We start from the raw sequence: 1,132,562 nt of genomic DNA, 5'->3' as shown, positions 1-1,132,562 counted from the left end.
AAAAAGGACATAATGCAGCATGAAAACTGAATAACAAAATTAAAAAAAAACTTTATTGCAAAATACAAAATATTTGAATACCTCTAAAATGTGTGTAGATTCATGGCAATCCTGCACAAATAACTGATTTTGTGTGTTGTACCTAAGCACTTGTCTTCCAGGTCTTTCATTCTTAGTATTGTATACTTTTTTTTTTTGCTTGTTGATTCATCTCCTCATTCAGCATTGTTCTTTTTCTTTTTGCTTAAATTTCTTCCTTCATTAAGAGAGGTATCAGTTTCCAAATACCAGGATGCATATTTGTAGCCAAGCTTTGTATTGCATCGTGAAAGCCTCTGCACTGTTGTTTGTTCTTGGCATTTTGTCATATGTCCATTCATAGACTTTCCAAAGTTCTGTGGGAAATGTGGATTCAACTCTGCACCTTTGAGGCTTTTGGCCTCTTTATCCTCCAATGTAGTGTTTCAAAATAAGAAACCAACTCTTGGGGCAAATCATCATTATCTGTCAGCTCAATAAAGGCATCAGTAATGTTGCTAACTGGGAGAAATGCCAGTCGAAACCAAACTATCAAACCAAAAACTCATCCAGTTATTTTATCTTTTGGGGCAAAAACTGTCTTATGACCAATTAGTTATGCTGTGAAAATGTTTGCAGCAAAGATGCTTATAGTGAAAATACTGGACACTTGAAAAATATTTGATAATCTAAGAAGATGCCACTCATTCGGTTTCTTACAGCTCTTTGGGCCCTCCTCTAGATTCTCTGTGACTCTTAAATTTGAAATCATCTGGTGGTTGCACGAAAACTAAGTATAGTTGTTTCTTGAACAATGTGGGAATTAGGGTGCCGACCTCTGCAAGTGGAAAATCCCCCTATAACTTATAGTTGGCCTCCGTTTCTGTGGTTCCTCTGCATCCAGGGATTCAACCAACCACTGATGGTGTAGTACTGTAGTATTTACTATTGAAAAAAACCTGGCTATAAATGGATCCATGCAGTTCAAACCCATGTCGGTCAAGGGTCAACTGTACTGTGGTCTCAAATTGAAAAAGAGAACAAAGTCAGAAGGGAACCTGCAGACTGACAAAATACTTATTCTTTCTTTTCAGCATCACAAGTCTAAACCATTTAATAACCACATCCTGAGAAATTCCTTAAGGTTTAGATTTCTGCTTTTAGCATATCTTGTGGCAGATGTTTTGACATTTTTGAAGGTGATCTACTGAGTTTCCTATAAATAGAATCCTAACTACAGTGGTTCTTAAAGAACCACTGCAAAAACAGAATTACAACACAGGGAACAAAGCTTAAAATGTGTTTCCTCTGGAAGCCCAAGATGCTAAATCAGGAGTCACTACATGTGGCTGGAATCCACCTCTAGAATGGCTATCAGCCAGATAGCAAAGATATTTAGAATCTATATGGTATTTGATATTTTTACAAAAATGATTTTAAATCATGTAACTTGAAGTTTTAAAAAATGAGCCTGTTTTCTTTTTGGAAAAGTGGGCCAATAAAAATAACACTAATATAATTCAATTGTATATGCATGTGCATTGAACACAGAGTGGTATACTAAAGATAGTTCATGCAAATAACTTTTGTGGGAAGTTTGGCTATTTTCTTAATACCTTTTTTTCATAAATGTATGTTTATAAATATATTTACTCATCCACTATGACCTTGGTAGCTTTAGAAGCATTTTGTTAGCTGTATCATTGATTATAAAAATCAAATTCTTGGCATAGTAGGCTATGAGAGCTTTTAGTTGCTTTGTTTGTATTTTGGCTAAGAAAATTGTTTCTTGCACTTTCTATTTATAAAGATGTTATAACACTTTGCACCCACTTAGTGCAGCTGTTCTTCAGCGACATAAGATGTAGGCGTTAAAGTGAAATGTATGTTTAGAAGCCTGGCAAAAGGAGGGATCTCAAAAGAACAAATTTGGCTTGCATCTACCTGAGAAAAGCTGAGGATAATATAAAATTTAGATTGAAAGTGTCTGTTGGGCTAGGTGTACAGTTGCTGCAAGTTGCAATATCATTGTGAGTTGCCAGCTATGTGTATGTGATTTTATGTATGTATGTGAGAAAAAGGTGTCTGATGAAGGCAGATAAGTCAGTGTAGAAAATTCTACCTCCCATTAAAGACTGAGAATATTCCAAGATTGCCCTGTAGCCCCTTAGGCAGGAGGCTGGATTCCTCAGCCACCATCCACCCCATTCTCTTGTACTCACTTCAGCTCCTCTACCTCTGAGCACTTGGCTGAAGATAGAGTGTAGCTTTCTGTAGCAAGCAAAGGAAAGCCAGACCCAAAATATAGAGACTGCAGTATCTCACTTCTTGTCATGTTCAGATGTCAATGTTTGGTTTCATTGCCCAAATCAAACAGAACACTTGGGTTTAGTGCTTTTATCCACTGGCTTCTATTTGGCAAGAGTAGCCCGTGGAAGTGGAGTCTTTCTGTTGTTTTTAAAGGTGCACTCAACTCCTTTTAATGATGTGAAAATTTTGTTTGAATCCTGAGGGTTTTTTTTTTTTTTAATTGCCATTTGCAGTCCATTTTGGGGGACTGGAATATCAACCATATTTTCCTGATAATGAGCCTTCTGCCAATATCTTAACTTGCAGTTTTGCATGCAGTTTTTTGGATGACCTGTTTTGCTTTTAGACACTCCGAAGAGAGATTTTTCTGGTTTTAATGCCAATACTGTTAAAATAGTCAGGATGGCCTGTTGTGGGTGTCAGGAAATTCAGTTTTGGAAGTAAAATGCCACTAGGCAGGCCACCTAATCTTTAAATGCAGTTGTAGCACTCAACTGATTTGCTGTTTGGGGTACAAGTACACTGAGCCAAGTCAGGATACCTACCGTGTGAACATTTGTTACAGCTGAGGAAGGACTACTGGCCTTTTCAGAAATATCCCAGAATGCTTTCCACCTTTTCATTTCTAATGCACTGGCTGGTTGTAATTCCACACAGGGATTCTCTGATTAGGAGTGAAAATGAGAGAGTGATCCATTTTCAGATTTTTAGAGGTTGGCATCTGTGTTTTAGGTACTAGCTGATAAGTATTTACTTTCCTGGTGACTGGGTAGGGCAAGTGACAATACAGTGTGAAATTCCAAATGAGACAAGCAGTACTCATTGGTGACAACTGATATAGTAACGTTCGCCTAAATACAGTATGAATGCTATAGGGAGATAGGCAGTAAAATCATGTGAATCTATTCACCACAGCTATTTTTTTTCTAACTATAGAATCATTGTCAACCTATAAGCCATGCTCCTAATATCCTAGACTCAGGAATTAACTCCTGCTGGCTTATCTTTTGTTTGTGCGCAGAGTTTTGGCCTAGGCCTGTCCCGAGCTGTTTTGCTACAAACACATACTTAAGGTGCAGTCTTACTAAGTCAATAATATACTGTCAGCAGTGCAGCCTGTTTTACAGCCACAGTGATTTATTGAAATACAAAACAAACAAAAAAGTGAGAAATGCCTAGGTAATTTGTTTGAGGCATGTTAAATCTGTTAATCTGGGAGGAAGCATAGAGTCTTATCTTTCTTCTATCTGGCTTAGGTGAACAGTGACCTTAGTGCTTTCTGTTACAGAGCCAGTTGACCTAGGCAAGTAGTTCTCCATCTTGGCTGCACATTAGAATCACCTGGGGCATTTAAAAAAGTACTGATGCCTGGGGCCTCCTCTAGACCTTCACGTTTAAGTGGCCTGCTGTGCAACCTGGGCTTTAAAAGCTCCTCAGATGATTTTAATGGGCAGCCAAGGTTGAGAATCATTTTCTAGGTAGTCCTGAATGGTCTTTGGCAGGATAACCTCTACCTGGTTCTCTTTTGTCATAAGATACCTTTATTGGTATCCCAGGCATGGCTCTGAGTTTAAAACTTAGAGTGGGCCAAGGCTCAAGTGGTAAAATGGATCATTTATTTGTCCTCAGAGTAATTCAGTAGAGAGATGTTGCCATCCACCCAGTTTCCTCTCTATACCAAAGTATGCATAAGTCAGCAAAACAGATTTTCAAAGTCTGCTCCCTAGAATCCTCTTTCCCTTGCATATGTGATTTAAGTGGAGATTTTTTTTAACTCTGCTAGCTGAAATGGAGCGCTTGAACTTATTAAGAGAGCCAAGCCCAAGCCACCTAGGGTGATTTTTATTTGTAAAGTAAGCAGGTGGCATTGTTAAGAAAAAGGAGGGCCCTTTCTGGGGTGATGGTGATGTATTTGATTGTTTCTTAGCCTGTCTTCTAAGTGGGATTTCGATGTAAAGCGACTTTCACTTTTCCGTGTTTCTTTGTGAATTAAATGCACTAGCTAAGGCGTAAATATTTCTGAGTTTTACATGAAATGTGAAGTGAGTCATTTCAGCATATTTGTTCCAGGATATCAAAGACTTAACCCAGTAATTCCCAAATGAGTTTTCATATCTTTCATTCTCCCACCCAGGTATAAAGATACCTGCCCATGGCAACCTCACACGTGATAATGGGGAGGGGAGAAGTGTTTGATTATCCTTAAAAAAGTGAGAATCACCATTCAAACTAATTAGCTACCAAGTGATTTCTAATTCATGAAAGAAATTTGTGTTTAAGAGCAAGTTCAAATATAGCAGTCTCTCATCTGAGAGACTGCTGGCACTGTAGAAATTTTCATTCATATATTGCCTACAAATAATTGATAATTTCAATTTCAAATAGGTGGTGTGTTTGAGAAGAAAAAGTGGGTGGAAGGAAAAATTGCTAGTGCAGAGGACTGAATTAGCATCAGGCTATGAAATTTCATTAAAATAACATTAAGGCCTGGCTGTTTGCTTAGCATGTATATGCTGCAATGTCAGAGAAAAACGCCTCCTATGCCTTAGAAGATTTGTGAAGGCTTCCTTATATTGTGTGGAATAGAAAAGCAATAGCCTTTGAGACTTGTTTGCATCCGGAGAGTAGCCCATTAGGGTTTTCATACTGAGGAACATGGTGGAGTACTGTGAAACACTGTTGAACTTTATGCAGATCACACCGCACTGGATTTTAAGATTTAGGGAAGGAGAGTAGAGGAGGAGAAGGGGGAAGTAATGGTAAAAATATACAGAGAGAAACTTGTACTATATTTTACACCAGTAATGAAAGAAATTCCCTATCCGGAGTTCTTTATCAGGACTGTGAAGCTCTGCCAAGTTCTTCTGTCCTACTGACTGGCTTGCTGATTCCTCTTAAACCTTTAAGAAATCCTTTCTGAAAGAGCTAAACAAAAGCTGGTCTGACTGCAGTTTCACCACCCTGTCCCATCCCCCTATTCACAACAAAAGAAAAACATTCCCAAACTATAGGCAAAAGAAATGTCTCAGTCCGTTAACTTTTCATCCTCTATGATCTATGTTCACTGTTTTAGCCTGTTGAATTATTTTGTGATCTAATGGCAGAACTTAAATAGATCTGCCAGATCAGTCAGGAATCAATGGCTTCTCCTTTAAGAAATCTTAAAATCAGAACTCTCAATTTTTGGCACGTCAGCATAAGTGAGTAAAGGGAGAAGTAGGTTGAAAGAGCACTTAGGGAATTCCCTGGCGGTCCAGTGGTTAGTGGGTCCTTGGCGCTTCCACTGCCAAAGGCCTGGGTTCAATCCCTGGTCAGAGAACTAATAAGATCCCGCAAAGCCACTTAGATTTCCCTTAGATATCCTGGCTTCTCATAATTTCAGGTGGGACCCACTTATGCTCTGTCTCTGAGAAGAAAAGACAAGACAGAGGGTTCTAAGGTAGAAAAGTCAATGTAGCCGAAATATCGTTTCCTTCAGATGGATATAGTCGGAAAGAAATCTGTCCACCTGTTCTCAATGGTGCTTATATGGTGGGTGACAGCTGTCTCCCATCTACCTGTCCCTGGCACTGTGCCTTCCCACTGGTCACTGTGAAAAGCAGATCACACTGGACTCAGAGGCCAGAATCCAGGACAATTTCCCCCTTCTCATCACTTCTTCATACAGCTAATAATGTAGCATTTACTTCTCTTTGGAAAATTCTTGGGTTTGTCCCCCAAGAAATAGTAAAGCATTTATAGGAAAACAGAAAGTAAGATTCTGGTGGTAGCTATCAAATAAAGAGATTACAGGAAAATTTTAACTTCCCCTCAGCTGATATTTATTGATAGCAAGGACCAACTATGCCTCCTCATCCTGAGTTTCTAAAGGCTACCATAATATTTCTAAGCAACAAACTTATCTAACATTTTTTCACTTGTTAATCAAGGATTCATATTAAAACAGACAATCAATTTCTAAAATGTTGTTATCCCTGAAAGGGAATGAGATAGAGTTTTTAACTAGAAGAACCTACCGGTCTGTTTTTTCCCTTTGAAAAAACTAACATTTGAGGTTTGTGTCTTTCATCTGAAGCGATTACTCCATTAATAAAGATGCCTCAGAAAAGTCGGTGAGCCAGGCTAGCACTCTTGCACCTCTGAGGGTGCTGGACTGGGTTTGTACATCTTATTTCCTTAGAGAATATCTGTTTTTATTATGACCTTAACTATAAATACCTATATATAGGAATAGGATTTTCTCTCACCCCACCCTCTTTTAATCATTATCACTTAAGTGTAAACCACACCTCCCCCCACCCCACTTTTACTGAAAAAAATGCACTTTAATTCCTAAGGAGAGTGGCTGTTCCTTGCCCTGAAGCCAGATTACTTCAGGAGGAGAGTTGAGGAGGGAGAACTCTTGGTGATCTCGTAAAATTAACTAAATTCCGTAATGTAAACACAGAAATCAACCATTTTTAAGCTGCCCCCCACCCCCAGCCAAAGGGAAAAAGAAACAACCAAATGAAAAAGTTCAAAATGCCTACCTTGATTTTGGAAGTTTCACTGGGGAAAATACCCAATGTTAAATTGTTTTCTCAGCTACCAAATTATCAGAAACTTGTGGGTGGTTTCGTGGGAGGCTGAGACTTTTTTTTTTAATAAAAGGCAAGTGAATCACAGGCTACCAAATATCCTGATTTGTGTCGTTTCTAAGTATCAGATTTGTTCTCTCCCTTAATTTGACAGGCGTTCTCAGTCTCTCCTCCTGTAGATTCTGTCCTTCCCCTGATGACAAGCCAATAGTTCTTGGTGGGGTTGCATGCCTCCTAGAGCCCCAGGAGCCCTGTTGTGTCGGGGGAGGGGGGAGGGCAGGAGGGTGGGCAGAGACTGGGGTTGGGGGAGGGAGATTCAGAGAAAGTGAAAATATATGGGTTTATATAAACATATTTAAAGCAGTTTAGCAAAAGCTTTCTCGTTGAACAGCTTTAAGAACAATGTGAATGAAATCTTAGCAACTTGGTTAGTAATTTGAAAAGTCTATTAATGTATACTTGAAATTCTGTTTGTATAAAAATACATTTTCCTCTTTATTTTAACACTGTGTAAAAGAACATTATGCATGTTGAGTGGTTTGAGAATTAAATGATTTAATATTCAGATTTGAATCTCTGTCTTTTCTGTATAGAGATTAATTTGTTTTAAATTTTTGGATTTTTTTAGTATGAGGGGATTACGTAGATTTCAAGCTCCCCCTGCCCTCTCAGGATGCCTACCATCTTTCAAGATGAAGCAGTGACATATCTCCCTTCTTCACTTTCTTGACCCAGATGTGTTCGCTGGTAGAGAACAATTGAAAGCCTCATTTTACCAAATGCCCAACAGCATCTCTATCCATTTCTCCTTTCCTTGTCTTCGTTTCAGGTGGCAAAGTCCATTCGTAATTGTGAGATATGGGAGTAGTTGTATTTATTTTTACTTCTATTCACAAACCAAAATAGGAAGAACTATAAAGGATAACATTTTAGTTAACACAAGGGTTGGCTACTCTGCCCATGAAGATAATAGTGTTCAGAGCAACTTCCCTGATAAGAACCAGGAAGGGCCTGTTGGCCTTGAAGGTCACTCTGCTGGGGTTCAGCGAACGGCCAGCAATGCCAATGACGGTACTTGCTGCTGCTTCACTGCCTTCCTCGTTTACCTGCAGGTCAAATAGGAAACAAACTGCTACATTAGCTACTCTGCAGCTCATTACAGGCAGGTGAATCATCCATCGACACAGCAATTCCTCAAAATGCCATTTGTTTTCCATGTGAAAGTACACTTGGGTCAGGTTGGGTTCCCTCTGGAACCCTACTTTTAGTCTTTCTTTCATCCACTGAATATTGATGTAAGCACTTGTATTCATCCAAGCCTTGTGCTGAATAATAAGTGCCAGGGTCCATCCAGATAATCTCTAAACCAGAAATCTGGATGTATACGAGGTTGTCACATTTCTGGCTGGCACCATTGTATATGGTATTGTACTAGATACTAAAAGACATTTTGACTCCAGATTAGAGCACTATAGTTGAGGTAGTTTCACTCCTGGAGCATCAAGATCCCAGATACAACTACTGTAAGCAGCCACTCAGGAACTAGGGCCTATGAAAAGAGGAGGGTCCTCTGGCGGGATGAGATGAGTACTTCTTGGAGTAACAGACTGAAGTGATGGTATTTGAACTTGCTGATAAGTAGAACTGCACAGGTCTGGAGGGAGATATCTTTCGAAAACTTTGTTTGGGGACCCAGAATGTCACTAAAACTCTGTCCCTGCCTCTAATGAAAGCACTTCAGATTCCTGAGTCTTGAGGAGCTGGTTGATGCTGTTCTCTCCCTCCCTCCTTCCTTACCACCTCCCTTCTGGCCATACTACCTATTTCATGATCATTCTAGTACTAAATTTATGAGCAGACTGGAGCTTTTGTAAGACCAGGATCCTTTTATTCGAATCAGATTCTGGTTTATTTAATGGCTTCTCAGGAGATCTGCAATCAGTTGGGGTGTATGTATTGGGTTCCCAAGAGCCATGGAGGAGCCTTGCATCATTGTTTAGTTGGCTCAAGTAGACAAAATGAATGTAAACTTCCGCTTCTTCTTAATAGTTATTCAAGGCCCTCAAGGAGGTCTGAGCTGACCACTTCTATTTGGGGTCCTTGGAAGAAGATTCTCAATCACAGTTAAAACCCTGAGGACTCATCTTCCCTTGCAGCCTTTCTAAGTGCTCTTTCTTCCATAATCCATATGGTATCAGTGTTGTTTTTACTTCCAAAACCATGAATCCAGTACTCATGTAAAATCCCCTGTTCTGACCTCAGTATCTTTAAGATATATCCCTCTACTCTTGCTATTGTCCTACAGGTCACTAATATCTATTGTCCTATGGATTATATTCCCACATTGAGGATTTTGTTGCCTAGCCCGTAGCCTTTCTGTCTATCCTAACTCCTGATATCATGTGACCTAGACAATTAAAATATCGTGGTAGGAGACCCATTCAATACTCTAACCTCCCATGTCTTTCATCTCATCAAACCCAATGAGCATTACCTTCACTTAAGGAAACCAGTCCATGGCTACACCTTGAACTTGCCATCTCTCAGAACATCTGGACTTTTGAGATTATAATTACATTATCCTTCTCTCAGACTATATAACCTTCGGTTTTTTTAAGCTATCACACTTCCTCACTCCATTACAATTACTCTGACCTCCTCCTGCCCCTTGATCCCTCCGCTTTCCTCCTAACTACATATTTCCCACTGAGCTTGGACTCTGCAACTATATTTACTAGCATGATGCCCTGAAACCTTCCTCGCTGACCACAATCTTCTTTCTTTGCAATTTCCTCAATCCTGTGACCTTCTCTAACATTGCCCCATCACATTTCCCTCATAGCCTGGTTCTCCCAAAGAATAATCTGTATAAATGGTTCCCAGACCTGGTTGTGCATCAAAATTCCTTGAGGAACTTTGTAAATATACAGATTCTCAGACCCAATCCTGAGTCAAGCTCCCCAGAAAGCTAATGCCATTGATCTATATAGCTCAGTGTTTGAGAACCAGAAGTTCTAAAGGCTTTATACAACTCTTACTCTAGTAAAGGTTTCCATGGGCATCTTAGTTGGGGCAACACTAGGTGAAGCAATACTGAACCATTTTCTTCACTATGGAACTGCTCAGACGTCGGCACTCCAATGTGCATTATTTCTTGTTAATTTCCCAAGAAGAGGATGTACATTTATTTGACCATCTAACTTTCTGTTACCTGCAGTATAGTCTAGAGCTCTGGTTTTCTGGAACACACTCTAGGACACAATCTACACTCACCAGCTCCCCTTCCTTACTTTCCATTTGCTCTTCAGCCATTACAACTAGGCATGTGCCCCTACTGCTCTGTCCAAATTCCTCAGGGAAAAGTCACCTCGGTCACTTTTCAAAAAATCTTCTTACTAAATGCTTTCCATTGTCTTAACACTCCTTCCTGGGTTTCCATTAGCTCATCCTCTCCTGGTTCTCCTCCTCTGAATGCCTTTGCTGCCTGCTTTTCCTGTGTCACCTTCCCCTTAATGTCTATGTTCCCAGGAGAGGTAGAGGATGGAGGGTGGAACAATTAGACCATGAGGGCTTCAGGTCAGGGCTATATTGTAGCAGTCCTCGTGGAGGAGGGCACTACAGATTTGGGGTTTGAGGGACACTGCAATCATGCCTTTTTCCACAGCTGTCTCCTAGTGTTCACACATCTGCTGTCTACACTGTAAGAGCCAGTGGAGGAACAACTCCAAAGTTACTAATCACATGAGATATTGATGTATTGAATAAAAAAAGCAGCAGAAGAATAGAGAGCGAAGAGAGGTGTACTCACCTCAAGAAATGCCTTGTGGAATGCATCTGAGACATAGAGGTCCCTCGGGCCTTCTGCAACAATACCTAGAAGGAAGACCAGAGAAAGCTCTGTGAAATGGGAGAAGGTTGGCTTCAACCCACAGAAAGGAATTTAGTTTAAATTAAGAGGTCCTTTGGGGCTTTTTTGAAAAATAGAAAGAAATCCTGGACCCTCACTTAATGATACCCTGAAAAATAAATACATGTTAAAAATAATAAAGTACTTTGGGTTTATTCAGCCTGGCTCCCGTGAATTTAATCTCCTGCTTCAGCTCATGGGGGGGGTTGGGGTGGGGGGGTGAGGACTCTGTTCTTAAAGAAAAACTCACTCCATCTGGTAGGAATGTCTTCCCTTCCAGTGTGGCAACACTTTGGGAGTGGTTTTCAGACTTAGTTTAAAGACAGACCATTAAAGGTAAATCCAATTAACTAACGTTGTAAACTCCTTTTTAAAAAAGAGATATTTTAGGGAATTCCCTGGCAGTCCAGTGGTTAGGACTCCGTGCTCTCACTGCCAAGGGTTCAATCCCTGGTCGGGAACTAAGGTCCCACAAGCCACACAGTGCGGCCAAAAAAAAAAAAGAGAGAGATTTTAATGCATATTTTTTAAAGGATGGTGGGTTGGAAGAACCAAACCAACTTAACACCGTTATCAAAGTATCAAAACTGGGAAGGGGGTGACTGTATCTGTCCATGTGACCTTAGAAATCACATGAGCCCTTTGGAATATCAGGTGAAGAAGGGCTATTACATGTCAGCTATGCCTATTTTGTGGGACCCGGATGTCCCTGGCTCTTAATCATATCTGTCTCCTTGCTCTGAATTTTCTGATGCTTTTCAAGTTCTTTTCTACCTGGTCCCATCTTTTCTATCAGTTACAGACTCAAAAGGTTCCAGTGCCATATGGGCCTGTGGAGATCCAAGAGCCAACGTCCCATTTTACAGAAGAGAAAACTGACACCTTGAGAGGGAAGGGATTTCCCTGAGTTAGCAGTAGAACTGGGATTAGAATCCAGGTGTCCTGATTTGCCCTTTTCTACTCTTTCCCCATCTCTTCCACCTTTGGTCAGACTTCTTTGGGGACAGAGAGAGGAGGAAAGTCCTTCCTGCACTCACCTGGGAGCTTGGACTTCTCAGGGCTGAAGAGGTCCTCAAGGCCCATGTCTTGCAGCCGCTCTTTCACGCTGAAGCTGTCCTCAATGCGGAAGCGGGGCATGTGGACCACAAGCAGTGTCTCTGTCAGCTCATCTAGCCACTCCTGCAGCACCTCTGGGGTGAGTTCCTGTTCCACCTTGGTCAGGCTCTTCTCAAGCTTGGGCAGGATGAGCACCATGGTGATGTCATCACCCTTGAAGGGCAACTCAAGCACCTGGGTGCCCTCTGCCACGCGCCGATAGCGGAACTTGCCTTCCTGGTACATCATGAATACCGAACACGACTCCCCATCGGCCTTGTAGAAAAGTTCCTTCCTTGTGTTCTCAGGGCTGAACTTTGACTTCCACAGGCCCTGGAAGAAGACGCCAGGTGGGAGAATCACAAAGCAAGAAGACCAAAAACATCCGTAGGAGAATATTGACATGGGAAGTAGTCACAATATTTTATTATATTAATATGTAAGTGTAATTGTTAAGAACAAAGGCTAGAGGGATATGCATGCAAACGTCTTAACACTGACTGTGTCAGAGTGATAGAATCATGAGTCATTTTTTTTCTGTGAACTTTTCTGTATTTCCTAGATTTTCCTAGGTTTTCAGCAGTGACTATCTGCTTTTATAACAAGAAAAATAAAAACAAGAACAACCTACTGGCCTCTTTGCAAGTCTCTTCTGGAGTTTAAATCTAACTGCCTTTTGCTTTCTGCCTCCCACCAGCCTCTTTCTCAAAGGACATCCTCCAAAATGCTGGGCTCTGTTCCTGATGAATAAAGCCAGACAGAGGTAATAACCCCAGGGGGGTCATCTGGGAGTCCTGCTGGGCAGAGAGTGAGGCCTGGCCAACTTTCTGTTCAAAGAAGGAGGGGATACAAGACACTCCTTTGACATTTCTGAGTTGTAATTATCATTCCCTGTCATCTTCTGGCTCTTTGATTTTGGGACAAGTCATTTAACTCTTTGAGTGGTGGCTCTTCATCTGTAAGATTAGGAGCTGGTTATCACTAATATTTGTAGGATGCTTGCTGTGTGCCAGGCACTGCTCCAAGCATTTTATGTGCATTAACTTAATCCCTTCAGTAACCGTGTAAGGTAGATGTATCATTATTACCATTTTATAGATGCAGAAGTCGGGGCATAGAAGAGTCTCAAGTAACTTACTCAAGTTTGCAGTCAGAAATGGAAGAGTCAGAATTTACATTAAGTAATCTGTCTGAGCAGCCCAAGTTCACATTTGTGATGTTATGAAGGTCAGGAGGACTAATAAAAGGCAAAGTGTTCCATAAATTGTAAAGGGCAGTACACATTGTAGAAATGCAACCTACTCCATTCTTAGGGTGAGGGACCCCCTAAGCAACAGAGTAATTGCCAACAGCAGTGACTGGCTAACCCCCTGGGCCCAGTCGGGGAGAAGAGTGTATCTGGAGCATGACCCGGGAAGGGCACAATTCAACCTGCGTTAAGCTGAAGGCCCTCCTGAGTATCAATGGTCTGTTTATTCCCAGGACCTTCTCCCTCAACCTTCCTAAATGTAATAAAGTTGGAACAGTCTTTAGAACTCTTGACTCTCTGAGAAAGACAAAGCCGTCTGCATGATCATGTAACAAGGCTTCTGCAAAGTTTGAGGTTAGTCTGGCATCAGGAGGTTCAGAAGCTTCAGGCAAGAGGAATTTTGAGTCACTGCAGAAGCTGCTCTAGATGATGGAGAAAATCTCATCACTGAGGATTGTCTATAGACTCTGTCATTTTGTTCCAGATTTCAAAATGGAGTTAATTAGGGACAGGAGAAATCGTCACATATATATGAGAATTTATTACCACGCACACCTTGCTGCTGAGCGTGCTGGGTCTGTGAGTGTGTACACTTTGCCTTGGGCCCAGAGACACTACCAGGCCCCCTTTGGACCTCAGCCCAGTAGCCACAGCCCTAGACATGACTCTAGACTCAGCAAATTTGTATTTTACCCAGACCATGCATGTACCATTTCTCAAAAAGATCTACTGACACATGCCCAATGGTATGAAAGAAGGTAAGCTGGAGGGAAAACAAGTCATCCCTGAGGTCTCCCCAGGGACATTTTGAGTACCTTGAAGTAAATGGTGTTGACCAGCACCAAGACAGTGAACTCATTGATGGCTTCTGGGGGAATGACATCAGTGATACGCCCATCAGTCTTGTTGGATATCCATTGGTTGATGGTCACTCTGGACTGCTCTGCATTTCCCTGAGGAGAACAGGAAACAAACCTACGCAACTGTGCTATTCAATTGGCTTCTCCATTTCCCTGTGAAGCACTTTATTTCGTCCATCATCCCTCTGCTCTTTCCCACCATTTGGTTAAGCCATCTCTCTAACCCAGATTGGGGAAACCTCACATATCTAGTGTAGTGTTGTGAATCTTTCATATCGTTAATAAATGGTAACAGAAGAAAGAGAAAGAAAGGAAAGAAAAAGAGGAAGAAATAAAGAAACAGAAGAGGAGAAATATAGTCTGAGAAAAGAAAACAAAATATTATCTTCTCTGACTCTGGAAATTTGAACTCTTATGAGTATTCATGAGATATGTTCTATGGGAAGCTAATGAGTGACACAGGAGTTGGGAGGTGGGCAGGAGAGATGCCCATGTGGTCCAAAAAGTTTGAGAAATACTGATTGAATAAAGTCAGTAGATTTCTTTGTTGCAGGACTTTTATATAACTTTTTCAGAGCAGCTTCTACAATCCAGAGATTACATTGATTTCTCAGGTTTCAAGCAAGAATACATATCCCAGGGGCTCTGACTTATAGTATTATAACACCTCCACCTGCCTTCAACTACCACAGCAGTGTTAATTTGGATCCTGCTTCTCTATCTCTTTAATTTCTGAGTGGAGAAGAAGAACTCTGAGGTCAGGGATGACATCTGCAACTCACCTTGAAGTCCAGGGGCTGGAGCTTGGCTCCATATACCATCTCACTGATGTCCTGGTAGGTCTCATTGAAGGTAAGGGATTTGTCTCCAAAAAGACGGTTGGCTGATACCAACTCAGAGGATTTATTGGCTTTTCGATAGAGTCGGCAGTTCAGTTTGGCAAAGAAAAAGTGGATCTGATCAGATGTCTTCTCAGAGATGGTATCAAACTTAAAAACCTGTAGAAGCCAAAAGAAAATAGCGGTGGGTCTGGTAAAGCAGCCTGGCTAACATGGGTGGTGAGCACAGTGCCCCTCAGCCCCTGACCAATAGTTGTGAGTCCCTTCAAACACAGTGCCTGGCACAGCATAAATGCTCAGCTCATGCTTTCCAGATGAATAAATGGATAAAAGAAGAATAAAGGGTAGGAAGGAGAAAGAGAAAAAGAAACACAAAGAGACTGGGATACCACCCAAAGTCTCTAAAGGGCTCTAGACCAACACATAGATGTTCTCCTGGGTGTTCCAGCAAGGAGGTTAGGCAGAAGGGCTTTGGGTTGTACCTCCATCAGCTGCTTGAGGGTGTTGTCACAGGCACCCAGCTTGGTCATAGCAAAAGCTGTGGAGATACTCAGAGGTGACAGGAAAATGTTGTCCTTGTCATTCTTCTTGTCTGCCAGATGCTGATAGAAGGTGGCGGCAAAGTGGGAATTGGCCTTGGACAGTTCCCAAACCCGCCGGTTGGTGGCCCCGGGGATCTTCTGCTCTGAGCCCTCGCCCTCGGTTGCTTTCTTCTCTGGGGCACGGTAAATACACATGGGATTCATGGGAATGTCCCGAGGCTTGGCTGTGCAGATGTCCTCCCCAGGGCTCCAATGACAGGTCACACAGCTCCAAAGGCCAATAAGCAGCAAGGAGAGAAGACATACACTCCTATAGGGGGACAGAAAGCCGAGTTAAGCTAGGCTGAGAAATCACCTGTCCCACTGCCCACCACAGATTTGCCCCAGTAAAGCATAGATTACCATCCCACCTGCTGTGGCCAGGAGGAGGGCCAAAATCTTTGAAAAGTACAAGGGCCCGGGACAAGTCCAGTCCTGGACTCCTTACAAGTGGATAGTTTCACTTGCCTGGCCATAGTCATGTTGAAATTAGAATCAACTATTGAAGTAACTGAGGTTATTAGAAGTATTGTGTGCCCAAGGCCTCATGCTGGAAGATATAAAGAATGCAAAGTTTCCAATTGGTGAGATGGGACATGCACACAAGAAAAATGGCAGAGAACTTTAGTGCCCAATGAAAACTTAGGTCAGTTGGAGGAGACATTAACAGAAGCTGATTAGGGAAGGACTCAGAAATAGATGGATTTTTAACCTGGATGTTAAAGGATTGGGAGGATTTTGATTGATTCAGCAGATGGATTTCAGCAACATGAGAGGGCTAAGAAGGAATGAATTCTCCTAATTTGTCAATTTCATGATCTCATTTTTTAAAAAGTGAAATTAGTTTTATTTACTTTAGCCACAATCAATGTGCTGAAAACACCGGAAGTCTCTAGCTCCAGCCGAATCCTTCCACTGAGTTCCAGACCAGTTGTTTGCTGGACAATTCCACCTGGATGTCCTGCAGATTCCTTAGTGAAATACGAACAAACTGAACTCATAACTCTCACCCACACACATGTTTCTCCTTCTGTGTCCTTCAACTCAGCAAATGGGACCCACAGTTACCTGAGAGCCACGCTGGATTTCTCCCTCTTACCCTTCTTATTAGTCACACCCTAGATTCTATGCATTCTGTTTCCTTGTTCTCTCGCTGCCTTAGTTCAGGCCCTCAGCATTTTCTGATTCCTAGAAGTTTTAGTAACTTCCAACGTGTATTCGCTAAAGTAAATAAAACTAATTTCACTTTTTAAAAAATGAGATCATGAAATTGGCAAATTAGGAGAATTGGGACACCCAATTAAGTAAACCAAGAGATAAACGCTCTTGTAATGTTTTTGTAGATAAGACATGAGGGGCCAGGAACTTCCTGTGGCTGACTTGGGGCCCTTAGGTCTAGAGAGGGGAGTCTGCATGAGGGTACTGAGTCTTCTCAATCTTCCCCCAGCAGAAAAGCAGGTTATGCACGCAGTGAAGAAAGGACTCACCAAAGTGGTCTGCTGGGCAAGCGTGGGGCTGGCTGGAAGCTGGGGGCAGCTGAGGGGTACTTGGCTTCTTGCATGATCTGAAGTGAACCCTGCAGTCCTTTTAAGAACAGAGGCACAGAATGGGAGAGCAGAGGCACTGAGGGAGCCATGGAAGGCAGGGTGAGGAAGCAGAGAGAATCTTGCCATTCTTCTCCTCAGCTTACTTGCCTCTGTTTCCCATTTTGTCCCTCAGCTACATTTGGAAATACAAGTGGAGGCTGAGGGGGCCCTAGGAGTTCTGTTAAGCACAAAGAAAAACCAAGGTGGTCAAGCCACAGCCTCACTTCTAGCTTCCTGTAAAAAACCAGATCAAGAAGGGAATGTGTGTGATGTTGAGGGCTGCAGTCCTTTGTCAAAGGTCACTGAGACCTTGGGTGGGGGGATGGGGGATGTGATGGGGGTGGGGCAGGGGGGAATTGAGTGGAAGGAGGAGCAAAAAGGGAGTTAGGAGGTCCTCATAGATTAAATTTGTCCTCTTTTCAGATGTATGGAAGGCCCAGCAATTCCCCTTGGAGCATCTCCTGGACTGCTGTGAGGGCTGACACTGATGCAGCATCTCTGTACAAGGGAAGACATCCCCTGTTTCTTGGGTTAAGAATCCAAGGTGTGGCTTAGGGTAAGGCCTTACCCCTAGAAGGGAGTGGGAGGGAGGGCACTTGGAATGACGTCTTCCAAATGAGTCTGATTAAAACTACCACGGAGAGGGCCTGGTCTTCTCGAAGGTGTCGAGGTCATCCTGGTGAGTCCCTCAGAGGTCAGAAAACCCAGTGAGGGCATGCAAAGGGAAAGCTCACCCCTCTTACCTTTTTCCAGCAGCTACAGTTCCTATCCCATTGGAAAGCATGGTTGCTAATCTTCCACAGGTCTGGGCGAGTGGAGATAGTGTGGTTTGAGGCAATCCCTCTGAACTGGTTCTTTCCTCTAAATCTGGATGAGGTTCCAGAGGCTAGGATGGGGGATGGAGCTGGTGAGGAGGGGAGGCCTGAGGTCAAAGGCTGATGACCTGCTCCCAGGGTTAAGCAAAGTGTAGAGCCCAGTGCTGGTTAATTAGTAGAGAAGTTTTAAAGTTCAGTCAGGTCCAGAGAAAGAAGGTCCACCTTTCCTACCCATACTCCCTCACTTTCTTCTTCATCTTTATAGAAAAGGAAAAGGAGAACATGTTCACAAATTCAAACTTAGAAAATACCTAGCTGATGAGAACTTTGCAGGAATTTTTTTTCTTTTTTCCTGGTTAACTAAACCAGGAGGTAGAAGATAGTCTATTTTCGACATAAATAAAATAGTATATAACTAGCCAAGTTGACTGTCCAGAATGAGAGGTAGTCTTCTACCTCTCAGTGCAATATCCTCTTTCTCACAGGTTTTTAGGGAAAGAGAGAGAAAAAGAGCCCACGTTATCTAATCATAGGGGAGAGAAGAGAAATATTCTGAAACAGGTGCTACTTTCAGGCCTCTAAGAGCTGATGTGTCAGTGACCCAGTCAAGGACACACAATGGTTACACCTGTGTGTACAGTGGACTCATTCCCCATTCAGCCTTGAAGTGGTGGGAGGGGGCACAGGAGCAGGGGCCTCAGGGTGCTGCCAAGGACATTTCTAGGGTGGATGAGCTGGGTGGGAAATACTTGGAAAAATTCTCTTGGGGAATCAGGAGTCAGGGTGGGGCAGGTGAAAAACATACATGCAACTACTGACATACTTCTAAGAAGCAAACAGAATGAATTATTTTTATTTATTCATATTGTTATTTTTACTTATTTTAGTTATTGGGGAAATGGAGTCAAACTAATGGAGAAAAGGGCAGGTTTATGTTTATTTCCCTCTTCCTAAATAGCCAAAAACAGTATCATAAGGATTGCTGCAACTGTATTCACAGGATACAAGTATGCCACCTTCTGTGTGACTGAAGACTTCTTGAAGTTGGTACAGTCACAGGCATTCTAAAGAGTTCTTTATTCATTAGACAGGAAATCTCTACCTAGACTGAAGCTGCGTCTAAGTTCTTGACTGATTTAGACCCTGGACATCTCGAGGGCCCGTGTACAGTATGAAATTACAAGGAACTGTCCTTAAAAACCCCAGAATGGTTGGAGGCTCCTTGTCTCTCCAAATTAAAGACAAGTGGAACCACTTGTGTTCAGCAAACACAGGAGCACTACCTGAGTCAGCAGGCACTGTTCTAGGGGCTGGGAGCTCCAGACAGGAAGACATGCAGTGATCACATAAAGGAATCAGTATATAAAAAATAGATCTATAACATGTCAGTCAGGTGTTAATAAGGGTTACAGAGGAAAATACAACAGGGCAAGGGGATAGAAAGTGATGGGAGGAGGTAAGGAGGCTACTGTTGTAGAAAGGAGGTGGGAAAGGCCTCCCTAATAAACTGACACTAAGGGCCCAGAGTAAAATGAGGGAGGGAGTCAAATATCTTTGGGAAGAGCTTTTCGCACAGAAGAAACAGGAGATACAAAGATCCTGAGGTGGGAATATGCTGTTCAGACCTATTGTTCCAGCTTGTAGGAGTTGTGAGACTTGTGCCTTGTAAAGAAGGTCCTTGGAGGAAGGCAGGTGAGGGGACCCTGCCCAAGGGGTAAAGGGGGTCTGGTGAACATCTGTGGGAAAAGAGATAAGGGTGCAGATACCACCTGGCCAGGTAGTGAAGAACTATACATCAGGGGTTGTGTTTAATTTCTTCATCCATTCATTGAGTCATATGATCATTTAATTAACAAATGTTTAATAAATGCCAATACGTACCGGGCATGGTTGGTGCTGGGCCCGGGGTTATAAAGATGACTTTGTCCTCAAGGAGCACCGTGCTTCACAGCAGACCCCAGACATGAAGATAAACATCCCAATCAATGCTACTGGCCATCTGACTAAAGTGTGTATAGGGGAAGGGGAAGGGCAGACAGGTGGGTGTCCATGGAACTGGGGTCAGGAGAGGGAAAGATCAGGAGGTGATAATGTAAAAATTTCTTTATTTGCAAGACTAAGACACAAAGTCTTTTTATTTTAAAATAATTTTAAAGTAATAAAAAAGTTGCAAAAATAGTACAAAATATTCTTGTATACTCTTCACCCAGATTCCCCAAATGCTCACATTGTTAACATTTTACCACATTTGCTTTTTGCTTTGCTTTTGGTATTCTTCTTTCTCTCTCCCTCTCCCTCTCTCTGTTTCTCTCTGACTCCCTCTCCCTATTATTTTTCTGTACTGTTTGAGAATAATTTGCAGATATAATGCCCTTTTACCCTTATGAAGACTGAGGTTCCTAAAAACCAGGATATTCCCTTATATGACCACAGTATAAGATCAAAGATAGGAAATTGACAGTAATATAGTACCATTTTCAAATCCATAAATCTTATTCTAAATTTGCCAAGTGTCCCACTAATGTTCTTTATAGCAGTTGTTCTCAAAATTTTTGGTCTCAGGATCTCTTTATAGTCTTGCTAAATTACATCTAATTATTTAAATAGTTTATATAAAATAGTTTTGCCTTCATGAATACACTGTAAGGTTTTGTGGACCTCCTTGGATCCCTGGATCACACACTGGGAAACATTTCATAGCCCCCAAAAGTCCACTCCCCCCCACCCCCCATTTCCTGGTCCAGGGTCACATTGCATTTGTCATGTCTCTTTGGTCTCCTCTAGTTTGGAAGATTTGCTCTCTTTTGTCTTTCATGACTGTGTAATTTTTTAAGAGTATGGGCCAGTTATTTTTATTTTTAAAATAAATTTATTAAATAATTTATGGCTCCGTTGGGTCTTCGTTGCTGCGTGCAGGCTTTCTCTAGTTGCGGCGAGCGCGGGCTACTCTTCAATGTGGTGTGCGGGCTTCTCATTGCGGTGGCTTCTCTTTGTTACAGAGCGCTGGCTCTAGGCGCGCGGGCTTCAGTAGTTGTGGCACGCAGACTCAGTAGTTGTGGCTCTGGGCTCTAGAGCGCAGGCTCAGTAGTTGTGGTGCACGGGCTTAGTTGCTCCACGGCATGTGGGATCTTCCTGGACCAGGGCTCGAACCTGTGTCCCCCACATTGGCAGGCGGATTCTTAACCACTGCACCACCAGGGAAGTCCCCGGGCCAGTTATTTTTGAAGAACGTCTCTCAATTTGAGTACATCTGAGGTTTCCTCAGGATTAGATTCAAGTTATACTTTTTCTGGTAGGAATACTAAAGAAATAATATTGTACCCTTCTTAGTGCATCGTATCAGGAGGCACATGATATCAATTTGCCCCATTACTAGTGATGTTAATTTTGATCACTTGGTTAAGATCAGGACTGCCGAGTTTCTTTCTCTGCTGTAAAATTACGATATTTCCCTTTTTATTAAACAAGTATCCTGAAAGAAGATACTTTGAGAATATAAGATACGTCGTTTTTCATCAGACTTTCACCTGCTAATTTTAGCATTCCTCAGTGGTTCTTTGCAGACTTTTTAAGCACTGTTCTTTTCCTAGTTCCCACCTGATTCCCTAAAAAGGATTACCACTGAAACCATTAGAATTCAAAGACATCAACTAAGTTAGACAACACACTCTTGCTAGGGTGTGAGGAAAATGCCCTTTCACTCATTGCTGATGGGAGTGCAGAATGCTATAACCCTTTGAAGGAAATCTGGCAATACCAGCATTACAAATGAGTTTACCCTTTGAGCTGGAAATCCCACTTCAGAAAGTGTATCCTACAGACATATCTGCATAGGTATAAATTAAGTTACCAATTGTAACTTGATTTGCAATGGCAAAAGACTAGAAACAACTTCCATCTATAGCAGACTAGTTAAACCAAGGTACATCCCCACAATGGAAAACTATGCCACTGTCAAAAAGAATGAGGCTGTTCTCTTTGTACTGATATGGAAGGATCTCTAGGCTCACTAAGTAGAAAAAAGCGAGCTGCAGAGCAGTGTTTATAGTATGCTAACTTTTGTATCACAAAGTGGGGATGATGGAGCAGGTGCAGACAGACAGGGGTGGAAGTGATATTTGTCAATATGAACCTTCTTATTTTTCTATTTTTCAATGTCAATATTATTATCACCTAGTCAAGAAGGCCTGGACTTTGTGAGCAACAAGGGCATCAGGGTTGTGTCCTACAGAGGCTTGGGGAGAGAGGAGTACCAGGGCATGACACAAAGGTGGTGGCAGCACCAAAGAGGAACTAGAAACAGCCTGAGCCCCTGGCTGGTGACAAAGAAGGAAAGGAGACTGAGAGAAGCCCAGTTCAGGTGGAACTGATGGAACAGAGGTGTTGAGGTGCGCCCTGACTGGCAAAATTATTTCTAATGACTGTATAATATTTCATTGTCTAGAATTTAACCATTACTTCACACTAGCTTAGGTCAAAATCTTTAAATCTTTTCTTGTTTTGTTTTTTTTGGTCGCACCTCGCAGCACGCGATCCCTGACCAGGGATCAAACCTGTGCCCCCTGCAGTGGAAGTGCAGAGTCTTAACCACTGGACCGCCAGGGAAGTCCAAAATCTTTAAATCTTTGAATATGAAAATGATAGGTTCCAGTTACTACATTCCAGGATCTATGCTAAGTGCTTTGCAGGCATTAGCTTATATAATTCTCGTCAGCTCTACCAGGAAGATAATAATATGCCCAGTCTACAGACGAAACAACTGCTATTTACAAGGGTTAGGAACTTGTCCCAAATCACAAAGCTGGCAAAGGTGAGATTCAAAGCCTTGTCTGGATAGCTATCAAGAAAATGTCCCTGCCTTCCCAGGTTAAAACTTACAGTGTCCAACTGTTTTTCTTGGGGCAGTGTTTATGATATGTCACCATCTGGTTCGTCTCCTCTGGGTAGTCTCTATCAAGTTTGCCCAGGTGTCCTTCAAAATCCAGGACCCAGAAGCAAACTCAGGGACTGCCACCTTTTCCTTTGGTTGCCCATATTTAATTAGAAAGCATTTGTCTCTGACGCACATTCCAAATGAGACTTTCAATTGGTCTTTTGGAGTCTTTAATACCAGCCCAGTCTTTGGTTCTCTTGCACACAGCTCCCCTTGGCTTTCATTGTCTAGATTTTGATGACCCCAAATTCCTTTCCTTTTGGTTCATCTTAGACTGATTTGATGAGGAAAGGAAAAAACAGCTTGTACACTGGGCGAACTAATCTGGGTCTCTATCTCTCCCCTCCCCTCCACTGTCACTGGTATTCTGTAAAGTGTTGTAATAATTGTATATTTTTAAATCAAACTCTTCATGGAAACTTCTAACCATTTCTGGAGCTGGAGGTAAACTTAAGAACTTTTATCAGATAAAAATTACCATTACTTCTCTCTATTCTGAGCAAAAACAAGGTTGGAAGGATCTCAGAGGCCTCTGTGCTTTGCTGTGTTAGGGGTAGATTTGAGGAGCCATGGAGAGGAAAGAATGTAACATTCAATCACCCTCTCTTTTCTTTTTAATACTTCCTTCAACATCAGTAATAAAATAAAAAATTCCTCTTTCCCTAGCCTTGCCTCTGGTCTCAGTAGTAACTCCTGTGAGCAGGTAATTGAGCTGATCCCCACCACTGCCTCACTTCCTGGGCTGTTCTGTTCTTTTCTTTGGATCCAAGAGTAAGACCTTGGCAGAGAACAAACAGTAGAGCTGAGCCCCTGCTGTGGTTACTGAGTAACTCAAAGCTTAACTCTTCCACAGAAATTCAGCAAAACATCTAGCACAAAAAACAGAGTTGTCTTCAGCTCTCTTAGGTTTCTAGTTTACTTGGTGGTTACGACATTTTAATTAAGGTGAAATAAAGTTTATCGAAGTAAATCCTGCATTATCATTTGGCAGCTTTCAGGTGAGATTCTCAAAGCATCTCATTGGAATTTGTCCAAATTCTCACAACTGTTAGAAAGTTCAGTTTTGGTTTCAGGGAAACCAAATGGAAACCAAATCAAAACAACAAATATTTATTGAACATGTCCAGTGCACATGCCACTGGGTCTTGAATGTACCAGGTACTCAATAAATATTTGTGTTTGAAGATACCCAGGTTCAGAGTAGTTTTGCTGACTTATTAACAGGAAAATAACTTTAAATTCCTCCCAAGTGGAAAGTTAAGATTATCAAGTAAAGTAAAAATGCTTACTTATACAGAGGAATTGACACCATGTATGAACAGAAACACCAGACAAGGGTATTCTTGGGAGGTTGAGCAAGAGAGAGTTGCATGGAGTCAAAGCTCATTGCTTCTACGTTAGTTCAGGAAGTTGTAGGTGGTAAGAGAGAAATTGGGAAGACAGCAGAGGCAGAGGCAGAGGTAGAGGTAGTGGGAGAAAGTTCCCTGGAGAGATAGGGGTTGCTTGGACAGACCAAGAAGCAACGGGAAGAAACTCACAGTAAAGCTAAGGCCAAGGGTGTGTGTTTTGATAAGTACAGGTCAATTGTGTGACTGGTGTCTCTTACCTACCTCTGCGGAGGGCTGCTCTAGCAAATCTGACCAAGTCCATTTGAGGGTTGAGGAGGAAATGAGGGGCTAGAAATGAAGGTAGTTTGGCAGCTTTTATCCCATCAGGACATCGTTGGTTTCAGGCCCTTCCCAAATGGCCAGTGCTGTAAACCAACAGATACTGCTTGGGCACAGGCTGTTCTAACTTTGAACAGAAACAAGTTTCAGGAATCACATCTTGGTATGGCTACAGAGGTTCAGCTAACCAGGGAATGCTGCTAGAGACAAAAACCCTGGAGATGCTCAGAGAGAAACGGGCCAGCCCACTCTGGAAAGGCAGCCTGCGTCATGCCCTAAGGCCAGGATTTCATCAGGCTGCCTGGCTTGCTGTCATGATAACAAAATGCCCAGTTAGATGATAATGGTTAAGCATAGGGACTGAAGAAAATTAGCATGTTTTAGTTCATAATAACCTGAACACTTTCGGACCTGGGAAGATAGCAAGGTGATGATAAACTAAGGTTACTGTAGGTTTTCCATAAAACTGTATTTTTTAAGGGCTTTGACACTGCAAAGGTAATTTTTTCCCTTTAACTTGATAATATGGGATCAGGTCTTGCGCTTGGTCAAGGGAATTACGGGAAGCACCTGATTTTGGTGGCATCCGTTTGATGGCGCCCATTTGGGTGTTCAGAAATGCCAGTTATGCTCGTGCTGTTCTCAGAAATTCCTCCCCTCCTCTTCATTCCCATTGTCCTGGTGCAAGCCCTCATCATTTCTTGTAAGTCTACTGCAACAGATTCATAACTGAGCTCTCAGCCTTAGGCCCTATTCCACTTCAAATCACAATCATCACATCACTCTCGGGCTTAAAATCTATACTGGTTTTTAATTGCTAAAGGATAAAATCACAACTCAGAAGGGTACATAAAGCTTTTCAAGACCTGGCCCTCCTCAAATGCAAAAACTTCCCTGAATTACCTTGTTTCTCCCAGCCTTAGACACTTGCCTTTAAGTGGTCTCCAAGCAGTGCTAATTATGCCTTACAATCTCACTCATTTCACTAAAAGGTTTAAGTCTGATAGGCAGAAAACTGGATCCTTCTGCTTCTAAAATTGTCTATCACGTAGAAAGAACCCTACTATTCGAAAGTGTGGTCTTCTGACAAACAGCACTGGTATCACCTGGGAGCCTGTTAGATCATCTCAGGCCCCACTCCAGACCCGCTGAAACAGTAACTGCACTTTAACAAGAGCCCCAGGTGAACTGCATTCATGTTAGGTTTGAGAAGCACCGACACAGAAGCTTCTCAATGAATGAACGTGAATGAAGAGGCACAAACCTGATCCCTTTAATTCCCCTGCTTACAACCCTTCCTTGGACTCCTTTTAAGAATAAAACGCAACTTTGTGATCTGGCTCTGCATCCAAAGCCACTAGCTCACTCTCTCTACTCTAACTTCAATGACCTTCTTCGTTTCCATAAGAGTCTTTCTTCTTTCGCAGAGTTCACCCATCGTTTTTTCTCTGACTAGGAGTCTCCTGCCCCGCCCCTGTGCAGTCCCCCCAAGCTGTTTCTTACCTTCAATGCCACTTCCTCAAGAAAGCCTTTGCTGGCTAGCCAAGCAAGGCTAAATCTTCCTTGTGTATAGCCTCACAGCTCCTTGCTCTTCTCTTTTGAGGACAGCTATGGTTGCATAATCCTTTGGTAATTCTGTCTAGTGCTTTGTAGATGATTTATGTTATGTATCCTTAAACTGTATACATGTCAAGTTCGTAAGTGGAGTCTGAGATCCTTAAGGGTAGAGAGTATTTTCCTCTTTGTCCCCTACAGTGTTGTGCCATATAGGGAGTACTCAGTAAATTACTTTAGTAAATACTGTACTAAGTGTTCAGTGAGTAGTTGAAAGTTTACTTTTGATGTGCTAGGTGTTCCAAATAAGGGTGGCAGCCATTAACTAAATGAGCCACAATGTTGGAAAGCAGAGTGATTTACAAATTGATCATTGCAGATTAGCTGATTACTGGGATTGAGATGCTAATATACACAAAAAAATCAAACTCATGTTTTTTAAAAACTAAATTTATTTATTTTTGGCCGCATTGGGTCTTTGTTGCTGCACACGGGCTTTCTCTAGCTGTGGTGAGCAGGTGCTACTCTTCGTTGCGGTGCGTGGGCTTCTCTTTGCGGTGGCTTCTTTTGTTGTGGAGCACAGGCTCTAGGCGCACGAGCTTCAGTAGTTGTGGTGTGGGGGCTTCAGTAGTTGTGGCTTGCAGGCTCTAGAGCGCAGGCTCAGTAGTTGTGGCACACGGGGTTAGTTGCTCTGTGGCATGTGGTATCTTCCCAGACCAGGGCTCGAACCTGTGTCCCCTGCATTGGCAGTTGGATTCTTAACCACTGCACCACCAAGGAAGCCCTCAAACTCATATTAATCAATGAGTCTCAGTGTAAGGGATCACAAAGTACCCTGTTGCTTGTAAGCAGGGTAGGCCTAGGTAAGTGGTAAAGACAGCAAGTGTGGTTTTGGAATTCCCATTCTAGCTTTTATGACATTCAAGAATGGTTGGAATAGTTACCATCCTTCATACCCTCTGAACTTTTTCTTACTGTGGCCCCTTCTCTTGAGGTCAGATATGGTACTAATGGACAACTAATTGCTGACTGATGGTACAAGGAGTGATGTTTGTTCACTGGTAATGTATATTATTTTTCTTTTAAAAATATTCAGTTATTTTAAAGGAAACTCTAGCCATTGTCAGTCATTGTCTTTTAAAAACATGGACATTTTATTATATAACAATGTTGCTATTATCACACTGAACAAAAGTGTCATTCCTTGGTTTTATCTAATACTCAATACTTAAGTCAAATTCTCCTAACTATATTATATAAAAGAATGTTTGGTTTGTTGGAATTAGGATCCAAAGTCCACACGTTGCATGTGATTTCTGTATCTCTAAAGTTCCTTTTAATCTAGAATATTCCCCTCTTCTGCCCTTTTTTCTTCTTCATGCCATTGAGTTCTTGAATAGGGTATATTTTACAGTGGTCTCTAAGAGTAAATCCTCTAAATGCCAGGAATGACTAACTGGTGGGGATTTCAGGACAATCAGGAAAAGTGAGTAAGAACGGAAAGACAAAAAAATTTGCATCAGGAAGGTATTCAGAGCAAGGCCATGTTGCTTAAGCATAAAAAGGTTCTGATTTTAAGAGAAGGCATAAAAACTAGAACTTTGAATGTTAACCATGGAGTCTCACTGAACACTGACTCTAGGATTTCAGAACCATTACCTTTACTCCTAATGTGCAATCACTGTATAACAAATGAAGTATTCTGAACTGTGGTGTTGGACTAATTCCTGTGATATCTATAAAGTTGACACTACAAGTATGTGTGTTTGTATATATTACCTACTTCTCTTTTTTTCACCTAAAAATGAACAAACAAACAAACTCCATAAAAAAGGTGTAAGAAAACAATCCCAAGGTTAGAATAAGAGGGCACAGGCTCATTTACAAAAAAAGACTACGCGTTTCTCATCAATTTATCATTTAATATAAATGCTGACAGAAAGCAGATAAAGACCTTGTAGACACTTGCATATATTTACAAACCAAAAGGCGAATCACCTCCTTCTACTTGTCCTTTTATCTGCAACTTGTGGGAGCCTTAAACACTAATTTGGAGCAACATGAGGCTGAGTCAGTTTCCAAGAGAATAAAGAAAGGAATAGCATTTTAACAAAATGTGGCATCTTTGATATAGACACCATGCACACAGATAATACAAATTAAAAAGATGGCCCTCATCCTCTCAAAACTCTGCAACAAGGAGAGTATGTACTTATTCAGACCCAGCATTTTGCTGTCCTAAACATCTTCCTACTACTATTTTTCTTCCACTTCACTTTTTTGAAGTCTGTTTAAAAATTCAAAATATAAACAGATTTTTAAAAAGAGAGGGAAATGGTCTATTTCAAAAACAGGGTTCTTTTTTCCTATTCCAAAAGAACTTCCAGGAGATAAAGTCTTCAAATAAGATTTCACAGTTTGCCAAGTGCTAATTTCACAGCTTGTGAAATTCCAACTCATTATGTCTTCACTTTTTAAAGAAAAGTTGGAAACACTTGGAAAAAGTAAAATTTCACAAACTTCAGCAACTTAGAAATGAGCTGTCTCTTTAAGGCTCAATATTTTTATTTCTGAACAGGAGGCAGGCAAGAAAGAACAAGGGAGCTAAAAGGCAAGGGGAGAAAAATAGGAATGCAAGAAAACTTAAAAAAAAATGGTATTTTGTCTAGCACTAATTTAAGAACAGGAGATATAAATTCTCACTATTCAAACTGTAAATGATTTCATGAAGTCATTTATAACCTGACTCAAATCTCATGGGCTCCTTTATTATCCTAGATTATTTTTGACTTGTTAAATATACCTCTGCAGGGCACAATCACATACAATCAATACGATTGGTAAATTACACAAGCTCTATCCCAAGCAAATATGCATCAATGTTAAAAAGTTACTTAAAAAAACAGAAACAAAATAAAACAAAATAAAATCCACCCAAAAAGGTGATAATGACTGCAGAATGTCTCGGGGAGACTGGTATGAGCCAAATTGACCATAGTCAGGGAAAAAGGGTAAGAAGGGTAACAAGGGGAAGAGACCACACACAAGAAGAGGAATCTCACAACTGGAAAATGTTTTAAGTGGGTGAAAGGTTTTGTTCATTATCTTGATTCACTTTTTCCATTTCTGTTGTTCTAAAAACTCACAGATTCATCATCAAGTAAGATAATGAAGCCTATGGATCAATGAATAAAACAAAAAAAAAAAAGAAGAAAAAAAGAAAAACTTTTTTCCCCCCAGTTCCTTTCATTCCCAGAAGGTGGGAAGAAGAGAAAGGATGAAAGGGGGAATAAAGGAAATTTAGGCAACAATACACCTGGAAAAAGTAGCTCTCAGAACAGTGTCTTAGTTGAACAGAGGATGTAAACATGATAAGCAAAAGCTTAAATGCTTTGAAATCAGAGGAGTATTTTACAGGGTGGTTCAGATATTATTGTGAGAATGGCAGCCTATCAGTGGAGAGATTACACTAATAAATGGTGATTTTAAAAATCAGGTTAAAAAAAAAGGCTACCAATTATCCACCCAATAGTTTGTTTCCATTCTTTTCTTGACCCTTTCATACACCATCTGGAGTTGGGGTAGGGGCCCACCTGACAGTTTCCAGTTATAAGATGACTCTGAGTGCACAACCTAGAATGGATGCCAAAGACCTGTGAGCTCTGTCTACTTAGAGTTTAAATTAAAAACAAAACAACACACACAAAAAAACCCAACTAGAAATAATGAGACCTCAATACAAGAAAATAAGTCACCTTATCTAGTATACAACATACATTAGGATAACAAACTCCACAGGATTTTATTTTTCTAAATACATATTTTTGGACACAATTTGTTGTGAGGCTTAAGTTCTCTCTCTTGGGTTACTGTGCCTTATTTTCTTTTGAAAATAATGGTTATTACTCTAGGGATGTTCTGCTCAGGAATAAAGTTTAGGGGAAGTTCAGTGTTTGGCTGAAAATTCAGAAGCTCTGAAAACAAGGATTCCAGTGGTGAGGTTAGTCCCTTTATCACAATAGGATTTCAAAGGGCTCTTTACCCACTTTGTTCAGTGCAGTATTGAGAATCTACCCACTGGGAACATATTTATTATTAAAAGGCGTTACTTCTTCTTGGTGGTGGCAGTTTCCTATTCTTCATTAACATTATAGCTAGCGTTACAATCTAATGCGAGTGAAAACACCTTTAGCAGTCAAAGAAATAAAATCTTAAGAACCAAACGGTAAGCTGGCATTTACTACAATTAACAGTATCTTTCGACAAAAACAACTTTCTTTTTCTAAGTGGCTCAGGAAAGTTGAAATAAGAATTTTAAAAAATATTAACTGCAATCCACCTGTAATTCCCAATAAGTAATTTCAGCAGGAAAATTTCATAAAGCTGAGCTGAAACAACAAATAAATATAAAAATCATAGCTGTCCAAGGTAGAAAGGTATGAATGTGGGCCAGCAAAATGGGCAGTCAGGTAAAATGATGACAGTAGTAGACTGCTTGCCTGTTCAATCCCTAACGTTGAACGTAAAATCTGCTTAGTTTAGTAACTCTAATTTTTATCTAAAAGGATAGGCAGACTTTTCAGGGAAGAGATCACCTTGCAAACATTATAACCATGTATCGGCAATAAAAAATAAACACAATTGGACTCTTTCAGGGTAAAAATCTAAGTAAACACTGCAGTTAATTTCCAGACAGGTTATTAATTTCCCCTAAAAAGTAACTGAGCCTTTCCTTTTAATGATATATAAGACATTACAAGTGCTTTTTACAGATAGATTTTATACATGAAACCTTTACTCAATTCTTTAAAATGAGCAAAAAAAAAAAAAAAGTAGAAAAAGATGGTTAGATCTCCATCTATAACCATTTGTACATAAGCAATAACAACCGAGTACTCTTTAGTGAAAAGAATCTATTTTTCTCTGAATCTGAATATAATCTAACATGTACTGACTATAGTTACTTGACCATAGTGATAGGAGATTGTCCTTTAGGCACAAGTAAAATAACAAAAATACAACATGCTATCATGACAAGATAATCTCAACAAAAGGGAGGAGGAACTGCTTACACACAATACTGTAAAAGATGACATTCATGGTTTAGAAAAACTGAAGAATTTTCATTACTTTTACATTTTATAAGGCCAGCTAACTTTAACAGTTAACTTTAGATACATCTCCCTACACAGTATAATCAACTCACAACTACTAAGAGGTTTCACAATCGAAATGGCTACTATTTCCTCCCAAACCAGAACAGAGTAAAGCACAAGTCTTTGGCTCTCCTTTAAAGAAAACAGCAGGTTACCGTTCCTAACCAGACCTTTGTTTGCCTACCAGTAGGGCAAATACCACATTTGTGCATCACTGAGTAATAACACCATTAGAAAAGGCAACTTCACAGAAGTTATTGGCTAAGCGAATTCATTTGAATGCTCTGTTTTGAGGCAGCAAACTGTCACTGTTGCAGATTGGGGAGGGCAGTGGGTAAATCAAGGGGAATTTGCAAGATACAGAAGGGACAGAGAAAAAAAGAAAATCAAAAACTTTGAGCTCCAACCCTAAAGACCAATGGAAAGTCTGATGGAGTTACATATTCAAGGTAGCAAATGAGAATCATACCAATTTTATGTCTTTTAGGCAAAAAAAATATATATAAATAAATAAATACATGGGAAAGACTAGGAGAAGGGAAGGGAAATAAAATGGGAGAAGGGAATCAACCACATTAATGCTGTATGAAATAAATTTTTATACATTCTGAGTAGTTGAGTATTTTGTAGCTGGCATTAGAAATAGTGTCTTATTATTTGAATATTACTAGAAACCTATGTTATAACTAACTTTTCTTTTGATTAGAAAAGTAACAAGGAATGGATCTTTGGTCACTTCAGCCTCTGTAAATTACTCAAGTCATGGCACCTACTGAACTTATGACAATATCTATAAGTAAGGCAAAAGAACTACATATAAGTCAGAAAATTGAGTCTAGATATCTTATTCTCGGTTCTTCTACCCTCTTCCAGAGACTCACTGAAGAAAGAAAAAGTCCAAGTACTTTTATATTCCTAGCTGGAATAAAATTCTGGTGTTGTTATCCAGACTGAACACAATGCTTATTACTCCTACCTTAACCTTCTCAGAATTGTTCATTTTCATCTGAGATGTCTGAGTCTTGTCTTTTAATTCAGTGAAAAGCAAACAGTCATCTTCAGAAGAAATTAACATTTGAATAAGTAGAAAGCATAAAAACTGTACTTCCTATCTGACTGGTTTCATCTTCTACCTGTCTCTAAAGGAATAAATTTAAAAAGCTAGAAAAGTCAATTATTTTTCATAGATTTTAACAAAAAAGCAGTTAGAAAGTCAAGCAGTTTTGCCTGAACAGGCCATCAACCCTTATTAGCTCATCATATCACAAGGTATACAACAGAGAAAAGGAAAAGAAAGAGAAAAAAACAATGGAGGTTTTATTGAATTCCTAAAACTGCTTGTGAGCACTGCGAAAGTTGTAAGAATTTCTATGAGGTAAGGCAGAGTAACCAATTTAAAATAGGTAAATTACAGGCACAATGGGACAGTATACCTTTCTCTTGTTGTTCTACCCACTCAGATTTCCTCTAGAGTGTGAGGCCTTAGAGAGGTACAGCTAGGGTTAAGGCTACAATTTGAGATTCCCCCCATCTTCACTCCATGAAAATACCTTAAAAAGAGAAAGAGAGTATTTTAAGTCAGTTCAAAACAGTGGCTTCTCTGGTTTTATTCAGAATAGGAATACTGTGTAAATTAATCCCTGTTTCTGCCTAGCTTACAAAATCAAAATGGTGAAAGGAAGAATGAGTATATTTGAAGAAAATGAACAAGAACAACAGAAGTTGAGTTATTAGGGGTTTCAACAGATACCCAAAATGGAATTTTACTTTTACTCCAAATTTCAACAAAATCAATACCCATAAATTCCTTTTCAGTACCAGAATCATTCTGAGTTCCAAATTGAACCAACTGCTCTTAAAATTTAGGAATTAAACATGTCCAAAGGAGAAATAACATCTGCCCAAATCTGCCTACAGAAGGTTAGAGGCCAAGAATGTTGTCTTTTATGGCTATAGAGAGAAATGAAAAATCTCGGGACTCTGTCAGACATAAAAGTTTCTCTCCTTCTCCCAAAAAAACAGTAAGTACTTAAAGAGTAAATGTAAGAGGGTTTTAAGCAAAATAAAACAAATAAAAAAAGCAAAAAAGCAAGTGTATTTTAAAAAAAAAAGGAAAATATGGATATCAACTGATAAAATGCCTCATCTTCATTCAGTGCTTCTACCTCCCAATCAGTCATTTTATCGCAACAGCTGCGCTCATGCGAAAAAATCCATAAAACATACCCAATATATATACAGATATAGCTATGTATATATGTATATATATAATATATATATAAATTTTTATTTAAATAAAAAAGAAAGCTCGAATCCCAAGCCAATATGTGTATATCAAATCCTTGACCAGCCAGGTCTGTAGGGCATAATCAAATTCAATGTGAAATAGTATATAAACACGGTGCCTTGACTGGGCAAATTAAATAATTGCTACTCAAAAGAGTGTTCTGTTTGGACTCTCCTACTGGTAGGCAATGGCAGGACTGTATTACCCTCCCCCCACCCTCACCCCCCCCCATTTGTTTCATTTAACAATATGATGGACACAGAGCTTAGACTGAGGTTGTTATGACCTCAGCAGGAGTTAAGGGTTAAGAAAATAAGAAACAAGAAAAATACAAACTCTTGCTTTTACCCAACCAAAGCAATGCAGTAACTTATTACATAACCAGTGCTTTCTGTTTTAGTAGTATAATCCAGAAAGGGAAATTTTTAGAAAATCAGGCAAACACAGGGATAGGGTGGGTGACTATATCAAATAACCCCCACTAAACATGTTTTATATGGTCTTAGTTCAGTACAGACATGTGGCATCAGAATATGTGCAGCAGAACTAAGTAATAAAAATCCTTCCTTATTCTTTTCAACATTTTCATGAAGAATCTTTTCAATATTGTAAAGCCAAGACTACAAAAATTGACTTCTAGGTACTTACTATCTACTTGTGCTAATGATTCTGAAAAGCTGCAACTGATTAATTCATGAACTATCCTTAAGATTCAGGCAGTTCGTATTTGCCAATCTCTGAAAGCCAAGAGCTCCAGTATACGGGAATTTTATACTTTTGGTTTTTGAGAGTAAAACATAATACATCCATTGAACTAATGTGGCTCTGTTCATTTTAAGTTCAAATCAAGTGTTGCAGTTTTACAACATGGTTGATTGTCCTGGTTTTTGAACATTCTATGATTTCAGCAGAGGTTCAATTTGGAAAAGCACAGCTCTAAATTTCCAACCATCACCTCAATACAGGTAATAAACCAAGTATGTATTTTCAGTGCTAATAAACTACAGTTTATCCTGAAAGTAATCTCCATTTAAATCTACTCAAGCAATCTAAAATTGACTCAGGTTTCTGATTACATTAAGAGAATGAAAGGGGTCCATCCATAATATCGGAAATGAGGGCTTCAAAAATTAATTGGTAATTATCTCTCTGAAAAGCTGAAATAAACACAAAAACAAGAAATAAAGCCCTCCTGAACAATAACTACAAAAAGTTTTAATGCCATATGAAAAACCTACCTACACATGAAGCTAGTGACCCAGAAAGAGAAAGCAGATTATGGTTTCTAAATAACAGCTCTTAGAAAGTTGGTGTGCTGCACATTTTCTAATAACTAGTCTATTACTGTCTATTTCTCAAGCACCACAGAATTCTCAGAAAGGCCAGTGCTTTTTGTCTGTTGTAATTTATGGGGTTGTGAGAGTTGGAAAGGATTGGGGGTAAGGAATTATACACACTGGGTATGTAATAATACCAAAATACAAGAAAAACCTACTTCATTAAGATCATACAATTAATCAAACAGAGTGTATATATAATATCTTCTTCTTTTTTTTAAAGCCCTGGATCCAAGGCGTCCAAAGTTATTAAAATAAAGTTCATTCACAGAACAAAAACAAATTTAATCTGAATTGCTTGCAGATACTGCTAATTTTCTTTTTCTTTTTCTTTTAAATTAAAAAATGCATTATTGTGAACTATGTGCAGGGTTTGTTTTTAGTAGTGGTGTTTGTGCACATTGCCTCCGGTGCTTTTCCTGGATTTCTCTGACCACTCTCAGAGAAAATGTTTAGAAGCTATCTGTTCTCCTACCCCTATGCCCCACAAATTGGTTAGGAACAGAAGATAAAAGTAGGACTCCTCATGTTTTAGGGAGCAGAACTGGATGTAACTCCTGATCTCTGGGAGTCATTACTGTCCCCTCCTCCCTCAGGGTCCTCTGACAGGTTCAGAGAGTTGGTCTTGTTTGATAGGAGGCCGATGTTCTCTTGTGTCAAGGCTGATCCATTCGGCACATCACTGTTAACGTTTTTTTTAAAAAAAAAAGAGTTTGGATTTTAAAAAAGGAGAGAGATAAAAATGATTATTTAGTAGAATAAAGTCAACAGGGCCTTTCTTTTTAGCAGTATGGAATGGCATACATGAATGGCATTCAAACTTTAATTTACAGCTCTATATCCACGCTTTATTTTAGCATAGGGGTTGGCAAACCAAGGCTAGCTAGCTGCCTTTTTTTTTTTTTTAACTTTGTTTTTTTAGCTGCCTGTTTTTGTAAACAAATTTTTATTGGAACACGGCCTGCCCATTTGCTTGCATATTGTCTATGGCTGCTTTCACATTACAATGGCAGAACTGAGAGTTTTCACAGAAATAGTAAAACTCATAATTTTAAATATTCACTATCTGGCCTTTAAGAAAAAGTGCTGACCCCTGCTTTTAGCAGGCTTACTAGTACAAGAAATTGATCTGAACCCAGGATAACGCATGGATTTAAACAGCCAAAAACCTAAGCCTGAAAGCAACAGGGCATTAGATATTGTTGTATATCATCAGGAGGGCAACTTGGGACTATGCATCAAAAGCCTCAAAATACCCTAAGTTGCAAAATACTCTAAGATGCAAGATATGCAAACAAAGAATTAACTATAATATTGTTTATTGCAGGGTTGTTCACAATAGCTGATGTGTATCCTTCCCTACCTGTAGAAGAATAATGGATGACATGGGACAGACCAAATTAAAAACCAGGAGGATGGGTGGGGGCGGGGCGGATAGGTGGGTGGGAGTGGCTAAATGCCTACACACTTCAAAAAACCAGAAGAGGGCTTCCCTGGTGGCGCAGTGGTTAAGAGTCCGCATGCTGATGCAGGGGACACTGGTTTGTGCCCCGGTCCGGGAAGATCCCACATGCCGCAGAGCGGCTGGGCCCGTGAGCCATGGCCACTGAGCCTGCGCGTCCGGAGCCTGTGCTCCGCAACGGGAGAGGCCACAGAAGTGAGAGGCCCGTGTACTGCAAAAACAAAAAAACAAAAAAACAAAAAAAAAAAACCAGAAGAAAAAAAAAAAGACCAGAAGGGTATACATCAAAATGTTAACACTAGTTTTAAATAAATTAAAAAACAAGGGGAAAAAGGAGATGGAAGCAGAAAATTTTATTTCTTAGGTATTAACAGATAATTCAACCTTGGGTCTGACCTAAAATAAGTTTTAACTCCTAAACTCATGCAAAAATATTCTTTTCTCAATGTATACAAAATAATATTTTAAAAATCAAATTATAGGGCTTCCCTGGTGGCGCAGTGGTTGGGGGTCCGCCTGCCGATGCAGGGGACGCGGGTTCGTGCCCCGGTCCGGGAGGATCCCACATGCCGCGGAGCGGCTGGGCCCGTGGGCCATGGCCGCTGGGCCTGCGCGTCCGGAGCCTGTGCTCCGTGACGGGAGGGGCCGCAGCGGTGAAAGGCCCGCGTACCGCAAAAAAAAAAAAAAAAAAAAAAAAAAATCAAATTATATGTATGAGGGTACTTCTGTCATGACTGTATAAGACTATGAAAATGTCCCTTTCTTTACCTGAATGTCAATGTAAGGTCCTCAGCTGGAACCTTATTTTGTGGTTCTGGTTGTCCATTTTCTGCTTGCTTACTTGTATTCAATTTGCTTTTCATATCCAGAGAACACTGGTTCTCCTTTGAAAGAAAAGGAAATAAATTCAATTATCTTTTATTTAATGGTGCTAATGGAAGAGAGAACAGATATAGATAATACAAAATGATGATCAGAAATCATATTTAGTTCTGTAAAATGACCAAAGAAACAGGCAGATTAAAAGAGATACATAGGGACTTCCCTGGTGGCACAGTGGTTAAGAATCTGCCTGCCAATGCAGGGGACACGGGTTCGATCCCTGGTCCAGGAAGATCTCACATGCCGCAGAGCCACTAAGCCAGTGCGTCACAACTACTGAGCCTGCGTGCCCGAAGAGCCCATGCACTGCAACTACTGAGCCCATGCACCGCAACTACTGAAGCCTGTGTGCTCTAGGGCCCGCGTGCCGCACTACTGAGCCCATGTGCTGCAACTATTGAAGCCTGTGCACCTAGAGCCCATGCTCCACAACAAGAGAAGCTACCACAATGAGAAGCCTGCGCAGCAACGAAGAGTAGCCCCTGCGTGAAGCAATTAGAGAAAGCCTGCGCACACAGCAACGAAAACCCAATGCAGCCAAAGAGAGAGAGAGAGAGAGAGAGAGAGAGAGAGAGAGAGATACACAAAAACATAATGGAGTACGGCCCACTTGCTCACTATCCAAGCTGGATAGCAAGGGGACAAATGCCTCAAGTTAACATGGAAAAATCTCACAGAAAAACTGATGACTCAGAAAAAGCAAGTCAAAATATAATAAGTATCTATGATACACTTACTGAAAACAGAAAAATGAAATATCCCATCTATTTGCTTACAAAGAATGTGAAAACTATGCAAAAAAAAAAACCAAAAACCAATTACCATGCAATCTGAGGGAATGGTTCAATCTCCTAAGACTAAAAATTTACTGAAATGAGTGTTCATGCACTATGAAACAAACTCTAAGCATATCTATGGATATAATTCCACAAGAAATAATACATAGATGGCATCTCACTCATGACAAAAAAATAGGTCATCAATAACAGAAGGGCTGTGAAACCTAGAAATGTTATTTGGTAATACATCTTTGTTTAACATGAGGGCACTGCAAAAAACACCATCCCCTCTGCTTCCTTAATCAATACGCTTAACAGAAATTTAGTAACTTCCAGATAACCCCCTTGTTTTCCCGGAAAGTTTTTTGTAATGCAGAAAACTAAGACAAAGAACACACTCAAACCAAAAGAGAATGAGGAGAAGAATGATAAAACAGGGAGGCAGACCATCTTCAGGACACTCACTGTCAGTATTAATCACTCAGTGCAGTGCCTTGGGGTGATGATTCTACAGCTCTAGATGATTCTAGAACTCCAGAACCACGAGTTCAGCGACACAACTACACAGAGGCTTTCCTTTCAGCTTTCCTCTCTTTTCCCACCATAGCACTTACCATGCTCAGTTCCCGGGTTCTCTTCCCGATTTCCCTTTCCACCTGGTGCAGTTCCAAGCTCAGCTGCTCACTTGAGGGCGCTCCAGGCCACTTCGGTGGGGGCGGCGGCGGCGGTGGGGGCTGTGATTGGCCTACCAAAGCGCTCGCCTCCCTCTGCAGCGCCAGCCTGCTACCGACAGCCTAGTGCAAAAGCCAAGCGCACAGCTCAACACACGCCACGCCGCGCACAGAGTGACCAGGCCCGAAGCCAGACCCGCCCAAGCAACTTACTACTCATGGATTGGCAATAAAAATGATGCAAACGTAAGGCACTGCTTCTTTCTCTGAGTACCATTTGAATACAAAAGGGAAAATATGGGGCATTTAAACTTAGTGAATAGTAATTTAATCTTTGGTATAAGTTGCTCTTTTTATCTTCTTAGTGGAAAGAGAAGTCAACTATAAATGTGCTTCTTTCCTTTTCTATTTTTTTCCTTTTGTTTTTTAATTGAATTTTCTCTGATGTAAATTCTATCATTTCTTTCATGATACCTCAGTAATGGCAGGGACTTTTAACCACAGTGAGTTAAATAGTGCTGAAATTCTTTTGGAACAGAAAATCAGTCTAGAAATTTCAACAAAGACAAAAAGCCATGAAATAGCAAGGTAAGGAATAATGCTTTATGGAGTTAAAGGTCCAAATCTTCAACAAGTTAATAAACTAAAGGTGAACATAATAAACACAGCATTCTTTTTTCTTACGACAGGAATCAGCAAGAAGTTTTGGACCAATGTTAATAAAGCAATGGGAAAAAGGAGACAAACATGCATACTATACAGGTTTTTATTTCTAAACCTTCTTGCTTACATAAGAGCACAAGCCAGACACATGTTCAAAAACAAACACACACACACACACACACACACACACACACACACACAAATCCCTCCTACTGGTCTTGCTAATAAGAAAGTCTAAGATTGAATCAGTTAGAAATTTATTTCCAAAGCAATAGCTTACTTATTATTATAGATCTTTGTAGAAAGATATACATCTAGAAAGAAACGTTCTAAGAGCATCTTTTTCTCTAGAAGGGAGCAATGCATTTATCATTAGAATGTCTTTAGCTTTCCATATTCAAAGTCTATGTTCCAATACAAAGGATAATATAAACAAAACCTAGTCTTCCTGATGTGGCACTTAAAGGACTTTAAGAATTCTTTGCCTTCTGACATTTTGTTTCTCGTAAGTATCAGGTAGCATGGTGGAAAGAACACTGAATTTGGAGTATGAAGAACTGGGTTCATGTTTCAACCTCTGTGAAACTAATATCCTTCAACCAAAAAGGGTGGGGGACAATACCACCTGCCTAATCTAATTGTTAGGGACATGTATGGGTCAAATAAGATATGTGATAGTAATTTATAAACTGAAAGAACTATAGTAATGAAAGGTGGTATTATTATACAGAGACTATATTTTTTAGGTCAAAGTTCTAAGCTACTAAAGATGCTGACGAGTAAAAGAAGTGAGAGAAATTTTTAAAAATTAAAGAAAATATAAGAAATTAAAAACAAATCTTAAGCTAAAAGCATCTGTTGATTAAAAAACTATATACTATATACCTTCAACTTAAATGTGCCATCAAGGAATATAAACTCCTTTTATATTTTTTATTTTATATAATATTTTAGATAATCTACAAATTTTAGATTATCTAAAATATTATACAGTATAAAAATATAAAAGGAGCTTATATATATATGTAATATATAATGTATAACATATAAAACATATAAAATATGTTTTCTATTCTCACGTAATAGAAATTCTAAATTTCCTATTGTCTCAGAACTTCGAAGTACTTAAATTCTTTGAAAAATGGACAACTGTACTAACTCTTAGGAAACAAACCTTAAAGTTTTATGTTCATTTTACCTCAAAAGTACCTCCTTTTAAAATCTTTTTGAGAACTCTTCAAAAACTGGAATGAAAAAATATCTCTAGGCTGGTACCTCTAGTCCACGTAGCTGGGTCTGTTGGCTAATTTGTTGGTTTAATTGCTGCAATTCTAGTCGTAGCTGTTCCCTCTCAGCAGATGGAAGGGGTTTTCCATGACTGGCCACTTCTGACATAGATATTCTCTCCCTTTTGTGGGAAAGAAAGTATGGAATAAATTTAAAATTTTATTTTAAAAAAATGTTATGACCAGAAAAAGTAAGTTGAGTAATTTTAAAGGCTTGTAAAAGTAAAAAGAATGACTTATACCTCTCACTGAAGTGTCCCTGAGAAGGTATGTTTTGATGAGGTGAATATGGAGAACCTCCCCAGCCACTGTGGGCTCCATACGGACCATAATCTGTAAGAGAGTAATTTACAGTGGAATGATGCAATTCATAGATTTGATTCTTTTTTTTAGGTAGCCATAATCTAAAAGGCGTAGGCATATTATGTACACAGTTATCTTGAAAGATGGAGGGGTACTGATGTTTGTTTTTCTCCCAATAAAAAGTCAATCTTTGTAATTTTTTCTTTTGTTTGATTTTTAAAAAAAATGAGATGTATTATTTTAACAAAAGCAATGAAACTATTAAAAATAACACATAGGTTACCTTCACATACAGATATTTAATTTTAGTTTGTACCCCTACAATTCCCTGGGTTATAATTACCTTTCTACAGGGATAATTCCACAGAAAAGTTTGAAGACTACTGCCCTGCAAGGTTATGAAAAGCACTGACGGTAAATGGGGAGTAGGTGGTGCTGGGAGTTGTGACTATGAACACTCCAAATCAGCTTACCTCTGAGATTCTTACCTGAAATGTTAATAGATTTTGTGGGAGCTCCCTGAGGTGCCATAGCCTGCATTGGGCCAGCACCCTGATATATTGTTTTGGAAGTTCGAGAAATGGCACCAAATCGAGATACTGTTGGTCGGTCTCCAAATGGGATGAGGTCATCATCACTGGTTTCTGCTGCTCTTCTCTGAAGGTCCAATCGCTGGTCTCTCATTCCTTTACTCTCCACATTCTGGTAAAAAGTAAAATGAGAAGGTAAAAAGTAAAATGAGAAATCCACCCCACACTTAGATCTCTAACATAATTTCCTCTAGCTCTGTAATAAGGTTAAAATAGAGTATAATGTTCTTACTGATAAGATTAAAATCATTAGTTGCCTTTAGTTGTCATATAAAACATTGCTTTTCAAACCTCTGATCACTTCCTATAATATTTTTTACATCATGACCCAGTACATATATACATTCAAATATATATATTTGAATGTATATATGTATATATATATTTTTTCATGACAAACATTTATCCTTACTATATGTAATGTATTCTTGTATTTAGTTATTCTAATTCATTTCTTTAAAAAAAGGCCCATTATGACCAATAAATTAATTTTCAACAATCAATAGTTAGAAAAAGACTGTTTAAAAATATAAGTGCCAACATAGGCTTTTTTTTTTTTTTTTTTTTTGCGCGGTACGTGGGCCTCTCACTGTTGTGGCCTCTCCCGCTGCGGAGCACAGGCTCCGGACACGCAGGCTCAGCGGCCATGGCTCACGGGCCCAGCTGCTCCGTGGCATGTGGGATCTTCCCGGACCAGGGCACGAACCCGCGTCCCCTGCATCGGCAGGCGGACTCCCAACCACTGCGCCACCAGGGAAGCCCCCAACATAGGCTTTTAAAAGGCATTCCAGTCAGAAAGATAAATGGAAATCTAATTGCTAGACCTTTGCTACTCAAAGAATAGTCCACAGACCAGCAGCATCAGCATCAGCATCACTAGAGAACTCATTAGAAATGCAGAATTTCAGGTCTCATCCCAGCCTTACTGAATTAGAACTTGAATTTTAACAGATTCCCCAGGTAATTTACATGCACATTCATGTTTGAGAAACACTGGGGTAGACTTTTATCCATTTGGGAAATGTTCGATTACATCTAGGTTAGGCTGGAAAACACTTTTATTCTTTGTTAATTTAAGTAAATGAGTTTTATTTTGCTAATGTTTATGTTACTTTATTATAATAACTCTTTCTGAAAGTCAGGTACAAAGCAAAGGTTCCTATCTACCTCTACCTCCTCATCTCATTCCTATTCTCTCAGAAAGACTGTTTTTTATGGCCTAAAAACAATGTTTTCTTAATCCTACCACAGAAAAACAAAAGGTTCATTTTCTCTTTTTTCTCCTCTATATTCCTTTTTTTCTCTTTCTTCTTTTTTTAATTGTCTGGCATCTAATCATATTTATGCTATAGATATCACCTCACTCATCTAAGTCTTCCTTTTCTATTACCAAGAATTGGTCTTCTCTCAACCAGCTGGGCAAATCTGTCTTTGAAAATCTATATAACAACCTAGGGAACCTCTGTTAGAATTAACAAGGGCAAATGAATAATAGTCAAAAAAAAAAAAAAGAATAGTCAAGGCATACCTTTAACCCACCAATACTACTCCTAAGTATAACTTTCATGCAATGTGCACAAGGAAACATATGCAAGAATGTTTACTGTAGCACTGTACATAATAATAAAAAAATTAAAAACAGCCTAAATGTTCATCAACATGAAAATCAATAAACAATTATATATATATTTATTTATTTATTGTATGATATTAGTTATCATACAATGGTACCTGATAAAAGCAGTGAAAATGAATGAATTTGAACTATAGGTATAAATTTGGATACATCTCAAAAACAATGCTGAATGAAAATGCAAGTTGAGGTTTATAATATGTATAAGGTCTATAAACATTCAAAACAAAATTGTTTAGAAGTAGTATAAAATTATTCATGAAATGATAAACTCTCAATTCAGGATAGAGGTTATCTCCAGGGAAGGAGGGAGGGAGAAAATGAGATTAGGGAGGTAAAGCGAGGAGGATTTAATTACTTATGTAAAGTTTTATTTCTTTAAAGGATAAAGAAGCAATTAAGATAAAATAGTGATATATTTTAAGCTTGAGTATTAGATACAATGGTGTTACATTATTTTTTGTTAAAAAATAAAATGGCATAAGTGTAATACATTTCAGGATACCACAGCTCATCTGAAGCTAAGTAACTGTAATTCTGACTCACACACTAGTATTGTTCACTAGATTCAACTTTACTGTTTAAACTTAAGAGTTGTAAAAGAGTTATAATTTATTTGGACAAGAAATTCAAGATCTTAGTTATGCAAAATAATTTACTTTCAATTCTAAACAGCTGTTGGGTTAATTGCTAGCTTCACAGAAAAATAAGAAACGCTCTTCTTTGTCTAGACAAGTTTGAAAAGATTTTTATATATACTTGAAAGAAATAAAAAAACATATAGTTTAAATATAATTCAATCACATAGTACAGAATATGGTCTGAAACTTAAGCAAAGCTCAGTTACTTGTGTCTACACTATAACTGGGGATAATTTATTTGGTTTATCTTGATTTGTATTAATTATGGCTTAGTTATTACACATACCATCATTTCCACACTCCCTGCTGCCACAACATCTTTGGGTTTTGCATCTTTGGTTCCAATGTAGGAGCCGATGGTGTCACATGACCAGGGTGAGTACTGGCTATAATCATTTCCTTTGTATTTCCCAGCTACCTTCAAGTCTTCATCCAAAAACTGCAGATGGAAAAAGGAAAAAAGAAACAAAATAGGAAATGGGTCTATGAGTAACAGCACAGAGAGAGCAGGAATTTCTTTAGAACATCATGCTGAAGCAACATAGTAACAGTTATTTGATTTGTGTCACTAGAAGATTTTTGTAGACTATGAAAAATATAAAACAAATGAAAAATGATATTCAGCCTTTACACTTTGTTAACAGAGGGTCAAAAAAGTATCTCAATATCCTTCAAAGAATCAAAGTAGGATTTTTGAAGAGATTTGCCCATCCTCTTTCTCATCAGATTCAGTTAAAACTTAAGCAAGTATGTATTATGCCCTAGTTTTGCTAGACCCTCCTTAATGTTTCTTTCAATAACATTCCAGGTAAACAAGAGCATTAGAAATTCTTTAAAATGTAATCTTAAATGTTCTATATAGTACGTGATGACATAATAACATTTTTACCTAAATCTCTTTAATAGCAATAATTCATATCTTGAATAAATTCTGGTCCTTAGGGTTGAGTCAATGAAGTGAAAAGGATAAGATTCCTAATTTTCTTTTCTCAGGATGAGCTCTGAAATTATGTAATAACTAAATAGGCATTCTAGGTCTAATGCATTTTTACTTACATTCACATTTGTGTAATGTTTTACAGTTTTCTAAGTACTTTTATGTATACACTATCTCATATGTTCTTCAAGTCCATGAGAGACAATGTGGGTGATCAGACCAAGGTTATACCAGTATAGGGAGTGCTAGAACACTAATAAATTGCTCTCACTTTATCACAGATGTATATACTGACATACTAATAATTCAGGGAGTACTGGTACATTTAAATGGCTCTATGCTTCCGCCTATACTAAAACAACCTTCTATTTTCTGAGTCATCACTTTGGTCTTCTGCACTGGCAGAGGGATATGCTGTTCACAGTACCACTCATTTTCAACCACAACTCCTGTTTCCATTGTTTATAACCTCTTTCCTTTTTTTTTGTCCTACTTCTATTTTAAAAATTCCAGCTCCTTTTTACATTTTTCCTCTGCTTACAAATTTTGTGTAGAACAGCTAGCTTTTTAAAGACATGACCTACTAACAAGAGTGCTTTTTCCCCTGCAATCAATGTATTATACAGCAATTAAAAAAAGAATGAGATAGGACTTCCCTGGTGGTGCAGTGGTTAAGAATCAGACTGCCAATGCAGGGGACATGGGTTTGAGCCCTGGTCCGGGAAGATCCCACACGCCGCAGAGCAACTAAGCCTGCAAGCTACAACTACTGAAGCCCGCGCGCCTAGAGCCCGTGCTCCGCAACAAGATAAGATGTGAAGCCCGTGTGATGAGAAGCCCGTGCCGTGCAATGAAGAGTAGCCCCCCTCGCTGCAACTAGAGAAACCCCCTGTGCAGCAGCGAAGACCCAACGCAGCCAAAAGTAAAATATAAATAAATAAATTTATTAAGAGAAAAAAGAATGAGATAAATTTATATACTGATACAGAAAGACATCCAGGATAACTGGTTAAATAAAAACAAAAAAAATGCAAAACGTAAAATCTGAATATATTATTACTAAATGATCTGATTAAAAATTAAAATGATGTGTTTCATGCACAGAAAAGTTGAAATATATATTAAAAGTTAAAATATATAATAAACTTACAGTGATATAGAAAATGAGATCTTGGAGAAATTTCTTTCTATATTATGTATTTTTATAATGTATGAATTTAGTATAATTATATGTAGGTTGTTTATAATCAGAACTGAAGTTTAATTATATAGCTTTGTATGTCAGTAACTAAAATAATTCTGTCAACAGATAAAGTTCCGTAACAGCCAGGCATTATTATAATTTTTATTACAAGTAAAAAAGTAATAAATACACACAGTTATTATTTACTGAATGCCTGCTTTGTGCCAGATGCCTTATGTCTCATTTAATCTTCACCACACCACTGTGAGGTAGGTTTTATTATGCTTGATTTACAAATAGAGAAACCTGAGCCTCAGGGTTAATGAAGGCTAAATAACTTACAAAAGATCACACACTGAGCCACAAAGCTGAACCTCACAGATAATTATATTTCATTCCAAAATTAGCTCACTTTTCACAGTGTCATACTGCTTTCCATATTTCTCAAAAAATGGTATGGCATAACAAGGCTCTGGGATGTCTCTAACAGTAAGTTTTTGAAAAAATATCATGTAGTGTTGATACTTTACACGTAAAATTATATTAATAGAAGATGTTATAGCTTTACTAATTAACCTACATTATTGTGGAAAATTCATCCAAAGTGTTTAGAGAGGAAAGCCAGATACTATGAACAATCTTTATTTAGTAGATTACTTTTGTAGACCCCAAAGTTTACTGTTTATTATATGCAATGTGATATATTTCAATTTTCATTGCTTATTATTCATAATTTATCAGCTAGAAATATTGTTTAGAATCATAATTCTACACATAAAGGATGTAAGACATTTTCCTTACATAATATCAACTGCAACTCTACTGAAAAAACCTACTTGACATAAATACACACACACACACACACACATTGAGCTGAGGCAGTTATGTAAAATCAACAAACCAAAATAATTAAATAAATAAGATCAACAAAGCAAAAGGCTGGCTTTCTTTAAAGATAAAACTGATGGTAAATCTCTAGCAAGACTGACGAAGGAAAAAAATTATCAGAAGTGGAAAAATGTCTTCGGGGTCGCTATAGACCCTGAAGACATTAGAAAGATAATAAGACAACACTCATTCATGTTAACTATTAGTACTGCCTTGTGGAAATACTGATAACCCTCAAATTATGGTTTATTACCCTCTAGTACATTAACCAGTTTATTCTAGCAACTCTATTTCAGTGTTTTTTTCCTGCCTTTCACTACCTATATTAGCCTGTCTCTCTTACTCTTTGAATTAACTTTATCATCCTGCTGTTTTCCTCACTACTGAGTTAAATAAACCTTTGACAGTCTCAATTATAAAAACTAGGAATATAGGGAAATTTCATTCATCTGATAAAGATTACCTACAAAAAGGATGACAGCAAACATCACAATGGTAAATTATTAGAAGCTCCATTTGCTCAAAGACTAGAAATAAGAAAACCTATCATCACTTTTATTTTTACTGGAGGATCTAGCTCACACAACCAAGACAAAAAAAAGAAAAGACTTAAAAAGGAGAAAGTAAAATGGTCATTATTCACAAAGGACATGACTGTGTGCACAGAAAATCCAAAAGAATCCACTAACAAATACTAGAATTAATAGGGAAATTTACCAAGGCTGCTGAACACAGGTGTCAAAATACGCAAAAATCTACTTAATTTCTCTTTAATAATAACAAATAGAAAATGAAATTTCAAAAAGGATTCCATTTAAATAGCTTCAAAAACATTAGTTTTCTAGGAATAAGTTTAATGAAAGATGTGCAAGACACTGAAAACTATATGAGATATGACATTATTAATAAAAATTAAAGAAGATCCAAGGAAGTGGAGGGTATACCATGTTCTTGGAGACTCAATATTGGAAAGATGTCACTTCTCCTCAAACGGATCTAAAGCAACACTGTCCAATGAAAATATAATTGACCCACATATGTAATCTAAAACATTTTAGTAGCCATATTAAAAAATAAAAACAGGTAAAATTAATTTTAACAATACATTTTATTTAATCTAATACACCCAAAGTAGTATTTTAACATGTAATTAATATAAATATATTGATATTTTGGTGGGGGTACTAAACCTTCAGATCCAATGTATGTTTTGTGCTTACAGCACACATGAATTCGAACTAGCCACATTTTAAGCATCATTATCCACATGTGGCTAGTGGTTACCATACTGGGCTGCCCAGATCCAGAGATTCAATGTAATCCTAATAAAAACTGCAACAGAGGGCTTCCCTGGTGGCGCAGTGGTTGAGAGTCCACCTGCCAGTGCAGGGGACATGGACTCGTGCCCCGGTCCGGGAGGATCCCACGTGCCACGTAGTGGCTGGGCCCGTGAGCCATGGCCACTGGGCCTGCGCATCCGGAGCCTGTGCTCCGCGGCAGGAGAGGCCACAACAGTGAGAGGCCCAGGTAACACACACACACACACACACACACACACACACACAAAAACTGCAGCAGATATTTCTGTGGACATCCACATGCTGATTCTAAAATGTGTCTGGAATTTCCAAGGACCAGGAACAGCAAAGATAATCCTGAAGACCAAAACTGGAAAACATACACCACCACATTAAGATGTACAATACTACTACATTAAGACAATGTGGTGTTGGTACAAGGATAGAGAAATAGATCAATGAAACAGAATAGAGTTCAGAAACATATAGTCACCTGACTATGACAAAGGTGACCAGATTATGATAAAGGTGACTGCAGGGTACTGGGGAAAGGATGGTCTTTTCATTAAATGATGCTTCATCAACGAGATACCCTTTAGGGAAAAAATGGGTCTTAACTCCTAAGACACTATATACAAAAATCAATTCTAGATGGACTGTAGATCTAAACATGAAATAATACACCTTTTAGAGGAAAATATCCTCATGACCTTGGGAATAGGTGAAGATGACTTAAATAGGACACAATAAATCACTGATTAAGGAAAAACTGATAAAGAGACTAAAAAAGATGTGCTTACTTCCTCTTGTTGGAAGGCAGGAGGCAATGTTGGTGAAGGTGCAAAAGGAGGTGGAGAGATAACCTTCCTTTCCTCTAGTTGTGCCATTATTTCCTTCCGTCTTCGATGTAGCTCATCTAGACTAGGATGGGGCTGGGGAGGGGGAGGAAGCCGGCTGTAAGGAGGCTCCTGAAAATGCAAAGATGAGTAAAAATTGAAAAAGAATTTCAGGACACATTGATTCACTTAGCACATATTTTAAATAAGCAGCTTGTATACTCATCTTAACATCCGAAATAGCAAGACTTAATAAAACAAAGCAAAACAAAACAAACAAAACCCCCAAAAAGTCTCAGGATTTCCCAAAGAGCTAAATTTAAGTTTCTTTTTCTTTGTCAGAGACCATAATTTCTAAATAAATCTAGAAATGTTAATAAAACCATCTAATGTTCAGAAACTAAGATGGGTTAGCGGGGGTGGGGTATTAATTTTTTTCCCCTTTAAAAGTTAAAAAAAAAAACAACCTATGCAGATTATGAAAAGGTGAAAAAAGAGAAGATGCTTTCTTTTAAAAAAGAACTGATTGATCAAAGAGTTATTACCATGGCAAAAGGTTAAAAAAAAAATCACTGCAAGCAATAATCAAGTAAATCTATATAATAAGAAAAAACCCCAAAAACCCAGCATACTCTGTTGTACGAAGGTCTGATCTGAGTTGGGTGGGGAGCCACTGGATAGTAACCCTCCATCTGTTGGTATCTTTCTCTGGATTCTGGTACATAGGATGGTACTGCTGCAGGTGGAATCTCAATGGGTATAGGACTTTCTCGGAAAATCTCCTCTCTTGTATAAGACTGAGCAGGGTATACTCGACGGCCATCATAGTGTGGTGGGTACATAGGTGGGTACTGTTGTGGCTGTGTGCCATATTGAGAGTTTACTACACGATCTTGGAGGTACGGTGGATAATGATCCAAGTAGGGAGGACCAGGTTCAGGAGCAGATGGTGGAGGTCGGACAAAGCGGGACACACATTGTGGTGGTGGAGGATAGTACATACCTGTACAATACAAAAGAGGAACCAAAAGCAACAATGAACCAATCTATTTTTCTATTTAAGACTTTTCCTTTTAAAATATTTCAACACTAAAGAATTAAAAATCCACTCCTTTCTTTAGATGTTTTCCCTCTGCTTATGTAGTCAGGCTAGCTTTGCGAAAAATAACAAGCAAAAATTATCCTTAAAAGTTACTGAAAACACCAATCTACTTATAGTCTACAACAGTAAATTGGCTCTCTCAATTGTTTGACCATCTTTCTGGTGTGCCTTAACATACTGCAAACACTGAAAAGCAAAAAAACTATATTTCCCTGAAGCTTAGGTTCTACAAATCACTCATTTGCATAAGTTTTGAATGTGAAATTGAGTTAACTGGAAAGAGATCCATTCTGCTCGTACAGATCTAGTAGCTAACTGCATAGCTCTAGAGTTCTTTGTTTTTTGGCTGTGCCGTGTGGTATGTGGGATCTTATTTCCTTCCCCACCAGGGATTGAACCCGTGCCCTCTGCAGTGGAAGTGCAGAGTCTTAACCACTGGTCCGCCAGGGAAGTCCCCTAGAGTTCTTGAAACAACAGTCGTGGCAGTAGCTTCCCAATTTGAAGACGTTTGCCTCAACTGATGAGCTCCTCAAGTTGGCGATTAGGGCAGAAGTTTCCTATTTCTACAGCTTCATTGTAACAGGTTCTTTCAGCAACCAGCTCTGGGACTCATTCCTGGAGGCCTAGCTTAAGTCTGCTTTTCCAATGTTTCTACTGATTTTGTAGGACTCTCTGTATTAAACCTCTTTCTGCTAATATAGCCAGAATGATTTCTGCTATCTGCAATTGAACCCTTACTGATTCAGCATATTTAAGGTTAACTCAACAAAAGCAGTTGGGTTTTTCCTGCAATGAATGGTCAAAAGGAAGACAGATCAACTTTTATCCTATTCTTACATGTATTAATGACACCATGACAACTTAAAACTACTTTTTTTGAAATGAAAGCAATTAAAGACATTGCTGATTCAAAATTAATATAGCCTTGGGAAAAGGAAATGGAGAACACCTTGAATCTATCCCAGTTTAAAAAACAATAGAGGGGCTTCCCTGGTGGCGCAGTGGTTGAGAGTCTGCCTGCCGATGCAGGGGACACGGGATCGTGCCCCGGTCTGGGAAGATCCCACATGCCGTGGAGCGGCTGGGCCCGTGAGCCATGGCCGCTGGACCTGCGCGTCCGGAGCCTGTGCTCCGCAACGGGAGAGGCCACAACAGTGAGAGGCCCACGTACCGCAAAAACCCCAAAAAACAAAAAAAAACAATAGCACTATACTGTTTCTGACAAAGAGAGTCAACACTTTAGTTTAAAAATCGTTGCTTATTTTTTCACATGAATTACATTATGTGAAACCTCAATCAAGTCCTCTCCTTCATTCTCCATACCTGGTTATTATCATTAAAACTGGCTAATTTTCCACATTTGTTTATTTTCTCAAATACTTTCTTTTTTCCCATCACACTAATCCAGACCTCAGTAGTCACATCTGGATTAACAACAAGTCTCCTTACTCCTCCTTGACTCTAGACCCTCATCTTTACAATCCATTTGTAAATTTTCCTTTCTATTCCCAATACCTCTATTTAGGGCATCCTTCCACAAAGTCTTTTGATCCCTCAAGTTCTCAATGATCTTCCTTGAGTCCTGCAGTTAATTCCTACCACACTAATATTAACTACCACAACTGAACACTTCATTTTAAACACATATATAGATATATATACTCTCACACATATAGTTTTCTATTCTTTACTTATACTGATTCTATACTATAAACTCTCTAAAAGTATGTATTTGCATTTTTTCATATATATTACAAGGCCTAGAAAAAATATTAGGTGACAACTGAAAGCAAAAAAATGTACTGTGTTTAATTTATATCCACTGTAATATTAAATTCTTTTTTCGTACTTGAAGAAAATTTTGGTCAGGAAAATATATACAGCCTCAGCAAATTTCCATTGTCTACTTGGATGATTTACTTCTATAAATATGTAAACATATTTAATATACAACTGCTTTTAGTAGTCAGGGCGAATTACTCTTCATAGCTTTGCTACTTCATTTATTTCATACTATTTAGTTGGTCATGTAACCTCAGTTTTTTCCAAGTATTAAAAAAAGCATTTATTTATTTTGAGATTACTGAAAATATGATCACTCTTGAAATCATTCTCATAACTTCTAAGAAAAGTGAGTGACATAAATGAAAGATCATTACCCTGCTGATAAGGTGCTGGTTCAAATGGTGGAGCAGCTCCTCGAGGATCCTGGTAATAAACATCTGCCTGTTGTGCTGGATATAACTGAGAACCTCGTGGTACCATCTGAAGTGATTTGGTGACAGGCATAGGGGGCAGGTCTGTTGGCCCTCTTGGAGGTACAGGATGTGGATTAACAGGCAAGGCAGAAATACTCTTAGGGACAGATTCTAGCCTACGGGAACAAGATTCTGCAAGTCAAGTTTAAGGTCTTGAAAATACTTCTAATGTACACAAACTGTTAAATGTAAAAAAAACTGCCACAATTTGGGAAACTGTTTTTTTCCAATAGCCATTTCTTCTACATTTGCAAACTTTGATCTTATGTCACCTATGTTAATTGTTTCTCAAAAATCACTGGCACAGGAAATAGAAATAAAAAACAACAAAATAAGCCCCCCAAACAAAGCACCGATTATTCTTTCTTCCTTCTACTTTATGTCTATAAAGAAACTTTAAATAAATGTTAGGAAAAACAACGTACAGGTCGGGAGGGGATCCAGGGGCACTACTGCTCAGGTGATCTATCTTTCCTGGTTTCAGACTAGAATCGTAGCTGGGGTCTGTCCCTCGTGGAATCAGCTGTGTTACTGTATTCCCTGCTGATACAATTCCATTTGGCAGAGCAGGGGTTTTTCTGCTAGGCAGATCCACTGCACCTTCATCCGGAAGGATAGCTGTTGAAGGCAGGCCCACCTCATTAAGTTGACCCAAAGAGGCACTCAGGGGTCTTCTGGGAACCAGACGTTTGTTCATTTTACGAAACCTATATAAAAAGCAAAGGCACACACCAAAAACCAAAACTGTAAAAGGAAAAGCTTTTAAAAATCAAGAACTAAAATGTATTTAAGAAGCGGATACAAAAGGAAAGGATTCCAAGCACATCATTTTCTAGAAATTCTCTTGAAACATTGACTCTAGCTATCAACTTGAAAACTTGTGTATACACACACACACACACTTTAGGGTAGGGGGCGGCGGGCGGACTACCCATCAGGTATAACCACTGTTAACAGCTTGGTATATAATACAGATTTTTCCACTCCATACACTGGCTTAATATTCTTACATTTGTAAGATTATAAATTACAGAAATAGGGTCATATACGGCTGCATAGTAAATATTTTCCTCTACTTCATAATCTTAAATATTTATGTCAGTACATTTTAGGTTGTCCCTAATTTTCTGCTATTAAAACAATGCAATAACAGAAAATTATGTACATGTACTTTGCACTTGTGTGAATAACCAAAAGCAGAATTATTAAGTCTAATGTATGCACGTTAGAAACTCTTATAATGCTCCAAAGCTATTATAACTACTACCAATTAACAAAAAAAGGCTTTTTTCAATATTTCATTAAACACTGGCTAGCCTCAGCCTCTGACAATTTGACAGTTCAAAAATATCAAGTTTTATTTTACTTTATATTTCTTTAACAATTCATGATATTGAACACAGTTTCACATGTTTGCTGGCCATTAGTGTTTTTTCTGTGAACTGCTTATTTACATGATCCATATATCGACTGGTTCTTCTCTTTCTTACAGATTTGTAGGAGCTCATTTTATGTTATGGATATCAGCCTTTTCTATGTCATTTCTCCACTTTTTTTTTTTTAAGTTTGTGGTGTTTGGGCCATTATCTTAGTTTTTCATTTTCACGTCATCAAATTTATTGATCTCCTTTATAGATGCTAGGTGTCATTCTTTAAAAATCCTTCCTACTGTAAAATTATATAACAACCACAAATATTTCTAAGTACTCTACAGTTTCTTTTTTAAATATTTAAATCTCTGATAAATTTATAACTTGTTTTGGTGTAAAGGTAATAATCCAGCCCTATTTTTCAAATGGATAGTTGTTTCATCATCATGTTTTTTTGTTATTGATGTGAAATGCCACCTTTTGCACATATGCTGAGTTCCTATATGTATCTGGAACTCTTTCTAGATTTTCTATTGTATTTCATTGGGCTATCTATTCCTATGCTAATACCACAGTCTTTATACTTACTTCAGCTCATAAAACAGGTTAATAGTTATTAGTCTAGTCCCTGTTGAAGACCTTTTTTTCCAAAAATTTTCCTGGCTATTGGCATATTTTTTCTCCCAAATGAATGATTTTGTTAGGTTCCAAAATCATCACGTTAAGATTCTAACTGGGATTTCACTGAACTTGCTGTTTAAGAGGAAATAAAACCTTTATAATGCCAAGTCTTATCCAAGAACACAGTATGCTTCTTCATTTATTCAACTCTTCGCTTATGTTCCTATGTAGTTTACTAATTCAATTCAAGAGATCCTGGATATTTCTTATTAGCTTATTATTTGGTGTTTATCTTTTTTGTTTTTGTTGTTAATGCAAAGGGGATTTTAATGTCACCTTACTTTTTAACTGGTTATGTTTCCCTTTCTAGTTTATATGAGAGTACTTCATTTTTGTAAACTAATTTTTTGATTTGCTACCTTACTAAATTCTTGTTTCTTTTGTTTCTAGTATTTCTCTTGAGTTTTCCCATTTAATGATTTTGGCTATTTTGTTCTCTTGGTTACATACATTAGCTACAACTTCCAGAATGTTAAATAACATTTTTTACTAGTAGAAAATTTTCCCTTACTCTTGTCTGTAACAAGACTGAATCTAATAAACTAATACCAATTAAGCATCATGCTATCATGCTGGCTTTTGATTTGAAATATAATTATCATGTTGGGAAAACATCTATGATGTTTTTGTTCTACTAAGGGATCTTGATCTATCACGGACATTGGATACTATTCAAATGTCTTTTGGCATCTTCGGATATGATCACGTGGTTATCATACCCATTCTTCTCTAACCCAGAGTAATTATATTATGCTACCTTTGTACTTACTAATGGTGTCTATTTTAATGTATTACTGAATTCTAAGTTTTAATATTTGGGATTTAAAAAATATTAATGTGTGAGATGAATTTGTAGTTTTCTTTAATTGTGCTTTGTCAAATCTACTGTCAGCGTTATACTGGTTTTATAAAACAATTAAGAAGCTTTTCCTTTCTTTCTACTATGTGCTGGCAATTTAACATCACTGAAATTATCTGGTCCTTGAAATAATCTGTGAAAATGAGCCAGGCAATAAATAATTTCTTGAATAGAGCAAAGGGCAAATTTTTCCATTGGAAATGCATTATTCAATTAGTTAAAATCAATCAGTTAAAGCTGATGAAAATTCTCAGACTTTTAATTGGGGGGGTGGGGGGGATAGCGAAAATGACTCACTTTTAGATTCATTTAACCACAAGTAGCTTCCTACTTGTAGGCACAATGTAATGAAAGGTGAAGAAACTGCTTTGGTTTTCTTTTCTAAAATTCTGTATTACTTTCTAAACATTTCCTATTCATCAAAGGGAATGCAACTACACCTTTTCATATTTCTCAATGGCAGCAAATTATTCTACCTAATAATTCTATCTTATTCTCTAACAAATTACTGGAAGGTTGAGTCTGATGACTTTCACACTTACTTTTCCAGTTCCTCCTGTGAGTGTGCAAATGTACAGCTGGCCCCACGAGGGCATCCTCCTCTCTGCTTCATGTCTCGACACATGTATGTTTTATATTTGCTATGCTGTGGAGGCTACGACCAAAATTAAAACATTAGCCATTAAAAAAAAATGTAAATCTTGCATTGCCATTTTAGGATCTTAATAATCTAGATGAATAATTCAGACTAACTCATACACTTATCTAGACTGCCCAGACAAAAGTCCTGGAAAGTGTACAAAATAAATTACTTAAAAAAAAAAGTAGTCCTGATTTTTCTGATATGCTGATATTAACTATCAAACATGTAACATCACATAAATTCTTGATTCAATCTCATGAGAGCTCTAAGATCTTCTTTCCAACGTTTTACAGTGGACAAGCACACCACTGGAGATTAGGACTTTCAAATATTTAAACTGTCTCCTAATATTTGTTGTGGACAATGTTCAATATAGCTACACTTACAATTATGTTTCCTTATGTTTCCTTATAACACACTACAAATCTACAAGAGGCAGAACTTAAAAGTTAATATCATTTTTGATGATGAGCATTCTTCATGATGTCTAATGGAACAAGGAGTTAAATGTAAGTTTTTAATTTTCTAAATTTAATCATAAAATAAAGCCCTGATCTGTGCTTAGATTAGGAAAAGCATATCCATATTATTCTACTTTTAATATTTCTTACTTTTAAAGAAAAAAGGAATACTGAATAATCTATTGTTAATATTTACTGAGCCAGATAAATTAATAACAAAGTTTTAATTTCTCAAGCTTACTACTACAAAATAAAAGATGTACTGAACCTAACATAAATTCTGAGGGCAAAATGAAATAATTGGGAGTAAAATTTAAAACTCTAGCCATAACACAGGCTATTATATTTTACCGCCATATATTTCATCTAAAAATACTTGAGGAAAATTTGGCCCACTGTCATAACCGACATTATGAATGAAAAATATCTGAATGCTAATGCAGAAAAAGCATTTACAAAATATGTGAACAGTACTGGAGAGATACAGCATTAGCACTAAAAAGTGATATCTATTGTCACACTGAAATGCAAGAGTAACCAAAGAGAATAATTTTATACAAATGGAATAACCTTTAGCAAGAATCAAATGCTGCTATATCCAATGTGAAAACTGACTCCAGCACATTAGACCAACAAGGATTATTTAATTTCAATGTTGTCAGATAAAATTACTAGGCTAATCCAATAAACTGGCTGCTAACCATTCTAAACTATAAATCTTATAATTTTTGTTACATTCTTCATGATGTCTAATGGAACAGGGAGTTAAAAATAGCTTTTTATTTTAGTTTAATTTCTAGTTTTTACAGAGTCTAAAAATATTCATGTCATCCTGTTGGCTTTGTTTTTATCTGTAAGGATAGACACAGTGGCTTACTTCTAAGTTTCAAACATCTCCTTTACCTGCTGTTGATCTGCTCCTTTTTTGCTGTGATTCTGGATATAATCAACCAACCCGTGTACCACTGTACGCACAGCAACCAGCCCATTTTCTAGCTGTTCCCAAGTAGGAGGAGGAGCATCTACACAACAAATTTTAAAAAATTTCAGACTATGTTATTCAATGTTCTGCCCAGTATTAAATTAGTAAAGGAGTGTCAGCACTTCAGTGAAATCAAGTTAAGCTTCATACAGCTATTCATGAAATAGCTTATTCACCTAAACATCATCTTAAAGGAATAAATATATCCTTTTAAAGCAGGGGTTACAATCTAAAATAACTTCAGGGACAGTGAAGGTAACATAAAGGAATTTTATATGACAGATAATAAATGGCAACCGTAATCAGACCCTTAGTGTTGGAAATAGCAATAAAGAGTGACAGGGATTGTGTTAAAGAGTATGTCTCACATCTAAGATTATCGTTACTACTCAACTTTAGCTGACTGTTGTTATGTGAAGATGCAAGGCTGACACTGGCAGATACACCACTGTTTCCTAGGGAAAACTGAAATTTGAGATTTTTATGTAAAAATTTCTAGTTTTTGAGTGTTTGCACCTAAAAAATTTAGAGTATAGTGCAGACCAACACTTTGTGGATCAAACAAACTTGACTGTGGACTGCCTACAGTCAGCCAATTTGTAATGTCTATTTTGAAATTATTTGTAAAGCAAGTATTGCTAAACAGAAAGCTTAAAAAATTTAGTAGAAGAGCTATTATATAAAGCAGCTGTGCTATACACACTCTTCGTTTAGTTAAGTACTGTGACTTTATAAAGGAAAAATTAACTGTAAGGCTAAATATGAAATGTTCTCTAAAAGAAATATAAAATGAAGCGAGAACACATATGTAGAAATGATTTCCTGTTGGAACACTCTAAAAAACTTCTGGATGATGGCATTTGAACTAGGCTTTGAAAGACAGGTGGAATTTCAACAGTAAAAAAGGATAAAGATGCAGAGAAAGTAAAGAGATCAGTCATACAACAAAGTATTTTAATGAACACCTACTAAGTTCCAGGTATTATTCTAGTTGGGAGGGAAGCAGTAGCAATCAAAACAAAAATCTCTATTCTATTCAAGGAGAAAAGCCAGATAATCAATAAGATAAACAACCAAAATACAAAGTATTTAGATACTGAGTTGAATAAATAGAGCAAGGAAAGGGAGTGGGACAGGTATGTGTAAAATTTCAGACAGGGTAGCCTGAAAAGGCCTCCTTGAGAAGGTTACATTTGATTAAAGACCTGAAAGTAGGGTTTGAGTGTGCCTTGTAGATATATTAGGATATAGAGGAGAAAAACATGCTAGGAAAACGAAAGAATAAGTGCAAAGGACCTAATATGGGAGTATGCCTGACATGTTCATGGAGGTGAAATCTGGAATGAATGAGGTGGGAAAAGAGTAAAAGAAGTTGGAGACAGGTAAAGGAAGACCAGATCATGTGAGGCCTGGTAGGTCATAGAAAAGACTGGCTTTTACTGAGTGATGGAAAGCACTGGAGAGTTTTTGAGCAGAGGGGTAATAGGATCACTCTGGCTCCTATGTTAGAACCAGAGAGAAAACAGAAGGCTATTCCATAATCTATGAAGAGGGATGAGGGGGGTAGCAGTGAAGATGGTAAGTAGATGGATTCCTAATGGATTTTAAAGGTAAGGCCTACACGATATACTGATAGATCCAATGTACCTTATGAGAGAAAGACGAGTTGATGGTATCTCCAAGGTGTCTGGACTGAGGAAATGGAAGGATGGAGCTGCCACTAACAGGAATGGTGGGTGGGCGGGGGACAGGGGATGGAACTCACTTTTGGACAGACTATTTTTGAAATTCTTATTAGATATTCAAGTAGAACTACTGGATATTGAGCAGGCAGGTGGATATAAAAAAGAATTCAGGAAGAAGGTCTAGGCTGTATACACTATGTTATACAGATTCTAAAACACCATGAACTATAACACATACCATTATTTTATGTGCTACCAAAATGGAAAAGATTGCTAATTATCACCTGTCATTGATTATACAAATGCAGCCCAGTTTCGGAAATGCTAAAATCTGAAAAAAAAAATGTGAGCTTCAGAATTGACAAAATATAGTAAATGTGTGAGTCATATTTTATTTAAAGCCATGAAACTTTGAAGACACTACGTGAGATTACCTGGGGAATGAGTATAAATAGAAAAGAGACACAAGGATTAAATTCTGGAAGCACTTCAAGGGTTAGAGGCTATGGGGAAAAAAAGGTGAGACGCTATGGGAAAAAAACAAAAAAAAGTTTAGAGGCTATGGAGATGAGAAGAAATCAGCAGAAGAGGCTAAGTAGGAGGGTTCAATAAAGTAAGAAGAAAACTAGGAGGGTGTGGTGGCCTGGAAGTTAAAAGAGTGGTACAAGGAGTAGAGAGTAAACAACGTTAAATGTTGCTAACAGGTCAAACACAAAAAGAACCAAGAATTGACATTTGGAATTAGCTGCATGGAAATCACTTGTGACTTTGACAAAAGCAATTTTGATTGAGTGGTAGAGATAAACGCCTGATTGGACTGCATTCAAGAGAGTGCTATAAAAAGGAGAGAACTGGAATCGTAGGTAGATGACAAATGGTGTCAAAAGTGGGTTTTGGGCTTCCCTGGTGGTTAAGAATCCGCCTGCCAATGCAGGGCACATGGGTTCGAGCCCTGGTCCGGGAAGATCCCACATGCCTCGCAGCAACTAAGCCTGTGCGCCACAACTACTGAGCACGTGTGCCACAACTACTGAAGCCTGCACGCCTAGACCCCGTGCTGCGCAACAAGAGAAGCCCCGCTTGCTGCAACTAGAGAAAGCCTATGCACAGCAACGAAGATCCAACACAGCCAAAAATAATACATAAATAAATTAATTTTTAAAAAAGTGGGTTTTGATGACAGGAACAATAAAATGTATGTTGATAGAGCTACTGTAGTAGAGAAAGAAAACTGATGACATAAGAAACAGATGATACTGGAAGGATATATTTGACAAGATGGTATTGGTACATGAGGAGAGAGGGTGGCCTTAGCTAGAAGTTTATCCACTGTTACATGGTTTATCCACTATTACACAAGGAGAGTAGAATATATTGGCACAGAATTAGGTAGACAGATCGGTGCTGATGAGGTAGTGAGCTTGTGAAGTGCTCTTTTGATTGCTCAGAATGATCAAAGCACAGAAGTGGGGGGAAAAAAATCACTGTGATCTAAAAATAGATCTTAGGGCAATTCCCTGGCAGTCCAGTGGTTAAGACTCTGCCCTTCCACTGCCCTGGGCCTGGGTTTGACCCCTGGTTGGTGAACTAAGATCCCATATGCCATGTGGCACAGCCAAAAAAATAAATAATTTTTAAAAAGTAATAAAATAAAAACATAAAAAAAGATTTTACCTGGTTTGATTAAGCGATTTTGGCAATAAATTTACTACTCTGAATGTCATGGTCAAGAGTTCCAAACCTTCTTCTATAAGCAAAGGGGTGTCACTTAAAAGTTTATGAGTGTAAAATAAGATCTGAGATGTGATTCATTTTGCAGCAGTAAGTAGACTAGAAGGAAGAATTAAAAGAGTAGAGAAAAATGAAAGGCTAAGTTTAGTCAGGAAAAGGAATGAGGCCCTCAATTGAGGCAGTATTAATAGGCATGGGATAGAGGGATATTGTGAAAGAACAGATAAATCCTGTTGTCTAGGGCTTCTCTGGTGGCACAGTGGTTAAGAATCCATCTGCCAATGCAGGGGACAAGGGTTCGAGTCCTGGTCTGGGAAGATTCCACATGCTGCAGAGCAACTAAGCCCATGCACCACAACTACTGAGTCTGCACTCTAGGGCCTGTGTGCCACAACTACTGAGCCCACGTGCCACAGCTACTGAAGCCCATGTGCCTAGAGCCCGTGCTCCGCAACATGAGAAGCCACTGCAATGAGAAGCCCACGCACTGCAACGAAGAGTAGCTCCCACTCGCCACAACTAGAGAAAGCCCGTGTGCAGCAATGAAGATCCAATGCAGCTAAAAAAAAAAAAAAAAATCCTGTTGTCTGAAATGGTATGTAGAGCAAGTGAAAGGAAAAGATATAAAGTAAGACAAAAGGCTCAAGTTTTAAGCTTACATACCTCAGAGAATGAGGTCATTTACAGAGAAAGGGAAGACAGAAGGAAGAGCAGGTATCAAGGGAAGATGAGTTTGTTTTGAAACACACTGAGGAGAGGAGAGGATACAGAATCTCAGAAAGCATTTGGGAAAGTAGGTCTGGAGTGATGAAGAGATAACAGTGATAGAGATATTTGGGAGTCTATTATCTATAAAGGAATAATACCTGGTGCTGAGAATGAATGACCATCATCATCAACAGAAGAGTGCAGAAAAAACAAAATTCCAAGAACACAACCAGTCTACTCCTTAGGAGGCAGAAGAGGAAAGAGTGGTCAAAATACAACAGAACCAGCATTCAGACAGGCCAGAAGAGAATCATAAGACTACAGAAAGATAAGGTTATCAGGAGAGTTTCTATATCAAGGAAGTGGTCAACAACATTATCAAACGCTAAAGACAAATCAAGTTATTTAAGGACCGAGAAGAAATCTTTGGAATTAGAAAATAGGAAATTACTAGTGAATGTTAAGAATTTTAGTTCAGGGCTTCCCTGGTGGTGCAGTGGTTGGCAGTCCGCCTGCTGATGCAGGGGACACGGGTTTGTGCCCTGGTCCGGGAAGGTCCCACATGCAGCAGAGCGGCTGGGCCCGTGAACCACGGCCGTTGAGCCTGCGCGTCCGGAGCCTGTGCTCCACAACGGGAGAGGCCACAACAGTGAGAGGCCCGCGTACCGCAAAAAAAAAAAGAATTTTAGTTCAGTAGAAGGAATAAACACAGGGACAGCAATCGGATATAAGCTAACACACCCTAGATGTAATATTAAGTGAAAAATGAAGGTTGGGTGACTTTCAGGTCAAGGAGAAGGAACAGGAAATGGCTGGACAAAGTAGACACACAAGGGAGGATATGTGATGGAACAAGATTATCGTAGAGAAAGTAAAGTTGGGACCAAAAAAATGCAACTAAGGACATATGATACAGAAAAAATGAGAAAACTTGAGTTTTGTCAAAAGAGATGAAAATGATAAAAATAGAGCACAATTTGTGATGAGAGAGGGAGGAAACATAAAGGATCCCAGAGGGATCCTATTTTGCTGGTAAAGTGAGCAGCACAGTAAAAAGTATTAAATAAATATTAGTTGAAGTAATAAAGAGACAGAAAAGATTGGGGCCAGAAACTTAAATACTATAGAAAAGATTTGGAATTACTACACCAGGAAATTCTAGAGAAATGTAACAAAAGATAATTAAAAGACTCACTGAATAGCACTAAGGCACATATAGGATAGTCCGTTAATTTTCCCTGGGCTTACCTGGACTAGGGTCAATGTTTGCTAATAGCTCCAAATGGGGTCTTAGTCGATTCAAGTTTGCTGGATCTCCAGTCCTCTGGAGAGCAATTGTTAGTTCCTGAACACTTTGTGCAAAAGAGGCTGGGGTCTGCAACTTAAAAGAAGATAAATATTAACTTCCCTCAAAGACCAGATAAATCCTTTTAAAATAAAGATTATTTACAATATCACAACCATTTTTGCAATTAATTATATTTAATTTTTATCCTCCCACACATCCCATGCTCTGGCCAGACTGGATCACTTGTTACTTGAACAAACCCTGCACTTCTCTGCATCCACAGGTTGATATATTGTATACTCTCTCTTCCTTCTGTCATCACATTCCTCAAATGTGAGATCTTTCTCACATCCTCAATTTGGAAATACTCTTTACATCTCCAGTTCTTACAGTATTGTGTTAGTTTGGCTCTTGGGGTCTTTCCAAATAACTGAAGTTTGGAAATACTGTCTAGAGATAATGCTATACAACAGCACGAACAATGAAACTGTACTCAAACTGTGTTTGAATTCAAGTTCTGTTACGGACCAAAGATTATGACATCAGATATAACCTTTACAGACTCTATCTGAACTCCATCTGTTGTATGGACTAAATAATTTGAGAAGTTCATTCCAGTTCAAAAAATCCTATATTGGTTTGGGATTCTTGGAAGCTATCAGGTTGTGTATTTTCTTAAGGCTTAATGACACACATACTTGCACTAACTCCCCTAAGCTGGTCAGTACATATGACCTGTAAAGTAAAAAAACTGGTTATGTGATACTAACTAAGGGTTCTTACTTGGAAACATTTAGCTCTCTATGTAGTTTATTAATATAGATGAGGGCTGCTCTCACTTCTGAGACTGACAGCATTCTGCCTATGGAATGTGTATCTCTCTAAATAAACTCACTTTCACTTAAAATATGTATATATATATGTATATATACATGTGGAACTTTTTCTCCCCCAAAGGTCATTCTAAAAGGTAAATTTTTAAAAAGCATACATTTTAAAAAACATGGAATGACACAACTAATCATTAAAATGCTGGCATGTCTTTATTCAATTTTTCATCTTTGCATGTTTTTCATATACTTATAATCAGCTATTTATAAACTTATGGATTTGCCTACCATTAATATTATAACAAAGGTTTTTGTTTGTTTGTTTTGCGGTACGCGGGCCTCTCACTGTTGTGGCCTCTCCCGTTGCGGAGCACAGGCTCCGGACGCGCAGGCTCAGTCAGCGGCCATGGCTCACGGGCCCAGCCGCTCCAAGGCATGTGGGATCTTCCCGGACCAGGGCATGAACCCGTGTCCCCTGCATCGGCAGGCGGACTCTCAACCACTGCACCACCAGGGAAGCCCAACAAAGGTATTTTTAAAATACCTAACCATTTTTATTATGAAATACTTCAAAGTAACTGTCTAAAATAATAATACCCATGTATCTACCACTGAGACTTAACAAAAATATTTCACTAACATTTTTTTTAAAAGAAATCAAGTGCTACTTAATAGCTGAAGAGAGTATCTGTCCTGATATGACCACAATTTTAATGGCCATGTAACAGTGTTCTGAGCAGATGTATCTTAACTTCTTTAACCATCCCTTTATTTTATCCTTTGTAAGTAATTTGGCAATTAACACCTTTGCATTCATAACCTTTTTGAAAGTTTGGATTATTCCCTTAAAATAAATTCCTGGAAATAGCAGGTTTGGTAAAGTACACAAATATTTTGAGGCTTCACTGACAAACTGTTTCTCAAAAGACCTGTAATGCATTTTACAAACCATCAGCAATGAATGAGAGTATATGTTTCTTTATAGTTTAACAGGCAATATTTGGCATGTCACTGCTTTAAATGTATTTATTATTGGCATCGAATTCTAGTCCATCAATTAGATATACTTCCTGTTTGTGAACTGTTACTTCATATTTCTTTGCCTATTAACTTACTAGGGTTATTGTTTTTCTTATCACTTTTAATAAATTCTCCATTTGCACTGTCCAATACAGTAGCCATTAGCAACATATGGCTATTAAAAATTTTAAGTATGTAAAATAAAAATTTCAGTTCATCAGTTACACAAGTTACACATCAAGTGTTTAATAGCCAAGTGTGGCTCGTGATCACCATACTGGACAATGCATGTATACCGAACATTTTCATTATCACACGAAGTTCTATTGCTCTATATAATAATAAGATGTCACACTACTAACTTCATTTACCAGATTGTTGTAAGAAGGTTTAGGATATTAAATTCAAATTACTGCTCATGGTGTGAGAAAATTATTGCAAGATATACATCTAGTTATATAGTCCAGTTCAGACAAGAAGGTTAATTTAACCTCCTTGTAGAATTTTCATAAAAGCAAGTCAAGTTTCTCTTCAGAGGTAGAAAGCCACTCCTTTAAAAGATCATGATTAAGGTTATAATCAGTCCACTGCATAATTTCAGGCCTAGGAGCTGCACGTGAAGTTTTGATAAAGGTATCTATAGGACAGAACAAATAATACACATTATACTGACAATTACACACCATGCAGTTATAAAACATTTCCTAATTCTCCTTTGACATCAACCTTCTACTTATTTCAAGAATTCTACCTTTAGGAATAGCAAAAAAAAAAAAAAAAAAAAAAAAAAGGGTGGCGTGGGGTGGGGGGAGAATAGTCTGGAAAGAGGTTTAGTAGTTAAGAGCAGGGATTCTAGAGTCAGAATGTTCAAGTTCAAATCCAGCTTTGTCAGTTATTACCTACGTGATCCTGGAGAAATGTATTTAATCTCCCTCTGTCTCTGTATAAAAGGAATAATACAGGGCTGTTGAGAAGATTAAATGAATTATTTAAAACCACCAGATAGGAAGCTCTCCCTGGCAGTCCAGTGGATAGGACTTGGCACTTGCATTGCTCTGGCCAGGATTCAATTCCTAGTCAGGGAACTAAGATTCTGCAAGCCACGTGGTGAGGCCAAAAACTGAACTGAACGAAACTAAACTAAACTAACATAAACTAAACTAAAATATTCTGAGCAAAGTATTAATGCACTAAAATCAAAAAATAAAATAAAACCACCAGACACACACTAAGCTCTCAGTAAGTGTTAAATATTATTTTATTTAGGCTACTCTTACATACTAACATTATTTCTTTTTTTTTTAAATTTATTTATTTAATGTATTTATTTTTGGCTGCGCTGGGTCTTCGCAGCTGCGTGTGGGCCCCTCTCCAGTTGCAGCGAGTGGGGGATACTCTTCACCATGGTGTGCGGGCTTCTCACTGTGGTGGCCTCCCCCATTGTGGAGCACGGGCTCTAGGTGCACAGGCCCCAGCAGTTGTGGCAACGGGCCCAGCTGCTCCGCAGCATGTAGGATCTTCCCAGACCAGGGCCCAAACCTGTGTCCCCTGCATTGGCAGGTGGACTCGCAATCACTGTGCCACCAGGGAAGTCCCGTCATTATTTCTTTAAATTAAATGTAAGGTGGATTCTAATGTATAATCATCTCTATGGTTATAAGGACTTAAGATAAAATAGTAAAAATTAAGGTAAATAGTAAAAATTTTAAAAAATTATTGAACATCATATATTTACATGGCACTTTTAAGATTTTTATACAGCACTTTCACATATTTCATGTTGAACTGCAACAAAACCAGTTTAAGTATTATTCTATAGTTTTAAAAGAATTAAATATAACTCTTAGAGTCAGAAATAGTGGGGCCTGACCTAAAATTCATGTGTACTCAAGTGATCTTTTCATCATAACAGACAACAAATAAAGTAGAAATAAGTTTACTGAAAATTTGATCAAATATAGAATGGTTGGTAACTTATAATGTGAAATTTTTCTGGCTAAGAACCACAAGAAACCTCAATGTATACATCTTCCAGGTCATTAAATGGCTGTTCCAGGAGGACAATAAAGGCGTTTAGAAAATGAATTCAACTAATACAGTGATCAAAACTCAGAAAACAATAAAAGAAGGAAGAAAGGCAATGAAAAAATAGAGATAGGAGACTGTCACAGGAATGTGAGACAGCACTGGATAAAGCATTAAAACTAATTAAATCAAACCTTATATGAACAATGTCAATTATACCTCAATTTAAAAAACCTTTACATGAACAAACTGCTACTATGATGTGACTAGTTATGACATGACACTCAGCTACAGAGAATATAATTTATAAGAGCCTGACATACAGGATTCACTTAAATATACACTTGTTAAATAAATGAATTACCAAAACTCCATGATTAGTCCAGAAGTAAGGAACAAAAAAGGGTCTACCTTGTCAATAATGGACTGCATATGAGATTTGTGAGACTGGTCCCCATAAAGCAAAGAGGACCACTGGTCTGGCGCAATTCGTAAGCCTGCTTCCATAGCAATCTGCACTATCTGGGAGTCATGTTCTCGCCGCAGAGCTTCATACGTTCTAAATTCTTCTTTCAGCTGCATCAAAGAAGAGTCTTCATCACGCTTGGTGACCTAGGAAGACACACGTAATCTCATGAGTCAGGTAAGAAACAAACTGGGCTTATACTTTATATGACCAAAGAGAGATATGAAAATACTTTGAAGAGAAGAGAGGGAGTCAAGATGGCGGACTAGAAGGATGTGGAATTCGCTTCTTGGTACAAAGAGGGCACCTACCAGGCACCAGTCCCCTGAGGGGACAGGAGGAACCCCCAGCAACTGGGCCGGAGGTCGGGCCTGAGCTCCTGTGGTGGGAGCACCGAGTCCAAACTGCTGGACTAACAGAGAACCTCAGACCCCAGGGAATATTAATCGGGGTGAAGCCTCCTAGAGATCCTCATCTAGGCACTGAGACCCGCTCTACCCAACGGCCTGCAAACACCAGTGCTGGACCCCTCAGGAAAAACAACCCGTAAGACAGGAATACAGCCTTAGTCATCAAAAAAAACAAACAAAAAATTGAAACGACAAAAAAATACATTACAAACAAAGGAGCAAGGTAAAAACCTACAAGACCAAATAAATGAAGACGAAATAGGCAACCCCTGAAAAAGAATTCAGAATAATGACAGTAAAGATGATCCAAAATCTCGGAAATACAATGGAGAAAATACAAGAAATGTTTAACAAGGATCTAGAAGAACTAAAGAGCAAACAAACGATGATGAACAACACAATAACTGAAATTAAAAATACTCTAGAAGGGGCTTCCGTGGTGGCGCGGTGGTTCAGAGTCCGCCTGCCAATGCAGGGGACACGGGTTCGTGCCCTGGTGTGGGAAGATCCCACGTGCCGCGGAGCGGCTGGGCTCGTGAGCCATGGCCGCTGAGCCTGCGTGTCCAGAGCCTGTGCTCCACAACGGGAGAGGCCACAACAGTGAGAGGCCCATGTACCGCCAAAAAAAAAACCAAAAAAAAACCCCCCAAAACTCTAGAAGGAATAAATGGCAGAAAAACGAATACGTGTACCAGAAGATAAAATGGGGGAAATAACTGCCGGGGACCAGAATAAAGAAAAGAGAATGAAAAGAATTGAGGACAGTCTCAGAGACCTCTGGGACAACATTACACGCACCAAGACTAGAATTATAGAAGTCCCAGAAAGAGAAGAGAAAAAGGAAACGTCTGAACAAATATTTGAAGAAATTATAGTCAAAAACTTCCGTAACATGGGAAAGGAAATAGTCAATCAAATCCAGGAAGGGCAGAGAATCCCATACAGGATAAACCCAAAGAGACACACACAGAGACACATATTAATCAAACTATCAAAAATTAAATACAAAGAAAAAATATTAAAAGCAGCAAGGGAAAAGCAACAAATAACATACAAGGGAATCCCAATAAGGTTAACAGCTGATCTTTCAGCAGAAACTCTGCAAGCCAGAAAGGAGTGGCAGGACATATTTGAAGTGATGAAAGGGAAAAACCTACAACCAAAATTACTCTACCCAGCAAGGGTCTCATTCATATTTGACATAGAAATCAAAAGCTTTACTGACAAAACAAAAGCTGTGAGAATTCGAAACCACCGACCAGGTTTACAACAAACGCTAAAGGAACTTCTCTAAGCAGGAAACACAAGAGATGACAAAGACCCACAAAAACAAACTCAAATGAATTAAGAAAATGGTAGTAGGAACATACATATCGATAATCACCTTCAGTGTAAATGGATTAAAAGCTCCAACCAAAAGACACAGACTGGCTGAAAGGATACAAAAACAAGACCCTTATATATGGTGTCTACAAGAAACCCACTTCAGACCTAGGGACACATACAGACTGAAAATGAGGTGATGGAAAAAGATATTCCATGCAAACGGAGATCACCAGAAAGATGGAGTAGCAATACTCATATCAGATAAAATAGACTTTAAAATAAAGACTGTTACAAGAGATAAGAAAGGACACTACATAATGATCAAGGGATCAATCCAAGAAGAACACATAACAATTATAAATATTTATGCACCCAACATAGGAGCACCTCAATACATAAGGCAAATACTAACAGCCACAAAAGGAGAAATCGACAGTAACACAATAAAAGTGGGGGACTTTAACACCCTACTTACACCAATACACAGATCACCCAGACAGAAAATAAATAAGGAAACAGAAGCTTTAAATGACACACACCAGAAAGACTTAATTGATATTTTTAGGACATTCTACCTGAAAGCGAAAGACTACACTTTTTTCTCAAGTGCACACAGAACGTTTCCAGAATAGATCACATCTTGGGTCACAAATCAAGCCTTGGAAAATTTAAGAAAACTGAAATCATATCAATCATCTTTTCTGACCACAACACTATGAGATTAGAAATCAACTGCAGGAAAAAAACAATAAAAAACACAAACACATGGAGGCTAAACAGTGTGCTGCTAAATAACCAAAAGATCACTGAAGAAATCAAAGAAGAAATAAAAAAAATACCTAGAAACAAGTGACAATGCAAATAATGATCCAAAACCTATGGGACAAAGCAAAAGCAGTTCCAAGAGGGAAGTTCATAGCAATTCAAGCTCACCTCAAGAAACAAGAAAAATCTTCAATAAACAACTTAACCTTACACCTAAAGCAACTAGAAAAAGAAGAACAAAGAAAATGCAAAGTTGGTAGAAAGAAGAAATCATAAAGAGCAGAGATAAATGAAACGGAAACGAAGAAAACTAGAGCAAAGATCAATAAAACTAAGAGTTGGTTCTTTGAGAAGATAAACAAAATTGATAAACCTTTAGCCAGTATCATCAAGAAAAAAAGGGAGGAATGAAATCAATAAAATTAGAAATGAAAAAGGAGAGATTACAACTGACACCACAGAAATATAAAAGATCGTAAGAGACTACTACAAGCAGCTATATGCCAATAACATGGACGACCCGGAAGAAACGGACAAATTCTTGGAAAAGTACAACTTTCCAAGATTGAAACAGGAGGAATTAGAAAATATAAACAGATTAATCACAGATAATGAAATTGAAACTGTAATTAAAAATTTTCCAACAAACAAAAGTCCAGGACCAGATGGCTTCACAGGTGAATTCTATCAAACATTTAGAGAAGAGTTAACACTTATCCTTCTCAAACTCTTCCAAAAAATTGCAGAGGGAGGAACACTCCCAAACTCACTCTATGAGACCACCATCATCACCCTGATACCAAAACCAGACAAATATATCACAAAAAAAGAAAATTATAGACCAACATCATTGATGAATATAGACACAAAAATCCTCAACAAAATACTAGCAAACAGAATCCAACAGCACATTAAAAGAACCATACATCATGATCAAGCGGGATTTATCCCAGGGATGCGAGGATTCTTCAATATATGCAAATCAATCAATGTGATACACCATGTTAACAACTTGAAGAATAAAAACCATATGACCAAATGTATCACACTAATCCAAGATGTTAATGAAAGGGAAAAAACAAACATATGATCATCTCAATAGATGCAGAAAAAGCTTTTGACACAATTCAATACCCATTTATGATAAAAACTCTCCAGAAAGTGAGCACAGAGGGAACCTATTTCAACATAGTAAAGCCCACATACGACAAACCCACAGCAAACATCATTCTCAATGGTGAAAAACTGAAAGCATTTCCTCTAGGATCAAGAACAAGACAAGGATGTCCACTCTCACCACTATTATTCAACATAGTTTTGGAAGTCCAAGCCAGGACAATCAGAGAAGGAAAAGAAACAAAAGGAATACAAATTGGAAAAGAAGAAGTAAAACTGTCACTGTTTGCAGATGACATGATACTATACATAGAGAATCCTAAAGATGCCACCAGAAAACTACTAGAGCTAATCAATGAATTTGGTAAACTTGCAGGATAAAAAATTAATGCACAGAAATCTCTTGCATTCCTATACACTAATGATGAAAAATCTGAACGTGAAATTAAGGAAACACTTGCATTTACCATTGCAACAAAAAGAATAAAATACCTAGGAATAAACCTACCTAAGGAGACAAAAGACCAGTATGCAGAAAACTATAAGACACTGATGAAAAAAATTAAAGATGATACCAACAGATGGAGAGATATACCATGTTCTTGGATTGGAAGAATCAATATTGTGAAAATGACTATACTACCCAAAGCAATCTACAGATTCAATGCAATCCCTATCAAATTACCAATGGCATTTTTTACGGAACTAGAACAAAAAATCTTAAAATTTGTATGGAGACACAAAAGACCGTGAATAGCCAAAGCAGTCTTGAGAGAAAAAAACGGAGCTGGAGGAATCAGACTCCCTGACTTCAGACTATACTACAAAGCTACAGTAATCAAGACAATATGGTACTGGCATAAAAACAGAAATATAGATCAATGGAACAGGATAGAAAGCCCAGTGATAAACCCACACACACATAGTCAACTAATCTATGACAAAGGAGGCAAGGATATACAATGGAGAAAAGAAAGCCCCTTCAATAAGTGGTGCTGGGAAAACTGGACAGCTACATGTAAAAGAATGAAATTAGAACACTCCCTAACACCATACACAAAAATAAACTCAAAATGGATTAGAGACCTAAATGTAAGACTGGACACTATGAAACTCTTAGAGGAAAACATAGGAAGAACACTCTTTGACATAAATCACAGCAAGATTGTTTTTGATCCACCTCCTAGAGTAATGGAAATAAAAATAAACAAATGGGACCTAATGAATCTTCAAAGCTTTTGCACAGCAAAGGAAACCATAAACAAGACGAAAAGACAACCCTACAAATGGGAGAAAATACTTGCAAATGAATCATCAGACAAAGGATTAATCTCCAGAATATATAAACAGCTCATGCAGCTCAATATCAAAAAAAACAAACAACCCAATTAAAAAATGGGAAGAAGACCTAAATAGACGTTTCTCCAAAGAAGACATGCAGATCACCAAGAAGCACATGAAAAGCTGCTCAATGTCACTAATTATTAAAGAAATGCAAATCAAAACTACAATGAGGTATCAGCTCACACCAGTTAGAATGGGCATCATCAGAAAATCTACAAACAACAAATGCTGGAGAGGGTGTGGAGAAAAGGGACCCCTCTTGCACTGTTGGTGGGAATGTAAATTGATACAGCCACTATGGAGAACAGTATGGAGGTTCCTTAAAACACTAAAAATAGAATTACCATATGACCCAGCAATCCCACTACTGGGCATATACCCTGAGAAAACCATAATTCAAAAAGACCCACACACCCGAATGTTCACTGCAGCACTATTTACAACAGTCAGGTCATGGAAGCAACCTAAATGCCCATTGACAGACGAATGGATAAAGAAGATGTGGTACATATATACAATGGAATATTACTCAGCCATAAAAAGGAACGAAATTGGATCATTCGTAGAGACGTGGATGCATCTAGAGACTGTCATACAGAGTGAAGTAAGTGAGAAAGAGAAAAACAAATATCGTATATTAAAGCATATATGTGGAACCTAGAAAATGGTACAGATGAACTGGTCTGCAGAGCAGAATTTAGACACAGAAGGAGAGAAAAAACGTATGGACACCAAGGGGGGAAAGCAGCAAGGGGTGGGGGTGGTGGTGTGATGAATTGGACAATTGGGATTGACATGTATACACTGATATGTATAAAATGGCTGACCAATAAGAAAAAAAATTAAAAGAAACAGAAAAATAACGGATTTTTGAATGAATATAAGGATTATATATGGACTGATATGTGTAATACAAAAAATGTTAACTGGAGAATCTAGGTGGTGGGTATATGGGTGTTCTCCATATAATTATTTAAACTTTTATGTATGTTTTAAAATTTTTATAATAAGATGTTGAGAAGAGAGCATTTAGGCGTTTCCTTCCTATAGACTTCGCATTTAAAAAATTAATTCCAAAACACCTGTGTTGCTGCTATTGTGATGTAATCTTTTCTTCTGTATGTCTTCTAACGAGATGCAGCTTGCATAAACGTGAGTGCTATTGGTTTCTGTATTTTAACTTTTGTATCCAGCCACCTTATTGAATTTTATTTTTGCTTATAATAGTTTTTCATCTGATTAATGATCTCCCCAAGTAAGATTACCTTTCTCATTTCTTTCCCATCTATATAAGCTTTTTTTTTTTCTCTTGTCTAACTGCATTGGGCAGTACCTCCAAGATAATGTTAAATTATGGAACTCATAGAGGACATCTTTGCCTTGCTTTTTAGCAAGAAATTCTTCTGTAAATTCTTCTCATGCTTCCAATGCTGCCTTCTGAATATACGTCTGGAGTCTCCTGTGAATGATTTAGGAGACTCAAGTGTTACTGATGAGACACCTGAACACTTCAATGTGAACGTCCATTTCAAGTTGGCACCATCCAAGCCAGGTTCCAGGAATATGCCCACCCCACTCCTTAAAAAAAAAAAAGGGAAAAAATGACTGGACCATCTGTACAGCTCTGCAAACCAACACGTATGGCATTTAAAGAATGGACTTTGGGGTCTGATAGACATGGGTTCAAATCTCAGCTCTGCCATTTCTGAGGTATGCGGTGTGAGGGCCACCTCCCCTGCCTGAACTTCAAGTGTCTTTGGGGAATCGAAGGGGACACTGTGAGTTTAGCATCTAGCACAGTGAGGCTGTTCTCATTCACCAGCATGGGGGAGGGCGGGGCCTGGTACTCTGCATTGCCAACACAAGAAAGTTTGTAAGCTGGTGGGATTTCACATGTGCATAGCAAGTAGTCTGAAAAGACATCCATTAAGCTGAGAGCTGTGGTCACTTCTAAGGAGTGGGATAGAAGGGATATATTCCAGTAGGCTGAATATTTGTAAAGGGCAAGTTTTATATCTGTACCTTGAAATATATACAGATGTTTAAAGAAAACCAACTAAGAAACAAAAGTAAATAAAACGGGGGGGGGGTATGTAAGATGCCAAGGTTGGCAGGAATCCTAGTATGTCTGAGTCCCCTTGACAAGGTCTGTTCCTCCAGTGATGAGAAGTGTTCTCCCTCTGAAGGAAGCCCTTGCTGACCCTACATGGAGCAGACCCTGGAGTCAAGATCACTCCACTCCTCCTCTACCCTACTCTCCCACCCTCTTACTTCTTTTTTTGCTTGAGTTAGTCCTGATTTAGTTTAGATATCCACACTCCTTTGAAGCCACTTGTCTCAGTGAAGACATGCCCACTCCCAGACTCAATATGTGAATCTTAATTAATCTAAGCTAGGGGCTTCTAATGTAGTCCACAGACCACCCCTACCAAGGGTCCGTGCATGGAATGCATGGGATTCACAATCTTGCGTTGGGAAAAAAGAAAAAAAAAAAACTTTTCATTAAACTCCAACTGAAATGTAACATTTCCTTCTATTATGAATATAAGCAACAAACCACAGTATTAGCCGTAACTTGTGACTTTGTCACCAATGGAAATCACAAATATTTTCATATCACAAAACAGTTATTACAGGTATCTCAGAACACTGTTTACCTTCATCACTACTTAAAAATTATGGTTGTTATTAGATCAGCTGCTAGATTTTGTTATTTAGTGCACTAATAAAGAAGCAAGTTTATTCCTGTACCACTTAAAAAGTATATTTTTTGATATAGTTGGTTTCTTTTGTAATCCGGTCATTTCATTCTATGCAATTAAATAGAGTATTCTGGGAAGGGGTCCCTAGGTTTCACCAGACTGCCAAAGGGGCCCATGGCACAGAAAAGGTGAATAAACCCCGGTCTAAGCCAATGCTGGCAATTCCATTATCCGAGTTGGAGACTACTTAGGAAGTGTCATGTGACCTAGTGTGTCACATTCACAATGAGATGCAATGGGACATCTGTTGGAGGGAGAGTGGAGTCCCTCTTGGGAAAGGTTTCTTAAGAGGAGACACAAGGAAGTCAAACTTTCTTCCTCTGCTTCTTAGAGTCTGATCATGTGAGCTGGGAATTTCTTCCACCATTGGGCAGCCATGTGAAGAGAAACTGATCCACCTAAGATGCAGAAAAGACTGATGGGAGAGGCCTGGTTTTTTGTGGATGTGGTTGATCTGGTGAATTAGCCACACAGGAACGTCCCTACTTCTAGACTCCTGTTATCAATCAATAAATTCCTTAAGATTAAAAAAAAAAAAAAGATACAGGTACCACAATGTTCATTCCAGCACTATTCACAATAGCCAGGACATGGAAGCAACCTAAGTGTCCATCGACAGATGAATGGATAAAAAAGATGTGGCACATATATACAATGGAATATTACTCAGCCATAAAAAGGAACAAGATTGAGTTGTTTGTATTGAGGTGGATGGACCTAGAATCTGTCATACAGTGTGAAGTTAAGTCAGAAAAAGAAAAACAAATACCATATGCTAACACATACATATGGAATTTTAAAAAGCGGTACTGACGAACCTAGTGGCAGGGCAGGAATAAAGACACAGACATAGAGAACAGATCTGAGGGCACAGTGGGGGAAGGGGAAGCTGGGATGAAGTGAGAGAGTAGCAATGACATATATACACTACCAAATGTAAAATGGCTAGTGGGAAGCTACTGCATAGCACAAGGAGATCAACTTGATGCTTTGTGACGACCTAGAGGGTTGGGATAGGGAGGGTGGGAGGGAGGCTCAAGAGGGAGGGGATATGGGGATATATGTATACAAACAGCTGATTAACTTTGTTGTACAGCAGGAAGTAACACAACATTGTAAAGCATTTATACTCCAGTAAAGATGTGAAAAAAAAAAGAAGAAAATACTCATACAAGTATTCTGAAAAACACCATGCTGCTTCTTCATATCTATGGATTATTACTCTTGGGCTTGCCTGGTATTGAGATAGCTGGTACTCAATAACTGAAAGAGCTTCAGATGCTGGTGTGATTCTAAAGATGACTAATTTGTACTTGGTTTAATTCTCCCTGCAGTTTTGTAGGTTAGGTCACCACCTGAAAGTGAAAATTCTAAGATGCTGTATGACGATGATATTTTTTAGCAATAAAAATAACTAACATTTATTGAGCACATAGTATGTGCCAGTGTGTTAAGTTACCTTATTAACTGTTATAGTGACATATTAACTCATTTAATTCTTTAAAGTTGTTGAGGTAGGTGCTAGTGGTATCACCCCTAATAATTCACATTTTAAGTCAAGCTGGATTCAGGCCAAAGGCCTAATGAATCAAAGTAAAACAATTAATTCTAGTCTAGGATCACCTATATGCTAACATATTTTACAACGTTTTTTGCCTTGCTAATCTTTTATTCCCATAAGGACTCAAATTCCTCTATAGAAAATTCCCATTTTTTTTCCCCTCCCATCAAAGAAACAATAGACTATCCTAGTCAGGACTTCCAGGTCATACTGATATATTTTTACTTGTATTCCATTCTTATTATAAGAAGGTCTAACTTAAATTTTGTTAGGTAAGTCCATAGAGAGACCAAACATAAAAAAATCAAGAACTATAGTCACAAAAACTAAATATATTTTGCCCCTATTCAAAGGCAAGTCAAAAGACCAAATGTATATGTATATGTATGAAACACCCTCTCAATATACATTAAATCTCATTAAAATGTAGTATATGCTTTCTATATGATGTACTGTTTCCATGGACTTGGCTCTCAAAACTCTCTTTAACTAAAAACACTCAAAGATTTCCAAGAAATGCAATGTCTGAAGTCCTGGAACTGTACTGTACTAAAATGCCTAGAATTATCCTGCAGCTTGAAAAGGCTTTTCCAATGGAAAAAAAAGAGATGCTAAAAAGACTCAGCTAGAACACAGCTATACGGACACAAACACCTGCAAAGAAAGGAAAATGCTGATTTGAGTTCCATGAAGAAGATGAAATGGGTATTGGCAGACACTTAATAGAAACTCTGCAATAGTGAATACAGTTTAGGGTATGGACCTATTGTGATGAGAGAAAATGAATCTTTTCATGATTGAGAGTATAGTACAAACTGCCACCAAAAGAAGAAAGCAGGTGGACAATGAAATAAAGCGACATAATCATGACTCAAGTGAAAAATAACTGGATTTTTACATATTCCAATCTTTTTTAAATTACTATTAACACTTTTAATTAGGATTGAGAAAGTTTCACTTGGGGTATTCTGGCGTTTTTGAGCCCCTTATTCTTCACAGAGGAAGGCTGGATTTCTTTCCCTTTATTTCTTAAACTTCCTATACTGTATCTATCTGGAGCTGTTAATGGAGAAGTAACACTGGAAGCAGACAGACATTCTGAAATGTATTCCGGATTACACTGTACAGTCAGGTTATTAGAACCATTACAACAAATGTGAGTTATTCAGGGACAATCTGGACCAGTTGAGGTTCTGAGAGCTCTAGAGGGACGTATGAAAAACAAGAGGGGTGGGTACAGATGTGGAATCCACACCCCATTTTCAGTATATAATCTGAGTCTAGAAAGAAACAGAATAATATTGGCATTTAGCTAGAACTTAAAATAACGAGATTAGAATATAGCAGGATGGCTAATGTGGGAGTTTTTTAGTTTCAGTGTCAGATGAGGGAATGTGGTGACCTCCTTATAGCTTGTATGAATTAACAATTTTTTAGAGACATACTTCCCTGGCCCATGAAGTACTTGTTATGTGTTGTGTCAAAAGCAAGAAGCCCTGACATTAAGAAGTTAGGAAAACAGGATGAACAATAAGTGATACATAGTGGGCACCAGTGTTTGAAGTAGTGCTGATTCAACTTGGCATACAAAGGACATGTCCAGCATTACTGTATATACGAAAACCAAAATGGCACATGGAGCTCCAGTACTGTATATATGGAATTATATCAGGAGCAAATAGCCAAATAAAATGTACTCCTGCTTCAATGACTCTCTCTCTTTAGACCAATTCTGTTTGCAGTCTTGGTGGAAAACTGCCATGGCTTTTTAGTTTCTTCAAATACAAAAATCTATAAGCCATGATTTAATCTATGTTGTACAATATCTAACATACAAAATTCAATACAAGATTTAACTTTAACAGGACACCATCTATATTCTTTAAAAGAGAAAAGAAAAACTGCTAAAATTTTATGGAAAGATACAGGCAACTTTATTAAACTCAAAGTCTTACTACCTAAGTTTGGGGAAAGGACGTTTCCTTTTAAGCTGAAAGTTACCATAGGTTCATACCTTGAAGCAGGAGGCTCTATAAAGGAGCTGGACAACATGCCCAATGCTAGTTTTAGAGGCTTGAGGAAACCGTGGCTCCAACCTTTGCACCACAAAGAGAACCAATACTTTTCTTGACAAAGCAGAACCATCTTCTAAGGCCAGGAGAACCAGCTTTAGAGCTTCCTCCTGCATTGCTAGGAAAAGTTGAGCAAAACCAAAATTTATCATGTACAGAGATAAGATAAAGCCATTTTTTAGAAGGGAAACATTTAATAATTTCTACAGGTACCACTTCATTAATGGGCAACACAACAACAACCAATATTCAGTTATACTTTTGAACCATTTGGGGGCAATTTTTTATTACATTCCATATACTTTATTTAAGAAAGCAGATAAAAGATTAATACAGTTAGGGAAAACCTCTATCAAAATGAATAAACTTTTGGCAGTAAAAGTTTTAAGTATCCTGAAAAACTGACATGGAATTACCCAAGCCATGACTGTGGGATACCAAGTGGGATATTACTTGATAACAACAGAATATTGCAAAGAACTAGCCTTTGTATATCACTTATAGTTCCTATACTATAAATACTTTTAGAATTACTAGTATAGTAAATATCAAACTTTAATTATATACCTGGTCCAAGGAACTGGCAGCCTCTAGCTCTGACTGCTGCCCAAAGATTGGAAGAGAGTTGCTGAGGATTCTGGTGCTGGAGAATGAGCTCTGTAACTGTTCGTTCACCTAAAGATCGAGCTGCCCTCATGGCACGAATCCTGCCTTCTTCCTCTACTAGTTGGCAGTGGACCAGAGTCACCAGCTTCCTCTGCATTGGGCGACTCAGAACACTCTGAGTAGTGCTATTCAGACCCACTCCTTTAAAACAGAAAATATAGTTATTTCTAGGTTTCCAATGTAATTTTAGAGTCCAGAAAAACTTCCTCTGATGGGCTGATTGACTTATGGCTATGTGGAATAGTTCTGGGTTCTATCAGAATATTTAAAATAAACAATACAAATTACACAAGTGAAGCCTAGTTTGCATTTTAAAAGTATACGAAAGTTGTTATTGCATGCAAATGTAACACTCATGACATTAAATATATTATTCATTTTAATCATGGAGAAATAAAGAAAAAAAGGCCAGTCAATATTAATAATTAAAAACCCAAATTTTGACAAAGTGAGAGTGTGGCATGGACTTAATATATACTACCAAATGTAAAACAGATAGCTAGTGGGAAGCAGCCGCATAGCACAGGGAGATCAGCGTGGTGCTTTGTGACCAACTAGAGGGGTGGGATAGGGAGGGTGGGAGGGAGACGCAAGAGGGAGGAGATATGGGGATATATATATATGTGTATAGCTGATTCACTTTGTTATAAAGCAGAAACTAACACACAACTGTAAAGCAATTATACTCTAATAAAGATGTTAAAAAAAAAAACAAAAAAAACACCCAAATCTTGAGGTCCTAACAGGTCTGGTATATTTCCTAGTGGTTAAGCTCACCTTCCTAATAAAAACAAGCCATAATGAAGATAGTAATGGCAACTTCCAATTTTATTGTACTCCCAACAGCATACCACACAAAACTGGATAGAAGGCTGACAATTTGGAGTTGTCAAATGATAGAGAGCCCTTCTGAAACCACTAGTGTGTTTATACTTACTTTTGCAACTCATTCAAAAAACGTTTCCAATAAATAGTACATAAACTTTAAACTCACTACTTTATTTGATGTGGTTTGTAATATTATTTAGCACCGGTGGGTTTGGCTTACAATAAATAAATGAATTTCGTTAACATTCACTTACAGCTCACAGTTTTTATGGTAACAAAAGCATCTTTAATGAACACGTGCTTAGCATGGATAATTTCATCTGATTTACCTCTAGCACTGCTGAGTGGTTTCAGGTACAGTGCTAATTCTTCTACACACTTCTTGGCTTCCTCATAATGCTTTGTATCTTCAACCCCACTACACAAAGTAATGGGCTGCTGTTCAGGAACCTAGAGGTAAAAAAAAGGTGTGTTTGAGTGCTCACTAATTAATTATAATCAAATGTTTTATTGAGTATGTTTTATGCACTCCTATTCTAACACTGGTAACATCAAAACTCCCATTAAATTTACTGAATTCTTTCAAAAGATCTTTTATATACATACACACAAAATTACTGCATTTTCAAATTTTTGTTTTGTTTCTGTAACAGCTTTATTGAGATATAACTTGCATATCATGTAATTGACCCATTTAAGGTATATAATTCAATGACTTTAAATATATTCTCAGTTATACAACCATCACAATTTTAGAACATTTTCATAGCCCCCCCAAAAGAACCCCAGAGTCACCCCTGCCATATTTCCTCCCAAACCCCTCCAGCCATAGGAAAAAACTAATCTATTTTCTGTCTCTACGGATTTGCCTATTTTGGACATTTCATATAAACAGAATCATATAATAACTTCCAAAGTAGCTGTACCATTTTGCATTCCCACCAGCAATAAATGAGAGTCTCTCTTGCTTCCCATCCTCCCCAGTATTTCGTGCTGTCAATGTTTTGAATTTTAGCTATTCTAATTTATGTGTAGTGGTAGCTCACTGTTGCTGTTGTTTTCACAATTTTTAAAGATTATATTCTATTTATAGTTACTATAAAATGTTGGCTATATTCCCCTTGTTGTACAATATATCCTTGTAGCATTTATTTTATACATAGTAGTTTGTACCTCTGATTGTTGTTTTAATCTGCAATTCTTTAATGACAAACAATGCTGAGCAAGCTTTTATTTGCTCATTTGCCACCTGCATATCTTCTTTGGTGAAGTGTCCAGATCTTTGCCCATTTAAAAACCATGTTCTTTTAATAATTGAGTTGTAAGGGTTCTTAGATACAAGTTTCTTACAGATACATGATTTACAATTATTTTCTCCCATTCTGTCGGTTGTTCTCTCACTCTCTTGACAGTGTCTTTTGAAGCACTAAGTTTTTTGTTTTGTTTTGGCCGTACCACGTGGCTTGTGGGATCTTAGTTCCGCAACCAGAAACTGAACCCAGGCCCTCAGCAATGAAAGCGCGGAGTCCTAACCAATGGACTGCCAGGAAATTCCCTGAAACACTAAGTTTTAAATTTTGATTTAGTTTGATTTATCTTTTGTTCCTTGTGCTTCTGGTGTCATAGCTAAAAAATACTGCCTAGGGACTTCCCTGGTGGTTCAGTGGTTAAGACTCCATGCTCCCAAAGTAGGGGTCCCGGGTTCAATCCCTGGACAGGGAACTAGATCCTACATGCATGCCACAACTAAGGAGCCCACGTGCCACAACTAAGGAGCCTGTGTGCCGCAACAAAGGAGCCAGTGAGCTGCAATTAAGGAGCCCTCGAGCTGCAACTAAAGAAACCCTCTTGCCGCAACTAAGACCTGGCACAACCAAATAAATAAACAAACAAAAAAACCACTGCCTACTCCAAGGTCACAAAGATTTATGCAAATATTTTGTTTTAAGAGTTCTGCAGTTTTAGCTCTTACTTTTAGCCTTTGATCTATTTTGATTTAATTTCTGTATATGGTGTGAGGTAGTGGTCCAAATTCAATCTTTTGCATTTGGATATCCAGTTTGCTCAGCGCCATTAGTTGGAAAGACTGTCCTTTCCCCATTGAATGGTTTCGGCAATCTTGTAAAAAGTCATTTGACCATATATATGGGTTTATTTCTGGACTCTCTATTCTATTCCATTGATCTAAATGCCAATCTTTATGCCAGCAGCACACTGTCTTGATCACTAGAGTTTTGCAGTTTCAAAATCAGGAAGTGTGATTCCTTCAAATTTGTTCTGCTTTTAAGACTGTTTTGGCTATTTAGGGTCCCCTGTGAGTCCATATAAATTTTAGGATGGGTTTTTCTATTTCTTCAAAAAACATCACTGGGATTTTGAAAAAGTTTACATTGAATCTGTTGATTGCTTTGGGTAGTACTGTCATCTTAGTAATATTAAGTCTGTGAACAGGTGATGTCTTTCCATTTATTTATGTCTTCTTTAACTTCTTTAAGCAATGTTTTATTTTCAATGTACAAGTCTTTCACCTCCTTCGCTAAATTTATTCCTAAGTCTTTTATTCTTTTTGATGCTACTGTAAGTGAAATTATTTTCTTAATTTCCTTTTGGATTGTTCATTGTTAGTGTACAGAAATGAAACCGATTTTTGCATGTTAACTTTGTATCCTGCAACTTTGTTTAATTCATTTATTACTTCTAACAGTTTTTTAATGGAGATCTGTGGGGTTAAAATAATGGCTATTATGGATTAAAATGTCCTATCCTCAAATTTCATAAACATTAGTTGTTACAGTTAAGACATGACAAGGTCTTACTCATTTTGTAGAAAAAGAATTAGTTCATCCTTAGACAACTTTATGAGGAAAAGTAAGTCTTGGTTATTTGTTATTAAAATATTATATTACTAAAATTGTTACCCCCAATAAGTCTATTTTAAAAACATTTCCAAAATGTCATAATGGAATTTTCAAAACAAAAAGAGAAATGATTATCAAATGAAAACTTAAGTACAGGAAGAGAAGAAAAACAATCAAATGCAATTTCCCTCTGACAAATATTAATATTTTGTAGTATTGGCGACATCATCAAGATAGATTTGTAAATAAAGTAAGTTTTCCTTTGTTTTTGGCTGCACCATGTGCATGCAGGATCCTAGTTTCCCAACCAAGGACTGAACTACTCCCCCCGCAGTAGAAGCACAGAGTCCCAACCACGGGACCACCAGGGAAGTCCCAGTAAGTTTTCCTTTTGAATAAGCTGTTCTAAAACTGCTCTCTTTATCTCCTACATACATAATATCAACTTTCCCTACTTTTTATCAACTTATAGGAAGACTAATCTAGCAAATATTAGTGGTATTAATATAAATATTAATTTATTTATTTAGAAAATGATTTATGGTAAACATATGATACTTTAGACTCACACTATGCAAATTAACAGTGAGGGGTTGTTTAAGTGAATCATACCTAACTCTGAAAAGCCTACTTCCCTTGGCTTTGTGAAACCTTCTGAAGATACTATTGATCTCTACCTTGAGAATACTGACACAAAACTTTCAGAGTATTACCTTCAGAATTACTAGAGTAACTTTTATATTTAGATACTTAGAGGTATTTGCTTCCACTCTAGACAAATGGTTCCCAAAGGCTGTGTTCTATAGTTTTCGTCACTTTCTCGATCTTTCATTTCAGTTAGTGTCTACTAAGTAAAATAGTCTGAAGCAGCTTCACTTTTCCTATTAAGTAAAATGCAATTATTTTGTGAATAATATTTTCTTCACTATTAAGAAGTTTTTGTGACTCACCTCTTAGGTTTCTCTAATGATCTGATAGCTAAGGCTGTTGAGAAAGTCTGACCACCAGACTGGACGAATGTTACTGTACAGTGACTGAGAAACACTGCACCACCATAACAAATCTCCTTAACGTACTGAGATAAAGGATCTGCACAGTACTGAACAAAATTTTATCTATTTAAATAGAAGACAGGAGGAGCTTCAAGATGGCAGAAGAGTAAGACGTGGACATCACCTTCCTCCCCACAAATACATTGGAAATACATCTACATGTGGAACAACTCCTACAGAACACTTACTGAACAATGGCAGAAGAATTCAGACCTCTCAAAAGGCAATAAACTCCCCACGTACCTGGGTAGGCCAAAAGAAAAAACAGAGACAAAAGAATAGGGACTGGGACCTGCATCAGTGGGAGGGACCCGTGAAGGAGGAAAGGTTTCCACACACTAGGAAGGCCCTTCACGGGCAGAGACTGCAGGAGGCGGAGTGGGGAAGCTTCGGAGCCGCGGAGGAGAGCACAGCAACAGGGGTGCGGCGGGCAAAGTGGAGAGATTCCCGCACACAGAATCAGTGCCAACCAGCACTCACCAGCCCAAGAGGCTTGTCTGCTCACCCGCGGGATGGGCGGGGGCTGGGAGCTGAGGCTCCGGCTTCCGAGGACGGATCCCAGGGAGAGGACTGGGGTTGGCTGCGTGAACACAGCCTGAAGGGGGCTAGGGCACCACAGCAAGCCGGGAGTGTGTCTGGGAAACGGTCTGGAGCTGCTGAAGAGGCAAGAGACGTTTTCTTGCCTCTTTGTTTCCTGGTGCGCGAGGAGAGGGGATTAAGAGTACTGCCTAAACGAGCTCCAGAGATGGGCGCAAGCCACGGCTATCAGCGCGGACCCCAGAGATGAGCATGAGACTCTAAGCTTGTGTGCAAGCACAGGTCACTACCCACACCTCCCCTCCCTGGAGCCTGTGCAGCAGGTCACTGCCAGGGACAACTTCCCCCGGAGAACACATGGTGCACCTCAGCATAGTGAAACATCACGCCAGCCTCTGTCACCGCAGGCTCACCCAGCATTCCGTAACCCTGCCCCTGCAGTGAGCCAGAGCCCCCTAATCAGCTGCTACTTTAACCCCATCCTGTCTGGGCGGGGATCAGATGCCCTCAGGCGACCTACACGCAGAGGCGGGGCCACATTCAAAGCTGAATCCCAGGAGCTGTGAGAACAAGAAGAGAAAGGGAAATCTCTCCCAGCAGCCTCAGGAGCAGCGGATTAAATCTCCACAATCAACTTGATGTACCCTGCATCTGTGGAATACCTGAATGAACAACGAATCATACCAACTTGAGGTGGTGGACTTTGGGAGCAACGATATATATATTTTTTTCCCTTTTTCTCTTTTTGTGACTGTGTATGTGTATGCTTCTGTGTGTGATTCTGTCTGTATAACTTTGCTTTTACCATTTGTCCTAGGGTTCTGTATCTCCATTTATTTAGTTTTTTTTAAGATGTTGGGGGTAGGAGTTTATTAATTTATTTATTTTTGCTGTTTGGGTCTTCGTTTCTGTGCGAGGGCTTTCTCTAGTTGTGGCAAGCGGGGGCTACTCTTCATCGTGGTGCGCGGGCCTCTCACTATCGCGGCCTCTCTTTTTGCGGAGCACAGGCTCCAAACGCGCAGGCTCAGTAGTTGTGGCTCACGGGCCAAGTTGCTCCGCGGCATGTGGGATCCTCCCAGACCAGGGCTCGAACCCGTGTACCCTGCATTAGCAGGCAGATTCTCAACCACTGTGCCACCAGGGAAGCCCCATTTTTTTTTTTTTTAAGTATAATTTTTAGTGCTTGTTATCATTGGTGGATTTGTTTTGGGTTTGGTTGCTCTTTTTTTTTTCTATTACTTAAAATTTTTTTTTTAATAATTATTTTCTATTTTAATAACTTTATTTTCCTCCCTCTATCTCTCCCTTCTTCCCTCCCTCCCCCCCTTTCTTTCTCCCTTTTACTCTGAGTCATGTGGATGACAGGGTCTTGGTGCTCCGGCCGGGCGTCAGGCCTGTACCTCTGAGGTGGGAGAGCTGAGTTCAGGACATTGGTCCACCAGAGACCTCCCAGCTCCACGTAATATCAAATGGCAAAAATCTCCCAGAGATCTCCAACTCAACGCCAAGACCCAGCTCCACTCAATGACCAGCAAGCTACAGTGCTGAACACCCTATGCCAAACAACTAGCAAGACAGGAACACAACCCCACCCATCAGCAAAGAGGCTGCCTAAAATCATAATAAGGTCACAGACACCACAAAACACACCACCAGACGCAGACCTGACCACCAGAAAGACAAAATCCAGCCTCATCCACCAGAACACAGGCACTAGTCCCCTCCACCAGGAAGCCTACACAACCCACTGAACAAATCATAGCCACTGGGGGTAGACACCAAAAACAACGGGAACTACAAACCTGGGGCCTGCGAAAAAGAGACCCCAAACACAGTAAGTGAAGCAAAAGGAGAAGACAGAGAAACACACAGCAGATGAAGGAGCAAGGTAAAAACCGATCAGACCAAACAAATGAAGAGGAAATAGGCAGTCTACCTGAAAAAGAATTCAGAGTAATGACAGTAAAGATGATCCAAAATCTTGGAAATAGAATGGAGAAAATACAAGAAACATTTAACAAGAACCTAGAAGAACTAAGGAGCAAACAAACAATGATGAACACCACAATAAATGAAATTAAAAATTCTCTGGAAGGAATCAATAGAATAACTGAGGCAGAAGAACAGATAACTAACTTGGAAGAGAAAATAGTGGAAATAACTACTGCAGAACAGAATAAAGAAAAAAGAATGAAAATGATTGAGAACAGTCTCAGAGACATCTGGGACAACATTAAAGGCACCAACATTCGAATTCTAGGGGTCCCAGAAGGAGAAGAGAAAAAGAAAAGGACTGAAAAAATATTTGAAGAGATTACAGTTGAAAACTTCCGTAATATGGGAAAGGAAATAGTTAATCAAGTCCAGGAGGCGCAGAGAGTCCCATAAAGGATAAATCCAAGGAGAGACAGGCCAAGACACACATTAATCAAACTACCAAAAACTAAATACAAAGAAAAAATATTAAAAGCAGGAAGGGAAAAACAACAAATAACATACAATGGAATCCCAATAAAGTTAGCTAATACTTCAGCAGAAACTGCAAGCCAGAGGGACTAGAAGGACATATTTAAAGTGATGAAAGGGAAAAACCTACAACAAAGATTACTCTACCCAGCAAGATCCTCGTTCAGATTCGACGGAGAAATTAAAACCTTTACAGACAAGCAAAAGCTAAGAGAGTTCAGCACCACCAAACCAGCTTTAAAACAAATGCTAAAGGAACTTCTCTAGGCAGGAAACACAAGAAAAGGAAAAGATCCACGAAAACAAACCCAAAACAATTAAGAAAATGGTAATAGGAACACACATATTGATAATTACCTTCAATGTAAATGGATTAAATGCTCCAACCAAAAGACATAGACTGGCTGAATGGATACAAAAACAAGACCCATATATATGTGTCTACAAGAGACCCATTTCAGACCTAGGGACACATACAGACTGAAAGTGAGGGGACGGAAAAAGATATTCCATGCAAATGGAAATCAAAAGAAAGCTGGGGCTTCCCTGGTGGCGCAGTGGTTGAGAGTCCGCCTGCAGATGCAGGGGACATGGGTTCATGCCCCGGTCCAGGAAGATCCCACATGCCGTGGAGCGGCTGGGCCCGTGAGCCATGGCCACTGAGCCTGTGCATCCGGAGCCTGTGCTCTGCAATGCGAGAGGCCACAACAGTGAGAGGCCCACGTACCACAAAAAACAAACCAAAAAAAGCTGGAGTAGCAATTCTCATATCAGACAAAATAGACTTTAAAACAAAGACTATTACAAGAGACAAAGAAGAACACTACATAATGATCAAGGGATCGATCCAAGAAGAAGATAGAACAACTGTATATATATATGCACCCAACATAGGAGCACCTCAATACATAAGGCAAATACTAACAGCCATAAATGGGGAAATCGACAGTAACACAATCATAGTAGGGGACTTTACCACTCCTGTTTCACCGATGGACACATCATCCAAAATGAAAATAAATAAGGAAACACAAGTTTTAAATGAGACTTTAAACAAGATGGACTTAATTGATATTTACAGGACATTCCATCCAAAAACAACAGAATACACTTTCTTCTCAAGCGCTCATGGAACATTCTCCAGGATAGATCATATCTTGGGTCACAAACCAAGTCTTGGTAAATTTAACAAAACTGAAATCGTATCAAGTATCTTTTCTGACCACAACGCTATGAGACTAGATATCAATTACAGGAAAAAAATCTGTAAAAAAATACAAACCCATGGAGGCTAAACAGTACACTACCTAATAACCAAGAGATCACTGAAGAAATCAAAGAGGAAACAAAAAAATACCTAGAAACAAATGACAATGAAAACACGATGACCCAAAACCTGTGAGAGGCAGCAAAAGCAGCTCTAAGAGGGAAGTTTATAGCAATACAATCCTGCCTTAAGAAACAAGAAACATCTCAAATAAACAACCTGACCTTACACCTAAAGCAATTAGAGAAAGAAGAACAAAAAACCCCAGAGTTAGCAAAAGGAAAGAAATCATAAAGATCAGATCAGCAATAAATGAAAAAGGAATGAAAGAAACAAGAGCAAACATCAATAAAACTAAAAGCTCGTTCTCTGAGAAGATAAACAAAATTGATAAACCATTAGCCAGACTTACCAAGAAAAAAATGGAGAACACTCAAATCAATAGAATTAGAAATGAAAAAGAAGTAACAACTGACACTGAAGAAATACAAAGGATCATGAGAGATTACTACAAGCAACTATACGTCAATAAAATGGATAACCTGGAAGAAATGGACAAATTGTTAGAAAAGCATAACCTCCTGAGACTGAACCAGGAAGAAATAGAAAATATAAACAGACCAATCACAAGCACTGGAATTGAAACTGTGACTAAAAATCTTCCAACAAACAGAAGCCCAGGACCAGATGGCTTTTTAGGTGAATTATATCAAACATTTAGAGACGAGCTAACACCTATCCTTCTCAAACTCTTCCAAAGTATAGCAGAGGGAGGAACACTCCCAAACTCATTCTAAGAGGCCACCATCACTCTGATACCAAAACAAGACAAATATGTCACAAAGAAAGAAAACTACAGGCCAATATCACTGATGAACATAGATGCAAAAATCCTCAACAAAATAGTAGTAAGCAGAATCCAACAGCACATTAAAAGGATCACACACCATGATCAAGTGGGGTTTATCCCAGGAATGCAAGGATTCTTCAATATATGCAAATCAATCAATGTGATACACCATATTAACAAATTGAAGAATAAGAACCATATGACCATCTCAAAAGATGCAGAAAAAGCTATTGACAAAATTCAACACCCATTTATGAAAAAACCCTCCAGAAAGTAGGCATAGAGGGAACTTACCTAAACATAATAAAGGCCATATATGACAAACCCACAGCCAACATCGTCCTCAATGGTGAAAATCTGAAACCATTTCCACTAAGATCAGGAACAAGACAAGGTTGCCCACTCTCACGAGTATTAATCAACATAGTTTTGGAAGTTTTAGCCACAGCAATCAGAGAAGAAAAGGAAATAAAAGGAATCCAAATCGGAAAAGAAGAAGTAAAGCTGTCACTGTGTGCAGATAACATGATACTATACATAGAGAATCCTAAAGATGCCACCAGGAAACTACTAGAGGTAATCAATGAATTTGGTAAAGTAGCAGGATACAAAATTAATGCACAGAAATCTCTTGCATTCCTATACACTAATGATGAAAAATCTGAAAGTGAAATTAAGGAAACTCCCATTTACCACTGCAACAAAAAGAATAAAATACCTAGGAATAAACCTACCTAGGGAGACAAAAGACCTGTATGCAGAAAACTATAAGACACTGATGAAAGAAATTAAAGATGATACCAATAGATGGAGAGATATTCCATGTTCTTGGATTGGAAGAATCAATATTGTGAAAATGACTATACTACCCAAAGCAATCTACAGATTCAATGCAATTCCTATCAAACTACTACTGGCATTTTTCACAGAACTAGAACAAAAAATTTCACAATTTGTATGGAAAAACAAAAGACCCTGAATAGCCAAAGCAATATTGAGAACAAAAAACGGAGCTGGAGGAATCAGGCTCCCTGCCTTCAGACAATACTACAAAGCTACAGTAATCAAGACAGTATGGTACTGGCATAAAAACAGAAATACAGATCAGTGGAACAGGACAGAAAGTCCAGAGATAAACCCATGCACATATGTTCGCCTTCTTTTTGATAAAGGAGAAAAGAATATACAATGGAGAAAAGACTGCCTCTTCAATAAGTGGTGCTGGGAAAACTGGACAGCTACATGTGAAAGAATGAACACTCCCTAACACCATACACAAAAACAAACTCAAAATGGATTAAAGACCTAAATGTAAGGCCAGACACTATAAAACTCTTAGAGGAAAACAAAGGCAGAACACTTTATAACATAAATCACAGCAAGATCCTTTTTGACCTACCTCCTAGAAAAATGGAAATAAAAACAAAAATAAACAAATGGGACCTAATGAAACTTCAAAGCTTTTGCACAGCAAAGGAAACCATAAACAGGACGAAAAAACAACCCTCAGAATGGGAGAAGATATTTGCAAATGAAGCAACTGACAAAGGATTAATCTCCAAAACTTACAAGCAGCTCACGAAGCTCAACATCAAAAAGTCAAACAACCCAATCCAAAAATGGGCAGAAGACCTAAATAGACATTTCTCCAAAGAAGATATACAGATTGCCAACAAACACATGAAAGAATGCTCAACATCATTAATCATTAGAGAAATGCAAATCAAAACTACCATTGAGATATCATCTCACACCAGTCAGAATGGCCATGATCAAAAAATCTACAAACAGTAAATGCTGGAGAGGGTGTGCAGAAAAGGGAACCCTCTTGCACTGTTGGTGGGAATGTAAATTGATACAGCCACTACAGAGAACAGTATGGAAGTTCCTTAAAAAACTAAAAATAAAACTACCATACGAGCTAGCAATTCCACTACTGGGCACATACCCTGAGAAAACCATAATTCAAAAAGATACATGTACCACAATGTTCATTGCAGCGTTATTTACAATAGCCAGGACATGGAACCAACCTAAGTGTCCTTCGAAAGATGAATGGATAAAGAAGATGTGGCACATATATACAATGGAATATTACTCAGCCATAAAAAGAAACGAAACTGAGTTATTTGTAGTGAGGTGGATGTACCTAGAGTCTGTCATACACAGTGAAGTAAGTCCGAAAGAGAAAAACAAATACCGTATGCACATATATATGAAATGTAAGAAAATTTGTTTAAAAACATTGTCAGGAAGAACCTAGGGGCAGGACAGGAATAAAGATGGAGACCTACTACAGAATGAACTTGAGGGGGGACAGGGAAGGGTAAGCTGGGACAAAGTGAGAGAGTGGCATGGACATATATACACTACCATATGTAAAACCAATAGCTAGCGGGAAGCAGCCGCATAGCACAGGGAGATCAGCTCAGTGCTTTGTGACCACCTGGGGGGGCGGATAGGGAGGGTGGGAGGGAGGGAGATGCAAGAGGGAAGAGATATGTTGATATATGTATATGTATAGCTGATTCACTTTGTTATAAAGCAGAAACTAACACACCACTGTAAAGCAATTATACTCCAATAAAGATGTTAAAAAAAAAAACAAAACAGAATGCAATATTACCAGATCTTAACAAGTTTCCCTCGGGAGGAAAAAACACACATACAGAAATTTAAAAGGATAACAAATTACTCAACTTACCTGAGCACCCACTAGCTGCAGCAATGCTGAGTTTACTGGGAGGAGTTCAATGTCTGTATTGATGGTGGTCTGGTCAAACGGGCAAGCCTTGCGGTGGAGTTTGTTCAGGCACATCTTGCAGACAGTATGGCCACAACCCAAACTGATGGGCTTTCGAATTGTTTCGTCGAAAGTCTGAGTGCAAATTGGGCAGGAAAGGAAATCCGTCCACTGTGGAGCTTGTACAGGCATTGTTTCTGGAGTTACAATTCACTCACACACACAAAATCTAAAGCAAAGATTCCACTGGAATCAAAATCTTTGAAAAAAGTTTATCTTTTCTTTTTTTTTAAATATCTTCTGTAAATACAGTCAGCACATAGTGTGAAATATTACCTGAAAAACAAAGAAAAAAAAAATGAGCACCTTCCTTTTCAATTAAACTGTACATTCTCACCTTACTACCTATAAGATTTTATACCACATTTATATCAACATAGTCCACCTCTTTGCATTTTTACAAAGTGAGAGCCATAATAAAACATCTAGTCTTATCCCCTTATTTTAGAGATGGGGAGTAGACCCCAAAAAAAGGAGATAACTTGCTGAGGGTGACAAGTTAGTAATAAAGTTAGATCCAAGATGTAAGTCTCTCAAGTTTATCTAAGTCTATGATTGTTTTATATTTTAAAATTAGCCTTTTTAAGATAGCTAATAATATTCTGATCTGAACATGTTAATATGTTCAGCTGTGAAAATTTATCAAGCTTTACACTTAGGCGTATGCATTTCGGTGTATGTTACACCCTAATAAAGAGTCTTAAAAAAATTGGCCTAAAATAAAATCTACCTTAATACTTTATCATCAAATTTAGTGTGGGTAATGAGATAAAAAGAAACCGTGGGATTCTTTTTAAGGTTTATTTATTTATTTGCAGTACGTGGGCCTCTCACTGTTGTAGCCTCTCCCGTCGCGGAGCACAGGCTCCAGACGCGCAGGTTCAACAGCCATGGCTCACGGGCCTGGCCGCTCAGCATGTGGGATCTTCCCGGACCGGGGCACCAACCCGCGTCCCCTGCATCGGCAGGCGGACACTCAACCACTGTGCCACCAGGGAAGCCCTAAGGTTTATTTTTAAGAGTTTTATTTACTGGTAAAGATCTTTTAAGCCTCTGTTACAGCTTATACTTGTTGCTACAGTATGTTGTTTTAGAACACAGTGAAAAGTATTTACTTCAAAAGATTTTTTAAATTCCCAAATTTAAGAATGATAGGTCAATACAGTTAACCAGAACACATATACAGTCAAATTTCACTGTCTACCCTCTCCTTTTGGTAGGGGATAAAAACCAAATCACAAAACTTATCACCTGCATCTAACAGAAATTTTCTTTACATACAAAACCTAATCTGAAGTTTCTAGCACACATCTTAAACAATACCTGCAGTACTTACTCTAACTGTAGCTTCTAAAAATGAGAACTGGTGTACAGAATAAAGTAACATAGTGTTACAAGTTCTTAACGATTTGATTATGCTCAGCAGAGACTGCTTACAAAGATGGAAACAAAAATGTCACTTAAGCTGTAATTATTAGAAAAGTAAATTATCTACACATTTTACTCTTCGAGCATTACATTTAATTAATGTTTTATTGAAGTAACTCAACCTTAAATGCAAGCCCATTATTGAGAGAATAATTTCTATTAGGTATGCTAAAAATTTTATCCATTCATTCAACAAATATTTACTAAGCACTACTACTACTGTGTGCCAGACTCTGAATTGTTAGGGAAATAGTGAAACAGCATACTCATAGTATCTGCCTTCTGAGTAACCTCAGCTTTGTCTGGGTTTCTGCGAAGTGTGCTACCAGATAAATGGACAGTGGAAAAAAAATTTAAGAACCTAAACAGTTACCAAGTTAATTTCACATTTAGGATCTAAAATTAAAGTTATCTGAGTATATGTCCAAATCACCCTTGCAATAATAAAAAAGTGAATAAAGAAATTGCCCACATTTTGATTTCTATAATGTTTTAATTATAAATAATTTAAATAAAATGCATCTGCAAACAGAATGAGTAGCTACAAGTATGTTTATATCAAATTATTACTTAATGAGACTATCATCCAGAGTGCTAAAAAAGAAAATACAGTATCTAATCACTCAACTGTACAGTCAAATGCTACAATTACAATTGTACATGGGGTTGCAGAATGTTCCAAAATAAAGGAAAAAAAGTGTTTGAAAGACAATATTCAGAACGAGGACTGGATATTAGTCAGAAATGTTTGCTGAAGTTGATTAAGTTGATAAAGTGTCATCCATACGAACTTTTCTATAGATTAGCATGGCAGTTTAAAATAATGCTTACAGGGGGCGTCCCTGGTGGCGCAGTGGTGGAGAGTCCGCCTGCCGATGCGGGGGACACGGGTTCGTGCCCCGGTCCGGGAGGCTCCCACATGCCGCGGAGCGGCTGGGCCCGTGAGCCATGGACGCTGAGCCTGCGCGTCGGGAGCCTGCGCGTCCGGAGCCTGTGCTCCGCAAGGGGAGAGGCCACAGCAGCGAGAGGCCCGCGTACCGCAAAGAAAAACAAAAAAAAGCCTACAAAGAATCTGATCTTAAGTTAACCTTTACTTGAGTTGAGTTAATGGTTCTTTCCTTTTTACCAGTATGGCCTTGTAGAGCACTTAAAATTTGTTAATTAATCATAAAACAAAGTTAAAACACAGCACTTTATTTCCTTAAACACTATAAAATTACAGAAACCCCAAAGAGCAGAAAATATAAACGTTTTATTGCACAATCATTATAATTTTTACTATTTATACAACTCACTGCTTTACATAGAACAAAATTATAAAAGGTAGGTAACTACTGTTATCCCATTTTACAGATACAGTCGACCCCTGAACAACATGGGTTTTAATAGCAAGGGTCCACTTATGCACGAATTTTTTTTTCAATAGTAAATACTACAGTACTACATGATCTGCAGTTGGCTGAATCCTTGGATGTGGAAGTGCAGATGAGGAGGAACCGCATATACGGAGAACCGATTATAAATTATACACAGATTCTCAACTGAGCGGAGGGCCAGCACCCCTAACCCCCGTGTTCAACTGTCAACTCCATGAGAAATGGACGTTTAGTGAGGCTGAATAAGCTAAAAAGAAATAGAGATGCAATATTAACCCAGACAGTCTGGCTCAAAACCCGAACGCTTAACCATATCACCACCCACAGATTAAAGGTTAAAAAAGGAAGAATTACTTGCAGGTTCATTCAAAAACCAATGTCACAAAAATGAAATTTTAAAAAATTTTAAATTTTTTTGAAAGTTAAAAAGGAAAAGACCAGTGTCACAAAGCTGCTAATAGCTATTTTTTTAAAAATATTTATTTATTTATTTATTTGGCTGTGTTGGATCTTAGTTGCAGCACACGGGATCTTCGCTGTGGCATGCAGGATCTTTCGTTGTGGTACACGGGCTACAGAGTGTGCAAGCTCAGTAGTTGTGGCACGTGGGCTCCTAAGATGTGGTATGTGGGTTTAACTGCCCCGCAGCATGTGGGATCTTAGTTCCCGACCAGGGATCGAACCTGCATCTCTTGCATTCTAAGGTGGATTCTTAACCACTGGACCATCAAGGAAGTCCCCTAATAGCTATTTATTGACTTCACAGTAATTTCGTTCTTCTGGCAGACAACGCTGTTGACAAATCTAATGATTAGGTCATTGTTCTAATCTTACTTGTCTTCTCAACAAGATATGAAACATGACTATTCCCTCCTTCTTGAAAGTGTGGATGAACCACACTCCCCTCATCCTTGCCAACTCACTGGCTTATTGTTTTTGATCTCTTAAACTCCTAAATGCTGAAGTGAGTTATCAGGGTTCTATCTTGAGTTTCCTTTTCTCATCATTCTCCAGTTAAAAATCTTGAAATGGCTTCCTATTACACTGAGAATAAAATTTGGATATTATATTCTGGTTTACAAAGCCGTAAATGATAAGACCTGTAATTCTCTCTCCAACTTCAGGTTCTAACACTTGTCTCCATCACTCCACTATCCTTCAGCTACTCACGTGAAACTTGTTCCTATCTTAGGATATTAGTACTAGCTAGTCTCTCTGTCTAATCTTTGAATTCAAGGCCATTCTTTATCATTTAGATGTCACCAAAAATTTCAACTCCTCAGAACTCCCTGACCACTTAAAACGCTAAAATAATCTCTTAAGTCACTCTCTAGTCCATCACTGTACTTAAATTCTCTACAAAATAGTTCTACCATCTATAAATTATACTTTCTTATATTTTTATTTGTTTACTCAATGTCTATCTTATATTAGAATGTAGACTTCATGAGGACAGAGACCTAATCTGCCTTGTTCACTATGAAAGCTATAGCTTGTTTCTCACTACAATTTAGGCACAGTAAAAATTTTGCATTTCAAAGAGTTCAGAGACCTGTGAAAATCTATTCATAGATCTCTTGGGTATTTAAAGACTCCAGGTTAAGAAAGTCTAACCTACATTAGTGTTTCATGAATCTTAGAATTACAGCAAGTATTTGGAGATTTACTACATATCCAGCACAGTAGAATACAGAAAACAGGCAGAAAATATGGTCAACATCAGTTTTACAGACTTAAAATACCTCACTGCTCTCCCACGTGATTTCAGATCAGTGCTGTTATAACAAATTTTCCAAATTATTCTGTCATAACAAGAACTATTTAAAACAGAATCCTAAATCATTGATAAAAGATACCTTAGAGAACATCTAGTTCTAGCCTAATTTTTCAAGATGAGGTAACTAACATTTATTTTTATCTCTATCAGTAATAAGTGTTATTAAGCTTTTTCAAACACCTCTTTTCATTTAATCTTTAAAACCCAAAGAAGTTGGAATCATTTTCCTTCTTCTCACAGAGAAATAAAATAACATTCAGAGAATTTGTCCACGGTCATACAGGTAGTAAGTGGCAAAGTCAAAACACATCAACTTCAGTCCAGTACTTGACATTCAAGTGTATGCACTTTCCACTATACCAACTTGACATGGAGGATACCAAAGACAAGTAAAAGAGCTTCACTCAAAGTCATACAGCTTAATAATGGCAGAGCCAGGATCAGAAAGTTTCCTGAATCCTACTTTTAGTATCCCCTGCTCCCCCACTGGATTACGTTGAACATAAAGCCATCACTGAATATCTGAAAGATTAAAAAATATCATTGCATATTAAAACTACAGTTAACAATATCTGGCACAGATTAAGGTATCCATCAACCTTGGAAATACTACATAAAGCTGTTTATATACAACATGCTCATTCTTCTAGGAATAAGATCCATGACTTATCAGATTCTTAAAGATGTGTTTAGTTTGGAGAGGGAGGGGAAGGGAAGATAAGAATCACTGATCCAGGCATATTGAAATAAAATAACTGTTGAAAACTTAAGAATATAGAAAAAATAAAAGCAATAATTTATAAGAACATATATTTTCTCTGTATTTACACCACAATCTCATCAGACTCTTAAAAAAAGGTTAAGTAATATATGATCACGTGGGTCAAAAATAATTTTAATAATTACAGTGAAATATCTCCCTCCCAGGGCTGTCTCCCACCTCTCTAGTCCTCATTCCCACCCCACCTCCACAGATAAGCCATTATACTTTCCTTTTAGTTTCTTTATCCAAATTGGTTTATTTACAAATATATATTAAGTGGCAAAAAAGGATTTTAATGCTACTATTTACAACTCTTCTCTTTCTTCATTAAACCAGTTTTTCTGAGAAATTATACCCAGAAATCTTTTTTCCATTCCCAGTAAAAATTAAACATTAGCTACTTGCAAAAAAATTTTTATTGGTCTTTATTACATGCCCAGTATTGGAGATAAAAAATAGTTAGCAAATCATTCCAAGTCTGCATGGGGCTAACATTATTTCCTTCATTAGCTACACAAACAATAATGATACAACTAAATAACATGACTGCAAGTTATGGTAAATGATATGCAGGTAAGGGACAGGGAGATATAAGCACATTTAACTGAGATAACCTAACCAAATGGGGGTGAGGTTGTGGGTAGGGTATTGCTTCCCTGCAGAAGTGATATTTATGTTAAGATTTGAAGACAAAGGCTGAATAAAAGTTATGGAAAGAATAATACGTAATATGTGTATGTAGATTTTAGGTAAAGGAAAAGCATAACCACAGGTTCTGAGACTAGACAGAATATAATACAATTGGGGAGCTTGAAAAAAACCAAAGCAACAGGGAAGCCAGAAACAAAACAAAACAAAATAAACAGAGAGCAAAAGAGAAAGATATGAGATGAGACTAAAGAATTAGAAGGAACCAAAAACTACAGGATCTTTTAACTCATAGTTTGGTATTTGGTCATAATGTGAAGAGTAATGTGAAGGCACTGAAGAGGCAGGAGGTGACCCACTTTACTGTTTCTAATACAGGGTATGCCTATACTATGAAAACATATGGAATAATTAAAAAAAGAATTAGTTAAGCATGTAGAAACGTTAAGTAAAAGCAAAACTTTAAGACCAATAAATACGATGTCATTTGTGTTAGGGAAAAAAATCCTATGTATTAGTCTTGGTATTAATGAATATAAATGGATGAAGAAAAAGGTCTGGAAAGATACCTAACAAACTTAACAGCAGTTACACAGTTGGGCAACTTACAAAATGTATATAATCACGAATTACTTATATAAGTGCAAAAAATTTGAAAGAATGAAAATAAGAGAAGAGCACATTTAGAACACAATTTAGGCTCTAAGATAAATTACTATAAGGCTATTCAAAATATTTTTCCTTATAAAATTGACCTTTTACAAATTTGGACAGCCAAATCATCAAAACTTATTTCTTTTTAAAATTAATTAAAAACGCTTTAATAACTTTTCTAGAATTTATGTTTCAAAGAACTAGTATAATTTATTACTTTTATGTATCATTTCCATCTGTATTAACCTAGTAAAATGAAGTATAGAGTTCTAACCTCTTAAATTTTCCAGTAAAATAGTTCTTAGAGATATATAACAAACTTGATAGAGTTAACATTCAGAATCAGCACCCATATCGTCACTAAAAATATAAGCATTTGTCTAACCATAAAGATAGGTTTGAGAGACTAAGGGGAAAATAGTATTTTAAAAGTTTGATTTCGCCTAGGAAAGTTGATGGTTAAGAACAGTAAGTCGCTCTTTGATGATTCTATTTCAATCATCAAAGTCATAAACCAAAGATTTTTTAAAGGCTACAAAGTGTCATCAATTGTAGTTATTAGGTCTAAGAAGAATTTCCACTTCCTCATTCTTTAAACATCTTTCTCCAAAGTCATCTTTCCAAACATTCTCCAAGCTTCTCAAAGACAGTTGTTCAACCACAAAACATATCTAAACCACACAGGACATATGGCTTTGTGGATGTAATAAACAAACATTCTTTCAGTCAAGAGTAAACATATGAGATAAAATTACTAAATACCAACATTCAGATTCTTTAAACTTCTTCAGAGTAAGGTTTTGTCAAAAAAAAAAATTTTATTAATTAATGCACATGTGCTCAACGTCTGCAGATAAATAGTTATGTGTTAGGGGTCAGCCCAAATCTAGCTCATTAGGAATAATGCTACTGGAACCTTCCTAATCATAAACAGAGCATGAATGATGAATCCTCTTTATGTCTTAAAAAATCCAAGACTGACTCTGCTGTTCAGTGTTCAGAGCAATGGTTAACTTTCCCATTAGTTTACCATAAGGTCTACTCTCCTATGTAAATGACAACAATTAGTGATCTTACTGTTCATAATTCATAATAGATAATTCAGAATACACACAAATTAAATAGCAATCAGTCCAACCTTGAAGAAAGCCCAAATTAAAAAAATATAACTTCCCCCCAAAAATATACATTTTTACACCAGTAGGTGGGTGCATAGACAGCATTTAAAAGGTTGTTTTATTTGCCTTCTTCATGTCATTGATAGGAGCTACAATACAGAATCTGACATTTGACATTTTACTACGTCATCCCAACTTCTAAGTTCTGATTAAAACTCAAAAGAAAAATCTCTATACTTTTATGTTAATAAAATTAATCAATATGATCATTAGACTTTTTTCAGAGCTTATTTCTTTTTTAAAAAGAAATAAGATCTTATCAGAGTAAGAAAATTATTTCCATGAACAGTAAACAATAAGACCAGTGACTCATTCCACCAGCTAAGTGACTAGTTTGCAGACATCAAACTCTAAGTCTCGTAGCTGCCTTGTAGTTACTCAATTCAAATCCATGCCTCTGCAAAATAACAAACAACTACATGTTGTGAGCCTTAAGGTTTAAGCGTGATTAAACCAATTCCCAAAGAGCTACTACAGACAAAATTATGATGACACGATGCATAACAGAGCTTGGGTTTCTGAAAGTAAATCATGTGTCAGGCCTTATGCTAGGTGTTTTCAGGTGCTTCTCTCATTTAAATGTCTACCACAAATCTAAACCACAATACAAATCACCACCAGTAACCAGTTATTTGTTAAGCACCAACTAGGTGTCAGCACTTTCAGTGCTCTATATACTGTATCTAATTAAGTAAATGTTCACCACAATATTGTAATGTAATTATTATCTCCATTTTAAAGATAAAGAATCCAAAATTCAGAGAATTACCCAAAGACATAAAGCTAGTAAGTGGCAGGACTATGATTCAAACTCAGTCCAGCCTAACTCACAAGCTGGTACTTTTAAATTCTGTAATCTGTGCCACTTACAGGTGAAAGTTAATACTCATTAAGGCAAGGGAGCTTTTAGGGGTGATGGAAATGTTCTAAAATTGAATTGTGTTGATGGTTGCACAATTCTGAAAATTTTCTAAGCATCACTGAACTGTGCACTTAAAATAAGTAAATTTTACAGTATGTAAATTATACTTTAATAAAACTGTTAAATAGTCATTAAACGCTTTTTATAAACTCTTAGTTTTCAAATTTTTAATGTAATTTTTGCGGTGCGCGGGCCTCTCACTGTTGCGGCCCCTCCCGCTGCGGAGCACAGGCTGTGGATGCGCAGGCTCAGCAGCCATGGCTCACGGGCCCAGACACTCCGCAGCACGCGGTATCCTCCTTGGACCGGGGCACAAACCCGCGTCCCCTGCATCGGCAGGCGGACTCTCAACCACTGTGCCACCAGGGAAGCCCTAATGTAATAATTTAAAAATATAAAGACACCTTTCAGATTGTTCTATGAGCACAGCAATAACCCTACTAAATAAATTATACTTGCTTTGAAGATTTCATTTAAATGTTACAAACTGACATTTTAAAAATTGTTAAAAAGTTATTACTTACCATCTCCTCTATTAAGGTTCATTTTATGTGTCTCTGATTTAGAGGAAGAAATATGAAAATTGAAATGCATCAAGTATCTACTCTGGCCTAGTCACTCCTCTGAGGCATTTTTATACCAATTTTATACCTGTTTTGAGCTTCAGCAGCATTAAATAATTTGCCCAAAGCTAATAAATTTTTGAGCTGAAACTAAAACTCAGTTCTTATGTGAATTTAAAGTGTAAGTTGCCCTGAGTAAGATATTACATCAAACAAACAAAACCTTATTGTCTCTACGAAGAAAATCTTGGATCTCCTTTGATCCCATCCTACCCCATGAGATGCGTTTAACTATTATTTTTGGCCTTAACTTAATTTGCCATTTCTCTGGGACACTTCCATAGCAACCAACAAGCAGGGAAACATCAGAGAAGAGAAAAATGTTAACTATCTTGAAAAATAAAGTTAAAGCAGAAAATAAAAACAAAAAGAATAAAAATAAATGAAGGCTTATTATAACACTACTCAGTGTTATAATTCTCAGCAGAGTATTAATTAATTTACAGATGAAACAGTGTGATTTTTGGATGTTCAAGGTTTTTCCAGCAATAATACCCTGTGAAGACCCAATTTTGATTGTAAAAATACTTCTTCCTAAAATAAACGGATTGAATTGTAACCCTATATTGTACACATCATCCTAGATATAAATAACTTAATACACGAATGTCAGTACAAATATTGACAAATACTTGGGACAAGTATAAAGAGAAGGGCTTCTGATTTAGAGGAGGAAACACCTGGAAAATAGAACTTGCTAAAGAAGGGTTGAGAAAGCTACAAAGGGCTAATTTAGGTGGCTTACTTTCCTAGTGTTCAGAAAGACAAAAAGAAACACATCTACCTCCAACCTAATGCCAAATTTAGAAGAAGAAACAGTAAGGAAGAATAAAACCATTCACAGAGAAAATTCCTGATCTGAAGTTGAAACACTGCAAGTGAAGGACAGTTTCTAACTTTGTGTACATAGTTTGAAGCTCCAGGTTTCTCTTCTACGTATAGCAAAGTTCCACACTGTGTGTAAAATGTACTCCACTGAATAGGACATCAGAGTTATTAAAGAGGTAGTAGAACGAAAAGGCCAGACTCAAAAGCATCATCTTCAAAGGAACTGTGAGGCAGTAGGCAGGGAAAGTGACCTGTTATAGCAAAACATGAAAAGGTTATTTTTTCAGTTTTTGCATTAATATTCTGCTGAATATTACATACACTGTATGTAAATATGTCCTCACCATTTAGTGGCAGTCCAAACATCAAGGACGTTATAAGAACTAATAACCAAAATCAGACATTTTGGAATACGCTAAGCATTTTAGTTGATCTGTTATCATGTCAACTGCTTTCAAATTAAATGCAAGTGTCTGAAAATTGTTTTCTTTGTGAAAATTGATCTCTTCTTAATAATAACACTTGCTAAAAAACAATAACAACACCAATAACAATGCATAGGAACTGTTTTGAGCTCTTTCTATGTATTAATTCATTTTACTCTAAAAATTAAATATCCTAAAAAAAAGAAAAAGAAAATAAGCTTAAAAAAAAAGAAAGAAAACTGATGCCTGCTTAATTAAGGCTCTTTTCTAAACCATAAAGATAACTCACTCCCAATACAAGATACATGAATAAAATTTGAAGGCTAGGCCAAATATTTAAACAAGACTTTAAATAGTTTCTCAGGTCACATTTTGAAATCCATCCTCCTGCTAGAATAACGGCTCCTTTTTAAGGAGGAAGTTTGCTCCACCTATCCCCAGAAGTTATCTTGAAACACAATGACAAATCTGATTGGCAAGTCCTCAGTAATCTTGAATGTAGGGGAAAATGGTCACAATGAAAAGAAAACTTAACTTGTCTCATAAATTTATATTTCAGATTGTTAAATACTAATCTATAAAGCTCCTGAGAAATCCAGTGAAACTGAGACATTTTAAGACAGAGGTCCCCAACCCCCAGGCCACAGACTGGTGCTGGTCTGTGGCCTGTTAGGAACTGGGCCACACAGCAGGAGGTGAGTGGCAAGCAAGCGAGTGAAGCTTCATCTGTATTTACAGCCACTCTCCATTGCTTGCATTACCACCTGAGCTCCACCTCCTGTCAGATCAGCAGCAACATTAGATTCTCATAGGAGCACAAACCCTACTGTGAACTGCACACGCGAGAGATCTAGGTTGCACGCTCCTTATGAGAATCTAATGCCTGATGATCTGAGGTGGAGTTGAGATGGTGATGCTAGCGCCGGGGAGCGGCTGCAAATATAGATTATCATTAGCAGAGAGGTCTGACTGTACAGAAACCATAATAAATCAACTGCTTTCAGATTCATATCAAAACAATATCAGAGACTTCCCTGGTGGCGCAGTGGTTAAGGATCTGCCTGCCAATGCAGGGGACACAGGTTCAAGCCCCGGTCCAGGAAGATCCCACATCCCGTGGAACAAGCAAGCCAGTGCGCCACAACTACCGAGCCTGCACTCTAGAGCCTGCGAGTCACAACTACTGAGCCCACGCACCACAACTATTGAAGCCCAGGCACTCTAGGGCCTGTGCTCCGCAACAAGAGAAGCCACCGCAATAAGAAGCCCGTGCACCACAATGAAGAGTAGCCCCCGCTTGCTGCAACTAGAGAAAGCCCACATGCAACATCGAAGATGCAATGCAGCCAAAAAATAAAAATAAATAAATTAAAAAAAATATAAAACCCTATCAGTGAGTGGCAAGTGAAAACGAGCTCGGGGCTCCCACTGATTCTGCATTATGGTGAGTTGTAAAATTATTTCATTATATATTATAATATAATGATAATAGAAATAAAGTGCACAGTAAATGTAATGTGATTGAACCATCCCAAACCCACCCCCCCCACCCGGTTTGTGGAAAAATTGTCTTCCACGAAACTGGTCCCTGGTGCCAAAAAGGTTGGGGACTGCTGTTTTAAGGGACAACACTAATATTCTGTTTTTTCAATGTATCCCAATTTACTAGTTCTTTCCTCACCAGCATGCTTAAATGTTTCTGCAGAGGAGCTAAAAAAACCCAAAAACTAGAAACAAAACCAAAAACATACCACATTTCTATCTCCACCCTGTCTTATTTAATCAAAAAAAAAAAAAAGTCACTCAATCCCTGTCCCTGTTCCTGTCTTCTTCTAGTCTCTATTCTCTTCTCCCACACCTTTCAGTTTGCAAACTATCACTTTATTCCAACCACGATTTTGAAACTATTCTTAACAAGTATATCAACAACCTTCTTATGAAATACAACAGTCACATCTCAGTCCTTATCTCCTTTCTTTCTATACAGCATTTAATAATGCTGACCAGTTACTCCTGCAAATGCTGTCCCTCTGGGGCTTCTATAACAGCACACTGTCCAGGTATTCCACTAATTAACAGGCCACTCCTTACGTGTCCCTGTTGAAGGCTTCTCCTTCTCTGCCCATCCTTGGAATATATGTGGCTCTTCAGAATTCCTTCCTCAATTCTCTTCTCTACAAAATTTCCCTCAGTGACTTCAACTATTTTCAACTTTCGACTACCAACTAGATACTGATGACTTCCAAAAGTTCAAGCCTCTCTTCTGAGTGCCAGGGTCACATAACCAGTTGGCTACTAGTCATCCATGTCCAACTGGGGTCTCAAACCATCTCAACTTTACCAAACTTTTTGTTCCCTATGTTAATGATTGAGCGACTTACTTGTTGACAGAAGCATAGGGAACATCCTTCACTATTCACTTTTCCTCAAACCTGCTCCCCCCCTCAACTAATCAGTCATCATGTCCCATTCATTTTATTTCTTTTATGTTTCTTGAAACCTTCCCATCCATTCCTAAATCCTTACATTAGGCTGCCAATCTCTCTTACCTGGATTACTGTGACAATTTCTTATGTGGTATCCATGTTAAAGGTATCCTCAACAGAGAAAGCCACTACTTGCTAGACTGTAAGTTCCTTAAAATCAGAGAATGTCTTGGGTTTTCTTCCTCTCTTGCTGTTTTCTCTATGGTTCTAATACAGAAGAAGCCAGACAATATACATTAGCAAAGCTATCAAACTGGAATATTTATGTTTTTGCCAATAGAAAGTCAACTGGGCTAACAGAAAGCTGCTAGGGAAGGAACCTAGGGCCTTTCCAAAAGTAACATGCACAGATAAACAAAAATATATAACACAAGAATAACACTATAAACCAACTAGACTTGAAAGACATCCACAGAATGCTCAGTACAACAACAGGGGAATTATTTTCAAGTGCTTACAGAACATTCTCCAAGATAGATCATATGCTAGACCGTAAAACAAGTCTCAATAAATTTAAAAGGATTGAAATCATAAACATTATAGTCTCTGCATACAATGGAATGAAATTACAAACAGAAAATAACTTTAACTCACAAATACAGGGAAATTAAACAACATACTGCTAAATAACCAGTAAGTCAAAGAAGAAATCAAAAGGGAAATTAGAAAATACTTTGAAATGAATGAAAATGAAGACACACCATACCAAAACTCATGGGATGCAACCAAAGCAAGGCTTAGATGGATATTTATAGCTTTAACTGTTTATATTAAAAAAGAAGAAAGTCTCAAATCAATAGTCTTACTTTCCACCTTAAGCACTGGGGAAAAAAGATACCTAACATCAGCAACATGATGACAAATTCTCTGTGGCCAAAATATAAACTCTGAATTTAATATTATTAGCAAGTGATGCCAATTTTAGATGATTTCTTCCCTAAACACTACAAAACAGAAACTTATAAACAAAAGACATTAAAAGCTTAAAAACCCAAGTATTCTTATATCCCAAACAGTTTAATATTAATTAGTTTATGAGGTGTAAATGCAATTTTTAAAAATCTTGACAGTTCCTTTTTACAATGAACACACACATTTCCACTTTGGAAGAGGGAGGTGGGGAGATAACTCAAGGCTTAGGTACCCAAATATAAAACCTAGGTTTTCGTTTTATATTTTAAGCAGACAACTTCTAATATGAGCAAATGAGTCTTAATACATCAAAGCTGGCAAACAGAGGAAAAACTTCTCAATTTTCGTTATCTTTCAGAGGGCCTCTGGGACACCACTTATTAGTAGCAAACTATGCTGGCATTCCTATCTTTGAAGGAGATTATCACAGGTTCAGGTAATAAGTGAGCAATACAAGCAAATGGAGATTTAAAGGAATGGCAAATTCTAAAATAACAATAGAATTTACTATGGGTCAAAACATTCTAAAAACTTAAAGTGCATTATCTTTTTTTTTTGCATTAACTTTTAATACTCATAATAACCTTGCAAAATATTATCACACCCTTGAGAAAATCAGGGCCCAGAAAAGTTAAGCAATGTTCTTAAGGTCTCACAGCCAGTAAGGGGTAGAGTTGAGATTCCAACCCAGGTTTGTCTAACTTTACTATTTTAAGACCTTCTCTTTAGGTTTCTTAATCATTTGTTGTGGTAGTCTGCAAGGATGGCCACAATTCCCCCCATCCCTGTAGCTATGCCCCTTTGTAATTTGACTTTGCTGCTCTTTCTATCAAGAGATAGAATCTTTTCCCCCACACTTTGAATCTGGGTGGCCTTGACTTATTTTGAATACTGTAGTTGAATATAGCATTAGTGATGTTTGGAGAGCTTCACAGCATAGGCCTCAAGAAACCTTGCAACTTCCACTCTTGGAACATGGTGCCACTATGTGAGAAGGCTTGAGCTAGACCTGAGCTGAGACCAACAGAACAGAGAAAAACTGTCCCAGCTCAGACCCCTAGAACAATCAGCCCCAATTTTAGCTGCCAGATGAATGAAGCTGCATGAGTGACCTCAGTGTAGACCAGCAGCAGAACCACCTGTGGCTAACTTAGCCCCATGCACTAACTCAGAATTGTAAGCAAATAAAATGGTTGTTGTTTTAAGCCACTAAGTTTTGGGGTGGTTTGTTAATCAATAATAGATATCTGATTGTTTATATAATCAAGACACAATTTTACATTTATAAATTTCATCATAGCCTTTTGAGAAAAGAGTAATACTGAATGAAAAACTGACACTGGAATGTGAAAGGTTCCCTCAGTTGAATTACAAAGTTTTCATAGAATGAATCTATTCTCTTTTTTTAAGGCCTAAAAATTACTAATATATATAAGTACCTTCACAAACACAACATGCCTAAATTTAGCTCCTTATTCTTGCAGCATAAATTATCAGCAACTACAGGGAAGAGCATTCAAATGTACCAAAACGGTAATATTTTCAAAGCACAGCATGGATAACAAATCCTTTAGACTTAAAAATACGTACTACTGGGCTTCCCTGGTGGCGCAGTGGTTGAGAGTCCGCCTGCCGATGCAGGGACACGGGTTCATGCCCCGGTCTGGGAGGCTCCCACATGCCACGGAGCGGCTGGGCCCGTGAGCCATGGCCTCTGAGCCTGCGCGTCTGGAGCCTGTGCTCCGCAGCGGGAGAGGCCACAACAGTGAGAGGCCCGCGTACCGCAAAAAAAAAAAAAAAAAAAAAAAAAAGTACTACTTAGGCTCAATTTAAATCTATCTGAAACTTCGTATTACATTCTAACCGAATATAAATTGTCATCTGTGTAACAGTCCTCCATGTCGACGTGCCAGGGCAGCACTATTAACTCTTAATATTGAAAATGATTCAAATACTCCCAAGTTGTTGGTCTTTACTGGTTACGATATAAAGAAAAACTTAACCTCCCTTACCAGTATCACCTTAGTCATCTTCAGCAAGTTATAATTGTTTTCACCTACCTACAACTTCTTTATATACTCCTCAAATCTTTCCCCCTCTATCCCAAAACTGTGGGAGGGGGGAGTGGGATTTGAGTGCTAAGCACTTACAAATCATCTCATTCAATCCTCAAACAACCTTCTGAGATATCTCCTCTACTTTATCGATGAAGGAAAGAAAGAAAACTGAAAACAGTTACTTGGATAATTTAGTGATCTAGTCGTAATTTGAACCTACACTTGTCCAACTCCAAATCCTGTACTTTTCCCACTGTCTTCCAACTTTCAGCAGCTGTAATTTTTTTTTTTTTTTTTTTTTTTTCCCAGTACGCGGGCCTCTCACTGTTGTGGCCTCTCCAGTTGCAGAGCACAGGCTCCAGATGCGCAGGCTCAGCGGCCATGGCTCACGGGCCCAGCCTCTCCGCGGCATGTGGGATCTTCCCAGACTGGGGCACAAACCCATGTCCCCTGCATCGGCAGGCGGACTCTCAACGACTGCGCCACCAGGGAAGCCCTAATCTTAATCTTATAAATATTTTAAGATACTTAATGTATTGAAATATAACATACACACATAAAAAGTATACAGATCAAGAGTGTTCAGCTCAATGAACATAGTAAGCAAAGTGAGCATACTTGTATACTCAAGATATAGAACATTACCAGCACCCCAGAAAGTCCCCTCACCATCCCTCCCAATCATTATCTCTTTATTCTTCCTCAAAGGCCACTACTATCCTAACTTCTAATGCTATAGATTACTTTTACCTGTTTTAAAATTCTATGTAATGAATCATCAGTATGTGTTTTGTATTTTGGCTTCTTTCACTCAACATATTTGTTAGATTGTTCTACATTTATATCACTAAGCTGTTACAAAACACTCCAGTTCAATCTACCACAGTTAGAAAGCTACCCTTCATGAACTCAATTTTGGAGTAGTGATGACACTTGGATTTGGAATGTAGCAGATTTCTGGTGCTGAACTGGAAGAAAAAAAACAAGTATCAATAACAAAAACTGGGAACAAAGAATTCCCTCTTTACTCAAGAAAACAAAGCAGCACATGTGTCACACTAATAGCCCCTACTGCTTTACTTTTACTTGTTTCTGCTTTTTTTCTGAGGGAGCTTGTGTCCTAGACTTCCTTGTGGCACTTGGTAGATACCATAGGGCTCTGACTGATTCTAGAACAGGACAGCAAAGAGAAAACATGCAGATTATTCAGAATAGGCAAGCTGCATATGGAGCATACTTCTTTTGCAATGGTTGGGTGATAATGTAGTGTATACTATGACCTAGGGAATTTTTGTGTTAAAGATATAATCTAACATATTTAATAATAGTAAAATAACAATAATGTTAGTATTATTAAACTGTCCCCATAATCTACTGGCCAAGGTTTAAGGACATTTTTTTATCACTGTTTATTTTTATGGAATATGCCTGAAAGAATTCCAACTATTTCCAATGATTTTCAATTGCGCATACTTGAAAAATAATGCTTAAAAAGAAAAAAAAAAGGATAGACTCATTTTCCATTTTAGAACTACTTCTAGACTGTCATCCCAGACAATATTTCATTTTGATTTTAAAAGAATGAACGAATTGCTACATGGAGTCCAAACACAGAAGCCTATAATAATGTATGTCATTTACACATATCAAGTGGTTTGAAACAGTTATATAAATTGTAGGAAGATATTTTGCTGTTCCCAAGTAGTAGCTACTGTTAGAGAACCTATTGATTTGTTGCTACAATGTCAGAATTAAACATAAAACACTTCCTCCAATATATGTAACGAAGATCTTTTAAGGTATAAATTCGTCCTTAGGTTTATGTAGTGTATTACAGGGAAGAGAGGATAAAAGAATGGGACAAGCCTAACTGCTGTGGGTTTCCACAATAAACAAATAAATCTACTATTATTACACTCTATTCTTTGGTAAAATAGGGAGCCTTGCTTTCTTATCTTAAATTACGAACAATTTGTCCCGCTCTTCTCCTAACCCTGAACCTTTTTCCCATTTCCCTACACATATTACTATGTGAATTCCCTTAGGGAAGGCCTTACTTGATCACCTTATTTAAAATTGATCCCTCAACCCTAATCACACTACCACCACAATCTGTGCTTCCCATCTCTTTCCTGATTAATTTTTCTCCACAATACTTCTCACCATCCAATATGCTTTATTTTAGTTATTTTGTTACAGTGTGGACCCACCACTACTAAAATGTAAGCTCCATGAAGACAGGGATTTTCAACTGTTTCTATCTCTAATCTTTTTTGAGTATATTTTATATGACAGGCACTATTCTAAATTTTGCATGCATTATCTCAGTCCTCACTATGACCCTATTATTAGATATTACATATCATTATATCTTAATTTTAGAGTTGAAGAAACTGAGCACAAACCTTAGGTAATATGTGCAAGGTCACATGGTAATTAACTTGTCCCTATTTTTTTTAACTTGTAATTCCTTCTGTAGCCTTCGTTTCTTTAGTTACATCACTATACAACTTGACACTCAATGTACACACCTGGTAATCTGGTAATCATCCTAGATTACGTCCTCTTCTACCTCTATTAAAATTTTCTATTATCTCTTAAATCTATATCTTCCTTTCCATCTCTACTTCCCTGATTGAAGTTTGTGTTCATTCATTCAAAAATTACTTACTGAACACCTACCATGTGCCAGACAGTGTCTTAGGATCTAAAGATGTAGCCCTGAATGAAACAAAGTCCCTGCTCTCATACAGCATACAGTCTCTCTCACCTGGATCACACAGGAACCTTTTAACTGATCTCTGTCTCTAGCTTTGTTCTTGCCTTCATCCACACTCCTCACAGCTGCTGGTCATTCACTTATGGTTTTCTTCTATGACAAAAAACTCAATAAAAAAAAGGACAATAGGGCTTCTCTGGTGGCGCAGTCGTTAAGAATCCACCTGCTGATGCAGGGGCCACGAGTTCGAGCCCTGGCCCGGAAAGATCCCACATGCCATGGAGCAACTAAGCCCATGAGCCACAACTACTGAGCCCACGCACCACAACTACTGAAGTCCACGTGCCTAGAGCCCGTGCTCCACAACAAGAGAAGCCACCATGATGAGAAGCCCGCACATCGCAAGGAAGAGTAGCCCCTACCCACTGCAACTAGAGAAAGCCTGCACGCAGCAACGAAGACCCAACGCAGCCAAAAATAAAATTAAAATAAAATAAGTAAATTTTAAAAAAAGGACAATAGACTTGAAAGATCCTCTTTCACAAAAGAGGGTATCAAAATGGCCAATAAGTGTATAATACGCTTATTTAAGAGTCATAAGATGTCATTACTCACAAGGGAAATTTAAATTACGATGACAATGGGAATCTACTACATGCCTACCAGAATGGCTAAAAAAAAGTTTACTGACCATACCAAGTATTAAAGATGATATGAGCATACGAAATTCTCATACAATGCTGACAGCAGTGTGAATTGGTACATTCACTTTGGAAAACTGGGAGTATCTCCTTAGGCTAAACCAAAGTCTACTAATGACCCATAAATTCCACTGCTATGTATTTATATGAGAGGAATGACTAAGTATGTCCACCAAAAATCTTATGCAGTAATGTTCATAACAACTTTATTCATAAAAAGCCAAAAATAAACTGCAAACAACCCAAATGTCCATCAACAAAATGCATAAACTGTGATAAGTTCATATAATGGAATACTATACAGCAATGATAAAAATAAAACAATTGGTCCACTGTTACATATAACAGGGACACATTTCACAGATATTACAATGTACAAAGCCAGATACAAAATAGCACCTACTGTAGAATTTAATTTATAGAGGAAGCATAAAGAAGACATGATGCATGATTTCATTTAAGAAGAGGCAAAACAGACTACAGTGCTAGAAGTCAGAATTAACTCTTAGGAAAGCTAAGAGGCAGTAGAGAGTGTACTGTCTGGGAAAGAGTAGAAAGAATTCTTGGGTGTTAGAAACATTGCATATCTTGATCTGGGTGGTGGTTACACAAGTGTATATATGTAAAAAGTAATCAAGATCTACCGCTATGATTTTTGCCCTTTAGTGCATGTATTTTGTTATCTCAAGTTAAAAAACAAACAATATCAACAAAAACTCTTAGGGACTTCCCTGGTGGTACAGTGGTTAAGAATCCACCTGCCAATGCAGGGGACACAGGTTCGAGCCCTGGTCTGGGAAGATCTCACATGCCGTGGAGTAACTAAGTCCGTGCACTACAACTACTGAGGCTGCACTCTAGAGCCTGCAAGCCACAACCACTGAGCTCATGTGCCACAACTACTGAAGCCCGCATGCCTAGAGCCCATGCTCCGCAACGAGAAGCCTATGCACCGCAACAAAGAGTAGCCCATGCTCGCCACAACTAGAGAAAGCCCGCGTGTGGCAATGAAGACCCAACGCAGCCAAAACTAACTAACTAACTAAATAAATAAATAAATAAAAATTTTAAAAACCCCTTAGATGTTGCCTTAGCAGAGTCAATCCCAAGTGCTTGAACATGCCATACAAGATCCCCGGGATGTGGCCCCCACCTACTTCTCCAGCTTTATTTTTCACCACCATCTGCCTCGTATTTTATACTCTAGCAACAAAAGTATGAAGGTTTCCCTGTATACAAGATATTCTTTTTCACTCTAGGTCTTCTTTGGCTCAAGTATTCCCCTAAATCTGGGATGTTAAACCCCTATTCATCCTTTAAGTCACATTCAACTCAGGAAGCTCTTTCAAGAAATCTTTTTATAGCCCAGTGTATATTAGGTTGCCCCTCTGATGTTCCCAATACATTCTAAACTCTTTCTATAAGAGGAAGTCCATACTGTTGTATGCTGTTGTATGGCATATATTTGTTCAACAATTTTAAATGACTGAAAAATATCACTACTTGATTGTAGCAAGTTTCATATTTCTAAAGATAGTGTTGGACAATTCACATAAAAGGTAAGAGAGCTGAATCTATCATCACAAGACGAGTTCAATCTTTTTTTTTTTTTGCGGTACGCGGGCCTCTCACTGTTGTGGCCTCTCCCGTTGCAGAGCACAGGCTCCGGATGCTCAGGCCCAGCAGCCCTGGCTTGGACCCAGACACTCTGTGGCATGTAGGATCTTCCCGGACTGGGGCACGAATCCGTGTCCCCTGCATCGGCAGGCGGATTCTCAACCACTACGCCACCAGGGAAGCCCGAGTTCAATTTTTTAATGCAGGTACTTAATCTTCAGAAGATAGTATACCTCCAAAATTAACCACATTCTTAAAACTACCTATAAGCGAGGTAAAGCTAAAAGTGAAGTGACAGATTAAAAAGATAAGGATAAAGAAACTAATCTGAAAAGGCTACATATTGCATGAGTCCAACTATACAATATTATATATTCCACATAAACATATAAAAAGACGTTCTACATCATATGTTATCAGGGACATGCAAATTAAAACAATGTGATACCACCACACACTATTAGAATGGCCAAAATTTGGAACACGGACAACACCAAATGTTGACCAAGATGTGGCGCCAACAGGAACTCTCATTCATTGCAGATAGGAATGCAAAATCGGGCAACCACTTTGAAAAAGTTTGACATTGTCTTACAAAACTAAACATACTCTTACCATACGATCCAGCAATCACTCTCCTTGATATTTACTCAAAGGAGCTGAAAACTTGTATCTACACAAAAACCTGCACATGGATATTTATAGCAGCTTTATTCATAATTGTAAAACTTGTAAGCAACCAACCAAGATGTCCACCAGTGGTACAACCAGACAATGGAATATTATTCAGTACTAAAAAAGAAATGAGCTATCAAATCACGAAGAGACATGTAAGAAACTTAAATGCATATTGTATGATTCCAACTATAGGACACTTTGGAAAAGGCAAAACTATGGAGACAATAAAAAGATCAGTGGATGCTAGAAGCTGGGGTGAGGAAGGATGAATATGCAGAGCAAAGAGGATTTTTAAACCAATGAAAATATTCTGTATGGTACTATAATAATGGATACCTGTCATTATACATTTGTGCAAATCCACAGAATGTATAACACCGAGAGTGAACCCTAACATAAACTATGGACTTTAAGCATCAATGTAAGTTCATCAATTGTAATTAACGTACCACTCTGGCAGTGGATGTTGATAATAAGGGTGGCTATGCATGTGTGGAGGCAGCTGAGTATGCAGGAAATCTTTGTACCTTCTTCTCAATTTTACTGTGAACCCAAGACTGCTCTAAAACAAACAAATCAACCAACCAACCAACCAAGTCTTTTAAAAACAAAAAAGAATACTAAAAAAAAAAATCAACAAGTGAACCTGAAATCTCTCTCAAAAATGGAGATTCTATTGACAGGATTTTGCTCCCCACCCATTCTTTCCCCTCTGCCCCTCACCATTTTGTCATGATACACTTAAGATGCTTAAAGTTTTAACACTCTGAGAACAATGAATTAAATAATGCACGTCAATCACTATGGGAATAGGTACTACAACTTCAATATTCAAAGATGCTTTCATGACATTATCTGTTCTAAGCTTTGTGATATTCCAAGTTACTCTTACATGCTTTTAAAGAGTTTTAAATATTACATTTTCTATTCTAAGGATTTTATTATTTCAAAAAACCCTCTCTCTCTCCTGCCCTCATTTTTTCTAACGCAGTAGAAAGAGAATATATTGGAAGGGACTTTTGTGCCCTTATGAGATTTTGTCAACTGCAAACCTACATAATAAAATGGCATTTCTGAAAAAACTGACTCAGATAACTCATAACTCAGCTTTTCTAAATATATGGAGAGCCTTATGTTTTAAAAAAGTTTTTAATAAATTTAAAGAGAGGACAGATTCGAGCAAAGAGTGACAGTTTTAATCAAAACAGTAATTAATGTAAAAGCTGACATATAAAACATGGGTTTTAAGAGCAGTAATTATAGGGAAAGCATTTCAAAATGAAGTTTAAAATTCTGGCTTTTTTTTTTTTTTAAATACAGTACTTAAACATGGAAGACAACTACTCTTTAACAGAATGTCTCCACAAAAATGAACTTTTGAGCAAGCATAACCAGTATACAGAGAAGATCAAATCAAGACCTTACACAGTATAGCTATTTTCAGCAAAAGTAGAGGTAAAGCTTACCCCAAAATAAAGGCAAAAGAGCTCTGGAAACTTTAACATGATAATTTAAATAATGTTTAAGAAAGTACAAGTTCATGTGGTAACCAAATTGGATTTTACAAAGTATTTGAATAGAATACAAATGTAAATCAGTACCAATAGAGAATTTTGGATGGCAACAATGTTCAGTTAAATTCTATTCACCCTTACCAGGCAATTCATATTAGTACAGGCAATTAATTTTTATTATGTAAAGTGGGTCACACACAGAAGAAAAAATATTTTTCCATAATAACTGAATTAGAGAAATAAGATAAATTTCTTATTTAAGATAAGAAATAAGATAAACTTCTTCATTTCAAGTTCTACTTTTTTAAAGAATGAGTACATTAGTATTTATTAAATCTATAGCTATAGCCTCTATAGTTTTGATTTATAGTATTTTAAATTACATAGTACATAATCAAACAGTCCCCAATAATCTCTTCAAAAGTGACCGCAACTTTAAAATTAATTGTAAAAGCATCCCAACTAGTGGAGATCCCAAGAGAACTAGAAAAAGGAGTTCTAGATTCTAATCTCAACTCTGCCAGTTATTAGCTCTGAGACCTGTTCATCTCTGATAAATATTCAAAAGGTTTAGAGAAAAAATAAGAAAGAAAAAGATGACTCCAGATTTTAGGGACAAGAAGCGTGGAGTAAAAGATGATGCCCTGAGAAGAAACCATATTATAATGGACAGTATCTGGAAAGGCTGATTCTTTGGAGGGAGTAAAGGATTTTAAATTATGTCAAGTTTAGGATTGCTGGCAGCACAAGCAAAAACATTGAAAAGGTAGGCTTAGGACAAATTGAGGCCATGTAAATGGTAAGTTCTCTGTGAGAGTGAATATAAATGGAGAACGGGACTTTGGTTTATATCAGCATTCTTCAATAGAACTTCCTGAGATGATGGAAATGTGCTATATCTGCATTTTCCAATATGGTAGCCACTAGCCACATGTGGCTATTGAGCCCCTGAAATGTGGCTGGTGCAACTGAGGAATTTAAAATTTTGATTTTAATTAATTAAAACTTAAGTTTATCCATACAACAGAGTACTATTTAGCAATAAAAAGAAATGAGCTATCAAGTCACAGAGAGACATGGAAGAACCTTAAATGTACATTGCTAAGTGAAAGAAGACAATCTCACCCATAGAACTGTACAACACAAAGAGTGAACTGTAATGTAAACTATGGACTTTAGTTAATAATTTGTCAATATTGGTTTATCAATTATAACAAATGTAAGATGTTAACAGAAATAACTGTGGGGGAAGGTATATATGGAAATTATACCTTCAGTGCAATTTTTCTATAAACCTAAAACTGCTCTAAAAAAAATCCATTAAAAATTTTAAATTTAAGTAGTCACATGTAGCTAGTGGCTGATATTAAACAGCACAGGTCCATATTAATGAAAGACTGATGTGGAAAGAAAATGAGAACGGTATTTCATTTCTGACCACCAACTCCATAAATACACAAAGTTTAATTGTATCTTGAATACTAACAATTGACAGCAGAAAATTTTCAAATATTCTAGATGAATATCTTTCTAAAGTGATTTTTGTTAAACAAAATTTAAGGAAGAAAACAACATTTATTGAATGGGTACTATACTATAGATATATGTTAACTCATTTAAATTGCAAAACAATCCTTTCAAAGAAGATATTACCATTTCTGGTTTTAGAGATGAAGAATCATAAAGCTTATGTGATAAAAGATGGGAACTTAGATACATCTGACTCCAAAGTGTATGTTCTAATATATTCTTTATATAGTTTTATGATTCCCAAAATCAAAAACATAAGTGAATTTTCCCTCAATGAATCTATCATCAGGAACAACAGGTTATATAGCAGAATACATTAATTAATGATATACTCAGAGTCTAAAAAAATGTCCCTGTATTAAACTGTCCCATGCTAATGTGATTTTTACCTCATTACCCTTCTTGCTGTCCATATTACCTAGAGTACCTTTACTCCCACATCTAATTTGCATGTTTTAATCTGCTGTGAAATTAGAAAACAGATTAAATTCTGCTGTGAAAATATCAAGCTTCTTTGAATTATGTACAGAGCAAGAGAGGTTCTAAGCCAGTGCCTTAGTGTAGATGATTTAGTTCATTAACTTTGTGATAAAGGTCTTTTTGTCTACTTCTTATTCTAAATTGGTATCAGGTTAGATGACATACTGTTCTATAATAAAGCTAAGAATATAATGATCCTGTTTCATTCACATATGTTCCACTAAACCATACTTTCAAGCATAGATCTCTAAACTTAACCTCATTTAAAGATGTTATTTTATGATTAAATGTATTAATTTAGTACACTAGCTTTCTAATAAATTACTGTTAAAGATTAATCAGATGTATATAAACATAGAAATATTAATATTTACAGAGTTGATATTTCCTGAAAAAAGTCAGTATTAAAGAAAAGCAGGAATTTTACTGCACTGAGTTCTAAATATTTGTTATAATTCTTTCCATCACTTTTTAAGTTGTTCTTATAACTAAATTTAATAGTTAAATAAAATTTTCCTAAAAGGGGGGAAATTAGTATCAAAATTTAAATTCTTCCCGACTTAGAGCTTCTGTATCTGTAAAATATTACAAATCTTTAATAGTAACATAAAATCTGTATTTCACTTCTCACCATAAATGTTAAGATTTAAATTTAATTAGGGGAAGTACCTAATTTTGAATTTAAGTCAAAGATGAAAGAAAAAAAGCCTGTTTATTTTCTCCCTCAATCAAACAAACAATTTAAAAAAGCTACAAACCAACTGCTTCTGTTAACAGTGTCTATGTTTTGGAGGGAGTCAGGTATAGACCCAAGACCAAGGATTCAAAGATTTATTCAACAAGCAGAGTGTCAGGCAAATCATAACTCTAAACAGGCTCAAAGATTAGCTGAATAAAAGTAATAAAGTTAGGGGACTTTCCTGGTGGTCCAGTGGTTAAGTATCCGTCTTCCAATGCAGGGGATGCAGGTTCGACCTCTGGTCGGGGCACTAAGATCCCACATGACAAGAGGCAAATAACCCCACGCGCTGCAACTACAGAGCCCACGCGCCACAACTAGAGAGCCCATGCACTCTGGAGCCCATGTGCCACGACTACTGAGCCTGTGTGCTCTGGAGCCCGCGTGCCACAGCTAGAGAGAAACCCATGTGCCATAGCTAGAGAGAAGCCTGTGCGCCACAACAAAAGATTCCTGCGTGCCGCAACTAAGACCCGACGGAGCCAAAAACAAAAAAAAAAACAAAAAAAAACAAAAAAAGTAATACAGTTAGATTCATACAGATTAAAGAGTTTCAATCTAACAATCATTTTCTAATATAACCTCATATAAGTCCTTGTCTATTAATATTCCAAGTTTCTTCTATATATTAAGAAAAAACAAAAGCCAAACAAGCTATAGATAAGACTATTCATTGCTCACATTTGTATAGAACATTAAAACTTAGTTAATTCTCACAACTCAACGAGGAAATACTAATGAGTCTGAGAGCTTAAGTACAACTTCTTTGGAGTGATCAAGATGAAAAGTTCGAACTGCTGTGACTTTCAACTTTTCTTCCATAAAGAATCCCTGGCAGCATGCCTACTGTAATTAGAGAATAATGTAAAGAATGAGGTGGTTTTTGATTCCTAACAATCATATCCCAAAGTTTTTTCCTGCAATTTCAATTATACATAGCACTCTTGCTCAATCTTGGCTCAAAATCATTTTAGGTAATATTCATAAAGACAGAAAGTAGAATGGTGGTTGCCAGGGACTGGGGGAGAGGGGGATGGGGAGTAACTGCTCAATGGGCACAAGAGTTTCCTTTTGGGGTGATAAAATGTTTTGGAACTTGATAAAGGTAGTGGTTGCACAACATTGTGAATGTACTGCCAATGAACTGTTCACTTTAAAATGGTTAATTTTATGTTATGCAATTTAAACCTCCATTTAAAAAAAAATTTATGTTAAGATTTATAGACCACTGTAGAACTCTTCTTCAAAAACACTGCTACCACATTCAAATGCTATTTAGATCTTGGAGATATTTAGAAAAAAATGCATTACAAACTAAATTATTACCTTATATGCACAGTAATGGGTGTGTACTGATATCAGTGCTAAAATGCTTGACAAACATCAAACATACATTTATAAACAATCTCAAATAAATATAAATGAACCTTAAGACATTTATTCCTCTAGGGCAGAACATAATTTGAGTCAGTTCAACTGTGCATGTAAGATGAACTCAAATTTTTTACTAGAATTCTTTTCTCAAACCTCAATCAGGAAAATATTGTGAACTGATAAGAAATGTCTAACATTACATAAAGAATAAATAAGAATATAAGAAGTAAACAGACACAAATCTGACCAATAATGGATATAAATAAATATGCTAAAGCTAACTGTCTTGGAGATGTAGCACAACATCACTTCAGATTAAGTAAACTTCACACTTGAAAATGTATAGAATCGGGACTTCCCTGGCGGTGCAGTGGTTAAGACTCCATGCTCCCAATGCAGGGGGCTGGAGTTCGATCCCTGCTCAGGGAACTAGATCCCACATGCATGCAGCAACTAAGAGTTCGCACGCCACAACTAAGACCTGGCGCAACCAAATAAAAATAAATAAATAAATAAATATTTAAAAAAAGAGAAAACGTATAGAATCAACATTAAAAAACTTTGGAGTAAGAAAAATTCCTTTATATAAATGGCTGAAAAATTAATATTATGCTATAACCTCCAAGGCTAGTCCAAATCCAGTATAGACTCCAGGATTAAACAAAAAAGAAGGTGATCTTAAAGAAGATCCTAACCAACAGGCTGATTTTGAAATCTGTGACTGTTCTGATGCAGGTCAATTTGAGAATTTAAATCCACTTGAATCCAATCCCAAAGAATACCTCAACTCCTGAGCATGGACATAGCCAAAACTAAACCAGGTCAGTATACCCTGCCAAGGAACATCCTGCTCCGAAGTGTCCACCAAACAAGGATCACTTATCAGTTTATTCTTCACTTTACTGGGTGCCAACCATTGGCAAGATATATGTTAGAGTGGACTGATTAGACTCCACCAAACTCCATTTCAAGCTCTAAAATCTGGAGATAGAAAATACTGCATAATTCTAAATGGTCTAAGGCTTTAAAAAATTATAAATGAAGAATTCCAAATGTTAGCTGACCTGACTTAACACTACCGAATGCTACTAAAGTCATTTTAAAACTTCCCTAAGGGCCTTCCCTGGTGGCAAAGTGGTTAAACTCTGCTTGCCAATGTAGGGGACGCGGGTTCAAGCCCTGGTCCAGGAAGATCCCACATGCCATGGAGCAACTAAGCCCATGAGCCACAACTACTGAGCCTGTGCTCTAGAGCTCGTGAGCCACAACTACTGAGCCCGCATGCCACAACTACTGGAGCCCACGCTCCACAACAAGAGAAGCCACTGCAATGAGAAGTCCACGCACCGCAACGAAGAGTAGCCCCCGCTCGCCGCAACTAGAGAAGTCCTGCGTGCAGCAATGAAGACCAAATGCAGCCAAAAATAAATAAATAATTAAAAAAATAAAATAAAAAAATAAAACTTTCCTAAGTATTTATTTCAAAGGTACAACTTAGCTAACTGCTTATATAACAAATTAAAGCCATGAAACAATTACAGCAATACCACAAATCTGCCCTATGTAAACGGTATGAGTTTCTATATTTACGGCATTCAGATCTGCTAAAAGCAAATATAAGTGCTTCTTTTGTTAATTCACAAGAGTAAATACGTTCTCAAACTTATAAGTGAATAATTTGGCAGTGTAAAAATAATGATAATAGAAAAGATATTAGAGCTGAAGGCAAGCACAGTATTACAAAACACAGTTCATGGTTTTTTAAAAAAAAGGAATCCGTAAATACAGGAGATGCTTCAAAGTTTAACCTTGGGACATATGGCAGCAGTAGCAATAGTAAAGCATCTAATTTGTGTCACAAGACTTCGGTTTGAGTAAGCTTTTTTGCCTATTAATTAAGCGGCCTTTTTGCTAGTTATAGCTACTTAGCTTCTCCTAAGCCTCAGATTCTTCCTATATTACAGACTAATTAGGAGGAATAAATGAGAATATTTTTACTCATTTAACAAATGTACTTTGAAAAATTGTTATTTAAAATTTTTTATGTACAAAAAAAACCCTTTCAAATTTCTCCAAATGAAACAAACATATATTAACTTTTAATATTACCGAGAAAATACAAATCTAATTTTTAAGCTATGGTCCCAAAACTTCTTGGAAGGAAATTCTTAAATATTACTTGAGAAAATCTGAACTGACATAATCGGAATAAACACTGATATTGAAGACATAACAATTGAGGGATCACATCTTAAAACAGTCTGACACAAATAAAAACAGAATTCAATATCAAGCATAAATTGGGACCCAGACTCAATGACTGCTGGGTCAGCATCTAATTTCAAACACAAAACCTTAACACTTAAAAATCTTTGTTTTTAGGAAAATGATGAGGTAAATTAGTCCTTGACACAACATAAGATTTGTTTTCACAACAAAGCACACTGACCACTTACAAATTCATACATTACTACAATTATTCTAATAGGCTTAGAGTCACAGATAAATTTAAGTTATCATTATGAGATAGAGTTTACTTGCATTCTGTACCAACTAACAAAATTCAGCCAAAAAAATTGATTGATTAAATCATGACTTTGAATACTTAAAAAAAAGTCCCTTTTGAAATTTATTTCCAGAAAATTCACATCAGCAGAAGCCATGTGAAAGTTGTTCTTTCCCCACTACCTAAAAAGTCAAAACATCCACATTATTTATACTAGGCTTAAAATGAAAGTCATTCATATTCATCCATTATACTTCAATCCTAAGGAACAATAAAACAGTCCAACCTCCACGTTTATCCAATTTCTAGTCTACTTACTGTCAACTTTTGTGGAAGAACCAAGGCCCAGTGCCTCCCATTAAACTTCATATAACCTTAAAACGCTCTGAATTACAACAGATAGGGACAATTCTAATTAGAAATTCACCTTAAAAATGGGTGAAAGATATTAACTGGCATTTTATCTGCCCAGCACAGGTCCTTTTAAGAACACAAACTAAACGGACCACGCAATTTAATATTAAACAGTGGAAAGCAGTCTTTTGGAGACATCCAAACAATCTTAATATAAATTCTCCATACGTATAGAAACTGACATAGAAATAACTTGGATAATTTTCCCCTTCACTTGGAAAGGTACATGGTAGATGTCTTGAGAAATTAAGTTTAGGAGAAATAGTAGTTAACTGTTGAAGTTTCAGAAATCACTATGCAGGGCAACTATAATGAGGAGCTGTCTCTTTTTCAGCCTAAACATTCAATACAGAACAGTTGTTCCTAGTTTTGAAAATTGTAAAAAAGGACAAGAAGTTCTAGCCTGGAGACGAAGCTCTTCTGTCTCCTGAAAAAATGCTTCATTAGGTCCATTTTATGCTAGTTAACATTGTTTCTTATGCGGCACATTAATAATTCACAACGGTTCCTTTGAAGAAAAAAGTTCTATTCAAACATTACAATTTGTCTTCGCGTTGCCAGCAAGCGGCTTTGTTTCCAGTTTCAGGGACTATTCTGGGATGTCAAGAGTTACATTATCTACTGTTCCAAAAGAGCCCTAGTTCCACTCTCACCGGGACGTGGGCAAAACTGATGTTTAGAGAGAACTGATGCCTAGAAATGTTTAAAGAGGAACATCCTTCAGCCCTCTATCTCTCTCCATCCCTTGATAATCACATTTTACCTGGCAGAATTGTTGGTGTTGCTGCACTTAAATTTTTTTGAAAAACACCTGCAAACACAACCTCCCTAGCGCCGCCAGGAAGAAAAAAAGACTATCGGGCTCGATCTGCAGTAGCTCCAGGGAAACAGACATCGTAAAACCCACTTGGCCGAAGAACCGGAGTGCTTAAGGGGGGAGGAGGAGGGAGCAGCCTTGAGGTGCAGGCGGCGCCTGTTTACAGACGCCCTCACTTCCCCCACCCCCACAGACTGGGGGTCCAAAAAGCATTTCCCGAGCGCACTCTGCTCCCGCCAAGGTCCTCGGACGAACAGCGGGGCTGGGCAGCCCTGTGGCCCCCTCCCTCTGGCCGAAGCCTCCCTCGCCCTCCCCTCGACCAGGGCGGCGTCTGCACCTCCCCACGGCCTACCCACCCCGGCAGGCCCTCCAGGCGGCACGCGGAGGCCCGAGGCCTAAAGGACGCCGGGCACTGACAAGCCCCTCGGCCGCCGGCGGGGCCTGAGGCCGGGCGGGCGGACGCTACGGCCGAGGAGCCGAGGGCGGCCGAGGACAGCCCCTGCCCCGCCGCGGCTGCCTATTGTTTCCGACGGAGGCCGGGCCGCAGCCGCCCGGCTCCCCACGCCGCTGCCGCCGCCGCCGCCTGCCGCTCGCTCACCGCGCTGGTCCGAGCAGCAGCTCCTCTCAGCTCCGAGTCCCCGCGGCCGTCGCCACCGCCGCGGCAGCCACCGCCGCCGCCAATGCCACCGTCGACTCTGACTCTGTCCCAGGCCGCCGGACAACGGCCGCCGCTGCCACCGCCAGCGCCGCCTCCGGCCTCCCACCTGCTGCTGAGGCTGCTCCTGCAGCAGGGGCCATCTTGTTGGTCTGCCTCCTCTTCCTCCTCCTCCTCCTCCTCCGCCCCGTCGCTCGTTGTCCTCGTCCCCTTCCTCTTCCTCGGGCTCCGGCCCGCCCCAGAGACTGGGGCGGACACCAGAGTGAGGCCCCTCCTTCCAGGGGCGGGGCAAGCAGACGGGCGGGGCGGGCGCGGGAGCAAACCTCTGAGTCACCGGCCACCAACGCCCGGGAGGGAGGGTGGTGTCGCTTACCGCCTGGACCCGGAGCGCACCACCCCCTGAGCAGAAGAACTGGTCCACCAGCGCCTCGGCGCCCAGCGGGCAAGTGGCCAGATGGTGAATTGGAAAATTTCTGACGTTTCCATCCAATCCCGCGCTTACCTCTCCCCCTTGGCTTTCTCTTAGCCTCGTCCCTCTGCTCTTGTTTCTTTTTCACATCTCTCCTCCTCCACCCCAGAAGAATTTGTTCTTATCCTGTTTTATCCTGGTTCTTGATCACACCAGCTTTGCCCTAGTCATTTCCCTCACAGACTACCCCAAAGAGTTCAGCTTCCCAGCAGGGGTAAACAGCCCAAAGGCCTGGACACTCACTGCCCCAAAACGTCTCTCCAGGCCTATGAGACCAATTAAGAGCTGTCTGGGGCAGGACAGAAAAAGATTCAGCCCTTAGAAGAGCTATTGGATCTAAAGCTAACCTTATGATTATTTGAAGTTTCTTCTCCATTATGGAAAAGAAGCCATTTTCATTTTGGGTAAAATGGGAGTCCCCTTTCAAGACAATTCGGTTTAGCCAAACCCTTGCTTTTAAGAAAGGAGAGAAATGGAATTCTTTTCATACCATACAGTCCTAATTTCAAAATAAATCGTTTAGAATAGAGGAGAGAGATGGTCCTCAAGTAAGCACCCAGCTAATACTCTTGTTCATTATCACCCTCCCCCTGCTTTTTTTTTTGTTTTTTCTTCAGGTCTGGCCAAGTGAGCAGAGATTTCGCTTTCCTGTCCTTTCTTCATTGCATACATCCCCAATACCAAGAGAAGTACTATATTTAGAGAAGCTTCTGCTTTTAAGGTGATAAATTCAATTACTGTAACAGCTAGTGTTCCTATATTATTTGTAAATAATATATCACACACCTTCCTAAACTCTAAGCAGGGAAGAGTTCTTTTTAGTTGCTAACACCCTCCTGCTACTCAGATTTCAGCTTCTTTTAGAAGACCTATTGATGTTTTTCTGCTGATTGGAATTTACTCTCTTTGAAGTGGGCTAAATCTGTAACCATCTCTTCAACCCGCTAAATAGTAACCCCAGTCCTACAAAGAGCAAATTTCTAGCTACCATGGAGGGATTAGGTTAGTGTGTGCTAATCTAAAGGCTATCCCTCAGCCAGGCCTCAGTCCCCTGCTGGGAAAAAAACAGATTAATCTGTTCCTCCAGTTTTTCCTCCTCCTCCCTTCTCACTCCTAGGGAACCTTCCACAACAGAAGGTTTTAGCGGCTGTTGCTAGGCAAACATGCCAACTTCCCTGTTTAGGTGAGGAAACTTTCAATAGAATCAACCTAGATAATATAATTTCTTTGAACTATTAGTAGTTACACCTCAACAGGTAGACCCCCTTCAATGTTCCCTTAAAAAAATATGATTTTTAAGTTAAATTTGTTTTTATTTCATAAATATTTCAGTTAAAAATAAGGTTAAAATGGAGGGGCTTCCCAAAATTCATTTTAATGGTATAATTAAACAAAAATTTGGCAAAAAAAGGAGAAGAGCAGCTCTGAAGAAAACACTTAAGTGTTTGCAATAAAAACTAATCTACAAAAAGTCATTTCTATGCTTTGAACTCCCCAGATAAGGTAGACATATAAGTTACAGTGAATAATTTATCCCTTGAGACTGAGTCTATTTAGAAGAAAGATAATATGGTTATTCAGTGAAAAAAAAAAGATATTCTGGGTTTTATTCCCAAATTAACTCTGTAAAAATTTTAGGTGGTGAATTAAGCTCTTTTTTCCTGATTTTGCTGTTTAAAATTTTTGCTATGTTATTGTTAAATAATAGTGACAGTTTTTAGGATGTTGAGAGTTAATATGAATATTAAATAATTATGTTAAAATTTAAATTATATTTAGCTTCTAAAGTCTTAAAATTGTATAATTTGTTTTCATCCAGTGAAATTTGTATTAATACAGCAAAATAGTGCCTGAGAAGTACCTTAAGCTAAGCTAACTAAGAATGAATTACTAAAGACAAACAGCTTAAATGTCTCATAGTCATTTGTGCTTAGAAATCACTATTTTGTAGCTTTAACACAATTTAAACAATTTGGTTTTATTTTATATTTTATTATCTAGTTCTAGAAATTTAGACTCTGCCTCGGCCTCCACCACTGATATACTATGAAAATTAAATGCATCATTTCATGTAAAGGATTTAGAACAGCACATGGCACATAGTAAGTACTCAAATGTTTTTTAAAAACCCATTTTAGGTATGTCATTACAGTCTTTAGTTTCTTTTTTTTTTTTTTTTTCCTACTTAAAGATGTATTTTTGTTTTTGTTTTTGTTTCTTGCGGTATGCGGGCCTCTCACTGTTGTGGCCTACTCCCGTTGTGGAGCACAGGCTCCGGACGCACAGGCTCAGCGGCCATGGCTCACGGGCCCAGCCGCTCCGCGGCATGTGGGATCTTCCCGGACTGGGGCAGGAACCTGTGTCCCCTGCATCGGCAGGCGGACTATCAACCACTGCGCCACCAGGGAAGCCCAGTCTTTAGTTTCTTGATCAGTCAATTAAGGATGACAAGTAACCAAATACAGTTTTGCTCTTAGCATGAACCCTAAAAAAAAATTAATGCTAATAAGGCCTTATGAATCTTTTAAATGTATTTTCTGATATACCTGTACTATAATGTTCTTCCTTTGATTATTTATTTATTTAGAATAGCCTATGCTTTTTCGTTTATGCTAAGTGATTTTTTAACTTACCACATGCTTTCAAATTGCTCTGGAATGTGTAATTATCAACCTAAAGCATTAGTTGTCGTATAGGACTAGAAAAGACCTAAGATACCAACCCACTTACTGCGACAGCTGAAACAGAGACTAAGAAAAGTTAGATCATGTATCTGCACAACTCTTTGTTATAGATAAACGCCATGTTATTGAGGAGGGGGTCAGAGAGTGGGAAGGAGTGGAATAGGAGGAAAAAATTCAAAAATGAATGAGTCACGTGTCCCTGCCTTGAAGAAATGTTAACAATCTAGTACAAGGAATACAATGAGAAGTACATGTCAACTACTAGAGTACAAAATAGCTTGGTGATTATTGCATTAAAAAGTATAAAGTTCTATGAAAGTTAAAAGGAAAAGCTAGTAGGAATCTTTATTCTAATATCATAGAACATACCTTTTAACAGATGTCAATACAATGTATTAGATCTGTACCCGGAGGCATACAAGTACAATCAGCTTTTAATACAGGGCTAATTGGAGGATATGAGAATAGAGTTTGGATTAACTCTATTAAAGTACAGCTAGGCCCTGAGACTTCTCCAGTGTGAATCATTTATGTATGGGGAGGGAATGACATCCTCAAACAGGAACACATGCACAAAATAGGGGGTACTGGAGCTGAGTCATTTGGATTTTCTCAATTGCTTTAGGTAAAGTAAGTGTGGGAGGCCAATTTAGTCCTCCCCTTCCCACCCTCCTCTTTTCCTATACATAGATTCTCCATAATCTACTTTCTCCCCCAGTCTACACTCTTCTTACCAGTGTTCATTAAGATAAATCTGTAGAGTAAGAAATAAAGATGTCCCAAGGAAATATGAGGAAGTCAATAGTTTCTGACCTACCTTTAATCTTTAGAGTCCAGTCCCAAAACAGGCCCAAGTCAGTAACTGCAAACTAAACCTAAGGGACTGCCTTAGATTCAGGGAAACAATCCAAAGTGATCATGGCAGATGTAGCCCAAGTTAGTTCTGGGATTTCTGGAACTAGGTCCCTGTAGACTTGATTCTAAAAGAGCTAAAGAAAATGTTTCCGAGTCCTGCCTGAAATTGCTTTTGAACTGGCCTACCTTCTATGAATTGAGAATATCTGAATTTTAACCGATCTCCTGAGACGTATTCCAGGGTGATAGTAAACAGCACCCCTTTATGAAAGAGACATCAGACAACTTTCAGCAGAGAGGGGCATTCTAGGCATTACTTTAAACAGTGTCATAGGAGAAAGCAGCTCCACTTTTCACTTGGGCAAAACTCACTGGAATATTGTTGGTTTTCATTATTGTATTAGTTTGTTAGGGCTGTTGTAACAAATACCACAGACTGGATAACTTAAACATCAGAAATTTTCTCAAAATTCTGGAGGCTAGAAGTCCAAAATCAAAGAGTAGACAGGCTTGGTTTCTTCCAAGACCTCTCTTTTTGTCTCGTCGATGGCCATCTTCTCCTTCTGTCTTCACATGGTCTTCACTGTGTCTGTGTACTAATCGCTTCTTATAGAGACACCAGGCATGTTGGATTAAGCCCTACCCATATGACCTTATTTTACCTTAATTATCTCCTTAAAGGCCCTATCTCCAAATCCAGTCACATTCCGAGGTACTGGGGGTTAGGACTATAACATATGACTTTGGTGGTGGGAGCGTGTGGGATGAATGGACACAATTCAGCCCATAACAATAATAAACGCTCATTTTTAGAGTATCATACTTATGAATAAAAGGCACCCTTATGAGGGTACAATTTTAAATCTACCCAATGAAATCTGAAGCTTTTCTTTTTCTGATTACTCCTTGCATCATAAAATATCAATGCTTTTGGGGGTATAAATTAGCAACAATAAATAGGATACTAGAATTTTTAAAAAAAACTGATTATCAAAATTATCTGAGTCACATCACAATGAGAATTAGCAGAAAACAAGTACCAGAACTTGAACAGACCCAAGATTAGTATGAAAGGATTAAACTTTGTTTATAGGGTTAATGATTTGAAGATCATTTAGAGCTCTGCCTAAATAAGCAATTATAGATACACTGAGGTCAAATACATATTGTAACCAAATGATATCATCTAGCAAAAATGGACGTTCAATATTTCTTAGAAATTATTAGATTTGTCATGTCATGAGTAACCAGTTAAGAAAAAGTTGAACATTGGTGTATAAATCATTCAGGAAACCAGAATTTGAAAGTTGTGCTTTAGGCAAGATGGAAAGGAAACTTCCTTTTGCTCTATGCCTTAATTTCTAGAATCTGGACGTGGGGAAGTCTTCAGAGTTCTTTACGATGTTCCAAGAGGTTAGGGATTAAAGATGAGCTCTACAAATTGGAGGCAGGTCACGAACCAGAAAGAAAGATGTTCCTATGGTGCGCTCCTCATTGAAGATGAATACTTAGCTTCATGTTACTCCATGAGTTTATTTCCCTTTTGATACCCTCTAGGTTTGAGTAACATCTTATTTGAATGTTCCAGTCTTTTCTCAGCTGTGCTACCTTCTATCAACAGGAGAGTTCTACAGCCATACTGAGGCCAATCATTCTTTTTTTTTTTTTTTTTAATGTGGACCATTTTTAAAGTCTTTATTGAATTTGTTACAATATTGCTTCTATTTTATGTTTTGGCTTTTTGGCCACCAGGCATGTGGGATCCTAGCTCCCCAACCAGGGATTGAACCCTCACCCCCTGCATTGGAAGGCGAAGTCTTAACCACTGGACCGCCAGGGAAGTCCCCAGCCACTCATTCTTATGCAGGTCAGTGTAGCATCAGTAATGGGAAATACCTACAGCTCTCCCAGAGAAAAAGCACATCTCAGGGGATAAGAGTCAGAGTCTCTTTCCACCTGGATATTTTTCTTCTGTTGTCAATCTTGGATAGGTAGAAAAACCTAGTGCGAACTCTTGTTCCACTTACTGGCTGTGTTAGCTTGTACAAGTTAACCTTAGAATACTTCCATTTCCTTTACTATAAAATAAGGATTGTAAAATGTATCTAAGATGGTTTTTATGGAGATAAATGAGAAAATACATGTAGAGTGTCTAGAGCAATGCCTGACATCTAATAGCCAATGAATGAAAATTATTAAAATTATACTAGGTACTGTGTATTGCATTAGGCTGATGATTCTCAATTTTGTGTGAACTTTTAAAAGCTGTCTATCTCCAGCTCTGACCATAGACATTTTGTTTTTTTTAAGAAATTTATTTATTTATTTTTGGCTGCGTTGGGTCTTCGTTGCTGCGCACGGGCTTTCTCTAGTTGCGGCGAGCGGGGGCAATTCATTGCGGTGGCTTCTCTTGTCGTGGAGCACGGTCTCTAGGCGTGCAGACTTCAGTACTTGTGGCTCGCGGGCTCTAGAGCGCAGGCTCAGCAGTTGTGGTGCACGGGCTTAGTTGTTCCGCGGCATGTGGGATCTTCCCGAACCAGAGACCGAACCCGTGTCGCCTGCATTGGCAGGCAGATTCTTAACCACTGCGCCACCAAGGAAGTCCCACCATAGACCTTTTGACCCCTTTTGGGGTGTTGGTGTGGGGCCAGGGATTTTTTTCTTTTTTGGGATTTTACAGAGGATCCCATCCTGTTATATGAGGTGAGAACCACTGAAGTAGATCCATGGTCAGCAAGGTTTTTTGGTAAATGGCCAGATAGTAAATATTTTAGGCTTTACAGTCTTTTCAGTCTGTCACAACTACTCAACTCTGTCATTATAGCACGAGATCAGATATAGACAGTATGTAAACTAACTAACGAGCATGACTGTGTTCCAATACAACTTTATTTACAGGAACAGAGATAAAGAGATGGTGGTGGGCTCTTTTTGGCCCCCACACTGTTGTTTGTCAGACCTGTCTTATGTGAAGAGAGATTTGATTTGCTGTAGCCAGCGAAAGTCTTTTATTATTATAATGTCCAACAGCAGCTTTAAAAACCTTACATGTAATGACCAATGTTTGGTGTTAAACGCAATTAATTAAACAGACAGAGCTCCTGCCTTTCCAAGGAATTAGTAATCTAAAACAACAACAGCACCGACATAATGTTTATAAGTAATCCCGTGTGAGTAATTGTCATGTATACAGATGACTCTACAAGACTAAATGGGAAACTGAGTTCAGAGGTGGGCAGATTTTCCTAATGCTTTTGATTTACAAATATGAGATAAAATCAAAGGAGCACAAGGGCTCATTCAGGAACCAATGTGAAGAGGAGAGCAATGCCCCAGATTAGATCTTCCTTTTCAGCAAGAAGCTGTATAAGGGAACATCTTCTTTTGTTTGTTTTTTTCCACTGTTGTTGAGACTTTATTTCCATTTTTATTTGAGATATATCACACCACTGAAATTATTCACAACTAAAAGTTTGCTAAATCTTTCAACATATGTTTCATTTTTAGGATAAATTTGTAGAAGTGGAATTGTTAGATAATAGTTATGCATATATTTGAAGATTTTATAATAGTGCCTAATTGTCCTCCAGAAATCTTGGAATAGTTTTAAGCATAACTTTAATTAATTAATTAATTATAAACAGCTTAACTGAGGTATCATTGGTATATTAAAAAACTGCACATATTTAATGCATACAATTTGATGAGGTTGCACATATGCGTACACCCATGAGGCTATCACCACAATCAAGGTAATAGACATACCACCACATATTTCCTTAGGCTCTTTTGTTTTTTTGATTTTTGTTTTTGTGTTAAGGACATTTCATATGAGATCTACCCTTTTAACACATTTTTTTTAAACATCTTTATTGGAGTATAATTGCTTTACAATGGTCTGTTAGTTTCTGCTTTATAACAAAGTGAATCAGTTATACATATACATATGTCCCCATATCTCTTCCCTCTTGTGTCTCCCTCCCTCCCACCCTCCCTATCCCACCCCTCTCGGTGGTCACAAAGCACCGAGCTGATCAGGGAGCATCTTTTAAAGGAGTCCTTTAAATGGGACCTCATGACTCTCCACATGGCTGAATTTGCCTTCTCTCAATGTAATTTCATCAGAATACATTATTGTCAAATTTATCCTCTGAGGTTAGGGGCTATGATATATTCCCTTTATTTGACCTGGAAAAAAGAAAAAGCTTTCCCTTTCTCTATATGAATAGTAAACTTAGAAAAAAAAGTCAATCGATCAATTTGTATGCTTGTGTGTACATGTATATATGGATATGTTTAAATCAAGTTATTGGTGATTTAGTAACCTACTGCCTACAATTGTAGAAATGACACAATAGTAGCTGTCAGATAGAGCAAGATTCTCTTATATCTCCTCATACCCCTGAAAGATAGACATATATAATGGATATTTATAATTTTGTGGCTGCTCATCATCTTACCCTCCCCTCCTTACACTGTTTGGGAATTTTCCATTTGGGAATTTTTGTGGGTGGCAGAATCTTTTCTCCCACTACAGGCCAGAAAGTCCAGATATTTGTCTTCTGCCCTCCACCCACCACCTCCTCCCACCTCTGCCCCACAGCAATCCTAGGGTGAGGGAAAATGATCTAAGCTTGGTAGACTGGATGCTCTTACTTGGAACTTTGAATCTGGACTGAGTTACACAGAAGTAAGTAGAATTCATCCCACTCACACCTGTGATACCCAGAATCTGATGGGACAATGGCAGCAATCCCTGGGGTTATGTCCAGCATCTACTGGTCATGGCAGTAGTACCCTTACCAGGCCATTTCAGGATTGACTTTAGCTCTGGTTCTGGCCATCTATCTTCCCTCAATTCCCTTCCTTACAATCAAAACTATGAGCCACTCAGTGTTCTTCCAGAAAATTCCCTTTCTGCTTAAGTTAGCCACTGAGATAGTTTAACATACAAGAGGAAGGGTACAGAAATCAAGGGTTTGCAGAAATAATCCATTTTCTCATTTCTCATATAGTTGACCTTTACTCAGTTTAATGGAGTTATCCATGTTTTTTCTTTCTTTGGGCCCTGATTTCATGACTCTAGTCATTACAGTCTCAAAACTTAAGAGTACATCTGTATCCATTTCACTTAAACTGAAGTGAAGCTATATTAAGTTACGTTTCCTTCTGTTACTCAGTTCATTGATTATACTCAAATAATCAGCACTCCTCTCAAGCTTTCAATTTGATTTTTTTTCTCATTCTGCCAAGAATGTTTAGTGTCTACATTAAAAACTAATATTTCACAGATTTCTGAAGGGGAAAGCCTCCATATAAATATCTCTCTTAGCTAAAAATTATGACAAATGCAAAGTGCTTTTTGTTTTTTCTTGAATTCCTTTTGCTAACAGGCATCTTCCTAATCAAGCATTTCCTCTTTGGTAAAATTACATGGAAAAAGAATTATTTTTAAATTTTTTGCAAAAGTATTTCAACTCCTGTACTTGAAGTGTTCATTTGTGGTTCTTTTCTGCAGAGATTTGTAACCTCGTTTCTGCAGCATCTAATTGAGCATCAAATGTTCTCAACTGATGATATAAAAGTCACAAAACAAAATTAATTTGCATCCACTTTATCACAAGCAATCACAACAAATATTTGATAACCTGTTTTATGCCAGTCACTATGCTATGGTGATACAGCAATGAACAAGACAGGCAGTGTCTTCCTTGGAGGCCTATGGCCTAGCAGGGAAGATAAAATACATATAAATAATTAAATAACCACAAGCTGGAAGGCCAAAGGGCATATATAACAATGAGAATTGACCTAGCCTGAGATGAATAGAGAAGTCCTAGTGACAGTTAGGGAATTCCCTGTTGGTCCAGTGATTAGGACTCTGCCTTTCCACTGCAGGGGGCATGGGTTCTTTTTCTGGTCGGGGAACTAAGATCCTTCATGCCGCTTCGTGGCCAAGGGGAAAAACAAAAGTGACAGTTAAGTTGAAAGCTACATGAATAGAATTTAGCTAGGCAAAGAGAGAAAGCAAAATGTTTCTGCCAGAGAAAACAGCATATGCAAGTGCACTGAGGCAGAAGAAGCCTGTGAGAAAGTTTGTAGAATTTTCTTGTTTGACTACGAGAAAGTGTAGAGATTCAGAAGCAGTCTAGCAAAGAAGATGCTGCAGAGGTAGGCAGGTAGGCATTGGAGGCCAAAGTAGGAGTTTTTGAACTTTATTTTGATAGATTTGCTAGATAAAATACAGGATGTTGAATTAAATGTATATTTCAGATATATACCTGAAATTTATATTTCAGATAAACAATATTTTAGCATAAGTCCCAAATATTACACTGAACATACTTTACACTAAAAAAATTATCTGTTATTTATATGAAATTTAAATTTAACTGGACATCCTGCTTGCAAAACCTGGCAACTCCATTTTAATAGCAATGTGAGGTCTAAAAGGCAAAGGAGGGAAATGATAAAATTTGCTTGCTGAAAAATTACTAATTATAGAGTGGAAGATGTATTTGAGGCAGAGCAAAAGTACATGAGAAGATCTTGATCAGTCCCTCTTTCTTAAACCTTCTCTTCCTTTGCCTTCTTATGTAATCACACCTGGTTTCTCTCCCATCTCTCTACTACTCCATAGTCTCCTTTAGTCGGTCCACCTTTTTTTTTTTTTTTGCGGTACGCTGGCCTGTCACTGCTGTGGCCTCTCCCCTTGCGGAGCACGGGCTCCGAACGTGCAGGCTCAGCGGCCATGTCTCACGGGCCCAGCCACTCGGCAGCATGTGGAATCTTCCTGGACTGGGGCACGAACCCGCGTCCCCTGCATCGGCAGGCGGACTCTCAACCACTGCGCCACCAGGGAAGCCCCAGTGTACCTATTTTATTAGACATTTAAATGTTGGTGTTCTAAGACTGACCACAGAGTTTGCAAGGATATGGAGCAACTAGTTTTTTCATGTGTTGTTAGTAAGAGTGTGAAATGCTTTGGAAAAAGGTTTGGAAGTTTCTTATAAAAACAAAACATCTATGATCTAGCCATCCCACTTGTGGGTATATATTCAAAAGAATTGAAAGCAGGATCTCAAAGAGATATTTGCACACCCATGTTCACTGCAGTCTTTTTAAAAAAATTTATTTATCATTGCAGTCTTATTCACATTAGACAAGGGGTAGAAGTAGTCCAATGTTCCTCTACTGATGACTGGATAAAGGAAGTGTGGTATATACACAGATGGAATATTAGTTAGCCTTAAGAAAGAAGGAGGGCTTCCCTGGTGGCACAGTGGTTAAGAATCCGCCTGCCAATACAGGGGACACGGGTTTGATCCCTGGTCCGGGAAGATCCCACATGCCGCAGAGCAACTAAGCCCGTGCACCACAACTACTGAGCCTGCGCTCTAGAGCCCGCAAGCCACAACTTCTGAGCCTGTGTGCCACAGCTACTGAAGCCCGCGCCTAGAGCCCGTGCTCTGCAACAAGAGAAGCCACCTCAACGAGAAGCCTGTGCACCGCAACGAAGAATAGCCCCCACTCGCCGCAAATAAGAAAGCCGGTGTGCAGCAACGAAGACCCAACGCAGCCAAAAGTAAATTAAAAAAAGAAAGAAAGAAAGAAAGAAAAATCCTGTCACATGCTGCAACATGGATGGACCTTGAGGATATTATGTGAAGTGAAATAAACCAGTCATGAAAAGACAAATACCGTATGGTTCCATGGTATCTAGATTAGGTCAAATTCATGGAAACATAGAGTGGAGTAGTGGTTGCCGGGGAGGGAAGAGGGGAAAGTTGGGAGTTGCTTAACGGGTATAGAGTTTCAGTTTTGCAAGATGAAAAAGTTCTAGAGATCTGTTACACAACAACGTGAGTATAGTTAACACCACTGAACTGAACACTTAAAAATGGTTATGGGGGTATATTAATTTGTGTTTTTTCTCATAATTTAAAAAATTATTTAAAAAATACTATTATAGAAGGATCCAAAAATCCTGTCCATGCAAGGGAGTTTCTTGACTCCTTGAGTAGCTTTTGCAGACTGTAAATTGGATTTTCCTCGTCATGTGACCTCAAAAGAATTCAGACATATTTAATCCAGAAACAAATTTCAATTAGGGGAAGGATTGCAAGTCTATAAACATCATTTTGCTTCTAGATTAGCTGGATATACAGAAGGAGTTTTCTATATTTACATATATTTAACACAAATGATCATGGAACAGTACTTGTGTAAATATAATGGGTGGGGGTTCAGATCAGGACAATACCTGGGATGGATTCTTGTGCTATGATACTAACATGTAAAATAAAGATTCTATCACAAAAGAACAAAAACGAAACTAAACTAAACCAGAGCAACCATCTATCGACCTTCTGACTCACGAGCAATTCCACTTCTAGATATTTACTCAAGAGAAGTGAAAACATACGTCCACAAAGATTTATACAGAAATGCTCATAGCAGCTTCATTCATGATGGTATCACACTGGAAATAGCATTTAAGTGTCCATCAATAGAAGAAAAGCTAAACAAACCATGGTGTAGCCATACAATAAAATAAGACTCATCAAGAAAAAGGAACAAACTAATCATACATGCAACAACAGGAATGAATCTCAAAAATAATATGCTGAATAAAAGAAACCTTACATACAAGAAAGAGTATATACTGTATGATTCCATTTATATGAAGTTCCAGAAGGCAATCTTTGGTGGAAAAATATCAGAATTATGGTTGCTTCTATGGAAGAGGGGATAGAGACTGACTGGAAAGGGACTTGCGGGGATTTTCTAGGGTAATCATAATGGCTAAATATTGATAGGAATTTGCATTAAATAGGCAAGTATGCATTTGTTGAAATTCAGCAAATAGTGCATTTAGGGTTGGCACATTTCATTATATGTAAATTTCAACTTAAAAGAGAACCATATCCTTAAAAAACTAAAAATAGAACTACCGTATGACCCAGCAATCCCAGTACTGGCCGTATACCCCGAGAAAACCATAATTCAAAAAGAGTCATGTACCACAATATTCATTGCAGCACTATTTACAATAGCCAGGATATGGAAGCAACCTAAGTGTCCATCAAAAGATGAATGGATAAAAAGGATGTGGCACACGTATACAGTGGAATATTACTCAGCCATAGAAAGAAATGAAATTGAGTTATTTGTAGTGAGGGGGATGGACCTAGAGTCTGTAATACAGAATGAAGTAAGTCAGAAAGAGAAAAACAAATACTGTATGCTAACACATATATATGGAATCTAAAAAAAAAAAAATGGTTCTGAAGAACCTAGGGGCAGGACAGGAATAAAGACACAGATGTAGAGAATGGACTTGAGGACACGGGGATGGGGAAGGGTAAGCTGGGATGAAGTGAGAGAGTAGCATTGTCATATATACATTACCAAATGTAAAATAGATAGCTAGTGGGAAGCAACTGCATAGCACCGGGAGATCAGCTCGGTGCTTTGCGACCACCTAGAGGGGTGGGATAAGGAGTGGGGATGGAGATGCAAGAGAGAGGGGATATGGAGATATATGTATGCATATAGCTGATTCACTTTGTTATACAGCAGAAACTAACACATTGTAAAGCAATTATACTCCAATAAAGATGTTTAAAAAAATAAAAATAAAAAAGAACCTTAAATAACTTTTGAACTCTAGTTGATGTGCTTGCTGAAGTGTTTAGGAGTGAGAGGTACAAATATCTACAGCTTACTTTGAAATGCATCAAAAAATAAGATGCCTTGATAGATGGATAGAAGAACAGACAGATAAATAGATATGGGATAAAGCAAATATAGTAAAATGCTAATCGTAGAATCTTGGTGGTAGGTATATGGATGCTCACAGTGTGACTCCTTATGTTTAAAAATTTTCATCATAGAGTGTTGTGAGGAAATTATGTTCTTCAAAGCTTAGTTTTAGGCCCCCTGTTCTTCTCTATTCTGTTCCCTCTTCCTGTCCAATCTCATCCACTCCTATGACTTCAAATACCAGCTTGCACATTTGTATCATTATCCCAGATCTATCTGCTACTTGACATCTCACTTAGACGTCTAGTAGACATCTCAAACTCAGCATTTCAAAACAGACTTACTTACATTTATCTTCTTTCTGCTCCAAACCTGCAATTCTAGTGTTTCTCACCTCAGTAAATTATGCCACCATCCAGTCATGTGCCCATGCCATAAATCTAGACACCTCCTCAATATTTAGGTCTTCCTTACATCCAAACAATCACTAAATGGTGACAATTATTTGATTATTCCTAAATTTGTATTAGAATGCATTGAATCCTCTCTACTCCTTACACCAAAGAGGTCCCAGCTGCCATATTTTATCTTGGCTTTTACAATTGTCTCCTAACTGATCTCTCCTCTTCTGTCTTCAATTCAAGAAGCACACTGATTCTCTCAAAACATAAACTGATCATGTCATTTCCTGGCACAAAACTCTTCAATGGCTTCTCATCACACTTGAAATAAACATCCATGGCATATGCTATGGGCTGAATTGTGTACCCCCCCCCCGCCCCAAATTCATATGCTGAAGCTCTAACCTCCCATGGATTGTATTGGAGATAGTGCCTTTAAGGAGGTAATTAGGATTAAGGGTGGACCCCTGATCTGACAGAACTGGTGCCCTAATAAGAAGAGGAAGAGATACCAGAGCTCTCTCCCTACCACATAGGGACACAGCAAGAAGGCAGCTGTCTGCAAGCCAGTAAGAGAAGTCACACCAGAACCTGCCCATGCTGGAACTTGGATCTTGGACTTGCATACTCCAGAACTGGGAGAAAATAAGTTTCTCTTGGGCTTCCCTGGTGGCGTAGTGGTTGAGAGTCCACCTGCCGATGCAGGGGACACGGGTTTGTGCCCCAGTCTGGGAAGATCCCTCATGCTGCGGAGCGGCTGGGCCCGTGAGCTGTGGCCGCTGGGCCTGCGCGTCCGGAGCCTGTGCTCCACAACGGGAGAGGCCACAACAGTGAGAGGTCCGCGTACCGCAAAAAAATAAAAAAAATAAGTTTCTCTTGCTTCAGCCACCCAGGCTTTTGTGGCATCCAGAGCTGACGAATGCAGAAATAAGGCCATGTATGCTCTGGCCCCAGCCAATTTCTCCAGCTCATGTCTCACTCTTTTCCCCTTTGATCTCTACTACAGCTTCTCTTGCTTTATTTCATCTCCAAAACATGGCATGCTCCCTCTTGTCTCAGGGCCTTCATACCTGCTGTTCCTTCTGCCTGGAAATTCTTCCCCTCACTCTTCATCTGGCTAATTCCTGTTCATCCTTTAGTTTCTAATGTCTCTTGTTCAGGGTGGCCTTCCCTGATTTCTCAGTCTAAATTGAGTGGCTCTCTCAAAGTAGCCTCTAATTTTTCTTGATAAGAAAAGTTTGTAACTATATAGCTTATTGTGCAATAATAGGTTTAATATTTCCCTTCCCTTAGAATTTAAGTTTAGTACATGTAGCAACTGTGTGTCTTATTCATTGTTGTATCATTGGGGACAAAAAAATGTCTGTATATTAGGGCCTCGGGAAATATTTGTTGAATGAATAAATAATTAAATAATGATTGCAGACACATATTCCTTAAGTTAGGTAAGTGTTCTTTTTACATTATGAATATTAAAAAGCAGGTTATGAAACCATGCATATAATATGATTCTTTTTAATCATATAAACAGAGAACAATACTATTAGTGACTTAGACCCTCCTGCTGAAAGCAACAAAATACGTTGGTTAAATATTTTCTTAAAAATGATCTTGTATATATACATGAGCTGGCAAGAAAGTGAAGAATATTCAGACCAAGTTCTGAATAAAGCCAGGAGCTCTGAGCTTTACAAGAAACTCTGAGAGTTTTCTCCTTGAGAACATTTGCTGAATTTTCCTCTCTTCGTAAACTCAGTTTCCATGGCCCAGAAGGACTAGGGGCACAAAAGACAAAGCAAGAGTCAAAATATAAAGTCTAACATGAGAGTTTTCCCTCCTAAAGCCAGGATCCAGAGGGCTGTACCCTCAGTATTAGGATGAACTATAAATGAATGCTTCTTCCCTCCTTGGGACTGCAAAAAATTACATATTTTAAACTTTGGTGATGAATGGAGGGGAGAAATTTTCCTCTGAAAATTGATTACCACCAGCCAACCCTTTTGCAGGTTTATAGTTTGAATTCTCACTTCTTGAGTAGGCCAAAAATATCTCAAGCCAATCATTTCATTTAAAGTGGCTCTTGACTGGTTTGCTCTAGACACCTGACAGAAGTAAAGGCAATTTTTTTTCTGGAGGAATCTACCTGCATCCCAGGCCTCAAGAATTTCATTGAGAGTTCAAATAAAAAAGTATAATTCACAGTAAAAACAAGAAAAATAATAATAATGTCAATAAGCAATAATCACCCAAGATAATAAGGCATCATGAACAGAAATGGCAGAGTCAGATCCATGGAATTTTCAGTTGTTGAATTATTCAACACAGAAAATCTGTAAGTAATTTTAATGTTTCTAGGGAGAAATAAAACTTTAAAGCATGAATCAAGAGTAGGCAGATTCAAAATAGAATGAAACATCTATTTCTGATACTGATGGACTAGGGAGCTCAAATCAACCCTCTTTTGAGAACTAGAAAAGCTGGTCAAAATATTTTTGAAATCTTGAAGACATGAGAGCACTTAAAAGATGGTGAAGAATTACAACAGCCATATGTAATAAATTTGAAAATCTAAATTAAATACAAAAATATCTAAAACTATAAAATTTCAAAATTGACATGAGAACTTGAATAAACATTAAGTTTAAAGAAATTAAAATGGTAGTTAAGACCTCCCCCCAACAAAAATAAAAACAAAACGGGTCAAAATATTCTTATGGGTGAGTTTACTAAACATTTGAGGAGCAACTAATTCTTGCTTCGTAGAAGTTTTTTCCAGAAACCAAGAAAGAACAAAAGATTCCCAGCTCATTTTAAAAGAAAGCTATAGTCTTGATTTCAAAACACAATAAAGGCAATACAATAAAAGAACATTGTAGGTCAACTTACGATATAGATGCAAAATTGAACTAGAGCTGTGTTCACATGAGTGACTCACAATGTCGAGTGAAAGGGGCAAATCTTAGAAGAATGTAATCACTATGATTCCACTTAAAGTTCAAAAGCATTCAAAACTAAATAATATGCTATTTAAGGATATATACACAAATGATTAAGAATATAAAGAAAACAGGAACTATTAATACATTAATTAAAATTGAGGACAGTGTTCACTTTGGTAGTAATAAGGGAGTTCCTGAGTGGAAATATTCTGCTTCTTGCCCTGGGTAGTGAATACATACATGTCATTGTATCATTATTCTTTAACTGTACAATTTCGTTCATTATTTTATGTACATTATATATTACACAATTTTTAAAATTTGAAAAATTTAGAAGTCATAGAAACATCAGAATAGAGAACCGAAAGCACTGTCTTCTCCTCTCAGGGAATTTGCTAATAAAAGGAGGTTTAAGTTAAAATAAATAAATAAATAAATAAACCCTATGATATTTTGAACTTGACATTCCAGATAATGACAAAGAAATTAGTGTGAGTACTTTTCCAAAATTTGGTTAAATCACCAAAATACAATTAGACTATCCACTAACTTCCTATCCATCACAATGGATGAATCACTTGTTCACAATCACAGTCACATAATTCCCCTGAAATTGCTTGCTTGGTCTACTCAAATATATTTGCATTTTCAAAGATACAGTCCCTTAGCTACATATGCTTTGTACTTTTTCTTTTTTTTTAATTAATTAATTTATTTATTTTTGGCTGTGTTGGGTCTTCGTTGCTGTGCGCGGGCTTTCTCTAGTTGCTGTGAGCGGGGACCACTCTTTGTTGTGGTGCGCGGGCTTCTCATTGTCGTGGCTTCTCTTGTTGCGGAGCATGGGCTCTAGGTGCACAGGCTTCGGTAGTTGTGGCATGTGGGTTCAGCAGTTGTGGCTCGCGGGCTCTAGAGCTCAGGATCAGTAGTTGTGGTGCATGGGCTTAGTTGCTCCTCAGCATGTGGGATCTTCTCGGGCCAGGGCTTGAACCTGTGTCCCTTGCATTGGCAGACAGATTTTTAACCACTGCGCCACCAGGGAAGCCCCTGTACTTTATCTTAAATGGTTAATATTGTGGTATGACTGTTACCATGTACATAGGCAAGCATTTTATATGTGTAAAGCACCTCATAATTTTTTTTTTGATGAGATGCAGAAACCTCCATGGCATTTTTCCAATTTAGACTCTTTAACCGCAGGTAACCTTGATATTGATAAAGTTACTCAGAGGTCCAGTGATGCCTATATTTTTAATCAGCTTAAAAACTTCTAAGACATGCTATTGGAGATGCAAAAATTAAACATATCCTAGTGGCAGGGACAACCACTATCACCATCACCACCACTACCACTGTCACTATCATCATTGTAACAATAAAGCATTCCCCATGTCTAGATGTTGTGCTGAAAGTTTTATGTTCATTATGTTGAATCTTTATAATCCTGGAAGATGGGTATTGTTATCACAATTTTACAGAATGAGACACAGGTTTGGAAGGGTTAAGTAACTCAACCCAAATAAAAGAGAATAAATAGCAGAGCTAAGATTCAAAGCCAGTTCTGCTCATTCCAACGTACTAGGTCTACACTATAACAGTGTTGACTCTCTTGGCCATCCCCAAGTAAACTGAAGATTTGACTCAGTTAATGATAAGATACAGAGCTGGTCCTGAACCTCTCTGCCCTCAGATCCATTTCTTGCCCTTCTCTGATTTTCTCTGTATCGCAGGGAAGACTTACTTTCCTGTGTCAGCTGGATTCCTGGTATGTTTGCCTAAGGGGAGGAGTTTGGAGAGCAGGAAGGAAAAGAAGCCAGGTTATTTCTCATCAAACCCCCTTCTAACTGCTTCAGGTGGCATCTTAGGCATCAGCCATTTCTTTCATGGTTCCAGCTGCTTTCTGGGCAGGCTTCCACCGGGTAACCCCTAGTCCTTGGGCTCCTTTAACACTCCTTTCTCCCTTTGACCCTTTAGCCTAATCCTACTGTGACATCCTACTGTGGCTAATCTAAAGCAAGAGCCTTGGGTACATAAATGAGTGTGTTTGTTCTTCTTGGCTCTATCACCCACGGCCACCACTAACTGGACCAGGGGAGTGCTTCTGACCCAAGAACAGCCAACTGTTGGCTGGCTGGCTTCCTATGAGAGAACCTGGAGCAGAGAGCTTTGCCATTAGGACCTTAGCAACAATCTATCTGTTGTTTGATTTATAGACTTAGGGGGTCAGTTAGTTGGTAGGATCAAAGGCAGAAAGTCACCGGGAAAGAAAAAGAGACAGAGAGAAAAGACATCATGTCAATTGCAGAGCACTCAGGAGAGATTAGCAAGCTCTTGCTTTATCTGTGCCAGACCCTGAAGAAACTTCCAGTTCAGAAACCACATTACAGTCTCTGTCCACTTCAGCTATACTCGGGTTCCCTTTACTCTTGTGTGACCCCATGATTGTGCCACTTTCCACTTCCCTGGTTGGCTGAAACTAGTGGCTGAGATTTCTGCTTTATTTTGTTTTTAAAAATTTCCCCAGGTATCCTTTCAATAAACCATTTACTACCTGACATAATCTGAGTGTGTTTATATTTTCTGCAACCAATGTAACAACATAAAACAGTTTTTAAAGCATTTTCGTATTTCTTCCATCTTATCTACACTTCAGCTCTATGAGGTAGGCAGGCTAGAAATTTTAATTATCATTTTAAAAATTCAAGCTTCAGATTAAATAACTTGTCCAAGATCACTGGGCTAAGTCATAGAGCCAAGACTAGCAATCAGGTGTTTTGATTTTTGTGTCAGGTACTAAAAGCCTACTTTTCTCTAATTTCCTGTAAACACACAAGTACACACACATCACCAGTGATTTATTTAGCAGGAAAACAGATATTCAGACTTACTAGGTATGGGATGCTCATTATTGGGTATCCAAGTGTCCTTTGAGTTATTAGGTAATTTATATCTCCAGGCATCTTTATGATAATGTAATGTCTCTCCTGTTTTACAGAAAAAAAGGCCAAGTTGAGTCATAATAGGCAGATATTCCACAATTGAAAACCAGACAAGCCCATTCATTCATTCAGAAACATTTACTGGGAATCCACTCCATGGTGAAAACTTGCTAAGTGCTGGGGTACAGATAAGAATAAAACATCATCCCTTGTAGGAATTTTCAACCCAAAGCAGGAGAGATATAAGTAGCAAGTAAAATAACAATACAGCACAAGAGGGGCAACAGATACATACCAGATGAAGGTTTGGTGAACTCTATGGGTGTAGGTGACAGGGAAGCCTCTCTGGAGGAAATAACACTGACCTGAATTTAAAAAGTTGAATAGGATTATCAGTATTTAATGGTAAAAAGGAAAAGGATGTTACAAAGAGATTGAAAAGAACAGCCAGCATGGAAGAAGAGAATGAGGAGAGGTGGTGGCCCAAACACCAAGGGAGAGGATGCCAAGGAAGGCTAGAGAAACGGGTTAAAAAAACAGAAGTATCTATCAAGCAACATATCTACTAAGACGTGCTCAACGGACCTGGTGAGCAGGAAGCTCTTGGCACCCTTTTCCAGGGCTGTTTCATAAGGAAGAGGGTATGGCAATTAAGCCAAAATGCAGTGGGTTTCAGAGTAAAAGGGAGGTAAAATAGTAGAGGTATCAAGTGTTTCAGGAATCCCAGAAATGAATGAAAATTGTGCCAGACTTCTCTAAAATTGGAAAAGGGTTAGAGAACATAAAATGGCATGAGGAATGAATGGAATATGGGAGAAGAATATCTAAGGAACGTATCTATTTGGAAAATCATTGATAACTAATTTTCTGGCATGCTTTCCATTTAGTAGCTATAGAAGTGTCATTGGCCTATGTGTCCTTCCCTCTTCCCCATTCTCAAATTAGTATACATGTATCATATGGGCCACTCCCTATCTTCTTCTTAGGGTACACTACAGAGAGTTTAATTCCTACCAACATCTATATGATCAGTGGCCATTTGACACACCATGAGGCACAGAAAGCATGAACTCGGGATTCATACTACCTTGATCTGAATCCTATCTCCACTTTCTATCTATGTGGTCTTGTGCAAATTACTTAATCTCTTTGTTTCTCACTTTCCTTATCTGTAAGGTAAGGATAATAATAATACCACTTCATAGCATAGTTGGGAGGTTTAAATGAGTTACAACATATGAAATGCTTAGAACAGTGCTTAGAACATACAAAGCAGTATACACTGTAGCTGTTTAGTAGTAGTGGTAGTATTTGTGGGAACAATAAAACAGAATGTTTGAAATTGAAATTATGCTGGAAAATCTAGGATTTTTGTGTGCACGTGTGGGTGATAGAAGTCCAAATCACTAAATGGGTAACTTTATTGGCTCATGTAACTGTGTTGGATTATTTAGGCAGGGGGAGATTTATTCTCTCTGCATCTCTTAGGACTGTTACTTTTTGTCTCGTGGCATCATTCTCTTCTGTAGCAGAAAGGGGAGGGAGGATGTGGTTAGTAGTCCAGGGCTACATTCTGATAGTCCATAGTGCAAAAGCAAGAGAAGCTCCCCCCTCTCAATCCCATTCTCAGCACAGTATGCAGGAAAGTCCAGGAGAGGAAGGGTATGGCCCAACCTGCGGCATGTACCCACCCTTGTGGTTGGGAAAATGGGGACCTTGATTAATAACTCCAAGACCACATGGAACCAGAAGAAGGGGGCTAGGCAGATAAATCTATGTTATAATATTCAATATCTTTAAAAATCACATGCTGAGAATTCCCTGCAGTCCAGTGGTTAGGACTCCGCACTTCCACCGCAGGGGGCACAGGTTCGATCCCTGGTTGGGAAACTAAGATCCCACATGCCATATGGAGTGGCCAAAAAAATAGAAATTAATTAATTAATTTAAAAAAAGTAAAATAAAATTACATGCTCACCATACTTTGACTTTTTTTTTTTTTGCGGTACGCGGGCCTCTCACTGTTGTGGCCTCTCCCGTTGCGGAGCACAGGCTCCAGACGTGCAGGCTCAACGGCCATAGCTCACGGGCCCAGCCGCTCTGCGGCATGTGGGATCCTCCCGGACCAGGGCACGAACCCGTGTCCCCTGCATCGACAGGCAGACTCTCAACCACTGCGCCACCAGGGAAGCCATCGAATTCTTATAAGAGACTTATAAATCGGTATTATTATTATTATCTCCATTTTACAAATGAGGAAATGGAAGAAAGAGAAAGATTAAGTTGCTTGCCCAAAGGTCACTCATCAAAAAGTGGTAGATCTGGGAACTGAGCCCTGACAGTCCAACCCAAAATCTGGACTCTTAGGCTGTGCTGCCGAAGAGTAGGAGGAAAAAAACCCACCCAATATAGTTGGATAAGAGAAAACAACTTTTCAAGTATGCTTAGTGGAGATTTTGAAATCAAAGCAAGAGATCAACTTGGTTTTGAACCTTCATAAGATGCTGAAGACCCAGAAATGTTTGTTGGAATTTGGAGTGAATTTTCAAAAATTCTATCAGTGTTCTAAATCATCCAAAAAATATATCAGATACAATGGGTTTCAATCTCCTAAGAGAACGTCCTTGAAAAAGCATATCTTGCACATTCTTGGGTATTAACTAAGAGCTTATTTGTATTACAAACAACTTTAGCTACTGAAGGATTGACGACTATCTCTTTGCAGAGCTGAGAGCAAGCATCAAGCCGACCTTTAGTTAAGTCAGAAGCTCTGGTTCATAAGATCTTGAGATCCAGTAACACCTCTGAACACCTTTCTTCCCTCAGCTTTATGGGATTCCTCCTATATTCCTTTCTTCTTCACAGTTGCCACTACCCCATCTATTTTTCTCCTTACAAAGCTATCTGAGAAACTACCTCTTCAGCTTTCTTTAACCATGCTTAATGACCTCAAGAAATAAAGCCCAGAAGCCCTTTTTGTTTTCATGGAATGACTGTTAATTGCTATGTGGAAACAAATTTGTGGCCAAAAGAAACTGACAAAAATGGAGAAGTAAGAAATATTTACAAAATCTTGACAAATTCTTTAAATTATTCCTCATATTTTACCAAAATGAGTCAGGAGACTGGGACTAAACTAATTTTATCATAGTCCTACCTAGAACTTGCTTTTTTCATAATTATTATTTATTGAGCAATTAGATGCTGGGCACTGTTTGAAGTATTTTATTGTATGTTAGCATCTCATGACATCCTTGTGAGGTAGATGCAGTTAGCATCTTACTTCATATGAAGAAACAGGCACATAAGCCTTGGCTATTTGCTCAAGGTGATTTAGTACATAATAGGGTCATGTTTCAAACTGAGGCCACTGCAATATATGGCTACTCTGGTGTAACCAAAATTGGGACAGGTGATTTGACAAGCAGAAGTGTGTAACAGTGTGGGGACCGAGTGGAAGTATGGCTTAGAAGCTAGCTGCTCTGGCAGGCCTTCCTTGGTAGAGTACCTGGTGGATCATCAATGCCCAGTGACTGTTTTTCAGCCCTTTTCATAAACTGGAATTTCTCAATTTCCCAAAGATGATGAGTGTCTTGATGACAGTTCACACTGACCAAACTTGTAGGACACTAACGTAACAGCCATAATGTTAGGTGATATATTCCTTTCTAGTGTCTGGAAACTCTGACTCTCTGTCTGGGAGTCCCTCTTCTGGTATCATGGAACCTGGAAAACCAGAAAGTTTATTAGTGAGAGTAGAATTGTAGAGAGGGAAGTAAAAAAAATTTCCTCTAGGCTCTGGACATGGCTAGTGAAATACTCCTTCCCCCATGCCAGAAGACACAAGCTGATGGCTCTTGTTGCCAGATCTGATGTCCTTCATGGGTCAGGGGCTGGATGAACACGTCTTGGTAGCTCTCTGGATGTTAGAAAAGAAAAATCTTCCCCACGTTCATGCAACAGAGATGGAATGGCAACCGTGGAATTATCATTCAGCTCTGACTCCAAAGCCAGTGTTTTTCACAGCACCCCCACCCCCCCACCCCCGCCAATCCTGTTTTGAAAGGGAGACAACAATAGACCACAGTTAGGATCAGCCAATCAGACAAATGTTTACTCAGTTCCTCTGAAGCCCTCACTCTGTGACCTGCAAAATGTATATCAAGAACAGTCTTTGAAATTGGCAAATTTAAGAGGCAGGTTTACTTAAGTGTGAAATTAAATTGAATGGAATCGCTAAAAATAAAACCAAAAAACAGTCTTTGCCCTCAAAGAGGTTACAGTCTCATCCTGTAGTTAAGAGCAACAAACACAGAAGTCTGTGGCACAAACTCTAGATGCCTAGATGTCAAAAAGGTCAGAAAAGGGCTTCCCTGGTGGTGCAGGGGTTAAGAATCCACCTGCCAATGCAGGGGACACGGGTTCGATCCCTGGTCCGGGAAGACCCCACATGCCACGGAGCACCTAAGCCCGTGCACCACAACTACTGAGCCTGCGCTCTAGATCCCATGAGCCACAACTACTGAGCCCACGTGCCACAACTACTGAAGCCCGAGCACCTAGAGCCCATGCTCTGCAGAGAAGCCACTGCAATGAGAAGCCTGCGCACCGGGATGAAGAGTAGCCCCCGCTCGCCATAACTAGAGAAAGCCCGCGCACAGCAACCAAGACCCAACGCAGCCAAAAATAAATAAATTCATATTTTAAAAAAAGGTCAGAAAAGAGAAAGTATTATTGAGAGCTGGCATGGTTAGGGAAGGCTTTAAAATTGACCAGAAACTTTGAGAATGGTTTTAGTTTAGCTTGGTGGAGGGGAAGGATAGTACATCTCAGTGGTTTAAAGATTATGAAGGAGGGAATAACTTCCAAGAACAATGTAGCTGAATAGAGAGTTATGCAGGGTAGGTAGAGTGGGACCTGATAATAACAGGCCTTCAAAGGCACGAAAGGAGTTTGGATAGGATGAGTTTGGCACACAGGGTGAGAGTGTTCAGGAATGTCAGCCAGGTGGCTACTGTGGCAATCCGGATCTGAGCTGCTGCGGGATCCAACTGGGGTGAGGCAGGTGGGAATGGGACAGGAGGAACTGATATTTGGAAGGCAATATTATTAGGCCTTCATTATCAAGAGGAGGGAAATAAAGGGCAGGTTCAAAAACAACTCTCAGGCGTCTCCTGTGTTCACTGATGTTTATGCTTAGCCAGTTTTTCCTCCCTCCATCTTTTTCTTTGAACTGTCTTCCATCAACTACATGTAAAACTATGCAGAGTAAAATAAGATCAAATATTTCTGGTAAACTCTTTTGGGGCCAGTTTATAGTTGTTTTATCTCAATGGGAAAAGAATCTTGAGAATCAAGAATCTTCATTATTATTTTTAGTCTGCCTTCTTTGAACATTGAGTATGCACTTTTTTCTTTTCTTTTCTTTCTTTGTTTCTTTCTTTTGATATTTAGGTATGCTTAGTCTGTATTTCCTTAGTCTACCACAGAATTGTGTCTGCTTTTGTCAGTTACATGTTCACCTGAAAACCTCTTCAGTTTCATCGTGTTCTTCTGCAAACACTAATAAAAATAATCTGAAGTTAATATTCCACCTTACATTCAGAAAGATCCCACTATTCTTTACAATGTGTACTGATATTACTTTATGTAGACACAGTGCACTTCCTTAGTGCCTTTCATCTGAGGATCATACAGCACACAGCAAACATTAACTAATTCTAACAGCAACCTTGTGAACTGTAATTTTTATGTGTGTATAGTAGATGAATCACCTGAAGGATCAGCAGGACACAGGCTTTGTGGGGAAGACCAGGCCTGGCACAACTTAATGTATACACAACCCAGTCAAATCGTTCAGAGCAAGAAAGGCAGCATCATTTTTTATTTAACTAAAACCACTAATGGAGTTTCAGTGAGAGACTAATTATCCAGGTAACAACTTGTCTAGGTTTCCACAAGCAACACTTGGGCTTTTGCAACAAACAGTGCCAAAAAAAAAAGGGAGTGTTAGAGTCTATTAATAGCTACACCCTCAGTGTTACTGTCCCTCCGGGGACCAGTGTTCAGCAACAAAGCAACCCTACTCATTAACTGAAGCTTTGATTTAGTATCAAGGCAGAGAAAGTGTGCCACAGGCTGACTCATCAACACAGTTTCCTACTGAGATTTCCCTGGAGGGTCTCTCCTTCAGGTGTGTGGCAGACCAAGGCCTATTTCGCTGAAGAGGATGAAAGCTTCATATTGTTATGTGGGCTGCTCTTTATATTAAAAATAAAAACAAAAATAGAATCTATAATGGAAAAAATTGCAAAGAAAATGGACTCTTGCCTTTCTAAGTTGACTCACTGAACGATCAAGGCTAGATACCAACAAATGCTTTCCATTTTGGGGAGCCCACCTTTATTTTAGCTTTTTAGTACAGAAAATTTCAAATACAAACAAAAGTAGATAGAATGTTATAATCAAGACTCTAGGTACCCATCACTTAACTAGCAATTTTCACTTACTTTGTTTTACCAACTATAGTCAAAGGATCTACTAAAGCTCAATTCAAAAGACATGTCACTAACGTTGGAAGGGGAAGGTGGTAAACATTCTCATTTGGTGGGAGGGTGGGAAAAGAAACCCATAAGAATTGTTAAAGTTTAACACCAAAGTTAAGGCAAGGGAATTAGTCGAGTCTACCTGGCATTTGCTCCATTTGAAAGAACCCTAGATTTCGTAACATAACCAAATGAATAAATATATCATTTGTTCAGCAATACAATAATTAGCCATAATTGCATAATAAAGTGTAATTTAACCTTCCTGCGGACATAATGCTAAGTTAAATCAGAAGCCATGCAAAATAAGTCACCGTCAATGCATGCTCTAAATCCATTATAAGCTCATGCCATTCAAGGGCAGTGCATTGAACCTTGAATTTTACTGGCTCAGTCATCCTTACCTTTTGTAGCAAATTGATTGTCAAGGGGCCAAAAGAGCAAGTGGGAGTTTGTTTGGCATATTTTTTGTAATTAAGGACCAGTGATCATTTTGTGTTCAGCTTCTATTGTTCAGTACTTTCCTTTAAAAAATATTTTATGAGAAAATTGTTTTATTTTAACCTTTTTAATCAATTTTACTTCATTAAAATTTTAATCAAAGTATTTATGTACATAATTTTTTAAAAATCATATTGCACCAAATAAGTTATAAAGACAAACAGTAGTTTCTTGCCACACCCCTTCATATTACCTCCTAATGCTTGCCTCAGAAACTATTCCTTTTTTTTTTTTTTTTGGCCACGTCGCTTGGCTTGTGAAATCTTAGTTCAGGGATTGAACCCAGGCCCTCATCAGTGAAAGCATGGAGTCTTAACTACTGGACCACCAGGGAATTCCCAGAAATTATTACTTAAAAAAAAAAATCATATTAACTGTTTCTTTGTGTGTGTATAAACATATCTCTATATTCCTAGATGTGGAAGCCTATGTCTTGTTTCAATCTGTATTGATTGCTCTCTGGGCCTGCTTCTTCCATGTTGCCTTGCAATGTTTCCCAGATTCCATGTCTTTCTCTGTCTTGATCTATATCTCTCTTTTGTTGGAGAGCATCTTTAATAAAATCCAGAGAAGGATGGACAGAAAATAAATTTTCTGAAACCCGCTCCCCAAAAAACCCCCCAAAACAACAACAACAACAAAAGCTTGGGAATTCCCTGATGGCCCAGTGGTTAGGGCTCTGCGCTTTCACTGCAGGGTGCAAGGGTGATCCCTGGTTGGGGAACTAAGATCCTGCTGTGCAGGCAAAAAAAAAAAAAAATTCTGTGTCCTTGAAGCAATGAAAATATCTTACGGCTTGAATGGTACTTTTTCCTCAGAATTCTGAAAGCATTGCTTCATTATCTTCTAGCATTCTTATTGATAACAGAATTCCGAAGCCATTCTCTTTCTTGCTTCTTTGCATATGACCTGTTTTTCCTCTCTGGAAGCTTTTAGAATCTTTATCTCTGGTATTAAAAAATTTCACAGTGTCAGACTTTTGTGTGAGTGTTTCTTCAGCCACTGCTCAGAATATCTGGGCTTTTTCAATTCATAGACTCCTGTCATTTGGGTCTGGGGAATTTTCTAGTATTATTTCTTTGATAATTTACTCATCTCTATTTTCTCTTTTTGCAGAAATTTTATACTTGGTTTTTGGCCTTGCTGGATTCATCCTCTATATCTCTTTTATTTTCTCTTTTCTATCCTTCTCTGCTTTCTGGGAGATTAATTAACTTTCTCTTCCAACCCTCCTAACCACATTGTTATTTTGGCTATTATGTTTTTAATTTCTAAGATAGCTTTTACATTTCCTGTTTATTTTTTGATAGAAGTCCATTTGGGTTTTTTAATTGGTTGTCATATAATCTCTTACTTCCTTGAAGGTTTTAGAGTTTTAAAAAGAGTTTTCTTCTTATGTTGGCTCTGTCGTCTCTGGGCCCCTTTGTTCTGTTTACTTAGTTTAGGATGATTAGGCAGGAGCCAGCTGTTTCACTGGCGGGTTAGAGAATGTATTTTCTATTCAGTTTCTGCTCTGCAGAATCACTTAGCTGCTACTTCATCTGATTTCAGTTTTCAAAAACTGTTGACGTCTTTTATCTGCTGCTGTTTCTTCTCTGTCTTAATTTTAGGGAGTTCTTAGGCAGGAGAAGAGAAATTCATATGATCAATCTGTCATCTTCAACTAGAATCTATTAGAGAAGTGTAAAAGCTCTCAGAAAGACAACTTTTGGATTACTCTTGCTGGTTGTCATTAACGGAGGTAGCAAGATTTATAGAAGCAGTCTTTAAATCTCACTTTTAAGCTTTCTGTCTGAACCTATTAGCTTAGCTGAGCAGAGCATGGTAAAATAATGCCAAGGTCATGAGTTTGATCTCCATGAAGGTCAATAGCCTTACTTAATTTCGCAGGCTCCATCTTCTCCCTCAACTCACAGAGAAAGTCAAGAATGTTGTTTTATGGGAAAGAAATCCAAAAAAGTGGGGAATACATGTACACATATAGCTGATTCATTTTGCTGTACAATAGAAACTAATACAACATTGTAAAGCAACTATACTCCAATAAAAGTTAATTTTAAAAAAAAGAGAATGTTGTTTTGGGTAGCTATAAAATAGGTAAGAAATAATACAGCTTTCATTTTACTGCTGTTGTTAAGATTCTGTGTCCTATGCTGCTACAAGAACTTAAAGGGAACAAAAGTTTTCTGCTGGTGGAAAATCAAATATGCCTTAGATTGTCTCCCCAGAAGCAGACTCTTAGAGGGTGATTTGTGGAGAAAGTTTTATTGAGAAGTAATCTAGGAACAACACCTGTAAAGAGTGAGGGCAGTGGGAAAAATTGATCTTTGATGCAGTCACAACAGAGGCCTCAGCTGATCCCACAAGAAGTTTTGGATCTGGGAGTCCCTTTAGAGATGTTCTACCTTGAGACAAGAGATCAGACATTTATAACCTCACGTTGACCAGTTGTTGGATGAGAACTATCCTTAGGAAAGAAGCATAAACTCCTGGGGAAGAGGCTCTCATTAGCTGATGGCAATTTCCAGAGTGTTTTGAAGTTTTGGTCACCAGTCAGTTGGGGTAGCAGACCATAATATCGCCTATACTATATAAAGTACTGACCTCTTGAAAGTTTAAGAGCTAAAATATTTATTCTTCCTTTCACTTCTCCTAGATTCTTATGGGGAGAAGAAAATGAGTGGTTAAATGGCAGAAGTGCAACTATATTTGGAGTGAGAAGTAACAAAGGATCTGTTCAGTCCGTAAACCAGATAATTAGCCTCCAAGAAACAAAATGAATGGAATAAACTCTCCAGGGGCTTGAGAATTTTTATTCCACATTATTTCCTATATTTGTACATTTTAAGTATATTTACTTTGGTCAACAATCAGTCTTAGGTTTTATTTTTATTTATTTTTTTGGCCATGCCCCGCAGCTCACAGCATCTTAGTTACCCAACCAGGGATCAAACCTGTGTCCCCCGCAGTGGAAGCATGGAGTCCTAACCACTGGACAGCCAGGGAATTCCCCATTCCTAGGTTTTAAACATGAAGCCAAAGTTGTTATGTTTATGGTGTTAAATTTGGGATAAGTTCAAAGACAATACCTTCAGGAGAAAGAAAACACTCAATGTATTTCAACTTCAGTTAACAGAGCACAGAAAAATAATAGTCAAAAATTCTCACTAAATTTTCACTCTTTATTTATGGGGAAAGCATAAACTAGTGACTTGTTACTAAAATAGATGTCTTTAAGCATATATACAAAAAAAGTTTTATTAGTACATTATTTTAATGTTCATAGCAGTGATATATAATACTGCCTATAGGGACTTCCCTGGTAGCGCAGGGTTAAGAATCTGCCTGCCACAAGAATATACAATGGAGAAAAGACAGCCTCTTCAATAAGTGGTGCTGGGAAAACTGGACAGCTACAGGTAAAAGAATGAAATTAGAACACTCCCTCACACCATACACAAAAACAAACTCCAAATGGATTAAAGACCTAAATGTAAGGCCAGCTTTTGACCCACCTCCTACAGAAATGGAAATGCAAACAAAAATAAACAAATGGGACCTAATGAAACTTCAAAGCTTTTGCACAGCAAAGGAAACCATAAACAAGACAAAAAGACAACCCACAGAATGGGAGAAAATATTTGCAAACGAAGCAACTGACAAAGGATAAATCTCCAAAATATACAAGTAGCTCATGCAGCTCAATATCAGAAAAACAAACAGCCCAATCCAAAAATGGGCAGAAGACCTAAATAGACATTTCTCCAAAGAAGATATACAGATTGCCAACAAACACATGAAAGGATACTCAACATCACTAATCATTAGAGAAATCCAAATCAAAACTACAATGAGGTATCCCCTCACACCAGTCAGAATGGCCATCATCAAAAAATCTACAAACAATAAATGCTGGAGAGGGTGTGGAGCAAAGGGAACCCTCTTGCACTGTTGGTGGGAATGTAAATTGATACAGCCACTATGGAGAACAGTATGAAGGTTCCTCAAAAAACTAAAAATAAAACTACCATACGACCCAGCAATCCCACTACTGGGCATATACTCTGAGAAAACCATAATTCAAAAAGAGTCATGTGGGGCTTCCCTGGTGGTGCAGTGGTTGAGAGTCCGCCTGCTGATGCAGGGGACATGGGTTTGTGCCCCGGTCTGGGAAGATCCCACATACCGCGGAGCGGCTGGGCCCGTGAGCCATGGCCGCTGGGCCTGTGCTCCGCAACGGGAGAGATCACAACAGTGAGAAGCCCACATACTGCAAAAAAAAAAAAAAAAAAAAAAAAAAAAAGAGTCATGTACCACAACGTTCATTGCAGCTCTATTTACAACAGCCAGGACCTGGAAGTAACCTAAATGTCCATCGAAAGATGAATGGATAAAGAAGATGTGGCATATATACAATGGAATATTACTCAGCCATAAAAAGAAATGAAATTGAGTTATTTGTAGTGAAGTGGATGGACCTGGAGACTGTCATACAGAGTGAAGTAAGTCAGAAAGAGAAAAACAAATACTGTATGCTAACACATATATATGGAATCTAAAAAAAAAAAAAAAAAGAAAATGGCTCTGAAGAACCTAGGGGCAGGACAGGAATAAAGACGCAGATGTAGAGAATGGACTTGAGGACACGGGGAGCGGGAAGGGTAGGCTGGGATGAAGTGAGAGAGTGGCATGGACATATATACACTACCAAATGTAAAATAGATAGCTAGTGGGAAGCAGCCGCATAGCACAGGGAGATCAGCTTGGTGCTTTGTGACCACCTAGAGGGGTGGGATAGGGAGGGTGAGAGGGAGATGCAAGAGAGAGGAGATGTATGTATATGTATAGCTGATTCACTTTGTTATACAGCAGGAATTAACACACCATTGTAAAGCAATTATACTCCAATAAAGATGTTAAAAAAAAAAAAAGGAATCCACCTCCCAATGCAGTGGACATGGGTTTGATCCCTGGTCCGGGAAGATCCCACATGCTGTGGAGCAACTAAGTCCATGTGCCACAACCACTGAGCCTGCGTGCTGCAACTACTGAAGCCCGTGCGCCTAGAGCCCATGCTCCACAACAAGAGAAGCCACCACAATAAGCCCACGCACCACAACGAAGACCCAACACAGCCAAAAATAAATAAATAATTGATTAATTAAAAAAAAATACTGCCTATACTGTATGCTCTAAAATTGTGTTTTGTTGTTGTCAGTAAAAATATTTTTAATGCTTTAGAAAAAGTGATCGAGGAAAATAGGATATCAGTTAGAGTACTTCCATTTCCAGCCTTCCTGCCCTACCACTGAGTCCGTCTCAATCACTGTTCCCCTCTCCTGGACTAGGGTTTATGTATGCTATTTTATCTCTAATAATTACATTTTACTCCTTGGAAAGGGTGGAGAATTTTAATAACATCTTTTGACGCATTTTGTTGTTGCTAAAAAGTCAGAAATTCAGTATTTTCTAAGCAAAGATATATCAAAATCATTCAAAACATAGCTAAATAAAACAATGGTTTGAAACTTTAATTCTGTTTTCTCAAGCTTCAAGTCTGTGGAAAACCAAAGGTAAAGAACAATAAGGGAACTTCACAGCTTAAAAGCCTATTTCTCATTGTTGCTGGGAAACTGAAGAACATTAGTCAACTAACCTGAAACTTTAAAAGAGGGAGGGAGCAAATTTTTGTTAGGTGGTGACTTAATGGGTTCAACATGACAAGATGCAGGTGAAGAGAAGCGGTGGCTGAGTCATGTGTAGGGAACAACTGAGCTTCAACGGCAGCTGAATTCAGCATCTTGTGGTAATTGAGAACAACTTAAGTTGGTTTCTCTGTGTCACAATAAAGGCTGGGAGGATGGTTTCAGCATCATCTCAGAGAATCTTCAGGAAACTCTGGAGTTAGGCTCATTTGGTTGGATTTTGTTCCATATGCTCAATGGCTCCTGCCTTTGTGTCAGCAAGGGCTCCATCACCCATGAAATGTTAGAGCTGTAAAATTCAAAAGGTACTTTAGATAGACTGAAATATAAGTCTTCCTCCCTCCTCTGTTCTCCAGCCTTCTCGTTCCCTTGCCAGAGGCAAGCATTGTTTCCATTCCATTCCATTGTGTATTTTCCCCTAAGATATTCTAAAATGTAGGTTTTAAAAAGCCACACTTCCTATTTTTGCTGCCACTACCTCCTTGTCACTTAGAATCAATGTAATAATTTTGTCTTATGATTTTATAGTAAACCTCTGTTGGCTCTTAATGATCAATTACTATTTCTAAAAGTGATCCTAAACAATGTGTGTGTGTCCTTGAATTTCTGCTGGGACAGATTTCTGTGGTTTCTGGTTACATATTGAAATTTCTTTGGGGGCCAGACAGGAAATCAAAATATATAAAATGGCTGGGAGAAGACAGCAGGAAGTGGAGGGCAGGGTACAAACTGAAGTGCCCAGTCTAAAGGTATTTCAAATACCAAGACTGTTATATACATAGTACTACTAAACTATCTAGTTTTGTGGTCCTTTATTGTACAATTTACTCTTCTTAAAAATCATAAACATACATACCCACCACCAGTCTTCTAGCACTTAGTCCATTTTTCCTAATTCATAATTACAAAAAGCAATTTAATAATTTTAGGATCCTGATAGATAATTTGGTTGGATCCCAAGGGATTTAAATATGGTATGGAAATGTCTTACTTTCATTAGGCAGAATCACAGCATGCTTAAGGATGCGGGGTCTGAAGTCAGAGAGACCTGAGTTTGAACTTTGGCTTGGACATTGGCCAGATGGGGCAAATTCCTTAAGCCTTTGGGCACTTACCTTCTTTATCTACAAAAGGGGTTAACAATCCCTTGTCTTTGAAGATTGTATTAGATAACGTAGGTTAAGGGCTTAGCACAGTGCCTGGCACCTACTTGGTGATCAGTAAGTGATTGCAGTTATCATTACAGTACTTTGAAGACCTTGGTACAAGCTTATGCTGCTTTAGACTTGAATTCCCTCTTTTTTTTAAAGGTTTTTTAAAATTAATTAATTAATTAATTAACTTTTTGGCTGCGTTGGCCCTTTGTTGCTGTGCGCTGGCTTTTCTCTAGTTGTGGCGAGCTGGAGCTGCTCTTCGTTGTGCTACTCGGGCTTCTCATTGCGGTGGCTTCTCTTGTTGCCGAGCACGGGCTCTAGGCACGCGGGCTTCAGTAGTTGCAGCACACAGGCTCAGTAGTTGTGGCTCATGGTCTCTAGAGGGCAGGCTCAGTAGTTGTGGCGCACAGGCTTAGTTGCTCTGTGGCATGCGGGATCTTCCCAGACCAGGGCTTGAACCCGTGTCCCCTGCATTGGCAGGCAGATTCTTAACCACTGCACCACCAGGGAAATCCCTTAAATTCCCTCTTAACCAATTGTTTCCTACTTGTTTTAATCCAGAGGTCATTTCTGACAAAAGGCAGAAACAAGACAGGAATTGATTCATTCGATAATAAATATTTATTGAATATCTTTTGCATGACAGGTACGATTCCGGACAGAGTATTGAAGACAAAACTCCTCTTCTCACACAACTTACCTTAGAGTGAGGGAGACAGACAACAAACAAATTAACAATATATAATACAGTTTCAGGTATTGATAGGTGCTAGGATATAAAGTAAAATAGAGTTAAGAGCCTAGGGTGTGAAGGTGGTGGGGCAGAAAGGGACTAAAATATTGGTGAATCATAGTTGATGGGCTCCTTGTTGACACAGAGGCAGAAACCAATGAATTAACATTGCCATTGGACTCAAGAAGTAGGTTAGTCCGTTTTTCTTCACACCCTTCTTAGCATTTATTCACAAGGCTTAGTTCACCTGGTTTCAGCCTTCCTGATAACTTTATGTTGGAGCCAATCTCTTATATTTGTTCTTGGCTACGGACCCTACTTTCTGTCTTTTGCATTTTTTGTTAAGAATTGAGATTACAATATGTTGCATACTTGAAACTAATATGTTATATGTCAATTATATCTCAGTTTAAAAAAATACAAAAAGGTGGGCTTCCTTGGTGGCACAGTGGTTAAGAATCCACCTGCCAATGCAGGGGACACGGGTTCGAGCCCTGGTCCAGGAAGATCCCACATGCCGTGGAGCAACTAAGCCCGCGAGCCACAACTACTGAAGCCCGCGCGCCTAGAGCCCGTGCTCGGCAACAAGAGAAGCCACCGCGATGAGAAGCCGGCGGGCGGCAATGAAGAGAGGCCCCTGCTCGCAGCAAATAGAGAAAGCCTGCACGCCGCAACGAAGACCCAACGCAGCCAAAAATTAAAAAAAAAGAAAAAGGCAGTAATGGAACAACAACAAGCCGTTAAAAAAAGAATTGAGATTATCAGAGACCTTCCTGTGTAACCACAGTGACTTCCCTGACTCCCTCTTGGTTTTAGTCTTCACCGGAGTTGTTTGCAAATGCTTCCCCTAACACTTTACTGGTGATACCTATAGTCATGTAGCCATCCTTCCACAGACCGTGTCTGCCTTCTTCTTGTATAAACATTGAGATACAATTCATTTTTTTGTCACATTCTTTGAAAACAAATATGCTCCACAAAATATTGAGAAGGAAAGCCAGTTTTTACTAATGATTTCCTGGGAAGAAAAAGGTGTAGAGTTGCAAGGCATATCACACAACATATAACTTTCAATTCCCAGTTGGACATTTTTGTCCCCTTCCCCAAATACTGCCAGCCACAGGGTCTCTCACTGTCTTCTAACCCTTTGTATACCCTCCCCTTAGAGTAATTGAGCACTTTTCAACTTCTCCAAGTTATAATTTTCAACCTTCTCATAGACTTTTATTTTTTTTAGTGTTTTTGTTGAAGTATAGTTGATTTATAGTGTTGTGTTAGTTTTTGGTGTACAGCGAAGTGATATTTATATATATATGTATATACATATATATATATTCTTTTTCAGATTCTTTTCCATTATAGGTTATTACAAGATATTGAATATAGTTCCCTGTGCTGTACAGTAGGACCTTGGTGTTTATTTTATATACAGTAGTGTGCATCTGTTAATCCCAAACTCCTAATTTATCCGTCTCCCTGCCTTTCCCCTTTGGTAACTATAAATTTGTTTTCTATGTCTGTGAGTCTGTTTTTGTTTTGTAAGTAAGTTCATTTGCATCTTTTTCTTTAGATTCCAAATATATGATATCACTCAACCTTCCCATAGACTTTTGAAGCCTAGCCTTCTCTAACTTGGTTTAGCAAAGTAGGTCTGACCCTGGGGAAGGATTCTCCTGCTCCCTTCCCCCCAGTCATCTTATTTATCTTGTTACATTTCCAGTTCTCTTTTTCGAGGCCAAATCTCTCCTGCGAACTCCTGTTCTCTATATATAGTTGCCACTTGTCTTCTCTGCCTGGATATCCTGTAGGTACTTTATTTGATCATGCCTCAAATCAAACTTGCATTCTTCCCTGTCTTTCCAATTCTATTTCTCTTCTATATTTTCTATTTCAGAAAATGATACCACCATCTACCCAGGTACTCCACGGCAGAAACCTGGGAACCATCCTTGACTCTTCCCTCCTTTCTCATACCTTATGTGTTATCACTGCTCCCATCCATTTAGCAATCAATTACCAGGTTCTGTTGAGTCTATTTCCCAAGATTTTTTAATCTACTTCTTTCCATCCTCACTAGCCATAATGAATGGGTTGCTTCTGCTGAAAAATGTACAACAGTGCTCATTGTTTTACAAATAAAATAAAAACTTCTTTGCTTTTTAAAATGGATATTAACATGAAAACACTTTATTATGATCAGAGGGTTGTCAGGAGTTTCCCTCTCAAAAAGCCATTTACACATTAATTTGTAAAGATCCCTTTCACTACCTCCTTCTCTTTTTAGTGTTTATTTTCATGAAAGATATATACGCCTCTAAAGAGAAAAATAATTTTATAAGGTTTGAAACTAAAATGAGCAGTCCCCTCACATCTCACCCATTCTTTCTCTGTAGAGGCAGCACTTATCAACTCTTTAATTAATTCATTTGGTATTCTAGATCTGTAAGTGTGCTATCTTGCTACTTCTGAATTTTTTTTTATTGAGGTATAGTTGGTTTACAATATTTTATTAGTTTCAGATGTATAACATAGTGATTCAAATTTTTTTATAGATTATACTCCATTTAAGTTATTAAAAAATGTTGGCTATATTCCCTGTGTTATACAATATATCCTTATTTATTTGATTTTATTTATTATTTTTAATACATCTTTATTGGAGTATAATTGCTTCACATTACTGTGTTAGTTCTGTTGTGCAGCAAAGTGAATCAGCCATATGCATACATATATCACCATATCTCTTCCCTCTTGAGTCTCCCTCCTGCCCTCCCTATCCCACCTCTCTAATTCATCACAAAGCAGCGAGCTGATCTCCCTGTGCTATGCTGCTGCTTCCCACTAGCTAATTATTTTACATTTGGTAGTGTATATATGTTGATGCTACTCTCCCTTCGCCCCAGCTTCCCCCTCCACCTCCTGTGTCCTCAAGTACATTCTCTATGTCTATGTCTTTATTCCTGCCCTGCCACTAGGTTCATCAGTACCATTTTTTTTTTTTTTTTAGATTCCATATATATGTGTTAGCATATGGTATTTGTTTTCTCTTTCTGACTTACTTCACTCTGTATGACAGACTCTAGGTCCATCCACCTCACTACAAATAATTTTGTTTCTTTTTATGGCCAAGTAATATTCCATTCTATATATATGCCACATCTTCTTTATCCATTAATCTGTCGATGGACATTTAGGTTAGTTCCATGTCCTGGCTATTGCAAATAATGCTGCAATGAACATTGTGGTACATGACTCTTTTTGAATTATGGATTTCACAGGATATATGCCCAGTAGTGGGATTGCTGGGTCATATGGTAGTTCTATTTTTAGTTTTTTAAGGAAACTCCATACTATTTTCCATAGTGGCTGTATCAATTTACATTCCCACCAACAATGCAGGAGGGCTCCTTTTTCACCACACCTTTTCCAGCATTTATTGTTTCTAGATTTTTTGATAATGGCCATTCTGACTGGTGAGGTGATACCTCATGTAGTTTTGATTTTCATTTCTCTAATAATTAGTGATGTTGAGCATCTTTTCATGTGCCTCTTGGCCATCTGTATGTCTTCTTTGGTGAAATGTTTGTTTAGGTCTTCCACCCATTTTTTAATTGAATTATTTGTTTTTTTGATATTGAGCTTCATGGGCTGTTGTATATTCTGGAGATTAATCCTTTGTCTGTTGTTTCATTTGCAAATATCTTCTCCCATTCTGAGGGTTGTCTTTTTGTCTTGTTTATGGTTTCCTTTGCTGTGCAAAAGCTTTTAATTTACATTAGGTACCATTTGTTTATTTTTGTTTTTATTTCCATTACTCTATTAGGTGGGTCAAAAAAGATCTTGCTGTAGTTTATCTCAAAGAGTATTTTTCCTATGTTTTCCTCTAAGAGTTTTGTAGTGTCTGGTCTATGTAGTGATTTAGGTCTTTAATCCATTTGGAGTTTATTTTTGTATATGGTGTTAGGTAGTGTTCTAATTTCATTCTTTAACATGTAGCTGTCCAGTTTTCCCAGCACCACCTATTGAATAAGCTGTCTTTTCTCCATTGTATATTCTTGCCTCCTTTGTGAAAGATAAGGTGACCATATGTGCATGGGTTTATCTCTGGGCTTTCTATCCTGTTCCATTGATCTATATTTCTGTTTTTGTGCCAGTACCATACTATCTTGATTACTGTAGTTTTGTAGTATAGTCTGAAGTCAGGGAGCCTGATTCCTCCAGCTCCATTTTTGTTTCTCAAGATTGCTTTGGCTATTCGGAGTCTTTTGTGTTTCCATACGAATTGTAAAATTTTTGGTTCTAATTCTGTGAAGAATGCCATTGGTAGTTTGATAGGGATTACATTGAATCTGTAGATTGCTTTAGGTAGTATAGTCATTTTTACAATATTGATTCTTCCAATCCAAGAACATGTTGTATTTCTCCGTCTGTCATCTTTGATTTCTTTCATCAGTGTTTTATAGTTTTCTGAGTACAAGTCTTTCACCTCCTTAGGTAGGTTTATTCCTAGGTATTTTATTCTTTTTGTTGCGATGGTAAATGGGATTGTTTGCTTCATCTCTCTTTCTGATTTTTTGTTGTTAGTATAGGAATGCCAGAGATTTCTGTGCATTAATTTTGTATCCTGTAACCTTACCTAATTCATTGATTAGTTCTAGTAGTTTTCTGCTGGCATCTTAGTTTTTTCTTTTTTTGAAATTATTTAATTAATTAAGTATATATTTATTTTTGGCTGCGTTGGGTCTTTGTTGCTGTGCGCGGGCTTTCCCTAGTTGCATCGAGCGGGAGCTATTCTTGGTTACTGTACGCGGGCTTCTTATTACGGTGGCTTCTCTTGTTGCAGAGCCGGGCTCTAGGCACACAGGCTTCAGTAGTTGTGGCTCGCGGGCTCTAGAGCGCAGGCATAGTAGTTGTGGTGCACGAGCTTTGTTGCTCTGCAGCATGTGGGATCTTCCTGGATCAGGGATAGAACCTGTGTTCCCTGCATTGGCAGGCGGATTCTTAACCACTGTGCCATGAGGGAAATCCTGGTGGCATCTTTAGGATTTTCTATGTATAGTATCATGTCATCTGCAAACAGTGACAGTTTTACTTCTTCTTTTCCAATTTGGATTCCTTTTATTTCTTTTTCTTCTCTGACTGCCGTGGCTAGGTCTTCCAAAACTATGTTGAATAAGAGCGGTGAGAGTGGACATCCTTGTCATGTTCCTGATCTTAGTGGAAATGCTTTCAGTATTTCACCATTGAGAATGATGTTTGCTGTGGGTTTGTCATATATGGCCTTTATTATGTTGAAGTAGTTTCCCTCTATGCCCACTTTCTGGAGAGTTTTTATCATAAATGGAATTTATAAAAGTTGAATTTTATCAGAAGCTTTCTCTGCATCTGTTGAGATGACCATATTGTTTTTATTCTTCAATTTGTTAATATGGTGTATCACATTGATTGATTTGCATATATTGAAGAATCCTTGCATCCCTGGGATAAATCTCACTTGATCATGGTGTATGATCCTTTTAATATGTTGTTGGATTCTGTTTGCTAGCATATTGTTCAGGATTTTTGCATCTATATTCATCAGTGATATTGGTCTGTAGTTTTCTTTTTTGTGATATCTTTTTCTGGTTTTGGTATCAGGGTGATTGTGGCTTTGTAGAGTGAATTTGGGAGTGTTCCTCCCTCTGCAGTTTTTGGAAGAGTTTGAGAAGGATCGGTGTTAGCTCTTCTGTAAACATTTGATAAAATTTGCCTGTGAAGCCATTTGGTCCCAGACTTTTGTTTGCTGGAATATTTTTAATTACCGTTTCAATTTCATTATTTGTGACAGGTCTGTTTATATTTTCTAATTCTTCCTGGTTCAGTCTTGGAAAATTGTTCCTTTGCAAAAATTTGTCCATTTCTTCGTGGCTGTCCATTTGATTGGCATATAGTTGTTTGTAGTTGTCTCTTATAATCCTTTGTATTTCTGCGATGTCATTTGTGGCTTCTCCTTTTTCATTTCTAATTTTATTGATTTGAGTCCTCTCCCTTTTTTCCTGATGAGTCTGGCTAAGGGTTTATCAATTTTGTTTATCTTCTCAAAGAACCAGCTTTTAGTTTTATTCAGCTTTGCTACTGTTTTCTTAGTTTCTATTTCATTTATTTCTGCTCTGATCTTTATGATTTCTTTCCTTCTACTGACTGGGTTTTTTGTTCTTCTTTCTCTAGTTGCTTTAGGTGTAGGATTAGATTGTTTATTTGAGATTTTTCTTGTTTCTTGAGGTGAGATTGAATGCTATAGACATCCCTCTTAGAACTGCTTTTGCTGCGTCCCATAGGTTTTGGGTCATTGTGTTTTCATTGTCATTTGTTTCTATGTATTTTTCTTTGATTTCTTCAGTGATCTCTTGGTTATTTAGTAGCACACTGTTTAGCCTCCATGTATTTGTGTTTTTTACAGTTTTTTTCCTGTAATTGATTTCCAGTCTCATAGTGTTGTGGTCAGAAAAGATGCTTGATACGATTTCAATTTTCTTAAATTTTCTGAGGCCTGATTTGTGACCCAAGATGTGATCTATCCTGGAGAATGTTCCATGTGCACTTGAGAAGAAAGTGTATTCTGCCACTTTCGGGTGGAATGTTCTGTAAATATCAATTAAATCTATCTGGTCTATTGTGTCATTTAAAGCTTGTGTTTCCTTATTTATTTTCTGTTTGGATGATCTGTCCATTGGTGTAAGTGGGGTGTTAAAGTCCCCTACCATTATTGTGTTACTGTCGATTTCTCCTTTCATGGTTGTTAGCATTTGCCTTATGTATTGAGGTGCTCCTATGTTGGGTGAATAAATATTTATAACTGTTATGTCATCTTCTTGGATTGATCCCTTGATCATTATGTAGTGTCCTTTCTTATCTCTTGTAACAATCTTTATTTTAAAGTCTATTTTATCTAATAGGAGTATTGCTACTCCAGCTTTCTTTTGATTTCCATTTGCATGGAATATTTTTTCCATCACTTCACTTTCAGTCTGTATGTATCCCTAGGTCTGAAGTGCATCTCTTGTAAACAGGGTATATATGGGTCTTTTTTTTGTATCCATTCAGCCAGTCTGTGTCTTTTGGTTGGGGCATTTAATCCATTTACATTCAAGGCTATTATCAATAAGTGTGTTCCTGTTACCATTTTCTTAATTTTTTGGGTTTGTTTTTGTGGGTCTTTTTCTTCTCTTGTGTTTCCTTCCTAGGGAAGTTTCTTTAGCATTTGTTGTAAAGCTGGTTTGGTGGTGCAGAATTCTCTTAGCTGTTGCTTGTCTGAAAAGCTTTTGATTTCTCCATCGAATCTTAATGAGATCCTTGCTGGGTAGAGTAATCTTGGTTGTAGGTTTTTCCCTTTCATCACTTTAAGTATATCCCTCCACTCCCTTCTGGCCTGTAGAATTTCTGCTGAAAAATCAGCTGATAACCTCATGGGGATTTCTTTGTATGTTATTTTTTGTGTTTCCCTTGCTTCTCTTAATATTTTTTCTTTGAATTTAATTTTTGTTAGTTTCATTAATATGTGTCTTGGTGTGTTTTTCCTAGGGTTTATCCTGTATGGGACTCTCTGTGCTTCCTGGACTTGGGTGACTATTTCCACTGTAGTTTTCCACTATAATCTCTTCAAATATTTTCTCAGACCTTTCCTTTTCCTCTTCTTCTTCTGGGACCCCTATAATTCGAATATTGGTGCATTTAGTGTTGTCTCAGAGGTCTCTGAGATTGTTCAATCCTTTTCATTCTTTTTTCTTTACTCTGCTCCTCAGCAGTTATTTCCACCATTTTGTCTTCCAGCTCACTTATTCATTCTTCTGCCTCAGTTATTCTGTTATTGATTCCTTCTAGTGTACTTTTCATTTCATTTATTGTGTTGTTCATCTCTGTTTGTTTGTTCTTTAGTTCTTCTAGATCTTTTTTAAACGTTCCTTGTATTTTCTCAATCCATGCCTCCATTCTATATCCGAGATTCTGGATCATCTTTACTATCATTACTCTGAATTCTTTTTCAGGTCGATTGCCTATTTCCTCTTTTATTTGGTCTTGTAGGTTTTTACCTTGCTCCTTCATTTGTGACTTTTTTTTAGTCTCATTTTTTTTTTTTACCTTTTTTTTTTTTTTTTTTGCGATACGCAGGCCTCTCACTGTTGTGGCCTCTCCTGTTGCAGAGCACAGGCTCCGGATGCGCAGGCTCAGTGGCCATGGCTCACGGGCCCAGCCGCTCTGCGGCATGTGGGATCTTCCCGGACCGGGGCACGAACCCGTGTCCCCTGTATCGGCAGGCGGACTCTCAACCACTGAGCCACCAGGGAAACCCTTACCTTTTTTTTATGAGTGAGATTGTGTTCCTGTCTTACTGGGTGTTTAGCCTGAGGCTCTACCACTGAAGTTTGTAGGCTATTGGGTAGAGCTGGATCTTGGTGCTGAGATGACAACCTCTGGAAGACCTCACTCTGATGAATATTCCCTGGGGTCTGAGGTTCTCTCTTAGTCCAGTGGTTTGGACTTGGAGTTCCCACCACAGGAGCTTCAGCCTGACCCCTGGCTCGTGAACCAAGATCCCGCAAGCCGTGCAGAAGGAAAAAATGAAAATAAAAAAGGAAAACAATAGCAAAGTAAAAATAAAATTGGACAAGGAAACTAACAGATATGTTAGAAAAAAAATAAAAATATAGATGAAACAACAACCAGAAGGTAAAACAGAACCACAGTAGTAAAAAAGAGGAGGAGAAAAAAAAAAAATTTGGAAGAGGCCTTGGCTGTGGAGGGTTGGACCTAGGCAGGGGTGAGATTTGGGTGGTGGGCGGGACCTATGCTTAGGACCCACAGGGCCGTAAATGGCAGTGGGTGGTGTGTGGGGGGGGTGGAGCTTAGGCTCAGCAGAACAGAAGACACCCAGGCCTGTTCTCAGAGAGCAGGGAACCCCACCTGTGAGCCCAGCAGCCTTCCTGGGCTCGAGCAGGCTCTTCTGCTCCTCCCGTTCTGGAGGGCCCCTCCTGCCTGCCTCTCCTGATCTCCCTGGCCTCCCTCCTATGTCCCCAGGACTAACCTGGCCCGGAGGGGACCTCTGAGGCCATAGGACCCAGTCTGAGAGCCAGACAGACTTCCCCAGCTGATTGGACAAGGGAAACTCTGGGCCCAATCCCCTGCTCTGAGCCCTTGAGGGTCCCTTCAGATGTGGGAACCCCTCCCTCCTCTCAACCACCCCTCAGGGGTGCCAGTCCTGTCCAGCTTCCACTTCTCTTCCTCCCTCAATCCCCCCATGTCCTAACCGTTTGTTTGGGGATTCTTCCCATCTCCTTGGGCATCAGGGTGCCCCACCAGTGTGTGGCAGGTGCCCTAGTTGTGGGGAGATTCGAGCTCTGCATCTTCCCACACCGGCATCTTGACTCTGCCCCCCTTATTTATTTTCTACATAGTAGTTTTTACCTCTAAATCCTCTACCTCTATCTTGCTTCCCCTCCCTACTTCCCTCTCCTTGCTGGTAACCACTAGTTTGTTCTCTATGTCTACTAAGTCTGTTTCTGTTTTGTTGTATCATTGGTTTGTTTTGCTTGTTAGATTCCACAACTATTTCTTAATTTTGAGCTTTAGGTCTTCCTGCAATTTCACTGTGGTGAAATGTTCTATTATGACCACATAAAAACTGTTAACAGTTAAGTCAAGTAATAAACTATGACAACAATTCCTGTACAACTTTTTGTTTCCTCTAGAATTAAGTAAGTGTCTTTCTTGAGGCTGTTGTTATACAGTTAGCTTTCTATATACTTATCAATAATTCAACCCCAACTCTCCACCAAATATCTAAATCTCCTCTCTATTCCTTCAGCTATATTAGGTATTCTTTTAACTTAATCTTCATGGCAAAAATGTCTCCAGAGCATTCTGAACTGCTCCAACATGGACTAGCTCTGTGGTGCATGTCATCCTGGGATCTCCCTTCACCAATATCCTGGGAATTTTCACACCTCTTCCTGTATACCACATATTCCTCTTTCTTGTTTTATTTTCCCCCCTAATTTTAATGAAGCACCCACCAGTAGCTTGCTAAGACAGGATACATGGGAGGTAAATTGTTGAGATCTTGTATGTCTGAAAATATCCTTAGTTTACTCTAACAGCTAATTGGCAGTTTTGGTGAGGTATATAATTCTAGGTTAGAAATAACTTTTCTTCAGAATGTTGAGGGTGTCTCCATTGTTGTCTAGCTTCCATTGTTGCTGAGAAGCTGTATTCATTTTCTCTTGCTGTTAACAAATCACTACGAATCTAGAGACTTAAGCAATACCCATTTATTAGCTCATAATTCCATAGTTCAGAAATCTGAGCACAGCGCGGCTGGATTCTCTGCGTAGGATATCACAAGGCTGAAATCACCTCCAGGCTCATTCAGGAGGTTGGCAGAATTCAGCTCTTTGTGGTCATAAGACTGAGACCCCTATTTCCTTGCTGGCTGGCAGCCAGGGACCCCTCTCAGCTACTACAGGCATTTCTTACCATGTGGCCTCCTTGTCTTCAAAGCCAGCTATGGAGAATCTCCTTTGTCAGGAAGAGCCCCATCACTTTTAGGCATCCTTTTCATGCTGAATAGGTCAAGCCTTTCTTAAAGTCAGCTGTGCCATATAACACAATCTAGTTATGGGAGTGATATCCATCATATTCATAGTAAATATTTTCATAGTACACATGTACACAAGAGATGGGGAACCTTGAGGTTAGAATTCTGCCTACCACAGAAGTCCAGATTTATTCTAACTCATGATCCATATTATATGTCCTGTTTTTACCTGTGGAAGCTTGTAGAATTTTTCATTGTCTTCAGCTTTCTGAAATTTCATGATGTGCCTTCATATGGGTTTATTTTTATCTGTTGTGTTGCACACTACATGTCTTTTCAATCTGGAAACACACATCTTTCAATCCAGTTTGAAGATGTTCATTGATTATTTCCTCCCTTTCATTTTCTCTGTTCTTGTTTTCTGGGACCCTAATTATTTGAATGTTGGTCCATCTGGATGAGTCTTCTTCTTATTTTTCCCACTACCCTTCCCATTTTCTATCTCTGTGTTTTTTACTCTTTGTTGTACTTGTTTTTCTGCAGCACCATCTTCCAGATATTGAATTTTTATTTGGGTTGTTTAAGTCTTAATTTACAAGGGCTGATTTTGTTTTTTGTTTTGTTTTGTTTGTTTGTATTATGAATATTCTTTTTATTTGGCATCATGTTCTTGTTTTGTGGATGCAGTGTTTTCTCTTATTTCTCTGAGACTAATGAGGATTTTTTTAAAAAGAGTATTCTTCTCTCCACATGGTCTTTTTCCCCTCCAGTTACTTTTACATATTTGTTAGAGGCTTTTCTGAGATAACTGTGATCTTTACTCATCTGTTTTAAATGACTGAAGAGCTGATTGTAAGCTTTAGCCCATGAGGAAGTCTCGCCTATTGTGAAGTTTACTGTAGAGTGAGCTGCTTTGGCCACTATGTTAAAGAACCTCCAATGCTAGTATTTTTACATCTTTCCTCTTGGAAACCTCAAATAGTCCTGGAAATATATCTCAAAACTTTTAAAATCTCCTGCCTGGAGGCTGTTGGCCTAGTTTTCAGCTTATTGGAGCTAAATAGGGGAAAAGAACTGAAGGAGTATATTCCTGGCAATGTGTCTGGAATTCAAAATTCTCTGGGTGTGGTATCAACATTAACATATGCCATGGTTTTCTATATTCACACCTGGTAGAGTGCTTAGAATGCACTCTTTGCCCCTCATCTTTGTCTATTGAATTTCCACCATTCTTCAGAGATCAGTTCAATTGACTTGCCTAGAAACAATACTTCCCACTTTTGTGATGATTTAAAATATGGTTCATACCACTCATAGCACATTAAGCTTGCTTGCTTTGAATCATATATAATAATTGTTTACCTATCTCTTTACTAGAGACAAACTCTTTGAGGGCAGTGACTGTGTCTACACAATGGAGGTTCATATCATAGTTATCCTGCCCTTTATAGGCTTTTAGCAAATACCTGTAGAATGACCAGTGATCACAAAATTACATTAATATTCTCCAAAACATATCTCTACTGATTCTTTAGGGCTTTCTGGAGAGACAGTTTTGATCTTATTCATCTGGTTATAGAGACATCATTCAGAAAAGTGCATTGTGTGGTTGGAAATGTAACAGGAATAGAGATGTAATGGCCCACCATCTTCTTATATCAGGTAACTCCCACGTGGAACAGTAAGTGTCAAATATATAAATATTAAGATAAAACTCTTTTTCCATTTCCTTTTCTGAACTGCTGCCAAATTATTGTCAGAGACTTCCATGGCAGCAGGTACTACCAATTCTTAAATAGTTTGAAACCAACTACCAACATTAGCTATTTTATGAATGGTTGACAATGCTTATGATAAGATATCTAGTCATTCTCATTCATTCTACATTTATAAAGCTCTGTTCAAATACAGTTCAATGTGATCATCCTAATGCTATTCTCCAACAGAGATGCTCTAAAAACTCATTTTTAATCCTAGATAAACATTTCCCCCAATATTATTAGCAATGTAGACAAGTGCCTGGAGTATCAGAAGAGCTTTTTTTTTTTTTCTAGCTCCATCATTAATTTTTGTGGACATGTAACCTTCCTTCTCTTGGGCTCAGTTTCATTTTGTAAAAAATGACAAATAAAATGCCCTAAATGTCAATCACCAAATCTCTTTTTAAAAAATATCTTGGAGGAAGCAACTTACAGAAACTCAATTTTCCTCTGCTTTCTTTTCTTTGTTTTTTTTTTTACATTTATTTTATTGAAGTATAGTTGATTTACAATGTTGTATTAATTTCTGCTGTACAGCAAAGTGATTCAGTTATACATATATATTCTTTTTCATATTCTTTTCCATTATGATTTATCACAGGATATTGAATACAGTTCCTTGTGCTATATAGTAGGACCTTGTTGTTTATCAATCCTATGTATAATTGTTTGCATCTTCTAATCTGAAACTCCCGGTCCATCACCCCCCAACACCCGCCCCCCCACCCCGGGCAACCACAAGTCTGTTCTCTATATCTGTGTATCTGTTTCATAGATAAGTTCATTTCTGTCATATTTCAGATTCAACATATAAATGATTCCCCTGCTTTCTGATTCACTACAGGGATTATGGTAGCAAACATAAAACCTCCTCCCACTTACTTTTCTGCCAGTTTTTACTTAATTTCCTTTCATTTGTCAAGCCTCAGCACAATTTTTACCCCCTTTAATACGTAATCTCTCTTAACTGAAAAACAGTTTTGGAAATATAAAACAGAGAGGAGAATAAAAATGTGTAATTCTACCATTCAGAGAAAATAGTTTATAATATTTTGGAATATCTTCTAATGCTTTTTTAGAGCATAAATATACTGTTTACATAATTTAATTAAAAACTATATATAAAGTTATATCAATATCTTGCATTTTTTAGCTTAAAAATTATAGTATGGGTGTTTTCCCATGTTAGAATGCTTTTCTGGAGATGGTATAGTTAAGAGCACAGGCTCTACAGTCAAATTTGTCTTTGGGTTTAAATCTCTTCTCTCCCACTTACTCCCTGTATGACTTTGGGTAAGTTACTTAACCTCTCTGGGCCAGTTTTCTTATCCCATAAAATGGAGATGGTAATGAAATACCTACTTCAGGATTTCTGTGTTTATTAAACAAATTACTATATATAAAACACTAGAAGAATACCTTGCAAATAGTAAGCACTAAATAAACATTAGCTATTACTATTTTAAAATATTTTTGAAATGTAATATAATACTGCATAATTTGGATATACTATAATTTATGTAATCAATCCCTTATTATTGGACATTTAGGTTGTTTCTAATTTTTTAATATTTTAACATTGTAATGTGTCTATATCCTTGTGCTCACATCTATGTCCATTTATCTAATTATTTACTTTGTTAAGTTCTTAGAAATTATGAACCATATTAATTCATTTATTATTCATTATTTCTTCCTCAACTCCCTGCCCCTGTAAGAGTATGTTCCAGGAGGGCAGAAAATTTGTCTTTCTTGTTTAGTACTTAATTTCTAGTATCTGGAAGAGTTCCTGACACATAGTAAGGACTTGATAAATACTGTTTGTCATACTGTTTGTTGAAAACAGTATGTCCAGTTTAAGAATCTCGCCAAATTAATCTCCATAAATTAACACTTTCTCCTGAGTGTGTGAATGCCTGACTCATGCCTCCCTTTCTTGTCGGACAATGTAGTTTACATTCTTTGATAGTTACATATCTTTGATAGCATCCATGAGAGATTGCTCTTTTGGTATGCTGTTTATCATATTCCACTAGCTGTATGCTTGTTAAAGAGGGTGCCTAGCCTTATCCTTTTTCTGTCCTACTAAATGTTCTGTGTATAAAATGATCTTCTGCTTTAGTCAGTCCTGTTCATCATGATCATTCCCATTTTCATGACTGTGCTGGGCTCAGATAAGGCATATTCGTTCCAAGCAACTAACAAGGTGATTTAAGCAAACAGGGTAATTATTTTAAGGATATGGAGTTTTCTTACAGAATTCAAGGATAATGCAGTGAGAGACTCTGGAAGGGTGTAGTAGGATCTTGAACCAAAAAAATCAGGACTTTTCCCTTGCTCCTTCTTTTTACAGATCAGTCTTCCCACTTCTCTGCCCTCTACAGCTCCTGACGTTACATGTCACAGTTCCAGCCATGCTTAAAGACTAACCTACCTATTTTGAGTTCTAATTCAGAATTTCTGAGATAGAAATTTGATTGGCCTGACTTGGTTTGGGTCCAGCATCCAGTGTGGTCTAGTCAGTCTTGCCGTAAGAGTAGGTAGGAATCATATAGTAAAACATGGCTGTCAGGTACTCATTCCTGTGAAGGGAGGGTCAGTTCTGAGAGAAAAGGGGAGAATTATTTTGAGCTGAGAAGAAATCCCCCAAAATATCTGCCACAATGGTCTTACGCAAATCCTTTCCTTGTCTGAATTTGTTGGTTTACCTAAACTTTATGTATCCTTAAAATTCCAGAAAGAATCTCCTGTTTTAGACCATAAAGATACAAATTATTATTATTTTTAAAATTTCTGTCCGTCTTGAGAACTTACTTTCTACCCTTGGTATTTACTATTATGTTAAACAATAGGTTATTTTCTAATTGTTTAATTCAGGGAGTTTCCAATTTCCAAACTGGTACATGTTTTGAAGGGGAGCAAATTTTCTCAAATTTAATTTCTACACAGTTAGAAGATGTTCAATTAATATTTGGTGAATTGATTACAGTGCTTGATAACAGCCTTGATTTCTTTGAAAGAGTTAAAAGAACTCATTCTGTGAAGTGAAAAGTTTGTATCTTGTGTACTATGCATAGAAACACTTCACTAATGAGCAGTAGAACTATACACTTCAAGTTCGTGAACAACTTTTCATCTCCGTCACCACCTTCATTGAGTTCTTTGTCATCTATCTGAGAGGATATTATTGCATTTCACTCTCATTCCATCTCCCTGTTGCCCCTCTTGCTCCTTTCCAACCCATTCTTCTCACAGTAGCAGAATCTTCTTAAAAATACAACTCTAGTCTTGTCATTCCTCTCCTTAAAATCCTTCAGAGACTTCATATTGTACTTAGAATAAAATCCAAACTTTTCCATGGCCTGTAAAATTCAGTGTGATCTGACCCCACCATATGTCTTTTTTTTTGCTGTGTCGTGTCTTAGTTTTGGTGCACGGGATATTTGCTGAGGCACGCGGGATCTTTCATTGCGGTACACTGGCTTCTCTCTAGCTGTGACGTGTGGGTTTGCTCTTCTCTATTTGTGGCCTGCAGGCTCCAGGGCGTGTGGGCTCTGTAGTTTGCAGTACACAGGATCTTCAGTTGAGGGGCGCGAGCTCGGTAGTTGTGGTGCGCGGGCTTAGTTTCCCTGGCATGCGGGATCTTAATTCCCTAACCAGGGATCGAACCCGCATCCCCTGGGGAAGTCCTGCCACCATATGTCTTAAATCTCATTTTTCAAGTCTCCCCTTGCTCGCCATGCTCTATCCAGTTTTCTTTCAGCTCCTCGGGCACATCTTTCTCTCCTCAGGGTCTTTGCACATGCTATTTATTGCCTCTGTCAAGAGAGCTGCAACCCTCACAACGTTGCTGCTCTTTCAGGTCTCGGCTTAAATGTCACCATCTTTTCCTGACCTGACTCTTCCTCAGCACTATCTCTAAGATCACATTGCTCTGTTTGTTTCTATTTTAACATAATGAATTCATGTTTATTTCTTTTCTTCATGGAATGTTCACAACTCACAGCTATTTTACTTTTCTCCTCACATTTTTTTTGGGTCTGTTTCCCCCCTCCAGATTATAAACTTCATGAGTGTGTAGGGACTGTGCTAGTTTTTTCCCTCCTTATTGTAGCTCTAGCACCTTCCGCAGGGCCTAGCATATAGTAGCTGTTCAAAATATATTTGTTAATTTCATAACCAAATGAATAATAAGATAAATAGAATGGAACTTAGAATGCTAATTTTCCAATAGTCTTATATGATCCCAGTAGTTTCCAGTGGTTCTAGGATGATTAGAATGCAAAAGTCCATGATTGATACTATGTCATTTTAAGTAAACCATTTGATCTTTCTGTTCCTCAGTTTTCCCATGCATATGTAAACTATAATCATACCCTATTAATTTGTTAATGGAAACATTACTCATCAAGGCATTTGGAAGTGATGTTGAGTGATCATACTGCTAATTAGGCATGCAAACGGGGTGTGTATGTGTGTGCGTGTGTGTTTCATGAAAAGTGTACAGCTGGATGTGCTTTCTTCCTGAAAACTGGAGAATTTGTCTATGCAAATTAATGAAAGTTTGTTGATAGAGATGATTACATCATAAAAAGATCTTTTAGCAAATCTTCATTAATTTGTACTTCAATACAGGGGGGTAGAAAAGAGACTTGCAAAATCTTAAGAGGGGAGAAAGTACCCTGAAGTTGTGACAGTAGATTTCTGCCTTTTATCTTTGTCTACACTAGCAAGATGTACACTATTATCAGAAGGTTCTAAAGCCAATCTCCATAGGCCTGGAATCAAAAGGGTATATGGCATTTAGTTTCTGGAATTTCTTTTTCTAACAGCTTGAATTTTCACACTTTATAGTACCTTACGTATTTACAACATTTTGCAATACAGTTTTACATTCATAAACAGGGGAGAAATTATCAATATTTTAGAGGTCTGGAACCTGAAATTACATAATTTGCCCTCAGGCCACATAATTAGTAAATGCCAATGGGGAGGAGGATGGAGGTGGGTAAGTGCTCTCAAACTCTAGCCTTTTGACTTTTGACCCATAGTTCATTCCACTACCCTAGGCTATTTCTCTCACAAGTGCTAGGTGCTAAACTGACATTTCCTGGTGGCCCTAATAGAGACTTGCAAATAAGTCATGAAAATCATTTTATAAATAGAATCACTCAAAAGAAATCTATAATTATGCAAGCATCTAGAATATTAACCTTAGTGATCTCACCAATATTCATATATTAATAACCTTTTTTCTTTGGTTCGTGACTTACTTCAGTTTCGGAACCCTTGATAATGCTTTTTAAAATAATGACTACGCAGTTCTAAAAAGATGCTTCTATTAACTATTTGCCACCTGATGTTCAAAACTATCTTGATCGCCTAGTGCCCTCTACTGAAAGAGCCATAGTATAACAATTAATTTCTAAGAAACGTTATCGTTTGTTCTCAGGATAGCAAAGGGCCTCCAATTTTGTAGTGGCTCTTCAACAAATTCTTCATTTCTAAGTATATTATATTATATACGTGAAGAAATTGTATTGCCAGGACCCAGCTCAGTGACCAATTCAGTGGTCACTCAATAAGTGTTTGGTGAATTAGTTAACATTTTTTTTGGTTTATTCTAGTAGTGCTCATGTGACAGTCTGCAGTGGCATTCTTTTGTAAAGTAATATCATTCTTTTGCAGTGTTAATTGGTCCCCAGTAACTTTCTGTTCTACTTCTATAGTCCTGCCTTGAGACTTGACAGCCAGAGTGAATTCTTATCTTTCCCCATTCCCACCCCCAGCCCCTTGACTGTCAGTTTTGGTTTCATTCAAAATACACTGGAAGTTTATAAGAGCTTGGGCTTCTGAGTAAGATCTGAGTTTAAATCCAGACTGCTACTTCCTTGAATAAGTTACTCATCCTTTAAAAGATTTTCCCATATGTAGAATGGGGAAATAGTCAAATCTAACTCCTAGGATTATTGTGAAGTTTCAAATGACATAATGCAATAAAGTGCTCAGTGCAGTGCTCATCACTTAGCAACTGCTCAGTTACTGTTAGCTTTTACTATTATTTAATTATTTTTTATTATATTTTAGCTTAAGCATTAGGTTTGTCTTGAATATTGAATTCACTGGCTGAGTGAATGCACTGAACGACTAGTTGTTGCTATACTTGACAGCATTTGCAGAAAGTATTTGTTTAATAAAAATCTCTCTCAAGGGAGGAAACTTCTGAAGAAGATCCCCACATTCTATAATTCTTTTTCATATCTCATGTTATAAGAATTTTTAGCCAGAAAGACTTGCCCCAGATTCCTATCCCTTTGGACCTCTTTATACTCATCAAACATTTTTTATTAATTCTTCCCCATTCTTTGTGAAGGTGCTAAATAATCTTCATTTACTAAAATGTGAGGGTCTAGAGCACAGAGAAGAGGAAACCTGGAAACCATGGAAGAAGATAGGACAAACAAGATTTTGTGTATTTTACTATACTGGTGTAAAGGAGTTGGCCACATTTTAATTTTGTTTTAATGAAAGAAAAATCTTCAGTTTGTTAGGGTTTTTATTTAATTTAAATTTTTGTCACATTAATGCACGTACATAGTCTAAAAAGCCAAACTGTACTATAAGGCTTGTAATGAAGAATGCAATCTCTGGACCCATCTCTCCCCCAAGACTACCCCCTCTACCTCCATTTCCCACGAGTCACTGCTTTCAAGTCTTTTAGCTGGCTGTTCTGGTATTTACACTCATATTTCTAAATAACATGCCTATACTGCTATTTCTTAATATTTCAGTTTTAAATATTAACTATTTGTTGCTATTTATCACCCCCACATTCATAGACACAAATATATTTCCCTCTTTCCATCTCCTCATCTGGTCATATCGTTAGATGAATACTCAATATTTGTTATTATGACCTTTATATACACATTATACTCATGGTTGAGTTAACTATGCAGACTCTTATTTTTCCTCCCTGGTACTACTTTTTATTTTTCTTCAGTTAATAGTTGCCTAGTTCCTTTGCTTAGTTTGCTGTACAACTATGACAAATTACTCTCCCAACTTTTAGGAAGAATTGTAAATATCCTTTCATAATATTAAACATATCAGGTAACCTACTGTTTTCTTTTTCACTTTCTTTCTTTATTTAAAATTTAAGATACTCATCCTGTAATTCTCCAATGTCTTGTTCCAATCTGGATTATGGTACATAGGAGTCATCCAGGTATTTCCTTCATCTTCAGGTTGAGAAATCCTTTTGCCATGGTGCTGTATTGGATCCCATTTCCTGGATCCTGTATCTCCCTCTGTACTAGATATATTCCAATATTCCAGTTGCCTCACTCTCTTCCCTCAACTCCTCTGCTCCCTTTGCCACTCTGCTATGTACAGGCATACGTTGTTTTATTGCACTTTGTAGATAACACATTTTTTACAAATTAAACGTTTGCAGCAACCCTGCATTGAGCAAGTCTTTCAGCACCATTTTTCCAACAGCATTTGCTCACTTTGTATCTTGATGTTATATTTTGGTAATTCTTGCACTATTTCAAGCCCTCCTCCAGCAAAAAGATTAATACTCACTGAAGGCTCAGATGATGGTTAGCATTTTTAAACAATAAAGTATTTTTAAATTGAGGTACATACATTTTTTGTTTGTTTTGTTGTTGTGTAAGACATAATGCTACTGCTCACTTAATAGACTACAGTATAGTTTAAACATAACATTTATATGCACTGGGAAACCAAAAAACATGTGTGACTTGCTGCAATGTTTGTTTTATTGTGGTGGTCTGGAACCGAATCCTCAATAACCCTGAGATATGCCATTCTCTTTGGCTTTTGATTGGGTTTGGCCAATAGGAGACTCAGCATTCGATGTTAGGGAGAGAAGTGAGGATGGGGTATTTATTCTCCTGACTTCTTCCCTCTGTCTGAAGCCACAGCTCCTGCCTGGTAGTCCTCTTCAGATAGCATTGTCTCTGGCTTCCAGTAACCACTCTCTCCCCTTGCCCCTTCAGGCCTACAGCTGTAACTAGGCCCAGAGTGCTGTACTATTCCTTACTGCTTTCCCTAAGCCCTGTCCACACCCTTCTAAACAGTCCCTTTATTAAACTGTCTTCAGTTACCCAGTTTGAGTGTGTCATCTGGTTTGTTCCTTCTTTTTTTTTTTGCGGTACGCGGGCCTCTCACCGCTGTGGCCTCTCCCGCCGCGGAGCACAGGCTCCGGACGCGCAGGCTCAGCGGCCACGGCCCACGGGCCCAGGCACTCCGCGGCATGTGGGATCCTCCCAGACCGGGGCACGAACCCGTGTCCCCTGCACCGGCAGGCGGACTCCCAACCACTGCACCACCAGGGAAGCCCTGTTCCTTCTTTTTGGTGATAGGTTCTCCAGCAGCTTCCTGAGAAAGGGTATGTGGGAAGTAAGTTGTTTAAAAAAAATCTTGTTTGTCCAAAAATATCTTAATCCTATCCTTACACATGGCCAATAGTTTGGCAGGGATGGATATCTAGGTGAGAAATAATATTCCCTTACGCTGTTCTTGCTTCATTGCTTTCTAGCTTCAACTGTTGCTGTTGAAAAGTGTGAAGATATTCTGGTTTTTAACTCTTTGCATGTGACTTATTTTTTCTCTAACAGCTCTTACAATCTTTTCCTAATCCCAGACCTGAAATTCAACAATGATGTGCCTTGATGTGGGTCTTTTTCATTTGTTGTGCTGGATACTCAATGACTTTCATTCAGTCCTAAAACTTGTCCTTCTTGTGTTTTTTCTTCAGTGATGTCTTTTATGCTTTTTTCTTTTTCATTTCTTTCCAAATTTGGATGTTGGAGCTCAATTGACCCTTAAATTTTCTTTCTTTCTTTTTTTTTCATCACTCATTTTCCTTCAGTTTATGGTTTTGTTTTATTTTCTGGGAGGTTTCCTCAGTTTTATCTTTGAACTCTTCTATTGGGTGGGCCAAAAAGTTCCTTTGGTTTTTAAGTAAAAGACACATTTTTTTTTTTCTTGCGGTACACGGGCCTCTCACTGTTGTGGCCTCTCCCGTTGCGGAGCACAGGCTCTGGACATGCAGGCCCAGCGGCCATGGCCCACGGGCCCAGCCGCTCTACGGCATATGTGATCCTCCCGGACCGGGGCACGAACCTGCGTCCCCTGCGTCGGCAGGCGTACTCTCAACCACTGCACAACCAGGGAAGCCCCAAAAGACACATTTTTCATTTTCACCAAGGACTTTGTTGAACAGCGTATTCACCCTTTTGTTCCATTACCTTCTGCCACTTTTCAGGCAACTTCATAATTCCATCTTCCCCAAAATTTTTATCTCTTTGAACCAAGAACTGTTCCAGGTACCTTTTACAGTCTTCCAGGGAATTGAAATTTTTTCCATTAAGAGAATTTTGTAAAGATCGAAATAAATGGAAATCTGAAGGCGCAATGTTTGGTGAATATGGCGGATGAATCAGAACTTCTCAGCCAAGCTGTAGCAGTTTTTGCCTGGTCATCCAAAAACATGTGGTCTTGCGTTGTCCTGATTGAAGATTATGCGTTTTCTGTTGACTAATTCCAGACACTTTTCATCGAGTGCTGCTTTCAGTTGGTCTGACTGGGAGCAGTACCTGTTGGAATTAATTGTTTTGTTTTCTGGAAGGAGCTCTTAATAGAGGACTCCCTTCCAATCCCACCATATACACAACATCACCTTCTTTGGATGAAGACCAGCCTTTGGTGTGGTTGGTGGTGGTTCATTTCCCTTGCCCCACGATCTCTTCTGTTCCACATTATTGTACAATATCCACTTTTCATCGCCTGTCACAATTTATTTTAAAAACAGAACGTTTTTGTTACGTTTACGTAAAGAATCGCATGTGGAAATATGGTCAAGAGGTTTTTTCCGCTTAACTTACGTGGAACCCAAACATCAAAGTGATTAACATAACCAAGCTGGGGCAAGTAATTTTCAATGCTTGATTTGGATATTTTGAGTGTGTCACGTGGTATAAGGTTGATTGTTTTCAATTAATCTCTCAATTTGATCACTATCAACTTCAACTGGTCTACCTGACTGTGGAGCGTCGTCCAGTGAGAAACCTGCAGCACGAAACTCTGCAAACCACTTTTGACACGTTTAATCGGTCACAGCACCTTCTCCATACACTGCACAAATGTTTTTGTGCATTTCAGTTGCGTTTTTACCTTTCTTGAAATAATAAAGCATAATATGCCAAAAATGTTGCTTTTTTTCCTCCCATCTTTAATATTAAAATGGCTACACAAAAATTCACCAATGTTTGGGAGTCCGCCTACTGATGCAGGGGACACAGGTTCGTGCCCCGGTCCGGGAGGATCCCGCATGCCGCAGAGCGGCTGGGCCCGTGGGCCATGGCCGCTGGGCCTGCGCGTCCGGAGCCTGTGCTCCGCAATGGGAGAGGCCACAACAGTGAGAAGCCCGCATTCAACAACAACAACAACAACAACAACAACAACAAAATTCACCAATGTTCGGAACTTCCCTGGTGGTCCAGTGGGTAAGACTCCATGCTCCCAATGCAGGGGGCTCGGGTTCGATCCCTAGTCGGGGAACTAGATCCCGCATGCATGCTGCAACTAAAAAATATCCTGCATGTTGCAACTAAAGATTCTGTATGCTGCAATGAAGATCCCGTGTGCCACACTAAGACCCGACACAGCCAAAATAAATAAATAAACAAAACTTTCTTTAAAAAAAGATTCACCAATTTTGATTTTTAAAATTTATTTATTTATTTATATTTTTGGCTGCGTGGGGTCTTAGCTGCGGCATGCAGGATCTTTTGTTGTGGCGTGTGGGCTTCTCTCTAGTTGTGGTATGTGGGCTCCAGAGCACGTGGGCTCTGTAGTTGTGGCCCACGGACTTAGTTGCTCTGCAGCATGTGGGATCTTATTTCCCCAACCAGGGTTTGAACCTGGGTCCCCTGCATTGGAAGGTGGATTCTTAACCACTGGACCACCAGGGAAGTCCCAGTAAGTTTTTTTTTTAACGCAAGCTGATATGACAGCTGTCACAATACAATCTAACAAAATTGTTTGGAATGAAGTTAAAGACGACTAAGCACTACTAGAGCCATCTTACGGAAAAAACCAAACGAACCTTTTGGCCAAACTAATACTTAATTTTTATTATAATTGTTGTTATATTTTCCATTTCCAAAAGTATTTTGTTGTTCTCTAAGTGTCATCCTTTTTAAAAATAGATTTATCATCTTATTTCATGGATGCTATCTCTTCTTTTTTCTCTTTGAGGATACTTTACATTGTTGTTCTTTTTAATAGGATTCTTTTTCCTGTTACCTACTTTTCTTCAAGTTCCTTTTGACTATTTCTATTGATCTCTTCCATGTTAGAGACTATCCTCAAGTGTCTGATGATTCTTGATGTTCATTCACATTTAAAGTTAAATCTCCTTCAGGAATTCCAGTTATATATATCTTAAGCTGCTTACAATTGTCTCACAACTGATTTTCTATTCATTTTTTCCCATCTTTTGTTTTGTTTTTAATCTGGACATATACATAGAAAAATTATATTGGATAGTTTCTATCATTATCCCTACAAATTCACAAAAATTTTCTTCTGCAGTGTCTAAACTGCTGTTATTTCCATCCTCATTAAAAGTTCAGTTTGCGCCTTTTTACTATTTTCCATGTTTCTATTTATTATTCAGTCTTTCCTCTACCCTGTAGAACATATGGAATATAGTTATAATAACTTTTAATATTCTTGTCTAGTAATTATATCACCTGTCTCATTTCTCAGTATGTTTCTATTTATTAATTTTTTTCTACTTATAATGGGTTGTATTTTCCTGCTTTCTTTATTTCTGGTAACTTTTTATTAGATGCTAGACATTGTTGTTTTACCTTGCTAGGTGCTGTATATTTTTGCACTCCTATAATTATTCCTGAGCTTTGTTTTGGACATAGTTAATTAGAAATATTTTGATCCTTTGAAGCTTGCTTTTAACTTCATTAGGTGCGACCAGAGTAACCTTTAATCCAGAGCTAATTTTTATTCCACTGCTGAGGCAATGCCTATGAAGTACAATTTTCCACCTTTTTATTTCACTATTTTCTTCTTTTTTTTCAGCCATGCCATGAGGCATGCAGGATCTTAGTTCCCCAACCAGGGATTGAACCCATGTTCCTGCATTGGAAGCACAGAGTCCTAACGACTGCACCACCAGGGAATTCCCTCCACTATTTTCTATCCTTATAATTTTTCACTATCCCCAGCTCTGAGTCCCAGGGCTTGTACCTTCTGCTCTTTTCAGTTGGTTATTTCCCTAGCCTTAAGTAGTTTCTTCATAAACATGCTCTGATCAGTACTTAACTGAAAACTCAAAGGGTGACATTCTGCAGATCTCCAGAACTTTCTACTATGTATCTCTCTCCTCTCCTGTACTGTGCCCAGCATATCATACCTGCCTTGGCTTATCTGGACATCCTGCTCTGTCTCCTCAACTAAGGCATATCACTGGGCTCAACCTAAGTTCTCTTTTCCTGTGCTCTGGCCTGAAAATTCTGTCCAGACAGTAGGTGGAGGCAATTGTTTGTTTCCTCTTTCTAAGGAATCACTGTTCTGTATAGCTTGATGGCCAATGTCTAAAAAATGTTGTTTTATATATTTTATTTAATTGTTCAGCTGTTTTAGGTGGGAAGGTGAATCAGGCTTGGCTGAAATCAGAAGTCGCTTCTAGTCTTTTTTTAAAATAACACATACACACACATACATACATACATACACACACATACACACATATGTGTATTTAATAGGCTCTTTATCATATCGCTTATACTCTTATGTTTTGCTTTTTTCAATAATGGTATATTCTGGTCATCTTCAGATATTAATTTTTTTTTTTTTTTTTTGCGGTACGCGGGCCTCTAACCGTTGTGGCCTCTCCCGTTGCGGAGCACAGGCTCCAGACGCGCAAGCTCAGCAGCCATGGCCCATGGGCCCAGCCGCTCCGCGGCATGCGGGATCCTCCCGGACCGGGGCACGAACCCGCGTCCCCTGCATCGGCAGGTGGACTCTCAACCACTGCGCCACCAGGGAAGCCCTAAAAATATTTTTGAAGAACAAATTCAAAATTAAAAATGTAAAACCCGTAAAATGCCTAATATTGCACATAATTAAATATCAAGTTTTATGTTTGTAAATTCATACATTTTAATGACTGATAAATTCTTTCTTACTTATTAATTTATTCATATCTTGGTGAATGGAATACCATCTAGGCCCCAAATAGGTATGGTTAGTGTGTGGCTGGGAATATCTGCTCCACCATATCCATTTCCCTAGGCCTTAGGTTTCATTCTTACAGAATCCCAAAGAGGTTTTGGCATCTCAGTTTCATTCGCTATAGGCCATCATTGAAGCCAGGCCCACTAGCAACCAAGCAAATTGTTAGAGTCATACACAGAGACTCAACAAACATGTTAAATCTCCAATCCTAGGTAAGAGCACCTGTGTTAATAAATTTGGCCAGATCCTATCTTATTTTTTCTAATTTTTTAATTGAATGAGTCTTTAAATTCTATAGTGCTTTACAGTTTTCAAAAGTTTCACACACATGATTTCATATAATCCCATAATAATCTCTTTTTCCTTTTCCCCTACCCCTATATTGCCCCTCCCCTCTTCCCTCTCCCCACTGGTAACCCCTAGTTTGTTCTCTTATATCGGTGATCCTGTTTCTTTTTTCTTTTATTCACTGTTTGTGTTTAGATTCCACATTCCACATATGAGTGATATCATACAGTATTTGTCTGTCTCTGTCTGACTTATTTCACTTAGCATAATACCTTCCAAGTCCATCCATGTTGCTGCAAATGGCAAAATTTCATTCTTTTTTATGGCTGAGTAGTATCCCACATCTTCTTTATACATTCATATGTAATGGACACTTAGGTTGTTTCCATACATATCCTTCCTTACTTTTTTCCTTGGACTGACCCCTGTAGAATATACTCTAAACATGCTTCCCAGGTTTCTGACAATGCAAGTTGTCCTTTAACTGCTGTGTTTTCTGTGTATATGGTAATTCCTCCTCTTCAGTATATCGTGCAACTTTCCTTCTGAGCTCTACTGGGAGCTAGTTATTGTTGTGGGCTTGGTAGGATCCTTGATGTGGGTCTTGAGGAGATATATATTTTTTTAATTTGGGTATTATCAGCATATAAATTATATTTAAGCCATAAGATTGGTTGTGGCCGCTTACTCACCAAGAAAGTGAGTTTAGACATGAAGAAAAGAGGTGGAAGGGCCAAACCCAACATTTAGAGATCAGGTTGAGGAAGATGAACCAACAAAGGAGGAACGGCCAATGAGGTAAAAGGAAAACTGATACCTAAAAGCAAATGAGGAGTATGATTCAGGGAGAAAGGAGAGATCAATGAACTGAGAATTGACCATTGGATTTGGCCACATAAAGCCTATTGTTGATGTTGGCAGGCAGTTTGAGTTGAGTATTGGTGGCAAAACTCTGATTGGAGTAGGTTTAAGAGAATACATGGAAAGAACTTATAAAACAGAATACAGTCAACATTTTTGAAGAGTTTTTTTATAAAAAGAGTGGAGAACTAGAGTGGGAGCTGGAGGAAAGTGTCAACTCAAGGAACAACTCCTCTCTCTCTGTTTTAGGGTGGGATGTTTTAGAGCATGTTTCTATGCTTGTGTGAATGATCCAGTAGAGACAGAAGAGTTAATGTGCAGGAGGGCATGGGGAGAATTACTAGAGTTATGTCCTTGATGAGTTGAGATGAGAAAGAATGGGATCTAGTGCTCAAATGGAGGGGTTGGCTTTAGGAGCACAGATAATTCATTTTTACAAACAGGAGGAAAGGCAGTATCTGGGCACATATATACAGTGGGTAGATGTGATAATAGTAGGAACTTGTGGAAATTCTCTTTTGAGTGATTTTAATTTCTCAGTGCATTAGTAAATAAGGTCAATTTGGAAACAATATTTTTGAAAAATTCACGAAAATTTTACAAAACCTAGTTTTCATTAATTAATTTTATTGAGATATAATTGACATACAGTAAAATGTGCAGATCTTATGTGTATAGTTTGATCATTTAAGACAATTGTACACCCTCATGTAATAAACACCCCAGTCAAGACAAACACAGGACATTTCCATCAACACAGCAAGGTGCCTCCAGCCGCTTTCTATTCAAGTCCCTCATGTCTCTCCCTTCCACCTCCTGCTGCCCAGCAATGCCAGGCAGCAACTGTTCTAATTTTTATCAGTATAGATGCATTTTTCATCTTTTAAATCTTCATATAGATGGAATAATAAAGTAGGCAGTGTTTTGTGTCTAGCTTCTTTTCTCAATACGTTTTTGAAATCATCTATTTTATTATGTGTATCAATAGTTCATTATTTGTTATTGCTCAGTAGTATTCCATTGCATGAATATACCACAGTGTGTATTTATTCCCTTATTGATGAACATTTGGGTTGTTTCTGGTTTGCGGCTACAATGAATAAGCTGCTATGAACATTCTTGTGCTAATCTTTTTTTTTTTAATAGACCTTTTTCTTAAAAAAAGTTTATTTATATTTTTGGCTGCATTGGGTCTTCATTGCTGTGTGCAGGCTTTCTCTAGTTGCGGCGAGCAGGGGTTACTCTTCGTTGTGGTGTGCGGGCTTCTCATTGCAGTGGCTTCTCTTGTTGTGGAGAACGGGTTCTAGGCCATCAGTAGTTGTGGCACATGGGCTTAGTTGCTCTGCGGCATGTGGGATCTTCACGGACCAGGGCTCGAACCTGTGTCCCCTGCATTGGCAGGTGGATTCTTAACCACTGTGCCACTAGGAGAGTCCCTTTAATAGATCTTTATTGGAGTATAATTGCTTCACAATACTGTGTTACTTTCTGTTGCACAACAAAGTGAATCAGCCGTATGCATAGACATGTCCCCATATTCCCTTCCTCTTGAGAGTCCCTCCCATCCTCCCTATCCCACCCCTTTAGGTCATTGCAAAGCACTGAACCAATCTCCCTGTGCTATGCTGCTGCTTCCCACCAGCCAACTATTTTTTTTTTTTGCGGTACGCGGGCCTCTCACTGTTGTGGCCTCTCCTGTTGCGGAGCACAGGCTCCGGACGCACAGGCCCAGCGGCCATGGCTCACGGGCCCAGCCGCTCCGTGGCATGTGGGATCCTCCCGGACCGGGCACGAACCTGTGTCCCCTGCATCGGCAGGCGGACTCTCAACCACTGTGCCACCAGGGAAGCCCCCAGACAACTATTTTACATTCCGTAGTATATATATATGTCAATGCTACTCTCACTTCACACCAGCTTTGCCCTCCCACCCCATGTCATCAAGTCCATTCTCTATGTTTACCTCTTAATTCCTGCCCTGCAACTAGTTTCATCAGTAACATTTTTTTTTTTAGATTCCATATATATGTGTTAGCATATGGTATTTGTTTTTCTCTTTCTGACTTACTTCACTCTGTATGACAGACTCTAGGACCATCCACCTCATGACAGATAACTCAATTTCATTTCTTTTTATGGCTGAGTAATATTCCATTGTATATATGTGCCACATCTCCTTTATCCAATCATCTGTTGATAGACACTTAGGTTGCTTCCATGTCCTGGCTATTGTAAATAGTGCTGCAATGAATATTGTGGTGCATGACTCTTTTTGAATTATGGCTTTCTCAGGGTGTGTGTCCAGTAGTGGGATTGCTGGGTCATATGGTAGTTCAATTTTTAGTTTTTGAAGGAATCACCATACTATTTTCCATAGTGGCTGTATCAATTTACCTTCCCACCAACAGTGCAAGAGGGTTCCCTTTTCTCCACACCCTCTGCAGTATTTATTGTTTGTAGATTTTTCAATAATGACCATTCTGACAGGTGTGAGGTGATACCTCATTGTAGTTTTGATTTGCATTTCTCTAATAATTAGTGATGTTGAGCACCCCTTTATGTGTTTGCTGGCAATCTGTATATCTTCTTCGGAGAAATGTCTATTTAGGTCTTCTGCCCATTTTTGGATTGGATTGTTTGTTTTTTTATATTGAGCTCCATGAACTGTTTGTATATTTTGGAGATTAATCCTTTGTCAGTTGCTTTGTCAGTTTGCAAATATATTCTGCCATTCTGAGGGTTGTCTTTTCATCTTCTTTATGGTTTACTTTGCTCTGCAGAAGCTTTTAAGTTTCATTAGGTCCCATTTGTTTATTTTTGTTTTTATTTCCACTTCTCTAGGAGGTGGGTCAAAAAGAAACTTGCTGTGATATATGTCATAGAGTGTTCTGCCTATGTTTTCCTCTAAGAGATTTATAGTATCTGGCCACACATTTCAGTCTTTAATCCATTTGGAGTTTATTTTTGTGTATGGTGTTAGGGAGTGTTCTAATTTCATTCTTTTACATGTAGCTGTCCAGTTTTCTCAGCACCACTTATTGAAGAGGCTGTCTTTTCTCCAGTGTATACTCTTACCTCCTTTATCAAAGATAAGGGGAACATATGTCTGTGGGTTTATCTCTGGGCTTTCTGTCCTGTTCCATTGATCTATATTTCTGTTTTTGTGCCAGTATCATACTGTCTTGATTACTGTAGCTTTGTAGTATAGTCTGAAGTCAGGGAGGCTGATTCCTGTAGCTCCTTTCTTCTTTCTGAAGATTGCTTTGGCTATTTGGGGTCTTTTGTGTTTCCATACAAATTGTGAAATTTTTTGTTCTAGTTTTGTGAAAAATGCCATTGGTAGTTTGATAGGTATTGTGTTGAATCTGTAGATTGCTTTGGGTAGTATAGTTATTTTCACAAGATTGATTCTTCCAATCCAAGAACATGGTATATCTCTCCATCTGTTTGTATCATCTTTACTTTCTTTCATCAGTATCTTATAGTTTTCTGCATACAGGTCTTTTGTCTCCTTAGATAGGTTTATTCCTAGGTATTTTATTCTTTTTGTTGCAGTGGTAAATGGAAAGTGTTTCCGTAATTTGTCTTTCAGATTTTTCATCATTAATATATAGGAATGCAAGAGATTTCTGTGCATTAATTTTGTATCCTGCTACTTTACCAAATTCATTGATTAGCTCTAGTAGTTTTCTGGAAGCATCTTTAGGATTCTCTTTGTATAGTATCATGTCATCTGCAAACAGTGACAGTTTTACTTCTTCTTTTCTGATTTGGATTCCTTTTCTTTCTTTTTTTTCTCTGATTGCTGTAGTTAAAACTTCCAAAACCATGTTGAATAATAGCGGTGAGAGTGGGCAACCTTATCTTGTTCCTGATGTTAGTGGAAATGGTTTCAGTTTTTCACCACTGAGAATGATGTTGGCTGTGGGTTTGTCATATATGGCCTTTATTATGTTTAGGAAAGTTCCCTCTATGCCTACTTTCTGGAGAGTTTTTATCATAAATGGGTGTTGAATTTTGTCAAGAGCTTTCTCTGCATCTGTTGAGATGATCATATGGTTTTTATTCTTCAATTTGTTAATAAGTTTTATCACATTGATTGATTTGCATATATTGAAGAATCCTTGCATTCCTGGGGTAAACCCCACTTGATCATGGTGTATGATCGTTTTATTGTGCTGTTGGATTCTGTTTGCTAGTATTTTGTTGAGGATTTTTGCATCTATGTTCATCAGTGATACTGGCCTGTAGTTTCCTTTCTTTGTGACATCTTTGTCTGGTTTTGGTATCAAGGTGATGGTGACCTCTTAGAAAGAGTTTGGGAGTGTTCCTCTCTCTGCTATATTTTGGTAGAGTTTGAGAAGGATAGGTGTTAGCTCTTCTCTAAATGTTTGATAGAATTCACCTGTGAAGCCATCTGGTCCTGGGCTTTTGTTTGTTGGAAGATTTTAAATCACAGTTTCAATTTCAGTGCTTGTGATTGGTCTGTTTAAATTTTCTCTTTCTTTCTGATTCAGTCTCAGGAGGTTGTGCTTTTCTAAGAATTTGTCCATTTCTTCCACGTGGTCTATTGTATTGGCATAGAGTTGCTTGTAGTAATCTCTCATGATCCTTTGTATTTCTGCAGTGTCAGTTGTTACTTCTCCTTTTACATTTCTAATTTGTTGATTTGAGTCTTCTCCCTTTTTTTCTTGATGAGTCTGGCTAATGGTTTATCAATTTTGTTTATCTTCTCAAAGAACCAGCTTTTTGTTTTATTGATCTTTGCTATCATTTCCTTCACTTCTTTTTCATTTATTTCTGATCTGATCTTTATGATTTCTTTCCTTCTGCTAACTCTGGAATTTTTTTGTTCTTTGTTCTCTAATTGCTTTAGTTGTAAGGTTAGGTTGTTTATTTGAGATTTTTCTTGTTTCTTGAGATAGGATTGTATTGTTGTAAACTTCCCCTTAGAACTGCTTTTGCTGCATCCCATAGATTTTGGGTCGTTATTTTTTCATTGTGATTTGTTTCTAGGTATTTTTTGATTTCCTCTTTGATTTCTTCAGTGATTTCTTGGTTATTTAGTAGCATATTGTTTAGCCTCCATGTGTTTGTATTTTTTATAGTTTTTTTTTCCTGTAATTGATATCTAGTTTCATAGCATTGTGGTCAGAAAAGGCACTTGATAGGATTTCAATTTTCTTATATTTACCAAGGCTTGGTTTGTGACCCAAGATATGATCTATCCTGGAGAATGTTCCATGAGCACTTGAGAAGGAAGTGTATTCTGTTGTTTTTGTATGGAATGTCTTATAAATATCAATTGATTTTCTTCTCATCTGTGCTGAAGTTGTGTGTGGAGTCTGTTTTGACACCCGGACTCCCTAAAAGACGTTGATGTTGGGCACCAAAGGTGGCGCGGGATTCATGGTGAAGGTCTGGGGCTTGTCTTGGTCTTGCTCGGCCAACGAAGTGCAGCAGTTTTTTTCTGACTGCAAAATTCAAGATGGGGCTCAAGGTGTTCATTTCATCTACACCAGAGAAGGCAGACCGAGTGGCGAGGATATAGTTGAACTTGAATCAGAAGATGAAGTCAAATTGGCCGTTAAAAAAAGACAAAGAAACTATGGGACACAGATATGTTGAAGTATTCAAGTCAAACAACATTGAAATGGATTGGGTGTTGAAGCATACTGGTCCAAATAGTCTTGACACGGCCAATGATGGTTTTGTATGGGTTAGAGGACTCCCCTTTGGATGTAGCAAGGAAGAAATTGTTCACTTCTTCTCAGGGTTGGAAATCGTGCCAAATGGGATAACATTGCTGGTGGACTTCCAGGGGAAGAGTACGGGGGAGGCCTTCGTGCAGTTTGCTTCACAGGAAATAGCTGAAAAGGCTCTAAAGAAACACAAGGAAAGAATAGGGCACAGGTATATTGAAATCTTTAAAAGCAGTCGAGCTGAAGTTAGAACTCACTATGATCCACCACGAAAACTTATGCCCATGCAGTGGCCAGGTCCCTATGGCAGAGGGTATAACAGCATTGGAAGAGGAGCTGGCTTTGAAAGGATGAGGCGTGGTGCTTATGGTGGGGGTTATGGAGGCTATGATGATTATATGTCTATAATGATGGCTATGGATTTGGGTCAGATAGATTTGTTGTTCAGGAATGTGAGATCACAGATATGGGGATGGTGGCTCTACTTTCCAGAGCACAACAGGACACTGTGTACACATGCAGGGATTACCTTACAGAACTACTGAGAATGACATTTATAATTTTTTTCACCACTCAACCCTGTGAGAGTACATTTTGAAATTGGTCCTGATGGCAGAGCAACTGGTGAAGCAGATGTCAAGTTTGCAACTCATGAAGATGCTGTGACAGCTATAGCAAAAGACAAAGCAAATATGCAACACAGATATGTAGAACTCTTCTTGAATTCTACAGCAGGAGCAAGTGGTGGTGCTTACAAACACAGATATGTAGAGCTCTCCTTGAATTCTACAGCAGGAGCAAGCAGTGGTGCTTATGGTAGCCAAATGATGGGAGGCATGGGCTTGTCAAACCAGTCTAGTTATGGTGGCCCAGCCAGCCAGCAGCTGAGTGGTCATTATGGAGGTGGCTATGGTGGCCAGAGCAGCATGAGTGGATATGACCAAGTTTTACAGGAAAACTCCAGTGATTTTCAATCAAACACTGCATAGACAGCCAAGGAGCACTGAACAGCAGCTGCTTCAGTAGTGGAAGCTGAGCATCTATGGGAGTGAATGGAATGGGAGGGATGTCTAGCATGTCCAGTATGAGTGGTGGATGGGGAATGTAATTGATTCTGATCACTGACTCTTGGTCAACATTTTTTAAAAGAAAAATAAAACTTAAGTTTTAACAGTTTTGCAATACAAGCTTGTGATTTATGCTTACTCTAAGTGGAAATCAGGATTGTGTTAAAGACTTAAGTTTCAGTATTTTTGAACACAAACATTCATTTAGGATGTAACTAGGTTGAGTAATCTATTACTGTTAAATAATTTTCAGCTTTTCTCAAGTTAGTTATATTGTAGGATGTATTTAAACAGTAGGTTTATTTAGGTTAAAGCAGCTGAATTATGTTAAATGTTGCTTGCACCACATTACGTTTAACACTGGATGCATTGTTGAGAGACATGCTTTTTTGTAGAACTCAATATAGGAGCTGTGTCTACAATTAAAAGTGAACATTTGGCATGTTTATTAATTCTAGTTTCATTTAATAACCTCTATGGTTCGTAAGTTTAAGCTTTTTTTTTTAAGTTAATGGGGAAAATTTGAGACGCAATACCAATACTTTAGGATTTTGGTCTTGGTGTTTGTATGAAATTCTGAGGCCTTGATTTAAATCTTTTCATTGTATTGTGATTTTCCTTTTAGGTGTATTGTGCTAAGTGAAACTTGTCGAATAAGTCTTCCTTTTAAAAACTGAAAAAAAAATCAATTAAGTCCATCTTGTTTAATGTATTATTTAAAACTTGTGTGTCCTTAGTTATTTTCATTTTGGATGATCTGTCCATTGGTGAAAGTGAGGTGTTAAAGTCCCCTACTATGATTGTGTTACTGTCGATTTCCCCTTTTATGGCTGTTAGCATTTGCCTAATGTATTGAGGTGCTCCTATGCTGGGTGCATAAATATTTACCATTGTTATATCTTCTTCTTGGATTGATCCCTTCATCATTATGTAATGTCCTTCTTTGTCTCTTGTAATAGTTTTTATTTTAAAGTCTAGTTTGTCTGATATGAGAATTGCTACTCCAGCTTTCTTTTGATTTCCATTTGTATGGAACATCTTTTTCCATCCCTTCACTTTCAGTCTGTATGTGTCTCTAGGTCTGAATTGGGTCTCTTGTAGACAGCCTATATATGGGTCTTGTTTCTGTATCCATTCAGCCAGTCCATGTCTTTTGGTTGGAGCATTTAATCCATTTACATTTAAGGTAGTTATCGATATGTATGTTCCTATTACCATTTTCTTAATTGTTTTGGGTTTGTTTTTGTAGTTCTTTTCCCTCTCTTTTGTTTCCTGCCTAGAGAAGTTCCTTTAGCATTTGTTGTAAAGCTGGTTTGGTGGTGCTGAATTCTCTTAGCTTTGCTTGTCTGTAAGCGTTTTAATTTCTCATCTGAATGAGATCCTTACTGGGTAGAGTAATCTTGGTTGTAGATTTTTCCCTTTCATCACCTAAATTTGTCCTGCCACTCCCTTCTGGCTTGCAGAGTTTCTGCTGAAAGACCAGCTGTTAACCTTATGGGGATTCCCTTATGTGTTATTTGTTGCTTTTCCCTTGCTGCTTTTAATATTTTTTCTTTGTATTTAATTTTTGATAGTTTGATTAATATGTGTCTTGGTGTGTTTCTCCCTGGATTTATTCTGTATGGGACCCTCTGTGCTTTCTGGACTTGATTGACTATTTCCTTTCCCATATTAGGGAAGTTTTCAACTATAATCTCTTCAAATATTTTTCAGTCCCTTTCTTTTTCTCTTCTTCTGGGACCCCTATAATTCAAATGTTGGTGCGTTTAATGTTGTCCCAGAGGTCTCTGAGGCTCTCCTCAATTCTTTTCATTCTTTTTCTTTTTTTATTCTTTTTTTTTTTTGCGGTACGCGGGCCTCTCGCCGCCGTGGACTCTCCCGCCGCGGAGCACAGGCTCCGGACGCGCAGGCCCAGCGGCCATGGCCCACGGGCCCAGCCGCTCCGCAGCATGTGGGATCCTCCCGGACCGGGGCACGAACCCGCGTCCCCTGCATCGGCAGGCGGACTCTCAACCACTGCGCCACCAGGGAAGCCCCATTCTTTTTCTTTATTCTGCTCTGTGGTGGTTATTTCCACTATTTTATCTTCCAGGTCACTTATCTGTTCTTCTGCCTCAGTTATTCTGCTATTGATTCCTTCTAGAGAATTTTTAATTTCATTTATTGTGTTGTTCATCTTGTTTGCTCTTTAGTTCGCCTAGGTCATTCTTAAACATTTCTTGTATTTTCTCCATTCTATTTCCAACATTTTGGATCATCTTTACTGTCATTACTTTGAATTCTTTTTCAGGTAAACTGCCTATTTCCTCTTCATTTGTTTGTGCTGGTGGGTTTTTACTTTGCTCCTTCATCTGCTGCGTATTTCTCTGTCTTCTCATTTTGCTTAACTTACTGTGTTTGGGGTCTCCTTTTCGCAGTTTGCACATTCGTAGTTCCCATTGTTTTTGCTGTCTGCCCCCAGTGGGTAAGGTTGGTTCAGTGTGTTGTGTAGGCTTCCTGGTGGAAGGGACTAGTGCCTGTGTTCTGGTGGATGAGGCTGGATCTTGTCTTTCTGGTGGGCAAGACCACGTTCAGTCGTGTGTTTTGGGTTGTCTGTGAACTTATTATGATTTTAGGCAGCCTCTCTGCTAATGGGTGGGATTGTGTTCCCGTCTTGATAGTTATTTGGCATGGGGTGTCCAGCACTGGAGCTTGCTAGTCATTGAGTGGAGCTGGGTCTTAGCACTGAGATGGAGACCTCAGGGAGAGCTCTTGCCAATTGATATTATGTGGGGCCAGGAGTTCTCTGGTGGTCCAATGTCCTGAACTCGGCTCTCCCACCTTAGAGACACAGGCCTGACACCCGGCTGGAGCCCCAAGACCCTGTCATTTACATGGTGAATGTCAAGACCACTAATCTTCTCCCCGCCAACAACTCCAGAATGTCAGCAGCCAGAGTTTGATTGTTCCAGTTAGGAGATTGAATGGGTCATCTCACCATTGCTGCTTCTCCAACAGGCTCAAGGATTCTCCTCTAAACACTTTGAAGAAGCAGTGCTGTAGTCCAATGGGTTGGCAGCGGGGCAGCAGAGATCCCCCCAAGAGATCCTGAGAGAACTGCAGTAATTTTCACCTGTTCCTCATCCTCCACCAGTGCTATGGTGCTGCCATAATACTTCCATACAAAGGCCCTGTGTTTCTCTTTTTGAATTATGGTTTTCTCTGGGTATATGCCCAGTAGTAGGATTGCTGGGTCATATGGTAGTTCTATTTTTAGTTTTTTAAGGAACCTCCATACTTTTTCCATAGTGGTTGTGTCAATTTACATTCCCACCAACAGTGTAGGAGGGTTCCCTTTTCACCACACCCTTTGCAGCATTTATTGTTTCTAGATTTTTTTGATAATGGCCATTCTGACAGGTGTGAGGTGATACCTCATTGTAGTTTTGATTTGCATTTCTCTAATAATTAGTGATGTTGAGCATCCTTTTATGTGCCTCTTGGCCATCTGCATGTCTTGCTTGGTGAAATGCCTATTTAGGTCTTCTGCGCATTTTTACCTGGATTGTTTGTTTTTTTTGACGTTGAGCTCCATGAGCTGTTTGTATATTTTGGAGATTAATCCTTTGTCTGTTGTTTCAGTTGCAAATATATCCTCCCATTTTGAGGGTTATCTTTTCATCTTGTTTATGGTTTCCTTTGCTGTGCAAAAGCTTTTAAGTTTCATTAAGGTCCATTTGTTTATTTTTGTTTTTATTTCTGTTACTCTAGGAGGTGGGTCAAAAAATATCTTGCTGTGGCTTATGTCAGAGTGTTTTTCCTATGTTTTCCTCTAAAAGTTCTATAGTGTCTGGACTTACATTTGAGTCTTTAATCCATTTGGAGTTTATTTTTGTGTATGGTGTTGGGTCGTGTTCTAATTTCATTCTTTTACATGTAGCTGTCCAGTTTTCCCAGCATCACTTATTGAAGAGGCTATCTTTTCTCCATTGTATGCTCCCGCCTCCTTTGTCATAAATTAGGTGCCCATATGTGCGTGTGATTATCTCTGGGCATTCTATCCTGTACGATTGATCTGTATTTCTGTTTCTGTGCCAGTACCATACTGTCTTGATTACTGTAGTTTCAAGTATAGTAGGTAGGTATAGTTTGAAGTCAGGGAGCCTGATTCCTCCAACTTCGTTTTTCTTTCTCAAGATTACTTTGGCTATTCGGGGTCTTTTGTGTTTCCATATGAATTGTAAGATTATTTTGTCCTAAATCTGTGAATAATGCCATTGGTAGTTTGATAGGGATTGCATTGAATCTGTAGATTGCTTTGGGTAGTATAATTATTTTCACAAAATTGATTCTTACAATCCAAGAACATGGTATATTTCTCCATCTGTTTATGTCATCTTTTATTTCTTTTATAAAAAATAAATTTATTTATTTATTTATTTATGGCTGTGTTGGGTCTTTGTTGCTGCATGCGGGCTTTCTCAAGTTGTGGTGAGCAGGGGCTACTCTTTGTTGTGGTGCGTGGGCTTCTCAATGCGGTGGCTTCTCTTGTTGTGGAGCACAGGCTCTAGGCATATGGGCTTCAGTAGTTGCGGTGCGCGGGCTCAGTAGTTTTGGCTCGTGGGCTCTAGAGCTCAAGCTCAGTAGTTGTGGCACATGGACTTAGTTGCTCCGTGACATGTGGGATCTTCCCAGACAAGAGCTTGGACCTGTGTCCCCTGCATTGACAGGCGGATTCTTAACCACTGCGCCACCAGAGAAGTCCTCTTTGATTTCTTTCATAAGTCTTTTATAGTTTTCTGAGTACAAGTCTTTCACCTCCTTAGGTAGGTTTATTTCTAGGTATTTCATACTTTTTGTTACAGTGGTAAATGGGAGTCTTTCCTTAATTTCTCTTTCTGATTTTTCATTGTTTGTGCATAGGAATGCCAGAGATTTCTGTGTGTTAATTTTGTATCCTGCAACCTTGCCAAATTCATTGATTAGTTCTAGTCATTTTTTGGTGGCATCTTTAGGAATTTCTGTTTACAGTATCATGTGATCGGCAAATAGTGACAGCTTTACTTCTTCTTTTTCAATTTGTATTCCTTTTATTTCTTTTTCTTCTCTGATTGCTGTGGCTAGGACCTCAAAAACTATGTTGAATAAGAGTGGTGAGAGTGGGGACTTCCCTGGTGGCACAGTGGTTAAGAATCCACCTGCCAATGCAGGGGACATGGGTTCAAACCCTGGTCTGGGAAGATCCTGCATGCCAGGGACAACTAAGCCCTTGTGCCACAACTACTGAGCCTGTGCTCTTGAGCCACAACTACCGAGCCCACATGCCACAACTACCAAAGCCCATGGCCCTAGAGCCTGTGCTCTGCAACAAGATAAGCCACCGAAATGAGAAGCCTGTGTACCGCAACAAACAGTAGCCCCTGCTCGCCGCAACTAGAGAAAGCCTGCACACAGCAACAAAGACCTAGTGCAACCAAAATTAAAAATAAATAAATAAATAAATTTACTAAAAACAAAAAAATTGTGGCGAGAGTGGACATCCTTGTCTTGTTCCTGATCCTAGCGGAAATGCTTTCAGTTTTTCACTACTGAGTATGATGCTTGCTGTGGGTTTGTCATATATGGCCTTTATTATGTTGAGGAGGTTCCCTCTATGCCCATTGTTGGGAGAATTTTTAACAAAAAGCAGTGTTGAGTTTTGGCAAAACTTTTTCTGCATGTATTGAGATGATCATATGGTTTTTATTCCTTAATTTGTTGATGTGGTGTATCACATTGATTGATTTGCGTATATTGAAGAATCCTTGCATCCCTGCGATAAATCACACTTGATGGTGGTGTATGATCCTTTTAATGTGCTGTTGTATTCTGTTGCTAGTATTTTGTTCAGGATTTTTGCATCTATGTTCATCGGTGATATTGGTGTCCAATTTTCTTTTTTTGTGATATCTTTTTCTGGTTTTGGTATCAGGGTGATGGTGCCTTCATAGAATGAATTTGGGAGTGTTTCTTCCTCTGAAATTTTTTGGAAGAGTTTGAGAAGGGTGGGTGTTAGCTCTTCTCTAAATGTTTGATAGAATTCACCTGTGAAGCCATCTGGTTCTGGACTTTTGTTGGTTGGAAGATTTTTAATTGTGGTTTCAATTTCATTACTTGTGATAGGTCTGTTTATATTTTCTAATTCTTCCTGGTTCAGTATTGGAAAATTGTACCTTTCCAAGAATTCGTTCATTTCTTCATGGTTGTCCATTTTAATGGCATATAGGTGTTTGTAGTAGTCTCTTATAATCCTTTGTATTTCTGCAGTGTAAGTTGTGCTTTCTCCTTTTTCACTTCTAATTTTATTGATTTGCATCCTCTCTTTTTTTTTTCTTGATGAGTCTGGCTAAGGGTTTATCAATTTTGTTTATCTTCTCAAAGAACCAGCTTTTAGTTTTACTGAGCTTTGCTACTGTTTTCTTAGTTTCTATTTCATTTATTTCTTCTCTGTTCTTTATGATTTCTTTCCTTCACCTGACTTTGGGTTTTCTTTGTTATTCTTTCTCTAGTTGTTTTAAGTGTAGTGTTAGATTGTTTATTTGAGTTTTTTTTGTTTCTTGAGGTGAGATTGAATAGCTATAGACTTCCCTCTTAGAACTGCTTTTGCTGTGTCCAATAAGTTTTGGGTCATTGTGTTTTCATTGTCATTTGTTTCTATGTATTTTTCTTTGATTTCTTCAGTGATCTCTTGGTTATTTACTAGCACACTGTTTAACTTCCATGTATTTGTGTTTTTTACAGTTTTTTTTTCCTGTAATTGATTTCCAGTCTCATAGTGTTGTGGTCAGAAAAGATGCTTGATATGATTTCAATTTTCTCAAATTTTTCAAGTCTTGATTTGTGTCGTAAGATATGATCTACCCTGGAGAATGTTCCATGTGCACTTGAGAAGAAAGTGTATTCTGCCACTTTTGGGTGGAGTGTTCTACAAATATCAATTACATTTATCTGGTCTATTGTGTCATTTAAAGCTTGTGTTTCCTTATTATTTTCTGTTTGGATGATCTTTCCATTGGTGTAAGTGGGGTGTTAAAGTCCCCTACTATTATTGTGTTACTGTCAATTTCTCCTTTTCTGGTTGTTAGCATTTTCCTTATATATTGAGGTGCTCCTATGCTGGATGCATAAACATTTATAACTGTTATATCTTCTTCTTGGATTGATCCTTTGATCATTATGTAGTGTCCCTCCTTATCTCTTGTAACAGTCTTTATTTTAAAGTCTATTTTATCTGGTACGAGTATTGCTACCCCAGCTTTCTTTTGATTTGCATTTGCATGGAATATCTTTTTTAAACCATTCACTTTTGGTCTGTATGTGTCCCTAGGTCTGAAGTGGGTCTCTTGTAGACAGCGTATATACGGGTCTTGTTTTCGTATCCATTCAGCCAGTCTGTGTGTTTTGGTTGGGGCATTTAATCTATTTGCATTCAAGGTTATTATCGATATGTATGTTCCTGTTACCATTTTCTTAATCGTTTGGGTTTGCTTTTGTGGGTCTTTTTTGTTTCTTGTGTTTCCCACTTAGAGAAGTTTCTTTAGCATTTGTTGTAAAGCTGGTTTGGTGGTGCTGAATTCTCTTATCTTTGGTTGTCTGAAAAGGTTTTGAATTCTCCATTGAATCTGAATGAGATCCTTGCTGGGTAGAGTAATCTTGGTTGTAGGTTTTTCCCTTTCATCACTTTAAGTATATCCTGCAACTCCTTTCTGGTCTGCAGAGTTTCTGCTGAGAAATCAGCTGATAATCTTATGGGGATTCCTTTGTATGTTATTTTTTGTTTTTCCTTTGCTGCTTTTAATATTTTTTCTTTGAATTTAATTTTTGTTAGTTTGAGTAATATGTGTCTTGGTGTATTTTTCCTAGGGTTTATCCTGTATGGGACTCTCTGTGCTTCCTGGATTTGGATGACTATTTCCTTTCCCATGTGAGGGAAGTTTTCAACTATAACCTCTTTGAATATTTTCTCAGACCCTTTCATTTTCCTCTTCTTCTTCTAGGACCCCTATAATTTGAATGTTGGTGCATTTAGTGTTGTCCCAGAGGTCTCTGAGATTGTCTTCAATTCTTTTCATTTTTTTTTTCTTTATTCTGCTCCTTGGCGGTTATTTGCACCATTTTGTCTTCCACCTCACTTATTCGTTCTTCTGCCTCAGTTATTCTGTCATTGATTCCTTCTAGTGTATTTTTCATTTCAGTTATTGTATTTTTCATCTCTGTTTGTTTGTTTCTTCATTCTTCTAGATTTTGTTAAACATTTCTTGTATTTTCTCAATCCATGCCTCCATTCTATCCGAGATCCTGCATCATCTTTACTACCATTACTCTGAATACTTTTTCAGGTAGATTGCCTGTTTCCTCTTCTGTTATTTGGTCTTGTGGGTTTTTACCTTTCTCCTCATCTGTGACATATTTTTTTACCATCCCTTTTTTTTTTGAGCGGAATTGTTTTCCTGTTTTACTAGTTGTTTGGCCTGAGGCTTCCAGCGCTGGAGTTTGTAGGCTATTATGTGGAGCTGGGTCTTGGTGCTGAGAAAAGGAGCTCTGTGAGACCTCAGTCCGATGAATATTTCCTGGGGTCTGAGGTTCTCTGTTAATCCAGTGGTTCAGACTCAGAGCTCCCACCACAGGAGTTTCGGCCTGACCCCAGGCTTGTGAACCAAGATCCCGCAAGCTGCATGGAGTGGCAAAAAAAAAAAAAGAGGAGAGAGAAGAGTAACAAAATAAAAAATAAAATAAGACCAGGAAACTAACAGATATGTTAGAAAGAATGTAAAAATAAAAATATAGATGAATCAACAACTGGCAGGTACATCAGTACCACAATAGTAAAAAATTGGAAGAGGGAAAAGAAAAAAAAAATAGAGAGCGGGTAAGGCCTTGGCTGTGGAGAGTGGGGCCTAAGCAAGGGTGAGGTTTGGGCGGTGGGTGGGGCCTATGCTTAGGACCCACAGGGCTGGAAAAGGCCCTGGGGGCTGTGGTGGGTGGGCCTTAGGCTCAAGGAACAGAAGGGGCCCAGGTGTGCCCCCCACCCCTGGTCTCAGAGGGCAGGGCACCTCACCTGGGAGCTCAGCAGGCTACCCGGGCCTGAGTGGGTGGAGCAATCGCCCTCTGCTCCTCTCCCACTCCTCCTGGAGGGCCCCTCCCACCTGCCTCTCCTGATGTCTGCCCATCTTTTTGACAACTGCTTTTTAACTCAAAAATCTCTACATTGGGACAGATCTTTTCCCTGAGCGGCAGATTCATATACCCAGTTGCCTACTTGAATGATTTCTAGATTCCTCAAATCGAAATGTCCCCAACTGAACTATCCCCCTAACCTGATCCTTCTCCAATATCTCCCCTCTCAGCAGCAGCATGACTATCCACCCAATGGCCCCTGCTAGAAACTACTAGTCAGTCTTAACTCCTCCTCTCCCTTTTCTGCAGTGTCTAATCATTCATCATGTCCTATTTTTAAAAAATTATTTATTTATTTATTTATGGCTGCATTGGGGGGGCTACTCTTCGTTGTGGTGCGCTGGCTTCTCATTGCGGTGGCTTTTCTTGTTGCGGAGTATGCGCTCTAGGTGCGCAGGCTTCAGTAGTTGTGGCACACGGGCTCCGTAGTTGTGGCTCGTGGGCTCTCGAGAGCAGGCTCAGTAGTTGTGGAGCACAGGCTTAGTTGCTCTGCGGCATGTGGGATATTCCTGGACCAGGGCTCGAACCCGTGTCCCCTGAATTGGCCGGTGGATTTTTAACCACTGCACCACCAGGGAAGTCCCACCATATCCTATTGATTGTCTCCTAAATATCTTTTTTTTGTAAATATTTTGAATCTACCCACTTACCTATGCTACAGTACAATCCATTATCTACATACAAGAAATTTTTTCCTGAATTTTTTCAAATCAGATTTTCTCAAATCTGGTCATCTATTTCCTGTTAAACTTTTCTATAATATTTTGACTTACCTTTAGGATAAAAGCCAACCCCCTTAGCATGGTTTACAGTCATTATCCAGGCCCAGACTATCTTTCTAGCCTGGTCTCCAAGTTCCAGCTACAGTGAACTTTTTTTTTTCTCATGCTGCACGGCTTGTGGGATCTTAGTTCCCTGACTAGGGATTGAACCCATGGCCTTGGCAGTGAAAGCGCAGTGTCTTAACCACTGGACTGCCAGGGAATTCCCAAACATATTTCTATTCTTCAAATGTCCTGTATTGCTTCTGAGGCTTATAAGAGCTCTTCAGTTTGTCTAGAACACTCTCTCCCCTCCTTTTGTTTGCTTGGCTAATTCTCAGCAACCTTTTAGGTCTCAGTTAAGAATTTCATTTCTGGTTTATCCTCTTTGACCCCTAAAATAGGCTAGTTCCCTCTACTATATGCTTCATAGCACACATTGATGATTATAATTACTTGTTGAATTTTCTTTGTTTCCCACTAACTCATGGACAACAGTTTTGTTCACTGTTGCATTTCTAACACTTATCACGTAGTAATGGCTCAATAAATACTTGTTAAATGAATGAATGAATGAATGAATGAATGAATGATGTTTAATGGGCTTTAATGTCCACTGCCCATATTTTATAGCACAACTTCCTCATTTGGAACTCTTATTTTGATTTCTTTCTTAATTAGCTGAATATATACTTAAGATTTCCTTAAAGAAGCGAACACGAATGGTATGCTTATTCTGAAGTCTCTCATTTTTCTCTTGCCGTTACACATGAACACATTGGCTCACACTTGCTTCATACTTACACAATAGCTTGGATTTCAAATTGTATCCCTGCAAATATGTTACAAAGTCTGTTATAGTGGAAGCTCTACATGAGGACTACCAGATTTTTGGTCATTTATAAGTAATCTGTTTTAGTCTGCCTAATGCCTATAAGATCCTTGTTATCTAATTTTTTTCCCAAGGTATGTCTAGATGTGAGTCTTCTTCCATTAATCTCATTAATTTATGTTTAAGTCTTCTGTTAGGTCTGGACATTTTTATTCAATTTGTCTTTGATTTACTATTACTTCTGTCCAAATTCTTTTGGGTTACTCTTCAGACATACTCATAATTCTCAGTTTGGATTTTATCTCATCTTCTCTTCTTTTGTCCTTCTGAATATGTTTTGGACAGGCCATAACTTCTTGCTTTCTTATTGAGGGTGTCAAACAGTTTTCTAAATGAAAATCACTTTCAGAGATAAGTAAAACTGTGAATCTTCTGGACTATGTTCATTTTCCTTTTTCTATATTATTTTTTATATCTCTCTTGGGTGAGAAAAGGGCTTGGGTATCTGATATGGACCAGGGTTCCCAGGATTTGAGGCAAGTTGTATGCCAGTAGGCAGGGCTGGCCACTAGCTATGGGTAGGGAGCAAAAGGTAACCCAAGTCTAAGAGTTTTGCAGTCTTGAGAAGCAGACAATAATCTGAAACATGAAATCTGTGGGGTAAGGTGAACCCAGAACTGGATCTTTTTCAAAGATTGTCAGGCAAGATTGACCTTAGTTAGTAGGTGCTGGAGACAAAGCCATGAATGCTAACCTGAGGAAATAAAACACATGAACATGTGATAGCTTTTCATAGTGCTAGATTTGGTGGAAATTATTAAAACCTTAAGTCAGTTTGGACAGTTTTCTCCGCTCTTTGTTTTCTCATCTACAGGCAGTATACTCTTCATATGCCCAGGTGGAAGCATGGATTTCCTTTGGCTCTACTGTTAGATCTTTAGCTAGAGACCAGATTAGTATGCCCATGTCCAGGGTAGCCCCAGTGTTTCTTCTTACCTTGCTCTGCTATACTTCGATGGGACATTGTGGTCCTAATGTTACTGCCTGAGGGATAGGAACTAACTGATTCTCTGACAAAACAAACCAATGGAATTCATGATTTGCTATCAGCTCAGAAAACACTGTGACCAGCACTCTGTCTGTAGACTTTGTTCATAGGGACAAATCTGCCAGGCCACAATGGACCACTACCTGCTTCTCTATTCCCACTCCATCCTTTCCTAATGAACTTTGGAAGTCGCAGTCTTCAGAAATACACAGAAAGATGCTAGCCTCTAACAGTACTACACCCAAAAAGCATGATTTGGGATTTTGCAGGCAAAAGAGGGCTGATTGCTCAGTTTGCAGCTCTGTATGGATCCTGGCTTTCTGAGTCACCAAGCCAACGATGGGGGAAGGATGCCCAGACATCCTACCTTTTTTCAGAGGGTTGGATCTGCTCTGACTCATGAAGAAGACTACGGGTGGGCCACCAAATGTTTTTCTGAATTCAACTCCATTGGCCGCATAAATCAGGATAATTCCTCTTGGCAGTCAGCAACCTGTCAGTCTTCATGTTCTGCACTGGTATACATTTTATCATTTTTCTTTGTCTTTTAATGTAGGCAGCAGTTGGGAGAGGCTGAGTCAGGGGCTGCCAAATAACACTTAAAACTAGAAATGTCTCATTGATTTTTATTACAATTGCATCAGTCTGTTCTCATTCCATCGAGCCTCTGCTTGCGGGATTTCCCAGGGCACAGTCTTTGGCTGGCTGTTCAGTCTGCATTCTCCTTCAGAGGATTAATCCTCTCTTACACCTTTACATCTGATACCTGATGACTCTCAAACTGCTGCCTCTAGTCCTGTCTTCTCACCTAAATTGTGATTCTTTATTTTCTGATTAAAAGACATTTCTACTTGTCCACTTCACAAAATTCTTATGTCCCTGAAGGATGTACTTCTACCCTAATTATTAAAACTGCTAAACTAGCAGGACCCAAAGTCATGGCGACAGGAAAGAAACACTTTGTGAAAGGGTCATTGGTTAAACTGTGGGCGGCATAACCACCATTTCTACTATTTTGGTTCCTGGAGAGGAGAAGGGACATTACACACACACACACACACACACACACACACACACACACACACACGTGTGTGTGTGTGTGTGTATATTTTTTTTTTTGCCACACTGCGCGGCTTGTGGGATCTTAGTTCCCCAACCAGGGTTCAAATCCAAGCCCTTGGCAGTGAAAGCACAACATCCTAACCATTGGACTACCAGGGAATTCCCAGGGCATCATATATTAATCAAAGGTTTAGAGAATTTATTTCATCCTGCAGGACCACACCATCTTCACATCTCAATATAGCATGATCCCCCAGTTGGCCAGGAAACTGAGTTTTTAGTAGCCATGTCACTGTTCTATAAGATCAGTACCAACTGCTTCTGAGTGATGGGATGCAAGACAAGACCTGTAAATCCAATGGATATCATACTATTGACTTACAGAGCTCTTTTGTCTGCAGCAGTGTTATATGGAAAATTCATATCATATAAAATGTTTTCAGTTGCACGAAGCAGAGTATCCACTAAGTTATAGTTCTTGAAGTTTTCTCACAGGGAGATACTTCTTTCACGCTGCTCTTCAGGGTTCACCTAAGTGAAGCTGAATGTCACAGAAGTCCTTTTAGGGCAAGAGCTACCATATCGTACAGAACTTTATAAACTTTGTTAGATTTTTTTTTCCCCTCTGCAGGCAAATGATCAGAAGCAAATAACCATGAGGCCACAGAAGTGGGATGTGGGAGGTATGACAGTGAAGTCAGAAACATCATGCTGGGAGTGTGAACCACCTATTCGTATAACTTCCTTGTGACTTTGGGATCTGCTTGGGTATAGTTCTGTTTACATTGTTTTCACTTGATGATGGTGTGCTGACGTTTGACTTTATGTCTAGTTAGATAATATTAAGTTTATGATGAATACAGGTGTCTCATGGGCATGCATTCAGTACCCACCAGGGATCAATATCTACTAAGGCTCAGTATAGAAAGCCACAGGCTGTTTCTTTAAAAAGTGACATATATATGTATATACATGTATTTTTTATTATATTTTATACAATATATTATAATTTATATAATATATTATATAATTTTTAATAAGAGAGCATAGATTTGTTTTGCTTTAAAGTCCTGGTATGATTCTCCTAAAAAACTTTGGCACATTCTCTATATAACGTAATCAAATGCACTTTGAGCACCACTGGCGCAGAGCTACTTGCACTTTAGCGTCAATAAGTTGGGATATTTCCTCTAAAATGAATATCAGGTTGCTACTCTACCTACCACTAAGAAAGAGACACTGGTTGGTGAGCCCCCTCGGATTTTAGAGGCAACATATGCCACGTGAGTATGCTGCTCTGACCCATTTTCAGGTTAACGCAAAAGGTTCTCAGCTTTGAGAGGGCTTCCAAGCAAGAGGAGTTTCTCTAGCTGATCAAGGCAGGTCGGGAGCTGTATGGAGATGATGGAAAGTTCTAATAGGGGGATCAAAATGGAGGCATCCTATATTTTGGGAGAAAAACTACACTCTTTTTGGCAAGTAGCTACTCTATTTTTGATAAGCAACTCTTGTTTTGATACCGGTCTCTTATAGAGACTGAATATCTGACCATAAGATACCAGGGGGCCATGAATTCTGAGGAGCCCTCCATAAACCAAGCCATAAAGTCTGATGTTCCCAGCAGCATTCCATCATCAAGAGAAGGTGGTTTATGTATGTCCATGAACAAGCAAAGTAAGTGACATTTACAGCATTTTCTGCTGCTTTTTCCTTAGCCCATACCTAGGGCTTCATGTGGAATTCTCTATGATCATTCACTGAGGAGAAAAAAAAATCCCATCCTGGCTTACATATATTCAGGTTTTACAACCAGAAGGCTTACAGTTCTATTCAGCCAGAAGAACAGATCAGAGGCTTAATTTTGAACAAATTGAGTTTGAGACATGTATTGTTCATCCAAGTGGTGATGTCTTCAGTTGGATACATGACTGGATTTTAGGGAGTAAGATCAGGCTACAGCTCCATTTAGAGGTGGTCCTGAAAGGCAGTGGAAGAGAGAACCCCTCCTACCCCCATCAATTAAATTTTAAGCAGGTCATTGCATTGTTCACTTTGCTTAGAAAAATAGGTGACAAGGTAAATATGTACACTGATTCATGGACAATAACTAAGAGTTGTGATGAACGGTCAGAGACTTGGAAGTAAAATAATTGAAGAGTGGCTTACAAAGAGTTTTAGAAAAGCAGAATGAGGGCACATTTCTCAGAATGGGCCCAGAATGTTAGAATATTTATGTCCCATGAGAATGCTCACTGAAGATGCCCACTTCAGAGGAAGATCTCAATAATCAGGTAGACAAAACGTCCAATACTATAGATGAAACTCAGCCTCTTTTCCCATCCAACCAAGTATTTGTTGAGTGAGCTCATAAACACCTAAATTCAGTAATTGTCAACATTGTGTTACCTTTGCTTTATTTCTCTTTCAGTTCCACTATTCATATACACATACACATGCTTTTTTTTTTTTTTTTTTTTGCTGTTCCTTTGAGGGTTAGTTGGAGACATTAGACTTCCTAAATAATTCAACATGCATCAGTTATGATACATACACTATGTAACCACAATGCAATTTTCACACTCAGGATAATTCACATTGCTGTATATATCCAGTGTATTTTTAAATTTCCTCAATTGTCCCAATAATGTTTTTATAGCTGTTTTAAAAAATTTGAAACAGCAACCAATCTAGGAATTTGCATCGCACTTAGTAGTCATGTCTCTTAACATTTTGAAGTCTAGAACATTTCCCCAGCTTCTTTGTTTTTACTTTATAGCATTGATAGTTTTAAAGAGTCCATGTCAGTTGTTGATAAATATCTTCTAAATGAATGCATAATAGTCTCCTCAAAATATTTTTGCTTCCTGTACCTACAGCTCTGAGCTCTGATTATTTATTAGTCTGAGAAAGCAAGAGAAGAATGCTTCTACCAGGGAATACAACAGTAAATAAATCAAATCTGAAACTCAGACGCTTATCTGGTCATTTCAGGTCACTTTTAACACTGGTCCAAATGACAAAAAAAAAAAAAGCGGGGGGGGAATTATGATGGCTTATTGAGGTAATTGATTTGGGATATCGGGGAAAAAAGGATTGCTACTCCAAAATAGGGGCAGGAGTAGTATAGATGGAGACCAGGTGGTCATTTGGAGCTCCTTCTGTTATTGACATATTCAGAGGTATAAGCTCCTTCTGTTATTGACATATTCAGAGGTATAAGGTAATGGAAGACTACAGCAAATTATACAGGCAGGACCACCAAAGATTCAGATCTTTCAGGTATGAAGGATGAGTATCTGGTGAATATCTGGCTAAAGGCAGTGAGAATGTGCAGTCTTCCTTTAAGAAGGAAGTTCATAAATATCTCCTATGCTCTCATGACCATTTTCAGGAAGAAGAACTGTAGCATAGATCTGTATTTTCTCCCCTGCTGTGTCACATCAGAGAAAGAGTCAAAGGTTTCATAATGACTTTTTTTTAAAGAAAATTTATTTATTTATTTATTTTTGCCTGTGTTGGGTCTTCGTTGCTGTGCACAGGCTTTCTCTAGTTGCGGCGAGTGGGGGGCTACTCTTCATTGTGGTGCAAGGGTTTCTCACTGCGGTGGCTCCTCTTGTTGCAGAGCACGGGCTGCCGGTGCGCAGGCTTCGGTAGTTGTGGCTCGTGGGCTCTAGAGCGCAGGCTCAATAGTTCTGGTGCATGGGCTTAGTTGCTCCACGGCATGTGGGATCTTCCCGGACCAGGGATCGAACCCATGTCTCCTGCATTGGCAGGTGGATTCTGAACCACTGCGCCCCAGGGAAGTCCTTCATAATGACTTTTTGACTCTACATCATCTAGCTCCTTCTGATCTCATCATCTATTACTCTCACCATCACCGCTTTTCTTCCTCAGGGCTTCAGTGCTTGCTGTTCCCCTTGTCTCAATTTTTCTTCCCCATATACCTGCATAACTCATATCTTATCTCATCTCATCATCTCTTTTAGATCTTTATTCAATGTCAACTTCTCAACAAGGCCATCTTTGGTTACCCTGTCTAAATCTGCAACTCTATTGCTCTTCCATGTATTTCCTTCCCCCACCCATTTTATTTTTCTTCTCATCACTATCTAAACGATATTTATTGCCTGTCACTCCTAATAGAAAGTTTGTTCACAGCTGTAACTCCAGTGTATAGAAGAGTTCACATGGTAAGTATTCAATAAACAGTTGTTGGGACTTCTCTGGTGGTCCAGTGGTTAAGACTTCACCTTCCAATGCAGGGGGTGCAGGTTTGATCCCTGGTTCGGGAGCTAAGATCCCACATGCCTCGGGGCCAAAAAACCAAAACATAAAACAGAAGCAATATTGTAACAAATTCAATAAAGGCTTTAAAAATGGTCCACATCAAAAAAAATTTTTTTTAGAAAAATGAACAATTGTTGAGTTAAGTAATAAAGTATACATTTATCTTTAAAAATTATTTTAAAATATTTTCTATTTCCCCACTATTTTATATTGGATGTGTAGTTGGTGTCTGTCTTTATAAGTTAGTCTAGAGGTTACAGAATATTGTGATGGAATAATGATAGGATTAAAGGAACAATAGACATTGCTCAGGAACTGTGGACTTGAAGTTGGATGAACTAATTCAATGGTTGGTAAACTTTTTCTGTAAACGGTCAGATAGGAAATATTTTTGACTTTGTGAGACATGCAGTCTCTTGCCACTGTTCAACTCTGACATTGCAGAACATAAGCAGCCATAGATTATGTGTAACAAATGGGAATGGCTGTGTTCCAATACAACTTTACTTACAAGAACAACTTACAAAAAATTGTTTACCACCCCCTGCACCAACTGATGATGTCCCCACTTTGGGGAGATGGAGAACATGTTTTCAGTTGTTGAAGGATATATTGCAGTATATTGAGCAGAAGTAGTTAGTGGAATAAGAATAGGAAGAAATATGTTTGCGTCTGTTGGGCAGTTACAAGAGTGAATTGCAGTGACATTTGCCTTTTTCTTTTTGGCTGCCTAGTATTTGAAGCTCTTTTGTATATATACAGGGCTTCCATCTTATATTAAAGAAGCTGACTATTCCAGATACTTGCTCTTTCAGCACGCTTTGCATTTATGGCACCAATCAGAGGCACTCTCCTAGAACATTTAGCAGGTGCTAGTGGTAATGAGGCTATGAGAAACTCAGGGGAAATTGCTGAAAGATCAACTCCCTGGAGCAGAGTGGTAGACACAGTGTCTGGTGTTAATGGTATTGGTGGTGCAGGTTGTTGCAAATATTGCTTTGTGTAAGCAGGAATAGTGCCCTCACTATACCAATCCGAGTTGTTGTGAGCATCACTTAAGGCTAGGTATCCCAGTGTCTGGTTCTCCAGTTCTCCAGTAGATTCTATAAGTTATCCAACATCTTTTCAATAAATTCCTTTTCTATTTGAATCAGCCAGAGTTGATTTCTATTGCCTAGAACTAATAACTCAGATTAAAATACATTCTTTCTACATTTACCACATAATCCTTTGACACAGTCATGAAGCTCTTTTTATAAATGAGTATAAGCTAGATTAAGTAATTTTCCCTTGGGTTTTTCATTTCAATTAAGGTATTTTTTAGTTTCTAAAAGATCTAGTTGGTTTTCTTAATCTGCCTTAAAAAATAATATCTTATGCCCCTTTCCTACTATAGTTCCTTCCTGCATTTCTTTAAATAGCGCTAGATTTATGGTATCTAGAGTTTATGAATAGTACAACTCTGCTTCGCATCACTACTTTTCTTCAAAATGTCAACATGATAGCTCCAGTTTAACTTGAGAGGTGCTATTTTAATTTGAGTACTTCAAAGATATTCTCATTACTTTACTACCAAGACACACACACACACACACACACAATCTGCCCTGTCATTAAACCAAATCTCTTCCGATACTTATTAAAAAATTCAGCTCCCTTTTTCTAATTCCTTTTGTGCTTAATTTCTAAACTGCATAAATTATCAGGTTATTTTGTACTTCCACAATACCATTTGGGTAATATGGTCTTTTAAAGCAATTGTTTAATATATTGATTGATTGACTATATTGACAGCTTTTGTACCCAAGGACAATATACTCAAGGACCTACATTGAGGTTGCTCAAAAATTATTTGTTGATGGACTTTTTCTGCCATCCACTAGGTAGTTCCTCCCACTGAGGACTCTATTTATTTATTTATTTTTTGAGGACTCTATTTAATATTCAAACTAGTAACAAGAAGGAGGCCCTGAATGGGAAAGAAATGTTGTGACCTAGTTCTAAACATAAACTATTAGATCATCTAAATATCTAGGGGTATTCCTGTGGTCTGAAGCAGGTTATTGCTACATTTGGCTCCTCAAAGCATAGAAATTTTCTCAAAGACCAGTAAAGGACTTCTAAATTCAGAGGGACTTTCCAGGCAGGGTGAAAGTGAGCAGGGAAATATGAGGTAATCTAGTTTAAAAGCCATTTGATAGCTTAAAATGCCTCTGACAGCTATTTGAGCAACAATGGCTATAGCATGTCTGATTTCAGGAAGCCCTGTTATTAATGCATGTATGAATGTTTAACCAAACTGTATGACCTCTTTCTCTTCTTTTTAAGAATAGGGACTCTTGTAGCCTACATGAGTAAGCATAGGGTTTTCTGGAGAACTCTCTGAGCATATGGGGTCTTTCTTCACTGTTTTCACTTCCCCTGTAAGTAGAGTGACCATATAGTTTATCTCCCAAATTGAGACAATTTTGATAATGAAGGGGACACTATTAATAATTACACTCAGACAATAGGCAAAAACTACCTCAGGCAAACTGGTTTGTATGGTCACATTATCTATGTCATCTCCTGCCAGTTTCATGCTATTCTAAGGCACAGTCCACTAAATGGGATGTTGTTTACTTGTCTCTATGTGGAGAAACCTCCTACTCACAGAGATTTAAGTTACTGGATAAATCTTCCATAACCGCTCCCCCCCTCCGATAAAATGCCCCAAGCTTGAGCCATTTATTTTGTAGTAGCATGCTTGAGGCCTCACCTAGATATTGTATGTTGCTTGATGCCACATAAATCATGCTGGGAAGTTTGGGAGTGGTGGTGAAAGGGAGTGAGAGTCTTTTGCTTCCATGACAATAGTGCATGTGCAGTCTACAGTTCAGATTGCTTTTTTTATATTTCCACAGTATGAGTTGTAGGCATGCTGGTTTCATTAGTTCAGGGACTGATTAAATTACTCATGGAACCTCTCCCCAGATCAGATTCCTCTCCCCGTTCTTATTCAACATCATAAAGAAGTCCTAACAAGTGTAATAAGACAAGAAAAAGAATTAAAAGGTATACAGATTGGGAAGGAAAATAAAACCATCTTTGTTCACAGATGACATGATTGTTTATGTACAAAAATCCCAAAGAATCAAAAACCAAAAAATGCTTCTGAAACTAGTAAGCAACTATAGCAAGGTTGCAGGATACAGGGTTAATATACAAAAGCCAATTGTTTTCCTATATATTATCAAGGAATAATTGGATTTTGAACTTAAAAGCAAAACATCATTTATTTTGGCACAAATTGAGGGAGAGGTTGGAGAGGGAGAGAGAGAAATACTTAGGTGTAATCTAACTAAATATGTGTAAGATCTATAAGAGGAAAGCTACATGTTCATGAATCAATATCATTAAGATGTCACTTCTTCTCAACTTTATCTATAGATTTAATGCAATCCCAATAAAAATCCCAGAAAGTTGCTCTCTGGATATTGACAAACTTCCTCTAAAATTTATATGGGGAGTCAGAAGACTCAATAGCCAACCCAATACTGAAGAAGAAAAAAGTTTGAGGACTGACACTACCTGACTTTAAGACTTACTATAAAGCTACAGTAATCAAGACAGTGTGGTATTGATGAAAGAATAGACATGTAGATCAACAGAAATGTGTAGAGGTCCCAGAAACAGACCCACATATAGCCGATCTTTGATAAAGGAGCAGAGGCAATCCAAAAGAAAAAAAGATAGTCTTTTCAATAAATGGTACAGGAAAAACTGGACATTTACATGTAAAAATATGAATCTAGACACAGACATTACACCATTCACAAAAATTAACTCAAAATGGATCACAGGCTTAAATTTAAAATGTAAAACTATAAAACTTCTAGAAGATAACATAGGAGAAAATCTAGATGACCTTGGGTTTGGTGATGACTTTTTAGATATAACGCCTAAAGCAGGATCCATGAAAGAAAAAACTGATAAGTTGGACTTCACTACAATTCAAGACTGTTCTGTGAAAGACACTGTTAAGAGAATAAAAAGACAAGCCATCTGTTGGGAGAAAATATTTTCTTTTTTTTTTTTTTTAAACATCTTTATTGGAGCATAATTGCTTTACAATGGTATGTTAGTTTCAGCTTCACAACAAAATGAATCAGTTATATATATACATATGTTCCCATATCTCTTCCCGCTTGCGTCACCCTCCCTATCCCACCCCTCCAGGCGGTCACACAGCACCGAGTTGATCTCCCTGTGCTATGCGGCTGCTTCCCACTAGCTATCTACCTTACGTTTGGTAGTGTATACATGTCCATGCCTCTTTATTGCTTTGTCACCGTTTACCCTTCCCCCTCCCCATAGCCTCAAGTCCATTCTCTAGTAAGTCTGTGTCTTTATTCCTGTTTCACCCCTAGGTTTTTCATGACATTTTTTTTTTCTTAAATTCCATATATATGTGTTAGCATACGGTATTTGTCTCTCTCTTTCTGACTTACTTCACTCTGTATGACAGACTCTAGGTCTATCCACCTCATTACAAATAGCTCAATTTCGTCTCTTTTTATGGCTGAGTAATACTCCATTGTATATATGTGCCACATCTTCTTTATCCATTCATCCGATGATGGACACTTAGGTTGTTTCCATCTCTGGGCTATTGTAAATAGAGCTGCAATGAACATTTTGGTACATGACTCTTTTTGAATTATGGTTTTCTCAGGGTATATGCCCAGTAGTGGGATTGCTGGGTCATATGGTAGTTCTATTTGTAGCTTTTTAAGAAACCTCCATACTGTTCTCCACAGTGGCTGTATCAATTTACATTCCCACAAACAGTGTAAGAGTGTTCCCTTTTCTCCACACCCTCTCCAGCATTTATTGTTTCTAGATTTTTTGATGATGGCCATTCTGACTGGTGTGAGATGATATCTCATTGTAGTTTTGATTTGCATTTCTCTAATGATTAATGATGTTGAGCATTCTTTCATGTGTTTGTTGGCACTCTGTATATCTTCTTTGGAGAAATGTCTATTTAGGTCTACTGCCCATTTTTGGATTGGGTTGTTTGTTCTTTTGTTATTAAGCTGCATGAGCTGCTTATAAATTTTGGAGATTAATCCTTTGTCAGTTGCTTCATTTGCAAATATTTTCTCCCATTCTGATGGTTGTCTTTTGGTCTTCTTTATGGTTTCCTTTGCTGCGCAAAAGCTTTTAAGTTTCATTAGGTCCCATTTGTTTACTTTTGTTTTTATTTCCATTTCTCTAGGAGGTGGGTCAAAAAGGATCTTGCTGTGATTTATGTCATAGAGTGTTCTGCCTATGTTTTCCTCTAAGAGTTTGATAGTTTCTGGCCTTACATTTAGGTCTTTAATCCATTTTGAGCTTATTTTTATGTATGGTGTTAGGGAGTGATCTAATCTCATACTTTTACATGTAGCTGTCCAGTTTTCCCAGCACCACTTATTGAATAGGCTGTCCTTTCTCCACTGTACATTTCTGCCTCCTTTGTCAAAGATAAGGTGACCATATGTGCGTGGGTTTATCTCTGGGCTTTCTATCCTGTTCCATTGATCTATCTTTCTGTTTTTGTGCCAGTACCATACTGTCTTGATTACTGTAGCTTTGTAGTATAGTCTGAAGTCAGGAAGCCTGATTCCTCCAGCTCCATTTTTCGTTCCAAAATTGCTTTGGCTATTCGGGGTCTTTTGTGTTTCCATACAAATTGTGAGATTTTTTGTTCTAGTTCTGTGAAAAATGCCAGTGGTAGTTTCATAGGGATTGCATTGAATCTGTAGATTGCTTTGGGTAGTAGAGTCATTTTCACAATGTTGATTCTTCCAATCCAAGAACATGGTATATCTCTCCATCTATTTGTATCATTTTTAATTTCTTTCATCAGTGTCTTATAATTTTCTGCATACAGGTCTTTTGTCTCCTTAGGTAGGTTTATTCCTAGGTATTTTATTCTTTTTGTTGCAATGGTAAATGGGAGTGTTTTCTTGATTTCACTTTCAGATTTTTCATCCTTAGTGTATAGGAATGCCAGAGATTTCTGTGCATTAATTTTGTATCCTGCTACTTTACCAAATTCATTGATTAGCTCTAGTAGTTTTCTGGTAGCATCTTTAGGGTTCTGTATGTATAGTATCATGTCATCTGCAAACAGTGACAGCTTTACTTCTTCTTTTCCGATTTGGATTCCTTTTATTTCCTTTTCTTCTCTGATTGCTGTGGCTAAAACTTCCAAAACTATGTTGAATAAGAGTGGTGAGAGTGGGCAACCTTGTCTTGTTCCTGATCTTAGTGGAAATGCTTTCAGTTTTTCACCATTGAGGACGATGTTGGCTGTGGGTTTGTCATATATGGCCTTTATTATGTTGAGGAAAGTTCCCTCTATGCCTACTTTCTGCAGGGTTTTTATCATAAGTGGGTGTTGAATTTTGTCGAAAGCTTTCTCTGCATCTATTGAGATGATCATGTGGTTTTTCTCCTTCAATTTGTTAATATGGTGTATCACGTTGATTGATTTGCGTATATTGAACAATCCTTGCAGTCCTGGAATAAACCCCACTTGATCATGGTGTATGATCCTTTTAATGTGCTGTTGGATTCTGTTTGCTAGTATTTTGTTGAGGATCTTTGCATCTATGTTCATCAGTGATATTGGCCTGTAGTTTTCTTTCTTTGTGACATCCTTGTCTGGTTTTGGTATCAGGGTGATGGTGGCCTCGTAGAATGAGTTGGGGAGTGTTCCTCCCTCTGCTATATTTTGGAAGAGTCTGAGAAGGATAGGTGATAGCTCTTCTCTAAATGTTTGATAGAATTTGCCTGTGAAGCCATCTGGTCCTGGGCTTTTGCTTGTTGGAAGATTTTTAATCACAGTTTCAATTTCAGTGCTTGTGATTGGTCTGTTCATATTTTCTATTTCTTCCTGATTCAGTCTTGGCAGGTTGTGCCTTTCTAAGAATTTGTCCATTTCTTCCAGGTTGTCCATTTTATTGGCATAGAGTTGCTTGTAGTAATCTCTCATGATCTTTTGTATTTCTGCAGTGTCAGTCGTTACTTCTCCTTTTTCATTTCTAATTCTATTGATTTGAGTCTTCTCCCTTTTTTTCTTGATGAGTCTGGCTAATGGTTTATCAATTTTGTTTATCCTTTCAAAGAACCAGCTTTTAGTTTTATTGATCTTTGCTATCGTTTCCTTCATTTCTTTTTCATTTATTTCTGATCTGATTTTTATGATTTCCTTCCTCCTGCTAACTTTGGGGTTTTTTTGTTCTTCTTTCTCTAATTGCTTTAGGTGCAAGGTTAGGTTGTTTATTCGAGATGTTTCCTGTTTCTTAAGGTAAGATTGTATTGCTATAAACTTCCCTCTTAGAACTGCTTTTGCTGCATCCCATAGATTTTGAGTCGTCGTGTCTCCATTGTCATTTGTTTCTAGGTATTTTTTGATTTCCCCTTTGATTTCTTCAGTGATCACTTCGTTATTAAGTAGTGTATTGTTTAGCCTCCATGTGTTTGTATTTTTTACAGATCTTCTCCTGTGATTGATATCGAGTCTCATAGCGTTGTGGTCGGAAAAGATACTTGATACAATTTCAATTTTCTTAAATTTACCAAGGCTTGATTTGTGACCCAAGATATGATCTATCCTGGAGAATGTTCCATGAGCACTTGAGAAAAATGTGTATTCTGTTGTTTTTGGATGGAATGTCCTATAAATATCAATTAACTCCATCTCATTTAATGTATCATTTAAAGCTTGTGTTTCCTTATTTATTTTCATTTTGGATGATCTGTCCATTGGTGAAAGTGGGGTGTTAAAGTCCCCTACTATGAATGTGTTACTGTCGATTTCCCCTTTTATGGTTGTCAGTATTTGCCTTATGTATTGAGGTGCACCTATGTTGGGTGCATAAATATTTACAATTGTTATATCTTCCTCTTGGATCGATCCCTTGATCATTATGTAGTGTCCTTCTTTGTCTCTTCTAATAGTCTTTGTTTTAAAGTCTATTTTGTCTGATATGAGAATTGCTACTCCAGCTTTCTTTTGGTTTCCATTTGCATGAAATACCTTTTTCCATCCCCTTACTTTCAGTCTGTATGTGTCTCTAGGTCTGTAGTGGGTCTCTTGTAGACAGCAAATATATGGGTCTTGTTTTTGTATCCATTCAGCCAATCTGTGTCTTTTGGTGGGAGCATTTAGTCCATTTACATTTAAGGTAATTATCGATATGTGTGTTCCCATTCCCATTTTCTTAATTGTTTTGGGTTTGTTATTGTAGGTCTTTTCCTTCTTTTGTGTTTCTTGCCTAGAGAAGTTCCTTTAGCAGTTGTTGTAGAGCTGGTTTGGTGGTGCTGAACTCTCTCAGCTTTTGCTTGTCTCTAAAGGTTTTAATTTCTCCATCAAATCTGAATGAGATCCTTGCTGGGTAGAGTAATCTTGGTTGCAGGTTTTTCTCCTTCAACACTTTCAATATGTCCTGCCACTCCCTTCTGGCTTGCAGAGTTTCTGCTGAAAGATCAGCTGTTAACCTTATGGGGATTCCCTTGTGTGTTATTTGTTGTTTTTCCCTTGCTGCTTTTAATATGTTTTCTTTGTATTTAATTTTTGACAGTTTGATTAATATGTGTCTTGGCGTATTTCTCCTTGGATTTATCCTGTATGGGACTCTCTGTGCTTCCTGGACTTGATTAACTATTTCCTTTCCCATATTAGGGAAGTTTTCAACTATAATCTCTTCAAATATTTTCTCAGTCCCTTTCTCTTTCTCTTCTTCTTCTGGAACCCCTATAATTCGAATGTTGGTACGTTTAATGTTGTCCCAGAGGTCTCTGAGACTGTCCTCAGTTCTTTTCATTCTTTTTTCTTTATTCTGCTCTGCAGTAGTTATTTCCACTATTTTATCTTCCAGGTCACTTATCCGTTCTTCTGCCTCAGTTATTCTGCTATTGATCCCATCTAGAGTACTTTTAATTTCATTTATTGTGTTGTTCATCGTTGCTTGTTTCATCTTTAGTTCTTCTAGGTCCTTGTTAACTGATTCTTGCATTTTGTCCATTCTATTGTCCATTCTATCTCCAAGATTTCGGATCAACCTTACTATCATTATTCTGAATTCTTTTTCAGGTAGACTGCCTATTTCCTCTTCATTTGTTAGGTCTGATGGGTTTTTATCTTGCTCCTTCATCTGCGGTGTGTTTTTCTGTCTTTTCATTTTGCTTATCTTACTGTGTTTGGGGTCTCCTTTTTTGCAGGCTGAAGGTTCGTAGTTCCTGTTGTTTTTTGTGTCTGTCCCCAGTGGCTAAGGTTGGTTCAGTGGGTTGTGTAGGCTTCCTGGTGGAGGGTACTAGTGCCTGTGTTCTGGTGGATGAGGCTAGATCTTGTCTTTCTGGTGTGCAGGTCCACGTCTGGTGGTGTGTTTTGGGGTGTCTGTAGACTTATTATGATTTTGGGCCGCCTCTCTGCTAATGGGTGGGGTTGTGTTCCTGTCTTGCTAGTTGTTTGGCATAGGATGTCCAGCACTGTAGCTTGCTGGTCGTTGAGTGAAGCTGGGTGCTGGCGTTGAGATGGAGATCTCTCGGAAATTTTTGCTGTTTGATATTATGTGCAGCTGGGAGGTCTCTTGTGGATCAGTGTCCTGAAGTTGGCTCTCCCACCTCAGAGGCACAGCACTGACTCCTGGCTGCAGCCCCAAGAGCCTTTCATCCACAGGGCTCCTTAATTTGGGATGATTGGTTGTCTATTCAGGTATTCCACAGATGCAGGGTATATCAAGTTGATTGTGGAGCTTTAATCCGCTGCTTCTGAGGCTGCTGGGAGAGATTTCCCTTTCTCTTCTTTGTTCTCACAGCTCCCAGGGGCTCAGCTTTGGATTTAGCCCCGCCTGTGCGTGTAGGTCGCCGGAGGGCGTCTGTTCTTTGCTCAGACAGGACGGGGTTAAAGGAGCTGCTGATTCGGAGGCTCTGGCTCACTCAGGCCCGGGGGGTAGGGAGGGGCACGGAGTGTGGGGCGGGCCTGCGACGGCAGAGGCCGGCGAGACGTTGCAGCCTGAGGCGCGCCTGTGCGTTCTCCCGGGGGAGTTGTCCCTGGATCCCGGGACCCTGGCAGTGGCGGGCTGCACAGGCTCCCCGGAAGGGCGTGTGGCTAGTGACCTGTGTTCGCACACAGGCCTCCCGGTGGCGGCAGCAGCGGCCCTAGCGTCTCATGTCTGTCTCTGGGCTCCGCACTTTTAGCCGCGGCTCGCGCCCGTCCCTGGAGCTCTCTCAAGCAGCGTTCTTAATCCCCTCTCCTCGTGCACCAGGAAACAAAGAGGGACGTAAAAGTCTCTTGCCTCTTCGGCAGTTCCAGACTTCTCCCCGGACTCTCTCCCGGGCAGCCACGGTGCACTAACGCCCTGCAGGCTGTGTTCACGCCGCCAACCTCAGTCCTCTCCCGGCGCTCCGACAAAAGCCGGAGCCTCAGCTCCCAGTCCCGCCCGCCCCGGCGGGCGAGCAGACAAGCCTCTCGGCTGGCGAGTTCCGGTCGGCCGGATCCTCTGCGCTGGAATCTGTCCGCTTTGCCCTCCGCACCCCTGTTGCTGTGCTCTCCTCCGCGGCTCCCAAGCTCCCCCACTCCGCCTCCCGAAGCCTCCACCCGCGAAGGGGCTTCCTAGTGTGTGGACATTTTTCCTCCTTCACAGCTCTCTCCCGCTGGTGCAGGACCCGTCCCTATCCTTTTGTCTCTGTTTAGTTTTTTCTGTTGCCCTAACCAGGTACGTGGGGGGTTTCTTGCCTTTTGGGAGGTCTGAGGTCTTCTGCCAGCGTTCAGTAGATGCTCTGTAGGAGTTGTTCCACGCGTAGATGTATTTCTGGTGTATCTGTGGGGAGGAACGTAATCTCCGCGTCTTACTCTTCCACCATCTTCCCGGAAGTCTCCGGGAGAAAATATTTTCAAAACACATACCTGGTAAAGAACTTGTACCCACACAAAGAACACTTAGGATTCAACAATAAGAAAACAAACAACCCAATTTAAATATGGGCAAAAGATCTGAACAGACATCTCACCAAAGAAGATATACATATGAGAAGCATGTGTGAAGAGATTCTCAACATCCTATGTCACTAGGGAATTGCAAATTAAAACAACAATGAGGTCCTACTACATATCTATTGGAATGGCTAAAATTCCAAACACTGACAACACCAAATGCTGACGAGGATGAGGAACAGCAGGAAGTCTAATTTATTTCTGATGGGAATGCAAAATGGTATAGCGACTTTGGAAGACAGTTCCTCAGTTTGTTAAAAAGCTAAACATAATCTTACCATCTAATCCAGCAATAATGCCCTAGGTATTTACCCAGATAACCTGAAAATTCATGCCCACACAAGAACATATACACAAATGTTTACAGCAGTTTTATTCATAATGGCTAAAACTTGGGAGCAACCAAGATGTTCTTTGATAGGTGAGTAGATAAACAAACTGGTACATCCATACAGTGGGTTGTTATGCAACGATAAAAAGAAATAAGCTATCAATCCACAAAAAGATATGAAAAACCTTAAATGTGCATTGTTAAGTGAAAGAAGCCAGTGTGAAAAGGCTGCATACTGTATAATATCAACAATATGACATTCTAGAAAAGGCAAAACTGTAGAGATAGTAAAAAGATCAGTGGTTGCCAGTGATTTGGAGAGGGGAAAAAGGAAGGATTGAATAGTTGGTGCAAAGGGGATTTTTATGGTGATGAAATTATTTGGTATGATACTGTAGTGCTGGATATATGAGGCTATGCATTTTTCAAAACCAAAAAAAAAAAAAAAAAGCCCAACTGTACAACACAAAGAATGAACCCTAAAGGAAACCACAGACTTTAATAGTGCATCAATATTGGTTCATCAATTGTAACAATGTACTCCACTAATGCAAGATGTTAATATTAGGAGAAACTGTATGGGGGTAGAGAGGGGTGTATTTGGGAACTCTCTGTATTTTCTGTACAATTTTTCTGTAAACTTAAAACTGTTCTAAAAATAAAGATTTTAATAAAAAAGCAGGCATTAATTTTTACTAATAGTACTAAATAAATGTTGTGGGAGGAAATATGTCATTGGTTAGTAATGCTTCACCCTACTCATATATATATATTTTTTTGTGGTATGCGGGCCTCTCACTGTTGTGGCCTCTCCCGTTGCGGAGCACAGGCTCTGGACACGCAGGCTCAGCGGCCATGGCTTACAGGCCCAGCTGCTTCACGGCATGTGGGATCTTCCTGGACCGGGGCATGAACCCGTGTCCCCTGCATTGGCAGGCGGACTCTCAACCACTGTGCCACCAGGGAAGCCCACCCTACCCATATTTTAAAGGGCTTTCATTTTTTTGTGTGGAGCAACATGCCATTTTTTTCTCTTCATAATGGCCTACTGGAACAAGAGGAGAGCTATGTTAGCCTTTGATGGTGTCTCTCTCACGATTTTGGTTTGGATTAAATTCCTTTGATTCACTAGTCTCCCAAAAAAAAATAAATGGGGGGTTCTCAGTAAAAGGGAGAACCCTTTTGCATATGCGTCTAATTTTGCTCCCTCCTGAAACTTCACTAAAACTTAGTTAAAAAAAATTTAAGGCCATAAACTGACAAGCTAGAAAACAGGAGAATAAACAAAATTAATGACATTTCGTATGCTATGAAGCGGATAGATTGGTGGTTACTGAGAGGAGTCCAGTGAAAACGGATTCCTAAACTAGCAGGGGGAAAGCCAAGAACTAAACTGATTTGCACTGCAGAAATGCTTAAAAAGCCAGGAATTAGCAGGACCAGGTTCCTCTGGAAATAGAAATAAAAGTAGGGGGAATGTTAAAAAAGGAATATTAGTTGAAAGATAATGAAGAAACAGATAGCTAAATTTTATCTCTCACTCTATGCTGCTGATTGATTATCTACTCCCTGCCTCCCACAAAAGACTAGAGCCTTTTTCTTTGTAGAGGGTAAAACAGAGGGTCTCTGATCTGAGGGTCATCAGTCACAGTTGAATGTGGAGTACTGTACCAAACATGGGAGAATGTGAGTGTGTGAGGCCTAAGTCCTCTTACCACAGTTGACTCCAAAATACTGGCAGTGAGGCCTAGACCTTCTAGGCAGGAGACCTGAAGATCCTTCTCTGGGGATCAGACCAGTCCATAAATAAAGCTAAAGATAAAAATTCAGGGATTCCTTAACAAACAAATCAGCCATATCATTTCACACTAGAACTCAGAGTTGACATGCTCAAAGCTCTCAATCAGCTTTTAGTGTCCTACTCTTAAATATGAGCAAAAAAGCAATTGAGTACCAGAAAGTTGAAGAAATCATATAATAGAAAGATAAAAACCAAAATGAATAAATACAAGAAAGAAAGTTTGAGGAGATAGCAACTAGGCAAGGAGAAAAAAACTTAAATACAAGAGAAGATATTACATTTATGAAACAAGATGCTACATAAAAATAATATTCAGATAGCAAAAATTATTCTTTGGAATGAAAATCGTGGTAGCATAAATGAAAATCTCAACAGAAACCTTGGAAGATCCAGTTGAGGAAACCTTTCAGAGAGTAGAGCAAAAAGAGCAAGAGCTAGGAAATTAGAGAGAAGGAAAAAAAAAAAATCCAGAGAACAAGTCCAAGAGGTCCAACAACTGAATAATAGGAGTTCCAGACAGAGGGAAATAAGAAAACAATTGAGAAGGAATTAACAAGATGATTTATAAAAATTTCCCAGAACTGAAGTTCATGAGTTTTCAGATTGAAAGATCTCACTGAGTATATATGACCAGGGATGGAAAAAGATCATACCCAGGCACATGACCATGAATTTACACTGGAGACAAAGAGAAGATCCTATAAACTTCCAAAAAAAAAAAAAGGGAGGTCTCATACAAATGATCAAGAATCAGAATGTCTTTTGCTTTTTCAGAAGCAATACTAGAAGGCAGAAAGCAATGGTGAAATGGCCTCACAATCATGAAGGAAAATTATTTCCAACCTAGAATTCTATACTCAGTATGCATGTAGAGGGGGGAAAAAGACGTTTTCAGACATGCAATGTCTCAAAAAATTTGTTTCCCTTATATATATCCTTTCTCAGAACTTAATGAATGTTGTGTTCCATCAAAACAGGACATCTGTTGTAGGAGAGAAGTGAAAGGAATCTCCAAGATGTTCGTCAAGGGAGATCCTAGGTTGCTAGTTATGCAACAAGTCCAAGCTGGAGTAGGTCAGAGGCCCTCAGACAGAAATATTTAGGAAAATGAAATTAATAGTATACATTAATAAATTTAAATACCTGACAGTTTGACTGAATTAAGGATTAGAAAATTAACTAAACTTAAATGGAAATTATTAACTCCAGAGAAAGCAAAACATTTTGCAAAAATGATCATAGTTGACTACTGTTCTGAAAACATATATACTCATAATAATATAAACATTATACACTTACCTAGTCAATATATTGTGTTGATGAGGAATGGGAACTGACTGTGTATGTATGTGTTTAATTGTGATGGAGTGAGGGAAGACAACAGAGAATACCTACAACTGAAAGAACATGATATAGCGATACAAGCATGTTATGTAAAGTATGGAGGTACATATGAAGAAAATCACCTACAGTTGAAAGTCATTTTCTTTGGAAACAGTGGAAGGACTGAGGACTCTTCTTTGTTTTAAATATCTTGTAAAACTTGTTGATTTTTTTTAAAAACAAGGACAAAAAATTAATTGATAATCACAACATTTCAGAGATATTATTTAGGATACTGCAATAGTAATTTTTTTTTTTTACCGTGCCTTCTACATAGTGAGTACTCTCAATTGTACTGAATCTTTTAAAATGTGTCAGAAGTTGTTGTAACAAGTCATTACTAGGCTGTAATATCCTTGAGATCAGGGATTATTTCTTATACATTTTTATAGTTCCTTCAGGACATAGTGTGGGATCATTTGCATTTTACTTGTATTAATGTGTAGGAGTTTGCATGTTTTAGTCTCATGAAGAACTAAGTCAAATTCCTTCATATTCTTAGTTATAAACAATCCTGAGTTGAATGTTTAACTTTACAAATAGATCTATTATTTTCAGTACTGTGAATCTAAGCTCTGCATTGCAATCAAGAAATCAACCAACAAAAAAATTATTATGGGCAAGACAGATCACATAGTTCTTTATTAACAATCTCACATTCTCTAGGAAAAGAATCTGAGAGGTTGCTCAGGGTCACCCAGAGAAATAGGCAGTACTATCTCTGCAAATCAAACTATTTGCCTAAGCCAAACTTCTGTGATAAACACACTTAGAGTAGGTGTGAGGGAAAAGTCAGAAGGGTTTATCCCACTCGAGATTAACAGGCAGTGTAGTTTCTCTTCAGCTAAAGTGTTGATGGATAAAAGACAAAAACTGGTGTGTAAATTCAGCTTTCATTTTGTTGAAAGGGGATTAAAAATAGAAAGGAATTCTATTTAGGTTTAGACAGTGAAGACTGAGATATAGAAAGAACTTTCATAAAGGAGTGGGATTGAGATATTTTTTCCTACCGAAGAGTCCCAATTATGAAGCTGCCAGAATAAGTATCTTGCCTCCTTGCTTGTATTTCTGGTATCTTGATTAATCACATGGCTGTCCTACATCAGCAGTTTTTAATCTATAAATTAACAGCTCCAGAGTGTTAATATGAGATTATCCAGACACTATTTAAAGGGCCGGAGATAAAGGAAACAAAGGAGCCTCTTCATAGAGGGTATGTGAGTACTTTTCTAGTCCTTAGGTGCTTGGTAATTTCACAAAGTAGATATGGTATATTTGTCAAGCAAATCTCTTTCAACAGATTCTCCTCCCCTCCATTTGTTCCCTCTCATTATAAATGGAGCTTATACTCTATACCTCCATTAGGGGGCAGTTATTTTAAGTAGAATAATTCTACTACTTTCTGTTTCCTATATTAATGGTTGTTTCCTGTATACAGTCTTATACCTTGGACATCTTAGGTTAAAAAAAAAAAAAAAACCCACAGAAGAGCATCCCCAGGACTTCAGGGACTATAAATATAATTCAGAAAACTTTTGAAAAAATGGCATTTAGGAAAGAGTAAATGTAAGAAAACTGCATTAATAATTACCACTTAAAAATCTGCCAGGCAGGGAGCTTCCCTGGTGGTGCAGTGGTTGAGAGTCCGCCTGCCGATGCAGGGGACACGGGTTCCTGCCCCGGTCCGGGAAGATCCCACATGCCGCGGAGCGGCTAGGCCCGTGAGCCATGGCCGCTGAGCCTGCGCATCCGGAGCCTGTGCTCCACAACTGGAGAGGCCACAACAGTGACAGGCCCGTGTACCGCAAAAAAAAAAAAAAAAAAAAAAAAAAAAAAAAAAAAATCTGCCATGCAGGGCTTCTCAGCAGTGGTTGAGAATCCACCTGCCAATGCGGAGGACACGAGTTCAAGCCCTGGTCCGGGAAGATCCCACATGCCACAGAGCAACTAAACCCATGCACCACAACTAGTGAAGCCCACGTGCCTAGAGCCCATGCTCTGCAACAAGAGAAGCCACTGCAATGAGAAGCCCGCGCAACGCCATGAAGAGTAGACCCCACTCACTGCAACTACAGAAAGCCCACGAGCAGGGACGAAGACCCAAAGCAGCCAAAAATAAATAAATAAAATAAATACATTTATATATTAAAAAAATCTGCCATGCAGAAGATAACCACAAACTAAAAAGGACTCATCTATTAGCTTCTATAATTTTAAATTGATTTTCAGAGATATATCTCCTAGATAAAATCAAAGGAAGCACTCTGCATTTTTAGCACTAAATGCTGCAAGAGTAATTCAATAATAACACTTTGCTATACTTAATACTGTTCTATACTTTAAAAAATGCTTTTTCTCATATATATTTTGAAATAGATAGTGCAGGTATTATTATCATTTATAGATTGGGGAAACTGACACAGAATTTAAGTGATACCCTCAAGACTGCACAATTACACCTTGAAAGGCAGGACCAGAATTCTTCGTCCATTGTTTTGTTGTTTACTATCAGTAAAAACTGTATCTTTGATTAACTACAGGCATTCCCATTTTATAGTTCAGTATATGAAGACAAGACAAAAAATCTCAATGGGTTTGTTCCAGGTCATTCTGTAAGAGAAATGAAAAGCTACAAAAAATACATGAGCACTGACTTGAAATCCTTTGCTCAAATCACTTGATCACAATAAACGTTAAGAGTGAAGGCCAAAGGGTTATACAGAACTCATTGTCCATTAGTCTTCTTAAGGTTTGTCCTCGATAAGAGGTTTCCATCCAAATCCATTTCTTCTTGGCAAACACTTGTCTCCTCTAGAAATATTAAAAACAAAAGAGAGAAAAAAATTTCCTGGGTAAATAATGGAAAGGGAACAGTCCATTGTGGTGGACAAAAGTCAGAAGAATTAAATTTTTTACAACCTAAATATAGGATTATGTTTGTCACATAGTTGTAAAAGTTATAACAGGCATAAACTATTTTGTGGCCAAGTAATTAAGGTGGTATTACAGTAACATGCTGTTAATCTGACTTTTAAAACTTAATTTTAAATCAAAGAAACTACTATATACCAGACAAACGGTTGCCTTAGTGTTCTTAAATAAATAATATTAGAGAATTAAAACTAATTTGGATTCTGTAGTGGAAATTGGTCATTATTTGGGCCACCTGAACTGCTTTCCTATATTTAGAGAATTCCTCACCGTGTTAATCTTGGTGGTGAGCAAAGATACCTCCCATAATGGAAATGGAAGATGTCAGATAGTCACTTTCTCTCCCTCCCTTGCAGCTAAGGTGAAGGCATGTGACCTAGGCTTTTCAATCAGACATCTACTGGACTTTTGACTCAGCCCTGAAGATACAAGCAACAGTCTCTCTCTCTCCCTCCCTCTCTCTCTCTCTCTCTCTCTCTCTCTCTCTTAACCTACTGACAGGAAACATTTCTGCAATCTACAGTTTCCAATGTAGAGGTGGTCAAAGGGCAGACTGTGTGGTCTAGTGCCTGATGTCCATGGCGCTGGCTGCGGTGGCGGGTGGGGGGCTTGGGTAGGGGGAGACCATCTTCTCACAGTTTGCCTAGCACTTACCCAGTTTTAGCATGGAAAACTCTGAATCTCTGGAAACCATTCGGCCCCAGGAAAACCAGGACGGTTGGTTATTCTAGCCAGCTTCCTCATCAGATCAGTTCTGTGGGTGGTTTATTCCTCCTGCTTAGCTTCAAGCCTAGTTTTTCAAGCCCTCCCAGCAATTCTGTAAGCCACCCAATATCATTTTTAAAGATTATGGAAGTATAACCCAATGTCCTTTTAATCCACTATTGATCTGCTTAAATCGGTGAGAGCTGGTCTCTATTACTGCTACCAAGATCCTTGACCGAAACAGATACTTCTGTGTGTCAGCAGTTTGGAAACCTGCATTTCATGATGACCCTATGATTTGATTTGGCTCATAGGTTTATTACAGACACTATTTGATGTTAGTGAATTTTTTTTAACATTTTGAAAAGTGCTGCAAAAGCATCAATAATGATTATTCTTACTGTATTTTTGAAATCCTGAGATGTTTCTGATGGTCGAGACTATTGTGAACCATTTTCCCTTGGTGATGAGATAAACAAACATTGACAGAAGTAAAGTTGCTGCCAGAAAATGTTTGAATTTCCCTACTCTATCTCATCCCGTACCCCCAAATTTATGAATGCTTATTTCTCCAGATGAAGAATTTTTAAAGCCCCCCAAAATAGAAGCAAATGGTGACCTAAAAATATCTCTGCTCATTTATTCATTTTTGGAGCATATATAAGAGTTCTTTGTCATTTCTCCTGATAGACATCCCTCCTGAACATATGCACTTCTCATTCAGCTTCACCTTCAGGACATCTTCATACTCCTGCACTCATCCTTTGGAGAGAAAACCTTCAGTGAGGATACTCCTGTTCATAAAATGGTCATTAAGATGTTAGGGCTTCCCTGGTGGTGCAGTGGTTGAGAGTCCGCCTGCTGATGCAGGGGACACGGGGTCGTGCCCCGGTCCGGGAGGATCCCACATGCCGCGGAGCGGCTGGGCCTGCGCGTCTGGAGCCTGTGCTCCCCAACAGGAGGGGCCACAGCAGTGAGAGGCCCGCGTACCACACACACACAAAAAAATGTTATTATAGTGCTTACTTTGACAGCATATATACTAAAATGGGAACGATACAGAGAAGATTAGCATGGCCCCTGCGTGAGGATGACATGCAAATTTGTGAAGCATTCCATAATTTTTAGACCTATCATAGTGACCATTTCAATATATATGAATATATATAATTACTATGTTGTACACCTGAAAGTAATATGATATTGTATATCAATTATACTTCAATTAAAATGTTATTACATAAACAGTACATCTTTATTAAAGAAAAATAGAAGATACAAGAAGACAAATAGAATAAGCATCCATAATTCTGTCACTGAGAACATTTTGGTATTTTTCTTTTTTTTGTAAGCATTCATGTCTACAGCTATAGAATTTTTAAAATTTGAGAGGTCAAACTAGACATACTATTTCAGAACTTACTTTATTATTAGTATTATGAATTTCTTCCCATGTATATGCATATAGATATTTTAAATGACTGCACATTTTACAATGTATAGAAGTATCATCACATTCATTAATTAACTCTGGGACATTTTCAGCTTTGTAAACAATACTATTGAAATTATATATCTATCCTTGAGCATTTTTCTGATTATTTCCCCAAAATAAATATTAGAAGTAGAATTTTTACATCAGTTGCTCTGCTCATTTTTGAGATTTTTCTTATATTTTTCCAAAGTGCGTCCCAGAAAAGTCATGGCTTTTATGCTCCCACTTGTCATCTGTGAGACTACATTCTTCTACCCTCAACAACACTGAGCATTATCATTTTTAAAAAAAATTATTTATTTATTTTTGGCTGTGTTGGGTCTTCATTGCTGTGTGCAGGCTTTCTCTAGTTGCGGCGAGCGGGGGCTACTCTTTGTTGCAGTGCACGGGCTTCTCATTGCAGTGGCTCCTCTTGTTGCTGAGCACAGGCTCTAGGCTCGCGGGCTCAGTAGTTGTAGCGCATGGGCTTAGTTGCTCCGCCGGCACGTGGGATCTTCCCAGACCAGGGCTCGAACCTGTGTCCCCTGCATTGGCAGGCTGATTCTTAACCACTGCATCACCAGGGATGTCCCTGAGCACTATCATTTTTAAAAATTTTTGTTAATTTGATAAAGAGATTATCTCATTTCTTCTTTTTAAAACTATCTGCTCCTATCAAGATGCCCATTTTCCTCAACGTGAATGTATGATATTAATCACTTCATTCTGTCATGAAATGCAAAGAAGTAAACTAAAATTCTGAAAATGTATCATCCCCTCCAAGAACTGTCATTATTTCTTTTGTCACCATCACCCAGTTATTTAATTTTCACAAATTACTTCCTCCCTGAAATAGCTTTTTAGTTGACTTTCACTCTTTGATTCCCTTCTCAAGTCCTTAGATTTTTAAAATTTATTTTCTCTTATCCTATGAAGTACACTATTTTAAATACAGGCACTTAGGAGTTTATACCTTGTACAGGAAGAAGTCAAGCATGTAGTACCAAAATGCAATTAACCTAATCCATTTTCTCTTTAGGTTAAAAGTATTGTCTCCCTTTCAAAAAGAAAGAACATCTTTTGTCTTTTTCTTCTATTTGAGGACCATATAAACTATTAAGTAAAATAGTTACAATGCTGGTATTTGTCATAAGGTGGGAGTTTAGAGGAAGTATAATCAGTATCTTTGGGCCTCCCTGGTGGCGCAGTGGTTGGGAGTCCACCTGCCGATGCAGGGGACACGGGTTTGTGCCCCGGTCCGGGAGAATCCCACATGCTGCGGAGCGGCTGGGCCCGTGGGCCGTGGCCGCTGAGTCTGCGCGTCCAGAGCCTGTGCTCCGCAGCGGGAGGGTCCCCAACAGTGAGAGGACCGCGTACCGCAAAAAAAAAAAAAAAAAAAAAAAAAATCAGTATCTTTGCAGCAGTATTTGCTGGCTGTTTCTCAACTACTTCACTGATTTTGCTGACCCTCACATCCACTATTGCCTCAAAATCTATCATCACCCACTTCTAAAGCCTACCTGGTAGGCGTTGCTGGCTGCTGTTAATATCTGTCACACCAGAGAGAGGAGAATGGGCGAGAAACTCTTCAGGGGATCTTAGTTGGCTTCTATATGTTAGCTCTATTTTTAACTCTCTGCAATCAACGTTGATGACATTAGACATTTGCTTAATCTCAGTGCTGTCAGGCACCTTTTCTTTGGCTTATTCCTCTCACACCTTAGAGCCTTCCCCCAAACTACACCCTACGCTCAGAGTGACCATATGCTCTCTTTTTCTGGAGAGTCCCAATTTCAAATATTCTGTCGTATTGCCAAATCAGATGTCAGACCATATGCTTCATATTTTCTTTGGGGAAATATATTCACCTATCTATGCATCAGTTCCCTAAAAACTCTGCTCATCAGGATTTCTATTGGTTTTGCCAGACAGTTTATGGGAAATGTTATTAATCCAAAATGCAGCTCAGATGTCTTCTCCTATGGGAAGCATTCCTTCAGAGCCTTCCTTCCTTAGATGTCGCTCATATGTGCTCCCAGAGCTGTCTAGTCTTCCCTCTGTAGGGCACACCCCAAACCTCAGATTTCCCTCACCCACTCATTAGAATCGCCTTCCTTGGTATATTTGGGAAAATGAAGGGTAAGAGGTGTTGCATCACATGTATTACGGATTTACCCACATGCTCTCTGCTGCTCAGAAAGGCATTCTCTGTCCTATTAGAAAACACTCTTCATTTTTCTGCTGCTAATGGATTGTTTTAATCATAGATTAGAGCCCACAGCCTCCTTCCCCCTCCTGATAGTCTGTGGATCTGAGCATCTCCTAGCAGCACATTTCCCCACCTTGCGTGTTTCAATCTAGAATAACACCATGGAAAAGGCCTGGGGGTTTCGGGTACACTTTCTACTCTAAGTCCAGCTGCATAGTCTAGGATCTAGAAAGAACTTTGGTATTCTAAGGAGTTAGGAGACAATCATCAGTTAAAGCACACATACACACATTGATCTCCCAAGGACAAACGTCAATTTCCAGAGCAGAATTAAATAAAATTCTAGAAAATGCAAACTAATCCTATATGACCGAAAGCAAATTAGAGGTTGATTAGGGCAGAGGTGGACAGGGAGAGGCAGGAGGGAGGGCTTAAAAAGCGGCAATGAGAAAATTTAGGGTGGGGCTTCCCTGGTGGCGCAGTGGTTTAGAATCCACCTGCCAATGCCGGGGACACGAGTTCAAGCCCTGGTCCAGGAAGATCCCACATACCGCGGAGCAACCAAGCCTGTGCGCCACAACTACTGAGCCTGCCCTCTAGAGACTGTGAGCCACAACTACTGAGCCCACAACTACTGAAGGCTGCTCACCTGGAGCCTGTGCTCCGCAACAAGAGAAGCCACTGCAATGAGAAGCCCGTGCATCTCAAAGAAGGGTAGCCTAGCCCCTGCTTGCCACAACTAGAGAAAGCCTGTGCACAGCAACGAAGACCCAACACAGCCAAAAATAAATAAATAAAATAAATACATTTATTAAAAATATATATATTAAAAAAAGAAAATTTGGGGTGATGGATATGTTCATTATTTTGATCATGGTAATAGTTTAACAGGTAATAGTTTCATATATACATATGTCAAGAGGTATCAAATTGTACACTTTAAACATGTACAATTCATTCTACATCATTTCAATCTTAATAAAGCTGTTAAATTTTGGAGGAAAAAGAGTTAAAGGAGGCTGTCTCCCTGTCCTCACAAAGGCCTAAAAGTCTTTCTTCCCCATAGGTGAAGGGTAAGGCATGTGGCTTTCAATTCAGGTAGCCAGGCTTGGGCCAGGTACCTGGCCTAGCCTTCTGATGATGCCCTGGATCTCTTCAGAGGAACTTTTTTGGGGCCAGCTGAAATTCTTCACTGTGTCTTTAAGTGGAGTTGCCTCTTACTCCTCCTTCCTAGATCCTCATTTGCTATTCTGAAAGCAAAGATAAGAATGGATGGGTTGAGGCTTCTGGCCCCGGGCAGATGAGGAAAAAAATTTATCAATTGATTACACTGAATGGAGTCTATATACTTTAAGATTGAAATTGTTATTTTCATTTGTTTGATAAGCATTTACTGAGCACCCACTAAATGCAAGATGTTGTGGACATATTTATTGAGCAAGTTCCCCACACCTTGAATGTGGGCCTTGTGATTTACTGTGACCATTACAATGTGGTAGAAGTAATATTGTGTGCCAGTTCTTAGCCTAGGCCTTAAGAGCCCTTGTATGCCTCTACTTTCATTCTTACAATCTTGACAGTCCATGGGCTGAGCCCAGGCTAGTCTGCCAGAGGATGAGAGACATATGGCTCAGTCCCGCCACCCGCCCAGCTGACAGCTTGCTAAGCCCCAGAAGCAGGACCTTTTAGCTGCCAGGCTCTTGACTGCAGATGCGTGAATGAGTCAGACTGAACCAGAAGAGCTACACATGTAATCCCAGCCCAGATTGCTGACCCATAAAACCGTGAGTTAAAGAAATGGTTGTTTTAAGTCTTACACATGCACACACACACACACAAACACACACACTTCCTATTCTTACCGTTAGTGCTTGAGTGACTTAGTCAAATTATTTAACCTGATTGCGCCTCCGTTTCTTCATTTTTAAAATGACTATAAAACATACCTGGCTCATGGGGTTGTCGTATTATTAAATGAGATAGCATTTGTAAAGTGCCTTACCTAGTGCTGGGCACGTAGTATGTATTCAGAATATGGTAGTAGTGATTTTTTTTCCTTTTTTTTTTTTTTGGCAATGATTTTCCAAGTCAGGACCCATATCTTACTCATCTCAGGGTCTTCTTCATAAAAGGAACTCAGTAAATGTGACTATTTGGGGGAACTATAGTAGATTCAATGAGTATTCTGACTATAATCTTCTTAAGATAGTACCATATATTTACCTAAAAGGCAGGAAGAAATCATCACCTCTATCACTGTGATTTTAAAAGCAAACAAACACAAAAAAAATCTTAGTTGTCTTCATTTCCTTGAAACTCAGGATTGATACTGTATTGCTCACTCCTTATCTTCTTGACCCTATCAGCAGCATTCAGTTCCAGCTGATAATTCCTTCTCCTTGAAACACTATCTTCATTTGGCTCCCTGTACACCCACACTTAATCTGATTTCCCTTCTACTCCACCAGCCACTCATCTGCAGTTTCCTTTGAGAGTTTGTCCTTATCTCTTAAGCCTCTAAATGTTGAGCTGCTCTAGGGATCAGTCCTTGATTCTTTTCTCCATTTCTATTCCCTCTTGTGATGATCTCTTTTAGCCTATGGCTTTAAATATTGTCCCTCTATACTGGCGATCCCAAATTTATATATCTGTTTCAGGCTTCTCTCCTGAACTTCAGTCTCATAAATCCAACTTTGTATATCTAAGTGCCTACTTGACATCTGTATTTGGTTATTTAATAGGCACCTGGAACTTTATGCATCCAAAAATTAACTCCTGATTCTGTCCCCTTCTATTTCCTCCTAAAATTTTTCCTATCTCAGTATGCAACAACTCCATCTTTCTAGTCTTCTCTACTGTTAGAAGAACATAAAATGCAATTCTCCTGGGGTATTTCCCAATGTTCTGCTTCATATTACGCATAGCAGCCAGGGGTGAAGAAGGGGAGATGAATTGTGACAGTTACAACAATTCTCAGAAGTTGTCAATCTCAGCTTGAGCCCATTCGTGATCCTCTGCCTCTACAGCAAAATTCCCCAGTCCTGGGCTTCCCTGGTGGCGCAGTGGTTGAGAGTCTGCCTGCTGATGCAGGGGACACCGGTTCGTGCCCCGGTCCAGGAAGATCCCACATGCCGCGGAGCGGCTGGGCCCGTGAACCATGGCCGCAGACCCTGCGCTTCCGGAGCCTGTGCTCTGCAACGGGAGAGGCCACAACAATGAGAAGCCCATATACCGCAAAAAAAAAAAAAAAAAAAAGAAATTCCCCAGTCCTACTTTGCTTTTCCTTCTGGTCATTCTAGGTGTCAGGACAGATACTATGATAAACTGATTAGTTTTAAGGTGATATTTTTCAACAAGGTTTGTGTCATTAAAAATCTTCCTCTTTATTAGTGGGTTTCCCTGCTGGTACCTTATAACAAGCCACTTTTCCTTGCTGAATTATTCCAAGATAATATGTACATATTAACAGAAACCTTCAGTGTCTTTAATTCAAAGTATAAACATTAGCCACCATAGCATGACCAGTTGAGAATATATTATCGGGCAAGATAGTTTTTGGTACCAGTCAAAAATATTGTACTTGGCCATCTACTTATATTTCTCATAAACAAATTCCCCCTCTACATGGAGGCTAGTTCTGGCTCAAAAGTATCATTTTAACATTATTCTATCTTCTTTCCTTCTTAAGAGTTTCATATGCAAGGAGCCTAATTCTTTTTCTGGAAGAGTATTCCTGAATGAAATGTAGTCTCTTCGCTTTTTCATAGATTTATCTAGAGTCTGGAAGATTACTCAAAAGAGGGGTTAATCTGCATGGGTTGGCTTACATTACATAAAATTTCAAAATTACTTTCCATCCACTTTCTTATTAATTCCATTACTATCCTAATTCTAATACTATTTTATCCCAATTCTATTACTATTATTACCACCACTGCCTTTCATCCCTGCCATGAGCTGGGACCACATCCTTCCAAACCGATTATTGGTATAGCTTCCTAACAGATTCTCTGACTCCCTATTCTTTGCTCTGATTCATTATGCATTCCTCTATTAAAAGAAACAAACCCTGATTATCGAATCTGGACTACTTTTTCTTCCTTTAATCCTTTCTCTTTTGCTTTGTATAAGACTTTACAATTTTCAAGGAGTTTTCATATTTATTATATTGCTTAATTCTTATAATAGCCCTGTAAAGTATTATTAATCCTCCTTTAACAGACAAGGCAGCAACACATGTAGAGAGTAACTATTAGCTAAGAAAATCACATGGGCAATGTATATGAGATCCACAATTCAAACCCAGATCTTTTTTTAAATTATAGTTGATGTACAATATCTTATAAGTTACAGGTGTATTATATAATGATTCACAATTTTTAAAGGTTATACTTCATTTATAGTTATTATAAAATATTGACTATATTCCCTGCACTGTACACATACTCCCGGATCTCCTTGTTCCAACTTGAGCATTTTTAAAAATAGAGACGCTTTTTTATTTGACCCAAACTGAATCATTCAAATTCTCCATACCGGGAAATTGGAAATGGTTTACAGAGACTCTGATAAGTTATTGGAAACTAGTGCTAGGAGCTAGGGTGGGCTTTTTCCTATATACATATTCTGGCGTTTACTTCTTGGAGGATCCAAACTGACACACCAGGGTGCAGAGAAAGAGAAAAGAAATAGACAATGAAATATAGGAATGAAGGAAAGAATAACCTTGGTTCTTAACTTCCTGCTTCCTGGTTCCACACACTTGTGTGGCCCAGATACATTTGCTACCCATTCTTAAATCTGTGAGAAATTTCTTTTTAAGCAAATTCTGATTTAAACATTATCAAGTGGATTTTTGCTCTTGCTGCCAAATGATATCTAAAACATGTTATTCTTGGGAGTTTCCTGGTGGTCTAAGTGGTTAGGATTTGGTGCTTTCACTCTCGAGGCCCGGGTTCAATCCCTGGTCAGGGAACTGAGAACCTGCAAGCCACGTGGTGTGGTCAAAAAGAAAACAAATAAACAAAAAACAATAAACCACTAAATCTTAAAAAAAAAAAGTTATTCTTTCCACCCATTTTTTCCCTTCTTACCTCCATGTCTTTGTTCATGACATGCCTTCTGCCTGGAAACTTTCTTATTCTATTCTCTTTCTTTCAAAATTCTGCCATCCTTCAAGTCCCAGTTGAAATACCATGTCTCTATGTCTTCCTTAATGACTTCTTTGTTCATTCCTGGAAGGAACAATTACTCTGTGTAACTATAGATTCAATTAATATCAACAGTATAATACTCATCATAAACTGCTTTATAGAATTATTTGTGTGTATGTCTCATCTGGCCTACTGATGAGGAAACCTCTTGAGCGTAGAAAGCATAGCGTATTAATTTTTTTGTCCCCCCACTGAGCCAACACAAGGCAGTTATTCAAGTATTTGTAAGAGGATATACAATGAATGGATATACAAAGACCTTGACCCATGCAGTTCTAAAAGGGACTGAGGCCTAAGGTACATCTGGATGTCAAAAGTGGAGCCATCTGTGATATACACCTAACTATTCTCACAAAGTCAGTACCAATGGATTTTCCTATTGGCTTATACTATGTTTGGAGTGAGATAATAAAATTACTGACCTAATAGCTATTTAAACTGTTGGTGCCTCAAGACAGAACAGAGGTGAGATGAGTCAAAACGGTTAATAGCCTCCTAGATGCAAAGGGAAAAATTTAGCCCAGAATTTCCTAAACTGCGTTCAGTTCTGAGATAAGAAACAATAGCCATTTATTATAGAGCTTATGGTTGTATAGTGAAAATATTGATGATGACAGTAATATTGATTTCTGAATTTATTTAGTATTTGTGTCAATAATTCCTGCACACAGGGGCTTCCCTGGTGGCGCAGTGGTTGAGAGTCCGCCTGCCAATGCAGGGGACACTGGTTTGTGCCCCGGTCCGGGAGGATCCCACATGCCGCGGGGCGGCTGGGCCTGTGAGCCATGGCCGCTGGGCCTGCGCGTCCGGAGCCTGTGCTCCACAACGGGAGAGGCCACAACAGTGAGAGGCCCGCGTACTGCAAAAAAAAAAAATAATAATAATAATAATAATTCCTGCACACAGAAACAATATTAACTCCAAATGTGACTGGCAATTATGGTTAAGAAGATAATATTTTATCTATCTATCACTACACATATACATATGTCACTATGGTGAAACTACTTTATAACTATTAAATTTTTATTACAATGCATTTTTAATTAAAAATTTATTTTTTATTTTTTGGTCTTGCCACACAGCATGCAGGATCTCAGTTCCCCGACCAGGGATCGAACCTGCTCCCCCGCATTGGAATTGCGGAGTCTTAACCATTGGACTGCTGGGGAAGTCCCTAAAATGCATTTTTAAACATTATATGGCTAATATATATATATATATATATGTTTATTTTTTTTTTTTGCGGTACGCGGGCCTCTCACTGTTGCGGCCTCTCCCGTTGCGGAGCACAGGCTCCGGGCCCAGCCGCTCCGCGGCATATGGGATCTTCCTGGACCAGGGCACGAACCCGTGTCCCCTGCATCGGCAGGCGGACTCTCAACCACTGCGCCACCAGGGAAGCCCTATATGGCTAATACTTTTTAAACTCTTTCATGAGATGGTTTGTACTGTGAGCAGTCATAGCTCACACCCTCAACACGCTTGCCCTTCTCTCCTTTGGTATTTACTTGGCAAAACTCTAAGCCTGCTGTAATACAACTTCCCACCTCCTCAGTGCCTGCACCTAATCAGCTAGAGAAAAAAAAGTCATCATGCTGACTGGACTCACTTTAAAATTATGACCTCAAGTTTCAAGTGGATTCTCAGTGTTACCCAGCCATTCTTTACATTTCCCTAGTCATTTGTTTCTCCCATTCTTCCAGATGACGCCATTCCCCTCAAGAATCTTCCTCCCTTCTCCCTCTCAGCTGATGACCTTGCTTTTTATTTCTGAGAAAAAAGCAGCAGTCAGAAGGGAGCTTCTGACTGCTTTCACAGCTTCTCACCACTAATTCCACCCACCTACTTGCATTTCACCTTCCCTCCTATTATGAAGGCTGAACTGTTCCTGTTTCTGTTTGAATCCAAACTCTCCTCTTGTGCTCTGGGTCCTACCTCCTTTTGCCCATTCAAGACCTTTGCTCTTAAAATTATCCCATCTCTTTCCTGTATCAATTTTTCCCTCCCTGTAGGATCATTAACACTAACATACAACTATATTTAATATCTCTTAATTAATAAAAGAAACCCTCTCGATCTCACACCCCTCTTTAGACACTCCCCCATTTCTTTACTCCTCTTTACAGAAAAACTCAGAAGAATTTTTCATATGTGCTGTCCCATATCATTAACTCTCATTCTATCTTGAATTTACTCCAATTACATTTTTTCCCCTCACCATTTCACTGGTAGTACTCTCATCAAATATACCTTTGCTCTCCATATCACTAAACCCAATGATAAAATCTTCTTCATTATGCTTCACCTTTTAGTAGTATTCAATGCAGTTGACCTTTTTGGAACATATTCTACTTTGGCTTCCAAGAAACTTCTCTCTCCTGGTTTTACCCCATCTCTGGATCCTTCTTCGCACTGTACTTTTTTTGTTCCTCCTCATTATTTTGACAAGTAAATGTCAAAGTTGGAGTTTCCCCAAGGCTCAGTTCTCCTCTATCCTCATTTCCTAGGAGATCTAACCAGTTTTGCGGCTTTGCAAACTATATATATGACTTTTCCTCTTTCTTTTACTTCCTTTTCCTTCCCAAAGCCATTAGGTAGGATAGAGCAAGGCTGGCATTGGGCCTGAGTTGGGAAGAATCAGAGAGCTCAGAGAGGAGTTTGGGGGCCATATGTGAAAGGAGGTGCCTATATAAGAGGACTGTCTAGTATGGATAGTCATAGACTGATTGAAGTGAGGAGGGCACCCATGCAGAGGGGCAGCCTGAAATGGGCTATTAGGGATCCACACAGAAAACTGGCCATGCATGAGGAGTCAAAGCCTCAGCAGTATGAGGAGGACATTCATATCGTAGGGGCAGACAAGAGTTGTTGTCAGAGCCTGAATGGGTGAGGAGGATATCTATGTGGAAAAGGGAGTGGTGGTGACTCTGGAAGATGTGTTACTTAACAGGGAGTTGATTACATAAGTAAATACATTAAAAAGTTGGAATCAGGTTTCCCACTATCAGGTGGAAAAAGAGAAAACTAGAATAAACATTGTGGTGTTGGATTATTATTGGAGGTATTTGTGTGAATTCATGATTCTATATCCAGATAGATGATAGACAGATACATAGACAGATATAAATAGATATAAAATAAATATAGATCTAAAAGTGTATATGTGTTTTTGTACCTCTATAGCTCCTAGCTCTGTCCACTGAAAGGGCCTGAGAGTAACAACACCCCAATACAATTGAGCACATCTATTCCCCAGATTTTGGCTTCTAAATACCATTCTCCACAACTGTAACCAGGCTTCTTGGAGAATTGGCTGATTCCAGTACTGGTGCAGCAAAAGTGCAAGATAAGCTTGGAACATCTTGCTGAGCCAGAAAGCAAAGTGCTCCAGGAATGATGGTGGTGGTGGGGGGTGTATATCACAGAATCCAGCCTGAAAGGTCTCCATGGGCAAATCTGGTCCATTTTGAGCATTAAATTAAATATTGATGGAAATAGATTACAATCCATTACATAAAATAAGAAACCACGAGTCAATATATGGAAAGCTTTGACTAAGAAAGAAGGGGAGGACTTTGAAGTAATATCCCTCAAAAGGCAGAGTTTTAGGGGTGAGTAAAGGTGATTATATTTTATGCTGGTTAGAGAAAAAAGTAATAAGGTAATCATGCCAGAGATACAAGTCTATTATATGCCTGCATGTTTTCTTTTCTTCTTTCTGTTTATCCACTTAGAAAAAAAGAAAAATCTTTAGACAAGAGAAAGTTAAAATATGTAGAAGCAGCAACACATATATCAAGAAGGGCTTTTGATTCTTAAAGAGGTGCTTGATTTTAAAGAGGGCCACCCATGGACATATATACACTACCAAACATAAAATAGATAGCTAGTGGGAAGCAGCCGCATAGCACAGGGAGATCAGCTCGGTGCTTTGTGACCACCTAGAGGGGTGGGATAGGGAGGGTGGGAGGGAGGGAGACGCAAGAGGGAAGAGATATGGGAACCTATGTATATGTATAACTGATTCACTTTGTTATAAAGCAGAAACTAACACACCATTGTAAAGCAATTATACTCCAATAAAGATGTAAAAAAATAATAAAATAAAGAGGGCCACCAAATATGTATTCTGAAAGATTTTTTTACTCTGAGAGGAAGAATTTAGGATTTGTTAGAGGAAGGTTTCTTAGTTCTGAAAGTATTCATGGTGGAGTGGGGAAGAGGATGTAGGAATTCAAAGAAACTACTGATAAGTTACTGATCAGAGAGAAAAATACCAAATTTTACTTTGAATATAAGTGACCACTTTGTGATTGTTATCACCAGCTTATATTCCTGTGCTTCTAATAAAGGATTTTATTTTTTAAAACATAATTTTTTTGGAAAATATGCTAGTTTTCTCTTGGTTAAACAAGTATCTGAAAAACCTGGTTCTTTGAATCCTGAAGCTGTAACAAATGTAACAGGAAGTTGCATAGGAAATTGTGACTGAAGCACTCCAACGCAACAGGTGTGATTTTTCAGAGTGAAGTACCAGACCACCAAGTAGAAATTTCAAAGAAATTTCCACTGATTAGATGGTTCTTAAAAACCACGAGGGTCAGACAGCTGGATACTGAGACTGCATTTGCAAAGAGGCGTTCTTTAGAGAAGGCCATGCTGTGCATCCTAAGCCCTCTCACAAAGGTAAAGGAGGAGAGGGTGCTTGCCCTTTCACTTCCAGCCTAGTGAGTGTGGAATCTTACAGGATTATTCAGAGAACCGTGGTGGGAAGGAAGGAGAATAAAGGACTGAGGTCTGACTACCCCCCACCCCGCCCCGGGAAAATCTAGATGGCCAGAAAGAGATGGCCTGGTAGGTTCTTTGTTATTGGAGAAGATATACCCAATAGTACTGGGACCAGTAAGCTCTCTTAGAGTTTGTCAGGACAAAGGATGCATAAAGCTTCCCACAGAGCAGATGTGGGCCACGCAAGGGAGAAAGAATCAGTCCAGAGATCTTTTTGACTACTGTCCAAGAAGAACTGACTAAAACGTCAGTTGGGCTCTAACAGAAAGAACAGAATGGTGTGGATGTCCAAGAAATCTGAGGATAAGGGAAAAGTGGCAGCAAGAAGAATAGAATATATGCCCGTGTCAGGAGTTATTGGAGGAGCTGTGGCTTGATTGGTCAAGCATGTGAACCCCTGAAGATAAATAATCAGTTTTGAACATCTGTGAGTCCCAAAGAATACAAAGTCATCATACTATAATGCCAGCCAATTAAGACATTTCTGCTCCCTTTTCCCTATTCGTTTCCTGTACTCCAACCCAGAGAGTCAGTAACAGCAGCTACTGAGTAGGGAAGAAAGCAAGTAGGAAAGAGAGAAGCAGCTGACCACATTCTGTTTCTCTAAGGCTTTCCTTTCTAAATGTCAAATTGAGGCTGAATTTTGTGATTTAAAGTGATTGTAAGGTAAGTGAGCAGAAAAGTCATGAGACTTGCTGGAATTTTCTTCTTAGTGGCAGAGGGTAAAAATCACCCCTCTGAATTAATTTCAAGAGAACAGTTATGTTTTGACTATATCTCACAAGTCACACTAGCTCAATGTAATGAGTACACAGATTTTCCACTGTACGGTTAGTGGAAACGTTTCAGAACTTGCAGGTTCAGGTTTTAGGAGGAAATAAGCACTGCAAACCCAAATTTATAAAATAAAAAATTTACAATTCCTGTATTAGTTTTATTCACCAGTCACTACAGTAGAATCCTGAAATAAATGAATATAGAATATTCAAACCTTATGGAAAAATAAATGTAAAATTTGAATGAGAAAATTCAACCTCCCTAAGGCAGAGAGAAAATTCAGTGTACTTTCAGTAAAAAGAATATCAAACTCAAATCGACATAAAACATGCATTTTAGCCATGGTTATTAAGACAAAATCATTACTGAAATTCTCATCCAACCTTCCTGTATCAGCTATCCTAGGTATAATGGGTCTAAATAAAGAATTTCAATTTTAAAGGAATTACAGTATTATGAAACTATTTTAACTATTCTAAAATCATGTGAATCAATGAAGGAGTATGACCTTAAGATAAGGTTTAAGTATTGTAGCAGTGGTTAGATTTAGGTTCAGATGCAGTGAGTAAAACCAAAAATAAAAAAAATAATAATGGATTTAAAATACAAGGTTTCATTCTGTATAAATGAAGTTTGGAAGTTGTTGTTCCAGGTGGGCTGGAGGTTCTACAAAGTCATCAGTTCATCACTCCTTCCAGTTCATCTAAACTGTTCCCAGTTCATTACTTCACCATTCCTATGGTGTGCATTTGTACTCTCGTTCAAGATGATTGCTAGATTCAACCACCACATCTATGTTCAAGGGAGCAGGAGGGATGAAAGGAGAGGAGCCCATTCCTTTTCTTTGAAGATAATTTCTCAGTTACTTCTCTTTTGCCAGAGTACATAGCTGCAAGGGAGTCCAGGAATTGTAATCTTTTAACTATGCACATTCTAATCTTGAATAAATTTGGGATTTTGTTATTAAGGTGGAAAGAGAAAATGAATGTCAAGGCAAGAAGTTAGGAGTCACTGGCATAGAGACAAATATATTTCTTCTAATAAAGTAGCTAGGTCAAGCATTGATTGCTGATAAATTAGAATTATTAATAGAGATCCTTAATTGTATTGTTGATACAATTTTTAAAAAACGCTTGCTTTCTCTATGCAGAGAACATTTCTGTCACTTGCAACCAAAGAAAGTAATTTATGATAGATTATCAGGAAACTCAGTAACTTGTTATATTACTTAAGTTCTCTGTTTCATTGAGAAGAGAAGCATTTCCAAGACAAATGTATGAATGCATTTTCAATTTTTCATACAATAAACATCTACTAAATGTTTGGGTACTAGGGAAAAAAAGACATGATTTTTGTCTTCAAAGAGATAAAATCTAGTGGAGATAGATAGTCATGAAAAAATTTAAAGGTAAGAAAGTGTTATAGGTGCTGTAAGGAAGTATGTACCAGGTGTTGTGGGGATACAGAAGAGAGAGATATTAGTTCCACAAAAGAGATTGAAGGGTATGTATCCAAAGTAAAGCACAAAGTGACAGTGAAATTAAATTAAAAATTATTATGCAATTTTAAATATACCAAACGGCATAGAGAATAACATAATGAACATCACTCACTCTCCATTTATCTTATGAAATAAGATATTATGAATATGATCACAGGATATACTTTTTATGAAAAATACTCAACTTTGTTATGAAGTTTGAAATTATTAGCAATGATGTATATAGGTATAAATATCATAAACAAATGATCTTCCACTAGAGGTTGTTATTGTCATCAAATCAAAGTATAAAGAGTAGTGAGAATCTTCCTGAAATTGGAGAAGTATTAGAGAAAGTATTGGGAATCTTTTAATATATTCTAAAACAACAGTGTCATTTGATAATTCTCAATTACTTTAATGTTAGACTCTCATAGAACTTTGACATAAATCTTTTTTTCAAATTTGCAGCTTATTTTTTAACGTGGCAAAGGGAAAGGGACTAAAATAATGTCGTGGGGGAGGGCTGGGAGGTGGTGGAGAGGGTGGATTTCCCATGAAAGTATTTGTAATTTTTGAAGTTGCTTAGGACATATGTATGTAAGGAATAAATACAAAACACATGTATTTAAGGAATATTTCTGGGACTTCCCTGGCAGTCCAGTGGTTAGGACTCCATGCTTCCACTGCCGGGGGCACAGTTTCAATCCCTGGTTGGGGAACTAGGATCCCATGTGCCACATGGCCAAAAAAAAAAAAAAAAAAGAATATTTCTTATATGTCCAAAATCTAAATTCTAGTCCTCTGGCAAGTACTTCAAGGGAACTTGGGGTCACTGCCAAAGCTATGTTTGCATGCCTGGGGTCAGGAGTTCATCAGGGAGCAAGAACTCTGCTAAAATGGCTGACATCACATCAACACAGAGGCAGGCTCCCCTCTTTGTATAGTTTCTTTACACTGTTAAAAAATAGAGTTCCTTTTCAATAGTTTCTTTATATTGTTAAAAAGGAGTTTTTAAAAAAATTGTTAAAAATTAATCAAATTCAGAATAAAATGGCAAAGTCAAAAGTTGGCTGACGAAGACTCTCTACCTTTCCAAAAATATAAACATGCTAGATAATAATGTAAAAAAGTGAAAAAGGGCTTCCCTGGTGGCGCAGTGGTTGAGAGTCTGCCTGCCGATGCAGGGGACGCGGGTTCGTGCCCCGGTCCAGGAAGATCCCACATGCCGCGGAGCAGCTAGGCCCGTGAGCCATGGCTGCTGAGCCTGCGCGTCCGGAGCCTGTGTTCTGCAACGGGAGAGGCCACAACAGTGAGAGGCCCACGTACCGCAAAAAAAAAAAAAAAACAAAAACTTGTCAAATTGTATACTTTATATATGTAGAGTTCATTGTATGGCAGTTATACTGCATGAAGCTGTTAAAAAACAAACAAACAAAATGAAGATTCAAGCAATTGAAGCATATCCTCCTTCCTATTTTTATTTATGCAATATATTTGGTGAAGGAACTTGGTGGTTTGTCCCGTAGAGTTTCCCACATTCTGGATTTTATTGATTGCAAAAAAAAAATAATCCTTACCTTTTAGAACTATATAATGAAATATATATTTATCTTTTTTTTATAGGTGAAATCCATGTGAGGGGTAGGGAAGAGGAGATTGGCCATATGGTGATAATTGTTCAAGCTGAATGATTGGCACATAAAGACATTATACTATTCTCTCTACTTTTTATGAGCTTAAACATTTTTTGTAATAAAAAGTTAAAATAAAACAAGTCCCAAGTCTCATCCCAGAGTTACTGAATCTCTTCGGGGTTAAGTATAGAAGTCTGCATTTAAAAAATAAACTCCCAAGGTGATTTTGTTATACATTAATGAGGATCACTGCCCCAGACCAAGAAAAGGACTCTGATAGTGAAGTGAATTTCAGACTCCTGCCACAAGGTATGGGAATAGTTTTTGGTAGATGTCCTTTTCATTTCTTATTGAATCACAAAAGTAGTACATCAGCTCTTCTTCTTCAGAGAGATATTTATGGCTCTGCTTGCCTCTTCTACTGCTGAGGAAATTTTCTGATCCTTATATACATATTGTTTGATTTTGTTCTTATTCAGTCTTAAAAGGGTGATTATAATATTGGTTTGATTTATCATATAGGCTTAGTATGATTTGCCTGAATTACTCTGAATTTCAGCCCTGCATAGAACTGTGAAATATAAGAATTTATCTTCTATGTCTATAGTTTCTTCTATTACATCTTTGCTCTCTCTGTGATTCCTTCCTTCCTCAGGTTCCCATTGTCTCTTTTTCTATCTTCCCACTAGTAAAAAAACCACTCAAAAACCGTATGATAAACACATTTATACAAGATTACTGATTAGAATCATGAAGTGCTCTTCTCAGGGTAAGTTGATTTAAATAGGGCATAGGACTGAAGTCAAAGTTTTAAAAAAAGTATAGTGAAGGATTCTAAGGCATAAGGTAACCTAGTCAGGGAAGGATTTTGGGGTGATGGTGGTGAAGTTCCTCTCAAGACCCTGTAAAATTTTATCATGTAGGTTGTTACCTATTCATCCCATTGGAAGTGTATCCTTAGAAGAGTCAAATAATGCAACTACAGCCTTTTCTTCTGTAACATGCATGGAAAATTTAGCTTTGGCTGCAAGTAATAAAAAGCCAAATTTGAACTTTCTTAAGTAGCTAAGAAAATTTATTGGCTCAGGGAAGTTACTAAATCCAGAGGAAGGTGGTAGGTTTCAATCTGGGTTTGAGCTCTTGCACCATGTGTCAGCTTTATCCGCAGGCTGGCTGCCATTATGGTAGCAAAGTGCCTACAATAACTATGGGACTCACATGCATCCATCACACCAGGCAGAGAGAGACAGAGAGAGAGAGAGAGAGAGAGAGACAAAGAGAGACAAAGAGAGAGACAGAGAGAGACAGAGAGACAGAGAGAGAGACAGAGAGAGAGAGAGAGAGACAAAGAGAGACAAAGAGAGAGACAGAGAGAGACAGAGAGAGAGACAGAGAGAGAGAGAGAGGGAGCGAGAGAGAGAGAGAGGACTTTTCTTCTCCCAACAAACACAAGATCTGGCCTTCCTTATGACTGGACCAATTTAGACTTGTGTTAGTGTCTATCACTGACAGTCAGTTGAGGACCTGATTAGGCTGATTACGTACCTCAGTTAGGGTCTACACTTGGAGCTGGAGCTGGGCCTGTTCCCATTCAAATCATTAGCTAACTTACAATTGCAGAGGGGTGGAAATGCACACTTGGGTGGGAGTCAACCAATAGTGCTCATTATAAACACAATATAATAATATTCTACTCCATTAAATACCATAGTTCAAACTCTAACATTTTTGTTCAAAGTTGAACTTGTTTCCAGTTTTTGATACAGTATTATATTTTAAATTGGGAATTGCAGACCCACATGAAGGAAACAGAGCAGTGTAAGGTACAATAAGGAATGTAAAGACTTTGTAAAAGAGACAAAGCATGTCCTGTAGCTTACTGTCCTCATGTGAAAATGTAAGCCCACTGTTTCCAAATCTTCCACTTTTTAAAAAGAACCCCAAAAAGCATGTGAAATCTTCTGGCTTTTAACTTTGGCTAATTTTTTAAGCACCATGCAGGCCAAACAAAATGCATTTGTGGGTTAGATCTGGACCTAGGACACCAGTTTCTGTCATGTTATGAATCATGTTAGAACATTTCATAACACCTCCCCTCAAAGTAAGAGCTTCAGTCCTTTCATGGACGAGGGCTGCTAGTGTATGCTTAATACTAAGAAAGCCATAGTGGGGAGAGAAGTGAGCATCACACATTATAGGAAGAATGCTTTGTTATTAGTTCTTTGCAATGTACTTAGAACTGTTTTTCTGGTAGTGAGGATGAGTTTGTACCAAATCACCTTCACTGTCTGTTATCTAGGTTCTCTTGTGACTTGTCTCTTATCTAGGTTCTCTTGTGACATCTCCTATCCAAGTTCTATTGTGAGGAACAGCTCGGTTTTACAGAATGACCCCTGGTGATTAGAGGTGTAACATGTGGCCATGGGACAGAGTTCTTTGCCTTGTAGCAAACTGGCACATCAATGATCCTATAATAGTGACTTGGCTGTTATGCTCCACTTTAATAGGAGAATTAACTGGCAACAGCCAATGGTGGACACTGTTATTGCTGCCGAAGGCATGTAGTAATGAATTTGGGAACACTAAACTTATTTTGGACTTGTGATTTAAAAATTTTATTTCCTTTTTCAGGGGCTGTTTCTTATTGAATGCAGATAGTTATCACAGTGTTGCCATTTTTCTCAGAAAGCTTTTTTCTGGTTAGCAGATATCAGAAGGCAGAAACTGTCTTTTTCATCTATTGACTTCCTTATGGTGTCCAGTGTAACTTTAGTAGTATTTCGTTTAGTAGAGGCTAATTACATAGTTGTTGGCTTATTTATTAATAGATACAGATGTTTTGAGTTATATTTAACTTTATTAAATATTAAAAGACCAGCATTTATTGGGTCAGGCCCAGAGCTAGGTAGTCTCTTGGGTTACAGAGCTTAAAGAAGCCCAGCAGGCAGGGGAAACACAGAACAGTTGCAACACTTAATATGTCCCAACATCTATAAACATTTAAATTAGGAAAAAGGCGTGGTGGAGGGCACAGTGTGTGTGTGTGTGTGTGTGTGTGTGTGTGTGTGTGTAGAACTTGAGAGGGCTCTTTGGACACATGTCATATTTCTCAGGTAGCTTTTGGATCTAGGTGGGGAAATGAGTGCAGGGGAATTGAGGTAGGACAGAGGGAGAATTTTAAACTAAAGAAGTCACTCTAGATCAGAAATCATTGGACATACACTTAACTCTTGCTGCAATATATTCACTTATTGATACAATAACGTTTATAGAGTACTTTCTATGAGTCAGACACTATGCTAGGCATGGTGGAAGATAAACATGAATGAAGCAGGGCCTCAAAGATTCTCTAGTGGGATAAAGTATTGCACAGATTTACCCAGGTAAGGGTGAATATATTCGGCGCCACAAACCTATAGAAACAACGTGCTAAGGAAATTCAGAAAATTTCCTGGTCATTTTTGCCTGCACTATCTGGGAAGGAGGATATCCACAGTTGACGGATCAGTACAATATTAGTAGATGAAAAAGAGTTAGCTTATTTTATCTCTAGTAGTTTGTGCCCCCAAATTTATGACCCCAAAGGATAAAAAGGTGCAAATGAGGGTACGTTTTCTTCATAAATACATAATAGTGCTTCCTGTTCATTCCACGCAGGTTATTTTCCTCTTCAATCTCCCCTGAGTCTCACAGAACGAACCGGCAAGGGAGCACTTCGTAAGTACACAAGACACCTTGAAAGAGGCACAGAAAAGAGTAACTGGCGAGGAAAGTTAGTATTCTTTAAAAGGTGACCTCCCTGAGGATTACTGGGCATTATTAAGAATGAAAATATATGTAAGCCAGGTTTATGAGCAAGAACACAATCGCCCCAAACTCAGAATTATCTAAGAGCTCGGTAACCGCCGGGCAGGGCTTCAGCCCGACTCGCTCGGGGCTCGGGGATGGCCTCAGCTAACCCGCGCGGGCTGGCTCACGGCGCGGTTACCCTCCGGGAGGTTCTGAAGCGCCCCGAGCGCATCCCGCCCCTTCGCCGGTTCCTACTCGTAACAAGCCGGGTCGGCCGGGTCTTCACTCGCGGGCCCTAACCCTACCACGGCCACGCGGGGACGTGTACGCGCGTGCGCGCCCGCCGCCCAGGGCAGAGAAGGCGCCTCCACCCTGAGGAGCGCGCACGCCGCGCCGAGGGGCCCAGACGCGCGCGCTCCCGACTCGCCACCGCCTCCTCCTCCTCCTCCCCGGCCCGCCCCCTCCCTCGCTTCTTCCTGCCGGGCGGTCCTCCTCCCCTCCGCTCTCCGCTCACTCCGCCCTGCTCCCTCCGCCCTCCCAGGGCTCTGGCGGCGGCGGAGTGAACGGGACGGGCCCGGTCGCAGAGCGCGGGGCGGCGGGTGGGACCCGGGTGCCTGGCAGAGTTGTTCCGGCCCTGCCCGCGGAGACGTGAGGAGGTGAGGTGAGGGCGGCCTCCTAGGGGCCGGCGGGCAGACAAGAGACCCGGAGCCGGGCTGGGGGTGTTGGCGCCGGGGCGAGCCGGGGAGGGTAGCGGTGGGGGCCAGGCCCGGGACGGGATGCGAGAGGACCTCGGGAGGAAGACTCGGGGAGGGTTCGGGACTGTCGGTGGCTTCCCGGACATCGCGGTTCTCCCGGGCGGCGGCTCTTCGCGGCCCGGGCGGGCCGGCTGTCGGGGTCGGCGCCCCTCACCTGGGGGCGGGGTTGGTGACTTGGGAGCTCGTTTCCAGCTGTGCCGTCCTGACATCGCCGCCGCCTCCGCCGCTGCCGCCCGCTGCTGCGCCGTGCCTGCTGCCGGGTTCTCAGTCCCAGCAGCCCCACGTCCGGGGGGCGTGTGGTTAGGTTATTTTCTTACCCACATTCAGGCATCTGTTCGTGACCGCGTCTTGCCCTCGCGCTCCCCCTGTCTCCGCCCGGGTCTTTGCTCCTCTCCTGCTGTTGATGCTTGTGGTTTTGCTGGATGGGTTAGGCTACGTCCTGGGCAGATCTCTACTTGCAAGAAATGCCCCGCTTCAAAGTTGACCGCCTGGCCATGCCAAACAACCCCCGTCCAGGTTGTGGGTGCTCAGTGTACTGATAACTGAGTCAAAGTTTCTGAGACTGGGCTAGTAGTTTGCACTGGTCGCCAACGGTGCAGGACTGGGCAGTGCGTCAGCATGTGGAAAGGGGCCACTGGCCAGCGGGAGGTGTCCGGGTGCTAGGGGACTGGACCGACAGGGTTTGTTTCTGATCCCAGGGCAGTGTGTCCAGGTGCTTGTGTATTCTTATACTTCTCAGGATCATCTTAGAAAATGTACCAAAATTCACCTGGTCACTTGCAGAACTGAGGGTTTCATGTAAGTGATAAGAATTGTCAACCTCATTATGCTAACGGTAAGGAGAACTTTTGCTTGCCTGACAGATTTCAGCGCTGACTGGAAACTGATTTCAGGGTCTGCATTTTTGGTACGGGAAGGTTTAGGGATTTTTAAAAATACATTTAAATTATCTTGTACATGGTGGGAGGTAAGTAGTTGCTTCTTAACGATTCTGACAACACGATATCGTGAAAACCTTCTGACTTTTCTCATAATAGTGTTTATATGTGGCTTCTGCTGCACTTTTGTAGAATATCCAGTAGTATGATGTCAGAAGATACAAACATGAAGTTTGCTTGTGGTCAAATTTGAAGTGGATTTTGTGCATGGAAAATATTGGTCCACAAGTTGCTCCTACTGGAAAACTGGCCTGTGATTCGTTATCTCAACAAAGTTCCATGTGAAACTGACAATGAAATTACAAAGGAGAAAGGCCAGATGAATTTAATGTATGCATTATCTTCAAATTGTATTAAATGCTCGCTTGGTAGGGGAGTTAGTTGAGACTGAGTTAGACTGATGTCTCTATTAAATCAGGTCAAAATGTGCCCTGGTATTATGTATTAACAGGTCATCTGGAGAGAAGTGGATGTAGTCTTTATAGGACCACCAGGGAAGTCCCAAAACATACTCAGTTTTTAAGGAGAGGTTTAATATTGTGAGCATGGAAAAAGACATTGCTTGACCTGACTCTTGGTTTTTCAGAGTGGTTAATAATTTTCACTTTATGGTCAATATTTGAAATTAGGTATAAGTACCTGACTATCAGTGGACCCTAATAAGGAATAGTTAATGGAATTAAGCAGAACTTGTATCTCAGCATTCTCTTTTTCATACTTCATTTACTTTCCATATTGCACTCATTCAACAGATAGGATGCCATACCTGAGTATTGCAAGTTTGTGCTCTTGCTGACCTCTTTTTGTCATCTTTTGGTGTTTTTTGGTGTAATTTTTGGGATTTTCCTGGGAAACTTATAGGCATATATTCAGTTGATTTGGAGTTAGATTTGGGCTAAGATTATTAGCCCACTTGAAATTCTGAGCCTTCTTGTTTTCTAAATAACCTTAAAAATAGAAAACACAATTCTTTATAAACACTCATGAAAAATCTGGCTACAGACTGTGTTGTTGTGATAGACATAGTACAGCCAAAAATATATTCAAGAAACTTCCCTTCTCACCCAGTTTAGTAAGCTTAAATAAGAAGAAAATAAAGTATTCTTTTCAATAAAAGCCTGGTTTTCCCAGAATATCAAGTCTAACAACTGTTTGCTGTACTATTTTCCCCCTTGCCTCTTCTAAGTTCAACAAGTACTACATGTCTCTAGTCCATGGCAAAAACTTAATTTTAGTAGTAGGGGATTCTCAGTGCAGGCTTGTGCTGGAGAATTTGACAGGGAAACACCAGGTATGGAAATTTCCTTTTTTTTACAGCACTGGTTTTCTCTGTACCCAGGTTCTTAGTGGAGTGGGGGAATGGGCACATATCACAATTACATGGCCCTTTTTTCATACTATATTTCCTTTTCCTCTCCTCCTCTTTCTCCTAACCCTTTGCTAAATGGGCCATTGCTACTAGTAGGGTGTTGTAGCCCTCGGTTGTAACTGAACAAAGGCTGAGAACCTTGGCCTTTTGCTAATACTTCCTAAGACAAATTTCCACTCCCTGTAATTTGCCTTCTGGCGGTATCAATAGGCACCTCTGTTACTCTCATTTTTGAAGAGACATATCAATTTTGGTGGTGAATAGATTACATATGTAACTAAGAGTGAGATGTATTGCATTGTGTAGCATACATGGAAGAGAGACTAGGAGATTGCTTAGCTGAACATTTATGAACTGTTTTGACTGTGGCTCACAGTAAGAAATACATCTTATACCCTGATTCAACACACACACACACACACACACACACACACACACACACACACACAGTTGAAAGAAAAGTTTGGTGAAACAATACTTATCTTTTCAGGACCTTGCTGGAGCTGTCTCATCAGTTGGCTTGTAAGCGCAATCCTGCCTCTCTTCCCACGGAACTCCATGTGTAGCTTGAAATTGGCCCTGGTGGGAGTATTTACACCAGGGACACCTGCAAATGTTACAGTTCAGAGCTTTTCTCTCTCCTTTGGATAGCCAGTTAAACATTTACAGCATACCACAGCACTGCCTACAACACATTTTGGTATTTTCTATTCTATTTCATTTTATTAAAAAATGCTGGGTTTTGGCACCCAAATTGATTTTACAGCCAGATAATGGATAACAGTTTATAGTTAAAAACTGGTTTAGTTCCCCCTCGTCACTTTGTGGATGAACACACTAAAAGATTGAAGTTCAAGGTCACATAGCTAGTCATTAGCAAAGCCAGGTCTGGGGACTCCTAATCTGGAGTTGTTTCTAGTGGACTTATCTCTTTTCCTAACCCAACCCATTCATGTAGCTCAATTAGAGTGTTTAATATATGTAAGACATTGTGTTAAGCAGTTTGAATAGAGATGAATAAGGCATGAACCTTGACCGTGAGGCATTATGCTTGCGTGGGGGATTAAATATGGAAACAAAGATAATGTAAGGCAGAAAGTAATGTGTACTAAAGAGATAAAGGTAAGGCAGTACAAGTTAGAGAGAGGAGGGAGAGATTACTTTTAGTTGTAAGGATATGGGAAGAGGTGACATTTAAACCATGCTTTGAAGAATGGGTAGGATTTGGACATGTGGAAATAGGACAAATAGTATATAGAGAAAGGCCTTTCTGGGCCAGAGGCCGGGGCAGTCAAAGGAATGGAGGAAAAGAGCTAGGCAAGAAAGAGTCAGTACCAGATGGTGAAGAGCCTTGAAGGCCAGTTTTCCTTTCTGCTTTTCAACTCGTCTTTCATTTTTGTCTCTGGAGTCATCTAGTACTTCTTAATGTTAAGTAAGCTTTGTATGCTGTGCTCCTGATCAGACTATGACCCAGAGAACACTTAAGTATCCTTAGAGTAAAAGCTGAGGGAAAAATTATTAGTGTAAGAGAAACAACCTTGCGTTTATCAATCCTAAAACTGTTGGAAAGAAAGGGAAAATATTTTCTTTGTAAGGAGATGCCATTATTTTTTGTTTGGCCAAATAGACAGCATCAAATTGGCTGTAGCAGTACAGGAAGCAGTTTTGAAAGTCTTTAAAAATGTGCTTTCTAAATGACTGGATCTTAATTTTTGGAGGCAGGTTTGGTTTAGGCAGAAAGGCAGTTTATACAGATCCACAGCTGAGCTGACTGCTTTTCAGAATTTAGGGCAGCAAAGTAGAGTATTTCATACTATAGCCAGTTGTGAAGGATAGATTCTTTACTCAAAGAAGTTCCTTTGATTTCAGCATTTATGTCTTTGACAGCCTGTATGACTGGAGATGTTTTGAAGTCTTGGATGGAGCTTGCTTTGTTCCACAGGGGAATTAGGTGGCTAGAAATGAAGACAAATGACAGTAAGTTGTGTCTGTTAATCAAATTGAAGCTCTGGTGGTAGTTCTCAAGGTTTTCTGTCTGTTGATGATTTCATACTCACTGCTTCTAATTAAAATGATGCACAGTCAATTTGAAGAAGCTTTACTTCTCTTTGACCTACCAGTTCTATAAAGCTAAAAGCCCTTTTTGAATGTTGCCCAGGTAACAACACATACAGACTGTTAGAAGTGTGTGGAAAATTTCGGTAATCTTGGTAATGAAGTTGCTATAGTAAAAAGCTGCTTGGTTGGTAAAAAGCTGGGCTACTTCTGGATGGTTGACAAAGAATTTTTGGGATGAGCTTTGGTTCCAAAATAAATGTGAATTATGTCTTTGCCATACTGTTTTCCTCATTTATTTCAACTTCTGATATGTAAAGTATATTGTCCTGTTACTTTAGGTTTTAGCAGTTTCATGTGAACCTCTCCACAAAATAGCACACCCCAAATAGCATGATAAGAGTTTAGATGCAGCATGCTTCAGATACCTCGCACCATTTGAATGGTGTAGCTAATCATGTCAGCGCAGAGGTGGGGTTTTTTTTTTTTTAAAGACATGTTAGGTTTTACAAGTTGAGTTTATTAAAATTCTTCCAAATTTTCTAACATCATTTTTTTGTGATACAAAGTGTGATGTTGATGTCCTTAATTTAAACTATGCAAACATTTTTCTAAAGATATACACATGCACATGGATGTGTGTGTTTATATGTACGTATAACACACACCCCACCCACTAGCTGTTGGAATTTATGGCGAAAACACAGTCTACCTGGTAAATGACTAAAAATAAGTGGTCTGGCTCTTTGAAGACTATCTTTCAAGTCACAAATATGAAAATAATGCAAACCCAAAGGGATTTTTTGAATGTCACATTTCCAGAAAACTAGCACATTTTAAAAGGGAAGTGTAGAATTCATTCATGTACCAGTGAAGGATTTCTCAACCTCTCCCTTACCCTGTGTATTATGTACACCCATATTCTTCCCTCATTATCAGCAGTAGGCAAAATTACAGGACTTTAAAAATCAAACTTCACCAGAGGGGATGCAAATAACAAACACTATTTTTAGTAAAAATACAAACTTGTGGTTTTCAGTTTTGAAGGTTTAAGAGACATGTAACACTAGTTTTTGATAAACAATGTAGAGTATTTATTCTGTACTTCAAGATGTACTTTGTCATTTTTGAGTCCCCTTGCTAGGAGCATTGTATAAATGCAAATGGTTGTTACAGGGGATATTAGGTATTTCCTTGAATAGTTTCTCTTTAGTAAATTTATCTTGGTATGACACTTTGAATAAATTATAGTTTAGTTTAGTGAAAAGTCAACCACTGATGGGAGACTATACATATACTGGCAGACAGTATGGTTTCTTAGGTTGTTTTATAGTGATTTTGTTGTCTCAGCAGCTAATAGCCATCAGACCGTATTCATTTATTATTTTATTTCCACAAAGATCTTCTCTCATGGACTGTATTCTTTCATTTAAAATCTTTGTCTCATATTTTGCCCTGCTGTTAGTGGAACAATATTTTGATTTGACTTTGTCCTAGTCTTCCTATGCAAAGATGTATTACTGCCTATCAAGTTGGTACTAAATTGTAATTCAGTTAATGTCTTCTTTCCTCCATCTATTTTTTCCTCTCAATATTCTAGAATTGATTCTAACACTAACCCAAGCTTCCTGGTTAACATTAATGGGAAAAATGAGATTAGATGTTACTATTTAAATCCTAGGACCACCTGTTTGCCAATAGTAGTGAACCTATAAAATTTTTATGCATGAGTTAGGCAGCTTAATTTTTCACTAATGAGTCTAGGCTTCTAATTATGTATTTATTTTATTTGGCTGCGTTGGGTCTTAGTTGCGGCATGTGGGATCTTTTGTTGTGGTGCGCGGGCTCAGTAGTTGTGGCACACGGGCTTAGTTGCCCTGCGGCACGTGAGATCTTAGTTCCCCAACCAGGGATTGAACCCACGACCCCTGCATTGGAAGGTGGATTCTTAACCATTGGACCACCAGGGAAGTCCCCTATTTTATTTAATTTTCAAATTGAAGTATAGTTGATTTAAAAAGTGTTAGTTTCAGGTATACAGCAAAGTGGTTCAGTTATACATATGTATATATATATTCTTTTCCAGATTCTTTTCATTATAGATTATTACAAGATACTGAATATAGTTCCCTGTGCTATATAGTAGGTCCTTGTTGTTTATCTATTTTATATATAGTAGTGTGTATATGTTAATCCCAAACTTCCAATTTATCCCTCCTTCCCCCCTCCCTTTTCCCCTTTGTAACCAAAAGTTCGTTTTCCATGTCTGTGAGTCTATTTCTGTTTTGTAAATAAGTTCATTTTTATCACTTTTTAGATTCCACATATTAGTGATATCATATGATATTTGTCTTTGTCTGGTTTACTTCACTTAGTATGATAATCTTCAGGTCCATCCATGTTGGTGCAAATGGCATTATTTCATTCTTTTTTATGGCTGAGTAATATTCCATTGTGTATATATACCACATTTTCTTTATCCATTCATCTGTCAATGGACATTTAGTTTGCTTCCATGTCTTGGCTATTGTAAATAGTGCTGCTATGAACAATGGGGTGTTCTAATTTTTAAAAATTCTGACATGTGTTTTATATTTCTTGTCAATAGTTTTTTTTTTTTTTTTTTTTTGAGGTACGTGGGCCTCTCACTGCTGTGGCCTCTCCCATTGCAGAGCACAGGCTCTGGACGCACAGGCTCAGCAGCCATGGCTCACGGGCCTAGCCACTCCACGGCATGTGGGATCTTCACGGACTGGGGCACGAACCCGTGTCCCCTGCATCGGCAGGTGGACTCTCAACCACTGCGCCACCAGGGAAGCCCTTGTCAATAGTTTCGATAGATGAAACAGGTTTCTCCTGTTGCACTTGGTTTCACAAACAATAAAATAGCAATCTCTACCATTTGAAAATATCAGATAAAAGTTTTAAAAGATAATCTAACAATAGTAGGTTGGAGAAACCAGTTCGTTTAGCAATTAATATGATACTTCTCATTTTGCTTGTAAATTTCATTATGTTTGCATGCTAGATGTAGTAGAACTTTATTATGCTCCACTGAGAATTTACTTTTCTAGATAGAGAACTCTAGCAATTTTTGTACTTGTGAGAATTTCATTTGGAAGAGGAGAATGATAATAGTAGATTTTAGAAACTTTGGTTGGCCAAAGGGAATGGAAAAAAAAATCATCTTTAAGCTGCAAATATAACTAAAAACATTTTTTGGTTTTGTGGAAGACAAGGTGGATAGAACGTAAGACCTTAGTTCCTGATCTAGTGCTGCTATGAGATTCTGAGAGCGTAAGTGACTTGCCACAGTTTTTTTCTCTTTGCATAATAATAATAAACTAACATTATTGAGTTTTGAATGTGTCAGTTATTATATAAGATAATATGCATTATCTAGTTAATTTTTGCAAAAACTATCTAAGGTGGGAACTATTATAATGTCATTCCCAGTTTGCAGATGAGGGAACAGGCGTAGAGAAAGTAACTTATGATAACACAGCTCATAAGAGGCAGGTCTCTTGCTTCTAAATTTGCCTCATAGTGACTCTCAACTACTACTCTGTATTGATGATTCATTAAATGGGGTTGATGATACTTGCCTTGCCTATTTCATAGGGTGGTTATGAGGACCAAAAAGGTAAGGTTTACAAAGGAACACCTATAAACGTGCCTGGTGTTTTCATTTTACTGGATAATTTTTGAGAAGCCAAAGAAGTCATTGAAATAGATAAGCATGTATATTTCTTTTAATCACTAAAATAAGTCAAACCGTAAAATAAAATGAGCAAAATAAAATGGATTTTGAAAGGCTGCTATCTGCAAGGCAGAAGACATGTTTTGCGTGGGTCCAGAGGATCCGTGAGGGAAAGACAAACGGAGGCAAAAATGTAGGGTGTATTGAATGAAAAGTGGATTGGATGCTCTCTACCAACCTGAACTCTTTCTGCAATGAGGAGGAGTATATAAATGGCATTAGATGACCTCTGAGAGCCTTCCAACATCAAGATCTATGGCTGTTTGTAATGGGTGACTTTTATTTTATTTTAACACCTCAAAATAGCTAGATACACCCAAAAAACTTCTATTTTAGCTTGGACAATTAACAATCACCATTCCTTAAATGTCAGGTTTTTTTGAACTTAGGGTGGAAAAAAGTATATGGTTGCCTGGGAAAAATATAGTTATGTATTTTGCTTTCTTCCCCCCAAAATAAACAGATTTTTTTTGAGGGTGCAGTGGGTAAAACAGCTTAATAGTATGTTGTCACATGCTTGTGCTTAATACTTTTCTTGTGATTTTCCCTCAAGTTTATGTTTCCTAAGTGTGTATTTTCAGAAGAAAGTTAATATCATTGTGAGTATGAAAGTTCGTTTTTACTGTATGGAGTGTTATGGTTTTATGGCTCTTTATACCGTTGGTTTCATTCTCTGACATTGTTTTATTCAGCAAGCATTTATAAGGCAGAGAATGGGTTCAGTGCTAGAGAAGGAGAGATAAGAGACTGTTAAGGAGCTGACAGTCATACTGGAGAAACATGCAAATGCAGTGGTGTGTAGCAAGGATGGGGCAGCTTAGGATATGTCTTACAGAAAGCTTCAGAAGGTTATGTAACCTGGTCTGGGGTTTCAGGTAAGGTTGCTTGGAATATCTGAGTTGAGTTTAAAGAAGGCAAGAGAGACATCTTAAATAGAGGTATGAAAATTTGAAGTTATAACTCTTAACTTATATAGACCCAGTGGCAGCTCCTCATCTCTCTGAAACATGCAAAAACCCCAAAGTAGATATCATTTTTATAAGTAGTTACTTATAAATAAAGCTCTCACTGAGAACTTATTTTTATTTTATACATGATGCTTGTGGTTTCTAAGGTAATAGATTAAAAGGAATAATTTAGAATTGAAATGTTGTCATAAATATACATATTGATAATAACAGCAAGATTGCTGACATGATAGCAGCAAAGAAATAGGAAAAACTAAAAAATGTAGATAGTAAAGGAAAACAGCCTTGTGCACCTACTTAGCTTTGGGTATCAATTGTGTTTCTAATAGTATTAGAATAATAATGAAAGTTTGTCATGTTCTCTCTTACAAGAAAAGGTTAAATGTATGGTCTGTATACATTTACAGGGGCATTAAAGTTTTTTCTTAAAAAGATTTTTTAATATGAAATAGTATGAAAACCAGAGGGTAAACTGTTAGTTCAGTTATCAAATTGTTTATCCTGAATGATTGATTTCCAAAGGGCGTTGAATAACCTTAATTTTCTTCGTATATATGATACATAGACCTGTGTATTTTATGGGATACTAGACATATTTCAGCACAGTCTTTGCTATATAACATTGGCTAGAAATTATTTGCTTATATAAAATATCAAAGTTAGGGCTCTTGACCATTTGGATATCAGGTATTTTTAGAGAGTGTGGACCAGATTGTCTTTCTGTTCTGGATGGCTCATAGTTGTGGTCTCTCTCAGCCTAGATGTCATCATCTTGAAAACCTTCACTGAGACTATAGACTCTGTTAGTAATCTCTCATCTGTGCTTTTGGAGCATTCTATTTTCCTCCCTGTTGTGATACTAATAAACATTGCATTGTAGCTTGTCTGTTTCTGCTTTAGACTATAGGCTTTTCGAGAAATGCAAAAAAACAAAAAATACTTCGTTTAGGGCTCTGGAATTGGTCTCTCCTTGGTTTGAATCTTGGCTTTGTGTGGCATTGGGGATGATATCTGTAAAGTGGGGATAATCTTACTGCAGAGGGTTATTTATCTTGAATAAGTTAATGAATGTAGAGGAGACATAACAGTTCCTGGCACATTGTTTAGTTCTCATAAATGTTTCCCCCTCCTTCCTTTCTTTCTTGTTGTGTCTGGCACTCAGTAGGACTTTCAATAATACTTTTAAAATGGTTTTGTAAGCTATGTTAGAGCTGAATTGGATCTATCTATGTATCATTAACCTTATTAAATGAAAATTTCTTAAAATGAATAATAATGAGTATATAAAAATTCAGTCTTTGCGCTAGATGTCAGCAAGTCATGTAGTCTCCAAATTAGATTATCAGCGTGAAAAAACATTCTCCAGGCCTTCTCAAGCTTATGATTGTTGTGAGGCAGTGGGTTTAAAGTAGGTGGAAAAGATTGTGGAGTTCCTTTTTCTGGATTTGCTGCTTTCTGACCTTGTTCACTTGTATTGGTGGCTCTGCCTCTTATTGTCATTATCTTGGCCTTTTTTTGATGGGATGGTCGTTGATCTGTTTCTTGGGAAGGAAGGAACCCTGAACCTGACAGACTAATTAACTGTGTGACCTTGGGTAAGTAACCTTATTTCTGGGTTTATATATCTGTATAATGAAAGTAATAATACCCCAAGACTCTGTAAAAGTTAAGAAATAGGTGCCTGGTTATAGAAGGTGCTCCATAGATGGTAGGTATTCTTAGGACTTTTACCAAGCCAGAATCCTCAGTATTCCTTCTGTATTAGTAACTTTATTTGACAGCAGCAAACCAAAAAATGGGGTGAGGGAGAACTGGATGACCTGGGGAATGATGGCAGAGATTTTGCACCAGCACTCGTGACCTCAGATGGGAGACACAGATGCGGAGGGCCTGTAGCTTTATGTGAAGGAGGACGGGTGGAACCAGATTGGATCAGATATGGCATAACATCTATAGTCTGGCTTAAAACCTCATAAACTGGTTGGGTGGTTTTTAATTTAATTAAATTTAAAAAGTTTTATTTATTTTTTAGTTATTAAAATGCTGACAGTACTAAACTACTTACTTGATTACAGAATGATTTTTCAGTGAGCTGGGTGCAACTTATTCAAGGTTTATGAGCTGTAGAATTGTTCCTTTGTGATAATGTGTTAAGACATTTCTAGGAATGAAGTATTTTTCCCCCTTTATTTTCCCCTTTAGTGCACAAGCTGTTGAGATCTATATTGCTGCTACTCCTATTGGGATTTGCCCTTTCATTACATCTCTGTTAAGTGCTGTGGAGGAACGTAAAGAAGTATAAGGCATAAACCATGTATTTCAGTGATTGCAGTGGGGAAAGTAAAATATACATGTATTAAAAATAACTGATCTGGGCTTCCCTGGTGGTGCAGTGGTTGACAGTCCGCCTGCCGATGTAGGAGACATGGGTTCCTGCCCTGGTCTGGGAAGATCCCACATGCCGTGGAGCGGCTAGGCCCATGAGCCGTGGCCGCTGGGCCTGCGCGTCCAGAGCCTTTGCTGCGCAAGGGGAGAGGCCACAACAGTGAAAGGCCCGCGTACTACAAAAAAAAAAAAACAAAACCAAAAACCCTGATCTTTTAAAAAAGCAGAATTATTGACTGAAACATCTTATTCTCTTAGCCCAATATTCCTAGTGTCATTTAATATAAATAGTTTTCCTGGAAAAAAAGTCTTAGGCTGTTGTATATGCAGGTGTCAAAAATGGATTAGAAAAGTTGGAAACTGAAGTTTCTGACTAATGTTAATTTTCCATCGTATTTGAAAATCTTTATTAGCATTATCTTGTCCTGATTCCTTCTGATATCTTCTAAGAATTTAAAAAATTATCTATAAATCTTAAAGTGCCTTTACTTTGTCACCTTCAAATGCGATCATTGAAAAGTTGGTTAATTATTCTATGTATCTTTTCAAAGTAGATTAAGTTAAATCATCATCATTTAGATATTTTCCTTTCACAGTATTTTATCTTAGTTTGTGTATCATTTGAAAAAAATCATCATGTTAGTGCCATATTTATTATTGAATCTGTAGTATCTTTTATACTTAAATGGTACACATTTTGTTCAAAAGAAGCATTGCCACCCTCCCTTTCACCCCCTGCTGTACCTTGACTAACATTTGGATATAAGAGAATCTCTAATCAGAATGCTCTCTCCTTTGATTTTCCTGTTGGTGACTTCTTGTTGTCATTCAGATCTCAGCTTTTAAAAAAATTTTCTCTGAGTCTTTCCCACACCACCCCATCTGAAGTGGTCCTTGATGCTCTAGGCTTGCTCTGCCATGTTGCCCTATGTATTTTAATTCAGAATACTTATCCCTATCAGAAACTTCCTTCCTTCCTTCCTTTCCTCCTTTCTGTCTTCCTTCCTCCCTCCCTCCCTCGTTTGTTCCTTCCTTCACTCCCTCCTTCCTTTCTTCCGTTCCCCAGTAGCATGTAAGCTCCTTGAGAGCAAGGACTTAACCGGTTTTTTCACTTCTCTTATCTGTAGAGCTTCAAATAATGCACTCAATAAAATTTTGTTATTACAGGGTGAAGCAGATATTCTTTCCCCGAAGTAGCTTTATGACTATCTTGAAAGTTTATTTCACTTCATTATGCCTTGGTTTCTTCCCCTGCAAAATGGGTGGGGGATGGGAGAGGAAAGAGATTGAATTAGGTTACTTCTAAAATCTCTGCCATTTAAAGTCTTGCTATTAGCTTGATGTGAGCTTTGAATTCTGCTCTAATGGTGTGGATGAAGTTTTGCTGAGCTACTTACTTTCTTAATCTGTCTTCTCTTGAAACCAGTAGTGCATATTTATGTTTGTAAGATTACTGACAGCATTGGAGAGTTAACTCTGTTTGCAGAATCAGAGTTTTTTGGTGTCTCTAGATTATTAAAGAGATTAGATCTGCAACATGATTTCTGTTTTGATGATCAAGTTTAGTTCTGTGGCATATCCAAGTACTAGGTTGAACTTATTTTAATATCAGGAAATTTCAGTCATCTCAACTTTTTAATTAATTTTAATTATGAGAGTTATGATTTCCATGAAATGAACCTTGAGATAATATACATATAAATAAAATGAAAGTTTACATTACAAGTATTTTTGTAGTAATTTCTGGAAGGCACTGGGAATTGTAGATATAAACTAGTTTTTCATTTGGTCCATGTGACTAGAATTTTAGACAGTTGGCTGTTTTAGTCTTCACTTCAGAAAGCTTTATTATTATAATGAACAAAAACATTTTTTGAAATGGGTAAAGGAAATGAGCAGACAGTTGATAGCAGAGGAAATACAACCTATAAGCAATTGTCAGAAGAATGTTAGATCTTCTCAGTAATCAAAGAAATGCTTATTAAAGCATTTATTAAAGCAAAATGGAATACTATTTTATACTTATTTCAGATTTTTTGAAAATAGTAATATGTAATGTTAGATTTTAGTAAAGCAGGCATATTCAAATATTGCTAGTGGATTGTAATTTGGCAGAATGTATCCAGAATTGTTAGACTATTCATAATCTTTTCATAAACTTTTGATTCAGTAATTTCACTTTTGAGAATATCCTAAAGAAATAACTACAGGAAAAAGAAAGAAAAAGATAAGAAACAGGTGTATGCAGGAGAATATTCAGAGCAATGTTATTTATAGTAGCAGCATATTGGAAGCAACTTAAATTTTCAACAATAGGAGACTAAATTATGATACATCTATTCCAAGAACCATTATTTGGCATGAAAATAATTACAGAGAATGTATCATTTTAAGGAAGGGTGAATATAACCATTTAAAATACATAAGAGGGCTTCCCTGGTGGCGCAGTGGTTGAGAGTCTGCCTGCTGATGCAGGGGACACGGGTTTGTGCCCTGGTCCGGGAAGATCCCACATGCCGCGGAGCGGCTGGTCCCGTGAGCCATGGCCGCTGAGCCTGCGTGTCTGGAGCCTGTGATCTGCAACGGGAGAGGCCACAACAGTGAGAGTCCCGCGTACTGCAAAAAAAAAAAAAAAAAAGAAAAAGATCAGGAATGCACTAAAATGCCAATTGTGTTAGCTTAGTAGGATTATGGACATTTTTGTTTGTTTGTTTTCTAAATTTGTATAACTTTTATAATGAAAAAGGTATAAGTAAAGTCAGATTTTGCTAGGTGTGATAATTTTGTTAATATAACTAGGGTTGCCAGATTTAGCAAATAAAAATACATGCAATATTTGGGATGTACTTAGACTAAAAATTAATTGTCTTTCTGAAATTCAAGGTTAAACTGAGTGTCTTATGTTTTATCTGACAACCCCAAGTATAACACATTTTGGTTATAGTTGAATGTTGTTGAGAAATGTTGGGACACTCTATCTCCCAAATAATTCTAAATATTGTTTTAAATTCAGTTGACTTTTTAAAATAAAACAACTAGGATTATTTAGCTAGGAAAATTACTCTTATAGTCTAATTTTATTTTCTAGACTTGTTTTTGAGTGATGCTTGAAGGAAATATGCTTCAATGTTTGGCAAGAGTAATTAAAAAGTCTTGTTATTTAACAAAAACATAATATTGGATGCTGCCTGTTTACCTTAGATAGAAGGATGATTTGTTAAGCTAACAATTTTTTAGTCTTAAAAATAATGGCATTTCTGGAATTCCCTGGTGGTCCAGTGGTTAGGACTCCACCCTTTCACTGCGAGGAATCCTGTAAACCGTTTGGCACGGTCAAAAAAAAAAAAAGGCATTTCTGCAGTGAAATGTCTTTATACATATATCTGGGAAGGTGCTTTCCCTATAGCAGACTTATTAATATAATGTTTGAGGGGTCAAGGAAATTAGAATAAGGGGGAAGGGGGAAATAGTGTTGTAACTACTCTGCTTTGAAAACTGGAACTTTTTGTTTGCAAGTTTCATATTTGAAGTGAAAATAAAATGACACTTGTAAGAAGTTCTAACAATTTTCTAAATCTTAAAATAGATAATCTTCCCACAGGATAACATGTCAGGACTTTTTGGATTGAAAAAATATCATGAAATTTTTGGGCCCAACTGAAGATAAATAATATGAAGATGAAGATCAATTTAGTAATCATCATTGACAGAGTTAATGTATTCAATCAAGGCCTTTGATATAGCAGGTACTAAGTGAACAGATAGAGACCCTGCCCTTGTGGAATTTATAGTTTAATGAGGATGTAGGCAGTTACTGTGCTCTGTGATAAGTACAATGATAGGCCATATGAGCTGCAGTGGTAGCTCAGAGGAGGGGCACCTTACCCAGAAGAGAGATTCTAAGATGAGAAGGAGTAGGAGTTAGCCAGGGAAATAGATGTGGGAGTACTAGAGATTGAGAGTAGATATGAAGGCCCAGAGGCAGGGAAGAACATAGCAAATTTGAAGAGTGAAAAAAGGAAGTTCAGTATGGATTGGACAGCAGTGTGTATGAAGGAAGAGGGAGAGCCTTACAATGAGGCTGTAAAGGTAAGCAGGGGCCTGGTGATGCTGGGTCCTACAGATCATTTAAGAAGTCTGGACTTTATTCTAAGAATAATACAGCATCAGATTTTGTTCTAGAGAGATTATTTTGGCCTGTGTAGAGTGAATTTGGAGAGAAGTAAGGCTGGAGTCAGGAAGACAATTTAGAAAATTATTGCAATAATCCAGGTAAGTGAACTAGGAGAGGAGTAGACAGATTTAAGAAGTTTTCGGGCTTCCCTGGTGGTGCAGTGGTTGAGAGTCCGCCTGCCGATGCAGGGGACACGGGTTCGTGCCCCGGTCCGGGAAGATCCCACATGCTGCGGAGCAGCTGGGCCTGTGAGCCATGGCCGCTGAGCCTGCGCGTCCGGAGCCTGTGCTCCTCAATGGGAGAGGCCACAGCAGTGAGAGGCCCGCGTACCGCCAAAAAAAAAAACACAAAAAACAAAAAAGTTTTCATGAGATGAAATCATTAGGACTTTGTGATATGTTTGATTAGGGGTGAAAGAGAAGGAGTCATAATTCTTGGTCAGCTTTACCAAGAGGGATTAAAGGAGGAACAGAGTTTTGGGGGAAGAAAATATGAGTTCAAGGTTTGATGTCTTTGAGGTAAACACTTGTAGATGTCTGTAGGCAACTTGAAGAATGGTTATAAAACATGAGAAAGATGTCTCGGTTTGAAATATGCTAATTGAGATTAAGTGGGTAGAGTAGAAGAGACCCAGAATAGAACCCTGAGGAACTCCCTTTTAGAGATGGAAGAGGAACTTATTTTAAAAAAATGATTGTTTCAAAAATCTTACATATTTGTATATTTTTCTTGTTTATTTGTGCTTACTGTGTTTACTTTGTTTTGTTACATGTCTTTCCTCTATTAGATTATAAGCCCCTTAAGAGCAGGACCACGTCTCCTTTGTTCACCTCTGTATGCACAGTACTGGCACATAGGATACACTCGACAGATACTTGTGAAATGAATAGTTACAGTTTTCTGAATAGTTACAGTTTTCTCTGTTATTTTTTTCATCATTTGAGTCTTTTAGTTGTGTCGTTCCTGTCATTTATTTCAGGGATCTCTGTTCTGTTGTATGATCAGTTTTTCCTCTTTAAATCAGTATAATATGGGTATGTTTTCTTTTCACTTTTCATTGTGGAAAATTTCAAATTTATAAGAAGAGAAAACTGTTTACTTAATATCCACATAACAATCTAAATTGAAAAATTCTTATATTTCTCATTTTTGCTTCATCTCTTTTTTCGGTGTAGCACTGCAAATTACAGAAATTGTTTTATTTTTATCCCTAAATACTTGAATGTATCTCTCAAAAGTAAGAACATTTTCTTATATAACCATAATCACATTCTCACATTCTCACACCTAACTAAATTAACAATTTCTTAATATCATCAGAAACCCAGCCCATATTAAAATTTTGCCCTTTATACCCCAAATGTCTGTGTTAGTTTACTAGGACTGCTATAACAAAATACCACACACTGGGTGGCTTTAACGACAGAAATTAATTTTCTCGCAGTTCTGGAGACTGTTAAGTCCAAGATCAAGGTGTTGGAAGGTTTTATTTCTCCTGAGGATCTCTCCCTGGCTTGCACATGGCTGTCTTCTTTTTGTGTCCTCACATGGTCTTTCCTCTGTGTGTGCACATCCTTGGCGTTTCTGTGTGTCCAAATTTCCTTCTTATAAGGGCGCCAGTCAGATTGGATTAAGGTCCACCCTAATGGCCTCATTTTAATTTACCTTTTTAAAAGCCCTAACTCCAAATCTGAGGTACTGGGGATTAGGGCTTCAACATATGAATTTTTTGGGGCGGGGCACAGTTCAGCCCACAACAATGTCATTTATACTGCTGGTTTGTTCAAAGCAAGATTTACTTAAAGACTGTGCAATTGCATTTAGTTGTAGATTTCTAATGTACATTTTAATCTACATGCATCTACCCACATTTTCCTTTTTCTTCTCATGACTGTTCAGGTACCTAGACAGTTGTCTTGTAAAATGTTTCATGTTTTGAATTTGTCTGATCTAATTCATTGTTTTCTATTTCCTATAAGCTGAAAGCTAGATCTAAAGGTTTAAAACATTTTGGGCACCAGTATTTATAGTTTGTGCTGTGTGTATCATAATGCATTGTATCTAGAGGCACATATTTCATTGTCCTACTCTTAGTGATGCTGATATTGATCACTGGGTAAAGTGGTGACAAAATCTAATTGTTCTATTATAAAGTTTATATTTTCCCTTATTACCAACAAGTTATCTGTGGCACAGTGCTTTGAGTATCATATAGTTTTGATAATTGCTATTTAGGGTAATGTGGTTGCCTGAATGCCATCAATAAGGGTTGTTATGAATAGTGAACATTTCTCATTTTTGGCTTTTCAGCACTTGAACCCGTTTCCTGTATTTGGCAAATTTCCCCAATTTATGAGGCAGAGCCTTCTTTTCATTAGAAAAGCTGAAGATGTTCGATGCTTTATTCCCAGCCCCCTTTTCATCTAGAGCATGGATACATGCCTGGGTTCCATCAATCAAATACCTATCTCCAATTTTGGACTGGAAGCTAGTATTATAAAGATGACACTGGAAAAAATCCATTCCAGTGAGAGTTGGTAGCAGTAGACACGATCTCATTTAGTTTAGGAAGCAGCAGGGGCAGTGGTTCTAAGTGTGGCATCCACCCAGTGTCTAGACTGTTAGTAGTGCGGGCGGTGCAAACTCTGACATCTGTGCCAGCAGCACAGGCATGCTTTTGGGCATAGTCTTGGCTGTGTGGCCTTTTATAAGTCCAGTTCCTTGCTTTTCTGGAGATATCTTTTTAATAAATTCCATTTGGCTTAGGTAGCTATAATTTATTTTTCTTCTTAATAACTAAGAACTCTTACTGGGAGAAACACTGAACTGATAATTTAGATCAGAAGTTGGACCCAGTGTCATCTTAGGTCCTCTTTAAATCTGTAGTTATATTTGTCTACCCATTCTTAATTTTTAAAAGTCATTTTATATTTATATTCTTGTTTCTTGTTCTTTGAGATATAATTTGTCATCAGTTGTTAAGTTTTAGAAGTATTCATTGCAAAAGCATTCATTTTATGCCCACTGTGAGCTGAGCTGGAGATACAAGATGAATAATAATCTGCCCTCGAGGAAGATAAATCACATAGAGATGTTAATCTTGAGAGAGGTTCAGATAAAGTACACTGGCAACTCAAGTAGGAAGAAATCATTTGCAGTAGGAGGGGTAGGGGATGATGAAAGAGGTACAATTTGAGCTGAGTTTTGAAGGCTTGGTAGTGTCTAGTTATAGCCAGATGAGAGAGGAAAGGGGCTTTAAGTAAAGGGAGTAGTATAACCAAAGGTAAGATGTTGAATATGTATATAGGGATATTTGCTCCATTAGAAAATAAAATTGATAATTTAGAATGCTTATTTATTCATTAACAGTAATGGTAATAAATCCATTGCATGTTAACATAAATGACATATTTTAAAACAAAAAGTAACTATTTCTAAAACAAACAATTTAGTGAGAAGACAGCATGATTTTACATTTTGCAAATCCCTTTAATGTCTGCCTTAGTAGAAGACAGATTCTCATATCTGCTACTGCATTCACCCTATTGTAGTATGTTGTTTGTGTTGAAGTATATGAAGAGAATCTGGCCATTTTCCTTTACCTTTAACCACCACTCATCTTGGTGCGAGGAGAGGGGAGCTGAGAGTGTAGGTATTTGAAGGTCTCCTATGCATACTATTTAACCAGAATTAATAAGATAAACAGATTTGAGATGAGGCTTGTAGGCATTAGATAAACAGGAGGAAATAGAAAGGCTTTATTGTTGGGGCAAAATAGTATAAACAAAGTTGTGGAAAATTAAATGTCTCAAGATCAAAAGATTGAAACAGTTGCCTTGAGTTCAAGAGGTAGAACAAAAGTAAAAATGATTGCCACATACTGGGATCTGATAAAGTCTAGAGGATAATTTAAAGGCCATGGTACAATTAGTTGGCTGGTTATGATGGGAAGTAATAGTTGCTTGCCATTTATTGAGTGCTTTCTGTGTGTCAGTTACTGATCTAAGTATACTACATGTATTCATTCATTTAATCTGCAAAAACCCTAGAAAGTTGGTATTGTCATCATCATCATCATCATCATTTTACACATGAGAAACTTGAGGCACAGAGAAATTATGTTACTCACCTGAGATCACACTCTCAGTAAGTTGCAGAATTGGGATTTAAACTCAGGCAGCTGGGTTCCAAGGCCTGTGCTTTTCTGGAGCATACTAAATCGCCTCTTAAATATTAAGAAATAAGATTATATAAGGAGGATGGTACTAACTTATGAAGGAATCTTAAAACAGAGGAATTTGAACTTGATACAGGAGACTCTCAATAAATGTTTGATTTTTTTAAGTTGAATTGACTTGAAATATTTATTGCAAAAATGTTTATTGAGTGCCAGCTATGTATGTGTCAGCCATTGCAGTGAGGATATAAGGACGGGTGTGGCAGAGCCTGCAGGTTGTCCCTCCACAGCTGCCTGTCCTTTCTTCTGAAGTAATAGCATTTTAGGCTGGGCTCATGTTCATCTAATAAAGACTACATCTCCCAGCCCTTCCTGAAAGCTGGAGTGGCTGTATAACTAAGTTCAGGCCCTTGGGATGTAAGTAGAAGTATCTTTGTAGCGACTTGTTGGAACTGGGCTTAAGTGATAGGTGGTATATAACCTTTGTTCTCTCTCTCTTTTTTTCTTTTCTCTTTTGATTTGGTCCTTTCCTCAGTCTTACAGGCTGTGAAATGCCAAAGGGAAAGGTGTTAAAAGGAAGAGAATAGAATCTTTGTGAATGGAAATTCTTATAAAGGATTAGGTAGAAGCCTGCTACAATGGCAGATGAAGGAGAAAACTGTCATAGGAATTAAAATTTGGTGGGGGCCGTAAGAATATCAAAGATGTGTGGAAAGCTGTTTTTTAGATTAGTAGTGCTTAGTTGGTGAATGTGAATCTGTTGATCCTGGAGCAGCAAACACCCCCCACTCCCAACCTGGCATTCTCAGGAATTTCAAACTCCTAAAGTTGATTGGCCAGAAAGGGCCATGATTATCTATTTGAAATATAAGCAAAGCTTGGGAGGAAGGTGGCAACATGGCTTTCAAGTTACACAGGAGCCCTCTTTTATCTTCTTGCTTTTAACCCCATGATGCTATTATTTTTATTTCTTTTAAAATTTTGAATAGACAATTTTCCAGAGAAGTTTTAGGTTCATAGTTTTAGGTTCACAGCCTCCCCCACTATCAACATCAGACATCAAAGTGGTACATTTGTTACAATTGATGAACTTACATTGATACATAGTAATCACCAAAGTCCATAGTGTACATTGGAATCCACTCTTAGTTTTGTACCTATTATGAGTGTGGATGTATAACAGCATGTATCCACCACTGTAGTATCATACAAAATAGTTTAACTGCCCTAAGAATCCTACATGCTCTGCCTTTTCATCCTTCCCTCCACCCCCCGCCCCCCGACCCCGACAACCATTGATCTTTCTTCTGCCTCCATAATTTTGCATTTTCTAGAATATTGACGTAGTTGGACTCATATAGTATGTAGCCTTTTCAGATTGGCTTCTTTCACTTAGTATTATGAATTTGAAGTACTTCCATGTGTTTTCATTTCTTGATAGCTCATTTCTTTTTAGCACTGAATAATAGTCCACTGTCTGGATTATTTATTTATTTATTTATTTAAATTGGTATATAATTGATTTACAATGTTGTGATAGTTTCTGCTGTACAAAGAAGTGAATCAGCTATATGTATACATATATTTATTATTTATCCATTCACCTACTGAAGGACATCTTGGTTGCTTCCACATTTCTGTAATTATGAATAAAGCTGTTGTAAACATACATGTGCAGGTTTTGTGTGGACATAATTTTTCATCTCCTTTGAGTAAATAACAAGGAGTGTGATCACCAGATCATATGGTTAGGAGAATGTTTAGTTTTGTGAGAAACCACCAAATTGTCTTCCAAAGTGGCCATGTCATTTTGCATTCCTGCCAGAAGTGACTGAAAATTCCTGTTGCTCCACGTTTTTGTCAGCAGTTGGTGTTGTCAGTATTCTGGATTTTAGTCATTCTACTAGGTGTGTAGTGGTGTCTCGTTTTAATTTGCATTTCCCTGGTGATTTATGATGTGGAGCATCTTTTCATATACTTATTTGCTATCTGTATATCTTCTTTGTTGAGGTATGTGTTTAGGTCTTTTGCCCATTTTTAAAATTGGGTTGTTCATTTCCCTATCATGCTATTATTTTGATACCTTTTTCTTAGTCCCTTAGAATCAGATTGACTGTTAGAATCCTGTCTCCATCATTTAATAACTGTGACTTTGTGAAAGTTAAATAAGCTCTTTGTGCCTCAGGTTCCTTCTTGGTAAAAGAAGGGTTAATAATGTGTGGTGGTTAAATGAATTGATACATATAAAGGGCTTGGAGTAGGGCCTGACCTGTAGTAAGTACTTAATAAATGTTAGTAAATGGTATTTATTATTACATCATTTCATATAGTCATCATCAATCGCTGCTTTTTACTGAATTCCCTCTAGAAAGCTTCTGCTAAACTTAGTCACACTAATTTGTGTATGATTTTTAGGGATATTTATATTTTCAGTCTTTATTGAATTTTAAAAATCACATTGGTACATGAGCATATTCTCTTGGTAAAATATTCAATAAATACACCAGTATATCTAGTTAAAAATGAAAGTTCCCCTGCATGTAACACCCCCTCCCCCTACTTCCTCTTCTCTTTACAGATGTTAAATACTGTTAACAGTTAATAGTAGGTTGAGGCTGAGCAGATAGGCCTGAGATGTTCCACATCAAAACTATTTTAAAATCTGAAATCTCCTGGCAGCTGTTCTCATCTAGAGTCTGTTTTAGTAGAGAAGTTTCATGAAGCTCTCTGCAGTGTTAATCTCTTGTACTCTCCTCAGGACTTCTTTATCGGTCAGATTCCCAGACTAAGACCTACTGCTCTTTAACTACTTCTTCAGTTTGTGGTAGTCAAGGTATTTAGGTTTTGATTTTAGCACTTGTATGCTAAGAATGTCCACCTTATTTAAGAAGATGCTCAGCTTAAGTGGTGTGGAAGGTGATCCCATAGATCACTCAAGGTTGGGGTGGAGTTGTGGTGGCAACCCTAACCTGCCCATATTGACATTTTCTATATAGGGCATTGATTCTTGACCTCTTAGGGTTTGTGGGCTCCACTGAAACATGATTGTAGGGATAGGAGAGATCTATCAGTGCTCTCTGCCATCCTCCTGTTTCTGATAACAGGATCTGGGAAATGTAAGGAGACCTGGAGATGCCTTACAACCTTTCAGCTCTAACTCAGAGCCTACTGGCTAGGTACTGTTCAGTAAGGATCCCAGTTGAGATGCAGAAAATTGTATGCAGCTTGCTTTGAGAACGATAGAGCTAAAGTACTTTGAAGGGTAATTTAAAATTTTATTTCTCTTAGGTTTTACTTAAAATTGAAATTATTTTTAAATTTTATTTAAAGAAATGTAAAATCATATATTCAAATAATTATTTCTTGAAAATTTCCACCTTTATATTAAAATCCTGGGTAGTATATAATAATCATTGTAACATATTCAAAAGAAGAATACAGGTAAAAAGTGAAATCTCCTTCTCCTCATACATTGTTTACTAATTCACACATTTGAAAAAAAGAAATGAGCTTACAACAGACTTAGTATATTTTGGATATCTTTCTGTGACAATTCTGTGGCAGCATAATACCACATAACTTATTGAACTTTTTCCTTATTGTTAGATGTTTGGATTTCCGCCCCCCGCCCCCGAAAGCAAATCCAATGTGTGTGTTCTTGTATTTTCATATATTGGTGGGTATTTATCTGGGACACATTTTTGCAGGTGGATCACTGGATCATTGTGTACCTTTACTTTAAAATTCGGTTAAAATTTTTAAAGTTCTAATAGAGTTAAATGTCAATTTCTAGATTTTTGGGCGGGTCACTAATGCTCAAACTTGTTTTGTTAGAGATGAAAAATGTTTCATTGAACAATGAAAGATGTTTATCAAATAGAATATTGTAGGTAGAAACTCCCAAGGAATTTCTGCATAGTTGAGTGTCAGGTAGATGAAGATGTAAGGATAGTTAATCTCACAAAATAATAGCTAATACTTACGTTTTCATTTTAATTAAAAATTAAGTAGAAATAATTTCTGAAAGACTTGGTGATGTTTTGGTAATCAGCTACATCATTTTAAGCTGCTTCCTAGTGAGAAATGTAATATAGTTAATGTTCTGATTTAAAAAATAGTGAATGCACATGGTTAAAATTTACAGTTTCAGAAGGTCTGTATCTTCTGCATAGAGCCCTGCTCCCATTCCACCCCAACCTGCAGAAGAACTACTCAGCTTAGTTATTCAGAGGGTGGTTTCCCAATTTGTCATTACATACCATGTACTTTTTTTTGTCTTTTTTCTTTTTTTTAAATTTATTTTTATTTTTGGCTGCATTGGGTCTTCATTGCTGCACGCGGGCTTTCTCTAGTTGCGGCGAGCAGGAACTACTCTTTGTTGTGGTGCGTGGGCTCTAGGCGTGCAGGCTTCAGTAGTTGTGGCATGTGGGCTCAGTAGATGTGGCTCACAGGCTCTAGAGCGCAGGCTCAGTAGTTGTGGTGCACGGGCTTAGTTGCTCTGCAGCATGTGGGATCTTCTTGGACCAGGGCTCGAATCCACGTCTCCTGCATTCTCAGGCAATTCCCAATGACTGTGCCACCAGGAAAGCCCCTCTTTTTTCTTGAGGTATAGTTGATTTATGATATTAAAATCAGAGGTACAACATAGTGGTTCACAATTTTTAAATGTTCTACTCCATTTATAGTTATTATAAAATATTGGCTATATTCCCTATGCTGTGCAATATATCCTTGTACCTTATTTATTTTATACATAGTAGTTTGTACTTCTTAATCCCCTACCCCTATCTTGCCTCTCTCCTCTTCCCTTCCACTATTGGTAAGCACTGGTTTGTTCTCTGTATCTGTGAGTCTTTTTTTTTTTTTTTTTTTGTATATTCACTAATTTGTTTTATTCCTTAGATTCCACTTATAAGTGGTATCATACAGTGTTTGTCTTTCTCTGTCTGACTTATTTCACTTAGCATAATGCTCTCCAAGTCCATCCATGTTGCTGCAAATGGTAAAATTTCATTCCTTTTCATGGCTGAGTAGTAGTTACCACATCTTTATCCATTCATCTGTTGATGGACCCTTAGGTTGTATCCATATCTTGGCAATTGTAAATGATGCTGCTATGAACAAAGGGGTGCAGGTATCTTTTCGAATTAGTGGGGTTTTTTTTAACATCTTTATTGGAGTATAATTGCTTTACAATGGGGTGTTAGTTTCTGCTTTATAACAAAGTGAATCAGCTATACATATATCCCCATTTCTCTTCCCTATTGCGTCTCCCTCCCTCCCACCCTCCCTATCCCACCTCTCTAGGTGGCCACAAAGCGCCGAGCCGATCTCCCGTGCTATGCGGCTGCTTCCCGCTAGCTATCGGTTTTACATTTGGTAGTGTATATATGTCCATGCCACTCTCTCACGTCGTCCCAGTGTTTTTTTTTTTTTTTTTCCGGATGTATGCCCAGAAATGGAATTTCTGGGTCATATGGTAGTTCTATTTTTAGTTTTTTGAGGAGCCTCCATATTCTTTTCCACAGTGGCTGTACCAATTTACATTCCCACCAACAGTGTAGGAGGGTTTCCTTTTCTCTGCATCTCACTAAGATTTGTTATTTATGGTCTTTTTGCATATCCATGTACTTTTATTCTTCTTGTATTTAACCATTTTACTGCTCACTTTTATCTCTGCTAATGTGAACATATAAAGGGAAAGGGAAGATCCTGATCATGTCTGGTAGATGATGAGTTAATTGAAAAAGTTGTTTAAAGTAGGGAATCATGAAAACGTAACACAAATACACCTTTTAACATGTTAACTTGAAATCTATGTGCACCTTTATTTACCAAGCTTTTGATGTAGGGCCAAGGCCTTCTGGCATTCTATATATTGGTCTTTCTTGCATACACCTTACCTATAATGCTTCATTTTAGATTTTTTACTACACTTAGAATAACACCTTAAATCTTTTGCTTTTTAACCTCTTTATTGGAGTATAATTGCTTTACAATGGTGTATTAGTTTCTGCTTTATAACAAAGCGAATCAGCTATACATATACGTATGTCCCCATATCTCCTCTCTCTTGCCTCTCCCTCCCACCTGCCCTATCCCACCCCTCTGATGGTCACAGAACACTGAGCTGATCTCTCTGTGCTATGTGGCTGCTTCCCACTAGCAATCTGTTTTACATTTGATAATGTATATATGTCCACTCTCTCACTTCGTCCCAGCTTACCCTTCGCCCTCACCGTGTCCTCAAGTACATTCTCTATGTCTGCGTCTTTATTCCTGTCCTGCCGCTAGGTTCTTCAGAACCATTATTTATTTATTTTTTTTAGATTCCATGTATATGTGTGAGCATACGGTATTTGTTTTTCTCTTTCTGACTTACTTCACTCTATATGACAGTCTCTAGGTCCATCCACCTCGCTACAAATAACTCAATTTCGTTTCATTTTACGGCTGAGTAATATTCCATTGTCTATATGTGCCACATTTTCTTAATACATTCATCTGTCGATGGACACTTAGGTTGCTTCCATGTCCTGGCTATTGTAAATAGAGCTGCAGTGAACATTTTGGTACATGACTGTTTTTGAATTATGGTTTTCTCAGGGTATATGCCCAGTAGTGGGATTGCTGGGTCGTATGGTAGTTCTATTTTTAGTTTTTTAAGGCACTTCCATACTGTTCTCCATAGTGGCTGTATCAATTTACATTCCCGCTAACAGTGTAGGAGGGTTCCCTTTTCTCCACACCCTCTCCAGCATTTATAGTTTTTAGATTTTTTGATGATGGCCATTTTGACGGGTGTGAGGTGATAACTCATTTTGGCTTTGACTTGCATTTCTCTAATAGTGATGTTGAGCATCCTTTCATGTGTTTGTTGGCAATCAGTATTATCTTCTTAGGAGAAATGTCTATTTAGGTTTTCAGAACATTTTTGGATTAGGTTGTTTCTTTTTTTGATATTGAGCTGCATGAGCTCCTTGAAAATTTTGGAGATTAATGCTTTGTCAGTTGCTTCATTGGCAAATATTTCCTCCCATTCCGAGGGTTGTCTTTTCGTCTTGTTTATGGTTTCCTTTGCTGTGCAGAAACTTTTTAAGTTTCATTAGGTCCCATTTGTTTCTTTTTGTTTTTATTCCCATTTCTCTAGGAGGTGGGTCAAAAAGGATCTTGCTGTGATTTATGTTATAGAGTGTTCTGCCTATGTTTTCCTCTAAGAGATTTATAGTGCCTGGCCACAGATTTCAGTCTTTAATCCATTTGGAGTTTATTTTTGTGTGTGGTGTGAGGGAGTGTTCTAATTTCATTCTTTTACATGTAGCTGTCCAGTTTTCTGAGCACCACTTATTGAAGAGGCTGTCTTTTCTCCATTGTATATTCTTGCCTCCTTTATCAAAAATAAGGTGACCATATGTGCATGGGTTTATCTCTGGGCTTTCTATCCGGTTCCATTGATCTATATTTCTGTTTCTGTGTCAGTATCGTACTGTTTTTTTGTTTGGTTTTTTTTTTACATCTTTATTGGAATATAATTGCTTTACAGTGGTGTGTTAGTTTCTGCTTTATAACAAAGTGAATCAGTTATACATATACATATGCTCCCATATCTCTTCCCTCTTGCGTCTCCCTCCCTCCCACCCTCCCTATCCCACCCCTCTAGGTGGTCACAAAGCACCGAACTGATCTCCCTGTGCTATGCGGCTGCTTCCCACTAGCTATCTATTTTATGTTTGGTAGTGTATATATGTCCATGCCACTCTCTCGCTTTGTCACAGCTTATCCTTCCCCCTCCCCACATCTTCAAGTCCATTCTTTAGTAGGTCTGTGTCTTTATTCCCGTCTTACCCCTAGGTTCTTCATGACATTTTTTTTTAATTCCATATATATGTGTTAGCATACGGTATTTGTCTTTCTCTTTCTGACTTACTTCACTCTGTATGACAGACTCTAGGTCCATCCACCTCGTTACAAATAGCTCAATTTCGTTTCTTTTTATGGCTGAGTAATATTCCATTGTATATATATGCCACATCTTTATCCATTCATCCGATGATGGACACTTAGGTTGTTTCCATCTCTGGGCTATTGTAAATAGAGCTGCAATGAACATTTTGGTACATGACTGTTTTTGAATTATGGTTTTCTCAGGGTATATGCCCAGTAGTGGAATTGCTGGGTCATATAGCATTTCTATTTGTAGTTTTTTAAGGAACCTCCATACTGTTCTCCATAGTGGCTGTACCAATTCACATTCCCACCAGCACTGCAAGAGTGTTCCCTTTTCTCCACATCCTCTCCAGTATTTATTGTTTCTAGATTTTTTGATGATGGCCATTCTGACTGGTGTGAGATGATATCTCATTGTAGTTTTGATTTGCATTTCTCTAATGATTAATGATGTTGAGCATTCTTTCATGTGTTTGTTAGCAGTCTGTATATCTTCTTTGGAGAAATGTCTATTTAGGTCTACTGCCCATTTTTGGATTGGGTTGTTTATTTTTTTCTTATTGAGCTGCATGAGCTGCTTATAAATTTTGGAAATTAATCCTTTGTCGGTTGCTTCATTTGCAGATATTTTCTCCCATTCTGAAGGTTGTCTTTTGGTCTTGTTTATGGTTTCCTTTGCTATGCAAAAGCTTTGAAGTTTCATTAGGTCCTATTTGTTTATTTTTGTTTTTATTTCCATTTCTCTAGGAGGTGGGTCAAAAAGGATCTTGCTGTGATTTATGTCATAGAGCGTTCTGCCTATGTTTTCCTCTAAGAGTTTGATAGTTTCTGGCCTTACATTTAGGTCTTTAATCCATTCTGAGCTTATTTTTGTGTATGGTGTTAGGGAGTGATCTAATCTCATACTTTTACATGTACCTGTCCAGTTTTCTGAGCACCACTTATTGAAGAGGCTGTCCTTTCTCCACTGGACATTCCTGCCTCCTTTTTCAAAGATAAGATGATCATATGTGCGTGGGTTTATCTCTGGGCTTTCTATCCGGTTCCATTGATCTAGCTTTCTGTTTTTGTGCCAGTACCATACTATCTTGATTACTGTAGCTTTGTAGTATAGTCTGAAGTCAAGGAGCCTGATTCCTCCAGCTCCATTTTTCGTTCTCAAGATTGCTTTGGCTATTTGGGGTCTTTTGTGTTTCCATACAAATTGTGAAATTTTTTGTTCTAGTTTTGGGAAAAATGCCAGTGGTAGTTTGATAGGGATTGCATTGAATTTGTAGATTGCTTTGGGTAGTGGAGTCATTTTCACAATGTTGATTCTTCCAATCCAAGAACATGGTATATCTCTCCATCTATTTGTATCATCTTTAATTTCTTTCATCAGTGTCTTATAATTTTCTGCATACAGGTCTTTTGTCTCCTTAGGTAGGTTTATTCCTAGATATTTTATTCTTTTTGTTGCAGTGGTAAATGGGAGTGTTTTCTTGATTTCACTTTCAGATTTTTCATCATTAGTGTACAGGAATGCCAGAGATTTCTGTGCATTAATTTTGTATCCTGCTAGTTTACCAGATTCATTGATTAGCTCTAGTAGTTTTCTGGTAACATCTTTAGGGTTCTCTATGTGTAGTATCATGTCATCTGCAAACAGTGACAGCTTTACTTCTTCTTTTGCGATTTGGATTCCTTTTATTTCTTTTTCTTCTCTGATTGCTGTGGCTAAAACTTCCAAAACTATGTTGAATATGAGTGGTGAGAGTGGGCAACCTTGTCTTGTTCCTGATCTTAGTGGAAATGGTTTCAGTTTTCCACCATTGAGGACGATGTTGGCTGTGGGTTTGTCATATATGGCCTTTATTATGTTTAGGTAAGTTCCCTCTATGCCTACTTTCTGCAGGGTTTTTATCATAAGTGGGTGTTGAATTTTGTCGAAAGCTTTCTCTGCATCTATTGAGATGATCATGTGGTTTTTCTCCTTCAATTTGTTAATATGGTGTATCACGTTGATTGATTTGCGTATATTGAACAATCCTTGCAGTCCTGGAATAAACCCCAGTTGATCATGGTGTGTGATCCTTTTAATGTGCTGTTGGATTCTGTTTCCTAGTATTTTGTTGAGGATTTTTGCATCTATGTTCATCAGTGATACTGGCCTGTAGTTTTCTTTCTTTGTGACATCCTTGTCTGGTTTTGGTATCATGGTGATGGTGGCCTCATAGAATGAGTTTGGGAGTGTTCCTCCCTCTGCTATATTTTGGAAGCGTTTGAGAAGGATCGGTGTTAGGTCTTCTCTAAATGTTTGATAGAATTCGCCTGTGAAGCCATCTGGTCCTGGGCTTTTGTTTGTTGGAAGATTTTTAATCACAGTTTCCATTTCAGTGCTTGTGATTTTTCTGTTCATATTTTCTATTTCTTCCTGATTCAGTCTTGGCAGGTTGTGCATTTCTAAGAATTTGTCCATTTCTTCCAAGTTGTCCATTTTATTGGCATAGAGTTGCTTGTAGTAATCTCTCATGACCTTTTGTATTTCTGCAGTGTTAGTTGTTACTTCTCCTTTTTCATTTTTAATTCTATTGATTTGAGTCTTCTCCCTTTTTTTCTTGATGAGTCTGGCTAATGGTTTATCAATTTTGTTTATCCTTTCAAAGAACCAGCTTTTAGTTTTCTTGATCTTTGCTATCATTTCCTTCATTTCTTTTTCATTTATTTCTGATCTGATTTTTATGATTTCTTTCCTTCTGCTAACTTTGGGGTTTTTTTGTTCTTCTTTCTCTAATTGCTTTAGGTGCAAGGTTAGGTTGTTTATTCGAGATGTTTCCTGTTTCTTAAGGTAGGATTGTATTGCTATAAACTTCCCTCTTAGAACTGCTTTTGCTGCATCCCATAGGTTTTGGGTCATCGTATCTCCTTTGTCATTTGTTTCTAGGTATTTTTTATTTCCTCTTTTGATTTCTTCAGTGATCACTTTGTTATTAAGTAGTGTATTGTTTAGCCTCCATGTGTTTGTATTTTTTACAGATCTTTTCCTCTAATTGATATCTAGTCTCATAGCGTTGTGGTCGGAAAAGATACTTGATACAATTTCAATCTTCTTAAATTTACCAAGGCTTGATTTGTGACCCAAGATATGATCTATCCTGGAGAATGTTCCATAAGCACTTGAAAAAAATGTGTATTCTGTTGTTTTTGGATGGAATTTCCTATAAAGGTCAATTAAGTCCATCTTGTTTAATGTATCATTTAAAGCTTGTGTTTCTTTATTTATTTTCATTTTGGATTATCTATGCATTGGTGAAAGTGGGGTGTTAAAGTCCCCTACTATGAATGTGTTACTCTCGATTTCCCCTTTTATGGCTGTTAGTATTTGCCTTATGTACTGAGGTGCTCCTATGTTGGGTGCATAAATATTTACAATTGTTATATCTTCTTCTTGGCTCGATTCCTTGATCATTATGTAGTGTCCTTCTTTGTCTCTTCTAATAGTCTTTATTTTAAAGTGTATCTTGTCTGATATGAGAATTGCTACTCCATCTTTCTTTTGATTTCCATTTGCATGGAATATCTTTTTCCATCCCCTTACTTTCAGTCTGTATGTGTCTCTAGGTCTGAAGTGGGTCTCTTGTAGACAGCATTTATATGGGTCTTGTTTTTGTATCCATTCAGCCAATCTGTGTCTTTTGGTGGGAGCATTTAGTCCATTTACATTTAAGGTAATTATCGATATGTATGTTCCTATTCCCATTTTCTTAATTGTTTTTGGTTCCTTATTGTAGGTCTTTTCCTTCTCTTGTGTTTTTTGCCTAGAGAAGTTCCTTTAGCATTTGTTGTAAAGCCGGTTTGGTGGTGCTGAACTCTCTCAGCTTTTGCTTGTCTGTAAAGATTTTAATTTCTCCATCAAATCTGAATGAGATCCTTGCTGGGTAGAGTAATCTTGGTTGCAGGTTTTTCTCCTTCATCACTTTCAATATGTCCTGCCAGTCCCTTCTGGCTTGCAGAGTTTCTGCTGAAAGATCAGCTTTTAACCTTATGGGCATTCCCTTGTGTGTTATTTGTTGTTTTTCCCTTGCTGCTTTTAATATATTTTCTTCGTATTTAATTTTTGACAGTTTGATTAGTATGTGTCTTGGCGTAATTCTCCTTGGATTTATCCTGTATGGGACTCTCTGTGCTTTCTGGACTTGATTAACTATTCCCTTTCCCATATTAAGGAAGTTTTCAACTATAATCTCTTCAAATATTTTCTCAGCCCCTTTGTTTTTCTCTTCTTCTACTGCAACCCCTATAATTCGAATGTTGGTGCGTTTAGTGTTGTCCCATAGGTCTCTGAGACTGTCCTCAGTTCTTTTCATTCTTTTTTCTTTATTCTGCTCTGCAGTAGTTATTTCCACTATTTTATCTTCCAGGTCGCTTATCCGTTCTTCTGCCTCAGTTATTCTGCTATTGATCTCTTCTAGAGTATTTTTAATTTCATTTATTGTTTTGTTCATTGTTGCTTGTTTCCTCTTTAGTTCTTCTAGGTCCTTGTTAAATGTTTCTTGCATTTTCTCTATTCTATTTCCAAGATTTTGGATCATCTTTACTATCATTATTCTGAATTGTTTTTCAGGTAGACTGCCTATTTCCTCTTCATTTGTTAGGTCTGGTGGGTTTTTATCTTGCTCCTTCATCTGCTTTGTGTTTTTCTGTCTTCTCATTTTGCTTATCTTACTGTGTTTGGGGTCTCATTTTTGCAGGCTGCATGTTCGTAGTTCCCGTTGTTTTTGGTGTCTGCCCCCAGTGGGTAAGGTTGGTTCAGTGTGTTGTGTAGGCTTCCTGGTCGAGGGGACTGGTGCCTGTGTTCTGGTGGATGAGGCTGGATCTTGTCTTTCTGGTGGGCAGGACTGCATCCGGTGGTGTGTTTTGGGGTGTCATTGACCTTATTATGATTTTAAGCAGCCTCTCTGCTAATAGGTGGGGTTGTGTTCCTGTCTTGCTAGTTGTTTGGCATGGGGCGTCCACCACAGGAGCTTGCTGGCCATTGGGTGGAGCTGGTACTTAGCGTTGAGGTGGAGATCTCTGGGAGAGCTTTCACCATTTGATGTTACATGGAGCCGGGAGGTCTCTGGTGGACCAGTGTCCTGAACTCGGCTCTCCCACTTTAGAGGCACAGGCCTGACACGCAGCTGGAGCACCAAGGCCCTGTCAACCACACAGCTCAGAAGAAAAGGGAGAAAAAAAGAAAGAAAGAAAAAACAGTTATTAAATAAAAAATTTAAAAATTATTAAAAACAAAAAAAATGTAGGGCTCACCTGGTGGCGCAGTAGTTGAGAGTCTGCCTGCCGATGCAGGGGACACGGGTTCGTGCCCCAGTCCAGGAGGATCCCACATCCCTTGGAGCGGCTGGGCCTGTGAGCCATGGCCGCTGAGCCTGCGCTCCGCAACGGGAGAGGCCACAAAAGTGACAGGGGCCCGCGTACCACACACACACAAAAAAATTTAAAAGTAATAGAAAGAAAGAAAGAGGAGAGCAAACAAACCAAAAAAGAAATCCACCAATGATAACACGCCCTAAAAACTATACTAAAGAAGCAAATAAAAACCAACAAAAAATGGACAGAACAGTAGGACAAATGGTAAAAGTAAAGCTATACAGACAAAATCAACAAAGCAGCATACACATACACAGTCACAAAAAGATAAAAAGTAAAAAAAAAATATCTATTTTAAAAATAAAAAAGGAAGAGAGCAACGAAATCAATAAAGAAATCTACCAATGATAATAAACTAAATACTAAACTATGTTAAACATAAAAGCAGAAACAAATTAGATGCAGAAAGCAAACCCCAAGTCTACAGTTGCTCCCAAGGTCCACCACCTCAATTTTGGGATGATTCGTTGTCTATTCAGGTATTCCACAGATGCAGGGTACATCAAGTTGATTGTGGAGCTTTAATCCGCTGCTCCTGAGGCTGCTGGGAGAGATTTCCCTTTCTCTTCTTTGTTTGCACAGCTCCTGGGGTTCAGCTTTGGATTGGCCCCGCCTCTGTGTGTAGGTCGCCTTGGGGTGTCTGTTCTTTGCTGTGACAGGACGGGGTTAAAGCAGCAGCTGATCAGGGGGCTCTGGCTCACTCAGGCCAGGGGGAGGGAGGGGTACGGATGCGGGGCGAGCCTGCGGCGGCAGAGGCTGGCGGGACGTTGCACCAGCCTGAGGTGGTGCCGTGTGTTCTCCCGTGGAAGTTGTCCGTGGATCACGGGACCCTGGCAGTGGTGGGCTTCACAGGCTCCCAGGGGGACAGGTGGGGATAGTGACCTGTGCTTGCACACAGGCTTCTTGGTGGCTGCAGCAGCAGCCTTAGCGTTTCATGCCCATCTCTGGTGTTTGTGCTGCTAGCCTCGGCTCGCGCCTGTCTCTGGAGCTCGTTTAGGCGGTGCTCTGAATCCCCTCTCCTCGCACACCCCAAAACAATGGTCTGTTGCCTCTTAGGCAGGTCCAGACTTTTTCCCGGACTCCCTCCCAGCTAGCTGTGGCTCACTAGCCCCCTTCAGGCTGTGTTCACGCTGCCAACCCCAGTCCTCTCCCTGGGATCTGACCTCCAAAGCCCAAGCCTCAGCTCCCAGCCCTGCCCTGCCCTGGTGGGTGAGCAGACAAGCCTCTTGGGCTGGTGAGTGCTGGTTTGCACCGATGCTCTGTGCGGGGATCTCTCCGCTTTGCCCTTTGCACCCTTGTTGCTGTGCTCTCTTCCGTGGCTCCGAAGCTCCCCCCCTCCGCCACCCGCAGTCTCCGCTCGCGAAGGGGCTTCTAGTGTGGGAAACTTTTCCTGCTTCACAGCTCCCTCCCAGATGTGCATGTCCCGTCCCTATTCTTTTGTCCCTGTTTTTCCTTTTTTCTTTTGCCCTACCCAGGTATGTGGGGAGTTTCTTGCCTTTTGGGAATTCTGATGTCTTCTGCCAGCATTCAGTAGGTATTCTGTAGGAGTTGTTCCACATGTAGATGTATTTCTGATGTATTTGTGGGGAGGAAGGTGATCTCCATGTTTTACTCCTTCGCCATCTTGAAGGTCTCCCAACACCTTAAATCTTTAAATGTGGCACAGAACTGTATACAGTCTTGCCCCTTGCCAGTTTCTAAGGAATCGACTCTTCCTCTGGTTTTCTGTCATCAAGTTATGCTGACTTTTCAGTTTCTGAAACTTGCCTTAGAGCTTTTCCACATGCTGTTCCCACGACCCGAAATGATCTTTTCTTCAAATCTTTGAATGGAGAATCTTATCTCAAATGCCTTATTCTTAGAGAGGCATCCTTAATATTCCCTTAATATTCCAGTTTAAAGCAGGATTACCCCCCTCCCCCCTCCTACTAATATCACCTTATTGTTTTCCTTCATTCTACTTGCCACATTTGATAGGTATATATTAGTATGTTTGTTGAATTTCTGCCTTTTCATAAGACTGAAGGTGGTATGAAGGCAAGGGTCATATCTGTTAGGTTTATCATGTTATAATAGCGTGTGCTTAGAGCAGTGCCTGTATAAAATAAACTTAAATATTTGTTGACTTAATCAAATGTTTATTAATTGCATATGTGTCAGGTACTGTGGGGGCATTAATTAATAAAATGCCACTTAGTCACCTTATTGGTAGCCTATAGTATATTTTTTAATGGAAATGTGTACATTCAAGTATGCATCATATTTAATAAAATATAGGACCTTAAAATTTTTCAGATGATAATATTAGAGAGAATATGCAAATTTTATACTGAAATAAATAGAACCCTTTTTAAAACATGGGAGAAAATGTTGCTTATCCTTTGAAAAGTAGTCATTTTTTATTGACACTGTCTTGAGAATTCTGATCATTTTGTAGAAAGTTTTGAAAAGCTGGGAACATTGTAGCCTTTTCTCCCCCTGAAGTAATTAAGATTTTCTTTGTGACTCTGCATAATGTAGTTATACTTGCCCTCTGGAGAACCAAACAGGTTTAAAGTATAGTACTAGAAGTAGAGCATGGATAATTAAAGCTAAACTAATACACTGCAATTCTGATTTGTTGTATCTTAAGATCTGTTGTCCTTAATAAGATGTACTGGGATAAACAGAATGGCAGGCATCATTTGTAAAGGTTTTTAATCATAGTTTTGGTTTTGAATGACCAGAAATTCTCAGATTTGAAAGGGTATGCTTCATATAAGAGAACTGTGTGCAGTAAGTGTTCAGCTTTTGTCTTTATATTAAGTTTATGGAATGTGGTTTCTTGACTGTGGGTGAGTGAATTAGCCTTTCAAATCCCATTATAGTTGTAAAGTGGATTTGGGTTTGGTATTTGTATGGGTTGTCTAATGTAATTAACGTATTAACATTTCTTCTGTGTTGACATGATCTGGCTAGAGAGAAATTATTTTCGTCTTTGAAATGTGTAAGTTTAACCCATTCGTTCATTCATTCATTCAACAAATGTGATATTGTCAGGTGGTGTACTATGTTCTTGACATTTTCCTAGGAGCTGGAAATAAAAGATGAATAGATGTATAGTTGCTGTCTGGGAGGAATTAGTTGTAATTGATGAGATAGACAAATAATTATGTGGTATGATAAATGCTAAAATAGGAATATAAATTAATGTAGAATGTTGTAGAAGCACTGTAGAGGGAGTGATCTGCTCTTTCTGGAAGTGTTGGAGAAAATTTTCAGATTTGTTAGCCAGAAAAATCCAACTGTTGGGATTTTACCCTCCCAAATTTGTATAAAATAGGGCTTCTTAAGCTACCTGCAAAGAGCGTGAAAGGCAGAGGAGAGTAGGTTGGAAGTTTAGAATATGCCTCTGAGCAGCTTGAAAATTTCTTAAATTCTCTGTTTTATCTTAATAATTCGTGTGAATGTTGCATTCTTTTGCATACTGATTATGTAAATATACTAATATTTTACTACCAGAAAAGAAAAAAACAATTCCTGCTGGTCTATTAATTTTGGAAAACTGCGGTGAATTAAGAGAGCTGACACTGCGTTTGAGACACCTTCATTGTCTTGGTGTATCCCCAGCATGTCTCAGTTTGTGCCTGGGGGTATATGTATACTGGTTGAGAAAAAACTGATCAGTCTAATCATGGAACATTGCAGACTTCTTCCTCCTTTCCCTCCCACATTCCTGTTGCTTTCTTTCTCCTTTTCTTTACTCTGGTCTTGTAATTGCTTGGTATGCTATGATCATTTTGCTTACTGCCCTGCAGGTCTTTATGAGCCAGTGAATAGTGTACAATACTACAAGATGTTTGGGGCATAAGCAGGGATGTTCCTGGAATAGCAGAGAAAAGCCAAGTCAGGAGCATTCAATATACAAGGAAAGGATCAGATTTGGCACATCAAAGTTAGCAAAAGTCTAGGAAGGCAGGTATATTAATAAAGGGAAAGAAGATGGGCCAGACTATAAAGTTTGGGTTTAGAATGTAGGACTGAGTGCATTGATAAAAGTCCAATTTCACAGCAGCAACAAAGCTAGTGGTGTCGACTTAACTTTTTTCCAAAGTGGTCAGGGTATTAGACCAAATGGTCTGAAGATTTCATAGATTGAGTAGTGCATATTCAAAACCAGATTATCTTTGAAACTTTGTAGTTAAACATCAAAAGGAATTATGTTACTGGCTTATTATGTAGATGATAATACTCCTCCCTCTGGATCTCTTGATGTTGTTAGTGTGTTTCATTAATGATAGCTGCTTGATCTCTCACCTCCTCTATTTCTCTAACTCTGCGTACATGTCAGTTGGAGTTTCAGAAGGGTCTGATGAAGTCACTTCTCCACCTTTCCAGGTTCTTAACTCATTGAGAACAGAAAAAAGGAGCCAAATGTGGGACAAAATACACGTGTTGAGCTTTAGTACTAGTAAGGATGGGTTGGGAAATGTAGTAAGGATTCCAGTATTTCATTCTTCCTAGCAAGGGAAAGCCCCCTCACAGAAGTAAGAGAACAGAAGAGTAGGGTTTTTTTGTTTCTGTTTTTTCAGTGCAGTGAAAACCTGCCACAGCTGGAGTTCATTCAGATGGAAACTTTGGTCAGGGAACTAGGCAGGCGTGTTTTCAGCCATTTAACTTGGTCCCTTCCCTGATCACCTCCAGGCACCCAACCAGTGGGCAGTCCTTGTAGGAAACAGACTGCTGTAAAGTGAGATTGATTTGGTTGCTCTGAATCTGGACTCTGTATTTAATTAGCTGTATTAACTAGAACAAATTATTAAATCTTTTGAATGTATTCCTTCATTTGTAAGGTGGGAATACAGTTAGTTCAGTGATTGTTGTGAACGTAAATACAAAAAGATGACTAAAATACCCAATACTGTTTGGTTCATAGTAAGCATTTAGTAAATAACAGTAATAAAATGATAACTGTTATTTATTCTCAACAAAATAGACCTTGAATGTTTAAATCTTTAAAAATGACAACTGCCACATTAAACACATAGTATGTGATACTTGTTACATTCCAAATTGTATTATTAATAGAAAACATGTATGCCTTCAAATTAATGTTGCTGCTTTGACCTATTCATTTCATGAAAGCAAAGGCTACAGTTGCTTTTATGCTGATGTGCCCTTATATTGCAAACTTGACTGTATGAATATTATACAGACCGCCAGGTATAAGTTTTCGTTTTCTTGTCAGAATGAAATCTCAATAATATTCTCCACATTTTGGGGGAAGGGAGCATATGGGTCAACCATGCATTCGTGAACATCTGTTTATCTTAACTGTCTTGTGTCATTTGAAACAGGAGCTTTAATTTGTTTGAACCAACATGTTGATATTTTGAAAGAAAGGTATTATTTATATCAGCGAGTGACAACACACCCCCAAAGCACTGACCTGCTTTAAACTTTATGTGAATGCCTTGCACATAATTATTGTTTACTAAATATTTCTTGACTGGCCTCTTGCTGTACATTTGTTTACTCAGATACTCAGATTAAGGGAGATCCTAAAGTACTTCATTAAGATTTGAATATGTGTAACAGGGTAAATAGTCCCTTTATCTATGGAATGAAATAAGGTTAAAACATAGGTTTAGGTGTATACAATCTGTTTGATGTTAGAAACTGTAACAAGGGTTGGGATTCCGGGTACTAAATTATGTTGTTCTTTGGGTAAAGAAGTCTGGAGCTCTTCTGAGACCAGTTACTATTTACTGATTTGGTTTAAAAAATGTACATGAAGAAAGCCATTTAAGACATGGCTTTGCTGAGTTTTCTAAATTGTCTGCATTAAACCTTTCCCTTCCCCCCTTCCTCCCTTCTTCCTTCCCTCCTTCCCTCCCTTTCCCTCTCTCTCTTTATTTCTTTCACTGGTTAAGACATTTTATTTAAAGAATTTATTTTGCAGAAGTTACTCTGCATTGTGAAGTATGCTAATCTAAAATTTTGCCATTTGAGAGGTAGAAAATACTTCATAATGGAACTGAACTGAAAGGGCAGCAGTTCCCCCAGGGGATTTCTAAGCGTTACTGGTTAGAAGCCACAAAGTGAAGAGATAGGTACCAGAAGTTAGTATTTAGGCTGTGGGAACATGCCTTTAACTGCATTTAGATGAAGATATTTTCATAGAAGCCAGCCTTGGTCTACTGTGATGCTCGTGGATATTGTCACTGCACAGATAGCCTTGCTCTCTGGCCACTCCTTTTCTTATTGTTAGGGCACACGTGAACTTTGTACAACATGTGTAAATACATCTCTTTGTGACCTGGGGTTTGGAATACTATTGTACTTTTGTGAAGCAAGGAGGATATTGAGAATTTTTTTCTCCCAAAGCACAATGTACTGTTACTAGGTAGCTATATCTAAAGCATAATAAATAGATTAGAATTTACTTCAGATGTAGTATTTGAGTTTTATTTCTGGATATATCAAATATGAGTTTCATTTCTGTGTTTCTCCAACTGTTTATTTTCATCATTCTCTTGATAGAACACATTGAAATATGTTCTTGGCTTACAGAAGTTTGACGTATTTTGACAAGACTATGACAAGTTGTAAAAGGTCCCATCCTTTCATTTTTTAAACTTTCATCTTCTGGTTTGTCATAGTATCAAGTGTTATTCAAGTTGTGTGCTGGGGCTATTATGAAAGACTAGTGATATTTAGCATATTAAGAAACTATTACTTAAATGACATATATAAATAAAAAATACAGTCAGGGACAGAGAATTTAAGCCCTGAGGCGGGCTTTGACTAGTGGGAGGAAAGTTATTTGCTGATATTTGGGGGAGGGGGGAAGTGAAGTTCAGATGTCAAGCTAACTACTCTGGTTTCTTTGCTGCTTTTTCTTGGAAACAATTTTCCATTTGTAGAACTTGGTTTAGAGGTGGTAATTTTGTTATCATATATGTGAGTTTTTATTGGAATTCCTTTGTTCAGAAGCAGGAAAGAATTCCTGCCTAATTTTTTTTTTTTTACCTTTAGGGAAAAAGTACAACAAATAACATTTAGCTGTATGTTAAAAAGATAAGCTGGAGAATTTAAGTGGGGTTGGGGGGACCTTTGACTTCTTACTTTGTGCTTGGGTATTGGTTTACAGTTGTTAAATTCCCAAGTGTAAACTTTGGGAATCAAGAAGGGATTGCTTGTATAAAGTAGCATTACTGTGTTTATGACTATATATTTACTGTCTGGGCCTATTCATACCCTTTAGGAATAGTCAATTTTTATTTTGTATTTATAACTAGGCTATGTTTTTTATGGTAGAAATACTTGTTTATTTCACTGTTATCTCAGCTGTGTCTTAACTAGGTTAAAAGAAAATACCTTTGGTTAAACTGAGCTCAAATTTCCCAACAATGTAGTAAAATAAAAATCCTTGGAACAGCCAGAGTTTATCTTTACAACTTTACTAAATAAGTGAGACTGTCATGTTGGAGGATCTATACCAGCTTTTAACTTATTAATTGATAGAATTAGGCTGAACATTTTGTACATTTGTATTTGCTCCAAGCTTTTAGAATAAATGCTTTTTAAAAAATTTTTATTTATTTATTAATTTATTTATTGGCTGCGTTTATTGGGTCTCCGTTGCTGGGCGCAGGTTTTCTCTAGTTGCGGTAAGCGGAGGCTACTCTTCGTTGCGGTGCACGGGAGGCTACTCTTCGTTGCGGTGCACGGGCTTCTCATTCCGGTGGCGGGCTTCAGTAGGTGCAGCACGTGGACTCAGTAGTTGTGGCACACAGGCTTAGTTGCTCCGAGGCATGTGGGATCTTCCTGGACCAGGGATCGAACCCCTGCCCCCTTCATTGGCAGGTGGTTTCTTAACCACTGTGCCACCAGGGAAGTCCTGGATTGCTTTTTTATATTTGAAGTTTTGACCATGGCTTTAAAATGTAACAATAGTCAGACTTTGGGAACCAGTTAGATCACTTTACTCACCAGCTTTAACCTATAACCTAAAGTATTTTATAACTTCTTGGTGAGATTTGGTTTTGGCATAGAAATATAGCTCAGTATAATTAACTAGAACTTTCTTTTATGTCTTTGTTCCATCTTATGTTTGTAAAAATCAGTACAGAGTTAAAAATTGTTATCCTGATAATTGAAGTTGTGAAAGCCTGGAGTATTTGAATTCAGATAAGACTGATTTTTGTTTTGTTTATCTTAAGTTTACATAGAAGCTGTGGGCTTTGTGACTTGCAATGTGATTTAAGGAGCCAGTATTAAGAGAGGCTGTTTAAACTCCACTAGATGAATGCTTCCATTTGTGAACCTGTTACATGGGACTAGTGCTGTCTCTTTAATTCTTATGCTTTGAAATATTCTCATTTTGATTTTGTGTCAAGTTCAATAACTGGCTTAGATAAATAGTTTGCTCTAAGAGTCTAAGTAATATTTTGGGAGAGTAGGGGAGAATTGTTTGGAAGTGCTGAAAGTTTTGTTTTCTTTTATTTTTAAAGAGATAAAATAATCCCCAAAGCATATGTGGCAACTGGAGAAGCTTCAGTGACCCTCTATGCTGTTATAGGTATTAGGGCCTAAAAGAGCCCACAGGTTTGATTCATCCTCCAGCTTATAGTATTAAGTATATAATGGACTTCCAGTAAATGTTTGAATTAATGAATCCATGTCATGCACATTAAAAAAAGATTCTTTGGCATCTTTTAGGCAAGTACTTAATTATTTTCTTCCATTTTTAGGGGTGGTTTTCGGAAATTATGACACATTCTGGTTGTTCCATTTTCTCAAAGTTGGATAGACATGACCATTTATAGAAATTTTTAATTTTTATCCAGTGTTGCATGTTCTTGTACTTTTTCGTTGTTAACCAATTGATCATTTAAATGTTTCTTAAATAATTCAAAGATGGAGTGACTAGTTTCTGATTTCCAAGGTTATTCCTACTGTAAAATATAGGATCACTCTGCCCTGCTCCCCCATTTCGTCAACCTAAATACATCTCTTTTAATAAACTCCCTAGATTTTAAGGTATGGCATAATATGAGAGTGGCATTTTGGATTAGACCTGAGTTTACATCTCGTTTCCATTGCTAACTGGTTGTGTAGTTCCTGGGTGAACTACTTAATTCCTTTTTAATCCCAATTAACAATTAAATTAATTAACAAATATAAAGCTCCTGGCAAAGCAACTGACCTATAGTAAAATGGTAAATGCTAATAATAACTATCAGCTTCTGACTGTATGTTAACTAAAGAAAAAGCAGAGTTAATCATGCAGATTTAGAATGTTTGTAGTTGAGGATGAAGGAAGACTGTACAATAGATAAAATTGTGGCAGCATAGTAAAAATTTATTTTTAATGTATTGAGGACTTTCTAAATTTGTCTTCTGGATTTAGGCTACTTTTTTTCTTAAACTTACCACTTAAAATTCACTGAAATGGCAAAGTAAAAGGCTGTTTTAGTTGAGGAATAATAGTTGCTGAACTTTTAAAAATCTAGAGTTTGTTTAGTTGTCCTTGGAGGGATTATGTGAGAAAGAGAAAGTGTATAGCACAGTGCCTGCTAGGTAATGAGTTTAATGAGCGGCAGTGTGCGCATGCCTCTGTGTGTGTGTGTGTGTGTAGTGGTTAAGAATGTGGTCTCTCTGTTCAACTGCCATACTAGTCTTGTGACCTTGGGTAAATCATTTAGCATTCTGTTGTTTCTTCATTTATAAAAATGGATTAATGTTAGCTCTATCTTATATTGTGAGGGTTACATGAAATGGAATGTAAAGTGCATAATACAAAATAAGCACTCAAATGTTAGATGTTATTATTGTATCTGTTTCTTTTGAGAGGTGTCATTTTATACTGGAAAACACAGAATCTTTGGGGTCGGGTTGAGTTGGTTTTGAGTTTTGCCTCAGCTGTATACTAACACTGTGTCCTCAGGCAAATTACTTAACAGCTATTCTTTTCCTGTTTTCATATCTATAAAGCGAGGATAATAGCTACCTTGTAGAGTTTTTGGAAGTATTATAAATACACAGATACTCAGTAAATGGTAATTATCATAGGCATGATGCCTGTAATTCAGGTCAGTTGTATTTTCCTGGGTTGGAAACGTGAGCCAGCTGGCTAGATTTTTCCCTGACACTGATGGCTGTCTGAATTGAGTACTTAGTCTACAGGGAAGTCAATTATACTTTTTTATATAAAAATGGAAAAATAAACCTTTATAATGAACAGTTTAATATTTACTTATTTATAATATTTTCATATGAAATACAAATTAGGTATATTAGATTATACTTTTGGGGGGTTCTCTTATTTATTTTTGTAGAACAGAGGTAAAAGCAGCATCACTTTGGAGTCAGGATAAAGAGATGCCATTCTGACTTCCCCTAGCTTCCTTCTGCCCTTTGTGTCCTGGAAAAGAGAAATCCTACGCATGTGGGGTTCTAGGCTCTAGAGGCTTTAGAGAAGTGACAGTTACCTGTCTGAGGTAGACAACCTAGAACTTGTCTTGCTTAGAACATAGAGCTCCTAATCAGAAGTGGCAGGTGTCACATTCTTTATTGTATGAACATAGCTGTAGCTGTCAGTGGGATCAGGCAGCCCAACTCCCAGCTTAGGTCTGCAAAGACATGATCATTTTTCCCACAATAGAGGATCCGGCTATTAGAATTAACTGAGCGTCAGTGACTAATGTGAAAAAAAAAACTAGTGACCAACCACTCTAAACTGAAACTCTAGCAAGCTCTGACAAGGTTCTGTCACATAGAGACTGTTTATGGAGAATGTTAACAAAGGATTTACACGTCCATTCAGATACTCAAATCTTGTAGCTTATTAGGGAGACAAAATATGTACTTGTGCCCTTCCCCCCCCCGTTTTTTTTGAGAAGAGAAATCTTGGAACATATAGAAGCTACAGCTTAATAGTAGATTCTTGCTAAACGCAAAATTTCTGATGAGTAACATTATTTACATATATTTTCCATATCTTGTTGGAAGGTTTTGCATATAAATGTCAGTTAGACACTGATTTTTTGTTTTTGAGATATAGTTCACCATTTGAAAGTGTACAGTTGAGTGGTTTTTAGTATATTTACAAGGTTGTGCACCATTATCTAATCCCAGGTAGAGTATACATTTTAAAGAAAGACATCTTTTATCATATTTTGATGAACTTACCTTTGATTTTCTTTTCTACCTTAAGGAAAACCTGTTTTGTCTTATCTCTGACCATTAAGTTCTTTGGAGTTGTGCTTTGTTTCAGTTTAGAGTGGTTGATCATCTGTTTTTTTCACAGTAGTCACTGGTAGTCAGTAAATTCTAATAGCTGGATCTTCTTGAGGGAAAACTTTTATCAGTTTCAAGAAGTCCTCAAACATTTATTCCTGTATTAATTTCATTTTTATTCTATTTCAGAATAAGAGAAGATGAAAACAATGTCATTTTGGATGACTTTGCCGCAAAGCTGAATGATTGTTATTTTTTGACATGGAGCATTTGTTTCATAAGTTAATTCTTCACTCCTTCCTCCTGCATGAGTAGTTAAGTTTTAATATAAACATTTTTTATAGACCAGCTAAAGATGATCATTTTTCTTCCTAGAGAAGCTTTACCTCTCTCTCTATCTGAACAATTTCAGTAAGATTTGTACAGGGCAATATAATTTTCTAGCACATTTACTTTCCCTAGACAATGAAAATATGTGTTTACGTAACTTTTTTTTTTTTTTTTTTTGCGGTATGCGGGCCTCTCACTGTTGTGACCTCTCCCGTTGCGGAGCGCAGGCTCCGGACGCGCAGGCTCAGTGGCCATGGCTCACGGGCGCAGCCGCTCCGCGGTATGTGGGATATTCCCGGACCGGGGCACAAACCCGTGTCCCCTGCATCGGCAGGCGGACTCTCAACCACTGCGCCACCAGGGAAGCCCGAACCAAAATCTTTTAAATATTTATTTGGAGTTTGGTTTTAGGTAGGGATCAAATTTAATTTTTTCCCTAGTAGTTGTCCCATCACCTTTTATTGAATAATTCCTCTTTCCGCTAATGTTTTGAATAAACTTGTCCTTTCACCAATGGTTTGTAACATGTCACTTTAATCCTATACCAGATTCTTATACTGGTAGACTCTTGAATTCTCTGTTCTGTTTCTTTGATTTACCTGTGATTTCTTATACCAGTATTACATAACTTTAATTTATCTATCTTCTACTATGTAGTAATATACCTTCCCTGCTTACCCACATTTTCTTGATTATTTCCCCCCATATTTCCTTCCAAATATTTTTTTAAAATTAATTTTTATTGGAGTATAGTTGATATACAATGTTGTGTTAGATTCTGCTGTACAGCAAAGTGAATCAGTTGATTCCACTTTATATTTACTGAGTGCATAATGTGGGCCAAGTTTTGTTTGTTTGTTTTTTAATGCATGTATTGGCACATTCAGTCTTCATAACAGCCCAGTGTTGTTGGTGTTATACCACGATTTTAGAGACACAAAAGTTGAGATGCTGAAAGGTTTAGTACTTAGTTTGAGATCACATTAAGCTGAGGGACCAGAATTCAAACCCAGGCAGTCTTCTGGTTTTAGAGCTCATGCCCTTAACCGCCATCCTAAAGTTTAGTTTATTTTAAGTTTCACAAGAACTTCTTTTTAAAATTTTGATGTAATTTGACTGAACCTGTAAATCAACTTGGAGAAACTGGCATCTTTACACTGTGTAAAGTGTTACCTTTGGTTTACCTAACGGTTTGTTTTCTGAATTTTACTATCCTGCACCATTGTCTCTATTTGTCAGAGTTTTTTGGCTTCAGTAGAGTTTACTAGTATTTTTTGTTAAGTCTGTATATTTAAGTCTGTATATTATTCTTAGACACTTATTTTATTGACTCTCATGAATGGGTTCCTCCCACCTCCTTTTGGACTTAGAGTAATGAGATACAGCTGGCCTAAAAGAAAGCTATTGAATTAATGTATTTTATTTCTGTCAGGCTTGCTTAATAATAAAAACAATACTGATTATCTCCTATCTTCACAGAGAATATATTTCAGAAAAAGTTTAAAGATTAAATGTCTAATAGTAGCATGATTGATTTATGTGTGTGTGTGGGGTGAATATATTCTATTTATACATAGCTAAGAAAGTGTGAAATCTCTAGATAACAGCCAGATACTGCTTTTAGGCTGAGGAAAATCCGGAGGCTGGTTGAAATTCTTTCCAGAGACTCAGGGTCCCTGGCGAGGGAGGCTCACTCACTTTCCCACTACCTGGTCGGCCAAGGAAGCCTTTGGATGGGACCATACACCTGTCCTTGGTAGTGGTGAGGGTAGGGATTTTACTTGATGGGCACTGCTGCAGAGGAAATCTGACCTTTTTCCTCTGGGGCAGATGATGTCACCATAGAAGAATAGGAAATAATCTTTGCCCTGTGGATATAAATTACTGCATTTGGCACTTATTATTAAAAGGTAGGCTGAGAGTGTCAATATATAAAGTAAAAAATTATGAAATGTGTGAAAGTAGAGAAATATCATAATAATAATGACGAGCACTATTTTGTGTACTTAGTGTCCTAAAAGATGTTATTTTTTTGAAATCTATTTTTTAAATTTTTAAAAAATTTTTATAATTTTATTTTTTACATTTAGAACTTCTGATGCATTTGGAAGTTAGTCTTGTGTATGATTTGAGGTATAATCCAATTTGATCTTTTTTGGAATGGTTATCTGGTTGTCCTCCCATCATATATTTATTTGCCCGAGAAATTTTAATTTTTTATTATTTTAAATTTTATTTATTTTTGGCTGCGTTGGGTCTTCGTTGCTGTGCGTGGGCTTTCTCTAGTTGCTGTGAGCGGGGGCTACTCTTTGTTGCGGTGCGTGGACTTCTCATTGCGGACTTCTTGTGGACTTCTTGTTGAGGAGCATGGGTTCTAGGCTCATGGGCTTCAGTAGTTGTGGCACACGGGCTCAGTAGTTGTAGCTCGTGGGCTCTAGAGTGCAGGCTCAGTAGTTGTGGCGCGTGGGCTTAGTTGCCACAAGGCATCTGGGATCTTCCCGGACCAGGGCTCGAACCCGTGTCACCTGCATTGGCAGGCAGATTCTTATCCACTGCGCCACCATTATTAGTTTTAATAGTTTTTCAGTTGACACTTTCAGATTGTGGCCGTTTGCACAATAATATTACTGTAAAGGTATTACGGAACAAAACTAGCAAGATTTTGATATGTAGTATTCTCATTTTTACATTTTAAATAATCTGTGATTGTAGCTCTGATGTGTTTATTGCCCCAAGTGTTCGGTGATTTTTAATTTTGTTAATTCAGTACATATTTGGTGTTTACCATGTGGCAGACACTCAGGTACTTGAGATGTTTTTATATAAACTCTTATGTAGGTGGTAGCTAACAATCTGGTATTCCTAGAATGTGAAACACATATATCACATCTTACTCTTTGGCAAATTAGCAGAGTAAGTTAGCATAAATAACAGTTTCTCTTCCTGATGGGAAAGTTTTATACCTTTTTGTACTTAGTCCATTAGATTTTTATCTCCAGTTACTTGAATGTGAATTAAAAAACCAACAAACATTTATCTGTACATGAGCTAATGGGTAGCTCTCAATTAGGCTAATATCATTTTACTAGAGTAGATTTAATCAGCTGGGGAGATTGTTGAAACTGCTTCCAGTGGTACAAGTTATGTTTTGAAGAATAAAAATTTTATTATATCTAGTTTATATTACCTTAATAGTTCAAAGATTTAAATTTTCTATTTCTTTAAAATTTTTTTGTTTACTTGATCTTTCTGGGATTGAGATAGTGTTTGTTTCCTACTATATTTGTTTTCTACTCAATTTGATCCTTGTATTCTTTTTTTTGGCTGCGCCTTATGGCATCTGGGTTCTTGGTTCCCCAGACCAGGGATTGATCCCATGCCCCCTGCAGTGGAAGCACGGAATCTTAACCACTGGACTGCCAGGGAAGTCCTGATCCTTGTATTTCTAATAATTATGCTGCAGTGTTATTTGGTACATAAAATTTCAGCCATGTTCTCTTGCCCTTGTTGATTATATTTTGCATTTATATAAATGGCCTTTTTGGAATATAGTACAATGCCTTTTATCTTGAAAAAAGATGAAAAATCTTTTCATTGTGTTCCCTATTCTGTCCCAGTCATCCATACAGATCTGAAGTCACTGTGACCATCACAGTGAATGGCATTTTTTTTTGACTCTGAAGGAGGGCCTCAGTTTGGTCACTAATTTTTGTTTTAATCTGCTCATCCTTATGGTAGTTTACAGAAACTATTGTTTAGTTTTGACCTGTACTTTAGCCTTTCATCATTTATTTGTTATTTAGGGCCATGTAATGTGCTAAATGCTAAAGGAAATATAAGCTTTTGTTTTTTTATTTTTTTTAACTTACTTTCCATATTATTATTACTTTGCTTTTTTGTTACTTTTATTTTGGCAATTTCCAAACATATGCAAAATCAGGGCAAATGATATGTGTTCCTATGACCTTTTACCAATGATGGCAATCTAGTTTCCCCTGTGCTTACCCAAGATTATATGAAACAAATCTCAGATATCATATCATTTAATTTGTAAATATTTCACTATGTATTGCTAAAAGACAAGGACTCCCTTGGAACAATACCACTATACTCACCCTCTCAAAAATACAACAACATCTTAATATGACTGACTCTCTAGTCGGTGTTCTCATTATTGTTGCATAAATGGGAAATTCGGTGAGGAGGTCTCTAACATTTTAACTTACACTGTCTTCTACTTACCTCATTATAAACCCCTGGGAGTTCTATATAATGTCAGAATGTATGCTGGTTAGTTACCCAATGAAAGAAACCATCAATGTTCTCATCATGTCGCTTTAGAGACAAAGTCCTGATCAGGCTGGAGGGTACTAGATGGCTGTTTGGGTTTTAGGAACTTTAAGTTTATTCATCTTGGACAGTCATTCATTCATTCATTCAGCAAATATTTACCTCTTTGCTACACGCCAGACATTCTTATAGGTGCTTGGGTTACATCAAAGAATAAAACAAAGATCCTTGCCTTTGAAGATGCTGCATTCTAGTGGGAGAGAAAGACAATAAACGGTAAATATAATACAAAAGTGAAGTAGATTGTATGTTAGAAAATAAGTGTTCTGGAAAAAGAGAGTAAGTGGAGCAGGATAAAGGGGAATTGGAAGTTGGTGCTGGGGAAGCAGTGTTAAATAAAGTAATCAGGGTTAAGTCAGGAAAATGAGATTTGAGTGAAGATATGAACAGGGGACTGAAAGTGTTAGCCAAGCAGACATCTGGGAGAAGAGTGTTCTGTTTTTGAACAACCAGAGCATGTGTGCCAGGGTTGTTTGAGAGAAAGTAAGATCATTTTAGGTAGAGTTGAGTCAACAAGGTGGAGAATTGTAGGGAATAAGTCATAAAGGTAAGGTGGGGTGAGGAAAGTAATGAGAAGGGGTAAGTTTGTAGTACAGGTGGGTAATGACTTTCAAGATCGTTTGGCTTTTATATGAATGAAATGGGGGAGTGATTGGAGGGTTCTGATTGGAGGGTTCAGAGGACTGGTAAGAATTAAATTAAAAGGATCATTCTGGCTGCTTTTGAAAATAGACCATAGAGGAGCAAGTAAAGAAGCAGGGAGATTAGTTAGGAGGCTTTTAGAATAATCTAGGTAGGAGATGATGGTGGCTAAAACTGGGTAGTAGTGGGGGAAGTGATGAGAAATGGACGATTCTGGATGTGATTTAAATGTAGAGCCAAAGGAATTTGCTGACAGTATAGCTGTGAAATCAGAGGGAGGGAGGAAGAGAGAAAGATTGATGAAGGAGAGAAAGAGAAAGGAGTAGCATGACTCTAATATTTTTGGCTGGAGTAACTAGAAGGATGGAGTTGCCATCAATCAAGATGAGAAAGTCTACAGGAGGGTGGTGTGGGTTGACTGGTAGGTTGGTGGGGGAAAGATTGGAAGTATGATTTTTGAATGTGTTGAGTTTGAAATGTCTCTTGGATATACAGTTGGAGAAGACCATCTTATAACTATGCCTATCAAATAATAAGTGTTCAACATCAGAAACAACAATGAAAGTTTGTTAAAAAATTAACTGGGAGACTTCCCTTGTGGCACAGTGGTTATGAATCCTCCTGCCAGTGCAGGGGACATAAGTTCAAGCCTTGGTCTGGGAAGATCCTGCATGCCACAGAGCAACTAAGCCTGCGTACCACAACTACTGAGCCTGTGCTCTAGAGCCTGCGAGCCACAGCTACTGAGCCTGCGTGCCACAGCTACTGAAGCCTGCGTGCCTAGAGCCTGTGCTCCACAACAAGAGAAGCCACTGCAATGAGAAGCCCGCGCACCACAAAGAAGAGTAGCCCCCGCTCGCCACAACTAGAGAAAGCCTGCGCGCATCAACGAAGACCCAACGTAGCCAAAAAGTAAATAAATTAATTAAAAAAAATTAACTGGATTCTGTGTGAATGGCATTGGAGACCCTGAGGCTCTAATATTCCATTCTTTGCCTTCAGTATGGCAGCAAGTCTATTGTGGCTTTTAACCCAGGATTCAAAGGCATGACAGATATCAAGATGGACATCGACATGCAGATTTAGTCAAATATTGGATTTCTGATGGTTTGTATTTTATCACACTTTTCCTGTTTAAAATATCAGAAAGCATTTTAAAAACATCCTTTAGGTAGGGTATTCAACAGAAATCGTTATGAAGCCATTGAATAATTTGCTCTTCTAATGATATAAAGTATCCTTGAGTTTTGTTTGCCTTGTGAGAGTGAAAACTTGTAAAGTAGAAACCAGTACTAGAACAGGTTTTACTGTGAATTATTTTTCCATTGATTAGTGACTCAGTTTGTAGTTTACAGTTTCAACTCAGCAAGACCCTCTTCCCCTTTGCTTTAGTAGACACATGACATTATGTAATTTCATAGAAACTATGTACTTATGAAATTTTAATATTTAAGAAGTATTAGCTTCTTCAAATTATTCTCGGTATTTTATTTTTGTTTTTGTGCAACAGATTTCAAAGTCCTTTTCTTAGTATTTCAAAACTTTTTTTCACATTTCTTAACTTTTCCCATAAGCATCCTACTGAATCATTTTACTGAAAAAATTAAGAAGTAGTATGAAATGTATACTATTCCTTGTTAGAAATTCTACCAAATCAGGGAAACGTTTCTTGAAACCTAGTTAATTTGAGGGATTTTCATGAATTCTCACTCTTTTATATGGATCACTAATTCTGTAGAACTAGGCAGATATAAATACCTACACACATACAAACGTACATTCACACTATATGCCAAGAAGCTTTTGGGTACTGTACATTTAAATTTCTTCTCATGAGCTAGAAGGTGTTAAGTCAAGCGTATCTTAAAACTACTCAGTGTCCTAGTATACGCAGAAAGCTCTGTACTTCCAAGACAGAGGTCAGGTCTTTGCTTGTAAGCTTTAATAGAAAAAACCCACAAATCATTTGACTTAATTTCCTGAGTTGTGTTGTTGCTTGGGCAGCGTCTTCTTGGGCAATGACTGAGTCTCCCCTGACTGCTGAGCTTGTGCGGATCAAATAGTCGAAGAGGGCAATAGGGAAACCCTTATTCTTTCCCTTAGCTTCAGGAACCATGTCTGGTTGCCAGGTTCATGAAGTTTTGGTTACTACTTTGAGTGTATACTAGAGGCAACAAATTGGTACTTCTTTTGTTAACTTAGTGCCAGTTATGTGGGAAATACACAGTAAACATTAATTCACTCCTTTTCCGTCTTAATTCTGCTTGGTGTTATATTTTGGTATACTTTCATAGAATATATTATGTGAAGGCGGAAGAGATAATTGGATGAAAATGTTTGTAATAGTGTTATAGTTTCCAGCCCTTGGAAATATAATATGCTAGTAAATAGATTTCTTAACTGAGGATTTCTAAATTCTACTTCTGACTCTGTAAATTTAGAGAAATTATTTAATTTCTCTGTGCCTCAGCCTTTTCATCTATATTTGATTTATTCTTCATCTACAGATATATACAGAAAACATGGACTTCCCTGGCGATACACTGGTTAAGACTTCGCCTTCCAATGCAGGGGGTACCGGTTCGATACCTGGTTGGGGAGCTAAGATCCCAAATGTCTGTGGTCAAAAAACTAAAACATAAAACAGAAGCAATACTGTAACAAATTCAATAAAGAGTTTAAAATGGTCCACATCAAAAAAATCTTAAAAAAAAAAGAAAAGAAATTATGTATAAATTTTTTAGAGCTTAAGAGATTTTGGAGATCAACTAGTCAAACCTCTTATTTTTCAGATAAAGAAACCAGTGTGTTCATAGAATTGAGATGCCTTTCCCATGGCAAGAAAGAGCTCAAGATTTTTGACTGCTACGTGCTTTGTGCAGCAGCACACAACATACGAAGTATTAGGTGGTTTTACTAGACCAGCAGAAGAAGGGGGGCTATGGTTAAGTGGACTCTTTAGTGTAGTTTATCATGCGATGGATTTTTTTCCTCTTGACCATATGTCTGTACCTGCTGGGCATAAAGCTGTTTATTAGTCTTAAGCCAAGTTTATGGAACACTGAACTGCTTAGCTGATAATCCTTGGTTTTCTAGGCAAAAAGTGACTATATAGTGTATATAACTTTATCAACCTTACTCTTGAATAAATGACATATGTAGTTATGGCAGAAAAACCAAGAGAAAAATCTAAAGTCAATCTTCATTAGAATTTTTGATTTTATTTATTTTCAAAATATTTTTCATTTATATTACTGCCTAGGAGATTTTGCTGAGTAGACTTTTCTAAACTACAATAGAATGCATGGGTCAAAGTTTTACACAGCTGAGTATACCTAGAGTTGAATATTAGTATTAGAAGGGTAGCCTCTTGAAGTACATTTTAATTCAGTGGAATATAAATGATAATTATAGAAACAACTAGATTTTTTAGGTAATAGTTGAAGAAGTATATTAAACTCTCCTTGGAGATTGATTTGTTAGTTGCAGTGTTAGCTTTTTCTGATTTTTATTTGAAAATAGTATAATAATGCTGAAGAAATTTAAAAATAGTAGGTCACTGAATTAGCTATTACGATGCTATGGAACAATGCTGGAATGTTTGATGGTTTACGAAAACAAACATTTAGTTTTTAACTCATGGTTCTGTGCGTCTGACAGGGAGACTCTTCTGGCTGTAGATTGGATCCAGGTCTTTTTCTCATGTTGCATTTTGGGGCTATTGGCTTCCTAGTACATGTTCTTCTCATGATAGATGGCAGAAACTCAGGGGACCAAGCCAAAAAACTCAAGTACGTTTAAAGTCCTGCTCAGATTTTGTTTACCGATATTCATTGACCAAAGCAGATTACATGGCTAAGCCCAAACTTATTTGGGCAGGGAAATATTTTGCTTCACTTACTCTAACTGGAGATAGTACCAAGTAAACATGGCAAGAGGCATAAATGTACAATTCTGTAATAGGGAGGAAGTAAAAAATTGGTAACAGTAATCTGATCTACCACAGACACCCACACATCTCACCTTCCTAATATAAATTCTTTTTTTTTTTTTTTTTTTTTTTTTGCGTTATGCGGGCCTCTCACTGTTGTGGCCTCTTCCGTTGCGGAGCACAGGCTCCGGATGCGCAGGCTCAGCGGCCATGGCTCACGGGCCTAGCCTCTCCGCGGCATGTGGGATCTTCCCGGACCGGGGCACGAACCCATGTCCCCTGCATCGGCAGGTGGACGCTCAACCACTGTGCCACCAGGGAAGCCCAATATAAATTCTTAAATAAAAATTTTTTCCTGTATTGCAGTCTGTTTTTATGACATAGGAATATTATGTAGCAATAATCATAATGTGCCTACCATTTAAAGTTATTCTTTGTCCTATGATGGCTTCCTATTTTGGTTATAAAACATTTTTCTATTGCCTTTTAAACCATGCTTTGACTGTAAGTACTTGTATTATCCTTTTTTTTTCCTATAATTATTTCAAGCAAGTGTTTTATCTATTTTTTTTCTTTCTTTCATCACATTCACTGTACTGTTGATCTGGGAAATTATTGTCAGCTTTTCACATTCTCTTGTCTTCTTCACCTATATTTCTGTTTTCACAAATACTATATGAAACCATATGGCCATCTGCAACCTATTAAAATATATCTTGTACATCTTTTTGCTAGCATATAATTATGTTAGGACTTATTAGACTTCACATGACAGAAACGCAATTTAAGCATGCTTATTCAAAAAGAATTTATAGGAAGGGATATGGGTTAATTGGTCTAGTTTGGATTCAGTGCCCACCTTTGGATCTGTTTAGCCAAAGGGTTGAGGTTTCTATAAAAGCCATGTGATTTGAGTAGAGGGAAAGCATATTCTCAGAAAAAAAGGTTTGGAGAGTATTGCTGGACAAATAGAAACAGGTATCCACCAAAGTAAAGTGAGCTAATGAGGTCCTTCTGTGCCTTGAATCGGGGCAGGGACACACTTGAATATATACATACATATTGGTGTGGCTCTTGCCTGAGAACTAGAATAGTGGATGGACTGTTCAGTAAAAAGAGGTCGTGGTAGTATTTTCTAGGACTGACTCAATTCTTCAAAGCACAGAAGAATTATGGTTGGTAAATGATGTTTTAAATTATTCATGTCTGTTTTCTTTTTGTAAATTAAGCATATTTCCTGTTTCCACTTTTGTAATGGGCCTACTATAGTCATTCTAATTTCCATGCCCTGGTTATCCTCCCAGCTTATCCAATTTTGACTCACACTCATATTTTCAGTTTTCTATTTTAGTTTGAGTCACTTGAAAATGAATAGGTACAAGCACATAATCTAAAAGCAAGGAGTAGGCTAACCACGTTCGGCACAGAAAGAAATTGGACCATGTACACAATGATTTTATAGTTTTGAATGTGTTTGGTTATTTTGGGAAGAAGATAGCTTCCAGTTAGACTTTGCTGAATGTTGTTATACTGTTTCTTGTACATGTGAAAATTGTAGTTTTAGGCCTCCAAGTGAGGTGTTAATTTAGATATCATATTGTTCATTTGACAAAAATGACATGGCATTGAATTAAGAAATAAAAGCTATTTTAATAGAATTAGTACAATTACTATAGGTGTGGGAGATAAGTGTGTGTTTAAGTGATTTAAGTCAGTTAATTTATTGAGTTCCTTTGGGTTTGGAGCTGGGGAGAAGGAAGATGGATAGAAGAAACATTTATCAGATTTTCTGTAGCACTGCTTAGTTTCCTTTTTCTCATATACTGTTAAAATGCTGTAAAAATTAAAATGTTTATGCCTAGACTATAGTTCCCAGTATTGGTGTCTTTTTTTCTTCTTCTGTGCCTGAAGAAACATCAAAATGCTTTGTCAGATTTCACATTATAATTTTTGGGTTATAATAGGGCAGACCTTGAACAAAATGCTTTTAAAAACAGCTTTGCTTTTGTGCGCTGCTCTGTTTTACATGCTGAGTTGAAATGGATGTATTAGTCTTGAGTTCACAGAACAGTGAGCTCCATATTATTTAAAATACTCCTGAAAATTTTCCAACTGCTCTTTCTTTTGATTTGATGTAATAGCAGATCCCCATATATAAAGAGAAAGTAACATTTTGCTTAGCATTCTGCTGCATAATCATAGACTTAGGTTATATTTTGAATTGACTTGTTGGAATGGAATTCTTCTACACATCACATAGAATGAGAATCTTAAGATTAAGTGCCTTTAGAATCCATTCAGTACCAACTTCCTACCTGATGCAGGAGTCCAGCCTGCTATGTCCAAAATAATTGACTTGTTTTTTAAACAGATTATTTATTGAGCCCATACTGTGTGTTGGCACTGTGCTGGGGATGTGTTGGTGAATAAAATAAAAATAGACATGGTCCCTGTTCTTGTGTAGATAGTTTAGCTTGTAGTTGAGTGCTCAGTCTGTTTATTCAGTCTCAGCAAGTTATTTTTTGAATCTAAGTACTCAAATTGGAAAGAATTGACATTCTTAGCAATATTGAGTTTTCCAATCTGTGAATGTTGAGTATCTCTCCGTCTATTTAGATCTTCTTTAATTTCTTTCATTAGTGTTTTGTAGATTTCTACTTACCAATAGATCCTATAGATATTTTGTTAGATTTTTACATAAGTATTTCATTTTTTGGTGCTATTGTAAATGCTGTTGCTTTTTAAAAAAACTAAAATTTCCCATTGTTTATTGTTCGTATGTGGGGAAGAGATTGGCTTTTGTGTATTGCCCTTGTATCCTGTGACTTTTCTGTACTCACTCATTCTAAGGTTTTTTTTGGTAGATTCTTTGGGATTTTCTGCATAGATAATTATGTAATCTGTGAATAAAGACAGTTTTATTTCTTCCTTTTCAATCTTTATAACTTTTATTTCTTATGATATTGAATCACAGGTGAGAGAGGGGCATCATTGCGTGGTTCCCAGTCTTAAAGGAAAGTGTCCAGTCTCTTCAGTCTCTCACAATTAAGTATAATGTTAGCTATAGGTTTTTTTTGTAGATATTCTTTACCAAGTTGAGGAAGTTCCATCCATTGCTAGTTTACTGAGAGTTTTTATAATGAATGGGTGTTGCATTTTGTCAAATGCATTTTCTGCATCAATTGATATGATCATGATTTTACTTTAGCTTATTGATGTTTGATTACATTGATTTTTGTGTCAGTCTTGCATCCCTGGGGTATAATTTTTTTATACCTTGTTGGAGATGATTTTATAATATCTTGTCTATAGTTTTCTTGTAATCTGGTTTTGGTATTAGGGTAATGTTGGCCTCATAGAATGAGTTTGGAAGTATTTCCTCTCCTGTTTTCTGGAAGAGATTACTGAGAATTGATACTATTTCTTCCTTAAATGTTTGGTCAAATTAACCAGTGAAGCCATCGGTGTCTGGTACTTTCTTTTTTGGAAGCTTAATAATTATTGTTGGTTAAATTTATTTAAAAGTATAGAGCTATTCAGGTTATCTATTTTTCCTGGTGTGAAGTTTGGTACTTTATGTCTTTCAAGGGACTGGTCCCGTTCATCTAAGTCACCAAATTTGTGGGCATAGAATTGCTTGTAGTATTCATTTATTATCCTGTTAATGTCCAGGGCGTTGGTAGTGATGACCTTCTTTCATTTTTTATATTGGTAATTTGTGTATTCTCTTTTTCTTGTTTAGCCTGGCTAGACTATTTATCAATTTTATTTATCTTTTTAAATAACTATCTTTTGGTTTTGATTTTTTAATTTTTTTGTATTGTTTCTTGTTTCAATTTCATTGATTTCTGTTATATTTTTTATTTCTTTTAATCTGCTCTCTCTTTTTTTAGTTTCCTAAGGTTCCTAAGGAAGCATAAGTTTTTTTATAATTTTAGGTGTTTTTTTCTTTCCTAGTATATGCATTCAGTGCAACATATTTCTAAGTACTGCTTTCACTGCGTCCCACAACCTTTGATAAACTGTATTTTCATTTTTGTTTAGTTCAAAGTATTTTAAAATTTCTCTTGAGTCATCTTCTTTGACTCATGATTACTTAGAAGTGTGTCATTTAATTTCCAAATATTTGGGAATTTCCAAGCTATCTGTTACAGATTTCTAGCTTAATTCTATTATGGTTTGACAACATTTATACAGTTTTAATTTTTTAAAATTTGCCAAGGTATGTTTTATGGCCCAGAATATGGTCTCCCTTGGTGACTGTTCTCTGTGAGAAAGTATATTCTTTTCTTGTTAGATTAGTATTTTGTAAACGTCAATTAGATCAAGTCGACTGATAGTGCTATTCAGGTCAGGTCATCTATATCTTTGTTAATTTTCTGCTTGCTTGATCTGTCATCTCAGATAGGGGTGTTGAAGTCTCCAAGTATAATAGTGGATTTGTCTGTTTCTCCTTTCAGTTCTATCAGTTTTTGCCTCAAGTACTTTAATTCTCTGTTCTTAGGTGCATACTCATTTCAGTTTCTTGTGTTTTCTTGGATAATTGACCCTCTTATTATTATATAATACCCCTCTTTATCTCTGATAATCTTTCTAGTTCTGAAGTCTGCTTTGTCTAAAATCAATATAGATAACTATATATTTTTTGAATGTTATAAATTTCTTTATTATTACTTATTATTAAGTACCAACTAAATATGCAAAAAATTTGAAGCCACCCTTCCACAACCCACTCTCCCCTCTCACACCCAAATTCCACACTTAGCTTCCAGCAATTTGTCAAAATTATCATTTAAGTGTTTCTTCCAGTTTATGGCTCCAGCAGCTTCTGCTGCAGGTAAACAGATCTCAGTCGCTGTCTCTCTTTTGCTTGCCCCCCGATTTGGAATGCAGTTGGTCCTGTGACCTCAGTTCTCTGATGGATCCAAGAAAAGCTATTGATTTTCAGTTTGTTCAACCTTTTCTTGTTATAGGGAAGGGAGTGATGACTTCCAGGCTCTTTAGCTGATACCAGAAGTTGAATTATTTGTCTTTTTATTACTGACTTGTAAGAGTTCCTCATATAATCTGGATATTAGACCCTTATCAGATATATGACTTGCAAATATTTTCTCATCCTGTGGATTTTATTTTTACTTTCTTCATGGTATCATTTTCAGCACATTTTAAATTTTGATGTAGTCCAGTTTAACTATTTTTTTCTTTTGCCACTTGTGCTTTTGATGTCATATCAGAAACCATTCTTAACCCAAGGACATGAAGATTTATTCCTATGTTTTCTTCTAACAGTTTTATAGTTTTAGTTGTTATATTTAGGTCTGTGATCCATTTTGAATTAAGTTTTGTGTATGGTGTGAGGTTGGGGTCCAACTTCATTCTTTTACATGTGGATATCTAATTGTCCCAACAGCATTTATTGAAAAGACTATTCTTTCCATATTTAAATCTTATTACTTGCCTGTGGAAATATTTTAAAGTGTTGACTTTGCATTCTCAGATTTTGTGTTTGTGTGCAAATTTGATAAGCATGTCATCTCTATATTGAGGTTCAAAGCAATCTTCAGTCCAATAAAGTAGCATTAGGTAAACTTCTAAAAGTATCCATAACGCCCTTCAAGGCAGAGTGTTTATGGTTGTAATGAGAGCTGTCTTAATTTTGAGTAGAATGAGAAGTGGTGAGCTGTGTTCTGGAGAGGTCACAAAATTACATATGGTAAACTAATAGTTTTCTTGTTAGCATGGCAGAATATCTGACATTCTCTTGGGCTAAAGAAAACCTCTATTATAAATGGACATCTTATTTGAATTGAGCAACCATTAGTATTCATTCACATGCTAATTCAGAATTAACTATTAGTGTAAATATCACTTATCTAAGAAGAATGTTTTGGTGGAAGAGACAGATAAGTTTTGAAGGAGGAGAGGTGTGGGGAAAGTTCAGTACACATAGTGATGTTCCATTGATACCAACCTTGGATCTCAAGAACAGATGAGGAGACTTTAAGAGACAGTATAATGTAGTGTTTTAGAGCATGTACTCTGAAGTCAGACTACCTAGTTCGAATACTGGCTCCACATTTGGTAGTTGTGAGAACTTTAGCCTGATTGGGGCTTTTAACATTTTTTTCAACACATTTATTAAATACCTACTATGTACTAGACACTAAAGTAGGAATGGAATATTCCCTGGTGAACAAAACAGAGTTGGGATTGCGGGATAGCCTTAACATCAGGGGTGGCCTCAGGCTTCTCTGCCTTTCCTGTCTATATTTCATCTCATACTAACTATAGTTGACCTTTGAACAACATGGGTTTGAACCGTCTGGGTCTGCTTATACACAGATTTTTTTCAATAAATACTATAATACTACACAATCTGTGGTTGGTTGAAGCCACAGATGAGGAATCAAGGATATAGAGGGCCAGCTATGGTACTTGAGCATCTGTGGATTTTGGTGTCTGTGGTGGTTCCTAGAACCAATTCTCCATGGATACTGAGGGACACCTGTATTCTTACCCCCATACTCATTATTATGTAGCTATTGTGGCCTCCTTTCTGTTCCTCAGTAAGCCTTTTCTTACATCAAGGCTTTTGTATTTGCTATTTCTTCTACTTGAAGTTCTTTCTCCCTAGTTCTTGCCATGGTTTGCTTATTCTTATTAAATCCAAATGTCAACTGAATCCATATTGCTCCCTGCCCCTTCTCATCATCTTTTCTAGTACTTTTTCCAGTATGTGATCCTAGTTAATTTTCTTCTGTATTATTTATCACATCCATAAGAATGTTAGTTCTAAGAAGACTGGGCCTTCGTTCATCTCACTAATCATTTAGTCTCCAGTTTCCATTACAGTTTCTATCACATAGTAGGGACTCATTAAATATTTGTTGAGTGGACGAAACAAAGCTGATACCTGTAGGAGTCAGCCATATGAAGGTAGGAGATAAGAGCTAAGACCCTAAAGTGGGAAAAAACTTTCTATGACTAAAGAGCCGTAATGATAAAGTGACAGAGGCAAGGGTGTGTCAGGCCTTTAAGTCCTGGCAAGGAGTTTGTATTTTATTTGAATTTTAATGAAAAGATTTTAGTCTGGAGTTTTAATGTAATCCAACGTACTTTCCAAAAGATTTCTTTGGCTGTTCTGTGAAGAGTAGATTAGGGAGAAGACTGGAGGTAGGAGATGGGTTAGGAGACTTTTATAGTAGATGAGATCATAGCTTGGATTAGATTGGTAAAATGGATGTGGAGAAAGATGGGGATAGATGTGGGATTTATTTTGGAAGTGGGGCTGACATGACTTGGCAATGAGAGGAATGAAGAAGTATAGATGCATCAAGGATGATAACCAGATTTTTTGTTTGAGCAACTTGGTGGAAGGTGGTGTTCTTTACTGAAATGGGAAATCTGAATAAGGAACAGCTTTGGATGGGACATTAGGAATTCCATGTGGGTCACATTTTAAGATACTGATAAGAATTCCACATGGAAATATCAAATAAAGAGTTGGATTCCAAATCAGGAGTTTAGAGGAGACATTTGGGTTAGGATAGAAATTTGGGAGTCTTTCAGCATATAGATGCTATTTAAATCCATGGCAATGAGAGATATTACTTAGAGTGTGTGGCAAGGAATCAGAAAAAAAAGCTCGGGACTTGAACTTGGGGGAATTTCCAACATTTAGAGGTCAAGTAGAGGAGTGGCAACTGAAAAAGATTTGGAGAAGGATAGGCCACAGAAAGAACACCTGGAATGTGTGATGTCTTGGCAATCAAGGATTCATGGGGCAGCCTGAAGGGTAAAAACATGGCTTCTAACACATACTGCATTTTCAGAAACATATAATGTGCAAAATGAGAAAAACCTTTAGAGGACAGATGAATGTGCTTGAAGGGTTTTAAAAAGGAAGGATATTTATATGCCTAACAAATAAATGAGGGCTAGCTAATTACACCGGCCTTGGAGTTTGCAGTAATTATCCTTTGTTTTGATATTATTAGAAACTTTGATTTTTGATAATGTTAGGAGGTAGTTTTTTAAAGTGTAACTTGAAGGGGGAAGTTATTATTAATTTTTTTTTTCTGAGACTAATGGTGTTAGTGTCACCTAATGGCAAAATGAGATATTGCAGCCGTATTTATATGAGGCAGTGAACAAAATAACCTCATTAGAAAGAGAAAAAGAACATTTATGGGGGAATTTTTGGCATGGAGCAGACTTACCATGGTTACAAGGTCCTGCGTTCTTTAGCACTGGTCTACTTGTCCTACCTCTCTGTCACATTACCCCTTTGGTTACTGAGCAGATTGGTTAATATGCAGTTCTTTTTTATCTTCCAGGTTTCAGCTCAAATATTTCCCTTTCATAGAGTCCTTTCCTACCACCTTACTTAAAGTTGTCCGTGTATTCCTTACAGCTACTCTTTGTTACATTAGGCTGTTGTATTTTCTTCATAGCCTGAGAATGATTTGGGATTACCTTACTTGCTTGTTTCCTCACTAGATGTAAGCTCCACGAGATGAGGCAACTTGTTTGCCTTATTCGCTCATGTAACCGCAGTTGAGTATACTGACTGTTATATAGTGTACATGTTCAGTTAAAATTAGTTGTGTGAATATTTGAATTTCTGGAAGTGATAGAGAATGTTGAGTTTCTATGGTGTAAAGTAGAGATCTATCCAGAAAACAGAATCACACTGTATTTGATTACTGCTGCATGAATGCAATGTGAAAGCTTTGCTCCCCTCACCTCCCCTGCTTTTTTTGCCTCCTGTAGATAAGTGGCTACATGTCTGGAAAAGAAAAGATACATGGCTTAAGGTGTTGAATTCTATGTTAATCAGTCAATTTAAGTGACACAGAAAAAATATTTTAAGGTACAGTACTTAGTCTTGAGGAGATAAGTTTTTGCAGACATTTAGGTTTAGTTATAAAGTAATTTCAGTGAATGTATTTTTGTTTGTGTATGAATTTGTAGATACTTCTAGCTTATTTATTTATTACTTAGTTTTCTATTTATTAAAAAGAACAAAAAGTATTTCTAGGAGAAATGTGTAGAGTGCCAAATAGTAGTAAATCCTTTTAGTTGAGATATGGTCAGGTTTGTGTTGTTTTTCAGGGAACAATATGGTTCTTTTAGCGTGGAAACTCAGGGTACATTTCCATTATGTGTCCCAGCCCAAGAAGGTAGCCTCCCTAGTTTTGAGATAATTATCTAGCCAGCAGAATTCTTCCTTGCATGAACCAATTTTAAAGGCCAAAGATTGATCAGGTACTTAATAGTTCATGTTTTTATTCACTAATTTTTGTTCTTACTCCTTGTGGTTTTGACCAGGTGGATGTGGGAAGAGAGGTTTGCAGCACTGAAATGGAGGTCAGAGCTTCATTACAGAAGATTAGTGGGTCATCGGATTCTGTGACTACACTGAACAGTGAAGAATTTGTTTTGGTTCCTCAGCATGCAGATGATACTTCTACAAAAGATGATGAAAAACCTGAACTGAAGGTATTTTTCCCTTTTCTACAAATGATATTATTTTAAATTACTATTATTATTTTTAACTAGGTGAAACTTATCTCAGGAGATATATAAAATCCAAAGGTTTTTCTTGAGTACTGACCTCGAGACTAGAATCAGTGTTTGATTTATCCAGATGCTAATTATTTGGTTTGTGTATTTTTAAAGTTTTTGCTTTCGGTTTTTTATCTTTTACTTTAGAATTCAGAAAGAAAGAATAGGAGGGAAAAAAGAAGAGAAAGGATAATTGGCAAGTTAGACTTAATGGTTAAATCTTACATAAATTTAATTTATCTGGATATTTTTGTCTCTCTTACTGCTGCTGGGTTTTAAAAATTAATTATATAAGTATGTAGTTATGTATTATTTTCACTTGACTTTTCTTTATGATTTTTATGTTTTAAGTCAGCTGGTAACATTCAAGTATGTGATTTAACACTTGTCTGAATCTTTTTGAAGTATATGTTTTATAATTTTAGCAGTTGAGTTTTTATTTGGATGTGGTCCTTTTTCTTTTTCATTTTTATGTTGCCTTTCCTAACTTGGACAAAAAAAAAAAAAAAGAACCAAATAAACCCAGGTATACATGTATGGGAAGTACATAACCACCCTCTAGAAATAGGAAGAGAGAAATTAGCCAAAAATGCTGTATATTATTTATAACTTTTATTTAATATTAATTATATCAAAGGTATGTTAGTATGTTAATCTAATAAAATCAATCTAATAAAATTTTATAAAAATCAGATTATTAAGTACTCATTTTACATTATGTTGAGGATATATATTTTTATAATTTCATTAATCAATGGATTTCTTTAAATTTATTCAAATATCTGTATTTAAATAAACAGCTCTTTAAATTCATTTAACTCTGTATTTTCATATTAATGTGTTTAAGGCATTTATTTACTTAGGCTTTGTGTCTCACTTGCTTTTAAGAAGAAGATGAGTCAACTTAAGAGTAAGGAAATTAGCAGTACTCCTTGACAGCTCAAGCAAAATTTGTAAAGGAGTCAGAAATATGTTTATGCTATGATAACAAAAAATATGACCTTTTAAATGATATCAGTGCTACATATTATCTATTTAAATGTATCCATTTTCCTCTTTAAAACACATAAATTAAAAAAAAAACCCATAAATTTAGGATTACCCAGTTTTTAGAATACGTTTCTAAAAGAGAAAAAGAAAAAAATAAGAAAAGAAAATATCTGTAAATAAGATCTTAGATCAGATATAGTTGGAAAATGCATGGTATGTTTCTGAAGAATCCTTTTCTGGTACTAGTAATCCTCTAATTTAGTTGAGTTTATAACTCAGGATTTTATATATATCTAATGAAATTAGGTACAGCTGTATAAATTCTTGGTATTCAGTAACTATATTTAAATTTAAATATTTAGATTGTTTAAATTTCTTCTAGAAATGAAATATTTTCATTAAGTTCCAGAACCATGTTATGATTGAAACGAATTGTCTTGCTTTGTCTGTAGATAGTTTCTAATGGTGATGAACAACTGGAAAAAGCCATGGAAGAGATTTTGAGAGATTCTGAGAAAGGGCAAAGCAGCCTTCTTGTTGATTGTCCGAGTTCCAGTGAGATTTCAGACCATTCATTTGGAGATGTTTCGGCCAGCCAAATAAATAAGCCGTCTCTTCAATTAATTTTGGATCCATCGAATACAGGTACTGTATTGAACTCTTAGAAACTATAATAGAAATGGGATAAAGTGATAATGAAAATTTTAAGATGAATATTAGAAAATTTTATTAGCTTCATTTTCTAAGATCAAGGCCAGCAGCTTTTCAGTTCCCGCATTGGTTCTTATGTTTCTGTTTGTATCTCCACCTGTAAAATCAGTCTCAGTGTTCTTTGAGAACTGGCTCTATGTCTGGGCATTCATTTTACCCCTAGTACTTGGCATATAGTAGGCCCTCAATAAATACTTATTGAACAAATGAATAAATACTTATTGAACAAATGAATAAATTCTTGGGTATCAAAGAACAGTGTAATGGACACATTCTTCCATATAATGTGACTTCTTACTCAGTTTGACTACAGTTATTTCAATTACAATTTGTGAAAATTCTAAGTAAAATAACATGTCAACTCCATCAGTGTAATAATACTGTAAAAGTATTTATTACAGTGTAATAAATAATATGTACGTGCATGAATGAGTAGGATTTATAGTAGGAATACCAGTTTGTAAGTCAGAATGGTTTTGGATGAAGGAAAAGCCAAACCAAACCCAACCCAACTCCTACTTCAGCTGGTTTAAACACTGGAGGTGTGGTTTGATCTGGCCTCTGGTAGTATTTCTTTGTAAACTACTCAGCTTTGATCTTCTCCATGTCATCTTTCTCCTTAACTGGCAACCTTTGTGGTCACAAAGTAGGTAGCTGCAGAAATTGATAAGTAAGGCTAGGTGATTTGTTCATGTCTGGTGACCGAGAGAAAGGCTCTGATCTTTTACCCATCGAACAAAAGTTGTGAGTTTTACTCTGATTGGACCAACTGAATCATTTTCTAGTAGTCAGGGGAATGATATGAGCCAATAGTTGTAGGCCTTGGTTATATTCAAACTCCTCAGTAAGTCATTCTGACAGAGGAGATGAGATCATCCTGACTGATTTAAGGCACTCATGATCCATTTCTGAATGTTCGTGTAGGGTAGGTGTAGATATAGGCCAGAGTGCTACACAGTGGAAACACGGTGGCCCTACCTTAAACACTGTACCCCAAATTTATTCCTAGTGAATCAAATATTTAAATGGGAAAAATGAACCTTTAAGAAGAAAATAATGAGAATATTTTTGTGATTGTCAGGGTAGGAAAAGCCAAATCATAAAGGAAAAGCTACTTGCATTTTAATACATAAAAGCTTAAATCTGAATGAGAAAAGTACCATAATAAATATGGCTAAATGAGGCTCAGAGAAGATATTTGCCATGTGTTGGGGGTCCCCAAAAGTGCCCCTAGTTTAATGATTCATTATAAAGACTTGTAGGTTTCAGTGTATATTCATATTCATGGCTAGATTTAAGTTCAAGGGGACTTTATATGTGTGTGTGTGTGTGTGTGTGTGTGTGTACACACAAGATTGGAAATAAGCCTTACAAAATATTAATTTTGTTAGTTCTTGATTGAGGGAACATGAGAGATTATATTTTTCATTGTGCTTTTCTTTATCTTTTGAATTTCTTAAATCCCTAGCATTCGCCCCAAACCCAGAGCATACTGACATCAACATTCCTATAGTTATTTTTTTGGTTAATAGATTAATCAAAAGGAAGAAATACCTTTATCTTCTCATGTATTGAAAGCTCTGATGGGTTATTGGAATCAGTTGTCCTTTGCAATGGCCTAGATAATATTCTTATTTCTGAGCATATTTGATAGGGACCATGTATAATGTACTTTTGTGTTTTCAACACCCATTATATTAAATACATTTTAAAAAAATGTATCTTTCCCTGAAGATCTCAGTGGATAAGAATTTCCACTTTGCTTTACAAGTAAGTTTTTAAAAAGCATTCTTTTCTTGTTATATATTGTTTCTTTTCATTTTCAATGAAAAGACATATGTTTTGTGTTCTCCCCAAAATTAATATATTGAAATCCTAGTGATGGTATTAGGACGTCGGGCCTTTGGGAGGTGATTAGGTCATGAGGGCAAAGCCCTCATAATTGGGATTATGTCCTTCTAAAACAGACTCCAGAGAGCTAGCTTGTGCCTTCTGCAGTGTGAGGACACAGTGAAAAGATGCTCTCTAGAAAGTGAGCTCTCATGAGGCACCAAATCTGCCAGAGCCTCAGTCTTGGACTTCCTAGCATTCAGAGCTGTGAGAAATAAATGTCTGTTGTTACAAGCCACCCATGTGGTATTTTGTTATATAGCAGCCTGAAAGAGCTATGAGAAGACATTTCAGCTGCCTCTTCATAGTTGCAGGTTTTGTTTACAGAATTGTTGTGGTCGATTAAAATGACACATAACTTCAAAGGTAAGGGACTGTCTGGAAAGTATCTAGATTTAAATGGACTAAAGTGAATATTAAAGATATGTAATTTGCCAGTGATAAATTTAGATAGATAAGGGCTTTTGTTTAAACATCATGATAACTTGTTGGTTTTTATGTCCTGGCTACTTGGATTCACCTCTACAGGGAATCTACTAATTTACTGTAATGTACTAAAATACTGTGTGGATACATAGATGAGTCTTCTCTCTCATGCTCTTTGTTATTCTTTGCATCTTTCTGCTAAGGAAGGGATGATGGAATTCAAAAGTATGACTTGAACAGGACTGAATTTATATTTAGGAGGATATGAATTTCTTACATTGATGTGTGATTTTACGAGATCTAGAAGTGTTGCCTTGCTAAAAATATTTTGCTATTTGTTTGCTTAACTTCAGATTTCCACTAGTCATGAGTTTTGTCTACATGAAAGCTGCAGTTATGATACATTTAGTTGTGGATGAGATAGGATCTAAGTGGTACCCAGAGATGATGTGTGTTTGCCATTAATTGGTTGCTAAAAGGACCACTAGCTCTAAAAAATTTCATTTATTTACTGATTAATTCATTTGGCATATATTGAGTGCCTAGTCTTTTAGATACTTGTTATAAGTGCTGGGAATAAAAAGAGGATAGAACAGTTCCTTCCCTTGAAGAGCTGGTACTCTATAATTAAGGGCAGAATAAACTTCATTTTGATTTTAATTCATTCTGTTTTAGACCTTTCATAGAGGCTAAGACATGATATCTGCAGTTCAGACCTAGATTTGAATCCAGGCTCTGCCTGCAGCTTGGACAAGTTATTCAACTTCTCTAATGATCAGTTATCTCATCTGTAAAATAGAGATAAGATAGAACCCGTTTCATAGGGATTTAGAAGTTCAAATGATACCATCCACATAAAGTATTTTGTAAAATGCCTGGCACAAAGTAAGTACCAAATAAAATGTTTGTCATCATCAATAGTTTTGGAAATCTTGAACCTCAGAATAAAATCACATACAGTTTTAGGTCAAAGCCCAGTAATTATAACATATTACTTTAAATGGGCATGGGGGGACTTCTCTGGTGGTCCAGTGGTTAAGAGTCCGTGCTTCCACTGCAGGGGGCACGGTTTGATCCCTGGTCAGGGAACCAAGATCCTGCATAGCGTGTGGCTCGGCCAAAAAAAACCAAAAAAAAACCAAAGGGCATGGGGCAGGGTGTAGGCCCTTTACCTCCATTGACATACCTAACCCCTGGATTTCTATGGAGCAATGTTCTTTGAATACTCTAAAGATGTTGTCCTGCTGTCTTCTCTATCATTTCTGATGAGAAATCTGCAGTCATTTGAATCACTTATTTGTTCCCTTATTTGTAACATGCTGTTTGTCTACTTTCAATATTTTTTTCAATATTTTTGTTTTCCAGCAGTTTGGTTATATGGGTGTGGTTTTCTTTGAATTTATCTTTGTTGGTGTTCACTGAGATTCTTGAATCTGTAAATTTATATCTTTTATGAAATTTAAGAAGTTTTCAGACTTTTTTTTTTTTTTTTTTTTTGCGGTATGTGGGCCTCTCACTTGTGGCCTCTCCCGTTGCGGAGCACAGGCTCTGGACGCGCAGGCTCAGCGGCCATGGCTCACGGGCCCAGCCGCTCTGCGGCATGTGGGATCTTCCCGGACCAGAGCACGAACCTGTGTCCCCTGCATCAGCAGGCGGACTTTCAACCACTGCGCCACCAGGGAAGCCCTCAGACATTTTTTAGAAAATTTTTTTGTGCATAGTCTTTTTCTTTTCCCGTGACTCAGACAACAAAACTATTAGATATTTTCATATTGTCCTGCAATTCCTAAGGCTCTTTTCATTGTTTTCCAATCTTTTTCTTTTCTCCTTTCTTTAGTTTAGAAAATTTCTGTTGATCTGTATTCCAGTTTACTGGCTCACTATTCTGTTATCTCCTTTCTTTTGAGCCCATCCAGTGAATTTTTAATTTTAGATATTCTATTTTTCTGGTCTAAAATTCACCTTTTTACATTTTCTGTTCCTCTGCCATGGATTTTAATATTTTCACTCATTCCAGGTTTGTTCACCTTTATGTCATAGAGCATGGTTATAATACCAATTTTAAAGTCTTTGATAATTCCAGCAACTGCATCATTTTGGGATTGGTATCTGTTGATTGCTTTTCCCTTGACAATTGGTCACCTTTTTCTATTTTTGTTTTTTGTTTTTTTTGTTAGTTGAGTAACTGAATTGTTTTCCAGACTTTCTGAAACTTACGTTTTGAGATTCTGTTTCCAGATAAAATCCTCTGAAGAATGTTGATTTTGTTTTATTTTAGCAGGCAGTCCACTTGGTTACATCCAGACTGCAAGTTCGATCTTGCTTTCTGGTTCCAAAGTCAGTCAATTCCAAAACCTTTGCTATGCTTCTTTGGTCTGTTCCACACATGTATAGCATGGTGGTGAACCCAAGACTTGTGTTAGTTCTTACACAAAATTAGGGGATTACCTTCTCCAACTCTCCTCCTCAGAATTTCCCCCATACTCTCTGGCTTCTTGGGGCCCATTTTCCTTCTTCTCTTGCGTAGAAAGACAGATTTCTCACGTCAGGACAGAGTGGTGAGGGAAAAGAAAGAAAAAAAATAACAGAGGTTTCCTTTTCCTTTTTGAACCACAAGAGCCAAGCCCGTTTGTTTGGGTGTTCTAACCACTGAGAGGTTCCTTTTCTTCGAGTTGCATATGCTACGGCACTCCATCCTTTCCCCCCAGCCCCACTTCCCACATAGTGGTGCAGCTCCAACACTGGGGCTGGCCTTGTGGTAGAACTGGGAGAGAAAAAAGAGAGGGAGAGAAAAAAGAGAGGGAGAGAAAAAAAAGTTATAATTCCCCAAACGTTCTCTGGTTTACAGGGACTCTTTTTTTCTGTCCTTTGGCCAGAAAAATAGGATTTCTCTCACAGTTTTGTTGCTCACTGCACAGTTCTGCAACTTGGGCGGCCCGTAGGTCAAATGTGGGATATAAAGGATGAAAAAATGTAAAAAGGAATTCAGTACTACACTGGTAGTTCTTCAAGTTTTGACCTCTCTCCAATCTGTCTGTTGTTACTTGCTTTAAAAAAAAAAAAAATATCCTGGGCTTCCCTGGTGGCGCAGTGGTTAAGAATCCACCTGCCAATGCAGGGGACACGGGTTCGAGCCCTGGTCCTGGAAGATCCCACATGCCGCGGAGCGACTAAGCCCATGCACCACAACTACTGAGCCTGTGCTCTAGAGCCTGTGAACCACAACTACTGAGCCTGTGAGCCACAACTACTGAACCCCGCAGGTCTAGAGCCGGTGTTCTGCAACAAGAGAAGCCACCGCCATGAGAAGCCAGTACACCACAACGAAGAGCAGCCCCCGCTCACTGCAACTAGAGAAAGCCTCCGTGCAGCAACGAAGACCCAACACAGTGAAAAAATTAATTTATTTATGTATAAAAATAAATAACTAAATAAAATAAAATGCCAAAAAAAAAGATGAAAGAAAGAGAGAGGGAGGGAGAGAGGGAGGGAGGGAGGAAGGGAAGTTCTTCTTTCTTTTATCTTTATGGAAGATCTTGGTGGCTGCAGTGTGGAGAATAAATTGGAGGAAAGAAAGACTGGAGGTTACTGCTGTAGTAATTTGGGTAATGACTATGGGGCCAAAGAAAAGTGGGATGGATTCAAGAGTTATTCAAGGCATGGATAGTTCAGTGTACATCTAATGAATTCAATTTTGGACATAATGATTAATAAGATTTCCAAATGGGGATGACCAGCAGTCTGCTGTATTTTAAAGAAATTAAACAACAAGGAAAAAGTCGTTCCCTCATATTTATAACTTTTGGTGCTCTTCAGTTTCCCTCTAGTATCATTTTCCTTTATCCCAAGGATCTTCTTTAATATTCTTGTTTTCTTATGCAAATTAGAATTAGTTGTTATATCCACCCAGGGAATATTTCATTTCAGATCTTGCATTTTTTTAGCTCTAGAATTTCTTTTGGTTCTTTTTTCTGTCTTCCATTTTTCTCCTTTTGTTAGGTGTTTTTCTTTAATTCCTCTATCATAGTTATAATAGTTACTTTAACGGTCTTGTCTACAATTTTGTCATCTGTCTTTTTTGGATCAATTTATGTATTGTTTTTGTATTTGGGGTATACAGAGTTTCATGAATCTGTGAGCTACACAGATTTTGTAAAACATTTATTTCTTCAGAAAGCTTTTTCCCCACCTTTTCCTCTTTTGTAGAATTCCAGTTACACATACGTTAGACAATTTGAACTACTTGATCTACCGTGTTCATCAGTCACCAAAGCACAGTTTTACCATACGATCTTGCAAATAATTGTTTTTGCAAAAGTACTTGCTAAATTAACAAAAATGCATATATGTATATATGTATATTCTAAACATGTTTGTATTCAGCCTTAAAATGTATTTGTAGTTTTTTATATGTCCCTTTTGAAATATATACATTGAACTGATTCAAAAGTGGAAAAAACATGTTTCAGTGATTGAAGAACATGGTAGATGAAGTACTTCATTTGAATAGCTTTAGTTTTTCAATAGAAAAAAAGTGGTGAAGGGTGCATGATTTAGTATAATATTTGGGAGCTGGAGTGGGGAGGTTGGGAATGGCTTTTGTGAATTATTTATTAATATCCTGTAAGTGTAATCCTGTTAATGAGAGTTAGAGCATGTCACAAGGATCTAGTTTGGGTGAGACAGGCTGCTTAATTTTGTACAGCGTGGATGTGGGTAGCGGGAAGAGTTGGAGATTAGCTGAATGTGGATTTTTAGGTGGGGATGGGGAGAGTGGCAGAGGGGAAGCTTTATACTACCTGATATATGCAGATAAATACTCTCTAACCACAGCTGGGACTTTGCTACATGCATGCTGTGTTTAGAATTAAAGTGGATTTTTTTTTTTTTAAAGAATTTGGGGAAGCAATCATAGGATAATTCATCAAAATAATTATTTTGAGGAAAAATTTTTCATTGAAATACTTACATATTTTATAGAAGCCAGCAAGCTAGGAAGGAGAAAAATAAGGAGCTTGACTTCGTTGGTATTAGTATGAGATTGAACATTTTAACATTGTTGACTTTTGCTGAGGAATTTAGGCTGATTAATAAATTTGGTGCTATGCAGGATCTTTACCAGAGACACTTTTAACTGATTTTAGTTTTGTTTAATTCTCATTCGTTTTAGGATAATTCACACTGGCTTTAGTGTAGTCTTTTCTCCTTATTGTTTTATATCATTTGAACTCCGTATTTTTGATTTTTTAAAATATAAAGCTTAGAATTTTTTTTTTCTTTTCCTCTAAAGAAGTCATAGATAATACTTTGAGAGATCTGAAGTACAAAATGGCCAGTTCCAAAACTCTAAGTTAAGATGTAGGATAAACATTAAAAGAAATGAAAACACAGAGAGACCTAAATTTTATTTGCAATTTTTCATTTGTTTTTGGGCAATAGATGAAATTATACTGTGAAGTTTTATATTAACTTTTGAGTGTTTCTTTTTTTTTTTTTCTTCAGAAATTTCTACACCCAGACCATCTTCTCCAAGTGGAATACCTGAAGAAGATAGTGTTTTATTTAACAAACTGACCTACTTAGGATGTATGAAGGTTTCTTCCCCACGTAATGAAGTGGAGGCTTTACGGGCAATGGCAACTATGAAATCTTCCAGTCAGCACCCCTTTCCTGTTACTCTGTATGTGCCAAATGTTCCGGAAGGTTCTGTGAGGTAAGCTCTAATCCCTTATTACCCCCTTAGACATGTGTGAAGGTTTTTTGGGTAGTGGTGATGATATTTTATCATAAGTGAGGCCTTGGACTTACTCTGAATTCACTTTTACTCTGTAGCCCTGCAAAGTAAACATGTTTAGGTTTAGACTGTATTCCTTATTTGCAAGGGGCATTTGTAAAATTTGCTTAGAATACTATAAATGCAACTATAACTGTCAAAATACCTATGATTTGTGTTTCACCTTGTCATGTAACAGTGGTTCAGAAAACTAGAGTGATCCCTAGATTTCAAGCTCTTTACGTCAGACTGGAAAGAAGCAAAATGGCTTTTTCTCACATGTTTCACTAGGAATAATACTTAATGTCATCTGAACCTTGAATTTCTTTAAATGTAAATTAGATAACTGTTATTTTCCTACATTCAGCCCTCCAGTAGCCTCCAATCACACTTGTGATTATATTTGAAATTCTTACCATGTCTGGCCCTGATGATCTGCTTTGACCTGATCTTCTGCCCTTCTCCCCTCTCTTCCCTCCCTCCTTCGCCCTCTCACTTCTTTCACTACATTTACTTCATTCATTCATTCACTTCATTCATTTGCTACATTCCAGTCATAGTAGCCTCTTTGCTCTTTCTCAAACACAGTCATGAATCCTGCCTCAGGGCCTATCAGTCAGGATTCCTACCTCAGGGCTTTTGTGTAGTCTTTTTACTCTGCCTAAACAAGCTTTCCTTGGTTTTCCAGTGGCTTTTTCACTTCTCTCCGGTTTCACCTCAAGAAACCTTTTTATCAAAAGAAGGCTTCTTTTTCTTCCTTCCTGTTTTTCTTAAAAGGGTTTATTTTTTAGATCACTTTTAGGTTCACAGCAAAATTGAGCACAAAGTACAGAGATTTCCCATATCCCAGATGTGCATCCCTCCACCTCCCCCAAACACACCTCTCACCATCAACATCCTCTTCCACATGGTACATTTGTTACAATTTTTAATTTATTTTAAAATTGTTTGTTTATTTTTGGCTGCGTTGGATCTTAGTTGCGGCACATGGGATCTTTCGTTGAGGCGCGTGGGCTCTTTGTTGCGGCGCGCGGGCTCTCTAGTTGTGGTGCACGGACTCCAGAGCGTGTGGGCTCTGTAGTTGTGGTGCGCGGACTCCAGAGTGCACATGTGGGCTTTGTAGTTGTGGCACGCTGGCTTAGTTGCCCCACGGCATGTGGGATCTTAGTTTCTGGACCAGGGATCGAACCCATGTCCCCTGCATTGGAAGGCGGATTCTTAACCACTGGAGTACCAGGGAAGTACCCACATTTGTTACAGTTGATGAACCTACATTGACATAATTTTCCAAAGTCCATAGTTTACCTTAGGGTTCACTCTTGGTGTTGTACATTCTATGGGTTTGGACAAATATATAATGACATGTATCCACCAGTAGAATATCATACAGAGTACTTTCACTGTTTGAAAATTCCTGCCTTCTGCCTGATCATCTGTCCCTCCCTGCAACCGCTGGCAACCACTGATCTTTTTACTGTCTCCATAGTTTTGCCTTTTCCAGTAAATTATGTAGTTAGAATCATGTAATAAGTAGCCCTTTCAGATTGGCTTCTTTTACTTAATAATAGGCATTTAAGGTTCCTACACGTCTTTTTCTGGCTTGATAGCTCATTTCTTTTTAGTGCTGAATAATATGCTATTGTCTGGGTGTACCACAGTTTATTTTTCCATTTGCCTATGGAAGGACATTCTGATTGCATCCAAGTTTTGGCGATTATGAATAAAGCTTCTGTAAACGTCTGTGTGCGGGGTTTTGTGTAGACGTAAGTTTTTAACTCATTTGAATAAACACCAAGGAGTGTAATTGCTAGATCCTATAGTATGGGTATATTTAGTTTTGTAAGAAACTGCCAAATTGTCAAAAGAATCCTCCTTTGATCATATCATAACTGTCCCTCTTTCTTTTTACTGGGCCTTTTTTCCTTCATAGAACTTTTCTTTGACTTGATATTATATATTTATTTGCTTATTTGTTTATTGTCTGTCTTCCTCACTAGAATATAAGTTCCATGGGGGCAGGTTATTGGTATTTTTTCCTGCTACAGCTTCTGTCTGATAGTACTGTCTAGAGCAGTATTGGTCCATAGCAGGTTTTTACTAAACATTTGCTGAATGAACAAATAAATGAACCAGGTCTGGGAAATTAGGTTGAATGTGTTGAACCTATACTATTCTCTGAAGACTGATTTAATCTTTTCCAAACCCTTTCTGATTTGCCTCATTCTCTGAAGTTTAGAATGTGAGAAAAGTTCTAAGCACCAAAATAATAGCAATATAAATTTACAAGGTTTTGGTAAAAATGCTTTGACTTTTTCAGGAAAGCGTTTTGTAGGTATATTGTTTGTATGATATCTCTTAACAGTAAAAGGCATTTTGATGTTTGTACCTATTGAGTTTCAAAGTGCCAAACATACCTTAACAAAGACTTAGTGTTTTGATTTGCCTCTCTATTCCTAGTAGGTCCCCCTCAGTTCTACAATTTGAGATCCTGAGGTGGTCTTGAGGTTTTGGATCAAACTAGGGCTTAGGATTTGTACAGGGAAAGTCAGAGAAATATTTGCTCCTAAGTCCCACAAACTCCTTTTACCTCTTAAATTCCATTGTTAAGTTTATCTTTGGAACCACTCTGACCTTTTTTAGGGTAAGAGAAGTCTTTGTTGAACGATGAATGACCTGGACTTGGATAAACTTACAGGTGCTGCTTTAAATAGAAATGAACTCTCCAGAGATGGTCTGTGCTATTTTTTACTGGCATTCCTCTTGCCATAACAGAACAAGACTAGCATTTAGGGATGCGTGACATCGATTTTACCAGGTAGTGTATACTTGGCTTTGAAAGTAAATGAATTCGATCATAGGACACAAAAATGAAGTAATTGTCAAAAGAAGTTGAAGAATTTGTGTGTTTGTGGGTGTGTATAGCAAAAATATGAAGATAACTGTTTTCTTGCTTTATTAGTACCAGTTTATTTTTGTGATTTTAAGATAGTTATTTTGTATGTTATTGGCATAGTAAAAGTGTTTGCCTTTGTTCTTTGACAGTTAATATTTTATCTCATTTTTCATCACTGTTCTGCAGAATCATAGACCAATCCAACAACATGGAGATAGCATCTTTTCCAATTTATAAGGTGTTATTCTGTGCACGTGGACATGATGGGACAGTAGAGAGCAATTGCTTTGCATTTACAGAGAGTTCCCATGGCTCAGAAGAATTCCAGATACATGTTTTCTCCTGTGAAATTAAAGAGGCAGTAAGTATAATATGTTGTAGCAATTTGCTATTGAGATGAATTAGGGTAATATTTTCAAACTCTAATTTCACTGTCATATAATTTAGTATGTATGACCATATACCATATTACATGAATTTGGAGTATCTTTCTGAAGAGAAAGTTAATATTTATAATGGCATAGAGCCGCATATGGAAAGCTAAATCTGATAACTGTGCACTAAAGTGGTTCTCTCAGTTTAACATATGTAACAGAAAAATCCCCCTTGATAAGCTTTCCTCCCACCCCACCATGGTAGTAATTGCTCAGACTTAGAAAGGAAGAATATTTTTGCCCCTCTTTTATTGTTTTGCCTAAGTTGGTTGGTCTATGTGACTTTAAAAAATGTCTGTAACAATACCTGTTTCTCTGCTGGGCCTTTCACTTAGATACTGCAGTAAGATTGTTTCATAGATGTCTGTGATTTTCACTGGTGATCATTTATTATGTGCATTCATTCAGAGGCTGGCTTTTGCTCTATAGAACTGGTATTAATTATAAATACAAATGCTCCCATACAGCAGGGTTGTCAACTTGTAGTCCTTTGAAGATGCCAGTGAGTTCCTCTTACCAATTATTAAATGGTAGTTTATTCTTAGACTCAGAATCAAATGGCTGTTACATACATGGAGAAATTGCCTTCTTTTCTGTATCTATTGATTTCTCCCCAAATTAAAAATAATTTGCACTTTTAGAACTTTAGTACTTATACAACCATTTCAAAGGCATTATTAAATGGATTTGGATGGGCAAGGTCTCAGGTGTGTTTGCTTTTGGAAATATAAATTGTCAGCAGAAAATGCTGAAAGTAGCAGTTGTGCTATTTTCTCTTTACTATGAAACATAAATAAACCATTATATTAACAGGAGTTCTGAGAGTTTATTTCTGGCCACAACATGGGAACTCATAGAAATGTAGATTTCTGTGCGTCTGATACTAAGCGTGAGGGGTATGTCAGTTGTTATTATGCCCTGGTGATTAATTTTTTTACACTAAAATGAACATGTACAGACATAGAAGTTCTCTGTCAGAACCATGCCTGTTTAAGAAGTTCAAATTTGTTTCTTTTTGTTTGTTTTTTATATAGTTCTGAATCTATTTCATCCCAATGTGTGTATGTATATATACCTACACACACATACATAATACCTATACATATACCTATACTGACTATTTGGCCAAGTGTGTGATAGGTAGAGTGAATGAGTACAAGTATGCCTGGCACGTAGGAGGCAGTGGATATAAATATGTTGAAAGAATGTGTGTGTGTGTTTGTAAATTGGGGGGTCTATTTCTGATCCTTACAACTCCACTACAGAGGTGGGGAAGCAGATGGTAGAGACCTGGCATTTCATGTTGGCAACCGTCATTTAGCATACCTGTGTGGATTCTGGATAACTGGTGCTCAACAGTAAGAAAGAGAACTTTGAAGAATTGGAGAACCTGCTGCTTGGAGAGGCAGAAACACTGCTGTAGAAGGAAATTGAAAGGCACCTGGTTACAAGCATTTTTCATAACTGTGATGGTATGAAACTCTCTTTTTGGATTATAGCATCTACTTGTTTATGGGGGGGATATTTGTCATTTTTGAGAGCTTTAACAGTGGGTAAGCAGTGGATAAAACTGGGGGGGAATTCTTGGCCTGACCATTTTGGATATAGTATTAAATAGGATTAATTGTATTTCTGGAGAGGATATTTGGTACATTGTAGGTTGTAATAAAGTGATATCCATTTATTATTTAATTTTTTTGAGTAAATTTTTCGAAGTGTTACATTCTGGGACATTGGTGGTAAAATTCATTGTTTGAAGGAGAAATAAATGACAGTTTTCATTGAACTTTATTATGAGAGAGCATTTCTATAACAACCCGGTATAAATATAGGGCTTATGCCTGGCACTGCGCTAAGCATTTACTTGATACTCATGACATTTCCATAACATAGATGGTATTTATTTAGACTAGTGACCTTATGCTCCTCTTTGCCTGGATCAGTCCTAGTTTATGCCTGTTGTCCAAGTATATTATTAAAGCACTTCATTTTATTCTCAAAAGTGCTCTGGTTTGGCTGACAGATTTTATGGTTACCCTTTCCTTATCCAAAGGCTGAGAGAACAGATGATGAAGCTGGTTTCCTAAGGAAGTTTATGACTCTGAAGACCCATTTAATTTTCAGTCACAGCTTTCCTGTTGCTTTATTATAAAAAGTAAATATAGATTTTTACCTTTCAATTATGCTTTATAAAGGCATTTCTCGGTCATATAGCTTGCATTCCAGCAACCTTTGGGTTTTACTCATGCCTTTTATAGAATGTCTGACATCTTCCTCTCTCCCCTCAAAAAATAATTACTTGTCTTTTTGTTGCATTTACTGGTTGTCTAGTTATCTGGTTCCTGGAACTTTCTTGTTATGTGGTGAAGGGACAACATTAGTCCTTAGTATTTGGGTCCCTCTTAATGGACACAGACAATTGGCAAAGATAGCTCAGGAACAGATGACTGACATTCTTATTGCTTAAATATGTACCATGCAGCAGTGGCATTAATTTGTTTTCCATTGTTTGCAGAGTCCCTGGATGAGATTTGAAGAAGTTTGTCAGTTAAAGGCAAGAAGACATCTTCTCAAGAGGGAGTAGCAGCATGGCTGCCACTACCAGTTATCACTTTGATGTGCTCTTATTTCACCATAATATGCCACAAGCAGCAGACACCAGCAGTGGTAGAGGGGAAGCCCAGTGAGGGTGATGGCTTTGTTGGACCTGTGACACAAGGATTAGGGGTTCCCACAGAAGGGTTAGGACACGTTTGACTTATTGCCTTGGCTGTTCTTCTGTGGGACTCTGCTGGAGTGGATCTCAATTATCTATGGCAAAAGAGTTGGGGAATCCAGCCAGAAGTATCTTGATGCTGATGATCTTTGTACAGGGAGAATGATGTGCTAGAGTTCTGCTGAAGAATTACAGACAGAGCAGAGTATCAGAAAGCACAGTGCAAAAAGCCAGAGAGGCATCTATTCTTGTTGCATCTTTATGAATATATTACACAAAACTGCTTTTAAAGATAATTAGTTGACTTTCTTTAAGAATTTATTTCTACTACTCAGTGTAACCATTTTCTTCAAAACAGATTTTGCTGTTTGTATGTTATGACATACTTACCATTATTATCAATTCTCAGTGTTGTGTTTTAGAAGCAGGTTTTTATCAGCTGGTGTTACAGGCATTCAGAGGTATTTCATAATACCAAGGGTATCATTAGGAACATCTTTACTCTTAATGCATTGGTTTTTCTTAGGGTTGCTGGTACACTACTATATAAAAGAAAACCTAATTCCTTGTATGAGAAAATATTATTGCTAAACATATATTTATTGAGATGGTATTTTAGCAAAATGCCTTATTTTGGAAATTAATTTAGAAGTTATATTGTTTTTCTCAAATAAATTGATTTTTGTAATTAAAAAAGTTCTTGTATGATTGCCTCTTGTTTTAGCTCCTTTCAATTAGTAATATATTTGAGCAAGTTGTTTTTAAAATTTTAACACATATTTTTCTGGGTATCTTTTATAGGGTAACTTTTCTACATTTACTTTTTTGGGTGAACATTTTCTTGATAAATGTTTTTAAAAGAGTTGCTCCTTTTTCACCAATATTAGTGAAAAGGCTTTATCTTAGAAGAGTTTGCTATGTTATTTTATTTTTTATTTATTTTTTAATATTTCATTTATTTATTTATTTGGCTGGGTCGGGTCTTAGTTGCGGCACATGGGATTTTTTTTTTTTTTTAATGTGGGGGTCACTTCCCAGATACTTTAATTTTTTTACATCTTTATTGGAGTATAATTGCTTTACAATGGTGTGTTAGTTTCTGCTTTATAACAAAGTGAATCAGTTATACATATACTATGTCCCCATATCTCTTCCCTCTTGCGTCTCCCTCCCTCCCACCCTCCCTATCCCACCCCTCCAGGCGATCACAAAGCACTGAGCTGATCTCCCTGTGCTATGCGGTTTGGTAGTGTATATATGTCCATGCCTCTCTCGTGCTTTGTCACAGCTTACCCTTCCCCCTCCCCATATCCTCAAGTCCATTCTCTAGTAGGTCTGTGTCTTTATTCCTGTCTTACCGCTAGGTTCTTCGTGACATTTTTTTTGCTTAAATTCCATATATATGTGTTAGCATATGGTATTTGTCTTTCTCTTTCTGACTTACTTCGCTCTGTATGACAGACTCTAGGTCTATCCACCTCATAACAAATAGCTCAATTGCATTTCTTTTTATGGCTGAGTAATATTCCATTGTATATATGTGCCACATCTTCTTTATCCATTCATCCAGTGATGGACACTTAGGTTGTTTCCATCTCCGGGCTATTGTAAATAGAGCTGCAATAAACATTTTGGTACATGACTGTTTTTGAATTATGGTTTTCTCAGGGTATATGCCCAGTAGTGGGATTGCTGGGTCATATGGTAGTTCTATTTGTAGTTTTTTAAGGAACCTCCATACTGTTCTCCACAGTGGCTGTATCAATTTACATTCCCACCAACAGGCGGCACATGGGATCTTTTGTTGTGGTGTGCGGGCTCTTTGTTTTGGCGTGCGGGCTTCTCTCTAGTTGCGACACGCAGGCTCAGTAGTTGTGGCATGCAGGCTGTCTAGTTGTGGTGCAGGCTCTAGAGTGCACAGGCTTAGTTGCCCCTCTGCATGTGGGATCTTAGTTCCCTGACCAGGGGTCAAACCTGCGTCCCCTGCATTGGAAGGTGGATTCTTAACCACTGGACCACCAGGGAAGTCCCCCTGTACTACTTATTTTAAGTAAACATTTCATTTAATAGCATTTCTTGGACTGTTAATGTGTAATAATTGAGAATTTGGAATATACTGAAATACAAAAGAAAATAAAAGTTACTCAGAATTCCATCAGAATTAAGATTTTGGTTTGTCTCCTTTCCACATATCTACACGTGTCCTCCTGCCCACCTCTTCAAAAACAACAACAACTCCAAGAGATAGTTTTGTGTTTAACTAATGCTTTCTGTAGGTAGGTACTGCCTCTGGGGAAAAATTGTACTGTATTATTTGTCAATAAACCTTTGACTTCTGCAAAGAAGATGCCTGTTCTAGATTATTGTGTGTGCGTGTGTGTTTGTGTGTGTATTTAATATTGTGACGTGTATAGAAATGTTTTCCATGGTATTATGTTTTAAATTTTTTCATGATGAAATTGGTTACCCAATTTGTTCCAATAACTATAGACATTGATAATCATCGTTTTTGAAGCTACTCTACCTTACCAATTCTTGGATCATCATTCCAGCTTATTCACAGACTTTAGAAGTCACAAATGATTTTAACCTTGTTGTTGGAAATAGCAACTTCTAAGACTGGTCAGGATTAAATGCAGTTTGATTGCTGTTAAGGTACTGTTGTGTCCTTCCTCCAAGAAGAGAGAAAGGTGTAGGCTGATTTCCCCCCCATCATTCTCTACCACTCTGGCTCAGCCCCATATGCTTAGCCTTTTTCAAAAGACATTCCTGAGCCTTGCCCATCTACTTTAGAATTCGCCAAGTTCTTTGACTTTTTTTTTTGGTGTGGCATGATGTGTAGGCTTGTGGACAGCTCTGATACAAAGAAAATGAAATAGAAGAATATAGGAGAGAAGAAAAAATAATAAATAGGGTTGGGGTTTAACTTTACTAATGTATCAAAAACTAAGTACAGGTATTCTGTTTTCACATATAATGTTTTCTTAAAAATATGCTTAAAAATGTTTTCTTAAATACACATAAAATGTAAATAAGAGACGTCACATTTTATTTGGAGTTAGGAAGTAGGCAGTACTCAAAGTACTGAAAATAGTTTAAAGTCCCTGTTTACACTTTACCTTGTAGGCATAATCTTCAGTGACTTATTTCTAGCATGTTCTTTGATTCTGTTTTCCTCTATAACATTTAAATTATTGAGCTAAGTCCAATAAGGGTCCAGTTGAGGCTAAACATATCTGTTTTTGCCTTACCTAATGATTCCTCCCATTCACCCCAAGCACATTCAACTTACATATGTGAAATGAAAACTCCATGTACACAGCTGTATCCCTCTCTCCTAGAATAATACTTAGTACACAGAAGGCACTCAAAAAGTATTGGTTGAATGAATGAGTGAACTTATAATTGTCTTAATTGTATAAGATTTGAGGTCTACAGTTATTATTAATATGAATCCTTTGCTGCTTTGTTGTTACTCATTTATGTAAAATTATAATGAGATAACTTTAACATTAAAAAATTTTACGAATGCAGTGATACAAATATGATGCTATTGATTGAAGTTGAACTTTAGGCTGGCAGGCAGCATTCTTATACAGTTAACCTGTGTAAGTCAGTTAATTTAGAAAACTATTGATTTGGCACTGAAAAGGCAGTTTAGGGTAATCATTGATTACTGGATGTAAGTGTGGCCATTGGAAGTTTGAGGACCATTGAATGTGTTAGAGTATGTATGTGTGAGAAAAGGTAGAATGTATGAATATAATAAAATAGAATATTGAGGAAAGACCCCCATACTTGAAGAAATTCTACTGTTAATGAGAGTGCTCTTATTTCAAGCAAATTATAAAATATTATAATCCTAGATTAATACAAAGAATAATTTGAATTCACTTTATCTAAAGTGAAGGATTTCATATTCAGAGAAGTTTCTTTACTAGTACCTCCCAGTGTGAGATTTTGAAAATATGAACTTTGTTCAAACCCTTCTTATTTCATCTTGTTTTTATTTGTTCAACCCATGAGGGGCCTGAGAGATTTGGAAGTTCTTTTGTGTTTGAAGCAGACAAGTTTGAGATGGTATATGATGCTTCTTTTGGAACCAAGGAAGATAATACCGTCTGGAAGAGTGTGGGATGTAGAGTACTCCTCCACTTTAGGGGAGGAGTAAAAGCCATCCATATATATACACACATACATATATTTATGTATGTGTGTGTATATAAAGTCACCAGGGTGGCTTAATACTAATAAATTAGATAAGAACAGTTCAGGATTCATTCATTCTACGACACATTTATACAACAACAACATTGAGTAACAATACTGGAAGCTCTTTAAATCATGCTACCATGTTTTCTTTTTGCAAAAAACAGTATTTATTCTATGCCTCAGGATCTAGCCCACTGAAGCTGAGAGAAGTGAAAAGAGAAATTGACACCTTGGGCTAAAACCTTGTTTGTGTGTGTTCATTGGGAAGGTTTAGATGCCAGTATCATTCTAGTAATTATCTTAGGCTTCATTCATTGCAATATAGTATCTTAGGGGTCATAGAAACATCTATACATACATACAGCTTCTTTTGTGACTTTAAATTAAATGTCTTTATTTTGGTGTTTAAATGCCAGATTGAAAGAAGCAAACTACAGTTAACCCTTGAACAGTGTGCTGGGGCTGGGGGGTGGCATGTCGTAGGGGCGCTGACCCTCTGTGCAGTCAAAAATTCATGTATAATTTATAGTTGGCCTTCCATATGAGCGGTTCCTCCTTATCCACTCTTCTGCATCTGCCACTTCAACCAACCATGGCTTGTATACTACTGTAGTATTTACTGTTGAAAAAAATCTGCATATAAGGGGACCCGTGCAGTTCAAACCCATGTTGTTTAGGGGTCAACTGTGTGTGTGTATATATGCTTATACTATGTATATATACACACTGTATATTACAAACTCTGTGTGTGTGTGTGTATATGCTTAGACTATATCTACTTTATCTGCTAAAGAGCATTGTGACCATGGGAAATTATAGATTCAAGAATTAGGAAAGAATTTTATCAAAATGCAGTTAAATCTTTGTCTAATATTGTTTCCATTTTTATTCTTTTAGGTAAGCAGAATTTTGTATAGTTTCTGTACAGCTTTCAAACGGTCTTCTAGACAAGTATCTGATGTTAAAGACTCAGTTATTCCTACCCCTGACAGTGATGTATTTACCTTCAGTGTCTCCTTGGAGGTAAAAGAAGATGATGGAAAAGGAAACTTTAGGTGAGGTTGTTTGGAAAGATTAAAAATTGGTATTGTGTCTGAAATATAATATTGGCTAATTTAAAGTTTCCAGAATATGCAATGTTGGTATAAAGCTTTAGGATGATAAAGAAATATTTCACTGGTGAATGCATGGTTCACTTTTGTCATGCTTTTCAGATATTTTATGTAAATTATTTTCTTAATACTTTAAAATACTGATATTTACTGTAGAAAATTTAGTAAAATAATAAAATTGGAATAAAAAGCTATGGTTTTGTCAGCCACAATCACTTTTAATATTTGATTTCTAGGGTGTATTTTTATACAGTTGTGTGTATATATATATAGTTTTTTTAACTTCATGATATAAGAATTTTTCAATTAAAATATTCTTAAAATCATTTTTAATGTTTACCAGTAGTATATTGTATGGTTTGACCATCATTTAATTAACCATTTCCTTCTGCTGTGTATTTGGAATGTTCTTCTTTAGTTCAAAAATAGGCAGATAATAGGAAACAGTTATACTCTTTAATGATCAGTTATGGGCCTTTACTTTGCCTTTGTTTCTAACCATAATTGTTAGGTAGGTATTTTACCTGTTTTTTACAGATACAGAAATTGAGTCTTAGGTCAAATAAGTTGCTAAAGGTATTTTTCCTTTTCAGATAAGGCAACCTATATTTTAGACACTAAACTGTTTTTGTTTTGTTTCTTTTAGACACTTACTGTTTTAATGAACTAATTCTTGAGAATTGTCAGTCTGGCCCAGGCTAGAATTTAACTTGCCCTGATCTGTACCTCTTTGTTCATCTTTTATTTATATTTACTTGGATTTGTCACAGTCATCTCAAACTCTAGATGTTTAAAAGTAAGCTCTTCTTCTCAACTTTTGCCTTGGGTTTCACTGTGTTAAAGGCATTCATGCAACCAGCTAAACCAGAAATGTGACAGTCTTAAAAGTAATTAAATAAACCATGTTCCTAAATGTGTTAAAATTTAAAAACTAAAATTTGAAATGATGTCATTTAAAAAGTTTTGTTTTTAATCTCGTTAGGGATAAATTATAAGGCTCTTGTAAACCCAGTTTAAAAATTAATAACAACTCTGTTTTGCTGACTGTAAAGTTTGTAGTTACTCTGTGGCAAGATGAGAGTTAGGATATCTTAAGAATAAGGGTGTTGTTGCTTAAATAGTTTGTTGGCTCATTCTAACCTTGAAAGAGAGATCTTTTTTATTGTTTTTAATTATTGTTAATTCCTCTTCTTTTTGCATATTTCAGTCCTGTGCCTAAGGATAGAGATAAATTTTATTTCAAATTAAAACAAGGAATAGAGAAGAAGGTTGTGATTACAGTGCAGCAACTTTCTAACAAAGAATTAGCTATTGAAAGGTAAGCAGCTTGCTTCTAAATGCTACCAAAACTTGTATTGACATTGTTACTGTGTTTCAAGAGACATACTATTGAATCTCAGCTGTATTACTTACTGTGGCTTTTCACCATGCTTCAGTTTCTCCATTTAAAAATGAGAATGAGAAACCTAATGCTTTCCCCACTTAAATAAGTTAGATATAACTGGTTCATTGAAAATGTCAATTGATGGGGGAAATAAACATGAAATGGCTTTGTTTTATCAGTAATAACTGCTTCTACCCTATTTGGGCTTTTTCCGTCTCTCCCGTATTTACATATAGGACAAATACCTTAACTTCTCATTCATTTTGATTATTAAAAAGTCCATTAAGTTACTGAGATATCAGAATTTTTAAGAGATACATCTTTAAAATATATAAACACACATGCACATATATACACACACGTGTGTCTGCATGCGTTTATATATTTATGTCTATATTTTAATTTTTCTGTTAGCAGTAGACAGAGCAATATTTTAATCTTTTTATTTAGAGGTAATTTCAAACTTACAGAAGACTTAAAAAAAAAGAAAAAAAAACCTAGTACAGAGAATACCTGCATGCTCTTTACTCAGAATCACTTATTAATAACATTTTACCCCATTTGCTTTGCACCCACTTTCTCAATCTCTCTCTCTCTCTCTCTGTGTCTCAGTCTTTCTCTCCCTCCCTCCACCCCGGCACACACGCGCACACACGTGCTTGTTTTTCTAAACAATTTAAGAGTAAGTTACATACATCATGGTGTTTTATCCCTATCTACTTCCTTAGGAAATGTATATTTCCTAAAAATAGGGATACGAATATCTCTTATTTAACCACATTATTTGTATCAACCTCAGTAAACTTAGCTTTCATACAATACTTTTTATCTAACCTACTATTTGTCTCTAATTTTGTCAGTTAACCCAATACCATCCTTCCCCCCCATCCAATTTAGGATTTACATTAGGGTCAGATATTGCATTTAGCTGCCATATGTCTTTAGGTTTCTTTAATTTGGAAAGATTTCCACAGTCTTTCTCTCTCTTTTAAAACATGGACTTTTTTAAAAAAAATAAATTTATTTATCTATTATTTTTGGCTGCATTGGATCTTTGTTGCTGCATGCGGGCTTTATCTAGTTGTGGTGAGCAGGGACTACTCTCTGTTGTGGTGTGCAGGATTCTCATTGCGGTGGCTTCTCTAGTTGTGGAGCACGGGCTCTAGGTGCGCGGGCTTCAGTAATTGTGGCTTGTGGGCTCTAGAGTGCAGGCTTAGTAGTTGTGGTGCACGGGCTTAGTTTCTCCGCAGCATGTGGGCTCTTCCCAGACCACAGATCAAACCTGTGTCCCCTGCATTGGCAGGCAGATTCTTTAACTACTGTGCCACCAGGAAGTCCCATCAAAATGGACATTTTTCAAGAATACATCCCTTTCCCTCTTTTTATTTTTCTTATTTATTTTTTATACTATATTTTTATTTATTTTTTGCATCTTTATTGGAGTATAATTGCTTTATAATGTTGTGTTAGTTTCTGCTGTACAACAAAGTGAATCAGCTATATATATATATATATACACATACATCCCCATATCCCCTTCCTCTTGAGCCTCCCTCCCATCCTCCCTATCCCACCCCTCTAGGTTGTCACAAAGCGTCGAGCTGATCTCCCCGTGCTATGCAGCAGCTTCCCACTAGCCATCCATTTTACATTTGGTAGTGTATATATGTCAATGCTACTCTCTCACTTAGTCCCAGCTTCCCCTTCCCCCGCTGTGTCCTCAAGTCTGTCCTATACATCTGCATCTTTATTCCTGCCCTGCCACTAGGTTCATCAGTACCATTTTCATAGATTCCAGATATATGCGTTATTATACGGTATTTGTTTTTCTGACTTACTTCACTCTTATGACAGTCTCTAGGTCCATCCACGTCTCTACAAATGACCCAATTTCGTTCCTTTTAATGGTTGAGTAATATTCCATTGTATATATGTGCCACATCTTCTTTATCCATTCATCTGTCAGTAGACATTTAGGTTGCTTCCATGTCCTGGCTGTTGTAAATAGTGCTGCAATGAACATTGTGGTACATGACTCTTTTTGAATTATGCTTTTCTCAGGGTATATGCCCAGTAGTGGGATTGCTGGGTCATATAGTAGTTCTAGTTTTAGTTTAAGGAAACTCCATGCTGTTCTCCATAGTGGCTATATCAATTTACATTCCCACCAACAGTGAAGGAGGGTTCTCTTTTCTCCATACCCTCTCCAGCATTTATTGTTTGTAGATTTTCTGATGATGACCATTCTGACCAGTGTGAGGTGATACCTCATTTTGGTTTTGACTTGCATTTCTCTAATGATTAGTGATGTTGAGCATCTTTTCATGTGTTTGTTGGCAATGTGTAAGTCTTCTTTGGAGAAATGTCTGTTTAGGTCTTCCGTCCATTTTCGGATTGGGTTGTTTATTTTTTTGAAATTGAGCTGCATGAGCTGCTTGTGGATTTTGGAGATTAATCCTTTGTCAGCCGCTTCATTTGCAAATATTTTCTCCTATTCTGAGGGTTGTCTTTTCGTCTTGTTTATGGTTTCCTTTGCTGTGCAAAAGCTTTTAAGTTTCATTAGGTCCCATTTGTTTATTTTTGTTTTTAATTCTATTACTATAGGAGGTGGATCAAAAAAGATCTTGCTATGATTTATGTCAAAGAGTGTTCTTCCTATGTTTTCCTCTAAGAGTTATATAGTATCCGGTCTTACATTTAGGTCTCTAATCCATTTTGAGTTTATTTTTGTGTATGGTGTTAGGGAGTGTTCTAATTTCATTCTTTTACATGTAGCTGTCCAGTTTTCCTGGCACCACTTATTGAAGAGGCTGTCTTTTCTCCATTGTATATTCTTGCCTCCTTTGTCAAAGATAATGTGACCAGAGTTGCGTGGGTTTATCTCTGGCCTTTCTATCCTGTTCCATTGATCTGTGTTTCTGTTTTTGTGCCAGAACCGTACTGTCTTGATTACTGTAGCTGTGTAGTATAGTCTGAAGTCTGGGAGCCTTAATTTTGAGCATTAATTTTGTATTCTGCTACTTTACAAAATTCATTGATTAGCTCTGGTAGTTTTCTGGTGTCATCTTTAGGATTTTCTGTGTATAGTATCATGTCATCTGCAAACAGTGAGAGTTTTATTTCTTCTTTTCTAACTTGGATTCCTTTTATTTCTTTTTCTTCTCTGATTGCTGTGGCTAAAACTTCCAAAACTATTTTGAATAATAGTGGTGAGAGTGGACAACCGTGTCTTGTTCCTGATCTTAGAGGAAATGGTTTCAGTTTTTCAGCATTGAGAATGATGTTCGCTGTGGGTTTGTCATATATGGCTTTTATTATGTCATGTAGGTTCCCTCTGTGCCCACTTTCTATAGAGTTTTTATCATAAATGTGTGTTGAATTTTGTTGAAAGCTTTTTCTACATCTATTGAGATTATCATATGGTTTTTACCCTTCAGTTTGTTAATATTGTGTATCACATTGATTGATTTGTGTATATTGAAGAATCCTTGCATTCCTGGGATAAACCCCAGTTGTTCATGGTGTATGATCCTTTTAATGTGCTGTTGGATTCTGTTTGCTAGTATTTTGTTGAGGATTTTTGCATCTATGTTCATCATAGATATTGGCCTGTAGTTTTCTTTTTTTGTGACATCTTTGTCTGGTTTTGGTATCAAGGTGATGGTGGCCTCATAGAATGAGTTTGGGAGTGTTCCTCCCTCTGCTATATTTTGGAAGAGTTTGCGAAGGATAGGTGTTAGCTCTTCTCTAAATGCTTGGTAGAATTTGCCTGTGAAGCGATCTGGTCCTGGGCTTTTGTTTGTTGGAAGATTTTTAATTACAGTTTCAGTTTCAGTGCTTGTGATTGGTGTGTTTGTATTTTCTTTTTCTTCCTGGTTCAGTCTCAGAAGGTTTTACTTTTCTAAGAATTTGTCCATTTCTTCCAGGTTGTCCATTTTATTGGCATATAGTAGCTTGTAGTAGTCTGTCATGATCCTTTGTATTTCTGAGGTGTCAGTTGTTACTTCTTTTTCATTTCTAATTCTGTTGATTTGAGTCGTCTTTTTTTTTCCTGATGAGTCTGGCTAATGGTTTATCAATTTTGTTTATTTTTTCAAAGAACCAGCTTTTAGTTTTATTGATCTTTGCTGTTGTTTCTGTTATTTATTTTTTCATTTATTTCTGGTCTGATCTTTATGATTTCTTTCCTTCTGCTAACTTTGGGGTTTTTTGTTCTTCTTTCTCTAATTGGTTTAGGTGTAAGGTTAGGTTGTTTACTTGAGGTGTTTCTTGTTTCTTGAGGTAGGATTGTATTGCTGTAAACTTCCCTCTTAAAACTGCTTTTGCTGCATCCCATATGTTTTGCGTCATCGTGTTTTCATTGTCATTTGTTTCTAGGTATTTTTTGATTTCCTCTTTGATTTCTTCAGTGATCTCTTGGTTGTTTAACAGCATATTGTTTAACCTCCATGTGTTTGTATTTTTTTACACTTTTTTTCCTGTAATTGATATCTAGTCTCATAGTGTTATGGTTGGAAAAGATGCTTGATATGATTTCAGTTTTCTTAAATTTACCAAGGCTTGATTTGTGACCCAAGATGCGATCTGTCCTGGAGAATGTTACATGTGCACTTGAGAAGAAAGTGTATTCTGCTTTTTTTAAAAAAATAAATGCATTTATTTATTTTTGGCTGCATTGGGTCTTTGTTGCTGTGCGTGGGCTTTTGTAGTTGTGGCGAGCAATGGCTACTCTTCCTTGTGGGGCATGGTTTTCTCATTGTGGTGGCTTCTCCTTGTTGTTGAGCATGGGCTCTAGGCTTGCGGGCTTCAGTAGTTGTGGCAAGTGGGCTGTAGAATGCAGGCCCAGTAGTTGCAGTGCATGGGTTTAGTTGCTCCGCAGCATGTGGGATCTTCCCAGACCAGGGCTTGAACCCATGTCTCCTGCACTGGCAGGTAGATTCTTAACCAGTGTGCCACCAGGGAAGTCCTATTCTGTTGTTTTTGGATGGAATGTCCTATAAATATCAATTAAGTCTATCTGGTCTAATATGTCATTTAAAGCTTGTGTTTTCTTATTTATTTTCTGCTTGGGTGATCTATCCATTGGTGTAAGTGGGGTGTTAAAGTCCCCTACTATTATTGTGTTACTGTTGATTTCCCCTCTTATAGCATTTGTCTTATGTATTGAGGTGCTCCTATGTTGGGTGCATAGATATTTACAGTTGTTATATCTTCTTCTTCGATTGATCCCTCGATCGTTATGTTGTGTCCTTCTTTGTCTCTTGTAATAGTCTTTATTTTAAAGGCTATTTTGTTTGATATGAATATTGCTACTCCAGATTTGTTTTGATTTCCATTTTTATGGACTATCTTTTTCCATCCCCTCACTTTCAGTCTGTATGTGTCCCTAGGTCTGAAGTGGGTCTCTTGTAGACAGCATATGTATAGGTCTTGTTTTTGTATCCATTCAGCCAGTCTGTGTCTTTTGGTTGGAGCATTTAATCCATTTACATTTAAAGTAATTATTGATGTGTATGTTCCTATTACCATTTTCTTAATTGTTTTGGGTTTATTTCTGTAGGTTTTTCCTTTCGCTTGTGTTTCCTGTCTAGAGAAGTTCCTTTAGCATTTGTTGTAAAGCTGGTTTGCTGGTGCTGAATTCTCTTAACTTTTACTTGTATGTAAACCTTTGATTTCTCTGTCAAATCTGAATGAGATCCCTGCTGGGTAGAGTAATCTTGGTTGTAGGTTTTTCCCTTTCATCACTTTAAATATATCTTGCCCCTCCCTTCTGGGCTGTAGAACTTCTGCTGAAAGATCAGCTGTTTACCTTATGGGGATTCCCTTGTATGTTATTTGTTGCTTTTCCCTTGCTGCTTTTAATATTTTTTCTTTGTGTTTAATTTTTGTTAGTTTGATTAATATGTGTCTTGGCGTATTTCTCCTTGGGTTTATCCTGTATGGTACTCTCTGCACTTCCACAACTTGATTGACTATTTCCTTTCCCATGTTGGAGAAGTTTTTGACTATAATCTCTTCAAATATTTCCTCAGACCCTTTCTTTTTTTCTTCTTCTTCTGGGACCCCTATAATTCAAATGTTGGTGCGCTTAATGTTGTCCCAGAGGTCTCTGAGACTGTCCTCCATTATTTTCATTCCTTTTCTTTACTCTGCTTTGCGGCAGTTATTTCCACCATTCTATCTTCCTGCTCACTTATCTGTTCTTCAGCGTCAGTTGTTCTGCTATTGATTCCTTTTGGCGTATTTTTAATTTCAGTTATTGTATTGTCCATTACTGTTTGTTTGCTCTTTAGTTCTTCTAGGTCCTTGTTAACATTTCCTGTATTTTCTCTATTTTATTTCTGAGATTTTGTGTCATCTTTACTGTCATTACTCTGAATTCTTTTTCAGGTAGTTTGCCTATTTCCTCTTCATTTATTCAGTCTTGTGTGTTTTTATCTTGCTCCTTTGCCTGAAAGATATTTCTCTGTCTTCTCATTTTGTCTCATTTACAGTATTTGAGGTTTCCTTTCCCTAGGCTGCAGGGTCATAGTTCCTCTTGCTTCTGTTAGCTCTGCTCCCAGTGGTGAGGCTGGTCCAGTGGCTTGCGTAGGCTTCGTGTTGGGAGGGACTTGTGCCTGCGTTCTGGTGGGTGGAGTTGAGTCTTCCCCCTGTTGAACAGGGCCGTGTCAGGTGGTGTGTTTTGGGGTGTCTGTGAGCTTAGTATGACTTTAGGTAGTCTGTGTACTGATGGGTGTGTTTGTATTCCTGTCTTTGTTGTTTTATGTGAGGCATCCAGTGCTAGAGGCTGCTGGCAGTTCAGTGGAGCTGGGTCTTGGATTCAGATAGAGGCCTCTGTGAGAGGTCTTGGTGGTTAATCTTCCCTGCAGCCAGGAATTCTCTAGTGGTCCAGTGTCCTGGACTTGGTGCTCCCACCTCAGAGCCTGAGGCCCAAGTGCCAGTCAAGGAACCAAGCCCCCACAAGTTGTTCGTACCAGTTATGCAGGGATCTTTACAGTCCTTTCCGGTGTCCAAGGTCTTCTGCTAGTGTTCAGCCAGTGTTCTATGAGAGTTGTTGCATCTATAAATATATTCCTGATGCATCCGTGGAGAGAGATGAACTCCACGTCCTCCTGCTCCTCCTTTCCCCGCATCCGTGGAGAGAGATGAACTCCATGTCCTCCTACTCCTCCTTTCCCCTCTTTTTAATATAACATTGCTCAGTTTGGGTTTATCTAATATTTCCTCATGATTAAATTCGGATAGTTTATTTGCATAGGTGATGTTCTCTCCTTCACAGTGTATCACATTTGGAGGTGCTTGATAACCCTCTGTCCCTTTCTGGTGATGTTAAATTTGATTACCAGTCAAGATGTCTGGTTTCTCCATTGTAATTCCTTTTTCCCCCTGCCTCCCTTGCAGCTAGTAAGCAGTTTGTGGGGAGACCCATGAAAATATCTTGCTTCTCATCAAAATTTCCTCCTTGGTTTAGCTTTCATTCATAATTCTTGTCTGATCCAGTCTTCGATTAACTTAAATATAGAAACCTTGGTGAATATAGGTGAAATAGTCAGATACCTAATTATGTTTTCTTTGTTAACTTAGATAAACATTTATGCATACATTTAAAATATATTATACATAATAACTTAGAAATGTTGCTTTTTTCCCCCTCATGTTCATAAGACAAATTTATTCAGACTCTCCACAATAATCTTCGACATTAGTGTCTTCATCATCACTTAAGCTACTTTTTGAATAATTTTAAGGCATTTTTCCAGAGCACATTATCTCAAGTTGTTTGAGTTAAAGCACTTTTTGAATCAGTTTATATCATTATCATTAGAAATTCTACCTAAGCCAGAATTTTACCTACCATTTGTATACCATTAAGATAGCTAAAAAAATTCATTCCATATATAACCACTTAACATATTGCTTTTATTTTAATATAATTAATGTCGATGATGATATTTAACAACTATGGGTTCATATGCTCAGCAGTAATTACCAAATCTGTTAAGTGTTTTTGCCTCCTTCTTCACACATTCTGTCAGATGACCTCTAAACATCCAAACTAAAATTAACTTGAGATTGCTTCAGGCTAATGGGTCTTCCCCAAAGAATACTTTGTTCAACATAGCAGACAGAATTTCCTGTGATATGAGGTATTTTTTAAATACTTCGATTTATCTTTGTTTTTTCAAAAAAGAAACTCTTGCCTTTTATTGGATTATATGTGGTACTTAATGTGTTTAAATCACAAAATGTATGTAGTGGAATTTAAGGTAATCCAGTAGGTGGCAGTCTTGTCATGAGAATTCTTAACCTCTGTTTTTTTTTTTTTTTTTTTAAACCATTGCTGCTGACAAAGTTCATTTATAGTATAAAGATATCGGTGTGAAAGTAAATCCTTCAAATTACATAATTTTGTCTTACTTTATGAGAAAATGATTTTAAAAAACAACTTCCCATTTATGTGAAATTTCCAACGTACACACAAGTAGAAAGAATAATATATTGAACGGCAGTGTACCCATCAGCCATTCTGAATGCTAATTTTCAGTATTTTGGTTTTTAAAAATATTAGTTTTTATCATGAAAAAATCTATTTCTCTGTGCATTCAAGGGTTCAAGCATTCCTCATGTGTAGATATTTGACAAATTATACTGTGATTATTGGTCTCAACCCCTTTGAAGGCAAGTACTGTGTCATTTATCTCAGAATCTCCAATATCTAGCCCTGTGCTAGGAACCAGAGCTTTGTAGTTACTTAGTCCTTACTTAGCACTTTCTCTGTGCTGAGCACTGTTCTAGGTGCTACTTATGAGGTATAGGTACTATTATCTTCATTGTACAGTCAAGGAAACGGAGGCACAGAGAGGTTAGATAGCTTTCTCAAGGTTATACAATTAAATACCAAGTCTATCTGGTCTAGAATAAATATTCTTACTCTCTACTTTGTTTTAAAAACTTGTTGAGTAAATGAATAAAAAGTATATAGAAATTTTATAAAGTTAAGAGTATTGACTACATTCACTGTAATGTGCAGAGAGTAATAGAACATTGCACCTAATAGAATCCTAACCTGTTTAGAGGGTATGTGAAAAATGCTCTCACATTTTGAAAATTTCTAATGTTCTTTTGCTTTTCTCAGTCACCTGTGTTAGATTTTACAAGTTAAGCTTTATTTAGGAACTGTACATAAGAAAGAAAATAATATTAACATTTTTGTGTGATGGCCATTGTAAAATTTGATTGTCATAACAACATGTGAGGAAAACATTTTAATTATTACCCTATTTTTTTTTGCAGAAGATGAGACAGAGGCTTAATGAGATTAAGTAACTTGGTCATTTGGCCAGGAACTGATAGAGCCAGGGTTTAAACCAAGGCCACCTGACTTCTGAGTGTATACTTTTAGAGACTGTACCCAATTAGATTTTGATTACATGCTAAGTTTAAAATTAATCAGACCAGTTAGAAAATAAATGGATTGGCATTCTTTGGTGTATTTCCAGCAGAATTTGAAAGTGAGAGTATAGATGGGCATCCAAGTGATTGTTCAGTGACTTCAAACCCAGGGGCACCGTGCCCTGGGAGAAAAGCTGATAGATTTGTAGATGAGAAGACCAACAATAAGAGCTGAGAGGAGAAGGCAAGATGATTGTAATCTGAAATGTGTGAGAAGAGCAGCCTAAGCCTAATTATTGAGAGGCTCCAGTTAAAATGTTAAAGCAGATCTGAACAGGTCATTCTCTTTCTGGTGTTTCTAAAGTGGAGATAGCAATCTTCTCTGTCCCTCTCCAGCTGACATTTTCATGGGTTTTGGTCTCATCGTGTGTAGAAATACTGCAAAAGATTTTCTTACATACCACCAATTGATGCGGGTTTTTAAAGCTTTATTTAGTATTTTAAATACCCTAACACTATTATATAGCACCCACATCAATGCTTTGAATAGATTGCTGGTTTTGTTAGATACCCGAAAAGCGAGGGGGAAATTTTTCATTTCTTGCTGTATTAATTTTCTGACTAGTTGATTTTTGCCAAGTATTACTTCTTAATTTGTCATAAAATAATTCAGGGAAAATAATACCATATACATTTGGAAAATGGGTCTCTTTACAGCTCCCTAACAAGAAGTGGAGTTCTAATGATGGTAATTCCAGACCTTTTGGGGGGTTAGTTGGGAAGAGAATTTTGGCTTCAGGGTTTTATGTCTGTCAGATCACTTTGTTCCCAGGGATCTGCCCTGATGCTTGATGTGTGAACCAGAATGAAGTATTGATACAGCAAGCAGAGTATAATTACTAGATTTGTTTTAAGTATACAGCTTTGTTTGTACTGAGTAACATGGGCCATTACTACTAGGAAGAAAGAATTTCCATGAATCACTTTTATCTGATCCTAATTTTGGGGAGTACAGTCTACATATACATTAAAGTATATATATATATATATATATATAATATAAAACACATCATTATTAGAAAGCAGTTTGATCATTTGTAGAGTGATTCAGAGATGTGCCTGTTTTGATAATAAATTCTGCTTCAGTTCTTAATTTGTGCTTTCTGGCTTGCAGCAAACACTACATAGTGAGAAGTTGAAGTGTTAAGTACCATACCTCATAGCATGAGTGATTGACAGGTACCTTTCCTTGTGTTATTTTCTTGAGGAAAATGTTTCCAAGCCATGGAGTACTGAAAAAAGAAAATCACCTAAGGCTCTTTTCTTCTCACAGAATAAGCAATTTTCTAATATGATTTGATATCCCTAAAGTAGATAGATAGTAGAACCTGAACTGTTAATTATTTTGGGGCTGATATAATTGTATGTTAGACCATTCTGAGGGTCTTTTGTTGAATTTATGTAGCACTTATTTTTGCCTTCACCCTAGCAAGTTGTTATATAGTTTTATTTAGAAAGGAGCTCAAGTCACTGACTTTAAGTTGCCTAGATGTAAAATCACGAGTTTTAGATGTCTTAATAATTTTTCTTAATGGACGTCATTTTTCTCCATCCTGAAAATGAGCAAAAGTTAGTGGGGTGATCCAAAGTCTGGATAATATATATTTCTTAAATTAATTAATTAATTGTGTTTTTTTGGCTGCATTGGGTCTTTGTTGTTGCACATGGCTTTCTCTAGTTGCGGTGATTGGGGGCTACTCTTCGTTGTGGTGCGCAGCCTTCTCATTGTGGTGGCTTTTCTTGTTGCGGAGCATGGGCTCTAGGTGCATGGGCTTCAGTAGTTGTGGCACGTGGGCTCAGTAGTTGTGGCTCACGGGCTCTAGAGCGCAGGCTCAGTAGTTGTGGTGCTTGGGCTTAGTTGCTCCGCGGCATGTGGGATCTTCCTGGACCAGGGCTTGAACCTGTGTTGGCTGGCTGCATTGGCAGGCGGATTCTTAACCACTGTGCCACCAGGGAAGCCCCTGCATAATATTTTACAAGCTGTTTTTGAACTTACTCATTTGTCTTCTTTGAGTTTTCATATAAGGCAGTAGAAAGGTAACTCTCTTTTACCTTAGAAAAACAGGATATATTTATACAAAATACTTTCATTGTTCTCTGATAGTTGTTTCAAGTGACAATTGATAAAGAGTTATCGGCATTATCAGGTGCTTTGGAGAATGAGAAATTGGAAGCTTCTATCTTCTCTCAGCTTTTGGACTGGAACTTGTAATTAGAACAGAATTTTCAGTGTCTTCCATTGCTAGCTTTCGCTGGCACCCAGTGGTGGGGGGTGGTGGCACTCCAGAGGTATGTATATAATACTATTACCTTTTTAGCATCGTATCTTAAGAACTACTTTTTTCATATTAGCAATGAAAACGTACATTGCTTTCTGTGAAAAGTTTTTCTAAGTTTATTCTAGATGTCTTGGGGCTCTTTTTTTTTTTTTTTTTTGCGTTACGCGGGCCTCTCACTGTTGTGGTCTCTCCCGTTGTGGAGCAGAGGCTCCGGACGCGCAGGCTCAGTGGCCATGGCTCACGGGCCCAGCTGCTCCGTGGCATGTGGGATCTTCCCAGACCGGGGCACGAACCCCTGTCCCCTGCATTAGCAGGCGGACTCTCAACCACTGTGCTACCAGGGAAGCCCAGGGCTCATTTTCAAATGAACTTCTAAATGTGAAATAATTACAGACTCACAGGAAGTTAAAATAATAGTATAGCGAGGCCCCATGTACACTTCCCCCAGCTTCCCCCAATGGTAACATCTTACATAACTATAGTATAATGTACAAACTAGGAAATTGACATTGGTACAATCGATAGACCTCTACTGGAGCTCTTTTTGAATTCTTTTGTAAATCATAGTATGCTTCTATAATATAATAATAATTTCTTAATTAATTAATTGTTTTTCCAATGGCAAAAGATCTTTACTTAGCTTTATTTAACTTAAGGTGACTAATCAAGATAGTTATGGACAAAGGGGCTACCAGGTCCTAGCAGAGGAGAGAGTTCCAGGTTGTTCAAATGTAGTAGTTTGGTTTTTTTTAAACTGAAATATATTTGACATATAACATTGTGTAAACTTAAGGTATACAACATGTGGATTTGATACATTTATATATTGTAATATGATTGCCATTGTAGCAGTAGTTAATACCTCTGTCATGTCATATAGTTATCAATTATTTCTTCTTGAGGTTGGAATAATTAAGATCTAGTCTCTTAGAAAGTTTGATTATATACAGTGTTGTTGTCTGTATTCACTATACTGTGTGTTAGATCTCTAGGACTTATTTACTACTAGTTGCAAGTCTGTACTCTTTTTTTTTTTTTTTTTTTTTTTTGCGGTATGTGGGCCTCTCACTGTTGTGGCCTCTCCCGTTGCGGAGCACAGGCTCCGGACACGCAGGCTCAGCGGCCATGGCTCACAGGCCCAGGCACTCCACGGCATGTGGGATCTTCCTGGACTGGGGCACGAACCCGTGTCCCCTGCATTGGCAGGCGGACTCCCAACCACTGTGCCACCAGGGAAGCCCAAGTCTGTACTCTTAAACAACATCTCTCCTGTTCCCCCACTCCCCAGTAAACACCAGTTTACTCTTTGTTTTTACAAGTTTGACATTTTTAGATTCCACGTATAAGTAATATCATACAGTTTTATGTCTCTGTCTGTCTTATCTCACTTAGCATAATGTCCTCAGGATCCACTTTTGTTGTTGCAAATGGTGGGGTGTCCTTTTTTCTCATGGTTGAATAATATTCCACTGTATATACCACATCCTCTTTATGTATTCATTTACTGCCGGGCCCTTAGGGTGTTTCCATATCATGGCTGTTGCAAGTAATGCTGTGATAAACATGAGAGTGCAGTTATCTCTTTGATATCCTGTTTTCATTTCCTTTGGGTATATACCCAGAAGTGGAATTGCTGGATCATATGGTAGATCTATTTTTAACTTTTTGAGCAATCTTCATATTGTTTTCCATAGTGGCTATAACAATTTACATTCTTGATTTACTTTAAGAAAATAACTTCTTAATTTATTGGTTTAAGAAATTTTGATTTCTAACCCGGCTGTTAAGTTATTAGAAGAGATGAGGTATTTTAACTGTATCCTATGCCAATTATCAATTTATTGCCTCTTGGTTCCAAATCTACCCTCTTACTTGATCTGCATTAGTGCAACTTTATGCATCTTCTTTGCAGCAAGCACAATATTAAATTGTGCCAGTAGAGGGTGCTGGAGAGATACCGCAGGAGGGAGGGACTCTTCTTGGTTCTGGTATGCTGTGATTGTTCTTGCTCTTGCTACAAGATTCTGGGACATCCAGTGCTGCTGTGCTCCAGCTGTGCACACAGTGCATGCATTCCCCCTGTGAACTCATAGTCCTGGTCCTGGCTCAGTGAGATCTTCCTGCAGCCCTCCAGATACAGACACTGTGGGCCTCAGGCTTTGTACCACTCTGCCTCTGAGCTGCCTCCGGGAGTCCTGATTTCCTTTGTTCACCTGCCGGCCACCCTTGGCTACCTGCACCCTAGAGGGTTGTTTCCTGTTTGCTTGTGGTCCAACTTTGCCTGGGCAGTCCAGAAAACTTCTTTGTCATCCACTGGGCTGCAGTCATATCTTCTACAGTGAGGTCAGAATACCAGCTTTAGGGGGAGGATCTTCTTTCCAAGTTTGCTCTTCTTTGGGGTACTCTTCCTCAGCCTTAGGTTGTTCTTTAGAATTCTCTTTATAGTCACTCTCCTATTACAGAGAAAATTTTTTTATAATAAACTTTTCCTGTTCAGATTATTTCTGTGCTCTCTCTCCTATTCGGACCTAAACTGACAGTATCTAATTGAACTAGTATCTAATGAAATTAACCAGTCCCACAGATAAATTTTCTGATACCTTTCTGGGGGAAAAAAAGTGTTTATTTTAGATAGTCTTCTTAACTGATAGTCTTTTAATTGTCATAATAATGGCAAGGATAATAACCACTATTTAATGATTTCTACCATATGTTAACATCCATCCCAAGTGTTTATTGCATAGTGTTTTTCATACTAAAGCAAGGAATCCTATAAATTATCTTTTTATTTACTTTTTTTTTTTGGCAGAGGGAGGAAACTAAAGCATGTTATTTTGCCTGCTAAGAAATAGCTAAGAAGAGGCAACATGAGGATTTGAATCCAGGGCTTTTTGCTAGTCTTCCTAAAGTCTTTGTATTTGTCTATTTTGTATGACTTTTTTTGGGGTAGGGACAAGGGGAGGTATTAAGTATTTATAGATATGATATAATTCTTTTATATCACTAGTAAACACTGCTTAGTTACTAATATTTTGTTCTTATTTATAATGGCAGCATAGTTTTTTTTTCTTTTTAAAGATCTTGGCTGATTTGAAGGGAAGTGGGAGGAATGACTACATAAAATGTTATTTTTATTTAGTAGGACTTTAGGCAGTTAATTAACAAAAGTGAAATAACAGGGGGTGCAGGTTCGATCCCTGGTCGGGGAACTAAGATCCCACATGCTGTGCAACCAAAAAAAAAAAGCAAGTCAACAAAAGTTAAATAAGTCTTACGTGTGAATATTGTATTTGTGCTTTAAATATTAATTTGATTTTTTCTATTTTTAATATATTTTAATAAGTTTACCCATCCTCTTTATTCTCGTATTATTTTTAAATTATTCTTTATCTGTTTTCTTTAAGGTTTATATATTTAGGTAAATTATTCCATTGTACCATAGAAAATTGTTATGCTTTTGATAATTGATCAAAGCTTTATATGGCTTGATTCAACTATTTTAAATGGAATCGAGCTTCTGAGGAATCCATATTATTTTACCCACAGATGATATTGTTTTGTATTAATTTTTTTTTTTTTTTACTTAAAATGTAAATACCAAAATAGGGCTGTACAGAAAAGAGTTAATATAGGAGGACTGACACTACCATTCCTAAAAGGCCTGCTTATAAGGTTGGTTCTTGACTGGTATTTGGAAACTTGGCTTTCGGGAGGGTTTCCACCATTGCCAGAACTGAGAATAGTGGCTCACCGTGCCTAAACTTTTAGCACAAGCAATGTGGTTTGTGCTGAACACCAGCTTTCCTTCAGGAGTCTGGGTTTTTGGTACATGCTAGGCAGAGGATGCCTATGTGACCAGCCCTGAGAAGAACTGAATCTCTATAAGCGTGTTGCATATGTGACATGTGACATTTCATCTTTATTTTTCCATCAATTAACCCTAAAGCCATGCAAGATATGCAGAATTTTTGGTGTCTGTATGGATGCTAACTTGGTGTTAAAAGCTGTTTAAATCTCTGTTTTAAGTAGAGACTCACTGGGCAGTATGGAAGGCCAAATTTCTTTTCTAAATAATAGTGGCAGTTGTAATAATAATTTATAATCGGCAACAGCTCTAGAATTTATGGTGTACTTTCCCTGTGAGTTTTTTCATTTCAGCTTTACATTAACATAGTCAACCTATAAGCAAGTAATATTTGTGTTCCAGAAATGTGGAAAGTGAGACTTTAAAGTGTGTGACTTGCCCAGGATCACACAGGGAATTGATAATCTTTTCTACTGATAGGCTAGGGAGGTGGCAGAGTATAATGTGTAAAAGACTCTGCAGTTTTGGAGTCATAGTCACGGGCTTAATAGCTTTGTGGTTTGGACAAATCACTTCTACTTTCCGGAAACCAGTTTTATTATTTGTTATATGGAGGTTGTTTAGAAATGTAAATGCAACAATATAGTAATGTCTGACAAAGCATTCAATAAACAGCTGCTATAATTAATATGATAATTATTATTAATATGATAACACCATCATCCCATTCTTAGGAGGTTTGATTTCAAATTTTGGGTCAAGTTAGCTATTTGCTATATTATAAATAATGTTGGGTGTGTCTTCTCTCTGCTTTGTTAACATTCTGTACTTACGGCTATCGTAGAACTTACCGTACAGGTTGTAATTGTCCGTTTACTTATTTTCCTCCCCTACTAGACTGTGACATCCTTGAGAAAATAAATGTAATAGCAGTTTGCTTTCTACATTATTTATGGAGTTAATAAGAGAAGATTGAACGCTTTGAACTCCCCAATGAAACACTTAATATTTGCAATAGGTGCTTGTGGTGCTAATAATATCTATCTAATTTCTGACATGTTATTCATAATAGACCTTGCTTGTCTCTATAGGAAACCTTATGTGCTTTAATGAAATATAATTTTGAAAATGACTAATACAGCTTGATAGAAAAAAATTACTCAGTTTTAGTGCTGGAAGAATCCTCAGAGTTCATGTATTGTTACCTCTCCCATTTTCTAGAAGAGGAAACAGAGGCTCAAGGGAGTTAGGTGCTTTGTCTAGGGTCGCACTGTTGGTTGGTGGCAGGATTTTTTATTTATAACCCAGGAAAAAAGCAGTACATCAAAGATCATCAAAATAAGGTGATGTGTGTTCCCATTTGAGGAAAACCTAAATTTCCTTTTGCAGTGGAGTTTAAGATAGGACATTATATTAGGAAAATTGTACCCATTTTGCCACTTACCTGTGAGTGCTTGACAAACAATATAAAACTTTAAATTTTCAAAGCGAGCAAAAGAAAGGTAGGGAGGGTGCATACTAAACTCTTAGTATTGGTTCCAAAGGGTCTGAGATTAGAGAGAGAAAGGAGAAATTATTTTTTCCCTATACACTTTGGTATTCATTAGCTTTTTACAATGAGTATATATAATAGTTTTGTAACTTAAAAACCATAATATAGAAAATAGTATTTTAAAACCCATGAGAGGTGCAAGCTGAAGCAAAGAATAGGGAATGTGAGAGAAGTCTTCTGTCCTCATTGACCCGACTTTTTTTTTTTTTTTTTTTTTTTTTTGCGGTACGCGGGCCTCGCACCGCCGTGGCCTCTCCCGTTGCGGAGCACAGGCTCTGGACGCGCAGGCCCAGCGGCCATGGCCCACGGGCCCAGCCGCTCCGCGGCACGCGGGATCCTCCCGGACCGGGGCACGAACCCGCGTCCCCCGCATCGGCAGGCAGACTCCCAACCACTGCGCCACCAGGGAAGCCCTGACCCGACTTTTAAGTTGAGGGAACTAAATTTTATATCTGAAAAAGAATTAGCTCTTTTATTCTTATAAGGAATTTAAGGCAAACTTAGAAGAAATAGTACAATAAAGTACATGATTAATTAGCATTTAATTTGTATAGACAGTGTTTATTATAGAAGTTCATAGCAGTTTAAAGGAATCGTATTAAAATTATGAATATTAGATTATAATAATTTCTATTTTAGTAAGTTATATTTTGTTCACTGGTACAATAATATGTTTGGAATTTCCTCAGAACTTACTGACTTTATATTTGTTATATACTTGATCTTTTTGGATGCCTTGAGCAAGGTATCCTCAAATATTCACAGGAAGTATTATATATATGTTTTTACTATTTACTAAGCTCATATTTGGACAGGACTAATCTCTTGTCTTGTTTATGGGAAAAAAAAGCCATGCTACTAGAAAACTAAACCTTTGAAAAACAAGGATCAGATTAAGTATTGACTGCTCAGCTGCCGCTATTTTGAAACTTAAAAAATGGTATATTTAATTTGTTTATAGTCTTGTATAAAATGCTCCATAGTATACTTTTAAATTTTGGAAAGCTACAATAAAAACACTGTTTTCTAGTAAGTGTGGGTATGCATTGTTGGCAGAGAGAGGCATACTGTGGACAGATCACATTGTCTCTCGAGTACAAGACCTACTTAATAGCCACATAAATTTGAGTAAAATAACTTTTTCTGGACTTTACGTTTCTTACCTATAAAGAAGAAATAACAGTAATATCCTAACAAATATTAAAACATGTTCGAATTAGCTGAATTTTAGAGTTTATGAAAATCCTTTACAAACAAAGTGGTAGTGTTGATGGGACTCTTAAAGCTTCCCTAGCATTAGGAAGCACAGAATAAAGTAGTTAATAGTATACAGTATGTTGGGTAATATCTTCACTAATATAATAGCATTTTTAGTAATGAGTTTCATATAACTTTTTTTTTTTTTTTTCAAACTGAGGATATAGTATTTCAAACTGAAGATATAGGCTACTCAGTGAACATGACTGTTGAGGGCCAGGGTGACTGTTTCTATTAATCTGGCTTGATGCAAAGAGAGAGTACAGTGTCTTATTCTAATTTTTTAAAAAAGTTTCTTTCTTTTAATTTAACTAGGTTAGTTGATCTTGACCAGTATGTTTGGAGTAACTCTAAAGCAAATACAATCTCATTTTTACCCAGAAACTAATTTATATGTCACTACTGTATTTTGTTTCAGTTAACAATTAATTATGGCTATTTTTATCACAGTTTCTGATCATTGGTAATCTTTTACATGCAAAAATAAAGATCTGGGAATTTAGGTAACTTATTTCTATGTGATTTTATTATGTATCTTAATGAATTCTTATTTATGATGTTTCTCTAAAAAATGAAAGCTATTTGTCAGTACAGAGCTCAGATTGTATCGTTACTATTGAGACTTTTGCTCACTGGGCTTCTATATATTCTTGATACCTTATTTCTCCTTTTTTTTCCCTCCCCAATATTTTCAGATGTTTTGGAATGTTATTAAGCCCAGGTCGAAACGTGAAGAACAGTGACATGCATTTACTGGATATGGTAATGAAAATCTTAAGCACCTTAACCAAGTATAGATGATAGTTATTTTATATTTTTAAAGTATTTTCTATTTTAAAATTTTGTCATTTTGTCAAAATTGTTTCTAACTTTCAGCTGTCAATTACTATGATAATAGTAATTTAATTTGGAACCCCAAACTTAAAATTACTTATGAGGGAGAGATTTAGGAAAACTTTCATAAAAAAAGCATATGCAAGTGGGAAACAAATAAAAAGATAATGTAATGAAAATATCCATCTATTCATCTCTTTGGCTTCTTAGGAATGTGTCTCTTCTTTGAGCCAAAATAACAAATACATGATTATAACAGGCACAATGTTATAAGTGAATATGGTGCCTTTCATTTTTTTTAATGCAATATTATTAATTTGAGTACCGTGATGGATGCTTTTGTTTTCTTTAAAGCGTTTCCCTTTCTGAATTTTTCCTTCTTGATTACCTTTCATTAGCAAAGTATATTTACTTTAGGAGTGGTACTTATTTAAGGAATGCCCTTGAAGGTTAATATGTATTTAAGAGTTGGTATTTGATGTAAAAATAGCAAGCCATCTTAACTTTTAAACAGAAATACCTGCTAATATTGCAGTTAATGAAAACATTTACTTTGTGGTTTAGAAATGTTATAGGAAATAGTTATCTTAGTATAAGTATAAAGTTTTTTACTTAACTGAGATTTTTTTAGGTAGCACTACATGTTTTCTTCCTTTCAGCTGTATTTTGCAAATGTCAGTTAAATACCACAAATTATATCAACTTTTTCTTTGAGTTATTTCATGGTAACATCACATGGATTTTCTACTGGTAGTGGAATGGTTTATTCAGCCTTTTTGAGGACCTAATTTTGTGCCAGGTATTGTGTGAAGTGCTGGTGTTATAGACATGGTAAAACAGTTCTTACCATCTGTGGGTTCATAATCTTGTGATGGAAATAGATCTTTTAAGTATGTAATGACAGCAGTGGGTTAAGTGCTCTCATAGAGTTGGTACAATGAGCCACAGAAATACAGAGGAAGCACTGCATGGGTAGGTAAGGTAAGGACAACCAGTTACTTTAAATGTGAAAATGAATTAGGTATTGGTTCATCTCTGTTCCCTCGCTCTTTACAGCATATCAGTTATGCAAGTGGTTTTACTTAAGGCAGGACATAGCATTTTGGAGCCCTGAAAATTCCGTGAGGAGGTAGTTTCAGGGACATTAAATACTTATAAGCTCCTAGATCCTAATTAGAATGATTTTTCAGAGTTTAAAAGATTAAGGTGAATCACTGGCAAAGATTTTTCTATGAAACCTAAGTTTAGATTATAGAGTTACAGACCTGGCATGAACTTCTGAACCCCTTAGTCTTAGTGTCTTGCTTGTGGTGCAGCCCTCCACCTTTAAGAGTCCATATTGATATCAAAGGACTTGTCAGCACTGAAGCTCCTGGAAAGAGCGGTGGGCTTACCTGTGCCACAAATAGTTGGTCAAGTTGGAGGGTTTATATGTACAATTATGAGCAGTTGTGATTTGTTACTACCAGTGCTATTAATCTTCATGCTATCTTTAATACACAGTTATTGAGCTTTAGCTACATTACATCTAATAAAAAGGAACTTGTTACCTTATAATGAAGACTATGGGACAGTTCTGGTTATTACAGCTTATACCTTTGTAATCACCTGAAATCATATTCCTTGTAACTTTGCCTAATTAGTCTTAGTTCTGCCCTCTAGAGCCAGATGTTAATACTTTTTCTTCTATGACATCCAAATATGTATACACTTTGAAAACAAATTTCACCTTGCACTTTATTCTGACAAACTTTAAAAGTGTTTAATTATATTTAATTTCAGAATTTGTGAGACTTTTCTATTTGACTTGAATAATTTTTAAGCAATGCTGACTTTCTTCCCTGAATGCTAAATAAGCCAGATGAACTGAGACTTTTCTATAAATTTATAAATTTTGTTTAATATAAAATCTACATGAAAGAGAAAGTTATACTTATAAATGAAATATATTTTTTAGTCAAATAGCCAAATTACTTATATATATATTATACATAGTCTGTAAATAAAATCATATATAAATAAAATTAGTTAGGTTTTTTTGTGGGGACAGATAACAGACTCTCAATTTTCTCCCAGTAGTGAGTGAGAATAGTTTGGTGAAGATACTTGTAGTAGGAATAAGGAAATGAGAATTTTTGATTCATAGCCATTGATACCTAGGAAAAGCCTAACAGGAATGTACCAAAAAGCTGAAAACTAGGTAGAGTCAGATTTCATGGAACTGGAGCACAACTTAAAGTCCTATACAGCAGAAACTAACACAACATTGTAAAGCAATTATACTCCAGTAAAGATGTTAAAAAAGAAAAATCAAGTCACAGAAGACTAAAAACAATGTAATACCATTTTTAGAAAAACTCAGAAGCAGGTAAAATAAAATTATATTAAAAAAAAAAAAGTCCTAGAGACGCCACAGAAAGTTTGTGGATCTTCACAATTAACTATTTATTGACATTAGGCTAGTAGCTGGACTCACAGAAATAAAATTTACACTGTAATCCAATATACTTGTAATCTTTATGTGTAAAAAAAACTAAAGTAAAATTTTTATGAAACAGTTCTTAACCCTTACATGTGTGATGAAATCTGCAATTTTTTTCCTCTACTTGACTAAAATGTCTGGTCACAATCCACTAAATTGATTTTATGATCCACAAATGGCTCACAAACTGCTGTTTGGAAATCATTAGCCTGTCAGCTCCATAAAGTCAGGACCATTTTGTTTTGTTTTCCTTGCTGGATACTCACAGGTATAGAGCATGACTCACAGTAGGCTCATATTTGTTTAATGAATGGATGGATTAGCATGAACTTACATTTTTTATTTTTTTGTGTTATCTCCTCCTTCTGATGCCATCTGTGTGCTTTACCCTGCTGTCTGCCTACTTGACCTCATAGCTTCAGCTTACTCATAACTTGACAGTAGTTCACTCATGGCTTAGTATGAATTAGCATGATTCTTCAGCTTATGTTTCCATTGCAAAGTGTCATATTCTCATTATATTTCCCAGTTTATTTTCTTAAGAAGAGGGCATCTGGTGGTTCCAGCCTGGCCTAGTTTGGGCAGATGCTTTTGTCGTCCAGGTGTCCTTTACCTGATGTCCCTGATCTTGTCAGCCTTCCTGGGGGAGCCAGGGCATGCAGAGGAGTCAGGAAAGAAGTCTAGAGCAAAGATTGTGACAGTATCTTCATAAGGGGATGGGAGCAAGCCAGGCTATGTAATAGAAATGTCTAGTTCAATATCAAAAATGACTTGATAAAGAGAAACTTCTATAGAGGGCTTTTGATGTGTAAGACAGTATTATTGTGGTTGTATGTTGTGAGGACTAAAAAGAAATAAAAATATGCTTAATTTGGTTAGGCTGTTTTGGTTACAAGAAACAAAGATTCACTTAGAGCACCTTAAAGGCAAAAGAGGTTATTGATCTTCATGAAATTGTACCTAAACCTGCAAAGTGGTCTCTATCTGGTCTCTTCCTGTCTGCCTCTCCTGCCATGGGCTTACTCTTTCTGTGAGACTCTTTATTGCTGCCCCTGTTCTCTCAACCTCTGGTGCTGCGCCCCCCTTTCTGTCTTTCTGCACCTTCTCCTCTCTCCCTCTCCCTGCCTCCCTTCTTTCCTTCTCTTCCCTCTTTCTCCCTCTCCTCCCCTTCTCCCTCCTTGCCCTTTTCTCTCCCTCCCTGCCTCTTCTCTGCCCTTCTCTTTCCTCCCCTTCAACTTGCCTCCTTTGTATCTGCCTTTGTTTTTTGACTACAGGATTAATTATTTTTAAGGATTTTTTCGGTGTTTGTTTTCTCCATTTCTCTCTTACCACTTAGCAGTTTCCTAGTACTCTGCTGTTCTTTATATATTTTTCCCTACATTAAATTCTGTTATAACTTTGTTTTGTATGTGGCCTGACATCACCTGACTTCTTATCAAAACCTTTCAGCCCCACTGCTAACTGCCCACTTTCCTTGGTATTTGTTAATTGAAAGAAAGAATTTGACTGGTCTAGCTCATTTTTTTGGACTCAAGCATAGCACGAGCTCTTGTCCAGAAATGGACTGGACTTTTTTGGGTCAGGTGCTCATTCTTGTTCTGAACGTCTAATTAGACAGTAGAGAGAGAGGATAGGCACATGGAAGGGAGTGAGGGAGAGAGAGAAAGATATGAATATATAAATGTGTTGGAGGTACTGAGTGGGTTTCTTTTACATGGCCCTGAGTATATTTCACCTCTGGAATTCAGGGTCCCTGCACTTAAGCTATACAATCTGATTAGTGAAATATCACGAGTACACTAGAAAAATGTACATAGTAATTGCCAAATGACTATAATAATTTCATAGGGATTCAGAGAAGCATCTGTGTGGGGGAAATATTGAAAAAAAAGTTTTTTCTCTTTTATTTTTAGTCTGACCCTTTTCACACTCTCCATTTATAATATAAGGAAATCGGTACAGAAAATTGAAAGTATTGTGGATAATTCTCTTTTGCACGTGCACATATTTGTATGCGTGTGCTGTTCTCCCACGGGACAACCTCTAAGCTCCCCCACACTACACACACACACACACACACACACACACACACACACAGACACAAACTACGTGTTGCCTTGCTTTCAAGGCCACATATAGTTGTGGAGTTGCTGCTTTAGCGAGAGTCAAGAGCTGGCTTGGTAAAAGTCTTAAGGAGTGGAGGAAATGAAGAGGAAGAGGAGAAGGAGAGAACAGAAGGAGGATAAGTATGAGGGTAGAGGGAGATAGTTAATTACCTTGAGTGCTGATTACAAACAGTATTAGTCTCCTAATATTGATTTATGATTATTAGAAAGTGTACCTATATCTGGCATATAGGCAATAAAAGTATTAACTTTAAAGGTATTCATTGTGATAAAGTACATTAATATTTTAAGAATATATTAAAAATTAGAACATTAGAAGAAAAATCCTAACCTATTTTCCTGTGATTAGCTATTAATTCAGTTTAACTATCTTCAGTGAGATCCGTAATACAGTTTTAATAGAAACTTCCTATATCCTGTATGTGTAGGTATGTGAGATTTTGACAACCAGCCTAAGATAAAGTTAAATATAACTTCATACCAGTATTATGTTTTTGTGAGTCAGCATGTAAGGGCATACCTCCTTTTATCCAAGAGTATGTGTCTCTAAATAGAAACTCTGGAGAAAGCTGTAGGAGAATTTAATATTTAAAGAAATGCTTCTGTGGGATGAAAAAAATTTACAAAGAAAATAAGTCCCCTGTTTGTGAATTCAAATTTTAATAAATTGGATTGCTTAAAGTAAGATATAATTTAAAATGATGATTTTTTTATGTATATATTCTCAGTGATTCCTGTTTGAACTTTTATAGGAATCCATGGGAAAGAGCTATGATGGGAGAGCTTATGTTATCACCGGCATGTGGAACCCCAATGCACCAATATTTCTGGCACTTAATGAAGAAACCCCAAAAGGTGAATTTTCTTAAAAAATTCCTTATTATTTACTTTAAAATTTACATTATGGACAATTTTGTTTTGCCATGTTTAAAAAAATTCTGGTGCTCATTTTAAATGGAATTATTCTTGTTTTCATGCTTTATACATCTATGGGGAAAACCTCCACTATTCAAAAGAAAGCCCCTTGATGATATGTGGATTAATTTTATTACATTATGTTAAGAAAGTATTTGGGCTTTGTGTTTCATATGTCATTATAGAGTTGTTTTATTTAAGGGCGAAATGATGGAAGAATATGAAAGAACTGATGAAGCAAATTCTGGAATTTTTGCATCTCTGATAACTATATTTTAACTTTTTTTCTCTATATTACAGATTACTTATATCTTTCCATTTACTATTATTCATTCCAGTCTTTTGACCTTCGGGAACTTAGTAATGTATATTTAGGATTTCATTTGTGGCAAATACTTTTTTCCAAGTTGTTTACCTTTTCATTTTGTTTAATATGTTAGTGTTGAACAGAATTTATAGATGGTAAGTAGGCTCATTTGTCATTTTTCCCATTGTATTTATTTTTATTCCTACTTTATCCAGATATCGGTTAATTGCCCATGTGGTTTTTTTTTTTCCTCTCCACCATCTGCCTTTAAACTAAAATTTAGTTTTATCTCATGAGTTACAATCTTCTACTAAATGCTTTACTATGATTCAACTAATAATTTATATTGAGAAAATAATGGATCAGCTTGTTTGATCTTTAGTTTTATATTATTTACTTTATACCCACAATAGACTTTTGCTTAAAGACGGGAGCATTAGTGAATACTGATATGGAAATATAATATATTAATGAAGAACATTAAATGATAATTATTTTTGAATTTCCTTAATAAAAGTATTTACCAGTTCCATAAATTGCATGCATTTGATCATACATCAAGCTATTTCAAACTGAGGGCTAAAAGAGAGAAAAATAATGATGATTATGTAAAATTTAGCTTTTCATATATTAGGAATAAATAATTTTTACACCACAGTTTGTTATTTCTGGATACAGGCTTGTGAATACCAGTCTGTAAACTTCTTCCTTATAATCATTCAGAAAATCAACGTGAAAATGGAAAAAATAAGCCAGTTGATAATTTTGAAGTAAAATATAGAAATTTCAAATAATAACTTATAAAAGCACTTTTTACCTGTTCTTAATGTAACACATAGTTCAGTTTCATTTTGTATTTTAATACCTATTTGGTCCTCAATTAAAAATAATATATTTCAGGGACTTCCCTGGTGGTCCAGTGATTAAGGCTCCTCCTTCCAATGCAGGGGTTGCAGGTTCGATCCCTGGTTGGGGAACTAAGATCCCACATGTCATGCAGTGTGGCCCCAAAATAATAATAATAGTAAAAAAATAAAAAAGAATTATGTATTTTAAAAAATACATATTTTAAAATTTATTTGTTCAATGAAAAGAAACTATATAGTACTATGTTGCAATAATATTCTAATGCAAAAGATAATGTGTTTTAAATTTAAAATCATTTCATATGCCACACAAAAATGTTGACCTAATTTCTTACATTTTTAAATGGTGTTCTTGAAATTATAAATTACTCAGAGGAGTCATGAATCAAAACTACAAAAGTTGAAGCCCTGAGAGATGAAATGTCTTGGATCTTTTCACTGCGTCAAGTTGTATATTGTATTCTGCGTTTTGTTATTTTCTCTAACCCCTCTACTTTATTCCCCTGAGACTTTATAAGGTCCTTAGGTCAAGTACAATGTCTAGAGAATCCTAATTCCTCTTGAATTGGCAGATAGAATGCTTGTATTTAGTACAAATGTAATACATTTTTTGTTGAGTTTAATGATATTAATAGGAGTGTAGTTGATGAGTATAAATGTTGTATAATGGTTAAAAAGACAGTATTGAAGGTTTCTTCTAATGGTGGGCTTGGTTATTTGAACTTTCCTTTAACTGAGAACTGAAAATGGTAGACAATATAAAATTTTAAAATATTTTAAAAACAATGAAGAGGGGTTTCCCTGGTGGCGCAGTGGTTGAGAGTCTGCCTGCCGATGCAGGGGACACGGGTTCGTGCCCCGGTCCAGGAGGATCCCACATGTCGCGGAGCGGCTGGGCGCGTGAGCCATGGCTGCTGAGCCTGCGCGTCCGGAGCCTGTGCTCCGCAACGGGAGAGACCGCAACAGTGAGAGGCCCGCATACCACACCAAAAAAAAAAAATAAATAATAATAATGAAGAAGTGACAAAATGATATGGAATAAACAAACCAGAGTTTCAAAAATCCCAGTGAATTTCAAGCAGGGTAAATAGAATAAAATGAAATCCATATTTCAACCTATCATAGCGAAACTGAAGAAAAGGAATAGACACTGGTCTAGAAAGTCTAGATTCAAATTAGAGGAAGTCTATGGTGAAGAAAACATTTTAAATAGTAACTGAAATTTTGACTAATAACAGTATACTGTTGTCTAAAAGCACTTGCCAGGACTCTGATATATATTTTATGTATATAAAATATATATACATACTATAAATATGTAGTGTGTATATATACTCTCTCTATATAGAGTATATATGTGTATGTGTACTCTGTATGTTATATATATAGAGAGTATATATAGTGTATTTTATATGTTATATATAGAGTATATATATATGAAAATTACACATTAGAGCTTCGGTCAATGATTTTCCTGATGGTTAATATGTATTATGGACAATGAGGGTACTGACAAATCTCTGGGGACTTCCCTTAAAGCATACAACATTGAAATATTAATAACATTTTCCCAAACAAATTTAACATAATGAAGGTTGAGCATCTCTTCTGATTTGACAGTCCTTCCCATGCAACTCATCAAACAGACCTAATAATTTCTAGTATCTCTTTTCATAAAATGAAAGGGCAGATCTTTGTGATTTTCCAGGTTTTTTTTTTAAACCTGAAAGATAGTGTAAAAGACATTCTGAAATTTCTATTTTATTTATTTTTTTATATTAAGGGCCTGATTTTGAGAAGGAGAAATTAAAGTTGTCACAGGAGATTTGGACATTTGATTAAGGTGGGATCAGGAGTGTTGAGAAACATACTTGGGAAACTTGGTTACCTATTTAAGTGACAATAAAACATTTAAAATTAAACATAGCAGGTAACAGGAGTATAAAGAACCTTAATCCAGGCTTCCCTGGTGGCGCAGTGGTTGAGAGTCTGCCTGCCGATGCAGGGGACACGGGTTCGTGTCCTGGTCTGGGAAGATCCCACATGCCGTGGAGCGGCTAGACCCGTGAGCCATGGCCGCGGAGCCTGCGCGTCCGGAGCCTGTGCTCTGCAACGGGAGAGGCCACTACAGTGAGAGGCCCACATACCGCAAAAAAAAAAAAAAAAAAAAGAACCTTAATCCTTTAACTTTGTTTTCTTAAATAATAATAAAGCTGGCATAAAACACAGAAAATTTCTACTGCAGATAAACGAGTGTACATGACCGTGGCGGTGGATATGGTAGTCACGGAGGTGGTGGAGCCTGTCCGCTTTCTCCTGGAGACAGTAGTACGCGTGTACCCTGCAAACGAGCGATTTTGGTATTTCAGCAGAAAGACTTTCACCGAGACTTTCTTCATGAGGTTGAAACAGGTAAGACCTTAATTTCTTCTCACATAATACATTTTTTCCACCATTTTTTCTTTAATGCCAACATAATTTCTTAAATAACAATAAAAAGCAATAGAATTCCTCAGATAATCAAATATTTAGAGTCAACTAACAGAGTATTTGAAAAATCCATATGTAGGTAATGTCAGTTGAAAAAAAACAACTAGTAATAATTATGTAGACATTTGTTTTAGAAATGTGTGTAATGTGTACCTGTAAAGTATCAACATACTTAATAGAAATAACGAATCTATATCTAAAACAACTTTTCTTCCTTTTATATACAATTACATAAAACCAAAAAGAAAGGGCACAGAAACATCATATCTTTATAAATAATAGTAAAAACATTATGAAGTAATACATGACTAATTGTTATAGTTATTTCTACCTATATAATATTATGTGAAGGTGTTGTTTGACTTATTAGTAAGGTTATAAAATTATTTTAATATTAAATGAACAAAATTAGGGTTTCTGTGAAGTTCTTAAATTAGGCAGTATTAATAGGTAAAACATACTTTTTGTTATGTAATGAAGGAAGACGGTAACAGTGAAAAATAATTTGAATTCTAGTAGTGTCCATTTTATGAAATCAGAGTAAAATATTCTATTTGAGTGATGTAAATCCTTTTCATCCTGTTTAGTGCTCCCTCTCTCCCAAGTTTAAAAAATGCTTGTTGCTTCGTATACTATAATATGCAAAATGTAATGTGGTAAAAGCAAGCATCAGTTCAGTGAACAAATATAGAAGCCACTTAACCATTTTCATATTAAAAAAAACTTGTCATTGCTCAGTTAGGCTTCATATATTAGATGCTTTGAAATTGTTGTGGTTTTCATCTTGCATAAAATTATTAGAGCTGTGGTTTGACACAGCTTTTATTACTGTGTAGACTGTTTTTTTCTTTCAGTTTTTGTAGCATATTTTGATGAATATAATATGAACAATATTTAAAATTTTAGTGTACTGAGCATATTTTCATGTTTTATTCTGAGATATTTTTCTCCCTTCCTTCTTTCTTTCTTTTCTTTTCTTTTTTTTTTTTTGTAGCTTAATTGTTAATGACTGTCAAAGAATTCGTTTGTCATTTTGAGCCAAAGGATTATTCAGAGTTGCATAAGAGTGAATAAAGGAGCTGTATACAAAGTGGTTGTTATCATTCTAGTGACAGTTAATAAATTATTATGCTGTGAATTTTTCTTCCTTGAGACTTGATAAAAAGTTAGCTTCCCCCCTCCCGCCCTGCCCCCCAAAATTAGCTTCATATATATATTATATATATATATATTTTTATATATATATATATAATATATATATGGCAAGATAAACAAGAGTACTGGAATTTATATATTTATATAAATTTCAAGAATATATATATTAGAGTGGATTTTTATTATTAAATGTTATTTTCATATTTTTAAAACTACTGATGTTGAGTGACTGAGTGGTAAGTACCATGAGTTAAGAATTTCTTAGTACTAAAACATTAAAAATACTTTTTGAGGCCATTTCATGTGAAATAAAAAGATTAAATTAGATTCACTTGTAATATTCAGCTCCAATAAATGTGAGACTGATTTAAATGAATAAGAATCAGATAAGAACATGGTTTCTAACTTTAGTGGTATAATTTAATCTCTTTAGTAGATATTGTGTTAGTCTGTTTATTATTATTTTTATTTCTTCTTGAGTCATTTTTGGTGATTTGTGTCTTTCAAGGAATCTTCAGTTTAATCAAGGATATTTAATTTATTGCTTAAAATATTACCTTTTTATTTTTAATGTTTTTAGGATCTGTAGGATCTGCTTTTATTTCTGATATTGGTAATTTATATATTCTCTCTTGTTTTTTGTTTTATCAGCCTAGCTAGAGGTCTATTAATTTTACTGATTTTATTCCCCCCCAGAGAAACAGATTTTGGGTTTTTGGGTTCATTGATTTCCCTATTGTTTTCTGTTTTATCTTCTGTTTGATTCCTTTTGCTTTCTTTTTTATTTCCTTTTTTTTTTCTGCTTTGGATTTAACTTGTTTTTCTAGTTTCTTCATATGAAGATTATATCACTGATTTTTTAAAAACATTTTTTCCTAATATCTTTTAATTTTTAAGGTTATAACTTTCCCTCTAACTTCTCAGAGTTGTTAAAAGAAAACTCTGTTTCCTTTACTACTATTCATACCACTTCATTTCTGACACCAGATGGGTGAGTGTTTTTCCTATAGCAATTAATTCTCCAATTGGACACCAATTGGATGGCCCACAATACAATTATGACCTGGAGTAGGCACAGACCCCACAGGTTAAGGGCTCAGTTCCACAAGACTGTGCCCCTCCTCCTTACTTCAGACACCAGTTACAGGTCCAGGTTGTCACCTGTGTTTCTGACCAACCAGCTATAACTTGGAGGTTCCCACAACTTCCTCCTCAGGTTTGATAATTTGCTAGAATGACTCACAGACTCAGGAAAACAGTTTACTTAGTAGATTACCAGTTTATTATAAAAGGATACAGCTCTACAACAGCCAGCTAGAAGAGATGCACAGGGCAAGGTATGGGGGAAGGTGTATGGAGTTTCCATGCCCTTTACAGGCTCGCCACCCTCTCAGTACCTCCATGTGTTCGCCAACCCAGAAGTTCTCTGAACACCTAAGTTAGGGTTTTTTATGGATGCTTCATTCTGTAGGCACAATTGAGTAAATCACTGGCTATTAGTGATTAACTCAAGTACCAGCTCCTTTCCCTTCCCTGGAGGTTGGGGGAGTGGGGCTGAAAGTTCCAGCCTTCTATCATGTGATTGATTCCTTTAGCATCCATCTCCCCCCCCACCGGCCCCCCCCATACCCTCAGGGGCTTTCCAAAAGTCACCTCTAACAAAATTCAAGTGTGGTTGAAAGAAACTCATTAGGAATAACAAAAGATGCTCCTTTTACCTTTATTGCTCTGGAACTATTTCAGAAATGGGATAAAAACCAAATACTACAACAAAAGATGTTTCTTTCACCTTTATTGCTATGGCACTGTTTCAGGAGCCAGGATGAATACCAAAATATATATTTCTTATTATATCACAGTATCACAGTTGTCATGATGAATAAATATGAATTCATGTAAGACCCTTTAGGACAGTGCTTGTCACCGGGTACATGTTCAGTAAATGTTAGCTATTATTGTTTTTATTAATGTTAATTAATACTTGTTTGTCTTCTATCTAGTTTCTATTCTTTTTGGGCAGAATCCTTTGTTTCTTAAGCCTTGAATAAATGAACCAATAAATGAATAACTAACTCTGGTAGTAAGGTCAGGATTTTGGAGTGTGGTAAGGCAGAGGAGGGCATTTTAGTCAGAGACAAGAGTTGAGTCAGGTCATAGAACTCTGATGTAACATGATACGTTCAAGATCTGTAGGAAATTAGATATTGCCGAAGCATCAGTGGGCATGGTGGGTAATTATTCCGAATAGGTAGGTCATTACCATGCTTAGTCCTTTATCCTCAGGTTGGGAGAATTTTAAACTGTGAATGACACTATATTTATAATTGGGAAAGGTCACTCTGACCGTAGTGAAAAAGATATATTGCTATTGGAGGCAAATAAATATGAAGTAAGAAGGCTATTGTGGCCAAGATGAGAAATGATGGCGTGAAGAAAGGCCATGGCAGTGGGGATAGTAGAAAAGATGAATTTGAGAGGCCTTAGGGAAGTAAGAATCAAGATCTGGTGTTTGATGTGACGTGAGGTTGAGGGAAAACAAGGGGTCTAGGATTACTTTCAGGTGACTGGGTGGTTGTTGATCCTTTTGATTGAGGTGTTACAGAGTCCAAGCTTTCTCCGCTCGCTGCAGTGAATCGGGGACGAGGTGTTGAGGCAAGGAATACGACTTTATTCAGAAAGCCGGCAGATGGAGAAGATGCCAGGCTAGTGTCTCTGATAAACCATCTTATCGGGGTTTGGATGCCAGCTTCTTTTATAGCACAGAGAGGGGGAGGAGATGAGTAAGTAAAGTCAAAAGGCCATAAGTTTTGCAAATACCCTGTGGAATGGCCAGCCTCCATGAGGGGATGTGTTAATTTCTTCTTCTTTCTTGAGACATCCACAGGTGGGTGGGGTGAGGTTGTCTCCCTTTGAACTGAACAGAGGCACTTTAGTTTAACATTCAGGCAGAGGGGCAGGGTTCCCTGAGGCAGGCCATTATGTATGATTATAATAACAAAAGCAACAAAAAGCAAAGGTTAAAGTCAAAGAAACCGATCGAACCTGGAGTCCCATTTAGCTTTTCCCTGTTACAGAAATAGACTTTCAAGGAGAAATGTTTCGAGACTCATGAGGAAAGCTAGTGGAGTTTCAGTTATGCTGAATTTCACATTTCTGTGGAACTTTTAGGTTTAGTAAGCAGTTAGATATTTGTATCCTAAGCTTGGGAAATAAAGATTTTAAAAGTGGTTAAAGCTTGAGAATTGTGACTAGGAGTAGGTGGCCAAGTGTTGAGTGGGGAGACATTGAAGATTGGTATAGGAAGAGGATTGAGCCAAGTGAATGTAGAAGGATAAGCGCAGATCTAGGGGTGAAATCACAAGAGCACGAGGCCAGGAATGGCGAGGGAGGAAATTGTTTCCTGCAGGAGAGAATGCCTTAAGCATCAGGTACTTCAGGAAGGTTAGCTAAGGATTTGATTGGTAAATAAGAGACAAAGATCTTAGACTGTAAAACTTGGACAATTTCAGAGGAGTAGTGGGGCGGAAGTTAGACTGCAGTTGATTGAGGCTTGAATGGGAGACAAAATGTCATAATTCACCTCTGCAACTGGGAACAAAAGAGAAGCTGGGTACAAATCCAAAGTATTAGGGTACACTTTATTTTATATACAACTTTTATATACAAAGTTAGAATTTTAGAAAATTCAGTCTCTCCTTCTATTTTTCCTGGGTTTGGAAGTCAAACCCTCTGCTAGTGATTTGGCTGAATGAATACCCATCAAAATATGGAGTCAAGTGCTGAAAACCTTTTGTTGCCAACATTTAGAGGAATGGCATAGCAGATATTTTGAAAGTGAACTAATTTCTTTCTTCAGAAATAGTATAGTTAAGAAAGTATGTACAAACTGGCAACTAGTAGATAAAAAAGTTCTGGAGGTCTAATGCACAGCTTAGTGATTGTAGTCAGCAGTCTAGTGTGCCCTTTTTCCACGGGTTTCTCAAGGGTTGATTCAGTCAACCATTAATCAGTCTGTGGATCAGTCCATGGATCAGTTCCTGGTTGGTTGAATCTGTGGATGCAGAACCTGCAGATACATAGGGCCAACTGTACTATGTCATTTTATATAAGGGACACAAGCATCCATAGATTTTTGTGTCCATGGAGGAGTCCTGAATCCAATCTTTCCATAGATACCAAGGAATGACGGTACTGTATTATAAATTTTAAAGTTGCTAATAGACTAGATCATAATTGTTCTCACCACAAAAAAGAAATGATAATGACGTGACATGATAGAGGTGTTAGCTAATGCTACAGTGGTAATCGTATTGCAGTATATAAATGTATCAACACGTTGTATACTTTACACGTGTTACTTTAACATTATACAATGTTATATGTCAGTTATATCTCAATAAAAAAGAAATTATGCATCACTTGATATTTTCTTTTTTAAAAAAATTTATTAATTCATGGGAGGACTTTCAAAACAGCTGAAAGCAAAATTAGAATTTTGGAAGGTTCTGCTCCTTCAAATTTTATGTGCTTATTATTATTCTGTCATTTCAAAGTGATTTTTAAAATGACAGTTTTGAAGTACCCCAAAATGAATTCATATTGAAGATACTCATAACTTTAAACTATAGTGACATCACCTGTTGCTACACTAATAAATTGCCTAAGAAGTAATTTGATGAATTATTATTTCTTCCTTTTCCTATTACTGAAAATAAATGCTGTGAGTCCCATCATAAGATGTTTATTGGCAGGATTCTTTGATAGGAAAGTTATAACCTTTGTAGTAGTGTTTTTGTTTTGTTTTATAATTTTTAAAATCATAGAATAATTTTATATTTTTCTGGTTTTATTTTGCCTAAAGAACGATAAGACATTTAGGTGTTACCGCTTACTTTCAGATTTGCTTTGTATTGTACTATAGGGTGTATCTTACAATGAGACTACATCAAAGGAAATAAAATTGAATAAAGCAGTATTTCATTCTGGGTACTGAAATGAGAATAGGTCAGTTATTATAGGCCTTCATTGAAAACTTGAGGAGTTATTAGTTGATTGAAAAGGATTTATTGTGAAAAATTAGTATTTAAAGATTTGAAATTGTAAGCCAGAAAGGAGAGAATCCTTATGTACATAAACTCTTTTGCAATGCATTTAAAAAGTAATATGCAGTTGTTAAGAAAAGCAAGATGGCAAGCACAGTGACTTGGGATCCTTTCATTAAGTATTAGCTTTCCTTTCCCTTGTCTTTCATTTGTGGAGTTTAAGAAATTACACGTTACTACATTACCAAGGCCACATTACCAAGTGGCCTATTAGTGAGGAATAAATGATCCTCGTTATCTAAAGACTTTTAGTGTGTTGAAGATTTAATAAATAAAACAAAAGGCTTATCACCTGGAGAAAAATATGACAAGGAAGAGCTACTTGGGTATGATGGGGAAGTAGCAACCTAATTGATATTTAATAATGAAATTTTGCTTATTTCATAGTCAGATATACTTACTTTAGGTCCAGATAATATTCTTGTACTTAAGACTATGGTGTTACTCTTAAAATACTACTTGTTTGAAATTTTGAAATGAAATTATTTTCTATGGACAGAGGTACCTGCTTTTGTTCACAGTAATGGTGTGCAACATTTTTAGCTGTGTTGTTCTTCATAAAAGTATTTTCTACTTTTTGCTTGTGCCAAAATGTAGTAAAAATTGATAACAGCAGTTATGTTAGGCATAAAAGAGTAGAAGCATATGGAGATGGGAGCTTGGAAAATGCAGCACTTAACTTCATTGAACTCAGTGATCTTTTATTTTATAAATTAGGCATTTATGAATACTATAGAGTTTCAAGAAAAATAGGAGCAGATTTAGCTGCTTAGATGAAGTTAGTGTAAAATAGAGTTCATTTGTCAAGGGGGTCAGCCGAGTCAGCAGCATTGAAAACATGTAGGGGGTGGTTCTTGAATTCTTGCTTAATTTGGGGATGTGTGATAAACTACAAAGAACAATTTGAGGCAATTATAGAGAAAAAACAGTGTTATGAAAAAAGAAATGCTTATATAATATTCATTTTAAAGATACTCTTAAGAAATGTTGTTTACATTAGATTAGTTTAGGAAATCCAGAACATTTTGAGGCCAGCACAACATGTTTTAGTGTAGATTGACATTTCTTCAGATACAAAGCACATGTTGTAGAATTAGTAGGGTTTAAATAATTTAAATAATTTCTATTAGCATATCTGATTATCATGATGAACAAATTTTCTGAAAAAAATGTGTTGCTGCTTATTATGGAGATTTTTAAACTCTAATAATAATAACAAATTAAGTTATGTTTAGTTATTGGAGCATCTGACCTAAAAAGACATAGTGAAATTTACATTTGATTGAGAAGGACTCACCTATTCCAGTGTAGATACATAGTGTATGTGGGTTAATAGTATTCCTGAATTTTTTTTCATGTCTAAAATTCTATGCCATTTGAATTAGTGAATTATAAAAAGTTTTTAGCACAAATAATTCCATGACTGTTGTAGTCAAGTTAATTCAAAGTTAATTTATAATATCTATTGTAGTGGCACAGCAAAGATAAGATATTTAAAATACAACCTTATCCCCAAAGGAACTTTGTGTCACCTCCTATTAATAAGGAAATATATAAAAATTACCATTTTACTAGGAGGGCTATGATAAATACTAGGTGAAAATAATGTACAGAATGCTGTGGGGTTTAGAAAAAGGAGGGACAATAGTAGTAGAATGACACAAAGTTATGGTTAAAAGGAGTTCCTTTGAGGGTATATGTGAGTCATTTTCTGTGATCACAGCAGAGAGGGAATATTGTAGGGGTGGAAAAAATTTCCCTTCTTCCCTTTTAGATTCTTTGGCTTGTCTAATATTTAAATAAATATAAGACAGATTAATAGGAGGAAAATTTAATTATGTACATATGGGAGCACCATAAAGATATGAAGACACAAAAGGTTGCTGGTAATTGAAACTTACATACCATCCTGAGCCAAAGAAAGGGGAGGGATCTATGGATACAAAGGAGAGGAAGGCCATTCACAGGAAGCGAGAGGAGATGTTTGGAAAACAAAGGTTGCCCTGCTGTACAGGTAAGTTTCTTAGGTAAGAAGCTATCTCTGGTAATAGCTCTCTTCCTTTGCTCTGTAAATTTAGGCAAGTGAGGGAGAGGTAAAAGAGCTTTCCTGAATCTGCTAGGTTTTGATTGTCTTTAGCTCAAAATAGTAATCCTTATGCTTGTCACTGAACTCATGTTTGGCTGCCCGCCGGCTCGAAAGCCAAGCTCGAAAGCCAATACTCGCTCGAAAGCCAATACTCGTTTAGAAAGGAAAGATTGCTTTATTCAGGAGGCCGGCAACCTGGGGAGAAGGCAGACTCATGTCCAAGAACCAACTCCTAAGATTCTGCTTGACCATGAAAGTTTTTTAAATGGAGAAAGGGGAAGTTAATCACATTTAATCATTTGGGGAGGGGATCAGAGTCTGTATTATCTTCCACTGTGTCCAGACTTTCTTCTGATTGGTTGGTGGTGAGGTAACAGGGTGGTGTTCCAGGAATCTGGTGCTCTACCTGGGTGGGGGGCCATAGTTCCTGCTGAAGAACTCAAAGATATGTTGTTAATGTATATTCCTTGAGGAGGAACCACGTCTCTGTCCCATGCTGCACTGTTGTTTCTTGACTGTTCCTCATTTGTTTCTGCATTCCCATGCTTCCCTAATTAGTAACTGTTTGAGTCTTCCCTTTGGTACTCCGGGAAGATCTGGGAGGCTGAATGAAGCTTATTTCCTACAAACAAGAAATGGGGAACACGGAAAGGATTTGTACCCTGGAGCAGCGGTCCCCAACCTTTTTGTCACCCAGGACTGGTTTCGTGGAAGACAGTTTTTCCCCGGACTGGGGTGGGGGTGGGGGGATGGTTCAGGTGACAATGAAAACGATGGGGAGTGATGGGTAGCGGCAGAGGGAGCTTCGCTCACTCACCCATTGCTCACCTTCTGCTGTGCGGCCCGGCTCCTGACAGGCTGTGGACTAGTACGGGGATTGGAGACCCCTGCCCTAGAGGGCCCCACGGGGTCCTGCTTGGTTTCATGCTAATGTGGCATATTTTGGGGTGACAAATTCTGCTCCCCTGCAGTATATTTTAGCATGTAAGATACTGTCTGTGCTATCACTTTGTAGACTGTAAAGTGACACAAAAGGGTAACCCCAAATATTAATGATTTGATTCTGATAGTAGGCATGTGGCTAGTTCCCCATTCTGTCATTTGGTAGTTGTGTCCATGAGCTTCAGCTTCTTCATATGTAAAATGGAGGTAAACATAATACCTACCATGTAGCGTTGTTTGCTCATTTACTTATTAATTAAATCAACATTTATTAAGTGCCTGCTCTGACAGATTACTATTGTAGATGTTGGGGATATAGTGGTAAATGCTGCAGATGAAGTCCCTGCTTCATGAAGCTTACATTGTATGTATGGAGGATACATGGAGGGGACAGACGGGCAGGCAAACAAATGGCAAGATAGCAGATAGTAACAGAGCGCTATGATGACTTGGTGGATATTGGGTGGTCAAGGAAGGCCTCTGTAAGAAAGTGATATTTAAATGTCTAAGGTCTGAGTGACAAGAGGGGACTTAACCAAATGAAGATCTGGGAAAAAAGACCTTTCAAGGAAAAAAAAAAAAAAAAAAAAAAAAAGACCTTTCAAGGGATGAGCTTGGGTTGTTGCCAGGATTGAATGCTTGCTATCCTTATTGTTATTAACATAATTATTTGCCCAGAAAGATTTCTAGAAGAGCACTAGAATAGGATGTGGAAGCCACTTTTGCTTCTTAGTTATTCTTCGTATTGTACCACAGGTTAGACTATCTCATGCCTCAAAGTGTTATATCATTTAACAGCACAAAACAGTACCAGAAGTAACACTTTCATAGCACTTACTATGTGCTGAGCACTGTTCCAAGTACTTTACCTGTTTTTTGGGTTTTTTTTTTTTTGCATCTGCTAGGAATAAAATTTACCTTCAGAAAAGAGAAGTCTCATGAAACAGGCGAGAAGGGTGTTAGGGTGGAAGAAATTTTCCTCTACTCTTTTAGGTTCTTCTGGCTGGCCTAAGAATTACATTGACATGAGATAGATTAACAGGAGAAAATCAAACAAAAGTTTAGTAACATGTATACATGGTAGAGACCCAGGAAAACTGAGTAATTCTCCAAAATGGCTGAAGCTCTTACTTCAATACCATCTTCAGTTGAAGACAAAAGAGGATGTTGGGGGTAGTGTTTTGGAACTTCAGAGGGAAAAAAGGCAGTTCACATGGAGATGGAAAAGAAAATATTTGGTAAATAGATGTTTGCTGGGCCATGCAGAGACAATGGGACACAGAATGGACTGTGATCTCTAGGCCCTGCTGAGTTTCCCCCATCACACCTAGCCCATATCCTTTGCAGACATCTCTTACTGCAGCTCTATTCCAGGAACAGGCCCTCTATCTAAATTTAGGCAGTTAGGGGGAAGGTCAAAGATTTTTCCTGAGTCTTTTTGGCCTTGATTTGTTCCATCTCTAAATAATTTGCATGCCAAAGAGACATTTTGGGGTGGCAAGTTTTGCTCCCCTACAAGGGGAAGTTATAGAGAAATGAGAGGCAGAGTTGTAATGTCCAAGAGACCTAAAGTAAGACTGGAGGTCAAGTGTTAAGGGGGAGGAAAAGCTCCTCTCTTGACAAGTCTGTTCTCCAAAGCCTATCATTCTGTTTTGTGTTTTCAGTCAAGAGATAGTTTAGAGGGAGGAGCCTTGTCTGAAGAAAAGGGTAGGTTTTAGGGAATGACAAAAGGTCATCACAGTCTTATCTGCTCTCAGAAGCTCCCGTGGCTTGGCCCTTAATAGCGGAAAGTGAGCCACCTCTTCTTTCCTCTCTAGGAGAGCATGAGCCAGGCTGGAAGTAGAAGTAGCTGCCCTTTCTTAGATCTTTTTCCTAGCACAGGCCTCATTTAGGCTTTTTATGGGCTCTGGGCTAAATATAGGTTTAATGTTAAAATAACTTTTTTTTTTATCCTCCTCTCAAATCTCTTCTTTGCTTTCAGGTGCCTTAACATTCCTTTCAGTTGGAGGCAAAGACTTTTATCAGTTATTAGAGTTAAAAAGCATAAGAGGAAAATTCCCTTTTGAAGATGCATGTTGATTTGAACCTATTTAAATCAAAGTATAATCAGTTGGGATGGATAAATTGGGAATTTGGGATTAGCAGATACACACTACTGTATAAATTAGATAAAAACAAGGACCTACTGTATAGCACAGGGAACTATATTCAATATCTTGTAATAACGTATAATGGAAAGAAATCTGGAAAAGAATATATATACACACACACACACACACACACGCATATAAAACTGAATCACTTTGCTGTATACCTGAAACATTGTAAATCAACTATACTTCAATTGAAAAATAAAAAAGTATAATCAGTAAGTTACCAAGAGTAACTATGTGAGTTGAAGGATGTTACTGTGGTAGTTATTTTGCAATATATATTGATATAGTGTATCAGGTCATTATGCTGTACACCTTAAACTTGGTGCATTTTTTCTAAGTTGTCCAATTAATATGCATAGGGCCATTTGCAGTATTTATTTATTATCCATTTGATGTCATGGGGTCTGTAGTGATATCCACTCTTTTGTTCCTGGTATTGGTAATTTGTATCTTCTTTCTTTTTTGCTTTGGGAATTTAGCTAGAGGTTTATCAATTCATTGGTCTTTGTAAAGAACTACGTTTTGGTTTCATTGATTTTTAATTTTTTCTGTCCCCGGTTTTATTGATTTGTGCTATTATCTTTATTTTCTCACTTCTGCTAGTTTTAGATTATTTTGTGCTTCTTTTCCTAGTTTCTTAAGGTGGAAGTTTAGGTTATTGATTTTTGGATGTCTCACTTGAAATACTTGCAAGCATTTATAGCTCTAAATCTCCCTATGTACACTGTTTAGATGTATCCCACTAATTTTGATTTATTGTATTTTCATTTTTGTTCAGTTCAAAATATTTTCTAATTTGAGCCTTCCTCTTTGGCTTAGATCCATGGAGTATTTAGAAGTGTGTTATTTTATTCCCGAGTATTTGGGGATTTTTCAGATGTATTTCTGTTGTTGATTTCCAGTTTACTTGTATCACGGTCACTAAACATATTATTTCACGTTTAAAAATTTTCTTAAAGTTTGTTTTATAATCCAGGAAATGGTTTGTTTTGGTGAATGTTCCATTTGCATTTGAAAAGAATATGTACTCTGCTGTTATTCGGTGGAGTGGTATATAAATATCAGATCCTGCTGTTGATGGTGTTCAGTTCTTCTATAAGATTGCTGAATTTTTGTAAACTTCTTTTCGTTACTGTGAGAAGAATGTTGATGTCTCCAATTATAAATATGAATTGGTCCCTCTCCTTTCATTTCTTTGAATTTTTTGCTTCATATATTTGAAAGCCTGTTGTTAGGTGCATACACTTACAAGATTCTTATGTGTTCTTGTTGAGTTGATCCTTTCAACATGGTGCAGTGTCCTTCTTTATACGCAGTGATTTTTTTTTTCTTGTTTGGTAGTCTGCTTTGTCTTTTATTAATATAGTCTCTTCAGCTTTCTTTTGATTAGTGTTTTTGTGGTATGTCTTCTAAGCTCATTTTACCTTCAACTTGCCTATGTCACTACATTTAAAGTGGGTTTTTTTGTAGACAGAAAATAGTTGTCTTTTTTTAAACATAATCTGAGAATTTTGTTTTTTAATTGTTTAGGCAGTTTATATTTAACATAAATATTGATATGTTTAAATTTAAGTTTACTATTTTATTATTTGTTTCCTACTTGTTTCTTATTTTACATTTCTTTATTTCTCCTTTGCTGTCATCTTTTGGATTATTTGAACAGTTAGTATTTCATTTTTATTATATTTCTTTATATAATTATTTTAATGGTTGCTCTAGGGATTGAGGTCTTTGTTTCTTAAATATAGCAGAAATGCAATAAAAATTTGGTTGGTTTAAACCTAACCATTTAACTTTCCACGGCTGTCTTCTTCTTCTTTTTTTTTCTATGTTTAATGTAGTAGACAGTTTTACATTTTATTATTTGCTAAATGATTTGAAAATGCACCCGAAATTTGGTTTATGGTTCAAAAGTAATTCTTGAAAACAGTGAATAAAGTAGTTTTATTTTTATAATTTAAATGGATTACAATACAGGTAGATATTAGAGATATTATTTCTCTATCTATGCCTATATTCTTCTTTTTTTATTTTTAGAATTTTATTTATTTATTTTTATACAGCAGGTTCTCATTAGTTATCCATTTTATACATATTAGTTTACACATGTCAATCCCAATCTCCCAATTAATCCCACCACCACCCCCACCCCTCCACCCCCGCCACTTTCCCACCTTGGTGTCCATACCTTTGTTCTCTACATCCGTGTCTCTATTTCTGCCCTGCAGACTGGTTCATCTGTACCATTTTTCTAGATTCCACATATATGCATTAATATATGATATTTGTTTTTCTCTTTCTGACTTACTTCACTCTGTATGACAGTCTCTAGATCCATCCATGTCTCTACAAATGACCCAATTTCATTCCATTTTATGGCTGAGTAATATTCCATTGTATATATGTACCACATCTTCTTTATCCATTCGTCTATCAATGGGCATCTAGGTTGCTTCCATGACCTGGCTAATGTAAATAGTGCTGCAGTGAACATTGGGGTGCATGTATCTTTTTGAATTATGGTTTTCTCTGGGTATATGCCCAGTAGTGGGATTGCTGGGTCATATGGTAGTTCTATTTTTAGTTTTTTAAGGAACCTCCATACTGTTCTCCATAGTGACTGTATCAATCAATTTACATTCCCACCAACAGTGCAAGAGGGTTCCCTTTTCTCCACACCCTCTCCAGCATTTGTTGTTTGTAGATTTTCTGATGATGCCCATTCTAACTGGTGTGAGGTGATACCTCATTGTAGTCTTGATTTGCATTTCTCTAATAATTAGTGATGTTGAGCAGCTTTTCATGAGCTTCTTGTGCATCTGTATGTCTTCTTTGAAGAAATGTCTATTTAGGTCTTCTGCCCATTTTTGGATTGGGTTGTTTGTTTTTTTTAACATTGAGCTGCATGAGCTGTTTATATATTTTGGAGATTAATCCATTTATTCTTTCCATTACTTTAGGAGGTGGGTCAAAAATGATCTTGCTGTGATTTACATCAAAGAGTGTTCTTCCTATGTTTTCCTCTAAGAGTTTTATAATGTCCGGTCTTACATTTAGGTCTCTAATCCATTTTGAGTTTACTTTTGTTTATGGTGTTAGGGAGTGTTCTAATTTCATTCTTTCACATGTAGCTGTCCAGTTTTCCCAGCACCACTTATTGAAGAGGCTGTCTTTTCTCCATTGTATATCCCGGCCTCCTTTGTCATAGATTAGTTGACCATAGGTGCGTGGGTTTATCTCTGGGCTTTCTATCCTGTTCCATTGGTCTATATTTCTGTTTTTGTGCTAGTACCATATTGTCTTGATTACTGTAGCTTTGTAGTATAGTCTGAAGTCAGGGAGTCTGATTCCTGCCGCTCCTTTTTTTTCCCTCAAGACTGCTTTGACTGTTCAGGCTCTTTTGTGTCTTCATACAAATTTTAAGGTTTTTTGTTCTAGTGCTGTAAAAAATGCCATTGGTAACTTGATAGGGATTGCACTGAATCTGTAGATTGCTTTGGGTAGTATAGTCATTTTCACAATATTGATTCTTCCAATCCAAGAACATGGTGTATCTCTCCATCTCTTTGTATCATCTTTAATTTCTTTCATCAGTGTCTTATAGTTTTCTGCACACAGGTCTTTTGTCTCCCTAGGTAGGTTTATTCCTAGGTATTGTATTCTTTTTGTTGCAGTGGTAAATGGGAGTGTTTCCTTAATTTCTCTTTTAGATTTTTCATCATTAGTGTATAGGAATCCAAGAGATTTCTGTGCATTAATTTTGTATCCTGCAACTTTACCAAATTCATTGATTAGCTTTAGTAGCTTTCTGGTAACATCTTTAGGATTCTTTATGTATAGTATCATGTCATCTGCAAACAGTGATAGTTTTACTTCTTCTTTTCCAATTTGTATTCCTTTTATTTCTTTTTCTTCTCTGATTGCTGTGGCTAGGACTTCCAAAACTATGTTGAATAATAGTGGCGAGAGTGGACATCCTTGTCTTGCTCCTGATCTTAGAGGAAATGCTTTCAGTTTTTCACCATGGAGAATGATGTTTACTGTAGGTTTGTCGTATGTGGCCTTTATTATGTTGAAGTAGGTTCCCTCTATGCCCACTTTCTGGAGAGTTTTTATCATAAATCGGTGTTGAATTTTGTCAAGAGCTTTTTCTGCATCTATTGAGATGATCATATGGTTTTTCTTCTTCAATTTGTTAATATGGTGTATCACATTGATTTGCGTATATTGAAGAATCCTTGCATCCCTGGGATGAATCCCACTTGATCATGGTGTATGATCCTTTTAATGTGTTGTTGGATTCTGTTTGCTAGTATTTTGTGGAGGATTTTTGCATCTATATTCATGAGTGATATTGGTCTGTAATTTTCTTTTTTTGTAGTATCTTTGTCTGGTTTTGGTATCAGGGTAATGGTGACCTCATAGAATGAGTTTGGGAGTGTTCCTTTCTTTGCAATTGTTTGGAAGAGTTTGAGAAGGGTGGGTATTAGCTCTTCTCTAAATGTTTGATAGAATTCACCTGTGAAGCCATCTGGTCCTGGACTTTTGTTTGTTGGAAGATTTTTAATCACAATTTCAATTTCATTACTTGTGATTGGTCTGTTCATATTTTCTATTTCTTTCTGGTTCAGTCTTGGAAGCTTATACCTTTCTAAGAATTTGTCCATTTCTTCCAGGTTGTCCATTTTATTGGCATAGAGTTTCTTGTAGTAGTCTCTTAGGATGTTTGTATTTCTGCGCTGTCTGTTGTAACTTCTCCTTTATCATTTCTAATTTTATTGATTTGAGTCCTCTCCCTCTTTTTCTTGATGAGTCTAGCTAATGGTTTATCAATTTTGTTTATCTTCTCAAAGAACCAGCTTTTAATTTTATTGATATTTGCTATTGTTTTCTTTGTTTCTATTTCATTTATTTCTGCTCTGTTCTTTATGATATCTTTCCTTCTACTAACTTTGGGTTTTGTTTGTCCCTCTTTCTCTAGTTCCTTTATGTGTAAAGTTAGATTTATATTATTCATATTTTATTTTCTTTAGAGTCTAGTATGGTGGTACAAACATTGCAATAATAATAATATTATTATAAATTTGTTCCAGCACTTTGGTTTATGTCCAAAGTATTGTTATATTTAATCTTCTTAATAATTTTAAGGTGGTTTATTTCCATTTTATTGTTATAGATACTGTGACTCAGAAAAGTTAAGTATTTTGTCCAAGAGCACACTCTTATTAGTAGTGAAATTTGAGTTCAGACTCAGATCTATTTGACTCTAAAATTCATGTTTTACCATTAGTCTATTCATTTATTCCACTCATTTGTTGAGTACCTTCTATGTGTCAGGTACCATATTATTTCTGATTGAAAGTCAACATAGGGACAGTCTGAGGTCTGGCTCGGCGGGGAGGTTCAGTGGTGGGACCAGCTGGGAAGATGCCCGTGGCGGTGATGGCGGAAAGTTCCTTTAGTTTCAGAAAGTTGCTGGATCAGTGCGAGAACCAGGAGCTCGAGGCTCCAGGAGGAATTGCTACACCCCCAGTGTATGGTCAGCTTCTAGCTTTATATCTGCTTTATAATGACATGAATAATGCAAGATATCTTTGGAAAAGAATACCACCTGCTATAAAATCTGCAAATTCTGAACTTGGGGGAATTTGGTCGGTAGGACAAAGAATCTGGCAGAGAGATTTCCCTGGGATCTATACCACCATCAGCGCTCACCCATGGTCTGAGACGGTCCAGCCAATCATGGAGGCACTTAGAGATGCCACCTGGAGGCGAGCCTTCTCCCTGGTCTCTCAGGCATATACCTCCGTTATTGCCGACGATTTCGCAGCCTTTGTTGGACTTCCCGTGGAAGAGGCTGTGAAAGGTATCCTAGAACAAGGATGGCAGGCCGACTCCACCACAAGGATGGTCATGCCCAGAAAGCCAGTTGCAGGGGCCCTGGTTGTTTCCTTTAACAGGTTTATTCCCTTTTCAGAGCCTGCCCCCGTTCCACCCATCCCCAATGAACAGCAGTTAGCCAGACTCACTGATTATGTGGCTTTCCTCGAAAACTGACTTATCATTCTGAGTTCAAGATCCACCTTCAGCATCCTGAATACTGACAGAAAAATGTAAAGTTTTTATTTTCAATTTTATTGGATAGATTAAGCACCTCAGCATTCCTTACTGAGTATGTGATAAAATACGTATATAATATAAAATATATTATATATATTTTGTCCTTAAACATGCTGAATGGTTGTTGAAACAATTCTCATTTTGTAATATTTGACAGTTTGGATGGAGCCCGTCAGTATTAGGCAGTCAGTTTATATTTCCTAGTGACTCGTGAAATACAGCTCTCCTACTTCATGTAGAACAGTGGTTGTCAGCTGTTTTCTTCTGCCCCAGCACACTCCCATCTCTACCACAGGTTGATAGTTACAGTGATACGTCTGGGGTTTGAGGAGGACTGTCCCCAGGGGCAGGATCTGAAGTGCCGGGGACTCTAATTCACCCCCTTTGGAGAATATGCTCTTTTTCTCTCCCCTCCTGAGAATCACAAATATAAAATGCTGAGATAGAGCTGAGGAACAAAGGCCATATCCCTAGTAAACCAGCTTGTTAACTTTAGATTTTTTTCTGAGAGTGTGAGTACATCCATTGCTGGCAGTGGAGGGCTTGCCATGAAAATGGGACTTGTTAAAGACATTCATGAGAAGTATTAAGTTGTAATATTTCCTTTCAGAAGAAGGGAAACGTAAGTGTGGAATGCATTGTTTGGGAAAGAAGCGATTAAGTGATACACTTTGTACGACTGTCCTGCAGCCTCTTGGCTGCTTATATTTGGCCCTTGGGTCAAGTTCTGCCCTTTGGAGAAATACTGAACAAGTCTTTCATTTTTTGTTTGACAGCCCTCTGAATATTTGAAGTTGTTTATTGTATCTTCAGGTTAAAACCACCCCCTAGTTCATTTATTCTGCATTTGTTCAATAAGTATTTAATTGAATTTTTCAACTGTTTTTTCTAAGGTAGTTTCTAGAAGTTTCACTATCCTGTCTTCCTGTGGTTGTGTTCTAGTTTGTCATTGTCTCTTTTAAATTACAAATTTCTTAATTAAATAGAAATGACCTAAAAAAAAAAAGGAAGTCAACATAATCCTTGCGCATATAATGCTTCCTCTCTTCTGGATGAGATAGCCATTAAACAAATAAATATAATAATAAGAATTATGTGTAGTTATATTGTAGTAAGTGCAGTAAAGGAGAAGGACAGGGTTTGCTGGGAATCAAAAACATGGAAACTTCATTTAGCTTCTTTGTAAAGTGACATTAGGAGGTAAGGATCCAGGATTGATGGGAGTTAGCAAAGAGTAGGAGGAAAAGCTGTATTGGCAGAAAGAAAAGAATGTCCCAAGACCTTGAGTGGGGAAAGAATTTAAAGTTCCCAGAGCTGAAACAAGGCCAGAGTGGCTGAAATGTAGTAACAGTCTTTAGGTGTGAGATGAGGCTTGAGAGAGAGGCAAGGTCCAATTTATTTAGGGCTGTGTAGGCTGTGCTAGGTTGGTTAATTGGCTGTTGCCTTAATTTTTCCTCCTTAACCAATGGCCATTTAGAATATAAACCATTTATAAGGTGATAAGTGTCTGCTTTGATGAATTAGCTGATGGACATAGCTGGTATCTCTTTACCTCAGAGCAAGGTAGTCAGTCCTGAGAATCCAGCATCACTTGCTTATCTGTCTGCCCTGGAATCTGTGCTGTCTCAGGTTTTTCTGATAAAAGAAATCGAGTTTTCTCAAAATGGTTAGTAGGTTTCATTGTATTGGTTAAAATAATACTAAAAGAACGATACATTTAGACTACTATGTGAAGAACAATATACTTTAAAATTTTTTCTCAACTTCAGACATGCTGTAGATCAAACATGACATGCTGCTCTTCATTTTAGCTCTTTTTAAGGACCACTGAAATATACTATCTTTCAATGTTTTCTTCAGATTCCCTTTTTAAAAAAAAATATTTGTTTATTTGGCTGCGCTGGGTCTTAGTTGCAGCATGTGGGATCTAGTTCCCTAACCAGGGATTGAATCTGGGCCCCTTGCATTGGGAGCGTGGAGTCTTAACCACTGGACCACCAGGGAAGTCCCTTCTTCAAATTTCTAATGTTGGGGCTTCCCTGGTGGTGCAGTGGTTGAGAGTCCGCCTGCCGATGCAGGGGACACGGGTTCGTGCCCCGGTCCAGGAAGATCTCACATGCTGCGGAGCGGCTAGGCCCGTGAGCCATGGCCGCTGAGCCTGTGCATCCGGAGCCTGTGCTCCGCAATGGGAGAGGCCACAACAGTGAGAGGCCCGCGTAACGCAAAAAGAAAACAAAAAACCAAAACATTTCTAATGTTGAAACATGTGTTTATATCTTTCTCAGTCTGAGGGAAAAGGCCATACCAATGCTGGAGATGCAATATATGAGGTGGTGAGTCTACAGCGAGAGTCTGAGAAGGAGGAACCAATCACTCCTACTAGTGGAGGGGGCCCATTGTCACCCCAGGAGGATGAAGCAGAAGAGGGTAAGAAGTGAAATTTATTCAGTTCCCTCTCTTTACATAGCTGCTTTACTTATAATCCTGAACGATGTGTGGTGTGTATGTGTGTGTGTGTGTGTGTGTGTGTGTGTGTGCGTGCGCGTGTGTGCGTGCCTATGGGAGGGATAAAGCGAGGAGTGGTAATTCTCTGTAGTCTCTGCTACTCTTAGACTAGATTCTACTAGATGCAGAAGAGAATTTGGTCTATTTGGTTCCTTGGTTGAATACTCCCCAGTCCCACTTATACAACTATTTAAATTTGACAGCCTAACTTTTTTGTCTTGCTTCCTATTTTAAGTACTTTTGAAGTGTTAAATGAGAACTTTCAAATTCTCTTAAGTGTTTTTAGAATTTCAGTGATATTTCATGTCGTACTCCTCATTTGACATTATTCAGTTCTGACTTGTTTTTTGTTGTTGCCTTTTCACTTACCATTCACTTTTTGAAATACTAGCTGGTATCTTCTCTGTTTACTACTTGAATGCTGCTGAGAGATGCTAACCAACCTCAGGAGAGTCACACTTCATTTGGCCCTTTGAAAAGGGCATTTTAGAATTCTCAGTCTTTCTCTCTATGAAACCATTCCTTTCTTTGATTGCCATAAAAATAAGTTATTTTTAGCTAATATTTGTTGAGTGCTTAGTATGCTAGACATTATTCTGAGTGTTTCATTTAAAAAATTATGAAGATATAAATTACATACAATAGAATGTACATGTTTTAAGTGTATGGTTCATCAAATTTTGACAAGTGGATATACATCTGTATAACTACCGCAAGAATCATGATATAAAACATTTCCATTAACCACCCCTCCCTCCCCCCTCCCCCCGGCCAAATTTCCCTCATGCCCCTTTACAGTCCATCTTTTCCCCTCACTTGTGGTCTTTGTCAATCACTAATCTGTGTTCCGTCACCATGTTTTGCCTCTTCTACAATTTCATATAAAATGAATCATATAGTACAGACTTTTGTATTGATATATAGCATCTTTCACATAGCGTAAAACTTTTGAGATTTATATATGTTGTATCAATAGGTGGTTCCTTTTTATTGTTAGTAGTAATCTGTTGTAAAGATACGCCACGATTTGTTTATCTGTCTATTCACCAGTTAATGGTGAATTTGTTTTTAGCTATTGGCTATTAGGAATAGAGCTGCTATGAACATTTGAGTATGAGTCTTTGGTGAATATGTGCTTTCATTTCTCTTGGGTAAACACCTAGGAGTGGAATGGCTATGTCTTACAGTAAGCGTATGTTGTTGATAACTTTGTAGGAAACAACTGAGCTGTTTTTCAAAGTAGCTGTGCCATTTTCCTTACTGATGAGTCAGTTGCTTTGAATCCTTATCAACATTCGGCATTGTCAGTTTTTAAAATTTTAGCCATTCTAGAGGGTGTATAATCATTTCTTGTGATATTAAGTTGAATTTCTCTAATGACTAATTCTGTCGTGCATCTTTTTCTGTGGTATTTGCCATCTGTTTATCTTCTTGGTCAAGACTCTATTCAAATCTGTTGACCATTTTAAAATTGGGTTATTTGTCTCCTTGTTGATTATTTTTTCCTTGTTGATTTTTAAGATTTCTTTATATATGTTGGCAAAGGTCCTTTATCGGGTATATTTTGCAAATATTTTCTCCCTTTCTGTAGTTTGCCTTTTCATTTTCTGAACAATATCTTTTTTTTTTAACATCTTTATTGGAGTATAATTTCTGCTTTATAACAGAAATTGTGTTAATGGTGTGTTAATTTCTGCTTTATAACAAAGTGAATCAGCTATACATATACATATATCCCCATATCCCCTCCCTCTTGTGCCTCCCACTGACCCTCCCGATCCCACCCCTCTAGGTGGTCACAAAGCATGGAGCTGATCTCCCTGTGCTGTGCGGCTGCTTCCCACTAGCTATCTATTTTACATTTGGTAGTATATATAAGTCCATTCCACTCTCTCACTTCGTCCCAGATTTCCCTTCCCCCTCCCTGTGTCCTCAAGTCCATTCTCTATGTCTGCGTCTTTATTCCCGTCCTGCCCCTAGGTTCTTCATAACCACTTTTTTTTGGGGGTGGGTGGGTTCCATATATATGTGTTAGCATATGATATTTGTTTTTCTCATTCTGACTTACTTCACGGTGTATGACAGACTCTAGGTCCATCCACCTCACTACCAGCAATCCCACTACTGGGCATATATCCTGAGAAAACCGTAACTCAAAAAGAGTCATGTACCGCAATGTTCAACTGCAGCTCTATTTACAATAGCCAGGACATGGAAGCAATCTAAGTGTCCATCGACAGATGAATGGATAAAGAAGATGTGGCACATATATACAATGGAATATTACTCAGCCATAAAAAGAAATGAACATTGTCTTTTGAGAAACAAAAGTTTAATTTTTGTGAAGTCTAATTTGTCATTTTCGGTTTTTTTTTTGGCTGTGCCGTGCAGCTTGAGGGATCTTAGTTCCCTGACCTGGGATCAAACATGGGCCCCTGCAGTGGAAGCATGGAGTCCTAGCCACTGGACCACCAGGGAATTCCCTGTCAGTTTTTTTCCTTAATGATTTGTCTGTGATCTATTTAAATTTTTACATGTGGTTGGAAGTAATTTTTTTTTTTGACTTAAAAAACATGTATTATCTCATGGTTTCTGTGGGTCAGGAATTAGGCTTGTCTGGTCAATTCTGGCTAAGAGTTTCTTAGGAAGAGTCAGATATTATCTGGGGGGTATAGTTATCTGAAGACTTCATTGGGTGGGGCTGAAAGCTTGGAGGAGCTTCCAAGGGGCTGATTCACATAGCTGCCAAAATGTTGCTGGCGATTGGCAAGAAACTTCAGTTCCTCTCCACATAGGCCTCCCCATAGTTCTCGTTGGGTGTCCTTATGATATAATGGTTAGCTTTCCCCAGATGGCAATCCCCGAAACCAAGGTGGAAGTTGCAGTGCCTTTTATGTCCTAGCCTTGGAGTCACAGAACATTCACTTCCTTAGTATTCTAGTGATCACAGAGTTCAGCCCTTACTTCCATTGTGTGACTCCATTATATTTTATATGACTTCCGGGAACACTTTTGTCATCTCTGTCCCAGCCAACATGAAGAGGAAAAGACAGAGATCGCATGAAGGAGAATTTTGGGCCAGACGTGGAAGCTGTGCACATTCTTTTCTGCTAAACAAGAACCACAGGGGTGGTTGGGGAATATAATTGAGCTGTGTGCTCAGGAAGAAAAATAAATAGGTGTGACAAGTATCTACCAGAAAGTTACTTGAACACAAGATTTCAGATAATGTCTTGCAAAAATGCCATTTCCTTTAGAAATGAAAAAATATATGGAGCTAGAATTGGGAAAGAAGAAAAATAATAGAATGACTCAGCCCTACTCAGTAAAAATATATTATACAATTTAGTACCACATAATTATGCCTTTTATTCTAATTTAGTAAATAAAAATTCCTCACTTCTATTCACTAACTTAAAAGAAGGATAACTAACTAAAATGGATTAAATATCTGCTTTGTGTATATAATGTATTTGATATTTAATAGACCTAGTTTCATATTTTACTCACATTAGTCCTGAGAAATGACTATTATCGTCTTTATATTACATGTGAGGAAATAGGCTAAAAAAATTTTAAGTAAATTATTCGAGGTCATAGGGCTAAAAAAGTATAATCTACAGAATTCAAACCTATGGCAGTCTTACCCTAAAGCGCATGAATTTTCATGACACACAAAATCAAAGTACAGGCATACCTTGGAGGTATTGTGGGTTCTGTTCCAGACCACTGCAATAAAGCAAATATCATAATAAAGTGAGCCACATGAATTTTTTGGTTTCCCAGTGCATATAAAAGTTATGTTTACACTACACTGTAGTCTATTAAGTGTGCAATAGCATTATAGCTAAAAACAGTATACATACCTTAATTAAAAAATACTTTTTTGCTAAAAAATGCTAACCATCATCTGAGCCTTCAGCAAGTTGTAATCTTTTTTGCAATAGTAACATCAAATCATTGATCACAGATCACCATAACAAATGTAATAATAATGAAAAAGTTTGAAATATTGTGAGAATTACCAAAATGTGACACAGAGACTTGAAGTGAGCAAATGCTATTGGAAAAATGCTGCCGATAGACTTGCTGGACCCAGGATTGCTACTAACCTTCAATTTGTAAAGTTCACAATGTGTGCCAGAGTAGTAAAGCAAAGAACAATAAAATGAGGCATGCGTATATTCTTCTTTTAAACCACTGAATTGTAACTCTGCTTCTAATTGCTTAAAAGGTAGTATTTTTAGTATTCCCTTTACAGACAAGATATTGTAGATCTTACATTTTCTAGATCATTTTTTTTTTTTTTTTTTTTTGCAGTATGCGGGCCTCTCAGTGTTGTGTCCTCTCCCGTTGTGGAGCACAGGCTCCGGATGCGCAGGCTCAGCGGCCATGGCTTTAATCAGCAAAATATTTAGAAACATTCACTGCCAGGATCTTAAAATCATGTAGGAAGTATTGGATAGGCCATCATTTTCCAGTCTTGGCAGAGAGCTAAACTGGGCTCAAGCTTCATTTCTTTTTTTTTTTTAATAGATCTTTATTGGAGTATAATTGCTTCACAATACCTTGTTGGTTTCTGTTTCACAACAAAGCAAATCAGCCATATGCATACGCGTGTCCCCATACCCCCTCCCTCTTGAGCCTCCCCCTCCCACCCTCCCTCTCCCACCCCTCCAGGTGGTCACAAAGCACCAAGCCCATCTCCCTGTGCTATACTGTCAAGCTTCATTTCTGACATAGCCATTTTGACAAAGTTCTTTTGACACAGTTGTGTCAAAATGACTACCTCAAAATGTAAGGAATGAGGGGTAAAAGAGATTTGAGAATATTCCTGAGGTTAAAGCAGTGGGGCTTGTAACTTAATTGGATGTCATGGGCAGCAGAAGAGAAGGGAGGAGAAAGAATCATAAATTCAATCTAGGTTTGTAGCTGAGGTGCCTGGATGGTGTGGATGCCAACAAATGAGATAGGGAACACCTGGGAAGAGTCGGTTTGGGGGTGGGGGTAAGATTCATTCAGTTTCAGACACTGATGAATTTGAACTCACTGTGGAACATTAAAGTGGAACTACTTTTCAGTTATTAGAAATAGTCTTAAATTGTGAGAGAAGTTTTACAACTGGAGATAAAGTTTTGAGAGTCATCAGTGTGAAGCAGTGATAATGGCTGAAATTTCCTTGGGAGAAATGTGGGAGGGGGGGTTTAGAAGTAGAGTTTAAGAGATCCTTTAAGTGCAGCTAAAGGACTTATCTGCAGAAAAATGATCAGAACAATATGAGGAGAGCTAAGACAATGTGTTAATAGACTAAGGAGTGGAGATTCAGAAGGAAAGAGTGATGTGCAGTATTGACAAATGGAACAAGAGTTTCAGTATGATAAGGACCAAAAATTGTTAATTGGATTTGGTAAATTTGAGAGATTACTGAACCCTTCTGAGGGTAATTTTAGTAAAGTTGGGAAGGAAGCCTTATTGTAGTGGATTGAGGATTGACTAGAGGTGAGGAAGGGGAGAAGTTTGAATAGTGTTCAAATTATTCTTTCAAGAAGGTTGATGGAGAAGACGAGAAAAGAGATTGGAGTAAAAACATTGGGTTGCATCTGGCCAACAAAGGGCATATTTAGGGTGTAAGAGATTTGAGCTCATCTGTAGTAGGAAAGGGAGAGCTAAAAATAGTTACCCACCCAACACTTAACCTAACACTTAACAAAATGCATGCAGTTCCCTGACGTGCTTCTGTGTCTTTGCAAATGCTATTTACTCTGCTTAGAGGCTTTTCTACTTAAGGTCACCTGAGTAAGCTCTTCAACCAAGTCATGTTAACAGTCAAAAGAAAATAGTGATTTTAGCATACTGGCAATTTCCGTACTTAGAAATGTTTAAAAATATTTTCTATGACATTTTTTAGTAGGTTGCTCAGGCAAATTACATTTAAAATGTGTTTAGTGCAGAATGGCTTGGGTGAGGAGCTTGGCAAATCTGCTCATCAAAAAGCAATCATAAATGTCAATAAAATTGTCAGAAAACAGCCAGTTAAGGTCTTGAGAAAGTGATCAAATTATATAAAAAATTGAGAAGCATTTATTTAAGAAAAACCACTGAACCTTGGGTGAGAACAGTCTGTGGTGTTTTAGTGCTTGAGGCTGCTCCCATTCTTCTCATTCCCACCACTGGCTTATTATTGTGGTGGTTTTGCTAGGGTGGGGCAAGCTGTGAAAACTAGTAGCTTTGTTTTCACCCGTGGAAGGGACTCACTTGATTTGGAGCAAATGTAGAAAAACCCCGTATTTCTAGAACATTGTTGGAAACAATAGTGATTTTTTTTTATGGCAAAAGAATGGGAAGACCAATGTTTTAAGTAGCATGAGGTTGTAATTCTGGTTGGGGAAAGCCACAGATTGACCAGAATTTTAATAAGGGGATTTAAGAAATGAATGGGCCTCATTAGATTCTACATATCACTGGTGGTCTGGGAGGCTGTGTATACATGCAAGGCTGTACATACACTCAGACCAGAGGGGTTCCTAGCTAGTCACAGATCCATGCTGGACGTGAGGCCTTGCATGCATACGATGGTTTTGCTTCTCTCTTTTCTATTCTACGGAGAGGATGTGTTCCAGGTGGAGTATATGGGTGAAGCCTGATTCTCCCACAACCAAGCCTTTAGTCTTCCCCTGTCAGCAAGTGACAACTCCTAGGCTCCAAATCTTAGAATCCAGAATCTGACCTCTCTCTGGCCCTGTCATTTCTTGTACTGGATTATTGTAGTACCTCCTAACGGGTCTGCTGCCTTCCACCCTTGTCCACAACCCCTTCGTCTGTATTCCATATCACCATAGTCATCCTTTTGAAATCTGTCAGATCACATTTCTTCTAAAAATCCTCAGTTGGCTTTTCATTTCACTTGCCAAAGTTCTTTACCATAGTTTACAAGGCTGTCTGTGATTTTGCTCTCTGCTTTTAACCTTTCTGACCTCATTTCCTGTCACTTTCTGCCCCACAAATTCCACCCTTATCCTTTGCTATTCTTCAAACACACCAGGTGTACTCTGCCTTCGAGCTGCTGCACTTGCTGTACCCGCTGGCTGGAACTCCTTGTTTCCTAGATTGCCACATGGATCTCTCCTTCCTCTCTTTCTAATCTTTCCTCAAATGCCACCTTCTCAATGAGATTCAGTAAACAATATGAAAAATAATAAATGAAGGAATAAATAATAAATATATTTATTATAATAAAATTATAGTAATAAATGAATAAATATTTTTCCTTTTATATTGCTTCAAAATGATTTCATACTGAGAAAGACTAGAAAAAAGAGGTAACATTTATGGAATTGCAATTGAAAATATGAAAAACATACATAAACATTTCAGTTTCTCATTCTTTTTTTTTTTTTCTCTTTGCGGTACGCGGGCCTGTCACTGCTGTGGCCTCTCCCTCTGTGGAGCACAGGCTCCAGACGTGCAGGCCCAGCGGCCACGGCCCACGGGCCCAGCCGCTCCGCAGCATGCGGGATCCTCCCGGACTGGGGCACAAACCCGCGTCCCCCGCATCGGCAGGCGAACCCTCAACCACTGCGCCACCAGGGAAGCCCAATTTCTCATTCTTATATATGGTCTGAATAAGAACAAGTCATCAGATTTCTGTTTTTCCCTAAAAATTTTTCACTTCTGTTCTTAACAGTTTTTCACTGTTTGAAATGTCACCTTGCCTTTTGAAAATCTATTAGCCATCACCTGTATTAAAAAAGCTACAAAAATCACAGAGTAGGAAGTAATAGTTTCTTTTCTTTTATAGATCAGAGACTTCATACATTTTCAATACACTTTATTATTAGTTCTGTAATTGACATTCTGTCAACGCAAATATCAAAAGTTAGAATTGGAGGTGGCATAGAAATGTGTTCCTGCTGGGGGGAATTGGAGTATTCTTTTATTTAATTATTTTCAGCAATTTGCCTGTCAAAGCAAAAGTGGAAGTTCAAGTCACTCTAAATTGTCTTACCTTAGCCTGTAATTTAACTAAAAAGGGATGCAGATTTAAAAGGACTAAAGTTGCTCTTAATTTCCTGGGAAAGATCTAAAATAAAATGAATTAAGGTACCTTTGCATATTTTTCAAACGTTGTTCAAAAAGTGAAGTGTGTTAAAGGGTATTAATTTGAACGCAAGGAATCTTAGCAGAAAGTTAAGTCCATCAATGCAACATTATAGGGATTATTATTATTTTTAAAAAATTATTTTATTTTTGGCTGCGTTGGGTATTTGTTGGTGTGTGCAGGCTTTCTTTAGTTGCGGCGAGCGGGGGCTTCTCATTGTGGTGGCTTCTCTTGTTGAGGAACACAGGCTATAGGCATGCGGGCTCAGTAGTTGTGGCTCGTGGGCTCTAGAGCACAGGCTCAGTAGTTGTGGCCCATGGGCTTAGCTGCTCCACAGCATGTGGGATCCTCCCGGACCAGGGCTCGCACCTGTGTCCCCTGCCTTGGCAGGCAGATTCTTAACCACTGCGCTACCAAGGAAGCCCTATAGGGATTGTCTTTAAACTACCTTGTCACGACTGCGCTACCAAGGAAGCCCTATAGGGATTGTCTTTAAACTACTTTGTCACGTTTATATACTTCCACAAGTTCTGAATTGCTCCTGCTTTTGAAACTTGAGGTGTACTTGGTATTGCTTCCTTTGGATTTCAAACTGGCTTTCTGTTTGTTGACCTCAGAATTGTATGTAGTTACTTGTAAAATGGATAGTAAGTTACAAGAAGGCAGTGGTTGGCAAATATAGTGTGATTTCCTTTAAGACACATGCCCAAGTAATTGTAAAAGACCAGATTCACAGTAATATTAGGCAAGCTTCACACTTGGTTGTACTTTTTATGTTTTGTGTAATCTGCATTTTTTGTTTTTGTGTTTGGATTGGTTAAATGCTATCTAGAAAAAAAATTTTCCCCTTGATCTGAGTGATGATTAGCTGTCTAATACTACTTCTAACTCATTTTGAGTAGAGAGCAAAATAGTCTCAAACTCAACTAGAGGTTTATTTTCTTTTAATTTCTTAATTCATAGTCTAATTAGAGAAAAGATAATCACAAACAGCTTTTACTATAGAAATCAGTTTGCAAATGAAATTTCTTTATATTCAAATGAAAAGAAGATAGAGAGTATAGAAAAGAAATGAGTTTTTTAAGAAATATAATGATCATATTGCACTTACATGAGTGATAAGTGCTCATTAATGAAGTGCTTCTTAAACCTTAAATGTGCACATGTATTACCTGGAGATCTTGTTAAAATGAACTCTTATTAAAAAAAAAAAAATCTTCTACCAGATGCCATTGCTCTTGGTCACACCAGACTTTGAGTAACAAGGATTTAAATTGCCTACCGACTTTAATTCATTTAATCCTCTTATCAACCCTATAATGTCAATACTATTATTATATCATTTTACAGATGAGGAAATATGTTCCAATAAAATAATATTGGTAGACTACATACTGTTTCTTTTCCAATCAGATACTTTCTATATTTATAAAATTGGTGTGTGTGTGTGCACACGCACGCATGTGTATGAGAGAGAGAGAGAGTCAGTGAGAGGGAAGAAAGGACTTTATAATATTGTTGTTTCATTCTTGCATTTTTACATTATCTGTTTCAACAAATTAAAATGATTAAAAAATACATTTGATAAGGGAAGGTGTTTGAGAGAAAGTAGAGGGAGAGAGTATATTAATTAGCTTTATATTGCTCCATAACAAGTTACAAAAAAATTTAGCACCTTAAAGTAACACACATTCATTATCTCACAGTTTCCATGGATCGAGAGTCTGGGCATGGCTTAGCTGGGTCCTCTGTTTGTGGTCTCACGAAGCTGCAATCAAAGTTTTGGTTGGGGCTTCAGTCTCATCTAAGACTTGGGGTTCCCTTCAGAGCTCACAGAATTCATTTCTTTGCAGTTGTAGCACTCATGGGGGCTTGCTTCAAGGCCAGCAGGAGAATCTCTCTAAGGGAAGGCCCAAGGCCTCTTTTAAGGGTTTACCTGATTAGGTCAGGCTCATCTGGGATAGACTCCCTTTGATTAACTTAAAGCCAGAGTGGTTAGGGACTTTATATCTGCAGCATCCCTTCACCCTTGCCATGTAACACAATGTGATCACAGCCATGACATCCATCATATTCATATGTCCCACCCACACTCAAGTGTAGGGACTTTATAGGGTGTTTATACCAGGAGGCAGGAATCGTAGGGGTCATTTTAGAACTGCCTGTAACAAAGAGCTAGGTACCAGAAATGAAGGAAACTATCCTTTTTCAAGCATCTGTTATGTAATAGCCACTTTTGCATACATGTTGCCTCACTTGTTACCATAACCATGCAAGATAATTACTATTACTCCCCTTATTTTACAAGTTTGTATCTCATCTCTCCTATTAGACCAGGCCCTTCCAAGGGTATAAATATATGCAGTATTAGCTAAACAGAAAATAACCTAGATACTGGACACTGAAACTTATACAGTACTGCATGTCATTTATATCTCAGTACAACTGGAAAAAAAATTAAATTCTAAAAAAAAAAAAGGACCAAAAAATGACCTAGATAACTTCAAAACAGTACGTGATGAATTTCCAAATGAATTATAAGAGCATTGATTGCTGTAGGTTTCGAGTGTCTTTTATTGAGCTATTTCCATTACTTGTGAAGTCCTTCCCGTCTCTGCCTTTTGAAGCCAAGGTTCAGCTATCAGTTTAAATGATATTTTTCTCATGATACCTCTACTTATCCCCAGTCAGAAGTAATCTCTTGTTCCCTGACTACAGAATTCCACTATAATTCTACTTACATGTTTTTAGTGTCATTTATGATATTCCATATTAAATTATAGTTACATGTGTCTTCTCTCTCCTAGCGACTGTAAATTCCTCTGAGAAGCTCAATTCTTACTCATCTTTGTGGGTCTGTCAGAGAGTTCCATGCAGTGCGTCTCTGGTAAATGCTAGTTTCAATTCATTTTCAAATGACCGAGTCTGGGAAAGTTTGAAAGAGTTAGTGGGATTTGCAAGAGTAGAAAGTAAGAAGCATAGCATTTTGACATATGTGAAAGCAAAAAGTACAGACATGAACAGAATCTTCAGTATGCCTAGGAGGCAGTGAATGTGAGGTTGAAGAGGCAGGTTGAGAGCAGGCCTTGGAGAAACTCCCTAGAAACACTGAACAGCATAGACTTTGTGTAAAGCAGTGGAGAATCTTAGAGGGATTTTGAGCTCGGGCATGGCATGAGCAAAGGTTTGCATTAGGAAGATTAAGCTGGCAGTATATTATGTAAAATGCAGTTTAGAATAGTGAAGAATCCATGATATATACATCTAATTTGAGGAGGTAAAGCTTGAACTAGGGTGCTGGTCCTGGAAATAAAAAATGACCAATTTTAGAGAAATAATTGACGGGAAAAGGTGACTGAGTCATACCTGTCTTTAATTGCCATATTTAAAGGCTTAGTGCTAGGTTAGTTCACCCTGGAAGAGAGCATATTTGTATATTAATTAATTTCATTCATTTATTTAAGAAATATTTGTGTACCTACATATTTTAGCATTATGCTTGGTACTGAGAGTGACAAAAATTCCTTTAAGGTTACTTACATTTTAGGTGGGAATAAACATTTTAAATCATTGCAGGAATTAAGTAATACTATGCCACATCAAAGTGTGTATTGCATTTGACCTAAGTCTAATCAAGTGCCAAATATGTGGCTTAGATCCTAAGTGCTGTGAGATTAGGAGCATTGTTTGGGCTTTTGACCTTTTCCCCTGCAAATAACCAGTGGTGTTTCAGAAAACACTGAGATCTAACCAATGGATGATTGAGTATGATTGGGTCCCATATCAGCTGAACTCAAGCATTTAATTTCCTCCCCTGTGATTTGTATTTCATTTAGAAATCTAAAATACAAAATTGTAGTGTTTAATTCATGAGTACAGTCTGTTAAGGTCTAATCTTATTCCACCTCGATCATGTAGTAATCTTTATATTTTAAAATACAGTACCTCCAAGGATGAATATCTGTAGCATTCAGTGGAAAGTAAACTACATTCTCATGTTTCTAGGTTGCATGTCTTTTACCCCCCGCCCACCCTCCCTAAAAACGACAAAAGTTCTCATGCAGTTTTAAAGAGTAATTGACCTTTCAGTTGACAAAGAATATATTTTAATTCATTTCCCACAGTATTTTTTTTTTTGCCTGGAAAGTTTATTATACTGTCTTTAACTTGTGGAAAATTCACTGGGATCTAGAGTTTTATTTTTTTAAGTGATAAGATTCTTGAATTTGGCAGATCGAACTCTGATTCTAACATGTTCAATGTGTATGGGAATGATTTATATTTAAATTGTAAAATAGATAGTCTAGTCTTTTATATTACTATAGGTATACCCTTACTTTTAATGAAATTAATTCCTTTGGAAAATGTAGTGTTGGACATTTAAAAATTCTTTCATCTTTAATATTTTGAAGCAAATAGGAATGAATAGCTACTTTGAAAGGGAAGGGTCCTAGGGTTGGCAGACTACAGCCTACTGTCAAATCTGGCCCACAACTTGTTCTTTCTTGTATGGCTTCTGTGCCAAGAATGGTTTTTATATTTTTATATAGTCTTCCCCAGCCCTCTTCCCCCACAAAAAAAAGAAATACGAAAGATAAGAACATGTGAGAGTTGAAAATATTTACTATTTGGCCCTTTACAGAAAAGTTGGCCAACCCTGACAGTCACAGCATATTTATGAATAGCTTTAAGTATGCTTTATGTAATTTTTGAAACTATGGAATGTTCTGTTATAACTGTACTGTCCTTTGTGTACAAAACATGGGGCCACATTATAGTTGATGTTACTTTTTGCTAGTTACATTTTATTACATAATACATGCCCTTTTTATTAGTGCTTGAAAATAAACTGTTCTTATAAAACTTTTACTATGTATAGTGTGTTACAGTAAAGTTTTAGTGTATTTCTAGTGGAAAGTATCTAAAAAATAATTTTTCTTTTTCATTTTGAAATGACCTTAAGTAGAGCAACTCAAATTTCATGAATTGATTTTGTTCTTAATAGAAAATATATTTGAAAGGAGATATGAGAAGTAGCAAGAAGAAAAAGAAAAGCATGCTAGAGTTAGTGTTTTATCACATAGGTGTGATGGCAAGCACCCATCCTCTCATTTAGTTACTTAAGTGTGCCTGAAAAATTTGTTAATATTCAAGGTACAATTGTGCTGTTGGTTGTTTTGGCAAGTCCAAAATGTTTATTTAATTCAAACTGTCATAAATGGATAATCTAATGAAAAAGTACACCTTAAGATCATAAAAATATTTTTTCGTATTGATCCAGGAAGGATTGCTCTTCAAGGTTAGTACAGTGCAGAATCTTTGGTAAGAAAATCAGACTTTAAGACATTTTATCTAAAAGATTTTAAAATATAAATATATTGCATGAAACTTAAATTGTAACCTTATAGTAAGTATAAGATTGTGAACATAGTAAATATGAGTTGTGGGTTTTTATATTGTATGTTTTTATTTATTTATTGTTTCTTTTTGTATTGTATGCTTTTAGAAAAGAGTTAATTAAATAAATGTTTATTTTAAAATGCTCCTGTTTGGTTTTTAAACTTTTTTTTTTTTTTTTTTTTTTTTTGCGGTATGCGGGCCTCTCACTGTTGTGGCCTCTCCCGTTGCGGAGCACAGGCTCCGGACGCGTAGGCTCAGTGGCCATGGCTCACGGGCCCAGCCGCTCTGCGGCATGTGGTATCTTCCCGGACCGGGGCACGAACCTGTGTCCCTTGCATCGGCAGGCGGACTTTCAATCACTGCGCCACCAGGGAAGCCCTGGTTTTTAAACTTTTATAGGTTTGATTTTCCTTTGGTCTTCCTTTTTTTTTTCTTTTGGTGTTTTTGTTTTCATGCTGGTGTCAAATTTGGTTTATTTAGTACTTTGTAGATATACTATTTACATTATCTGGAACATTATTAATGTAAAGATATGCTTTCGAGCATTAATTGATCATGTTCACTTTTCTTTATTTCTTCCTAATTTGTTTAAAATATTTATTTCACAAGTTAGAAAATTAGTTTTGAATTAACCAGTACTCCTGTAGAAACTTATCCCTAGTTCTTTCTAATTAGTGCTATTTTCATGTCATTCCGATATGCATGCAGCTGTTCTTCATCATTTTTCTAACTTCATTGTGATGAATTCTTCATGTTTCCCAATCCCCCAAATTCTCCTGAATGCCAACTAATGTGATACTTCATTGCTTGATTTCATGTCTTAAACTTCTTGATAGGTGGAGGTTAAAATTAATTTATAATTTACTTAGGGACATTGTCACAATGTTGCCTTTGTAATTTCCCTATCAACACTTTCTATAAATATTATAGATTAGGATGAGATTGGAGAGGAAAGAATATTAGAAGAAAAGAGGGAGATTGAATTCTATAAAATTTGGTTGTGCAAATTGTTGGATGTAGCACCAAGGCTAGTGCTACATCAAGTATGGATGAAAACTTGACCACTTACTCATGTTTCTTATCATATTATTCAGAATTCACATTACATACAAAGGTGTTTTTATTTGAAATCCCAGAAATTTAACTGATATGGGATTCCCCTCCTTCATGAAAACCCCTTTTTCCTACTTAATTTAAGGGAATTGAGGGAAATCTTTGATATCTGAAGTTTTAGGTTAATACAAAATTTCTTTCTTTTTGTTTCTTTTTAAAGGAAAGTAATCATCTCATAACCTGAGGATTTTTGTTTTAACGAAATGTGTTCAAAGTACAGAAATCTCACACATTTATGTGCACATCAATCATATTCTAAATAAAGTTACATACTGGTACATTTTTGAAAATTGGAAGGCTTAATTTAATCCTATAAATGTCATTGTTGATAGTAGGGCTGACTTTTAAATGAACCTTGTACTTGAAGGGTCAGTGCAACTGGCTAAATTCCACACAGTTTTTATAGAAATTTGACTTGATTTTATTCATCTGTCTATTAACGTTTTTGGTATAATTATATTTTCCTGAGTGGTTCAGTAAAAGTGAACCAAAAAGTGGTTCATGTGTTTGAAAAGGTTGTTTAGATCCAGCATGCTAAGAGAGAGATGAATATTTATTCACAATGGCTTTAGCTTAATATAACAATAACATTTTAAATGGTAGCCTAATAAAGAGAGGAGATTGGTTAGAAACAGGCTAGAGTTCTTAAAATAATTATTGCTGTTGACAAATGATGAACCAAATGTAAAAAACCCCAAGTGGATTTTCTCTGAGGTATACTTATAATAGTATGTTCTATTTTTCCCTTGCAAATATTATTGATATGTTTGCCATTTCAATTTAACCAAGCATATGAATCAACTAAAATGGGTTTTGACTGAGAAAATCATTCACTTAATCAAATCTTTAAGACATTTAAACATATTAACAGTACTACTGAAAAATCAACTGTGTAAAGCCAGTCACTGATTTATGATTTGGGAAGAATAATCATCTTTGTATTACTTCAAAAACAAACACACAAAAATACATGGAGTTTTCTTTCTCTTTTTCACTGCTTAAATTTTTAAAATAAATATAAAATGGACTCCTATTGTCCACCAATGCTAATTCTCAAGAGAAATCATTTAACAGTTTATGTATTGGTTTCCAAAAGGAACATTGTGTATATCGTGTATATCATATTTGGCAACTTGATTTTCTCATTAAACAATCTATTATGAACACTACATTAAACTATTTCTCACTTTTTCAAATTGCATATAGTATTCTGTGGCATGGTTATAGCATAACTTACTTTTCCATTTCTCTTCTGAAGGTTCTAACAGCAATTTCCATTCTTCTTTTTTGCTATTACAGATGTCGTAAAGAATAGTCTTCTTTGTATACATACTCTGAAGCGCAATCTGGTTTTTGATAGGTACTACTAAATTGCTCTCTAGAAAGACTGCAAATGTATGTCACTTCCAGTAGTTTATCTGAGCACCCTTTACCTCCTACCTTCAACAACAGGAGATATTATCAGTCTTTAAATATTTACCATTCTGATTGGTGATAAATAGCATCTCATTTTGTTTATATTTCCTTGATTATAAATGAGATTGAACATGTTTTATATGTTTATTAGGCTAATAGATTTTAATTTATAAGTGCCTATTTTGTTGTTAAACCTCATATAAACTGCTCTTCCTGTCAGAAATTTAGTATTTCACAATACCTACAGTCAAATTCTAGAAATCTCATTTGGTTGATATATCTGCCTGAATATTAGTCTAAAGGGAAATCAGGAAGAGAGTGAGCATTTTTATTGTGGTAATATGGGGGAAGAGTCATGAAAAACCATTGCTTCTCTCTACTCGCACCCATTCCTTTTGGATTTTTATCTGTTAAGATTTTTATCTGTTTTATCTGTTATATATTGTTTTGGGATCCCATCAAACCATGGATATTCAGATCAAAAGTACTAGAAACCCAGAAATAATCCATTGTATTTGAGGGGAAGGGATTTTTGCTTTCCCCTTGGATTCTCTCTCTCCCTCCCAGATGTTTATTGAATGCCTACTCTGTCAGCACTGTGGTTACTTAAGCTTCCTTCATCTTTGACCAGCACCTACTTTACTTGATGTGGTGGTAATAAACCATAACAAAATGTATTTGTGTTAGATTAAGACATCTTAATCATGCTTCAACTGACTGAAGAAATTTAAATGTTCTGGAGAATGATCACTAGTGAAATCTGGAGACCCTACAGTTTGCCAGCAGTGTTAAGGTGTATAGGGTGCCTGAAAGCCTATAGTACTTGAAACTTATTTTTGTGATAGTCCCCAGAGACTGCTTCTATGACATGATAATAACAATAATAGAAGCTAACTTTATTGAACATATCCATATGCCTGGGACTATTATCAGCATTTTATTGCTGTTCTCCATATTGCAGAGTGAGCCCTCTCTAGCCTCTGGACTTTTATTCCCATAAGTAATAGCAGATGGTAGTTATGCAATTTCATATACCATACTACCATAACTACCCATTTCAGAGACCTTGTTTCTAGTGTTTGCATGGCCACCTTACCCCTTTTTGCTGCTAACTTAGTGATTAAGATACAGACTGTAAGACTGTAGTGACTACCTTGGTGTGATCATTCACACACCCTGGTGATGGCGATGGTGATACAGCTGCATATTTTCAGTGAACCTTTGAATTAGAAGAGATCTTAGACTCATCTACTGCTTGCCCTCTCCTGAGGTAGAATGTCCTTAATACTTGGTAGGTAGCCCGGTCCCTGGAAACAGGTTGAGCAACTGATTCAACAAGTTAATTCAACTTTCTAGTTATTAATAATAATGAAAAATATGTATGGAAAACTATGTGAATTATCTATTTAATTCTCACATCAGTCCTGTGAGGTAGTATTTTATCGATTTTTTTTTTTAGTGTAGAAAAAAATGCTTAGGAAGGTTAAGCAGCTTGCCCAAGGTCACACGGTTTATGAGTGGTTTTCATGCTAAAACCCTTTCTTTGTTTTACAGACTAGCACCTTACTTGAATCTCCCTTTTCCTCCTCAGGCACTGCCCCCATTTCAGGTGGGAGCTGAGACTGCCATTCTTTATCAGCCTCGTGCTGGGGTTTGGGTTGAAGCCAGAAATTGCTGAGAGCAACTGTGACTCCCAAGGGCAGGGTTTGGGGAGGTAGGTGTCTGAGGAAAATCCCTGAGGAGGAGGGTGCTAGTTGTTGGGTTCTCTTTATACAGTCTATTTCAATCAGGACAATTTTGATAACCTCAAATCATCAAAATATTTAAATGTTGGAGCCTGGCAACAATTTAGGCATTATATATTTGCACGGAATATACTCAATAAATGTTATTTGAATTTAATTATACTGAACTATCTCATTTAAAGTTCTGGAAACTGAGACTCTGAGATTAAGTGACAGTGTCCGGACCAGAATCTAGTGTCCCGATTACTTTATAATTGCATTTTGTAAACAGTTAACTCCTTTAGCTGAAGCAAGACTGAGAGTTTATTAGCTATTTGCAGAAATATTATGGAACTAATTCATATGCCATTCTCTTTAGCATTCTCTCTTTCGGAACTAATTCATGTGCCGTTCTCTCTTTTCCTAAAAGGAAAGGGCTTAATTTTTCAGTTGGAGAAATTATGGCTCTTGTTACACCAGGGGGATATGGTGTTCTAATGATTTGAATATGGCTCTGGGAGTTGAGTGACTCAGATCTCTTATAACTACAGGAGGAAAGCTGAGCTTTCTCAAAACTTAGTGCTAAAAATATCACACTGACTTTAGTATTTGGGCTGGAGTAAATATTTGTAAAGTGTATGTCAGCAGAAGGCTACATAATACAGTACTGTTAGTGTTTCCATTATACTGTAAGTAGAGACAGACAAATTATTCCATAAAAATTCTAAGTGGTACCCATTTGAGCACTTAAAATTTTTTTGAGTGGTATTTAAAAAATAAAACAGAAGTTTGGCTTTAGATAATTAGAGCTTTAATTTGTCTTTTTTCTTTGTACAAAACCCACAAACAAATTTTACATCAGAGAAATAAGGGTATTAGATTTTTTATGTCTCTTCAGAATTGCCCAGCTATAACCTGCTTAATAGCCTTTTCACTCGTCTTTCTCCCCATACCTTTATGGCTCTCTAGTGTTAGTTTTCTTTTCCTTGCTTCCATCATTCCCAAGCTTTGCTCTGTTCTACTTACCTTTCCTTTTCAGATTCTGTTCTTTCATCCTTCCTACATTCAATTATATTTAGAGCCTGCTCTATGCAAGGCATATATTAAATGCTGCATTAAATGCTTAAGATCAGTTCCTATCTTCAAGGAGCTTACAGTCTAAAGATGGAAAGAGACATGTCTAAAATAAATGCAAGATATTAGAGGTACAGACACTCAGAGAAAGATGAGTTGAATTCCAATAGTTAGAATTTGGGTACCTCTTGAAGTCTTTGTACTTATGATCATTTCCAAAGTAAGATTTCTGTTGAATATTTATAACATCATGTTAATCCAGTTAAGGGATTAAAACTCCATAATTTAAGAAATCTTGAGTTTCAAAATGGATTAAAGACCTAAATGTAAGGCCAGACACTATAAAATTCTTAGAGGAAAAGATAGGCAGAACACTCTATGACATAAATCACAACAAGATCCTTTTTGACCCGTCTCCTAGAGTAATGAGAATAAAAACAAAAATAAACAAATGGGACTTAATGAAACTTCAAAGCTTTTGCACAGCAAAGGAAACCATAAACAAGACCAAAAGACAACCCAAAGAATGGGAGAAAATATTTGCAAATGAAGCAACTGACAAAGGATTAATCTCCAAAATATACAAGCAGCTCAATATCAAAAAAACCAAACAACCCAATCCAAAAATGGGCAGAAGACCTAAATAGACATTTCTCCAAAGAAGATATACAGATTGCCAACAAACACATGAAAGGATGCTCAACATCACTAATCATTAGAGAAATGCAAATCAAAACTACAATGAGGTATCACCTCACACTGGTCAGAATGGTCATCATCAAAAGGTCTACAGACAATAAATGCTGGAGAGGGTGTGGAGAAAAGGGAACCCTATTGCACTGTTGGTGGGAATGTAAATTGATACAGCCACTATGGAGAACAGTATGGAGGTTTCTTAAAAAACTAAAAATAGAAGTACCATATGACCCAGCAATCCCACTGCTGGGCATATACCCTGGGAAAACCATAATTCAAAAAGAGCATGTACCACAATGTTCATTGCAGCACTATTTACAATAGCCAGGACATGGAGGCAACCTAAGTGTCCATCAACAGAAGAATGGATAGAGAAGATGTGACACATATATACAATGGAATATTACTCAGCCATAAAAAGAAGTGAAATTGAGTTATTTGTAGTGAGGTGGTTGGACCTAGAGTCTGTCATACAGAGTGAAGTAAGTCAGAAAGAGGAAAACAAATACCATACGCTAACACATATATATGGAATCTGAAAAAAAAAAAAAAAAGGTTCTGAAGAACCTAGGGGCAGGACAGGAATAAAGATGCAGATGTAGAGAATGGACTTGAGAACACGGGAAGAGGGAAGGGTAAGCTGGGAAGAAGTGAGAGAGTGGCATTGACATATATACACTACCAAATGTAAAATAGCTAGTGGGAAGCAGCCACATAGCACAGGGAGATCAGCTCAGTGCTTTGTGACCACCTAGAGGGGTGGGATAGGGAGAGTGGGAGGGAGAGGCAAGAGGGAGGTGATATGAGGTATATGTATACGTATAGCTGATTCACTTCGTTATACAGCAGAAACTAACACACCATTGTAAAACAATTATACTCCAATAAAGATGTTAAAAAAAAGAGAAATCTTGAGTTTCATTCTCACAACTTTTCTTGAAAAGAGGATGATATTCTGCATAAGTAGAATAATACACCTTAATCGTAGAATGATGCATAGATTTCCATTTCTTTCACTATGACTAGCAACCAGATTTTAGGGCAAAGGAGCAGATTGTAGTTTGAATTTAATAGAGTGTTTGACCTTCACATAAGTCACGTTTTGTATGTTGGCCTTTATCACATTTAAAAAAAAAGAAATGTATTATAACTTATAAATATACTCATAAAAAATAAACATATCAAATCCTATATGATGTTTTCAAATTGAAATAATAGAGATCAGTAATTCTCAATATATGGAAGTGCCTTGTTACTTCAGAAGTGTGTGTTCTAAGTTGAGAAATCACTGTGTATGTTGAAAAATATAATTCATGAGAATGGGCTACATATGTGAATGATAGAGGCAGAAAGAATTGAGAACCATTGATTATAGAAGATCACCTGTTCTGAGATTCAGTGGCCCTCAATCCAAGTGGGTATACATGGAAGGCTCTTTGACTTCTGCAGTACAATTTCATTTTACCACTCATTCACCTAAGAAGTGCACAGAGCACCTGGATCTTCTCTCTTTCACAGTACAGACCACAGGTACTTTGGCACTTGCTAATGATCTCTGTTTTGAAGAGTCTGTACTATAGACTGTGAAAAATGTAGACTATTGATATCCAGGATGTTCCCTCTAAAGAAAATTAATGATTTATTCTTCTAAGTTTTTCAAATGTGATTCCTGGATCAGTTCCGATCATTAGAAAGCCATCTGTAACTCAAATTTGTTATTCAGTAGGTTTTATCACAATTGTAAAAGTTTAATAAATTTTTAGGGGGCACCCACTTGTCTGCTAAGTGCTGTGGACACAAAAATAAGATGTGACTTATCCTTGAGGAGCTTATGGTCTGGATGAAGAAGAAGACCCATAGATAGATAATTTTAGTAAAATATAGTAAATGCAGTACAGTCATCCCTGTGTATTTGCAGGCGATTGGTTACAGGACTCCCTGAAGATACCCCAAATCCTTGGATTCCCAAGTTCCTTACAGATGATCCACGATTGTTTGAATCCACGAATGCAGACCCTATGGATGAGGAGGGCCAACTTTAATAAGATGAGAACAGGGTATAATGTGAACTGACTAAAAGGAACTTAGTTTAGCCTGAAAATTCAGGGAAGCTGTCTTGAAAATTATGCCTCTGAGTTCAGTCTTTATTAATGCATATTATTTAGCTAGAAATATTTAGACGCTATAGTAAGGGAGCCTTTCCAGGTGGAGGAAAATTTCAGGTGATGCGAAATAGCATTATGAGTGCAGTAAAATATACATAGTTCACCTGTAAGGGTGGGAAATGAGGTTAGAGCGAATACAGAGGTTGGATAATGGAGCACCTTTTATGTCATACTAATTTTGTATTTTCTACTTTAATCAAAGGTTGGTGTAATAGATATTTCTACAGTTGAGTTAAAAATGTCTTCTTAGACATGATTTACTTTATTCAGTGTAAAAGATTTAGCAGATAAATTGCTTACACAGCTTAGGAAAAGGTATCTCTCTTAATGAAGTTTTTAAAAATCTTCTGTCGGTTAAGAGTTATGTATATAACCCTTCATTTTTTTTCCTTACTTGCCTTTGTTTTGATCAGGTTAAGGCTTAGTTTTTCATTTACCTGTTGTATGTTGCTTTAGCTTAGGTGTTCTGATCTAAGGCATGTTTCCTACCCCACTCCAGCCATTGACTTTTCTGTTCCTGTTTCTGTTATAGCACATATTCTGTTTTGCTCTCATGTGTCTACATCCATTTCCTTCTTTTTCCTACTAGAACATAAAGTCCTCAAAGTTAGGAGGCATGTCTGTCTCACCTTTTTAAGTTTGGCCGTATAGTGAGTACTTAGTAAATATTTGAATCAATGAATAATTAATTGAGTTTTGCTTCATTTTACTTGTACTATTTTTTTTTTTTTTATTTTGCGGTACGTGGGCCTCTCACTGCCGCGGCCTCCCCAGTTGCGGAGCACAGGCTCCGGACGCGCAGGCTCAGCGGCCATGCCTCACGGGCCCAGCCGCTCCGTGGCATGTGGGATCTTCCCGGACTGGGGCACGAACCCACGTCCCCTGCATCGGCAGGCGGACTCTCAACCACTGCGCCACCAGGGAAGCCGGAGCTTTCCCTTTAATGGACCTTTCTCAGTGCCATTGCATATGTTATTGTTTGTTTGGAAGGTACTTTGATCAGAAATTCTGCTGGCTGCCTTTTCCTTATCATTCAGATCTCAGCTCAAGGCTCAAGTGTTACCCCTTCAGATAATCTTGTTTGACCATTTCTAGCTAAAGTAGGCCCTTTCTTCTCTCTCTTATTTTTTTCTGGAAGTTTTTTTCTTACACACTGAGGCAGTGTTAGTCTTTCTGTCATTATGTTCTAATGGTACTTTGGATACACCACTTAATAATTCTTAAAATACTTGATTATAAATATGGTCTTTTAAATTCATTTCTCTCACCTTCTAGAATGTGAGTTCCTAAGGGGCAGATGGTATTTTATTATTTTTTGAGTTCCCTATGCCTAGCATGTGGCAAGTGTTAAGTAAATATTTGTTTAAGAGTGGAAATCTCTTTGAAATGTTAGATTCAGAGAAGAGAAACATTTTTGTTTTAAAAATCTGTTAGTGGAAGTTAGAATAGGTGATATAGGGCTTAATAAACGTGCAGAAATGAGTTAACATTAGCAGGCTTCAGACTGCTGTCTCTAGAAGAGCCTGCTTGCAAGGTTGGCCCTTGGCTGGTATTGGTAAACTTAGATTTCAGGAGCGTTCCCACATTCCCTGAGAAGAGTGGCTCACTGTGCCTAAACTGTTTGTACTAACAGTATGGTTTATGCTGAACACCTGCTTTCCTTCTGGCTTCTGAAATTTTGGTACATGCTAGGCATAGGGTACTTACATGGCCAGCCCCTAGAAAAACTTCAGGCACAGAGTCTCTCATGAGCTTTCCTGGTAAACAACATTTCACACATGCTGTCACAACTCATTGCTGGAGAAATTAAGTATGTCCTCTGGGAGAGGATTCCACTGGGAGAGGACTCTTGGAAGTTTGTACCTTCTTTCCTCCAGACTTCATCCAATGTGCCTTTTCCCTTTGATTATTTTTCTTTGTGTCCATTCACTGTAATAAGTCATAAGTGTTGGGCTTCCCTGGTGGTGCAGTGATTGAGAGTCTGCCTGCCAATGGAGGGGACACGGGTTCGAGCCCTGGTCTGGGAGGATCCCACACGCCGCGGAGCAACTGGGCCCGTGAGCCACAACTACTGAGCCTGCGCGTCTGGAGCCTGTGCTTCGCAACAAGAGGCCGTTACAGTGAGAGGCTCGCACACTGAGATGAAGAGTGGCCCCCGTTCGCCGCAGCTGTAGAAAGCCCTCACACAGAAACAAAGACCCAACGCAGCCCAAATAAATAAATAAATACACTAAAAAAAAAAACGAAAGAAAATCATAAGTGTTAAGTACAACTATAAGCTGAGTCCTGTGATTCCTCCTAGTGAATCATTGAACCTGGCGGTGATCTTGAAGACCTCTGACATAATAAGATAGATAAATTTTCTCTACTTCTGATTGGGAGAGAGATGACAGATAATAAATAAATACGAAAAATGTCAAGAACTAATGATGCTTGATAGGTCTGGACCACCTTTAGATTAGGTGGTCAGCAAAAAATTTCTCTGAGGAGGTGGCATTTAAATTGAGATCTGAGTGACAAGGGAAAGCCAGCCATTGGAAGGTGGGGAAAGGGCATTTCAGGAGGGGGGACAGTTGGTACAGAGGCTCAAAGGTGAAAGTGTGCCTGGTTTGTTTGAAGAGGAGGAAGGGAGGACAGATGCCAGAAGGGTAGGGGACAAGCAAGGGAGTAGTACAAGCAGATGTGGACAGGGAGCCAGGGGACATCATGTAATTCCTATAAGCCAACGGGAGGAGTTTTTCCTTTTTGAAGCCTTTGAAGCATTCTTAGCTGGAAGGGACAAAAATTTGATTTATGATTTCAGAACACCACATCAGCTGTATACATGGAGAATTGAGTTCAGCAGAGCACAGATGGAATCAGGGAGACCATTTGGGAGACTCTCATAGTAATCTCTGTCAAAATGTTGGAAGCTGGGGTTAGAGTTGTATTTGGAAAGGGAGAAAAGTAGGTAGATTCGAGTTAACGATTTGGAGGTGGAGTCCACAGGGTTGAGTAATTAAATGTATTTATGTAATGAGGGTACAAGGTTTCAAGAATAACTTGTAGATTTTCAATGTAAACAACTGAATAAATAGTGCTGTCATTTATGAAAATGGTGAGGAAGGGTGGGAAATCAGGCAAATACAGGTATGGGAAGAAAATTAAACATTTTATTTTGAAATCTTATTAGATATCCAAATGGAAATATTATGTAAGCAGTTGATATAGGTTCTGAAAATATTGCATTCCTTATTATATTCATCAAACATTCATTGAGTGCTTACCAGTTGCCAAGTACTTTAAAACAATTTATTTTATATTGGAGCATAGTTGATTAACAATGTTGTGTCAATTTCAGGTGTACAGCAAAGTGATTTAGTTATACATATACATGTATCTATTCTTTTTCAAATTCTTCCCCCATTTAGGTTATTAAAGTCTACTGAGCAGTGTTCCCTGTGCTATATAGTAGGTCCTTGTTGGTTATCTATTTTAAATATAGCGGTGTGTACATGTCAATCCCAAACTCCCAATCTATCCTTCCCCCCAACTCTTACCCCCCAGGTAACCATAAGTTGGTTCTCTAAGTCTGTGAGTGTGTTTCTGTTTTGTAAATGAGTTCATTTGTACCATTTAAAAAAAAAGATTCCAAAAAAAAAAAAAAAGATTCCACATATCAGCGATATCATATGATATTTGTCTTTTTCTGTCTGACTTAGTTCACTTAGTATGATAATCTCCAGGTCTATCTGTGTTACTGCAAGTGGCATTATTTCATTCTTTTTAATGGCTGAGTGATTTTCCATTGTATATATTACCACATCTTTATCCATTCATCTGTTGATGGACATTTAGGTTGCTTCCATGTCTTGGCTATTGTAAACAGCACTGCAGCGAACATTGGGGTGCATGTATCCTTTCAAACCATGTTTTTCTCCAGATATATGCCCAGGAGTGGGATTGCTGGATCATATGGTAGCTCTATTTTTAGTTTCTTAAGGAACCTCCATACTGTTCTCCATAGTGGCTGTATCAATTTACATTCCTACCAACAGTGTAGGAGGGTTCCCTTTTCTCCACACCCTCTCCAGCATTTATTGTTTGTAGATTTTTTGGTGATGGCCGTTCTGACTGGTGAGAGGTGATACCTCATTGTAGTTTTGATTTGCATTTCTCTGATAATTAGGGATGTTGAGCATCTTTTCATGTGCCTCTTGGCCATCTCTATGTCTTCTTTGGAGAAATGTCTACTTAGGTCTTCTGCCTATGTTTTGATTGGGTTGTTTATTTTTTTGATATTGAGCTGCATGAGCTGTTTGTACATTTTGGAGACTAATCTGTTATTAGTTACATCGTTTGCAAATTTCTCCCATTCTTTGGGTTGTCTTTCATTTTGTTTATGGTTTCCTTTGCTTTGCAAAATCTTTTGAGTTTAATTAGTTCCCATTTGTTTATTTTTGTTTTTATTTCCATTATTCTAGGAGGTGGCTCAGAAAAGATCTTGCTACATTTTATGTCATAGAGTGTTATGCCTATGTTTTCCCCTAAGAGTTTTATAGTATCCAGTCTTACATTTAGGTCTTTAATCCATTTGGAGTTTATTTTTGTGGATGGTGTTAGGGAGTGTTCTAATTTCATTCTTTTGCAGGTAGCTGTCCAGTTTTCCCAGCACCAATTATTGAAGGGCTGTCTTTTCTCCATTGTATATTCTTGCCTGCTTTATCATAGATTAGGTGACCATAGGTGTGTGGGTTTATTTCTGGGTTTTCTATCTTGTTCCATTGATTTATATTTCTGTTTTTGTGCCAGTACCATACTGTTTTATATGTATACTGTAGCTTTGCAGTATAGTCTGAAGTCAGGAAGCCTGATTCCTCCATCTCCATTTTTCTTTCTAAAGATTGCTTTGGCTATTCTGGGCCTTTTGTGTCTCCATACAAATTTTAAGATTTTTTTGCTCTTGCTTTGTGAAAAATGCCATTGGTAATTTGATAGGGGTTGCACTGAATCTGTAGATTGCCTTGGGTAATATAGTCATTTTGACAATATTGATTCTGTCAATCCAAGAGCATGGTATATCTCTCCATCTGTTTGTGCCATCTTTGATTTCTTTCATCAGCATTTTACAGTTTTCAGAGTACAGGTCTTTTGTCTCCTTATGTAGGTTTATTCCTAGATATTTTATTCTTTTTGATGTGATGGTAAATGGGATTGTTTCTTTAATTTTTCTTTATGATCTTTTGTTGTTAGTGTGTAGAAATGAAACAGATTTCTGTGCATTAATTTTGTATCCTGCAACTTTACCAAATTCATTGATGAGCTTTAGTAGTTTTCTGGTAGCATCTTTAGGATTTTCTATGTATAGTATCATGTCATCTGCAAACAGTGATAGTTTTACTTCTTTTCCAATTTGGTTCCTTTTATTTCTTTTTCTTCTCTGATTGCCATGGCTAGGACTTCCAAAACTATGTTGAATAAAAGTGATGAGAATGGATATCCTTGTCTTATTCCCGACCTTAGAGGAAATGCTTTCAGATTTTCACCATTGAGTATGATGTTTGCTGTGGGTTTGTCATATATGAGCTTTATTACGTTCAGATATGTTCCCTCTATGCCCACTTTCTGGAGAGTTTTTATCATGTGTTGAATTTTGTCAAAAGCTTTTTCTGCATCTATTGAGATGAACATATGGTTTTTATTCTTCAATTTGCTGATGTGGTATATCACACTGATTGATTTACAGATATTTGAAAAATCCTTGCATCCCTGGGATAAATCCCACTTGATCATGCTGTATGATCCTTTTAATGTACTGTTGGATTCAGATTGCTAGTATTTTGTTGAGGATTTTTGTGTCTGTGTTCATCAGTGGTAATTGGCCAGTAATTTTCTCTTTTTAGTGATATCTTTGTCTGGTTTTGGTTTCAGGGTGTTGGTGGCCTCAAAGAATGAGAATGGGAGTGTTCCTTCCTCTACAGTGTTTTTGGAGGAGTTTGAGAAGTATGGGTGTTAACTCTTCTCTAAATGTTTGATAGGATTTGCCTGTCAAGCCAGCTGGTCCTGGACTTTTGTTTGTTGGGAGTTTTTCAATCACGTTTCAATTGCAGTACTTCTGATTGGTCTGTTCATATCTTCTATTTCTTCTTGTTTCAGTCTTGGGAGATTGTACCTTTCTAAGAATTTATCCATTTCTTCCAGGTTGTCCATTTTATTGGCATATAGTTCTTGTAGTAGTCTCTTATGATCCTTTCTGTGGTGTATTTCTGTGGTGTCCATTGTAACTTCTCCTTTTTCATTTCTAATTTTATTGATTTGAGCCCTCTCCCTTTTTTTTGTGATGAGTCTGGCTAAAGGTTTATCAATTTTGTTTATCTTCTCAAAGAACCAGCTTTTAGTTTCATTGATCTTTTCTGTTGTTTTCTTTGTTTCTATTTCATTTATTTCTGCTCTGATCTTTATGATTTCTCTCCTTCTACTAACTTTGGGTTTTGTTTGTTCTTTCTCTAGTTGATTTAGGTGTAAGATTAGGTTGTTTATTTGTGATTTTTCTTGTTTCCTAAGGTAAGATTGTATTGCTATAAACTTCCCTCTTAGCTATGTCCCATGGGTTTTAGATAGTCGTGCTTTCATTTTCATTTGTCTCTAGGTATTTTTTGATTTCCTCTTTGTTTTTTTCAGTGATCCATAGGTTGTTTAGCAGCATGCTGTTTAGCCTCTACATGTTTGTGTTTTTTACAGTTTTTTTCTTGTAGTTGATTTGTAACCTCATAGTGTTGTGGTTGGAAAAGATGCTTGATATGATTTCAGTTTTCTTAAATTTACCAAGGTTTGCTTTGTGGCCCAGCATGTGATCAGTCTTGGAGACTGTTCCATGTGCACTTGAAAAGAATGTGTATTCTGCTGCTTTTGGATAGAATGCTCTGTAAATATCACTTAAGTCCATCTGATCTAATGTGTCATTTAAGGCCTGTGTTTCCTTATTGATCTTCTGTTTGGATGATTTGTCCATTGATGAAAGTGGCGTGTTGAAGTCCTGCACTATTATTGTGTTACTGTTGATTTGTCCTTTTACGGCTGTTAGTATTTGCCTTATATACTGGAGGGCTTCTATGTTGGGTACATATATATTTATAATTGTTATATCTTCTTCCTGGATTGATCCTGTGATCATTATGTAGTGTCCTTCTTTGTCTCTTATAACAGTCTTTATTTTAAAGTCTATTTTATCTGATATGAGTATTGCTACTCCAGCCTTCTTTTGATTTCCATTTGCATGGAATACCTTCTTCCATCCCCTCACTTTCAGTCTGTACGTGTCCCTAGATCTCAAATCGTAGACAGTAGACAGTCTCAAATCGTAGACAGTAGACAGTTTCAAGTCGTAGACAGTAGACAGTCCATTCAGCCAGTGTATGTCTTTTGGTTGGAGCATTTAATTCATTTACATTTAAGCCAGTTATCAATATGTATGTTCCTATTGCCATTTTCTTAGAAGTCTGTATATAAACAAGATTGTTTTAAGTTGCTGCTTTTTTTTAAGATTTTTTTTGACGTTTTAAAAGTCTTAATTGAATTTGTTACAATATTGCTTCTGTTTTACATTTTTTTGTTTTTTTTGGCCATAAGGCATGTGGGATCTTAGTTCCCCGTCCAGAGATCGAACCTGCACCCCCTGCACTGGAAGGTGAAGTCTTAACCCCTGGACTGCCAGGGAAGTCCCCTAAGTTGCTGGTCTTTTAATTTCAAATGCCTTTCTAATATCCTGCATTTGTGCTCTCCTCTTCTCACAGTTGCTGGTTTTGATATCATATTTGTGTGTGGATGCTTTCCTACCTTTACGTTATGTTTGCCTTTACTGGTGAGCTTTTCCATTTGTAATTTTCTTGTTTCTAGTTGTGGCCTTTTCTTTTCTGCTTAGAGAAGTTCCTTTAGCATTTGTTGCAAAACTGATCTGGTGGTGTTGACTTCTCTTAGCTTTTGCTTGTCTGAAAAGCTTTTAATTTCTCCATCAAACCTGAATGAGAACCTTGCTGGGTAGAGTATTCTTCATTGTAGTTTCTTCCGTTTTGTCACTTTAAACATATATGCCACTGCCTTCTGGCCTGCAGAGTTTCTGCTGAGAAATCAGCTAATCACTTTATGGGAGTTCCCTTGTACGTTATTTGTTGCTTTTCCCTTGTTGCTTTTAATATTTTTTTCTTTGCCTTTAATTTTCGTCAATTTGATTGCTGTGTGTCTCGGTGCGTTTCTCCTTGCATTTATCCTGCCTGGGACTCTCTGTGCTTCCTGGACTTTGGTGGCTGTTTCCTTTCCCATATTAGGAAAGTTTTCAGCTATTATCTCTTCAAACACAGTAAGTCCCCTACATACAAATGAGTTCCATTCCGGGAGCACATTCGTAAGTCCAATTTGTTCATAAGTCCAGCAAAGTTAGCCTAGGTACCCAGCTAACACAATCGGCTATACAGTACTGCACTGTAATAGGTTTATAATACTTTCCACACAAATAATACATAAAAAACAAACAAACACAAAAAGTAAAGAAAACATTTTTAATCTTACAGTATCTTGAAAAATATAGTAGTACAGTACAGCAGCTGGCATATAGGGGCTGGCATCGAGTTAACAGGCAAGAAGAGTTACTGACTGGAGGTAGGAGAGGAGGTGGGAGATAGTAGAGCTGAAGGATCATCAGCAATAGGAGACGGAGGGCAAGCTGCAATTTCACTTACTCCTGACGTTGATGGCATAGGCTCTCGTTCCTTGCTGGATTCAATTCTATCTATCCTCTTGAAAAAAACGATCCAGTGGTGTCTGGGTAGAAGCTCTTTTTTGCTTGTCATAGATGACACGGTAGCACTGGATTGCATTCTGAATGACTGCTGCAACCTTTGTGTACCATTCTACATTCAAGTCCTGTGTCTCAAAAACTAACAGTGCCTCCTCTTAGCAGTACGAGCTATATCACTGATGCTTTTACACTTGCTTCTGGACATCCTGGGCTTGAAATAAAGATACTGTATGACTGAACTCTATACAGTACTGTACAGTAAAGTACATAAAAGCACAACCACTTGTAGAGGATGCACGCACAGTGTATGCCAGAGATGTGAACTAACTTAAGTGATTGGACATGCATTTGCGTGTCCAATCACATGAGTTAGTTGAAGGTTAGTATGTAGGGGACTTACTGTATTTTCTCAGGTCCTTTCTCTCTCTCTTCCCCTTCTGGGACCCCTATCATGTGAATGTTGGTGCGTTTAATGTTGTCCAAGAGATCTCTTAGGCTGTCTGCATTTTTTTTAAAACTCTTTTTTGTTTATTCTGTTCTGTGTCAGAAAATTTCTACCATTCTGTCTTCCAGCTCAGTTATCCATTCTTCTGCCTCAGTTACTCTGCTATTGATTCCTTCTAGTGTATTTTTTCCTTTCAGTTATTGTATTGTTCACCTCTGCTTATTTGTTCTTTAGTTCCTCTGTTAAACATTTCTTATATCTTGTTGATCTGTGCCTCCATTCTTTTTCCAAGATCTTGGGTCATCTTCACTATCATTACTCTGAATTCTTTTTCTGGTAGATTGCCCATCTCCACTTTACTTAGTTGTTCTTCTGGGGTTTTATCTTGTTTCTTCATCAGGGACATATTTCTCTCCTGTTCTCATCTTCTCTAAGTTTGTGTGATTGAGGTTTTAGTTTCACAGGCTGCAGGATTGTAGTTCTTCTCATTTCTGCTGTTTGCCCTCTGGTGGATGAGGCTGTCTAAGAGGTTTGTGCAGGCTTCCTGGTGGGAGGGTTCTTGTTCCTTTCCCCTGGTGGGTGGAGCTGGGACTTGTCCCTCTGGTTGGCAGGGCTGTGCTCAGGAAGACTTTAAGCAGCCTGTCTGCTGATGGGTGGGGCTGTGTTCCCGCCCTGTTGATTGTTTGGTCTGAGGCATCCCAGCACTGGAGCCTACAGGCTATTGGGTGGGACTGGGTCTTGTGGAGAAAATCATGGTCTCTAGGAAGGCTCATGCCAATGAGTACTCGCCAGAACTGCTGCTGCCAGTGTCTTTGTCCCCATAGTGAGCCACAGCTGGCCCCCTCCTCTGCAGGAGATCCTCTAATACTAGCAAGTAGGTCTGGCCCAGTCTCTTACAAGGTCACTGCTTTTTTCCCTGGGTCCTTGTGCACATAGGGCCTTGTATGTGCCCTCCAAGAGTGGAGTTTCTGTTTCCCCCAGTCCTGTGGAAATCCTGCGATCAAACCCCGCTGGCCTTCAAAGCCAGATTCTCTGGGGGCTCCTCCTCCCATTGCCAGACCCCCAGGCTGGGAAACCTGACGTGGGGCTCAGGACTTTCACTCCTGTGAGAGAACTTCTGTGGTATAATTCTTTTCCAGTTTGTGGGTTGCCCACCTGGTGGGAATGGATTTGATTTTATAGTGATTGCGATGACTCCGGTCATCTTGTGGCTGCTTCTTTGTCTTTGGATGTAGGATATCTTTTTGGTAGATTCCAGCATTTGTTTTGTTGATGGTTGTTCAGCAGTTAGTTGTGATTTCAGTGTTTTTGTATGAAAGGGTGAGCTCACGTTCTTCTACTCTGCCATCTTGCCAGCCAAATCGCTAAGTGCTTTGATAGGGAAGAATACAGTGATGACTAGAACACAGTCTCTTACATAAGTGACTAGGTTAGTCTCAACAGACTAGTATTCAGGCCATTATAGGGAGACGTATTATCCTAGGGCCATGCAAAGAATGCTTAGCAGGCTCAAGAAAATGGAACTTACATTCCAAAACCTTGAGTTTTTCTCAAAAATCCATTCATTATTTACTGTTGTTTTCACAAATACTTTTGTTGCCACGTTTGAATTTTAAGATCCTATGTGTAAGAGATAGTCTGTGTTAAAGACTAACCTAAGTCTATTTGGGCAGTTTCTGCTTTTCTCCTCATTGTGTTCTATACTTGGCCATCTGTTCATCACTTAATATGCTTTCCCTTAAAGGGATCCATTTCCTCCAGAGTTTACATCCCCCACCTCCCTAATTTTGGAAACATGTATTCCATCTCTCTTTTTCCCTCCCTCCTTCTCTTCCTCTCCATATATATGTGTGTGTGTGTGTGAGTGTGTTCATATGTGTGCCCATATATGTGTTATATATACATACATCAGATAGATAGTTACTCGTTCTTTATCATGTCTAGTTTTCTGATTTTTTCAGTAACTCAACTGGATTCATATTCAGAAGTATAGACTTTCAGGGGAATATAAAAAAAAAAACCCAAATGCAGACATGAACCTGATCTTACTGTTACTTCCTTGACTGCCTGATTTCATGTGGCTGCTTTGGCAAGTTTTGTGGTCATTTCCCCTTCCTTTCTTATTTGTTTGTGAATATTTTCCCTTTCAGAGTTACACTCTTGGTTGAAGAGGGTGATCTGCTCAGAGGACTCTTGAGTATGTTGTGCACCACGTGGTAGATGTCAGTGAGTTCCCTTTCCACCTGTTAGTCAGATGTGACCTATTTTAATGAGTTCTTTCTTCTCTTGCTCCTCCTTGTTTCTAGTTATCTCTAACCTTTGCTTAATTTTTTTTCTCTAATTGATTAGCTGCCTTTAAAAAAGTCATTCTTCAAAGTGAAGGAGTGGCATGGATATATATACGCTACCAAATGTAAGATAGATAGCTAGTGGGAAGCAGCTGCATAGTGCAGGGAGATCAGCTCGGTGCTTTGTGACCACCTAGGGGGTGGGATAGGGAGGGTGGGAGGGAGACGCAAGAGGGAGGAGATATGGGGATATATGTATGTGTATGGCTGATTCACTTTGTTATAAAGCAGAAACTAACACACCACTATAAAGCAATTATACTCCAATAAAGATGTTAAAAAAAGTCATTCTTTGAATAATATGTTTTAACCTTTAGTATAACTATTCATATATGTTCTTTTTTTAATCTACCAGATACTATTTTCCTCTTTTGCCACCTCAGTTTATCTTGAAGAGGCGTAGATAATACATTCAAATAGACATTGCTCATATTTCTTATTCTAAGGCTATACTAGCCTTTCCAAACACATCAAGTTTTATACATTAAATAGCTACAGTTTTTTGTATGTCAGTCATACATAATACACTTTAAAAAAAAGGAAAATGGGGCTTCCCTGGCGGCGCAGTGGTTGAGAGTCCGTGTGCCGATGCAGGGGACACGGGTTCGTGCCCCGGTCCAGGAAGATCCCACATGCCGCCGAGCGCCTAGGCCTGTGAGCCAAAGCCGCTGAGCCTGCTCGTCCGGAGCCTGTGCTCCGCAACGGGAGAGACCACAACTGTGAGAGGCCCGTATACTGCAAAAAAAAAAGGAAAATTAAAATACATTTGCAAAACACTGAAATTCAAAATGTAAATAACTAAATAAATTCTAACTCATTAACATCCCAGAAAAATGTAAAATGAAACACACATATACACATAGAAAGGAATATACTAGTGTCATGATTAAGAAAGCAGTTTGCTTAATGTTGTTAATTGTCCTTCAGGTAAGGTTTATTGGCTGCCCTAGTTCTCTTGAGTGTGGTTGACAGGTTTCAACAATTAATGATACATTTTTATTAATCACTTACACTTAGCAACTACAGGGATTATTAATTAGAAACTTGTAATTAGATTCAGAATGACAGTGATGATGATTTAGTTGGAAAGAAACATGCAATTTGTGGTCTCCTCTACCATGGACCTTCTGTCTATAATAAATTAGCTTGCTTTTGACAGTGGGAAATGTTAGAACATTTCAGTAATTAAGGAATATCTTTTGTTTTACATTAATGATTTATATTTGTATATAAGCTTCTATATAGAACAAGTATATTCTGGCTCTGTGATGTGAGAAAGAATTAGAGATTATATTATATTAAGTCATTAAAATGTAGCTTTGGGCTTCCCTGGTTGCGCAGTGGTTGAGAGTCCGCCTGCCGATGCAGGGGACATGGGTTTGTGCCCCAGTCTGGGAAGATCCCACATGCCGTGGAGCGGCTGGGCCCGTGAGCCATGGCCGCTGAGCCTGCGTGTCCGGAGCCTGTGTTCCGCAACAGGAGAGGCCATAACAGTGAGAGGCCCACATACTGCAAACAAACAAACAAACAAAAAATGTAGCTTTATTGTTTGGCTGTCAAAAATGACATACATTATTTAGAACTAATTAATCAAAATGAATCACTTTTGTACTCTTCCAGGTTGGCAGGTATCATTATTACAGACCTGTGTTCCTGCAGATTTTGCACAATCAGTAAGGTTTTGGGTTTTTTCTCCCCAGTGTGTTTAGAAGAGAGTCTATACCAACCTGTGGTTGCCTATATTACTTTCAACAAACATTTATTACTTATTAAGAAAGACCAAAATTAAGGGGAAAAATCTCTGAAAACCCTCAGTAGTCACATTTTGTTTGCGCTTACTTTTCAGCCTTTTATTTTATGAGTAATTCTTTAGTTGAAAAGAAAAGAAAATGAGATTTTGTGCTTATTTGTCCCTAATTTTGTAATTTATTTTTAACTTTGAAAAAAAAGCATTGTGTATGTGTGTGTCTGTATTTTTTATTCCTTTTATGATGTTTGTTGATACTAGTTCTGAAATTTTTCTTTTATGATTAGAAGGAAAAACATTGCTAACAGAAACATGATTTTTTTCAAAGCAGGGAGTGACCAAAGTTAAGAGACCCTTTAAATTATTTTGATTGCAGTATCATATATATTTATTTTGTTTGATCTAAAAATTTACATCTATTGTATCTTCTTTTGGTGTTGCACAATTGGTTTCTGCTCTCTGCATGCTAGAAATCAGTGGATAAGACAAAGCAAACCTGGAATGCTTTTTTAGTTACTTTGAAGTGCTGCTGGGCAGGCTACTGAGGACTCAGTAACATTAAGAATAAAAATGATAGCTAACACTTGAGTACTACTATGTGCCAGGCACCGTGTGTAGTACCTCACATGCATTTTCATTTAATTTTTACAACACTGCCTGATTGATTCTCTATTTCACTGATGTTTAGATTAAAGAAAGTAATAGTCCTACAGTATGAGTCCAATGACATCTGAAATGCTCTGTATGGTCCTGCTTTCTGAAGGAGACCAGTAGCTGCAGGGAAATTGAAATCCATGAGGAAAACGTTCATGAGAAGGAGTTGAAATTATTCATATTAGAAGAGTCTCTACCAAATCCTACTCTCTAAGTTAAAGAGAGTCTGTCAGAAACCTCTGCTAAAGTTAAACTTTATACAGGAAGTTGAAACTGTTAGCTACAAATTTTCTCAACTAACTCTCTTAACATCGTCAGACTTCATCAAAGCCTCATATCTAGTCGGAATAGGAAATGTCCTCCTCGTCAGTCAACACTCATAAACCTGGGCAATTTCATGTCTTTAGAGAGAATTTGCCTGATTTCTCATTTTCCTCTCTCCAGTGTTTTCCTTCCCAATTACCTTAAGTGTATGAACATATTCTAAAAACAAAGCAGCAATGAACTAATCCTTCCATTCTTTCCACAATTGAGTGTTACTATGTGCTAAAGGCTACTATATAAAGACAAATAAGACATAATCCCAGCCCTCACAGAGCTTGGGTTTTAAGAGTGTGACATGAATGTTATAGATATTAAGTACATGACTAGATAATGTAAACAGGCATGTTTTCATGGAAGTCTTGTAGATATTATTGTAGGAGTCTATGTAAGGCCAAAAAAGAAGAAGTGGCTAATTTGGTGGGGAATCGGAGTTGATAAGGGAAATGTAATGCTTGAATTGACCCTGCAGTTCCCTTTAGCTCTATTACTCTCTTACCTCCCATATTTCATGAGTTTGCATAAAGAAAAATCTACATTTAGTATCTTTACTTCCCACTCATTCATTCCTCAAACCTTGTACTCCAGATTCTACCCCAGCAGTCTACATTATAGGCACTCATATTGCTTGGGTGAAGATAGCTTATTTTTTTAAACATCTTTATTGGAGTATAATTGCTCTACAGTGGTGTGTCAATTTCTGCTTTATAACAAAATGAATTAGCTATACATATACACACATCCCCATATCTCCTCCCTTGTGCGTCTCCCTCCCACCCTCCCTATCCCACCACTCTAGGTGGTCACAAAGCACCGAGCTGACCTCCCTGTGCTATGCAGCTGCTTCCCACTAGCTATCTATTTTACACTTGGTAGTATATATAAGTCTATGCCACTCTCTCACTTCGTCCCAGCTTACCCTTCCCTGTCACTGTGTCCTCAAGTCCATTCTCTACGTCTGCATCTTTATGCTTGTCCTGCCCCTAGGTTCTTCAGAACCTTTTTTTTTAGATTCTATATATATGTGTTAGCATATAGTATTTCTTTTTCTGACTTTACTCTGTATGACAGACTCTAGGTCCATCCACCTCACTACAAATAACTCAATTTCATTTCCTTTTATGGCTGAGTAATATTCCATTGTATATATGTGCCATATCTTCTTTATCCATTCATCTGTCAATGGACACTTAGGTTACTTCCATCTCCTGGCTATTGTAAATAGAGCTGCAGTGAACATTGCGGTACATGACTATTTTTTGTTTGTTTTTTGGCGGTACTCAGGCCTCTCACTGTTGTGGCCTCTCGCGTTGCAGAGCACAGGCTCCAGACGTGCAGGCTCAGTGGCCATGGTCACGGGCCCAGCCGCTCCGCAGCATGTGGGATCCTCCCGGACCGGGACACGAACCCTTGTCCCCTGCATCGGCAGGCGGACTCTCAACCACTGCGCCACCAGGAAAGCCCCATGACTCTTTTTGAATTCTGGTTTTCTCAGGGTATATGCCCAGTAGTGGGATTGCTGGGTCGTATGGTAGTTCTATTTTTAGTTTTTTAAGGAACCTCCATATTGTTTTCCATAGTGGCTGTATCAATTTACATTCCCACCAACAGTGTAGGAGGGTTCCCTTTTCTCCACACCCTTTCCAGCATTTATTGTTTGTAGATTTTTTGATGATGGCCATTCTGACTGGTGTGAGATTATACCTCATTGTAGTTTTGATTTGCATTTCTCTAATGATTAGTGTTGTTGAGCATTCTTTCATGTGTTTGTTGGCAATCTGTATATCTTCTTTGGAGAAATATCTGTTTAGGTCTTCTGCTCTTTTTTGGATTGGGTTGTTTTGTTTTCTTTGATATTGAGCTGCATGACCTGCTTGTAAAGTTTGGAGATTAATCCTTTGTCAGTTGCTTCATTTGCAAATATTTTCTCCCATTCTGAGAGTTGTCTTTTCATCTTGTTTATGGTTTCCTTTGCTGTGCAGAAGCTTTGAAGTTTCATTAGGTCCCATTTGTTTATTTTTGTTTTTATTTCCATTTCTCTAGGAGGTGGGTCAAAAAGGATCTTGTTGTGATTTATGTCATAGAGTGTTCTGCCTATGTTTTACTCTAAAAGATTTAAAGTGCCTGGCCTTACATTTAGGTCTTTAATCCATTTTGAGTTTATTTTTTTGTACGGTGTTAGGAAGTGTTCTAAATTTCATTCTTTTACATGTAGCTGTCCAGTTTTTCCAGCACCACTTATTGAAGAGGCTATTTTTTCTCCATTGGATATTCTTGCCTCATTTATCAAAAATAAGGTGACCATATGTGCGTGGGTTTATCTCTGGGTTTTTTATCCTGTTCCATTGATCTGTATTTCTGTTTTTGTGCCAGTACCATATTGTCTTGATTATTGTAGCTTTGTAGCTTATTGTCTTGATTACTGTAGCTTTGTAGTATAGTCTGAAGTCAGGGAGCCTTATTCCTCCAGCTCAGTTTTTCTTTCTCAAGATTGCTTTGGCTATTTGGGATCTTTTGTGTTTCCATACAAATTGTGAAATTTTTTGTTCTAGTTCTGTGAAAAATGCCAGTGGTAGTTTGATAGGGATTGCATTGAATCTGTAGATTGCTTTGGGGAGTATAGTCATTTTCACAATGTTGATTCTTCCAATCCAAGAACATGGTATATCTCTCCATCTATTTGTATCATCTTTAATTTCTTTCATCAGTGTCTTATAGTTTTCTGCACACAGGTCTTTTGTCTCCTTAGGTAGGTTTATTCCTAGATATTTTATTCTTTTTGTTGCAGTGGTAAATGGGAGTGTTTCCTTAATTTCTCTTTCAGATTTTTCATCATTAGTGTAAAGGAATGCAAGAGATTTCTGTGCATTAATTTTGTATCCTACAACTTTACCATATTCATTGATTAGTCTAGTAGTTTTCTGGTAGCATCTTTAGGATTCTCTATGTATAGTATCATGTCATCAGCAAACAGTGACAGTTTTACTTCTTCTTTTCTGATTTGGATTCCTTTTATTTCTTTTTCTTCTCTGATTGCTGTGGCTAAAACTTCCAAAACTATGTTGAATAATAGTGGTGAGAGTGGGCAACCATGTCTTGCTCCTGATCTTAGGGGAAATGGTTTCAGTTTTTCACCATTGAGAATGATGTTGGCTGTGGTTTTTTCATATATGGCCTTTATTATGTTGAGGTAAGTTCCCTCTATGCCTACTTTCTGGAGAGTTTTTATCATAAATGGTGTTGAATTTTGTCAAAATCTTTTTCTGCATCTATTGAGATGATCATATAGTTTTTCTCTTTCAATTTGTTAATATGGTCTATCACATTGATTGATTTGTGTATATTGAAGAATCCTTGCATTCCTGGGGTAAACCCCACTTGATCATGGTGTATGATCCTTTTAATGGGTTGTTGGATTCTGTTTGCTAGTATTTTGTTGAGGATTTTTGCAACTATGTTCATCAGTGATATTGGCATATAGTTATCGCTCTCTGTGACATCTTTGTCTGGTTTTGGTATCAGGGTGATCTTGGCCTCGAAGATAGAGTTTGGGAGTGTTCCTCCCTCTGCTATATTTTAGAAGAGTTTAAGAAGGATAGGTGTTAGCTCTTCTGTAAATGTTTGATAGAATTTGCCTGTCAAGCCATCTGGCCCTGGGCTTTTGTTTGTTGGAAGATTTTTAATCACTGTCTCCACTTAGTGTTTGTGATAGGTCTGTTTATATTTTCTATTTCGTCCCGGTTCCGTCTCGGAAGGTTGTGCTTTCCTAAGAATTTGTACGTTTCTTCCAGGTTGTCCATTTTATTGGCATATAGTTGTTTGTAGTAGTCTCTCATGGTCCTTTGCAGTGTCAGTTGTTACTTCTCCTTTTTCATTTCTAATTCTATTGATTTGAGTCTTCTCCCTTTTTTTCTTGATGAGTCTGGCTAATGGTTTATCAATTTTGTTTATGTTCTCAAAGAACCAGCTTTTAGTTTTATTGATCTTTGCTATTGTTCCTTCGTTTCTTTTTCATTTATTTCTGATCTAATCTTTATGATTTCTTTCCTTCTGCTGACTCTGGGATTATTTTGTTCTTCTTTCTCTAATTGCTTTAGGTATGGTTTGGTTGTTTATTTGAGATGTTTCTTGTTTCTTGAGGTAGGATTGTATTGCTAACAACTTCCTTCTTAGAACTGCTTTTGCTGCATCCCATAGGTTTTGGGTCGTCATGTTTTCATTGTCATTTGTTTCTAGGTATTTTTTGATTTCCTCTTTCATTTCTTCAGTGATCTCTTGGTTATTAAGTAGTGTATTGTTTAGCCTCCATGTGTTTGTATTTTTTACAGATTTTTTTCCTGTAATTGATATCTAGTCTCATAGCATTGTGGTTGGAAAAGATGCTTGATACGATTTCAATTTTCTTAAGTTTACCAAGGCTTGATTTGTGACCCAAGATATGATCTATCCTGCAGATAGTTCCATGAGCAGTTGAGAAGAACGTGTATTCTGTTGATTTTGGATGGAATGTCCTATACATATCAATTAAGTCCATCTTGTTTAATGTGTTATTTAAAGCTTGTGTTTCCTTATTTTTTTTATTAATTTATTAATTTATTTCTTTATTTTCGGCTGTGTTGGGTCTTCGTTTCTGTGTGAGGGCTTTCTCTAGTTGTGGCAAGCGGGGGCCACTCTTCATCGCGGTGCACGGGCCTCTCACTATCGTGGCCTTTCTTGCTGCAGAGCACAGGCTCCACATGTGCAGGCTCAGTAGTTGTGGCTCACGGGCCTAGTTGCTCCGTGGCATGTGGGATCTTCCCAGACCAGGGCTCAAACCCGTGTCCCCTGCATTAGCAGGCAGATTCTCAACCACTGCGCCACCAGGGAAGCCCTTGTGTTTCCTTATTTATTTTCATTTTGGATGATCTGTCTGTTGGTGAAAGTGGGGTGTTAAAGTCCCCTACTATGAATGTGTTACTGTCGATTTCCCCTTTTATGGCTTTAGCATTTGCCTTGTGTATAGAGGTGCTCCTATGTTGGGTGCCTAAATATTTACAATTGTTATATCTTCTTCTTGGATTGATCCCTTGATCATTATGTAGTGTTCTTCTTTGTCTCTTGTAATAGTCTTTATTTTAAAGTCTGTTTTCTCTGATATGAGAATTGCTACTCCAGCTTTCTTTTGGTTTCCATTTGCATGGAATATCTTTTTCCATCCCTTCACTTTCAGTCTGTATGTGTCCCTAGGTCTGAAGTGGGTCTCTTGTAGACAGCATATATACAGGTCTTGTTTTGGTATCCATTAAGCCAGTCTATGTCTTTTGGTTGGAGCATTTAATCCATTTACATTTAAGGTAATTATTGATATGTATGTTCCTATTACCATTTTCTTAATTGTTTTGTGTTTATTTTGTAGGTCTTTTCCTTTGCTTGTATTTCCTGTCTAGAGAAGTTCCATTAGCATTTGTTGTAAAGCTGGTTTGGTGGTGCTGAATTCTCTTAACTTTTGCTTTCCTATAAACCTTTGATTTCTCTGTTGAATCTGAATGAGATCCTTGCTGGGTAGAGTAATCTTGGTTGTAGGTTTTTCCCTTTCATCACTTTAAATATGTCTTCCACTCCCTTCTGGCTTGCAGAGTTTCTGCTGAAAGATCAGCTGTTAACCTTATGGGGATTCCCTTGTATATTATTTGTTGCTTTTCCCTTGGTGCCTTTAGTATTTTTTCTTTGTATTTAATTTTTGAAAGTTTGATTAATATGTGTCTTGGTGTGTTTCTCCTTGGATTTATCATATATGGGACTCTCTGCGCTTCCTGGAGTTGATTGACTATTTCCTTTCCCATATTAGGGAAGTTTCAACTATGATCTCTTCAAATATTTCTCAGTCCCTTTGTTTTTCTCTTCGTCTTCTGGGACCCCTATAGTTCGAAATTCGTGTGTTTAATCTTGTCCCAGAGGTGTCTGAGACTGTCCTCAATTCTTTTCATTCTTTTTTCTTTATTCTCTTCTGCAGTAGTTATTTCCACTATTTTATCTTCCAGGTCACTTATCCGTTCTTCTGCCTCTGTTTTTCTGCTTTTGATTCCTTCTAGAGAATTTTAAATGTCATTTATTTTGGTGTTCATCATTGTTTGTTTGATCTTTAGTTCTTCTAATTCGTTGTTAAATGTTTCTTGTATTTTCTCCATTCTATTTCCAAGATTTTGGATCATTTTTACTCTCATTACTCTGAATTCTTTTTCAGGTAGCCTGCCTATTTCCTCTTCATTTGTTTGGTCTGGTAGGTTTTTACCTTGCTCCTTCATCTGCTGTGTGTTTCTGTGTTTTCTCATTTTGCTTAACTTACTGTGTGTGGGCTCTCCTTTTCGCAGGCTGCATGTTTGTAGTTCCTGTTGTTGTTGGTGTCTGTCCCCAGTGGCTAAAGTTGGTTCAGTGGATTGTGTAGGCTTCCTGGTGGAGGGGACTAGTACCTGTGTTCTGGTGGATGAGGCTGGATCTTGTCTTTCTGGTGGGCAGGACCGTATCTGGTTGTGTTTTGGGATGTCTGTTACCTTATTATGATTTTAGGCAGCCTCTCTGATAATGGGTGGGGTTGTGTTTCTGTCTTGCTAGCTTGGCATGGGGTGTTCAGCACTGGAACTTGCTGGTTGTTGAGTGGAGCTGGGTCATAGCTTTGAGATGGAAATCTCTGGGAGAGCTTTTGCCATTTGATATTACTTGAGGCTGGGAGGTCTCTGGTGGACCAATGTCCTGAACTCGGCTCTCCCACCTCAGAGGCACAGGTCTGACACCTGGCCAGAGCACCAAGACCCTATCAGCCACATGGCTTGGTCAGCTCTCCTGTCTCAGAGTTGCCTGAGGGCCAGGCATCCTGTCGGGGGCTCCTCTCCTCAGATCCCGGAGACGCCTGTGGGCGGCCTCCTGTCAGGGGCTTCCCAGTCAGGTGCAGTCACCTGAGGGCTGGGTGTTGGGTCTGAGTCATACAGTGCGCTGGGCGCTCGCCTTCTCTGCTCCTGAGTGCAGCATCGGGGGTTCGGCAGGTGTCTGAGGCCCAGGTCATGGCTTCCACCCAGGTTTACATCTAGCCCACAGGTTTACATCTGGGCTCCATGGTTACGACTTGGGGGGTTTACGTCTGAGGGTTACTTCCGAATCCCAGTTTTACATCTGGGCCCGGTTTACCACCTGGGGGGTTTATGTCTGGGGGTTTTGCGTCTGGACCCCAGGTTTACGTCTCAAGATAGCTTTAATAGCTGACATTTATATAGCTCTTGCCTTTTGCCAGCCACTGTAATATGTGTTTTGCATATAGTAACTTGCCTAACTCCTACAGTACTCTATAAGATATATACTGTTATTATTCTCATTTTAGAAATAGGCTGCTTAAGAATAGAGAGGTTAAGTAATTTGACCAGGATCACAGCTAGTAAGTGGTGGAACTGAGTTTCAAATGCAGGCAGTTTGGCTCCAGGACCAGTTAAGAATGATTGAATGAACCTGATTCCCATTTACCCATGTCTGCACACAGATGTTCATACACTAAATGTCACTAATTTTCAAGGCATTACTTTTTAATTTTTTTTTTCTAGTTGTAATGGATTTTCCTTCTTCCCCTCCCCTCTGATTATCCATTTAGGAAACTTTTATCGGTCTTATGGCCAAGTACTAATCTAGGCACTGGCAATATAGAAATAAAAGTTAGTCTCCATTGCCAAGAAACTGAGTCTAATGGGAGAAGATGTAGAGGATAACAGTCAATAATAATAGGATGTGGTAAGTGCTATGATTGAAGATGCCTAGAGGGAGCGCACTTAGCCTAGCCAGAAGAGGGTAACTCCTGACCTGAATTTTTTTTTTTTTTTTTTTTTTTTTTTTGCGGTACGCGGGCCTCTCACTGTTGTGGCCTCTCCCATTGCGGAGCACAGGCTCTGGACACGGAGGCACAGCGGCCATGGCTCACAGGCCTAGTCGCTCCATGGCATGTGGGATCTTCCCGGACTGGGGCATGAACACTTGTCCCCTACATCGGCAGGCGGACTCTCAACCACTGCGCCACCAGGGAAGCCCCTGACCTGAATTTTGATGGATTAGGATTTAGCCAAGGATAGGAATCCCAGCCTTCTTTCATTTGTCCTCACTATCTCTCTTTTTTTCTCTTTATGTAGAATGGAGCGCATTTGTTTTTTCAGAACCTTCAGAGTTATCATTTTATGTTTCTTCCTGATTCCATTGTTCCTTCTCTCTTCTTCTTTGTCACGTTTTACTTGCCAACCTCCTCACTATGTTTTCCACCACACTTCGTGTCTTTTTTCTTTCTTATTTTTTTCTTAGTTTATTTCTTTAGTCCTCCCTAGAAACTCTGTCTTATCTAATATAGTAGAGACTTAAATTTACTTTTCTTTAGCCCCCTTTCTTCCTGTCTAGCAAGATGGCCAGTAAATATATAAGACTCATGGTCAGTAGTATTTAACCTCTCTGTGCCACAGTTTCCTCACCTTTAAAATGGGCACACTAGTAGTGACTACCTCATTAGGTTGTTTAGAGGATAAAGTGAGTTAATGCCTGTAAAACTTAGAAGAGTGCCTGGAATATAAATAAAAAAGGCAGACAGTCAATAAAAGCTTGGGACTCCTATCTTCCTTGGCTAAGTCCTATTTTTGTCCAAATATTTGACCCCTGACTTGCTGTTGTTTCTGCCTTAATTGTTCATCAGGGATCTGGTTTTACTTCAGTGTGCCCATTTTCTTTCCTTCTCCTTGGGGTTCTCCTTTGCTAGTCTAGGTGCTTACAGTTCTGATTTCCTTTTTGTGGTGGACAGTAACTTGGGAGGTTGTCAGGAAGACAAGGCATTGTTATCATTCATGTTTCATGACATATTAGTAGGGATTTATAATAATAAAATAGGTTTTTGTTTCATATAGCAACAGGGTTCATTAAAAAATTAAAATCCTTTCCCCATTATTATAGTTATGCATATTTATTTTAAAAGATAAAAATATTACAGAAATATAAAACTTAAAAGTGAAATATGCATTCCCTAAATATTTATTGGGTGCCTACTATGCGATAAGATACTGTTAGGTACTGGAACATAATTGCTGTTAATAGTTTGGTGTATATGCTTACAGTTATTTTTAAAGGTCTTTGTAATCATATAAGTAACAATATTTACTAAAATAAAACCATACTTAAAATTACTCTTTTGTTTCTTTTCATCACCAAATAATATATTTTAGGTGATTTTCATGTTAGCATATAAAGATTCACCAATTCTTTTAAACTACTGGATAGTATTCTTTTGAATGGATATACTATAATTTAATTAATAAAACTCCTATTGATGGATTCCTGATAGTTTTCAATTCCTTATTATTATAAGCAGTGATGCAATGAAAATCCTCTTACATATATATTTTTGGCATATGTATTTCTGGATAATAAATTTCTAGAAGTGGAGTTGCTGGATCAAATGGTATATTAATTTAGAATCTTAATAAATTAAAAAAGATTGCTCGTTTAAACATCAACCTTCTTGTCTGTTTCCCCATACTTTTATCAACATTAGGTGTTATTATTCTTTATACTGTCTGCCAGTCTAATTGGTGAATATGTTTCATTGTTTTAATTTGCATTGAAAAATTATTGAGATAGGGCTTTCTTTAATATCTTTACTGGCTAGTTGTATTTTATATGTTTTGACCTGTACTATGTTCATGTCATTGGCCCAATTTTCTGTTGGATTATTCTTTATTTTATTGCTTAGTAAGATCTTGGTATATTAGGTAAAATAGCCCTGTCATATGTTGGAAAAATTTTTTTTGCTTGTTTTTTAATATATATTGTACCTTACTTCATAGAAGTTTTTAATTTATAGGTAGTTATATTTCTTATTCTTTCTTATAGCATCTTGGTTTTGTTTCATGCTTAGGAATTCCTTTCGCAACAAGAATAATAAGAATCTGAAAGATTCTGTATATCAGTAATACTTTTTGAGTTTTATCATAATCAGGATTAATGATAGGGCTTCCCTGGTGGTGCAGTGGTTGAGAGTCCGCCTGCTGATGCAGGGGACACGGGTTCGTGCCCCGATCCAGGAAGATCCCACATGCCGCGGAGTGGCTGGGCCCGTGAGCCATGGCCGCTGAGCCTGCGCGTCCGGAGCCTGTGCTCCGCAACGGGAGAGGCCACAACAGTGAGAGGCCTGCGTACCGCAAAAAAAAGAGATTAATGATGTCTATCAGTGTTTGTTTCCTTTTTTCTTTTTCCTTTTCATTGTGTTCTTAGATTTTGGTCGCCAGTTTAGCATGTACAACTTCATCAAATAATTTGGCACCTTGGTGTATTATGATTTACTGTGTAGCAAATTAGAGTATAAAGTAGGAATGTCTTGGACCCTGCTTAACTGAGTATCAATTTATAAGTACTTATATTATGCTTGGTACTAATTAATAAGAGGGGTGACCAGCAGTCTGTTTGCCTGAGAGTCTAAGTTTAACCTGCTTTCCAGTGTAACTTTTAATAGTGTCCCTTTTCCCTACTGATTTTAAACAAACAAAACCAGCCAATTATTTTACCAGCAAAATAAGTTTATTTGGAATAGCAGAGATGTGTAGTTTGGGACAAGCAAAAAATGGTAAACTATAGGCATATCTGGAGAACGGATGAGAGGGCCTTGCTTTTATAGAGGAAAGGAGGAAATTGGGGAGGGCTGCAGGGGTTCTTCATTGGCTGCAGATGGCGGGCAGCTTGTCCTTGCTGGATCAGGAGGAAATCTTTCTTCCTGCTGGGGTCTGTAAGCTGCGGTGAATGATACATGTCTGAGAACTGCCCCTCCATGGCTTCCTGACTTCACTTTAAATGAGGTTTCCTTTATTCATTTCATATGACTCTCAGAAGTGCCTCAGTTCAGTTTAAAAAATTATAAGGATTGTAAGGGGTAGTAGTTCACATTAGGATATTTTAATATTAAGGCTTCAGTTGTTTCTGTTAACATTATTCCTCCAGTACTTAGTAATACTTCATGTACTTTAGCTTTAAAAAATATCTCATTTCTATTATTTTCATGATGAACTTGTTGCAAAGTTCATAGAGTTGCTTATGTGAGGTATTTCTAGAGCAGTGATGTTAGTGTATATCCTTTTAACCTTCATCCCACCATCCAGAATAATGCTTACTTTTTTTGAAATTTTGGCTTTCATTAGTTTTTTTTGTTTTGTTTTGTTTTTTAATAAATTTATTTACTTATTTTTAGCTGCATTGGGTCTTCGTTGCTGTGTGCAGGCTTTCTCTAGTCGCGGTGAGCGGGGGCTACTCTTTGTTGCAGTGCGCAGGCTTCTCATTGCAGTAGCTTCTCTTGTTGTGGAACACGGGCTCTAGGTGTGCGGGCTTCAGTAGTTGTTGCATGTGGGCTCAGTAGTTGTGGCTCACGGGCTCTAGAGCACAGGCTCAGTAGTTATGGCACATGGGCTTAGTTGCTCCGCGGCATGTGGGATCTTCCCGGACCAGGGCTCGAACCCATGTCCCCTGCATTGGCAGGTGGATTCTTAACCACTGCGCTGTCAGGGAAGTCCCAATACTTACTTTTTGAATAAAATGTCCCTCATGATTCTTGTTTATCTGGTATCATCCTAAATATGGTGAAGCATTTGTCTGTGTGTATGCATATAGTTTGTTTATATTTTACTAAATATGTGATAAAATCTTTTCGGATGGATATGACCAAATTTTTTAACCTTGCTAGATAAACCTTTATTTATCATATTAATTTTTGGTGTTGAATATATCCACTGATACATGAATGAGTTTATGATTGGATCATGGGATTTGTAGCATGCTAAGTAAAACTGTTCTTAACACAGATCCCAATGTGATTCACTTAATGCCAATCCCTACTATACTGTAACAGCATTGATTAAACCTTAGTACTGGGCTTCCCTGGTGGCGCAGTGGTTGAGAGTCTGCCTGCCGATGCAGGGGAGACGGGTTCGTGCCCCGGTATGGGAAGATCCCACATGCCACGGAGCTGCTGGGCCCGTGAGCCATGGCCGCTGAGCCTGTGCGTCTGGAGCCTGTGCTCTGCAACGGGAGAGGCCACAACAGTGAGAGGCCCGCATATTGCAAAAAAACAAAACAAAACAAAAAAAACCTTAGTACTTGCCATCAGCCAGACAGATTTTTATCTAGCTTATTTCATCATTCAGACAATACTTCTCCAGCCTTTTCTTAGGTAGTACTGTGTCAGAGTCTTTGTTATAATGTAGGTGAATTGTGGCCATTACATCTCCTTTCTCTACCAACTGTTACCACTCAAAAAAGATTTATAGACCTTAGAATTACTCATTTTCACCACTAATTGTAAACTGTAACTCAACCTATCTTATTCTTTCTGAAACGATTACTTTACATCTTGGGATGTTTTATACAGTTGCCATTTTAAAAGACCAAATAGTTTCATCTTTCCTTAGTCAAAAATATCTTGTACTTATCAATATATCTTTAAAAAACCTTAAAAAGTTTTTTTAGATTTCTGGTTGTGTGTTTGTATCATATTATACATGTTTCTTGGTGTTATATATTGATATATATGTCTGACTCTTGTTTTTAGTATTTATTTATCTCAGTAAATATTAATAACTATAGTAATAAAATAATTTAAATAAAATATTAATTTCTGAGAATGTTCAACTGATGAATAAAGCACCATATAAGAATTTCTAATCATGTTACCATTAGCTTTTAAATTTTCTCTCTTTGGGTAAAGATATTTATTTATCGGTATTTTCAATTTCATACTGTGTAAACTGTAGACAAGAATTTTCATAAAAACTTGTGATTTGAAAATATTTATTGAGGCACTAAAGATAAAATGTATTAATGAAATACTGTTATTTTTGCAATGGGTATAATAATTAAGCAAAAGTATTATTTGATTGTTCATTAGACACACGGTCATGTTTCTTGTTTTAAAATACATTAATATCTAATATAGTATGTAATATAATGTTTGTTCTTTTTGTATTTCTTCTGCAGAGAGTGATAATGAACTCTCGAGTGGAACAGGTGATGTGTCTAAGGATTGTCCTGAGAAGATCCTATATTCTTGGGGAGAATTGCTAGGAAGATGGTAAACTTTTTTTTTTATTGAAAATTTTATATTTACATAATTGATATTAATTTGCTTTATTAATTAAAATCTATGTGTTTACATATCTTAATCTTGAGATTACTTAGGCAGTCAATATAGATGGTCATCTAGGGGTTGAGCCTTCAGCCACTCCAGTGTTTGGCAGTTGGAAAGATGAGTAGGAAAGATCATGCAAAGGAGTCCAAGAAAGATCCTTTGGAGGAAGAGAACCAAGGGTAGGAGGAGAACCAAGGTAGAAATCAAGTGAATTAAGACTATCAAGAAGGAGGAAGTGATCAACTGCTGATAGGTCAAGTCAGAGGAAGCCTGAGAATTTCATTGGGTCCAGCAATTTGAATGTCACTGGTTACTTGGACCAGAACCCCTCTGTGGAGAGGTAGGAATGAAAGCCTGATTGGACTATGTCTAAGAGGAAAGATAATCAGCAGTTATAGATAGATAGGTCTTCGGAGAAGTTTTGCTAGAAGGAGAGGATAAGAAATAGGGACATAATTAGGAAGTGGATGTGGGTTGAGAGATTATTCTGAAAATTAGGATGGCCGATATAGCCTGCACATTGTATGTTGTTGGAAATGATTTAGTAGGAAGAGAAAATTTGATAATGCCAGAGGAAGAGGACACAGTTGCAAGAGAAGTCGATGAATAGGCAAGAAGAGATGGACTTGTTGACTAGTGGAGGAGTTGTATTTAGAAGCGCAGAACATTCATTGTAACAGAAGGAAAGGTGGGGCATGGCTACAAAAGTAATAGCTGACTTAAGTGTACTTACTGTGTGTCGGGTGCTGTTCTAAGCACTTTAGATACCTTAGTTAATTATCATCATGACAACCCTCTGACCTAGGGATTATTATTATCTTCATTTTACAGATGAGAAAATGGAGGTGCAGCTATGTCAGGTAGCTAGTATAAAAATACACAACAGATAATGGCAGCAAATAGGTAACTTGCTCAAGATCCCATGGTCAATAAATAATTTGCCCATGATCATGCAACAAGTAAATGACAGGATTTGAATCTAGGCAGTCTGGCTCCAGAGCCAGAACTTTTTAACCAGTTGGACAGGCTGCCATTTCTATAATGTACATAGGTTTCTGGATTACTTTTTATAGGAGCATGTAGAAGTTTTAGCACAAGAGAGAATAAACTAGGAAAATTGATACCCTTCCCAGACTTCTCGTATGAGTTTAAAGAGAGATCATGAGAATGGCAGTATGGTGGACATAGATACATATACATACAGATACATAGATAAATACACAGTTCCTACCTTTGAGGTTCATAATCAAGAAGGGTGGAAATATACACTCATAACAGACGATTTTAACAAAATAACTGAAACAATGAGGTTGTTTCAAATTTCTTAACCATTTTGTTAAGAAAATGGTTAAGAAATTTCTTTTTTATAAAGTGACAATCACTTGATTTTTTTACCCAACTTAAAAAATTCATCTATTCTCTCTTAGGAATTGTATGCTGATTTAAATATGAATAGGAGATAATTCCTACCCCCAAAGAGTTTACCGTCTTATAGAGGCATATAGACATTTAAACAGATAATTGTGACATAATGGATAAATGCTTCTGTTAGCACTGAGGACCCAATGGAAATTTTCGAATGAACACAAAAGTAGAAAAAAAAATACAATAAATGTGATAAAGAAAATCCCCAACAAATATTTTAAAGGTGAAATTGCTATGATGCTTTTTATTATTTAGAAAGGTAATTTTGGAGTAGGAAGAAAGTATTAATAGAGAAGGCAGTTAGGATGTAATTGCATGGGTTGATGAGGTCTATACCAAACTCATGGGTCTTTTGTATGGAGAGGAGTTCCAAACAGAGAAAGAATTCTGAAGTAGAGTTGATGGGATTTCTCAGCTATCATTCAGTGTACATTTTTTGCAGAAATAAAATACCATCTTTCTACATTATATTTTTAGTAGTGGACTTCAAGAAACTCATTGAAAGAATCTGAGGGAACTATTTTAAAGGACTAAGATAACTGATTTTTAGACCTTTATAAAACTTGCTGGATCTTTTACAATTCAAGTATGTATTTTTATTTTATTTGGCTTATTATTGCAGTTGTGTCATGACAATTCATATGAAAACAATAAAATTTGCCTGTTTGAGAGTTTATATCTATTACACAAGAATTGACAAAATTTTTAAATTGCTCTTGGAATATCTTTTTTAAACATTCATCTTTTTTAGAGCTTTTCAGTGAGTCTTAGGAATACTAGCTTAGGGACTTACATGAAGATATTTTTGTGATTTATTTAGGTAAAGCACCTTTTGGGGAAAACACTACATTTTGTGCTTTGGGGAGATTTTTATGAGGAGACAGCCTGTGTTCTCAAGGCACTTTTAAATAAAACATAGTTGAAAGTATTTTCAACTTATTATAAAACAACTAGATCACTCTATTAAAATAAAGTGAAGCTTTTATGGATAAAATCAGAATTCAGATAATGAAATACACTATTAGAAAGATATAAAGGAAGACTATTTAATACTAATTTGAAATAATCAGAAAAAAATAAGGATACTATGGAAAAGAAAATGGAAAACAGACTATAAAATGTTTAGTGGTGGAGGTCTTCATACAAGACTGGAGTTAAGGTGTCTTGATGAAAGAACTAAATAAAAAAAAAATGAGGAAACAGGGATTGAGAGAGGAGAGGGAGAGGGTCAGGGAGAGAGGAAATGAGGAGATGTTTGTGAAGGGAGGACTTGGAAACAAACTGAAGTTGTAGCAAGATTTCTTTTTCCTGAATATATTCAGAATGGTAATGCTGATGACTTACACATTAAATTATTTAAAGAATTTAAGGAATTGGGGCAGAATTATTTCTGGATAGCTTAAGAAAGCAGAGTGCTGATGCTGAACCCTTAGATGTAAGTCAGCTTTTGTGGCAGGAAGATTTTCTAACCAAAAAAGATGAAGTGAACCTCTGAGGTAAAAATTGAGTATAGTTTATTATATATAAATAAAACCATCTTCAAACTATTCATTCTCTTTTATTAGACTTTCAGAAAGTCAGTATGCATTTAATAGGCACTTTGATTATATTTTTCATAGCTATACTTATTATCACAGTGGGAAAATGTGTTCTTAATCCATGGTTTCTCAACCTAGCTGAGCATCAGCAGACTTGACAGGGGGAAAAAAAAATCTAAACTTGGGAAACATGAAGGATTTGAATCACTAAGCATGAACATCCATAGCTTCCTTCCTTTTCACATCAATATAATGTTCCACTTTTTTGACTAATGAAAAAACCCGGCAAAAACACATACAGATCAGATTAAAATATGTGTTCTTGATTTATCCAGTGACCTTTAATGTGTCTCTTTTCTTGAAACTTTTCTTCATGTAGCTTGTTTAACTTAAAGTAAGACCTAGGTTGACATATCTAGGTCTTATCATTAATAGTGGAAGGAGAAATGTCTAACTTTACTTGATGTTCTCCATCTTTTAGTTTCAGTTCTAGCTATTCCCTTTTCTGAGAAAACCTTTTAACATGGGTCAGGCTGCTGCCCTCACATTCTCATATCTTCTAACCACTTACTTCCACCTCCCCTCTATCAAAACTTTCCTAATTCCATCAGTGACCACTCAGTTTCATTCAATGGCTTTTCTTCTCATCTCTTGATTTCTCTGCTGTTTTTGTTAGAAATGATACCTTCCCTTTGAAATTCTCTTCTGGACAGCTTTAACAATAGAGAAAGTTCTTACATGCCCAGATAGTTTCAAGAAAAGATGCCTCTTTGAAGGTAACTAGATGAATATAAAACAGCTTTATGATGCTATTAGAATCAATGAGAATGTTTGCTTTTAAAAAAGCATTCTTTAGCTTAGCCTTAGTAGTTGATCATATTAATTTAGTTTCATAAACCTATTCATTTACCTAAAATGTATTGAAGACCTTTTATATGCCAGGCACTGTTCTAGGTGCTTGGGATATATAACTAAAGAAGACAGAGATTCCTGCCCTTGTGGAGTTTATATTCATGCATTAAAAACTGCCCGATTACTACTTGTTTAGTATATGTCTGGTTTATGTGTGACTTTTTGAATAATTTGGTAACTATCTTGCTTCTAGTGCAGAGTTCGGCACCTGTCATAACTAGCCCATTTCCAAGTCTCTTGATAGCTGCAGTTAATGCTGTACGCTATTAAAGCAATGGCCATATATAGTTATATTTTTATTAGAAATATTGAAACAATGATTATTTCTATAGATTGTTCTTTTGTTTGGGTCTTCTCTGGTCATAGATGTATACTAGTAGCATTTAGCTTAGTATCCACTAGTATCTCTTAAGTACTAGGGTGCTATATGCAATATAATTACTGTGTCATTACAAGAATAATCAGTAAATTAAAGCTGCTAATCATGTTGTGTTATGAATGACATAGTTCTTTTTAAATGTCAGTCTGTAAAGATAAATAGTGCCTGGGTTTTTAAGAGAGGAGAAAAGACTTTTCTATTATACCCAGCCAAACAGATGGCTGAGGGTCAGCTAGAAGCTGAATGTTGGTTGAGTTGAATCATATTATGGTAAAATGTGTATTAGGGACTGTTGACTATTAACCTTAAGGTGTGTGTATGCATGAGTAGGAAGAGATATTCCAGATTCAAAATCTTATATAAATCATTATACAAAGTAATTTGAGCCAACATAACACTTAATCAAGCTGGTTGTCCTCTTCATTTTGTCTGCCGCGTTGGAAGCATATCGTAGTAGGATGAGTGGATGTTAGGAGGTCATTGTAGAGGTTGTAGAGTGACTACAGTTGGTGGTAGTGGAAGTAGAAGTGCATGGATTTTGGACAGGTTGGGAAAATAAAATGCATTAGACTTCTTGATGGATTAGTAATGGATTATGGGACAGAGAGTAATGTCAACCATAACGCCTAGGTTTCTAATTTGGTTGGATTGTAGTGACAATCACTGAGGTAGGATACCCTGGAAAACGATGAGGTTTAGGGAGAAAGAATATGAGTTTAGATTTGAGCATGTTGATTTCTGGAGCTCAGAATACATGGGCATGGATGACAATGCCCAGAGACAAGAGACTGAAGAGAATTAGATCACTGAGGGAAACTGGAGAGATTAAAAGCTCAGAATACTTAAGAGGTTAATAGAGGAGAAGCAATCATCAGTGGGGTTTGTGGGTGGGAGGAAAAGAGAGTGCTTTGTTATTGAAGCCGAGGGAAACAAAGTGGTCAACAGTGAAAGGAGTGAAAAATGTCTTTTGAGTTTAGTGGCATAGAGAGGTCATGTATTGCTTAAGTGAAAACTGTTTCTAGGAGAGATAGAGAAGCCATGTTGAGTTGAGCTGAAGAATGAGTGTGAGGGGAAGAAATAGAGATTGAGTATACAGCGATCCTTTAGAGAAATTTGATGTGCAAGGTAGGAGACAGTATGATATCTAGAGTGTGATGTGGGGTGGAATAAAGGTTTCTTTTATAGGAGATATTTATTGGAATTTTAATAGCTGTAGATACACAGTGATGACCTTGATTTCTGTATAATATGTAATATATTTAATTAATTTGAATTCTTATATGATATTGTACATTATGGGACTCATAATTCAGCATATTTTGCATTTAATTTCATAGGAAATGAGCTTAGCCCTTTGCACACTGTTGTTTTTAGTTAACTCATTTCTTTTTTTACATTAAGAGTACAGAAACTTTCCTAGCCCTCAAACCACATACGTTTTTCCTATTCAAAAGTGTAATCAGAATCAAATAATAAATTACAAAAAAGATCCTTTTATGACTGATCCTGGCTCTCTTGTGGTGCAGTATTCTTTTGCTAATCTTAAATTCAGTTGGATAGTGAAGAAGAGGCAGTAGGAAGGAAATCCATGTGTCATACAGTTTACTCAGGTATAAGTCTTCTCAAGAATAGTTAATACTCTATCTACTTGACATATTTTATGGAACATATTTAGCTATGGTGTTTTTCCAAATTAACTAAATTTATGTTTTAATTGAAGTCCATGAGAGAAATTTAAAGACCTGAAACGGTTTTTTTTGGTGTATTATTATAAAAACATTCAAGACCGTTGTAAATATTTCAAACAGTATAGGAAAATAAAAGGAGTATTTTCTCTCAATTCCATTACATAGATATTTTGGAGTTTATTCTTCCATATTCTTTTCTGTGCATGTCAAAAGCAGGTTTCAAAATAGTATGTGTTAGGGAGAGAGTGTGAGAGAGAGAATGTGTATTTTAAATAATACCATATATATACTATTTTGAAACCTGCTTTTTTCACTTAGCAGCATAATTATGTTAATGGTGTCGTAGCATGTTAAATCATGTAAGCTCTACCTCTTTTTACTTTGTTTTGCTTCAAGCCTGTCAGTATTATCAGCTTAGGTTCCCTAACTCAACAATATAAACGTTTTCCTTTATGAGGCTGAAAGAAAGCAGAATGGTCATGAATTTGATGGTTTATTAAAGATATTAATGAGATGAGTTTACTTGAACTTTCGAGTTATGGAACTTATTACAGTTTTTCCAAGATAGCTGGACTATGAGAGGATGGGGAAAGCATGGAACATATTTTCAGATGAAGGGCATGCCAAAACTGAGGTCTGGCCTGGAGCTGGAAGAGTGTGTAAAGATAGAGAAGGAGGTAAAGTAGATGGGAGGCCAATTTTAGAAAATAGACATATGGTTTCTATGACTTTTCAGGCTTAAAACTTGAAACCAGAACCTGGGATGTTAGACCAAACCAGAGTACATCATTAAGGTTTGGAGTCCAGATGATTACACTAGGATCAGCTCTAAGAGATCAAAGGTGAGCAGCAAAGTAGAGATAAAGTCTGAACAAAAAGGCATAGAACATAGCTCCAGGTTCAAGCTAGGCATAGACTGGGAACTACAGTTCAGTTTCTTGTTCAGTTGGGCAGATTATCATAGTAGCATACCTACTATGTGATCATTGACTTCATGACAATGTATTTTTCATTGTTCCAATTCTAAACACCCTTGGAAATGGGTAAGGCTGATAAGTGTATGTTGCTGGGGAGTTGGATAGGTTGTATATGTTTTGGAGGAAAGGTCTAGGTTCTTGCTTTAGGAAGCACTTTGGGTCAGGATGTAGAGGTATATAGTCAAGGTGTGATAGGCCCCTGATCTACTTTCAGCATTCCTTGCCCCCAACACTTACCATACACACATCATTAGCCAACTTGTCATACGTTCATCTCAGGGGATTCAGATGGCTCTTTTTATGCCTTGGAATGCTGCCTAGAAATATATAGTTAACATATTCATTATTATGAGTAGGTTCATAGGATGATTAAAAAGTAAATGAGGAGAAGAAAGAACTTTCCTTGTGGGTGGAATAACATGGTTCACTAATAAAGAAGATGGAATCAAGAAAAAAAGTTGAAGACATTACTAAACTTAAGCACTACTATTATTATTTCATGCCCCTCCCTGCCATTTTTCTCCTGATCCAGTCTTGCACTTTTATATAAACTCATCAATATACTTTTCATAACAACAGCAGGTCAGCAGTGGTGAAGGGAGTATGAATGGTTTATTTTCTTGTTTTCTTAGGCACAATAATCTTGGTGCGCGACCAAAAGGGCTGTCTACTCTGGTGAAGAGTGGTGTTCCTGAAGCATTGAGGGCAGAGGTATGGCAATTATTAGCAGGCTGCCATGACAACCAGGCAATGCTGGATAGGTACCGACTTCTTATCACAAAGGTAGGAGATCTTTTCATATTATTCTCATGCAACAGTATATTAAGTAAATTCTGTTTTCATAGCTCCAGTAAGTCATAAATGCTTTGAACTTCTTTAAAAACTCTATTGTTGTTCAGTGAATAGTTGCCTTTTGTTCTAAACACTTGTTGGACAGTGATAAACAATGCACTGTAGTGATCTATGAACACTTAATGCCTTGGCTTTCATTTTTTTGTTCAGGTAACTTTATAACTGTTTACTAAGTTGGAATATACTTATATTTCAAGTACTCTCAATTAACCTTTCTTACTGTATGAGATTTATGTACAGTTGTACACAGTATAACTGTACTCTAGTATAATTTTAAAGTCAAATTAACGTAAAATGAAATTATAAGGCCTCCTATGCTTATGTAACCTTACACTTAAATGATGTGGATACTTGCCCATATCCTTATCCTTTCAGGAGCCTCTGGTTCCAATGTAAATTCCTTTGCTTATGCCCAAAAAATTGATTTTAGAGCACAGGTAAAGGTAATCCTCGATCCTAGGCTCTCTTCTTAGGTCTTATCTCCTAATTTCTTAATTACTCTAATAAATCATGGATTTTAACATAATGGTAACATTTTGTTTGTTTTATAGAAAATCTCTATTCATAAATAATTTTTTTGATAAGTAAGACTTTATTCCTCAGGCTATATCAACTTTTAAAATTCTTTAGCCCCTCTGATTCCTTCTTCCCTTCCTTACCTCTTTGCCGCCCTCCCTTTCACAAATATTTTCTGAGTGCCTAGTATATTCAGTCACTGCTAAATTCATTCGTTTTTTTTTAAAAAAAAACCTTTATACCATTTTTTATGATTAGTATTTTCTATAGTGGAATGTGCAAGATGATCCATTGATGTTGGGGGCAGAGATGTCTAAAGTTCCATTTGCATTTTTTAAGTTACAAATGCAAAGTGTTATTCAGCTATACTAATATTTGTTGTGCCGTGCTAGGTCCTTGGGTCTGATGGCCACTTGTCATGTGTAGTTCAGGAGTGACCTGGGGGAAGAAGGGATTTGCACACCTTGGAATGGAATAACAGTGGTGCTCACGCTCATATATTCGCTTTTAGAATACTCAGTTTTCTTGCAGTTTGCTTGTGTTAGATTAAGTGGATTTACAGGTTATCTAGTTTTAAATCTTCATAGGATAGATGGGTGGTTCATAAAGTCTGCTGTCCCAGGATGTTACATATCAAGATGTTTAAAAAAAATAAACACACTAATCTGTCCTTCAAGCAAAATTTAATGTTATGATAATGGATGACAAAGCAACTACTTTGGGAAATAAATTCATGTTATAGAGAAGGATGTTTGAAACATTTAGCAATTTAAACATTACTGTGTGATTTTGTGACTGAAAACTACATGCCTGTGTTATTACAAAACTCTTACCATTTTCTTACTTTAAAATCTGGAATCAGAAATTTCAGGTATGTTTAAAACTTGTGAAAATGGTTGAAGAGAATTTGAGACTGATTGTTAAAAATATGAAAATACAACACCTTCTGGTTTATTTGTAAGAATACTTCGAGAAAATGAGTACTCTCCTAGCCAGATTTCAACAAAATGGTTGATGGGTAGGACTGAAAGAGATGATGTGCCTCTGCTTGGATCTATTGCTTTTTGTTATTATTTTCCAGATATGATCACAATTAAAACCATGAACCAAAAAACTGATTTTGGAAAGTTTTCAAATTGTCATTTCATAAACTGCTAAACAAACATATCAGAAGATGAGGAGCCATATTGTATGATTCTATTTATATGAGATGTTTGGAATAGACAAATATAGAGAGACAGAAAGTAGACTAATGTTTGCCAGGGGATGGGGAAGGGAGGAATTGGGAGTGACTGCTAACAGGTGTGGGGTTACTTTTTGGGGTGATGGAAATATTCTGGAATTAGAGGTGATGGTTGCACAACATTGTGAATATACTAAAAACCACTGAACTGCACGCTTTAAAATGGTGAATTTTATGTCATGTGAAGTTTATCTCAATAGAAAAGTTACACAAAATAAAAAAATTTTAAATGGCCCATGTTCAATATTGAATAGTATTTTTGTAGTATTTTATTTAAGCAAATGTTTTTCATTTTTTAATTTTTCTCTACATTTCTATAGTATTTATATTAGTACAGTAGCACTTGTGAATAATAAAAATAAATAATAAATATACATATATTGGAAGTTTATGCTTAGACATTTTTATTGATGAGGATATCTGAGCAAAAATGTCCAGAGACCATTAACTCTTGGCGTCAAATCACTTTTGCACATAATTAAGCTGTATACCTTTAGTGGCTGCTCATGGCATAGCAGCAACTGTCATATTCCTTCCTCCACTAAGAGGCTTTGTTAATTCATACCTTTTAAGATTTCAGAATTTGGAAGAAAAATGAAAATAGTCTCCCAAAATATTATTTATAAACTCCTGACAATACATATGTTCGTATATGTGATAAAAGCTTTGCCATATATACCAAGCAACATGGTAGTTTTGAATATACAATTTTTAGGAAAAAGTTTAAGATCAAGAGACAGAATGACATAAATGTTTTCATTGAATAAAATATTCCTGGACTGCTTTCACTGTGGGGTTCTGGCTGTGATTTACTTTCTGCCTGTGAAGACTGGAGGGAGGAAAAAAAGCCACATTATTTTCCTCTGGCAGTGGTGGGCAGATGCCTGGGCCTTGCCAGTTGTGAGATTTTGCATCTGCTTTGGGCGTTCCATTCTGAATCACATGCCTTCATTCTGTAGTTCCTTTTTCCTGCAGTTTCCTATCCTGAGTAGCAATAGCAACCTCCTGATTCTTTGGACTGTAGTTGTGGTGGCAAACCTGAAAGCTAGCAGTGATGTTCCCAGTCTCTTGGTCTTCCAGTGTGTAAGCGCCTAAGTCCTTGCATTAAATCCTTTTTGAAATACTTAGAGTGGGTTCTATGTCCCTGACTGAACCCTGTCTGATATACCTGGCATATGGTTGCCACCTTGTTGTCACAAGATGGCTGCTCTACATCAAGTGTTGTGTCCAGAAAAGAGAAGAGAAAAGACAAAGGCAGCCAGACTTGAGGCTAAGGGAACAGTCTTCCAGACTGCCAAGTCTGCCCAAGATTCTGACACCAGCTGCAAGTTTGGGAGTCCCCAGAACCATTCTCACTTCCTACCAGTTGGCTACAAATTTGGGGGTCCCCATAGACTTCCTCAGGCATGTAGCAAAGTGTTATACTTACAATTACAGTTCTTTTTTTTTAATAGCAAAAGGATGCAAATCAGATATAAATCAGAACCAGCCAAAGGAAGAAATACATTGGGCAGAATCTGGGACTGAGAGGGTTCCAAACAGGAAGCTTGCATTGTCCTCAGGGATATATTACCTTCCCAGCATCAATCTGTAGTAGTACCTATCACCATCCCAGGCATTTCAACAAGCTTTGGTGTCCAGAGTTTTTACTGGGGTTTCATCATATGTATATATGATTGATTGGATCATCGCCCACTTGGTTGAACTCAGTCTTTAGCCTTCTCTTGTTCCCTCCCCTGAGACTGGATCGATATCACCTGGCTCAACACCCCATCCTTTAATTACATGGCTGGTCTTTCTGCGTTGGCCAGCTCCCATGCTTAGTCCTCTTATTAGCATAAATTTTCTAGGGCCCTTCCATGAGTCACCCAAAATGTAAGCATAAACTGTCAGATGTGGTTGGAGGGGCCCACCATGAATAACAAAGATGTCCCTGTCATTTGGGAAATTCCAAGCTTTTAGAAGTTACATCCCATGAGCCTGGACCTTCCATGAGCCTGAACCTTCCAAGAGCCTAGACTTCTTTTTGGTGTATCTCTTTTTGCCAGAACCAGGTCTGTCACTCTTTTAAAGATTTTTTCCTTAAGCCCCAAACAGCAGCTTCCACATAATCTCCTTGATCAGGATTCTGTTACATGGCTATCTCCATAGAAAGCTGGGAAATATTTTTTTAAGGTGGTACATTGCTGCTCCTCTTCATCCACTGAAATACGAGTTTATTAATAAGGAAGAAAGAGAATAGATACTAGGTAGACAGTTACCTTTCTCTGCCGCAGCTGCCTTGTTAGTAGAGACAGAAGTTGAGATCTGTTGTGCAATAATTTATTATGAAAAGCATGTAAGCCTAGTAGTTTATTTATTTTAGGACAGCAAATGTTTACTAATCGCCACTTGAGATTGACTAATAATGTACAATTTAAGATACTATACTAAATATTTCCAACTCTGCTTTATAAGTCAATGACCACATAAAATTTTTAATGTTATTTCTATCATTAACAGTGCAGTTTATCAAAAACATTTTCTTACAAACAGTGTAGAAATGTGTGGCTCTGATCTTGTGCCTTTATTCAGGCTCTCAAGTCATAACATTTCTGTGAGAGAAAGTACAGTGGTATATTTAATTTCATTGTCTTCCTTGCTTCATAGCCAAACGTAATAAAAATAAGATGAATGATGTCAGTATTTAAAAAATAATTTTGTTCTTCCTCTATGCTTACGGGTAGAAATAAGACAGCAAGTGCTTGTAGCCAAGAGCATTAAGAATGCACTTTGGTGGTGAATGCATATGAGCTTAGGAGCTGCTCAGGAGAAAGAACATAAACACCCAGAGGATTTTCAGTAAGAAGTGCCTGCATATTTGGCACTTTCTGGTCCAGAGCTGGTAATATTTTCTTTTGGTCCAGTTAATTTTTCCTCCCTTATTAAGGGAACGGCAAGATTTCAAGGTCAGTTAATAAAATGGTTCAGCTTGAGCATATAAACTTGCTAAAGACCTCCCAAAGACAGGAGGGAAGAAGGAATATGAAGTATTTATAGAAAACCTACTAAGATTTGGCTTCCATGAGAAAGTAGTCTGTTTATCTTTAAATCCTATGGTATAGTGCAGTAATCCACAATTTGAAAAAACAAATCACATTCTGAAGCATCCTTTTCGGGTTAGATGGCATATAGCAGGCTGGATCCAGCCTGTCATATGCTTTGTGTAATCATCAATACAATACATTAAAGAATAATATACATTTCTGGCTCAAGTTTGTACTTTCTGTTTTGCCATAGACATACTACTCTTTATTACTTACTCTCTGTTCTTCATACGTTGTAATACCTGACCAGCCCTCAAATATATTTGATTTTGTGACTCCATTATATTAGCATATCGACCATTGCCTCAGGGGAGGGAGCTGTCACAGTGTGCTTTTAGTTGTTTAAGGTCTACTTCACCAGTAGACCCTAAACTCCAGGGGAGCAAGGACCACAACTGTTTTACTCTTTGTGGATACCCTGTGTCTGGTATAGGGCCTGGCATGTACTGGATGAGCAGTAAAATTTGTTTTTGTCCCTCTCACGAGGGACCCAAGGTCATTTGTTGACTTATTCATATAGTCATTTATTCTTTTCTATTTTCTTCCCCTAAATTGTAAGCCTTACATTGTGTTGTGGATAAAGCTGGTAAAGTGTGAAGCATAGTGTCTTTTCCCAGGAATTTTATCATCTAGTTGGGGAGAGCGCAGCAATGGGTTAATTTGAGCAGCAGGTCCTGGTGTGCTAGCCTATGTTGTTTTTGCCAGGGAGTAGGTAGGAGCCACTCAGAATTACTGGCATAGAGAGTTTTGCAATGGCCAGTGGAGCCACCCTGAATCTTAGTAGGTCAAGACTAGAGAGTAATATTGAACAGGGAAGAGGGCTGGGGTTACAGTGTGGAACAGTCACTCTCTCTAGCCTTGTTGTTTTTGTAGTGTAATCTATGGAAAATAAAACTTTGCAAATCTTTTTGACTGATAGGAAAAGACTCTAGGAACCAAAGGTTTAAAAAGGATGAAACACTCTAGACTAGATTTAAGATGAAGCAGGACAGGAGCTGCAGGCTAACTGGTAATCTTAATCTGGAGCTGAGGACCAAGCAGGACCAGCCAAAAGAGCTGATCCATCTAAATAATGGAGAAATTATTTGATCCCACTGGCAGCATCAAGGAGCTTTTAGGCACAACTTGCCTTGGTGAAGGCTGCAGCTCCACTTTGGGAGGAAATGTTGGTGCTCACTCTGGAGGGAGACTGTGGGTTCAGATTTCAAGCTCTGCTGGTTAGTAGCTTGTGACCTTGGGCAAGTCCCTTAATTATCCTTCGTCTCAATTCCCTCATTTGTAAAATGGGCTTAATAATACATATCGTACAGAATTGTTGTGAGGATTGAATACGATAATTCATGTAAAGCACTCAGAGCATGCCTAATATATGGTAAGCACTCATTAGTGATAGGGGATGGGGAAAATTATAAAGCAGTATATGCTTCAATGTTAAATGAGTGGCACAGAAAAGAACTTTAGGAAATGTGGAGCTTACTATGGGTTCTTGATGTCTGTGCAAGTTTCAGGACACCCATCTGAGAAATAAAGAGAAAGAAGAAAAACAAGATATGTGTAACACTCTGTTATGTACTTGTGCCACTAATTCATTCTTTCATTTATTAAACATTAAGGTGTCTTCTGTGTTAAAAGTAACACTGATATCCTCCCTTGTAGGAACATACAGTCCAGTGTAGGAGGCAGTCCAGAAAGCAGAGAAATGGTGATGACATGGTTAAGTGCTGTGACAGAGATATGAACAAGGATAAGGGAGCACAGAGACTGGAGCAGCCAACTCTGCCCAGGAGCAAAGAACAGGAGGGTATGTTTAGTCTGAGGCAATGCCATTCCCAAAGACACAGAGTTGTGAAAGGTCCTGCCATGGTCAGAGGCTGTGGGAAGTTCAATATGACCCACGGGGACACTCTGCACCATAAACTCTAAGTCAGCAAGGATTGTGTGTGGATTTTGCTCACCACTGTGATCTTACCACTCAACTAGGACTGCCCTCTAGCAGATGCTAGAAAACACTTGCTGAGAGAAGTAGTGGAGTGTGTGATGGGCATTATGTCTATTGTTTTCATATGCCCTTCCCATGTAAACCTGACAGCTTCAGTGATATAACTCCCATTTTTACCATCGGTGAGATAGGAGGTTCAGAGAGTTTGAGACGCACAGTTACTAAATAGCAGAGTCAGTATTTGAATCCACAAAGTAGAAAACTCTAAAATAGAAATGAAAGAGGGCATTCTTACATTTTGTCTTTTAAAGATCCTTTGGAAGGGAAAACTTTCTCTGTATTTTCCCCATCATTTAATCCTTAAGGGTAATAAAAGTTTAAAGAAATAAAATCAGTACTATCCCTTTTCTCTACTTTTGCTATTCATTGTATGGAAATGAAATTTATAATTTACTTGAGGAATTATTCTGTTTATATCAAGAAACATGTAAACCTTCTAAATGATGGAAACGTTCTAAACAGTACTTTCTAGAATTAGTAATAGAAAAGTTGAAATCACCTACCTTCAAGCCGTCCCTTTTAAAGTGGGTCTTCACACCATCTGTCCTAAAGTGGACTTGGCAGCTTCAACCACTGTCTGCTGCTACATGATTTCTGCCAGAGGCTGAGGGCACCAACACGTTGATGAATCAGTGGCAGACTTGTACCGCGTATTTCTGAAAGTGTAAGTTCTTTATTGCTTATCATTGAGATTTCTTGTTATTTCTATTAAATTAGCATTCTTCATAATATTGAGGTGATCTGAAAGGACGATGGAAGGATTGTGACCTTGCTGCCCCTTATAGAAACAAACAAAATTTAAAGCTTCTAAACTTAGGATTAAATCTTAATTGCTGGCTTTAGGAGCCACTGAGTAATGATCACATTTTCACGCAGTATGAACCACTTGACATAGGGAAGATTGTGTGTGTTTTAGGGAAACCTGAATTTTATGTAGCTTTACAGAACTGTATGTGTAATTTTAATTAACATGGCATGTGTGGTATAGTTTATCAAGTCTGCTGATACTGCTTATATAGCATAGGAAATATTAGACTATAATTCTATGCTTTTTTGTAGAAGTGACCTAATTGATAGCATTCATACTTTATACTTTGTTAAAATTAAAACAAGCTTTTAATTGATAAGCTTTCAGAAATACCATCATAACTCATTTCCTTTTCTCACTTGAATTTGTTTTTTTCCAAATGAATCTTCTTTTCAAGAAGTATATGTATATATGTGCACACACACATACATTTTCTTTTTAAAGGATTTAAGTTCTAGTGTTAGAATGACCTGGATTTGAGTCTTATACCTCCCATGTATTAACTTGTGATCTTGAGAAGTTATCCCAACTTTCTAAGCCTCAGTTTCATCATTTGTAAAGCAGGGATAATAATAGTACCTACTGTGATTGTTGTGGGAATTAAATAAAATGATAAAGTGCTTGGTACATAGTAAGTATTCAAGATATGAGTGCATGATATTAGTAATAATGGATATTGGTATCAGTGTATATTTCTACTTTAATATGTGTTTGACAACTTCTAGTCACATAATTTTCATGAGAGCATATGATGTGAACAATAGCTGATAGAACTGAGAAGTGATCTTTTTAGAAGTACGAAAAGTCAGATGTCTTTTTCTAATTTTTTTTTTTCTGACTAGTGAATATCTTGGAATGTTTGCATCTTTAGGCTTGACTTTGTAATGATTATGTGAATTATTATTTCAGTGATTATGCATACTCAAGTATATCATAAAGTCAAATGATATTCTCTAAAAAATCACTCCTGATGCCTGTATGATCTAATCAAGACTGCAAGGCAGATATCAATCTCATTCACTTATTAATTCACTCATTTAGTAACTCTTTATTGAGCATCTTTTATGTGCCAGGCTCTGTGTAGTTTCTAGGCCTATGTAGACAAAACGGGCTCTCAACCTTGAGGAGCATGGCCTAGGGAAACCCAGGCCAGTACACAGATAGATCAAATATATGATGATACAGGTTATAACAGGTATCTTAATCAAGTGTGTGGAATACAAAAGAGGCAGTGACAGCTCTGCTTGGGTAAGTCAGGGAAGACTTCATGGGGAAGTTAATGTTTGAGGTGGGAATTAAATATGTCTGAGCAAGATAGGAGAGGGAGTACAGTATAGGAGTGGCTTATGTAATGATTCAGCTGCCATTTCGTGACTTAGCTTGGATTATCCTGGAAGCCTTAGGAAGTGAATTCAATGTGCTCCTTCCTTCCCTCACTTCCACCTCAGTTGGCCAACCACATCCACTATTTATGGGTCAGTGCTTGTCCCCTGGTAAAATGGGAAGAACATAATACAAGTTTATTCTTGTTATAATAAACATGTGAAGTGAAAAACCTCAGGAAATATATTAAAATGATATATTTAGTTGATTACCTAGGGTCGACATAATAGAATTTTAACAAGTAATTTTACAGTATCTATTTAATAAATGTTTGAGTACCTATTGTGTGCCAGGTACTGTGCTAGGATGGTAATGCATATTAATTTTTAAAATCAATGAACTGAAAAGTACCATCCATTGGCTAAATACAAAACAGTGTAAACTTGCAAAGACAAAGTCTAGTTTGATAAAGTACAGAGAGCATGTGTTTAAACCTCTATCAGAGAGTAAAAAGGGCAAAGTTGCAAGTATTACTTTGGTAGTTGCTGCCAAAAATCTTTTTTGGAATATAAATAAAAAACAATGATAAGAGTGGCCTGTTTTAAGATTCTGCAAGTTCTCTGCTTTCTTGAGCATTGTATAGACAGGTGAAGCTTCACTGTGTTTATTCTTGTCAGATTATTGGTACCGCTCAGAGTAAAGCCTGTCTTCTCTCTGTTCTCCAGTGCATTATTGTAGCAGATGGCTTTTAATAAAACATGTAGCTAAAGAAAAATTTTTACCCTATTTTAGTGGAACATACTATAATTATAAATACTGGACAGTCTCAAGAGGAAATGTTTAAATTGGTATTTTTCTTATGATCAAATAACATTTAGTGAATATTTAATTGAAAAGTCAAATTATGGTATCAGTTATGTATTTTTTTAATTTAAGTTTCCACAACTAAATTAAACTTTGTACATCATTTAGCCAGGTAGATATTTGCTTTTTCTTTACGTGGTTTATTTTTTAAAAAATTCAATGCTGTATGTTAGTCAAATAACACTCAACACTAGTTTTGTTGAGAGGCAGGGCATTGCTTAATTACATAGCTGCTCTGTTCTCTGTCATCACCTTGTCTAGTTGTAGGAAATGAGCTTTTTGATAGAATGGGGTTACTCCTGCTGAGTCTGTACCATTGGTATTATAAAAATCACAGACTCTTGTACTGGTATGTTACTGATGTAGCCATAAAAATTTCTCCAGAAAATTCATAGTTCTTTAAAATATATTAACCAAAAACATAAAGGGGGCAAGGATACTAAAGAATACTGTGTTGTAATGTAAATGACTTGAGCATGTACATAGTAGAAGGTCTTTATTAAAGGAAACTAAGAATTATTGAGATTCTTTAAGAAAATGTACCTTTTATTTCCTCTTTTCTTGTATAATAAGGGCGATGGTTTCTTACTACATAATTATACCTTTGCTTATTATTTTTTTCACCACATAATTTTTATTAAATTTTCTTTGTTCTCATTACCTGAGGTCTTTCATTTTCTATCATATCAATATTGACACCTACATGTGTAAAAACTATGATTATATATGTGAATCTGAGAACTCAGAGTTTTCCCACCAGCATTGATACGTTTCTCTAAAAATTTAAAAATATATTCTTAATTGTTTTCATGTATTTAAGTGATAATGTTCTGCTTCTAGTGGTAAGTGTTGTTTTTGTTATTCTTTAAATATAATACATAGTTTTGAGGTTAATTAAGGAAAAGATGATTTTGTAATGAATTAGAGTAGGAGTACACTGTCTTGAGGGAAGACTGGGCTATTGCTGAGCATGGATCAGTGGCATAAAAGCTATATTTATAGCTATAGAATTAAGGATAAGAGGAAAACATGGATATTTTTCTTAAATCTCACAATTTTCAAGAGCCTGAGATTATAATGTGATTCCTGGATCCCAGTTTCATGGTAACTTTATGGACTTATCTGCACATGTTTCTAGAGCATATTTATATTTTATTGGGTAACATAGTGTGATGAGTTTTCTCCAGGGTTTTGCTTTGACTTTGATTTACTTTTCCATTCAAATTTATGTTTAGATATGTTTACCATTAATTAGTGCCAAGGTTAAAAAAGGAAGAGACAGCAGATACCTATGAGGCAGGCACCAAAACTCCCTCCCCAACATATCACATGTTTCTGCTTGTATTTTGGTGACAGTTCTATTTGCAGCTTCTTGCTTGATTACTTCATGCATTTCTCAGTATCTTCCCTCTCTCTTTTTGTGTCTCTTTATAGTTTATATTTCTTTGTCTCTCCATCATATCTTTCATTGTTTGTTTTACCTGCCTCCATTTCTTAATTGTCATAATGTAGCTCTGAAAAGTGATTTTTTATTATTTGTTGTTTTATATTTGCTGGGTTTCATGTTCCCTGTGAATTTCTCAGATTAGGCTGCTTTTTACTCACATGGCTTTTTGTTGATTTTTAAACTAACAAGACAGTAGACTGTGTCATCGTAGAGTAGAGAAACTGTCATTTTGTTGTACTTTGTATCCCCAGAGCCTGGCATTAGTCCTTAATAAATATTTGTTGAATGACTGTATGAATTAAATTCTATAGGTCAGTGCTCCATGATTGGAATAGAAAAGCTAGGGGTTAATGGCTATGGCATTGTCGTGAAGAATTTGATTAGAATTTATGCATGTTTTTTTTAATAGACCATTTCAAGTTATAGACCAGAGATGATTAATTGAAGTCTCACTTTTTGCATCACATTTAATGAGTGCTCTTAGAGACCAGACACAAGACTAGTCCTTGAAAAGTTGTCTTTTTAATTTATTCTTTTTTGTTATAAGATAAATAATTACTTCTTTCGAGCTTATGGAGTTAATATGTAATTGTTAATATACACACACAAAGACCCCAAAATATGACATGGAGAATGTCTCCTATTGCAAACTCATCCTAGTTCCTACTTCCTTTTTCCATCAAATAGAAAAAGAATAAACAAATGGAAAAAACCAAAAGAATCAATGAATAAATTTAAGGTTATTGTAGGCCTTAGAAAAATTCAGTTTCTTTGTGAAATTTCTTGAGCTTCTTCAAAAGATACTAGGTAAAAATACCATGTTGGGGATACTATTGATGCTGCAAAATTTTTTCAGACTTTAAAGCTTTATTTTATAAACTGGCTTTTGGTTCCAAAAAATTCCATTAATTTTGGAATTAATATATTCATTCCATAGAGTGTTTCAAGCTAAGTATTGTAATTAATTAAACATGTTGCAATTTTAAAAGAATAGTTATACCATAACACCTTATTATGATTCTCATTTGATTCCTTTTTTCTCTGTATTAAATCTTTACTTTTTCCAGTGTCACAATTTATTTTATCAGTTATACTTCTATTAAGCACACAATAGACTTTAATTTTTTTATATACAAACATTTTTATTCCTAATGAAGGATGAATAGACTAGGTAAAAGTTGCTCAAAACTTTTTAATATCTGGATTGGAATATTACAGGTATGCACACTTTCTTCTACAAGAGAGAGCTTTACTTGTTATTACTGTCAGAATAATTCAATCACTTCTACCCTTTAAGAGGATGATCTCTGACATGTTTATAAAAGCTACTTAATCTTCTAATAGATGACTAATTTTTTGAAGACGGCATCATGAAGCTTTTACCTTGATACCTGCAAAGACGATGTGAAAAGGAGCAATTCCATTAAACTCTTTAAACCTTCAGTTCTTGTTTGAAAAAGTATAATGGTAATTTTTAATTGAATGCTTATCTTAATTTTTCTACCCATCTGTCTAGTTGGTGCTTAGGTACTCTAAGTAAGGTTCTGTCTTTTCATACAGATTATTTAATCAAAGTCTCTGAGGCTCTCTTACTTTACTTTCTAGGGACCTCAGATCTTTACATCTTTGCAAAGCTCAGGTATATGCAAAGATAATTTGGGTATGTTTACAAAATTTGTCTCATTCAGTCCTATAGGGTTGATCATGCAGTCAAAAGGGAAATTGATCTTTATTACATACTATTTAAAATCAAAATTTTCTAAATAAATAAAACTATACCAGAAAAAAAAAAAACTATACCAGAATCTTAAATTAAGGATGTAAAGGAATTCCCCTAGATAATCTACATGTTCTTTTTTCCTGTTGGGGCTGATGACATACCTCTCCACGTTGAGCTATAGTTTTCCAGCTCACTCTTTCTGAGAAAAGATCCTTTCCCCTTGGAACAGAAATTAGATTGAGCTTGATCCTAGAGAAAAGGTGATACCTGGTTGTACCATGAGGAGAATTGTTGTTCGTCCCAGTGGCACAGTGTAGTCTTGCATTAAGTGTTCTGAGACTAATTAATCAGGAAATGACTCTAATTAAAAAGGAAACTGCTCATCAGCTGCCTTCTCAGGCTATTTTACAGAAAGAAACTGTAGACTTAGCTACTTGCTCTCTCGCTTCTAGCAACATTCTTTAACTGCTTATGTCCCAGGTGAAAGGGGTAATTTAGGGATTTCTAATTTCTAGATTATTTTGTAGTAATAAACTTTGATATTTAATGGACTTGTTTTCAGATGTAAATTTACATAATAGCAATAATACTGGAGTTAGAATATTTTGGTTGATCTGCAAGGCTTTTTAACTTGTAATCTTATCATGTTTTTTAAATCCTGGAACAAGCCGTGCTATATAGAAAGAATATTAGTAGGTAACATTTGGGTTTGTATGTAGATACATATAAATACAAACAAACATATATATGACATACAAGATCAAAATAAACATAAATATCTAACAACGATTAGTGAATTTACCTGTTTAAATCACAATGGCATTTCTGTTAGCTTAACAGTCTATTTGGCTTACCTGAAGTCATCTTAGAGAATTACTGTATAAGAGAAGTTACTTCACAAGGTTGTGTGCTTTATGTATGTATTATATGTCTTGTTTCCCAGGCCTATTTATTTTTGTGTGATGATTATTATATCCAGCATATCAGATATTTCTTAATTTACCAAATGGTAATTGATTATGAACTACTAATAAAAACCTTATAATTTTTCCTGGTGTTGCTTTTGTTAATTTTTCTTCCAATCTTTTGATATTTGTCCTAATACACAGAGGTTTATTAATTTCTAAAATGGGCAGGTAGTTGGAAAAATTAGGGAGTAACAGCTGGAAAGCTACCCTCAGCAAGGGCGGGAATTGTAACTTACCCTTCTGTGTATCCTTACCACCCTCCCATTCCCAACCGTTGGCACATGGTAGAGTCAGAGCATATGAAGCTGATTTGAATTGTGGCCTTTTGGGGATCAATTTATTCTGTGCCATTATTTCAAATCAGTTGTAGTTCAAGGTGGTCAATCTTGTACAAATGATCGCTGGTACAACACAATCTAATATTTACAAACCTCATGGCATGCTTAGCCAGGGCAAACATAGTCTCTTATGAGAGAAGGAGCAATTGCTTTTTAAAGGTAGATGAATTTCTATTGGACTTGTAGTTTGTTTAAACAAAGGAAGAAAAGTTATTAACCCCCAAATTCCACTAACCTATATTATATGTGGTGGGTCTGATGGGAGCAAGACAGTGTCTTGAACAAGAACAGTATTAAAGCCAGGAGCCATAGCTTTTATTCAGGTTTTATATCTGGTCTTATTTTTGTTTCGTGTTTTCTTTGAACTTTAGGTGTATGGATTTGTGTTAATTTGAATAACTCAGTTACTCAAATATTCACCTTATTTGAAGTATTCTCATATGTTTATTAAATACATTAATTTTAAGAAATGATTTAGAAACATTTATTAATCTTTGTGACTTATCTATGGAATAGATTGATTTCAAGTAATAGTATTGCAAGTTAATGCAGAAGTCTAAAGGTTTAAATATTCAGCCCAAGGTCAAGTGTGTGTCAGAAGTAGAAATAAAAACTGGACTTAATTTATCTGTGGTTTCTAACTCTCTTTTTAATGTTTTTCATTGAACATTGCTTGGAGCATATGGTCATAGAGAATATTTCTTCTTTATATTGTGATAAAACTGCAGGCTTATTAAACTTTTCATTAATAAATACTACCTCCTGAGACTAAACACTAAGAAGCAACTTGCTGGCTTTCTAGAGCTGGCCTTTTGAATGCTGAGGCATGACAGCACATGTGTAGAACTTGTTTTGTTTGTTATCTGGGTTGCTTACCAATGTTGATACCTCCCCTCCAAGGTGTACACATGGCAGTGGATGAAAACTGTGCCTTACCCCAAAATGATGCTGAACTGTTCCAAATTAGGCACTCAAGTCACTTAATTTTCTTAGGTAACAGGTCATATTCAGATTTAGCAAGGTAGTAGATAATTATTTCCACTTATATTGTTTGTGGAGCTCTGCATAGAATGATTTTATTACCATATAAGAAAGATTCTCTTGGTATTAAATTCTGTCCAGTTTGTACCAAATTCGTTGGTGTCTTAAGTCACTGACAATTCTTGAATATAGGGTCCTCTGGTGACATATTAATACTTTGAGAGAATGGTTACAGTTAAATCATGACTATGTCTTTTTATTCTGGAGATAGAGATGTTCTTTAACAATGCCTGCAGCAGTGAAGCATCCTTGAAAAACAAGAGAAACCCGTGTCTTATCGCGGTAATTTTAAAGGTTATTTAAGAATCGTATAATGCTTCAGGGGCACTCCAAAGAGTCTTTAAAGAGTGTTTAGTCCCATGAAAATATGTCAGTAATACTAAATGCCAGCATTATGTCACTTTGATCCTATGTAGAGTATAAACTTAGAATACAGTCTAAGATGCTGATTCCATATCCCTCTGCAAGTTTTGATTTAATCATTAAACACTGAGTCAGTTCTTGAGAATCTGTTTTTGGTTTGTTTGCATTCAGTTCTAAGTTCACTGTCGCCTTTTTTTTTTCTTGCCAGAAACATTATCTAGGACAGACCTCTACATTTAATGGGCATTCAGAATACTGTGGATCTTGTTAAAACGCAGATTCTGATTCAATAGGTCTGGGATGGGGATTGCGATTCTCATTTCTAACAACCCGTCAGGTGATGCCAATGCTACTGCTAGTTCATGAACCACACTTTGAGTAGCAAAGGTCTGGGTCCTAGACCTTAAACTCTAAAATGTTTCTGAAGTATTTTTTGAATGATTATTAGCTCAGTGAATGGGTGTAATTACTCCTGGCTTATTTTAGTTAAGAAAGATAAAAATGCTAAAAAGTCGTAACATAGTTTACTATTCACTGTAAAATAGTTAAATTTTTTTTATAATCATGGATAGCCTTCATTAATAGAGAGTTTACAGATGGACAGATGAGACAATATAGTTTAAAAAGTAAAATAGTTATACAGTAGTTCCTTATCAAAAGAATACTATGTAAATAAATATAAAATGGGTTAAATATAGTTGCCTTATAAGGTTTAAGGTTTTTTCGTTAATTTATGCTTTATGTAACAAACAAATCATGTGATATTTGGCTTTTACTTGATGCAAAAGAAGGAATGAAAGTCAGAGAATCAGAGAAGTAGATTCTTCTGAACAATTTTTCTCTCCTGGGTTTTGGCTGTCTACTTTTATTTATTTATTTATGGCTGTGTTGGGTCTTCGTTTCTGTGTGAGGGCTTTCTCTAGTTGCGGCGAGAGGGGGCCACTCTTCATCGCAGTGTGCGGGCATCTCACTAATAGTGGCCTCTCTTGTTGCGGAGCACAGGCTCCAGACGCGCAGGCTCAGTAGTTGTGGCTCACGGGGCTAGTTGCTCCGCGGCATGTGGTATCTTCCCAGACCAGGGCTCGAACCCGTGTCCCCTGCACTAGCAGGCAGAATCTCAACCACTGTGCCACCAGGGAAGCCCCTACTTTCATTTTTGATTCAGGCTTCTTCTTTAATTCTCAAAATGTGTGGAGCCTTTTAGGTTTTCCACTTGAGCCTAAAGAACAAGAATTAAATTTTACTTCCATTAATCTGCATTCCTGTACTACTCGACCCATCACATTTAAAACCTTAATACATTTTACTTCCCAGGAAGATAAGTCCTGTTTCCCATTCCTTCTGTTGGGTTATACTGGGGAAGAGTCCTTTGAAAGAGCCAACCACATTAATTTGAAATGTTCTGTCTTGGAGATAGTAGCTTAACACAGAGTTTAAGGTTATTGGAGGGCTTTTTTTTCTTTTTGGAAATGGGTGCATATGTAGCCAGAAAAATACTGTGACAAACAGCCCTCTGGGGAAACTCGGCCACTGCCTTTGCTGTGGAATTGAAGTGACGCACATAAAATTCATTAACCCCCAAAGCCTCTTTATTTATATTACCTTTTAGAAATCACTCCCAGGAAGAAAATGAGTTTAGATATTCTTCATGACATATTTGATCACTGACATAGATATAATTGTATGAATCTTGAACATACTACGTATTAATCTAGATTATTGATTTAGAGACCATTAGGTTGAATGTTAGTAATTTAATTTGTGGGAGTGCTTTTTAAATGATACTCGTCATTCAAGACATGTTTGGTATTATGCTAAATACCCAAGAGGATTTTATAAGCTAGCTTTTAATTTTCATTTCTAATATACCTTTCATCTCTCCCTTTTATGCTACTTAGTTTTGTCTGAGTAGCCAATGTGGATTCAGATTTTGGGCCTGAAGCATATATAATTTTTGCGGGGGGCAGGGGAAGCTTTTTAAGGAAAATAATCTTTTTTTTCTTTGCAAATTTTACCAAAGCACATAATAATGTGAACATATTTCTGGGACCCTTCCAGAACAGAATGAAGCTTAAGCTAAGCTTTATCTTTTGCCAGTATCTCAAACTGAGAAAATACTTTGTACTTTTTTTCCTGTCGAAGTGTAGCCCAGTATATTTGGAAAGAGCATAGTTAGGATTCAAACATGGGCTTTCTCCATCTTTGCTATTGCTAGAGCCCTAGGTACATCTTTTTCCAAGATGACAACAGTAACTTTCGCAATGGTCTTCCCAATTGCATTTTTTCATACCCACCCCCTTCCCTACAGCCTGTTTTCCATATTATGGCCAGAAAATGCTTTTTAAAAAGCTTTCATTGATGCATTTAGGATAAAGAACAAAATCCAGATATTTATTACTATTTTCAGTGTTCTTCATTCATTCCTGAAGATCCATCTTTTCTCTCTGCTGTCATTATCCTTGAGCCTTTCTTTAGCATTTCTTATGGTGCAGGTCTGTTGGTAACAACATAGTTTTCTATTATCTGAAAATGTCTTTATTTTGCCTTTATTCTTAAAGGGTATTTTCCCTGGATGTAGACTATTGGGTTGACAGTTTTTTCTTTCAGCATTTTAAGGATGTTGTTTACTGCCTTTGGCTTCCATAATTCCTGATGAAAGTAAGTGATCATTTCAGAGTCGATTTCATGGGCATGTGACCTGTGCGGGTGCGTAGAGTCCCATACTTAGAAAGGATCTGTGATTGGTTACAGTTTCTGCAGTTGCTGTCTTGAAATTCTTAATAGTTTTGAACAATGGGCTCCGTATATTCATTTTGCACTGACACTCACAAATTATATAGCTGGTCCTGCATCATTCATATAATCATCCTTCATATCTCCAGTATGTAATACGTTGTCTTTCTTTGGCTCTTTCAAGATTTTCTCTTTCACTTTAGTTTTCAACAATTTGACTATGATATGCCTAGGCATGGTTTTCTTCATTGTTAATCCTGCTTGGAGCCGTAAATCTATAAATTTACGTCTTTCACCAGATTAGGAAAAATTGGGAGCATTATTTTTTTAAATATCTCTTACACCCCAATTCTTTCCTCTACAACTGGAATTCTGAGTATTGGTATTGTGCCCTCACATCCCTGGAGTTCTTTATTTTTGTCAGTTGTTTTTTTTTCTTCTTTAGATAGGATAACTTGTGTTGATTTTTCTTCAAGTTTACTTACCTTTTATCTCAATTCTTAGTCCATCTAGTAAATTTTCATTGCATGTTTATATTCTAGAATTTTCATTTGGATCTTTTTTATATTTCAGTTTCTCTATTGAAATTTCTTCTCTTTTTAGTCATTGCGACTATAATTTTCTTTCCATCACTGAGCATAGTTATAATAGCCTCTTTTTTTCCCTTGCAAAGATATGTTTAATAAAACAGACTAAAAATGAGGTGATGATGACACTGGAGTGAAGAGAAGAAAGCATAATAACATATTTAATCAGGGTATAATTGTTACATAGGAATGTTTTTGACTTTTTAAAAATAATTTAATTTTCTGAACATATTTTTAACTAATGCTGGGGCTACTTTGCTCCATGTACAGCCCATGCTTATTCACAGAATACATTTTAAAATGTTATTTTTATTTTTTTATGAGGTAATAGAATTTATTCACAAAATCTCATGCATGAATGCGGCCCAGTATCACCTTGTGATATAAACAAAATAACTATTTCATATAGGCAACAGTTTCTATGAATAAAAACATTCAGGAAGTGAAGCCATTTACTTATTTTGCATTATTTATACATGTACAATAGCTTCTTAAAAGTCCTTGTCTGATAATTTCAACTTTTGGATCATCTTAAAGTTGGCTTCTTTTGATTGCCTTTTCCTTTGCAAATGGGTTACAGTTTCCTGGTATTTGTTTGTCAGATAATTTTGGCATTCTCTTCTGGAAAGTGTGAATGTTATGAGAGTATTGATTTTTTGTTTTAGCAGGTGTTTAATTTTGTTTTACTTAAACTATAAACTCTTGTCTTGCCTGTGGTGGTCAGCAGCCCAATTTCTCAGTTCAGTCCATTTATCTTGAGCCTACCAGTTTGTAGTCTGTCATGTGTGTGCTTGATTTGGGGGTTACCAGAGACTTGGGCAGATATTATACACAGAATTTAGAGTTCTTATTTTCTAGCTCTGTTTCCCCATTATTTCCCTCCTCAGTGTGGCAGTTGTAATTACCCTGGGTATTGTCCTTGGTTCCTCAGTCAAAAAAGATACAGTAGGGCTTCCCTGGGGGCGCAGTGGTTGAGAGTCCGTCTGCCGATGCAGGGACACGAGTTTGTGCTCTGGTCCGGGGAAGATCCCACATGCCGCGGAGCGGCTGGGGCCGTGAGCCATGGCCGCTGAGGCTGCGCGTCTGGAGCCTGTGCTCCGCAACGGGAGAGGCCACGACAGTGAGAGGCCCGCGTAGCGCAAAAAAAAAAAAAAAAAAAAAAAAAAGATACAGTAGTGGGCTTTCTTTTGGAACTTCAGCCACGCTACGTCACACTGTCAATGTGACCTCCCCTCAGGCCAAAGCTGCAAAAATGTGAACTTATCTCAGCTATTTCCTTTCTCCAAGTTTTGACTACCTCTCCAAAGTATGACTGCTCTTTTTCTCTCTCTAGAGTCCTCAGGGAGTTGTTTTTTTGTATTTAGTCTAGAGCTTATACTTGGGCTGTTAAGGCTTACCCTGTCATACCAGAAGTATAGCTCCTGTATGTATCAAGCTTTAGTACTTTTGAAGGGAAGCAAGAGTGATTCTTCTGAGGCTTATTAGCATATGGTGCTAAGAAGGTAGAAATTTTATAATTTTTATAATTATAGTATTAAATTATATTTAAACATAAATATTAATGATATATAATAATGATAGTTAATAATTTTGAGTATTTACTATTGAATGAATTAACTCATTTAATCTTACCCTATGAGGTTGCTATTGAAGCACAAAGGTTTTATATAACTCACGCAAAGTTATAATAAACAGTAGAGATGTCTGGTTTAAGAGCACATGCTTTAGATTACTTTTCATAAGGAAAAAAGAGCTTTCTGTGGTATCTTTCAGTTTGGAGACTTGTAAATGTAACAAAGGAGAATCTCTTCTCTGCCTATTGGGTAAGAATCGCCTTGTGTCTAGGCTTCCTGTGCCTGATTAGTAAGGATCATCAAGATTTAAGTAATTTTTTTTTTAACATTTGAACAACTTCCAAAAAAAGTTTTAGGAATAGAAACTTAAATTCATAGTATTTATTTCATAGCTGTCTTAGTCCGTTCGGGCTATTACAACAAAATAGCATAAAATAGGTGGCTTACAAACAACAGAAATTTACTTCTCACAGTTTTGGAGGCTAGGAATTCCAAGATCATGGCTTTGGCAGATTCAGTGTCTGATGAAGGCCCACTTCCTGGTTCATAGACAGTACCTTCTTGCTTTGTCCTCTCATGGTGGAAGGGGCATGCTTTCTTGGACTGCATTTATAATCACTTCTGAAAGATCCCATTTCCTAATATTTTAAAATTCAAATTTCAAGATATGAATTTTGTTGGAACCTAAACGTTAAATTCATAGAAATAGCCCTTCATAGTTTATAAGATTTTTTATATCTAGTTTCTAGTTTTATCCTTATGAAAGCCTCATATAGTACTGAGTTAGGCCAGTAATAATTCTACCCCCTTTATTGATGTGGAAATAGAGGCCCAGTGGAAGTTATATGAAATAGTCTTATGTTGGTCAGGTCCATTCTTCTTTAACTTAAATCTGCTTTAAAATATTTTCCTTTAAGTATTATTAGTAAAAATAATGACATTTTTAACATACTTTGTATTTTTCTCAAAATGTTTTATAAATATTTTGTCAATTAATATTCCAAGTAACCATCTAAGATAAGATGGTTACACAAAACAATCGGTGTATTACCCTATTTTCAGATGAGAAATCAAAGATACAAGAACTTATTTGTATGGAATATGTAGTACATAGTGATAATTATAACATCTGAAGCTATAGCCTGGATCTCCAACACTAAGTTCTGGGTCCATTCTTCTATACCACACTATCTTCTTTTGCTTATAGGTAACTATGCCAGTATAGAATATACCCTTATCTCACCAACATTTTTCCATAGTATCTTTAGACTGCACCTGACATTGTGGGAAGCACTTAACACTTTATTGAATTGACAGGTAATGAATACAGATAAATATTTTAGCACTGTCTCCTGATGTCTTTTGGACTTTTCTTCATTCTCTTCTGGAAAATGTACTCTGAGTAAAACTGCTTTTTCTTTATCTCAAAATGAACTGCATAGTATTTCCAAAATGCTTTATACCTGTACTTTGAATTTTGAGTCAATTAATAAAAAAAATTAAAAGACTTCTGGGCCAGAGGGGCTATTTAAATGCTAAGTAATATGCTTTGGGATGAAAATGCATTATAAATATTTATGTTTAATAATTTTTCTAAAATTCCTTTTTTGGAAGTCTTTTGAACATTTCTTTTTTGTTTGCGCCTTTCTTTCCTCTTTTCCCTCCTCCCTCCTTCCTTTCTTTCCTCCCTCTTTCCCTTCTTAGTATAAAGTACATTTCTGTGAAAGCTATATTCTATATTCTGCCAAGCCCTCAAATCTAATTTTGGAACAACTTCTGTAGGTAATTTAAGTACAGAAGGCAGACTAAGTGTTCATTTTACTTTTGACTTATATATGACATCTGTTTAGAACTCGACTTTCTCTCTTTTCAGAAACAGGAAAAAAATTATTTTGGGACATGTAGGCCAAAGGCAAATGATCTGAGAAGTAAGCATCCTTGTTCCTAAAGGAAAAGTCACTTCAGTTTATAAGAAAAGATTATTTGACCAAAACCAAAGGATTTCAAAAAGAAAGCATGGTATATAGTACTCTTTCAAGAAGTTTACTGAATGATGAATGAAGAAAAATGTGTGTTTACGTTTTTATGGCCTACCTACAATATAGGATATATCTTTTTTGTTGTTGTTTTGTTTTTTTTTTTTGCAGTACGCAGGCCTCTAACTGTTGTGGCCTCTCCCGTTGCAGAGCACAGGCTCCGGACTCACAGGCTCAGCGGCCATGGCTCATGGGCCCAGCCGCTCCGCAGCATGTGGGATCTTCCCGGACCGGGGCACGAACCCGTGTCCCCTGCATCGGCAGGCGGACTCTCAACCACTGCGCCACCAGGGAAGCCCTAGGATATATCTTTTTTCTTTCTGACCCACTACCAAAGAAAGATTGTAACATTGCTGTGTTCAATAGTATTGGCCTAGAACAAGATGTGCTTATGGTGTGAATGTAATAACCTTTATGTGTCTTACTCTCAGACTTCATGCCCTTAGGGTAGGTAGAGATACTGGCTCCTAGTTTAACTTCTGCTACTTTTCCGTTCTCAACTTGGCATTTTAAATTAGTAAACTGCAGATTTAACCTTCATTTATTTCCTCAAGTACATGTCATTTCTGTATTTCTTTAGTTATTAAATGCTTTTTGATAGTGGTAAAATACATATTTTATTGACTTTTAGAAATGTTTTATCATATATTTTTCAGACTTTAATGTAAGACATCTTAGTCACGTGTATGCAGCCATATTTTAAATAAACAAATAATAACTGTATTTTAAATCAAAATTGCTGGGAAAAGGTGCTGAGTAATTTAAACCACATTCAATACAGTAATCTCCTTGAAATCACATTCTTTCTGAAGTGTCTTATTGATAATATGAAATAAAAAGAGGAATACATTACAGCCTTTATTGCATTTTATTGACCTGTATATAGCATCAGTTATGGGACACCTTTATGTTCCATTTATGCCCATGATTTACACTTTATTGGCATTATTATTGTTATAAAATTATAATATACAATGGAATGCAAGCTTTTGTGGAATTAAAATAAGCCAACAATAGGATTATGAGTTAACATTTAGAACAGAATGATTAGATCATCCTTGTTGGTCAGTGTAAGCAAATAATAGCGGACTTTCTAGCTTTTTTTCCCCTTTTTCTTTTTTTCTGTTTCAGTTGGTAAGGAACACTGTTACATGCATAATATTATTTGAGATGTTTAGGTCATCAGCCACAGCATTGGGAATCTTTTTGTCATGCTGAGTTTTTTCACTGGAATTTGTTATGGCATTTGCTGTAAATAGGATTAGACCTGTAAAACCAACAGATACTGTAGTATGTTATTCTTTATTAGTAGTTTTCTGTAACTTTCATGTCTACAGTCTTTGTGTTTGAGCTCACATTTATTATGTTCTTAATAGGCACTGTTTTGGATGCAAAAATTTCAGGGCTCTCAAGAACTCTAAAAAAGGATCTAGTGCATGCTTCATATGTTAAGCATCTCATTTTATAAATGAGGTGAGGCATTTGGGACTCGGAGAAGTCAAGGGACTTTCTCCATATCATGCAATGAATAAGTGAACCAGAGCTTTCTTCTCTCATTTCCAGTAGTGTTTGGCTAAGACATGAATAGCAGTTTTAACTATTGTATTCAGAATTCTCCACAAACTTGAATTCTTGTGTAAAGCCCCCCAAATATAAGGAGCAAATTAGATATAACTTAATATTTTAAATTTTAATAGATTAAAAAAGTAAATAAAACAAAACAGAAACAAACACCTTAGTCTGATTGTCCTGTCTATTGTCTTATATTAATGGTGGGGTTTAGACCAATGTTTTCCATAAATACAATTAATCCTCAAGTTACCTAGTAATTGACATTTTTCTCTTGATGCTGTTCATTTTGGTTAAACTCATTCTATGCAGTGTTAAAATTGATAAATGTAAAGACATTCCATGGATATTGGGTAAATGGTTTATCTGAAAATTTCCAAAACTTTTCTAACACCCATTTTGTGTGCAAAAACCTTAATTGTAGTAGTGCCATACATCTAGTTTATTAGGAAGCTCAAAGGATTAGAGTTATATTTATAATTAACTTTCATCTACTTAGAGGGAAGAACACTTATTATTGTAATTGTTATTGCTCAAAAGGCATAATTTTACTGTATGTTACAGTCTATTGGCCACCATCATTCTCATGAAGTTCTTTAAGAAATTTTTCGTATTTAATACTTTTGCTCTTGAATAACACCAATAATTTCATTTCCCTTTGGGGCATACAGCTGTTTCCAGCCTACTCAGTGTCATGTCAGGGCATAAAATCATCTTGACAGAAAGGTCTAAATTATAAATAGTCCCATAATGACATTCAGCTTGGGTGGTACATTTATAAAAGGAGTTATTAAAGAAAATGTCATTCTAACCTATTACTGTAACTAGAATCCTTCACAGTTCTGCAGCCATCTTTTGGTACAAAAATTTGGTAATACTTGCATATGTAAAACATTTAAACAGGACTATTAAATTTACAAGTATAAAGACATACTAGGGATGTTGGATAAGTGGTTTCCTAAAATTTTCCAAAACTTTTCTATGACAAATACATGTCTTCTCCCTTTCAAGACTGCTGAAAAACGGAGTATTAAGACTCCAAGGTTTTGGGACTTCCCTGGTGGCGCAGTGGTTAAGAATCCGCCTGCCAATGCAGGGGACACAGGTTTGATCCCTGGTCCGGAAAGATCCCACAAGCCGCAGAGCAACTAAGCCCGGTGCGCCATAACTACTGAGTCTGCACTCTAGGGCCCGCAAGCCACAACTACTGAGCCTGAATGCCACAACTACTGAAGCCTGCACGCCTAGAGCCCATGCTCTGCAACAAGAGAAGCCACCACAATGCGAAGCACGTGCACCATGACGAGAGTAGACCCTGCTCTCTGCAGCTAGAGAAACCTTGCACGCAGCAATGAAGACCCAACGTAGCTGAAAAAAATAATAATGTATGTTGTTTTTTAAAAAAAAGAAAAAAGACTTCAAGGTTTTGATATTATTCAAATAGCATATGATAAACATACATATATATATATATATGAAAAAAGAAAAAGACCAGAGGTTGATTTATCTCATTGTTAGCATAACAATACTTAATTATGAGATAGCAGTCAGATTATCAGAATCTACTTCTAGTAATACTTTTAGATTGTTGTGGAAATAAAAATTGAAAAATGCTAATAAGCATGGATTAAGAGTAAAACAAGATATTACAGATCATTCATGTAAATGATCATAACATTTATTTTTAATTAAAAGCAATAGAATTTTATTGGCCTCAGGATCAAAACAGTAGTGGTCATCAGTAGTCATTTTCTTTCCTGGGTAAGGTAGGTAAGGGAAGAGTTTGTGCTTTTGTAATCGTTCTCTTTCTATAGAGTTATCATACTATATATATTATATGTAACAGGAGGTTTTACTAACCAACAGGTACACCAACTCTCCCTTTCTAGGTCTAAGGCAAATAATGGCTCTCTTTCCCACTGAGTCCAGTCTGAACTTCTCAAGTCGTCATCACTAGCTCACAAGATAAATCACTGCTAGTTTAAAAATAAGCCGATGGTTTTAGCGGGCAAATGCTGAAAAGCAGATGGATACAAATAAAACAGGGGTATCATGGAGTCTATTCCCGGCCAGTTCTCTTCAGTCCATAAATGCTGGAGAGATGTGTTATGTTAGCACCATATGTTACTACATTTGTTACCTGAATCTTGGTCGCTAGTTATTAGAAAGGAGCAAATGAAACTGTGAAAGTTAAGACTTATCTTGATTTTCTAATGTAAAGCACGTGTATCTGAAGTTTTAATTTCTTAATATAGCCATCTCTGAGAAAACAATAAATTTATGCTACCTCATGGTTTAAATCCTTCAAAGATCTTACCACTGCTTATAGGAAGGACCTTTATGAATTTTCCCTTGATAATCTCATTATATTCCTTCATTGCACTTTACATTTCAGTGATGGTGACCTGTTTTTTTTGTTTGTTTGTTTGTTTGCGGTACGCGGGCCTCTCACTGCTGTGGCCTCCCCCGCTGCGAGCACAGGCTCCAGACGCGCAGGCCCAGCGGCCACGGCTCACGGGCCCAGCTGCTCCGTGGCACGTGGGATCCTCTCGGACCCGGGCACGAACCCGCGTCCCCTGCATCGGCAGGCGGACTCTCAACCACTGCGCCACCAGGGAAGCCCCAGTGACCTGTTTTAGTTCTTCTCTACTAGACTGTGAACTCTGTGAAAAAAAAGTCCCAGAACCTTGCACAATACCTAGCATGCAGTAGGACTTCAATAAAGTTTTAAATAATTGAACTCTAATTGTATGCATCTGGGCAAAGCACTTTGGCAGTGAATAAATTTTTTTCCCACTTTTAGTGTTTGTAGGTCAGAGTAGTGAAGACTGGAGGTAAGAAGCAATTTAGAGTATCAGAAAATCCAGATTTTGTGCCAACTCTGAATAGTTGAGTTTAATTCAACATGCATTTATTGTTTTTTAATTTGGACTGCAGAGACAACTTATAAAGACAAGAGCATGAGTACTTCAAATTTTCTTTTGAAAACTGAGTCATAGATGTTGCATTTCAAGCCAAGTAAAGGTTTGATTATTTTACACTTCATGGCTTTTTAAAATTCCAGTTGCTATAACAACTTTGATATTTATTATTTTTAGCACTTCAGTTGCCATAACAATAAGATATCTTAAAAAAATAGCAATTTTCTTTTATAAGGGAAAAATCTCCTTCAATTAAAAATGAATTTGAATCAACATTTCTCTCCTATAATGTGAACCCATTATTTAAAATGTACTTGTGCTGTTCTGTTTTCATATAATTTTAACAGACTTTGCCAGGAAAAGTTTTAAGGTTTAACTTTTCCCTCTATTTTTTTTATTGTACAAAAATTAAAGGGAGGTAACTGTATTGAACCCATTCTGTGAGATAATATTAATACTTGATGGGATTTCATTGATATAAAAATCTTCTTAAACAATTTAATTTCCAGATTTGCTGTTGTATAAAGTAAGAAAAGAACATGAATGATTGATAGCTCTTACATGAAAGATGTAAGAAAGCTTGGAATTTCCTTTTTTCCTGTGTTATTTTTAGGTGTATTTATTATGTCTGTTGCCTTACTAAAATAGTTACCACCTCACCTACCTAGAAATAACTGACAGTTCAGACCTGAGCTATGACACTTTACTCATAGAGAAGTACTTCTGTTTACTCTTGGATAAAAAATTCTTATAAGCTTAGTTTCTGATTTTTAATCCTCTAGAAAATTAAAGATAGCAAATTAGAAGAGGAACGAAGAGTACTGCTATATTTATATAGAGTCAAAAATATAGGGAGCTATGTATTCTTTTCTATGCAAATAGAGTCAGGAAATATAGGGAGCTATATATTCTTATCTAGGTACTTAGTTACTTGTAGAAATTAAAGTCTCTCTTGATTCAATAGACATATATATTGAATCCAAGGTATGATTGTGTTATAAGATAGTATTCTAACTGACATTAACGGTGATGATCCCAGCCTACCAGGCAAACATTAAATTATGTTCAGAATTCTCAATTTAAGAAGGAGAGGAGTGGATGATACATCTTATAAAGATTTAAATGTAAAATTGTATAAAGTAAAACAAAATTTAAAAAATTATAAAAGAGAAACCTTCAATTATCTGGGAATTGCAGGATCCATGTAACTGAGATTTTTATGGCCCAAGGTTTGGTAATTCTTATATTACTGTGTTGCTAATCACATAAATTTCCTAAGGTGTGTAGTCAGGTTCAGATAATGTGTTTCTTATGTGGGCTTCTCACTGTTGTGGCCTCTCGCATTGCGGAGCACAGGCTCCGGACGCGCAGGCTCAGCGGCCATGGCTCACGGGCCCAGCCGCTCCGCGGCACGTGGGATCTTCCCAGACCGGGGCACGAACCCGTGTCCCCTGCATCGGCAGGCAAACTCTCAACCACTGAGCCACCAGGGAAGCCCAGTGTGTTTCTTTTAAGAATGTACTTTTTAAAAGGAATGTTGAGGGAGTTGGCAACTCAAGAGAAAAGTGAAAGTATTGTTTTAAATTTCCTAATCTCAACAGGTTACTGTGGGTGTGGTTTCTTAAGGAGAAATGACTAAACAAAAAACCTGTTGATAGTAAAGAATATGTTTAACTTCATTATCAGTGAGCTTTGAGTGAACAACTGCTATATGCTTTTTCTGGTTTATTTTTAATTACTAATTTTCATAACCAACTTTAGAAGTTAAGTATTATTATCTCAGTTTTACAGATGGAAACTGAGACATGTGGAGAGAATGATGTACCCAAGGCCTCACAGTTAATAAGTGCTACAGCCAGTGCCAACCCAAATCTGGCTCATTATAAAGCCTACATTTTCTTCTCTTAAGTCACAGTCTTTCCTAGTCTTCAAACTAAATAAATGTTTATTAAAGGTAATAACATAACTTGGGGAAAATGGAAGGAAAGATCATACAGTGCATGGTTTTATTTTATTGTTCTGCGTACTATTTTTGACCAATTAATTTGATTTTAAGTATATATTTTGTATTTGAGGGTTTCCCCCACTAAGAGTTAAACATCCCCATAAATTAGTATTTTCTTTGTCCATTTTCCTTTGTGATTGACTAAAGATAGTGGATTCTCTCAAAGGTTTTGCTTTCTCAGACAGTTGTCTTAGGCCCCAGCTAGCTAAGGCAGTCTCAGAGTATTGTATAACTGGCATTTAATAAGAAGTCTTTTCTCACTCAGTGTCTCACTTGCATCTGGGCTGTTGTGTCTGTGAGTACAAACAGTGAGCCATGAGTCAGGTATAATGATTGAGAGACTGTGAAAGTAGACACGGGCTAAATGTACTTATTCTGTCCAGCAGTATCTGTTCTTTTAGACATTTCAGTAGCCCTTATTCTTGGTGGGACTTTGCTTCTGAGGATTCTGATATTTTTCTTTTTCAACATCAATATTTATGATTTCCTGGCAATGCCTTAAAATGCACTCGAGTAATTTAGGTCTCTAATTTGATGGTGTTGCACTGAAATGGGGACACTTGAAAAAAGCAAATGCAATCATCTTTATCATTCTCTTCAGCTATCACTTACATATGGGTGAAATGCACAGATCTTAAGTGTGAACATTTTGGTGAGTTCAACACATATGCATGCATATAACCCACAGCTATTAAGATAGAAAATCTTTCCATCGTCCCTGAAAGTTTCCTTATACCTCTTACCAGTAAACACACACGCACACACAGACACACACACACACACCCCTGAAGCAAGTATGTTCTGATTTCTTTCATCAAAAATTAGTTTTGCCTGTTCCAGAACTTCATTGTATGGCCATATCACATTCCCGTTCATCCATTCCCCTGTTGATGGATGTATGGGTTGTTTCTAGGTTTGGGCTATTAAAAATAAAGCTGCTATGTACATTTTTATACAAGTCTTTTACGGATATATGTTTCTGTTTCTATTGGATGGGATTGATGGGTCATAGGGCAGATTTGTTTAATGTTATAAGCAACTCCCAAACTACTTCAAAAATTTCCAAGTTGGGCCATTTTACATTACCACTAGCAATTTATGAGAGTTTCAGTTGTTCTACATCCTTAGCAACATTTAGTGTTTATCAGTGGCTTAATTGTATCCACTCAAATGGGTATATAGTGGTATCTCATTGTGATTTTACTTGGTCTTTTCTTGATGACTATTGATGCTGAGCACTTTTTCATTTTCTTGAATGACCATCTGTATATCTTCCTTTGTGAAGTGTCTGTGTCTGTATTTTCCATTTTGATTGACTTATTTGTATTTTTATTAACAAATTGTAGGAGTCAGTTATGTATTTTGGATACAAGTTCTTTGTAGGATATATGTTTTACTAGTATTTTCTCTCAGTCTTTTGACTTGCTTACTGATTTTCTTAATGACATCTTCTGAAAAGCAGAATTTTAATTTTACGTATAACTTATTTTTTATGTTTAGATCTGTGATCATTTCAAATAATTTTTTGTGTATGGTATGAGAAAGGGGTCTAAGTTTATCTTCCTCCAGATATTCAAAATTTTCTAGTGCCCTTTACTGAAAAAATTTCCTTTTCACCTTGACTTGTTTTAGAGTCTGTTGAAATTCAATTGGCAATTATGGGTTTATTTTTGGACTCTCTATTCTTTTAAGTCATCTGTTTGCCTGTCCTTATGCCAGTCTTGATTATTGTGGCTTTATAGTAAGTCTTGAAATCAGGTTGTACCAGTCCTCCAACTTTTTTCTAATCTTTTCCCAAGATTGTTTTAGCTATCGTAGGTCCTTTGTGTTTATATGTAAATTTTAGAATCAACTTCTTAGTTCTACCAAAAGCCTACTTGGATTTTAATTGGAATAGCAATAAATCTGTAGATCAATTTGAGGAAAACAAATATTCGTAACAATATTGAGTCTTCTAATCCATAAAGATGACATATCTCTCCATTAGGACCTTTTAATTTTTCTCAATGACATTTTATAGTTTTTAGGATACATGTCTTTTATTAAATTTATTCATATTTTCTGTGTTTTGAGGCTGTTGTAAATAGTTTATTGTTTAAAATTTTCATTTACTATTGTTTGTTGCAAGTATATAGAAATGCAGTGATTTTTATATACTGACCTTGTATTATGACAAAATTTACTCATTAGTTCTAATGGGATTTCGGGGCGGGCGTATTTCTTATGTATACAATCATGTCATCCTTTTCTTGTATTGCTTAACTATTTTTTTATATTGCTTATTATACTGGTTGGGACCTCCAGAACATTGTGCATAGAAGTGGTGCGAGCAGACGTCTTTGCCTTGTTTCCAGTTTTAAAGGGAAAGCATTTACTCTTTCACCATTAAATATCATGTTAGCTGTAGGCTTTCCCATATAGTATCTTTGTTAGGCTGAGGAAGTTTTCTTCTGTAGTGCCATAAACTTAACATTTGTTAAATATTTTTAATTGTTAATAACTTGCCTCATAATAAAATTAAGTTAACTTACAAACTTGTTTTCTGCTCTTGAGGGGTCATGAAATAGTGGATTCTAACATGTCCCACTTTAGAGAGTTTATTTTTTCCTTAGCACTTAGACCAAGTTGCTTTAAAACTACATTTGATAGTACATTTAAAATACATTGACACTGCATTTTGCAGCATTTGACATTCTTAAAATGATAGGTAAGTAATCATTATCTCTTGCTAGATATGATTTTTCAAATCAGTAGTCACATATTCATATTGAATTGGGTTTAGGTAGAGGTATAGATGAATAATATTGTGCTTACTTTGAATATATTAGGAGGCTAATTATTTTCCCCCTGCAATCTGGTCAGGTATTTTATAGCTTTCTTGTGAATCTTGTATGTCATACAAGGGATTGCAAGGAACTTTGCATATTTGACCTTCACAAAACTGGTTATTAGTGTTTTTCTGTCTTTTTATAGACTCGTCAAGCTATTTGGTATGCTTTTATATTAACATTATACTAAACACTTATTTGTTCAACTCCTATTCTTTGCCCAGCACTGTAGTGTAGGCACTGGAAATATAATGAGGAACAAAACAGATGTTCTTCCCCTCATGGAGCTTGCAATCCAGTGAGGAAGACAAAACTGAACGAAAATATACTATAAACTGCGGTATGTGTGGAATCTGGTCTAATCTGGGAATTCAAGGACAGTTCCTCTGAGGAAGTGGTATTTGAACTGAAGCCTGAAGATTGTATCTGAATTAACTAAAAGAAATGTGATGGCATATTAAGCAGCAGGTTCAAATACCCTGAGGCAGTAAGGAGCATAGCAGATATGTGTGTGTGTGGGGGGGAAGGGTGGAGTGGAGGGAGGTAGAGCCAGTTTAGCTAATCCTAAATAATGTAGAAGAGAAGTTAGATTGAATAGATATATGGAGACCACATTTTATAGGACCTGTTAGTATTTTATCCTAAGGGCAGTGTAAAACCACTGAAGTATTTTAAATGGGAGTGATATCATCTCATTTGCATTTGGGAAAGGTTATTCTGCCTGTTTTGCACGTAATGGATTGAAGAGAGGCCACAGACCACTCAGGAAGACCAGATTGGAAGCCACTATAGTGGTTCACACACAAGATGGTGCTAGTTTGTTTAGGGTAGTGGAGGTGGAGAAAAGTTAACAGATGGGAGGAATAGTTGAAGAAATAAATTCTGAATCCATACATCTTTTTGTACCTTTAGAAAACCTTTTACTTTACCCTATATTTGTTTTTTACAATGTTGGTTGCTCATTTCTCCTTGATCATCATTGCCTACTGTTTATCCTATTTACCGTCGGTGGCTAACGATCCTCTCTTGCTTTGCTATTTAGATCCTATTGAGCAGTTGCTTGAGTTGCTTAGATGACTAATAATGAAATATTGATACATATAAAAGGACATATAAAACATATTTAAGGTATAAATGAAAAATTAAACATCTGTGATGTATCATCTCAAGAAGTTATACAGTTTTAGCTCTTAGAAGTAATTCTGAAGTAATTCCAAATAATGGTTCCTCTTAGATATTTCACAGCTAGTGTTCAACAGTTGAAAGGAGAAGGGGGGTGGTTGATAATGACTAATAAGAATGACAAAAATAAAACACCTAATGACCCCTAAAATGAAGAGAATTATGCATAATATAAAAACAAAGAGTGCTTTATGTAATGAGCTGTGTAAATATGATATTAATGCTCTTGTTATTAGAGCTTCACATTATAAATTAGTTTCTATTATAATCAGATCAGAAAAAAGGATGGAAAGGAAGAAAAGTGAGGGGCTAGTAAAAAATGTCAGTCTCAGAAAAGAAGAAAATTATCTTGTTTGAACTCCTGAAACTGTTCTTTTTGAAGTTGGTAGAAGAAAAGAAGGAAGCTTGGTGGGTCAAAGCTATTGCTTCTTAAACTCTCCCTCTCATACTATCATATACCTGTGGCAGCATGTACAACTAGGGATTATTTACGGTATTCTTAGACTCAAATCCCTATCAGTGATTATTTGTTGGAAATAAATGTGTCAAACTAAAGTGATCTAGGGACTTCCCTGGTGGCGCTGTGGTTAAGAATCTGCCTGCCAACGCAGGGGACACGGGTTCGAGCCCTGGTCCGGGAAGATCCCACATGCCGTGGAGCAACTAAGCCTGTGCGCCACGACTACTGAGCCTGCACTCTAGAGTCTTGAGCCACAACTACTGAGCCTGCGTGCCACAACTACTGAAGCCCGCACGCCTAGAGCCCATGCTCCACAACAAGAGAAGCCACAACAATGAGAAGCCTGCACACCGCAAGGACGAGTAGCCCCCGCTCGCCGCAACTAGAGAAAGCCCACGTGCAGCAACAAAGACCCAATGTAGCCAAAAATAAATAAATAAATTAAATTAATTTAAAAAAAAAGTAATCTAGTATTTGAATTTCCCTAAATGATATTTTTCGCCATTTCTCTGATTTAAAAAATATTATGATTCAAAACTTGAAAAATAATGCACAGTCTATACTTTTAGAAGGATTTCTTTTTTTATTTTGGTGATGAGGTAGCTTTAATTAATAGCATTTTATTTTTCAACGGTTTTATAGTAAAGCTTCGTATTTAACTGTCTACATTCATGAATATTTATCACCTGTAATTTTTATTTTGAATATTTATTATTATTGTGAAAGAGAGTTTTAGTTAAATAGAATCTTGTTTGATTTCCATGCTTTTATGTAACCCTAAAAGTCAAAATGCTTCCCTGTAAAATAGGACTTTCTAGCCTTTTTATATTAAATTTAAATATTTACTTTCAAATCTCAATATGGTACTCATTCTAAGATTGTTATTCTAACTTATTTCATACACTTTTCTGGTAATGAGCAATATGCTTCCATTCTTTATTCCACCTAACCCCCTGAAGATTTTAACAGTAATATGATCTTCCTGAAAGGCAGTTCAACATGGAGGAAAGAATAGATCTATTATTTATTATTATTTAGAAATCATTTTTTGAAATCCAAAATAATTCTTCTTAGACATTTCCTGACTAGCTGCTCTAGTGGAAAAAAGAGGGAATGAAGGAGGAGTTCATCAAAATGGTGTTAAGAATGACAATTTTTTTTTTTTTTTTTTTTTTGCGGTACGCGGGTCTCTCACTGTTGTGGCCTCTCCCATTGCGGAGCACAGGCTCCGGACGCATAGGCTTAGCGGCCATGGCTTATGGGCCCAGCCGCTCCGTGGCATGTGGGATCCTCCCGGACTGGGGCACAAACCTGTGTCCCCTAAATCGGCAGGCAGACTCTCAACCACTGAGCCACCAGGGAAGCCCAAGAATGACAATTTTGATCTGTTTCATTCCTAGTTTCATGGCTCTGTAATAGTGGGCAAGTTATACTTACCTTCTCTAGGTACCCACTTTCTTCCTTTGGAAAATGATAATGATGGGTATTTACTTCATAGAGATTTAATATTTTTATTGAGACAAAAATGTAAAGCATATAGCATAATGCTTGGCACATAGAATGTGCTCTAAGTGTTGATTATCCATTTTCATCTCAAATTTCCTGATTCAATTCTGAAATAATGTATAAGGTAATTCTAAGTTACTTTAAGAAAATTGCTGACCCCATAAGAAATATTTTTAAAATAGTGAATGTTTGTCTATAGTAAGTCAAAATAAATGGAAATTTTTTTCTTTTCTTTTTTCTTTTTTTTTTTTGCCGTACGCGGGCCTCTCACTGTTGTGGCCTCTCCCGTTGCGGAGCACAGGCTCCGGATGCGCAGGCTTAGTGGCCATGGCTCACGGACCCAGCCGCTACGCGGCATATGGGATCTTCCCGGACCGGGGCACGAACCCGTGTCCCTGCATCGGCAGGCGGACTCCCAACCACTGCGCCACCAGGGAAGCCCCAAATGGAAATATTTTTAACCTCCATTATATAAATGAGCTTAATTACTTTCTTCTGACTTGGGTATGAGTAGCTCAAGCACTGTATGACAAAGTTCTTTGACTCTTTTTCTATTAAGCATTCATTCATTTATTTCTAATGTCTTCTCGTCTGAGGTCATATTTGATCTTAAATATTCCAGCAAATAGATTTTAGTATAGAAGTGTTAGTTCCAATGCTTTGTTTGTACAGTTAAATACATCAGATTCAGCAATTTAGTGTGGGTGTGGCAGGGATTGGAGAGATTACAAAATAACTTCTATTAATCAAAATATATTTTAAAGAGTAAAAATAGTAGCTCTATCACTTGAGTTCATGAAGACTTAGACGATTTTTAATAATTAATAGGTTTTTTCTGCCAATGAGCATTAGATTACTGCTGACTTTTTAGTGTCATAGTACCTTGTGGTAGTTTCTCTACAGGGTTTAAAGGTGTATCTCAGGGTTTTTTTTTTTTTTTCTGTCCTGCTCATAAGAAATAATCTTTACACATGCTATAAGGAAAATACCTCTAGAAATTCATACATGTCATTAATATGTTATAAGGATCGGTCAGTTCCACTGTGTTCTTTTGTCAGTCTTGATCGGAGCTTGCCGAGTAAGTCTATAAGCCTGCATGTGCCTGGCAACTGTTACCTAGTGACAGTTTCAGCTGCAGTAGCCATTGGCTGTGCTGTTGATTGGGGCAGGAGGACCGAGTCACCTTTCTGATGGTGAGTTCTGCATCAGCTCAGGATGAGGAGGAGGAGCAGGGCTTCGGTTCAGGTGGAGGCAGTGATACTGAGAGACTGTGAGGAATACACCGACAGCATCTCGGTAACTGCATCACAGTAAATCGGACTTCTGAATCAAGCAGCCCAGCCTAGCAGCTGATAAGAGTGAATGTAGGTGAGAAGCATTGTTTTATTCCTGTAACAAGAACTATTTTGTGATAAGTGAAACTAGGAATGTGCAAGGAGGAATATCCTGTGGCTATTATTATAAAAGAAGAAGGACTTCCCTGAATGCCTTGGTGGTGCACAAGAAAATAACTTTAAGAAGAATGCTTTCTGTTAAGCTCCTGCATTGTTCCTGAAGGAAATGTTTCTATTTCTAACGCATGTTCTTTCTACAAAAGGTATGACAGCAAAGACTGACAAGAGACTCTCTGAAATGCCTGTACTTTAAAAAAGACTTTTGACAAATGTTAACCTCATATCAGAATGACCTTGGAAGCATTTTGGATGGATTCTATCCTGCCAGTCTTTCAGTATTTCAAACTCTAGGATTTAAACTCATCTTGATGCTTTAGAAGTATTTTAAAACAAGAACATCTTATAACCTATCTAATGGCCCCTGCATTAATTGAGCACTTGCTCAAAATAGAACACAGAACTAGAAGAGGCATTTTCTTAACATATGGCTGCTATATAACTGCAAATATAACAAACAAGGTAATTTTCCACTTTGAAAAGGTTTAGTTGAAGTAATGATTTAATGTGTTAATCATTTAATGAAAACAGAAAAGGTATAGCAATATAGATTAGAAAGCCTACTAGAAATACCTAAGTAATAAATAATGGCAGCATTTCTAGTCAGAAGCTCAGAGCATATAGGAAAGTTTCTGTTGTCTAAATTTCATATATATTTACACATATTTGTGAGATATAGGTGTGGTTGCAAAGGTGAGAAATAACTTTGAGCTGTATATTTTATGATCATGCTCCATTATAAGGAAGGTGGTGTATCAGATAATGAAGGTTGTTTTCAGTTATTGATGCTGAAACTAATAGCAAAAATGATTTTATTTTCCTTTTGAAAAGGAAGGAGTATAAATTACGATGCTGGTGGTAGCACCAGGAACTGTAATGGACTAAAACTCTTTTCATCTGAATGCTTACAAAAAATGCACGCAGAATTAAAACTTCAGAAGTTTTTCATATTTTGTCAGTATTGACCCATTGTGTATTATCTTCTCTACTGGAAGTATGCTTTTTTTCTCTTATGAGAGTTACAGGGCAATCTGGAGTCCATTACTGCTGTTCTGCTCCTTTGTGCCCCAGTAGAGATGAGTCTTTTAGAATTAATCTTGTTGGAGAAGGGGGTTCTTAGCTTTTGAGAGAAAAGAGAGAGAAATGGATCATAAAATTGACCCACCAGCATCAAACCCTGAACTGAGCCAAAGACACACTTTGCCACAATGAAGTTTTTCTTAGCTTTCCAACCAAATCTGAGATCTTAATTATTTAAATTCTACAATATGAATCCATTTCTCCTGACAGATGAAACAGGAAGCCTGAGCCTATTTAAGGTTTTTTTCTCACTCTTTCGAGTTGATCCCTAAGAAACTACCTTTCTGAGGAGAACAAACGGCCCACAAGAGCTTTTCTTCCTTTGGCAATTGCTTTTTTTTCTTTTACAGATTTAATTTTTCATAGTGCAAGGTATTATTGAAAAGTCCATTTTCTCTAGAAGTGGCTTGTGTCTGCAAAAAGTTGTTTGAAAGCACCGGAGGAAGCTAATCGGTGACCTTTTTTTCACCTCCTTTCTAGCTTATCCCCCTTCCTCCCCCCTCCCAAAGCTGAGGTGTGTTACTGCTGCACTGAGGCTGATGAAGAGACTTGAGTACTCCCTGGGATGCTCAGCTGTGACAGAAGCGCTGCCACTGTCTACTGAAGCTGATTCTGAGACACTCATGGGCAGAGTTTAGCAGATGCTAGGCAGGGCACCTGCTTGCTGTAGCCAGAGCTGCAGGTTCTTTTAATTCCAAGCCATGAATGAATCCAGGTGGACTGAATGGAGGATCCTGAACATGAGCAGTGGCATTTTGAATGTGTCCGAACGTCACTCTTGCCCACTTGGATTTGGCCACTACAGTGCGGTGGACGTCTGCATCTTCGAGACAGTTGTTATTGTCTTGCTGACATTTCTAATCATTGCTGGGAATTTAACGGTCATCTTTGTCTTTCACTGTGCTCCACTCTTACACCATTATACGACCAGCTATTTCATTCAGACAATGGCATATGCTGATCTTTTCGTTGGAGTTACCTGCTTGGTTCCTACTCTCTCACTTCTCCACTACTCCACGGGTATCCACGAGTCACTGACTTGCCAGGTTTTTGGATATATCATCTCAGTTCTAAAAAGTGTTTCTATGGCATGTCTTGCTTGCATAAGTGTGGATCGCTATCTTGCAATTACCAAGCCTCTTTCCTACAATCAACTGGTCACCCCTTGTCGCCTGAGAATTTGCATTGTTTTAATCTGGATCTACTCTTGCCTAATTTTCTTGCCTTCCTTTTTTGGCTGGGGGAAACCCGGTTACCACGGTGACATTTTTGAATGGTGTGCCACCTCTTGGCTCACCAGTGTCTATTTTACTGGCTTTATTGTTTGTTTACTTTATGCTCCTGCTGCCTTTGTTGTCTGCTTCACTTACTTCCACATTTTCACAATTTGCCGGCAGCACACCAAAGAGATAAATGACCGGAGGGCCCGATTCCCTAGCCACGAAGTCGCTGCCTCTGGAGAGACTGGGCATAGCCCTGACCGTCGCTACGCCATGGTTTTGTTTCGGATAACCAGTGTGTTTTACATGCTCTGGCTCCCGTATATCATATACTTTCTTCTAGAAAGCTCCCGAGTCTTGGACAATCCAACACTGTCCTTCCTAACAACCTGGCTTGCTATAAGTAATAGTTTTTGTAACTGTGTAATATACAGCCTCTCCAACAGTGTTTTCCGGCTAGGCCTCCGAAGACTGTCCGAGACAATGTGCACGTCTTGTATGTGTGTGAAGGATCAGGAAGCACGAGACCCCCAACCTAGGAAACGGGCTAATTCCTGCTCCATTTGAAGAAAACCACACAGTAAATCAAATGTAGTCTGACAGTAGTTTGGGATTGTATTCTTGCTTCATCTGGAAATTTGCCACTAGAGAAATATTTACTAGAATAGTTGACTATGAGAGGAAGGGACTAAAGGTTTTTTTTTTCATGGAAAAAAAAAACCCTGAAGAAAAGGATGTGTAGAGGGTAATCTCGTGAGATAATTGTAGTGTGTGAGTATGAATGTGCAGTAATAGGCAAAATCAAACACTGAGGATGGAAAAGTACCTCAGATCTTCCACAGGGCATGAGCAAAGCCCCTGGCGTCTGTCTCTCTCTGGGACTGGACTCTCTCCTCTGTCTCTGTCTCTCTCACTCTCTTTGTGTTTGTGGAAATTACTTACATAAATTGTCCTTTACAGAAAAATGCTACATATTATATATGTGGTAAAGTATAATTTTTTGCATCAAAGTGTACTTGTTTAAACTCACTTATCTACAATCCCTAAACGGTCTCTCCATGGAGGATGCATAGTAAGCATTGTATTTTATTACCTGCCACACAACCATTTTGCTTGTGTTTTTATAGTATCCATAGCACAAAATTTCTGCTATGAACAAAAAGAAACAGTATTTTTGTTTCTTCTGGGTAAAATTATGCTCCCTCCTCCTTCCTAACAGCTTTTTTTTTCCTCTCCATTTTTCTTGATCTGCATCCTTTGGCACCTTAATCCAGAAGTGTCTTAGCTAATGAAAGAATCTACTATATAAAAGTCATAATGTTGAATGATTTATTCCTTCCAAAAAAGCATTCTATAGGTTGTTTGAGATATTGTGTTAAGTATTTTTAATGGCTTTGGGAAACATTTTTATTTGTTTTCTTTTGAATTAGTTCATGTGCCCAAAGTGGTGTCTTTTTATTTTTTGCAGGGGCTATAGTTAAGCTTTGTTTTTCTTTAAGCTAATTCACAGATAATTCTAATGCAGATGCAGAGTACTCACTCAAAAGTGAGGTATTGCTCTTAAAGATACTTGTGTCCTTTTTTTTTCTAAAGAGTAAAATATTAACCTTTTTGTGTTAGATTTACAAAGCTTATTGTTGTGTCTGCTAATTATTTGTATGGTAATGCATTTGCACATACTATATTTTTTACAACAAAGAAAATGTAAATTACATTATGTGATCTGTGCCTAATGTCTTCTTAGCACACTATATAGATCAGTGTTGCTTAAGTCATCAACATTGGACAAAAATATACAAAAACTTCTTTTAAGAGAAAAATACTTTTGTGTAGTTGTTATTTAGATATTTCTATTAGACCAAGCTGCATTCTTAGTGATGCTGAGAATAAAATATACTTAATTATCAAATACAGGTAAGAACTGTCAGTATTTTCTTTTGTAATGATCTGTTTTCATATTCAGAGATTAAATTAACTTATTTTTTAGTGTACTACATAGAATTGTGTAGTAAATTGTCAGGGGTTTAGATGTAGCAAAACAGCATTTGGGAAATTAGTAGTGAAGCAGGTGTAAGTGCTAAAACATCTAAATCTTACTTTTTTTACCATAAGTTTCCTGCCTGACAGATATTTTAAAATTTATATCAAACTACTGAGTATTTTTCTTCTCAGCATTTTTTATTTCTTTATTTTATGAAATGCATTTAGTGAAATGTGCCTATGACTCTTCAAATTGGAAGCCAAACATGTTTGCACACTGGTGGTTTGACTTCAGAGGTCTTTTAGTAAAAGAAATGTCATCATTTTATTGAGGTTGTTCTGAGCCCATGTATATTTTTAAACATGTAAGGAAGGTTTAAAATAAAGAATAAAACAGTATTCTACGTATTCAAAATCAGACTTTGCTTCAGTTTAATAAAACACTTAGAATAAGAGTTTACTGTTGGGGAATCAAAATTTGTTTCACATTTTTGTGGTTTGGGTTGTTTACATTAATTCTCATCCCGTTTGCCATTGACATCTTGGATAAGTTGAAATGTGCCTTTTGAATTCAGACCCGTTTAAGGAAAACAAACTTCAAGGAAACATAATGCTGCTGACTTTTCAGGTGGCATAAATAGAACTTTGAACATTATATGTATTATTTGGGAATCAGATTTTGATCCTGTAGTTTGGTGTGTAAGTATAGTTAGAAAACCTGAGGCTGTGTTTATTGCATTTTCCTCTTCTGGCTTTTCCTCATGGTAGTTAATAACAATAATTATATGCCAGGCACTGTGTGAAGTTTTACATATATGAAAACATTTAATCCTCACTACAACCCATGGGGATAGGTACTGTTTTTATCCCCATCCTAAAGATGGGGAAACCAAAGAACAGTGATTTATCCAAAGTCAGTCACTCAATTAATCAGTGGTTGAGGTTCATTCACACTCAATTAACCATTATGCTGTGCTGCCTTTTCCCCCCAAAGCCTCCAGACCTTTGTACCTCTGTCTATACCTTTTCCCTACAGAACTTGTTTGAGTTTTCTTTTTTTCTCACTTAAATCTTTCGTTTCAGGTCTCTCCTTGTGATATCTTTTTCCTTGATCTTAAAAATCTCTTTTATTAAAGTAGCAATCTGGTAAGCCCCCACTTACCAGTTTAGTCTTCAATCAAACTGAAACCCTGGGGCATGACATTCCCTTGACATTACTTTTGTTCATTTTTGTTAAGTTTTCATTGAATATCTTTTTCAAGTCTCTATACATTTCTTATTGAAAAAAATGTTTTTTGAAGGAGAAGAGTGGAGAAGGAAATCTCTGTTTTAGGCTGAAAGGAGAGCCTCTAGAAGGCAAGTTCTCAGTTTAGATTCTTCATTTATTTTAATGTTTCATGTGCAACTCTAGGGCAAGCCACTTAACTTGCTTTTGACATATTTTAATATGTGTTTATATAATAATACTTATTTTGAAATTATTCTGTCTTTTAGATGAATATGTTTTAAGAATAGAAAGCATAACCATTATTCTTATTATATTGTATTCTATGGTAATTATCCAATTTGGTTATAAATGACAACCAAACAATGATGATGTAGTCTATTACTAAAGGTTCTGTTATCTGTGGCATTGTTTCTAAAGTTATATAGTGTTGGAAGGCTTTATAACCTACTAGTTTGTGAAACCTGCACTGAAATCCTGGCCCTCATAAGCTGTTTAGCCCTAGGAAAAATACTGAATGTTCCACGTCTCCAGTTTTCTCATCAGGAAGATCCAGAGACTTGTACCTTCCTACTAGGCTGGATTTGAGGACTAAATGAGATAAAGTAATCTCTGTGTTCAGCATGGCTCCTGACACATAGAAAGTATTTGGAATGTGGTAGCTCCTGTTTTATCATCTTTGCGGATGCCAGATTTATTGCCATCACAACTTAAAGATCACTAATTGCAATTTAAGAAAATTGTATTTTATAACAATTAGAGTTTTCTAAAACGGCGTTTTTTTCCCAAACCTGTCTAAACTCAGATTTTGGCCTAAACTCAGATATTTTTAAATGTAGAAAACTTCCACAATCTCTGAAAGCTCATTTTCCAGGAATAGTTATACATGAAGACATCATTTGAGATTAAAGACATCCATCAAGCAGATGATGGGATGAGACAGGAATGATTCTGAGATTAACCTACCTCCTTACTTTATTGTATTAAATATGCTTAAATATTTTTCTTTCATCGGGTTGGCAATAGAAGGAAAGCGTTGTTCAGGAATATCTTGCCATTTGTCTTCACATTTTAGTTTTCCTCATTTACTAAAATGGAATTTAAGGTATTTTGTCATGTACCTGTTACCTTGAAGAAACAAAGATTAATAAATAGATTCGCTCTACATGTATCTTCTATAATGAAGATTAGAAATGATGTTGCTGCCTTAAATTAAATGACTTTCCTCTGTCTCTCCCTACCCTGGAAGCTAATCATTAGATGTGAAAAAGTTATAAATATGCGATAAACAGAGAAGATTAAGATGTGGGGAATTTGCTTGTATAACATGCTGAGCGTAGCATCATTGGTGTCCAGGTAGGACCATCACAATGCACAGGAGATTATGTTACTGAGTTGATGCTCTATTCTGATGTATAGGTTCCAAAAGTTGCTCTTTTACCTGAGTAAAATGTTAAGATTAGAAGGATATGTAGAAAGTTGCATAATCATCAACCAAATATATAGACACTAAGGAAAACAAAATGACTTGAAAAGAAAAAAATATAAATCCCCTTTTCAGTGTTTCTTATATATGAAAGTTTTATCCAGGGCTAGTTTTGCTCTATAGTTTAAAATATTTTAACTTTATTTAATAGTGTAAATGATTGTCTTTTAAAATATTAAAAGTGATGTGATTAGGTTTTCTTCTTTATTAATCTGTTTAAAAGTTTTTTACAGTGAGCATTTACTTACGTTATAATGGGAAAATTGTTTTGTTAAAAAGAATGCTGACTGTTTAAAAAATATTTTGATGTTTCACAAAAGCTTGGTTGATCCTACAAGTAACATTATCCAATTTTGTCTCAATACTATATTCTTTTGAAGACAGTTTATGTAGTTTCTGACTTGTGTAATATTTGCTATTTCACGTAAAATTTTTAGAGAAGTTTGATGCCCTTCTGCTTATGATATTAGATGTCCTTGACAATTTTGCTTCAGCACAATCAGTTTGAAGTGTTATTTGCTGAATCTGAAAGGGATCTCAATCACCTACCACTTTTCTACTGCACCATTTTTTTAATGCACCGTTGATGGCACCTTTTAGCATTTTTCACATCTTTAAATAACAGAAGGATGACCTTGCATTAAGGAAATAGGGTCCCGCTGGTGTGTTAACTGCATTTCACAGATAGGCAAGATTCTGCTTTCAGTCCCCCATCCCCAAAGATCATATCTATAACTTTTTAATGGTAACTTTTATTCTATGTTTTTATGATTCCCTATGAAGGTGAAGAAAATCAGAGTAATAAATTCAGCAGGAGTCTGTTATGTCTGATAGCAGAAAGGCATATGTGATATCAGTATCTTCACTATAGTAAATGGGACCACCAGATTAGTTTTGGAGATTGTAAAGTTTTAAAATATGTTGGTGATAAATATCAAGAAACATAGTGCATAGTGGTAGAATTTATTGAATGGAAATATTTGCTTAAATTCTAAAACTTCCCCAAATGCTCCTTTATGCAAGAGAAATCACATTTATCTTTGACTTTAGAAATTTGACTCCAATTTTACTGTTTTCTACTTAATTTTATGTTTTCTACTTAAGCAAGTATAAATGATGTTGATAACAAGTGCCCAGATATACTTTATAAATTCAAAGTGGTGGCATTATTTTAGGTGGAAGGCCCACATACAACAAATCAAGTACAAAGTTATATAGCCTGTTCTTTAAAATTTAAAATGTATCTTTGAATGCAGTGCAGACTGTAGCAAGAGATGACCAGTGCATTTGTCTGAGGTTATGCCTGACACAAGCAAGTGTGCGTGTATTTACTCTGTGTAAAATACAGTTTTAAAACATTTACTTATGTTTCTAATAGAGTTTGAAGTTTAAAATAGGTATTAGATTATACATTTTATAATAATAAATAGCCTCTTCACAGTTATTATTCCATTTACTCTTCCAGGAATTTTATAATTAAAAATAGTAAATTGGTAAAATTGATATTATAAATGATAGATTTTGCTAAGGTTAAAATATAATTTGTGAAGAAGCAGGTTAAAAAAATCCTGAAAATCCTTGTTTTAATATTTTAACAAGTTAAATTATATTTGGATTTTTCTTAATTTTATTATTTTGGCAAGGAAAAGATGGTTCAAAATTCTGTCTTTAGAATTGCTTTAAGTTACCAATTTCAAAATAAAGCATAGTTTCTTATTTGCAAGAAATCAACTTCTGTATACCTAGGTTTTTGTGAAATGTTCTTGCCATAAGTTAGATTTTAAAATGTAACAAAAATTACAAATAAATATGCATTTAACTTTTTGCTCTCTTCAAACAGAATTTGCGGAAAAACTTGACACCCCCAAAGATTAGATTTATCACACTTCTGCTTCTATTGCCCCAACACAGTTTTTTTTTAAACACTTATTACATGTCCAAGGTCTTAAAACTTTACTGGATTTTTAGGTGTATTTACTTGGAGATAAGCCTGGAAAAGTACATTTTAAAGATTCGCATTTAGAGTGTTTTATTATTAAATGGATCTTGTAATGGCTTCTGTTGTTTCAATCATCAGCTTCACTTACAGCCCTACTTTCTCAGTTTCTAAATGTGATTTAACACTTATCATTGAACAAACTATTAAAATTTATTAGAGGACTATACCTTGATTGACTTTTATAGATTTCGAAGTCCAGGACATCCTGTGGTAGCATTTATTTGTGGGACAGGATAAAGGTGTGTGCATGTGGGTATGTGTGTATTTGTTATAATGATTTTGCCAATGTTACAAACTTAGAAAAAAATCCCTGCATGCTCAATTTGTAGTCATTGTAGAGTGTTTAATTACTTTGCCATAGTTAAAGGTACACATCTTTTTTTTTTAATAGAAAACTTATTAGGATTTGAAGTAACATTCTTTGGTGAGATTACCCATAATGTCTTAGTTTTGGAATGTTAATATGAGATATATTCAAATGATTCTGTGTGCAATGAGGAAAATGGAGACAAGTACCTGCCTCTCCTATCAAGTGTGTTAAGAAATAATTAAAAAACGCTGCACGTTAAAATTTGAAAAAGCTTAAAATGCTTTTGAACATGTAAAATGCCTTCGTCATTATCAATTAGATGTATTCTAAAAGCTTCTGTGAGTACGCCCTATCTCATTTCACATATAGAAATCTGAGATAAGATTTTTAAGTGACCCTCGCAAGATCACATAACCAGATAGAGATACTACTGACCATATGTCTTGTGCGGCAATAGTTTTGCCTGTGATAAAGTTCTTGAATAATGTATTTATGGATGGCTGGTGGTTGAGTGACCTGACCCTTCTTCCTTGAGTAGCAAATGAAGACTTAGTTGATACAGGAAAATTCCGTATAAATTTTTATCTTTTAATTTTTAAAGTGGGAAAGATTACCTTAAGGTTGACTATATGTTGAAGGTGGGATTTTGAGGTCATGGAAATTTTTAATAAGATGTATTCTCAGCACTGCTAATTGTGTTGATATTTCTTAAAGCAATTTCTTATCCATAGAGGGCAATGAAAATTTATCTCTCCTTTTAAAAACATTAACAGTTTGAAAACATCTGCAGAATGTATTGAGAGCTATATAGACTGAATTCAACTGTATTAGTTATGTATTTAAAAACTATAACCTTGATGAAGAATTGTCAGAAACACACTACTATATCCATATAACTGCTTTTGAAAAGTAAACATGTCATAGCTGTGCACTTTGTGTTCTGAATGTTCTTTGTAATGGATTTGGGATGTTGTTGAAGTCATAATGGGATGAGTTTTTCTGAAGCATTATGATGGAAAAGGTTTTGACATTTCTGGCTACAGTGCTTTATAAAGTCCTATATATGTTTGTGTACAGTCGAAAAAATAGTACTCAGGGAATCAGAGAGAACAGTCTGAATTAGTGGTTTTTTACCTAAAACCCTATTAATATATAATTCAGTTTTCTTTCAATGAAATAATATGTTTATAGAAAAATTAAAGGAACTCAAATTAGGCTAACACAGGATTGTCTTATAAATGTCCTTAGATGAAACCTTTCCTTCGAAAGTATATGCATCAGTTGAATATAACTGCATTCTACTGAGTTATTTGAAGTTTGTTGCCTTAAACGTTTAAGATTTTTGTGAGAATTTGTGACTATTTAATTTATGGTACTCATTAAAAGGGTTTGCAAGATGAGTCATTGCAAAATTCAAATTACTGCAGTCTGAATTAACCAGTTATGTTTGCATTCCATATCAACAAATTAGGGCAATACATATTTATTGATTGTGTTTTATATGACATGAATTGTGGTTCTACAGATACTCCTGGACGCTTTTAAGTCCAAAGAATAATTTATTGAATTGTGGGAAGCAAGCAAGGGGACAGATTATCTAATTTCTAGGATTTGAGGGAGAGATTTTAGGAACAATGCAATAGATTGAAGAATTAGAGGGATTGATTAATTTTAAAAGATGAATTGACGTAAATATTTAGCCATGTGTTTAGATGCTTTAGTCTCAGAGGATACCTTGGGATACTTGAGAAGTTACTAAAATGAAAGGAAAGGAAATGTTCAGTGTTTAACATACTATCGTTGAGAGAAATACACAATAACTTTGGGATGCAGTATATTAAAAATTAAATATTCTTTTATATGGATTAAATCTAATTGGAGTAAAATCGTTAGGTATAAGCGTTGAGATTAGGACAAGAATATTAACATGGGTAGAAGTAGCTTCAGGGACTGTACATGGGGACGACATAGTCTACCAACTCAGGTATCATCCTAGACCACTACTACTAGTTTTTCCCTAATATTTGTCATTGATTATCGATGAATCTTACTTTATGAAGGCTTTTTTAGTGACAGGCATCTCACTTTATGAAGGCTTTTTTAGTGACAGGCAGGTTTTAATTTGTCTGCTACTAAGCTAATCATATGATGTATACCTGATATTTTTTAATTAATAGAATCATTTATGCATTTGTTCCTTAAGTATTTATCAGGTTTTTCCTGTGTAAAAACTATACAGGGACTATACTAAATTCTATGCAAGATAGTGAGATTTATAAGTAAAACAGATTTTCAGTTCTCTAAGAGCATATAGACTAATAGGGGATAGATGGACCACATATAGGTAACTATAGTATAAGATAGGAGTTGACAAAGTCTACTGCTTACTATTGTAAATAAACTTTTATAGAAACATAGTTGCACCCATTCATTTATAAATCAACCTCTGGCTGACTTCATATTTCATACTGCAATGGCAGAGTTAAGTAGTTGTGACGGAGATTTTATGTCCTACAAAACCTAAAATATTTACTATTTGGCCCTTTCAGAAAAACGTTTACTGACCCCTGATATAAGACATTATATGTACCTGGTACATGATACTCACAGTAATAGAACATTGTGCTTTTATCATTGCTAAGGATCTCATAAGGAGGAGTGATTGTTAATTTCAACCTGATTCACCCAAGTATCAGGAAAATTTCCAGCATATGGGTAAAACCATAGATATTGAGTTTTCCTCTATGATTCCAGTGGTTTGTCAACTGATTACCTCACTCTAAATGAAACAAAGAACTATTCTTTCTAATTAATTAATTCTTACCTTTTACAGTTAATCTACATACTTATTATATTTCCACCTTTTCCTATTTGGCTAAAATTCTTTGCATATGAAACTTACTTCCTAGTCTCTTTATTCAACTGCTAATGTATATAATCATACATTATTTTACCTTTAAATGTGGAGTCAGTAATACTTAATATTGAATGTAGTTTTCAAACATCAAAAGCATTTGTTAAACTTTCCTTCAATAAGTGATAACCTTATAGTCTGAAAAAATTGATTCACTTATAAATAAGCAGGCCTGTTTTGTAGTGCTCTAATAGGCAGTGAAACAGAAGATCTAGCTATGTAAGAGCCACACTTGTATGCAACTCTAAAATGTATATGACTTAAGAGAGTTTATAGGGATTCCCTGGCAATCCAGTGGTTAGGACTTGGCGCTTTCACTGTCCTGGCCGGGGTTCAATCCCTGGTTGGGGAACTAAGATCCCACAAGTGCCGTGCGGCCAAAATATAAAAAAAAATTTAAGAAAGAGAGTTTATAATTCTGCATTTATATATAACATTATTAGTAGGCTCTTGGTAATGTATGTTAGAAAATTAATGGATATAGTTGCACTCATGGCTAAGAGTGCCTACATCAAAAAGAATTTTATGGTTTTTGACATTGTCATATGTCAAAAGGTGTTTTAAACTAACCTGTCAGAGCATTTTGGTTTTCCTCAGGTTTAGTCAAATGGGTGAGAAAATGAATAAACGATCTTGAAACTTTTATTGAAGACATACTTCATTTGGTTCATTAGAATAAAAGCAAACAGTTATATATGCTTTCCATGCACTAGGTACTTCTCCATATCAGAGGTAGGAGAGCCATCATTTGAACCCATATAGTCTGGCTGAACACCATAATAATTTATTTATTGTATATTTTTCTCTAGATGAATGAAAGGAAAATTTCATGTAAATCTGGATGTTAAAAAATAGTAAATTATCAGGTTTCCATTAGTTGATTTTAAATGAAAGATCTCGAAGGATTATTAGGATTATTGTTGCCTTTTTTGGAATAGTCAGTGGACTGGAAGACTTTAAGGGAAGACGTCAAGGATTCTTATAGAGATAATTTGAGTGTTAAGTTATTGTCTCTGCTTCTTTATATATCCACCAACTTGCCCTTCCATAATTAGCACTTTTTAATTTCACACGACTCTATAAAAGGACAAGTTATAGCTAACTGCTGAAAACTTATCTCAAAATACTGCCTTTTCTAATTGTCATCCCTTCTACATAGCTAATTTCCATTTTTTCATCCTCAATCAAGATTCATTTTAGTTTTTATTTTTAATTTTTAAAGAAATATTACTCCTTAAGGAAATACAGGGAATATTTAAAAGGATAAAAATAGAGACTAAATCACCCATAGTTCCATTACCCATATATACTTAGATATAGCAACTTTTCATTATTTTTTTCCCTTCCATTTTTCCACTGTGGACCAGGACTTCTTCTATGTAAAGGAGTTTTTAATGTAGTTATTTATATCTTAAGGACTTTTCTATTTTACTGAATACTTTTTATGAACATCTTTATAAATAAAACTTTGTCCCTATTTAGTATTATTTTCTTAGAATTTTTTTTTTTTTGTGTGTGTGTGTGTGGTACGCGGGCCTCTCACTGCTGTGGCCTCTCCCGTTGTGGAGCACAGGCTCGGGATGCGCAGGCTCAGCGACCATGGCTCAGCGGCCATGGCTCACGGGCCCAGCCGCTCCGCTGCATGTGGGATCTTCCCGGACCGGGGCATGAACCCGTGCCCCCTGCAACGGCAGGCGGACTCTCAACCACTGCACCACCAGGGAAGCCCTATTTTCTTAGAATTTTTAAGAAAGAGAAATACTGAGTCAAACTCATGAAAATATTTTAAGGTTATTTATGCATGTTGCCAAATTACTTTCCAAAAGAAGTGAGCCGGTTTATCTTCATACCAGTAACTATCAACCTACCTTGCTTCACCACAAACTTGACAGCAGCAATTCTAATTAACAAGTAAATTAAGGAATTGATTTTCACTTTATCCCCTCTGAGCCCCTACAGAGGTTGCTTTGTTTAATATGGTTTTTGTGGTATTTTTCTTCCTTGCACTAAAAAACCCAAAAAACAACCAAACAAACCTAAAACTGAGATGGGCCTGCTGAGCCTCATTTAAACCAATGTACTCAAATTCTTTATTTCAAAGAGGGAGGAGATATGGGGATATATGTATATGTATAGCTGATTCACTTTGTTATAAAGCAGAAGCTAACACCCCATTGTAAAGCAATTATACTCCAATAAAGATGTTAAAAAAAAATAAAAGAGACTAAAGAAACATAAAAAAAAAAAAGCCTTTGAGCTCAGGTCATCTTCTCACTTTTATTAGCTCACCATTTACTCTGTGTTGCTGCCTTGTTAAGACCAGGTGTTATTTTAAGAATGTTGAATTCTGATAATGCTGTTGTCTCGTTATTGGTACTGTCTTCAGCATTGCCTATTCATTGCATGTGGTGTGTGCCACACAGCTGCCTATATTGGTGTTTGAGAAAGACCTGGAACATTTTCCCCCTTGTATTCTTCTGCCTCTGTGAGGGAGGATCTTTTCCTAAGCAGACTTTTGAGGCCTGTGTCTTTGGGGTGTATGTGGACATCAAGACTTCAGCTCTTAAGGGCTGAGAACCCCAGGCCTGGTTTTGATACTTGGGATTTTTCTAACCCACAGAACCATGGGTATAGTTCCCACAGTGGTGACTGGAGCTGTGGTGAGCCAGTGAGTGGCTTTACCACTTTGGAGCTGGCACACCTGCTGTGGATGTCTACGGAGCAGGGGATGCTTGTAAGTCTGCACCTTTTCTCCCCGTTCTGACTTTTACATTGCCCTGGTTCCTCAGAGTACTTTGTATATAGGCTACTCAGTTCTTTGTTGAGCTGAGTATCAAGTGCTCTCTATTACAGTTAAGTCATTTATTTGTTGAGTTGAATTCAATTTAATTGTTTGGCTTAACTGTGTTTTGAGGTCTTTCTCCTTTTCTCCCCTACTCAGTTGAGCTTTGGTTGGACTGAAAATTACATCAAAATCCTTTCCCCCTGCCTTTCTAGTAGAGTATATATGAGGGAGCAATGGAAAAGAGTACATTAGAAGAGATGAAAGATTATTTAATATAGGCATCATTTAATATAGCTACCTACTCTAATTGAATTTTTCCGTCCAAAATCCACATTCAGTGGACTTGGTAGGCTTTGAACACGTGTTTTAAATGTAGGTGAATGCACTTTGGGGTAACTTTGGATTCAGAATAATTTTTATATTCAGCTGAAATGAATGTCTTTCTGATTTCTTCTCACTGTGATTATATAGAAAAAATTAACATTTCTATTTTACCCAAGAACCTTCTGTATACATTAGTAGAATCATTGTTCCTATCTCTAGTCTTCTTTTAGTCTTGAGCCATTCCTTGTAAAATATGGTTTTGGAGCTCATCACCAGCTTTTTCATGAATTTGCTCTAATATATTCTTCTTTAGATGGATGAATATAATGTTCTGTATGCGATATGACCAGTAACAGAGGATAATGGAGTTATTATTTCCCCTTGGTTTATATACCATACTGCTTTTTTCAGCACAGAAGTAAATTAGATATCTTTGATAGTTATATTTTACCATTTAACATACTGACTTTATTTTCAATAATCCCCTAGGTCTTTTTCATACCTACTTAATTACATGTTCCTTCTCCCTACATGTACAGTAGTTCATGTTTTTTTAAACTCAATTTTAGACTATCTTTATCTCTCTTAAATTTCATCATGTTAGACTTGGCTCAGTTGTTCCAGCCTTTTTGAAACTTCATCGTATCTTCTAATATATTCATTAAACTTTTGCCATCTGCATATGTGATAAACATCTTTAATGTGTAAATCCAGGTAATTGATGTTGTCTCAAACTATCTTTGTCATTAGTCCCCAAGACTATCCTCAGATTTGGTGTCTTGTTGGAAGGACTCAAGATTTAGTGTATTGTTGTACTCATGGTTAAGGTTTATTACAGCAAAAGGATATAAAGCAAAATTAGCAAAAGAAATCAGGCAGAAGCTTTTAAGAGCCCTCTTCCAGTGGAGTCACAGAGTATACACTTAATTCCTCCAGCTACTTGTGACAACACGTGCAAAGTGTTGTGTACCAGTGAAGCTCATTAGAGACTCAGTATTCAAGGATTTTACTTGGGGCTGGTCATATAGGCATCCTTTACCCAGCACCTACCAGAATCCGAGGCGCCCAGAAGGACAACAGATATTTCACATAAACCATATTGTTTGCACAAACAGTCCAGGCATAATGAATCATCCTTGTCGTTTAGGGGAAGCTTTATATGATTGTAGGGAAATGTTTATCAGCCAAGTTTCCAGAAGCTAGCCATGGGCCAGCCTTACAAGGAGGCTGTTCTAAGGACAGGCAGTCTCAGGCCTGCTATATTAACTCTTTTCTATACATATGTTATGTTGACATTTACTGTGTGTGTGTGTGTGTGTGTGTGTGTGTGTGTGTGTATTCACCAAGGGGAGTCATTCAGTTCTTTTTATGCTCATAGAAATAACTGAATGTAGGCCTTTTGATTAGGTTAGACCTGTTATTTTTACAGCAGTAGACCTTTTACTTGAAATACACCTTACCTTACCACATATATTGATTTCTTCTAAACAACAGTTTTAGTGATATAATATTTTGATAAGAATGTTTAACATTTGCCTCTCCTTTTTCTTCCTGACTACTAATTGCAAAATACTTAATTTTGTAGCTTTCAGACTTCCAAGTGTCTAAATTACAAAGATGCTATACAACTTTTAAAACCTAGTTTTCCTCTAATTTTTGTTATTCTTTTAACCTTGTTTATGATTGGGAAAGGTTGAGAAGAGAATTAGCAATAACAACAGCAACAAATCACAATTTGGATAAAAAGCAACAACTAGGTCTTCATAATGTAAATTTCTCAATTTGGATTAAAAGCAACAACTAGATCTTCATAATGTGAATTTCATTAATTATATTGTCTTAAGTTGATGCAGAAAGTTACTGTTTATTTTAGAACACTGGGGCATTTATGGAAATGCAGAAACATTTTTTCACTGTTTAAGAAGTTCTTAATTTGATATAATACACATAGATATTTTTGGACTTGTTAGAAGAGAATATGTTATTTTCTAAGCTTATATATTGAATTATAAATTTTTAAAAGGCCAAGAAAAAAGTGTGTAAGTCCTTCTGCTTATTTATTTAGCAAATCAAAATATAATTTAACATATGATTATGTGATAGCATTTACTGTAAGAAAATTTACCATTTGTTTTCCATAACTGCATTTAAAATATAGAAAGATTTTTATGCAGATAGCTTTACTGTTTGGAACATATTTTGCAGGAAGATTTTTAAGAATGCATTTTAGTGGAGATTTTAAGAAGATGAATGATAATGACCCTTGGAGTTTTTATTTAAGTGGACTTCTGCCCGAGGACAAATGAATGATTAGATGGCATTTAAAAATAATTCTTACAGAGCTATAATTTTGATGCTCTCCTTGTCCTTCATTTATTGTTCCCTTTGAATATTTCTACAGAAAGCTCATCCATTCTCAGGGACTGAAGTACCATTCTTTTAGCAAGTATTTTTAAATGGAGCTCTTTAAATCTGGCCTTGTACCTACTTTCCAGTCATGTATATTTTGCCTTTTTATTCTGGATTTCTCCTAAAATTTGAAACCCAAACAATTACAAAGGGAATTCATTATTGCCAACTCTTATTCCTTAAACTGACCATCTCCTATTGTTTTGTTTTGTTTTCTTATTGATTTCATTGGGACCTTCCTAGTATCTTCCTAGATCTCCACATTATAGCTCTGTGTATTTAATAAATGCTTATTGAATAAAAGACTATCAGGACTTTTTCTTCTCCCTCATTCTCCATTTAATTCAGAATCCAATTTGTACTGATTTTTTCTTTACTGTCTTTTAAGATACCATCTCTGAGTAACCCCACTTAGATCAATTTCTTTCAGTCTTCATGTATGGTTTTATTATATTCTTAATGTAAATACTGTAAATCATAGGAGATTTTGTTTACCTGATAACTTACGGACACACCTAGGAATCCTTTTGTGACTTGTAAGGTGGCCTTTTTTTTTTTAAACATATTTATTGGAGTATAATTGCTTTACAATGGTGTGTTAGTTTCTGCTTTATAACAAAGTGAATCAGTTATACATATACATATGTTCCCATATCTCTTCCCTCTTGCGTCTCCCTCCCTCCCACCCTCCCTGTCCCAACCCTCTAGGTGGTCACAAAGCACCGAGCTGATCTCCCTGTGCTATGTGGCTGCCTCCCACTAGCTATCTGTTTTACATTTGGTAGTGTATATATGTCCACGCCACTCTCTCACTTCGTCCCAGCTTACCCTTCCCCCTCCCCGTGTCCTCAAGTCCATTGTCTATGTCTGCGTCTTTATTCCCGTCCTGCCCCTAGGTTCTTCAGAACCATTTTTTAAAATTTAGATTCCATATATATGTGTTAGCATACGGTATTTGTTTTTCTCTTTCTGACTTACTTCACTCTGTATGACAGTCTCTAGGTCCATCCACCTCACTACAAATAACTCAATTTCATTTCGTTTTATGGCTGAGTAATATTCCATTGTATATATGTGCCACGTCTTCTTTATCCATTCATGTGTCGATGGACACTTAGGTTGCTTCCATGTCCTGGCTATTGTAAATAGAGCTGCAATGAACATTGTGGTACATGACTTCTTTTGAATTATGGTTTTCTCAGGGTATATGCCCAGTAGTGGGATTGCTGGGTCGTATGGTAGTTCTATTTTTAGTTTTTTTAAGGAACCTCCATACTGTTCTCCATAGTGGCTGTATCAATTTACATTCCCACCAACAGTGCCAGAGGGTTCCCTTTTCTCCACACCCTCTCCAGCATTTATTGTTTGTAGATTTTTTGATGATGGCCATTCTGACTGGTGTGAGGTGATACCTCATTGTAGTTTTGATTTGCATTTCTCTAACGATTAGTGATGTTGAACATCCTTTCAATACATTGTATTTTAAAAGTTTCTTTTGTATTTCTAAATCTAAAGATTACACAAACCTGCTATATATGAATAAGGATAAATGAATAGAAATTTTAGAATTCTTCTTTTGTGTGTGAGAGATACCACGGTGCTCCAGTTTATCTAATGACCTAATGATAATATTCTTCAAGAGAGTTTTACACACACACAAAAAAAGTACTGGTAGACTGATTTCATACTAGATAATTCTGCTTTTTAAAATTTGTTTGTGTGGTACATCAAAGCTTCTAGTAGTAGTTTATTTCATCTTTCTGTCAACCATATTTATAAAAAATTACTTTAAAATGTTGAAATAAAATAGACATTATCTTTATTCTCTGATATCTCAATTTTACCATCTTTTCCCCCAACTTTATTGAGATATAATTGACAAATAAAATTTTATGTATTTAAAATGTGCTTTATTTTTTTATAAGAATTCATCCTGATCATTGTTCAATGATGGATTCACATTCTACATTGTTTTTATAATCTTGCAGTGTTATAGGATAATATATAATAGTTACTAGCTACTTTGAGTGTAAACAAATATGATTGATGAGATAAAATTAAGCAGGATCCATATGATGGAATAGACAGACATTGTGGTATAAATATCACACAGTAAATTTCAAATAGTGGTTAGTTCCTTAGGCTAGCATTGGACGTTATCACCTTAAAGAATCTAAAGAAAAAAATTTAAAAACCCAGAGGAGAAAGAATAGACATTGACTTATATATGTAAAATCATTCCAATTTCCTCTTTCTAGAACCTTACATTCCATGGGGACAGGGACTTTGTCACATTCATCACTATTCCTGTCACCCAAAGCAGCACCCTGTATGGGGTAGGTGTTCAGTAAGTATTTGTAGACAGACTGAATATCTTGGATTTATAGGTGAGCGCTATACAAAAATGAGAATACTTTTGCTTTTGATTAGATTACACTGCTAATTATTTTGGAGCTATGCTTGAATATTTCTAAGAATTTGTGATTCTTTCCCCTGAATTTCTAGATGCTACTAGCAGAGTGTTTTACACAAAGTCTAAGAACAGAGCATACTTATTTGAGGTAACTGTACCAAACACATGCTTGTGTGTGTTTATGTTCATGTCTTTTTATCTGATATTAGAAAGAGACAGTTGTGACTATAAACAGCCTCTCATAAATTGCTGAATGTCAGGTAAGTGCTGCTTTGATTTATTGTCCTAGGTAGTAGGCTCAAATATTTGTGTGTATATATAATTTTACAGAGATACATTGATGATAAGGGGATTTATTTTGGTTACCAAATATCAGAAGGTTTCATGTTGTTGCCTATATATTTCTAGCAAAGATATCTTTATTACTTTCTAATAAATAAGGTCTTTTCTGCTGTGAATTAATCACTAATCTAGCATTTCCCAGAAGTGTAGACTATGAACAGTTTACATCAGATTTGCTGGTAGTGCTTATTAGAACTGAGGATTCCCTGAAACCACCTTAGACCCACTACATCAGAATATTTGGGATGTGGGTCTCTGGAACCTGAATTTTTAAAAAAATTTTTATTGGAGTATGCTGATTTACAATGTTGTGTTTGTTTCAGGTGTACAGCATAGTGATTCAGTTATACATATACATATATTCTTTTTCAGATTCTTTTCCGATTTAGGTTATTACAGAATATTGAGTAGAGTTCCCTGTGCTATACAGTAGGTCCTTGTTGGTTATCTGTTTTATATATAGTAGTGTGTATATGTTCATCCCAAGCTCCTAATTCCCCCCACTCCCCACACACACATTTCCCCTTTGGTAACCATAAGTTTGTTTTCTACATCTGTGACTCTGTTTCTGTTTTGTAAATAAGTTCATTTGTACCATTTTTTTAGATTTCACATCTGAATGATGTCATATGATATGTGTTTTTTTCTGTCTGACTTCCTTCACTCAGTATGACAATCTCTAGGTCCATCCATGTTACTGCAAATGACATTATTTCATTCTTCTTTTATGGCTGAGTAATATTCCATTGTATATATATGTACTGCATCTTCTTTATCCATTCCTCTGTTGATGGACATTTAGGTTACTTCCATGTCCTGGCTGTTGTAAATAGTGCTTCAATGAACATTGGGGTGCATGTATCTTTTCGAATTATGGTTTTCTCTGGGTATATGCCCAGGAGTGGGATTGCTGGATCATATGGTAGCTCTGTTTTTAGTTTTTTAAGATATTTGTCTTTCTCTGTCTGACTTACTTCACTTAGTATGATAATCTCTAGGTCCATCTATGTTGTTGCAACTGGCAATATTTTTAATGCCTGAGTAATATTCCATCGTATATTACTCCTACTTCTAGCAATGCCCAGGAGTGGGATTGCTTTATCATATCATAGTTCTGTTTTTAGTTTCTTAAGGAACCTACATACTGTTCTCCATAGTGGTTGCACCAATTTACATTCCCACCAACAGTGTAGGAGGGTTCCCTTTTCTCCACACCCTCTCCAGCATTTATTGTTTGTAGACTTTTTGAGATGGCCATTCTGACTGCTGTGAGGTGATAACTTCATTGTATTGATAGTTTTGATTTGAATTTCTCTAATAGTTAACAATGTTGAGCATCTTTTCATGTGCTTTTTTTGGAACCTGAATTTTTGACTAAGTATTTCTCTTTGCACTCTGAAGAGTGAGAGTCGCTGTATTAAATTTTGCTAAAAGTGTCTGCCCTGGGGAGAGGCTGGATCTTGGGGCTCTGCAGAAGGAATCCCTTACCATAAGTGCTCTGTCCCACTTAAGTCCCAAACTAATCAGTTTTAAGACACTAATTGTGCCACTGTGAGTTGGAACCAAACGTGCACAATTTTCTAAATCTATTGGACTGGAACAAAACAGGTACATCATAATTGCTCACTAGACCAATACTGAAAGGAAACAAAATTTCACTCAGTTCAAGTTTCTGACAGCATCCTCGGAAGTGGCTCAGCTGCCTTCACTGGGGATTGTCACTTCCAAACAGACCTTACTTACCTTTTGAAGCCTAAGAGAGCCAAATACTATAGAACTAAGTTGCCTAGAGAAGAAAAAAGCTCTATTTATTCCAGACCTAAAAGAGCAGAGCTCTCTCTGGTACACAGAACTTCAGCCCAAGCATGCCTTCTGTGTTTGATCATTTCTTGACTCTAGTTGTATGATAAAGTTCTCTCTACAGCCATGACCCACCTTCATGCTCTTACCAGTTGCACAGGACCACTACTGCATTTGGCAGGTACCTACCAAAATGTCCTGGCTCAGCGTCACGCCATCTCACAGAATAGGTACCATTTCATGTATTCATACACCTTTTTCTCACCTCTCTATCATCAACTACATCCATGTTGTAATGCCTGGTCCTCCTTGAATTCAGGGACGTTCTAGAACACAGTGTTTAGGGAACAGAGCATACCAATTATCATAGATTAAACCAATGACTTCATTGGCATTGTGCCCTAGCCAAGTTAACTAGCCTCAGAAGTTGGATTTTCCCTTTATATTTGTCTTATTTTCCTAGTCAAGAGTTAAGAGGGCTGACACTATTAAGCTTTTATGTATCCACCGAAGTAACTAATTAGCACAGTGGCTTACATGTAGCAGAAATGTAGAAAAAAGAATCTTGATGTATTGATACTGATTGTTTCAGTACAAGGGCATTTTAGCCACTTTGCATGGATTTCTTTGACAAAGATTCACTAGGATTTAAAAAATTTATTCCTGTTCTATGTAGTTTTTTGTGTTTAAATTCAGTTATACTTAGCACTTAGCCGTCATTTTGCTGAGGCTCCTTTTTGATTGAATATGATTATTTTACTGACAGTATATTAGTTGTCTTGAAGAATTAATATTCCTTTCTAGTTCAATTTAAAAAGTTTATTGTAAGACTATGACGTGACTTAGACTGGAGATACAAAATTGATATTAAGACAATGTTCACCTTCTCTAACAGGGAAGGAAGGTAAAATATTCAGCTTGCTTTCAAATACCCAGTATACCTATTAGGGAGTAATTTATTTAGCAAGATGATAATTTCTTCATATACTAGAAATTTTGCTAAGTTAGACAATATCTTAGAAAAGTAGCTATTTATTAGAATTTAATACTAGGCAATTAATATCCTTGAAAAAATTTGAACTTATCCAAATCAGAACTAAATACTGATACAGACTACTCTAATTTATTGACCTCCAAAGTAAATCCTATTCTGATGTTAGATGTTGACTCTGTGGTCACCAGATTAAGTACTTGTTCTGTATACCATAGATGTTGGAGATCCCTCCTTGGTGACTACAGTCTCCTAGGAAGCTTAATCTGGCTGCAGAATGCAGAATTTATTACAGAAGGCAGAGAGATCAGATAGGAGAATGTTATAGACTGAGTGTTTATCTTACACACACACACACACACACACACACACACACACAGGCCCAAATTCATGTGTTGAAACTCTAACACCCAGTGTGACTGTATTTAGAAATAGGCCTGTGAGAAAGTGGTAAAGGTTAAATGAGGTCATAAGGGTGGGACCCTAATATGACAGGGCTGGCTCCTTTATAAGAAGAGGAAGAGATACCAGAGTGCTCTCTGTCTACTGTGTAAGGGCACTCTAAGAAGGTAACTGTCTTCAAGTCAGGAAGAGAGCTCCCTCCAGGAAGTAAATTGGTCAGCACCTTGATCTTGGACTTCCTGGCCTCCAGAACTGTGAGAAATAAATTTCGGTTGTTTAAGGCACCCCATCTGTAGTACAGTAAGTCCCCTACATACGAACCTTCAAGTTGTGAGCTTTCAAAGATGCAAACGTGCATTCATGTGTCCAATCACGTGAGCTAGTTCATGTATCTGGCATACATTGTCACATGTGTGCATCCTCTACAAGTGGTTGTGCTTTTATGCGCTTTACTCTGCAGTACTGTATAGAGTACAGTAGTACAGTATCTTTAATTCTTGCCTGTTCACTCAGTGCCAGCCCCTGTATGCCAGATGTTGCACTGTACTATGGTACTTTTCAAGGTACTGTACTATAAGATGAAAAATGTTTATTTTTTAGTGTTTGTTTTTTATGTATCATTTGTGTGAAAAGTATCATAAACCTATTACAATACAGTACTATATAGCCAATCATGTTAGTTTGGTACCTAGACTAACTGTCGACCTACGAACCAATTGGACTTACAAGTGCGCTCTTGGAACGGAACTCATTCTTACGTAGGGGACTACTGTAATTTGTTAGGCAGCCAGAGCAGAATGAGAGACCATTGTCATACTCTGAGCTTGAGGCGATAAGGGGAGTGGTGACTGGAAAGAAATCAAGGGGATTGGCATGGTGGAAATGGAGAGAAAGTAATATAAAAAAAGAGAGTCTACAGGACCTGGTGGCTGACCACATATAGGGGGCAAAGGTTGAGGTACAGATTTCTGATGAGTCTTGAAATGGATAATTTATCTACTTTTCCTAAAGTGGGGAAAAGTGTAATCATGTTGAATTCCCAAGACCAGTGCAGGTTTGGTGATTTGCTAAAAGGACTCGCAGGACTCAGCATATAGTCACATTCATGGCCATGATTTATTACAATAAAAGGGATACAAAGCAAAATTAGCAAAGGAAAAAGGCACATGGGGCAAAGTCTGGAGGAAACCAGGCACAAGCTTCCAAAATTCCTCTCTCAGCTGGGTTCTCCAAGACAGGCTCAACTGAGCCTAGAAGTCCAGGGTTTTTATCAAGAGTTAGTCACATAGACACCCTTTATCTAGTGTGTACCAAAATTTTAGACTCCTAGAAGGAACGTAGGTGTTCAATATAAATTGCATGTTTGTACAAACAGTTTAGGTGTACTTATTTAGAGAGAGGTGGGACCCCCTCCCCAAATTCAAGTTCCCGGATGCCAGCAAATGGCCAGCCTTGAAAGCAGGCCCTTCTAAGGATAGCAGTCTCAGGCTTACTGTGTTAACTGATTTCTGCGCAGTAATAGTTTAAATTAGAAAGAGAATATTACATTTATGTCATTCCGTTTTCATTAACGAAGTTTCTACATAATAGAAACAGATTTTAACGCATCGTCTTCAGTTGGTCACACATATTATAAGGATACTTTTGACAAGTATTAGGAAGAGAAAACAATTCTGAATACAGTGAAATATTGCCATGCCTTTAAAGTCAAAGCATGGAGCAATATTTTAGGTTACATCTGCTTATGTAGTAAGAATATCTTTACAATACCTTTAGTAATAAATACCTAGACAGGTCAAAGAGTTATGGCCACTTTATAATAAATTAAATGCCTGGATTCTTTATCCACTTTTTTTTTTTTCTTTTTTTTTGGGGTACGCGGGCCTCTCACTGTTGTGGCCTCTCCCGTTGCGGAGCACAGGCTCCGGACGTGCAGGCTCAGTGGCCATGGCTCACGGGCCTAGCTGCTCCGCGGCATGTGGGATCTTCCCGGACCGGGGCACGAACCCGTGTCCCCTGCGTTGGCAGGCGGACTCCCAACCACTGCACCACCAGGGAAGCCCTTATCTACATTTTTATTAGATTCATTTCTTTATTTTCATTTTGCAGGAGAATTCCTTATTTAGTAGGAATATTAACCCTTTTTCATATATAGTGTATTGTTACCTTCTCTCCCTATCCCTGCCAGACTGTTAAGTCAAAGAATTAAAAATTTTTATTCTGTCTCTAGAAGGGCTCTATAACTTACCATGAGTTGAGCTTTTGCATGGTTGCTAAAAAATAGGCATGACTAAAATGTGAACATGTTGAAAATCAAATGGGCTGTTAATTTAATTTCCAGGAGAGCCATTTGAGCAGTTCAGTGTTTGTGAAAATTTACGCCCTATTTAAATGGACTTTTAACTTTCTTCATATGAAATGGGGCATGAGCTAGCACATTAGGTGATTTTGAAAAACTCAGCATCAAGAAAAAAACAGCATCAAGTGTTATGCAGGACCATTTCCAGAATAATATTTAGTTGAAATTTGAAAATGGAGATTTGATATTTCTTGAGTTTTATGACATGAATGTGTCTTAAATGTTTGTCCAAGGTCTTGCTGTTTACTTATTGACATTAAACAAGAAAAACACAAAGATCCATTTGAGCTGAGTGATTAAAATGTTGTAAGTGTAATCAAGAATTATGACGGGGAAAGAAAAAATATAATAATTACAATAAAGAGGATTTGACCTGGTCTCTGATTTTTGTCATAAAGTCAGAAGAGTAACATTCATGTTGTTCGTTGTACTCTGTGAAATCTTTTCAAATAATTGGATACAGGTAGTTTTTTATGGTCTCCAAAATAATGCTAAGAACTGAACTCTCTGCAAGAGAAGTAACGAACTAGCAGATTTACTCCCTCCAAAAAATCAAGTACAGTAAACAAAGTTGGCCAGTCATTTCTCTTTGTTGTTGTATTTTCCAACATGCTATTTCATCTGTTACCTGCCAGTCATAAAATTATGTTTCCTAACCATAACAGGGGCAAAATTATGGTATAGGAATGTTCACATGGTTTTTGGTATTTTTCTGATTCTGCCCTGTCACCGTCCTCCCCATTGCTTGTATGTCCAAGAGCCCAGTTGGTCCTGTCTACCCTTCTCTTCCGCCCCGGCTTTCATATTCTTGCAGCCACAGCAGTTTGGTGACATCCACTTCTGCCTCCTGGGAGGCCGCTGCTATTTGATGTTTGTGCTGTGAGTACTGTCTCTTGATAACATAGGACCTCTGTGAACCATGCTGGTGTGCAGAATTCCTCGTATGCCAGGTGTGTGTTGCTTTCTCTGGGGCTCTGCAAAAGCATGCTGCATTCTGTGTTACCTTAGTAAATCCAGCTCTTTCCACCCCAAAAAAGTGTATTTATTATAATCCACTACATGGATTCCAAAGCTTTCCTGCCTTGTACTCTGAGTGTCTCAAAGAGATTTTTTGAGCAACGTCTTGTTTTCTTGTTCTTGGTATAGCATCTGCTCTCCAGAGCTCTGGGACAAGTCCCAGTTAGACTCAGCATAGGCTCAGGGGTATTCAGAGAACAAGACATGCTGATGATATTTTCCCTTCTTACAGTACCTATGGCCCTTTTTTTCCCTTAGGATGACTTCTTACTTTAGAGGCTCCTTAGCTATTAATAGAGATAGTCTCCTGGCAGGCTAGACATGCTTTGAGGTAAGCATAATTTGGCATATATAATTCCACAATGCTATATTTTTTTAAAGTTTTCAAACATCCTTTTAAAGCCAGCAAAATCTTCTTTTTTTTTAATTAAAGATTTTTTTTTGATGTGAACCATTTTTAAAGTCTTTATTGAATTTGTTACAATATTGCTTCTGTTTTATGTTTTGTTTTTTTGGCGTCAAGGCATGTGGGATCTTAGCTCCCTGACCAGGCATTGAACCTGCAACTCCCTGTGTTGGAAGGAAAAGTCTTAACCACTGGACCGCCAGGGAAGTCCCAGAATCTTTTTTAGATACATACATAAAACATATAATGGCTGAGCTGCTCTAAGTGAAGCAGGTTGAAGAGTCTTACAGTCAGCCATTCCTCTACGGCTCCTGCATAGAATGTTACAGGTTCTCAGCGATTACTGATCTCTAATTCCATTGTTTTATAGATGAGAAAATGAATGCCCATGGAATTAATCCATATCCATCAGTTCTCTCAGGGCCTTACGAAACTTATTCTAGACTGTCTTTGACTAACTCCATTTTCTTTGTGAGGTGTGATAGAGTGGAATTAGCTGTTCCTGTGGTATTTTGTGTACACGTAACATGTAATGCTTATCATTTTCTTTTATACTTAAATGTTTGCAGTGTCTTGAAATAGCAAGGTACTAGAGTATTTGAGATTCCCATCATGCATTTTTTTCTATTTGTATATGTTGAATGATTGATTGGATTATTTTTTGCAGTCATTGTATGTCTTGTCAGACATTGTTACAATGTTTTTAAAGTAGTTAACAATAATATCTTGGACTTATACATTGCTTTGTTTTGAACAATTTTGTTAAAATGTCAAGGGCACAATAATATTTTTAAAAGCTTGCAGTGCTGGGTATCAAGAAGTTAAGGGCAGACAATTACGGTAAACATGACAATCCTGTCTACTTTTGGAGGTTTGGAATTTGAAAGGATACCAAGCATGGACTTCTAGCACATTAAGGCCGATCAAGTCTTTGGCCATTTTCTTCTTGCTGTATATGAATTGCCTTCAGGTCAAGAAGTTACAAGTGTAAACCTAAATATCCCATGTAAGGTGAACTTTTTAAATCTTCCTAAATCGGAATTGAATGAGTGCAAGGTTGGGAGTCAGGAGGTATGATTTCTGTTTTGGGTCCAACAAAGTTTAGCAGAGTAACCTTGGAAAGGTCAGAGTTAATTGTAACTTTATGCATTCATGATACTTTATACAGAAAACTTTTCAACAAAGCTCCCAGTCTTCTATGTATGTAAGAAAAGATCTCACCTGCAACAATTTTCTAATCTTCAATATTCTGATTTTAAATTTAAAACTATTAAGTGCTCTAAAAATTAATTATGCCTATACTATTTTTGTTTTAATTATATTCATTTTGTTAATAAGATTTTAATAAAATTTGGAGCAATTTACTGACCAATCAAATATTTTAGCTATTTCACCAAAATTTGAATACATTTTAATAAAAATATAAATTAAAGCAAATGTAAACACTTTAAAAACTAATTATTTTCAGGTTATTTTTCTTTTAATATGTGCAGAATTATCTATTGATGTAAAAGGCAAACACAAGAGATTTATGAATTTCATAATATAGAAAATACTCTTCAGCTGCTATGTGCAACTTTTGGAAATACCATGTTAATTTGTGAGTATCTCCAGAACCACAAATGAAAACATGAAGCAATAAAATGGACTTTGGCACTACTGGGAAATGATACTTGGTTAAGCAGGGATTTATTGCATTCATGATATCTGAGAGGAAGGATTTGCCAAGTTAATTAATTTGTCTTTTTTCTTACCTAAGTGCTTTCATGGCTCAGATCTCCCCAAAGTTCCAAAGCAGTACCTGTCTCTGTCTTGAGTGGCAGTGTAGCCCATAAACCTTCAGAGCATTCTGACATAATCCTCTTTTATTTTGAGGGTAAGAGATGTGGAGAAGCATTTCCTTGGGGCTTGAAGGGTTACTTGTGAGGGTAGGTGTTCAAGGTCACGGGTCACACTGTGTCAGTGTGAGCCCCAGATCCGAGTGGCAGAAGGCATCCATCCACGTATTCTTCAGTGGATTTGATTTGGGCTATTTGAGATACTAGGATCCTCTGAAACACAGGGTTTGTGGTAGTGTCCCCCCTTTCCTGGATCTGAGGGTGGTACTGCTTGAGTATCATAGTTGCAGAACTGGGTGTGCTGAGATATCAAAGCTTTGCTTGTGGTCTCTGCCAGATTATTGTAATTAAGGTATTATAATTACTATTAAAGATAAAATGCGGAAGTTATTACTGGGTAGGCTTCTTTCACAAATCATTGCGGTTAATCTGTATGTGTGAATGGCAGGCAGACTATTGAAATATGTGAACAAATAGCATTGCAAGCTAAAATTATGCTGTTCATAAGCAAATAACCTGCCCTGTGCTTCTAAGCATCTTGGAGTTATTTTCTTGGCTGTAGACATTGCTGTAATGTTTACATTTAGTAATCATTGTTGTCTAACATTTAGGACTTCTGAGCAATGAACTAAGCATTGTATTTTTATCTCATATCTAGTATAGAAAGTAGAAAATGAAGTAATGTAAGTTTAAAGTTTAGTGCTGATTCAGAATCAACCAATACGTGATAGCTGTTTCACATGATTTTCTGGTATTTGCTTCCTGTAACATTGTTTTCAACCTCAGTTCTAAGGTATTAAGGTGGAGGAAAGGTACTAGACATCTGGACAAATTTCTTTCTTTACCAATATTATCATAAACTGTGATATATATTTTATATGTAAAGCTGATGAAACAGTTAATATTGTAGTATACAACAGGGACTCTGACATGATGCATGATAATAGCAACATTATATTTATTCAAGAGGATATTGACTTTTTTTGACATTTACTTTGTACTTGACTCTACATAAAACTTATTGGTATCCACATTACTAAGATTTCTAGTAAGTGCTTTGAAATCAGTCAGTGCTTAAAAGAGATCATTTCTCCAAAGATATTTTAATGTATTCATATCAAACCTGCATAGTACATTTTATAATAAGCTGAATATATAGATAGTATTCCCTTTGTTGAGTGGTAATAGTGTCATTATCTAGTAATAAATTTTATAACTAATTTAATATGCCTCTGTGATTAAGAAAATAAGTTGTAATTTCTATGTAAAGTGTTATGGCCACATAATATTTTGTCAGGTAGCACAAAATTTATCTAGAATATGCACATTAATTCTTGTTTGCCTGTCTAGTTTTCAAATGTATCTTTCTAGACTTCAGTCCACTCTCTGATTTGTGCCCTACCTTGTTAAAAAACAGAACAAAACAAATCAAAAAAGATTCAAGGAGGGCTGTCTCTTAACATTTTGGTTTTTATCCTTTTCAGCAAATCTTTTTTTCAGTAAGAAACTGTACCCCAACCACAAGTGCATTCAAACATGGGAAAACAACTTTTAGAATGTGCTGGATGAAATGAATAAGATCTTGGTTATTCTTTTTTTTTTTTCCATATGGGTAAAGAACTCTTCTGGAGCCAAAGCAAGTGCGGTGAACTAATTTCCATGGGCTTTGAAACAGAGAAGTGGATGAAGCACTGTTTTTAAGGTGTTTTATTCTAACGACACAGTTTTGATTTTGACTGATACACAATATAGGTTTAATACAGGTGAGGCTAGGATCAGTGTGTTAAATACTTCATAATCATTTACAAGAAGGGTTTAGATTTCTTTTTTTTCCCAATGTTTATTTATTTAATTATTAGTTTTCCATTTTATACACATCAGTGTATACATGTCAATCTCAATCTCCCAATTCATCCCACCCCCACCCCCTGCCACTTTCCCCTCTTGGTGTCCATACGTTTTTTCTCTCCTTCTGTGTCTCTATTTCTGCCCTGCAAACCGGTTCATCTGTACCATTTTTCTAGGTTCCACATATATGCATTAGTATATGATATTTGTTTTTCTCTTTCTGACTTACTTCACTCTGTATGACAGTCTCAAGATGCATCCACATCCCTACAAATGACCCATTTCGTTCCTTTTTATGGCTGACTAATATTCCATTGTATATATGTACCACATCTTCTTTATCCATTCATCTGTCTGTCGATGGGCATTTAGGTTGCTTCCATGACCTGGTTATTGTAAATAGTGCTGCAGTGAACATTGGGGTGTGTGTATCTTTTTGAATTGTGATTTTCTCTGGGTATATGCCCAGTAGTGGGATTTCTGGGTAACATGGTAATTCTTTTAGTTTTTTAAGGAACCTCCATAGTGTTCTCCATCGTGGCTGTATCAATTTACATTCCCACCAGCAGTGCAGGAGGGTTCCTTTTTCTCCACACCCTCTCCAGCATTTGTTGTTTGTAGATTTTCTGATGATGCCCATTCTAACTGGTGTGAGGTGATACCTCACTGTAGTTTTGATTTGCATTTCTCTAATAATTAGTGATGTTGAGCAGCTTTTCATGAGCTTCTTGTCCATCTGTATGTCTTCTTTGGAGAAATGTCTATTTAGGTCTTCTGCCCATTTTCGGATTGGGTTGTTTTTTTTTTAATATTGAGCTGCATGAGCTGTTTATATATTTTGGAGATTAATCCTTTGTCCGATGATTCATTTGTAAATACTTTCTCCCATTCTGAGGGTTGTCTTTTTGTCTTGTTTATGGTTTCCTTTGCTATGCAAAAGCTTTGAAGTTTCATTAGGTCCCATTTGTTTATTTTTGTTTTTATTTCCATTTCTCTAGGAGATGGATCAAAAAAGATCTTGCTGTGATTTATGTCACAGTATTCTTCCTATGTTTTCCTCTAAGAGTTTTATAGTGCCAGGTCTTACATTTAGGTCTGTAATCCATTTTGAGTTTATTTTTGTGTATGGTGTTAGGAAGTGATCTAATTTCATTCTTTTAGATGTAGCTATCCAGTTTTCCCAGCACCACTTATTGAAGAGACTGTCTTTTCTCCATTGTATATCATTGCCTCCTTTGTCATACATTAGTTGACAATAGGTGTATGTGTTTATCTCTGGGCATTCTATCTTGTTCCATTGATCTGTATTTCTGTTTTTGTGCCAGTACCATATTGTCTTGATTACTGTAGCTTTGTAGTATAGTCTGAAGTCAGGGAGTCTGATTCCTCCAACTCTTTTTTTTTCCCTCAAGACTGCTTTGGCTATTCGGGGTCTTTTGTGTCTCCATACAAATGTTAAGATTTTTTGTTCTAGTTCTGTAAATAATGCCATCGGTAATTTGACAGGGATTGCACTGAATCTGTAGATTGCTTTGGGTAGTATAGTCATTTTCACAATATTGATTCTTCCATCCAAGAACATGGTATACTTCTCCATCTGTTTGTATTGTCTTTAATTTCTTTCATCAGTGTCTTATAGTTTTCTGCATACAGGTCTTTTGTCTCCCTAGGTAGGTCTATTCCTAGGTATTTTATTCTTTTTGTTGCAGTGGTAAATGGGAGTGTTTCCTTAATTTCTCTTTTAGATTTTTCATCATTAGTGTATAGGAATACAAGAGATTTCTGTGCATTAATTTTGTATCTTGCAACTTTACCAAATTCATTAATTAGATCTAGTAGTTTTCTGATGGCATCTTTAGGATTCTCTATGTATAGTATCATGTCATCTGCAGACAGTGATAGTTTTACTTCTTCTTTTCCAATTTGTATTCCTTTTATTTCTTTTTCTTCTCTGATTGCTGTGGCTAGGACTTCCAAAACTGTGTTGCATAATAGTGGCGAGAGTGGACATTCTTGTCTTGCTCCTGATCTTAGAGGAAATGCTTTCAGTTTTTCACCATTGAGAATGATGTTTGCTGTGGGTTTGTCGTATGTGGTCTTTATTATGTTGAAATAGGTTCCCTCTGTGCCCACTTTCTGGAGAGTTTTTATCATAAATGGGTGTTGAATTTTGTCAAAAGCTTTTTCTCCATCTATTGAGATGATCATTTGGTTTTTCTTCTTCAGTTTGTTAATGTGGTGTATCACATTTATTGATTTGTGTATGTTGAAGAATCCTTGCATCCCTGGGATGAATCCCACTTGATCATGGTGTATGATCCTTTTAATGTGTTGTTGGATTCTGTTTGCTAGTATTTTGTGGAGGATTTTTGCATCTATATTCGTGAGTGATATTGGTCTGTAATTTTCTTTTTTTGTAGTATCTTTGTCTGGTTTTGGTATCAGGGTGATGGTGGCCTTATCAAATGAATTTGGGAGTGTTCCTTCCTCTGCAATTTTTTGGAAGAGTTTGAGAAGGATGGGTGTTAGCTCTTCTCTAAATGTTTGATAGAATTCACCTGTGAAGCCATCTGGTCCTGGACTTTTGTTTGCTGGAAGATTTTTAATCACAGTTTCCATTTTATTACTTGTGATTGGTCTGCTCATATTTTCTATTTCTTCCTGGTTCAGTCTTGGATGGTTATACCTTTCTAAAAATTTGTCCATTTCTTCCAGGTTGTCCATTTTATTGGCATAGAGTTTCTTGTAGTAGTCTCTTAGGATGCTTTGTATTTCTGCGGTGTCTGTTGTAACTTCTCCTTTTTCATTTCTAATTTTATTGATTTGAGTCCTCTCCTTTTTTTTCTTAATGAGTCTGGCTAATGGTTTATCAATTTTGTTTATTTTCTCAGAGAACCAGCTTTTAGTTTTATTGATCTTTGCTATTGTTTTCTTTGTTTCTATTTCTTTTATTTCTGCTCTGATCTTTATGATTTCTTTCCCTCTTCTAACTTTGGGTTTTGTTTGTTCTTCTTTCTTTAGTTCCTTTAGGTGTAATGTTAGATTGTTTATTTGAGACTTTTCTTGTTTCTTGAGGCAGGCTTGTATAGCTATAAACTTCCCTCTTAGAACTGCTTTCGCTGCATCCCATAGGTTTTGGATCATCGCGTTTTTATTGTCATTTGTGTCTATGTATTTTTTGATTTCCTCTTTGACTTCTTCATTGATCTCTTGGTTATTAACGTATTGTTTAGCCTCCATGTGTTTGTGTTTTTTACGTTTTCTTCCCTGTAATTGATTTCTAATCTCAAAGCGTTGTGGTCAGAAAAGATGCTTGATATGATTTCAGTTTTCTTAAATTTACTGAGGCTTGATTTGTGACCCAAGATGTGATCTATGTTGGAGAATGTTCTGTGCACACTTGAGAAGAGAGTGTAATCTGCTGTTTTTGGATGCAGTGTCCTATAAATCAATTAAATCTGTCTGGTCTATTTTGTCATTTAAAGCTTGTGTTTCCTTATTAATTTCCTTTCGGATGATCTGTCCATTGGTGTAAGTGAGGTGTTAAAGCCCCCAACTGTTATTGTGTTGCTGTCGATTTCCTCTTTTAGAGCCGTTAGCAGTTGCCTTATGTATTGAGGTGCTCCTATGTTGGGTACATATATATTTATAATTGTTATATCTTCTTCTTGAATTGATCCCTTGATCATTACGTAGTGTCCCTCCTTGTCTCTTGTAACATTCTTTTTTTTAAAGTCTATTTTGTCTGATATGAGTATTGCTACTCCAGCTTTCTTTTGATTTCCATTTGCATGGAATATCTTTTTCCATCCCCTCACTTTCAGTCTGTATGTGTCCCTAGGTCTGAAGTGGGTCTCTTGTAAACAGCATATATGTGGGTCTTGTTTTTGTATCCATTCAGCAAGCCTGTGTCTTGTTGTTAGAGCATTTAATCCATTCACGTTTAAGGCAGTTATCGAAATGTATGTTCCTATGACCATTTTCTTAATTGTTTTGGGTTTGTTTTTGTAGGTCCTTTTCTTCTCTTGTGTTTGCCAGTTAGAGAAGTTCTTTTAGCATTTGTTTTAGAGCTGGTTTGGTGGTGCTGAATCTTAGCTTTTGCTTGTCTGTAAAGCTTTTGATTTCTCCGTTGAATCTGAATGAGATCCTTGCTGGGTAGAGTAATCTTGTTTGTACGTTCTTCCCTTTCATCACTTTAAGTATATCATGCCACTCCCTTCTGGCTTGTAGAGTTTCTGCTGAGAAATCAGCTCTTAACCTTATGGGAGTTCCGTTGTATGTTATTTGTCGTTTTTCCCTTGTTGCTTTCAATAATTTTTCTTTGTCTTTAATTTTTGCCAGTTTGCTTACTATATGTCTCTGCTTGTTTCTCATTGGGTTTATCCTGTATGGGACTCTCTGTGCTTCCTGGACTTGGGTGGCTATTTCCTTTCCCATGTTAGGGAAGTTTTCTACTGTAATCTCTTCAGATATTTTCTCAAGTCCTTTTTCTCTCTCTTCTCCTTCTGGGACCCCTATAATGCGAATGTTGTGTTTAATGTTGTCCCAGAGGTCTCTTAGGCTGTCTTCATTTCTTTTCATTCTTTTTTCTTTATTCTGTTGTGCAGCAGTGAATTCCACCATTCTGTCTTCCAGGTCACTTATCCGTTCTCCTGCCTCAGTAATTCTACTGTTGATTCCTTCTAGTGTATTTTTCATTTCAGTTATTGTATTGTTCATCTCTGTTTGTTTGTTCTTTAATTCTTCTAGATCTTTGTTAAACATTTCTTGCATCTTCTCGATCTTTGCCTCAATTCTTTTTCCGAGGTCCTGGATCATCTTCACTATCATAATTCTGAATTCTTTTTCTGGACGATTGCCTATCTCCATTTCATTTAGTTGTTTTTCTGGGGTTTTATCTTGTTCCGTCATCTGGTACATAGCCCTCTGCCTTTTCATTTTGTCTGTCTTTCTGTGAATGTGGTTTTTGTTCCACAGGCTGCAGAATTGTAGTTCTTCTTGCTTCTGCTGTCTGCCCTCTGGTGGATGAGGCCTGTGGAAGTTTCCTGATGGGAGGGACTGGTGGTGGGTAGAGCTGGCTGTTGCTCTGGTGGGCAGAGCTCAGTAAAACTTTAATCCGCTTGTCTGCTGATGGGTGGAGCTGGGTTCCCTCCCTGTTGGTTTTTTGGTCTGAGGTGACCAAACACTGGAGCCTGTCCGGGCTCTTTGGTGGGGCTAATGGTGGACTCTGGGAGGGCTCACGCCAAGGAGTACTTCCCAGAACTTCTGTTGCCAGTGTCCTTGTCCCTTGGTGAGCCACAGGTGCCCCCTGCTTCTTCAGGAGACCCTCCAACACTAGCAGGTATGTCTCCTTCAATCTCCTATGGGGTCACTGCTCCTTCCCCTGCGTCCCGATGCTCACACTTCTTTGTGTGTGCCCTTCAAGAGTGGAGTCTCTGTTTCCCTCAGTCCTGCTGAAGTCCTGCAATCAAATCCCGCTAGCCTTCAAAGTCTGATTCTCTATGAATTCCTCCTCCCATTGCCAGACCCCCAGGTTGGGAAGCCTGATGTGTGGCTCAGAAACTTCACTCCAGTGGGTGGACTTCTGTGTGGTATAAGTGTTCTCCAGTTTGTGCGTCACCCACCCAGCAGTTATGGGATTTGATTTTATTGTGATAGCGCCCCTCCTACCATCTCATTGCAGTTCTCCTTTGTCTTTTTACGTGGGGTATCTTTTTTGTTGAGTTCCAGTGTCTTCCTGTCAATGATTGTTCAGCAGTTAGTTGTGATTGTGGTGTTCTCGAAAGAGGGAGTGAGAGCATGTCCTTCTACTCTGCCATCTTGAACCAATCTCTGGTTATTCTTTTTATATTAAGTGGGTCTGAAACTGGGGACTAAAGCAACTCACAAACCATTGCTGCTTATGCAGCCTCTCCTTTTCAGCTTTTGTCTGTTCTCAATTGTATTTTGAATGAATTCTGTCTTCCATCTTTAATAAAATGCTTGGTAGAATGTAATGGAAAGGATATTACCATGAACATTTAAAAATTCACTAAAAGATACTCACAATCTTCCCTCTGTGTTTTAACAGGGGCTTTGATTGCCTATTTTACTGTAAAGTATATTTTGGGTGTTTACCACAGTATCCCTAGTACACTTTGCTGTTTGACCTGTGTAAGGTGCCCCAGGACACCTGCATTCCAGAATAATGCTGCTCTAGACCAGTACAACTCAGGCTTTAATGTAAGTATGAGTCACCTGGGGATCTTGTTAAAATGCAAATTTTGATTCAGCAGGGCTGGAAAGGAGCTGAGATTCTGCATTTCTAACAAGCTCCCAGGTGATGCTACTGCTCCTGGTCTAGAGATCACACCTTGAAAGTATAGGTTATATCCGTATGTCTAGTGCTTCTTAACGCATATACCAAGAGTCACAGTAATAGCTAAAGTTCTCGAACTTTAGCAGCCACTGGAATCTTGTGGGAGAATGTTTGCTAAAAATTGGGCTCCACTTCTCAGAGTTCATTTTGGTGGGGCTTTGGAGCCCAGGAATCTGCATTTTTCAAACCTCCTCAGATTTTGATGCAGGTGGTCTAAAACCACACTTTGAGAAATAGTACTTTAAAGTTTGAAATTACTATGGAAATTCTCAAACCTTTCTGGAATGACAGCTTTTTAAAGGCAAAGATGCCATGAAAAGCCCATTTGAAAGGTGATTGCCTAAAATGCCAATGTAGAATTTGGTTAATGAGGAAGCAGTGGTATAAGTTTGTATGTTTCGCTGTTCTATCCCATTGCCTCAGGCAGAAGGTGCATAATTTATTATAATACATCAATGGTAAAGACCATAACTTCATTTACTCCCTAATTAGCCTTGAAGCCGTCTTAAATTGGATACTGTAGTTGGTTAGACGTAATAGGTGGGTGGGTATATTAAATGATGGTGAATGGTTGCCAGTGTTGATTCTGCTCTTGGGTATTCTGACCAGGATATTTACTCTCTCTGGGATACATTTATATCTCTAATATTACTTGCTATCATATATACCTAGTATCACAGGTCTAGCCTGTTTCATATATAAAATGTAGAGTTGGTTCTCAAGTTAAAAAAATAGGAATTCGGGTAACTAATGAGTTGTCATTTCAGTTTAAGGCAGCAGTTAAAATTTAAAAATATGTCATTCAAAGTGAACTTTTTAAAATGACATCTTTTCATAACTTTAAAATCAGTTCTTCATTTGCTCATGTCTCTTTTTTAAGGATGTGGGTGGTATTTATATAATACCTAATTGATTCTATACAAGTTATTTAAAATAAAAGGGTTATACAGAGGTTGCAGAAACGGTGACTGCCATCTAGAATACTCTGAGCAGCAAACTGTAATGTTAACCAAAGTGATTTAAAAGGTTTATTTAGGATTAATCTATCATATGCTTAAATTTATTATGTTATTTATTCACTAATTTGCATGTGATTTTGCAATTCAGAAACTTTAAGCAAACAGAGGTGTACCCAAAAATGAAGTTTAGGATGAATTGAATTAAAACAGATTTTAACCAAGACCAGCCCTGGACAGAAATGTGGGATTAGTGAGCTGTGATTACATTCCTCCTTTTCTGCTCCTCTGCCCTCAAGAGCAAATTCCTTTGTGCCACATCTGGATGGTTTTGTTCCACTGCCACAGTACCCCTCTGAGGTCTCTCTTGCCCTTGAGAATTTCAAGGTGTAGAGCAGAGACAGTTTTGAAAACCATCATGACCTAGTACAGTAAGTGCTGTGTGAGGATATCACACAAAGTACTTTAAGATCACAGAGAAAGATTAATTCTGCTTGTTGAAGGGAAAGGGGAGAAGAAGATAGACAAATGATGAGGATATAAACTAAGTGACCTTATTGAGGTACCTTTCTGTTGTGAATTTTCTGGTTTATTAATAACCTGAGAACTGTGCTTCACTATCCATAATATTCGTACCTCTTGACACAAAAGTAGTGAGCATGGGGAGGAAAAGTATCTACTAGTTTTTAAAGCAGACCAAAAATGTTTTCATTTCATGCTAGGAAGTAGTTTTATTTAAATTTGAGTAAAAATTTTGCTTTGATATTCTCTAACATAATATTAGTTCAATTGTTAATGAATTGAAAAGGCATTACACTTTTCTTGATAGTCCTTTGTATATTCCAGCTGGTTTGAGTTAAGAGACATATGAATGGAAAAGAAAGGTAAACAGTATTTAAATCCTGTCACATTTTTAAGAGCCGTGGATTTCTAATTAAGACGAAATTCAGGATAGCTTTTTGTACTAAAGTAGAAGATCTGTGTTTCAGACCCACTGTCAAGTTATCTTCATCTTCACAACTAACATTTTCTGAGTTTCTACAGATATAGCTCAAGTTAGTTATAATAACATTACTCTAGCAAAATGTAATTATAGGCATGTGTCTTATGAAAATAATGTTTACAGCTTTACTATATTGTTATATATAAATTAGGGAGAAATTTTCTATCATTTAAAATTAACTCAGTTACAATTTTGACGTTCCTTGATGCTTAGAGCTGTGCTGTCCAATACAATAGCCACTAGCCACATGTGGCTATTTAAGTTTAAATTAATTGAAATTAAGTAAAATATAATATTCTGTGTTAAATGTTAAAAAAAACATTTCAGTTGCTCAATAATCACACATGGCTAGCAGCTACTTGATTGGACAGTACAGATAAAGAACATTTCTGTCACTCTGTTCAATAGCACTCGTCTAGATTTTCAAGTATATGACAGGTGTGGAATTGTTAGGATATGCACATTGTATCAGTTAGGATTAGGTTCACTTGTGTAAGGCTAGACACCATAGAAAACAGTGGCTTAAATAAGATAGAAGTTTATTTTCCTCCCATAGAAATAAAGTCTGGAGGTAGATAATCCAAGACTAGCGAGGTAGCTTCACGGTGTAAAGAACCTAAACTGATTCTTGTTTTGCTGCTGTGCTGCCATCATATAGCTTCTACCTTGAGGTTCAGGATGGCTGCTCAAGCTCCAGCCATCAAGTCTGCGTTCCAGCAGAGGAAAGAGGGAAAGAAGGGAAGCAGTTTCCCTCTTTTTTAATATTTCCCATTTAACTGTCATAGAACACTTTGACTTATATTTCATTGGCTAGGACTTATATTTTTTCACATGGCCAGTATTAACCACAAGAGAGGACAGGACAGCAGTGTGTTTCTTTTGAGAGGCCTTGCTGTTGTCAAGTTCCTCAGAAGAGCCGATGAGAAATTAGTTTTAATATTTAGAAACTAATTTAAATGAATAATTTTTCTAGGAGTAAAAACTCTTTTGTAGTGCGTTCTAAAACCTAGGAGCGCAATAGGATGCAAATAATATTACCTCATTTAACTGAGGCAGAGAGGTCATTCAGAAATCACAAATTTAGTTGGATAATCCCTATGGTGCCCATTTTTCATGTTCTTGGAGCTCAGTATTGTTTTTTAAAGTAATAGTTTGTCATATTATCTATAAAATGTTATTGTTAAGACTTCAATTGTGTGGGGTTTTGCTCAGATATATAGCCCAAACTGTCCAAATTAAAATACTTTGAGATTAATGAAATGAGCAAATTAATTAGTCAGGAATGATACTTTTCAGAAGAGTAGTATTCTTCATTTTATAATGTAATGTTTTCTAACATTTTATTTATGTTTGTTAATAGGCAGCATAATCTGTAGTTGATTTCACTAAAAAATGGAAAGTTGCTATTAATGTTTTCAGTATTATTTTTATTTACACATTTTATTCTGTTGGAATCAAAATTTTCTATTTGCCATTTTCTTTATTTTTCACTAATTACTGGTGTTTTCAGTAATTCACTTTTAAAATGTCTATCTGCACCATCAGGAAGTTTAGAAAGAGTGTGAGAAAATATGATAGTAAGGAGGGCACATTCAACTGCCATTCTGCTTTTTGATCACAGGCTCTTGCGTGACAGGACTTGACCACCACTGTTCTTGTAATTCCTTTGGTGCCATTTTCATATAGCTTCTATATGTTGTTTCATATGTTGTTTCAATATGTTGTTTCATATTTCATGGGAGATGTAGAAACAGGCTAGAGTGGTCTTAGAACATGTGATAGACTCGTGTTTAAGTCAAATGTAGTTCCTCAGTGTTACATAATTAAATATATAATTATATTCTTTTGATATTTTAGATAGAGACCTTAAAAAGACTACATTATCAGAAAGAGATGGATGTAAAATAGCTATGACTTATAACTTAAGAAATCTTATTTCAGCCTACGTTCAAAGAGAGACAGTTAAAATGATGTAAGCTTCTAGGGCTTGTGATTCCTGTTTAACAGTTTGTGTCTTTAAGTCATTAGGTTGTTCCCATGCTCTCCAAACACGTTTTTATTGTCATTTAGGAGAGACTCTGGAAGTCCATATCTTAAGAATTCAAACAGTTAATATATTTATCTTCTTCTAAAGGGAACCATCAGTAAAACTTGACAACGGTTGAGTTTGTATTTTCTTACGTGCTGGGAGGTGACCATTACTGCTATAGGCTTTCTTTAGTTCTAATTTTGCCTAAGAGCCTGTGTAATTTTGCTTGTGGAATTTCCTAGGAAATTTCATATTTGAATCCAGTAAGAATGAAGACAGACAGTATTTTCAATGGACTTATTAGCCCAGTAGTCAATTTGTAAAGTGAGGTTAGTAGGTGAATCTTGCTTTACTATTCCCCTCTCCCCAAATTAAAATTTTAGAACAGAGATTTCTAATTGACACTGTCAGTGACTTTATTATAAATTTCTTTACCCTCATGTATTGACTTGGGGGTTGCAACCTGTGTCTTTGATCTGACTTTTTACTCTTACTCTTCTTTATCTGTCCAGTTTCATTGACTCCTTTCCCTTGGCATACTGCGTACTACCGAACCTGTTATCTTACTGTCTGCTCAACCTTCCTTTTAAAAAGATTTTGCTTTTTGAACCTAGATTTATTTATTTTACTGATCAAGAAAAGAATATTAGGAGAGGAAGAACATGACCAGGAGAGACTGGGAAGTCCTTTGTGGCCACTGTCTGTTATTCTGGAATTCAAGAGACTGGTCTGGGTTATAGATCAACTATTAGGCTCTGTCAGTATATAAGTGGTGTTTGGGTCATAGAATAATAGGAGGGTGGAGGGAAGAATGCATCAGAGTAAAGTAAAAGTGAGGTTGGTGCCCTACATAATTAAAAGTTAAGGCAGAAATGTAACTGTATGCATACAATGCTAGCAGAAATCTTTGGAAATTTTTAAAAAGAGCTAGAAAAATGTCATGCAATTGAAGCAGTGATAACAGAGTTTTTCATTAAAAACAGCAATCAGACATCACAAAGATATTGTGAAACAAGCATTGAACATTGATTAGGACAATGTATTTATCTCCAAGGTCATCAATGAAGGTTTGAAATTAGATGAATCTGGGTTCAAGCCATAGTACCAGCAACCGCACACACAGTAAATGTAGACACAGGTGTTTGTTTCTTGAAATTCAGTTTCATTGTCTGCAAAATAAAGATAACAATGCAAAGTTTATATAACCAAGTGAGGAAAATGAGATCTGTGATACAGAATGTCTTACATACTAGACCCTGCATTAATATAAGATTATATTCCTAGATGGTAAAAATTATAGTGAAGAAAATGTGAAAGGGTGTTAAAGGAAGGATTATAGCTAAAGAAGTAGGTTTGGTTCTTAAATGTTAGAAATGCTCTTTATGTAGCTTTGGTCTGAAGAACATTAGATTGGAATAGAAACACATGCGTGATGCTGCACAGCCAAATGAAGGGTAAGTGCCCATAAGAGAGAACTCACTATGTTATTGAATGAGAAGAATATTGTTGATGAGAAAGATTTTAGATACACAAACTCAAAACAATCTACATAAACAAGCTCATCAAGTAACTTTGTCACAGTAGCAGCCATCAATTCTATCCTTAATATTCCATGAATCTACTAAATCAGATACTGAAATAAATAAAAAGCACAAAAATTGTCCTAAAACATCAATAGATAATGGCTCTCAGGGATATTTTAACCAGACTACTTAAAAATACAAGAGTATAGTTGAAATTAACTCTGATGTTTAGGAGAAGAATTGTCAATTACCAATTGCAAATTTGACCTTTGGGAAAGACCTAGAATTTTGGAATTCTGGGTAGCTGAGAAGTCTCTTCCTCTGAGACAGAATTATTACATTGATATTTTCTTCCTGTGACTCAATTATTTCCAATTTTTATTCATATAACACAGGTGTGGTCCTTTTTAGACTGTTCTACAAAATTTGTAAGAACTAGGTATTCAAGTGATGCCATTTTGGGAATTTTCTTCATCTTTTAAGTTGGCATTGGGTATCTGGGAAATCTGTTCCTATTAATATTATACGTGTACATTTAAAAAATTCATCCATACCGGAAGAAGCCCACGGGTATGATTCTCATGCACCTAACCCTAGCTAATATCATGACCATTTTGTTCAGGGGCATTCAAGATGCAATGTCATCTTTTGGAATTTGGCCTATAATGGGTGATATTGGCTGTAAATCATTGTTGTACATTCATAGGGTGACTCAAGGCATTTCTCTCTGCACAATTTCTGTCTTGAACACTTTTCAGGCCATTAGAATTAGCCCCAGAAACTCTAAGCGGGCATGGCTCAAACCCCAAATCTCCACATGCATTTTGCCTTCGTTCCTCTTTTTCTGGGTCATCAATATGCTCATCTACATCTGGATCATCACAAACAATAAAGCCGTCACCAACGCCTCAGCTGCCCAACCTGGCTATTCTCTGGCTTACTGTAAAACAAAGCAAGGGGGTTACAGGGTGTCAGCAGTATTTCAGAGTGCCATGCTCATCTAGAATTTCCTCTGCATCAACCTCATGATCTGGACTAGTGGCTACATGGTGATGCTCCTCTACAATCATCACAAGACAGTTCAGAATCTTCGTGGCAACAACCTTTCTCCCAGACTGTCTCCTGAAACCAAGCTACCAACACCATTCTGCTCATAAGCTGCTTTGTCTTCCTTTATTGGACCACTTACTTGTCCTTAAAAATCTGAAAGTAACATGATGCTAGAGCACATCACTGGATTTCTGTCCTCTTGCTACCCAGCCATCTGTCCTTTGGTGATGGTGAAAAATGCCAGTAGGATTTCCTGCCTCAACTCCTCCCTTGCCAAGATGAGAATGCTCTCTAGTAAAAGGGAATTAGTGATGGCATGGTCACCACCCAGCTTTCCTCTCAGTAGAAGGATACAGTGTCATAAAAGTGTTTTGAAAGAAAAGACACAGTATTGAAAAGTGTTTTTTTTTTTAATTCTGTATTTAGGCCCTATTCAAAAGGTAATAGAAAAATATAGTTAAAATTTAATTAACCCTATGAAAACTATGTCTCCTGCAGGATTCCTCTGAATTTTATCAGATTCAGAAATCTCATGTTCCTACTTCGCTAAGAATTTTTTATTATGAATGTGTTGAATTTGATCACTTTTACATTTTTAAAGATTACATGATTTTTAACCCCTTTTCTACTAATGTGGTCAATTTATTACTCCATTTGAGTAGTTTATATTTAAATGTTTATTCAGTCTTTTAGTCCTGGAATTCAGGTATACCTGCTGACGATATTTTATTTTTACATATCTCTGATTTTAACTTGCTGGTATTCATCTATAATTATTTTTTCCACAGTGTTGTTGTATACTTTTGGTACATTTATATTGGTTCAATAAAACAAATGGAGAATGTTAAAAATATATATATGTCAAAGGAGCCATTTACACTTGCGCCAGGTCACTTCTGTAAGAACTGCAATCTGGCTCCTGCCACCAGCACTTGACTAAGTGCTTATTCGAAGTTCACCAGTGATCCACTAATTAAAACTCCAGTGACCTCTTCTCTGACTTTGCATTCCTTCATCTCTGCCACATTTTAATTTTTGGCTACTCTCTCCTTGAAATTCTCAGTTCTCACTGCTTCCCATTGAGCGCTCTTCACTCCATCCTACTGGGACTTGTTACAGTCTAGTAGGACTTACTTTTTTTTTTTTTTTTAATCTTCCTTCCATTTAGTCATGCAAAGCCACCACCTGAAATATCACCCCTTCTCATCTCTGCCTGTTACAGATCCTACCTGTGCTTTAAGACCTACTTTATGTGTCATCTTCCCTTTAAGCTTTTAAAAATGTTCTTTCTCATTCCTATAGTCATCTAGTTCCTACTTAAAGTACTTTTAAGATGCATTTTTTTTCCCTGACAGTATGATTTTGTACACATTTTTAAATCAACCCAGCAGATATAAATCACAGGAGTAAAAAGGCCACCATTGCAATTTCCTCAATGTTGTGTATAATCAGTAACCTTAAATATTCATTTACTGTGCTATGGTAGGCAGAATAATGACTCCCCTATCATCCCTAATCCCCAGAACCTCTGAATATGTTAGGTTACATGGCAAAGGGGAATTAAGGTAACAGATGGAATTAAGGTTGCTAATGAATTAACATTAAAATACAGAGGTTATCCTGGATTATGCTGGTGGGCTCAGTATAATCATGAGTCCTTAAAAATGGAAAAGGGAGGCAGAAGAGAGTTAGAGTGATGCAATGTGAGAAGGACTTGATTAGCCCTTACTTTAAAGATAGAGGAAGGGAGCCAAAAGCAAGGAATGTGAGTGGCCCTTAAAAATTCAAGAAAACAGATTCTCCCCTTGGAGACTCCAGAAGGAATGCGGCCCTGCTGACGCTTGATTTTATCCCAGGGAAACCTGTGTCAGATTTCCAACCTACTGAACTGTTAAGATGTACATACTATTATAATTCAGAGGCAATGGGATAAGAAAAATGGGAAAGTAAACCAATTATTTTAAGACTTAATTACTTCTCAGGGAATTTACCAATTTTACAATAATTGCTTTTTCTGGTTGTTTTTCAAAAGAATCGTGTGTAATGTCATCCCAAGAGAAAGAGCCTTTAATAAGGTGTATTGATTTCCTTTTATTTGGGCTTTATAATTTGAAAAAGATATCGATACCTTGCTGTTGAACAGGGCAGCTAATAGTAGGAGCTGTGAAATGACAAAACTAAAACAACTTAGTAACAAGTTGGATGTCCTTTATTCAAAGGAAAACAATCCATGGGGGAGTACAGTGCCTATAAGCAATGGAGCACTGTTGCAGAGGGATCTGGGGAAAAAGGGAGTTTTAGAGAGCATTAGAAGAGGCAACTCAGAAATAGGGCATGATTGGCTAGGTCAGGGATTTCCTTATTAGGCAAGCAGGTCCTAGTTTCCAGGCTAAGGTAAGCTAGCTAAAGCTGAGTTGGAGGACTGTGATTAGTGTATGTTAGGTTTCCTTGACACTGAAGTGTTTCCCATAAGTGCAGGTTGACTTAGGTTTAGATTTGTGAAGAGGACTGGGCTAACGGGGCTGCCTCCACTTTGTGGGTCCTGATATATGCATTAACTTTATCAGAGCTCAGTAAATATTAATTGAATGAATGAACAAGTGGAGTTGATGAGTGAAGGGAGAATGTTTTTATTCATTTTCTTAAGAAATGAATTAAGTACTTTTAGTTTCTCAAATGCACTGTATTCTTCTCCCTACCTACCCTACCCTGCCTCTCCTCTCATACAAATAATGCTTCCTTTACTTGGAGCCTTCTTCCTCTTTCCCTTTGAATAAGTCCTAGTGATCCTTAAAGTCCTGGTTTACGTGTGAAACCTTTTAGGAAGGGTCTTAAATTCCTTCGCCACTCATTGCCCCTCCTGCTCGTCCATACTTGTCCAGTGTACCTGCTTTGCGGCCCCATTGTACCTTGTACTTCCATCTTAGCCTTAACACACTGCAGTGTTACTACCCATTTAGTTGTCTTTCTCATTGTCATTGTCAGGGGCTATGTCTTTTTTTGCTCACTGTTGAATTCCCAGAGCCTGGCATAATGTGTATTTGGTAAATATTTATTAAATGACATTCATGAAATATAGTAACAATCTCAAATGTGTCAAAAATGTGTCAAAACATATGATCTAAATTTATGTGTAAAGTATTGTTTTCAAGTTCTTTATTTGCTTATCTGTAGAAGTTCATAACCCTACCGAGCATTAAACTTAATAATAGGTTTATAGGCAGAATGCAATCTCTAGCAGTAAAATCTACTTTTATTTTTAAATATACTATTGAAGTTTACTCAGACTTCCAACTTGACATTTAATCTCAAAGCTTAATCTGTTTCACCTTTAAATTTGAATTTAAATACTTCTTGGAAGTTGCCATTTTACACTTAGTTATTATTTTCTAAGAAATAATTTTATTTTTCTGTGACTTTTCTTCATTCCAGTCTAGCATTTTTAAGAGCATATATTTAGAACATTGATTGTGTATAATTTTTTTTTAGAGAGAAAATGGCATTGATCTGTTTCTTGCCTTTTGAAAATAGTACTCTGTTGGAGGTTTGGAAGGGTTTAGGTCAAATTAAGTGGGCTTATACTGTTGATGGGCTCCTGCAGATAAAGCCACAGCCAGCTTTGGCTGGGTTGCTTTTGTGTTGATGTACTGTTTTTCCCTTGGGCCAATAGATGCTGTTTCTTGTAAGATAAGAACATGGTAGGGAAGGAAATTTGCTCTGTTTTGTTGCTATTTAAAGCACTGTGGAACTAGTTGGTAGAACTTGACACACTGTTCATTTCATCCTCAGCTGAATTATTATTGTTGTGTTTCTTGGGGAAAAAAGTTCTTCTGAGATAATTTCTACCAAGTAGTTATAATTTACAAGATATTTTATGGATTTTCCGTGTGAAATAAAATGATTTCTGGAGATTTGGGCCTCTTTATATTTGGTTTTAGAATCTTAACCACTAGATTGTTCTGCCTCCAGTTTAGATGATTAAAGTTAATAAAGCTAATTTTTTCCTTGGTTTTCATTGTTATTGTGAAATTTTAAGTTGGCCATTAGAAAGAATTCCTAGCAGCTGAAATCTTTGGTCTTTTATTGATAGAATAATCTTTGGTCTTTTATTGATGCTATTTTAAGCTACTGTTAGAAGAGTTGCTCCAGGAAGCTGCTAACTTCTCCGAAGCCTGTGGGACTCTCCAACGTGGGTAGTGAGGCTGTGGTGTGTGTTTGCTCTAGTCCTTGGAACTCTTGGCGGAAACGGGTCTCCCTCTGAGATGTATGCCATGAAATCTCATTGTTGTAGTTTACTTTCTTCCAGTGTCACAAACTCATGGAATGGAAGTATGTCAGAGAGTGAAACTTTGCCTAGTTCCTATGGTGATGTGAGGAATCTTTAGGGCCTATTAAAAGTATATCTTGTTCCAAGTATTCCCTTGTTCCTGTGGTTCCAGAGCTTCCCCCATCCACCCATGGAATCACTGACATGAGTTATTTATTTTAAGATGAGGGTAGATACAGCCTTGAATAAAGGAATCATTTGCTCAACTCTGAGTTTTATTTTCAATAAATTATTTTCATGTGTAGTAACAAAATTCAAAAGGTACAAAAGGATATAATTTTACATAAATCTCCTCCCCCTACTTTCTCCCCCACTGGCCTCCACCCTTTATCTCTGTCATTCAGTTCTGTGTACACAAAAGATACATAGTTTACACTCTTGTACACCTTTGCTTGTTTCACATAATATCTCTGTACAGTTCCATATCAGTATGTATAAAACGATCTCATTCTTACCAGCTATAGTAACCATATCCAGTCTTATGCTTTTACAGATAATGCTAGAGGGGTTGGTAGATGCAAACTATTACATTTAGAATGGATAAACAACAAGGTCCCAATGTATAGGGAACTATACTCAATATTCTGTGATAAACCATAATGGAAAAGAATATAATAAAGAATGTATATATGTGTATAACTGAGTCCCTTTGCTGCACAGCAGAGATTGGCACAGCATTGTAAATCGACTATACTTCAATAAAAAAAAATAATGCTGCAGTTTTAATCCTGACCATACATCATTTTGCATACATACGAGTTTATCAATATGATAAATTCTTATGAGTAGAATTACTGGGTCAAAGTCTAATATTTTAAACTGTGGGTTTTTTTTGTTTTTTAAATATTTATTTATTTATTTATGGCTGCATTGGGTCTTCGTTGCTGCACGCGGGCTTTCTCTAGTTGCGGCGAGCCGGGGGTACTCTTCGTTGCGGTGCACGGGCCTCTCACTGCTGTGGCTTCTCCTGTTGCGGAGCATGGACCCTAGGTGCGTGGGCTTCAGTAGTTGTGCCTCACGGGCTCTAGAGTGCAGGCTCAGTAGTGTGGTGCACGGGCTTAGTTGCTCCGTGGCATGTGGGATCTTCCCGGACCAGGGCACGAACCCATGTCCCCTGCGTTGGCAGGAGGATTCTTAACCACTGTGCCATGAGGGAAGCCCTTAAACTGTGTTTTAAATTAATTTTTTGTCTGTACAAAATAGGAGTCATGACATTTTGGGTTGTCTGAGAGAAATCAGGATGTTCTAAATTCTAGAAACTCCTCACCATGTATTAAGAGCAAAATTTGAAAATCTATACATAATGTCACTATAAACAATGGTATGTAAAGGACTCAGGATGGTATATAGGCAATTTCTGCCACACCAGAAGAAATCTTTTCTAGTGCTGAGAAGAGCCATAGGTCAGTGTCTTCATTCCCCTACATACCTTTTCAGAGGCTGAAAATCAAAGTAGAAGACAGGGAAGTGTTGATGATAGTGATTGTGATAAATAAGAACAACCAGTTAGTTTCAGAAGAGAATCTGAGAACAGCAGGATTGCCTGAAAAAGCTGACTGTCTAGGGATAGAGAAATTCTAAGAGTGCTGGTCTGCTAGCCGAGGCGTGTAAAGAGAAAGCCTGGATACTGCAGAGTATCTGGACCTCAAAACTAAGCTTCTCAAACCCATAGGCTATAGCAGTGTTCAAGGTTGTCAGCCAAAAAGACCAGCCAAATCTCAATAGATACAAGCATAGGACAGATAGTGACTAGGTAGAATGACAAATGTCTAAGGTGAAGCCAATCAGTTGCCTGGGCCACAGCAAGTGAATCAGCACCCATCTCCCGTTCACCATGACCGTGAGACAACTCACCCTCCTCCTTTTAACTAGCCACCACCCCAAGAGAAAAAAAAAGAGGGTTGGGAAAATTCCTTAAAGAGGTTGAACTTGTAATTGAATGACACAAGGAAGTTAAGGAACTTCTGTGTGGAATTTGAAGTTAGAGTTCACACTGTGAACCAAGGAAGCTGCATTGCGTCCACTACCTTGCGTTTTAGTTTTCAGCCATTCCTTCATAACTCCACTGTGTTTTGTGTAAATTCTGTCTTCCTGAACTCCCTTTCCCCCACCCCTTTGTTCCACTGGTTTTCTGGTCTCTCTTTATTGTATGAATTCTGTTTCCCTCATTTTATCACCTGGAGCCTTTCTGGTGCACTGATTTCTGGTTCTCTGAGCCTGTTCTTTATGCTCCCCCTCGCGCTCTTTGCCCTTTTGTCATTGGCAGCTTCTCGCGGATTCCTTTGCTCTTTTTCTCTCTCAGTCCAAGAAAGACTGCTTCGAAAGAGCAGCAGCCTTGTCATTTGAACAAAAGATTCTACAAAGCCTGTGTAGGCTGGCTATTGATTTGCTTGACTGAAAAAACTGATTAGCCACTTCATCTCTGGTTGAGTATCTCTATTAATGTCCGGGAGTTACATGTTACAGTATTATTAGCTCTGACAGTGACTGCCTGTATGTTAATTTTACTTACTGATTTCTATCTCAGAGGCCTTAACTACACAGTGATTATTGTAGTATCTCCCAGAAGGGAAAATAAAATCCCTGAAAGCACATTACCTTACAGGCTTGATTTATTTCAAGATCCTTTTAGTTTCATGGGTAAGTTACTTTCATCACATTTGGAAAACTAGTTTTATATTTTTATTCCTTAATTTTAAAGTTCTAAATCATACTTAGAAAAAATGTCATAATTTAGCCCTTTCAGTTCTTTTAGCTTTGAACTAATTAATTTGTATTTTTTTGTTTCATACTGGAATATGGTAATTGAGCAAGTAAGAGTGTAATGATTCAGCTAAGGAAGAGTGAGGTTATGTAGGGATTTACATGTAATGTAAACCTATTTATAGAAATATGCATATGCTTTTGTAAGTATTATATGTGATTATATAATATTCACATGATGTTGGTTAGGGATATTCATTGATAAAGAGAACTTGTTGAAATCAAATGCTTTTAATAATTCCCTGTTATTATGGTGTAGACTCCTGTAAATTTAATCAATAGGTAAGATTAATTGAATCCTATGGATATGAGGAATAAGCATTTTTAACAGAAACAAAGTTTTAATTGTGACTATTTAGCATTACTTTCTCCTCATAAAAGCTAAGAATTGACTCTTTGATCTCTATTATCTAATGCCAGACCATGAACTGAATTTGATTAATGATTTTTGTTAACTTCTATATATTTTATCACTTCAAGAAGTCTCTCTTTCCAGAGGAACAATCTCTAAGCCAGTATGAGTTGGTGATGTGCTATGGATTTTATTACAACTGGAGTTTTTCTTTATATTCTAAGTTCCTTTCGGATAATATTAGGAATTAGCTCTTATAAATGGAATATGCTTTCTATACATTAATAAGTTGTAATTATTCACCCAAAGTTATTTTTCTTTCAGTCTTACAAAAGGCCAGAATATCACAATGCAACATGCATAGTAGAACTGGGAAAACATTTAAAATGAGTTCCTTTATGCAAGATCAGTTATCACATATAACACACTATGATCCAGGAAGTGGCTTAGATTATAGTGTAGTTCATATATTCTTGATGAAATCTTACAACACATAGAAATTCAAGTTTAAAACACCTGACTATTTTTATGGGAATCAATAATTTTAAAAGGAACAGCACAGTATAGTGATAATTGTAATCATCAAAAGTTTTAAAATTAGTGTATACAGTTGGTATGACTTAGAACATTTAGGAATACTAGAGGTATATTTTGTTATAAGAAAGAGTACCATGTGGGTGATTGCTTCTTATTATTTGTATGAGGTCAATACTTAGATAATTATAATGGTGAGATCTTCTTTTATATAGAATTATAAAGCTTATAGATACCTAGAAACATGTATTCTTAATAGTGGGTTTTGGCATCAGACACACTTTGGCTTGAGTTCTAGCTCCAACCACTGTGACTTTGGGCTACCACTCTGAGTCTTAGTTTCCTTGGCCATAATGGCAGTAATTACCCCATAGAATTCTCGTGAAGATGGAATGATAAAATTTACGTGAAGAGTTTAACACAGTGCTGGCACATGTTGAGACTCAGTAAACGGCAGCTGCTGCTAGCAGTAGAGGTGGCAGCAGTGACAGTTTTGTTTAGTATGAGAAAATAAAACCTGAAACATGTATCACCCTGTCACTTTCTTGGCTTTCTCTGTTCTTTTAAATCTCTATTCCTAGAACTCTTAAGTTCATATATCATAATATAAATTTTAGACCCTCATAAATTCTGTATCATTTAGAGTCACGGTCATATAATTACAAAATTTTATAGCTGGAAGGGAGTTTTGGGATCATTTAACCCAAGCGTTTTATTTCACAAGTGAGAAAATGATGTCCAGAGATGTTAAGTGATTTACCCACTGTAAATTGCTTGTGGCAGGTCTCCTGATAAGTGGAACAATGTTCATTTTACTATTCCTTCCTGCTGCTTAGGTACCATTCAATTCAGGTGTCAACCAACTATGGTTGACTCACGGGAGCCCTTATTGTGTACCAAGTACTAAGCCAAATGCCCAGATACAAAGATGAGGAATATAGAGTTCCTACTATGCAAGCATTCATAGAGAAAGGAACTGATAGACAATCACGATAGTGCAGTTAAGTATTATAAAAGTGGGGCGTAGTAAGTGCAACTTAAAAAGAAAGGAGAGGAACTAACTTTCATGAAGGGCCTATGGGACAGGTAACTCACATGATTGCCACGTACATTGTCACTTAATGGTCGCCCTAATCCTCTGATGTAGGTATTACTATCCATAGTTTTGTTTCTTGGCAAAGCGCAGTCCCTGATTGAGAAGGAGTGAGGAGACACAACAGCCCTGAATCCCAGTGAAAAAACTCAGCGCTCATCAGGACTTGGGGCTTCTATAAAAGATTTGGTAGATATTGTTTCATGGTTAAATGGGAGTGATGAATCATTGAAATGCCACAGTTTTTACCTGCAGCTGTATTTAAATACCAAGTTGCTTTTTTGTAATTTGTTATCTTTAAGCCCATTGCCTTAATTGATTGGAAGACATGGTCTGATTTCTTAGAAGAGCAACTTCAGTGACTAAACTGAGGAACAAGCATTTTCTATGGTGAACGTTCTTCTCTTATTTTTATTAATGTTTTCTGAGTCAAAATCTAGGGCAGGGACCAAACCTTGGGAAAGACACAAAAACTTCCATGTCCTTTGAGAACCTAAATTTTCAAAACTACGTGCTCTTCTCACCTCATTTACTTTTATTACTTTTTTTTTCTCCCTATACCTCCATAAAATCTTTTTAGTTGCTTCTTGGATGGGTACATAAGGCACTATGTAACCAACTATAAGTTGGTTATTTAAAAAAACACTTTTTGGGAGAGCAGCTATATATTGATACTAACAATTAGAATACTTAAAATGTTTCTATTGCATAATAATTTCTTTTTGTAGGTGTTTTTAAAACACTTGGTTGCTCTAGCTTCGAAAAAGATTTTCAGTGGGGAAATAAAATATATCCATTTAGAAATATTTATTATGTCATATATGCCCTCTTTTTGAGGAACGTACCATTTGGGATTCTTCAAATATCTATGAATTTTTCCTTAACTTTTAATTTTGAGCAATGATGGAGTGGGTCTAGAAGGTATTCAAAGTTTTTCTAGATCTAAAATTCTGCTATTCTACTGGAACTACTGATTATCTTTGAAAACTATTAATTGATATAAAGATGTATTTCATGTGCAGAAACTGAAAATTATAAATAGAAAATCATGTTAATAAAAATGTGCACCACAACTTGCTGCTCTTCATAATTACTGAAATGTGTATTAAAATAAATTTCTTAACACAGTGAACTTTTTATAAGCAAGAGGTACACAAAAAATTCATGTAATTAGCATAAGCAGTTAGAACACCAGGCAGAATGTTAGCAACCACACTTATACAGTGAAGAAATTGAAGGGTTCCTCTTTGGGGAAACTGACCGTTCCAAAAGAAAAGTCTCCCAAAGTACTGGCCTGGTCACTGGTCCATCTCAATAATGTGTATATTGCACACCTTGCCTATACCTGTAATACGCAATGGGGTTTGTTGAAGGGTACGCATGTTAGAAATATGTGTGTAAATACAGGAAGAAATAGCTAAAAGAATTGAAAATGATTTTCTCAGGAGAATAAGAATCAGAACTGGGGAGAGATGGGACAGAACACTGCGGCTTTTCACTTTAGCTTAATAATACTATTTTAAAACCATGTACATTTATTGCTTTGATTAAAAGTTAAAAAATATAGTGACCAGAATTATGTTTGTTGATATAGTCTTGCCATGTTATACTGGTGCTTCCATTGTATCACTAAAGATATGCAGAATTCACATATTTAAACAAAAGGCATCAGAGATACCATAGGAAATTATTAGACATACAAAGTATGAGTACCTTCTAACACCCTGTTCTATCAGTTTTTATTATCTGTTTTTAGGGACAACTGTAGTAGGTAATTGATACTCATAGATGACCTCCATCTTTAATGTTATCATTAGTTTTAAAACTTCCATGCAACAACTTCTTTTTTTACTATAGCTGTAGTCAAGAAGCAAGAAGACAGGAAGGCAGGAAGGAAGGCAGGAAGGCAGGAAGGAAGGAAGGAAGGAAAAGAAAGAAAGGGAGAGAGAGAAAGGAAGGAAGAAAAGAAAAGAAAACCAGAAACCAAACAAAACTGATTTACTCTCATGGCACATTCTTTCAGAGGTGGTAATAGTAAAAACAAAACAAAGCAAAACAAAAAAACACAGAGGGGGAAAAATATACGAGAGTTGCAGTGGCCTTGATAATCCATAGGCTAGTGAATTGGTTTGAAGTGGATCAGATGAGTAAACACTATACCCTAATGATAGATAATAAGATGAATTTTGATTTACTATTAAGTATCTTTAGTGTACCATATTTTATATTCACCAAATAGAGCCATTGCTCACATAGTTAGAAGTTCTTTCAAGGCAGAAAACACACTTTTTTTAGTGTTTGTATCCTCTACAACATAGTCATGCCGATAAAGGCATGCTTTATCTTGAATGGATTTTCACTACCTATGAATTAGCATGTTGTAGCTGCATTTTAAGAGAGTTTTAAAGTTGTAAGTACATTAAAAATTGTATGAGTATTATGACATCTTGAATAAATAAAAGCATTTCTTTTTCCTGATTTCATATATATATTTGTTTGTGCTAGTGATAATAAAGACTCTACCATTTTCCACTCTGCTGGAAGAGGAGCCCATATCCTCCCCACACAATTCCAGAAGCATGTTGTTATAAAACAAGGCCCAAGATCCCCTATCTACTATTTTTCTCCTAATTTCACCACCCTGGGAGAGAACATTTTTCTAATGTGGTTTTCTACAGTTTTCTACAAGGCTTTCAATGTGCCTTGAAATATATTTAGTAAATCTTTTATGTACTGTTGTTTCACAGTCCTTTGCTTTTTCTCTGAACCCATACAATTATGCAGTTTACTTTGCTATTGAATCTCAAGGTTATTTTCTTACTTCTTAATATAGTTTTCCATCGTTTCTGCAGTGTTCTCTTTGGAAGAATCTTGATTGCTTTTTAGCTAAATGGTACCATAGCCAGAAAAAAAATGGTTAAGATCTGATGACATATGATGAATTGGCATGTCATTTGCAATTGTGTATTCTACCCAGCTCTCTATTTGAGGGAGATGTTTTCTCCTGGGTGTGCTAGAGAAATTGTTATAGCATCATTCCTCAGAAAAGTTATTCATAAGAATATATCTGTGAGACACATCTAGTCTGAGGATATCTCAAGGAAACGATTGTCCTTTCTGAACAAATGTCACATATTTTTATTAGAAGACTTATTTTCTTCTCATCCTGGAAATGATATTAAACACATTATATGACTCTAAAGACTTGTGACTCTGATATACAAACAATGTCTGTTTTATTACTTCTATATAACATGCAAGCCCTGTTTAGTTGTGTTCATTTTGTTAGGAATGAAAAAAGAGCACATTTGTGTTTAATTAAATTGGAGTGATATAGTATTATACCATCTTTTAAAAACTACTGGCAAATTTTAAATGTTCAAAGCACTATATAAATAGGGATGAGCAAAGTCTATTCAGGGCAAGGTAATTAGAGCATCTTTGGCTAGAAGATCTCTGAGTAAAAATAGCTAGTCTCATATAGTGTTAGAGAAAGGTAATTAAAGCTTGAAGAATAATGATGAAAACCTTTTGCTCAGATACCCTTTCTTTATTTTAGCTTTAATGCCTTACATTCAAGATGGTAAACCCTAGCCTAGAAATCTCTATGTAATCAAAACTAGCCCAGTGGGTACTACTAAGATAAACTGTGATACCCTATATTATATCCCTGCTGAGGAAGGGAAATGCATGTGGCCTAATAACATAACAGCTTATATAAATTAAAAATATTCATCTTGCCTCTCTTTTGTCATATTTTAACTTTGTGCATGTTTATATATATAATGCCCTAACCCCCACCTCCTCCTCCTTCATCCCTTTTCCTCAGGTAATGTACAAGAATGCATTACAATAATCTAAGTTGAGATTGCTGGATTTTTTTATGCTCCTCTTAACTTTCTGACAAAGCATTTATTATTCCTTTTTCTCAAATTTTAAATACAGGCATCCTTCAGCAAGCTGCACCCCCTCCATCCCTTAGAAGTTCTTTATATTCCTACCTTTACACTCTGTGCAGTGATTCCCAAACATATATTTCTGGTCTTCAAGTCTCCTGGACTCCAAAAACTGCACTGCTTGGATATCTATACCTGAAGTGTAGTGACATCTCACACTAAGTATCTTAAAAGTCAAGAATCATTCTCTATTCTCTCTAACCCTCTACCCTCTGCTGCACACAGTCTTTACCGTTTTCAGTTCATGGCACCGTCAGTCACGTTTGACAGTTTTTCAAGTTTTACATATTCAGTGAAAGGCATGTCCCTTCTACTTATGTAACCACCATCATCTAATTTATCTCCTCCATTTCTATTCTTACTACCCATTGCTAAGATTAAGGCCCACACACCTTACTGGGAATGCAGCAATGCTTGCTGTTGGTCTTCCTGCCTTCCTCCCACCCCCCATCCATTCCACCCACTGTTCATAGCTCAGGTCTTCCTTAAGCTCTGGCCTGATTATGCCATTACCCTGTTTAAAAACTTCCACTGGGTTTTTACTGCATCTTAAATAACCTAAGACAATAATTTGCAACCTCACTTCCAAAGCTTATCTTAGTTTAGCTTTTTAACCTCTTTTTACACATGTGCCATACTTTCGTCAAATGCAGTGAATATTTTCCCTCAAATATTTTACATTCTTTTCCATTCATGTATCTTTTCATATTAATATGTAAGCTTCATGAGTGCAGTGATTTTCTTTTCATCTGTTTTGTTCACAGTTCTTTCCTCAGCTCCTAAGACAATGCCTGGCACATAGCAGGTACTCAATAAATATTGGTTGAATGAATAGACAAGTAAATGAATGAAAGAAGGAATTGGAAGGTACCTTTCATGGGACTCAGCTATTCTTTTCTGAATTTGCAAAGATTCTGAGTAAGGGTCCTATATCCTTTCAGTAAATTCCCTTTCTTCTGTACTAACCTAAGCAGATCCTGTTCCTTCTAATCAAATGATCCTTGACCAAGACAGCATTGAAAAGTTGGGAAGACACTATTTCAGAATTTGGATAAAGGAACTTGATTTAGAGACCTTAGGGCTCCTGTGGCTCCTCTCACCCTTGCCTTCACAAGGTATAAACAAACAAAACTTCACCCCTGAGGTCAGGTATCCTACAACCCAAGTATGTGTTGAATGAGGAGACACCTGCAGTGGAACTGCTCATTAAATGTATGCAGGGTTTCTCAGTGACTCTACATGCCATGTTCTGCTTACATGTGAACAAAGAAATTTGTCATGTATTAATTATAAAGCTTACTATAGTTAAACAGACTGTTCTATTAAGATATTAATTCAGGACATTAATTAGTTGATTTTCAAAGTACACTAAATCGTTTGATTGTCAAACCACAATAAAAATATTCCCATGTATCAGTATCCACAGATTTTCTTTCTTATTAAATGACTGAAACTTTAGGTAGAAGGAGGAACAGAATCTTGATGAAAATGTTATGTCATTACTTTGAAGTTTTAACTAGTAGACATGACTTAGGGGACTCCACATTCCTAACCTGTTATTGTATTTCTTGTTTGAATAAATGCTTAGAACATCATTAAAAGGCAACCACATGGCTTTGATTATATGGAAGAATATGAAAGAAAAAGGACAACATAGATTTTAAGCACAAAATCAAGAAATAAATTTATAATGTACAGAAAGCTACAGATTAAGGAGAATGAGACCTGTTTCTTTACCAACAAAACACTTAGGCAGAGATGTATGTTTTCAGTGAAGACTAGATTATGACTAATTTTCTTTAGTCATAAAAGAATCTGGGAGGCTCACATGTGATGCTAAATGTTTACAATTAAAGTAAGCCTGCTCTTAAAAGCACAAATTTAGAACACTGGAACTAAAATAAATTAAGCCATAATTTCCGCCTAAGAGAAATTAAAATTTCATGCTTTTTTTTCCTTAACTGGAGAAATTTTAGATATACTGAGCATGCATCCTTCCATCTGATTAAATTTTCTGACTCTCCATCAAGTCCCCTGGTTAATTTCTCTCCTGCTGGACTTTTCAATAGCATGTGGCTTATTTACACACCTAATCATGTTGTGAAGTGTTTTAGATGTTCTTTAATGAACAGTAAACCAATCTTAATTTTAATTAGTAAGACCAAAGGATTTCTCCATATATTTATTCTTAGAACAGGTGCACTCATGAGAAAGTAAGACTTAACTGTTTGGGACAAACATTTCTAGCCTAGTATTCTATTCAAGGAAATAGCTAATAGCTGACATTACTCTTGGGGACAGTGGTAATGGTAGTATTATCACCTTTATTTCTTCCATTCTAGTTACTGGCTTCTAGCAAACTTGTATGTTTTCTAACTACCACTTCACATAACTTTTGAAATGTATGGTAGTACGTATTTTAGCCCGTTTTACTCTAATATAGAAGATAATAGAATAGAGATATAGAAGTCCATGTTTAAGACTGTACTAGAATTTACATGTTATGCTCTAAAACATTTGCTTCTTGGAAGCACAGGGGACAACTGAAATTTATCATATTGCATGTATGAAAAGTCATGTTTTCAGAGCATAATGACCAACTGTAAGCCTTCAGTCTTTCTCTAATCCTCTCTAAATTTACATGTGGGCAGCAGGCCAAGAATTCAAAATGAGGTAGCTAGGTAAATTAGAATCTTAGTATCTGGAACTGTATGACTCATCTGGTGAATCTGGAGGGGCCTCTGTGACAGTGGTGCTAAATGTACTCTTTTCTGGAGCCCAGATTGCTGAAGACATTGCTTTAGGCTAGATTGTTCTACTCAGAGAAGAGTGAATAGTTAAACATGTACATGTATAAAATATATTATTCAGGATAGTTATGTTATAAATCAGAAATGTAAGTAGTACTAGTTTTTCTAGATCCTGCTAACATTTTTCACCTATAGTGACATTAATGCAGTAGAATTAAGTCTCTCTGATAGCCACAGTCCTCCTTGAGAATGAGTTCTGTCATAGCACTATCATGCTGGCAGGTCATGCAAATGCATTAAAGGAAAGCTTCATAACAGATGTTAATATTATAACCAAACTCTGCTTTTATTTCAATTTTAATCATTCATATAAGGCCTAGATAGTTAGCATCCATTAAATATTTGTAAAGCAGTGATTCCACAGCATCCCTCAATAATATTTCTCAATATATTTTTAAGTATTATTTCCTTTCATCTAGTTTGAAATATAATATCTGACATTCAGTAGATTATTTACTAACTAAGAAATAAATGTTGAGCCTAGTAACTGTTGTCAGTTGCCACTCTTCTAGGAAAGCATATGGTATAGGCTAAGTTGTATTACTGGCATCATGTTTTAACTAATGTAAAAATATTTAAAATTTATTTATAGCTTGTCTATTTTGATATGGAATTTCTCCTAATGGTGTACTGAAATTATCTAAAATTATTAATTTTACTTATTTAAAATTATCTACAATAAGTAGCACAAATAACTTAGATATGTAATAGTCTACATTTTAAGCACTCTTCGTATGAAAAATTGTAAAACCAAACAAAATAAATTGTACACATTTTTATGAGTTTGTGGTATATTTTGGGATGATGCATAGTGGGGTGAAAGTCAAAGGAAGAGAGAAGCTTGAAAACTAAAAGTGGTAACAATGAATGCTGATATCCATTTAAAGATGAAGGTTCAGCTGTCAGAGCAGGAAACTATAGGTAAAATCTGAAATGAATGAATCAAGAAATAGCTATATAAGCTTATGGATATTTAGGTATCATGCTAATTATTTTTAGAAGAAAAACAGTTGCTTCTGGGAAGAGGAATCTTGTGAAAAGAGAAAACATAGGCTGTTTTGTGCTACTTGACTTTTAAATCATGAAGTTTGTGCTACATTGTAAGTCAGAAAAGGGGAGGAGATTATCATTTTTGTTGGTGGAGTTCATTTGCAACCTTTCAAAGCTTAGGGTTTTAGATTGGGGTAGAAGCCATACTGTAAGGGAACAAGAAATGGGAAGGCAGTGGAGCAGCAACCATAGCCAACTCCTTCAAGAAGCTTGATTTTGGGACTTCCCTGACGGTCCAGTGGTTAAGACTTCGCTTTCCAGTGCAGGGTGTGTGGGTTTTATCCCTGGTCAGGGAGCTAGGATCCCACATGACTTGCGGCCCAAAACGTAAAACAGAAGCAGTATTGTAACAAATTCAATAAAGACTTTAAAAATGGTCCACATCAAAAAAATCTTTTTTTTTTTTTAAAAAAAAGCTTGGTCTTAAGGAAAGGGAGTTACTCAGAAGTTAAACACCATGAGATAAACGAAGGTAATTTGCTATAAGTTACAGCTCATACAGTTTACTGATTTTTATCATGTACTATAATGATACCTGTATGTTTAAACATTACACTCTGTTATTTAAGTAGATGCTTACATGGCCAAAACCTCTGTATAAGAAGTTGAATGCAGAACCTATAGTCCCAGAAGCTTCAAAGGTTCAGTGTGGAGTTTTTTTCCTAAGAGAAATTTTCTCTTTTTGGTTTTTTTATATTAGGTAACATTGGTTTCTTGAGCAAGATGGTGATTTTTCTTTTTCTTTTTTTTACAAACACCCCATTCTTTCTGTTTTTTTATTTTTTTAATAAATTTATTTATTTATTTTTGGTTGCGTTGGGTCTTCATTGCTGCACGTGGGCTTTCTCTAGTTGCGGCGAGCAAGGGCTACTCTTCGTTGCAGTGTGCAGGCTTCTCATTGTCATGGCTTCTCTTGTTGCAGAGCACGGGGTCTAGGCACACGGGCTTCAGTAGTTGTGGCACATGGGCTCAGTAGTTGTGGTTCGCGGGCTCTACAGAGCAGGCTCAGTAGTTGTGGCGCACAAGCCTAGTTGCTCCGCGGCATGTGGGATCTTCCCGGGCCAGGGCTGGAACCCGTATCCCTTGCATTGGCAGGCAGATTCTTAACCACTGCGCTACCAGAGAAGCCTACTCCATTCTTTTTAATCACAGTTTTTTCTGACAGATTTTTGATTGGATCCAAATTTGCAGCCCAGACCTTAAATCTCATTTATATGTCTATTATAGCCATTCTCAATATTTTAGTCTCTGGACTGCTTTATACTCTAAAAAATTATTGAGGACCACAAAAAGGTTTTGTTTACGTGGATTTTAGCTATTCATATTTACCATGTTAGAAATGAAAGACTGAAACATTTTTAAATGTTTTATTAATTTATCTAAAATAACATTTATAAGTTCATTATGTTACCATAGCATTTTTAATGAAAAATAACTTTTCTAACATAAAAATAATTAAGTGAGATGAGTAATGGTGTTTTACATGTTTGAAAATCTCTAATATCTGTCTTAATATAGGACAGTCAGGATCTCAAATCCGCTTTGCATTCACTTTGTTGCATTATCACATGTAATGTGGCCTGTGGAAAATGCTCCTGTATGCTTGAGAGAGTAAAAAAGGTAAATAACATCTTTGTGTTAGTAGAAAGATAGTTTTGACCTTGAGGACCCTCTAAAAGGGTCTTGAGCCCCTCCGTCCAATTAAGTTTTGATGCTCTCTGCCTGTTACCCACCATCCAATTAGCACGTGTGTGTATGCTAGCCTGTGGTGCTCTTGTGCAAGGAAGCTCTGATTGCTGTGCTGCTTTTCAGTTATTTACGCCAGTGGGGTTTTTTCCTCAACCTTGTTGTCCTTTCTTCTTTTTCTTTGTAAAGGGAGGCTTAAATTCAGCAGCATTCTCTCTCTATTCTTAAACCCACGCTCAGACAGAAATTAGAGGAATTAAATTCTGGACTGCGTGACAAGAGAGGCTTCAGGTATTCCCCTTCAGCTCTGAGCTGCCATTGGCTGTTCTCCAAGCTTTTTTGAGTGCACACCCTGTCAGTAAAATACATTTGAGCACACAGTTTTAATTTTTGTAAATTTACTTATTTAGAAGTTATATACATAACCTACTGCACTCATATATTTATGTATTTATGAGTTGCACACATATGCTCTTGCACTCATATGTTATGTTATAAAATGTATGGAAGTATAAATAAACTAGATTAAATTAAAATAAATGTGAAAAATTTGACTGTTTTCTTTCTACATCCAAGTGGATTATGGTACATACCACCTTGTTGCCTTTCCCTCACTTTGGAAGCCCGGTCACTTGTGGCTTAAACCACAAAAGAAAGGGGTGAGGAGATGGTATCTTTAGACCGGCTTTTGAGATTAAGAGAGGTTATTTTCTTTGTTTGTTTGACTTGGGAAGAATCTATGTAGGAAATGAAAGATATAAGAAATTGTTCACATAACGAATACAATAGAAGTTAGAAAGAGATGAGTGAAGAGTCAAATGTCCAGGGTTCACACTGAAAAGCAGGAGGAACAATTTCTAAATATCCAGCAGATAGAACAGATATTGAGGTATGAAGTGAAGAAGAGGGAAGCTGAGAGAATTTCAGCTTTTTAGTACAGGTGAGGTTATCTGCTAAGACTAAGAGTAGGTGAGATGGAGTTTGAGGTTGAAGAGAGCAGGAAAGGTTTTAAATGAGCATCGTGGGAAATGTGAACCTGCTTAAGTGGACACAAGGAAAGACAACATGGATTACTTAGCCATAACAAAAGCCTTACTGAAGTTAGATACACATTTGCTTTAGCCCCAAGAAGCTTGGTTTGGTGGCTTTTTTTTTAGCAGTGCTTAGCATCTTGGAAATGAGAGTAAAGAAACTGACAGTAAAGACAATAGACTAGAAAATATCCAAAGTTGGAAATTTTTAAGTTTTGCATAGCAAAATTTCCAGAGGAGAAGGAACAGAGGGTGCTATTGATGTATTTGAAATGGTTGCAAATGAAGCTGGGTAGAGAGGCAAGTGAAACCAAGAGTTTTGATGAATTGATGGGAGATTAAAATGAGTGTTTACTGGAATGAGAAATCAATAGTGGAAAGAGAGTTGAGGGTTACAGTGTTCAGAGTCTGGGATATGAAGTAGGTCATAGCTATTAGGATAGTGGTAATGGTAGATAATTGGAGTGGGTGGAAATGAAGATCACTGAAGTTCAGGAAGTGCTAGTGGTCAGTATGGCTATTAAGGTCACTTTTGAGGAGAAGGAATAGGACAAAGACTAACCTTTAAAGTCCATGGAGGAGGGTTATGAGGGTAGGAATAGATTGGTAGAAGTTTATGGCTAGGACTTGAAAATGAGAAGTTGGTAGAACAGTGATCTGTAATTGGCAAAGAGGAACTGAGGAGTGGGGGGTCACACAAGAAATCATTTGCATTGGAGAGGTTGAGAAAGAAAGCCAGATTGTTAAAGGAACAATCAATGAAAACTTGAAGAATATAGGAGAGTTAACTCATTATTCTCAAGAGCTCAATGAAAGGTGCCATCAGAATGGTCTGGGTTAAGAGCAGAGTAGGCATGGATAATATTAAGCATTTGGCCAGAATGTGCCAAGGATGATAAATACAAATGACAAAGAGGAAGGAAATGTGCGAAAACTAGTGATCCTTGGCAAATTTGACTAAGTGGAGATTTTGCTGTTAGAGACACTTGCAAAACTAACCAATGCCAGGTGTCTAGATGAAGTGTAAGTTTGCTGGAGAGAGCCTCTGCACACTTCCCTTTATAGGACCTGAGGTTCTCACTGTGGAAATTAGCTGATGTAGTGCTCCAGTGAATGAGTTTATAGATATTCCCTTTCTGAGAATCAGCCCACCAGTATATATTAAATTTTGTAGTATTGATAGAAATGACTAGTTGTATGAAGACTTACAACCAGGAACTGAATTTGGTTCATCTCTTCATACCAATTCATCCCATACCCATAGTATCTGAGTTTCTCATTACACCTTTATCTATATGGTTCTACGTACACCATGTTCCTTCAGGATTTTACCCTTAACCCTCTCTTCCCCATCCAGATGATTTCCTTCTTCTTCTGTTATGTCTGAGTCCCTATCTACTTTAATAAAGAATCTTGCTTATGAAGTACATTATTCTTTAACATTCACACCTGCCATCCCTTTGAATAAATTTCTTTGATTTATTTCCTAATATTCCTATGTGTTTTCTAATGCTTCTTCCCTCATTTCACCCTCTGCTTTAAAACACATTTTGTTCAGGAGGTGTTTTCTCCCTCCTCACCTGCAGGTACTTTATTCAGGGCTGATACCCAGCTGAAGGGAGCCTGGATAGGAGGCGGGTTGCTACTCAGCTCCCTCAGGTGTGCCCCTTGGCTTGGGATTGTACCATCCACTAGTCCAGGGGGAGGGTTGCTTTTTCCTAATGTGCACAAAGGTGCTTTATGGACTAGCAGGGCCATGACTAGGCATTCCATAAAATCTGCTAGCACTGTTACATAGTATTTACCGAATAACAATAAGAAAAAGAATCATTAACCAGCAATGAGCACTTGGTAGATACTGGGTGTTGTGCTAAACCCAACAAGGATTATTTCATTTATATCTCAAAATAATCCTATGAAGTAGGTCTTGTAATTACAGATAATCTAGAGGAATGGACAAATACTAAGATCAAGTCAAATTCATCTGAAATACTCACTACCTTTGCAAAGTAAAATGATCTCCTTTAATAAAATTGGACAAAATCTTGAAATCAGTTAGAAGGTACTTGAGTTATTCTAGCTTTGAAAATTGTGTGTGAGTGTGTGTGTGTGTGTGTGTGTGTGTGAGAGAGAGAGAGAGAGAGAGAGAGAGAGAGAGATAAGAGAGAGAGATTTATCAGCAGAAAACTCTCCCACAGAGCTTGCTGCTACTTGGCAGGGGAGTTCTTTTTCCTGCTTATCTGTAGTTTGAGGTCATACATCTAATAATTCTGAGAGCTCTTAAGTATTATACTGTAGTTGAAAAATTGATTTGTTTCATTTGCAAATTGGCCAGTTTCTACATATGGTCTTTAATAACCACACCTGTTGTTACTTTCTATGTATTTGTTATTGTGGTAACCATACTTATATATTTTTCGTTGAATTGCAAGTTTTTTAAGAACAGTGATGATATATTTAAGCTCTGTAATAACTCACTGTGACTGGATGTATTGAAGTGCTCTGTGCATAGTGAGCATTTAATGCATATTGGCTAACACATACTCAGGTAAACCATACTATAAATACAGGTAGTCTTTCTTATTACTTGCAGTAGTGTTAAAGGCATAACGCTGGAAATTATTTTTATTGAAAAAATGATGTAGCTAGTAACCTATCTTGAGTTTGGGTTTTAACCAATTTTGTCATTTAGATCACTTGAAGACATTTCTTAGGCACCTGCTAAATCTTTGTTAATTAAAATAGGAATAATGGTTCTTGGAAGATCACTTCCAAATATTCAAATGCAAAAAATTGAACTCTTGTTAACAAAATAGATAATTATGAAAGTCAAGAAACTAAGACTAAAGCATTAAAATTTTCCGTATTAGTACAAATAACATCCTAAAAACAGTGGTTCTTAGCTTAATGTAAAGGCTAAATTTAGACCAGCCCACTATGATTAAATCATAAGAGATAATTATAATGGATAATATTTATGGAGTGCACACTATGTACCAAGCACTGTGATTAATACTATATGCCTTATCTCATTTAATTCTCAGAACAACCGTATGAATTAGGTGTTAAAATTACCCTTGTATCATAGATGAAGAAACTGAGGCTTAACAAGTTTAAATAAATAGCCATAGTAAGTGACAGAGGTGAGATTTGAATCCAGGTATTTGAACAGTAATTTTTTTTAATTATAGATGCTATAAAATGCATATTTATAAATATAGTTCTTTATTTAAGTGTTAGCTCATAATTCCTTTAAAATGTGGAGCTAATGAATTATTTCCAAAAGAAACCTGTTGGAAGATCCCTGCAATTTCACTAACAGGAAGATTTCAGTTACACGTGTGAATAATATTTCACTAAGGTATAACATTATTATAATTAGTGCAGTATTACGGGGATGCAGTCTAACTTTATGATATTAAAATAGGTTTTATTATATCAAGTTAAACATGGGAAATATTTATTTCATTTCAAATATGTTTTATAGGGGGAAATGTAGAAGCAGGACTTGGCTAAATAGGACCCATTAAAAATAATTTGAAAGAAATACTAACATCTTTTGCAATATTTTTGTCTTTGAAAATCCTTGAAAGATCCTCCATCTTTATTTCTAAGAGAGCCAGCAATTCTCTCCTGGCAAGTGACTCTCTGTAAAACATTACAGATTGGTAGTGAACAAGTAATATCCCTCCAATTCTAGGAGACTACTAATACAACTTCTAGGAAGGCAAGTTTTTAAGTCTGGATCCATAGCAATAGACACTGTAGAAATATATGGTAGCAGTCAGTCAGAGCTGTACCTGTTAAACTTCCTCTTAGCTTATTAGGAAGTAAAAAATCAGCTAAGCCACTATAAATGCTATGTGGTTATAGGAGCCTTCCAGATGGTACTTTACTTATCTCAGTAAATTTATTTCTCTCATGAAGCAAAGTGTTCCACTCCTAAAGAATATTTCGTGGTCTTACACGTATTCCGTTGTAATTCCCTAATTGCCTTTGTTTTATATCTTTACAAAAGTGACATTGTTTTTGATGCCATTTTTGCATTGACATAATGATTTATATTTGATGTTTGTTAACATTAATCAGTAAGAATATTACTGATTTTTTAAAGGTAAAAGCTAGGAATCAATTTTAGGTAAAAATTTTTAGAGGGTTAAACCATTCATTTTTATCTTGAAAGACTTTGGATCAGATATTGATATTATTAGGCTAGTGGTATTCAATCCTGGTTGTGTGTTAAAACCACTTGGGGAAGTTAAAAACAAATAAAACATACCAAAACCAAAAACAAAACAATCTACTCTGTTCTCATCTCATCCTAGGCATTAAGTATACATTTAGTACTGTCATGTTGCACAACTCTAGGGACACCATTCATGTTGTGTTCTTATATAAATGACACTCCAGGAGTGAATGGTGCCTCCTGGCGTTGGCTGCTGACTATGTAAGTAAGATAATGGCTTCAGTAATTACTGATACAGGAATAACAGGGTTACTATATAGGAATATACAATATGGCAGTTGCCCTGTGTACATTCCTCTTCAATTACAATGTACAGATGACTTCCTTGACAATCACTCTCTATTTAAAATAGGTCAGATGTATGTAATGGCGAGACTGAGAAAAGGTTGGTACCTTACAGTAGCAAGGATTCAAAATATCCCAAGAGAAATAATGGGAGCTGCATTGAAATGAAAATTTGCATGGGGTTTCAGAACTGAAAGAGTGAGGAAGGGTCAGGTACAGCAAAAGGGCTTATCTCTTTAAAGCAGAACAGGAAAATACCCGTGAAGAAAGAAATGCTTCATTAGCTATCATTAGAATAAAAAATACGTGGTACAACTATGGAGCCTCTTTCTAACATGACAAACACATATTGCTAACTGTGCTTAGGTTCTTTACATTTGAATTAGTCTTCAGTGATGTCAAATCACTAGGCTCCAACCAGAGTTTGATTTCAAACCTGTTTATGAGGCTAAGAGGAAATGTGGCTTTAGGCTCTCTACACACCATTGTATATCCTTTATTGTGGTGAATATCAAAACAGCAGTTAATTATAGTAATACCATTTCTGTTCTTCACTTCATTATCTCTGTCTTGCACTATTATTTTCTGTTGCTACTGGCTATACAGCATCAGGCCTGGCACCAGTGAAGTGTGAACACAATGCCAGCACTGCATTCAGCACAAGAATAGAAAGGCAGATGGCAGATTTTACTATTTATAGTTGGAGCCAATTTGCCTGAGGTGAGCCCTGCTGAAATGGTTCTTATCAAGAATGTTTTCATTTATTAAAGGTATAAGGAAATGAAAGCCAAATAAAAAGCCTCAGTCCCCAGGACTCTGAGAGTAAAACTCTTGCTATAGATTGGAAAGCAATTCTAAGTATTGATTAGACATTTATGAACTGGAAAATTATATATTTTTCTCCCTATTCTCAAAATAAAGTCTTCAGGTCAGCAGCATGCTTCATGGCAGAACTTGAAGAATTTATTTTTCAGTGAAGTTATGTTGCCATAGCAACTTGATGCAGAGTGAATTTTAATTATTAAGAATAAAATAGGTTTATGATAAGAACTAATTATTTAATACCATCAAATATTTAAACTATGGCTGCCTTTTATTTTCTCAATAATCATTTCTTGACTACCACAGAATAAAACACAAAATAACTGCTTCACATTTGATTCTTTATATTTTTTTAAAGATTGATTGTTTAAAACTCTGATAAATATTTTATATTATCAGCACGTTGAAAGAAGTTTTGTATTCAAAATTAAAATAGTATGTGAATTATCTAGGCTTTCTTATCTTCGAGGCACCTGATTTAAAAACTGTTTTATTATCAAGAACATAATGTGTTGATAACTAAAACAACCTATTAAACAACTTAGAATTTAGGTGGCCCAGATAATCTGAAATATAGCAGTGAGCTAATGATAGTGGCAAATAAAATTTATATTCCACAGAAAATAAAGAATTTTTATTATAGGCCGAAGAAATTAATTTGATTCTATCATAAAAGAAAAATATTTCGAGTGGATGTATTGGAATTTAGCAGATTATTTAGTCATATTCTAAATTAGGCCGAAACGTCTATCCATTTTAAATCATGGAAAAATATTTGTCATGTGAGTTTTATTGGTTTTATTTAGATGAAATAACCGCTTGATTTAAAATTTTCACTTTCCTCTGGCTTGTGCTGAGAAAGAAGGAGCTTATGGGAAGCTAGGTTTGGAAAGGGAAAACTACAATCTAAATTTAATTTCTTGCTTTGTGAATTTTCTATTCATTATTGAAATATAGTTAAATAAATAAATAAAAAGGGCTTCTGCTTAGATGTGACAGATAAAACACATGCTGATAGCTCAGGTCTTTCCCAAAGCCCCTCTAAAAGGAAACTAAAGGGGCTTTAAAATAAATAAACTCACAAAGGCAAAGAAAATGGGAGATGAGATAAGTTATAAAATTTGGAAAAGCCAGATGCATGAGTGCTAACTTAGCAGACCTGAGAAAGCTCAGTTATAAGTTGGCAGAGGGGAAAACTGAGAAAACTGCTTTACATACCACGATCTCATACTACTCAGGATTGAAAACACTGGGTACCTCTGGAAGTGGAAGTTAAAATGGGGTTAAAAACAGGAGAACTGATTTTAAAATCTATTTAAAAAGCAGTTGCTTTCCAAGATCCCATCCTCCTCACCTCCTCACCTCCTCAATGTAGCTGGGCTACAGTGCCTGTCTTAACGTGGCAGAAGTCTAAAGGCATATTTTCTGTAAAGGATAAAATAAGGGTACCAGGACTAAGAATACCACAAAACAGTAAAAGGCAGAAGGCAGATGGGTACTCTGTTGAAGTCAGGGATAGTAAATGAAATTTTTGCGTGTTGAATATTGAGACTTCCAGTCTTTGTCAGCTCACAGGATGTAGGTAATCAGGCATATACTGCCAAGGCAAGAGATTGGAAGAGTTTTCTCTAGTGAATGTAAGAAGTCCAAGAAGGAAAGACTTACAGATCCTTTGGAGGTTCCCCAAAGACATGGCTTAGTCAGATCATCCTTCAGTGAGTACCACTGTCAGCAAGCCCCATCCATTCTATTGACCTTCCACTCAGCTCTTCAGTGCCCTACTCTTCCCCCCTCCACCGCTGCCACAAGCATTATTGAGCTATAGTTGACATATAACATTATGTAAATTTAAGGTGTACAGTGTGATGATTTGATACACATATTCATTGTGATATGATTACCACAGTAAGGTTAGTTAACACGTCCATCACATCACACTATTACCTTTTTTTTTTTAATGGTGAAAAAATTTAAGATTTCTCTCTTAGCAGCCTTCAAGTATATAATACAGTACTGTTAACTGTAGTCACCATACTGTATACATTAAATCTCCAGAACTTATCTGTCTTCTACAGTAAATGGAAGTTTATACCCTTTGACCAATATCTCTCCATTTTCCCCATCTCCCAGCCCCTGGCAAACACCATTCCACCCTCTGCTTTTATGAGTTTGACTTTTTTAGATTCTGCATATAAGTGAAGTCATACAGTATTTGTCGTTCTTGTTCTGACCTATTTTACTTAGCATAATGGCCTCAAGATCCATTCATGTTGTCTCAAATGACAGGATTGCTATACTATTCCATTGTATATGTATTTGTGTGTGTGTGTATCAATCTTCTTTATCCATTCATCCATCAGTGGACACTTAGGTTGATTCTATGACTTGGTTATTGTGAATAATGCTTCAGTAATGCTGCAGTGAATATGGGAGTGCAGATATCTCTTCAAGATAATAATTTTGTTTTCTTCAGACATATACAGAAGTGGAATTGCTGGATCATATGGTAGTTCTATTTTAAAATTTTTTTTGAGGAACCTCCATACTGTTTTCCATGGTGGCTGTACCAATTTACATTCCCACCAACCAGTGCACAAGGGTTCTCTTTTCTCCACATTCTTGCCAACCCTTATCTCTTTACTTTTTGATAATAGTCATTCTAATAAGTGATATCTCATTCTTTAATTTTGATGGTGGTTTAGATTTGTATTTCCTTGATGATTAGTGATGTTGAGCACCTTTTCATATCCATATTGGCCATTTTTATGTCTTCTTTGGAAAAATGTCTACTCAGGCCCTCTGTCCATTTTTTAAATGGATCATTTGGGTTTTTTGCCATCTGTATGTCTTCTTTGGAAAATGTCTATTCAGTTCCTCTTCCCTGGTTAGTTGTTTTTTTGTTGTTGAGTTGTGTAAGTTCCTTATATATTTTGGATATTAACCACTCATCAGATACGTATTTTGCAGATATTTTCTCCCATTCTTTAGGGTGCCTTTTCATGTTGTTGATTTTTTCTTTTGCTATGCAAAAGCTTCAGTTTGATGTAGTCGTGCTTGTTTATTTATTTATTTATTTATTTGTTTGTTACTTGTGTTCTTGGTGTCATATCCAAAAAAATTGGCAAGACCAATGTCAAAGGGCTTTTTACCACTGTGTTTTCTTCTAGGAGTTTTGTGGCTTCAGGTCTTACATTTAAGTCTTTAATCCATTTTGACTTAGTTTTTGTGCATGGTGTACGATAGGGGGTCCAATTTCATTTTTTTGCATGTGGACATCCAGTTTTTCTAACATCATTTATTGAAGAGACTGTCTTTTCCCCACTGAGTATTCTTGGATCCCTTAGCAAATATTAGTTGACTGTATGTTCATGGGTTTATTTCTCACTCTGAATTCTGTTCCATTGGTATGTGTGTCTATTTTTATGATAGTACTGTACTGTTTTAATTACTATAGCTTTGTAATATAGTTTGAAATCAAGAAGTGTGATGCCCCCAGTTTTTGTTTGTTTGTTTTTTCAAGATTGGCTTGTCTATTTGAAGTCTTTTGTGGTTCCATACAAATTTTAGGATTTTTTTTTCTATTTTTATGAAAAATGCAATTGGAATTTTCATAGGAATTACATTGAATGACTTTGAGTAGTATGGACATTTTAACAACAATATTAATTTTTCTGATCCATGGACATGGAATATTTTTTCAGTTATGTGTCTTCTTCAGTTCCTTTCATCAATGTTTTGTAGTTTTCAGTGTACAGACCTTTCACCTCCGAACGATTTTATTGTTTTGAGCAATGGTAAATGGGATTGTTTTCTTTATTTCTTTTTCAGATAGTTCATTGTTAGCATATATTCAACTGATTTTTGTATATCAATTTTGTATCCTGAAACCACTGAATTTGTTTAGTAATTCTAACAGTTTTTTGGTGAATTTTTAAGGATTTTCTATATATAGGATCACATCATCTGCAAACAGAGACACTTTTACTTCTTTCTTTCTAATTTGAATGCTTTTTTTTTTTTTTTTCTTGCTGAATTGCTCAGTTAGGACTTTTAGTACTGTGTTGAATAGGACTGTTGAGGCTGGATACCCTTGTCTTGTTCCTGATCTTAAAGGAAGAAATTTCAGCTTTTCACTATTGATATGATTTTAGCTGTGGGCTTGTCACATATGGCCTTTATTATGTTGAGGCCTTTATTATGAGGTATGTATACAGTTTGTTGAGAGTTTTTATCATGAAAGGATGTTGAATTTTTCAAATGCTTTTTCTGCATCTATTAAGGGATCATGTGATTTTTCTTTTTATTCTATTAACATGGTGTATCACATTGACTTGTGTATGTTTCTCAGACCTTTTCTATGGAAATACCTGTTTGTCACTTCTTGTTCCCTCTTCTGGTGGAATTCTTAAGCTTGTATGACTTCTCTTGATCCTACAAAGCTGTGCTGGGTGCTAGCAATCTCCTGTTTGCTTACTTTCCCTAGAGTAGTGCTGAACATGTGAGTCTGTGTGGTTTCTCCTAATACTGTAGAGGTGGACCAGTTTTCTTCATGTGCACACTAGCAGCCTGCGTAGGTTTACTCTTGCTGCATCGGGGTTGTGTGTGGAGAGCTGTCCACGAGGTGGGAATGTGTGTGGATGAGGTGCACAGAGCATTGGAGGTGCCAACCGGGGACCAGTTGATGGGATCCTCAGGTGAGGCATCCACAGCGGCTCATGGACAGGCTTCCTAATAGAGTCCGTGATGCATTTGTAGGACCTACATTCTTTAATGCCCTCTGAGAGCCTCAGTTGCTGTTCTAGCTGTTTCCCACTCCCCCCTCATGCAGCACATCTCAGTGTTATGGATGAGGCAAGAAAGAAGTGGGTCTTTTTGGCACTGTCCTGCACAGCTGGAGAAGCCAGTGCCCTACTGTTAAATATCATTAGGCATTAGAAGGATGCATTTGACATTAAAAAAAAGAAAAAAAAAAGACCAAAACAAACAGATAAAAAGCTACTTGGAGAACATGGAGAATGTGCAGGGAGAAGAAAAAACATAAAAAATAGAATAAACTAAAATTAATATCTTGAGAGATAAGAGACAAACAAAAGCAGTATATTTATACATGCACATATGTGTTCCTGTAAGTAGGAACATTCAGGGAATTAAAATGAGCAAGGGAAATTTAAAAAAAATTTTTTTGAGCAAAAATTAAAAAAAAATTATTATATAACAGGTTAGAAAATGAAGTTGAGGAAGTCCCCCAGCAAATATACACAAATAAAGAGAGGTAGAAAATAGAATAGATAATTTAATAAAATTAGATCGTAACATTAAAAATAAAACTTACCACAGGCAACAACGCGAGTGAATCTGAAAATGCAACTATGGGGCGAAAGAAACCAGTCACAAATATATAGTGCATGTGTCCATTTATATGAATTTCGAGAATAATCAGAACTATGGTCATGGGTCAGAATAGTGGCTACCAGTCAGGGGTGGGTATCATACAGCAGCGGTCCCCAGCCTTTGTGGCACCAGGGACCGGTTTCGTGGAGGGCAATTTTTCCACGGACCCGGGAGGCTGGGAGGATAATGGTTTCAGGATGATTCAAGCATATTACATTTACTTGCACTTTATTTCTGTTATTATTACATTGTAATATATAATGAAATAATTTTACAACTAACCATAATGCAGAATCAATGGGAGCCCTGAGCTTGTTTTCCTTCAAGTAGATGGTCCCATCTGGGGGTGATGGGAGACAGTGACACCTGAAGTGTGTTGCTTACGTCCAGTCTACTCTGTAATCTCGTTTTGGTGGCCGTCACTGCAGAAAACCCTGCTTCACAAAGATAGGATGTTGGAAATGGAAGCAGGCTTTTCAGTGCTTTTGTGGCAATCTCAGGGTATTCCGCCTTGACTTTAATCCAGAACACATGGAGATTTGAAGTTGTCTCAAACATACTTTTAAGGCCACCATCATTTGCGATCTCAAGCAGTTGATTCTCTTCTAGCACAGACAATGTCGATTCACCTGGCTTATTCACAAATGGGTCGCAGATCCATTCCTTCCCAGTTCGGGGATCTTTTGTAGTTGGGAAGTAATGCTCAAACTCTTTTGAAAGCTGAGATAGGTGATCATACAACAGCTGGGAGGAAGAAGGCCCTGGCTCAGTCTCTTTCAAAATTTCTGCTAATGTTTGAAACATGTCAAAAATCCCAGTGTTCCCTCATCTCCCCCATAATTCCAGTTTGGCTTTGAATGCAGCCACTTTATCTGCCGACTTGAACACAGTTGTCATTCTCCCCTGAAGTGACAGATTGAGTTCGTTGAGCAGGTTGAATGTGTCACACAAGTAAGCAAGTTCTGTGATCCATTCTGTGTCACTGAAATGTGCTGCTGCCAGTGGTGACTGTTTTTCTAAAAGAAATCTCTGGAGCGGCTCTTGTAACTCAAAAACTCTGGCCAGTGATATACCTTTAGAAGCCATCTCACTTCTGTGTATAAGAGAAGACATGTGTGCCCTATGTCCATCTCCTCACAGAGCTGCGTGAACAGACGTGAGTTAAGGGCATGTACTTTAATGTGGTTGATAATTTTAATCACATCCTACAAAACGTTGCTAAGTTCAGCATTTCTCTATGGATGACACAGTGCGTAGACTCACATTCAGAAGCGACCTCTTTGACCTGAGTAGTAAAACCAGGAAGCTGTCCAGTCATGGCAGCCGCTCTGTCTGTGCATATACCGAGACAAAATGACCAAATCAGTTTTCCTGATATGTAATCATTCAAAGACTTGAACAGTTCTGCAGCTGTGGTGTTGGCTGGCAGCAAAAGTGCACATAACAGGGACTTCCCTGGTGGCATAGTGGTTAAGAATCTGCCTGCCAATGCAGGGGACACAGGTTCGAGCCCTGGTCCGGGAAGATCCCACATGCTACAGAGCAGCTAAGCCCATGTGCCACAACTACTGAGCCTGTGCTCTAGAGCCTGTGTGCTACAACTACTGAGCCCACGTCCCACAACTGCTGAAGCCCGTACGCCTGGAGCCTGTGCTCAGCAACAAGAGAAACCACCACAATGAAAAGCCCGCACACTGCAATGAAGAGTAGCCCCCACTTGCCAGAACTAGAAAAAGCCCATGTGCAGCAACGAAGATACAACACAGCCAAAAATAAAAAAGTACACATAATATATCCTCATGTACATCCTCCTGAAAAGTATATTGCACAAAAACAAGCACTGTTGCCTTGTTGTCAACATCAATAGACTTGTCAACTTGGATTGCATACCATGGTGACTCATTAATCCTGACAATTGTGCCTCAGTATCCTCTGCTATTTCAATTCTTCTAGTTATGGTGCTAGCCGAAAGAGGAACACGTGCCACCTTTTGAACTGCAGCTTCTCCTAAAAGTTCATGACAAATGTTCTTAGCAGCAGGCAGGATCAACTCTTTACCAGTAGAAGAAGCCGTAGTAAGGGGCTTCTTGGCTTTAGCAATGTGGTTAGCCACTAAGAATGATGCCCTCCTTGAAGACACATTTGATGAAGTGGTGGCCTTCAATAATTGCTTCTGTTCTTCGTGTTCATATTATTTTCTTTTGAAAAACTCCAAAGCTTGTCCTTTAATACAGGGTGCTTGGTCTCCATGTGGCGAAGCACTTTTGAACGTTTCATGGCTTCATTGGATAGCCGGTCGCCATATATTATACAAAGTGGGCTTGGAGAATGTGAATCACCTGTTGCAGTGAACCTGTAATTTAAGTAGGACTCTTGATATTTTCTTTTAAATGCACTTTCTTTTTGTTGGCAGTCTTAGAGTCTTCTGCTGTCTCATCATTGGGTCTTTCCCTCTTTTCAAAGAAGCTCTCCAGCAACGTTTGTTTTTCACTCATTTTGGCTAGGGTTAGCTTGTGGGCTTACCAAAACTGTGACTGAAACAAGTGTGCAGTGTGGGAAAGAGGCATGGATGAAAGTGGTAAATAAAATAATGGGCGGGCCACACACGGACTAAAATAAGTGTCAGATTCTGACGTAAAGCCTGCCACCAGATACAGCTGTACAACTGAAAGACATCAACTCACTTGCCACTATATAGCCTGCCACCAGATGCAGCTTAATTGTCACTTGCCACTCACTGATAGGGTTTTGATATGACTCTGCAAGCAATTGATTTATTATGGTCTCTGTGCAGTCAGACCTCTCTGCTATTGATCATCTGTATTTGCAGCCGCTCCCCAGTACTAGCATCACCGCCTCAGCTCCACCTCAGATCATCAGACATTAGATTCTCATAAGGAGCATGCAACCTAGAACCCTCACATGCACAGTTCACAATAGGGTTTGCGCTCCTATGAAAATCTAATGCCGCCACTGATCTGACAGGAGGTGGAGCTTAGGTGGTAATGCAAGCAATGAGGAGTGGCTGTAAATACAGATGAAGCTTAGCTTGCTCATCCGCTGCTCACCTCCTGCTTTGTGCACCGGTTCCTAACAGGCCACGCACCAGGGGTTGGGGACCCTTGTAATACCGTATGGTGTATTGATATGAATGTGTCTCTCTAGGTTTTATACCTTGGATGTAAATGTAAAATGTAAAATTTTTTTGACTTGTATGCCTTTCTGTACTTTGTTTTATGTACCTTACTGTGTAAGTTAACTCCATTAAAAAATAGAGGAAAAATATTAGCTAGTCTAAGAGGCCCAAGACTTGAACGGTAAGAGTTCTAGGAGATAAAAATGGAGAGCAGGACATAAAAGAAGTAATTCAAGGACATTTTCAAGAGTTTCCAGAATGATAGGGCACACCAAATATCCAGCATATTGGATAAAAAGGTGGAAGAAGACAATGGGACAACACCTTCAAATATGTGAGGGATAATTAATTTCAACCTAGGATTCTATACCCAGCAAAAATGAACAAATATGAACATAGATTAATGACATTTTAAGATGTGCTAAGTCTCCATTCATCCTTTCTCAAGAAGCTACTGTGAAATGTTCATGAAAGGTAAGAGCGAAAATAAAGAGAAACATAAGATATAGCAGGTAGAAGGTCTACCATGAAAGAGAGGTACAGAGAACCCTCCAGATGAGGGAAAGGAAAATTTGAACCTGATAGCTGAATAGAAAGCCTATTGAACAACCAGTTCAAATCAGAATTCAGAAGGATCTGGGGAGATTTTTTTTTTCAAGAAGATGAAGTTGATAAAATATTGAGAGTATTTGTATCTATTGAGAAGAGATTTACAAAATTAGGGGAGAGTTTTGGGTATGTAGAAAACTAAGAAACAGGACAACTGTGAACCCTGAGGTGGGCGAAACAATGTGGAAAAGGAAAAAGAAAAATAATAGTAGTGTATTATATGGATCAGCTGTGAATAGCTTATGTAAGTACATAACTAATAATAGAAATGTCTCATGCAGATAGTACACTATGAAAACAGCAAAAAGGGGTGAATCCCAAATAATCCTCAACATGGATACCAAAAACATAATGTGGAGTGAGAAAAGCAAATTTAGGAATACATGCCACTTGATACCATTTACATCGAGTGTTGGTATAAGATATTTCTAAAAACTCATAAAAAACTGTAGAGAATCATGTGCTAAATATCCATATATCCACAACTGAGCTTAAGATGTAAATGTTACAAATGAAATGGAAGTCCCCTGTGTACTCCTCTCTGGTATCATCCCTCTTCCTCTTTGCCTAAAGGTAACCACTATTTAGATGTTTGCATTTATCATTCCTATGTATATCTTTATTACTATATCTATCCCTAAACAGTATTTAGCAAGTTGAATGTTTTTAAACTTTGTGTAAATGGTGGTATACTGTATGTATTCTTCTGCAGTTTGTTGTTTCTTCGCTGTACACTAATAAACTATTGTGGTATATCATATAATGGCTACAACAATTAAACTAGAACTAAATAAAACAGATGTCAAAGATAATGTGAGGAGCTTTCCTTTATCATGAGAGTTTTTCAGTATTCTAACTTGTTGCATTACATTTTATGTAAATGTTCTGTTTCTAAAACTTAATTTTTGATTGAGTTAAACATAATGAATTTCATTAGCTCCAAGTCATATTAGTTCACTAATGCCTTAGAAATTTTCAAAGGTACCATGTTTTCTACTCAGTAGCTTATTACCAGAGAGTTTCTAACAAACTAGTATAATTTGAGTCATTGAGGGTCATGCTCGCAACTATAGTAAGAAAGCTGAAAGAAGGTATAGTTTGTATCTCCCCCTTTTTTTTTTAAGGAGAAAAATTACAAACCTTTATTTCCAGTTTAATTTGATACCATCAATGTTATGGACTATATGTGTCCCCCCAAGATTCATATGTTGCAACCCCAACCTTCCAATAGGATGGTAGTAGGAGGTAGGGTCTTTAGGAGGTAATTAGGTCATGAGAGTGCCACACCTATGATGAGATTAGTGTCCTTATAGAAAGAGGAAGAGATCTAGCCTCTCTCCTTTATGTGAGGGTACAATAAGACAGCCATCTGCAAACCAGGAAGAGAGCCTTTATCAGAACCAAACCATGCTGGTACCCTAATCTTGGACTCTGACCTCTAGAACTGTAAGAAATAAATATTTGTTGTTTAAGCCGCTAGGTTTATGGTAATTTGTTACAATAGCCCAAACTAAGACAACAAGGTGAACTATTGTTTAGAGTTCTCTGTTGCATTTAAGACAACTTACCTGCATTTTTTATGTGTAGATGTAAGTGGTTTTCTCGTTTGAAATGTTATCAGTCAAAATATTATAGGGCTTCCCTGGTGGCGCAGTGGTTGAGAGTCCGCCTGCTGATGCAGGGGACACGGGTTCGTGCCCCGGTCCGGGAAGATCCCACATGCCGCAGAGCGGCTGGGCCCGTGAGCCATGGCCGCTGAGCCTGTGCGTCTGGAGCCTGTGCTCCGCAACGGGAGAGGCCACAACAATGAGAGGCCCGCGTACCGAAAAAAAAAAAAAAAATTATATAACTATGCAGGTTAAAAAGAATTTATCTTATTTCGTAAAAGGAATAAAAATACGGATCTTAAGGACTAAAGCAAACCTTTTGGAAGGATGATGGAGAAAGGGAGCAGAAATAAACCTTAGATTATTTCTTTCAGAAGTTTCTGAGCTGTGAATTTGGTCATTTCTCTTATAGGTGCTCTTAGGAAATGCCCCAAGAAATAACTAGGAATCATTTAACTGGAAGAAAGGAGAGGGTCTCTCTAAAGCAGTATTCTCAAAGCTTGGTGAGCTCATTAAAGCACAGATTGCTGGGCTGCACCCCCAGAATTTCTTATTCAATTGGTATAGGGCCTAAGATTTTGCATTTTATACTAAGTTCCCAGGTGATGCTGCTCGGGAGCTCAGCTGAGCTGGTAAGAGAGTGCCCTGAGCTGCCAAGCGTTGGAGTAGCAATTAAAGCAACAAGCCAAAGATGAAAGAGTTAAGCCTTAATCGCTTATTGCTATGGTATAAGCAAGAGCCTAAAAATGGAGGAAATGCTGACTCCCCTTTTCCGTTTTCCATCTTCCCCCATGGAAGGGCACACTGGTTGAGGATCAGGTCGATAAGCACAGATATGCAGGTTGTCTCACTGTTGAGGGACCCCTGAACAAAAGGCCCCAGATGGACTCTTCAGTGCTGATGTTGTTGGCTAGGGAACCACACCTTGAAAACCACTGATCTAAATTCTAAAGTAAAGCAGTGCTTTTCATCTGCCACTCATCAGCTCATGCCTATTTGAGATATTCATCACATTGAATTGTCTCATTTTCAAAATAATACTCATGCATCATTTTAAAACAGCTTTCAACCATCTGTTGACTAGTAAATATTAGCCTTGTTACTAAGTAATAATATGAAATGTTTGTAGTATGATTAAATGCTAAACCTTATTGTACTTTATATTATATATAAACTGCCACGGTTGAAAATTAAAGTGGCTTGAATTCCAGTTTGTAAAGCCATAGTCCTCTGCCTTAAATACAGTTTTTTGTATTGTAACAAATAGCGTAGTGTTTAAGAGTTAAGGATCTGAAGCCAGATTGCCTGCGTTTCTCGCAGCTTTGCCTCTCTCTAGCTCTGTGAGTTTGGACAAGTTATTTACCCTCATTGAGTTTCAGTTTCTTCATCTATAAAATGGGAGTAATCATAGCACCTACCTCATAGGGTTGTTGTGAGGATTATTACACGTAAAGTGTAAAGAACAGCACCTGGCTCCTGGTAAACACACAAGCAACATTAACAGCCATTATTATTATCATCATCAATCTCTTTCCCCTGGGAGGACGTTTATGTCACATTATTTTATTTCCTAAAAAATGAATCGTTTGCCATAAACACGTACTTCCTTACTTTTTTTTTTTCAAACAGCTGCTAGCTGTACTTAGGTGAACTATAGATAATATGTAGCCTTTTGCAGTATTGTGTCTTATTGCAGGACACAAATTTGGGTCTTTAATTAAAAGGTAAAGTATTAACTCTAAGTGTATTGGCTCTTTAGATTTGAAAGTGAGTGGTGGTTTTTATTACAGTTTGTTTCAAGGTATGTATGCCATATTGTATCTTTTATTCTCTTAATCCTCTAGGGAAAAATAATTTTTTTTTTTTGGTGGTACGCAGGCCTCTCACTGTTGTGGCCTCTTCCGTTGTGGAGCACAGGCTCCAGACGCGCAGGCTCAGCGGCCATAGCTCAAGGGCCTAGCCACTCCGCGGCATGTGGGATCTTCCCGGACCAGGGCACAAACCCGTGTCCCCTGCATTGGCAGGCGGACTCTCAACCACTGCGCCACCAGGGAAGCCCGAAAAATAATTTTTGAAATGATTTCAAAATGATTTTCATCTTATAATTTTGGTATATTGCATTATAAGGCATATATGTAAGGGATTTGTGTTCCACTGAGCAGTTTTCAAAATTTTCAATATACATATGATTGTATTTGATTAATTTAATTGAAAATGTTTTGGTTTTTGCTGCCCTTACCCAAGTTAACTCTACCATATTCTCTTTTGAATATGGTAAATTTTTTGGTTTTGACATTATGGGGTCCATATGGATGAAACTTTTCTACCATGGCCAAAGATTGTAATAATCCCAGGAGATGAAAATAGATGAATTTAGGGTAAAGAAGTTTCTGTTTCAATAGACAAACTTTGGGGATTCTTGATAAGATTCTAAAGTATTCAGATCCAAAAGGTGGAGGCAATGACTAGAGTATGTTAAAATCAAAAGTACAGTGAAATGGAATGCAATTATTGTTGTTATGAAAACTCCAAGAGAAAGAAGATAAAAGTATGTGTATCAAAACAAAAACTAAATAGTGATAACTATAATTAGTTAAGCTATACAAAGAAAAGCAGGAAGAAGCAATAAAACACTTAATGAGACCTAGTGGAAAAATTGAGAAAAACAATTTAATGCCTGAACATTGAGTGCAGTTAAACATCAAGGGAACATAGGCCTATTGATACGTAAGAAGTAAGATTAAGGATGGTTAAAAAGTGAAATCCTGAGGTTCTTTTTCTGACCTGCTGTTCTTTTAAATAAAGTCAACTCAGGAAAGAAAAGTAATAAACTTTGAATATAGTTAAATTTTTAGAAAATTGAAACATTAGGTACCAATTATTGAAAATTTCAAATGGGAGTTGATAACTTACAACCTGAAGGCCAGATCTGGTTCACTGCCTGCTTTTATGTGGCCTGAAGGCTAATGGTTTTTTACATTTTAAATGGTGAGAAAAAGTCAAAAGAAGAAGAAGATTTTATGATATGAGAAAATTACATGAATTTCAAATTTCAGTGTCCATAAATAAATTTTTAATGGAGCACAGCCATACTCATTCATTGACTATTGTTAAGGATACTTTTGTACTAGAAAGACAGAGTAAGTGGTTGTAACAGACACACTATGGCCCACAAAGATTGAAATATTTATTATCTGGCCCATTTCAGAAAAGCTTGGCAGATTCCTGCTATTGCCAGTCTCCACTCTTTTTGGCTTCTGAATATCCCTTGTGCTTTCCTGTTTTCATGCTTTTGCTTATGCCACTGTCTGTATTGTTGAAGTTCTTTTGACTGGCTCTATCTGTCAAAATATCAACACTACCGATGTTTTAAGACCTAGTTCAGATGCTTCACCTCCACATGAATATAATTTCCTCCACTTTTCGAGTCCCACAGAACTTGGTTTGTAGTTTTCTTTGAATACTTTTTAATGTTCAACTCTCCATTGTGGATATTTGTGAACCCATATTATATTCACATTTGAATCTCTCATAATACATGAGTGGATTCAGAGGAGTGGTGGGTAACAGAACTATTTACAGATAGTTTACTAGGATCTTTAAGAGTGTTTTCCTTGGTCTTATTTTACCTAATAGGCACTTAAAATATTTTTTAACAAGTAAATTAATAAAATATATCTGACTTATTAGACTGTCATTCACTAACAACATCTTTTTAAATAGCTTAATTCATTCCTTTAAAATTTTTTTCACCTTTTTTAATTGAATGAAAGATTCAATTCTTTAGTGCTTTACAGTGCTCAAAAGTTTCACACACATGATTTCATATAATCCCACAATAACCTTCTTTGCCCCTACCCCATTTTGCCCCTCCCCTCTTCCCTCTCCCGACTCATAACCCCTAGTTTGTTCTCTATATCTGTGAGTCTGCTTCTTTTTTGTTTTATTCATTATTTTATTTTATTTTTTTAGTCCACATATAAGTGATATCATACAGTATGTCTTTCTCCGTCTGACTTATTTCACTTAGCATAATGCCCTCCAAGTCCATCCATGTTGCTGCAGATGGCAAAAATTCATTTTTTTTTAAATGGGTGATAGTGTTCTTTGTCTTTATATATACCACATCTTTATCCATTCATTTGTTGAAGGACACTTAGGTTGCTTCCATACCTTGGAAGTTGTAAATAATGTTGCCATGAACATTGGGGTGCATGTATCTTTTTGAGTTAGTGGGTTGTTTTTATTTTATTTTTGGATATATACCCAGGAGTGGAATTGCTGGGTCATATGGTAGTTCTATTTTTAGCTTTTTGAGAAACCTCCATACTGTTTTCCACAGTGGCTGCCCCAATTTACTTTCCCACCAATAGTGTATGAGGGTTTCCTTTTCCCCACATCTTTGCCAACATTTGTTATTTGTGTTCTTTTTGATGATAGCCATTCAGACAGGTGTGAGGTGCTTAACTCATTGTGGTTTTGATTTCCCTGATGATTAGTGACGTTGAGTATCTCTTCATATGCCTATTGGCCATCTGTATTTCCTCTTTGGAAAAATGTCTATTCAGTTCTGTGCATTTTTTAATGAGGTTTTTTTTGATGTTGAGATATATGAGCTGTTTCTGTATGTTGGATATTAACCCCTTATTGGTCATATAATTTGCAAATGTCTTCTCCCATTCAGTAGGTTGTCTTTTCAGTTTGTCAATGGTTTCCTTTGCTGTGCAAAAGCTGTTAAGTTTAATTAGGTCCCTTTTTTTTAAACATCTTTATTGGAGTATAATTACTTTACAGTGGTGTGTTAGTTGCTGCTATATGACAAAGTGAATCAGCTATATGTATACATATATCCCCATATCTCCTCCCTCTTGCATCTCCCTCCCACGCTCCCTATCTCACCCTTCTAAGTGGACCCAAAGCACCAAGCTGATCTCCCTGTGCTATGCGGCTGCTTCCCACTAGCTATCTGTTTTACATTTGGTAGTGTATATATGTCCATGCCACTCTCTCACTTCATATCAGCTTACCCTTCCCCCTCCCCGTGTCCTCAAGTCCACTCTCTACGTCTGTGTCTTCATTCCTGTCCTGCCCCTAGGTTCTTCAGAATGCTTTTTTTTTTAGATTCCATATATATGTGTTAGCATATGGTATTTGTTTTTCTCTTTCTGACTTACTTCACTCTGTTTGATAGTCTCTAGGTCCATCCGCCTCACTACAAATAACTCAATTTCGTTTCTTTTTATGGCTGAGTAATATTCTGTTGTATATATGTGCCACATCTTCTTTATCCATTCATCTGTCGATGGACACTTAGGTTGCTTCCATGTCCTGGCTATTATAAATAGAGCTGTGATGAACATTGTGGTACATAACTCTTTTTGAACCATTTGTTTATTTTTGCTTGTTTGCTTTAGGAGACAGGTTCAAAAAAATGTTGCTGTGATTTATGTCCAAGAGTGTTCTGCTTATGTTTTCCTCAGGAGTTTTATAGTATCCCATCTTACATTTAGGTCTTTAATCCATTTTGAGTTTATTTTTGTATATGGTGTAAGAGAATGTTCTAATTTCATTCTTTTACATGTAGCTGTCCAGTTTTCCCAGCACCACTTATTGAAGAGACTGTCTTTTCTCCATCATATATTCTTGCTTCCTTTGTCATAGATTAATTGACCGTAAGTGTATGGGTTTATTTCTGGGCTCTCTACCCTGTTTCATTGACCTATGTGTCTGTTTTTGTATCAGTACCTTACTGTTTTGATTACTGTAGCTTTGTAGTACGGTCTGGGAGTGACTAACAACATCTTTTTAAAATCTAGCCAGAATATTATTAAGTTATTAGCTGATCATGGCATAAATACTTCATAAATACTCTATTTTTGGCTCTGGAATTTATTTTTGGTATTTATCAGTATGAATTTTCTTTTCTGTAGGAAATATACTTCCAAAAAATAGAACTATCCAGTTTTCAGTTTTTAACCTAACCTAACTTTTTCCTGCACCTTTTTTTCCCCTCTGAGAAAAGAGAGCTCCTTGCTGCCTTTAAGCTGATGCAGCAAGTTAAGCAGAGTGTTTCTAATTTAAATTGTTACCCAGGGCAGATATGACAGTAAAGTGGATTTTGGATATTGTGCAAAGTTTTAAGTAAGTAAATGGGGGTGTGGGAGGATTGATTATGTTTTGTTACAACCACTAGTTGAGGGACTGATTTGTCAACAGAGCACTCAAATAGTGCCATGAGTGTAATTTGCTTGAAAGCAACATTTGCCTGACTTATTTGCAATTGTTGTAGTAGATTGTTTTAATAAACAAATTAGCACATTTTAACTAAATTGATAGTTAAAAAAATAGGAATAAATCAGTGCAGTAATTATAGTACTTAAGCTTTGATGATTTACAAAGAGAAAGATAACTTAATTTTTAGAAATGGAATTATTAAATCAGTAAGCCAAATGAAATTTTGCTCGGCAGAAGAGGATGTTTTTTGTTATTGCCTTTAACATGATCCTAAATTTGTAATTATGGTAATTTAATTGATGTGACTTTTCTTGTTTAGTGTTTTATGAATGAATACTTTTGTTATTTTATATATATATATATATATATTCTCAGGAGATCCATGGAAGCCTATAATTCAAGCATAAAAATCAATTTCACTGACAATGCCATGTGACTGTTTACTGTAAAGCTACAAGAATGTATTTAGGTAATGTCAGTATTTCTTGTTTTAGGAGTGGTATAAGATGCGTTACATACATTGTCTCCAGTTTTTCCTACAGCTCTTTTTTTTTCTTTTTAATCTTTCAGTATTATGTGAAATTTTAGCCTTGGAGAGAAGTTAAGTGATTTGTCCAGGGTCACACAGGTGGTGATTTAAACCCAAGTCTCCATTCTTTTTACTAGCAAACAGGAAACTAGATATTTGGCATCTGTGGTCTTTAAAACTATAATTCACCATTAGTCTCTTTGGAGTTGGGATCCTGTATTTTCACGTTTTGATACCATTGTTGTCGTTTGTTCAGAAGGAACTAGATTCAGTGAATGACAAATACTTACTAAGCATCCAAACCAGAGTCGCCAGATAAAATAGAGGACTTTAAGTTAAATTTGAGTTTCAGATAACAACTCATAATTTTTTAGCATGTGTGTATCCCAAGTATTGCATGGAACATATATACACTAAAATATTATTTATTGTTTATTTGAAATTCAAATTTAATTGGATGTCTTGTATTTTAATTTGCTATATCTGCCACCTCTACTCAAAAATTTGGCCTAAGTAAATCTTTGGGAAAGTTCCAAGGAGGCTGTTCACTGTCAAAGAATACTGTTATCTCTTGAACACTGAATAAATACGGCCCTGCCTGCTTTTTTCTGATCCGTGGTATAATCTTTTCCTCCCTCTTCTATGTACCAGCTAGGATTCTTTATATATATGTATATATAATTATTCTTTATAATTACTATATAAATACTTATATATATGTGAATAAAAAATAGGATACTTTCTCTAATTTTTGCTTTTTTTAAAAAAAAACTATGCTCCCTAAATTATGCTTCTCTCCCTTTCTGGCTTCATACTTACTATAAGCCATCTACTTTTGTAAACCTCATTCCCCACTGAGCATATTCTTTATTACAACCCAATTGTTTTCCTAACCCTGTGGGGAAAAAAGGTGCTAGTATGTTCAGTCTCCTGAATTGTATGCCAAGATGGTGTTTTTAAGTGTTTTTGTATACGGTATGAGAAATAAGCAAGAACGAATTGGTTACTTAAGTATTTCAAAAGAAACTTCTGATTTCATGGCGTTATTTGGGGATGAAAGGAAATAATCAACCATTAGTAGGTATAGGTAGGAAATTGAAAGGTTAGATTATGATCCTATGAGTCTCAACAAAATGAAAGTTAAAAAAAAATGAAGTTAATGAGTGTAAAACCAAAAGTAAACAATACACACAAAATAATTAATCTCCATAACTTTACAGTACCTATTAAAATTATATTTGAAACTTCTGATGAGCCTGCAATAAGGGAACATATTATTGTTAGGAAAAAGGTATATGCATGGAGGTAATCTGGAGGATAAAAGTCAAAATGCTTACCTTTGTGACTAATGTGGAAAGAGACAAAACATTGATCATGGATGCTGGTGTTCTAGTTAGGTATTTGATCCTAAAGTTAGACTCAAACAGTTCTCAGGGGAGTTTACTAGCTTTCTTTGTGATGAAGTTTAGAATGTACGTGAATTTGTTTTTTCTCTATAGAGCTTTTATTTTCATTTGTATTTAAACATTGCTGGATTCTTGTGTCCAGAATTAGATTTTATTAAAGATTTGTCATGATTTAGAAGTTAAAAAGAAATAGGCATAAATACACACAAAGAAATGGTTATTCATTCTCCCTGTAGAATTAATTATATTCAATTTTGTTAGTCTCTTTAGATATGCATGTGCATGTATGTATCTTTCAAAGGTTTTAAAATGTCTTAGTTATGTCCCTTGCTTTTAGTAGATTATTACCTTTGTGTATTCCAGTAGACTGAATGTTTGTGTTAAAATGGGGTCATGATTCTAGGTCTTAAAGCTTTCATGATTGTTATATGAAATTATGCTTAAATGTTGCTTCTCTCCTTTGGGACTTTGAAACTTTAAAGTACCACTTTCCTGATGGGAGTGATTGGTATTCACTCTAAAGACCACTACTGTTGTAGTTAGTACTATTCTAGTTTACCAAACCTTGAATTTTCTAAATTAATATTTGTGTTTCATCTCATGGGATGTGATGTTTACCGTGTCTTTCCTCTGTTGCACATATGTCAAAATTAAACAAAATCAAGCAGAATTTCTATGACAGCCCCATTTATGTACAAAGTTCTAGACTTCAGGATTGTACCCAGTCATTTTTTAAAGGAAATCTCCCCTACATATCTCAGGATTTTGGAATGGTCCAGAAGGCCCAGAACTTTGCAAGTCCAGTCTGTTAGGATCTCAGAGAACTAGTTGCTCTGCGCGTTGTATATACTCAGTCAGCAACGATTACTTGTGATGTAAACAGGAGCTATATAATAGCCAGGAAGCAAAGATTCCCAATTAGTTGATGATTGATTTGCCAAAGGAAGTTTCTCTTTAGTCTGGATAGTTACTATTATGAGAGGACCCTAGAAGATGTACTCAGAATCCTTTTGGAAGAATTGAGGTGTTTAGTTCAGTGGGAACGTATTATGTGTTCCATATTTACAGTTTTATAGTCCTCCATTTCCCAATTTCTTCAACCTTTGTCCTACTTGAGAGTTATGTTTTCATAGTTATGGAGAAATAATTAGTTTTATGAAACATGCATTTCCTAACTGATTAAGGATTAATTCCAGAGGAAAAAATATTCATTGTGGCTATGAAAAATGCTCTGACAACAGGCTTTCATCTTTCATAATTGCTTTACATTGAATTAGAAAACTTCAGTTTTTCCATGGGCTTGGTAGAGAAATTGGGCATATTTTAAAATTAAATTGAATGTGTATAATTTTATAAGAATCAAAAAGAGTCTTGAAAAATTCATCTTTTTTAAAACTTCATTTTGTTGTAGAATAGTGTCTGCGTGTAGTAGGCACTTAATATGGTTAAATGAATATGATAGCCTCGTATTAATGGAATTTATAAATGCTAAAATAATGTGGATATGTGTTTTCTATAGGAAATCTTGTCCTTATTTCACCTCAGGTTTTTATCATAACATTTTTTTCCTCTTTGTAGATATCCTTTCATCAGTATTTTAATTATTGATGAGGTCTGCACTGGGAGAATTTATTCAAACGAATAATATCAACGTCAGGGAAGAAAGCACTCTGGAAATTTAATATTTGGTCTTTTCTCAGAGTTTATATCACTTTCCTTAAAGGGGCAATTTAAATGAAAAACTCCAAAGCAAAAATAATCTTAACTTTCTGCAGCTCTATGAGTGTGTGTGTATGTGTGTGTATGCTTGTGTATGTGTGAAAAAAGATTGAGGAAGAAGGAGAGATAGAGGAAGTGCAGGTGGGGAGACAGAGAGGGGAAGATTTTACACTTGCCTTCTATGAAATTGTGACACATTTCCAGGATGACTGAGAGTGATAGATTAAGTAGAAAGAAAAATAAACATTTTTCTTTCATGTGGGAAGAGTTATTAAACTTTTTTCCTTTTAAAAAATTGGTTTTCATCAAAACAAGTAGTAACAAGGTTAACAAATAGTACCTTTTCGATCAAACTGATAGTTGCTTTTAGAGAATAGCTTAAGTCATTGACTGGGGGGGGGGGGGGAATCTTTTAGAAAAAGGTGTGTATTATGTTAGAAATATTTTATAGTCACTTTAAGGAAATTTGCTAACATTTAGCAAGGAATATTGTTATTCCTTTTGAGCAAAAAGTAGAGTATCTGAATTATTGCCTGCTGGTTTCGCACTAAGGCCTTTTAAATAATTCATTTTTTCTTTTAATAGGGAAAAGGCGGATTTAGATATTATATGTTTAGTTTACACTTTAAAATAATTTTCTTTGTTGATATAAGATGAAATAGATCTAAGCCAAGGATATTTTAAAATTGAAGAACATAAATAGATATTATCTTGCAGCTTCTGAAGTTGCTCTTTTAACTTAAAAGGCCAACAGTCTCGGGCTTCCCTGGTGGTGCAGTGGTTGAGAGTCCGCCTGCCGATGCAGGGGACATGGGTTTGTGACCCGGTCCACGAAGATCCCATATGCTGCGGAGCGGCTGGGCTCGTGAGCCATGGCCGCTGATCCTGCGCATCCGGAGCCTGTGCTCCGCAACGGGAGAGGCCACAACAGTGAGAGGCCCGTGTACAGCAAAAAAAAAAAAAACAGGCCAACAGTCTCATTTATTAATTTCTTTGAAATAGAATCGTCTTTCCTTTCTCCCTCAACAAACCATAATTTTAGAAATGCATTCCCAGCTGAGCTTTTGTATTTTGTCAGTTCTTCTGTGACTTAGATGAAATTTCAATTAAAAATAGACTCTAAACTTATATGTGGGAAGCAGTTGAATGAGTTGCTATGACAGTTCATATTATGAGGTTGAACCAAGTAAAAGTAGCTTAATAAGATTTGAGAAACATAGAGCTATATTAGTACTAATGATCACCCTTCTTTAACCTGAGGTGGGTGTAAAGGGACATGTCTTCCTCTCAGAGGACAAAAGACTAACTGGGGGGAATAAGTGGAGCCTGTAGCCCTGAACTCACTGCTACTAAGAACCTGTCTTCCTAAGGAGCACCCCTCTTTCCCGTTTGTGGATGTAGGTAAAAGATTTTGGGGAAACAGTCATTTCTATATGGCTGTCTCCCCAGTCCTCTATGGCCAGTCCTCAGCAGAGATGCTTAGTAAATCTACATACCATCAGTAACTCTTGCACTTCCTGATTCTGAATCAAGGAAATTTAGATTGTTCCTTTCTTTATGGAATTTTCTAAGTCAGATTCTGCCATATTGTACACTATTTATTTATCAGATTTTTGGAGTATTGCAAAGTGTATCTGTGTGCCTACAAAGAAATTTTAATATTCTATTATTAATGTGCCATTGGACATTAAGCTTAGATATTGGACAGGAAAGCAAACAGCATTTTAACTAGCCTCTGTTTTAAGAAAAGATTTCCATTTACAGAACACTGCTGGCAACTAAAAATAAGAAGAATAAAAGAGAAGAAAGTTGGCAGCTCTAGTTCTATGAGGAGATGGCTAATAAAATTCATTTGTATAATGAAAATTCAGATATCAGAAAGCATATATGTAACACGTTTATTTCCACATTTCTAGACGGAGCTGTAGGTAGGTGAAATGGAAAGATTTCAGGAAAAGCTTGGTTCTTCATGGGGGAAGTAGGGCTACCATTCTAACTAATCATGTACATTTTATATATGCTCTTCTCTGCTTATAACCTGTTCTTTTAATTTCACTTAATAAATCATTATAAATATTTTTCCATGCCACTAAACATTTTCCCATAATATAGTGTTTAAGGAGTGCATAGTATTTTTTGGTAAGGCTTTTACTGTATATATTAAACCATTTTCCTATTGTTGAGTATTTCCTGATAGAATTTTTAATATTCTACCATGAAGTACAAAGAATCCTATTTTACTTTTTAAAGCACTATATGCTGACTTTTTACAATGACATACAAAGAAAATATTTTTGTTTTTTTTCCCGCTCATTTGAAGTACTACATGCTAGGGAAGAAATAGTTTCAAAAGCCCACATTAAGTAGCCCAGTTAGTAAACTTCTAAAAACAGCTTTCTTGACAAGGCTAGTAGGACTAAATGGGACACTCATACTTGGTCTTTATTGATTTTTAGAAGGTTACTTGCAACTTTGCTTATTTGCTCTACCATCAGCATTAATCACATCACCGAGAGCAGGTTTCTGTCTTTGCTTCCTCCCTTTTTCCATACTCTGAGCTCTATGAAGGTAGAGTCTGGCCTGTCTTCTATGTCTCATGTGCAGCTAGTACTTTTTTTTTTCTTATTGGATGATTCAAGAAAGGAAATAAGTAGGGAAGGAAGGGAAGGAGGAGGGTTATTTCTTGCAGTCTTCTCATTCTCAAAACCTATGATGATGAAATTTAACTTGAGAAACATTTTCCTCAAACCTTATTTATAATTTTAATTAAAGCTCATTAAAGCATTCCTATGTTTTAAATATTTGTGACCCTTATGTTGAGGCATACTTTTGAAGTGTATATTTTTACATTTTTTTGTTAAAAGATTTTATTGAAAATGTAGTGACCATAATATTTTGAATATTATAATCTTATCTGGAGATACTGATATACTAGGTTTATAGGTGGTATATACTATTAGTCCATTAAGAAATGTTACTTTAAAACCAGTACCTCTAGACTAATTTTTTTAATATAAATTTATTTATTTAATTTTGGCTGCATTGGGTCTTTGTTGCTGAGCGCGGGCTTTCTCTAGTTGCGGCGAGCGGGAGCTACTCTTAGTTGTGGTGCACAGGCTTCTCATTGCGGTGGCTTCTCTTGTTGCAGAGCACATGCTCTAGGAGTGCAGACTTCAGTAGTTGTGGCGCGTGGGCTCAGTAGTTGTGGTGCGTGGGCTTCGGTAGCTGTGGCGCATGGGCCTAGTTGCTCCACGGCATGTGGGATCTTCCTGGGCCAGGGCTCGAACCTATGTCCCCTGCATTGGCAGGCGTATTCTTAACCACTGCGCCACCAGGGAAGTCCCTAGACTAATATATTAAACATAAGCATATAAATGTGAAATTTATATTCACATTCGAATAAAACTTCTTGGTTCACTAAGTCCAGAGAAAGCCTCATTAATGTAGCAGAGGTTGCCTTTGGTGTCCCTCCATTGCATTACACAGGGTAACCATCCCAATCTCCATGAACGTGCTACTACTTTGTGTACAGCATCAGTGCATGTGTGCCGCTCTAACTAAGCAGTCATTAGGGAGGTGGTTAGAGATACCAGAAGGACAATGCAGCGGCTACTGCCGAGCACTGTTTTGAAATTTGTGGGGACAGGGTAGGGAGGATGGTTGGAGGTGTCTCCTAGACTGACTTTGGTACACCTCACCTTGGCTGAGAGTACATTCTCGCTTTTGGCCTGATTAAATCCTTGATGAAGGAGCAGCATTCTCAAGTCAAATGGTTAGACTAGTTCCTTCCCTCTGTGAAAGGGAAATATGAATAGTTACAATTCCATTTCATCTGTTGCTTCTATAATTACTTAGTCAACAGACATTTACTGAATACTTTACTAGATGCCAGAAGTTGTGCAAAGTATTAAAATACAACTGTAACCCAAGGCAGTCCCTGATTTGGTATGAATTGAAGTGAGGGATACACAAACAGGAAAACAGTCAATTTGGTATAATAAGTGCTGAGCCAACAGTGTGCAGTGTTCTGTGGAAGTTTGTAGGCTGGACACCTAGCCGAGTCTGGGCAGAAGGATAAGAAAGGGATGACTACCGTTACCTTACCCCTAACATCTATCCCACCCATTTCCTCTCTGCAATTTTGCCTGTAATTGTCATATTTTAGACCTTCCCACTTAACATTATTAAAACGTTATACAGTGTTTCTCAAACACCTGCAACTTAGAACTTCCAACAGCTAGCGAAGGAGAGGGAGCCTAGTAATTGAGTAGAGGAGTGTGGTACTGCCTTAGAGCACAACCCTAATGATCTGCCATCATGTGAGTTTTACATATTTTTCCACATTGTTTGTGATCAGTGTGCAAAGTGTGATCCTGATGCATGTGTAAGGACCTTTTAAGCAGCACAAAAAGTTATAATTGTTTTCAACTCTCCAAACCTTCCAATAAAATTAAATTTTAAGGAAGATCTTCCATGAATATCCAGTGGTTTCACATACCCCAGGCACACTATCGTTCATCAAGTATGCAGCCAATTAGTTACCCTCTTCCCTAGTCAATCTTGCAAAATGCTGCCAGAGCAGTCTCCTTGAAGCTCACATTCTGTTATGTTATCTCCTTGTCCTTCTTAGTTTAGAAGAAAACTCCAAACTCCTTAGCCTGCTTGAAAACACCCTCTCTAGTCTGCATCAAGCCCGCTTTTCCACTCTCAGATCTTACTGTCCTCTTGTGTGTACCATGGTGCAACTATCTCTGAGCTGTTCTTTGGGAAAACCGTTTCTTTGCTTATGATGATACTTCTATCTGGAATGCACATTTCTCTACCTTTATGTGTGAATATTTTAACTGTTCCTAAGGTTCAGATTAAATACTAACTCCCTTGGAAGCTTTTCCCTGTTTTTCAACCTGAGAGTAATATTTCCTCTTTCAGTTTCTTTGTGAATATCTTACAGTTTTGACTAGTACTTACCTCATTGTTCCCTTATGATTCTTCATACATCTCTTTTTATTTTCTGCCAGATTATAAACTATTTAAGAACAATTTTTTTACATTTTTCCAAACATAATATTGTGTGCCATGTATTCTATATAGTATGTGCCCCATAAATGTCTACTGAAGGATGACCTTACAGATACACCAATAAATTTTCTATGACTTAGTTTGTTTTTTTTTATCCATAAAGTGGGTGTAATGATATTTCACTCTGCATTATAAAATTATTTATCGAAGTATAACCTTATAGACATACTACTAATCTAGGACTTTTGTATTCCATTCCCACTGCTGCCATTTACTCTTTGAATTGCAACCTGACATTTAATTTTTCTGTGACTTAGTTTTTTTTACCCACAAAGTGGGTGTAATGATATTTCACTCTGTGTTATAAAATTATGTTATTTATCAAAGAACTGCTTTGAACTCCCTGGGAGGAAAATGGTCAAAGTTATAGGAAAAAAACAAAAACAGGATTTTACCTCTGCAATATGAAAATTTTGAACACAATTTAGAGATAATTTTGTTTAAACATCAAATAGTCTAGAAATACAGGGCCAGTACTAGCACATGTGTATGTATGTGTGTGTATTTTTTCCTGTTTACAAGCTTATTTTATAATGTGACACCAATACCAGACCAATACCAGTGTGTCTGCTAAATTTTTAGGAGGCTGAAATTGTCACAGAAAAACATATTACTTTAGTGTAGTGGTTGAGAGTCTGGGCTCTGGAGATAGAATTCATTGGTTTAAGTCACTTTTTAGCCTTCTGTGACCTAGGGCAAGTTATTTGACTTTTTATGCTTTGTTTTACTCATTTATAAATCAGAATAATAACTACTCTTAATTAGAGTATCCTTTTTAAGAATAATTAAATTAATACTGGCACATAGTAAACACATTAGTTATTATTATTATTATAATCTTTTCATGGAAAAATCCTACCTAGTTAGGCTTAGTTGGAGGTCAGGCTAAGTGGTTAAGAGCTTAGCATTAGATAAACCTGGGTTTTAATTCTTGCTCTTCTTGTGCTACATGTATAATTTTGTGGGAGTTACCTAATTGTTTCCATTCGATTTTTTGAGAATTGGGTGAAATAATACATATAAAATGTTTAACATATTGCTTGGTGCATGGCAATTTTTAACAAACATTATCAACTGGTTATACTTATGATGTTCTGCCATTGTCTTCTTCACACAGCTGCTTCAATTCTGTGTGGTATTTATATTAACATAGAAGTAGAGATTTTTAAGTAGAAAGGAGTTCTGTCTTAAAGATTAAAAAAATCATAAAGTTAAAGAACAATAGATCTTTAACTTTAGCAATAGCATAAGGCTTTTCCAGACCTGTCCTGAAAACTTTTTTAAAGGTTACTATGAGATTGGATATTCCACTGACACTCCTGAGTGTTAGAAAAAAGCCCTTGAACTGCTGTGCATTTGGGTCTGGTGGCAGTTCTAGTGAAATAAGAAGCCAGAAGAATTCTGCTTCTTTCATTCCATGGTCTCCAAAATGAGTAGTATACTATAACCCAGAGGGTAAGGAGACATGTTAGACAATCCATTTATATTTGTATTATCTAGAAGTATTTAATGTATAGGTTGACAGTAGTGCATATAGCAAATCTACTAAGCATAAATATATTAAGGTAGGGACTAGACTACCACTTTCGAGAGTAGTTATATAAAACAGAAGTTCTAGTATAAACAAAGTTTAGATATTGGCTGGTGGTATAATTTGGATATTACTCAGTTCTCTAAATTCATCAGATCTTTCAGTTCCTGTAATGTGCCATACATAATAAAGGGAATAAGAACTTTGCTCTGAATCTTTTTCCATAGTAGACACTTTTAAAGATGCCTCTTTTGGTAAAGGTGAAGTGGGGGATTTAGAGCCATTAGAATTGTTTTACAAAAACTGAGGAAAAGGACTATTGAGCTGACTTGTCTGATTATTTGTTTTTCTTAAATTGCATCTGTTGGATTAAGATAAAGCAGTTACATTAAAACAAAGCCAGTAGACTATCATTAAGTTCACTTTTGAAAACTGAGTTTAAACACAGTGGTTTAAAATTAGACAGACCTGAATTCAAATCCATGTTCTTGATTGTGCTAGCAGTGATATCTCTCTGTGGGAGTAATAACAGTAACTTCCTCCTAGATTTATTGTAGAAAGTCCCTGCACAGTGTCTGCCACATAGCAAGCAAGCTCTCAGTGAATATCAGCATTTATTATTGTTATGGTGGTAGAGGTGGTGAAAAAAGTAAGCATTTCTTTTTTTTCCATATTTATTTATTTATGTTGACAGGTTGTTTTTTTGAAAGTGAAATATTATATTTATTGCATTTTTAACATCTTTATTGGAGTATAATTGCTTTACAATGTTGTGTTAGTTTCTGCTGTATAACAAAGTCAATGAGCTATATGTATACATATATCCCGATATCCCCCTCCCTCTTGTGTTTCCCTCCCACCCTCCCTATCCCACCTTTCTAGGTTGTCACAAAGCACCGAGCTCATCTCCCTGTGCTATGCAGCTGCTTCCCACTAGCTATCTGTTTTACATTTGGTAGTGTACATATGTACATGCCACTCTTTCACTTCGTCCCAGCTTACCCTTCCCCCTCCCTGTGTCCTCAAGTCCATTCTCTACATCTTTATTCCTGTCCTGCCCCTAGGTTCATCAGAACCTTTTTTTTTTTTTTTAGATTCCATATATATGTGTTAGCATACAGTATTTGTTTTTCTCTTTCTGACTTACTTTACTCTATATGACAGATTCTAGGTCCATCCACCTCACTACAAATAACTCAATTTCCTTTCTTCTTATGGTTGAGTAATATTCTATTGTATATATGTGCCACATCTTCTTTATCCATTCATCTGTTGATGGACACTTAGGTTGCTTCCATGTCCTGGCTGTTGTAAATAGTGCTGCAATGAACATTGTGGTACACGTTGACATATAGTTAACTTACAATGTTGTGTGAGTTTCAAGTGTACAGCAAAGTGATTCAGTTATACATATACATATATATATATTCTTTTTCAGATTTTTTCCCATTATAGGTCATTACAAGATATTTAGTATAGTTCCCTGTGCTATACAGTAGGTCCTTGTTGTTTACCTTTTTTATATATAGTAGTGTGCATATGTTAATCCCAAACTCCTAATTTTTCTCTCCTTCCACCCCCCGCTATCCCCTTTGGTAACCATAAGTTTGTTTTCTATGTGAGTCTACTTCTGTTTTGTAAGTAAGTTCATTTCTATCATTTTTTTAGGTTCCACGTATAAGTGATATCATATGATGTTTGTCTTTCTCTGACTTACTTCACTTAATATGATAATCGCTAGGTTCATCCATGTTGCTGCAAATGGCATTATTTCATTCGTTTTTGTGGCTGAGTAATATTCCATTGTATATATACCACATCTTCTGGAGCAAGCACTTCTTATACTGTAGAGATTGACTTACTTTAAAAGAACAAAAATTGGGGCTTCCCTGGTGGCGCAGTGGTTGAGAGTCCGCCTGCCGATGCAGGGGACACGGGTTCGTGCCCCGGTCCAGGAAGATCCCACATGCCGCGGAGCGGCGGCGCCCGTGAGCTATGGCCGCTGAGCCTGCGCGTCCGGAGCCTGTTGCCCCGCAACGGGAGAGGCCACAACAGTGAGAGGCCCGAGTACCGCAAAAAAAAAAAAAAAAAAAGGAACAAAAATTGTAAGTAAACCTAAGTTTTTTAGAGATGGAGAATTTCTCTGCAAAGTTTAGATATACAGTCATAGTATTAGTATTTAAACTGACCTCAGATCCATCAATTATTACATACTATATTATATTTGAAAAGGATCATATTTATATTGTCTTTCAGCAAGAGTAAATTTACTTTCACATTGAGAAAGACAATTTGCCTAGTCAAAGGTGATCTTAAAATGTAGCTTAGGTTCTGTGAAGGTCTCTGTGACATCCTGTCACTAGCTATCATTTGATTAGATGTTCTAATTTCTCACATTTTTGTTCTAGTTCTTTTCATGAACCTTAATTGTACAAATATGTCCTAAAACACCAACTTCTTAGGAGGCTTAATGCCTGTTAAATTCATCAGTGCTTGTTGGCAGCTTGACATGAGCGCTGCTCTCTGTGTGAGGGAGCTTAGAGTTTAGAAGTAAATTTATGTGTCATTTCCCAGGTTATTGTCACACGTGTTCGCTTTAGAACCTGTATGAATAATCTCTCAGGGTGAAGGTAATTAACAGAAAGCATAACCTACAGAATGAAGCCAAACAATCTAAGATTTCTAAACTTTTTGCCATGTAATATTAATTCAGTAGTTTGCCTTCTTTTTTTTTTTTTTTTTTTTTGGCTGTATGCGGGCCTCTCACTGTCGTGGCCTCTCCCGTTATGGAGCACAGGCTCCGGACGCGCAGGCTCTGTGGCCACGGCTCACGGGCCTAGCTGCTCCGCGGCATGTGGGATCTTCCCGGACCGGGGCACAAACCCGTGTCCCCTGCATCGGCCTGCGGACTCTCAACTACTGCGCCACCAGGGAAGCCCTTGCCTTCTTAATTTGTTTGTAAAATTACAGTTCTGTTGTCCAAATGCTTTCTACTCCTTACTTTAAAAGTCCTGTCTACCAGGATTCTTAGGATGATGAATAGAAATAATGAAGAAACTCTGAACTTGTTTATTTATGGATGTATCATGTTATATGCTTAATATTAGAGATAATTATAGTACTAATCACCCTGATTTTCTCATGCCAGTCTACAAATGGAACTATTCTCTAAGTTTTTCAGAAGAGTAAAACCTCTACTCTTCATCTGTTTCTGAGATACATTTTTATCATCTCCACATAAATTTGCAGGGGCATCTGTATGCCACTTATCTTCCAATATTTCATTACTTGGCTGGAGTTCCCTCAGTTTTGCTTAACTAATTCATCTTGGTTGGAAAGCTTAACTACTACTAAAGCTTCAGGTTCTGTCTCCTTGTCACTTTTCTCATTTTTAAGTTTAACGTTGAGTAACTACTTGCTGTTACTTTAGCTGCATATGTTCAAATAACACTAAAAGTATACCTGAATCTCCAGTTGGTATTTTACAAGTTTACTTAGAAAGTATCAGACAGGTTTAAAAAATAATTTAAAGCTGCAACAGTCTCCTAGATTGAAAAAAGAAAATCTCACAACTATAAAAATGTCTTACTACTGTGCTTGTACCATGAAGATTTAAAAATTCAGTGACTGATTCCTCAAATAATATAGGCAGATGTTATATAGTATGTGTTAAGTCATGCTGTCAATGTACCTGAACCCCTGTCCTTGAGTCCCCTGTGAACAGTGAAGTGAAGCAATGAAAACTAGATTATTGACCTCGAATCCATCTGTTAGGTTATCACCAACTCTACAATGGTGGTAAAGCCAAAAGCTACTCTGTTGGCAATTTTTGCTAACATCTCTTAGCATACTGTACCTCACTCTTCTTAAACATATAACTTTATATATATGTGTGTGTGTGTGTATGTATATACACGCACACACACTAGCAGTTCTGAAAAGCAGATGGAAGAGGCAGCCTTAATTCTACAGTGTGGTGCATTATTTTGACGCTATTTTCTTTATAATGAAAATTATAGAAAGTAAAGCTCAAAATTTTTCTTGGCTTGTGGAGGTTGTTGGAGTGGTTTCTGGAGATACTTGATAGAGTAAGAATGCTTTGAAAGGGGAGACTGGATTTTAAATATTGTGATGCAATCCTGTATAGGTATTCAAACCTAAAATGGTGGTGAAGGGAAAAGCAAGTTTGTACAAACTTGGTCACCTTTCTAAGTTAAAGTTTAGAATTATGCAGAGATGAAGTGAAAGCTTTAGACTTTTAGTAATAGCTCTTGAGATCTCAAGAAATGGAAAAAACTGTAGAAGCAAAACTATTGAAAAGCCAGCCCAACTTGTTCCTGAATCCCTAAAACCAAGAATAATTCCAGAAGCTTAGGTGTTTTTCCTATAAATAGTGTAGAGGAATTAGCTTTGCCATTAAATAGGAATTGAGCACTATACCAGTTTGGAACCCTTGAATCTAAAACTAGCCAGGGACCAAGCTCTCTTTTAGTTTATAATCCCTTTCTCTATCCTTCTCTGACCTTTGTTTAAAGAAGTACTCTTGTAATAATTGAGGGATCTCATTTTTAATATTTTTCCTGGGTTACTGTTCTATTTAAACTCATCTCCCTCCTTTAGTCATTACTTTCTGGACCACTCCCCCTTCCCCCCTGACATTAATCTAATCATGTCTTTGTCCTATTTAAAAAATGGCCATGGTACTTACTGCCTGAAGTCCAAAGTCTCTATCAAGAAACACACATTCTCTCACAATTAGGGTAGCCAAGCATCCTGTATTTAATGATTCTGTTGTATGTTGTATATTGACTTTATTAGGATGCACTAAATATCATGTATTCAGCATTTCTAATACAGTATCAAAATTCAGCAGTTAGAGCTTCTTTTCCCCACTGTAGTAATTGGCACTTAAATCATTTAAATGACAATACTAGCTGAAAATCATACCTCCAGAGATATAGATCTGTATACTCCTTTATGATCTCTCCTGTACATTATTCTGAAGGGAACTGAGAATTTAAAAGTATTTAATTTTTATGTTCAAGAAAGGAAAAGACTGTTCTTTGCCCGAAGTCCCAAGTCAGAATAAGTAACCATCATTAATTAGACATAACTCTGGATCAGTGCACAAGCTGTGAAAATCAGCCAGTCAATGACAGCCTCACTCCAGTGGCCATGCCTCTGCAAATCAGCCAGTCAATGACAGCCTCACTCCTAACTACACGTCTGAAAGTTAACAAATCAATGACAGCTCCAGGCTTCTGAAAGTCAGCCAATCAATGACTGCTACTATAATGTTCAGTATACCTGCTCAGCATTTATTAATTAATATTCAGTGGACAAAAGAATAAAGTATGTTAGATGTGACCACTCTAGAAATTATGTTAAAATGTAAGTGGACCCAGGACTCACTTCTCAGCAACTTATAGAACTACTAGCCAGGAAATCAGCAGGGATATAAAAGATCTGAACAATACAGTCAACCAGTAGAATTTATCTGGCATATATAGAACATACTACCAACAATAGCAGAATACACGCGGAACATTCACCAAGTTAGATCATATTCTTGGCCCTTAAGATAAACCTCAACAAATTTAAAACAATTGAAGTCATACAGAGTGTGTTCTCTGACAACAGATTCAAAGTGAAAATCAATAACAAGTATAACAGGGAGAAAAATGATCTATAGGTGAAAGAGGAAGTCTCAAAGGAAATTTTAAAAAACACATAGAATTGAGTTTAAATGCAAATAAAACATATCAAAACATATCAGAGGTAGCTAAACCAGTGCTGACAGGGAAATCTGTAGGACTAAATGGTTGCATTAGAAATGAGGAAAGTTTTCAAATCAATAATCTGAGTTCCTAACACAAGAAATTAGAAAAAATAGAGAAAAATAAACCCAAAGCAAGTAAAGGAAGGAAATAATAAAAATAAGAACAGAAACCAGGAAATTCAAAATAGAAAACAGTAGAGGAGAGTGACCAACAAATGGCAGATGAGGGCGTTCCAGTGCTCAGCCCCTCCACAGAAACAGCAAAAACAATGAATAAACAACTGCATATCGATAAAAATACAATGGATTACAGTAGGGGAGCTGCAGAAACCCTGCAGAACATAGAAACTGAGAATCCTGCATAGAAAGCATTTTGCCTATGTCACCTCATCCCCTTGGTGTGACCTTCTCCCACAAGGAAAAGGAGAATAGCAATCTTCATCACTCCTGTCCATGCTGGCAGCTTTCGCCATTGAAGACCCATGCAGTCAGCACTGATCCTGAGCTCAGCTGACAGAGCTGCCCAGAGTCCCACGTTGCTGTGCTCCCCTGTGTCCCAAGTGAATGAGCCATTGCTATGCCCACCTACTCCCAGGAGAAGTACCAGTTAGCCGCACTTGACTCTGGCTCCACAGCCGTTCATTGCATGCCCACTTAGATAGCAGCACTACCATTGCAGCAAGTGCATCTTTTTCCCATTCCCAGGCACTGTAGTCATTCTGTTCCCCCAACCCCTGGACCTCAGCTCCATACATGCCCACACCTTGCATACTGGTACCACCACCACAGTGAGTGTGCCTATGTATTCATCTCAGGAACTGCAGTTGTTCTACATGTATCTGAGCTCCAGACCCAAGCTTCATGGCTGCTCCATGTGCACCTGTGCCTCAGTCATTTGTGTCACCACTGGCACAAGTGCCGCAGAACCTGCTGCTGTCATATACGCACTTGCATGCCACGCTCAGTGCTAAGAAAGATCCGTTTGGCCAATACTTCCCCTGTAGGAAAAAAAAGAGAACAAGAGGATCCCAGAAGTCTTTACCATCAAAGCCCCAACAGCTCTTACTGCCACTGAGGACACCCAGAGTGTTGGCTGCTGAGGGCTACTACAGTCTTTGCCAATGCCAACCTCAGCTGACAGAGCTCCATGGAGACTACACTGCTCCACTCTTCCAGAACTTAGACCCGCTGCTGCACCCTCACACAGAGCCAGACTTATCATACCCCACCCAGCCGGTGCTCACGTATCCATTTGTAGGTGAAAGTTTTTCCCCTCTAAAGCCAATCTGTAAATTCTGGAAGAGGTGACTGGTCCCTCAGATGTGCAGACATCAAAGCAAGGCTACAGAAAACATGAAAAATCCAAGAAAAATTATACCACCAATGGAACACAATAATTTTTTAGTAACTGACCTCGAAGAAATAGAGATCTACAAATTGCCTGGCAGAGAATTCAAAATAATTGTTTTAAGGAAGCCCAGTGAACTACAAGAGACAAAGATGGACAACTCAATGAAATCAGGAAAACAATACATGGCCAAAATGAGAGATTCAACAAAGAGACAGAAATAATAAAAAGCAACCAAATAGAGATTCTGGAGCTGAAGAATGCAGTGAATGGAATTTTAAAATGTAACAGAGAACTTTGGCAGTAGACTGAATTAAACAGAAGAAAGAATTTGCAAACTTGAAATTTTACAACCTAGTCATTTGAAATTATCCAGGCAGAGGAGAAAAAAGAAAAAGTGGATGAAAAAGAGTTTTAAAAAAGCCTGTGGGATGTATGGGATACTTAAAACAGAACTAATATATGCATTATGGGAGTCCAAGAAGGAGAAGAGGGTAGACAAGCAACAGTAATAATGCCTGAAGCAATTCAGAAATAATGCCTGAAAGAATAATGTCTGAAAATTTCCCAAATCTTGAGACTCAAAGGTCCCCAAATAGTATCAATACAAAGACTCCACTGAGACACATTACAATCAAATTGTGAATAGTTAAGGGCAGAGGGAGAATTTTGAAAGCAACAAGAGGAAAGCAACCCATCACATAGAAGGGCATCCCCATAAGATTATCGATAGATTTCTTTTTTTTTTCCGAAGTACAAATGTTTAATAATAATTTTTAAAATATATCTTCAATTCTGCTGTGAGCAGAGTAGTTTAACAAGAAGAGGAGGAGATAAAATAGAACATCTCTGGAGAGTGTGAAGTGCCATCCAGTGACTTTCAAAGGTGTTGAAGATAGAGGCACTACTGTTTATTACATATAATATTGCTTCACATTTTAGGATATTCTAGTCTTAGCAGAAACGCTGCAGGCCAGTAGAGAGTGAGGTGATACATTCAAAATACTGAAAGAAAAAAAACTGCCAATGAAGAATACTGTACCTGGCAAAAGTATTCTTTAAAAATGACGGAGAGATGAAGTCTTTCCTAGACAAACAAAAACTGAGGGAGTTCATCATCACTAGACCTGCCCTATAAGAAATGCCTAATACTTTATTAAAACTCTCAGTGAAATAGGTATAGAAAGATCTCACCTCAACACAATAAAGTCCATATATGAAAATCCCACGTCTAATATCATGAGAAGTGTGGGCAAACTGAAAGCTTTCCCTCTAAGATCTGATACAAGACAAGAATGCCCACTTTTGCCACTCCTTTTCAACATAGTACTGGAAGTCCTGGCCAGAGCAATTAGACAAGAAAAGGAAATAAAAGGCATCTAAGTCAGAATGCAAGAAGTAAAATGATCTCTATTTTTAGGTGACATTATCATATATGGAGAAAACCCTATTGTCAACCACAATAAAAAAATTGTTAGAACTGATAACGAATTTGGTAAAGTTGCAGGATACAAAATAAACATACAAAAATCGATTGTTTCTGTAGACAAACAACAAACTATCTGAAAGGAAATTAAGTAATCACTCCCATTCATAACAGTAACAAAAAGAATAAAATATTTAGGAATAAATATATCCAAAGAGGTGAAAGACTTATACACTTAAAATTATAAGATATTGATTAAATTAAAGCAGACACAGATACATGGGAAGACATCCCATGTTCATGGATTGGTAGAATTAATGTTGTAAAGTATCCATGTTGTTCAAAGCAATCTATGGATTCAGTGCAATTCCCATTATAATCCCAATGGCATTCTTTGTAGCAGTAGAAAAAAAACCCAAAATTCGTATTCAACCCAAAATACCCTGAATAGCCAAAGCAGTCTTGAGAAATAATAACAAAGCTGGAGGAATCACATTTCCTTATTTCAAAATATATTTCAAATCCATGGTAATCAAGACAGTATGGTACTGGCATAAAAACTGATGGATAGGCCAATGGAACAGAATAGAGAATTCCAGGTATAAATCCACACATCTGTGGTCAACCAGTCTTTTGACAGTGGTGCCCAGAACACAGAATTGGAAAAGGATCATCTCATCAATAAATGGTGTTGGGAAAACTGGATATACACATGTAGAAGAATGAAATTGGATTCTTATGTCACACCATATACAAAAATCAACTTATAATTAGTTAAAGACTTAAATGTAAGACCTGAAATCAAAAACTCCTAGAAGAAAGCATAGTGGGGGAAACACCTTGAAATTGGTCTGGCCAATGATTTTTTGGATATGATACCGAAAGCACAGTCAACAAAAGCAAAATAGACAAATTAGATTGCATCAAACTATAAAGCTTCTGCACAGCAAAGAAAACAGTCAACAAAATGAAAAAGCAACCAATGGAATGGGAGAAAATATTTGCAAACCATATAAGGGATTAATGTCCAAAATATATAAAGAACTCATAACTCAACAGCAAAAATAAAGCAAATGACCTGATTACAAATGAGCAAAGGACTACAACAGACATTTTTTTCTCAAAGAAGACTTACAAATGGCTAGGAGGTACATGAAAAGATGCTCAGCTGTACAAAATGCAGATCAGAATCACAGTGAGATATCTCACACCTGTTAGAATGGCTACTATCTGAAAGACAAAAAATAACAAGTGATGATGAGGTTGTGGGAAAAAAGGAAGCCCTGTACACTGTTAGTAGTAATGGGAATTGGTACAGCTATTATGGAAAAAGTATGGAGGCTCCTCAATAAAGTAAAAATATAACTACCATATGATCCAGCAATCTCTCTTTTAGGTATATACCCAAAGGAAATCAAATCATCATTTGGAGAGATAGCTGTACTCCCAAGGTCATTTCATTACTATTCACAATAGCCAAGATGCAGAAACAGCCTAAGTCTTCACCAATAGACAAATGGATAAAGAAAAATTTAAAAAAATTTATATATATATATATATATCAGTATATATATATGAAGGAAATCCTGTCATTTGTGACATCATAGATGAACCTGGAGGACATTATGATAATTGAAATAAGCCAGATGCAAAAAGATAAACATGGCATGATCTCATTTAGATTTGACATCTAAAATAGTGGAAATCATAGAAGCAGAGAGTAGAATGGTGGTCACCAGGGTCTGGGAAAAGGGGGAAATGGGATAATGTTGGTTAAGATATATAAAGTTTCAGTTATGCGAGATGAATAAGTTCTGGAGATCTAATGTACTGCAATGTGACTATAGTTAACAATACTTTATTGTATACTTGAAATTTGCTAAGAGGGTAGATTTTAAGTGTTCTTACCACAGAAAAGGAAAAATTTGCTAACTATTTGAAAAGATAGCTATGTTAATTTGCTTGAATGTGGTGATTATCTCACAGTGTATGTGTATATTAAATCATCAAATTGTACACCTTAGATATATACCAATCTTAATTGTCAAATATACCTAAATAGTAAAAAAAAAAAAAAGAAAGAAAAATAAAATTAATGAAACAAAAAACTGATTGCTTACAAAAATCAAGAATATTGATAAAACTCTGGCAAGACTGGAAAAAAATAAAAGAAGATGAAACACAAATCGCCAGTATCAGGAGTGAAATAGGAGATATAAGTACTAATCCTGCAGACATTAAAAAGACAACAAGGGGGACTTCCCTGGTGGCACAGTGGATAAGAATCCGCCTGCCAGTGCAGGGGACACGGATTTGAGCCCTGGTCTGGGAAGATCCCACATGCCGCAGAACAACTAAGCCCATGCGCCACAATTACTGAGCCTGTGCTCTAGAGCCCACGAGTCACAGCTACTGAGCCCACGTACCACACTTACTGAAGTAGTAGTTGTGCCTAGTAGAGGTAGGAGCCTGTGTGCCTAGATCCCATGCTCCGCAACAACAGAAGCCACCACAATGAGAAACCTGAGCAATGCAACAAAGACCCAACGCAGACAAAAATAAATAAATAAATAAATTTATATATTAAAAAAAGACAGAGAATACTATAAACAACTTTATACCCTTAAATGGATAATTTAGAAGAAGGAAATCAATTCCTTGAAAACCACACACTCCCAGAACTCAACCAAGATGAAATAGATAATCTGAATATCCCTTTAACCATTAAAGAAATTAAACTTGTAATTTAAAAAAGTTCTGAAAAAGAAATCTCCAGTTCCCAATGTTTCACTGGAGAATTCTACCAAAACATTTAAAGAAAAGTTAACACCAACTTTACACAGTCTCTTCTAGAAAAGTGGAAGGAACACCTCCTGACTCAATTTTTGAAGGTAGTATTACTCTGATACCAAAAATAGACAAAATTAGTATAGGAAAAAACAAAACAAAACACTATAGGCCATTATTTCTCACTTACTTAGACACAGAAATCCTCATCAGGAATCGTAGAACCACAGGTAATTACAATTAGTATTCCTCCTCATAGAGAGTAATAATAAAGTTTATCACTTAAGTGAAAATATCAATTCGGTGCTCCTTTAGTTACTCCTACCATAGCCTCAAAATTGAATTGATTTATAGTCAAATTCAGCAGGTTTTTGTAGTTTCATTTTGTTCTCTTCATTTATATCTCCAGTGTTTTTCAAATATAAGATAATTGCTTTTACAAATCAGACCAAATCCTTGGTATTAGTTTTGAAAATTGAGCCACTCTCATTTGTCTTTTCTGAAAATGGTTTTGCACATTTTCTTTAATTTTCTATTTTTTTAGAGTATTAAATCTGCTCAATCTAAAGTTCTCCTTTTTAAAGGATGTATCTAAAATGTGTCTGGCACTGTGTCATGACTAGGTTAAACCTTCCTCTTTCTCACCTGGTAAAACTGAAATCAGTTTGAGTTATCGTAATCTACTAAATTCCCATGGCATTTGCAAGTGAGCTCCTTGAAATTTTGTGATGGTAGATTTTCAAAAAGCAGTAAATTTACCTGGAAGTCAAATATGGCATGGCATGTACCATAGGATGAAGTGTTTGGTTTGATTTATACACTGTAATTCCCTTCTTTAAAAAGACATCTTGTACTTGTTTGAAATAATTTCTTTCAGTTTTAGGCGTACTACATTCCTAGAAGTTTAAAATTAACATTTTCCCTCTAAATTAAAGTGATGATTCTCTGAAAAAATGTTTTCAGGGGGTAGGGGGTGTCACATATCTTACCACAGATATTATCAGTTTTAAAGCAAGAAAATAAAATCCTCTTTAAATTTATTTGGTAATATAACTCTTTTTGCTGCTTAATAACCCTTGAGGTAATAATAAACAGTAATAGTTGCCTAGCCTTATTCACGTTGTATTTTTGCTTACACTTGTAGTTTCCAAGGCCAGCAGGCAGGGAATTGTTTATTGCTCCTTAATTAGGTTTCCAGCAGTTAGAATAAGCAAGAGGGTGCCTGGCCTATGGCATTGCAGTATGTCCTGATAGGCTTCCCTTGGCTGTAGTTAAAGACAAAAGAGAAAATAGCAAGGATTCTTCCACTTTTTACTTTTTACTTTCTTTATAAATGAGAACTCTTTGTTTAGAGTGAAGCATTGAGAAGTAATAATATGAACATTAAATAAATGGAATATATATTTAGACCCTTTTTTAAGCGGTATAATTATGCCAAGGTACAAATTATCTTTCATACTCAATTATAACTGTTTTCCATCACTGCTTAACTCACCATTGAGTAATACCAACATTCTTCAAGATTTAGAATGCTCCACAGTATGTTAGTAATATAGGTAGGATAACCTTCAATAGCTTTATGGCAAAAGCCCTTGCAGTCATCTCTCTTAATCATGTAAACACCAAATATTTATCGAGCACCTGGTTTAATTATTTGTTAAAGTGTTGTAAGTATGTTTCAGGATTCATGCAACAAACATTTATTGACCATCTATTATGTGCCAAGAAGAAAAATGCAATATATTTTCCTTTTTCCTTAATGTTTAGCATGATTAGGGAAGGTGTAGGTAGTATTTACATAGGAAAACAGCTAACAGTCCTTGCCAGTAAATTATCAGTTGGCTCTCAGTTTGGAGGGACATTTTAAGGAGGAGGAAAATATCACTTTTGGTTTATAGTAGATGTAAATAACATTGAAGGTGATGGAATCTTTGTGAGTGAAGATGATTTTGATAAGAGAAGGGCTAGGGCTGCACTGTGGTAGAGGAGCAAGAGCAAATGACAGGAATGGGTGAGAAGATGATAGGTACTCAAGGGCTGTGGATCGATCAATTAAATTAGAGTGTAGGATTCATTGTGGATGATCAGTGAATGGCCAGAATGGGGAGGCATTGGAGCCTCGATGGTGGAGGGCTGTGCATTTAGACTGTACTCTGAAAATGAAATAATAAAAGTGGAGTTTTTCTTTTCACTTAAAATAATTTCCTTATATATATCCATTTTAGAAGGACTTGAATATGCTGATACGCAAAAAGTAGAAAACAAAGACATGAAATGGAGGTTTTTAGAAATACTAATTTGCTGATATCCAGGATGGATGAAATGAAATAAGGAAAATAATGACTGAAGACAGGAAGCCAATTGGGATACTATTACCATGGTCCTCTTTCCCTTGCTCTTCACCCTGTACTCTTTCTCATCAACTGGCTATATAGTGGCAGAAGCTTGAAATCTGAATCAGAGCCCAGATAAGGATGCAATCCAAATAGAACTCTGGGACTAGGTTTAAAAGTTTGAAATAAAAGTAGACATTGCACATTAATTTTCTTTTTTGGGTCCTGAGGAAGTTCTTTCCTGAGGGCCCGAGAAATTTGGAATTATTTGTAGATGGATGAAGTGAGCTCAGCTTTGAAATCAGCTTTCTGCTAGTCAGAGAGGGTACATTTATAAACCCATAGTAGCATTGCTTTTGGTATGAAGGAGGAGTCTGAAAGTTTGTACCAATGAGTTAGGTGCATTTCTGTAGAGGGAGTTTTGTGTCTCTGAATTCTTCAACCATCCAAAAATTGAGCAAATCAAGGAATCTTTATCACTGAAAGTATGCTGTAGGAGTGTAAAGGCATTTCTTTAATGCCATATGTCTGCAAAGGATCTGATCTCATCTATGTACACTGTTAAATGTCATGAATTAATTGGGAAGTGCATAACTAGTGCAGAGGGACTAAAGTGCATCCACATGCTAATCTCTGTGTCTGGAAAGGTCAGCCTGACTGGCTTGTGCAGGAACCTTTGCAGTTACCCATGGTTGATGATGCCAAGTTGCCCATGATTTCCCCAAGTACTGCATGGAAATTTAGCTCGGGCTCAAACTTAAGGTTCTTCCATAAACTTTTCAGGGCCATGGCAGGTCTAATATCTTTAGTTTGGAAATTACTAACAGTTTGGAAATAGCTGAAATTATTGTAGATGCCTTGATGGAAGCCAGGTGGCACGGTATTCATCTTCTGGATACAAGTATCACTTCTGTTGATTTGATGGACATATGTATCTCTTGCTTAGGTGCCAGTTCTGGCCTGAACCAGTGACATGCTATATATACCACAAGACCATCCTCCAGGGATTCTTCTCTTCACTCCTGTGACCTTATCTGCAATCCCTTCATTCCAGTCTACCACTTTGGGGACCTGCACCTCCTTCATAGCCTTGGTATAAGACCAGGTGCTAGCATCCTGCTAAACAATTCCTATCTATATCAGGTCAGAGGCTGTACTTGAATTACATCATCTTACTGCCTTCTTGGTCACATATGAAGACAGTCTGCCCAAGCTTGGATCCCCATGATTCCTTTTTCTTTATGCCAGCCTCAGATGAGCTGGAGATGTTGCCTGAGAATTCTAAGCCTCTGTCTGTAGAAATATGGCACAATTTTTAGGGTCTCCTGTCCTTCGGGATACACTTTGGAAAAGGAGGATTCTCTGCCAGGGGTGGTTAGCTGCTTTCTGATTGAGAAAGAGGATGAGCCCATGGAAAGCAAATAGACCACAACAATTTGGGGTCAGGGAGCAGGCAGTCTCAGTGCTATCACCTCAGCTGCCTTCCACAGAAGAAAAAGCTCTCTAGCTTAATCCCTGCATTTTAACTGTTCACAGTTCAGAGTTATATTGCAGTCTTTTGCAACCTCTTTCACCTAAAGAGAAGGGGATAGAGAAAACATTCTCCTCTCCCCTTAGAGTTTTCTCCAAAAATTGAACAGAGAAAATTTTAAGTCACATAAAGGCAAGGACAGTTTATTCCAGCCACTCTTTGAGACCCTGATATGTCTAAGAGTCTCTGTTAATCTTCCCACAGTTCAGTTGTGTTGTGACCTCCTTTTTCACACAAAAGGTCCACCCTGGAGCTGCATGCCAGCCACCCTGGTGCTTTCTGTAAAAAAAAGCCTGGTTTGCCTCAGCCTAAGGGAACTCCTTATGCCGTTTTATAGTTTTACTGCCAGATTAAGTTAAAATTTCCGTTGAATCAAGTACATATATATATAGCTTAATAAGTTTGCTTCTTTACCTCGTATAACCTTGTCTCACTTTCAAGGTTTGCTAAGAGTTTCCCTAGAAATACACAGATTCTGTCTGTGACATCTGTCATTCTGTTGACCTCCACAGTTGATTTGGCTGATCTTTGTAAACAAAGGAGGAACAATTGTTGGTAGAAGGTAGAAGTAGCTTGACTCTACTCCAAATAAACTCTCAAGTTAGATTTAGAGATGCTATTCCCGAGTTTTGTTTTAAACCATAATATGGGGCTTCCCTGGTGGCGCAGTGGTTGAGAGTCCGCCTGCTGACGCAGGGGACACGGGTTCGTGCCCCGGTCTGGGAAGATCCCACATGCCGTGGAGCGCCTAGGCCTGTGAGCCATGGCTGCTGAGCCTGCGCATCCGGAGCCTGTGCTCCACAACGGGAGAGGCCACAGCAGTGAGAGGCCCGTGTACCACAAAAAAACAAACAAACAAACAAACAAACAAAAAAACCATAATATGTCTTCTTAAATCATTGTGCTGCTGCTTACCCATAATTTCCTAAGTGTTACCTTATATTTATTATTCCTGATAACGAAAAGTTACTGGTACCATGGTGTTGGGAAGTAAAGTCCTATACCCACAGGTGTATTGTTTGAGGCTATAACGAAGCTGAGTGAGAAAGCAAAATAAAGGGAAGGCCAATCTATCTATGGACTTATAACTCAGGCAGGTGTTTTCTTTTGGTTTTATTTCTCAGTCATTATGAGTCTTGAATGTTAGACAAATGTAGGTATCTTTCCCTCAGAGAATATGATGGAAGGACTCTGAAGACCTAGCTCTCTGTTGACAGAGAAAGAAGAAATAACCCATCCAGAAATGGGTCACTTAGTCATCCTTTTCAAACTATGCTTTTTTTACCTAATTAAGAATTCACTGAAATTTTAAAATCACATGTTTTATCATGTTTTATACTCCCAAAGTTTCATTTTATAATTTATTATTATTTTAAAATATTAATTTATTCTTAAATTGTTTAAATATGTTTTTGAAGGAAGTACTACTGTATTTCTGTTGCTCATTATACTCATGAACACATAAGTCTTAGAACTTCTAACTATGTATTGCAAAGTATAAAAATTTCAAGTTCAGTATGTCTCAACTAGACCTTAGAAAACCAAATACTGACATAAACAAACAAACACACATGCACATCGAAGTTTTACTTCATTAAAAAAAAGATTGCCAGAAATTGCAAATTCAAATTACTTAATACTGAGTTCAAGGACAGAGACCTGAAATCATTATGTTGTCAAGGGGCTTATCCACATCTATGATGATTCAAGATAGAGTATCTTCCTCTGTTCTGGAGATCAAACTTTCCTGGACTGATAACACATCAAGAATATACTTAAAACAGTCTCTGAATTGAAATATTACTTTTTAGTTTATATATCTCTAGTTTAAAGATGGTAGAAGTCAGTTTTCCTGTACTGTTGAGTGGGATTGAAGGTAAAATAGAGAATCGGATGGAAGGAGATAATTTCATTTGAAATATAGTGGTATTTCATATCTTTCCAAACTGGTCAGTTTTTCTGGTTCTGGTTCTGGTGAAAGTCATATTGATGAGAACTAGAGTTGATAGAGCCAAAAGCATAACCTGGGAGCTCCCATGAGTTCTTGATTCTGCCAAAGTCCACAAATACCAGTCTGTCTGATACTGTGAGAATGGAGTTGACACATGTGTCCAAAAAGATTTCTTTTGATGGAAGCTGTATTTTAGGATTGACAGTTGTAGTCCCATTTGGGTTTCAATGGAGGGAGTACACTGGGCTTTGGAGGGACTTATTTCTTCCATGTTCCCTGATTCTGCAGACTGAAACTAAAATGCATCTCCATTTCCACCAAAAATGTTCTTCAGTATAGTAGTCACAGTAGTTCTATATATTCAGTTCTATTTTCAGTCATATAAGAGTAATGCACCTGATGGGTGCCCCATTCTACCAGTTAAGAAAGGAATTTAAGAACTGTGAGTAAAAAAGAATATTGGAACTGATAGATGAGTCTGTAAATGAGTAAGCAGAGAATATGAGGGGAGAATCTACCTTCTAAGTTATGTGTTAATTGTGATGATTCTCTCCTAGGATATTTTTGAAAACTGATGTAACGTTTCTGAATTTCCTTTCTACCTTACCTCCCAGAACTGACTCTTAAAGCAATTCAACAAGACGTAAAATACGGAATTCGGTGTTCTTAGCTTTATATTTTGACAATACAATTTTAAAAGCATTTTTTCAAGTTTATCTATTATGAACGTGTCTTAAAATCCTACGAAGTAAGGGGAGGATGAGCAGAGCTTTTAAAACATTAAGACCTTGGTGTGAGTTTTAGCTCTGATATATAATTGGCTTTGTGAACTGATTTACGTCATTTAACTTCTCTGAATATTAGTTTTATTCTGTAGAAAATCAGAAAAATGTGCCCACCTTCTCTGCTTTACAGGATTATTTCAGGACCAAATAAAAAAGCTGTTTTAAGAGGGATAGATAGAAAAGATGATTTACATAAATTGTCACTCTTAAAATCAAGGTTCTTCAACCTCAGCACTATTGGCATTTTGGACAGGATAATTCTTTGTTGTAGGGACTGGTCTGTGCATTGTAGGATATTTAGCAGCATCCCTAACTGCTTTCTGTGAGATGCCAGTAACAGTCCCCTAGTTGTGACAACCCCAAATGTCTCTAGATGTTGCCCTTGGGGGAAAAATCGCCCCTGGCTGAGAACCACTGTTTGAACCAAATAAATTATTTTAAGCAACTTACTTCTAGTAATGCAGTTATTCTAATGTTACCAAAGTAGAGCTTTTGTTTATGTATATATTGTTTTTATTTAGAGCAAGAGTGAGCAAACTAAGACCCTTAAACCAAATCTGGCCTGCCACTTGTTTTGCAGTAAAGTTTGAAATTTATCATTTACACATTATCTATGGCTGTTTTTGTGCTACAGAGGAGAGAAGAGTAGCTCTTACAGAGATGTTTGGGCCACAAGCCTAAAATGTTTTCTCTCTAGCCTTTTATCAAAAAAGTTTGTCCACCCCTTATTTTGGAGTATTTTAGAGTATTTTAACAAAATGGTTTTTTCCCATGCATTGAACCAGGAATGCTAAGACTTAAAATTGTTTATTTTTATGTAAAGGTTTTGGTGAAAAAATATTTCAATTTGTACAAGTGTGTAAATTAGGTATAAAATTAAATTTAACAAACAGCTATTGCATATATCTGTGCTGGCTGCTATATGGGCATACGATATAGCACATTAACTAAGAGCAAAAACTTTAGAGCCAGGCTGCTTTGGCTCAAATCCTGGCTCTGCTCTTCTTTAGGATTTAGGACAAGTGGCTTAACCTCTCTGCCTCAGTTTCTCATCCATAAATGAACATAATATTAAAACCTGTGAGGAATAAGTAAATTAACACATACAAAGCATGCAGAACAGTGTTTGGCATCTAATAAGCACAATACTTGTTACTGTGATAGCCAAAGGGTTCCAGAAATCAACTCAATTTATATTTGGCCTCTATAATTCTTTACCTAGAAGTGCAGTTTAAAGATGTGACTGTGAGGACTTCCCTGGTGGTGCAGTGGTTGAGAATCCACCTGCCAATGCAGGGGACACGGGTTCGCACCCTGGTCCAGGAGGATCCCACATGCCGCGGAGCAACTAAGCCCACGAGCCACAACTACTGAGCCCGCGTGCCTAGAGCCCGTGCTCTGCAACAAGAGAAGCCACCACAATGAGAAGCCCGTGCAATACAACAAAGAATAACCCCCGCTTGCTGGAACTAGAGAAAGCCCGCACACAGCAACAAAGACCCAAAACGCAGCCAAAATAAATGCAATTAAAAAAAAAATCTTTTTTTAAAAAAAATTGTAAATTTGTAATACTAGTTGTTTTCCCAGTAAAATAAGGGCAAACAGTTTTACTTAATTTATTTCTTCCTCCTAATTCCAGCATCCTCAGTGGCACAGAATATACATGGTCTGGTCTGGTCTGGTCTATTCAATTATACAGAAATGGATGAATAGGGGAAAAGTTGTTGAATTGGCATCTAGCCAGGCTACTTGTTTAACTCCAGCCAGAGTTGACAGGGTCTTGGTGCTCCAGCCGGGTGTCAGGCCTGAGCCTTTGAGGTGGGAGAGCCGAGTCCAGGACATTGGACCACCAGAGACCTCCCGGCCCCACGTAATATCATTCGGCGAAAGCTCTCCCAGAGATGTCAATCTCAACACTAAGACCCAGCTCCACCCAGCGACCAGCAAGCTGCAGTGCTGGATGCCCCATGCCAAACAACTAGCAAGACAGGAACACAACCCCACCCATTAGCAGAGAGGCTGCCTAAAATCATACTGAGTTCACAGACACCCCAAAACACACCACCGGACACGTCCTGCCCACCAGAAAGACAAGATCCAGTCCCACACACCAGAACACAGGCACCAGTCCGCTCCACCAGGAAGCCTACACAAGCCACTGGACCAACCTCACCCACTGGGGTCAGACACCAAAAACAACGGGAGCTACAAACCTGCAGCCTGCGAAAAGGAGACCCCAAACACAGTAAGTTAAACAAAATGAGAAGACAGAGAAATATGCAGAATATGATGGAGCAAGGTAAAAACCCACCAGACCAAACAAATGAAGAGGAAATAGGCAGCCTACCTGAAAAAGAATTCAGAGTAATGATAGTAGAGATGATCCAAAATCTTGGAAATAGAATGGAGAAAATACAAGAAATGTTTAACAAGGACCTACAAGAACTGAAGAGCAAACAAACAATGATGAACAGCACAATAAATGAAATTAAAAATTCTCTAGAAGGGCTTCCCTGGTGGTGCAGTGGTTGAGAGTCCGCCTGCCGATGCAGGGGATGCGGGTTTGTGCCTCGGTCCCAAAAAATCCCACATGCCACGGAGTGGCTGGGCCCGTGAGCCATGGCTGCTGAGCTTGCGCGTCCGGAGCCTGTGCTCCGCAACGGGAGAGGCCACAACAGTGAGAGGCCCACGTACCGCAAAAAAAAAAAAAAATTCTCTAGAAGGAATCAATAGCAGAATACCTGAGGCAGAAGAACAAATAAGTGACCTTGAAGATAAAATAGTGGAAATAACTGCTGCAGAGCAGAATAAAGAAAAAAGAATGAAAAGAGTCAAGGACAGTCTCAGACCTCTGAGACAACATTAAACACAGCAACATTCAAATTATAGGGGTCCCAGAAGAAGAAGAGAAAAAAAAGGGACTGAGAAAATATTTGAAGAGCTTATAGCTGAAAACTTCCCTAATATGAGAAAGGAAATAGTCAATCAAGTCCAGGAAGTGCAGAGAATCCCACATAGGAGAAATCCAAGGAGAAACACGGCAAGACACATATTAGTCAAACTATCAAAAATTAAATACAAAGAAAAAATATTAAAAGCAGCAAGGGAAAAACAACAAGTAACACATAAGGGAATCCCCATAAGGTTAACAGCTGATCTTTCAGCAGAAACTCTGCAAGCCAGAAGGGAGTGGAAGGACATATTTAAAGTGATAAAAGAGAAAAACCTATTAGCAAGATTACTCTACCCAGCAAGGATCTCATGAAGATTTGATGGAGAAATTAAAAGCTTTACAGACAAGCAAAAGCTAAGAGAATTCAGCAGCACCAAACTAGCTTTGCAACAAATGCTAAAGGAACTTCTCTAGGCAGGAAACACAAGAGAAGGAAAAGACCTACAAAAACAAACCCAAAACAATTAAGAAAATGGTAATAGGAACGTACATATTGATAACTACCTTAAATGCAAATGGATTAGATGCTCCAACCAAAAGACATAGACTGGCTGAATGGATAGAAAAATAAGACCCGTATATATGCTGTCTACAAGAGACCCACTTCAGACCTAGGGACACATACAGACTGAAAGTGAGGGGATGGAAAAAGATATTCCATGCAAATGGAAATCAAAAGAAAGGTGGAGTAGCAATTCTCATATCAGACAAAATAGACTTTAAAATAAAGACTATTATAAGAGACAAAGAAGGACAGTACATAATGATCAAGGGATCAATCCAAGAAGAAGATATAACAATGGTAAATATTTATGCACCCAACATAGGAGCACCTCAGTACATAAGGCAAATGCTAAGAGCCATAAAAGGGGAAATTGACAGTAATGCAGTAATAATAGGGGACTTTAACACCCCACTTTCACCAATGGACAGATCATCGAAAATGAAAATAAATAAAGAAACACAAGATTTAAATGACACATTAAACAAGATGGACTTAATTGATATTTATAGGACATTCCATCCAAAAACAACAGAATACAGTTTCTTCTTAAGTGTTCCAGGATAAATCATATCTTGGGTCACAAATCAAGCCTCGGGAAATTTAAGAAAATTGAAATCGTATCAAGTATCTTTTTCTACCACAGTGCTATGAGATTTGATATCAATTAGAGGAAGAAAACTGTAAAATACACAAACACATGGAGGCTAAGCAATACACTCCTCAATAACCAAGACATCACTGAAGAAATCTAAGAGGAAATCAAAAAATACCTAGAAACAAATGAGAATGAAAACATGACCACCCAAAACCTATGGGATGCAACAAAAGCAATTCTAAGAGGCAAGTTTATAGCAATACAATCCTACCTCAAGAAAAAAGCAAAATCTCAAATAAACAACCTATCTTTACACCTATTAAAGAAAGAAGAACAAAAAAAACCCAAAGTTAGCAGAGGGAAAGAAATCATAAAGCTCAGATCAGAAATAAATGAAAAAGAAATGAAGGAAATGATAGAAAAGATCAATAAAACTGAAAGCTGGTTCTTTGAGAAAGTAAACAAAATTTATAAACCATTAGTCAGACTCATCAAGAAAAAAAAGGGAGAAGACTCAAATCAACAGAATTAGAAATGAAAAAGGAGAAGTAACAACTGACACTGCAGAAATACAAAGGATCATGAGCGATTACTACAAGCAACTCTATGCCAATAAAAAGGACAACCTAGAAGAAATGGACAAATTCTTAGAAACACACAACCTCCGAGACTGAGCCAGGAAGAAATAGAAAATATAAACACACCAGTCACAAGCACTGGAATTGAAACTGTGATTAAAAATCTTCCAACAAACAAAAGTCCAGGCTTCACAGGTGAATTCTATCAAACATTTAGAGAAGAGTTAACACCTGTCCTTCTCAAACTCTTCCAAAATACAGCAGAGGGAGGAACACCCCCAAACTCATTCTACGAGGCCACCATCACCCTAATACCAAAACAAGACAAAGATGTTACAAAAAAGGAAAACTACAGGCCAATATCACTGATGAACATAGATGCAAAAATCATCAGCAAAATACTAGCAAACAGAATCCAGCAGCACCTTAAAAGGATCATACCCCATGGTCAAGTGGGGTTTATAGTAGGAATACAAAGATTCTTCAGTATACGTAAATCAATCAGTGTGATACACCATATCAACAAATTAAAGGAGAAAAACCATATGATAATCTCAATAGATGCAGAAAAAGCTTTCAACAAGTTCAACACCCATTTATGATAAAAACTCCCAGAAAGTAGGCACAGAGGGAGCCTACCTCAACATAATAAAGGCCATATATGACAACCTACAGCCAACATTGTTCTCAATGGTGAAAAACTGAAACCATTTCCCCTAAGAGCAGAACAAGACAAGGTTGCCCAGTTAAGCCACTGTTATTCAACATAGTTTTGGAAGTTTTAGCCATGGCAATCAGAGAAGAAAAAGAAATAAAAGGAATCCAAATCAGAAAAGAAGAAGTAAAGCTGTCACTGTTTGCAGATGACATCATACTATATGTAGGAAATCCTAAAGATGCTACCAGAAAACAACTAGAGCTAGTCAGTTTGGGAAAGTAGCAGGATACAAAATTAATGCACAGAAATCTCTGGCATTCCTGTACACTAATGGCAAAAAATCTGAAAGAGAAATTAAGGAAACATTCTCATTTACCATTGCAACACAAAGAATAAATACCTAGGAATAAACCTACCTAAGGAGACAAAAGACCTGTATGCAGAAAACTGTAAGACACTGATGAAAGAAATTAAAGACAATACAAACAGGTGGAGAAGTATACCACGTTCTTGGATTGGAAGAATCAACATTGTGAAAATGACTCTACTACCCAAAGCAATCTACAGATTCAGTGCAATCCCTAGCAAGCTAATACTGGCATTTTTCACAGAACTAGAACAAAAAATTTCACAATTTGTATGGAAACACAAAAGACCCCGAATAGCCAAAGCAATCTTGAGAAAGAAAAACGGAGCTGGAGGAATCAGGTTCCCTCACTTCAGACTATACTACAATGCCACAGTAATCAAGACAGTATGGTACTGGCACAAAAATAGAAATGTAGATCAATGGAAGAGGATAGAAAGCCCAGAGATAAACCTAAGCACCTATGGTCACCTAGTCTTTGATAATGGAGGTAAGAATATACAATGGAGAAAAGACAGCCTCTTCAATAAATGGTGCTGGGAAAACTGGACAGGTACATGTAGAATGAAATTAGAACACTTCCTAGCACCATACACAAAAATAAACTCAAAATGGATTAAAGACCTAAGTGTAAGGCCAGACACTATAAAACTCTTAGAGGAAATCATAGGCAGAACACTCTATGACATAAATCACAGCAAGATCCTTTTTGACCACCTCCTAGAGAAATGGAAATAAAAACAAAAATAAACAAAGGGGACCTAATGATACTTAAAAGATTTTGCACAGCAAAGGAAACCATAAACAAGATGAAAAGACAACTCTCAGAATGGGAGAAAATATTTGCAGATGAAGCAAATGACAAAGGATTAACTCCAAAATATACAAGCAGCTCATGCAGCTCAGTGTCAAAAAAACAAACAACCCAATCCGAAAATGGGCAGAAGACCTAAATAGACATTTCTCCAAAGAAGATATACAGATTGCCAACAAACACTTCAAAGGATGCTCAATATCACTAATCATTAGAGAAATGCAAATCAAAACCACAATGAGGATATACACTACCAAATGTAAAACAGAGAGCTAGTGGGAAGCAGCCGCATAGCACAGGGAGATCAGCTCAGTGCTTTGTGACCACCTAGAGGGGTGGGATAGGGAGGATGGGAGGGAGACGCAAGAGGGAGGAGATATGGGGATATATGTATATGTATAGCTGATTCACTTTGTTATAAAGCAGAAGCTAGCACACCACTGTGGGGCAGTTATACTCCAATAAAGATGTTAAAAAAAATAATAATTCCATCCAGAGAATTGTTTTAAGACACACACACACACACACACAGACACGTACACAAATGTTGTCACCCTGGGTCTTGGCACTGGTAGAAAATAAATTACCTCTAAAAAAACATTATGGCTTTTTCAAAATGTTTATCACTTTCAGTGCCCTTCCTGGGGTGCTTGTTCCCACTCATGTAAAGCTCTATCTTGTATCCATCAGAGTTTAGGAACCCCAAGCACAAGGCTCCCTGGCTTCCTAGAAATGCATATTTTAATACAATTTTCTATTTTTGGAGTATCATTTTGTCCGGATGCACAAAGATGATTACAGATGATCTTATTAATCCTCTTGCAACATATTTAACAGTTATAGTTTCCTATTTTCTAGGTAGAAAACTAAAAAGAGAAGGTCAGTAATACGTAGAAGAAATTTTTATTCTCACTTTTTTTCCCTCGGACGTAATGATTATGTCAAGTTGCTATATATATTATGACCGATCAGCTAGCAACTAATTATTGTACTCCTCTGAATGTGAGACATGATGCTAAATAATACTGTGTTGGCCAAAAAGTTCGTTCTGGTTTTTCTGTAACACCTTACAGAAGTGTACTGTATTTTTGAAAGAAAATATGAGGCCTGGTTCTTGCCCTCATGCAGTTTACTTACTGTATGAGAAGACCACACTACATTTATAGTTGCTTTAATAGCAACATGAAACCACACAGTATTCTAAAAGCATTCTAAGAGATGCCACATGATTTTTTCATAGTAATTATCAAGTAGTTGTAGAGATCATGAGTATCTTACGTTCAGGAAAGAAACTGAACTATAGTGTATTTGTAGAAATTGACTAGTGTATTTCTCCTGAATTCCACAAACATTATGGCCTTGTAAGTATCAAGCACTGTACTTCAGACTGGGGACATAAACAAGATAATATGTTTCCTCTAGGCCTTATAATTTGGTGACAGATAGCATTTTTTTTTTTTACTATAGGCAGGAATATAGTAAATGCTTTAATAAAGATTATGAAAATATAAAGGGTAGAGGGAATGCCTGAGAATATATTCATGTGGTTTTTTAAAAGTCTATTGTAAAATAATCCTTTTTCTTTTCTAGCTAAATAACTTGCCATGCAGAACATTTATCAAATGTTTCTCTTTTTTTTTTTTTTTGCGGTACGTGGGCCTCTCACTGTTGTGGCCTCTTCCGTTGCGGAGCACAAGCTCCGGACGTGCAGGCCCAGTGGCCACGGCCCACGGACCCAGCTGCCCCGCAGCATGCGGGATCCTCCCGGACCAGGGCACGAACCCGTGTCCCCTGCATTGGCAGGTGGACGCTCAACCACTGCGCCACCAGGGAAGCCCTAATGTTTCTCTTTTTTGAAAAGAGATTTTCATTCTTAAAATAATGCACACATATGCACTAATCATTACCTCAGTGAGGAAAGCAGAGATGAGAACTACTTGCTTCTCATTAGACAGGCATATATTACACAAAATAAAAAATGCAGAGCTCCATGTCACAAAAATTCATCTCTTTGTAGTATTTTATAGCAGTTTCACATATCTAACCTTATTTGATTCACACAGTTGGCAAGGTTAAGCAGGTTGTTTTCCTCATCTTTATTTTTTAGATGAGGAAACTGAGGCTCATAGAGATTGTGCTTTATTAACTCTAGGCCACATGACCAGCAAGTGAATCCCAGGAGATGTAGAATCCAAGTCTTCTAAGCTCTTATCTGCCCTCATTCCGTGGTAACATGCTTTCTCCTTGCCAGTAACAGTTAACGTTTATTGACCATTTACGATGAATCAGCCACTCTAGCAGGTACTTTGCATGTGTTTCTTTGTTTAATCCTTACAACAGCCTGTGAGATGTCTACCATTATTATCATCATTTTGCAGGTGAGGTTAGTGAAGCATAGATAAGTAACCTGCTCAGAGTCACGTATTTGGCAAAGTAGCATATAGGCATTAAACCCAACTGTGATAGATGGTGACATTCTTTCTTTTTGGCTGTGTTGGGTCTTTGGTGCTGCACGCGGGCTTTCTCTAGTTGCAGCGAGCGGCGGCTTCTCTTGTTGTGGAGCACAGGCTCTAGGCACGTGGGCTTCAGTAGTTGTGGCATGTGGGCTCCGTAGTTGTGGCTCGCGGGCTCTAGAGCACAGGCTCAGTAGTTGTGGTGCACGGGCTTAGTTGCTCCGTGGCATGTGCAGTCTTCCCGGACCAGGGCTCAAACCTGTGTCCCCTGCATTGGCAGGCAGATTCTCATCCACTGCACCACCAGGGAAGTCCCAGATGCTGACATTCTTAACCACTCTCCTATTCTGCTGCCTTGTACTCTTTTCCTGCTTGATTGAAACATCTCAAATCCCTTGGGCAGGGGAGACAGATGTAATTTAAAGTATCCTCAAAGAGGAAAGATTATCTTCCATTGATTCAAAAAATATTTTTTGAGTACTTACGGATTACACGCACCAGGAATCTCTTCCTTGAGGCATCCACAATCTGACTGGGGAAGTAGACAAAGCATCAGTGGCTTTTTAGTGTATTAAATGTTCAGCTAGAACTTTATAGAGGATGTTATGAGAATATAGAGGAAGTTATGATTCCCATCTTAGGGGGTCGGGGAAGGCTTCCTGGGAGAGATGGTACCTGAATGAAGGGTGAGTGGGTTTTGTGGGGGACTCCTGTAGCACTCTACTATGGGAAAGACTTCCAAAAGAATGACCCTAATTTTCATAAAGTAGTTGTAGGATAGTCTTAATGTCTGGTACTTTATCAATCCTAGGCAGAACTTTAGAATAATAAGAATTTTTCAGTAGTAGCAGCATTGGTCTGTGTCCCTGGAATCCTTTAGGTATTAACATGACCACTTTTCTGGGATTCATCTATTGTGGCAGAGGTAGACAGTTCAGGGACTCCTCATGGTCTCTCCAAATCCTGTCTCTGGTGGGAAGGGTTCGGAAAGCTATTTACAAATGCTGGTCCAGAGGTCCTTCCCCTACCTCTTCCTCACACTCTTTTTTTCCATGGTCCAGTTTTCCTGTGGTTATGCTATTGGGCCTCTCTCCTTCCCAAGGGGAACTCTGCCTGCCAAAGGCTCTGATTGTATTTCAGGTACCTGAAATGCCTTGGAAACTTTTTGCTGGGTTAGAAGTATCAACTTTAGAGAAGTTAAATATATGTGGAATTACTGGGGAATCTCTTATTTAGTATGTTTAGAACTCTCTAGATCTTGTAGGAGGTAAAATTTTTTGAAAGTGGTAGACTGGAAAAAAGGTAGAGCTACCTTGAACTCATGCCAGGAATTAACTGTCTTCTACTTCCCACAAAACAATACAACTTCCTCACCAACCCCCGCCAAAAGTTATTCTGTGAGATCATGTTCATCCTTTTGAGCACTGTAGTCTCTTCCCCATAGAATATCAAATATTTGCCATAACTTTAGTTGAATGATTCTATTTAAAATGACAGAGAGCATGTGTTGTAGGGTATGTAGGCAGTGTGCTTTGAAGTGAAGGGATATTCGTGATTTAATAGATCAGTGAGGGGATTATTAGAAGGGGATGGGTTTGGTGGGTAGTGTGAGGTGTCTGAGGCCACACTCAGGCAACAGGAACATAAAAGAGCTGGAACTGGTTATTTTCTAACCTAGCACATATCTTCTACTCTTGAGACACATGTAATGAAACATGGTCTTTCCCTATTATCTCCCTACTTACACTCCATATAATGCATGTGTCCAGCTATGCTGTGGACATACTACATCACCGACTCCCAATAGAGGAGTTTTGCTTCCTTAAATTTTAATTATCACTAAGCTCACTGCAGGATTCTCTCACTACTTGGCATCCCATTAATTGCCTTCACTTTTATTTTTTTGACTGGTTACTTTCCTCTTATGACCTCTCTAGCTTCTCTTGGCTTCCACTTTCCTTCTCTTCTCCCCTGAATTCCTTTGTGTATATTAATATTCAGTTGATTGTCATAATATTTGTAAGGTATTAATTGTCTGGATTTGACACAGTTTGGAATGTTTCTGTGTTTAACTTATGAAGTTAAATTTCTAATATCAGACAAAGCTGTGCTGCATTACAGCTTAAGCACCAGTCACAACCCAAAGAAATTCTACCTAAGCCTTATTTCCCCATATCCCAATTGCTTTTTGTGTGTGTGTGTGCAGTATGCGGGTCTCTCACTGCCGCGGCCTCTCCCGCCGCGGAGCACAGGCTCCGGACACGCAGGCTCAGCGGCCACAGCTCATGGGCCCACCCGCTCCGCGGCACGCGGGATCCTGCCGGACCGGGGCACGAACCCGCGCCTCCTGCATCGGCAGGCGGACTCTCAACCACTGCGCCACCAGGGAAGCCCCCAATTGCTTTGTATTGAGAGCTTGGGCACAAATTATTTAGTGAGTCAGGGAAGGTCCTATAGTCGGAAAAAAAAAAAAAAAAGGATGCGATGCTTCAGGAAGCTGATCAGATCCATTCACTTTGTGAAAACTTTAGTGAAGAGTTGGCTGATTTTGAGTGGGATTCTTTTCCTTATATATATAAGATGTAACCTTTTGGTTGTTTAATAAATGTAAAATAATCCTGTTGTTATTCAGACAGGTTAAATATTGATCTTGTGGCATAGCATTATATTAACAGTTCTTCATGCCTAATTAGGATTCTTTTTTTTAATTTAATTTAATTTAATTTATTTATTTATTTTTGGCTGCATTGGATCTTCGTTGCTGCGTGCAGGCTTTCTCTATTTGCGGCAAGTGGGGGCTACTCTTTGTTGAGGTGTGCGGGCTTCTCATTGCGGTGGCTTCTCTTGTTGTGGAGCATGGGCTCTAGGTGCATGGGCTTCAGTAGTTTGGCACGCGGGCTCAGTACTTGTGGCTCGTGGGCTGTAGAGCTTGGGCTCAGTAGTTGTGGTGCATGGGCTTTGTTGCTCTGCAGCATGTGGAATCTTCCCAGACCAGGGCTTGAACCCATGTCTCCTGCATTGGCAGGTGGATTCTTAACCACTGCACCACCAGGGAAGTCCTAATTAGGATTCTTAAATCCCTTTAGAATTCATTCCAAGAAATACAAAGATATCTCACTATTTCCAGTTATTAAGTATCCAGCTGATGAATACTTTAGCTTCTATTGCATCTTTTTTCCTCTGGTATAAAACTTTTAGTAATTCCATTGTTATTTATGGTTTGTGCCTCCAATAGAAGCCAAGCAGAGAGCAAGAAGAGAAATTCCATGTTGCTTCTTGTCAGTAACTGGAAAGGGGGTGAGCCCGAGTGGTGAGAGATGCGGAAGAGTATGGCTACTGAGCAGTAGTCTCACCTAAAAATGGTTTTGGAACTTCTTCATCAGAAGGGGTTCAGGTCACTTCCTTAAAGAACAGGTGCTACCTTTGTTTCTTTTTTGATCATGTTCATTGCTGGTGGGTAATAATCTGTTTCTTCACCTGAGTTAGGATCTGAAAATACTCCCCTTTTAATTTGGAGAGTATGTTGAATGACGTAGGGGGGAAAGGTGGAGGAGGAGGGCTGCAGGTGGTAATCGGTATTCACCCTACTCTGATTTAATTTCTTGTATGAGTATGAGTATCACAGTTGGTGTTTTGTGGCATTTTTCAAGATTGTATGATCCAGTAACTTACAAATGGGAGGCAGAGAACGGTAGCTATCATGTCAGATGTACAGTTATCCAAAGAGTATCACTTCTCTTCTTTATGCCTTATATTCTCCATTTACAAAGTGGAGATTTTAGGATTTTCCTTGAATGCTGGTGAAATAATTGCAAAGATTATTTATGTATTTGTGTCTTTGAGAGGCTTTGAATATTCAGTTTAATTAAACAAAATTTTATTGGGTATCTTGTTTGTGAGTATGTGTGTGTGTGCCTGCTCAAAACTTTTTTTCTGAAGATATTGTTGATTATGTTGGGAAAGCAAGACATGGTTTTGGATTTACTGCTTAGGTGTTTCATAGAAATGTTAGATTTCATTTTCTGTCTGCCACAAATTTTAAAGAACTATAAACCAACGATGTAGTAAATTTCCTAGTATCTCCTGGTCCCAGAAGGCTTTCATTGGCCTTCAAGAGTCTGTGAAGTGTGACTATAATATAACGTGCATGATATTTTTTATTGTGGTAAAATATAACATTTATCATTTTAACCACTCATAAGTATACAATTCCCTGTCATTAAATCCATTCACAGTGTTGTGTAACCCTTACCACTATCTGTACCCAAAACTTTTTCATCATTCCCAACGAAAACTCCATACTTGTGAAATAATAATGCTCCTTTTCCCCTTGCCCCCATCTTCTGGTAACCTCTCTTGTACTTTCTTTCTCTATGAATTTGCCTATTTTGAGTACCTTATGTAAGTGAATCTTAACAGCATTTGTCCTTCTGTGTCTAGCTTATTTCAGTAAGCATAATGTTTTCAATGTCCATCCATGTTGTAGTGTATATCAAAATTCATGCCTTTTTATGGCTGAATAATATTACACTGTATGAGTATACCATATTTTGTTTACTCATATATGTTGTGCCTGATATTTTAATATGTGAAATGGTTATATTAGTTTATAATATAAGGCCATATGTAATTTAATATCTAAGAAAGGGTTACAGGAGAGGAGATAAATTATGGAAGATAAATGAGTGGCAGTATGGTTTAGTGGTGAAAAGCACAAGATCTGCATCTAGGAGACCTGGGTTAGAATCCTGGCTCCAACATTCACTAGCTATGTGAGCTTGGGCAAGTTGCTTAGCCTCCCTAGGCCTCATTTCCTCATTGTAAAATGGAGATAATTATGGTCTAACTCACAGTGTTGTTGTGAGGATTAAATGAGTTAGTATATAGTGCTTAGAACTGCCTAGTGTTATAACAGTATAATATAAGTGCAATTTTGCTATTTGTTTTTATTACTATAGTATAATTACTATAATTATTATTACATTATAGTTGATGAGGGCCTCATGGAAGAGATCAGGAATGAGCTAGACCTTAATGACACTCTGCAGCATGTGGTTAGAAAAAGAATTCTAAGGGGACTCAGGTATATTCAGAGAATGCAGGTGGTATGTTTGTGCAAGACAGGTGTCACACAGTGGTTAAATGAAGAGCTCTGAAGACCAACAGGCCTCTGTTCAAATCACAGCCCTGCCATATACTTACTGTGTGACTTTGGATATAACCTTTCTAAGCTTTAGTTGTAATCTAAAATATGGGGATAATAATGGTAATAACCTCACAGGATTATTATGAGGATTAAAAGAAAGAGTTCAGACAGACATAGAGAACAGACTTGTGGTTGCCAAGGGGGGCGGTGGGAGAGGGATGGAGTGGGAGTTTGGGGTTAGCAGATGCAAAGTATTACATCTAGAATGGATAAGCAACAAGGTCCTACTGTATAGCACAGGGATCTATATCCAATATCCTATGATAAACCATAATGGAAAAGAATATGAAAAAAGAATGTGTGTGTTATGTATGTTATACAAATACATAACACACACATACCTGAATCACTTTCCTGTACAGCAGAAATTAACACAACATTGTAAATCAGCTATACTTAATTTTTTTAAAAAAGAGAGAGAATTCATGTAAAACAGCACATTACCTGGCAAAGAAAAAACTTTCAAAAAGTGATAGCCTCAGGCTTCCCTGGTGGCGCAGTGGTTGAGAGTCCTCCTGCTGATGCAGGGGACACAGGTTCGTGCCCTGGTCCGGGAAGATCCCACATGCCACGGAGCAGCTGGGCCCATGAGCCATGGCCGCTGAGCCTGCGCGTCCGGAGCCTGTGCTCCTCAACAGGAGAGGCCACAACAGTGAGAGGCCCACGTACCACAAAAAAAAAAAAAAAAAAAGTAATAGCCTCTAAAATTTAGTACTTTTGGTCATCATCATTTTTTGTAATTGTTATCAGTATTATCTACATTGGATCATAGTGGGGGATATTGTTGCAAAGGTATTGGGGAGGTAAAGAAAGGGGAGTTTTAGAGGTTATGGCATAGATTTAGAAGGAGTTTGAACGTGAATTTAGGTAGTGAGGTGCACTAAAGTCTTCTTTCAGAAAGAGAGAATGTGTGTGTGTGTGTGTGTGTGTGTGTGTGTGTGTGTGTTGGCAAGGGCATTAGAAAGAGGAGGGGCCTTGCTGAAAGCAGTGATTTGAGAGTATCAATCTGTTTACATTGTGCTGATAATTTGGGGGTTGGGACAAATGGATAAAATCAGTAAGCAAAAGAAAATGTGTGAAGGATAAATAATTGTTTACTTTGTTGGGTATTACGTGCCAGACACTATGCTAACCCCTCTACATTGATTATTATTATTTCATGTTCACAGTAACTTTATGATGGGAGATTCTAATATTTTTTCCATTTTACAGATGAGATGTCAGTGGCATAAAGTGTTTAAGATCACACAGATAGTGTGGTAGAGATAGCTAGTACCACAATATCTGTTTTCACCCTCTTCTCACAGTAATAACAGCTCCAGCTGGGCACGTAGCCCGCATTTTCTAACCTCCCTTGCAGGTAAGTGTGACTAGTTGCGGCCAAGAAAAAAACAAAAACTATTGTGGGTAATTTTGGTGAACTTTCTTAAGAGAGAGTTGGCTTGCGTCCTCTGCCTTCTTCTTCCCTTCTCTACTCCTCCTTTCTCCTGTCTCAAGCATGTGACAGTTGATGCATGTCTTAGACTGTGCTGGCCAGGGCTGCACCTGAAGGTAGAGCAGAAAGCTGGAAAGAACTGGGTCCTTGTGGGGTTTGGAGAGCAGAGCCTCTGCACCAGCCCTGAACTGCCAATCTTTGGGCATTTACACAAAAGAAAAAAATTAGCTTCTGTCTGGGGTTTCCTATTATTGTTTTCAGCCAACAGAATCCTCACTAACAAAGATCATAAGGAAAGAACTAGGAGTTGCACCTGAACACTGACTCGGGAGATTGTTGTAACCCTCTGTATACTGCCTCATTGCATTCTTTACCTTGGCAACCTTCAGATGTCTGCTGGTTTTTATAAGGAATTGTTAAAAACTAACTCTGATATTGCGGTGCAGAAAGCCAAATTTATCGAGGTTAGGCATATGTCCAGAAATGGATTCAAGAATCTAGCAGTGTTTTCTCTCAGCCAAGTAGAGAAACTTGAAATCTTTGCTACTTCTACCTCCTCCTAGAGAAGATTTCTTACATTTGTTTTTCCGTTGCATAAATGTTTCTAATCTGGAGAAAGTCACCCTCCCACGAAAGGAAAGAAGTTGAAGAGTATCAAGAGCAGTGATTTATAAATGGCTTTTGGAAAAGTGACACCTATCTTTAAGCTAAGAACCTCTTGTAGTTATTATTATGCAAAAAATAAATTCTGGAAAACCATTGATAGAAAGTGAATATGCTTTTAGATGCTGCAGAACTATTATTCTATGATTCTTATTTTGAACAATAACTAAAAGATGTTGGAATTATATCAGTTGATCAGTTGCTGATGCGCAGTCCTGAAGTATTAGCTAGAACTAATAGAAGGTTACCAATGTTACATGTTCATAGAAATCCTCAACCTGAAATACTTTTTAAAACAAATAATTCAGTCATCATCATTGCTTATAGAGGTATCACAGTGATAGGGGTTGGATAGGTTTGGGCTGGTTTTCAGCTAAACTGGGTTTTATTTTTTCTCTGCTCTAAACAGATTGAATGAACACAGAGCTTTGTATCTCAGTGACTAGGATAAACAGTTGTATTTAATAATCAGTGGCAATATAATGCTTTCTTCTAGAGGATCTCAAGATCATATAGTCTTTCTAAGTCATATATATATATCAGAGGTCTTCAGACAGGAGCTTCTCATACAGTCTAAATTCAAATTATGTGGAGTCTCAGAAGGGCAATAAAATTTTGAAATATCCCAGATTAATTAAGAATTATGGGGCTTCCCTTGTGGTGCAGTGGTTGAGAGTCCGCCTGCCGTTGCAGGGGACGCGGTTTCGTGCCCCGGTCCAGGAAGATCCCACATGCCGCGGAGCGGCTGGGCCCGTGAGCCATGGCCACTGGGCCTGCGTGTCCGGAGCCTGTGCTCCGCAACAGGAGAGGCCACAGCAGTGAGAGGACCGTGTATCGCAAAAAAAAAAAAAAAAAAAAAGAATTCTGTAATTTCAGTGTTGGGAACCAAAGGAATTATCAACCATATTTACATTGCTTCAACATGGCTCCATTTTAGCTGCAAACAGAAATACGTGTCTTTATTTACAGGATTAGTCTCAATTATTTAATTTTTTAAGTTATCCGGAATCTTTTTTCAGGAACAGCTTGCAAATAAAAATGAAGAAATTTTGATGTACTCTGGAAAATATTTTGCTCTAATGAGACTGTGAGAGCTTACAATTAAGCATTTTAGAAAACATTCCCCACTAAATCAAAGTGAGATCTAGGGGATTTATATGTGCATTTAAAGTAATGTAGTGTAATGGACAAAGCATGGACTATGAAGTAAGAAATCTCCTAATCTTAGTGCCGTCTTGGAACTTGACCTTTGTAGAATGGGTAATATAATAGCTCTCCAACTTACTGAGAAGACTAAATGAGGTAACGTGAAAGTTCCTTATAAACCTTATTGTTAGATATTGTTACACATTTTTCTTTAAAGCCTCTAACCATTGCGGGGTTGTTGGTTTTTTTTTTTACATTTATTTAGCTGCGCCGGGTCTTAGTTGCGTCATGTGGGATCTTTTTTTAGTTGCAGCATGCAGAATCCTTAGTTGCGGCGTGCAAACTCCTAGCTGTGGCATGTGGGATCTAGTTCCCTGACCAGGGATTGAACCTGGACCCCCTGCATTGGGAGCATGTAGTCTTAGCCACTGGACCACCAGGGAAGTCCCCATTGTGTTTTAAATACCTTAAAGTCATAACATATAGTTTTTAAAGGCCTTATATCTCAACATTAGAGACTTCAGAGAATGGCCGCACTTGGTTGAAACTTGCTGTACTGCTTTGGCAGCAAAGTTTAAGGCAGAAAAATAAGTTGAAGATCTCACACTTTTGAGTTGAAAAACAAATGGTAGTTTTCCACTTTTAGTAATCCTTATTCAGAATCAGAGTATATAGGAGCTGGGAGAGACCTTGGTGATTAGTTAAGCCAATTTCTTCATTTTGTGGTTAAGTGAACTGAAATCCAGGGATTAATTGACTTTCTTAAAGCCATATAACTAGTAATGGCAGAAAAGGCAGAAACTCTTGAATCCCAAGCCAGTGCCCATTTCACTTTGCCATTATTTCAAAAAAATCACTGACTTTAGGGGCTTCCCTGGTGGTCCAGTGGTTGAGACTCTGCACTTCCACTGCAGGGGGTGTGGGTTCGATCCCTGATCCGGGAAGTAGGATCCTGCATCCGTGCAGCCTGGCCAAAAAATCATTGATTTTAGTATATGCAGAGTTTTTAAGGTCATTTTCCAATGTCAAGGGCCAATTGAAATTAATTGAAATCCGAATTCAGAAGATACTACCATTAAAAGTAGCTTATAGTTTTCTGGTTTTGATCGTATAATGTCCTTGCTCTTAGGATAAAATAATAATAATAACTAAATACCAATTTTTTATGCTAAGTACTGGCATCTTTTCTTTTAAAAATCTTATTCTTAAGGGAGTTGATCTGTTATCTCAGTATGATATGGTAGACTTTTGTCTCACAAAGATTGTTTTTCTTCCTGCTTTTGAAATAAGAGTAGAAATGATAAGAAGTGGACACTACAGATCTCAGATTTGTTCTCCTTCTTTTACCATAACAAACTATTGAATGCAAACAAAAAAAAAACAATAAAAGCAACTGAGAGTAATAAATGCTCAACAGAGAAATGTTTAGAAAAAGATAAAAACAAACTTAGTAAAGACCTCATTAATTTAAACTCTTAAGGATTGTTAAATAGTGCCTGAAATGAAATTTACTTTTGCTACCAGAATTCTTTCTTCATTGCCTATGCAAACTAATAATGTGAGCAAGATTAGAAAGGGAATGTTTTAAATGGTTAAAAGAACAAAATGTTTCTGAGCAGCCTTCAGTAGTTTGGCTTCCTGATTAACACACAGAGAAGAAGCATGCTAATTATAGGCAGCCTTATCTGGTCATTACAGCAGGTCCTCTAGGACCTTTCTGTTACTAGGTAGAATTTGCAAGTAATAAATTTGCTTTCTTTGTAATTAAGAATTGTACAGATTTAAATCTTTTTCTCATGGCATTGCCCTCGTTAACTGACTTTAAGCAAATAACCATGCATTTCCTGGTATGTAGTACAGAATAGATACTGATGTTTGAAAAAGCAAGATGGTAATTGTTTGTTAGAAAACATCATCCTTTCTAGTTTTCCACACTACCATTTTGAGGAGAAAGTTTAAAATCTCTTTTACATGTTTTTTAATTGATCCGTTGGGGAAGGTTCATATTGATCTTGTTCTTAGTGGAAGTAACAACCTTCTTAGATCTCAGGACTAATCTTTTCGTTCTTTGATGGAGCAGAGAGAAAAGAAATTAGTTTTTCCTATTGATGTGAAGATTGAAGCTTTAAACAGAAAGGACGTATCATCAGTTTAATTTCTTAGAGAATATAGCTCATATTTAAATTGTGTCAGTTTTGTTTTCCCACATATAGAACAATCACGTATTAAACTGGTATGGTAATTTTATTACTTAGAAAAGAACATTATGTAATTATTATTATAGGTATTTATGTGGCATCTTTTGTTAACTTGAAATATTCTTCTTAGGTATCATTACAAAATAACTGATTGGTTGCTGTGCCATTTAATTTTTGGTCGTGTTTTATTTTTCATAATATTTAAATAGTGCAAACAAATGAAAATAGCCAAAGGGTCAGACTTCATTGTTTGTACCTAAGAAACCAGCCATACTTTTTTCATTATGTGGAAGGAAGGATAGAATGGATTCTTTTAAGTCATTTCTACCTCTTTTTAGAGTTTTTATTCGGGTATGATAACGTTTTAACTTTATATAATAATTGGTACATGGCTTGTTTCTTTCCCTCTCTCTCTCTTTCTCTAGACCTTTGATCTTTGTTAGGCCCAGAAACATAGTTAACATACCATGTTAACACTCTAGTAACACACTAGCAAAGAGATAAAGATTTAAGTTGTAGAACATTGACGGTATAACCTCCATCACTCCACTACTGTCCTCCACCCCCATCCTTTAGAGTCAGCCTCAGTCTCCTTGTTTTATCCAAAGGCAAGGGAGGTTCTTACTTAGATATAATACATATGTGAATTTGATATTAAGTACTCTTTCTTGACAGTTTCTCCTCCTTTTATGTCTTTATCACCATTCTCTTTTAGTTTCTGTTTTCTTTCTCTTGTCATTTGTGTAGCCAGTATTTGTGGTGCTCTCTGGTAGGTCTTGGCATTTAAGTGGTGAAAAAAGACACATTCCCTTCCCTCAAAGAGGTTACAGTCAAAGGAAGGAAATGGGCCACTAAACAGTTCCATGCATTCCTGACTTTATCCATCAAAGTCCTTCTAACGTGGGATCTTCTCTCTCCCCTCCCCTCTTCTCCTCTCCCTCCTCCCTCTCTCCCTCTCTCTGTCACACACACACACACACACACACACACACACACACACCCATTACACTTACATGCTTTTGAATATTTAAGATATAGCTCAAATATTAGATGAACACCTGCACAAATTCTTTTTATCACAAGGCCTGGATTCTCATCTTGCCCTGCCATTTTCTAGCCATGTAACTGATTTGAAATTTAACCCTTCTGGAGCTTTTGTTTTCTCATCTTTAATGTAGCATAGTAATTATCTGAGCATCTCACCAGATTGCTGTGAGCATTAGATAAAGTAGTAATATATAGGAACTTCTCAGTAAACTACAAACACTGTAACAAGGTAAAGTGGTTTTATCTCCTTCAGTTGGCTCTCTTCTCCCTTACTGTCTTCCTGGATCTTTTTTCCTCTTCTTTTTTCTTTTTCAAAGGACCCTGCAATAAGTTGTTTTTGTCCCTACTAGTGCATTTATTGGAGGAAATACAGCTATTAATCTAATCAGAAAATATACAGATTCCTAGTGGCTATAAACTATTTTCAAGTCATTTACAAACCAACCGTTACAACCTGAGTTTAATCTGTTTAACACATAAATAAAGCTGTTTCATAAGACCCTGAAACAGATTTATGCTAAATAGTAATAAAATGAAAATGCTGTGGCATCAAATATTAATATTTTGCTAGCAGCAGGCAGCCCAAATGTTAATGGCTGGTATGCATTTGAAGGCCTACTTAACTGTGAGTTTTATTAGGACCATTTCTCAGAGCTAGAGTTACAAATGGGCTTTATAAATGAGAAATTAGCCTCCCCTCTATGGAGCAGCAGGTTATTTGAAATCTTAATTAACCAATCACATTGACCTTCTCTTTTTTCAATTGCCAACACTTGGTTAAATGCTGAAGAAAATATTATCTAGTTGGAAACAGCTTAAATAATGGGAACACCATTCTTTTGTATATTGAAATAAATATAATCATAAAAAGAAAAATGAAAAAATAAAAACATAGCTCATATTTGCCTTTTTGGATATTTTCTTTTGTCCATTATACTTAAAAAATTAAACTGTAATAGTAGGAAACTTGTTTTTGAAAGTCAGTAATAAGTATAAGAAACAGAAGCTATGTTGTCTTTATGATAATAATTACAATATGACTTTTGAAGTACCACTTTATTTTTTTCCACACAAAACGTCACAAATTGAGGCAATTTGCATAAGGAAGTTAATTTTTTTTTGCAGTGAATAATCTATGAGTTTATTGTACTCATCATTGCCTAGAAGAGTGCTTTAACAATATGAAGTTTATGAAATAGAGTTTGCATTTTATTTAGCAAAGTCTCTTTGTTTGTGATTCTGTTTGAACCTTGGTGAAGAGTTGGACTTTATCTATGCCCTTGCATGTAATTACTATTATTTTGTTTTTTCCACCCTTCTGCTTGATTAATACATATTCTAACATATCCAGTGATGAGCCTCTGAGATTCGTCAAGCATTATGTATTTAATTGATGCACTCAATCAAAATCTCTTTTTAATAAAAAAATAAGATAAATCTAAACAGTAGACTCAGTGAAATGTAGCATACAGTCTGTTAATTTATTTGTTAGATTTCCTTAGTAAGGGTTAAAATGTTAGTACCGGTGTTTTATACCATTTTTCATTAGGGATTTCAAGTAAGCCTTAAGGCTATAAATATAGAAAGTTATAAATTTTAAGAAAAGCCCTTCTCAGCTCCCTACTAGTATTTCTTTATTCTTATGCCTTCCCTTAGTCTTAGTTCCACAAATTTCATGTGCAGTTCCCTCAGGATAACAGCAATACTTGCATACTACACTTTGATAACTATTCCTCCTTGCAATTCACCCAGTTACTTTTTAATTATTTTACATCAATCTTCCTGGATTTTACCTCTCAAATATGTCCAGCTTTTTAGAACTAGTTGTTCTATTGTCTTGATTCTTAAGGGTTGATTCTCAGCTGATATAACTGTGGACACTTGATCTGCAATTTGAAGAGAACACTTCTTCCCCTGCCAAGATACAGGCTTTCTGTGGTGTTAGGTTCCCCCAACTCCAGTTTTATTGAGATGCAATTGACATATCACATTAGCTTAAGGTGTACAGCATAATGATTTGATACATGCATATATTGTGAAATTATTACCACGATAAGTTTAACTTATTAATCTTAATACTGGAAGTATGTACTTTTGCTCACCTTTACGCATTACCCCATCCCACCAACTTTGGCAACCACAGATATATTATCTGTTTCTATTAGTTTTTTTTTTAAGATTCTGTATATGTGTGAAATCATACAGTATTTGTCTTTCTCTGTCTGACTTATTTCACTTTAGCATAGTACCTTCAAGGTCCATCCATGTTGTTTCAAATGTCAGGGTTTCCTTCTTTTTTATAGCTGAATAATATTCCATTTTGTGTGTATGTGTGTGTGTGTGTGTGTACACATACACACATGTATCACATTTTCTTTATCTGTTCCTTCATTGATGGTCACTTAGTTGTTTCCATGTCTTGGCTATTGTAAATCATGCTGCAATGAACATGGGGTTGCAGATATCTCTTCAAGATAGTGATTTTGTTTCCCTCAGATATATACACAGAGTGGTAATTTTAATTTTAACAAAATTTAAGTAAATTGATGCATTTTAAAGTGATGTTTGGAAAACATCACTGATGTATTGGAATGAACATATATAGGTGAAAACTTGTAACCTTTTAATTGAATCTCTTTTTCTAGAGACAGAACATCATACTTTCTGAGATAAATTCTTCGGTGTTATGTTACAACTTTTTTCAAATGAATACTTCAACCAATGTAATCTTCCTTAAAAACTTATAAGAGGAACTTATACAAGTGAGATAGTTTTGTGATCAGTTTACCTTCCATTAGACTTATTATTACCTAGAAATTGTCTTGTGCTATATGATTTCCATATATATACATATTAGGTTTTCCAATATTAACTAGTGATGAAGAAATACAGATATAACACAGTTGTTTAGGTCACTCAAATTTCTGGAAATAAAACATGCAATCTTCATTTCCCAACATTTGCTAAGTCTTTCTTTTTTTTAAATTTAGCAAATATTATGCCTTCTATATACCAGGCACATTTGCATAGTTATCATACTTAACGTTTAAAACAATCTCGTGAGCGAGGAATGTGTTTTGGGTGGAAAGAATAACATGCATGTGCAAAGAAATGTGATTATATAATGTAGTATGACATATTAGATAGAGTCAGAGAGCTTTTAATGCTAACCTGTGGGGAGCCAGGTTGCAGACTGGAAGGCAAGGAGGCTAGAATGATAGATAGGTCAGGGCAGCACATGGGGGCATGGTGCCAAAGGAGTGCAAAAGAGTTGAGGTTTTATTCTTTGGGCTGGTGGTCTTTGACGGGTTTTAGTGCTTTGGGGAATCTTTTGAAATTACACGCAAAAGGGTGTGTGTGTGTGTGTGTGTGTATCAGTGTACACATGCACATGTACATCCACATCCACACTTCCTGGGGATAGTTTTCAAAAGATTCTCTATTCCCACAAAGTTAAGTATCACTGCAAAAGATATGACAAGGAGAGATTTGAGAAGATGGCGGAAGAGTAACACGCGGAGATCACTTTCCTCCCCACAGATACATCAGAAATACATCTACACGTGGAACTGCTCCTATAGAACACCCACTGAACGCTGGCAGAAGACCTCAGACCTCCCAAAAGGCAAGAAACTCCCCCACGTACCTGGGTAGGGCAAAAGAAAAAAGAAAAAAAAAAGAGACAAAAGAATAGGGACGGTACCTGCACCAGTGAGAGGGAGCTGTGAAGGAGGAAATGTTTCCACACACTAGGAAGCCCTTTCGCGGGCGGAGACTGCGGGTGGCGGGGGGGAAGCTACAGAGCCACGGAGGAGAACGCAGCAACAGGGGTGCGGAGGGAAAAGTGGAGAGATTCCCGCACAGAGGATAGGTGCCGACCAGCACTCACCAGCCCGAGAGGCTTGTCTGCTTACCCGCCGGGGCGGGCGGGGTCTGGGAGCTGAGGCTCGGGCTTCTGTCGTATCACAGGTAGAGGACTGGGGTTGGCAGTGTGAACACAGCCTGAAGGGGGTTAGTACGCCACGGCTAGCCGGGAGGGAGTCCGGGGGAAAGAGTCTGGAGCTGCCGAAGAGGCAAGAGACTTTTTCTTCCCTCTTTGTTTCCTGGTGCGCGAGGAGAGGGGATTAAGAGCGCTGCTTAAAGGAGCTCCAGAGACGGGCGCGAGCCGGGGCTAAAAGCGCGGACCCCAGAGACGGGCATGAGACGCTAAGGCTGCTGCTGCCACCACCAAGAAGCCTGTGTGCGAGCACTGGTCACTGTCCACACGCCCCTTCCGGGGAGCCTGTGCAGCCCGCCACTGCCAGGGTCCCGTCATCCAGGGACAACTTCCCCAGGAGAACGCACGGCGCTCTTTAGGGTGGTGCAACATCGTGGCGGCCTCTGCCACCGCAGGCTCTCTCCGCATCTGTACCCCTCCCTCCCCATGGCCTGAGTGAGCCAGAGCCCCCGAATCAGCGGCTCCTTTAACCCGTCCTGACTGAGCGAGGAACAGACGCCCTCCGGCGACCTAGACGCAGAGGCGGGGCCAAATCCAAAGCTGAACCCCGGGAGCTGTGCGAACAAAGAAGAGAAAGGGAAGTTCCTCCCCTCAGCCTCAGGAACAGCGGATTAAAGCTCCACTATCAACTTGCTGCATCTGTGGAATACCTGAATAGACAACAAATCATCCCAAATTGAGGAGGTGGATTTTAGGAGCAAAGATATATATATATTTCCCCCCTTTTTCTCTTTTTGTGAGTGTGTATGTGTATGCTTCTATGTGTGATTTTGTCTGTATAGCTTTGCTTTTACCATTTGTCCTAGGGTTCTGTCTGTCCGTTATCTTTTTTATTAAATTTTTTTTTCTTAATAATTATTTTTTATTTTAATAACATTATTTTATTTTACTTTTATTTTATTTATCTTTCTTTCTTTATTTTTTTTCTCCCTCTTATTGTGATCCGTGTGGAGGACAGGCTCTTGGTACTTCAGCCAGGCGTCAGGGCTGTGCCACTGAGGTGGGAGAGCCAAGTTCAGGACACTGGTCCACAAGAAACCTCCCAGCTCCGTGTAATATCAAATGGCGAAAATCTCCCAGAGACCTCCATCTCAACACCAAGACCCAGCTCCACTCAATGACAAGCAAGCTACAATGCAGGACACCCTATGCCAAACAATTAGCAAGACAGGAACACAACCCCATCCATTAGCACAGAGGCTGCCTAAAATCATAATAAGGCCACAGACACCCCAAAACACACCACCAGACGTGGACCTGCCCACCAGAAAGACAAGATCCAGCCTCATCCACCAGAACACAGGCACTACTCCCCTCCACCAGGAAGCCTACACAACCCACTGAACCAACCTTAGCCACTGGGGACAGACACCAAAAACAATGGAAACTATGAACCTGCAGCCTGTGAAAAGGAGACCCCAAACACAGTAAGTTAAGCAAAATGAGAAGACAGAGAAACACACAGCAGATGAAGGAGTAAGGCAAAAACCCACCAGACGTAACAAATGAAGAGGAAATAGGTCATCTACCTGAAAAAGAATTCAGAATAATGATAGTAAAGATGATCCAAAATCTTGGAAATACAAGAAATGTTTAATAAGGACCTAGAAGAACTAAAGAGCAAACAAACAATGATGAACAACACAATAAATGAAATTAAAAATTCTCTAGAAGGGATCAATAACAGAATAACTGAGGCAGAAGAACGGATAAGTGACCTGGAAGATAAAATAGTGGAAGAAGCTACTGCAGAGCAGAATAAAGAAAAAACAATGAAAATGATTGAGGAAAGTATCAGAGACCTCTGGGACAACACTAAATGCACCAACGTTTGAATTATAGAGGTCCCAGAAGAAGAAAACGAAAGAGAGGGACTGAGAAAATATTTGAAGAGATTATAGTTGAAAACTTCCCTAATATGGGAAAGGAAATACTTGATCAAGTCCAGGAAGCACAGAGAGTCCCATACAGGAAAATTTCAAGGAGAAACATGCCAAGACACATATTAATCAAACTATCAAAAATTAAATACAAAGAAAAAATATTAAAAGCAGCAAGGGAAAAACAACAAGTAACACATAAGGGAATCCCCATAAGGTTAACAGCTGATCTTTAAGCAGAAACTCTGCAAGCCACAAGGGAGTGGCAGGACATATTTAAAGTGATAAAACAGAAGAACCTATTAGCAAGGTTACTCTACCCAGCAAGGATCTCATGCAGATTTGACAGAGAAATTAAAAGCTTTACAGACAAGCAAAAGCTAAGAGAACTCAGCACCACCAAACCAGCTTTATAACAAATGCTAAAGGAACTTGTCTAGGCAGGAAACACAAGAGAAGGAAAAGGCCTACAATAATAAACCCAAAACAGTTAAGAAAATGGTAATATGAACATACATGTCGATAATTACCTTAAATGTAAATGGATTAAATGCTCGAACCAAAAGACATAGACTGACTGAATGGATACAAAAAAGAAGACCTGTATATATGCTGTCTACAAGAGACCCACTTCAGACCTAGGGACACATACAGACTGAAAGTGAGGGGATGGAAAAAGATATTCCATGCAAATGGAAATCAAGAGAAAGCTGGAGTAGCAATTCTCATATCAGACAAAATAGACTTTAAAATAAAGACTATTACAAGACACAAAGAAGGACACTACGTAATGATCAAGGGATTGATCCAAGAAGAAGATATAACAATTGTAAATATTTATGTACCCAACATAGGAGCACCTCAATACATAAGGCAAATACTAACAGCCATAAAAGGGGAAATCGACAGTAACACAATCATAGTAGGGGACTTTAACACCCCACTTTCACCAATGGACAGATCATCCAAAATGAAAAAAAATAAGGAAACACAAGCTTTAAATAATACATAAAACAAGATGAACTTAATGGATATTTATAGGACATTCCATCCAAAAACAACAGAGTACGCATTTTTCTCAATTGCTCATGGAACATTCTCCAGGAAAGATCATATCTTGGGTCACAAATCAAGCCTTGATAAATTTAAGAAAATTGAAATTGTACAAGTATCTTTTCCAACCACAATGCTGAGACTAGATATCAATTAAAAAAAAGATCTGTAAAAAATATAAACAAATGGAGGCTAAACAATACACTACTTAATAACAAAGTGATCACTGAAGAAATCAAAGAGGAAATCAAAAAATACCTAGAAACAAATGACAATGGAGACACAACGACACAAAACCTATGGGTGGCAGCAAAAGCACTTCTGAGAGGGAAGTTTATAGCAATACAATCCTACCTTAAGAAACAGGAAACATCTCGAATAAACAACCTAACCTTGCACCTAAAGCAATTACAGAAAGAAGAACAAAAAAGCCACAAAGTTAGCAGAAGGAAAGGAATCATAAAGATCAGAAAGAAATGAAGGAAATGATAGCAAAGATCAATAAAACTAAAAGCTGGTTCCTTGAGAAGATAAACAAAATTGATAAACCATTAGCCAGACTCATCAAGAAAAAAAGGGAGAAGACTCAAATCAACAGAATTAGAAATGAAAAAGGAGAAGTAACAACTGACACTGCAGAAATACAAAGTATCATGAGCGATTACTACAAGCAACTCTATGCCAATAAAATGGACAACCTGGAAGAAATGGACAAATTCTTAGAAATGCACAACCTGCGAGACTGAATCAGAAAGAAATAGAAAATACGAACAGACCAATCACAAGCACTGAAATTGAAACTGTGGTTAAAAATCCTCCAACAAACAAAAGCCCAGGACCAGATGGCTTCACAGGTGAATTCTATCAAATATTTAGAGAAGAGCTAACACCTATCCTTCTCAAAATATTCTAAAATATAGCAGAGGGAGGAACACTCCCCAACTCATTCTACGAGGCCACCATCACCCTGATACCAAAACCAGACAAAGATGTCACAAAGAAAGAAAACTACAGGCCAATATCACTGATGAACATAGATGCAAAAATCCTCAACAAAATACTAGCAAACAGAATCCAACAGCATATTAAAAGGATCATACACCAAGATCAAGTGGGGTGTATTCCAGGAATGCAAGTATTCTTCAATGTATGCAAATCAATCAACGTGATACACCATATTAACAAACTGAAGGGGAAAAACCATATGATCATCTCAATTGATATAGAGAAAGCTTTCGACAAAATTCAACACCCATTTATGATAAAAACCCTGCAGAAAGTAGGCATAGAGGGGACTTTCTTCAACATAATAAAGGCCATATATGACAAACCTACAGCCAACATTGTCCTCAATGGTGAAAAACTGAAAGCATTTCCACTACATCAGGAACAAGACAAGGTTGCCCACTATCACCACTATTATTCAACATAGTTTTGGAAGTTTTAGCCACAGCAGTCAGAGAAGAAAAAGAAAGAAAAGGAATCCAAATTGGAAAAGAAGAAGTAAAGCTGTCACTGTTTGCAGATGACATGATACTATATATAGAGAATCCTAAAGATGCTACCAGAAAGCTCCTAGAGCTAATCAATGAATTTGGTAAAGTAGCAGGATACAAAATTAATGCACAGAAATCTCTGGCATTCCTGTATGCTAATGAAGAAAAATATGAAAGTGAAATTAAGAAAACACTCCCATTTACCATTGCAACAAAAAAGAATAAAATATCTAAGTATAAACCTACCTAAGGAGACAAGAGTCCTGTGTGGAGAAAATTATAAGACACTGATGAAAGAAATTAAAGATGATACAAATAGATGAAGAGATATACCATGTTCTTGGATTGGAAGAATCAATATTGTGAAAATGACTCTACGACCCAAAGCAATCTACAGATTCAATGCAATCCCTAGCAAGCTACCGCTGGCATTTTTCATAGAACTAGAACAAAAAATTTCACAATTTGTATGGAAACACAAAAGACCCCGAATAGCCAAAGCAATCTTGAGAAGGAAAAACGGAGCTGGAGGAATCAGGCTCCCTGACTTCAGACTATACTACAAAGCTACAGTAATCAAGACAGTATGGTACTGGCACAAAACCAGAAAGGTAGATCAATGAAACAGCATAGAAAGCCCAGAGATAAACCCATGCACATATGGTCACCTTATCTTGATAAAGGAGGCAAGAATATACAGTGGAGACAAGACAGCCTCTTCAATAAGTGGTGCTGGGAAAACTGGACAGGTACATGTAAAAGTATGAAATTGGAACACTCCCTAACACCATACACAAAAATAAACTGAAAATGGATTAAAGACCTAAATGTAAGGCCAGACATTATCAAACTCTTAGAGGAAAACATAGGCAGAACACTCTATGACATAAATCACAGCAAGATTCTTTTTGACCCACCTCCTAGAGAAATGGAAATAAAAACAAAAATAAACAAATGGGACCTAATGAAACTTCAAAGCTTTTGCACAGCAAAGGAAACCATACACAAGACGAAAAGACAGCCCTCAGAATGGGAGAAAATATTTGCAAATGAAGCAACTGACAAAGGATTAATCTCCAAAATTTACAAGCAGCTCATGCAGCTCAATAACAAAAAAACAAACAACCCAATCCAAAAATGGGCAGAAGACTTAAACAGACATTTCTCCCAAGAAGATATACAGATTGCCAACAAACACATGAAAGAATGCTCAACATCATTAATCATTAGAGAAATGCAAATCAAAACTACAATGAGATATCATCTCACACTGGTCAGAATGGCCATCATTAAAAAATCTACAAACAATAAATGCTGGAGAGGGTGTGGAGAAAATGGAACACTCTTGCACTGTTGGTGGGAATGTAAATTGATACAGCTAATATGGAGAACAGTGTGGAGTTTCCTCAAAAAACTACAGATAGAGCTACCATAGGACACAGCTATCCAAGTACCGAACATATACCCAGAGAAAACCAGAATTCAAAGAGTTATGTACCAAAATGTTCGTTGCAGCTCTATTTACAATAGGACATGGAAGCAACCTAAGTGTCCATCAACAGATGAATGGATAAAGATGTGGCACATATATACAATGGAATATTACTTAGCCATAAAAAGAAACGAAATTGAGTTATTTGTAGTGAGGTGTATGGACCTAGAGTCTGTCCTACAGAGTGAAGTAGGTGAGAAAGAGAAAAATAAATTCCATATGCTAACTCATATATATGGAATCTAAGGGAAAAAAAAAAGGTCATGAAGAAGCTAGGGGGTAAGACGGGAATAAAGACAGAGACCTACTAGAGCATGGCCTTGAGGATATGGGGAGTGGGATGGGTAAGTTGTGACAATGTGAGAGAGTGGCATGGACATATATACACTACCAAACGTAAAATAGATAGCTAGTGGGAAGCAGCCGCATAGCACAGGGAGATCAACTCGGTGGTTTGTGACCACCTAGAGGGGTGGGATAGGGAGGGTGCGAGGGAGGGAGATGCAAGAGGGAAGAGATATGGGAACAGATGTATATGTGTAGCTGATTCACTTTGTTATAAAGCAGAAACTAACACACCATTGTAAAGCAATTATACTCCAATAAAGATGTTTAAAAAAAAATGATACGACATGGCCATTTAGAGATTTTAATTACGTGATGATGGAATAGAAAAAATTGTTTGTTTTCTTTTAAGGAAAATCATTTTGGCAGCAAGACCAAAGTTTGGTAGTGAGGTTAAAATAATAGGACCCTACCTCCCATCATATATAAAAATTAACTGAAGATAGATCAAAGACCTAAAAGTAAAAGCTAAAACTATAAAACTCTTAGGAGAAAACATAGGGATAAATCTTCATGACATTGGATTTGACAATGGTTTTTTAGTACATATAAAACTAATAGCACAAGCAGCAGAAGAAAGAAAGATAAATTTGACTTCACCAAGTTTTACAACTTTTGTACATCAAGGGACACTACCAAGGAAGTGAAAAGACAACCCAGAATGGAAGAAAACCTTTGCAAATCATATATCTGATAAGGATCTAGTAACCAGAATATGAAAAGAACTCTTTCAACCTAATCATAAAATGACAACCCAGTTGAAAAATGGGTAAAGGATTTCAATAGATATTTCTCCAAGGAAGATATACAAATGGCCAACTAGCACATGAAAAGATGCCCCAGATCATTAGCTATGAGAGAAATGCAAATCAAAGACACTGAGATACCACTTCATACCCACTAGGGTAGCTATAATCAAAAAGTTAAGTGTGGAGAAATTGAAGCCGTCATACACTGCTGGTGGGCATTTAAAAATGCTGCAGCTGCTTTGTAGAACTGTCTGGTAGTTCCTCAAAAAGTTAGGTAGAGAATTACCATATGACCTAGCAATTCCACTTCTAGATATATTCTCAAGAGAACTGAAAATATGTTAACACAAAAACTTGCACACAAATGTTCGTAGCAGGATTACTCATAAGAGCCAAAAAGTAGAAATATCCCACATGTCTATAAAGGAAGGAATGGATAAAGAAAATGTGGTATATCCATACAATGGAATATTATTCAGGAGTAAAAAGGAATGAAGTATTGGGACACGCTTCAGCAGGAATGAACGTTGAAAACATGCTAAGTGAAAAAAATCAGTCACAAAAAACCATATATTGTATGATTCTGTTTATATGAAATATCCAGAATAGGGAAACTTATAGAGACATAAAGTATAGGTTGCCTAGGGCTAAGAGGGATGGGGCAAATGGGATGTGACGACTAAATGGTGTGAGGTTTATTTGGGGGGTGTGAAAATGTTCTAAACTTAGACTGTGGTGATGTTTGCACAACTCTGTGCATATACTAAACACTGTTGAATTGCATGTTTTAAATGGTGAATTTTTGGTAAGTCAATTCTATCTCAATAAATCTATTTTCACAAGAAAACAAGTTATAATATTCTAGGGAGAGGAAGCTCAGGTACTGAAATAAGGAGCAATAGAAATGAAAATAAAATGATCATGGATTTGAGGGTCAATAATGAGAAAGAACAGATAGGGCTTTGTAATTGATCTTGACAATAACAGTCATAAAGGAGGACGCATCTGTGAGGACTCCCAGATTTTTGCTTTGGGGGACTAAATGGAGATTGGTGCCTTTCACCCCAAGGGGGCAGGAATATGAGAGGGAAAAGAATACTTTTGGAAAAAGATGCTGAGTTTGTTTTTTACCACACAGAGTTTGAGGTGCCTGCGGGGCAACCAGGAGGAGATGCGCAGTAGGCAATTTAAAATGTAGGTCTGAAGCCTGGGGACATAATTTGAAAATCATTAGTGAATGGCTTAAAGTTGAGGCTTTGTATGTACAAAACCACAAAAGGACAGTGTTGGTTAAGAAGAAAAAGGGGCTGAGAATATATATGAATTTTATAGAAGAAGAGTTGCTGGCAAAAGTGGCTGAGAAGCTGTAAAGAGATGAGAGGAAAATCAGTGAAGAGGTATTCAGGAGCCTGTAGGGGAAGAGGTTCAAGAAAAAAGGAATGGTTTATAAAATAAATAAGTACTGGAGATGTAATGTACAGCATGGTGACTATAGTTAATAATAGTAAATTGTATATTTAAAGATTGCTAAGAGAGTAGATCTTAAAAGTTCTCATCACACACACAAAAAGGGAAGGAGTAGTTAGGTTTCCTAAATGCTGTCCACTTCACACAGTATGAACACTGAAAATTGTCCTTTGTGCTTGACAATTTTGAGGTCAGTGCAACCTTAATGAGCAGTTTCAGTGGAGTGTTGAGGGTAGAATCCATAAGGTGTTTGAAGGAGGGTTTCTTTGGAGATAAGATAGAGTTCACTTTATAACAGATAAACTTACTTTCCTTAATTCTTTTCTGTCTTAATGCTAGAAAGTTTTTCTTTTATCTAACATTTCCAATCCATGGTACTTCATTTTAAAAAAATCACATGTGCTTTATAAATCCAGGTTGGTTTTTCTTTTCATAACCAAAAATAGCATTGCAAACTATAGCATCTATATTATACACATTAGTATTCTCAAATTATGTAAATCTCCAATCCCATACACAAAAAGGATTTATATCAGATTCTATTTATAAAGTCAGAAAAATTCCTTTCACTAGAGCCTTAACTTGTTTATTTCCCAAATGCTTTTAAAAAAAAACAGCCATTAAGAAAAACTGAGCATGTCTTACTCAATGAAGAGTTTATATCATCTAGCTAACCAGCTATGCTTTGTTCTATAGTCATTTGAGGGTAGTTGATCTTAACACAGCCATATGGATTGAAGCTAGGATTGTAATATCCTTATCCCAGTATCCATGTTTTAGAGCCCCATATTTGGCAGCTCTCACGGTTGCCCTAAAAATTCCTTTTCAAAGGAGTTAGGTGTTCTTCTTTCCTGCTTATTTATATCTCCTTAGAATTAAAAAATTTCAGGGCTCCTTGAAATCCTAGTGTGTTCTAAGGCAGTGGTAGTCAAACATTCTTCACCCTCCCCATATATACATCTATTGGGTTGGCCAAAATGTTTGTTTGGTTTTTTTCCATAAGATGGCTCTAGTAACACTTAGTTGTCTCTAACTTCATTCAAAACCATTTTGTTAGATTGTATGTGACAACTGTCATATCAGCGTGCATTTAAAAGACATCAAAATTGGTGAATTTTTGTGTAGCCATTTTAACATCGAAGATGGAAGAAGAAGAAAAACATTTTTTGGCATATTATGCTTTATTATTTCAAGAAAGGTAAAAACGGAACCGAAGTGCAAAGAAAGATTTGTGCAGTGTATGGAGAAGGTGCTGTGACTGATTGAACGTGTCAAAAGTGGTTTGTGAAGTTTCAGGCTGGAGATTTCTTGCTGGACAATGCTCCATGGTCAGGTAGACCAGTTGAAGTTGATAGCGATCAAATCGATACATTAATTGAGAAAAATCAACGTTATACCACACGGGAGATAGCCAACATACTCAGAATATCCAAATCAAGCATTGAAAATCCTTTGCACCAGTTGGTTATGTTAATCACTTTGATGTTTGGGTTCTACATATAAGCAAAAAAACCCCTTCTTGACCATATTTCTGCCTGTGATTCTGTACTTAAACTTAATGAAAACGTTCTGTTTTTAAAACATTGTGATGGAGGGTGAAAAGTGGATACTGTACAATAATGTGGAACGGAAGAGATTGTGGGGCAAGCTAAATGAACCACCACCAACCACACCAAAGGCTGGTCTTCATCCAAAGAAGGTGATGTTGTGTATATGGTGGGATTGGAAGGGAGTCCTCTATTAAGGGCTCCTTCCAGAAAACCGAACGATTAATTCCAACAAGCACTGCTCCCAGGTAGACCAACTGAAAGCGGCACTCGATGAAAAGCGTCTGGAATTGGTCAACAGAAAACTCAGAATCTTCCATCAATATAACGCAAGACCACATGTTTCTTTGATGACCAGGCAAAAACTGTTACAGCTTGGCTGGGAAGTTCTGATTCACCCACCGTATTCACCAGATACTGCACCTTCGGATTTCCTTTTATTTCAGTCTTTATAGCATTCTCTTAATGGAAAAAATTTCAATTCCCAGGAAGACTGTAAAAGGCACCTGGAACAGTTCTTTGCTCAAAAAGTAAAAAGTTTTGGGAAGATGGAATTATGAAGTTGCCTGAAAAATGGCAGAAGGTAATGGAACAGAAGGGTGAATACATTGTTCCATAAAGTTCTCAGTGAAAATGAGAAATGTGTCTTTTATTTTTACTTAAAAACTGAAGGCACTTTTTGGCCACCCCAATATGTTTGTCTGTCAGAAGCAACAGTTTTCAGAAATGATTCTATGAGATGCACTGTGGTATTTACTATTTCCCTTTTTCTTTTAATTCTGATTTTGACCCACCACACTGAGTATTAGATCATTATCATGATTCAGAAATAGAGATTTAAAGTTCCCATGGCTCCTGGAGAAGCTAGCTCCAAGGATGGCCATGTATTTGCTAACCCCCAGTCTGTTCACCATGACTCTGTCTTAGAAGTCTTGGGTATGATCTGCTTGCCGGGTAGCATCAGAAGCTTTCAGCAGTTACCCACCTTCCAGGTGCTAGAATTACTGCCCTCATGCTATAGGAAAAAAGCAAAAGAATTTCAGGCTTAATGATATCCACCATGAGTTGAATGCCTGTTATGTGCCAGGTACTACGATTGGCATATGCAATATCTAATCTTAAAAAATTCTGAAAATTAGAATTAGCATCATTATTTTGTTGGGGGAGTAGTGAGGATGAAGAAAACAAAGGTTAGAGCCATTAAGTAACTTGTCCAAGATTATATAGTTTGCAGGTGGCTTTAAAGCCTAAATTTTTTCAGTACCATACACGTTCAGAAAAGGGCATTCCATTGTGAAGGGTCTTCTTTAATGCTGTTCTTTATTGTGCCTAAAGAAGATTGAGAGACTTGGAAAAAAACAAAAGCCCCAAAATGGACTTTGGTAATCTAGCCTGTAAGCATTCTCCCTCCTTAAATAGAGAATTCAGGCAGTGTCAACATAATTAGGTCAATACTCTCTCAATACAGGGTTAATTAAGCTTGCTTCCATAATTTTTGACAGTACCGGAAGCAGTTATCTCTGAGATTTTCACATCTTCTGTGAAGTTCTTTGAAGCCAAGGCCTATAGAAAATGTTTAAGACCATGTCCCTGTTTATACTTTTTACTGGTGTTTATCTGTTAGTCCAGGATGGTAGGATAAATCCTAGTTAATTATATCCCATATGGAAGTATGGCTAAGAAACATTGTTCTTGGTAATGGGCTTAGCCATTTCATAAGAAACCTTGGCAGAGGAGAGCTTCAGGATGGAGGCATAGGAAGATCCTGAACTGACCTGCTCTCACAGACACGGCAAAACTATAGCTACATATGGAACACTTACCTCTGAAAAAAAACCCGAGAACTAAACTTTGTTTATTCAGAATGAAGGATAAAAGGGCCACATTGAGATGGGTAGGGAGAAGCAGAGATGCAGTCTCACCAAAACTCCCACTCCAGGTACAGTGACCCATAATTGGAAAGGATCTCACAAATATGGAACTTTTCCCTGAGGAGAAAGGGGTTTGTGCCCACATCAGGCACCCCAACCCTTGAGACCTGCACTGGAGAGAGGAGTCCCAAAATGTCTGGCTTTGAAAACCACAGGGCTTATGTCCAGGAGAACCACAGGACTGTACAAAATGGAGATTCTGCTTTTAAAGGGTTCACATGTAAATTCACTCACCTGGGGTCCCAGTGTAAAAGCAACAGTGTGAAAAGATCTTAGACCATATGAGGAGATTCATTTGCTAATCTTACAGTGTCTGTCAGAGGGGCAAAAGCCCACTGGAATTCTCTCCAGGGACAGAGGCATTTGCAAGCACCATATTTTATGTTTTCCTTCTACCTTGTTAGTGCTGGTGCTGGTAGGAGCCATTTTTGCACTCTCACTCTAAGCTGCTGCTGCTTGCCTCACTTCATTGCTGCTATGCCCTGCCAGAAGCAGCAGGCAAGTGCCCCACCCCTCCATGACCCTCCCAAGGCGAGCACGTATGTGCAGCCCACCCTAGGGATGCCCGTTGAACCCTGGGCTCTGGTGACCAAGGGGGGGTTGTGTTTCTGGGCCGCACAGATCTGAAACAATACGAGAGATAGTTAGAGAGACATCCAGAAACTAGGACAAGGTTAAACAGTAAGGTTCATCTCCTGCATGGGGCCACGCCTTCAAGACAGGAGAGAGAGCTGTTTCACTTGTCATGTAGAAGCAAACATAGAGTCAAGCAAAATGAGGAAACAGAGGAATATATTCCAAACAAAAGAGCAAGATAAAACTCCAGAAAAAAACCTTCATGAAACAAAAAGAAGTAATTTGCCTGATAAAGAGTTCAAATCAATGGTTATAAAGATGTTTGAATGGTCACCAAACTTGGGAGAAGAATGGATGAACAGAGAGAACTTCAATAAAGAGATAGAAAATATTAGAATGTATCAAACAGGACTCACAAATAATATAGTAACTGAACTAAAAAATACACTAGAGGGGTTCAGCAGCACACCAGATGAAGCAGAGAAAAAAGCAGTGATCTGGAAGACAGAGCAGTGAAACTCACCCAAACAGAACAGCAAAAAGAAAAAAGCATTTAAAAAACAGATAGCTTGGGATTCCCTGGTGGCGCAGTGGTTGAGAGTCCGCCTGCCGATGCAGGGGACACAGGTTCGTGCCCCGGTCCAGGAAGATCCCATATGCCGCGGAGCAGCTGGGCCAGTGAGCCATGGCTGCTGAGCCTGCGCGTCTGGAGCCTGTGCTCCGGAACGGGAGAGGCCACAACAGTGAGAGGCCCATGTACCGCAAAAAACAAACAAACAAACAAAAAAAACAGATATCTTTAGGGACCTATGGGACAATATCAAATGGAAAAAATTTGCATCGTAGGGGTCCCAGAAGGAGAAGAGGGAAAGAAAGGGGAAGAAAACTTACTTGAAGAAATAATGGCTGAAAATTTCCCTAACTTGGGGAATGAAACAAACTTCCAGATCCAGAAAGCCTAGAAAGTTCCAAACAAGACGAACCCAAAGAGACCGACAGCAGCACGCTACAATTAAAATGTCCAAAGTTAGAGAGAGAATCTTAAAAGCAGCAAGAGGAAAACAACTTGTTACATACAAGAGAACCCTCATAAGACTATCAGCAGATCTCTCAGCAGAAACTTCACAGGCCTGAAGGAGGTGGCATGATATATTTAAAATGCTGAAATGAAGAAGCTTCCAATCAAGAATGCTCTAAACAGCAAGATTATCGTTCAGAGTTGAAGTAGAAATAAAGAGTACTTAAGACAAGCAAAAGCTAAAATCCCTAAACTATCCCTACAAGAAATGTTAAAGGAACTGAATAAACATTTTCCCAAAGACATGCAGATAGCCAACAGCCACATGAAGATCATGTGGGAAATGCAAATCAAAACCACAATGAGATACCCTATCACACCTGTCAGAATGGCTGTCTTCAAAAAGACAACAAATGACAAGTGTTGGCAAGGATGTGGCGAAAAGGGAACCCTCCTGCACTGTTGGTGGGAATGTAAATTGGTGCAGCCACTATGGAGAACAGTATGGAGGTTCCTACAAAGATTAGAATTAAAATTAGAATAAAATAGAATTACCATATGATCCAGCAGTACCACCTCTGGGTATTTACCTGAAGAAAGTGAAAGTACTAATTTGAAAAGATATATGGACTCCAGTGTTCATTGCAGCATTATTTACAATAGCCAAGATATGGAAACAACCTAAGTGTTTATTGAGGGAAGAATGGATAATGAAGGTATTTTATTTATATATACATATATATATATATGTATATATAATGGAATAGTACTCAAAAAAAGAATGAAATCTTTCTATTTGTGACAGCATGGATAGTCCTTGAGTGTACTATGCTAGGTGAAATAAGTCAGAGAAAGGCAAATACCATATGATATCACTTATATGTGGAATCTAAAAAACACAACAAACAAAACAAAACTCATAGATACAGAATGATGGTCAGCAGAGAGTAGAAAGGTCGGGGGGTGGGTGTTATGGGTGAAGATCAATATGTACATACTTGCAGTTATAAATAAATCATGGGGATGTAATGTACAGCATGGTGACTATAGCCAGTAATATTGCATTGTAAATTTGAAAGTTCTGAGAATGTAAATCTTAAAAGTTCTTATTACGAGGGGAAAAAAAACCAATTGATAACTTTGTGTGGTAACAAGACTTATTGTGATGATCACTTCACAGTGTATACAAATGTCAAATCATTATGTTGTACACCAGAAACTAATATAATATTGTATGTCCAACACTTCATTAAAAATATTTTTAAAAAAGAAAAAGGGGGAGATATACAAATTTTTTTTTAAGAAAGAAAGAAACCTTGGCATATCAGGAGTGGCAGAACCAAAAGCATAAGCAGTTCTTCTCTGGAATGTTTAATCATAGGCCTACAACTTGCACACTTGGAGGCAGGTATTGAGAACTTCATAGCCATTCTTTTTTCCTCCTTTCTGTTTTTACTTCCCCACTCAAAAGACATTTTTCTTTTCTCCCTGCAGAGAGAAAGGTTTGTGACAAGGGATTGAAGATATTGAGTGTGGCTTTTGAGTTAAAATTTAGACCTGTACTGTCCATTTGTGGTAGTCACTAGCCATATGTACTTTCAAGCACTTGAAATGCAGCAAATCAGAATGGTGTACGTGTAAAAAAATTAATACCAGATTTTAAAGACAGTGTGGAAAAAGAGAATGTGAAATATTTCAGTGTTAATGTTTAATATTGATTACATGTTGAGATAATAATGTTTCAGATTCATTGGGTTAAATTAAATATGTTATTAAAATTAATTTCCCCTATTACTTTTTACTCTTTTAATGTGGCTACACAAAATTTTTACATTACATATGTGGCTTGCATTTGTGACTTGTGTTGTACTTCTTTTGGACAGCATTGATTCTAGACCAATACTTGAGCCACATCACCCAGCCTAGCTATGAATTATGGCCCCTTAACTAATTTCAGGACTCTCTCTACCCAGAGAGGGCTAAATTTTGCCCAATATATATATTTTTGGATCCTGTACACTTCCCTACTCCTGCTTGAAGGAGTATTTGGCAATTTACTGGACAGGTAGGGCACATAAAAGAAAATCAGTCAAGTTTGCTCAATTAGAGGTGAGGACAGATGGTCTTGTTGGATGGGGTGAGAATACTGGGCCCAGAGGCAATGGATTTGCTGAGGATATTCTGTGAAGCAATTTTAAGGAAGTTCAGCAAAGTTCAGATTTTTCCCATTTTGACTGTCTCAGGGGTTTTGGTTTTGATTGAAATATCAACTACTTCCAAGATAATTGTGCATTTTTCAGTGCCCCTGTCTCACCTAGTCACAGTCTGTGTGGTTTACCTTCAGAGACTGTCAAAGCCTTAGTGAGTCCAGCCCCATTAGGGGCTGGTAGGGGCTGGGATGGTAGGCTGTCAGTCTCTGAGCCTTGGGAGCTAAACTCCTGCTGGTTAGTTGGTTGCAGCCAAAAAGATAAAAGTAGCTGATGAAAATTGTTTCAAAGGAAGTGGACTTGTGTGTGTGTGTTTTATTAAAGAAGTTTCTGTTTAAATTGTTTTCAATTAGAAATTCTCTTTTAATGAGTATATGAGAAGAAAAATTACATTTTTCAATTAATTTACAATATAATCAAAGACTAACAATTGGTTCAAAGGTATATATTATAATCAGATACTATAGTTACTTGGTCTATGAAATTTCAATTAGGAATTTTAAAACCATTCAGAGAAATAAGAATATTTAAGAAATGGCTTCTAATATTTATTTACTTCAACTTTTTAATTAAAAAGATCATTTAAAATATGCAACCCATAAATTTTAATTTTTTCTGGATTGGAGTTGTATGTGAAGGTTGCTTGTCCCCAGGCCATCATACCCACCAAGTCTTTCAAGTTGTGCCTTAATACTTCTTCATATCAATATTTGCAATGTAAATACCAGGGCAATAAGTCATCCTTTGATAAGGCATAGTACAGTACTAAAAACTCAGTATAGTTTTATGTCATTCTGCTAATTTTGAAGCCACTTTCTTCTTAGACCAGAAAAGCTTTTCATATGTTAATTGATTGGTCTTTATTTGGCATTTGAACAGAGGAGAGACAATGTTGACTAAGTAAACATTCTCAGCATCTTTGTCTTCTATTCACTGGGAGGAATCTTTATCTGTTCCCTGCCTTCATGTCTGCTGGGACCTCAGCTATATCTTAATTTGATCTTATTTTCGAGGTCATCAATTCAGTTTTTCTGTGCCTCACAGGCTTAGTATTCTTACTAATAATGGTGTCTGTCCATTGTTATCTAGATGTCCTCATTTTCCTCTCAGTCTTTTGTAGTTTAGAACAGATCTTTCTGATTCTATTCAAAACAGTTTCTGTGGCTTTTAAATAATATTTGCTCAATTTTTAAGTAAATTTAACACAGCTTTCTTGAGAAGTCAAATGTGACTAGTTTATATCAAATATGGTACCTTTTAGACCAAGTGTTTGAAAGCAACTTGAACAAGATGATATAAGAAGAGTACTCAGGAATTGATTTTCCCTATACTGTGATAATAGTAATCTGATAAGACTGCCCAATTTAGCAGAAATAAAAATACAGCACACCTACTTAAATTCAAATTTCAGATAAACAAAAAAATAATTTTTTAATATAAACAAGTAAGTCCTATGCAATATTAAATCCCATGCAGTTGAACTGAGCATCCTATATTTTATCTGGGAACCCTAAAGCTGGGGCAAAGCAAAGTAGTTTCTGACCCTTGAGGAATCATGAAATTTTAAGACAACTGAAGCTCACATTGTAGCTGAGCACATTGAATTGAATACATTTTCTTTATAGGGCACTGATTTTTGTAGTAGTTGCCCTACTTAAATCGTTCAGTAAAATGCAAACAGAAAGCTAACAAGTCAGGAATTCTGCTCATGAAATATTGTTGAGCCCTCCTCCCCTCCAATGTCATTCCCCCCCGCCCCCACAACTTTGCCCACATGGCCTTGATCTCCCTAGGGGTAGTGGCATAGTGGTATTGCGATACCTGCGTTCAGGGTTAAAGCCAGAGCACTTTTTTTTTTGCCTCACTTAGCCCATCCCATCTCCATCTCTTTCCTCACTTTTAGGAGTTGCAGGTATTCCTCTAGTGGCAAAAGCAGAGGTGTCCTCTTGACTGATACTCTGGGTCAGAGTACTATATCTTTGTTGTTTAAAGAATCAAAATCCTTTCCCCTCTCTGTGGCTCTCAGATTTGCTATGTTTGTGGCAGGTTTTCTGGCTCATGCTATCGTGTTTCAGGGCTGCGTTATTTACTATTGTGATTTTGAACACGTTATCACAGCTATAGCATGAAATACCAACTTGGAAGAGCGCTGCTTTCAGTGGCTCCTTAGATAATTGCAGCATTACATCATCTTCATAAAGCATTTCAGCCTATGCTGGGTTGAAGATAGATTTAGGTAAAATGTGTGCTTTCTGATGATCATGATAAATCTGTGTAAAGGCTTCTTTGATTCTTTTCTGTATATCAGGCAGTTAGCATTATGAACTAAAATGTGATAACTTGCTCCAAAGTTATCTCCAAGTATCCCCTGGCAAAGCAGGGTTTTGAACAATGAGACTATGTTTTTTTTGGGTGAAAAATGTTAACCGTGGCATTGGCTATGGCAGATAACATTCTGCCTTATGATGGTTTTTATAATCCTTGTCCCCAAGGAGCCTGCTCAAAGCACTTCACAAGGCAGATGTGAGTGACCAAGCACAGAAAATTTGCCCCAACCTAGCTTTCATTTGTGGCTCAGTGTGGGGCATGACCTACCCTTTACTTAACTAGAAACACAAGCTCTTCCTTTATTCTCTGCCTTTCTGCTTTGGTTGACCATTTTCTCCTTTCATAGAATCACTTATTTCACAAGTATTTTTGTTTAGCTCCTACTACATAGGGTACTACATGAGTTACTATAAGACACCATCTCTAGGAGCCAGGAGCTTAGTGGAGGTAAAATATGTCTTACCCCAAGGCAATATATAGTAAGTTTTATCTAAGTATATACAAGTTGGTATCATAAGAGCATAAAGGAAGAAGATACTCTTTTCACTTTGGATCATTAGGACCTTACCATGGAAGAAGTCTGATATGAGCCTTTGTAAATGGACAGGATTTCAGTAGGGGAAAATGTGGGACGTAGGGTCATCCAAGACAGAGGAAAGTGCACAAAAACATTAAAATTTGAAAGAACAGTGAAACTATGTGGAATGGGATGTGATTCAGATGGAATGGATAAGGATTTTTTTCTATTTGAGGATAGCAGGTGGGACTATACTGTAGATGGATTTGAATGCTACCCAGGAGCAAAACATTGATTTATCACTAAAATATGTAAAATAGCTAAACGACAAGGAGCTACTATCCTTGCACAGGGGACTATGTTCAGTATCTATTAATAACCTATAATAGAAAAGAACCTGAAAAAGAATATATATATATTTGTATAACTGAATCACTTTGCTATATGCCTGAAACTAATACAACATTGTAAATCAACTATACTTCAATTAAAAAAAACTATGTATTACCAAAAATAATAGTAAAACATTTGTGATACTGTAGAAAAACAACAGCAACAACAACAAAACAGTGTTTTAGGTAGATTAACCTGAAAGTACTGTGCAGACTGATTGAAAGAGAGAAAATCTCTGGGACGATTTAGAGGCCATTGAAAGAGCCTAAGCCTAAAGTGATAATATCCTGAACTATGGTGATGGTGCCAGAAAAGGACATATGTCCTAGCTGACCTAAATAATGCTTGGTTTCTCTGAGCAGTAATATTAGTTATTTTCATATTGTGAACTACTTATAAATTGTACCTATGTACCATCTGTATCTTCCTTTGATTTAATATGGTATTAAGACTAATAAAGAACCTGAACCTATTAAGTACTATAATCCAGAGTACAATGAATAGGAAAAAATTTCCTGATTCTTACCTAACCTTGATCTCAATCTACTACTTGAAGCGTTTGTTTTTTTTTTTTTTTTTTTTTTTTTGCGGTATGCGGGCCTCTCACTGCTGTGGTCTCTCCCGTTGCGGAGCACAGGCTCCGGACGCGCAGGCTCAGCGGCCATGGCTCACGGGCCCAGCCGCTCCGCAGCATGTGGGATCTTCCCGGACCGGGGCACGAACCCGTGTCCCCTGCATCGGCAGGCGGACTCTCAACCACTGCACCACCAGGGAAGACCCTACTTCGAGCTGTTTTATTGAGCAAGAGTTAACATGTACACTATGAAAGATATTTCAGATTTCTAAAAAAATCATATTTAATGTAATTTGCTTCTAGCAGTGTTTTAAACACGTTAATTATGTGATTCGTCTCTCTCACTTTTAAAGTAAAAAGACTAATTTTTTAAAAAATGCAGCACTTGAGTGTGTCTTTATCTTTTATGGCTTTTCATATAAAATGACGTCAAATTCAGTGAGAAAACTCCAAACAGCTTTTTGTAATGATGATTTTTGGCAATTCCAATAGTGGTAGAATTTCTAATTTCTATTTTAAGATAGAGATCCATTTTGATTTTTTGTAGTTTATATAATGTCTGTAATTATTTTCATGTGTCTTCTTTGGTATTAGGAGCAAGAAGATTTTGGTATGCATTTTGCTGTGAAATTTTGATTTGGAAATCTATGACTCCTTGTCATCATCTTTGGTTTTGGTGCAAATTATTTCCTTTTGTCACTGTTCTTGACTAAATAAGGTTAGAACAGAATTGAAAACTCAAAGTAAAAATTATAAAACTTGAGTCTCTTCATCATAGGGAATACATACATATTTCCCATGCCTGCTTCACTTATTCTGATTTATTCAGCACCCATTTATGAAGCACATACTAAAGTCTCAGGCTGCAAGGAAAACAAAGATAAATAAGAACTGATTGTAATCTACCTGGGGGTGGCAATCAAGTGGGGATATTCAGACACGGGTACCAGTTAATTAAAAAAGCAGAGTAGAAGACCAAAGGACAAATTGATTAAGAGAGGAAAAGGGAGAAGACTCCTAGAATAACTCTTTGTATGTCAGCTCAGACATGGAAGTTCACTCTGCTGAGAATTAGAATATAGGAAATTCTGAATTGAATTTTTGACTTGTTAAGTTTTAGATGTGGAGTGATAGGTCTGTTAGACCAGTAGTTCCCAAATAACAATTTGTGGACTTTTACTCAAGGCTGCATAGATCTTTGTTAAAAATACAGATTGCCTGGAAGTACTATAGAGAATTGGTAGATTAAATCTAGGTGAAATCTGGGTTCAGAAATAAATTTTCAGATGATTCTGATAATCAGTAAGGTTTGGCATCTGCTTTAGTAAAGATCTAGGAGAGAGAAGACAGATGGTAGTTGAAGTTACAGGAGTGGATGTGATTTCCTGGGGAGAGCATGAAGAGCGAGCACAGAACAATGCTAAGGATGTAACACCATCAGATAAGGAGTAGGCAGAGGAGGAATCAGCAAAGAAACTAAAAAAGGAATATACTGTGTCAAGGAGCTGGAATATATTTACCTAGATCCTCTAAGTCTTAGAATAGTAATGCTCATTTCTGAGTCCATATAGAGAAAAACAGTGCAGAATAAAAATCTTTAGGTTTCTACTCATTATTTGGCTTTATTCCAAAAAGGATTAATCAGATTTCAAATGTGCCCTCTTGCAAAAAGATTGCTACTACTTCCAGAGAAGTCTGTTGGAGAAACAGAAATTGACCCTCTTGGTTAGAGAATTATGAACAAAGTAGAGTATCAGAAAAGAAAGTTGAAAAAAACCCAAAAAATACCTTATTCTACACTTTCTGTATTAAATTAGAATATTTAATTTATTGAAATGACCTTTATAATTGAGAACTAGAACTATTATAGTCTCTCAGGAACAAATCCTTCTGTTCTTAGCCCTTCCTATTTCTTTTGTTATTGTTCTTGTGGTGATCAGTGCATCTCCTACTCCTATGTGAGTAAAAACTTATATTAATGGAAACATGTACTGTTACAAAAAGGAGTAAAATGGCAATTTTATGTAACCTGACTTGATATAAAAATTAATTGGATTTTTCAAAACCCACATCCCAGTATAGAGTAACTTCATTTACTTGGGGGTGTAGTTATTGTTTACTTACACTCACTCTCCTTTGAGGTTCCAGATGATCCTTTATGTAAGTTAATTAGAGGGTCATATCAGCAGTTGTGTGACCTACTTTTAATTTAATGGTCTTTACTGATTACATATAGATTTTTGAGGAGCTCATTGAACAGATGGCCAATGGTCAATAGTGGTCCAACATTTTTTTTTTTTTTTTTTTGCTGTACGCGGGCCTCTCCCGCTGCGGAGCACAGGCTCCGAACGCGCAGGCTCAGTGGCCACAGCCCACGGGCCCAGCTGCTCCGCGGCATGTGGGATCTTCCCGGACCGGGGCACGAACCCGTATCCCCTGCATCGGCAGGCGGACTCTCAACCACTGCGCCACCAGGGAAGCACCGGTCCAACATTTTTAACGTTTGAGGTTCTACATTAAAAGGTCATCTGAATTAACATGGTATTGGAGGACTATTTTATTGTGAATAGTGTTTTGTCAAAGACAGATGAAAAGGCAGACAATGATACATATCTTTGAATAGAGAAAATTTACTGGTGGGAATACCACAATGAAAAACTTCATATTTGTTGATGGCCAACTTGTTAGAATTTAACCAATTTCAAAGTTAGAGAGGGAGCATAGTCCACACAAGATTGCCCTTGCTTCTAACACTAGTTGTGTCAAGTTGTTACCAAAATCACCCTCAGGTTCAGTAATTCACTAGAAGCACTCCCAGAACTCAATGAAAGCTGTAATACTCATGGTGACGTTGTATTACAGCTGCAGGATACAGATTAATGCTTGCCAGGGGATGAAGCACATTGGACAGAGTCCAGGAGAAGTACCAAGCATGGCTCTTCCTTTGTCCTTTCCCCACGGAGTCATGGACAATGTAGCTTTCCTGACATCAGTGTGTGACGACATGTGTGGAGTATTGCCAGATAGGGAAGCTCACTTGAGTCTTGTCCAGAGTTTTCACAGGGCCTTATTCATGTACTGCTCACATGACTAACCTTTAGTCTCCAGCCTCTCCATAGGTAGAACTAATACTGCATGCCCCGAAGCCCCATGGTAAGTCACATTGTTAGGCTGTTGAGTGGTCAAGACCCACACGCAAACAAAGACCTCCTATTATACTTGCAAGGGCCTAGAGATCACCTCCTAGAAGCCAATGGCAAAAGCCAGTTCTCTTTTTGGGTAAGGCTGATTCTTCACTACACACAATTCTTTCAGATAATAAAAGCAGATGAAGCCCAACTGAAACAATAGTTCACAAATCTGACTACAAAGACCATGGCAGATGAAATGACTCCTTGTTGTCTGCAGGATTAAAACGTCTTCATTCAAGATTACATTTCCATATTCTAGATCCCACTCAACTTGCCCTTTATAAATTTCCTTCTATAGTCAATTAGAATCGTATTTCCTGGGCATGCCAAGTTCTTCCCTGCTTTGGAGCCTCTGCTCACACCACACTTGTATTCTCTTGAGATCTTTCAATTTTGAGCCCATCTTGTCTACAGTGCTCAGCCCAGGCTCCATCTCCCGCGGAAGCCCACTTTCACCACTTGAACCTTTCGATAGTCACTTTCTTTACTGAATTCCTGTAGCTAACGTTACTCATATATCATTTATTTGGCTGTTAGCATTATGGTTCCTTCCATTGATATTTTGTCTTTACAAGTAGATCTTAACCTCTTGCAAGTTAGGAACATTATGGACTATATCTCATGCCTTTTTGATCCTGTAGATCCTAGTACAATGTCTTGCACATGGTAAGTGTTAGATAAATATTTGAATAGTAAGCTTTCATACAGACAGGTGCAACTAGGAACACATTGTTCAAATATAAGAGCTAAAACATGTTGTAAAAATAATCTAATTTATACTAACAAATTTCTGAGGTAACCATGTTAATCCAAGAGAGTGTCAGAGTTATTTTTAGCAATTCATTGAAGGCATCTGCAAACATAAAGGTTAGCAAAATGCTGGAAAATGTCCAGAGAAGTATTGCCATACTGCTCCCACCTCAGGGCTTTTGCACATGCTTTCCGAACCTTTGCCTATAATGCTTTTTCTCTAAATATTTGAACACTAACTGAGAGAAGCAAACCCACTCTACATGAAATATCATTCTATTCCTCACTATATCTTTATCGTTTTATTTTTTTATAGTACGTTTCACTAACCAATATTATATACATGCTTTTTATGTCTTTTTCCTCAACTACTAGAACATAAAGTCCATAGGGGAGGGACATTGGCTTGCTAACAATTATATCCTCTGCACCTAAAATAGTGTCTGATTCTTAGTAGGTACTCTGAAAAGTATGTGTTGAATATGTGAACAAATTTGAACTATGCAGCAAATAGCTTAATTTTTTATGTACACTCAATTTTTATGTCATTCAATTCAAGAAGGTTAATTGAGCTCAAAGAGTTTCAAACAGAAGCATCTAAAATGATTGAAGGAATGGTAGAATGTTTTATAAATTATTAAAAAAATATTCAACCTATAAAAGCAGTAACTAGTGTATACATGGCCAAAGTTAATAAAATTATAAAATGTAATGATTAGGCAAAAATAGGCATGTTTATCAAATGCTGGTTATCAGAAGCATTCTTTAAAGTTTTGTGGAAAAAATGAAAGAATGTTATTTTTACACAATGGTTAGTAAATATGTAGCACTTAAATTTTTTATTTTAAAAGGGTTTAAAGGGCTGTTTTGATAAAAATTATAATTAATAATTTTAAAATAATGCAAAATCAGAAATACATCTAACTTTGGAAAATAATAGCATGGAGTTCAGTTATTCTGCTTCATTTTAACAGGAGTTGCAGAGTTTATCATTGCCTGTTGATACGAGTTTCCAAGACTGTCAAGTACCCCAGTTGAACCTTTATTTTGGGAGAATGAGTGGTCAGCAACCCTGGGAATGAGGACATATCCAAATATGGCTATAGGTGCATTTGGAGTCTAACCCCACATATTCATCATTGAGAGGTGTCTGACCTAGATTCCATAGGATCTCTGGGAAATCCAGGCTGTGCTCATAGGCTGCAATGCTTCTTAGTCTTCTAGTTCCAAAGAATTGCTTTATTCTATTCACATACTTCCCACTGCAGTCCCAGCACTTACTTCAGGATTAAGGTATTCATCATGAATATTGACTGGTCTTATGAAGACACTACTTCCTCTCCTCTCTCTTCTGTTCCCCCCTGCCCTTTGTTCTCATTGTTGCTACTCCCCGCTAAGAGATTTCTTTCTAGGTGAAGGCAGAATATGGCTTATATTTTTGACCTTTGTGTCAGGCTTTGATTCTGAGACATTTGGCAGCACATGTGTACAATGCCCAGGCAGCAGCTTGCTAACAATATGATTTAGTTGTCATTTATTTCTTTGCTTCCATATTACCCTGCTTATGCTGAGATTTGCCCCCCATATTCAAGGAAAGAAGGCTGGCAATGATCCAACCTTTTTGTGTTTCTGTTTCTAGCTCGTGATTTTAGTAGCATGTTTGAAACTAGAATGAACTTTTATGTTTTCTCCTTTCATCTCTGCCTCTTTGGATTTTTGGCAAACATCAAGGCAAATAAATCAGACCCACCACTGCAAACCCATCTGCTTTCAGGGACATGTAACTTGACTAGTTTGTGATGTTTTACCATAGATCTAGCTCCAACATAGAACTAAAGGAGGATCCCTGTGGAGTAAGAATAGCAGACACGTTTTAAGGTCAAGTTTTTTTAAAGCTCTGAATCATTTATCTGATGACTGATTGTGGCTGCGCATGGTCTCCATTGGCATTTCTAATGACATTAACAAGTTGACATGGTACTTACAAAGTTGAAATGATTTTATAGTAGATGAAAAGTGAAAATGCAGTTATAGTTTGGATTTGAAAATAGGCATTAATAAGAAAAGATACTGTCATTGTTGTAAAAATGTAGCAAATCAGGGTACAGCCAAAGGAGTTTGTTTATTAGGACATTACTTTTATACTTCATCTGGTGCTAAGGTCACATGTAAAAACACTCATCCTCATTGAAATACCTTTCCAGTTGTTGACAGCCTAGAAATTGTTTCCTAAGAAATAATAAGGTATGGTCATCCAAACCTGTCTTCCTAATACTTCTTGACACTTCAATGCTGTATTCATTTCTTTCTCACGGCAAGTAAGTGATGATTCTCTTCAAATAGGAATTAAGAGGATTACAAAGATGTCAGGGTATATACATTATACTGGAAGAACAGCTCATGTAATACTCTTGATAACAGGCTATAAATTGTCTCCACTTAAAATGATCAAAAGTTAATCGAGATACTTACCATACCTCTTAGAGTTGGTTTTAAACTGATCTTCAGCAAGCTGAATTATATCCTCTGTTGGGCCATGGATTTTATCACACTAGGGATTGATGTATTTTTTAAGATAAGTTTTGACTTATGACTTAACAGTTTGGAAATTAAAGAAAATCCTTGAAAGATAAACTAAATAGAAGTTTCATTTCTACGTGATGGTAGTGTCAGGGGTGTGTGTCTGGGTGGGTGGTAAAACTCAACTTTAAAGACTTTCTTCTAAACCTCTCACTACTACTGCCTGCTTCTGGTCAGCTTTTATATGTGGCCCAACCTGATGCCTCCTTAGGCAGGATAGAAGGTGATCTCAAGGACTTTGCCCATAGTTACTTTCTTGATGGTGATGGTCCAGAAGGGAGCCATGCAATAGTGACAGTGGCATTTGTTCTGTCCCTAACCATGACTTCAACCCTTCTCTGATCCTCAGAAGCTGAATTCTAAAGTAATGAATGAAAATGGTAGCTGTTCTGACAAATTTAGCTTTTACCATACCCTGTCCTTCCCAGTGTTTTTTTCTGGGTATATTTGTGTACATCTTCCTTTCTTGCATGAATATATGCAAGGCTGGGGCCAGAGTGTATATCAGTTGATGAAAACATCAATTTATCCAAATAATTGTTCACTTTTGCTTTTTTTCATGGATTAATAGAAACAAGGATAATTTCAGACACATAAGATACATGATATAAAATTCAGAAGAGGGTGTGTATGCATTAATGTATCATCATGCTGAAAGCTCAGAGGGTATTGGTTTCATAATCATAATGTTCATGATATCCAAAGAAAAACAGTGGTTTATTTCATTATTTAAAGTGTACAAATACAGATGGATGTCTAAAATATACATTCACCAAAATTTTTAAACAATTAAATGTGCTTCTTAATTAAAATATCTAGGAATAAACCTACCTAAGGAGACAAAAGACCTCTATGCAGAAAATCATAAGACACTGATGAAAGAAATTAAAGATGATACAAATAGATGGAGAGATATACCATGTTCTTGGATTGGAAGAATCAACATTGTGAAAACGACTCTACTACCCAAAGCAATCTACAGATTCAATGCAATCCCTAGCAAGCTACCGCTGGCATTTTTCATAGAACTAGAACAAAAAATTTCACAATTTGTATGGAAACACAAAAGACCCCGAATAGCCAAAGCAATCTTGAGAAGGAAAAACGGAGCTGGAGGAATCAGGCTCCCTGACTTCAGACTATACTACAAAGCTACAGTAATCAAGATAGTATGGTACTGGCACAAAAACAGAAATATAGATCAATGGAACAGGATAGAAAGCCCAGAGATAAACCCACGCACATATGGTCACCTTATCTTTGATAAAGGAGGCAGGAATGTCCAGTGGAGAAAGGACAGCCTCTTCAATAAGTGGTGCTGGGAAAACTGGACAGGTACATGTAAAAGTATGAGATTAGATCACTCCCTAACACCATACACGAAAATAAGCTCAAAATGGATTAAAGACCTAAATGTAAGGCCAGAAACTATCAAACTCTTAGAGGAAAACATAGGCAGAACACTCTATGACATAAATCACAGCAAGATCCTTTTTGACCCACCTACTAGAGAAATGGAAATAAAAACAAAAATAAACAAATGGGACCTAATGAAACTTCAAAGCTTTTGCACAGCAAAGGAAACCATAAACAAGATGAAAAGACAGCCCTCAGAATGGGAGAAAATATTTGCAAATGAAGCAACTGACAAAGGATTAATTTCCAAAATTTACAAGCAGCTCATGCAACTCAGTAACAGCAACAACAAAAAAACCCAATCCAAAAATGGGCAGAAGACCTAAATAGATATTTCTCCAAAGAAGATATACAGACTGCCAACAAACACATGAAAGAATGCTCAACATCATTAATCATTAGAGAAATGCAAATCAAAACTACAATGAGATATCATCTCACACTGGTCAGAATGGCCATCATCAAAAAATCTAGAAACGAGGTTCCTTAAAAAACTACAAATAGAACTACCATACGACCCAGCAATCCCTCTGCTGGGCATATACCCTGAGAAAACCATAATTCAAAAAGAGTCATGTACCAAAATGTTCATTGCAGCTCTATTTACAATTGCCGGGAGATGGAAACAACCTAAGTGTCTATCATCGTATGAATGGATAAAGAAGATGTGGCACAATGCAATATTACTCAGCCATAAAAAGAAACGAAATTGAGCTATTTTTAATGAGGTGAATGGACCTAGAGTCTGTCATACAGAGTGAAGTAAGTCAGAAAGAGAAAGACAAATACCATATGCTAACACATATATATAGAATTTAAGAAAAAAAAATGTCATGACGAACCTAGGGGTAAGACAGGAATAAAGACACAGACCTATATGGGAACATATGTATATGTATAACTGATTCACTTTGTTATAAAGCAGAAACTAACACCATTGTAAAGCAATTATACTCCAATAAAGATGTAAAAAAAATAAAAGGTGAATAATAATTTTTATTTATTTATTTAATGAGTATTCAATTTATACTAGGCAGTGTGCTAAGCACTTTACACACGTTATCTTATTCTAAACAACATGAATTTGGTATTACCATCCCATTTTACAGATGAGGAAACTGAGTTTAATGAGATTAAATAACTTGTCTGAGATCCTATAGGTGTTAAGTGGAGTAGCCGGAAATCGAACCAATGAGTTTGTCTGGCTCCAGAGCCACTAAACCACCATATTGGACTGAGGATCAGAATGGGAGACGCATCTAATGGGAAGTAAATTGTGGATGAAGTTGTGAGTCTCTAGATATTGGTGAATTAGCTGTCCATGAAAGAGTGAATTCTTCCCTCTTCTCATTCCGAGGATAATTGTCAGGACTTAAGGAGACTGCTTGTGGGGACCTTCCAAGAAAATGATCTCGTATCAGTTTTGGTTGTGCTATCAAATATTTTTAGCTATATTTTATAAAAGGTTTTCCCATGAAACTTTTTAACTCCAGATATTTGGATGGCGAATTATTTGGCTTCTTTTTTGTCCTTTTCTGTTCATTTTATTTCTTGTAAAAGTTGACAGCTATCATTGGAGTAAGTCTTTAAAAAAGAAAAAAGGAATGAATATTGAAGAGAAAAATGATTTTGTCTTCCTTTTACAACGTTAGGTTTAGTGACTCCCTGACTCAAATACTTTAATGATTGAGTGAGTAAATTTGGGGGATTAGATGTGGATTCCTGAATATATACTGTTCCTATTCTCAGCAGTATGGGTAATTGGGAGATGGTTAACTTTAGCTTTTGCTTTGAAAACACGGTTATTTTCTCTAATCTAGTGTGCCATTTCATTCATATTAGTCTATTTGTAAGACTCTAGTGTACCTCTTAACTTTCACTAATATGAAAGGGATCAGTGAATAATGTAGCAAAATAGCTTATTTAGTTAATAAAGTGAAGTTCCAGAAATTATTCCCTTAGCCAACTGAGAGCAATATGTAAGAAGAAAACTCTAGAAACACACATATGTAGAAAGCATTTAAAAGTAATCATAGGAAAGGAAAGTTTACTAAGTACAGAAAAGTTTATGATTTTTATTTTCATTTGATTTTGCCCCTTTATTTTTTAAAACAAACAAGATTCAATTATTCATAGAAAAAAATTAATCAGTATTATACAAAGTTACTTCCTAGAAACTTTTGCTCAATTTCCCTTTTTCTGAATCAGGCTGTTGGTACCATTTAAACACAGCATGATGCCAGTAGAGTAGGCAGTTTCTAGGGAATATAGTCCAATGATTTCTCTCCCTCAACATCTCAAAAAGTGCAAAAAGAGATATCCTGTGAACCATTCAACATGTTTGCCCCTAAAATAGTTCAGCTTGGGAGGAGTAAAATTTTCATTGGTAATTTTCCAAATAGTTTGTAAGTGGAGACTTACTGTGTGGAAAGAGCACCCTTCTGTTGGAGAAAACCTGGGCAGTGAAAATTCATCTGCCTGGTACCAGATTCCCCTACTTAGATTCCATAACAGACCAGATAAACCGTACATTTCATAATATATCTCTTTATACATTACCTTTCTATTTACCGTATTCTAACCCCCGTATCTCACCCCAGTTTTCTTTATCATTAGAAATTACATTTACTGTGATAAATATAAACTTTCTATGTATCCTTTTACTTAAGTTATGGTAATTTTTTGAAAGTTCCATTTTTATTTGGTTTTAGCATTCCATTCCGGTAAGCTATCAGAATTTTTTCTGGACTGATTTGTAATATGTTTGATGTTTGCTAGCAAATTTGGAACTTTTCAGTTTTCATCCTTTCTCTATGTGATATAAGATCTAATTACTACTCAGCATGATATAGCAGCTGAAATGAAAAAGGCAGCAAGAGAAGGCACTGGCTTAACTTAGAGCTAATCAACTACATCCTTCTTATGTACTTCTCAGCTAGAGAGAGAAAGAGAAATAGCATTATTAAAGTAACTCATGTATTAAAACTCATTTTTTTTCTTTGCTTGATTTTAACTGAAAGAGGGGATTTGTTCAAGTCTTTATGGGAGCGAGACATTAAATAATACTTTTAATTTGCATTAATAGTCATTGATGCTTCTTTAGTTGTGCAGAAGTAGTAGTAGTAGAAGTAGTCCCATCCCATTTTCTTGACATTTAAACAGATAAAAAAAACAGATTAAAAAAACAGATAAAAACATTGACAGAAGTAAAATAAAATCAAGTGAATGATTAATCATTTTTTATAAGGCTTAGAACTTTTGGATCTTGAATCTGTCTGGAAAAACAAAAAACAAAAAAACTCTAGATTTATCTTTAAAGCATATGTCATTTTAATATGTTGGTTTGAGGGCTTTTTATTTTCTGAAGTGAGTGAGTTGGGTAATTACCCATTGGGAGGAAAGATTGATAATATTTTTTAAATGACTATGGTCTGAGTTTTCACATATCAGATTGTCAAAAATTAAAAAGTCAAATAATATTTGGTTTGGGGCAGGTGCGGAGAAACACATACTCTACCACTGTTTGGATTATGTGTTGGTACAATGGAAATGCATATTTATTGACCTAGCAATTCCACCTCTAGGAATATATCTTGAACATGTATGTATAAAAATGTTCCTAGTGATATTATTTGTGATATAAATAGAAAAAATGCAAAAAAAATCATTAATAAGAAAATATTAAATAAATTATGGTGTGTCCATATCCAGGTGTGCCTCATTCTTTTTAATAGTTGCTATTAAAGAAAATAAAATACATTTGCATGTACTGATCAAGAATATTCTGTAAGTTATCCCATTAAGTGAAAAGAGCAGATAATTTTCTTCTATTTGTGCTTCAAAAAGCAAAGGATGGAGAAGTGTGTATACAACTTCCCTCCCTCCCCTCCCCCTCACATAAACACACAGTCACAAGTCTAAAGATAGATGGATGAAAGGACACAAAAGAAATTGTTGATAGTATTTATCTCTGATGAATGGGACTATGGGTCTGGGATGGAAGGCAGTTTTTTTTTTGTTCTTTTTTTTTATGGAGAGGGCAGCATACTATTTTTGTGCTGTTTGAAATTTTTTGACATTAATTTTCATAATTAAGAAATTTAAAATTAATGACCCAAGTCTACTTTTTTTTTTTTAGGACTCAGCCCAGGAGAGTGTTATTACTCGAGATATTCATCGTACATTTCCTGCACATGATTACTTTAAAGATACTGGAGGAGATGGCCAGGAATCTCTGTACAAGATCTGCAAGGTAGGACCCTCCACCTTATTTTTTTCTAATTTATTATATAGGGCTATATTTTAGGAATCCATATTAAAGATTTTTAGATTTGCACTGTGCCATGTTCTCTACTTTATACTTACACTACCAGATCCTCAGTATTGAGTCCTGAGGGTGACTTTTGGGCTGCATGTTCTGTGCCTTCTTGTGGTGGAAGAGGTGTAGTATGACCTCAGTTTGGCTTTGATGCTAACAGGAAAGGAACAGAATGTCCTCTCAGGCTACTGCAGTAAAGGCTCAGAGGAGTCCTGATGACTCTGTTCATCTGACAAGGTAATGTGGCAGTTGTCTCAATTTTTTGACAGTAGGCAAGAGTAAGAAACAGTGTGGCACCTGTTTTTGAATACTGGCAAGTTCTCTGATATTGTTGATGTATTCTGAGTTATGTCACATCATACATCTTTGTGCAGTTTTTATATCCCATTTTGAAATCTTTCTTCTCCCTCATTATTAGTAGATCTGGAAGAAAACTGTTTCCTGACTTTCAGTAGGCGTTGCTTGGATAAAAAAGGCTCTGTGTTTAATAGTGGAGAATAGCTATCAGATTATTAATTTCTCAAAGTTATATTAGAAATGAAGAATGACTTTTCAAATCATTATATATCGTTAACTTATATTGTCCATGCTAATCGAGGCCAAAGACTCAAAATTGCAAAATTTCCATCAAATAAAGTTTTGCCCTTTATCCTCAAAGTTAAGATGCCCTGCAAAGTGTGATGGGTATACTCAACATTTGTCCTTACCTGCCATTCCACTAGAGATTGCTGATGAATAGTGAACGACACCAAAAATCTTGTAATAATATGAAGAAAAAACAAACACCATGGCTAATTTTCAAGTTAGGTAGTAAGTTTCTGAATAATCAAATTTAACCTTTTACTAAGTAGCAAAGATTAGCCAGTAGGTAGTCAGAAATATGCTCACATATCAGTATCATTTAATATTTACTGTTTTATTTTAAATGGCACTTATAAAGTACTACCTGCATATGCTAACCAAGTAGGATTGATGTTTAATTCTGCAAATGGCACACTTTGCCTAAAATCCTTCTTTGTGCATGTTTGTGTTTTAGCCCTCTGCCTACTCCTGTCTTTCTTTTCTTTTTTTTTTTTTGAAAGCTTTGCTTATCTGCTGGTGCCTGACTTACGTCCTCCCCTATGTGACAGAGGATGTCACAAGCCTGCATCTAACATTAATTCATTACTTTATTTTTGCTGTGTTGAGTCTTCGTTTCTGTGCGAGGGCTTTCTCTAGTTGTGGCAAGGGGGGCCACTCTTCATCGCGGTGCGTGGGCCTCTCACTATCGCGGCCTCTCTTGTTGCGGAGCACAGGCTCCAGACGCGCAGGCTCAGTAGTTGTGGCTCACGGGTCTAGTTGCTCCACGGCATGTGGGATCCTCCCAGACCAGGGCTCGAACCCATGTCCCCTGCATTAGCAGGCAGATTCTCAACCACTGCGCCACCAGGGAAGCCCTCCTGTCTTTCTCTTCTTTATTTTTTCTTTTCTCTTGATGTAGCCATTTTGGAGGATTATAAACGTACACACTGATCAGAAATCTGTTTTTATATGGATATATCATTTAGAGCTAGAAATGCATAACTAACTTAAAGTCTGAGAGTGTACTAATTTCTAGAAGGTGATATGTCATCTAGTTTTTAAAATGCCAAAAACCATCAAACACCACAAAAAATGTATAATATATTTATTATATGCTTGTGAAAGGAAAACCTAATTATTAAAAAAAAATTTCTACCAGTTTTTTTTAAAATAAATTTATTTATTTTTGGCTGCGTTGGGTCTTTGTTGGGCTTTCTCTAGTTGCGGTGAGGGAGGGCTACTCTTCATTGCAGTGCGTGTGCTTCTCACTGCGTGGCTTCTCTTGTTGTGGAACACAGGCTCTAGGCGCATGGGCTTCAGTAGTTGCAGCACACGGGCTCAGTAGTTGTGGCTTGCGGGCCCTAGAGCACAGGCCCAGTAGTTGTGGCACACGGGCTTAGATGCTTCGCGGCATGTGGGATCTTCCCGGAGCAGGGCTCGAACCCAAGTCCCCTGCACTAGCAGGTGGATTCTTTTTTTTTTTTTTTTTTTGCGGTACGCGGGCCTCTCACTGTTGTGGCCTCTCCCGCTGCGGAGCACAGGCTCCAGACGCGCAGGCTCAGCGGCCATGGCTCACGGGCCCAGCCGCTTCGCGGCACGTGGGATCTTCACGGACCGGGGCACGAACCCGTGTCCCCTGCATCGGCAGACGGACTCCCAACCACTGCGCCATAGCAGGTGGATTCTTAACCACTGCACCACCAGGGAAGCCCTCCACCAGTTTTAAAATTCTACAAGCTAATTAGTCTCTGGCTTGTGTAAGGAAGATATCAAAATTTATATAGTTTCTAAGTTATTTAGAAAGGTCTGGCTTATAGTATATGGAACAACATTTTTCTCCTAGCATTTAGTATATTTTCAGCCATTCAGTAACTTTTCTCTCAATTTTTCTCTAATTGATACTAGATACTTTTTTTCACATAGCTAAAACAGAAGGCTCTATGTGCTTGCAGCTTCTGCCTTACAGTTTTGCTCCATTGTAGTAAAAACAGTATTTGCTTCATTATGTAATATTTAGAGGGGAAATATCTGAAACACTACTAAACACAAAGATAAAAGTTAAATAGTTGGTACATTTAAGTAACTGATACCCCTTGCTTTCATATTGCAGATAATTCAACCTTGAATTCACTAGAAAGTATTTGTTATACATTCACACAGCTTGTGTAACCATTTAAAATTATCAATGTGTATTTTGTAACATGATCAAACAGTTTTAAATCTCTTTATGAGTAAAGAATATCATAAAAATATAGGTCTAAGACATATTATAATTACTGAGTAGCTTAAATTGCACTAAATTTTATGGAAAACAAAAGAATCCCGTTAAAAACATTACAAAATTCAAGGTAGTAAATAAAAGTTGATAAGGCTTTTAATATTGTGCTAAAATATATACTACCTAAACATAAGTTTATAATAGTCTTTGATAATGGAGGAGAGCAGAGATGAATATATCAGAAAATGTTGGAGAAAACAAAATTTGCTGGATTCCTACCATGTGGACCTCTTGGTTTTTAATCGACACAATTCCTTCTCCTCTGGACCTACTATGATTTAGTAGTCCAGTCCTCATGCAGGGAAACCTCAGATGGTGGTGATAATCACAAAGAGGAGAGCCTACTTATGAGTAATTTAGAATTGAATATTCTTCTCAAGTTTGTACATCCACTTTTCTTTGCTTTTTGTATTCAATTTGAGCCATATGGCCTTTATCCTACCATGTATGACTTCTAAGGTCACTGAGTGTGGTCTACCTGTTCTATCATTTTTATTTCTAGAATAATATCTAACATCATACCTCACATTCTTGGCAATAAAACTGAGTTTCCATTCTGGATACCTTGCACAAAACTGAAGAAACATTAATAAAACCTTGACCTTAAATCAGCCACTTTGTTATATAATGTATAAATACGGAAAGTTTTGCTTCTTCTTTACCAATTCTTATTCTTCTTTTTTCCTTAATTATTTTCTTGTCTTACTGCACTGACCAGAACCTCCATTATAGTGTTAAAATGAAGTATTGATAGTAGACATCCTTGTCTCACTCCTGATTGTAAATGAAATGCATTTAATGATTTACCACTAAGAATGGCGGTATTCACATCAGCAACACACTTATAGAGTTCTTTTTAATACAGTACCTTCCATGTGTTATAGTAATTTTAAATTTACAGAGTATTTCCGTATATATTACCTCATTTATTTCTGACAACTCCTCATCAATGGAGCCTATTCTAGAAATATAATATGCTGTGCTGTTAAATTGAGACAGAAATTTATTGAGAGAATTTCAGTTAGAATAAGTCCAGAGATCAACTCTGGTTTCAAGGATATAAGAGTCTGACTTTGGAGCTGAAAAGTTTTCTGTGACTCTGGTGAAATGAGGAATGATCTGAACTGTCAGGTTAGAGGGAGGACTGTTAAAACTCGCTGTCATGTTTTAATGGCCCTGTCAATTTTAGGTTTTGCCTCTTAATATCTTTTTCAGAGTAGGAGGAAGTCGAAGTGGTTCAAAGATTCTTCTGTTGTCATAAATTTATGCGTGGAAGTAGAACTGAAAGTATAATAGGATTCATAGGATTCTGGAAATGAGATAGTTTTGACATCCCTCCCTCCTTCTCTCCTTTCCTCCCTCCATTCCTCCCTCCCTCCCTCCCTCCTTTCTTTCCTGTTAGTTATGTCAATAACATATTTTAAAATAATGTCCTTTAAAGGACGAAAAATACACTACTCCTCCCCAAGTATCCTTAGGACTTTTCTAATTTACATATGATGTAAAATCTGGTTTTAGTTGGGAGACAGGTTGGTGTAGTTTAAAGGACTAAACATGAAGAGGTCTGGTTCTGGTCTTGATTCCTCCTCTAAGCAGATCTAAGACTTTGGGAAAATCACTTTTTAAAGTTCCTCCTCAGTAATCGTGTGGGGTGTGATAAGATTATTCTAATTACAATTTGCTATGATTTTAAGTGTTGTTTAAAATTTTTTTTCCAAAATATAACATATTGAATGTAGAATTTAACAGTTAATTCCTGTGTTAGGTCTTAGCTCTGTTTATCAATACCAGGACTATAAAGGAATGTGATTTTACTTTGAAAACTTTACCTGGCTTTCTGTTATTATGTTTGGGAGTGTGTTTCATGCACACATGAAATGTAGTGCATTTAGTGATTTACTTCTAGATATACATCTCTTTATAAGACCTAAGACGAGTCAGTCATAGTAATTAGCTAAAACACTGTTCACAACAGAATAGACTCTTGTGCCATTTAATTTGAAGCATATTGCTTTTTCACATTTTCTGATTACAGCAACTGCTTTATATCAAAGAGGCTACGGCTGTGAACTGAATGGGAGGGTTGAATATATTACAGAGAAATCAATACCTTTGTTCATCTGGGTTAATAATTTGATGGTATAATGGTTTGTAGAAGGACAAAAATAAACTTAACCCCTGTTGCAGCAAATATTTTTCTCAAAACAAGATTGGATTTAATATAAGAACTAAAGCATTTCAGGAGTTATTTTGATAGCAAAGTAATGAGTGATCTGATGCTTGATTTCGAAGAATGTAAATGATCACCAACTCTTGTGAAATTAGATATAATCATACATTATTTATATTGTTTTCTAGATTTATGGGGGTATTTGTGATTATAGGGCTGAATTGTTTTTCATGGAGTCGACAGTACTCTCCATAGTTTTCTATCTATTTGACTACTCGTAATGCAACTCCCTTCCTTGGGGTTCCTGAATGATCCCTAGTTTTAATGACAGATTTTCTGAACACATTGTAGCCCGCTATTCTTTACTCTACATAGCCCAATTTTACCAACAGCTTGAGCAACCTGTGGGACTCCTCCTACTAATGCCCTTGGAATCTGATTGGCCCCAGAATGAGGGCTCTTTGGTGTGGAATGACAGGCATTCCTGGATCAAGATGCACCAAAAGGATTTAGTTTAGAGTGGTACCTAGGGGGAATCAGGTAGCCTTTGGAGAATCAAGCAGGTCTTTTCTGTTTTCTGTGTACCTCCTCTCTCACCCTTGGGTTGCCGGTGTGCTTCTTTGAATTACAGTAACCTTCTAAGGCAGATCCAAACGGGAGGCTACTGAGGAGTCCTTTGAGCCCCTGGGGCCCCTCTGCTTTGCCAGCACATCCTAATGAACAGTGAATTAAGTGGTTTCAGAAGACCTTGAGGAATAGCAGAGTATTCTCAAATAAATTAATTTCCTTAAGGAAAAATTAATTCTTTCAGCCCATACAGGAAGGCTTGGAGTACCTTCCTAATATTCAGATGATAATTGACATCATCACGACAGTAACAGTGGGAACTTGTGAAGCGCTGTGGTTTAGAAAGCACTTCTGTACATGTTGTTATTTGATCCCCATAGGTCCTCCCTAAGACAGGAAGAATTTCCTGCATTTTATAGATGAACTCCAGAGAAACTAAATTATCGGCCTAAAATTATATAGCCACTAAATGGCAGAGACTAATTTGAACCCAGATCTGTTAGCTTAAAATTCTGTAATATTTCTACAATACTATTGTGATTGTACATGTGTGATGAAGAAGAAAAGTTATGATTTATTAAATACTTCCTGAATACCAGAAACTATGCTGAGCACTTTTACACATATCGTGTTATGTATTTTGACAGTTATCCTGGTAATAAAAACTATATTTCTGTTCTTGTACTTAGGATAAATTCTCAGGAAGGTTAAAAGCATTTACTCTTATCACATGGATAAGAAATTTTGAAACTAGTATTCCATTCTAGGCAGGTCTGTCGAACTGCAGTGTCCATGTTCTTTGTACTATGGTGGCTTTTCTTATTGTTAGAGGGACAATATTTAAACTGCAAGTGAATCTTAGCATCATTATCGCAAGTGAAATCCAGTGAGGTAGAAAATATTTTTCTGTCAGGCTAAAAATTAAATGTGAAGAAGAAAATGATCTTATATGTTTATGCATATCAATGTCATAATAATGAGAAAATCAGGGACACCAATGGGGTCTTCACCAAAGAACTTGGAGTTACTCAGGCTCCTAGTCAAGGTAAATGTTTTGATTATTTTCTTCCTGGTACAGCCAGTACAAGATTAGTCAGAAGATAGTACAAGAACATGCTTTGGGGGGCCCACAAAAGAAAAATAAATTCATCTTTAATAATTTCATCTAGAATTTTATAATCTGAAGTTCTAGAAAGAAGTTATGTTAATTTCAGCATGCAACTTTTGATTCCTTTTTCAAAAAATCTTTAGATTATTTGAACTACATATGGGGAATGGGCACCATAATCTCTTCAGTGCTTAGGGCCTTTAAAGGTTTTAATGAGACCCTAGGGACTTCTAATAGTAATAAATAGAAATTGGATATCAAACTTAAAAATGTGGCTTTTTCTTGTAGCTGGTTATAAGAAGGCAGAGTCTTCATTTTTTCCCCCAGTTTTATTCAGAAATAATTGACATACATCAGTGTATAAATTTAAGGTGTACTTAAAATTTTTTTTCAACATGGCTTGACTTACGTATATTGTAAAATGATTACCGCAGAAAGTTTAGTGAACATCCATCTTCTCATGTAGATAAAATAAAGAGAAAAGAATATTTTTTTCTCCTTGTCATGAGAGCTCTTGGGATCTACTCTCTTAAACAGCTTTCCTACATGTCACACAGCAGTGTTAACTGTAGTCATCATGTTGTACATCCTTACTACTTATTTACCTTATAACTGGAAGCTTGTACCTTTTAACACCTTCCTCCACTTTCCCCTCCCTCCACCCCCACCTTTGGTAGTCTGGTAATCACAAATCTGATCTCTTTTTCTTTGAGTTTGGTGTTGTGGTTTTGTTTTATTTTGTTTGATTCCACATACGAGTGAGATCATACAGTATTTGACTTTCTCTGTCTTACTTATTTCATTTAGCATAATACCTTCAAGGTTCATCCATGTTAGGCCTCCATCTTTATAGAGAATAGTTTCCTTAAAAATCACTTTAGGTCTCATTGTTACCATTAAAAATTTTTAGTAAGTCTAACATTTAATACACACATAGTAGAGTGCACAAATATTGCGGCTATAATTCAGTGAATTCTTACCCAGTGAACACTGCTGTGTAAGCTCTAGGACAAAGATAAAGAATTTTGCCAACACTCTGGAAGCCTCCCTTATTTTCTCTGCTAGTAATTACTTCCCCCAAAGGTAAACAGCATTCTGACATCTATTACCATATATTAGTATTGCCTCGTTTTGAACTTTATTTTTTCCTTGTAGTTTTATTGAGGTGTAATTGACATACCACACTCTATATGTTTAAGGTGTACAGCCTAATATTTGGCCTACATACATCATGAAATGATTACCACAATAAGTTTAGTAAACATCTGTCATCTCATACAGATACAACATTAAAGAGATAGAAAAAGGTTTTTTTTTTCTTGTGATGAGCACTCTCAGGATTTACTCTCTTAACAGCTTTCATGTATAACATACTGCCTTTATCTAGTTCCCTCTCCTCACCCCCTGCCTCTTGGTAACTACCAATCTGATCCTAATTTGTTTGTTTGTTTTTAAAGTATAATTGACCTGCAACACTATGTTAGTTCCTGTTACACAGCATAGTGATTTGGTACTACTGTATATTTCAAAGTGATCATCATGATAAGTCTAGTTACCATCTGTCACCAGATGAAGATATTACATAATTATTGACTATATTTCCCATATTGTACATGTCATACGTGTGACCTCTTTTGGATCTTTAAAAAATTGACTTTCACAAAATGTATCTTGTTGTGTATAGTTTCTTTTGTTCCCATTGTCTATGAGGTTTAACCATGTTATTGTACATGGCAGGAATTCATTGTTTTCATTGCTGCATAATATTACATGGCAAGACTATATCACAATATATTACCCATTCTACTCTTGGTGGGCATTTGGGGTTGTTTTCAGTTATGAATAATGCTGGTATGTGTACACTTCTATTAATAATGTTTTTGTGCACACATGTATGCATGTCTGTTAGATATCTACTAGGAATGGAATTTCTGGGTCAAAGGATATGGGCATGTTCACCTTTGGTAGATATTGCCAAATAAGTTTTCAAAGTTTAACCATTTACATTTCAAATAGCAGTGTATAAGAATTCCAGGGCTTCCCTGGTGGCGCAGTGGTTGGGAGTCCGCCTGCCGATGCGGGGGACATGCGTTCGTGCCCCAGTCCGGGAAGATCCCATGTGCCGCAGAGCGGCTGGGCCCGTGAGCCATGGCCGCTGGGCCTGCGTGTCCGGAGCCTGTGCTCCGCAACGGTAGAGGCCACAACAGTGAGAGGCCCGCGTACCGCAAAAAAAAAAAAAAAAGAATTCCAGTTGCTCTGGATTTTCACCAAAACCTGATAAACTTTTAAATTTTAAGCATTTTGGTGGATGTGTAGTGGTTATCTCATTGTGGTTCACATGCATTTCCCTTATGACTGTCGAGGATCAGCATCTATTCACATGCTTGTTGTCCATTAGGATATCCTCTGTCATGAAAAACCTGTTTCTCTTTTGCTTATTTTAACAACTGGGTTTCCTCTTATTGCTTTGTAGGAGATTTTTTTGTATATCCTAGGTATGAATCCTTTTTTAGATATATGTATTGCAAATGTTTTCTCTATGGCTTGCTTTTTTACTCTATTAATGGTATCTTTTGATAAACAGAAGCTATTAATTTTAGAGGCCAGATTTATTAATCTTTCCTTTTGTGGTTAGTGTTACTGTGTCCTGCTTAAGAAATATTTGCCTAGCCCAAAGTCAAAATATTCTCTGATGTAATCTAGAAATGTTATTCTTTTGCTTTTTACATTGAGGGTTATGATCCATCTACAATTGATTTTTGTATAAAGCAGAAGTCAAGGTTTAGTTTCTTTCCATATGTATTTCTAATTGGTCCAGCATTGTTTTTAAACAATCATTCTTTCTCCATTGTATTGCTGTAGCATCTCTGTTATAAATCAGGTCCATGTATACATGGGTCTGTAGCTGGACCATTCTTTTTTTTCCCATAATTCTGGCTTTCTTTTTAATTTCTTTTTTGTTGTTGTTGAATATATTTGACATATTATGTAAATTTAAGGTTTTACAACATGTTAATTTGTTACATTTATATATTTTAATGTGATTGCTGTTGTATTGGTATTTAGCACCTCTATTACATTACATAATTATCCTATCTTTTTAGTGGATTGGATAATTAAGTTGTAGTCTCAGCATCTTTGATGATTATAGTACAGTATTGTCTGTTTTCATTATACTGTACATTAGATCTACATGTCTTATTTACAACTCATTGCAAGTTTGTACCCTTAAGGAGCATCAATCTTATCTCCCCCCTACACACTGCATCCTCTGGTAATCACCACTTTACTCTCTGTTTTTTTAGGAGTTTGACTTTTTTAGATTCTACAGATAAGTGATATAAAATAGCAGTTGTCCTTCTCTGTCTGACTTATCTTGCTTAGCATAATGTGCTCAGGGTTTATCCATGTTGTCCCAAATGGCAGGATATCCTCCTTCCTCATGGCTGAAAACATTCCATTACTGTATATATACCACATCACTTTTATCCATTCATTCATTGATGGACATTTAACCTGTTTCCATATCTTGGCTATTGTGACTAATGCTGCAATAAACATGGGAGTGCATATATCTCTTAAAAATGATGTTTTCATTTCTGGACCATTTCTGATCTGCTTATCTATCTTTATACCAATACCACACTATTATAATTAAAATAGATTTACAAGAAGTCTTATTATCTGGTGGTGCTGGGCCTACAACTTTGTTCTGCTTCAAAATTATTTTTACTATCTTGGTCCTTTGTAGTTCCATATTTTAGAATCAGCTTGGCAGATTTTGAGGGGAAAACATGCTTTGAGAATTTTGATTGGTATTGCATTGAAGAAATAGTTCATCAATTTTATTATCATTAGTTTTTTCAAAGAGCCAACTTTTGGCTTTGTTGATCTTATCTATTATATATTTGCTTTCTATTTTATTGATATCTGCATTTTTTCTTTTTCAATAAAATTCTGCATGTTAAAAAAAATTAATATCACCCAAAAAAGTTCCCTAATGCCCCTTTGCAGTCAATCCCCCCACCTATACCTGACCCCAGGCAACCCCATTATCTTCTTTCTCCATTATAGATTAGTTTTCATTTTATAGAATTTAATGTAAATGAATCATACAGCACATACTTCTGCTTCTCTCCAGCATAATGCTTTTGAGATTCATTCATGTCATTGAGTGTTTCAGTGTTCTATTCTTTTTTATTGCTGAGTAGTATTCCATTGTAACCTCTCCAATTTTGATGTCATATTTTATTATCATTTAGTTTTAAATATGACCTAATTTCCATAGTGATTCCTTTGATCCATCACATTCATTGATTTCTAAGTTCTTTTTTTTTGGGTATTGATTTCTAGCTTAATTTCACTATGGTCAAAAATATGCTGTGTGTGAGTTTAAAACTTTGGATTGTTGAGACTTGCTTTATGACCTGAACGTGTCCTGTTTTGGTTTCAATTAGATAAACTTTGTAATCATGTTTTTCTGATTTTCTTTAGAGTTACTCTCTTTGTTGTTATGTGTTTTGTTTTTGGTTTTGTTTTTTGTCTGTTCTATCAGTTAGTGATGAAATTGTACTCAAATTCCCAACTATGAGTTTTGGACTTATCTATTCTTCCTTTTAATTTTGCCAAGTTTTGCTTTATGTATTTTGAGGTTATGTTATTAAGTGCATACAAATTTAGTATTGTTATGTCTTCGTATTGAATTAACCTTATTATCATTATAAAATGTCTTTCTTGTTGGTAGTTTGAACTTCAGTATAAGTATGTCCATCTTGGCTTTATTTTTGCGTCTTCTGTAAGCATCTTATAATTGAATTTTTAAACTATATACAATCTTATCTTTTTATTGGGGTATTGAGTATATTTACATTTAATGAACTTACTGGCATAGTTGATTTTAAACTTAATACCTCACTATTTGTGCTGTATATGTCTCATCTGTTACTCATTTTTTCCTCTTTTTTTCCATTTTCCACACTGTAACTATTAGTTATGCAGTTTTTATGCTTTTAGTAGTTACCCTATTAGTTATGCAGTTTTATGCTTTTAGTAGTTATGATCACAATGTGCATTCTTTGCTTATTAGAATCCACCTTAAATGATCAATCACACCTAAAGTGATCAATCACTTAAATCATCGATTACTTCCAGGATAATGCAAGAAACTTATATCTCTTTAACTCCATGTTCTGCTTGTTGTTCTGTTTTTGTCATGTATTTAATTATATTTGAGTATCAGTACCCCCCCAGACACACGCACAGGATGTTATTTTTTGTGTCTTAAACCATCAGTGTTCATCTAGACTTACTCACCTATGTATCTGTTCTTGTGCTCTTCATTTCTTTCTGCATTGCCTGAGTACATCTGAGATCATATTGCTTATGCTTAAAGAACTGTCTTTAGTATTTCTTTAGTGAAAGTCTGCTGATGAAAATGCTTTCATTTTTTACTTTTCTGAGAACCTCATAATTTTGTCTTTATTTTGGAAAGATATTTTCATTTGGTTCTAGGTTGGTGTTATTTTCCTTAGGATTTTAAAGATGCTATTCTATTGTCTTCAGGCTTTCATCATTTTTGTTGAAAGATGGCTATCAGTATTATCATGGTTTCTTTAAAGGTAATGCATCTTTTTTTCTCTGCTTTAAATTTTTTTTATTTATGTTTGTTTCTTCTATAATGTGTCCTAGGTGTGGTTTTCTTTGTACTGCTTGGAGTTTGTTACTGAATCTGCAGCTTGACATAGTTTGTCACTTTTAGAAAATGCTTAGCCACTATCTCCCCAAATACTGTTTTGCCTCTGTCCTCTATTCTGGATGTCCAAGTACTAATATTTTACTATCCCTTATGTCTTTTACCCTATTTAATATATTTCCATCCTTTCTTGGTGGCTCCATCTGGATATTTTTTACTAATCCTTTCTCCAGTCTATTGAATCCTTAATTATTGTTGTTTTATTTTTCAGTTCTAGAATTTCCATTTGATTCTTTTTAAAAGTAGATTCCAGTTCCTTGGTGAAATTATTTTTTATTTTCTTGAACAGATTAATCATAGTTATTTGAAAGTCCAAGTCCGATAAATTCTAATATCTGATCACCTATGAATATGTTCCTATTTTCTCTTGATTTTTATTCATTTGATCATTTTTTTTCATGCTTGATCATATTTAATAGAATTCTGGGTCTTGTTATGAAAAATTATAAAGGCTTTCGATGATGTTATTGATATTTCACTCCAGAGCAGATTCAGTTTTCCTCTGGTAGGAAGATGGAGTATGGTGTATCCCTTTGAGCCAGTTTTGACTGTTTCTTGCTTAGAGAGTGACTTTCCAGGATCTCAACTAAAAGTCTGAGGTATTTACTGGAGACCTTCCTCTTTGATGGGACCCTACCCTTTAATTTTCATGTCCTTGGCAATATGAAACCACTGAAATCTCTGATTAGCTATTCTTAGCATTATTGCAGGCAGTTTTCTGAAAATTTCCCCTTCTATAAGATATATTTAGCTTCTGTGAGGAAATACGAGAGATCAAACTTTTATAATGTTTTCCTCAAACTTTTCAGTAGACATATTGTTGGTTAATAGTTTCCGGAGGAGAGGGGAAACTTTCACTCATGATCTTGTTTACAATGGGATAATAGATTATCATACTGATAAATCTTACTTTTTCAGAGTAAGAGCTTATTTAGTATTTTTCCCCTCCTTTAAATCACTCATTTCACATTTTATGTTTTAGAAGAATTGGTTAATGCTGCTTCATTGCCAAGGACAATTATGTTTGTAGCTATTCAGAACATCAGATGCATGCTTACACATACATACACATAAAAAGAGATCCTAACCTAAAGTTGAAAAGCTTCACTCGTGTGTGTGTGTGTGTGTGTGTGTGTGTGTGTGTGTGTTTGGGGGTTAACTTCATGCTTAGCTTTTGCATAAATATTTCAAAAACATTTTTATATTTGTTAGTATCACTAAAGTCATACATTAGGGATGTTTTGGAGGGTTTTGTTCTCTTTAATACACATATTCTATGAGTCAGAGCTCAACTGGGAAGATATAATGTTATTTTAAATGTGGAGTTCTTCTGCAGCTGTAACAATAAAAAGGTCAAGTTTGTGAAGCTGGAGTCCTGGAAAGAGAATGAGTGATTTGTAATGCTCTTCAGAGTGTCTGAAGAGATTTTAAAAATTTCTTTATGTGGGCTTCCCTGGTGGCGCAGTGGTTGAGAGTCCGCCTGCTGATGCAGGGGACACGGGTTCGTGCCCTAGTCTGGGAAGATCCCACATGACGTGGAGCGGCTGGGCCTGTGAGCCATGGCCGCTGAGCCTGCGCGTCCGGAGCCTGTGCTCCGCAACGGGAGAGGCCACAACAGTGAAAGGCCCGCGTACAGCAAAAAAAAAAAAAAAAATTATTTATGTGCTTGGCCCCATAAGAGCTTTTCTTGAAATAGCTTTGTAGTTTCTGTGGAGCCTGTAGTCTTTCAACTATAAGTCTAATTGAAGCCGTCACACCATTATTAGAATAAAAAGAGAAAGGGTGGGATTATGGGGATGATAAAAATGTATAAAATTAGAACACAGGGATTATAATATATCCTAAGTGTTTGATTATAGTCACTGTTTTTAGAAAACAATACTCTTTTAGGAAAAGGAGAAAAGTAAGATTACTTTTTAAAAGAGAAAAGGAAAAACAACAGTAACGTGCAAAGACATGCACAAAGAACCTTCAAATAAAATTCTACTCATGGTACCTCCTGAACTTATGATTTTTCTCAAAATAGAGATCTATTTCTATACCAGATTCAGATGCGTTAAATATTCTAAATAATACACTCTCAGTTATTTCTGAGTTAATTAGTTATAGACTTATGGGCACTTATTTCCTGTTTACTAATTGTTATGCAGTTGGCAATGTCTTTATAACTTTGAAGCCTCCTCCTTAACCAGAGCTCTTCCTGCATCTTTTAAAGACTTTGGAAGGGTGTGAATCTGAATTGCTCTCCTCCTCCTTCCCATCTGTCCAGATCTTAGTTGCCCACTTCCCTTGTGAAGCTTGTCCTACCCACAGTGATTTACAGATGAAAAATACTCTGTAAAATTTAGGTTATTGTGGATTATGTTTTGAACAGTATCTGATTAATTTCATTTACGTCTTCTCTGCAGTGTGTTCAGTCTTTGAGGGAAGAGGCTGTCTCTGACATTTTCTTTTTCTTTGTCCCAGAGAGCAGAGTGCAGTACCAGTTATCCGGTGTCAGTATAATTAACTCTACAGCCTTGACTTGGTGAAACTGACTGTGTTATTCCATGTCCTTTAGGAAGCCTATCACCAAGACAGGATTAAATGGTAAAAAAATGTATTAGGGGAAATGCCTGTAAGAGAAACTGGGAAGGAAGCTGGGAGAGCCATTGGACCACAGTGTTGGTCTGACCCTGAAAGAAGAAGAGAGGAAGGAAAGAAGGTCAGATGAAAGTGTCTTAGACTATAGTGCACTTTTAAGGAAAGTTTGGCAAGGCCACTGGGGTTGCCTGTGAGCTCCCACTTCTCCCAGAAGCTGGCCTGCCTTAGTGTTCTTGCTGTGCTCAGTCATTAATTGGGAGCAGCCCATGGCAAGTGGGATATTAGTGCAACTGCTTGGTGCACAGCAGTTGAGACCCTTGGTCAGTTATGTTCCTTGCTGTTGGAGATCTGAGAGGTGCATTTTCATGGTCACCATACTGATATTTTAGATGAAAATTTAACGTGTATAAACTCTGAAAAAGCTCTTTATTTCTACCATTTCCTTCTTGTGTAATTTTATTCATAAACATTCAGGTTAAGCTTCTTCAGAGCATGGCTGCTGATCTTCTTTATTTTGTAGATTTCCTTCATGATGTCCTTTATGTACCATTTTTTAAAAATCAGAAATCCAAGAGTATAAACTAAACACTCTGAGTAATTCACCATAATCACACAGTAGTTTCTTGTAATAGGGACATTAAAATTTTTTTTAAGGATATGGTAATTATTTTACATTTCCTTTTTTATAAAAACTGGGTATATCAGTTCACTTTTAAGTTGTTGCCAAGGGTGTTTTTTTTTTAAGTTTTATATAAAAGGAAACTTACATCTAGGAATTTTGCCAGCCATGTTAGATAAGAAAATTGCTTTGTGAGTGAATATTTGTGAGAACATCTAGCCTTCTACATTTCTCATCACCAGTGTTTAGATTATTTCATATCAGTGAATCTATTTTTAGAGCTTATGTTGATACTTTCCCTTTTATCAGCATATAGGAAAAACTTAATAACCTTTTTTTAAGCTCCAAGTTTTTATTATTAGAATCAACAGACTTAATGATCCTGTCAAATTTATTTATATCTATGTATGTGTATTTCCATATTTATATATATTTTTAAAACAATCTCAAACATAGAGTAAAGTTGCAAGTACAGAATTTTATTTTTCTCTACTATTTGAGAATGACTTGCCAGCATGATGCCACATCACTCCCAAATACTTTAGGGTGTTTTCTAACAAGCAAGAATATTCTCCCACGTAACTTTAATACAACATCCAAATCAGGAAAGTAACATTGACATATTGTTACTACTTAAGGTTTACTCTTCATTCAGGTTTCACTAATTGTCCAAATATTATCCTTTATAGAAAAGGGATCTAGTAGAGAATCACATATTTCATTCGGTTGTCTTGCCTTCTTGATTTCCTTCTATGTAGAAAAGTTTCGCACTCTTTCCTTCACTTTGTTGACCTGAAGATTACAGACCAGTCATTTTTTTAGAATGTCCCTCAATTTCATTTGTCTCATGTTTCCTCATGGTTAGATCTAGGTTATACATCTTTGGCAGGAGTAACACAGAAGGAATGATCTGCTCTTATTTCTCTCTCTCAGGAAGCACAGAGTTGTGGTTTTTCCCATTTTCACTTTGATTACATAAATAGGATACTGTTTACCTTCTGCTTCTCTGCTATAAAGTTACTCTTTTTCCCTTTGTAATTGGTAAGTATTTTGAGACAATTTGCAACTATGTAAATATCCCATTCCTTATCAGACTTTCCATTTATTTATTATTTATCATATTCACATGGACTCATGAATCCTCATTTTATTTGGGGGACTATATTCTCTTACTATCATTATTTGTTTTGGTGCTCAGATTGTCCCCAGTTAGACAGTGGGAGACCTTTAAGACCTTCAAGTGATAGACATACTCTATCACTCTTGGAGCATTGCCTTTCTTTCTGGCCAAAAAGATGTTCCAAGATTTTTTCTGTGCCCTAGTTTTACGATTAGCCATTTCTCCAAGGAGCCCCGTTTTCTGTAGTCAAAAATGGTAAGAAAAAAACAAGAAAAAAAATGGTAAGAAACCAAGATCTGTATGCTACATGTATTCATTGCTATTGGGATGTCATAGCACAAGTCACTTCAGCGGACAGGGCTAGGAAATGTATGTACATATAAATATACAGATAGACATATATATGCATGTGTATGCACACAAACATACATTTTTAATTGAGATATTCACACACCATAAAATTCACACCTTTGAATAAGTGTACAATTTAGTGGTTTTTAGTATTTTCAAGAGTTTATGCAACCATCACCACTATTTAATTCTAGAACATTGCCATCACTCCAGAAAGAAACCCTGTATTCATTAGAAGTCATACCCCATCATCCCTGCCCTCAGCCCTTGGCAGTCATTAAACTTTCTGTCTCTGTGGGTTTGCCAGGTTTTGTTGTTATTGTTTGTTATAGTAGTTTGGTTGGTAACTTTTGTGAAATAATTCTGTGAAGTCTATTTTCTTTGTCATGTATGGCCATTGAAGTTGCTGCTTGGTGGTCAGCTAATGATTGGACAGAGATTTCCTTATGCCTGTACCAGTAAGTTTCCCACTCTTTGTCATGGGGCTCTGTGTGTGTAATTAGGTATGTCTTTATTACTCGACCAGCCAGTTGAGAACTCTGTTTTGCCTTCATTTTCTGCTTGTGCAGACTCTCAAGGTCAGCCAGAGATGAGAGCTTAAAGCCTTCTCAGGCCTTTCCTGAGCATACACAAAGCTTTGGGCATCTCTACAGCCTTATGCATAGGTATGGCCCCATAAATTCCCAGAAGTATGTCTGGGTCTTTCATAGCCCTTATGGACATGTTGTTTCCAAGCTTTTCCTTTTAAGCCTTTTCATTATAATCTCTTACCTACTCCCAACTTTTTTTTTTTTTTTGGCTGTGTTGGGTCTTCATTGTGGCGCATGGGCTTCTCATTGTGGTGGCTTCTCTTGTTGCTGAGCACAGGCTCTAGGCATGCGGGCTTCAGTAGTTGTGGCATGTGGGCTCAGTAGTTGTGGCGCACGAGCTTAGTTACTCCGCAACATGTGGGATCTTCCCGGACCAGGGCTCAAACCTGTGTCCCCTGCATTGGCAGGAGGATTCTTAAGCACTGCACCACAGGGAAGTCCCTCTACTCCAACTTTTGTCTGCCACCTCAGACAGTCACAATATTAAACAGTTGCCTGTAATTGTTTTTGACAAATGCCCGTGGGGGAAAAGGCTTTCATATTGAGTGAGCCTTGCAGATAGAATCTTTGGGGAACCACTGGACAGGTAAAATAATAATTCTCTGGGAGTGATTCTTTGCAGGAGCTCTAGCCCCATTGTGCTCCCTCTGGTGGCTGCCAGGCTGCTTGTTTTCATTGCAAATGCAGGCTCTTAGTTTTCAAGGTCATAATGTTGCTGCAGAGCAGGGGATGGAACTATGGCAAGTTAAAAATTCCACAAAGTTCCTTGTTCTTACCAAGATTCAGTTGTTTTTCTGGAATGAATGTTCCTCAGGCTGCTGTAAACCTTTGGTCAATATCCAGAGCTCTGTAAAAGTTGATTATGACAATTTTTGATATTTCTCTTGTTGTTAAGGAGAAGCACATTTTTGGAGATCCTTACTCTGACTTTCGTTGCTGATGTTTACCGCCCACATTTTTTTTAAATTGAAGTATAATTGTTTAACAATGTTGTGTTAGTTTCTGCTGTACAGCAAAGTGAATCATCTATACATATACATATATCCCCTCCTTTTTGGATTTCCTTCCCATTTAGGTCACCACAGAGCATTGAGTAGAGTTCCCTGTGCTATACAGTAGGTTCTCATTAGTTATCTGTTTTATACATGGTAGTATATATATATGTCAATCCCAATCTCTCAGTTCTTCCCACTCCCTCTTTCCCCCCTTGGTGTCCATACGTTTGTTCTCTACGTCTGTGTCTCTATTTCTGCTTTGCAAATAGGTTCATCTGTACCATTTTTCTATATTCCACATATATGTGTTAATATACAATATTTGTTTTTCTCTTTCTGGCTTACTTCATTCTGTATGACAGTCTCTAGGTCCATCCATGTCTCTGCAAATGGCACAATTGCGTTCCTTCTTATAGCTGAGTAATATTCCATTGTATATATGTACCACATCTTCTTTATCCATTCCTCTGTTGATGGACATTTAGGTTGCTTCCATGTCTTGGCTATTGTAAATAGTGTTGCAATGAACACTGAGGTGCATGTATCTTTTGGAATTATGGTTTTCTCCAGGTATATGCCCAGGAGTGGGGTTGCTGGGTCATATGGTAGTTCTGTTTTTAGTTTTTTAAGGAACCTCCATAATGTTCTCCATTGTGGCTGTATCAATTTACATTCCCACCAATAGTATAAAAGGGTTCCCTTTTCTTCACAGCATTTATTGTTTGTAGGTTATTGTTTGTAGGTTTTTTGATGATAGCAATTCTGACCAGTGTGAGGTGATACCTCATTGTAATTTTGACTTGCATTTCTCTAATGATTAGTAATGTTGAACGTCTTTTCATATGCCTCTTGGCCATCTGTTTGTCTTCTTTGGAGAAATGTCTATTTAGGTCTTCTGCCCATTTTTTGTTTGTTTTTTTGATATTGAGCTGCATGAGCTGTTTGTATATTTTGGAGATTAATCCCTGTCAGTTGCTTCATTTGCAAATATTTTCTCCCATTCTGAGGGTTGTCTTTTCGTCTTATTTATGGTTTCCTTTGCTGTGCAAAAGCCACATTTGTTTTTATATCTGTTTATATGTGTTGAAAACTATGGAGTCATAGGAATACTTCCAATTTCAGTCCAACACGAGAGGATTAATTCTAGTGTTCTTCGTTCGTGCATTTGTAACTCCCTTCTCTGGCAATGAGAAACCTAGCTCGCATAATCCTTAATATTTATCCATTAGATCTACGTTCCTGTATGTAACCAATCTCCCATTGCTGCTGTCAATTCTGTCTTGCACAAATGGACTTTACCATGGTAAGGCTCTAACACCCCATGCCAGAATGTCACCCTGCAGGTACTCCTCATCCTGTCAGCCACTGATTCCCCTTTTTTGGCCACCACTTCTCCACATGGATGGCCTTGTCATTCTGGTTAGGGTCTGATATACCATGCCAGGCCACCCCTGTGTGTGTCTGTCTTGCTCTCATTAATGGTACCAGGAAGGAAATGGTAGCTTAATGATGTTTTAAAGATGAATTTTATTATCCTTTCTGTCTTTCATGAGTTTTTCTTGTGAGAGTTTATAAAGATTTATTAGACTTACACTGGCAAATCTGGCTTCAAAGAGTGGGAAAAAAGAGGTACAACTTACGTCTCTAAACAAATTGGTGGGGTTTTATTTTTTTGGCATCTGTAGAAAACTGATCATTCTCAAGAAGTCAGTGAACCTAAGAATCTGTAAGAAATTTTGGTAGTGAGTAAGACCCCTTTCAGACAGCTTCATATTCATTCTGAAGATGGCTCAAATGGGATATTTAGGAAAAGGGCGTAGTAATCCTCCTTGATGTCAGCTTGTCATTGCTACCATTTATTCAGCACTTCATTGTGTGCTAGGCACTCTGTTTAATTCTCAGAAAGCTTATATGGTGGTTTCTACTACTACCTTTGTGTTATAGATGAAGATAATTGTTCCCCTTTATCACAAAAGTCCTCAGAAGATTTGACTATACTTGCTGTAACCATTTCTTCTTCTCCAATGCTTTCCCAAACTTATATCAGTCAGGATTTCACCTGTATCACTGCACTGAAAATGATCCAGTCAGAAACCAAATGTATTCCAAATCATAAAGGTTCATCAGTCTCTTCTACCTCAGTTAGGAGTAACTCCATTCTCCAGCTGCTCAGCAAACCTTGAATCATCCTTGACTCTCCTTCTTTTCTCTTACACTACATGTTAAGAAAGTAACAACTGTTACCTACCATCACGGGCAGCAGTCGCAGGATGTCAACCCACCGCACGGTTTGTAGGTGTTGGGGTTACTAAGAAAGATACGACTCACACGGGCACTGGAAGGAACAATGCTTTATTCTCATAGAAAAGAGCACGCAAGATCAGCTTCAGTAGTGAGTGTCAGTCCCCTGTGGTGAGCAAGTCTTACCCTGCAGCTGTCACAGGGAGATGGTCTGCATGCACCCTACTTGTGCTACAGGGAAGGACCGCATTCCCTCCTCGCTGAAAATATAGATAACAGTGGGGTTGGCTAGATGCCATATGACACACACACTTAAGCAGAACAAAGAAGTACACATCAAGCCTGGAAAAGGGAAAGATATTCCCAAACAAGGCAGTAAGCCCAGCAAAAGCTGTGAGGGCTCCTTATCTCCACGTGTAGAAATGTTCCAGACCTGTGGCACACTCTTTTACCACCATGCAAAGGTCGACAGGGTGTGCATGACTGCCTTTCACAGTACCACACATCTATCCATTAGGAAGTCTTTTTGGCTCTGTCTTCAAAATATACCCAGAACCTGACTGTTTATCACCACTTGCACTGTAGCCACCCTGCTCTAAACTATAATTACCTACCTGGTCTTTCTGCTTCCAGTGGCTTTCTGTCTTATTCATTGTAAAAGCCAAAGTCTTTATAGTGGTTTACAAGGCTGTAAATTTCATGTATTACTATTCTTTTCATCATGCATTCTGCCCTAGCCATACATACCAGACTTGCTCATGCTTCAGAGCCCTTGCACTGGCTGTTCCCTCTGCTTGGAACAATCTACTAACAGAGATCTACGTGGCTTGCTCTTTTACCTCTCTCGACTTCTTGCTCTACTGTTACTTTCTCGGTATGGCCTGCCCTAACCACCCTACTTAAAATTGCAATCTCCTCTTAGCCCAGAACTCCTTAGGCCCTTTCCCTGCTTTACTTTTTGCCAGTGCACTTATTACTTTCAAACATATGTGTATGTATGTTTGCATGTATGTTGGTATTTATTTAGGCTGTTATCTTTTTCCACTAGAAAATAAGCTTTTTGAGAGCAAAGTGGGTTTTTTTAAACATCTTTATTGGAGTATAATTGCTTTACAATGTTGTGTTACTTTCTGCTATATAACAAAGTGAATCAGCTGTACATATACATACATCTCCATATCCCCTCCCTCTTGCGTCTCCCTCCCACCCTACCTATCCCACCCCTGTAGGTGGACACAAAGCACCGAGCTGATCTCCCTGTGCTATGCGGCTGCTTCCCACTAACTACCTATTTTACATTTGGTAGTGTATATATGTCCATGCTACTCTCTCACTTCGTCCCAGCTTACCCTTCCCCCTCCCCATGTCCTCAAGTCCATTCTCTACGTCTGTGTCTTTATTCCTGTCCTGCCCCTAGGTTCTTCAGAACCTTTTTTTTTTTCGATTCCATATATATGCATTAGCATACGGTATTTGTTTTTCTCTTTCTGACTTACTTCACTCTGTATGATAGTCTCTAGGTCCATCCACCTCACTACAAATAACTCAATTTTGTTTCTTCTTATGGCTGAGTAATATTCCATTGTATATATGCCACATCTTCTTTATCCATTCATGTGTCGATGGACACTTAGGTTGCTTCCATGTCCTGGCTATTGTAAATAGAGCTGCAGTGAACATTGTGGTACATGACTCTTTTTAAATTATGGTGAGAGCAAAATGTTTTTGTCCATTTTGTTCACTGCTTTGACCAGTCTTTCACATAGTAGACTCTCAATAAATATTTGTTGCCTCAAAGAATTGAGACTTAGGGAATTTAAATAATTCTGATAAATGGCAGAGCTGGAATTTGAAGTATTTGGCATTAAGATCCACTATTAGAAAATTTTTAAGTAAACTTTTTAACAGTCAATTATTTTAGAGTTACTGTCCTGGTCATTGCAGTTAGGGGCTAATTTTGTGATTTCACCTAATCTGAGAACCTCATAACCATATTGCTTTAATGGTAAAGCGCATGCTGATTTTCACAGAAAATAATGGTAAATGAATGGTTAATCACTGTGGACTACTGGTACTGAATGGTAAAGAAATTAAAAAAAAAACCATGTCATTGATAATATTCTAAAAGCTTGAGTGAAAGGAATATGATAAGGGATATTGGGTACTGAAAATTTTTAATAAAAATATTGATTTATAACCAAATTTTAAAACTTTAAATTGTAGTGTGGGGATATATTCACATTAAGTTTTTTCATTTACTTGCTTTTTCTGATGTTTATGGCCCTTCTTAAAATTAATAATTTATCAATAACAATTTTGGCTTTATTAATTAAAAATGCTTTAATTATCGGGCTTAAATGCTTAAATGTATCGGGCTTCCCTGGTGGCGCAGTGGTTGAGAGTCCGCCTGCCGATGCAGGGGACACGGGTTCGTGCCCCGGTCCGGGAAGATCCCACATGCCGCAGAGCGGCTGGGCCTTTGAGCCATGGCCGCTGGGCCTGTGCGTCCAGAGCCTGTGCTCCGCAATGGGAGAGGCCACAACAGTGAGAGGCCCGCGTACCGCAAAAAAAAAAAAAAAAAGCTTTGTATCAATTTGCTTTTTGTAGACTAATTCAGAAATAAACGATTTCAGCTTAATTCTGGATATGAGTGTGTGTGTGTGTGTGTGTGTGTATCCAAAAAGATATATATCTTCAAGAAGATATGTAGACATGGATAGATGCAGATATTGTTCTAAGCAGATACATACACACACACACAAAGTCAATTCTCATTATTCATAGATTCCGTATTTGCAGATTTATCTACTTGCTAAGATTTATTTGTAACCCCAAAATCAATACTCTTGGTTCTTTTGTGGTCATTCACTGATGTGCCCATGTGCAGTGTGGAAAATTTGAGTCGCCTGATGCATATGTTCCAAGTTTAGATGAAACTGGGTACTGTTCTGCCTTCTTGTTTCAACTCTAATACTATACCAAAGTGTCTTTTTTTTTTTTTTTTTTTTTTTTTTTGTGGTACGCGGGTCTCTCACTGCCGTGGCCTCTCCCACTGCGGAGTACAGCCTCCGGACGCGCAGGCTCAGCGGCCATGGCTCACGGGCCCAGCCGCTCCGCGGCATGTGGGATCTTCCCAGACCGGGGCACGAACCCATGTCCCCTGCATCGGCAGGCGGGCTCTCAACCACTACACCACCAGGGAAGCCCCCAAGTGTCTTTTTGTGGTATAGTTAGTGCCACGTTTTTGTGCTTTAGGTGATTTTGCTGTTTAAAATGTCCCCCAAGTGTCATGCTAAGTGTCTAGTGTTGCTGAGCACAGGAAGGATGTGATGTGCCTTAGGGAGGAAATACATGTGTTAGATGAATTTCGTTCAGGCGTGCGTGACAGCACTGTTGACAGTGATTTCTGTATTAATGAGTCAACAATAAATATTAAATAAGGTGCATTTAAATAGAAACACACGTAACACAAGGTTATGTATTGATCAGTTGCTGAAAATGTGACCAGAGACTTGCAGAAGCCTAACACACTCTATCCCCTACGGACAGTGGTTGAGTATCTGCTAATTCAGTGTTTGCAGAAACTTCATAGAACATATCTACTGTAAGTAATGAGAATCTACTGTACATATATACAGTTTTCTCCAAGAAGAGAACTTTTCACTGGTTGTCTATTTCACTATTTTAATCATTATATTGAACCCCAGTGAAGCTCAGTGTGTGTCTTTCATATATTTATATTCTAGAGATGTCACCCAAATTGAAATCTTAACACAAACCATTGAATGGAATGTTACTAATAAGTAATTTTTTAAAACTTTAATTAAATTTTTAAAATTATGAAATATATCATACATTCAAATGAGTAAACATAATTTGTATTTATGAGTTTTAAAAATCAATAATAGGAGAAACATCCTTGTACATACAACTTAGGAAATATATTATTACCAATATCTTTGAATACTCCAGGTGCTCCTCTCAGATTCAGTGTTCCATCACCCGAGTCAACCACTGTCCTAAACTTTGTGATTATCATTCCTCTGCATTCTTTAATGAAAGCTCTCTCTCTCTCTGTTTAGTTTGTGAATATTTATTGAATACATAGCAAAAAGAAAAATTTATGTTTTATCATTAGGTTTTATTGTTGCTCACCTAAACTCTGCCACATATGTCAACAATCATTAAGATCTAGAGACTGTATAGTGACAGTAGCTAAGGCCTTGAGCTCTGGAGCTGCCTGAGTTTGAATTCTGGCCTGCTGCTTACTAACTGGGTGACCTGGCACAAGTTGTTTACTTTTCCTTTGCCTCAGTTTCTTCGTCTATAAAATGGAGATATTAAGAGTACTTACCTCAGAGGTTGTTTTAAGGGTTAAATAAATTACTATATATATAAAATCTGAAAAAATAGATAGTAGTTATTGATAAATAAATGTTACTGGCTAGTTAACAGTAAGAAAAATTAATGCTAAAAGTTATTTGAAAAGCCACTTGTATTCTTGTGCTATATTAAATAATCTTTTCTTTAAATGTTATCCTAATCTCTTTTAGACAGCCATGTGTTTTAATGATTCTTGTCACCCTGTGATCTCTTTTCATTTAGCTTATTGTGGCATTACTTTAAAATAGTCTTTCTTGGGTATCTCTTTTTTTGTCTCTCAGATTGTGAGAACAGATCTCTTTTCAGTTTGTAAATGAGTTTATTCCACATATTTTATATTTGGTTGTTTCTCCCTAACATACTCACTTAAGGGCTACTGAGCAATAATCCAAAGACTGATTTGTTTGTTTGTTTGTTTGTTCGTTTTGACCTCATGTTGGCCGAAGTTCATTGTACTGATAAATGAAACAGTTTGTCTAACTAATAAATGGCAAATTGTTTTACATAAATGTCAAGCTCCTGTTAAAGTGAGGAGATCTGAGTTAATATTTCCTGTTCTCAGTATTTTCCTTAGAGCTATGTTCAATTGTGTGACAGCTCAATATTTAGGTTAGTGTTTGGAGAAACACGAAATGTTATCATGGTTAAAACTGGTGAACTTAACTACTGTCTATGATAGCCGGTAAATCAGCAAACACAGCAGTACTTTAGCGGTACCAAGAAGCTAAATGGGAATCTGTTTGAGAAGTTTAATCCCTTCTTGCATGCCCACATAGCAGCCTTTCTATCTTGTTAGAGAACATCTTCTGATTTCCTTTTCATTCTTCCTGTGAGTCTGACCTTCCTTCATCTTCAAGTGTGATTATCTGATAAAATAGTACTGTATGTTGCCTATTTCTGGGACAAAAGAGAAACAGCATTCTGTATTTCCTGTACCAATCTGATAAAGGTTTGTGTGTGAGAGTGTTTTGGGAGAAATAAGGTTGTAGATAAGTCTTTAGACAATCTAGCTGTAAGAGTAAAAACATTCCTTAATGATTTTAAGGTCATTCAAGAGCAGTAGTGGTTATTGTATATTTTGGGCTGGCAAACAAAGTCCCACTACCCTGTGGAAAATTATTTTCAAAGTTAGCATCCCTATCGATGCATAACAATTATTCACAAGATAAAAAAAGTTAAGTGGTTTCCATATTAATTTCAATAAGGAGAACTTACATTATATATAAATGTTAGCACCAACATGATTAAGCTTTAACAGCTATCTCTGTTTACATGTCTAAGTTTTACCTGTAGTAGTATGTTAATAAACATGCATATTACACAAAGAAATTGAAAGTTCTCCTTCCCTAAACCCATGAGTTACGGATTGAAAAATATTAAGCTGCCCTTGGTCAGATTGTCATTTCTTTTGAGAGTATGGAATCTTATTTCCTATCTCTCTTGACCCCCAAGGCAAATCAGAAAATAGGCCCTCCTTCATTTTGGGAGAACACAATCTATAGCAGTGGTGTAATAAAGGTATTAAGTGTACAGGCTCTGTATTTGAAAAGATTTGGGTTCAAATTCTGGCTCTAGCTACGTGACCTTGCCCAAGTTAATTACCCTCTCTAAATGTCACTTTTCTGGGCTTCCCTGGTGGCGCAGTGGTTGAGAGTCCGCCTGCCGATGCAGGGGACACGGGTTCGTGCCCCAGTCCGGGAAGATCCCACATGCCGCGGAGCGGCTGGGCCCGTGAGCCATGGCCACTGAGCCTGCGCGTCCGGAGCCTGTGCTCCGCAACAGGAGAGGCCACAACAGTGAGAGGCCCGCGTACCGCAAAAAAAAAAAAAAAAAAAAAAAAAATGTCACTTTTCTTATCTCATAGGCTTTGTGAGGATTAATTGAGAATGTAGAAAAGCACTTATCACAGTGTCTGGCACTGTCTGCCTTTGTACATGCCATTTCCCTGCAGCATACCTGAAGTATCTCTGTATTCTTCCTTCAAGAATGTGAGGCCAGGCTTGCAGCAATTCTGGTCACATCCTCTTCTTTAAGATTAAGACAGTATCACCTTGTCTGAGATGCCTCCCTTGCCTTTGTCTCTATTCCTGGCATTATGACCTGGTTACCCACCCTTTCCCTCTGATCTTCCACATAACTATGAGAACTTATCTCACTGTGTACTTTTTCATTGTACATGCTGAACTCTTGGGCAAGACTCTGAGCTGAGGAGTAGAGACCATATCTTTTCATCTTGGTGTCTACCTCAGCACAATGTTTGATTATATAATAGGTGCTCAGTAAATAGTGACTTGCTGAATGAATATATAAAGCTCTCTTGGGACCCCAGCCAGAAGAGTAGTCTATAGTCCAGATCAGGGAGAAGAGACAGAATACAGACACAGATTTTTTTCCCCCAAAAGATACAAAAAATTTTCAAATACACAGAAAAACTCAAAGACTTGTACAGTGAACATCCATAAACCTGTCACCTAGATTCTATAATATTTTGTTACTTTTTTATCACAAATGTCTCTGTCCGTCTACCCTTATATGCAATTAATTAATCCATTTTAATACTTTAAAGTATTTTAATACTTTAAAGTAAATTGCAGGTCCCTGCCAGGACCTGGCCCCACCCACCACCAGCTGGCAGCCTCCATATGCGGAGGTCCTGGCAGCCAACCAGGTCAGGGGCCAGCCTTGACTACCAGTGCACCCTGCCACAACAGAAGGGTCCCACATAGGGGATATCCCTAGAGCATAAAGTTCTGGTGACCAGAAGGGAGTGTGCTGCTGTGCCCCATAAGACAGCTCCTACCTAAAGCCACTTCTCAAATACTGGGAAACATAACTGACCTGCCTAATACACAGAAATAAACACAGAGAATTATGCAAAATTAGGAGGTAGAGGAATATGTTCCAAATGAAGGAACACGGCAAAACCTCAGCAAAAGAACTAAACAAGGACGAGGTAAGCAGTCTACCCAATAAAAAGTTCAAGGTAATCATAAAGATATTCAACAAACTCAGGAGAAGAATGGGTGAACACAGTGAAAATTTTAAGAGTTAGAAAATATAAAGAAGAACCAAATAGCTGAACAAATGAATACAGTAGGAGAAATCAACAGTAGATCAGATGATACAAAGGAATAGATCAGCAAACTGAAGACAAAGTAGTAGAAATAACCTAAGCTGAACAGAAAAGAGGAAAAAGAATTTTTAAAATGAGGATAGTTTAGGAGACCTATGGGACAACCTAACATTCACATTATAGGGGTCCCAGAGAGAGAAGAGAGCAGGGGGTTAGAGAATTTTTTTGAAGACATAATAGCTGAAAATGTCCATAACCCATGAAAGCAAACAGACATCTAGGTCCAGGAAGCATAGAAAGTCCCAAACAAGATGGACCCACAGAGGTCCACATTAAAATTAAAATGTCAGAAATTAAAGATAGAGAATCTTAAAAGCATCAAGAGAGAAGCAACAAGTTATGTACAAGGGAACCCATACATAAGGCTATCAGCTGACTTTTCAGCAAAAACTTTCAGGCCAGAAGGAAGTGGCACGATATATTCAAAGTGATTAAAGAATAAAATCTACAAGAAAAAAATACTCTGCCCAACAAGGTTATCATTCAGATTTGAAAGAGAGAGAATCAGTTTTACAGACAAGCAAAAACTAAAAAAGTTGAGCACCACTAAATGAGCTATACAGGAAATGCTAAAGGGAACTCACTAACTAGAAAAGATCATAAATTTAAATACAAAAGTTACAAAAGGAAAAATCTCATCAATAAAGACAAACATACAATAAAGGTAGTAAATCATCCACTTGTAAAGCTAGTACAAAAGTTAAAAGAAAAAAATAGTAAAGTCATCTATATCCACAGTAAGTAGTTAAGGGATACACAAAACAAAAAATGTAAAATATCATGTCAAAAACATTAAAGTTGGGGATGGGTGAGTAAAAATACATTCCAACTTAAGTGATCATCAGCTTATCATATATACATATAGGTTGTTATATATGAATCTCATGGTAACTGCAAACCAAAAATCTATAATAGATACACATGAAAAAAAGAGAAAGGAATCTAAGCATAACACTAAAAATAGTAATCAAATCAATAAGGAAGAGAGCAAAAGAAGAAAAAGGAACAAAAAAGAACTGCAAAACAACCAGAGAATAGTTAACAAAATAGCAATATGTACATACCCATGAAGAACTGCTTTAAAGGTAAATGGACTAAATGCTCCAATCAAAAGACATAGAGTGGTGGAATGGATTTAAAAACAGTAAGATTCATATATGCTGCCTATAAGAGACTCACTTTGTATCTAAAGACACAGATGGTGAAAGTGATAGGATGGAAAAAGATATTTCATAAAAATGGAAATAAAAAAAGAAAGCTGGGCTAGCAATACTTGTATCAGACAAAATATAGTTTAAAACAAAGACTGTAACAAGAGACAAAGAAGGACATTATTTAATGTTAAAGGGATCAGTCCAAGAAGAAGATATAACAATTATAAATATATATGCACCCAACACAGGAAGACCTAAATACATAAAACCAATATTAACAAACATAAATGGAGAAATTGATAGTGCAGATGGAAAATTAACCCGGATAGATCACATACTAGGCCACAAAGCAAGTCTTAATAAATTTAAGCAGATTAAAATCATATCAAGCATCTTTTCTGACCACAATGATATGAGACTAGAAATTAACTACAAGAAAAAAACTGCAGAAAACACAAATATGTGGAGGCTAAACAGTATGCTACTCAACAACCAATCGGTACTGAAGAAATCAGAGAGGAAATTTTAAAATACCTGGAGACAAATGAAATTGAACAGTATGTGCTCTCTCCCTTCCCAGCACTGGCACCCTCTCCCCAGAGGGATGGTGTTTGAGCAAGAGGTGCTGGTGTGGGCATTTGGGGTAGGTCAGGGCTTGGGCTGTGGCAGTCCAATTGGGGTCTGAGACCCTGCTTCTGACACACTGCCTGTGTAAATAATGGTTCCCTCTGCCTGCTCAGATGCCGCTTTGGGTCTGAGCCATCTCTGTGTCTCACAGCCAAGCTTCCTCCTCAACCATGGCAGCCCTCACCCCAGTGTGGAGCTGTGTTGTGAAGAAAGCAGGGCTAGAGTGTTCATTTGGTTCAAATGGGGGCACACACTGGAGTGGTCACAGGAAGGTGGCCAGCCACCCATGCAGTTTACAAACCACCCTCTCTGTCCTGCTTCAGGAGCGAGCGTGTTCATGCTTCTTACAAGTGAAGCCCAGTCTTTTCACAGCCCTCCTGTTAGTCCCATTGGCCCTCCAACCAGCCAAGGAGCTTGTCTTTCCTGTGTTGGTCCCCAGAGCTGTGGCACCCAGTATGTGGCTCACATCACTCACTCTCCAGGGAGGATCTCTGCTCATGTAATCTCCCTTTTCCTCTGAGTCTCCTCTTAGTGGTACAGGTCTCAATCTGATCACTTCTCTTCCCTTCCTACTCAATTCTTTGTGGATCTTTCTTACAGTCTTGGTTGTACAGGAGTCTTTCTGCCAGTGTCCAGTTAGTTGTCAGTGACAGTTGTTCCACAAGTGGATGTACTTCTGATGTGTTCATGGGGAGAGGTGAGTTCCACATCCTCCTAATCCACTGTTTTCATCTCCTCTACACTTGGCCACGTTCCCATTGCCCATTCATAGATATTTCTTTGTAAAGTGTCTTTTCATATCTTCTTTCCATTTTTAACTTAGGTTGTTTGACATTGAGTTGTAGGAGTTCTTTATATATTCTGATTCAAGACTTTGTTTAGATATATTTGCAAATATTTTCCCAGTCTGTGGTTTACCTATTTATTTTCTTAATGGTGTCCTTTTATCAGTGGAGGTTTCTAAATTTTGATGATGTCTACTGTATCAGTTTATTTTTTTAATAGTTAATGTGTCTGTGCCCTGGCTAAGAAACCTTTGCATTTACCAAGTTACAAAGATGTTCTGTGTTTTCACTGAGTAGCTTTATAGTTTTCGTTTTATGTTTAGGAGCATAGTACATTTAGAATTAATTTTTCCATATGAAGTGAAGTAGGGATCAAGGTTCATTTATTTCCCCCATATGGATATCCAATTGTTTGAGCACATTTGTTGAAACAATTTTTATATGTTTATGTTTTTACATATATAAAAAAATTTCCTTTCCTCAATGTATTATCTTGGTAACTTTGTTGAAATTAAATGACTGTATGAGTGTGGCTCTACTTCTAGACTTTTTATTCTGTTCTATTAATTATTTGTCTATATATGTATCAGTTTTACCTTGTCTTGGATATTGTAAATACTTTTACACTAAGTGTAGTAAAGGCTTCTCTTCTGTTACTCTTTTTTTCTAGTGTTTCCACTCTCGCTTTCTAGATGTTATGGTCACCCCAATCTGTTCCCTGGTTCTTCAAACGAATAAGTCTACAGTTTTATATCCAAGTTTTAGCCATCCACACTGGTGCATGACCTCCAGCAAAAGCCATAAAGAATGAGAATTTTACCGTTCATTCCCTTCATCCAAGTTTATTTTCCCCTCCAGTTTCTTCCTGCTTTTTTGTTCAGTGCCTTCAGATAGTTGTTTTATATATTTGTCTCGATATAGTTTAAATTTGTTACCGGGGGGAAGGTTGGTCCAGTAGGAATTACTTCTCCATTATAGAAGTGGTACTCAGATGGTTTTTGAAAGTCAGTCTGAAAGCAGGCATCTGGCCAGAAAAGCAATTAAAATGAGGAGTGGGGAGAGGTATGGTGCAAAGAGAGGCAAGTTTCAGATAGAGGGAAAGGATTTGATTCAACTCACAGAAGGCTTAGAATAAAGCCAAACAGTGCTTAGAAGAACTCCAAGGGAAAGAACTTGCTAGAGCATTGTGTTTTTCAAACTGTGAATCGTAAAATCAAATTTGGTAGGTGGCCTCTGAAAAGTCATTTTTGTTGCTAACCTAATCCAAAGCCATAACACAATTAGAAAGTAAGATCAATACATTGCTGATTTGAACTTTTATTCTCAGCTCTCCAGTTAGAGAATAGTTTGTGAGGTCACTGAGTTCATCCCTTCTCTGGTGTGTTGTGGACCTTCATTTTATATTGGACTTCTCTTGTAACACAAACGAGCATATAAATAGCACACTTCTCAGTAAACATGAAATATATAAAGATGGATCAAACATTTGTCAAAGTTTTGTCAGGGTTGATGAAGCATGATTGACTTCAGAGATCCCCAGTTTTAAGGAATCCTCAACTTAGACATCTTTTATGGGGAAGGGAAACCTTGAAAATATATCTCTTATCAACAGATCTCAGAGTTCCTTGTTCATGGAAAAGGAAGTGATGGAGTACCATCAGGAATGCACTAAATAGGGATAGTATTAGAACCTTTCCCCTCTTTCTTTGTTATTTTTTCCTACTCTTTTCTCTCTGTAACTCTCCCTCCACCCTAACTCACACACACACACACACACACACACACACACACACACACCCCCATGAGCTCTGGATAAAAGTACAAATAAGGACTCATAAGTATATAATCAAAGAAAATTAAATAAGTAAAAGGATGCTAATCCATCTTTCAGTTTCTAAAATTAGGCTGAACTCTGGAAACTGGTTATAATGAAGAAAAGCTTCTTTTAAATTCTTTAGCTAATGATTCCATGATATAATTCGTCTCTTATTAGAAGAGAGTGTCATAATATCAACATTGGCAGAAGAAGGTTAAAAGATAACAATAGTACTTCAAAAGACATCATTAAGAGCATGAGAAGGCAGGTCACACACTGAGAGAAAATATTGGTAATACATATGTCAGACAATGATCTTGTCAACAGAATGTATAAAGAACTCCCATGAATCAGCAATAATAAGATGAACAGCCCAATTAAACAAATGAGCAAGAACTTGACGAGATAATCACAAAAGAATATGTATCAGTTGCCTAAAAGCACATGATAATATGCTCTATGTCATTAGCCATCAGAGAAATTTAAGTCAAAACCACAGGAATTAATAAAAGGAAAAAGACTGGCAATGTCAAGTATTGACAAGGATCTGAAGCAGTGAATACTCTTATATTTTGCTGGTGTGGATGCAATAATTGAACAACCACCTTGCAAAATAGTTTGGCAGTATCTTATAAAGTTAAACATACCCCTATCGTTTGAACCGTGAACCCCCACTCCTCGGTATTTACCCAAGGGAAATGAAAACCTATGTACACAAAAAGCCTTATGTATACAAACCAGCTTTATTTGTACTAGCTCCAAACTGGGAAAAAAACCAAATGTTTATCAATGGGAGAATGGATAGACCAATTGTGGTATGTTCATACAGTAGAATACTACCCACTGATTAAAAGGGATGAACTACTGATGCATGCAACAACATGGAAGAATCTCAGAAACATTACGCTGAGTGAAAGAGGCCAGACACAAAAGAGTATATATTATATTAATCCACTTATATGAAATTCTTTAAAAAATGCAAAGCTGGGGCTTCCCTGGTGGCGCAGTGGTTGAGAGTCCGCCTGCTGATGCAGGGGACACAGGTTCGTGCCCCGGTCCGGGAAGATCCCACATGCCGCAGAGCGGCTGGGCCCGTGAGCCATGGCCGCTGAGCCTGCGCGTCCAGAGCCTGTGCTCTGCAATGGGAGAGGCCACAGCAGTGAGAGGCCCGCGTACCGCAAAAAAAAAAAAAAAAAAGCAAAGCTAATAATAGATTGTGAAAACAATCAGATTACTGGTGGCCTGGGGTGGAGGTGGTTTGACTGCCAAGAGGCATGAGGAACATTCTAGAATGATGGAAATATTCTATAATGACGGGGTTACATAAATGACTCAAAGGAATTGTGAAATTAAAAGGTATGCATTTCACTGAATATAAGCTATATTTCAATAAAGTTTTTTTAAGTAAAAAAAGAGTTCTAGTCCCTGTACTCTGACTACCTTGGCATATGGGAGATTCCCCACTTACCCTCCCTATGGTAACCATTCCCATTTATCTTTGATAACCATTGCCCTGGACAGAGAGTTTTGGTTTTTTTTTTTTTGCGGTACGCGGACCTCTCACTGTTGTGGCCTCTCCCCTTGTGGAGCACAGGCTCCGATGCACAGACTCAGTGGCCATGGCTTATGGGCCTAGCCACTCCGCGGCATGTGGGATCTTGCCGGACCGGGGCACGAACCCGTGTCCCCTGCATCTGCAGGCGGACTCTCAACCACTGCGCCACCAGGGAAGCCCCAGAGAGTACTTTTATACTCACAAAATCATAGTGCATTAAATGGAGATTCCCCTCACTTTAATGAAGCACAACAGATAGGTGAGATACATGGAATGGGATACATGTCCAGGATTTAAACAGCACAGTTGGGGTGTTTGTCTTTTAAAAATAAATGTAGGAGCATCTGAATGATTTTTGTTTTTGTTGTTCTAAATCAGGGATCAGGAAACTATAGCCTACGCTGTCTGACTTTGTACTACCCTTAATCCACAAAAGCCACAAATGGTTTTTATATTGTAAGGGGTTGTTTAAGAAAAGAAAATATACAACAGATACGTAAGTGTCCCTCAAAGCCTAAAATATTTACTATTTGGACTTTTACAGCAAAACCTTACTAATTCCTATACTATAGTCTTTGATCAGCATGGTCCGCCTACTGTAATTGATTCAACCTCTTAAAAACTTGAACAGGGTATTTTTTAAAAAAAAAATTGTAGTCTCAGCAGTTTGAAGTATTAAGCATACAACCTGATTTCCTTTCCTATAAAGACTAAGGTGAATATTAAGGTGAATGGTATGATAGCTGCTTCTCTAGGGATACTATATTTCCTGTGAATGGGCCACTGGCTCTGTACTAGCAGCCTGGTTAGAATGATGTTGAAGATGGTAAATAGGCAGAACATTTCGTGATAGTGTGTGGCATGTGTGGCAAGAGGCTCTCTCCCAGCCATTCTGCTAAAAATTCAGGGCAATACTAAATGTTTCCGGTTTGCCCTAGTGGTATAGATGGGAGGAATCACCCTTTAGCCTCTGGAAAGTGCGAGAGTAGTTTAGAAGGTGTCTGAGAACATGTAGAGGCTAGAGAGGGTGATTTTTTTTTTTTTTTTCTGTTAGGTTAGGGGATCTGCACTGCACTCTCGCAGCATTAAGGTTTCCCCCGTATGGTGCATTAGAATTCCCACATCAACTGTAGAACCTTCCCACCCTCTTCCACTATTTGCTTCTGCCTCCCACAGTCTCATTTGCCTGACCACAAACCATAATGGATCTTTAAAAATTAATTTAGGTGCTCTGAGCATCTCTTTATTCCAGATTCTAAAGATGAACCTGGGGATAATGGTACATCTAGAATTGCTTTAGGAAATGTACAGCCTCTTTGAGGGATCCCACTGTGCTAATGGCTCACACATCCAAATTGAGGGATCATTGAAATTGTGGTGGACAGGCCAGGGACAAGAACAAGCAGCAGCTTGATGTGAGCTAGCACTTAGGTTAAACTCCGTGAATGTTTATGATTCTTCTTTCTTTTCATCTTTTCTCTAGGCCTACTCTGTCTATGACGAAGACATTGGGTACTGTCAAGGACAGTCTTTTCTTGCTGCTGTGTTGCTGCTGCATGTAAGTAATTTTCCATGTAATAAAGGGCATGGTGCTGCCAAGTTTATTTTATTTGATGCTTGGTTTTGTTTTCCCTTCTTATTCTCCATTGACCTGATGGAGATTACACATGGCATATCTTTTTAAAAATGTTCTTTTGGTGATAAAGTAAGAGATCTGATGTCACGAACAGGACAGTTTCTCAGTAGAATTAATTTTGCTGGCTGGTAGGGAATAAATTGCTTATTTGGAGTTATTTTTAACTAGAACCCTCTAGAATTAAAGAAGTCAATGTAACTGCCCAAATATGAGCAGGACCAGAGCCATGATGAAGGAATGTGACAAGGAAGTCTTTTAACTTTTTTGTGATTTATTTTTGTATACTCTCTTTTCTCTTAGTCACCTTCATTTAACAGAACATTTATTGAGAATCAGTTGTCAGTACTGGGCTAGGAAGTGGGATTACAAATACGAATAATTTATCGTTTGTGTTCTCAAAGGCCTCATGGGCTAGGATGGGGCACAGGTAATGTACGCACGTACCTATTATTTTAGTTCTTTTTATGTATCTGTGCTGATTTTTGTGATGATCACTGTAGAGGAGCTTACAGTGTGCCAAGTGAAAGCGATGCACAGAATAAGAGAATAGAGAGGAGAATTATCCAACTCAGCTCTGCCAGAACTTTCAGAAAAGACTTTCTAGAGGAGGTGGTAGCTTTGCCAGGACATAAATATTTGAGGTTGGGGAAGGTGAGCTGGGTAAGAGAGGGAGTAGCGATTGGTAGACAAAAGGAACAGCATTAGCAAATGTATGGAAACACAAAGGGCACAGCATATAAAGGGAACAGTATGAAATGATAGTTCCTTTACTGTTGCTATAGAAATTGTATGCAGAGAGAGGTATGAGGTAAAAATGGTCATATGGGCAGGGACCAAATTATGAAGACTTTTTAATAATGTCAAGAAATGTGGGCTTTATGCTAAAGCTAATGAGGAGCCATTGATCAGTTCGAAGCAAGGGAATGACAATCAGATGTTCACTTCAGATAAATTATTATATCCATGTAGAGAGTTGAACTGAAGGGAGCAAGCAATAGCAGAGAGACCAGTTAGGAAACATCAATCTAAATGAGAGATGTTGAGACCCAGAGAAAAAAACAATTAAAAACATGCAGGAGGGGACTTCCCTGGTGGCGCAGTGGTTAAGAGTCCACCTGCCAATGCAGGGGACACGGGTTCGAGCCCTGGTCTGGGAAGATCCCACATGCCGCGGAGCAACTAAGCCCGTGCGCCACAGCTACTGAGCCTGTGCTCTAGAGCCTGCGTGCCACAGCTGCTGAAGCCCATGCGCCTAGAGCTGGTGCTCTGCAACAAGAGAAGCCACCGCAATGAGAAGCCCACACACCGCAGCGAAGCGCAGCCCCTGCTCGCCGCAACTAGAGAAAGCCTGCACGCAGCAACGAAGACCCAATGCAGCCAAAAATAAATAAATACATAAATTTATTTTAAAAAATATCTAAAAACATGCAGGAGGCAAAATTGGTAGGTTTCATGGATGGATTGACAAAGGAAGGGTCAAAGGTAACATGTCTAGTTTTCTTGCTTAGGTGACTGGATGAAGTATGGTATTTTGAGCTGAGACAGAAAACACGTCCGTTGAGATTGAATGGAGAAGAAAGGTTAGGAGTTGATGATGAATTTTGTTTTGAAATTTGGCGGAGGTGGTATTTTTGGGATGTCTGAGTAAAGCTGTCCAGCAACCAACTGTTTACTGGAGACTGACACTGGGGGAGGAATCAAAGCTGAAATCATGAGAGTGGATTAGACCATATAAGAAGAATAAATAGAAGAAGAAGAACAGAATAGATCCCAGGAATGCCAGATATTTAGAGGACTGATGAGGAAGAGGAATCCTTGAAGAATTTCTGGATTTTCAACAGAGAAGCAGCATTGTATAATGTCAAATGCAGCAGAGAGGTCCAGCACGTTTAAAACAAAAGCATTTCTTTTAGGTTTGCATTCTGGAAACGAAGAACAATTATAATAGACTCGTGGTCCTAATGCTGATCATTTGATTTTAATGATACTAATAATATACGGTGGTTCTATTGTGATTATTCACTTTAACTTTGACTTCTTTCTCTGCGGCATCGTTATCTGTTTATGGTCTTTTTGATCTTCTCCTTGCTGTCCTTTTTTTGTCATCTCCACAGCCCATGTTCTTCAGATTTCTTGTGATAATCAAGTACTTTATACTCACAAATTCTTGGAGCCTTTGTTCTATTACTAAACCCACCTAGTAGTTAGAATAGTCAGGTCCCTACCACAGGGGACTGGAGACTATAAACTGTGACATAGACGTGTTCACCAAGTTTCATAACCACCATTTTTCTAAAAGGAGATTTTATGATAATTCTGACGAGAGCTGATGTCCAAGCCATGGATAGTGAAGCTTTATCTTCCACAAAGTAATCTTTGAATATGTCACAGTTTAGCATTTTAGACCTGTAGCCCCATTAAACACATTATAATATATTGATTAAACTTCAGTGGGAAGAATATCACTCCAGGAAATCTGTCTGAGACTTAACAGAAGTTTAGTTAACTGTAAGTTCATATTTCTCTGGACATACTTCCTCCCCGAAAAAAAAGAGAGGCAGTGATTCAAATAACTAGGAAACTCAAATAACCCAGATTTTTTTTTTTTTTTACATTATCTACTGTCCTATTACAAGGGTCATGGAAAGTCGGCCATTGTAAACGTATTCAACAAAATTGCCTCCAAAGTATGTGACAAGATGAATAGAAATTCAGTTTAGTTTCTACACTTTCTACATTAATAGAAGTATGCAGTTGTTGCCATGGCTTGTAAAAATAACTGGAAATATAGAAATGCCTTCAGAATCCTGGAGGAAAGATGAACTGATATTTAGTGTTAATGAATAAAAATCTTACATTGTAATTTTTAATTAAAAGTATATGTGATAATTCTGTTAATCAGCATATTTCATTGACTGACCAACCCATCCATTAACCAATTTAAATAAGAGAAGGTAACTGTAATTTTTTCTTTTCCATATTTAATTTTGCCTCTGTGGTTTAAATAGGTAGAAGAATACACTCTAGCTTAAACAATTCATCAAATACACTATCTCGGGTTCCAGGGAGATATGTTATTAGGGTCTTACTGACTAATTTTTTATCAGTTACATAAGCTATTGCTTCTTTTTGCTGCCAGACATCCTTTGGCAACTCCATATTAATCATTGTCAGAACCTGCTTCTTCTTGGGATGCTGTCTTTTCCTCACCCATGGTCATTTATATTTCACATTCACTGCCTAAGAGGAAAGAAAGACCAAAAATGAAAGTAGGATCAAGAACAAAGATTTAGAATTTTAAAGTTTTTCCATGTCTAGATAGTTTTAAGAAATAAGTATCTTCTCCTGGTGCTTGGAAACTTCCAGAATCTTTGATAATAGCTTTGTAACTTGTAGTAGTTTAAGCAGTGGAAGAATTAAGTGTTTATCACATAGATGCTGTTATATCTATTGATGGAATTATAAGAAATTTATCATTTACAGTTTGGAAAAACTGTTACAGCACAGATTGCTTGTAACCATTATAGTGTTTATCTGCCTTTGAAGTTAAATATGTAATAATTATCAGTAATATCATCATTATATTATTAGTGTAATAAATAATGTCCTCATATATTTCATTTATTCTAAGAATCATATAAAATATTTTAGATAATTTTTAACCCCAATATATTTCTCGCACATATTTATTGTCAAGCAGCTTTAATTAACAGTATTCTAGTTCTTAATCTGTTTTTACTTCATAATTGTATATTCATTGAAGTATAAATTTAACTTTTGTATATTATTCTGTGTGCCATATTTCAAAATAATATAAGGTTTAAAAATTACAGATCTTTAAATGCTTCCTCCCGAAAAAGACAAGTTTCAGATAAGATTTAACCAGTGGGCATCAGAAATGAGAAGCAGAGCTACTTCTTAGTTTTCCTGAAAATAAGGATTCTACAGAGTCCAAGGTAACAAAATAGAGGCTTCCTAGTGTCTTTATATGTATATATAAGTGAAAATATTTGTGCCATTATATTATTTAGGAATCTTTCTGCTACATGTGACGTAACATTAACTAAAAGTAGTTTAACTTAAAAAGGAAATATATTGGCTCACATAACTGGGAAGTCCAGAGCAGAGATGCTTTTGATATGGTTGGATTCCAGAGTTCATACTCTGTCATCAGAAATCTGTGTCTCTGTGTCTCTGTTCTGCTTAAATTTTCTTGCCTTAACTTATATGGGCAGGCCACAAAGTGGGCAGCCTGGCTGCAGACTGGCCTGGCTTCATATCCTTTCAGTTTTACAACTTCATTTAAAAGGGATCATCTTTTGCTATAGCTCCTGTACTTAAACAAACAAACAAAACAAATAAGCAAACAAAAACCCTGAAGGATTCTGGTTGGCCTGCCTTGGGAATCTGCCATCCTTGAATCAATTACTAAGGGCAGAAAGGCAAGGTATCTGATTGGGCTGGCCCAGTCTTGAGTCCACCTCAGTGCTGACAGTGAACTGGATCAACTCCTCCTGAAAAATGGAATGGTTTTCCTAAAAGAAAGGAGATTTTGACATCAGATGATAGGGAGATGGGATGCTAGACAGATACATCACGTTATCTTATAGTGATTCTTTACAATAAGAGTTTTAGTATATTTTAAATAAGCCCTTCTGTATTCCCAAATCACTTTTTCCTTATAAATCCAAGAGGTTTTCCTGTTCTCTGTTAATTCTTGCATCAGTGCTTTGGAGCCATTACCCAGCATCTTCTCTTTGTGTCTTATAAATATACTCAAGACATTTTACCTTAAAAAAAAAATCCTCTTTTGATCCTCCCATTTAGCTCTCTTAGGTTTCTTTGCCCTTTCAAAGCTGAACTCCTTCAAAGGATAGTAAAAAGCACAACTATGAATTTGAATTGTGGTTTAATACCTTTCAAGTTACATGACCTTGGGCAAGTTTCCTGAGCTTCAGTTTCTTCATTTATAATATAAAGTGAAAATAATATTATCATCCTTCTAGGGTTTTTATGAATATTGAATACCTTGTATTATAAGTGTAGAGTCTTATTTTGTATCTGGCACAAAAAGAGTGCAGCCAGGGGATTAAGTCCAGGCTTTTGGCAGTTCTGCTGGATTTAGATCCTCTGTCAGTGGGGCATAATGGCTGTAGAGCCTGTTCTACTGCCCTGCCCAGGCAGGGACGCAAATTCACAGACCCCACACAATTGCCAGTTTAGGCTTCAGTCCTGACTTTCTAGGAAGTTTGTCCAGAGAACCAGAGCAGCTGCAGATCCCATCTTACAGCCCTTCTCAGTCAGAAAGCCAAGGTAGCAGCCCTGCCCAACTGTTAGGCATAGCCTCTGCCCCTGCATAACCAGGTAGCCTGAAGAGTCACCCTGGGCAGCCTCAGAGCCCAGCCTATAGTACCATCAAGCCATGAAGCCCAGCCTACAGTCCTGCCTAATTGCTAAACACAGCCTGTGGCCTCATCTAGTCAAGGAGCCTGGATAGTAACCCTACCTGACCACACAGCGAAGTCTTTAGCCCCACCCAGCTGTGTGATATAGCTGGAAGCCCTTCTTGATCAGAGAGCCCATTCTGTTATCTTGCCCAACAGTGGAACACAGCCAACAGCCTATCTGACCATGAAGCCAAGCCTGTGGTCCTGCCCAACTTCGAAGCACAGCCTGTGGCCCCACCTAAACAGAGTCCAGCCAGTGGCACCATCTGGTGGGGAGCACAACCTGATACCTCATCCAACCAGGACCTATTGCAGAACTCAGCCCATAGCTCTTCCTAATTATAGAGTCTACCCAATGGTAGACCCTGCCAGGGAACATAGCCTGTGAACTTGCCTATCCAGAGGTGATTGCAGAGCCCCGCTAGTGGCCAATCTGACCATGGAGCACAGCCAGCAGCCCCACCCAATCAGCGAGTTCACCCAATGGCCCTGATTGTATGTGGATCCCAGCCAGCAGGCCCACCTAACCACAGAGCCAACCCAGTGTCACTACCACTCCCTACCCCAACCTCAGAGCATGAACAGTGGCCTCTCCCAACTAAAGACTTTGAGATCAAGTCCTGCTTTTTCCCATGGATGCTACCAGCATTATTCCAAACTGAGCTAACTGGTGAAGGTCTTTCCATGCCACAGCAAACCTGTAATGTCTGTAAGAGGGAGACCTCTTACTCAAATGTGCAGATAGCAATGCAGAGGATCAAGGATCATGCAGAATCAGGTAAACATGACATTACCAAAGGAAACTAATAAAGATCAAATAACTGACTCTAAAGAAATAGAGATCTATGAACTATCTGACAGAGAATTCAGAATAATCCTCTAAAAGAAGTTTGGTGAACTACAAGGACACACAGACAACTAAATGAAGTTAGGAAAGCAGTGATGAAAAAAACAAGTTCAACAAAACAATAGAAATGTCAAACAGATAGAAATCGTAGATCTGAAAAATACAATGACAGAACTGATGACTTCAATAGAGAGCTACAACACACTCAGCCAAACATAAAAAAGAATTAGTGAACTAGAAGGTAGGTCATTTGAAATTACAAGTCAGAGGAACAAAAAGAAAAAAAGTGGAGAAAGACTTATTGGATACTATCAAATTAAACAATCTATACATTATGGGAATCCTAGAAATAAAAGAGAAAGAGAAGGGGACAGAAATCTATTTAAAGCAATAATGGATGAAAACTTCCCAAACTTAGGGGGAGAATGAACTTCCAGATTTATGAGGCCCAAAAGACCTCAGTGGTTAGAATCTGAAAAGGGCTGCACCAAGACACATTATATTTAAATTGCCAGAAATTGAAGACAAAGAATTTTGAATGCAGCAAGAGAAAAGCTACTCATCATATATAAGACTGTTTACAGAGTCATAAGACTGTTTAGTTTCTCAATAGAAACACTGTAGGCCAGGAAGAAGTGGGATGATATATTCAAAATAGTGAAAGAAAAAAACTGTCAACCAAGAATACTATACCTGGTAAAGCTGTCCTTTGTAAATGAAATAGAGATAAAGACTTTCCCAAACAAACAAAAGCTGAGGGAGTTGATCATCACTAGACCTGCCTTTCAGGAAATACTAAAGGGCATTCTTCAAGCTGAAATAAAAGGATGCTGATTAACATCATAAAAACATGAATGTGTAAAATTCACTGGTAATGGTAAATACACAGTTAAAGTCAGATTCTCTAATACATAATGGTAGTACATAATTCATTTACAACTCTTTTTAAAAAGTTACAAAACATGGGCTTCCCTGGTGGCACAGTGGTTGAGAATCCGCCTGCCGATGCAGGGGACACGGGTTCGTGCCCCGGTCCAGGAAGATCCCACATGCCGCGGAGTGGCTAGGCCCATGAGCCATGGCTGCTGAGCCTGCGCGTCCGGAGCCTGTGCTCTGCAATGGGAGAGGCCACAACAGTGAGAGGCCCACATACCGCCAAAAAAAAAAAAAGTTACAAAACAAGTGTATTAAAAATAACCTCAACTACAGCAATTTTTATCACAATATATATAAAAAAGATGTAAATTGTAACATCAGTAACAAAGTGTGAGGTGGGAAGAAATAAAAGTATGAAGTTTTTGTATGCTATCAAAGTTAAGTTGTTATCAACCTAAAATAGGATGTTATAACTATAAGATGTTTTATGTAAGACTCTTGTTAACCATAAAGCAAAAACCGACAGTAGATTCACCAAAGAAAAGAGAATCAAAGCATACCATTACAAAGAATCATCAAATCACAAAGGAAGACTGTAAGAGCGGAAGCAAGGAGCAAAGGATTTACAAAAAAGAACACAATTAACAAAATGTTAATAGCGAGTCCTTATCTATCAATAATACTTTAAATGGGTAAATTATTTAATCAGAAGATGTGGAATGGCTGACTGGACAAAGGAAAAAAAGAAACAGGATCTAATGGTATACTGCCTAAAGAGTCTCACTTTAGCTTTAAGGACACACATAGACTGAGAGTGAAGGGGTAGAAAAAGATATTTCAAGTAAGTGATAACCAAAAGAAAGTAGAGGTAGCTATATGCTTATATCAGACAAAATAGACTTTAAGGTAAAAATGTTCAAAACAGAAGAAGAAAGTTGTATAATGATAAAGGAGTCAAACCATCAAGAAGATATAACAAATTATAAAATTTGTATGCACTCACCTGTATGTTCAGAGCACCTAAATATATAAAGCAAATAGAAACATAACTAAAAGAAGAAATAAATAGCAATACAGTAATATTTGGGTACTTCAGTACCCCACTCTCAACAATGGATAGATATCCAGGCAGAGAATCAATACAGAAACAGCAGATTTTAGCAGTACTGTAGACCAAATAGACCTAACATATACACAGAACAGGCCATCCACCAGCAGCAACACATTCTTCTCAAGCACACATGGAACATTTTCTAGGATAGATCACGTGTTAGGTCACAGAAAAAGTCTCAACAAATTTGAGATAGAAGTTATATAAAGTATCTTTTACAACCACAGTGTTATGAAACTAGAAGCTAATAACAGGACGAAAGCTGGAAAATTCACAAATGTGTGCAAATTAAAAACACACTCCTGAACATACAATGGATGAAAAAAGAGAAATTAAAAAATATATATCTTGGGCTCCCCTGGTGGCGCAGTGGTTGAGAGTCCGCCTGCCGATGCAGGGCACATGGGTTCGTGCCCCGGTCTGGGAAGATCCCACATGCCACAGAGCAGCTGGGCCCGTGAGCCATGGCCGCTGAGCCTGCGCGACCGGAGCCTGTGCTCCGCAACGGGAGAGGCCACAACAGTGAGAGGCCCACGTATCGCAGAAAAAAAAAAAAAATCTTGAGACAAGTGAAAATAGAAACACAACATATCAAAACTTATAGGAGGCAGCAAAAGGAGTTCTAAGAGGGAATCTTATAGTGACAAATGCATACATCAGGAAAAGAGAAATATCTCAAATGAACAACCTAACTTTACACCTCAAGGAACTGGAAAAAGTAGTACAGACTAAGACCAAAGTTAGTAGAAGGAAGGAAATAATAAAGACTATAAGACAAATAAATAAAGTAGAGAATAGAAAAACAATGGGAAAGATTGACAAAACTGAGTTGATTCTTTGAAAAGATAAGCAAAATTATATACTTTTAGCTAGATTAACTAAAAAAAAAAGAGGGTGCAAATAAATAAAATTATTTAAAAATAGGAGACATTGCAGCTGATACCTCAGAAATACAAAGGATCGTAAGAGACTACTGTGAAAAATTATACACCAACAAATTGGATAACCTAGAAAAAATGAATAAATTTCTAGAAACACACAAGACTCAAGAAATAGAAAATCTAAATAGACCAGTAACAAGTAAGGAGATGATTTTTCAAGAATCAAAACTCCCCCAACAAATAAAAGCCTGGGACAAGATGGTTTCACTGGTGCATACTACCAAACATTAAAACCAAACATTTTAAGAAGCATTAGTACCAATCTTTCTCAAACTCTTCCAGAAAAATTGAAAAGGAGGGAAAACTCCCAAACTCATTTTACAAGGCAAGCTTTACCCTGATACCAAAACCAGAGAAGGATACTACAAGAAAAGAAAACTGTAAGCCAACATCCCTGATGACATTCAAAAGTTCTCAACAAAATACTGGCAAACTAAATTGACCAACACATTAAAAGGATCATATTCCATGATCAAATGGGATTCATCCCTGGGATGCAAGGATGGTTCAACATATGCAAGTCATAAAAGTTATGTATCACATTAATAAAATCACATAATCATCTCAATAGATGCAGAAAAGCATTTGACAAAATTCAACATCCATGCGTGAGAAAAGCTGTCAACATACTGGGTATAGATGACACGTACCTCAACATAATAAAGGCCATATATGACAAGCCAGCAGCTAACATACTCAATGGTGAAAGGTTGAAAACTTTTTCTGGACGTACAGATGGCCGTCAGGTACATGAAAAAGTGCTCAATATCACCAGTCATTAGTGAAGTGCAAATTAAAACCATAACAGAATATCATCTTACACCTGTTAGAATAGCTATCATCAAAAAGACAAGAATTAACAAGTGTTGGGAGGATATGGAGAATAGGGATCCCTTGTGCACTGTTGGTGGGAATGTGAATTGGTGCAGCTGCTGTGGAAAACAGTATGGAGGTTCCTCAAAGAGTCAAAAATAGAACTACCATTTGATCCAGCAATTCCACTTCTGAGTATTTATTCAAAGGAAACAAAGACACTAACTCAAAGAGATGTCTTCACCCCACATTCATTGCAGCATTAGTTGGCAATAGTGACACATGGAAACAATCTAAGTGTCTATTGAGTGATGGATGGATAAAGAAAATGTGGTATATACATATAGGGGAATACTATTTAGCCATAAAAAAGGAAATTCTGTTATTTGTGACAACATGGATGAACCTTGAGGGCTTTATGCTAAGTGAAGTAAGTCAGTCAGAGAAAGACATGTATGATCTCACTTATATGTGGAAACTAAAAACGTTTGTTGATGGTTGGGACTTCCCTGGTGGTCCAATGGTTGACTGCATGCTTCCACTGCAGGGGCATGGGTTCGCTCACTGGTAGGGGAACTAAGATCCCACAGGCCCTGTGGCGTGGCCACAAGATTTAAAAAAACAAAAAAAGACAAAGAGGAGGTTGATGGTCGCCAGGTGTGGGAAATGTGGGAAATGGGTGAGTGTGGTGAAAGAGTACAAACTTCCAGTTATTAGATTAATAAGTTCAGGGGATGTAATGTACAGCATAGTAACTGTAGTTGACAGTACTGTATTGTATATTTGAAAATTGCTTACCACAAAAAAGACAAAAATTCTCACCATAAAAAACAAAAATCGTAACTATGTGAGGTGATACATGTATATATAAATAAGTAAAATCATCACTTTGTACACCTTAAACTTACACAATGTTGTATGTCAATTATAGCTCAATAAAGCTGGGAAAAATTAAATGATATAAACTTACAATTACATATATTAAAAACAGAAAGTGGTAAATACTAATTATTTTGCCACATTTAACTGTTATCTATACTTTTTAGTCTGTTTATGTCTGTTTTATTTGATGGAAGTAGCATATAATGGTGTGTTGTTGAGCATTGCTTCTCAACTCCAGTTTATTTATTTTCTATATTTGATGAGTTATGGTGATGGCCAACTACTGCTAACGTTACAGCTAGGTCCCTGTTACCCAACTTATTATTATAATTATTAGTATTGTATTTATTTGCATTAACAAAGCTATAATTTATTGTTGTAAGTTTTTCTGCCATCATTGAAGTCATTAGTAGCCACCAGTGATTATTGTTTATAATTTCCAAAGTATGTTTTTATCATATATCTTATGTTTTACAATATCATCAATCTAGGCTCAGCCTTCACTCCCTGTTATTGACACTTACTTCACTGAGGTGTATTTCAAAAACATGCATTGTCTTATCCTTCAAAGCAAAACACCATTATAAGTCTATGTGTGAACTTCCTTTTTTCTCTGCAGTGTAAATGTCAATCGGTATTTGTTGTCTAGCTATATTTTATACATGTTTAGATATTCTCATTTTTAAAATCTTTGACATTTTTGCTAATTTGGTGTGCTCACCCTGCTTGCTGCTAGTAATAATGAATACATTAATTGAAGAAAGAGAAATACCAAGGGAAGCTTAATTAAACATGCTAAATAGATCCCATTTCATCTTTAAACCAGAAAGAGAAGGTTGAATCTCCACTTTCCAAAGGATTATAACTATTTCCCATTACTTTCTCACTCATTTTGTTAGCAACCATTTTTCTGTTTTCACAGGGATTCATTTTTAGTCACTTTCATGTTGAGGTAGTATCTGAGATCCCATAAGAGCTTATTATATCTGACCTTAGTCTTCACAGATAGTCAGTTTTGATTCTACTCACCTGGACTGGTATTTTGTAGGTTTAGTCTACTGTTTCCATGTAACGCATGAACTAACTAAAAATCAAAACCTTGGCTATATTGCTGAAGCTAGACCTGAAGGATACTAACTCCAAGGCTGCCCCCCACCCAAAATATAGATATACTTTTAGAAATAGGCTGGGATTGTCAGTTTTATTTTTAGGGATCAAGTTCAAACTTTCAAATGCTTTTGTTTTTAAAGAACATTTATTAAATATATTGTTTGTATATGTGTGAGAGACAGACAGTTGAATGGGGAAGGTGGTGGAGGGAGAGGGGAAGGGGACCGAGAGAGAGACAGAGATGGGTGCCGGGAGAGAGGGAGAGAGAATGAGTGTGACTGAATGAATATGAATAAATTTAAGCTCCATATCTAAAAACAAAGCAGAAATTTATGTCTATTTGTCATTTTCTTAAATAGTTTATCCTGATAAAGCTTGTATCCGGCCATCCCTCTATTTGCACTGTAACTGTAGTGACATCTAACACCTCTTCCACACTCCCATCCTCCCCTACTCCACGACTTCTGTGTCTATCAGACTCAAGTAGAGTTGCCTGTTTCCTTGTCCTTTAGGAAGGCACTCTACTTTTACCTCTGTATCCAGGGCCTAGAACAAACGGTACATGCATCTTATATGTTCAGTGACTGCATGTATGAATGCTGAAGGGTGTTTAAACTTTTGTTTTAATGGTCTCACCACATTCAAGGAAATAAAGGTTAATCCCTTTTATACCTTGTATATTCAACTAATCATCACTTACTTAGGAAGAGGGAAAAGTTGAGTGAACTAGTTTCTCTAGGGCTGGTTACAGTTATCTTACGGGCAGCATTTTTGTATAGCCATTTTAGTAGAGATCAGGGAGAAGACAAAGAGGCTTATAACTTGGTAGTAAGAGAAGTATTGTAGACTGTTCATGTGCACATTAGTGTCACTTGAAGCTTCAATGACAGAATTGCTAAAGGGGTAAAAAATACAGTGTGCTTACGTTCTAAATAACTGCATAAAAACTGAAAAATGTCTGCTGACTTGAACAGCTGGGGTCAAAGCCAAGGCCACCAACTCATAGGTAAAAAAGAAATAAGCAAATATTTAGAGAAGCAAAATGACAACGGCTAACTGTACTTATTTAACTTTAGGAGATTTTATTTAACTAATTTACATATTTCATGGTTTATAGTAGCAAACAGAAGTGGTCAGTTTGTATAGGAACTTAAATAAACAGTTACATTTCTAAGTGGGTAAACAGAACTCTACTTGATTCAATTATTCAGGCAGGAAGTTGGTCTAACAAATGTGTCAAATACCGAAATCAGCCAAGGTCAGACTTTCAAAGAAGTGACATTTAAAGTAAATGTTTACATAATAGTTACATCCTAGGACCTTGAGTAAGAACAACTTTTTCTGTTTGCTTGGTACAAATTCTAAAATATTGAATATGTCCCTCTCTAAATTCTTTCAGCTTATTGATACCATAATTTAGAGATCGGTTCTTTTGATTTCAGATTTTATTCTCTGTTCAGATAAAAGTATCTGGGAAGGTATATCAGATTTTATTTGTCATTTAAATCTTAATGGGAGAAGCTCATAAGCTTCTGAAACAGCTGAAGACCTTTTTATAGACAGAAAAATAGCAACGTCAAGATTCTGGGAGGACAGTATCATACTATCTATCAAAATTAAAAATGCATTTTATCCTTTGACTCAGCAATCCCTCTTTTGGGAAATTATTGATGGAGAAAAGCAAGGTGCATAGCAATGTATTTAGAATGCTATCTTTTATATAGGAAAGGGAAAAAGTAAAATAAATGTAATTCTTTTATTTGCATAAAGAAACACTGGCAGGTTATATGAGAAATTATTGAGTAGTTATGAGATTATGCAAAAGAGGTTGGGGGGACAGATACAGGGATTAGTGGATATAGGGATAGAGAGGAGTGAGACTTTTTTTAACCTTTATATACTTTTAAATTGTTTTGAATTTTTACATCATCTTACTGTATTACCTATTTTTAAGATGGCTTAAGAGTAAATGACAAGGTGATTAAAATTAGCAAAAGAGGGAAATTCATCTCAAGTAGGGAAGCTTGAAACTTGGAACACAGATTTTACCTGTGTCACTGCAGAAAGCTGGCTCTGGAGAATTTCATTCACTAGTGGCCTTCAACCACTAATACAGGGGACTAATAACGTGAAGGAATGTTTCTGACCTTCTGGTCAAATGCCACTCAGTCATGTTCTGTATGTATATGTTTTCCTGTAGATGCCAGAGGAACAAGCATTCTGTGTTTTGGTGAAAATCATGTATGACTATGGTTTACGAGACCTCTACAAAAACAACTTTGAAGATCTTCACTGCAAGTTCTATCAGTTGGAGAGACTAATGCAGGTAAATAAACATTAGGAACTTTTATCACTCAGGGATTTGTTGACTTATAGGGAAAGTCCAATAAAATTGAAAAAATAATGGTTTATGAAAATCTAATGGAAAGTTACAGAAAAGGTAAATGGATTTGGTTTCTGACCAATATCTACAGTGGTCTTAATATCATAAAATATTTATTTAACTACTTGACCATTTATAAAAATAGTCTTCCATTTAAAATATTCAACTTAATACGCTTTGAAGTGCGAATATGGTGAATTAAGTCAGTAAAGAGATTTCCTAGTATTATTTGTAAATAAATGAAGATATTTACATAATAAAAGCTGAAATACATAAGATTTTTCTCAGTGTTAATTAGCACCAGTACCATATTTAGGTCCACATGTAGAGAACACTTTAAAGAGACAGAAAGATATTGATGAAATTAAAAACCACCTAAAATATTGTAGTGTAGGGACATACTTTAAATTTTTTCCTCTGTAATTTCCAGATCTCAAACAATGTTGTTAACTATTTCATAATGTATATGTGTAAATTATATGTATGAGAAACAGGTATTCTTTTATATATCTGTCATAAAAAAGATTGTGAGCAAGGACAAAATTATTGTCTAGTGCTGTTAAAGGAATTACTGAGTAGCTTTGAAATTCCACCTGAGGTTGTAAATCTTAAATTTGTAATGGGTCTATGCAACATGTTTATATGGCTTTCTCTATAAGAGGTATTGGGAATCTAAGAGAAATGTGAAGAAAATACATGATTGAATTGATTCCATATTGAGGAAAAGTAAAGTGGTTGGGGAGGAAGGTTACTGGGATGTGGCAGTAGAGGATACTGGTAGGAGCTTATTGACATGACTTGTCAGGAGATCAATAGGTGTCTAAGGGGGAAGTGAAGCCAGTAGGAGACAAAGACTAGAACAGGGAAGTGGAAGGCAGAGAGTTTGCAGTGAGGTTAAGGACAGCTGTATTAGGAGAAGGGAATATAGGAGGGTAGAAGACCTGAAATGTGAAGAAGAAATAAAGGGGGAGGAGGATGTCAAAAGAACTGTAAGCACAATGACAAATGGGCATTGAGGGGGAAAAAGACTGTGTAGAAGAATCTGGTAACTATGGACAGTACAAGCAATGGGCTCTTTTTTAGAGATTTAATTCTTCCAAGTAAATATTTGGGATTCTTCACATTTTTTATCTTTCATTTACCTTTCATTTTTAAAAGTTCATATTTTTTCAAAGGTCAGTATTCTTAAGAGCTTTGAGAGTCAAATAAAAGTACCTGATAAATGAATAGCATGTTCATGGTACTATGAAGAAACCCAAATACATTTTCTGTTAGCACTTTTGTCTGTTAACTGAATGACCACTTCAATAACCCATTAAAAGTACCTGATGGGTACATTGGGGTGTTTTTCAAAGAGCATCTTGTACAAAAATTTTATTTCTGTGGTCTGTTTATGAAAACAAAACTAAAGTGGGCTTTTATATATCTTTGCCTTTGTCTTTCAGTTATGGGAATAGCTATGCTAATGCTTTATACTTTGCCTTTCATGCTTTTGAAAAGCATTTACCTGTATAAATTGGGGAAAAAGAGGGTTTTTCCTCTTTTTCCCAGTATTTTTCCCAGGAGACATCCAATTTTATACATTATATACTTGTACAATTTCTGTACTTTGTAATTTTTAATATGTTGAAGATAGACTGTTAAAAGTACGGTTATGTTTTGGGCTTCAGTACCATAATGTACTGAAGTAATATCATAGAACCCAGATGATGTTTATATTAAATGGTCTTCAAAGAAAAGATACATTTCTTTTTTGGCTAGTTAGGAGTTCAACCCTGAATGGAGTACTGTGACTTGACTGTGGAGTCCTGATACTCACTAGACCACAGGTGTTCTGTCAGAGCAAGCATTTCCCAAGAAACAGGAACAGTCAAGTGAGCAAGAGTTGATCTTTGTTATTTGTTCATAACATGTCTTTCTTGTTCTCTGTCATATGCCCAGTTCTCATCTCCTATCATCACTTCTATGTAGTTATATAAAAGTCAACAAATGCTGTAGTAAATTGAGAGTGATCGTAGCAAGCTTGTCATAAATCGCAGTTGTGGCAGGAAATGAGGCGTCTTCAGTGTTCCTCCCCCCACAATTTTCCACTTTGACTTTCAGGAGCAGTTACCGGACCTGCACGGCCATTTTTCTGATCTGAACCTGGAAGCTCATATGTATGCATCCCAGTGGTTTCTCACTCTTTTTACTGCCAAGTTCCCACTCTGCATGGTCTTCCACATCATTGACTTACTGCTTTGTGAGGTAGAGTGACTCCCATCTCTCATATTTAAGTCAAAATAGAAAATAGTTTCTACGTAACATGATTAACAATTTTCTTCATTTTCTTTTTACCTTAAAAAAGAACATTAAGCCATAAGTACTGACCAAAAAGTTCTATTTGAATTTTTAGTAAAGACTACTTTAATTGTAATTTTATTATTTGTGAGAAATGAAAATGTTAGGCATATATAATTTCTACAAATTAAAATGAGGTAATTAAATTTGTCTCATTAAATTCACAATAAGCCTATATCTGTGTAATTATGCATTACTAATACCAAGGACCTTTAAAGTTAAATAAGTGAAATTAGAATCAGGTGTGTTTTTAATGGTAATGTAATTATACTCCAAGAGTGAATATAAATGAAAATTTTATGGTAATTAAGTTCTCAATTCATATCTCTTCCTGTGTGTTGTTTGAGACTCCTACCAGACAATTGAGAAGTGATAAACTAAAGCTTCTATATCATATAATTATATGTTTAGACAGTAGACTATTTCAAAAATCAGTTTGCAGAATTCCTTAGGTATCTATATTTGTTTCCTTTATTGTTTTTAGTTCCTTAGATGGCTGTATTTATTTACTTTACTCTTTTAAAGATGTAAGTAATATTACACACACATACATCGTTTACTGCCCATCAAAATGTTTGTCTTCGCGGTGATGAAAACGTTGCTGGATAAGAAAAACTTTTCTATTAGGAATATAAATGTATATAAAAATATAACTGTCTTAATGTAAAAAGCTGGAGTAATCAAAAGTGTAAACTTAATATAATTTAGACAGTTTTGTATTACAATATTTTTTAACACAAAGTTTCTTCTTTCTTAGAAGAAAAGTCTAACCATTTTAATCACCCCAGGAACTAGAAATTTCATTATAAAAATAAGGTTAAAAAAGATAAAAACGTATAAGCTATATAAAGCATAACTGTTACTTTTCAGCCTACTTACTGCAGTGACCATCTGACGTGCAAGCACAGCTGGGTTTTGCTCTTCAAGGGTTAGCTGGCAGAAGCACAACATATGAAGGGTGCAGAGCATTTTGTAAACATGTAAGATTTTAAAACATTTGTAATATATTTTGATAAAGAAGAGTTGAGTGACTCACTGAGAGACACAGAATATGTTCCCGAATTCTGAATATTATAACAGCCAGAGTACCTGACTGATGACACATTAATTCTATTTGTCTTACTTACAAATTAGTTCCTAAAATGCCTATTTAAATTAAACCTAAAGGAAGAATGCCAAATTAGGTGCTAAAACCTTATTCAAAGTCAAAATGGTGTGATCACAGTATGCACAAAGCAAACTGGACATTTGTACTAAAAACTCTACTTTGCCTGATTATCCAAATGGGTGTGGTGAACAGTTCTGACTCCTCTAATTTAGTTTAATATTCTTTGAAAGTAAAACCAAACTCATTGAGTTCTGTAATCTTAAAACAAGGTGATACTAAAAGTTAGTTTTGATAAATATTTATAGGTCTTACTTATTGCACACTGATCTGAGTTCAGTATTTCATGGTATTTATAAAAATAGGAAAAAGTGGGGGCATGACATTTTAACAGTTTTATCTTTATATATAGTAAGAGATTGCAAATGCTTATTATCATTGCTTCATGTTTTTTGCTGATATTATCTAACTTCAGAGTAGATTGGTTCGGTGGTGTTCATTATAGAAAAGAGAATGAAATGAATATGCTTAATCATACCAGTTAAATTGGATTTCTTGGTCACTTTTGGTAAAGTAGTAACACTGGAATAGTGACTTTGTAAAATTGTCTCTACCTGAATGGTGCCATACCTGACACTGGAGCACTGTCCACGGGTCTTCTGGAACCCAGATTCATAATTCCTCAGGAAATTTCGTCTTGAAGATATTTGAATTTCTAATATCAGTTGCTAAAAAAAATTAGCAACATTTATGGTAAGGAAAAGAAAAGTAAATTTATAAGCCTTCTCATCAGTTGTCAGCTGCGATTCATAATCACAGTGTTTGAAAGCTCTTAATGCTCATTAAAATTAGTAAGAGCATCATAGATGTTACTTTTTATTCCCTTAAACCTGTACGCTGCAGCTTTTTAAGGAAGTTGCATAGCTTTCCAAAACGGAGTAGGTTGTAATCACAGCATCATGGTAACCAAGGAAATAAATGATAACATCCCTTAACAAAGTAAATAGCCTTTCAAAATAAAGTTTATTGGGAGCAGTATTGTAGTGTGCTTCAGGATATTTGTTCTTTCCACTAAGTCATCTTTGTCAGAGGATTAATTTGCAAAGGAAACTTTTAGATAAACTTTTATTTCCTGCTTGTCTGTGTTTTCTCTTTGCCCCTTTCCTCCTTGTGGTTAATAAAATAATTATATCAAGGCTATTCTTTCATGTGTGATAAAATATTCCAAAAGAAGAAATGGAAACATAGTCTTAAATAGAATCATCCATAGGTATTTGTTTTCGTCCTATTCTCTCTTTTTAAAGAAAACAATTTAAATCTTGATGGTTATGAATTAATATTGAGTTACAAATGGAAGGCTTGGAAATTCTTAGATGGAAAGAGTGTTGATTTTTCAAAGTTCATTATTCTGACAAAAAAAATGTATTGGTCTGCAGAATATTTTGCGCAAAGATCCTATTGCAAAATGAGAAAGTCATTGAGCTTGAAATTTTACTCTTAGAAAGTATATCCTCATTTCATGTTTTCCTAAGTTAAATGTTTTTAAGGATTTCTTCATTCATTCTGAGGTTAAGAATATGAAGTTAATGAAGTAGCAGAGAAGGGAAGAATTTTAGTAGACTTTGACAATGCAGTTGGAATCAAGAACTAGTTATCGGTAGTTTTATTTAAAATATTTACTTAAAGCTAAATATGCGGTGACTAGGGTTAATTCTTTTGTTTGGTGAAGATGGATTGCAACAGGATTTGAAACTAGAGTTGAAAATACATTTTCTTATATTGAGATGAATGGAACTCTGTAAATTGACATTTAGCCCAAAATTGAAATGAAAAAAAATTCTTTTTAAAGAACAAAGCCTCCTATGTTTATTATCTGTCTCTGTTTATATGGAGGGATAAGAAGAAGGCTAAAAGTATTAATTACAGTGTAAATGCTATGCTGTTAATCCCCCAAGAATAAAACATTGGTTTTTAAAGAACCTTTTATTTAAATATAACAGAATAAAAGAAAATGTGCAAAAATTAGTGTAAAACATGCTGATTTTTAACAAACCGAACATACTAATGTAGCAAGTACCCAGATAAAAGAAAAAGAACATTACCTGCATTTCATAAGCCCTCCTCCCCTCAGTCACTACTCCTCTGAAGAGTGATCACTATCCTGACTTTTAACACCTAGATTAGTGTTAATTGGTTTTGAACTTTATGTAAATGGCATCATACAATATGAACTCTTTTTCATCATTATGTTTGTGAGACTCATCCATATAGTGCATCTAGGCATGGTTTATTTCAATTTTGTGAATACGCTACAAATTATTTGTTCTTCCATTCTATTGTTGATGGGCGTTTGGATCGTTTCCCGATTAGGGCTATTATGAATAGTGTTGCTATGAACATTCTTGGACTTGTCTTTTGGTAAACATGTGTACGCATTTCTTTACTTTTTTAATTTTTTATTTTTGCGGTATGCGGGCCTCTCACTGTTGTGGCCTCTCCCGTTGCGGAGCACAGGCTCCGGACGCGCAGGCTCAGCGGCCATGGCTCACGGGCCCAGCCGTTCCGCGGCATGTGGGATCTTCCCGGACCGGGGCACGACCCCGTGCCCCCTGCATCGGCAGGCGGACTCTCAACCACTGCGCCACAAGGGAAGCCCGTGTACCCATTTCAGTGGGTACACGTCTAGGAGTGAAATTTCTGGGTTAGGGCATATGTAAGCTAAGGTTTTGTAGATGCTACCAAACAGCTTTCCAAAGTATTTTGAGCATCGCCTTTTGTGTTGTTTTTATTCAGTAAAAGTCTTCCTTGTGATCAGGGGCAGATTTTTTGTTTTCTATTTTTTTTTTTTGTAGATGGCAGGTCCTAGATCAGATTAGTGTTCATGAACATGGAGCAAAATGAATCTCATTTGGTGATTGAAGTCATTCACTTAATCTCTGAAGTTGCGTACAGATGGGAACTAAGAGCTGGATCTAAGACCCAAATCACTTTTGTGCTTATATGAGGGCAGTTACCCTGATGTGGAAAATTCAGCAATGTATTCAGTTATAGAAGAAGCAACATAGAGACAGCTTAACATTGGCGTTGAGGTATTTGGCTTTTTAGTTAACCCTTCCTGTATCACTTTCTTCACATTACTTTACCAATATATGTCTTAGTTTTCTTCTCTGTAAAATGAAGCTAACAATACTTAGCTCCTGGGTTTATTTTAAGGATTAAATGCAATTATGGATATAAAGTGTCTATCACTCTGTCTGCTACGTAATAAATATTTACTTAATAATATTACCTTCCATTCTGCTCCATCCACCTGTATAGTCCTTTTAGTTGCTTCTCAATTTATTCAATTAACAACCAACTTTAGGGATTCTTAAGAGAGGGTTAACTAGCTGTTGGTTCGTTATTACCTTTCTAACCACCTTTGTTTTCCCCCCAGTTGAGGCGCTTCTTTGCTAAAGCCAAAAATTTAGCCATTGACCTTAATAGAAGTTTTATTCTATTTCTTATTGACTATAGTGATTCAAGTAGTCCTCCAAAAGTGTTTTTTCTTCCACCTTCTTTCAAAAGACATAAGGAAAACAGTGTTTCTTTTAGTCTTGACAAGATAACTGACAGCTGTTTAAAGTTGACTCTTCCCAGATAGTTCAGGTTTTAGAGTATCAAATATATTCAGCTTTATATAGTAACTTGGTATTTCATGAAATTTAAGGAAATTATTGACCCTTCAAATTGGAGTATATTTCCTGCCTCTCCTTTCTTCTTAGGGTGATGAGAAAAGAAATGACAGTACGGGATATCTGATTGAATACCACCAAGTATAATCCCCCTTTCAAAGCAGTTTTCTAAAGCTGTTATCTGAAGAATAGATTCATTGTGTAATATCTTTACTCTTTGCCCCCATTTTCCTCCCTCAAATAGTGATACATTGAATGTTTAATTGAGATATAGTTGACATATAACATTGTGTAAGCTTGTATCACAGTGTATCACAACATGTTAGTTTGATACATTTATGTATTGCACTATGATTACTACAGTAGCATTAACACCTTTATCAAGTAATACATTGAATTTAAAGCACATCACAATGGGCTGATATAAGGAAGATTAAGAACATAAACATAAAATTTTCTGAAACTTTAAGAATAGTAATTGGTCACAAGAGAGGAAAAAAATGCTTTGACTAACCAATAAATACTGTAGAGGCTATTTTAATGTTTTACTTATCAGTAGAAATCCTCAGGACTAGAAAAAACTCTAAAATCTCGTTTCTGGCTGCTAATATCTTTCCTACCTACTAGGGTCTTTATGGTTCTCACATCAGTTGTCTTAACAGCTCTTTCTTGTGTTTTTGTTAATTTTGACATTACAGAAAGAGGCAGAAACCTCAAGTTAAAAAATGGCAGAACGACTATCTGTGCTTCTTGTGACTTTGAGAGGAATATTCATTTATTCAACAAATGTTTATTGAACTCCTACTAATGCTTGGCACCATTCAAGTTCAGGGATACAACAGTAAATAAAAAACAGATAAAACTCTTGCCCTCATTAAGTTTTTATCCTTGTGGAAAAGGCAGACAATAAACAAATGACTAAGTAGAATATACAGTATATCAGAGGTGTTAAATGCTATGGAGAAAGATAAAGGAAAGAAGAGAAATATGGCAGATCTTAACAGGGTCTTTTGACCATGGTAGAGAATTTAGGTTTTACTGGACTGAGATGGGAAACCACTGGAGAGGTTGAGTATAGGAATGACATGCTCTGATATATGTTTTATCCTGAACTCAGGTTACATTGTTGAAAAAAGATGTGGGGAGAATTTGAAGGGAGAAGTGGGAGACCAGTTAGAGACAATTGAGGTAATCTGTGGTGTTTGGACCAAACAGTGGCAGTGGAGGTAGTGAAAAGTGGTTGAACTCTGGACAGATTTCAAAGTAGAGAAAACAGGATGTGCTGATGGAGAATCTGGGGTAAGTTTTATTGATTACATGTTTTCATTTAAGGTAGTAGTGAGAGGGAAGGATGGCTGGTTGTGTAGCTTCCATGCTTCAGGGAGCATCTTGGAGACAGATGATGCTGTGGAGTGAATGGGGAATGTTACTGTTACATGCTTTGTTCTGGAAGTGCTTGGATTACAAATTCTCTGCAGTGTTTTTCCAGAAGCAGGTTTTGGTGCCCCTGGGAACATTTAAGGTCAATTTTTAAATAAGAAATATAGAGGGTGGAATAATTATGAAAGATGATCAATGGGGGAATAAGCATGTTAAACCTAGTACTTTAAAATACAGCTGCATATTTACTGCTAAAAATAGAAGTGGTGTTTTGCTGCAATAAAATCAGACTCACAAAGGCTTGAACCTGTTCAGTAACCCATAGTATTTAGTTGTTGAGTGTTTAGTTCTCATAATCAGAGCAAAGATCACTGACTTAAAGTTGTGGGGTGACAGATTTTTTTCCAATAAAAATCTTTCAGTTCATCATAAATTGGAATAACTAAAGTTACTTTGTAGTATTTTTGGTGGCAGAAACACTCATAACAGTTAAACTGTATATACATGGATTGAATAAAATAACTAAACATAGTCTATTATTTTTATGATTAAATATTTAAAATAGACCCACAGACATAGAAAACAAACTTATGGTTACCGAAGGGGAAAGGTGGCGGGGGGAGGGATAAATTAGGATTTTGTGATTAACATGCACATACTACTATATATAAAATAGATAACCAACAAGGACCTACTGTATAACACAGGGAAGTCTACTCACTATCCTGTATTAACCTATATAGGAAAAGAAGCTGAAAAAGAGTAGATATATGTTTATGCATAACTGAATCACTTTGCTGTACACTGAAAACTAACACAACATTGTGAATCAACTATACTCCAATATAAAATAAAAGTTTAAAAAATAATAATAAAAAAATTAAACATACCAAAAAATCATAAAGACATACAGTGAACTCCTGTGTCTACCTCTCTGGTTAAGACATAAAACAATACCAACAATGTTAGCTTTGTATATTATTATCTCTTCCTGATCACACCTCCCGCCTTTTGCCTTCCTCAGAGGAACCATTCAGTGTTTATCATTCCCATGTATGTCTATATGTATGCTATGTATATATGTATCTCTGAGCAATTTCCAATTGAACATATTTGGAAAATATTACTGTACTCACTGGTTTATCAAGTCCACTTCCAAAATATTTTTTGAAAGCAAAATGTGTCTTCTCCTCAGTATCATGTCCTATTCAGTAACCTCCTAACTCATCTTACCACTTGACCTTCTTTTATCCCATTATTCTCCACAGCATCCAGAGAAATTTTCATAAAACCCAGATCAGGTCATGTAACCCCTCTGCTGAAAATGCTTCAGTGATTTCCCACTAAATAAAACTTGAATTGTTTCCCTTGGTCTGTAATCTTACTCTTCCTTCCTCCACAGTGGTGTCCCTGGGTCAGTCTTCCCCTTACTCACTGTATATCCAACCCTGGCCTTTTAGCTTCCGAAACACTTACGATCTTTTCAGGTTGAAAATGTCTGTGTAGCCTTTCCCTTCTGCCTACAGTGTGTTCTTCATTCTACCTGGCTTACTCCTTCAGGTCTAAGTTTAAATGTTTCTTCCTCTAAGAAGTTTTCCCTGATCACCCATTCTTAAGTAGTGCGTCCTTTTACCTTCTCTGGTAGCACCCTGTAGTTGGTGGTTATTTATTTATTTACTGTGTATTACTTTTCAAATACCTATTTCTTCTACTAGATTATACATTTCTGAAAAGAGAAGCCATGTCTGTTTCGTGTCCTACTGTATACCTAGTCAACTTGTAGACACACAGGAAATATCTGTTGAAGGAAAGTAGGAATGAAGAATTAATGGACAAAATGATTTTTATTGTCCTCATGTAGATGTTTTTATGAAATCCTATGGGCTGAAAAATAACTGTGCCCTTGATTCTTAAGAGAAAAAAAATAAGTTAATATATTTAGGAATTCCTTCTCTTTTAGTTAAGAAATTTTAAGAAACAGAAATCCAGACATAGTAGCTCAAGTACAGTGGGGGTTTATTATAAATATAGAGGGAACCCAGGAAAAGATGAGCAAGTAGACCTCAGGAAGGACAGGTGTCACAGAAACTCCAGGCACTCATCTGTATTGGTCTCTCTCTGTTTATGAATTGGATGTTCTCCCTTCTTTCATGACCTACATCTTTGTAGCTTTGTTTGTACAGGGCCTAAAATATCTCAGAAACGTCTGCCATTACCTTTCAGCTCTAGGATCAACAGCTGTTGGATCAACAGCTCTTGGCAAGCTCCTTATATTTTTAAGATAAAACTCTTGAGGGATAACCTAATTGGTCCGGCTCATATTTTAAATAAGCCTCCATAGTCATGGGTCAAAGGTATGGGTCACCTTAGGCTAGTTGTCCATCTCTTGTCCAATATTCTGTGATAAGGGTTAGCCTTGGGGGGAGTCACATGACCTACAGCCCACTCAACAGGAACTCTGCATGGAAGCAGATTTTCGGAGAAGGGTCACTGGTGGATCTGGAAAAACAAAACATTTCTAGGTGCATATACTTCATGGATTGAAATTATTAGTGTTAACTGCTTTGAAATTTGGCATTTGATAAATATTTATTAAATACATATTTATTCTCAAAATTGTATTATCAATCTCAAAATTACAACTCGAAAATGTATTATTCAGCTGTAGATATTTATTTAATTAGAATGAAGAGTAGCACAGTTTTAATATAGAGCATAATCTTAAAAATTATGGTCCTCAGGGTTGAAGTGGTAGCAGTGTTCCAAATCATTTTCATGATATAGTTTTTCAAGTAGGGTTTTGAGTAAAGGCAGCATGTAACTTCAGTCTATGTAAATTATTTTAATAATTATCTGCAAAGCAATATAAAGTATTTGAATGCTTCCCATTGTGTGGAAATTGGATTGTGAAAGCATCTTCTAACTAATACTAGTTTAAAGACCTCCATTGCTATTATTCATAACAACAGTCTATGATTTATAAATTATTTAGATTGTACAGTAGAGATGAAACTCTATCATACAGTGTCAGCTGGAAGTAGATTGGAAATGAGACCTTTTTTTGGAGAGTAGTTCCTTACCCTTACCATTCAGTTTTATTCATACCCAATTTTTGCTGATAAACTTTAAGGTTTCCCTTTTTAAGTCTCAAATATTTGAGGACAGGATACTGGCAGGCTTTTCTGGGGAGTAATTCTGGGCCACACACTTCCCTAAAATTTTTACATCCCTGTCACACTTCTTACCTTCTCCAAACAGACTGCTGCCCTTCATCTTCCTCATATAGTTGGCCAATTAGAAATAGTTTTTTTGATAGTCTGATTATTCTTGTCCATTTCTATAGCAAATAGACGAGTGATCTTTGCCTCTCTCAAGAAATCCCCATTATCTACTCTCATTTAAAGATTGGAGTCTTATCGCTTCTCAACATTGGTTGAGGTCTCTCAGTCCAAGAATTTGTTGACCTTGTATCTCAGTTGCTCCTTCTATGATCTAGCAGAATTTTCATCATGAAATGGCTTCTTCTGATGTTCCTGGGATTCTTTTCTAGCTTCCCTTTTCAGGTACTTTACCATCAGCATCCATTGTTGGGCATTTTTAACCAAACAATGATTTGACCTTTACATTATTTACCCAGAGCAATCATATCTAGACATAAAATAACCACCTACCACTACTAGAATTGCTGATTGCATTGGTTAAAAAAAGAGGCATAGTGGAACATTCTGGTCTCCTGCTTTTTGGATTGTCTCACCAGGGTTTTCAGAAGCTCTTATTTTTTTTAGAAGTCTACTTGACATTTTGCTTCTTGTCCATGTCCTAGTAATATAGCCCACTTTGCTCTTCTTTGTGAGGAATAATGCCAGAAAAATTTCCATAATTGAATAGAACAATTTCCTGCATGTTCCACTGGCTCATTGACCTACTGAGTTGCAGCTTAGGCTGTGTCACAGTCTGGTGGTTGTTTCTTACAGCATTTAGTGGTCACGGTCTAGTTGTTCTCCAACATCCCAATGAAGTAGGCACATACTACTTATGACTAGTTCTCTTGTTTATGCTAATTGACAGATAGGCAAGAGACCATTTTGTTCATAAGAATCCTTAATACAGAGAAAAATTAGTGCATTCTTAGTATTCAGAATCTGTCTTCCTGTAAATCTATTGAAAAGATTATTTGTTAATATTATTATATGACTCTTTGTAAAAAGATGAACAATAGATATCCAGCAGTACTGATAAAACCTCTAATTTAAATGCTCTTTTTTTTCTATTCAATAGAATAAAACACATTATTATCTAATTATCTGATAATTAATGTGTTCAACTTGAAATGTAAACAGCTTAAAATAAGTGACTGGGTTGAAGCTAATAGTGCTAAATAAACACATTCAGATACAATGAGTCAACCTTGAAATACACAAAATTATCAGGCTTCTGAAAAATAGGTCATCTTTAGAGGATATTACTTTGCCTACTCACCTATATAGAAATATGATCCATTTCTTGTCCCAGATATTACTTTTCCCCCAAAATCAGTTTAGTTTTTTTGTCATTGTTGTTTATGTCTGATAGTGCACTGCATGGAAATTTTGCAAATATCCCTTGTTCTGTGAGAACCTTCTTGTTAATATTAGAAGAGCATGATGATACAGTGCAATACTGAAAGAAAAAAAGTCTCCCTGTTAGCTGATTAGTTATAGGAATAGATATATAGATTAATGGATTAGAATTGAGAGTTCAGAAATATACATTTTTGGGTAACTGACTTTTGACGAGGGTGCCAAGACAATTCAATAAGGAAATAACGGTCTTTCCAACAAAGTTGCTGGGATAATTGGATATTGACATAAAAGAATGAAGTTGTACGCCTACCTCATACCATAGGTAAGAATTAACTCAAAAAATAAATCATAGGCCTAAATGTAAGAGTTAAAACTATAAAACTCTTAGAAGAAAATCTAAGTGTAAATCTTCATGACCTTGGATTACACAATGGTTTCTTACATATGACATTTAAATCACAGCAACAAAAGAATAGATAGATTAGATTTTGTCAAAATTAAAAATTTTTATGTTTCAAAGGACACTATCGAGAAAGTGAAAAAACAGACCACAGAAGGGGAGAGAGTATTTGTAAATCCCATGTCTGATAAGGGCTTTGTATCTAAAATATATAAAGAACTCTTGCAACTTACTGATAAAAGACAGACAGCCCAATTTAAAAGTGGGCAAAGAATCTGAATAGACATTTCTCCAAAGAAGATATGCAAATGGTCAATAAGTACATTAAGAGATCTTTGACATCGTGAGTCATCAGGGAAATGCAAACTAAAAGCACAGAGAGATACGACTTCACACTCACTAGGATAGGTAGGTATAATCAAAAAGGACAAAAACTAGCATTTGTGAGGATGTGAAGACACTGGAACCCTCATAAATTGCTGGTGAGAATGTAAAGTGGTATAGTTACTTTGAAAAGCAGTTTGGAAATTACTCAAAAAATTAAAAATAGAGTTACCATATTACCCAGCAGTGCAACACACACACACACACACACACACACACACACACGAACTAAAACCATAAGTTTACCAAAAAAAACCCACCTTGTATACTAATGGTCATACCAGCATTATTTGTAATTAACTAAAAAGTGGAAGCAACCCAAATGTCCAACAACTGATGAATGAAACAATGTTGTATACCCATATTGTGGAATGTTATTCAGCTTTAGAAAGGAATGGTGTGCTGATACATGATACAACATGGATAAACCTTGAAAACATTATACTAAGTGAAAGGATCCAGACGAAAAGGACACATAGGGCTTCCCTGGTGGCGCAGTGGTTGAGAGTCCGCCTGCCGATGCAGGGCACACGGGTGCGTGCCCCGGTCCGGGGAGATCCCACATGCTGCGGAGCGGCTGGCCCGTGAGCCATGGCCGCTGAGCCTGCGAGTCCGGAGCCTGTGCTCCGCAACGGGAGAGGCCACAACAGTGAGAGGCCCATGTACCGCAAAAAAAAAAAAAAAAAAAAAGACACATATTGTGTGATTTCATTTATATGCAAATCCATGGAGACAGAAAGTATTGATAGATTAGTATTTGCCAGGAACTAGGGGGAAGAGGGATTAGATACAAGGTTTCTTTTTGGGGTGATGAAGAGTTCAGGAATTAGATAGTGGGGATGGTTGTACAGTTTTTTGAATATACTGAAAACCACCGATGTGTACACCTTTAAAGGATGAATATTATGGAATTTGAATTATATCTCAACTTGGAATGGGGGTGGGGAGTGCTTGTTAAATATACAAATTTTATAGATCCATCTTAGATTCAAGATTCATGGAAGATATGACCCTAGAAATCTACATGTTTAACAAATGTTTCCAAATTTTAAAATTCTCTAAAGTTTAAGGAATGCTCATTTAATAGTTTTATGTACTTATACACTGAAATGTGTTTGGGCTAAAGGATATATATTCTGTGATTATTTTAATCATCCATAGCAGCAGTAGCAGAGAGTTATTGGGGGATCCGTCTTCTGTCCCATATGGGAGTTATTGAACGGTACAGGCGTAGTCCTTTTTCTGGAGGACTGAGAAGAGTGAAATGGAGAGGCATGAGACAGTGCACTTTTTCATTTCTTAGAATTCATTACTTTGGCAAATTCTAGGAAGTGAAATAGTAGTCTAAGGTAATGAATTCAGAGAAACACAGAACTTAAGGGAAATATCCAGCAGTGTTTATGTGTTTGCTGTATTTTCAGGTTGATTCTGGGGGTAAAAACCTTGTTCTGTTGATTTTTTTCAAGGCTGTTTTGGTCGTCTGTTACCATGGGCCTATCAACAAAGCCAAGTTGACAGAAAACAGATGTGAATTTTAACAGCTAAACTTCCTCAGCATTGGCATCTGGATCAGTTTTGTTGCACGGCAATGCTGCAGCAAGACAAATTATGATTAAAAATAGGCAGATATTTTATTTCATGAAGATTTAGGTGAAGTATAAGGTGGAACCTTTTAGAGTTAGCAGTTGTCAAGTAGGGAATGAAATGAATATGCATTTTTTTCAATACAGACTATTTGTGAGGCATATTCAGATTTTTACTTTCACCAAGTCAGAAAATGATAATATGATCATTAATAATATGCTATATATATATAAAGCTTAAAAATCTCTTTTGAAAATTGAAAACTTCTCCTTCTCATAAAGTATCAAAGCTTTTCTAAAATCAGATTCACAAGTATCTTTTTCTTACAAAGAGAAGTATGGCTTGATACTCAATTCTTTGTGGTCGATATCAGGCACTGACTAAGCCTATTTCTTTCTTTGACAAGAGAAATAGATGATCAAGCTTAAAAGATTCTACACTTACATAAATGGTTTATTAGAATGGTTTTGTTATACATAAGCCCAGTAGCATGCTGTAGGATAAGTACTTTGTTCAGATAGGGTGTGGGAGCATGACTGTGACCGGCTTTCCCACTTTTTTTTATGTCATGCTCCACCAGTACTATTAAACGGCAAATAGGAGTCCTTTGTCCCTTAACCTGAAGAAGAGGGAATTTTTTTCCAAATACGGAACTTCAAATGCTTGCTTATGCTTGTTGTGTACAAATTGATCTAGGCTGAGCCCTAAGCCAACATTTATTGTGGTCTGGTTTAGGCCAGTCACACAGTACTTGATGGTGGAGGCAAAGAACTAACAGATATTTTTGAAAGGAGGCAAGTTGGGGTGATTGCATACAAATAAGATAGAAAGACTCTTGTATTATGTTGAACCACAGAAGTGTGCCATTTTTGTAAATCAAAAGTCTTTGAATATTGGCAATTTCTTATGGTTCAACCTAATATTATATTTGAGAATGGTGATATATTAGGGATGAGCTCATAAGAAAAGGAACACCTGATCCAAACTGGAGGGAGGTCCACTGTCATATTGTCACTGTCCATATTGTTACTATTTATATAATAAATGAATGAAGTCCTCTGTGTTGTCTTTTTGACACATTTATTGTCTATCTTGTGTCTGACAGTTTCCCAAACTCAAAGCTTCTTTAAAGTTTCATATCATATATTAAATTCATTTTTGAATTTTGCATTTTGCTGCACAGTAGAGTCAGAGCTGTTTTACTATAAATATTTTTTTTCTAAAAATGTTTAAGTAAAAACTGTTTGTCCAAGGACATGTAGCATATTTGCTTTGGCTTTTCCTTCCCTCACACATAACTCGCTGTACCTCGGATTTGGCATCTGCAATTTGGGAAGCACAGTTATATAAGTGGGAAGCCACTGAAACTTTGAATCAGAGTAATGGCATGATGAAATAGATGTTTTAGAAAGGTAATTCTGGGAAAGCCAAAATAGTTGTGTAATATCAACTGACATATATTCAGTGAGAATTCAACATTAAGAATGAATGCTGGGGGCTTTCCTGGTGGTGCAGTGGTTGAGAGTCCGCCTGCCGATGCAGGGGACGAGGGTTCGTGCCCCAGTCCAGGAAGATCCCACATGCCGCGGAGCGGCTGGGGCCATGAGCCATGGCCGCTGAGCCTGTGAGTCCGGAGCCTGTGCTCTGCAATGGGAGAGGCCACAACAGTGAGAGGCCCGCATACCGCAAAAAAAAAAAAAAAAAAAAAACAAACAGAATGAATGCTGACGTTGTAGATTGTGGCTTGTACAAATCTATCCTCTTGCCTTTTATCTTTTGCAGTAAGTATACATTTATGAGTATGGGGTATAATGCCAAATTGTCTTAACAGTACTACATTTTTGTATAATTATAGGGAAAGGAACACATATACAATGTATGCAAAAATTTTAATTAGATTTTTATAGCGTTTTTTCATATGGTTTCTTTTATTTGGGGGGATAGGAGTTCATAGAATACATTAGTTAGTGTGTTGCATTATGTCAGCAGGATAACTAGATTTTTAAAGGTTGGGCTATTAAAGGTTTATATGAGAGTCTAAAAGGATTCATGACTAATTTGCTTTCAAAGGCATTGAAAAGGAGTGAAAAGTAGACAACTGTCTAGTTCCAAACATGAATATGAGACAAACTAGTACTTATAACAGTTAGGAGGATGCCAGGAAAGCCAGAAAAGGAGCAGCATATGCTTCCAAATTGTTTTGAAGCAAAGCTTTGTCTTTTGTCTCTAGAAAAATAATAACCAGTAATTTATCAATTCAACATTTAGGGGACCGGAGATTCTCACTAAAGGGAAATGGCTTATTTATTCATCCAGTCATTCATTTATTTAATAAATATGTCCTGACACTGAGCTAGACCTAACAGATATCATGGCTAATAGAATAGACATTATCTTTCCATCCATGGAGTTAACAGGCTAATGAGCAGACAAAAATAATAAATAAATACAAAAACATATATGATTATGCATTTTCATAAATGCTATAAAGGGAAAGTACAGCTTCCTCAAGATTTTGTAATAAGTAAACCTATTTTAGATTAGGGTTTTAGGAGTGGTCTCTCTGAGTAAGTGACATTTAGAACTGAGATCTGAGAGATGAGTAGGAGAATTCCCAGTGATGGGTGGGGAAGGTGCATGTGTGAGGCTTTCGAGTGGGAGGATATCAAAGAAAGCCAGAACTTCTAGATCACAGAGAGCAGTTGGCCAAGAGGTAGGTGGACCCAGATAATACAGAGCTTGGCAGCCATGTTGAGGAAGACCTGGGATTTCTTTCCAAGTGCAGTGAGGAGCCAGTGAAGACCTTTAAGCATGGAATTGCATGGTCTGATTTAAGTGTTTCAGAGATGAGTATGGCTGTTGTGAATGTGTTGAAGGGGGATGAGAAGACCAAGGAGACAAGTTAGGGACTACTGCTCAGAGAAGAGCCGATGGTAGTTAGTTGAAAGTGGCAGCAGAGGAGTTGAAGGGTAGTAGATGAATTCATATTTCAGAAAAGAGGCCATGGTTGTTGTTAAGGGCATGGTTAAGGATTGGAGAGCCTGTTGATGGATTCTGACAGCTCAATGAGAAAAGATGAGGTAGGGTAGAATAGGGTTGAATTGAATCGGAGAAGAATGCCTACCTAGAATCAAGAGCATGTTGTTAAATAAATTTTTATTTTGCCTTTATTTATTGTTTGGACCTAAAATGAACAACTGAAGGTCAAAGCTATCTGTAAGTTAAACTCTTAAGAAGTATTATTGCTATATTTTACTCAGGAAAAATACCTGTCTGAGACAATGGAAAACATCAACTTCTTCCCAAAGCATTACATACATAGTTTAAAGGTTGAGAAACAGGAAAATATTACAGGATAATTTTTGATGAGTTGTTGTTGTTTTGTTTTGTTTTGTTTTTAACTTCTGAAAACATGATCTTCTGTTCTCTCCCCTACGAGTTTTCTGTTTGGAAAAAGAGATTTAGTGGAATTTACACTTACAAATTGGAAGCATCAATAAGGTATAACCTTCTACATCACTTTTTAGTTTACGTCTTTTAACCTTTCATTTCATTCTATAACTTTTATAAAAATTGTGCCTATGGAGTCTGTTTTCTGTCTTTTTAAAAAGATAGTTCAGGGCTTCCCTGGTGGCGCAGTGGTTGAGAGTCCGCCTGCCGATGCAGGGGACACGGGTTCGAGCCCCGGTCCGGGAGGATCCCACATGCTGCGGAGCGGCTGGGCCCGTGAGCTATGGCCGCTGGGCCTGCGCGTCCAGAGCCTGTGCTCCGCAGCGGGAGAGGCCACAGCAGTGAGAGGCCTGCGTACCGGGAAGAAAAAAAAAAAGATAGTCCAGGTGCTTTATGTTTCCAGGAATGAAATAGCCTCTGAAGTACTGTCGATTTGCTTGCTGTGTGACTGGGTCAAAGAAGGAAAGGGCTCATTTACGCTCGAACAGTGTTTTGATTTAGCATAGCTCCCAGGTTTTTATTGTGTTCTGGGACAATGCTTGGGAGTTGGAGTCAATAAGATGTATATTAGATTTGTTCGTTTAATAATTTAGCACTTTGAATTTTCCCTTTGAATTTTTATTTTTCCAGAAATCTCTCCTGGGTTGAGGTTTTTATGTTACGATTCATGTTAGGATTGATAGAGGCTCACACCTCTATTAAATAGCTTTATTTCTAAATTGGTTTGCAGTAGACTTTTTATAAATTAGGATACTTCTGTCTTCTTTTATTTCCTCACACAAGTTTTCACCAGCAAGGCTGGATCAAAAGTAACTTTCTCACCTAAAGTGAATTTTCAAAATGAAGTCTTTTAAATTACCTGTCACTGTTATGAAGCTAATTAGAAAATTTGAGTTATTTCAAAAAGATATCAGTTTTGACAGCTTGACCTTTATGACTTTTTTGCCATTCTTTCACTGATGCATGGTGCCATCTGCTGTTTGTGGGAAGTAGATTATAGTTTGAATCATGAGGCAGAAAAGATATATAATGTCTAAAAGAAGAATGCAAAAATAGATGAAATGGAAAAATACAGGAGTATGACCTGTTTGAAACTTTGAGGCCTATGGTTTATTTGCTTATTTTTTTAATGTAAAATAATTTTTTAACTAATTTATTTTATTATTTATTAAGATATCATGTAAAACTGGTGGAAACATAGCTATGTGTTTTAAAAACAATGTCTTAGAGAATTTGATTAATTCAAAGAAAATTTAAAACGATAATTCTACTAACCATGAGATAATTAATATTAACATGTAAAATCATTTTAAAAATCTGGTTATCTCTAGTATTTACATGAATCACAAGGTTTTATGCTCATTTTATTGTCTTAATTTTGCTTTCTTGCTCATATGTCTTAGGTTTCCTCTTACAGTAGCACGGTTCTTGGTCCAGAGTAAATAATCGGTAAACATTTGTTTGTTGGTCGATTAAGCTTCACTTGGTTTGGTTTTTGTGACTACATTGGGCAGCTTTCTGAAATCCTTCTCCTGGACTTGTTGTAGAAGCAGAGCTTGGAGTGAGAAAGACCTGGTTTCCCAGCCAGGCACTGCTGCTTACAGGCTGTGCAGCCCTGGGCAAATCATTTCACTTCTTAGGAGCTCTCTTTCCTCCTCTGTAAAAGGAAGATAATACTATCCACCTTTTGGGTTGCTGTGAGAATTAAATGAGGTAATACTTGTCACATGCCTGGCACAGTCCTTTCTTTTTGTTAAAACGTTATTATGTTCAAATTCAGTGAGTTTCCTTTTTACCTTAAAGATACCTTTGTCAAGAGTCAGATTTTGTTATTATAAAATCCAAAGAAGATATACAGATTGCCAAAAAACACATGAAAGGTTGCTCAATATCAGTAATCATTAGAGAAATGCAAATCAAAACCACAATGAGGTATCACCTCATACCGGTCAGAATGGCCATCATCAAAAAATCTACAAACAATAAATGCTGGAGAGGGTGTGGAGAAAAGGGAACCCTCCTACACTGTTGGTGGGAATGTAAATTGGTACAGCCACTATGGAGAACAGTATGGAGGTTCCTTAAAAAACTAAAAATAGAACTACCATACGACCCAGCAGTCCCACTACTGTGCATATACCCTGAGAAAGCCATAACTCAAAATGAGTCATGTACCACAATGTTCATTGCAGCTCTATTTACAATAGCCAGGACATGGAAGCAACCTAAGTGTCCATTGACAGATGAATGGATAAAGAAGATGTGGCACATATATACAGTGGAATATTACTCAGCCATAAAAAGAAACAAAATTGAGTTATTTGGAGTAAGGTGGATGGACCTAGAATCTGTCCTACAGAGTGAAGTAAGTCAGAAAGAGAAAAACAAATACCACATGCTAATACATATATATGGAATCTAAAAAAAAAAAAAAACGGTTCTGAAGAACTTAGGGGCAGGACAGGAATAAAGATGCAGACATAGAGAATGGACTTAAGGACATGGGGAGGGGGAAGGGTAAGCTGGGACAAAGTGAGAGAGTGGCATGGACATATATACACTACCAAATGTAAAATAGATAGCTAGTGGGTAGCAGCCGCATAGCACAGGGAGATCAGCTTGGTGCTTTGTGACCACCTAGAGGGGTGGGATAGGGAGGGTGGGAGGGAGGTACAAGAGGGAGGGGATATGGGGATATATGTATACGTATAGCTGATTCACTTTGTTATACAGCAGAAACTAACACAACAATGGAAAACAATTATACGCCAAAAAAGATGTTAAAAAATCCAGTAAAAGGAAAAAATTTAAAAACAAAACAAAAAATCATAAGCTCTTCCATTCGAAGGAACTTTAGCAAGTGGGTCTCAAATTTTATTATGCATTTGAATCACCTGGTGATCCTATTTAACTGCTAATTCAGATTCCGGTTGGTGTTTCTGGGATATGGAACCAAAGAGTCAGCACATCCAACTCACTCTTAGGTGATGCTGATAATGTCTCCACAGAGCACACTTTGCGTAGCAAGGCTTCAGAGAACAACAAACAAACCAACCAACTGGTAAAGCTCCCATTTTTCCTTCCACACATTTAATCTCATGTACGAACCATCAGAACTACATTTCTTTGTAGAGAAGAAAGGAAATCCAGAGTCTCTCTCCAGAAGACATGCAGACTAATTTCTTACTCTTCACTCTCAGCAGTAACATTGTTTAGAGAATGACATTCAAGACCTAATCATGTATTGCCCAAGCACTCTAACCTCCAAATACTTCATTGGAACCAATTCAAAATTCAACATCAATCTTTATTTCTATTTGTAATTTGTTACCCATTTATATTGTCTTTAAAATTTAAGCAAATTAGTTTCAATGTAAGTTCTAGAACAATAACTTGAATCAAGTAAGTCTTTTTTTTTGGTGCATTGAGTATACAGTGCTTCTCCCTTGATGTTTGAATTTTGCCCCACACTGGTTGATTGTGTTTAAACCTGAATACTCAGTGAACCAGTGTGCCTTCACCAGGATATAATGTCTGTCCACATATTCTCTGAGAAGGAATGGCTTTGATTTTACCCAGGCATAGAGTTGTTCACACTTGAGGGATCATCCAGCCCAGTCACACAGTTTCAGGGTCCTAAAGAAGATTAAAGCAGGCATAAAATAAATTCTGCTTTGGGACATATGAATTTGATTTAAAAAGTAAAAATTATTGCCTGGAGAATAATTTAATGGGCAGAACATTTTTTTCCAAATTCAATATTAAGTGGAAGAACAACATTGCCCTTTCTGCCTGCCTCCCTCGAGGTGTTTCTAACAGCAACCTCCTTTTTTTTTTTTTTTTTTTTAAATAAAATCCTGCTTTTACCTAGTGCTGCTCACTGCCCTGAGAAGCATTGCTCTGAGACTACTAAAAGGTCATGAGGGCCACTAGGAATTGTATAGACAGCTTTTACTGTCATCCTATCTGCAGACAAGTAGATATCCCTCTAAAATGAGTGCATAGGATGTCTCAAAAAGCAACTTCCTACTTTGGTAACTTTTCCAGTGTTTTTAATTCTCTTGCTTTTCTCAACATTTTTGAAAAATAGATTACAATGCCTTTTTGACAACTATTTTTTCAAGTGGCTAATCAGAAAACAAAACAAAGCAAAAATGAAACCTTTATAACATAGATCTCCAACTTGAGAATTTTCTTTTTCGTACTATTCCTGGCAGTCCATCTTTACTTTTATTAATGAACTCACCCACCATTTAAGTTTTCAAGGTGCCTGGAAATTCCTCTAGTCTCAAAAAGGCTAGATTCTATAGGCATATTCTGTAAATGAGTCTTGGTTTCCAGACTCTGGCCCTGGTAATATTGGTGCCTTTCTTGCTACATCTTCTGGTGAACCAGAACTTAAAAGACAGCTGTATCTCTATAAATCAATCTGTTCTGTATTTGAAACCAGAAAATCAAGTGTGTCTACTATATTTAAATCATAAATAATCATGGATTGTTCGACTTGGAAAGTACTCTATGGGTAGTTTAAGGCAATAGCCCTTATTTAAAAAGAAGAGGACTTGTGTAAGTATGGCAGGACAAGCTCTGAGATCCATGGCTGATCTTAAGTTCAAAGCAGGAGAAGGCAGTTTGGTATTAGGAATCAAATTGAATACTTTGAGTATAGTAGCTAACTCTTCAAAAGCTGTCTGCTCTATTTGGACCGATGCTACAGTATACTATCTAATTGCATTTTTTATTAGGAGATTTATGAAGGCCTTGAAGAGAGTTCATAGGTAAACAGTGAGATAATTTACAATTAGTACATATGAGGACTGATTAAAGGAATTAAGAATATTTAAACTTGAAAAGGGTACATTCAAAAGTATCTCAGTGACATGAAAAATTGCAATCAGGTGTTCTCCATTTCCTTTGAGGACAGAACAAAAGGAAGTAAATATATACTATAGTAAAAGGAACAGCAGTTAGACGTGAAGCAGATCCACACAGTGAGCCAGTTAACTCTGCAGTAGAAGGAATATTTGGCTTCCTGGTTATCCTCCTCAAATTCTCTGGTTATTTTCAGTATCTGTTTCCTGTGATTGGGATATGACATCTCAAGGCCTGAGTTGGAGGCACCTCTAAGATATCCTGTTCAGCCCAGTGATCCTGCACAGGCTGGCTAATATTGACTGTCAGAGGCAAAATAGCAGCCTACCATGGCAAACTTCTGACATTATCAGTGCAACCAAGTTCTGTTTTATTTAAATGCTTTTTAAAACCTGCAACTAGCCATTAAGGAATAAATACTCAAAGACTAAATTAGTCAGCTTCTATCATTTTCTAAGAAGCGAAACTAGAACCACCTCTCCTCTGTATTCAATTTTAGTTTATTAATCCTTTGATCTCTTTCTCCTGAAGTACTAGCTGCTTCTACTTCCTAGTGATCTAAGCTTTTCCTTTTAAGACTGAGTCTTTGATGTGATCAAATTGATTGGGAGAAAAATTTTTTTCAAGAAGTTATATAAGAAATGTATAGGTCAGCTTTTATCAAAATATGGAGCAAGTTCCTTAAGATCTCAAATAAATGAAATTTCATGTGAAAATTCTGAGAAATTCAGTCTTGAAGACTTTACCATAATAATGTGTTCAAATATGTAATGCTGAGCTGTGTCAGGCATTGTTCTAAGTGCTTTACATATAACTCATTTAATCCTCATAACAACGCTCTGAGATAGGTCGCTTTTATGAGGAAATGGAGGCAGAGAGAGTTTAATTTCTCTAAGTCATCCAGGTAGGAGGAACTGAAAGGTCGCTTCAGACTTAGGAAGGCTGGCTCCAGAGTCCATATCATAACCTCCCACACCCTACTGCGTTTTATGTCTTTAATGTTGCCCAGGTACCTCTCAAACTGACTGTAATGTGGACCAAGGTCTGGATAGTTGCAAGAGGCAAGGAGAGCCAGCAAGCAGTGGAGCACCTGCCTCCCTCTTCAGCTCAGTCTTCTCTGCTCACTTACACTTACCATCTCAGCTCTCCTGGATCCCATGCAGTTGCAGAGTGCACCATGCTTCTTTGTTTCTCTCTGACTTTACAGGTGTCATGCTATTGGTTTTCGGTGCCTCCCTCTCAGAACTTTAACCTGACCGATTTGTGTTTATTCCACAAATCTGTTCAAGCATCCACTGCTTTGTGAAGCCTTTCCCAGTTTACCCAAGTGGAACTCATGTTCCTACCTTTGGGCTCCCCCTATGTCATATACATACCTCTTTTGCTGTACTTCTATTCATTCATTTGACAAACTATTTATTTCACACTACTATGTGCCAAGCACTCTTCTAAACAATGGGGAAATCAGTCAGTCCAAGCTTCTGAATTAATGAAGCTATCTAAGTTTTAAAAAAAAGCAGGATTTTGAGCAGAGAAATGATTTGATCTAATGTCTCTTTTAAAAGGGTCACTTTGGTCAGAAAGAGAAAAACAAATATCGTATATTAATGCATATATGTGGAACCTAGAAAAATGATACAGATGAACTGGTTTGCAAGGCAGAAATAGAGACACAGATGTAGAGAACAAACGTATGGACACCAAGGGGGGAAAGTGGTGGGGGTGGGTGGTGGTGGTGGGATGAATTGGGAGATTGGGATTGACATATATACACTAATATGTATAAAATGGATAACTGATAAGAACCTTCTATATAAAAAATAAAATTTAAAAAAAAATTAAAAAAATAAAAGGGTCACTCTGGTTGCTGTTTTGACAATAGATTGTGGAGGGCCAAGAGGTAGTAGGGATACCAGAAGGCTATTGCATTAATCCAGGTCATGAGGGGATGGTGGCTTGGGCTAGGGTGGGAGAGATGATAAGAAATAGTTGATAAGAAATAGTTGAATTTTGGATATATTTTGAATGTAGATTCTACAAGATTTGCTGATGGATTGATTGTGGGTTGTGAGAGAAATAGAGGAAAATTCTAAAGTTTTTTGCATGAACAACTAGAAGAATGCAGTTGCATGTTAACTGAGGTGGCAAAGGTTGGAGGAAGAACAGGTTTGTGGGAAAAATAAAGAGTTCAGATTCAGACATATCCTATTCCTATATGGCCTTACAAACAGAGATCTTGAGGTAGCTGGATAAATGAGTCTGAATTCAGAGGAGATAGTGAGGCTAAAGATGCTGATTTTGGAGTCATCAGTGTATAGTATGTATTTAAAGAGGACTTGATGGGGTCACCTAGGGAGTGAGTGTCAATAAAGGAGGATCAAAGACTGAAGCTGTGGCACCCAACATTAGACAAGAAAGTATGGAGAATCCTGCAAAGGAAACTGTAGTGGGCAGCCTGATGGGGAATCATTTCATGCCTTTACTAGAGCATGTAATGTTCAAGGGCAGGACTGTGGTTTATTTATCTTTAGAGTTCCTACTACAGATGTTGGTAAGTGTTAGTATATTGAAAGAAAGGATAGCTCTTAGCAGGAACACCAAGCATGACTATAAGGACCCCAGAAAAGGGTAGTATTCAGAATGGAAGGTAGGTCCACTAAAGCTCCCTACCCAAATGGGTAGGATTTGGAAGCAGGACCTCATTTCCAAAGAGGGGACTAGTAACAGTAAAATAAGGTCCCTGTCCTAAAAACGCCTGGAGGATTGAGCAAGTTCTCAAGACAGCAACTTAGACAAAGGTAACAACAGTTCAGAACCAGAATTCAATAAGGAGATGAAAACTTGGTCTTAGGAGAAGGTCAGATGTCATCTATTATAAATGAGGCACAAGATGAGATGAGCTAGAATCAAACCTATCTTGATACTCAGCCTCTTAAATACTGGCTTGTAGAAATCCTTACTCTTCTTTGAGACTGAGGCCATGTGCTAAAACCTCTAAGAATCAATGCACTAAGAATCAGAATCTTACAGGGTGGGATTCAGGAAGTGAACTTTCAACAAACCCCCCTTTATTATTTTTAACCAGTGTTCCGCATTTTATTATTTAAGAATCTTAACTCACAGAGAGGTTAAGACACTTACCTAAGCCAGTTGGTGGCAGAAATGGAATTATGATACAGATGTTTTAACTCCTGCTCTGAAACTTTCGGTTTACAGCATTAATGAATTTCTACAGTGAATTTCCAGATTGTTTACTAGGAGGCTTAATTTACTATGTTTAAATGGGAATGAATTTCACAGGGCTTCTGGAATTTTTCCCTATAATTATAGAATTTTTGCAGCAACTACTATATTTCTGTTGCTACAGTGTCCTTTATTAATTAGGTCTCTTTGATTTGTTATAGCTCTCACTTTTAACTTGTTTGTTTTTGTTTTGTCATTTGGTAGATCTCAGACCAAATTAACTGAACTAATTCGTCTGTCTTTTCTTAAATGGAGACATCTCATCACTATGGCAGGCAGATCTGTGATTTCTAGTATAGTTCCTTGATGTGAGGCCAGGATTTCTTGGAAAAGAACTTCCAGTATAAGTGATTCAATTATGTGCCTCCTTTAGATAGATACCTTTCTTTTGGTCAGCTCTTAATAAAGGAACAAGCTCTCCCCATCCATTTTATAGCTTAGCATAATTGTGAATGACCTGAATTATATCCTAGAGCAATCAAATGACTATACTTATGGTACCTGAAGTCCTCGCTGTTTTACTCCATGATAGCTAATTACTAACAAAAAATGATTTGCGGGCTTCCCTGGTGGCGCAGTGGTTGAGAGTCCGCCTGCCGATGCAGGGGACACAGGTTCGTGCCCCGGTCCGGAAAGATCCCACATGCCACGGAGCGGCTGGGCCCGTGAGCCATGGCCACTGGGCCTGTGCGTCCAGAGCCTGTGCTCCGCAACGGGAGAGGCCACAACAGTGAGAGGCCCATGTACCGCAAAAAAAAATAAATAAAAGATTTGCTGCATAAATCATAGTACTTAATTGAAAATATACTGGAATCTCATTTACCTTTTGCTTTCTAAAAAAGTGGATAATCATTATAGCTCACGGGTCAGAGGTTGTAGATTTTACATATCCATTATGTATGAATGGATAGGTGGAAAAGGGAAAATTATACTCTAAATTATTAAGATTGCTGTGCAAAAATGCTTGACTAGGAACATCATAGAGCTATAGAAATAGGACCTTTGCCAACTTATAACTGTTTTTGTATTCAAGGAAAATCAATTGCTCATCAGAATATTTTGTTACATTTAAAAATGTGTCATTTCTGTATTGTAAACATTTTTAGTTTCAAAATTAAGTTTTCAGGTTGCAGTAAAAAATTATTAATTTCAAAACATGTATATTGTCTCTTCTAGTAAGGAATGTGGTTTCTGGTCAAGCAGGTAATATGTATTTATGTTAAAATTTGGGGCACATTTGTAATTGATGAGCAAATGTTGGTTTTCATTGGGTTTTTTTTTGGTTTTTTTTTTTTTGGCCATGCTGCTCGGCACACGGGATCTTAGTTCCCCAACCAGGGATCAAACCCGTGCCCCCTGCATTGGAAGTGCAGAGTCTTAACCACTTGACCGCCAGAGAAGTTCTGATTTTCATTGGAATTTTTAAAGAAAATAATATTGATAGGTTGTTTTCTCTGAAATTTTTTCTATTACCAGTTTCATAAAATTGACCTGCTAAATTGACTTTTTTTTTGCTTAGTTGTTCATTATATGCTGTTCTTTTCTCACCATTAATCTGCCAAATTTTATCACTTTCAAATTTTCCTGTTTGCATTTTTATTAAGCTTAACTCATTTCATCGTTATTTCCTGTAGATTTAAAAATAGCCAATTGTATAACTAACACAACATTGTAAAGCAATTATACTCCAATAAAGATATTAAAATTAATTAATTAAAATAAAATAGCCAATTGTATAGTTTCCTATTAAAACAGAATAATACCACCTGTATCTAAATATGTACACATATATACATGGACATAAATCACTGAAGACATTTGTGAAATTTGACACAAGTAACCTGTTTTCAACAACATTCAAAGGGACCACTTATTTTTTTTTCTACTGGTGGGGTATATACACTAGCCTGCAGTGGATCCCAGCATTTATGTTTTTATTAGTCATTTTCTCAGATATGCATCATATCTCTCTTTTTTTGCTGTACTCATTGAAATAAAAGGTCAGATATTTTCCATTATAAAATTCATCCATGCTAGAGGTTGTGAGTTTTCTATACATTATGTTTTCTATATATTATATTTTAGTTTTGATTTATGTTAGAGTTATGTTCATATTTTATAGAGAATATAGTATGCTTTTTTAGAATTTGTCATATATTCATTTTTAAATGCATAAAATATAATTTACCTTGATATTTTAAGTACTTGATGAGATTTTTTGCATAATTCAAATAAAATCTGATATATTGATTTACTCGCTGTAGGAAGCATCAACTATCTTTTTTTTTTTTTTGCGGTACGCGGGCCTCTCACTGTTGTGGCCTCTCCCGTTGCGGAGCACAGGCTCCGGACGCGTAGGCTCAGTGGCCATGGCTCACGGGCCCAGCCGCTCTGCGGCATGTGGGATCTTCCCGGACCGGGGCACAAACCCATGTCCCCTGCATCGGCAGGCGGACTCTCAGACACTGCGCCACCAGGGAAGCCCCAACTATCTTTTCTTAGTGGATTATTACCTACATGAATATACTTAAAGGACCATTCATTAGAGAATTGAATATGTTACAGTTTTTTTATAACACATGATTGGTATTAATAGATTATGGAGAGATTATTTAACATCTTCATTTATTTGACCACAATTTCTAAAAATCTATACTGAGCACCATATCAGTCTTTTTTTTAAAGATATATATATATATTTTTTAAGATATATTTTTGATATATATTTTTAAGATATATTCTATTTTTTAAAAAAATTAATTAATTTTTATTTTGGACTGCGTTTAGTATTCTTTGCTGCGTGCGAGCTTTTCTCTAGTTGCGGCGAGCGAGGGCTACTCTTGGTTGCGGTGCACGGACTTCTCATTGTGGTGGCTTCTCTTGTTGCGGAGCATGGGCTCTAGGTGCGCAGGCTTAGTAGTTGTGGCTTGCAGGCTCTAGAGAGCAGGCTCAGTAGTTGTGACTCACGGGCTTAGTTGCTCCACGGCATGTGGGATCTTCCTGGACCAGGGCTCGAACCCCTGTCCCCTGCATTGGCAGGTGGATTCTTAACCACTGTGCCCCCAGGGAAGTCCAGTTGCTTCTGTTTCTATCATCATCATCATCTTCTTCAGCTAGATTCCCTACCTTTTAATTAAATAATGCTGTAATGCAACTCACAGTATTTTTAGTGACATTTAATTTCTATGTTTGACTTTAAGAACGTTCCACATGTGACCTTTAGAAACATTTAAAATATTATGAAATAGCCAAAAGCAGACTTTGAGTTTTAAGATGTGCTTGTTAGAGGCATTGTGTGGTGATTCCCACACCTGGCTGCATATTATAATCACCTGGCCCCACCCAGATCAATAAAATTAGACCTTGGGGTGTTAGGAAAGCTCCCTAGGTGATTCTAATGAGCAGTTGGCTTGCATTAGGTAATGCTCCGCTCTCAGTCTGAATTCAAATTAGAGGCTCTTGGAAAATTCTTAAAAATACAAGTGGCCAAGCTGTACCCTCGAGATTTTTTATTTCTTTGATCTGAGGTGGAACTCCTGCATTTGTGTGTTATAAAAGCATCCCAGGTGATTCTAATAAAAAGCCTGGACTGAGAACCACTCATCTAATGACAAAGAACTGGATTAGAGTCAGGAAGCTTGCCATTCCAGTTCTAGTTCTGTGAATTAAAATAAATCACCTAGCATATTTGAGCTTCCTTTGTAAAATGGAGGTATTACTATCAGCTTGTCTATGAACAGATATTGTTACAGTTGAATGAGACAGTGTACTCAGAAGTTCTTTTCAGTAAAGCCTATATGAGATGGTAGCAATTAAGGTTTACCATGGAATGGCGTCTGTAAAGTGGTGTGTTCAGTTTGGTACTAAGTCCTGTGTGGTTGTTGGCAGAAAGAAGCTACATCTATCTCAGAGGCAGAAAGAAATTTGGGCTCCTTGGTTATCCCCAGGGTATATCATTCTGATTTTTAAAGTTTGCACTGCATTTTTATTCAGACCAGGCTGCTAGTGGCTCTGGGTGGTAGGGGCCAGGCAGTGGAGAGAAAGATGGAGCTGCCCCATCTGGAGATTTTTAAAATTTTGTAAATTCCTGTAATTAGTAATATTCTTCTTATACCTTGACAGAGACATGGTGGGCAACAGTGGAGTTGTTTACCTGGTTTAAGTTTTCAGACTCGTTTTCAGTGCTTTCCTCCTGTATCTCTTCTACGTCTACTGTCCCTAGTGTTTAAGCTTCACCAACATTTACCCATATACTGAGTGAGGACAGAGAAGGAGAAGGGGTCTACAAAGATGAATACACTCACTAATGGTTTCCCACCATGACACAAACCTCAAGACTTCAGCCATGGAGGGGTAAGAATTAACTATGCAGGACCTTCCGTGGTGTGTTAGTCTAGGTGCAGCCATTCACTGGATTCATCAGCCAAGCAAAATTACATACAATTTCTTTTTTTTAACGTTAACAGCTGTTACTTTTTTAAAATTTTATTTATTTATGTTTATTTTTGGCCGTGTTACGTCTTTGTTGCTGCGCACGGGCTTTTTCTAGTTGCGGCGAGCACGGGCTACTCTTCATTGCGGTGCGTGGGCTTCTTGTTGCAGTGGCTTCTCTTGTTGCGGAGCACAGGCTCTAGGCATGTGGGCTTCAGTAGTTGTGGCATGTGGGCTCAGTAGTTGTGGCTCACGGGCTCTAGAGCGCAGGCTCAGTAGTTGTGGTGCACGGGCTTAGTTGCTCTGCGGCATGTGGGATCTTCCCGGACCAGGGCTCGAACCCGTGTCCCCTGCATTGGCAGGTGGCTTCTTAACCACTGTGCCACCAGGGAAGCCCCTACATACAATTCCTTGAGGTTTTTAAATCCTCTCAACTGTATATTTGACTGAAAATTCTTGAGTTTTGTTTTTTGGTATGATTCTGCTTTGAGAGTACTTAAAATATCAGTTCCTTTTTATCTCTGAAGACCGTGATTAATGTGTAATTGGTTTGTTTTTCCTGATGCACTATAACCTAGTTTTCAGATTTGGAAAGAAGTAATGAACCTTCTGGGACAGAAAAAGATGAAAGATAACATGTATGTATTTTAGTGTTACTCTCCAGGAGCTCAATTTTTATATTTAAAAAGGAACTGAGCATAACATGTTTATCTTTCCAAATAACCTGAAAAGGAGGCTCAACAACCAAAAAAAAAAGTATGTAGTTAATATCAAGAAATTGTGGAAACAAATTAGTTTGAAGAACATTTCATGAATTTTAATTCTCATTCAAGGTTTTTTTCCTTGATCCTAACAACGCTATTCATTTCATCAATTCATTCAATTAATTCTGAACACCTACTCTGTTCCAGGTAGTGTCCCAAGAGATGGAAATATACCAGTAAAGACACAGGCAGGGTTCTGCCCTCATGTAACTTACAGGGAGATAGAGACCGGTAAATGAGTAGTTACGCAGCAGTAGAATGAGTGCTGTGATATGGAGAACATAAGTGCTTTTAAAGATCACTACTGAGGAGTACCTAACCCAGCAATGAAAAGCCAAAAAGCCTCCCAGAGGAATTAGTGTCTAATCCCAGACCTAGACAAGGGGAACAGTAACTAAGAGAAGAGGGAAGAATGTTCCAGGTAGAGAAAAACACCATACAGTAAGGTCCAGAGGTTCAGGGCATGGTCTAATATGGGGGAATTCCTTGAGAAGAACCTATTTTTCATTTCCCCATAGCTACGAGATGACTAAGGAGGGTGGGATTTGGGGGGAGTGGGTACCACCAGTGAAATCCCTACAAGCAGCAGGGGGGAAAGTGCCATTCCCTCTTGACATCGTGCATGATGGTACATGACACGGTAGCAGCCTACTGAGAGAGTTATCAAGGAAGACCTTGTAGTTTACCGGTAGGTCTAAATCTTCTGGTTGGGATTCCCTGTATTAGCACCGTAAAGGAAAAAAACCTGCTTTTCCCTCCTGCTGTAGGGGAAAATCTCAGTTCAGTGTTATCTCCTGTGTTTCTTCTCTGTGTGTCTCCTTTGCTCTCATACTCCTAGCACACTCACACAGAACACTTCACTTCTAACGCTTTTAGTCTCCAAATGTGTGGATGTTTTTCCCCACACCAAGCAGTTCTCTGCAACACCAGCTGGGTGCCCTACAATTTAACTCAATTCCAACACTGTCTACCTGGATATAGTGTCAGATCCCACAGGTTAAAGGCTCAGTCCCACAGCACCGTGCTCCCACCCTACTTCAGATGCCAGTTGCAAGTGATAGGTCCCCAGGTTACCCACAATTCTGTCCATTTTGGCTACAAATCAGAGGTTCTCATGACCCCCTCCCCAAGTTCAGTTAATTAGCTAGAGGGGCTCATAGAGCTCAGGGAAACATTTACTTACCTTTCCCAGTTTATTAAAGGATATGATAAAGGATACAGATGAATAGCCAGATGAAGAGATACATAAGACAAGGTCTGGGAGTGTCCCAAGCACAGGAGCTTTTGTCCCCGCGGAGTTTGGGGTACATTACTCTCCCCGTGTGGATGTGTTCGCCAACCTAGGAGCTCTCCAAATCCCATACTATTGGGATTTTTATGGAGGCTTCATAACACAGGCTTGGTTGATCATTAACTTCATTTTCAACCCTTCTCCCTTCTCAAGAGAGTGTGGGCCAGGTCCGGAAATTCCAAGCTTCTAATCATGGCTTGATCTTTCAGAGACCAGCCCTCATCCCGGAGCCATCCAGGAATCCACCCACAGTTCTTGCTTCACTAGAACAAAAGACACTCCTGTCACCCAGGAAATTACAAAGCTTCCGAGAGCTCTGTGTCAGGAACTAGTGTCAAAGACGAAATATTCGAACAGAGATGCTCCGAGTGTTCTTATCACTTTGGAAATTACAAGGGTTTCTGGAGCTCTGTGCCAACAACCCGGGCAGAGGCCAATGTGTATTTTCTATTGTCTCACAAGCATATATTTGATGCCGCTCAAGTTGATATATTAATATATACCTTGTAATGATAAAGTGATACACTCCCATGTATCTCTTAGCTAATGGTCTTCTGGAGCCATGTTTAGTCTGAAGATGCAGTATTAAAATATCTACATTGTTAATTCAGCTAACCTTTAAAATAATCTTATTCTGACTTTAAATTAATAGCTTCAAATTTGAGGAAAATGTATAGTGTACCATGGTCATTTCAAACACTATCTCTGGAGACAGACTGCCTGTCTTGAATCCCAGCTTCAAACATTTGTGTGTGATCTTGGGTGAATTAATGAACCTTCAGCAACTTGTTTCAGCTTCCACATCTCTCATACATCTACATCTCTCTCATCTCTCATTTTTTTTATTTTAAAAGAAAGGCGGGGGTGTAGGTACAAGAACTCTAACAGAGTTCCTATACCTTCTGGCTTCTGGGTGAGTTGGGTCAAGGGAAACTCTAGCAGGAGATTGGAGGAAGGAGAGAATCAAGATCAGCTGGTAGTTAGGAATTGGTGAGAGTACTTTGTCCTTATGAAGGGAATCAAAAACATCCCTGCAGGGGCTTCCCTGGTGGCGCAGTGGTTGAGAGTCCGCCTGCCGATGCAGGGTACACGGGTTTGTGCCCCGGTCTGGGAAGACCCCTCATGCCGTGGAGCGGCTGGGCCCGTGAGCCATGGCCGCTGAGCCTGCGCGTCTGGAGCCTGTGCTCCGCAATGGGAGAGGCCACAACAGTGAGAGGCCCACGTTCTGAAAAAAAAACAAACCCAAAAAACAAAAAAAAACACCCCTGCAGCCTGGGATCACTGACTGATAACTGTAGCTAGAAGACAGCATAATCCAAGGCACATGATGACTTGAGGGGATTTGAGGAGAACCAGAAAGGTGATTGCCAGTGTTCATTGCCAGTAGGACATCTTTATAGGAACTACAAAGTGCTTTCCAGGTTACACCTCTCCTTTTTACCCAGGGGTGATATGTTGTCTGTTTACATTTTTATCTCCTATCCTAGTCTGGAAGTCCCTTGGTAGAGGGATGATTTACCCATCCTTGTAAACATACAAGTGCTTGTATATGCTAAGCAGTTCTCAGAATGCCTGGTACACAGATTTCACGAACACTTGTCAAAAGCTATAATTTAATTTTTTTCTCCTATTTTATATGCCTTGCTTCTGAAAGGTTTATTTAATTCAGATGACACTAACCTCTAAGAATTCTTCCCAGAGTCACTCATAATTAAGGACTCAGACTTTATAGATATACCTGTTTTCAGTACTTCACTCAAAAAACAAATCCAAGTCAAGCAAAGATAATCACCCACAACCAGACAGATGCATTCATGTTACATTCACTTTTCATCCCTCTCCATTCTTGAACTCTTCTTCACCACTCTACTTATGAAAAATTAACAAATGATTCTATAACAAAAATGGACAATATATAATACAACTGGGGGAAAGGAAGGGTGGGAATCATCCAAGTTTTGTTAGATTTTATAATATATTAGTGAATTAGTAGTAGACATAAGGGAGGACTTATCCCTGAGGGTTTTGAAACATTAGGACTTACAGTGAATTTGTATTCAAGGCTGCTGTGAAAGTCCCTGAAATCTTTTTTTTAAAAGCTCCTTCTTGGTTTTCAGTGCTACAATCCTGACCTCTAGTGGAAATCCAGAAACAAACCAAAAGCCAAAACATCACATCATTTTACTTATTACTCCATCAAAGTCCATCATTTAGTCATCCTAAAAAACTGAACTTGTAAAGTGCTTACAATACGAGAAACACAGAATAAAGTAAAATACATTTTGGCTGACATTTACAGCATTCTTGTTATAGGAACTATATTTAAGAGCAGCCAGTATTTACTTCTTTATATTTGCATGGTAATTATCTGTCACTCTCTTTTTTCTGTGGAAAAAAAAATGCATTACTTTATAGATCACAGAAGTAAGAAATTTAGCAAAGAGAAGCTGAAGGGTTTCTTCTCAGGTTACCTGATGTGCATAACAAACTACATCAAACCTGAGTGGCTTTAAAACAATGATCTTAGAGCAAGACATAGTGATATTATGTAGCCTCCTGATGTGATGCGCTGACACAATATTGCTTCTGTGGTATATGTGCCAAGAATACATAATCTAAGTTTAATCATAAGGAAACATCAGAAAAATCAAATTGAGGGACATTCTACAAAATAACTGGCCAGTACTCTTTAAAAAAGTGTCAAGTTTGTGGAAGACAAAGACTGAATACCGTCCCAGATGAAAGACTAAGGAGACATGACAACTATTGGATCCTGGACCAGAAAAAAGACATTCGTGGGACATTTGACAAAATTTGAATATTATTTTCTTGGTTTTGATAGTTATACTGTGGTTATGTAAGATGTTAACATCTGATAAAGCCAGGTGAAGGGTATGCAGAAACTCTTGGTCCTATTTTTGCAAATTTTTTCTAAACCTGAAATTATTTCAAAATGAAAGGGGTTTAAAAATTTTAAATAGCCATTTATTTTGTTGACAATTTCATAAGTCAGGAATTTGAGAAGAATTTAGCTAATGTGCTTCATCTCTGATCTACATGGCATCTGCTGGGGCACCTGAGGCTGGAGGATTCACTTTCAAGATGACATCTTCACTCACATATCTGGCATCTGGGTGATCCTTGCCTCTCCTTCTGTGCATGGCATCTTGTCCTGCAGGTCCCTTCTTCTTTTTTTGGCCTCTTAGAGCATGGGAGTCTAAGTGTAATTGTACTTCTTACATAGTGGCTGGCTTCCAAGAGCAAGCGCTCCATGAGATAGGACGTGGAAGCTGTCAGTCTCTTATGAGACCTGGGCCCAGAGTACTGGCATAGCTTCACTTCTACCATATTCTGTTGGTCAAAGCAGTAGCACAGTCTTCCCAGATTCAAGAGGAGAGGATCAAGACCCCACCTCTCAATGGGAGAAGTGTCCAAGAATTATGACTGTCTTTAATTCATAACAGATATCTCACCAAAATCTGCCTGACTTTGCAGTAGAGGTGGAATCAGTGAAAGAAGGCATGGTTTTGTTTTTTTGGGGGGTCAGACATACATAAATTCTAGTCTTGTCTTTACCATTTACTAACAGTGTGATGTCTCCTAACCTCAGTTTCCTCATTTCTAAAATGGTGGCAGTAACACATATGCCATAGAGTTACTGAGAGAATTAGTGAAAAAATATACATAGAAAATGTAAGATGTGGCAGACAATAAATATGTGAACCTAATAATAATCACTAGCATTTACTGAATACTTAGCAAGTGCTCAATTCATTTGATATGCTTTTTATATGCTGTCTCATTTATTCATTGCCCCTTCCTCGGGTGACGTGTCCCATTGTTGGATGGGCCAGAAAGGGCAGCACCTATTTCCTCTAGCTTTAGTTGTAGTTGCCTGCGAGCCTGCTCCATGTACCTGGTTTGATAATTATTCACTGCCTTGTTGTTTGGATTTCCATTTCCACATGGTACTTATTTCCCTCTTATTTTGATCCCTAAGGACCCAGGTGCTGAAGCACTTCTGGCACTTTTTGACACTACCTTTTCAGCATTTGTTCTCAGTGCTGTCAGTGCAGTTTTTGACAGCTTCTCACGCAATCTGTCAGCCCCCTGGGAGCCCACGGTTGCCTGCTCATCAGAGCCAAAATGTTCAGTGTCTTTGTTTCAGTGAGTGCTCTGCTGTCAGCCTTCCTTTATGCAAGATTGTGGGTGCTCAGTTGTTGGCCTACCCAGGAACACGATGATCTGCACTTTGGAGCAATTATTTAATTTGGGGCAATTACTTGTAGGTGTTCTTCAAAGTGAAGGTTTTGCCAGGCTGTGACTGAATTTTGAAACAGCAGCTTCGCAATCAGTTAAGGAACTACTCCTTCACACACACAAGGCTGATCTCAGTCTGTTGTCACTGGAGGAAGGTGGTGACCCTTTCTTTTCACGGCAAGCTGAGTTTCTATTGCTTCACATCCTGCAAGCAGTCAGCTAATTTTTGTCTGTTTTCAATATGGAGACAAATAATAAAATTTGGTTTTGGTAGAAGTCACCTATTTGTTATCTTTCTCCTCCCTGCTCTCAAAATGTACTTGCCTTTAAATGGGAAGAATCACTTTAATCCTTTAGGAATTAGAGACCGCATTAAATAATACCCAACTAAGTGATTCATTCATTCATTCATTCATTTATTCCTTGAGCCATCTTCTCTAACTTAGCAGTTAAGAATATGAGTTCTAGAGTTATACTGTGTAAGTTTAAATCCACTTAATAGCTGTGTGACCTTGGGAAATTTAATTTGACTTCTCTAAACCTTAATTTTCTTGTGGGTAAAATGGAATTTCAGGTTGTCGTGGTATTAAGTAAGGACATGTTTTTGGTGTAATTAATTTAGATCTTGGCACATAGAAAATATTCAGTGGATGTTGACTCATTTATTATCTTGCACTTGGAGTTAGACTTTGCACTATAAATAAGTAGCCATAACAATGTATTTACTTGTTGTTTTTACTCTTAATAATTCTGCAAATGCTTTAACCCTTTCAATCCTATTAGGAACACTTATTTACCCCTCAGTAACAATCAAATTGCTACAAATTACATATTCCTGAAGAGGGAAGCACCTTGAAAATATATAACAATATATCTCAGCTCAATTAGGCAAAAGTTGGACCATGTAAAAGTAGGTGGACAACAAAATAATGGGGGATTTAGTTCATATGGTGGCTTGGGAGAGTGAAAGGTGGTTCGCTTTTAATTTACTTCATTGTTGACTAGCAGGCTGAGGACCAAAGCTTGCATTGACATTGTCATCTTAAAAACAACCTATTGGAACTTCCCTGGTGGTACAGTGGTTAAGAATCCGCCTGCCAGTACAGGGGACAGGGGTTCAAGCCCTGGTCTGGGAAGATCCCACATGCTGTGGAGCAGCTAAGCCCGTGCGCCACAGCTACTGAACCTGCACTCTAGAGCCTGCGAGCCACAACCAGTGAGCCTGCGGGCTGCAGCTACTGAAGCCCATGCGCCTAGAGCCCCTGCTCGGCAACAAGGGAAGCCACCGCAATGAGAAGCCTGTGCACCGCAACAAAGAGTAGCCCCAGCTTGCTGCAACTAGAGAAAGCCCACGCGTAGCAACGAAGACCCAATGCAGCCATAAATAAATATATAAATAAATAAGTAAATTTATTTAAAAAAAAAAAAAAGCAACCTATTTGTAGTGCCCAAATGTTGGCCTGAGGAAGGTTACTGTAATTTAGTGATACCTCTCATTGTATCCCTAAATGGGAATAAGTCTTATTTAAAAGAGAAAAATAGATATTTTTAAATATCTGACTAAAGTTGCCTTTTTTATTCTCTTCTTAGGAAATCAGGATACATTTTGTAGTGAAGTAAAGCACTGGGTAGAATAGCAAGTTTTTCCTGATTTCCAACAACTTAGAGGTCTAAAAATACCTTCGTTTGCACAGTCTGGCCACACTATTCTACTTCAGTTGAAGGCTTATGAAGTCTTTACTTTTCTTCATTTTTGTGGATAATATCTAGGGTTTCATGTAAGCAGGTGCAATAATACTTTATTATTATGAACTTATTTAAAGAGTTTACATATATAAAATTTTCTGATAACTGAAAGTTACCTCGTTAGCTTCCCAAACTTAAAGAAAATCTACTTTTTATTTAAAACACAGACTATGCTCCCTTAAGCACGATGTTTCAAATATAATGTAAGCGTTCGTTAACATTGCTGAGATTATCACAGTGAACTAATGTTAACTATTGAAGGGCTATTGGCTCCACTAAATGAGCCCGGACAGCTACACATTTTTTTTAAAGTTTATCTTCTGTTTCTATCAGATCTAATATTTTGATTCTGGCAACTGTCTCAACAGGCTCTGCCCCTAACCCTATCTACCACATACTCTGTCTTTTACTTTGCTACTTCTGATATCTGTAAACTATAAAATCGTATTACCAAACTAATTCTAAGTGTAAATGAAATTAAAATTGAATAAATTTTTTTCCTGGTATTAGTGAGAGCTATTTTGCTATCTAAAGATTTTTTTTTTCTCCAAGTTCTTGTTTGTGTTTTCCATAGCTCAGTTGTCCAATAGTTTGACTTTGAGATCATTGAAAAACAAGGTTTCTTACTGTCATTTGATGGTGATTCTACAAATTGGTCTAGTTAGGTCCATATGGAAAAGAATAAATCCCAGAAAATTTGGGGATAGCTAGTATAGTTCATTCATTTGGTCATCATATAAGCCCTTATTAAGTACATTACGCCAGCACTGTGTGGTGAAAATGCCCTTAAACTACACATTAGGAGGCTTGGCAAGTGATCCTAGCCTGCTACTACTAAATGCATATATAACCTCAGGCTAGTCAAGTTCATATGCTGAAAAATGGGAATCATAATACAGGTTGTTATGTGGATCACTGAGATTTCACTCTTCCTGTGAAAGCAAGCAGGCAGGGGAAATGTTTGGCAGGGAGGTTGAGAACATAGCAGAGTTGGTTGTACTCTGGAGTGGAATACCCTGCAGGGGTTTGGGAAGGAGAGGGAAGAGTAGGAGACTGGTTTAGGAGAAAGGACCAGAGCATTTTTTTTTTTTGCAGTACGTGGGCCTCTCACTGCTGTGGCCTCTCCCGTTGTGGAGCACAGGCTCTGGACTCGCAGTCTCAGCGGCCATGGCTCACGGGCCCAGCCGCTCCGCGGCATGTGGGATCTTTCCGGACCGGGGCACGAACCTGTGTCACCTGCATCGGCAGGCGGACTCTCAACCATTGCGCCACCAGGAAAGCCCCAGGACCAGAGCATTTTGAGAATTAGAGAACAAGAGACAGGAAATGTTTACATTGCCAGCAGTGACTAGAAAAACAAGAGCCAGAGACACTGTGGATTTAGTCCTGATGGCGGCTTGATCAGCACTCAGGTTGTGAGGATTCACTATGCCTAGCCGCTGTGACGTGGGGCTGGAGGATATGTGTAGCAGGGCCTACAGGTGGGCAGCAGCTAGCGGGTGAGACCCAAATTTAGATGAGGAAAGCAAATTCTGCTTAATTGTAACCCTTGTTCTTTTGATTGTGATCGTGGTCTCCTTTTTTTCTCTAATTGTGATCAAAACCAGTGTAGAATCCTTGCTTGGAGTGGTGATGCACTCTGTCAATTTGATTTTGTCTCCTGGCCTGATTATACTTCCTACTGCTTTCTGATTCTTAAAGGATTAACTGAGTACACCCAAAACCTTCAACCAAAGATTTTGTGTTTATCATTCATCCCTTCTTACTATTATGTCATATGTTTGGTAGTTGAATATGAAAGATTAGCATATTATAACAGGAATGCACTCTAATTATGAAACTGAGCAGGACCCTCTGGGGCTCCCGGGCACGGAAACCTTTCTGCGTCCCATGTTCCTTATTTGCAGGGAACAGACTCCAGCCTCTGTGACCTTCCTGAGTCCCCAAAGGCAGATTCCAACAGTTGCTAATCAGAGAAGGGAGAGGATTCAGAGACAAGGGAGGAGCACCAGAGAAGGCCACCTGAGGCCAGATTAAAGAAACCAGAGAAGCCCATCAAGAGATTACCTGAGGGCTTCCCTGGTGGCGCAGTGGTTGAGAGTCCGCCTGTTGATGCAGGGGACACGGGTTCGTGCCCCGGTCCGGGAAGATCCCACATGCCGCGGAGCGGCTGGGCCCGTGAGCCATGGCCGCTGAGCCTGCGCGTCCGGAGCCTGTGCTCCGCAGCGGGAGAGGTCACAACAGTGAGAGGCCTGTGTACCGCAAAAAAAAAAAAAAAAAAAAGAGATTACCTGAGACCAGATTAAAGGAGTGTAGGCCTTTCACACACCCTAATCTTATCAGCAACCCCACCCTTGAACTGTTGCTGTAAAAGTCACCAAATCCTCCCAGTGGGGACACACAGTTTTTCAGGGCAGGAGCCCGCTGTGTCCCCCTTTGCCTGGCAAAGCAAAAAAACTATTGTTTTCTACTCCACCGAAAACTCTGTCTCTGAGATTCAATTCGGCACTGGTGCACAGAAGCCGAGTTTTCGGCATCAATTACCTAGTCCTAATTCTTGCTTCTGATTTTGGAGACAGTAAAAGGATGGTTTATTAAAGGTTCTTTGCATAACACATCTGGTACAGCTCTATATCCAGAAGGTAGATAGATTATATTTGTGACCAAGCTGAAGAGGGCACATCAAATAGACCCTGGACTTATGGGAGATGTCAGCTCAAATTTGAAAGGTCTTTCTTCTCATGTATGATGACTTGCATGACAAGGAAACTGCGTATTCTGTGGAAACTTTGTTTCTGACTCTGTCATCTTGAGCATTTAAGATTCCTGTCTCTTGACTTTAATATCTCAACATTTCTTCAGAGTCATTGGGCTGAACTCAGAGTCAAAATTCAGCCCCAGTACGGCTTCTTAACAAACTATTTAATTTCTTTATTCATGAAGAAATATTGCTCTGGTTTTCAGGAAAAAAGGAACAAGGGAGTCTAGCAAATAGCCCCTAATTACCACCTCTAGCTGTACACATACTACTTGAAAGCAAGCACTAAAACAAACAACACAATAAGAACAGTAGGGGAAATCCAGTGTGATGCTTACAATCTGTCCCAGTTATCAGCAACACTATTTTTCTTTGTTTTGTTTTGTTCGCCACTGGCAGTTTAACCACATCACACAGATAAGACTTAACAAATTTCAATTAATAATTTTAGACTTTGGTGTCACTGCCATTTTGATCAAGGAACTTGACTTTTGCAAGCCCTGAGCCAATTTGTCGTAAAAACAATAATTTTATGTGAGCATTAATTAGATAGCACCTAAAATTTATAATAAGCCTCTCATAGAAGAAAAAATACCTTTAGAAATCTCATGTTTAATTATTATTGTATGTGAAAATGAAAACAGATTTTATTAATGATATACAGAAGTCTTGGGAAAATACTTAATAAAATCGTGATAGATGTGACAGTATTGATTTTGACTCTCTTTTTCTATTTCAGGGTTTGAACATAATCTTTCATGTAGCCTTGGCTCTCCTAAAGGTAAGTCTGTTTTTATGTTTAAGTTACTGAACTGTCTTACCTCTCTGCCCTTGGAACTGGGCATCATTCAGTTTACAGCCTTTGCCTCATGCTAGATTCTTGAAAAAAAGAAAAAAAAACGACTTCTCTGAGGAACTCTGATCCTCTCTCCTTCCCCCATCCTTTTTTGTTGTTGTTTATTTCAAGTTTGGTTTTCTTATAATCCATTTAATCTTGCTATCACAGCACTTTTTCTAGTAAGGTAAAAATATTTCCATTCATTCAAGTTGTATGATATGAGAAGAAAACCTGTTTTCTGTCAAAATAATGCCAGCTTTCTTCTTAAAATACTTATCATAATAACATCCCTAAAGGTGCCTAAACATATAATTGAATTATTAGAATGCTTCTGTAATACACTGACTAAAAAAGAAACTGCTACATTTCAATTTGCAGTTCTTTCTCTGATAGCTAGAAATTTATAAGACATGTTAGAATTCAATTATAATTACCTTGTTGGGTTTTATATCAACGTATCAGTGCAGCTTTAAAAGTGTGGAAACAGCAAGACATTTGCTGCAGAGTTGATGAAAATAACCTGGTTGGTTTTTGTCCTTCAGTTAAAGATGAAGGTCTGTTATTGAAGGTGATAATTGCCTTGCTTATAAAAAGATGCAAGCTCACCCTTTTCCCAGTAAAATGTAATGGTTAAAACTGCAGACACCGGACTCAGACAGATTTGGTTCTAATATCAGCTCTAGTGTATGACTTTGGGCAAATTACTCAGACCCTGAATTTTGAGATAATAATGAAAACGAATTTATAGGATTGCTAAATGATATGATACATAAAATTCTCTTAACATAATGTCTGGAAAATTGTATCGCCTAATAAATGGTAGCTGTCATTATTGTGATTACTATTACATTGATGAAATAATTCAGAATTTGTTACTAGATTCCCTATAATTCTTCCAGATTTCCCAAAAGATAATAATCTGAATCTTCAGAGAAGCTCTTGATATTTTAGGAGAGGTTCCATACTTAACCATTAAATACCTTGATTCAAAACAAAGGCATCACATAATATAGGCCCTATGCAACTCAAGATGTGGGCTGCTGCGCCTCATCTCTTATTCTGTTAAGCATTTGTTTTTTATGAAGTTCATAAACTGTACTTCAAACTTTTCATTAAATCATTTTGAATTTAGATATGAACAGTTCATATGACAAAGTTACTTTAGAAGTTAAGGAAAATATTTTCAATAAAGTAACAAGCGTCTTTGCGTATATCTTTCAATGAAATCATGGATCTCCACCTCATTTTTTTTTCTTGTCATTAAAATAAATCAAAACCAAAAGATGCTTTCTGCAGAGGGCTGGAATAAGACTTTTAGACTGCCTAAACAGTGAAAGTATTATGTAATTAAGACTAAAAACAATATTAAACCATAAAGTAAGTATAAGGAAGTCCAACAAAGTTTTGATTTTTCCTATCATGTCTAATTTTTTTGTTTCAGATATTACATCTTTCCCCAAATGCCTTTTCTCATTTTTAATGACCTTCCTTTACTAGTGCTCTTAGCCCGTGCTTAGTCTGTCTTTTGCGGGTAACCTAGGACTTTGCCTCTGGATATCAGACCTGTACTCTGTGGCAGCCTAATAATTTATTCATCTGGTAAATTATCCCCCTGGTTGACAGGCTTTGGGGGCTTGATTGTATTGTTTTCATTTATTTATGGCCATGTTAACCCAGACATGGCCTGTGCAGGGGACATTCTCTGGCCACTGGGCAGAAAGGCTTTTGTATCTTCTCTAGCAATGCATGGATACTCATCTAATATCATCTTGGAGAATGTCTAGTTAGAGAAAATAAAAAGGAGAGCTTTCCCATTACTATAGGTTTATATTTATCTCTCTTCCTTGTTTGAATCCTGGAGCTGACCTCACATAGAGACAGTACGTACATAGGCTGCACTGAAGTGTACTTAATTGATCTGATTGCCCCACCTAGAAAAAGAATACTCCAAACACATTTGACAGTGACTAACTTTTAGCTTCTAATCTATCAAATAAAAGAATATAAACTTGATTATATCAGAATAACACAATTAGGGATAGTTCAAAGTGCTTATGAACCCAGCCTAACTAATTTTCAGTATAGCTGCAGAGGGACTTTAGATTTCTCTGTATTTCTTGTGTTGAGGGGAATCAGAAAGGGAAATAACATTACTTGAGCACTTACTGTGCGCTGAACGTTAACATAGGTTATCTCATTAGCACACATCAAATGTGTTATTTGTAGGAGAATCATGAACTGTTAGAGAAAACGATCTAATTCTCTCCCTCAGTTGATTATTGAGGGAGCCAAGGCCCCAGATGGCCTAAAATCTTTTGGCTTAGAAAAGGCAAAGCTGAATTTATAATTTTAAACAGCATAAACATAGGTAAATGTCTCTGTTGCTCAGTATGGTTTATAGACACCTACTTTCTGAATGGGAGCTACTTCCTTTTGGGTTAGAAACAGTCTACCAGGCAGCTGGAAAGCTATTGAGCTAAAAGAATGATTTGCTCTAGTAGGTAGCATCATTAAATCATTTAGGATGTTGGCAGTGTCCACTGGGTAGGTTGGATATATTCCTAAAAATCTAATTCACTTATTATATGAAACATTCAGTAGTCATAGCATAGTACATTATAATAGATTGGAGATGATCAGTCAGAATTAATCTTAGCCACTTCATGTTGGCAGAGAAAATTTCCAATCAGAATAGGCTCTTTGCTTTCCAACAATGATTAAGAAGTAAATGACAGAATGTTTTTCTCTCCCCCACCCCCAAGCTCATTTTGTGTCTTACATGTGCTGGGATTGACATACACACGCTACTATATATAAAACAGGTAACTAATAAAGACCTACCTTATAGCACAGGGAACTCTACTCAATATTCTATAATAACCTATAAGGGAAAGGAATCTAAAAAAAAGAGTAGATATATGTATATGTACAACTGATTCACTTTGCTGTACACCTGAAACTAACGCAACATTGTAAATCAGCTATACTCCAGTAGAAAAAAAGAAAAGTCCATTCATAACCCTACCCCAGAGGTAACCATAATAAAAATTGGGTATAAAATCTTTCTCCCATGCTTTAGTCTATTGAATATGTAAGCGTGTATTACCTACCTACATATACACATAAATGTATGTGTAAACAAATATGTTTTAATATGGCTTTGAGGGTTATAGATAAGAAGATGGGGAGGTAGTGGGTAAATCTAGAAGAACAATGTGAAAGGGTGAACATATTTATTTTCTTTAAAAAAATGCTGTTGAACAAGACTGTTTTTCATTTAATAATATATTATGCATATCTTTCCTTGTCACTACACACATGTAGTGGTTAAAAGCATGGATGCTGGAGCCAGACTGGTTGAGTTTAAATCCCATCTCACACAATTTATCTGGTGATCTTAGGTAAATTACAGTTTCTCCATCTTTAAAATGGGGAGGTTAGTAATACCTATCCCATAAGGGTGTTGTTCAGGTTTAATGAGTTAATATACAGTTGGTGCCTGTAACTTAGTAAGCACTACAGTGCACCCAGGTGCTATTATTACACATAGAACTTGCTTAGCCTTTTAAATGGCTGCTTATTTTTCTGATGTATCATAATTTATTTAACCATTTTATATTTAATTTTTATGGACATTAAAGTTGTTTCCAGAGTTTCCCGTTAAACAAAACTGTAACAAACATCCTTAAACGTCTATCTTTGCATACTTATCTAATAATATCTTTAGGATAAATTCCTAGGAATGTAATTGCTAGGTCAAACTATAATCACATTTTAATTTTTGATGCATATTGCAAAATTGCTTTCTGTTAGCAACCATACTCTTGAAAAAAACAAAATTTCTAAATATGCACTTTTATGGACCCTGAAAGCAAGTTTTAAAACAAAGCAGCTTAAAAAGTAATTATTAATAATAATTTGTTTCGTTGTAAACAAATGAAACTCCTCAGACAGTTTTGAAGACTCCAATGTTATGTTCTTTTGTTTAGAAACATCTAGTTTTTTTAAGGAAATCAGCTGATCCTGGCTAAATTTTAGAAGAATGAGCCTTAGCTTGGAGCGGCTTTATGTATTACGTGAAACTTCTTAAGTATATATCTTTGATGTTTTTGGCTTTTCAACCCTCTCCGCTATGGTGTGTTTCCTTATCATTCTGTTGAAGCGTTTTTGGTCGTCACTAATGAAATCTAGTAGACATCTTTCCATTTTTATCTAACTTGATCTCTCACCAGTTATCAAAGCAGCATGACATAGCACTTCCTTTTCTCCTTCTCCCCCTCTTCCTCCTGAGGTCAAATCCCATCTCTGACAGTTTATCCAGTGATCTAAGGGAACTTAACAGTTTACCCATCTTTAAAATGGGGATATTAGTAATACCTATCACATAGGATTGTTGTTAGAGTTTAATGAGTTAATATATGATTGGTACCTGTAACTTAGTAAGTACTACAGTGCACGCAGGTGCTATTATTACACGTAGAGCTTCTCCTCTTCCTTCTCCTCCTCCTTTCCCTCTCCCTCCCCTCCCCCTCCCTCTTCTTCTCCTTCTCTCCTTCTTACATTCTTCTTTGGCTTCTTATTTTTTATCACCCTCTCTGCTTCTTCTCATTTTCCTTTACTCACTCCTTTTTTTCTCCCTAGTCATCAATTTGGAATTCCATTGGCCTTCAGCCTTTATTCTGTTAATGTTACACATCACGTTGATTGATTTGCAGGTGCTAAACCACCCTTGCATCCTTGGGATAAATCCTACTTGATCATGGTGTATGTTTTTTTAATGTACTGTTGAATTTGGTTTGCTAATATTTATTTAGTTAGTTAGTTGCACTGGGTCTTAGTTGCAGTAGGCAGGCTCCTTAGTTGCGCCTCGTGGGCTCTTTAGTTGTGGCACGTGGGCTCCTTTTAGTTGCAGCAGGCAGGGTCCTTAGTTGCAGCTCTAGGGCTCCTTAGTTGCAGCTCACCTGCTCCTTAGTTGTGGCAGGAGGGCTTCTTAGTTGCAGCTCACAGGCTCCTTATTTGCGGCATGTGAACTCTTAGTTGCAGCACGCATGTGGGATCTAGTTCCCTGACCAGGGATCAAACCCAGGCCCCCTGCATTGGGAGCACAGACTCTTACCCACTGTGCCACCAGGGAAGTCCCTGTTAATATATTTTGTTGAGGATTTTTGTATCCATGTTCATCAGCATTATTAGCCTGAAATTTTCCTTTTTGTAGTGTCTTTGTCTGGTTTGGCATTAGGGAAATGCTGGCATCGTAAAGTGAGTTTGAAAGAGTCTTCCTCTTCAGTTTTTTGGAATAATTTGAGAAAAATAGGTATCAACTCTTCTTTAAATATTTGGTAGAATTCACCTGTGAAACCCTCTGGATGTAGACTTTTTTTTGTTGAGGGTTTTTTGATTATGGGTTCAATTTCATTACTAGTAATCAGTCTGTTCAGATTTTCTGTTTCTTCATGATTCAGTCTTGGAAGATTGTATGTTTTTAGGAATTTATCCATTTCTTGTAGGTTGTCTAATTTGTTGGCATATAATTATTCATAGTATTCTCTTACGATCCTTTGTACTTTGTACTTCTGTACTTCTTTGTACAGAACTTTGTACTTCTGTGATATTGGTAGTAATTTTTCCTCTTTCATTTCTGATTTTATTTATTTGGGCCCTCCTCCTTTTTTCTTGATGAGTGTGGCTGAAGGTTTATTGATTTTGTTTATCTTTCTAAAGAACCAGCTTTTAGTTTTATTGATCTTTTTTTTGGTCTCTATTTATTTCTCTTCTGGTTTTTATTATTTCCTTCCTTCTACTAACTTTTGTCTGTGTTTGTTCTTCTTTTTCTATTTCCTTTAAATGTAAAGTTAGGCTTTTTCAGTTAAGATTTTTCTTATTTCTTGAAGTACCCCTGTATTGCTGTGAACTTCCCTCTTAGAACTGCTTTTGTTGCATCTGAAAGATTTTGGAACATCGTGTTTCCATTTCTGTTTGTCTCAAGGTTTTTAAAAATTTCCTCTTTGATTTCTCTATTGACCCATTGGTTGTTTAATAGCATGTTGTTTGGTCTCCACGTGTTTGTGTCTTTTCCAGTTTTATTTTCTTTTTTAAAGAAGATGTTGGGGGTAGGAGTTTATTAATTAATTTATTTATTTTTGCTATGTTGCATCTTCATTTCTGTGCCAGGGCTTTCTCTAGTTGTGGCAAGCAGGGGCCATTCTTCATCGCGGTGCACAGGCCTCTCACTATGGTGGCCTCTCTTGTTGCGGAGCACAGGCTCCAGATGTGCAGGCTCAGTAGTTGTGGCTCACGGGCCTAGTTGCTCCGCAGCATGTGGGATCCTCCCAGACCAGGGCTCGAACCTATGTCCCCTGCATTAGCAGGCAGATTCTCAACGACTGCGCCACCAAGGAAGCCCCCAGTTTTCTTATAATTAATTTCTAGTTTCTTATCATTATGGTTGGAAGAGATTCTTGATAAGATTTTAATCTTCTTAAATGTATTGAGACTTGTTTTGTGGCCTAACGTGTGATCTATCCTGGAGAATGATTCACGTGCACTTGAAAAGAATGCATTGTGCTGTTTTTGGATGAAATATGCTGTATATCTCTATTAAGTCCCTTGATCATTTAAAACCAATATTCCCTTATTTATGTTCTGTCTGGATGCTCTATTCATTCATGTAAGTGGCATAATTCAAGTCCCCTACTATAATTGTATTGCTGTCTATTTCTCTCTTTATTTCTATTAATATTTACTTTATATTGGATTGACCAAAAAATTCATTTGGGTTTTTGTAAGGTGTTATGGAAGAACCCAAATGAACTTTTTGGTCAATCCAATATATTCAGGTGCTCCTATGTTGGGTGTATTAATTCTTTTTTTTTTTTTAATAAATTTATTTATTTATTTTTGGTTGTGTTGGGTCTTCATTTCTGTGCGAGGGCTTTCCCTAGTTGCGGCAAGCGGGGGCCACTCTTCATCGCGGTGCACGGGCCTCTCCCATTGCGGAGCACAGACTCCAGATGCGCAGGCTCAGTAGTTGTGGCTCACGGGCCCAGTTGCTCCGCGGCATGTGGGATCTTCCCAGACCAGGGCTCGAACCCGTGTCCCCTGCACTGGCAGGCAGATTCTCAACCACTGCACCACCAGGGAAGCCCGGGTGTATTAATTCTTGCAAATGTTATATCGTCTTGTTGGATTGACCCCTTTATCATTATGTAATGTCCTCTTTGTCTCCTGTTACAGTCTTCGTTTTTGTTTGTTTGTTTGTTTGTTTTTGTTTTTGCGGTACACGGGCCTCTCACTGTTGTGGCCTCTCCTGTTGCGGAGCACAGGCTCCGGACGCGCAGGCTCAGCGGCCATGGCTCACGGGCCCAGCTGCTCCGCGGCATGTGGGATCTTCTCGGACCGGGGCACGAACCCGTGTCCCCTGCATCGGCAGGTGGACTCTCAACCACTGCGCCACCAGGGAAGCCCAAGTCTTCGTTTTAAAGTTCATTTTTCTGATATAAATATTGATATCCCAGCTTCTTTCTTTTTGTTTCCAATTGTATGGTATATCTTTTTCTATCCCTTCACTTTCAGTCTGTACTGTCTTTAGGTTGAAGTGAGTCTCTTGTAGGCAGCATATAGGTCTTATTTTTTTAACCATTCAGCTATACTGTGTCTTTTGTCTGGAGAATTTAGTCCATTGATGTTTAAAGTAATTTTTGATAAGTATGTACTTATTGTCATTTTGTTAATTTTTTTCTGGCTGTTTTTGTAGCTCCTCTGTTCCTTTCTTCTTCTCTTTCTCTCTTCCCTTGTGTTTTGATTGTTTTCTTTAGTATTATATTTAGATCCCTTTCTCATTTTCTTCTGTATATTTACTATAAGTTCTCTCTTTTTGGTTACTGTGGGGTTTACATGTAACATCCTATGCATGTATAGTTCCTGCGTTTCATATTTTTGATGACACATTTTACATCTTTTTAGTTTATGTATCTCTTACTGTATTTTTAATTAATTTTAATAATTTTGTCTAACCCTTCATATATGCTTTGTAAGTGATTAATCCACTACCTTTAGTATTTGTTTACCTTTTTTGGTATGATTTTTACTTTCATATGTTCTCATTATTAGTGCCTTTCTTTTTTAGTTTAGGGAAGTCCCTTTAATGTTTCTTATAAGGCCATTTTAGTGGTGACAAACTTCTTTAGCTTTTGCTTATCTGGAAAACTCTTAATCTCTCCTTAAATTCTGAACAGTAATTTTGCTGGGTAGAGAATTCTTGGTTGGCAGGTGTTTTCTTCTTTCAGCATTTTGAATATGTCATGCCACTCTTTTCTGGCCTGTTAAGTTTCTGCTGAAAAAGATCTGCTGATAGCCTTATGGGGTTTCCCTTGTAAGTAATAAGTTGCTTTTCTCTTGCTGGTTTTAAGAGTCTCTATCCTTAACTTTTACCATTTTAATTGTAATGTGTCTCCGTGTGTTTCTCTTTGGATTCATCCTATTTGGAACTTTCTGGGCTTCCTGGACCTAGATGTATTTTTCCTTCCGCAAATTAGGGAAATTTTCACCTGTCATTTCTTCAAATAATTTTTCTGGCTTTTTCTTTTTCTCCTATCCTGTTGAGACCCCCTATCACGTAAATGTTATTTCATTTGATCTTGTCCCAGAGGTCCCTTAATGTTTCCTCACTTTTTAAAAAATTTTATTTATTTATTTATTTTTGGCTGTGTGGGGGTCTTCATTGCTGTGCACAGGCTTTCTCTAGTTGTGGTGAGTGGGGGCTACTCTTTGTTGTGGTGCACGTGGTTCTCATTGTGGTGGTTTCTCTTGTTGTGGAGCATGGGCTCTAGGTGTGCGGGCTTCAGTAGTTGTGGCACGAGGGCTCAGTAGTTGTGGCTTGCAGGCTCTAGAGCACAGGCTGACTAGTTGTGGCACAAGGGTTTAGTTGCTCTGCGGCATTTGGGATCTTCCTGGACCAGGGCTTGAACCTGTGTCCCCTGCATTGGCAGGCGGATTCTTTTTTTTTTTTTTTTTTTTTTTTGCAGTATGCGGGCCTCTCACTGCTGTGGCCTCTCCCGCTGCGGAGTACAGGCTATGGACGTGCAGGCTCAGCAGCCATGGCTCACGGGCCCAGCCACTCCGCGGCATGTGGGATTCTCCCGGACCGGGGCACAAACCCACATCCCCGGCATCAGCAGGCAGACTCTCAACCACTGCACCACCAGGGAAGCCCGGCAGGCGGATTCTTAACCACTGCGCCACCAGGGAAGTCCCTTCCTCACTTTTTAAAGTTCTGTTTTCACTTTGCTGCTCTATCTGGGTGTTTTCCATTGCTTTGTTTTTCAGCTTACTGATTTGTGCTTGTATTTCATCCATTCTGCTGTTTGACCCTTCTAGTGTATTTTTCAGTTTAGTATAATTTCTGTTTCATTCTTTCTTATATTTTCTGTATATTTGTTGAAGTTCTGTCTGTGTTCTTCCATTCTTCTCCTGAGATCAGTGAGCATTTGTTATGATCGTTATTTTGAACTCTTTATTAGGTAGGTTGCTTATCTCCATTTCATTAAGGTCTTTTTTTCCTGGGGATTTGCTATGTTCTTTGGTTTGGAGCATATTCCTCTATCTCCTCATTTTGCCTGTCTCTCTGTGTTTGTCTGTACGTATTAGGGAAAATGCCTATCTCTCTCAGTCTTGAAGGAGTGGTCTTTGGTAGGAGTTGTTCCTTGTGGCCAAGAAGCACAATCTCTGCTGGCTACCAGAACCAGGCCCTCTATGGGTATCTGTCACGTGGGCTACATGCACCTGCTGCTTGTAATAGGGCTGAGACTGCTGTGAGGGGAGGGTGGAGCTCCAGGTGCTCACCTGCTCGATTGTGGCCCATCTGCTGCACAGGGAGAGTGGGACTCAGGGCCCTGGCCCAGTCTGGTTTCTGCTGGGCTGCTATGCAGGGAGGGCAGGACTCAGGGTGCTCATCTGTCCCAGCTCTGTGTGGAGTGGGAAAGGTTAAGAGCACTCACCCAACCAGTTGTGACTCATTTGCTGTGTAAGGGGGGCAAGACTTAGAGTGCTCACCCAGCCCCGTTGCACCTCTATTACTTCTGTGCTAAGGTGGGACTTGGGAAGCTCTACTGTGCTGGTTGTGGCTCAGTCTCTGCACAGGTTGTGTGGGGCTCAGGACACCCACCCGGGCTGGTTGCCTCTAGGCTACTGCATGGGGAGGGCAGGGCTCAGGACACTTGCCTGGACCAATTGTGACCCAACTGCTGCATGGGGAGGGCAGGGCTCAGGGTGCTCCAGAACAAAGTTGAATAAAAGTGGAAAGAGCCTACATCTTTGTCTTGTTCTTGATCTCATTTACTTGCAGAAAAATTTTATTACTTAGATCTCCATTTCTGGATTACCACTACCACTACTATCACCACCACCTTTTTCTGCCACATGTGGTAGTAGTTCAACCATATTAAGGTGATGAACAAATTATTTGCTAAAGATCAAAATTGCCATGCATAAGTAGTAATGAAGCTCTTCCCCTTATTCTGGAGAAACCTTCATTGTACTCTTATATGTGATTTTTGTCTTTGTCATCACTGTGATTCAGACTAGATTTATAGGAAACTCCAGTACTTTTTTTTTCAGCTATATTGAAATATAATTGACTTTTTTACAGATTTTATTATTTTTAAAAGAAGAAGCTTTGTGTATGTCTGGGCATATGTAATCTACTTGCTTAATTAAAAATCTTTTTTCTCAGAGATTATTCATTTGTCCCTGCCTACTCCGTTTACTTCAGTATTCAGCTTTTAGAAAGAAATAATTTCACATTACATGAGAAATAGAAAATATATTTATGTTACAATACTTTTTTTTTCTTTTTTTCCAGTTCAGCTTGTATGATTCTGATTTGTATATCAAATAGAATCCAAATACTTAACTGAAACATCTCTTTCCTCAAATAAACTTCCCTCATATCAGTAGCTTGTTGCTACAGGTTTTTATGTCACTGAACCTTCTTTCCAGAAATCTGTCTGGAATTCCATTGGAGAAATAACCATTCATATTTCTTATTTTGGCCCCCGTCAAAAGCTTCTGGTTTACCCTGCTGTCAGTAGGCTGGAAGCTCTCTCATAAGCCATGCCGTGTGTGTCCTACCCTGCTTCCTTGTCCAGTGCCCCTTCTACAGCTAAAATAACCTCCTACCATTCCTTATTAGGACTTCCTTGTTTTCTCACCTTTAATAACCTGTTACTTTGTAATCTTCCACTTGCTATCTACCAACTCATCTTCCATTCCCTATTCAGAACTCTCCTAGGACACATGAAATGCATTGTATACTAATAACATTTGTTCATTTATTTGTTCATTCAGCAAATGACTTTTGAGCACCTATTGTGAGCCAGACACTGTGCTTAATGATATGGATACAACAGTAGACACATAGTCCCTTTTCTTAAGTTGTTTAAAGTAGTATCTGACAGTCCTCTTAATGCATGTGAACAAATAAAATCTTTTTCTCACTTCCCTTCTCCTCCCTCAAAAAAAAAAAAATCTTCCCACCAATCTACAGTAAGAGACTGTCCCAATTTATTTTAGTTATGTCACAGTATTGCAAGTCCCTACAGCAGTATAACTCGAAGTGATTCTTAACCATTAGTGTCCTCCAGAATCACCTAAGTCCCATGGAATTTGTTTAAATTGAACATTTCTGAATGCCTCCTCTCACCCATCCCTCACCCTCAAGATCTGATGCAGGCAGTTCCGGAACCAGAAGGGTAGGAATACTCATGAGTTACGTAGAGCAGGAATTCTCAGTCTTAACTCTACATCAGAATCTCCTGTATATTAGAGTTAGCTTTAAACATTTTCTGACTCTGAGTTGTACAGAACAATTTCATTTGAAAATCTAGGTGGAACCCAAGCATCACTATTTTTAGAAACTCCCGAGGTGATCCCAGTGTGCAGCTAAGCATCTACTACACTGTGATGAAACATTCAAAATTAAATTATCTAAACAAAGTGGTAGTGAGGGAACAAGGAGAAGAAAACACATGTGCAATTAGAGGAAGCATTCAGTCACACTTAGAAAATGGCTGGTCCTTATTTTCATCATTATCAATTGCTAACTTGTCTGTTTGGTCTCTGTGCTCCTCCATCTCCATGCCCGTTTTCTAGGATTGTAGCAATTGCTCAGTGGGGCCTTGAGGTTCCTGAGGAGTATACTAAGGGGAGTCCCTTTAAAATGGAGACAAAAGAAGTACCTGGGTTGAGGTGTGGATTGTGATTCAGCTAATTCATGGTGGATTACCAAGAGTTGCTTTAACCAGAAAACCTAATTTATAAAGCGTAGCTCATCCACTATTAGTATCTTCAAACCAGGAAAAGAGTCTTAATAGAGAACCCCAAAATTCTAAAATTGGGCCCTGTTCATATATCCAGAGAAGACCATAATTTGAAAAGATACGTGCACCCCAATGTTCATTTCAGCACTATTTGCAATAGCCAGGTCATGGAAGCAACCTAAGTGTCTGTCAACAGATGAATGGATAAAGAAAATGTTGTGTGTGTGTGTGTGTGTGTGTGTGTGTATATATATATATATATATATATATATATATACACACACACACACATATATATATATATATAAAATATATACACAATGGAGTATTACTCAGCCATAAAACGAATGAAATAATGCCCTTTGCAGCAACATGGGTGGACTTAGAGATTATGGTACTAAGTGAAGGAAGTCAGAGAAAGACAAATATCATATATCACTTATATGTGGAATCTAAAAAAATGATATGAATAAATTTATTTACAAAAAAGATAGACTCACAGACATAGAAAACAAACTTATGGTTACCAAAGGGGAAAATGGGAGGGAGAGATAAATTAGGAGTTTGGGATTAAAATACATACACTACTATATATAAAATAGATAACCAACAAGGACCTACTGTATAGCACAGGGAACTATACTCAATATCTTGTAATAACCTAAAATGGAAGAGAATGTTAAGAAACAACATATATATATTTATATATATATGTACAACTGAATCACTTTGCTATATATCTGAAACTAACACAACATTGTAAATAAACTGTATTTCAGTAAAAATTAAAAAAAAATAGAAACAAAAATGACCTATAAACATTAAAAAAGTAGAGAGTACCTGAGGACTCTGTGATGTAACCCATAAATAAAATAAAATAAAATAAGGCCTTGTTTATTTGAGAGAGTAAAAAGTCAGTTATTATTCAGCACTGTGCTGGCTGGTTAAGTATTCCTTTGACCTTTCAAAGTATAATTCCCCTTTTCCTTTCTGTTGACATCGGAAAGAAGGATCAATTCATGTTCCAGAGATTCTCTCCCTGCAGGACCATATTTGAATACCATACAGGGTTAAGAAACAAGAAGTGAAGAGCAAAACACCTTGAAAATAGACAATGGATTTTAGTTCTCCCTAGTCTTTGATTCACCAACTTGGGTAAAAAAAAATTTGTTTCTGAGCTTGAAGATGGTGATCTGTGACAGACTGAAATTAGGACTGTAATTTCTGCAGCTGTCATTCAGTTTACAAAATTAGAAGGCTAAAGAACTGAAAAAAATGAAGCAAGCCGTAAACATTCTTTTGGATTTGCAATGGGTTTTGTGCCTTCAGTTAGTTTTGTAACTTACATGAAGGAATGCCTATTGCCCTGTTGGTGGCAGCAAAACACTACTCCTTTGGAAAGCTGGTAGTCCTGCACTCCAATTCTGTAACATTGGTATTCCTTTATATTGGTTTCCCCTTCCAACATAATTTGTTGTGTGAATATTTAGTTTGTTTTCAACTTTTCTCTGTTGTATGTTTAGTTTGAGGATAGGTTTGTTTTAGGATGCTATCCAGAAAACACTAAAACTACCAACAAACACAAATTTGAGCTTCTAACTAGTGCAAGATACTCAAGGAATTTTAAAGTTTTAAAGTTCCAGAAATCATACATTTTATGGATTAGGGATTTATATCAGAAAATATATATATATCATCATAGTACTATGTGTGTATTATATAACACTGCTAATTTGTTGAAGTGATTTCTCATTGTTTATTTCTCATGAGACAATCCAAAATGTAGGAAGGGAGAATGGTTGACTAAACATGCCATGTTCCAAGTTGTCAGTAATTAATATGAACTTAATGTATCCTAGGAAATATGGGGTCACTTGACAGAAATAAGAACAATATAATTCAGTGTCTCCCTATGAGTACTCTTAGCACAAACACTCAAGCTTTCTTCTCTTTTACTTAAAAAAAATCCCTCTCCATCTTCCTCGGATATTCTCCTGTCTTTAAAGAAGGTATGCTCTGCCTTCATTCCAAAGCTAACTTCCCACTTGCATTCTTGATGCCAACTTTCCTGCCTCCTTTTGGAGAAGCCTGTGATGGTTGGTTAGGTCACATATCCCACAGACGTTCAGTGAGTGCCTACTATTGACAGGTCCAGGGTCAGGTGTGGGAGCATCCAGAGATGCCAGTGTGTGTCCTCAAGTTGTCCTGAGTGTAATGGAGAAGGCAGACACGTAGACACTTATAATCCAGCATGATTGCCCTGGGGTTTTAAAAGGGAGCTTCAGGAGCCTGAAGGCAGGGCAACCATATTCGTTCTGGGGGAACCAGGAAAGATTTTTCAAAGATGACTGAACTTTGAGGAGAGCATTTTAGGCAGCGTGAACAGCATGCAAAAGAGGCATGCAGAGGAACGGCTGAGACAAGTCCTTTGCTGTGGTGCATTTGGAGGTGATACATGAGATGAGGTTCTGAAGGGCTTTGATCACATTTCTGCCACCAATTTAATGTGGGGTCTTAATCAAATCATCTCACCTTTCTAACACATAATTTCCTTATTTACAAATAAGGGGATAAGAAAATATGGTTTCTAAGGCTCTAAATTTCTGTCTTGCTGACTGCCAATCTTTGTTATATGTATGTATACGTGTGAATGTGTATAAATGTATGTGTATATACCCATATATATGTATATACACATACACACAATATATATGCTATACACAACCATCTCAGTCCTTTATTGAATAGATAAGAATTATCTTATAATCATCACATTTGTTGTTTAACTTCTTGGCTGAAGTTTATCTTTGTCTCTCTTACAAAAACAGTTTTCAGAGCAATATAATAAAATTAGATGCAAAAGAATAATCAATCTGTTATAATTAAAAATGAATACCAGGGCTTCCCTGGTGGCGCAGTGGTTGGGAGTCCGCCTGCCGATGCAGGGGACACGGGTTCGTGCCCCGGTCTGGGAAGATCCCACATGCTGCGGAGCGGCTGGGCCCGTGAGCCATGGCCGCTGAGCCTGCGCATCCGGAGCCTGTGCTCCGCAACGGGAGAGGCCACAACAGTGAGAGGCCCGTGTACCGCAAAAAAAAAAAAAAAAAAAAAAAAAAAAAAAAAGAATACCAGCAAATTGCTTATAGTCTCACTTAAAAGCCCCTTTTAGCAACATTCTTGAATGTGAACAACTCATTTGTTCTAAACTAGTAAAATTTCGTTGTGTGCATGTGTGTATGTGAGAGTTTGTGTTTAGTGCACGCTCCTCTGTATTACCATTATTCTTACCAGGTGTTTCCAGACACCCAAGGAATATGTTGGATCCATATAAAAAAATGTAACGACTATCATCAATAATTCTGTAATCGTGCAGCATTTATCATTTGTGATGAACTCAAATGCATTTTAAAAATAATAAATAAAATTAATTATAACACACTCATTTGTAAAGCACTTAAAATGTGCCTGATGCTGTACTTTTAAACTAATCTTCATGACCTTTAGTTTTTTCTTTTTTAAAAAAATTGTAGTAAAATATACATAACACAAAATTGGCTATTTTTACTGTTTCTAAACATATAATTCAGTGACATTAATATATTCACATTGTTGTCCAATTGTCATTACCATCCATCTCCAGAGCTTTTTCATCTTCCCAAGTTGTAACTCTGAGCGCATTAAATAATTACTCCCTCTTTCCCCCACCCCCAGCACCTGGCAGCCACCATTCTACTTTGTGCCTCTATGAATTTGGCTACTTTAGGTACCCCATATAAGTAGAATTATACAGTATATGTCCTTTTGTAACTGGCTTATTTCACTTACCATAATGTATGACCTTTCACTTTAATCTTATAAAGATTGTTATGAGTCAATATCCTCATTTACAGATGAGGAAACAAAGGCTTTGAGAAGTTGAATAACTTGGCTAAAGTCATTCCTTTAGGTAAATGACACACTGGCCTCAGAATTGGGCCTGTCTTACTATAGAACCAATGTTCTTAACCACTAAACTGAAGATGTGTGTGTGTGTGTGTGTGTGTGTGTGTGTGTGTGTGTGTTACACTTTACAGTTACCCTGTGAAGAAGAGATTATTACTCTCATTTGATGCGCAATCCCAGTAGCTCTCACCCAAAATTCCATGCTTTTTCACATTGTATAGCAGGAGACTCTTAAATTGTAGTGAAATCTGCTTCCATTTCACAAATCCATGTTGACGTTGTACTATGAATCAAAAAGTTTTCTATCCAAGTTGTTTGAAGACTGTGTAGGGGAGGGAGAAGTTTTCCTCGACCCTCTTAGGGTCCATGGCTGGATCTGAATATTGAATTGACAAAGACAGATTAACAAAAGAAAAGCTTACAAATTTATTTAATATGTTTTACATGGCATAGGAGCCTTCAAAAGAAAGTGAAGACCTGAAGAACTGGCTAAACTTGAATGTTTTCATGCTAGGTTTGATGAAGAGTGGACAGTCGTGGAGAAATATGATAAACTGAGAAAAACTTTGCAAGACCTGTTTGTTTGAATTCTTTTCAGCATCCTTCTCTCTGGGAGAGAAGGATGGTTCTTCCTCCAGGTGTAGGAAGGTCACCTCTCACATGAGGGTGTTATGACCTGCTTCAGGGGGAAGGGTAGGGAAAGACAATTTTCTCAAACTCCTTCAGCTTAAAATATTCAGTGTTCCAAGGTGCCATATTTTGGGGTAGTGTGTTTTGAACTCCTTCAGCTGCGTGTTTAAAGATAGTCATCCCAATTTTAAAATGTCACTGGTCGAATAGGACAGAAACAGAGCCAGAGCATCTAGGAACCATTGTTATGTCAACAAATAATTGAATTTAGGCTAATGAAAACCAACTCACTATCAAGAATGATCATGAAATTAAAATATTCTCTGCTCTTAACTAACTAGAATAATATCTGATTCCTGGGTTCAGCCTATCCATTTCTTCTTTCATAGCCTTTAAGATGTATGAAGTCATCCCTGAATTCTGTTTAATGCCGTACTCAAACTTCATTTCACTCTGACCAATCATTGTGTGCGAGCTGATCATAGGGAGATGTTATCAAGAGCCTTTGTCAGAGGATGTCACTGCTCAATAAGTTTTTATGACCCTTTTTATCTGCAAGAGTTGCTGGTATTGCTTTTCAGCATGGAATAGACTAATTTTGTTCATTAAAGTGCTGACAGAGTTGATGACTCACTGTGGCAATCGATAGATATTATCACAATAGGATAACCAGTCAGAGGAAATTCAACTGAAGCATATTAAAATTTATTTGATACTTGGTTTATGCACGTTGAGAAAAGGTTAAAATATACCTCTTTTACCAGAAATACAATAACCAAACACTCCATAGGCTTGCTCTTTTTTCTCCTTTGCTGTTTTCCTTTGACTAGGGAAATTTGGGTTTGGCATAACCAGATGAATTTATAACAGAATCTTTTATTTGTGGCATATGTAACTTTGATTAATTAGGGTATAGGCTAAGCTGCTGTTTAAAAAGAGAAAGAGCACATGAACGGGAAACCATGAAAAATATGGTAGTTAAAATAAGATAGTTTATTTTTCTTTACACATACATACCAGTCCAGAAAGAAGACGACTGGCCCAGAAAGGCAGGCAGCCCAGCCCATGAGATGACTTAGGTTCCATATACGTTTTTGCTCTGCTGTTGCCTAGGATGTTGTGTTCATGTACATGGTTAAAACTAAGTCAATACCATATCTAAGTTCCATTTCAGAGAGAGGGGGAAATTTTAAGCAAAAGTGGAAGGCAAACAATTTTATTTTAAGCAAATAGTGAGGAATTAGAATATATTACTTTTGCTCATATTCCAACGACAAAATGTTTGTCCATGCCACACTTAGCTGCAAGGGAGCTAAGAAATACAGTCTGTAGCTCAGCAGCCATGTGCCCTGTTAAAACAATTATGTCTATGGAAGAAGGGGGAAATTTTTTAGAGAACAATTTATAATCAGTCCTAGTTTACCTGTCCCTCTGGCCATTCAATATCTATAGTCACCTTTATTTCCACGCGTAAATACTCCCTCCCTCCCAAGGGAGACATTCAAAGGCCCCATTCATCTGCTCAAAGTCAAGGCTCTCTGGATAATTCACAGTCCTGTATATCAGGTCTGGGATAACTCCTCACAGTCCAGTGACAAGGTATCTGCTCATCTCACATCCAGTGTACAGAAGTGATAGGAAAAAGTATAACTGTAATAAAAACTCTCATTTTGAAAAGGGAAGAATGGGAAACACACCATAATCAGTGGGCCATAGAAATGTACAAGATTCCATGCTTTAGCAGTAGAGAAGCTTTCCTGGTTAGCCCATCTGGCTGCCCACTGGTTCTAATTTCTAACAGCTGTGCCATTATCCATTGTCCCCTGTGGCGACATCTAAGTTCCTGTTTGAGAGTACAGTCTCCTTGGAAGCTGTACAGTTTTCAGAGGTTGCCTCCTATTTGTGGAGATTTGGAAGCCTGAGAGTTGTTTTAGTGATCAAATAAATAGGCTGGGTTTTTTTAGGCCAGCCTTTTGATTTCTTTTAGAAATTAATTCCCTCAATATTTTTGTAGACTTTTGGTTTTTTGGTTGCAGTCAGTTCATTATGAGTAAACAGATCCAAAGCTTTCCTCTAGACATAGTTCTTAAGTCTTCTTGTCTTATTTGTTTGTCTGTTTGTTTTTAGTGGCCCATTCTCTTCTTCTCCCATTTTAATAGTGGTTTCACTAAGGCCAGCTAAAACCACAAGTTTGGGTGGGAAGGCAACACCCTTAATTTGATCTTCGTCTCTTGGCTGTCTCTATATTTTGGCTGAGAAGCCGTAATGAGAGATACTTATGGAAAAATATAGAGCCTGTTTATCCTTCTAGTGGGGGGACAAGTTAGATTTTCCAGCTCTGAGGCCTCAGATCACTGTACTCGAGCAGTTTAGTTTATAGACCACTTTCCAACCACTTTCTCTAGAGTGACAAGTATCATAGACACATAATAGTGTACCTTTTAAGTTATCACAGGCCAACAGTTCTACCAATATTGTGACATGGCATAAAAAGGATCACCAGTTTACCAGTTTGCAGTATATGTTCTCTTGCCTTGTCTTTCACTCAGACACAAAGCCAGAGAACCTAAGTTTTAAGTTTTAATTTTGGCAGCACCTCACTCCCGGGTACCAATTTCTGTATCAGAGTATAGGCTAAACTGCTGTACTAACCCAAAATACAGTGCCTTAAATAAGAAAGAAGGTTTTTGTTTTTGTTTTTAATGTGACAGACTGTAGAAATAGGCCGGTGGTACAGGCCTGCATGTAGCTCAGCTCCAGATCATTCAGGGACCTGAGTTCCTTTCATCCTATTTTTCTACAGCAGGGTTTCTCAAACTCAGTACTACTGACACTTTGGGCCAGCTAATTCTTTGTTATGAGTGGCTGTTTTATGCAGTATAGGATGTTCAGCAGTATTCCTGACCTCTATCTGATAGATGCCAGTAGTACTTCACCAGTGAAGACAGAAAGTCCCCCAGGGGGCAAAATCACCCCTGGTTATGAAACATTACTTTATAACCTCTTAGAATCATCTTCATCTATGTGGTCAAAGCAGATTTTGATCCACAGTGAAGAGAAAAACCAGCTGATCAAAATAAGTCCACATGTTATAATTAGCAGTAACATTAACACACTAATTATAACTTTATTTCATATGTTCAAAAAGTTAAGGAAAAAATGGAAAATATTTTTAAAAGACACAAATTGAATTTCAAGATATAAAAATTACTATATTTAATAGAGCTAATAAATATATTAAATGGGATTAATGGCAGATGTGACATTATAGAAGAAAAGATTAATGGACTTGAAGACATAGCAATTGAAAGTATGCAAAATTTAAAGAAGGAATTTTTAAAAAGAAAGAAAGGAATAAGGAGTTGTGAGACACTTGAAAAAGCCTTCTGGATATGTAATTGGGGTTCTTGAAGAAGAAGCAAGGGGGAAGGGGCAGAAGAACATTTGAAGAAATAGTGGCTGATGTTTTTCCAAATTTGATGAAAACTATAAACCCACAGATCTGAGTTCAGTAAAATTCCAAGCAAAAGGAACATGAAGAAGACTGCACCAAGGCATGTCATAATCAAATTGCTCAAAACCAGTGATAAATCTTTAAATTGCCTAAGAAAAGAGACGCAATATCTAACGAAAGATCAGCGTTAAGCAGGTTTCTCTTTAGGAACAATGCAAGCAATAAGACATAGGAACAACATCTTTAAAGTATATAACCAGGGCTTCCCTGGTGGCACAGTGGTTGAGAGTCCGCCTGCCGATGCAGGGGACACGGGTTCATGCCCCGGTCCGGGAAGATCCCACATGCCATGGAGCAGCTGGGCCTGTGAGCCATGGCCACTGAGCCTGCGTGTCCGGAGCCTGTGCTCCGCAACGGGAGAGGCCACAGCAGTGAGAGGCCCGCGTACTGCAAAAAAATAAATAAATAAATAATGAAGTACGTAACCAAAAAAAAGGAAAATGTATTTCTTAAAAACTGAGGCAAAATACTTTTACAGACACACAAAACCTGAAAGAATTCATAATAGCAGATATGAGTTATTAAAAATGTTAAAGGAAATCCTGTGACTGAAAGGTGAATATCTAAAACTTTTTTCTTATTAATTGTCTCAAAAATATAATTCACTGTTTAAACAAAAATAATAACACTGCATTGTGGGGTAATCGAGATGAAGCACAGATGCTCACAGACACAGTTCAAAGCTATGGTAGCTTGATGCTGAGATGCTGAGTATAGTTCCCAAGGGAGGAGCTTGCCAGTGCCACTCTCCCTGCTCTGAGTGTGTGCTGCCTCCATAACAGCTCGGCTTGCTTCACTTTTGTAAAAGTGAAGGTCCTCTTTGGATTTCTTTAGTTAGCGAAAGCAGGTGCTAATGTGGGTCTTTAGTAAAAGTGAAGTGGCATAAGTGAACTTTGAAAAAGCCGGGGATACCTGAAATAGAATAAAAGCCAGGAGGGAAGAAGTGGTAGTATGACCATTGTACGGCGCTTATACTGTATGTGAAGTGTATAATATCACTTGAAGGTAGATGGTGATAAGTTAAAGGAACTCAAAAACAACTACTAAAATAACAAAACAAAGAGTTATAGCTAGAAAGCCAACAAAGAAAATAAAATAAAACCGTAAAAAATGTTTAAAAGAAGCAGGAAAAAAAGGAAAAGGGGAAACGAGTAGATCAAACAAATAGAGAGCACATGTCAAGATGATAAACGTTTATGTACCTAATAAGACTTCTAAGCAGACTGACCAGGAAAAAAAATAGAGAAAACACAGTTACCAATAACAGAAATGAGAAAGATGACATCACTAACAGATTCTACAAACATTAATAAAAGAATACTGTGAACAACTTTATGACAATAAATTTGAGAACTTGGACAAATCCCTCAAAAAATACAAACTACCAAAGGTCGCTCAAGAAGAAAGTGATCACCTGAATAGCCCTGTATCTATTAAAGGGTATTCTTTGCACAATATGTTTAATTTTTCAACTTTTTTTTTAATAACTGGAGAAATTGAAGCATGGACACATGGGTACTAAATTCCAACAGCTGAACAAAATGGTATGTTAATCTTGTGTCTTAAGACATAGAAGCTGCTCAGAAAAACAGCTGATTGAGTATATGAACAGAAGTTTTCGTGGTTTACTTCCCACTTAGTCATAACTCTCTAGTTAAACTCATTGGGGGGGAAAAAACATTCTGCAGAGATGGTACCAATTCTCTACTGTTCAGAACCCTTACTTCTCTGCTCACCCCTTTGGTGGGTTCCTCTTCTTCCTGAGCCTTTAGCAATAGATATATCTTTGGGCCTTCTGCATTTGTGCATTGCATAAATTCACTTTCCAAAGAAAATAATTCCTAAATTTTGTCCTAGCTCAAGTTCCAATTTTATATCTTTAGCCACCCTGTATAAAGTTTTCAGAGGCCTTTGATATTTCTTTTTCATTATTATTATCATTATTCATATGTGGGTAAGGCAGCTTATATACACACAACTTCAGGGGCGCTATTTACATAGATAATGATCTGCACATCTGTTATCATGTCCTTGATTCTTATGCTATATTCATCTTTTCATTCTATCATTGAAAGTCTTTGAGCTAAACTCTAGCACTGTATCCTGAAACCACCTTCATTTTACACATCATGTCCCCTTTTCTCTTTTTATACAGTGCCCTTCTAGCCCCTATGTTCTAGCTTAAATCCTACCTCCTTTAAAGAATGGTTCCTGACTCTTTCTGCCTGAAATGAGCATCTGCTGCAGTTACAAAATGTATCATTCGCTCTTTGGTTTTATTTAGATATTTCATACGTATTTGTTCTGCATTCTCCAGGTAGTCTATTTATTTCTTAGAAACAGTATGAAGCTTACTATTTATTCCCCAGAGTGGCAAGTGCATTTCTGCATGTTCAGCAAGCATCCCTAATTACAGGATTGATGCACAGAGTAGCAAAGGACCAAAGGATTAACCTCATCCCTTTTGCAGTTGTTGTATTTAAGTAGATTGCACCTCATCAAAAGCAATATTTGAGGTAGATTTGTTTTTTCCCTAAAGATCTATGCTTTGTTTTCAAGTGTTATATTGGAGAGAAGGAAACCACACTAACCATTGCTTCTTTTGACTAATATTTGTTAACTGTTTTTCCAGTAAATACAGATCTTTTCACATAGTTTATATATGCTGAAAACTCCTTCTTTTGAATACAAAAGTCTCATGTTTCCCAAATTAAATATTTTTAATTTAAATAATTATGCACTGATTAAAATTTCCCTCAGTTAATGCTATTGGTGTCAAGTACAGGCTGAGACACTGTTTCCATCCCTCTTTTCCTATATTTAATAGGACTTCACTGATTCTTAAAGTTTGGAAATGGAGTTCAGATACCTTAGTCTATTCCTACACTCTATTCACATGGGTGGTTCTAATCTCATCACCTATCTCTACTCTGGCTAAACTAGAAGTAGACTCAGATTAGCCTCATACACCTTGGGTTTGTCTGCTTTTTGTCTGGGAATAGCCTTTCAGACTTTCTGAATCTACATGTTTTTCAGGTCCAGCTCACATCTAACCTCTGATTATCACTGACCTTACTCCATTTTTACATTATCATCCTAAACAGAGATAACTCCCAGGAAATACTGTTGTGTTATAACTTATTTATGTTGGCTGAAAAAAAAAAAAAAAAAGCACAACATGAGAGTTGTGAGTTAAGTTTTATTTTGGGGCAAAATGAGGACTCTAGCCCGGGATGCAGCCATTCAGAGAGCTCTGAGGAACTGCTCCGAAGTGGTAAAGGGGCAGGTCAGTATATATGTGATTTTGGTGAAGGGGGATACGTGCAGTCAAACACACATTTTGGCAGAAGACTGCTGCTACTCACATGAAGGCTGCTTCTAGTCATGAGAAGCAGATGTCTCCATTAATGATTCTAGTGCTTTTGTAGATATGAGAAGATGCAAGAAATTGGGCTCATAAAATCTTATCCTGAAAACATCCAACTATCTGAAGGCCTGTTCCATCAGTTTTCCCCAGAGCACAGAGTGCCTCATTCCTGACCTCACCCTGAACTCCTTTCAGGGTGTGTCGAAGGTCAGCAGCTGCAGTGGCTTGTGATTTAATTCTTGTAGAGTAAGTGCTTTTGAATACCTGCTTTACTTTACTTAAATGCTGTTTAAAGAATTTGAGGGAAGCTCTTGGAAACTAGCTTGTTCATTTGTTACTCTCCCCCGGGTCAGCTCTGCATCTCTGTGTAGGTGGCACTTTGCATCATGGGCAAGGTTACACTTTTTGTGGGTATGTTAGATTGGAATGAAGCTATGAGAGAATATCAGATAAGAAATCTAATTGCATTCCTAGCTCTTTCTGAGTTAGTTCTTCACTGAATGACTTCAATCATTAAACAAGGTTTTTCCTACTATATGAGCTATTCAAATAGAATTACAATACACATTTGAATCTATGTTAATCCTTAGTTTGAAATTAGTGCCACCATTCTCTGTTGATAATTGAGAGGTCAGTACATACCTTTGCATCTTTGGTATTTTTCTCTTTTATTTGAATAACTATAGATTTGACTACTCTTGATCTATTCTCCTTTCACTTTAGTGCTCTTTGTTAATTTATTGTATTTACCTTTCTCAGGTTTCTTTTCTTTTTTGACATCACCTTGAAATCACCAGTCTGAGATTGCTTCCGTGTTGTGGTAGGAAGTGGGAGAGACTGATCCCAGCAGGTGTGGGACTGGTAGTGGGGGTATCATCTACCCAGAGGTGGTATTATTACACTGTAAAAGTGGAGAGTTGAGCAGATGAACTGAAGGAAGTAACTGAAACAAGCCTGGGCCATCAGGTAAGGCTGGCCTGAGGAGAGTTTTAGGAACCTGAGTACAAAACCCAGAATAGACAGACCTGCCTGGATGCAAATCAAAATAAGTGTAAAGGAGGGCAGCCCAGAGATAGGGAGCCCAGAGGTGGGAGGAGAGGATGAGGGAATGGGTAGTAGAGTGGGTGCGGATCTGCTACTAGACTTTTACATATTCTGCAAGGCTTGCGTGGGTAAGCCAGCTCCATTTTAAAGGATGAGCCTTGGAAGAAGCTCAGTATGTCAATTTATTCTTAATTATTAAATTATAAATGCCTCCTCCTTGGGGATTCCCTGGTGGTCCAGTGGTTAGGACTTGGCACTTTCACTGTGGTGGCCCAGGTTCAATCCCTGATCGGGGGACCTAAAATCCTGCAGGCCGCACTGCACAGCCAAAGAAATTTTTTAAATAAATAAGTGCCTTCTCCTTAATTATAAAATGACGGAAGTTGGTGTGCTTCAAATAGGACCAATTTTGGTTTTGGTGACATTTAAGCAGGCTCTTGGAAAGTTCTTTTTTTTTCTCATTGGATGGAATATACTGCAGTATTCAAAATAAAATATTTCCAGATGAGTGATGTTAAAATAGAGAATTAAATGTTACTCTCTTATTGTTTAGTTTTTCATTCAACTACCACTTTAATAAAATAAGCAATTTTAGTAAAGGGATTATATGTATAATTGTGATTATCATGACTTGGTATTTTATGCTATGTTTAGGCAATTTTTTAAGGTAAAGAGAAGAAATCAAAAAAGTTCTTGCTGAGCACACTTACAGATGATGCATTCTTGTTGGAAAAGAAATGTGTTCTCATTTCAGAGCAAAGATAGCAGAATTGACAGTGGTATTTGGACACCTAAAGGAGTAAGACCTCTTTTAAGAACAGGACCATTCAGGCCCTGCAGGAGCTTTTGAGTGCATGTATTCAAGTACTCACTCTGTCAGGTCTACAACCTGCACTGCTTCTCCAGGATAATGGGCAGACCACAAGCCTTAGAGTGGTTACACCTGCTCTTAGGGCCCATTGTCTTACATACAGTGGAATGCTTACGCATTAGATTTTCAGTTCTTGAAGGTTGGCTAGATTTTTCAATTTTGATTTAAATGTTGTGGTATCCCATTATCAGATCATTATAACCTTGGGTGTCACTGGTGGGAAAGAAAAAAAAACTATATGCAAATGTGAAACAGATAGAAATTGGAACTTAATTCTTTGGTTACATTGTTTATCTAGCCTGGCTGGTTCCATTTCAAATATCTTACCCATTTACTTGTAGTTTTTTTAAAAAATAAATTTATTTACTTATTTATTTTTGGCTGCGTTGGGTCTTCGTTGCTGTGCATGGGCTTTCTCTAGTTGTGGCAAGCAGGGGCTACTCTTCATTGCGGTGCATGGGCTTCTCATTGAGTTGGCTTCTCTTGTTGCGGAGCACGGGCTCTAGAGCACAGGCTCAGTAGTTGTGGCTCACGGGCTTAGTTGCTCCACGGCATGTGGGATCTTCCCAGACCAGGGCTCGAACACATGTCCCCTGCATTGGCAGGCAGATTCTTAACCATTGCACAACCAGGGAAGCCCCTGCTTGTAGTTTTTATCTTCTCTAAATGTAATAGCTTGTAGGGGAGACATATGGAAGTGTCTTCCATTTACCACAGTGATTTCTGTGTCATTTTCTTGAGTTTGATTTCAATCCTGTTATTACTAGATTCTGAACATCTGCCTTCTTGGCACATTAACTTGTCAATCAGATGTTTTTTTAAAGATGTATTTTATATTAATATTAGTTTGGGCGCATGTTGGCATTGCTTAGAAACTGTTGTTTGAGAACCGTTAATGATTTGATTTTGCATACTTATTACCTATAGCCAAATAAGTCACTACTTCCATCAACACTTATACTTTGTTTCCATGTGAAATGGAACATCTTGTTTTATTTAATATTCCCTTCTCAATATATTTTATGCATCAAAATTCAAACTAAAACAGTAACTTCTGGACTTCCATTTGTGTCCCTTCTGCAAAGTACGTAGATCTGTCCATTGATCCACCTCCAGAGAGCTAGCCAGTCTGATGACTGAGCCCCTACCCTCCCCAAATCATATTTATTTGTTTCTGAAGGAATTATCAAATGAGAGTGAGCAAATTGCTAAATAACATTGAGTTTTATTTATTTTCTTATGGCATTTACACTATTTTCTTATGTCAGTATTTTCCCTCTCTTCTTTTGAAATCCATAAACATTGCACTTGCTTTCATTTTGACCTTTCTTCTTACAAATTTAGACATTAAATAAGAGATACATACTTACCGTTCTCTAGTTTAATACATATCTTTTTAAAAATTAAGCTCATATTTTAATCTATTCATAACTCACTTCTTCATTTGAAATTAAGTCATTCATTCATTTACTCAGCATTTATTTGAATGATCTGTGACCACCTGACTAGGAGCTGTTGGGTAGTGGAGATGCAATGCTGAGTATGTTGTAGTTAATCTTGAGGGGTTCAAAGAGAAGTAGGGGAGACAGACAGGTGTACAAATACAGTCATGAACAAATGGGACAGGATGAAAAGATGGAGGAAGGAGGTAATGACAAGGATTACTTGAAAGAGAAAATGACATTTGAGTCTTGAAAGATTAGCAAGAAAAGACAAGGAGTGATATTTCAGGTAAAGAGAACAGCATATGTAAGGAACAGAATAAAATACAATATTTTATTGTCATAAAATACAACACTTTTGGGAAGAACCTCCATGAGAACATTGGGCATGAAGGGTCAAGCTAACAGATGTAATTGGAAAGGTAGGATAGGTCTAGATTGTCTGAAAGGTGTCTTATGGTTAGAGTTGAGTACTAGCCATTGAACCTGTGGGCCAGAGGGTACCCTTAAACAGTTACAGGGTCAGATAGGATATTTTAGGAAGATAATTTTGAAGACAGTGAGAGAAAGAGACTGAAATGTGAAGAGACTGGTAATAAATATGGAGACTAGTTAGAAGACTGTTAAGGGGAGAAATAATGAAGGCTTCTTTACCCAAGGCTGTAACAGTGAGGATAGAAAGGGAGCGGCAAACTCAGCAGCATTTTCTAGGTGCCGTCAGGGAGACTTGCCAAGATACTAAGAGTCATTGCTGTTCTCCATTTTCTCTCTCTCTCCTTCTTGTCCTCTCAAAAACTTCCCTGTCATGTTCTTTCTTCAATTTTAAGAAAAGGAGCTGCATATGAAGTGTTTCTTTTTAGAGAAGGCAGCTTACTAGACCTTACATTCTCACTTATTGCTCATTCGGTGATAATCAGGGTGTCCCTAGACAACTGAAGAGTGCTACTGAATCAGCTTCTGCTCAGTTCAGCTTAATATATTATGGTTTGAACTCCATTAGTAATTAGACTTTGACAGAAAGTGACCAAACCAATTGAACTTTTAACCAAAGTTTGTACCTCAAAGTCAACTTTAAGAGAGCCACCTTCAGGACACTGGTTCACAAGAGACCTCCCAGCTCCACATAATATCAAATGGCAAAAATCTCCCAGAGATCTCCAACTCAACACCAACACCCAGCTTCACTCAACAACCAGCAAGCTACACTGCTGGACACCCTATGCCAAACAACTAACAAGACAGGAACACAACCCCACCCATTAGCAGAGAGGCTGCCTAAAATCATAGTAAGTCCACAGACACCCCAAAACACACCACCAGATGTGGACCTGCTCACCAGAAAGACAAGGTCCAGCCTCATCCACCAGAACACAGGTACTAGTCCCCTCCACCAGGAAGCCTACACAACCCGCTGAACCAACCTTAGCCACTGGGGACAGACACCAAAAACAACGGGAACTATGAACCTGCAGCCTGCGAAAAGGAGACCCCAAACACAGTAAGATAAGCAAAATCAGAAGACAGAAAAACACACAGCAGATGAAGGAGCAAGATAAAAACCCACCAGACCTAACAAATGAAGAGGAAATAGGCAGTCTACCTGAAAAAGAATTCAGAATAATGATAGTAAACATGATCCAAAATCTTGGAAATAGAATAGACAAAATGCAAGAAACATTTAACAAGACCTAGAAGAACTAAAGATGAAACAAACAACGATGAACAACACAATAAATGAAACTAAAAATACTCTAGATGGGATCAATAGCAGAATAACTGAGGCAGAAGAACGGATAAGTGACCTGGAAGATAAAATAGTGGAAATAACTGCTGCAGAGCAGAATAAAGAAAAAAGAATGAAAAGAACTGAGGACAGTCTCAGAGACCTCTGGGACAACATTAAACGCACCAACATTCAAATTATAGGGGTTCCAGAAGAAGAAGAGAAAAAGAAAGGGACTGAGAAAATATTTGAAGAGATTATAGTTGAAAACTTCCCTAATATGGGAAAGGAAATAATTAATCAAGTCCAGGAAGCACAGAGAGTCCCATACAGGATAAATCCAAGGAGAAATATGCCAAGACACATATTAATCAAACTGACAAAAATTAAATACAAAGAAACCATATTAAAAGCAGCAAGGGAAAAACAACAAATAACACACAAGGGAATCCCCATAAGGTTAACAGCTGATCTTTCAGCAGAAACTCTGCAAGCCAGAAGGGACTGGCAGGACATATTTAAAGTGATGAAGGAGAAAAACCTGCAACCAAGATTACTCTACCCAGCAAGGATCTCATTCAGATTTGATGGAGAAACTAAAACCTTTACAGACAAGCAAAAGCTGAGAGAGTTCAGCACCACCAAACCAGCTTTACAACAAATGTTAAAGGAACTTCTCTAGGCAAGAAACACAAGAGAAGGAAAAGACCTACAATAACGAACCCAAAACAATTAAGAAAATGGGAATAGGAACATATATATCGATAATTACCTTAAATGTAAATGGACTAAATGCTCCCACCAAAAGACACAGATTGGCTGAATGGATACAAAAACAAGACCCATATATATGCTGTCTACAAGAGACCCACTTCAGACCTAGAGACACATACAGACTGAAAGTAAGGGGATGGAAAAAGATATTCCATGCAAATGGAAACCAAAAGAAAGCTGGAGTAGCAATTCTCATATCAGACAAAATAGACTTTAAAATAAAGACTATTAGAAGAGACAAAGAAGGACGCTACATAATGATCAAGGGATCGATCCAAGAAGAAGATATAACAATTGTAAATATTTATGCACCCAACATAGGAGCACCTCAGTACATAAGGCAAATACTAACAGCCATAAAAGGGGAAATCGACAGTAACACATTCATAGTAGGGGACTTTAACACCCCACTTTCACCAATGGACAGATCATCCAAAATGAAAATAAATAAGGAAACACAAGCTTTAAATGATACATTAAACAAGATGGACTTAATTGATATTTGTAGGACATTCCATCCAAAAACAACAGAATACGCATTTTTCTCAAGTGTTTATGGAACATTCTCCAGGATAGATCATATACTGGGTCACAAATCAAGCCTTGGTAAATTTAAGAAATTTGAAATCATATCAGTATCTTTTCCTACCACAACGCTGTGAGACTAGATATCAATTACAGGAAAAGATCTGTAAAAAACACAAACACATGGAGGCTAAACAATACACTACTTAATAACGAAGTGATCACTGAAGAAATCAAAGAGGAAATCAAAAAATACCTAGAAACAAATGACAATGGAAACACAACGACCCAAAACCTATGGGATGCAGCAAGAGCAGTTCTAAGAGGGAAGTTTATAGCAATACAATCCTACCTTAAGAAACAGGAAACATCTCAAAGAAACAACCTAACCTTGCACCTAAAGCAATTACAGAAAGAAGAACAAAAAAAACCCAAAGTTAGCAGAAGGAAAGAAATCATAAAAATCAGATCAGAAATAATTGAAAAAGAAATGAAGGAAACAATAGCAAAGATCAATAAAACTAAAAGCTGGTTCTTTGACAAGATAAACAAAATTGATAAACCATTAGCCAGACTCATCAAGAAAAAAAGGGAGAAGACTCAAATCAATAGAATTAGAAATGAAAAAGGAGAAATAACAACTGACACTGCAGAAATACAAAAAATCACGAGAGATTACTACAAGCAGCTCTATGCCAATAAAGTGGACAACCTGGAAAAATGGACAAATTCTTAGAAATGCACAACCTGCCAAGACTGAATCAGGAAGAAATAGGAAATATGAACAGACCAATCACAAGCACTGTAATTGAAACTGTGATTAAAAATCTTCCAACAAACAAAAGCCCAGGACCAGATGGCTTCACAGGCGAATTCTATCAAACATTTAGAGAAGAGCTAACACCTATCTTTCTCAAACTCTTCCAAAATATAGCAGAGGGAGGAACACTCCCAAACTCATTCTATGAGGCCACCATCACCTTGATACCAAAACCAGACAAGGATGTCACAAAGAAAGAAAACTACAGGCCAATATCACTGATGAACATAGATGCAAAAATCCTCAACAAAATACTAGCAAACAGAATCCAACAGCACATTAAAAGGATCATTCACCATGATCAAGTGGGGTTTATTCCAGGAATGCAAGGATTTTTCAATATACGCAAATCAATCAATGTGATAAACCATATTAACAAATTGAAGGAGAAAAACCATATGATCATCTCAATAGATGCAGAGAAAGCTTTCGACAAAATTCAACACCCATTTATGATAAAAACCCTCCAGAAAGTAGGCATACAGGGAACTTTCCTCAACATAATAAAGGCCATAATGTGACAAACCCACAGCCAACATCGTCCTCAATGTTGAAAAACTGAAACCATTTCCACTAAGATCAGGAACAAGACAAGGTTGCCCACTGTCACCACTCTTATACAACATAGTTTTGGAAGTGTTAGCCACAGCAATCAGAGAAGATAAGGAAATAAAAGGAATCCAAATCGGAAAAGAAGAAGTAAAGCTGTAACTGTTTGCAGATGACATGATACTATACACAGAGAATCCTAAAGATGCTACCAGAAAACTACTAGAGCTAATCAATGAATTTGGTAAAGTAGCAGGATACAAAATTAATGCACAGAAATCTCTTGCATTCCTATACACTAATGATGAAAAATCTGAAAGTGAAATCAAGAAAACACTCCCGGGCTTCCCTGGTGGCGCAGTGGTTGAAAATCTGCCTGCCAGTGCAGGGGACACGGGTTCGAGCCCTGGTCTGGGAAGATCCCACATGCCACGGAGCAACTAGGCCCATGAGCCGCAACTACTGAGCCTGTGTGTCTTGAGCCTGTGCCCCGCAACAAGAGAGGCGCGACAGTGAGAGGCCCGCACACCGCGATGAAGAGTGGCCCCTGCTTGCCGCAACTAGAGAAGGCCCTCACACAGAAACGAAGATCCAACACAGCCAAAAATAAAATAAACAAATAAATAAATTTATTAAAAAAAAGAAAAAAGAAAACACTCCCATTTACCATTGCAACAAAAAGAATAAAATATCTACGAATAAACCTACCTAAGGAGACAAAAGACCTCTATGCAGAAAATTGTAAGACACTGATGAAAGAAATTAAAGATGATACAAATAGATGGAGAGATATACCATGATACCATGTTCTTGGATTGGAAAAATCAACATGGTGAAAATGACTCTGCTACCCAAAGCAATCTACAGATTCAATGCAATCCCTATCATACTACCACTGGCATTTTTCACAGAACTAGAACAAAAAATTTCACAGTTTGTATGGAAACACAAAAGACCCCGAATAGCCAAAGCAATCTTGAGAAAGAAAAACGGAGCTGGAGGAATCAGGCTCCCTGACTTCAGACTATACTACAAAGCTACAGTAATCAAGACAGTATGGTACTGGCACAAAAACAGAAAGATAGATCAATGGAACAGGATAGAAAGCCCAGAGATAAACCCACGCACATATGGTCACCTTATCTTTGATAAAGGAGGCAGGAATGTCCAGTGGAGAAAGGACAGCCTCTTCAATAAGTGGTGCTGGGAAAACTGGACAGATACTTGTAAAAGTATGAGATTAGATCACTCCCTAACACCATACACAAAAATAAGCTCATAATGGATTAAAAACCTAAATGTAAGGCCAGGAACTGTCAAACTCTTAGAGGAAAACATAGGCAGAACACTCTATGACATAAATCACAGCAAGATCCTTTTTGACCCACCTCCTAGAGAAATGGAAATAAAAACAAAAATAAACAAATGGGACGTAATGAAACTTCAAAGCTTTTGCACAGCAAAAGAAACCATACACAAGACGAAAAGACAGCCCTCAGAATGGGAGAAAATATTTGCAAATGAAGCAACTGACAAAGGATTAATCTCCAAAATTTATAAGCAGCTAATGCAGCTCAATAACAAAAAAACAAACAACCCAATCCAAAAGTGGGCAGAAGACCTAAATAGACATTTTTCCAAAGAAGATATACAGACTGCCAACAAACACATGAAAGTATGCTCAACATCATTAATCATTAGAGAAATGCAAATCAAAACTACAATGAGATATCATCTCACACCAGTCAGAATGGCCATCATCAAAAAATCTAGAAACAGTAAATGCTGGAGAGGGTGTGGAGAGAAGGGAACACTCTTGCACTGTTGGTGGGAATGTGAATTGGTACAGCCACTATGGAGAACAGTATGGAGGTTCCTTAAAATACTACAAATAGAACTACCATATGACCCAGCAATCCCACTACTGGGCATATACCCTGAGAAAACCATAATTCAAAAATAGTCATGTACCAAAATGTTCATTGCAGTTCTATTTACAATAGCCCAGAGATGGAAACAACCTAAGTGTCCACCATCAGATGAATGGATAAAGAAGATGTGGCACATATATACAATGGAATATTACTCAGCCATAAAAAGAAATGAAATTGAGCTATTTGTAATGAGGTGGATAGACCTAGAGTCTGTCATACAGAGTGAAGTAAGTCTGAAAGAGAAATACAAATACAGTATGCTAACACATATATATGGAATTTAAGAAAAAAATGTCATGAAGAACCTACGGGTAAGACAGGAATAAAGACACAGACCTACTAAAGAATGGACTTGAGGATATGGGGGGCGGGAAGGGTAAGCTGGGAAGAAGTGAGAGAGTGGCACTGACATATATACACTACCAAATGTAAAATAGCTAGTGGGAAGCAGCCACATAGCACAGGGAGATCAGCTCGGTGCTTTGTGACCACCTGGAGGGGTGGGATAGGGAGAGTGGGAGGGAGGGAGATGCAAGAGGGAAGAAATATGGGAACATATGTATATGTATAACTGATTCACTTTGTTATAAAGCAGAAACTAACACACCATTGTAAAGCAATTATACTCTAATAAAGATGTAAAAAAAAAAAAAAAAGAGAGCCACCTTGTTCATATATCATGGGTGTTTTCTCCATGGTGAACCTTTTTCCCTGACGTGGTAAGGAATATTATCTCTGGCAGTTTTGTATCAGTGAGTTATATAAAGGAGGACATAATAAGCTACATATACTTGGAAAGTTACACAAAGATAACGAAGAGCTGTTATTCCTTCATAATGCTTCTCAGATTCAAGCTTGGCTCTGTTTCCATGACAACCACACCAGTCCAGGCTCTCATTTTCTCACATTTGGCATACTGCAAGAGCTTTATGACTTGTCTACCTTCGATGTCTTCCTCTCTTAAACTCCCTTGACCTATGTTACCAGATTAGTCATTCTAAAAATTGTCTTCACTGTATTCTTCACCTGTCTGTTGTCCGCTGTAAGTGCATCCTCTAGCATTTCATTTTCATCATAATCTAGCTTCAGATGTACCTTCTGGCCTCAACTGTACCTACTGGGCACATTATTACACAATGTCACGTGGACCTCCCAATTGTCCTGCTCACGGGTCTTGTCTCTACCATAAAGTCTAGGATGCCTTTGTGTGCTAGTTTTGTATTCTACCTAGCACCAGGCACAACTCTGGGCTCATGATATATACAAAAAGAATGGAATATTTCCTCTTTCATCCCTTGCCCCAGGGTTCATTTATTCCTCTCTGTCCACACTGGGCTTAAGGGCTGTTTCTGGTTGTTTTGTGTTTAATTTCTTCCTCCTTCCTAAGATAAGTCAACAGTTATATAGCATATATTATCCATAGCATATATTATCCACAGCTTGCAGGACACTTTAAAAACCAATATTATGATATCTTTGTTTTTAAATATAGAAACCTCTCCTTTACCAAAAGCCACAGTGACTCAGCTACTTTCATGTCTAAAATGGTTTCTGCCTTTTTCTGTAGCCAGTCTTTATGATGGTTATAGATTAATAGGCTTTTTGGAAGCATAACATTTGTTATTAATCATGGCATTACTGTAGTTAACCAGGTAGACCAATTTAGTTGGAGTGTCGTCTTTTTCTTTAATGTGTATAGACATAGATTTGGGGAAACAACTTGACATTCATGAAGACTATATTCTAAGATGCTCTTAAACTTCCTAATTTTTTTTTTTTTTTTTTGCGGTACGCGGGCCTCTCACCGCTGTGGCCTCTCCCGTTGCGGAGCACAGGCTCCGGACGCACAGGCTCAGTGGCCATGGCCCACGTGCCCAGCCGCTCCGCGGCACGTGGGATCCTCCCGGACCGGGGCACGAACCCGCGTCCCCTGCATCGGCAGGTGGATTGTCAACCACTGCGCCACCAGGGAAGCCCTTAAATATCCTAATTTTTTAATACCACTATGGTTTCTTATTCAGTTTTTTAATAAAATTGAGATAAAATAACTGCCTTCCTATAAGAACATATAATAACTGAGAATGACTCTATAAGCAAAGCTTACTCACCATCTGCTACATGAAAGTAACTAAATTCATTCCTTAGCAAACCCACAAGGTGCTATGTTGTGGCCTCATGGGGTCTCTCGGGGAACTGAAGCAATAAATATTAAATCTAAATATGTCAAGGGGTCACTTTAGTTGACTATTGCTTGCTAAAGAAAAGAGAGATTCAAAAGGCCCAGTAAAATAATAATCTTTTAAAGTAAAAATGAATGAATGAAAGAAGCTGAGACAAGAATCTTATTTTATGGTTATATTTGTCGAATAACTTGTCAATCAAGATAATTTAAAAGGTCTCTCTCCTCTCCCCTGTGAGCTTTGTCATTATATTTTACAGTTGCAGAGAAAGAAAATACATAAGAAAGAAGTAAACAATTTCAAATAGTAATAAATGTCATGAAAGAAATAATACAAAGGAGTCTAATGTGTTACTGCCCGCCACCAGATAAGATGGTAAGAAAAGTCCTCTGTGAGCAAAATAACATTTGAGTTGAATGATGCAGTGGAACCAGCCTTACGAAAATCAGAGGCAACAGCAAGCTCAAAGGCCCTGAGTCGGGGCTTCCCTGGTGGCGCAGTGGTTAAGAATCCACCTGCCAATGCAGGGGACACGGGTTCAAGCCCTGGTCCAGGAAGATCCCACATGCCGCAGAGCAACTAAGCCTGCGCGCCACAACTACTGAGCCTGTGCTCTAGAGTCCGTGAGCCACAGCTGTTGAAGCCCGTGCTCTGCAACAAGAGAAGCCACCACAATGAGAAGCCCATGCACCGCAATGAAGAGTAGCCCCTGCTCACTGCAACTAGAGAAAGCCCACGCGCAGCAATGAAGACGCAATGCAGCCAAAAATAAATAAATAAATAAAGGCCCTGAGGCAGGAAAAGCTTTGTATATTCAAAACAGAAAGGAGACCATTGTGACTGGAGCCTAGTGAGGAAGTGAGCAAGATATAAAGAGGAAGGAGATGTGGTCAGAGATTGAGGCAGTGGCCAGATCAGCAGAGACACATAAGGAATAGAAATGCATTGGCATTTGGGTAACATGGGAAGCCAGTGTAAGTTTTAAGCAGGAAGAAATTTGATATGATTTATGGTTTTAAGACATTGTTTTGATTGAGGAATTCTGGTGTGTGGAATGTGGATTGAAAAGAGGAGAGAATAGGGCTTCCCTGGTGGTGCCAGTGGTTAAGAATCCACCTGCCAATGCAGGGTACATGGGTTCAAGCCCTGGTCTGGGAAGATCCCACATGCCGTGGAGCAACTGGGCCCATGCGCCACAACCACTGAGCCTGCGCTCTAGAGCCCACGAGCTATGACTACTGAGCCCACGTGCCACAACTACTGAAGCCCGTGCACCTAGAGCCCGTGCTCCGCAACAAGACAAGCCACCACAGTGAGAAGACCGTGCACCACAACAAAGAGTAGCCCCCGCTCACCACAACTAGAGAAAGCCCACGTGCAGCAACGAAGACCCAATGCAGCCAAAAAATAAATAATAAATAAAAAATTTAAAGAAAAAAAAGAAAAGCAAGAGTAGAAGCATGGAGACTAGTTCAGATGTTATTTCAAGACCAGTCAGGAAATGATGGTAGCTTAGACCAAGGTAGTGACAATTAAGATGGAGAAAGAGGACAGATTTAAGATAGCTTTGTAGATAGGGCTGACAGGGCTGACTTATATTTAGATAAATTGGATTTGGAAGGCTGAGGGAAAGTGAGAAATCAAGGATGTTGTAGAGATGGAGCAAACTGATTTTTCACATCATGAGCAAATCATTTATTTTAGCTATGATTTTACTATAGCACATTATGAGAATGAAGTGAGATCGTGTATAGAAGCAGATGGCACAATGTCTGGCCCACAACAGGAACTTGTGAGATTTTTATTTTTACCCCCACCTCAGGACATTTTCATTAGGAATTTATATTCTCACATTACCATTTATTTAGGTCACCAAATTTCAAAAGCAAATGATTAGAAAGCCCATTGGTGAGTATTATATGCAATGCAACCATTCATCAACTCAGTAAGCATTTCCTGAGCTCCTTGTATAGATAATTACTGTACTGAGTGCTGGAAAAATACTAGTGAGTGAAGCTAATGCAATGCCTACCCTTATGGAACTTTCTGTCTGGTAGGGTAGATTAATTTCCCTAACAGTATAATTATACAACTAGTTATTAAATTACATCTGGGATGATTAAGAATATCAAGGTATACTGTAGAACATCTCTTCATGACTTCTGTATTTCCCTAATTTACTTCATTTATTCCCATGTTCCATCTTGCATATGGCTACCAGTGATTCCTAAACCCATCTCTTGGCTCCAGATTCTATTTCCCATGGCCTATGGAACATCTCCAGTGGATTACCACATGTTCCTCACTAATTGCATTCATCCTCCATACTTTCCTGTCCCCAGTGCTTTCCCTATCAGTTAATATCTTTACTATCACGCCAGTTTACCAAGCTAGAAATGTCACAGATGTTAATAACATTAGCAATTTCATAATATTACTATATTAAACCTCATTTTCTTCATGAAAATTAAGACTCAAAGAGGCTAACTTTACTGAAATCATGTAGCTAATTAGACTTGAAGTTGTGGTTTTAAATCCAGATCTCTCTGACATCTTAGCTTTTGTTTTTTCCATGACATCAATTTGCAGGATTGTTAATTTTTTTTTTTTTTTTTTTTGCGGTACGCGGGCCTCTCACTGTTGTGGCCTCTCCCCTTGTGGAACACAGGCTACAGACACGCAGGCTCAGCGGCCATGGCTCACGGGCCCAGCCGCTCCGCGGCATGTGGGATCTTCCCAGACCAGGGCACGAACCCGTGTCCCCTGCATCGGCAGGCGGACTCTCAACCACTGTGCCACCAGGGAAGCCCCAGGATTGTTAAAATTTTTAAAGGAAAAATAATGGAGGAAAACATTCTAGAAAGAGGGAAGAACATTTTTAAAGGCTCAGAAATATTAAAGCGTCAATATTTCTAATCAGAGAAATGCTTATCTATCCCTCCCATGAATAATAATCATATTTTATCCATTTTGAATGCTGAACCATTTCAACATACACTTTTGGGATAGCCACTATGTGTTAAGTAACTGCCTCTGCTAAGTTTTTAGGACAAAAAGAAGGATAATACATGATACCTATCTCTAAGTGCCTTAGTAGGGGAGAAGGACCCTAAGTGTTGATTTCAATGCAGCTCATTAAAGTACAAGCCTGCAAATGTTATGAGACAGACAGCAAGGGTGGAAAGAGAGCAAGCGGGAAGGCCATGTACCCCAACCCTAGGATTGAGGGAGGGTTCCTGCAGGAGGTAATACCAGAGTTGAGTTTTAATGAATTAGGAAAAGGTGGGACTTCCCTGGTGGCACAGTGGGTAAGTCTCCGTGCTCCCAATGCAGGGGGCTGGGTTTGATCCCTGGTCAGGGAACTAGATCCCACATGCATGCTGCAACTAAGAGTTTGCATGCCACAGCTAATGAGCCTGCCTGCTGCAACTAAGACCTGGTTCAACCAAGTAAATAAATAAATAAAAACAAATTAGGAAAAGGTAAGTGAACTAGAGGGGAAAAACAGTTCAAGAAAAGGAGAAAGCAAGAACAAAGACATTGAGGTATGCAGTTACCTGGTGTGTGCAGGGGAACTTCAAGTAACTTGAGTATCGCAGCTGGTAGACGTCCCAGCATGTCATACTAAGGGGTGAGCTCAAATCAGAAGAGATGCGAATGGAGAAGAGGGGATAGTTTTGTTTTGTTTTGTTTTGTTTTTCTTTTTTTGCTGTACGCGGACCTCTCACTGTTGTGGCCTCTCCCGTTGCGGAGCACAGGCTCCGGACGCGCAGACTCAGGGGCCATGGCTCACGGGCCCAGCCAATCCGCGGCATGTGGGATCTTCCCGGACCGGGGCACGAACCCGTTTCCCCTGCATCGGCAGGTGGACTCTCAACCACTGTGCCACCAGGGGAGCCCGAGGGGATAGTTTTGAGAGATGGTGAGGAGGTTAAATCAACCAGACTTGAATGATGGGTTGAGTATGGGAAGTGGAGGTAAAAAGAGTACTCAAGGATGACCCCCAGATGTCTGCTGGTATAATTGGGTAGATGAGGACACTCTTTGCTAGGATAGGAAATGTAGGAGGAGGAACTGCATTGGGGAAGAAATGGTGACTTTGGACATGCCGGGATTAATTTGCGTGTGAGGCTGCGTTTGTCCAGCAAGGAGATAGATATACAAATTGGGAGCTCTGGAGAGAGGGCTGATCTCAGGATTGGGTTGTTCAGTAGTAGTAAAAAAAGAAAGGTATAAAAAAAAAAAAAAAAAAAGAAAGGTATGGATAAGATCACCAGGGTACAGTGAGCATAAGTTTTTGCTTTGTTTTTGTCATTTCTTTTAGAACCAAGACACATTAGTCCCTCTATGTATTCATAGTGACTGGACTGTGAATATCCTGTTGTTTCCACTGGACTAACTTGATTAGCTTTTAGGATCTAGCCTGTTTAACTCTACCTCCTTCATTGTTTCAAATAACTCAAATGAGATTTAAAACACTTATATAGCAGATGTGTAAATTATAGTTGCAGTTACCACTTAGTAGCTACATGATCTCTGGCAAGTCACTTAACTTTTCTAAGCTTAGGTGTCTCCTATGTAAAATGAGCGTAATTTGTTGTTAAGATTAATTGCAATACTGCATACTCTAAGGGCTTGGCATAGTTTATGGCTGTCATAGATACTAAATAAATGGTAACTATTATTATTCATACTTTTAGTCACTGAAATATTTATCAAGACTTTGTGGTGTATAAGTTGTTTTGTTAGGCCCTGCTTGGAACAAATATGCGTATGAGGTAGAGAAAGGAGCCCACCAAGCAGGAAAGACCTGTACACACCTGTTCACTTGTTACTATCATCATACAAGACATCTTGTGGCAACTCTCAGTGTATAGGAGTGCTGAGCTCACAAGGGAGGTGGAGAGGAATCCAATCACGTCCAATGAAAGTGGAGGAAAAATCACCTCCACTCTCACCCGTTTGCTACCTCTGAAAGTCTACTGAACCCTTTTGAAGCCATGAGCGGGAGGTAGGGAGAGGGAAATAGTATGGCTGTACAATCTATTACCATCTTTATTTCAGAATATGGACTTATCTATTCAAAAAAAAAAAAAGAATGTCCCCATCTTGACATATTCATTTTGTGGAGACAAATTCACTTGCTAATACATGGGCTGACCCATATAACTCCTCCACTGAAAATACTATTTTTCACAGTGACAGATGTTAAACTACACCTAGCATTCTATGTAACACGAAGATGCCAGAGATAGCAAATTTAATAGAGAACTGGAGATGGACCATGGGAAGGAGGTAGAGGCAGTTCACAACTTATCAAGATGAATATAGCACCTCATTATTTTCAACAATGACAACACACACACACACATACACACACAAAGGTAAAATGCTGATCTAGCTTGAGAGCATCAAGGAATAGTCTAGATTCCATGTCATAATTTTAATCTGATCAACTTAAAATTAAAAAACAGGCCTCTGCTAACATTAATTTATGCCTTCTGCTTAAACTTGGAAATAAAGATGAGCCTCATACAAACTGTCCAGAGGAGGGGATAAATGAAGTGAGATAGGCTTCCATTGTTAAACCTACATCACTAACATGGCTTCAAAAAAGCTGCTGTTATGTAGACACTGTGACGGAGCGGCCAAGGATGTAGCTTCTCTGTTTGACTGAAAAAGAGAGGGGCTTCCCTGGTGGCGCAGTGGTTAAGAATCCACCTGCCAATGCAGGGGACATGGGTTTGAGCCCCGGTCTGGGAAGATCGCACATGCCACAGAGCAACTAAGCCCGTGCACCACAACTACTGAGCCTGCACCCTAGAGCCCGCGAGCCACAACTACTGAAGAGCCCATGCTCCACAACAAGAGGAGCCACTGCAATGAGAAACCCACGCACCCGAACAATGAGTAGCCCCTGCTCGCAGCAACTAGAGAAAAGCCCGCATGCAGCAACAAAGAGCCAACTCAGCCAAAAATAAATAAATTAATTTAAAAAAAAAAAGAGAGGGTGCTTCACAGTTAAAAATTACGAAGGCAGATGTGCTTTATTATCACAGGTGTGTGTTTAGAAGTGACTATTCTCAAGGCAGGCTTTTGGAAGCCTCCTCTCAACTCAGATCTAAGAATCTTAGGTTCTTTCATACCAGATGGCAGGCACAAGCTCCAGACCAATTCCATGTGGAGTAAAATGGTGGAGCACAGTCTTCCTAATGAGATAGTTTTTTTAATGGGCTACATTAATTGAAAGAGAGCAAGTTACAGAGCTGGAAATGCTAGGTTCTCTGCTGTGTAGCGGGGCTCTGGGATCTTGGCTTCCTGGCTCTACCTCAGACAAGTTTTACGATTGTGAGCAAGTCACGTATCTGCCGCCTCACTCTTTTCATCAATAGGGCAAACATGTTAGACTTTGATGTTTCTAGGGTCTAACAACATTGCATTATTTCATGATTCTGTTATCATATCTAGAGTGTCGAGTATGTCAGTTATGGTAATATTGAAACTTTATTGAGAGACACTGTCCAAAAAAAGTGTCTCCTTGGGGCAGGAAGTAGGACAGTCTACAATGGTGCAGAAACCAGCTCATAGGAGGCCTAGTTAACACCAGGGATAATTAGCTTCAAGAAAAGGAAACTGTGTTCAGATATTTTAACTAACATCACATGGAAAAAAGTCGACCCATTCTGTGTTGTTATAAAGTATATGCCTCAACTGAGTGACTGGAAGCTTCAGATTTCTAGCTTACCATAAGTAGTCCTTTTTAAACAAATATAAATGTCCAGTAATAAAAATAGGCAGCCTTTTCAGCTAATTGTCAATGAAGATAAGGAAGCAGAGGCAAAATGACTAACTCTCAAAGAGACTGTAGAAGAAGTTCTTGCATTAATAAAGGCATTGTTCTTAAATCTGATCACAAGAGTAGGTAATAAGGTAATAGTGATACTACCATGACTATTCAGAATGTTATTAAATTGCTTTTGGTGGGGGAAAGTTCTCTTCTATTGAAAAACAGAAACAAAACAAAAAACTCCTTTAAAATAGTTATGCTTGAAGTATCACAAGAGGTCAGAACATTCCTAAAAAATTAGTAAGTCTATAATATTTTATAGGAATCTTTTTTCTTTTTGAGTTCCAACAGTCTGGTTACCTGAAGTACCCACCACGGTGTCAGTTAATTATGTACTTTCTTATTTTGAACTCTAATTCCTCAGTGTGTTGAGTTCCAACTATAAGATGATGAGACTCATTTCCCTGTGATATAACTTATATGCTCAGTCTCATTGACATTTCATTTTAGCCTTTTCTTCAAGTAGCTTGAATAATGCATAAAGTTAGAAGAAGCATCTGATGTACCTTTCTACCTCCAGAAGCATATAGCACAGTGCTGAGAAGAACCAAGACTTGAATGGTAGAGTGTGAGTTGTCTGGGATTCTACAGTACCAAAATACTGGACTACTCACTGTGTCACCTTTATTTAACCTGTTTGTTGGATCTTAGGAACTTGCCAAATTATTGAGGGCTCATCTTTTAAAAAGTAGTCTAGAAGACAAAAAAGAACTAGGCAGAGAATTGAGTTTTTGCTGTTTTACCTCTCCTAGTTCAGAAGAGCATGGATCCTTTGCTACTTATTATTAGCTGTCTAAATCTTAAAGGTGAACTGAAGAGGCAGTTGGTCTTACAGGAGTGTCTTTTATCAGTGTTTGGCTCTTTTTCTTTTTTTTTAACATCTTTATTGGAGTATAATTGCTTTACAATGGTGTGTTAGTTTCTGCTGTATAACAAAGTGAATCAGCTATACACATATATATATCCCCATATCTCCTCCCTTTTGCATCTCCCTCCCTCCCACCCTTCCTATCCCACCCCTCTAGGTGATCACAAAGCACCAAGCTGATCTCCCTGTGCTGTGCGGCTGCTTCCCACTAGCTATCTATTTTACATTTGGTAGTGTATATATGTCCATGCCACTCTCTCACTTTGTCACAGCTTACCCTTCCCCCTCCCCGTGTCCTCAAGTCCATTCTCTAGGTCTGCGTCTTTATTCCTGTCCCGCCCCTAGGTTCTTCAGAACCATTTTTTTTTTTTTAAGATTCCATATATAGGGCTTCCCTGGTGGCGCAGTGGTTGAGAGTCCGCCTGCTAATGCAGGCAGGGGACGCGGGTTCGTGCCCCGGTCTGGGAAGATCCCACATGCCGCCGAGCGGCTGGGCCCGTGAGCCATAGCCTCTGAGCCTGCGCGTCCGGAGCCTGTGCTCCGCAACGGGAGAGGCCGCAACAGTGAGAGGCCCGCGTACCGCAAAAAAAAAAAAAAAAAACCCAAAGATTCCATATATATGTGTTAGCATATGGTGTTTGTTTTTCTCTTTCTGACTTACTTCACTCTGTATGACAGACTAGGTCCATCCACCTCACTACAAAAACTCAATTTCGTTTCTTTTTATGGCTGAGTAATATTCCATTGTATATATTGGCTAACTCTTTTTCTAATGTTAATACATCCAGAGTCTTTTGTCTTTATAAACCCTAACCCAGATGAACAAAATGCTTTTACACTTCCTGTCCTCTTCTCCTGACTTCATAGAAAGAATGAAGGAAATTACTGGTTATCTGGTACCCACCCTGTGCTAGGCACTATGAAATATTCCTTTACATACATTAACTTATTAAATTTTCAGAGCAACTTGACTAGGTAGGTAATACTGCCTTTTTACAGAGTCCCAGAGAGTAGTAACTTACCCATGTCTTTCAACCAGTAAATGTGACTAAAAGATGATGTAATAAACAATGCCCTGCTTTGCTCTTAGAAATATGTTTAATTCTCATTACTCTTACATTTGGGTCCAGGACAGTCCCACTAGTCTAAACCCACTTTTGTCTGTATCTACTGTGGACAACAAAGACATGACTAGATCATAACACACAGTGTGTTCCTCCTTTTACAGTGTCCACATCCTGCTTTATCTTTGTGTTTGAATGCCTCCCAGATTTTAAGCTCCTACAGATTGGAAAGTGTTTTCCTTTTTCACCTTTGTAACCCTTGAAGTAACTACTTTGTGTGTTACTGTGCACTTACTGTTCTTAATTACAGTTCCATAAATTAAGTCAAGTATCTTTTCATTTTACAATGGAAATCTATTTATGTCCTGCACATGTCCACAGTCAGTGAGTGGAGTGGCTCAGGTAGAGCACTCAAGCTCAGGGCTCTAATTAGCACTGCCCCACCATCTACCTGCTTCTAGCACTCCAGAGTGAGGCTGCTGTTCTTTAGACCATGGCTTTGGGACCACTGCCCGGCCCTCTTTACCTTTCTCTCACTCTGCCTCATTGGATCATTCATCCAAATTTCCCATATTATCTTCAATTTGCTGTTGAACTTCCTTCATAGAGATTTAAAAAAAATCTCCTTTATGATAGTGTAAAGAAATATGAGAAATCATGTATTATTAACTGGTTAATTCAGAAGAGTTTCTTTTCTATCATTAGTTTCATTTTTGGACTACTTTATAACTCAAAAATTTATCTTTGAGTTATGAGTACACTCTATTTATTGCTGAATCTGATCAGCAATAAATAAATTACTTGGGGAGTTGGGGAGGCATAAGGGGAAATGCTTACTGAGATTACTCACTCTCGTAGGGCTTCAAAAATCGCCAGAATACATTCTTTCTTTTCGCCAAGTGATATTCTAGAAGAGTTATTTTACCTGATACTGATCAACAGCCTATTCTCAAGGGACAACCTGAAAACAGGACCAGGGTCGGAAAATTGTGGAAATTTTGAAGGCAAGGATGATGGTTTCTTTCTTTTATTTTATTTTTTGGAAGGGGACTATGTATGTATGGTGCTTTTATTCTCCATAGAGTGATACATGCTAAGGTGGGTTGGGCTTGGGCTGATGTCCCCATGTGTATAGAACTGAATTAATAAGTCTCTGAGAAGAAGTCTGGTTTACCTTGATGTGGAAAGGGGGATGGGAGCATGGGGATGAACATTACAACCTGGGATATGATCAGCCCTGGAATGCAGGGAGATGAGGCAGCTCTCAGTGCGGTCATTGGCAGGCAGGGGACACCTGCCAGGCTCGGAGGGCCTTCTGTACCACATCTTCCCACGGGGCATTTGATATCACCTCCTTCGCCCTTTTCACCAACTCTGCATGTTCTGGGTCCATGACTGTAGAGTTGTGTCTGCTCAGTGCTGTAGCTCGCTCCTCATCTTCATCCTCATTCTCTGCTGGCCTGTCCTGGGAATGAAGCCCTAGGGCCTTAGTTCCAACCCTGGACGTCAGCAGCTCCATCTTCTGCACCCCGCACTGGTGCCAGCTCTGCCCCTTCTGGTTCGGGGTCTTTGTTCAGGGGCTGATAGGAGCAGCTAGCTGGACCTGCCCCCATTTCTTCCTGTTCTTCCTCAGGCTCTCCACTCCTCTAATCCCCAGTGCCTTCTGTAGGCCCCTGGTGTGACAGTTCCTCAGCCTCATTGGGGTAGGTGTGCCCTGGACCCTGCCGCCGAAAACGACTTCTTGCATCCCAGCAGGGCCCACTCAGAGCCTGCAGCTGAGCCTGTACCTCCTCAAGGATAGTACGTATTTGAGGGGCAGGATGATGGAGAGATTGGGAAAACTGAAACACATGACCACTGGTTTGTAGTGCCTTTTACACAGCATTTTGTTAAATGAACCTAAATCTTTTAAGTGTGACTTTGTTTGCTCATTAAACTATCATATTTTAATTATTACATTTAATATTTAGTGCATATAGTTTTAACTTCTTTTGTGAGCATCAGAGCCAAACCAGTTCCAAAGTCTTTTGATTAATTTTTTAATTTAATTCCTTTTGGGCAATAAATTTTTTGTTTCTGGTTTATATAAGTAAAAAAAAAAAAAAATTCTTCTGCCAGTGGTCTTTGAGACCAAGTCAGATGGATGGAAACATCTACCCTATCTTTTAAAAAAAAAAAATCATAAAAAATCCTATAAGCTAAGGAGTCACTGAGTTTTTTCTTCGTTTGCAAGTCAAAATGTCCCCTTGCTCTTCAATGTAAAGCTTCTATGGTAGTGCTTTTCACACTTACACAGCAGTAGCACAGTCTTTTCAAACAAAATCTCATGCAGAACTTCACTATGTAAATAAGATGAAAATGGAGCTGTTGTTGCTGATGGGGGGAGGGCAGGGGGCTCCAGTAATGAGAGACCCAGAACCTCTTCCCTCTTCCCCCCTTCTGGCTAAACCAACTCCCACCCTGGGTAGCCCATAAGACATTTCCTCCAAAATCTCAAGGATCTGAAATTTATATATACATATATATATATACATATATATATATACACACACACACACATATATACACACACACATATATATATACATATCATATTCTAATGGCTTTTATCATTTTACATTAAAATCTTTACTTTGTATAGGTTTTTAATAAATCATTTTTGGAAGAAATAGAAGGCCTGACAGCAAAATATAAGTATCTTATTTAAGATATTTTGTTAATTAATACTTTAAATGTTTAACCCAAAAAAGTTTTGTTCACCTGAGGTTTTGGAAAAATAAACCAAACAGTATTCTCTTAAGGAAGGTAGTATTTCCCTTTATCCCCAATTCTGTAATTAACGTATTTCTGTAACCAAGATCACAGAGGTATGCTGATAAATGTTTCTATTTTCTTACTTGCAGAGATCTGTAACTTATTTATCAAAATAGGAAACTAAGACTCAGAAGGAACTTCCTCCAGCTCTCTTAGCCCCACTAGTCTTTGCACCATGCTACAACTTGCATGAAGAAACTGGTCTGGTATTCATATGAGACCAACTACAGAACAGTAGCTCCAAGATTCTGAATATATAGTAGTTAATTGTTAGGATAAAGTTAAGAAACTACCCTTAAAGGGGATCTTGTCCTTCTCCCTTGATTTGGCTAAAACTGATGATTCACATCAAGGAAATTAATATAAAACTTTAATAGTAAGATTGTAAAATTTTAAACTGTGAATAATTCTAAGTTATACTATTACAAGGGAAGGATTAGACCAGGATGCATCAAAACAATGTTTTGAACTATTAAGTGAGTGTTTATCAGTCTTTAGGTTAGGAAAGTTATTTTTGCTTTGAGAATCTCAACTTTAATAGTTCCTTAAAGGTATACTCTTATTATTATGTTGTAGGTTTTTATGCTTTATCATATTGTGTATTTATAAGAGTCTTCATTTTTGCTATGTTGTACACCTGAAACTTACATAATACTATACATCAACTATACCACAATAAAAAATAAAAATACATTAAAAATAATCTTCCTTTTAATTGCAGCTAGCCTTCCCAGAATGCTGAAATACTTCTGCATATCCTAGCATTGCAAAAAGTCATTATTGCATAAACACTTCAACTTGAGGGCATGTCGTTTCTTGGATGTTCGGTCCTTGCTCTTCTGTCCATACTCTATCATTTTCCCCTAAGCCTCTGTTCTGTTAGAGATTTCAGTAATCTAACAAGGATTGGAGCATCCCACTTTAAATATGCAGTAAAAAAATCAGACTTGTATCTGTTACCATTATTAGAAAGCAAGAGTGAATAAAGGTCAGCCTTTTAGCTGGCAGGCTGTCTGATTTTTCTGTGAGCATCACATGTTAGGAGAAGCTAGCTCATCTGTCTGTGGGTTTAAGATTCAACAGCATAAGCTGTCAGCCTAACACTGATTGAAGGTGGACTGGGAGGGGAAGCGCATCTGTCCAACGGCTCGCCATTGGCTTCCTATTACAGCATTCTCCCCCGAGACAAACTCTGCATGCTCATTCACCTACCTCCTTCTCTTCCCTCCCCTTCCTTCCCTACCCCTTCATTACTGATTCACAGCGAGAGGCAGCAGCAGCAGAGGCAGCAACAGCAGAGCTGCTTGTCACGAATCAAGGATTGCAATGAGCTCATCCTTTTCTCCTTGCAGCTTCACAACTGCCCTGGCTTCCTGGCTCCTGCTCTTTGCTCACGCACACACACACACTCACTCTCTCACATACACACAGCACACACACACACACTCACATGCTAGACCCTTCTAAGCAGCTTGTCCATTTTTACACATGTATGTGAACTCTCCTGCATCACTCTTGGCCATTTTCTTGCATTCGCTTGCTTTTGCTGTTTTTTTATTTAGATCAGCATTTGATTTCATTTCCAGTCTACTTTGGGGCTCTTGCACAGTAGATAATTTAGCCAAAATGTTTTTCTTGTGGAGACGTTAGCTGGCAGTTCCCACCACAGACTGGCTTGTGCGTGCTCCTGGGGAGACCTAAGCCTGGCTCCCCTCCCGCCGCAGTTCTCAAAATTGTGGATAAGAGATCCAGCTTTCTCATTCTGGATAACTACTTACTGCTCATGGAAGAAGGGGTGCCCTGCCCAGCCCCAGCTGCTAAGCTCACAGCTCCTGTCAAAAAGTCCCAGGACATGCACGACGAGAGGAACAAGCTGGTGAATGAGTATGCGTGTCGAGTGCTGGAACTTCTGGGGATGGGGCATCGTCTGTTTGTGCCTCGGCTTCTGGCGGTGAGACTGTTTTTCATTGAACTTCATTTGTAAAGAATCTGCCACCCTCTGTGAGAATTCCCTGTATCCCTGGAAGAGGCTTGCGGTCTCCTGTCTCCTTCCCCTTTTCCCCACTCTACCGAGAAGGAAGTGCTGAGTGGCCACAGGCATGGGGCTCTGTCCGAGCCTGGTCCGTGCCACTCCTTAATTGGCTAGAGGAGATATGGCTCTCCTCTCCAAGCCCACGTTAGTGGCATTATCTCTGTGGCAGCCACAAAAAAAAAAAAGGTCTTATGGCTGGCCAGGCTCAGCAGTAAAGCAGAATACCCAAGTGCTTGATGGATGCATTCTGTTATTTCTGTCTCCAAGGGGTTAAATTTTACACCAGACATTATTGCGACTTATCTAGACTATGCCTGGTTTGCTTTCTAACCTCTCCATTTGATGGTCAATTTGGTTGTGTTAATAGGGAATTTTGCCCCTTAAAAATCATTGGTTAGGAAATTACAGATTGCTCTCCTGGAATGTTCGAACTGTGTATCTATGAAACAGCTTAAAGCTGTTGGGTCTGTGCTGAGTCTGGGAAGTCTGCCTTGCTTGTTTTTTGATTTCCTGAACAAGAGAAAAATCACCCTTCTGCACTTCCTACCAAGGGTTAAAATTAAATACCCACAATCACTGGTGCAGTGTTTCTTTTTAGTGGTTTGAGAACTATACCTAGCAACTGTTCTATAATGTGATTGGTCTGTGGTAGTCCTATACCATTATTTGGTAATTGGGCAAGAATAATTTTGCTTTGTTTATATTATACAATGGAGTTTAATACCATTCTAGACTGTTCCCTCATTTGGTTCTCTCATATTTGAGTCTTTTTCAGAAGTACAATATTGACTGAATTTAACTCTTTTCTCTCACATATCTCCCTCTAGTATAGTTCATCTTTGTTTATGCTTATGTTTACAATTATTAAGTCTCATGTATCTATTTGCATGTAAATATAATCTCTCCTGTATCATCATAACAGACATGTTAGGTAGCTGTGCACCTAAGGGATTTCTCACCCAGAAGAAAGTCTGTTTATCATTGCAAGGTGAAGTTAGATGCAGTGACCAGCATACAATTATAAAGAAGGGGGTGGTATATTTTGAGAAATATGGTTCCTTTGTCGTTTAAGAAAGAAGAGCTCAATATATATGTTTTAATGCCTATGTGAGGTCATCAGTGCTCACTTGAATTTTGTTCCCCTGAATCATAACATTTTTTTCTTAATAAAGGAGAAAACTGAAGATTCATGATTCTATTAGAAAGGAGTTTTTTGTTTTTGTTTTTTAACAGTGAAATAAAAAGCATTTTTTTTCAGGAGCTTTGACACTAAGAAGTGCTAAAATATATTTCAACCAATTCTCTGCCTCTCTTTGAGGAATCAGTTTTTGGTCTAATATTCTTAAAGACTGCTTAACTTTGTGTCTCACGGGCTTCCACTGATAACTTTACAGTGATCCGGTGCTGCCTATCTTTGGCATTTACATTTTCAGTGTTTTGAAGGAAAACATAAAATTGATAACTAAGAATATCACTCATACTAAAATCTGCATCAAAATCCGGATGACTCTAGTGTAAAACGATTGTCAACAACAAAACCCATAAGCTTCCCAAGCTTCAGATTTGTGGGAGGTCATAGATATCTATATGTTGCAACTGTACAAAGTCGGCTTGGTTGCTCAGTTAGGTACCTGAGGTGGTGGTACAGCCCTCAGGTTGTTTTGGGCTCTAACACTGCAGGTAATAGTGCCATTTGCACTATATGTGAAAAGTGTGTGCTGCGTTGTGTATAGGGCCATTTGGAAATCTCTGACTTTGTTATACAGTGTTGTACTTAAAAGATTGTCGATAGAACTAGGGTACTCTACATTCTGAGAAATCACATGCCCTTTAATTAGCAATGTGGCTATGAATTGGGATCAGCTATCCAATGAGTTATTGCTCAAAGTTTAGCATGTGTACCAGAGGGAAGTACAGTTGTTCAGCCTTGTGTTATTGGACTGGCTAATGATGTGGGATCAGCGGCTAATCTGCACAGGGTAATCCTAAGAGGAATCCTGCCACATGCAATGTTGCAGTCTTTCCATTACCAGTCAAGAGGGCAAGCACTGAAATTTAGGTTTTGTGGGGTTTTTTTGCGGTACACGGGCCTCTCACTGTTGTGGCCTCTCCCGTTGTGGAGCACAGGCTCCGGATGCGCAGGCTCAGCGGCCATGGCTCATGGGCCCAGCCGCTCTGCGGCATGTGGGATCTTCCCAGACTGGGGCACAAACCCACGTCCCCTGCATCGGCAGGCGGACTCTCAACCACTGCGCCACCAGCGAAGCCCGAAGTTTAGGTTTTTAATCATGTTTTAAATATGAATGTGTGTGTGGGTTAAACACATACAAATCCCTTATTTTACTTTTAAGATGCCAGTAGTTTTCTTCATATAAGACAAGTTAATTTTTTTAATGAAACTGATCAAATAAATGAAGATTTACCAAGACAGTGTTGTAGATTTGGACTTTGAGCCTTATTTATTGTTCCCTGATTCACAGAGAGACCATCAAGCTATGAGAACACCAAGCACATTTGGAATTTTTGCTTATTGTCCTTCAAAGGTACACCTAGTAAAGAATAATTTTCCTTTAATAAATCAAGTACAAGTACTCCATTTTAGATATTACCACAAGGCATAAATTCTGTGTGCAGACTCACCAAACACACGTTTCTTTGGTGAAATTAAAATACCAAAGCAAGGGATATACGTATCCTAGAGAGCAGCTAAGTAATGTCCTCTTCTAAAAGCCTGTGCTTCCAAATGATTCTCAGACCCCCAGAAACATTTCTCAACGGAATGGAAATCCTGTTAGACACTATAACTAAAGGAAGAAAAGCCATTTGTGGTGAATATAGCGAAGGTGAGAAAGAGAAACATGCCTAGATTTTTTTTTCAAATAATCCCCTAAAATAATCAAACCTAGATTTTGCTGCTTATCGAGGCCCTTAAAGAAAGATTTGTCATCCAAGAAAATGAGAGGTTTCGAATAGAAGCATCTGGAGCTAACACTCAAATGTTAGAACTGTTCATTTCCACCCACCCTCCTTTCTTTAAAAAAAAAAAAAAATCACTTTAAAATGTGATACTCTTGCACTGAATTTTTCAGTGGGAAAAACACACTCCAAATGGTATTAGCAGGGGCACATAGCCAGAGTTCATATTCCTCTGTAAGTGTGTGAAATTTGGAGAAAGAGGAAAAACTTTTACTCAGGTTCAAAATCTTCCCTATCTTCCTAGATTTTTTCTTTTTGCTTTTATATGACATGGGAAGTTATCAGATCATTATATGTTGATCTCAGTGTTGGCTGTAGTTTCAATCTGTTACTCTGGGCACTGTGCACGGTGAATCCAAAGGACTCTCAGGCTGAAGAGGATTGACATATATCTATAGCCAAACGTTCCAGCTGTCCCTCCAGTAACCATTTAAAGTTTAATTCTGATCATATTTCTTTATGCTGTCAAATTGCATCCTAGTTTTGTTTTTTTAATTTGTGGACTTCCTTAAAACATTAATTTTAAGGAGGGAATAAAAGAGCAGAGGAGAAAGTTTCTCTCCCATTTTTACCTCTGTTGTTGACTGCTGCAAGGATTACTCACTGAAGAGAGATGATAACTCTTAAAAGAAGTTAAAGACTCAAGTATAAAAGTTGCCTCCCAAATATAAAAGTCAATTTTGATGCCCCCCAATATACAAAAGAATTGCCCCCCAATTCTGATGCCCCCCAAATATAAAAGTCAATTTTTATATCAAAATAAGTCCTACATCTCCTTTCTAATTTGCATCTTATAAATTTTTGACTTATTAATAGTGAGTATGCTTGAAGTAGATCCTTTATAAATTCATGGAACAGATATATGTTGGTGTCTATTGTGTGCCTGGCAATGTGCTTAATTCATTTTACTGGGGTGAGTGGGAAGGATTCTTACATTAGCATCCTACTTACCTTTCCCTCTGGATATTTATTTCTACCTACTTGAAAGGAAATAGAAGTAGGACTTGTTTAAATGTTTTTTTAATTATCCAGGTAATCTTTTTATATAGCTCTTTTCATAGAAATGAGGAAGAAGTAATGTTACCTTTGAAGGTGTAATTGGTAAACATGTTTCCTATCATCACTTAAAAGGATTTGACAGAAAGTTTGGAGAGGAAAAGATGAGTATTAGTAGAGCCACTGATTTTCAAAAGTTATCATCTATTAGTTCTTACTTAAAAGCTGGTAGAGTTCTTTCCTTTATTGTACAAGGGAAGAAAACATGCCTTTGCTTATTCAAATTCCCTGGTTCTTGTCTATATTATCTTCTGACTGACATTACTTAGCAAATAATGTTTGGAAAGTGATTGCATTTTCATTATTTTACTATTCCTTCACTATTGTTCTGAAGGTAATATAGAAAAACTCTAAGAATTTCCCAGTTGAAGAACAGCCTTTCCAACTTAAATCAATTCTTCTAGCCTGATGGGGTTCTGTACAGTGAGTACAGATGGATAATGTTATCCAGAAGCCAGCCCAACCTCTTTCAGGGACTTGGTTTGGTTTTTGAAATGTTAGTCTGCCTTTTAGGGGTGTATTTTTAAAGCTTGGGTCTTATCACAAGATCATGTGTTAAACTTCTCTTCTTTGTTGGAGTAGAGGGTTAGCATTCATGCAATTATAAACTCAATTATAACGATTAATTAAGTTAATATCTCCATAGTCAGCTCATTAATAATTAGTATGTGTGATTGAAGCCATGTTTTAGTTTCATAGAAAGCACCACTACCTATATTTTGGACTAATATTATTACATCAATGCTTGACATTTATGAGGTGTATATATTTAACAAAATAATGTGTACAAAGTGACTCAAATTTTGTTAAATATATATGAAATGTATCTGTAAGGTTAGGAAAAAAGGACTATAAGCAATGTAACAAAATGTTATACTAAAATTTCAGTATCTGAGCATATTTGAGCAACAGAGACAACTTTCCAAAATGTCCCCTACATTTGTTTTGGGGTTCACAAAATATACTCATATGCCTTAACTTTGTTCATTCTCAAATACTCGAGGTTGGATATAGTCCCACTTTTAAAGTAGGAGAACGGTGGAGAATTATGCAGTACCATGAGTTAGCCAGAGTTGGAATTAAAATGACTATTCCATCCTTTGCAGCCTTGCTTGAGGACCTCTAATTGACAAGTACTTCCTAGAGGCTAAAATTAGAGGATTAAATAAGATGCATTTTCTACACTTGCCTCATGATTATCAGAGCTCCTCTCTTCAGGGGCTTGAGTTGGGCCAGTCACGCAATCTGGAGCTTCACTAACACCAGCGGTGTCTTGGAAAGGGCAGTCACAGGGCACTCTGAATTCTGGTTTCCAGAGACTTAACCTGAGTTGAGCTTCAGCCCCACCTGGGTAGGGAGCTCCTTGCTGTACCTCCCCTGAGACTACAGCCTCCTCCAAACAGCATCTCTGTGTGCCTGGCCATCCCTGCCTGACCAGAGGGCAAATGTCACAGGATATTTGGCTTCTCATCTTTAATCCTAATCTTTCTGCTTTTGTATGAACTCAGAGGCTGGACTTGAAATTAGGCCTTGGGCCGTATTAGAAAATTAGGTAACCATGCTGCTTCCTGTAGGCAGTAGACTGCTCCCCACCATTTTGGGGCATCTGTTTGCAGGTAACCAGAGGTTAGTTGCACTGACAATAGAAGAGGTGCCCTTAGAAGGTTTTTGACTAATGAAGAAAGCTACTAATCCTGTTTCGCTACAAACTCTGTAAGCAGCCTGTGTTGAACTTTCCCAACAATTGCCAAAGAGATAATCATCAGAACCAGTATTACAGGTGAAAAAGGATGTAGTATATCTGGCATAACTGGTAGGTGGATGCTTTCTCAGTAATTCAGCAGTTGATATTTTAGTTGAAGAGGCCCTCTTTGGGGCTGAAGTTGTTTCCAGTAACTGCCTTTTCCAACCAAGTTAAGGTGAGATGATAGCACTTTATCATGCTAAATATTCTCTCCACTGCTTATTGCCACCATCTCTCAGTATCTGTGAGGGAGGAAATAAATCTGAGATGTACTGAAGCTTGTTTTTTTCCCCGGCACTATTAGCCTGGCTCTGTCTTCTGATTACTAGTTTGTGAATCTAAACTTGGGCCAACCTAGTTCCCTGTGAAAATGCCTGCTGTGTGAATTAATATATTATTCTATTTTACATGTTTCTGTTTAAAGGGGAGGAGAGAAGGGAAGAAAAAATTATATATGTATAGTGGAAGAGAGGCGGAAGTAGAATTCATTCACTTATTCAGTAAATTTTTGTTGAGTACCTCCTGTACTCTAGGCAGTGGATACAGCAAAGAACAAGACAGACAAATCCCCTTTCCTTAGGACGAAAACAGATGTAAAACTGGAAAATGACTGGATGGAAAATGATTTGATGGGCTGGGGGGAAGAATTTAACTGCTCAGAAAAGGCCTAACTCAGATCTTATATTTGTGCTAAAATCTAGATCACAAAAAGTTGTTATCATTATGAAGATCTGGGGGAAGAATATTCCAGGCAGAGAGAACAGGCAGTAGCCTTCAGTTAGGAATGAACTTGGTGTGTACAAGAAAACACAAAGAAGGCCAGTGTGCTTGGAGCTTGAGAGCAAGGAGGGAGATGTCATTCAACATGAGGCTGGAGGGGAAGGCAAGGGCCCCATATCCTGAGGGGTCTTGTGGGCAATGGTAAAGATTTTGGGTTTTATTTTGAGCACAATAGGAACCACTGGAGAGCTTTACACAGAAGAGCAACATGATCTGAAAAAGTATCATCTAGCTGCTGTAAGGAGAGTAGATTGTGGAGAGCAAGAGCAGAAAGAGGGCGACCAGTTGGGGAGTTAGTGCAGTGGCTCAGCTGAGAGATGACAATGGCTTAGACCAGGCTGGTGGTGATGACAACAACTCATTATGAGCAGGATTCCTCTGACTTCCTTATACTCTTTCAATGCAGTCTTTAAGGTTAATCAGTTTTAAATCTGAATGTAAATAAAGTAATATTTTGAACTAGCATGTAGCTCTGTGATTTCTAGCCACCATGTTTTGTTTTTGTCTGTTTGTTTGTTTTTGTTTGATTTCTGCAGTTTTTGACAATTAAGTGCTGACTCTTAAAACACCTTATTTCTTTTTGTCTTGGCCTACTTCTGTGTACCCAGTCTTTCTCAATCTCTTAATTTGTGTCTCAGTGTTTGCCAGCGATTACTTATAGTTGTTTATTAAAATATTTATTGCCTTTCTTATTACAAAATCTTTACTGCAAGAAAAACAGCAAAATATATAAAGAAGAAAAAAAATTATAATCCCACTATCCAGAGAAACATTTTCTTTTATTTCCTTTCAGTCTTTTTTCTGGGTATACATATATTTATAAGTGGTGGTTATTTCTTACGTAAATCTGGTAAGCAGTAGTTTTCATAAGAAGTTCAGTAGTTAAGTGGTTTGCTTCATTTACTGTTTTATAACAGTCTTTAAGATATGGGTACAGGGCTTCCCTGGTGGCACAGTGGTTGAGAGTCCGCCTGCTGATGCAGGGCACACGGGTTCGTGCCCCGGTCCGGGAAGATCCCACATGCCGTGGGGCGGCTGGGCCTGTGAGCCATGGCCGCTGAGCCTGCGCGTCCGGAGCCTGTGCTCCGCAATGGGAGGCCACAACAGTGAGAGGCCCGCATACCGCAAAAAAAAAAAAAAAAAAAAGATATGGGTACAATTTCTTATTTTCTTCACTTGAACTGCTACTGTCACTAGTTGAAAAGTCATTCTCTCATTAGGTGTTTATTATATAATTCTGCTGTGCTTTGATTGCATTGTCTATGTCTTCAGCCAGCTTTGTAAAATATCCTTAAAATGCCTGCCAAGCTAAAATCACAGATTAGTCCCAGAGTTCAAAGTTTTTCCTTTTCTGGCATTTTTCTTTTTTTAGAGCCATAACATGGTTAGCTTTGCCAAGATCCACTATTCAAATCTTCAGGTAATATAAATTAAATATGTTAGCCTGTTAATTCTTTTGTCACGTCTAGGATTTATGGTGACTTATTTCAGCTTATAGTTAAAGAGGTTAGAAATCTCTTCCTAAAAATTTTTGAAGCTCACCTAGATCTTGGCTATAAAAGTACATTCAGGAAAATAGAAATTCCTTTTACAATGTATTCGTTCTGAATGTAGGTTAAAATGTAATTGATGATTCTTGGTGATTATTTTTTAGACCTCAAAGGAAGATCTTCTGCAGGCTGATTTTGAAGGTGCTTTAAAGTTCTTCAGAGTCCAGCTTCCAAAGAGATACAGGGCAGAGGAAAATGCAAGAAGGTTAATGGAGCAGGCTTGCAATATTAAGGTAAGATATATGAATTTATAGATAATAAATGTGGAACTTGAATGCAGAATAACATGGCAAATTGTATAAAACTCTTTCTCAGTATGTTGCTGGATTTTGACTATGTTTAAGGTGAAATGGTGTATGACCTAGTTTCTCTCAGACTTCTTTGTCAAGCTGATTTGTATCTATAGTGGCTGTACCTTCTAGTAGGACTTAGAGTGAACGTTAGCAGGTTCAGGTTGTAACAAGAGGGAGACAAACATTTATCTCATAGGTGGGGCTCTAGAATGGGTTGCTGTGATAGTGGTTTCCATAGCAGCAGACTTAGTATTTAGCTTTTGCCATCTGTTTTAAGATTATTTAGGACCAAGCAAGAAAAGCCTGCTTAGGCCGTGCTTCCCTTTCTCTAAGGGGCTTGGAAAGCTCTGTCTTGATCTACGCATCTCCATCCCACACCTGACAGATGTTTGTGGATACGTTGCTCCTTATCAGGTGTCTGATATAAATAAACAAATTTTATAAATAAGTTAAAATAGAAATCTTTATCTAGAGAATTGTGGTATCAAGGTGAGATAGCACATTTAAAAAAAAAATGGAACCAATTTACTGATGTAAATTCTTGTACCTTTGGAATATACTAGGGAATCTTCTTACCTAACCATGACAAAAATATAAATTTGTTTTCTGAAAAAACAAAGATCCCAGGTCTTATGGACTTTACATTCTTGCCGAAGGAGAAAGTCAGTAAACAATTAACATAATAAAGAATATATTTAATATGTTAGAAGGTGATAAATAGCTATGAAAAAAGAAAAAGTAGGGCAAAATAAGCAAGATTGGATTGGTGGGGAGAAGGAAAGTTATAGTTGTTGTTTGGTAGTCAGAGTAGACCTCACTGAAGGTGAAGGAGATGAATTATTCATGGAGATGTCTAGGGGAAGAGCAGTTCAGCAGAGGCAACAGCTAGTTCAAAGGCCCTGGGGCTGGCTCATGCCATGTGAGTTGGAGGACCAGCAAGAAGGCCAGTGTAGCTGGAATGAAGTGAATGAAAATGAGGGCAATAGGAGAGGAAGTTAGAGAGCTCACAAGGAGCCTAAAAATGTAGGTCACTGTAAGAGTTTTTAGGCTTTGCTTGGAGTATAGTGAAGAGCCCTTACAAGGTTTTGAGTAGAAGAGTGATATGATCTGTCTGAGGTTTTAGAGGATTATAGTGCCTACAGTGTTGAGAACAGATGATAGAAAGGTAAGAGTAGAAGTAGGGAGATCAGATAGGGGGTTTGCAGTAACCCTGTTGAGAAATGATGATAGATTGACCAGGGTGATAATAGTGGGGATAGAGATGGATTGGAGATGGAGGTGGTTGGAACCTGGGTATATTTTGAAAGAGAACCAAAGGGATTTCATGATGTATTAAACATGGGTGTGAAAGGAAAAGAGGGGTCAAAGTGATTCCACAGATTTGGGATTGAGCAATTAGAAGATAGAGTAGTCATTGAGTTATTAAGCTCATTTCTTAAAATGTATTTTGACACAGACTTCACTTAAGCATAATACCCACTGCAACACTTTTCTGGTGTAAGACTTTTTTTGAATTTTAAGTTATTTTAAACTAAATTCTAAATGTTTCAAAAGTGCAACTCAATGCTGAACGTAAATAACTTGAGGAGAAAAAGATTACATTGTCTTCCAAATGAACTCTATATTCAAAGAGATCATATTCCAAAGGTATTAAGAAAGATAGACCTCTGAAGTCTTCTTCCTGAAATGCAAACTTTTAAAGGCTTTATGACTGATTGTTTTATTTGGCTAAGCCAGGTGACTAAGCATAAGCCACATTTGTCTGTAGACGTTGAAAACACAGTGGTCATGGTGCCTTTGATTGAATTTTGTAGGTAGTAGGTTTGGAAGGTAGGCTTCAGCCAGCTGATTGTTCCAGAGCTGTCAGAAAGAAGTACTATAACTTGGGGCAGTGCTGTAGGGATCCATTAAAATACAGCATGCATTTCTAAGAATAAAAGAGTAGAGAGTTAAGAGGTATAGGTAAATGTTTTCAAGGGAACTCTAGAACTGTGGGAAAATAACTGAGAACAAAAAACCCAGGAAAGTGATTTAAAAATATGAAATGTACACGGAAATATTTTTTCTCAATATAATTTATGAAGCTTCTCAGAGGATGGAGGTAAGTAACGACTGTCAAGCCAGAAACGTGAGATATGAGAGACACTGAAACATAAAATGTTAGAAGACAAGTTCAAAATATGATCTGAATGGATTGTTCCTGAGATGGAAGTGCTATGTGCAACCAGAGTGATTTATTTGGTCATGAACAGATAGATAGGAATTTTTTTTAAAGCAATAATACGGTTGTTATTTAGTTTTGTGTTTTGTTTCGTTTTGTTTTGTATTATCTAAGGAGAGTACCTTTCTCTTAGATACTTAAAACAGTACCCAAGGGACACCATTTTAATTTACAGCATGATTGTGAGGCTGATGTGAGGTTTAACTGAAAGAAGGAAGACGTAAATTGTACAGTATTCAGGGATCGTGCTGGGACTAGAACGTAGATCTCCAACATGAAAATTTAAGATTGTTTTTAAACCAAGACCTACATTTTGAAATAGCTTTTATATCAAGACCTTAAACATACGCACGTGCACACACACACAGACACACACACACACAGACACACACACACACACACACACATCTGAAGAGATACTTACGCTTACAATGTATGATGCACTCTGATGTTTTTCTTCTACTATATTATATTCTATTCCATTTTAAACTTCTACCCTTCCCTCTGCTAGTCACAACCCACTACATGGATTTCACAGCAGCTTGCAGTTTTGAAAAAGCACTCAGGCCTGTTCCACTGTCGGCCCCTCCTACCCCTTCCCCATTCTGATATGCTGTAACCCGTGAGAGGTTGTGGAGGATGAGGTGTTACACTGAATAATGAAAGTGGGAGTGTGGTAAGGATGTGAGTCATCATGCCATCATTACAGCAGCATGTGCTGGGAACTGGAAATGTTAGGAAATCATGGACTTACGGAACACGGCTGCATGTTAAAGCATTCACAGACAAAGGTGACTGCAGGCATGGAACAGGCAAAAAAGTTGGAGCTCATGATTTCTTATCCACAGCCTGTTTAACAATAGAATTTCTGTCAAAGGTAATACATTTTTTTTTGGATTTTAATTATTTTTATAGAATTTGTGTACGGTCGTATAGTCTTGGAATGGACATGTTCTCATTTAATTATCCTTGAAAATGAATCACTTTCCTCTAACTTTAAGGAACTAGATGACCCAGTTATTTCAGTAAACTGACTGGTTTTAAAATAAATGCAACTGTTACAGGTAAAAAATAAATTGTTACCTCTGCGTATGGATAATAGGATTTATTAATAAAGCACATTGGATTGGGTAAATAACTTTATTCTTCTGAAACCCGTGTGACATTAAATATCAGGAATATTTTTCGGTGTTTATTTTTTTCTAATTACTAACATGACTTTAAATCATTCTGATATGCCTTCTGTTCCTGTGATCCAGCCAGGCTAAAATGAGAAAATACATTCACCCATCAGACTTTACTTTGAAAAATAATGTGGTTACTTAATATATGAATATCCTGCACTTTCTCAGGAAGGCAACTTTGGTTGAATATCGTTATTCAGTTGTTAGCTTATAGTTTAAAATTTTGCTATTGCAGAGCTTCTTAAACTTGGATCTTGGCTTCATGGATTCTGAGTCACTAGAAATTTGACTTTCTTTATATAAGCGTTTAAGCATTTTGTTTTTCCTGGTGAGAAAATATGTAGCTTTTATTAGATTCTTAAAGGGAACTCAGTGACTCAAAAAAATTAACTTTTGTGCTGTGGGATCATCTTAAGCTTGTTAGAAAATTGATATTTCTTTAGAGTATAAGAATTTATAAATGTGATACCTATATATATTCAAGTTCATATACATATAACCTTTATAATTTTTCTTGATCTGTTTTTCTTTACATAATTTTATTCAATATCACTCATATTGTATTAGGTTGAATTGATGAAATTACCATTCTTGTTGGCCAAAAACTGCCAGGTATTAAACATTGTATGTGATTTAATGCAATATTTTATGCCTCCTTATGTTTCACATAGGTGCCATGTATGTAGATGATGAAATATTAAAAATTTGGCCCTTTTAAACATCACTTAGTGGGCACTGCTCTGATAAAAATAAAGAGATGAATTAGAAGAGTAAAACATCTATAACATAATTTAGAGTACTATATATATAATACACGTTAGTTCTATGGCCATGTCAACCTTTCCTGAGAATTATTCTCCAAAAGCTGGGAAGCAAGTCCTTTTTTTTTTTTTTTTTACGTTGATTTTTATTTGGGACAGTGTTACAAGTGCCACAGTTATGATGAACCTCATTAGTAGAAAAGTTCATCATATCACTCAAAATATTCTATTGGTAGATCTTCATAATAGAATGTTTTAAAAAGTAAAGTAGCCTATTGTGTTTGTATTTTATTAGTAAAATAACTTGAACAATATTAAAACTGCAAAATCTGACATTAAACTAAAACAAGGGAATTAGGAAAGAAAGGTCATTTATTGAGTAGCTACTATGTGCCAGGAACTATGCAAGAAGACTTCTCAGAGGAAGTAAGATTTAAGATGAGACCTGAAGGATTAGCAGGAATTAAGGAGTATATGGAGGAAGGGGGAAGGAAGTTCCATGCAGAGAATATGCAGAGGCCCAGAGGTAAGAAAAGATGGAGCTGTCCAAGACTTAAGCGCAGTTCATGACTGGAGAATAGGGTTCAAGGATGGAGGGAATGAGGGGAGTAGATAGAAGACTTAGAGAGGTAAGCAGGAGCCAAACAGCTGGTACAGAGCCATTTAAGCCTGTAATCCAAGAGTAAGCAACTTGGATTTTATCCTCAGACAGAGGGAAGTATTGTGGGTTTTTAAAGAGGAGACAGAAATGATCAGATTTATGTTTTAGAAAGGCTATTCTGGCTGGTGTGTGGAGAATAGATTAAAATGGATAAGATTAGATATTGGTAACAGACCAACTCAGGGGTGGTTGCAGTAATCCAGTTGAGAAGTGACCAGACTATTGTTATGGGCTAAAGAGATGTGGACAGATTCCAGAAATATTCAAGAGATAGAATCAACAGATCTTAGTGATTAAATAAGAGCATTAGGGCAGAGATAGAGAGCCGAGATCATGCTCAGGATTCTCACTTAGGCAACTTGGTAGTAGTCACTCTATGAAGGGGAACACACAAAGGAGAACAAATTGCAAGGATAAAAGATAATGAGTTAAGTGTTGGACATGTTAAGTTTGTGGTGTATATCTATAGTCTCATATCCAAGTACGTAAAAATATCCAATAAGCAGGTGGATATGGAATGGAAATCAGATCTGAGCTAAAAGTAGGCATTTGATTGTCATCAGTATTTGAACCATGGGAGTGGGTGAATTTTCAGAGGAGCAGAGAGAAGGGTTGAGGGTAGGTTCATTAACATATAAAAGATGGGCTGAGGAACAGCAGCTAGTGAGACTGAAAAGGCAGGAAGAAACCCAGAATAGTGTGAAGTGTGAAAGCTAAGGGAAAAGGTATATGTTCAAGAAGGAAGAAGTTGAAAAATGTCAGTGATGCTTAGAGGTCTCATAAGGTACTGAGAGTGGAAGTGGACATCGTGCAACAGTTAATGAAAGAGGTTCCTTTGTGGGCTTAATGACAGCAGTTTCAGTGGAGTGATGACATATAAAAGCCAATGATGCAAGGAATAAACAGGAGGTGAGTAAATGGACAAAGGAAGATGAGACAGCTCTTCTAAGGAGGTTAGTGTGGGGAGACGATGGAGGATGGAAGAAACAGCCAGCAAGCCTGAGAGTAAGTAAGAGAGTAAGTACAAGAGAGAGAGAGATAAGTAGACATGAGGTTGAGATGAATTTTTGGAGGATGGGAAAGATGGCTTTAAATGCTTAAAAAAACACTCAGTGAGTCAATTTCTTCATTGAGTACCTACTATATGCCAGGCACTGTGCCAGGTCCAGGAAACACAAGGTTGAGCAAAAGCACATACACTCCCAGAGCTCATGGAGCTTATATCATGCAGAAGATGTTAATTATATAACTGCCATAATAAATGTATAATTACAAAGTGAGACACATGCTCAGAAGAGATATAATAAAGATATATGGAGAACAAAGAGCAAAGGAACCTGACTGTCTCAGTGGTTTAGGAAAAGCTTTCTTGCACTGAGATTATAAGGCATTTCAGACTGAAGGAAGCATGTGTAAAACACTGTGGGGTGGGAGGGAGGATGGTATGTTTAAGAAACTAGGAGATGGCTCAAGGAGTGATGAGGGTTGATATCCAGGGGCCGACCAGACCATCCCTCTTCAAATAAGAAGGAAAGACCCACAAGAGAGAAGTTGAAGATTCAATAAAGAAATTGGAATATATCAACAGAGACAGACTTCAGAGGAGATAAAAGATTAGACTCTAAAGAATGTACTTTTCTTCCATTACAGCAGGAGGGAGTAGATGGGGATAAAGACAAATGTGCAGGTTAAGTAAGGTAAGGTAAGGTGAGGAGGAAAGAAATTGAGAATATTCCATTTGAAGGTTTCTCTTATTTCTATTAAGCAGGATCTAGAACTAAGGGAATGTAGTGGAGCTAGAGATTCAAAGAACATGGACAAACTTTTAGATATTGCAAAGAATGGAAGAACTAACTGGGAAAACACAAAAGAATTGTTGGGCTGAATTGTTGGAGGTCATGAATTCATAGTGGCAAAAATGTGCAATGTTTTGGGAGTTTCTCTAGAAATACCCAGCAATCCAAATGTATACATGAAGAAAGCAGTTACTTTCACCTATAGTTGAGGTTTGCCAGCATGAGACAAAGGAAGGGCAGTGGGACCAGGGCGGTGGTGCACTAATAAACCAGACCTTGGGGATACGAGAGGGAGGAGTATAGGGGGAATCTCTGATTTGTAGCTTTTGCCAATTTCCAGGTAAAATCTGGCCAATTTCAAGGTACCAGTGACTTAACAAGTGGCACACAATTTGTGAATATTAAGTCACTTCTTTTGGACTGGTAGTTGCTAACCCCAGCACGCTACAGGGTCAGGGAGATGAGGCTAGTAGCAGGAGAGTGGTTGACATGATAGATAGTGGAATACAACTAGTAGAAGAGAAAGCGAAGACAGATAGGACAAGGGGGTGAGGGAGAGGTACCAAGGATTGAACTCTAAGAACACAGAGAGCAGTGGAGGGGGACACTAAATGACTTGTTGGTGATAGCCCAAGAGAAATACATCTTTTCTCCAAAACCACTTATATTTTAAGGACAGTTTAGTGACATTAGAAGATAACACTGACCTGTGCTCAAAATTTTCAGTTGGTAGCTCAGGTTACTTAGTGGCAGCAAAATCAGGCCAATTGCTATTTTGCCATCTATGGCGAGTTCCTGTGATTTGCTTCTCTCTGTCCTAATGACGTTACCACCATCACTACCATTTTACTCTCATCATAGAGATTTGAAATGCATTGTAGGAGGAATAAACAAAGATGGCAGAGGCAGTAAGAGTAAGGGAAATAAGAGGAAGAGGAGGGCCCTAGCGACTGAAAACAAAGTCCTGCCCTAGCATCTTCTTCTTTCACACCAAAATTGTCTTCCTAACCCATGCTAGAGAGGAGGCCATCATTGACTGTATGTTACCATGGTAACTACCTGCCTCAGAAAACTCTAAGCTCTGCTCCAGCTCAGTTATCTATGTATTGTGACAGACAATTATCCACTCTCCCAAAGTGGATTAATACAATTTGATCTTGCCTCTCACAAGTCATACTTTTAATGGGATAGAGGTAAATTCGTTTATCTAGAGATTTAATATTTTTCTCTCTCAGACCTCCATGTTTGTAACCATGGATTTGAATTTAACTGTTTGAAAATAACTTTCACACTAGAGCAAAACTATGAAGAACATTTGTATTAAGAGCAATGTACCTCTAATTTCTTCATGCTGTTTGCTATTTCTTTCTGGCTATTGTTGCTATGTATAAACAAGAATGTAATGTCCCAAATAGAGGCTTTTTTTGAATTAGCAATGAGGCCACACAGAGGCTTTTGTTGACTCTGTGAATCTAAAATATGTGCCCTTATGTGCACCGTGGAAAGGGTTTGTTTTTAATGGAACCACATTTCATGTTCCTTTCCTATAAAGACCTCTGCACATTGACAGCGACAATTTGGACTATTTGGTTTAGAGTGTCATAATCTTCTCCCAGGCAAATGTTAATTTTGTTATAGGCTACAGTGGTGTGATAATAAACAAACTGATAATGAAGTAGTTTTTATATCAAAACAGTTGCTTCATTTTTCCTCTGAGGCTTCTGTTAACATTGATAACCCTCAGTGTGTCTGAGATTTGGGGCATTGTTTTCCCCCAAACAGGGATTAATACAATTTGATCTTGCCTCTCACAAACCATGCATTGTGGGAATGAGCAGAAAACACGTAAATGTTAGACATGCTCTGAAGCAGTTTATAACAGGTGGAGAAAACAGGCCAGAGCTCCGGATGCCCAGGCCTCAGGCACCCTGCACATTAAGAAAACTCTGCTTTTCTGTCTGTTCCCAATCATCTGGAATGCATTTGTATCCTTTATTACGTCTGCTGTTTTCTTCTACCATCATACCTGCTTCTGCCGGTCATTTCTTTCAGTTTATTAAGGAGAAAGCCATAGAAACATTTTAAAATTAACTTGATGGGTGAACCTGGATATTGTATCATGAACCGATCTATATAAATCATTAAATTGTCCTACTCCAAAGAAAAATAAGATAAATGGATATAAAAAATTGATTTTTATATGGGCATCTCTTTTTTTCAGAAAAAGAAGTAATAAATCATAAGAATAAAGCATATGCCCTTACTTGCATCCCAAACTTGGTACAATGTCGTTAGAGCTCTCCACATACATTAACAACAAAAAAGGACACTTCAACTGTTTCAACTAGTGGTTCCTCTCCTCTCAAACTTTATTCTTTTTCCCTGCAGCTAATTCACTCTCAGCAGTCTTCTAAAGACATAGTAAGACAAATGGTTATGCTCTTAAGTGGGAGTTTCCATATTTCATATAACTTTCTGCAGTGTTTTGCCAATTACCTCTTATCCAGTTGTTATGATTTATGTTTATCTGTATTGGAGAATAAAGTTAGAACTCATCTTCATTCTTTGGAAGCAGAGGTAATAAATAATTTTCCCATGGCTATTTACAATGAGAGCCACATCTCTTTGTTTTGTTTTTTTTTTTAACTACTTGAATTCACGTTAAGATTATATTTAAAGTATGCTTCACAGTTTGTATTTGGGGATCTGATTTAGACAAGAAAATAAATGTGTTCCTCTGTGCCCCTGTTGCTGCTTAATGGAAGTAATTTAACTTTTTTTTAATTCAAATTTAATTAATTAAATTTAAATTTATTTTTAATAAATTTAAACGTCTTAGGTGTTTAAAATAGGTTAGGTTAGGAAGGCTGGGCCGTTGGATCTTGTGTTTATTTCAAACACTTCAGCCACAGCTATGTCAGATGCCACTGCCTCTTCTCTGGGGCGAATAAAGTCTAATCATATTATATTTACTTAGTTACTCATAAGCTCATGTATCCATTTAGCATTTAGCTGGGAAATGACCGAGTCTAATTAGTACTCTGGAGAACTTACTTATTTTACTATTAAGCCTTTTTCTCCCCCTCCCCCCTCAACCATGAAAAATTATTTTCTTTTGAAATGGTGGAAGTAACATGTAAATGAGAATAGCAACCCAAAAAAGATAGTGAAGATTTTTAAGTGTTATTCACATATCTCCAACTGTTTGTCAAGCTTTCTGAAGCTCCGCTTAAAGGCAAACAAACTGCTGAGGGGAAAATTATATTCCTTGCCGTAGTTGATAGTTGTGATTAAATGGGCACTCCATTCTTACTGTCAATTCCTCTGGCTTGGGGACTTTTTATTGCTGCCACCTGTGGGAGGGAACGATTTCTTTCATCTGGAATGTCTAGCCTGTTCCTTTTCTATGCCTGTAATCTATCCAGATCTCTGTAATATGTAGTTCAAATGGTTTTATCACCGTCACCATCATCATCATCGTCACTAGTATCATTATTATTATGTGAGGGAATACTGGCATACAAACCACATGAAGCGGTGGTAAAACTTCGTGTTCTGTTGTGTCACTCAGGTCAGGGGAGGCTTCAGTTACTCAGTTTGGCACAGGCTCAGTGCCTCTATCAGTGTGTTCTGTGCAGCGTTTCATTCATCCTCTTTTCCAGGCACTGCGTTATCCTCTGTTATCCCTTGCCCTTAGGGTCACTGTACTTCCTACCAGCTCTTACTACATATTGAAGTTTCTCAGTAAGTTGGTTCCTAAACAGGCAGTACTTTTTTTTTTTCTCCTGAGTCTCATGTCTGCCCCCAGTTTCATGTCTGTGGTAGTTTGTTAGGGCTGCTGTAATAAATTACCACAGACTGTGTGGCTTACACAGCAGAAATTTATTTTCTCACAGTTCTGGAAGCTAGAGGTTCAAGATCAAGGTATCAGCAGTTTGGTTTCTTTTGAGGCCTCTCTCCTTGTCTCGGAGATGGCCGTCTTCTCACTGTATCCTCACATGGTCATCCTGCTGCCTGTGTTATCTGTGTCTAATCTCCTCTTCTTATAAGGATACTAGTACTGGGAGTTAGGGCTTCAACATATAAATTTGGGGGACATACAGTTCAGCTCACAGCAATGTCTTTCTCATAGTCAACAGAATGCTAGTTTCAACCCAATTTCTCTGAAAACATTCTCTTCTGAACATGAATCATTCTTGGCAACCCTGAACTGTATCTCTAACATCTGATAACACATGACAGTTTCCTGTGTTTGTCAGCCTACCCAAGTTCTTCCATTTTCTCCTAAACTCTCAGATTTTCTAAAATATCCTATTTTTCTTCACAATTCCACCCTTCACTTCCATCAGCCCACTTGGCTGGCAAAGAATTTCCTCTGGCATGCATGTTAGCTTGTTGTAAGTTCTAACTTATATACCCTGCTCTGGTATGATCTAAATGCATTAACTTCCTTATAATCTTGTCTATCTATTGTATCATATCTTATACAACCATAACCTCCCTGATTCCCCTTCTTTCCTAAAAGAGAGGCAGTGAGTTGTGCAAGGAAATAAGTTATGTCTTAGCAGGATGTCCAGTGAGAAAAGAAAATCTATTGTAATAGAATGAGTATTTTAAGCAACAACATAATTTGGATACTGTATAGAACCAAAGGACTTAGTTTATTTTCTAAAATTATTTACATAAAACCTTTTATTCTAAAATATTTCATCAAATTTTAGGATGGCCATTGTTTAAGAAGCCAGATCGTAGACATTGCACCTGTGAGGGAAAATTTTTGAAAAAAAAAAAAATTGTTTGACATGGTAGGATCTTCTTAGAACCTTCAGAATTCATAGTTGGAGGCCCCTGACATTGCTTGTCTGGACTGCGATAGCTGCCTCAGACTAACTAACTCGTCTATCTGGCTTAAGTTTTTGTCTTCTGGAGTTTCCTCTACTCACTAGTACCAGAGTTTTCTGCCCGGAGAACCAACCTCCTTGTACTACTCCTCATTCAGAGAGCACTACTGGCTCCCTGTTACCTGCGGGGTAAACCCCACCACCTTCTCAGCTTAGCACACATCCCCATTTTTCACATCAATCTGCCATGCCCTTTTCTGGCCTCGCTCGTCACATCTTGCGCCTTCTACCTGGAACTCTTACTCACCATCCTGAGAAAGTTACTTAATTTTCTTGAGTATGAGTTTTCTCGTCATGAAGTGAGGCTAATACCTACTGCACAAGGATGTTGTCAGAATTAATAAAGCTAAACATGTGTGAAGCACTGGCTAAATTATTTATCAGTTCCTTTTTTTTTTAAGATTTTTTTTTTTGATGTGGACCATTTTTTAAAGTCTTTATTGAATTTGTTACAATAGTGCTTCTGTTTTATGTCTTGTTTTTTCGACTGTGAGGCATGTGGGGTCTTAGCTCCCTGACCAGGGATGGAACCTGCACCCCCTGCCTTGGAAGGGGACGTCTTAACCACTGGGCCGCCAGGGAAGTCCCATCAATTCCTTTTGCAGTTATGGGGTCAAGCAAACCCCTATTCATCCTTTAAGACCCAGAACAGACACCACTTCCTCTGGGAACCTAGGCTGTTATTTATTCTAATTTTGGCAATGCCTCCACTAGAGCACCACAGTTGGAGTTAAGAATGTGGTTTTCTGAAGCCATGTTGTTAGAGTTAAACCCTTGGCTTCTCTATTTATTACCTGTGTGATATCTGGCAAGTTACCTGTATCTCAGTTATCTCTTCTGTAAAATGAGGATTCCATTGTCGGTACAATAGGATTACTGTGAGGATTAAGTAGGATAATATATGTAAGAAACTTAGCAAATGCTGTGCATCATTAGTATACAAAAAAATTTTTGTCATTATTACCGTCATCGTTTTGAGTCAGTTTCTCTCATTGTGAGTTCCTCAAGAGTTTGTCTCTACCTTGCTCTTCTCTAGATGCCTTGGGCCTGGTCCAACCCCTAGCATAATACCTGGATCAAAGAAGTCACTGATTAAATATTTATTCAGTTAACATATTCATTTTTTTTTCCTTTTTTTTTTTTTTTCCTATTCATTTAGGTTGAGGAGTGTTGGGCTTTAAATCCTCTCTGAAAATACTTCTGGAAATAAACAGAAAAATCCTCATGTATCTCACTGAATAGTATTCCAGGTTCCTTCCTATAGAAAAGTGAAGTAGCTGAGTTTTTTAGTCTGAATTCAGCTTTAAGAAGGGTGTCTAGGGCTTCCCTGGTGGCGCAGTGGTTGAAAGTCCGCCTGCCAATGCAGGGGACACGGATTCGTGCCCCGGTCCAGGAAGATCCCACAGGCCATGGAGGGGCTGGGCCCGTGAGCCATGGCCGCTGAGCCTGCGCGTCCGGAGCCTGTGCCCCACAGTGGGAGAGGCCACAACAGTGAGAGGCCCACATACCGCAAAAAAAAAAAAAGAAGGGTGTCTATCATATTGTGTAGATTACAGAGTTCATGAAATATAAACTTGTGAATTTTCCATCTTTCAAGACCTTTAAGACTTGGATAGAAGGTCAGCTTTCTTCCTCGATGATTGGGTAACCAGATGCCCTTTCTTATCTTTATTCGATTTTTCAGATTATTATTTAATGATTTTAGAATTCTAAAAGTTTTTTCAAGTCTTACTTGCATAAACCTCTTGGTTGTCTATGGTAAAAATAACTGTTGAAAGAACTGAAGCTAAGATGTATATGCCACATCCTTTTAAAATAGGGTAGACATGGGACTTCCCTGGTGGTCCAGTGGTTAAGATTCCCAGCTTCCACTGCCGGGGGTGTGGGTCCGGTCCCTGGTCGCGGAACTAAGATCCCACATGCCGTGTGGCCAAAACATAAATAAGATAAAATAAAATACCAAATTAGTAGAGTTTATAATCAAAAGACAGCTAATACAGATCCCAAACGACAGACTAGTCTGTTCCTTCTTTATGTATGATAAAGTTATAATCATGTTTTATATTTTCTGTGACATTCTCTTTATGTATCTCATAATTATCAGTTATATTTTATTCTTCATAAACTGAAGTCAAGGAATGTCAACAATATATCTGCCTATTTGTGCTTGCATACTGTATCAGTTATCTATCGCTGAGTAGCAAACCATCCCCAAACTTTCTGGCTTACAACAACAATATTTCTCACAATTCTGTGAGTCAGCTGGGTGGTTCTTCTGCTGTTGTCTCTGGATTCATTCAGCTGGTGGGGCAGCTCAGGGTAGGAGCTGCCTTTCCACATGTTTTTTCATCCTTGGCTGCTTCTCAGCCTTGTGGTCTCAGGTTTCCAAGGAGGCAAGACCCAGTGGCATAAGCACTTATCAAGCTTCTGCTCGTGTTACATTTGTCATTGTCACATTGACCAAAGCAAATCTCATGGAGAGTCAATGTTAGAGTGGATATACAGGGAAAATGATGCCAGGAGACATGATTGATTAGGAACCTTTCCTGTAACAATCTACCACACACATGCATGGCAAATTTATGTCTCAGTACATGAAAACAAACAAACAACCCCCCACATTAACTTAGTTTCTGATGAGAGGGCTGAGAGTTTGATTGGAAAGGAGACTTCCTTTCCATTTAATATATTTACTTTCATTTATTAATACTTTTTATTTAATAATATCCTTTTATACAGTTTCTTTTACTGGTATTACTTCTTCAATTGACAAAAAAAAAAAAAAACCCAAAACTTTTTTCACAATGCAAGTAAGTGAGTAAACCATTATCAGTTTGGGTTCCCTGATAGCAGAAGCAATAGTTGCTTATGAATTCTTAATAAAACTTGAGTAGAGGTACTCTGATTACAAAGAAAATCCAGCCTGTGATACTGATTTTATCATACATGAGAAAGTTAGGTTTCCAGAGTTCAGAGGAAACTTAAAATTTTTAAGGTTTTCTACCTCATACCCATCAAGAGTTTATAGGGGATTTGAAATAAATATTATTTAACTGTTTTATTTTCAAAATATTTTGGTTTATTTCCATTGTGCTATGTGTTTTCTATCAAACATTATTGATTAAAAAGGTTTAGATGACATAAATCACTGGGGGAAGTGAAGAATACATTCGCCAAAATGAACATGAACACCTTCTTAAGACAATAGCACATAAGAATATTGCAATCAAAGATTTAGAGACAAATCTGAATCCCATAAAATACCTGCTTTTTTGGCCAAAGTAGAGCAGCAGCTGACCTTTAGATTCACATATTCTGGTTAGGAAGTTAAGGTTGACTATTGAAATTGATTTCTCAAGATAAATGTCCCACATTTTTTTTTTTTTCTGATAGGATGAGTTCACCCTCTTTTAAAGAAAGGACAGTCTGACACTCTGACACTGAGCAATGAAAGTATGGTAGAAACAAATGAAAGTTTGCCACAAGATACCAACCTAGCTATTCAATGCCTTGCTGTAGGCAGACTCTTTCTTAGGACCTAGTTCGTCTGTTTTTGTTTTAATTCACCTCAGGGTTCAGCTGTAGTCATTTTATCCCAACAGATGTAACTTTAGACTCTTAATGTGGGTGATGTAGTTAAACTCATCTTAATGTAAATTTTTCATGGTGGGCCATGCGTAGACGGTCTCAGGGGTAACTTAAAAAGAACTAGTTTCACAGCTAGAGAAAAGGGTAAAACTTTATTTCTTATAAAATAATCAGACCTTTAGTCAGTGTAGTATCACAAGATCCAAACTGTAATGACTTTGTTTTAAATGGATCCAGGATCTGGAGAGTGGGGAATGGACACCAGAGAGGAGTTTGTATAATATATTCTCAGTATTGTGAGGGAAATGCCATTGAAAAACGAAGGAAGACAAAAGAAAATGAGGAAACTACTTTCCCCCATTAGGATCCACGAGTAGAGTACAGCGTTTGTCAGGAAAACTGCCGTATGAGACAGAACTTGCCTTTAATGCCCAGAGATATTTGCTGCTGTCTAAAGGTGCACAACTTAATCTTGCCTACTGGCTGATGTTCCCAACTATTTTCTATTAACTGAGCCCCAGATCAGATCCAAAGACACTTCCCCACAGCGAGTAGGTGGATGGCTCGAGTGAACTAAGTGCTCCGAGCATGTGGCACAGGGAGATAGATGGCAGGCCTATCGCAGTCTCTCTCCAGCAGCCCCTTCTCTCCAGCCACTGTGTCAGTAGTGTCTGCGTACTGGCCCTGGGCACCCACGCAGCCCGCTACTCCCTGTCTCCCTTGCGGATGTCCCTGTGTGCTCCTGCCTCTTGCCGGCACGTCCACAACCCAATTCCCTTTCTACAGCTTGCTGCTCCTACTTATTTTCCCCGTCTGATTCTGTGTAACTTTCTTTTTTTCTTTGATGAGACCACTGATTATCATTAACTTTGTAATGATAACAGGCACAACAATTACATCTTGCTTCCTTGGATGACTGGCATGTTTGTCATTTAATCATCACCTTAACATCACCAAGTACTCTTACTGACCTGATTGTACAGATCAGAGAAAACAGGCACAGGATGTTTAAATCTCCAACAAAGGTCACTTGGTTAGTAAGTGGCAGATCAGAAATTTGATTCCAGGCAGTCTGGTTCCAGAGTCTGTGCTTTACTTCCTCTTGTATACTATTTTTTGTATTAATCTTATACTATACTACATAATTTTTGAAGGCAGTCAATTTAAATGTTGTTTAATAGTGCCAGTATTTATTGGTCGCTTACAGGGTTTAAGATTACTGTGACTCAATATGATTACATTACATTGCATCTATTCATTCTTTTGCTTAATAAGTATTTAAAATTTCTTGTGCACCTACTGTGTCCTAGTCCTGCACTAGGCTTTCTATTCAGTAATAATCACAACAGACAGGATTTCTGTCCTCCTGAAGCTTACAGAGTAATGGAAGGGGCAGATAACACAAAGTATAATCAAAAGCTGTAATAAAGGTTGCAAAAGAAGGAGAAGTTTGTTACAAGAGAGAAAATAGTTAGAATCTAATTTAGATTGAGGAATGAGGATCAAGGAAAACTTGTGACATTTTAAGCTGAAGCTCTAAAAGATTAACAGAAGCTAACCAGCAGGAGAGGAGTAGTAAAGTGTGCTATAGAAGATCTTTTGTTTCTGGCAAAACAGTGGACTAGATGTCGGTATAAACTCTTCTGGTACAGAACATCTAAAACTTCTAGATAAAATAATTTAAAATATATATATATTTTTTGCGGTACGCGGGCCTCTCGCTGTTGTGGCCTCTCCCGTTGCGGAGCACAGGCTCCAGACGTGCAGGCTCAGCGGCCATGGCGCACGGGCCCAGCCTCTCCGCGGCATGTGGGATCTTCCCGGACCGGGGCACGAACCCGTGTTCCCTGCATCGGCAGGCGGACTCTCAACCACTGCACCACCAGGGAAGCCCTAAAATATACTTTTAAATGTATGTGGCTGAGTGAGTGAGACAATAAGGAAGAATTTTAGGAGCCAGAAATTATGTGAAAACCTGAATTCTGAAATATAAGTAAATTCTAAACCTATATTTTGTTCTTTGGGTGTTTGCTGATCTCTGGTGGCCTAGGTATTGGCCTTTAGCAGGCCTTGTGCAGAAGGCAAAGACAAATCTGGGACTTCTGAAAGGCTTCTGTTTCATAGGTGAGCTAGAGGGAAAAGCCCAGCCACTCCATATACCTCGTCTTCCCAGAGGGAGACAGTTGGGATAATCACCTATTGGCTTTGGTGCTTGAGTGAGTGAGAGTCATATACATCAACCACATTCTTCTATATGAAAAGATATTTCATGGTAAAAAGAAAATGAATTTCATTATTAAAAACAAAAACAAAAAACATTTTCTGGACAGAGGAAAAGCTGTGTGGGAAGGCCCTAAGGGAAAAATGCATTCGACCTTTTCAAAAAAGTAAAATAGCTTGTATAGATTGAGCAAAATAAGTGCTGACCAGTGAGGTTGGAGATGAAACCGGGAACCAGATTCTTGCAGGTCCTCAAAAGCTTTGGCTAGGATTTTGGATTTTATCCGAAGTACAATGCAAATCTTTTTGAAGGGTTTTCAAGACATTATCTGATTTATGTAAGAAAGAATAGATTAGAGAAAATATAAAGTAGAGAGTTACTCTCAAGATAGAAGCAGAGATCAAGCTACAGCAATAATACAGGTGAGGAGTAGATTTGGCTTGGATTGGGGCAATTGGAAGACATTAATGGATTCAAGATATATTTTGAAAGTAAAACCTGTTGATGAATTGGATGGGGGTTTGAGAATGAGTAGAATAGAAAGGGCTATCCCCAAGAGTTGAGGAAGTCAGGAGGAGATAGGGAGAGGGAAGATCATGAGTTTGGTTTTAGAGATGTTGAGTTTCAGAAATGCTAAGTTTGACAAGTAGGAAATGCAAGTGGAGACAGAACCACAATTTGATGTAATAGAACTAAAGGTAGTTAAAATATATTTATATAGTCAAACTCATATTTGAATAAGCCAGTGTGTAATGATAATGGAAATTTACCTTTTACAGGCAATCCATTTTATAGTAAATTTACTTGAGAGGCAAATTTGTTAAGTAGTAGAATTTTATTGTAATAAATACCCCTAAATTCACATCCCTAGGATGCAAGAACTGGATATATTTGCAGATGAAGTATAATACTCTGGGAAAGACACTGTCAGAAATTGGCTAATTGTTCACCAAACCTATTTTCCTTTCTTCCTGCTGATACAGTTTGAACTACATTTCCCAACCTCCTCTGCAATTAAGTATAGTCATCTTATTGAATTTGGGCAGAGGAATGAGAGTTCAAGTGATGTACATTTATTCCTTTGGTTTGGCTGTTTAAAAAAAACAAAAACAAGCAAACAAAATTCCCATATAGCTTCCATGCTTTCTGTCTACCCTTGTGCCAACTAGATGACCTCAAAGTGACCTTGGAAACCACATACTGAAGGTGATAGAATATCCATCAGTCAGAGTTCCTAAATGACTACAGAGTTCAGAGACCTCCAACTCCACCCTCCTGCTAGCTGAGCTTTGCATGAACTAAAAATACACTGCTTTTATTTTAAATCACCAAGATTCTGTGATTTAACAGATTCAGTAGTTTGCATCACATTAAAAGAAGATGTCGATTTTCTTTCAAGGTGATATCAAGGACCTAAGTTCATGTGCATTCATTTTTTCCCCCATTTTTCTTCCATGCATGTTTGCTGTCATATGTAACCAGGCAATTCGACTAGGTTAGGATGTTAGGAGGTTTATATAGGGAGTGAGGGAATTTGAGATGCTTGAGGTATGAGAGAGGAGCTGAAGGATATAATTGCCTCCTATTCTCCATGTAACCATCACTCCTCCTCTGTCTGGCTGCATAATTCATTTCAAAGATTTATACTCCTGCAGCCACTTCTTCTCACCTGTTGATAGCACCCTCATTGCAAAACAGAGTTGATGAAGACCATGATCGCCTCTCCCTTGCCTGGTTTGACATTCACATAATCAAATTTACACACTGGGATGCAAAATAATCATAAAATTTAAACTGAGAAATATCTTTTTTTCCTTTATACATCTGATAATAGATGCCACAGGGTCTCTCATGGTAAACACTTTGGGGAGAGATGCAAAATATATCAGAAGATGTGTACATCTCTCATAGGACACGTTGAAATCGGAACATCCCCCTCTGAATCTTTGGCCATTGGATTAGCCAGTTAAACATTCTCTTACATCACTTTCTTATAATTTATTTACCAGTCTGTTTGCCCTGCTGGACCTTTACGACTCCTTCCCTCGAGAGAAGGTAGGAGGTAAATTCAGTTCCATGTACTAAATATCCAACATAATTCCTGGCTTCTTGGTATTGTAAGTGCTTAGTAATTCCTTGGTTAAAAACCAAATGAATGATGAAAGTAGTATGGTTTGTATCTGGCTGATGGGAAAAGTGTTCCTAGTAGTGTGCAGTATATGGATTATTTGCTGCAGAGAGTTTCTTTTTAACCACATCAGTGATGTGCCTTTAAGGTATGGGTCAATCAGCAATTCCACTACTGGGCATATATCCAGAGAAAACCATTCAAGCAGACACGTGCACCCCAGTGTTCATAGTGGTACTATTTACAATAGCCAGGACGTGGAAGCAACCTAAATGTCCATCAACAGAGGAATGGATAAAGAAGATGTGGTACATATATACAATGGAATATTATTCATCCGTAAAAAGGAACGAAATCAGGTCATTTGTAGAGACGTGGATGGACCTATAGAGTGTCATACAGAGTAAAATAAGTCAGAAAGAGAAAAACAAATATCGCATATTAACACGTATATGTGGAATCTAGAAAAATGGTATAGATGATCTTATTTGCAAAGCGGAAATAGAGACACAGGCATAGAAAACACATGTATGGATACCAAGGGGGAAGCGGGGGCTGGGAGGAGTTGGGAGATTGGGATCGGCACATATACACTATAGATACTATGTATAAAATAGATAACTAATGAGAACATACTGTATAGCACATGAACTCTTACTTAATGTGCTGTGGTGACCTAAATGGGAAGGAAACCCAAAAAAGAGGGGATATATATATATATATATATATATACATATATATATATACGTATAGCTGATTCATTTTGCTGTACAGTAGAAACTAACACAACATTGTAAAGCAACTATACTCCAATAAAAATTAATTTAAAAAAAAGATACAGGTCATTATCTGGCAATTGAAAGTATTTTTATGAAAAACATTGTTATTATAATCTTTGTTGTATAAGGAATTTATCAAAATTTACGTCCCCTTTGATGACTATATCTTCAATTTGTGTGCTCTAAAAAAACTATCACATCATACAGTTGACAGAGTTTATAATTTTGCAAGAATTAGGCAAATTGCACACGTAGGGACAAGTTGGGCACATGCCCCTACAGGAGCTTTAAAGGAATGCATTGTAGCCCTGTTGGTAATTGCCTTGTCTTCAGTTCCAGTGGCATATGGCTAGGCTTGGGTAAACAGATGTTTGTACCAAATCAGGCACTTACTGTCTCAGCTCAGGTGTTAGGCCAGGCTGAAGTTTACAGCTGTGCCCTGCTTGAAATTCTAAAGCCATAGCAATTTATTCTCTGAATACAGTGTCCCTCTAATCTAGAATATGGCATTGTTGGCTTCTGGAATTATTTTCTCTCCCAGTCTATAAGATGATAATAAAACCTGTCTTTATAGGAATCATGATAAGCAAAGTGAAATTCAGTTCTGAATTGTTGTAAGTGAAATAAAAAGCTTTCATCTATGTGGTCTTAGATGACAGAAATGTGATTACAAGTAAACCCCAACTTCTTCTAGGCACACTAGTGCCTAACCATAGTGAATGGATAGTTCCTTTACAGAAGTCGGTATATTGATAACTTCAGTTCCCTAGAATACTAGCAGTAGGTACTATTTGATATAACTCTTTCCAGGGAATTTCTAGCTGGCTGGACTAAATTCCCATGGCTTTTGTGGTATAGTATATGGACTTTTATCTTGGTAGTGATTACATTTAAGTAGAAAAGAAAAGTTTTTTTTTTTTTTCATAGAGAGCCTTGGGAAAAATGCATGATTTTGTTTATCAGAACTGAAGAAAGCTTAACCACTGTAATAGGTAGGCCAAATCTAGGAGTATCTGTATACCCACAGTCCTCTTCTAAGGGCTCCTACCTGTAGCCTCTTCCTGAAGATAGCAGCTCTACGCAGTGCATATAAGTGGCCATGCTCTGTGTTGCTTGACCTTACCACCTACATTTGACCTAAAGCAGGCAGAAAAAAAAACAATGTTTAAGCAGTCAGGCTGTTTGGAAAACACCTAGCACCTGTGCCTTACCTAACTGATGATGGTGACATAGTAGGCTGATCAGATCCTCTCTTAGGAAAGTTTGAAGTAGAGAGAATTATTTGGTAGGAACAGAAGTCAAATGCTTAACCAGAAAAAAGGCAAACAGAGGTGACATGAGTCAGTAGAAGCCATGAGTAAGCAAGAGTGATGAGTAAGTAAAAGCTAGGTCGTAAAATTTTTAAAACTTGTGTGTGGGCGAGATACAAAGATTTTACTTAATATCTGTAGGGGAGGAGCATGATCAACACATTATTGTTGCCAAAGACACAAGGAACTAAACAAATCATTACACGTCTTTCTCATCCTGGGCAACTTGCCGTTCTCAGTCTATGTTCCTGTATTTCTCGTGAGGCCTGGTTAAGCTGCTTTCCGTGGATTACTGTGAGGCCTAGCCACATGGCATACTTTGTTCCAGAGTTTCGCTGGAATCCTTGCAGTAATGTTCCCACTCGTACTCCTCTCACACACACTCATGCACAGCCACACACAGTGACTTGAGATAATTGATTCTCTATTCTTTGTAGCCAAAGGATCCTAAATGACGAAACTGCTCTACAAGTTCAACTTTTATTACTTTGGCTCTGCAGCCAAGGCAAGGACTGATGAACAATAGCCGTTTGTTTTGCTTTGTTTTGTTTTTTAACATCTTTACTGGAGTATAATTGCTTTACAGTGGTGTGTTAGTTTCTGCTGTACAACAGAGTGAATCAGCTATACTTATACATATATCCCCATATCTCCTCCCTCTTGCGTCTCCCTCCCTCCCACCCTCCCTATCCCACCCCTCTAGGTGGTCACAAAGCACTGAGCTGATCTCCCTGTGCTATGCGGCTGCTTCCCACTAGCTATCGATTTTAACATTTGATAGTGTATATATGTCCATGCCACTCTCACTTTGTCCCAGCTTACCCTTACAATAGCAGTTTTGTGTCCACCTGAAGAGGGTACAGACTTTGAACAGAAAAGGCAACTTGAAGATGATGTGATATAGGGAGGGACCAGAGAAAGATGGGTAATGCTAACGGCAAAACATGGCATTTGAGGAGCCTACGTGGAAATGTGCATTAACAAAACAATGTAAGAATAATATTTCTTCTTTTCCCCCTACTACAGTATGAGTTCCTAAGGCATTCATCGTGGTATGCGTCTCCAATGCCAAGAAGAGGGCTTTGCACATAGCAGGTGAAACACAAAATTGAGCACATAATGTGGCCCAGCTATTGGTTTGTCTTAAAGTTTAGTATCTGCTTTGAATTGTGTTAAAAAATATACTTTCAGGCAGACTAAACTGAACTGAACTGAAGAGAGAGACATGAGTGAGAGATGAGAGTAGAATTCCCAGAAGCTTCTGGGAGAAGTAGAGATAGACAATGTAGAATAGCCTAGAAACCATGGGAGGAATTTCAAAGAGCTGGATAAGAAACTGCCTTCCGGGGCTTCCCTGGTGGCACAGTGGTTGAGAGTCCGCCTGCCGATGCAGGGGACACGGGTTCGTGCCCCGGTCCGGGAAGATCCCACATGCCGCAGAGTGGCTGGGCCCATGAGCCATGGCTGCTGAGCCTGCACGTCCCAGAGCCTGTGCTCCGCAACGGGAGAGGCCACAACAGTGAGAGGCCTGCATACCGGGAAAAAAAAAAAAGAAACTGCCTTCCTCATTCATTGGACTAAGGACCAGAACATGCTGTTATCAGGAACATCTGCAGAGCACAGTACAGCAAAGCCTTTCACCAGAGAACATGATGTAAGGCATAGACTGTGGAAGAGAACTGGCAAAAACAAATTCTAGATTGTGGTTTTTAAATGGCAGAACAAATGTCATGGCATCCAACTGCACTAGGAGAACAAAAAGAAGAAACACGACCCCATCTTCAAGGAAAGTAGGAGGCGTGTACAACCCCACACCACAGTATGTGATAAAGATCAAATAAATGCAGTTGAAGAAAGATACCCACAGCTGCAGATCCCAGATGAAGTTGAAAGAACTCTCTGAGGGACAAAACCAATAATGCCCAGTTTAGACTAACAGGATGAGATGTATGGGTTGGCAGCAGGAGCTTCCTTGGGCATGAAGAAGCAGGGTAACGGGTTCAATGAAGAATCACACAGACAAGGCTGAAAACGTGAACAAAACCTTACTGGGAAAACACAAACAAAAATGTAGGGATCGCATCTTTAATATAAGACAGCAGTAGATTTAGAGGAGAAAGCTTTTTTTTTCAATTAATGTATTTATTTTTGGCTGTGTTGGGTCTTTGTTGCAGAGCACAGGCTTTCTCTAGTTGTGGTGAGCGGGGGCTACTCTTGGTTGCGGTGTGCGGGCTTCTCATTGCAGTGGCTTCTCTTGTTGCGGAGCACGGGCTCTAGGCTCACGGGCTTCAGTAGTTCTGGCTCACGGGCTCAGTAGTTGTGGCTTGCAGGCTCTAGAGCGCAGGCTCAGTAGTTGTGGTGCATGGGCTTAGTTGCTCCACAGCATGTGAGATCTTCCCGGACCAATGCTCGAACCCATGTCCCTTGCATTGGCAGGTGGATTCTTAACCACTGCGCCACCAGTGAAGTCCCGAGGAGAAAGCTTTAAATAAGGCAAAGAAGGATGATTCATAACAGCAATATACTACTGGTCACCTATAAAACAGAAACTACAGGAAATGTGAAAAGAAATAGTTACATGATAGTGGTAGGAAATGTTAATTCACTCGTCTTAGTTCATAAGAGACCATGTGGACAAAAAACAAGAAAAAGAAAACCCAAATAAAAATAATGAATGAACTATTTGATATTTGTCACTCTGTGTCCTGAAAGCTAAGAATAGAACTTTTTAAATGCTGAATAAAAACAAAATAGACCATAAAGAAAATGTCCGTGAATTCCAAAAGGCAAAATGAATACATATAGCATTGTCTAACGCATTGCAGTGAAACTAGAAATTAAGAAAATAAATAGAAAAAAATTGCATTATCACCTGAACATTTAAAAAAAAATTTTAAACAACTCTTGCATCATAGAGGAAACCAAACAGGTTATAGAAAATCTAGGGGGAAAAGCACTACATGTCAGAACCTATGGGATAGAGAAAAGTAGAATTCAGAAGCACCTATCTTGATGGAGAAAGAAAATAACTGAATTAAATATCTAACTCAAAAAGTTAGAAAAATAATCAATAAAACAAACATTAGAAAGCAGAAAGTTGGAATAACAATAAAAGTTAATGAATTGGAAAAAGAAAATTAATCAGACTAATAAATAAAAGAGCTGGTTCTTTTTTAAAAAAGAAAATCAATTAAATAGATAAATCTCTAGCTAACCTAATAAAATTGAAACTTGGGTGAGGAAGAGAACACAGACTGAGAAATAATAATGGGGAAATGATAGAAACAGAAAAGAATAAAATAATTATAAGAAAATATTTTGCTCAGTACTATGCAAATTAATTTGAGAACCTGGAAGGAATGGATGCTTTTCTAGGAAAACAGAAATGATCAATACTAATCTCAGATAATTAGAAAATCTAAACTGACTATTTATCACAGAATAACTTCCCCCCAGCACCCTCAGGGGAAGCCTGAGTGAGGCCCGGGGGATGTAGCAGAGGAATGCTAATAACCTTTCAGGACCAGATCATATCAGCCCTTCCAAATATATGTGCTTTACCTAACATGGAGATTTCTCACAGGAGACATAAGAAACTAGTAAACAGTTGTTCTTGGGGAGTGGAACTGGGACTAAAGGACAACATTAGAAGGAAGTCTTATTTTTTACTAATATCTTTTGTACTTTTACTATTTTATACCATTTGCACATGTTGCTTATTCAAGTGTGAGGAATTTAGAATACCTTTGTTTCACATTTGGACAAGTTCACGACACCATTTGGCTTTTGTTATTTTGTTTTGTTTACCTTAATTTTTTGGTAGATAGAATTTCTTAAATGCCCTTCAAAGATGTCCCAGCCTAATTCCTGGAACCTGAGAATATGATGAGGTATGACTTCTCTGATTATATGTCACAGTTGACCATAAAATAGGGGTATTATCCTGGATTTTCTGAGTGGGCATCACCTAATCATATGAGCCTAAATGCAGAGAGCTTTCTTTGGCTGATGGCAGAAGGGAAGTCAAGGAGGGAGGAAGTATGAGAGGGACTCCATGCACAACTGCTGCTTTGAAGATGGAGGGGACCATGGGAGGAGGAAGGCAGGCAGCTTTGAGGAGCTGAGGGTACCGCCCCCCACCCCCAGGGGTGGCTGGCAAGGAAACAGGACCTCATCCATACAACCACAAGGAACTACATTCTGCCAACAACCTGAAAGAGCTCGCAGGTGGATTCTTCCCCAGAGCTTCGAGATAAGAGGCCAGCCCAGCAGGTATCTTGATTTCAAGCTTTATGAGAACCTGGGCAAAGCCCAGCAGAACCCACCCGGACTTCTGACCTTCAGAGTTGTGAGATAATAAATGGCTGTGGCTTTCAGCCACTAAGTCTATGGTAATTTTTTACACAGTAATGGAAAAGTAGTAGCGTAAAATTATATTTTAAAGCCTCCAAACGTGGGGCTTTATGAGGACTTAGAAATGGGAGCCATCTTTCCTCCTGTCTGGAGGTGGTAGGATGGTGCAAATCAGCTTCAGAGCCCCAGGCACAGGGACCACATGTAGAGTCAGGGTCTATGTGATTCCTGTTAAGTGCCGTAAGTAAAATATACTCTGCTGTATTTTCATTATTTTCTCTAATTGTGTAGAAGTCCAATTTTATTATTATTATTTTTTTAGTCAGGGACTCAGTGTGTCAGATAACAATTTTATTATCTTAATGAAGAGAATAAATTTTTTATACCTGTTTTGTTTTTTTTTTCCCTGTTCAGATTATAGTCTTGAAAGCAATTTTGGGGGCATTTCCATTTTAAACAATCTTTTCTGTTTTCAGTGAGGAAGTTGGAATTTGTTTTCTTTGGATATCTTAGGAAATTAGCTCCTACCTTTCTAAAAATTCTTTGTTTTTGTGACCTAGATTTTAAATTTGTCATTAGAACAGTTTTTGATCATGGCAGTGGGGTCAAATGACACTGTAATTCTTTGACTAGTTTTTCCAGAGTCTTACTTATTTGACTTGCCCCAGTTTTGTTCCAATGGCAATTTTATCTGAGACTGAATATGGTTTACCTTGTAAATTGCTAGACACTAAAAGTTATCTTTCAATTAATTATTTGAGTTTAGTGGTGTGGGAATCAAATATTTAATTTTTATTTAATTGATTGGAATTTCGTAAATGTTTGCCTCGAAATGTTAACGCCGAGAACTGCAGAAGAGAAGCATATCTGTTCAGGTCTCCAAAGAGCACAGGAAGATTCAAGAGTGTGGGGAATTGCTTCTGTGGTCTCCATCACTTCAGATTCCAAGTAGAAAAGCACAAAGCAGTCACAGGCAAGTCAGTGTCAGGAGCCCAGCATGATCAGCAGATGCAATAACACACAGAATCTCTAATACTGAGTTTTGATGCCGTTTCTTTTTGGTAAGTTACATTGTCCAGTTTTCCTTTCCTGGCCCATTCCAGGGGCTTGTCAATAGCCTACTGAGGTCAGAAAGTGCTTCTGCCTCATGTACAACACCTCTGGGCAGTGTGGTATAAAATGTGAAACCCAGGAGGAAAAATTTAAACAACTGATTTTAATGACTGTACAGGGTCATTAAAATGACCCTGTTTGACAGAACAGGTTTGACAGAACAAACAGAACAAACAGTTTCTATTTTGCTTTGATAATCAAATTTCTTTAAAGAAGGTATTGGTCATGTTTAGCAGAAATTTGTCATTTTTCTTAAGGAAATGAAGTTAAATATTTTTGTTTTGTCTTTAATATTTCTAAAAGGAAGGGAACTGTATTATTGCTAATTCTGTTGTGGATGGAGGCATTCAGAGCAGCCACACTAATTATATTAGTGCTCTGTGCCAAAGCACATATAATGCCTGTCACTGATTGGTGTCTAAATTATGAAAAGGTAAAAACTTGCGTAATAGAAGAATGCTGTTTGGAAGAGAGCAGGGTGCTTTTCTTGAAGTCCAGTAATCTTTTTATCTAATCAAACTACACCTTACAGTGCGCTTTGTCTCCTTTATAAACCATACTTTACAGATACTGAATTAAAAGAAATTCCCTCTAGTGGAAATTCTAATTTCGGAATTGTGCATAATTTGGGGGGGGTGTCACACTTCCAGGTCTCAACTCAAAAGCTAGCTTTCCTCCAAAGCCCAAGCCTGGCTCTGGTAGATTATTTTCAAAGACTCTTGATGAACTATGCTAAAGGAAAGGAGGAATGGTACAGATCACCCTAAAATCCTGGTTGACCCTCTCCTGCATTTGGGGTTTTCCTCTGGCATGTTTACCTTCTGAATAATGCTTCTCTTAGGCTAAATATAAAAAAATTAGTTTGCTGTCTGAACCCTCCACCTAATAACAGATGTGTCAGAGTCATGCTGATGGTAATGATATACTAGCCACAAAAGAGAAAGAAACCTGTGGGAATGAGGCTTTGAGAAGTATTGTGAACGTCATATTGTAGAAAAATCTTGACTAATAAGAAAAAAAAAAAAGAAAGAAAAATCTAGCGCCTGGTAAATTCAGCATCAGCACACAGTTTGCCTTCAGTAATTTGGACCTCTTCAGCTTTGGGGCAATATTGCATATAGGTGGTATAATAAGTTTATTTAACAGAGTTCCATCAAGTAAATATAAAAATCTCAGTTTTGTTATGGTAATAATATTGTCCTCATGTTTTTGTTTTTAGTTTTCATTCAGTGATTTCATGAATGACTTGCTTGCTAGAAAAGCAAGTAATACACTTCCCAACCTGATATTATGTATGCGTTGAGGCTAAAGAATGTCATACAGAGGAGTGCCCTTATTCATAAAACACTAGGGGTAGAGAAGGAGGAGCCTTGCCATGTTTTAATAGCAAAGACCTTTTATTGTAAAAAGTTTCCTTTAGAAACCGTGTAAATTACTGAAGGGAAATATGACCAAGAATATGTTTTGGGTGAATAAATGCCAGATGCCCATTTCACTAGATGATTAGTATTCTAAATATTTTTCCATTAGCTAGTTTCAGCTCAGGAAATAGATTAGATGCTTAATGGCCTAAGCAGCCAGGAAATGAGCAATATATTTATAGATTCCACTAGTGAATTTGAAGTAAAACTTCTTGCCTATTAAAAATTCTAACTGCAATACCCAATGTAAATGCTTTTTTTAAAAATGCTTTTTAAAATATTCTCTCTCCTCTCTTATCCCAGCCCTTCTGAAGGTCTAGTATTCTCAGTAAGGAGAAGAAATTACCTAAAATCATATTTTGAGGAAAGCCTTAGTTTATATTAAGTGTGGGGAGTCAGTTACCATTGAGCCTAGATCATGTGTTTTAGTAGTAGAGACTAATCCATTTCTGGTTTTGTTTTGGGAATCTATAACTATCTGACAGAGCAGCCACCATGGACCATTCTGATGGTCCTATTTGGGCCTAGAGATTCTCCAGTCTAAAAGGTGCTGGAGGAAGCTTATTTCCACCTTATTTAGCCCTAGGAGTTTAGCTGTGCTCTGTGGAAGCCTGGGAGTGACTGTATCCTATACATAGAACAAAGGGAAGACAGGCTTTGGCTTCTGTTAGGGCCCTTGCTTAAGAGTCAAGAGTGCTTATTCCCACCTTAACTTCACCGCTGAAGAGCTCTATTTGGAGCCTTTGATATAAGCAGTTGAGTTAGAGGACCCCAGAGGCCCTGTACAGCTCTTACACCCTATTAGTCTAAATTCCACCTGTGATTTCATAGGATCCTGAAGAAAGCATTCTACTCCCCTTCAATGGGCCTTTTTTTCTGCACCTGGTAAACAAAGATACAGGCTCTTGAGATAGAGGGACTGTTAAAATCAGGAAAGAAAGGCTCAAATCAAAGACATTTTACGTGAAATGAGATTAAAAGACATTTGTTTATTTTTTTATAGGAAATGAGGGATTAATACATGGATTTTCATCGTGTATAGAAATTTCTTTCATTTTCTTCCTACAGCCTATTGATTAAAGTTCGAATTCCTTGAGTACCTCAGATGTTTAGCACTCTCCTCTGTACATAGGACAAACTCAGCAACTATGTGTTCTCTTGAATTTCACTAAAGTACCATTTTAAAAAGTAAAGTATCAACTGCCTTTTAGTATTTGAATTGTTTTAAGCCAATTTTTAATGATTGATTGATGTTTATGCAGTGGCCCATTTTTATTTGTTTGTACTAACAGAGCATAGCTTTCATTAAATGGACAGTTCAAATGAGAAGATAATTTGTGTTCTTGAAGCCAAGCAGGACCCTGTGGGGCTTCTGGGCACGGGAGCCTTTCTGTGTCCCCCGTTTCTTGTTTGTAGGAAATAGACTCCAGTCTCCATGACCTTCCCTGAGTTCCAAAGGGCAGATTCAAACAGTTGCTAATCAGGGAAGGGAGGGAATGCAGAGACAAGGGAGGCCTGATCAAAGAAACTAGAGAAGCTCATCAGGAGACCACCTGAGGCCCGATTAAGGCGTGCAGGCCCTGCACACACCCTGATCCTTGTTAGCAACTCTGCCCTTGAACCATTGCTATAAAACTCCTCACCAAAACCTCCTGGGTTGGGACACAGTTTTTGAGCATGAGGCTGCTGTGTCTCCCCTTTACCTGGCAAAGCAATAAAGCTATTCTACTTCACCCAAAACTCTGTCTCCGAGATTCAATTTGACACCTGTGCACAGAGGCCAAGTTTTTGGCATCATTCTTAATTTTAAAATATTATATAGTCCTATTCCCATGCAAATGCTCTCAGATCAAACTGACTAATTACATATTGGAATACCTGGACCAATATATTTTTTTATTTTTTAAATATTTTATTTTATTTTTTTAACATCTTTATTGGAGTATAATTGCTTTACAATGGTGTGTTAGTTTCTGCTTTATAACAAGTGAATCAGCTATACATATACATATATCCCCATATCTTACCTGGACCAATTTAAAATACAACTTAAGGGAATTCCCTGGCAATCCAGTGGTTGAGACTCCACACTTTCACTGCGAAGGACACAGGTTTGATTCCTGGTCAGGGAACTGGGATCCCACAGGCCACACAGTGTGGCCCAGGAAAAAAAAAAAACAAAAATAAAAAGAAATGAATGAAATAAAATAAAATTTATACAGAAGCAACCAAAGGTTCACCACTACATTTTACTGGGTCTACCTTTTTTTTCCTGTTTTATTTATTATATTTTTAAGTTATACCTTTAGATTAAAAAGCCCCAGGATAAACACACAAGGAAACCTTTCCAAGTTTAAGTTTAAAACAACACCACACTCTTCCTCCCAATCTACATCCCACCTAATAGCAGCAAATCAAGTTAATCAAGTAGTATAACCCTAAAAGCATGGAGGCTCTATCCACCCCATCACCTGCTTTTATAGGTCTCCACCAGCAACAGTTTCCCCTTGACAGTGTTGTCGAACCCAAGTTCACGTGCCCAACGCACAGTGAGACCAAACAGAAATGTCGGAGTTTAGAGCAGCAAAAGGTTTATTGCAGGGCCAAGCGAGGAGAACAGGTGGCTCTTGCTCAAAAAATGGTTTGTGGGAAAAAGTTTTTATAGGCAAAATTTAGGGTGAGGGCTGCAGGTGTGTGACCTTCTTCTTATCTGTTGGTGGTGAGGTAGCAGGGTAGTGCTCCAGGAATCTTGTGTTCAGCGAAGTTACCATCCTCCACCTGGGTGGGGGCCTTAGTTCCAGCAGAAGAACTCAAAGGTATTGCTATGTATCAATATATCCCTTGAGGAGGAACCAAGACCCTGCTTTATCAGTGCACTGTTGTTTCTTTTTTTTTTTTTTTTTGCAGAATAAACCTTCATATTTATAGTCAGTTGGTTGTTTTTTTTGTTTTTTGTTTTAATTAATTAATTTATTTATTTTTGGCTGTGTTGGGTCTTCGTTTCTGTGTGAGGGCTTTCTCTAGTTGAGGCAAGTGGGGGCCACTCTTCATTGTGGTGCGCAGGCCTCTCACTATCGTGGCCTCTCTTGTTGCGGAGCACAGGCTCCAGACGCGCAGGCTCAGTGGTTGTGGCTTACGGGCCTAGTTGCTCCGCGGCATGTGGGATCTTCCCGGACCAGGGCTCGAACCTGTGTCCCCTGCATTAGCAGGCAGATTCTCAACCATTGCGCCGCCAGGGAAGCCCTGCATTGTTGTTTCTTGACTGCTCCTCCTTTGTTTCTGCATTCCCTCCCTTCCCTAATTAGTAGCTGTTTGAATCTGCTCTTTGGAAATTAGGGACTGTCTAGGCAAGAATAAATTATATTTTAAAAAATGAGAGGAAAATGAAAGGGAGAAAGTAGCATAAGAAGGAAGAAGAAAACAAAGCCAAGTGGGAGAAAAGCAATGTCTTTGATGGGGTGTGCCAGGGTGTGGCAAACCAAAGCCTGACAAGCTGTAGGCCTCAGCCCCTGGGATGCATATAGAATAAGAGCTAAAGAGGTGATAAGTGTAGTTACATAGCTTTGATCAGAGTCAGTGCTTCCTATTGAAACCTAGCAGCACACAGTGGGGCCCTCCCAGGTACAAATCCTTTCCATGTCTCCCATTTCAGTTACCTAAGCCCCTAGGCTTTGGTGTCCTCATTTTGTTGCAGGAAGGGGGACTGCTTCCAGGGCCCAAGAGTGGGCTCTTGTCTAACACTCAGAAATGAATTGTCCGAGGAGGCACATGTCCAGAGAAAGCAAGAGACTTTATTGGGAAGGGGCGCCCGGTGGGGAGAGCAGCAGGGTAAGGGAACCCAGGAGAACTGCTGTGCCACGTGGCTTGCAGTCTCAGGTTTTATGGTGGTGGGGTATGAGTGTGGGGAGAAAACCTTTTTTCCACCCTCTCAGGTTTGGTTTCTTGGGGCCTGTGAATTAAACTGACAAAAGGCATATGTTTCTTTATAGATGTTAATATTTCTACATGAATGGAAACTTCACAGAAAAGAACTGAAAAACCAAAGAGGCCGTTAGACCTGGGACCATTTAACAAAGGGTGATAAATTGTGACCAGACAGAGGAAAAAGGGGTTGGGGCTTGTAGGGGGGTGAATTGTGGGAAGATGACTAGGAAACATATGGGGGAAACATGGTAGATAAGGGTTGTAGAGGGGGCAACTTTACAAATGGAAATTTCCTTTGCAAAAGGGAAACGTATGCCCTGCTTTGGGGCAGATGGGGGAGGGCAGAGAGCTCCTCCTGTGTCTGCTGATTCTCAGTTGCCTTCAGCTCCAAATAATCCTTAAGTCACCTTGGCATAATTTTGGGGTGGTGTATTGTGATCACCTTCAGAAACATAAGAATCTGAAAACCCTTTAGAACCCTTTGTCTCTGAAATTCATGGATACTAGTGTAGGGGAGGCATCAATAATTTTCCCTCTATCCTTCTAGGTTCTTGGCTGAGACACCTCCTGTAATAAAAGACAGATTAATAGGATAAAAACAAACAGAAGTTTAATAACATGCATACCTCCTGTATACATGGGAGATACCTAGGAAAACTGAATACCTTCCCCACATAGCCCAAGCAACCACCTTAAATAACATCTCTGGCTGAAAACAAATGATGTTTGGGGGGACAGCCATTAATGGGAGGTTGCCAGGAAAAGCACAGTAAACAAGGGCAAGGTTGTTATGCAGAGTTAAGTCCTTGCCTTCTCCAATGATAAGAGTTTCTAGAAATTTAGAATCATCCTCTCTTCCTGTATAGAGAGGGAGACGCAGTTAAAAATGGAGACTGCTCTTATAAAATGTAAATGTCTCTTACAAAAGGGTAACTTTTACTTGATTTTCAGAGCTTTTCCTATGTCTGCTGTTTCTTAAAAATAGTCACAGTAAAATAATCATTATGCCTAAGAGGCATTTTTTTGGTGGCATATTCTGCTCCCTTTCACTACTTTATAAAACTGATTGATAAAGTGGAATGATGCATATTTCAACATGTAACTAATACTGATACATAGACAATACCTATAACAATGAGATACCCACAGGTGATTTGTGATTTTCCAATTTTAAGAATATTTAATATCAAAATATCAAGTTGTATATGTTAAATACATACTTTTTCGTCAATTATACCTCAAAAAACCTGAAAAACAAAAAAGTATTTGAATGTTCTGGTTGTAATCTCTGAGGCAAAGACCTTGTCAAAGTGAAAGAAAATTTGTCACAGCTATTAATCAATGACTCATTTTTTGGATAATTTTTTTTTCATTGAGATAACATAATTTAAACTTAGTGAGGCTATTAGCTTTTTTTTTTTAATAAGTGTATTTATTTATTTTTGGCTGCACTGGGTCTTCGTTGCTGCATGCGGGCTTTCTCTAGTTGAAGCGAGTGGGGGCTTCTCTTCGTTGCGGTGTGCAGGCTTCTCATTGCGGTGGCTTCTCTTGTTGCGGAGCACGGGCTCTAGGTGCGCGGGCTTCAGTAGTTGTGGCATGCAGGCTCAGTAGTGGTGGCTCGCAGGCTCTAGAGTGCAGGCTCAGTAGTTGTGACACACAGGCTCTAGAGCACAGGCTCAGTAGTTGTGGCTCGCAGGCTCTAGAGCGCAGCCTCAGTAGTTGTGGAGCATGGGCTTAGTTGCTCCGTGGCATGTAGGATTTTCCAGGACCAGGGCTCGAACCTGTGTCCCCTGCATTGGCAGGCAGATTCTTAACCACTGCGCCACCAGGGAAGTCCCTTTTGGATAATTCTGAGACACCATCAGTTGAGTTTGAAATTACAGAAATTATTTTTAAAAGTCTGATGGTTAGAAGTCAATTTGTGATCAAAAATAATCCCTCTCCATAAATTTAATTTATTATATATCCACGCTTCCCAACTCAGGGCAGTTTTTACCTCCAGGGGACATTTGGCAATGTCTGGAAAATTTTGTCACAACCTTGGGGGAGAGGTACTACTGTTTTCTAATGTCTAGAGGCCAGTAATGGTACAAAATATTTTAAAATGCACAGGACAACTCCATACAGCAAAAAATTATCCATCCCAAAATGTTAATAGTACCAAGGTTGATAAACTTTTCTATACGTGACTCTGTGACTCAGGATGAGTTCTTCAAATTGGAGTGTCTACTCATGTTTAATTCTGGTAGGTCTTGAAAAGAAAGTAAAGGTCATTAAAATCTCACATCTCAGCCATGCACATCATGACAAACTGCTTGCTGACTCTTAGATTTTACTCTTACCTTGATAGTTAGATCTTGATAATGGATTCTTGAGTGTAGTCCAAAGCAATGTTATTACTATCGGAAAACAATAAAGAGAAAGCATTTATTTATTTATTTATTTATATTGGAGTATAATTGCTTTACAATGTTGTGTTCATTTCTGCTGTAGAGCAAAGTGAATCAGCTATATGTATACATATATCTCCTCCCTCTTGTGCCTCCCTCAAGAGAAAGCATTTAAAAGATCCTACTAATTGGTATTAATTGTCCCATCTGAGCAGGTTTAACGACTGAGTAATTCTTTCATAGATAACAATTCTTGTATAATAGTTTGCTTCAAAATGGAATCATGGACTGTAAAGCTAAAGTGGACTCGACCAATCATCTAGTCCAATGCTGTTTTTTTTTTTTTTTGGTGGTACGCGGGCCTCTGACTGTTGTGGCCTTTCCCGTTGCGGAGCACAGGCTCCGGACGCGCAGGCTCAGTGGCCATGGCTCATGGGCCCAGCCGCTCTGCAGCATGTGGGATCTTCCCAGACCGGGGCACGAACCCATGTCCCTTGCATCGGCAGGCGGACTCTCAACCACTGCGCCACCAGGGAAGCCCCAATGCTGTTGTTTTAAAATAAAATAAGAAGCTGCCTGTCTAAGCTCACATGGTGTTTTGGTTGCAGAACTAATACAAGCCATGTTTACAACTGAGGCACAAGGCACTTCCTTCTCCTCCGTGTAGATATTCATCACATTTGTAGGTTCTTTTTGTTGACTCATTTGTTAAAGTTGACCCTCACTAGACTCTGCATCAAGCTTTGTTCAACGGGACTTTAAGAAAACTCAGGGAGGAATTGATTCTGTGAATAATGGGATTGATAGTTGCAACCCTACAGCATTTACACAATTTGCAACATAATATAAAAATGAGGAGGGAGAGAAGTGCAAGGGTAGGGTGGGGAATTTCCCTTGAATCCTCAAAATGATAGAACTGGAATTCTACTTACTATCTTTCCTTTCCCAACAACAGTTGAAATTCTACAGTAATTTTCCCTTTGGTTATTTGCATTTTTCCTTTTTAAAAAAGTTTCCATTATTATACCTAATAGATTAAATAGCATTCCTTTTTACTCACTGAGTTGCTGTAGTAAGATGTAAAAAAGATTATTCCAAAATGCTGACATTAAAGAACAAAATTTTCAGGGATCTAGTAGTTTAAGCAACATCATGAAGCCATAACTTTACTAAGATAAAGTGTAAACCAGGCTTATGACATATCCTGAAACGGGATTTGAAGAAAATACTGTTAGACAAAGAGATTTATAGAGATCACTATTAGTAGTAGTAATTGGAGTATATCCTGATCTGATTTAATTTGAGATATTCAAAATAATTAGGCTGTCGAGTGTAAAGGTGAGTATAATCATCACCATTTCAATAAAGTTGAAATACCAATGTGCTGAAGTACCATCTCATTTGGTGCCAGTGGAAAACAAAATGCTTAACCATTATTGCAAAAATCACTAAACCTCTCTTACCACCTTATTAGCTGGTTAACGCATTTTCCTTTTTGCTTTTCAAATGCTGTTCCCTGATTTTGCGTTCAATTTATCTTTTTCTGACAACCTGCTAATTTCACATGTGTTAGCCCTACAGAAGAGAATGTTGCTTAGCAACCGCCAAAATAACTAATAAGCCTATATCTAGTAAAGCCTTAGAGGACTTATTTATTTTAAATTTATGTATTTCTTTATTGACCATTAAAATCAAGAGGAAGTTTGTTTCACTTTGAATTTCTTTCAAGTTCTGCCTTTTAATTTTTTTGGTTAATTTACATATGCTACATATTTTGTACCAGAAACAAAACACATAGTATGTTTAACATGAATGTCTCTTTTCTCCCATCAGCCTCTTAACATTGCTCTGTGTTTGTCATTTGCTTTAGTTATTCTTTTCTAACAGAATACCCTATCAGTGATAATGCTGACTAAAGAAATGTTTTCTAATTCATTGGATACAGAATTCTACAATATTGCTTTTTAATGCCTAAGAGGCTAATTTTTTAAGGAAGAAATACATTAAGGTTTTAAGAGAGGGAAATACTTAGAGATTCAATTGAAGTGGTTGATATTACCCATAATGGTTTTATTTTTGGTTTTTTGACCCAGAAGTATCTCAGAAGAGTCATCTGAGATAAGGGCTAGGGGTGGGAAGTGGTGCTATCTCATTGCAGTCTCCTATCAGACTCCTGTCACTTAGCCTTGGCATGTTTGCTTGTCAGAAGTTTAAGTCTTCCCACTCTGGCATATAGAGCTTTAGTGTTATCCAAATTTGAGACCTGTTTGCTTCACTCTGCTCTGTTCAACTGCCCTGGGGCTCCTTTTGTATTCTGTGGTGTTGAAAAGTTAAAGACCACTTCTACAAAAATATTAATAAAAAGAGCACAGGCAACTTATATTAATAGTGCCAAGGCCATCTGCATTAAAAACAAATTGCATGTGCTTTCAGGAGAACTTTAGTCTTGGAATGAAACTCCTTTACAAAATGGCCACTATCTTGCAGGCTTTGGCCAAATTTATAGCTTATTTTCTTTCACAGGAAATAACTCCTGGAATATCATCTTGCATAATGGTTAGTTATCCTCTCCACATGTCGGAGGTGCTTTTTTTTTTAATGGAATATATTTAGTAAAATATTATCCTAATGTAAAATAGTGTTTTTTAAAAAAAAATAGTTAATTACTGAAAGCTGCAATAGCTATAAATAATAGAGTAATTCACCTATAATTGGCTAATGTAGGACCCATTAATAAACTATAATCTGTAAAACCGTATATACTGTGTTCACATCTCATATTGTCAACCCTTGTATAAAGAGAACAGTGCAGAATAACTGGAGTTAAGTTTAAAGATGTATGTAAAAATGAATACTTAGTATAATGAACTATCTGATATAAATACAGTATGTGCCAAAGAGTCAAATAGTTTAGGACAAAAAATAATCTTTTAAGAGAGGTATGTATGAGAGAGAGAGACAGAGAAAGGGAAATAGATAATGGGGAGAAGAATGGAGAGAAGACAAAATAATGTTATGGTTGAAGTTTAAAAAATTCTTTGAACATTAACATGTTAGCTTCAAGACCAGCTTACTGTTCAGTTTTTCCAGGGGAAAAGAAAAAAAAAAATTCACAAGACTGTTAATGGTAAATAAAATAGTTAATAAAAGCAGCCACTTATTAATGCTTCAATTCTGTGTTTGCAAGGTAGATAATGGGCAATTTCTTTTATCCTTTATAAAGTTTAATACCAGAACTCTGCTTAATATTAAGTTTATTTAGCCAGGCTTATGAGCCAGTTTTCCTGTAATTATTTTAGGCAGTTCTCCTTATACATGGGAATAGAAAATTGAAAGTATGGCTAGAACATTTGATGACTGAAATTTTCATAAACTGAAACTTTTATTTATTTTAGCTCTTAATTTTAGCTTATTCCCATAGCCTATTTGACATAGATGATTAGAAATAACATCTACCAATTAGAGTCACAAATTAGAGATTGTCCTTCTTTCCCTATTTTTGCACTCTTTGAAAGAGAGATACAAGTAGTGAAGTGACAAAGAACTAGTTGGCCATTAGGAGACGCAAAAGACACTATTTACATAAATTTAAATTCTCCCCAAGCACTAATATTTAATACATATTTGTATTTGGTTTTACAGTCTGACCATTTATTCAGATTTGCTAGTATAGAAACATATAATCTCAGCTAAAGCAATTTGTTTCACCATTATTTCAATAATATTTAAATGTTGGTCATTTTAGTATTATAAGTCATAATCTCATATTACATTGCATAATTAAAATTCTCCCTAAATGCATGCTAAGTTTAATATAAAATAACAGTTTCATAGCAGTTTTGAACATTTAAAATTTATATTTAAGAACACATTGAAAATTTTAGTACAGGATAATAAGGACAACATAATAAGGAATGCATAGCCAGAAATTCTAGAAATTGACAGCTGCTTGTTTTGCCTTTGATTCTTTATGTATCTGGTTAACTAGTAAATAGGCCTTTTTCACCTAAACATTTGCAGCATTACTTAGATCTCAAATGGACATTTAAAATAAGAAAGATGTTTTGCAGAATACATATGTCCTTATGCCTAAAGGTGGTTATCATATTAGAATTTCTTACTGAAAATAAAATCTTTGGTCATCTATGCAGGCACTAATATTATCTCTTAACTTCCTGCTTAATTTGAAGAGGAATTAAAGCATACGGATTTTAGCTATTTTTATGATCCTCATGATATTAGAGAGATGTTCTCTATAATGACACATAACAATTCTAAACCTGAAATGATCACTTTTTGGGAAAAAATTTTAGATTGAACATAAAAAATAAACTTATCAAAATGAATAAAATTAGAATGCTTTGGGCATTGCCACTGCTGTTAAAAAGTTAATACTTTTTATTATTTTACTATTAGCCAATTTTAAGCAATTTACTATTGCCCTTAACGCAAAGAAAAAGCCAATTTTTAGCATCATGAAAGCCACCATTGACAGTTCAAAGAATGCTGCCTCAGTCCACATGGTATTTTCTGTTGTAACAGACTGTTAATGTGTGCATTGCACTTGTCAGTAGTTTGCCTCCAGTCTTTTCTTTTTCTTTGTATTTGCAAATGCCTAATAAATAATATTATCAGATGCAATGAGTTTTTAGTACATATTTTCAATATATAATGATATAATATGAAAAACAAAATACTAAGAGAAGAGAAATACAGAGTCCCGCTTTAGAAATTTTAAAGTTTCTATTTCAGGATCTCCAAATTGAATTTTTTTTCTTCTCTCTTGAATTCATGTTATGCAGAACTTGTTGTAGGTGGAGAAAAAACAAAAAACCCCAGAGCTTTTGTAATAACGTATTTCGGTTTTAATCATGTCTCTGATTTACTAGTGGTGTGATCTCAAATAAACTTAGGGCAGTGGTTTCCTCTTCTGTAAAATGGGGATAATAAAACCAGCTTCACAGTATTGTTGCAAAATCTAAAAAGAGATACAATGTAGTTAAAGCTCCCCTCAGCACAATAACTGTTAAATTTGTGGGTTTTTTCCCCTCCTTCCGTCTTCACCCCTAATCAAATTCAGTTGATATCTTTGAACCGAAGTAGATTACAGGTTTATTGGTCAGTTCTAAGCTTCTGGATAAGCTGTTACTCTAAACTATTGCATAGGATATTTCTTTTGACTCTAAGATCCAAATGAACACTGGAAAATCTTTTTATAATACAGTTAGAAAGAAGGATTATGTATTTCCACATGATAGCCCATAGTAACAGTGTTTTCTTGATCAGGTTATAACCGATGAATATCGTTATACAACAAATGCTCTCTTTGTTCCCTGTTCTTGTCACAATTGCTCAATTTAATAAGAGGTAATTGATTAGGCTCTGTTTGCATTGTAGTCAGGAAACTGGAGAGGGAAGCTAGACTGTAAGAGATCCCCTCCCACCCCATTATCAACCTTTTACCTCCTCTGACCTGCCTCAGTTGTTACTGACAGAAGGACTTGTGTAAATTACCAAATTGCTCTTAAACAAAGCAACATCTAGAAAGATTCGTTGTGTAGGGAAAACTGGTACAGGATTGGAGTTGTGTGACACCTTTTATTTCTCCCTTCAGGATTTTTGTTAATTGGACAAGAAAATAGAAAATGGAGGCATTGACTGTGTTCTTATGTACTGAGAAGAGACCCCCACCTCGTTTCTAAAGGTTATATTCTATCTTCTCAGTTTTTGGCAGATGATCTTACCGCTCCAGTCATCTTTTTTCTTTCTTTTTTTTTTTTTCACTGTGCCGTACAGCTTGCAGGATCTCAGTTCCCTGACCAGGGATTGAACCCAGGCCAGAGCAATGAAAGCCCCGAATCCTAACCACTAGACTACCAGGGAACTCTCCATCATTTTTATTAATGTTGATAATAACAGCAACTATCACTGATCAAATACTTTATAGAGCCTGGCACCTTACTAAGGGCTTTTATGTGCATTACCTTATTCCTCATAATATCAGCACTGTTATCATTTTCTCATTTATGGATGAGAAGACCAAGGGTGAGACAGCTTATGGAACTTGTTCATGGTCAAACAGCTAGTATGTGTCAGAGCATTGTATCAAGCCAGGGTATTTTGAACCCTGGAGCCCATGTGTTAACCATTATGCTATACTTTCTCTAATGATAAAAAGTGGAGGCTAGAAAGGCAGAAACCCTGTAGTCTTCAAGGACTGCCCTTGGCCTACATACCTTATATTCCAAATTTGTTGACCTGAGATTGGAAACCTACCACAGGCTGATTCAAATCTGCCTTTGAAACTGTACCTCCTACTCTACCTAACATAAATTCACCACTCTGGCCAGGCTAATTTTATTTTCTCTCTAAAAAACTTACTTCACTTTGCTTATGAAAATCCAATCCATTTTTTCCATGAAGTCTTTCCTGTCTGCAGAAGGACTTAATTCTATTACAATCCTAATATGACTTGACAGACATGGTGTATTGTATTGTGTAACCTTAAGTGTGTGAGTGTCAAGGAGATCCCAGCGTGGGAGAAGCAGTGGTGTCTGGCACAGGGCTGATTCTCCGTACATGTTTGCTTACTTCGCTTATCTTCCTTTAGTCATGAAGGGCACGCACTTTGCAGCCAGACAGGCTTGTTTTTGAATCCTGTCAGTTCCATTTCTAGCTGTGAGAATGGAGTCAAATCACTAAACTTCTCCACACTTTAGTTACTTCGTCTATAAAGCAAGGATATTTATAGTACCTAGCTCATTGACTTATGCAAAAATTAAATGAGATTCTATGTCTAGGACATAGTGAGTACTTACTAAATACTAGCTGCATTATTATTATAGAAGAATTTTTAGTATATATTAGTCATTATTATAACTAGATTATATGTTACTATATTACACATTTATAAGCCCTCCTCATGCATATTGCATGCATTTAGTAAATGCTTCTGTTTTAATTTTAATTGATATAATTCACATACCATTAAATTCTTCCAGTTTTAACTGCAGGATTTTAGCCAGGTCCACCACTGCAAGCTTCTGTATATGACATACTACAGGGAGCTGAGGGCCCATTTGGAAGAGTTATCCAGGTTGGGTCACCAGCCCTACAGGAAGAACTTGAGACAAATGAACACTTGAAGGAAAACGAGTTAACACTTTGTTGTTCTCTAAACCTACCTTCTGACCTTGTGCAAAAGGAATTTGAAACATATTCCATGTGGAATGGTTTGATTTAGTGGTCAGTAAAACTTTAAAAAGTTATTCAAATGCTTTAGAAATTAAGGTAAAGTTATTTGCAATTACAATTCAGTTGTATATTCTGCTCAAAATGAGACAAGCTGAAGCATTACTCATATTCTTAGATGTGTTTGAAACCATCCTCGCTTGGGGTGATAGCAAATATCAGGGAATGCTTAGGAGCACTTGCAATGCTTATTTTTGGTTAGGTAAAATTTAAGTGAATGCGTTGTGCTAAAAAACAAAATTCAACTGAGTAAATTTTAAAGATCTCATTGGCTTTATTCAACAATTCATGAAAGGGCGGCAGCCAATCTAGCAGATAGAAAGGAGCTCCAAGGAGCCGTACAAAATGAAAGGCTTTTATAGGCAGAAGGAAGCAGGAACAAGAAAGTTACATGAAGCAAAAAAGTGGGTTGGTTATCACAAGATTACTTTCCTTTAGGGGATAGCAGGGGTCTATCAGGCAGATTACCTAACTAGTGCTGATGAGGTGACTCCTGGTTTAAGATTTCATTTCTGGGAGAGTGGAAACTGTAACAAAGTCTTTGGTGACATGGGGCTTAGCATAAGTGACTCCATGTTGGACCTATTGTCTTGTTTTTAATAGTTGGCTGTGGATTTCAGAGTTACAAAAGAGGTAGAAAGCTGACTTGTTAAAGAGTTGCAGCTACTCTTTCATAGTCTGGAATGTACCTCACCCTCATTCTTTGTAGTGAGATGCAAATGAGGAAGTAAGATACCCAGTGTAACTGTTAAGCAAGTATTTATGTCCCACTGGTTTTTGTTTTCTTAGTTTAACTCTGGGGATTTTTTTTTTTTTTAAAAGAATATGTGTTTTCTGAGGTTTTGAATTTGCCTAGCAATTACTAGCAAAGATAGCAAAGATAATGAGCTGAATGGTTGGAATTTGACGCGAGAACAATGGTTTTCTTTATTTACCTTTGCATGATTTTAAAGAGAACTAAGATTTCACTTATTTATCTTTTACTTCATGTTCTTTTTCCTTTGTAAAAACTCAGCATGTTACTGGACTATTCTGAAATCCAAAGTATTCTGAAAATCTTTCTTCTGTTGATACTTCAGTGGTTTCTCTCGCATTTTATCTTTTGTTCCGCCACTTAGAGCACTTGGATTCTGTAATGTACACTCCTAAGTGTAAAGAGAAACCTACTTGGAATATTGTTTTCCTGTGATTAAGAAAGTAATTGTAGAATTTTGTCTTTCTTAGAGTTCTTTATGTCAATACCATGAACATTTTGTGACAGTCCGTTAAAATTGAGTCAGGTATACCTCATGAATATTTATATTGAACTGAATCTATTATATGTTAATTGAATCTATAAAGATGTTCCTGAATGATTAGACAAAGACCACTGGGGAACGAAGAACAGTCTCTACAGGGCTTTGCCGGTACATGTGGGGGACATAGAAGACCTTTCTGCCCTCTAGGCCATATTTCTGTCCTAGTGGTTTTGTCTTCCTTTTTGTCTTATCCTGATTTTATGGCTGTTGTGATGAGAATGTTCAACAAGTAGAACCTGAGGCATGGGAAAAAGGGTCCTTACAGCCAGTCTTGTGAGGTGAGATAATTTTTTAATGATGTGTGATCATTTTTAATGTATTTGCTACTTTGACGGTGGATAAAAAGAATACTACTCCCATAATTAAACTACATTGCTTTGCTGCATTTGGGGAGAACACAGAAATTGAAAAAAGTTCACATCTTCTTCAGGCTTCTCTTGATTTTTGTTTTGGCTCTTTCTAAATTTGATACTTGAGAATAGATGTTCTCTGAAGGCCAGGAATGGTTTATTAGACTCATGCTCATTTAGTATGACCCAGGTATGTTTTTGTTAAATAGTAATAATCCTAGAAGAATGGCTGTTGGAACAAATCAGCTAACAGAGTAAAATCTGTGTAAAAATTTTAAAACAGCATTTAAAAATATTTGGAGATATTTGTTAATTTGTTCTTTTTATCTTAATGAAATCTAGAGAGGCTTGTGAAAATTAATTTGTAGGCAGTTTGGCTTCTGAATAGAAAGACTGTAAAGAGTAGCTAATAAAAAGTGTAGCAACTGTCACCAAACCCTCTTTTAAAAGCAGAAGAGTTGATGTTAGAAAATCCAAATTAGGGTACAAAGCAGACTGCATTTGTTGGGACACATTATAGCAACCCTGGGGGCACTTTCTTAACATCTGGGATTACTGTTCCCCTTTGTTTTTTATTCTGATAGAGATTAAAAAGGTATTTTCACCTTCAAATCCCCCAATAAGCCTATTTAGTGGAGGGAAATAGGACACACTGCTTTTGACTCTTTCTGAGCAAACTGAGCACACGTGAAAACCTCCGATATATTCCATCCCTCTCAATTTACATGACCATGAGGAAACTGAAACCTCGGGAGGTTAAATGACTTGCCCTGGGACAGACAGCTAGATGGTTCCTGCTGGAACTGGAGCCCCTCTGTTGGTTACCACGAGTGCCTTGTTTTCTGCTGCCTGTTTGATACCCAATCCTCTCCTGGTAAATTTTAGCAGCAACTGGTGTTGTCGGCACTTCACTCCTTGATCTCAGGTAATTCCCCACCCCCACGCCTTTTTTCAGTGGAGCTGCACAGTGTGAAGTCGAGGAGGGCAGAAGCTCAGGTGGAAACCATCCGGGGAGATAAGTGGGTCTCAGTTCACCGGGGAAAAGGCAAAAGAGTAAGAAAGATGTCTTGCAAGGGAGTGAAGTACTCTATGTAAACATGGCTGTGTACAATGACTCCTGAAGTTTGGGAGGGTACGATAGCTGTTATTTCTGACACTGGAGAAAATATCTTTAGGAAAAGAGAACACAAAGACAATTTTTCAGATAGATCATTGGTTTGCAAAAAGTATGCTTTTTGTGGGGACCACAAATATACATTTAACTGTATGACAAAAGGAACATTTGAATTTTTGCTTCCCAGACTCTGAAGTATGGAGAAACATTTAAGGGTGACAGAAAATGAAGGATGCCCATCAAACTTAGAGGAGTCCTTGCTCTAGAAAACATATGCACTGTGGCTATGAGAGAGGACCTCTTGGATTTAGGCGTGAAATGTTGTTAATAATTCTAAGGCACTGTGGCTAATTAGAAGAGTCTTTTGAAGGTAATAAATCAGAAGCATTTTAAAGGTACCTAATTGTTTACCTAAGAACCTGTGTGGAATTCTCAAAGGATTTAATTATTTGAAATTGTTAGCTTTTGTTATTGTAATTTTAAAACTGTCTTTACAGCCTTTATGTTTCTAAAAGTGTTTTGCACTCTTATATCCCTGATGCCTTAGAAATTTTATGAGTTTAATACACAGCACCTAAAACTATTATTGTTTTCCCTGGCCTTTTTTATTTTCTTGGTTACAAGTGTTCTTAACCAAGATGATTACCTATTGTTACACCGAAAGTGCTCTCCCAGGGTGCATAGGCAACTGCTCAAATGTGGTTATAATTCTTGTTTGCCCCTGGGTGGTTGCCAGCAGGGAATAAGGCATTATGGGAAGTAGTTTCTTTACCTTCCACAACAGGTGTCTTTGTCAGTGCACCTGAGTCAGATAGCATTGTGGAAGCACTGAGTCACTGGAGCAAAGGAAAATATGAAAGTCAGAGGAATTGCTTTCACAGCTAGAAAATGGTCCTGCAAGATAAATCGGAAACCTTCTGGTGCTAGTGAATGCACGAAGAGATTCACAGTATCCTTTAAAGTACTTCTGAAAAGATAAAAAGGAATTGAAAAGGTATGAACTGCCTGACGCTTTATAATACCTTGTCTCCTGACGACCATTTAATTTTTACCTGGTTAGTCAGCGTTAAGATGAATGTGCTGGAAGAATTTTTAAGGAAAATAATGCTTAAAAGGCAGAGCTGCATTGTAGGGTAAAATGAAGTGAAAATGCTTTACCAGCTCCAACAAGGGTCAAACTCAGTTTGAAGCTGTTTTAATCTTGAGGATTTATTTAAAGTATTGCATTTTCTGTTTAAATAAGCCTATTAGTCTTGCTTCTGTTTCCTAGCAATAAGGTGTTTTCCCCCTTCCGTGTATGTGTGTGTGTGTGCGCGCGCGTTTGTAATCTAGAATGCTATAGTATTGCAAAACTCTTCTAATCACATTTAAATGGAACCAGGTACTATTTAAGTAATCATGTTCATCTAGGTGGAAATATTTTAGAAAAACAAGGAAAAATAGACACTATAAATTTCATTCCAAGTTTTGTTTTCTGAAAAGCAGACTTAGACAATGTAATACTGCTATTAGTAATTAGGACTAAGAGTTCCAAACAGTATCTGTATTTGATTGTAGACCAACATTGCCAAACTGATTTCTAATTCTAATAAATAATATTTCTCTTGGTACTGCAGTGTCATAATCTATAAAAAGCAGAGAAGATAATAGCTTAATTAGAAATACTGGAAAGACAACTTTTGGAGGAGCTTTATCTGTCCTCCCCCCCTTTTTTATTTGCTTAATACTTTTCCCATGGAAATTAGCATACATTATATTTCCTGGTGATTTAGGCAACCTTGTAATGATAATTATGGGCAGCTTTCACATTTTTCATCGGGGCACATTGAGGTTCATTTACGGTCTCCAGCTGTACTTTAAAAAAAACGCTTCTGGTGGCTAAGGCACCAATAGTTCATTACTGTCTGCTGATTTGGGTAATTAAAAGAAACCTCTAAGCTTAAAAATAGGGACCAAGAGAACAACTATCTATGAGAGAAAAATAATCAGTTTAGAAATGAGAACCTTGTGTTGCTTTCAGAATAACAAAAAACTAAGCTCTCAATATCAAGAATTCTGTTTAAAATAGTCATGTTTTTTTAAGTGGGAGAAGAGGAAATGGTTATTCACTGATATTGCAGTCCCTGTTTCATTTTTATATTTTGGTACTTTTTTTCTTAACAGAAATACTCAGAGGGAAAAAAGAACCCTTTTATTTTTTTTTCGTACTTCAGGAGATAATTTTTAACTGCACCAAGAATTCTATAAATTCTGAACATCTAAAGGCTGCCATCTATTTTCTATGAATGTGAAAAAATAAGCAGTAAGAAAATCCACTTCTCCTCCAAGAAGAAGAATCTTGATATAATACAGAAGTAAGAAGATAAACTAAAAAAATTTCTATTTATCAAGAACATAACAATAAATCAACTTTTGTGTTTTTTGGTTTTTGTTTTTGCATTTTTGCTATTGGATATTTCCACACAGGAGACTTTTATTTCTCTTTTTGAAGTCTAAAGAAGATTTCCAAAAACTGAATTTTCCCAGCTGCTCTGTTAAGAATGCAGAAGGTGTTTATAGTGTATACTTCCTCCATAGATAAGAGACCTCTCTCAGTTTTCTACTGGGGATGAATTGCTAGACAAGCCTATGATAGCAGCTACTTTTCTTTTCTCCTTCTGGAATTTTGACACTTCACCCCCTCAAACTCAGGTGGGTGTGTGCATTGGCACTGAGCTGCCATAGGATTTTCCCTTGGATAGTCTGGTCTGTAGCTGGGGCAGCAGCTGCTGCTGTGGAAAGGCCAGCTGGCAAGATGATGGAAGAAATCTCCATTATGGTAGCCTATGACGCCCATGTTTTCAGCCAGCTGCACGATGAAGACTTCCTCACTAGTCTGGTGGCCATCAGCAAGCCCAGGTCTATGGTAGGTGGGGCCTTGCACACTACTCTGGGGCTCTTTTTTCTTTTCTAATATGATAGTTATACTCCTGTAGCAATTGAGGCATAACTTCCTGGGAATTAAAATAGAAGTATTGCTGTTAGCATTGTTGCAGCTACAAAAAGGTCTACAGGTTTTCAAGGATTTATTTACATAACTAAACAGTATTATGCCTTAACAGTACATTTAAAAGTGTCCTAGGAGTAACACTTAGGTTAATGCTTTCTTATGTAGTGAGGTTGAGAGGAGTTTTATAGTGCCAAACATAAATTTGTCCCACATGTTTGCCTTGTATGTATGTGTATGATTGTTTGGGGAAGACCACCTACATATACACACATATAATTCAGTCTTTCTGGTGTGGAGCATTTTTACCAGTGGGCCATAACATAGACATTAAGAATTGAACTATCTAAAAATCAAATAACTTTCAGAGTCTTTACATTATTACTAAGAACTATTATGAGTATAATCTTAGTTGGGATTTATAAATTTTTTTTTTAACCATTCTCCAAGAGTCTTAGATTGTATGTCCTGGCATAATAGAAAAACAAAGTCCTTGTGAGTGTTTGTTATTTCTTCTCTGTAGATGTCATCCTTATAATGGCCATTGATCCATACCTTTTAACAAACTTTCCTAACTATTGTTGTAGTAACGTCTTATTCATTATATTCAGTAGCACTCATCACAAGCAACAGAATGAACAAGTATATGGTAATGATTATCTTACTAGTATGAAATCCTAATTCTCTATTTTAAGACATGGGAACCTTAAACATAATATGGCACTTTCTTCCAAAAATATATTGTAATGATAAAAAAAAGGGTGAGGGGGAACTCATAGGTTGATTTAAAAAGACTTAAGGGTTATATCAGCCTGATGCAGTGTACTGACATTGTTTCAATGCTGATTTGAACACACCATAAAAAAATTTATAAGATAATAGGGAAAATTTGACCACTAATTAGGTATTTAGTGATATTAGGAGAATTATTCAATTTTTGTGTATGCAGTAATATTTTGATTATGTTTAAAGTGATGATTTAGAGAGATTTATGGATATAGTTAATGATGATGATTAAGATAGGTAGGGATAGTTAATGTCTGCAAAGATTCAAAATGATCCAGTAGAGGGGTTGGTGATGTGGGTGAACTAAATGAATATGTGTTGATAATTGTTGAAACAGAAGGTGAGTACACAGGAATTCATTACACTCTCTCCTTTTGTAGATGTTGTATAGCTGCAGTTTAAAAGAATCAGCTGGACAAAAAAAAACAAAAACAAAACAAATACAAAACCATAATATACTTCTGTAAGTGTTCATTAATAAAGAAATATCCAGCCTATTGCATTCTTTTCCTATTTAGTATAATTTCTATTTTTATAATTATATATATTATATGGAGATTATTGCCAATTCTTAGTTAACCATAAATATTACTATATATACCAAGTCAGGATAGGTTAGTTCACAGTTGTGGATAATCTTTAAACTTCATTTTAGCCATTAATTTTGCAATATTCCATCATGAAAACTTAATGAAAGAATTCAGAATTCTATTTCACTTTTTTCTGATGGTCCTATCAAGATCTTCTTAAGGGGTCTGAGCTGAGTCTTCAAAACCTTATAGGAATTTTCCAGGCCAGAGGGGAGAAGAAACAAAAACAGGGAGATGTAAAGTGACACAGTGTAGAGGACAGAGGAGGTTGAAGAGGTAGGCAGTGACCGGGTCATGGAGAGCGTCATGTGCTCAATAAATAAAAGACGTTGTGGGGTGTGCAGGTTGTGTGCTCACACATCTACAGGAGACAGGAAGAGAAAAAATGAATGAATGAATGAATGAGTATTAATATGCTTACCAGGGAACATTCTTCCATATTCTACATATTGATATATGTTACGCCTTGATGCAATTCTAGCTCCCCCAAAGGGGATTTAGCCCTGGAGTTTATTTGATATGAAATTTGGTCCCTAATGTGGAGTCTCAGAGGTGTGATAAAGACACAAAATACTGCTCTGTACACCAAACTTTTAAATAGTATAGACGTTCGGGTGTTAAATTTAATTGCAGAACTTTCTGGAGATACTGAGTTTTCTTTATCAGATTTGAAATTTTAAATAGTTTATTTACTGGTAACATCTTTTGGAGGTGGTATTTGGTTTTAGTTTATCTGGGAAAGTTATACTAAAATTGTGGTAAGATAAAATATTTATCATTTGCTTTTGATTCCATATTGAATTTTTTGCTTTGAGATGAACCCTTTAAATTGTATGAAAGAGATAAATACTCAGATTTTCTATAGTATAAAATAAAATCATATTGCTTCTCAATATGATTTATTACTGCACTGTGAAGCAAATTATATTCTTGCTAACATATAAAATCCCCTGGGTTTAGGTTGACTATTGCAAGGGTATTTAGAAACTTTCTTAGTACAGAATTAATTAAATATCTTTCTGTAATTGGACTTTGTTTCATAATAAGAGTTATCTTGATTCCTTAAATGGTAGAATACCAGTAAGTACAGTGTTTTTGGTGTGGACACTGAATCTTTTCATGTTCATAAGTAGCTCTGTGGCTTTCTGACTTTTTTTTTTATAAATTTATTTTTTATTTTTATTTTTGGCTGCATTGGGTCTTTGTTGCTGCGTGCGGGCTTTCTCAGGTTGCGGTGAGCAGGGGCTACTGTTTGTTCAGGTGTGCGGGCTTCTCATTGCAGTGGTTTCTCGTTGTGGAGCACGGGCTCTAGGCGCTTGGGCTTCAGTAGTTGTGGCATGCAGGCTCAGTAGTTGTGGCAGGTGAGCTCTAGAGCGCAGGCTCAGTAGTTGTGGCACACAGGCTTAGTTGCTCCGTGACATGTGGGAACTTCCCGGGCCAGGGCACAAACCCATGTCCCCTGCATTGGCAGGCAGATTCTTAACCACTGTGCCACCAGGGAAGCCCTTTCTGATATTTTTGATGGAGACATATAGTGAAAAATATAAGACACTGTATACACAAGACTAAAAGAAAATTTGACTAAACCAGGTGATGTATTCAAGTTTTTTCTTCTGCTTTGTTATATTTAATTGTTTAAAGGCTAGTTGTGAGCAACCATTAATTTCAGAAATGTCTTGATTCACACTTTGAAAAATATGGCTATATCCTATTGATCCTTTAAAAATGAATGATATTTCAGGAAAATCACAGATCCCTTTACAGAGGTCCTTTTCGTAAATGACAGATAAGAAAAAGGATAAGAAAATCAAGCATAATTTCTCTTATCATCCACACACACAACATAAGATTACGTGGATCAGTGCTGTATTTGCTAAGATAAACTAAACAAAGGCCTAGAGTCACCACTAGCAGAAGTTAACAACTTTTAAATTACAACATGAATAAGTTGGTATGTAAGGTGAAAATCCGGTTTAATCAAAATGACTCGAGCATTGATAAAGCTGCCTCATTGGATGCAGCATTCTTGCCTTTCCTTAAATCCAACAGATTATTTTTTCTTTGGTCATTCACAGGCTTTGGTTGTTAACTCTTGCATTGTGAGACAAAACTGTACCCCTCCCCACAATCCTTCCCTTAGCACAAGTGCTCACACAAGGAATAATAAGTGAAGGAGGGAGTCTCTGAAGTTTTCCTGTCAAGACCTTCTGTCTCCTAGTGGAATGGCCAGCATTCCTCTCTACCACCTCCACCACTTCTAATTATTTTTATATCTGACTAGTATAAATAAAGGGAAAAGATCACACCTGTTACAGTTATTATGCATTCCAAAAGAAGGCTTTGAATATGTATTTAAATTCAGAATATTCAATTTAATGTTTAAACAGTGAAAAGCCTAATAACCAATGCATACTCTGTCGAGCTTGAATATTTCATGTTAATGTTAATTTATTTTCTACTGAATTATTTCAACTTTTTAATCTATAAAGTGGTTATGAAGGGAATACTGCTTTCCAATGTATGTTAGTAGAGGCCAGTATGTAATATTACAAACATTTTTGGGTTATTGCACATGCTGGGTATAAATACAATACCCCTTCCCCCAAAGACCTCACGATAAAATAAAAGAGAAGCAAAATCAGTATTTATGGGGCTGATATTTACTCTTTTAGGGTAGAACGAAGTGGAGAATAATTACCACTGATTGAACAGTGTGGAGGCAGAATTCCAAAGGGGGTGGAAGCAATTGAGTGAGGCTGTGAAGGCTGATCAGGTGTTGCCAGTGAGTAGAGAGTAGTAGGGCCTTTCTGAGCAGGGCGAACAGATTGTGCAGAGGCCAAGAAGTTAACTATTTCAGAGGCTTTAAAGTTACAGTCCTCAGTTCAAATTTTACATCTGTTACTTACTGGTAAATTACTTCATTTCTCTAAGATTCAGTTTCCTCATCTGAAAAATGAGGGATATAGTAGCATTACATCACTAGATTACTTCAAGCATTAAAATGAGAGCGCTTGTATTTAGCACAGTGAAAGCTCTTACTTACTGTCTTCCCTTGTCACTGTTTGGAGAAGGCCTAAAGGAAAGAGTGGGTGAGTAGATGAGGTATCACAGGGATGTGGGAGAAGGCAGGGGGTGGGATGGACAAAATGGACTAGTTGGGTAACCCTGGCTAATTGCTTTGTTTGACTAGGGAATCACTATCAGGATATCAGTCCTACAGGAAACTTGAAGCCTTTTGCCGTGAAGATGGTGTAGAGCAGTGGTCCCCAACCTTTTTGGCCCCAGGGACCGGTTTCAGGGAAGACAGTTTTTCCACGGGGAAGGGGTTGGGGGCTGGGTGGCGGTTCAGTGGTGCAGGCGGTGCGCGAGCGATGGGGAGCCGCAGGTGAAGCTTCCCTCTTCGCCCGCCGCTCACCTCCTGCTGTGCGGCCCGGTTCCTAACAGGCTGCGGACCGATACCGGTCCACAGCCCTGGGGTTGGCTACGTTGGGTTGGGGGTGTAGAGGATCTTAGGTTTGAGCCTCAGGATGGTGAGAATGCAATGTGGAATTAATAAGAGGGATTTATATGGGCCGAACCATCTGCTGAGTAGATATATCAATTATTGCAGTAATAGGCAGTAGTGGACTGATGGGGGCCGCATCGCGTGCGGAAAAAAATTTTTAAAGGGCATTACCTGCTGTAATGCCCTTTAAAAATTGAGTTGACAGGAGTCTGGACTGCTTGACACTTTGACAGTAGCAGTGTGAATAAAGAAATTAGTCCACACATGATGTTTAGTTCTTGCAGTGGATAGGTACAGTAGTATTCCTTAGGAAGAAGCAAGCAGCTGATCTATACAAGAAGAGTAAATGATTGAGACAAGTTGAAAATTACTGTAAGCTTTCCACCTTATGAAATTGGCAAGACTGTTGTTGTGTCAGCTTGAATGGGAAAGTTGGATATCAAGCATGTAATGGAGAAAAGATGGCCCATTTTGGCTTTATTATGTTCCACATCTTGAAATTCTAGGTCACAGCATCACTGTAAGAGACTTGGTTGTTCAGTGGTTTGTCCATTAACAAAAACTGTTTACCCAGACTAACACATGTTTATACTCTATTAGCACTGGATATATGTTCTTAATGGACAGATACCAAAATAGCAGCACTGTGCGGTAAAGGAAGGGAGCTCTTCAGGGAGCTCCAGTTTCTCTGTTGTATAACTGGGAGATGAGGGTAAGCTTTCTGAAATTACTTCCTTCTTATTGGGTTGGCACATAGATTTCATCTAGCATGCCAAATTAAAAAAAAAAAATTCAGAGCAATTCCTTGTGCCAGAGACAGAGAAAACAATGAAATCAGTAGTTATTTCTAAATCTTCACTGCATATACAAAAATATTGATTAAAATAAAGCATAACACCAATTGACTCATCCATATTTTTAAAAACTGTTATTATCTGAATATTTTACATTCTCATTATTATTGAAGTGAACATATTTTGGTAGTATTTCATCAACTTCAGTTTAGCACAGGAAGCCAAATCGTCCCTCATGTGGTTTATTAGTTTTGATATGAGTTAAGGTTCTTATGGTTGCAAGTAATAAAATCTTGAGCTCTCTTAAACAAGGAAGGGAATTTATCATGTGGGCACCAGGTTGTGTTCCTTTAAACACAAGGGCAGGAGTTCAGCAGAGCTGGTACTAGACTGATGCTGGCAAACATTTTCCATATCTCATGCCATCTAATTAACTTCTCTCTTTGCATCTACTTTATCTCTTTCCCCAAGTTCTCTGCTTCTTCAATCCCATGGCTGAATATGGCTGCCGTACAGCATTCAGATTTATAGTTCTGTCATTTGCAGAGTTCAGTTGCTACCCCTGAATCACAACCGTAGATTCTTCAGGGAAAAATCTGAGTGTTAAGGGAGGTGACATAGTATAGAGTGGAGCCCAGGAGCACAGACCCTGGAGCCAAACTATCTGGGTCAAATCCCACCTCACCTCCAACTAGCTCATTTACTTTGGGCAGGTTACTTGACCTCTCTGAGTTTCATTTTTCTCATCTGTGAAATTGGAAGCATGTTAGAAGCGCCTTACAGGATTAAGTCAGTTAATACCTTAAAGCACTTATGAATACCCAACACATAGTAAGAGGTATATGTATATAAGCTGATATAATTCCGAACTGATTCTTCCTTTACAAAATCATGAAATAAAAGATTAACATTTAGCAAGACTTTATAAATTCACTATCTAAAGATCATTTAGGTTGTTTTGCTATTAAATATGAAATTATTAAACCAGCTTCTATGATAATTAGAACTCTTCTGCATTTAATCTTGTTTCAGATGTTGAGAAATAATCTTTCTATACTTGATTCTGGGGGTGGGGTTGATTTGTGAGTCAATTCAAAATATTTTTTTCAGAAGGTGTTACAGGAGCAGTTGACATGAAACATATAATATGTAAAATTTTTGTTTTATAAAATCATAGCTTGTCTACAGTGACTGAAAAATCTTATTCTAGTTTTTTGTTTGTTTTAGCACCCATATTTGCATTCGGTTTAGTAATTAATCCAAAATATTCATTGATCTGCTCCTATGTGCTATGCTGTATTTTTGGTCCTGGGAATCTAGGTGTGAGGAAGAAAGACCTGTGTCAATTGTGAATCTTATACTATTTGGAGGAGAGGTAAGACATGAATATTAGCTAATGATATCACTTATCAGCCACTGATAAGTGTTATGCAGAGACTTAAAATGGAGTGATGTAATTAAAGTCTTTAATTGGAGGCTTTATGTTGGGTAATCAGTGAGTACCTCACTGGTGTCATTTGAGATCTGAATGACATCCAAGGGAAAATAAGGAAAAAAGAGTAGCTCAGGCAGAGGAAATCTCTGAGAGAAAGGCCCCAAAGTGGTACAGAGCTTGATATACTAGCAAAACAGTAGGATCAGTGTGGTTGGAGCACCATGTGCCAGGGGTAGACAGTGGTAAGAAATGAGGCTGGGGGAGGAGTTGGGGGTCAGGTTATGATGTAGGGCTTTGTAAGTCAGAAGAAGGGATTGAGGTTTTATTCCTTATATCATGGCCTGTATTCATGTCTAATGAATCAGATTTTAGACTTGGTAACAGAAATTTTAAATGATGATTAAATTATCAGAGAAGCCAGTATTACATCAAAAACTCACCACAGAAACTAACACACCATTGTAAAGCAATTATACTCCAATAAAGATGTTTAAAAAAAAATTTTTTTTAGGACACTGCTAGAACCCAAAGCAAAATGTTCACGGAAATCCATCAGTAGATTCATGCATAGGCTAGTTTTAATTCTTATTTACGCTGCCCTGTGATTATTCATCTGGAAAAAATGAAATGATCCAGTTGTCAAAATCAAGAAAGAGTTTTTCAAGACCAAAGAAAAAAATAAACATGAGGCAAAGATCTTTTCAGGAAAAAGAAAACAACAACTCACCACAGTGCTCAAGCTCAATATGAAATCAAATTGTGGCATTCAAATTCAATGCAAGGACTACAGGCTGGCTTATGAACGGGATTTGCAACAAAACAAGCAAAAATAACACCGTTGCTCTGATTATTGTAATGCCCACAATAGAATTTCTAACAGGCTGAAATATTGAGGAAACCCTCTTATCTGACACAGCCAGGCCTGTAGTTGGTTGGTTAACAGAAAATGTTAGTTTAGGTGAAGCATTCAAAATAGTACATACTAACTCACATAAACATTTATTTTAATTTAAAACATAAATACATATTATCAATTTTGTTATAGGGCCTTTGATGCCTTTGAATAGGAGTTCTGAAATACATAATGCTTTGTCATTTCAGTTTCCTGAAGAGGGGCAATAAATTAATAAACTCATAAAGCAATCTAAAGCAAACTTTACAGTTTTTTTATAACTATTTTTACCTCTTCGATGGTGGCATTGCCACCATTTAATGTGACAGTGACTTTTGTATTTAACCAGTCATCTTTGTTGCCTTTCCAAATAGCTCAACTTAGTTTTTATAGAAATAGCAGCTCAGTTTCTTTTCACATTCATTTTATTATGATCATAAACATGTTTGGGAATCAGTTCAGTTAACTCTTTTTTAAGCATAGATTCAGTTGTGGGAACAGCCTAGTAGCCACAGGAGTTCAACACGCCCAGAGTATCAGACTTCTTTGATAGAACAGAGAGCATTAGTTAGTCGAGGTTTTTAAAGAGTATTATTTATCATATATTCTTAGATATTGCTGCGTAGCAAACGGCCATAAATCTTGGTGGTGGCAGATAATAATAGGCATGCATCTTTTGCCTTATGAGTCTTTGGGTGGCAACGTTTGGCAGAACATGGCTGGGCATACTTGGGCATGGCTGAGCTTACTCGGCTCAGGACCCAGGTTTGGTTAGATCTGTTGTTCCACACCTCTCACTCTTCTGAGATCAGCAGGCTATCTGGAGTGTGCTCTTTTCATTACAGAGTTTAGAAGTTCCTAGAGTGGTCATTAGGAACATTTTTTTTTTTTTTTTTTTTTTTTTTGCGGTACGCGGGCCTCTCACTGTTGTGGCCTCTCCCGCTGCGAAGCACAGGCTCCTGACGCGCATGCTCAGCGGCCATGGCTCACGGGCCCAGCCGCTCCACGGCATGTGGGATTTTCCCGGACTGGGGCATGAACCCGTGTCCCCTGCATCAGCAGGCGGACTCTCAACCACTGCGTCACCAGGGAAGCCCGGTCATTAGGAACATTTGATGGCTCTTGAAGGCCTAGGCTTAGAGCTAGCACACTTTGATTTTTGTCCATGTTCCATTGGCCAAAGCAAGTCAAAAGGCCACTTCCAACATAGTGGGTCAGGAAAGTATACCCCATCTTACAGGTTGGAAGAGAGGAAAACAAATATTTGCTGAACAATCATCCACCACATGTATAATAATTGACTTTTTATGTGATCGTCATGGTTAGGTTAGCTATCTAAAATATATAAACACTGTGTTTCTCAACAGCATACATAGTTTATATTCACCAAAGCTGTATATCCACAGATTTGTCATCAGAAAATGACATATACACATTGAAAATACAGTAAAACCTGATTGAAATTTAAGCTTAGCAAACACTCTATTACCCTTTTTCATTTTTCTTGGAACTTTTAAGTGGATCAGTACTCTTCTTTCCTGTCCCTCCCAAAAATGATTAAAAACAGAAATCTCTTTTCTCCAGTGAGATTCCTTGTGTGCCAACCATGGAATTGTTGGCATTGTTATTCCAACCTTTATAGCTCAGGGATTCTTAGCAGTTTTGTGGTCACTGTCTCCTTTTGCAGTTTGGTTAAGTCTATGGACCCCTTATCAGAAAACTTTTTAAATGCATAAAATACACTAAATTAAAGGAAACCAATTATATTGAAATATAGGTATCAAAATAGAGAAGAATAAGATTTTTGAACATTGAGATATAACATTATATTGGTTTCAGGTGTACAACGTAATAGCTCTACATATGTATATATTGCAAAATGATCAAAATAAGTCTAGTTAACTGCACATAGTTTATTTCTTTGTGATGAGAACTTTTAAGATCTACTCTTTTAACAACTTTCAAATATACAATAGAGTATTATTAACTAAAGTTAATGTGTCAACCCCAGGATTTATTTTATTCCCAGGACTTATTTATTTTATAACTGGAAGTTTATGTCTTTGGACCACCTTCACCCATTTTGCCCACTCCCTACCCCCCAAAATCCGATTTATGATACAGTAGTATGTGCTTTTGTTTATTAACACATTAAATGACAAGATATGGTAGCTAGTAGAATAACTACTATAATTCTAAAAAAGTCATAAATATAGATAGTATTTTGAGATATATGCAATTACTGCAATGTGAATGAAAATATCTGTAAGGTCTGTTGATGACAGAATCACAAATACTGCAGTGGATTGTTGCCTACATTCATGATTTAAAAGAGCTGATAGGACTTCCCTGGTGACGCAGTGGTTGAGAGTCTGCCTGCCGATGCAGGGGACGCGGGTTCGTGCCCCAGTCCGGGAAGATCCCACATGCCGTGGAGCGGCTGGGCCCGCGAGCCATGGCCGCTGAGCCTGCGTGTCCGGAGCCTGTGCTCCGCAACGGGAGAGGCCACAACAGTGAGAGGCCCGCGTACCACAAAAAAAAAAAAAAAAAAAGCTGATAAATTTCAGAGGTTCAGGAAAATAAAGATATTTTTTCCATTCAAGCTCAAGGACACTGAATTCTCTCCATAATTCCCTAAAATAACATTTAACTTATATTTTATGAGACATGAAGTTAACTTTTCCTTTCCTTATGGCCACCTAGGAGAACTTTGACCATGCCTGTCAGTTTTTGTCTTCTTGAGTATATAGAAAAATACTTGTGAAACTTGTGCGATTATTTGATTAGTCTCTCATTAACACGTAACCTCCATGAGAAGGCTATGTCTTTTTTTTTTTTTTTTACCATTGTATCTGCAGCCCAGCATTGTACCTGGTGCATTGTATGCTCTCTGTACATATTTAATTGATAGTATTGGAGGGGAAAAAATGAAGCACTGCATAAGTATAATCATGGTCTGCAGTGGATAATATGTTTGTGACAATTGGATGCATTCTTAAATATCTGTACACATAAGATAGGGAAAGTTATTTTTAAAATCTTTTTATCCTCAGACTTTTATACTAAATTCTTATAAAATTGATTGTAGAATTAGGTTAGAGTCTAGCTGAGTACTTAAATATTAGTTCTTAACTGTTAAAAAATAATGCATTGCTTATTTCGGTTATGGCTTATTCAGTGGCTCATTTAACATGCATAACTCCTATGTGCAATGCACTGTGTTAACCTTTAAGGTACCTTCCAAGAAATAACAATCTAGTTTGGGAGACAGCCATGTAAACAGTTATTATGAAGCAGTGATGTGAGCACTGTTAGAGATGGGTTAGATCCCTGCCTCTCCTTTTGTGTGCCTGTCACATCCCCCACCCTGGGCACTCACTGAAATGAGATATTCTACCTGCTTTTCTGAGTTATACCTTGAGGTTCAGTGTCCTTGCAGGTTGTTTTTATTTCCCCTCTCTACCTACCACAGCACCTGGCACAAAATATCTGCAGTCCAATATTCTAATGAATGAATGAAGGAGATGATGGAGGAGAGTATGGGAAACAGAGATACTATCAAAAGATGTGAACACTTTTTTTAGCATTTTGATTTTTAAACTTTTACAGTTTTACCTTTTGAATAAGTAGCACATTCACATGGTTTAAAATTTCAGTAAGTATAAAATGGTATCCAGTGAAGTTGTTCGTGTTGTCCCAGTGAAGTTCTTATTATTCAGAAGTATCCTTCCAGAAATATTTTATGCAAATACAAGCAAATTTATGTGTATTCTTCCCCTCCCTTTTTACAGAACTTTTGGTGTCCCATTATTTTCCTTTGCTTTTCTCATGTAACAATATGTGTTAGAGATTCTTCTATGTCAGTACATCAAGGATTCCTTATTTATTTGATAGCCACATAGTATTTCACTATTTTTGTAATATGTTTAACCAACTCCCAATATATGTGTATGTAGAGTTGTTCCCAGTATTTTGCTGTTACAAACAATGGTGCTGCAAATAATCTTTTTTATGTCATTTCACAAAAGTGTGAGAATATCTATAGGTTCAGTTCCTAGGAGTGGAATTGCTAGGTTGAAGGGTATGTATATTTGTAATTTTGATATATAGGGCTAAATTGCTCTCCTTAAAAGATGTATCATTTCACCCACCAGCAATGTATTTCTGTGCCCATTTAAGGGTGGAAACTTATGAGAAACATTCTAAAGAAAAAAAGTAGAAAATTTTCACGTGGTCACGCGGAGAGGAAGGATGTTCCAGGTAGAGGGAAGAACACTTTCAGAAGCACCACAGGACTGAGAAAAAGGTAGCACGTCTAGAGATTTCATCTTGTTCCATCTGGCTAGCATATGAGAGGAAGGCCAGGAAGTAGGAAAAGAATGGGAGTTGGTCATGAAAGGTTTTGTGTGTTATGCTAAGGGACCAATATTTTAAATTCTAGACAAAGGTTTTGAGTAGGGAAATGATGTACTAAAGTTGATTAATACATATTACAGAAAGAATAGCTGTTTGTATCATTTATTTAAAATGAAGCATACCAAATAAGTCTATTCCCTAAAATCTTGCAACTTAAAGGTTTTTTTCTCTCATTAATGAGTAAAATAATGTTGATTACACAAAATTTGGAAAATAACATATAAATAAAAACTAAAACAGAAATTACTCAAAATTTTATCACTCAGAGACTCTCTCTATCCAAAGAACTCCTGTGGTCCTTAAAACAATAAAAGAAAATCAATATATGTATTAGGTTAAAAAAGACAGACAGTGATTTCCAAAGACAGCCACTTGTTAAGAGATTCTTGTAATTTCTTCCGGAAAGAAAAGAAAAACTAGTAATTATTCCTGCATAAATCACAGCATAATTGTTATTGTAGGGATATATAATGAAGGCCTTTTCTTAAACATATGGGTGCCTTTTAGAGACATAAAGAACCATTTTGTTTTTATTTTCTTTAAGGGCCTTACTACAGCCTTGAAATCAGCGGTCCCCAACATTTTTGGCACCAGGGATCAGTTTTTCCACAGACTGTGGGTTGAGGGGCATGGTGCAGTCGGCAATGCGAACAATGGGGAGCGATGGGGAGCGGCAGATGAAGCTTTACTCACTCCCCCACCACTCACCTCCTACTGTGCAGCCCAGTTCCTAACAGGCCTCGCACTTGTACCGGTCCTTGGCCCTGGGGTTGGGGACCCCTGTTTTATTTTTTAAAAAACATTAATTACTTAATTTATTTGGTTGCCCTGGGTCTTAGTTGTGGCTTGCCGGCTCCTTAGATATGGCACTTGGGCTCCTTAGTTGTGGCATGTGAACTCTTAGTTGCGGCATGCATGTGGGACCTAGTTCCCTGACCAGGGATCGAACCTGGGCCCCCTGCACTGGGAGTGTGGAGTCCCATCCACTGTGCCACCAGGGAAGTCCCTTGGGCACCCCTGTTTTAAATAAACCCTGATTACATGTACTGTTTTTCCTCTTTGTGGCATTTCACCGGCAGGTACTTCTCTAATTAGGATCTCAACAATTATCAGCCGTACAAAATGTGTGGAAGGATGGTAAGTTTCAGAAAGTTGGGGTTCACAGTTCATACTCAGTAGTCCTCTTGTGGAATAATCCTAGTATTATTAATAGCCAAGTCTTCCACTTGTAGGGTCTGTTGGAACAGTTTGTGGCAGATCCTTTCCAGGCTGTTCTTTGAGAATAGGATTTGAGAAACATCATCTCCAAGTCACTGATGCTCTGTTTAAATGCATGTGTGCTACCAATGCATGCTTCACAGGTACCTTCAAATAATTTTTTCCCTCCTTGATTAGATCCTAAGAATTATAAGGGGAAGGGGAGGAAGGTCCTAGGTGCATTTACTGAGCTGTCTATTAAAGAACTCCAAGCTGGTAGATTGTGACAATAATTCTGATGTTTTGGGATTCAGTATATCCAAGATAATGGTAAACCATACATATACACATGTGATAAATGGTGGAATCAGCAAAATCTTTCTTAATCGTTAAAAGGTGACCTTTGGTTAGAAGCCCAAAAGCTCTGCAGTGCCCTCCAACCTAACAGACACACTTACGTTAATTTGATTCCTTCATGTAAAACGATCATTTTTATCGCTCCTGCCTGAAAGGCGCAAATTGCTTTCTCTCTTGGGTGTAGGCTGTTCAGCTTTCTTCTTATTAAAGAGACACAAGATTTATGTCCATTTAGAAGATTAATGTCACCTGTAAATATGTAGTCTAATTTGTCATTGGCTTGAACTCTTCAAAGAAGATATGAAAAACAACGTGTAACTTAGCACTCAAGACCGTTGCAAACAAGAATGAGATGTTTTCAAGGATCAGCCTTCCCAGTGATGGAAGGCTGCAGAGAGGATATGAGAGAAGGCTGGGGTACATCTGAATATATTTTGTCTAATTAAGACGGCCATGACTGAGGTGGCTGGACTCACAAGTTCATTTTCCTCCTAAGAAGGACCTTCACCTATTTCCTCAGGAAGTGAGCACTCTTTGTAATCATTGGTGGAAGTGGAGCTTAGCACACTGCATTTGATGCAAGAGGGTTGAAACTGGGCCCAGGGGAGAAAAGAGGTCATTTGTTAACGACACTTGCCAAGACACAAAGACTTTTTCTCAAACCTTACCAGATCAAAACATGGTAGAGAGTCTACAAAATTGGTCAAATAAGTAAATGGAATAACTGAATGAAACTATTCATTTCTGTTAATTAGAAATAATAGAAACTGTCCCAAGTATTTTCTGCAGAGTTGAGAATAGAGTACTGAAAATATTTAAAGGGTATACAAATTTGAAGTGATATTGGTATCCCACAGTAAATTACCATTTGTCGCCTCCTCTAAGCAATCTTCAAGGGGAAAACAGAAATTAAAATAATGTAAAAGGTACTAATTCCATCCAGAGTGAAATGAAGGCATTCACCCTACTCAATCTTTTAAACTATGTGGAAGTTTTTAATATATTGAACATATCTGAACATGATATAAAATGACTATGAATTCATACTGAAAAATTTCACTTACCTGTGACCTATTTAGACCAAACGCATAGGATTCAGCTTGCTTCTGGCCTCAGGAGCCTGGGCCCAGCTGTGCCAGGATAAGTGTGACAATGACTGTGTGACCACAGCACTGCTGACATTAGACTGACCCATGTTGCTCTAAGTGTCTCAGTGGCCCAGCTGCTTGTATAATTGGTCTTCCTCAGTTTTTAGAGAATTTTTTATAGAACAGTAAAATGTACTTGCCTTTGGTACTCCCTACAAAGAGAAAGAATTAATTTCCTTTCTTGATTCTGCACTGACTTCATGTTAAGAGATTTGGAGTGATTATAGGATATTAGTACACTCGCAAATTAGGATGGAAGGGAATTGACATAGTAAGGAACTTAGAGGGGTCAGGGTCCAGAAGTCCTACACTGTTATAACCTGCGTTGCATCTTAATAGTGCTAAAATGACACAATAAAAAGAATCACACATTACTTTTTTTTTGCAGTACGTGGGCCTCTCACTGTTGTGGCCTCTCCCGTTGTGGAGCACAGGCTCCGGACACGCAGGCTCAGCGGCCATGGCTCGCGGGCCCAGCCGCTCCGCGGCATGTGGGATCTTCCCAGACCGGGGCACAAACCTGTGTCCCCTGCATCAGCAAGTGGACTCTCAACCACTGCGCCACCAGGGAAGCCCCACACATTACTTTTTAACTTAATTCACTTAATTCAGAATTCTTTTTAAACTTATTTAATCTTAACAAAATTCTAGGCTTATTTTACAGATGGTCAGGCTGAAGCACAGATTAATTAAGGTAACTAGCTCAAGAACACACTGCAGGAAAGTAGTAAAGTCAGAATTTGAACACAGGCTCCCTGGCTCTAGGGCAGTGCTCTTCATCATTATTCAAAATGCATGGCGTTATGCTTTGTTCTCACTCATTATTTATACCGAATATTCCTTTGATTATATACCCCTTTAATTATCAGAATCTTGAACTTTGCTACACTTCAGCAGTTTCTAAGGAAAGGTGATCAGTTAGACATTAAAACGGTAATTAACGTTTCCTTAATTTCTGTAACATGGATCCTGAAGGCGAAAGATTGCTCTGACGATGATTGGTACTGTTACTATTAGATTTTTATTCACTTTCTTTCGGGTATGTGGATATTAAGGTAAACGTGCTTATTTAAATTTTAAAAGTTCCATGTTTGACTCTGCATTCTATACACGAAAAGGGAGCCTTGTTCTTCTTCTAGCAAGCATACTTACAAAGACTAAGTAAACCAGTTAACAGTTCTGTCTATTTTGAATTTCCCTGACTGTGGAGAAGGCATATGCTAATGAGAAAGTTATTGTTCGAATGTAGAACTGCTGCCGTCTTACTTGAATCTCATTTTTTCGGTCTGTTTATTCAAATAAGTCTGTGAACTTACTAGTGTAATAGAAAAAAACTTTGATAGTCTAGAAACTGGCAGTTTAGAAGATCAGACAGGTACAGAGGTGGCTTATAATAAAAATTATCTTTGGACAGTTTCTTAAAGGAAGGACACTTAATTACATAAAGGAAATCTATTTTTTGTTAGCATGTTTATCAAATGTATAGAGGACCCAATGTGGATGGCCAGTGTATTGGTTGACAGAATCAGGACCCAGAAGAGTCTGGTTGGAACAATGTGTCCATGAAACATAATAGGGTATATGAGATTCAAATCCAAAAGAATTCTGTGTAGTGTAGCATATTAACAGCATTTGATAGGTATTTTTAGTAATTATAAGCTAACTTAAGCCTTTGTAAAACTGAGTATTTATTAACTACGTACTTTGAGCCCAGCAATGTTAGTGGAGTCAGTGCTGAGCTTCCATTAGAGAGCCAGCTCAGTGGGGTTCCTACCTTCATGGGGTTTACAATCTAGTAGGCAAGATAGATGTTAAACAATCTCCACAAAAGGTTAAGGGTTTTATGAAGAGAGGGAGACCTGAGTCCTAAGGGGACTTATAGGGAGGTCTAGTCCAACTTAGGGGGTCTAGGTTCTGTGGCAACATATAGGGAGAACTAATCTAAGTTTGAGATCAGGAAGGCCTGAGGGATGAGTAGGACTTAGTCAACTGAAGAGAATGAGGGTAAGGGGAAGAGTGTTCCAGTAAGAGGAGGAAGCATATTCTAAGTCTCAGAAATGAGCAGAAAAACTTAAAGAAATGGGGTGGAGAGTGCTGGGTGAGGGAAGCAAGGAATGGCTCAAAATTAGGCTAGAGAAGATAGAACCAGATCACGAGGAGCTTTAATAGCCGTGTTAAGGAAATTGGACTTCAAACACAGGGCGATGGAACACTTTCAAGGTTTTCAGCAGGGAAGACATTAATTTTATGACACAGTCAAAAACACTAGGCTAGGGCTTCCCTGGTGGCGCAGTGGTTGAGAGTCCGCCTGCTGATGCAGGGGACACGGGTTCGTGCCCCGGTCCGGGAGGATCCCACATGCCATGGAGCGGCTGGGCCCGTGAGCCATGGCTGCTGAGCCTGCGCGTCCGGAGCCTGTGCTCCGCAACGGGAGAGACCACAACAGTGAGAGGCCCGCGTACTGCAAAAAAAAAAAAAACAAAACAAAACACTAGGCTAATGATTTAAACGTGGCAATTCACTTGACCTTTCTAGTTCTAAATTTTCTCATCTTTAGAGCGAGAGACTTGGGTTAGCCGTTTCAGATCAAAGATCTCTAATGTACGTGTAAGCATCCTGAAAGTGTCATGTCTAGGAAGAAGTAACACAGTATTTTTCATCTGCTCTGCTCTGATTCTATTTTTCTTCCTTTCAGATTAGAATATAAATTTTGTTATGAAGCATATTTTAGTCAGTATTTTACAGAAAGTACTCTAATGATTCCTATGATGTGATTGTTTTTTTCTAAAACATTTTGTCATCATAAAGGTAATATAGATGTATTATGGAAAAATTTTTAATGTGGAAAATGAATGAGAAGGAAATCATAATGATGGATGCCATGATACTAAAATACTTAGAATGTAGCTAGAGTGAAGGGTACAAGCTGGTAAAACTGACCTGAAGTCTTATCGAAAGGGAAATAGTGCTTGCTGGGACAGGGGAATATTGGAGGTCCAGTAATAGTCTTCAGATTTCTGAAGGAGTATTGTGTGGAAGTTGGAATAAAAGGCAGAATCATGGTTAATGAGTACAGGCTGCTAGAGATACAGATTTCAACTCAGAAGTGGAAAAAACAGAACTAACAATTAGAACTGTTCATGCACCAGAAGGTTACTAAGGCATTCCTCTGAATGCCTGTAGGTGTTCCAGTAAATCACTACATATGTTTAAGCAGTATGTAGTCACCTAGGGATATTACTGAGGAAATTCCAACATCAGATGGGAAGTTAAATTATATGAACTTTGACTCCATATTAGGAGTTTTATTTTGGAATTTTAATTCATTACATATTTTGATGAACACATAATTGACCTGAAGAATAATTTAATACCTGCTTGAAAAAGATAAGTAATTTAAGCTGCTAGGTGTCTTGACTTTGAAGAGATGCCTGAAGTTTTTAACTGATTTCTCGGTATGTCATTTTTAGGTGTACAATTCAGTGACATTAGTTATAGTCACCACTATTTATCTCCCAAACAGGTTTACCCACCTTCCTCCCCTCCCCACAGAAACTCTGTACCCATTAAGCAGTTTTTCTCTATTCCCCTCCTTTCTCCTAACCCCTGCTCACCTCTAATCTACTTTCTGTCTCAGTGAATTAGCCTATTCTAGATATTTCATGTAAGTGGAATCATATAATATTTGTCCTCTTGTGTCTGGATTGTTTTACTTACTATAATGTTTTCAAGGTTCATCCCTATTGTAGCATGTATCAGAACTTCATTCCTTTTTATGGCTGAGCACATCCTGTTGTATGTATATACTATATGAACACATTTTATTTCTGTTCATCTGTTGCTGGACATGTGGATTGTTTCCACATTTTGGCTATTGTGAATAACGCGACAGTGACCATGGGTGTGTACAAGTATCTGTTTGAGTCCTTGTTTTTGATTCTTTTGGGTATATACCTAGGAGTGGAATTGCTTGTTAGTAAGTTAAATATAGATTTATCATATTGAGGAACCACCGTGCTACTTTCCACAGTAGCTGAACCACTTTACATTCCCACCAGCAGTGTACAAAAGTTCTACTTTCTCTACTGCCTCACTGACACTCTAAACACTTTTCGGTTTTTTTTTGGTTTTTGTTTTTATTCTAGCCATCCTTGTGGGTGTGAAGTGGTTATCTCATTGTGTTCTAATTTGCATTTCCTTATGATGACTAATGATGCTGAGCATTTTTCATTTGTGCTTATTAGCCATTTATATATCCTCTCTGGAGAAACATCTACTCAAGTCCTTTGCCCATTTTTAACTGTCGTTTGTCTTGTTGAATTGTAAGAGTTCTTTATACATTCTGGATATCAACCCTTATCAGATATATGATTTACAAATATTTTCTCCCATTCTGTAGATTGTCTTTTGACTTTCTTGATGTTCTTTGCACAGCATTTTTAATTTTGATGAAGTCCAACTTATTTTTTTTTGTTCTTGTGTCAAAGATATTTTTACTTGACATAAAGCACCATAAAATTCATAAAAACATCTGTTTAAGAGAGTGAACCTTGGGACTTCCCTGGAGTCCAATGGTTAAGACACCGAGCTTGCAGTGCCGGGGGTGCATCGCATGTTCGATCCCTGGGTCCAGGAACCAAGATCTCGCATGTCACGTGGCATGGCTAAAAAACAGAAGGAAAAAAAAACTTATAAGAGTGAACCTTTATGTAATTTAATAATAAGAATGCAAACTGTTCAGTTGAATACATGCAGAATAATATAGTAGCTAAATTGAAAATTTGTGTGAGTTGAGTAGTTTTGCTACCTTCTCTAAGCTTTATCTTTCCATGAAAAGGTTCCCATTTACCTATGAAGGATATTTTGAGATTTTTAACTAATGCTTATAGAATCTGAGAATGTGCTTGTAAGACTGGCAGTAAATTTTGTGAGCATATTATCTGCTTAGTAATATCTTATTGGATTTCAAGATGTTAAAAATAGCCCATACAAATACTCCTATTATGTAATTGAATCATTTATTTTTATAAAAATTAAAGCTCCCTTGTTACTCCTAGCATTCTTCTAAACTGCTGAATATAGTGACACATGACTTAACAGTAAGAGATTTTTACTGCTTCCACGTATCAGGCTGTGCTTACCTTGAAGGTGAAGAAAGGAGATACAGATGACTCTGGAGACAGTAATTTTTAAACTCCTCCCAGAACCAGGGTGTGTTTTATTCCAGATATCCCAGTTTTCTCCCTGCAGCTTCTGTGCTATGCTGACTAGGCTCAGAGTAATGCAGAAGCTCTGCTCAGTTTGGAAACTTCCTCTTATTGCTATGTTTCTGGCATTGTTATTCACAGTAGCTCCTACCCTTGGCAGCCCTGTTTTTGCCTTGTAGGTCAAGTGAGTAAATAGATAAGATTTGATTTTTACTTCTGAAAATTTAAAGTATAAATCAAGTTGGGTAAGCATTTATGTTTTCATGAACTCATTGTTTGATAAAACATAAAATATTGGTCAGTGGCATTGTCCATGGCTGGCAGGCATTGGTGACGTACAAGCCATACAAGACAGATGATTGTGTTCTGTTCTGTAGATTTTACTACTTTTCTCTGCCAATAGCCTCTCAAATTTATCTCACAAAAGGGACCAGGCAAGAGAATATGAACAGACCAGCTCACATCCATTGTCCTGGAAAAGTAACGCAAAGGATTGGATACTTGTTTCATCCTTATACAAGCTGGAGCTATGCATTTATATGTGACAAGAGTATACCATGCCTTATTACTAGAGCTATCAAAAAAAGCCAAATACATGATCTTTGATCTCAAGAAGTTTCAATGTTCTCAGAAAAGAACACACCCACATCTAGAAATGTCTTAAAAGCAAAGTATAAACAGGTACAGATGAGCAAACACAAACTGAATCTGTTTGGGGCAGCACCAGCTGTGTCTAATCAGATAAGTTTATTTCTTATGGAAATGTGTATCAATCTGAGAGAGAAGTCATGTCAGGTAGTTGAAATTAACCGTGAATTCCGTTCTCTTCTAGATTTTCAGAAAAGGATTCATTTAACAATAAAATTTATCTCAAATATTTATAGCCTGTATGTTTTCAGATTTTTTAACCTAGAAAATAGTGAAAATAAATGAAATATGTGCCATTTTAATGGCATCAACTTCCTACTGCTGTCATTTCTATTGTCATCTGGTATACCCACTAAGCAGCAAAATAATTCAAAGTTTAATTATTGCCTAGCACTTTATGAAAGCTTATGTCTCTACTATATATGACACAGATTGTACCATTGGCTCTAAGTAGCGGTGTCCATCCATAGTCCACTCTGCATGCTTATTTATAAGAGCTATGTGATGAAGCCATATAACTATAAGGATTTTGATTGTTTCCCCCGAGGTTTTGACTTGCACATCATTGCCACATGAGTAGGGTATCAGCACTAAACCTTGTGTTTCTAGAGATAAGATGTTTGTCCCTGTGGACTGTCAGTTAGGACAAGCAGCTTCTCTTGTCTTGCCTGAAGAATATACCTATTTTTGTGATACAATCTTCCTGATGAGGTAAATATGTTTACCAAACCCTTACTTTGTGGAAGTTTCACAAAGTTTATTAACCTAATCACCTAACCTTATCACTTATAAGGTTAATAACTGCCTTCTGATTTTCAGCTCTCTCCTCTCACACCATTCTATTTTAAGTCAGGTGGCAGGTAAGGAAATACCTAGCTTCTTTATATAAATGAGCTTTCCACAAAAGGCTTTTTTATAGTATTTAGCTATCTTAAAGTTTTATTGGAGAACGATAGGAAAAAGAAAAAAGACAGATTTTTACTTAGCACTATTTTAATGCCAGTGATTGTATGAAATGAAAGACTGGTGATTCGTTGTTTCAGAAAATAAGTATTGACACCTAAAAGATAGAAGGAAGTTACAAAGCTTCAATAACTTTTCAGCACATATACTTCAGATATGTACTAGTGTCCAGGACAGATTTCCCCACATATTTATCTACAGTGGATCTTAAATATTGAAAACTAACAGAAGTTGTTGCATAAATTTTTCTGTAATTAGATAAGAACATTCTTATTGCTGGTCTGCAGACAGTTCATAAAGATAGCTGCTGCCTAAGATACTTCACAGTTAACAAATTGTTGAGTGGTGAACTCCATTCTTCATTTTCTCAAACGTAATTGTACTATTCCTAAAGTTCAGTGGTTTTCTCACATACAGTCCAACATTGTGAGATCCGAGGCTGGTAGGATGTAGGACGGCTCTGCCATCCTCACAAGCTGCTTCCATCTATGGGTCCAAGAAGTTGTTAGAGCTTTTGCCATCTCACTGCCAATAGGGGAAAGAAGGGGAGGACAAACCCCTTCCCTTTTAAAAGCACTGGTACAAAATGGTATACATCATCTTTGCTTAAAGCCAAACTTAGTCATATGGCCTCACCAAGCTTCGGGGAAGGCTGGGAAAGATAATCTTTAGATGGGTATCCATGAGCCCAGTTGAAACTCAGGAAGGATAATTACTTATAGGCTTGTGCATCGATGACCACATCTTGTTTTAGATGTGGTCACCCCAAAAAGTTCCCTCATCATCATTCTCAGTCAGTCCCCATCTCACTCCCAGACCCAGTCAAACTGTAATTTACTTTCTGTTTTTACAGATTTGCATTCTCTGTTAATTTTATATAAGTGGAATTAAACAATGTATAATCTTTTGCACTTGGCATCTTTCACTTAGCTTGATGATTCTGATGTTCATCTCTGCTATTGCACATATCAGTCATTTGTGCCCTTTTGTTGCATAATAGTATTCCATTGTATGGATATCCCATATTTTGTTTATTCATTTACTAGTTGGTGAACTTTTTGCTTGTTTCAGTTTTTAGCTACTGTGAGTAATGTTCCTATGAACATTTATATACAAGTTTTTGTGTGAACATGTCTTCATTTCTCTTGGGTGGGTGCCTAGGAGTGGAATTGCTGAGTTGTATAGTAAGCCCGTGTTTAATTTTTGAAGAAACTGCTGAACTGTTTTGCAAAGTGGCGGTAACATTTTCCATTCCCACTAGCAGCATCTGAGGATTCCAGTTTCTGTTTTTTCAACAGCACTTATTAATGTTGTTAGTCTTTTTCATTATAGACCATTCTGGTGGGTGTGTAGTAGTAGTTCATTGGAAGTTTTTATTTACATTTTCCTAATGATGTTGCACATCTTTTCATGTCCTTACTAGCCATTTGTTAAAATGTCTTTTCAAAGATTTTGCCTATTTTTTAATTGGGTTATTTGTCTTGTTGAGTTACGTGAGTTCTTTATATGTTCTGGGTATAAGTCCTTTATTAGATATATGATTTATAAATATTCTCTCACAATCTATGGCTTTTCTTTTTTACTTTTTTTTGCTTGTTTTGTTTGTTTTTAAATTTTAATTTTAATTGAGATGATTGTAGGTTCCATGCAACTGTGAGAAATAATACAGACAATTGTCATTTACCCTTTATCCTGTTTTTCCCAATGGTAACATTTTGTAAACATATAGTGTAATGTTATAAATAGAACATTGACATTGATATAATCATTTGTGTCTGTTTTACTTGTTTCATTTGTGTATGTATGGATTAGTTCTATATACTTTTTTGAAATTAATTTTTATTGGAGTATAGTTGCTTTACAATGTTGTGTTAATTTCTACTGTACAACAAAGTGAATCAGCTATAGTATACATATGTCCCCTCTTTTTTCGATTCTCTTCCCATTTAGGTCACCACAGAGAATTGAGTAGAGTTCCCTGAGCTATAGAGTAGGTTCTCATTAGCTATCTGTTTTATACATAGTATCAATAGTGTACATATGTCAAAACCATAATTCCAAAAGGCACATGCACCCCAGTGTTCATTGCAGCACTATTTACAATAGCCAGGACACAGAAGCAACCTAAATGTCCATCGACAGATGAATGGATAAAGAAGATGTGGTACATATATACAATGGAATATTACTCAGCCATAAAAAGGAACGAAATTGGGTCATTTGTAGAGATGTGGGTGGACCTAGCGACTGTCATACAGGGTGAAGTAAGTCAGAAAGAGAAAAACAAATATCGTATATTAACGCATATATGTGGAATCTAGAAAAATAGTACAGATGAACCTGTTTGTAAAGCAGAAATAGAGACATGTAGAGAATAAATGTATGGACACCAAGGTGGGGAATGGGGGAGTGGGATGAATTGGGAGATTGGATTTCTATACACTTTTATTACATATATAGGTTTGTGTGTCCACCACCACAGTCAAGAGGCTGAAAAATTTCATCACTGCAAGGATCCTTTCTGTTGCCCTTTTATTTATTTATTTTTTATTTTTATTTTTTAAATTAATTTATATTGGAGTATAGTTGATTTACAACGTTGTGTTAGTTTCTGCTTTACAGCAAAGTGAATCAGTTTATTATATACATATATCCACTCTTTTTTAGATTCTATTCTCATATAGGTCATTACAGAGTATTGAATAGCGTTCCCTGTGCTATTCTTTTTTACTTTCTTAATGATGTCTTTTGAACAGCAACAGTTTTTTATTTACCATTTTTTTTTTCTTTTATGGATTATGCCTTGGATGTCATATCTAAGACATCTTTGCCTGATCTAACACAAAGATTTTTTCCTAGGTTTTCTTCTAAATGTTTTTTAGTTTTAGCTCTTACATTTAGGCCTATGATCTATTTTGTTTTCATTTTTTTGTGGGGGGGTGGTATAAGAGTCTACATACATTTTTTTTTTTTTTCACATAGGGATATCCATTGTCCCTACACCATTTGTTGAAAAACCTGTTGCCTTTCCTTGGCAAATTTGTCAAAACTCAATTGACTATAAATGTAAGGGTTTGTTTCTGGACTCTCAATTCTGTTCCATTGATCTATATATTTATCCTCACCTGGCTAGATTTTTAAGACTTTCACAGTAATATATCTGAACTTATCTTCTTGCTTTGTCATCCAGTCTAGATGGTGATGGGACTTAAAATGACCTCATAACACTTAAACATCATTGAAAAGAGTAGTACAGGAGCTAAGCAAAATTTTATATTCACAGGCCAGATGTAAGTCCAGAAGGCAAAAAGGTCGAAACCTTTTCCAAAAAAGGAAGAAAAAAATTATAGTCACAAAAATGTAGTATTTGTTGTATTAAAATACAGGTTAACAAATAGACCTAAACAGACAGTGGCTTTAACAAGGAAGGTCTTCGTTTATCTTTCAGTATCAGTTTGCGTACACACAGTCCAAATTGGATGTAGTGACTGCATTGAGGTCTCTACTGTTGAAACAAACTATTGAAATCAGTATGGGAAAGGACATTTATTTTCAATAGTTAACTGCTGTTTTGAGGCATTCACTCTGCCCTTCAATTTTTAAAACTACTTTTTTTCCTGACATGTTCTTTAGATACTGGCTGTCTCTCCCAGCATTGCTTTCTCACCATGGAATTTAAGAACATGACCTACTCATGTACCAGGAGAGAAATGCTTCTGAATAAGGACCAGGTTTTTGATCATTTTGTGAGATTTCTTGGTCTCCTCCAACTGAGAAATCAGATGACAACATTATTTCTAAAACTGGAACACATGCATATTATTCACATCTCAAAGATACCGAAACTTTTCATTTTCTGGTAAAGAAATTCAATATAGTTGTTAAAGTGTGGAGTCTGTCTGGGTTCAGATCCTTTCTGTGCCACTTACCAGCAGTGCCACTTCAGGCAAATCGACTTAACCATATTGTACTTCAGCTTTCTGTTCTGTAAAATGTGGACAGTAATAGAATATGTATGTAAAGTTTTGAGAATTAAATAGGATAAAATGTATTATATGCTTATAACAGCATATGGTACATAGGAAAGGCTCAATAAATGCTAGTCATTATACTGTTACCTATTAGGTATTTGGATATTAGAAACAACTGAAATAACCTTTAAGGCTGATGGTTTGTGTAAAGCATAGTAAGTATTCAGTGAATGTTTGTTGGATGATAGTTAAAAATATATCAAGTGCATATGGAGCCTTTATTGAATAGATGACTATTTTTTCAAAGACAATGAACGACAGGTTTTAAAGGGTTGGTTTATTTTAAGTGTATGGTCCCTCTGCATGATTTTCACAGTGCTGAATTCTGCTAGAACCTTCCCAATGAACAGGAGCTCAAAGCCTTACCCTTAGTGCCATGTCTGGATAAATGATATGTAGTCAAATTACACAGTAATGTTAATCATTTGAGTATATTCCACATCAACAAAGACTGTGAAGTCATTTGCTTAATCGTAGACTTTGTCACCTGTAAGGTTTAATCAAAAAAGTATTTAGTCAGAACTTACGTTGCCAAGTGGTTCCATTGGGAGATATAAACGTGGCTGAGTTATCACACCTGAGTCAGAGGTACCTAAGGCTTCTAAGGGCTTCACTTTTAAACTACAGTCCGGTCAGTTTCATGAGAAAGGTACAAAATACTATAGAAATCTGGAAAAGGGGAAAGAACATTTCTCATTGCATAATCAGAAGGGAGGGGTTTATGAAAGAAATGACATTTATGGGGAGCTGTAAATAATGACCTTGCTTCCTGCTTTCCAGAAAATTTAGGGTAAACAGATTCTGCTCAGATACATTTTTTTACTTCTAAACTTACCTTTCTTATTTTCTCCAGGCTTAGGAAAAGATTTGTCCCCCGCTGGTCAACACTAATTCTTTCGGCCTTGCTCCCAATCTGATCCCTTCCCATCTCCCCCAGGGATAATCTCACTTGACATAACAGTTTCAACTTCTCCTCTGGTGACTCTTTCTTTAAACCTGGAACATGTTATCTTTCTCATATTAAGAAAAAACAGGGCTTCCCTGGTGGCGCAGTGGTTGAGAGTCCGCCTGCCGATGCAGGGGACACGGGTTCGTGCCCCGGTCTGGGAAGATCCCACATGCCGCGGAGCGGCTGGGCCCGTGAGCCATGGCCGCTGAGCCTGTGTGTCCGGAGCCTGTGCTCCACAACGGGAGAGGCCACAACAGTGAGAGGCCCGCGTACTGCAAAAAAAAAAAAAAAGAAAAAACAGCCAGAAAGTTCTTGGGGCCCCCTTGTACTGATAATCACCTCTCCCTGTCCCTGCTTCCCTTAAAGACAAACTCTATCAATGAAGAGTTTATACTTGTCTCAACTTTTTCTGCATACTTAAAAAACATTATTCATTATGAACTACAGTTGACCCTTGAACAATGTGGGGGTTAGGGGCACCTGACACTCTACACAGTCAAAAATCCACATATGTCTTACGGATGGTCCTCCATTTATGTGGTTCCTCTGTAGCCATGATTCTGCATCTGTGGGTTCAACCAACATGGATCATGTAGTGCTGTAGTATTTATTACTGAAAAAAATCTGCTAATAAGTGGGTCTGCGCAGCTCAAACCCATGTTTGAGTCAGTTATATTTCAAAAACAGAATTACAGAATGAATACCCCAGTATTTGTGCCCCCATTAATAAATAGTAATGTTTTGTCATATTTATTTGTGATCATATTTTAAGAAATCAAACAATGCAAATATAGTTAAACACTCAGTTACCTTCAATCACTTTAACCTCCCTTCTTCCAGAGTTTCTGCCATCCTAAAATTGGTGTGTATTCATCCCATTAACTTTTTAATACTTTTAATACATTATATTTAATAAGAGCTAATAGTTATGTGGCACTTACTATGTACCAGCCACTATTCTAAGCACTTGGCATATATATCACATTAATGAGTCAGGGCTCTACAAAGAAATAGAACAAATAGGATACAGAGAAGGCAGGAGAGAAAATTTATTTTAAGGAATTATCTTAGTGATTGTGAGGCTGGTAAGTGTGAAATCTGTAGGGCAGGCTGGCTGGCTGGCAGTCGAGGCAAGAATTGATGTTGTGTCTTGAGGTTGAATTCTGCAGGGCAGCAGGCTGGCAACTTGAGCAGGATTTCTATGTTGCAGTCTTGAGAATGTTTTGTCTTTCAAGAAACCTAGGTCTTAACCCTTAAGGCCTTCAACTGATTATATGAGGACCCGCACACTGAGAGTAATCTGCTCTACTCAAAGTCTACTGATTTAAATGTTAATCTCATAGCAGCATCTGCATTGGTGTTTGACCAAACATTTGGGCACCACAGCGTACCAAATTGACACATAACATTAAGTATCTCAAGTATTAACTGCTTTCATCATAATGTCCTGTGTACAGTTACTGTTCTCATTTTTAGATGAGGAACTGAGGCACAGAGAGGTAAGTGACTTGCTCAAGGTCATACAGGTACCAGGTGTTAGAACCAGGATTGCAACATAGAAAGCCTGGCTCTAGAATCTCTATACTTTATGCGTCTTTAAATTTTACATAAATGATTTTATACTATGCTTATCGTTTTTAAGCTTACTTTTCCCACTTAGTATTGGTTTTGAGATGTGCCTGTATTATTACATGTACATCTACTAGCAATCCATTATATGACTGTAACATAGTTTGTTTATTCATTCTCTTATTTACGGTTATTTAGTTATTTCTAGTTTTTGCTATTATAAATATTGATAATATTCCCCCAGACATTCTTGTATATATATCTTTGAGCACCTGATCTAGAGCTTTTCTGGGGTATATACTGCAGAATGGAGGTGTTAGACTGTAGGATATGTACAACTTCAACTTTAGATATTGCCAGCTTGTTCCCAAAAGTGGTTATTCTGTTACACTCCAGCAGCATCCCCTCATCATCACTTGCACTTGGTATCTTTAGATTTTCTAATTTTTGCCAGTTTTATATCTATGAATGAAATGGTATCTCTGTACATCTTAAAGTTACACAAAGTTATATGTCAGTTATATCTCAGTTAAGCTGGGTGGGGGGAAGAAAGGGAAAAAAAGACATCTTGTGGTTTCCTCATTTTGCTGATGACTGATGAGATGGTGCCTCTTTTCATGTGTTTGATGGCTCTCCTTTTCTTTGAATTGCCTATCCACATCATTAGCTCACTTACTTAATGGATTGTCTCTTTTTCTATTGGCTTATATAGATATTTATGTATTAATCCTTTATTGGTTATATTTGTTATACACATCTTTCAGATTTTTTCTTAGCTTTGAACTTTGTGGTGTGTTTCTCTTTACCAAAATTCTTATATTTATTTATTTAGTTGCACTGGGTCTTAGTTGTGGCAGGCAGGTTCCTTAGTTGCAGCTCGAGGGCTCCTTACTTGTGGCACACGGGCTCTTAGTTGCAGCATGCATATGGGATCTAGTTCCCTGACCAGGGATCGAACCTGGGCCCCCTGCATTGGGAGCGTGGAGTCTTAACCACTGTGCCACCAGGGAAGTCCCCAAAGTTTTTAATTTTAATGAGTTAGACTTACCTTCATTCAGTATTTATTGACTATGTGTCAGACACTCTTCTACTCTGGGAATATGATAGTAAATCAAGGAGGCAAAATGTAAAACTTATATTTACGTGAAGACAGGTAATAACACCATAATTAAGTAAAACGATACAGTGTATTAGAAGTTGATAGGTAATACAAAAAACTTGGAAGAAGGTCAGGGAGATCAGTAGGGCTGGCAGGGGGCACAATGTTAAATAGAGGGGGCGGTCAGGGTGGATTTCATGGAAAAGGTACATTTGAACAAAGCCTTGGCTGAGGCAAGGGAGTGATCCACGTGGCTGTATAGAAGAGAAAGTGTTGAAGGGAGAGAAGACAGCCAGTGAAAAGACTGAGTCAGAAGTGTGCCTGGTGCACTGGAGAAACTGCAGGGAGGAAAAGTGAGGGAAGACAGAGAGCCGGATGGGGTAGAGCCTTGTAGGCCACGGTAAGGCATGTGATTTCTGTTTTCTTATGATTTGTGCTTTTGGTTTTTTATTTTAAATTTCTTCCTTACCTAGAGGTCATAGATGATGATGATGATGAAGATAATATTTATTAAGTATTTACTGTGTGCCAGGCACTTTTTAAAAACTGATTTTTATAGATTTTCATAGAGATCATAGTGTTCTATATATAAAATTTTTTAAATATTTGTTTTTCTTATTTAAGTATTCAGTTCATCTGTGCAGATTTTTTCTATAATGTGAGGTAGAGAACCTAATTGGGTTTTTTTTCCTCTTTTTAATAGCCAGTTGTCTGATCGCCACTTATTAACTATCCGATCTTTTCCCCACCGATTTGTAATAATACCACCTAAGTTTTATACCAAGTCCCGTATGTACATGGACCTGTCTCCAGGCTCTTTAATTCTGTTCCATTGGTCTATGTGTCTATCCCTGAGCTCTAAGACACAGTTTTAATTAATAAAACTTATTATAAATCTTTGATATCTAAGAGGGGCATATGCCTCTTCCTTTATTTTTATTTAAAATTTGACTATTCTTAGCCCTTTGCTCTTCAGTGTAAATTTTTTCAGTCAGCTTACCACGGCTTATATAAACAAATCTTTTGGGATATTAAATGGAATTGTGTTTGGAAGAGTTGATATATTAATGCTGTTGTCTTCCCATGTATCTTATTTTGGTCCTCTTCTAAGTTCTTTAACAAAATTAAAATTTTTCCTCACAAGAGGGTTTTGTTATTGTTGTTGTTGTTAGATTTATTCCAAGAGACCTTTGTTTTTGTGGCAAGTATGAATGGGCTTTATTTTATGTTTTTTAACTGGTTGTTGCTACTGTAAAGACATACTATTGATTTTGTAAATTGACCTTGTATCTAATGAACTTGCTAAAAATCTCTAAATAGTTTTATTCTTTTATCCATAGATTATTTTAGCTGTTTCTAATTAAATGATTACAGTCATCTGTTAAAAAAAATAGTTTTTTGTCTTCCTTTCTAATTTCTAACCCTTATATTTACCTTCTCCCTTTATATATTTTTTAATAAATTTATTTATTTTTGGCTGCATTGGCTCTTCGTTGCTGCGCGGGCTTTTTCTAGTTGTGGCGAGCAGGGGCTACTCTTCGTTGCGGTGCGCGGGCTTCTCATTGCGGTGGCTTCTCTTGTTGCGGAGTACGGGCTCTAGGCGCGGGCTTCAGTAGTTGTGGCACAAGGGCTCAGTAGTTGTGGCTCATGGGCTCTAGAGCACAGGCTCAGTAGTTGTGGTGCACGGGCTTAGTTGCTTTGGGGCATGTGGGATCTTCCCGGAGCAGGGCTCGAACCCATGACCCCTGCACTGACAGGCGGGTTCTTAACCACTGAGCCACCAGGGAAGTCCTCTCCCTTTTTGTTGCATCAGTAAGAACTTCTAGCAGCTGTTAGAAGAACCATGATAATGATCATCCTTGTCTTGTTCCTGGTTTTAAAGGGAATGTTTCTAAGATTTCATCATGAAATATTATGTTTACTCTAGGTTTTAGATTGATAGCCTTTGTATGGCCTAAAGCAGTCCTTTCTATTACTAATTTGCTAATTTTTTTGTAAATTATTAGTGGCTGTTTAATTTTATCCGTTGTTTGTGCATCTGTTTAGGTGATTTTATAATTTCTCTTCTTTAATCGAATATGTGAATTACAGTAATATTTCTTCTTATTTAATACTATTTTAAATAATTGGCAAAATGACACGGTTCAAAATCCAGGATGTAAGACTGAACTTATCTTCTAAACCTGCTCTTCCTTCTCACTTCTGTGTTTCAGAGAATGGTACCATCCAGCCAAAAAACTTAGGAGCTGGTCTAGGCGTTGCTCACATCTACTCAGTGACCAAGTTCTGTTCATTTTCTGCTTCTTAACATTTGGCCTCACCTCTTGATTCCTTTCTCATCGCCTAATCATTTTCCATATTTCTACTAGAGCATGAAATTCCTTTGTTTAAAATCCTTCAGTGATTCCCTAACTCATAGTATCTAGAAGTCTGAACTCCTTACTATGCCCTATAAGGCCCTTCAGGATCTGGCCCTTCTTTAGCCTTGCAACCCCTTCTCATTACACCCCACTTCCCGTTGATTCCCCTGAGAACTGGTCATTCTGTGGGGACTTTCTCAGTGTACTTCCCTTGGTCCAGCTGTTCAGCACTTATTTTTCTAGACCCAGGACTTACCTACCTCTGTGATACTTGTCCTGACTTGTACCCCATACAGATCTTGGTTAATCTTTTGACACTTTATGGTCTTTATTCACTTAAGTATTGTATGGATAAACAAAGGAACAGACACACAGGCAATAATTGAGATACAGGACAAAGGGATTATCCAGAAGGAAAATAATATAAGCAAAAAGCCTATAAAGATTTAACTTTGACTGTTAATTTCATTATCTACCTAGAGCACTGAGTAGAACCTTAGGGAACTCCAAAAATGTTTGCAATGATTGTCTAATGATTGACTGATTGAAATTGATGCTTTCCATCTGCAGTATTTTGCAACTTTGTTGCCATTTTTGTTTTTCTGTAATTTCCCTCCCCCTTTTTTGGAGATTTTATTTTCTCTTAAGTTCATTTATGTATTTGGTCAATAGATATTTATTGAGTACCTTCTGTGTACATGCTCAGTGCTAGTGCTGGAACTAATTAGAGCCTGTCCCCACCCTGGAGAGTCTGGCTGGCTGGTAGGGGATACAAACTTGTTAACAAACAAATACAGCAGTGCTTTTGTATATTATCCTACTTCTCTCCTCATTTTTCCACTGTGACCTCTACCTTGTTAAGGAAGTCTGCTGTTTACTGGGGTTTTAACAGTTCTGTTTGGTGAACAAGAGAGTAATTGGAAATGATTGAGGATGGGGTGCTGGGAAGAAATTGTCTGAGAGTCCACTTTCTTATTTTACTTATTGCCCTCTTTCTGTTCTCCCACTGTCAGTATTGAAGAAAGATTCTGTTCCTCAGACTCGTTAAAAAAAAAAAAATATATATATATATATATATATATATGACTAGGTTTTTGTGCTCTGGTTAGATTAGAAATGTAGGAAGTGTGTAAATTCCTATTGATTATAAAGCAAAATTCAATGAGCTTGATTTTGTTATTGTTGAGTGATGATTTACTTGGTACTTATTTTCTTCATTTTCCATGTTGAGGAGATAAGGAAAAATGTGTCTTAAAGAACTATGATCCAGAAATTGAAATATAATGGAATCCACTTATAATGAAGTCGTTACATGAGCACTAGGAAATAGGGCCAACTTACTTTATAAACCTTTATGTCTAACTTTTACTAAATGTTTGCCCCATGGTATATCTGAATGTGGATGAAAATTGGTTATGTTATATTTGGGGTTGACTATAGCTATTAAATATCTCTAATTATAACATTAGGTGGTTGGAATATCAAGGATAGAGTTACATTTCTAAACCAGTGTTTTAAATGGAAAGGACTGAAATCCAGACCAAAACTTACTGTGTCATTGCCATAGTTATACATAAGAACTTTAATAATGGATGCAATAAAAATATCTTTTTATTATGGAAATTTTTTGTTCAGTTTTTTTTATTGAAGTATATTTGATTTACAATATTAGTTTGAAGTGTACAGCATAGTGATTCAGTATTTTCACAGATTATACCTCATTAAAAGTTATTACAAGATAGTGGCTGTAATTCCCTGTGCTGTACAATATATCCTTGTTACTTATCTATTTTATACATAGTTTGAATCTCTCTTTTTTTTTTTTTTTTTTTTTTGCTGTACGCGGGCCTCTCACTGTTGTGGCCTCTCCCATTGTGGAACACAGGCTCCAGACGCGCAAGCTCAGCGTCAATGGCTCACGGGCCCAGCCGCTCCGCGGCAAGTGGGATCTTCCCGGACTGGGGCACGAACCCGTGTCCCCTGCATCGGCAGGCAGACTCCCAACCACTGTGCCACCAGGGAAGCCCTGTAGTTTGTATCTCTTAATCCCATACCCCTTACTTGCCCCTTTCTCTTCCCCTCTCCCTCTGGTAAGCACTAGTTTGTTTTCCATATCTGTGAGTGTTTGTTTTGCATATACATTAATTGTATTATGAAAATTATTAAACACACACAAAAGTAGAGAGAAGAGTACCATACATATCCATGTACCCATCACCCAGCTTTAGTAACCATCAGTCTCCCACTTTTCTTTTTTCATTTCTCCTCAACTATTTTTGCTGAGGAATTAAGTAAAAATTTCAGACATATTTCATTCATCAGTATTTAAGTATATATCTTACAGATAAGAACTTTAAAATTATAACCAAATATTGATATCATACCTGATAAAATTAACAATAATCTATTGGGGCATTTTTGAAATCCAGATGAATATGAAACCACCAAAGTCCCAGTAAAGGAATTTATCAGTTTGGATTTACCAAATGTGGAATAGCTTGTTTTTTTTTTTTTAAACCCCCAATTCTAATGAGGTTTTGTTGTTGTTCTGGTTTGGTTTTCACCAGAAACATTTAAAAAATCATACTATCATCATCCCCTATTTTAAAGGAGAGAGATAAAGTAAGCAATGTGGATGCTCTTAATGCCTAATTTTATTTACACTTAGGGGACTTCACAATATACTTGTACCTCCTTCAGGCCAGGCTCTCGGTGGTGGGAATGAATATATGTGTCCAGTGAAGCTCAGTACTTTCTTATATGATGAACATTTCCCATCTGTTTTAAAGGAGAAAGCTGATGGGATGTCTTTTGCATTATATTTTAAGAATAAAATTCAGAATCCCCAGTGCTAATGGTAAGATTGATATTCTAATACTCTAGCTCTAAGCCTAGCTTTGAATTCTTTGAATAAGGGAAGTCATTTCTTATGGCTTCTAACAGTTAATGCTTTTTTCACTGATCTTCTTTCTGGGATTTTCCTTGTGAGGCTTTTCAAGCTTAATAGAAGTGAGTGCTTTGGGCCAAATCAAAGCTTGCTTCAGCCCTGGCAAGACTTATATTTTTTAAAAAAAAATAATAATAATAAAAGGAGAGAGAGATTAGGGAAGACAGCTATTGTCATGTGTTTTACTCAGCTATACTGAACCAGAATTAGTTGTCTCAGCCAATGAGAGTATTTATAAGGGAAGGAGGAAGGCAGGGAGTCTTTGGATCTGTGTAACATGCATAGCTCTGTGCTGCTTTTTGTCTAAAGGTGTTAAAGATTCTGACTAACTGGTAACTGTATCCACCTCAAGCTGTTATAAAATAAACTGATAGTACTTTAGATGTACATTTACTACTTGCCAGCAGACCTAGGCACTGTAGGAAGCAAAAAAGATGACTCCTATTTTATACCAGAAGGCTTGGGTAATAGTTAACTTAAAAAACCCATGTAGGGACTTCTGGGGTCGCAGTGGTTAAGAATCCGTCTGCCAATGCAGGGGACACAGGTTCTCACCCTGGTCCGGGAAGATCCTACATGCTGCGGAGCAACTTAAGCCCGTGCACCACAACTACTGAGCCCGCGTGCCGCAACTACTGAAGTCCGTGCACCTAGAGCCTGTGCTCCACAACAAGAGAAGCCACCGCAATGAGAAGCCTGCGCACCGTAACCAAGAGTAGCCCCTGCTCTCCGCAACTAGAGAAAGCCCGCGTGCAGCAACGAAGACCCAATGCAGCCAAAAATAAATACATTTATTTTAAAATATTAAAAACATGTAAATGTATTGTTTTTTGATTACTTCCTGGTTGAGCCTATAATCAAGTGGCAGAAATACCATGTGGAAGACTGCATGTGCTGGCCTCTTGTGTGGAAGACATTGTCTGCCTCCCATTTTGTGTCCAGGTGTATGTAGATTTTTGAGATTTGCCTTCTTAGTATTAAGACTTAAATTATAAAGCAGCTTTCCTTAGACTGATCATGTTCCTTTGGTATGTGGTTATTTGCCTGTCCAGTGCAGTTCTGAGCTATCCACACTCAAATTCTCCTATTCAGTGTGCTCTGAATGATAGATGAGAAGGTAGATAGTAAACCCGATAGAACTGGTAAACTAGAAAGGACCTAGAGAAATCCTCTTGTACTTCTCCTTTCTTCATGTAGGACTATGTCAGAACCACTCTGGAAAGTCAGTACTCTTCTTTAATATTTCAAATTATTCATTTATTTAAAAGAACTTTTTAAAGATGAACTCTGAGCAAGACACTGTGTTTAACCTCTGTCTTTAGAAAACTTCAGTCTGGAACAGCTGCTCAGTCTTTCTTTGACATTCATAACCTTGATACTTTTGAAGATTACAAACTAAGTTATTTAGTAGAATGTCTCTCAATTTGAGTTTGTCTGATGGTTATGATGGTCCCTCATGATTAGATTTAGGGTATACATTTTGACCAGACTGTCATAGAGATGATGCTATGTTTTTCTCTTTGTGTCCATTCTATCAGAAGGAGCACAATTTTGATTTGTCCCATTACTGGTGATGCTCATTTTGATCGTTTGACTAATGGTGGTTCCTGCCAGGTTCTCCATGTAAAGTCACTCTATTCCCCTACATAACTAATAAGATTTTTGTGGTGAGGGCTTTGAAATTGTGTCAGTGTCCCATTCCTAATCAAACTTTAAATTTATTTCATTTGTATCTATGTGGACTTGTGATTTCCTAGTCAATATTCTATTTTGTTCCTATCATTATTCATTTTAAAGCTCAAATTATCCCCTTTTTGGCCATTAGGAGCTCCTCCAAGATGGTGTCTGTGTCATTTGACATGTTCCCATTATTCTCTGAGCATAACTTGCTTTTGGAACAACAAGATATTCCAGGCTTTTTTGTGCTTTCCTGGCTCTAGCCTTGAAACCAGGTATTTATTTAAGTAGCCCTCGTTCTTTTTAGTAGAGAATGGTATTTAGAAACCAAGATCTGTGCAGAAGCTATCCTCACCAGGGAGGTATCATTGCTTCTAGGCCCCCTCAGCAGACAGAGCTAGGGAATGCACACATACACACGCATACACACACACGTGAAAACTCTTGACTTTGCACCATTACTTCCAATCCAACACTACAGGGTTCATCCTAGTTTTTTTTCTCTTTCTCTGAATTTTTTAGTAACATTTTTTATTGAAGTATAGTTGATTTACAATGTTGTGTTAATTTCTGCTGTATAGCAAAGCAAAGTGATTCAGTTATACATATATATATATATATTTATATTCTTTTCCATTATGGATTATCGTAGGATATTAACTATAGTTCCCTGTTCTATACAGTAGGACCTTGTTGTTTATCCAGTCTATCTATAATAGCTTACATCTGCTAAACCCAACCTCCCACTCCATCCTTCCCCCAACCCCCTCCCCCTTGGCAACCACCAGTCTTTCCTCTGTGTCCGTGAGTCTGTTTCTGTTTCGTAGTTTCATTTGTGTCGTATTTTAGATTCCACATATAAGTGATATCATATGGTATTTGTCTTTTTCTTTCTGACTTACTTCACTTAGTATGATAATCTCTAGTTGTATCCATGTTGCTGCAAATGGCATTATTTTGTTCTTTTTAATGGCTGAGTAGTATTCCATTGCATATATGTACCACATCTTCTTTATCCATTCATGTGTTGATAGACATTCAGGTTGCTTCCATGTCTTGGCTATCGTGAATAGTACTGCTATGAACATAGGTGTTCTTTCCATTATTATAACTACTTTCTCTGACACTGAGAAATCTGGATCCTTAACTTGTTCCATCAATCCCCTTGTATGCATAAGTCTGTTATTTCTGCTATCCCTCACCCCCACCTTGTGTGGCTGCCCTCCTCACTCTGCTGGGGCCCTAACTCCCCATGTCAGATTGCACCCCTCTCAGGGACGTCTTCCACTTGAACTGCAGCACATCCATGCCAGGCTGCCTCTCTGTGTAAATGCCCTCCTCACCGTTCTTGGGCTATAATGTCCCCATGAGGCCATCTCCTTGCATGGTTACCCTCCTCACTTTGCTTGGGCCCAGTCTCTCTGCTTGAGGCCACCCTGCACTCTGTTTTCATGGGTTGGTTACAAAAGGAAATTGAATGACTGACAAGTACTCAAGAATTGGCCCTAATAAGAGGAAACTAGGGCAGAGGTTCTTTAAGTGTGTTCTCTAGACCAGGAGCATCAACATCACCTGGCAACTTCTTAGAAATGCACAGTTTCAGGCCTTACCTCAGACTCGATGAATCAGAGGCTCTGGGAATAGGGCCCCGTAATGTGTGCTTTAAGAAGCCCTCCAGGAGATTCTGATGCACACTAGTGTTTGAGACCCACTCTCCTGGGGAAGATAGATTTTCTACTTAGTATTCCAGTCTTTATTGAGGTTATCTCTTGCATAATGAAGATTCCCTGGTTGTCAGGTGTGCCTAGGGACCATTTTTAGGGTTTTGGAGCCATCCCAGCATTTATGGCCTTGTGTCTGGGTCAAACTGGAGTATCTATCCAGATCAACTCACAGTCTGTGGAAAGCCCAGTCCTCTAGGGAAAATTATAAAGTTGTAGAAGAATTAAACTTTGCTTCGTCTTTTTGGTTTAGAAGCCTTTTTATTAAAGCCTAACAGAAACAGTTAAAGCAGGGATCAGAAATGGTAACAGCAATATCAAAGCAATGGAAGTTGTACAGTTGTTTTTTTTTTTAATTCTAAGGTCACATGTAAAGATATACAATTAATGAACTATTACTTTCCTATACAAGCTATGTTTTCTGCAGCCATTAAAATATTCTATACAATCCTTGTGCACCGTTGGTGGCAATGTAAATTGGTATAATCATTATGAAAACATATTTTTTTCCTGAATGGCATGAAAATATAAGCCAAAAATACCTGTGTCTATACTAGAGAACAAAGCAGAGTTGGTTCAATGTTGTGACCTTCACCTTAACTGGATTATCAGGGAATCTGTTCTTTGTTTAGATTCCTGGGCCAGATATATTCTGTATCCTCTAGCTTTTCTGTCAGCAAAAAGGGATAATTATTACACAGTACCTGAATTAAAAATACTTTCAATTTGTATTAAAGGTTGCCTTAAATTAAAACTGACTCCCTTCTTAAAAAGTGATATTTCTGATTTTTTTCTTTATTCTAAAAGAAGGCCCTTATTACTGTTTTTCACAAAAATTTTGTATATGTTTCTGGGTTCTCTGTTCTGTGTTCATGTGAATAATAGTTTTGAGAATATCTAGGTATGTAATACCTTTGGCTTTTTCTGGACTGGAAACAGTAGATACGTAAATACATACCCACTCAAATTTAGAGTCTAGGAGATGAAGTAAATCACTTAATATGAACTTTGGCTTAATTTGGTCTGGTCCTTACATATTTGCATTTATGAGTAATCTTTTGAAAATGTTTCATAGAAAATCATTAGCTTTGAAAAAGAAAATCTGAAAAAGTTAGTATTCCAAGATTTATGATATATATTTTTAAATTCATGAATTTATGATTTGTGATTTCAGCATTTTTGTGAGTTTTCCCCTAAGAGCCATGACACTAGTATTTTGTAATTTTACAAAAGTCCTGATTGTCAATATATACCCTGTGAGGCTGGTGAGGAGCAAGTCTTGATGAGCCCAGACTTCTTTTTAGCGCCTAGATTTCAACTTAACTTTGTTTCTGAGTGGAAAACATCTCCAAAGAGAAAGCCAGCTACTAGGGCTGATGGTAGAATTGAGGAGAACATGAAGGCCAAGGAAGTTATGGTTTTAAGCAAGAAAAAAAAATTTGGAATAAGCTAAAGCATGCTTTAACTTATGAAGTTTCATAGTAATGTCTATCTATGCTATGAACCTATATCACTGTATATTTATATAAGCAGCAAAGTGCTTCATAAAACTATCTTAACTATTATGTTAGCCAGTAAAAATTGGCTTATGAAAAGAGAAAGAAAAAACATTTATGGAGAACTGGAAAGTACCAGAATTTATCAATAACTTTGGTCCCATATTTATAGATTCACCTTCATTTTCATTTTTTCAACTATTAACCTGAATTTTATAGCGTTAAGTTATATGTTACATTATAAATGATTTGCAAAGTCTCAGGACAACTTTCATGTATACCAAGGTCTATAGTAGTGGAAGCTGGGGAAGGAGAGCTCCATATATTTTTTTATAAGATTAACTTTAAAATAGTAATATTTCATTAAATAAAAAGGTACCTGGCAGTTAGAAACTCTTACTCATAAATGTTAGTATTACTAGCACCTGGAGCTAGATGATGAGGAGGTTCTCAATGTGTACTTTTTGACATAAATGAAATTAGACTTTACTTGAATCAACAGTGAAAACTGGATATCCTAACTTGGAGCTCCTCTATAGTTTGTTCTTATATTCTTGTTTTGGAAATATCACGTTGGAGATTGTGGTAAGAATAAAAAGCCCATTTAGGCCCCCAAAGGTTTATCATAATATTCCTACTTAGCTTGTTGGCCAATGCTCTTGACACCTTTCTGTTGAATTGTATTAGATAATGTTCAGGTTTTGTATTTGCCTGAGGCATGTGTGAGTAGAAGCCAAGTTATAGGAACAATTTGGAGTAACAACCTCTTCATAAAGAGTGAAAAAGCACCTCAGAGATAAAATTGAGTCACGACATATAAAACAAAAAGAATTCTTCTTTTTCTTTCTCAACCTTCGCATATGTTTAAAAGGATCATGTTGAAGAGGATATTTCCCCTTGAGCTAAAAGCTTAAAACAGATTTCTATCTATAAGTCACTTTATATGTGTATCCTTTAGCCCTTGGATGTAGAGGGGAAATGGGTAATCTTTAGCAAGTTCTGGCCTGTCCTTTTCAATTACAGTAGCAAAAAAAAAAAAAATATATATATATATATATATATATATATACACACACACACATATATACATATATATATGGGTATACCTCCCCATCTGAACTCCAACCAGGGAGATTTGAATACAATACTGTATGTTTATAGAATTCTTTACAAATGCTTAAGTCAAGATCTCTCACCAACATCATTGGACTCAGTGTTCCAACTCTAGGTGTAGCTGACAATCTGCACGTAGTTTCTTGTAATAAGATATAATTAAATCGATTTTAAAAGTTAAATTAGGTCCCTCCTCCCCCTCTCTCTCCTTTTCTCTCTCTTCCCTCCATTTAATTAGTTCCTCCACACTTTTCCACGTCCACCATTTGGAGGAAGTTTGTGACATCAGAGTGACTTGAGCACACTCTTCATTTCACTGCCTGTCCTATCACAGTCATTTGTTTTAAAATGATACATGATATTGGAATTATGAAAGACAGCAACAGACTAAGCCTCAAGAGATCCCTTTGAGTGTTCTTCCTCATGCTAGTTATATAGTCAGTTTCCCCCTTGTAAATTATTACAGTGGGGAATGTATTAGGGAAAACATCATTTAAAAATTTTAACAGCTGCTATAAACTCTCATTTGTCAGCTCTCAGCTGACATTCAAACAGCTGCAATCTATGAGTGAGCTTTCGCTTTCAGCTTCTGGAGGTCTTTCAATTTCTGTTCCCATGGAAATGAGGAAGGCTGGATGGGTGGAAGGGAAGTGAGGGTTGACATACACATTTCCCCATACCTTATTTTTCTTGCCTCCTCACAGTTTCCATGGAAATGGGGACATAAAAGCCACTCTACCCCAAGCTATGGAGAACAATCATTCATGTGTAAACAGCAGTAGATGGACCTTAAACAGGCATACACAAAAAACTAATCTTACAGCCTTTTCTCTACCTGTGCGGCCAAGCCTAATTGCAAATATATTTTTATTTGATCTACTTCCCCTCAAAAATGATTAAATTAACTTTTAGAAAGTTAGTTTGATATTACCTTTTTTTCAAAGTGAGAATTGTCTTAGACATACTGTTGTTGATTGTCAGGTATATGTCTATATATCTGTCCTTCGTGTTTTAAGCATTTAGTACGCGTGATGTTTTTACTTATGTCTTTCCTCCCAAGATTAAAGAAATGAATTTCAATTTAGGAAACAGCATCCAATTTCATAGCATAAAAAGTCTCCTCAAATAGTCTCATTGTTATTCACTACTTTAGAAATTGCCCCACAGAGCAGAGGTAATTATTGGCTCTGTCAAACGTATCAAGGAAAACTGCCATTTTTAATTGGTTATCACAATCTTCTCATTTAGGTAACAAAAATATCCTATGTTAAGTGGATTTCTATGTCTTTCCACTTATCAACTCTGTCATCACATATCTCCTGTAATACCCATACTCGAGGAAAATACATGGGCATAGTCTTTATCTGTCTTTTTTATTCCAATATTTAAACTACTTCACAAAATCCCTTTGAACCTTGAGACATTAAGAATATACTTAACTGAACAAATCTGCATTAGGCATCTACTGAGTATTCGGCTTTGTGTTCGATTAAAGCAGTAGATACCAATTTTAAATAAGGCAGGGTTCTTTTTTTTGCCATAAGACATCCTAATTGGGTTAAGAAAGTTCAAACCCAGGAAAAACTCATTACAGCCATATGTGATTATTAAAAGTGGAATAGACTAATTCTAAAGAAGTTTTAGGAGGGGAGGGATGACCTGGCCTAACCAAAATGACCAGGGAAGATTTGCTTTAGAAGACCTCTCTTTTATTGGTTTCAATGGTCCTTCCTTTCCATTTCTACTGTTGCTTTCTTTTATTCTTTTAAATTTTATTGTTTAAAAAGAAAATTTTTTTTTTCGGCCTCGCCACATGGCTTGGGGGATTTTAGTTCCCCAACTAGGGATCAAACATGGGCCCTCAGCAGTGAAAGTGTGGAGTCCTAACCACTGGACAGCCAGGGAATTCCTGTATTGTCACCTTCTTAACAAAGGCATTTTCTCCTGAACTATTTTCATAACTTTATAAATATTCTTTCAGTTGCCACCTTCCTCCTTTTCTTTATACCCCTTTCTAGTTTAGCATGTATACCATTTCCAATGAACATTCTTACCAGCACAGTTAGGATCTTTCTGTTGCCCTATTTTAAAAACCTCAGTGACTTCTTATCATAACTGGGACAAGACTATTTTTTTAAAAATACTATCTATCTATCTATTTATTTATGGCTGCGTTGGGTCTTTGTTGCTGTGCGTGGGCTTTCTCTAGTTGCAGCGAGCGGGGGCTACTCTTCGTTGCAGTGTGCAGGCTTCTCATTGTGGTGGCTTCTCTTGTTGCAGAGCACGGGCTCTAGGCACGCGGGCTCAGTAGTTGTGGCTCGTGGGCTTAGTTGCTCCGCGGTATGTGGGATCTTCCTGGATCAGGGTGCGAACCTGTGTCCCCTGCATTGGCAGGCGGATTCTTAACCACTGCTCCACCAGGGAAGTCCAGGGACAAGACTTTTTTAAAAAGATAGTTCTAATGTCAAATATTCTACCTTCTAAGTCCTGTAAGCTACCGAAACAATTTAAAACTTTAGTATTTTATGTTCTTTCATATTCCAGATTGCTTCTCATATCCAGAATGGGTGCAAACATCTGTTCAGCCCATGTGCCTGCTTTTTATTTCAGAAAATATGGTCACCGAACTAGCAACTACCAAAATAGGTTCACACTTTCATCAGTTTGGCAAGGACCTAGATCTTCTAATGACCTGGCTCCAGGGTATTCTTTCCAGCCTGCTCTGCAGGTACCATACACCAGGCACCTAGCTCCTCACCCAGACAAACATAGCTGTGTAGCACAGTTTGTAGGCCCATGTTTTTAGACCCATGCCTTTGCTTACAGCACTTCAGCTTCCTTTATGGAATGGGGAAAGAAATAAGCCATAATGAGCTGTTCCCTCTTTATCTTGCCCCTCTCTGTAGCTCTTACAGTCCTACCCTACTGTTATACTCTCTGTATTTTACATTAAAATACTAAAACCTACACAGTGTGATATAATATGTGTTAGTTTTAGTCTACACCTTGGACTTGATTAATATTTGAAACACCCTGATATGGGAATACACAGTCCAGGGGTAGTTGGTTAGCATTGGAAAGACCCTAATCAGGAGATAACTGCTATAAATTCAACCTACTTATATTTAACTCTACGCTGAAGGGTTTTCTAATTAGCATAAAGGATGTCAAATAATTTTTAATTGGATTGGCTAGAAATGCTATATAGGCCTTCTAGCCTTACCTGGATTGCACGTAAGATTCTGGTAAGCTAGCAGTCTGAAACCTGCAGTATGGCACCTGCAGCCAAATGCGCTGGGCTTGTCGACTCTCAGCTAACAAACGATGCTTCCTGCCTGGTAGAAAGGTAGTGGGGAGGAGACGTATGGCCATGGTTATCTCCAATCCTTGGAGGCTACTGATGTCTACCAAAAAAAAAAAAAAAAAAAAGGGAGAAGACGACGAAGATGAAAAGAGAACTCCTGACACTTGCAAATGGTCAATAGCAACAGCTCCCTCCAGGACAATGCTTGTTTGCATGCTAGCTCCATTTTAAAGTCTGTCCTAAATTTCCTTGTAGATTTGTGAAAATATTCTCCTCTAAGCCATAACAGTATGAGGCTCATATTTCAATGATGGCATAAATCAAAGTCTGTCGTGTATTGTAAGTTTCTTGATGAAAGGATTGTGTCATAGCTATCTTTGTATCCCACATGGCATCCGGCATAGTGCCTTGTACATAGTAGATATTTGTTGAATGAATGAGCACATACATGCACTTCCCAATTCTGTAAGGAACAGATCCAGCATTGGGTCATGGGGGCACTGGGAGCCAATGTGTGGGTTCCCAGAGTTCCGCTAATTCAGCATTCAGAGTTCTCAAGGAGTCAGTAGTAATTGTCCATAACTACCTCAGCTCTAGTTGGCCGTCAGTACAAAGATACATTGGGACTGTCATCAGTAGCAGAGGAAAGTAGCATTGTCTGTGTCATCTTCAGAAATCCGTACTCAAATGTATCTCACGTTGCTGTTTCTGCCAACTCTGGCTCTAGAGGATGACGATGGAAAAATCTTTAGGAAAATTATTTTTGTTGTTCTGTATCTCTTAGACAATTTGAGGCAGTATATATAGCTAATCAAGTACATAAAAAGGTTAAAGTAACAACAGAAGATCAGGGAGAAGAAATAAAAAAGGCACAAGAATAACATAGAGACTTTCAAAAGCAAAATAAAACAATGTTTGTAAAAATGGTAGTATCATATAGTAGTTCAAAGCAAGGACTTTGGATCTGGACTGCCTGGATTGGAATGAATCCCCACCTTGCTAGCTCTGTGACCTTGGGCAAGTTATTTACCCTTTCTGGCTCTTTGTTTCCTCCTCTGTAAAGTGAGGAAAATTAATAGCACCTACCTCATAGGTGTGAGGCTAAAATAAATTAATACATGTAAAGCATATAGCGTCCAGTGCCTGGTATATAAGGCAGTGCTCGGTGTGTTTGCTGTTTCTACAGTGATATGGACAAATCATTGCTCTAAAGGCAGAATGCTAATTTCAGTCCATTTGAAGTCCTTCTGTCTGTGTGTTTACACACTCTACCTCAAATGAGTAATCTTCATGCCTTGAATCTCCCACAAATTGGTGCTTATACTCTCTTGTGGAACTTATCACATTCTACCCTAAATAATGCAATTATTTGTAAGCTGCTTAAAAGCAAAGACTATCTTCTTTGTCTTCCTCTTAGCACACAGAAGAGTGCTTGCATAACAGCCTGGCTTACACAATAGCTCTTTAGTAACTATTTGTGGAACTATGAAGCAGACAATAGTAGGTTGGTCTGTGAGGTTGGTCCCTGGAGGCCCTGTACCTTGGGCTGGTGCCTGTGTACCTCTCATACCTCTTCAGCCTCAGCCAGCCTTTTCTCTCCTCACTGTGCTCCAGCTGACCTTCAGTCCCTCCAGCCAGCTTCATGGGCATGTGACCTGCGCGACTGCGTTTGGTTTAACGCTCTACTGTCACCTTGAAATTCTCACTTTTTGGACAAGGGGCCTTGATTATCATTTTGTATTGGTCCTGGCAAATGATGTAGCTGGTCTTCCTCTTTCCCATCTTGTGCCCATCGTGCCCTCTGCTGGGAACACTCTCCCCCCCTACTCTTCACTGGCTGACTTACTCTTCAGGGCTCAGCTTCGTTGTCATTCCTCAGAGAAGCAGTCAAAATTAGATCCTTGTGCACTGTTATCCCTCCACCTTTACTTCTCCCTAAGAGCATTCACCTTATGTAAGTGCAGTATTTATTTCAATTGTGTGATCATTTCTTCAAAGACTTCCTCCCCACCAGACTGAGCTCCTTGAGGGGACACACTGTGCATTTGTTCCTGGATGGCTATGCCTGCTACACTGTATATAATCAATACGTATTTGTGGAATGAGTGAGTGAATGGGTGATTTTTAAAAATGCAAAGGAGGGATGAGTTTTTCTTCCCATGTTAAAAAGTTGGTGTATCAAAATGGCAGTGCAATCATCATGCAGTTTAATACTGCTGCTGCTAACTTCTAACCAGTTTGACCTACTACCTTTAAGGTAGTATCTCAAAGATAGGTGAATACAGAAACGTTTCCCCATTTCTCTTTCTTCCCCACTGCTTTCCTTTTCAGATAGTCTGGTATGGTACAGGTGAATCTCTCTGAAGACGGAAGCACTCAGACTGTTTTATACAGCTGCTGTTTGGCATATTAGTCTTGAATTAAATTTCTTATAGCATAAATATCTATAGCCTTCTGTCCACTGTGAATATTTTTCGCAATAGTATATATTTACTGTTGATCTAATTGTCAGTAGAAACTGACATGAAAGTACAGCTTCGGGTTTCTCAGCATCCTCAGTGCAAAGGCCAGCACTATTCTAATGAACATAGCATTTGATGGTGATAAAAAACAGTGTCCTACTTAGCTCCCCTATCATTCTTCCCCTCTGTCTCATTGTCTAGCTTTAAATAAGCTTAATTAGCTTGCTCTGAATGCATAGCTGTATCAGCTTTCTGTGGCCCAGTTTGGGGACTACATCTGGTTAATCTACTCCCTGGAATCAGACCAATACCATTCAACATGTAACCAGATTTAGTGTATTACATACCATCTTACAGTCTTAATTTTTAGCACTCGGTAGTCATTCTGTTATTTTCCAAAACTATAATAAACATTTTAAGCAATACATTTCTAATAAAAAGCTCATTCAGAAGTGGAATTTTACATGAGATATTACAGTGGATTTTGAGCACCTCCCACCAAAGGAAAATAAAAGCATCCAGTATGGTATACCAACTAAAGATATCATTGCTTTTTAATCATTCCAAAGAGAAAACAGAATTTCCATAATTCAGCCTGAAATGGAAGTTAACCAGCATAGTGAGATAAGGATTTGTTTTGCTTAAAAACAGGTAAAATGTCTTTTTTTCTCTTTCAAGTATTAAAAAAAATTGAGAAAAAGACTTAAAAACCAACAGAAGGAATAGTTGTGACCCAGTTGCAACTGCTGCACTTGGGTGAAAAAAAAGAACCCATCTTTTTTTTGTACAAATCAGTACATGAAGCAGGCGCAACAGAAAGAAATAAATATGAGAAACAATACCCAGAGAAGGGCATTCTCAATGAAGCTGTAGGCCTCAAAAAATGTTCCATCTAAGCTCTGACTGATTCCAGTACCTTAAGGTAATTTGCTTTTAAGCTGTAAATCTCCTGGATTGTTTATGCCTCAATACTTTTTTCAGAAGCCTGGGAGAGAAGGAAAATATATCATTTCAATCTGCCCCCTCTTGAGACTTTATGGAATTTTAAGCAGGCTTCTCCCAGAGTTAAACTCCTGGTTCAATCACCTTAGGGTCTATTTGACCTTCCCTTTTTTGTTCCAGTTTGCCCAGAAAGTTCAGGGAGGAGGTGTATATATTTCTGAGCTCCTGCTTTATGCCAGGTAAGACAGCAGATATCCTAGGTTCATCATCTCCCAGTCAGGTGTTAAAATAAAGTATCTGTATCATCTTGCAGTTGATTTGCTCAGTTAGTTGCAGCAGGTGACTGATGAGGCTTAGCAAGGTCTTGGGTTTGAGAGCTCTGTGTGCTGGGTGGATGACAGGCATGTAACATACTGCAATTAAGGCTTTACCTTTGGTGTCAAAAAGGCCTGTTGGGTCAGTCATTACCGTGGTCCCTGTGCATGTCACTTAATCTTTCTCAGTGTACTCAATTTATTGAATGGGCATAGTAAACCCGGTTCAACTTCGTAAGGCTTAAGTAATATAAAATATGTTAAGTGTTTAGCCCAGTGCCATGGCATGCTGTATGCTCTTAATAAAAGGAGATGGACGTGGTAGTTGTTATTTGTGTTACACCCCCATTTTAAACAGTAAATAATTGAAGCTCTGATTAAGAGGTTTATTGCATGATATTTTATTTGATTTTTTTTTTTTATTTTTTGGCCCTGCCACGCGGCTTTTGGGATGTTAGTTCCCTGACCTTCGGCATTGAGAGTGCAGATTCCTAACCTGTGGACCACCAGGGAAGTCCCCTGATTAAGAGGTTTAAATGAATTGCTTCTATAATTACATATCTAGTATTTGACAGAGCAAGATTTCAAGTATAAACTAAGCCTGTTTAACCCCTAAATCACCCTACGTATAATATTGAGAAGTAACTCTATTGTTTAAATAATTGTTCTTGAAGCGTATGGGTTTTCCCTTATTTAAAACTTGATTTTGTCCTTATATCCAAACTGCTTATATAATAGATTCTTGAAATATTTTAGAACATTAAAAATATCAGTTTTTCCTGAGATTCTTCCTAATCTTAACAAATTTATTCTCTCCTAAAGTTTGTTTAATAATTGGTTGTTTGAAACTCAGGATGGGTATTCCCTTAGCAACCGATGATTATGTTCTCAGGCCAGTTCATAAAAGCCTCTCTAGCCTGTCTGTCACTCTTCCCTTTCCAGCATTTGATGTTTTCATCCAGTGGTTTTCAAATGGACAGTGTATTGCCTGAGGAGCAGGCAATTTATAAAAATAGAGGTGCCTGACCATACCTCAGACCTTTTGAATTAGAATCTTGAGGTGAACGTGCTGGATCCGTCCCAGCAGGAGCAATAGCAGGCTTGAAATCCTGAGACAGGACAGAGTATGATGCGTCAAAGGAACTGAAAGAAGTCCAGTGTGGCTGGAGTAAAGACTGGTTGTCTCTAAACTCTTTTGATCGTGCATTCCTGTCAGTAAAAGGAATTTAAGCATATATCTCCAGTATATGAATATTCATTTAAAAGTAAATTATGTACATGTACTTTGATAAAATAGGCACAAGTATAGACATTTTCAAAAGTTGAGGTTAGGGGCTTCCCTGGTGGCGCAGTGGTTGAGAGTCTGCCTGCTGATGCAGGGGACAAGGATTCGTGCCCTGGTCCGGGAAGATCCCACATGCCGCGGAGCGACTGTGCCCGTGAGCCATGGCCGCTGAGCCTGCGCGTCCGGAGCCTGTGCTCCGCAACGGGAGAGGCCACAACAGTAAGAGGCCCGCGTACCGCAAAAAAAAAAAAAAAAAAGTTGAGGTTGAAAAAAAGAAGTAGAACTGAAATTTTTAATAATTGCCTTTTGCCTTTTCCATGTTTTGGATCCTTTTATGTACCCCTTGGGATGGGTGAACCCCACTTTTGTGAAATATAGGCATAGAAAGTGAGGGAGAGAGATAGATAGAGACCAGATCCTATAGCACCAGCAGAACTATGTCAAGTATTTTTCTCTTTATCCTAAGCACAAGAGGCAATTGAAAAATTTAGGAAAGGGAATGACATCAGATTTGCATCCTGAAAAAAAAGTTGACTACCTTTGGGAGTAGAGCAAGCATGGACACAGGGAGACCAGGTTACTGCAGTGATGAGAGGTGATTATGACTTGAACTAGGGCAGTGCCAGTGAGGTTCAAAAGAAGAAGACATGCTAGAGATATATTTGGAGGTATACACTATAGAATCTAGTGACTTACTTCATGATCACTGATGGGGGGAGAGGTCAAAGTGACTGCTGGGTTTCTGGCTTGAGCATCTGGATGAAGATGAACCATGGAAGAGTAAGTTGGGGGGTAGGGAGTGGGTTGTGTCTCCAGGTTGAAAATAATCTCAAATGTGAAACATCCAAAAGATAATATGAAATTTGCAGTTGAATTATGTAGGTTGAGCTCAGTAGAAGTCTTGGGCTGGGAACTGTAAATTTAGGAGTTGTCAAAACATAGATAATAAAGAAATTACTCTACCTCCAGATATTGTTTATTGATAGGAAAGCTCTAGAGCAGAAGTGCCAAGGAGTTCCATAAAAATAGCGTACGAGATAAGATTTATAGGCCTGGAGATGAGAAATGAACAGATAAGCAGTTTCTATAAAATGCAAGTGTCTCTTAAAGTTGCTACAGCATTGGGACCAGACAGCTTATATTACAACATGGTAAAGAAAGTAGAAATCAATATTTCAGAAGCTTTCATAGATACTTTGATGAGCACACTACATTGAGGAGTGAGCCGTGAATGCCGGAAAGTGACTCACTTCATACAATTATTCATGAATGAGGACAGGAACCTGTCACAGGTGTGTGCACCATTAGGCTTGAGTAATTGGGGAAACTGAGCATGTCCAATGAAATGAAAGGAAGTGCAGCACTGTGGACTAATGTGTGGATTCAGGAAAAGAATGCCTAGTAATTTGATGTCTATAAGGCTTGGGAGTTATGTTAGAGTTACAGCAAGAGATAAATACTTTTCTTGTTCTCACTCCCTTAAACCATTGTATTCCTTAAGTATTGGAATATCACTAATATTGCCAGAGGCTCAGTGTCGTGTGAAATGGGTGAAAGGGGGTCAAAAGGTACAAACTTTAAATAAATAAGTCATGGGGATGTAATGTACCGCATGGTGACTATAGTTAATAATACTGTATTGCATATTTGAAAGTTACTAAGAGAGTAGATCCTAAAAGTTCTCATCACAAGACAAAAAATATGTAACAATGGAGATGGATGTTAACTAGACTGACTGGTGATCATTTTGCAATATATACGAACATCAAATCTTTAGGTTGTACATCTGAAACTGATATAATGTCATAAGTCAGTTATACCTCAATAAAAAAGAACACAATGAATCATCATTTATAGGCTTTTATGTTCTCTGAAGGTTTTTCCCCCAGTACCCTGGGGCAAAATCAACTCTGTTCCCCTCCTCCTAATGCTAAAAGCTCTAAAAGAGTCAGAATAGCTTCTTTTGCTGAATACCATGCAGAGGGTTAAGTGAAGCCTATAAGGACATGCTCCCTCTTCTTAGATGTCTTCTCCTTTTGATTTCTTCCCATCTATTTCATTCCAAGTCCTTTGGGCTTCTGCAAACTGACTTAGAATTTTCGGTTCCCACTGATCCACCTTCTGTCCACAGATCTTGGTAGGTCTTCACGGAAGTGACTCTGAATTAAAAACTCTCAGCCTGGGCTTCCCTGGTGGCACAGTGGTTAAGAACCCGCCTGCCAATGCAGGGGACACAGGTTCGAGCCCTGGTCCGGGAAGATCCCACATGCTGCGGAGCAACTGGGCCCACACACCATGACTACTGAGCCTGCACTCTAGAGCCCGCGAGCCACAACTACTGAGCCCGTGTGCCACAACTACTGAAGCCCGCGCACCTAGAGCCTGTGCTCCGCAACCAGAGAAGCCACTGCAATGAGAAGCCCACGCACCACAACAGAGTAGCCCCTGCTCGACACAACTAGGGGAAGCCCACACACAGCAATGAAGACCCAACACGGCCAAAAAAACCCCAAAACTCTCAGCCTGCACCTCTACCCCCCATCACCAAGAAATGTGGAACTATGCTACTTATCTATTTTTTCTCTGTCCAGTGATTAATATATTAAATTGGGATCATTGTTGTTTATCCTAAGAAATTATCTGAAGTAAGAGCAGTATGTAATGGTTAATACCTTCGTCCTGTTCATTTTTTAGGCACTCAGACCTCTGACCATCAGGAAAATATTGACTAGATTTTATCAGCCTTTTTCAAAACTTGTGATTTACTTTGCCAGCGTTTGCATCTATCACTAAATATTTTTATGTTGTTTATTTCTGAAATAGAGAAGCAGATTCATCAAGCCCTGAAATAGCTCTTACAAGTGACTGGCCCCCTGTCAAAATTTAGCACAGGGAAATACAGCATTATTTAATCAGTCAAGGGAGTCTACATGAACCAGTCATAATGAAAATCCTCCCCCACTGAGGCGCTCCCCTCCACCCCAACAAATTTCCTCTTGATCCCCCTTGTACCTTTTATGAACATCTGCTATTGCACTTATAAAACTATATATGGTAATTAGACACATAATCGGCACTGTGTCTAGACTGTCAACTTCTTGAGGAGCTTTGCCTTAAACATCTGGTCGCAGGCAGTAGATCCAGGTGGTTGAAGAGGGCAGATTCTGGAGGTAGACTGCCTGGATCCCATTTCTGACTCTCTTTATTTACCAGCTGTGTATGATCTTGGGCAAGTTATCTTTCTTCAGTTTTCTTATTTGTAAAATCCAAATAATACTTCACAGAGTTGTTGATAGGCTTAAATATAGACTCCTCTAAATTATAGCTTTAAAACTGTTAGGAAATTCTTTGACGTGGAGGCATTTCATGTTTTTCTTAATGCCGATTACTGCTGATCAAAAGCAGAGCGTCCCTTGTGAATGCAGTGCTGAAAACGTCGCATGCTGGCCAGGCCTCGTTTGTCTTCATTGATAATTTTTTTTTTTTTTTTTAAGAAGAGGGTTTCTCTTTATTTTTTTAATTAGTTTCGTTTTAGTTTTGGCTGTGTTGGGTCTTCGCTGCTGTGCGTGGGCTTTCTCTGGTTGCAGCGAGTGGAGACTACTCTCTGTTGCAGTGCACAGGCTTCTCATTGTCGTGGCTTCTCTTGTTGCGGAGCATGGGCTCTAGGCGCGCAGGCTTCAGTAGTTGTGGCACATGGGCTCAGTAGTTGTGGCTTGTGGGCTCTTGAGCGCAGGTTCAGTAGTTGTGGCGCATGGGCTTAGTTGCTCCATGGCACGCGGGATCTTCCCGGACCAGGGCTCGAACCCGTGTCCCTTGCATTGGCAGGCAGATTCTTAACCACTGCGCCACCAGGGCAGTCCTTCATTGATAATTTTTAGCACAGTGGTTTTTAGTATGAATTCCACTTCCCAAGCATCTACCCTTCATACCTTCCATCCCCCAATGCCCTCCCCTTTCTGTTTGGAAAGGTGTGTGTGAGTCCTAGGTGTCACAATGACTTGAGGGCATGACTGACATCTAATAGGTGATATGTCAAATGGGCCTGGGATGCTAGAGGCTCAGAAATGGGAAGTGGGGTCTAACACAGCCAAAAATTATTCCACCCGAAACGCCAGAAGTTCCCCCACCTTGAGAAACACTAGCGGCTCCTAGATTCTTTTCTCTAGTTAAATTCAAAACCAACTTTTCACAAAATTGAAATACTATTTTCATAAGATCAGCATATGCCAACAATCATTCCATATATACTGCAGAGTTTAGATCAGGTTGAAAATCTCCACACATGTGTTCTGCTACATTGTGTCATTTCCCTCTTTTCTCTGTTTAAATTTTCCTTAAGTTACTATAATCGGTGTATTCCAAATTTGTGACTTAAGGGTTCTATTACTCCATTAATTACTACCCCAAATTTAAGATTTATTGTTTTAAGGCACCTGAACTCCTTAAATGTATAAAAATCACATTTGATAAGCAGGAAACCTAACCAAATACATATACATAAGAGAAGTATGTTTTATTAGAAATAACTAATGCACATGAAATTCAAGTATTTATAAGGAGTATTCAAAATAACGTAATAAAAGTAAAAAATATGAAATAAAGTAATTCAGGTGGATATGGTTACTGAGGTAAAGATTATTAAGACAAATTCATGTAAAATTAATTGGTATACTTATATGTATATATATTTATTCTATCAGAGTCCTATAAAAACAGGAAATACGTGCTTTAAATGAAAAGAAGAGGGAGAGCATGGGAAACGAAGAATGTTGAGCATACGTTAGTCACCCCTTATCTGTGGTTTCGCTTTCCGAGGTTTCAGTTACCCTCAGTCAACTGCAGTCCGAAAATATTAAATGGAAAATTCCAGAAGTGAACAATTCATAAGTTTTAAATTTTGAGCAGTCCTGAGTAGGGTTATGAGATCTTACGCTATCCTACCCCAGTTCGCCCAGGATGGGAATCATTCCTTTGTCCATCGTATCCACTCTGTGTACACTACCTGCCCAGGAGTCACTTAGCCACCCCAGTTATCAGATCAACTGTCGTGGTATCACAGTGCTTGTGTTCAAGTAACCCTTTTATTACAGCATGTTATCTATATTATTATTAGTTATTGTTAATCTCTTACTGTGCCTAATTTATAAATTAAACTATCATAGGTATGTGTGTATGTATAGGAAAAAATAGAGTGTATGTAGGGCTTGGTGCTATCTGCAGTTTCAGACATCCCCTGTGGATGAGAGGGAACTACTGTATTCTTATTCAGTCTTCCCCTCCTACATCTCCAACTGAGGCCTGCATGATTAACCTTTAGAAAGAGTAATGCAAATTAGTAATTACAGTCATCCCTTGGCATCCACAGGGAATTGGTTCCAGGACCCCCCGCAAATACCAAACTCCACGGATACTTAGGTCCCTTATATATTGCATAGTATTTGCATATAACCTACGCAGATCCTCCCCTATTTTGTTTTGTTTTGTTTTGGCCACGCTGCAAGGCATGTGGGGTCTTAGTTCCTTGACCAAGGATCTAGCCATGTCCCCTGCAGTGGAAGCTCAGAGTCCTAACCACTAGACCACCAGGGAAGTCCCCTCTTCCCTATACATCTCATTCTTCAAGTACACACTTACATTAAATGTATTTAATTTAAGGGGAGAGATACCTATACTGCTCTTGAGATAGTAGGTTGTTTAAATTCTAATCATTCTTAATGACTTTATGTTTTTTTAATTAAAACTACATACTAAAGAGGTTTTTAAAATTCCTTTCTTTGATAAGAAAAAATTCAAGCTCAATATTATATTACCTAAAATAAAATCAATTTTGTCCTGAAATATAGTTTTGAAAACTGTAACAGTCTGTTTTCTTTATCTCATAAACCACGGGAGTTTCATATCAGCTCTCCTTCCTCCTCCACCTTTTTTCCCCTTTTACTTTGTGCCAATCACAGGTGGATGCTCAATATCACCCCACAGCACAAGATAAATAAGCTTGGAAGGTTTCCTAGCAACATATTGTTCTGGGAACCTGCTCTGTTTCCCTGAACAAGATGAAGCCAAACATCCTAGAATCTCAGCCAGATGGGAAAGGATTAGCTTATTGAGGGGCGTTTCATGCTTTTTTTTAAAATTTCACTTTGAAATGAACTGCTTAACATAACAAGATTGACTTTTAAAAGGACACTCTTTTACATATTAAAAAAAAAAACCTCAGTAATAGTTCTAATTTAAAAAATACAGTTTTAGAAGAAATTCTCTAGAGACAAGCTTGTAACATGTAATTCACTTACTGGTGAATGGATCCATTTTAGAACTATGTGGAAAATACTTCCACATAAGACTGATGTTCAGCCTGATACCCAGTGGTGCCAGTATTCAGCTACAAAAATATTAACATATTGTACTTCCTTCTCATTTTGTGGTAAGTGGCTGCTGGAGTAGGCTCCCTCCTCACAATGCCTCTACACAAATCCTCTCACTTCTCCCTTGACCCCTCCTTCTAGAGATCCGCAGGAAACCCCTGTCACTGCTTAAAACTCTGGGACTTCTTCCCTTTTCTCCTCAACTCCAGGGCTACTTCAGTGCCAGTGATTTGCCACTTGGTCTTGAGAGTCTGGTTTTGGTTTTCAGAGTATATGATTAATACAGAGAAAAGAAAACTAGAGGAAATTGCCCCTCTCAAAGTCAAGAAAAATAATGTGGTTGCTGTTTTGTTAGCACACGATCATGTATATTTTCCTTGTTGTTTATCGATGATCTTGAGGCCACGCAGTTGGCAGGTGGTGTTTTTCTTTCTCTTGCACTCTCGTTGGTCACAGCATACTGTTAAAGGTCTCTGGAGATGGAGTAGTAAAGGGTTAGAGTTTCTCATGCCAATATTCAGCAGTGGTTTTGCAATTCAGTGACATGCTGGAAAATGTTCTTTCTTCTAGTCTCATTGGGTAGGCGGTCCCCCCATCAGCCAGGTGAATACTGTCATCATGTGGTAATTGAATGATTTACACTACCTGACAGGTTTGGACTGTGCAACTTCCCAGTTGTGGTGAGAAGCAGATAATTCCAGTACTCACAGCGTTCCTGGATGGGAAGAACAAAGTAATTAGAATAAGCTGGGGGATGACACCTGGTGTCTTTGCATTTTATTTAACAAATTCTGTGGCCAAATTTAAGAGAATTGAAACTGTCCTCATCCTGGAAAACCATAAGATAATTTTATTTTCATTGGTGCTTTCCATTCTCTCTTGCTCTCTCTCTCTCACACACTTAACATGTTTTCTAAATACCATGTTTTGAAGTCGACAAGAAACAATCTGTTGAGGGCCTCCTAGGGGCCAATTACATTGGTAGGCATCATGTTGGATGCTGAGGGGCATCAATACATGGTCCTTGCCTTCACTGAGTCCCCAGTAATTAGCCAAATAATGCGCTTATCTTTTAAAAAATTTCGATAAATTTATTCTTCATTTCAAGTCATTTACGTTAGGACCTAAACGTTAAGGAAAGATTTTGATGTCTAAAGGAATTATATAATTTTGATTGTCCAAGAAAAGCCTAAGAGTAGACTTAGTCTGTTATGTATAACATGTAATAGATTAAAATGGATTAATTTTTTGAATATTCTCTGAAAACACGGTTTTAAAAAATTCAATGAACCAGGCATTATTTTAGATACTTCGTCATTTAATTCTCCTGACAACCATTATGAAATAGAAATTTGCCTACCAATTTTAGAATCTGTTTTCTCTCTGATATATTATTAGCTCCATTAAAATTTTTTTGTGTTGCTCAATATTTTATTTTTATAAAATAATAATTCTCACTTTTAACATGTTGGGAGAGTGAATTTTACTTAAAGAAAGTTAGTTAACAGAATTAACACCACTGTTAAATACATTAACAAGAAAAAGTGATGCTATATCAGCAATGTTGTAGAACAGACTACAGCGCATTTTGGTAAATAAAGTTTTATTGGAACACGGCCATGCTCATTTGTTTGTTTATTACCCATGGCAGCTTTTGTGCAGTAACAACAGTGGAATTGTGACCTAGATTGTGTGGCCCGCAAAGCCTAAAATATATGTTGTCTGGACCTTTACAGAAAAAGTTTGCAGACCCTGTTCTAGAATCTAGATTTTCCCCCCACATTGAGTCCGGTGCACTCCTTTAGAATGCCAGAGACTTCATTGGGAAACACATCAGAAAATGGTTTCCTAAATGATCTCCTTGACTAACATGCTTGTCCTCTAATCCCTGCAGGTACCGACCAAGAAGCTAAAGAAATATGAGAAAGAATATCAGGCAATGCGAGAGAGTCAGCTGCAGCAGGAAGACCCAATGGATAGATACAAGGTATGGGAGACAGGGGTCGCCTGTCAGAGCCAAGTGCCTTCTTTCCCCTAAAGTAGCAGCTGTGGAAAGTTTGTTCCCTCTGTTCCTTCTTGGTTGATGTAGACTCTCTGACCATGCTCAATGTCCAGGTATGTTTTCATCTCAGGAGACTCCTGAGTGGCCAACCATAATATTTCTTTTCTTTCAGTTTGTATATTTGTAGGTAACTTCACCTGTTGCATTTATACTGGGAGTCTTCATAAGAAGCTGAGAGAAAGAGAGGGAAAAAGAAAGAGAGAAAGTGGCTATCGACTACTTTCAAAAATGAGAAAAAAGGAAAATGGCAAAGTACGGTTTTAGCTGTGCACAGTCACATCCACAAAGACTTTTAGAAGGCGAACTGCTCCAAGACTGGCACAAGAATGTATCAGACTTACCTCTGTCTGTAGCCAATGTTCAAAATACAAACTCACTCAAAAGGAAAAATAAAAACCACAAAGCTATATTGAGCACAGTCATGGTGTTTGTTGCAACATTTATTTCCACAAACAAATTTATGAGTAACAGTGACATTTCATTACAGTATGCAGTTCAAGAATCAAGATGATTTCAGTTTAATATCTTAGTTAATTGTAGTATTTAAAAAAATGGGGGCCAATCATAAAGATCTCCTCAATGGTAATTAGCAACAGCGTTTCCATGAAACAATATTGGGGAAGTACTGATTTCAAACTTATTTTTTTTCCAACTGAAATATTCGTGTCTCTCTTCAACATGTTTTAATTCTTCAGATTCCTACAGATACAGAATTATTCCCTCCCTCTCCACATCAGTACATTAGGACAAGAGAGTATTGTATTCATACATTGAGCACCAGCAATGCCAAAAAGTACTGCAATGACATTATTAATTAAACCACCCACTGTGGGATGACTTCTGCTTGTATAACTAGAGTTGCCTCCATGTGGTCAGAGAGCTGGACATGGGCAGCTGCAGTTACACAGTATATCTTGTCTCCGTTGCTGAATTGAATAGCATTGGAGGTTCACATAGGGGAATGGTGGAAGGAGTGTATGGATTTTGTAGTCCATACAAAAACCTGAGTTAAAAACCTGAATTTCTGAAAAAGGAGACAGAATTTGGAGTCCCAGTTGGGGGTTTTAATCCTTATGCCGTTGTTCAGCATCTTGGACTAATTATTGAGCCTCTTCCTCATCTGTAAAACATATAGTATACACATTTCCTTGAAAGATTGTTGTGAGGATGAGGGATGTTATATGTTAAGTACCCAGCACATAGTTGGTGTTCAATAAATGGTTGTGATTAGCCTTATTAGGTCCACTGCCTCTAATTACCCAATTATTACTAGAATAATATCACCTTATTTGTGTCTGCTCCACCAGTCCCTTCATTATCTTTCTCCTATTTCTCTCAAGTATTGCTACCTAATAATCTAACATCAGTGTGTTACTGCCCTTGTTTATAAAACCAGCTGATAATAAAATCCCACATATTGCTGTGGCAGATAACTATTACCATATAAGGTGCTCATAGATAAAGTTGGAAGTTAATTTCCACCCCTCAATAAAACCAGTTTTAATGCAGCTTATGTAGCATGCTGCTTTAGAAAGGCTTGAAGTAGTAATTATAAAATATTATTAAGGATCCAAAGTGAAGCTCTCCTACTGCTTGCATCATTCTAATTTTCTTATTGCTGCCATTGTTATGAGTAAAACCTAGGAAGGATACTTCAAAATAGAAGAGAGGGAAATGAAAGACTAAAGTGGTGTATTTAAAATCAGCCTGGAACTGAACTTATTTCTTATATCCTTTTTGTGTCAAAGCAGCTATGTATAAATAAATAGTACAATGCATATTATTTCTTAAAAAGTAATTATCACACATATACTATTGATGTGTACAGTTTTTACTGAAGGGTCAAAGTAGAATTAAACTTTTTTTTGGTCTTTGTTTTGCAAACAGGTACTACTTTTAAGCTTGAATGCTCTATTTATGCATATCAGATACCCTCTATAGCTATTTCTTTTGTATTATTGTAATAGCTTGTCAATACATCATCCAACTAATATTTCTATACACTTTTTTTTTTTTTTTTTTGCGGTACACGGGCCTCTCACTGTTGTGGCCGCTCCCGTTGCGGAGCACAGGCTCCGGACTCAGGCTCAGTGGCCATGGCTCACGGGCCCAGCCGCTCCGCGGTATGTGGGATCTTCCCGGACCAGGGCACGAACCTGCGTCCCCTGCATCTGCAGGCAGACTCTCAACCACTGCGCCACCAGGGAAGTCCCACTTTTAATAATGTCTAGAAATTTGTACTGGAGTTAAACTTGGTAAAGTTATAGTCCTCACATTATAATTACATTTTCAAGGTGACACTTGACAACATAGTGTCCAACCATCAACAGATTTGTTCTTTCAGATACTCACTATCTAGTTTAAGAAGCTAATTACAGTTGTATTCATTAAAGTAGGAAGGTGTCTTAGGAAATACATTTTAGCAACTTATAAATTTAATCCTGTCAAGAATAAGATCTGTGCCCTGGGAATAAGCACTTTATAATTCATAGTTCTTGGACTGGGAACCCGAAAATTCTCAAGAATAACTTGGGAAGATCTCTGAAGGCATTGAGTCAGAACTTATACCAGTTCACTGACAACCCCTCCTCAACCGTTAGGATCCATAGTGTTTAAAATGCCTTGTTTATCCTCTAGCTTGCCATCCGGCAAGGGAGTTAGGAAGATTGTGTCAGTTAAAAAAAAAAAAAAAAAAAAGAAGTCCAGAAATGTCTTACCTTAAGATATTCCAAGAGATTTTTTCAGCTTGATACTCTTTCTCTTGGGCATGGTAGGGTACAGAAAGAGGATAGCTCTCAGTAGTCACATTCTTGCTGTAGCTATCTAAACATGTGTTTTGTGTCTGTTTTTATGATATATGCAAACATCTACTTCTGAGGTTATGTCACTGTGCTCACCTGTATCTAACACTTGATGAAGTGGTGTTGGTATAAATTTAAATTTTAGAACCCTAAGCACAATGAAAATGTTCTGGAATTTGATAGTGGTGACAGTTGTACAACTTTGAGAAGGTAGTAAAACCACTGAATTGTATATTTTAAAAAGACGAATTTTATGGTATGTGAATTATATCTCAAAAGAAAAAAAAAAATCCAAGCAAGATGTCTGAAGAGAATTGGCATCTGCCTGCCATCTTTTTTTTCGTAAACCTCAATCACACCGGAGGTACCTGTGCACAAGCCATACTTGTGGGAGGGAGACCTCCTGTCAGAACTGGAGCTAATCAATGAGTATAGATCTTATGTGTACTTATATTTATAAGGCAAAGGCCAACATAAGTGGGTGATGCATTCATTTTTATGTATATATACATACGTGTGTATATATATATATGTAGTATATACGCATACATATATACATGCACACAGACATAAACATATAAATAGATAATGCATATATATATATATATACACTGCCAGTGCTACCTGGTGTTGGCATCAGTTTGTATTTGAAACCAGTGAGCTCTATAATGACTGCTTATAGCCTTTGGTGTACTCTTTCTGTTTATCTTCCTGACTAGATTCCAAGACACAGAAAGGAAACTTTATGGGAAGAAGAATATACAGTATTTATTCTAAGCCTCTTTTATTGTCCTTCTTAAGTTTGACCTGGCCCGATTTGTGTAGTGGTATTTATCTGCTCTGATATTTTGGTTTGTAAATTTATTTATAGATTTCAAGTGAAGTGAAATGCAGGATGAAGATTTGTCTGTAGAAGTACATCATGTATACTTTTATCTTCATACAAATCCCCAGAAAACAAACATTCATGGATATGTGCAGCTGTTTTAGTCATTTTAAAAATTAGTAGCCAAGCCCCTAAAAAGCAGCTATCAACTTCAGAAATTAAAATATCATTTGCTATTTTAAGGTGATGAGTTGTTTTCATTTGGGGGAAGTTAGTTTTCTAATGATGTAATCTATTGATGACAATTTTAGAGAACTACAGTCTTCATCTGTCTTTAGAAGATGACATGCTTTTCTTGTTTAATTAAAGAACTACTTGTACAAATGTGGGTTAAACCATCAAAAAGCACAGCTAATTAATTAAATTCAGTGAATCTCCCAACGTGTAATGAAGGTTATGTTATTACCTGTTCTAGATGGGCAAATCCTAGAAAGAATCAGAAATGCTTAAACTCTCTTGGGTTTGGGAGACAGTATTATAAATACATAGTTTCTAATTGAAGAATCTTATCTATGTTCAGTATAATTAAATCTAGAATGTTTAACTTCTTTCTTGAGGTTAGACATAGTACATTTTTTTATCAAAATGTAATTCAAATAGAAGGAAAATGATTCCTGTAAGTTCACAGAAGGTTTTTCTTGCCCATACTAATTTTTGTAGAGCAGTCATCCCCGCATGTGATTTAAAATTAAGCTATTTAATTATAAATAGCACAAACAAGATTTTCTAAATAAAGCTTAACTTGTAGTATTTGCTATCCTTACATATCTAAGGAAATAATTCAGAACAATTGTCACATTTTGTTTTTAACTTGATAAGTGAAGAAGTTTATGCTAAACATACGTGGAAAAAAAGACCCCCACCTTTTTTTTTTTTTTTTTACTGTATTGGACCCTTCCTTACTCAGAGAAGTCAATATAAGTGAATCCATCTTTGAAAAGTATTTTTCTTCCAATGGAAATAAACATTATTTTTCACATCACGGATATTGCTGGCTTTTGGAAATAGTTATGTTATGAAATCATGTGCTTTTAATGAACAGTGATAGTCAAGAGGATGATTTCTTTCTGCCTCTGACAACTTAATGATAAACTTCAAAAGGCTGCCACTCTTTCTTTTTGCACGTGGGTAACTCGATGAACTCACTGTTATAGGATTGTGGAGAAGGCAAGCCTAAGTTCTCTTGATGCTTCTCGAGCCACTTAGCTAAGAAGGAGCAGGTGGTTTCTGATGATGCTTGTCTGCTGATTGAGTTATACTTAACAGGAGAGGCATAAATGTTATGCATATTAAGAATCTCTTGGTATATTTATCAATGATCTTCAGAATTCTCCAAAAATTTTCTTCAATTTTTAGTACGTCTTGTTTCTTGTTAAAGGAGTCTGACGGAGAAAATTACATCACATTCCTATGTTTCAACGTCATCTAACCCATTTGCTTTTTAAAAATTTGATTTGTATGCTAGAGTAGTATAGGGATTTGCAAACCATACGGCCGGTGGGCCAAATCTGGCCCACTGCCTGTTTTTGTAAATAAAGTTTTATTGGAACACAGCCACATGCTTATTATCTATAACTGCTTTTGCACAACAATGGCGGAGTTGAGTAGCTGCAACAAAGACCATATGGCCTGCAAAGCCTAAAATATTTACTGTCTGGGCATTTACATTAAAAATTTGCTGACCCCTATGCTAAAGAGTAATCTAAGATTGTTCTTAAGTGCTATGAGAAATGCGGTCTCGTTTGCCAACTGCCAGTTAGTTCGTACTGACAAGATTTTCTCTTTAGCTTGGCATTTAAAATTGTTTAAATTTCCACCAGAAAGATAAAACTGGATATGCTGGGTAAAGTAGGAGCATAAAATGATTTGAGACATCCAGATTTTCTTTCTCAAATTTCATCTACAGATAATGTAGACATTTAAACATTTCATGTATAGGCATTTGTCTTTGAATGTCAAAAAACTGTTTGATGAAATTTGAAGATGATGACTGTCAACTCTTTTGAAAGAGGCATCCAGAAGAAAAGATGTGAGAGTTGAGTGTGTTGTTGCTAATAAAATTGCACTGGGTCTTTTAGGAAAACATTTTCTCCTGACCCTTAAATGTCTTTAAAAGTCTGTGCCAAGAATTCATTATAGCAGCAGACAGCACACCCAAAATACTGAGCTAGAGTTATAAAGCTGCCTCCTGCCCCATCATTTTTTCCTTTAAGGCTGAGTTTATTTTCTTCTGATTGCCAGTTCACATTTCTCTGGTTTCTCATCTTGGAAAAAATTACATTCACCATTCCTTATACTGCTTCACCCAAACTCCAACCCCCAGACACAGAGGAGAGCTGAGATCCATTTTTCTTTTGCATTCCCCTGCCCAGCAATTTCATTCTGTTGCCTGAAGATGAAATATTTTGCAATGTTTCTGACTTTGTCATGTAAGGAAGTTCCTTCCACCTAGCTCTAATAACAGTGTAAACAACTCACACCGTAGTTGCAAATAGTTCCACAGACAGCGTTTTCATAAGTCATGCAAACTGCAAATAACAGCGTGGAGAGGGCGGAGTTTAGTGTATCAGTCTTCCTGAGTTGAGACTTTGCCCATTGGCTGCCTCAAGTATACTTTCTTGCATCAAATGTTAGCTGTCCTGGAGAGAACTTAGAGTAAATGACACTCTAAGGAAAAACAGAAGAGCAAAATAGCATTAACAAGCGTCTGTTTTTGTTATTGCCATTTCCTAATTGTATTAGTAGGTGTGCAATTTCATTGGATATTCTTTTTTTTTTCAATTGTCTTTGTACCTATGATTGAAAACGGTAGTTGGTCTATGGCTTTTCAGGAGGTAAGTTTTTTGTCTGTGTATGTCTGTAATATCAGCGTCTGTCTCTCTGAAAAATGCAGTATCCTCCTCCCCAAAGTTACTAACCCAACTTTCCCAGCTGCACATCTCCTATGCAAGAGGGGAGGGAACTAATGAGGAAAGTTGTTGTCTGCTGTTTGTTCGAATGTTGTTAATTGTGTGACATGGAGGAGGTTTCAGACAGTGTGCTGTGAATTTTAAGGGTTATGTAAGCATTGTCTCCTGTAGCCTTTTCCAAAAGGCAAGGGAAGCGATTTGCCTGTGTTGTTTATGGGCTCTGAGCGTTCAGCACATCCGCTTGTGCAGACTTACGGCATGTGAGTATCTCTGCACCGGCTGAGGTTATGGGGCCACTTCACGTCTTTCTCGGGTGGGCCGCCCTTGCCAACATTTCAGAATGAACCAAGCAAGATTCCAACCTTTCCCAAAGCTAAACTGTCTTCTTTATTCTAGTATAAAGGCAGACTTTTTCTTCAGTCAGTTCTAAAAACAGTTTTGGCTCCCTGGGAAAGGCTGGAAAAGACAGCCAAGTCATGTTGTCTCTCTTTAACCCTTGGTAAGTGTGGGCGGGTTCTTCTTCATAGAAAATCTCCACCTTGCCCCGCCCCCAGGTTCATACTTTGGAGGACGATACTGCATTTTTGGCCCCAGAGCTTGCTTTCCCACGTGTCTGAGTGCAGAGCAGGAGTTGCACACTTTCCACTGTGCTGCTTGCTTTGCACACACTGAACTGAAGCTTCTTGCTAGAGCAAAAGCCACTAGGCTTGCCCCGTAGGCTATTTTGCTTTTTAGGGACCCTCAGACACACCTAATTTCTCCCCAGTCTTCCCCTATCCACCCCACCCCCTTAGCTATGTGTCTGCGAGGAAAGGTTTGAGTTGTGACAGTCATGGTAATGGGAAGTGACCAGTCAGGTTTCAGCCAAGCTCACACCTCTTTCATATATAATATAACATAACCCATCAGACATGTATCTCTAATCAGTAGTGAAGTAGCTCCTGGTGCAGTTTTTAAGTACTTTGAACAAAGTGCTTTTCCATAGCGTTGGATGACTTTACCTGGAGGTTATTTTAACTTGATTCTAAGCATATATCACTGTAACCTGAAAAACTGGTAGCTGCAACATTTTTCGCTTGTGCCAAATTAACGCAGTGTAAATAAGTAGTTGAGGGAGCTGTTTGTATCTTGGAGACCTAAGTACGACTTCAGTAGAAATAGGGCACTTAAGAATAGGTATTCGAATAGTCTTATCACGGTCTCTTTTGAGGGGATTTATCAAGAAATGAGAAAAATCTCTTCCCTGTCTAAAGCAGTCTGCCTTGTGAAATATGGTATGATGAAACTGTGCTTGGTATTGCTGCTTGTTCCTGGCAAGGAGGAAATTTGTTGGAAAAGTTTTTGAACCATATTTTTTTAATCTGTTTCCAACAAGCATGTAAGTTGTTTCTGTAAAAAGGGGTAATAGTTTGATATATCAGGACGAAAGACTAATCTCTAGCCCCTGCTAGAATCTGGATGACTTCAGCAAAGATTGAAAGATTCAGCTGTAGACACCCTGGCTATTTTTATATTTTAGTTCCCACTTTTATTATGCTTCTATGGGAGGGTAGAACTTCTGTGGATTGAGGAGACAGACAGAATTTGATGAGTATAATTTGCCCCTACAAATATGTACACTGTCTTTTCAGGAATATCTTGGGAAAGGGTTCCTGACAAGGCGTCCTCTTTTGTGAGGGGTTACATTGTATCTTGGTCACAGAGGACGATCCATTAGGGTTTCACATAGAATATGAGCTTCTAATAGGAGAAGACTTAAAAAAAATTCTCATTTTGACATTTTATCCTTTCCAATGGAATTGAAATTCTGAATTGCTTTTTATTTCCTAAACAACTTTTTAAACATGTGTATTATATATTCATTGTAGACAACTTGGAAACATTTTAAAAGCACAAAGACAACAGTTAAAATAATCCACTACCCAGAGTTAATGTTATTTATGTTGTTATGAAAATGAGATTTTCCAGTTATTTCTTTTTTTCCCCTATAAAGTAGCATAAGCATTTCTCCTGTCATTAGAGAGATATTTTTTACTTATATTTTAACACTGTATGGAATTCTATCATTAATTTATTTAGAAGTATTTAAGATTGTTTTTTTTTCTTTTTTAGTAGATCTCTTTTTCAAAAATGTTTTGACTGTTCCCAACTGTTCCAGTCTACCTTTAACAAAGGAGAAGGCAGCAATTGACCCTGTTGGCTGGCTGTAGTCAAAGTGCACGTTTGTTCTTTGGCTTCTTTGCTGGCCCTGTTTTTGGATCCTCTACCTCCTTGAAAGTCTCAGGCTTTGCCCTTACCATCTGCTTCTTAGCCCTTTTTAAAAAACAAAAAGAAAAGAAAAAGAAATCAGGGCTCTTCTTTCCATATAACAAACTCCAGGTGGTTCTACAGAAGATAAAATTCACTCCCTGCCCCCCTCCCCGCCTTGCCTCCAGTATGCTCTGATAACTATCTTCCAGGGCATAGATTTGTCTTCTGGTTGTACACCACTGCTTTGTCTGAGTTTTTGCCATCCTTGCAGAAAACACCGTTAGGAGTGTAAATCTGAAAAACAGGAAGGTCTTATCACATTGATGTTTTTCCTGTCAGCTCTCTTTTGAATCTTCCGTAACTGCTAACAATAGCAGAGACAGCACTTTTGATACTTTGGAAGGGAGGACGCTAAATTGCTATTCAGAAAACAGAGTGAATGTACACAGTTCATAATGACTGGTGAAGGGGAGATCTTGCTTCATAAGAATTAGTGGCTTGCTTTTTTCATCATATAACCGTTTCAAATTTTTTTCTAGGAGTTCAAGGGGAAAAAAACAACTCAGCAATTTATTTTACCCAGAACCTTTTAATCTGAAGTTTTTTAAAAAAGCAAAACAAACATTCAGAGACATTATCATAAGGACAGTTGCTCTTACTAACACAAAAATTGGCATTCAGAAAAGTAAATACATTCATATCCAAAGAATGAAAATGTCAGTTGATAGCAAAACAAATCCAAACCGTGTATCTTAAATATACTCAATTAATTTAAACTCTGATATGGGAAAAACCATTTAGAGAAATGTCTATTGGTTTCCCCAATTTCATCCTTACTGTGTCTTGCAGTTTCCTTTGAGGTCAAGGGTGGGATTATCGTGCATGTTTCAAACAAAGACTTGCCTGTGTCTGTATTCTAGGTCTATATGAAAACCTCACAAGATTGGGGGTGTGTTTGGAAATTTTGCTTTTCATGGCACGGTTTTTATGATGAAGTCCTGTCTGGAGGGCTTAAGGGACAATTGTAAGTTTCACTGGGTAGAGTTCCGCATCTGCTCTGCTCGCTTAACTCACTGTTGTTTCCCAGACAGCAATCCTGCCTTCCTGTGCCACTCGCGCCTTCTCCTTTTTACACCTTGAAAAGTTCACTTTGTTTTTGTTGTTGCTGCTTGTTTTTCCTCACCAGTTCCATTTGTTTCTGGTAGTATGTCCAGGCACTAATGCCCTAATGCCCACCTCTGGTTGTTGCTCTTTTTCTGCAGAGGGAGAACCGGAGATTACAAGAGGCCAGCATGAGGCTGGAACAAGAGAATGATGACCTTGCCCATGAACTAGTAACCAGCAAAATTGCTCTGCGGAATGACTTGGATCAGGTAAACCTGTCCTTCACTAGGCGGAAATAAGACTATGACAGCCTCCTCCGGGGCAAGGACCAAGTTGCCCTCAGGGCAGTCCCACCAGGGCTTGCTCTGTACTTGACCCTGAGTGAGCTGCCTGATGGGTGAATGGGTGGGTGGTAAGTGGGAGGGGACTGCTGTGCTCACCGGAGGCGGTGGAAAATGCAAGCTTTTGAGATAGGTTTCGGTCATTTCCAAACAGCATGTGCAGCATACTTAAAAAAAAATAGCTCTATGCTTCTCTGGTGTCTCTTCTCTTAATCTCTACTTTTCCTAAACCAAGGACTACCAGCATCATTGCCTGAGAATGTCAGTCACCAAGAGTATACAGTGCCACTCTAATATCTGTAGGCACTGTACTTTTTTGTTCCAAAAAGATTTCTCATCTACAGTAAATGTGAGGATTTTATATGAAGTATGTACACTGAGATGTGCATTGTTGGATTGACCGGCATCCTAGTGGTTGAGAGCCAAGACTGCCTGGGTGTGCATCCTGGCATCGCCACTCACTAATCATGTGACCCAGGGCCATTCTTAACCTGCCCATAGGTTTAAAAACGTGTTGACCTCATAGGGATGATGTGAGAATTAAATGAGGTAAAGCACTACAAGAGTATATGTTCAATTAACATTAGCTGTTGCTAGGAAGCCCTTAAATTCTTTAACCTCCTTGTCCTTTCCAACAGTACTCACAGCTTTAGGACTTACTGTTTTTCCATTGGTTGTGTTTTTGGAAATAATTGGCAATATAGAAGGAATCTTGCACAGATTTAAAGCCATCACTCTATTTTCTGACTTTTAAAGAGCCCATATTCCCAATGGTGCAGGGTCAGAAAAGTTGAGACTTAGCTGGTTGAATCTGTAAAAAAGAGGCATTACCTGTGCTCTGGCTATGCATTGACAATATTTAAAATACAAATCCGTTAATAATATAGATATGATTGGATGTTTAGAATTGCAGGAATGTTTTTAATGTTTATAAATGGTCCCTGCCACAACTCCTTTTCCCAGATAAACAGCTAATTTTGCAGCTCAGAAGTTTTAGCCACAGTAAGATGGGAGATAAAACCACTGTTAAGGAAAATTGTGCTGAAGGGGGAGAGGAGGAAGCTGAAGGCGTCAACACTTAATGGAGTTTGAAAATAAAACAAAAACTGTGCTGCTTGGGACACAGGATGTAGAAGGTAGAAGCAGCAGCCCCATGGTGGAAGGCAGGGGGATGGCCCTTTTAACTGCAAACCCCATTCAGCCAACCTCTCTGCAGGTTGTTAGAGATGGTATGAAAAATGCGTGACTAAGAGAGTCAGAACCAGGGAAGGTAGAGGGGTCCCCATTCAACAGGGCCACACCCAGCCTGACCTTGGCTGTTGTACTTTTGTAGCAATAAGACCACGGTGTGACTCAGTACTCTAATGAAATTTTTGGTTCCATATTAGCTTTCCAAATGGCCTTGACTGACACTTGATTCTGCCATTTTGAATATTTTATCCATTAATAGTTTTCTTAAGATGGCTAGCTAAATGAAAAAGTTTTGCAATAAATCTGTTGTAATCATTCCATGATGTATGTAATTCAGATCATTTTGTTGTGCACCTTAAACGTACACAGTACTGTATGTCAATTATATCCAATAAAACTAGAAGGAACAAAAGTTTTAAGCAGTTAGACTCAGTAGGTATGCAGTGAAATAAGTTAGAGTTGAAAGTTATGTGGGAAATGTATTTGGTACATTAAAATGTACATTTGGTATATTTAAAAGGTTGAACAATAATGAAATTAAATACTTACTGAGTTCCTACTATGCACCGAGCACTTTATGCAGCAATGTATAAGCATTATCTCGTTTAATTTTCCTAATGGCTCCATTAAGCAAGTAGTTTATCTTCCATTTTATAAATGAGGAAACTGACGTATATACTCTGACTTGGAAAACTATCCTAAAAAAAGTAGAGATTTGCTCAAAAATTTAGGTACAAGGTTGTTTACTGCAGCGTTACTTACAAGAATAAAAAATTGAAATAATGTATATGTCCAATAGAAGGAGAGAATGAAGGTATATCTGTAAAATATCTTTCTGGAATCGTTTTTAAAAACAATGGGAAGGTCATGATATAATAATTTTTTTTAAAAAAGTAAATTTATCTATATATAATATTTGCATCTAAATTGCAAGGAATGTATGCTGGTAAAGGGCCATCCTGTAGGAAAAGAAAGGAGGCTGGAATATACATTGACAGGAAAAAAAGCCTACACGGAAATACATCAAAATGTTACTACTAGATGTCTCTGGGTGATAACAGTAAATCTAATTTTTATATTCATCTTCATACTTTTTTTCAATTATATATCTTTTGTAAGGAGACCTTAAATTACTTAACCACCCTTGGTTAAGTAATAATGTGCCTTATAACTCTTTAATGATCATAAAAAATATTTTATTAAAAAAAATTGTTTCACCACCCAAAAAACCCATTTTGTAGATTAGTCCGGAACAATTGCTAGGGTCCTCCTGAAATTATTGAGTACCTAGGTACCTCATGGAGCTACTAGATCAATCCCTGAAGAAAACATCCCTTCATTTATTCCTTCTTTTTATTTCCTCCCTTCATACCTCCCTTTCTCTTTTTAAAAAAGTAGTTAAGACCTGGCCCCTCTGCCTTTTGAAGCTTATTTTCTAGATGAAAGAATAAAAATTGCCATTTCATTGAATTGCTAACTCAAAAATTGCTATCTCCTCCTAACATCTAATTTTGTAGTTTCTGCCTGAGCAGGGTTTATTTGCACATCAAAAAGCTGTCCCTGCAGTTTAGGTGTCCTGCCCCTCCAGTCTTTGAGGAGAGGAAGGATATTAGCGTGAGGCTTTCCTGCCTTCACCCAGTTTGCCCAGTACTTTTCCATTCCCAGTTTTTCAAAATCAAATCTTTTAATTAAAATAGCAAAACATTGGCATACATTAAACAAATATGAAAGCAGATTGTATTTGAGACAATATGTAAAGCAAACGAACCTAATTAGGTAATTAGGTAAGTTATTTCATACCCATGTCATTTTAGCGCTGGCTTCAGGCTTCCTGGCCCCCAGCAGCTCTTCATTTTTCTCTCTGACAGAGCCTTCTCTTTTGACAACTTGCCTCCCTGAGACTCCTTAAATAAGGACTTCTCAGTGATCAGAAATGAAAAAAGATACATCTCCATTTCAGTTTCTGTTGCTATCTGCTTTCAGGCCCTTCCTGTTCTTTCTGTTCCCAAGGAACAAAAACAAGAGACACAACCAGTGCTTTCCCACTGCAGCCTGGGCCCAGGTCCCTTCTGACCAGAGGGAGTTCGTGTCAAACCAGAAGCTGCATATCACAAGTGGCACATTCTTTTGTTCTGTTTTAAATTGAACAACTGCCTTGGCTAGTTCTTTGAGAAATTATTTCTGAAAGAGCCTCATCCCTAACGTGAGCACTGAGCCTTCTGAGCAGGTTATTAGTTGGTTCATGATTTAATCACACATTGCAGTGTTCGTTTCTCTCATATATATGTCATAGAAGTTAGAGAGCAATTAGAAGTTTTCATATCAATAAGGCATTAAAAGATGTTGGTAGGTGATTAGAAGACAGTAATGACAATGGTCCACTCAGTCTTATCAAATTATGGTGAAGGTTTTATCATTTGGGCTCAAAGATAGAATTAGAGTATCTATCTGGTTAGTATTCTGTTCCTGGAGATTCCTTTAACGTTAAAGATGGTTTCTACTTAAGTGAGGTATAGAGGTTGGCTATATAGAGACCCAGAAGACCATTTTTAAAAGGAGAAGCTTTTAAAAGGAGAATTCAGATCTGGTTCTATTTTGATGAGCAGAATCAGTCCTACTTTACTGTTTAGCATGGAGGGGAAACTCTGGATACAGCTTCCTGTGGGACCCACAGCAATTTCTGCAGATGTCAGATCTGATAACAGAAATAGAGGGAGGTCACCTGACCTTGGCATAGTGAAGAATGTGCAACAGAAAATGTGTACATAAAACTAATAGGCGTGGGACTTCTCTGGTGGTCCAGTGGTAGAGAATCCGCCTTACAATGCAGGGGATGTGGGTTCGATCCCTGGTCAGGGAACTAAGATCCCACATGCCGCGGGGCAACTAAGCCCACACATCACAACTACTGAGCTCACATGCCTCAACTAGAGCCCACGTGCCACAAACTACAGAGCCCACGTGCCGTGGAGCCTGCGCGCCACAACTAGAGAAGAGAAAACACACACACCACAACTAGAGAGAAGCCCGTGCGCCGCAATGAAAAAACCCCGCATGCCTCAACGAAGATCCTGCTGCCGCAACTAAGACCCGACGCAGCCAAAAATAAATAAATCTTAAAAAAAAAAAAAAAAGTCCCTCTCGTCAAAAATTTCCTCAGGGAAGTGAGATTTTTCCCTTTTCTTTTTTCTTTTTGGCCACACTGCACGGCATGCAAGATCTTTTAGTTCCCCAACCAGGGATAGAACCCGCTGCCTCTGTGGTGGAAGTGAGGAGTCTTAACCACTGGACCGCCAGGGAAGTCCTGTCCCTTTTCTTATAGATATTTCCAAAATCGTACAACATCTAGATATGCCACAGAATTTTAGAAGCTTGTTGCTGAATGTCAGGACAGCATTGACTATTCAGAAGTTGGCAAAAGGCTCACTTTTGAGCTTGAGTGAATCTCCCTTCAAGAAACCAAACTTAGAAAACATTTGTTTCAGTGTGTCATGATATATATTATAAAAAGGACTATTTTCTTCACAAAATGGAGATTGCTGAGGGTATGGTAAGAGGTGGTTAAAGTGCAGTCTTCTTTATTAGCAGGGCTGTTGCTCAGATATTCTGGGGTAGAATATCTGAGTGGACTGCCATTCTAGGGAGACAGATTTGGTAAGATTTTTAAGAATGCTGAAGCCATCAGGACAGCTTTTTTTTTTCCACTAGAAAAATTGGATTTTTTATTTAAAAATATTTTCAAAGGCTAATGCCATAGTGGAACAACCAAAGGATAGTTGAACCAAATTCTCAGGGCATTAGAGGAGCACCTGCCAATGCAAGCTCATGATCCGCTGCCAGGAGACCCTCTGTTGGAGACCTTGGGAAGGATCTCCTGCTTTGTAGGTAACTTGTCATCTGCCTTGCAGCTCTAGAATTTGCAGTTTTGAGTTTCCATAATCTACATCTGATATCTTACGATTTATTAAAACTTGCAACATGCATGTTGCATTTTTTTGAGACCCACCTCTACTATTAGGATGCGTTTTGCTGTGTAGATTTTTCCCCCTAAACTCTAATGTATCAGAACAAATTTCAAAGTCTTTAAAAGGGACTTTTTCACTTTAACTACCTGACAGTTCCACATTATCTGAAAACAGCTATAAGCCCTAGGCTGTGGGACATCAGGAACTGGAAGACAGAGCCGAGAAGCTGGAATGTAGTTTCTCTGCCAGGACCCAGCAGACTGTGCTGGCCTGGCCATCTGGACACGTGGGAGATATGGTGAAACACAGACAGAAGGCCACCTGGCCAGTTTTCACAAAGACTTGGACAGCGTTTTGCTGCTGTCAGCCCGGGATGGCTTCTTCAAAGAGCTGCCTCTCTTCTGTGACTGCGGTTTTCTCTGCTGAACTCATTCCGCCCACCTCCACCCAGTCTGCTTCTCCAGGGCCTCAGAGTGCCACGTCCATTCACTCACTTATGGAGTGCCTGCTCTGTCCCAGTCCTGGGCTCAGGGCTGGGGGTGTAGTGACGAGCAAACGAGAGAGGTTTCCCACCTCCCACAGCTGCAGACAGCTGGGCGAGGCACACATTATCACACACGCAGTTTGTCACTGTAGCTCGTGCTGTGTGCTGTCAAGGGAGATACGAGCTTCGGTTGGGTGGGGAGCTGCTGCAGATGGGGTGAGGGGGACAGGGCTCAGACCACGCTGCACTGCAAGGTGAACCTGAAGCCGAGACCTAAAGGGCGAGCTAAGTGTCCTAACGTGTAAAGCAGACACGCGTTAACTAAGTTAAATATACAAACACACAGTGCTTTCACAGTGAATTTTGGTTCTATATCCAAATTATAAGCAGTGTACTCTCTCCAGGCTTTTCTTGGCTATTCTAGAAATATGGTCTTTTCTGCCTGGATTCTTAGTCCTTAGTTCAGTTTTCCTCAGGGCTGTCTCTATCACGGGTTTTTGGTCTTAATTTCTCCTTACTGCACTCGTTGCTATTGTGAGTAGCCTGGTGGGCCAGATGAACCTGGGCTGGTCTTGGAATGTTCTCACCTAACTGTGGTCCATGGATCAGCCTGTCTGCTCATCCTCTCTGGATCTGCCCCGCGCACCACCAGGTGGAAGCTTCCAAGTGAGGCTCCACCCTTCATCCAGTCTTACCACGCAGTCTCAGAGTGAGTGCTGTAGTGACAGCTGAAAACATGGAAGAGGTGTTTAGAGAGAGCATGGGCTTCAGTGCCATTCCAATCTGAATTCAGATCGTGGCTCTGATCTTAGATGTGTGTCCCAGCCAGGTTTATTTGATCTCTCCAAACCTCACTGTCATTACCTGGAAAATAATTTTTGTTGTGAGGATTGGAGATAATGTGTGCTGAGTGCGTGGTACCTGGCTGGCATTCAGTGAAAGCAGCCACCCCCTGGGTGAGCCAGAGGGAATAGAAGGGCTTCCGGTAATGTTGGAACAATAGTAACTGGAGGTCGGAGAAAGTATACACGTGCTTTCTTCACCTTCTTTATGACTGTGATGGACTCTGATTTGCAGGCAGAAGACAAGGCAGACGTGCTGAACAAGGAGCTCCTCTTGACCAAACAGAGGCTGGTAGAGACTGAAGAGGAGAAGAGGAAACAAGAGGAGGAGACAGCTCAGGTAACAGGCGTAGGCGGGCTTGTCCTTACGCAGGTGTATTGGTATGCAGAGTTGATTAATACTGTAAACAAGAAGTAACATGAAATTTGTTCAGATCAAGGGCGATGCTGAAGCAGTACATGTGAGTAGAATTGAGGCAGCATTTCCACCCTTGAACAGCTTTTAGGAATTTGCCTTGACCGAGACGTCTAGCGAGAGTGGTACGCTTTCTCCAAGTTTAGGAACTTGGAATCATGATCCAAGAGCTTTGAGGCATCTGCAGATTTCGTGTTGTATCTCCAAGATGTTTGACTTCTCTGAAGTAGTTTATGAGGATTGCTAAGCTGGAAGCCTACAGAGATCTCTGCTGGGAGTCACCTCCATCAGTCACGCATTTCCCCGATTCATGCCTTAGAAGAAGGGGCACCCACGTTTCTGTTCCTGGCAGAGCTCTCAAATCTTCTTCCCTGAGAGAATAAAAAGAAACCCTTTGGGAGCCAGCCCTGAGGTTAGCTCTCTACAGTATTCATATGGGTTGTGAGGCTGAGCAGCTGGAAGACACACCATTGCCAAGGACCCAGAGGTGACAGGAGGGACCTCTCCACCCTATAGGAGTCAAAGCTTCCGGCTTCCCTGAGGAAGAGCAGGCTGCTTCACCAATGGTCTCCATCTCTGTCCGTCCCAGCCAGGCATGATTAGCTCACTTATAATGAGTTCAGTTCGGAGACATCAATAATGCTAAATATAAAACAGCACACAAAGCATTTCAAAGACCTACATCCAAGCAACCAGAAAAACTTCCAGTAAAGTTACTAATGAAGGGATGTGTCATTTAGCACCTTCTGGGATTTATAAAAAGTATTCCATGATTTTTTTTTTTTTAAATGATGCAATGAGTCTCGGCAATTACTGCGGACCACGATTTTTGTTTTTCTTTAACATACTCAAAAATATTCGGGGGCCGATTGTCCAGTTTGATCTAGCCCTTCGGATGGGTTTTGCTGTTTTCTTTACTTCCTATTTTTTGGTGGCCCACTTCAGTACTTCAGGTAAAGAACGAAGCTGTTAGCAAATGAATTTAATCCATGCCCTTCTCCTCTGTGTGTGTGTGTGTGTGTGTGTGTGTGTGTGTGTGTGTATCCTGTTTTAATTGTTGTGGTTCCCTTGTGAGATAGGGATTATTCTCATTTGTCAGCTGAGTAAACTACAGCTTAGAGAAATTAAATGAACTTGCTCAAAGCATCTCAGCTATCTCAGTTGACCCTGAGTCAGTGCGGCCTTATTGCAGAAGGGACGAAGGGTATGGCTGAAGTCCTTGAATTATGTAACAGAGAACAGAGACCAATATAAACAACTAAGTTTGAATCAGTATAACCTACAAATGCTCTTAGAATTTTAGAATGTAGCAAATATGAAGAAATTCCGAAATCTTACTATGATAGGACCAGTTATAAATTGCAGTCACTTGTGAATTTACAAGTACCGAGTATACTGCATTCATAATTTGGGATGCTGCAAAGCAGAATTATCAGTTTTTTCTGACTGTGTACTTAAAGATTAACCAGAGTTGTTTTTCGTTTGGTCAATTTGGGAGAATCGAATTCTTTCCTTTTTATCTGGTGACACTGAGCTTTTTCATTGCCTTAACCTTCTTCTATACCTAGAATTCTAGAGCTGCCAGGCCACAGAAATAACTGTGCTTTTAGGTTTAGCATTCATAATTTAGTATTTCTGCTACTGTAACAAGTACTGCGTTATGTCACCTTAACTTCTTCTAAAGTCAGTGTTTCTTCAGTCCCCATCTCCCATGTCTGACTCCAGTCCCAAAAGCCTCTTGTTCCTACCTCCTGAGGGGTAACAGCAGTGTCGATATGGGAGGAAAGAAGAAGCCCTAAAATGTTTTTTTCAGTAATTTATTGCACAACATCAAGAGTACATGCAATGCTGTCTTGATGTTTTGTTTTAGACTCTCCTAAGGATAAAGATAGCTTCTGAATGGACACTTATTTAACAATATATTTATAAAGTAGTAAGACACATAAGCAGTTTTATCCTAGGATTGCTCATATTCTTATACATTGCAGGCAAAAAAGTAAGATTTCTGTATCTCTGGAGATGACTACGTTTTTCAAATGACCAACATGCAGCTGCAGTAGGAAAAATGTGTGTACTTACAGTTGTTTACATTGTTGTTGACTGTGAATCAGGCAGACTTGAATATGGATGTTCATGGAAATTTATTAAGATTTTGACTGAGTCTTGATGTTTCTCATTCTTACTCTTTTAGCTGAAAGAAGTCTTCAGGAAACAGCTAGAGAAGGCAGAATATGAAATAAAGAAGACTACAGCTATCATTGCCGAGTATAAACAGGTAATGTGCCATTGTGGGCTTCGACACTGTAAAACTAATTGTTTTGCTCTTTTCTTTGGGGACAGTTTGTTTGTTTTTAGAGTTTCCAGAACAGTAACTGTACTGCATTGATTATACTTGTTGGCTCATTTTCTCCTCTGAAACAGACAGTGGTTGGACCTGCTTGCTGATAACATGAGAAGTTTAATTGAGCAAAACAATCTGTTGGTTGTTTTCAATGTTTGATAGATTTAGAGGAACAAGAAATCTTATTACCATTGGGATCCCGTCTCTGCCTTACTCAGAAGCTAATTTCCAATAGATCACACTAGTAACATTTGCCTCTTGGCCGAGCACTAAAGTTTAGTCACTGTATTAAATGGCAACAGCTAGGAGATCCATGAGTCCTTTGCTGTCACAGTAGAGAACATGGGAGCTCTTTTTCCCACATGGCTATATGGCCTTACCCAACAGAGGCCAGTGCTAGCAATTAACCTCCTCTTGTTAACCTTAAAAAGATCTTTTAATGGTGGGGCGGTGCTCTTCTCTTTGAGGACATTTCTAGTCCCATCGCGGGGGTGGGGGTGGGGGTGGCGGCGTGTCTCAGAAAGCCTTCATTCCAGCTCCAGTAGTATCTTCCTGTCCCTGCTGGTTATGCTGGGACATGGCAAGGACTCCTCTTGTTGCCGAAGTACTCTGACTGGACTGTTCAAGTTCCAGTTTTCCAGAATTGTTAAAGTACTGTATGCCACCTACTTATCCAGAAATTTCCCTGGGGTCTCCTGCCTCACAGAGGAGTTTGAAGTCTAAGGCTTCCTTTTTTTTTTATTTTTTATTTTTTTGCGGTACGCGGGCCTCTCACTGTTGTGGCCTCTCCCGTTGCGGAGCACAGGCTCCGGACGCGCAGATTCAGCGGCCATGGCTCATGGGCCCAGCCGCTCCACGGCATGTGGGATCTTCCCGGACTGGGGCACGGACCCGTGTCCCCTGCATCGGCAGGTGGACTCTCAACCACTGCGCCACCAGGGAAGCCCTAAGGCTTACTTTTTTAAAAAGTGTTTTTTTGCTTATAAATGAAATTTACATTCCTTGTGGAAGTGCAGAAAAGCACAAGGAAAACAAACCTCCCTTAATCTTGCCAACTAGAAAGAATCACTAAATACACTGAGTATGCTTTGTTGCTATATAAATAAAAATGTAAGTTATATTGTTCATGCATTTTGGGGGGAACTAGTTCATTTGTATATTATGAACACCTTTCCATAAGGATTCTGCCCCTTCATGGAAGATTGCTTAGAAATAAGGCTTCAGAGCTATCTTCTTCTCTTTTATAATCTATTTGTATCTATATATCTATATCTACATACAGATGTACAAAATCAATATATGTTTATATAATGCCTGCTACATGTGAGGCTTGTTACTTTGGAGGAATAAAAGATAAATTCATTCAATTTCTCTTCTCTGGAAGCTGATTTTGTAATACGGAGGTAAAACCTGTCCATAATTAAGAGGAGAGGGAATTTCTTACATGTGGGAAATGAGGAATCCCTTCCTGGAGAAGGAAGTGATTTGAGTTGTGCTTCAAAGGCTAGGTGAGGTTTGGGTATCTGGAGATGGAGAAGGAGAGGATGGAAATGGTGGAAAGGTGGAAACAGCATGTGCAAAGGCATGGGAGGTAGATTAGTGACAAAGAGTCTTGTTTAGCAAGAGTTTCAAGTACAGACCAGAGAAGCAAAGGTGAGTTGGGGCCTAGTTCAAGGAAGGTCTTCAGGGATAGGCTGAGGAGTTCGGATTTTATTCTGTTTATAGGAGGACAGTGGCATGACCAGGGACATATAATTGGCACTACTCTGTCCAGGGAGAAATGTGGAACCAAGTGGAGAGATGCACGGGCAAAGAAAGACACAGAACAGTAAGAGGCCAACAGCAGAGTCCAGGGGAGGAAAAAAATAGCGCCCTGAACTACAATAAGTAGTAATGAAAACGGAGAAGCAGGAAACACAAGAGTCATTTTTTTGCTAGATAAGGGAAAATACTGGAAGAGATCCTGAGATTTTGAATTTAGGTAACTAGGAGAAGGGCTGGTTAGACATTACGCAATATAAAGGAACGTTAAAGACCGTGTGCTGTGGAGCTTGCCATTGCTGCAGAAGCATTTTTTTCATCATTTTTTCATCAGACCATGAGTGGCCACCATATGCAGCACTCTTCAAGGAGCAATCCTTGCCTTGAATATTATCTGGCAAGCACTTGAAGTAATATAAAAGGCAACAGACCCATCTCTTTGAAGACAATTAAACATATAGTGTCATCTAAATGCATTCTGTAGTTGGAATTGGCTATTACTGGCTATATGTTTGGGCTTATTTAAAAGGGTTTATTTGTTGCCAAAATTGCTTGAGAAGTCTCTTCTTTTTAACATCAGCCCTACAGTCCTATTTATTGTTTCCAGGCTTGGATCTGGACAAATTGGAGACTGAACTCAACCTAGTCCCAGGTCTCTAGAACTATTTTTGAGTAGACTGGGATTTTTTTAAATGTCCGTTTTGATAATAGAGGTAGACCTTTTATGCTTTTAGTCCAAATTGCACTTGAAAATTTGACATCCCCTAACTTTTTTTTTTTTTCTTTTTTTTTTTTGCGGTACACGGGCCACTGTTGTGGCCTCTCCCGTTGTGGAGCACAAGCTCCAGATGCGCAGGCTCAGCAGCCATGGCTCACGGGCCCAGCTGCTCCGCGGCATGTGGGATCTTCCCGGACCGGGGCACGAACCCGCGTCCCCTGCATTGGCAGGCGGACTCTCAACCACTGCGCCACCAGGGAAGCCCTCCCCTAACTTTTTTTTTCCATTTTTTTCCAAAATAAAAAATTCTTATTTCACTCAAGTTTAGCAAGACTCGAACCGTTTTTTTGTTTTCTTTTTTTAATACAATTTTAGGGGGCTTTGAAAGCACTTATTTCTGTCTGTTCCTGGTACTTGTTAGCACCTTATTTCAGAATCAATAATAATGAGATGTTATTTAATGGTGCTCTGTGTTAAACCCTTTACATACATTTTCTTTCTCACTGATTATCACAGCACAGCACTTTTCAGTCGTGAAGAAATTCAGAATTCTTTTCATCGGATTCCTAGGATAGTACCTTGCCCAAAGTAGATACTCAGCAAAGATTCTATAGATTGATTCCAAAGTGAGGACAGGAATTCACTGGGACCAGTCACGGAAGCTAGTGAGAGAAAGAAAGCAAATCTACCCCATGTGTTTCTTCTACTGATCAAGATAGAGGTGTGCTTTACACACGGAACACTCTCAGGCTTTCTGCTGCTTCTTTTATGGGAATGACTGGCATTTGCAGTGCTACTCATTTGCAAAATTTCTTATAGCATCAGAGATGTGAGTGAATAAACAGCTGTGTGCACATGCTACAAGAGACATTCTACTTTTTAGTAAAGTAGCTCTTTTCTTTCTCGTAGATCTGTTCCCAGTTGAGTACCAGACTGGAGAAACAGCAAGCAGCCAGCAAGGAGGAGCTGGAAGTGGTAAAGGTAAGGAAGAATGAAACAGTCCTGTGATACACTTTCTTCCAAATTCATGTAGTCTTGAGTGAGCACCTGACAGGAGGATCCCAATATGTGGTGATGCACCACAGGCAGGACAGCCTGTAGACACGACCCCACCCCACCTTTGTTTTAAAGGAGTTAGGAATTAGGGTGAATAGGGTCCCTCTTCTGGCTGGGGTGTGGGCCAGATGAAAGGTTATGTTCCCAGAAATCTTTTGGGCTGTCAGAGACAGGTAACAGGAAAGGAGGTAGGATTTCAGCATTGTCACAAAGGCCCCTGAGCTTTCTTGGTTGTTGGAAACCTGGAAACCCGAACCCTCAGCAGCCTGCATCCCAACTGTGCCTGAATTGATGTGACTTCCTTGTGCAGCCCAGTAGGATCATCCCATAAATCTCTTAAACAGTGGACACCATGGGCAGTATAGAGCTCAGCTGGAGGAAACACGTTGGGTAACTGATTTTTCCACCGAAGTAGAGATTTGTTTTTAAAGAAAACATGCAGCATTTATTTCTATGCTGCCCCCTGGTGGTAAAACTCCTTATGCTGATTACCTACTTGAAAAAAGTGATTGTTTATTGTATAGAAAAAGCAGTAAACCAAATGGATTGGTATTCCTAAGAAGCAGTGTTGGTATAGCCAGCTCTTGGGGCCAGTGTTACAGAAACCTGATATAATTCTATTTGAATATATTCAGCTTTATATTAGTAAATAAATGCATTCTAGGCACTTTCGTATATCACTTAACAACTTGACAAGTTATTTAACCTCTCTCAGATTTATTTTGTATTCTATAAAATAGAGATAATATTACCTACCTCATAAGGTCATTTTGAAGATTAAATAAGATCCTGTTAATAAAGTGCTTAGTCTAGTACTTGGCACACAATAAATGCTCAGTAAATACATATTTTAAAAGTTGTAACCTGAAAATCTGAGACATGAGAACTGAAAATAGGAACTTTGTTCTGAGAAGGTGACTTCTGGGGATTCAGGCCTGGGACACATGCTTGGACATATCAAGAGGAAAAATTTTATGACCAGCTGAATATGGAGTGAAGGAGAAGCTAATGGAGAGATGACACCAAAGTCTTTAGGCCTAAATGGTGGGGTAATGCACAGTGACACAGAAGTGTGGGCAGAGTTGCTTTGTGTGTGTGTGAAGAGAGGGGTATAGTTACAGTTATGGACATGCTGAGCTTGTAACAGTAGGACATCAAAATAGATCAAAATTCTGTAGTATCTCTCTTTTTTTTTTTTTTTTTTTTTTTTTTTTTTTTTGCGGTACGCAGGCCTCTCACTGTTGTGGCCTCTCCCGTTGCGGAGCACAGGCTCCGGACGCGCAGGCCCAGCGGCCATGGCTCACGGGCCTAGCCGCTCCGCGGCATGTGGGATCCTCCCGGACTGGGGCACGAACCCGTGTCCCCTGCATCGGCAGGCGGACTCTCAACCACTGTGCCACCAGGGAATCCCTGTAGTATCTCTTATCTCTAAACTTTTTTTTTTTTTTTTTTGCGGTACGCGGGCCTCTCACCGTTGTGGCCTCTCCCGTTGCGGAGCAACAGGCTCCAGACGCGCAGGCTCAGCGGCCATGGCTCACGGGCCCAGACGCTCCGCGGCATGTGGGATCCTCCCGGACCGGGGCACGAACCCGCGTCCCCTGCATCGGCAGGCGGACTCTCAACCACTGCGCCACCAGGGAAGCCCCTCTCTAAACTTTTTGAAGATATTTTAAGAAAACAGTAGCACTGTTGTCTTGAAAAGAGTTGCCATTGTTCAGTGCTCTGTGCTTGATTGGCAATCCAGGCATGTGGCAGAGTTGCTTTTATCACCTTGAACAATAATGATCATCTTCACTTGAACAAAAGGACGTATACTTCACTTGTTGCAGGGGTAGACCTAGGTTAGTCATAATGACCTTCCTCAGTCTACCACAGGGAAGTTACTTAAACTCTTAAATTTCTTCATTTATAAAATGGGGGTGTTAATACCTAATCATAACTAAATGAGGTAATGCATGTAGCATATATGCCACGGGGCTTGGCATCTAGTAAGGATAATGGTAGTACAAAGTTTCTAGAAAAGATTTGAAAGAAATGCTATAATACTTTCTATCCCCAGAGTCTCTCTAAAGATACTGTAAGAAAAAGTAGCACCTGTCTTGGATAGTTGGGTTTTGTGCTGACTATAACCATTTTGGTCATAGCACAAGAAAAATAGTTACTTTTATAAATGGGCCTGCATTTGATGGCCACAAGCAGTGTCTTAAGAAAAATCATATTGCATTGTGTCAGGACATGTTTTATGCTATGAAATGCAGTTTGATGTTGGTTATCTCTTTTGGATATTTCAGGGTAAAATGATGGCATGTAAACACTGCAGTGACATTTTCAGCAAGGAGGGTGCTTTGAAAGTAGCAGCCGTAAGCAGAGAGGACCAGGGAATTGAGTTGGATGATGAGAAGGACTCTCTTAAGAAGCAACTGAGGGAAATGGAGCTGGAATTGGCACAAACCAAACTGCAGCTGGTGGAGGCCAAATGTAAAATCCAGGTTGGTGATTTGATGAAAGATCAATTAAAAAAATAACAGTTAGTGGTCTAGGATAGTCTAGTACTGTAGAGTTGGCTTATCGAGCTCAGAATCATACGATGTTACCATATAAGATGAATACATTTTCTGCCCACCAATAAGTTGCATTTTACATCATTTTTAAACACTGATATAAACACATAGTTTTAAATAAATTTTTAATAACTAAAATTATATATATCTTGTGAGAACTTAAGCATATGCCTTTTTAGTTTACCCTGATATTTTTTGGCCATGGTCCTTTCCCATTGAACTTGGTCACTTAGCTGATCCTGAAAGTTGAAAGGCCACACCCCTCCTGTTATCTCTCCCCTGACAGTTGAACGTTGGCTGACAAGCCATTCTTTTCTTTCTTTGGAGCTTCTTTTCATCTTTACCTGATTTTGCCAAATCCCTTTCCCCATAATCTCTTTCCATATTGGAGGATATCAGAATTAGAAAAGCAATCCTGGCTTCTGATGGACTGTTCCCACTTCTTTCCTACCAGTGACCCTCACCCTTCCCGTGTCCTGCCATGGCACCTGCTGCGCCACACTAACGATCCTGAACTCTTTCTGCTTCTGACCTTGTACGTCCTCAGGGGCACAGGCCATGTGTTTGGAACTAGAATTTATTCATGCTTACACTATCAGTAAAAATTCATTCCATCTGTATGTTTACGTTTACCTGTGGTTTTAAACATCTTCTCTTAGGCTGCAGCCTAAAGCTAGATTTGGACCTAAATTGCCGGGGGAAAAAAGGGTAAAATGAGGTTTCATTTCACTGATCAGAGAAAGCACAGATTCTAGTTTTTAGTGGTAATTCTTTTAGCTCTAATTTTTTTTCTTGCATTCAGAAGCCAACTAAATCTCACCTGGGTTTTGTAGGAAGAAAACTGCGGCTGTGTAGACCTGTGGATTCCAAAAAGCTATACTCTAATTTTGTTGGCAGAGAGAAGATATTTATGTAACTCAGATGATTTTCTTTCTTGAATTAGGAACTTGAACATCAGAGGGGAGCCCTTATGAATGAAATCCAAGCTGCAAAAAACTCTTGGTTTAGCAAAACCCTTAACTCTATCAAAACCGCCACGGGAACGCAGCCACTGCAGCCGCCACAGGCCACCCAGCCCCCCAAGGAGAGCACATAGGTCCAGCCTCACCCAAGTACAAGAGCACAACGATGAAAGCAACGGAAACCCAGGATGATTCCTGGTGTCCCTTTAAAAGGAAGGAAAGGAGGCCAGAAAGCAAGCCAGGATCTTTCAGTAGCTCTTACTCTTTCTTGTATGACACTTTTAAAAAAGGGATATTATTTAAACTAACCTGATTTATGTCGAATACCTGTTTTTGTGCTTCTTCATGGAAGACTGTGTTCCGGTCCATCATAGTATTACACATTATTTTACATGCCTGATGTTTGGTTGGAAATAAGTAATTCAGAACTAAATGCTTTTTATTTAGAGCTAATTATTCATATTATTTTTATCTTACATAAAAATAAAAATGGAGTTGTCTTTTATTCCAAGGTTGAAGTGATAGGCAGGTATTTGTCACAGCAAAAAAAAAAAGATTGCAACCTAAACCTCTTAACTTTTCAGGATTTATTCAGATAAAGCACATTGTGGGGCCAGTCATGACCACTGTCAGGTTTCCTCCTGAAAGTGATGCCCAGGATAGCGATAATCCTATCCAAAGGAAAGAACAGACCTGGGATTGAACAATTCCCAAAGACAGTTAGTTTATTTTTATTTTCTGTTGGGTACATATGGAATAAGATAGGCTATTGAAAACACATACTAGATAAAAAGAACTGAGATTTTGATAAATGCAGGATAAAATAAATCATTTTGGTCCTGGTCTTCTAACAGGTCCTTTTAAGAACTCCACATGGGAATTGCGAGTTCCTAAGTAAGAACACAGTTGTGACTTCTGGCAAATGTAAAGTCAGAAGTGGATATTATGAGTTGCATCTTTAGGAAACCTTCACGAGAGAAGCCTAGAAAGGCCCAGGAACAGCTGTTGTGCTTAGAATGGAATGTAGAACCAGGGACAGAGTATTCATTTAATGTTGACATATACTTGCTAAGGAAACACTAATATACTGTAACTTTGTTAAAATTATGAAATGGGAAATAGAAGTCAGCTTCATATCATCTTAGTTTAATATTAGGCAACTTTTTCTGATTTCTGTAGCTTCCTAAAAACGTGCCCTTGGTACCCCTAGATGAAGAGATGCAAATGCATTTGTAACATTTTTGATTGCATATACAACCTTTATAGAAATGCTTATCTCATGGAAAGGTAAAGCTATTGTTTAAAAGTTGATGGAAGTATTTTTTTCAATTATATTTAACATGTCTTTATAAATAGTCCTTGCAGGAAATCCTTTGGTAAGGGAAAAACTAATTTTCCCATTTTTTAAGCTATTTTGGAAGGCTTTGGTCCTTTACAGCAACCAAACTACTGTCAGCTATGTATAGTAACATTTATTGATACTCATGCTTGGCTTCACTGTTGAACATATTCTTTGCAAAGTATCTCAAACTCTGTAGTGCCAGAGTGACTCTCATCTGTGCCATATGTTGCAGTTAAAAGTAACACACTCTTGGAAGTAAAAATCATCTAAGAGCCATCTCAACTCCAGGAGCATGTACTACAAGTTGCTCATGATGGATCCTTTCCTCTAAAATAATCATTAAACTCTAAAAAGTGAAATCCCCTTCATCGGTAAGTGTTCGTATCATCTACAGCCCATAAAACTGATGTGGTTGTTTGTTATCCTTCTTTACACTCATCAAATAATAATTTTCTTACAGAATTCTTTTTTGTCCTGACATCTCTCATCATAGTTTTCATTTCCTTTTGCCCAAAAGGAAAATAGCATTCTGAGTATCTGTGTTGACTCTAACATTCCCAACATGGTGGTTTAGAAAAATTAATTTTGTTTTCCTTTTTTTTTTTTTTTTGCAGAATATAATGCCTAGAAAATTGCATCTTGGTACTTGTTTCTGTAAATCATTTAATACAGTTTGTTAGCTTTACTGGTACTTTACGCTTTGATCCCAAGAAGCCTTGTACAAGTTGCCTTATCAGATGGCTAGCTAAATTAAAGATGTTCTTTTGTGTTTTGTGAATTTCATAATTCTACTGTACAGAGCTCTTTTTACATTTCACAGAATGCCTAAATTGCATAATTTTCCTTAAATGGTAGTTGAGAGAGAAATAGCTCTAGGTCCAGTTCTTATCTGTAGACCTGGCTCAATTTCATAGCCCATTATATTATTTTCTTTAAACAAAATAACTAGGTACATGTATTCCAAACATTTAATAAATCTGTCTTTTTCATTTTCTTTTAACTCTTTTAAAAGATTACAATGGCCATCCATAGATTTTTTCTTTTCCTTCTCCAGTTCCATATCATACTTGGGTATGTGTATTGGTACCATAGTCTAAACTGTCCCTCACTGCAATGTCTTTGGGTAAGTAGCAATAGCAAATACAGAAGGAAAGAAAATTCACAAGTTGGTGTATTATTCATACAATATTATAATAGCACTATCCCAGACCCCATGCCCTTCACCATGTGTTGTTTGAAAACTCATGCATTCCAGCATTAAATAACTGCTAGTTTTAATTTCTCTTCTTTTGAAGTATAGTTGAGAATTGCTACTCTTCTCTTGATTTCTTTTAGAAAGAGATTGACCAGCTCAAATATCCAGGAAATTTTCCGATATTCTGGAGTGTTTTTCATCTTTTCCTAGCATACATTATATAAAACATTCCTCCAAAAATCCAACATTTGCAACATTCTGAGAAGTGACGATTTCTCCTTTCATTAAATTCTGCAGAATAAATTAAGAGAATGAAATTCAATTGGATAATTCAGTCATTAGCTTTTATATCTTGAGAATCTTAACACATTTCCTTAAAGCTGAAAGAAACCAAGCTGAATTTTGCAGTGCATATGTTTGCTAGCTTCCCACATCCTGAGCCATGGCACAATTTGGTTATATTTAGTTACATACAATTTAATGCAAATAAATTCTCAGTTACCTAATGGTCTGTATATGAATGCCTATCAGAAACATTAATAGGAATGTCACATAGGCTTATGACCCTATCTTTCCATGAAACCAATAATTCTCTTCCTCTCTCCCAACTATTAAGTTAGTAATTTGTTCTTCATTGGCTTTCTTAAATTTCCATAATAAAGTAGAGAAGTAATGTTTGTACTGATGTTGGGGTATTTAATAATATTTATCTTGTTTCATTGTTTTCAAAAATTCCATCTTCTTATACTGTGTATTAATATTCATTTTTCTCAAACCCTTACTCCATTTTCTTAAAATACTTTCTGGTTAATAACTAGTAGCTTCATTTCCTACCTAAAGTAAGAAAAACAAGAGAATACACAGTTTAGGGCACAAGAGATGAGAGTTAGATCCTTAAAGGAATTGATTAGTTACTGAGGATGAGAATCACATACGTAACTAATGTAAGGGACTGAGTTTTCTTTTTCTTGAGCTGAAATCAGTCTACTCATTATTCTGCTAAGGTGGTTGTCTGATTTCAAGACCCTTTTAGGGAAGAAAAAGCTTTCAAAAAATTAAATACCCTGTTTGTTTTATCTTTCTGGAAAAAAACACTTTTAATTACTTAGTAAGATTATTCTGTTGTATAATTTACTCTTAAAAAAAAAACCACTCTAAAGTAGCTCCGATTCTCTTGCTTCAATTACAGGTAAATGAGAGCATGGACAAACTCTATTGTTTGATTTGAATGCTGTGAGATTTGTGTGTGTGTGTGATCGGTAGAATTTTATACGGAGTATCCCTGCCTCTTTGGTATACCCAGGTACCATGCAACTGAATATGTACATGGCGATGAGATACAGAAGGCCAGGCACAGCTCAGTGGCCTGTGTTTCCTACTACCAGATATATAAAACTCTTTCTCTCTAGTTGCCATGCTGATTGTCACATTGAACTGGAACTGCTCCAAAACATCCTTCCTCTCTCATAGTGGCTTCCGTATAATACAGGAAAAGCCCTTAGGGATTTCCTTATCTTTCAAGAGCTACCAAAATGAATACTTCAGTGCAGGCTGCACCTCAATAGGAGATGATGATCTTGAGTTGTAAGGAGAAAAGTGGATGTTTATGAGTAGCTTAGTGACTACAGTCAATTGTCAGAAGTCCCTGTCTTAGCTTCCATCTAAAAGACTACACGTCAAACTTATCTCCAAATGTATTTGCTACCTGCTATAAAAACATGTTCATCAACACATCCTACTCTCCCCACCTCCACCCCTGGTTTATCATTAGTGGTATTCTGAAAACGTTAAGAAAAAAGAATCATTGAGTAGAAGATGAATATTTTGAGTTACTTTCCTTTTTCATTGGCAATAAGTTAACATGTAAAATCTTTTCTGTTAAAATGTAACTTTTAATAACTATATATTATATATGGAATAAAATATAGGAAACTGAATGGTAAGGACATAAACACATCAAGACTCTGGTGTCATGAAAGCACAAGAATAAAGCCTGGAAATGGCCCCAGAATCCAAGATCCCAATAGCCTTTGCATCAGTTTCTTTATTTTTGGTATTTTGCATAATGTATGAATCCTTAGTTCAAATAAGGAAGAAAGTTTCTCAGTCAGCCCCACGTCATTTCTTTCAACTCCTACCTTTCCCTTGCTGAGGAGGTAGTAGAAATTCTGTGCCATCTATTTTTATGAATTCTATGATTTTGCCCATGGCTTCTCCAGTGAAAACAGGTTCCAGAATAAAGGAGTTGATTAGCTCAAACAGTGCTAATTGACTACAAAAGAAATTAGTGAGCAGCTTCTCTCCTCTATCACCACTGACCAATTAGATGTTTCCATAATTCCATGTATTATGTATAGTACACTCTATAGATGTAAATGTAATGCTTGTTAAAAAAGTGCAATTTATTGTACATTGTCCCAACAAATGTTTACTTTTATAATTGTTATGAACTTGAATTGGATTAGTATCTTGTTTTCATGTGTGAATGAAGCCTTGTGAAATAAACAAATGCAACCGAGAAGGTAGCAAGATGACTGTTTTTGTGAGCCAGTGATGTTTTCAATGCTTTGTGTTGCTCCTTTGGCCCCATTAAGCAGTAATAAACATTTGTTCTGAAATCCATATGGCTTTTTAATTTTTTTCTAGTTGATTTTATTCTGAATCATCTGAACCCAATGTTTGTGAAAAACTTATCTGACACTAGACTCTAGTCAATTTAGCAAGAAGAAATATACAGGAGTTTGCTCCAGGTTATACCCTGCAAAATGATATCCTGTACAGCAGGTACAGCCAAGTGCCCTGTATTCCTCTCTCTAGTGATTCCTTGGTTGGAAGTAACAAACTCTCTTATGCTAGCTTAATAATAATAAGGCAATTAATTAAAAGGAAAAAAAGTATATTTAGCTCATAGCTACCAAAGGCCAAACCATTGGGCCTGACGAGGCATGGGGACAAGGGACTGGAATGCCATCAGGAACCTAAGCAATTGTTCATATAATTGCTCTTCTGCTTCTCTTGCCAGGTGATGCTTATCTGCTGCTGCTTCTCTCTCTGAAAAGAGGCATCCCCTGCTTCTAAGTGCACAACTTCCAAGTTTACATGTCCTCTCTTCAAGTGACCAGCAGAGATGGGCTGGCATCTCAGTGTCCCAGTTTCAAAATCTTGCAAAAATCTGATTGGCGGGCTTCCCTGGTGGCGCAGTGGTTGAGAGTCCTCCTGCCGACGCAGGGGACACGGGTTCGTAACCCGGTCTGGGAAGATCCCACATGGCGCGGAGCGGCTGGGCCCGAGAGCCATGGCCGCTGAGCCTGCGCCTCCAGAGCCTGTGCTCCGCAACGGGAGAGGCCACAACAGTGAGAGGCCCGCGTACCGCAAAACAAAACAAAACAAAAAATCCGATTGGCTGATCCTGGATTGGGTGGCTGCTCCTCATCTTTCAGAGTACAGCACAGTGGGTGACATCATATAATTCAAACAGGACTCCAGAGGCTCTCTTGAAGTGGAGGCAGGGTGCAGAGAATCCTGATTTGCATTTTGTTCTAATTTGCATTTTGTTTTGGGTGTCCATGGAACCGAATGAATGCCAGATTAGTCAGCTCCTCTTAGAATTCAGCATGTATTAAAAAATAGTAATCAGAGATTGTAAAATTAGTTTGCGGCCCAAACCCAGCCACAGACATCTTTTGTTTGGCCTATGCAGTATTTTAAAAAATGAGAAGTTTTACATAAAAAGTAAAACAGTCGGGGCTTCCCTGATGGCGCAGTGGTTGAGAGTCCGCCTGCCGATGCAGGGGACACGGGTTCACGCCCCGGTCCGGGAAGATCCCACATGCCGCAGAGCGGCTAGGCCCGTGAGCCATGGCCGCTGAGCCTGCGCGTCCGGAGCCTGTGCTCCGCAACGGGAGAGGCCGCAACAGTGAGAGGCCCGCCTACTGCAAAGTAAAACAGTCAAATTATTCAGAAAATATCTACTGAACTTGGCAGTGAGGAGGTCATGAGTGGTCTTGACATGAATAGTAAGTGGAACTCACTGTTCGTTATTGATTAAAGACCCTGCACTTAGTGAAGTTACCTGTTAACCTGTAGAGTTTTGTCCAGTAGGGATGCAAATCCCTATTTTCTTTCCAGTGGAAGAGATGACTCGAAAGGTTATGTATAGTTTACTACCCTGTAGGACATTAACTAGTTTGTGTCTAACTTTGCAACTTTACACTAATATTCCATTGTTAAATTGCCTAAAGTACCCACCTGTGCAAATGTACTCTTTGATAGTTTTAAGAACTTGTTGCTACCCTCACGGTTTATGCAATGAATTGCATAAAATATTTGTTAATATTTATTTTATAATTGCATGAGAATCTTGATTTCACCTTTTTGAAATTATACTTTAACAAAACTTTTCAGTACTGTCAAAGGGACACTCAGAGCAAAATCTTCTGAAAGTTTACTTGCAAAGAAAGTTTGCAAGGAAGTTCAGGCTTTAGAAGAACAAGCTCGCCAAATAGAAATTACAACTATTTATAGGAAAAAACTACACAATTTCCAAGTATAGAGTCTATAATTAGTTTGTTCATGGTGGGAAAACAGCAATTCTCACACTACTATCCATATTTTTAGACATCAGCATTGCAAAAGTCAGAGATAAAGTGTTTGTTTGATTTTAGGGAGTCCAATTTTACAGGAAAGGCTCAGGTTCAGAATTTCATTTATTTGGAGGACTAGAACTAGACACAATGACCCTGATGTGTGTATGTCTTGTTGATGATGTTTTGTTTTTGATTTATCTCAGGATGCAAAGTTCTTAATTTTTTTTCTTGACTTTGGGATCTGATGTACCCAATTACTCCTAATGGTAGCAGGGCAAGGAGTCAGTTTGCTTCTACATGATAGATGTAAGGACAATTATAGGATACAGCTGGAGAGAAGCAGCATTGAGTTTGTTGACCCTTAAGAACGGGAATTACGAGGTGTTTTAAATGCTGGCACAAAAGGAAGATAGAAAACGGTTTGTGACGATCTGGAGGAAAACCATTCCAGATAGAAAGCACAGAGTACAGGCCTGGAGGTGAGAACAAACTCAGTGGATTCAAGGAGTAACAAAAATGCCACTGTTTAAACCAGGGAGAGGGGAAACTGGTGAGAGATGAGTTCCGTGAGATAAAGGAACTCATAAAGGTGAGATATAAGATCATGCAAAACATTCCAGGTTATGTAAGGAGTTTGGGCTTTATTCTAAGCCTAACAGGAAGTTATTGGAGGTTTTTAAGCAAAGGGATATAATCATTTGAAAAGATTACTGTGGCTACCCTGTGGAAAATTAACCGTAAAGGCACAGTGGGGAAGCAGAGAAACCAGCTAAGAGGCTAAAAATCCAGACAAAATAATGATGTCTTGGTCTCAGGTGGTAGCAGTGGAGATTGTGAGAAGTGGTTTTATTTATTTATTTATTTTTAAATTTAATCATTTAATGAGGTAATTAAAATTTTGAGTCTGATATCTTTTAAATGTTTTCAGTGTTTTTAAACTTAATTTCACTTTTATACTCACTAGAAATTAAGAAAGAATTTGTCCAGAGTAGCAACCACCTTTCTTAGTAGTATGATGTAGAAAGGGAGAAGTTTATCTTTTTTTAATTTTTTAACTGGAGTATAGTTGCTTTACAATGTTGTGTTAGTTTCTACTGTACAGCAAAGTGAATCAACTATACGTATATATATATGCCTTCTTTTTTGGATTTCCTTCCCATTTAGGTCACCGCAAAGCACTTAGTAGAGTTCCCTGTGCTCTACAGTAGGTTCTCATTAGTTATCTACTTTATACATAGTATCAATAGTGTATATATGTCAATCCCCATCTCCCAATTCATCCCACCCCCCTTCTCCATTGGTATGCATACGTTTGTTCTCTACATGTGTCTCTATTCCTGCTTTGCAAATAAGATCATCTATACCATTTTTCCACATATGTAAATTAGTATATGATACTTATTTTTCTGACTTACTTCACTCTGTATGACAGTCTCTAAGTCCATCCACATCTCTACAAATTCCCCAATTTCATTCCTTTTAATGGCTGAGCAATATTCCATTGTATATATGTACCACATCTTTATCCATTCCTCTGTTGATGGACATTTAGGTTGCTTCCATGTCCTGGCTATTGTAAATAGTGCTGCAGTGAACATTGGGGTGCATGTGTCTTTTTAAATTATGGTTTTCTCAGGGTATATGCCCAGTAGTGGGATTGCTGGGTCATATGGTAGTTGCTATTTTTAGTTTTTTAAGGAACCTCCATATTGTTCTCCGTAGTGGTTGTATCAGTTTACATTCCCACCAACAGTACAAGAGGGTTCCCTTTTCTCCACACCCTCTCCAGCATTTATTGCTTGTAGATTTTTTTTAAACATCTTTTTTAAACAATTTATTTTGTTTATTTACTTTTGGCTGCTTTGGGTCTTCATTGCTGCGCATGGGCTTTCTCTAGTTGTGGTGAGCAGGGGCTACTCTTCATTGCAGTGCACAGGCTTCTCATTGCAGTGGCTTCTCTTGTTGCGGAGCACAGGCTCTAGGCTCGTGGGCTTCAGTAGTTGTGGCACGTGGGCTTCAGTAGTTGTGGCTTGCGGGCTCTAGAGCGCAGGCTCAGTAGTTGTGGCACACGGGCTTAGTTGCTCCATGGCATGTGGGATCTTCCCGGACTAGGGCTCGAACCTATGTCCCCTACATTGGCAGGCGGATTCTTAACCACTGTACCACCAGGGAAGTCCCATTTGTAGATTTTTTGATGATGGCCATTCTGACCCGTGTGAGGTGATACCTCATTGTAGTATTGATTTGCATTTCTCTAATAATTAGTGATGTTGAGCATCTGTGTTTTTTGGCAGTCTGTATGTCTTCTTTGGAGAAATGTCTATTTAGGTCTTCCACCCAGTTTTTGATTGGTTTGTTTGTTTTTTGATATTGAGCTGCATGAGCTGTTTGTATATTTTGGAGATTAATCCTTTGTCAGTTGCTTTGTTTGCAAATGTTTTCTCCCATTCTGAGGATTGTCTTTTTGTCTTGTTTATGGTTTCCTTTGCTGTGCAAAAGCTTTTAAGTTTAATTGGGTCCCATTTGTTTATTTTTGTTTTTATTTCCATTACTCTCTGAGGTGGATGGAAAAAGATCTTGCTGCGATTTATGTCAAAGAGTGTTCTGCCTACGTTTTCCTCTAAGAGTTTTATAGTGTCTGGCCTTACATTTAGGTCTCTAATCCATTTGGAGTTTTTGTGTATGGTGTTAGGGAGTGTTCTAATTTCATTCTTTTACATGTAGCTTTCCAGTTTTCCCAGCACCACTTATTGAAGAGGCTGTCTTTTCTCCATTGTATATTCTTGCCTCCTTTGTCACAGATTAGGTGAGAGAAGTCATTTTATTCTCATTATATATTTGAAGATAAAACCAGCAAGACTTGCCAGAGAATGGGATGTAGGACCTGAAATTGAAGGCTCAAGTATGACTTGAGAGCTCAAGTATGCTTGGCCTGAGCAATTAAGAAAATGAGGTGACCATTCACAGAGCTGGAGAATAACTGGAAGAACTGATTTGGTGTGTGAGGATGAGAAATCAGGAGGTTTTTTTGGTTGTTTTGTTTTTCAGACAAGCTGAATTTGATGTCTTATCAGACATCGAAGCAAAGGCAGAGTCTGGAGCTCAGAGATATGGTGGAACTGAAGGTATAGATTTGGGAGTCACTGGTAACAGGTGGTACTTAAAACCTGTGGCTTTAGGATATCTGGCGGATAAGTTGCCCAAGGTGCATAATCAAGCAAATTTAAAAATCACTGCATTAGGTCAAGTTCTCACACAGTGGACTAGGATATTTGTTCCTATTTAATTAAGTACCTAAATAATTCCAGGCTTCCAGTTAGGCACTCTTTTTTTAAGGGGAGTATTTTATTATTATTATTTTGGCTGTGCTGTGCTGCTTGTGGGATCTTAGTTCCCTGACCAGCGATTGAACCCTGGCCTTGGCAGTGAAAGCGCAGGGAGTCCTAACTACTGGACCACCAGGGAACTCCCTAGACACTTTTTTAAAAACTTGAGGTATAACTAAACAAAATGCACAGATCTTAGGAGTTCATTCTATGAATTCTTTTTTTTTTTATTTACAGACAGCATACATTTAAAAAAATATTTTCTTGGCCTCTTTTTTTAATCTTTTTTATTTTTCTGGTCTTAGTTGTGGCATGTGGGATATTTCATTGCAGCGCAGGCTCTTCGTTGTGGTGTGAGGGTTTCTCTCTAGCTGTGGCATGCGGATGGACTTTCTCTAGTTGTGGTGTGGCCTCTGTAGTTTGCAGCACCGGGCTCTAGCTGAGGCCCGCGGGCTCAGTTGCCCCACAGCATGTGGGATCTTAGTTCCCCAACCAGGGATCAAACCTGCATCCCCTGCATTGGAAGGCAGATTCTTTATCACTGGACCACCAGAAAGTACCCGTTCTGTGAATTCTGACAACTGCATGTATCAGTGTAACACTTCTATCATCTCTGGAAAATTCCCTCCTGGGCCTACTTTTAGTTAACTTTTAGTTAACTATAACATACAAAAGAAACTACACAAATTACAGCTCAATGAAATTTCTACAAAGTGAACACATCTGTAACCAGCATCCAAAGAAAGAAAACAGAACGTTACTTGAACCTCAAAAGTCCCCTTGTGGCTCCTTTCTGTCATTGTCCTCTCCACTTAAGGAAAGACTAACCCGATTTTGAATGTCTCGCAGTTTTAGAGAAGAACTTGTCTGTCTGGCTTCTTTCCCCTTAACGTCACGTTTGAGATTCATGCACGTTGTACGTAGCTGTAATTTGTTTTTGTGCGGTACTTCAGATTCTTTACTACCATAATGGTCAGCCTGCCTTTTTCTAGTCCTTTTTTCCTCCTCTGACGTGCTGATTCTAATCGCTACCTCCGGCGATATATTAAGCTGAGTGGGGGCTATTTGACTTCTCCGGGGTTACTGTTTATGCTCTCAACGGGGCTGCGAACATTTTCAGTCGGCCAGAGGCTAAAACAGTCTGAAAACTTACATAGGACCTTACATAGCGGGATTGCGGGAGCCAGAACAGGAGAAGGCAGCCCCAGGAAAGCTCAGCCCATTTTCTTTGGCGAATAGACTCACTTAAACCGAATCCAAACCTGGGTGACAACTAGAGACTCGCAGAATGGTCGGTGAAGGTACTAGGGAAGGCCTTCAACAGTCTAGGAGGGGAAACCGGGACCCGAAATGCGGTGACACACGAAGGTACCCGCTACATTAGCACGCTTGCTTCCCCGCGGGGCTACTGGGTCCCGTCACATAGCCAACGCAACCCCACCTCCTCCCGCAATCCATGATGACGTCACCACGTCGTACAGCCTAAATCATGACGTCTCCAGAGCGCCAGCAGTCACTGAAAATAAAACTGTTCCCTTCAGGACCCAGCACACATAACGTTCTCATTCTGTCCCGTCTTAGCATAAACAGGCTTCCTTTATCTCCCCCTTTTTGTCCTTTTCTCGCACTTCACAGATTAACCTTACACAAGATGGCCGCCTCGATGGCACTGGGTCCTAGAGAGCACGGAAACAGCCGACTCTCTAGTCAACTTCCGGCTTGGACCCCCGAAGATCAGTGCGTAATTTCCGGGGTTGGGTTATGGTACGGGAAAGCAGCGGTTCTGAGCTGCGACTGCGCAGCCGGGACCTACGGGGTCAAAGTATATTACGTACAGTTGCCCCGGCGTGGAGGTAGAGGCGTTTCTCTTCTCGAACTTCCGGTTTAATCGCGAGAGTTGAGCTTTGCTAAGAGGCGAGGTGGGCGGGGCGGGGCCAGGCCGGGCGGGGCGGGGCCGAGCCCTGCAGGCGGTCCTTGGGCTCGGGGGGCGGCCTCGAAGGACTCGCGAAGGTTCTAGAGGCGCCGCGTGCGGGAGGCGGGCCGAGATCTCTCGCAGGGTCGGGTGTGCCCTCAGGCCGCGGTCACTGTGAAAGGTGCCGGTGCTGTCTGCGCTCGGGGTGAGCGCGGTCAGTGCGGCGTTTGCTGTTCTCGCCCCTGCGCCGCTGCAGCTGGGGCCTTCCCTCACGCAGCCCGAGCATGGCTTCAACTGTGGAGGAGGTAAGGGGTCCGGCCTTCATCTTCCTCGCTCGCCCTTCCTGGAGCTTTCCGCTCCGTCTCCCGCCCCACCGCCGTTTCCCGTGCGGAGCTGCCTGCCTAGCGGCCGCACGCGACACCTGCCTGTCGGACCGCCTTCCTGCGTACTCGGGTTCCCGCGCTTCCCCTTGGCCTGCCACCCGCCCAGCTGCAGGCGCCCCGTTGCCGACCCGGCCACTGCGGGCCTCGGGGCCTTCGCTTTCCCCGGAAAGTTGACGACCGATGCCCCCGGCTCAGCCTTGGTCGGCGGTGTAGGTGAGCGGGGGTATGTGTCGTGGTTCCCGGCGGCAGGTAGGTCCGATGGTGGACCTGAGGGCTGGTCACCTTCACGTTATCCTCAGGCCCTTTCCGCCCGCGTTACACTGGCCTGAGGACGTGAAGCGTTGTTAAATTAAAGCTGATTACAAAAACTGAGTGTCGTTCCATGGTAGAGGGCAGTTGGAAGGTGAGAAGTCTTCGGTCCCAGCACTTAAATTCTCTTAGTCATCTTTTCTCTACACAGACTTTGGGCAAGTTATGGTGGTTCTCTGGGTCACAGGATCCTTTTCATAGGGTTGTAAAGACCAAGTAATAGTTCTAAATGTTCAAAATAGTGCTTGACAAAACAATCTGCTATAGGCGTTTTTAAAAATAAATTGTAAAGTTAGTTGTAACTAGTGGTGGGAAATAGCTTTTTCTCTTTTAAGCTCTTTAAACAGAGGCAGCTTAACTTTTTTGGAGACTTAGTTTGCACAGGTACAGCATGGGAATAATAAACTTGGATTGCTCTTTTTTTGACTTAAGATGACAGTACTGTTATTCACAGTAAAGTGTTGGGTATCCATTGACTAGACTTGTTCTCTGGAAATCTTTTTGCTTAATATGAACAAGAGTGGGAAATCTCACATTTGACTTTTTAAGTCTGAGAATTTGCTTTAAATGAAGAAAAACTATGTGTGTTATTCTGGATAACTTGACACAAGTTTGTTAGGTGTTAAAGATTGGCCTTGTGGTACCATGTGCCCTGAGGAAAGAATCTCTGAAGTGACTTTACAGTCTTACATTTGGCGTGTTCAGTATTAATCCTCTTTAAAGTAAGGGGCTTTCTAATTGTGGTGTATACATTTAGGGACACTTTTTTTTGTTTGAGATGAAACTCAGTTTTTAACCATTTTAAAGTGTATGGTGCAATGCTTTTTAGTATATTCACAGTGTTTTTGCAATCATCACCACTATATAATTTGAGAGTATTTTCATCAACCCCAAAAGAAACCCATTAAGTGGCCATTAAGCAGTCACTTCCCATTACTCCTTCCCATTCAGCAGCCACCAGTCTACTTTATGTCTCTATGGATTTGCCTATTCTGAGCATTTCATACAAATGGAGATTTACAATGTGTGGCCTTTTACTTTTTGGCTTCTTTTACTTAGCATAATGTTTTCAAGTTTATCCATGGTGAAACATGTATTTCTTTTTATGGCAGAATAATCTTTTTTATGGATATACCACATTTTGTTTATTCATAAATTGATAGACATTTGGATGATTTCCACTTTTTGGCTATTATGAACAGTGTTGCTATGAATACTTGTGTACAGCTTTTTATGTGGATATACGTTTTCAAATCTCTGTGTATCTATCTAGGAGTGGAATTGCAGGGTCATATGGTAACTAACTTCGAGAAACTGCTAAACTCCTTTCCAAAGTGCATCTTTACATTCCCACAAGCAGTGTATGAAGCTTCCGATTTCTGCACATCCTCGTCAACACTTGTTATTTGCTGGAGTTTGTTGTTGTTGTTCGTCATCCTAGTGGATGTGAAGTGGTGTATCATTGTGGATTTAATGTGCATTTCCTTAATGCCTGATGACGTTGAGCATCTTTTCATGCGCTTGAGGGCCATTTGTCTGTCTTTGGAGAAACGTCTGTACAAGGTCTTTGCCTATTTTGAGGCACTTTGGTTTTATTGCTTCCTAGTGAAGAATTTGGAAATAGATTAGAAGAGAAAGCTTTAATGTGTTTATGGATAGGGATAAAAGGGAGGTGCGATTTTGCATAAGGAAAACAAGTGAATGCCTAGATAAATTAGGTAAGAAATGCTGTATCTAAGGCATCTTAAATATGTGTACAGGAAAAGCACCAAAGGGATCAATTTTACTGGTTTCAGATCTGCAAATAACAGAGAAGAACTGAGGAATTACCTTAAACAGGCCTGCTGTAAATTGCTTCAGACTTAACAGTGGATATCTTATTTTTGTAGTACTGTAGAGCCAAACTGGCTGTAAAGAGGGCCTGGGGATCTCTTGCTTAATTCTCAGAGTTCTCTTCTGAGTCTCCTAGAAAAAGGATTCCTATTCCAGTCAAGAAGTAAAACCTTTTGTTTAGACTCTATACGTTTACTTTTTTTTTTTTTTAACTAAATCCTTACTCTGGAAACAAAGTATACTCATTTAACATTTTAATTTTTATTTCATCTTGTTATTAGAATGAATGTGAATTTTGAAAGCTACTATAACAAAAAAGATTGCTTTGCACTAAAAGCATCTTGGTTCTATGCTTTAAAGATGAGTTTGCAATTTTTTTTCTTAGTAATATGAGTTTTGGGAGGTGGGGATAGAATTTGGGCAGGAGACTGGGCACAGTTGGACTTTTTATACCAAGTTAGCAGTTACAGATAGGTGAAACAAGGGCATCTGAGTTAAATGAGATAAAAGACTTGGGATAAAAGAAAAGCATTTGTTTTTCTGGTTTGCATTTTCTAAGACTCAAGAAATCTAAAGACTTTCGAGCTGTACTTTGGATATTATACTAAGTTACCAAGCATTTAAGGATTTTTATATTGAGCCTTACATGATCTCAGGCTATAATGTCAAAGCCTTCCTGTCAGATTGCTAGCTAGTATCAAGCCAGAATGTAAAGTCATTTTAAGAGAAATGAATCCCTTGTTTATAAAGATCTCATGCATTTGCAGTAAGTCAGAGGGTAACTGGAAAAAAGTTTTTAAGCCCATTAATTTTCTAACAGTGTCTTTAACTCTTAAATTAACACAATGTTGACTCTGTCTCTAGAAAGTAATAGAAATAGACTTGGGTAGGCAGTGTATTGGCGTGAGAAGAAAAAAACAGGTGGCTTTTTCAGTGATCCAGGAGTGCATTGCACGTTGGATTGTTTATCCAGGTTTTCATTCTCTACTGTGCAACCAAGTCCCAGACTTTTGACAGTAAAATTAACCAGGAGCTTTAGAATTAAGAAGTTGTCTAACTTCTTAGAAGAAGAAATATGTCTTTATTTTTTTACCTTTTGTCTTAAAAATTTAAACTTTCTTATGTGTATTACTAGGGGTAGGAAGATCAGTGAGGACGCATCACTGACGGAAAGTAGAGTATTACCTCAGTCAAGTTGCTGTAGCATTTCACCACACTTACCATGTACTCACTCATCTCTTTTATTTCAATATTTAAAAAATTCCTAATATCTCTTGACTAGGACTGGATGTTACAAGGAAATTCACGATTCCCTTTTGTTGGATTTCTTCATGTTATAATCAGAAAATGTTTATAAATCACACTCGTATCTTGTAAATAAAATGTTTTAAAACAAAGGTAGATAACAGTCTACCAAACTGGAAAAATTTGGCTTGATTACCTATTGTTACTTCAAGATTAAGTTTTCCTTTTTAAAAGAAAGGAATCTTGAGTTATTTACAATTCAGTAGGCTGGAGGAAAGAATCCTTGTTGCTACCCAACCCTAGGAAATTTAAATGAACCTCCTATTCTTAGCTCTTATTCAGTAAATTGAAATGACCGATATGCACAATATCAAACTATTGTCTTATTTATCATAGCTAACTTATCTTTTATTTTAACACAGCTACAGAAAGATCTAGAAGAGGTGAAGGTGCTGCTGGAAAAAGCCACTAGAAAAAGAGTACGTGATGCCCTGACAGCTGAAAAATCCAGGATTGAGACAGAAATCAAGAATAAGATGCAGCAGAAATCACAGAGGAAAGCAGAACTTCTGGAAAACGAAAAGCCAGCCGCTGTGGTTGCTCCTATTACAACAGGATATACAGTGAAAATCAGTAATTATGGTATGACTCGCCCCTACATACAGCTCTATACAGTTATTTCTGCCTCTGAGCAATGTATTCCTTAGTAGTGACCCACTAACAAAATCAATTTTTTAATAGTCTTGAGTGTTTGTTTTTGGTGATTTTAAAGAGAAGACCCATTAGTTCTTATTTAATAAGATGCTTTTTAAGATATTAAAAAGAAAATGCTGCATTCTAAAAGCTAATTAATTAATAAGAGAGCAAGATGATTAGTACAATGGTGAGTAGCAGCAAGAAGGAACCTATTCTGAAATATATTCAGTATATATGGACACAGCTTTTTGTTTTGTTTTTCTTCCTGTTTTTGCATTTGTTTGCCAAACAATCACCGATATTAACTGAGGAAGAGAATCCAGTTATATTCAAACAACATTTTTGAGCACCTAGTATGTGCCTTTATTGTACTTGGACTTGTGGATACACAACAGTGAGCAAGACCCAATCCCTGCTCATGGTGTGGTTGGGACATAGACGTACAATTAATGCCATAACAATGTCATAATACCATTTTCCCTAAATTGATTATAGACTTTTTTTATTTTGGAAGCAATGCAACTTGAAGTCTGAGTAATGAGCTCTCACGAAGGCAGGGACAGTCTTATTTTCCTTTGTGCTCACAATATCTAGCACACAGTAAGTACTTAATATTTCATTAACTGAATAGAGATTTATGAAGTATTATGAGAATATAGCTGATAAAGTAATTCTGCTGGAGGGGAGGAACAGTCAGGGAGAATTAGAAGAGACATTTGAGTTTAAAAGGTGAGTTCGTCAAGTATGAAGAAAAGAAGGGAATTGCATGAGCAAAGCACATGAGTAGAGACGTGAAACGCATCATGCGTTTTGGGTATCGTCATAGCAAAAAGCAGTGTGTGTGTTGTGTTTTAAGTGATGTACTGCAGTACTATAGGAGATACGCTGTGTACTTCGTTGACGATAGGAAACTGGTCTGAAGGTGGTAGGATTCTGGCATAGTAACTAGGAACCTAAATTTGTGTTTAGGGAGAAATAGTTATTGTGGAGGATGGGTTGAATGGATGGTAAGTAACTAAATGAAGTACAGAACCCTCTAGAACATCTTTTTTTTTTATTATTAACACTAGATTTCTATAGGACTAAGTAAGAAAAAGTCATATAGTACAATAACTAGATAAATATATATTTTATTATATGATGTGCTTTTTATGTGACATTTGTGTATTTTCTGTTAGCAGAATTCATATAGGTTAGAGACTAGCTTGATAATAAAAAAATGAAATAAGTTCTAGATATTGGTAGGTTAATTAAATTGGCAGATTTGGATGAATTTCACTCTAAATTTATATTCTGCTTTATCAGGGAAAGGAATTGAGGAAGCTAGGTTTGCATTTGTTGAACTGCTTAGAGAAGTAGAAATGATTATGGAATTAGCTAATACTGATTAGACAAGCTGATGTTTAGCCATCCAGCTTGGTGGAGATTATCAATATTTAGGAATAGGACAAAATTATATCCATAAAAAGGGGAAATGAGCTACAATTAAGGAAGTATTTAACGATCATATTGCTTACTCTAAGGAATAAAAAGAACATGGGCTTTGTGTTCAGTAAACCTGGATTTGAATCCAGGCTGTTTCACTAGCTAGATGCCTAACTTTGGGTAGATTACTTAACTGCTTTGAAGCTCAATTTTTCCATCTAAAAAGTTTCTTATATCTTTCTTTCTTTCATGTTTCTATTACTAGATTTTTATCTTAGTGAGTTTTATTATGAGCTGTGTGCATTTGCTATTCCAGAGATAGTATCAGACCTTTATTCATGGTCCATTTTTTGTTGTTGTTAACCAGGATGGGATCAGTCAGATAAGTTTGTGAAAATCTACATTACCTTAACTGGAGTTCATCAAGTCCCCGCTGAGAATGTGCAGGTGCATTTCACAGAGAGGTGAGTTCTCATAATGGGGAAGACAGTGCCTTATTATGGGTTCTTTTCAGCTTCTAAAATTCTGCTTAAATTTAAAATTATCCTTTACATCTGCTTTAAAGGTTGAGTCTTATCATCTGGGATGGCCAGGTGCACATCCTAAAGTAAAACTGGCTTTATTTCCACAACGACTGAAGAGCACCTTTCACAGAACCAGAAAGATAAAGTGTTCACTATTGTGTTGTAGGTCATTTGATCTTTTGGTAAAGAATCTAAATGGGAAGAGTTACTCCATGATTGTGAACAATCTCTTGAAACCCATCTCTGTGGAAGGCAGTTCAAAAAAGGTAGGTTTACTTTTTTGTTGTAATATTGTCATAATTGTCATAATATTTTTTTCATAATATTATGAAACCTCATGAAATTACCTGGCCAGTTTAGAATTAAGATGAACTAGAATTAATTTATCCTGTTGCCTGTTTTGTAAATAAAGTTTTATTTGAACATATCAGTGCTCATTTGTGTATGTGTTGTCTGCCTACTTTTGTGTTTCAGTGGCAGAGTTAAGTAGCTACAACAGACCGTGTGGCCCACAAAGCCTAAAATACTAATTATCTAGCTCTTTACAGAAAAAGTTTGCCAGCTCCTGCTCTAGAAAAATAGATTATAAGAATATTGCATTAGAATCAGGAGGGTGTTGAATAAACTGAAAGTGGTTAAGAATGAGACTTGAGGTTTTTTTTTTTTTAACTTTTATTTATTTATTTATTCATGGCTGTGTTGGCTCTTCGTTTCTGTGCGAGGGCTTTCTCTAGTTGCGGCAAGCGGGGGCCACTCCTCATCGCAGTGCGCCGGCCTCTCGCTATCGCGGCCTCTCTTGTTGCGGAGCACAGGCTCCAGACGCGCAGGCTCAGTAATTGTGGCTCACGGGGCTAGTTGCTCCGCGGGATGTGGGATCTTCCTAGACCAGGGCTCGAACCCGTGTCCCCTGCATCGGCAGGCAGATTCTCAACTACTGCACCACCAGGGAAGCCCAGACTTGAGTTTTAATGCCAGTTTTATCACATATTAATTGTGACCTTTGGCAGCTCACTTAATCACTTTATACCTCAGCTTTCTCATTTGTACAATGGGAATAATAATTTGTTTTACAAAATTGAAATAAACTGTCTTTGAAACAACATTATTCATTTTTCACTAATTCAGATAATCCTTCTGTTCCTACCTAATTTAAATAAATGAAGTTTAATGCCCCTGGTACACAGATGTGCCATTCTGCTGTCTGTGTTTACATAGAGTTATGTAGCAGCTTAAAGGTAATATTAGAATATAATTTAATGATTAACTTGTGACTCCCTGCTCCCTTCTTTGTCCGCTAATCACATGTTGAAGTATTACTCAAGAGTCCTAGAGTTATGTGGATCATTGTTGAAAGGGCTGTATATTCTTGCTGTTTCTGCTCACCTTGCAAACTCCCTAACCAATACTGCCTTACATGATTTTCTGCCTGTCTCTGACCCCTCTTACTGTTTTATTCTCTCCTTCAATCATCAAAATCCAGCCATTCCTCCTCCTTGTTTTCAAAGACACCAGAATCATCTCTTCCTGTGTCAACTGTCTGGAAGGCCCTCTTTCCTGGAGCTTGGGCCCCAGCTCACATTTCACCCCAGAGAGGCTTTCCTAGTGAAGTTCCTTCCCCAATACTCATTAACATCCTCTTTGTCTTGATAGCATCTAGTATTTGAAGGCATTAGTTTGTGTATGATTTTCCAGCCTATTCATAAAAGTATTACTAGCACCTAAAACTGTTACTGTACGTAACAGTAACTCGAGTAATTGAGTAAATAATTATTTTCTAAATATTTATGCCTATCTCCATGTGTTCTAAGTTGTACCTGTTTTCCACTTTTCTTCCAGATCAAGACAGATACAGTTCTTATCTTATGTAGGAAGAAAGCAGAAAACACACGGTGGGACTACCTGACTCAGGTTGAAAAAGAATGCAAAGAGAAAGAGTGAGTCTGCTTTCATTTATTTAAGAATTATAATGTATTCTGTGCTAGGGTTGTAGATGTTCATCAATAATGGAGGTGTATAGTCTGCAATTTGACCATTTACCTTCTAATGTCCTCTGATTAACCCAGTTAGTTATATCTGCTTTCACTTGTCAGAGGGCACCCGAAGAGGGCATGTATCTAGCAAGTTGCTTTTTAAGGAGATCTTTGTACTTGTGGTTGGTTCTTTTGTGCTGGTTCTTAACCCTGGGCCAGTGGTGCTGCTATATAGGTGCTGTGCTCATTCTGAGAGATTCCATTTCAGTAGTTCCATAGTAGCCCAGATACCCATATATGGTTTTTTAATTCCACAGAAGTTTCTGATATATAGTTAGAATTTCACTATCACTGGTATAGAGTGAAAAAGAGAATATTTTTATCCTCCTTAATAATGGCTATTCTGAAAAATGTTTATTCAAAGATACTTCCATCCTAGGTAAAACATTCCTCTGCTTTCCTGCAGTAGTAATGTACTACGTTGAGTCAATTAGCCATCCACATTTCTCTCACTCCTCCCTCCCATAGCCAGTGTGCATTTAGGATGTGGTTGGCTAAGGTGTTAGGCATTACCTGTGGAATTGCTTTTAAATCTAGAATGGATTACCTGAGTATAGGAACCTGTTTTACTGTTACTGTATCCCCAGGGTCCAGTACAGAATCTGGCACTTAATAAATGAGCTAAGTGAAAAATTAAGTATAAAGTTAATGAGCCCAGTTTGCACACTGATTGAACTAGAAGTGTTGACTACATTGAGGGCTGTGCTTTTATACCACCAGGTCCAAAACTCAGGTATCTCAGGTTTAAGAGAAGGCTTTTCTAATTAAAAAATATGAGCTTCAGTATGTGTCCATATATAACATATGTTTGTTTTTTGTCAATGAAATTGTTTTTCATATTATATGAGGAAACATGCTTTTAAGAAAATTAAAAGTTTAGAAAAGTAAAAGCTTATTTCTTTACTTTTCCTGCTAAAAATTAACCTAAAATCCCATAGTCCCAAGATAACCCCTTACTGTTGTTTTAAAAATTAATTAATTTTTGGCTGTGTTGGGTCTTTGTTGCTGCACCTGGGCTTTCTCTAGTGCGCCGAGTGGGGGCTGCTCTATGTTGCAGTGCGTGGGCTTCTCACTGCAGTGGCTTCTCTTGTTGTGGAGCATGGGCTCTAGGATGCACGGGCTTCAGTAGTTGTGGCATGTGGGCTCAGTAGTTGTGGCTCGTGGGCTCTAGAGCACAGGCTCAGTAGTTGTGGCGCCCAGGCTTAGCTGCATGTGGGATCTTCCTGGACCAGGGCTCAAACCCATGTCCCCTGCATTGGCAGGTGGATTCTTAACCACTGAGCCACGAGGGGAGTCCCCCTTAACCATTTTTGATGCCCATTCTTTGATGCACTAAGTGTGGTTATATATTGTTTAAGATGAATCTGTACATGTTTTGATTGTCAGAGTATGTTTGGATACTCTGTCTTCCTCTTACCCCACTCTTGTACTTCCTACATACTAATTTGTCTCTTTTCATACTTAGTAATCATACCTATAAAATTTGTTAGTAAATGGGATTATTTATATATATTTCTACATTCTATATATTATTATTACTATTATATATTTCATGTACATTATATATATTCCTCCATTATTGATTGCGTGTGTTTTCTTTTTAACAGAAAGCCCTCCTACGACACTGAAACAGATCCTAGTGAGGGATTAATGAATGTTCTAAAGAAAATTTATGAAGATGGAGATGATGATATGAAGCGAACCATTAATAAAGCCTGGGTGGAATCAAGAGAGAAGCAAGCCAAAGGAGATACAGAATTCTGAGACTTTAGTCTTTTTGGGAACTGTGATGTGGAAATATCGATGTTTCCAATGAGGACATGTTGGTGAGCTGCACAGATAAATTTCACATATAACTACTTACACAGTCTAAGTAAAGGCAGTGAATTCTCCATTTCCTGTTGGAGGATTTATTTAAATAAAATACGCTTATTAAACAAACACTCCCTCCAAAGATGGTTTCCTTAGTAACCGGGTCATTTTATTCAAGAAAAGGGTAATGTATTCTAGTGTGAAATGTAAAGAAACAAGTCTTACCTAATGAAAATGCCACATTGTGTGTCTTGTTCAGCTAAGAGGTAGAAACAGAAGTTATTGCTTGCCTTCCAGTTCTGACATCAGCTCCCACCAATGTAAGAATAAAAATAAAACGTGAATTTTTGCATAAAATGCAAATTCATACCTGTGTTTCAAGGTTGTTACAGAGATTGATCTATTCACAGCTTAAGTAATGTATATACCACGAATTAACATGCCCTAATAATCTAATCACAAATATTTTTCTCTAGATTTAAATATATTTATGAATAAATTAGAACTAAATCGAAACTTGAGAATACACATATTTATATAGTACCAGTAAGTGGGTTTGCCATGGATCAGATGGTTTGTAAAAACAATAACTGTAAAGTAAAATATGAAATCCATCTATTGTGCTGAATAAAAACCTATATCATGTAGCAGATGTCCAGATGTATGTCAGAAAAGTCAGGCTTTTAGGGGAATTGTTTATTTCAGAGGGTATTACTCCCCCTAAAATCAGAAGTAAGAGCAAGAAAGATGCCTGTGATTTCCATAACTATGTTGTATTGGAGCTATTTGCCACTGCAATTAGAAAAGAGAAAGCAAATTAAATGCGTAGAGAAGAAATCCAAAACTACTACACTTAATAAGAGAATTTGGTAAAAGTACTAGGGTAAAGTTTGGTGGGGTTTAAAATAATTAACATAAAAAAACAGCCAATATGTAGGATAACTATTACTAAATATTGAACACATTGTAAAACCTCTGTAATTAAAGCTGTGATGTTGGCATATGAATAAACAGACCAATGGAACAGAATAAAAAATACCCAAGGTGTATGGAAGGTTTAGAATACAGTAAATAGCATTTCATAACTATGGGGAGGAGATGGGCTCTTATTGAGATAACTAAAAATAGCCATATGGGTACATTCCAAACAGATCAGAAAATCTAAATGTAAAAGTGAAGCCACATGAGTACTGAAAGACTCCATCGTAACCTCAGTGAGGGAAAACTATACTATGTGACTTACTTAAAATCTAGCTGTAACAAAGCTAAATATTGATAATTTTAACTATGTAATGTTTACATGGCAAAACCCCTCCACAATTACCAAAAACATGACACATTGAGAAAATTCCAAAATTATTAACAAACACTTCATTAGTAAAAGGAATGTAAGTGACTTTTTTTTGGTTTGTTTATAACCTTTTTGGCTGTGTTGGGTCTTCGTTGCTGTGCATGGGCTTTCTGTAGTCGCGGCGAGTGGGGGCTACCCTTCGTTGCGGTGTGCAGGCTTCTCATTGTTTGGCTTCTCTTGTTGCAGAGCAAAGGCTCTAGGCACACGGGCTTCAGTAGTTGTGGTGTGTGGGCTCAGTAATTGTGGCTCACAGGCTCTAGAGCGCAGGCTCAGTAGTTGCGGTGCATGGGCTTAGTTGCTCTGCAGTGTGTGGGATCTTCCTGGACCAGGGCTCAAACCTGTGTCCTCTGCATTGGCAGGTGGATTCTTAACCACTGTGCCACCAGGAAATCCCTCAGTGACCATTTAACATATAAAAAGAATTTAGCATATAAAAAAACATACTGTATTTTAACTTTTATTGGAAAAACTCTAAAACATATGTACTATTCAGGGTATGGGGAAATAACATATATGGTAATGGAATGAAAAGGTTGAGAAGCTTAAAACTTGTATAGAAGAGTAGTTGTTGGTAGTATTTACCAGAATTATATGTGCATTTATCCTCTAATTCACAATTCTACTTCTAGGCTCTTTCCCAAAAGTAACACTGGCAAAAATTTGGAATGATATATACAAAAGATTGGAAACACCCAAATGTCAACTCATAGGGGACTAGCTGAGTAAACTAGTACTTGGGGACATCCACACAGGAAGTACTAATAGTCACCAAAAAATGAAGATTATTTCCACATATTGATACACAGTGATCAGTCAGGATACAGTAAGTGGAAAAGCAACATGCAGAACATTGTTTATGCTACACTTAACTACCTTAGTGTCAATAAGAGTGGGAAGGGCTTCCCTGGTGGCGCAGTGGTTGAGAGTCCGCCTGCCGATGCAGGGGATGTGGGTTCGTGCCCCGGTCTGGGAAGATCCCACATGCCGCAGAGCGGCTGGGCCCATGCGTCATGGCCACTGAGCGTGCGCGTCTGAAGCCTGTGCTCCGCAACAGGAGAGGCCACAGCAGTGACAGGCCCGCGTACCCCACACACACACAAAAAAGTGGGAAATATGAATGTACAATACATGTATTTGCATAAAATTCAAAAAGGAAGAGTAAACCCAAATAAAAATGGTTACCAATAGGGGGAGGAAAGAGATGGGATGGAAGCAGTACTGTGACTATCTCTTTCTATAGTTTTGACCATCTAAAATTTAAGCATTTAAAAGCTAAATAAAAACTTGGGGGAATGAGATCAAGATGGCGGAATAAAAGGATATGGAGCTCACTCCTTCATACAAATACATCAAAAATACACCTACATGTGGAATAATTCTCAGAATGCCTACTGGATTTTGGCAGATCTCATACAACCAAAGCAGCAAGAAATACACCACGTAACTGGGTAGGATGAGACCTGTGCCCTTGGGAGGGAGCTATGAAAGGTTTCCTCACCCTGGGATCCTCCTCCACCAGCTGAGAGGTCAGCTAGGAAAGATAGCCTGAGACTTGGAGGATAGTGCAACACCTAACTTGTGGCAAGCAGGACAGAAACCAGCAGAGACCAGTGCAGAGGGTCCTTGCTATCTTGCTGCATTTCCCAGCAGGAGAGAAGCACCTGCTTGGTGTGCACAGCAAGTCGCTGCTGAAACTTGGATTTCAGCTGACAGACTGGGGGAGAGGACTCTTTGGAGACAGCCTGAAGGGCCTGGAATGTGCTCAGGGCCACAAGTGGGAGTGTGCAGGATGGAGCCTGGGTCCGTCATGGGAGCCCAATTGTTAACACACACATGAGAGAGGGGCATGGCCCCGCCATAGCAGCCTCATTCTCGGCTTGCTCACAGTGGGCACAGGTCAGCCACTGAGTTCTAGGAGCACACAAAACACCAGTAGGTTGCCCACACGTGGAGGCAGAGCTGAGGGTAGTGCCAACAACAGTGTACTTTGTGAGCACACACAGTGAGTGACAAATGACATCAGAGAGTGCGGGTCCTGGTGGACAGCTCCTGGGGAGGAATACACAGTGGCTCCTTTCCCAGATGGAGCACTCCAGCCCAACCTACCTCACACCACAGCTTATAATCAGATCTTGGGGCTTCTACTCTTAACACCTGGGGAGCAGACGCTGCTCCCAAAGGGCTATGACAACCACATAGGAAAGAGGAAGCCCCACTCAACATCCAGTGCAGCCTCTGGTCACCACAACACCAGACACACCCTCTGTTGGGAAAACGGCCAGCACACACAGGAAAGATGTGGTAGGCACCCATAACAAAAAGAGCCCTACGACCAAAAATACTGGACTCACACAAGCTACACGGGGGTGCTTGCACATAAAAACAGCCCTTCAAGACCACAGTAGATAACTGTTTTCCCTAAATTCATAATAGATTCAGAGAAATATAAGTAAGAAAAAGCAGGGGAGCTATTCCCAATTAAAAGAACAGTGAAACAGACCTTTCCGGTCTACCAGACCCTGAGTCCAAAAAGGAGGTAATAAAAATGCTGAAGGGATTAAGAAAGAAATACTGATAGAAATGCAGACCACTGTAACACACTATAAAGAGGAACCAATTAAAATTAGACAATTCAATTGCCAAGATGAAAACCTATCTAAAGGCAATAAATAGCAAAATAAATAATGTAGAAGAACGAATAAGTGATGTGGAAAACAGAATAATGCAAACCACCCAATCAGAACAGCAAATGAAAAAGAATGAAAGCAACATACGAGAGTTATGGGATAATATAAAGCATGCCAATCTACGCATAACAGATCTCAGAATGAGAAGAAAGAAAAGGGGATCGAAAATGTATCTGAAGAAATTATAGCTGAAAACTTCCCAAACCCAAAGAAAGAAACATACCCAGGTAAAGGAATCACAGAGGGTCCCAAACAAGATGAATCTAAACAGACCTACACAAAGACATATCAAAATTAAAATGGCAAAAGCTAAACACAGAGGATTCTAAAGGAAGCAAGAGGAAACAAGGAGTCAGTTACAAGGGAACCTCTATAATGCTATCAGCTGATTTCTCTACAGAAACTTTGCAGGCCAGAGGGGAGTGGCAAGATATATTCCAAGTCGTGAAAGGGAAAAACCTACTATCTAGCATACTCTACCCAGTAAGATTATCATTTAGAATAGAAGGAAAGAGAAAGAATTTCTCAGACAAGCAAAAACTAAAAGAATACAGCAATCCTAAACCTATCCTAAAAGAAATATTGAAAGGTCTGCTTTAAATAAAAAAGCAAGAATCTATAAGAAAGGGAAAATCACAGTAGGAAAGACATATATAAAAGGACTGTACATCACTTAAATAGCCAGTACATAGATTAAAAGAATATCCAAAAAAACTTTGTGGGCTTCCCTGGTGGCGCAGTGGTTGGGAGTCCGCCTGCCGATGCAGGGGACACGGGTTCGTGCCCCAGTCCGGGAAGATCCCACATGCCGCGGAGCGGCTGGGCCCGTGAGCCATGGCCGCTGAGCCTGCGCATCCGGAACCTGTGCTCCGCAACGGGAGAGGCCACAACAGTAAGAGGTTCGCGTACCGCAAAAACAAAAAACAAAAACAACTTTGTGAAAGTGATTGTAACTACAATGAACACCAAAAGGATAAATAGGAAGATATAAAATAGGACATCAAAATCAAAAAATGAGGGGGAGGGGAGTAAGAAAATGTAGATTTTTAAAATAACGTGTTTGAGATTATATGACTACCAGCCTAAAGCATGTAGATATAGTAATGGGTTAACATACTTGAAAACCAGGGTAACCACAAATCAAAAACATATAATAGATTCACAAAAACCAAAAAGAAAACTCAAGAATAGAAAAGAAACCAAGAAAACACAAAAGGGAAAACAAAAAGAACAAGAAAGGAACACAGAAGAAGTACAAAATCAACTGGAAAACAAGGTTTACAATGGCAATAAATACATACTTATCAATAATTACCTTAAATGTCAGTAGGTTAAGTGGAAATGACAAGAAAGCAGGGGGTAGCAATACTCAGACGAAATAGATTTTAAAACAGGCCATAAAAAAAGCTAAAGGAAACTATATAATGATAAAAGGATCAATACAAGAAGATATACTCAACATATATGCAAGGAATACAGAAGCATCTAAATATATAAAATAAATACTAACAGACATAAAAGGAGAAATTGACAGGAATACAATAATAGTAGGAGATGTTAACACCCTAATGACATCAATGGACAGATCTTCCAGACAGAAAATAAAGCCACAGAGACCCTACACGACACAATACAACAGTTAGACTTAATTGATATTTTTAGGATATTACATCCAAAAACCCCCCAGAATAGACATTCTTTTCAAGTGCACATGGAACATGCTGTAGGATAGACCACATACTAGGACACAAAACAAGCCTCAACAAATTTAAGAGGAAAGAATTTCAAGCATCTTTTCTGACCACAGTGGTATAAAACTAGAAATCAACCACATAAAGAGAAACGGGGAAAAAAAAAAAACCAATTACCAGGAGACTAAACAACATGCTACTGAATATCCAATGGGTCAATGATGAAATCAAAGAGGAAATTAAAAAATACCTTGAGACAAATGACAATGAAAACGCAACCATACAAAATCTATGGGGTGCAGCAGAAGCAATTCTAAGAGGGAAGTTTATAGCTATACAAGCCTACCTCAAGAAACAAGAAAAATCTTAAATAAACAATCTAAACTTACACCTGAAGGAACTAGAGAAAGAAGAACAAACAAAACCCAAAGTTAGCAGAAGGAAAGAAATCATAAAGATCAGAGCAGAAATAAATGAAATAGAAACAAAGAAAATAGCAAAGATCAATAAAACTAAAAGCTGGTTCTCTGAGAAGATAAACAAAATTGATAAACCATTAGCCAGACTCATCAAGAAAAAGAGGGAGAGGACTCAAATCAATAACATTAGAAATGAAAAACGAGAAGTTACAACAGACACCACGGAAATACAAAGCATCCTAAGAGAGTACTACAAGCAACTCTATGCCAATAAAATGGACAACCTGGAAGAAATGGACAAATTCTTAGAAAGGCATAATCTTCCAAGACTGAACCAGGAAGAAACAGAAAATATGAACAGACCGATCACAAGTAATGAAATGGAAACTGTGATTAAAAATCTTCCAACAAACAAAAGTCCAGGACCAGATGGCTTCACAGGTGAATTCTATCAAACATTTAAAGAAGAGCTAACACCCATCCTTCTCAAATTCTTCCAGAAAATTGCAGAGGAAGGAACACTCCCAAACTCATTCTATGAGGCCACTATCACTCTGATACCAAAACCAGACAAAGATACTACAAAAAAAGAAAATTACAAACCGATATCCCTGAATATAGATGCAAACATCCTCCACAAAATACTAGCAAACAGAATCCAACAACACATTAAAAGGATCATAAACCATGATCAAGTGGGATTTATCCCAGGGATGCAAGGATTCTTCAATATACGCAAATCAATTAATGTGATAAACTATATTAACAAATTGAAGAATAAAAACCATATGATCATCTCAATAGATGCAGAAAAAGCTTTTGACAACATTTAACACCATTTATGATAAAAACTCTCCAGAAATTGGGCATAGAGGGAACCTATCTCAACATAATAAAGGCCATATATGACAAACCCACAGCAAACATCATTCTCAAAGGTGAAAAACTGAAAGCATTTAGTCTAAGATCAGGAACAAGACAAGGATGTCCACTCTCACCACTATTATTCAACATAGTTTTGGAAGTCCTAGCTGCGGCAATCAGAGAAGAAAAAGAAATAAAAGGAATACAAATTGGAAAAGAAGAAGTAAAACTGTCACTGTTTGCAGATGACATATTATACATAGAGAATCGTAAAGATGCCACCAGAAAACTACTTGAGCTAATCAATGAATTTGGTAACATTGCAGGATAAAAAATTAATGCACAGAAATCTCCTGCATTCCTATATACTAATGATGAAAAATCCAAAAGAGAAATTAAGTAAACACTCCCATTTACCATTGCAACAAAAAGTAAAATACCTAGGAATAAACCTTCCTAGGGAGACCAAAGACCTGTATGCAGAAAACTATAAGACACTGATGAAATAAATTAAAGATGATACCAACAGATGTAAAGATATACCATGTTCTTGGACTGGAAGAATCAATACTGTGAAAATGACTATACCACCCAAAGCAATCTACAGATTCAATGCAACCCCTATCAAATTACCAATGGCATTTTTTACAGAACTAGAACAAAAAAATCTTAAAATTTGTATGGAGACACAAAAGACCCTGAATAGCCAAAGCAGTCTTGAGGGAAAAAAACAGAGCTGGAGGAATCAGACTCCCTGACTTCAGACTATACTACAAAGCTACAGTAATCAAGACAATGTGGTACTGGCACAAAAACAGAAACATAGATCAATGGAACAAGACAGAAAGCCCAGAGATAAACCCACACACCTATGGTGAACTAATCTATGACAAAGGAGGCAAGGATATACAATGGAGAAAGGACAGTCTCTTCAACAAGTGGTGCTGGGAAAACTGGACAGCTACATGTAAAAGAATGAAATTAGAACACTCTCTAACACAATACACAAAAATAAACTCAAAATGGATTAGAGACCTAAATGTAAGACTGGACACTATAAAACTCTTAGAGGAAAACATAGGAAGGACACTCTTTATTATAAATCACAGCAAGATCTTTTTTGACCCACCTCCTAGAGTAATGGAAATAAAAATAAACAAATGGGACCTAATGAAACTTCAAAGCTTTTGCACAGCAAAGGAAACCATAAACAACATGAAAAGACAACCCTCAGAATGGGAGAAAATATTTGCAAATGAATCAATGGACAAAGGATTAATGTCCAAAATATATAAAGAGCTCATGCAGCTCAATATTAAAAAAACAAACAACCCAATCCAAAAATGGGCAGAAGACCTAAACAGACATTTCTCCAAAGAAGATATACAGATGGCCATGAAGCACATGAAAAACTGCTCAACATCATTAATTATTAGAGAAATGCAAATCAAAACTACAATGAGGTACCACCTCACACCAGTTAGAATGGGCGTCATCAGAAAATCTACAAACAACAAATGCTGGAGAGGGTGTGGAGAAAAGGGAACACTCTTGCACTGCTGGTGGGAATGTAAATTGATACAGCCACTATGGAGAACAGTATGGAGGTTCCTTAAAAAACTAAAAATACAATTATCATATGACCCAGCAATCCCACTACTGGGCATATACCCAGAGAAAACCATAATTCAAAAAGACACATGCACCCCAGTATTCATTGCAGCACTATTTTCAATAGCCATGTCATGGAAGCAACCTAAATGCCCATCGACAGACGAATGGATAAAGAAGATTTGGTACATATATACAATGGAATATTACTCAGCCATAAAAAGGAACGAAATTGGGTCATTTGTTGAGACGTGGATGGATCTAGAGACTGTCATGCAGAGTGAATTAAGTCAGAAAGAGAAAAACAAATATCATATATTAATGCATATATGTGGGACCTAGAAAAATGGTACAGATGAACTGGTTTGCAGGGCCGAAATTGAGACACAGATGTAGAGAACAAACGTACGGACACCAAGGGGGGAAAGCGGCAGGGTGGTGGTGGTGGTGGTGTGATGAATTGGGCGATTGGGATTGACATGTATACACTGATGTGTATAAGACTGATGACTAATAAGAACCTGCTGTATAAAAAAATTAAAAATTTTAAAAAACACACAAAAACCCAATACAAGACTTGATAACTGGCTGAACACTAAATGAACTCCTCAACCCATATCCAACCAGACCCATCACCAGAGGGTAAAAGACTTACCAGATTTGAGGTGTCTGAGCAAAATCTGTGTCCAAGTCATTTACTTATCATTAAGCTTTGTAAACAATGACATGACCTCTAGGACGTCAGGCTATTAAAAAAAAAGAAGAAACAAATGCTAAAGGAACTTCTCTAGGTGGAAAAGCCCACAAGTAGAAACAAGAAAATTATGAAATGGAAAAGCTCACCAGTAAAGGCAAACATATAGTAAAGGTATGAAATTATCCACACAAAAATATATAAACAGGTAATCATGAGAGGAGCAGAGTACAAATGTAGGTTATTTGAAATGCATTTGAAATTAAGAAACCAGCAACTTAAAACAATCATGTATGTATATAGACCATTATATCAAAACCTCATGGTAACTGAAAACCAAAAATCTATAATAGATAAACATACAAACAAAAAAGGAATCCAAACACAACACTAAAGACAGTCATCAAATCACAAGTGAAGAGAATAAAAGAGAAAAGGAAAAGACCTATAAAAACAAATCCCGAACAATTAACAAAATGGCAGTAAGAGCATACTTACCGATAATTACCTTAAATGTAAAGGGATTAAATACTCCAACCAAAAGACACAGACTGGCTGAATGGATACAAAAAGACACGTATATATGCTGTTTACAAAAGACCCACTTCAGATCTCGAGACACATGCAGAATGAAAGTGAGGGGATAGAAAATGTATTCCATGCAAATGAAAACCAGGTAAAACCTGGAAGAGCAATACTCAGACAACACAGACTTTATTATTTTTTTTTGATTCTTTTTTACATTGCAATTGTCTGTCTCTGAAGTCTTCTTTTAATATATATTAATTTATTATTTTTGGCTGCACCAGGTCTTAGTTTTAGCACGTGGGATCTTGGTTGTGGCATGCAGTCTCTTCGTTGTGGTGCGTGGGCTTCTCTCTAGTTGTGGCATGTGGGTTTTCTCTCTCTAGTTGTGGCATGTGGTCTCTGTAATTGTGCCATGTGGGCTTAGCTGCCCTGCGGCATGTGGGATCTTGGTTTCCTGACCAGGGATTGAACCCGTGTCCCCTGCATTGGAAGGCAGATTCTTTACCACTGGACCACCAGGGAAGTCCCCAAAATAGACTTTAAAATAAAGGTTATAAGAGACAAAGAAGGACACTACGTAATGATCAAAGGATCAATCCAACAAGATATAACAACTGTAAATATATATGATCCAATATAGGAACACCTCAATATATAAGCCAAATGTTAACAGACATAAAATGAGAAACTGACTAATACAATAATAGTGGGGGACTTTAACACCCCACTTACATCAATGGACAGCTCACCTAGACAGAAAATAAAAAAGGAAACACAGGCCTTAAATGACATATTAGATCAGATGGACTTAATTAATATTTATACAGCATTCCATCTGAAAGCAGCAGGATACACATTCTTTTTAATTGCACATGGAGCATTCTCCAGGGTAGATCACATTTTTGGCCACAAAGCAAGTCTCGGTAAACTTAAGAAAACTGAAATCATATCAAGTATCTTTTCCAACCACAACATTATGAGATTAGAAATCAACTACAAGAAAAACACTGTAAAAAACACAAACACGTGGAGGCTAAACAGTATGCTACTGAAAAACCAATGGATCACTGAAGAATTTAAAGAGATGAAGAATTCAGAAAATACCTAGAGACAAATGAAAATGAAAACATGATGATCCAAACCCCATGCAGTAAAAGCAGTAAAAGCAGTTCTAAGAGGGAAGTTTATAGTGATACAAGCTTACCTCAGGAAACAAGAAAAATCTCAAACAGCCTAACCTTACATCTAAAGCAACTAGATAAAGAAGAACAAGCAAAACCCAGAGTCAGTAGAAGGAAAGAAATCATAAAGATCATAGCAGAAAAAATGAAATAGAGATGAAAAAAAGAATAGAAGAGCCCAATGAAACTAAAAGCTGGTTCTTTGAAAAGATAAACAAAATTGATAAACCCTTAGCTAGACTCATCAAGAAAAAAGAGGGCCCAAATCAACGAAATTAGAAATGAAAAAGGAGAAATTACAACCAACACCACAGAAATACAAAAGACCATAAGAGACTACTATAAGCAACTATAAAACGGACACTGCCAGCTATAAAATGCCAATAAAAAGGACAACCTAGAAGAAATGGACAAATTTTTAGAAAAGTACCAAACCAGGTAGATACAGAAAATATGAGTAGACATATTACTAGCACTGAAATTGAATCAATTATTTAAAAACTCCCAATAAGCAGAAGTCCAGGACCAGATGGCTTCACAGGTGAATTCTACCAAACATTTAGAGAATAGTTAACATCTATCTTTCTGAAACTATTCCAAATAATTTCAGAGGAAGGAACACTTCTGAACTCATGCTATGAGGCCACCATCACCCTGATACCAAAACTAGACAAAGAAACCACACAAAAAAAGAAAATTACAGGCCAATGTCACTGATGAACTTAGATTCAAAAACCCTCAACTAAATATTAGCAAACCAAATCCAACAATAGGTTAAAAGGGTTATATACCATGATCAAGTGGGATTTATCCCACGGATACAAGGATTTTTCAATATCTGCAAATCAATCAGTGTGATACACAACATTAACTCATTGAAGAATAAAAACCATATGATGTCAATAGATGCAGAAAAAGCTTTTGATAAAATTCAACATCCATTTATGATTAAAAACTCTCCAGAAAGTGGGCACAGAGGGAACCAACCTCAACATAATAAAGGCCATATATGACAAAACCACAGCTAATAGCATACTCAATGATGAAGAGCTAAAAGCATTTCCTCTAAGATCAGGAACAAGACAAAGATGTCCACTCTCTCCACTTCTATTCAACATAGTTCTAGAATTCCTAGCCACGGCAATCAGAAGAAAAAGAAATAAAAGGAATTCAAATTGGAACAGAAGAAGTAAAACTGTCACTATTTGCAGATGACATGATACCATAGACAGAAAATCCTAAAGATGCCACCAGGAAACTACTAGAGCTCATCAATGAAACTGGTAAAGTCACAGGATACAAAATGAATACACATAAATCTGTTGCATTTCTATACACTAAAAATGAAACACCAAAAAGAGAAATTAAGGAAAGAATCCCATCACCGTCACATCAAAAAGAATAAAATACCTAGGAATATACCTAAAAAGGAGGCAAAAGACCTGTACTCCAAAAACAGTAAGACACTGATGAAAGAAACTGAGGATGACACAAGCAGATGGAAACACTGTATCTTGGGTTGGAAGAATCAATATTGTCAAAATGACTATACTACCCAAGGCAATCTTCAGATTCAATGCAATCCCTAACAAATTATGAACAGCATTCTTCACAGAACTAGACCAAAAAGTTTTTTAATTTGTATGGAAACAAAAAGGACCCCGAATAGACAAAACAATCTTGCGAATGAAGAACTGAGATGGAGAAAGCAGGCTCCCTGGCTTCAGACTACACTACAAAGCTACAGTCATCCAAACAGTATGGCACTGGCACAAAAACAGAAATACAGATCAATGGAACAGGATAGAAAGCCCAGAAATAAGCCCACACACCTATGGTCAATTAATCTATGACAAAGGAGGCAAGAATATACAATGGAAAAACGACAGTCTCTTCAGTACGTGGTGCTGTGAAAACCGGACAACTACATGTAAAAGAATGAAATTAGAACATTCTCTAACACCACACACAAAAATAAACTCAAAATGGACTAAAGACCTAAATGTAAGACTGGATACTATAAAACTTCTAGAGGAAAACATAGGAAGAACACTCGGACATAAATCACAGCAGTATCTTTTTGTATCTCTCTGCTACAGTAATAGAAATAAAAACAAAAATAAATAAATGGGACCTAATTAAACTTAAAATCCTTTGCATGGCAAAGGAACCCATAAACAAACGAAAAGACAACCTATAGAATGGGAGAAAATATTTCCAAATGATGCCACTGACAAGAGTTTAACCTCCAAAATATACAAACAGCTCACACAACTCAATAGTAAAATAACAAACAACCCAATCAAAAATGGGCAGAAGATCTAGACATTTCTCTAAAGAAGACATACAGATGGCCACAAGGCACATGAAAAGATGCTCAACATTGCTAATTATAGAGAAATGCAAATCAAAACTACCATGAGGTATCACCTCACACCAGTCAGAATGTCCATCATCAAAAAGTCTACAAATATTAAGTGCTAGAGAGGGTGTGGAGAAAAAGGAACCCTCTCACACTGTTGGTGGCAAAGTAAACTGGTACAGCCACTATGGAGAACAGTATGGAGTTTCCTTAAAAACTAAAAATAGTGTTACCATATGATCCTGCAAGCCAACTTCTGGGAATATATCCAGAGAAAACCATAATTCAAAAAGATACATGCACCCCTATGTTTACAGCAGCACTGTTTACAATAGCCAAGACGTGGAAGCAACCTAAATGTTCACCAAGAGATGAATGGATAAAGAAGATGTGATACATATATATATACACACATACACACACACACATATACACACAATGGAATACTACTCAGCCATAAAAAATGAATAATACCATTTGCAGCAACATGGATGGACCTACGCTTTATCGTACTAAGTGAAGTCAGAGAAAGACAAATATCATATGATATCATTTATATGTGGAATCTCAAAAAAAATGATACAAATGAAATTATATACAAAACAGAAATAGACCCACAGACATAGAAAACCACTTACAGTTACCAAAGGGGAAAGGGGGGAGGGAGGGATAAGTTAGGAGTTTGGAATTAACATACACACACTACTATATATAAAATAGATAACCAAAAAGGATTTACTGTATAGCACAGAGAATTATACTCACTTTATAATAACTTATAGGGGGGCTTCCCTGGTGGCGCAGTGGTTGAGAGTCCACCTGCTGATGCAGGGGACATGGGTTCGTGCCCCCGTCTGGGAAGATCCCACATACCGCGGAGCGGCTGGGCCTGTGAGCCATGGCTGCTGAGCCTGTGCGTCCGGAGCCTGTGCTCCGCAACGGGAGAGGCCACAACAGTGAGAGGCCCGCGTATGGCAAAAAAAAAAAAAAAAAAAAAAAAAAAACTTATAAGGGAAAAAAATCTGAAAAAAAATATATATGTATGTATAGCTGAATCACATTGATGTACACCTGAAACTAACACAACACTGTAAATCAACTATACTTCAATAAAACATTTAATTATAATAAAAATAAAATAAAATAATGACAAGAAAATAACTTAGGAATAAACCTAACCAAGGAGGGGAAATACTTACATGCTGACAACAATAAAACACTGATAGAGGATATTGAAGATGACTCAAAGAAACAGAAAGATATGCCATGTTGTTGGATTGGAAGAATTAATATAGTTAAAATGGCCATACTACCGAAAGCAATCTATGTATTTAATGTGATCAATATACCCATGACATTTTTCACAGAAGTAGAACAAATAATCCTGAAATTTATATGGAACAACAAAAGACCCAGAATTGCCAATGCAATCCTGAGGAAAAAGAACAAAGCTGGAGGCATAACCCTCCCAGAATTCAGACAATACTACAAAGCTACACTAAGTAAAATAGCGTGGTACTGGCACAAAAACAGACATATGGATCAATGGAACAGAATAGAAAGCCCAGAAATAAGCCCACACACCTGCAGTCAATTAATCTCCGACAAAGGAGGCAAGACTATACAGTGGAGAAAAAAGTCTCTTCAGCAAGTGGTGTTGGGAAAGCTGGACAGTCATATATAAATCCATGAAGTTAGAACACTCCCTCACACCATACACAAAAATAAACTGAAAATACAAGATATGACAAGATAAACACAAGATATGGCACCATAAAACTCCTCGAAGAGAACACAGGCAAACACATTCTCTGACATAAATTGTAGCAATGTTTTCTTAGGTCAGTCTCCCAAGGTAACAGAAATAAAAGCAAAAATAAACAAATGGGACCCAGTTAAGCTTATATGCTTTTGGACAGCAAAGGACACCATAAACAAAACAAAAAGACAACCTACGGACTAGGAGAAAATATTCACAAACGATGCCAACTGACAAAGGCTTAATTTCCAAAATATAACAACAGCTCATACAACTCAATAGTAAAACAACAGACAACGCAATTAAAAATGGACAGAAGGCCTGAATAGACATCTTTCCAAAGAAGACATACAGATGAACAACAGGCACACGAAAAGATGCTCAACATTGCTAGTAATTAGAGAAATGCAAGTCAAAACTACAATGAGGTATCACCTCACACCAGTCAGAATGGCCATCATCAAAGTCTACACATAAATGCTGGAGAGGGTGTGGAGAAAAGAGAACCCTCCTATATTGCTGGTGGGAACGTAAATTGGTGCAGCCACTATGGACAACAGTATAGAGGTTCCTTAAAAAACTAAAAATAGAGTTGCCATATGATCCCACTCCTGGGCATATATCCAGAAAAGACAAAAATTCGAAAAGATACATGCACCCCAACGTTCACAGTAGCACTATTTACAACATCCAGATGTGGTCTCTACCATCACCTACGAAAAGAGGGACCCTTGAAAAAAATGTCTGAGGCAGGAAATATACAAGGTAAGCCTGGGTTATCTTATGCTAGAAAGCAAGGAACTATCAAAAAGTCCTGTATGAAGTCAAAGTGTATCAAGTCAACAAGATACAGGACCCAAGAGTGGAAGGATTAATTTGAACATCAAAATAATGTCTGGAGTAGACTGAAACATTAAATACACAGGAAATCTACAAGCTCATTGTAGTGAAAAGTCATTTGTTTCCTTTGGAAGTTGCTAGAGCACCAACTCACTCTAAAAACTGATAGAGAATCATGCATTTATCTGGTCTTTAAGAAATGTATTTCAGGAAGATAAATTGTTAAGTTCCTTACAGAAAAATTCCAGCTAATGCAGAAAAAGTGATGGAATTTAGACAATCACCATTAATTGAAGTAGAGGTCAGGGTAACATACACCAGTGAAATGCTAAAATCATTAGGTGACAGGTTAATAAATGGTGAACTTCAAATGCAGGGATCAGGCTGACCCCACCTGAATCCACTGATAAATCATCACTAAAGTTGGACAACCAGATATGTGCCTTCTGATGTGAAGGGACAGAGTACACAGCACACTTGAGAAAATTCATTCCTAAAATACTGAACCTGAATCTAGTCAAGCCTCTGGATGTAACTTCCACTTTATAGGGATAGAGGACTAAGTTAAAGGACACATAAAGAAGCAAACAGCCATATGTTGACGTCCTACAGGATAAATGACCTGGCTCCTTCAACAAATGAATGATATGAAGAAAAAAGGGAGGAGTAGGAGATGGCAATCAAAACAAATATGTGGATAATGCTTGGACACTGATTCAAACAAAGGAAAAGGTAGGTTATCAATGATATGCCAGAAACCAGCAACTTTCATGTTCTAGCTATGATTTGATTAATACTGGTTACTAGTTGAGATGTTAGCTAGAGCATTTCAGTTAGTAAGTTGTAATACAAATTTAGGAAATACGAATCCAAGGTATATCATAATTCCCTCTCATGACCTCACCTGGTTTCCAGACTTGACTTTCCCATCGGGATGACACTTGCATCTCAAACATTGTACAACTGAAAACTGAACTCAGGTACGTATCTTCTGTTTCCCCCAAACCCATTCTTTTATCCCCCAAATTATTTTGGAGTTGCCTTCTACCATCTATATAGTAGCCCTTACCAGGAACCCAGAAAGTTCTTTATCAATTAAATATAATCAGTTTCTAAGTGTTGCCCAATTTTCCTTCCTAAACAACACTTTTAAAATTTGTCCTCATCTACTTTGCTAATACCACTACCTTAGATCAGGCCCTAGTCTTCCTGAACAATTAAGACATCCTCCTAGCTGCTTATCTTGCTTGTAGTCTTTTCCTCTCATGGCCGTCTACCACACAGCTGTCATTTGTCTGTAGAGCAAACTATCATGTCGTTCCTTTGCTTAAAACTCTCCAACAGCTGGTATTTACGACCTTTGTCGTGTGCTGCTTAGTTCTGATACACTGAAGTGACTGCAGTTTCACTGTTTGATGCCTTAGCGCCTTTGCTTCCACTGTTCCCTTTGCAAACCTCATCCCTTGCCTCCTGATTTAAATTCAGGTGTCAGCTCCAGGAATACCTTCCAGATTGGTGTTAGGTAGGTGCATCCATACCACCCTGTGTACATTTTATCACTGGGCTGATGACACTACTGAGTTACTGCATGAGACAACACTTTACTACCTTTACTTATTTCTGTTACAGATGAAATAAATATGAATATAGAGAATATATACCATTCTAGCAAAACTCATCCTCTTTGGACAGATTTTCAGGGCTTAAAGGACATATTTTGTTCTAAGGGCTCTTGAAGATGGAAAAAGAAAACAATTAGTGGTTCTGTTTTTGTTCAGCCATCACACAAAGAAGTTGAGCATTAGTTAGATAATCCAGAGCATCAGCTTTACTTTCCAATGTATTGTCTAACAATCAACTAAGAGTAAAGTGAGCTGTGCAGGTCAGGGTAGCCATCCCAGGATTAAAAACTGCCATAGATGAGCACTGACATGCATGTCAATGAGTTGAATTAACAAGAAGATAATTCTGCTGTATGAAATAATGCTCTTAAAGTACAGAACACTTACCTGTTGCTAAAAGATTAATAAACATGATGGAAAAGACAACTATACAGACCATATTTCCACAGAAATATTTTTTATTACTCTACTCTTCACACTATGCTTGGGAACAGTAATTTATTAAGTCCAGGAGAAAAGATAATTCACTGACAGAATGAAACTTCCAAATTTTTTCATTTAAAATTTATAAGTAATTTAACTATAGATAGCATCAGGTAGAGAAGACCTTTATTCTGGACCCCCATAAAAACTAGGTTTTTGTCTATTAGAGAAGTCTCTTCTTGCCAGAACTGGTTTTCCTGTAAGCTCAGTAGGTTCTGGAGCTGATTATTACCACATTGCTCGCTGCACCCCAGACAGTTGCCCATGGTCGGCTAAGTGACGGAAGACGATACGACTAAGCCTCCAGCGCCGCTTTACACCTCGTGGACGGGATGTCATAACACACCGATTTCTGATTCTAACAGGACAGCTATCCCGGGGAAGGGCAGCAATTTCTTCATCAGCCACTTCCTAAGGGAAGTCACAACATTATTTACACAGATCACATGCATTTATTTATTCTAGATGATTAGTTAATGCTCAGAGGAAGAGAACGAAGGGCTAGATTCATTAATGTAGCCAAGTTTGGCAAAAGAACCCTGGACACCATAGTGAAATTTAAGCTCTGAGTAGAAACAAACAGATCAGAAAAATGACAGAAATGTTTGACATACAATGTAATTTTTCAAAATTTAATTGAAACAACGTAGATACACAAGAATCCACAAACCATAAGTGTAAAGCTCAACAAGTTTTCACAAACAGAACGTAGCTGTGTAACCAGCAACTAGATTAAGAAAAATTACCCGCACCCCAAGCCTTCCCTCTGCCTCCTTTCAGTCACTGACCTCCTGGCTAAGAGCTAACCTGGTTACTAACACCACAGATGAATTTTTCTTGTTTTGATTTTATATAAATGTAACCATGGAGTATAATAAAAACCATTCTTTTTTATTCATTTCTGTTTGGCTTCTTTCACTCAATAAAATGCTTGTGAGAGTCTTCATACTGGTGCATGTGTTGTAAGTTGTTCATTCTCATTGGTGCTAACTTTTATTGTGTGAATATGCCATAATTCATTTATCCATTGTACAGCTGATGGACATCCGGGTAGTTTCTAGTTTTGAGCTATTACAAATAGAGCTGCTACAGACATTCTCATTTCTCTTTTGGAAAATGTATGAATGCATTTCTGTTGTCTCCCCAAACGATTTTTTCCCAGCTTTCTTGAGATATAATTGACATATAACACTGTATAAGTTTAAGGTGTACAATGTGATATTTTGATGCATGTATATACTGTGAAAAATAATTACCGCAATAAGGTTAGTTAACACCTCCATCACCCCACATAATTACTTTTTTGTGTGCGTGAGAACACTTAAGATTTACTCTTTTAGCAACTTTCAAGTATATAATATGGTATTGTTAACTGTAGTCACCATGTTGTACTTATTCAACCCCAGGACTTATTCACCTTAAAACTGGAGGTCTGTACCCTTTGGCCAACATCTCCCCATTTTCCCCAGTCCCCAGTCTCTGGTAACCACCATTCTACTCTGTTTCTATGAATTTGTTATTTTAGATTCCACATATAAGAGAGATCATACAGTATTTGTCTTTTTCTGACTTACTTCACTTAGCATAATGCCCTCAAGGTACATCCACGTTATTGCAAAGGGCAGGATTTCCTTCTATTTTATGGCTAAATAGTATCGTACTCTGTGCCTGTGTATGAATCACACTGAGTGTCACATTCATCTGTTGATGGACATTCAAGTGGTTTCCATGTCTTGGCTATTGTGAATAATGCTGAAGTGAACATAGGGGTGCAGATATCACTTCTATTTCTATCTAGTGATTTCATTTCCTTCAGATTTATACTGAGAAATGGAATTCCTGGATCATACATGGTAGTTCTATTTTTAACTTTTTGAGGAACCTCCATACTGTTTTCCATAGTGGCTGCACCAATTTACATTCCCGCCAACAGTGCACAAGGGTTCTCTTTTCCACATCCTCGCCAAAACTTATCTCTTGTCTTTTGGATAGTAGCCATTCTGACAGGTGTGAGGTGATAGCTCTTTGTGTTTTCATTTGCATTTCCCTGATAAGTGATGTTGAGCATCTTTTCATGTATCTGTTGGCCATTTTTATGTCTTTTTTAGAAAAATGTCTATTCAGGTTCTCTGCCCATTTTTTAATCAAAAAAAATTTGGGGGGCTACTGAGTTGTATGACTTCCTTACATTTTCAGGGTATTAACCCCTTATGAAGTATATGACTTGCAAATATTTTCTCCCATTTTGTAGGGTGCCTTTTCATGTTGTTGTTTCTTTTAGTGTGATGTAGTCTACTTGCTTATTTTTGCTTTTGTTGCTCGCACCTTTGGTGTCACACCTAAAGAATCACTGCAAAGACAAATGGCAAAGAACTTTTTTACCCTTTGTTTTCTTCTAGCAGTTTTACACTTTCAGATCTGTCCTTTAAGTCTTTAACTCATTTCAATTTAATTTTTGTGAGTGCGGTAAGATAGGGGTCCAATTTCATTCTTTCACATGCGAATATCCAGTCTCCCCAACACCATTTATGGAGAAACTATCCAATACCCACTGAGTATTTTTGGCTACCTTGTCAAATATTTGTTGACTATGTATCTGTGGCTTCATTTCTGGGTGTCTGTTTTTATGCCAATACCATACAATTTTGAATATTATAGCTTTTAAATCAGGAAATGTGATACCTCCAGCTTTTTTTTTTTTTTTGCTTTTCTTTCTCGGGATTGCTTTGACTATTCGAGGGTCTTTTGTAGTTCCATACAAATTTTAAGATTATTTTTTCTATTTTTGCTTCTTCAATTTCTTTCATCAGTGCATATAGTTTTCAGTGTACAAATCTTTCACCTTCTTAATTTCTAGGTTTAGTTTTGACGCTATTGTAAATGGGATTGTTTTATTTCTTTTTCAGATAGTTTGTCAGTGTATAGAAACACAACTAAATTTTGTAGGTTGATTTGGTAACCTGCAACTTTACTCAATTTATGGATTAGTTCTAACAGTTTCTTGGTGGAGTCTTCAGGGTTTTCTATATATAATATCATGTTGTCTGCAAATAGAGAGAGTTTTACTTCTTCCTTCCTGATTAGATGCCTTCTATCTCTGTTTCTTGCCTGATAGCTCTGGCTAGGCTTTCTAGTACTCTGTTGAACAGAAGTGGCAAGAGTAGACATCCTTGTCTTGCTCCTGATCTTAGAGGAAAAACTATTGAATTTGGTTTCCTAGTATTTTGTTGAGAATTTTTACATCTCTATTCATCAGGGATACTGACCTGTAGTTTTCTTCTTGTAGTGTCCTGATCTGGCTTTGGTATCAGGGCAATGCTGGGCTCATAAAATGACTTTGGGAATGCTTCCCTCTTCTTCAATTTTTTGGAAGAGTTTGAGAAGGATTGGCATTAATTCCCCTTTAAATGTTTGGTAGAATTCACTCATGAAGGCACAGTCCTGGGCTTTTCTTAGTAGGTTTCTGATTACTGATTCAATCTCCTTACTCATTATTGGTCACTGCAGATTTTCTAGTTCTTCATGATTCAGTCTTGATAGGTTATGTGTTTCTAGGAATTTATCCATTTCTTCTAGGCTAGCCAATTTGTTGGCATACAATTGCTCTTATCAGTCTCTTATGATTCTCTGTATTTATTTGGTATCAGTTGTAATGTTTCCTCTTTCATTGCTGATTTTATTGGAGTCTTCTGTCTTCTTTACTAGGTTAGCCAAGCTAAAGGCTCATCAATTTTATCTTTTCAAAAAACCAGCTCTTAGTTTCACAGATCTTTAATTTTTCCGGTTTCTATTTTCATTAATTTCTGCTCTGATCTTTGTTTCTGCTAACTTTGGGCTTACCTGTTCTTCTTTTTCTAGTTCCTTGAGGTGTAAGTTAGGTTATTTCCCATAAGATTTTTGAATCATAAAAGTCTGAAACCTCTGGACTGAACATCAAGTAGGAGGAAAATGTGGTTTGAGGTGAGGTTGAAGAAGAAGGAAGGGCAGGAGCCCTCAGAACCTTGACACCTACGGTAAAGACTCTGACGGCTGGAGATGCAAAGACGAGTGATCAAGTGAGACTTACATTTTTAAAAGATCATTTGCAACGTAGGGAAATAAATATGGTAAGGGCAAAAATGGTTCCGGGGAGAAAAACAGAGATTACTGCAGTAGTTAGCACTAAGGTTTTGTCAGTACAGATTTAGTCTTATGTATGTGGTTGAAGTATGTGTATTATTGTGCGTGTGTGTGCATGTGTGTGTGTGTGTGTGTGTGTGTATGTGTGTGATTGACCCTGTACTAGACTATGATGGAAGCAAAATAATTACTCTAACATATTAGAAGTACATAAATGAGAAAATGTATATGAAAGCCACTAAATTTATATCAACTATTAAGCATTAAGAGTAGTTCCTGATCTCCAAAAGCTTATGCATGTGCTATTAAGAAATACTATTAAGAAAAAAAAAAGAAATACTGAGAGAATTATATAAAACAACATGATTAAGTCAATGAATGGTAGACAGTAAATGCTATGGAGACAGGAGAAATGATTGGGCTGGCAGAATGAAGTAAAGTTTCATGGAGACAGAACTTGAAGAATACCTACAAATTGTTTACATATGTGTGAATGTAAAGATTTAAGGCAGTGTACAAATGAGGAAATTGGGCAAAGGGAAAATGAAACAAAAGAGCATTCTGTGAGAGCCTGTAAGTATGTTAGCACTGGGGCATAAATTTGACTTGTAAGCTAGTTGGCAGGCAACATAGTGCCATGATCACTTCCCATGATTCATAGAGTCTCTGCACAGCTATTGCTGGTTCTCATACCACAGACTCTTCTGGGGATCTTCATACATTTGTCCTCCACAACATCTTAAGCTGAGCTTCTCAGGAGCCACTTCTTATTACTCGCTAAATATAGGCAAGTAGCTTAATGTCACTACAGTAAAAGTCATAACAGAATGGTCCAGGGCACTCAGTTTTCTGCTTATCTGGCTTAATTTAGACAAGATTTAAAAAGAATCCACAGTAATGAGGGGCCTGTATATGATTCTCCAAAGTTATATAAATGAAATATTATTTACTCTGAGCTTTTGATAAGTTTAATGGCTTTGAATTTGAGTTATACTCTCTGATAAGACTCTTTTTTTTTTTTTTTTTTTTTGCGGTACACGGGCCTCTCACTGTTGTGGCCTCTCCTGTTGCGGAGCACAGGCTCCGGACACGCAGGCTCAGCGGCCATGGCTCACGGGTCCAGCCGCTCCGCGGCATGTGGGATCTTCCCGGACCGGGGCATGAACCCGTGTCCCCTGCATCAGCAGATGGACTCTCAACCACTGCGCCACCAGGGAAGTCCCTGATAAGACTCTTGAATGCAGGTATTTTATGTCACCAGTTAGGCAGGACTTATGATTCAGGGAATCAAACAGAGTTGACATTCTCTTATTCAAGTTAGAGTGTGACAAGAAAGTAAACCTAAATGGAAGGCCACCGCATGGGCACAGGAATTCGGAGAGGCAGGCTTAGGGATGGCCCTGGATAAGGAACGGTGTAGGCCATGTGCTGGGCACCTGGCCCCACGCATTGGCAAAGACTCCTAATGCCTTGAGAGGTGAATGATTGGGATGATTGGAGAAATAACTATCCAATTTCTGTGTGGTTACCATGCATCAGTACTTTCTAAGCATCACCTAATGAAATGGTTAAAGAGCTACTTAAGAATGAATAGTTCTTTTTTAATTTGAAACTCATCAAAATCAGTTACAAGGGTATTTGTTTACGTTGATTGAAAAAAATCTGATTACATTCTCCAGAAAGTATATTGATACTAAGTCACAACAAACTGTATTAAAAGTGATCTGATTTGATTTAATGATTTTATGGTAGATACTCATCTTACTTAGCTAACCTGAAGGTCTTTTGGCAGAATGGTATTCTTCCTGAGAGAATTGATCCGAAGCCTCTCATCTGCATACTCATAGGCCATTTTTCTTCTCTTTACATCACGCAACATTTTCCAATCTACATAGTAACTTCGAACTTGGCCTGAAGCTGATGAAGGAACCACCTAAGAGACAGAGACAAGGAACAAGTGAAGAACAGTCAGACCCAGACTCTGGCAGTTTCTCCATCCTGTGATCCTCTTTTAGTCACTATTTATGACCTTTTATCCCCCAAGTAATTATGGATAACTTTAATAATTTAAAATAATAGACTTCTTAATTCAGAACAAATAACTTTTATGGACATACATTAAGCCAAAATGGTGGTAATTAATACAATGCTAATAATGTGGGTTGGAAAGTGAAAAATTTTCTGAGATTTTTTATATAATTCTGTTTTACCTTTACTTAGGTTAATAAATATATGGTTCAAAAGTCAAAAAAGTATAGAAAGGGGGAGGAGGCCAAGATGGTGGAGTAGAGAGACATGGAGCTCACCTGCTCCCACAAATACACCAAAGATACATCTACACGTGGAACAATCCATACATGCTACCTACTGAAAGCCTGAGGAAGATCTCAGACAACCAAAGCTGCAAGAAAGATTTCCACAAAACCATGTAGGATGAAGGGAAAAGGGAGAAGAGGAATTGGGATGGGACCTGCACCCTTGGGAGGGAGCTGTGAAAGACGAAAGGTTCCCTCACCCTGGGGGCCTCCTTCACTGGCTGCGAGGTCTGCTGGGACAGCTAGGGAGCTTCAGAGGCTCAAAAGCAGAGTGCAGGAGCTGGTCTGCTGCCCCACAGGGTAGAGAGACCAGCACAGACGGTCTTTGCCACATTGCCACACTTTCCAGTCTGAGGTGCACCTGCTGGCGTGCATAGTGATTGGGTGTTGAAACTCAGTAGACAGACCTGGGGAGATGACTCGGTTTGGCTGTGTGAAGACAGCCCAAAGGGCCTGGAGTGTGGCCCGAGCCACAACTGGGGGTGTGCACAGGATGGAGCATGAGGCTGCCATAGGAGCCCCACTGTCAACATGGGAAGGGAGGGGCATGAGTCCACTATAGCAGCCTCACTATCAGCATGCTCACAGCAGGGCACAGCTCCAACTGCAGTGGGTTTTGCAAACTTTGTGGGCACACACACATGGAGGCGGCACTGAATACTGAGGTGATCACTGGCACTCCTGCTTTAGGTGTGGGGCTGCAGCTCCAGAGGACTTTCTCGCCCATGGTTTTGTGAGGGTTTCTCACCCATACCTAACCTCCAAGCCGATTCCAAGCACTCCTGCAGCAGATGCAGCCCCCGAGGGCAGTGCCAGCAACAGTGATCTTTGTGGGTGTGCACACCAGATGGCAGGCAGTGTCACAGAGTTGCACATCACAGCAAACAGCTCCTGGGGAGGAACGCACAGGGGCTCCTTTCCCAGAGGGAGTGTTCTAGTCCTGCCTACCTCACATTGAAGCTTAGAATCGGATCTAGGTGCTTCCACTCCAACAAACGGGGAGCAGACTCTACCCCTGACAGGGTTGTTAACAATCACAGAGAAAAGAGGAGGTCCTGCCCAACATCCAGTGCAGGCTCCAGTCAACACAATATCAAACACACCACCTATATCAAGAAGACAAGGGCCAGTACACCCTGAGGAAAGACACAGCAAGCCAAAAACAGCCCTCGCACCAAAAATACTGGACTCATACAGTCTACACAGGGTCACTCACAGATAAAAACAGCCCTTCAAAACCACAGTAGACAACTGTTTTCCCTAAATTCAGAGTAAGAGGGACTTCCCTGCTGGCACAGTGGTTAACAATATGCCTGCCAATGCAGGGGATACAGGTTCAAGCCCTGGTCTGGGAAGATCCCACATGCCACGGAGCAACTAAGCCTGTGTGCCAAAACTACTGAGACTGTGCTCTAGAGCCCGTGAGCCACAACTACTGAGCCTGTGTGCCACAACTACTGAAGCCTGTGCACCTAGAGCCCGTGCTCCGCAACAAGAGAAGCCACTGCAATGAGAAGCCCATGCATCGCAATGAAGAGTAGCCCCACTTGCTGCAACTAAGAAAGCCCACATGCAACGAAGACCCAATGCAGCCAAAAATAGAATATAAATAAATAAATTTAATACTTAAAAAAATAAATTCAGAATAAGAGAAATATAAGTAAAATGAAAAAGCAGAAGAATTACTCCCAATTAAAAGAACAGGTGAAATCCCCTGAAAGAACAAGCAATGAAACAGACCTCTCCAGTCTACATGACTCCAAGTCCAAAAAGGAAGTAATAAAAATGCTGAAGGGAGAGCAGCCAAGATGGCAGAGAAGGACCCTAAGCACACCTCCTCTCACGAGCACACGAAAATCAGAACAATCTGCAGAACCATTGTTAAAAAGGACTGAAACTTAGCAGAAAAGATTCTCTACATCTAAATACATAAAGATGGAACCACAATGAGATGGGCACACTCATGATATAATCAAATCCCATACCCCCAGGTGTGCTTCCCACAAACTAGAGAATAATTATATTGCACAGGTTCTCCCAAAGAAGTGAGAGTTCTGAGCCTGTCAGACTCCACTCCCAGCCCAGGGGTCTGACATGGGGAAGAGGAGCCCCCAGAGCATTTGGCTTTGAAGGCCAGTGGGGCTTGATTGCAAGAGTTCCACAGGAATGGGGGAAATAGAGACTTCACTCTCAAAGTGCGCACACAAAATCTCACATGCGCCGGACCAAGGGCAAAAGCAGTAATCTGACAGAAGCCTGGGCCAGACCTACCTGCTGGTCTTGGAGGGTCTCCTGGGGAGGTGGCTGTGGCCCACCCTGCGGACACAGACTCTGGTGCCTGATGTATCAGGGAGCATTCATCTGCATGTGTGAGTTCTTGTGGAGGCTGACATTTTGGCACAAAGACCTGGCCCCACCCATGCATAGGCTCAAGTACTGAGAGGCACTGAGGCAAACAATACAATGGGCAGGGACACAGTCAAACCCATCAGCAGACAGGCTACCTAAAGACTTCCTGAGCTCACAGCCTCCTCTAGATATGTCCCTAGACATGGTCCTGTCCATCAGAGGACCAAGACCCAGTTCTACCCACCAGGGGACAGGCACCAGCCCCTCCCACCAAGAAGCCTGCACAAGCCTCTACACCAGGCTCACCTACCAGGGGACAGTCACTAGAAGCACGAAAACTACAGTTCCGCAGCCTGCAGACTGAGTCCACAAACACAGGCCAGACACTACCCTGGGACCAGCTGGCCCCTGATCCTTGAGGGATGAGAGGGGAGTGCACTGCTGGGACACAAATGACGTTTCCTACAGAGGGCCAGTTTTCCAAGGTGGAGGACCGAAACCAACCTACCACATACATAAAAACACAAATAGCAATTTACATAAAATGAGGCAACAGAGGAATATGTTTCACACAAATAAACAAGATAAAACCCCAGAAGAACAACTAAGTCACGTGGAGATAGGCAATCCACCCAAGAAAGAGTTCAGAGTAATGATTGTAAAGACGATCAAAGAACTTGGGAGGAGAATAGATGCACAGAGCAAGAAATCAGAAGTTTTTAAAAAAGAATTAGAAAATATAAAGAATATAAAGAACTAAAAATGCAATAACTGATATAAAAAATACACTAGAAGGAATCTACAGTAGACTAAATGATTCAGAAGGACGGATCAGTGAGCTGGAAGACAGAGGTAGTGGAAATCATTGCCACTAAACAGAAAGAAGAAAAAAGAATGAAATGAAATGAGGACAGCTTAAGAAACCTCTGGGATAACATCAAGCACACTAATACTGGCATTTTAGGGATCCCAGAAGGAGGGAGAAAGGGTGGTCTTGGAAAATAAATGAACAGATAATAGCTGAAAACTGCCCTAACCTGGGGAAGGAAACAGTCACCCAAGTACAGGAAGTGCAGAGAGTCCCATACAGGATTAACCCACAGAGGAATACACCACAATGCATTGTAAGAAAGATGACAAAAGTTAAATATAAAGAGAGACTATTAAAAGCAACAAGGGAAAAGCAACAAATAACACACAAGGGAACTCTGATAAGGCTATCAGCTGATTTTTCAGCAGAAACTACAGGCTAAAAGGGAGTGGCATGATATACTTAAAGTGATAAAAGAGAAAAACCTACAACCAAGAATACTCTACCCAGCAAGGCTCTCATTCAGATTTCATGGAGAAATCAGAAGCTTTACACACAAGCAAGAGCTAAAAGAATTCAGCACCACCAAACCAGCTTTACAGCACCTGCTAAAGGAACTTCATCAGGCGGAAATGAAAAGGCCACAACTAGAAGCAAGCAAATTACAAAATGGAAAAGCTCATTGATAAAGGCAAACATACAATAAAGGTAGAAAATCATCCATGCACAAAGCTAGTAGGGAGGTTAAAAGACTAAAGTAGTAAAATCATTTGTAACCATTGTAAGCAGTTAAGCGATACACAAAACAATCAGATGTAAAATGTAAAATCAAAAACAGTAACAGTGGGCTTCCCTGGTGGCGCAGTGGTTGAGAGTCCGCCTGCCACCGCAGGGGACACGGGTTCGTGCCCCGGTCTGGGAAGAGCCCACATGTCGCGGAGTGGCTGGGCCCGTGAGCCATGGCCGCTGAGCCTGCGCGTCGGGAGCCTGTGCTCCACAACGGGAGAGGCCACAACAGTGAGAGGCCCGCGTACCGCAAAAAACAACCCAAAAAACCAAAAAACAGTAATAGTGAGGAAAGGAGACTACAAATGCAGTCAGTGTAGCTAAAATGCATTAGAAATTAAGAGATGGGCAACTTGAAACAAGCATGCATAAATATAGACTCCTATACAAAAACCTCATGGTAACTGCAAAACAAAAATCTATGATAGATGCAGACACAAAAAAGAAAAAGGAATCCAAACATACCACTAAAAATAGTCATCAAATCACAACACAGGAGAACAGGAGAAAAAAGGGCAAAAAAAGACCTACAAAAACAAATCCAAAGCAATTAACAAAATAGTAATAGGAACATACATATTGATAATTACCTTAAATGTAAACAGACCAAATGCTCCAACCAAAAGACACAGACTGACTGAATGGATACAAAAACAGGACCAGTATATTTGCTGCCTACAAGAGACACACTTCAGATCTAAAGACGCATACACACTGAAAGTGAGGGAATGGAAGAAGATACTCCATGCAAATGCAAATCAAAAGAAAGTCAGAACAGCAATATTTATATCAGACAAAATAGACTTTAAAAAAAAGACTGTTACAAGAGACAAAGAAAGACACTACATAATGATCAAAGGATCAATACAAGAATATATAATAATTTTAGTGGGGGACTTTAACACCCCACTTACATCAATGGACAGATCATCCAGACAGAAAATCAATAAGGAAACACAGGCCTTAAATGACACATTAGACCAGATAGACTTAATTGATATTTATAGAGCATTCCATCTGAAAGCAGCAGAATACAAATTCTTTTCAAGGGCACATGGAACATTCTCCAGGATAGATCACATGCTGAGCAACAAAGCAAACCCTGGTAAATTTAAGAAAACTGAAATCATATCACGCATCTTTTCTGACCACAACACTATGAGGATAGAATTCGACTACAAGAAAAAGACTGCAAAAACACAAACACATGGAGGTTAAACAATATGCTACTAAACAATCAATGGATCACTGAATAAGTCAAAGAGGAAATCAAAAAATACCTGGAGACAAATGAAAATGAAAACACAACAATCCAAAATCTATGGGACACAGCAAAAGCAGTTCTTAGAGGGAAGTTTAGAGATGCAAGGAAACAAGAAAAATCTCAAATAAACAGCCTAACCTTACACCTAAAGCAACTAGAGAAAGAAGAACAAAACCCAAAGTTAGTAGAAGGAAAGAAATCATAAAGATCAGAGCAGAAATGAAATAGAGACTAAAAAAATAGGAATGACGATGAAACTAAAAGCTAGTTCTTTGAAAAGATAAACAAAATTGATAAGCCTTTACCAGACTCATCAAGAAAAAAAAGCGAGCAGTCCCAAATCAATAAAATAGAAATAGAAAAGTTACAACTGCCACCACAGAAATACAAAGAATCATAAGAGACTACTTTGAGCAACTATATGCCAATAAAATGGACAACCTAGAAGAAATGGACAAATTCTTAGAAAGGTACAATCTTGCAAGACTGAACCAGGAAGAAATAGAAAATATGAACAGACCAATTATAAGTAGTGAAATTGGGTTGGTAATTTAAAAACTCCCAACAAGCCAAAGTCCAGGACCAGATGGCTTCACAGGTGAATTCTACCAAACATTTAGAGAAGAGTTAATAACTATCCTTGTGAAACTATTCCCAAAAATGGCAGAGGAAGGAACACTTCTGAACTCATTCTATGATACCACCATCACCCTGATACCAAAACTAGACAAAGAACCCACACAAAAAAAGAAAAGTACAGGCCAATATCTCTGATGAAGATAGATTCAAAAATCCTCAACTAAATATTATCAAACCAAATCCAATGATAGGTTAAAAGGATCATATACCATGATCAAGTGGGATTTATCCCAGAGATGCAAGGATTTTTCAATATCTGCAAATCAATCAGTGTGATACACCACATTAACAATGAAGAATAAAAAGCATATGATTATCTCAATAGTTGCAGAAAAAGCTTTTGATAAAATTCAACATCCATTTATGATAAAAACTCTCCAGAAAGTGGGCACAGAGGGAACCTACCTTAACATAATAAATGCCATATATTACAAACCCACAGCTAACATCATACTCAATGGTGAAAAGCTGAAAGCATTTCCTCTAAGATCAGGAACAAGACAAGGATGGCCACTCGTGCCACTTTTATTCAACATAGTTCTGGAAGTCCTAGCCACAGCAATCAGAGACAAAAAGAAATTAAAGGAATCCAAAATGGAAAAGAAGAAATAAAACTGTTGCTGTTTTCAGATGACACTATACACAGAAAATCCTAAAGACGCCACAAGAAAGCTACTAGAGCTCGTCAAAGAATTTGATAAAGTTGTAGGATACAAAATTAATACACAGAAATCTGTTGCATTTCTATACACAAACAATGGAATATCAGAATGAGAAATTGAGGAAACAATTTATATTGTTATATTAACAATATAAACAATTTATATTATTAACAATAATATAAACAATTTTTTTATTTAGAGAATACTTTATTAGTTTCTGTAATCAAACCCATGTAGATAAGACCTTACATATTTAATACAGTGTGCTACCCCTGTACAAATGGAAAAAATTATGTTTAACGTTTCTAGACCAATATGGCTGTTGATTTCTGTACAATGCCAACCCAACATGGTACAACTGGGATACTTCTCCAAAGTTGACAGCACAGTTAAAGTTTCCCATCAAAAGAATAAACTACCTATGAATAAACCTACCTAAGGAGGCAAAAAACCTGTACTGCAAAAACTGAGAGACACTGAACATGGCACAAACAGATGGAAAGATATACCATGTTCTTGGGTTGGAAGAATCAATATTGTTAAAATGACCACACTACCCAAGGCAATCTACAGATTCAGTGCAATCCAATGGCAATAGATTAGATAGAAATCAACCACAAGAAAAAGACAAGTGTAATTTAAAGGCATATCAAATTACCAATGGCATTTTTCACAGAACTAGAACAATGTTTAAATTTATATGGAAACAGAAAAGACCCCAAAAAGCCTAAACAATCTTGAGAAAGAAGAATGGTACTGGAGGAATCACCTTTCTTGACTTCAGACAATACTACAAAGTTAGAGAAATCAATACAGTATGGTAGTGGAACAAAAACAGACACATAGATTAATGGAACAGGATAGAAAGCCTAGAAATAAACCCACACACCTATGGTCAATTAATCTATGACAAAGGAGGCAAGAATAGACAATGGAGAAAAGACAGTCTCTTCATTAAAAGGTCCTGGAAGAACTGTACAGTTATGTGCAAAAGAATGAAATTTGAACACAATAGATAAAAATAAACTCAAAATGGATTAAAGACCTAAATGTAAGACTAGATACTATAAAACTCCTAGAAGAAAACATAGGCAGAACACTCTTTGACATAAATTGCAACAATATGTTTTTGGATCCACCTTCTAGCAAAATGGAAATAAAAATAAACAAATGGGACCCAGTTAAACTAAGCTGTTGCACAGCAAAGGAAATCATAAAGAAAACAAAAAGAAAACCAACCAACTAGGAGAAAATATTTGCAAACAATACTTCTGACAAGGGATTAATTTCCAAAATATACAAACAGCTCACACAGCTTAATATAAAAAAAAAATCAAAAAATGGACAGAAGACCTAAATAGTCCTAAATAGACATTTCTCCAAAGAAGACATACAGATGGCCAACAAGCATATGAAAAGATGCTCAATATTGCTAATTATTAGAGAAATGCAAATCAAAACTAAAATGAGGTATCACTTCACACAGGTCAGAATGGACACCATCAGAAAGTCTACAAATAACAAATGCTGGAGAGGTTGTGAGAAAAGGGAACCCTCCTACACTTTGGTGGGAATGTAAATTGGTGCTGCCACTATGGGAAACAGTATGGAGGTTCCTCAAGAAACTGAAAATAGAGTTACCATATGATCTTGCAATCCCAGTCCTGGGCATATATCTGGAAAAAAACTTTAATTAGAAAAGATACATGAAGACCAGTGTTCATAGCAGCACTATTTACAACAGCCAAGACATGGAAGCAACCTAAGTGTCCATCAATAGGTGAATGGATAAAGAAGATGAAATATTACTCAGCCATAAAAAAGAAATAATGCCATTTGCAGCAACATGGATGGACCCAGAGATTATCATACTAAGTGAAGCAAGTCAGAGAAAGACAAATATAACTTATATGTGGAATCTAAAAAATAGTACAAATGAACTTATTTACAAATCAGAAACAGACTCACAGACACGGAAAACAAACTTATGGTTACCAAAAGGGATAACAGGACGGGAGGAAGGAGAGGTAGATAAATCAGGAATATAGGATTAACAGATACACATTAGCATATATAAAACAGATAAACAAGGATTTACAGTATAGCACAGGGAAATATATTCGATCTTATAATAACCTATAATGGAAAAGAATCGAAAAAAATATATAAAACACACCAAATATAACCAAATCACTTTGCTGAAATCAACTATAGTTCAATAAAAAAATGAAATTTTAAAAAAGTATAGACATACAGTGGATTCACCCTCCCACCTCGTCCCTCACCAGCCAAGTGACCACACCCCCACCTCCAGAGGTATCCAGTTACTAGTTTCTTGTGCAGCCTTCCAGAGATTTTTGTCTATAAAATACATGTACACACGCCCACTCCCATGTTTCTTCCCCTACCCCCTTTTTTCACATTTAACAATACATCTTGGAGATCTTTCCATATCCATATGCCAAAAAGCTTCCACATTGTTTTAGGTCACATAATATTCCACTATATGGATGTGACCAGGTTCAGGAGACACTACCTCAAAATATGGCTCCTTTGGCATACTGACTATTTCAAGCAAATGGAATTTGAGAAACAGCAGGTGCAAGAAGGGCTTTCTGACCTTCCCCTGAAACAGGTCATAAGACCCTTATGTGAGAGGTGCCCTCCCTATAGCCAGGGCATGAAAGAAGCATCTTTATGTCTGAAGCCTGAGGGACACTGAGAAGAATCTGAATAACAGGCCTTGCTAAGTTTCCCTTAGTTTTCTACACTTAGCCCATAACTTTTGTCTTATCAAATTTCCCCATGACTTTCCAGGCTTCATCAAACCTAGCACAAAACTACTCAGGTTTAACTTCTTTGGGTCTTCATTTCCCTGTGAAACTTCCTGTGTCGGGTAAAACTTACAAATTTGTATGATTTTCTCTTGTTACAAGGGCCCCAGCTGAGAACTTAGAAGAAGATAAAGCAGTTACTTTTTCCTCCCCACAGATACATCATGATTTATTATCCTGTGACCTACTGGTGGACAGCTAGACCATACCTCACCAGTTATCATTATAAACAATGCTGCAATGAATAATGTCTTATGTAAATCATTTCATATATATTTCTATGTATCAGTAGGATAAATTCTTGGAAGCAGAACTGCTGGGTCAAAGCATTATTTCAAAATTATAATTTGAAATTATCATTGACCTAATATTTCTTAGCATGAGTTGTCCAGTAATAAAATAGTAGGCTCCTCATTGTCACATGTTTACATGGTGCGAGTTTACAATTCTGACTGACAGTACAGGCAGAGAGAGTATAGGCCACTAGAAACTCTAGTCTCCCCCAAACCAGAGCAAATATTATATGTTCGTTAAATTGCAGCTATAGAAAATAATGATGGTCTCTTATAACTGCTGTTTTAGAAACAAATATATGTACAGCATTATACAGAATATAAAGATGAAAATGAGAATAGTAGATTAGAAAGAAAACGTTTTTTCAATCTATTAACAAAAGATAAACTGAGCATCTTCAATGCTTCAAAGTCTCATGGGGAAATACAACAACTCTAAAATCTGCTTTTTGGAAATAAGACAGCATGAAGGAAATTTCAATATCGATTTGACACGACTGAGTCAAATGAACACGTGGTCACTGTGGCTGGAAATGAGCATCATGGAAAGGAAGGAAGAGAAGGTTAAGTTTTTCCAAACCAAAAGAGGAAATGAACAAGATATAGTGGTAAGGTCTGAGGAGATCATTTTGGCTGAGAGAAACAATTCACATTAAGGGTCAATGCAAGGTTTGTTTTTATCTATGACATTGAAAGTTAAAGAGAATTAGAAAACAAAATTAAACATTTTTCCCCTCAATTCTTTTCCAGACTATTCCTAATCAACATCCTCTCTACCATCTCCTAACAGGTTTCTATTTATTTAAGAAAACAAAACAAAACACCTTTCATTCTTTTTCCACAACTTTCTTTCTGACTATAAAAGCAATACACTTTTAAAATAAACATTTATTGGTCTATTATAGTAATTTCTTCTGTAAATAGTGTATGTCCTTTGCCCACATTTCTATTGTCAGTATTTTCTTACCAGTTGATAACAGTGCTTTATATATTAAGATTGCATTGTTCTGTACTTATCCTATCCTGCCCCTCTCTCTCACCGCTCTTCACCTCCTAAAACTCTTCCACTGGGCCCTCTTCAACTCATGGTCTACCATCGCCGAAATTTTCTAAATCCTCAATTCCTTAACATCTCCTTCAGATATTTGCTCTAGAGAATCTTGAATCCCAGATAGTTTCCCCGTAGCTCTTTTTTTCTCTCACGAGTGGGAGAAAGCTTCCTGGCTCTTTGCTGCAGCTTCCAGACTGTCCCTCCTTCCTGAAAGTAAGCTTTGGCTCTTGTGCCATTGGGTTGTACTCCCACCACAGGTCACCACTGCAGTCATCTACCACAGCCCCCACCATTCCCTTTCGTTTTTCACTCACTGTAAATGCTGCCTCACTGTCGCTCTCTCCAATATTCTTCCTGTCTTAATTCCTGGTGATCTCAACACACATGAAATTACACTGTGATCTCTCCATTCCTCGAACTCTTTTCCTCCAGTGATTTTTGTCCTCCACTCTTCTTTACCTATTCACTTCCATGCCCTAGGTCTTTTATTACCAGTAGGTGCAAGCCCTCCATTGTCTCAGCTGTGTGTATCTCATTCTCTATCACTTCTTTCTAGCTTGCTCCTTCTAACACCTCATAACAGCTCCCCTGAGACTTTTAATCCATTGTTCCTACCAGCTCTTCACTGGCTCTCAGCTTTTGATTTCCTATCTCCCGCTTACCCAGCCTGAATTCCATGGTCCGTAAATACAATGTCATCTTTCAGACACCCTCAACTCCCTGGTCCCTCTCTCACTTCACTGTACTGGCTCTAATTCTTGCCACTATTCTTCCGGTCTACTCTTGACTATTTTACACCATCTTTCCTCAAATCTCTGACACCTGCTCCCACATCCCCACATTTAGCTGATGACTTCAATTTCTCTTTAATTACGAAATTAAAAGCACCTGTAATCAGATATAGAGAACAGACTTCTGGCTGCCAAGGGGGAGGGACAGATGAGGGTTTGGGATTAGCAGATGCAAACTATTATATAGAATGGATAAACAAAAAGGTCCTACTGAATAACACAGGGAACTATATTCAATATCCTATAATAAACCATAATGGAAAAGAATATGAAAAAAAATATGTATAACTGAATCACTTTGCTGTACAGCAGAAATTAACACAACATTGCAAATCAACTATATTTCAATTAAAATAAATTTTTAAAAAAGCATCTGTAGTCACATGTACTACATTCCATCCTGTTATTAAAGATCTGCTCTGTCCAATACAGTAGCCACTAACCACACACAGCTAGTGAGTTTGAAATATAACGAGAGAAACGTAATTCCTAATTTTAATTAATTAAAAAATTTAAACGGAAGCAAGATAAACATTAATTTTAGTGTTTTGGTAGGACTACATTTTCCGTTTAAAAAATAAATTTATTTTTTAAAATTTATTTTTGGCTGCATTGGGTCTTCCTTGTGGTGGCCTCTCTTGTTGCAGAGCACAGGCTCTAGGTGCCCAGGCTTCAGGAGTCGTGGCTCGCGCGCTCTAGAGCACAGGCTCAATAGTTGTGGTGCATGGGCTTAGTTGCTCTGCGGCATGTGGGATCTTCCCGGACCAGGGCTCGAACCCATGTCCCCTACGTTGGCAGGCAGATTCTTAACCACTGCACCACCAGGGAAGCTCTTACATTTTCCATTTTAATGGTGGAAAATTTAGCATCCAAGCTAAGATGTGCTTTAACTATAAAATACAAACCTGATTTTGAAGATCTAGTATGAAAAAAAGAATGTAAATACCTCATACATCACGTTTATAAGACTACATATTGAAATAATATTTTTGACATACCTAGTTAAATAAAATATTTTAATAAAATTAATTTCATCTGCTTTTTACTTTTTTTAATGTGGCCACTTAGAAACTTTTAAGTTACATATGTGGTTGGCATTTTATTTCTACTGGACAACGCTATTACAGATTAACTATGTTCCTAAGACCAAACAATTGAACACAAAACTCAACATCTCTTGCCTACACAGCGGTACAGCTCCAGCAATTCTTCCCTCTCCTACATCATCCATTTTCCCCACTTTACAGAAACTTTCCCTTTAACACAAAAACATGCAGTTACTTCTGTCACGTTAAAAAAAAAAAATAACACGTAACACCCACTCTTAACCCACCTCCTCTGCAGTTATTGACCCATTTTTCTGCTCCCCTTTGCGGCAAAGCGTTTTCAAAGGCTTGTCTATATTCGTAGTCTCCAATTTCTTTCCTCCTATTCTGTCGTGAACGCTTTCGCCCCCACCACGCCATCGAAACGCTAAGATCGAGGTCCCAACAATTTCCACTCTGCTAAACCCAACAAGCAATTCTCAGCTCGTCTTTTAATTGACTTTGAGCAGAGAGTTGCCCACTCCCTGCTCCTGGAGTGCTTCCGGGCCACCACGCTCTCCTCCCTCGCTCTGCTTCTTTCAAGTCTGCTTTGCTGGGCTCTCTTAACATTGAAGGCTCTGGGGCCTCATTCCTCGGACACCTTCTCTCCCCACCTACACTCCTTATCTGTCAATCTGTAGCTTTCAACGCCAGTCAGCTCTAAGCTTACGAATATCATATTTACATCTGCAGCTCGGCCCTCCCCTGAAGCAGGCCGGAGGAGGGAAGTGGGCAGAGCGAAAACCCTGAGACGAGTCTGCACTGGGCGCTACAGCTGGCATAAAAGTGGGGGACCCGTGGGTTTGGGGGTTCAGAGGAGAGGGGGAGGAGGGTATAAGGGCGTGGCGCAGACCTGCCGGACTGTCCGCAGCAGAGAGCCGAGCGTGGAGGCCGCCATATTGTCCGCCGCAAATGTCAAACTGCTGCAACTTTATTAACGCTGCCGGATACAGCGAGGACACGAGGGGCGGGACCTGGGCCGCAGGGGGCGGGGCGGCAGGCGGGTCTTTAGCGTATAGGAAGGAGGGCGTAGTTAATTGGATGTACGTTCTCGCGGTATTCAACGGAATATGGGCAAATTAACTATCTGGGAGCGGAGCTGTGATACTGGTATTGGAGTCTGACGGTCATTGTCTGTTCCTCGTTTCCTGAGCGCTTTACACACCCTCTTAAATTACCTTCGTCCCCACCCAGCTCCTTTTCCACCCTCCCTTACCTACCAGTTCATTGTTACTAATTTCTCTTTCCCCAAATTCTTCTCGCTCAACCTACTTCTCCTGTATCCTCCATTAATTTAGGATGCTACTTGCCAGAAACCTACAAGTATGGACAGCTCCTCCTTCTCTGTCCTCCTTCCTGTGTGGATTTTGCAAATCTCTCAGATAGTGCTCATGTTGAGAATGGCAATGCTATACTTCCCATTTATATGTCTAGGGTTTAAAAAATATATATGTTTAAAAATATGTATATTGTGTATTGGAGCTTTAGGTGAAAAGCGCTTAAAATATTTTTTTTTCGGGGGCGGGGCTGGGGCCGGAAGCATTGCCATTTAAAAATTGCTGAAAGGGTACTTTCAGTTCATCTTCATAGCAAATGTCCTTGGTCTGGAATGAACCTTTTGTGGGACTCCTTTACTTTGTGTAGATGTAAGGCAAGTACCACCCACCTACCACCCTGGTAGAAGAGTATCAAGGAGTATATATTAGCTTGGCAAAGACCTGTGTTTTAGATGTGCTGATTGATGAAGTGAGGAGATTCCCCTGTGTGCTATTTGCATCTACATTATTGGACAGGAGTCTTCTGGGAAGGGAAGCTGAGTGCAGACTCCTTTCTTTAGAGAGAGATTCAAGTGTATTGGAACATGTGTAATGAACTGGGGAGGGACTGATTGAGGCCAGCTGGCAGGAAAGGACAGCATAAGCCCCTGTCATGGTAGAATCAGAAAATTCCTGAACCAGTGTCAGGCAGGCATCTAGTCCTAATTCTAGCCCATGTAATACCTCTGCACAGTTGAGGGTTATCTTCTGCAGTTGTATTCTATTACAAGTTAATTACTAAAGGGATGTTACCTATAAGTTTAAATTATATGTAATGGTGCATTTCTGGGAACCCTGCCTCCTAGATAATAAGCATTAAGCTAAAATACCTTTATTTAGCTCACGGGAAACATCCTGACCAGGCCCACCTGTGAATGGCTGCAGGAAGGAAGCAATTAACTCGTCCCCTCCGGAGTCTGGCCAGAACCAAGACTTTACCCCCTTCCCTTTTAGTATAAAAGAAGCCTGAATTCTAACTCTGGGAAGGCGGTTCTTCAAGAGACTAGTCCACCATTGTCTCTGTCTGCCAGCTTTCCAAATAAAGTCACTATTCCTTGTCCCAACAACTTGTCTCTTGATTTATTGGCCTGTCGTGTGGTGGGCAGTACGAGCTTAGACTCAGTAACACAATTAGCTTACGAAGTAGGTGAGTCAGCTTTATACACAGCAACCTTTTGTTTTCTTTCTGTAAGACTAGTTCTGAAAGCATCTTTAAACAGCATTGTAACTTAAAAAAAATTGTGGTAAAATATACATAACATAAAATTTACCATCTTAACCGTTTTAAGTGTACAGTTCAGTGGCATTAAGTACATTCACGCTGTTGTGCAACCATCACCACCATCAATCTCCAGAACATCTTTATCTTCTCAACTGAAACTCTGTACCCATTAATCAGTAAGTTCCCCTTCCGCCTGCATCCCAGCCCCTGGCAACCACCATTCTGCTTTCTGTCTGTATGAATTTTTCTACTCTCTCTATATCTTACATAAGTGGAATCATACACTTGTTCTTTTGTGTCTGGCTTCTTTCACTTAACATCTTCAAGGTTCATCCTTGTTGTAGCATGCTTCAATACATCCTTACTTTTTATGACTCAATAATACTCCATTGTGTGGATGTACAACATTTTGTTTATTCATCTGTCGATAGACACTTGTTTTCCCTCTGCCTTTTGGCTATTGTGAATAATGCTACTATGAATATATATGTATGTACAAATATCTTAAACAGTATTAGTATGTTATTAGGCTGTTTTTCTTTAGAAGAGATTAAAGCAATTTAATGGCTGTAAGATAGGAAGCTCTGAGACAGTAAGAGAAGACTCCAGGATCTTCTTTAATTAATTGTGTTGGTTTTGTAAAACAGCCTAAGAGTTTTCCCCCAGTGCACCCTCCCCCATTACTGGGTGGGGAAGCCTGGCAAAGCCTAAAGAAGAATCACTTTACCTCATGTTCTCCCAAAAAAGTCTATGATTCTCCCTGGCCATTTGACGGAAAGTGGGGAAAGCTGTTGGCCTTACTGTCCTGGAATTCTAAGATCAGGAGAAACATCAGCATTCATTCATTTATTCATTTAAGAAACATGTATTAAATGCCTGTCATGTACCATGGTGTATGTGTGTGAGGCGCAGTGACAGAAAGAAATCCCTGCCCTTCTGATGCAGTTGGGCATTATTTAGATGTAGGTGGAGATATTCAGCATTGCCAGTTATGTTGCCTTTGGTTTTTCAGATAGTCCTTCCCTTGGAGGCTTAAACGTTATTTTTGGGGTAGACAGATTAAAAGTTAATTGTTAAACATTTTGAGATTTGATTGTGAGAGACTGTTCTAGTTACCATATTGATTCTTGGTATAATAAAATAAGAGAAGCCATTGTATAGATGATGAAATTGAGGCACAGAGAGGTTAGATGACTTGCCAAGCTCACAGAACTAGTCCCAGACCAAGACCTACAACCTTAATCCCCGCTCAACACTGTCCTCTGGAGAAGCGACAGCTCCAGGACAAAGGCCTGACTCCTGTCATGGGATCCTTACCTATAAAACATATCAGTTGGCTAAAGTATAGGTTTCATGCCATTTCAATAAAAACCCTCAATGCAAATTTTCTTAAAATACTACTAAAATGTATATAAAAGATTAAGTGGGATGGGAAAGAGGTAGAAAGCTATGAAATTTTCAAAGAGGAAAAATAATGAATGGTCTTGCCCTACCAGATTATAAAATGCCATATATTATAAAGCCATAGTGATTGAACTAGTGTGATACTGATGCCAAAATCAACAGACAGGTATATGAACTAGATTAGTTAGGTCAGAAAGAAACCGCAGTGTAATTACAGTTTGTTATATCTTAAAGGAAGCATAAAATCACTGAACAAGTGGTACTGGAACAATTGGTTAAAGAACTGGGAAAAACTTTTAATTATATCTTTACCTCTTACCATTTATCAAAATAAATTTTAGATAAGTTAAAGTTAAATGCTAACAATGCCTTGAAAAAGAAGAAAAGATAGGCGAACAAATTTTATTTAATTTATTATTTTTATTTTTTTGAATTTTACTTTATTTTATTTTTCTATATATAGCAGGTTCTTATTAGGTGAACATATTTTAAAACTTAAATCCCAGTAGACAAGTCTCAGAATGTCTACTAACATTACAACTATCCAACCTCATTAGTTTCCAAGAGAATGCAAATTAAACCAATGACAATTTAATCTAGCAAATTAACAAAGGTTAAAAAAAAAGTTTGGTGTTGTTATGGGTATAGGGAAATGGGAGATTTAATCTAGTGGTAGAAAAATAAATTGGTATAACTTGTCTACAAAGCAATTTGGCAAGGTTCTTTTCAAAGTTTTTATCTATTGACCTAGTTATGGCACTTTTAGGAATCTATACCAAGGAAATACTGGGAAACTCTAAAATTTATATACAAGGACACATACCCTGGGATTATTTATAATAAGAACAAACAAATAACTTAAAAGTCTAACAGTAGGGGGAGAGTTAAATGAATTAAGAAATAACATGTTATAATTCTAGTTTAAAAAATCTGGTGGGTTCCAAAATTTTAGATATATATGTTTAAAGATACAGGTATATTTATAGGTTAGATAGACAGATAGATAGAAAAAAGATGAAGAAGGAAATACACTCAGATACTAAGAGTAATAGGTTGAGTGACCAGATTACTGGCGATATTTATGTTTTAAAAGTTTTTTCAATTTCCTTATCATGTATAGATTTTACTTTTAGACTCACAAAAATGTTGAAGTTGATTTAAAAATATTAACTGGAATTTCCCTGGTGGTCCAGTTTTAAGACTCTGTGCTCCCGATGCAGGGGGCCCAGGTTCAATTCTTGGTCAGGGAACTAGATCCCACATGCCACAACTAAGAGCCTGCATGGCACAACTAAAGATCCTGCATGCCACGACGAAGATCTCGCATGCAGCAACGAAGATCCCGCATGCAGCAACTAAGACCCGGTGCAGCCAAGAAAAAAAAAAAATTAACCTGTTCTTGTCTTTTTATGCCTCTGCTATTTCACCTAAAATATTTGAAAAATGTGTTTCTCAGAGGGCATGAAGGAAAAGGTCACGACCTGGCCCCAGTCCATAGCCTATGCTAACCCTTGGGGACAGGCACAGTCAGAACCCTGGACAAAGCAGGAAGAAATGAAGAATCCAGGGATGCTTGCTGCCTTCCTATTTAGCACTAGTCATTCACTCTCCCTTTGGGTTTCATGTCTCTGGCTCCTCTGTGTCTACCATCAAATAAGTTGTTCCTTTGGTGTCTAGTCTACACCTAATACAGGACTGATCATGTCCTTTGCCTCTCTGTTTTGGGGGAGGATTATTTAATTATTCCTTTTTATTGTTTTGTAAATGGTAAATAACAGGGTTAACTTGGCTGCAGCCCTTCGAGTCACAGAGTAAGAATATTGACTCGGTGATATGCCTGTCTGTGCCTGTCCCTAGAGACCTTGTCTGGCCCAGGCTGACTCAGCAACTTCCTAGGACCTGAATACCCTCCCTGCTTCACCCCTGCAGTGTTTCCCATCCACGACGTTCTCCTGGAGGGGCCTCCAGGGCCAGGCTTCCCCCACGTGGAAAGCTGGATATGGTTTGACTCAAAAGAACCAGGCTTCTTGGGCTTGTGGTAGTCTGTGTGTGGGGACAGCCAAGAGCAAAAACAAAGAGGAGGAACGTGAGAGAGGAGAAAAAGAACGTGTTGGAGGGAGAGAGAAAGGCACAGACACACACACACAAGCATTTTCAGCCCTGGCTCTGAAATAGTGTGTAAGGATAGTCTGCCTTCATTAAACACCACCAGCTGAAAAGTAATCCTACTGCTGTACCAGCTTGGCCCTGGAGTGTCGTGGCCTTAGCACTTCTTTCTAGAAGCAACTGCCATGGCCCCAGCCCGGAAGTCTCCTCCTAGAGCTGTGTGTAGTTCATGGAATTGAACACAAGGTGGCAGTAGCGGCACATCTGAGCTCCAACACCTGCCCGCAAGCTGTGCCCCCCCCCCCACACCTGTCCTCCAAGTAAGTTGATGACAGGTTGCCTATCATCGGGTACGACCTGTGTTTGCGACTGAGTTTGCCTCTTTTGTAGGACTCAAGAGCAGGACAGGCTACATGATGTGTAGGGCTCAGTGCAAAATTAAAATGTAGGGCCCTTTGTTCATAAAGCAGGAAAAAGCTACTGTTAAAGATAGTAAAAGATCCAGTGGAGCTCAGGTGCAGTGAGATAGCCCCTCGGACTTACCTCAGGCACGTCTCACTTCTTGCTCTGGGCCTTCTCTGAGGTTGATGTGGGACACCTGAGGAGCCAAGGGACAGCTCAGCACCCACACGTGCACGGCCACCAAATGCAGGGGCTGTGAAGGCCCTTGGGAAACTCTGAACCAACCGGCAATGGAAGCCTATGGATAACGGGCTTCCTGTGGCTCCTGGAAGGTCTCAGCAATAGAAACACCTGTCACCAATGCAGTAACACATCCTTGTGTTGCCTTTTCCCCCTTTCTTGGTCACCATCCTCACCCCTCATTCCTGCTCCCTGGGGTTGCTGCCCATATCAGCTACTCGCACGTAAACCTCTGTCATGGAGTCTGCTTTTGCAAGTGGTGGGTGCGTAGGGGAGCTCAGGCTAAGACAAAAATATCCCATCCAACAGATCGTCCCAAATCTTGCTGATACTACTTCCAATTGTCTTTTTCATTTTCTCCTCTCCTAGTGTTGTTCCTCTTGGTCAGACCCTCTTTATCTCTGCCTAAACTTGTATTAAGTGTATTCCTAATTGCTCTTTCGCCTCCTTTTTTTTAAAAAACGTAACCCATTTCCTTCCCCTGCAAAACCTCCATGGTTTTCTGCTGCTAGAGTGAACTTTCTAAAACACTGCAACGACTCACTTTTGGTAGCTCCCTTTCTCCTGCAAAATGAAGTCCAGCCCTCTGCAGCTCCCTTTCCATCCCCACGAGAGCCCCTAGACACACCGGATTACCCCCTTCCAAGGTTCCCCTGGGTGACTCTTTCTTGTGAAGACTTTATTTCAGGCAACCTTTCCATCCAGTTCTGTTTAGTTCAAGACGCTACACGTTACTGGGGTTAGCACAGGATATGTCACGTGTGGACACAATCCCACATAAAGGCTTTTAGCTAGTCCACCTCGGTGGAGAGGACTGAAAATACTTTTTCACCAGGCCAGAACCACTGCTGGGGTTTTGGTAAGGAGATAGGAAATTTTGCGTTTGTAGAACTTGAGATCTTGTGGAAAAACAAGGCTCTGAGTGGGGGTAAATATATGAAAAGCCTTTTTATTTTTACATTAATCATAAAGACTGATATCTAAATAAAGGCGATGCAATTAATATCTTGCACATTTTAAATTAGTAGTAGCGGATGTGGTACTCAGTTTCCACTTACCATCCCCGACTCAAAAAGTATGTTACATTTTCTTCCCAGCAGTTCCAAGGAGATGCTTGCATATTTGTTTTGATTTGTTGCAGATAATATGCATACAAAGAGGTTTTTCCTTTCTGAGTCTCATGTTCCATCCCCATATTCGGTATCTTCCTGACTCGAGGACTTGGAATTGTTGATTTTCCACCTCCCTCGTTCTGCCTGCAGGCCGCTGGATACGGTGTGCAGGTTGGCACTGGCTAAGGAGGTGACGGCCCCCTCGTTTTGCCAGGCCTGTCTCCCTGGCTCGTAGGTGCATTGCTTTTCTTTAATTCTGCTATGATTCAGCGATGTCAAGTAAGTTGGTGCTTGAGATAGATATGGTTTAAGATAATCTTATTTAACCAATGAGACACAGCTCAGCAGGTCATTCCCAACCCTTCCATCCAGCTCCCAGGATTTATAACCTCAGTCATGGCCTTGGTATCTGCATGCAGAAGCACCTACTACCAACTCCTCTTTCGATCTTAGCTACCTGCCTCCTTCCTCTCTGGCTAATTCCCCATTCCAAGGACCTGGTTTACTTTTCTTCATTGCATTCATTTCCTGTGGCTGCCACAACAAATTGCCCCAAACTGGGTGACTTAAAACAATAGAAATTTATTCTCTCACAGGTCTGGAGGCCAGAAGTCCAAAGTCAAATGCCAGGAGGACCACACTCCCTCCAAAAGCTCTAGGGGAGGCTCCTTCCTCCTGCGGCTTCTGGTGGCCCCTGGCACCTCTTGGTTTGCAGCATCATTATTCCAGCCTCTGCTCCTTGCCTTCTTTCCTGTGTGGTCTTTGCTCACTCTTCTGCCTCTTACAAGAACATTCTCATTTGAATGTAGGTGGTTTGAATGGTCTCATCTCAGCCCTTAACCTTAATTACATCTGCAAAGACCCTATTTTCAAATATGGTCACGTTCTGAGGTTTTGGGTAGACATGAATTTTGGGGGGACACTATTCAACTCACTACACTCATCAGCTTTATCAAGATGGCAGTGCAGCACATCTACTTCTAATGCTCTTCCCAGTCTCATTTCCAAGTTCCTCTTTTCCTATCTGACTCCATTAGGAGTGATTCGTACTTTGTGCACTCCAGATTCAACCATCCTGACTTTCTAAAGAGATATCCAAAGGTAAGCACCTATTTACTAGAATTTCTCATGGGGAGAAATCAAGGTTAGGGAGGGTGGGACTGATAGACTCACATACAGCTCTTTCAATACCATAGTTGTTTGACATGTTTTATTAATTTGTATTAATTTCCCCTACTTATTTGAAAGTTCCTGAAGGCAACATGTTGTTTTCAACTTAATACCCAAGTTCCTAGCAGAATGTCTAGTAATGTAGTAGGTGTTCATAAATATTTGTTGGATCAAAATTGTTCAAACTCTTATATTTGACGATGTCCTAACCAGATACTGTCGATCTGAATGGGAAAGAACTGGACTGGCACAAAATTCTCCCTTCTTGGTTCGTGGGATTCCCTTCAAGTTCAGCCTCTATGAATACAACTTGCTGGCCTAGTATTTTAGCAAAAAATGCCCTTCTGTCTCTCCATTTCCAGGCATGGCAAAGACCATGCTTGCAGTGCTGATGGGGTAACATAGACGTTTAGTCTCTTCTGGAGAAGAACAAGAGCTGGCTCAGAGGACGACGGGGGAGTGAAGAGCTCTCATGGCCTTCTCTAAAACACAGTCATAAAGCATGTGCCTTGTCCCCTGGCAAGAAAGTAAAGATGAGGCTTGGCCCCCTTATTCCTAGGATCAAGCATGTTGCCCTAACGCCAGACCCAACAAACCCTGGATAATGATGACAATGCTTATTCATCTGGCTGAAACCCAAGCACATGTAGTCACTCTGCTACCCCCTGGAATGCCCAAGAGAGCCTGGCCTGCTACCTGGAGAGACAGGACCCCCAGGGTTGTCTGGCCTTCGTGGATTCCAGACCTCCTGCCTCAGTGGAATTCCAGGAGGGCTACGACATTCTCTTTCCCTGTGGCCTCCTTGCCCAAGGCCATGGTCCTCTTTTTTTTTTTTTTTAATTTTTATTGGAGTATAGTGGATTTACAATGTTGTGTTAGTTTCTGCTGTACGGCAAAGTGAATAAGCTATATATATACATATACCAACTCTTTTTTATATTCTCTCCCCATATAGGTCGTTGCAGAGTATTGAGTAGAGTTCCTTATGCTAGAAGTAGGTCCTTATAAGTAGGTCCTTATGCTATAAGTAGGTCCTTATGCTATAACTAGGTCCTTATTTATACTATGCTACATATAGTAGTGTATAGTGTGTATATGTTAATCCCAATCTCCCAATTTATCCCTCCCCCTGCCCTTTCCCCCCCAGCATGGTCCTCTTGATTGTCAATCTGATTCTGTTGCTCACTCCTGCCTCTCCAGCTGTGTGGGTGCCTCCTTCTCCTCTTACCAGAGGAAAGTCTACACTTACTCTGAGGTTTTGGATCCAACTCAGGGACCTCCAAGGCCCTCTTCTCCAGCTGCCTGTGGCCCAGGCCGAAACAAAATGTTTCGTGTGGTTTCAGGGATAAGGTCACACGCATTTTCTTTTGCAACGTTCTTAATAGATTTTCATTTGGGGGAATAAACAGTTGATAGGAAAGTAGCTTCTTTCTTTCACATTGTTTCCCCTTTTCTTTTTTTTTTCTTTCTCCTCTTCCTAAGTTTTCTAAATTTCAAACCCTGATGAAAAGGCAAAATATTAGCAGTTTAACTGAAGTGCATCACTTTTGGTAGCTAGAGGGACAAAAATACCAAAGAGTCAGAAGTTAGTGGGATTCAAGGGTAGAAAACCTCTGCAGAACCACAGGGTGAGTCCTGATGATGCCAGCACAAGGCAGAGGTTCCCTTTCCTGGAGAAGATACATGGTGTGATTCTGCAGACCACCCAGCAGCCCCGGAGCAGAAGTGTGTATCATGTCCTCATGTTCGTGGTCCATGCTGGGGCCTGGGAAGGAGCCAGGGGAAAGCACACTCACTTTACATGTCTGTCCAGCAGCCCTCTCCATGGCTTTCTCCCAGAAACCCACAATCCTTAAGTTCTTTCCCATCCCTCACCTCCAGGCTAACATAGTTAGACTAAGAAAAATGTTCCTGGATATACCTTGTCTTCTGCTGAGTTTATCAGTTGTCAGGAAAACCGGGTGGATTTGGATTTTGTCCTGATTTATTTTAGAAAAGGAAATTAAAATTGTGTTTCTACAAAACAGAAACAGACTCACAGACACAGAAAATAAACTTATGGTTACCAAAGGGGAAGCGGGGAGGGCTAAATTAGAAGTTCGGGGTTAACAGATACACACTACTATACATAGAATAGATAAAAAACAAGGTCCTGCTGTATAGCACAGGGAACTATATTCAGTATCTTGTAATAACATATAAGGGAGAAGAATCTGAAAAAGAATCTATCTATCTATCTATATATATATGGATCACTTTGCTGTACACCAGAAACTAACACAACATTGTAAATCAACTACACTTCAATAAAAATTAGCAAAACCAAATTACCACCCCAAAATTATATTTCTAGATATGTTTTTCATTCTCTGCTCTTTGCCATCATAGATAGCTAATATAATCTTTGGTGTTATTCACTAATTGTTTTATATCTAGTCTCTCTGAGGGTAGGATTCATGTCATAACACTTTCTTGGATTTCTCACAGTGCGCAGCACATAATGGGCATTCAGTCCTCAGTAAATACCTTTTCATCAAGTAATTAAATTACTGGATTGAGTTTGACTTGCTGGACATCTGCTTTCAGGGTTCCACTTGGGGTTTTGTCTTTTTCTTTCTTGGGTGCAATTCATGGTGAGGAAGCATCCTCGATTTCTCTGCTTAGGAATGAGAAGAGAGAAAAAAAGTACAATGGTAATTACCTAAATTGCTACATCTCCATAGGATTCAGGCTGTAGGGTCCTTAGTATCCTATACAGCACTGAGAAATGTAGTATACATTCCCTAAAAGACACATGAAGAACATAAACTGCCACTCATTCATTTACTTCTGTCATAGAACCACAGGGCAGTACTTCACTAATATTGATTCACTTCTACTACAGGGAGAGCTAATCTGTCTTTCTTTCTAGAAATGTAAACTTCAGAGGGCAACAATGATGATGAGTCTATTTTGTTCAATTCTATATCCCCATCTCCTAGAACAGTCCCTAGTACATATCATGCATTCAATAAATATTTGAATGAATAGAGTTCAGGTTATATTCGGTATATCCTTACAGATTATATTAATCAGCAGAGACTAGACTTGTCCTCTCATGCATTTGAGGTCTGACTCAGGCCGAGTGTCTCCCACTCTGATTTGATCTGGGATTCGGTACAAAACCTCAGCCTCATGCTTCCAGTAACCACAAGGGTCTGCTTCTGGAAGAGAAGGAGCATTTGCTGTCCTGAAGGGGAGTGGCTGCCCAGTAGGAAAAGTTGATGTAATGAAGATGGAAGAACAGGCCCGCACACGTGGCCACTTCACTGTAGAATATGATTGCCTGTGTGGGACAGCCGTGGTTACCACAGAAGCCTCTTGCAGGATTCTCTTTCTTCCCTTTGCTTCATTTAGTTATCCTTTACCCCTCTATAGCAATAGGTTGGGTTTTGATTAATGTTGATTTTAATATGGGGGAAGAATCAAAGAGGATTGGCACCAACTAGTCCTTGTTGGTCATATTTGGATTAATTGATCTTGGTGATAATTGTTTCCTCTGAGAAGACTCAGACTTCTCAGATACAGACATGAATTTGTTCATCTTGTAGTGCCCGAAAAGCATTAGCTTTATTTTTTTGGATGATGACACCAAAGCATGGACACTGACCTGAGGCCAGTAAAGCCAGTCCTGCCCTTGTGGTCCTTTATCCCAATCCCCAGGCCCTCCTGAGCTCCTATTGCCAGAAAGCTTGGCTTGCTGCTATTATCTGATGGAGACAGTAATGTGCTCTGTGATTCTAATAGTATCTCGTTTTTTTACGACTTATGTTTCTTACCACTGGAATAAAAGCTGAGGCAAAAGTGATCATCTATAAAGTTCCTTGAATTTAGGATCTGCTCAATTCTACAGGGAAACAGAAGGAAATAGGGAAAATGAACTGATGGATATTATGTAACTTTAAAAAGTTTAAAAATAACCAGCGGTCTCTGGCCCATACACTGGCGGCAAGCTCAAGATGCTTTGCCCTTCGTCTTCAGTCCTGAGGGTGGGATGCATTAGAAGGTGCAGGTTTGGAGGCAGATGGTGTTGGCTCCACCATCTACTCGCTCTGGGACCTTGCCCAAGTTACATGAGCTATCGGTACATCGACTGAAGTCCTCACCTGTGATAGTACCACCTCTTTGTGTTATTGATTTAGCACATTTCATATTAAAAGCCCTTAAAACAGCACCTGGATGTTTGTGTTCAATAAATGCTCTATTATGATTATGATGATGATGATTCCCCTTCTCACTGTAGGTCACTGTATCCTCTCCTCCAATATTGCCTCGTCACAAAACGGCGATTTCTATATCTTGTTGACATCCAGATAATTGGACCTTACCTCCAAATGAAACTCCCTGGTCATTCCCAGCAAAGGAAAAGAAGAAGAAGCAGAGGAACAGTTAGAAAGATACAAATAGAAAAAATAACTAATCCTTGTGTTCACTCAACGAGCTTTATTATTATCTGTCATATGCAAAATGCTCTACAGGACCTTGGGGAATATAGATTATACACCTCTGCACGTGGGCACACACACACACACACACACACACACGCACGTGTGCACACAATGTTATTTCTACCTTCAAAACACCTATACCTGTCTTCTCCAGGAGGCTTTTTTCTGGGGACCCCAGACAGGGTTTGGGCTGCTCCTCTGTTGGTTCCTAGCACCCTGGACCTGCAGCATTCACTGTGTTAACAGACTTTAAGGAGCCTGCTTGTCTAGAATACTGTGAGCTCTGTGAGTGCGGGAACCTCGTCTTTTGGATTTGCAGCTCCCAGAAGGATGCCTGGTGCCCTGCGTGTTTGCTGGACAGGACAGGACTGGGTGGAACTAGCAGAGGTTGTCTCTTTGGTGCATAGCTTCCTGTTTCATCCCGGCTTTGATATCGTACCCTTAGCCTTAGACATCACTTTTAGGCCTAATTATTATCCTTGACCCCTTCTTGGTCCCTCTTTACCTGTGACTTTCCCTCTCGCTGTTTTGCCTCCTTGATTTCACTAAACATATTGGGCCTCACCACAGAGTCAAGAGTCAAGAGGGGCCTGTCTTCTCCAATAAGGCACATCTTCTCAACTTTTTTTAAAAAAATTGAAGTATGGTTGATTTCCAATATTGTGTTAGTTTCAGGTGTACAGCAAAGTGATTCAACTGTAGATTTTTTCAGATTATATTCCATTGTAGGTTATTGCAAGATACTGAATAGTTTCCTGGGCAATACAGTAAATCCTTGCTGCTTGTCCATTTTATGTATGGTAGTTTGTATCTGTTAATCCCATATTCCTAATTTATCCCTCCCCCTCTCCCGTTCCCTTTTGGTAACCATAGTCTATTTCCTATGTCTGGAGTCTAGTTCTGTTTTTTTGTTGTTGTTTGTTTTTTAACTGGGGTATAGTTGCTTTACAGTGTTGTGTTAGTTTCTGCTGTGAAGTGAATCAGCTATGAGTGTACATATATCCCCTCCTCTTGGACCCCCCCACCCCATCCCACACCTCTAGGTCACCACAGAGCACCGAGCTGAGTTCCCTGCACTGTACAGCAGATTCCCACTAGCTATCTGCTTTACACATAGTAGTGTATATATGTCAATTCCAATCTCCCAATTCATCCCGCCCCTCTCCCCCTGCCCTGTGTCCACACATCCATTCTCTATTCGTTTATATTGTTTTTAGATTCCATATATAAGTGATATCATATAGTATTTGTCTTTGTCTGACTTAACTTCACTAAGTATCATATTCTCTAGGTTCATCCATGTTGCTGCAAATGGCAATATTTCATTCTTTTTTATGACTGAGTAGTATTCCACTATTAGATGCTATAATATTCCATATACATACTACATCTTTTTAAGCCAATCATCTGTTGATGGGCACTTGGGTTTTTTCCATGTCTTGGCTATTGTAAATAATATTGCTATGAACATTGGGGTGCATGTATTTTTTTGAATTAGAGTTTTCACTTTTTTCTGGATATATACCCAGGAGTGGGATTGCTGGGTCATAAGATACCTCTATTTTTAGTTTTTCAAGGAACCTCCATACTGTTTTCCATGGTGGCTACACCAATTTACATTCTCACCAACAGTGTTGGAGGGTTCCCCTTTCTCCGCACCCTCTCCAGAATTTATTGTTTGTAGACTTTTTGATGATAGTCATTCTGACTGGAGTGAGTTGATATCTCATTGCGATTTTGATTTGCATTTCTCTAATAATTAGTGATGTTGAGCATCTTTTTATGTGCCTGTTGGCTCTCTGTATGTCTTCTTTGGAGAAATGTCTATTTAGATCTTCTGCCCATTTTTTGATTGGGTTGTTTGTTTTTCTGCAATGGAGTTGTATGAGCTGTGTGTATATTTTGGATAATAACCCCTTGTCAATTGCATCATTTGCAAATATTTTTTCCCAATTTTGTTTTGTTGATGGTTTCTTTTGCTGTGCAAAAGTTTTTAAGTTTGATTTGGCCCCATTTGTTTATTTTTGCTTTTATTTCTTTTGCCTCAACAAGGCGCATCTTGAGGACACTTAAAGGGATCAACCACAGGCTTCTTGTGCTTCAGAACATCAGCTACTCAGGCTCTGTCTTTTGCATCCCTCAGAGGTGGCCTCTCTCCCTAAAAGACTTCTCTGCCTGTTCACTCACCTTCCCCTAGAAGTGCAACTGGGGACTGGGGAGAGAGTTGGCCAAAAGCTTGGAACAAAGAGCCTCCTATTCAGATGGGCTTACCTTGCTCTTTCTTCCCTATTCTCCCCAACCAGGCTCTTGAGCACAGAGTTCTCAGGGCCAGCCCATTTCCCCGAGGGCAGCAGACCTGTCCAGCTCATCTCCCAGTCAAGACTCTGCAGCTCCTGGCTTCTGTCAGTGGCTGGAACCTTAGGGCTTTCTGAAAGCAACCACACAATGTGTGTCTGCAGCGTGTTTATGCCAAGTGCGTCTCGTGCAGACATTCACAAACACGCTGCCAGTTGCTAACCATCATTGGTACTCTTTCCATTGGTCTGAATTGCTGTTCATTTTCCCAATCTACATGGAGAGACGTATCCTTCTGTGACATGCATGCTCCCTAATATGCGCTGCCCACCAAGACATCTGCTGAGGCGCCTTCCTGGACATTCAGGTTCACAGATTCACCATATACACCCTGATGCCTTCTGCAAAGATCCAGCTCATCTTCCTCTCCCTCTGTGGTTATGTTTAGCCAGACCCTTAATTTGTAATTGTTTTTGAAACTTAGCTTCAAATCTCTCCCCAAACCACAGTGGTATGGTAGAAGGTACAGCTGCCAGGGTTTAGAAGAGTCCTGGTGCCTGTCTTCCCTTGTCTCAGGCCATCTTCTTCTTCTTCTGGAACACTGTAATGGAAAGGAGGACAGACATTTTTTCTGCACTTGTCTGATGGCTCCTTCTGGAACATAAACTAACACATGGCTCATGTGGTGCCAAAGAGGCTATCACGGAGGCTATTGGATGCACTGTGGTTGGTTTTGGAGTTGGCTAGACTGGGAGGATTCCTGGGGAATGTTTTTGCTTTGTCTTTGCTGAGGGTCTGGCTATAAGAACCAACCAAAAATAATGATGGCCTTTGAAAGTCTGGGTTGTACTCTTCAGCTTACTCAAGTCAGTGGTGACTTGGGTTAGACGACATGTTGTTTAAGAAATATATTTTTAACGGGCCACTCTCTACTTCCTGTCTCCAAGTTTTGACCATGTGGATCAAGATTTTGGACCCTTCACCTACCGATGTTTCTCAATTTCCCTGCCGGGCCGGGAGGCTCAGTCAGGTACAGCCAGAACATATACACGGTCACCAGCACTAATCACGAAGGCTCTGGATAAAGAGTCAACTTCTTTGCCTTGCATTCAAGGACCTCCAAAATCTGGCTTCTATTACCACTCCAATGTACTACTCCCTTATGTGAACTCTTGTTTTGATCAAAAGGGCACTCCTTGTTTCATGTAATCTGATATTCTCACTCCTCTGAATCCCTCTCAATCTCCTTTTAGGGCATCTCTTCTTCCATAAATATCAGTTTCTCAAGGGTTTAACGTTGGTATCTTTCCGCCCTTCTCATTTTGTACATGTTCTCATTCACCCAATGGGTTCAACTACCACCACTAAGTCTGCATCTCTGTCTCTGTCCAGAAATCTCTCATGAATTCTAGACCCCGATAATCTCGGTGGATATCTTGGATGTCTCAGTGAACACCTCAAACTTAACATATCCAAAACTGAATTCATATTTTTCCTCAAGCTTGGTTCACCTTCTGTATTTCCTGCGTGAGAGAATAACTCCCTAGCCCAAATTGGCAACTTCCCCTACATTTCTCCCCCATCCTTACTTTTCATCCAAAATTGCAACTCTTGATTCCTGCCCCCACAAATACCTTTTCCATCTCAGGAAATTGTATCGTGATATATCCAGCTGCTCAAGACCAAAACTCCTGAGGCCTTCTTGGTAGTTCTTTTTCCATCATTCTCACGTTTAATCCATCAGCAAGTCTTAATAAGTTCTACCGACCAAATATTCCCCAAACCGTTGCTTCTTGTTGAATGAATCCAGGAAGAAGTCACTAGGTTCTGCAGATTTGATACCATAACAACTCCACAGGCTGGTTCCTCCCCTTCATTGCTCTGCCCTTTCTTTAGTTTAGTTTGTACAGGCTATCATAATCACCTTCTTACTAATCTGCCTGTCTCCAGTCTTACATCTTTTATAGAGGTAGTTGATCATTGAAACGATATTTATGGAATGACAAATGTACTTGGGAAACAGCTGTGAACAAGGTCAGTATGATGCCTTCCCTATGGGGCTTACATTCTGATGAGAAAGACGGGCATCAAGCCCATACCTGTAAGTATAGCAAGTGGTGGGAGACACTCCCAGGGGCTGTGAGTGTCAAACATGGACAACTAACCTAGCCTTAGGGGGCAGGCAAGTCTTTTCAGTGAAGGACAGTTTCAACTGAAAATGGAGCAATGACTACGAGACAACAAGGAAGAGGAAGAAAGTGAAAGCAAAGGAAGGGTATCCCTACAGAAAAGCATCAAATGACAAATGTGTGATGAATTTCTTTCACATTGTTACCAGTTTGATCTTTCTATCTTCTTTCCTAAAACTTTTTTTCTGATAAAAAGTTGTACACATTTATTGTGGGATATTTGTAAAATACTGAAAGATTTAGAAAAGAAAATAATATTTATTCACAATCTCACCATCCAAAGACGAGCACTGATTACACTGAAGTGAATTTCCTTTCAGCTGTGTCTATGCATATATGCATTTTCATAATGCATTATGAAAATGCATATGTGCATAGACACAGCTGAAAGGAAATGCATTTTCATAATGATCTCTTTACACTAAAAATCTCATCATATTATTTCCTTTCTTAGAAACAGTCAGTGGCTCCTCACTGTCTAGAAGCCCAAGTGCCTAGCCCAATGCTTGGCAATAAACATTCACTGAATGGATGACTAAATGCATGAGTCAATAAATGTATGCCTGCTCACTTCCATGTGCTCTTCCTCTTTTTCATTACCTATTTGATGAAGTCTTGCCGTGGGGTTTGACTGTATCCAAAGCCTTCTTCAAAGGCTCCAACTCTCATGCCAATCCTAATCTTTTTTCAAAAATTTATTATTTTCTATTGAGTTATAGTTGGTTTACCTCATTACTATATTGGAATATTATATTAGTTTCAGGTGTATAGCATAGTGATTCACAATTTTTATAGCTTAAACTCCATTTATAGTTATTATAAAGTATTGGCTAAATTCCCTGTGCTGTACAATAATCTTTGTAGCTTATTTATTTTATACATAGTAGTTTGTCTTAATGACAATGCTTGTCTTTAAGCACAGATTGTGTTGCTTCTCAGGTCCTTAGCACAGGTTAACTGCCTTCTAGTGTTGTTTTTCTAAGTTTACCTTAGAAGCCTTTCATGCTGAATTGTCTGTTGACAACTCAACATCATTCCATCGCTTCTATACTCCGCCCTTATCTCAGGGGTTGGAAGCCTGAGAACCACACTCCCCAGAATCCTTTACTGCCCATGTTCCCAGCTGGATTCCACAAATGAGAAGCATTTGCCTGAGATTTCGAGTGAGAAAGAGAGGCAGAAGTGTTTTTATTGCTCCTCTGGCTGTGGAAGCACCTGTGTGGCTGGGTGGTCCCCCTGAAAATTTCCTACCTTGATGCTGGAGGCAGCTGGGATCATCAGTGGTGATTTCTCGCAGTCCTGGAAGCTCTTGATTTTCTAAAGGGTAGAGGCAAACGTGAGAGCTGGCCTTTGCTCTCTTGTCCCTTCCTCTTGCCTTCTGTTTTAGGGCTTCTGTTTATCAAAGCCTTGCTGAGCTCTCCTGTGGGCTGGTGTCTGGTGCCTCTTTGTACCCTCTTAACCTGGCTTATTTTCTCACACATACTTGCTGCTGCTGTGAGTGACAGTAAACCTGATACTTCATCACTGCAGGCAAAACAACTTACTTAGTGGACACAGCTGCATTTGTTTAGTGATTTAACTTTCTCCCCTACAGTAACATATTGAGGATGTGTATCCTTACCAAACATGACAGAAAAGTGCTTAAGACAGGTGAATACTTGTCAGTGACTCAGCTCACTGAGGCTAACACCAATTTTGCAGCACAATAATTGCTCGAGGTACCCACCAATATTTTTTAACTATCTATTGTGTGTCTGCATTAGGCCTAACGGGGGCTGGATGCAGGGGAAAATGAAAACAAACTCGTGTCTAGTTGTTAAGTGCCTGTATGTACCAGGCATGGTGCTAGAACAGCAGCTATCTGCCCTTCCTGAAATTACCGTCTAGCCATCTCATTGCTTGATGGTGTCGATGAAAATAACCAATAAATAGTCAATAGTAAGAACAGAAAAGAGTTTTATTTGAGCCAAACTGAGGACTAGCCCAGAAGCCAGCTTCTCTCTGAGAAGCTGCTCCAGAAAAGCAGGGTTTCCAGCAGTTTTATATCTTGTCAGAGTAAAGAATACTAAACAAGTCAGAGATACATTTCTTCAAGGTTCCAAAAACCATGCCAGCACATACACATACAGCATGGACAGTATGGCCTTGGCATCTGGGAAGGGAGCCTTATCATCAAAGAAGTACCAGCATTGGCATCCCAGGAAGAGGGCATTTAATCTTTATTTTTAACATGGACATTCTTTACTTCTAGTCAATGTGCCCTTTTCTTTAATGATTAAAGCAGATGTACAATGTATGTTTGATAAGCCACAAACAGGCTGTTTTATTTAGCATAAAATTCAGGTTAACTCATGTGTAAGCCAGAATGACTTCCCTATATCTCAATATGTGAAATTTTCTTTTATCAATGGGTATTACTGAAAAGAAATGAGGCCCGTTGCTCACTATTCCCACCCCCTCTCCCTGTGACCTTGGCGTGAATGTCATCAAGCTTACCAGGCCTACTGAACCCCCAGCACAGCATTAGACTTTCTAGGAGATGAGGCTGCAAACCAGGCCATGCCTGGGGTTCCCCCAGCATGTTAGCATCTCCATGGTCAGATTCGGCTTGGTCTTTTCAGCATTGCTTGCTTCTTGCTCAGCATTTCATTCCTTTTGGAAAGCTGGCCTGAAAGCCAGTGGCATTCAACCCTAAATACTAGAAGAAAGGCAAGGAGAGTAGTAATGTGATTGTTACCAGGCAGGGTTGGATGAACTTTTACAAATGAACTAGAGCGGTATTCTGTGCCAGGCCACAGGGTGGAATACAGGGGATAGGGTAACACTTAAATACCATATTCTGAGATTTTTAAGGAAAAAGAAAAAGAAAAAAGTAAAAACCCATTAAGTAACTGAATGGTAGTGTAAAGGTGGCCATCCCATGGGCTTAGCTAATGTTTATTGCGTGCTTACTATGTGCCAGGCCCTGTTCCCAATAAGTTACATCAGTGATTCATTTAACCCCACTCATGAGTATGTGCTACTATTATCCCCATCTGACAGGTCAGGCAACGGAGGCAGGAGAGAGGAAGCACCTTACTCAAGGCCACTTAAGTAAGTGGGGTGTGAACCTGGGTAGCTTGATTAAAATAAGGGGACACATATGTATATGTATAACTGATTCACTTTGTTATAAAGCAGAAACTAAAACACCATTGTAAAGCAATTATACTCCAATAAAGATGTTTAAAAAATAAAAGAATATGTAAGAAATGCTATAAAAAATCAAATAAAAAGATGTTTTATTGGAATGATAAAAAAAATAAATAAGGGGACACATCAAGTCCCCATCTTTTGGAATTTCTCCCGGTTCCATATGAGCTAGTCTGATCTGGATGCCCAGAGAAAACTGGTATTTATTTATTTAGGCTGCACCTGGTCTTAGTTGTGGCACCCGGGATCTTCGTTGCAACGTGTTTAGTTGCGGGGTGCATGTGGGATCTAGTTCCCCGACCAGGGATCAAACCCAGGCCCCCTGTATTGGGAGCATGGAGTCTTACCCACTGGACCACCAGGGTAGTCCCGGAAGTGGTTTGTTTGTTTTTTGTTTTTTGTTTTTGCAGTACTCAGGCCTCTCACTGTTGTGGCCTCTCCCGTTGCGGAGCACAGGCTCCGGACGCGCAGGCTCAGCGGCCATGGCTCACGGGCCCAGCTGCTCCGTGGCATGTGGGATCTTCCCGGACGGGGGCACGAAGCCGTGTCCCCTGAATCGGCAGGCAGACTCTCAACCACTGCGCCACCAGGGAAGCCCAGAAGTGATATTTTTAAAAGGAAACTGTAAAGGGGGCTGTAGATGGTTCCCATTACTGTTGGGATCTGAGAAGATGTTAACACTCAGACCCCAACAGTCACATTTATTCCCTGGGCCTAGACTTTTGTCTTAAAATGTGAATGTGCCATCTGATTGATAATTAGCCATCAGCATCTCGGTATGAATCACCACATGACTTCACTTTATTTTTAAGACATGGGGCTCAGAGCAGATAGGTTGTATTGAAGGAAGAGGAGGGCTTCCCTGGTGGCGCAGTGGTTGAGAGTCCGCCTGCCGATTCAGGGGACACGGGTTCGTGCACCAGTCCGGGAAGATCCCACATGCCGCGGAGCGGCTGGGCCCGTGAGCCATGGCCGCTGAGCCTGCGCGTCCGGAACCTGTGCTCCGCAACGGGAGAGGCCACAACAGTGAGAGGCCCGTGTATCCCCCCAAAAAAATAAGAAGAAGAAGGAAGAGGAGTGAGAAGGGGCCAGAGAAAGAGGGGGCAGGAGAGGGATTTACTGAGCTTGTGCTGCAGGATGTCAGGTGGCAAAACTCCTTCAGAAAAATGTACAGTATATCCTTGCAACTGCAGAAGCATCACCTTGAAGATCAAGATCAAAACAAGGACACCAGCTTTCAGGGCTTCTATTCAATTATGTCAAAAATTGTAAGGATAGGAAAGAAGGAAATTAAATGGTCATTATTTAGAAGATATTAGTCCTTACATAGAAACTTGTGAAAATTTATGGAACAATTGTTGGAATTAAAAGAGAATAAAAACAAAAATATAAGGTACCTTAGAGTAAATCTAACAAAAGATCTATAAGATCCCTATGGAGAAAATTGTAAAACTTTCTTAACAGAAGATCTGGATAAATGGGGAGATAGTCTACGTTTGTAGGTAGGAAAACTCAGTGTTGTGTGTGACTCTGTCAAAGTTCTCTGTGTTAGTTTGCTCGGGCTACTATAACAATGCCACAGACTGGGTGGCTTAAACAACAGAAAATTAATATTTTCATAGTTCTGGAGGCTATAAGAGGTCATGCTGTCAACAGGGTTGGGGTGTGCTGAGGCCTCTCTCCTTGGCTTGTAGATGGTCATCTTTTCTCAGTGTCTTCCTACGGTCATGCATGTCTGTGCCATAATCTCCTCTTCCTATAAGGCCACCAGTCATACCAGATTAGGGCCCACCCCATGACCTGATTTAACTTTACCTCCTTAAAGATTCTATCTCCAAATACAGTCACATTTGAGGTACTGGGTGTAAGCACCTCAACATATAAATTTTGGGGGGATAATATTCAGCCTATAACATTGCCTAAATCAATCTACAAATTGAAGACTAGCCCAGTGAAGTCCCAGCAAGGCTTTTCATGGAACTTGACCTTCTGGATCTAAGTTTATATGAAAGAGCCAAGGTCACATGTAGACTAAAATTATTTTTGGAGAGAAGAATGGGATGGTAGGGAAGGCCTGATTGGGTATTAAAACGTATTAGCTCTCACCCTAACATAAAATTGTAATAATTAAGGCAGAGTATATTGGTATAGGAATAAACAAATAGATCAAGGGAACAGAATAGACAATCGGGAAGCAAACCCACACGTATATGAAGACTTGATAACTGAGAGATGATATAGCATATTAGAGGGGCTAACATGGCCTATTCAATAAATGATGCTAAAACAACTAGGTATCTGCATAGAAAAATAGAATAAAATTGGATGCTTTCTTTTACCCTAGGAAAAAAATAATAAATTCCAGGTATACTATAAACCTAAATGTGTTAAGAAAAACTTTAAAACCTTTATAGCAAAATATAGGTGACTACCTTTTTGACCTCAGGATAGGAAAATATTTCTTAAATAAGTCATAAAAAGAACAGATCATAAAGGGAAAGACTGATACATTTTACCAAATTAAAATGAAAAACTTCTGCACATAAAAATACCAGAAAAAAAGTAAAAAAGAGAAGCACAGATAAGAAGAAAATATCAGTAGTGCAATAAGGCAGACAAAGAATTAAGAACCAGGATACATATACAAATCAATAAGAAAAATATACAAAATCCAGGACAGTTCCCAGAAGGAGAAACAAACAAAAATATGAAAATATACTCAACCTCAGTATTAATTAGGGAAGTAAAAATTAGAACCAGCAGATACTACTTCACACATGCCAGATTGCCCATAATATAAAAAAATTAAAGTAATTCTGTCAGTTTCAAGGGTAGGAGAGTCATACACTGCTGGGTAGAATGGAAATAGGTATAACTACTCTGGAGACTAACTTAGCCATATCTAGTAAAGTTGAAGATGTGCATACTTCAGGGTCTGGAAACTTTTTCCCATGTATAGAAGAGACCTATAAAAATTATTAAGCACAACATTATTTATAGTTGTAAGTAACTGGAATCACCCTAGCATAATCATTAACAGCAAAATGGGTAGATTTTTGTGGTATATTTGTACAATGCATGCAATGTACATAACAACAGAAATAAATGGACCAGAGTAACAGGTATCAACACTGTGTCAGGTAGATACTAGGCAGACAGATCTCAATAATTCCCATATACTTGTGTCCACACCTTTGTGCAATCCCCTCCCTTAGAATGCAGGCAGAACCTGTACCTTGATTCTAATTAATAGAATATGACAAAATTGATGAAATAAGTCTTATACATTATATGACTCCATTTTAGCAGACTAGAGTGAAGGATTCTGCTGGCCTTGCAGAGAAGCAAGCTACTGTGATGTGATCTGCCTAGGGAGCAGGCCACATGGCAGGGAAGTGGGTGTACCCCAGGATCCAGGGCTCTCAGCCACACAAACTCAAGGAAATGAATTCTGCCAACAACCTGAATGAACTTGGAAGCAGATTCTTCCCCAGTCAGGCCTCCAGATGAGAATACAGCCCAGCTAACACCTTGATGGCAGCCTCATGAGACCCCGAGCAGAGGACCCAGCTAAGCCACATTTGGACTCCTGATCCACAGAAACTATGAGATAATAAGTGTGTGTTGTTTTAAGCCACTGCATGTGGGGTAGTTTGTTACACAGCAATAGAAAACGAATACAGAGAACTCCCTGGTGGTCTGGTGGTTAGGATTTGGTGCTTTCACTGCTGTCGCCCAGGTTCAATTCCTGGTTGGGGAACTGAGATCCCACAAGCTGTGCGGTGTGGAAAAAAAAAAAAAAGAAAAGAAAAAAGAAAATAAGCCTAATACAAACATGGATAAAAACATAATATTAATAGATATAAAGCAAATTTCAGGAAGAGACACACAATATTTATAATATCATTAACATAAAGCTTAAAAACATACAAACCAGTTCTGTATACTGCTTTTAGGCTTATGTATAGATGTATACAGTAAAAGTATATAGACATGCACTGGAATAATAGTCCCAATTTCAGGAAAGTGTTTCTCTCTTGGAGGGAGGGGAATATGATCAGAGAGGCACATGCAGGGACTTTAACAGTGTTCATAATGTTTTATTTCCTAAGCTGGGTAGAAATACAAGACTGTTTATAATACTCTTCTCTATACCTTTTTGTATATCTAAAATATTCCACAATTCAAAAAAAAAATTCTGTCTTCAGCTTTAGACTCCAGTGGGAATGATGTTGTGTTGACAATGAATTTTGCCCACTTTCCCAAACTTGGAATTGGGAAGAAGGAGTGGGAGAAAGAGGAGCCTGTAAGGCCTGGTTGGGAATGGATTTGGGATAATAGAGATGGAAGGAGATGGGAGGAGAGTGGACCAGAGGGATGGCAGTCTACAGAGGTACCCTCAGTCACCAGGGAGTCACCCGTAGACTCATCTCCCAGAGACCACAGTTGGCCTCAAATGGGTGACCTCAGCAGTTCCACAGTAAACCTTATCATTAGTTGTGGCTTTGCCCTTGCTTGCAATGGAACAGTTACTGCACAGCAGCCTTGCTGTAATCCTACACTCTGAGAATACAACAATTAAAAAAAAAAAAAACCTTAAATGAAAATGCTGGCAGTTAGGCCATTAGGCAGAATCAAAGTTGCATTAAAAATAAAAACAAAAACCATAAAACAAAAGCCTGAACAGCCTGGCCTTAGAAGGAAAATTTGAGATAGGAAGTTATGACTCAGTTTGTAAAGAAATTGATTGAATTTTCCTATCGTATATCAGCAGTCAGTCATCTTTAGGGAAGGACAGTGGGGTCTATATTTTCTTTGATTTACAGCCACGAAGTTTAAGAGATGTTATGATATCTTGGTGGTATAAAGGAACCTCTAATCCCCAGAATGACCGAGAGAGGAATTTCCAGTGGTGTGCTGGTAACGTTGAGCACCTGGTTCTCCAGAAAGAGAAAGCTCCTTGCTGATTTCCATGTTATAAATACTCTCACTGATTTTTAAGCTACCAATGTGATGTCACTGAGTGTGGAACTGGGAAGAGTTAGGAACCTCTCAAAATCCCATACATGCTGGCTTCAACATACAACTGAAATTTCCTTCCTACCATGGTGGTGAGTAGCCCTGGCTGGAGGTCTCAGCCATAGGCGGAATGACTATTATCAGGGAGGAGACTCCATATGTATGGCTTCTCCTGGCTCCCTCTCATGCCAAAGATGTTGAGATTGCATTGTTCCACTTGGAACGTAAAAGCATTTCCTTCATAGCCAAACATTTTTAGAGCATAAGAATATATTAAACACATTAATACCATAACTATTCCTTTTTTAGAAAAGCCGTAGAGATGAGCTGTCCTGAGGAAGCCAGGGACGCAGTGCTGGGATGAAGTTCAACCTAGGTACAATACTTTTGCCATCATCACCAGACTAGAGGGCAGGTCTCCTTGCAGATCTCAGGGAAGCTCCTCTGAGGCTAAGTTTGGAAACTTCCCTTGGAAAATGTCAAGTCCCTGGGTCACTGTGCTCAGTTTTACAGTCCCCTTAAAGTTTTGCAGTTTGAAGGCATTTTCTGTGAAGAGTCAGGAGGTCTGGGTTGGTTAGAACAATTTGAGTACAAGTAACAAAGCACTCTGACCCAATTGGCTTAAAATAATGAAGAAATATATTATCTCAGATAATGAGAAGTCCCAAGGTAGGAAATCACCAAAATGGGTTAATTCAGGGGTTCGAGAATGTCATTAAGGACCCAGATTCCTCTCATAGTTCTGTTCTGTCATACATTGTCCTGTTTAGCTCCCGTCATGGTTATAAGATGGCTGCCATATCCCAGGCAAGCGTGGCAACAGCCTCTGGAAGGAGAAGGACCAATTCTTCTGATACACGAATATGTTTTCAGAAACCCCATTTGACAGAAGTGGGTCAAATATTCTTTCCTAAATCAAACAATTTCACAGAGACTGAAATTACTATGATTAGCTTAGAATAAATCAGGATTTAACCAGAGAGAGAGGTAAACACAGACAATATTGTAGTCCTGTTTGATAGGCAACTGTCATCCCAAGGATTCTTTTACTGTTCTTATCCTAAGACTGTTGACTTGTACAGGCCAGTTTGGTCCTTTTGACTGATTGGAGAAAGCCACTTGAATCAGGTCAATCAACTTGAAAAGAAACAAATTATTCTATGTTTACTTAATTGATTAATCTCAAGATAAGTTTATCAAAAAGTATTTGTTAAGGACCTAGTGGGAACCTGGCACTTAAGAGTCACAACTATTAGACACTGGACCCACTGATGTGTGGACATGGCCAATTGGACTGAGAGTTCCTAATCAACTGATAGAATAAGTAAACATTTCTTCCAGGTGAGAAGAGGTAAATACTCAAAAAAATACATGACTGTGATTTTCAAGATGGGTGCCAGGACAATTTAATTGGGGAAAGTATAGTCTTTTTAACAAATGGTGCTGAGACAACTGGATATACACGTGCAAAAGAGTAGAGTCGAACCCTTACCTTACACCATATACCAAAATTAACTCAAAATGGATCACTGACCTAGATGATAGAGCCTAAACCATAAAAAACTTAGAAGAAAACTTGTAAATCTCATGACCTTAGGTTAGTCAATGGTTTCTTATATATGACACCTAAAGCATAAGCAACAAAATAAAAAAAATTTTATTTTTTAAAATTAAAAATTTTTGTACTTCAAAGTACACTATCAAGAAGGTGAAAAGACAATCCAAAGAATGGGAGAATATATTTACAAATCATATATTTATTGACTCTCTTGTCCAGAATATATAATGAACTCTTATAACTCAACAATAAAAATATGAATAATTCAATTAAAAAGTGGACAAAGGATTTGAATAGACATTTCTCCAAAGAAGATATACAAATGGCCAATAAACACATAAAAAGAAGCTCAACATTATTAAACATTGATGAAGTGCAAATCAAAACCTCAAGATATTACTTCACACACACTAGGATGACTATAATAAAAAAGACAGACAATAACAAGTGTTGGAGAGGGCATGGAGAAACTGGAACTCCTTTACATGGCCAGTGAGAATGTAAAACGGTGTAGCCACTTTGGAAACCATTTGACAGTTTCTCAAAAAGCTAAACACAATAAAGTTACCATATGGCCTAGCAATCAATTTCATTCCTAGGTAAATATGAAGAGAAATGAAAACATAACATCCACACAAAAACTTGTGCACAAATGTTCATAGCAGTAACATTCATTATAGGCAAAAAGTGGAAACAACCTAAATTTCCATCAATGGATGAACGGATAAACAAAATGTGATATATCTATATGATGGAATATCATTTGGCCAGGGAAAGGAATGAACTACTGATACGTGCTATAGAATGGATGAATTTTAAAAACACTATGTTAAGTGAAAGAAACCACTCACAAAAGATCATATACTGTATGATTCCATCTATTTGAAATATCTAGAATAGATAAATTCGTAGAGACTGCAAGCATATTAGGGTTTGTCACGGGCTGGAGGAGGGGGAAATGAGAAGTGACTATTAATGGATATGGGGTTTGTTTTTAGGTTGAAGAAAATGTTCTCAAAATAAATAATAGTGATGGCTACACAACCTCACTAATATACTAAGAACCACTGAACTTTACACTTTAAAAGAATGAATTCTATAGTATTTGAGTTATATTACAACAAAAATATTTATAGGACTGTCTCAGGCCTTGGTGGGGGGGGCGGGTAGAATTGGACAAAAAAAATCAGTGGGCTAATAAATGTTTAGTTTGCAAAATTTACAAAATTCTTTTATGATTCTGAAATTTACACATTCCATTTTATCTCCTTCTGCCTCTTTGGTCCAAAGAATTATTGTACAGACCAGTGGATCTCAACCCTGGCTGCATATTTTGGAAATCACCAAGGGAGCTTTCAGAAAACATAATGCCTTGGCCCCACCCATGGCCAATCAAATCAGAGTCTCTGGTTTCCTTCCCCAAAGCCCTGGCATCTTATTTCATTAAAAACTCCCAAGTGATTCCCACGTGTTGCCAAGACAGAAATTTAAAAGTAGACCAAGATCTGGGCAGCACTGGTTCATAGTTTGAGATGGTTCTTTAGCTAATTCTTTTTTCCCCCTTGAGTTTATTGAGATATAACTTATATACATTAAAATTTACCCTTTTAAAGTATACAGTTTAGTGAATTTTGACAAATGTATACAGTCCTATGATAACCACCACAATCAAGATAGAGACCATTTCCATTACTCCCCCAAATGCCTTCATTTCCCGTTGTAATCAGTCCTTTCCCCGATGTATTAGATGCATGTACTGGAATACTATGCAACATTAAAAAGCAAGTCCTTGAAAATACATATAAGAAAATGGAGAAAAAAATTTACTATGTAAAGTTAAGAGCAAAGAGCAGAAAAAATATATAATGTAATCTTAATTGTTAATCTTTATTTACACGTGTGCACAGATATATACATCTCTTCATATAGGTATACATTTTTAGAAAACAAACCAGTGGTTATCTCGGGTTGTGGGAACTTTAGGAAACGTTAATTTTCTTCTTTACATTTTTCTCCATGTTCTAGGTGGTCTATAATAATGTTACTTTTATAATGAAAATAGCAATGATATCTACAAAAGAGTGATCTATGGGCAAGTGATACATGAAGAGCCTCTTACAGACCAAACTTCCATCCCCTACACGGTTCCAGGACCCTAGCTGCAAATCTAGCCCTCTGACCCCATCCACTTCAGGTCATTGGCTCATAGAAACTGTTATAGCCAAAAGAGATTAATAAGAACATATTGACTTCTACTGAGATAGATGTCAAAAAAAATTGAACCAGAGAAGAAAATATTGATGGAAGAAGAATCAGGGTCTTCCATTGCCTTGAAGGGAGTAATAAACCTTCCTGTTTGTCGAATGCCATATTCTGTTTATTTCGCAAACACTTGTGCATTTAAAGCTAAAGATGCCACATCCCTGTAAACGCTATTAGCAGTTTGAATTCAGAAACTACCACGACGGGAAAGTGTCCGTATGGGTACAAAATAGATATAATTTATAGCGGAGAGAGGAGTAAGTGAGCTGAGACAAGATCTTGACAGTGCAAGTCTGTTTAGGTTTGGTTTCAGTTCCTCTAGATTCAGCAGAATCCTAATGAAAGATACTAAGACATATCTTCCAACCAGCTCAAACCAGACCCAAACCAGCTGAAACATGCTCCAGGTCTCCAAACTAGACACAATTGATTCAAACTCCCTCAGAGCCAGCACACTGGTCTTCTGGATTTGGGGTGATTTCTTAGGACAAATAAAATTGGATATGATGGCAGTTGGCATGCTTTTTCCAACATTTTTCTCAAATAAAAGAAGCTGATATAATAACATGTTGGTTGAACCACCATTTGATCCAGCAACTTTGGTGTTCTGGAATGGGTTACACTTATTTGGATGAAATAAAGGGGTGAAATTAGTTTCGAGTTAAACTATTCCCTTAGTTTGGGTGGAGGCTCTGTAACATTTTTCCATTGTTGCATAGCAAACCTGTCCAAAACACAGAGACTTAAAATAATTACTTCTTTGCTCATCATTCTGTGGGTTGGCAGTTTGGGGTAGACTGAACTGGGATGGCCCACATAGTATTGGCTGGGCTCATTCTTGTGTCTGCGGCCTCAGCTAGGACAGTGAGGCCTCTTTGTCCTCGTGCTCCTTCATCCTCAGAAGGCACTTGTATTCTAAGAGGGTGAGAGCAGAAGCTGCAAGGCCACTTAAGGCCCAAGCTCAGGTCCATAGTGTCACTTAGTGTCACATTCTCTAGGGCAAAGGAAATCACAAAGGTAGGCCAGGTTCAAGTGGTGGGGAAGTAGACCCAACCTCTTGCAGGGAGAAGCTGCAAAGAATCTATGGCCATTTAAAATCCACCATGGACTCTCAAACTGAAGGCAATACAGTGTAGCTAGAAGAACAGAAAGCTTTGGAAACTGACTTCCCAGACTCCAAGTTATGGCCTGTCCCTGGATGTAATGATTCCTTCCTGGCTGTAATGATTTCTTCTTTCTCAACAGGATGTCAATAAATCTCTTTGCTACCAAGAAATTAACTGAGCAATGTGGAATCCCTTAGAATGCTTTCAATTCTAAGAAACAAAATCCTAACTCAAGAAAGTTCTGAAGTAGAAAAACTTGAGGGGCAGTGAATTCAGTAGCTCAATAGTGTCATAAAAAACCCAGATTCCTTCCATCTTTCTGCTTGGCCACACTTGATACATTTTCTTTGTCTTTGGCTAGGACCCCTTACATTTGGTTGCAAGGTATCTGACACAGTTTCAGGCATTATATAAAGATGTAACGATGTCTGTCTCCTCTTTGGGTCCTTTATTTATTTTTTGAGTGAAGACCTTTCCTTGAAGCCCCGCCAGCAGCCTCTCCCCACAACTTGCTGATCCCAAATGCATTGTATGTTCCTGTCTGAATCAGTCAGAGGCAAAGACCATGGGATTACTGGTTGGTTTAGGTCAGTCAGAAGTCACCTCCTGGAGCCCAGACTCCCCTGAAGCCCAAGATCAGGAAGAGGTGAGTGGATATCTAAATAAAATTGGGGTTCTCTTGGGAAAGAGGAAGGGCAAGGCTCTTCAATAGGCAGACAAACCAATGCCTTCCACCGCGGATTAGGCCTGATATGTTTGGGGAATTTGCTTTGTCCTTAGGCATCTTGAGGCATAAATGATGGAATTTAAGGGAACATATTATGTACTTTGCAATACCATAGATAGTGAGGGGAAAAGAGGAAAACTAAGTCCTTATTCTCCAGGAGCTCATATTGAAGTTACGGAGCCTCTGCATAAACACATGGAAAAGCCAACCAGCACTACGGGTCTCGATATGAAGACTACTGAGAAGAAATCCTGTAACTCAGGTTCCAGCTGAAGTCACCCTTCTTAGAGAGTTAACTAAGATCAGCTCCAGCGTCCCCCTAACAACCTGTGGCAAATCCAAAGCACCCTCTGCCCCTGTTCCCATCACCAATCTCTGTGAATTCTGTCTTGGACAGGGCGAAGGGGCTTATGGCCTGGGGTCACATCTAGCTCTGGATTCTTGCTTCCTCTGAACTCTATTGCACTGTGTCTTACATCTTATGGCTGTTTCCTTCTCTTTGTGCAATGCTGACCTGATGAAGGACCCCACTCCTCTCCTTTGATTTTTTTTCTTCCTTTCAGGCCAGTGGGGGGAAAAAAGTCCTTTTCAGGTTCTTTTCCATTATAGGTTATTACAAGATATTGGGTTTTGTTTTGTTTTTGTTTTTTGGTCACACCGCGTGGCACACAGGATCTTAGTTCCCCAACCAGGGATTGAACCTGCACCCCCTGCATTGGAGCGGCAGAGTCTTAAACAACGGACCACCAGGAAAGTCCCTATTACAAGATATTGAATAAAGTTCCCTGTGCTGTACAGTAGGTCCTTGTTATTTATTTTATATATAGTAGTATGTATCTGTTAATCCCAAATTCTTAATTTATCCCTCCCCCACCCCAAAACTAACGTTTATTGAACCATCATTGTGTCCCTGGGACTAGTCAAAATTCTTTACACGTATCAACTCATTTAATCCTCACCATAACCATATTATTCCTCTTTTAGAGAGACGTAAAAGGAGGCAGGAAGGCGCTAAGTCAAAGGTCATTTGCAAGTAGCAGACACAAGCTTCAGACACAAGCAATCTAGTTCTGGACACACCCTCACACTTCTGGGGGCAACTCCTTGATCCCCCATCTCTCCTGTCCTCTTCCTTCTCCTTCTCTCCCTCCGACAACGTTTGATTTCTATGGAGGTGAATGGAGAACACGTGGGCTCCTTCCATCACGTTGTAGATCTGCACTCCAGAATCTGCCTCAGGCAGGGCAGGAGAGGGGTGGAGGGTAGGGCTGTGACCTATTGGAATAGCTCTGGTTTGTAGAAAGTGTAAAGGCCTGGCCATCTGATGGCAAAAGGGGAAGGGTGCTGTGAAAGGGTACCTCTATGCTTTCCTGGTGATGGGGGTCTTCTGTGGGTGGTGTGTGGGAGGCCTCTGGGAAGGGGTAGGGGCCAGAATGGGCTCTGGAATGGACTCCCTGGGTCTGCTATTGCTCTCAGGTGTCCTCAGAGCCCCGCCACTCCCAGCTGTGAGCTGATGGAGGGAGGAGGTGGGGGAATCACAGGAGCTTCTGTCTCTGAGGGTCTCTGATCATTTCTTTCTGTGATGAAGGTCTCTTCCTATTTTAAAAATGGTAGACAATAAATCCCAGAGTGGCTGAAACAGAAAAAGAGAGAAAGAGACTTTATGAACGCACTTGCAAACCAAGCTCTTGGCCAGGAGACATGCAAACTCTTTCAATAACCTTATTCTGGACCTACTTAAATGGAAACAGCCTCCTGTATTTTTAGCTGCTGTGTAATTGAAGTAATAATGAAGGGGGAAATGTGTATTTTTTTTTCCTTTCCTAGTTAGAGGAAGAAAGAGTTGCTCTTTATCACTTAATAGAATTTTTGCCTGGAAGAGAAAGGAAGACCCCAGAGTCCTTGTTGGCTCCTCCCCTCATCTGGATGGGATTTAAACCCAGAGAGGGAAGCTGAGGAGAGGAGAGAACGAGGGACAGACAAGCACCAAGGTCTGCAGCCCCAGGGGCCTGGCTCCCGGGTGGCAGAATTGTTGGAAGTGGTGCCCAGCAGCCTCCGAGGTAAGAGCACCAATCTCTGAAGGTTTTACCTGTGCGAGGGAGGATGGTGGCCAGGTGGGATGAAATTCATGTGCCTCAGTTCCTGAGCCTGAATATCCAGGCAGTGTAACTGGTCTCCTATCACCTCCATAAGGAGTGAAAACCCAATTACGAAATATTCCCCAGGACCTGAGTAACGTGTCCTTAGATAGTAGTATACTTGGTTCCGCGACTGGGCCAAGTACAATATTCTTCTTACTTGGCCAGATGCAGTCTGTGTTGTAGGGAAATTTCTACCTGGAATAATAGATTTTTATGTTAAATGTTTCTTTTAAGTCTAGCGTATTCTCATCTCTATTTTTTTGTTGTTGTTGTTCGCTTCTTTACAATGTCAAAGATCTCTCTTTTTGTAATTTATCTGTTATAGCTCACTTTTTTAATCCTAAAATGACACTTCTATTTCGGTTGTGATCAGGAAACTATTATAACTTTTTCTTTTTCTGGATTTTGTATATACCAATTAAGATGATGTTTGTGAATGTACTTGAAGAGCTTCAAAGTTTATTCAAATGTTAAGTTTCATCAGTTTTGATTCTTATTTTTAAGAGGACAACTTCTCAACATTCTCATGCTATTACCCTCACAATGCCGCAAAGAAAACATTTTGAAACATTTCAAGAAATGATATGGTGGGCTAATTTTTGGAGGTCTTTTTATTTATTTATCTATTTATTTATTTTTATGTTTGAGAGAGAGCTGGGGGAAGGAGAGAGAAAGAATGAGTCAGAACAATCACTTAAAAGCACAGAACTGAGTTGCTTATATAAGCATTAAAAAAAGAACAAGTCCTAATATAAAAACGGGAAACTGCCCACATCTGGACATAGGTTAACCACAGTGCCCAAAGTCCATTGGTCCTTGGAGAAGCCAAAGTATCAGGTGACACCTGATCAGCCAGGACTATAGATTGGTAGCTGGCAGAACACAGGATCTTCATGGGAAAAAATCAGAGATTTTTGGCCTTTGGGCATTTGTTGGAGACTCAGAGTTAAGGTGTTGGGAGAAGGGACTCAGGAAGGAATAAAGAGTGCCAACATCAGTATCATTTTCCCAGGGAGGAGGGAAAATAAACCACCTGACATTCTTTTATGCAATTCTGAATCCTGCTATGTCCCCAAGTATGTGGGCTGCAACTGACTCCTAGAAGAGGGAAAATAGGACAGCATGACTTCAAACCATCTTGTGGCTTCTGTTTCCATTCTAGCCCTGTTCCGTGGTTTGAAATGAAGGGTAGACTGAGGTCTGTTCCTGAGAAGTTGCCTGAGGAAATTGTGCCCAGACTCAGTGGAAACTCTTGTCCACCCAGTGCTCATTCCAGAGCCTTTGTTCCTACAGGGTCTGGATACAGACATGAGATCATGGTTTAGGTTCTGCAGCAGCATCTGGAGCTGCCAATCTGTGAGCTGATGATGCTAAGATCTCAGACCTGATCCCTGGATGGGCAGGGGCTTTGCCGTGTTTCACCGCAGTAGACTCACTGCTAACCAGCCACCATCTGAATATGTGCTGTTGGCTTCAGAGAGGCCCAGGGAGAGTGGGTGGAGCAGTGCAAGTCCTCGGAAATTAACAAGGAAAAGCCTCTCCTCTTTGATAGAAGGCTGGAACTTTGAAGTTATTTCAATATGTGGAAAACCACACACTAAACTAAAGAAAGGAATTGCAACGTTTTCATCAGGTGCCTGTCTTCATTATCAATCCGTTGAAGTAGAGTTTGTCATCAGATGCCCTAAGGACCACGGGGAATAAGGCTAATTGTATATAAGGTAATACTTAGTCATTTTGGATACTGGGTATTTGGTTTGATGGGATTTGAGGTCCCTGAATTCTTGCCCTTGTGTCCATTTTATCTCCTCCTTGTAGAAAATGGTAGCCACCATTCTCATCACCTATTTGAGCCTTTGCAAGGTGGATCAAGATTCAGTTGATGGAACAAAACAATCACACAAGCCTGTGGCCACCCGTGAAAACGTGATTGAGTGCTGAGGCTGAGTCAGCAAATGCCACCCTTTATCTTTTCAAGCCTATGGCATATGGCAGACTTGATGGAAAGAGTTCTTTTGGGAGAAGGGGTATTGCATGGCAGTGTGAGGTCTCTACAAAGATTTCTTGGGCATTCATTGGGTATATTCCACTGAACTACAAGAGTGGCCAGGGTGGGGCGGGGGGAGAAATGATGCCTGCAATATGACCATATTAAGTCTTATCACATGAAATCAATTTTTCATTCTCACCCACACCCAGCTGCCTCGTGTCCTATAGGGTAGGGGTCGCCAGCCCCCAGGCCGTGGACCGGTTTAGCCATCGCCCTCATTGCTCGCATTACTGCCTGAACCCTCCTCCCCCCGCCACCCTCCCTGTCCGTGGGAAAACTGTCTTCCACGAAACTGGTCCCTGGTGCCAAAAATTTTGGGGACTGCTGCTATAGGGAATGCCTGTGTAGAGAGTTCAACGTTGCAGAGATTAGAAATAAAAGTGTTGTATATAATTGGTCTGTCTGGAGTTGGACCCAACAGAAACAGTATGGCCTTGTGCATCATATGTGCTTGCAAACTGAAGGAGAAAGAGACACAGAGGTGAAACCCGTTACCTAAGGTCTCCAGTCCAGGATGAGTTGAGCCAGGGCAAGTCCTCAGTTGCACGAGAACTTGCTCTCCTAGACTGAGTATTTGGGTCAAAAGACCCTAGATTCACTCAATGTCCAGGCTGTAGATCACTGGTAGAATACGCCCAAGGGAGTTTGGGGAAGGAGTAAATTTTCCAGGGGACTTTTGTGACATCAATGTATCCCTAGCTACCCACCTCCCTCACTTTTCCTTCATAGTTCAATGATGTCCACCCTGTCATTTGGGGATAGAATATCTTCTTTTTAAGTGATTCCACTAGAAACCCAAGATAATACAGTTTTTCTAAAACCCAAAGTAGCACTCTTATTTGCTTGTGGTTAACTGTAAGGGCAAGATGAAGTCATAAGAGAACCCGAGAAAACCCCAAATTTAAGTAGAAAGATCTGTAACGGTGGCTAAGGAATTGGCTGCCACTCTCTTTGGTGTAAGTAGTATATTTTATTCCTGCCCTTCTTTGGAGAAAATGAGGTGACACGAAGATCATCAGCTCTAAGATTGGAGAGGACCATCTGGGATCAGAGTCCATCCTTCTCCTCTGACCAAAGGCTTGGTGGGTAACTGACCCTACAGACAGAAGTCTTCGTCTGCTTTGTGTTTCCTAGGAAGGGAATTTTCCAGCCTCTCATGAGAAGTGACTAGAATTTAACCTCTCTATGGGACAAACACTAATTTATCTTTCCAGGGAATCATCCTTGGTACTGCGCAGAGAAAAGTACAGGCATAGGATTTAGTTACTGAGCAACTAATGTTTAACTGAGCGCTCAGTACGCCTTGGGTTTCCTTTATTTCCAGGAGAACCCCTCTCTTAAATATCCAGGAAGGAGGACATTTCGTCTCTTTTTCACATCTAGTAACCTTCTCATTGGATTTTTTTCATTTGAGGCAGTACATATAGCAAAGAGATAAAGAACACAGATATGCAGAATGGGCTGACCTGGTGCTGGTTCCAGCTTTGCTGCTTATTAGCTGTGTGTCCTTAGGCAACTTAACCTCTCTGAGCACGTGTAACAAAGAATGACATCAATTGACTCCCAGGATTTTGAGGATTAAATGAGAATAATGTCTATAAACTGTCCAGCACAGTACCTGTCACCTAATAGAGACACATGCAGAAAACCCAGTGGCTATTATTACTTACACAAAATATTACTTTGGCCGGGACTGTGCTGTGAGGCTGTGAATATGGAAGGAATCAACACAGTCATGGCCACTGTCATCCCTGAGCTTATAGGGATGTCTGGGCTAGGAACTCACACACAGATTTGGGAGCTGTCAGTATTTGGCTGGAAGTTAAAGCCACAGGGGTAGATGTGGCTGCCGAGAGAGAATGAATAGGGCATAGATGTAGAGGCCAGTGACATCAGTGTGCCTCCAGGGCTGAACCAGGAGGACCGTCCACCCTTTTCATGGTGCTTCCAGTTCATCGTCACCAAGACACAGCTCAAAGAGCCTTTCTCGAAATAGCAACAGCAGGCAGCATTCGTCCTGAGTCTTAATGTGCCCCGGCTCCCATTTCCCACATCACCTACCACCCGTCCTGCAGTCAGAATTAAAGACATGTTCAGTCAATGAGACTGATTCTTGCGGACGTCTTGTTTCCTGCGTGCACATTCCCAGCATGCAAACGCCCTTCGGTACATTCCTTTAGCAGTTACCTCTCTTTCGGTGGGAAACTATTCCTCAACAGAATAATCATCCCCATTCAGAAACTTATTGTCCCGCATTTGTCTGAGTGACATTAGCTGCCCTCACCACCCCTCCCCATCCTTGTAGAGCTCGGTCTGTGGTCGCTGTGCACAGAAGAGGCGGGGAAGTCATCCCTTCCTTATGCTGATTTTCCTGCCACGTGTCGAAGGGAGGGAGCCAGAAGGCTTCTCTTGCTGCTCATTAACCTTGACAGAAGCGCTAGGCTGAGGACTTCCCTGCTCTCATCTTCTTTCGAGCAATCACCCTGCCCAGGAAAATCTGAGCTCAATGTGTGGCATCCGAGAGGCTGTAATTAACGAGAATGTCTTGCTATAACTCAGAAGGACGGGTGACAGCGAACGTTCCTACAAGGGCTTCTGGGGTTACTCCTATTCCAGGCTTCAAACACAAACACTGTGAGACGGCTATGCGCAGCCCTGCTGCGGCTTGTGGCAAGAGTCCATGGCTTTTTTGCATTCGTTCAGAACTGCTGAAAACCATCTGCACTCCATTTATATCTTGGAGAATAGCGAGCCGCAGGCTGGGGTTGGGGGGTTGGATGCCAACAGTGGACAGAGAGGTCTGAAGCCTACCTTTTCAGCTCTATTTTTGCCTGGGAAGGAGAGTTTTTTTTTTTTTTTTTAAGATGTTGGGGGTAGGAGTTTATTAATTAATTTATTTTTGCAGTGCTGGGTCTTCGTTTCTGTGCAAGGGCTTTCTCTAGTTGTGGCAAGCGGGGGCAACTCTTCATCGCGGTGCGCGGGCCTCATCGCGGCTCTCTTGTTGCAGAGCACAGGCTCCAGATGCGCAGGCTCAGTAGTTGTGGCGCACGGGCTCACTTGCTCTGCGACATGTGGGATCTTCCCAGACCAGGGCTCGAACCCCTGTCCCCTGCATTAGCAGGCAGATTCTCAACCACTGCACCACCAGGGAAGCCCGGAAGGAGAGTTTTGACAGTGCAAACTCGCGTGCAGCCCATCCAGAGTAGGTGCTTTTCAGATCCATCGGTGTGGTTATTGGTGAGGCAGAGTGCTCAGGTGTTAACAGCTCAGTTAGTGGACACCATGTGTCTGGGTTCCAATCTGCGATCTTGCACTATCATTGCATAATCTGGGGCACATTGCTTGTTGCCTCTGAGCCTCAGTTTCCATCCTAGGGAGTAAGCAGAGAATGAGTGTGTGTGACTGATTTATCGTTGGGCTGAACTTTTGAAGATAGCAACGGTGAAATATCATAATTTTTATCCTATACCTGCCTTCCAATCACTCTACTGGTGTTCTTCACCTCCCCCATCCTCTGACAAAAGTCTCAAGCAGATTCCAGGGCTTTTCTGGTCATTTTGGGGGTTGGAAGAGAGCGCTTTTGTGAAAGCCAGGTCCATTCCCCATATCAGAACCTCAGTGTCCTATCCAGACTGTGTCTTTTCTTTTCACCCAGTTTAGGCCGATGCTGGAATCCACAGATGAGCGGGAGGGCAGGGGACCGCGGTTGGCCCGGTGCTTTCTTTCCTGCATCCCCCCAGTCCAACCGGCACGTTGCTGACCGAGGCAGGGATGGATGTCAGAAGAGAAGGGAAAAGGTGTCTTTATTTAGTGGGGGCTGGTGCAGTTCCCTCCGGTTGTCAGAAGCCCTTGTTATGGCAGCTGCTCCCAATGCTGGCTCCACCTGCCCCCTCTTTTATTCAGACAGTCCGCATTCTACGTTCTGTCACCTCCTCTTGTAGTTTGCCCACTGGGGTGAGCTGTGGGGCTGCACCGTAACTCTGGCCCCAGCGGCACTGTTTCTGTGACACGGACTTGACCTATGGCAGGACTTAGGTATCCTTGTCTCCCCACACTCTGGGGTGCAAGCCCCTCCCTCTTTGGCCTCCCTCCATTGTCTGCTATGCAGCCTGTTTCAGGCAAAATCCCATCTCTGAATTCCTCCAGGCACGGGGCAGGCACTGGTCTCTTACCCTCCACCTCCTGTGTACCTCAACCTCCCAGCCCCAGAAAAACCTTCGGTAGAGCAGCTTTCTTTAAACTGTGTGGACACTTATTACCCACTGTCCAAATCACCTGACAACAAGAAATGTCTCACTGACCATTCCATTACCTCTGCAAGGTGTTGCATCCAGGTTCTGGGATGTAGTAGGTGCTCAGAACAGGTGAGCTATTACTATTATCAATAATACATGCTTCAGATAATAGAAAGAGCCAAGAAGGAGCGTGGGGCAAAGGGGTAACATGAAGAAGAACTTTCCTTTGGAGTCATTCTGTTGAGTTCGCAGTGGTGGTATGACCTTTGGGTACAACATACAGGACATTTTTCCAAAGGAAGGGATTGCATAGAAACGGTATACACTGAACTCATTTGCTCTTTGTATCAGAATGTCAGTCATATCGATGCAGAACAAGCACAGGCTTGCAATCAAATGCACTTAAATTAGAATCCTGACTCTGCTGCTTACTAGTTGAGCAACTCCTGGTAAGTGAGTTTACTTTCAACACCTGGTTCTTCACCCAGGGTAAGGAGAGTAGCACCAATCTTACATGAGGATTAAGTATGAGGATTACGGCACGTAGCCAGTGCCTAGCACGTAGCGGCAACCTGACAAATAACATTTAATATTATTGTAATGTTATTATCATTTTTTTACATAACAATTCTGCCAGGGTCCTTCAGCCTCTATTTCCTCCACTTTCTGATACTGAATAAATGATGACCATTAAGAATTAAAGATTTTACACAGTATTAGAATTTTGTTTCATGACTAGGAAGTTGTCTTCCTTTTCCGAAGTTATCTGCCCAGGTCAATTCTTTTGATGGTGCTTTGCTGACTTCAGCTATGTATTTGGAGAAGAGGCAGCATCACATGAGGGCACATGGGGGACCTCTAGGAGCTAGCAATATTCTAGTTCTTTTTAAAAAATTTTTAACTGAAGTGTAGTTGACTTACTACATTATATTAGTTTCAGGTGTACAATGTAGTAATTTGATATTTTCATAAGTTACAAGCCATACAAAGTTATAAAATATTGACTATATTCCCTCTGCTGTACGTTATATCCTAGTAACTTATTTATTTTATACCTAGTAGTGTGTACCTCTTAATCCACTTCACCTCTTTTGTCCCTCCCCTAACCCCACACCCTCTGGTAACCACTAGTTTGTTCTCTGTATCTGTGAGTCTGTTTCTGTTTTGTTATATTTATTCATTTGTTTTGTTTTTTAGATTTCACATATAAGTGAAACCATACAGTATTTGTTTTGCTCTGTCTGACTTATTTCACTAAGTATGATACCTTTCAGGTCCACATTATTCTAGTTCTTAACTTGGGTGGTGGTTCCATGGCTGTTGCCTTTATAACAATCCATGAAAACTATACAATTTATGTTGTATGTTCTTTTCAATATTGATATCACCCTTCCCAATAAAAAAAAGATAACAGAGAAAAGGAAGTCATACTCAGTAGTTGATTAAAAACCAAACAAACCTCAAAACATTTATTGGGCCCTTACTATGTGCTTGGCATGGCGCTAAGTGCTTTCCACATACAACACAGTCAAGCAGGCACTGTCATTCCCACTTTAGGGCCGAGGAGACTAAAGCTTAGGATAAGGTAGTCTTCGCAAGGCTAGACACCTAGGACCTGTCCGATTCGCCCTTTCAGTACGTCGCAGTTGCCTTGCACAATGGGGAAGGAGAGCCCGGGCTTGCATGGGACACCAGGAAAGGACTAGGCTTCCTGACTTCTTCAATCTCTGGTCCAAATGCTTACGAGTCTCGAGTTGGTCACAGAAGTCCATTGTCAAGAGGCAGCTCTGCAGATTGGTTTCTGGATGACAGCCTGACTGAGAGATGTCCTGGTGACTGAGTGCCTGTAAGTCAGTGGCAGGCACAAACCCAGTCCCTGTGGTCTGCCCTGACTCGGCTTGTTAGTATGGGGCACTATACTGAGGGGGGTCGGGGGCGCCAGGGGAGAGGGGTCCTCTCACACACTGATGGTGCAGGAGGCCCTCACCTCCTGCTGGCGGTACAGGTGGCAGAACCTAACAGCCAGCTCCGGTCCGGGTGGTCTGACTTACCAACCACCTGAGCGCTGGAGGAGTGGAGGCTGACTGAACCCCTCAGCACATGGGCCTCTGTGCTCCTGCCTTGGGAGGTCCCCAAGAGGAATTGGCCTTGGGTCCTATCCTTATGAGGCTTACAGCCTCACATGGACACGAGCTGCATACAAGAGTGATTACAACACAAGAATAACCACCAAGAGATGCACAGAGGGACCAATACATTTTTCTGAATGCTTAGCAGAAGGAGAGCTAGTTTCCAGCCAGGGTGAGGCAGGGGGTGTGAGAGAAGACCTCGTGCAGAAGGTATTTTTATTAGAAATTCTCTTCTTTTGTTGGCTTGTGGGCAGAGGTGGTGAGCAGGACACTGGCCCGGGGACTGAGTACAGGCTCTGCCCTTTCCTACTGTGGTACCCAGGTCAACATGCTCTATCCCTCGAGCCTTTGCCTCCTCATCTGTGTGAGGCAGTATGATGTTATCGTGACCAGAACAGACTCTGGAGCCAGAATTCCTGGGATCAAATTCTGCCACTCTCGGCCGTGTGCCTGCGGGCAAGTCATTTGAGGTAACTGTGCCTCAGTTTCCCTATCTCTAAAATGGGGGTAACAGTATATTCCATGAAGGGTTGTTGTGACGATTGAATGAACTTATAAATGTAGAACATTAGAATAGTGCCTGGCGCACAGCTTGTGCTCTACGTGTAGCTATGATTGTTGGTCTTGTTAGTGTGGGGGTGGTATTAGGGTCAATGTATAGATCAGGGATTAGGGCGAGCAAAGCCTGGTACACAGTATGCCCTGACTACAAGACGTTGTTCTTGTTATTACTGAAGTGCAGGTGAAATACAGAATTAGAAATGAAAAGGAGGGCCTCGAGGGAGTAGGAACAGTGTCAGCAAAGACAGGAGGCAAGAATGAGCAATGTGTGAAGAAGGAACAAAAAATAATCTAGTTCAGGTCCTCCATACAGGAGGCAATCTCTCTTCTGGTTTCTCAGCTTCCTGTGGACTCTTAGAATCCGTTAAAAAGGCCAATTTCCATCAGCTAATCTCCATGGCTTGCTTTTGAATGTTTTTCTGGATGCAGGCCTCCTGGAGCATCTGCTCCCCGTCGCTCCAAGGATGGGTCTCCAGGGGATGTTCTGCTTCCCCCTGGGGCTCCTGTTTGGCTCTGTGCTCTTGGTGGCCTCAGCCCCGTCCGCTCTCGAGTCTTCTGGCTGCAGCGAGAAGGAGCAACAGGTCACCGTCAGCCACACCTACAAGATTGATGTGCCCAAGTCCGCCCTGGTCCAGGTGGAGGCTGACCCCCAGCCCCTCCGTGATGATGGAGCCTCACTCCTGGCCCCAGGGGAGGCTGAGGAACAGAACATCATCTTCAGGCACAACATCCGCCTGCAGACGCCCCAGAAGGACTGCGAGTTAGCAGGCAGCATCCAGGACCTCCTGGCTCGGGTGAAGAAGCTGGAGGAAGAGATGGCGGAGGTGAAGGAGCGGTGTAGTGTCCAGCGCTGCTGCCCGGGAGCTGCTGGTGAGCTCACCACCTGGTATCCATTCAACAAACACTGAATGAGCTCCTTCATGTGTTCCGCCAGCCTCATGACCACCCTGCCTCTCACTCTGGGTTTTCTCTAGGGGGTGCCACCATTGGCACTTAGCTTCCAGGGGTTACCTTCAAGCCTGAGCAGGGAGGGACCAGCAACCCTTAAAGTGAGTCTGGACTCTTGGGTCAGTGCTTCTGGATGAGAACGCTTTTGGGTGCAGTTTTACCTGGGGATCCAGTCTCTATTGTAAGGGAAAGCAACGGGTTAGAGAGGAAAGCTCAATGGCCTTGGAGCTAGACGGGATTGGGTACAAATCCCAGTTCTGCCATTCTTTAGCTGTGTGACTTTGGGCAAATTCCTTAAGTTTCCGCAACTGTCCATTGAGGAGAATTCTATCAGCTAGTCTAGTTCTGAGAACTACGGATGATGTACAGAAGATTCCCGGCCATTAGGCAGAAAATCGTGAACTCTTTTATCAGTAATAAAGCACTACAATTTTTTTTTTTTTTTTTTTTGCGGTACGCGGGCCTCTCACTGTTGTGGCCTCTCCCGTTGCGGAGCACAGGCTCTGGATGCGCAGGCTCAGCGGCCATGGCTCACGGGCCCAGCAGCTCCGCAGCATGTGGGATCCTCCCGGACCGGGGCACGAACCCGTGTCCCCTGCATCGGCAGGCGGACTCTCAACCACTGCGCCACCAGGGAAGCCCCTAGTACTACAATTTGATTTTACAAATAGTGAGTCCCCCCATCACCACATCTTTTTTTCAGCATAAACGGCCAGGCTGATCCAGATGATACTATAACCAGTGATACTTTGGCATATATTTTAATGCCTGAAGAAATCGCTACCGTTAAGAGCGCCTCTCATAAGCCAGACACAGAACTAGGCACGGAGGATGCTGTCATGAATAAAACAGCATGGAACTGCCCCTGAGGGACCTCGATGTCTAAAGTTTTTAGGAAGGAAGGAGGGTGTTCTGAGACAGGAGCTGGGGCTGGTGAAGAGACAGGGCTGACTGGCCCGACCTCCAATTGCCTCTTGCTGTCTGGGGTTAGAGAGGGGAGACTGGTTAATCCTTCTCCCGTCTGCCACCCCCATAATGAGATTGGGCTATTTGATAGCTTCTGCAGATCCACTTTTCCAGGCTTCACTTTGGGATCATTTCCCAAGGACCCAGCCTTGCTAGGTCCAGCCCCCTCCAACCAAGCTCTCACCCAGCCTGGAGCTCTCCTGCCTGGCCCCGGAGCCCTGTCCCTTAGTGTAAGCTGGCCCGCTGACTTCCAGGTTGGAGCATTTAAGGCGGCTTCATAGAAAAGTACTAAACAATTAGCACCATTCACAGGGGAAGGAACCAAGAGAAGTCAAAGGAGCGCTCGGGATGAAAAGGGAAAGGCAAATGTGGTCCCTGTGGCTATTCAGACGTAAAATATATCAATAGATCGCGCAGGTCCTCCTCTGGCCTAGGTTGGAAAAGGCAGACTCCCTGTGTTCCCCATAGGCCCTACCCTTCTCCACAGAAAGAGCTGCGCAGGACCCTGAAATCACCAGCCTGCTCTTAGGGGCCCCAGGGAAGGAGATTCCCCGCTCACAAGCCCTCAAGTCCCAGCTGACTGTTTTCCTCTCTCGGGCAGGTCTGAGTCACCACTGCAGCGGCCACGGGACCTTCTCCCCGGACACCTGCAGCTGCCACTGCGAGCAGGGCTGGGAGGGCGTCGCCTGCGAGCGGCCCGCCTGCCCCGGCGCATGCAGCGGCCACGGGCGCTGCGTGGACAGCCGCTGCCTGTGCGAGCAGCCCTACGTGGGGGCCGACTGCGCCTACCCCGCCTGCGCGGAGAACTGCAGCGGGCACGGCGTGTGCGTGCGCGGCGTTTGTCAGTGCCACGAGGACTTCACGTCTGAGGACTGCAGCGAGCGGCGCTGCCCCGGCGACTGCAGCGGCCAAGGCTTCTGCGACGCGGGCGAGTGCTACTGCGAGGAGGGCTTCACAGGCCTCGACTGCGCCCAGGGTGAGAGCAGAGATACGCCTTGGCCCGCCTCTCTTCTTAACTTGCCCCGGCGGTCCCCACGGCACCGTTTAACCATTAATTACATTTTGTCCTAAGAAGGGCACCCCCCCACCTTTCGCCTACATCAGAATCCCCTGGAGGGCCTGTTAAAACACAGATTCCTGGACCCCTCCCGCAGGTTCTGGTTCAGCAGGTCTGAGGGACGGCCTGAGAACTTGCATTTCTAACAAGTTCCATGCTGATACTGCTGGTTTGAGGACCATAGTCTTACCTGATGGTGTGTGCCTGTGTTAGGTGTTACTGAATGAAGTCTTATGGCCCCAGGTGTTACTGAATGAAGTCTTATGGCCCCTGCTCGGGCCCTAGCCCTGCTGAGGCTCTCTGCCTGGTTAGGGGAGGGTTCTGGCTCTAGCAGCCAGTAACAAAACTTGAGCTGAAATCCACAAAACACAAGCTTTACTCAGTGGCCAAAGAATGGAGAAATGGTAACTAAGTTCACAGATCAACTTCTCCCACACCTGGCAAGAGAGATTTAATCCTAATGAGTAAAGACAAAGGGAGTAGGAGTGAGGCTAATGGCGGGGAAGCATATGCTTTAGTCTACCTGAGAAGGAGCAGTGCTTTTTCGAGGGAGTGGGGAGCCACTCTCTTTTCATCCTTTTTTGGTCCTTAAAGTCCCAGTCATGGCTGCTGGCAGGTGTGTCATTTAATATGCTAATGTAGTAAAATGAGCATAGAGTGAAACTCAGGGTCTGTCAGAGGTCAGATTCACCATCTTGGTCCCAGCTGCTTCCATCTTTTTTGTTTGTTTGTTGGTAGCTTCCTTTCTCATCCCTGGACCATTTAATTTAAAGATTTATGTTAACTCCTGCTAAACGTGGAGGCTGGAGGGTTTTGAACAAAGACTTGGAGCAGCTCTGGCAACATAGGGGGTCAATATTAACTCCTAACCAGATAATAACTTTTGGGGGTCCACACTGGTGCCTTACACAGGCTCTGTATCCTCCACACCCACTGTCATAGTGTTAAGTATAAAGTAGGTGCTCAATGAATACATATTGGCTCTGGATTCCCACCCTTCTTTCCTCACCGTCTGCATGCTTGTTCCTGTTCTGTGTGCAGTGGTCGCCCCCCAGGGTCTGCAGCTGCTCAAAAGCACAGAGGATTCCCTGCTGGTGAGCTGGGAGCCCTCCAGCCAGGTGGACCACTACCTCCTCAGCTACTACCCCCTGGGGAAGGAGCTCTCTGTCAAGCAGATCCAAGTGCCCAAGGAGCAGCACAGCTATGAGATCCTTGGCTTGCTGCCTGGAACCAAGTACATAGTCACCCTGCGCAACGTGAAGAAAGAGATTTCCAGCAGCCCACAGCATCTACTTGCCACCACAGGTGAGGAAGCAGCCAGATGCCCCAGGTTTCCCAGTAGAGGCTCTGTTTTAAGCATTTTCTTCCATTGTCCCCACAAGTACCCTTCTACTACCCCAGGCTATTGCCCTGATTTGGGGTTTGGAAAACATAGCTGTTGCAATCCTAGGTTCTGAAGAAAAGTATCCATTCTTGTTCCTCTCTCTTTCCTCCATGATTATTGGGTCCTCCAAGCCAGTGATGGAGCCTGCTGGTTTGGGGCTCACAGCATCTTCTCTATCCCTGAGATTAGTGAGGTCTGATTGCCCTGCACCCACATACAAGCAGCCTTGGAGTACACCTGCATCCGCAGGCCCTCACTGAGCCACTGTGACCATTCAGCAAGATCAAGCTGGTATGGATGGGGGTCTGCTGAAGTCACCTGTATCAATTAGATTCATCCCAGCAGAAAAGAGAGGGTACAAACAGGGTAGCTGAAGGAAGTTTAATGAAGAGGTTATTTATAGAGGTATAAGTAGGGTTTAGAGGATGAAACACTCTAGGACTAGCATCAGTGGGGATCCACCCCAGTCTGAAGGGGCAGGGGATGGAAGTTGGTACTGAGACCTAGAAAGGACTTTAGGAGAGGGCTTCCTGATGGTAGAGGGATGCAGGCAGTCTACTGTGTCCAGACCAGGAGGGAGTGAGGAGATCAGTTGCCCTCTTCTGGTGACTCTCAATGGCTGAACATGACCAGAAACCAGAGGTCCAGGGAACCAGGCTAATGCATTTCATAGACGTCATAATCTGGGATACAGAGCAGGAAGGAGGATGGATCTGGAGGGATGGAGTCTCCAGGGCACCACTAAAGGCTATCAAAATGCTTGGAAGGACAAGCATCATTGCTTATTCTTTAGAAATTCTTATTTTCTCATGGAAGTACTTGAGGCAGCCTAGATCTTCAAGGGTTTGGAGAAACCTAGTTGTTTGAGTGATTTGGATTCATTCCTTTTCTCAGCATACTTTATTGAACATTTACTATGTGCCAGGCACTGTCCTAGATGCTAATAAAAATGAGCTACCTCCATCTTGCCCTAAACTCTTGAGGAAAATCCAGGGACATCCAGGTGGATGGGCCTTTGACATGCAGTGTCTTTGGAGAATCATCAGACTGCCTGTCCTTTTTGGTGGTAAGGGTAGAATAGCGTAGGGATAGCTCAGTGTTGGAAAGAGCCAGGAAGGACTTGGCATGCTTGGGAGGGCAATTTGTGATTGCCTTTGTCAACGCCCTCCAGGCAAAGACCCCTCAGGGCACCCCTGTAGTTGAACAAGTTGGGTTTATTGATGGTTGCAGCATCGGAGCACACACACCATGGGGGATCGTGGGTGCCTCAGTAAGACAGTGTAAGAGGGGACTGGTGTAGAAGTTGGGCTTGTATTAGGTGATTTGGGGGAAGAGTTAAGGAAGCAGGGATTTGCTTTGGGTTGCATGCTGTCAGGAACTGGGGGTAATCCTTTGATTGGTATCTTAGTGAATCTTATGTGGAAAGAGGGCAGACTAGATGGAGGCTAAAACTGTCATTGGTAAAAAAGGAACAGTCACTCATACCAGTCAGGAGGGAGGATGTTTAGTCACTTTTGTGAGTTGGACAATGTTTCGTTCATGTTTTGCCTGGGTGCAGATGTGATCTTGGAATCGTCTCGTTTGGTCTTAATTTGGCATGGCCACAGAGCACCTTGTCTGCTGTTGATGTCCTGTGCAATTGTTTATGTTCAACAGGAGAGCACCAAGGCCCACCTGTGAGAGCCAGGCCAGCTCCCAGCTGTCGGGCTCCTTTTCTCTTTCCCCCCCCTTTTTTTTTTTTTTTGCGGTACGTGGGCCTTTCACTGTTGTGGCCTCTCCTGCTGCGGAGCACAGGCTCCGGACGCGCAGGCTCAGCAGCCACGGCTCACGGGCCCAGCCGCTCCACGGCATGTGGGATCCTCCCGGACCAGGGCACGAACCCGTGTCCCCTGCATCAGCAGGCGGACTCTCAACCACTGCGCCACCCCATTTTTGTCTGTAGCTGCATCTGCATTTAGACAGGACGGTGCTCACAGCCTCTCAGTGAAGAGCCCGAGACACCTGTTCTGAAAGTCTTAGCAACCCCTCTAGGCTTCTTGCTCTAGGGACTTGTAAAATCCTGTGACTGTGAAGTCGTCTTTCTAATTGGATTCAAGTGAAACCCATTCTGGTTTGCTCCTCCGGGGAGCCTCAGCCGGAGAGACACTTATCCCCATAATCATCTTGAACATTTTCATTAAGATCCTGCTTTTTCACTTGTGAGCCATGTAGGACCCCTTCTGTAATCCTTGAGTCACTTTCATTACTCGCCTCTTGACCTGTTTCCTCAAGGAATTCCCATCTTTGAGGGAAGAACCTGGAGGCGGGCAGGTAGAAGGCAGAGCTTGGGCAGGAGTGCTTCAGGGGAAACGCTCCTTGAGCTTCTTTATCCATAACAGAGGGAATCAGAAACATTCAGAGCCATGGGACCTTGAGAGCGTAGAGTTCACCCCTTGCCTGATGCACAAATTCTCTGTCCTACGTCCTTGACAAGGGGTCAGTCAGTCTGGTGGGAACACCTTCAGAACCAAGGCACTGGAGGTGAGGAAGGGGCGAGGCTGAAAGTCTGGGGGCTTGTCTTTCCTGTTACAAACTTCAGGCCAGGTGACATCGGCCTGGGATATGGACATTGGAACTCAAAGTGTTCCCAGAGACCCCAGACCCCTCTTCAACACCACCCAACGGTTCTTCCCACAGAGCCACATCAGCGATCCATTCCTTTGTAATAAGCATTATATTTTCATCTTTTTCTGAGTGGAGGGGTGAACATTTAGCCATGACTACTTTACTGTGGGAGTTCCCTGGTGGTCTAGTGGTTGGGATTGCAGAGGCCTGGGTTTGATCCCTGGGTTTGGCTCAGCGTGGCCAAAGTACAAATCAAATAAAATAAAACACTGCACTCTCTTAAAAAAGATACTTCACTGTGAATAAATGTGCACAGTAACTCTCTTCCTTCACGGGATGTACCGGTGGGGCAGCTGAGGACACCAGGTACCTGGTGGAGGTGCTAAAATTTGGTAGAAGGCGCAGGAAGGATACTCAGAAGGACCAACTTAAAATTCTCCTACTTCGTAGCTTTGGCTGTGTTTAATCCTTGTAGGAGAATTTGAGAGAAGGGGAAGGAGCTGTGATTTGGGAGACTGAGGAAAGAGCTGGTTGTATTGCCAGTGTTATACTCCAGAAAATTGGAAATACAGTTCCCAAACTCTACCTGGAGGGGCCCTGAGCTTCTCATCCTGAGGTTGAGTCTCTGTGGGCAGGGCCTCTGCAGCTGAAGGGTGAGTGTTCAGTTCAGAGCTGTGTGAACCCTGGCCGAGTGGGTTGGCTGGTTGGCCTAGGAGGCGAGGTTCAGGGCTTGGCCACAGCGGCGTGGACAGGGCGGACTGCATGGCATCTGATGGGGTGGGATGGGGGAGAGGCTTCCCGAAGGACAGTCTATCCTCCATGCACAATGTGAAAACCAACCATTATTTGCTACTTTGGTAGTTCTAGGACACCTCCTAAGGACTGTGCCCTGGGGCTGAAGCCTGCTTTCAGTGTGTCAAGAAAGGGAGCTGACCTGGGAGCCAGTGTCTTGTTACAGACCTGCAGGCCCCTGATGTTCACTGCTTTCTCTTGCCCTCCCTGACCCCTGCCCTAGATCTTGCTGTGCTTGGCACTGCCTGGGTGACGGATGAGACTGAGAACTCCCTCCATGTGGAGTGGGAGAACCCCCCGACCAAGGTGGACTACTACAAGCTGCAGTATGGCCCCCTGACAGGGCAAGAGGTGGCCGAGGTCACCGTGCCCAAGAGTAGTGACCCCAAGAGCCGGTATGACATCACAGGTAAGAGCCAACACTGGGGATGTGAGATGTTTGCTGGTGGATGCTGAGGCGGGGACAGTGTGTGCAGAGGGGACCAGCATCTGTAGCACTGAGGTGTGCACAGAGGGTCCTGGGACCTTGGGAATCACCTGAACCCTGACCCGGGAACTCCCAGAGGTGAGCCCACTCTGGGGGCCCGAGGTCTCTGCTCCAGCATTCCAGCACTGCCTCTGGAAGCTTGGAGCACCTGGGTAACAGATTACACATCTGAAATGTTCTCCCAAGTCAGCTAACCCTCTGGAAGCCCCTGTCTGTGTCTCGGGGTGGATTTGATGGGACACAGACATTCCTTTTGGAAGAACTGTTGTGTGTGTGTGTGTGTGTGTGTGTGTGTGTGTGTGTGTGAGTGAGAGAGAGAGAGAGAGAGAGAGAGAGAGACATTGGTTGACTGAGGTTGGTTCGTTCAGTGCCATATGTGGAAGGAGCTGAGCTAGGCGGGCCTGGTGTAGGGCGCTCCTATCCCAGGTGACAGAGCTAACTCTGGGTGAGCTGGAAATCAGACGGCTGCAAACAGAACAGGGCCACGTAGGGCTGGGTAATGTTTTGTGACACCTGAAGTTTGTACAATTTTCAGTGTCCTCTTTAAGAAAAGTAATACACAAGCACGAATACCCAATTCAGCACATGGCCTTGGAAGGGGCTGGTGCAGGTGAGGGGCCCTGAGGCTTTTTAGCTCCACGGTGAGTCCTCCTCTGGGGCCTTGTCCTGCCATCTACTCCCTGCATTCTGTCTTGAGAGGTCATCTTGCGGCTCTCAATGTTTTGTGCGGTGGCAAATCGCGTGTGTGCCTCATACATGCTGCTGTTTGCCCGCAGTTCACCACCAGAGTCTGAATATTTGTGTCATGAGAAACAGTCATTCAAGTTGCTGCTACAGAGAAACAACAAAGATAAAGAAAAAAGAAAAAGAAAGGGCAAATTAAAGCAAAGAAAATAAAGAGGGAAAAATTAAGCTAATTATTACAATGGGGAGGAAAGAAACTTTTGAGGGAAAAGGATTGTTGGGAGCAGAAAAACATTTGGGCTGTAAATACAATTGGGAAATAAGGTCTCAGTGGTCCAAGGAAGGAGCTGGAACTCCATTAACTTCATCTCATCCGCTCTGGCCCGCGCTTCACGACGGAGAAGCTCCGCAGTGATGCCTCGTATTCCACTGGTCCTGCAGCTCTTTAGCTGCCTTAGGTAGATTATAGTCTTGAGGAGAGAAGCTTAGCCCTCTCCACACCCTCACAGGAGAAATCCTGGGGAAGAGCAGTGCTGGGGCTCGAGGGTCTGGAGCCTGTACTCACACCCAGCACTGGCTGCTTGTTTCTAGGTCTGCAGCCCGGGACAGAATATAAGATCACAGTCGTCCCCATGAGGGGAGACCTCGAGGGCAAGCCGATTCTCCTGAACGGCAGGACAGGTAAGAACAACGGGGAGGCACTATGAATGCATCTCATGTTTGTATTCTGATATTTTCTTGGCTGACTCCTCTTTGGATAAAAACTCTGGGATCTGTGTGTAGAGACAGCCTGTCTCTTTGTGTACTGACATCTTTTGGGGGGCAGGAGAGGGGAAGCAAACTTCTTCTATTTCAAATATGTTTTGCCGTTGAAAATCTCTTCCAGGATCCTGGAGTCAAGGGGAAAGGCCATTTCCAGCACCTTTCTGCTTATTTTAATAGCTTCAAGCACTGGGTTTTTTTTTTTTAAGGCATTTATTATCTTGGACCTAGGCACACAGCTCCACATTACTTAAGACAGGTGATTTATAAATTTTTTCTTGTCATTCCTGTGGTGTTTTCATGACAAACACACTCAGGGAGTTTGCTTTAAAATGTCAAAAGATATTAAAGACTTTCACATGGGAGTAGCAATAGATTTAGCATCTGCAGATTGAGAAAATATACAATGACAAACGTTGCTATAAATCAGTAACATGTGACAGTCAGTTTGTAATTTATTAATCAGAAAAGAATTTGAAATCCTTGTAGTTACATATGCAAGATATCCTACGTAAGTTTTAGTTTTTAGGCAGTGCTTGAGCCTGTATTGAATTGTGAGCCTCCTGCGGTCACCCTGTGCTCCTGCCAAGTCGAGTCGGGAGGTGGTGATCTAGAGCCTACAGCCACCCGCTAGAGGCTAATCCTTGGAGCCGACAAAGAAGGGATCTTTGAATTTTGAGACTTCCTTGAAAAGTTTCGTAGTTCTTTTCAGTTCAGTCCTGGCAGTAGCTGGTTAGGGTGGTGAGAATAAGGGTGAGATGGTGCAAGAATTGAGTTCACTATTTCAGCTGCCAAATAGGTTGCATATCTGGAGTGTGAAAGAGTTATAGAGTTGGGCAATTATAAAAGATACTTTAATTTTCAACCATACAGTATAGACTGTGCAGCCTGCATGAATGGTGAACTAGTGAAACACGTTGGTGAATTAGAAAATGGCAAGTCCTTCCTTGCTTCTAGTGCCTTTCTCTTCAGCTGTGAATTAATTGAGAGCCTACCATGCACAAGGCATTATACCACTAAGCACTTCTCATAAATTATCTCATTTAGTTTTCATCATAATCCTGTGTGGTAGGTCCTATTATTATTTCCAAGTCACATATAAGACAACTGAGGCTTGGAGAAATTAAGCTCAAGGTCGCCCAGCCAGGAAATGATAGGGCTGGGATTTGAACCCAGGACGTCCACTTTGGTGGACCCCAAACTAAAATGCCACCTACTTTTACTTCTCTGTCCATTATTTCTGGTTAATTTTCATACTGTTTACTCCCTAACTGAAAAAAAAAAAAATTCTGTGAGTCCTCAGTGTCTTTGGATAACATAGACTTCCTTTATCTTGGCCTCTGTGGGCCCCTCCAACCTGGGCCATTGTTCTCAAAACTTCCCAACAGGAAGCCTTCCTGCAGCTGGACTGTTCTTGGGGCTCCCTAACACAGAAGGCTTATCTCTACCTCGTGGGTTTGGTCGTGTTGTTACCCCTGCCTAGGAAATTCTCCACTGTTATCTCTAGCTATCAATTAATTCAGTTCAACAGACATTAATTGCAGAGTACCATTGGGTCCTAGAGACACAAGCCCTTTAGTTACTTCCAAAGATGATGAGCTCTGGTCCCTGCCCTTCAGGGGCTCACAGCAGTAATAGCGCTCATCCTTCTGGGTCATCTCCAGCGTTAGCTGCTCCACTGAGGCCTTCTCGGACAATTTTAAATGGCAGCCATCTTTGCCTTTGAATTTCTAGAGCATTTAATTACATATGGCCTTGAATTGCTAGTTAACCTTTCAAGCATATTATCCCAACTAGAAGTTGAGCATTCAAGAAATGTTTTTTTATTGTCAATACTATTCTAAAAGCAGGATGGGATATTTTATTGGATTGCAAATAAATTTGTGTTATGTGTCTTACCAACATGAAAATAAAAGACACAATAATTTCTAAGGTCAGGAAGCACTCTCAAACCTGGCTAGACAATTAATGTAAAAAAAAAAAATCTCTCTTTTCTCCAGGTGTTTTGCATTCCATGAGATGGAAAAACACTGGCATATAAGAATGGCATAAGCATGTGCAGGGAGGAAATGGCACAGTTCAGGTATTTTCCATTTAACGAGTCACTCAGTGGAACTAATACCATGAAAGTGAAAGGGTCGATTGGAAATGCTCACCCTGTTAACATACTCAAAGCGCGCTGAAAGGCACTTCTAGAAAGGCAAGGCTTTAGAAACAGATCAGTTTCCGGAGAAGCAAGCACCGGCCAGGCCAGTGTCTCCAGGGAGAAATGTCCCTGAACTCCTCCATCAGACTGTCACAGCCACTTCACATCAAATGACAAGAGAGGCAGGCCCCTAACTAAGAGGTGATGCTATCCCTTTTTTCTTCATTTCTCCATCTGTAAAATGAAAGGGTGGACTAAATGCATTTCAAGTCCCTCCTCTTATTTTTTTTATGATTATGATTTTTTAATCATGTCTGTAAGTCATGCCTTTCCATGGTAAGTCTAAAACAAAGGACCGCTTGCTTTGTTATAATTTCCCACGCTCCCATGCACAGCAGAGCGTAGAGCCTAGCATATTCGCTTAACAATTTTCTCAGAACTTTTCCCCTTAGACTATGTTATGAAATAGAAGTTTTGGCAACTCTTATTATCCTTTTCGCTTTTTATTGCTTCCCAAACACAATGCTTCATTTTGAAATGGCCCAGCCCCCAAAACTTTCCTTCTCAAACGCCTTCATGTTTCAAGATGAGCTCCTGTCAACACTCAGAACTCATGTCTCTCACAGCCTCCCCACACATACACCCAATAGCTGAAAAACGATGAGGATCTCTAGCATTTGTGTGTTCTAGGTACCGTGGGGCTTCATAAACATTATATTCGGTCCTTCTAAAAGCATTGTAAGCATTATTATTCCCGTTTCACAGGTGAGAAAATTGAAGCCTACAAAGTTTAGGAGATTCAGAGTGAACTAGTGAATGGCATTTGAATTTAGGTTCGCTTTCCAGAAGCAAAGCTAGAGGATAGCAGGAAGGTGGGTTGATCTCTTTGCGTACATTCTCTACAAATGGTGCCTTTTGAATAATTTTATTGCCACAATGAAAAGCAGTAGAGGAGACCTGAGAAAGCATAGCTACTATAGTCCAGAGGCACCTCTTCCGTGAACTCACCTTCAAACCAGTAGCATAGGCCCTGTCCCCCATCTCTGCCTCCAAACCCATAATATCCTCATGGATTTCAGACCTTGGTTGTTCCATTTTCCACTACGCCACCTGGGTGACTCACAAGTGGCCATTGTGAATGGAGAAGGCTGTCCCTAATGCCTGTGGCCATGGGTTGGAGTGTGGACCCGTGCTGTTGGGTTTGCCAGCATAGACTGAGGACAGCCGTGCCCTACCCAATCCTGTGATGAATCTTGTTATAGAGTGGAATAATCTTTCCTGATGTGTCTAGAGCTCTTAATTAGCCTTTTCTGTATCCTCAGTTTTGTAAATTAAATCTCTGACACGGGGCTTACCTTTATTCCAATACATGCACTCAAAAGTGAATCCTACCTATCAAGCCTCTTAAATCTTGTTTTAAATCTCCCTAACCTCAGTGGCCCTGAGAAAGGTCCCACCAGGGCAGCTGGTGTCCAGCAGGTGGGAAGTTGCAGCCTGAGGAGGAAGTTGGGGCTGGGGTGGCAGGGCCTGTCTCCCAGTTGAGGCTGCTGCTGGGACTCCTGTAGGATTTGGCCAGCTGTTGCAGCTACCAGAAGGCTTTGTTCCACGGCAAAGACTATTTATGATCCTCACATTCCTTCTCGGCAGAGAGGGGGGTTTTGGTCCTGCTAAGCTGGCTTCTTCCAATGATGTGGCGTATTGTGCGGGGTCACAATATCACTGAGGCTTTCCTTCTACATCTGTATCTTGGCGTCTGATTCCCATCCTGAAATTTATCCAAAAAAGAGCAGCTCTTTGAAGAGCCTCCTACTGACTTAAGTTGTTGTTGTTGTTAGGGAGTTGAGAGAAAAGGGGCAGGGAGTCCTGAGTTCCAGGCTGGCCCAGCCTCTCACTGGCTTTCTGGGTTTGGAGAAGTCCCATCTCCTCTCTGGGCTTGGTCTCTGTAACCCTGACATGGTGTGATTCTATTTTTCCTTCCTACCTTCTCACTCTTCATAGCCAAGATGTCTTTTCCTGGTTCTCCTCCATTCCTGGGGATTCTGGGACAGTTGGCGGGGGAAGGAGCTTCAGGGCTGTGTGTCAGAAATCAGGCCTTGTGTCAGAAATCTATACTCTCCTGAATTGGTTCCCATAATCACTGGTGGCAGCTTATCCCTGTTCGGCCAAGTGGGATGGACTGGCCTCAATCCATAGAGAGTGATGGAAAGACAACATTCAGTTTCTTCTTTGAGGGTCATTCTCTCATCTTTCTGATCTCTGCTTTCCTAGATGTTAGAGTATTATAGTGGCTGCCACAGAGCTAAATTGTGTAATCCCCAGAGGTAGCCCCTCATCTCACGTTCATTCCTATGTGCTTTTAATCTCTAAGAAAAGCTGTGTTACATAAGCTTACTTTTTGCAAATAACCTACAAAACTCTAATGTGTCTAAAAAACCAACTGCCATTGATTGACCACATACTATGTGCCAGGAGCTTTTCATATGTTACTCTATCAAACCTCATAATAATAACATAATATTTCCTCCATCCACCCAGCTGGATGTGATGGATCTCGAGAGGGCTGCACACACAGGCAGCCCTGACCCTTCAAAGCCATGGACCTGTGCTGAGGGTCCTGGCAGCCGTGGTGGCACGCACTGATCTGGGGCAGGGAGTAGTGGTGGGAGGCACTTCTGGGGCTGTGGGTTGTACAGATGTGGGAGAGGATGAGGGCCAGGGACTTCAAGAGGCAGGACTCTCTGGGTGTTCCCCATCTTCACTTTTCCAGTCCAAATGTCCCCACTCCCGATTTGGTACCAATTTCCCCCTATTGACATATCACCATTGGAGGCTCTCTTCATTGCCTCCCTGTCATGTGCAGAATCATGCTATGCACAGAAAGGGGCAATGGGATGAGGTGGGAGTCCTCTCCCCTGCTGTGTACACTTTTTCCTGAGCATCCTCTTAGAGCCTACTCGAGCCCCCAGAGGCCCAGGACATGGCCCTGTTAGTGTCTGTGTTCTGACGGCACTGCCCTTTCATTCCAAGAGGCCCACTCTACCAAATGGGTATGAGGTATGCCCAGACCCTGTCTCCCAGAGGCAACAGTCTGGGACCATTTCCTCTTTCTAGTTGCCACTCCAAGTTCCAGTCCACTAGTGCTTCTGGGTTTCAGGTTGCAAGAAATTTTCAGGTCATACTTTATCTATTTTATTTGTAGTTTGGTATTATCATTCTTAGTAGTAGTCGTAGTTCCATGAGAAGAGGCCGATGGTAGTGCCGCTTAGCCTATGGTGGTATAAGGTGGAAATGTGTAGTCTTTGGTAGATAGACTGGGTTCACATCTTGGCTCTACCAGTTAATATGTCCAAAAGTAAACCCTTGGTCCCATTCCTCTCCCTAGCTTCTACTGAAAACCCTGCCCTCCCTCAGACCTCCCCATCTCTGTAAATGGTCACTCCTTTCTGCAAATTGCTAAAGACCCAAACCAACAAGTCATTACAGCCCACATCAAATTCATGAGCAGATTCTGGCAGCTCTGTCTTTGAAATCTCCCCAACCCGCTTTCATCTGCCACAGCTGTCCACGTTCCTGTCATCTCGTACATAAACTGTTGTAGCAGCTTCCTAGGTGACCTCCACTCTTGACCTGCAATAGTCTGTACTCTCTGCAGCAGCCAGAGGGGTCCTTTTATAAAGCAAGTCAGATGATGTCATTCTCCTGTGAAAACCCCCCAGAAGCTTCTCATCTCATTCAGTGCAAAAGCCAAGTTGTTACAATGACTTTCAAAGGCATCTATTTGCCTCTTCACCTCATTGGCCTCACCTCCAGCCACTCGACCTCCTCACTTACTCTGTCCGGATGCACTGGCCTCCTGCTGTTCCCCAAATACGTGGAGCAGGGTCTTTGAACTTGCTGCTCCCTCTGCCGGGAATGAGGTTGCCCAGATTGCATGTGGCCCAATGCCTCATTTCATTTCAGTCTTTGCTCAGCTGTTACCTTCTCACTGACCTTCCTTCTAAAATCACAAATATCTTTTGTTCCTCACTTTCTAATTCCTTTGCCTTGCCCTATTGGGCTTCCCAATACTATCCCCACTTGTTTATTGTCTGGCTCTTCCAGGAGAACGTAAGCTCCCTGGTAGAGAGTCTTTATTCTCTTCATTGCTTATATTAGTTTCCTAGGGCTGCTATAACCAAGTACCAAAAACTGGGTGGCTTAAAACAGAAATTGAGTGTCTCACGGTTATAGAGGCTAGAAGTCTGAAATCAAGGTGTCAGCAGGGCCACGCTCTCTCTGACAGCTCAAAGTGTTCCTTCTTTGTCTCTTCCAGCCTCTGGTGTTCGTTGGCAATCCTTGCATTCTTTGACTTGTAGGCGAAGCGCTGCAATCACACGGCTGTCTTCTTCCTGCGTGTCTTCATCTTGTCTTTCCTTGTATGTGTCTGTCTCTGTGTCCAAATTTCCCCCTTTTATAAGCACAGCAGTCATATTGGATCAGGCCCACCCTAATGACCTCATTTTAACTTGATTATCTCTAGAAAGACCCTATTTCTAAATGAGGTCACATGTTGATGTACTTCGGTTTAGCACTTAGATATACCTCTGCAAAGGGCGGAGGACACAACTCATAACACTGCTGAGTCCCCAGCTCCAAGTAGGCACTCAGTGATTGTTTAAAGAAAGAATGAGTCAGGGACTACCATTTACTATCTGTGTGACCTTGGGCAGATTATCTAATCTCTCTGAGTCTTGCATATAATTAGTGATCTAAAAATGGTAACCATTATTAATTTCCCCAATTAGTACATGGAGAATCTGATAAATGCCTTATGTTGTTGCCATGAAGTCTGCTTAAGTAATGTATGAAAAGCACCTGGCACTTAATATGTGGTCAGTAAATGGCAGTTGATTTGTTAAATAAAATATGCACTGTCTCTGGTGATGGAATGTATTTCATTTCCTTGCACACAAATAAAACATGGCCACTGTGCTTAAGAAAGGTGCATTGTAGCTGTTGTTAAAGAATGTAGCTATGTAAAGTTGTAACATCTCTGCTGGAAAACTCTTGGCCAAGAGAACTACAACAAGATGGGGAAGAAGAAAAATGCTTAGGTTTCTGAGAATAAGAGACTTTTTTGTGTGTCTAACCAAAAGGATCCCGATCTATTTGTAAGTAGGGTTCTCAGGGCAAGCATCTTTATTAGTGACCTTGATGGATGCACTCAGATGGTTTGCAAATGATAAGAAGCTGGAAAGGAAAGTGGCCATGTTGGATGAAAGACTAAATTATAAATGGAATCCATAAGGTAAAATATAACAAGGATAATTGGTGGATCCAGGGCATGTATTATATGCAAAAAATGGGGGAGATGTAGCTTAATGTGAAGGTTCTCAACATCTGAGGTACATCAGAATAACCTGTAGAGTTTTGCATACTTGTTTTTAAAATAGAGATGTCAGGGCGTATTTCAGACATGCTGAAGTAGACCCTCTGGTGGTGGTACTTAGTAGGTGTCCAATGTTGGCAAAGGTTGAGAGCCCCTGGGGTAACCGGGACAAGTATGAAAAACTTAGGGATTTTTCTGAGACTGTGGGATGAGGCTATGTTATTGGGGGGTAAAGTGTCTGGGACATGGAGGGCATTTTGTTCTGGGTTGGTGCTTCTAGAATATAAAGTCTGCATGAGCAGGGATTTCTGACTATTTTGTTAATTGGTGATTCCTGAGTGCCATTACATGGCCATGGCATGGGATGGATGCTCAGTGAATTGTTGAATGAATGAGCTAAGTTTTGGGAATTTTTCTCGAAAAGGAAAAGACAAGAGCATGTTTAGATATAAGTGCCAGGTCTAGAAACTCTAAGTTGGAAGTTGGGAAGTTAATAATATAAATTTATAACATAATATAGTATGATATGATATAATATAATTGTTTTTATAAGTTGGAAGTTGATAATATTATTTTATAATATAATATAATATAATTAATATAATATAATACTTTTTAACTTATAAGTGCATAAATTAGCGAGGTGAAGCTGTTTGATTAAAGGAGAATTAGGAAGGAGAATGAGAATTATTCTTGAACACTTGCTGGATGGTCTCCAGGAAGAGGAATTAGGTGTATTCTATATGCCCACCAAGGGTAGACATACTCAAAGGAGTAATACTTTAAGTGGCCACACTTGGAGGAGTTTTCTCTAATGTGCTCATTGATTATAAAATGGAAGTCCATCAGTAAGACCTTTCTCAGCTTAGGGTTCAAGCAGAGGCCAGTTGTCTACCTGTCACAGATGATGGAGAGGGCCTCTTGCATTGCATAGACTATGGAACCAGGTCACCCAGATGCACTCAATCTTGAAACATTTGTGATCTTGACCAGCCAGATGCCTTCTCTACTTTTTCTTTCTCATATATTTTTATGAAGAGATTGATAGTCCAACCAATTTGGTCACTGATCGAGTGACAGAAGACACAGCGATGGTCTCCTGGAACCCAGTCCGGGCTGTCATTGATAAGTATGTGGTGCGCTACATCTCCACTGACGGGGAGATGAAGGACACAGCTGTGTACAGGGAGCAGAGCAGCACCGTCCTGACGGGCCTGAAGCCAGGAGAGGTGTACAAAGTCTACGTGTGGGCTGAGAGGGGCAACCAGGAGAGCAAGAAGGCCGACACCAAGGCCCTCACAGGTAACAGAAGGATGGGAGTCTTCACTCATTCTTACTGTCTCCCATCTCTAAAGAAACAGGTTTCCTCATGGCAAGGAGAAGATTGATTTTTGAATCAGGAGGCTGATGCCCACCTAGCATCAACTTTTTCGTTTGCAGGTGTGTGGGTGGGGGGTTGCAAAGGCAATTTCAAATTTCATAATTATGAATTTTTTCCTTTTTAACCTCAAGCAAAAGAGACCATCCTTTTTATTTGATACAGAAGGTCATACTTATTTGGGTTGGAATTCCATATGCAACTCCCTTGGAGTAGAGGAACACTTTCTAATTTTCATTTTTTGGACATTAAAACTCAAAACATTGGGCTGACAGTGAATTTGAATGCTCATCTCAGTTTGCAGTGACTGTACAGGCATGTTGCATGTAATCTGGAGCTCTCTTTCAGACCATGGAAATGGTTTGCCTCCTGAGTCAACATTTACCAAATGTACCAATTCTGACTTGAAGCTTTCAGAAAGTGTGAGGGCTCCCTTACTCCATCCAGTTGTTCTGCTCAGCTGGGGCCTGCGGGTGTCCTGAGGCTGCATGGGGGTGTATCCCAGATATTCCTTCTGCTTAAAACCTCCTCTGGCACTGTCCCTGAGTTCAGAGAAGCCTAATCCTGGAGTCCACTTGAAGTTCCAAACACTTGACAGGAATCATAGAAAACAATTCACTTATTGATTGGCCTTTTTTTGGACACTTAGTGTAGAGACTCTCAGAGAAGCTGATAATTGGTTAGGAATATGGTTTCAGAAGCTTGACTGTCCAAGTTTTAATCTCAGCTCTACCATTTACTAGCTGAGTGATTTGGGGCAAGTTGCTTTGCCTCTGTTCCTCAGATTCTTGTCTGTAAAATGGGGCATATGAATGTCTACATCACTGGGTTAGTGTGAGGGTTACATGAGTTAATTCATGTAAGTGCCTGACATAGAGAGTGCTACATAAATGATAGTCATGCTTATTTCTTAAAATGTGTCTTAGTCTGTTCGGGCTGCTATAGCAAAATACCATAGACTGGGTGGTTTAAATAACAGAAATTTATTTCCAGCAGTTCTGGAGCCTGGAAAGTCCCATGATCTGGGTGCCAGTTGGTTCATTTATTGGTGAGAGCTCTCTTCTTGGCTTACAGATGGCCACCTTCTTTCTTACATGGTGGAGAGAGGAAGTTCTGGACTCCTCTTCTTCTTAGGAAGGCACTAATCCCATCATGGGGGCCCCCATCCTCATGACCTCTTCTAAACCTAATCACCTCCCAAAGGTTCCACCTCCAAATACCATCAAATTGGAGGTTAGGGCTTCAACATATAAACTTTTGTGGGGGGACACAAACATTCAGTGCACAGAAATGTTAATCTGCATTTGACCTTGAAGCACTTTGTGTTGCATAGCCTCCTGGGGCCAGATGGGCCTTGTCTCCTCCAGGGGAAGGAGAAGTTGACAGTAAGGATGGTGAGACCTAGTTTGTTTAAAGTCGAGGTCAGGAAACCTTCTGTAAGAGGCCAGATAGTAAATATTTTCAGCTTCGGGGACCATAAAGTCTCTGTTGCAACTGCTCAACTCTGCCATTGAAATGAGAAAACATCCATAGACAGTATGGAAATGAACTAGCATGACTGTGTTCCAATAAAATTTGATTTATAAAAATAGGCAGTGGGTCAGATTTGGCCCATGAGCTCTAGATTACCAGCTCCTGGTTTATATTACACACGGCCCTCCATTCACTAGGATTTTGAGTGCTATGAAAAGAAAGAGCATGTGGGTCAACCTTTTTAAGACAGTGGAAGTTGGAATGGAGAAGAGGCTTCCCCTTTCTCAGGTGGGCATGGTGCAAGGAAAGCACCCCAGATCACGGGGAGCCACTGGGGTGTGGTATTGCTGGGGGTGTCAGGCACAGAGCTAGGCTCTGGGGGTACAAAGGTAAAAGCACAGTTTGTGCTCATATGGCATTCACAATCCGGTGGGTAGAGGAGACAAGTGAAAAAGACAAAGTGCAGTGAGTTATGTTCCAGAGCAAACAAATAACCCTGGAATATGGGAACCTGAAAAAAAGTGGGGTTTAGAGGGGTCATGGCAGCCTATAGGAATAGGTGACCCCTGAACGGAATCTAGAAGGATGTGTGGCTGTTAGCAGTGGGAGCAGCATATGCAGAGACCTAAAGGTGTGGGAATATGACAGGTTGGTTTTCTGTCATGTCTTAATATACACTTATGTTAACAATGTCATCTTTAGTGGTGTTTATGGTGGGTAGGTCTGTGAGGGTGTGCAGTAGGGAAAGATGAGGCTGGGGCGTTGAAGCCAGCATAGAATCCCCGGGTAAATTGTTTGTCCTTTCATGTCAGCTGTCTGTGTGTCTTTCATGTCAGGTGTCCTGTGCTCCTTCTAGCAAGGCCTCCCTTGGCTGTGTATCCCACTGACCTGGCCTGGCCGAGCTGGCAAGTGATGGTGCACAGGTTTGAAATGCAGCTGCTATCACAGAAAGCTCAGTTTTTCAAGGAGGTGGTTTTTGAAACATGATCATAAGGGCATGCTAATCATTGCACCCAATTCCCTGTTTTTTTGACTTTTTAAGAGTTTATATTTTTGAGGAGAAAGTGATGTTTCATACCTCAAGTGACATTAGTAATAAAAAAGAGCTCATATTTCAGCACTTACTGTGCAATGTCTCATGTACTATTCACCATAACCCAGAAGTAGGTACTGATAGTTCCTTCTTTGTAGAGATGAGGAGACCAAGACTTAAGCTATATAGTTTGTCAAAAGTTAGCAACCAGGAAATAGTGTAGCCCACGTTTCAACCCAGTTTAACTGCCTAGAAACCCAGACAGAAAATCCCTACAAGTAGGATTATTTTTATCAGCCTAGACCTCAAATACCTTCACTTTAAAAGTCTCCCATTTCTCTGGCCTCAGACATAATGTTTTATATGGAAAGAACTGACAGGTCCTACTTCTGGGCTATTTTTCTTCCAAAGGAAAATATTAGAGCGGATGCACAGATTTATTGAAATATAATTGCTTTCAGGTACAAGGAGCCAGGAACGAAAGGAGTATATTCTGTAAACCCAGGGTAAAGGAGAAATTTGTATATGAAAATGAATTCTTTTTATCCAAAGGCAACTTGTGGAAAAAATTTATACAGTTGAGACTGAATATTGGCTTCGTCTGAATGCAAATAGCTCATTCTTGGAAATTTCAGACCACTTGCTTAATTAAACCCTAAAGTTATCCAAGCCATTGGCATATAACAGACTCTGAAATTTGTTGAGGTCATCATTTTGGTTGTTTGTGTGCTGGCCTTTCACGAATTACAGAGTTGGCAAATGATACACTCCTTCATCTCTCTTAAAGAAATTGACAGCCCGCAAAACCTGGTGACCGATGGGGTGACAGAGAACACGGCCACCATCTCCTGGGACCCAGTGCAGGCCGTGATTGACAGGTATCTGGTGCGCTACACATCTGCTGACGGAGACTCCGGGGAGGTTCCGGTGGGGAAGGAGAAGAGCAGCACCGTCCTGACTGGCCTGAGGCCGGGCGTGGAGTACACAGTACACGTGTGGGCCCAGAAGGGGGACCAGGAGAGCAGGGAGGCCGACACCAAGGCCCTGACAGGTAATGGAACATGCATCATCCCTGTGTCACTGCTAAGCTGATGTCCATCTAGGTTGGTTTTCCTTCTCTGACCTTGGCTGAAAGGGAGGCTCAAGGATGATTAGGCTGGTATCCTTGCATAGTAAATTGTGTACCCCTTTCTTAAATAGAATGGCTTCTCTTAGAATGCATAGCTTGTTCTATTTGGTTAAAGACCAAAGCTTGCTCTTTAAACATTGACATTATTGCTCATTGTCATTTGTTCTCTGCCTGTGCACCTGCTTTGTTTTTAATGCCTAAAGGCTTCCCCTTCATAAAGAATAAATATGAAGAAAGCACAAGTAACTATCATGCTGAGGGATGGTTGATCCAAAACCAAATTTGCTTCACTCCTCACTGGTTTAAAACCTTTCTATGAAAGACCTACAATAACAAACCCAAAACAATTAAGAAAATGGTAATAGGAACATACATATCGATAACTACCTTAAATGTAAATGGATTAAATGCAACAACCAAAAGACACAGTTGGGCTGAATGGATACAAAAACAAGATCCGTATATATGCTGTCTACAAGAGACCCACTTCAGACCTAGGGACACATACAGACTGAAAGTGAGGGGATGGAAAAAGATATTCCATGCAAATGGAAATCAAGAGAAAGCTGGAGTAGCAATTCTCATATCAGACAAAATAGACTTTAAAATAAAGACTATTCCAAGAGACAAAGAAGGACACTACATAATGATCAAGGGATCAATCCAAGAAGATGATATAACAATTGTAAATATTTATGCACCCAACATAGGAGCACCTCAATACATAAGGCAAATGCTAACAGCCATAAAAGGGGAAATCGACAGTAACACAATCAGTAGGGGACTTTAACATCCCACTTTCACCAATAAACAGATCATCCAAAATGAAAATAAATAAGGAAACACAAGCTTTAAATGATACATTAAACAAGATGGACTTAATTGATATTTACAGGACATTCCATCCAAAAACAACAGAATACACTTTCTTCTCAAGTACTCATGGAACATTCTCCAGGATAGATCATATCTTGGGTCACAAATCAAGCCTTGGTAAATTTAAGAAAATTGAAATCGTATCAAGTATCTTTTCCGACCACAACACTATGAGACTAGATATCAATTACAGGAAAAAATCTGTAAAAAATACAAACACATGGAGGCTACACAATACACTACTTAATAACCAAGCGATCACTGAAGAAATCAAAGAGGAAATCAAAAAATACCTAGAAACAAATGACAATGAAAACACGATGACCCAAAACCTATAGGATGCAGCAAAAGCAGTTCTAAGAGGGAAGTTTGTAGCAATACAGTCCTACCTCAAGAAAAAAGAAACATCTCAAATAAGCAATCTAACCTTACACCTAAAGCAATTAGAAAAAGAAGAAGAAAAAACCCCAAAGTTAGTAGAAGGAAAGAAATCATAAAGATCAGATTGGAAAAAAAAAGAAATGAAGGAAACAATAGCAAAGATCAATAAAACTAAAAGCTGGTTCTTTGAGAAGATAAACAAAATTGATAAATCATTAGCCAGACTTGTCAAGACAAAAAGGGAGAAGACTCAAATCAATAAAATTAGAAATGAAAAAGGAGAAGTAACAACTGACACTGCAGAAATACAAAGGATCATGAGAGCTTATTACAAGCACCTAAGGCTTGCTAAAATGGACAACCTGGAAGAAATGGACAAATTCTTAGAAAAGCACAACCTTCCAAGACTGAACCAGGAAGAAATAGAAAATATAAACAGACCAATCACAAGCACTGAAATTGAGACTGTGATTAAAAATCTTCCAACAAACAAAAACCCAGGACCCGATGGCTTCACAGGTAAATTCTATCAAATATTTAGAGAAGAGCTAACACTTATCCTTCTCAAACTTTTCCAAGATATAGCAGAGGGAGAAACACTCCCAAACTCATTCTATGAGGCCACCACCACCCTGATACCAAAACCAGACAAAGATGTCACAAAGAAAGAAAACTACAGGCCAATGTCACTGATGAACATAGATGCAAAAATCCTCAATAGAATACTAGCAACAGAATCCAACAGCACATTAAAAGGATCATACACCATGATCAAGTGGGGTTTATCCCAGGAATGCAAGGTTTCTTCAATATATGCAAATCAATCAACGTGATAAACCGTATTAGCAAATTGAAGGAGAAAAACCATATGATCATCTCAATAGATGCGGAAAAAGCTTTCGACAAAATTCAACACCCATTTATGATAAAAACCCTCCAGAAAGTAGGCATAGAGGGAACTTACCTCAACATAATAAAGGCCAAGTATGACAAACCCACAGCCAACATCATTTCAATGGTGAAAAACTGAAACCATTTCCTCTAAGATCATGAACAAGACAAGGTTGTGCACTCTCACCACTAGTATTCAACATAGTTTTGGAAGTTTTAGCCACAGCAATCATAGAAGAAAAAGAAATAAATGGAATCCAAATCAGAAAAGAAGAAGTAAAGCTGTCAGTGTTTGAAGATGACATGATACTATACATAAAGAATCCTAAAGAGGCTACCAGAAAACTACTGGAGCTAATCAATGAGTTTGGTAAAGTAGCAGGATACAAAATTAATGCACAGAAATCTCTTGCAGTCCTATACACATTCATCATTTTTCAATGGTGAAAAATCTGAAAGAGAAATTAAGGAAACACTCCCATTTACTATTGCAACAAGAAGAATAAAATACCTAGGAATAAACCTACCTAAGGAGACAAAAGAGCTGTATGCAGGAAACTGTAAGACACTGATGAAAGAAATTAAAGATGGTACAGACAGATGGAGAGATATACTATGATCTTGGATTGGAAGAATAAACAATGTGAAAATGATTATACTACCCAAAGCAGTCTACAGATTCAGTGCAATCCCTATCAAACTACCAATGACATTTTTCACAGAACTAGAACAAAAAATTTCAAAATATATATGGAAATACTAAAGACCCTGAATAGCCAAAGCAATCTTGAGAAAGAAAAACGGAGCTGGAGGAATCAGGCTCCCTGACTTCAGAGTATACTACAAAGCCACAGTAATCAAGACAGTATGGTACTGGCACAAAAACAGAAATATATATCAATGGAACAGGATAGAAAGCCCAGAGAAAAACCCATGCACATATGGTCACCTTATCTTTGATAAAGGAGGCAAGAATATACAATGGAGAAAAGACAGTCTCTTCAATAAGTGGTGCTGGGCAAACTGGACAGGTACATGGAAAGGAATGAAATTAGAACATTCCCCAACACCATACACAAAAAAACCCTCAAAATGGATTAAAGACCTAAATGTAAGTCCAGACACTGTAAAACTCTAGAGGAAAACATAGGCAGAACACTCTATGACATAAATCACAGCAAGATCCTTTTTGACCCACCTCCTAGAGAAATGGAAATAAAAACAAAAACAAATGGGACCTAATGAAACTTAAAAGCTTTTGCACAGCAAAGGACACCATAAGACGAAAAGACAACCCTCAGAATGGAAGAAAATATTTGCAAACGAAGCAATGGACAAAGGATTAATATCTAAAATATACAAGCAGCTCATGCAGCTCAAATCAAAAAAACAAACAACCCAATCCAAAAGTGGGCAGAAGACCTAAACAGACATTTCTCCAGAGAAGATATACAGATTGCCAATAAACAGATGAAAAGATGCTGAACATCACTAATCATTAGAGAAATGCAAATTAACAGTACAATGAGGTATCATCTCACACTGGTCAGAATGGCCATCATCAAAAATCTACAAACAATAAATGCTGGTGAGGGTGTGGAGAAAAGGGAACCTTCTTGCACAGTTTGTGGGAACGTAAATTGATACAGCCACTATGGAGAACAGTATAGAGGTTCCTTAAAAAACTAAAAATAGAACTACCATATGACCTAGCAATCCCACTACTAGGCATATACCCTGAGAAAACCATGATTCAAAAAGAATCATGTACCATAGTGTTCATTGCAGCTCTATTTACAATAGCCAGGACATGGAAGCAACCTAAGTGTCCATTGACAGATGAATGGATAAAGAAGATGTGGCACATATATACAATGGAATATTACTCAACCATAAAAAGAAATGAAATTGAGTTATTTGTAGTGAGGTGGATGGACCTAGAGACTGTCATACAGAATGAAGTAAGTCAGAAAGAGAAAAACAAATACCATATGCTAACACATATATATGGAATCTACAAAAAAAAAAAAAAAAGGTTCTGAAGAACCTTGGGCCAGGACAGGAATAAAGGCGCAGATGTAGAGAATGGACTTGAGGACACGGGGAGAAGGAAGGGTAAACTGGGACGAAGTGAGAGAGTAGCATTGACATATATACACTACCAAATGTAAAATAGATAGCTAGTGGGAAGCAGCCGCATAGCACAGGGAGATCAGCTCGGTGCTTTGTGTCCACCTAGAGGGATGGGAAAGGGAGGGTGGGAGGGAGATGCAAGAGGGAGGAGATATGGGGATATATGTATATGGATGGCTGATTCAATTTGTTACACAGCAGAAACTAACACACCATTGTAAAGCAATTGTACTCCAATAAAGATGTTAAATAAATAAATAAAGCCTTTCTGTGGTGCTTATTTTTGTTTCTGCTCTTTGGATGAGCGTTTTATGCAGAAATTATAACGTTTTATTAGCTCAAACTAAGCAAATGTCTAGTCACTTTTAGCATCCAATATGTATCATTTTAGTAATTAAGACGTCTACATCCATGTACTTGTACATACTTTATGTAACTTTAAACCTGCTCCTCTCCATCAGCTTGGGCCATTTGTGGGCTAACTGCCTGCCGTTGAAGGGGGCGTGCTCGGCTTCTCTTGTATTTCCAGTCTATTCTTTAAGCACTGTCCTTCCAGAGTGCTAACTCGAGTTCCTGACCCATTTATGTTTGGTACGTGGGAGGTAAGGAGTGTCGGGAGGAGGAGAGATGAGGGATCTTGCTTGACAGTAATAGTCACAGCTGGCTTGGGTCTGTCATGGGGCCTAACAAGGGTTAAAACTAACTTTTCCTTCATGGAACACTTCCTTGTGTTCTTCAGAGACACCTCATCTGTCCTCTTTCACTGTAGTGATTCTGTAGATACATGCATGTCTCCTACTGGTCTCCTACTCCCCTCTGCCCATACATCTGGGGGTGCCCTCCAGTGCCCTTCTCTGGTGAGGCGTGAGGTGAGCCCACCTCACCCCTCTGGGTGATCCTCTTGGACAGCTTCTAAAACAGTCCCAGGTGGGCTTTCCTTTCTTCAGCCCACATCTGGTCCATGGGGAACACACACGCATCCTTTGTCCATGCAGCCAGATGTATGGGTCTGTTGCAATGCTGCAGCCTCTTGTTGCTCTGCAGCAGCACAACCAGCTGTTTTCTCACCTCTCAGATATTTTAGGCACATGTCAGACACCAGCCCACGGTGTTCCCCAAGCTTTGGGCAGGGTTTCTCAACCTTGGCACTGTTGATAATTCTTTGTTGCAGGGGTCTGTCTTGTGCATTGTAGGATGTTTAGCTGCATCCCTGACCTCTACCCATTTGATGCCATGAGCCTCCCCATTCCACACTGAACTGAGAGAACCAAAAATATCTTCAGACATTGCTGATCACCCCTGGTTGAGAACTTTTGCTCTGGAGTATATATAAGCAGCTCTGTAAGGGATCCCATTGCAACTGCTTATTCGAGGCTTGGCTCTCACCCATGGGACTCACGGTATAACTCTCTCCAAAGAAATCCACTCTTTTAAGTCCCACCTGTTTGTACTCTCCAGCCTCTTTCGTAGTCTGGAGTTGGTTGGTCAATCAAAGGTCACAAAACTGTTGGTCCTGCCTTGGCTGTGGGCTCTCAGGTTGGAAAGTAAATACCAATTTTCTTGGGGGTCACAGCCTAAACCAAGATAAGAATAGTCCCACTTGAACATACTGTTGCATATATGTGATAGGACCTTAGGGTAATGGCTTTTGCAGTGAACTATAGGCATACCTCAGAGATGTCGTGAGTTCGCTTCCAGACGAACACAATAAAGTGAACATCACAGTACAAAAAGTCACATGAATTTTTTGTTTCCCAGTACATATAAAAGTTGCGTTTACATTGCACTGTATCTATTAAGTGTGCCATAGTGTTATGTCTAAAAAAGCTTAGTTTAAAAATATTTTATTGCTAAAAAATATTAATCATCATGTAAGCCTTCAGTAAATTGTAGTAACATCAAAGATCACTGATCACAGATTACCATAAAAAATAAAATAATAATGAAAAAGTTTGAAATATTATGGGAATTACCAAAATGTGACACAGAGACACAAAGTGAGCAAATGCTATTGGCACATGCAGAATGGTGCCAGTAGACTTGCTGGATACAGGGTTGCCACAAACTCTCAATTTGTAAAAAGTGCAATGTCTTTGATGCATAATAAAGAGAAGCACAGTAAAATGAGGTATGCCTGTATGTGGAACAAAGAAACGCTATTATTTTCTTGGTGAATACATATTCTAACACCTTCCCTGTGTGTAGTATGGAGGAACATAATCCTGTACATTCATAAAATATCAACAAACTGATATCATCTAAAATAGCATATGGTCATTGGGCATCCACTCTGTGCCAGGAGCTGTCATAAGGGGCATGTTATTAACTCACATAATACCCATCTCTACAGGGTACACACTAATATTATTTCTGCCTGCCTTTTTTTCCTATAAGCACTGTGATACTTTAATATTTTCAAGGCCCCTTTCTTCTTATTTATTTGTTTATTTATTTATCTTTGGCTGCATTGGGCCTTCATTGCTGTGCACGGGCTTTCTCTAGTTGCAGAGAGTGGGGGCTACTCTTCGTTGCGGTGCGCAGGCTTCTCATTGCGGTGGCTTCTCTTGTAGCAGAGCACGGGCTCTAGGCACACAGGCTTCAGTAGTTGTGGCATGCGGGCTCAGTAGTTGTGGTGCCCAGGCTTACTTGCTCCACGGCATGTGGGATCTTCCCGGACCAGGGCTCGAACCCGTGTTCCCTGCATTGGCAGGCGGATTCTTAACCACTGCACCACCAGGGAAGCCCTCAAGGCCCCTTTCTACATGACATTTTTTGTCTTGGTTTTCAGAACTACTCAGAGAGATATGTACAATAACTATTAACAGCTCAATGTTACGAATGTGGAGAAGTGAAGTGCCTTGCCCAAGTTCACAAAACAAGTTAGTAATGTTTGAAATGAGATGCATGCATGGAACATTAGTTCTCGAAGGAATCTTGGAGTCCATCCAACCTGAAGTCCAGATTTACAGATCAAGAAACTGAAGCCCAGCCAGAGGCAGCGGAGTTGTCCAGGGCCACAGCTCTTCTGACTCTGGTCCTACTGTTCATTCTGCTGTCCTGTTCTGCCGCCTTGAAAACCCACAAGTCCAGATGTAGAAAGAGATCTACACCCACGAAACAACTGAAAACTGACATGTGAGATAGGAAGATTCTAAGAAGAGGAAGCTGCCCCAGCCCAAACAGCATGGCCACAAGGTCTCACTCTAGTAATAGTGTTTATTGATCCTCATTTTCCTTTCAGACATTGACAGCCCCAAAAACCTGGTGACCGACCAGGTGACAGAGAACACGGCCACCGTCTCCTGGGACCCAGTGCAGGCTGTGATTGACAGGTACCTGGTGCGCTACACCTCTGCTGAAGGAGACTCCGGGGAGGTCCTGGTGGGGAAGGAGCAGAGCAGCGCTGTCCTGACAGGCCTGAGGCCGGGTGTGGAGTACACGGTGCACGTGTGGGCCCAGAAGGGGGACCGGGAGAGCAGGAAGGCCGACACCACGGCCCTGACAGGTAACAGGAGAGAAGAGAAAAGCAAAGTAGGGTGTTTACTGTGGGCTGATCTACTACTGTTGAATTACGGCACTGCTGCTTTTGCTTTAGTCTACAGACCTCAAGGACTGTAGACTATTTTAGGAGAGTTTGCTGTAAAAAAAACTCTGTTCACCTAAAGAAAGAACAAAGCACAGTTATGGGCTCAGTACTGAGCAGTTCCATGAATGTCTTAAAAGTGTTTTCCAAAGCCTGTGTTTTTAATCAGTTATAGGAAATCATAGGGAATTAGGTAAAGCCAATATAAAATTCTTAAAAACACTGGGTTAAAGTACTTTTTTGTGGCAAGTTGTTTTATTTTTTACTTAATATATGGTGCTTAAAGGAACAAGTGTTACCCTTGGCAGCTGGAGCTCTGTGTTCATTTCAACATGTAGCTAAATTATTATTATCATTTTTTTTGCGGTACACGGGCCTCTCACTGTTGTGGCCTCTCCCGTCGCGGAGCACAGGCTCTGGATGCGCAGGCTCAGCGGCCATGGCTCACGGGCCCAGGCGCTCCACGGCATGTGGGATCTTCCCGGACCGGGGCACGAACCCGTGTGCCCTGCATCGGCAGGCGGACTCTCAACCACTGTGCCACCAGGGAAGCCCCATGTAGCTAAATTTTAATGAATATTTATAAGTGCCAGGCCTCGGCTACAGCAGTGAACAAAATAAATACGTTTCCTACTCTCTTGAAGTCCAGTGGGAAAGACAATCAACAAGCAAACACATTTATAAGTATAAATTATAATAAGTTCTATGAACAAGATAAACATGGTGTAGGTGTAGAGAATAACAGGGCAAGGATGGAATGGGGGAGCAATAGTTAAGATACACATTGACAGAAACACCCAAATAACCGTGGCTTAAATAAGAAAGAAGTTTACTTCTCTCTTGTGGAATGGTCAGAGTGTAAGGGACCAAGGCTGATAGGGTAGTTCCATGGTACAGGAGACCTATGCTCCTTCCGTATTGTTGCTCAGCCATTCCCAGGGAGTTGCCTGCATCTACATGGTCATCACCTATCCTCACTCCAGCCAGTGGAAAGGGTAATGGAAAGGGAAGAGCATGACTGCACTGCACACATCACTTCTCACATTCCACCGGCCAGATCCAAGACACAGTGCCAGACCTCAGTACAAGGGGGGCTGGGAAATGAAGTCTTTAGCTGGAGGGCTGTGTGCCCAGCTTACAATTCTGTTCTACTATCCCACCCAAAACAGTGGCCACTAGCTACATGTGGCTCTTTAATTTTTTTTTTTTTTTTTTTTTTGCGGTATGTGGGCCTCTCACTGTTGTGGCCTCTCCCATTGCGGAGCACAGGCTCCAGACGCGCAGGCTCAGCGGTCATGGCCCACGGGGCCAGCCGCTCCGCGGCATGTGGGATCTTCCCGGACTGGGGCACGAACCCGTGTCCCCTGCATCGGCAGGTGGACTCTCAACCACTGCGCCACCAGGGAAGCTCTAAATTTTAATTAATTAACAGAAATTTAAAAATTATTCCCTCAGTGATACTAGCCACATTTCCAATAGTCAGTAGCCACATGTGACTAATTGCTACTGTATTGGCCAGTGCAGATTATGGACTATTCCCATCGTTGCAGAGAGATCTGTTGGGCAGTGTGCTTGCAGAGGAAGGGGAGAATGTGTATTGGGGAAAACTAGCCATTTTGGGAAGAATATGTGTGATGGTCCTGAGCTGGAACAGCATGAGATGGTTGAAGAACTGAAAGGAGGCTGGTGTTGCTGGAGCATTGAGGATGGGAGAGAGAGTGGCATGAGACGATGGGGGAAGGAAGAAGGGTCAGATCATACAAGACCACACGGTGCTTCAAAGAGGGAGCGTGCTACACTTATTAGAAGAAGAGTGGCATGATGCGATATTCATTGTTAAACAGTTATTCACGCCAGAGGAGAATAAATGGAAGAGATGATAAGGGTAGAAGGGGGAAGTTTAGTAAAGTCGGGGGAGAGGTGGTGATGACTTGGACAAGTGTGATGGCAGTAGGGATGAGAAAAGGAGATATCTGGGCACATATTTGGGAGGCATAAATGACAGTATTTGTTGATGGATGAGGTGTGGGACAGGAAGAAAGTGAGGGACCAAGTATGACCTGTGTTTCTGACTTGAGTAACATGGATGATTGGGGCATCATTTTCTGAGCGATAAATAGGTTTGAGGAGGAACGTTAAGACGTTTAGATATTTGAGCTTGAGATACTCATGAGATTCCTTGGTTAATTGAGTGACTTATTTATTGATTCAACAAATATTTATTGAGTGTCTAATACATGCTAGGCAATGTGGTGGATATGCTGTTGTAGATACAAGTCAAGGACTCAGAGTTGATACATACTGGGGAGCTGTGAGCATCTGGCTGGGATTGAAAGCTGTGGACATGGGTGAGATCACCTGTAGGGAGAGAGGAAGAGAGGAAACCTTGGGCACCCCGACATTTTCAGGCTGCTGATGAAGGAGACTGAAGAGGAGGAGTTAGGGGTTAGGAGAAACCCAGGGGAGTGTGTAGTCATGAAAGTCAAGAGCCGAGAGTGTTTCAAGGCAGAGGGAGTGGCTCAGCTCTGACAAATGCTGCTCAAAGGTCGAGCAACGCGAGGATGGCAAGTGTCCATAGGATTTGGCAACATGGAGTTGTTGGTGACCTAGACTAGCAGTTGTAGTGCTGTGCTGTAGAAAATGCCAAGCTTCACTGAGCTGAGGAGTGAATGGGAGGAGAGGAGTGAAACTGAGATATGCAGACGGTTCTCCTGAGAAGCTTGTCAGTTGAGCAGGGGGATGAGAGATCTAGAGCTTGTTTGTCTGGGAATAATGGTAGAGGAGGAGAGATTGATGTTGCAGGTAAGAGGGTAGGTGAAAGGGAACAAAGGCCTTGAGAAGGTGGGAGGGCTCAAAATTCAGAGGAAACTCGTCTAGGTTTTAACACAAGAAAACAGTTGGATCTCGGAGTCTTTTCATTTCACTGGGTCTCCCTTCTCCTCCCCTTTTATACAAGAGAAGAGCTTGAAAGATGTAACTTCTCAGCTCTCAAATTCTGTGAAACAAAATAGCTAGATACCATGGAGATAACAAAAGAGGTTGTTTCAGTCTCCATTTGGGTGGCTTATCTTGTTGCTCAGGAGATTTTTATCACGTGGGAACTAGAAGGACAGAAAATTTCCATGTTGATACATTTGGAGAAGATCTAATTCCTTCCTGTTTTAATATCCAGTGGCTTGTTTCCCTGGAAAATGTTTTCAATGGAATTGTATTGTTAATAAAGATAACGTGAATGATGAGGAGGAGGTGGGATGTCCCCGCTTGGCTCTAAAATTCAGCCTTTCCTTTTTACAAAGAAATCGACAGCCCCCAAAACCTGGTGACCGACCAGGTGACAGAGAACACGGCCACCGTCTCCTGGGACCCGGTGCAGGCCATCATCGACAGGTACCTGGTGCGCTACACCTCTGCTGAAGGAGACTCCGGGGAGGTTCCGGTGGGGAAGGAGCAGAGCAGCGCCGTCCTGACGGGCCTGAGGCCGGGCGTGGAGTACACGGTGCACGTGTGGGCCCAGAAGGGGGACCGGGAGAGCAGGAAGGCCGACACCAAGGCTCCAACAGGTAATGGAACATTGTTCTTTGAAAATGTAAGCCCTGTCATACTGTCTATGGCAGGTCAAGTTTTGTTTTTCTGTTCTAAAACTGGCAGAATTGATGATTTATGGAAGAGCAGGATGGTAGACTCCTGTCAAACCACACACCAACCCTCACTCTGTTTTTACACATTATATCATAATGAAGAGCTCATACTTGGCCTCGCACTTTGATCTTGTGAAGGTAAATGGTGATTGGTTTTATCCACCGACCGTTCCTCCAATTGCATATTTCCTTTGTGATCAATCATTAAATATTTCTTCTTGAAAGGGAAGAAATAAAAAGAAACCACATGTTAGGATCTGTGAGCTAAGTACTTTAGGAAAATGGCTTTTGCTGTAATCTGTTTGGAACAGGGAGGTGTTATTGCTGTCTTAATGGATAAATCCTCTTTGAGTACTGTGTGCTCTGTTCTGAGGATCCTAAGCTTGCATTTTTATACAGTAACGGTTCATACTTTGTAAAGTTCTTTCATCTCTGTTTCCTCATTTTTTAAGAACAGACTTATTGAGTTATAATTTACATACTATGAAATCTACCCTTTTAAAGTGTGTAATTCAGTCGTTTTTAGTATGTGCAGAGTAGTGCAACCATCACCACTATCTAATTCAGAATATTTTCATCACCCCAGAAGCTAACCCCATACCATTAGCAGTCTGTCCCATCCCTACTTCCCCCAGCCTTAGGAAACTACTACTTTCTATCTCTAGAGATTTCCTTATTCTGGACATTTCATATAAATAGATTCATATAATATGTGGCCTTTTGTGACTGGCTTCATTCACTAAGCATAATATTTTCAAGGTTCATCCATGTTGTAGCTTGTGTCAATATTTCACTTTATTGCTGAATAATATTCCATTATATGGTTATAATACATTTTGTTTATCCATTTGTCAGTTTATGAGCATTTGGGTTGTTTCCACTTTTTGGCTATTATAAATAATGACGCTACAAGTTTTTGTGTACAAATTTTTGTATGGCCATATGTTTTCAATTCTTCTGGCTATGTACTTTGGAGTGGAATCCTGGGCCATATGGTAATTCTATGTTTAACTTTTTGAGGAGCTGCCAAATTGTTTCCAGAGCGGTGGCACTATTTTACATTCCTACCAGCAAGGAATGAGAATTATATTCTTCATTTAGTTGGTACTCAGAGGACTTTGTTGAGATGGGTAGAGCAAGAATCAATATGCCCATTTTACAGTTGAGAAACCTCAGATACAGAGAAGTGAATGATTTCTACAGTTCACAAAGTTAGCTGATGATTCATGGAGTCAGATTTGCGGAATATTCATGGAATATTATGGTACTTTAAAATCTGTTTGGCAAGACCCACATTTTACAAATGAGGAGTGGAGACCCAGCCAGAGGCAGCAGAGTTGTCCAGGGCCACCGCTGGCTGATGGCAGAGCTGGGCCTAGTTCCCTGGCTCCAGCCCAAGGCTCCACCTGCTCCTCCACTCTGCCTCTCGGGCTGGGACTGGATTGTAGCTCCTGTGACTCTGACCTAGTGCTCATTCTGCTGTCCTGTGCTGCCTCCTTGAGGATCCAAGAGTCCAGCTGTGGTGAGATCTACGTCCATGAAGCAACTGAAAATCCACAAAGGAGATGGGAAAACCGTTAGAACGGAGGCTACCTCACCCAAGAAACATCGTCTCACTCCTTGGTGCTTATTAATAGTGCACTTTTCCTTTCAGACGTTGACAGCCCCCAAAACCTGGTGACCGACCAGGTGACAGAGAACACGGCCACCGTCTCCTGGGACCCGGTGCAGGCCATCATCGACAGGTACCTGGTGCGCTACACCTCTGCTGAAGGAGACTCCGGGGAGGTCCCGGTGGGGAAGGAACAGAGCAGCGCCGTCCTGACGGGCCTGAGGCCGGGTGTAGAGTACACGGTGCACGTGTGGGCCCAGAAGGGGGACCGGGAGAGCAGGAAGGCCAACGCCACGACCCCGACAGGTAATGGAGCATCTTTCTTCGGGAACATAAGCCCTGTCCTGTTAGGCCTACAGCTGGTCATGTTTTGTTTTCCTGAACTCACACTGGCAGAGTTGATGATTTATTGAAGAGCATGATGGTGTTCCTTCATCATAGACTACAAGCCATCTCTTATTTCCCTTTAACTTTACAAGTCAGGTCCACCTGGCAGTCTCCAAGCTACAAGTCTGCCATGACTGCATGGTATGTCCAGCCACTGTTCCTCTGAATGTGTGAATCTTTTGTTCAGTATTGAGGGTCTCCTATTGAGTTTGTGATTGGAAACAGGGAATGAATTGAAATGTCATTAATATTAATCATAATATGTTCAAAATTCAACTTCAAAAAAGTAGACTTTACATCCACCAGAGTGAGTAGTTGTATGTGGTTTACTTTACTGTAAATGAATCATATGATAATTCTAGTTTGGAGGATAAGAGTAATTTCTATGTTATGCTCTTTTTCTTAATCGAAGTATAGTTGATTTACAATATTGCGTTTTTTTCAGGTATAATTTCTAGGTTATATTCTCATTTTATTGTGAAAGAGATGTACGATCATATTTCTGTACCATGATTTAGCCAGCAAACCATCATTACAAGTGAATCTATATATGCTAAAGGATATTAAAACTCGATTTTAATTTTGCTGATTTGTTTAACAACACATATGGAGCATTTTCCATGGGCCCTTTTCCTTACTAGGCAGTGGGAACCCCGAGGGAGTAGAATACAGCCCTCTTCCTCTGGGAGCTTACCTTTGCACCTGGCTAGTAGAATCTTCTTGTAGGAAATGGGAGGTCTTCGTTGACATGATGCTAGAAACAAAATTATCAATATTAGCTGCTTGTGAGCAGAGACCATGTCTTCTTGAACTGGACCCTGCACCCTGCCTGGTCCCATGCCTTACATCTAGTGGGTGTTTTGACATATGCTTATTAAACGAAAAAAGAAATTTGTTTTGCTAAACTCTTGGTAGAGGTAAGAGTATAGATGCTTAGACTTTGGTCTACTGTGCCTTCTCTTTGAGGAGTCAAAGTCTTCCTGGGGAGAGAAGACATATGTCCATGATGCAGTTAGAGCATGCAAGATGGAAAAACCACAAAACATGAAAGGGTGTCACCCCAAGAAAAATGGCTGTGAGCTTCCGCACTCTGGGGCCTATAAATAGTGCATACTGATCAGCATTTTTCCTTTCAGACATTGACAGCCCCAAAAACCTGGTGACCGACCAGGTGACAGAGAACAGGGCCACCATCTCCTGGGACCCGGTGCACGCCGTGATTGACAGGTACCTGGTGAGCTACACCTCTGCTGAAGGAGACTCCGGAGAGGTCCCGGTGGGGAAGGAGCAGAGCAGCGCCGTCCTGACGGGCCTGAGGCCGGGCGTGGAGTACACGGTGCACGTGTGGGCCCAGAAGGGGGACCGGGAGAGCAGGAAGGCCAACACCACGGCCCCGACAGGTACTGTCAGGGACGACGGTGGGGGGGGCATCAAACTCTTCACTCCTATCAGGAAACAGTCTTCCTCCACATCGGCTGGGGAGGGGAGCAGGGAACACAGTTTTTCACCTGTGGGCATTCTTCAAAGTGCTTCCCTTTTCACCTTTTTAAGGTAATGTATGTTGACAGGACAGTTCAGATGAAGATGAAAGAGTGTAGAGGAAGTGCTGTGAAAGTAAGACTGTGTAACTCTTCAAGATGGATGTGCAAAAGGTAGCCTCCCTTCCTACCCTGCCTCACCCAGCCCAGCTCCCAGACTCTCTGCCCTGGCTATGAGAACCTGGCTGGGCCTCCGTTTAGGGAGGAGGGAGGCAAGGAGCCTCTTCTGCTTCCATCTCCAGACTGGGGGCAGTGGTGGAGCATCTTCATCCCCTTACTACAGTAGGCGACCAATGGGGCCTGGACTGCTTGTCTTTTCTGTGCGTGATGAGGCCCCTGGTGTCGCCAAGCATCACCACGATCAGGCCTCAGAGGGACCTGACGGGATCACTGAGCCCACCCTGACATCCGTGGGCCTCTTTAGACAGTCTGGGCAAGGCCTGGGCCGTCCCCTGTGTGGCCGAGTACGCCATGCGTGGCCACTGGCATTAGAGGTGCCTTGATTCCTTTATTATTTTTGTTAGTTGCAATGAACAGAAGTTTTTAATCAAAAAAGTAATACATGCTGACAGTAAAATTTTTCAAACTAAACAAAGATATGTAGAAAGAAAAACTCTTGTCCACATCCCAGTGCTGACATCCAGTGCCTCTCTCCCAAGGCAACCAGCACCTTCCTCCTTCCTTCTCCCTTCCCCTTCCCTCCATTCCTCCTTCCCCTCTCTCTCTGTCTTCCTGTCTCTTCTTCTTTCCTTTATTCCTTCCTTCCACTCTTCCTTCTTCATCTTCTCTTTGCTTCACTTTCCCCATTTTTAAAGACAAAAATATTTCCTCTTTCTACTTTGCAGAAATGTGGAAATAACTAAGACGACATCTGAAGTTCATAACCCAGGGATGGGTGGGCAGTCAAAGAGGTGGCAGAAGCCAACTTGAGATATTTAAATAGTTAAGGTTTTGCTTTGATTTTGAAAGCAGGAAATTCAGTTTTTCCGTGTGATGGATGGAAGAGAATCCATACCAGATATTATGTTTTAGAAAGTCACACTAAGCTGATGTTACAGAAGCTCAAAATTTGTCAAAATATCCTAATTCAAAGCGATAGCTGCCTGATTTCTATTAAACTACTGCAATCCAGTTCTCAGCTGAAATGCTACTGGGTAGAAAATAGCTTGGAGACATCTTTTTTGGAAAGTTCTAAATTAAAATCACCTCCTATGATAATGATTTTTCAAAATGGAAATTTCCATTCATACCTTGTTTGGTTAAAAGAATCTGACCAATTATTGTGGTGTTGACTAGAATTTTTGCTGAGATTTAGTTTTCCTGGTCTACAGTGCGCACACACCCACACTTTCCCTCTGGTGTTTGAGTGGGAAAGTGCATAGGAGCCAGAAGAAGGTTTTCCTACATCTCTACTACCCTTTTCTCCTTTCTCTCCTCCTTTATACAAGCACCTTCCCCGCTTCCCCATTCTGTACAGGGTATGCATCTTAGACTGCATACTTAGTTATATAAGGCATAGAACTTTATTTATTTAGTTTATTTTTTTATTTTTGGCTATGCCACCATGGGGCTTGTGGGATCTTAGTTCCCTGACCGGGGATCAAACCTGGGACCCCTTCTGTGGAAGCATGGAGTTCTAACCACTGAACTGCCAGGGAATTCCCCAAACTTTATATTTCTATACCAACTTAATTTCCATCATAAGCTCCCATTCTGCTGGTTAGTTGGAAATCTCAGGAAACTTAGTGTCAGGCTCCTTCCCCAGGGCTGTATGTAAGGTCTTGGGTGGTTTTCCAAGGCCAGGGAGTCCCATCCAGTATTTCGGTCATCCTTCTGGGTAGCTGTTTGCTGAGTGCCTCTGTGTGCAGGGACCTTCCAGATCTGCCTTCCCTCATCCTTCCTTGCCACTTTGGGAGCCCGGCGATCTCAGGGAATCTGTCTGCTGATTGAGATTGCTCATACCCACTGCTCTCTGGAGATCTGCTGGGGAGGTGGGAACCCAGGTTCACTCCCTCTGGGACTCACCCAACTCCCTGTTCCTTAATCCTCTTGTCCTCAGTGGGTTTATACTTTTAGAAACACGGATCCTAAAGGCCTTGTGGCAAGAAAGAATGGAGCCTGCTACCTGCCTGATGGGAGGAAGAAAAATGGGAGAATATATAGGGAGAAAACATAAGCCAACACCTCAAAAATTACCTTTTCTCATTACCTTAGTAATAATAATTACTTGGTGTTTTATATACAGACATTGACCCTCCCCAAAACCTTCATCCGTCTGCTGTAACACAGTCTGGTGGGGTATTGACCTGGACACCCCCCTCTGCTCAGATCGATGGCTATATTCTGACCTACCAATTCCCAGATGGCACTGTCAAGGTACTGGATGCTCCTTGTCTTTTCTCTTCTGCCCCTGCCCAGCCTCCCTATGAAGCAACTCACTTGGGCCAGCCAGCTTGATAGGTGGCCCCATGGCAACCTGCTGATGAACGCATTGATCCTTATTGATCACCACCTATGTGCAAGGGACAATGCTAAACTTGGTCATCTGTGAACAATTTATGTGTGGTCTCATTTTTTAAAAAATAAATTTATTTATTTGTTTATTTTTGGCTGCGTTGGGTCTTTGTTGCTGCGCTCGGGCTTTCTCTAGTTGTGGCGAGCGGGGGCTACTCTTTGTTGCAGTGCACGGGCTTCTCATTGCGGTGTCTTCTCTTGTTGTAGAGCACGGGCTCTTGGTGCGCGGTCTTCAGTAGTTGAGGCTCGCGGGCTCTAGAGCGCAGGCTCAGTAGTTGTGGCTCATGGGCTTAGTTGCTCCCGCGGCATGTGGGATCTTCGTGGACCAGAGCTCAAACCCGCGTTGGCAGGCGGATTCTTAACCACTGCGCCACCAGGGAAGTCCCGTGTGGTCTCATTTTATAGGACTAACCTTTGTGCCTCCTCCTTCCTAGCTGACCGTCACATATCTGCTGGCCACACAATCTGCTCCATGTTATTTGGTTTAATGTCTGTCTTCCCCAATAAATGTTAACACCATGAGGACAGGGAATTTTTGTCTGTTTTGACTATCCTTGTATCTAAAGTGCTTGGAACTTAGCACTTGGTTGGTGTTCGATAAATATTTATTGAATGAATTGATTAACCCTTACTTCAAGAATTATACCTCCCGTCTGGAATCTGAAGGCCAGCACATTTTCGTAACTTGTCCAAGTGGGAAGTTATTATTCTCTCTCCTTCACAAGGAAAAAAGAAGGGAGGAAGGAGAAAAGGAAGGGCCCCTTGATTTATTCATTATCTCAGTTAATGCTTATGACAGTCCTGCCGGGAAAGTTCACCCTATGTTTATAGAGCAAGTAAGACAGTTTCAGAAGAAAGGTTATTGAAAAACCAACTATCTCCCTGCCTCACCGATAACCATAGCCTGCTTCACCTTCCCCATTAACTTCTCAGCCTGGTGTTGCCAGCCTGTTGCTTCCAGTGGTGGCTGAGGTTGATGCCCCAGCATGTATTTGGGGGGCAGAGGTCGCCAGAACACCTAGTGGGTGCTCTCCCAGTGGCAGTGCCAGGTGCTGGTTTCCAGCTAGAGCTCCCAGAACTGCTGAATCTCCACGGCACAGCCCTTCAGTGAAGCAGCTAGAACCTACTTGGATTCTGGGTTGCCAATGAGCCCTCAAAGAGACAAAACTCTACCCTCCCAGGTAGCTTCTGTCATTAGCACCAGGGAATGCTCTTGACACCTAGGGTGCTGGGGGTGATAAATGAATGTCTACTGTCTCCTTTGTTTGGTAGGAGGTGCAGCTTGGAAGAGGGGACCAGAGGTTTGAGTTGCAAGGCCTTGAGCAGGGTGTCACCCTCCCTGTCTCCTTGGTTGCCTTTAAGGGTGATCGCCGGAGCAGGAGCGCATCCACCACCCTTTCCACAGGTAATGTGAGCTCGTGCACTCTGCATAAGAATGCAGTGGAGGACAAGCATTGGAGAGGCCAGAAGAGGTGTCCAAGGAAGAGCAAGTGGCTACCGGATTCTGGATTTCTCTAGACAGGGGGAAATGGAAGTGAGGTCATGAGTTAAAAAGAAATCCATCCCATGGTAGAGAGATGAAGGAGGGGAGTGAAATAGCGTTATTTGGTGAGAGGGGAGTTGGGTCGGAGGAGGAGGAAATGATGTGAACTTGACCTTATTTCTAATACATTTGGAGGGTTTCATGAGAGCAGAATGAGTGAGAAAAAAAAGATGTGAGTGAAGAGTTGGAAGAAGCAAAGTAGTAGGAGGTTCCAAAATAATTTCTAAATATAATGTTAAAATAGGGGACAAGCCCCGCTCCCCTCCTCCCTCGCCCTTCTCCTAACGACACTGTCCCTCTGCTTGGCTCCCAGTTGGTGCCCGTTTTCCACACCCTTCGGACTGCAGTCAAGTTCAGCAGAATAGCAACGTCGCCAGTGGTCTCTACACCGTCTACCTGCGCGGGGATGCCAGTCGGCCCCTGCAGGTATACTGTGACATGGACACGGATGGAGGCGGCTGGATCGTGAGTCACACGGAGCCCTGGGCAGTGTCTTGTTTCTCAGGCCAGGAAGCTCTGTTTCTTCTTCATACGTGGGAGGGAGGAGCTTTGGTGTCTTGCTGCCGTTTTTAAAGAGATCCCACCCGACTGGAAGAATAGAGCCCGAAGTACTTCACTCCTGGGATAGAGCAGGCTTTGTAAACTAAGGCTGATGATTGGGAAGGCTTGTGGGTTTATCACTGTCTACTAATGCCCTTTACATGTGTGTTAACCTACATTTTACTCTGTGCAAAGCACTCGCATAAACATGACCCTCACACATAAGCTATAGAGTAAGTGAGAGAGATTATTGTTCATATTTTATAGGTAAATTGAAGCCCAAGAGGAGAAGTGCCTTGGCTAAGTCACACGAGTTAATAACAAAGTTGGGACCAGATTTTAGGACTCCAGTCTCCTGGGTCATTGGTCTTCCCAATGGGTCATCTCAGGCCATCCAAGATGGAAACACATGGCCTCTTTGTGGGCTCAGTCCTCTGAATTGGAGCCTTTGTCCAAGTTCTGTATCCTGGCTCCACAGTACAGAAGCAAGGCCTTTGAAACTTTGATACGAAAGGCTAAAACCTGAGAGAAGGAGACTTGGCAATGTTCTGACCGTCCCTCTTCCGTGTGGAGGTTTTGCTCTCTGTGGGCCAGTAAACCACATGGTACCTTCTTTGACTGCATCTGCATGATCCAATTATATGATGAGCTGCTTTTGAGAGTTTCAATCTGATCTTTCCATCTCCCCCACCCCCTTCTTCCTGTACCCGAACAGAGAGAGGCCCTCACTGCTCCAAACCAGCCTGCAGTCCTACCCACTGTGCTTCCACCACTCACTGTGGGGAGGAGAAAGCACGAGCTCAGAGAGCTCCAACTATGTTCATTTACACATTCGCTCAGGGGCCTGCAAGACCAAAGACACTTGAACAGCCACCGATAAAATGATAGCATCTAATAAGCAGCAAAGAAGAAAACTTATGATCCACACAGCTGCATCTGATGGCTGAAAGGCAGTAATGGGATTGGGTGGGGGAAATTCCTGATTGATTTATAAAAAAGAATGGAACAGAATGTAACATGGGAGGCCTTCCACCTGACCAGACTCACAGGGCTGTACCTGCTGCTTCTCATCAGCACCATTGTAGCTCTAAGCATTCTGTCCCTTCAGGCTTGAAGCCGGTTCCCTGCGTTTGTGCCCATAGATGTCCATTGGCAGGATGTTTGTTCTGTCCAATGTGACCTTTCTGAAAGCCAGCCTCGCACAGGGCAGGAGATGTGTGTCTAGGGCAACCTTTCGAAAGAGACCTGCTAGTCTGTCTGCCTGGGAGTACCCAGGATTTTTCCACAAATGTTTATTGAGTGCCTACTATGTGTCAAGTACTGTTTTACATACTCAAGAACCAGCAGTGAACCCAACAGACAGAAGTCCCTGACCTCAAGGATCTTGCCTTCTACATCTTGCCCATGCAAGTGACCTTTACTGGAACACAGATGTCAGTTCCAGAAATAACAGAATCACTCTGGGTTCTAAACAATGCCAGTCCCCCACCCTCTCCCAAGTCTTGTTTTCTCACCCAGACTCCTGAAGATAATACATGAACTGAAATTCTATAGGGTTCTCCTCAAAGCTACCACACTCCAGAAAATATACGGAGTCCTGAAAACTTCTCTACCAAATCTTTTACTGACGGTTTCCATGTTTTGGGGGGTTCAGGAGTCTGCTGTCATTGAAAGATGATCATCTTATGAATACATTGCTCTTCTAAATTGAGCTTCTCAAATCCCTTTAAGGGGATTCTTCTCCATCCCAGGCAGCAGAAACCCAATTTGATTAACAGGCCAGGACTCTGCCGTGAGTTAACTGAGGCTATGGGTGGGAGGCTGGAATGAAGACCCTCAGGGAACACTTAAGTGTCTCAAATATTTCCGTCTTTGTTTTCCATCTTGCAAGTCCTAAGGACTACACGAGAGGCTCTTTCCACAGGCATTTAAATGAGATTTTCATTTTTTCCTCTTGGTTTAGGCATTCAGGACTGTGAGTAAGTTCTAGGGTGCAGTGAAGCTCTGTTGTGTAGAACCAGGCAGAAAGGGATTTTTTTCTCCTTTGAGACTTACTTGCTAAGGGGCTTTTGTTACCCCAGGTAGTTCATTGTAAGGTATTTTCACCTCATAGAAGGGAATAGACTAGATTCTGATTGAGTCAGTTAAGGCTGACTGATCAAGATGTCCAAATGATCCCCGTGGGTCCGTTCATTTGGAATCTGATATCATAAAATGCAAGCTAACATTTATTGAGATCTAACAATCACTTATTATATCTGTATGTATGTGCCAGACTCTGGCCTCTATACTTTATGATTTATCATGATTGGTGACCTTGCTGAAGCCTTGATTTAAGAGAATGGCAAATGGGCTATTAACATCTTGATCTAATAGTTTAGAGAAGCGAGGCTTGCCAAGGTTAACTAACTTGCCCAAGGACACCGCTAGTAAGTATAGAGCTGGGTGTAAACAGTGATGCCAAGAGCAGCAGAACCATTTTTTGGAGTTTCCCTAGCCAAGCTGAAGCATTAGTAACACAAACAAAGAAAAAAACAAATTAAAAAATGCTTGGGCACTGTGTTCACTGATTAGAGATAGAGACCAAATGCCAGGAGGACAGGATCAAATTTGAGCCTGACCTTACAGTATAACTAATTATATCAGCGGGAACGGAATTTGATGCAAGGTGTGTGGAACCAAACATTGATGCCCACCTCTGCCCTAGGATGCCACTGTCGGTGATACAGGAGTCGTCCCAGGTGCTAGGAAATTAACAGCCTCAGAATCTTACGACATGCTTTTTGAACAACAGGGTCAGTAGAGCTGGTTTTTTCAGACTTTCTCATGGAAATATGAGGAAGCAGTGTTTTATCTTTGCATCAGCCACTGAATAGTTAGTTGTGTAACTCTGGCTGTTTGCTTTTCTGAACTTTCACATCTGTAAAATGGCATTGTATATTCTTGCCCTGGAGTCAGCCCTTAACAAATGCTCAACAAGTGATTGTTACACAAGTGAATAAATGAAAAAAGAAACGAAGGAAGCCAGTAAAGGAAGGGGACGTCTCTAAAAGACGGACACGTGAAAAGATGGGAAAGGGAACAGCAGTGTTAGTGCAGTGGTTCATTGTTCGCCATGATGATCCCTAAGTCCTGCTCAGAGGCTCTGTATCCTTTTCACGTGTCCTGTCTCACGAGTCCTCCCAGCACCTCTGAGGTAGACACTTCCTTCCCGCTTCTAACCTGTTGGACAACAAGCTGACTGAGGCTCAGGAATAGAAATGATGGACTCGCCAACCCCCTGCCAGGACTCCCACCCATTGCTGTCTTCCTTCAGTGCCTCCTGGGCCAGCAGACAGGGAGCTGGCGGTGAGCTCCCACTCGGAGCTCTCGGCATTGTTGTGGGCAAGCTGCTCTCTTCTCTTCCCCATCTCTTCCCAGAGAAAAGTGTCAAGAATGCTCAAGTATCAGGAGGTTTACCTCATCAGATTCAAGATAAAGTGCTCGACTTCAAGGCACATGGTGTGAAGCATGGTGGAAAGGCGGGGGGATTGGATTTTGTGTTGGGCGTCTGCTTTTGAATGAACACGAAGGAAAGGAGGCGGAGAGGAAGATGCCACTCCAGCCTTGGGGAGTTCCAGACTCATTTGTGAAGTCAGCTAGGATGGTGTCTAGCGTGGCCCTCAAGGCCAGGAGGAATTAGCATACGTAGGTGTGTTTAGCTTTTAGGTACTTTTTAGGTTTACTTCATAGAAAAGAATCCAAGGTACTCTGACTGGAACTGCCTCCCTTCCTCAGACAGAGGAAGTTTTGAAAAGAAAGCAGCCTGTACTCTCATGAAACAGTCACACCTCCGTTTCCACGTTGTCCCTTCTCACTCACTCTTCAGCCCCGTCCGGTTTGCCTTCTGCTCTTGTCGCTCACTAGCACAGCCTTTGCTCAAGTCACTGGCGATTCCGTGTCACCAGATTCTGTGGACAGTTTGGACCTCATGCTCCCTGACTTCTCACCAGCACTTGATACTCTTGGGCGCACCTTTCTCCAGTGGCCTTTCTGATTCCGCATTTTCCCAGTTGTCCTTCACGTCGCTAGTTGCTCCCCTTTCGCCTTAATGAACTTCTCCTGCTGTGTGTGGCTCTTATATCTCGGGGACTGCAAGGCTTCCTTCTAGGCCACTTTCTCTTTTCAGTTCCTGTTTTCTTCCCAGGTGGTCTCATCCTTCCAGTGGCTTCATCTTCCTCTCTACCTCCTGGTGGCTTTCCATGTTAGTTAGGATAGAATGGGCTATGCTGCAGTAGCAAACCAACCCCAAATTTCAATGATTTAACCCATAAAAGGTTTTTGCTCGCATGTGCAAAGTCACTTCTCAGTGGTGACTCAGGAATTCAGGCTGATCGCAGCTTGTGGCCCCGCCCTGTCATCATGTGGCCTTCACCGTGGCACTGTGGCCCAGGGCAATGGAAGAGAGAGTGTGGAGACCCCCAGCCCATAAGCTATGCTCCTGTTTACAGTCCTGTGGTTGGAACAAGTCATATGGTTCCAGCTTAGCTGCAAGAAAGGCTGAAAAAGAAAGTCTCCCTGTGTTCAGGGGGTGAGGAGAGTGAAAGGGGACTTGCTGAGCACCCAGCACTGTCTCAGATACACAGGTACACCTTCTAAGTCCAGCCTGGCTCTCTCCTGAGAACTCTAGCCCTTACATTCAGTGGTTCCTGTGGCATCTTTGTTCACCAGGATACCTCAGAAGTCACTCACACTTACCAGGTCCCCAGATGAGCTCTGCGGCACTCGCGGAAACTGTCCTCTCTCACAGCCCCTTTCCCAGCGATCGGCTGAGTGAATTGCCCTCAGCGCTGCAAGCCCAAACCATGAAAGGCAGTCTTGACATCCTCCTTTCTCTCAGCTCCACTTCCAGTCCATCGCCACGTCTGTCAGTTTTCCCTTCCGTCCCCTCTGCCCATCCTCAGGGCAGCCCCACTCCACTGTGCTGCCCTCTGTCACTCAGCCACGTCTGTTCAGGTATGTCAGAGGGAAACATCCATCTCCCTCTTCAGGTCTTCCAGAGGCGGAACACTGGGCAGCTGGATTTCTTCAAGCGCTGGCGGACCTACGTGGAAGGCTTTGGGGACCCCATGAGGGAGTTCTGGCTTGGTATGACCTTTGAGCATGCATAAAGGCTGAGGTGCAAATGGGAGACTTCCCTCTGAAAAGCTGGTCAGGCAGCTTGTGGAAGCTCACCACGTTCAGGAAGAGCTCTGAGCGACAGGGACTCTCTGAGGAACCTGCCGACCAGGGCGTTGGTGTGGCCGTGTCACTGGGAAGGTTCTCATGTGCTCTGGGCGTGTGAGAGGGTGGGACTGTCACAGGTGGGTGGGCTTTATGCTGCATCTAAGGCCCGCACAACCTGCCTGCAGCCTGAACTTTTCAGAAACCACAAGAGGAGAAAAATAGTTGATTGATCGGGACTCTGGGCTCTCACTGGGAGGTCATACGAGTCCCTGACATTCTGCTAGTAATGCCAGTCGTTATGGCATTGTTTTTTCCCTTTTACGTCTGCTCTATTCTGGAGCAGACGTTCATAGAGAATGAAATAGCCAAAAGCATCAATTGGGAAATGAAGAGTTAAAAAATCATAATCTGGATACTCAGCGTCTGATAGAGAAGATGATGTTTGTGGTTTGCTTGGTACAAAAGTCCCTTCGGTGACCTTAGAGTCAGTAGGTGATCTCCTCTCCCGCTTGAGACCAAGGATGATAAATAGAACAGCTTCTGCTTGAGAGAGAAGGAGTCAGTGGGGGCAGATTCATCCCACAATTAACCCCTCCGCTCCGTCCCAGAGGATGTGGTTTCCACACTCAGAAGCATGACTGTGCCAAAGACATAATGGGATGAGACAATAAGCCCCCCAGAAGAGATGGTGTAGGGAAGGCCCCCATTAGCAGAGGAGGTGAAGGCTAAGGCAGCTTTGCGGGGTGAAAGTCTCCGATGCCACTGGTGGGTGCTCACACACCGGTTGATTGGTTACCGGAATTCCATTCCTGATTCTTAGGACTCGACAAGCTACACAACCTCACCACAGGCACGCCCACCCGCTATGAGGTGAGAGTGGACTTGCAGACTGCCAACGAATCTGCCTATGCCATATATGACTCCTTCCGAGTAGCCTCCAGCAAGGAGCGGTACAGGCTGACAGTTGGGAAATACAGAGGCACAGCAGGTAAGACAAAACGTGTCCTTCCCGCTGGGGTCTCCTGCTCTGTGTGTCTGAGGGTTGGTCGGCCACCTGCCATGGGTCCCGGGGGGATAGACTATTGTTCTGTGAAGGTGAATTGTCCTCACTGACAAGTGAGGCCCCACTCCCTGCAGGGGATTAAACAGAATTATTGAAGCAGTCTTTGACTGTCATAAAATTGGAACTTCTGTACATTACACACTGATCCCCCCCCAGTAAAATCCCTCCTCTTATACTCCCCCAATTCGGGCTGTTGTACATTAGCTGATGAACCCACATTCTGAGAGATTTCGTGGTGTCTGCCCACCACTCATTCGGCTTCAGCAGTGTGACTGCCATTCTTGCATAGCAGTGTGTGTGTGTGTGTATTATTTAAATATATACATATATATATATATATATATATATTTTTTCTGAATGAATGAATGAGGTTGCAGGACAAAAGTTCTCAATCTTTAGCTGGCATCAGAAGGGCTTGCTGTTATCTGAAGGGCTTGTTAAAGCACAGACTGCAGGGTATGACCGTGGAGTTTCTGGTTTTGTGTGTCTGGGGTGGACCTGGGACCGTGCATTTCTAACAAGTTCCAGGTGCTGCAGCTGCTGCCCGTTCAGGGTCCACTTTGAGAACCATTGCTGTAGATGGTCAGAGACAGCCCGTCCTTGTTAGGCATAATCAAAGCCTGCTGTTGAAATAAGGAAGCTTCCTGTGGAACGGTGTCTCAGAAGGAACTCTGGGCTTGGAATCTCAGGTCGGAGATTTGAGTCCTGGCTCTGCTGCTTGTGGACTGTGGGACTGTGACAAATTCCTAGAGTCTAACCTCTGTGAGTTTGTTTTCTTATGGGATTAAGAGCTGCCTGACCCACCCCTCAGGCTTGTTGTGGGCATCAAATGAGAATGTATATGTGAAGGTGATGGGTAACTCAGAGATCAGATTAAATGGAAGTATTGTTATTGTAGGAGCAGAACTTGATTAAGCTTGGGATTGATATGAGCCCTTATTGCATTTTATGAGCTGAATTAAAAAGTAAACTTATAAAAGGATGACAAATGTGATGGGGAAATAGTAGAATACAAGTAAAATAATTAAGGCAGATTTCTAGATAGGATTAACGAAGCACTTAATTGTACCTATGTGCCCAGAAGGGCTCTAGAAGTTCAGGTGTGTGTGTGTGGGAGGATTAATAAGGAGAATCTTCCTCAGGAGTGGGGTTGAGCTGGGCTTTGAGGAATGGTGAGGCTTTGGAATGGTGAAGGGCAGAGAGAAACAGGCGAGCAGAGGCATGGAAGATGGATGCGTCCACTTCACACTTGGAGGGCGCCTGTGCGGATAGTGGGCTGTGAGATTGTGCAAAGGGTACAGCCAAGTTATAGGCCTGAAAAGCCAGGAGGAGGAATTCACTCCGTGTGGGAGGAAGTAGGCCTGAGATGATGAAAATGGACGCTTAAGCTTCGGAAGAGCTAGGAAAGCTGTTGTGTTAACACAGGCCTGGAGAGATGAGAACAGCCCAGGGTGGCAGCCGTGGGTGCAGGGGTGTATAGGAGTGATCTGCAGAAGGAAGGGCTTGATAATGGGGTACACAGGATTGTCAGATGTGGCTCGGGGGGACCCAGTCTGGGTGACTGGGAGGATGCTCAAGCAGAGACAGGAGCACAGAAAGGGAGTTAGTTGTGTGAGGGTGGTCGGTACTATGGGGAGCGTCGAGGAGTTTGGTTTTGGGTGTTTGGATATTTTACTGTGAAGCCTCTAAGTGAAAATGCTTTTAAAGCTATTGGAGAAACAGGCCTGAAGTTTGGGTGACAAGCCCGGAAAGAGAATCTATTCATCCGTATCGTGTTCTCATCTTGGCGATTTTGAGAAAAAAGTGGCTCCTTGTGGCCTAACTGACTGGATCCCTAGCGTTTTCATGCTTGGAGGTTTTCCTGCCCCCAGTCCTCTTTCAGGCCAGAGTTTGATCACGCCCTCAGGGGTGAACTTGGGCTCTCCCCTCTCATGTCTTCTCTCCTGCAGGGGACGCTCTTACTTACCACAATGGATGGAAGTTTACAACCTTTGACAGAGACAATGATATCGCCCTCAGCAACTGTGCCCTGACGCATCATGGCGGCTGGTGGTACAAGAACTGCCACTTGGCCAACCCTAATGGCAGATACGGGGAGACCAAGCATAGTGAGGTAGGTGACAGCTGAACATCTTTTTTGTCCCAGGCTTTTCCCATATTGTGTTCCTAGAGTGACACCCTCCAGACTGGTTTGTCTGACCCTCTCCTTCTGATGCCCAGCAGTCAGGGCAGTAAGACTTCTTCTCCAGGTTCCATGGCCTTGAGGTCAAGGCCCTCCCTGCCCATCTGCTGCAACCCCTCCCCACTCTACATTCCCACCAATGCTGCACCCTTACTCAGTGCAGGGAGGTACTCAGGCTGCCCACCGCTTAATAGAGATGATATGAGTCCCACACCGTCTCACTTTACGAGTTCACACATGGACACTGTCTTGGTCAGCTCAAGCTGCTGTAAAAAAATAATATAGCCGGCATGGCTTAGACAACAGGCATTTATTTCTCATGGCTCTGGAGGCTGGGAAGTCCAAGATCCAGTTCCCAGCAGATTCAGTTCCTGATGAGAGCTCTTTCTGGCTTGTGGATGGCCACCTTTTCACAGCATCCTCTCATAGTGTGGAGAGAGAGAGAGAGAGCTCTGGCCTGTCCTTCTCTTCTTGTAAGGGCACTGATCCCACCATGGTTGACCTACCCTCATGACGTCATCTAACCCTAATTACCTCCCAAAGGCGCCATCTCCGAATACCGTCATGTTGTGGGGTCGGGGCTTCAACATATGCAATTTGGCAGGGGAAGGGCACAAACATTTTATCCGTAACAGACACTTCAGAATTCTTTCTAGTTGTTCATCCAGTTAAACCAGAGCTATTTTTCTCAGTCCTTTGATCACGGGGAAAACAAAGTTTTCTGTCTTATGTCAGACCCACCCTTGGATCCATTTCATCCAGAGCCACCCAAAGTCTGCCCAGAGCGTTGTGCTAAACTGGTTTCTCCAGTTCAGGAGTGTGCACACAGGGCCAGGAGTTGGTGAGGGCTCCTCCCCCGCTCCCTTGCTCTGCAACTTTCCAATCAGTGATTTCTTGAATCCTCTTGCCCCCTGAACATCGTCGTGATTCCTCGCCAGCTTCCAGGCATCTCCTGCCTGCTCCCTCACAGCTTCTTAAAAATTGCATCTTTGTTCCTACCCATCATGAATCCATCCCCTCCATGAACTCTCCCCTTCCTGGGTTTCTCATTTCCCATCCTAGATCTTGATCCTAGCCTTCAGGAAGCCACCTCTCCCCAGAACTCATACATAGTGTACCGATATGACTGTAAATATTAGTACATCTGAAGTCCAGGTACATTTTGATTCCTTTGGTCCTAACCAGGCAGCAGGGACTCCCAATCCTTATGTGATTTTTCAAAGGGAAGAAGAAATTTGTCCCCAGGGGAGCCATGGAGGGTGTGCCCATGAATCATGGTGGCAGCATGTGGGCTGACTCAGGGAAGCCTGTGACCAGAGATCAAATATTTGAAATGAGCAGCCAGCATGCCCTAAACCATCCCCATATTTGCTAATAAAAGACATTCATCTGGTTAATGTGCTTTTCACAGTCTGCAAGGCATTTAGCTTCTTGTTTATTATTTACCTCACAAATTAAAATACATAAAATTGGTCACTTGGGTTCTTTATTGGCCAGGTTGCAAGGTTATTAAGTGAATTAAATATTATTGTGCTCACCCATCAAAAGTCGTAAAATGAGATTTAGTTTTCAGCAGACTATTTATTACCCCAGAGCTAATATCTAAACAGTCTAAATTGAAAATGATTTTCCACAATTGGCCAATTAATATGTTTACTGTTGCCTTTAATTTTTTGTAAAGGAAAAGTGAGGCAAAGATAATTCGATCATTGCTGGCCAGGTTGACCCCGCGTTACCTTTGCTGCTGCTCTGGCCTCACTCGCCTCCTGGGCTCACACCCCCCATCCTCCAACCACAGGGGACTTCCAAATTGTCAGCCTGTCTAACCTCAGCTGCCCAGCAGAGGGAGCACGCTTCTAGATTCCTGTCTCACTGCCTTTAAATACCCTAGTCTCTCCTCTAAGCAGAGAGGGAGTAGTTTCCCTGGCAAAGAAACATTCTTTGGTACCATAATCCACCCCACCCTCTCCCAGGTGCCTCTTTTTGATGCTGGCTTATTTATTTATTTATTTATTTATTTATATTTTGCGGTACGCGGGCTTCTCACTGTTGTGGCCCTCTCCCGTTGCGGAGCACACGCTCCGGACGCGCAGGCTCAGCGGTCATGGCTCGCGGGGATCCACCCGGACCGGGGCACGAACCCACGTCCCTTGCATCGGCAGGTGGACTCGCAACCACTGCGCCACCAGGGAAGCCCTATTTATTTGTTTTATTTATTTATTTATTTTATTTACTTATTTATTTAATGTAGGGGGTGAACTGGGAGCCATGGAAAGGACATGAATTCTCCATTCCTTTTGTGGAGTTGAAGATCCGCCCTCATGGCTACAGCGGGGAGCATGTCCTGGGCAGAAAGAAGCAAACACTGGGAGAAAATTCGAGAACATTCTGACGGCCCATTCATGCACTTATTGCACAAGAGGAGACCAGCCCGGGGTTGGGGCCTGTGTAAGCATGGGGTGGGGTGGGTACTAATGACTGGCTAATGGAAGTCTGAGGGGTGCTCATAGCCCTTGGCTTCTGAGATGGCTCGATAACCTGCAGGACAAAGCATGTCACCAAGCTTCCAACCATACAGCTCACTTGCTTGTCACCTGCATTTTGCCCATCTGTACTGTGGGCCTGAAAATCAACACAAAAATAGCTGCACAATGTGTATGGGCGAGACAGCACTGGAACTGCAAGGTTGTCTGCTCTATCTTCAGTAACAAACATACGGGATTAGGGCAAAAAAAAAGGGGTGGGGGATAAAGAACCACCTAGTACTTCTTCAATTGGAAATCTCTGGAAATTGGTATATATATATTCAGGGCTCTGCTAATACAAATCTTCTGTCTAAAAAGAAACACCAAAGGGGGGTTTGACGACAAGGGGCTGAGGTAGCCTGAAACTTACCTTCCATTACCACTGGAAAATTGGTAAAATCTTTTTTGAGGAAAAAGACATAAATCTTCCCCTTTTAAAAATAATTGCTGATGTTATGAGGAAGAATAAAGGGAACCAAAAGGGACCAAGAGGGACTTGAATTTTGCTGTGTTCCGACCAGTATCCTGCGTGCTGGAAACCCCAGCTTCCATGTCACTGTTACTTTTAAGTGCCCCCTTTCCAGCCACCTGCATTATCACTCTTGTAGATCTGCGTATGTTGTGAATAAATTCTCACTTATTTCAATTTTAAATAATTTGACTCTCTTGGTAATTGGTTCCTCCCAAAGACCCTTTTCTGTGACCCCCTTTCGTACTGTCAAGTCCTCAGCCTCCCTCCTCTCTCCCTCCTGCCCCTGCCCTCCCCCTACCCCACCCCGCCCTGTCGGACCCCTGGGTTTCCTGAAAGTGCTCAGCACCAAAGGCTTATTGTTTGAGTGGACACTTGGCAAGGTCAGATCCTTCTGGCTTAATTTCCTATCACTTTGGGAGGTTTTTCTGTGGCAAAGTCAGTGACCATTGAAGAAACTTAATTTCCTATTCGAGAAAAAAAAAATAAACCACTTGATTAAAAAACATTTGCCTTGTGTTGTTTTCCCCACATAAGTACACTTGAATTCTAAATTTAACCTAAGTGCAAGCAAAGGTACCATCTGTGCATTATAATGGAGTTTGGTTGGCCATGGCCTCTGACTGGTGTGATGGCCAATAATGGTATTTGGAACCAGGAAGTGGGTGAGTGGGGAGGAAGACAAGTGCCCTAAAAGCTGCGGTCCTCCTCGAGGGTGCTGGAGTCGTTTATTGCCTCGGGTTCTCCAGGTTTTAACCTCTGTCCGAATGCCAAGCCATACTTCCGAAACAGTGTTTGTCAACCTTTAAAATTTTCAGCATCCCCTCGGCTCCCTATACACACGCACTGAGCAATGCCCTGGTAACTTCTCAGTCTGATAAAGTGTGGTCTGGATGAAGTACAGTGTCAGCGTTGGGGCTAGTGGTTTAAAAACGTGCTTGCACCTCTCTCATCTATTCAAGGAGAATTTAAGTGTCTGCCTGCTTATCAGGCAGTGTTCTGGGCACTGGGGAGCCAGCGGTGAGCTCACAGAGGTAAGTAAGCCAGACATGGTCCTTGCGCTACTGGATTATGTGTGCTGTCATTCATCCACTCATTAACTCATTCATTCAACAAATACTGATGAAGCCCTATTCTGTGCTGGGTTCTACTCTGTGCCCTGCTGCTATAGAAGTGAACCAAACACAAGATTCCTGCCCTTGTTCTTAGATTCTACTTGTGGAGACTGACAATAAAAAACAGATACACGTACAATTCCCAGAAGGGATGAGTGCCATGGAAGAAAATTATAGTAGGATTAAGAGACGGAGGGGAAGATTGGTGGCAGAAGTGGGGGACTCCACGGGCCTCTCTGAGGAGTAGATATTGGCAGAGACTGGCCAGATGTCTTTAGTTTGATCCAGCTTCCTCAGGGCTGGAGGCTGAGCTAATTTCCTTGTCCGTTTCAAAGCTCCCTTTGCACAGCTTCTCAGTTCCGAGGCCTCTGGTCTCCTGTTTGCACACGAAGTTCTCACCTTGGTGGCTCCGTAGCCCTGTGCTCATCCCAGTGGGTGCAGCCTTTTTAGAAAAGAAAAGCCTCCTTTGCAAAGTGGATCAAACCCTGGAATGATTCAGAGCGGGGGTGGGGTCGGGTGCATCGTGGGTGGTGCTTCCCAAATTTAACTGCACTTGTCACATGTGCCTGGTGGGGCAGGATTGCTGGGCCGCAGCCCTTCTGACTCAGCAGCTCTGGACCAGGGCTGCTGTTGGATGGGTGACCGCTCTCTGAGTAGCTCTGGCGGCGCAGGGGGCACCCTCTGATGGCCTGTTTGCTCAGGAGGCGTCTGTGATGGTGGCAGCAGCACAGCCCCATCTGTGTTCACCAACCCTGGTGATTTCCCACCGCTGGCCAAGAAGAGGGCTTGTGGGAAACTGGAGCTGTTTCTTGCATTCTTTTGCCTGTAGGGTCCTTGCTGCCCTGAAGGGACAGGACAGAGAAAACCTCAGTTGACCCTTCAAGGATTCCACTGGGGCAAAGAAGAAAGTGCGGGAGGTGGGAAGTTCATTTTCAAAGGATGTTTGTCTGACTGAGGAGAACCTTCCAGACCTAAATCTCTGTGCCTAACCTCATTTTAACATGACCAGCTCTGGCAACTCCTGCTCTGGTAGCTGAGTATAGGCCCCAGAATAGATTTCTGGATAGACCTGCTTTTTCAAGGGTCAGACACATTTCTTAGAGCCAGGTTATGAGCCATCAGGGTTTTGAAGCTTAAGGGACAATTCCTACCGGTCAGGACAAACCAAAGAAAACAAAAGCTGTCATAGAAGGGACAGATGGCCCAGCCAGGCACTAGGGTAAAAGCGAGGACACAAGTGTCACAAGCAGTGGATAAAGTCTCCGAGCCATGGCCTGTTGCATGCAAGATACTAGCAAAGCCTCGATGAGCAGAACACAGCCCCTGTTCGCAGTGTGGTGGGGATGGCCACGGGGACAGACCACGACGGCGGGCACTGCGACGGGGAGAATGCTGTGAACAGAGCGGGGTGCCCTAGAAAGCATTGTGGACGTGGCGTCAGCATTGTGTCCAGAAGGGGGACTCTGAGTTGCCAGGGGAGAAACGAGAGGCCTGGGGGAGGCAGGGCACCTTGGGAGGAGGACACTTGATGGCAAGGATGAAAAAGGGTGGCGTGTGGTGTGTTTGAGGGAGGAAGACGGTTTCTAGGTGGGGTGAGGAGGGGCTGGTGGGGAGCCTTGCTGGAGAGATGGGCAGGGACTGGTCTCGGCCATGTAAGCACTGTGGTCTCAGGTTGCACTGTTTAGCACAATCAGCTGGAGCTGTTACCAGACTGATCCTACTTCACCTCCAGAGACATTGCTTCAGTGGGTCTCAGCTGAGTCCTGTGCCTCTGAGTTTTTTTTGTTTTTTTTTTTTGCGGTACGCGGGCCTCTCACTGCCGCGGCCTCTCCCGTTGCGGAGCACAGGCTCCGGACGCGCAGGCTCAGCCATGGCTCACGGGCCCAGCCGCTCCGCGGCATGTGGGACCTTCCCGGACCGAGGCACGAACCCGTGTCCCCTGCATCGGCAGGCGGACTCTCGACCACTGCACCACCAGGGAAGCCCTGCCTCTGAGTTTTTTAAGGCTCCAGGGGCTTCTAACATGCAACTGGGGCTGAGAACCATGGCTGAGATGAAAAAGGGGGGCAGTGGAGAACACTCAGGGGTGTTTAAACCTTGGAGTGACACTTGTAGTGAGGCTTGTATTTTGGAAACATCAGTCTGGTGACAGCATAGAGAATAGGGGGAGGCGTGGAGGGCTATTTTAGGGAAAGAGTGGAGATTCACAGACAAGTTAAGGGTTATTGCAATAGGCAATAGGTACTGACTTCCTTGGCCTGTGGCAGAAATTGTGGGAAAGGGAAGAAGAGCATAGATTAAATAATATTTCAGAGGAAGGATTAACAGGATTTGAGGGGGGTGGGTGGTAAAGGGAGGGGAGGGATCCTTTCGTGCAGAGTTTAGGGCTGGTTGTTCTTGACAGTAGCTTCCTCTGGGAAGAGGGTCCCAACTTTTATGTTTGTCACATGATGTCAAGAGTTCTACTTTTGGGAGTTCCCTGGTGGTCCCATGTTTAGGCCTCTGCACTTTCACTGCTGAGGGCTTGGGTTCAATCCCTGGTCGATCCCGCCCACACAAGCCCTGCGGCCAAAAAAAAAAAAAAAAGGAATTCTACCTTTTTTTTTTTTGCTGTATGCGGGCCTCTCACTGTTGTGGCCTCTCCCGTTGCGGAGCACAGGCTCTGGACGTGCAGGCTCAGCGGCCATGGTTCACAGGCCCAGCCACTCCACGACATGTGGGATCTTCCCGGACCGGGGCACGAACCCGTGTCCCCTGCATTGGCAGGTGGACTCTCAACCACTGCACCACCAGGGAAGCCCAGGAATTCTACTTTTTAACTTGGAATTCTCAGGATTCAAGGATCCTTAAAGCTAGGAAATGCTGAAGGGAGAAAGAAAAAACAATGACCCAAGGAACTGTGATCAAAGGGATGACATGAAAGAAAAGGACCAGGTATGGTGTGTGAAGAGAGACAGGCCGTGGACAGAGTGCAGTGTCAATGCGGGTACAGCATGGCAGTGGAAAAACAATTATAAATAATGAAATGCACTCGGCGAAACGTAGTCATTTACTGGAGGAAGTCTTCCGCTAAAAGAATTTCCAAGTCGTTCCCTTAAGCCTTTCCCCAGGGCGGTGGAGAGGATGGGGAAAGTGTTTTCTGTCAATGAAAAGCGCGGATCAATCAATAACGTTCGAGGGCAGCCTCCCCGCGCAGCGGGGCGCGCTGTACGCGGCCGGGCCAGCAGATGGCAGTGTGGTCCTACCGGGAGCCTCTAGCCTCAGCGCCACTTTCCTCTCCTCCAGAAAGGGAAGTTCTGGGGGTCTTCACGTTCCTTCCTTCCTGGGTAGAATGACCTGGAGAGTCAGCCTCTGGGGTACGACTCAGCGTCCAGCCAGTGCTTGGTGGTTGCGCAGGCAGTGCTGCTGCACAAAACAGGTAACTGGGAAACACTTGGAAGAGACTGCCTCGTGAGACGGGTACTCTGTCCCCCGACCTGGCCCACTGGGCTGGTGGTCCGGCAAGGGGATGGGGGGGCACCCCTGGAAGGGGTTTTAGGCAGTTCCTAAAGTGCAAGTGAATCCACTTCCAAAGTCCTTCTGTTGGTTGGATGTTGCTACGGGGGAAATGGGTTGAGTTCTGCCGCCAATGGTATATAAAGAAGTTAGGTTCTCAGGCTGGCCCAGAAAAGCCTGTTCATTCTATAATGCAGATAAATTGCAGTGCACTTATAATGACAGAAATAGAAAACAAAGGTATTGTAGTATTGCAATGTAAGTAAAAGAGCGGTGGAGTGAAACCAGTTCTTTATTTTGGCAGGTGAAGAAAATTAGGTTTGATTAGAGAAGGATAGGAAGCAGATAAAGCTGTCTCTGTGTTCTGGGCTGGTCTCAGCCTATCAATACCCAATGTTTTGGTTGGACTGGCCCTTGAGTTCTTATTATAATTGTAAGATACCCTTCAGCAATAGCCGTCAGGAACCTTTGAAACATAAAGGTTTATTACTTGCAAGACCTGGAAATTACACGGCACACAGGAGGCCACATTGTGAGGTTGTGTGTGGGAGGGAGAGAGAGAGAAAATGAGCTTGAGAGAGAGCACGCCTAGGGTTCTCCTTTGATTGGAGTCTGCAGTGGGGGCCTAGGATTTCGAGGGCTCGCTCTTCACTGGTGAATTTAAAACATAGGAGTGGGAATTTCAAGTGCAGGAAAAGAAGAAAAAAAATCAAGAGGCCCAAATGGTTGGTTATTGAAATCAACCGGAATCTCTAGAACAAAGGAGCCGCAGTGTGGGAGGTGGCCTGGGTCCTTGTCCAGCTGTGTGGCTGGCAGTGTGTTTATCCTGCATAGTGGTCTTTGAAGTGGGTGCCTCTTTGAAATGGATGCCTCTGCAATCAAAGCTTAAATCAGGCCCTTGGATTACAAAAAAGAAAAAACAGAACTGTCAGGGCTCATGCTACACGGTGGAACATCTGAAGGAGACAGTTGGGTGTCTGAAGGCTTGTGGGCAGAGCCCGTTACGGGATTCTATAAGTTTCTGACCCAAAGGAGGTGCTTCTGCAAGTTAACAGTCTCTGAGGAGGCGAGACCAGCAGAATGGCCTGGATCATGATGCCCTGTGTGCACAAGGGGCACTAGGACAGGAGTCTGAAGACTTTGGTCTTCAGGTTTCCAGGTTTGCGTGAGTTGCTTACCTTTCTGTGCCTCACTTTCTTCCTTTATAAAATGGGGATGATGTTAGTCCCTGATTGATTCACTGCGTCAGTTGCTGCAAGAGTCAAATGAGGTATTGAAAGTGCCCATAACTATGAGGTTGAAGCACTCTGGAATGGTAAGACAGAGGCCTTGCACCTTTAGTCTCCATAACTTCACTCAGAGCTTTTCCTTGATAGAGGTGTATCCCTAGCTACCTCTAAGGTATATTTGCTATGAATAACCACCAATAGGATTATTATGGCTCACAGAAGAAAGAGAAAGCGCAGAGTGAGAAAGAAAGGTTTGTAAAGGTAAAGGAAAATCTCTACATTTCGAAAGGGGTTTCCTTGGGGATGAGATGAATTGAGGTGTTAGCAGTAAAAGACGAACAGATGAAGCATGGGGGTACACAGACCCTCCACGGCAGCATTTCCCAGACGGTGTTCCTTGGAACCCTTGCTCCTCCAGAGGTGCTAAAAGAAGAGTTTACGTGGTCAAATAAGCTTGGGAAAGCTGAGTTCAGTGGAGTTACACCATTTCCTTATTCCAGTACCCATTAGAACCTTTAGTGTGATACCTGCATTGCACATTCCAAGGAGCAGTGGGAAAGTCATGGTATGCGGTGCATTACAAACTTATTTGACGATAGAATGCTTTTGGTTTCTGAATATCTAGATAATACCAATATTTGTCAAGGTATGGTTCAGAGACCACTGTCATTTACCTAGAGTTCTTGTTAGAAGAGCAGCTTGTCTGGTCTCGTCCAAGATGTAATAAATCCAGCAGAAGGGCAGAGAGGGACTGGGTCTCTGCACTTGTAAGAAACACCCAGTGATTCTCTTTCTTTTTTCCCCCTAATCAAGGCATTTATTTAGCATATAGTATGCACCAGGCTCCACGCTAGGAACTGGAGATACAGTGCTGAATAAGACAGTTAGAATTCTGGCCTCATAATGGCTAATTCTAATGCGGGTGAGAATGGGCTAGAGTGCTGGGAACACAGGAACATGGTTGCCATACAGTTTGATCTTGTTGTGATGGGAAAACTTGTGTACTTAGGGAAGCGTTCCTAGGCAGCGATGTAAAATCTGGAATACTTCACCAGAAATATGTTTTAACAGCAACTAAGACTTAGGGTTATGAAAATCCCTTATCTAGCAAATGAGCGTGGCATCGTTGACCCTGACAGGTTTGTGACTATCACGTAAAACCCAGTGAGTCTTCAGCACATTGAGTTTGAGGACCTGTGCCGTAGCTGGATTGATGTTCTAAGGAAAACACCGTTTTAAGGTGAAAAAGATGTTGACTCAGACTCTCCTGATCTGGCCACCAGGAGGCACTGTCACCCTAGGGTGGCTTGAGGTGAGGCGGGATAGCTCCTTAAGAAGTTCACCTGTCACATACTGTAAATTGGGAGCCCTTAATTCAAAGAGTATTAATAATACTGTGGACAGTGCAGTGTGTGGTGAAATTAAGGAACGTATTACATCAGTGGGAATAGAAGATGTACATTATTTTCAGTCCCTATCTCATTTGGCCTGTCTGTACCATCTGACTCTACAGACTCTGGCTTTCTTCTTGAAAGTTTCTTCTCCTTTGACTTCGAGGACACAACTCTCTCATGATCTTCCTTCTGTCCTTAATAATAATGAGCATTTACTGAGCACTTATAGTAAGCCAGGCCCTGTGCTGAATGCTTGTATGCATTATCTCATTTAATCCTCTCATCCCTGTGAGATAGGTGCTGTCATTAATTCTACACAGAGATTAAGTCCTGGGCCTAAATTACACAACAGTGGGAGTTGGAGTTAGCCTCAGAGTCTGGACAGCTCCAGTCCTAGCTTCCCACACTTACAGTGGTCCTCACCAGGCTGCACTTTCAGGTTGTATGCAGATGAAAACGGTGCCCTCCTTTCCCAGTTGCCTCCTCTGCAGCTCTCTTCTGGGGGACAGCTTCTGAGTGACGCCCCCCGTCTCCCCACAGCCTGCCCTGACTCCAGCTTTGAAACTTCCCTCTTTGTAAGCAGTGACCATACCGTACTATAATGGTCTCTTTGCTTGTCTGTTCCCACGGCCAGGCTGTGAGCCCCTCCAGATGACTTTATATTGCTGCCACCTGATGTGCTTGGCACATACTAGAATCAAAAATGTTAAAGGGGGGACTTTCCTGGTGGCACAGTGGTTAAGAATCCGCCTGCCAATGCAGGGGACATGGGTTCGATCCCTGGTCCGGGAAGATCCCACATGCAGCAGAGCAACTAAGCCCGTGTGCCACAACTACTGAGCCTGTGCTCTAGAGCCCACGAGCCACAACAGCTGAGCCCACGAGCCCAACTACTGAGCCCATGAGCCACAACTACTGAAGCCCGTGTGCCTAGAGCCCGTGCTCTGCAACAAGAGAATCCACCGCAGTGAGAAGCCACGCACCACAACGAAGAGAAGCCCCCACTCTCTGCAACTAGAGAAAGCCCACGCGCAGCAGTGAAGACCCAACGCAGCCAAAAATAAATAAATAAATTTATTAAAAAAATGTTAATGGAATAAATAGCCTCAAGAGGGAGTTAGATAGATACCTGCATGCATGGCTGTTCCTGAATGAAGTATCACAGGTATTTGAAAACGTCCCTTTGAACCTATGGCAGAGACTGCAAGCTGTGTTAAAGGGACTCTTCAATCTTGTAATCCTGTGACTTTGAATCTGGGAATAATACTAAGGGCAAAGGGCAAGAGGTCAGTGCAGAGGGTTCTGGTGAGTTGAGAATGCTCATAGCATTGTCCAAATTTACATTCACACCCCCAGGGTCAGGGCTGAGCCTGGGCAGGTGGAGCTGATGGCACTGAGCTCTGGCATCCGCTCAGGTGTGCAGCAGCTGCCTCTCCCCCAGGTGCTGTCTGGGCAACGTTCCTTCCTCCAGGGTGGAAAGTTTTAGAAGTCCTGGAGGAAGGATCAGAGAGCTGAGTGAAGGGTCTCTGTCCTCAGTTGCTCATGGGATGTGTGGTGATGGGGAAGGGAGCCCAGGGATCAAGTACAGCAACAGGAATAATCAGCCTGCCTCGGGAGAGATGAGGCTCGGGGCTGCCTAGGTGCTTGAAGTGCAGTAAACATGGTGCTTTGCCAGCGTGTTTGACCCCTCCCCCCACAAGCTTCTCGGCCCATGTTCTCCAGGATGCTAGCCACCAACCGTGTGTGGTTGTTGAGCAAGTGAAATGTGGCTGGTGTAACTCAGCTACTGGACCTTTAACTTTATTTAATTTTAATTAATTTAAATAGCCATATATGGCTAATGGTACCATATTGGACAGGGTAGGAAGATTTCCATCATTCCTAATTCTATTGGACCGCACTGCTCTAGATAGTTTCTGCTTTAATGACAGCTTAGCATCATCAAGGGAGGAATCAGGAGCATCTAACTCATTACATTTCTTAACCAATGCAAAGCGATGGCCGACCTGAAAAAGATACATTTATACACTCGTACACGTGTGTGTCTGTCTGTCTCTATTTCTATATCGTCCACCTACTCTCCTCTATTTATCTGTCTGTCTCCCTTGCAGCTACTATAGAAGCATTTGGTCTCTCTCCTTTCCAGCACCATGTTTAACTCAGAAGTCTGTTTTTACTTAGTCTTTGCTATTTTCCCCTTTTTCCTTTAAGAGGACATTGATTGACCTCATTGATGGGAACGTTCTCTAAGTGTTGCCAAGGAACATCAGTGTGTTTTTCTGCACCTGGCACCTCTGAGGCTGCCTAGTCTTCGAGGTGTCTGCTCTGCAGGTAGCAGTGCGAGAGTTCATCCCTGGTCCTTGGACCTCTGACTCTGCCGGGGAAGGCAGTGCCTGGGGATGGCTGGGCGTTTGGTGTCCCAGAGGAAGTCATTGCATCCATCATTCTGAGTGATGTCTGGGAGACGGTAATCTCCGATGTCAAGAAAATAACTATCTGATTCCATAAGTAAGGAGGCCAGGCACAGCTTTTCATTTTCAAAGTATTTTATTTAAATAAGTTCTTCTCTTGGTGTGTTTGAATTTTCCAGAAAAAAAAAATACTGACAAATACTATACAACTTGGACCATTTGTATTCTTCCTGAAGAGGTAACTGCCCTTTTTTCTGCATCTTCCCCTCCCCCCAAGAAACCCAAAGTGAATCCATTAAGCAGTGGGAGAAAGACCTCTTCTGACCATTCAGAAGTCCTGGGCCTGGGGGCTCCTCCCCCAGCCTGGGCTGGTTTAGGAAGCCTCTTCTTTACCATCCTTTTTGCCCTCCGTTAGCTTAACCTCCCCAAGATGGGCCAAGCAGGCTCCAGTCCTGAGGCACCCCTGGCTGCCAGTGGCAGTTCTGGGACAGAGGCTGGGAAGAAGGAGTAAAGATGTAGAGGGGTAGAGGAATGGAGCTGGGGTGGTGCCTAGAGAGGAGGGGAATAAGAGAAGAAAACAGGGGAGAGAAAGATGAGAATGAAGTGGGAAGAAATGGTAGTGGACTCCAATTATTGCTTTGAGCTCCTTTCATGCGCCCACGAATTCAATAAAAATTTGCGGGCGTATCACACTCCGGGACTATTCTCGGTACTCCAGTGAAGGTTTTCGGGGAGGTTGGGTGGGAAAAAGATAAGCCTCTTTCAGGGTTTGGGTCTCCAAACCTGGGTACAGAAGCAACTGAGAAGTGTGTTTCTGGGTGTTTCATACCTGGACGTAGAGCAGGTCCATTCTGTGAGGAGACAGTGGGGCACTGCCCCTGGAGACAGAGGCCTTGTCATGGCAATGTCGACCGACTGCTCTCTTACTATTCAATTCAAACTAGCAGCCGGTTGTCAAGGCAACCATGGCACTTGTGCGGTCCCTGATCCCGGAGATCCTCTCTCCTAGATTATATCTGACACCAGTCTCGGCCATCAGCCTCCACGTCTCCCCCAAGTCATCCGTTTTAGGGGGGCTGAGAGTTGGAGACTGAAAGAGCAACTCACCCTGCTGGGCAGCGGGGTATGTGGGGAGTCACGTGCATGTTGTGTGGGGAGAAGACAAGTCATCCTGGGATGTGAGAGGGACAGCCAGATGCTCTACGACAAGTCTCCACATGACAAGGGGACAGAGCATCAGAGGGTGCTCCTTTCTCTGGTCAAAGAGGTTTATGCATAAGGAGCCTGAGTGCCCAGGGTATTTAAGGCCACTTAGGGTGAGAGGGTGAACATGACTGTTTTTAAAATACAAGCAGGCCTGAATTATGCTTCACAGGGTCATCTGTCAGAAGACCTTGGTGCAGCGGTTGCTACCAGACACCTCCCCTCCATAGGACTAGACCTGGACTTTACCTGGAGGGCAGTTGAGTACCAGCTAGCCCAAGGGAACAAATAGAATACATTTTTCCATGAACACAGTCTTTCAGAATTTAGCTTTTGCTTCTATAAATATCATAGTTGAGCTACACTGTTAACTAAATTGCAATTTCACCACCATTTAGAAGAGCTTCCGTGGGAAAATATTTCAAGAGAGCTACCCAGCAGATTTGCAAATGAACTTTTAGAGCCCAGCCTGCTCCCAAGTTGGAAATTATCCATCTTTGTGATATGGTCACAATACAATCAAAATACCAACCAGTTCACCCTATGAGTGGATTAATTCGGCCCCCCCAACCTCAGCCCGGTGGGAAGACACTCTCCTCAACTCACTGCGGACCTAGCTTACATGTCCTCATGGCTCTCAGGGCAGACTTGTCAACCCGACCCTTGGTCCTGCATGCACCCTCCTCCTGCGGAATTCAATACCCAGCTTCCATGTGTTGCAGCAATTAGTGGGCTCACTTAGAAGGGAAGGTCACTTGGGGGAATCGGGGAGGGGTTACAAGTTTACCCTTAACATCATCCCGTATCCGACAGCATCCACAGACAGTTGTGAGTACCGACTGTGTGGAAGGCACTTGCCTGAGCTTCAAAATAAATATTGATCAACCTCTGTATAGCTTCGTCCTACTTTCATTTAAACTCTGTAACTTCTGCATCCCATCTGCAACATACCATGCATCCATGACAACCTTATGAAATTGTTTCCAGTGTGCCTTCTGTGAGACTGTACCTGTGATTGTCCTAATCCCTTCCCTGCTGAAAACCTTTGGTTTCATAGGGGATCCCTAGCTCAGGGGTAGCATCCCCTTCCCATCTGTGAAACATACATGGCACAGGTATACAACGGTAGTCCACTGAAGTGGATGGCGTACACCCGGTCTCCATGGCCTCCTAGCGGTTGCTACCAGGAGCCTTTTGTCCTTGCTTGGAGAAGGGAGCCTTGCTGAGTGGTTCTGAGGGTAGCATCTCAAAGAGAGGTCTTGGACTACATTAAACAGCCATCAGTGGTGTTGAGGACCTTGTCAGGATGTGCAAGACAATAGCTTTCGATGAATTTTGATCCATCACACTTTAAACTTTTCCTCCCAGGTGAGAGGTCAGAAGCACAGGAACTTGGTGTGTCTGTATCAATATACAGGAACAGGGGCTGTACCAGGTTGCTGGAATGTCCTAATATGAAGATCCCCAGTAAAAGGCTATGTAGGGATGGGAACAGAAGAGCAGACATCTCTAACCTGAGTGGTGTATGGCACTGACAGTGCGTAGGCCTCTTGTCTGGTTATGTAATTGTGCATGTGTGCCCGGGTCTGCCAGGCTTTCCTATGAGATGTTTTTCTAAGAGCAGATAATGTACTGCCTTGTTTAGTGCCTTGTACAAAGTAGACATTCAGTGACCATTTGATGAACAGTATATACTTGTCCAGGTACCTGTTGCCTGAATATATGCGTGTGTGTGTGTGTGTGTGTGTGTGTGTGTGTGTGTGTGTGGTGTGCATGTGTGCATTTGGGAGATTTGTCAAGATGTATGGATAAATGTTCCTTGTGCTTTTGCATATGGAATGTGCCAGAGGTGGGTGGAAGGCATGCCTGAGTCTGTAGTAAGGAGCATTGCTATTGGACACACAGATGCTGAGACAGCACCTAAGACTTGTCCGCGTGTTCCCCGGGAATGTCCTCCATGGGGATACTCAGTCTGAGGTTTGCTCCTTGGTTGAGTAGCTCCTCTGTGGATGTGAGTGCATCACTTCAGGGATTTCTCCTCCCTACCCTGTGTGTGGTTGGAAGGCAGCTGAGCCCCCAGGGGAGGACACTTCTGCCTCCTGTCTAACTAGACGGGCAGTGATGGCCTCTTGTCCATCTGGAGAAGCTTGGGCTGAGCGGAGATCCAGAGGTCTTCTTCAGCCTTCTTCTTCTTTTTCTTCTTCTTCTTCCCCTTGTTTCGCTCTGGCTGTTGGCCACTTTTGCCTGCCCGGCTCCAGCAGCAATGGCAACAGATGAAGAGGAGGGTGATAAGCACCAGTAGGGGCAGCCCCAGGAGGATGCCTAGACAGATGCTGTTGAAGAGGCCCTCTTGGTGTTTGGCCGAGATGGTGTCCCAGATGGCGCTAAAGAAGGCGCTGATTTTCTCCATGGTGCTTGGCTAGATGGGACCAGAGGAGCCTCTCAGCTCACCAGCAAGGCCTGGGTGTGACAGGTTGCAGAATTGCCCACTTGTAACTTATTCCTCTACCAGCTTTGGGTTTGGGCATGCCACGGATAGCACCTAAAGAGAGAAAAACAGATAATTTAAGAGATACGCAGTGGGGATGGTCTGTGATTTTTAATAACATCATCGATTTTAGGCTTAGGAAATGGGAGGAAATCAAAGGTTTCCGGAGTTCACTGAAATTGTATTGAGACTCTATAAACAAGATAAACACATGCATGTATTAAGTATTAACTAATTCTTGCTATGTACAACTGTATGGGGCTTAGGATATAAAAATTAATAGCGTATCAGACCTGGCACATAGTAAGTGCTCTGCAATTGTCAGATAAATAAATCAATGTGTGTATTCACAGTGTTCTGGTTAAGGGTCCCTGGACCCTCTACAGGAGCAGTTCTCCACTGCAGCTCACCTGATAGGTGTTGAATACATACTCCCCACAGGACAGCTCCATATCTGACCTTCTATGAACTTGCCATTTTCAACACTAATTAAAGCTTAAGCACAAGATAGAATGTCCAAGTCTTGCTGGCTGTCATAGGGGACTTGGACCTCCCCAGGCTAGGAGGTCATCAGTCCTCATCCTGCCTCACTCCTGCCTTCCTTGCTGTCCCTTCATGCTCTCTTCCCTGCTCCATGTCTCCCCCCTCCTTATACCCCACTCCTGTGCCTCATCGTGCTTTGTGTGGGAAACCAGTTCTCTCTGTTTCTACCTTCCTCTCCCTCATTACCCTTGTCTCTGCTTTCTGTCTCCCAGCCAAAGATTCCCAAGTCTCCTTCCCTGCCTATTCCCTTTCTTTGCAGTGGAAAGAGTTTTGCAGGCTGATCAGTGATGGTGCTTGGAAACAGCGATGAGGTCCCTGGATGTCTCTCTATTCCTGTTCTGAGCTCAGCTTACAGCCGGGACTGTTCTGGTTGCTTGTCCAGAGTGGCCCCTCTTCCTGTGGCACCTTCTCCAACTCTCTACCTATATCTCAGGCCTCAGCCCTCAAGTATAAGGTCTTAGAGGCGCCTTCAGTTCTGGAATCCACAGGTTCTCGGGTGTAAACAAGACTTGGAGGACAAGGATAATTCAAAGAAATTGAAGAGACCTCTTGGCATAAGACATTGCTCAGGAAAATAAAAAAGACATTGCCTGGGCTGTAGACCTTATAAATCATCCTGACCAGCTCTCTCACTTAAAGATGCAGAATCTGAGGCCCATAGTGTTGAGGTGGCATGTTTGAGGACACACAGAGCTGTGATGAACACCCAGACCTCTGAACAATGGGTCCAGCACTCTCCTAAGGCTGCTGGGCGAGCAGAAAAAACTAAGGATGATGACTTTATATTTGTATTTTATTTGCTACTTTTCTAAATCACCTTCATGTAAATTATCTTTTAAGTGAGCAATGGGATGGTGCATTGTGCATGGAGGGAAGCACTGGGGGACCTGGGTCCAGAATCATTTGGAAGTCTGGGCTTTATTGGGTTCTCCTGCACTGGAGCATAAACGTGTGTGTTACACACCTGGGTGGTGTGTTACACGTGGTGTCCCAGCGGTTGTCCTTGGGGGTCTAATTCCTTGGATAACACACTCTGTAAGTGTCCTATGTACCCAGTGCCCATGTATCCATCCAGGCACACCCAGGATCTCCGTCCTGGTCTGCAGGCATGTGGACCTATCCCCTCATAACATTGTTTATACAGTTTATGCAATTGTATAAATTGGTACCTGTGCCATTTGGCCCATGGAGCCTGACATCATGCTGTAAGCTAGCCCTTATTATATGCCAGGCACTGTTCTAGGCACTTTGCACCTATCGACTCATTTAGCCTTCATCACAACCTTATGAAAGAGGTACAGTTATTCCCCCCACCCTACAGCTGAAGAGACGGAGGCACAGGTCACACAGGGAGGGAGTGGCACACCTGGGCTTATGGATTCTGGGAGGTTTGGCCCCTGATCCCCGAGAGGTGAGCCGTTCACAGGTGTTGCTCTGAGCCTCCTATTCTTTCGTGTGGAATTAACCCATTTTTGGCAAGTAGCCCAGAATTTATAGAATCTTACAATCCTTTGCTATCCCTCAGGTTGACTGAAACATTTATGCCTGTCTGTTGCAGAAGAAGACTAACAAAGAGATTTATTTTGCATTGTCAGACACCTCACAAATGCATGAAGATACATACAGTAAAAATCCAGTCCCGCCCAAGGGGAGGTTTATAGAAAGCATATGGCACCTGGACTTAAATTCAACATGCAACAAAGAAGAGCATCCTGAGAAGTTATCTCCTTGCTGGAGGCTTTGCCTGAGCCCCTCTGAGTGTCTGAGCACATCTCGCGCCATGGACCTGCCACACACCAGCAAACATACAGGCTTTTTATAGGGGAAAACCACCCTTGGTCTCCCCATAGCCCCTCAGCGGGGCCACTTTGCTGCTTGTTCCTTCTCACACCACCTGCCTCTCCTCTGGGTTCTCCTTCTCCCTTTGCTATAACCTTTGCTTTGACCTCAGCCTTGCGTGGCCCAGTATTCTTTGGCCCATCCAGAGGGATTTTTCTGCTCTGTTGTTAGGTGCTTTTCTCTAACCTGACCCTACATGTACACTTTCGGGGACCAGATGTTCCTTGCACTGCATTTCTGTGATTCAATTAGACAGCAGCAGACAACACTTGCTGACAAACTTTGCTGTGCCAGGGGTCGTGCTGGTCTCTGTGGGGAGCATATGTGAATCAGAGCCCACTCTTGGGTTCAGCCAGGGAGGGAGAAGAAGGGCATCAAGCCCTTGGAGAATATTAGGGCAGTTTCATAAAAGTAGAGCCACTTGAGAATAGAGCATCTTAAGAGATGAGTAGGATCTTGACAGAAAAACGTGTGAAAAGGATGTTCAAAGATTCCAGGCAGTGAAAATTCTAGAACATCAGCAGGAGAACGAGGGGCCTTCTGGTGAGCCTGGAGCTCAGGGTGGGAGAGGGAAGGACTATAGGCTGTGGTCAAGGTAGAGGGCGCCTTCATAGGGTGTGTTTATTTGGGGGGTTTTATAACAGGAGGATGTTGTGATCAGAGCTGCCCTTCAGGAAAAGATGACAGAATCTGAAAACTTCTGGTAGGTGTTTTAAGAGATGTTTCATCCATTTGGCAAACATTTATTGAGCACCTACTATGTGCCACACACTGTGTTAGGTATTGAGGATTCAGGAATGAACGACAATGATAAGGTTTCTGGTATCATGGAGCCTCGTACATTCCAGGGATCTTATTATCATTGAGGGATCATGCCAGAAGGCAAATAGAAGAAGCCAATTCCAACTTAGGATGCTTAGTTGGATGAAATAAAAGCATGCCTTTGAATTATTTCTTTAGTTCAATGTTCCAGGCCCTCCCACCCATCCCAACCTTTGTCTCAAACTCATCCATCCCATGGCACCTAAAATAGCCTGTGAGTAAACAGATTTCTTTTCAAGCTAAAGCTAAGTCAATGATTCCCCTCTGGATTCCTGAAGGTACTTAATTGCGTCTACTCTCCATATCCAAAGAGAGTATTCATTAGTAGTTGGGAACCCTGTCTGGGGAAAGTTCAATTAAAAGGTATTGTTTATATTTTTTAATCTAAGAATTCTCTTCTAGGCCCCCCACGTTTCTTGCTGAGCGCTGCTCATCTACAGTGTTTCATTAGTATTTATGAGCTTTTCATTATTAGCATTTCCAGGAAACAATCAAATATCTCCTTGGTGGTATGAATTAAAAGTTAGAGCTTCTATGAACGTTTTTGCAAAACGAGCTACACTTTGGGCCTTAGAAATGCTCTCGGGAGACCCCATCCTTTGGTTGGCTCTCAAGCATCACCCACACTGTTTGAAAAACAATTCATCTATTCTTGTGAAACCAACAGTAGGTGCTAACCAACCTTGATTGTGGTTGTGGGGGTGGTTATGAGGAGGGAGAAGAGGGGAAAAGGTCCTTTCAGTTTTCTTGCAAGTGAGCAGTATTCATCTCTATATCCTTCATAGTATCTAGCTGGGAGAGAGTCCTTCATCCATTCATTCTTCCCACAAGCGGCTGTCTGCTTGCATGTGAGGTGTTGATGGAGAACACAGATCCTGGAGCCAGAAGACCTGGGTTTGAGCCCTGGGTCAACTCTTGTGACCTTGGCCAGTTACCAAACTTCAGCTACAAAATGAAGCTAATAAGCTTCCCTTGTAATGAGGTTTTGAAGATTAAGAGCTCAATATGTTTAATGCATTTCGTAAACTGTAAAATACTATAAAACATAATCTATAAAATAGCGAGTGATCTCCCCGTAACAGTGGACTAATTCTAGCCTTGAGCTCTTCTTCCCCATCCCTCACCTGTAGCCCTGTCTTCATGGCCAGAGAACCATGGACACTCCCCCCCCCGCCCCGCCACCATTCAAATGAAAAGGGCTTCACAGGTGACCTCCCCGCTTAGAACTGGTCTGCAGTTCTGTGACTGTAATTCTAGACTCTGGCATCCAGCAACAGGAATGGAAAAGGGTCGCTTGGGGAACATCTGATGGTGTCTGGAGGACTGTTGAGCTCATAAAGTGAGACCTGGGGCGAGCACCTCGCCCTCTGCAGGCCCCAGCTTCCCTCCAGGCTTTGGAACCCCTGGAAGTGTACTGGGATAGCTCCTGCCACAGGGATGTCTGATCCATCCCTGAGAACCAAGAGCTGCTCCAGAGTTGTGTCTAGGCCTGGCCCTCAGCCTGCTGTTGCTTCTGGAGCTCCCCAGGAAGGCGGAAGGGCATTCTACTTTGCACCGGCCTCTTGCAATTTCTGTCTGTTAGGTGAAATAATGCCTGTAAAGCTGAAGAACGCGTCTGTTGGATAGCAAATGCTTTCTAGAAATGTTAATGATAAGGATCATGATGGCGCCCAATTGAAATCCCTGAAACCTTCTCCAGAGTGATTTCCAAATGGTTTAAACCTTTGGCCTTCTGGTAGGGGGTGGGGTGAAGCAGGAGGGTCAGGTTTCTCTCAGAGCCTTAAAAGATTCCTCTGCTGCAGCTGCAGACTTCTGGGTATGTGTGGGGGGCCACCTCATAATTGTAACTTGGGGGCAAAGACCTTCCCTTCTTGTGTTGTGGTCATCACTGTGCTTGCTTTATCTCCTCACCCAAAGATCTCAGGTGATGGCAGGATGGCCTTCTGGCCAGGGAAGGGAGTCACCAAGTGTGTCACCAAGGGATTAAAGGATGCGTTCCCGACTTACACTCCTGGAGACCCTGATTCAGTAGGTCTGGGGTATGCCCAGGAATTTATGTTTATAACAAACAACCCAAGTGTTTCTGGACAATTATCAGGTTCAAAAACTGCTGAATGAGCAGGTTGAGCTGATGACCCTTTTCTTTAAGCTCAGAAGCCATGTGCTGAGTGAGAGGATGGATGGATCATGGGCGAGGAGAGGTGGGAAAGAGGTTTATTTTTATACACAGCAGCACCAGGGCCTGCTGCAGGGAGCCTCCTTGGGTGTTACTTCTTGCTCTTGTGTAGTCAGGGCATCTGGGCCAGAGCTACTCTCGTGGAGGTCACAGTTCAATGCAATAAACATTCACGGAACACCCACTATGTGTCTGGGCCTGTGCATTCAGATCCTGAGCTCCTCCCTGTCTAGTAAGGAGCAGAGACAAAAATAGCAGAAGCAGGGCTTCCCTGGTGGTGCAGTGGTTGAGAGTCTGCCTGCCGATGCAGGGGACGCGGGTTTGTGCCCCGGTCCGGGAAGATCCCACGTGCCGCAGAGCGGCTGGGCCCGTGAGCCATGGCCGCTGAGCCTGCGCGTCCGGAGCCTGTGCTCCGCAACGGGAGAGGCCACAACAGTGAGAGGCCCGCGTACCGCAAAAAAAAAAAAAAAAATAGCAGAAGCACAGTGTGATCAAGCGTCCTGTGGTCAAACTCTGTGTAAAGGGCATGGGAGTGGCGCAGGGGAAGGAGTAAGCAAGCTGGTCTGGAGGGGATTAAGAGGTGAAAAGGAAATGACAATCAGGACAGAGTCTGCTCAGTCATTCCTTCAGGGACTACTTATGCGGCACCTAGTACACGCTGGGAACTGTGTTGGGTCCTGGGTATCCAGGAGCAGGCAGGCTCAATCCTTGTCCCTTTTTTGCGCAAAGTCTGGTGTGGGAAGCAAACACTCATCAAAGAACCCCGCAGACCGGTGTGTAAGTATATAGTTGCTATGAAGGAGAAGCCCGGGATGCTGTGAAAGTGAGTGATACCCATCAGGGAAGCCAGGGCAGGATCTGGGTGGGGATGGCTTCACTAAGATATGAATGACAAAAGCAGCACACATGTGGTCAGGGCATCTGAAAACTCTTGAGGACATAGACTAAACTTATCTAAAGCACTTTCAAGTAATATGTGTGATGTGTTTTCTTTCAACTCTCCAATACCTTCTCAGATGAAGCGCCTCTAAATTTAAAGCAGTGAGTTCAATTGTTAATACATGATGAATTGTCCCCCCACCCCAAAGTCTGGAAACACAGGAAATAATGTGTTCATTGTGTTTTTTTCAGAGGAACAATTGGACCTGTTGCTTCTCCTGCAAAGGACCTGAAAGGACAGTGTGGCTGGACGCAGCAGCAGTGAGTAGGGGTGACAGTGGGGTGACGTGAAGCCCTCGAGGCAGGTGGCCCTACACCTTCAGGGCCTGCTAAGCCATGTCAATGGCTGGTGTGTACTGTAAGGGCCATGGGATTTCAAGCAAGGAGGGGACAGAATAGATCTGTGTTTCATAAAGAACACTGTCACTGGGGTGAGAGAGAACAGATTGGCAAGGGCAGGAGGGGGAGGAGACGACTGCAGTTGTTCAGGGAAAATGGCACTGGGACCAGGGTGAGGGTGGTGGCGTTGGGTGGGATAAGTGCCTGACTTGGGTGTTCTCCAGCGGATGCGGTGAGAGAACTGTCAGGCGGAGGGACATGAGGACTGTCTCTGGGCTGTGCTCTGCTCTTCTTCTTCTAGCCCTAATCTCCTCTCTGGTGTCTCCAACTCTGGTATATTCCTAAAATAGGAATCCCATCCAACAGGCTCTACCTGACTCTCGCCATCATCTCCTGAGGGTTTAAAACCTCTTTTTCAGCCCCAGGCCTCTCCACTCTGCCTGCCCAAACCTTGTCCCAGCTCCCAAAACTACCCTGCAGTCCTTGCAAAATCCCTGTGGTTACAATATCACACACTTCAGAAACCAAGGCTCTCTGGCAGCTAGGGCGCGGGTGGAACCTCAGTCAGCAGTTAGTAACTCTGCTGCTCTGGATATATATTTTCTTGATGTTTCTCACCTTGCTAACCTGGCACGCTTAGATGCCCTCTAATAGATGTAAGTACTGCTTTGTACAAAAATTGTCAGATTACAGAAAATAATCTGCTAGTGGAATATTATGCTTATAACTTAAAACCTAACTTAAAAAGGCATGATGAAATGGATGTCTGTATTTCCCCCAATTTAATTAATTGCTTCAAGTAACTAGTCCAAATACAAAATTGGATCCTCTTTTTTTCCCCCCAGAGTATGCGTACGTGGTGTGGAACTAGATATTGAGGATTAGAAGAAAATAGGTAGTATTTTCCCTCAGAATCAATGTTGTAATTATGGTTGCAATTTTGAACAAAAGCACAAATAGGTCATCAGTACAGAAACGATTAAGGTACCATGGTTATTAAAAATAATAAGATGATGCTTTGTCATGTAGACATTCTGAATTGGAAGAATCCAGAGGTGGGTCCTCTGGTTGGGTTCCCTCACTTTATTGATAAGGAATCTGGGACCAAAAGAAGCTGTGACTTGCTGGAGGTCACACAGTTGACAACTGGTGGATTCAGGGCCAGAACCAATGTCTTCTGACTCCCAGCACCCCTCCTGCCAGGTTTCCCCTACAGAAGTCCGCACAGGTAACTACTGAGGCAGCACTAGGCAAGATGCCCACCACGTCCTCATCCTGGGCTCAGGCTAGTGTATGCCTCTCAGCCCCCTGACACCTCTGGAGCTGTGTGACTGAGTTCTGGCCAAAGGAGCATGGGCCTGGCTCCTGAAATCTCCCCCAAGGGTCTCCACATTCTCTCTCTGCTTGCTCACTGGCTGGCCAGATGCAAAGGGCCCAGGGGAGGACTCCAGGGCCCCTGGGACAGCAGAGATGGAAGATGTTCCTGAATGATTGCTAGCAGAGCACCTCGCTGACCACAGTGAACAGTGGAATGAATGAGAAAGAAACCTTTGTTGGGGGAAGCCACTGAGATTTAAGGATTATTCGCTATAGCAATTAGCCCATCCTACCTCATACAAGTGACAAAAAGCTAACGTTGGCAATGATTATAACAAATATGTGATACATTTAACAACTCTTCTGTGGTGCAGCTTTGACCCAAGAGGGGTTTAGCTAAGTGCTTCAGAGTGCCGGTTCCGGGACCAAATATCCTGGGTTCGAATCCTGATCCGGCTACTCACTAAGTCTATCACGTTGGGCAGGTTACTTAACCCAGGGGCTCACTTTCCTCATTCGTAAAATGGAGCTGATAATAGTAGGCTGTTGTGAAGACTAAATGAGTCAGTAGATGTAGAGCCTCTTGGAGCCACGCCTGGCCATAGATGTGTGCCCTTATTATTTGACCCCAAAGGAATAGGCTGGCCAAAGAAACACCCTCGACTTCTTAGCTAATGATGATTTTGTTTGCCTTTTCAGAATCTGGGATGGTTCTGGAGTCATGACTGATTCTTCAGGTCTCCTTTAAAAGGCATTTATTTTCTCCCTTCTCTATAGTTTTCCTGTAGTAAGGAGACTCTTACTGCACTCATCATTCTTTTTCAAAGCAACCCTTTCAGAATTAAAACATGTACAGGCATCACTCAGAAGCAGCAGTATGAGGGTGTGGATACAGCCTTTCCACCCCCCGTGGATCTCATATCACTGGGCAGAGTGGGACATGAGCCTCCATCCTTCCCCCACACCAAACTGTCTTTTTGTTCCTTCCCTCTCTCCCTTCTTTCCTTCTGCCAATGCATTTAATGAGCTCCTAGTATGTGTCAGTTCCTTCCCAGGCACTGCATATATAGTCAGGAATGATGCAGATATGGTAAAGCTACTTACTTCCCGCAGGGAGAAGGCAGATAGTAAACAGGTGCACAAACAAAGAAGCCAAGATATGCTGTTGGTGCTAGAAAGCAAACAGTCCGCATGGCCTCTGAGGAGGTGACTTTGACCTGAGGTTGGAGGGATGACAAGGGTCCAGTTGTGCGCAGGTGGCAGGAACAGCAGGGTGAAGGCCCGGAATGGGAAAGAGCTTGGCGTAATCTAGGAGAGAGCTGGAGCCCGAGAGCGCCGGAGGTGAAGCAGGGTTCAAGCCAGGCAGCTCTGGTGGTATGAGTATAGAGGGCAGAGGGTGGAGAAGCAGAGAAAGGACCCCGAGGAGCACAGGCACCCTCCTCTCCACCCTCGTTGTTATCGCATTTGTCCAAGCCCTCAGACTGCTCTCTAGTTTTCCTTCCTTCAGTTCATCTTGTAAAATCCAAATGGGGTCATGCTCCCCCTGCCCAGCCTGTCTTTGGCTCTTCGTCACTTGCATGATCATCGCAACTCCTTAGCAAGGGGGACAAATCGCTTGTGAGCTGTTGGTCTCTGCTCTCACCCTAGCCTCGTCTCCCACCACCACCCTTGTTGCCACATTTCTTCAAATTCTCCCGAGCCTCCTGCTGTCTCACACTGCCATTCTTTGGCACGTGCTGTTCCACCTGCCTGGAATGTCTTCTCACCTCTTCCCTTGGTCCGTTCACAGGGAAACTCCTTGTCCTTCCAGCCTCCTCTGGGAGGTCTTCTGTGACTGTCAGTCCTCTGCCTGCAGACCTCCCTGAATCCATTTCTTTCTCTTCTGAGCTCTCATGGAGCCAATAACCTACCGTCACAGCCCTTGTTGACTACATTGTAATTATTTGTTTTCTTTGAAAAATTAAAAGAATACAGAAAAGCACAAAGAATCATATATATATATATCTCATATATATATATATATATATGATATATTTATATGTTAAAATCCTAACCCCTATCTCAAAACATGACCTTAGTTGGACACAGCATTTTTGCAGATGTAATTAGGTAAGATGAGGTCATACTGGAGTAAAGTGGGTCCATAATCCAATATGGCTGGTTTCCTTATGAAAAGGGGAAATCTGGACATAGAGGTAGACTTGCACAGAGGGAAGGCAATGAAGGGGCATTTAGAGAAGATGGCCGTTGACAAGCCAAGGAGAGCGGCCTGGAACAGATCCTTCCTTCACGGCTTTCAGAAGGAAAGCTGTTGGTTCAGAAGGAACCAACCCTGCCAACACCTTGATTTCAGATTTCTAGCCTCCAGAGCTGTGAGGCAATACATTCCTGTTGTTTAAGCCACCCAGCCTGCGGTACTTTGTCACGGTAGCCCCAGGAGACTCATGTACCCCTCTTGCTTCACACCACTCCCACCCCTCAGCTGGTCTCATCCTTTCTATCTCCAGAATATATCCCGCATCTATCCACTTCTGTCCATTTCATGGCTAGGTCACCATCACCCCTCACCTGGATTACTGCACAGCTTCCTAACCAGGCTCTCTGATTCTACTCTTCCCTCTTTATAGCGTCTTCTCCCCACACGAGCCCCCCCTCCCCACCCCGCCAGCTTCCCAATGCCTGGAAAGTATTGAATAAAAATACCCGACAAGTGCTTCCATCAGCTGGCTCTGCCTCCATCTCTAATCTCATCCTGTAACCCCTTCTCACTCGCTGTGCCCTGGACACACCTACTTCAGAGCTGCCCACCCCTCAGGACCTTGTTTGTCCCTCTGGTACATTTTCTCTCAGATCTTGGCGTGGCCGACTGCTTCCTAACATGCAGAGTTCCACACAAAGGCATTTCCACTCACTTGTAACCACAGATGTTACCTCAACACGAAGCCTTTCTTAACCAAGTCATCTAAGAAGCCTAGCCCCCATCAACCTCTAGCACACCATCCTGTCTTATGGCCTTGGTAGTTCTTCCCACTCTAAAGTTTCGGAGTCACACGTGATGCTCTTGTCACTGTAGTGTGTGCATTTATGGACTCTTCCTGCTCTGGAAAATAAGTTCAGTGAGAACTGGGCCCTTGCCTATCTTATTCTGTGTAGATACTCAGAGTCGGGAATGTCCCTGAATGAATGAATGAAGTCATGCTGGTTAACCCAAGGGTCCTAAAAGAAAAGAGATCTTGAAAAAAAATGTAAATTAGTCAACCGAGGTCATTGGAGAGAGAGCAGGGGCAATGAAAGGCATAGAAAAGAGGCCATCAGTCACATCTGTGGCCAGACTTTGATGACAATTATCCACCATTTAGCCCACCATCCAGACGGATCTTCCAGCCAAGTAACTCATTTAAGGAGGAAATAATGATCAAGAAACTCCCATATCACTGAAAGCAGAAGGGAGTGGGGAGTGTGCTTTATCAACTCCTAAATAATCATCTACCTTCCTTTTGCGCAGTTACAGAGAGCTCATTGTGGCTGGGACTTTCTGATAACAAGGGATCCTTTCCTAATTACTATATGCTCTATTTCAGGTTCAGCAGAAAGAAAATTAAAAAGCTCCATTTCACTCCAGGTTCGAATGAGTCAATCTTTCAATCAATCAAGTATTAATTAAGCTATGCTAGGAAATACAGAGGAGGAAAACGACACCTTCTCTCTACTCAAAGATGAATGTGGGGAAAATAATTAGAGAATAATTTAAGAACAATTAAAGGAGTTTAAAAGGGTTTTCATCCAGGCTTTCTTTGACTTTCTGTTATGGATGGCCTAACATGTCTAGACACTTTATTCTCCTTTACTCTTTCTCCTGCCCTCTTCCCTCTCTCTTCTCCATTCTCTTGCCTAATTACATTGTCTCCAAAGGGTCCATGTCATAGACTCTGACAATAATTAGTCGCTTTCAGTCACTCTCAGGATTAAACACTAAAAATCGTGTCTCTCCGATACTCTGAAAATTCCAGCTGTGCTAAATGTGATCTAATGCAATACCCCCAGCCTGTTAGCAAGTTACAGACTTCCTCATGTTTATGTCTCTAGATCATCATGATAACTTCCTGATTTTTCTCCTAAACCAGAAAACATGAACCAAGAGTTTTGCCTCCTTGGGGATATATGTATACATATAGCTGATTCACTTTGTTATAAAGCAGAAACTAACACACCATTGTAAAGCAATTATACTCCATTAAAGATGTTAAAAAATGATATAGTAAGATGAAAACAAAATAAAACAAAGTTAACTCTCAAAAAAAAAAAAAAAAGAATTTTGCCTCCTTCGCTAACACTGGCGTGGAGTCTGGGCAACATCCACTTAAGCACCTTGAGTTTAGTTTTCTCTTCTGTAAACAGAGATATGAGCACCCTTCTCTGAGGGCGAGGTGTTTTTTCCACTGTGCTACATCATTTTATTCTTTCTCCCCAGAACAGTGTCTGGCAGAAAGTGGGCTGGCAATAAGTATTTGTTGAATGGATGAATGAATGAATGAGTGCGTGAGTGAGTGAATGACGCGTGTAAAGACAATGTGTGTAAAGTGTGTAGGCTAAGTACACTTTACACAGTGGGGGCCTTAAAATTGCCTTGAAAACCATATAACACCCTATTTGTTATTATGCTACTCATATTGTGTGAAAGACAAAAGCATCCATTCATTACAGAATTCATAAGCAGAGTCTGATCAACTTTTCTGTGAATCGGTGGGAGTGAGTCAGCCAATCCTAGGAATCAGGGCAGACTCATTTGCCTTCCCCCTGCTTTCTTGCTAATTTTATTTCCATTCATTCTCAGCTGCTGCCTCTCTTTCAGCCCTCCTGACCTCCAGGATCTAGTTTCTTAGGGATGCCTTGTTCTGTCCATCACTATCAACTTTCTTCTCTTCATTTCAGCTAGAATGCTCACTTGTTTTCCTTTGACTGGCCTCTTTTGACATAGATACCTCAGGAGGCCAAAGCCTCAAAAACAGAGGCTTGGCATAATATCTTATCACCTTTCACAGGAACAGGGAATGATCTGTTGAATCCAAAAGCCACCATTTGTTGTGTTCTTACTAAGTGCGCAACTCTGCATGTGTAATCAAGGCTCTACAGACATTGCCTCCTTCAGCAATTCAGGAGGCGGGTCTTTTAATCCCCATTATACAGATGAGGAAACCAAGCCTATCAGAGACTAGGTAATTTGCCCAAGGCCATAGAGCTACTAAAGTGCAAAAGACCCTGCTGTAACTGCTATGCTCTAGAGCTGCCATTCTCTGGACAGACGCTGAGGACTTCTCTCTTCTAGGACGGAGGGGTATTCACCAATCATTCATCTGTCAAGCATTTGATAGCCTGCCACGTGTGCCACACCCTATGGATATACTCTTGATGGACTAAAACACCTTCTGTGACCTCAAGGAGCTCACATTTTAATAGGACCAAAAATACAAGAAGAGAAGGGCAATATGTCACGTATGACACTGGGTGCTGGGGACCCAAAGGCATAAAACTCCTTAGGGTACTCACTGGCAGCCCAGGAGCTATATCCAACCCATAGGCACTTCTATTTTCCCTTTTTTTTTTCTCCTCTGATTTCATATAAAATTCTCAATCTTTAGCGAGTCCTAAAATTTGGTCACACTAACCTCCCACATAGCTATAATCTGCTGGAGCTTTAGAAGGACCGATGTTCCCCCAACCTGTACCCCAGTCCCCACCCTGCCGGCTTCACCCAGTCCTGACACCTACCTGGTCCCTGGAGGCATATTAAGCCTGTAGCCCCTGGACCACACCCTCCCTCCAGAATAGGGAGGACATTACCTATTCTTTGTGCTGTCATCCATGAAGGGGAGAACCACGCAGGGGGCTTGAAAAAGAGATGAGGACAAAAGACAAAAGGCAAGCCTTACTTTCCAGTTGTCACCTCCGGTTTAATGGATTGATCCTGGTCTCTGGCTAATTAGATAAATAATAAGGATGAGGGATGTTTGCAAGAGGAATTAATGCATATCATAATGTCCCAAGCAGAATACAAAAGGCTGGCAGAGGGGTGCAGTGGAAAGAATATTAAGAGGACCCAGTTCTAGTCCCGGTTCAGTTGTCCTCCAAGCCTCTGACCTTGGGCAAATCAGTTAAGCTTCCTGAGCCCTTTTCTCATTTGAGAAGTGAGGCTATTAGCCATCTCAGTTATCTCTCAAGATTGTTGTGAAGAACAGACAAGACCTGTGAGAAAACATCGAGAAGGGAAAATTGCAATCTAAATGCAAGCAGTGGCATATTAGAGGATCGTGTTAAAGCTGAATTACAGCTAAAATTAGAACGCTGACTTCTCTTACCGATGCAGCCCTCTGCCCTAAACCTTCTCCTCTGACCCACTGCCACCATCCCCACCTCCACCCGCCCCAGGTCCTTTATGAATCATAGTCATTAAGGGCTACATTTTCAATTTGGAAAGTTTGCAGGCACACACTCTGACACCACTCAGGCTTGTGTTTGCCGTCTGTATATATCCAGTCTGACCACATCCTGGTATTAGTGCTAATAAAACCTGTAGTCATGGTTACAGCGACATACCTGGGTTATACTGTTCTTATTTTCACTCTTCGAAACTATTTGGTAAAAGATTTTGGAGCCAGTTTTCATAGGTGTGGTAAAGCACTGAGGCAAGTTTTACTTTTGGAAAGTGTGAGTTGAGGCTCTGAGGTCATCTTCGAGTTAGAAGCAGTTGGGGAGGGATGGTGCCTTCTCTGGTCCCCAAATAAAGGGGACAGTTCGTGGCTGACTCCAATAATTGATGTTTAAGTCTTCCAATGTCATATCTGCTTAGAAGGAAGGTGTGTTTTTTAAAAAAGCAAGAAGATGACCAAGCACTTGTGTGATTCAGGGCCTCCCACAGGTGGTAATTAAAAAATAGACTCAATTTAAAGGTGTATCATTCTCTTTAATATTAGAGAAGAGAACTGAGAATTTGGCAAACTTTGCAGTGATAACCGAATGACTGACTTATTTTCCTCAGTGGTGGCAGGGGAGAGGTTTATGGGCTGGAATAGTTGAAAACCAATGGGGTGGCAAAAATATACAATTATGCAACTCAAAAGCAATACAGATACAGTTTTATTTTCCTTTCCATTTCCTCCCTTCATTTAATGTTAACAAAGGCTCAGGGCAATTAAACGCCGAAAGCTACCTTACTGCAATATTAAGGCTTAAAATATAAAGGCCAAATCATGGAGTGAGCAAAAATATTCTCATTCCAATCATAACTCACCCCTGCGGAATGCACAGTGTGGAATATTTCAGGTTCATGAGACTTCGGGTCACAGGCTCCATCCAGAGGGCGGGTAGCACAGAGTTGATGTTGCTGGAGAATGAACCTCCACTTTCTGTGTGTATGCGTTTACATCTGTATCCCTAACGTTGCATGTAGATGTTTTTTTTTACAGTTTTGATAAATAACTGTTGGTGAATGCAGAGGACATATATGAGTGTGCTAAAATATTTATCGAGCCCCCACTCAGGCAAGTAGCACCCCCTTTTTGCCTCAGTACCCTATTTCTTTTTTTGCGGTACGCGGGCCTCTCACTGCTGTGGCCTCTCCCGTCGCGGAGCACAGGCTCCGGACGCGCAGGCTCAGCGGCCATGGCTCACGGGCCCAGCCGCTCCGCGGCATGTGGGATCTTCCCGGACCGGGGCACGAACCCGCGTCCCCTGCATCGGCAGACGGACTCTCAACCACTGCGCCACCAGGGAAGCCCCAGTACCCTATTTCTTTGATACAGATGATACTTGCTCAGTCTCATCAAATGCAGCTTTAGGTGCTTCTGTGCAAATAGACTGTTACCTGTAAGACCCTGTTCTAGAGAAATTCTGCAACTGCCACTGGCTTCACCTCATCCCTGATGCCCTCAACTTGCCTGCCTTTGCCCCCAAATATCTCATCTTCCTCTCCACCCCTGAAATGACCTTCCCAAAGGAGGCTGCAGGTATTGCCCATGAGTGATTTGGGAGTATGGATGGAAGAAACTGCTGGAGACTGTGGGCTAGGGGAACTCCCCATAGATAGCAAAGTGTACGCACGCGTACACACACACACACACACACACACACGCGCGCGCTCTTCCCTCAGCCCCACCCCATCACTCCTCCCCATCTACCACCCCTGCTCCATTCTTGCCTGGAGGCCTCAAAGCTTTATGAAAGACTCTCTGGAAAGCACATGGGGCCACTGGGAGGTGGGGGGATGGTGGGAAAGGCCAGGGAATTCTGATCTTGTCTCCCAGCTCTCTACCTGTGGCCTCAGGTCTGGACCACCTGCAGGCTCTGTACCAGCCTTAAGTTTTATCTTTCCTTAGCATCCCAGAATGTGTGTGTGTGTGTACATACATATATATGTATATATGTATACACACACACACACACACACACACACACACACACATTGTTATCAGACCAACCCTCAAAGTATCAGGGTCTTGAAGAAATAGGACATTGGGTGGGAACACTTTGATAGAGCAAAACGGTCAGGATGTATGGTCCTGCCCCTGCTCGGTGGAAGGCAGGAGAGAGTCCTGGAGATGGGAGTTGGCTTGGAGCAGCCAGAGAAGGGGCTTGGAGTGCCCTGAGAGGGGCAGGCAGCTCTGCTTCTCAGTGGACAGCCTATGGAGCTCCAGGCCTCCAGTTCTGGCTTTGACATTTATCTGGTTTTATTTGTTTACACACTTGTAGATTTTCATGAGCTGAATTCTTGGCTAAAATATAGCCTGGAGTGCAGGGGAAGTTCATAGTGGTGTGAGAAGCCAGTTCAAATTCTCACCAGTGACTTACTCAGTATGCGTCCTCGGGAAGGTCATTCAGTTGCTTTGGGCCTCAGCTTCTTCATCTCCAAAATGGGGGAAATCTGGGAAGAGACACAAGAAAATGACAGATAGCATTCTTGCCTCTACCGAAGGGCATCAGGGGCAGGGCTGGGAGGGGCTTGGCTTTCCTCTCAGTCCTTTGGTACAGTTCTGAAGGTCTGACTGTATGCAGGTACTTTCCAAAGTCAACAACCAACTGGAAGTGAGTACCTGCCTGGCAGGGAGGGTCCTTGTGTCAAAGCAACAGTGCCTGGGAATGTGCTCCTAGGCTGTCAGGAACTGTACGAAACTGAGAGTCATAACGGGTATTATACCAGGTGGATGTAGGGACATGGCAACAAACAACACTCCTCAGTTCTGCCAGGTAGTCACAGTGGCCTGAAATGCTTAGAAAATTGGCTCCCACACTGGGAGGTCTTTCTACCTCCAACCCAGAATGGATGGATGGACCCCACCCTTACCCCACCCCAACCTTCGAGGTTCTTGCACCTGGCTCTGCAGCGGTTCTGGGCAACCTGCATCTTCCATGTGCCCAAATGACTCCAGATTTCCAAGGGCTAGCCCAGCATGTCAACCCTGCCAGGCAAGTTCTGATGAGCACATTCCATCCTTTGCCAGGAGGCAGTGGGGCCATGCTGCTTGGTGTGAACAGAGGGGCAGAGCCTGCATGAGTGGCTGCCCTCTGATGGACCCCCGGGGGCAGGGGTGGGGACATTTGTATAGAACACGTGAGAGCCTCCCTTAGGTTGTTTACTGGGTCACTATAATAAAAATAATGCTGCAAGCATACTGTTCTTTATACACGAAGAGGCTAATAGTACTAATAGCAATGATGTGCATCAATGAAATATGCCATTCCGATTATTTTTCCAGTAGTTGCTTATAGATTTCACTTCAAGAAATGTTAGTTAATAACTATCTGCTGTGTGATCAACATGGTGCTGAGGGAAACAAAGAAGGTTATGATCTGGTTCCCATCCTAGGAGAGTTTCTTAATGAAACTTAGAACACAGTAAGTCCTGACAGGTGACAGTGCAGGTCCCCGAATCTCCAAGCCTCAGGTTCCCCATCTCAGATGGGAAGATAATAATCCCACGGACTCCACTCACCATCCAGTGTTGTTGTAAAAGTCAAATAATACATACATGAGATTCTTTATAGACTGATAATGCTCTTCACAGTTTAATTTTCAAAAATAATACAAGCAATTAAAGGCTAAGGTAAATATCAGGAAGTGCCAAAATCATGCACGGTTAGAAAGGAGAGGGATCGATGTTGGCTTAGCTTTTTGTTTTTTTAATTTATTTTAATTTATTTTTGGCTGCGTTGGGTCTTCGTTGCTGAGCACGGGCTTTCTCTAGTTGCGGCGAGCGGGGGCTACTCTTCGTTGCGGTGCACGGGCTTCTCATTGCAGTGGCTTCTCTTGTTGCGGAGCATGGGCTCTAGGCGCATGGGCTTCAGTAGTTGTGGCTCGTGGGCTCAGTAGTTGTGGCTCGCGGGCTCTAGAGCACAGGGTCAGTAGTTGTGGCACACGGGCTTGGTTGCTCTGCGGCATGTGGGATCTTCCTGGACCAGGGCTCGAACCTGTGTCCCCTGCTTGGTAGGCGGATTCTTAGCCACTGCGCTACCAGGGAAGCCTGGCTTAAGTTTTAAGGGAGAGGCCGCCTGGAGGAGATGGAGGTTGGGTGCCGCCCCCCCGCCCCCCCCCCCCCCCCCCGCCGTGCTGGGTGTTATCACATGGAGGGTTGGACATTTGGGTGGGAGAAGGGAAGCTGGGCTGAGCTGGGTAGGATGGGAAAGCAAGAGTAGAGGTCCAGAGGCCAGCACATACAGAGTTTGAGACTGGGAAGGCAGTGAAGAAACCTCCTGAGGAAGAGTGGGAAATTAGGTGGTACCGGCAAGGCTGGTAAGATTTCAGGGGGCTGGGAAGGCTCAACATAGCTTTGCTGTACAGTAATGGGCCCCAGGGAAGCCCTGAAAGTTGGTGAGCAGAAGACAGGTAGCAGCATCAATGTTTCAGAGGCTACATTCTCTTATCTGATCCCTCTTGTAATTCGAAGTATGCCTTGGCCAGAGCAGGATTAAGCCCCACCCTGGGCTCATGGGCAGTCTGCCCTAACTAGCCAGGCTCAGTAATCACAAATATTACAATTAAAAAAAAAAAACCCTTTTATTAATAGCATACTTTCTCCCTTAGACAAAATCGGATTATGAACTGAAATGACATATGACCAAACCAATCAGAAGGAACCTGCTATTTATCTCCTGATCCCTTGGGAAGGGAGGCAGGGGGGGAAAAAACCCGGATGCAATGACTTCTGCAGTCTAAATGGGCTTGCGTTTATTTATGATTGGGGAAAGTCCTAGCAAAGACCCTGCACTTAATAACTCGTTTTAATTTTTTAACAGCTTCTGCAAGCATTTCTTCATCAAATCCACTGTAATGTGAGGAGAGAAGGGATTTCTTGCCCTATTTCACAGATGAATAAACTAAAGAACAGAAATGGGTATTCAAAATTTGTTTAAAATTGCAAAGCTGGTCAGTGGCCAAGGGCAGACTGGGTCCTAGTTTTCCCATTTCCCAGAGTGATACTCTCCTTACTCCACTCACTCCTAAAAAGCAGCAAGAGAGGAGCAAACAATGGCAACCAGTCACTTCTCCAGTTTACAAAGCCTTCCATTTCTCAGACTCCCTGAGATTTGTGGTCCCTCCTGCTTTAGGGCCTCAGGGAAGCTTCTTTATCTGAAACCCCCAACTCTCTCCCAATCCCATCCCAATCCCACTCCTGGTCTCTATGCATTTAGTCTCTGCTGAAATATCATCCCCCTTGGGAAACTTTCTGAGACCTCATTATGTTTAGAGCCCCTGTCCTGTGCCCCATCACTGTCCCTATACTATTACCATAGCCCTCAACCCACTTTAGGTTCATTTTATTTAATCATCTTTCTTCCATTCCCAGTAGGGCATCCAGGGACCTGTTTTGTTCTTGGAAAGTATTTGCTGAATTAATGAATGACCATACTTAGAGACGAGGAAACTGAGGCTCACTGAAATTAAATGAGTTGCCCAAGTTCTCACAGCTGATCGTGGAAGATGGGGCAGTTCTACCCCTAAATATGCAGTGCTCATTCCACTCTGCTACCCTGGTTTCTGGGTTCTCACCCAGCATTGTGGCCAGATAGAAGATACTCAGGAAAAGAAAAAATCTACCAATTGGAATTTCACTATTCTGGGTTTGGAGAATTCATTCAGCTTGGGCTCAGAGTGTGCTCAGATGCCAGATATTCTGGGGCATTCCAGACTGCAAGCACACTCTGCAGGCCTCTTTTGGGGACTAGCTACCTTTGAATCTCCAGTGAGGCTGTCAGTGCCAAGAAACAGAGATGACAGCAGTGAGACCTGACTTCCAAAGATCACTGGCCTCAAATGGATATGGACCTTTGCCTCACGGGGTGCCATATTGAATATTATGATTATTTCACTTGAAAGTGAGGTTATCGCCACGTTTTTGGAAAGCCCCAATTGGCTGTGTTCCTAACATATTTTGGTGTCATGAATTGATAGCATTCCATCTGGTAATTTTCAGATGCCAAGCCGACTGAGTAGAGAACGTGTGTGTGGCATTCAGCATCTCACTGTCTCACTGTCATTACTGCAAAAAGCTCTCCCTGTTTATTTTCCAGAGGGAGGAACTCTTTGCTGGCTTTTTTCTTCCTTCCCTGAACCTGGGTTGTTGACACAATTGAGTCCAAGGAGGCCAGGAACCGCCCTCTCCCCTCTCTGCAGCACAGCAGCGCACAGTTCAATTCAGTGCACATTAGTTGAGAACCTACTATGTGCGCAAGGAACTTCTCTCTTTTCTAGGGCTCTCCCAGCTAATGCTGCCTAACAAGATGTAGAAACCTGCCAACTACCTGGGTAAGGGATTCCACACTGAACTAAAGATGTAGACTGTGAAGTCAAGGAATTTATTTTTTGTTTGGGAAATGGATGAGCACAGGGGAACTATGAAGCATGACTAGTTAAGTGTCCCAGGGGACACTTATGCCAACAAATGGTTATGGGAGCAGCACAGAGGAAGCTGTTAATTCCATGGAGGAATCTAGGCAAGGCTTCAAGGAGGCTGTGATTTGACTTGGCACCTGCAGGGAGAATGGAACGATCAAATGCAGTGAGGATGAGAATGAAGAGATTCCAGACTGCTCAAGGAAGCACAGCTGGCTCAGAGAAGGAATCCAATCAAAGTGGCCTAGGCACCGGGCCAAGATCTGGGGACTTCGAATCTCCCATTGTTACCATGGCAACAAGCAGCTCACTCCTGCTTGGCCCTCTCCCAGCCAACTGCTCTAATCCATGGCATTCCAGTGGCCTGAGGAGAAGGGCTGCTACTGGGAGACCTTCTCTCCCTCCTTACCTTCTTACTTATTATGACTTGAATGTTCAGGGACAGGGCAGGGCGTAACTGATGATACGCTGGGCCAAGGACCTTCAGGGGATGTTTTTCATGTTTAACCATGTTTAACCAAGCAGATTATTGTGTAAGAAAATTTGAGTGGATAGTGAGTTTTCTGCCTCCTTCCCTCTCAACTCCAAACATGCTTTATTCCTTTGTATGTTCTTAAATTTGGTGATAATCCTGAATTCAAATCTGGGGCTACAAAGGTAACCAAAGCCGGTTCCAGTTGGCACAAGTTCAAAGGGATCTCTCTCTCATACATACATACACACACACACTTAGCCTACCCATGTAATAATACTGGTAACATTTAGCCCAAGGTTGGTAGAAATCAAATGAGATTTTTGTGCAAGAAGGGCAAACCTAGACCACAGGTTGCAAGCCGGAAGCCCCTGAGTTAGATGTGACCAGTGAAGAGAGGTTGTTTGAACCACAGCTTCCAGCACAGCTGGTCCTGCCCTTATTCCCGCACCGCCTGTGTTACTCTTTCGGGCGGATCAGCTTGGGTCAAAGGTTGCCCCTCCCGCATTCACTAGCTGTCTGACCTTGGAAAGTCCCTTTACCCCTCTGTGCCTCAGTTTCCTCAAATATAAAAGAAGAATCAGAAGAGATTCTGTCATTGAATTGTTATGGAAATCAGATGAGTTAAATCATCTGTATCATGTCGTTAAAGCAGCACATGGCACAGAGTAAGTGTTCCATAAATGTTAGCTTTATCTGTCAGGCCTCGTGGGTGTTGAGCTCGTGAGCCCTGCTATGATCCAGCGGTGGGGAGCTCAAGGATGCAGAAGGGACCACAGTGATTGACGACTGCTGTGTGTAGCATGGCAAGACGCTTTGGTTATCTCAGGCAGAGCCAGTGAGGAATGCTCTGGCCTATAGAACTGCAGCAGAGATTGACCTGTGTACTGTACTGCCCCCACCAGATAGGGTAAGAGAAAGGAAAATTTAGTGGCCTGGGGCTTTTTCTGCAATCATGGGTTACATAGAGATCATCATGGTTGAACATTTCTGTCCCTCTCTCCTACATTACCTCCTTGGCAACGGGTGAAAGATACTGTTGGATACTTGTGCTGTCTTACTATTGTATTCTTATGGTAAGATGCTGTTCATGTCTGCTTTCCCACTTGACTATAGACTGTTTGAGAGTTTTTTCCTCTAGGAATCCCCCATGCCTAGTTCATTGTTGGCACATAGTAGATGCTCAATAAATGCTTGTCCATTTGATTAGTGAACTGACTGAATGGTTATGGGATGGAAAAGACCCAGAGTTGAGAGTGCCTTTGTGAGGCTGTATATTACCTCCTGCAGGCCGGGGTGCCCACATTTTCATTCCTGGGAGACTGAGCCCTCATATCTCCACAAGCTTTGCATTGGCCTCTGCAGGACCAGGTCACGGGTGCTCTAACAGGGTAGGGTTACAGCGGTGAATGGGGACCAGGACTGGGGCCTGTGCAGAACAAGAAGGCCTTGCTTTCACAGTTGGGGTAGGAACCCAAAGCAGCAGCTTATGGCTTAGGTAAGTTGCTCAGAGCCTGGGGAGCTGGCTGAGCAGGGATGAAGCAGGTGTCAGGGATGCTGAGAGTCACACCACACAGAGCCTGGGTGGTGGGTGAAGAGAGGGTGGCACCAGCAAGCAGAGATCCCAGGACAGACTCTAATCCCAGGGGGGAGGCTGTTTCTTCCACCTCTGGATGAGGGGGCAGGACTACGGCTAAGGGCTGGCAGGTTCCTAGGCATAGGCAGTAGGCCCCTGCAGGTGGGATCTGTGCCTGTCTTTGTTTTTTAAATTCCCCACGGCCTCCAGTATAGTGTCTGGCACACACAAAGACATTTAAGAAATGTGTATGAATAAAATGCAGCCAGAGCCACGCTGGGACAGCTCCTGCCTTCTAAAGCAAGGCCAGCAGGGCTCCTAAGAGTTTTTACAGTTCTCCTTTTGTAGAGAGGTGCTGAACGTGAACCAGTCTCACTGAAGACCCCTGAGAAAGAGGAGTGAGGATTAGCAACTGGGGAGAGTCTAGACCTTTCTCTGAGGCTACTGATTCTTATCCCTGCTGGTGAGGTGAATTGCCCCAGATACCGGATAGCCATGAGCTAGGAGTCTTGAAGTAACAACACAACCTTGAGAGGAAATGGAGAACATACAGTTTGGTAAAGTGGTTTAGCAGTTCATTCCAGTTCTGCTTCAGGATCCCAGGCACCTCTGCAGACTCCTCACCTGGGTGTGGGGAGATGTCTTCACAGTCCCCCCCGTCTCCCCACCCTTCTTCCCCCTCTTCTCTTGTCTTCTCGTGTACGCAAGCGTGTTCAGATGTAGAGAGAACAACAGAAGCCCTTCTAGGCTTTTTCTAATTTCCTTCCCCTCGTGCCTGGGCCACAGCTTTTTTGAGAAAGCGTATGAGTTGAGTTCCAGGCATTGGAGTTCCGTAACAGTGTGACAGGGGCTGGAAGTTCCATCGGCAGAAGCACATTAACCTGTGTTTAATGAGCAGCTACTGTGTGCCAGACGCTTGGCTCTGGGAATGATGAGGTGGTGTTGCCAAAGGGAGGATGGGGGAGGGTCAAGCCTTACCAAGGGGCACAAAGGCTCATTTATTTATAAATGAAATAACAACTTTGACTTAGATTTTTGTCTCCTCTGTTAAGTCTGTCACCTAGAGCCGGGCTAAGTGCACTTCCTCCCTGTTGTGACACCTATCATAACATTGATGACACTGTATTATAATTGCCTCTTTATCCATCCACCAAAGTAGACTGTAAGCTCCCAAGATATTGAACAGCTTCTGATTCATCATTGGTGGCAGCTGCAGAATTTCTTTGTAGGAGAGGCTTACAGATAATACTCTGGAGCCAGAGGAAGAGAACTTTGCTCTTGGTAGAAACTTTAGTTTTCCTCTTCTGTAAAATAGGTATCGTAGTTGAACTGTCATGAGGGTTAAGTGAGAAGTATGTGACTTTCTTAATGCAGTGCCCGGCACACATAAGGTCCTCCATAAATGTTGCTGGTGTTACCTGTTGCTTACTACTCAGCTACACCAAGAAGGATTTATAGTTTACCCAAATATTATCTATCTCAAGCATCCAAATAACTCTGCATCTCTAGGACCACAAGAAGCCAGGTTTAATATCTTTCCTTAAAGCATAAGATTAAAGGCAAGAAATAAGGGACCAGGCGTGGGAAAGCATGCCACTTACTATGCACTTTATCCTCAAGAAAGGAAAGTGAATTTATAAATATGTTGATTAAAATGTGGGAGAAGAGAAAACAGTTTGGTCGTTCCTCAAAAAGTTAAACATAGAGTTACCCTATGATCCAGCAATTCCACTGCTGGGTATCTACCCAAAACAATTGAAAATAGGTACTCAGACAAACCCTTGTACCTGCATGTTCACAGCAGCACTATTCACAATTGCCAAAAGGTAGAAACAACCCAAGTGTCTGTCAACAGATGAATAGGTAAACAAATGGTGGTACATACACACGATGGAATATTATTCAGCCATGAAAAAGCACAAAGCACCAATAAATGCTAAAACATGAATGAACCTTGAAAACATTATGCTAAATGAAAGAAGCCAGACACAAAAGGGCATACATTGTATGGTTCCATTTATAAGAAATATCAGAATAGATAAATCCATAAATGCAGATTGGTAGTTGCCACGGGCTGGGAAGAGGGAGCAATAGGAGGTAACTGCTTACTGGGCGTGGGGGTTTATTTTGCAACGATGAAAGTATTTTGGAAGTAGATAGAGGTGGTGGTTCTACAGCATCATGAATGTACTAGATGCCACTGAATTTTTCACAGTAAAATGGTTAATTTTATGTAATGTGAATTTCACCTCAATAAAAAAAGTGGGAGGAGATAACACAAAATTTCTTGAAAGCTGATTGATGGTTAAATGGAAAAGAATGGTGTAGTTTCCATTATTAATGGTTTGAGAAGTATAACATCACTGATTATCTTTTTAGTGTGTATTTATTCATTCACTCCAATACCAAATGTCAAATGACCACATACCTCAGTGGTTGAAGTATTCCTTATTGAAGGAATAATATTTTTTAAACCACTGAAGACTTATTCCTGGAAAATGTCAGTCAGGAACATCAGACCTTCTTCCCTGTGTGTCACAGGCTCTGTGACTGTATCCCTTCCTCTTGTCCCAGACAGGGAGGGGGAAATGTAGTATCTCTGTCTGGAAATGAGATATTCTTTCCACATCCAGCCGTGGAAACCTGTGCCGTCCATCCATTGAAAACATGGTAAAAATCAGCTCTTTCCTCAGAGGGGTCAATAATGTCTTGGTGCAAAACTACAAAGAACACAGTAGTTGGAAATCAGCAAGCGCCCTGAGGCACCCGGCGCATCATTGCTGTTTTCCTGAACCAGAGAAGGCTTCGGGCCAAATATCCCACAGGGCAGGGTCTGAGTTTCTAATTTGGAAACCAGGAGAGCTCTGAGCAAGCAGGTCATGTCTGGGTGGTGTGCTGTGCCAATGTGCTCCCCTCTCCCAGGGGAGGTCTCATTATGGGATGGGGTGGGTCACCCACGTAATGAGTCTGGAGGTTTTAATCTAGGCCATGGCCAGGTTGCACTGGCCACTGCTATTCAGCCGACTGTGGGCCTTGGGCAGGAGCAGGGGGATGTTTCAGGTCAGGAACGGAAGGCAGAGTGAGGGAGGGGAAGGTGGGAGCCACCAGTCACTTACAAGAAAGGAGTTTGACAGATGGGGTAGGTCTGCAGGGCTGGCCCTGAGAGTGGTGTGTTCTCTTCCAGCCTTGCCGCTTCTCCCCAGCATGATGTTGAGTAAACCACTGTGATGTGCTCGTAAAGCAACCCGGTGGGTGGCTGGGAGGCAGCAGTGGCTGTCATTTTTGTGTGCCTCAAATTCTTAGCACCACTATTCAGCAAATAGCTACGGAGAGCCTAGTGTGCACACTACAGATTCATGGGAGTAAGAAAAGTTGGATGGACATTTGTTTGCTCCCGGTCCCTGATCACTGGGAAGGTCACTTTGACCCCAGCGTTAGTTCCTGGGTGATTTCGGGCTCATGTGCCTGAGTGGCTCTCTGGAACGTCAGGCTACGGTGGGACTTTTACAGCAGAAGGGCTTTTGAAAGCCGGCACCTTGTCCCATTGGTGGAGCTGCATAGGAACCTAAGATTATAAGCGTAGAAAGGGCACAGCCTCAGGATCTTCCTCAGGTTGGGGTGGGAAAAGCAGGCTCCGGACTCGCACGCAGCTTTTCTCTTCTCTTATTTAAGGTGGCCGCAGTCACACGTCATTTAGGTTAAGACCCAGCATGTGCACCGTGTGCCATTCTGTTCCCATTAAGAGTAAAGCTAATTGAATGTCCCAGTTTCCCCTGCCTCTTTCTCCATCCCCAACCCCCAGCCTCCATACACATCTCTAAACCTGTGTACCCCCAGCTTTTCCTTCTCAGGACAATTTGAAGACTAAAAGAACTATAATATACAACTATCCTTATTGCTGTTACATTTTTTTCCCCCTTCTCTTCTGCCAGTTTTCTCTTATGACTTGCCTGGAAAACGAAAAGAAATTGCTGATGGGCTTTCCTTAAGCCTGTCCGGCTTGAAATTAGGATTGTATCTGCGGAGAATAGAAGTCTACTGAAAAACAACCTAACAGGAAGGAGTTATAGACAGTTAAGAGCAAGGGCAAGTCTGCAATGACTTACAAACACAATCTTCAATTTTGACCAAGAAACACGGCTATGATTCGGTTTTCCTTCATTTCTTAGCAACAAATTCCATGGAGCAGTTTGCTTACAGACGTGGGAGGAGGTCTCTTCCCAGGGCCAGGATTTGGTTCGGACACTGCCATAAGCCCCTTGGGAGCTGCCCTAAGAAAGGAATCTTGTGTTTGTGTGAAGTTCATTTTGGAACTCGGCTACCCTTGCCCGGTCTCCACTAAGGGGCCACGACGTCCCCAGGTGGTGCTCTGTTCAGATGGCCCGGGCTGATGTGGGAGAAATGTCAGAAACCTGAGCTGGTCGATGGCCCTGGGGATTGCCCATCCAAAAATTTGCTGTAGATTTTCCTTTTGCTGCTTGGAGAGGGCAAGTCTATCTGTCACGGTTTTATCTCTTACTGTGCCTGTGATAAGTCTCACGAGCTCCTATGATTCGCTTAGAGCCTTTCTTATCGAATGGTCAGTTGAATGTCATATTTGATGTGTACTGCTGACCCACCCACTGGTCTGGAAACAGTCTTCATGATAAGTTGCATGAAACCCTAAACAGGCTTTAGTTCATTAAGGCACCCAATGCTGTTTTCCTTCTTGAGGGATCTCTGGGAATTCTTGAGAACAGTTTAAGGATTGACATCGAGGAAACAGAAGGGATGGCAGTGGTATGGAGATTGTTTTAAAGGGGGAGATCTGCCCACATCTCCTGAAGGTCTGCTCTGGGTTATCCCCAGAGACCACTCAGGGAAGATTCAGCCTTCAAGTGGAATCTTCTCGCTTTTCCTCTCTGCCAGCACTTGAGCGCCTGCGTGTGTCCCTGTGTGTGAGGCACAGAAGGTCCAGGTGATAGACAGTCCAGAGAGTGTTCGCTATTCCTGAACTTGGATTCTGGTCCCTCCATTAACCAGCTGTTGACCCGGGCACACACTTCCCTCCCTGAACCTTGGGTTGCTCATCTGTGGAGTGAGAGGGAGAGGGGCTGGCTCATCTCTAAAGTATCTTTCCATCTGAAGTCTCTGTGTCTGTGGTTATTTCCTTTTCTTCATTCAACAACCAGCCCCTACAGGGAGTCTGTTTACTTGAAAGTTTGGATGTTGGCGTAAAACTTGAGCTTCCCTGGGTTGGAATATGTCAGGCTTCTCTGGCTGGGAGAAGACACAGAGATATCTAAGCCATCAAAAGATGCTCAGATTCAGGGCCACTACTGGTTCAACTAGCACATTGGTGAGGATTAGGAAAAAAGTGTCCCCTCTGGGTGGACTTGGCTGCAAAGGGGGTGGGTCTGTGGCTTAGCAAGTGGAATCTTGACTGCTTTCAGCCCCATGAGCTCCCAGGAGCCCTTGTGCACCACGCAACCTGCATACGCTTTAGGAGAGCATTTGCTTCTTTGGTCTCTGACCACATTAGGTAAGGAGTTAAAAGAGAAGTGGCCAGAATAGATGCATGTCATTGCTCTGATGGAAGGAGACTTTTATAATTACTGCCTTAAAATATTTCATGCATTTAAAAAGCTGCAAGTCTGGGCCTAAGACGCTGCCCAGATCCTGTACCTACACAGTCCATCTGATTTGGTAACTTCAAGAGGAAAGACTAGTACTACTAGTAAAAACCCCTTACATTTTTATAGAGCCTTACAATTTATGTAGCACATTAAATGTACTTTCTTTTTCAATTTGATTCTGATTCTGACTATTGCCCTGGTGAGATATAATTATCTCCATTTTAAATATAAGGGAAATGAAGCTGAAAGATTCAAAGACTTGTTCAAGGGCAGCTAGTAAGTGGTCAAGGCAAGAATTGAACCCATGTCTATCTAGTTCCAAGTTCAAGGTTTTTTTTCTTCCACACCAGGACACATAAGATCCTGATCTGGGCATTGGCAGCCAGCCCTAAAGGACCACTCTATAGCGGTTTAGAATTAGTCTGAGAAAGTTGTCCTTCTTTTAATGAAGGTAGGACTCTCCCACACAGGTGCCATGACTAGATTTGGGGTATGAGTTCCGGAGGTGTCTCTGCAGATTTTACAATTCAACTAAAGTATTCATGTCTCACACGGGGGAGTGATTCTTGGGGATTTACTTGTTCGGTTAAATGCATCTGTACCACCTGTGTGCCATTTTAGGGTTCTCGCCAACACTTTAGGTATCACCGTGCAAGGCATCTGGGGAAAACCTTGGGAGTCTAGAGAGAGTCATCTGGAAGTCACTGTGTGGTATGAAAATAATACCTGTAGGCCATTACTGACAAATCCAAGACTCTTCAGGGTCAAATGGTCTCACTGACAGTGTAATCAGGCCTCTTTAGCTTCCTTCGACACTGCTTTTCTGTACAGCATCTGAGATAGTTACGTTGGAGCAGCCTCTGCCTCTCCTTGGGCTCCAGACTTGTGTGCCCGCTGCCTCCCATATATCTCCACCTGGACATCCCCTGAGTACATCCAACTTAAATGTGTCTAACATGTTCATCGTTTTCTTCAAAAATCTGCTTCCCAAGTCCACGCCTCCCCTAGTTCATGTGGTTTCCATTACAAGCATCACGGTGCATCTCCCCATCCCCAGCTCAACACCTTATAATCCTCTGTTCCACTCATTCCTCCTTTGCCACGTTCACTTGGTCACCAGGTACCTTTGACTCTACTTCCTAAACACCACTAAAGTCCATGCCCTTTTCTCAGTTCCCTCTGCCATGATCTTAGTTGAGGTCTTCCTTATCTCTGTTCTCATCTCTCCAAGTCCGCCTCCATCTGGCCATCAGTTCTCTCTCCAAACACAAATCTGACCATACTGTTTCCCTGTTGAAAAAATGACTTCCCACTGCTACAGGAAAGAGCTCACCATTCTTTGTACAGTAGTGTAATCCCCATTACTTGCAATTCCCCCAACCTGCCATTGAATTTGCAGATACTCTTTCCTCTGTCTGGAATACCCTTTTCCTGGGAATGCCTAATCATTTTCAAAACCTGCTCCTCCGTCATTTCTGCAGATAATTCCTGGGGGATTTATTCACTCCCTCCTTTGGATTGTTTTGGTGTCCCATAGCTATTGCTATGATGATGTGTATTATTCTGAGCTGTAGTTTGTTCCTCTGTCTCATTTACCAGATTTCATGTCCTCAAATGCAGAAACTGTATCATGATAATTGGACTCCAGGGTCCCGGCATACTGCCTGGCACACAGTGGGTGCAGTAACTGTTGAATGAATGGATGGGATGGAGGTACGTCCCTGTTTGATGAAATCAGTGACTGTGCTTGTCGAGTGTTCATTACTCTCTTGGGGTTAGTCTTCAGGGAAGAGGACAGAAAAGATCCTTTCTTTATTCCACAGGCTAAATATTAACAAAGTTTGAAGGCTGGAGAAACATTTGTTTTGCAATACATTTCTTTCCTAAAATTGTATCTGGGGTGGGGATGGGGAGCCAGAATTTCAGATGAAGTGAAGGACTTGATCAGATTTTTTTAATACAGCTGCCTCCCCAGCCCAGCACAGGCGAAAGGTAGACACATCAGACCAGGAGGTTGATGGTGACATCCTTGCTGAATTCTCTAGGCGGAACTTGCAAACCATTTGTACAGAGGTTAGGAACAACCTAGCGTCAGTGCTGTCTTCCAGTCCTGTTCCTTGTAACTCAAGGCTCTCCCGTTATCCAACAGGACTTCAGAATGAGGGTCCCTTCAGATTAGGTGCAGGTTCTTATGACCTTCAGCTGAGTGAATGAAAGGCAACGGCTTTGGAAGGAAAGTGCTTCTCAGATGCTCAAGTGTACCACCCTTCCTCATTCAGCAGATTCTGTGGAGCAGTCCTGCAAGGCAGCTAGCATGTGGGCTGCCACTGTTCCCTAAGAAATTAGGGCAGTGCCTGTCTGCTTCAGTTTCCCTTTCGGTTAGGCAGGGCTGGTGTTCCCACTAGCTAATGTCGATAGTTTAACTCTACTATAATGTATTCCTGTGAAACTCTTTAAAATACTAGGGAAACTCACTGTGTCCTCCATTTTACGTTCATGGGCAGGGTGAGGGACTGGGTGTGGGACTGTTGAGAGAGGTAAAGAAGTTAGCAAGCGGTCTGTGTCAAGGCAGATCCCCCCAGAGGCTCGGGGAAGAGCAGACAGGTTCCCATTCCAGCCCTGGCTCCAGGCCATATTTTCGCGGTGGCCAGTTTCTTAGACCCCTTGAAAATTTGGCTTCACCTAGGATAATTTAGAAACCTCTGAGCCTGGGGTGATTTTTGGAGGGTCTCAGGTCTTGACTTTTTTTGTTAGCAAACTGAATGTCCCTCTGTCCCTTTCAAGCCGCTCCTGCCGGCAGCTGTTGTCAACGGGAGTCGGAGAACTCCACCCCAAACCCCACTAGGAACCCATGTGGACTCAGCCCAGAAGCAGAAGTAAGGCTGCCAGGAATCCTCGCAAAGCAGGGGGACGCTGCAAGTGAAGTTGCGAAGGGGCAAGAGGCTGTTTGGAAACAATCCTTAAATTTCACTTATCTAGGGGGCTAGTCTCAATCTTCTGAAGAAAGGAGGGAGTGGGAAGCCCCCTTGCAAACGGAGGGCCGCTCAAAAAGTGTTTTAAAACACACACACACACAACAACCACAAAAAATCTTGAGACTCACCCTTGAGTCCACTGGAGGGATTCCTGCAGGCGTGGTCACTCGGGGGTCCACCGGGTGCTGCCCGTGCACCAGCGATCGGGCGCAGGGACGAGGTCCTGGTGTCTCGCTGGAAGCCCCTGCGGGTCCCGCGCGGGCCAGGCCCAGGTGGAGGGTCAGCGGGGGCCGCCCTGCGCTGCGCGTACCTGCCTCAGGCTTTGAGAAAGGCGCCCTCTGTGTTCCCTGCCCTCCCGCTGGCCGACGCCTCGCATTTTTGAGGTTTCACTCCAACTCCGTCCTGCCCCTGATGTCAGAGGCTCGACTTCCTGAATCAGACTCGCTCCTTCTCCCGCTCCCTGGGCTCGGCCCAAACTCGCCACCCTGGGGCCCGCGGAGGACGGCTGCCCTTGGACTTGGGCGCACACGGCCCAGACTCGCCCTCCCTCCCACCCCGACTTCCCGCCAGTTACCCCCTCCCTGCCCCGCCCTTAAGTGTCGGTGCCCTGTCGGTCCCGGAACACGCCTCCTGCAGGACAGAGCTGCTCAGGAGCCTGCGGAACCAGTCCCAGTCGCTTTCACGGAGGCACCAAAGTTCCCAGGGATCTGAGACCTAATTCGGGGAAAAGTGGGCTTAAGTGAAAATAGCCCAGCCCTTCCTAATGGAGCAGCCTTCTTGGAAAGGGGGTGGGAGGTGTTGGAGAGGGAGGCCATGGGGCAGATTGGGTGAAGGCTCCAGTGCCTTATCTGGACAAAGGACGTGATGGGCTCCCCTGGTCAGCACGGTGTGTTTGGTGGGGTGCACGCAACACCTTGGAAAAGTCTCTGCACTGCTTACCAAAGGCAATAAGAAACGGTGTGCTCCAGCAGGAGCTGTCAGAAGCAGAGATGGAGGGGAAAACTGCCTTCACAAAGTTCTCAAAGGTGCTTCCCCTCTCATCCTCAGTTGCCCTCTATCCACTTTTTATTCAGAGCTGGTGGGTCTGGAGTCCAGCACCTGGAAAGCTAGGAAATGAAAGAGCTGCACCAGTGTGGGATGGAGGACTCCAGACACAAAGCTTCTGATTACCCATGGCAGGGAGCTCAGTGTCTCCCAGGTACTGTG

At 38.6% G+C, this 1,132,562-nt stretch overlaps 8 protein-coding genes, 1 long non-coding RNA gene, 1 other non-coding gene and 2 pseudogenes across 20 annotated transcripts; 7 read left to right on the top strand and 5 right to left on the bottom strand.

Moving 5' to 3' along the window:
* Positions 1–7,834: 7,834 nt before the first annotated feature.
* On the bottom strand, positions 7,835–17,806 carry SERPINC1 (serpin family C member 1). Its single transcript, XM_030875444.2, has 7 exons — positions 17,766–17,806; positions 15,338–15,707; positions 14,799–15,014; positions 13,972–14,109; positions 11,850–12,240; positions 10,714–10,778; positions 7,835–8,011 (listed from the first exon to the last, which is right to left on the bottom strand). Exons 1-7 carry the CDS (start codon positions 17,804–17,806, stop codon positions 7,835–7,837), a joined length of 1,398 nt encoding a protein of 465 aa, XP_030731304.1.
* Positions 17,807–33,668: 15,862 nt separating this feature from the next.
* On the bottom strand, positions 33,669–123,683 carry RC3H1 (ring finger and CCCH-type domains 1). Of its 4 annotated transcripts, none has more exons than XM_060296140.1 (20): positions 123,546–123,683; positions 91,517–91,891; positions 80,112–80,232; positions 78,856–79,095; positions 78,231–78,406; positions 66,878–67,078; positions 62,552–62,684; positions 57,101–57,219; positions 55,636–55,748; positions 52,609–52,890; positions 52,085–52,299; positions 49,456–49,826; positions 48,788–48,955; positions 43,968–44,120; positions 41,306–41,519; positions 40,757–40,847; positions 40,504–40,636; positions 38,509–38,688; positions 37,002–37,117; positions 33,669–35,453 (listed from the first exon to the last, which is right to left on the bottom strand). In XM_060296140.1, exons 2-20 carry the CDS (start codon positions 91,745–91,747, stop codon positions 35,303–35,305), a joined length of 3,408 nt encoding a protein of 1,135 aa, XP_060152123.1. In that variant the 5' UTR covers positions 91,748–91,891; positions 123,546–123,683; the 3' UTR covers positions 33,669–35,302. The 4 variants fall into 4 exon arrangements, with proteins under 4 accessions (XP_060152123.1, XP_030731295.2, XP_060152127.1 ...); XM_030875435.2 differs by having other exon boundaries at positions 123,380–123,664; XM_060296144.1 differs by having other exon boundaries at positions 62,552–62,678; positions 123,380–123,664.
* Positions 123,684–190,273: 66,590 nt separating this feature from the next.
* Positions 190,274–191,640, top strand: LOC115863128 (heterogeneous nuclear ribonucleoprotein H-like; annotated as a pseudogene).
* A 34,335-nt stretch (positions 191,641–225,975) lies between these two features.
* Positions 225,976–249,689, bottom strand: LOC132597088 (uncharacterized). Its single transcript, XR_009563444.1, has 3 exons — positions 249,305–249,689; positions 235,802–235,942; positions 225,976–226,200 (listed from the first exon to the last, which is right to left on the bottom strand). It is a non-coding gene; the product is annotated as an uncharacterized lncRNA (long non-coding RNA).
* On the top strand, positions 228,044–228,150 carry LOC115863162 (U6 spliceosomal RNA). The gene has a single exon (XR_004043416.1). It is a non-coding gene; the product is annotated as a U6 spliceosomal RNA (small nuclear RNA).
* RABGAP1L (RAB GTPase activating protein 1 like) lies at positions 248,868–935,762 on the top strand. Of its 7 annotated transcripts, none has more exons than XM_030875419.3 (26): positions 248,885–249,051; positions 312,136–312,306; positions 313,815–314,007; positions 321,892–322,102; positions 325,242–325,416; positions 333,315–333,472; positions 334,737–334,847; positions 353,955–354,021; positions 359,454–359,556; positions 363,035–363,201; positions 383,126–383,267; positions 432,328–432,421; positions 440,030–440,180; positions 647,284–647,397; positions 683,335–683,409; positions 697,715–697,840; positions 700,001–700,144; positions 740,881–740,922; positions 798,444–798,572; positions 903,849–903,941; positions 914,125–914,235; positions 921,025–921,129; positions 923,396–923,479; positions 926,934–927,005; positions 929,372–929,569; positions 930,585–935,762. In XM_030875419.3, the coding sequence occupies exons 2-26, from the start codon at positions 312,169–312,171 to the stop codon at positions 930,735–930,737; spliced, it is 3,156 nt and encodes a 1,051-aa protein (XP_030731279.1). In that variant the 5' UTR covers positions 248,885–249,051; positions 312,136–312,168; the 3' UTR covers positions 930,738–935,762. The 7 variants fall into 7 exon arrangements, with proteins under 7 accessions (XP_060152099.1, XP_060152089.1, XP_030731279.1 ...); XM_060296102.2 differs by having other exon boundaries at positions 248,885–249,056; XM_060296106.2 differs by lacking the exons at positions 914,125–914,235; positions 921,025–921,129; positions 923,396–923,479; ... (1 more) ...; positions 929,372–929,569; positions 930,585–935,762 and adding an exon at positions 904,129–904,365 and having other exon boundaries at positions 248,871–249,051.
* On the top strand, positions 380,114–381,112 carry LOC115863024 (COP9 signalosome complex subunit 8 pseudogene; annotated as a pseudogene).
* GPR52 (G protein-coupled receptor 52) lies at positions 476,338–481,506 on the top strand. The gene is made up of 2 exons (XM_030875433.3): positions 476,338–477,279; positions 478,378–481,506. Exon 2 carries the CDS (start codon positions 478,599–478,601, stop codon positions 479,682–479,684), a length of 1,086 nt encoding a protein of 361 aa, XP_030731293.1. The 5' UTR covers positions 476,338–477,279; positions 478,378–478,598; the 3' UTR covers positions 479,685–481,506.
* Positions 935,763–942,997: 7,235 nt separating the features above from the next.
* On the top strand, positions 942,998–953,350 carry CACYBP (calcyclin binding protein). The gene is made up of 6 exons (XM_030875415.2): positions 942,998–943,269; positions 947,157–947,376; positions 949,223–949,319; positions 949,546–949,645; positions 951,216–951,313; positions 953,017–953,350. The coding sequence occupies exons 1-6, from the start codon at positions 943,249–943,251 to the stop codon at positions 953,171–953,173; spliced, it is 693 nt and encodes a 230-aa protein (XP_030731275.1). The 5' UTR covers positions 942,998–943,248; the 3' UTR covers positions 953,174–953,350.
* A 17,920-nt stretch (positions 953,351–971,270) lies between these two features.
* On the bottom strand, positions 971,271–991,293 carry MRPS14 (mitochondrial ribosomal protein S14). Of its 2 annotated transcripts, none has more exons than XM_030875417.2 (3): positions 991,166–991,293; positions 977,207–977,365; positions 971,271–971,724 (listed from the first exon to the last, which is right to left on the bottom strand). In XM_030875417.2, exons 1-3 carry the CDS (start codon positions 991,208–991,210, stop codon positions 971,542–971,544), a joined length of 387 nt encoding a protein of 128 aa, XP_030731277.1. In that variant the 5' UTR covers positions 991,211–991,293; the 3' UTR covers positions 971,271–971,541. The 2 variants fall into 2 exon arrangements, with proteins under 2 accessions (XP_030731277.1, XP_030731276.1); XM_030875416.3 differs by lacking the exon at positions 991,166–991,293 and adding an exon at positions 990,580–990,789.
* A 42,406-nt stretch (positions 991,294–1,033,699) lies between these two features.
* On the top strand, positions 1,033,700–1,085,924 carry TNN (tenascin N). Its single transcript, XM_030875413.2, has 18 exons — positions 1,033,700–1,034,105; positions 1,035,751–1,036,125; positions 1,037,248–1,037,511; positions 1,041,210–1,041,395; positions 1,042,749–1,042,838; positions 1,051,472–1,051,735; positions 1,055,105–1,055,368; positions 1,062,969–1,063,232; positions 1,066,607–1,066,870; positions 1,068,603–1,068,866; positions 1,070,084–1,070,347; positions 1,072,731–1,072,861; positions 1,074,272–1,074,404; positions 1,074,856–1,075,007; positions 1,080,113–1,080,209; positions 1,081,108–1,081,275; positions 1,083,300–1,083,463; positions 1,085,784–1,085,924. Exons 1-18 carry the CDS (start codon positions 1,033,700–1,033,702, stop codon positions 1,085,922–1,085,924), a joined length of 3,891 nt encoding a protein of 1,296 aa, XP_030731273.1.
* Positions 1,085,925–1,098,988: 13,064 nt separating this feature from the next.
* KIAA0040 (KIAA0040 ortholog) lies at positions 1,098,989–1,131,872 on the bottom strand. The gene is made up of 3 exons (XM_030875408.3): positions 1,131,485–1,131,872; positions 1,116,681–1,116,753; positions 1,098,989–1,099,915 (listed from the first exon to the last, which is right to left on the bottom strand). Exon 3 carries the CDS (start codon positions 1,099,781–1,099,783, stop codon positions 1,099,481–1,099,483), a length of 303 nt encoding a protein of 100 aa, XP_030731268.1. The 5' UTR covers positions 1,099,784–1,099,915; positions 1,116,681–1,116,753; positions 1,131,485–1,131,872; the 3' UTR covers positions 1,098,989–1,099,480.
* Between the last annotated feature and the right edge of the window lie 690 nt (positions 1,131,873–1,132,562).

The sequence above is a fragment of the Globicephala melas genome, chromosome 1 (assembly GCF_963455315.2).
Source record: "Globicephala melas chromosome 1, mGloMel1.2, whole genome shotgun sequence".
Taxonomy (NCBI): domain Eukaryota; kingdom Metazoa; phylum Chordata; class Mammalia; order Artiodactyla; family Delphinidae; genus Globicephala; species Globicephala melas.
The sequence above is the reverse complement of the archived record's forward strand: the minus strand, read 5'-3'. Positions and strand labels throughout refer to the sequence as shown.

Excerpts from the sequence above, each read along its gene's own strand:
- RC3H1 (XM_060296140.1), bottom strand. The coding sequence starts at position 91,747 with ATGCCTGTACAAGCTCCACAGTGGACGGATTTCCTTTCCTGCCCAATT. Across the intron at positions 52,300-52,608 it reads CCTGGATCCCCTCCCGACCT|GCTAGAATCTGTCCCTAAGA; the intron begins GTACGTTGTTTT and ends TTGTTCCCGTAG. Across the intron at positions 41,520-43,967 it reads CAGGGAGTGTGGAAATGATG|AATGTGGAGAGTAAAGGAAT; the intron begins GTATGTGTAATA and ends ACTTTTTACCAG.
- MRPS14 (XM_030875416.3), bottom strand. The coding sequence starts at position 990,693 with ATGGCGTGGTGGGGGCGAAAGCGTTCACGACAGAATAGGAGGAAAGAA. Across the intron at positions 977,366-990,579 it reads AAAGGGGAGCAGAAAAATGG|GTGGTTCCTTCATCAGCTTC; the intron begins GTCAATAACTGC and ends TCTGTCTCTTAG. Across the intron at positions 971,725-977,206 it reads TTCTGCCAAAAGACCTTCAG|GAAGTGGCTGATGAAGAAAT; the intron begins GTTAGCTAAGTA and ends GACTTCCCTTAG.
- TNN (XM_030875413.2), top strand. The coding sequence starts at position 1,033,700 with ATGGGTCTCCAGGGGATGTTCTGCTTCCCCCTGGGGCTCCTGTTTGGC. Across the intron at positions 1,036,126-1,037,247 it reads AGGCCTCGACTGCGCCCAGG|TGGTCGCCCCCCAGGGTCTG; the intron begins GTGAGAGCAGAG and ends TTCTGTGTGCAG. Across the intron at positions 1,041,396-1,042,748 it reads GAGCCGGTATGACATCACAG|GTCTGCAGCCCGGGACAGAA; the intron begins GTAAGAGCCAAC and ends GCTTGTTTCTAG.
- KIAA0040 (XM_030875408.3), bottom strand. The coding sequence starts at position 1,099,783 with ATGGAGAAAATCAGCGCCTTCTTTAGCGCCATCTGGGACACCATCTCG.
- RABGAP1L (XM_030875419.3), top strand. The coding sequence starts at position 312,169 with ATGGAGGTCAGAGCTTCATTACAGAAGATTAGTGGGTCATCGGATTCT. Across the intron at positions 314,008-321,891 it reads TTTGGATCCATCGAATACAG|AAATTTCTACACCCAGACCA; the intron begins GTACTGTATTGA and ends TTTTTTCTTCAG. Across the intron at positions 359,557-363,034 it reads TAATGAAGAAACCCCAAAAG|ATAAACGAGTGTACATGACC; the intron begins GTGAATTTTCTT and ends TTTCTACTGCAG.
- CACYBP (XM_030875415.2), top strand. The coding sequence starts at position 943,249 with ATGGCTTCAACTGTGGAGGAG. Across the intron at positions 943,270-947,156 it reads TGGCTTCAACTGTGGAGGAG|CTACAGAAAGATCTAGAAGA; the intron begins GTAAGGGGTCCG and ends ATTTTAACACAG. Across the intron at positions 947,377-949,222 it reads AGTGAAAATCAGTAATTATG|GATGGGATCAGTCAGATAAG; the intron begins GTATGACTCGCC and ends GTTGTTAACCAG.
- SERPINC1 (XM_030875444.2), bottom strand. The coding sequence starts at position 17,806 with ATGCTTTCCAATGGGATAGGAACTGTAGCTGCTGGAAAAAG. Across the intron at positions 15,708-17,765 it reads ACTGTAGCTGCTGGAAAAAG|GAGTGTATGTCTTCTCTCCT; the intron begins GTAAGAGGGGTG and ends GTCCCCCTATAG. Across the intron at positions 14,110-14,798 it reads TCCAGCCCCTGGACTTCAAG|GGAAATGCAGAGCAGTCCAG; the intron begins GTGAGTTGCAGA and ends TGTTCTCCTCAG.
- GPR52 (XM_030875433.3), top strand. The coding sequence starts at position 478,599 with ATGAATGAATCCAGGTGGACTGAATGGAGGATCCTGAACATGAGCAGT.